Source organism: Pleurodeles waltl, chromosome 3_1, assembly GCF_031143425.1.
Source record: "Pleurodeles waltl isolate 20211129_DDA chromosome 3_1, aPleWal1.hap1.20221129, whole genome shotgun sequence".
NCBI classification, from domain to species: Eukaryota; Metazoa; Chordata; class Amphibia; order Caudata; family Salamandridae; genus Pleurodeles; species Pleurodeles waltl.
The window spans coordinates 380,470,435-381,623,867 of NC_090440.1; the positions used below are offsets into that span (position 1 = coordinate 380,470,435).

General features: G+C 46.1%; 2 protein-coding genes across 4 annotated transcripts; one reads left to right on the forward strand and one right to left on the reverse strand.

The window, feature by feature from the left end:
- Positions 1–16,845: 16,845 nt before the first annotated feature.
- On the forward strand, positions 16,846–546,254 carry SH3GL3 (SH3 domain containing GRB2 like 3, endophilin A3). Its single transcript, XM_069222567.1, has 7 exons — positions 16,846–16,969; positions 246,011–246,144; positions 273,903–274,061; positions 370,651–370,754; positions 491,848–491,940; positions 492,274–492,386; positions 545,877–546,254. Exons 1-7 carry the CDS (start codon positions 16,846–16,848, stop codon positions 546,080–546,082), a joined length of 933 nt encoding a protein of 310 aa, XP_069078668.1. The 3' UTR covers positions 546,083–546,254.
- A 74,213-nt stretch (positions 546,255–620,467) lies between these two features.
- LOC138284127 (lamin-B3-like) lies at positions 620,468–846,259 on the reverse strand. 3 transcript variants are annotated; one of them, XM_069222568.1, is made up of 12 exons: positions 845,557–846,227; positions 781,042–781,198; positions 777,810–777,935; positions 770,383–770,553; positions 764,029–764,154; positions 742,012–742,232; positions 718,606–718,834; positions 717,267–717,374; positions 705,071–705,190; positions 680,013–680,123; positions 679,843–679,908; positions 620,469–621,700 (listed from the first exon to the last, which is right to left on the reverse strand). In XM_069222568.1, exons 1-11 carry the CDS (start codon positions 845,925–845,927, stop codon positions 679,867–679,869), a joined length of 1,782 nt encoding a protein of 593 aa, XP_069078669.1. In that variant the 5' UTR covers positions 845,928–846,227; the 3' UTR covers positions 620,469–621,700; positions 679,843–679,866. The 3 variants fall into 3 exon arrangements, with proteins under 3 accessions (XP_069078672.1, XP_069078669.1, XP_069078670.1); XM_069222569.1 differs by lacking the exon at positions 620,469–621,700 and adding an exon at positions 631,077–631,108; XM_069222571.1 differs by lacking the exon at positions 679,843–679,908 and having other exon boundaries at positions 620,468–621,700; positions 845,557–846,259.
- Between the last annotated feature and the right edge of the window lie 307,174 nt (positions 846,260–1,153,433).

The following is a 1,153,433-nucleotide window of genomic DNA, read 5'->3' on the forward strand; positions in this document are numbered from 1 at the left end:
CACCAACCATGGCTGGGCAGCCGTCTGAGGCTGTAGGGGATGGGCTGAAGCCTCCCCCCACCAGCAGCAGCAGCACTACCGCCACCACCAGTGGGCAGCAATCCGAGGCTGCAGGGGAGGGGCTGGAGCCTCTCCCCACCAGCAGCAGCAGCACTACCGCCACCCCCAGTGGGCAGACGTCCGAGGCTGTAGGGGATAGGCTGGAGCCTCCCCCCACCAGCAGCAGCAGCAGCACTACTGCCACCACCAGTGGGCAACCATCTGAGGCTGCAGGGGATGGGCTGGAGCCTCCCATCACCAGCAGCAGCCGCAGCACCACAATCACCACTGGGCAGCAGTCATGTAATCCTGTGTTCATGGGCTGCTGTGCAGTCTGCACCTTGCAAATCCAGTGGGTATTACACCCACCTGAGAGGCTGTGACCTTGCACTCCCTAGGATCAAGAGTACAGGGCACGACGCCCCCTCCAGAACCAGCGGGTAAGACACCCACCAACCACAGCCTCCTCAGGATTAAGAGCACAGAGCACGATGTCCCCTCCAGAACCAGTGGCTAAGACACCCACCAACCCCAGCCTCCCCAGCATCAAGAGCACAGGGCACAATGCCCCCTCCAGAGCACTTGGGCAAGTCACCCACTCAAGAGACCGTGGCCCATCACTCCCCAGGACAAAGCACAGGGCATGTTGCCCCCTCCAGAGCATGTGGGCAAGTCACCCACTCGAGAGACTGTGGCCTTGCACTCCCAGGACCAAGCACGGGGCATGATGCCCCCTCTAGAATCAGTGGTCTTGTTCCATCTGCTAGCTGAGGTGCCTTACGTTCCATGTCCCCCTGAGGTGCCTGCCTATTTCCAACTGATGCCCCTGCGTTGTTCTCTCCGTGTTAGTGCAGGTGACAAGTGGGGCCTTGGACTTTGGCCTGTGGCCCAGCACACTGAGGACTGGGCAGTTTCCCTTGAACTGTACATTTGTGCATACCCGTTACATTGCATATTTCTTATTTCTACTGTGTTGATCTTAGTACACTCACTTTAGTAAAATCTTGTTGTCCTTGCATTATTCATCTGAGGTACAGGGTATATATGCTATATTACTGCAGCTGATTGTGTGTATGGTGTTGGGGGTTGGGGTGTGTGTGGTGCATGTATGTGTCTCTCTCTTTTTCCTCCCTCCTCCCTTGTGTGCTAGGCGGCTGTACTCACCGTCATCGTCTTTGCCGTCATTGGTGTTCGTGGTGGAGCAGCACGTAGAAAATCATTGAGAATACATGCAGCTCGGGCTCCATGGTAGCGTATTTGTTGTCTGTGTCTCCAATGGTGAGTCCTTTCACTTTTGTGCAGTGTTTCCGTCAGCCTTTTGATGTCATTGGTACCACCCCAGAAAAGGTGGCGGATTGCAGGGTCTTAATCCGGTGGGCGGGACATTGGCTTCCATCTGGCTGTAGGCGGCTACCGCTGTGGTGGCTGTTGTTTCCGCCATGGTGGTCGGTGTGGTAAAGTGGCTATCTGAGTTCTCACCGCCATGGTCATAATTTGGCAGTAATTACCGCCAGGCTGATGGCGGGATTACCGCCACTTTATCACTGACCACCAGGGTTGTAATGAGGGCCAAAGTCTCTTAACGGATACTTAAAAAATTACACCCTCTAAGGGTTCTGACCCATAACCAGTCCCCACATCTACCTCATCAGAATCAAAACCTTGTGAACAACTCAACTCCACCTCTACACTGCCAGAAGAATCGTCACATAGGACAGTAGAATGTCTGCATACTTTCTTAGGCTTCTTAAATGCCTTTTCTGGACCCTTCTTCTGGTCCCATGTGTGTCCTCAACACTTCCACATTTTGGGCAAACACAAAATCCCATATCTGCCACTGCAGAACTACTTTATTTTGCTTTGACCATATCTTTCTCCAGATGTTTTCACTTCCTACTTACTTTACAATCTCTATTTTTATTACGTACTGCGCTTGACTTCTCACCTCTGGATACCGAGTTGGCGAATACACCAGGTCTTCTACAGGTTCTGGATTCTCCCAGATAAGGGCGACCTCTTCTAGTAGCCACGGTGCCGCTTGATAGGCTACACCAAAGCAGACCGAACCCTCCAGAAGGAGTCTCAGAGGGGAAAAAACCCCAACACTGGGGAAAAAACCTCTAACAGGAACTCCTGAAGAAAAAACAGGACTTGACAACAAGAACAAAAATAGGCAACATATCCCAAGGCAAAAGCAGGAAAAAAGAACAGGCAAAATCTCCCAAGGCCAAAGCAGGAACAAAGAACAGGAGCGAACAGCACAACCAAAATGAAGTGTTTGCAACGCAAGGTAAAAACAAGAATGACTGACTTATATACTGAGAAACGGAAGTGACATCACAGGAAAAGGAAAGAACACCATCTTGAATTGGGAAGAGCCCATAGACAAGAATAGGAAATAGAAAGTAGTAGGAAACCAGAGCATGCTGGGACAAAAACACGAAGAAGACAAGATGGACACAACATTGACAGAGACAGGAAAGAAGACCAGACATACCCACCACCAACAACAAAAAAGAAGAAAAAAGGGCTACAGGTAAGTGTAGCATGACTGGGAGCGAAATATATGCTTCCCAGGATGTGTAATCAAAAAACGCGGGGAACGGCGCTCTGAGTGTCTGCAGCGCGTTCCATCCGCGAGGACAGAAAGAGACGCCGCTTCTAAGCTAGGCGTTATAATTTTATACTGTCCCTTCACCTGCCATCTAAAACCTCTCATCTTGATCCTTTAAACCTCTTGCCTATAACAAATCTTCAATTTTCCTTTCCATTTCGTCATTGAAATCTGCTGAAAACGTACACAGCATATTACTTCTTTCCTCCTCCAAAGAAATCTACAGATTCCCTAAAGCATTAGACTCAGACATATTAAATGACCTACCATTCAAAATTTCTGTTCTGATCAGTTTGCTTAATAGCTCCTCAAAACGTATCCTCATTAATTATCCAAAACTACTGAACCTACTCTCAATACCTTTAAAATGGCAAATAATCTAAAATCAATGAACACAGCCAAACTATAAATTAATACTATAAACCTTTCTATCAAAATGCCTAACTTCTGCTGAACCACTATCAAAACCTGCTTCCATGGAATCAACACCGCAACAGCTGCAACCGATGTAACAGCATTATTATCCCCAATCTGTCAAATAACAATTGTCAGTTGTACTATTCCCAATCTTCTAAAATGTCCGCCCACCTTGGGCAGTACATGCGTAGCAGGTATATGAGAACACAAAGTCCGTCTTCACTCTTAATGAGTGTGACGGGGATTCCTGCTGTAACTGCTGCACTACATACATATGGTGATCTAACTCACATGCGCCACCAAAAACACGCGACTGCTTACTAAATGGGATTTTTCCTCACTCATTACCCCAGCAGTGGTGCTCAATGAGGCACAGATTGCTACACAGTGACTCCATTGCCTCCATCATATCTCCGTGATCACCATGTGGATTGCTTGCGCTTCGAATGCGCCTGAGCCCCTTCAGTTAATGGAGTCACGGACTCTCCTACGCCACATAATAACATGCTCAAAGAATTGCTAAATTCCTCACTAGTTACAAAATACCTACAAAAAGTAAAACATCACGGTTTAATATGTCAAAGCACAGAACTACCTCATACATCCAAAAGTACTCTCCCATATGCTTGCTAGCTTTAACCTATACAATTAAGCACAAATACATTCATATCAGTTAAGCCTTATATGTGATATGATCACACAGTAAATCATTACTTCTAGACCACAATGTAAAATGTACTTATCTCTGTGAGCAGCAGCAAAAAAGATGGAAGATGGCTGGGGGTTCTGGTCTTTTATTGTGTTGGAATTTTTTCTTAAGGTTCTATGTTCTTTAATGGGTTGCTATGAGAAGTGGCATTAAAGGAGATTGTAATAATGTTAGCCTTAAGTCTTGCCATAAAATCACTGACAAGTAAAGTATGGGATGCTGGAGTGAATTTCCTTTTAGTGGATGTGCATATGCGGCCCAGAAAAAATGTCATCATTCCAAAGTGCAAGAGGAGCAAGTCGCATTGTCACAAATCTAAGGGAGAGGGCTAAGCGTTTCAGGGGTCAGATTTGTAAGTCTCTGGTGCAAGGACTTAATTTAATGCACCACCTATAAGAAAGAATGTGATTTGGACTGCAAAGCTGACACAACCCACTCAACAGTCTTACACAGGAAGTATTTCCTCCTAACAATCAATCCATTAAGACAAGTTCAGAGACAGCAGTGGAACGCCAAACAATCTTTCATAATTAAATAAAACACTCAAGGATCTCTAGAAATGTAATATTCATTTTAAAATATTTATTTTAAAATTCCTAGTCCAGTGCACACAATATTGCAAGGTAACATCACAGAAGATAAAAATAAATTCAAAGCAGCTAGGCATTTGGTGAACAGTGAAAACAAAAGGGAAAATGTGTACATTGGTATATATTTTGACCCTAACATTCTCTCTATGCTATCTCTAAGAGCTATGATAGGATGAGCAAATTTTGTAAGTAATAAGCCTTTTCTTCAGGTTTCATAGGTGGTTACACACCTGATTTGGTACAACAAGATTTATTCTCTGTAATAGCTTGCCTGCTGTCCCGGGCACCAGGTAAAGGACATTATGCCTATTCAAGAAAAAAACTCATCCCTCTCACCAGTTTAGTGCAGTCTAAGCCTTGCAAAAGTGTTGTCTGAGCAGCCTTGGATTAGGACGATGGAATCTGGAGCCATGCCCATCTTGATCAATAGTCAAATCCCAGGGTGTATAAGCAATTTGACTACTCATTTTATTGTAGGTTTATGGAATAAAACAGAGCTCAGAGACACTAACGCATCTACCCTTTCTAAACTAACATATTGAAAAAGTGTTATGTTATGTTTGTTATGTTATGTTATGTTATGTTGATTTGTATTCCTCATGTTAGAAATGGGGTCTTTGGTTGGCAGTCAGGCTACCCCCTGGCTAAGCAAGGACCCTCTCTTTAGTCAGGGCAAAGGAAGAACACACCTGGTTAACCCCCACTCACCCCCACTGTAGCTTGGCACAAGCAGGCAGACTTATCCCAGAAGCAATGTGTAAAGTATTTGTAACAACACACACAGTAATGCAGTGAAAACACTACAAAATGGACACCGCACCATTTTAGCAAAATAGGTAATATTTATCTAAACGATTTACCAAAACGACAAAAATCAAACATACTCAAGTTAACATATGAATTTTCAAAAGAACAAGAGTCTTACTCCATAGAAAACAATAGAAACGATGATTTTGCACAAAGTAGCTGGTTTGTGTCAAAAATAAAGCCACACAGGCGAGCGTGCATCGGAAAAGTCAGCGATGCGTTTATTCCTTCCTCACAAGGGAGGCCGTGCATCATTTCTTCTTCTGTCAGATCGGTGATGTGTCGTTTTTCTCCCTCACAAGACAGCGATGCGTTGATTTCTGGACGGGACATTTCAGATCCGTGCAGTCAGAATGACTTTGATGCCCAGGGACGTTGCGTGGAAAATTTGGTCGCACAGTGTGAGAAAACTGCACTGTGTTGGGTTTGCGTCATTGTCAGCAGCCGCAAACGGGTGTTGTGCATTGTTTCGCCAGCCACAATGCATCGATCTCCCACTGCGATGCAGGTGGAGCACTGATTTCAGCCGCAAAGCTGCTGGCACGTTGTTTATCAGCCGTGTTGCAGATGGTGCATCGAAACTTCCCGCACAGCATTCTGTGCATGTATTTTCAGCTTTTGTTTGGCCAACTTTACATTTCCAGGGCCCAGGGACTGGATAGGGCACCACTTGGCAGGGCAGGAGTCTCAGCAGAGAGTCCAGGTGCTGGCAGAGGAAGTCTTTGATGGTCCTGAGACTTCAAAACAGGAGACAAGCTCAGTTCAAGCCCTTGGAGATTCTTCTCAAGCAGGAATGCACAACAAAGTCCAGTCCTTGTCCCCTTTCACGGGCAGAAGCAACAACTGTATGATAGCCCAACAAAGCAAAGTCACAGGCAGGGGCAGCACTTCTCAGCTATTCTCCTTGAATCCAGAAGTGATCTAAAAGTCTGGGGTTTTGGGTCCACTACTTATACCCCTTTATGCCTTTTAAGTAGGCAAACTTAAAAGGAAAGTCTCTGTTGTTCACAAGAGCCTTCCTTGCCCAGGCCAGGCCCCACAAGCACACCAGGGGGTTGGAGACTGCATTGTGAGAAGGCAGGCACAGCCCATTCAGGTGTAAGGGACCACTCCTCCCTCCACTCTACCTCGGATGGCTCATCAGGATATGCAGGCTACACCCCAGCTCTCTTTGTCTCACTGTCTAGAAGGGATTCACAAACAGCCCAACTGTCAAACTGACCCAGACAAGGAATACACAAACAAGCAGAGTCACAGAATGGTTTAACAAGAAAATGCCTACTTTCTGAAAGTGGCACTTTCAAACTAACAATCTAAAAAACAACTTCACTAAAATATGTATTTTTAAATTGTAAGTTCAGAGACACCAAACTCCAAATTTCTATCTGCTCTCAAAGGGAATCTGCACTTTAATAATATAAGCAGCCCCCTTGTTAACCTATGAAAGAGCTAGTCCTTGCAACAGTGAAAACAGAATTTAACAGTATTTCACTGTTAGGACACGTACAACACACCAGTACATGTCCCACCTTTATCATACTGTGCACCCTGCCCATGGGGCTGCTTAGGGCCTACCTTTGGGGTCCCACCCTGTTAGGTTTTGGAGCACCCCCCTTTGTATCCCCACAGAACCCATCCTGGTTTTATCTGAATAACCATCCTTTTTTAGACAGAGACGGAGGGAGAGATCCTGGAAAAAAGAGGCATCTCATGTCAGGACTTGAAATCACCGCAAGAATACAATAATTCAGGAGATGTCACACCCAGCACGAGGAAAACCCAGGAGTACCCAAAGACAACATAATAAACCTCAGTAACTGAGCCCTGGATAAGAAAGAAACAATGGTCTTGAACAAAGGACTGGGTTTTGTACCAACAACTAAGTGTGACATGTTTAAATTGAAATCAGAAATATCAGATTGCCTTCACAAAGTAAGATTGAATATCTTCTTTTGGGATAAGGAACACACCCATGTTGAAGATAAAAATGCAGGCTTAGGTACAAAACCAACTTTTTTGACCCCTGCATTTGAAATGCCACATTAAGTGTTGGCCTCGGAGAAATCGATCCATAGAGACCTGGATGACCTAAAAGCAGATATTCCGGATCTTTTCAGAAATATGAGCAAGGAAGAAATTATTTCTGTGGACCGCTTACCTTCAGATAAGTCCATTATAATAAAATCAGCAGATAAATGGGGCTCAATTGAGATTATGCCCATAGATATGTATAGGACTGAATGTCTAAAGCTTCTGAATGATGAACGGAACTATAAACCTCTGTCGAGAGATCCCACACCTGACATTGAGCAAGAAATTGCCTTCTTCGTCTCACGAGTGAAAGAGAATGGTTGGATTACTAAACATGAGGCCGAGTTCTTGATTCAAAAACAACCGAACGTTTACATCCTACCAAAAATGCATAAAAACAAAAGTCCTCCACCAGGAATGCCTATTGTCTCAGGGATCAATTCTTTGCTAGAACATCTATCCCAAATTTGTGATTTTTTTCTTCAACCATTGGTAAAAACTATGCCCACGTACCTCCAGGACACAAAAGATGTCCTGATTGTCATTATGTATTTACCTTTTGACGCATCAAGTGAAATATTGATTAGCCTGAATGTGGAGTCTTTATATACAAACATTCCACAGGAGGATACTCTAAAGGTAACAGAGAAAATTCTGGGCAGTATGGAATGGGTGTCCCCTACACCCAAGATTGGGTTTGGATTTGGCACACCTGGCATTGACAAGAAACTTTTTTGCATTTGAAAATTAATTTTGTATCCAGGTGCATGGGACCTCGATGGGAAGCACTTTTACCCTGAGCCTGGCCTGTCTTTATGTACATGATTTCGAATCAGCTAATGTCCTAAGTGAGTCGAATCCAATTAGAGAAAAAATATGCTTGTCGAAGCGTTACAACACTGATGTCCTATTCATTTGGAGAGGCCGTTGTGAAGAAGCACAGATGTTTGTGAAGTGGCTGAATGCACTTGATCCCTTTTTATGTTTCACAGCCACCATGGGTGGCAATGAAATAACTTTTTTAGATTTGGTCAGAAGGGATAAAGATGGGACCCTGGAGACAAAAGTCTTCTATAAACCTACAGACTGAAATAGTCTCCTGTGGTTTGACACCTTCCACCCACGGGCACTGAGGGAAAACTTACCAGTGGGGCAATTCCACCAGTTACACTGAAATTGCTCAGATATAGGGAAGTATGTCACATGCCAAAAAACTGTCTGAAAAACTCCTTGAGAAAAAATATCCTAGTAGATTAATCAAGAGAGCCAACAAGAGAGCTCTGAACAACAACAGGGAACAGTAGTTGATGACTTTTGAAAACGAGCAAAATTAAAAGCTGATATGCCTAACCACCTTTAGTCCACTATCCAATAAATTAAAAAAGATTGTCAACAACTGGTGGAACATCCTTCCATCAGGGGGGTTTAGATTTGGATAGACCTATGTTTTCCTTTAGAAGGACAAGAAACATCAAAGATATCCTAGTACACACCCGCCTGAAAAATAGCAAACCAGTGGGAAAACAAAGAACTCTCTGGGACACATCTGCTCCTGTAGGTCATGCTCCATGTCGCAATTGCGGTGTTTGTCCCCTGACCAGGAGACTAAAAGAGGTAGATATAGGCAGTAATACACCTTGGACATTGGAATTACTTACAAACTGCAATGACAAAAATGTGATCTATCTGATCAGATGCACTTGTAATCTACTGTATGTAGGAATGGCAACAAGGAAGATCAAGATACGAATAGGAGAACATCTGAGCACCATCAGGTTCAAACGGGATGCCATAAAACTCACAAAACATTACATAGAGAAATCTCATGATGAGAATGACATGGAATGGTGCTTCTTGGACAAACTTGTACAGACATGCCCTGATATGACAAGGCCTCTGTTGATATTTGAACAGAGATGGATCTACCGCCTCCGTACAGACATGGTGGGTCTTAATGATGAGATTTTATGTGGTTCCTTAGGGATCGGATAGGACCAACAACGAGTTGCTTCCTAAAAATACCCTTTTGAGGCAGAATTCAGAAGTATTGAATTCAATTAATAGTTTGGCCGTTCCCTCTGTTCCCCCACCTTCTTTGTTCCCCCACCCCAATCTTCTTTCTCCAGTGTCCGAATCTGTATGAATTCTCTCCTCTTGCTTTTGCCCCTTTTCCTCCTTTTCCTTCTTTTCCCTTTTTTCCCTTTTTCCCTTTTTTCAAATCTCTTCTCTTTTCTTCTTTTGTTTTCTCTTTCTTTTTCCTTTCTTTCTCTTTGGGGGCAGACTACTTTGTTCACGATATAGTGCACAGTCCTGGGCATAGCGGGAAGAATGCTACCTTTCGTCTTGCCGGCATTTGCTTCCTGCTAACTGAGATTAAGTGATTGCATGAACTCAACTACTGTGTGGCACAGTTTTGAGTATTAATATGTATTGTCATGTGTGGACACTGGGCTCCTTGAGTGTGGTGTGTTTCTACTGCAGTAGAGGCAGACCTGGGTTAACTTGCTTCTTATACTTACAGGTGCTTAGTGCAGATGTGGTCCTATGTAAGGTAGGACCCCTTGTGGGTGATTCCTAGCACAGTGCCTTGTAGGGTGCATTGAATTGTTGGTGAATAGGGATCCGAGGCCCTGATAAATGCCACCACTCGGATGGACAGATAAGAATGGGCAGAAACATGTTGGCATGAATAGGTGACATAAAACATTACTATTGTGGTTTCACCGTATGGTTTTAACAATGCCTGTGTTCTCCATTATTAAAGTAATTACCAGGGGTAAACACAAGGTATTTTTATCAGTCTGGATCCTGGCCTTTTTATCCAGTTAAGATTTATCAAGAACTCCCCTCTGCTCAAAGGAGCAGGACGGTGTAGTCCATCCTGGTGGTACCAGCCCTACCAGGGGGGTAGAAGCCAAGGATGAAGCATGACACTATGAGGTGTGTGAGGTTTCTGTTTCCATAAAGAGAAATGACTTTAGTGAGGTCTTGTGAGCCCAGTAATTGACCCTAAGAGGTGCTAAGATATATCAGTATGAGCAGTCATTTTGTTGGGTTTTTGTTTTTTGAATAGGGGTATTATGACTGTGCGTGGATGCTACCCCTTCTCTCCAATTGTTGTGTTATGAGCAACGTACCTTAGGGGTGTCTTATATGTATAAAAAGGCAAGGTTTAGGCCTGGCAACTGGGTACAATTTAAAACTGCACCTACAGATACTGCAGTGGCAGGTCTGAGCCATGTTTACAGGACTACTCATGTGGGTGGCACAACCAGTGCTGCAGGCCCACTAGTAGCATTTGATGTACAGGCCCTGAGCACCTCTAGTGCAATTTACTAGGGATTTACTAGTAAATCAAATATGCCACTCAGGGATAGACAATTATACATACATTTTACACAGTATCACCTGCATTTTAGCTTGGTAGCAGTGGTAAAGTGCCCAGCAAATCAAAAACAGCAAAAACAGAGTCCAGGATACATGAACAACCTGGGAAGCAGAGGCAAAAAGTTAGGACAGACCACACCAAGGATGCAAAGTCTAATACCTCACTATTCTGAGAGGTTATCCGGTCACTTGGGCAGGTGTGTAGTCCCCAAGGTGCTTATATAAAGAGCCAGTCTTCTGCTTGTTGCAGAACTCAAGAAGTGAAGAGGAGACTATGATGTATTGCGGGAGGTTGTTCCATATCTTGGATGCGATGTAGAATGAGCGACCTCCATTTTGTACCATGCTTTTAATGACAGCAGCAGAAATAATGCAATTTACCAACCTGTACAGCTGTCCATCATTGTTATCAGGAGAAGTAATGGACATGTTGCCCTACACAGTAGACATAAATGATGATTTTAGCATTGTTGTGTGTTTAAGAATTTTTACTTTTCAAAAAGAAATATAATAATGTGTAAGCATGTGATTAAAGCAAAAGAATGAGAGAGACAAATAACGTTCATAGTGTTTGACATCCTCTTAATAACTTAAACTAAGCAATAAACATAGGGCATCTGAGTGTTCTAGCAGCTACTTATTGAACATTTCTAAACCAAACAGTTACCTAAATATTTAACATTATGAACGTGTTGATGATCGCACTTTCATAACTTACTTGCAGAACAAAAGGATATGCTAGAAATGTGCATTTAATGCAGTCCAGTTTATTTACTTGTTCAGTGTTCAATAACACACGTTTTCATACATAAATGAAAAGGTCTCTGGATTGAAAAATCTGTGATCACAACATCATGCTGCATGATATTGCAAAACCCCTGTATCTATATATTCATGCAATTTGTATTCATAATTTTTTTTTAATACATGAGGCTGGTGGGACAGCTGAAGCTGCCTCCATTCCAGGGCTAAAACAAAATCGAGGGCAACCTTCTTTCCTTGAGGGAGCATTGAATGGGCCCTGGGCCCCAATAACTATATTCATACTTCTCAGCTTATTTCTCTATTAGAAGAGAATGCTAGATTTCAGCTCATTGTTTGAAATTTTGTATGAAATTTAATCTTCTGTTAAAATTTCCTTCCAGCCAAATAATGGAAGTACACTTCTGTTATTGGTGAATTGGGTGAAAAAACAGGGAGCAGGTTTAATAGATACAGACTAATGCAATAAACCATTGTTGGCGTAACTGAATTTGTTCAGTCATTTTGTTGACCCTAAGATATTGCCTGTCATAGGAACTTCCATTGGTAGGTTACAACAAACTCTGAATTGGATGCTTAGTTGTATTTGTTATACCCGACATCTTGGCATGGTACTCCCCTAAACTTTTTGCCTTCGCTCTCCCTGTTTTGCTGAATTTGTTTTGTGGGCTTTTAGGGTTCTATGCATTTAACCACAAGTAACCAGTGCTAGAATGCTGGTGCTTTCTCCCTGAAACATGTTACAATTGAGCAACACCTAATTGGCATGGGCAGTGTACTTGTATGTCCCTAGTAAATGGTGCTTTTTGACCCCAGGCCCTGTAAATTACATGCTACTGGAGTGCCTGCAGCATGATAGCCGTTGATTAGAAAAAGGAAACAGAGTGGTCCAAACATAGGACCAAGGCAGAATGAAGTATCTATTATTAAACCAATGATACACAAGAATCAGGTTATGGTTTAGTGTGAATATGAAGCATGATGAAAAGACCTCTGTGCAAAATTCAGAGCTATTTTGATATATACAAAAGCATCATTTCGATTGATGTGGACTCAGGTGGTACTTCATAATAAACCATGGAGTTGCGTGAAACATTGGCAACTGTAGTGATGGCAGCATCAGATTCATCAGTGAAGTTCATTGTTCTGTGGCGTATTGCAAAAGCAGTGTGATCAAATAGCCCTAGCTGTGAACTCATGCTAATGATGTTACTGCTCACATTTAGAGGTATTTCATTTGGAGTAAGGAAAAGGAGAGAGGTTCTACTCTGAATTCTTCTTGGTGTCTACTGTGTTCTGCTGTAGAGAATCAGCTACATAGTGCTTTTGACATGGTTGATGGGCATCTGTCTGCTTCTCCTTGAACTAGATAGAGAAGGCAGAGTGGCAGGACTGTAACAGGAGGTCTGTAGGATGGTTCAAAATCTTGCTTGTGTGGAACGTTTCACAAACTAGATCCCCTATTTTAGCAACCCATCAGCAATGGTTGCAACCTTCTTTTTGCTGGTTATGGTTTCAGAATGGATCACACTAGACAGCTTGCCTCTGACCTTTTATGTACTCTGTAAGTCATTCAAGCGTTTTCCCACATCAAATGTTTCTTCATTCAATACTTTCCCAGGATTATCGAGGCCAAGCACATGCATAGGAACTTCAAAGAGACCTTTGTATGGTGTGTGGTCCCCCAATACTTGTCTGGGCAAGCTATTTAATGATCTCTGAACTCCATACAGATTATGGTACCAACTAAGACCTGAATTTAGTACCCTACAGGCCAAGGCTTATTTATTCATGCAGTTAGCAAGCTAAACTAACCTTTTGAACTCTGCTCTAAAATCGTTGCTGAATTGCAGACAAACTTGCAGTACAGACATTGTACCTCTCTAATCCTTTGAGACAAACGAGTACCATTATCCAAGTGAAAAGAATGTTCTGTCCCCATCACTAACAGACACGGCAAATCATTATTGACCACTGAAGCACTCTCATTTTGCTGTAGCCACGTCCATAGGAATTGTGAACATGAAACAGTGGCTAGCAATGTATACTTACATCGGTTAACAGCGTTTAATGAACTGTTATAGTCCAAATAAATTACCTTGATTGTGATATTGGAGACTGTGAGTGCAGTCAGCAAGGGTCTCTTAACTATAGGTGGTTTGATCTGTTGACGAATGTCACACTTCCTGACATAGGGTAGGATTTAGATCTTGGCGGTAACAGTCCCTAAATTGTTTTTTTTACTGAAAACTTGGCTGCCGCTTTGGCGGTCCACCGGACAGATTTAGATGTTGGCAGTCCTATATGCGATAGGCCGCCTGAGACCCACCGAATCCGTCAAGGATTCCCACCTGCATTGACTGTGCCATAGAAAATCATGGCTGGTGGTGGAACTCCAGCTACTTCTACCGCTGTGCAGATTTGGATGTGCATTACCTCTAGGCCAGCTGTGACAGTTCAAGCCCTACATTTGAGTTGGCGAATTTTGGGGTAAAAACTTAACTTTTTTCACAATTCTACTCCCATCTTCGATGGGATATGACTGGACAAGACCTTCTATCACTAGTGCCACTGGACCTCAGAGAAAACATGACCCTCCAGTCTCCAGACTCGAAGTTTGGGATCCCTCATTGCCTGCGTACATTGTGTGGTCACTGCACGTGAGCTCTGGACCTCTGCAGCCATATACATTTCACAGTAATTTGTTTAAATCACTGCAACATGCTTATGTCGGAGAAACTATGGTGTCCGACATGGATGGAGACACACTGGTACAAGACACACATTGCACACATACACAACTGCCATTATGGTGTCAGCATTCATTGCCAAATGAATGCTGCCACCACAATGAAGTTACAACCACACTTGTCAAGTATGTCCATGTGTACACATTGGAAGGGGACCTGTACCTGTCATGTTGTGCTTAAAGCTGTGTATGTGAGTCTGTATGTGTGTGTGAGATTGGATTGGCTGTTGAGGTGGATGGAGCTGGAGTGGGTGGTGTGGCTTTGTCAGTATTTGAGCCACGTGCATATGGGTCTGATGTTGTGTGTGTTTTGTGTTGTGTTGTGTGCAACATGCAAGTGAATGTTGTTGTTGTGCGGCGGTCATTGTTGTGTGTAATTGTACCTTTGTCCGAGTGCTTATTTAGATGAGTGTGTAGTTGTTTCGTGTGTGGGTGTAGTAGCAATGTTGTGTGTATGTTGTGACATGTGTGTTTTCAGCATGTGCGTGTTGTGTGGTCTTGCATTGGCAATGGAAATTAAGATGTATGTGGTTTTTTTGTATTGTATGTTGTACAGGTGGACACGTGGCTAAGGTACAATGTGTGTGTGACTTACCTTTATTCCATAGCCATTGCCATTGTCTGATGTCCATTGGGTCCAGTGACGACCTCCCTCCATCAGCAATCCACCAGCAGTACACCGCCTGCAGGACTGTAACATCTAAATAGGGTCAGTGGGAACCTACCAGCCTGACAGCTAGGAAAAACACTCCACCGTGATGGTGTGAGGCTCAGCCACAACACATTTAAATGCACCAGGCGGAACACCGTCGACTAGACGGTGTTCTTGGTTCCCCAGCAGCAGTGCATTGGTGGTAATAGTGCCAAGATCTAAACCAGGTCCATAGTGTCAACTCTGTTTATATAAACAAGGCCACCAGTAGCATTGCTGTATCATTGCTATGGATGCATTAAGCCCGGCATTTGCAGATGCCAATCCTTCATGTGCTTCCCTGATTAAATCTAATCAGGACAGCTTGTTAGGAATTATCCCTTTACCCACTTCTGGTACAGTGACTACGGGAGTGTTGACTGAATTAAGGGTGTAGGGATAGTTGTGAGGAAAGCCTGCAGTAGAGTGTAGGCATGAGCATTAGGAACGCTTGGCTTAGTAGCTGCCTCCAGTGTTGGAACAGGATATTAGGCAAAATACTAAAGAAACGTGCAATATGTGTGTATTTAAAGGAAATAACATTATCTGTACATGTTTTTAATGGCATGATGGTGTATTGGTAAGGTTGGTATGTGAAGGGATGCATGTAGATGTATGTGGAGTTTGAATGGTTTTTTAGATTTGGGTGACTATCACCTTTAAAGGAGAAAAAATTAAATTAAAGAATTCTGGGGATATTGATTATAAATGGACATAACAAAACCCCCTGAGGAGGCTTTGCGGACCCCAGGTGTCCCTGAATCACAGGTTGGGAGATGCTTATGTTGCCTTAGCGCACTCTCCCCCTTTAGAAGCCAGTGGTATAGGAGGAGCACACTTGTCACATAGCCAGAATAATACTGCAATTCGGATTACTACGTGAAACTTGCCGAATGAACAAAGGTGGGCTGGGATGGGTAGAGACAGTAGTGTGCAATGCTGATGGACTGCCTGACTGCCCTACAGCCGACTGCCCAGCTGAATGATCATCAGCCAATGCAAGACAGAGAGTGATGCACTACCCCCTGACTTGCAGCCTACAGACTAGTGCTAAGAGTTGCAGTCTCATCTGGGGTGACAATGTTGCCAGTAAATTAGATTTCCTTTTTGCCAGGACGACAGGAGGTAGGCACTGTGCACACACCTAGAGTGTGTTTAACAGGGCAGGGTCCGATTTGACTCTGCACTTTCAACCACAGCTGCAGGACATCCAAATAAGCAACTGCTGAATTGCTCACCAGGGACTCCATTCAGGGATGTAAACTGGCCCTCTCCCTCCATTCTGACAGCCGTCTATTTTTCAGCAACAGTTGAACAGAGCACTTTCTTCTTAGCTGCAGAGTCCCCAGTGTCATTGAGCCTGCCCAGTATGATTGTCCCCTAGGAGTACCGGTACTCTCCTTGGCCATGGTGAAGTTCCGGTACTTAAGGGGAGAAAATTCAAAAGTGCCGGTACTCGGTACAGGTCATTACCGGCCCATTCGATTCAATGCTGATAAGTATGAAGGAAAATACATGTAACATAATCTAGCTCTCTTGTATAGTACTTCATTGCTACGGTCGAATTTCTCGTTGTATAAAACCGTAAAAACACTAAGGGCCTGATTTAGATATTGGCGGCGTGTTACTCTATCACGATGGTGACATCCCCTCGCCTGACATCTAAATCCATTATGTCCTATGGGATTTAGATTTCGGCGGGCGGGATATCATTCACCATTGTGGTGGAGTAACCTGTCCTCCAATATCTAATTCGGGCCTTAAATAAAAATAAAATAATAAATAGGAGGCAATGTACGTGTTTGAATTTGTCATGAAGCTCTTGCCAGCTCTAGCTATGCTAAATTTAGATAGTGCATGACACTTTCATTTACTCATGTTTATAATTAGTTTGAGTACCCAGTAAATACTTGTATACTGATGTTTCACAATGTGCTAATTTCAACAGCGTTTGTTTAATTACTACATTTGTCTGCATGCATATCGTCAAACGTTGAACAACAGAAATTACAATTGAGAATGTTTTAAGCCCACAGAGCGAAGCTGGAAATGCTCAACAGCATGTCAAAGATCAGCGGACAGTTTAAACAAACTGTGTATCCTCAAACTGAGGCACAGCTAGGGGACTGTATGCTTTTGTATGGGACAGAACTAGGAAAAGAATCTGCATTTGGTGAGTATGTGAATACAAAGCAACCTACGTTACTGTCATATAGTCCATTTACCATTTACCATTTATTTAATTGTTATTAGCCTATCCGGCCTTAACAATAATCACACAATAGATATCAATCCCTCGAACTCAATAAAAATCACATTAAGATAAAAACATCTCAATAAAAGGAACTATGCTTGAATTTTTGATTTAACATGTGCCAAAATGTATCCAATTTACCATGCATTATCGTAAAACCTGATTTGACCATAATTTACATAAAAACTTAACTTATTCTAGAAAAACATTATGAATCTAATATTTAAAATGTCTTATTATGGGACGAGTCATTTGGGGCCTTGCATTGCCTTCCAGCCATTTAATAAAAGACCGAGGCCTAACCCAGTTTACATTGCCCTGCACCGATTTCCCAAGCTAAATAGGTACGGGATAACATAGGCTATTGTGCCTGTGCCAACTGTAGGTGCATTGATAGACGTAATTTCCATGCTTCCAAGATATAAGTTGAGACCTTTGTCACAATGTATTTCTCATCTGAACGCATACATAGCGCTTCCGCCTCCTTGCACTTCCTAACTCCGAAAGTTCTGAAAAGTGGACGAAGGTACAATTTACGGAGTCTGAGCGTAAAGTGACATAGTAAAAGGAAATGGGAAAGTGTTTCCGAACCACCATGAAGACATGGACAACATTCTAAACTACCCGGAGGAGCGGATTGCCATCTGTTGACCACCGCTGTCACTGGTAGTGTGCCCATACGGAATTTGAAGTAGAGAGCCCTTTTTTCCTCCGGATAAATACTGTCTATGAATATTGCTGGTTTAAGCTCTTGGTTAAACAAAATATACCGCTTGAATAAAGGGCTAAATGACTCGCACATAATCTCTGTCTTTCGCTCCCAATATGCCTTTTTTGTGACAGCAAGACTAGGCCTTCCGATTTTTTCAGGATGGAGCCAAAAGTCATCCTGGCCAATAGCAGCCAGGATAGTTGAAATATGTTTGAACCAGGGCAGTTTCCGATGGTTTTGCAGCTTCATGATATCCTTAAGTACGTCTCTGAATGGTTTGAGAGCCTCTTTTGTCCAAATACGGATCCAGTATCTTACTGGAGCCAGAGCGATGTAGTCCTCAACCTTTCTCATCTGTAGATCAATTCTTATTGCGTTCATTGGTGTAGCATTACCTAGACAAAGTAATTGGCGTAAGAATTTGTTCTCGGTTACTTGTATTGATGGAATCTTTCTGAATCCCCAGATCTCTGCGCTGTAAAGTGCTGCGGCTCTTGCTTTTGTTTTGAGACTGTCATATAGTCATAATATGTAGGATACATAACTGACAACTCTGCAACATGGGCCTACATTGCCATTAAGCAATTCACATTATGATCACATCGTAAACCAGGGAGACAAAGGCTGAGTGGTTTGTAAATGACACCAAGAACCAGCAAAAATAGACACAGTACAGAAGTCAGCAAATCGTAATGTGTGTCATGGTTTTTCAAGACAAACTATCTGTTAAAATAAAAAACTAATGATAGTTTGTAGAAGAAAACAGTAAAAGTTGACACTGTTTTCATCTGTAATTTTTTGCCCCAAGTGGGAAGGGTATGTCCAGATGTGGGTCCCGTGCTTGCTATGCCACCAGATTGAAGCTAGCCTGGCTGATGAAGGGTGATACCCTGAAACCAGTCCCAGGATGCTTTTTTCTGGTCCATGGAGGACCTGGCCTGGCAGTTCGGGCTGGACTGTTCCCATGAGGGAACAGGGTCAAGACTGAGTTGCATATGGCTTGGTCCAAACTGGAATGACATGGGAAGCAAAAAAACTGATGGATTAAACCCAGATCTGTGACAGGGGGTGAATGTTTGATTTGCTCTGCATTCCATCCATCATCTGTTGTTTTTGCTTTTGTCACCCCAAGTGGGAAGGGTATGCCCAGACGTGGGTCCTGTGCTTGCTATGCCACCAGATTCAAGCTAGCCTGGCTGATGAAGGGTGATACCCTGAAACCGGTCCCAGGAAGCTTTTTTCTGGTCAAGGGAGGACCTGGCCTGGCAATTCGGGCTGGACTGTTCCCCTGAGGGAAGAGGGTCAAGACTGATTTGCATATGGCTGTGTCCAAACTGGAATGGCATGGCAAGCAAAAAAACTGATAGATTAAACCCAGAACTGTGACTGGGGGTGAATGTTTGATTTGCTCTGCATTCCGTCCATCATCTGTTGTTTTTGCATTGAGAATACTGAGCAGAATAGGTGCCCACAGCTGAGGACAGTATTTATATAAATCCATCGGTACAGTATCAGGGCCCAGGGCTTTATGGCTGGCACTACTCTGCAGTGCCCCCTCACCTCTTCAAGTGTAAATCTAATAGCTAAATTTGGGGGATGGCCATACTGTTTTCCCATTACCTCCCCTAGATGACCCACCAAAAAGATCCTACAAAAATGGCTCAGCCAAGCCTCGGGGGCGATATTACAGCCCAGACTCTCCGATGTATCTGTCTCAAAGGAACCTCTGTTTACAACCTTCCAGAACAGGCTTGGGTTCTTGCTGGCGATGCACATTGCAAGTCCTCCAAGGCCTGCTGCTTGAGCTGCTGCTTCCTAGCCCTCAAGACGGTTTTGTAGTGAGCCCTTGCATCTCTTACATGGGCTTTATCTCTTGGCTGTCCCTTTAGTGCCTTCTTCAGAGATTTATTTGCCTCATAACAAGGCTTCCTGACATACATTCTTTAATAGCTTCATTTACTCTGAGCATGGCATCCATAATTTCCCCTGATCTGAGGGATTCAGCCAGGAGAGTCCCTACAATCCTGTTTAAATGTTGACCCACCACCCTCTCCACTACTTGCTGGATATTTACCTGTCTCCATCTAAGTCTCCTTCCCTGATCTTTGATTCTCACCGAGACTGGCCCTCCCAACACTGGTTTGCGTAAAATAACAGGGAAGTCAAAGAAAATCGTGTGGGGATTATGATCACTAAAATGTTGCTCTACCACCTCACCGTACAGAACCAGGTTTTTCAAAGATGGGGACACAAAGATGTAATAGATTGTCGTTCCAGTCCCTCCACCTACAAAAGTTGGGGCCTGATGTTTACCTCCTGCTTCCAAGTCACATATATTCAGAAGTCCCAAACTCCGTTGGCCCTTTGATCAGGGCCCTACCTCTCGAATCCTGTGATCCCTCAGCTGTATGGGACCCATGATCCTGCTCAAAGGGACTTACCACAGTACTGTGCCACCCTATTTTTGCATTAAAATCCCCTGACACAACAGCAGAGAACTCCAAACCAAACCCCTCCAGTCTACACTTCAATATCTGCAAGACTGAAAAGAGGACCCCAATTTGGCATTGATAGTCCCATACAGCATTATAGAAGTTTGCCAACAAGATATTAAATTTATTTGGAAAAACTACCCAAATAATTAGGAAACCCTGATGATTGCAGGTGATTTGATATGCTCTCGCTATTTTAGAAAAACAAATCAGGGTAACTAAACCTCCTCTAGGGCGTCCTCCGTGAGTCCGCTCAGCCGACACTGCAAACCTTTGGTAACCATCCCATACTGCAAGCCAAACCCGGTTTCTTGGAGTAAAATCAAATCAAAATGGACCATATGCTCTCCACTTACCATCTAATAGCGTGGGGTCATACCCTGCCGCATTCCATGAAATCAGACAACACTTCGAAAACTTTTCACCCTCACCTTCCAAGCCCATGGTAACATTTGGGGGTTCTACGATTCCCCCTAGGGTTCTCCATACATAGCGTGAATCAACCTCCTCCAAATCTGGGTATGTAGTAGGACCATTTCCCAAGCTAGTTGGCTGTAAAACACCCTGCATTTTACTAATATTCCTACTTTGGAAACCTTCCAACGGCCGTGTATGATTATAATTGAAACCCAAATGTACCATGCCAATCTTTCCCTTCTTCTGGAATACCAATCGTTGTGTCGAGAGGAGCCGTTGAGCCAGACCTGGGTATCCACAATTTACAATAATACAGTCCCCATTTCCTTCCTTAGGTCGAGGCCTGACCCAGTCAATTCTTCTAACAACCAAAATATCCCTAAAATCCTTACAAACAAAATCACAGTTTTTGCTCAGTCAGTGACAGGTCTTATTTTAAGTTGATCCATAGATTCGCCTGTTCCCGGTGCTAAGGAAGGAACATCTATTAGCACCACCACATAGGGGGCGCAGTCCGGAGGGAGCTCTAAAAAGACGAGTGGAGAGCCTTTCTCCACAAACACATTTTGGTCCTTACTCTGTTCTTGAGATATCTCCACGTTCTTCATGTGCCTGCTACCAAATGTCTTTCCATCTCTTAACCTACAATCGTCCCTAGTACCTGCAAAAGAATCAGCAAAAGCAGCCTCTGCACAGTTTCCAGGAACCCCTAAATTAACAGAGCATGACGATTGCTGCTTATCTCTTTGCTGGGCTCTAAGGTTTTCCTCATGTGGATACACCCCCTCAAGCGATTGACTTTGACGGCCAGAATACAAAGAGCCACTACTGGCTGGGACTGTACTGGGCCTCCCCTTTTCACTCAACAGGGAGACTGCAGTTTCCAGCACCTGCAATTTTTCCATGACCGTGACCAGACTTGCCTCAATCATTTCCTTGAACTTCATCAATAGATTCTCTACACCAAGTCTTGAGCACTGACTAAGCTTAGTGCCATCCGGGATATCTGAGGGGCTCAAATTTACAGGCAAAAGTGATTTAGATTTTTTCCCAGATTTCTTCAGAGACGTTTTCTTTTTTAAATGAGGGCTACTGCTACCAGGATGGGAAGCCATAAGAAGCCTCTTGCTCTTCCTTATTGTTCCAACCAAACCCTTTACTCCTGTTTCTACTGGCAGTGGGGTTTTGGGCTGGCCCATCCCCATTGTCAGAAAGTTCCAGGGCCTCATCTTCTATTGAAGCTTGCTGCCAATCGCTCATCTCCAGTGAGAGTCTCCTCTCTGCCAAATCAATCTCATTTTTAACTACCCCAACTGCTCGAGCAAGAAAATAGTTCAGTGTAGAGTTTGTTTTGCCTTTCCCTCCTCCACACTGATCCCCATTTTGCAAGGCCCCTCTCCTGCCCATCATATAGATTTGCAAAAAGGAGGCTCTTCAGATGCACCGTAGAAGGAACCTCGGCCGCTGTTTAATTTTTTCACAGAAGGGAAATAACCCCTCTCCGCTGCACAAGTGGGAATTCAATGAAAATCTTATATAAAGGTCAATAACGTCTGTCACTCACCCTTCTGTGCCAGTTCTCAGGGGGGTGACCCAGCCCGGCCTCTTATGGTCACTGACGGGCAAAGGATAGTCCCGCCCTTGGCCCAGGTGTGTCCTGCGCAGCAGTGAGTTTTTCAGTGCTTTATGGCGCTTGTGGTGCTTGGCCCCACCCCTTCCTCCAGTGGGCTATTCTGCAACAGGGAGTCCCCGGCAGAGCAGTGTGCGTCCAACGCAGCGGTGAGTCTTTCTACGCTTTATAGCGCTCGTGGTGCCTGGCCCCCCCCTTCCTCCAGTGGGCTATTCTGGGACAGGGAGTACCCGGCGGAGCAGCGCGCATCCCAATGTTTGTTATAAACAAAATATTCACAGATGGGCTACTTCTTATTGACCTCAGAGTCACTTATGTGTGTGGCTCGTTCACTGTGCCAAACCATTATGAAATTATAAGCTATAACATGTCTATTCGAGAGTCAAACTCTACATTTTATTCATACCTTTCTATACATCTATACTAAACATATAATTACATGCATAACAGTTTCCAATCTCATTATTCAAACAAGCATGTAAACGCTAAAGTAGAAAAGATTAAAATAAGGTGAGATGAATCATGAAGACAAGTGATAATATACCATCTTTAAGCATTCTCGTGAAGCGTCAAACAACATAAGCTTAGAGAATATGTGTATAGAAAACAAAACATTATTTCAGGTGTCATGGATGCCCCATAACTCCTATGTTTGGAAGCGAGGAAAGAAAAGGAAAAGTTCCGAAAAAACATGACACATCCTAATTCAATCCACAACAACCCGTACCTCATGTGGCAATTCTCCAATGTCTTCTGCTACGTCGTCCCATTACAGAGAGATCCAAAAACAGATTCCTACATTCAGGCCTGCATTTTTATGTCCTGAGAGTGATTACTTTCACCTGCAAATTAAACCGTGGCCTTTATTGACTCAAGTGTTAAAGGCGGTGTTAGAAATGAGGTCTTTGGTTGGCAGTCAGGTTACCCCCTGTCCAAGCAAGGACCCTCACTCTAGTCAGGGTAAAATTGAGAATCACCCTCAGGTAATACCTGCTTACCCCCTTGGTAGCTTGGCACGAGCAGTAGGCTTAACTTCAGAGTGCTAGGTGTGAAGTATTTGTACCAACACACACAGTAACTTAATGAAAACACTATAAAATGACACAACACAGGTTTAGAAAAATAGAGAATATTTATCTAAACAAAACAAGACCAAAACAACAAAAATCCACAATATACAAGTCAAGTTATCAATTAAAAAGCAAAAAGAGTCTTCATGTAGTTTTAAACATACACTAACACTGTTAGCGTGAAAATGTACCTTGGGTGCATCAAAAATAACCCTGCATGGGCGAGTGTGCATCAAAAAGGTCATGCGATGCGTCGATTTCACTCACAAGCGAGACCGTGCATCGTTTCTCCTTTTGTTGGGTTGGGGGGCGTCGTTTCTTCTCTCCGCAGGAGAGCAATGCGTCGATCCGGTCAGCACTCTCGGGTCCGGACAGGCCTTGCGTTGTTTTTACACGCCCAGTGGTACTTGCATCAGAAATCCAGCCGCACGATGATCCAAAAACCATGCAGAGCGGGTTGCTATCTCACCGGCCTCCGTCAGCGATGCTGTGCGTCGTTTCTCCAGCCCTGGGTGTTGATCTTCGGGTCGCGTTGCAGGCAAGCATTGATTTTCAGCCGCGAAGCTGGCGGAGCGTCGATTTTTCAGCCGCAGATCGGAGTTGCATCAATATTTTCCCAGCATGGCGTTCTGTGCGTGGATTTCTTCCTCTTGGACTGCCAGCTTCTCCTTTCAGGGTCCCAGGAACTGGATGGGTGCCACTTGGCAGAGTAGGAGTCTCTCCAGAGACTCCAGGTGCTAGCAGAGCGAAGTCTTTGCTGTCCCTGAGACTTCAAATAACAGGAGGCAAGCTTTAAACCAACCCCTTGGAGAGTTCTTCACAAGAAGGAAGGTAACACAAAGTCCAGTCTTTGTCCTCTAGCACATGCAAAAGCAGCAACTGCAAGGTAGCTCCACAAAGCACAGTCACAGGCAGGGCAGCTCTTCTTCCTCAGCTCTTCAGCTCTTCTCCAGGCAGAGGGTCCTCTTGTTTCCAGAAGTGTTCTAAAGTCTTTGGTTTTGGGTGCCCTTCTTATACCCATTTTCTCCTTTAAAGTAGGCCTACCTCAAAGCAAACTCTCTCTTGATTGTGAAATCCTGCCTTGCCCAGGCCAGGCCCCAGACACTCACCAGGGCGCTGGAGACTGCATCGTATGAGGGCAGGCAAAGCCCTTTCAGGTGTAAGTGACCACTCCTCCCCTCCCTCCTAGCACAGATGGCTCATCAGGATATGCAGGCTACACCCCAGCTCCTTATGTGTCACTGTCTAGTGTGAGGTGCAACCAGCCAAACTTTCAAACTGACCCAGACAGGGAATCCACAAACAGGCAGAGTCACAGAAATGGTATAAGCAAAAAAATGCTCACTTTCTAAAAGTGGCATTTTCAAACACACAATCTTAAAATCAACTTTACTAAAAGATGTATTTTTAAATTGTGAGCTCAGAGACCCCAAACTCCACATGTGCATCTTCTCCCAAAGGGAATCTACACTTTCATCAGATTTAAAGGTAGCCCCCATGTTAACCTATGAGAGGACAGGCCTTGCAACAGTGAAAAACAAATTTAGCAATATTTCACTGTCGGGACGTATAAAACACATTACTATATGTCCCTATCTCAACCATACATTGCACTCTGCCCTTGGGGCTACCTAGGGCCTACCTTAGGGGTGCCTTACATGCAAGAAAAGGGAAGGTTTAGGCATGGCAAGTGGGTACATTTGCCAAGTCGAATTTACAGTTTAAAACTGCACACACAGACACTGCAGTGGCAGGTCTGAGACATGATTTCAGAGCTACTGAGGTGGGTGGCACAAACAGTGCTGCAGGCCTACTAGTAGCATTTCGTTTACAGGCCCTGGACACCTCTAGTGCACTTTACAAGGGACTTACTAGTAAATCAAATATGCCAATCATAGATCAACCAATTACATACACATCTTGTATAGGAGCACTTGCACTTTAGCACTGGTTAGCAGTGGTAAAGTGCCCAGAGTAACAAAAACAGCAAAGTCAGAGTCCAGCACACATCAGCAACCTGGGGAACAGAGGCAAAAAGTTAACGGAGACCACAACAAGGATGAAAAGTCTAACAGGCGGCCATATTGTACTGGCCAAGAACATCTCAGTTTTTACTTGCCTGAATATCCAACAGCAATTGTATCAGTTTTTAATATAATGCGTCCTAGATAAATGTTCATGATCATCATGTACCTGAGGAGTAATGTCTGTAAACGTTACTTTTTGTCACCTTCTTCTTCTAGTTTGTAGTATAAATGCTGAGGCAAAATTATTATTGAAATACACGGCAGCCATGTTTAAACAGTACAAACGTCACAATGAAACTGTAACAACATAGGCCTTCTTTCAAAAGTATGTTATTGAGCAAAGTTCAAGCAAAGCGATACTGTACTCTTCTCGATTTTATGTATATCTCATAAGTAAGAATCTTATATTCTAATCTTCTGCTCACATCTTTATCTATATGTGTCAGTTGGAACCTCACGTTGTGTAAAATGAAGAAATCAAAATGGCAATTAATTCCACACTACAGTTCTGGAATTTACATATCCATTATCCACAAATCCAAAGTCTACAATTTCAAACTTCTAAAAAATGATGGAATTTGCTGTTGATTTTTAAACCCTCATATACTGTCCTTAAGCGACATATCCATCTCGCTTCTGCTTGTCTGAGCAAAAGCTCTCTCTTTCCTCCTCTTTCATTATGTCACATGTTCTAAACCATAGAACCACATTTAGGTGTTGGCCGGATGAACTAAAGTATATGAGTTGCCACTGGATATCTTTCATCGCAGTTTTTTATTGCCCTAATGTGCTCTTTTATCCTCAACTTCAAACCTTGGATACTGCTACCTTCATAGATCGTTCCACATGAGCATCCTAACACCTAAACCACATAAGTATTATTACAATTAATAAAAGATTCAATTGTATGTTTATTGACTCCTAAGTGGCATACAGAACAATCTCCGCAAATAAAGAAACCTTTTGGTTTATCCTGCAACCATGTACCTACAACTGATTTATTACAATTGATTTTAACATAGCTGGTACATAGCATGTTTCTGAAAGAGTTGCCCTTGCAATTGATCACTCTTGTTTTTTTTGGTGCCATTCCCTACGGAAGCATAGCAGAGTCCAGAATGTGCCAATTCTTCCTTAACACATTGATATTCTGACTGCTATATGTATTATATTTTGTGATAAACATTACTTCCTCGCTCTTATTCATCTTTTTATTCTTTTGTTCAGGGTTTTCTCTCAAAGTAGATTTCCTATCTAATTTCCTAACTCTTGTTTTTGCCTTTATGAGGATCCTGACATCATATCCCCTATTTTTAAAATCTTGCTTAATTCCCAACAATCTGTTTTCAAAATTGGCTTCCTGGCTGCAATTTCGTCTTGCCCTTACCATTTCGCCATATGGTATGGCTTCAATGGTCTTTCCAGGATGGGCACTAGTGGCATGAAGCGCACTATTACATATATCACTGTTGATAACGTTATCCTTTACATATAAGCACAAATCCCAAAATTCAGTCTTTTGTTTATCATACTTCAAGGTGAGCTTTACATTCAATCTATATTTGTTTAAAAATTAATGATATGCCAAAAGATCAGTTTCATTGCCATTCCATATAATTAAAATATCATCCATGAACCGTCCATAGAATATGAAGTTATTAATCCAATCATGTGCATTGGGTCCCCAGGCATGCTCAGCCTCAAATAAACCCATGAAAATGTTTGCGTAAGACGGAGCAGACCTGGAGTCCATTGCTGTCCCTTGTTTCTGCAAAAATCATGTCCCATTATGAAGAAAAGCATTCTTAGTTAGAATAATTTTAGCCATTTCAAGCAACCTAAGTGCGTGTTCCAAATAGCTCGCTTTTCATTTGAAAAGGTGAAACTTCAGTGCCTCGAGTCCACATTCCATTTGAATACGTTCATAGACTCTCAACATTCATTGTGACAAACATAAGATCAGTACTGTCCCATTGGAAGTTCTCCAATTTATTAAGCAAATCCTTGCTGTTCCTTAACTAGAACAGTAAATTTTTGACAATGGGTTGTAAAACACCATCTAAATATTCTGCCATCTGTTCCATATGGGAACCATTACTAGAGATGATTGGTCTTACAGGAGGGAATATACCCGGTTTATGAATTTTTGTATGTATGTATATACATGGAAATCTAGGATGGCACACTTTCAAATATTTATACTCATCAACCGTTAAGAAACATGATTCATGCCAGTCCATGAGTCTAGAATTAATGTATGTGAAATCTCATTAGTAGGATTATTTTTTATAGCAGGTTTTATCATGTAGTTGCCTTCCAATTTCCTCATAATAATCTTGGTATCTTTCTATCTAATAGACAGGTGTTAAATACTTAATATATTGAAGTGCGTATGAAAATGCTAATAAAACACCCCTAAACATTCCTGAAAACTAGAGACAAGGCAAGTCCAGGATGGCCTGACTTGCATAGATTCCGCTTTGTTATCGTACCCAGAATGCCCTTCAAGCCTGAAGATCAAGTTGCAGCACAAAAGGAGTTAATCAAAGTTGAATAACAAAAAAAAAACGTTTCTATTTTAAACAAATCCTATTTTGGTGGAAGAAGAAAGAGTTTGTTGAAAGCGTTCTTTGCAAGGTGTAAATAACAGTAGTTACTGACCAGAATTCAACTGCTCATGTTTTGTTTATTTGAAAAGAATGTTTGTTAAACTAAGGGCAATGACAAAGCTCCTGATAAAACATATTTCACCAGGAGCTGTGTTTGCCTATTTCACATAATGTATATGTACGTGTGTGTGTGTGTTGTGTGTGTGTATGTGCTTCTTCCAAAGATCACCCAAAACAAAACAAATAGGCAAACAGCAAATCACCTTCAGATGTGAGATTTTAGCAAAGCATGTCGTCTGTTGCCCACCCTGTGGAGTCTGTTCGTGGTAGTTTATCTGCATCATAGTTGCATATCCATTAGTGAGCAAAGTTTAATGAAAGAGATTTGTAAAGTGCACTGCTCCCCAGAACAGGCATCTTTGTGCTGAAAGGATATATGTATCTTAAAACAGAGACTGAAAGAGCCACATTTCATCTGGTTCCTGAAAAGAGGCAGAGAAGAGATGTTTCTAATGGAAAAAGGGTACATAGTTTCAAATTTTGGTCACCAAGGGGAAGACGGCATGACTTCCAATGTGCTATGTTTGATGCAGGAAAAGAAGATTGGAGGTCAAAGAATGGAAAGTGCGAGGAGGAGTGTAGGGAAAACCCTTTTCTAAGATGTCTGGAGCCTGAATTGTAAAAGACTCTGTTCACCAAACATAACGAGAAGTAAGGCATGTATGGGATGCCAAGGAAGGCAAATTTAGAATCGGGGGGTAGATCTATTTAGTATTTTCTGTAGCTGGAGCTGGGTAAAGTGAATTTCCGTAATCAAGTCAGGATATCACTAGGGCCTGGCTAAATGTTCTGTGTGTGGAACTAAGGAGAGGGAATATTTTCCAATGCATTCTTAGAATAGAAAAATAGGTGGTAGCCACAGAAGTAATCTGGGGTGACAAAGAAAGATTATAAGTGAATAAGATGTCAACATTTCCAATACAAGTAGTGGGTATAAGGGTTGGTTCTAACTCGAAGCACCATTGGATGGAAGACGAGATCAAGGGTTCTCTGCTATACACTGAGATCTTTGGTAGATACTTTTCGGCTTGAGGCAGTTACTATTCATCCAGACAGTGACTGCAGACATGTAGGCATGAAAGCAGTTTTGAGTAGTGGAAATTTGATCTGAGATTAATACCACAATCTGGATCTCATCGTTTACTGTGCTATAACTGGGCAGGCCCGTTCTTTCTGGAATAGGTTTGATTCTTGAACTTGTGAAATTTTGTGATTGCTTTTTCAGACCCCTTGTTGAGACTGTGGGCCTGATTTGAATTTTGGCGGACGGGTTACTCCATCACAATGATGCCAGATTTCCCGTCCACTGAAGTATAAATCCCAAAGAGAATAATGGGATTTATATTTCATCAGACGGGATATCTGTCACCATTGTGATGGAGTAACTCATCGGTCGAAATCTAACTCAGGCCCGCTGTCATCATACCTTAAAGACATAAAAGATGTCCTTAATGTGATCAAGGACCTCACCTTTAAGCCAGATGTGGAATTATTGATAACCCTGGATGTGGAGTCTCTCTTCACAAATATCTCACATGAAACCACAGTAAAAGTTGTAGAAAGGATACTTAGGGATATAGATTGGCAATGTGTGATTCCATATCACCAATGATTGCCTTATAGAAAGTTTTTCAATTCGAAGAGATCACCTATCACCAGATTGGCAGAATTTCAGTTGGCAGCACCTTCTCCCAATGTCTTGTCTGTCTCTACTTCCATGAGTTTGAGGTGAAACATCTGAGAAATTTCTAGCCAACTTCACAGTAAAATCACTTAACAGAAATTATATATAGACAATGTCATCATCGCTTGAAGAGGTAATAGAAAAGAGGCAAACTATTTGTGGACTAACTTATTGAAAAAGATCCACACATAAGGATTACCAAACACAAAAGGCAACACTATACGACTGGAGGGTTTTCATCTGAAAATGTTAGAATTTGTTTACCAACTAGTTCTATAAATGGTTATACCAGCGTCAAAAAAAACAAAAGGACAGATCCCTTTTCCCACCCTTGTTGGCTTTCATAATCTTTAGGGCCTTGTTACAAGCACCACATTGCTGCAGGATAAACTCATCCTAAGCTCTTTTTAGAGGTTTGTTTTTGGGATGACAATGTATGAAAGGTTGTATAAAGGAAAGTTAGAATTGTATTATGGCTGGACATGCCTGTCCTATACTAAGTTAAATCAAAATGTAGGTAACTAATAGGGTTCCTCCCTTATTACTTATTATTAGCCAACATGGAGACTATAATAAAATTCCTTCATTGTATCTCTTAAGAAAGATGAAGGCATGCTTATCAACGAAGGATGCAACTAACCTACTAACAATGCTCTGTTTTTGTTTGACAGTCTTCACTAAAGGTCCCTGAAGGAAAACCTTCCCCTTGACCAGTTTTAAAGAACTGCATACAAATAGAGTGCTGTAAAAGGCAATCAAATGACCTCTTAACAACCTACTTGCTAAGAATTATCATAAAAGAATACTTCAGAAGTGCAGGAAAAGAGCAAACACAACAGGTGTGCCCTCCTTGAAATCTTCCTGAAAGAGGTATCTGATAGATAGGCCATGTTGACTACATATTCCCTACTTTCCAGTTGATTGAAGAACATCATAATTAAACACTGGGGAATTTAGAATTTTAGGATACTAACCGTGGAAATGAATGGTTCTCATATAGAAGGAGAAAACTGCTATGGCATCATATTGATTATACCAGTCCCAAGTTGGTGGCACACCAGTCATATGGGAAATGCACATTCTGCAGGTTCAACACTTAGTATACTCAGTATACTCATCTGGTCTAGACCCCACACACCAATTGTAACACTGAGGACATCATTATGACTCTGGCAGTCATAAGACCGCTAGGGTCGCGGTGGCGGTCGGACTGCCGCCAATGTGACAGTCCTGTAGCCACATTACGACCGTGGTGGTCACGCCATGGACGTACCGCCAGCACAGCCAGATCACGACTTTTAGTCGGTCTGGTGGTGCTGGTGGTCCTAAGCCACCAGGGCAGCGTTGCATGGGCAGTGCAGGGGCCCCCCTGGCCAGCCCCATAGCGATTTTGACTGTCTGCTCTGCAGACAGTAAAAATCGTGAAGTGTGCTAGTGCACCCTACGCACTACAGCATTGGAAACTCCCAATGGGGCATGTAGGAAGGGGACCGCACTGGTGGTAACCTGACATCTGGAGTTTGGCTGACAGCCTTTTCCGTCCGCCAAACTCATAATGACCACCTGAGTCTGTTAACTATATGATCACATGCCCATCTTCAGTTTAATATATTGGGATGGCACACTAAGTTAAAGCACAACTTATTGAACATCATTGGCAATTTTGTTTAGGAACCATTTTAAACCAGTGAGCATCTCTGTTACCCTGCCAACTTTTCTGAATCTCCCAAACAAATAAGACTGCATACAAGTCAAACAAAAAAATGTCATCCTTGGGCTTTTAGTAAAGGATAGCAACGGTTGCCTTTATTTTGCATTCTTGTCATGAGATCATCTGTGGAATAGTAGCATAACCCCAAGTGAGGCAAATGTTAATAGTTTCAAAATTTTCATTTCCAACTTTCCGTTTCAAGGTCAGTATCCCTTTCACTATCACATGACAGCATGCATCTTTGAGGATTATTTTTATATATATATATATATATATATATATATATATGTTACCTAGTGACGGTCACCACTAGGTAGTTATAGCTAGGACTGTGGTTCCATAGAAAAAGCGTTTTTTGACTTGCCTATGTCTTTGGCACCATTTGCTGAATCTTCAAAATTCTTCTTCTCCAACAAATGTGTGCCAAAGAATTTTGTTGTGCATGGGAAGTTTCGGGGAGCATGGTCAAGTGATGCCAAGAAAAAGGGGGGGGTCAATTTTTTTTTATTTCCCATGTTAATTGCCATAGGATCTTTGAACAGGACTACAGTCTGAACCGCTGGATGGAATTACACCAAATTTGGCAGCAAGGTAGGTTTTAGTAAAAGGATTACGGGGGTCATTACAACATTGGCAGTAAATGCCACTTACCGCCGTGCAGAAGACCGCCAACACACCGCCGCTGCCGCGGAAATCCGCCACAGCTATTATGACCCACAGCTCAGAATCTGCCAAAATTCGGACACCCACACAAGTCCGCCACACCAAAGGTCAGTGATAAACTGGCAAAAACAAATCCTCCACCGTCACGCCAACAGAAATACGCCCACACTATCACGACCCACAAATCCACGCGGCGGTCTTTCAACCGCGGTATTCCATTGGCGGTACACACAAAATACACACACATATACAAAACACAGCCACATTGGACAGTTCCAAATACACACACCTGATACACATACACACACCACACCCACACACCCATTACAATATAAAACACACACCCACATCACCCACAAACCCCAACGACAAAATTACTGAGAGAAGGCCAGAGAGAGACACCACAAACAAATACCAAGCATCCACAGGCACACAATACCATCAGCCACATAACTTCCACGCACCTCACACAACACACGACTAAATATCACCCCACTTATCACTACACACACCACCCCACACATCACCCACACCACCCCATGGCACGGCAAAGACACCCCAGGTTCTCTGAGGAGGAGTTCAGAGTCATGGTGGAGGAAATCGTACAGGTAGAGCCACAGCTATTCGGTTCACAGGTGCAGCACACCTCCATAGCTAGGAAGATGGAGCTATGGCGCAGAATAGTGGACAGGGTCAACGCAGTGGGACAGCACCCAAGAAATTGGGATGACATCAGGAAGAGGTTGAACCACCTACGGGGGAAGGTGCGTTCCGTGGTCTCAAGACACCACCTTGTGGTCCAGCGGACTGGCGGCGGACCCCCACCTCCTCTCCCACAACTAACAACATGGGAGGAGCAGGTCTTGGCAATTCTCCACCCTGAGGGCCTCGCAGGAGTAGATGGAGGAATGGACTCTGGTAAGTCAAATCTTAACTATTACATACCCCACCCTACCTGCATGCTATCACATACCCCCACCCTCACCCCCATCACTCCAACTCCTCACAAATGTCCCAACATCACAAACCACACATCCTAACACCAAGCCCTGCATGCAACAACAAAGCATGGACACCCATCACCAAAGCATGGCCACTGCACATACCCATACACACCCCTAAACCACCATCACACAAGGTCCCACACAGGAATGCAAGCACTGGGGTACACGGTCACCCACCCATTGCACACCATGGCACACACAGATGTAATAAACAGCCTTTTATACCCCTGCAGAACCCCTACCCAACGTCACCGGACAGGAGGGTCCACACATGTCCACACCATCAACAGAAGAGGCCCACAGTGATGACAGCAGCTCTGTCCAACTGGATCTAGATGACCAGCCTGGCCCATCGGGGACCTCTGGACAGTCGGTTCCCCTGACACAGTCACAGGCCACCACAGAGCTTCCCCCCTCTGGAAACACCAGCACAGCACCCAACCAGCGGGCCCATACCTCTGTCCCCAGGACACGTCAATCAGCAGTGTGTCCACCACTACAGGGAACCCAGGCTAACTCACCACGCCAACAACAACAGAGACCTGGGGGCAGTGGTAGTGGGCACACGGTCCAGGGGACGGAGACTCAGGAACAAAGGGGAACTGGGAGGGCTGCTGTGTGACAGGGGGAGGACAGGCCAAGGGAACCCACTCTCCACGAGATCCTCTCCAACATCATGGGAGCCTACCACCATTCCCAGGAGACGATGGCAACGGTACTGGCCAAGTTTCAGGAGACCCAGCGGCTGCAGGAGGAACAGTATTTGGGCTTCAGGGAGGAACTCAGATCCATTAATTCCACCCTGGGCACCATCGTAGGGGTGCTGAAGGAAGTCCTCAACACCAGGAGGGGCACTGTGGCACAACAAGGGGCCCCTGACACTAGCCTGGACGATGAACTGCCCACCACCTCCGCCAGCGCTAGTGGACAGGATGCCCCACCACAGGACCACCACACCAGCACCCCACCCCCTGCAGAGGGACAACCACCCCGCAAACGGTCCCTGAGATCCAGTACAAAGACAGAGAACGATGCCAAGACCCCCGCCAAGAAATGAGACCACCCTGAATGTCATCTTTCTGTCCCACTTTGTCACCCTGTCCATCCTCAAACTGCCCCAGCTCCACTTCCTATGCCCCTTTGGACAATGCACCTGTGAGACTAATAGACTAATAGACTGGACTCTGCTATTGACATTCCTCCACCATCACCCCTCACCATTTCACAACCCCCTCCAATATAGAGCACTTAAATAAACACCCTTGAAGCACAAAACAATCAGGAAACAAAGCAGATGTCACACAGTGGGACCCACATCTGTGAAATCGTAAGGGAAAGTGACAACTCAGTGACCATACACTGGGTGAAAACGACAGACAGTAGAGAGGTAGTAGTGTTAAAGTACATGTAGTAGGCAGGTTTGTATTCTTACCTATGTCTCACTGGAAATATTGCAGGATCACCGAGTTCCTGTTGTTGATGTCCTCTTCTTCTGCTTCCTCTTCTTCACTGTCCACAGGCTCCACAGCTGCAACAACCCCGCCCTCTGTACCATTCTACTGCAGAAAAGGCACCTGTCATCGCAAAGCTAAGTTGTGAAGCATACAGCAGGCCATGATGATCTGGCACACCTTCTTTGGTGAGTAGAATAGGGACCCACCTGTCATATGGAGGCACCAGAACCTGGCCTTCAGGAGGCCGAACGTCCACTCTATTATCCCCCGAGTTCGCCCATGGGCCTCATTGTAGCGTTCCTCTGCCCTTGTCCTGGGATTCCTCACTGGGGTCAGTAGCCATGACAGGTTGGGGAAACCAGAGTCACCTGCAAATCGCGAGGGACAACTGTTAGACACACACTAAGCTGTAGGGATATCCCCAGACGCAGACAACCATTCCCACTGACTTGCTTCCAGGCGCTCACCTAATAGCCACACACGCTGCCTCTGGAGGTGACCCGTCACATAAGGGATGCTGCTATTCCGCAGGATGTAAGCGTCATGCACTGAGCAAGGGAATTTGGCATTAACATGGGAGATGTACTGGTCTGCCAAACACACCATCTGCACATTCATGGAATGATAACTCTTCCAGTTTCTGTACACCTGTTCACTCCTGTCGGGGGGTACCAAAGCCACATGTGTCCCATCAATGGCACCTATGATGTTTGGGATATGTCCCAGGGCATAGAAGTCACCTTTCACTGTTGGCAAATCCTCCACCTGAGGGAACACGATGTAGCCCCGCATGTGTTTCAGCAGGGCAGACAACACTCTGGACAACACGTTGGAAAACATAGGCTGGGACATCCCTGATGTTATGGCCACTGTTGTTTGAAATGACCCAACTTGCAAGGAAATGGAGTACTGACAGCACCTGCACTTGAGGGGGGATTCCTGTGGGATGGCGGATAGCTGACATCAGGTCTGGCTCCTGCTGGGCACACAGTTCCTGGATTGTGGCCCGATGAAGCCTGTAGGTGATGATCACATGTCTTTCCTCCATTGTCGACAGGTCCACCAGCGGTCTGTACACCGGAGGATGCCGCCATCTCCTCACATGTCCCAGCGGACGGTGCCTATGAAGGACAACAGCGAGCACAGAGTCAACCAGCTCAGAGGTACGTACCCACAGCTTACACAGAACATGAATCCTAATCCGAAATTTGGGCTGTATGAGTGTTGAGGCAAGGCCTAGGTATGTGTGACGCAGTTAAAAATTAAGCCATGTGGGCCCCTGAAATGGTGGCTGCCGGACCTGTAAAGTGGGACAATGGGATGTGATGTAACTGCGCTGGCGTTGTACACCGTCGCAGTAGGCGGTCGAAGACTGCGGCGCAATTCTGCATTGGTTAACATTGGGCCCTGTGGATCCCAGGAGCCAATGACGATGTACGCCGGCGGTGACAGTACGCACCGCTGCGGACCTGACCTCCATTTTCTATCTGTTCAATCACTCGATACCTGATCTTCGACAGGAGAGGACCTACACTGTAAGTGCTGCTGTGACCTCGTCTGGAAGAGACAATGGCTCGTGCGTCTGGTGAAAGGGCCCCTGTCTTCACATCGGAGGAGTTGGAGAAACTCGTGGATGGGGTCCTCCCCCAGTACACGCTACTCTACGGTCCTCCAGACAAACAGGTAAGTGCACTGGGAGCATGCTGTATGGGCTATGCCTGTGTGGAGTGGGGTGGATGAAAGATGGGGGGGGAGATTGAGGCGTGCATGAAACGAAGGTGAGTGCATGTGCCACATGGCAAGGGTGGGGATGGGGGCCAATGACAGTGACGGTGCATTTGGTACTAACTTTTCTTTTCCCCTGTACAATTCTTGTAGGTCAGCGCCCACCAGAAAAAAGATATTTGGCGTGCCATCGCCAAGGACGTCCGGACCCTGGGGGTCTACCACAGATGGAGCACCCACTGCCGTAAGAGATGGGAGGACATTCGCCGCTGGAGCAAGAAGACGGTGGAGGCCCAGCTGGGGTTGGCCTCCCAACGTGGGAGGGGTGCCCGTCGCATCATGACCCGCCTGATGTTCAGGATCCTGGCGGTGGCGTATCCGGAGTTGGATGGGCGCTTGAGGGCATCACAGCAGCCACAAGGGGGTGAGTACACTCTCATTCTGCTGATTTTGTGCGCAGTGGAGGTGTCTGGGTGGGGGAGGTGGGCTGTGGGTTTCCCTAGGCCAGGGCGAGTGTGCTAGTTAGGTCCCCTTGTTCTGGCAGACCCTGTGGCACCCCACCCCACCTGTGTACAGTGCCAAGTAGCACCTAGTCAGGCTCCTGTGTCATCCATGTGTGCAGATGTCAGCCATAGCCTTGTAGGCCACGTCCCAAGGATTGAACAGTGGAGCCAAAGTGCGCGGCGTAGTGCAGGGGGTTTCTGTGTCTGTCGTGTCCGCCAACGGTAGCGGTAATGCATGCACTCAACATGTCTTTCTTCTGTCGTTCCCCCCCCTTTTTGTGGTCTCCCTGTTCTTGTGTGCATTAGCATCATCAGGCGGAGGAGCAGTGGCACCGGAGCAGTAGGGAGCTGCATCCCACATGGCCCTGGAGGGCGAGACTACGGACTCGGAGTTCACCAGTAGGACAGAGGGTGAGGGGAGCTCCACGGCGGGGACAGGAGCTGACACCAGTGACACGGACTCGTCCTCTGATGGGAGCTCCCTTGTGGTGGCAGCCACATCTGTGCTCCCCGCATCTACAGGTACAGCCGCCACCCCCCTACCAGCACCGCCCTCCCAGCAGCCCCTCAGCCTTTGCCCCGTGCCTGCTCACCCAGGAGGATGGGCATCACCTTCGCCCCAGGAACCTCAGGCCCTGCCCCAGTCACCCCTGCTGCCCTCAGTGAGGAGGCCATTGACCTCCTCAGGTCCCTCACTGTTGGGCAGTCTACCATTTTGAATGCCATCCATGGTGTAGAAAGGCAGTTGCAACAAACAAATGCATTCCTGGAGGGCATTCATTCTGGTCAGGCGGCCCTTCAGTGAGCTTTTCAGACTCTGGCCTCAGCACTGATGGCAGCCATTGTCCCTGTCTCTAGCCTCCCCCCTCCAACTTCCTCCACCCATACCCAATCCCCTCTACCTCAGCCTATCCCAAGCACACCTTCAGACCAGCATGCACACACCTCAACACACAAAGGAAGCTCAGGCAAACATAAGCACCACACATCCCACAGGCACTTATGCAAGCATCACACACATGCAGACACACCAACATCCACTGCCTCCACTGTGTCCCCCTCCTCCTCGTCTCCATTCTCCCTCTCAGTCTCGTCTACACTCACACCTGCATGCACTACATCTACAGCCACTACTTCCATCACCAGCACACACAGCACCACAACCCACTCACGTGCAGTCACCACCCCCACTGCCATTCACACGTCCCCTGTGTCCTCTCCCAGTGTGTCTGTGACGCCACCTCCCAAGATACACAAACGCAGGCACACACCCACCCAACAGCCATCCACCTCACAACAGCCTCCAGCGCATGCACCTTAACCCAAAGTCACCAAACGAACACCTCCTACAACCACAACCTCTTCCTCCACTCCCAAACCCCCTCCAGCTACCCGTCCCAGTGTTCCCAAGAAATTTTTCCTGTCCAACCTTGACCTCTTTCCCTCACCTCCCCCACCCCGGCTGTCTCCTAGGGCCCGACTCTCCATGTCCCAACCTAGCACCTCAGCCACAACATCTCCGAGACCAGTGGTGCCTGTAGTCACCGGAATCTGGAGTGCACCGGCCACCAGGGCAGCCAGTGTGGCACGGAGCCACAGCACGGACAGTCCCCCACCTGTCAAGCATCAAAAGTTGGCCAGTGCCTGGCGGGAGAGGGGGAAGACTCCAGCCACCAAAGCCGCTCCTAGGGGTACAGGTGGGAGTGTGGAGTCTGCTGCGACACCTTCCAAGGTGGGGATGGGCCACAAGAAAGTCAGCAAGTCTGGGAAGAGCAGCACGGCGGAGAAGACCACCATCATCCTCGCTGCCCAGGAGGCCACCGCCAGCACCAGCCCTGCTTCCCAGGAGACCACCACCCCCAGCCCTGCTGCTCAGGAGGCCACTGCCACCAGCCCTGCTGCCCAGGAGGCCACCGCCACCAGCCCTGCTGCCGAGGAGGCCACCGCCAGCACCAGCCCTGCTGCCCAGGAGGCCACCGCCACCAGCCCAGCTGCCCAGGACAGGACCGCCAGCACCAGCCCCGCTGGGCCATGAAGGACCACCAGCACCAGCCCCGCTGGGCCACGAAGGACCGCCAGCACCAGCCCCGCTGGGCCAGACAGGACCGCCAGCAGCTGAGTCACTGCAAAGGACCCCGCCACCACAAGCACCGCTGAACAGGGCACCGCCGCCACAAGCATCGCTGAACAGGGCACCGCCGCAACAAGCACCGCTGGCCCATGAGCGCCAAGGGCACTGACGCTACTGAGTCCGTCACGAGCAGGATGAAGCACTCTGGGCACCAAGCCCCCTCCAGAACCAGTGGAATTGACATCCACTACCTCAGTCCTTGGCAGGATGAAGCACTCTGGGCAGAAAGCCCCCTCCAGAACCAGTGGAGAAAGGCATCCAGTACCTCTGACCTTGGCAGGATGAAGCACTCTGGGCAGAAAGCCCCCTCCAGAACCAGTGGAGTATCACATCCACTACCTCAGTCCTTGGCAGGATGAAGCACTCTGGGCACAAAGCCCCCTCCAGAACCAGTGGAGTATCACATCCACTACCTCTGTCCTTGGCAGGATGAAGCAATCTGGGCACAAAGCCCCCTCCAGAACCAGTGGAGAAAGGCATCCACCACCTCTGTCCTTGGCAGGATGAAGCACTCTGGGCATAAAGCCCCCTCCAGAAACAGTGGACAAAGGCATCCACTACATCAGTCCTTGGCAGGATGAAGCACTCTGGGCACAAAGCCCCCCCCCCCCAGAACCAGTGGAGAAAGGCATCCACTTGAGAGACTGTGGCTTTGCACTCCCCAGGATGGAACAATGGGCATGTGGCCTGGAGTGTGGAAAGAAAACCAAATTAGCCAAAAATCTACTGAGGGATCTGGAACATGTTTTGTGCTCAAAACGGGCGCTTCCCAGGAGATCTCCCTCCTGGAGCTTCCTTTCATAACACGTTAGCCAGCACTACACTAGACTAAAGTTTTGTAACTCTATCTTTGATTTGTAAAGTATTAGATTTTCAATTAGGAGCACATTGACCATCTCCCACAAGAGACCACAATGAGTGTACAAGGTGTTGTTTAAATCACCCAACGGAGGTTCCTGGCTCCATTTCTACAATAAACAATAAAAGGATTAAATGTAAAACCCATCATCCATATCAATTGATGGATATGGCAAAGAATCATAGGGAAGAAAATTAAAGGGTTGGTCCAAAGCAACAACTAGCTGGGAATACTTCACTAAATCATTAGGAGAAGTTAACTCAGCAAATGAAGAGCCACGTGTGACGGCAAGAGAAAAAATCACAATGAGAACCCCACTATAACACAGTCCACGTCAGTCAACTGCCTCCCCACTTGACAAAACAGGCAAATTCAAAGTCTCAAGAAGGCAACAAAGTAGATCACTGTGGAGACTTCGGCTATCCGGCCCAGATACCAATGTCCTAAATGAGATGAGGCAATTAAAAGCAACAACAAAAAAAAGTGGTAATTGAAAAAGGTAGCAGAAAAGATGCTCTGGGTGAAGCTACTCCACAACATAAAAAGTAATACACAATTCTGACGATCAGTAATCAGACTACAGAACCCCACAGTTCATGGAGTAAGCTCTCATTTAACAGAAGAGACCTGGATCAATTTTCTCAGACATTATTTTTTACACTGGACCTCCCAGTAGTGTACACAAAAAAGGGATAACAGGTCACATGGATAGAGAAAATGCTCACAATTTAAATTACGCTCAGACAATTACAGCATCTGTGCATACTGCAGTATCAGAACCAGTTGCTAACTGATACTCACTCACATTTGTAGGTCGCTAATGAGGCTATTTTGTTTCACATACAGAGAAGTAATCCTTTAAACATGAGTCAGACTTACTACTGCTGAATGTCAGCTTGACTTGCCACTAAAAAACCTCCTTGACGACTCTTAAACTGTCCTTCTACTACAGAAAAGTCACCCTCAGCTAGGGAATGGAGCATGTTTCTATATGATTAAAAGATGAGACATGCCCTTCAGAGTTTCACTGAGCTAGATGTGCACTGGCAGACTCCTATTCCCACTTTTATATGCAGAGTCACAACCTTACTGCAACTGCCATACTTATTTATAAGAGGATAGAAGCAGTCAGACACATAGTGAGATATTGAAAAGAGACAGTTATGCATTCATGCACACATGCCAACACCAGCTGTCCATGGTGCAGTATAAGAATGAGTTGCTAACTAATACTCTCACTCACATATGTACTCAACTAGTGACACAACCTAGCCTCCCATCTAGAGAAGTAATGTTTTAACAGTGGGTTTGGCCTGGTACTGTTGAGTGTACAGTTTCAAAAGTCAGTTCGACTTGGCAGTTGACAACCTGCTTGACAACTTTTAAACTGAGCATTTACTACAGAAACACAAACAGTGGTAAATGCATTCATTTTCGCCTATGTGATTAATATTATTTTTCTTTTTGCTGTAAGATTTAGCTCAGCGAGTAGTTGTGTAACATAAGTTACTGAAACTCCATAAAAGTGTTATGACTTGTTTATTGAGAAAGCCAATATATTGTGGAATAATGGTGGTAATATAATGAAGGGAGTGTTAATTAAAGTCACCAATATTGCTTGGCCCATTTTTTCACGTGTTAGAATGCAGAACTTGGCAAAGTGTGATCCCAGAGCTGTCAAGCGTGAAGGGATGAGGATGTGCTTCTTACAGTTACAGCAATACTCAGCAAATAGCCTTCACTAAGCATGATTCAGAATCATAAAAGGCATAATGTGGAAGGAAATTGGTGCTTCGAGGACAGATAACTCTCTGTGGTCTTTAGGCATCTTCGAGTGTTTGTAGGTCAGGTAGATCTGGAAAGAAAGAAGTCAAATTAATTAAGAGGATGCTTTAGGTGTTGTCAAGCTGGAAAGATTTGCTTATGGTTATTATGGCCATGCTCTAAGAAAAGTGTGCGCATATTTACAAACTCCTTGCGCTAACTTAGCGCCCTAATAGCGTCATTGTTTTACACTAAGGAGGTGCTAAGGTTGCTTTTTCCATGTGCCATATTTACAAAGTGGCGCAATACATGCATTGCACCACTTTGTACAACCTTGTGCCAAATTATGCCTGCACCAGGCATAATGTATGCCAGGGGGGCATTTTGGCGCAGGGAGGTCTGAAAAAATGGCACAGTAAAATTCACAAGTTTTCACTGCGCCATTTTTTCATCATTTTTAATGCGTGCTCAGAGCAGGCATTAAAATGGCGCACCAATTGAAATCAATGGGCCTCCCTGTACTTTGCTGCACTAGCGTCAACATTTTTGATGGTACTGCAGCAAAATGCCACAGTAGCATCAAAAATGTTGACGCTATTGTGCTAACAACCTCCATTGCATGCCATATTGTAAATATGGTGCAACCAATGCTGTTGTTAGGTCCTGGTAGGGGGTGTGCATGAAAAGTGGTGCATGATGCGCCACTTTCTTGTAAATATGCCCCTAAGTATGCCTTGGTTCCCGTTGTCTGAATTGGGAATCACGGCAGGTATTTGCATTCAACTATGAATTAATGTGCATACATTTATTAAGATGTTTATTACAATTGGCCCTGGCAGATCTAAAAGGTGGCTGGGACCTAGCAATGGGTGTCAAAAAGGTCTGCGTGTTCTGTGGTTTTGTCAGAAAAGTTCTGTCTCATATTATGTGCACCTCTGTAGAATTACTGGACAATAGCATAAAAGTTCATAAAAAACCATTAGATTACGAGTGGTGCCCAGACCCGAGAGGAGGCTTTTATGCTGTGTGTAAAAGTTGAAGATATGCACCTCGCGTGAGCAGTCGTTTATGGACCTAATTACAGCATGTCTTTTAATGAGTATTCAGTTTATATTTAGTGATGATGTATTTTTTTGCGGGCATTTCCTCTTTTTTTTAAAAGGGTGATTTTAGCAGATTTTTTTGTATGCAATAATAAGCTATGTAGTAGTTATAAGTTATTATAAATCAGTAGATGATGAATTATTATAAATCACATTCTCCAAGAAATCTAAACTGAACTGAGGACAACTCAATATGGTTAATTCTGGTAGGTTTGGAAATGTCTGGAAGTCAAATAACAGCTTACCCAGATAATAGGCCCAGAGGTAGTTCAAATGTATATGTCTGTTAACCTGATGTTTGGGTTTTGCCATTCAGCCCGATGGTCATGGAAGGCCCTCGATAGACAGCACTATGAGATGCAGATCTGACTGCATTTTCAGGCACACATCACAGAGTACAACAGTTGGAAATTCTTGCAGACTTGCAGATTTGCTTTTGCAAACATGCCTGCACAATTTGCTCCTAAAAAGACAGAGTTTTAAGATAAAAAGGGCATTAGAGCTACATTCAATTAATCACTGGGGCAAGTATGGGCTTTCTTAAATATGTGCCAGTTAAACCCAAGAAGGCATAGCTGCCAAGGTTTCAGATTGCTATGTGTGACATTTTCATAATTTCAATGAAACTATGAGTGTGACATTTCAACCACTGAGCGATACTTTCTCACGAGCAAAACACAGCTGCCAAGTTTTCAGATTACCTATGTGTGACATTTTATTGGTTTCAGTGTACTTATGAGTGACAGTGTACACTGTGCCAAATGAGTGACAATTCGATTGACACTTATACTGCTTGTAATGCCATTTTAAAATGGTGACTTTCATATTTGTAGTACTTTCTCAGCTGCAGGCTGGGACCTTGTAGCACTATAAGTATACAGGTAACTATTCATCACTGCACATATCAGTATTCAGTGCTGTTTCTCTTTAACACACTTTCATGCTCGTTGTCAGCAAATCAGCACCTGTCCTGCAATGTTGCTTATACCCAGCATGAGCCTGGCAGGTGCACCTCAGTGCATGGGTACTCTCTTTGACCAAGTGGAAGATCTGGTACTTGGGGTGGATATGGGGGAGATTCAAAGTGCTGGCACTCAATAACGGTAAGTAGGGGTCTATTAAACGCATGAAATTTAGACTGAACACTTCAAAAAACCACAAAGGCCTAAATGATGCCTCTGGGCATAAAGCCAATGGGGCCCAAATGCCAAGTGTCTACAACATCAAAGTAAAAAAAATAAAAAAGTGTTGCACAGAGTTTGAGTTTTGTTTTCGAGTTTTATGCTGTTAATAGTAGAAATCCTTATCTAATAAACGCTGGAGGAATTTGGTGAATTCTTTTTGAAGCCACTAGATGGCAATGTCTAATTCCAAATGATAAAAATGATCATTTAAATGGTGCTTGATGACAGTGAGTCTTAGAACCTGTTATACTAAAATTAAATGGCACCGGTTGCGACAAAGCATGTGCGAGGCCAACTTTTGTTAATAATTATTCCTGCAGCAGTGGAGCCTCTCATGATCCCTACCTTATCCTGCACGTCTGTAAATGCGTGACTAATCCATTTTAGTGCGGTGATGCGAACACCAGCACTAAAATGCTTTAGTCTAACTTGTGTTATGTGGTACTTGGCAGGGCTGAGAAGGGTGGAGTCTTTATAGTTGAACCCCTGTTTTTTATTGACTGGACTGACAGTATTAACTCACTTATTTTCGACTATCAGATTATCTGAACGTCAGCCTATGTAAAAACGCTACTTGAAGAGTACCTAAAGGGAAATGTTTCTGTCCAATTTCCTCTTCAGGCATCAACAACTGATGGTCCTAGAACCGCGCAGGCCCCTGCAAGTCTCAAAACAGGGCACTATCACACATGAGATGTGCAATACCAGCTCACCTAAAAGTTAATGTGGTCTGAAATCCGCGCCTGCCTCACAACAAATGGGAGCACTAAAGTGGGTGCCTGCTTTGGCCCCGGTGGGACTGTTGAGTGCTTGTTGCCCTGGAGGGACTGCTCGTTGCCAAAACCAAAGCAGATGAACACAGTACTTGGGACTAGGGATGCTGATAACAGTAAACACATGAGGAACAAGTATTGGCAAATGTAAGAAAATAGTGTGACAGCCAATAGAAACGTAGGAAAATTAAGTGGCAAGCACAGGAACCATTGAAAGCAAGTAAAGCAAGGGGGGCAGGATCTAAGCCCCTTTTACAATTTATATTAAATATAAATGATTTCACGAGCACAGCGCAAGTGCTGTGCAGGTGAAACCTAATCACTCCTCACCTAATCTGTAGGTAGGACATGGAGCTTGGTCCTTTATGATTAAAAAGTGAGAAATGTCTTCGAGAGTTTAGATGACTTATGTGTGCACTTACAAACTGCTATGACCAGTTACATATGCGGTGTCCCACCCATATTGCAACTCATGTTCCTACGTATAAAAGGATAGAAGCACTCATACATGCAGTCAGACACTGAAAGAGACACTGATACATTCATGCACGCATTCCAACAGCAGCTGTGCATACTGCAGTATCACAACCATTTCCTAACTAATACAGTCACTCAGATATGTAGTCAAGTACTGACACAACCTAGGGCCAGATGTAGCAAGTCGGCAATTTGCGACTTGCAAATTGCGAGTCCCTGCGACTCGCAATTTGCAAGGCGCAAATTGCTATGCAGTACGGTGTCTCAGAAACCGACTACGACTCGCAATGGGGTCGCAATGACCCACCTCATGAATATTCATGAGGTGGGTCGCAAATTGCGGCCCCATTGCGAGTATAGGCACTCGCTAACATGGAGGCCTGCTGTCGTCAGCAGACCTCCATGTTCGCGACCTGCTTTTCAATAAAGCAGTTTTTTTTTTGTTGAAGTGTAGCCCGTTTTCCTAACAGGAAAACGAGCTGCACTTAAAAAAAAACGAAACCTTTAGTTTCGTTTTTTTTTTCAGGGCAGGGAGTGGTCCCTTGGACCACTCCCTGCCCTGAAAAAATAATTTGGGGTCCAGTCACAAAATGGAAGGGGTCCCCTGGCGGGAAACCGCCGGCTCCCCTTTTCTGACCGCGGCGGTCAGAATCGCCCAGGAAGCACCGCCAGCCTGTTGGCGGTGCTTCCGCTGCCCTCCGCCATGGCGGTCATGGACCCCCAGGGTGAGAATGACCCCCTTAGTCTCCCATCCAGAAAGTAATGCTTTAAACATACTTCAGGCCACTACTGGTGACCCTGAGTGTGTTCCTTTTAAAGGTATGCTCAACTTTGCACTAGAAAACCTGCTTAGCAAGTGTTAAACTCTCCATTTTCTATAGAAAAGTCACCCCATATGTGCTGTATGTAGGACACAGAGGAGGATCCATTGTAAATAAAAGGTGGAATATGTTCTTCTACGTTTTACTGATGACACCCCCATATGTACTCACATATGCCCAGGTATATATGTAATCCCCTAACCACACAGTAACTCCCATACTTATTTACTGAAGCATGAAGACACTCACACCCACTCAGAGAGCAAAAGAAGCATGGATACTTTCATGCACACAGTCACGGAGCATGTATGTGTCCAGCGTTATCAGAGAAAGTTGAACACATAGGGCCAGATGTAGGTAGGTCCGAGATTGCGACCCGGAAATTGCGAGTCTGTCCGACTCGCAATTTCCGAGTCGCAATCGCGGATGCAGAATGGTGTCTCAGACACCGTCTGCGACTCGCTATGGGGTCGCAAAGACCCACCTCATCAATATTAATGAGGTGGGTCGCATTTTGCAACCCCTCCATGTCTGTGACTGCTTTTTAAATAAAGCAGTTTTTTTTTTTCATTTTGCAGCCCGTTTTCCTTAAAGGAAAACGAGTTGCAAAATGAAAAAATACCGAAACCGTTTGGTTTCGTTTTTTCAGAGTAGGCAGTGGTCCATAGGACCACTGCCTGCTCTGAAAAAATATTTTTGTCGACATTCACAAAGGGGAAGGGGTCCCATGGGGACCCCTTCCCTTTTGCGAATGAGTTACCACCAGTGTGACACTGGTGGTAACTGCGAGTTGCTTTGTGACCGCATTCGCGGTCTCAAAGCAATTCTGAATTGCGATGCGAGTCGCAAATAGGAAGGGAACACCCCTTCCTATTTGCGAGTCGCATTACCAAATTGCGAGTCGGTACCGACTCGCAATTTGGGAATGAGCATCGCGTTAGGCTGTTTGCATGGCGCAAACTGCGAGTTTCGCAGTCTGCACCATGCAAACGGCTACCTACATCTGGCCCATAGTTACATAGCCCTGCACCGACCAAGAAAGCCATAAACCTATTCATAAACTCACTTACAGGCAGTTTTAGTGCCCTATATGCTTACTAAAGAAGTCCCTGATATAGCAGAATAGTTACTTGAACATTTGTTGGCACACCCATAGAGGAACTAATACAGTCACTCAGAAATGCAACCAAGTACTGACAAAATGTGACTACATCCAGAGAATTTGTTTTTAGGTCGAGCGTGCAAGCACTTGCAACCTGTTGTAATCTATCTGAGGGATTTTAACAACACCCACTTGCCTTTCAAAAATCCCTTGATGTCATTGGTAAATGCTTTACGTTTGCTCAACCTTGGGGCAGTTCTGTTACCGCTTTGCAGACCCACCCTGTTAAATGGATAACTGCACGGTTGCCAATATACGAACTACTTTTTTCTTTTGTCTCTTCCCTTCCCACTCCATGGCGGCATGGCCATCACAGCGACAACAGAACCAACTCGCTCAACAGTATTAAAGCTCTGTTTTTTTAGTTTTTTTTTTTAGGTATGTACCCTTTAATATCTTATCAAAAAGATGGCAGCATTAAACATAGTGGCAACTAAAGATGCATGCTTATTTTTTGCACATGTGAGGTTTGTCTTTAGTATGTGCATACAATCGATGTGTTCCATACTCCTCACACACTGTGACATTAATCCCTATTATTTTGTGAGATTGTTTTCGTTCCTATCTTTTTACTGTATTTGTATCGTTATTCCCAGGGCGTTTTCTGTTTCACAAGCAATTTTAGTGGGTAAAGTCATGTGCTTTTAATAGACCCTCGCCCACACGCCTGTGTAATCCACTCCCAACCCAAAAGGCTAGTGTGCACCTTAATATAGCACCCTCTCTCTAGACCTCGTTTCTCTCCTCCGGGCACTTTTATTGATGTCTGTTTATCATTTTGCCAATTTGTGGCCAGGTTCTATCATGAAGGTCAGGGTAGCAACTCGGTGTGCGGGAATTGTCGGCGGTGTTGGCTTTCTGCTGTTTCTTACAGGTTTTGAAACAGATTGTTGGTTGCTAGCAACCGAGGACTGTCGGATGTTTGAATCAGAACGAGTCATCCTGCCTTCTGGAAAGGTAAATCAAACCTTCAGAACTATTTGTATATATTAAATAAATATATGCCACGTTGCTGTGAAATTAAACATTATTTTATTAGCTCAATAATTACATTCAAACCAGCCTATCATGTGAAGAAGCATCCCGCAGGATTAGTGAACTTATTTGAGCTTGAAAATATTTTTTCAGTAGCACTTGTTTTTGTCTGTCTAAAAGCGAACTCGCAAACTGCGGTGCAACATCATTTGCCAGTTGCAAAATGGTGTCTCTTTTTTTCCTTGGATCCCATTTTGCGAGTCAGAAATTGCAATTCGCATTGAATCACAATTTTCCGACTCACAATTTTTTTCCTACCTACATCTGGCCCTAAATGTTTACGTTTTCTTACTCATGTTTAAATTCTTACATGTGTTTGAACGCTCCTGATATGTTTGGGTGACCCATGTAGTTTATTTCTCTTGTTACTCCTCTGTGGCTGTTTTGTTTTGGAAATTGTGTTAGCCAGCCAGCAACTCTGATGGTGGGGTGGTGAAAGTGGTATTGAAATTAGCATGGCAGATTTAAATTAGGATGCTAAATGGCAACATTTTCATTTTTGGCTACAGATAGAGGAAGAAGGTAAATGGAAGTGCTTTAGTTAAATGCAGTTTATTATGTGGCACGAAAAGGCCAAATTATGAGGCAGGATTTACCAATTTATAAGAAAACTCCAGTTATGAATTTACAACACCAGTTGCTCTAACTCAAGCAAATGCAGGATCCATTGCATTGCAAATGCTTGTTTAAATATTGTTTTGCCCTACTTCATCGGAGCCTCACTGCAGTTTTACTGTCACCTTGACATGGCATCAGAAAATATGCTTAATATCTTGCACTCTCATTCTACTACAGAAAAGTCACCCCTCAGCTATGCTGCAAGTATACCGCAGAGCACAATCCTTTGTTGCTAAAAGGTAACCATGCCCTTCTGAGTTAAGTTACATGTGCACTTGATGTCACATATGCCCAGGTGTATATGGAATCTGGAATCCATACTGCAACACACATATTTATCGAAGCATAAAGACCCTAGGCCTCCGACAGCCACAATATAACCGTTGCGAAAGTGCCACTGTCCGACCGCAGACACTGCCACTTTTCTGCCAGCCAACAGTCTGCCGGGGCTGGCGGTGCTGGCGGTCTCAATCCACCAGAGCAGCGCTGCAATCAGCTCTGCCCTGGGGATTACGACTTCCCTGTCCACCAGCTTTTGCATGGTGGCTTCACCGCCATGCAAAGACTGGCCTGAATTGCAGGCAGTGAAAAGCACAATGGGTGCAGTCACACCTGACGCACCGCAACTGTGCCGCCTGCTCGAATACAAGTCAGCGTCAATGTTGTGGGTAGTTTCAACCTGGGGAGACCCAGAATGAGGCCCATAATGTAGTCCTTTGTTTTCTCTTTGTAGACCTATACCAACACTCAAAATAAGAAATTTACAAGGCCTTCAAAATCTGATAGAAGAAAACAATAGAGGAAAGATTATTATCTGCTTACAAAGGAGAAACAAAAGGGACAAAATGCAGAAAATGCCATAAAAGAGAAAGAGCTGCTGGTAAGAAAACAAAAAAGTATGTGGAAAACTGCAACGTGAGCAAAAGCAAGTGAATAGAAGGGAACTTTTAAATTAACTAAGAAAGGAGAAAAAGTGCATGGCACTAAGAGTAAAACATCAAACAATAAACCACACACGTTAATCAGAAGACAGAAGCAGTGTCTGTGAAACAGTATAAAAGGAGAAGAGAAACAATCAAACAAAAGGAACATGTTGAAGTTGTAGTGGATAAGGCCCTTGCTCTGAAGAGGAAGCTATTTATTTTGAAATTTTGAATCTGAGCAGAATGGGGACACTGGATAAAATTGTGTGGTCTATGAGAAAACAAAGCCAAAGAAAAAGACTTGTGAATAGAAGTAACTTTTGCAAAATTTTCAGTGGTGAATGGAAGCATCCTTTCAGTACTGAGCCTTTTTTAATGAAGACAGCTGTTTGAAAGAGAACACATTAGTGCATGCATTTAAAACAGCTGGATGATGTTATGAGATGAAGGATGGTACTTCCATTCCAAAAGAGGAGATGGTAACTAGGAATTTTGAAGAAGTGATAGCTAAAGAGGTACATGGAAGGCAGAGTCAGGCACCTGTGTACAAATGGAACTGTAGCAGTATTTATAGTGTACGGCAAGAATCAATTGATTTACTGAGAACTTGCCTTGCAAAACTCTGAAGAATAAAAGAGCAATATTGCAAGGATAAGATCCATGCAAAGGAAGAAAGTATGCAAACTTACAAGGACATTTACTAGCTTGTCTATCAAAGAAAGCGTGCGAAAACACCTTTTATCATTTTCGAATGTTAGCTGTACATCACTCAAGAATGCAAACGTTTGTTAGGAGGCTTTGCTATGTCAAATCACTGGCCCTATATTTAGGAGAAATGACTAGAGTTATTTTGCATAGTACAGTAGCAGAGGTAGAAAACGTTTGTGAGGATGTTCAGTTTTGTTTCATTGGTCCTTAACAAGAGTGTGGGGAAAATAAAAAGTTGGTAGATGCAGGTGTAGAGGAACAGGACACGGATATTCCTGTTGATAACTTTAGACAAGTTATGAAGTTTAACACAGTTTCTTTTTAGAAACCAAACTGTGTTTGTATATGTTGTCGACACACTCACTACAAAAGTCAAAGTTGTAATATTATTCTGTACAACGCTGAAGAAGAAAACTGAGATAATTGGCAAGATTATGCTGCTTATCTGTTTGTAGAAGAATGTTTTGATTTGGCCAGAAAGCATAAAATATGTAAGCACTGCTATAATTCATTAGAGGATAATAAAATGCCAGCTAGAGCAGTACATAACAAATTCTAAATAGTCCCATACCACAGGAACGCCAAGATTTAAATGCTTATGAATCAATTCTTACACAATGTGTACATTCTTTCCAAGCTTTAGTTCATATGGAACTGAAAACAATTAAATTACCTCCAACAGAGCTACAGAAAGGTCTTAAAGGTGGAGTTGTATAATTGCCATTAGATTTCAAAAATAATATTGAATCTGTAGGGGTACAGGGAGATATTGATGAGTCACTTATTATTTTAGTAAATGGTGTTCCTACAAAAAGCTAAAAGATATGGCAAGAATTAGTAAATGTGAATAAGGTAAAATAGCAACGTAATACCAAGTACAAAACAAAATTTATTACAAATATGCTGATGTGCTTCAAGATATAACACATGTAGAAGACATTACCGTCAAGTGGTCAAAAAGAAAAGATTGATCGATCAAGATCAGAAGACATTTATGAACACTACAGAATCCATCCTCTTCATTCAAAATAAGTTATTGGGGATGCAATTGTCCTTTTTCAAATGAAGCAAGCTAAAGGATCTCCCATGAGTATGTGGAAAACAAGTTAAGAGGATTCCTGTTTTCCACAACTCTTTCCCACTGGAGAAGGTGGATGCTATGATGACTGCCTATACAGATACCAGCAGCTGAATACCACTCAGCAAGATCTTATTCAGAAGATCCTAGAGTTTGCTGGTGTGTTCCATATATATTTCATCATCTCTTTGAGAGTGAATTGTCTGGACTTTAATACACTGTAAATGATATACCGAGGATCGGAGTAAATCTTCAAATCCATTCTGCTAACAGGTTTGTTGAAAAGGCTCATGGAAATCTAGGTGCACCTAATTGGTTCCTGATACTCCGTTGTGCTGGGTATGGATGGGATGATCTGCTTGAATTTTTTAGAGAACCGAACTCTAATATTAAAGACATTGACCTGAAGACAGCAGACAAACTCTGTTCTGTCAATCCCACTAATGTTTGTAGATACTTTAAACATTGAATTCAAACTAAAATGTCCTTTATCTGCAACAAGACAACCCCCTCTTCTTGGTGAAGTAACTGATTTCTCTTGGCGTAAAGAGTACCAAGCTAGAGGTGCTCCTCATATTCATATGCTATTATAGAGCAAAGATGCACCTAAATGTGGAACATACAGTGATGAGTCTGTCCTGTCTTTCACTGAACCGGTGAAAAAAGATGTGCAACAACAAGTTCTGTGCTTCTTAAATCACAGATCAGGCAAGTACTGAAGATGAAAATATAGAACCAAAGGTACATTGTATACAAGATGCTGTTTTGGATTTCTTCGACCTCTGATTTCAAAAGGAAGAGTAAACAGCTTTCTGTTTGCAGTGAGACATACATTGACATGAAAGTCATCAAAAATACTTACAACATGAAAAGAGCAGAGGCCTCATTTTACAATAATGATTATGATCCTGTAATTTTAAAGATGTGGCATGCAAACATGGACATACAGTTTGACGCAGATAGCTCTATTGCTAATGCAGTCCTTGTCACTTCATATATCACAAAATCTGAGAAGATTGAGATAGAAGGAAATGGGGGAAGACATTTCTGGAGAAAATAGTTTTACTAAGAAATTTGACAGTTTAAGCTTGAAAGTGCTTTCCCACAGAGAAATTGGATCTTATGAGTGCGCAGATAGGTTGAGCTCCTCATGTTGTTTGTTCTCAAAGTCTAGAGGAATTGTTTGGTTAAGTTTAAGACTTTCAAACACATGAAATAGAGCCTTAACGTATTTCCCGGAAATTCAGCATCTAGCCGAGTTTGATCCAGAATGTATAGACACTGTAAAATCAAACATGGACACACATTATTCATGAAGGAGTCCACATTTGGAAAACGTGCCTATATGAATTACTTCAATACTATAGGTATAGAAGCAATGTAATAAAACACATAGAAGAAGCAAGATATGCAGTTGTTGGATGTGATGATTGTTTAGTGGGACACAGCAAAGGAAATCTAATTAACCACAGAAAACCTAGTTGCCAGACTGCAGAGAAAAGAGCATTTTCCACTTAGCACTTTTGCAGCTGTTCAATCCATGGCATGATGAATCTAAATTACTTGACTGTGACAATCCAACAGAGATTTAAAAAACATCTGATAAATAAAAATGAATCACAATTATAACACCAACATACTCTACTTCTTGTTAATGGATTATCATATTCTTTGACATCATGAGGTCTACCAAGGGTGATGTTTTTAAAAGGCTTTTTATCTCCTGCTATCCTTCATACATTTTATTTGCATTATGGAATACTCCATATAGAAAGATACTTATAGTAAGCTAATATCTAGCACAGTAATTAGTAAGTGTAGGTGAAACAGTTTGTTAATTATTTGTAGTAAGTGTGACGCATAGTAATGTTAATTTCAAACACTGTACTATGCACTTTTTTCAGAGTCTATATGACTGTTTTTCCTTCCACTGTTCAGGGATGAGTATCTATACAACACTTTATTTGTGGTATAAAAAGCTGAAATGAGTGAGAAAGGGAAATTAAGATGCTTGAATAATATGTACAATTGTCATTCAATTATGTACATTTCTTGTGTTTTCTTATTACCAATGCTTTTTATGTTACTGATCATGAAACTAGAATAGTCAAATGTATAATATGTATAATATGAAACGTTAACTTCTATTTATGTTTTCTTTCTTTTTACACAGGTTAATCAACCTATTTATTGTGGTACTGCAGTTAACTAATTACATCTTATGCCATTCATAAACTATCTATAAATCCCTATACATAGGTAATTATACTGCTACACTAATATACACTAATGAAAACACTGATATATCCACATGCATACTCATATATACACTAACTCACCAAGGGAAACACTCATCTATAGACCAACGCACCCAAGCACACACTATTGCATTCATTAACCTCTTGGGTGCCTTGGACGAGATGATCTCGTCCAAGGCTACAGTTCCCCTGTGCCTTGGACGAGATCATCTCGTCCATGGCACAGGGGAACTTGGGGGCGCGCTAGCGCGCCCCCCATGCACCCCCCCTACCCCCCCAAGGCGGGGATGGAAGGGGAATACCTTCCCCTTCCACCCCCGCCCCCCCCCTGTGACGTCAGCGCGCGCGTGCGCGCGCGCTGATGTATCACAGGGGCCTCCCTCGTCGCGCTGGAAGCTCTGCTTCCAGCGCGATTGAAAAAGAAATGCAAAAGCATTTCTCTTTCAATCACCGGGGAGGCCCGGAGGGGCTTCAAAGGGAAGGAAAAGTATTTCCTTCCCTTTGAAGTCTCTCCGAGGGTTTCAAAAGCCGGATTGCTTGCAATCCGGCTTTTGAAACCCCACTAGACACCAGGGATTTTTTTTTTTTTTATGATATTGACAAAAGGGAGCGACCCCTTGGGCAAGGGTCGCTCCCATGGGGGGCATTTTTTCTGGAAGGCCTTTTCTGCCCCCCCTGGGGGCAGATCGGCCTACTATTAGGCCGATCTGCCCCCAGGGGGGGCAGAAACCATTAGGGCACCAGGGACCATTTTTATTTTTTATGTGTTATTTTATTTTTTTGGGTGGGGAGCGACCCCTTAGGCAAGGGTCGCTCCCCTTGGGGTAAAATTATATTTTGGCCATTTCTGCCCCCCTTGGGGGCAGATTGGCCTATTTTAATGAGGCCAATCTGCCCCCAAGGGGGGTAGAAACCACTAGACACCAGGGAGTTTTTTCTTTGCGTGAATTTCACGCAAAGGGAGCGACCCCTTAGGCAAGGGTCGCTCCCTGGGGGGGAGGGCAATTTATTTTAGGCCATTTCTGCCCCCCCTGGGGGCAGATCGGCCTATTATTAGGCCGATCTGCCCCCAGGGGGGGCAGAAACCTATAGGCGCCAGGGCAAGTTTTTTTTTTGTGTTTTTTTTTTTTGTTTGTTTGTTTTTTTAGAGATGGGGAGCGACCCATCAGGCAAGGGTCGCTCCCCTGGGGGGGGGCAAATTGTATTTACACCATTTCTGCCCCCCTGGGGGCAGATTGGCCGATTTTAGGTCAATCTGCCCCCAAGGGGGCAGAAACCACTAGGCACCGGGGATTTGTTTTTTGGCGCCAATGTCACGCAGGGGGAGCGACCCCGTAGGCAAGGGTCGCTCCCGGGGGGGGGGGGGGGGGTTGGGGGGGTCAAATTTATTTTAGGCCATTTCTGACCCCCCTAGGGGCAGATCGGCCTATTATCAGGCCGAACTGCCCCCAGAGGGGGGCAGAACCCTCAGGGCACCAGGGCAATTTTTTTTTTTGTGGTTTTTTTTTTTTTTTTTTTTTTTTTGAGATGGGGAGCGACCCATCAGGCAAGGGTCGCTCCCATGGGGGGCAACTTGTATTTAGGCCATTTCTGCCCCCCTTGGGGGCAGATTGGACGATTTTAGGTCAATCTGCCCCCAAGGGGGCAGAAACCACTAAGCACCTGGGATTTGTTTTTTGTCGCCAATGTCACGCAGGGGGAGCGACCCCGTAGGCAAGGGTCGCTCCCGGGGGGGGTGGGGGTTGGGGGTTCAAATTTATTTTAGGCCATTTCTGCCCCCCCGGGGGCAGATCGGCCTATTATTAGGCCAAACTGCCCCCAGGGGGGGGGCAGAACCCTCTAGGCACCAGGGCACATTTTTTTTGTGTGTTTTTTTTTTGTTTGTTTGTTTTTTTTCGAGATGGGGAGCGACCCATCAGGAAAGGGTCGCTCCCCTGGGGGGCAAATTGTATTTAGGCCATTTCTGCCCCCCTTGGGGGCAGATTGGCCAATTTTAGGTCAATCTGCCCCCAAGGGGGTAGAAACCACTAGGCACCTGGGATTTGTTTTTTGGCGCCAATGTCACGCAGGGGGGAGCGACCCCGTAGGCAAGGGTCGCTCCGGGGGGGGGTGGGGGTTGGGGGGTCAAATTTATTTTAGGCCATTTCTGCCCTCCCTAGGGGCAGATCGGCCTATTATCAGGCCGAACTGCCCCCAGAGGGGGGCAGAACCCTCAGGGCACCAGGGCAATTATTTTTTTTGTGTTTTTTTTTTGTTTGTTTGTTTTTTTCGAGATGGGGAGCGACCCATCAGGCAAGGGTCGCTCCGCTGGGGGGCAACTTATATTTAGGCCATTTCTGCCCCCCTTGGGGGCAGATTGGCCGATTTTAGGTCAATCTGCCCCCAAGGGGGCAGAAACCACTAGGCACCTGGGATTTGTGTTTTGTCGCCAATGTCACGCAAGGGGAGCGACCCCCGTAGGCAAAGGTCGCTCCCTGGGGGGGGTGGGGGTTGGGGGTTCAAATTTATTTTAGGCCATTTCTGCCCCCCCTGGGGGCAGATCGGCCTATTATTAGGCCAAACTGCCCCCAGGGGGGGGCAGAACCCTCTAGGCACCAGGGCACATTTTTTTTGTGTGTTTTTTTTTTTTTTTTCTAGGGCACCAGGGACCATTTTTTTTTTTATGTGTTATTTTATTTTTTTGGGTGGGGAGCGACCCCTTAGGCAAGGGTCGCTCCCCTTGGGGTAAAATTATATTTTGGCCATTTCTGCCCCCCTTGGGGGCAGATTGGCCTATTTTAATGAGGCCAATCTGCCCCCAAGGGGGGTAGAAACCACTAGACACCAGGGAGTTTTTTCTTTGCGTGAATTTCACGCAAAGGGAGCGACCCCTTAGGCAAGGGTCGCTCCCTGGGGGGGAGGGCAATTTATTTTAGGCCATTTCTGCCCCCCCTGGGGGCAGATCGGCCTATTATTAGGCCGATCTGCCCCCAGGGGGGGCAGAAACCTATAGGCGCCAGGGCAAGTTTTTTTTTTGTGTTTTTTTTTTTGTTTGTTCGTTTTTTTAGAGATGGGGAGCGACCCATCAGGCAAGGGTCGCTCCCCTGGGGGGGGGCAAATTGTATTTACACCATTTCTGCCCCTCTGGGGGCAGATTGGCCGATTTTAGGTCAATCTGCCCCCAAGGGGGCAGAAACCACTAGGCACCGGGGATTTGTTTTTTGGCGCCAATGTCACGCAGGGGGAGCGACCCCGTAGGCAAGGGTCGCTCCCGGGGGGGGTGGGGGTTGGGGGGGTCAAATTTATTTTAGGCCATTTCTGCCCCCCCTAGGGGCAGATCGGCCTATTATCAGGCCGAACTGCTCCCAGAGGGGGGCAGAACCCTCAGGGCACCAGGGCAAAAAAAAAATTGTGTTTTTTTTTTTTCGAGATGGGGAGCGACCCATCAGGCAAGGGTCGCTCCCATGGGGGGCAACTTGTATTTAGGCCATTTCTGCCCCCCTTGGGGGCAGATTGGCCGATTTTAGGTCAATCTGCCCCCAAGGGGGCAGAAACCACTAAGCACCTGGGATTTGTTTTTTGTCGCCAATGTCACGCAGGGGGAGCGACCCCGTAGGCAAGGGTCGCTCCCGGGGGGGGTGGGGGTTGGGGGTTCAAATTTATTTTAGGCCATTTCTGCCCCCCCCGGGGGCAGATCGGCCTATTATTAGGCCAAACTGCCCCCAGGGGGGGGGGCAGAACCCTCTAGGCACCAGGGCACATTTTTTTTGTGTGTTTTTTTTTTTTTTTTTTTTTTTCGAGATGGGGAGCGACCCATCAGGAAAGGGTCGCTCCCCTGGGGGGCAAATTGTATTTAGGCCATTTCTGCCCCCCTTGGGGGCAGATTGGCCAATTTTAGGTCAATCTGCCCCCAAGGGGGTAGAAACCACTAGGCACCTGGGATTTGTTTTTTGGCGCCAATGTCACGCAGGGGGAGCGACCCCGTAGGCAAGGGTCGCTCCGGGGGGGGGTGGGGGTTGGGGGGTCAAATTTATTTTAGGCCATTTCTGCCCTCCCTAGGGGCAGATCGGCCTATTATCAGGCCGAACTGCCCCCAGAGGGGGGCAGAACCCTCAGGGCACCAGGGCAATTTTTTTTTTGTGTTTTTTTTTTTTGTTTGTTTGTTTTTTTCGAGATGGGGAGCGACCCATCAGGCAAGGGTCGCTCCCCTGGGGGGCAACTTATATTTAGGCCATTTCTGCCCCCCTTGGGGGCAGATTGGCCGATTTTAGGTCAATCTGCCCCCAAGGGGGGTAGAAACCACTAGGCACCTGGGATTTGTTTTTTGGCGCCAATGTCACGCAGGGGGAGGGACCCCGTAGGCAAGGGTCGATCCCGGGGGGGGGGTGGGGGTTGGGGGGTCAAATTTATTTTAGGTCATTTCTGCCCTCCCTAGGGGCAGATCGGCCTATTATCAGGCCGAACTGCCCCCAGAGGGGGGCAGAACCCTCAGGGCACCAGGGCAATTTTTTTTTTTGTGTTTGTTTGTTTTTTTCGAGATGGGGAGCGACCCATCAGGCAAGGGTCGCTCCCCTGGGGGGCAACTTGTATTTAGGCCATTTCTGCCCCCCTTGGGGGCAGATTGGCCGATTTTAGGTCAATCTGTCCCCAAGGGGGCAGAAACCACTAGGCACCTGGGATTTGTTTTTTGGCGCCAATGTCACGCAGGGGGAGCGACCCCGTAGGCAAGGGTCGCTCCGGGGGGGGGGGTGGGGGTTGGGGGGAAGAAATTTATTTTAGGCCATTTCTGCCCCCCCCCCCCCTGGGGCCGGCTGAGCTACAGGCCAAACTCCACAGGTAGGCACCTTGCAAAAAACACCTCTGTTTTCTGTGAAAAAATATGTTGTGTCCATGTTGTGTTTTGGGCCATTTCCTTTCGTGGGCGCTAGGCCTACCCACAGAAGTGAGGCACCATTTTTATCGAGAGACTTAGGGGAACGCTGGGTGGAAGGAAATTTGTGGCTCCTCTCAGATTCCAGAACTTTCTGTCACCGAAATGAGAGGAAAAAGTGTTTTTTGGGCCACATTTTGATGTTTGCAAAGGATTCTGGGTAACATAACCTGGTCAGAGCCCCGCAAGTCACCCCATCTTGGATTCCCCTGGTTTCTAGTTTTCAAAAATGTGCTGGTTTGCTAGGTTTCCCCAGGTGCGGGCTGAGCTACAGGCCAAAATCCACAGGTAGGCACTGCTTTTTATAAAAAAATGTGATGTGTCCACGTTGTGTTTTGGGCCCTTTCCTTTCGTGGGCGCTAGTCCTACCCACGCAAGTGAGGTATCATTTTTATCGGGAGACTTGGGGGAACGCTGGGTGGAAGGAAATTTGTGGCTCCTCTCAGATTCCAGAACTTTGTGCCACAGAAATGTGAGGAACATGTGTTTTTTTAGCCACATTTTGAGGTTTGCAAAGGATTCTGGGTAACAGAACCTGGTCCGAGCCCCGCAAGTCACCCCTCCTTGGATTCCCCTAGGTCTCTAGTTTTCAGAAATGTACAGGTTTGGTAGGTTTCCCTAGGTGGCGGCTGAGCTAGAGGCCAAAATCTACAGGTAGTCACTTTGCTAAAAACAGCTCTGTTTTCTGTGATGTGTCCACGTTGTGTTTTGGGGCATATCCTGTCGCGGGCGCTAGGCCTACCCACACAAGTGAGGTATCATTTTTATCAGGAGACGTGGGGGAACGCTGGGTGGAAGGAAATTTGTGGCTCCTCTCAGATTCCAGAACTTTCTGCCACAGAAATGTGAGGAACATGTGTTTTTTTAGCCAAATTTTGAGGTTTGCAAAGGATTCTGGGTAACAGAACCTGGTCCGAGCCACACAAGTCACCCCTCCTTGGATTCCCCTAGGTCTCTAGTTTCCAGAAATGCACAGGTTTGGTAGGTTTCCCTAGGTGCCGGCTGAGCTAGAGGCCAAAATCTACAGGTAGTCACTTTGCTAAAAACAGCTCTGTTTTCTGTGATATGTCCACGTTGTGTTTTGGGGCATATCCTGTCGCGGGCGCTAGGCCTACCCACACAAGTGAGGTATCATTTTTATCAGGAGACGTGGGGGAACGCTGGGTGGAAGGAAATTTGTGGCTCCTCTCAGATTCCAGAACTTTCTGCCACAGAAATGTGAGGAACATGTGTTTTTTTAGCCAAATTTTGAGGTTTGCAAAGGATTCTGGGTAACAGAACCTGGTCCGAGCCACACAAGTCACCCCTCCTTGGATTCCCCTAGGTCTCTAGTTTCCAGAAATGCACAGGTTTGGTAGGTTTCCCTAGGTGCCGGCTGAGCTAGAGGCCAAAATCTACAGGTAGTCACTTTGCTAAAAACAGCTCTGTTTTCTGTGATATGTCCACGTTGTGTTTTGGGGCATATCCTGTCGCGGGCGCTAGGCCTACCCACACAAGTGAGGTATCATTTTTATCGGGAGACGTGGGGGAACGCTGGGTGGAAGGAAATTTGTGGCTCCTCTCAGATTCCAGAACTTTCTGCCACAGAAATGTGAGGAACATGTGTTTTTTTAGCCAAATTTTGAGGTTTGCAAAGGATTCTGGGTAACATAACCTGGTCCGAGCCACACAAGTCACCCCTCCTTGGATTCCCCTAGGTCTCTAGTTTTCAGAAATGCACAGGTTTGGTAGGTTTCCCTAGGTGCCGGCTGAGCTAGAGGCCAAAATCTACAGGTAGTCACTTTGCTAAAAACAGCTCTGTTTTCTGTGATATGTCCACGTTGTGTTTTGGGGCATATCCTGTCGCGGGCGCTAGGCCTACCCACACAAGTGAGGTATCATTTTTATCGGGAGACGTGGGGGAACGCTGGGTGGAAGGAAATTTGTGGCTCCTCTCAGATTCCAGAACTTTCTGCCACAGAAATGTGAGGAACATGTGTTTTTTTAGCCAAATTTTGAGGTTTGCAAAGGATTCTGGGTAACAGAACCTGGTCCGAGCCACACAAGTCACCCCTCCTTGGATTCCCCTAGGTCTCTAGTTTTCAGAAATGCACAGGTTTGGTAGGTTTCCCTAGGTGGCGGCTGAGCTAGAGGCCAAAATCTACAGGTAGTCACTTTGCTAAAAACAGCTCTGTTTTCTGTGATATGTCCACGTTGTGTTTTGGGGCATATCCTGTCGCGGGCGCTAGGCCTACCCACACAAGTGAGGTATCATTTTTATCGGGAGACGTGGGGGAACGCTGGGTGGAAGGAAATTTGTGGCTCCTCTCAGATTCCAGAACTTTCTGCCACAGAAATGTGAGGAACATGTGTTTTTTTAGCCAAATTTTGAGGTTTGCAAAGGATTCTGGGTAACAGAACCTGGTCCGAGCCCCGCAAGTCACCCCTCCGTGGATTCCCCTAGGTCTCTAGTTTTCAGAAATGCACAGGTTTGGTAGGTTTCCCTAGGTGGCGGCTGAGCTAGAGGCCAAAATCTACAGGTAGTCACTTTGCTAAAAACAGCTCTGTTTTCTGTGATATGTCCACGTTGTGTTTTGGGGCATATCCTGTCGCGGGCGCTAGGCCTACCCACACAAGTGAGGTATCATTTTTATCGGGAGACGTGGGGGAACGCTGGGTGGAAGGAAATTTGTGGCTCCTCTCAGATTCCAGAACTTTCTGCCACAGAAATGTGAGGAACATGTGTTTTTTTAGCCAGATTTTGAGGTTTGCAAAGGATTCTGGGTAACAGAACCTGGTCCCAGCCACACAAGTCACCCCTCCTTGGATTCCCCTAGGTCTCTAGTTTACAGAAATGCACAGTTTTGGTAGGTTTCCCTAGGTGGCGGCTGAGCTAGAGGCCAAAATCTACAGGTAGTCACTTTGCTAAAAACAGCTCTGTTTTCTGTGATGTGTCCACGTTGTGTTTTGGGGCATATCCTGTCGCGGGTGCTAGGCCTACCCACACAAGTGAGGTATCATTTTTATCGGGAGACATGGGGGAACGCTGGGTGGAAGGAAATTTGTGGCTCCTCTCAGATTCCAGAACTTTCTGCCACAGAAATGTGAGGAACATGTGTTTTTTTAGCCAAATTTTGAGGTTTGCAAAGGATTCTGGGTAACAGAACCTGGTCCGAGCCACACAAGTCCCCCCTCCTTGGATTCCCCTAGGTCTCTAGTTTTCAGAAATGCACAGGTATGGTAGGTTTCCCTAGGTGGCGGCTGAGCTAGAGGCCAAAATCTACAGGTAGTCACTTTGCTAAAAACAGCTCTGTTTTCTGTGATGTGTCCACGTTGTGTTTTGGGGCATATCCTGTCGCGGGCGCTAGGCCTACCCACACAAGTGAGGTACCATTTTTATCGGGAGACTTGGGGGAACATAGATTAGCAAAACAAGTACTATTGCCCCTTGTCTTTCTCTACATTTTTTCCTTCCAAATATAGGAGTGTGTGTAAAAAAGACATCTATTTGAGAAATTCCCTGTAATTCACGTGCTACTATGGTCACCCCGGAATTCAGAGATGTGCAAATAACCACTGCTCCTCAACACCTTATCTTGTGCCCTTTTTGGAAATGCAAAGGTTTTCTTGATAGCAATTTTTTACTCCTTATATTTCAGCAAATGAATTGCTGTGTACCCGGTATAGAATGAAAATGCACTGCAGGGTGCAGCTCATTTATTGGCTCTGGGTTCCTCGGGTTCTTGATGAACCTACAAACCCTATATATCCCCGCAACCAGAGGAGTCCAGCAGACGTAACGGTATATTGCTTTCGATAATCTGACATTGCAGGGAAAAGTTACAGAGCAAAACGTAGAGAAAAATTGATGGTTTTTTCACCTCAATTTCAATATTTTTCTTTTTCAGCTGTTATTTTCTGTAGGAAACCCTTGTAGGATCTACACAAATGACCCCTTGCTGAATTCAGAATTTTGTCTACTTTTCAGAAATGTTTAGGTTTCTGGGATCCAGCATTGGTTTCATGACCATTCCTGTCACTGACTGGAAGGAGGCTGAAAGCACAAAAAATTGCACAAATGGGGTATGCCCCAGTAAAATGCCAAAATTGTGTTGAAAAATTGGGTTTTCTGATTCAAGTCTGCCTGTTCCTGAAAGCTGGGAAGCTGCTGAGTTTAGCACCGCAAACCCTTTGTTGATGCCATTTTCAGGGGAAAAACCACAAGCCTTCTTCTGCAGCCACTTTTTCAATTTTTTTTGAAAAAAACGAATTTTTCACTGTATTTTGGCCAATTTCTTGGCCTCCTTCAGGGGAACCCACAAAGTCTGGGTACCTCTAGAATCCCTAGGATGTTGGAAAAAAAGGACGCAAATTTGGCTTGGTTAGCTTATGTGGACAAAAAGTTATGAGGGCCTAAGCGCGAACTGCCCCAAATAGGCAAAAAAAGGCCTGGCACAGGAGGGGGAAAAGGCCTGGCAGCGAAGGGGTTAACACACACAAAAATGTACGCAATGAAAGAGTCTCACAAACACCGGCGCATACACTGACATACCCAAGGAATCACTATTGTATGCACTGATAGACCCAGGCATACACTGATACATACACTTACACGCTCGAGCAGACATCCATGCACACACTGACATACCCAGGGAACCACTGACATACACACCCAGGCACACACTGATGCATAGACTGATACATGCCAACACACGCTGATGCAAATACACTGACATACCCAGGCAAACACTGACACAAACACTAATATACCCTGGCACACACTCATACATACACAAACACATGCAGGAACACACTGATACATTTACTGACACACCCAGGTACACACTCATCCATATACTGAAACACCAAGCACACACTGACGCAGGAACACACTGATACATTCAATACAATGAGGCACTCTGGCAAACAATGAGGCATACACTAATACACCCAAGCACACACTCACACACACAAACACATGCAGGCACACACTGATCCATACTCTAACATATACAGGCACACACTGATACATATGTTTACACACCCTAGCACACACTGATTCATACACTAACACACACACTAACACACCCAGACAGACACTAATACACACTAACATACCCAGACAGACACTAATGCATACACTGACATACCCAGGCAAACACTGATGCAAACACTAAGACACCCAGGCACACTCTAATGCATACACTAACACAGACAGACACTCACTGACACACCCAGACAGACACTGACATCCACACTGACATATCCAGGCAGTCTCTGATGCATGCCCAGACGAACATAGATGCATACGCTAACACATCCAGGCACACACTGATTCATACACTAACACACACAGACACACACTGATGCAGACACTAACACACCCAGACAGACACTGATACACACTGACATACAGAGGCACACAGTGATAGATACACTCACACACCCAAGCACACACTGATACATACATGAACACACGCAGATACACACTGATACATACAGTGGCTCACCCAGGCACACACTGATAAATACACTAACACACCCAAGCACACACTGATGCATACACTAACACACACAGACACACACTGACGCATACACTGACACACTCAAGTAAACACTAATGCATGCATTGATATACCCAGTCACACAATAATGCATGTACTAACACACCCAGGCACACACTTATACATAGACTGACACACCCGGGCACACACTGTCATGTATGCTGACACACGCAGACAGACACTGATGCATACACTGACACACCCACACAAATACTGATACATACACAAACACACACAGACACACAGATACATACGCTGACACACCCAGGCACACACTAATTCATACACTAACAAACACAGACACACACTAATGCACACACTAACATACTCAGACGGACATTGATACACTCTGACACACCCACACAGACACTGATGCATAATCTTACACAGTTATGCATTCCTTCACAGTGGTACTTACTCACATATGTATTCTCCTACACCTCTGTACACATAAAATGACATACACAAAAAATATAACTTTTCCTTCTTATGCCCAAAGATGTGGTTTTGACAAGAACTGTTTTTTCTTCTTTTTTCTGGAACTCTGCTTTTATAATTTTTGTGTATTTTTTAGCAATTTTGGGGTTTATTTATTTTTTCATTTGTGCTGAAAAAACAATGAAACAACCTGTTCTTCAGAAACCAGAAATGCACATAAATTGTGTAACAATTGCAAGAAACAAAAAAAATCAGCATTTATGCTGATGGCATAAAGCAACTAGGGCAGGGATGGATTGCTCCCCCATACTTAAAACATTTTTGCACTTGATGAAAAATTATCCCAACATGGAAAATTCAGGGACTGAGGGAGGCACATTTTCTACAACTACTGGTGTTGCAGACGTTCCAGCTTTGTCTCCACCTGTTCCAGATGATGTTGAAGGCCCTTGCAGATGTTCTCTTTCCGTATGTGCCAGATGTCATGGGTGGATTGTAATCAGGTGCTTGAGCATGCTAGTGGTCCCACAGAAGTATTTCTTTACGGTGCCACAAGATAAAGGCCCTCATTATGACTTCAGCGGTCTTTTCTTAAGACTGCCGAAGCCACGGGCGCCTGAAGTCTGTCAGATCTTGCGGTCTACCGCCTGCCATATAATGGCTACTGTCAGATTTCCGCCACACTGCGGCCATATATCTGGCAGTAGCCATGCTGGCGGGTGGTGGCATTATATCACCTGCACCTCCTCTCCAGAAGGACACTGCCAGCCATATTAAGAGCATTAATACAGCCTGGCAGTGTCCTGCTGGCAGGGTGCTGCCGGCGGTAGCAGAGCCCCTTCCCGTTCCCTGCCGGATGACCACCTTGTCTGACAAGGTATGTCGGGCATCTGACATGGGAGGGGGTGGGAGGGTGGGGTGAGTTGTGTGTGGTGTCTACATGTGTGTATGAATGTGTGTGTGCATGTGTGAATGTGTCTGTGAGTGCTGTGGAGTATGCGTGGTTGTATGCGTGTGAGTGAATGCGTGTATGAATGTTGCAGTGAGTGCGTGTCTGCATGTCAGTATGTATGCGTGTGGGTATGTGTGTGAGTATGTTTGTGTGGATGCGTACCTGAATGCATGTCAGTATGTGTGAACAAACACACAATCACACATCCAAACAACGAGGCATACGTCATATCCCACAAACACACATCACAACAGATTTGACATACCAATATCCATACACACTCACACGCACAGTACAACCACACAAAGGCACACAACACTGCAAATAACACATTCCAACACAAACACCCCACAATACCAACACAACAACATGTCCCCAACATACACATAGCCATCACCCAATACACACCTATCACTGGGGGCAAATGCTATGCACACAACCACACATGCCGCCCAGACAGAACTGGTAGCACAACCACCACTCACACAAAACTTGCTCACACACAAACAAAATCAACCAACACCAAAACTGCCGTAAGAAAATGTAAGCATGACAAAGATGTAACCTTTCAACCAACAACTGGTAGGCAGTGATATATATGCATATATATATATACATATATATATATATATATATATATATATATATATATATATATATATATATATATATATATATATATATATATATATATATATATCTCCTCACTTTCTCCTTGTCATCAAGAAGTACGGCACTCCACACGTGAAGGATAATGAAACCAAATTTCTTGACACGCAGGAACCCATTTCGGCATTTCTGCCTTTGTCAACCTGACGACCGCCATATTGTGTTTCCTTTATAAATCACATGATCAGTTCGACTCAATGACGCCCAATACATATATCGGAGAGGCTTATCTTTTTACCCTTTTTCCTTCACATGTGGAGTGCCGTACTTCTTGATGAGAAGAAGAAAGTGAGGGCACATAGATGCGGTGGCGCGTGTCAGACATCGGCATCACCGGTGGTGGTGTAGGAAGGTTATGCCGCAGTAAGTGATTATATATATATATATATATATATATATATATATATAAAACTAAATAGCACAAAGATGAAGGCCAAAGGAAAGTCCAACCAGACAAGTGCAACTTGCACATATGGCACTTGTATGTGCCCCTAACTTGACTCCTGATTCTCATATACTCTCCATAGGTAGGGCATCAAGAGAGCGGTAGGCACCTTAAGTATTGGGGGGGGCTGGAGGGGGTTGGACTTAGGGTTAAGAGGGGGATCTTTGGGCTTGGGTTTGGGAGGGGAGGCTTAGGTCGAGGCTTAGGGGAGGGTTGGGAACACTTGGGAGGGGTAGACTTCTTGGTGGGGGAGGGGCATGGGTTTTTGCCGGGGGCTCGGAAAGCAGTGGAGGTGAAAGGGCTAGACTTGGGGAGGGACATAGAGCATTTTGGGGTCACACAGGGTGGGAGAGGAGTAGGGAAAAGGTTCAACTATGAGAGGAAAGCTTTCTTTGACACACAGGGATGGTCATGGTAAAAGGGTTTGGGTGTGGAGGGAGAGGGAGTGGTTGTCTGAGGTGTATTGTTGGATGTCTTAGATGCATGTGTGTTTGAGGTATGCTTATGGGTGCTGAGTGTCTATTGGGTGGGTGAGTATGGGTGTTTATGTATTTTGAGACGAGGGGGGTGGAGGTGCTGGGAGGGGCTGTGGTGGATGGGTGACTGTCTATGGTGGTGACTGCAGGCATTGTGGATGTGCTGCATGTAGGCGTGTCTGTGGTTGTGGTGCCTGCAGATGTGGTGACTGGGTGGATGTCTGAGGGTCTGCTATTGTGCTGATTGTGGGTAGAATAGGTGGTGTGGCTGTATCGGTGAATGTTGGTGTGGTGACTGCATGTGTGTCAGGTGTTGTGCATGTGATGCTGCGGGTGGTGGGGTTGTCAGGGCAGGTAGTGACTGTTTAATGTGTCTGCATGTGTATGTTGCTTGTGTGCATGCCTGTGGTGGATCTTTGGTGCTTGTGTTTGTCAGTTCTACCCTTGGATGTTGAGGTGGATGCATGCCTTTCAGTTTGTGTGCTGTGGCTGGGAAGAGGAGTTTGGGTTTGGGAATAGGAAGGTGGAGGGGGATGGAAGACAAAGGGTGACTGGCTGCCATCAATGTGGAGGCCAGAGTCTGAAAGGATCTCCGTAGGCCAGTCAGTGCACCGTGAATGCCCTCCAGGTATGCATTACTCTGTTGTATCTGAGTTGCCAGTCCCTGAATGGCATTCACGATGGTCAACCGACCCACAGAGATTGATCTCAGTGTGAGAAAGTAGCCTCTTTCTAGCAAGGTTACCCCCACTTTTGGCCTGTTTGTGAGTGTGTGTCAGGGTGTTTTTACTGTGTCACTGGGATCCTGCTAGCCAGGACCCGAGTGCTCATAGATAAAAACCTATGTCAGTGTGTATTGCCTGTCTCACTGAGATCCTGCTAGCCAGGACCCCAGTGCTCATAGTTTGTGGCCTAATGTGTGTTTCGTCAATAGTGCTTGACTGTGTCACTGAGGCTATGCTAATCAGAACCTCAGTGCGTATGCTCTCTCTGCTTTTAAATTTGTCATTATAGGCTAGTGACTTCATTAACCAATATCAATTGGCACACTGGACCCCCTTATAAGTCCCTAGTATATGGTACATAGGTACCAAGGGCATTGGGATTCCAGGAGGTCCTCATGGGCTGCTACATTTATTTTGCCACCCATAAGGAGCTCAGACAAACCCTTTCACAGGGCTGCCACTGCAGCCTGCGTGAAATAACGCACACGTTATTTCACAGCCATTTGCACTGCACTTAAGTAACTTATAAGTCACCTATATGTCTAACCTTCACTTGCTGAAGGTTAGGTGCAAAGTTACTAAGTGTGAGGCCACCCTTGAACTAGCAAAGGTGCCCCCACATAGTTCAGGGCCACTTCCCGGGATGTGTGCACTACATATACCTCAATACCTATATGTAGCTTCACAATGTTAACTCCAAATATGGTCATGTAACATGTCTAAGATCATGGAATTGTCCCCCCATTCCAAATCTGGTATCTGGGAACCAATTCCATGCATCCTAGGGGCTCCACTATGGACCCCCAGTAATGTCAAAGCAGCTCTCTGAAGCTTGCACTGCAGCTACAGCTGCTGCCACCTCACAGAGAGGGGTCTGCCCTCCTGGGGTCTGAGCAGCTCAGTCCCAGGAAAGCAGAACAAAGCATTTCCTCTGAGCGCAGGGTGTTACACCCTCTCCCTTTGGAGATAAGAGTTACAAGCTGGGGAGCGGTAGCCTCATCCAGCCTCTGTAAATGGTTGAAGGGCACAGACGGTGCCCTCCTTGCATAAGCCAGTCTACACCCGTTCAGGGACCCCTTGTCCGCTGCTCTGGCACGAACCTGGACAAAGGAAAAGGGAGTGACCACTCCTCTGTCCATCACCACCCTAGGGGTGGTGTCCAGTGCTCCTCCAGCACTCTGGAGGGCTCCGAGTGGCCAGTGCCAGCAGGTGACGTCAGAGACCATTCCTGATAGGTCCTTACCTAATGTATCCTAACCCTGTGAACTGTTCCAAGGGCCTTTGGAGAACTCCTTACTTTTAGTTTTGTCTCCCCCTCTTTCTTCTGTTGGAGATCCTCACCACTCTTGGAGATTCTCGCAGATGTCTTCTTGAACACTTTAGTGCAGACCCAGAAGGACTGCCCTGTACTTCAGAGGACTTCTCTGCCCTGCTTGTATCAGATGACTGGCCTACTGCTTGAAGCCTGCCCTATAAGTTCAGAGGACTGCCCTGCTACTTGAGGCCAGCCTTTCTGCTTGATCCTAGGGCTACCAATGTGACTCCAAGCGCAAGTTGGATGGCTTCCTATTCTGAGCTACAGGCACAGAAAAAGCTCCACCAACTTGAACCCTGCACATGGATCCTGTCTAAACTGAGTCCTACCCTCCAGGTGGTGCCACCCAGTCCTGGCCCTTTGAAATGGTGCTGAAGGCGCTCAAACAGCCCAAAAAGAAACTTAGGACTTTAAAAGTTTTCCACCAAAAAAGTGACCTGAGAACTGACAGGAGACAGGGATCTACCTGTTCGTCAATCTGCTCAAGGTGAATCACCAGTTGGCCTGACTTCTGTGTAGCTCTTGCTACTCTCTTCTCTGCAGCAGCAAATCTTTTTCAGAGGTGTATCTAACTTTGTGGAGGCTTTGTCAGCTACAGTCTGCAGCTTGATCCCACTGGAGATATTTGACTTCCAAAAAAGTTACAAAGTCTGCACGTAGACATCTTTCCCCTGACTTTGTCTAGCAGTTCCCACACAACAACACCTCCTCCTTGTACACTGCTGGCTCCATTCCTGCTCTGATTTTTACATTCTCAGATATTTTTCTATGAAATGCCTTCTAAGTTTGAAGGTAAGCTAAGATCGGGCCTAATTGGATGCCATCCATAAATGGGGGGAGGTGCAACCATATTCCACTGTGCACAGTGATGTAACCAGGAAAAGGGGCTGCATCTCACTGCCCGCCGCTGGCCACCACCAAGTGCTACATAGGCAGTGTTCTGCTCCTGTGGTGCAGGACACCATCTATAAATAGGGGGACTCCATATCCTACCCTGCACTGTGCTTTCATCAGAAGAGAGGCACATCTTACTGCCCGACGCCGCCCACCACCCAGCTCTACATAAGTGGTGATTTGCGTCCCGCAGGGCAGGAAGTGCAATGGGCCCACCCGGGCACATTCCTGTGTGAAGACCAGGCCAAGAGTGGGCCAATTTGTGCCCATTCGAGGTTGGGCCCCCTCCTCATCCAAGGATTAAACCTGGTAAGAATGCCCTTTTTGCCTACTGATACATATGCATATTGTGACTATACTTGCGGGTTAGGGGGAAAACAAATATGGGCAAGCCGAAGTTACTACAAGTGTCCATAGGGGGAGGGTGTAAAGCCTGGGGAAACCACCAATGCTTGCTATAACAAACTATGGCCCTCATTATGACATAAGTACAGCTTACTGGCATGCTGACTGCTGCCAACATACTGCTGCCGCAGCAGATTACCGCTACCCGTATTATGACACACACAGAGCAATCTGTCACTATACAGCCACACACACAAGTCAGCCAGCACAAAGGTCAGTGATAAACTGGCAGTAGCAAAACCCACACCGTTACGCCAACAGAACTACACATCATTATGACCCATGAATTACCGCTGTGGACATTCAATGGGGGTACATACCGCCGCACTCAAAATACACACACAATAACAAAACAACACTACATTGGACAATTTGAATAACACGCACCTGACACCCATACACAAACCACACCAGAACACCCTCACCACTATAAAACACACACCCACATTACCCACAACCCTTTACAACTAAAACAATTGCCACAGGAGAGATAGCAAGACCACAGCCACACACCAACAGCAGCTCTGGACGCCTCAATCTAGATGACCAACCTGGCCCATCAGGGACCTCCAGACAGTCAGTTACCTAGGCACAATCCCATACCACCACAGAGCCTCCCCCCTTAGGAAACACCACCGCAGTACCCACCCAGTGGGCCCATACCTCTGTCTACAGGACACGTCAATCAGCAGTGTGTCCACCACTACAGGGACCCCAGGCCATCCCATAAACACAGGACGATCAGGGACCTGGGGTCAGTGGCAGTGGGCATACGGTTCAGGGGACAGAGGCAAAGGACAACAGGGAAGCTGAGAGGACTGCTGTGTGACAGGGGGAGGACAGGCTCAGGTAACCGACTCTCCAGGAGGCACTCACCAAAATCCTGGGAGCATACCACCATTCCCAGGAGATGACTGGAGAAGTTGCAGGAGATCAAGCGGCTGTAGGAGAGACAGTGCCTGGGAATCAGAGAGGACTTGAAAGACATCAGCACCACCCTGGTAACCATTGCAGGGGTGCTGCCAGACATGGGCAACACCATGAGGGAGGGAGTGGCGCACCAGCGGGCCCCTGACACTAGCCAAACCGATGAACATCCTTCCACCTCCGCTGCCGCTAGTGGACAGGAGGCCCCGCCACAGGACCAACAGGCCACCAGCACCCCTCCACCTGCAGAAGAAGAACCACCCCGCAAACGGTCCCTGTGATCCAGGCAGAAGCCAGAGACTATTGCCAAGACCCCCGCCAGGAAATAAGACTCTCCTGATTGTCACCCTTGTGTCCCATCCTGTCACCCTGTCCACCTTGAACTGCCATTGCTCCACTTCCTATGCCCCCTTGGACAATGCACCTGTGATCCACATTGACTGTACTCTATCCTGGACATTCCTCCACCATCACCCCAGCCCATTGCACATCCCCCCTACTTATTGGCACTTAAATAAACACCATTTGAATAAATACAAATATGGAGTGTGTCAAATGATTGAACTATGTATTTGTTTAACAAGCTTTAAACACTGCAATACAACTGTACAGTAATGTATACATAGCAATGACCTGTAGTTGGCTGCAGTCAACACACCAGGAGTGATTGTGGGGCACATATATCTGAATATAGATATGCCAAAAGGTACAGTAAGGGGCCAAAGAATTGGGAATGTCAAACACAAAACTGTCAATTAAAATTGAAGTTACACTGTCTTACCTGTGTGTCATTGGAAGTATTGTTGTATTATTGCACTTCTGTTGTCCTCATCCTCATCCCCTTCCTCCTCATCTTTACTGACCACAGGGTCCACTGCTGCCACATGGCTATCTCCAGCCTCATCCTCCTGCAGAAAAGGCACCTAGTGACGTAAGGCAAGGTTGTGCAACATACAGCATGCCACGATGATCTGGCAGACCTTCTTGGATGAGTAGTACAGGGATCCACCTGTTAGATGGAGGCAACGAAACCTGGCCTTCAGGAGGCTGAATGTCCTCTCAATGATTGTTCTTGTTTGCTCATGTTCCTCATTGTAACGTTTCTCTGCCCTTCTCCTGGCATTACTCACAGGGGTCACCAGCCATGAGAAGTTGGGGTAACCAGAGGCACCTGCAAATATAGAGGGACAACTGTTAGACACACACTAACCCTTAGGGCCCACACCATACCCATACACAACACCTACTGGATGGGAACCAGGGCTCACCTATTAGCCATACCCTGTGCCTCTGGAGTTAAGCCATCACCTATGGTATGCTGTTATTCCTCAGGATAAAGGCAACATGCACAGACCCAGTGTACTTTGCATTGACAATGGAGATGTACTGGCCCGCCAGGCACACTATCTGCACATTCATGGAGTGAAAGCTCTTCCGGTTTCTGAACACCTGTTCATTTCTCCTGGTGGGGTCAAATGCAATATGTGTACCATCAATAGCCCCAATAATGTAGGGGATGTGTCCCATTGCATAGAACTCAGCTTTCACTGTGACCAAATCCTCCACCTGAGGGAAAACGATGTAGCTGCTCATGCATTTAATCAGGAGTCTGTACACGGGGGTGTCTCCATCTCCTATTCATCCGCAGTGGTTGCAATCTAGGGGGCAAAATGGTGAGCAGCTGGTCAGTATTCCATATTTACAAACACTGCACTGCATTGCATGTTGTGACTGTAACAGTATATTGTTGGATAGGCCCAAATGGTGCCTATGTGTACTGTGACGCAGTTAGGTGCCATGGCCTGCCCCCGCCATTGAAATGGCATCCACTTGTGTTGTATGGAGAAATGTGGAAACACAGTAATTCTGCTGACATTGTGTGCCGTTGCGGGAGGTGGGCGAGAACCGCTGTGCACCTCCTCATTGGATACCATTGGACCCTATGTGTTGCAGTGGCCAGTGGTGATGTACGCCGGCGGTGACGGTACGCACCGCCGTGGACGTGACCGCCATTTTTTATCTGTTCACTCACTTGCTACCTGATCTTCAACAGGAGAGGACCTACACTGCAAGTGCTGCTGTGACCTGTGTCTGGAACCGACCATAGCTCGTGTCACTGGGGAAAGGGCCCCTGCCTTCACTGCTGTGGAGTTGGAGGGACTGGTGGATGGAGTCCTACCCCAGTACCGAGTGCTGTATGGGCCTCCAGACCAACAAGTGAGTACACTGTGAGCACGATGCATGGGGCATGAATTCATTGAGTGCTATGTGTGAGGGCCTCGTGTGGGGTGGGTTGGTGGAAGGGCCCTGGGCAGCATGCTGCATGTATGGTGGGCCATGTCTGTGCATAAGGGGATGTGAGGGCTATGGTGGGCAATGAGTGTGACAGGCAGGAGGGTCTGACTGATACCTTTTCCTATGTGTATTTCTCTGCAGGTCAGTGCCCATCAAAAAAAGGGGATATGGCGTGCCATCACCAAGGACATGCGGACCCAGGGGTCTACGGCAGGCAGAGCACCCACTGTCAGAAACGGTGGGAGGACCTGAGACGCTAGGCATGGAAGATGGCGGAGGCCCAGCTGGGGATTGCCTCCCAACGAGGAAGGGGTGGCCCTCGAATCCTGACCCCCCTGATGGCCCGCATACTGGCGGTGGCCTATCCGGAGCTGGATGGGGGCTTGAGGGCATCACAGCAGCCACAAGGGAGTGAGTACAGTTTCCCAATGTACCACTTGCGCATGGTGGGGTGGCATCCGGGTGGGGGATGTGGGCCTGTGGGTGACCCTAGGCCAGGCCGGACATTGCAGGGTTGGTCCCATGTTGGGCAAGGTCTGATGTAAACCTCCTCCAACCAAGGTAGAAGGCATCCACTACTTGGCAGGGGTCTGTGGGTCTCAGGTATGCTGCAATTGGCGTTAGGTATCCCTGTCCATGGGCTGGTGAATAGCATTGTGACTGTTAGTGCATTGCCTAGTGCGTAGGGCTGTTCCCTGTGTGTGTGTGCGTTGTGTACGCCAATGGTATCCTTTGTCTCTCCCCCCTCTTTTTGTTTTGTCACCCTGTCATTATGTGCATTAGCATCATCTGGCGGAGGAGCAGAGGCATCAGCGACTGAGAGAGATGCATCCCACAGGGCCCAGGAGGCCGAATCCACTGACGGTGAGGATACCAGTGGGATGGAGGGTGAGGGGAGCAACACGGCGAAGAGTGGAGGGGACAGTTTGGACAGTGATACCTCCTCCGATGGAAACTCCCTGGAGGTGGTGGACACCTCTGTGCCCACCCCAACTAGAGGTACAGCCGCCAACCCCTGTACCAGCACTGCCCTCCAGCAGCCCCTCAGCTTGTTTCACATGCCCGCTCACCCAGGAGGGTGGACATCTCTTTCACCCCAGGCATCTCAGGCCCTGCCCCACTTAGCCCTGCTGCCCTGAGTGAGGAGGCTATTGACCTCCTGCAATCCATCTCTGTTGGGCAGTCAGCCATTGTGAATGCCATCCAAGGGCTGGCAGCCCATTTGCAACAAACAAATGCATTCCTGGAGGGCATTCTCTCTGGCATGGTGGCCCAACAGAGATCAATCCAGTCTCTGGCCCCCTCCCTGATGGCAGCCATTGTCCCTGTTTCTAGCCTCCCCTCCAACTTCCTCTACCAAATCCCATTCCCCTTAACCCCAACCTATCCCAAGCACACAGGCAGACCAGAATGCACATGAGACAACACACAGGAGTGGTTCAGGCAAACGCAAGCACCACACATCATCCCACAGGCACTCACACAAACACCATCCAGTGGAGAAGTGTGGCACAATGGTTAGAGCGGCAGACCCTGATGCAGAGATCTGGGCTGGGACCAGGGTTCAATTCACGCCTTAGTGAGTCTTGGGCTCAATTCCCTTGGACCAGATAATTCTCACCTCTGTGCCTAATCTAATTAATGGGTCCCACTCTGTAACTCTGGGCAATAGCTTGCTTAATCTCCACAATGGCCTTCACAGCGCTTGGATGCCTGGCTTCACCGTGGGGGTTGCCCAGGAGTGGGTGCCTCACAGAGAAAAGCCAGGAGGGGTTCCACAGTGGTATGCATACAGTGCCTTGAGACCCTAACAGGTGAGTAGTGCGCTATACAAGTGCGAAATTTACATTTATTTTTACATCCAGATGCAGACATACCAACATCCACTGCCTCCACTGTGTCCCCCTCCTCCTCCTCATCCACCTCCCTCCCAGTTGCACCTATACTCACACCTGCATGCACTACATCCTCATCCACTCCCACCATCAGCATCATGCCTTTCACTACATGCCCCTCACTGGCAGTCACCACCCCCACATCCATGCACACATCCCCTGTATCCTTTCCCACTGTGTCTGTGCCCCCTCCTCCCAAGGTACACAAACGCACGCACTCAGACACCCACCAGCCATCCTCCTCACAACGGCATCCAGCCCATGCACCTCTAACCAAACACAGCAGACAGACACCTCCTACAACCACTTCCTTTTCCTCCACTCCCAAACCTTCACCCTCTTCCCACCCCAATGTCCCTAAGAAGCTTTTCCTCTCCACCGTTGACTTCTTCCCTACCACTCCTCCCCGTCCTTCACGTCAGGCCAGGGTGGTCAGAACCCAGGTGAGCACCTCAGCCACCCAGTCCACGGCCACAGTAGTGTCAACAGCTGCTACAGGTGGGAGAGGATCCCAGGCACCAGGCAGCAACACTGAAAGGGTACCTGCACCAGGTGCCTAAAGGAAGGGAAGGAGGCACCACCAGCTGCGACAGGGAAGGGCAAGGAGGCACCACCAGCTGCGACAGGGAAGGGCAGGAAGGCACCACCAGCAGCGTCTAGGAAAGGCAAGAAGGCATAACCAGCAGCGTGTAGGAAGGGCAAGGAAGCACCACCAGCTGCGACAGGGAAGGGCAAGGAGCAATCCCCAGCTGCTGACAGGAAGGGCAAGGGGCCTGCACCAGCAGGCAGGAAGGACAGGAGGCCTGGTGCTGGGACTCATTCGGAGCCCCTAACACCAACCATGGTGGTTCAGCCATCCAAGGCTGCAAGGGAAGGGCTGGAGCCTCCCCCCACCACTGCCAGCACCGCCACCAGCACCACTGCCAGCACCGCCACCAGCACCACTGCCAGCAGCAGCCCCAGTGGGCAGCTGTCTGAGGCTGCAGGGGATGGGCTGGAGCTTCCCCCCACCACTGCCAGCCCCGACACCAGCACTGCCACTGCTGCCACTAAGCAGCCGTCACCGCCGGCGGACAGTGTGTAGTCCTGCCTCCATGGGCTGTTGTGCATCCTGGCCCGTGCAAATCCTGTGGGTCTGACAGCCAGATGAGAGACTGTAACCTTGCACTCCCCAAGATCTGTATCACAGGACACAATGCCCCCTGCAGAACCAGTGGAGAAGCCATCCACTAGAGAGACTGTGGCCTTGCACTCCCCAGGACCAAGCAGTGGGCAAACCACCCACTTGAGAGACTGTGGCCTTGCACTCCCCAGGACCAAGCAGTGGGCAAACCACCCACTTGAGAGACTGTGGCCTTGCACTCCTCAGGACAGTGCACTGAGCATGTTGCCCCCCCAGGACCAGTGGTGTTATACCATCTTCTGGCTGAGGGCCCCCCCTGTTCCCCGTCCCCCTGAAGTGCCTGTGTATTTTCGACCTGATGCCCCTGCAGTGTTCTCTCCGTGTTGTTGCAGGAGTGAGGTGGGGCCTTGGCCTATGTGTTGTGGCCCTGCAGCCCACAGACATTGAGGACTGGGCAGTGTCCCTACATTTGTAAATATGTATATATGTTTGTATTTTGATGTACTTATCCATGTCATTTTATCATATTACACTCACTTTCTTCAATTCCTTTTGTCCTTGCATTATTCCTGAGGGGTATGAGGCATATATGTAATGTTACTGCATCGGTTTGTGTGTATGGTGGTGGGGGTGGGGGTGTAGCGTGCTGCTTGTGTGTGTCACTCTCTTTTTCCTCCCCTCTCCCTTGTGTGCTAGGCGGCAGTACTCAACGTGGTCATCTTCACCAGCATCGATGTTCATAATGCAGTAGAAGGTAGACGAGCATCCGAAATATGTGCAGCTCGGGCTCCATGGCATTGTGGTTGTTCCCTGACTCTCCACAGGTGAGTCCTTTGACTTCTGTTCAGTGTTTCTGCCATGCTTTTGATGTTGTTGGTACTGCCCCGGAAAAGGTGGGGGATAGGCCGGTCGTAATAGTGTGGGCGGCACATTATCTTCCTCCTGGCTATTGGCGGTTACCGCCATGCTGCTTGTTGATTCCGCTATGGAGGTTGGTGTGTTAATGTAGCTGTCTGCCTGAGCGGTTTCTGCCGTGGTCATATTTCCATTTTGGTTACAGCCGGCCTGTTGGCGGTATTACCTGCCGCTTTATCACCGAACACCAGGGTTGTAATGAGGGCCTATGTTACCAACGCAATGGGTTTATTAAATAAGAAAATTGTCAATGCAGAGGAAAAGCTGGCTGCAACTTCACTGCCCTACGTAGTGCCATTGAGGATGCCAGTGATGAGATTTTTTATTAGATGAGAGTCCTAGTATCTTATGCAATAACACCCAAGCAGTAACAAATAAATCTAATCATGCTCAGCCACACTGTGTCTCAACTACTCCCCTTGAGATATTTGAACTCTCTGGTAGTAATGACCTCCCCTCTTGTCTAGCAAAAACAAGTGGACAACTCCTAGTACCTATGGCTGTTAGGCCAAAGAAATAGTTCAACAAGAACCAGCTAAAAAGAGTAGCAAATTTTAGGGGCCTAACAGTGGGCAAGATTCGACCCTCTCTAAAAAACCTGGAGGTGATTTTGAAAAGGGTGCATACAAAGTTGGACAATATTAGAAAAAAAAATCTCACTTGAGATGAGAGATTAAGGAAAGGGTTTCTATATTAGAGAAGGCTGTTAAGGATCTCATTGCTCTATACAAGAACATTGAGCAACCCCAAATTAACTTACCAGCTGCGCTAAGTTCTAATACTGAACCTACAAGCTCAGGAACCAATGCTTAGACAGCTGTTGGTCCATTTTGTTAGAAGTTACTTGGTACCACTTCCACTTAAAATTCCCAAAGGATGTCTAGCCCTTGTCCAACCTCTCAGGAAGCAGCATCTACACACCACAATGGTGAAATTAATTCAAGATGTCTAGAACCCGCACTAGACTCTTTGCATTTATTGCCGGATGATACTCTGTTATTATTTTGAAAGGCATATCAAAATTAGACTCACATGTATTTGAGACCTGGAGAGATTTGAAAAATAAGGTTGTAAACTGGATTTCAAAGAAGATCTACAATACAAACTGTTTATACCATAAACTAGTAATGATGGATGGATGAGATGGGTGAAATGGGTTGGTTTTGCTAGACAGCTAGGTCATGGAGATTGTATTGTTGTAAATTTTAATTTGTCTTCTGTGGTAAAATCGCTCCTTTATGATCTTCATTGTAGGCAACAACTTAGAGGCAATCTAACTGGGGAAAAACAGCTGTATCACTGGGCTTCTTTTATAAACCTCCTATGAATACATCACTTGGATCTGTTCACATGTATTCTTTATCTACACCCAGAAGGCATATTCCCTACAGATTTTTAAATAGACTTGCACCACTTAGAGGTTGTAGTGAGCAGGACTGACTACAGGGGACTTCTGCATCAGAAATGAACGCCACCCTGAACAAGGACACAAAACTCTTACTAGAGACTAGAACCGTGCTACCGTACACCACCAATATGAGAAAAAAGTAGTTATTAGGTCCTGGAATATTGCTGGTGGCAAAAATAAACTGGGGAATGTAGAATGGTTGAATAGAATAAAAATAGCAGAAAACCTGGCAGGCAAGGGGTTTTCACACCAGCTGTACCCCAAAACAACAATTGGGCAAAGAGTTGACTAGCTGCATTAATATCTATCAAAGTCCCATTAACCTTCAAGATGCTATACACCAGCTCACCTTAGTTCCAGATCCTATATTTCCAGACTGATGAGAAATTGAATATTGTTTGAATAAAGTTCTATAAAAACATATTCAATAGCGCCAGACACAGTCAAGTAATTGTTGGCCTAGGAAGGGAGCTGGAATCATTTGTGACTTGCATTGAGGCTCATTGTGTCTACGTTTGGGCAGAGGATTTTAATATTAGCAAATGCAATGCGTTAGCTGGAAAGATTTGCAGATACATTGGTGAAACTGGTAATTATCAACCTCATTTTTCTCCTGACTGCAATGGGAATGTGATAAGTGAAATTATCTCTATATATAATCTAGAGTTAATTAAACAGACCTGCAATATAGAAAGAACATTGATTCCACTGTTTCAGGGAAATGGTTATAGCTCTATCACTGATCTCAGAAAATAGCCCCATGATTGATTTATTGAATCTTTTGTGGTTGTCCCAAGCTCTTTTAGTGACCACCAACCATTATTGTTGGCCCTCAATATTACGACCAATCATGGAGATGGAGCACAACTTGTAGCACACATTGAAACTCAGGGCAATAATGGGGTAAGCCTTAAGTGGACGGGCGTAAATGAATTTGCTTTCCTACAAAAAGTAGCAAAAGATAATACCACTGAAGTTATTATTTGTGCTGAATGGAACACTATCCCATGCCAAATTATAGCTGCCTTTTGTAAAATAACTGCCACAATCACAGGCAATTTAAGAATCACCAGCAAGGCCACTGCCAAAAAGAACATTGGCTGGTTTGACCATCACTGCCTGCTCTAAATCTGGCCCTTAATCTTAAGAAACCCTTTACAATTGTATGTGGAAAAGGGAAAACTAAAAAGAGAACCCATCATATCAAAGAGGAAAAGTTAGCTGAAACTCAAAACTTACCATATTTAGGTACACAATTCTCTAGTAGTGAAAAGTGTAAAACTGGGATTCTTAAGATCTTCAGAAGCCCTCTTCAGATTTTCCCCCAAGATTGGAAATAAACCAATTAGAGAGTTACTGCATTCTATTGTACAAAAGCAAATATCTAAATAGCCTCAGCTATGGTGCTCCCCTGTGGAATATGGCAAGTTGTTTATGCCTACAAACTCAGGAGAACATTTTATATTTAAAGTATACTTTTGGCAGTGCTTAGCTCAACTTCAGCCTATATTGTACATAGCAAATTGGCTGGCCCTCATTTAGATGATTACAGTGGCATGCCATATAGAGTAAAGTAGACCCCAAGTTTAAGAAAGAAATTATAGCAGACTGCCTAACTCTTGAGTGCAGAGCGAACATTCTATGGCTAGAACATGTGAATACTCTCTTAAAGGAGGTGGACGGGAACATCAATATTGAAGATCCTGTCAGTGTTCATGCTATAGCAAAAAAGGATTGAAATCAATCCTCATGGGAAATAGAGAGACCACAAGGGAAAATAAATAAAGCTGTAAGTTGACTGTGCATAGTAACTGTGCAGGTTCTGTTCAACAAGAAATTCAAAGCTATCTGTTAATTGTACCTAAGACACAGCATAGACTTTATCTTACAAAGATTACGGATAGGCAGTCCTCACTTTATGGTAGCTTTCCCTAAAATTGGGCTTGGGATTCAAAGGTACCTAAATGCCCAAGCAATGGTAAATCTTCCTAGTCAACATTGCACTTTCTTATTTGCAAGTTTTTGATGGATATAAGAAAACAGGTTTTACAACCATTTTTTATGCCTACAAAATGTATTCATTATAAGAATGTTTTAAATTTTACTTGTGAACATTATAATGTGGGTTTATGTTACGCAGTATTTGTTTACATTGTAACCACTGTTAACACGAGGAATTCGTACTCATATTTAGAAGCTTTAACATATGAGGTTAAAAAATTAGATGATTCTTACTATGTCCCACACACATCCACCAGTGCTTTTAATGACGACTGCTGATTTTATTCATTTATATTATTTGGAACACAGCTCATAATTTCAGTATTGCACATGTCTTATCTTATTGATATTGCCTTTGGACTTTGAAGGATTTACAGACTGTGATTATTGCATAAGTCATTATTTTGTACTGTATATAGATGCTTAAATCATATAGAAACCATAATATTGCAAGGTCACCTGGTTGAGGACATCAGACCGTGGCTAATGCTAATAACCTTCTAATTAGATGATCTTATGCATATATATATATATATATATATACATATATATATATATATATATATATTATTTTTTTACTTGATGTTCCTTAGATGGATTTTGACTCCTGATACAGACTTAGTGCTGCTTATTTAAAATGTTCTCCGATTATATATTGATATATTGAGTTGTGTTGTATTATATTTTACCATGTCATTCTTTTATGGATTTTTTTCAAATAAAGTTTATTTTTTTACATTTGTTTTTATTATTTGTATTTATTAACAGTTTGCAGCGACACAACATAGGAATCATACATTTGCATAGGTTCGGGAAATCAATGCAATACAATGGAAAATAACATTTCCTGCATGAAATCTCAAGACAGCGTATTGATCTCGCAATCTGGCTAGTCCAGTCCCGCCCATCCCCCTGTCGCATCTTGGATGCCTTGAATGTTTGCCCCCTACATCAGGCATCAGCCTCAAATGGGCCCCAAGGAACTCTTAGGAATCGCTCGTCAGTGGGGAGCAGCAATAATCCAACCACTGGTAGGGGATGAATCAGGGAGTTCTAGAGTATCCAGGTGGTGAACAAGCAAGTAGACCTCCAGTGGCTCCCAGAAGATGTCCCTCGGTCTAGAACTGAGTGACAACAGCTCGTCATATACTGCAAGTTGAACTTTGCAATATATTAAGTCATTCTCTAAATTTAGGTGCATGTCCTCTGACCCATCTACAAGCAATTCTTCTTTTGGTAAGTAAGAGACTGAGAGATACATATCTACAATATCCTGCCTCTTTGTCTGAAGTGTATCCCAATATATCCATCAGGAGGGAGAGGGTAAGCAGCATCAAAATCATTTGGGACAGGGCAGCTTCAACTTCCCCCCAATAACTAAAGACCTCGAGGCATGCCCAGTGCAAACGCGCCCACCTCCAATCCGCACTGCATGCAATGATCCTCTTAGCACAGGCCAAATTTGTGAATTCTCTTCAGAGTGTGAGATTGTTTAAGAAGGAATTGGTAGTGGATAATTCACAATCTACTACTCAAGGCAATGTGGCGTGTCCATTGGCAGCCGTAGATCCATTGTCTGTCAGTGAGCAGGCCGGCAGATCCCTATCCCAGCCCTCCTAAGCCCAGGCACTTGGTCCTGTTTGTTCCAACTGTGGTGAACTATACAATATGGACCCTATGGCCCTCGTTACGACCCTGGCGGTCGGTGATAAAGTAGCGGTAATACCGTCAACAGGCTGGCAGTAAGTGTTGCCACATTATGACCATGGCGGTGATATCTCTGATAGACAGAGAATGTGCCACATTGACCGCCAGGGTGGAAACAACAGTCACTACTGGGGTAGCGGCCTACAGCCAAGCAGAAGACAAAGTACCGCCCACCATATTTTGACACACAATTCCACCACCTTTTCTGGGGCGGTACCAATGCCATCAAAAGCCTGGCAGAAACACATCACAGAAGAGAAAGGACTCACCATTGGAGACACAGAGAAGAACCACGCCGCCATAGAACCTGAACTGCAAGTCTTGAATGATCTTCTACGTTATGCTCCACCTGGAACACCAACACCGGCAAAGACGACGACGGTGAGTACAGCCACCTAGCACACAAGGGAGGGTGGGAGGATAACAAGAGTGATACACCCACGCACCCAACATACACACGCTATACACACAGCCATATGCATTACAAAAACAATTTGACCATGAAAATCTGCAGAATATTGCAAAGACAACAGGAATTTACGAATATGATTGTAATCAGTCCAAAAATAAAATGAAAAATCCGATTTGGCCATGAAACAGATCTGTACACTTGTATAAAAAAGGGACACTGCCCAGTTCATAGTTCAAATGGCCCACATGGCCACAGGGCACAGTCCAAGGCCCCACTTGAATCCTGTCCTAATCCGGATGGAATACTGCAGGGGCATCAGTTGTCAAATAGGCAGGCACCTCTGGGGAAATGGGGGCACCTCAGCCGGATGTGGGAACAAGCACACTGGTTGTGAAGGGGGCAAAATGCCCTGTGCTTTGTCCTGGGGAGTGCAAGACCACAGTCTCTCAAGTGGGTGTCTTGCCCACTGGTCCTGGAGGGGGCAACATGCCCATTGTTCTTTGTCCTGGGGAGTGCAAGGCCACAGTCTCACAAGTGGATGTCTTGCCCACTGGCCCTGGACGGGGCAACATGCCCAGTGCTCTTTGTCCCGTGGAGTGCAAGGCCACAGTCTCTCAAGTCTCTGTCTTGCCCACTGGTCCTGCAGGGGGCAACATGCCCATTGCTCTTTGTCCTGGGGAGTGCAAGGCCACAGTCTCTCAGGCGGGTGTCTTGCCCACTGGTTCTGGTGGGGGCAGGCTGCACAGCAGCCCTTGGAGGCTGGACTATATGGCGTCTGCCGGTGGTGTCTGCACTGTGGTGGTGGTTGTGGGAGGCTCCTGCTCAGCCCCTGCACCCTCTGATGGCTGCACTGTGGTGGTGGTTGTGGGAGGATCCTGCTCAGCACCTACATCCTCCGATGGCTGCACTGTGGTGGTGGTTGTGGCGTGCTCCCGCTCAGCCCCTGCACCCTCCGATGGCTGCACTGTGGTGGTGGTTGTTGGAGGCTCCTGCCCAGCCCCTGCACCCTCTGATGGCTGCACTGTGGTGGTGGTTGTGAGAGGCTCCTGCTCAGTACTCTCTAATGGCTGCACAACCACGGCTGGCGGTGGGGGCACTGTGTCAGCTGGTGGTGGTGGCGGTGTTTGGCTGTCAGCTGGCATAGATTACATCCTCTCCTCATGGGTTGGGGATCCCTTATCTTTCCTGGCACTGGTGGATAGGCTCTTCTCCCTCTGCCTGCTGGTGCAGGTTCCTTCCCTTTCTTTCCAGCTGGTGCAAGCTCCTTTCCCTTCTTTGCAGCTGGTGCAGGCTCCTTTCCCTTCTTTGCAGCTGGTGCAGGCTCCTTTCCCTTCTTTGCAGCTGGCGCAGGCTCCTTCCCCTTCTTTCCAGCTGGTGCAGGCTCCTTCCTCTTCTTTGAAGCTTCTGCAAGCTCCTTCCCTTTCAGTCTTGTTGGCCTGGAATCCTTACCACCACGAGTAGATGGTGCTACCACTGGGACTGTGGACTGTTAGGGTGAGGTGCTTGGTTGGGTCCTTGCTACCCTGTTCATAAGTGCCGGACTGCGGGGGAAGGGTAGGGAAGAGGTCAATCTGGGAAAAGGAAAGCTTTTTAGGGACATTGGGGCAGGAAGAGGAAGGAGAAATGGGAGTGGAGGATGAGGGAGTGGTTGTTGGAGGTGTTTGTCTGCTGGATTTGGGCGCAGGCGCATGTGCTGTATGCTATTGTGAGGTGGATGGCTGTTGGGTGTCTGAGTGCTTGCGTTTGTGTACTTTAGGAGGGGGGACAGACACGGTGAGAGAGGACACACGGGATGCGTGCATGGATGTTGTGGAGGTGTCTTCCAGTGAGGTGTATATTCTGCTTGGTGTGGCGATGATGCTGGTAGTGGATATTGATGTAGTGCATGCAGGTGTGATTGTAGACGCAACTGGGTGGGAGGTGGAGGAGGAGGGGGAGACAGTTCAGATAGTGGATGTTGTCATGTCTGCAACTGAATGGTGTATGTGTGAGTGCCTGTCAGATGAAGTGGGGTGCTTGTGTTTGCCTGTGACACTCTTGGGTGTTGTCTTGTGTGCATGCTCGTCTGCCTGTGTGCTTGGGTTGGGTTGGGGTTGAGGAGAATGGGATTGGGAAGTGGAAGCTGGAGAGGGGATGTTTGAAACAGGGACAATGGCTGCCATCAAAGAGGAGGCCAGAGCCTGAATTGATCTCTGTTGGGCCACCAATCCACCGTGAATGCCCTCCAGGAATGCATTTGATTGCTGCATCTGGGCTGGCAGCCCCCGGATGGCATTCACAATGGCTGTTTGCCCTACAGAGATGGATCTCAGGAGATCAATAGCCTCCTCACTCAGGGCAGCAGGGCTCACTGGGGCAGGGCCTGAGGTGCCTGGGGCAAAGAAGGTGCCCACCCTCCGGCGTGAGCTGGCACTGGCAACTCACTGAGGGGCTGCTGGGAGGGCGGTGCTGGTATGGTGGTGGCTGCTGTACCTGTAGCTGGGGTTGTCACAGAGCTGTTCACCTCCACCAGGGAGCTCCCATCGGAGGAGGTATCAGAGTCTGTATTGTCCCCTCCAGTCTCCGCTGTGGTGCTCCCCTCGGCCTCCATCCCACTGGTGCCCTCAGCATCGGTGGACTCTGCCTCCAAGTTCCCGTGGGATACAGCTCCCTCCATAGCCGGTGCCTCTGCTCCTCCGCCAGATGATGCTAATGCACATAAGGACAGGATGACAAAACAAGAAAGGGGGGGAGAGAGACAAAGGATGCACAAGGGTCAGTTACTGCACCAACACCACTGTTGGTGTACACAGCATCCTCACACACAGGGAACAGGCCTATGCACTTTGCATGGCACTACCAGTGAAATGACTTGTCACCAAGGAATGAGGAGGGGCACACATGGCCAACTGCAGCACACCTGGGACCCACGCAGCCCTGCCCATGAGTGAATACTAACAAGCTAGGTAAGCTGTATTTCCCATTCAAACCCTTAGCCACCTGAGGACCTACGCTGCTATGTCTGGTCTGGCCTAGGGGCACCCAAGGGCACATAACCACCACCCGCATACCACCCCACCAGCCGTAAGTTGTAATGATGGCCATTGTACTCACCCCCTTGTGGCTGCTGTGATGCCCTCAAGCGCCCATCCAGCTCGGGGTATGCCACCGGCAGTATGCTGGCCATGAGGGGGGTCAGGGTCCGATGGGCACCCCTTCCTCGTTGGGAGGCTATTCCCAGCTGGGCCTCCATGGTCTTTCGTGCCCAGCGTTTCAGGTCCTCCCACCGTTTGCGACAGTGGGTGCTCAGCCTGCCTTAGACCCCCCAGGGTCCGCACGTCTTTGGGGATGGCACGCCATATTCTCTTCTTTTGATGGGCGCTGACCTGCAGAGGCAATACAGATAGGAGAACACTATTAGACAAACGGTCCAACCTGTCACACAAATGGCCTACCATACCCGTTTGCATCACCACTGGCACACAAATAGCCGAGCCCACAACATGTACACCGCCAAGAGGACATCCACCCACCCCCTTACACGAGGCCTTCACACACAACTCCATGCATTCATGCCACATGCAATGTGCCCACAGAGTACTCACCTGTTGGTCTGGAGCCCCATACAGCATTCCGTACTGGGGTAGGACCCCATCCACCAGTCGCTCCAAGTCCTCAGAAGTGATGGGTGGGGCCTTTTTCCCAGTCACACGGCCATGGTAAGTTCCAGACACAGGTCACAGCAGCACATGCAGTGTAGGTCCTCTCCTATGGAAGGTCAGCAAACAAGTGAGGAATCAGATAGAAAATGGGGGTCACGTCCGCAGCAGTGCATACCATCACTGCCGGCATAGGTCACCATTGGGCACTGTGCCCCATAGGGCCCAATATTAACCAATGATGAATTGCACAGCGATTTACGACCTCCTACTGCCACGGCACACAAGGTCTGCGGCATTACCTCACTTCCACCTGTCCCCACACAGAGGACAGGCAGTCACCGTTTCAGGGGTGGTGAACAGGCCTATTGATTATTGCTGCATCACAGGATAAATAGACACATACTTCACTGTCCCATAACATGTTTGCACATTGTGGACTGCTGTTGAGGCTCCATTGTTCAGTTTGTGACACCCTACTCACTCTTGTGTCCCTTAGATACCTACCGCTGCGGATGAATAGGAGATGGAGACATACCCCGTGTACAGACCCCTGTTGGACTTGGATACACTGGAGGACAGGCACATAATACTCACCGATATACTGGACAGGTCAATAATCACAGAGCTGTGTGCCCAATTGGGGCCTGACCTGATATCTGGTATCCGTCACCCCACTGGGATCCACCCTCTTGTGCAATTGCTATCAGTGGTCCATTTCCTGGCGACTGATTCTTTCCAAGTGACAGTGGGCTTGGCAGCAGGAATATCACAGCCAATGTTCTCAAACGTGCTAACAAGAGTGTTAGCTGCCCTGATAAAACACATGTGCAGCTACATTGCTTTCCCCCAGGTTGAGGATTTGGCCACTGTGAAGGCCGGATTCTATGCAATGGGACATATCACCAATATAATTGGTGCAATTGACAGAACACATATTGCATTTGTGCCCCACCGCCAGAATGAACAAGTGTTCAGGAAACTTAAGAGTTTCCACTCCATGAATGTTCAGATGGTGTGCTTGGTGGACCAGAACATCTCCCACGTCAATGCTAAGTATCCTAGGTCAGTGCATGATGCCTTGGTCCTGAGGAATAGCAGCATCCCAAATGTGATGGCCCAACTACATAGGCACATGGTGTGGCAAATAGGTGAACCCTGGTTCCCACCCAGTATATGTTGGTGTATGCCTATGGTGTTGGCCATATAGGATAGTGTGTGGCTAAATGTTGTCCCTCAATATTTGCAGGTGACTATGGTTACCCAAAACTATCATGGCTACTGACCCCTGTTAGGACTACCAGGACAAGGGCAGAAGAATGTTATAATGAGGCACATGGGTGAACTAGAAGGATCATTTAAAGGATCTTTGGCCTCCTGAAGGCCAGGTTCTGGTGCCTCCATCTAACATGTGGATCCCTGTGTTACTCATCCAAGAAGGTTTGCCAGATAGTAGTGGCATGTTGCACAACCTGAGACAGCATGTACCTTTTCTGCAAGAGGAGGAGACTGGAGATGCCCCTGTGGCAGCAGTGGTCTCTGAGGACAGTGAGGATGCGGAGGCAGAGGATGAGGATATGGACAACAGAACATCTGTGATACGTCAGTACTTCCAGTGACACACAGGTGAGACAGTGCAACTTTACATTTCTATAACTATTGTATTCTGTGTGGCATTGCCATGCTGGCATTACCCACTTCTTTGCTCTACTTACTGTTACCTCTGGATATTCATTTTTGCAGATGTTGGTGATATGATACATTCTCCTGGTGTGATCACAACAGCCAGCTACAGGTCATTAATTCTAAGCTCATTCTATGTACAGTTCATTTGCAATGGTTGTAGCTGTTTCAATCAATACAAATGTGCAATACATGAAATACTAGTAGTCGAGTTTTGTCCAAGGGTGTTTATTGTAGTGCTAAAAGATGGAGGGGAAAGTGCAATGGAATAGAGAGATGGTGGAAGAAAGTCCAGCGTATTGGTTCAGTCTGTTTGTAGCACAGGTGCATTGTCCATGCGAACATAGGAAGCGGAGCAATGGCAGTTCAAGGTGGTCAAGGTGACTGAGTGGGAGACAAGGGGGACAATCAGGAGAGTCTCATTTCCTGGCGGTGGTTTTGGCAAATGTCTCTGGCTTCTGTCTGGTTCGCAGGGAATGTTTGCGGGGTAGTTCACCTTCTGCAGGGGGAGGTGCTGGTGGCCTGTTGGTCCTGTGGCGGGACCCCAAGGCCACTAGTGGCAGCAGAAGTGGGGGCTGTTCAGATGAGTGGCTAGTGATAGGGGCCCGCAGGTGTGACACTGCCTCCCTCAAGTTGGCAATGTCTGCCAGCACCCATGCTATGGAGACCAGGGTGGTGTTAATGGCCTGCAAGTCCTCCCTGATCCCATGATACTGTCCCTCCTGCAGCCGCCTGTTCTCCTGCATGTTGTCTCAGATCTGGCTCATCGTGTTCTGGGAATGTTGGTAGGCTCCCAGGATCTCAGAGAGTGCCTCCCGGAGAGTCGGTTCCCTGGTCCTGTCCTCCCCCTGGCGCACAGCAGTCCTCCCAGTGTCCCTGTTGGCCTGTGCCTCTGTCCCCTGAACAGTGTGCCCACTGCCACTGACCCCGGGTCCCTGATTGTCTTATGTACGAGGTGTGGCCTGGGGTCCCTGTACAGGTGGGCACACTGCTGATTGACGAGTCCTGGGGACAGAGGAGTGTACGCTGGGTGGGTGCTGTGGTGTTGGTGCCCGATGGGGGAGGCTCTGTGGTGGTCTGTGACTGGGCTTGGGTGCCCAACTGTCCAGTGGTCCCTGATGTGCCAGGTAGATCATCCAGATCCTGAAGTCCAGAGTTACTGTCATCACTGTGGGCCTCTTCTGTTGGGGGACTGGATAGTGGTGGCACCCCCTCTCCAGTGACATTGGCTGGGTTACCTGTGGGGATGTAAATGATGTATTATGCTTCAGGTGTCTGACAATTGTACTTCTGTAACTTCCCCTCTATGGTTGCTGTTCCCCTGCCAGCTTTTGCTTGTGTATGTTGGTCTATAGTGGTTATGATAGTTTCCCTATGCTGTGCATGCTTTGGTGATGAGTGCCGTGCAGAGCTGGGAAGGGTGTCCATGTATCAGTACACCATGCAGGGCTTGGCATTGGGATTCTTGTGATGTGATGGTGGAGTGTGTGGGATGGAGTGGATTGAAGGGAGTGAGGGTGTGGGTGTGTGATGGCATGCAGGTACCAATGGTTTACCGCCGTTGAATGTCCGCTGTTGGGATTCGTGGTTCACAATGTGATGGGCGTTGTTCTGTTGGCGTAACGTGTGGGTTTTGGGACCGCCACTTTTCACTGACCTTTGGTCTGGCGGATTTGTGTATGTGGCTGTATTCTGTCGGATTGGTGTGTGTGTGTGTGTGTCAAAATATGGTGAATTCGCCAATAGGGCGGTACGTTGGTGGTCGTCAGCACAGCTGTAAGCGGCATTTACCGCCAAGGTCATAATGAGGGCCTAATGTCTCGGGCCTTCTGAGGTGAACAATGTGTGTAAGTCACTAACTATGGGAGGCTTTTTTCAGAAGTTAGGAGCGACGGTTTTTTATGTCATGTTTTAAGCAGATAAAGAGGAAGGCATCTAGTGGTATCTGAGGCGTAGCAGCCAAAAGTTTATCACAGTCTGCAATTTGACCTTCTATGTAGAGGTCACCCCATGTATGTACTCCAACCCTCATCAGCATATTTCGGCCTGCCTGTTCGCAGGTAGTCGGGAAGGCAGTTTGGTGATGAAGTGCATAGAAGGTGAACATACTAATTGCTTGCCTGCCAGCTTGGCCCACTTGCACCAGGCTGCTTGTGTACAGGCTATGGTGGAGTCAGGGGGTGCTGAACTACGGATCCTGGGGCCCAAATAAGCCCAAAATGGGGTTGGGCCATGTAATCCAGAGGGTACCCCTGCCACGTTCCCCAGGTGATGCGGAAAGATGTCTATTGTGCACCATTCATTTGCACTTGCGCCACAAGGTTGATGTAAAGTAGCGCAATCCAGAACATTAATGCTGGTGAGAATCCCATCCGGCGTAATATGACCAGTAGATAATCCCACTCTAGCGAATCAAAAGCCTTAGTGGCATCTAAGAATACTGCTGCTGCTGAGCGGTCTGGATCAATAATTTGCAGAAGCGCAAAGAGCGTGTGCAAATTATGTGACGTGGCCCTCCCTGGAATAAACCCTGATTGGTTTGGCCGCACCAGGAAGGTCATCAAGAAGCTGAGGCCGTTGGCCAATATTTTCACTAGTATTTTGACATCGCAATTAATGAGGGACAATGGTCTATACAAATCACAGTTATAAGCTGGTTTATTTGGTTTGAGTAGAGCAATAATCAGGGCCTCTTTCATAGGTAGTGGGAGGATGCTCTCCCTCTTGGTCTCGGAACAGACTGCCCCCTGCAGTGGTACAATAATGTCTTTGTATTGTCGCATAGGCTCTCATCATCTTAATGAGACTACTGGATTTTGAGCAGCAAGATCGTCCACGGTGTGGGGGACTGAGTCTGACCCACGGTGGATGACAATTGTCGCTCCAAATCCGGTCTTTGCTCCAGCTAACTACCAGTGCCTCATCCCTCCCGAATGGTAGAGATGATTGGGCAGCCGAGCGCATGACATTTCTGTACTTCTCACGGAAGTCGTGGTCACTCAGGTCACAACCGGTTCTCTCATACACAGTGCGGTCTCATATATAAATGACAATAATGGCAGTGTAAGTTTTAAGGATTGGTTTAATAAAACGACTGCATTTTGGATATCAAAGCGTGAGCTGCAATAACCAGAACTACACAACACAGTAATATTAAAATAGTAACGATGAGAGTGAAACACAAGAATAAGGCTATCATAGTGCCGCTAGATTATTCTCTCTCTAAGTTATATTTTCGAGCACAGCGTGTTAAGCTTTAAGCCTGCCTTTCAGGTACCCCCGGGAGGACATCAACCCTCATACCTGAGCAAAGGCCTGTAATCTGCGTCAACATCTGCAACAGGGCATTCAGCATACAGTTGTGGTTCCCTGGCTGGAATCTCCCTCTTGACGTGTACTAGGACTAGAAAGTGTTTTTATAACTAACACGCAGATGTTTTAAGAAAATGTCCCTACGTAAGGATGTGTATCTTCTACGAATGCTGGAGACTAAACTTCTACCACGTTTACCGGTAATGTACCAGACTGTAGCCTTGACTGAAGCACAGGGCGATCGAGAATGCATTATTTGAGAACACAGTGCTGAGCTAAGCTAAACAGTGCGATAGAAGAAATTAAAACAAGACCGTAAAAACTGGTTATTGTAAAATAACAACGCAAAGTTAAATAAAATGTATCTAGGGCAAAGTGCACAGCGGCCTAGTATGTTAAACTAACGTGCATAGAGCTATACTTAAAATGGCTACACTACACCCTCCCCTTGTCGGTAGAAAGTGGTTCAAGCCAAAGCTAAAATGCCCTAACCTAAAATATATTTAAAACCCTACTTAATTTTTGACAAGTCAAGAGGGCACACAAGCATATTACTCGATAATTTTAAATAAATGAGCACGCGGCCAAGAGCCAAATTCAAAGGAAAATGGCAATTTAGGACAGTTCCAAATCAAGCACTAGTCATGGAAAGCAGGAGATCCTCCACTTCGGCAGATGACAAAACCGGTAAATCCGCACCAAAAATGACTAAGGAGCAGGTGTGTTCCATAGCCCCAGTGTCAACCAGGGCGGCATCCCGTGCAGTGCCTATCAACGAGTTAATAGTAACTTCCTCCAGGAAGCATAGCTCGGAATCAGCTTCTCTGAGCAAACGCAGCCGCAGCGTGCATGTCTGGTAATGAACCCTCAACAAGAACATCAACAGATCAGCATCAATCACTGAGGGGCTTTGCTGTGAAAGACAAACTTCCAGTGCATGTTCAAAAGAGCACCAACGGCACTGAAACACGGGCTGCACACAATCCAAAACCGGTCTAAATGACAGAGACCAGTCACACCCCAAATGTTATAGGAGTGTTGCTCCAAACTGCTGCATCATGCGGTCACGACACAGCTGCGCAGATGGGAGCGCCTGTATTTGTTCTTGTTGCAGCGGGACAACCATTGCGGAAAAACAACAACAACAGCAAAATGCCCTGCTAATAAAGCCAAAGTTATTGGAAATCCCCCAAAGATGCTTCCGAAAATTGAGTGAATAGCCGAAGGTATCAAGCCGAATAGAGAGGAAAAGGTGTGAACAAAACCAATACCAACAGCTTTGAAAAAATGTGCTAATCCAGCCGTGCTGGATGCATTAAATATACGTCCCACGAGTTCACCAAAGTGTCTCGCAAAGTTCGTATTTAACAGGGACTGTATTTCTGCCGACGACCTTGCCACTTGAAGTGCGTAGGTCTCGCGTGCAGATGTAAGGTCCACATGCTTCTGAAACAATAAAGCCTTCAGTCTACTTAACTTGTCAAAATTCACCTTGGAAGTAGCAATGTGAGGCCAGATATCAGCTACCTCCCTAAATTTAGTGGGGGGAAACAACACGTTCCCACAGCATGTAACAACCTTGGAGACCGAAACAACGTAAACTATTCCGGCCTGCATGCCACAACAGTCTTCACTATTGAGAAGGACGTAGCTGCCGTTTGAAAGCACCTGGAACGTGCGTTTAATCAAGGGGACTGTAACTCCCTTCAGATAGCAAGCCAAGTTCGCAACCGAGGCATTACACGCCCCATGGAAGGACAGCTGCTTACAAATCATCGAATGGCTGACTGAAGTCTTGCATTCACTACCGCTAAGAAAGACCTCTTTCATGCCATTGAGGCATTTGTACGAGAAGGGACGCTCCCACACCTCATGGATATAACTATCTCCCAACTTCTCATATCTGCCTACAGGAACGTGTTTTAAACAAGAAGTGAATTGTAATACAGAAATAGGCAGATTAATAACCCCATGTATCAACCACTCTGCTGAAGGAATCATGGCCACGGTAAAAGACAGTCTTTCTATCTTTTCAATGTTAAGCATGACATAAGTTGCTTCCTTTTTAGCCATTAGTTGTTGGTGTCGTGTCAAATTAAAGGAAAAAATATTTCCCTGGCACTGATGTGCTGCCACGGAACGCGACCCGCTTCAATGTCTGAAGTGTCCAACCCAACTGCATAATGGACCTCGTCTGGCTCTGTCCATGATATAAAGAAGACATATCAGATCGTATAATGTCTATAGCAGAAGAAACAATGTTATTAATTGTATATATCCGGTCGGACAAGGTGTGAATCCCATTATCCACAACAGCTAATGCGTTTTTCAAATTTTCCTGATCTATCTGCCTTAATCGGGCTGCAGCCTCTTTTTGGGAAAGTTTCCATATCTCATTGTATACCTCATACAAGAAACGCTTCCTACGTGGTATCTTTGGGCCTAACAAGAAATCTTGTAAGTCAGTATTATTAGACAGGAGATTGAGGTGTGTTTTAACCGCATCTAGTGAGGATGTTTTAGCCATTGTTGGCACAATTTTCCTACACTATATGTTGTAATTATGTCAGCATGGTCTGGTGATATATAGCGAGGGTCTGACCTACTCGTTCGGAAACCCCCCGAGGAGGTGGCAGAACGTTGATGACACCCGTTGGTTTCTATTGGCCACAAAAAACACCTGCCTGGACGTGTCAGTGAAGCATTAAACATACCATTCTGGACCCACTCGTTCAGCTCTTGTATAGTTGCATTCGTGTACTTTTGCCAGTTATCAAATTTTGCAGGGGCAGGTATACTGGGCATATTTAATTCTCTAATCGTGGCTAAGCCTAAACAACTTGTCTGTTGTAGTGTTTCATTTAAAAAAATGATTTGAACAGGGATGAGACATGCTCTAAACAATGTTTCTGTACCCTTAGTCTGCCAATTTTTTGTTCCCCAAACACTTTTCAAATCGACATATTTAGACCAATATTCATAACCTTCAATTGATAACCGGGAAACAAAGGAGTCCGAATATATACATTTTTGTGTTGGTCAATAACATATGCATATCCTTAGTAGGAGTTACCTTAAAATAATATGACTCAGCATTTTTTTGACGATGCCCAGAAATATACGCAAACTTTTCAGTATAAGTTTTTGAACTCCCTTGCGGGGGAGTTGGACAATGTTCCCATTGTGTGTAATTAAATATCATTTTCGGACTGCTCGCTCTATGTATAAAGTGGTGCCCGTGATAATTATAACAAAACATATCACCATAATTTTCTCTAAACTGGTAAACATCTTTGTTTTCATAGACAGTTTAATATTGGAATTCCGTCATCATAGAATCAACTGTTTTCACGTCCCAATCATCAGATGCAATGCCTGGTATGACTATATCGTTCATAGATAATTTTAACACATACGGTACTTACATGATTTCAGTGGGACCATATATATCAAATATTACTTTGTCCCACACAATCCCATCAGGAATTGGTACAGCGGAAATGTTCACAAAAGACAAGTCTCTTCGAATCTTATGTGATGAAAAATGTGGTTTCAAAACCTCCTCCACCTGTTCAACCGCTGATCTCTCGGGAACAAAATGACCATGTATTAATAAGAAAAAAGTAATGACAAAACCAATCCAAAGCAGAAAGGCTAAGACAGTCAAGGAAAGCCATGCATAGTTCCATGGAAAAATGAAATATGTTTCTTTAAGCCAATGTATTAGCTTACGTGCACCTGACAGATCAGCTGTCGAAGAGGCAAACGAGTCCGATAGACCGTCATTGTAGTTGGCAAAGTAACCAGAGGCAGTTCGTGCAAATGGCATAGCCGTGGCCATTGGAGGTGTTGGTGTTTCCTGTCGTGGTACACTGTAGACAGCACTATCCGTCTGATTTGTGGTCATAGTGACTTGATCAAATGTTTCTAAATTGCTTGTTGTTAGTGGAACCAATGCAAGATCATCATCCACCCTCCCCAAGCTCGGAGAGGTATCAGTATTGGTATAAACAACTTGAAGCGGAACTTCTTCCCCAGTAGTGAGAGGGATTTGGGAACTACTGGATGTTCCTCTTGGTCGGCTGTGCGAATCGGCCACATGTTGTAGTTTGACATTGTCAATGGAAACAAAACGATTTTCTTTGGCACCGGGCAAAGGTGGTAGAATAACAGTTCTGGTACTGTGTATCCCCAACACAGGGACTGGTGCTCGATAAGAAGGGCCAAATTCTCTTTTCATTGCAACCTTTTCACATACAAGATCCCCAACCTTGGGAATCCAGACGGTAGATGTTACTGGTACATCCTTAATTCCTGTGGAGGCAGTACTTTTAGGAGAGTTATGTTCACGGAACTGGTGTAATTCCTGTAAAACAGTGACACGATCATTTATGTCAAAAGGTGTTTCTGCTGCCTCCACACCAGGACCATCAAGATCTGGAACGAACATTTGTGTTCCGAACAGGCACTCATATGAAGTATGACCCCCCCAGGGACCTTCTAGGCAGGTTATTCAGTGCTCTCTGAACTCCATATAGGTGGGTTAGCCAACTACGACCCGTACCTAAGACTCTGGCTGTTAAGGATTGGTTTAAATTGCGGTTTAATCGCTCCATGACACTATTTCCCTTGGGATGAAATGGAGACGAGTACTGGAGTTGGACCCCCAACAAAGCCATGGTGTCCCTGAATGCCCTTGAGGCAAAAGCAGGGCCCTGATGCGAATGGAATGCCACAACTGCATATGTACCCACAAAGACTCGCAAATCTTTAACAGTCTGAGCGTCAGCCGAGCGTTCTGGCCACACCCACACAAATCTGGAGCAGGAATCAACAGCGACTAATATATATTTGTATGCACTATCAGGTGTTAATGGACTGCAATGGTCCAAGTACATACATTGTAATGGTCTATTGGAAATTAAAAGGGGTGTCTGCGGCGGGCACTTGCCCGAGGAAACTTTAATTTGTTGAAAGATGTCACAACAAAGGACATACTGCTTAGTTTCTTTATAGAGACCGGGCCACCAATAACGGGCCTGTAAGAGTGAAATTGTAGCCGCCACACCAGAATGTGCAGATTCCACCTCCTCATGCGCTGCTTTAATCAATTGAGGTTTTACATCTTTATTGGGGATGTCGCGTACGCCTACGCCTGGAATTGTAACCTCAGCGTTCAGCATACTTCCCATCAAGTATTGATATTTATTAGGAAATCCTTTAGAATAAGGCGTGCCATCAACTGTAGCTTTTATTGCAGCCATAATGTCTGTGTCTGGTTTGGAACTTGAACGAGTCACTGCAGCTACAGTGGCAACTGCCACTGCTGACTTTGCGGCTTCATCAGCCAAAGTATTTCCAGCAATGTGTATTCCAGTGAGCTGGTGTCCAAGTGTATGCACAACATGGACTTTGGGTAGTGCCTCTTTCAGGTCTGCTACCTTCCCCGACAGGAGTCTGTGTTTTATGGTGTTGCCTTTTGAATCTCTGAACCGACTGTGCTGTACAATCCCCCAAGGTCTGAGTATAGGTATGTTGGGGACAGAATTTCTCCCCTTCCATATAGCCGTTTACGACTGCGCATGCAGCAGAATATTGATGTTTAGTTCCAATCGCTGGTTGCGCAGAGCCATCGGTGTACATGACTGTATGATATTGATCAATAGGCAAGGTGTCTGCGGGAACTGGATATTCTACTTCATATTGTAGAAATTCTTGAGTTTGTAATTTTGGGTCGAAAATGTCAGTGGCAGTTAGAGACGTAGCCCATTGTATCCATCGTGGATGAAGTGCTTTCGCGTTCGGAACACTAGCTTTTGTAACAGCCTCCAGGGCTGGAATAAGAGAAATGACAATAATGCGTTTTCCTTGGGCAAGAGGTCTTTCTTTAATAACAGCCATCTGCACAGTAGTGAGAATTTTCTCCGTGGGTGCAAAGCGTTGTTCAGCAGCTGAATACAAATGTGATTTGTATGCAATCGGGACTGTCTCACCTTCATTAAATGTTACATAAGTGAAACCGATGGCCCCAGCTATTACCCTGATGACCAAATGTGTTTTATTGTCCCCTGTGTGTACATTTTTTGCTGCTAGCATATCTGCCTGTAACTCTTGAAGAGTGCATGTATGTTCAACTGTCCAGAATTTACTAGAAAAATCAGGACGTATTAACTCATATAAAGGTTTTATGTGTGTTTTGCCTAATCAGGAATGTATGTTTTGCCAAAATTTTGAAAGCCCAACAACGATTGAAGTTTTTTAATCGTATTTGGTGGTTGCAATTGTGCAAATTTTTCTAAAAATTGTGGCGCTATGCTCTTTCCTTCACTCGACAGCTCATATCCCAGGAACATGATGCTGAGGAAGGCAATTTTTGACTTTTTAAAGTTAAATTTGGAGCCGAGTTCGGCAAACCCTACAACAATGCGGGCTACCCGTCTTAAATGATGTAGTAACTCGTCATCCGTGAGATATATATCTTCCACATATGACAATACTTCAGGGTCTATCTCGTGTAAAATAGCAGTCACACGAGCCACAAACAGTCCTGGGCTGTTCTTATACCCCTGGGGCAAACAACAGAATTTTTTCTGGGAGCCTAATGCGCTAAAGCCTGTTAAGTCCCTGCTTTCAGGCGCTATATTCTGGCAGAAGAACCCATTCGAGATATCTAAAGTTGTTTTGTATTTTTTCCGCACAATGTTGCTCATTAGTGCAGTGCTGTGTGAGTTTTGTATAGCATTTGTACGTGTATGTCCGTTTAAATGTCTGTAGTCTAAGACTATTCTGTATGAATGGTCCGGCTTAGCTACAGGGAATAAAGCGTTATTCATCAGTGAGACACAGGGTTCAATCACACCCTGGTATTCTAATTGCGTGAGTATTTCTCTCACCAGTGCTCTTGCTTCATGCTTTATAGGATACTGCGGTTGTGGCTGAGGTTCATTTTTAATGGGAATGACATGGTATGGAGAGTCTCTATCCCACCCTATGTGATTTCTATATAACGCAGGTGCTTGTGCTAGAGCCCATTCTATAGAATAAGACTCCACGAGTTCCTCTGGAACAAGGGGTGAGAAGGAAGGTTTAATAACCTCTTCTCCATATGGGCAGGTGTGGACAAAATCAGACGGCCAATCTTGTTCGGCCAACAAGATGTCATATACTTTGACTACACAGTCCCAAACAATTGCGTGTATTGTGCGTTCAATGTCTCCTTCCAGTTGTACTGTTACTTTATACACCCTATCGGGCTCGGAGACACGCATGTCCGCTGTTTCTACTTGTATAAAGTCATCAGTTGCTTTCACCTCCAGATGCTCTAGAAGATTCCGGTGAACTATTGTGACTTCTGCTGCGCTGTCTAGCAGTGTTAGAGCCCAGTTCTTGTTCTTCAAGAGAACCATCTTCCTGAGTGGCATGTCGAACTGAGACAGCTGCCACTTTTTTCTTTTTAAATTGTTGTTTATGTTGTACAGGTTTCTCTTCCTTTTTAACAGAAACCCCCGAAGAGCGCTGTGATTCCTATCTCGGTTTCACGTACTCTGTTCTCCGCTCTGATCGCCCACCTCTCCCATTTCTCTTTTCCGATGAGTCCTGAAAGGAAGTAGATTGGCGTGTATCAGTATATTGATATCTATCAGGCATTTTTATATTCTCTCTATTCCTAAGATTATATCTATTCTTTGGGGTCTCTACTCGTGGAGATTCACCCCTTTCTTTTTTAGGTGTTTGTTGTTTTTTCTCCCAGCGTTTCTTAGTACCCTTAGGTTGCTGTTTAGTATTATCTTTATTAATTTTACCTTGAATTTGAGTTTTTTGTGGTCTAGCCCCTAGGCTATCGCGACCGATACTTGAGTAAGTTCCGCTATTATTGTAGGCAGCTCTCGTTCCTGATCTTATTGCGGAACGTCACGGAGCCGCATGTGCACTGCGAGTGAAACTGCTTCCCCTTTACGGTTACTTAGGATCATTGAAGAAACTGTGGCAAAATTTCCCATCAGTTGCATTCCCAAATCTAGGACTGGAGCAGCCCCGTATTCATCTTTAATTTGTTTAAGCACTTCCGGTAGGTTGGCAAGTGTTGGTGTACCGTGTGCCGTTGTATAGAGCGCGGCAAATACTGTGCCCCATGTGTTACAGTGTTCAACTGTAGGGACCATCCCAAAGGGCAAGCACATAGGTAATATTCTATGTTTATCTTGAGGTCCCGTATGGGGAAATACTGCCTCCAGCGTATTAATTGTTTGTGCTAGCAAAAACGGAGTCTCCTCTCGTTTGGCCGGGACCTTACCCATAATTGAATGTACAGTCACCGGATTTATACCTGGTGTTACTGCATGTGGTTGTACTGGAGCGGCACGCGCTGGGTTTGTATTTAACGTTTTCATCACAAATTGTACTAATCTTCTGTATATTGCTGTCAACTCAATGTACAAGCGTCGAACCTCAGCTACTGCCAAATTTGCAAGCGCAGGATGTGGTGTATATGTGGCCAATCAAGGCCAGGTAGGACCTTCATTACTTAGTGGACCTAACCTTACTGGTAATACTGTATGGGGTGGCCGCCATCAAGCCAACTATTATGTTCTTGATAAAATAGAGGTATCTTTAAGTATGCGTACGCCCTGTATTGTCCAGGTGCGTTAGCAACTGTATATGTATGAAATGTATTTGTGTTCCCATCAACTGCTGGAAATGTGACCCAAGAGTAGAAAAGTTCTGTTCTATAGGCTGCGTTGGCTTCCACCACAAACGTGACTGGACCTCCCTGGGCCGTAAGGCCATGTGCTAGTAAGTGTGTTGTGAGAGGTTGTCTCATGTTAAGAGCTATTTGTACAACCTGGGGATTTGCCATCATAGAAGCACTAGGAGTTCAGAGAAGACACACCAAGATGTTTTTTTTTCCTTTTAAAGTTCAAGCTTGAAGAACCACAAGCTAAAATAGAATTACCTATGCGGCTGTGTTGGAAATCCTCAGCACCACGGATGTCTCCGTATACGGAACTGAGGTGTCATTATATATAATAATAATGAGACTGAGATATTCTGGTGGATCTGAAAATTTAGGGGCATATTTATACTCCGTTTGCGCCGGAATTGCGTCGGTTTTTTTGACGCAATTTCGACGCAAAACTAACTCCATATTTATACTTTGGCGTTAGATGCGTCTAGCGCCAAAGTCCATGGAGTTAGCGGCATTTTTTAGCGTGGACACCTACTTTGCGTTAATTATATGCAAGTTAGGCGTTCCTGTCTAAAAAATCGACTCCGAGGCATGTGCGTCGGATTTATACTCCCGGGCAAAAATCACGCCCGGGAGTGGGCGGGTCAAAAAAAATGACATACGGCCGCTTTTGCGCCGTTTTTTAGCGCCTGCAAAAGGCAGGCGTTAAGGGACCTGTGGGCTCTGAAGGAGCCCAGAGGTGCCCTCCCATGCCCCCAGGGACACCCCTTGTCACCCTTGCCCACCCCAGGAGGACACCCAAGGCTGGAGGGACCCATCCCAGGGACATTAAGGTAAGTTCAGGTAAGTGTTTTTTTTTTTTTTTTTGTGGCATAGGGGGGCCTGATTTGTGCCCCCCTACATGCCACTATGCCCAATGACCATGCCCAGGGGACAGAAGTCCCCTGGGCATGGCCATTGGGCAAGGGGGCATGACTCCTGTCTTTGCTAAGACAGGAGTCATTTCTATGGGGGTTGGGAGTGAAAAAAAATGGCGCAAATCGGGTTGAGGCGAAAAAATTGCCTCAACCTGACTTGCCCCATTTCTTGACGCCCAAGCCCCATATCCCCCTACGCCGGCGCTGCCTGGTGTACGTCGTTTTTTTTAAAGCACACCAGACGGCGCCGCCGGCTAACGCCGGCTAACGTCATTCAATAAATACGGCGCCCGCATGGTGCTTCAGAATGGCGTTAGCCGGCGCTAATTTTTTGGACGCAAAACTGCGTTAGCGCAGTTTTGCGTCAAAAAGTATAAATATGGGCCTTAGAGCCTGACCAAACGTTGGCGGCGCCATGTCGCGTAGGCTCTCATTATCTTAATGAGACTACTGGATTTTGAGCAGCAAGGTCGTCCACGGTGTGGGGGCCTGACTCTGACCCACGGTGGATGACACTTGTCGCTCCAAATCCGGGCTTTGCTCAGGCTAACTAGCAGTGCCTCATCTCTCCTGAATGGTAGAGATGATTGGGCAGCCGAGCGCATGACATTTCTGTACTTCTCAGGGAAGTCGTGGTCACTCATGTCACAACCGGTTCTCTCATACACAGTGAGGTCTCATATAAATGACAATAAAGGCAGTGTAAGTTTTAAATATTGATTTAATAAAACAAGTGCATTTTGGATAGAAAAGCGTGAGCTGCAATAACCAGAACTGCACAACACAGTAATATTAAAATATAATAACGATGAGGGTGAAACACAAGAATAAGGGAAACATCCTTTTTTACGACTTTTTTTTTCCGAAAGTCGTAGTTAACGAAAGCTCAACAACGCTTTTTTTAACCACGACTCCGTTTTTTTGTGCCTTAACTACGTATGTTCTGAACAACGAACATGCGTGGTTAAGGTACAAAGAAGGGAGTTGGCGAAGGTAAGTGGTGGGTTTAGGTTTTGGGGAGGGGGTGGGGGGGTCAGGGGGTTTTAGGTTTTGGGGTGGGGTTGGGCGTTTTTGGTTTTGGGGAGTTGGTGGGGGGTCAGGGGGTTTTAGGTTTTAGGGTGGGGTTGGGGGTGGGGCGTTTTTGGTTTTGGGGAGTGGGTGGGGGTCAGGGGGTTTTAGGTTTTGGGGTGGGGTTGGGCGTTTTTGGTTTTGGGGAGTGGGTGGGGGGTCAGGGGGTTTTAGGTTTTAGGGTGGGGTTGGGGCGTTTTTGGTTTTGGGGAGTGGGTGGGGGTCAGGGGGTTTTAGGTTATGGGGTGGGGTTGGGGGGGTGGGGGTGGGGCGTTTTTGGTTTTGGGGAGTGGGTGGGGGGTCAGGGGGTTTTAGGTTTTGGGGTGGGGTTGGGGGGTTGGGGCGTTTTTGGTTTTGGGGAGTGGGTGGGGGGTCAGGGGGTTTTAGGTTTTAGGGTGGGGTTGGGGGGGTGGGGCGTTTTTGGTTTTGGGGAGTGGGTGGGGGGTCAGGGGGTTTTAGGTTTTGGGGAGGGGTTGAGGGGGTGGGGCATTTTTGGTTTTGGGGAGTGGGTGGGGGGTCAGGGGGTTTTAGGTTTTGGGGTGGGGTGGGGCGTTTTTGGTTTTGGGGAGTGGGTGGGGGTCAGGGGGTTTTAGGTTTTGGGGTGGGGTTGGGGGGGTGGGGTGAGGGATGTAGGGTGAATGGTGCCTATTGCTAATGATTTTATCAGGAATGCCTTTACAACGAAATATCGTTGTTAAGGCATTCGTGGTAAAATCATTAGTAGTAGCAACGAGGTCGGTGTTCCGACCTCGTTGTTAAGGCAGTAGTTGTTTTTTAAGTCGTTGTTTCGTCGTACAATCCAAGAATAAGGCTATCATAGTGCCGCTAGATTATTCTCTATCTAAGTTATATTTTAGAGCTCAGCGTGTTAAGCTTTAAGCCTGCCTTTCAGGTACCCCCGGGAGGACATCAAACCTCATACCTGAGCAAAGGCCTGTAATCTGCGTCAGCATCTGCAACGGGGCATTCAGCATACAGTTGTGGTTCCCTGGCTGGAATCTCCCTCTTGACGTGTACTAGGACTAGAAAGAGTTTTTATAACTAACACACAAATTTTCTAAGAAAATGTCCCTACGTAAGGATGTGTATCTTCTACGAAAGCTGGAGACTAAACTTCTACCACGTTTACCGACAACGTACCAGACTGTAGCCTTGAGTGAAGCACAGGGCGATCGAGAATGCATTATTTGAGAACACGTATCTAGGCAAAGTGCACAGTGGCCTAGTATGTTAAACTAACGTGCATGGAGTTATAATTAAAGTGGCTACACTACAGTATGTCTTATAAAAGTCAGCCGATAGGTTGTCTGGGCCCAGTGCTTTCCTTGACTGCAACTACATTATGGCCTCTCAGATCTTGTCACTTTCGATATCCGCCACTAAAAACTCTTGCTGTGCATCACCGAGCCAGCCTAAGGTAACATCTTCCAAATATGTGTCCACGTCGACTAACTGTTGTCTGGTTGAGGTGTAGAACTGTGTATAATATGTTGCAAACAGAAGAATCCTGTAGTAACTGGCGATTGGTATCTTTTATGTCAAGAATAGTGTTAGCAGAGTGTGATACTGGTAGAATTGTGGCCAAGGTGCATCCCAGGCGCTCTCCCCCCCATAGGTTCAAGGCTGCATGTACTTACCACGGTACAGACATTTTCGTTCTGCATTCTCTTTGTATTCAAACAATGCTGTCTGTAGTTGCTGAACCACCTCAGGATTTTGGAGCGTTGCTAGAGCAGTTTCTAAAGAGAGAATAGTAGCCTCTGTCTTTTTAAGCATGCAGAGTATACCTCCACTTTCAGCCAGACATAGACAGCGAATCATGACTTTTAAGGCCTCCCATACCATACAGACTTTGGGTACTGTATTGCAGTTATTAGTGAGATTAGAGATGAACCAATAATCTAATCTAGACCAATTAGCATGAGCGCCTGGATAATAGGTTCCCTCATGGCTCTGAGGGTGAAGCCCGTGCCAGCCATCCAGTAAATCATGATCAGACATTATAGCATGAAGGTGACTGGCTGAGGTCCCATGTGAATTCGTCTTGGTGGTCATCCTATATAGAGTGGCTTTGAGTGTGTGGTTGAAATCTCCCCTCCCCCCAAGAGTGTGTATGTGGACCCAATGTCTGCTATTTGACCCAATAGACTATCAAAAAAAGGAAGGATCATCTGTGTTAGGACCCTTAAAATCTACAATGGTGATAGAGAGCTGCGGCAATTTGCCCCAGATGATGGTGTATCTCCCCTGTGGATCATTCCAGATCCCCTGAGGCACATTTACATACCATATGGCTGTGCTCCATGAATATGAAGAGTAAGTGGCGAATTGGCGATAAGAGGCCCATCAAGTGGCAAATGTGGCGTACAAGTTAGCATAAAAGTGTGTCTCTTGCAATAGTGTGTGATGAATGTAATGTCTATCTAAGTATACAGGGATATATCTTCTCTTATGAGGGTCCAAAAGCCTTATAACTTCCATGTGAAACAGTTGAGCCCAAGACCAGGGCCTTTATTTTTCGGTTCAGCCATATATGTCGAAGTCAGCAGGTAGTTGTGATGTTGCATCTGAGGGGCTGAGGGCGGGAATTAGGAGCAGCCCGTTCCACCATTTCAAGAGTAGTAGAAACAGACAGTGCATGCAGGAGTTCAATCGAAACATACCATTGCCCACCTCTGGTCCACACTGACAGCCCAAACCAGTCAGGTACTTCCCATCCCCCATAAACACAATCCAAATGATAGAACAAAAACTGAAATGAATATAGAAGCTGCTGTACTTGCCATAAGGGCCAGAACTCAATTCTACACTAAAGTAAAACTAATAAACATAGGCGTATCCTCTTGGAAGGTCAGCAAGAGAGCCACGCGGTGAACACTCGCTGAGGTAGGGGTATCCAGAAAGTTCTATCTGTATCCTCAAGTGCCTTGCAAAACATTAACTCCAGTCAGTGCAGATATGATAAAGACTAATCACATGGTGGAGTATGGCAATCTCAATGATAAGTGTCTACATATTCTAGTCTGTGGGTGAGACCGTTCAGGTATGAGTGCAAGGTAAAATGGACAAGAATAGTGGCTGAATACAGACGTTTGGGTGATTCATCATCCTCGCATCAACCCTGGCCAGACATAGGTGAAGGAGATCGGCAGTGTACGGTATCACGATCCACCGGAGACAATCGAGAGGCACTGCACTTCAGAAATTCTCCAGATTGCTGTGGAGAGGAGAAGATGGGATCCCTGCTCCCATGAAAAATCCGTAAACGGGCGGGCTATAGCATTGCGTATGGAATGTTGGCTTGGCAGAGTTTCTGTTTCACATCAGCAAATTTCCTTTGAGCTGCCTGAACTGTCATTGTGAAGTGCTGGTATATCTGGATCTCATTACCTTCAAATCGCAGGTTGCGCTTTTCACTGCCTATCTGTAAAGCAACATCTCTGACTTTGTAATTCAGGAGATGGGCAATGATCGGGCGAGGGGGAGCGCCTCTCAATGATCAGCAGCTGGGAGAATGAATCCATACAAACAATGTTGTCAAGAGGCGCTCCACGAATAGCTCCATACAGCCAGTATCAGTGGACTCAGGGATTCCCAAAATTCATAAGTTGTTTCTTCTAGAGTAGGCCTCTAAATCTTAATTTTTGGCTCAGTCATTGCACCTTCTCCATATTTTAGAGTTGTTAGCTCCTAGGGCCATATTTATACTTTTTGACGTAAAACTCGGCCGGCCCAGTTTTGCGTAAAAAATAATACCGCCAGTTAATGCCATTTTGGTGCGCCGTGCGGGCATCAAATTTTTACTTTGACGCACGGAGGTGCAAACCACAGGTGTGAGTCATTTTTTTTGACGCACAGCGCAGCGTCAAGTCGTAAAGCAAATCAACGTTAACGCGGCGGAAATGACTGTAGGTCGATTTACGACCCGGCAAACTGGATATGCAGCGTTTTTTTACGCAATAGCGTAAAAAAAAAACCTGCGAACACTGCCATTTCACCAGAGGAGAGCCACAATGGATCCCAGATGCCTCTACAGACCCCAGGAAGATGACAAGAGACCAGGAACCAGTCAGGAGGACCCACACAAGAACCAGGACACTTTTAAGAAGAAAAGAAAGTGTCGCTTCAGTGCAGAGGAGCAGGAAATTCTGGTTAAAGAGGTGACGGAACACCAGCACCAACTGTTTGTCACCTCAAAATTGCCAATTAGTAGGAGAGAGGCTATATGGCAACAAATTCTCAACAAGATCAACAGTGTGGCAGAAGTACGCAGAACAGTCATCGAGTGCAAGAAACACTGGCATAACTGCAAGCGCAGGACCAAGGAAAAGATGGCCAGGAACAGGAAGGCAGCACTGCAGACTGGAGGTGGGAGTCCAGCACACCAGGAACCCCAGGACCACATGGAGGAGATGGTGGCAGCCGTCATCCCTGAGGAGATCGTCACAGGGATTCAATGACAGGACAGCGCAGACTACCAGGAAACAACGCACATGCAGGGTAAGTCGCATGGGGAATTAAAATGCACTAATGTCAACTGTAAGCGGGGGGGATACTGACCACAAAATGCATGGAAGTCATCATATACATGGAGTGGCATGGGTAAAGGGGGATGGCATGGGGGCATGGCCTGCACAGACAGAAGCTGGGGCACACCATTACACTACACCAACAACAGTCCCATGGGGGCATGCTGCCATGCCAACGATGGAGCAAAGGGAAAGCTACGCCAGGAGGGAAGGGCATATCGTCAAACTAACATCCCGGCACACGTCAGCCACCATACCCCCTACATTAACTAGGGCCCTATTAACAACCTCTAGCCATACCGACAACTGGAATGTAACTGCGACAACAGTTGCAACTACCACCTCTGCTCTGTGTGCAGCTCAAGTAGCCACTTTCAGTAACCTCTCCATGGATCATACACACCTAAATTAGAGGGTTGAGGATGACAGCTCCAGTAATCCTCTGAAAAAAGACAAAGGCCCCCTGTACTGTCAAATGTCAATGTCCATAGTTGTTGCAAACATCAGCCAATGTCAACAACAATAGGAGCTACACAGCACTAAGGACATACCCACGATGCATATGTCAGGGTCCATCCTGTGCCTGGGCAACAATGTAACATCCCAAATGTCATACTGCTCAGACAACAGCATTGAGGGGGAGGACACATGTAACTGGTCACTGAAATACACCTGCACAGTCAGAGGAGGAAATAGGACACTGATACGATTATCAGGGCAATCCAATGCACCACACATTCCCAACATCAGCTGTACACATTACCATTGCCAACATCCATATCGTGCCATAAAATTGCTATGCATAGGATATGCTACATGTCAACTACATTTAAGTGGATGTGAAAGATCAGAGACTGGGGCAGGTCCACATTGTTAATTGTGCTGCCAGTGCCATCAGCACACCCACAGCCAGTGAAAGACCTCACCATGAGAATGGAAATAGACAGAGGGTTGAGTAGGACAAGAAGGTGGCAATTCACTATTTGGCCTAAAGCTATACTAGAGGAGATGATGCAGAGAAGTCCAATAACTTAATACTATACATATGACATGCAGGTGGGCCATTGGCCTGGGAGAATGCCCATCTGAAAAACTGGAGCAATAAACACGAAACAAGATCACTGTGTGAATTCATCACAAGGCAGGCATGTCACATCACTAATACCACAACACAGACACACTAATTGTACCCCATTTCATTGCAGAGGAAGATGGATCTCCTGTGGATATGCCTGTCCCAGAATACCCTCATGACATGGATGACGACCTGACAAACATTCCCGAGGAGACAATCCAAGAGCTCCTTGGAACCCTCCAGACCCCACCTTCAGTCACAAGGAGGAGCACAGAACAAGCAGCCATCACAGAGGACCCACCCACCACCCCAATTGTAAGACCTGCCAGCTCCAATACAGCTGAGGACTCAGAGGACACAGGCCCCAGCTTTGAGCGAACTGTAGTGGGAGTACAGCGAGAGCTGGCCAAGGAGGTGCAGGTAGGGATGCAAACTATGGCAGCCAGCCTGGAGGGGGTGCGCTTGTGCATGATGTCATGTGCAGATCAGGCAGCAACTATGCAAGCGCTAACATCTATCTTGCAGGAACAGCAAAAAAGCCTGAAGGAAATCAGCACAGCTGTAATACAGTTGACCCAACACCTACAACAGCAATCCTGTCAACGCGTGCACGAATGCAACATTGAACCCCTCAGGGCCGACCTGGCTGCATACCATTGTGATGTGGCTGTTATTCTTAAGAATCAGCAGATCCTCCTTGCTGCAGTACTGCCCTTAAGACCTTCACAGGTAGCAGAGACCGGGATGTCGGACTCCACGTCTTCTAACACACATCAGAAGAAGAAGACATGGAACAGATCACATTCACATGGAAAAGTACCCGGAAGCACTAGTCCCTGCCACATGGCCAACTATTACCAAGGTCCTGCGCTTTGTAACATGCCAGTCTTACAACAACTCTACTTAATGACTGTTCTGCTTACCACTGTATATCTTGTCAGCCTGCCCAGTGATTGTCTCTCTCTTACTCATTGGCAAATCCTGTCCCTCTGCACTGTCTGAAACATCACCCCAGCATGTCAAAATCATTTCCTTAACCCCTTGTGTAGGATCACAATGTAAGATGTCACTATGATTGACTCACAATCATGGACAATGTACATATAGCACTACAGCACTTTTCAATAAATAGCACTTACACAACAAATCTGTCTCTGGGTAATGTGGCATATCAACTGTGCAGTAGATAACTGAAATGTGCCTACTGTCAAATTACGTAGCTTGTCAATACAACTGTCCTGACATTATGTCGTCAGATAAATCTGCACAGTGGCCCTGATTGCATTCTACTCTGCCCTTCCTGAGGGTAATATCTGATGAAGTGAGAAACCATACACCTCCATGCTGTGTTGGACAGAATAATGCTTCCTCAAGGGATATCTAAGTCATCAAATAGTGGCAGCAAAATGTTTTCACCATGCAATACTAACACATATAACAGTGCACACAAATCTAAGCAAACACTACAAAAACTGCATGAATGAAGCTGTCTTAGTTTCCATCCAAATAGGTAATCATGCTGAACTGTGTCACAAATGATCAATGTGAGTCATGAAGACAAGAATACAAGAGTGCTTACGAGAACTCATCTTATAAGGGTGTCCTTGAACATCACACTGCAGTAAGACGTAAAACTGTTCCCCCAATGCCAAGTCTGGAAGCACTGTTTGTGACGTACAAAACATACTTATTGACAGAAACACGTTGGGATCCATATTAACTGTGATTGGTGGTTGCAACGAATGGTGGAATCTTTGCAAGGTAGCTCTGGGGTAGCTGCCAATCTTACAGCTCAGTTGGGATTTGTTTGTAGCATAGGACACAAATGTGATAGAACAACATTCATGTACACTAATTCCAAGGCCATGATCAAGTAGCATTTAACAGATACTGTAAAGGGTTAACTATATATTTATTAAATGGTAATCACAGAAGAGCAAACTGAGGGAAAAGTCTTACCTACCCTAATCTACCCTAACTACTCATTACCCACAACTGTCCCTAACTAACCTAAGCTAAACTTACTTATCACATGTAACGAAACGTTCTAAACATCAAGCCCCCACCCCCCTTATGAGACGGGACACATGGAGGACAAAACATACTAACCTAAACACATACTATACTATCCTAAACAAATATATATATATATATATATATATATATATATATATATATATATATATATATATATATATATATATATATATATATTTTTTCTGATGGATACAACTACCTGTGGATTCCTCACCTCATGAATACTCCCATGGCGCCAGCATTTGACGGAAATCTTCTTACTAGTCTCTGCACGTCGACGAGGACGTCACTCTAGCCCACGCGACGCCGTCTGACGTCATACAGGCAATAAGAAGTCCTCGCCGACGTGCCGATGACAGTTCCCTTTTTTCCGTGCATTCGAAACGGTTATCTTCGAGGGAGTTACTGTTACCTTCGTGGTTACAGTGTATTGTCTGCTGCGTAGTCTTCTCTGCGGTAACAATGTCTCAGAGGAAGTCGGGTTTCAAGCCCTGTCGAGAGTGTGGGGGCAAGATGTCAGTTACAGATCCTCACTCCGACTGTCTATGGTGTTTGAGCTCCGACCACGACGTCTCGACTTGCGATTCATGTCAACACATGAATCCGAAGGCCCTCAAAGAGCGCGAGGCCAAGTTATTCATGGCAAAGTCAAAGAAGAAGGAGAAACATCATAAGAAGTCTTCTTCGCCAAGGTCTCACCGGCGTCATCGAGACTCCCGGCGCCGTAGAGACTCACGACGTCACTCCAGCAAGGAGTCTCATTCGAGGTCACCTTCGGCTCGGCGTCGGAGGACTTGGGAGGTCAGCCCCACGGTCACGCCGCATCCATCGACGCCGTTGCCCTCTCCGGCGTCACCGACTTCACCTGGTCAGGCGTCAGTGATTGAGGTGGTGCAGCCTCTTGTGTTTTCTCCGGCGTCGCAGACGTCGAGGCCGGCGTCGGGGTCGCCTTCGATCCAGGCACCCCAGTATCCGGCTTTTCCCACTCCTGGAGCCGATAGTACCGCGTTTCTTAATGCGATGTATACCATCTTTCAGCAGATGGCTCCAGGAGCTGCTCCGGCTGGTCCTTCGGGGCCCTTGGCCTTTTCGTTGGGTGATCCTGCGCCTCTTCGGCCGGCACCCTTTATGCCCTTTCTCCCTTTTGGGAATGTGGGCTCGGCGCCGGTGCCGGCGTCGGTGGCCGCTCCGGTGGCTTCGGATGTTTCGGCCCCGGAGGTTGCCCCTCCGTCGAAGTCAGGATTTTGCCCTGTGACTCCGGTTGGTCCATCGGCTCCAAGACCTCGTCCTCCGGCTCCTGCCTCGGCGCCGAAGCTGCCTGTGGCGCCGGACGCGGCGTCAGATGCTTCTGGAGATCGGCGCCGTTCTTCGACGTCGGCGGAGGCCATGTCGACTCCGCGTATCGAGGAGAGACTTCATTCGAGGAGGCGTGCTCTCCGTCTTTTAGAAGAGCAAGAGTACCAGCGAGTCCTAGAGGAGGGAGAGATTGAGGACTCTGGAGACGGACTGCATGGTCTGGATACAGCCAGTGGGCTGGACACTTCCCCTGAGTGGGACCTTTCATCTCCAGGGGAATATACGGAGGAGGCTGCTTCCTTTCATGCTGTGGTGAGGAAGGCAGCGAGCTTTTTGGACCTGCCTTTGCCGGTGGCAGAGGCAAAGCAGAATTTGCTGACAGAGGTATTGCATCCGGCCTCTGCTGCAGCTGAGCCTCTCTTGCCATTTAATGAGGCTTTGCTGGATCCGGTGTTGGAGGTGTGGAAGAAGCCGGTGTCTTCCTCGGCCGTTCATAGGGCTGTGGCCAGGAGGTATCGAGCTGCACCATCTGACCCTGGCTTTCTCTCTAGACACCCTACGCCGGAGAGCTTGGTGGTGCAAGCCTCCTGTTCCTCAAAGTCAGCGCCTGGTTCCTTCCCGACGGTGCCTGGAGACAGAGACTCCAAGAAACTGGATGCGCAGTCCAAGAAAATATTTTCGTCATGCAGTTTGGCGTTGAAGGCCACCAACGCCACGTGCATTCTGGGGAGGTACATCCATGCGCTGATGGATGATATTTCGTCTTCATTCACGGAGCTTCCCCAGGGTCTTTTGGATGTGGTCTCGGACGCCCAGGCTGCCGCGACCCAGATTATCCAGTCTGGGCTGGACACGACCGACTCGGTGGCCAGGGCGATGGGCACGGCTGTGGTGGCAAGAAGACAGGCCTGGCTCCGAAACTCAGGGTTCTCTGCGGATGTGCAGTCGACCCTGCTGGACCTCCCGTTTGATGGGGACAGACTGTTTGGAGCCAAGGCAGATTCGGCCTTGGAACGATTTAAGGAGAGCAGAGCCACAGCCAAATCGTTAGGACTGCAAGCTCCTTCTTCCTCTGCCTCTTCTAGAATTTTCAGGAGGTTTCGGGGATTTGGGCGTGGCTCTTATTCCTCTTCCTTTCGGGGGAGGTTCCAGCAACCCGCCTCTTCCCTCCCCTATAGGTCATTTAGAGGGAGGGGGAGGGGTGGGGTCCGTACCAGAGGAGCCTCTCAACAGCACTCTGCCTCTTCCTCGTCCTCTGGAGGGGTGCAGCAGGGGAAGCAGCCTTAGGCTTCCACCGTTTCCCACTCACTCCTCTCCTGTAGGGGGAAGATTACAGCGTTTTCTCCACAAGTGGAGGTCTATCACAACGGACACTTGGGTTCTCGGCATTGTGGGAAAAGGCTACGCCCTTCCCTTTCGGGAGTTCCCGCCCCTCATCCCGCCCCGCCCATCTTATTGTTCAGAAGAACACCTCCTGTTGCTAGAACAGGAGGTTCAAGTCCTCCTTTCAAAGGGCGCGGTAGAGTTGGTCCCAGAGCAGGAAAAGGGTCGAGGTTGTTACTCAAGATACTTCCTGATTCCCAAAAAGGATGGTCAGTTGAGACCAATCCTGGATCTGAGGATCTTGAATTGGTTCCTCAAACAGGAAAAGTTCAAGATGCTGACCCTAGCACAGGTGCTTTTGGCGTTGAACAAGGAAGATTGGATGGTGTCTGTCGACTTGCAGGATGCTTACTTTCATATCCCGATACTCAAGTCGCACAGGAAGTATCTCCGGTTTGTGGTAGGGTCGCAGCACTATCAGTTTGCGGTCCTCCCGTTTGGTCTTACTTCAGCACCTCGAGTCTTCACAAAGGTGATGTCAGTGGTTGCGGCGGAGCTCAGAAGGAAGGGGATAGCAGTATTCCCTTACTTGGACGACTGGTTGATCAAAGCCAAGTCCCCGGAGCTTGTGTCGCATCATCTGCAGTCAACAACCCAGTTGTTGTTCGACCTGGGCTTTTCGGTGAACGTGCCCAAATCTCACCTGGAGCCCTCTCAGCGCCTCCTGTTCATAGGGGCAGTACTGGATACAACATTGAGTCGAGCCTTTCCTCCGCCTCAGCGGATTCAAGATATTCAGGAATTGGTTCCAATGTTTCGAAATGGAGCGGTAGTTCCAGTCCTCAAGGTCCTTCGTCTGCTCGGTTTGTTCGCCTCCTGCATTCTGTTGGTCACGCATGCTCGCTGGCACATGAGGGCTCTTCAGTGGTGCCTCCGAAGGCAGTGGTCTCAACACAAGGGAGATTTAGAAGGTACTGTCAAGATCTCCAGAGATGCTGCTGTGGAATTGAAGTGGTGGATTGCGGGCAACAATCTTTCACAGGGGAAGCCGTTCGCGCAGTCGCCACCAGTGGCCACGGTAATAACGGATGCCTCCACCCTAGGATGGGGAGCTCATCTGGGGGATCTGGAGATCAAAGGGCTTTGGTCTCCAGAGGAACAGGTGTTTCATATCAATCTGTTGGAGTTACGGGCTGTACGTTTGGCTCTCAAGGCCTTCCTCCCATCCCTTCGTGGTCAGTCGGTACAGGTCCTGACGGACAATACTACCACGATGTGGTACATAAACAAACAGGGAGGAGTAGGGTCGTACCTTCTCTGCAGAGAAGCTCTTCGGCTATGGTCCTGGGCAAAGGACCATCAGATTTGCTTGGTGGCAAATCATCTGGCCGGGGTCTTGAATGTACGTGCGGACAGTCTCAGTCGCCAATTCTCGGCAGACCACGAGTGGCGTCTCCATCCAGATCAAGTCTGTTTAATCTTCCAGATGTGGGGGTTTCCTCGGATAGATCTGTTTGCCACTCGGGAGAACGCGCATTGCCCGTTATTCTGCAGCCTCCAGTATCCGATGCAGGGAGCGTTGGGGGACGCGTTTCAGATAACCTGGTGCGACCAGTTGCTTTACGCGTTTCCCCCCATACCCTTGATTCCTCGAGTGTTGAGGAAAATTCGCCAAGACCGGGCCCAAGTCATCTTAATAGCTCCGGATTGGCCAAGGAGGGTATGGTACTCCGACCTTCTCCAACTCTCACTGTGCCCTCCGCTCCGTCTCCCTCTCAGGGCAGACCTCCTCTCGCAGTCGCAGGGGCAGGTTTTACACCCCAACCTCCAGAGTCTGCACCTACATGCTTGGAGATTGAACGGGGCAACCTGAGTTCCTTCTCTCTCCCGCCTGATGTAGTGGATGTTATCTTAGCGGCCAGGCGACACTCCACTAAATCTATCTACGCTAATAGGTGGTCTAAATTTGTTATGTGGTGTGGAGAGAGACAGATTGATCCCTTACATGCTCGTCTGTCACATGTTTTGTCTTTTGCACTGTCTCTAGCGCAGAAAGGTTGTGCAGTAGCTACCATTAAGGGTTATTTGTCGGCCTTGTCAGCCTTCATTTGTCTTCCAGACCAACCATCGTTATTTAAATCCCCTATTGTTCTCAGATTCTTGAAAGGTCTTCTGAATCAATATCCTCCAAAACCATTCGTTATGCCTCAATGGGATTTGTCCTTGGTCCTGACTTTCCTTATGGGGTCCCCTTTTGAGCCTATGCATTCTTGCCCCTTAAGGTATTTGGTTATTAAAACAGTATTCCTGGTAGCTATAACATCTGCAAGGAGAGTGAGTGAGTTGCAGGCCTTATCGGTTAAACCCCCTTATATAACGTTTTATGGGGATAAGGTGGTGTTGAGGACCAAGGCTGCTTTCCTTCCGAAGGTTGTTTCACCCTTCCATTTGGCTCAGACAATCACTTTGTCCACGTTTTATCCTCCGCCTCATCCTTCAAAGGAGGAAGAAAGACTACATCGCCTGGACCCAAAAAGGGCGTTGAGCTTCTATATCGACAGAATGAAGGATATCAGGCTGGAGGATCAGCTGTTTGTCGGATACGTGGGCAAGAGGAGAGGAAAGGCAGTCCACAAGAGAACACTCTCCAGGTGGGTTGTTCTTTGCATTAAAATCTGTTACTCTTTGGCAAAGAAGGATCCGCCTGAGGGCATTAGAGCTCACTCCACCAGAGCTAAGTCGGCCTCTTCGGCCTTGGCCAGGGGTGTTCCTGTGGTTGACATCTGCAAGGCCGCAACTTGGTCGTCCCTTCACACTTTTGTGAAACATTACTGTTTGGACTCTGAGGTCAGAAGGGACGGTCATTTTGCACGGTCAGTGCTGCAGGATTTCTTGGTTTGACCATTTAGGCACCCACCGCCGGGCGTGGTACTGCTTTGGGACTCTATTCATGAGGTGAGGAATCCACAGGTAGTTGTATCCATCAGAAGAACGAGTTACTTACCTTCGGTAACGACTTTTCTGGTGGATACATTAGCTACCTGTGGATTCCTCACGGTCCCACCCGCCTCCCCGTTGCCTTTTTGGTCTCTCCAAGCAATCCTTGAGGGTGCTCCTTTTGGTCTTCAAAGTTGCAATACATTTTGCATGTATGATATTTGTATATATGTGTATATGTATATATAAATCTATATATATATTGGGTATATACATGATTCGTATGTATAAATATATTTATTTGTTTAAAAAAAAAAAAAAAAAAAAAAAAGGTTATATTAAATCTACAGCTATTTTATTGCAATGTTGTGTGATTTACAATATTAAGAGATGTTGCTTTGCTCTTTCATTGCATTGGGTTATTATTATTATTCTCATGCACGTAAAAAATGTTGGTACTGTCATCGGCACGTCGGCGAGGACTTCTTATTGCCTGTATGACGTCAGACGGCGTCGCGTGGGCTAGAGTGACGTCCTCGTCGACGTGCAGAGACTAGTAAGAAGATTTCCGTCAAATGCTGGCGCCATGGGAGTATTCATGAGGTGAGGAATCCACAGGTAGCTAATGTATCCACCAGAAAAGTCGTTACCGAAGGTAAGTAACTCGTTCATTAAAAACACAAGAACCAACCCACCCACCCACACACTTAATAAGTAAAAATAGAAAGAATCAGGACCTCCCCACCCACTAACACTAACTAAACTAACAGACTATACTAACCTAACACTAAGCCCCCTAAGCCCACTAAGTATGAGAACAAGGAAAGAGGAGGGAGGGGAGGGAATCATGTCCATTGTCACAACAGTCTAGAGGTTGGCCCTCCGGAGGGTCCTCTTTATGGACTTCACACGCCTGTTAATGTGGCGAACATCCCGGCTCAGATTGCTTATCTTCCTCAAGACACGGTCCATCTTTCGTTCCATTTCGTGGAATGCTGCAGGGTCAACTGATGGAGCTGGGGCAGTCAGGGTATCGGCGCAGGTGGTCTGTGCGCGTGTGGACCCAAGGCCAGTGGACCATCCTGCAGCTGTTGCAATGCAGGGGCCTGGAAGTACAGCAGACTTAGGGACAACAGTCCCAGCTGTGTGTGGGGCCACCTGGGTTGAAGTGGTGGTTGTGCTGGTGGTGGCTGTGGTGGGCAAAGTAGGGCCACCCTGTGGGAAGGCCCTCCATGCCCCGGAGGCCCGTTCATGGTGGTATCGACGGGCCATCCTCCTGAACCCCGACTCTACCAGCAGGATATGCTAGTATCACATGGCCCGCCGCTGGAACTCACGGACCTGGTCGGGAGTCATGTTTGCAACTGTGAAGACAAATGCAAATAATTTACATTGTGTGAAATGGCACAAGAAGTCAATCAGACAATACATCTACTGTACTTGTAACAGCTCATATCACCATACAGATCATTGAATGTCCCTGAGTAAGTACATGGCAGGCCAGCCTACAAAGGTCACATCACCCATAGCACATCCAAAACCTACAAGATGGGTAACAACTGGCATTGACTTGCCATCTGAGTTCTGCCAGTTATCAGCTAACAATCATGCTGCATATCCTCCGCCAATACCTGGGCTACAAATGTCAGTGTACGGAATGCAAAACTAAAGCCACATAGTCTGCAAGTTGTAACAGGACTTGCCAGTATAGTACCCATGTGCCATACCTGAGTGTGTATACTAGGTTCCGATCAAACAGTCACTTATTCACATGTATGTGTAGCATACTGGTAGCATCAGTCCTAGGTACCCTATTCACAAACCCATGCCTTTGTTTGAGGGTGGGGGGGTGGAGAAACAACTAACAATTCCAAGCAACATGGACACCGAGGAGTGTATAGAAAACTCCACACATGTTTGGCTCTACATACACACCTCAGGTAAGGTCTATCAACAATTAGGAGTCTGCAAACCCTTGACCAATCATAGCGCCACACATGTCAGGAAATGCAGAGCTTGGTACACAACATATACTTCCAGTAAGGCATGACTTACACCAGACACAGAGTTGCAAGAACACCCATGATCATGATTAGCATGCACACCTAGGCCATTGCACTCAAGTTCCACATACATGTAGCACAACATGTGGAAGTACATGCTGCTAGGAAGTTCTACCTACAGTTTAATAAGTACCTTGGTAAATAGGGAAGCAGAAGTCTGTTGGAAAGCAATTTGCTGTACCAATCTGGGAGAATGTGGGTCTGACAGGCTGAATAAAGCTGAGCTGACTTCCAGTGCGACTCTTGTTGTTATAAGTGTCATCCACATGACTCACCCCAGTACTCGTTGTGGGGCCTACAGGAATGACCTACAATTCCTAGATAATACAATAGGATAAGCATTGCCCAACTCAAAACATTTGAGAAACTGAAATCCCACTCATGGAACAAGACAAATGATTGGCCAACGCATCACACCTTGCTATGCGTTCAACACACATGAGTCCATCACACATAACCAGCAAACACACCACATAACAGACATATCAACACTTACTGGAGTGGTCGGGGTCCTCAAATGTAGCCACCTCTCCCACAGTGTAGGGTGCCGGTCCACCTGTAAGGCACAGTAGGAAGAAATGTGCTCAAAATCTGTGCACTGACAAACAATTTCAAAGACATATACAATGTGTAAGCTGAATAAGGAAATGACAGCCATTCTGACATGATGATACTGCATCTGATATATCACGGCCAACATGTACATAACATGGGTCCCCTGTGACAGTTACACACATATCTGCACATATGCAGTGGCCCTAACTATCATGTGGTGGCAAACATGCCCCATCAGTGCTCAGAAAAAATAATGGTGTGTAATCGTCTCATCATTTGCATCCAAGAGAGACATCCAAAGCCTGGTTACTTGAGGACTGCATTACGAGTCAAAAAGCGTATGTGGCCATGACACATTTCATACACATAGGTACAATGTACAGAGGGGCAGGGACTTTTGTAAGCCCTCCTGTTGTTACAATTTCTTCATTTGATGTGGCCCTGCAATGGTTATTTGCACCAACCATGGAGATGTGAAGCCATGTGCATACCTTTGGACTGCCATCCCTAATTGGAATGTGGCACAACTCACTCCAAATACCAGTCTAAGATGTTAGCTGAGGGCACCTTATACCTTTTCACAATGTTTTCAAATCCAGATCTGATATGTATCCAAAAAGATGAAGGACCACAATAATCCCTAACATTCATAGAATTTCCGTGAACGCTTTCCTTTCACATTCACCAGACTCACATGAGACATATGTCTGGGACACTTTGCTATCATAAATTGGCGTGAAGCCAGCACTCATTTTTTTGCATCAGGTGGTGTTTCTAAAGTCAGTCTAGCTATTGTGTCAACAAGGTTAGCCAATATTTTAGTACATCTTTACTTCTCTGGCAAATGTGGCCTATATAGACATGATTGGCTCCTATTTTGTTTGGTTGTCTGACACAAAGGCAGCACCAATTTACTTAACGGAAAAGTATCCTGTAAATTTGCAGAGCACGTGCTACGTGACAGCTAGCAATTCTGATCCTTCCCATAGTGCATCAAGTACCCTGTATGTTCCCACAGCATTACACACAGTCAGCAAGTTAGCTGACAGATATTGTACAAATCATCTGATGTCACTACAGAGCATTTAATTGTGCACATTTACATGATTAGTACTCACCAACAGTGCCACCAATCACTATTCCCAGGTGGTCCAAGAGATCCTGCTCCCTGGTGATGAGGTCAGCCTACCGGTGCTTCAGCTGGTGGTCACTCCTCTGGCTGGCATACACACGCTGCAGGTGATGCAGCACCTTTCCCCACCGGATTCTGTGCGCCTCAGTGTGATACTCCTGTATCACCCTGCCCCCTGCCTCAATCATCAGTGGTAAGAAATGGCACACAAGCCATATAAAGCCCCCCAACTCCTCTTCACCCATCCTGCCAAGACGTAGCCTACCAGACATCATGCAAATGAGAAGGGGAATAGGGGTTAAAGAAATAGAAAGGGGAAAAGGGGGAAAGTAGGGGTACAAAAACAGATTAAAAGTAAACGTAACCACTAAAAGAGCCCAACTATCCCCAAACTAGCACTACCCACAACAGACTCCCACAAACAACAAAAACACTAGTAAACTGGAGAAATGTAAACAACAAACAGTAGGACACTATACACTAACAATATTTATTTCACAAATTGACAATTGAGACAGCACACAGGACAAAAAAGCACAACATCACTGGACACCACTCAGTAAACAGCCACACAGTCTAGAAGATTCACAGACTGCAAAGTGAAAGTACACCCACTGTACATGATCTGTAAAAAGGATATCCTATTACATCACTTCCTGCATAAAATGTCTGCTGTTTTTCGCGTTCTGCGTCATATTATTTCACGCACACAGTTTGTGCGTCATATTTTTTCGACGCACAGGAGTGAAAATTAGCCCGCATCCAAATAATAGTAAATAGTCTGTACAATTATTTGGATGCGGCCTAATTTTCACTCCTGTGGGTCAAAAATTATGACGCACAAACAGTATTTGTGGAAAAAAATGACGCATAACGCTAGCAACGTCAACATTTCAGTACATGAACTGGTTTTGGGCATTTTTTCTGTTTTTATGTTATGTTACATTTGGGACACATCAGAGATAGGCTGATGGCACCCACTATGGTGTTGATGGTGTATGTTCACATGTGAGACATCATGCTGCAGCGGACCATGACCCGCTACTTCCTTAACAGTATTTTGATGGTTGGCTGACGCACTAGATGGCCATATGTGTGGCCTACATATATGTATTGCACAATTTGGGCATGTTTGGCATCATGAGAGGATAGCAATGTGACACACATATGTACAATACCTCAATGCCTATGGCTCAATGTGTGTGCAGTGGCAACTAATGTATTTTTGACCAAGTGTGTGTGCATCACATGATGCATTATTGAACATTTGCTTGTATGAATGTGGTAATAGCTTCCTAGGCACTTGTTGGTGAATCCCACAGTGAGTCAGACACATGCATAGAGGAAGTGGGTACCATGTATTTGGGCCAGAGAGCCAAAGGTGAACCACAAATATAATATGGCGCCACAGTTGAGGTCATATAACTGTGCCACAACTCTCCAGTGGCTGTGGTGGACCAGCAGACGAGGCAGCACGTGTCCACATATTTCCAGTTATCAATTGCACAGAGGTGTCTTGTTCGTGTGTGTGGTCCAATGCTGAGCCTGTATATTTTTAGGGGTGTGATTTGTCACAGTTAGGTCCATGTCTCATCATGAGTCAGTGGCAGCTGTTCCAGTATCTACTGAGTATCCTTTGTTGATCAATGTGAGTAAAGTGGATGTGGACATAAGGTCCCACCCTGTCACTGAAGACGTGTAATGAGACAGTCAACATGGCAACCTTGGTGTGCTGAGTGAGATAATGTCTCAGGTGTCATGTTCTGGCAGGTGTCATTACAACATTTGTACACAGGTTAGCCTCTGCAATTCCCACTGCATCTTGGAACATCATAGCCTCTGCCCTGATTATTCTTGCAGTTATTCACCACACACGGCCCATCAAAATGTTGTGAGCAATGTAATTCTGTGTGTGAACTGTCAGGGTCCTGACATGTGTGGATTTTTCATGGACATTATAAGAGGTTGCTGGTTCTGCTGAAGGCCCCGTACCCAATCCCTGCATACAGCCCTGGGACACTGTCATACTTTGTCATTCATGCATAAATGAGACCCAGACAAGGGATGGACCATGAATTTTGGCATTCACAAGGGATTTAACAAATATGGTTCAATTAAAAGGCAGATGATGCTATACAATGTATTTGGGTATGCATTGATGAAGCACATGACCAAATACCCTCTGAGGAATGAGAGGTTTGCTAACGCAAGTGTGGTACATATGTAGCCACAGGGAAACTTTAGGGTGACGCACAGACAGATGCCAGTCAGGCTGACAGGATGCAGGGTGAATCAGGATTTAACACCGTTACATAATCAGTAGTCTGACTAAGACTGTTTGGAGGACGAACTAGACAGTTGACATGTAAAACTGTGTATGTCCTGTGTTTTTGAAGGTGACAAATGAACCCAAGGGCTGTGTTACATGGCTTAATTAGTAGCAATGCTTAACGGTGTATTTGACAAAATGGCAATTCCTATGCTGTTCCAGGCAGTAGCAGGGCCAGTGCTTGTTGAAATGGTTGGTGTGCATGGAGGTGATCACAGGTGTGGGCTGCATCAATTTCTTACAAGTCCTGTAGGTGAGATTTGCATTCTAATGGCCAACAGACATTTTCATTCGGGAAGCAATTTACAGGTGCTGACAGGGCTTGAAAACTAGAAGCCAGTGTATTAATTGACCTAACGTCCATGCAGTCGGATGTTCTATGACAATGGTATACCATAGGAAAGGGTGTAGCACACTGGACTGCTATTGACAAGCTGTGTGTGTAGAGGAGGGAAAATCAGGGTACACATCTTACTATTCCAAGGACCTCTTCAGACAGGTGGGTTGTGACCAGGTGCATGGGTGTGTCAGGAGTTAGGAAGTGGGCTGACATGTACATGGAATGTCATGTGCGCAATGCTGCTCATATGTGTGGCACTTGTGCTGCCTATGTTCTGCTTCTATGGAACTCTGGTCACAGAGTTCGTTCGTTTACGTGCTAGTTTTCACAAAAAACTTTCATAACTTTGGTTCTACTGATTTGATTTAGTTCATTTTGGTGTCAGTTTCTTTATTAAAATTGTTCTCTTTTTGTAAACTGGTGGGAGAATTGTTGTGTATTGTATTTTCACTTTATTACTGTTTAGGTGCTGCAGAAATACTTAACACATTGTCTCAGCCTGACTACTTTTGTGACGTGCAACCAGACATAAAGAAAGTAAGAAAGAAAAAAGGAAAAAGGAGATAAAGAAAGACAGCAGGAAAGAAAGAAGGAAAGCAAGAAAGGAAGGGAGACAAAAAGAAAGAAGAAAAAAGAGGAAAAAGATAGAAGGAAAAATAAATAGAGAAAGACAATTAGGGTTGGTAAGGTTGGTAAGACTGATAGAGCACTCTGATTAGCTTATATTCTGAGTTCATGTGAGCTGATGTGAAATAGCAGCAGTCAGATAAATTTGCATTTGCAGGGAGATTGGATACAATAGAGCTGGAATGTGCCCTGTGCTCATGTGAAAAGCGTCCCACAATCACATCAGGCTCAAGATACAAAGGAAACACTAAAGTAATTATAAACTGACAACAAAAACACTGATAGTGAAGGGAAACTACCTTGTGTGTGGATGTGCTCCTTGTGAAAGCACAAATGTCAGTCACTCAAAGAGAAGTTAACCAGTGGCTCTACAGACTGTGGAATGATCTGCCTTCACCCTTTGTCTTTACCATTCTTCCCATCTCTTCACCCTAGAAAATAACTCAAAAAGTACCTGTTCTGTACACACCTTTCATCTACATATTCCTGAATTTTAATCTTTCTAACACTTACTGTAACCTAATCTGTCATTCATTCTTCGTTCTGCAATCTTACCTCTATTCCCTGATATAATATTGCATATTAACCCCTTCGCTGCCAGGCCTTTTCTCCCTCAGGTGCCAGGCCTTTTTTTGGCTATTTGGGGCAGGGCGCCCTTAGGCCCTCATAACTATGTGTCCACATAGGCTACCCACACCAAATTTGCGTCCTTTTTTTCCAACATCCTAGGAATTCTAGAGGTACCCAGACTTTGTGGGTTCCCCTGAAGGAGGCCAAGAAATTAGCCAAAATAAAGTGAAAATTTCGTTTTTTTTTTTTAAATGGTAAAAAAGGGCTGCAGAAGAAGGCTTGTGGTTTTTCCCTGAAAATGGCATCAACAAAGGGTTTGCAGTGCTAAAATCATCAGCTTCCCAGCTTTCAGGAACAGGCAGACTTGAATCAGAAAACCCATTTTTTAAACACAATTTTGGCGTTTTACTAGGACATACCCCATTTTTACGATTTTTTTTGTGCTTTTAGCCTCCTTCCAGTCAGTGACAGGAATGGGTGTGAAACCAATGCTGGATCCCAGAAACCTAAACATTTCTGAAAAGTAGACAGAATTCTGAATTCAGCAATGAGTAATTTGTGTAGATCCTACACAGGTTTCCTACAGAAAATAACAACTGAAATAAAAATATATTGAAATTGAGCTGAAAAAACTGCCATTTTTCTCTACGTTTTACTCTGTAACTTTTTCCTGCGGTGTCAGATTTTTGAAAGCAATATACCGTTACGTCTGCTGGACTCTTCTGGTTGCGGGGATATATAAGGCTTGTAGGTTCATTAAGAACCCTAGGTACCCAGAGCCAATAAATGAGCTGCACCTTGCAGTGGGTTTTCATTCTATACCGGGTATAGAGCAATTAATTTACTGAAATGTAAAGAGTGAAAAATAGGTATGAAGAAAACCTTCATATTTCCAAGATGGGCACAAGATAAGGTGTTGAGGAGCAGTGGTTATTTGCACATCTCTGAATTACGGGGTGCCCATACTAGCATGTGAATTACAGAGCATTTATCAAATAGACGTCTTTTTTACACACTCTCTTATATTTGGAAGGAAGAAATGTAGAGAAAGACAAGGGGCAATAACACTTGTTTTGCTATTCTATGTTCCCCCAAGTCTCCCTATTTAAATGGTATATCACTTGTGTGGGTAGGCCTAGCGCCTGCGACAGGAAATGCCCCAAAACACAATGTGAACGCATCACATTTTCACAAAGAAAACAGAGGTGTTTTTTGCAAAGTGCCTACCTGTGGATTTTGGCCTCTAGGTCAGCCGGCACCTATGGAAAGCTACCAAACCTGTGCATTTTTTTAAACTAGAGACCTATGGGAATCCAAGATGGGGTGACTTGTGAGGCTCTCACCAGGTTCTGTTACCCAGAATCCTTTGCAAACCTATACATTTGGCTAAAAAAACACTTTTTCCTCACATTTCGGTGACAGAAAGTTCTGGAATCTGAGAGGAGCCACACATTTCCCACCCAGTGTTCCCCCAAGTCTCCCGATAAAAATGATACCTTACTCGTGTGGGTCGGCCAGGTGCCTGCAACAGAAAAAGGCCAAAAACATGTGGAGATTGAAGGGATAGCACATCGCGTTGATAAGCACATATTCTTCTTTTAGACATCTTTAGGCTGACTCTGCTTTGGGGACCCACACAAGTGAGGTGTTATTTTAGTTGGGAGACTGAGGGGAAGGCTGGGGTGTAGGAATTCTGTGCTGGAGCGGTGATCCTACTAAGAAAAGTCAGGAAAATATGCTTTTTTAAGCAATTTTTGAGGTTTGCAGAGGAGTCTGGGTAAGAAAATGTTGGTGGATCCACACAAGCCACACCTTCCTGGACTCCTTGGGTGTCTAGTTTTAAAAAATGTCTGGGTTTGGTAGGTTTCCCTAGATGAAGGCCGCACCCAGGACCAAAAACATAGGTGCGCCCTCCCCCCCAAACATAGGTAGTTTTACAATATATCATTGTGATGTGTCCACGTACGTCTGTGATGTGCCACACACTACAATTGTGAAAAGAAACGCACTTAGGTTATGTGAAAAAGCCCCATCACCCACCAACCAAGTTGGTGGCATGCTTCATCATCGGGGTCCCACCTGAGACACCTAGCGTGTCACAAGTGTGCTGCGACGCCTGATTACAGCAGAGCTGGTTTTGTCATTTTTACCACACAAACTGGTTGGATTTGGCATGAGGGTGAGTGATGGTTCAGTAGATCAAATTTTATTAACAAGAGATTTCACAAACTGAAAGGCCAATAAACTGAACCAATGACTCACAGCTTGTGAGCTGTAAAGACGCGTCAAGGCACCAACCGTTTTACAGTCCATTCACACACCTTTCATACATGATATGCACAAGACCATCCACGGGCCCAGCACATTACAACACTCGCATCGACAGACAGCGCCACTCAAGAGCCCATCACTTACATACGTCCACATGCCTGATACAGCAGTCACACTAGCTGATGGGAGTGTTTGGACTGACATTTGGCTGGCACCGCCAGCCAAGCGCCACCCCACGCACACTGCCAGCCAAGCGCCACCCCACGCGCACACCGCTAGCCAAGCACCACTCCACTCACACTACCAGCCAAGCGCCACCCCATGCATACCGCGAGCCAAGTACCACCCCACGCACACCGCCAGCCAAGCACCACCCCATGCACACCTCCAGCCAAGCACCACCCCACACACACCACCAGCCAAGCACCACCCCATGCACACTGCCTGCCAAGCACCACCCCACACACACTGCCAGCCAAGCACCACCCCACGCACACCGCCATCACTTTTTTTATAAACAACAAAGAAACCACTAATTATAAAATAAGTACAAAACTACAAACACAAAAGCTCTAACTAAACACATGACAGTAATGCCAACCGTCAAACTGAACATATGAAAATATAAAATAGGCAGTTCTGATGGATACAACTACCTGTGGATTCCTCACCTGATTCCTCACCTGATGAATACTCCCATGGCGCCAGCATTTGACGGAAATCTTCTTACTAGTCTCTGCACGTCGACGAGGACGTCACTCTAGCCCACGCGACGCCGTCTGACGTCATACAGGCAATAAGAAGTCCTCGCCGACGTGCCGATGACAGTTCCCTTTTTTCCGTGCATTCGAAACGGTTATCTTCGAGGGAGTTACTGTTACCTTCGTGGTTACAGTGTATTGTCTGCTGCGTAGTCTTCTCTGCGGTAACAATGTCTCAGAGGAAGTCGGGTTTCAAGCCCTGTCGAGAGTGTGGGGGCAAGATGTCAGTTACAGATCCTCACTCCGACTGTCTATGGTGTTTGAGCTCCGACCACGACGTCTCGACTTGCGATTCATGTCAACACATGAATCCGAAGGCCCTCAAAGAGCGCGAGGCCAAGTTATTCATGGCAAAGTCAAAGAAGAAGGAGAAACATCATAAGAAGTCTTCTTCGCCAAGGTCTCACCGGCGTCATCGAGACTCCCGGCGCCGTAGAGACTCACGACGTCACTCCAGCAAGGAGTCTCATTCGAGGTCACCTTCGGCTCGGCGTCGGAGGACTTGGGAGGTCAGCCCCACGGTCACGCCGCATCCATCGACGCCGTTGCCCTCTCCGGCGTCACCGACTTCACCTGGTCAGGCGTCAGTGATTGAGGTGGTGCAGCCTCTTGTGTTTTCTCCGGCGTCGCAGACGTCGAGGCCGGCGTCGGGGTCGCCTTCGATCCAGGCACCCCAGTATCCGGCTTTTCCCACTCCTGGAGCCGATAGTACCGCGTTTCTTAATGCGATGTATACCATCTTTCAGCAGATGGCTCCAGGAGCTGCTCCGGCTGGTCCTTCGGGGCCCTTGGCCTTTTCGTTGGGTGATCCTGCGCCTCTTCGGCCGGCACCCTTTATGCCCTTTCTCCCTTTTGGGAATGTGGGCTCGGCGCCGGTGCCGGCGTCGGTGGCCGCTCCGGTGGCTTCGGATGTTTCGGCCCCGGAGGTTGCCCCTCCGTCGAAGTCAGGATTTTGCCCTGTGACTCCGGTTGGTCCATCGGCTCCAAGACCTCGTCCTCCGGCTCCTGCCTCGGCGCCGAAGCTGCCTGTGGCGCCGGACGCGGCGTCAGATGCTTCTGGAGATCGGCGCCGTTCTTCGACGTCGGCGGAGGCCATGTCGACTCCGCGTATCGAGGAGAGACTTCATTCGAGGAGGCGTGCTCTCCGTCTTTTAGAAGAGCAAGAGTACCAGCGAGTCCTAGAGGAGGGAGAGATTGAGGACTCTGGAGACGGACTGCATGGTCTGGATACAGCCAGTGGGCTGGACACTTCCCCTGAGTGGGACCTTTCATCTCCAGGGGAATATACGGAGGAGGCTGCTTCCTTTCATGCTGTGATGAGGAAGGCAGCGAGCTTTTTGGACCTGCCTTTGCCGGTGGCAGAGGCAAAGCAGAATTTGCTGACAGAGGTATTGCATCCGGCCTCTGCTGCAGCTGAGCCTCTCTTGCCATTTAATGAGGCTTTGCTGGATCCGGTGTTGGAGGTGTGGAAGAAGCCGGTGTCTTCCTCGGCCGTTCATAGGGCTGTGGCCAGGAGGTATCAAGCTGCACCATCTGACCCTGGCTTTCTCTCTAGACACCCTACGCCGGAGAGCTTGGTGGTGCAAGCCTCCTGTTCCTCAAAGTCAGCGCCTGGTTCCTTCCCGACGGTGCCTGGAGACAGAGACTCCAAGAAACTGGATGCGCAGTCCAAGAAAATATTTTCGTCATGCAGTTTGGCGTTGAAGGCCACCAACGCCACGTGCATTCTGGGGAGGTACATCCATGCGCTGATGGATGATATTTCGTCTTCATTCACGGAGCTTCCCCAGGGTCTTTTGGATGTGGTCTCGGACGCCCAGGCTGCCGCGACCCAGATTATCCAGTCTGGGCTGGACACGACCGACTCGGTGGCCAGGGCGATGGGCACGGCTGTGGTGGCAAGAAGACAGGCCTGGCTCCGAAACTCAGGGTTCTCTGCGGATGTGCAGTCGACCCTGCTGGACCTCCCGTTTGATGGGGACAGACTGTTTGGAGCCAAGGCAGATTCGGCCTTGGAACGATTTAAGGAGAGCAGAGCCACAGCCAAATCGTTAGGACTGCAAGCTCCTTCTTCCTCTGCCTCTTCTAGAATTTTCAGGAGGTTTCGGGGATTTGGGCGTGGCTCTTATTCCTCTTCCTTTCGGGGGAGGTTCCAGCAACCCGCCTCTTCCCTCCCCTATAGGTCATTTAGAGGGAGGGGGAGGGGTGGGGTCCGTACCAGAGGAGCCTCTCAACAGCACTCTGCCTCTTCCTCGTCCTCTGGAGGGGTGCAGCAGGGGAAGCAGCCTTAGGCTTCCACCGTTTCCCACTCACTCCTCTCCTGTAGGGGGAAGATTACAGCGTTTTCTCCACAAGTGGAGGTCTATCACAACGGACACTTGGGTTCTCGGCATTGTGGGAAAAGGCTACGCCCTTCCCTTTCGGGAGTTCCCGCCCCTCATCCCGCCCCGCCCATCTTATTGTTCAGAAGAACACCTCCTGTTGCTAGAACAGGAGGTTCAAGTCCTCCTTTCAAAGGGCGCGGTAGAGTTGGTCCCAGAGCAGGAAAAGGGTCGAGGTTGTTACTCAAGATACTTCCTGATTCCCAAAAAGGATGGTCAGTTGAGACCAATCCTGGATCTGAGGATCTTGAATTGGTTCCTCAAACAGGAAAAGTTCAAGATGCTGACCCTAGCACAGGTGCTTTTGGCGTTGAACAAGGAAGATTGGATGGTGTCTGTCGACTTGCAGGATGCTTACTTTCATATCCCGATACTCAAGTCGCACAGGAAGTATCTCCGGTTTGTGGTAGGGTCGCAGCACTATCAGTTTGCGGTCCTCCCGTTTGGTCTTACTTCAGCACCTCGTGTCTTCACAAAGGTGATGTCAGTGGTTGCGGCGGAGCTCAGAAGGAAGGGGATAGCAGTATTCCCTTACTTGGACGACTGGTTGATCAAAGCCAAGTCCCCGGAGCTTGTGTCGCATCATCTGCAGTCAACAACCCAGTTGTTGTTCGACCTGGGCTTTTCGGTGAACGTGCCCAAATCTCACCTGGAGCCCTCTCAGCGCCTCCTGTTCATAGGGGCAGTACTGGATACAACATTGAGTCGAGCCTTTCCTCCGCCTCAGCGGATTCAAGATATTCAGGAATTGGTTCCAATGTTTCGAAATGGAGCGGTAGTTCCAGTCCTCAAGGTCCTTCGTCTGCTCGGTCTGTTCGCCTCCTGCATTCTGTTGGTCACGCATGCTCGCTGGCACATGAGGGCTCTTCAGTGGTGCCTCCGAAGGCAGTGGTCTCAACACAAGGGAGATTTAGAAGGTACTGTCAAGATCTCCAGAGATGCTGCTGTGGAATTGAAGTGGTGGATTGCGGGCAACAATCTTTCACAGGGGAAGCCGTTCGCGCAGTCGCCACCAGTGGCCACGGTAATAACGGATGCCTCCACCCTAGGATGGGGAGCTCATCTGGGGGATCTGGAGATCAAAGGGCTTTGGTCTCCAGAGGAACAGGTGTTTCATATCAATCTGTTGGAGTTACGGGCTGTACGTTTGGCTCTCAAGGCCTTCCTCCCATCCCTTCGTGGTCAGTCGGTACAGGTCCTGACGGACAATACTACCACGATGTGGTACATAAACAAACAGGGAGGAGTAGGGTCGTACCTTCTCTGCAGAGAAGCTCTTCGGCTATGGTCCTGGGCAAAGGACCATCAGATTTGCTTGGTGGCAAATCATCTGGCCGGGGTCTTGAATGTACGTGCGGACAGTCTCAGTCGCCAATTCTCGGCAGACCACGAGTGGCGTCTCCATCCAGATCAAGTCTGTTTAATCTTCCAGATGTGGGGGTTTCCTCGGATAGATCTGTTTGCCACTCGGGAGAACGCGCATTGCCCGTTATTCTGCAGCCTCCAGTATCCGATGCAGGGAGCGTTGGGGGACGCGTTTCAGATAACCTGGTGCGACCAGTTGCTTTACGCGTTTCCCCCCATACCCTTGATTCCTCGAGTGTTGAGGAAAATTCGCCAAGACCGGGCCCAAGTCATCTTAATAGCTCCGGATTGGCCAAGGAGGGTATGGTACTCCGACCTTCTCCAACTCTCACTGTGCCCTCCGCTCCGTCTCCCTCTCAGGGCAGACCTCCTCTCGCAGTCGCAGGGGCAGGTTTTACACCCCAACCTCCAGAGTCTGCACCTACATGCTTGGAGATTGAACGGGGCAACCTGAGTTCCTTCTCTCTCCCGCCTGATGTAGTGGATGTTATCTTAGCGGCCAGGCGACACTCCACTAAATCTATCTACGCTAATAGGTGGTCTAAATTTGTTATGTGGTGTGGAGAGAGACAGATTGATCCCTTACATGCTCATCTGTCACATGTTTTGTCTTTTGCACTGTCTCTAGCGCAGAAAGGTTGTGCAGTAGCTACCATTAAGGGTTATTTGTCGGCCTTGTCAGCCTTCATTTGTCTTCCAGACCAACCATCGTTATTTAAATCCCCTATTGTTCTCAGATTCTTGAAAGGTCTTCTGAATCAATATCCTCCAAAACCATTCGTTATGCCTCAATGGGATTTGTCCTTGGTCCTGACTTTCCTTATGGGGTCCCCTTTTGAGCCTATGCATTCTTGCCCCTTAAGGTATTTGGTTATTAAAACAGTATTCCTGGTAGCTATAACATCTGCAAGGAGAGTGAGTGAGTTGCAGGCCTTATCGGTTAAACCCCCTTATATAACGTTTTATGGGGATAAGGTGGTGTTGAGGACCAAGGCTGCTTTCCTTCCGAAGGTTGTTTCACCCTTCCATTTGGCTCAGACAATCACTTTGTCCACGTTTTATCCTCCGCCTCATCCTTCAAAGGAGGAAGAAAGACTACATCGCCTGGACCCAAAAAGGGCGTTGAGCTTCTATATCGACAGAATGAAGGATATCAGGCTGGAGGATCAGCTGTTTGTCGGATACGTGGGCAAGAGGAGAGGAAAGGCAGTCCACAAGAGAACACTCTCCAGGTGGGTTGTTCTTTGCATTAAAATCTGTTACTCTTTGGCAAAGAAGGATCCGCCTGAGGGCATTAGAGCTCACTCCACCAGAGCTAAGTCGGCCTCTTCGGCCTTGGCCAGGGGTGTTCCTGTGGTTGACATCTGCAAGGCCGCAACTTGGTCGTCCCTTCACACTTTTGTGAAACATTACTGTTTGGACTCTGAGGTCAGAAGGGACGGTCATTTTGCACGGTCAGTGCTGCAGGATTTCTTGGTTTGACCATTTAGGCACCCACCGCCGGGCGTGGTACTGCTTTGGGACTCTATTCATCAGGTGAGGAATCCACAGGTAGTTGTATCCATCAGAAGAACGAGTTACTTACCTTCGGTAACGACTTTTCTGGTGGATACATTAGCTACCTGTGGATTCCTCACGGTCCCACCCGCCTCCCCGTTGCCTTTTTGGTCTCTCCAAGCAATCCTTGAGTGTGCTCCTTTTGGTCTTCAAAGTTGCAATACATTTTGCATGTATGATATTTGTATATATGTGTATATGTATATATAAATCTATATATATATTGGGTATATACATGATTCGTATGTATAAATATATTTATTTGTTTAAAAAAAAAAAAAAAAAAAAAAAAGGTTATATTAAATCTACAGCTATTTTATTGCAATGTTGTGTGATTTACAATATTAAGAGATGTTGCTTTGCTCTTTCATTGCATTGGGTTATTATTATTATTCTCATGCACGTAAAAAATGTTGGTACTGTCATCGGCACGTCGGCGAGGACTTCTTATTGCCTGTATGACGTCAGACGGCGTCGCGTGGGCTAGAGTGACGTCCTCGTCGACGTGCAGAGACTAGTAAGAAGATTTCCGTCAAATGCTGGCGCCATGGGAGTATTCATCAGGTGAGGAATCAGGTGAGGAATCCACAGGTAGCTAATGTATCCACCAGAAAAGTCGTTACCGAAGGTAAGTAACTCGTTCTTTACGCTCACAGTGTTTCCCAATAAAAAATGTTTTGTGTAGTAACTTCTAAAACAGCTGGCAACACACAGCCCAGGCTTTGAAGGGCAATCGGGGCAGTACATCCGGCTCTCCCTCCGGATACCTCTTCAGGCACATACTCTGCATTTCTTAGTGTGCAAGTCTTTTTTGGGAGTGGGAGGAATGTGATCTGGAAAGTGGTGATCTTTCAATCTAGCCACATCCTCCACCACTGCTACTCTAGGAACTCTTGCCTGTTCCACTACAATAAGGCTCTCTATCACTGACTCCTGAAATTTAACAAAGTTCATCCTTGACTCATGTGAACAATGCTTGATCAAAATAAAAGCATGAAAAGTTGCCAAATGAAATAAATGTAAGGCCAACTTGTTATACCACACGTAAGACTTACGAAGATCAGTGTAAGGTTCCAACCTCTGATCTACTCTATCAACACCACCCATGTGCCTATTGTAGTCCAAAATGCATGCAGGTTTGCACACTTTGGCAACCTGACCCCAAACAGTCACAGGGGAAGTACTCTCATCCTGGATGGTAGATAGCATGTACACATCCCTCCTGCCTGAAAATTTCAGAGCTAGCAGCTCATTATTCCGCAAGGTACTGCACTGTCCCCTCTCATGTTTTTTACAGACAAGTACCCTTGGATATCCTTTCTGGTTAGAACGTATTGTGCCACAAGCAACAGTGTCCACTCTAAACAACTGCACTCCAGTGTAGAAATGATCTACGTACAAATGGTGACCTTTGTTAAACAATCATCTACCAAGTTCTCACACAATTTTTTCGCAAACTCCAAAAGTGGCCGGACAACCAGGAAGGTCAATACTGGAATCCCTACCAGTGTAGACCCGGAAATTATACACGAATCCTGTACTGCTTTCTGACAGCATATACAATTTAATTCCACACTATGCCCTCTTACTAGGAATGTACTGCTTAAAAACTAACCGCCCCTTGAAAACGACCAAAGACTTGTCCACACTTATCTCTTTGCCTGGAACATAGACCTCTGAAAACCGATCTACAAAATGATCAAGGACAGGCCTAATCTTAAAAAGATGGTCACAATCAGGGTGGTCTCGCAAGGCTGAAGCATTGTCTACAAAATGCAGCATACAAAGAAGAAGCAAATATCGATTACGTGTCATAGTTGCAGGAAATATAGCCGTTGCCATCAAGGGACTAGTAGACCAATGAGAAGCCAGTGACGGCTTCCTTATTAACCTCATCAAAAAAGTCAAACCTAAAAAACATTTTCATCTCTTCCAGATATGTGGGAACCCACTGACTAGCTCTAGACTGAGGCCTAAGTCTGGCAACGTTGTCCCTCAAATATTTCTCCGCATACAAATTAGCCTGCTCCACAATCTCTTCAAAAAATACATTGTCCATAAACAAGTGAAAGACATTTACAAGCAAAAAGTTTTCCGTATTCACTCTACACCCTGGGAGACCAATAAATGCAAGTAACTGTGGCTGTTCCATGTTTGGGGCAATCCAGGTGGCAGGTCTTCTAATGGGAAACCCTTCAGCCCCAGGCTGCTGCACTCTTGGCACATCAATGTCCTCCTCTAAAACAGACCCTTCATTTGCACTTAGAGTAGCTTCCTCATCAGAAGAATCCTCTCGGACAGAAAACTCACTGCCAGAATCTCTCACTTCCTCCTCTGCCTCAGATGCAGAGTCAGCCTCGTAATCATGGTCTGAAGACGACTCAAAAAGCATGCCAACAACCTGCTGAGCGGTCACTCTGCGGCTAGCCATTTTACCCACTAACAACAAATGGATTGCCAACAACAACCAGCACTAAAATAAGTAATAAACAAAGTGTAGCTTTATCACAAAGAGTAATGTACCAAAAAACTATACCACTCACTTGCCTGAAAAAGCTACTCACCAGCAACGGCTCTGCACAGACACAGCAATCACCAATGATATCCCACTAAAAAGAAAAAAGCACATTAGACATATGACAACACAAATATCATTGTGCTCAAATTTAAGGACAATTTCACACACAATGCTGCATTTAGTACACCACCTACAAACATGTAATTCATGCATGTTAACAATACTCCTTTGGAGTAAATTGCTTTTACTTACCTAAAACATGCAACTATTCAAACCGCAGGACAACTACTGCCAAAACTGCAAGAATCCACAGCAAAGGAAGCAAAAGCTTTGAACTAGAACAAAAAGAAGAATAAACTGTTATAATCACAAATACAAATACTTTGCCAGTTGACAAACACCCCGCCACCAAGAACTTAGAAATTGTCCCTGGTGCTAAGTGGCTTCTGCCCCCATTGGGGGCAGATGGGCCTAATGGAAATAGGTCGATCTGCCCCCAAGGAGGGCAGAAATGGCCAATAGCTCTGTACCCTGTTTGGTGGGACGACCCTTGCCAAAGGGGGCGGAAGGGGGCGCCCCAGCACAAAAAAACTAAGGGGAGCAAAAAAAAAAGATAGGCCTAAAAAATTAGCCTGATCTGCCCCCAAGAGGAGCAGAAATGGTCATCAGTAATGTGCCCCCCTTTGAGGAGCGACGCTTGCCAAAGGGGCCGCCCCCCACCCACACAAAACACACACACAAACACAAGATTCCTGGTGCCTAAGTGGATTCTGCCTCCCTTGGGGGCAGATGGGCCTAAAAAAATAGGCCAACCTGCCCCCAAGGGGGGCAGAAATGGCCAACAGCTCTGTGCCCCCTTCAGGGGATGACCCTTGTCAAAGGGGGCACCCCCAGCACAAAAAAAGGGGAAAAACAAAATCCCTGGCGTATTGGTGGTTTCTGCCTAAAAAAATAGTCCCATCTGCCCCCAACGGGGGCAGAAATGGCCAATACTAATTTGCCCCCAAACACACACACATACCACCCAATCCCTAGCGCCTAGTGGGTTTCGTCCTCCCCGGGGTGAGATCGTCCAAAAACATGGCCGAACTAGCCCCAGGGGGGCCAAGACATATAAAAAATATTGCCCCCGGGGAAGCGACCCTTGCCTAAGGGGTCGCTGCCCAAAAACTTATGAAAAACATAATCCTGGTGTTCTAGTGGTTTTCGACCCCCCCCCCCCCCAGGGGCAGATCGGCCAAAAAAACGGCTGATCTGCCACCAGGGGGGGGGGCTAAAATAGGATTTGTAATAGCCCCCCAAGGGAGCAACCCTTGCCCAAGGGGTCGCTCCCCAAAATAAAATGAAAACAAAATCCCTTGTGCCTAGTGAGGATTCCTGGTCCACGATCGCGGGCCCCACCCCCGACCGTGGAGTAGGAATCCACTGAAAACAGGCACAGGGGGAAGGGAAAAACTCTTTCCTTTCTCCCCGTGTTTGTTTTCCCCCCTCGCCGCCCCCCCAGGAGAAGGACTTACCAAATAGACATCCTCTCTCCACTAGCACTGGAAGCAAATGGCTTCCAGCGCATCCTCTGCAGCTTCTGATGACGTTGTTGCGCTGTGAGCGTGCTGACGTCATCAGATTGCTGAGGGGTGGTCGGGGGTGGAAGAGGAAGGGATTCCCTTTCCATCCTCGACTGGGGGGTGTGGGTGGGAGGCCCACTAGCGCTCCCCCCATGTGCCGGGTGCAGGATGAGCTGGTGTCATCCAGGGCACACAGGAACCTTGTGCCTGGACGAGACCAGCTCGCCCCAGGCACCCTGGAGGTTAATGGTCGACCAACCTCACCCACAGAAGTCCTCCTTTTGTGTGAATTTCAAAAATAATTATAAAAAGTTACAATACAATATGAGGAGTTTAACTTTAGTAATTTAAAAGTAATGTTAACAATAAAACACAACATGCTTACAAGGCTAAAGTCCAACAAATGTCTAATATAAAACAGCATGCAGTAACGCAAAAGATCAAGAGAAAATTGTCATTTCAACTGACCAGGGCTCTTGCTAGAAAACAGCCAACTGGACTTGTGTGCAAAAAAAATTCACAATCGCCATAGTATATATACAACTTCTCTCCATACATGTCACTGTAGTATGACAACGTAACCAAACCTTGCCTTTCATTCATGGGTATCATTCATATCCACAAAATTCCACTGCCATTTCTAGGTTTTAAAACAAGGTCATGCTTAATGAATATGTGCAATGTACAATGTACAGCATGGGAGTATAGCTCCCAGGCCTGCTAAGGCACTGAAAAGGTTTCAGCTAATGCAATACCGTGGGAAGATTGGGACAAATAGAAGAAAACAGTCATATTTGATTTGGCTGTAAATACCTTCATGATTATAAATGTAACCACTTACTGACATTTCTTTTTGTGAGTGTCCATAAGCATAGTACAACACAATTTGATCATGTTTTTAAAGCACCCCATTTTTTCCTCCCTTCCTTCATCATCCAGAAAAGCACAAAGTGTAAAAGCATTGGCAGCCATAATCAAGATGGTCTCAAATAGTTGCACAGCGCCCTTCCCATTTGCATGTTAACAATTAGTCTAGGGACAATCAGCACTTTGGCATGATTATCTAGCTGTTCAATTAGTAATCCTAAGGCTATTGAGCTAGAATTTGCTATCTTTTCTAACATCTCTGTACTTCTTCTTATCATATCTAAAGCCACAGTCACACAATACATGGCATTTAGGGTGGAGAAAAACATAGTAGTGGTAAAAGCAGTCCTCTGTTAGACCTGACAGCCTTAGGGTGGTCTTCCCCCCAACTCTTTGCCTACCTCTTCCATTTTTCTGACCTCATTTTTACTGGTATTGGGATTCTGCACTTTACCACTGCTAACCGGTGCCAAAGTGATGGTGTTCTCTCCCCTAAAGATAGGAATATTGGCTTATACCCAAATGGCACATTTAATTTGCTTAGAAATCCACAGTAAAGGGCCTGTAAATGAAAAACTACTTGTGGGTCTATACCATGTATAGTGCACCCACTTTGGTAGCCCTTTAACCATGTCTCAGGAATGCCATTGCAGAATGTGAGTGAGCAGTTTTACACTGCCATGTCGACCTGGCAAAATAACCCCTTTGGTAAGCTGAAATCTTTTGTTTTTATATATATATAAGCCACCCCTAAGGTAGGCCCTTGGCAACCCAGAGAGCAGGACATACACTTTTAAGTTCTACAATTTATGGTGGGGATAAACTCCCAAAGTCGTTTTTGACTACAGCAAGGCCTATCTCTCCCATAGGGTTACATTGGGATTACCTTATTACATCTTATAAGTGTAATTTACAATCTGAAAAAAATATACTTTTGAATTTTGATGTCTCTGGAATCTAAATGTCATATTTTATTTGCAGTTCTGAAAATGCTACTTTTAGAAAAATGTTTGCATTTTTTTATGCTATCCATTTGGCGCCTGCTGTCTGTCTCTGGTCACTTGTCTGGGTTGGGTGACAGCTGGGCTTTGTGTATTTACCTCTAGACATCCACATACAGTGGGAGCTTAGGAGTGACTTAATAGGCCATCCTGGGAGGATGGAAGGGAGGAGCTGGGTACAGCCTGAATTATACATGAATAGGGCTGTGTCCTGTCCCCAGATCAAAGGGCTTCTTAAACCCTGTAGAGAGTCTAGAGTCAGGGTAGTAAGGTGCACTTCAAAGGCCCAACTGGGAATAAATTCTGAACCTCTGATACCGCAAATTGAGTACATTTCTTGACCAGTGAATACTCTGCCAGGAAAAATAACTGCTATGCTGCTGAAGGACTGCCATTCTACTAGACTGCTGCTTTGCTGGACCTCTACCTTGCTGTGATGCCCTGTGGCCTGCTGCTCTTTCCTACTGGACCTACATCACCTGAACCCAGAGTGAATCACAGGCTTCTTGGCTGGCCTCCTGATCTGAAGTTTCAGGGACATAAAATACTTCCAACCACCCTTTTCTTACACGTGGACTATGCCCCCTGTGATTCTGTCCTGTCAAATGATGACACGCCAGTACTGGACCCTTCAAAGTGGGCCTAAGGTGTTTGCTCCAGCAGAATAAGTAGAAAGTGCATCACTCTCCTATTAATTCAATAAAGCAAACTATTCTCTGAAAAAGCCTGTAATTCTCTTTAGTTTGCTCCAGCAGAACCAATGCATCCTCTGCTGGGGGAGAAGAACCAATGCATCACCGAACTGGTGCATCACCCCTACTGCATGAACCAGAACCAATGAAACAGACTTGCATTGTTGCATCTTTGGACCAGCGCAATGCCTTTTAAACCATATCTGCTCAACACTGTCCCTGATGCCAGCTCCTTGCATCCCTCATTGACAGCAGCCTCGATGATGATGCTACAGCTCTGCATCACAGCCTCACCGATCATCAGAACCTACGCATCCCCTCAAGCTGTACTACCCATCCCTGACACCGGCCTTCACATTTCGAGCCCCATCATTTTGATCCTGAGCAACAATGTAACCGGACCTTACCCCACAGTCTTGCTGCATCTTGGAACCAACACATTGGCTGCATTACGCATCTGTGTTTCAAACCCATGCAATGCTCCACAACCAGGATTTAAGTTACTTTGGTTCAGTGGGCCTAACTGGGTCCCTGTACCTGGCTCATGCTCTAATGTGACCAGATATTCCTGGTTGGAGCTTCTTGCATCTAAGCGCTATTTTACAGTTTATTCTTTACAAATTTGTAACTCAAGTTCTGCTTATTGGATTTCTGTCATTTTGGCCTTGTATTATTACTTAAATTCAGATCTATGTTTTTCTAGTTTTGTGTAGAATCTTTCTCTGTGGTGTTTTCATTGTTTTAATGTTTGACGTGTTGCACAAATACTTTACACCTAGCCTCTAAGTTAAGCCCAATTGCTCTGTGCCAAACTACCAGAGGGTGAGCACCAGTTAATTTCGTGTTTGCCTGACGATTACCCTGACTAGGATTGTGGCTGCTGCTTGACCAGGGCTCACACCCCAGTCAACTACCAACACAATTTCTAACATCCTCCGACCCCATTTCTGTTCTACGGGATGATCATCAAAATGCCATATGAAGGGAACAATATACCCTGGATAGCAGGTTTCATTCAAATTCAAAGGTCAGCCAAGAGTAAGCTTGTGATACTTAAATGAAAAAGCATTTATTTCTTGGGGATGATGCTCCAGAAGCAACAGCCCTTGAGGAAGGTAGTATAAAAAAGGAAGTTGAGTCGAAGGGAATGTTTTTGTATCTTTAAGTCACATTTAATGTGTTTAACAAAGATGCTAGAGGCCTTGATACCCGCAAATAAATCCATCCTGAGTCATTGCAAGATGAAGTCACACCTGGCACTTTACAATTGAGGGGATTGCTGAACTCATTAAAGCCCAGTAGAGAAGAAGGGTAGATTTCAGTACATTCTGGTAGTCTTTATATAAGATAAAAAACTAGAAGCAAGTGTAATTAAAACTGCTTGCCACCCGATCAAAGGGATACTATCTCCAACATCGACAGGCATGTGTGTACTAATCCATCAAGGGGAAGAAATAGAGGTCTGCCTTTACTTTTCCAACATTAACAGAATGTACCCTTGCAAGTGGAGTGGCGGTTTCGTATTAGTGGAGCTTCAACACAATTCATTCCAGAAATAACTCCACTTTCCACTGCAAGGATGTTCCTCACCAACAGCCAGATACTCGGAGCAGCAAAGGAGATAGCAAGCCAGACCCACAGAGGAATACACTAGACGGAAAGGGAAGACTGCTTATGAGGGATGGAGGCAGTAACAATGAGTGACCGATGGGACACTATCACGTGTTGAGGAAGCAGGCAAAGGAGGTGGTTACAAAGACTCTAGCCCACTGATAGATGATGAAGCTGCAGTAGAGGCTGTGTCAGCAGATGCTTCGGCAATGGTCCTTGCCTTGGATCAGCCACATGTGCACCATTTTCTCTATGAGGAGCAACTTGCTTATAGTGGGAAGGGTGGATCTAAGTCGCCAGGCCTCGACATTGAACAGCTTTGTTTGTGACAAACTAAATTTTGTCAGGGCCACACTAGAAAGGCTATATGGCAGTCTTCTTCCAGTACACTAGCTAGAGTGAATGACAGGCCTCGGTCAGAGACTCAGGTCCGGTACCCTGCACCTCAGAACAAAACCAAAACTGTAGAGATACCATGTAGGCTTGCTGCAATATTTTAACACAACGTCATCATTCAATTCCAGATCTAGTTTTGCAGACATCAGAGGGTGGTTCAAGGGGAGCATCATGGGCCGGCCCAATATTCCTTCGTAAGAGCTTAATTTAGTTTTCTTGGAAGAGATTGCTCTCAAAGACCATAAGGCTAGTGGCAAGGCATTGGGCTGTTTTAACTGCATTTCTGAACATAAGTTAGCTATCTTATTCTCTAGGGTGCTATTGCTGCTTTCCACTTTACCTGCTGTCTCTTGGTGATAGTGCTGATCTTTTCCTACTGCCTTTGCCTGTAATAATGAACACAAACTGTTCCCTCTGGTCACTGCCAATTCTGTTTGGTATTCTGAACCTAAGGATAACATTTGTCAGTAATCACTTAGTGACAGCAATGGCATCAACATAGGCATAGGGGTATGCTTCCACCCATTCTGAGAACATACAAACCTCAACAAGAACATTACAGTAATTCACACATTTAGTTAGTTGTATAAAATCAACTTAAAAAGCAACATATGTGCCCCCAAGGGAGGGATGGGCATAACCCCTGTAATAGCATTGAATGGCAAGCAAGTGGCATTGGTTCGGCCATGCTCACGAAAGATCTTCCGCTCGATCCCCGCCGACACCAGAAAAACTGTGGCCCATGCCCTCGTCACAAGCCGCCTGGACTACGGAAACACAGCACCTGCAACGCAGCTCTAAGAACAACGCGCCACCCATCTCATGGCTGAAATTGCCACAAAACCTGCATCGCAGCAGGGAAATCGGCACATCACCTGCATTGCGGCTGCTGAAAACAACGCAAACCCCACACAGTACGGTTTTCCATCACTGTGCGGACGGATTTCTCTCTCATCATTGCTGGGCGTCAAACATCATTGTAAACCTTCATGGACTCGAGGTGCCCCATCTGGAAAACAATGCACGGCCTCACTTGCGAGTGAGAAAACAACGCATCGTTGACTTTTTGGATGCACGCTCGCCCGGGCGGCTTTATTTTGGAGGGAAAACGGGTACTTTATTTAACAACAACGTTTCCATTGTTTTCTATGGAGTAAGACTCTTATTATTTAAAAAATATAGGGGGCCATTCTGACCCGGGCGGTCATTGACCGCCAGGGCCAACGACCACGGAAGCACCGCCAACAGGCTGGCGGTGCTTCCTGGCCAATTCTGACAGAAAAGGGAAACCGGCGGTTTTCCGCCGGTTTTCCCCTGGCCAAAGGAATCCTCCATGGCGGCGCTGCAAGCAGCGCCGCCATGGAGATTCCGACCCCCTTCCCGCCAGCCTGTTCCTGGCGGTTTACACCGCCAGGAAGAGGCTGGCGGGAACGGGTGTCGTGGGGCCCCTGGGGGCCCCTGCACTGCCCATGCAACTGGCATGGGCAGTGCAGGGGCCCCCTAACAGGGCCCCAGCAAGATTTTCAGTGTCTGCTTGGCAGACACTGAAAATCGCGACGGGTGCCACTGCACCCGTCGCACCTCAGCAAATCCGCCGGCTTCATTCGGCGCCGGCTTCATCTTTGCTGGGGCTTTCCCGCTGGGCCGGCGGGCGATCTTTTGCAGATCGCCCGCCGGCCCAGCGGGAAAGTCGGAATGCCCCCCGCAGTCATCTGACCGCGGGGGGGTGTTTGAGCGGTTTCCGCCCGGCGGGCGGCGCCCGCCACCCGCCAGGGTCAGAATGACCCCCATAATCTCGACTTGAGTATGTTGGATTTCTGTTGTTCTGTGTTTTTTGATTTAGATAAATATTGACTATTTTTATAAACTGGTGGGGTGTCCATTTTATAGTGTTTTCACTGTATTACTGTGTGTGTTGGTACACATACTTTACACATTGCCTTTGAGATAATCCTGACTGCTTGTGCCAAGCTACCAAGGGTGCGTGCAGGGGTTATCCTAGGTGTGTATCTCCATTGCCCTGACCAGAGTGAGGGTCCCTGCTTGGACAGAGTGCAGACTTACTGTTAACCAGAGACACACTTCTAATAGTACTGTTGCTGCTTATCATATTACTACTACTTGATACGTGTGTTATTAATGTTACTTTCTAAATCAACAACTTTTGCAGATTCAGAAGTGACACTTCTGATGCTCCACTACAACTTATAATATTACTCCTATTATGTCTGCAATGAGTCTGTTTTCCCCCAAATGAAAACACAATATTTTGTGCTCAAATCAATGTTATCAAAAGCTAATACCAACATTCAATTCATTTGATAGTTTCCTTCTGATTGAGCCCAAATCCTATCTAGGAACACCATCGATTCTAAAGAATTAACAATATTATTTTTAGTTACTTGATTACACAGATATACACAAAATCACAGATGACTTGAAAACTCAGCTTTATTTAAAAAGCTTCATGTAATTAAAATATATGTAAATCCAGTTGGAAATTCCAGTAAAAAACATAGCTCATTGAAATTTACCCATCAATGTAACATTTTAATAACCAAAAAATGAAAATAATAAAAAATCAATAAGAAATATTTGAAGTGGATGAACCGTCAACCCCACTCTCTATTTTAACACCCTCACTCGAACAGCTTTCAATCTCCTTTGAAGAAATTCTCCAACATTGTTTAGATTTTGATTTAACTTATAACCATATTATTATTTTTCTTTATATGGCATTAGTTGTACGTGAAAACATATAATTATATTAATTATGCATCAGAGTACATTTCCTTTGCTACTATATTTTTATTATATTTACTATATTCATTATATCATTAGTATAGACTGGCAAAGAAATGATTATTTTATCACCACCAATGATTTTAGGAAATCAACCAGTTAGTGAATTCTGATCAATATGAAATTCAAACACGTTTTTGTATAAAAATACACACTATTTAAGAAATAAACAGTGAGGAGGATTTTAAACTATATTATAATGAAAGGGCACAGTTCCATATTCACTATATTTCAAGTGAAAAGGTACTTTCATAATCGTTTGTACAGAATTATTTTATATATTCTCCAACTTGGAATTGTTGCATGCCCCAGATTTTGCTTTCATATAAAAGCATATTCTTTATTTCAGCTGTCTATACCGTTGAGCAAAGGCTGATGACCTGTGCTGCATATTTATTTAATAAAAACAAATGAAAGCATCAGGGTTGTGCTTTTCTGGCTTTGGGGATTCTTTATCAGGATTTGATCCATTTACCATCCTTGGAAACTGTAATACCCAAGTAGGCATAGCTACAGGCCCAGGTACTTTCTGGTAAGTGTCGACATAACCGGGTGCTTGTCTTTCCAGATATTGGCACCATTGCTTTTGAAAGGTTAAGGGAAAGATGCATTTGTGTGCTAAATCTGTTTGAAATGCCTTTTGAGGTTAGATGTCATTATACATCGCGTAGTTGCACATAGCAAGTTTTTTTGGTTAAAGCGTTCCCTACTTTTGGGGAGATTTGTACCATCATGCCCATCGTACTGAGCTCTACAGTATCATTTATATGCCTCTCACTTCCTATCCATCGTATAGACAGGATGTGAAATCCAGATTTTCAACTTGCTGGGTTATATCCTTCATGGTCTTTAGATAGCTTCCAGACCATGACTTTCTCTTCTCTTGAGCAAAGACAACATTCACACACCCAATTAAGGAAGATATCTGTTTTTTTATTTTTAGTTGTGGTGGTGTTTGGAGTTTTATGCACTAGTGTCATTATGTAATTCAAGCCACACTCTTTTCTGGAGATGGTATGAGGTTCCAGATACCACATGTCTCTGATGTTCTTTTAAGTAACATGACTATTAACTCCTTGGGATCGAGTGGGCTTGGTGAATATTTTCAAGATTTAAAAGGATGTGACTTGTCCCAGAATTTCTGCTTTAGTTTCTATTTCTTGCCTTTCTTGTCATGATTATTGGTCTGTGGTTAATAATGTGATTCTGTAAATCACAGCGCATGGCAACATATCCACAAATGTGATTTTGAGCACCTTAAATGCTAATTCATTTGAATACTAGTTCCCTCTTGAGAACAAGTTTCCCCCAGTTTCCATTCTTTGTAGTCTTTTAATCTCCCCTGCACAGCCCTGTCAACCCTGATTTGTTTGCAACCCTCATTGTGTCAGTTAGTGTTCCACTACCACTCAATTGTGATTTGAACCTCTAGTTTAACTTCACAGATTGTGGAACAACAACAACTGTTCCTCTTTATGATCCCTTGGCCTTCACCAACCATTCACTGAACCTCCTCACACAGCTGGGCATACAGATGGACATACCATATACATAAAGACCAAACCTTAAGTTCTCATGATCTTTATGCAGGTCTCTTCCTTTAGCCTCACTCTTGTGCTTCCATCTATCTATCTCCTACTGACCGTCTCCACTGTTGCCCAGTACATTATCTGTCCATGCAACAGTTTCTTTCGGAAAATTGTCACCTCCAACTGAAGGGGAAATTTATTATCGCAAGTTTACCCTGTTTGCTAACCAGCTTTAAGAAGTTCATCACTTACGACAGTACCCCAGTAGTTCAACCAGTTCTCAATATTTCCTTTTCTTAGAGGTACCTACAAAGATAACCTCAGGATATCATTCCTCTCTGCCTCTCCTAAAGAAATTTGTTTCATTGCAAACATTCTGGACAGCTGCAAAGCAACCCCCAATAAACCATTCCTCAATAAAATGAATGAAGAATTGCAGTCACACAACTCACTGAATACACTGAAAGACAAGAGCTCCTAGTTTCCATTGTTGCCATATGGGATGACCCCAAAGTGTAAGTGAATAAACGTGGATCTGTCACACACATACTTTTAGATATCGGGCTAACTTTGAAACAGTTCAGAAGCCAACATTCTTCTTACATCTCTGAGACATTGGTATTAATGACAAGGCTTTACATGGGATCATATGCTTCCTTTCAAACCACATAGAGAGATAATCTTGACTCCAACTTTCATCTCATCGAAATCAACTGCAGAGTACTTTAGGGTGCAATGTACTGCAGTGTACTTCAGTCGGCCTCTGTTACATTTCATTGAATCCACCAGCCCAACCTGTTACATCTAAGTAGAAAACACTTCCATCTTGTTCAAACTTGAAGACAATTTTTAGCAGACTACAGGGCTCTCTAATGTTGTCCCTGCACCTTACTCCCCCTGTAAATGAAAGGGAAACTTTTGAAATGAAGCACCATAAAAAATTGCTTCAGACATCTTAGATATAAAGGGCCCTCAGACCTGTGAATTATTGAGTTTAGCACCCAAGGCTTCACTGGTACAGTCTGCAAAACTTTGGAGTCATTCTCAACTCTGTGTTCAGTTTAGGTTGAAGGAAGGTATATCAGAGGTTAGGGTTAACATATGTCTATTAATGGTCTATGTAAAATACATAAATGTAAAAATGTGGCTTCTATATTTTTTTAATTTCAATGAGCATACAGGTTAGTTTATCTATTGTAAATATTTGTATTCTCTGTTTTATTTTTGCAAACAGTCACTCCATCAGATGCATGTTGTGAAAGCGGAACACACAGCCTAATTGGCCTGGTAGCCCATTTCTCTTATTACTCCCCAAGGCAATAAAATGAGGTCATAATATTGTCCTTCTGTTTATAATAGCACCAAAAAAATGATTACAACCTGCAGTACGTGCTATACAAACAAACTAAACATGAGCATAAACATAAAACTACATCTTGGTGTCCCGGGGTAGGATGTCAGGCTGTAGGGAATTGTATTCCTTGCCTCTATGTAGAGTTAAAAGTTCTCACCCTCTTGCGTAGCAGAGGGGAGACACATTTGGCAAAATTAATGTATAACAATCAGTGTAGTGCATGCTTATTCCAGGCTCTACTCATACAATTCTTCTATACTTGTGCAGTGGACCTACCTGGCATTACTAGGCACCTGAGCAATGCAAAATACAAAAAAGATGTGTCCTTCAGAATAAATGTACATCAATATTTTGCACTACATGTTTAAAAGTAGTAGCTGTGTGCAAATAAGCACAATAAGGATTTTTCCTGGCATACTCTTGTGAAGTGGATCCTATTCAGTTTTATTTGGAACCTGGAGATAGCTTAGCCTTCTGGCTTGCAGGCCTGTGCCCCAGTCGCCTAGTGACTTTTAACTTACTTAGCCTGCTCTGTTTTAGCGCATTTATTTGATTATTTCTTCCAAAATGGCTGCTATGTTTATAGTTAGGAAGATGTTTTGATTTCATTTTATCAGTGCCACTCTGTGAAGGTGTCACTATCAGCATCCAAGACAAGTGATATAAGTATGTATGTATTCACATCAGGTCCCTTTCCCACTTACTTGTGACAGGAACATAATGTACTTTGAAAATAATTGTTTATATAATTGCTGCCCCAAGCATGCCGTCTTATCTATTGTTTGGGAACATACCTGCGTCAGGGGTCCTACAAGATCTCTAAAAATACATCTCACGCAGACAAGATTATTAGAGGGATTCCTACCAAATGCCATAAACGCTGTCTAGGCTACACAGTGCCTTGATGCAGACCCAGTCTTCGGGTCCCCAAGGAGTCATATTAGAGACCTCATCTAGGAGGCTGGCCTGGTTTGTAGTGGGTACCAAAGGTACGTACACCTTATACCAGGTCCAGTTATCCCTTATTAGTGAAATGTAGTCAGTGTCTAGAAGCCAGGCTGTCTAGGGTTAGCTGTAGCTGAGCAGCCAAGGCTTATCTAAGAGACATACAAAGCTCATGCAATCCCACTGTATTCACACAGTACAGACACACATGAATAAAAATACTCAGTGTTACAAAAATAAAGGTTTTTATTTTTTGTGACACAATGCCAAAAATACCTTAGAGACTATTCTTCCGTAGAAGGTTAGTAATATACACAGCATATACACTAGAATGCAGAAATAGCTGTAAAAACAGTTAGAAAACAGTGCAAATAGTGAAAATCACAATAGGTTGCAGTAAGCCTAGCGGGAACACATAACATATCCTAAAATAGTGGAATGCGAAAGTCGTCTTCCCACCTAGGCAAGTTTAGTGTGTAGAGGGGTGCTGGGAGTGTAAGAAAACACCAAAGGTAAGTAAGAGGACCCACCCCAGTGCCCACGAAAGAAGGAGTAAATCACTTTAAGTTTCCTAGAACCCACAAGAACATGTGATAGAATGTAATGCAAGAACCAGAAGAGACTGCAAGACACCAATGATGGATTCCTGGACCTCAAGACCTGTGGAAGAAGGGGACCAAATCCAAGAAGCACTGAAGAGTCCAGGAAGAACAGGAGCCCTTGCTAACCTGGATGAAGGTGCATGAGAAAAACCACCAGTGAAGAACAGTCAGTACTGCACCCAAGAAGACAGATGTGGGTTTCTGGTTGATGCAGTTGATGTCCCACGCTAGATGGATGATTGCAGTCTAGTTTGCATCACTGGACTCCACCAACAAGCCTTGGCACACACACAAAGTACATGGTTAGTGGAAAATGGCGCTACTTGGGACTAGGAGGGATCTGATGGTCTGCACCCAGGAGGGTGAGATAGAGGGGACTCTCCACAACTCAGAGAGCCCTCAGAAGATCAGGCAGAGCACACAGGAGTCCCATAGCACGGGGACAAAGAAGATGCAAATGGAGGCCCACGCAGCACAACATAAAGAGATCCCACGCCACCAGAGAACCACTCAGGAAGCTGTGCGTTGCAGGCTAGAGTGCCGGAGGCCTAAGCTACGCTGTGCACAAAGAACTTCATGGAAGGTCGCACACAAGCCTTGGCAACTGCAAACCACACGGTGCATGGGGGTACTGTCTTGCATGAGGAAGCAAGCTCTTACCTCCACCAAAGTTGGACAGTTGGACCTTGGGACAGTTAGGGTCACTACAGTATACCACCCGTGTTGCTGGATCCACACTCATCATCAGGAGAGGGGACCCACATCACCAGTCGTTGCTGCACAGGGGTGCCTGCTGAAGCAGGGAAGTGACTCCTTCACTTAAAAGGAGATTCCTTTGCTTCTTCTGGTGCTGGTTGAAGACAATCTAAATACAAAAGGGGGGAGGGACCGGGAGGTTATGTGGTCCAGTGTACAATCTCCCGGCAATAGTAGTATAAACAAAGGTACACTGTTCCAAGTTTGCTCTTACGACCTAGGAGACCTAAAATCTCAGGAGCAAGAGCCCTCAAGCATCACAATGGATGACTAGCATCATCATCGGGAAATGCTCCTCGCCAGGCCGGCACTGCAACGCCTGACGGGCTCCCCGAAAGAGGGGCTCTAAGCCGTACTGTTCTGATAGTGCTGGTGGGTTCAAACTATACAGACAGAGGATGCCTGCATTCAGGCACCAGCACACGTAGGAGAGAACAGAAAAATATATACTTAAAATTGGTTATTCATCTCGCAATACACATCATCATTTTAATCAGTACAAAAAGATGAAGACCAAGATTAAAAACAGGAAGGAAAGTAACAAATTGAGTTATGATGCTCAATTACTCTCAAAGAGCAGCAAACCACAGAGGACTGTAATTATTATAGTGCCTCTAAACCAGGGTCGACATGTCTCGCGTCTTACGGTCCAGCCAGATCCATTGACGCTTCATCAGGACCAGAAACAAAAGATTTAATCAACTCTTCTCCAAATAAAGAATGAAAACCTTAATTTAGGATTAGAAAAACCGGTCACTTACATTTAAGTTAACTGGCTAAGTCAAAGTCAGGTCGCCCTAGAAAACAAAAAGATTAAAAGATACACACACCAAGAGTACCCAAAATGTGGTTAAAGAGGTGTTAAAGTGAAATGCATATGTGATGGGTCACAAAATGGGTGTAATGAGTCAGGCTTACCGTCCCCAAGTCGAGAACAGGCTCCTTGGGAGGCACGTTCCAAGGACTCAAATTAACACTGTGCACAATAAACGAGAGATGATCAACATACTTCTGCTTCATCAAAGATTATCTGTATCAAAAAGTATAATCTGTCACGTATAAGGCTTTTAAATTTCAAAAAACCTGGAAAAAAACACACCCAGTAGTAGGAAGGAGACAAAATGTAATGCAGAGAGTATCACCGATGCAACTACATCAATGTGCATACATAAATCATATGTCAAGGCTTGACAAACGACATTGTAGAGCGAGGGGCGAAATTCAAAAATAGTCCTGCTAAAAGTAAGCGCAGGCTTATAAGTAGGCCATGGTAGGGCCAGGAGTCACAAAAATAAAGGAGGGACTACCTTCCTACTGTTTACAACTATACATGACGGAGGGCAGTTCGAAGCTCTGAAACGAAGGGACATCAAATCAAATCTTACTAGAGGGTTGTCAAAAAAACGGAAAAGTGTAACATGACACATGTGTCACAGAAGACCAATTGTTGCTGACTTAAAAGAAAGAGTTATGTCCTGAGACATAAGAAATTTAATAAAGTTTGTCAAAGCCAATTAGAATGTAAAAATGCATACTACTCAAAAAAGGATTTATTGGGTAATCCTTATTATTATGAGAGTGAAGTCCAGGGAATATCATCATTCAAACCCCGTATGTTGGTCCCTAATTTGAACACCCATCTTTGTTCAATCCTAAATAGGGACCTTGAATTGTTTGGTCGGACTCTAGGTGCTTCAACAACCACCCACCAAAGGTCATCGGGAGAGTGTGATGTCTCCAAAAAATGCGTACTAAGTTTGGTGGTGATTCTATTGCATCGGATATTACTCCTATGTTCATTGATGCGTGTCTTAACTGGCCTTGTTGTCATGCCAATATAACGTAAATCACATGGACACGTTATCATGTAGATGCAATTCCTGGTATTGCAATTGGTATGTTTCTTGAGGCGCCAGGTCCCGAAGGGATCTAGATTCAATGTCATGAGGTGCTTAGTGAGAGAACACATGTTACATTTTCCACAGGGGTGGTGACCTTCTACTGGGGGGAGACCCCATAGAGTCTTTTGAGTGGGGATATCACGTGGAAGTTGGGGACGGGTGTGGACCACAATGTCCTTGATGTTAGCGGTGCATTTAAATGCAAAGAGGAGTCTTGGAATTTCACAACCCCCACTAGTAAGAATTGGCCATCTTTTACTGATCAATTTCTTAATTAAATTGGATCCAGGAGTGTAAGTAGACACACATGCTAGTCTGGTCTGAGGCCCCTTTTCAATAGTTGCTAGTAAGGCATCTCTATTGTTATTCCTAGCTCTTTTACGTGCCTGGTTAACAATTCTGGAGGGGTAATGACGTTCCAAAAGTTTCACTTGAAGAGAGTCAGCCTGGTGGTCAAACTCATGAGAAGAACTACAGTTACGTCTCAACCGTAAAAAATGGCCAACAGGTAAGTTGTCCCGAAGGGATTTCGGATGGTGACTCTCGTATAACAGAAGAGAGTTGCAATCAGTTGGCTTATGATAAATACTAGTGGACAATTTTCCATTGTTGATGGTAATCATGAGGTCTAAAAAGGGTAATTGCGTGGCAGATGCGGTGGCAGTGAATTTAAAAAATGGATCAAGAGTATTGATCCAGGCTATAAAATTTTCTGCAGTTGTCAAAGAGCCCTGCCATATGATTAAGATGTCATCAATGTAAAGTTGCCACAATTTGATGTAATTCTGATAAGGATTGACTGGTGGCAAAATGTGCTTTTTTTCAAAGTCATACATATATAGGCAGGCTAGACTTGGTGCGAATGTGCTACCCATTGACGTACCTCGAATCTGATGGTAAAATTGATCCTCAAAAAGGAAGAAATGTTCTGTCAGGGCCAGTCTGGCACATTGCATAATGACAGATACGGGAGTGGATAGTGACGGCGACACTTCCTGAAGAGCCGATATAACTACCTGCAGAGTCGCTTCTTGCGGAATATTAGTATACAGCGCTTCAACATCCAGGGTAATAATACCCTGTACAGGTCCCGAGTCATTAATGGCTTCAATTAGATTAAGGACGTCTTTGGTATCTTTCAGGTAAGTCGAAGAACTCCTCACTAGTGGCTGTAAAAAGTGGTCACAAAAAATTGACAAGTGTTCTAAGACTGAACCGAGCCCGGATACAATAGGGCGTCCAGGGGGAGGTATTTTGCCTTTGTGAATCTTGGGTAGACAGTAAAAATACGGAATACGGGGATGAGGTGTGTCAAGAAATTCGGCCTCTTTTGGTGAAATCCACAAGTTATTCCTGGCTTCTTCAATGAGGCATCTAATCTGAATCTGTAATCTTCCAGATGGATCACTCATTATCTTTGAATAAGAAGTAGAGTCACTTAAGAGACGTAAACATTCACGTCTGTAGTCAAGGGAGTTCATGATCACAATGGCACCGCCTTTGTCAGCTTGCTTAATGGTTATGGTGGAGTCGGATGCTAAAGATAGCAAAGCCCTCTTCTCTTCTGTAGGAGTACTAATATATGGATGTTTCGGACGCAGTTTGTTTAAATCAGCTAATACTGCTTTTTCAAAAGTCAAAACTTCGCTAGGCATAGTTACAGGTGGTGGGACAAAGACGGAAGGCTTTTTTTAGACCTGAATCAACCATTTGTGGTTCCACTGGTTTGTCCTTGAAAAAAAAGTGTAAGCAGATTTTGCGAAAAAATTGGGCAAGTTCAATGTGTAGGTGGAAGAAATCTTCCTTGGGGGTAGGGACAAACCCAAGGCCCCTGTTAAGCACATTAGTTTCATCCTCCGTAAGTTGTCTACTCGATAGGTTGACAACTAGGTTCTCGTCGGAGGGTTTTTTATTTGGCTCCTGGTAACCATCTGGGGTTCCTCTCTGGACCACTGGATATGTCTGCCTCTTCCTCTCCTTCTGCCTCTGCCTCTGCCCCAGCCTAAAAAAGGTACGAATGGCACCATTGGGCGTGGCTGAAAAAATGGATAAGGTGATTGCCAGGGCATTGGTTGATGTACAGGGTACGGAGGATAATTGAAAAAAGTTTGGGGTTGATCTTCATCTGTACTCCACCCATCAGACGAGGATCCACTGCTGTGATTGCGGGTTTTTTTATAAGATGAGGTGGATTCATCTGAAGACTGTGATTGGTTATCCACATCCTAGTCATCCTTAATATAGGGGTAGACCTTCTCTCTGCTGAATTTTACAATATCCTTCTGGAGTTTAGTAATCTTCTGTTGAGTTAAAAACTCCTTAGTCTCATTAAGTTCAGCAGTGATTTCAGAAAGACGGCTTTTTAAAGCTGTCAAAGTAACAGTAGTTTTCAAGGTATTCTCTATAGCACTAATTTGGATGGTTATAGTGTCAGCCAGACGTTTGGAAGTGTTAATAATTAGAACCAGCCAATCTCTGGTACACTTTCAGGCTATCTGTGCCCAGTCTTTTCTAAAAGCCAAATCCTGTAAAAATATCCGGGGTATATTAGATACCAGAAGACCAGTAGGCATCGTGCAGGTATTCTGTCATGATTGTGCCGTGCATGACAGTTTTTATCAGTTCTCGTTTCAGTTCTCGTTTTAAGGTGGATAATTTATCCCAATCGGTTTTAAGGCTACCCGTGGGGGCAGACCCATCACTGCTAAGGATAGAAGGTGTCTGCAGAATTGCTGATACCATCTCATCGTCATAACTGAGGCCCTGGAAATCATCCATTTTAGAGATCGCTACAGGACATCAAAGGAAATAATTGCTTGTGACTAGAAATGTATGAAGGTCCCACAGCTAGCTGCTGTACATAAATCTAAATACAAAAGGGGGAGGGACCGGTAGGTTATGTGGTCCAGTGTACAATCTCCCAGCTATAGTAGTATAAACAAAGGTACACTGTTCCAAGTTTGGTCTAACGACCTAGGAGACCTAAAATCTCAGGAGCAAGAGCCCTCAAGGGAGTCCTTCTTCGATGTCTTAGCATCTGAGACGCGCACAAGCCAGAAGAAGCAGTTTCTTCCGGGTTTGCGGCGTCTTGAAATATCTCTGACAGCGCCTGTCTCAGTCTGCTACGGGACGCTGTTCCAGAGGGTAGGTCCATGACGAAGGACTGTTAACCATTGTGTGAGTGCTTTTCATTCGCCCAAATGTTTTTTTTTGCTGATTTCACCGAGAGGTTTATATGCCTGCGCTTACTTTTAGCAGGACTATTTTTTAATTTCGCCCCTCGCTCTATAATGTCGTTTGACAAGCCTTGACATATGAGTTATGTATGCACATTGATGTAGTTGCATCGGTGATACTCTTTGCATTACATTTTGTCTCCTTCCTACTACTGGGTGTGTTTGCTTCAGTTTTTTTTTTTATTTAGCCTTATACGTGACAGATTATAGTTTTTGATACAGATAATCTTTGTTGAAGCACAAGTATGTTGATCATCTCTCGTTTATTGTGCACAGTGTTAATTTGAGTCCTTGGAACGTACCTCCCAAGGAGCCTGTTCTCGACTTGGGGACGGTAAGCCTGACTCATTACACCCATTTTGTGACCCATAACATATGCATTTCACTTTAACACCTCTTTAACCACATTTTGGGTACTCTTGGTGTGTGTATCTTTTAATCTTTTTGTTTTCTACGGCGACCTGACTTTGACTTAGCCAGTTGACTTAATGTAAGTGACCGGTTTTTCTAATCCTAAATTAAGGTTTTCTTTCTTTATTTGGAGAAGAGTTGATTAAATCTTTTGTTTCTGGTCCTGATGAAGCGTCAATGGATCCGGCTGGACCGTAAGACGCGTAACATGTCGACCCTGGTTTAGAGGCACTATAATAATTATAGTCCTCTGTGGTTTGCTGCTCTTTGAGAGTAATTGAGCATCATAACTCAATTTGTTACTTTCCTTCCTGTTTTTAATCTTGGTCTTCATCCTTTTGTACTGATTAAAATTATGATGTGTATTGCGAGATGAATAACCAATTTTAAGTATATATTTTTCTGTTCTCTCCTACGTGTGCTGGTGCCTGAATGCAGGCATCCTCTGTCTGTATAGTTTGAACCCACCAGTCACTATCAGAACAGTACGGCTTACAGCCCCCCTTTTGGGGAGCCCATCAGGCGTTGCAGTGCCGGCCTGGCGAGGAGCATTTCCTGATGATGATGCTAGTCATCCATTGTGATGCTTGAGGGCTCTTGCTCCTGAGATTTTAGGTCTCCTAGGTCGTTAGAGCAAACTTGGAACAGTGTACCTTTGTTTATACTGCAGGTTGAAGACAGGCAGTCCTTGGAGGATGCACAACCTGGAAACAGTTGCAGTTGCTGGCAGGAACTGAAGATACAATGTTGCAGAAGTCGTCTTTACTTCTTTGTTGCAGTTTGTAGAGTTCCTGGAGGGTCCAGATGCAGTAACATTGGAAGGAGATGAAGTAAAGGAGGCAGAGGATTCCTGCTGGAGTCCTGCAATTTGAATCTGAGGAAACACCCAGAAGAGAGACAATAAATAGACCTCAAAGGGGGATTGGTCAGCTACACAGGTAAGCACCTGTCAGGGAAGAGCTCGGACGTCACCTTCTGGCACTGGCCACTTAGATGCTCCCTGAGTGCCCCACCACCTTGGAATCCGAGATGGCAAAACCCAGGGACACTCTGGAGGAGCTCTGGGCACCACCCCTGGGGTGGTGAGGACAGGGGAGTGGTCACTCCCTTTTCCTTTGTCCAGTTTCACACCAGAGCAGGGACTGGGAGTCCCTTAGCCACTTGTAACACCTGTTGCCAAAGGGAGAGGGTGTAACGTCCCTCTCCCGAAGGAAATGCTTTGGTGTGCCTTCGTGAGCTGGAGCTGCTTGAGCAACAGGAGGGCAGAAATCTGTCTGTGAGGTGGCAGCAGCTAGGGCTGCCTGGAAAATCTCAGAAGGCTGGTCTGACAGTACTGGGGGTCCACAGTGGAGCCCCCAGAGTGCATGGAATTGTAAAACCAACACTAGACTCAGTTTTGGTGTACAATTCCAAGGTGTTAGACACCTTACATGGCCATATTCAGAGTAACCATTGTAAAGCTGGACATAGGTATTGACCTATGTCCAGTGCACGCGTAAAATGGCATCCCCGCACTCACAAAGTCTTGGAAAATGGTCCTGGATGACGTGGGGGCATCTCTGCTAGTGCAGGGGTGCCCTCACACAAGGGTACTTTGCACATAGTCTTCAGGGTTGGAAGGCCTGACATATAGGTGACTTATAAGTGACCTGGTGCAGTGAAAATGGCTATGAAAGGGTGCATGCACCATTTCACGAAAGCTGCAATGGCGGTCCTGCAGAAGCCTCTGGGTGGCAAGAGTAATGATGTAGCCCTTAGGGATCCCCTGGGACGCCAATGCCCTGGGTACCTCAGTACCATATACTTGGAACTTATAAGCAGTGACCAGTATGCCAATTTGGGATGAAATACTGGGTTACCAGTATGTAGTGACAAATTTGAAAGGAGAGAGAGCATAAGCACTGGAGTCCTGGTTAGCAGGATCCCAGTGACACAGTCAAACACACTGACATCAGGCAGAAATTGGAGGTAACATGCCAAAAAGGGGGTACTTCCCTACACCTCATTTCAAGGTAATGAGGGTTGGGGGCTCTTCTCATGGATATAGTACTGGCAGATTAGATGTAACACACCTAGCTCTCTTTAAGTTAGAGATTAGGTTCATCATGCTAGGGTATTAGGGCCTATTGACATCTTATGTTGGTGCAAGATGGTGGGGTTCTTTATATTCATGACTCTCATTTTTACAATCCTGTTCATTGCATTGTTCATTATCCTAACCATTGCAGCGCATGCATTTTATAGTAGATTGCAGTCTTGTTAATAAAACCTATTGAAAACTTTACTGCATCTCCTTCATTGCCTTTGTGTGAATGAGACTCATTGCTCATGTGAGAAAAGGGTAATCTCCGTTTAACCATGACTACCCTGTAATGCCGTACTCTAGAGTACATGCGTAAATGCTGCCACAAATCACCCTTTACTATTTGGGTTTTTGGTGAGGTACTGCTTGTGAGCCGGGAGTGCTGGGCTGACAGTTGCGACTTGTAGGACTGGCCTGATTGTCTACAAACAAATGTACTGTCATCCCTAAACCAGCAGTCTTGCCTAGAGCAAGAGTCCAACTATGACACTTGCAGTGTACTTCCATGCTAGTAGTTACAAAAAACAGATAGTCCAACAGATGCATTGCCTTTCATGCAAAAATCCTACTAAACAATTACACCCAAATTAAATTGTCTTCATTCAAAATCTTCTTTTTATAGTTTACAAAAATGAAATTAGTTTCTCTTTGTTGTTTTGAACTACAATTTAGAAAAATGGAAAATCGTTATTTCATTTGCCATTAAAGTTTGCAGTATATTGTTCATTTCATTATTTTTCACACAATTTTCAATCCCCAGCGCATTTCAGACAGATGCCTTTCATCAGGTTTTTTCATTTAATTATTTCTCCAAGTTGCAATAAAGAAGCTGAAAAAGAAAAAAAAAGTTTATTGCAATTTGGAAATGAAAAATCGTAGAAGATTCTCTGATGAAGAATAACTCTCTGAAATACATTTGGGTTTGTGGATCTTGCGAAACATAATGCAAAGAGCAATATCATTGTTTTTAATTGCTAGCATTGAAGTACATAATAGTTTTCACTTTGGAACAGATAGTGCTGTCAGATAACACATTAAATAGGATTGAGGTTGAGTAGTAACTTGATAAGGATATCGATTTTACGTGAGGTTATGCACATCATGAACCATTTTCAAATATTTATGGATAATCCTAGAATTCCCATTTCTAACATTATAATCCTTCCAAATACTCTGCACATGTATGATACGTTACTGAGGGGGTCATTCCGACCCTGGCGGGTGGCGGGTGCCGCCCGCCGTGCGGAAACCACCCAAACACCGCCCCGCGGTCAAATGACCGGAGGGACCATTCTAACTTTCCCGCTGGGCCGGCGGGCGATCTTCAAAAGATCGCCCGCCGGCCCAGCGGGAAAGCCCCAGCAAAGATGAAGCCGGCTCCGAATGGAGCCGGCGGATTTGCTGGGGTGCGACGGGTGCAGTTGCACCCGTCGCGATTTTCAGTGCCTGCCAAGCAGACACTGAAAATCTTAATGGGGCCCTGTTAGGGGGCCCCTGCACTGCCCATGCCAGTGGCATGGGCAGTGCAGGGGCCCCCAGGGGCCCCACGACACCCGTTTACACCGCCAGGAACAGGCTGGCGGGAAGGGGGTCGGAATCCCCATGGCGGCGCTGCATGCAGCGCCGCCATGGAGGATTCCCCCAGCCGGGGGAAATCCGGCGGGAAACCGCCGGACCCGGCTGGGCGACCGCGGCTGTTGGAATACCTGATGTAGCACCGCCAGCCTGTTGGCGGTGCTACCTCCGGCCTCCACCCTGGCGGTCTATAACCGCCAGGGTCGTAATGAGGCCCTGAGTGTTTAATCCAAATAAATATATATATCTTGTATATTACGATTGCATGTATGAGTGCTATTGTTGAAAGAGTGGAGGTGACAGGATGCTTAGATGAATGACAGGCATGGAAAAATGTGACGCAATTAAGTGAATTGAAAACACATGGAACCTGAAGTGTTTGGCTGTCAAATATTAGCAAAATGGGCTGGAAATGGAGGATCCATTTCCTCAGAGTCACAATACAAGTCCTATCTAAGAATTGTCCAAAGGCACGATGTGTACAGCATTTCATTCCCATAGGCGTTATTCAGGGGCCTTCATCATAACCAAGTGTTAGGAGACAATTAACTGTAGCATTCCTATGGGAAGTAATAAAACAACTAATTTGCTAATTATTGGAACACTTAATTGGGGGCAAAATTAAGACACAAAAATGAAAAACTAAGGGCCTCATCACAACTTTGGCGGTCATGGTACCAGCTGTGGCGATCTACCATCACCAGGCTGGTATGGCAGACCGCCAAATAACGACCCTGGCAGTCACACCACCACAACACAGCCAGTAGCTGATCAGTACCACCAGTGCGGTATGACCGCCGCCGAAGGTGTAGCCATCGGAAAGGGGATTAGTCCCCACCCTCTAACGAGTCAGCAGCCTGCCACAATTTCCGGGATGGTACGAACGCCCAAAAAAATGGCGAAAATGAACTGAAAGATGGAGACACTCACCTTCAGGGATGCAGAGGAGTCTGTGGATGGCATGGAACGTGTACTAAAAGTCTTACCAGTGCTATTCTACGTCATCCTCCTACAGGACCAACAATGCCGACACAAAAGCAATCGGTAAGTACAACCGCTTAGCACACAATGGAGGGAAGGGGAGAGTAACGCACGCATAGCACAAGCCACACACACACCCAGCACGGACTGCAATGCTCACACATGCAAAACAATACCCGTACCGATACACACATGCACACATTCACACAGACACACACACACACACACATGCACGCACAACCAACACACACCCAGGCAAAAAACATCACAATGGACCCACACATACACCCACAAACAGCAATCCCACTCAATAGGCCACAAAATGTAACACAGGCATTCTAATCCTGTAACAGACAGGGCCAGCAAGCAAAATGTCAACAAAACCTGCATGGAATAGAAAACGTACAACACAGCCAATTATGATGATACAGACATTCATGCAAAGGGAACATATGCACATCATGGTGACACAACACACTCATACCTCCACACACACATCAGAAAGCTCAACCACACAAATACCTCTACCACGCATACACAAACATACCAATCCATATCCATAACAATACTTACACTGCCCAAGTCATGTATCCAGCCAATGCTGCCATACAGACACAATGCACAGATATGCTAAGGAAACAGCATCCATATACATTTTTACGTCAACCATGTACTGAGAAAGGTACGACAAATGAGTAAAATTGACACCAACGTGGTCAGGGGGCTATAGGCCTGTCCAAATTGTCCACAGGCACACAGGGCCAGGCAATTGCCCCAACTTGACTATGGACAGCCTCATGTCCTTCACAGGCTAGGGACATCAATGGGGCAGGCATGCATCTCATGGGTGTGTGGGTGGGAGTGGTAGTGGAGGTTTAGGTTTGGGAGGGGAGTCCTTTGGCTTTGGTTTGGGAAGTGGGTTCTTGGACGATGTTTTGGGAGGGGGTTCCTTGATGTTTTTTGAGGTTGGGGGGGGGGTCTTTGTCCTTGGCTTTGGGTGGGGGTGGGTGGACACATTTTTTTATGGACTGAGGAGGAGGCTGTATGGGCTTTGTGGTGGGGAAGGTTCATGGGAAACAGAAGGGCAGTCATGGGAGGACTTGGAGACAGAGGGTCTGGGTGTGGGGAGGGAACCATGATGGTGAGGGGCAACACGGGGTGGGACAGGATCAGGGGACAGGTCAAAGGAGGCAAGGAAAAGCTTTTTAGGACAACAGGTGATGGGCTGGGATACAGGTCTGGGAGTGGAGGTAGAGGGGGTGTTCGTAGGATGTGTAGGTGTGCTGGATATGGATGCAGGTGTATGCATAGTGTGCATGTGTGAGGAGGAGGAATGTTGCATGCCTGAGAGGGAGTGTTTATGTGTTTTGGGAGGAGGGATAGAGAGGGTGGGAGAGAACAAACAGGCAGTGTGAATGTATGTTGGAGTGGTATCTGCAAGGTAGGTGGGTGTGCTGCATGTGGTCATGATGGTGGTTGTTGTGAATGCAGATATGGTGTATGGGGTGCATGTCTGAGTATCTGCTGTTGTGGTGACTGTGGGCAGGACAGAAGTGCTGGCAGGATCTGGGAGTGATGATGCACTGCTGGCAGATGTGAGTGGTAATGTGACTGTAAGGCAGGAGGTGCTGGGGAAGACAGGGGAGGCAGTGGCTGTTTTTGTGTCTGCTTTTGAGTGTGAACGATTGTGGTGTGTCTTCTGGTGCCTGTGTGTGTTTACGTTGCTTGTCTGTTGCTTTGGGTGAATGCCTGTTTGAATGTGTGGGTTGGATGGGTGAGGGAAGAGGGACCTGGGATTGGGCACAGGCAGCTGGGCTGGAGGGAGGACAGATGTTGTAGGGACACTAGCTGCAGTCAATGTGGAGGCCAGAGCCTGAAACAATCTCTGTAGGCCAGCCAGGGCACCATGAAGGCCTTCCAGGTAGGTATTGGTCTGTTGCATCTAGGATGCAAGGCGCTGGAATGCATTCACGATGGTTGACTGCCCCACAGAAATGAATCCCAGGAGGTCAGTAGCCTCTCCATTGAGGGCAGCAGAGCTGACTGGGGCGGGAGCTGAGGTGCCTGTGGTGAAGGAGACGCCCAACCATCTGGGTGAGCAGGCACGAGCACATGGGAGGGGAGCTCCTAGGGGAGCAGTGCTGGTAAGGGGGGAGGCAGACAAGGATGTTGCTGGGTTGTAATTCCAAGACCAGTTGTGCTGGCGGTCGGCAGTGCAGAGGCGGTACAGCCACTGGTACCACAACACCAAAAAAAGACCTCACACCGTATTACAACCCATGGTGTGGCATTGTCCATATGGCGAGGCACTGTCGGTGGTGGAAGTGCCAGGACCCGTCCCCTCCCGGATGACCTCCTCGACGGACGAGGTAAGTGGATCATCCAACAGGGGAGGGTGTGTGTATGTGTGCGTGTGTGTGTGTGTGAATGTCATGAATGCGAGGGGTGTTTGTGGGTGCATGTGTGAGTGATTGTGGATGGGGTGAGGGGGTTGAGAGAGTGTTTGTGGATAGGGTGGGGGTGTGTGAGTCTTTGGATGGGGAGGGGGATGAGAGCATGAGTGTGTGTGTGCATGAGTGGGATTGAGCAGATGGATGGGGTGAGTGCGTATGTGCATGTGTATGTAAGTGAACGGGGAGGTGGGTGTGTATGTGAGTGAACGGGGGGGGTGTTTGTGTGAGTGAATTGGGGAGGGGGTGCCTGTTTGTGTGAGTGAACAGGGGAGGGGGTGTATGTTTGTGTGAGTGAACGGGGCTGGGGTATGAATGTATGTATGCGCATTGGGGAGGGCGAAGGGAGAGTGAATGCGTGCATGTATGCGGTGTTTGTGTTGTTTTGTCAGTGTGAATGGGTGTGTATGTCGTGTTTACTTGGGTATGTGGGGGTGTGTTTGTGTGTTGAAGGGTGTGAGGGTATGTGGACGTGTGTGCGAGTATATCCTGGTGACAGGAATGCTTATTCCTTTTGCCAGGAGGTGCAACCGGCAGAAAATGCTAGTGGTCTCCTGCCTCGTGATACCACTAGCAGTATCAGGCCTTCTGCCGTGCTGGAGGTGCTCACCTCCAGCCCAGCGGAACACAGTAATGCGGCGGGATGGGTGGAGACTCAGTGGTTTGGCTTTGGCCAAACTGCCAAACTCCTAATTTGGTGGTATTCACTGCCGGATCATCAACCGTAACACTGCCACAGCCGCCCTGGCGGTCTCCAGACTGCCAGGGTTGTGATGAGGGCCTATATCTAATGTACCTAATCCATTACATAAATCATGCATACCCACTATGCCATGAGAGAACTTGATATGCTAACATAAAACATCCATAGACATAGAAAAAAGGCAGATTAAAGCAGATTTATAATTCTCCTCCAAGAGATTTTAATAAGGCTCTTTTACTTTTCAAATTTTGTCTTAAAAAATAACTTTTTTCTACAGTCACCCATTGTTTAATGAGGGAGGTTATAGCTTGTAGCTATGGGTTGTCTAGGGTTTCCATTGGTGCAACCATCTTGATGCACTGTCTCCTTAAACCTGAAAAATTTACACTTTTCAAGAGAGTCATTGCACTGTAGTCTGTCCTGCACGGGAAGGTCCACACCTTTGCTTTTGAGTGCTCTCAGATTTCCTCTTTAGCTACATATTGACTTTCCAATAACCCATCTTTACTAGATTTGGATAGATGTTTATTTTATGCCATGGTCAGTTGAGATTCTTCACATTGTAAAGATTATTTTCCAGTCTACTAAGACTACTCATATAAATAATTGGTCATTAGCACATATGTGTGATCACCTCAAATCGTTTTTTATACAATAAATGTCTTCTCACCAGGCCTTAAAATTGTTTTAAAAAGGCTTTTGGCAGGCACCTTAGATTTTGGTTGAGATGTGTAAATAGGCCACAATGAATCATCATATGGGTCCAGGAAAAGGTACAAAAAAAAAAAAAATTGTACTATGAGACATCACTAGAGACATGGAGCCTCTTATTAGGCTAACAAATGATAATACCTAATATCAAGCGTAACACTATAGTTTTTATTCATTCTCAGAGTAATGCTACATTTAATTTCTCCTGATACCCGATTCTGAAGAAGACTCCTTAAGTAACTCCTGGTGGGTCAAAACATCATTGACATAGTGCCTTTGGGATGTTCTCAAAAAGGAATCTGAAAAAGGAATCTCATTGGAAATATGTGAAAATAACATTCAGTTTTATCCCCTTGTTGTTTATATTTGATACACCTGACAGCTTATGATGATTCCTTCTCCCTTGTGTGTTTAAGTTCATCTGATTCTGTGACTTTCACCCTATCACTGTGCCACCCTTATTTTCTTACCCGTGTGGCCCATTATATTAAATTGTTTTGGACTGAATAAAATATAATATTGATTTGGATTAAATATTGCAGTAAAATAATCCATTATCAGAAATATATCATACAATGTGTACAATGTTTAAGGCTCATGTTATCAATGTTAAAAAGGTAATTCCAAGAATATGGCAGAATATATAGTGAAGATTTGAATAAGGCACCTATGGCCATATGTACAAAAGCATTTTCCGATAGACACAGAATGGGTAAAACCCTTTGATACATCTGGCCCCTAGTGCTGACCATTATGTGCAAAATATTGATATAAATCTAATGTGACGGAACCCCTCTATTTTTGATGGGTGAGCACAAAGCGTTCCGTCCATGCTGTAATCTCTCTTTGGGCTTCTAGCCACGCCCATGTCACGCCAGTCACTTTCATTGGTTCGTGGGCTTGCCTTTTAAAATCCGCTTGATTTCATTTGTGAAAGGCAGGCATGCATACCTCATGCCTTTTCCGGTGTTTAGCCCACGTACACAGCACCGGTAAACTACTGAAACCATTCGAGGCTTGATGTTTTTAGCATGGTTACCGGACTACTTTATCTTTTTATTTTCCACGCAGCGTGATTGCGCTGAGGTTTACATAGCGCAATCGCGCTAGTTTTTTTCATTTTCAATTTAAGTGTGATCGTGCTGCATTTTACATAACTCGATTGCGCTGTGTTTTTTTTCTTGTAATTTGTGTAGCAAGAAAATTCTGGTTAGGAGTTTACAACACTAATAGCTCTAACTCGAGCAAATGCGAGACCCGTTGCATTGCAAATGCTTGTTGTATATTGTAAGACATTTTCTAGCAGTAGTGGAATAGGGAAGCATGCTATTTACTGGGAAGGCCACCATGAGGAAACCATGGTCTGGGACTGGTAAATAGTGTTGTTGCGGCTGTGAATGGTGCAGCACAACTATTACAGCTTTGTTTAATTTGTTTTAACTTTGTCAGTTATCCAACTATGCAAATCTGGTTAACTTCCGACAAAATTATGTGCGCTTGCACATTCCATAACTTTGCAAATTCTTTGGCAGAAAAGTTTTGTATAAGAGGCAAGTGCTTAATAAATAAACTTTACTTGAGCATTGCTGTTTCATTTATGTCCACCTGTAGCACAAGAGGCTTCTCACCTATGAACTGGTTGTGTTTGTCCGGAAAGGAAGGCTTGACTTAAAAAAAATGTTAACTAGCACTGGCTGCATTAAACACATATGAAATACAATAGCTGTTCTGTACTATCTTTTGCCATTTCATTATTGTACCGATAATAATTCCTTGTCCTAAAAATATTATTCTCCCTCCTTGCGTCTTACTGTTTCGCAGTCGCATTACAGGTGCCCACAGAGTCACATATCTGAAACTTTCTTGATAATGAAGCAGCTGTGAAGAAAGAGATCTATAGCAGAGAGCCATGCATCACCTTCCTACTTTACATAGGTTAATTACTTCTCACTTCCTGTCTATCACCATCAGCTACTGCCTGTTAAAAAAAATATAAAAAATACTAAATAAAAGGCGATACCAGGAGTCCAGCTACCGTCTGCCTCATTGCATCCTAAACCGCATCCCCTTGAAATATTGAAATATATACCTGTCATCCTATATTTGGGGTGCAGTTCATAGTAGAATTTCAATATGATGATTTATTGTCTCCTATGTTACTTCTTGACTGAATTTATGTTCTTCCACAGTGTTAGTTACTAACAAATACCCTAATCTCTGAAGATTTAAGATTTTTAGCCAAGCATACATTTTTACCAGTTTGGGCTTTTTCTTGTCATTGGGTCCTATATTCTCCCTGTCATTACTGCCAAAATTACTACCCAATTTCTGTTGTCATTTATTTCCCAACTTTGTTTTGTCTTAACCAAAATGGTCACACATACAACAAACAAAAATAAAAATATATGACTACAAACAGTGTAACTCACCATGAACCTGTGGTCGTCCAGCCAACATGCACAAAGATGGTGCTCATAAAACGCTCTGTGCACTATGTGTGCCACTGTCGCATCAGATCTTTGCTTACTTCCATCTTAAACTGAAGGGCGCCAGTGTTCTTTCACAGTATCTCTTAGCTGCTATTACTACCCTGTACGGTAGCAAAATCAAATATGCTTTCACAGGCGAAAACACCTGACTTTAATATACTAAACAAAGGCTTGTACGTATGTTGATTGCCTGTGTTAGAACATTAAGGCTAAACCTATGTGGCATCTAGGAATCTGAAAAGTGGCATTTTGCTTTCTAGTAACTTTACCAACCACATAACAATCCAATAATCCATATGGAATGACAGCTGCAAAAAAGTTAGAACAAAGACTGTGGCCCATGTACAAGCTTTTTTCATGTTTGAGTGTAAAAGTTCAGAGTTGAATTGAATGTTTTCATTACGCTGACTACTTGCCCAGGGCTGAAAGTGCTGGAACAGGAGGCTGGTGCTGACATCACTACTCTTGCATGCAAATCAACATCCTTCAGCTTGTGTGCAGTGCTTGCTGTTACCATGAACATGGCTTCTTCTGTGCATTCTCATTGACAATGGGAATACAGGGACATAATAAAAGAGGGACTAAAGGCTACTTTTCTGAACACAGAGAGGACACAAAATTCACAAGCATTAATTCAAGCTACTTGAGAAAACCACTTGTTTATCCTCTCTGAACAACTTCTCGTAACAAAGGACATCTCCTCATTATAGACTAAGGGGCATATTTATACTCCGTTTGCGCCGGAATTTCGTTTTTTTTTTTACGCAATTCCGACGCAAAACTAACTCCATATTTATACTTTGGCGTTAGACGCGTCTAGCGCCAAAGTCCATGGAGTTAGCGTCATTTTTTTGCGTGGACACCTACTTTGCGTTAATTATATGCAAGGTTGGCGTTCCCGTCTAAAAAATTGACTCCGCGGCATGTGCGCCGTATTTACACTCCCGGGAAAAATTCACGCCGGGAGTGGGCGGGTAAAAAAAAATGACATACGCCCGCTTTTGCACCGTTTTTTAGCGCCCTCCCATGCCCCCAGGGACACCCCCTGTCACCCTTGCCCACCCCAGGAGGACACCCAAGGCTGGAGGGACCCATCCCAGGGACATTAAGGTAAGTTCATATAAGTGTTTTTTAAAAAAAACTTTTGTGGCATAGGGGGGCCTGATTTGTGCCCCCCTACATGCCACTATGCCCAATGACCATGCCCAGGGGACAGAAGTCCCCTGGGCATGGCCATTCGGCAAGGGGGCATGACTCCTGTCTTTGCTAAGACAGGAGTCATTTCTATGGGGGTTGGGAGTCGAAAAAAATGGCGCAAATCGGGTTGAGGCGAAAAATTTGCCTCAGCCTGACTTGCCCCATTTTTTGGCGCCCAAGCTCCATATCCCCCTACGCCGGCGCTGCCTGGTGTACGTCATTTTTTTCAACGCACACCAGGCAGCGCCGGCGGCTAACGCCGGCTAACGTCATTGTTTAAATACGGCGCCCGCATGGCGCTTCAGAATGGCGTTAGCCGGCGCTAATTTTTTTGACGCAAAACTGCGTTAGCGCAGTTTTGCGTCAAAAAGTATAAATATGGGCCTAAGGGGCATATTTATACTCTGTTTGCGCCGGAATTGCGTCGTTTTTTTTTACGCAATTCCGACGCAAAATTAACTCCATATTTATACTTTGGCGTTAGACGCGTCTAGCGCCAAAGTCCATGGAGTTAGCGTAATTTTTTTGCGTGGCCACCTACTTTGCGTTAATTATATGCAAGGTAGGCGTTCCCGTCTAAAAAATTGACTCCGCGGCATGTGCGCCGTATTTACACTCCCGGGCAAAATTCACGGCCGAGAGTGGGCGGGTCAAAAAAAATGACGTACGGCCGCTTTTGCGCCGTTTTTTAGCGCCTGTAAAAGGCAGGCGTTAAGGGACCTGTGGGCTCGGAAGGAGCCCAGAGGTGCCCTCCCATGCCCCCAGGGACACCCCCTGTCACCCTTGCCCACCCCAGGAGGACACCCAAGGCTGGAGGGACCCATCCCAAGGACATTAAGGTAAGTTCAGGTAAGTGTTTTAAAAAAAAAAAAATTGTGGAATAGGGGGGCCTGATTTGTGCCCCCCTACATGCCACTATGCCCAATGACCATGCCCAGGGGACAGAAGTCCCCTGGGCATGGCCATCGGGAAAGGGGGCATGACTCCTGTCTTTGCTAAGACAGGAGTCATTTCTATGGGGGTTGGGAGTCGAAAAAAATTGCGCAAATCGGGTTGAGGCGAAAAATTTGCCTCAGCCTGACTTGCCCCATTTTTTGGTGCCCAAGCTCCATATCCCCCTACGTCGGTGCTGCCTGGTGTACGTCGTTTTTTTCAACGCACACCAGGCAGCGCCGGCGGCTAACGCCGGCTAACGTCATTGTTTAAATACGGCGCCCGCATGGCGCTTCAGAATGGCGTTAGCCGGCGCTAATTTTTTTGACGCAAAACTGCGTTAGCGCAGTTTTGCGTCAAAAAGTATAAATATGGGCCTAAGGGGCATATTTCTACTCCGTTTGCGCCGGAATTGCGTCGTTTTTTTTTACGCAATTCCGACGCAAAACTAACTCCATATTTATACTTTGGCGTTAGACGCGTCTAGCGCCAAAGTCCATGGAGTTAGCGTAATTTTTTAGCGTGGACACCTACTTTGCGTTAATTATATGCAAGGTAGGCGTTCCCGTCTAAAAAATTGACTCCGTGGCATGTGCGCCGTATTTACACTCCCGGGCAAAATTCACGCCCGGGAGTGGGCGGGTCAAAAAAAATGACATACGGCCGCTTTTGCGCCGTTTTTTTGCGCCTGTAAAAGGCAGGCGTTAAGGGACCTGTGGGCTCGGAAGGAGCCCAGAGGTGCCCTCCCATGCCCCCAGGGACACCCCCTGTCACCCTTGCCCACCCCAGGAGGACACCCAAGGCTGGAGGGACCCATCCCAGGGACATTAAGGTAAGTTCAGGTAAGTGTTTAAAAAAAAAAAAAATTGTGGCATAGGGGGGCCTGATTTGTGCCCCCCTACATGCCACTATGCCCAATGACCATGCCCAGGGGACAGAAGTCCCCTGGGCATGGCCATTGGGCAAGGGGGCATGACTCCTGTCTTTGCTAAGACAGGAGTCATTTCTATGGGGGTTGGGAGTCGAAAAAAATGGCGCAAATCGGGTTGAGGCGAAAAATTTGCCTCAGCCTGACTTGCCCCATTTTTTGGCACCCAAGCTCCATATTCCCCTACGCCGGCGCTGCCTGGTGTACGTCGTTTTTTTCAACGCACACCAGGCAGCGCCGGCGGCTAACGCCGGCTAACGTCATTGTTTAAATACGGCGCCCGCATGGCGCTTCAGAATGGCGTTAGCCGGCGCTAATTTTTTTGACGCAAAACTGCGTTAGCGCAGTTTTGCGTCAAAAAGTATAAATATGGGCCTAAACTTCCTCAGGAGCCAGCTTAAAAAACCATAGTGAGGTTTTCTTCAACCGCAGGAAACACCCAATGTGCATCCCCACTGAGTTTATCAATAACCTTCTATGAATAGCAATGACAAAGTACTTCTTTGTATTGCAGGGCGACTACTACCCTCAGACTAGGGGAGTCTCAAATGGAGCAGGATTTGCTCCGGATCTGGCCATTCTCTTCATTGACCAATATGAATGTACCCACATTTACATTGAAACCAACCCTTTCTTTGCTCATAGCACATTATACAAGAGATATATAGATGATGTCCTGATGATGTGGACAGGTAATTAAACTTGACCTTGAGAAATTCCATGACTGACTCAATAACAGATCTGATGATGTCAAAATTACCTTATAAGACAACAGACAAGAATTCAGCTTTCTAGACATCTTGATCAAGGTTGAGGATGATGAATTGTGTGCCATGCTTTTTTGGAAAGAAACCAAATGCAATACTTTACTAAGGTACACCAGTCACCACCCTAGGAATAGCGATTCTCCAAATTAAATGCAAAGAGAATCTGAATTTCATTAAAGACACGGAGGCTTGCATTATCCATTTATTCTTTAATGCCATTCCATGCAGCACTTAAAAAGAATGTTACATGATAAACAAAATGCAACCTAGAATAGAAATTGGTAACATATAAATAGTCCAGGCACAGAGTGACCTGCCTCTTTAAAATGCTCAAGATGTTGTTCCAAACTTGCTCCTATTTTCCTGGTAGAGGAGGAAAGAAACATCCATAAGCCAAAACACAACACTTCAGGTGAAAGACCTTGGGGAAGATGACATATTGGATATTATCTGTAAAGAGAAATATAATTAGAAAATCTATAGCATATGGAAATACATTTTAATCAAAGCAATACCATTATAATCAAGTTTCCTAAATTCTAGAATGTAATTAAAAATCGTACAAAAAAACAACACAGAAAAGGTTATTTTATAAATTTCAAACTTTAATTGAACCAAGTGGTATTGAAGGGTGGGATAATGATAGCCACTGTGTTTTTAATTAAATTCAGATTCTCGCTGCATTTAATTTGAAGAATCGCTATTTCATTACAAGAACGGAGGCTATCATCATGCATGTCAGTAGCCTTCTAAAAGCAAATCAGGCATACCCTCAAATGGTTTGGAATATTGTTTAGCAAACATGTATGCATTAAATCAATTGGCAGCTTTCAGGATGTCTTCTAACCTTCATTTTTTCCAAAAAGCTTGACTAGCCATTGCACCTCTTTATTGAATGTGCACAAAATGTCAACCAATCAATACAAGCTTCATGCACAGTCCATTTTCCCCACCTAGTGATGGTAGCATTTGAAACCTCTTTAAAGGGTTTGACAAAAGAAATCAACAATTGATTAGTAACATGTGAACGAAATTCACTCATACAGGAATTATACTCCTTCATGAAATCCACCACACACAATTTCCTATACAAATCATATCTTGGGTAAAAGATTGTATCCAGCATAGTTTTGGTTCTTCTAGTAAGCACTATATATGTCAAAATAGTATTCCAGTACTGGAATTTGCATAGATTCACATGATTGAATCCTTACCTGTCATCAAGATGGGAGTCCCCGGTACCTTAGAAAAGCAATGTCTTAATAGACACATAAACCAGTATCATATCACAGTTATTGTTTTAAAGAAGGACCAAACGTTAGAGTCAACCAATCAGATAACACCACCCTTTAAACCCTTTAAAACCCTCCTGATAGAAGCTGCATTCCCTCAGATTTTCCACCACATAAAGTGCTAAGGAGCCTACCCTGAGCTCTGCTCTGTTTTCTTGTAGTCACAGCTGCTACAGAAGGATTGTTTCTTCATTTTTATTCTTCTGCTTCATAAGAAGCCATTTTCTACAACTTGGTGCTTCAACCTGACAGCCAATATGTCAGAGACACTGAAAAAGGGTCTGTTTAGACCTTGTGGCACATGCAAGAAGAAGATGCTGCACGTAGATGATCCTCACAATGACTGTACATACTGTCTCCTCCAGAACACAAGACTAGAGACTGCAAGGCATGTTGCACGTTTTCTACAAAAACTTTAAAGGACCGTGAGGGAAGACTTCTTCTTTGGCTGCAAAAGCTCAAATCCAGAGGCAAACCTGTCACTATGGAAGAAACGAAACATCATCCACTTCATCTACTAGAACACCAGTGAAGCATGCAAGAGAGGTTCCAGTCACTCCTACCTCTTTGGAATCTCCTAAGAAGGCATCCAAAAAATCTGCTCAAGGCTCTGTAAAACATCACAGCCCCTCGAAATTGCATCATAAACATGCCATACTGCTAGATAACAATCAAAAGAAGTCAGATTTTTCCTCAAAATCTACACAGAAGTCAACTGCCACATACTAAGGAAAAACACACCTTCAAAAAACCATCTTCTGCACCGTCGACAGGGGCACCGTTAACAGTATCTTTTTGTTGATGAGGACATCACCGACAACAGTCTACAGTCTCTCCTATGACTTCTACTGTCACTACCATCACAGTGTCAACAGTTGCATCCTTCACATTGACGAAGTCATCATCGCCAACGCAGTCTTTGTTGCTATTGATAATAACCATTAAGTCATTATTGACGCACTTGCTGACGACAATCATCCCATTGACGCTCTTGTCAACAACACTCCAGTTGACGCCCTCATCGACGACACTCCTGTTATCGCTTTAATTGACAATGCTCCATCAACTGTGTTCCCATTGACAAGGCTCTCGCCGATGCCTCCAGCGTTCACGACAGGGTAACTGCCTACAGTTGATTTAACAATGGATTTCACTAAATCATCGACAATTGAAATAACAACGACAAGTCAAAGACCCACCACTTTGCCTCTATTCTTGACAACAATATAGTTGACAGCCCAAATAAGACTGAAATCTATGAAGCCTACACAACTAACACCATCTATAACATCACCAAGCAAGGTCTTAACTCTCCTGCCATCCCACCTGCTGGATGACGATTAATCTGATGAAGATGGCTTTTATCGACCTGCAAGGAGTCCATCTGAGCTGTCAAATATCAAAACTACTCTGAGGAAGAAGAGTATTATGATCAGCAACTTTGCTCACAAGAAGGTCATCAACCTGATCAGTACCAACAAGACATGGTATGCGTTCCGTCAGCCCTTATATCTGATCTGCAATCAATATCAGCAGATTATAGAACATTTTTCGCTCCAGTACCTAATCCTGCACAGCAAGCTTCAGCCTCTGCAGATGCTATCCCCCTTCAAACGATTCCTCCTCAGCCGCAGCGTTTGCCTATAACACAATCTCACACCGCTCTCCACTAGTGATACCACTACATGACCCAACATCTTCTGAAAAAGGGAGAGAAGAAGGTGAAATTCCATCACATCAAGATGATCGTGATGACTTCATCTTGCCCTGCCAGCATCCCCATTACCACCCACAGTTGAGTCACCTCCAGAGGGCATTGGAGGTTTCTACAACCTCTTAGAAAGAGTGGCCATACAATTTCACCTGCCCAGGTCTGCAACACAACAGGACTGTTTTCTTTATGATGTCAAACAGTCAGGGCCATTCCCATTATCAATTATGTGTGGAGACAGGGCTGAAAGATCATGTGTAATCCAGCTACAGTACCTGCAGTATTGCCCAAAATGGTCAAGAAATACAAAGCCTCATTAAATGCTCCTGCCTGCCTAACAGGTCACGCTAAAGCTGATCCTGTCATCTCACAGGCAGCACAATGCAGATCAACAAACCCCTCTATATGTCTGACAACACCACCCGATAAAGACGTCAGACGTCTTAATAACATAGGCAAGTGTTTTTCTGCACTGTCCGCCCTGACTGTCACAGCTACAAATTCCTTGGCAGACAGTTATGGTCAGATATATCCCAATATTTAGATGAGCTTCCTAAAAACATCAGAGAGGAAGCAAAGAAGATGTTGCTGGAAGACCCACGTTGTTCATTTGAAATTATCAACTGTGCCTTAGACATTACCTCTAATGGATTTAGACAGCTGTTGGGAGTGGCAGTACTGAGATGTAAGGGATGGTTTAAGGCCACCAAATTCAGACCAGACGTTCAAACAAAGATACTTGACTTGCCATATGATGGAAAGGCTGTGTTTGGAAAGCATATGGATAACTATCAAGTGGGACACCGACACTGCTCAGCTGCTAGGCACATTGCAGTACAGAAAAGTGCATTTTCGCAGTGCTACAGGAAAAGGGCATCCCTCCAGTATCGCTATCCAGCATATTCCTCCAGTACTCAACCGATCTGGTCTCATTATCATCAGAAACAACAACCAATGGCTGCATACAATCAACCTGCTCCCGAAGGGAAGTCTGCAAGACAGATTAAGGGCACCTCCTGCAGACAATCACTGCAACCAGCAACCAGCAACCGGCTACCTCAATTTGTCGCCAAAACGTAGGGTACCAGGAAGAATTACAATTCATCTACATCGATGAAGGCAGATAACTACAGACCAATGGGTCCTAGACATAGTTCAATTTAGACACCTTCTAGAATTTGTACAAAGACTCCCTCTACCACCACCTCAACCGGGGATGCAAAAACATATACACTTGCTCAAATTAGAAGTAAAGGTCATGTTGCAAAAGGGGGCAAAAGAGAGAGTTCCCGCCTCCCAAAAGGGAAAAGGTTTCTATTCCTGTTTCTTCCTAATCCAAAACAAGTCACAACAATGGAGACCAATTGTTGACTTTGAGAGAATACAACAAATATCTCAAGAAACAACAGTTTCACATAGCCACACTCCAAGATATTTTGCAGCTCCTAAACAAGAGTGATTACATGTCCTGTCTGTACCTCCAAGAGGCCTATTTTCATATATCTATCCACCCGAGGCACAGAATATTCCTATGGTTTACGGTAGCCAGCAATCACTTTTAATTCCGAGTCTTACCCTTTGGTATAAAGTCTGCTCCCCGCATCTTCACCAAATGCCTAGCACTAGTCGCAGCATTACTCAGGCAGGAGTGCCATCAAGTCCTTTCCTATCTTGAGGGCTGGTTGGTGAAAGCCTCTACCAAACAATCTGCAAAGGTGTCCACCACAGATACATTGCGCCTTTTCAAAGAGCTAGGACTCACTCAACCCAGAGAAATCAATCATCATAAAGAATAATATTTTTGGGAGCCATACTGAATACCAGTCTCAATATAGCCTACCCCACAGTTGAGAGACAGTTTGCCTTTACATATCTCTCCTAGGCATGATGTCCTCTTGTATCAATCAATCAATGATTCAATTTGTAAAGCACGGCTTATGACCCCAGGGGGTGTCTAGGTGCTCTGGGAGGATGGTAGTGCATCGGTGTCTACTCCTCAAACAGCCATGTCTTGAGCTTTTTCCTGAAGTCGAGGAGGGTGTGTGATGTTTGCAGGTGGAGATCGTTCCAGGATTTTGGGGTGAGGTAGGAGAATGAGCGACGTCCGCTGCGGCTGCATTGGATTCTTGGGACATATGCGAGGGCAATAGTTGTAGAGCAACACATCTTGGTTGGTTGGTGGCTTATAAGCTTGGGCCCGAAGGTTGTGGAGGGCTTTGTTTGCGATGAAGTTTAATCTCTTGTGCACCAGCAGCCAGTGTAGCTCTCAGAGGCGGGGGATGATGTGGGCTTTTCTGGGGAGGTCTGTATCCATCTCATATTGTACTGTTGCCTACATATGTGGCCTCTTTAGGAAGCACTGGATAGCCAATGGAAACAGGTGACAGGATCTTTAGAGGATATCATTTGAGTAACCCCTTTCACAGTCAAGTTTCTCAACTGGTGGACAAACCCTGCAAATATCTCAATGGGCCATCCATTCTTACCTCAAACTAGTCATAACAACAGGTGCATCCCTAGACCAATGGGGACCTTACCTCCAAGACCTTCATGTCAGCAGCAAGTGGCCTCCTTCACATCAGAGCCTTCACATAATTCTTCTCAAGTGAAGGGCAGTATACCTGGAACTGTAAGCCTTCCTGCCCCAGATCAAACATTCTGTGGTGCTTGTCAGAACAGACAACTCAACAACAATGCACTACATAAACAAACAGAGAGGAACCCGATCTCGCCTACTGCCTCAGGAGGCTCAGCTAATCTGGAGCTGGTGTATCTGCCACACAGCGCACCTGTAGGCAGAACATATGCCAGGACAGCAGAATGCCGAAGCAGACACCCTAAGCAGGATGAGGACCACTTGTTATGGAGGGAATCGGACCAGACAACACTAGACTTCATCTTTCTCTTGTGGAGCAGGCCGAGTCTGGATCTCTTCGCTACCCCACAGAAAGCCAAATTCCTGTTCCTAGCCAGCAGGCATCCCCATCTGGGGTTGTGGAGGGATGCCTTTTCGATTTAATGGTCATGAATATTTGTTTATGCCTTACCTCTGATTCCTCTCCTTACAAGGGTGCTCAACAAGATGAAAGTTGAGCCTTGTCAGATCATACTAATAACCCCTGCATGGCTGTGTTGCCACTGGTACACGAAGCTTCTCCTACTGTTAGTACCTCTGATCCAATCTTTACTGACGATGAGCCAGGGACAAATTTGGCATCCAGATCCCAGCTCCCTCCGTCTATCAGCATGGCTCCTGAATTCCAAGGATTTGGTCATCTGAATATTCCAAAGGACTGCAGAGACTTACTCGCCAAGGCGCGGGCGGATACTATTAATAAAACATGCCGCCTGAAGTAGAAGACGTTCTGTCTGTGGTGTGCAACTGCTAAAATGATCCCATCTCCTTGTCTCCGGAAGAAATCTTGCCCTACCTTTTGCATCTAGCAAAATCGGAATTGGCACATGCTTCCATGAAGGTACACCTTGCTGTTATTTCCCATTTTAGAAGGTCGTCGGATTAAATGTATTTGTGGTCTGTCAGGCTCATTAAGCAATTTGCTAGGGATTGTTCAGAGCTTTTTCCCCAGTCAAAGCACCTCCTCCAACATGGCAACTTAACATTGTATTGGGACAATTGATGAAAGTTCCGTTTGAGCCCATCCATAGAGCGGACTTAGGCCCATATTTATACTTTTTGACAAAAACCAGCGCCGGAGCTGGTTTGCGTCAAAAAATTTACCGCCAGCTAACACCATTCCTATGCACCATGCGGGCGCCTTATTTAAGGATTGACGTTAGCCGGTGCTGCAGGCTGGTCAGAGTAAAAAATAAATGACTCAAACTAGGCAGCGCTGGCGTAGGGGAAAATGGGGGTTGTGCGTCAAAAAATGGTGCAAGTCAAGTTTGAGTCAGAAATCATGGCTCAAGCCGGACTTGCGCCATTTTTTGACGCACAACCCCCATTGAAATGACTCCTGTCTTAGCAAAGACAGGTGTCATGCCCCATTGCCCAATGGCCATGCCCAGGGAACTTCTGTCCCCTGGGCATGGCCATTAGGCACAGTGGCATGTAGGGGGGCCCAAATTAGGCCCCCCTATGCCACTTTAAAAAATACGTACCTCAACTTACCAGTACTTACCTGGGATGGGTTCCCCCATCCATGGGTGTCCTCCTGGGGTGGGCGAGGGTAGCAGGGGGTGTCCCTGGGGGCAGGGTAGGGCACCTCTGGACTGCTTCCATGGTCTGAGACCATGGAAGTGAGCCCACAGGTCCCTTAACGCCTGCCCTCACCCAGGCGTTAAAAAACGGCGCACATCAGGCTGTGCGCCTTTTTTAAGGCCCACCCGATCCTGTGCGTCAAAATGATGCAGGAGTATAAATAAGGCGCACAGGCCTTAAACTCATTTTTTTGGCGGGAACGCCTACCTTGCATGTCATTAACGCAATCCGGTTTCCCGCATCCCAAAAATGACGCACATGGAGGTTTTTTGACGTCCGCGGGGTCAGTTGTCATAGTTTAAATATGGGGCAAGGTTTGCACCAAATGTGTGTCAACATTTTTTATGCACATTCGGTGCAAACAGAGTATAAATATGCCCCTTAAAGTATTTTTCCTGGAAGGTGGCTCTACTCCTCACGCTCAGGTCTACATGTAGGGTTAGCGAGATTCATGCTTATACAATCCAACAACCATTCCTCCAATTCAGGGAAGACAGAATCATTTGTACGTACTAATCCAAAACAAATTTCTAAAGTCCCCTTGACCTGTCATCTCAACGAGCCTGTAATCCTTAAATCATTCTTTCCAAACCATCAGACTGCAGCCAAGCAAGCCCTCCACTGCTAGGTCTCAAAAGATGCATCAAGTTCTACTTAGACAGGACTAAAACCTTCTGGAAAACAAATCAGCTCTTTGTAGCCCACAGTGCACATAGGAAGGGTTGTCCTGTAACAAAACAGAGCATATCCAGATTGATTTCTAGTGCTATTGTTTATTATCATGAAAAAACGTGCCAGCCTTCGAACTCTCAGTGTATGCACATTGCACAAGGGCTATTTCCACATCCATGGCTTTGTTCGTAGGAATGTTGTTGGCTGACATCTGCCGTCAGCAACATGGAAAAGTGCACACGCCTAAACGCAACACTACTGTTTGGATATGGAAGTCATGACAGATGCAGCAGTGGGACAGGCGGTGCTAAGACATCTCTTTAAAAAAGGCCAGCCTTTTCCATCTCCCCACCAGCCCCATACTCTTAAGTTATGCACAATTGTCTCTATAGCCTCTGCATCTTTCCTATGTTATGTTGTTAATCTCATTATATATATATATATATATATATATTTATATATATATATAAAAAATATATATATATATGTATATATATATATATATATATATATATATATATATATATATATATATATATATATATAAAATGATATATAATATACATATTTTGAAACAAGAGAAGTGAAAGAAGAAAATGTGTGCATCTTACTGCTTGCTATTCTAATTCAAGCATTTGAATCTATGAAAGTTCCAATGCTAGAGTAAGAAAATAGTTACTTACCTGTAGTTCTCCAGTATTGGAATCTTTCATAGATTCAAAAATTCCAATATTGGAGACCTACAGTTACAGTTAAGTAACTATTTTCTTCTTCCATACACTCTTGCCATTAATCATACTGTGACCTGCAGATATTGCAGATCTATAACAGTTAATGGTTCTGTAACTTAGACCTCTATCAAATTGCTCCACCAGGAAGTTAGCAACACAACAGGATGATGGACGGAATTCTGAAACATTTAAAAAACTCACCCCCATTCACAGATCTGGGTTTAATCCATCATTTGTTTGCTCACCATGCCACCCCAGTTTGGACCCAGCCATATGCAAATCAGTCTTGACCCTGTTCCCCATGGGAATAGTCCAGCCCAAACTGCAAAGCCAGGTCCTCGCTGGACTGGAAATAAGCATCCTGGTACCGGTTTCAGGGTATCACCCTTCATCATTCAGGCTAACTTGAATCCAGCAGCACAGTGAGCATGAGATCTGGGTTTAATCCATTGTTCTTTTGCTCACCATGCCACCCCAGTTTGGAACTAGCAATATGCAACACTACAACTACACCTGACCCAAAGAATAAGTTACTTACCTTCGGTAACGCTTTTTCTGGTGGATACAGTAACTACCTGTGGATTCCTCACCAAAAGAATTCTCCCCTCGCGCCAGCCTCGACGGAAATTTCTTCTAGATCTGCACGTCGACTATGACGTCACAATCGCCCGACTCCACGCGACGCCGTATGACGTCATCCAGGCAATAAGAAGCCCTCGTCGACGTGCAGACGTCAGTTATCACCATTTTTTACGTGCCATAGAGGCGAACAGGTTAACCCTAAAGAGTACATATTCATCTCGAATGAATGAAAATAGAACATTTATTATAAATACATATTATAAATAACAGTAATGAATGCTCAAGGCAAGAGAGGAATATATATATAAACCAAGTCCAAACAAGTCTTCTTTGAACTATCTTAATTTGCAAAGGAAAAGTATATACAGTTATCACAACTATATACATGAATCAGTTATATACATATATACAAGACCAAGGATGCTCACCCAAGGATATCAGGCAACGGGGAGGCGGGTGGGACCGTGAGGAATCCACAGGTAGTTACTGTATCCACCAGAAAAAGCGTTACCAAAGGTAAGTAACTTATTGTTCTGATGGATACACCTACCTGTGGATTCCTCACCAAAAGAATAGAGTCCCAAAGCAGTACTACCTCTGGAGGTGGGTGCCGGATTGGTCAAACCAAGAAATCCTGCAGTACCGAGCGAGCAAAATGGCCATCCCTCCTAACCTCAGAATCCAAACAGTAATGTTTGACAAAAGTATGGAGGGACGCCCAGGTCGCTGCCCTGCAGATGTCAGCCACAGGAACACCTCTAGCCAAAGCCGATGAAGCTGCTTTAGCCCTGGTGGAATGGGCACGAAGCCCCACAGGTGGTTCTTTCTTCGCCAAAGAATAACAAATCTTAATACATAGAATGACCCACCTGGATAGCGTTCTCTTGTGGACCGCTCTACCTTTCCTCTTCCCCACGTATCCAACAAAGAGCTGATCATCTTGTCTGAACTCTCTCGTCCTGGCGACGTAGAAGCTCAGTGCTCTTCGTGGATCCAGCCGGTGGAGCCTCTCTTCCTCCTTGGATGGGTGAGGTGGAGGGTAAAAGGAAGAGAGAGTAATCGACTGCCCCAGGTGAACGGGTGTAACAACCTTCGGTAGGAAAGCCGCCTTGGTCCTTAACACCACTTTGTCCTTAAAGAAAGAAAGGTATGGAGGTTCTACACTAAGAGCCTGAAGCTCACTAACCCTTCTGGCAGATGTTATGGCCACCAGGAAAACAGTCTTGAAAACTAGCAACCGTAGAGAGCAAGAATGCATCGGTTCAAAAGGGGACCCCATTAGAAACGCTAAAACTAAGTTAAGGTCCCACTGAGGCATAACGTATGGTGTTGGTGAAAATTTGTTAGTGAGTCCCCTTAGAAACCTTAAAACAATAGGAGATTTAAAGAAGGATGGCTAAAGAAGGATGGCTGATCAGGAAAGCACAGAAAAGCGGATAGCGCAGACAAATAACCTTTGACTGTGGCAATAGCACAACCCTTCTGTGCCAGACAAAGAGCAAATGACAATATGTCAGATAAACCAGCTTTTAAGGGATCGATTCTGTTCTCTCCACACCAGCATGCAAATTTAGCCCAACGACTAGCATAGATTGAGTGTCGCCTGGCCGATAAAATAACATCCACCACTTCTGGTGGGAGAGAAAAGGAACTCAGATTGCCCCGTTCAATCTCCAGGCATGAAGGTGCAGGCTCTGGAGGTGGGGGTGTAGAATCTGCCCCTGCGACTGCGAGAGGAGGTCCACCCTGTAAGGGAGACGGAGCGGCGGGCACTGAGAGAGTTGGAGAAGGTCTGAATACCACACCCTTCTTGGCCAATCTGGAGCTATTAAGATGAATTGAGCTTGGTCTTGGTGGATCTTCCTCAGAACTCGAGGAATCAAGGGTATGGGGGGAAACGCGTAAAGCAACTGACCCTTCAAGGACATCTGAAACGCGTCCCCCAAAGCTCCTTGCACCGGATACTGGAGGCTGCAAAATAGCGGGCACTGCGCATTCTCTTGAGTTGCAAACAGAGCTATTTGTGGATATCCCCACATCCGGAAGATACACAGAACCAGATCTGGATGAAGACGCCACTCGTGGTCGACCGAGCTGCGTCGACTGAGAACATCCGCACACATGTTCAGGACTCCGGCCAAATTATGTGCTACCAAGCAGATCTTGTGTTCCTGAAGCCAGGACCAGAGTCGAAGAGCTTCTCTGCAGAGAAGATACGACCCCACTCCTCCCTGTTTCTTTATATACCACATCGCGGTAGTGTTGTCCATTAGAATCTGGACTGACTGACCGCGAATGGAAGGGAGGAAGGCCTTGAGAGATAGACGTACTGCCCGCAATTCCAACAGATTGATGTGTAATCTCTGTTCTACCGGAGACCAAAGGCCTTTGACCTCCAGGTCCCCCAGATGAGCTCCCCACCCTAGAGTGGAAGCATCCGTTACTACTGTGGCCACTGGTGGGGGCAGCGAGAATGGCCTTCCTTGTGACAGGTTGTCGACCGCAGCCCACCATTGAAGATCCACTGCACTGTCTCTGGAGATCTTTATCGACTCCTCGAGATCCCCTTTGTGCTGAAACCACTGCCTGCGGACGCACCACTGAAGAGCCCTCATGTGCCAGCGTGCATGAGTGACCAACAGTATGCAAGAAGCGAACAGACCGAGCAGACGAAGGCCCTTGAGGACTGGAACTACCGCTCCATTTCGAAACATTGGAATCAACGCCTGAATGCCCTGGACCCGCTGGGGCAGAGGAAAGGCCTGATTCAATGTTGTGTCCAATACTGCCCCTATGAACAGGAGGCATTGAGAGGGCTCCAGGTGAGATTTGGGTACATTGACTGAAAAACCCAGGTCGTACAACAATTGAGTTGTCGACTGGAGATGTCGCCGCACGAGCTCCGGAGTCTTGGCTTTGATCAACCAGTCGTCCAGATAGGGGAACACCGCTATCCCCCTTCTTCTGAGCTCTGCCGCTACCACCGCCATCACCTTTGTGAAGACTCGAGGTGCTGAAGTAAGACCAAACGGGAGGACCGCAAACTGATAATGTTGCGATCCCACAACAAACCGGAGATACTTCCTGTGCGATTTGAGTATCGGAATATGAAAATACGCGTCCTGCAAATCGACCGACACCATCCAGTCTCCTTCGTTCAACGCCAAAAGAACCTGTGAAAGGGTCAGCATTTTGAACTTTTCCTGTTTGAGGAACCAATTCAAAACCCTCAAGTCCAAAATCGGTCTCAACCGACCATCCTTTATGGGGATCAGGAAGTATCTTGAATAACAGCCCTGACCCCTCTCCTGCTCGGGAACCAACTCTATCGCGCCTTTTGCCAATAGGGACAGCACTTCCTGTTGTAGTAGGAGAAGATGGTCTTCCGAACAGAAGGATGGGCGGGGAGGGAAGGGAGAAGGGAATTCCCGGAAGGGAAGAGCGTACCCCTTCTTCACAATGTCGATGACCCAGGAGTCTGATGTTATAACCTCCCACATCGGAAGAAAATGGGCAAGTCTCCCCCCTACCGGAGACAAGTGGACAGGGAGTGGAGGAGGACTACGGCTGCTTTCCTTGCTGCACCCCTCCAGAGGAAGAGGAAGAGGCAGAGTGCTGCTGGGTGGCTCCTCTTGTCCAGACTCTGCCCCTGCCCCTGAAAGATCTGTACGGCAGGGTGGTTGCAGTCTGTTGTGGTCCTTGAAATCTGCCACAAAAGGAGGAGCCACGTCCAAATCCTTTAAACCTCCTATAACCTCTAAAGGAGGATGAGGCAGAAGACTGAAGCCCCAAAGATCTCGCAGTACCTCTGCTCTCCTTAAAACGCTCCAGAGCAGAATCAGCCTTTGTTCCAAAGAGCTTCTCGCCATCAAAGGGTAGATCGAGAAGAGTCACCTGCACGTCAGATGAGAAGCCAGATGAAGGTAGCCAAGATTGTCGCCTAGAAACTATGGTCGTGCCCATAGCTCTAGCCACCTAGTCTGAAGTGTCCAATCCCGACTGGATCACCTGAGTCGCTGCCGCCTGAGCATCTGCCAGTAGCTGCAACATTTCCTGGGACAAGTTCGGGTGGCCTTTCGCTTCCTCCATAAGGGCATGGATGTAACGTCCCAATATGCAGGTCGCGTTGGATGACTTTAAGGCCATACTACAAGATGAAAAGGCCTTTTTTAGCAGTATGGTCCATCTTCTTTGATTCCCTGTCCGCAGGTGTTCCGGGAAATGAGCCAGGAGAGGAGTTGGACGAACAAGAGGCCTGTACCACTAAACTCTCCGGTGTTGGGTGTTTGGAGAGAAAAACAGGATCACCTGGTGCCGCCCGATAGCGGCGAGCCACCGCCCTGTTGACAGCAGCGGTAGACACAGGTTTCCTCCAGATGTCTTTAATGGGATCCAGTAGTGCCTCATTAAAGGGCAAAAGAGGCTCAGCAGTTACAGAAGCTGGGTGCAAAACCTCCGTCAATAGATTTCTCTTGACTTCCGCAGCTGGAAGGGGAAGGTCTAAAAAGTCTGCAGCCTTCCGAATAACTGCGTGGAATGATGCAGCTTCCTCTGTGAACTCTCCAGGGGAAGCTAGATCCCACTCAGGGGAGGTATCTATACCACTGGCTGTATCAAGACCCTGGAAGTCACCAGAAGGCTCCAAAACCTCACCCTCTTCCAGGTGTTGCCTTGCATATTCTTCCTCCTCCAATAGTCGCAGAGCCAGACGCCTGGATCGAAGCCTTGACTCCAGACCCGGCGTCGATAAGGTATCGGCCGACGCCAAAGATCTCCGTCGGCGCCGAACCTCAGATCCATCCGACGCCGGACCTTCCGGCTCCACAGGAACCTTGACTGTGGATCGGATCCGAGGCGAATCTAACAGCGCAGTAGCAGGTGTAGCAGGTCTCCTGGGCGACGTCAAGGGCATCGGCGCCGCTTCAGGTGTAGCCGGCAAAAATTGAATGAAAGGCTTCGATTTGTAAGACGCCGGAACGCCCAAATTAAAGGCCAAAGGGCCAGACGGACCTGCTTGACTTCCACCCGGCGCCATGGCAGTAAAAATGTTAAACATAGCGTTCAAGAACGCCGCAGGATCCGTTCCCGGAGTCAGAAAAGCCGGGTATTGTTGCTGCACCGGCACCGGCATAGACGCCGAAGAAGGGCCCGGTAACTCCTGGCTAGGAGAACCCTCTGGCCTCTGGAGAGGCTCGACCTCGAAGACCGACCCGGGTGACGTCGGGGTCGTAGGAGGTGGAGGGGTGACGTTCGGGCTAATCTCCCATGTCAGACGGCGCCGAGCTGACGGAGAAGCCGATCTTGATCTGGACTGTCCCTTGCTCGATCGGCGCCGGGAATCGTGATGGCGCCGAGAGTCACCATGGTGATGATGAGATCTCGAGGATCTTGAAGATGACTCCCTCCGATGACGCCTCTCCTTCTTTTTCTTGGACCGAGCCAAGAACAATTTTGCCTCCCTCTCCTTAAGTGCCTTAGGGTTCATGCGCTGGCAGGAACCGCATGACTTGACCTCATGGTCGGAGCTAAGGCACCAGAGGCAATTCTCATGGGGATCGGTAACCGACATCCGACCCCCGCACTGGTCACATGGTTTAAAGCCGGATTTCCTTGGCTGCGACATTGTAACCGCCGTTCGAAACAGTAGCTCCCTGTGAGCCTCGAAGAAATAACCGTTACTCTGAGGCACGGAAAAAAGGGAACTGACTTCTGCACGTCGACGAGGGCTTCTTATTGCCTGGATGACGTCATACGGCGTCGCGTGGAGTCGGGCGATTGTGACGTCATCATCGACGTGCAGAGCTAGAAGAAATTTCCGTTGAGGCTGGCGCGAGGGGAGAATTCTTTTGGTGAGGAATCCACAGGTAGGTGTACCCATCAGAAACATAGTTACTAGAACAAGGGACCATCCCTCCTGCTTCAGTTTCTAAAGGACCATCTGAATCATTGAAAAGGGGGGGGAAACACATATGCACCTGTCCCTTTCCATTTCTGAAAGAAAGCATTCACAGCTAGAGCTCCTGAATCTGGCATCCAACTGTAATACTTCAGTTGAAATGTCAGTCTGTTCGCAAAGAGGTCTACCTCTAAGTGACCACAAAAGTGGATTATTTTTCTGAAGCACTCCTTTTTGAGCTTCCAAAAAAAAATCCTTTACAAATCTTGAATATAAATCCACATAGACATTTGCCTTCCCAGGCAAGTATCCGCCTGTAAATTGATTTTGTGCTCTGAGCAGGACATCCAAAGCTTCTTGGCCAAAACTGCCAGATCCAAAGATTTCGTTCCCCACAAGTGATGAATATAAGCTACAGTAGAAACATTGTCCATCTTCAATAAAACTGCTTTGCCTTGTAGACAATGTCTGAAAATCATGAGAGCATAAAGACCTGCAGTGAATTCTAAATAGTTTATGTGGTGTTTTGACCATGATCCACCAGTCTCCTACACACCCAAGCATGCACCCTAGTGAAGAACCAAAGTTGCTCGACCATTCCAGGCTTCTAAATTCTCTAACTACCAAGTCAGTTCCATCCTTGCTTCTGGATCTAATGATATCCTGTCCCCATACCATAAGCTTCTCCGAAGGGTTCTTGCCTCAGTTTTCTGTAGAGCACAATAGTATGAAGGGCCTGGAAAGATTGCTTGAATAGAAAATGAGAGAAGACCCAAAGGTCCCGCTAGTTCTCTCAGGGTAAAATAATCATGTTTGAGGGCATACCTTATTTCCTTTCGTATTTTGCTAATCTTTTTAGAAGGAAGTAATAAAAGCTAATTTTTTTTGTATCAATGGTGAACCCCAAAAACTCCAGAGACTGAGAAGGAAAAAGAAAGACTTTTCTTTGTTCAGTATGAATCCCAAACATACCAGAAGAGAAATATCCATGTCTAAATCTCTCAAGAGTTGAGTTTGACACTGGGGCACAATAAGGGTATAATCTAAGTGAATTATCATACGGATACCTCTTACTCTTGGGAAGGATGCTACCACCCTCATTACTTTGGTAAATCACAATGGTGCTGAAGAGAGGCCATAGGGATTGTAAAATACTCATCCTCTAGGCCCAGTTTTATCAACCAGTTGTCTTGTAATAATATCTCACTTTGTCACCATATCTTCACCAAAGAGAAGATCTTTAGAATTCTCTGAGGCTTCTTTTTCTGCCAGATCTCCAAGTTTGAGGTTTATTTTCATAAGGACTGTTTTGCATCTCTGTATTCAGTCCGGCATTCACCTTTCCACGAAAAACCATAGCAAGTTGGCTTCAGCCTCTCAGAAGATCCAAATCTACTGGAAGTACCTTGAGATATGCCTCTTCAGACACGTCAATAACTCTAACAAGTGGGCTGAAAACGTCAAGTAGACAATCTTGACACAGTTTGAGGGACTTCTCAAGTCCCCAATGGGGTTTCTACCCATTTTAATTTTTTTAAAGTGATGAGTTCTGGATCCAAGTTTGGCGTATGGCACACTTTGGCCCTTATTACCACCCTGATGGTCGATAATAAAGTGACGGTAATACCGCAAACAGGCCAGCGGTAACTACTGCCAAATTATGACCATGGTAGTGAAAACTCAGATAGACAGCCACTTTACCACACCGACCACCAGGGTAAAAACAAAAGCCACCACAGCGGTAGCCGCCTACAGCCAGGCGGAAGTCAAAGTTCCGCCCACCATATTAAGACACAGGAAACTGCCACCTTTTCCGGGGAGGTACCAATAACATCAAAAGCCTGGTGGAAACAGAGCTCAGAAGTCAAAGGACTCACCATTGGGAACAACCACGCTGCCATGGAGCCCAAGCTATACTAAGAGTAGTATAGCTGCCCGAGCAGCAGCAGGTGAGTTGGATGTTGAGCACGTGGGTTGAAACAGGTATATGAAGCCTTGCATTAGACGCTCCAAGACGACGTACCGCGCCTCTACATCCGACGTTGATCAGGTTTGACTCAAGGCTTATCAGGGCTTCATATACCTGTTTCAACCCACGTGCTCAACACCCAACTCACCTGCTGCTGCTCGGGCAGCTATACTACTCTTAGTTTCACTATCCCAATAAGATCTTCTTTTCCTTATTTTAGCCTACTTAGCTGATTATTATCTACTACTCTGGCCGGACGGCCCAGCCTTGATGAAGTCACTTGTGTGACGAAACACGTGTTGGCTGTATATCTATGATGACATTATGATTTCTAATATCCACAAATAAAGACACCATCTACTAACAAGACTCAAGATTTCTCTTTACCTCATACTTCCTCTAAACCTTCAACGCACCACCAGGGATTCTTTATCCTCACCACATGATTGGACAATATATTCTGTGTGCTGTGGCCAATTTGTTCTAATCACTGCAGCCAAATACAGGTCTTTCCTATGTGCGCAATTACTGTATAGCTGAATTGCAATGTTTGAACCTGGTTAAGCAAATACATACTTAAAAAATGTTACATACTCCATACGTCTATTTTTTTCAAGGGTGTTTATTGAAGTGCTAAGAAGAAGAGGGGCAAGTGCAATGGGATGGGGTGATGATGGAGGAAAGTCGAGGGTATTGTTCCAGTCTATTTGTAGCACAGGTGTATTGTCCATGGGGACATAGGAAGGGGAGCAATGGCAGTTCAAGGTGGACAGGGTGACAGGGTGGGACACAAGGGTGACAATCAGGAGAGTCTCATTTCCTGGCGGTGGTCTTGGCAATAGCCTATGGCTTCTACCTGGATCGCAAGAATTGTTTGCGGGGTGGTTCTCCTTCTGCAGGGGGAGGGGTGCTGGTGGCCTGTTGGTCCTGTGGCAGGGCCTCCTGTCCACTTGCGGAAGCGGAGGTGGAATGCAGTACAGATGTCTGGCTAGTGGCAGGAGCCCGCTGTTGTGAAACTGCCTCCCTCATTATGTTGGACATGTCTGCCAGCACCCCTGCATTGGAGACCAGGGTGGTGTTGATGGCCTGCAAGTTCTCCCTGATCCCCTGGTACTGTCACTCCTGCAGCGCCCTGTTCTCCTGCACATTGTCCAGGATCTGGCCACATGTGTCCTGGGAATCTTGGTATGCTTCCAGGATCTCGGTGAGTGACTCCTGGAGAGTCGGTTCCCTGGGCCTGTCCTCCCCCTGGCGCACAGCAGTCCTCCCAGTTTCCCTGATGTCCTGTGCCTCTGTCCCCTGAATTGTGTGCCCACTGCCACTGACCCCAGGTCCCTGATTGTCTTGGGTATGACGTGTGGCCTGGGGTCCCTGTAGAGGTGGACACACTGCTGATTGATGTGTCCTGGGGACAGAGGTATGGGTACGCTGGGTGGGTGCTGTGGTGGTGTTTCCAGATGGGGGAGGCTCTTTGGTGGTGTGTGACTGTGCCTGGGTAGCCGACTGTCCAGAGGTCCCCGATGGGCCAGGTTGGTCTTCCAGATCCAGGCAACCAGAGTTGCTGTCATCACTGTGGGCCTCTTCAGTTGGGGAACTGGAACGTGCTGGCACCTCTTATCTGATAACATTGTCTGGGATACCTGTAGGGATATAAATGCTGTGTTATAGTTTCTGTGTGTGACACATTGTGCATCAGTGAGTTGCCCTATTTGGTTGTATTTGCCCTGGCATCTTTCACTTGTGTAAGTTGGTACGAGCTGATTCTCTCTAGTTTGCATGTTTTAGTGATTGGTGTCCATGCAGGGCTGTGAGTGGCGTCCATGCATTGCTATGGAATGCAGGGCTTGGCATTGGGATGAGTGAGATGTGATGGTGGGGGGGTGGAAGGTGGTGGAATGATGGGAGTCAGGGTGAGGGTGAGGGTGATGGTATGTGTTGGCATGCAGGTAGGGGGGTAGTAGTAGTATAGAGTTCACTTACCAGAGTAAAGTCCTCCTGCTACTCTGGCCAGGCCCTCAGGCTGCATGATTGCCAGGACTTGCTCTTCCCATGTTGTTAGTTGTGGGGGAGCAGGTGGGGGCCCACCGCCAGTCCTCAGTACAGCGAGTTGGTGTCTTGCTGCAATGGAACATAAGATCCCCCGTCGATCGTTCCACCTCCTCCTCATGTCATCCCTGGATCTAGGGTGCTGTCCCACGGCGTTGACCCTGTCCACAATTCTCTGCCATAGCTCCATCTTCCTAGCTATTGATATCTGCTGCACCTGTGCTCAAAATAGCTGTGGCTCTACCCTGATGATTTCCTCCACCATGACCCATAGTTCCTCTTCTTAGAATCTGGGGTGTCTTTGTGATGCCATGTTTGTGTGTAAAGTGTGTAGGTGAGGGTGTGTAGGGTAATGTGTTGGGGTGTGTGATATAGGGTGCGTGAGTGGTGTATAGGTGTGAGTGGTACGTGGCTCTGGTTGTGTGAGTGCTCTTGTTCTCTCTCTATGTTGGCAATTATTTGTAGTCGTAAAGGGTTGTGGGTAATGTGGGTGTATGTTTGATAGTGGTGTGGGTGTGGTGTGTGTATGGGTGTCAGGTGTGTGTAGTTTGAATTGTCGAATGTGGTGTTGTTTTGTATGTGTGTGTGTATTTTGAGTGCAGCGGTATGTACTGCCAATAGTTTACCGCGGTTGAATGTCCGCCGTGGTGATTCGTGGGTCATAATGTGATGGGCGTTGTTCTATTGGCGGAACAGTGTGGGTTTTGATACCGTCAGTTTAGCACTGACCTTTGGTGTGGAGGACTTGTGTGTGTGGCTGAATACTGACAGAATGGTGTGTGTGTGTCATAATATGGTGAACGGATATTCGCTGCGGCAGCTGTATTTTGGCGGCGGTAAGTGGGATTTACAGCCAATGTCATAATGAGGGCCTTTGTCTTGTATCACCGGTCTTGAACATTCAGCCTTAAGGGCATTTCTCACTTCCTTCTCAAGAGGATATCTGATCCATTTTTAATTAAATTACCAACATGTTCAAAAGGCCGCCATTCGGCACTCCTGCCATGTTTAATGTTATGAGATGAAAACCTCTCCTCCTCAAGAGGATTCTTCATTTTATCTTTAGAAGTAGAAAGAATCACATCTTCTAAAAGAAGGTCATCATCAACATAAAAACATCATCATACATGTGCACATCATCACCATAATCTTCCACAAACTCAATATCTGATAGAGACTTCTAGCTGCAGCTTCCTTACCTTAGAATTCCCTGGCGTCAGCTTTGAATCCGGAGTTTTTTCTGAGCAGTACCCTGCGCGCGCGCTGTCAGACGGCGTCATTCAGATCCGCGTGCGTCGACCAGCTCCGTGTGCGTCGTCAGCATCGTTGGAGCCGTCTATGACATCACAGTTGTCTATATAGACGCCGTCTCAGCGCGCGTACATCAGTTCTTTTCCTTCCGCGCTGGTTAAGCACAGTTTTGGAAAGAGCTACCCTGCTTCGATGGTTTGTCGATGCTTTTTTGGCTGTTTGGAGTCATGTCTTCGAGAAAGACAGGATTCAAGCCGTGTGGTGCGTGTCATCACACCATGTCGGTGACGGATCCTCACAGAGTTTGTCTTTGGTGCCTGGACAAGGACCACGATTCCACCTCGTGCTCCGATTGTCGGGCCATGGAGCCGAAGGCCTTGATGGAGAGATCCCTTAAGCTTCTTGCGGCCCGACATTCGTCTTCGGTCAGCGTGACTCCGCTGGGGTCACGGTCTCGCAGTAGGATGAGGTCGCGGCACCGCTCCCGGAGCCCCAAGTCCTCTTCCTCGCATTCGAGGTCATTGGAAGGTAAGAGGCACAAGAAGAAGAAGAAGTCCAAGCGGCCTTCTCTTCACCACGCCCGTCGACCGACAAGGCGTCTAGGGAACGTCGACGTTCGAGCGCGGTTCTGCGGAGCCGTCGCCAGGGTCGACTCCGCGTCTTCCCCCTTTTCTGGGGACCGGATCGACCCCGCTCAAATAAAGGAATTCTACGAGGCCATGCGTCTCGTTTTTGAGTGGGCTGTAACCTCGGGTGAGTCTTCGAGCCCCACGGGGTCAGCAGGGGCCCCTTCGGATTCGACACCGGCGGCTTCGTTCTCGGCGCCGTTGGGGACCTCAGGATCCGATAAAGGATCTGGACCAGCGCCGGTCTCTCACAGTCGACCTCCTTTGGCGCCGGGTCCGACGTCGACGATTCCACCACCGGCGCCCACCGGTGGCAGCCCCATCCTTATTCCGGATGATCCAGAGCGACGTCATACGACGTCTACTCCGACTTCGACGGAGCCGATTCGGCCCAGATCAGTGTCTGAGCATTATTTTGAACAGCCAGACGCAGGAGAGAAATAGGAGGAGTCTGAGGACCCTTTAGAATCAGGATTGCAGCAGGACTGGTATGAGGATCTAGGGGAGGCCAGTGGACTGGACACATCTCCAGATACTGGTATGCTCTCTCCTCCTAATGTGGCTACGGAGGAGGGGGCTTCTTTCGCTGTGGTGGTGCGTAGGGCAGCTGAGGTCTTGGACCTAGATTTGCCTACGGTGCCAGTCAGGACGAATATCCTAACAGAAGTGCTTCAGCCGGGGGTGTCAACATCGGAGCCGTTGTTGCCCTTCAATGAGGCTCTTACAGACGTCCTTCTAGGTACGTGGTCCAAACCCAGCACAGGGGCTCCTGTGAATAGGACGGTCGGCCGCCACCATAGACCCGCTCCTAGCGACCCTAGTTTCCTGACACAACACCCCACTCCTGAGAGCTTGATTGTCCAAGCCTCTACTTCCTGTGGTGCCTTCCCTTCCGCTCCCCCGGATAGGGAATCCAAGAGGCTGGATCAGCTTGGGAAGAAGATGTTTTCTTCCTCCAGCCTGGCATTGAGGTCTGTAAACACCTCTTGCCTATTGGGCCGTTATTGCCATACTTTATGGGGTACGGTGGCGCAAGTGCTGCCCCAGGTCCCGGAGGGCGTACGGGACACTCTCACCCAGGCTGTAAAGGATGGGAGAGATGCAGCTAAGTTTACAATCCGGTGTGGCTTGGACACGACCGACTCGCTGGGCAGAGCGATTTCATCGTCAGTGGCCCTACGTCGCCACGCCTGGCTACGTTCTACTGGTTTTTCAGGGGATGTCCAGTCCAGCTTGATGGACATGCCCTTTGATGGCTCTCGCCTTTTTGGCTAAAAGGCAGACTCCGCGCTTGAGAGGTTCAAATATTCTCGAGCCACGGCTAGATCCTTGGGCCTTTCAGCGCCGGCACAACAGCAGTCTGTCTTCGCCCCTTCCGAGGCTTCGGGAGGGGCGTGGTACCACGCCAGCCACAGTTTAGCCACCGTCCTCAGGCTTCACAGCATCCCGGAAGAGGACGTGGTCGTGGTACCATCAGACCCAGAGGGTCTGGCCAGAGGTCGGCCACCACACAGCCCCCCTCCACTGCACCCAAGCCCTCCTAGTGTGGTTCTGCGGGATCATGTCCGTCCAGTTGGAGGGAGGATTCGTTTTCATCTCCCTCACTGGCTTTCCATCACCACAGACAAGTGGGTCCTGCAGATCATACGGAAGGGCTACTCCCTTCCCTTCCAGTCTTTTCCTCCTTCTATCCCTCCGACAAAGGAATGGCTGATGGAGGACCATCTGGCTTTGCTCCGCGAGGAAGTTACAGCTCTCTTGGCCAAGGGAGCCATAGAAAGAGTCCCAATATCAGAAGTAGGCAGTGGTTGGTATTCCTGCTACTTTCTGATTCCCAAAAAGAACAAAGGCATTCGCCCTATTTTGGATTTAAGGGACGTCAATCTCTTCCTCAAGAAGGAGAAATTCAAGATGCTCACTCTTGCTCAGGTTTTGTCTGCCCTAGACCAAGGAGACTGGATGGTAGCATTGGATTTGCAGGATGCATATTTCCATATTCCTATCCTGCCAAGCCACAGGCGTTACCTGCGGTTCAAGGTGGGCCACGAGCACTTTCAGTTTACTGTGCTTCTATTCGGTCTCAACAGTGCCCCTCTGGTGTTCACAAAGGTGATGGCGGTGGTGGCAGCTCATTTGCGCAGGTCAGGGATTTCAGTCTTCCCCTACCTGGACGATTGGCTGTTGAAGGCTCCTACGCCCCAGGCTCTCGTCACCCACCTCCAGACGACGGCGGACCTCTTGCATTCGCTGGGGTTCACTATAAATGTGCCGAAGTCACACCTGACTTCCTCTCAGAAGCTCTCTTTCATCGGAGCTGTTCTGGACACAGTGCAGTATCGGGCTTATCCGCCCGATCAGCGGGTTCAGGATATTCAGGTTATGATTCCGATGTTTCGGCCTCTATCCTGGATCTTGGTGAGACAGACTCTGAGGCTACTTGGACTCATGGCTTCCTGCATCCTGTTGGTCAAGCATGCCAGATGGCGCATGAGGGCTCTGCAGTGGGACCTGAAGTTCCAATGGGCACAGCATCAGGGAAATCTTACCGACGTGGTTCAGATCTCGGAGAGGACTGCGGAAGATCTGCAGTGGTGGTTAGTGAACTGCGAGTGGGTCAAGGGTAGACCCCTCTCCCTTCCCCAACCAGATCTAACGGTAGTGACAGATGCGTCACTTCTGGGATGGGGCGGCCATCTGGGGGAGGTGGAGATCAGAGGTCACTGGTCTCCGGCGGAATCCGAGCTCCACATCAACTTGTTGGAGCTTCGGGCGATCCGGCTGGCATTAAAAGCATTTCTTCCTGTTGTGAAAGGGAAGGTGGTGCAGGTGTTCACGGACAACACTACCGCAATGTGGTACTGCAACAAGCAGGGCGGTGTGGGGTCGTGGACCCTTTGTCAAGAGGCTTTACGCCTCTGGACATGGCTGGAACAGCAGGGCATGACACTCGTGGTTCAACACCTGGCAGGTTCTCTGAACGCCAGAGCAGACGAACTCAGACGAAAATGCTTAGAGGATCGCGAATGGTGTCTCCATCCGGAGGTGGCGCAAGGACTCTTTCAGCAGTGGGGAGAGCCTTGGTTAGATCTGTTCGCCTCCACAGAGAACGCGCAATGTCAGCAGTTTTGGGCGTTGGAGTTTCCAAGAGGGCTATCGCTAGGCGACGCTTTTCGTTGCGAGTGGAGTTCAGGCCTCCTGTATGCTTTTCCGCCTATACCACTTCTGCCCAGAGTTCTCAAGAAAATCAAGAACGACCGGGCCCAAGTAATCCTTGTGGCTCCAGATTGGGCACGGAGAGTTTGGTATCCAGAGCTTCTCAAAATGAGCATCGGTCCTCCAATCAGGCTGCCTCTTCGGGAGGATCTTCTGTCGCAGCAGCAGGGGAAGGTTCTCCACCCGAACCTGTCAACTCTGCGCCTTCATGCGTGGAGATTGAGCGGCGACAGTTGATGGTTTATGACCTCCCTTCCGAGGTCTGTGATGTCATTCTGGCAGCCAGGCGTCCCTCTACTAAGTCGATCTATGCCTGCCGTTGGAAACATTTTGTTTCTTATTGTTCAGAGAGGTCTATTGATCCTCTTTCTTCTTCTCTGTCTAACATCCTTTTGTTTATTTTGTCTCTCGCCCAGCAGGGTTCCTCCTTGGGGACTCTCAAGGGCTATCTTGCAGCCTTATCGGGTTTTCTTCAGTTGCCTGATCAACCATCTCTGTTTAAATCACCTATAGTACAGAGGTTTTTGAAAGGGCTTGTGCATCTGTTTCCGCCTGTGCCTTTCGTTATGCCCCAGTTGGATCTTAATTTGGTTCTTACCTTCCTTATGTGTGCTCCTTTCGAGCCCTTGCATAACTGTCCTCTCCGGCTGCTCACTATTAAGACAGCCTTTTTGGTAGCAATTACATCTGCCAGGAGAGTGAGTGAGCTGCAGGCTTTATCTTCTAAGCCACCTTATCTTATGATATATCCTGACAAAGTGGTGTTAAGAACTCGTGCCTCTTTCCTCCCCAAGGTGGTGACCCCTTTCCATCTGGGTCAAAATATCACCCTGCCCACCTTCTTTACACCACCGCATCCCTCTAAGGAAGAGGAGCGTCTCCATCGACTGGACCCAAAAAGAGCGTTATCGTTCTACCTTGACTGCACTAAAGAGTTCCGGGAGGACGACCAACTTTTTGTGGGGTACATTGGTGCAAAGAAGGGTCGGGCAGTACAGAAACGATCCATTTCGCGCTGGGTCGTTCTCTGTATAAAAATATGCTACACTTTGGCGAAGAAGCAGCCTCCTGAGGGCTTGAGAGCTCATTCCACTAGGGGGAAAGCTGCTACCACTGCGTTAGCATGTGGCGTACCGGTGGTGGACATCTGTCAGGCCGCAACGTGGGCTTCTTTACACACGTTTGCGAAACACTACTGCCTGGATAGCCAGGTGAGAAGAGAGGGGCATTTTGCCTGTTCTGTCTTGCAGGACTTCCTAGTATAAAAAAAAATCTCCTTCAGACCCACCGCCATGGGTTATAGCTTGGGTATCTATTCTAAGGTAAGGAAGCTGCAGCTAGAGGTCTCTATCAGATGAACAATTTACTTACCTTCGGTAACAAGGTATCTGGTAGAGACTCTATCTAGCTGCAGATTCCTTACACCCGCCCAAGCTTCCCCGCTCTGGGGAAATTTTTTCTCATGTGGATATGTGTATATATATGTATATATGTTTCTATGTGTACATATGTATATTTTTGATTTTGGCAACTTTTGCCTTGCTTATAGGCATGAAAGTGTTTTTACTCCAAACAGTCAAAGAGGTTAAATGTGCATTGGTTGGTTCTTCCATGACTCTGCGCTTCTGGCGCGGGAAGTTGTGGAAAAGAACTGACGTACACGTGCCGAGACGGCATCTATCTAGACAACCGTGATGTCATAGACGGCTCCAACGATGCTGACGACGCACGCAGAGCTGGTCGACGCACGAGGATCCGAACGACGCCGTCCGACGGCGCACGCGCAGGGTACTGCTCAGAAAAAACTCCGGATTCGAAGCTGACGCCAGGGAATTCTAAGGTAAGGAATCTGCAGCTAGATAGAGTCTCTACCAGATACCTCGTTACCGAAGGTAAGTAACTTGTTCTTCTTGTGTTTCCAAAACTTGTCAGATGCTAAGGCCACCCACATCTATTGTGTTTCATCAGCACACCTCTCTCCTTTGCACTGCATTTCAACCATTTTTTAAGTGCTTAGACCTCCCATACTATTTTAGGTGCTCAGACCTCCATACTATTTGAGGTGCTTAGACCTCCCAATAACTTAGAGGGTACAGACCCTTCATTAATGTATTTTGTGTTTATTTTCTTCTTGCCTTGACGCACATTTCAGGGTCAGTGTCCAAAACAGGCAAACTTTCTATATTTGAACCTCTGCTATTTAGCTTCCTGGATAGGAACTCATCAGTAGTTTAGCATATACAGTCACACTTTTCAACTTGCAATAATTTTCCAATCAGTTCCTCATTCACTTTCCCTTCTGAGATCATTGTTGACTCACTGTCATTTTTGTTTGGCATTGTAGTATTGTATCAAAAATAGGCTTAATTAATGTCTTAATAAGTAAGCTTGGCTGTATAAATGAATTAGTTGTGGAAGTAATACAGAGCTTAGCTCAGAACAAAACTTTTTTCACAGGCTGTTCAGAGCTGTGCTGCCAGCGATCAGTTATCTCCAGAGATACTATAACTATTACAGCATCTCTAGGCAGCAGTATAGAGTAAGTACTATAACTGGGTGTGAGCTCAATTGAAAATGGTGCTGAGCTATCGCATTGAAATGGTAAAGTGCTGTTGCCCAACGCTTTCCTCTAAGAGCCTGGCCACAGCCAATGCATCAGCAAGCTGATTCAAAAGTAACAGGCCTGCGCGCATCCAATGCATCAGGCGGCCGCTCCTGATACCAACATCAGGCCGTTGAAAGGCAATCCTATCAGAAACCTATGGTGCGGCGACTTAGTTGAAACTGATGTGGATGCACCGGACTGCAATCAGGAAAAGGATTGCTCACCACAGGTAACTCATCTCAGATCGGAAGTTCAGGCCGGTCAGCCTGCTCTGATTTACCGGCACTACTCTATTTGATGGCACAAAATGCCTACAAAAAGAAAGCTACTAAAAGGTGAGAAATATTTCGATAAATTGGAAACCAATGTACAACACATAACACCATTAAGGTGGTCATTATGACATTGGCGGTGTACTGACCACCACTGTTAAAGTGCCGGTAATTCCGCCAACAGTCTGGCGGTAATTACCGCCAAATTATGACCATGGCGGAGATACCTCACATAGACAGCCAATGTGCCACACCAACTGCTAGGGTGTTAACACCACTGGCCACGGCTGTAACCACCTACAGCTAGCGGAAGGCAAGGTAACGCCCTTCATATTATGACATAGTAAACTGCCAGGATTTCCGGGGTGGTGCGAACGTCATCAAAAGCCTGGTGGAAACACAGAACAGAAAATGAAAGACTCACCACCAGGGATGCACAGGACCCCGCAGCCACCATGGGACCGGAACTCCAAGTCTTCCTGATAATCTACCACGCCATGGCTATCTTGGAGCACCAACACCAACGAAGATGACAACAGTGAGTACAGCCACTTAGCACACAAGAGAGGAAGGGAGGAACAGGAGAGTGACAAACACACGCACAACACACACCATACACACACAACATACACAGAACCTGCTACAGAGTAAAACAACTGTCACATGACCCATGAGCATATAATGCAAGGACAACAATTCTGGAGTACGAACACTGTAATTTGCTGCCAACAGCCACCACAATGAAACACGAAATTAAAATGCAATGTACAAACTGGGCCACTGGCAAGTCCAAATTACCAAATGCCACATGGCCACAGTGTTGCGCTGTGGTCCGACGCGTCCCGAGCCGGAAGATTCGCTCCGGATGAGACTGGAGACGCTGTTCATTTTCTCAGCCGTAGGGCGTGCCGCGCCCCTTTTTTCCGACCTTATCTTGTACGAGGCCCTAGATTGGGTATCAGGCCTCTGCGAGTTCAGGGCAGGGTGCGTCCTCGAATTTAGAAGTGGGCACCCCCCTCACTTACCTGGTATTACCTGTTCTTTTCTCTTCTTTCTCCTTTTCTTCTTTCCTTCATTTTTACAAATAGGAGACATGTTTTTCTTTCTCCCAGCATGCCCTTCTTCTACCTCTTTCCCTGCATGCATTAGGATCCTTTTCTAAAATGGCGTGTTCATCTATGTTCTCCCATGGTCCTTTCCCAATCCAACATGGTGTCTTTTTTCTTCCTGTCTCTCACTTCCTTTATAGGGGTAGATAAGGAGTGGGATTCTTGCTCTCCTTGCGCAACAACACTTCCTTTGGTGGTGATCACACTCCGATTGTTTTTTCTCCAGCCTTTTTCCTCACCTGTTCCAGTTTCTTCCAGTATTTGTTTTCTTTTATTGGAAGACTTATCTTTTTTCTTGTGCTTATTCTCTGTTCCAGGGAGTTCCAGCCATAGAGATTTTTTTCCCTTTGGGTTTTTCCTCTGGGACTTCTTCTGGAGGGCACGGACTGCCTTTTGACATCTCACTGTCAACAGCACAGTGGCTACCAGAAGGGGCCTCCCTTACCTTGGTCAAGGCAGGACCTACGAGGATCAAGACCTTCCTGCAGTTCCAGTTGGCCAGTGCTGTCTGATTATTCAGCTTTTGTCGCTGCCTTTAAGCAAATGTTTGAACGCCTGGGATTGGAGTTGTCTGCTGAGGAAGCTTTATGTGATATACAGCAAGGTACCCAGGATGTTCTACAATATATAAAGTGTTTTAGACAACTGGCAGCAGAGACTACTTGGGTAGAACATACTCTTGTAACCCTTTTTCGTAGAGGTCTTCGAGAAGAGTTAAAAGACGAACTGGTACATTCAGCTAGAGTGGAAGATTTACAAAGTTTAATGGATTTAGCACTCTCCATTGAGTATCGTCTACAGGAACGCAGATTGGAAAAGAGAAAGAATCATGGACCATCTCATGCAGGGAACCCACGTACTATCATCCATTGTTCCGAAGAGTCTCAACGTGAATTGAGAGAAGCTGCAGAAGCAGAACCTATTTAAATAGACACCACTTGTGGATCTCTAACTGCTAGTGAACGTGAAAATAGATGAAGAAAAGTATTATATCTTTATTGTGGAGCTGCTGGCTATTTGCTTCGTACCTGACCAGTCCGTCCTGTGAAGTCTCGAAGAAATGCCAATTCCTGTCCTCTATGAGAATGGAGGGGACGGGATTCTCTGAGATATCTTCTATTTGTTATTCCAAGGAAGATGCAACTGCCCTGTTTCTTTTACCTATTATACTGCATTTACTGGATGGTCGGGAAGAAAGGGTGTTGACATTATTAGACTGTGGAGCCAGTGGAATCTATGTGGATGAGACATGGCCTATGGAACAAAAAATTCCTTGAATACCTAAGGACATTCCAGAGCAAGTTCATACAGTTGATGGATCTCTATTAGCTTCCCGTCCTGTCATCAACACTACTCCTACCTTATGTCTACGCTTCGGAAAACATCAGGAACATGTCTCTTTTTATCTGATATCCTCTCTTAATCATACAATATTCCTAGGAATACCCTGGTTTACATGGCATACTCCTTATATCAATTGGGAAACCAGAACTATTTCTCTTTCTTCCCAATTTTGTCAAGACCATTGTTATGCCTCAGGAACATATTGGTCACCGAAGAAAATGTTATCAACTGTACCAGAAGTAGGTTGTTCCATAAACTATATCCAAGGTGTACCTAGTCATTATCAGGATTATATAGACGTGTTCCAAAAATCCACGAAACCAGACATAGAGAATACGACTGTACCATTTCCCTGGAAACTAATGTTGTTGTCCCCTTTGGTAGAATGTACTCTCTTACTGAACCTGAAAAGAAAATACTCAAGGAATTCCTGCAAGAAAATATACAGAGTGGTCTGATTGCACCATCTACTTCCCCCGCTGGGGTTCCCCTCTTCTTCGTGCCTAAAACGTCGATAGATCTACGTTCCTGTATAGAGTTTGGTGGATTGAATAAAATTACCATAAAAGACCGATATCCACTACCTGGAATCAGTCAGATGGGTGCAGATATTTACAAAGTTAGACCTTAGATGAGCTTACCATCTTTTAAGAATAAAGGAAGGTGATGAATGGAAGACCGCGTTTCGTACACCCTTTGGTCATTACGAACATCAGGTAATGCCCTTTGGTTTAACCAGCGCCGCCTCTATTTTTCAGAGAGTCATGGATTCGGTATTTTCTGACCTTTTCAATCACAACGTAGTAATCTACCTAGATGATATCCTAACATAGTCCAGACATCCTGAACATCACACCATGCATGCAATTCAAGTTCTAGAGAGACTCAGGCAACACCAACTCTCCTGTAAACCCAAGAAATGCGAATTTGACAAGACAGAAGTGACATATTTAGGGTATCATAGTAGTCAAGTTGGTATTTCCATGGATCCAGAGAAAGTTCAGTCCATCCTAGATTTGCCATCCCCTGTTCTATCAAAGAAACCCAGTGTTTTTAGGACTGGCCAACTTTTATCGCCAATTTATTTCAGATTTCGCTCAACAAACCAGCCAAATCACACAAACTTTTTAAAAAGAGAGTTTACGAAACAGTTTTATCTGGACAGATGTGGCTGAAAGCGCATTCCAAAACCTAAAATGTGCTTTCACCCAAGCTAATATACTACGGCATCCTGACACCATCACACAATTTATCGTAGTCACTGATGCTTCAGAAAGAGCTATAGGGGCCATATTATTACAAACACAGGACAACGACGGATTAGAACATCTTATTTTTTATCGGTCTCATGTGCTATCTGATTCGGAGCGTAATTATTCAGTTTTAGAACGAGAACTTCTAGCTCCAAAAACAGCATATAATTAGTGGAGATAATTCCTTATGGGTTATAGAGAGCCATTTGAAGTAAGAACAGACCATAGAAATTTACAGTGTCTATGAAACTTTCAATGTCAGAACAGTAGCCAAGCCCGTTGGGCTTGTTTATTTAGTCAGTTAAATTTTTATATCACCTATATAGTCATTTCTCAAAATATTCTGGCAGACGCCCTGTCACAACGCTACCCTGAAGGTATCAATCCCCCTTCACAACACCTGATTGAACCAGAAGGAATCATTGGACTAGTACAGTCTTTTCTTGAAAAAGTAAGTTTTGAGTACGCAAGGTTAAGGGGTATTACTACCATAAAGATGAGTTGTTTCTTCCTTCTAAGATAGTGCAAAGGAAAGCACTACAAATGTGTCATGACTTCCCTGTGGCCGACCATCGTGGTATCAAAGCCACACAGGAATTACTCCTTTGTTCCTTATGGTGGCCTACACTTAAGAAAGATACTGAGAGTTATGTGGCATCTTGTCCAATCTGTGCTCAAGCAAAAATACCCCATACTAAGCCTGCAGGTCTGCTTCAACCTTTACCTGTTCCACCAGCCCCTTAGAATACTGTATGAACTGATTTCATGTGTTCCTTACCTCCCTCAGCAGGGAATAGAGTTATAATGGTGACTGTGGATCCATTTACTAAGATGGCTCATTTTACTGCACTAAAGAAACTACCCACATCCAAAGAATTAAGTCAAATCTTTATACAGTAAATTTTTCATCTCCATGGTCTCTCTCAAGTTATTGTTTCAGACCGTGGCCCTCCAGACATATCACATTCTTGGAAGCATTTCTGTGAAACCCTACATATCGAGGTAGCCTTATCTTCTGGATATCATCCTCAGACTAATGGGCAATGGAAGGCTTAAATCAAGGACTTAAACAATATCTACGCTGTTTTTGCAATACCACTTAGAGTAACTAGTCCACATATTTACCCTTTGCTGAGTTTTCATATAATAATATAGTACATAGTGCCTCAAAAGTCACTCATTTTTTCTTCTCATATGGTTTTCATCCCAAGTCCTATCCTGCTATTCTAAAAGACTCTTCTACACTTCCTGAAATCATCTCATTTTCTCAGAGATTATGTAAAATTCAATGCCTTATACATTCTAACCTTCTGTCTACCAAACAACAGATGAAAAGGACGGCTGATAAGAGACAAGATGATGCTCCATCTTATCAAATCCAAGACAAAGTCCGGCTTTCTTCCAGATTTTTACCCCTCCATCTGTCACAAAACAAGTTCAAACCCCGCTATTATGGACTCTTTTCATTTCTTCAAAAGATCAATCCAGTGTCCTTCCATCTTCGTTTGCCTCGAACGTGGAAAATATATCCTGCATTTCATGTCTTACAACTGAAGCCCTATAAGCCTGATCCTTTTCAAAGACAATTCACCTATCTACCTCCTCTGTTAGTGAATGACCAATCAGAGTATGAGGTCCAAGAAATATGTGATTCTCGTATATTCCGAAACAATCTCCAATATCTCATTCATTGGAAGGGGTATCCTCTTAGCGAGTGTTCTTGGGAAGAGACCTCTTCTGTTCACGCTTCTCTTTTGATCTGTCGTTTTTTCAATCTGTATCTGAACGGGGGACCTACTGTTGCGTGCGGTCCGCTGCGGCCCGAGCAGAAATGTCGGCCTGAGCCGAGGTTGATTTTCTCGCCCGCAGGGTGTGTTGCGCTCCTTTTTTCTGACCTTATCTCGCACAAAGCCCTAGATTAGGCATCAGGCCTCAGCGAGTTCAGGGCATGGTGTACCCTAGAAATTAGAAGTGGGCACCCCCTCACTTACCTAGTGTTACCTGTTCTTTTCTTTGTTTTCTTTTCTCTTCTTTCTTCTTTTTTTCTTTCCTTCATTTTTATAAATAGGAGCCATGTTCTTCTTTCTCCCAGCATGCCCTTCTTCTACCTCTTTCCCTGCATGCATTAGGATCCGTTTCTAAAATGGCGTCTTCATCTATGTTTCCCTATGGTCCTTTCCCAATCCAACATGGAGTATTTTTTCTTCCTGTCTGTCACTTCCTGTTTTAGGGTATATAAGGAGTGGGATTCTTTCTCTCCTTGCGCTGCAACACTTCCTTTGGTGGTGATCACACTCCGGTTGTTTTTCCTCCAGCCTTTTTCCTCGCTTGTTCCAGTTTCTTCCAGAATTTGTTTTCTTTTTACTGAAAGACTTACCTTTTTTCTTGTGCTTATTCTCTATTCCAGGGAGTTCCAGGCAAAGAGGTTTTTTCCCTTTGGGTTTCTCCTCTGGGACTCCTTCTGGAGGGCACGGACTGCCTTTTGATGTCACATTGTCAGCAGCACCGTGACTAGCAGAAATGGCCTCCCTTACCATGGTCAAGGTAGGACCTACAAGGATCAAGACCATCCTGCAGTTCCAGTTGGCCCAAGCCATAAGTGATGAGTAAATCGTGACACACAGGGCATAGTCCAAGCCCCAACTTGACTCCTGACAACATCCGGACTCCACTGTTCAGGGGCATCATGTTGGAAATAGGCAGACAGATCAGGGGGAAGGGGAGGTAGGGGGTCACCCCAGCTTGAGTTGGTTTCATGCCTACTGGTTCTGGAGGGGGCTCCTTGCCCAGCAGTCTCTGGAGGGGAGTAAAAGGCCATAGACTCTGGAGTAGGTAACATGCCCACTGGTTCTGAAGGGAGCTCCTTGCTCAACAGTCTCTGGAGGGGAGTGAAAGGCCACAGTCTCTGGAGTGGGTAACATGCCCACTGGTTCTGGAGGGGGCCCCTTGCCCAACAGTCTCTGGAGGGAAGTGAAAGGCCACAGTCGATGGAGGGTAGACTACATGCCCTCTGCTGGTAGAGGGGGCTCCATGACCTCTGCTGATGGAGGGGGCTCCATGGCCTCTGCTGGTGGAGGGGACTCCTTGCCATCTGCTGTGGAGGGGGCTCTTTGGGTTCCTCTGCTGCTGGAGGGGGCTCATGCCCTTTGCTGGTGGAGGGGGTCCTTGCCCTCTGCTGGTGGAGGGGACTCTTTGGGTTCCTCTACTGGTGGGGGGACTCCATGCCTCTGCTGGTGGAGGGAGCTCCTTGCCCCTCTTTGGTGGTGGAGGGGGCTCCTTGGCTTTCTTTGGTGGTGGAGAGGTATCCTTGGCTTTCTTTTCTGGTGGAGGGGTATCCTTGTCTTTCTTTGATGGTGGAGGGGGATCCTTGTGTTCCCTCTTGTGACGGGCCCCCTTGGCCTTTGTCATGTGACTTGTGTCCTTGCCTCCAGGTCTAGGAGGTGCCTCCACTGACCCCGTCCTCTGTCCCTTACGTTTCGCCACCCTAGTCCTCCCTTTCTGAGGCAGAAGTGTGGACTTACTAGGAGTGGCTGCCGTCACACTCAGGGGCACCTTAGTGCCAGCAGCAGGTTTTTTTGGTGAGAGCAGTGGCAGGCATTTTTGCTGAGGTGCTGGGCTGGGTTGTTGGGACCCTGCTCTTACGGACAGGGTGGAGGGAGGGAGAGGGAAGAGGTCAAGATGGGCAAGGAAAAGCTTCTTAGGGACGTTGGGGCAGGATGTGGGAGGAGGGATGGGAGTGGAGGAAGAGGGAGTGGTTGTAAGGGGTGTACGTTTGCTGGACTTGGGTGCAGGTGCATGGACAGTGTGCATGTGTGAGGTGGATGGCTATTGGGTGTCTGATTGCGAGCATTTGTGACTCTTGGGGGGCAGACAGGGTGGGAGAGGACAAACAGGATGTGTGGATGGATGTTGTGGAGGTGTGTGCAAGTGAGGTGGGTTTGCTGCATTATGTGGTGATGGTGGTGGTGGCTGTTGATGAAGTGCATGCAGGTGTGAGTGCGAATGTGACTGTGAAGGAGGAGAAGGAGGAGGAGATAGTGGAGGCAGTGGATGTTGTTGTGTGTGCAACTGTCTGTTGTTTGTGTGAGTGTTTGTGGCTTGAAGTTTCCTGCCTGTGCTTGTCTGTGCCACACTTGTGTGATGTTTTGTGTGCATGCTTGTCTGTATGTGTGCATGGGATGGGTTGGGATTGAGGAGCCTGGGACTGGAAAGTGATAGTTGGAGGGGGGACGGTAGGACCAGGGCCACTGGCTGCCATCAGAGAGGAGGCCAGAGCCTGAAATGATCTCTGTAGGGCCTCCAACCCACTGTGTATGCCTTCCAGGTAGGCATTGCATTGCTGCATCTGGAATGTCAGCCCCTGGATGGCATTCACTATGGTTGACTGCCCTACAGAGATTGATCTCAGGAGGTCAATAGCCTCCTCACTGAGGGCAGAAGGGCCTGAGGTGACGGGGGAAGGAGATGCCTACCAGGGAAGGAGATGCCTACCCTCCTTGATGAGCGGGCACGGCCAACTCGGTGGGGGGCTACTGGGAGGGCGGTGCTGATACAGGGAGCTCCCATTGGAGGAGGATTCAGAGTCAGTGTTGTCACCTCCTGTCCCCGCCATGGTGCTCGCCTCGCCCTCCATCCCACTGGTCCCATCGGCCTCAGTGGACTCTGCCTGCTGGGTCCCATGTGCTGCAGCTCCCTCACTCGCCAATGCCCCTGCTCCTCTGCCAGATGATGCTAATGCACACATGGACAGGATGACAGAAGAAAGTAAGGGAGGGAGAAAGGGAGCACTCGGTCAATTACAGCACCAACATCACAGATGGGATACACATTACCATCACACACGGACTAAGATTGAGCAGTATGCACGCACTGGCCTTCCATTGGCTAGGTACCACAACAAGATGAGACCCAACCACTGCCATCTGCACCCCTCCTGGGACCTACTAAAACCTGTCTGACATGGAATGCCACGTAGCTAGCTAACAAGATTTTGCTATTCACCCATTTATCCTGAGCTGGACCACGCAGCAATGTATAAGCTGGCATTAAGGGACACTCACTGACTGCAAACCACCTCCTGCATCCTATGCCAGGCAACAAAGATGGGTGTTACACACACTGTACTCACCCCCTTCTGGCTGCTGTGCTGCCCTCAAGCGCCCACCCAGCTCTGGGTAGACCACCTTCAGTATGCAGGCCATCAGGGGGGTCAGGTTGCGACAGGCACTCCTCCCTCATTGGGAGGCCATCCCCAGCAGAGCCTCCACGGTCTTCCGGGCCCAACATCTCAGGTCCTCCCACCGTTTCCTCCAGTGGGTGCACCACCTGCTGTAGACCCCCAGTGTCTGCATGTCCTTGGTGATGGCATGCTAGAATCCCTTCTTCTGATGGGCGCTGAGCTGCAGAGGAAACAGACAGGAGGACACCATTACCCATACAATCTAGCCTGTCGCACATATGGCCCACAAAAACATTTCCCCTCAAGTTGCATACACATCACCTGGAGCCCTGCATGTACACTACCACCAGCCATACCCCCCACCCAAATTACACACTGTCAGCACACATGCATCTTCATGCAACCTTGTTGCATGCATCGTCCCCATGGTATACTCGCCTGTTGGTCTGGAGGCCTTTACAGCTGTCCATACAGGGGTAGGACCCCGGCCACCAGATGCTTCAACTCCTCTGAAGTGAAGGCAGAGGCCCTTTCCCCTGTTACACAGGCCATGGCAGGTTCCAGGCACAGGTCACAGAAGCACATGCAGTGGAGGTATTGTCCTGTGGAAAGTCAGGAATCAAGTGAGGTTATATTCAGAAAATGGCGGTGTACACAGTCACTGCCGCCGATGATCCTCATTGGACACTGTATTCCATAGAGCCCAATTCTAGCCAATGAGAAATAGCACAGCGGTACAAGACGGCCTTCCTCCATGACGCTCAACGCCAGCGGAGTTACATCACTTCCACCTGTCTCTACACACAGGACAGGCGGTCGCCATTTTATGGTGCAGGTCAACATTTTTAAATTGAGAACTGCGTCATTGCTGTCAATTGTACATACAATGTTCCATTGTTCTGTTTGTCACTCCCTTCTCACTCTTGTGTCCCTTAGGTACCTACCACTGCAGGGAAATAGGAGGAGGAGGCAAGCCCACTTGGACAGACCCCTTGTGGACTTGGCTACACTGGAGGACAGGCACATTATCCTCACCTATAGACTGGACATGAGCCACAATCAGAGATCGGTGTTCTCAGTTGGAGCCTGATCTGATATCTGCTATCCGTCATCCCACTGGGATCCCCCATCTTGTGCAAGTCCTATCAGTCCTCCATTTCCTAGCAACTGGCTTTGTCGAAGTGACAGTGGGCTTGGCTGCAGGAATGTCACAGCCAATGTTCTCAATGGTGCTGGCAAGGGTTTTGGCTGCCCTTCTCAAACACATGTGCAGCTACATCGTTTTCCCCCAAGTGGATGATTTGGCCAATATGAAGGCTGGTTTCTATGCACTGGGACATATTCCAAATGTTATTGGGGCCATTGATGGAACACATATTGCATGTGTCCCCCCCCCGGCCAATGAACAGGTGTTTAGGAATCGGAAGAGTTTTCACTCAATGTGCAAATTTTGTGCCAGTACCTCTCTCACATCACTGCCAAGTATCTTGGGTCAAGGCATGACACCTTCGTCTTGAGGAATAGCAGCATCCCACATGTGATGGCACAACTACAGAGACACAGGGTGTGGCAAATAGGTGAGCCTGAGTTCCCTCCCAATGAATGTCACTGTATGGGTTAAGGAGTCATCCCCCATGCCATTGTGCACGGCTAGTGTTTGTCCCTCACTTCTTGCAAGTGACTCTGGCTACCCAAACCTGTCCTGGCTCTTGACCTCTGTAAGGAATCCGAGGACAGGGACTGAGAATAGATATAATGATGCTCATTGGCGAACCAGGAAAATAACTGAAAGGACCTTTGGTCTCCTGAAGCCAGGTTCAGATGCCTCAGTCTGACAGGTGGATCCCTCTGCTACTCCCCTGAGAAGGTCTGCCAGATAGTTGTATGCTGCATGTTGCACAACCTGGCCATCAGATGACATGTGCCCTTTCTGCAGGAGGAGGAGGGTGAAAATGCTCCTGTGGAAGCAGTGGACCCTGAGGACAGTGAGGATGAGGAGGCAGAGGATGAGGATGTGGACAACAGGACATCAGTCATACGACAGTTCTTCCAATGACACAGAGGTAAGACAGTGGAACTAACCATTCCTCTGATTATTTATTTTTCTGTGTGGCTGTAGCATGATGGCAGTCACTTCCTAAGCATCCCAACTGACTGTCACGTATGCCTTCCCATTTTGCAGATGTTGGTGTGGTTACAACTGTGTACTGATGCGATGACTACAAACTGCTACAGGCCATTTTGTTAATGGAATCACACAGTTCAGGACAATTGCACAAGATGAAACAGTTAAGCTTATTGCACTTTTTTGTCAGATAAAGCATCATTGAAGTTGTCCTCAAGGGTGTTTATTGAAGTAAAAAATATAGAAGGAATAGTGCAGTGGAATGGGGTGATGGTAGAGGTAAGTCCAGGATATTGGTCTAATCTGTTTGTATCACAGGTCCAGTGTCCAAGGGGCCATAGGAAGGGGAGCAATGTGGACAAGGTGACATAGTGGAACACAAGGGGGCCATTCAAGAGGGTCTCATTTCCTGGTGGTTGCCTTGGTCTTGGCAAGTGTCTCTGGTGTCTATCTGGGTCGCAGGGAATGTTTGAGGGCTGGTTCACCTTCTGCAGGGGGAGGGGTGCTGGTGGCCTGTGGATCCTGTGGCAGGGCCTCCTGTCCACTAGCTGCAGCAGATGTGGAGGGCTGTTCAGTTGACTGGCCTTTTTAGGGGCCCACTAGTGTGCTGTGTAGTCCCTCATGATGATGGTCACATCACCCAGCAACCCTGCAATGGAGACCATAGTGGTGTTGAGGGCCTGCAATTCTTTCCTGATCTCCTGGTGGTGTTCCTCCTGCAGCCGCTGGTTCTCCTGCATGATGTCTATCACCTGACCCATCTTGTCCTGGGATCTTTGTAACGCCCCCAGGACATTGGTGAGTGCCTCCTGAGCAGTCCGTTCCTGGGCCTATCCTCCCCCTGGTGCACAGCTGTCCTCCATGTGTCCCCGCCCCCCTGTGCCTGTGTCCCCTGAATGGTGTGCCCACTGCACCCAGGACCCTAATTGTCTTGGCTGTGAGGTGTGGACTGGGATCCCTGTACCGATGGGCACACTGCTGATTGACGTGTCCTGGAGACAGAGGTGTGGGGAAGTTGGGTGGCTGCTGTGGAGTTGGATACTGATGGGGAGGCTCTGTGGTGGAGTCAGTGTGGGCTGGGGTATTCGACTGACCAGTGGTCCCTGATGGGCCAGAGAGTTTATCCAGATCCAGTAGTCCAGAGTTGATGTCATCACTGGGGGCATCTTCTGGGGGGGCACTGGGTAGCTGTGGGACCTCCTCGAGGCTGGGATTGGCTGGGGCACCTGTGGGGATGTAAGAGTACTATGCTACTTGTCTGTGACATTCTACATCCCTAGCTGCCCCTATATTGTTGCTGTGGCCTGCCACCTTTGTTTGTGTATGGTGATGTATTGTGGGAATTTTAGTTCTCCATGCTGTTCATTGGTGGTGGGTGTACATGCAGGGGTGGAAGGGATATTCATGCAGTGGGTTAGGCATGTAGGGCTTAGCATTTAGGATTGTTGGTTGTGTTGTTTGTGTTTGTGCACTGTGTGGGATGGAGTGGAGTGATGGGTGATGGGTGTCAGGGTGAGGGGTGATGTTGGCATGCAGGTATGGGGGATAGGTAGTAAATATTGACTCACTAATGTCCAGTCCTCCGGCAACTCAAGCGAGTCCCTCAGGATGCAGTTTCGCCAAGCCTTGCTCCTCCCATGCTGTCAACTGTGGGAGAGGAGGTGGGGGTCCACCGCCAGTCCTCTGGATGGCGAGCTGGTGCCTTTCTGCCATGCAACCTACCTTCCCCAATAGGACGTTCCACCTCTTCCTGATTTCGTCCCTTGTTCATGGATGCTGTCCCACGGATTTCACGCAGTCCATGATTCTCCGCCATAGCTCCACCTTCCTTGCAATGGAGATTTGCTGTACCTGTGCTCCAAACAGATGTGGCTCTACCCTGACTATTTCCTCCACCGTGACCTGCAACTCCTCATCAGTGAAACTGGGGTGCCTTTGTGGGGACATTGGTGTTGTGTAGTGTGTGTTGTGCAGTGGGTGTTGAGTAATGTGGTGGGGTGTGGGGTGTGTGACAGATGAATGGGTGGAGGGGTGTGAGTGTAGTTGTGTCTATGATTTCCATGGCTACCTCTTGGTTATTTTTCTTGTTAGGAAAGGGTTGTGGGTAATGTGGGTGTGTTTTTTTTTACAGTGCTGTGGGTGGGTGTGGTGTGTGTATCAGTGTCAGGTGTGTGTTTTTAGTTCTGGCCAATGTTGTGTTTTTTTTATATTTGGGTGACCATTCTGACCACGCCAGTGTATACCGCCAATGGTGTACCACTGTTGAATGTCCGCTGTGGTGATTTGTGGGTCATAATGTGGAGGGCGTTGTTTTGTTGGTGTAACGGGATGGTGTTCTTACCGACACTTTAACACTGAGCGTTGATCTGGCGGATATGTGTTTGTGGCAGTAATCTGTCGGTTTAGTGTGTCTGTGTCATAATATGGTGAACAAATGTTTGCCTCTGCGATGGTATTTTTGCGTCCGTCACCACAGTGGTAAGCAGAATTTACCGCCAATGTCATAATGAGGGCCTAAATCTATTAAACAAATAAGCATTGAATAATAAGCAATATAAACAGTAAAGAGAGTAGGTGCTACTCATCTGAGGAGCAGCATTTAAAAGAGGCAGATCACTCTGTATATGGACTATTTATGTTACCAATGTTCTATTCTAGATTGCTTTTTGTTTATGATGTAATGGTCTTTCACCTTCTGCATGGAGTAACATTATAGGATAAATGCATAATGTAAGCCTCCGGTCTTGCAATTAAATTTAAGGGACAATCTTCTCTAAGGACAATTTCTGAGATCAGGAGGAATTGTTCCCAGAGGGTAGATTACTTCAAAGAATCTGAAGCCCACTTGAAAGATTATACGAACAAGGGGCTTTTGAAGCATTCCCAGAAGAGCCCTCGTGACACACCACTGGAGTCCAAAAAATTAGTAGACAATTCCCAACAAAGGATGATTTGTGTTATGACCATTTGCAGTAGGAGCAACAATATCAAAAAAGTTATCAACAAACACTGGGATTTGGTCTCTGATGAACTTGACATTAACCCCTTCACTGCCAGGCCTTTTCCCCCTCAGGTGCCAAGCCTTTTTTTGGCTATTTGGGGCAGTTCGCTCTTAGGCCCTTACAACTTTTTGCCCACATATGCTATCCACGCCAAATTTGCATCCTTTTTTTCCTAGGGATTCTAGAGATACCTACACTTTGTGGGTTCCCCTGAAGGAGACCAAGAAATTATGAAAATGGCATCAACAAAAGGTTTGGGGTGCTAAAATCACCATCTTCCCAGCTTTCAGGAACAGGCAGCCCTTGGACCAGAAAACCAGATTTTTCAACACAATTTCGGCATTTTACTGGGACATACTCCATTTTTACTAATTTTTTGTGCTTTTAGCCTCCTTCCAGTTAGTGACAGAAATGGTTGTGAAACCAATGCTGGATCCCCGAAAGCTAAACATTTTTGAAAAATAGACAACATTCTGACATCAATAAGGGGTAATTAGTGTATATCCTACAAGGTTTTCCTACTGAAAATAACAGCAGAAATAAAAACATACTGAAAATGATTTGAAAAAAACAGCCATCTTTCTCCACGTTTTACTCTGTAACTTTTTCCTGCGATGTCAGATTTTTGAAAGCAATATACTGTTACATCTGCTGGACGTTTCTGACTGCGGGGATCTATAGGGCTTGTAGGTTCATCAAGAACCCTAGGTACCCAGAGCCAATAAACGAGCTGCACCTTGCAATGGGTTTTCATTCTGTACCAGGTATGCAGCCATTCATTTGCTGAAATATATAGAGTGAAAAATAGGTATCAAGAAAACCTTTGTATTTACAAAATGGGAACAAGATAAGGTGTTGAGAAGCAGTGGTTATTTGCACATCTGTGAATTCCTGGGAGCCCATACTAGCATGTGAATTACAGGGCATTTCTCAAATAGATGTCTTTTTTACACCTTGTATTACACTTGGAAGAACAAAATTTAGAGGAAGACAAGGGGCAATAACACTTGTTTTGCTATTCTGTGTTTCCCCAAGTCTCCCCCAAAAATGGTAGCTCACTTGCGTGGGTAGGCCTAATGCTTGCGACAGGAAACGCAACATGGACACATCACATTTTTACATTGAAATCTGACGTGTTTTTTGCAAAGTCCCTAGCTGTAGATTTTGGCCTCTAGCTCAGCCGACACCCAAGGAAACCTACCAAACCTGTGCATGTTCTTAAAACTAGACACCTAGGGGAATCCAGGATGGGGTGACTTGTGGGGCTCTCACCAGGTTATGTTACCCAGAATCCTTTGCAAACCTCAAAATTTGGCAAAAAAAAATTCCTCACATTTTGGTGAAAGTTCTGGAATCTGAGAGGAGCCACAAATGTCCTTCCCCGCAGCGTTCCCCCAAGACTCCCGATAGGAATGGTACGTCACTTGTGTGGGTAGGCCTAGTGCCCATGACAGGAAATGACCCAAAACACAACAAGGACACAGCACATTTTTCCAAAGAAAACAGAGCTGTTTTTTGGCCTCTAGCTCAGCCGGCACCCAGGGAAACCTTCCAAACCTGTGCATTTTTTAAAAGAAGACACCTAGGGGAATCCAAGATGGGTGACTTGTGGGGCTCTCACCAGGTTCTGTTACCCAGAATCCTGTACAAACCTCAAAATTTGGCAAGAAAAACACTTTTTCCTCATATTTTGATGACAGAAAGTTCTGGAATCTGAGAGGAGCTACAAATGTCCTTCCACCCAGCGTTTCCCCAAGTCTCCTGATAGAAATGGTACCTCACTTGTGTGGGTAGGCCTTGTGCCCGTGACAGGAAATGCCCCAAAACACAACAAGGACACATCACATTTTCCCAAAGAAAACAGAACTGTTTTTTGCAAAGTGCCTAGCTGTGGATTTTGGCCTCTAGCTCAGCCGGCACCCAGGGAAATCTACCAAATCTGTGCATTTTTTAAAAGTAGACACCTATGGGAGTCCAGTATGGGGTGACTTGCGGGGCTCTCACCAGGTTCTGTTAACCAGAATCCTGTGCAAACCTTAAAATTTGGCTAAAAAACACTTTTTCCTCACATTTCGGTGACAGAAAGTTCTGGAATCTGAGAGGAGCCACAAACTTCCTTCCACTCTGGCTCCCCAAGTCTCCTGATAAAAATGGTGCCTCACTTGTGTGGGTGGCCCAGGTGCCTGCTACAGAAAAAGGCCAAAAACCTGTAGCGATTGAGGGGATAGCACAGCAAGTTGATAAGCACATATTTTTCTTTTACACATCTTTAGGCTGACTCTGCTTTGGGGACCCACACAAGCGAGGTATCATTTTCCTTGGGAGACTGAGGTGAATACTAGTTAGTAGGAAATTTGTGACGGAGCAATGATCCTACAAAGAAAAGTGAGGAAAATATGCTTTGTTAAGTAAATTTTGCGGTTTGCAAAGGAGAATGGGTAAGAAAATGTTGGGGGATCCACGCAAGCCACACCTCCTTGGACTTCTTGGGGTGTCTAGTTAAAAAAAAAGTCTGGGTTTTGTAGGTTACCCTAGATGGAGGCCACACCCGGGACCAAAAACATTGGTCCCCCCCAAACACAGGTAGTTTTGTCATAGATCATTTTGATGTGTCCATGTACTTCTGTGATATTCCAAACACTAAAATGGTGAGAAGGAATGCACTTAGGTTATGTTAACAAGACCCCTCAGCCACCCACCAAGTTGGTGGCATGCTTCATCATCGGGGTCCTACCCGAGACACCTAGCGTGTCCCAAAGAAAGCAGAGCTGTTTTTTGAAAAGTGCCTAGCTGTGGATTTTGGCCTCTAGCTCATCCGGCACCCAGGGAAACCTAGCAAACCTGTGCATTTTTGAAAAGTAGACACCTAGGGGAATCCAAGATGGGGTGACTTGTGGGGCTCTTACCGGGTTCTGTTACCCAGAATTCTGTACAAACCTCAATATTTGGCAAGAAAAACACCTTTTCCTCATATGTTGGTGACAGAAAGTTCTGGGATTTGAGAGGAGCCACAAACTTCCTTCCACTCCGGTTCCCCCCAAGTTTCCTGATAAAAATGGTACCTTACTTGTGTGGGTGGCCCAGGTGCCTGCTACAGGAAAAGGCCAAAAACCTGTAGCGATTGAGGGGATAGCACAGCAAGTTGATAAGCACATATTTTTCTTTTTTACATCTTTAGGCTGACTCTGCTTTGGGGACCCACACTAGCGAGGTATCATTTTACTTGGGAGACTGAGGTGAATGCTAGTTGGTAGGAAATTTGTGACGGAGCAATGATCCTACAAAGAAAAGTGAGGAAAATATGCTTTGTTCAGTAAACTTTGCAGTTTGCAAAGGGGAATGGGTAAGAAAATGTTGGGGGATCCACGCAAGCCACACCTCCTTGGACTTCTTGGGCTGTCTAGTTAAAAAAAATGTCTGGGTTTGGTAGGTTACCCTAGATGGAGGCCACACCCGGGACCAAAAACATTGGTTCCCCCCAAATATAGGTAGTTTTGTCATAGATCATTTTGATGTGTCCACGTACTTCTGTGATATTCCAAACACTAAAATGGCGAAAAGGAATGCACTTAGGTTATGTTAACAAGACCCCTCAGTCACCAACCAAGTTGGTGGCATGCTTCATCATCGGGGTCCTACCCGAGACACCTAGCGTGTCCCAAAGAAAATAGAGCTGTTTTTTGCAAAGTGCCTAGCTGTGGATTTTGGCCTCTAGCTCAGCCGGCACCCAGGGAAATCTACTAAACCTGTGCATTTTTTAAAAGTAGACACCTAGGGGAATCCATGATGGGGTGACTTGCGGGGATCTCACCAAGTTCTGTTAACCAGAATCCTGTGCAAACCTCAAAATTTGGCTAAAAAACACTTTTTCCTCACATTTTGGTGACAGAAAGTTCTGGAATCTGAGAGGAGCCACAAACTTCCTTCCACTCCGGTTCCCACAAGTCTCCTGATAAAAATGGTACCTCTCTTGTGTGGGTGGCCCAGGTGCCTGCTACAGAAAAAGGCAAAAAACCTGTAGCGATTGAGGGGATAGCACAGCAAGTTGATAAGCACATATCTTTCTTTTATACATCTTTAGGCTGACTCTGCTTGGGGGACCCAGGTGGTCTGTGACGCCTGGTTACAGCGGAGCAGGTTTTGTCATTTTTACCACACATGCTGGTTGGATTTGGCACGAGGGTGAGTGATGGTTCAGTAGATCAAATTTTCTTAACAAGAGATTTCACAAAAGTGAAATGCACTGTTAATAACTGAAAGGCCGAAAAACTGAACCAATGACTCACAGCTCATGAGCTGTAAAGCTGCATCAAGACACCTTTCATTCATGAGATACACAAGACCATTCACGCCGCCAGCCGCAGGCACAGCACATTACAACACTCGCATCAAGAGGCAGCACCATTCAAGGGCACATCACTCTCATTCGCCCACTTGCCTGATGCAGCAATCACACCAGCTGATGGGAGTGTGTGGACTGGCGTTTGGCTGGCACCGCCAGCCAGCGCCACTCCACGCATACCGCCAGCCAAGCGCCACCCCACACACACCGCCAGCCAAGCACCCCCCACACACCGCCCGCCAAGAGCCACCCCATACACACCGCCAGCCAATCGCCACCCCAACCACACTGCCAGCCAAGCAACACCTCACGCACACCACCAGCCAAACACCATCCCACACTCACTGTCAGCCAAGCGCCACCCCACACACACCGCCAGCCAAGCACCAGTCCATGCACACCGCCATCACTTTTTTTTTAAACAACAAAGAAACAACTAATTATAAATATGTACAAAACTACGAACACCAAAGCGCTAACTGAATACATGACAGTAATGACATCTGTGAAACTCAACATATGAAAATATAAAACAGCAGTTTCCGCTCACGGTATTTCCCAATAATTCTTCAGTGTGTGGTAGCTCCTGAAACAGCCACCCACACACAGCCCAGGCTTTGATGGACAATCAGGGCAGTACATCCTAGTCTTCTTCCTGATACCTCTTCCAGCACAGACTCTACATCTCTTAGCAGGAAAGTATTTTTTGGTCATGGGAGAATCGTGCTCAGCAAAGTGACGATCTTTCAATCTAGCCACATCCTCCACCACTGCTTCGCTAGGAACACTTGCCTGTTCCAGCACAACAAGGCTCGCTATGATAGACTCCTGAAATTTTACAAATGTCATCCTTGACTCTGGAGAACGATCCTTGAACACAACAAAAGCATTAAATGTTGCCAAGTGGAACATGTGAACCGCTAATTTCTTATACCAAACATAAGCCTTACGAGCAGCAGTGTAAGGTTCAAACTTCTGATCTACTCTATCAACACCACCCATGTGCTAATTGTAGTCTAAAATGCACACAGGTTTGTGCAGTTCAGCAACTTGACCCCAAACAGCCACAGGTGAGGTACTCTCATCATGGATGGTAGTTAGGATGTACACATTCCTCCTGTCTACAAATTTCAGAGCTAGCAGCTCATCATTCCCCAAGGCACTGCACTGTCTTTTCTCAAGTTTTTTACAGACAAGCTCTCTTGGATAGCCTTTTTGATTAGAGTGGATTGTGCCACAAGCAACAGTGTCCACTCTGAACAATTCCTCAAATAACTGAACTCCAGTGTAGAAATTACCTACATGTAAATGGTGACCTTTGTTAAACAGTCGTCTACCAAGTTCCCACACAATTTCCTCACTAACTCCGAAAGTGGGTGGGCAACCAGGGAGGGGGGGTCAATACTGGAATCCCTACCAGTGTAGACCCGGAAATTATAAACATATCCTGTACTACTTTCAGACAGCATATACAATTTAATTTGATACCGTGCCCTCTTGCTAGGAATGTACTGCCTGAAAACCAAATGACCCTTGAACAGGACTAAAGACTAATCTACAGATATTTCTTTGCCTTGAACCTAGATCTCTGAAAAACGATCCACCAAATGATCAAGGACAGGTCTAATCTTAAAAAGACGGTCAGAATCAGGGTCATCTCACGGAAGGCTAAAGCATTATCTACAAAATGCAACATCTGAAGAAGAAGCTCACACCGGTTATGACTCATGACTGCAGGAAATATAGCAGCTGCCATCAAGAGACTAGTAGACCAATATGAAGACAGTGATGGCTTCCTTTCCAGCCCCATCAAAAAAGTTAAACCCAAGAACTTTCTCAACTCTTCCAGATTTGTGGGAATCCACCGGCTAGCTCTAGAGTGTTGCATAAGGCTGGCAGCGTTGTCCCTCAAATACTGGTCTGCATACAAATTAGTCTGCTCAACAATCTCTTCCAAAAATACATCGTCCATAAGCAACTCAAAGAAGTTGACAGGGAAAAAGTTTTCTGTATTTACTCTACACCCTGGGAAACCAGTAAAGGTAGGCAAATGTGGCTGCTCTATGTTTGGTGCAACCCACGTGTCAGGTCTTCCAATGGGAAGCCTTTCAGCCGCTGGCTGCTGCACCATTGGCACATCAGTGTCATCCTCTAAAACAGGCACTTAATCAGTGCTGAGAGTGGCTTCATCATCAGATGATTCCTCTCTGACAGAAAATTCACTTCCAAAATCTTGCACTTCCGCCTCTGCCTCAGATGCGCAGACTCAGTCTCATAATCATGGTCAGAAAACGACTCAAAAAGCACACAAACAACCTGCTGAGCGGTCATCCTACAGCTAGCCATGATCCTTCCTACAAAAAGTAACTGGACAAATGCACCACCAACAACCGGCACTGTGTGAGAGAAGTAATAAACAAAGTGTAGCTTTATAACTAAGAGTTATAAACTCAAAAACTATACCACTCACTTGCCTGAAAAAGCTTGACTCACCAGCAACTACTCTGCACAGCAATCACCAATGATATCTCACTAAAAAGAAAAAAGAAAAGCAAATTAGACATAAGACAACACAAATATCATTGTGCATAAATCTAAGGACAATTTCACACACAATCCTGCATTTAGTACACCACCTACAAACATGTCATTCATGCATGGCAACAATACTCCTTTGGAGTAAATGTATTTACTTACCTAAGACATGCAACTAGGCAAACCGCAGGACAAACACTGACAAAACCGCAACAAGCCACAACAAAGGAAGCAAAAGCTTTGAACTAGAACAAAAAAGAGAAATATACTGTTTTAATCACAAATGCAAATACTTCGCCAGTTGACAAACACCCCGCCATCAAACATTTATATATTTTCGCTTGTATCTAGTGTTCTCTGCCCCAGATGGGCCTCACAAAATGGACAGACCTACCCAACAGTGCTTTGCCCCCTTTAGGGGGTGACCCTTGCCAAAGGGGGTGCCCCCCCAACACAAACAAAACAAAGGAAAGAAAAAAAAATCCCAGGCTTCCTTATGGCTTCTGACCCCCCTGGGGGCAGATGGGCCTAAAAAAATTGGCCTTGGGGGTAGAAATGGCATAGAATATATTGCCCCCTTTGGAGGGCGACCCTTGCCCAAGGGGCCACCCCCCAACACAAAGCACACACACACACACAGACACACATGATCCCTGGCACTAAGTGCTGATAGGCCTAAACAAAATAGCCCAATTTGCACTGCCCAAGAGTGCTTTTTGCCCCTTGGGGGTGACCCTTGCACAAGGGGTGCCCCAAAACAAAATAAAACAGGCACAAAAACAATCCCTGGTTTCTAGTGGCTTCTGCCCCCCTTGGGGGCAGATCGGCCTAAAAATAAAAGGCCGATCTGCCCCCAAGGGGGACAGAAACAGCGATAAATATATGGGCCCCTCAAGGGGAGCGACTCTTGTCCAAGGGGTTGCTCCCCCACACTGTAAACACACACACACATAAACAAATTCCCTGTTGTGTAGAGGGCATTCCTGTAGCCCGATCGCATTGCGATCGGACAGCAGGAATGCTGAAAGATACATTGAGGGAAAGAAAAACCCTTTCCTTTCCTCCAATGTCTCTTTTTTAGTATTCCCCCCCCCCCCCCACCCAGAGGGAAAACGTACCTCCTTTCTCGAAGACGCGCTGGAAGCAAATGGCTTCCAGCACATCTGGCACCCTCTGATGATGTCAGCACACAATCGTGCGCTGACGTAATTGGAGGGGTGCGGGGAAGCGATTCCCCTTCCAATCCTGACCCTTTTGCCCTCAGGGGAGAGCTAGCACTTCCCAGAGGGCCGATCCCAGGATGTAATGGTTACGTCCGTGGCACCTCAGCGCCGCAGCCACGGACGTAACCATTACGTCCTTGGCAGGGAAGGGGTTAAAGAAAAAAACAATGTATGCCTTCAGAAAGAGCAAAAGTGTGAAAGATGATGTTGTTATTGCCCTCCTCAGGTCACCCAGTAACCCAGATCCCCTATCCTACTGGAACCAATCTCTCATTGTTGGCGACTTCAACTGTGGGAATTGTGAAGCCTGTTCCCTTACGGTTGTACTTGAAGAGTTTATAAATAATGAACATAATTACACCCTGCAAAATACCATGAACTGTAAGAGTACAGATGTAACTTATATCATCAAATGCCCATGTGACCAATACAATAGGACAAACACTCCAGAAAATAACAGCCTGAATTGATTTTCAACATTTTTGCAGGATTCACTGAAAAAGCACAGTGGACACCTCGTGTTCAACACTTTATTTCCCTGGACCACCCGGCTGATAGCATGAAATGGTTTGTAGTAGAAAAGGTTAGCATCTTTTCTGATGGATTCATCTACCTTTGGATTCCTCACCTTTTGAATACTCCCAATGCCCCAGCATTCAACGGAAATGTTTTCTTTCCAGTTCTCCACGTCGACGAGAATGTCACAATAACATGGCTCTGCACGCGACTCCTAATGACTTAATCAGAGCCATAAGAAGTCCTCACCGGCTTGCTGACATCAGTTCCCTTTTTTCCACGCCTTCGACGCCAGTGTTTTTTTTCTACCTCTCCATTGTGTTAGAACTGTTACAAGGGAGATATTCTGATTGATGCAATGTCTCCACCTAGGAAATCTGGCTTTAAGCCTTGTAGGGAGTGCGGGGGTCATATGTCGGTGACTGACCGGCATGAGAACTGTCTTCGGTGCTTGAGTTCAGACCATGACTTTGAAGGATGCTCGACTTGTCAGAGCATGGATCTGAAGGCTCTTAGAGAAAGAGAGGCAAAGCTTGTTCCATCAAAGGCAAAGAAGGAGAAGAGATGCCAATGAAGATCTAGGCCTCAGGAGGAGTCTTTGTTGCATAGATGTCCGAGATCACAAATGAAACGACGTTATCATAGTTCAAGGGGTCGCTAATATCAAGATGACAGCCCTCAAACAGTATCTCTGACTTTAAGATCTCGGCGCCTCACTCCTTGGGAAGTGACTCCCACTCTCTCTCCTCAACAGAAGTCGCCTGAGGCATCACCAGTGCCATGTTTGATGGAGATATCAGCGTCACCTTCGAGTCCTGTGGCTCAATTTTCTCCTGCACCCACACAAGGTCAGGAGTTGGAAGATCAAGTGACAGGTCAAGTTCAACCTCCACAAAAGGAACAAGAATATCCGGCCTTTCTGGCTCTAGGAACAGAGCAGTCTGATTTCTTAAATGCTATGTTTAGCATCTTCAATAGAGCAATGATGCCCTCTGGTGTGCCTGCTGGGCCCATGGGTCCTTTTGGTATTTAATCTTGGAATATTGTGCCACATAGGCAGGTTCCATTCATGCCTTTTCTGCCTTTGACTCCATATGAGTAGACTGGATTGGTGCTGAAGACAATACCACCACTGTCAGAGATGACAGTTCTGGCGGTGCTGATACCGACATCGGATAGACCTCGACCGCCATTGATTCAATCTACTCTGGTGTAGAGTAAGGAACAGGCGGCGCCTACAGCTTCGTCTTTTCCACAGCAGGGTTAATCAAAATCAGTAAATTCTTTATCGATGCCACGCGTGAAATCCAGACTGAGATCTAGGAGGGAAGCTTTGAGGCTGTTAGAGGAACAGCAGTATTTGGAGGAACAGCAGGAGCTGGAGGAAGGAGAGATACCAGTGCCTTCCCATGACTTTCAAGGGCTTGATACACCCCCTGAGTGGGAATTGTTATCCCCTGGGGGTATGCTTCCTCTGGAGGTTCCTTAATACCATGGAGTAATTAGACAGACAATAGAACTTTTAGACTTGCCTCTATCAGCTACAAACTTAAAATCTAATATTTTGACAGGTTCTCCATTCTTTCACCTTGTCATCAGAACCCCTTCTTCCATTTAATGATGCATTGTCGGAGACAGTATTAGATACATGGAAGAAGCTTGTTACTTCTCCTGCAGTTTCTAAATCCATAGCCAGGAGGTACTGAGTTGACCCAAATGATCTGCAATTCTTGAGTCAGCACCCAACTCCCGAAATCTTGGTGGGGCAAGTTTCTTCTTCATCTAAATCAGCTCCTGGATCCTTTCCTAAGAATCCTGCTGATAGAGAATCTAAGTGTATGGAACAATCTGTGAACAATAAGTTTTCTTCAGGAAGAATGGCACTGAAGTCAGTCAATGCAACTTGTGTGCTTGGCAGGTACATTCATGTGTTGATGGATTGAGCAAAAAAGGTAATTCCTAAATTGCCGTAGGATGTACAGGGTCATTTAGCAGAGCTTTTGCATGATAGTCAGGCGGCAACAAAACAGGTGATACAATCAGGGCTGAACACTGTGGACTCTGTTGCTAGAGCCATGGAGACTGCAATTACGACCAAAAGGCATGCATGGCTCAGAGGATCAGGGTTTCCCTCTGATGTACAGTCCTCTCTAATGGATCTTCAATTTGATAGATTTTGTTAGGGTTTGTGCACAGCAAAGAGCATGTCCCCTCTCACTGCACTAGTGGGTTCTGTAATAGCTCCCTTTTAAACTTACTATTGAAAGCCTTTCTTGTTATCTCACCTCCCCCCCCCCTAGGCTTCTGTGTATGTTGTTTAATGTGCTGTTTTGTTTACACATTGGGCCTTGCTTTTACCAAGGCTTCTTTAAAACACTCCTCTCTAGGCCATGTGTTAATTTAACTCATTTGCATAATAACTGAAACTCTGCACACCTTTCAAGAACATGTGCAGCATGTGAGGACCACACCCAGCTCTTCAAACCACACCCAGCTCTGCACACCTTTCAAGAACATGTGCAGCATGTGAGGACCACACCCAGCCCTGTCTATAAAAGGCAGCCCTCGAGCCTCGCCCAGTGCTTGTGCTCGTCTACCTCCCGCTTACCTGAGGACAGATCCCTCGGCGCTGGCACTCCTGCTCTCTACAGACTTTCATTGGCTTCAATGGGCGCAGCTGCTGGCTCTTCCTTCTTCCGGTTTCCGGTTCCTCCTTGCCTCAGCCTCTCTCCTACAAGCAACCTGCAAAAGAGAAAGAAGACAAGGTTAGACTGATCAGTATCTCTTGCCAGCAACAAGTAAGTGCAAAACTTTTATTACCTGAAAGAACTTTGACAACAATTTCTGGATTCGTGTATAGACAATTTGAAACAAGATACCTTCCACGAACATTGTGATTCAAACTCTTTGTTACAACAATACTTTGCGGAACTTTGTGAAGCAAACATTTTTTTATGGAACTTTTAAGAATCGAACCGTGGAAACCATTAACAGCAAGACAAACAGTAAATCAAGGACTTGCACAAATTACATGCTGTATTTTGACGTAAAAGTACAGTATTTGTTTTATAAAAGATTCTTAAAATATGGGAAAAGTGAGTCTGCTATTGGCAATTTAGGCTTTAGTTATATTAAGATGAATGTTTGATATTGATAATTCTGATAACGGTATTTGTTTAATGTTTTAGAAGCTTTAGAGTAATAGAAAGCACATCCCAGAGCAGTAACACATTCCAAACCTGGAAACTAGAGACCAGGATCCAAGAGGTACTTTTAGAAGAAAATTTCTAATAAATAAAGGGATAGTCAGGAACCCAGTTAGGAATAGGATGTACTTATCTGTTCTTTGTTTATGTTTCATTAGGCACCAGTTTCTACCGAAGTCAGAGAGGGCCGCAGATTTGTGCAGCACTTCAACAGTGGAAACGCAAGAACGCTGTTGTCTCTTTATTTTATTTTATCCACTTCCCCCCTTCCCTTGAGCTTCTGTTCTTAGTGCACTGTTTTAAAAAAACTAGTGTGCTGGAACAAGCAGTTTCAGGGTGGAGTCGGATTGTCTTCAACCTCCATCAGAACTGAACAACGACTCAGGTGAGCTGGGCTTTGACAGAAGCACAAGCCTTAAATAAAAATAAAAAATTCAGTTCTGGTGGACGATGAATATCGGGGAAGAAATAGAGGGCATTGACGTCACGGATATGGCGCAGGCCCTAAATGAGGACTTGGCTCATAATGAATCAGTGTCTGGCATCTTGCAACATATGCAAGAGGAAATAGAGAGATTAAAAAGGGAGAATACCTCTTTAAAACAGGATTTAAGCAGGTATAAATTTAGGGTATCTCAGTGGAACACAGCTTTTACGCCTTTGTTTAAAACCTCCTCAGAGACAGGTGCGCCATCAAAACATACAACTTTGCCTCCCCCAGTTGAGGTCACTGTTAATGTTCCTAATGCTGTGCCCTTAGCAGCACCTGAACGTTTTCATGGAGATAGTAACAAATTCCATGTTTTTATCAATCAATGTCAATTACACTTTGTTTGTAAGCCACAACAGTTCCCTACTGATGCTACGAAAGTGGCATTCGTCTTGTCTTATTTGGGTGGCACAGCAGCCAATTGGTCAATTCCTTTCGTGGAGAGAGATGATCCCATCCTCCATAATTGGAATCAATGTAAACGTACCATGACCAGCCTTTTTGCAAAACACACTTTCATGCAGGCAAGTGATAATGAGCTTTTAAATCTTAAACAAGGTAACAAGGATTGATTGACCTATCTCACTAGTTTTAATCGTTTACTCACCGAGACACACTGGCCAGAAGAAAAGCGTGTCTCCCTTTTCTATAAAGGTTTGAGAGACGAGTTAAAAGACGCGCTGGCTCATATCGTTGATTTGCCAGAAGACTATTCGGACTTTGTAGATTTAGTTGTGAAATTAGAACATAGACTAGGAGAAAGAAAGGGAGATAAATACAAACTGGAATCACGGTTAACTTGTATTAGACACGAGAAGAAAGACCCAGATAATAAACTCCCTGAACCTGAGCCTATGCAAATAGGGACACTCAGAGGTTCACTCACATCAGAGGAAAAAGAAAGAAGGAGAAAACTTCAATTATGTTTATATTGTGGAAGGGCTGGTCACTTTGCCAGAGAATGTCCAGTAAAGCCTAAAAATCCACGAAAGGGTGCTGTTTCCTCCACCTCCTCAACTGAATCGGGAAACGATTAAGCTCGACAAGGGGAGAGGTTACTTGTTCGAGAAAACATCTTAATCAAACCTCTAATGCTGCAGCCTTCATGGTACCGCACATACCTAGACATTTCATCATTCAGGTCGTTTTAATTGTTACTACCCAAGTGAGGCATTCTCTCCCTGTCCTACTGGACTCAGGCGCGACAGGAAATTTTGTGGATAATAAGTTAGCTGAAAACTTAGGACTTCCTATGTGCCTAAAGCCTTGTCCAGAAGCAGTATGTGCAGTGGATGGGTCAGAATTGACCTCTGGATTAATCACAAAACAAACAAGTCCACTTGTTATGGTCTGTCAGAACGGGCACACAGAGGTGATTAGCTTTGATCTGATAGATACTCCTAATTTTGGTTTGATTCTCGGGGTACCCTGGTTAACAACTCATAACCCAAAAATTGATTGGGTGAATAGAAATGTTACTTTGGATTCCTCTTTCTGTAGAACCAATTGCTATCAAGAAGCAGGTACAGAACAGAGCACAGTATTACACTGTGCTAGTGTTATACAAGATGAACCAAGTCTCCATCCTGAATATTCTGACTTTAAAGACGTCTTTGATCCAGTAAAGGCTAGTGTGCTGTCCCCACATAGGTCTTATGACTGTCGTATAGATCTTATCCCAGGGGCCCCTTTACCTAATAAAAGAGTATATGCTTTGACTGACGAAGAAACCAAATACTTAAGAACCTACCTAGATGACCTACTACAGTCTGGGTTCATCCGTCATTCCACATCTCCGGTGTCATCTCCACTCTTTTTTATCCCAAAGCCGGATAAATCCCTGCGCGCGTGTATCGATTATAGAGGACTAAATAAGGCTACAATAAAGAATAAATATCCTCTTCCTCTAATACCTGTGTTGTTGGATCAGTTAAGACATTCTACTGTATACACTAAACTAGATCTGCGGGGAGCTTACCACCTGGTCCGAGTAAAAGAGGGGGATGAGTGGAAGACAGCTTTCAAGACAAAGTTTGGTTTATTTGAGTACACAGTAATGCCCTTTGGGTTATGTAATGCCCCTGCGGCCTTTCAGTTCTTTATAAATGAGGTCCTACACGAATTCCTGGACGTTTGTGTCATAGTATACATAGACGACATCCTCATTTACTCTAAGAACTCAGAAGAACATACCCAACATGTTCGTGCAGTATTATCAAAGTTAAAAGAAAATCATCTTTTTGCTAAGTTAGAAAAGTGTACTTTTAATGTCAGCAAGGTGGACTTTTTTGGATACTGCCTGTCACCTCAAGGAATAACTATGGATGTAAAGAAAATCAGTGCTATTGCTGATTGGCCAGAACCATCCTCTGTAAAAGATATTCAGAAATTTCTGGGTTTCGCCAATTTTTATAGGAGGTTTATTGCACATTTCGCAGACATTGCGGCCCCAATAACTACCTTGTTGCGGAAAGGGCAACGATTTCTTTGGACTGATGAGGCGGCACACGCCTTTCAACTCCTAAAACAAAAGTTCACTTCAGCCCCAATTCTGAAACATCCTGATCCTGACTTGCCTTTTTTTGTTGAAGCGGATGCTTCACAAGTAGCTTTAGGAGGAGTTCTCTCTCAACGAGATGCAGTAGATGGCCAGTTACATCCTATAGCCTTCTATTCCAAAAAGTTATTACCAGCTGAACAAAATTACACTGTGGCTGAAAGGGAACTACTAGCTATCAAAGTAGCCTTTTCAGAATGGAGGCACCATTTAATGGGAGCCAAGTACCCAGTTACAATCTTTTCTGACCATAGGAACCTACAGTTTTTTGGATCACTTAAAGCACTAACACCACGTCAGATGCGCTGGTTAAATTTTTTTAGCACATTTGACTTTGTAATAACCTATAGACCAGGTGCACAACAAATTCAATCTGATGTGTTATCTAGATAATGACATACTTCAGACATGAAACAAGATAAAATAGGAGAACCCATTATTCCTCCCCAAAAGTTTTTGGCACCAGTACAACAGAAGGATTTCATCACAGATCTATATAATGCACACATGCAAATAGCACATCAGGATTGGTTAAAAGATTCCCATAACACAATACAACGAGGTTTATTGTATCACGACAACATGCTGTTAGTGCCCACCTCTGAATTACAAACACAGGTGATAATTTGGCATCACGCCTCACCGTTGGCAGGTCATCCTGGTTGGGTAAAAACCCTGGAAAATGTGCAAAAACACTTTTGGTGGGACACTATAAGAAAGGACATTAAGCAATTTGTCACTACCTGTCCAATTTGTGCAAGACATAAATCTTCTCATAGGGCCCCTGACGGTTTGTTAATACCAATGCCAACACCCAAGCAACCTTGGCACACTGTGAGCGTAGACTTTATTGTAGGTTTACCACCTGTAAAATCTTTCACAACAGTGTTGGTTATAGTGGATTTTTTATCTAAAATGGCACATTTTGTACCATTACGGAAATTACCCACTGCGGCAGAATTTGCCGATATTTTTATAAGGGAAATTGTGCGTTTACATGGTTTGCCAAGCAAAGTGGTGTCAGACCGAGGGAGCCAGTTCAACTCTAAATTTTGGAAAAAATTATGTAAAAAACTGAAAATAGATGTGGCATTATCCACTGCTTTCCACCCAGAGACAGATGGACAGACTGAACGACTGAACCAAACCTTACTTCAAACGCTACGTTGTTTATTGGCTGATTATTCTAGTGAATGGTTGGAAGCTCTCCCTGTAGCGGAGTTTGTTTATAATAATACTGAGCATTCAGCTGTACTTTGCTCACCATTCTATTTCTTGCAGGGGTATCATCCAAGAGCTATACCCATTTTGTTAGAAGATTCTCTGTTACCTACAGTAACGGTTAGACTAACAAGGTTAGGTGACATACAAGACAAAGCCAGGAAACATTTATTAAAGTACAAGGAAAGCATGAAAAGACAAGCAGACAAACACAGATCTGAGGCCCCAATGTATAAAATCGGTGACAAGGTATGGCCCTCCACAAAGAACCTAAACATAGAGGGATCCCGAAAGCTGCAACCACGTTTCATTGGACCCTTTAGTATAACTGCCATAGTAAACCCGGTAACAGTAAAATTAGATTTACCAAAAGAATATCCAGTACATACTACATTCCATGTGTCCTTGCTTAAGCCGTACAATCCAAAAACCCGACCTGAACCACCACCTCCACCCATACCAATTAAGGGAAATCTAGAATATGAAGTGAAAAGCATAAAAGACTCAAAAAGAATTAGTGGACGTCTGTTTTATTTAGTAGAATGGAAAGGATATGATGAATCTGAGAATTCATGGGAACCAGCATCATATGTACATGCCCCACAGCTGATTAGACGGTTTTATTTAAAAAATCCAGGAAAAACCCGTCCTGTAGGAGGGCCTTTGAGGGGGGCAACTGTTAGGGTTTGTGCACAGCAAAGAGCATGTCCCCTCTCACTGCACTAGTGGGTTCTGTAATAGCTCCCTTTTAAACTTACTATTGAAAGCCTTTCTTGTTATCTCACCTCCCCCCCCCCCTAGGCTTCTGTGTATGTTGTTTAATGTGCTGTTTTGTTTACACATTGGGCCTTGCTTTTACCAAGGCTTCTTTAAAACACTCCTCTCTAGGCCATGTGTTAATTTAACTCATTTGCATAATAACTGAAACTCTGCACACCTTTCAAGAACATGTGCAGCATGTGAGGACCACACCCAGCTCTTCAAACCACACCCAGCTCTGCACACCTTTCAAGAACATGTGCAGCATGTGAGGACCACACCCAGCCCTGTCTATAAAAGGCAGCCCTTGAGCCTCGCCCAGTGCTTGTGCTCGTCTACCTCCCGCTTACCTGAGGACAGATCCCTCGGCGCTGGCACTCCTGCTCTCTACAGACTTTCATTGGCTTCAATGGGCGCAGCTGCTGGCTCTTCCTTCTTCCGGTTTCCGGTTCCTCCTTGCCTCAGCCTCTCTCCTACAAGCAACCTGCAAAAGAGAAAGAAGACAAGGTTAGACTGATCAGTATCTCTTGCCAGCAACAAGTAAGTGCAAAACTTTTATTACCTGAAAGAACTTTGACAACAATTTCTGGATTCGTGTATAGACAATTTGAAACAAGATACCTTCCACGAACATTGTGATTCAAACTCTTTGTTACAACAATACTTTGCGGAACTTTGTGAAGCAAACATTTTTTTATGGAACTTTTAAGAATCGAACCGTGGAAACCATTAACAGCAAGGCAAGCAGTAAATCAAGGACTTGCACAAATTACATGCTGTATTTTGACGTAAAAGTACAGTATTTGTTTTATAAAAGATTCTGGAAATATGGGAAAAGTGAGTCTGCTATTGGCAATTTAGGCTTTAGTTATATTAAGATGAATGTTTGATATTGATAATTCTGATAACGGTATTTGTTTAATGTTTTAGAAGCTTTAGAGTAATAGAAAGCACATCCCAGAGCAGTAACACATTCCAAACCTGGAAACTAGAGACCAGGATCCAAGAGGTACTTTTAGAAGAAAATTTCTAATAAATAAAGGGATAGTCAGGAACCCAGTTAGGAATAGGATGTACTTATCTGTTCTTTGTTTATGTTTCATTAGGCACCAGTTTCTACCGAAGTCAGAGAGGGCCGCAGATTTGTGCAGCACTTCAACAGTGGAAACGCAAGAACGCTGTTGTCTCTTTATTTTATTTTATCCACTTCCCCCCTTCCCTTGAGCTTCTGTTCCTAGTGCACTGTTTTAAAAAACTAGTGTGCTGGAACAGGCAGTTTCAGGGTGGGGTCGGATTGTCTTCAACCTCCATCAGAACTGAACAAGGACTCAGGTGAGCTGGGCTTTGACAGATTTAGAGGGTCATTCTGACCCTGGCGGGCGGCGGTAGCCGCCCGCCTGGCGGGAACCGCCAAATGGCCGCTCCGCGGTCAGAAGACCGCGGATGCCATTCTGGCTTTCCCGCTGGGCCGGCGGGTGACCGCCAAAAGAGCGCCCGCCGGCCCAGCGGGAAAGGCCCTGCAACAAGGAAGCCGGCTCCGAATGGAGCCGGCGGAGTTGCAGGGGTGCGACGGGTGCAGTTGCACCCATCGCGATTTTCACTGTCTGCTAAGCAGACAGTGAAAATCTTTATGGGGCTCTGTTAGGGGGCCCCTGCACTGCCCATGCCAATGGTCATTGGGCATAGTGGCATGTAGGGGGGCACAAATCAGGCCCCCCTATGCCACAAAAAAAAAAAAAAAAAAAACTTACCTGAACTTACCTTAATGTCCCTGGGATGGGTCCCTCCAGCCTTGGGTGTCCTCCTGGGGTGGGCAAGGGTGACAGGGGGTGTCCCTGGGGGCATGGGAGGGCACCTCTGGGCTCCTTCAGAGCCCACAGGTCCCTTAACGCCTGACTTTTGCAGGCGCTAAAAAACGGCGCAAAAGCAGCCGTACGTCATTTTTTTTTGACCCGCCCACTCCCGGGCGTGAATTTTGCCCGGGAGTATAAATCCGACGCACATGCCTCAGAGTCGATTTTTTTGACGGGAACGCCTACCTTGCATATAATTAACGCAAAGTAGGTGTCCATGCTAAAAAATGACGATAACTCCAAGGACTTTGGCGCTAGACGCGTCTAACGCCAAAGTATAAATATGGAGTTAGTTTTGCGTCGAAATTGAGTAAAAAAAAACGACGCAATTCCGGCGCAAACGGAGTATAAATATGCCCCTATATATTCAGAATGTATGTTTATATAGGTGTGTGTATATATATATATATATATATATATATATATATATATATATATATATATATATATATATATGCAAAAAACAAAGGAGAACTCTGGGAAGTTCCCAATTTTAGGTGGAGAGCTGCTCTAGTAAAGAGCACCCTGCAACACCAGCGACACTCTACATTTGCTCACCTCAAATGTCTGCTTATCTAGCAAAGTTTTTAAGCATAGGATCAGCACAGTGCTATCCTCGCAGTGCTAGATAATGACAAAGTCTTTTGCCATTTGTACAGCAAAATCTTTAAGCATAGGATTGACACAGTGTCATCCTCGCCGAGCTGTAAAATGACAAAAGCCATTTACCACTCCAGGCACAGTATTACAGCTTTGGACTGGTCAAATACCATCCAAGCCAACCTGGAATGAGTAAAGCAACCCCTGACACGTGTTTCGCTCTTATTAGAGCTCTTCAGAGGGGTATAGCTTTGTCCAGACACAAGGGAGCACCCAGTATAAATCAAACCAAGGCCCTTTCAGGGTTAGAGTGACACATAAATTATGCAAAAAACAAAGGAGAACTCTGGGAAGTTCCCAATTTTAGGTGGAGAGCTGCTCTAGTAAAGAGCACCCTGCAACACCAGCGACACTCTACATTTGCTCACCTCAAATGTCTGCTTATCTAGCAAAGTTTTTAAGCATAGGATCAACACAGTGCTATCCTCGCAGAAGTAGATAATGACAAAGTCTTTTGCCATTTGTACAGCAAAATCTTTAAGCATAGGATTGACACAGTGTCATCCTCACCGAGCTGTAAAATGACAAAAGCCATTTACCACTCCAGGCACAGTATTACAGCTTTGGACTTCTCAAATACCGTCCAAGCCAACCTGGAATGAGTAAAGCAACCCCTGACACGTGTTTCGCTCTTCAGAGGGGTATAGCTTTGTCCAGACACAAGGGAGCACCCATTATAAGTCAAACCAAGGCCCTTTCAGGGTTAGAGTGATGCATAAATTATGCAAAAAACAAAGGAGAACTCTGGGAAGTTCCCAATTTTAGGTGGAGAGCTGCTCTAGTAAAGAGCACCCTGCAACACCAGCGACACTCTACATTTGCTCACCTCAAATGTCTGCTTATCTAGCAAAGTTTTTAAGCATAGGATCAGCACAGTGCTATCCTCGCCGAGCTAGATAATGACAAAGTCTTTTGCCATTTGTACAGCAAAATCTTAAAGCATAGGATTGACACAGTATCATCCTCGCCGAGCTGTAAAATGACAAAAGCCATTTAACATTCCAGGCACAGTATTACAGCTTTGGACTGGTCAAATACCGTCCAAGCCAACCTGGAATGAGTAAAGCAAGCCCTGACACGTGTTTCGCTCTCATTAGAGCTCTTCAGAGAGGTATAGCTTTGTCCAGACACAAGGGAGCACCCTGTATAAGTCAAACCAAGGCCCTTTCAGGGTTAGAGTGATGCATAAATTATGCAAAAAACAAAGGAGAACTCTGGGAAGTTCCCAATTTTAGGTGGAGAGCTGCTCTAGTAAAGAGCACCCTGCAACACCAGCGATACTCTGCATTTGCTCACCTCAAATGTCTGCTTATCTAGCAAAGTTTTTAAGCATAGGATCAACACAGTGCTATCCTCGCAGAGCTAGATAATGACAAAGTCTTTTGCCATTTGTACAGCAAAATCTTTAAGCATAGGATTGACACAGTGTCATCCTCGCCGAGCTGTAAAATGACAAAAGCCATTTACCACTCCAGGCACAGTATTACAGCTTTGGACTGCTCAAATACCGTGCAAGCCAACCTGGAATGAGTAAAACAACACCTGACACATGTTTCACTCTCATTAGAGCTCTTCAGAGGGGTATAGCTTTGTCCAGACACAAGGGAGCACCCATTATAAGTCAAACCAAGGCCCTTTCAGGGTTAGAGTGACGCATAAATTATGCAAAAAACAAAGAAGAACTCTGGGAAGTTCCCAATTTTAGGTGGAGAGCTGCTCTAGTAAAGAGCACCCTGCAACACCAGCGACACTCTACATTTGCTCACCTCAAATGTCTGCTTATCTAGCAAAGTTTTTAAGCATAGGATCAGCACAGTGCTATCCTCGCCGAGCTAGATAATGACAAAGTCTTTTGCCATTTGTACTGCAAAATCTTAAAGCATAGGATTGACACAGTATCATCCTCGCCGAGCTGTAAAATGACAAAAGCCATTTAACACTCCAGGCACAGTATTACAGCTTTGGACTGGTCAAATACCGTCCAAGCCAACCTGGAATGAGTAAAGCAACTCCTGACACGTGTTTTGCTCTCATTAGAGCTCTTCAGAGAGGTATAGCTTTGTCCAGACACAAGGGAGCACCCAGTATACGTCAAACCAAGGCCATTTCAGGGTTAGAGTGATGCATAAATTATGCAAAAAACAAAGGAGAACTCTGGGAAGTTCCCAATTTTAGGTGGAGAGCTGCTCTAGTAAAGAGCACCCTGCAACACCAGCGATACTCTACATTTGCTCACCTCAAATGTCTGCTTATCTAGCAAAGTTTTTAAGCATAGGATCAGCACAGTGCTTTCCTCGCCGAGCAAGATAATGACAAAGTCTTTTGCTATTTGTACAGCAAAATCTTTAAGCATAGGATTGACACAGTGTCATCCTCGCCGAGCTGTAAAATGACAAAAGCCATTTACCACTCCATGCACAGTATTACAGCTTTGGACTGGTCAAATACCGTCCAAGCCAACCTGGAATGAGTAAAGCAACCCCTGACACGTGTTTCGCTCTCATTAGAGCTCTTCAGAGGGGTATAGCTTTGTCCAGACACAAGGGAGCACCCAGTATAAGTCAAACCAAGGCCCTTTCAGGGTTAGAGTGGCGCATAAATTATGCAAAAAACATCAAAGGAGAACTCTGGGAAGTTCCCAATTTTAGGTGGAGAGCTGCTCTAGTAAAGAGCACCCCGCAACACCAGCGACACTCTACATTTGCTCACCTCAAATGTCTGCTTATCTAGCAAAGTTTTTAAGCATAGGATCAGTACAGTGCTTTCCTCGCCGAGCAAGATAATGACAAAGGGGGTGATTCCGAGACCGGCGGGCGGCGGAGGCCGCCTGCCAATCTACCCCCGACAAAATACCGCTCCGCGGTCGCAAGACCGCGGAGGGTATTTTGAGATTTGCCCTGGGCTGGCGGGCGGCCCCCAAAAGGCCGCCCGCCAGCCCAGGGCAAATCTACCTTCCCACGAGGACGCCGGCTCCGAATGGAGCCGGCGTAGTGGGAAGGTGCGACGGGTGCTGTTGCACCCGTCGCGTATTTCAGTGTCTGCTTTGCAGACACTGAAATACTTTGTGGCGCCCTCTTACGGGGGCCCCTGCAGTGCCCATGCCATTGGCATGGGCACTGCAGGGGCCCCCAGGGGCCCCGCGGCACCCCCTACCGCCATCCTGTTCCTGGCGGGAGACCCGCCAGGAACAGGATGGCGGTAGGGGGTGTCAGAATCCCCATGGCTGCGGAGCGCGCTCCGCAGCCATGGAGGATTCACCCGAGCAGCGGAAAGTCGGCGGGAGACCGCCGACTTTCCGTTTCTGACCGCGGCTGAACCGCCACGGTCAGAATGCTCGAGGGAGCACCGCCAGCCTGTTGGCGGTGCTCCCGTGGTCGGTGACCCTGGCGGTCACCAGCCGCCAGGGTCAGAATGACCATCAAAGTCTTTTGCTATTTGTACAGCAAAATCTTTAAGCATAGGATTGACACAGTGTCATCCTCGCCGAGCTGTAAAATGACAAAAGCCATTTACCACTCCAGGCACAGTATTACAGCTTTGGACTTCTCAAATACCATCCAAGCCAACCTGGAATGAGTAAAGCAACCCCTGACACGTGTTTCGCTCTCATTAGAGCTCTTCAGAGGGGTATAGCTTTGTCCAGACACAAAGGAGCACCCATTATAAGTCAAACCAAGGCCCTTTCAGGGTTAGAGTGATGCATAAATTATGCAAAAAACAAAGGAGAACTCTGGGAAGTTCCCAATTTTAGGTGGAGAGCTGCTCTAGTAAAGAGCACCCTGCAACACCAGCGACACTCTACATTTGCTCACCTCAAATGTCTGCTTATCTAGCAAAGTTTTTAAGCATAGGATCAGCACAGTGCTATCCTCGCCGAGCTAGATAATGACAAAGTCTTTTGCCATTTGTACAGCAAAATCTTAAAGCATAGGATTGACACAGTATCATCCTCGCCGAGCTGTAAAATGACAAAAGCCATTTAACACTCCAGGCTCAGTATTACAGCTTTGGACTGGTCAAATACCGTCCAAGCCAACCTGGAATGAGTAAAGCAAGCCCTGACACGTGTTTCGCTCTCATTAGAGCTCTTCAGAGAGGTATAGCTTTGTCCAGACACAAGGGAGCACCCTGTATAAGTCAAACCAAGGCCCTTTCAGGGTTAGAGTGATGCATAAATTATGCAAAAAACAAAGGAGAACTCTGGGAAGTTCCCAATTTTAGGTGGAGAGCTGCTCTAGTAAAGAGCACCCTGCAACACCAGCGATACTCTGCATTTGCTCACCTCAAATGTCTGCTTATCTAGCAAAGTTTTTAAGCATAGGATCAACACAGTGCTATCCTCGCAGAGCTAGATAATGACAAAGTCTTTTGCCATTTGTACAGCAAAATCTTTAAGCATAGGATTGACACAGTGTCATCCTCGCCGAGCTGTAAAATGACAAAAGCCATTTACCACTCCAGGCACAGTATTACAGCTTTGGACTGCTCAAATACCGTGCAAGCCAACCTGGAATGAGTAAAACAACACCTGACACATGTTTCACTCTCATTAGAGCTCTTCAGAGGGGTATAGCTTTGTCCAGACACAAGGGAGCACCCATTATAAGTCAAACCAAGGCCCTTTCAGGGTTAGAGTGACGCATAAATTATGCAAAAAACAAAGAAGAACTCTGGGAAGTTCCCAATTTTAGGTGGAGAGCTGCTCTAGTAAAGAGCACCCTGCAACACCAGCGACACTCTACATTTGCTCACCTCAAATGTCTGCTTATCTAGCAAAGTTTTTAAGCATAGGATCAGCACAGTGCTATCCTCGCCGAGCTAGATAATGACAAAGTCTTTTGCCATTTGTACTGCAAAATCTTAAAGCATAGGATTGACACAGTATCATCCTCGCCGAGCTGTAAAATGACAAAAGCCATTTAACACTTCAGGCACAGTATTACAGCTTTGGACTGGTCAAATACCGTCCAAGCCAACCTGGAATGAGTAAAGCAACTCCTGACACGTGTTTTGCTCTCATTAGAGCTCTTCAGAGAGGTATAGCTTTGTCCAGACACAAGGGAGCACCCAGTATACGTCAAACCAAGGCCATTTCAGGGTTAGAGTGATGCATAAATTATGCAAAAAACAAAGGAGAACTCTGGGAAGTTCCCAATTTTAGGTGGAGAGCTGCTCTAGTAAAGAGCACCCTGCAACACCAGCGATACTCTACATTTGCTCACCTCAAATGTCTGCTTATCTAGCAAAGTTTTTAAGCATAGGATCAGCACAGTGCTTTCCTCGCCGAGCAAGATAATGACAAAGTCTTTTGCTATTTGTACAGCAAAATCTTTAAGCATAGGATTGACACAGTGTCATCCTCGCCGAGCTGTAAAATGACAAAAGCCATTTACCACTCCATGCACAGTATTACAGCTTTGGACTGGTCAAATACCGTCCAAGCCAACCTGGAATGAGTAAAGCAACCCCTGACACGTGTTTCGCTCTCATTAGAGCTCTTCAGAGGGGTATAGCTTTGTCCAGACACAAGGGAGCACCCAGTATAAGTCAAACCAAGGCCCTTTCAGGGTTAGAGTGGCGCATAAATTATGCAAAAAACATCAAAGGAGAACTCTGGGAAGTTCCCAATTTTAGGTGGAGAGCTGCTCTAGTAAAGAGCACCCCGCAACACCAGCGACACTCTACATTTGCTCACCTCAAATGTCTGCTTATCTAGCAAAGTTTTTAAGCATAGGATCAGTACAGTGCTTTCCTCGCCGAGCAAGATAATGACAAAGGGGGTGATTCCGAGACCGGCGGGCGGCGGAGGCCGCCTGCCAATCTACCCCCGACAAAATACCGCTCCGCGGTCGCAAGACCGCGGAGGGTATTTTGAGATTTGCCCTGGGCTGGCGGGCGGCCCCCAAAAGGCCGCCCGCCAGCCCAGGGCAAATCTACCTTCCCACGAGGACGCCGGCTCCGAATGGAGCCGGCGTAGTGGGAAGGTGCGACGGGTGCTGTTGCACCCGTCGCGTATTTCAGTGTCTGCTTTGCAGACACTGAAATACTTTGTGGCGCCCTCTTACGGGGGCCCCTGCAGTGCCCATGCCATTGGCATGGGCACTGCAGGGGCCCCCAGGCACCCCCTACCGCCATCCTGTTCCTGGCGGGAGACCCGCCAGGAACAGGATGGCGGTAGGGGGTGTCAGAATCCACATGGCTGCGGAGCGCGCTCCGCAGCCATGGAGGATTCACCCGAGCAGCGGAAAGTCGGCGGGAGACCGCCGACTTTCCGTTTCTGACCGCGGCTGAACCGCCGCGGTCAGAATGCTCGAGGGAGCACCGCCAGCCTGTTGGCGGTGCTCCCGTGGTCGGTGACCCTGGCGGTCACCAGCCGCCAGGGTCAGAATGACCCCCAAAGTCTTTTGCTATTTGTACAGCAAAATCTTTAAGCATAGGATTGACACAGTGTCATCCTCGCCGAGCTGTAAAATGACAAAAGCCATTTACCACTCCAGGCACAGTATTACAGCTTTGGACTTCTCAAATACCATCCAAGCCAACCTGGAATGAGTAAAGCAACCCCTGACACGTGTTTCGCTCTCATTAGAGCTCTTCAGAGGGGTATAGCTTTGTCCAGACACAAGGGAGCACCCATTATAAGTCAAACCAAGGCCCTTTCAGGGTTAGAGTGATGCATAAATTATGCAAAAAACAAAGGAGAACTCTGGGAAGTTCCCAATTTTAGGTGGAGAGCTGCTCTAGTAAAGAGCACCCTGCAACACCAGCGATACTCTACATTTGCTCACCTCAAATGTCTGCTTATCTAGCAAAGTTTTTAAGCATAGGATCAGCACAGTGCTTTCCTCGCCGAGCAAGATAATGACAAAGTCTTTTGCTATTTGTACAGCAAAATCTTTAAGCATAGGATTGACACAGTGTCATCCTCGCCGAGATGTAAAATGACAAAAGCCATTTACCACGCCATGCACAGTATTACAGCTTTGGACTGGTCAAATACCGTCCAAGCCAACCTGGAATGAGTAAAGCAACCCCTGACACGTGTTTCGCTCTCATTAGGGCTCTTCAGAGGGGTATAGCTTTGTCCAGACACAAGGGAGCACCCAGTATAAGTCAAACCAAGGCCCTTTCAGGGTTAGAGTGGCGCATAAATTATGCAAAAAACATCAAAGGAGAACTCTGGGAAGTTCCCAATTTTAGGTGGAGAGCTGCTCTAGTAAAGAGCACCCCGCAACACCAGCGACACTCTACATTTGCTCACCTCAAATGTCTGCTTATCTAGCAAAGTTTTTAAGCATGGGATCAGCACAGTGCTTTCCTCGCCGAGCAAGATAATGACAAAGGGGGTGATTCCGAGACCGGCGGGCAGCGGAGGCCGCCTGCCAATCTACCCCCGACAAAATACCGCTCCGTGGTCGCAAGACCGCGGAGGGTATTTTGAGATTTGCCCTGGGCTGGCGGGCGGCCCCCAAAAGGCCGCCCGCCAGCCCAGGGCAAATCTACCTTCCCACGAGGACGCCGGCTCCGAATGGAGCCGGCGTAGTGGGAAGGTGCGACGGGTGCTGTTGCACCCGTCGCGTATTTCAGTGTCTGCTTTGCAGACACTGAAATACTTTGTGGCGCCCTCTTACGGGGGCCCCTGCAGTGCCCATGCCATTGGCATGGGCACTGCAGGGCCCCCCAGGGGCCCCGCGGCACCCCCTACCGCCATCCTGTTCCTGGCGGGAGACCCGCCAGGAACAGGATGGCAGTAGGGGGTGTCAGAATCCCCATGGCTGCGGAGCGCGCTCCGCAGCCATGGAGGATTCACCCGAGCAGCGGAAAGTCGGCGGGAGACCGCCGACTTTCCGTTTCTGACCGCGGCTGAACCGCCGCGGTCAGAATGCTCGAGGGAGCACCGCCAGCCTGTTGGCGGTGCTCCCGTGGTCGGTGACCCTGGCGGTCACCGGCCGCCAGGGTCAGAATGACCCACAAAGTCTTTTGCTATTTGTACAGCAAAATCTTTAACCATAGGATTGACACAGTGTCATCCTCGCCGAGCTGTAAAATGACAAAAGCCATTTACCACTCCAGGCACAGTATTACAGCTTTGGACTTCTCAAATACCATCCAAGCCAACCTGGAATGAGTAAAGCAACCCCTGACACGTGTTTCGCTCTCATTAGAGCTCTTCAGAGGGGTATAGCTTTGTCCAGACACAAGGGAGCACCCATTATAAGTCAAACCAAGGCCCTTTCAGGGTTAGAGTGATGCATAAATTATGCAAAAAACAAAGGAGAACTCTGGGAAGTTCCCAATTTTAGGTGGAGAGCTGCTCTAGTAAAGAGCACCCTGCAACACCAGCGATACTCTACATTTGCTCACCTCAAATGTCTGCTTATCTAGCAAAGTTTTTAAGCATAGGATCAGCACAGTGCTTTCCTCGCCGAGCAAGATAATGACAAAGTCTTTTGCTATTTGTACAGCAAAATCTTTAAGCATAGGATTGACACAGTGTCATCCTCGCCGAGATGTAAAATGACAAAAGCCATTTACCACGCCATGCACAGTATTACAGCTTTGGACTGGTCAAATACCGTCCAAGCCAACCTGGAATGAGTAAAGCAACCCCTGACACGTGTTTCGCTCTCATTAGGGCTCTTCAGAGGGGTATAGCTTTGTCCAGACACAAGGGAGCACCCAGTATACGTCAAACCAAGGCCCTTTCAGGGTTAGAGTGGCGCATAAATTATGCAAAAAACATCAAAGGAGAACTCTGGGAAGTTCCCAATTTTAGGTGGAGAGCTGCTCTAGTAAAGAGCACCCCGCAACACCAGCGACACTCTACATTTGCTCACCTCAAATGTCTGCTTATCTAGCAAAGTTTTTAAGCATGGGATCAGCACAGTGCTTTCCTCGCCGAGCAAGATAATGACAAAGGGGGTGATTCCGAGACCGGCGGGCGGCGGAGGCCGCCCGCCAGTCTACCCCCAACAAAATACCGCTCCGCGGTCGCAAGACCGCGGAGGGTATTTTGAGATTTGCCCTGGGCTGGCGGGCGGCCGCCAAAAGGCCGCCCGCCAGCCCAGGGCAAATCTACCTTCCCACGAGGACGCCGGCTCCGAATGGAGCCGGCGTAGTGGGAAGGTGCGACGGGTGCTGTTCCACCCGTCGCGTATTTCAGTGTCTGCTTTGCAGACACTGAAATACTTTGTGGGGCCCTCTTACGGGGGCCCCTGCAGTGCCCATGCCATTGGCATGGGCACTGCAGGGGCCCCCAGGGGCCCCGCGGCACCCCCTACCACCATCCTGTTCCTGGCGGGAGACCCGCCAGGAACAGGATGGCGGTAGGGGGTGTCAGAATCCCCATGGCTGCGGAGCGCGCTCCGCAGCCATGGAGGATTCACCCGAGCAGCGGAAAGTCGGCGGGAGACCGCCGACTTTCCGTTTCTGACCGCGGCTGAACCGCCGCGGTCAGAATGCTCGAGGGAGCACCGCCAGCCTGTTGGCGGTGCTCCCGTGGTCGGTGACCCTGGCGGTCACCGGCCGCCAGGGTCAGAATGACCCCCAAAGTCTTTTGCTATTTGTACAGCAAAATCTTTAAGCATAGGATTGACACAGTGTCATCCTCGCCGAGCTGTAAAATGACAAAAGCCATTTACCACTCCAGGCACAATATTACAGCTTTGGACTTCTCAAATACCATCCAAGCCAACCTGGAATGAGTAAAGCAACCCCTGACACGTGTTTCGCTCTCATTAGAGCTCTTCAGAGGGGTATAGCTTTGTCCAGACACAAGGGAGCACCCATTATAAGTCAAACCAAGGCCCTTTCAGGGTTAGAGTGACGCATAAATTATGCAAAAAACAAAGGAGAACTCTGGGAAGTTCCCAATTTTAGGTGGAGAGCTGCTCTAGTAAAGAGCATCCTGCAACACCAGCGACACTCTACATTTGCTCACCTCAAATGTCTGCTTATCTAGCAAAGTTTTTAAGCATAGGATCAGCACAGTGCTATCCTCGCCGAGCTAGATAATGACAAAGTCTTTTGCCATTTGTACTGCAAAATCTTAAAGCATAGGATTGACACAGTATCATCCTCGCCGAGCTGTAAAATGACAAAAGCCATTTAACACTCTAGGCACAGTATTACAGCTTTGGACTGGTCAAATACCGTCCAAGCCAACCTGGAATGAGTAAAGCAACTCCTGACACGTGTTTCGCTCTCATTAGAGCTCTTCAGAGAGGTATAGCTTTGTCCAGACACAAGGGAGCACCCAGTATACGTCAAACCATGGCCATTTCAGGGTTAGAGTGATGCATAAATTATGCAAAAAACAAAGGAGAACTCTGGGAAGTTCCCAATTTTAGGTGGAGAGCTGCTCTAGTAAAGAGCACCCTGCAACACCAGCAATACTCTACATTTGCTCACCTCAAATGTCTGCTTATCTAGCAAAGTTTTTAAGCATAGGATCAGCACAGTGCTTTCCTCGCCGAGCAAGATAATGACAAAGTCTTTTGCTATTTGTACAGCAAAATCTTTAAGCATAGGATTGACACAGTGTCATCCTCGCCGAGCTGTAAAATGACAAAAGCCATTTACCACTCCATGCACAGTATTACAGCTTTGGACTGGTCAAATACCGTCCAAGCCAACCTGGAATGAGTAAAGCAACCCCTGACACGTGTTTCGCTGTCATTAGAGCTCTTCAGAGAGGTATAGCTTTGTCCAGACACAAGGGAGCACCCAGTATAAGTCAAACCAAGGCCCTTTCAGGGTTAGAGTGGCGCATAAATTATGCAAAAAACATCAAAGGAGAACTCTGGGAAGTTCCCAATTTTAGGTGGAGAGCTGCTCTAGTAAAGAGCACCCCGCAACACCAGTGACACTCTACATTTGCTCACCTCAAATGTCTGCTTATCTAGCAAAGTTTTTAAGCATAGGATCAGCACAGTGCTTTCCTCGCCGAGCAAGAAAATGACAAAGGGGGTGATTCCGAGACCGGCGGGCGGCGGAGGCCGCCTGCCAATCTACCCCCGACAAAATACCGCTCCGCGGTCGCAAGACCGCGGAGGGTATTTTGAGATTTGCCCTGGACTGGCGGGCGGCCGCCAAAAGGCCGCCCGCCAGCCCAGGGCAAATCTACCTTCCCACGAGGACGCCTGCTCCGAATGGAGCCGGCGTAGTGGGAAGGTGCGACGGGTGCTGTTGCACCCGTCGCGTATTTCAGTGTCTGCTTTGCAGACACTGAAATACTTTGTGGCGCCCTCTTACGGGGGCCCCGCCGCACCCCCTACCGCCATCCTGTTCCTGGCGGGAGACCCGCCAGGAACAGGATGGCGGTAGGGGGTGTCAGAATCCCCATGGCTGCGGAGCGCGCTCCGCAGCCATGGAGGATTCACCCGAGCAGCGGAAAGTCTGCGGGAGACCTCCGACTTTCCGTTTCTGACCGCGGCTGAACCGCCGCGGTCAGAATGCTCGAGGGAGCACCGCCAGCCTGTTGGCGGTGCTCCCGTGGTCGGTGACCCTGGCGGTCACCGGCCGCCAGGGTCAGAATGACCCCCAAAGTCTTTTGCTATTTGTACAGCAAAATCTTTAAGCATAGGATTGACACAGTGTCATCCTCGCCGAGCTGTAAAATGACAAAAGCCATTTACCACTCCAGGCACAGTATTACAGCTTTGGACTTCTCAAATACCATCCAAGCCAACCTGGAATGAGTAAAGCAACCGCTGACACGTGTTTCGCTCTCATTAGAGCTCTTCAGAGGGGTATAGCTTTGTCCAGACACAAGGGAGCACCCATTATAAGTCAAACCAAGGCCCTTTCAGGGTTAGAGTGATGCATAAATTATGCAAAAAACAAAGGAGAACTCTGGGAAGTTCCCAATTTTAGGTGGAGAGCTGCTCTAGTAAAGAGCACCCTGCAACACCAGCGATACTCTACATTTGCTCACCTCAAATGTCTGCTTATCTAGCAAAGTTTTTAAGCATAGGATCAGCACAGTGCTATCCTCGCCGAGCTAGATAATGACAAAGTCTTTTGCCATTTGTACTGCAAAATCTTAAAGCATAGGATTGACACAGTATCATCCTCGCCGAGCTGTAAAATGACAAAAGCCATTTAACACTCCAGGCACAGTATTACAGCTTTGGACTGGTCAAATACCGTCCAAGCCAACCTGGAATGAGTAAAGCAACTCCTGACACGTGTTTCGCTCTCATTAGAGCTCTTCAGAGAGGTATAGCTTTGTCCAGACACAAGGGAGCACCCAGTATACGTCAAACCAAGGCCATTTCAGGGTTAGAGTGATGCATAAATTATGCAAAAAACAAAGGAGAACTCTGGGAAGTTCCCAATTTTAGGTGGAGAGCTGCTCTAGTAAAGAGCACCCTGCAACACCAGCGATACTCTACATTTGCTCACCTCAAATGTCTGCTTATCTAGCAAAGTTTTTAAGCATAGGATCAGCACAGTGCTTTCCTCGCCGAGCAAGATAATGACAAAGTCTTTTGCTATGTGTACAGCAAAATCTTTAAGCATAGGATTGACACAGTGTCATCCTCGCCGAGCTGTAAAATGACAAAAGCCATTTACCACTCCATGCACAGTATTACAGCTTTGGACTGGTCAAATACCGTCCAAGCCAACCTGGAATGAGTAAAGCAACCCCTGACACGTGTTTCGCTGTCATTAGAGCTCTTCAGAGAGGTATAGCTTTGTCCAGACCCAAGGGAGCACCCAGTATAAGTCAAACCAAGGCCCTTTCAGGGTTAGAGTGGCGCATAAATTATGCAAAAAACATCAAAGGAGAACTCTGGGAAGTTCCCAATTTTAGGTGGAGAGCTGCTCTAGTAAAGAGCACCCCGCAACACCAGTGACACTCTACATTTGCTCACCTCAAATGTCTGCTTATCTAGCAAAGTTTTTAAGCATAGGATCAGCACAGTGCTTTCCTCGCCGAGCAAGAAAATGACAAAGGGGGTGATTCCGAGACCGGCGGGCGGCGGAGGCCGCCTGCCAATCTACCCCCGACAAAATACCGCTCCGCGGTCGCAAGACCGCGGAGGGTATTTTGAGATTTGCCCTGGACTGGCGGGCGGCCGCCAAAAGGCCGCCCGCCAGCCCAGGGCAAATCTACCTTCCCACGAGGACGCCTGCTCCGAATGGAGCCGGCGTAGTGGGAAGGTGCGACGGGTGCTGTTGCACCCGTCGCGTATTTCAGTGTCTGCTTTGCAGACACTGAAATACTTTGTGGCGCCCTCTTACGGGGGCCCCGCCGCACCCCCTACCGCCATCCTGTTCCTGGCGGGAGACCCGCCAGGAACAGGATGGCGGTAGGGGGTGTCAGAATCCCCATGGCTGCGGAGCGCGCTCCGCAGCCATGGAGGATTCACCCGAGCAGCGGAAAGTCTGCGGGAGACCTCCGACTTTCCGTTTCTGACCGCGGCTGAACCGCCGCGGTCAGAATGCTCGAGGGAGCACCGCCAGCCTGTTGGCGGTGCTCCCGTGGTCGGTGACCCTGGCGGTCACCGGCCGCCAGGGTCAGAATGACCCCCAAAGTCTTTTGCTATTTGTACAGCAAAATCTTTAAGCATAGGATTGACACAGTGTCATCCTCGCCGAGCTGTAAAATGACAAAAGCCATTTACCACTCCAGGCACAGTATTACAGCTTTGGACTTCTCAAATACAATCCAAGCCAACCTGGAATGAGTAAAGCAACCCCTGACACGTGTTTCGCTCTCATTAGAGCTCTTCAGAGGGGTATAGCTTTGTCCAGACACAAGGGAGCACCCATTATAAGTCAAACCAAGGCCCTTTCAGGGTTAGAGTGATGCATAAATTATGCAAAAAACAAAGGAGAACTCTGGGAAGTTCCCAATTTTAGGTGGAGAGCTGCTCTAGTAAAGAGCACCCTCCAACACCAGCGATACTCTACATTTGCTCACCTCAAATGTCTGCTTATCTAGCAAAGTTTTTAAGCATAGGATCAGCACAGTGCTTTCCTCGCCGAGCAAGATAATGACAAAGTCTTTTGCTATTTGTACAGCAAAATCTTTAAGCATAGGATTGACACAGTGTCATCCTCGCCGAGATGTAAAATGACAAAAGCCATTTACCACTCCATGCACAGTATTACAGCTTTGGACTGGTCAAATACCGTCCAAGCCAACCTGGAATGAGTAAAGCAACCCCTGACACGTGTTTCGCTCTCATTAGAGCTCTTCAGAGGGGTATAGCTTTGTCCAGACACAAGGGAGCACCCAGTATAAGTCAAACCAAGGCCCTTTCAGGGTTAGAGTGGCGCATAAATTATGCAAAAAACATCAAAGGAGAACTCTGGGAAGTTCCCAATTTTAGGTGGAGAGCTGCTTTAGTAAAGAGCACCCCGCAACACCAGCGACACTCTACATTTGCTCACCTCAAATGTCTGCTTATCTAGCAAAGTTTTTAAGCATAGGATCAGCACAGTGCTTTCCTCGCCGAGCAAGATAATGACAAAGGGGGTGATTCCGAGACCGGCGGGCGGCAGAGGCCGCCCGCCAGTCTACCCCCGACAAAATAACGCTCCGCGGTCGCAAGACCGCGGAGGGTATTTTGAGATTTGCCCTGGGTTGGCGGGCGGCCGCCAAAAGGCCGCCCGCCAGCCCAGGGCAAATCTACCTTCCCACGAGGACGCCGGCTCCGAATGGAGCCGGCGTAGTGGGAAGGTGCGACGGGTGCTGTTCCACCCGTCGCGTATTTCAGTGTCTGCTTTGCAGACACTGAAATACTTTGTGGGGCCCTCTTACGGGGGTCCCTGCAGTGCCCATGCCATTGGCATGGGCACTGCAGGGGCCCCCAGGGGCCCCGCGGCACCCCCTACCGCCATCCTGTTCCTGGCGGGAGACCCGCCAGGAACAGGATGGCGGTAGGGGGTGTCAGAATCCCCATGGCTGCGGAGCACGCTCCGCAGCCATGGAGGATTCACCCGAGCAGCGGAAAGTCGGCGGGAGACCGCCAACTTTCCGTTTCTGACCGCGGCTGAACCGCCGCGGTCAGAATGCTCGAGGGAGCACTGCCAGCCTGTTGGCGGTGCTCCCGTGGTCGGTGACCCTGGCGGTCACCGGCCGCCAGGGTCAGAATGACCCCCAAAGTCTTTTGCTATTTGTACAGCAAAATCTTTAAGCATAGGATTGACACAGTGTCATCCTCGCCGAGCTGTAAAATGACAAAAGCCATTTACCACTCCAGGCACAATATTACAGCTTTGGACTTCTCAAATACCATCCAAGCCAACCTGGAATGAGTAAAGCAACCCCTGACACGTGTTTCACTCTCATTAGAGCTCTTCAGAGGGGTATAACTTTGTCCAGACACAAGGGAGCACCCATTATAAGTCAAACCAAGGCCCTTTCAGGGTTAGAGTGACGCATAAATTATGCACAAAACAAAGGAGAACTCTGGGAAGTTCCCAATTTTAGGTGGAGAGCTGCTCTAGTAAAGAGCACCCTGCAACACCAGCGACACTCTACATTTGCTCACCTCAAATGTCTGCTTATCTAGCAAAGTTTTTAAGCATAGGATCAGCACAGTGCTATCCTCGCCGAGCTAGATAATGACAAACCAGCTCAGACACTTCTAGACAAGATACTACTGGTGAAGAAACTCTGAACCAGAACCTGCAACCTGCCAAGAGGAACTGCCTGTCTGACCAAAGGACTTACCTGACTGCTTTTCTGCAAAGGACTGCTGGCCTGCTGTTGCCCTGCTGCATGGCTGCCCTCTGGCTCTGCTGAGAAGTGCTCTCCAAGGGCTTGGATAGAGCTTGCCTCTTGTTCCTTGAAGTCTCAGGACCAAAAAGACTTCATCCTGCAAAGAACTCCTTGTGTGGCGAAAATTCAATGCACAGCCTGCCAGAAACAATGCACAGCCTGCATCACAGTGGGAAAATCACTGCATGCTGAACTGGAACGACACAGCCCAACTTCCTGTGAGAAAAATCGATACAGTGCCTGCTGTGCGACAGAAATTTCCGCGCATCGCCTACCCGATCAACGCAGCTCCTGTGACTTCATCCTGCACACCCAGGATTTCTCTGCGTCGTCCCCAGAGCGTCTGAATACCCTGCAACCCGAAGAGGATCCATGTCTTTGTGCTGGAAATGGACACAAAGCCTTCTCTGCATGAAAACTTATCGACGTATCACCTGTGTGCGCCGGAGAAATCGACGCACACCTCCCTGTTTTCCACGCATCTCTTCCTTTGTGGCCCCTTGCGGAGATTTTGAACGCAAACCAGGTACTTTGTGCTTGCAAGAGAGACTTATTGCTTTTTGAAGACTAAAGACTCTTTTTATCATTCTCTGAAGTGATATTTTAACGTGTATTGAATCTTGATCGTTTTGACCTGCATTTATCCAGATAAATAGTCTATATTTTTCTAAACACCGTGTGTGTATTTTTTGTGGTGCTATGCTCTGTTATTGCATGATTTATGGTGGAAGCTGCAGTTGTTTTCTGACTGGCACCTAACTTTTTTTACAAATTAAGTACTGCCAAATCACTATGTAGATGTGACATCGTTACATGCCTCCTACCATATGCAATTCACCATGGATTGTAAAGTGTACTCTGTGAATTAAAACATTTCCGACTCGCAAAAAACACTGTGCAATGTGACATACTGTTTTGGGACTGGAAACAGTTTTATGTATTTTCTTATAATAGTTTTGGAAGATTTCTTTGCCCACTCCTTTTACCAAATTGATTTTTTATGAGCCCAATTAGTTTGCCTTAAAATAGGTGTTACTTTAATTTATTTTAAAATATTTAACTGTTGTAGAAGGCGATCATTGTAATATGTCACATGTATAGTCAGATGATGGTTCTACAAATATATGCAGTACACAGTCACACAAACACACATTTTAATTGCTCTGTACATAGTAATATAGAGTTGTGCTATTTATTTTAGGTAATGCATTGAGGCAAGCTGGAGAATGTATGAAGCAAATGGCCGACGTGAAGGACTGTTTTGATTTTAAAGTAAAACAAAACTTCCTCGATCCTCTTGAGTCTTTGAAATCCAAAGAGTTAAAAGAAATTACGGTGAGTTTTAATAGGTGTTTACAAACATTTGGCTGTTAAACCGAATTTAAATCTGCTGCACATTGCTTTACCCAGGTATCAGAAAATGAAAATAATTGGAACACATTTTAGATCCGTTCCATTATGTATTGAACTTCAGAACAAATAGCTTTAAATAAAAACTAGAATGCTGGTATCTAAAATTAGTAGCTTTGATAAAATCTGTCATTTAATCCTGGCCACATAAACGTGACACACCGCTTCATAGACCTTTTTCTCTCTCCAAAAGTAGTTTATTTCTGATGCCATTTCTTCCCAAAATCTAGTAATTTATTAGAGGGTAATATGATTTATCACTACCCATCCTATAATCTCATTGCAATCTTCGCACAACTCAAAGTGGTAATCATGCACCCAGTGATTTTATGGGGTGCAGCATTTAACAGGTGTGCAATTACTCTTCCATTCGATGTCTGGACCTCTTAACGAGGTTCTTACTGCACGTGTTTCCCCTGTTCTGGGGTGCACAAACTCGAACTGTGCTATTGAGCTGCAGTATTTCCAAACCTGTTAACTATTAGGGTAAAAATGCACCGAGTCTGTAATTTGTACAGCAGTTGCAATACTGATTTGCTCAAAGTAGAGTTTGTGCCCAAATTTGAATTAGCTTAGGGGTGAAAGTAACTACATCACAGATGATTATGAAAATGAGTTGACCCTCAACAAGCCCTCAATGTACCAATTGACTACTGAGCTTATTTACCAACCGTGGCTGCTGCTCGACTTGGCTATTGGGTTTTGATGCATGCTGCAGAGTTATCTGAGTAATCAGACGTTCTCAGGCCTTATGTAGAATTTGTTGGGTTGTCATTGTTAATCAGTGGCGGCCACTGCAAATCTCAAAGGGGGAGGGGGTATGGGCGTGGAGGAAATAATAAAAAGAAAACTTATCTCTCCTGCCAGTCACTTTGCTCCTTTTCTTGTTCCTGAAGGTGTCCCAGCAGTCTCTGGGACACCAGCACAGCCACCCCCCCCCCCAAACACAATCCGGGTGCTGCTCTCATGCTATAAATAGCATGAGAACAGCACCAGGATTGCTCTGAGTGAATTGGTCTGCTGCTTGGACAGGGCATTGGAGTCTGTGCTGTTTCTCAAACCCAGCTGTGCAACACAGCTAGGTTCGAGAAATCTAAGTGCAGATGTCAGTTTGGCCGGCCTAAAATGACTAGCCAAACTGACATGCGCACTTAAGTGCACTCCACTCCTTCCCCTTCCCATGGCCCAGCACCAACCCTCCCTGCACACGCTGGCTTAGCCAGCAGCTGAAAAATAAAACAATAGTAAAATATTGTTTTATTTTTCAGCTACTTGCTCTTAGGCAGTGGGGTGACACTCCTTTACCATTATAGAGGAGCTGTCGTTGTTAATATTATAACAACAGTAATTGCATTTTTCAACTAATAATTGTAAAGTACACTGTTTTGAATTGGGGAGTACTGCCCCCATGTTTCTATATGTTTTTTTCTTAATTTATTGTTGCATCATTAGCAGCAGCTTTTTGCTGGTGGTATTGGGCATGGATTTCCTGTGTAGTGAAGTGTTATTGCCACATCTTTGAATGCAATAACATCACTTTTCTCTTTTGGAAAGGCACCATAGAGAAAAGTGGTGTTATTGCATCCAAAGATGTGGTATATTGTTGAAGGGCAGATTTATGTGTGTTGTAAATTTAATAAATGTAAATTGTAAAAATGCACAGAAAATACTTTCTTTCATCTGACAACTTCTAAATGAGAGCCGCAGGGTATGATGAAGGCATTCCAGCTAAAGTGCTTACATACCGCACATCTGTGCGTAATCTATTGGTTGAAGGATTAAATAATTATAAAATATCTTAGAGGATAAATGGGCCTGTTGAAGAGCACTGCATGTGTCCCGTTGTTACATGTTCTTGTCCTAATTCGGTAGTGCCCTGGGGTTCCAGCATTTGTTGCAGTGAACCTTGTGGAGCCAGCTGCTTACAAGTTCCTATCCTAGAAAAGAATCAGTAGATTATGTGCTTGCTGCCCACATCTGCATACAAACAGCAAGGTATAGTTTTAGTAAGACACTACTTACTCATAATGGAAAAAAGTAAACTTTTGAAAACTGGACTATTCATACTTGCCTTCAGCTGAATACTGCACTGACTCAGGATGTAAAGGAAGAACATCAGATAGTGATTAAAAAAATCTGATCAGAATCCTTTGCTCCTATCTTCGTCTTTTCTAAGTAGGTGAATAACCATGTGATTCCTCTGAAGCATCCCATTGGCTACACAAGGCACTCTACTAAATAACGGGCAGTCTAAATTTGGCTGAAGCAAATTATTAGATTTTTGTGCTGTTGCACGCAGGTGCAACAGAATGTCCAATTTGCAATCTCGAGACTAAAACTAATGTTGCATTTTTTGCAATTAGTCTCTTTACATTGGTTTTTAAAGTATGTTTGCTTATTTGGCCTTCATACTGTTATATGTGCTGTTAAAACTATGGTGGTCATTATGACATTGGCGGTGATTCTTAAAGTGATGGTAATACAGCCAACAGCCTGGCTGTAATTACCGCCAAATTATGACCATGGCGGTGATACCTCCTATAGACAGCCACTGTACCATACCAACCGCCAGGGCGTTATTACCACTGACCACAGCGGTATCCCCCTATAGCCAGGCAGAAGTCAAGATACCTTCCACCAGATTATGACATAGTAAACCGCCAGGATTTCCGGGGTGGTACCAATGCCATCAAAAGCCTGGCAGAAACACTTCACAGAAAACAAAAGACTCACCATCAGGGACACAGAGGATTCCGTGGCCGCCATGGAACTGGAACTCCAAGTCTTCTTGATGCTCTACCACGCCATGGTCGTCCTGGAGCACCAATGCAGACGAAGAAGACGACTGTGAGTAGAGCCGCCTAGCACACAAGGGAGGGGGGGAGGAGGAGGAGAGTGACACACACACACGTACAACATACACCATTCACACACACCATATACAGAACCAGCTGCAGAGTAAAACGACTGTCACAGGACCCACGAACAAATAATGCAAGGACTACAATTCTGAAGTACAGACAAGGTAATTTGCTGCCAACAGCCGTACCATAAAGAAAAAGTAAATTAAAATGCAGGCATCAATGTCCAGATTGGTCCAATGACCAGTCCAAAGTTCCAAAGAGCCACATGGCCACAGGGCATAGTCCAAGACCCAACTTGACTCCTGACAACTTCTGGACTCCACTGTTCAGGGGCATCATGTTGGAAATGGGCAGGCACCTCAGGGGGAAGGGGCGGCATCTCAACTTGAGTTGGTAACATGCCCACTGGTTTTGGAGGGGGCTCCTTGCCCAAAAGTCTCTAGAGGGGAGTGAAAGGGCACAGTGTCTGGAGTGGGTAACATGCCACTGGTTCTGGAGGGGGCTCCTTGCCCAATTGTCACTGGAGGGGAGTGAAAGGACACAGTCTCTGGAGTGGGTAACATGCCCACTGGTTCTGGAGGGGGCTCATTTCCCAATAGTCTATGGAGGGTGGAGTACTTGCCCTCAGCTGGTGGAGGGGGTTCTTTGGGTTCCACTGCTGGTTGTGGGGGCTCCATGGGTTCCACTGCTGGTTGTGGGGGCTCCTTACCCCCAGCTGGTGGAGGGGGTTCTTTGGGTTCCACTGCTGGTTGTGGGGGCTTCATTGGTTCCACCGCTGGTTATAGGGGCTCCATGGGTTCCACTGCTGGTGGAGGGGGCTCCTTGGCTTTCCTTGGTGGTGGAGAGGTAGCCTTGGCCTTCTTTGGTGGTGGAGGGGGATCCTTGTGTTTCCTCTTGTGACGGGCCCCCTTGGCCTTTGTCATGTGGCTTGAGTCCTTGCCTCCAGGTCTAGGAGGTGCCTCTACTGACCCCATCCTCTGCCCCTTAGGTTTTGCCACCCTAGTGCTCCCTTTATGAGTCAGAGCTATGGACTTACTAGGAGTTGCTGGCGTCACACTCAGGGGCTCCTTTGTGCCAGCAACTGATTTGTTGGTAGGAGCAGTGGCAGACGGTTTGGCTGAGGGGCTGGGTCATTGGGACCCTGTTCTTACAGGCAGGAGGGGGAGGGAAGAGGTCAAGTTTGGCAAGGAAAAACATCTTAGGGATGTTGAGGCGGCATGTGGGAGGAGGGATGGGAGTGGAGGTAGAGGGAGTGGTTGTAGGAGGTATACGTCTGCTGGACTTGGGTGCATGGGCAGTGTGCAAGGTGGATGGCTGTTGGGTGTCTGAGTGCGAGCGTTTGTGTCTCTTAGGCGGGGGCAGACAGGGTGGGAGAGGACAAGCAGGACGTGTAGATGGATGTTGTGGAGGTGTCTACAAGTGAGGTGGGTGTGCTGCATGATGTGGTGATGGTGGCTGTTGATGCAGTGCATGCAGGTGTGAGTGGAGGTATGACTGTAAGGGAGGAGGAGGAAGAGGTGGGGAGACAGTGGAGGCAGTAGATGTTGTTGTGTGTGCAACTGTCTGTTGTTTGTGTAAGTGCTTGTGGCTTGAAGTGTGCTGCCTGTTTTTGTCTCTGTCACTCTTGTGTGATGTTTTGTGTGCATGGAATGGGTTGGGGTTGAGAAGACTGTGACTGGGAAGTGGTAGTTGGAGGGGGGATGGTAGGACTAGGGACACTGGCTGCCATCAGAGAGGAGGCCAGAGCCTCTCTGTAGGGCCGCCAACCCACCGTGGGTACCCTCCAGGTAGGCATTGTATTGCTGCATCTGGGATGCCAGTCCCTGAATGGCATTTACTATGGTTGACTGCCCTACAGAGATGGATCTCAGGAGGTCACTAGCCTCCTCACTGAGGGCAGCAGGACTCATTGGGGCAGGGCCTGAGGTGCCTGGGGCGAGGAGATGCCCACCCTCCTGGGTGAGCGGGCATGGGCAACTCAGTGGTGAGGCTACTGGGAAGGCGGTGTTGGCACGGGGGTGGCAGCAGTACCTGTTGCTGGGGTGGTACTGAAGGTGTCCGCCACCACCAGGGAGCTCCCATCGGAGGAGGAATCAGAGTCAGTGTTGTCATCTCCTGTCCCCGCAGTGGTTCTCCTTCGCCCTCCATCCCACTGGCCCTCTCGGCATCAGTGGACGCAGCCTCCTGGGTCCCTTGGGCTGCAGCTCCGTTAGTCGACAGTGACCCTGCGCTTCTGCCAGATGATGGTAATGCACCCATGGACTGGATGACAGAAGAAAACAGGGGGGAGAGAAAGAGAGCACTGGGTCAATTACAGCACCAACACCACAGATAACAAATACATTACCATCACACACAGGGATCAAGATTGAGCACTATGAACCGCATTGGCATTCCATTGGCTAGGTACCACAGCAAGATGAGAGCCAACCACTGCCATCTGCACCCCTCCTGGGACCTAGCAAGCCCTGTCTGACATGGAATGCCACCTAGCTAACAAGATTTTGCCATTCACCCATTTACCCTGAGCTGGACCACGCAGCAATGTACGAGCTGGCACGAAGAGGTACCCACTGACTGAAACCCAAAACCAGCATCCATGCAACAAAGATGGGTGTTACACACACTGTACTCACCCCCTTGTGGCTGCTGTGCTGTCCTCAAGGCCACCACCAGTATGAGGACCATCAGGGGAGTCAGGTTCGGATGGGCACCCCTCCCTCATTAGGGTGCCATCCCTAGCTGGGCCTCCGTGGTCTCAGGTTCTCCCACTGTTTCCTGCAGTGGGTGTTCCACCTGCTGTAGACCCCCAGGGTCCGGACGTCCTTGGCGATGGCACGCCTTAATCCCTTCTGATGGGCGCTGACCTGCAGAGGAAACACAGACAGGAGGTCAACATTAACCATTTAATCCAGCCTGTCACACATATGGCCCACAAATACCATTTCCCCACAAATGGCACACACATCACGCGGTGCCCTGCATGTACACTACCACAAGCCATACCCCCACCCAAATGACACACTGCCAGCACACACACATCTTCATTCAACCTTGTTGCATGCATCGTCCCCCCTGGTGTACTCACCTGTTGGTCTGGAGGCCTATACAGCTGTCCATACAGGGGTATAACCCCATCCACCAGGCACTGCAGCTCCTCTGAAGTGAAGGCAGGGACCCTGTCCCCTGTCACACGTGCCATGGCAAGTTTCAGACTCATGTCACAGCAGCACACGCAGTGGAGGTGTTGTCCTGTGGAATATCAGGAATCAAGTGGGGTTATAGTCAGCAAATGGCGGTCGCATCTGTGGCGGTGTACATCGTCACCGCCGCTGGTGATCCTCATTGGACACCGTACTCCACAGAGTCCCATGTGAGACAATGAGGAATAGCACGGTGGTGCAAGACCGCCTTCCGCCATGACACCCAATGCCAGTGTAGTTACATCACTTCCACCTGTCCCTACTTACAGGACAGGCGGTTGCCATTTTATGGTGCAGGTCGACATTCTTAAATTGAAAACTGCATCATTACTGTCAATTGTGCATACATTGCCATTTACATAGTCCAGTAACATACATGGTCAATGTACACTGAAGTGGTGGGTCCATTGTTCAGTTTGTCACCCCCTTCTCACTCTTGTGTCCCTTAGCTACCTATCACTGCGGAGGAATAGGAGGAGGAGGCAAGCCCCCGTGTACAGACCCCTTGTGGACTTGGCTACACTGGAGGACAGGCACATAATACTAACCTAAATACTGGACAGGGCCACAAACACAGAGCTGTGTGCACAATTGGAGCCTGATCTGATATCTGATATCCTTCATCCCACTGGGATCCCCCCTCTTGTGCAGGTCCTATCAGTCCTCCATTTCCTGCCAACTGGCTCTTTCCAAGTAACAGTGGGCTTGGCTGCAGGAATGTTACTGCTTATGTTCTCAATAGTGCTGGCAAGGGTTTTGACTGCCCTGCTCAAACCCATGTGCAGCTGCATCGCTTTCCCCCAAGTGGATGATTTGGCCAATGTGAAGGCTGGTTTCTATGCAATGGGACATATTCCAAATATAATTGGGGACATTGATGGAACACATATAGCATTTGTCCCCCTCCCCAGAATGAACAGGTGTTCAGGAATCAGAAGAGTTTCCACGCTCTCAATGTGCAAATGGTGTGCCTGTCTGACCAGTACATCTCCCACGTCACTGCCAAGTATCCTGGGTCGGTGCATGATGCCTTCGTTTTGAGGAATAGTAGCACCCCACATGTGATGGCACAACTACAGAGACACAGGTGTGGCTAATAGGTGAGCCTGAGTCCCCACCCAAAGCATGTCAGTGTATGTCTTCAGGAGTCATCCCCCATACCATTGTGCAAGGCATATGTTTGTCCCTTATGTCTTGCAGGTGACTCTGGCTACCCAAACATGTTGTGGCTCTTGACCTCTGTAAGGAATGCAGGACAGGGGCTGAGAATAGGTATAATGATGCTCATGGGCAAACCAGGAGAATAACTGAGAGGACCTTCAGCCTCCTAAAGGCCAGATTCAGATGCTTCTGTCTGACAGGTGGATCCCTTTGCTACTCCCCTGAGAAGGTCTGCCAGATAGTTGTTGTATGCTGCATGTTGCACAACCTGGCCATCAGACGACATGTGCCCTATCTGCAAGAGGAGGAGGAGGATGGAAATGTTCCTGTGGCAGCAGTGGACCCTGAGGACAGTGAGAATGAGGAGGCAGAGGATGAGGATGTGGACAACAGGACACCAGTCATATGGCAGTACTTCCAAGGACACACAGGTAAGACAGTAGAACTGACCATTCCTCTGATTATTTTTCTTTCCTGTGTCACTGTAGCATTTTGGCAGTCACTTCCTAAGCATCTCAACTGACTGTCACCTATGCCTTCCCATTGTGCAGATGTTGGTGTGGTTACAACTGTGTACTGATGTGATGACTACAGACAGCTACAGGCCATTTTTTGTATGGAATCACAAAGTTCTGGACAATTGCACAAGATGAAAATGTTAAATTATTGCACATTTTTGTCACATCAAGCACTATCACTCAAGTTGTGTTCAAGGGTGTTTATTGTAGTGGAAAATATAGGAGGAATGGTGCAATGGAATGGGGTGATGGTAGAAGAAAGTCGAGGGTATTGGTCCAGTCTGTTTGTAGCACAGGTCTAGTGTCCAAGGGGCCATAGGAAGGTGAGCAATGGCAGTTCAAAGTGGACAAGGTGACAGGGTGGGACATTCAGGAGGGACTCATTTCCGGGCGGTGGTCTTGGTTTTGGCAAGTGTCACTGGCATCTGTTTGGGTCACAGGGAATATTTGAGGGGTGGTTCACGTTCTGCAGGGGGAGGGGTGCTGGTGGCCTGTGAGGGCTGTGGCAAGGCCACCTGTCTACTAGCTGCAGCAGATGTGGAGGGATGTTCAGTTGAAAGGCTAGTAGAAGGAGCCCGCTGGTCTGCTGTGCAGTCCCTCATGATGTTGGCCATGTCACCCAGCCCCCCTGCTATGGAGACCATAGTGGTGTTGAGGGCCTGCAATTCTTTCCTGATCTCCTGGGGTGTTCCTCCTGCAGCCGCTGGCTCACCTACATGGGGTTTAACATCTGACCATTCTTGTCCTAGGATTGTTGGACATTAGTGAGTGCCTCCTGGACAGTCGGTTCCCTAGGCCTGTCCTCCCCCTGGCACACAGCTGTCCTACAGGTGTCCTGTCCCCCTGTGCCTGTGCCCCCTGAACTGTGTGCCCACTGCCATTGACCCCAGGACCTTGATTGTCTTGGCTGGGAGGTGTGAAGTGAGGTCCCTCTACAGGTGGGCACACTGCTGATTGACTTGTCCTGGGGACAGAGGTGTGGATACATTGGGTGGCTGCTGTGGCATTGGATACTGATGGGGGAGGCTCTGTGGTGGTGTGAGTGTGGGCAGGGGTATCCGACTGACCAGTGGTCCCTGATGGGCCAGGGAGTTCATCCAGATCCAGAAGTCCAGAGTTACTGTCATCACTGGGGACATCTTCTGGTGGGAGCCTGGGTAGCCGTGGCACCTCCTCGCCACTGGGATTGGCTGGGGCACCTGTGGTGATGTGAGTGTTGTATTATGCTACATGCCTGTGACATATTCTACATCCCTAGCTACCCATTTAGCGTTGCTGTTGCCCTGCCACCTTTGTTTGTGTATGGTGATGTATTGTGGAATTGTTAGTTCTCCATGGTGTGCATGCATTGGTGGTAGGTGTACAGGGCTGGAGGGATGTTCATGCAGTGGGTATGGCATGTAGGACTTAGCATTAAGGTTATTATATTGTGGTGGTGCACTGTGGGGGGGAATTGAGAGGAGTGATGGGTGTCAGGGTGAGGGGTGGTGGTGGCATGCAGGTATGTGGGTGGATAGGTAGTAAATATTGACTCATCAGAGCCCAGTCCTCCGGCAACTCCATTGAGTCTCTCAGGATGCAGTATTGCCAAGACCTCATCCTCCCATGCTGTCAGTTGTTGGGGAGGAGGGGGGGTCCACCGCCAGTCCTCTGGATGGCGAGCTGGTGCCTTGCTGCCATGGAACGTACCTGCCCCCATAGGTCATTCAACCTCTTCCTGATGTCGTCCCTTGTTCTTGGATGCTGTCCCACGATGTTCACCCCGTCCACGATTCTCTGCCATAGCTCCATTCTCCTTGTAATGGAGATTTGCTGTACCTGTGCTCCAAACAGCTGTGGCTCTACCCTGACTATTTCCTCCACCATGATTCACAACTCCTCCTCAGTGAAACGGGGGTGCCATTGTGGGGACATGGGTGTTGTGTGGTGTGTGTTGCACAGTGGGTGTTGAGTAATGTGGTGGGGTGTGGGGTGCGTGATGGATGAATGGGTGTTTGTGGTGAGTGTGTAGTTGTGTCTATGATTTGCGTGGCTATCCTTTGGCTATTTTTCGTGTTCGTAAAGGGTTGTGGGTAATGTGGGTATGTGTTTTATAGTGCTGTGGGTGGCTGGGTGTGGTGTGTGTTTTGCTGGGTTGGCCTGCAGTTGCTGCTTCTGCTTTGGAGAGGACAAAGACTAGGCTTTGCTGTGTATCCTGCCTGTGAAGTCACTCCAAAGGCTTGGAATGAGCTTACTTCCTCTTATGAAGTCTTAGGGGGCAGCAAGGAATTCACCTGCCAGCCTCTGGAATCTCCTGCTGAGGACCCTGACTTGTTAAGTGGTGCCCACACCAGTTCCTGGGCCCTTGGGAGTAAAAGCAAACCTAAAAAAACAAGAGGAACCAGGCACACCAACTCTGGACAACTCCAGAACCGGTGCCGCTGCCCTACTCCGTGCCGCTGCCTGCACACGAAGCCGTGGTTTCCACTGAAGTGCGCCGATGCAGCAGGCCTGATGCCACTGTGGCACTGCTGAAGTCCCACGATATTGTGAGTCCTGAGTGCCATGTCACCGATGTCCATGATACCTGACTCCGCCACGGGACCTGTGGCTCTTTGGTGTAACGTCAATCCGGAGAGGTCACCCCATCTTGTCTTGACCCACCGGATTCATTGACCCCGCCGGATTGTAAGGAACCGCCGCCTCACACAAATGCTGCATCGCTTCTCTTACAACCATAAGGAATGGCTACATCACCACCCCTGCTCTACAGTAAGGATCTGATGCCTCTCCTTCCTGGTGACAGTAAGGAACTGACGCCGCACTGGATCCAGCGACGCCTCACCTCTCCGACTCTGGCTTGTTTCCTCGTTTACCAAAAGTACTGTACATGGGGTCCCTGTGACTCTGTGACCAGCACGCACTCCCTCACAGTGCATCAGACTGTTGGGAACGATTCCGTCAATGACGTAATGATAGCCTCAGTTGTGTTTCTAAGTGTTTTTGTTGGGATTTAATCCTTTAAAATTAATATCTGTGTTTGTGTATCCTGGAGTTTTGTTGTTTTGGTCTTGGTATACTCATATAAATATTGGCTATTTTTCTAAACTGGTATAGTGTCCATTTGTAGTGTTTTCACTGTGTGTGGGTACAAATACCTAACACATTGCCTCTGAGATGAGCCTGACTGTTTGTGACTCCCTTACCCTGACTAGAGTGAGTGTTCCTACTTGGACAGGGTGCAAACTGACTGCAAAACTAGAGACCCCATTTTAACATTGGTGATCAGCAGTGAGGGTAGCACTTGTATTTGTACTTGACATACAGTGATTGGTGTACACTACAGTTTTATTGCAGACCATAATCAAAGCACATACTGTTTTGTTTCTTTTTTTTTAATTTTCTTTTGGCTGGTTCTTTGCCTTCCTGAGATTCTTTTCAACTTTGGGGATTTCCCTTACCTTCTGAAACTTTGCACCTTTGTTTAGCCTTATCCACAAGCATATCTCAGTCTGGTGAGCCATCAGCACTTGCTACAAATGAGGTATTTGAACCGGAGAAGTTGGAAGACTACACACTATCCCAGCTCAATCAGTTTTGCAAGGAGTTCAAGGGGCATATTTATACTCCGTTTGCGCCGGATTTGCGTAGTTTTTTTTTACGCAAATTCGACGCAAAACTAACTCCATATTTATACTCTGGCGTTAGACGCGTCTAGCGCCAAAGTCCATGGAGTTTGCGTCACTTTTTTGCGTGGACACCTACTTTGCGTTAATGATATGCAATGTAGGCGTTCCCGTCTAAAAAATGTACTCCGAGGCATGTGCGCCGTATTTACACTCCCGGGCAAAAATCACGCCCGGGAGAGGGCGGGTCCAAAAAAATGACGTCCAGCCGCTTTTGTGTCGTTTTTTAGCGCCTGGTCAGGGCAGGCGTTAAGGGACCTGTGGGCTCGGAAGGAGCCCAGAGGTGCCCTCCCATGCCCCCAGGGACCCCCCCTGTCACCCTTGCCCACCCCAGGAGGACGCCTAAGGATGGAGGGACCCATCCCAGGGAACATAAGGTAAGTTCAGGTAAGTAATTCTTTTTTTTTTTTTGTGGCATAGGGGGGCCTGATTTGTGCCCCCCTACATGCCACTATGCCCAATGACCATGCCCAGGGGACAGGTGTCCCCTGGGCATGGCCATTGGGCAAGGGGGCATGACTCCTGTCTTTGCTAAGACAGGAGTCATTTCAATGGGGGTTGGGAGTCGAAGAAAATGGCGCAAATCGGGTTGAGGCGATAATTTTGCCTCAGCCTGACTTGCCCCATTTTTTGGCGCCCAAGCTCCATATTCCCCTACGCCGGCGCTGCCTGGTGTACGTCATTTTTTTTCACGCACACCAGGCAGCGCCGCTGGCTAACGCCGGCTAACGTCATTGTATAAATACGGCGCCCGCATGGCGCTTCAGAATGGCGTTAGCCGGCGTTAACTTTTTCGACGCACAACTGCGTTGGCGCAGTTGTGCGTTGAAAAGTATAAATATGGCCCCAAGTGTCCAAACAAAAGCTCTGTCAGAAAGGAGGAGCTCCAAATGGCACTCAGGCCCTGGTTAGCAGTGAAGGAGGCTGAGGAGCACCCAGAGGAGGAGAATGTTGCTGTTGATGAGGAGGTGCAGAGCATACATGATAATTTGATGAATAAACAAAACCTGCCTGTGGGTACAGACTCCAGGGCAGGTAGCAGTGTTTCTTCTAAGGGTCTCACCACAGAGGAATGGAAGGACAGACAGGCAAAGAGAAGACATCATTTGGAGAGTGAGAAGATCAAGCTGGAATTGTCCAGAACAGACAGGGAGGCAGAAGCAAAGAAAATGGCAATGGCCATGGAAGAGAGAAAAATATTGTTAGCTCATGAGCTGAGCTTGAAGGAGCTGGATCCGAAGGGCAGGTTCAGCACAGATGGTGACAGCAATACCACTGTGCAATCTGAGAAGAAGGTGCACATTCCCAAACATCTATCAAAGGATTGTAGGAGGGACTGTGACATATACTTGTGGTTTAAGGGGTATGAGTCAGCGCTCCACATGAATGAGGTCCCTGAGGTACACTGGAGGGCAGGACAGTGGAAGCACTTTGAGGTAGGTACACCTTGACAGCCCTAGGTGGATCCTCAGGGGCTCACCTACTCTACCATGGAGGATACCCTACTCACTAGGAGTGGTCTTACTCCAGAGCAGTACAAGGAGAAGTTTAGATCTTACCAGAAGGGTGATTCTCAAATGTGTTTGGAATGTGCTGATTCTTTTTTTCAGAGCACAGGATGGATGGGTGAAGGGCAGCATGGTAACAACTTATGAGGGGCTGTACAATTTAATTGGATGGGAACACTTGTGTAGTCTACACCAGCACCAGATTGACAGCAACCTGACTGACCCCAGGAAGCTTGCCCAGGAAGCAGACCATTGGCAGAGTACCAGAGTCTAAAAGAGGTATGGAGGAGACTCTGCCAAGTGTGGGCAGGGTCCCCATCAGAAGAAGTGAGGGTGCAAGGGTAAACAAGGGGAGTTCTTTAAAGGACCCCAACCTAGGTCCCAGGGGAAGGATTCCCATTGCCCAGGTGAGAAGAAGTCTTGGATCTCCACATGGTGATCTACAGAGAAGCGTCCCCACATGTTTTATGCAAGTGATCAGGAGGGTCACATGAGGGGGAACCCCAATTGGACACAGGCACCCACTGGTGCACAGGCATGAGGGGTGGCCAGTGTAGCGCTTGGGGAGGAGTTGGTTCCAGGAGAAGGGTGAGAGCCATCGAAGATGACCATTGTTTCACTAGGGTACAGTGAGATGGTCCAGAGGACCTTAGTGCCTGAGAACACTAAGAAGTACAGGCAGTGGATGACCATCAATGGACAGATGGAGGAGCCTCTGAGAGACACAGGAGGCAGTGGGACTACTGTCAGGTGTCACCTGGTGTCTGAAGAACAGGTGCTCCCCAATGTGTTTCACCAAGTAGTTGCTGTGGACAACTCTGAGTACCAGTACAAGGTGGCACAGTTCCCTTTGAATGTGCGGGGGGTCTCAGGTTCCTTGAGGGTAGCTATGAGTTCATCCATGCCTATTGATTGTCTGCTAGGTAACAATCTGGAGGATTCCCCTTGGTGTGAGGTGGGATGTAGGTCACACTTGGAGATGGTGGGTCGCCTGAGTGGGCATTCGTGACCACTCAGTCTATGGCAGCCAGTAAGGGTGCTCAAGAGGACCTGGAGCCTGAAAGAGTGGCACAGGTGCCTGCCAGGAAGAAGAGCATGGGCTGTGGGAAACCCAACCCAGAGGTTCCCAAAGTCTGGGTGGAGGCTGAACATGAGGGGGATGGCCAGAACCTACAGGGAACAAGTGGCTGAACTGGGGGATGTGTCTGAGCTGACCCATTGCCTGCAAGAAAGGGGTCCCACCAGGAAGAAGTTCTGCGAGGTGCAAAGAACATGCCCTTCTCTTGAGGGTCTGTGGTGGCAGGCTGCAGACCAGGGGGCTGGCAAGGAGTCAGGATCACAGCGGATCTATTGCGAGACGGCCATGGTCAACAGGTACATCCTGGTGTTGGTGGACCATGCCACCCAGTACCTGGATGCTAACCCTCTGAGGTTGGTGATGGCACCCTGGTGGGCCGTGCACTGGTGGGGATATTTTTCTAAATGGTGTTCCCCAAGGAGGTGGTATCTGACTGGGGTACCAACTTCCTATTCACATATATGAAATCTCTGTGGATGGAGAGTGGTATGACCTACAAGTTCACCACTCCTTACCACCCCCAAGGAAAGGAGTGGTGGGTTAGTTGAAAGGTACAACCGCACCCTGAAGGGCATGATTATGGGTCTGTCAGACTCCATGAAGTGTAAGTGGGATGTCCTCTTGCCATGCCAGTGGAGCCTCATGCTCTCCAGGACAAGCGGGCTGAGCCCTTTGAGGTGGCAGAGCACAAAAGTAATGTCATGTATCTACTGAACTTGCATACATCCTGGGACCCTTTGAGGGTCCTACATATAAACTGCCTCAAACGACATTTTGAGAGGTCTGAGCTGACTATGCTCTTGGCAACAGATGATGGAAGGGAGGAGGAGAGTGTACTTCTTCCTGACCTCCTGTATGTCCAAGAAAAAGATGGGTCTGTGGAGGGTGTGAACCTCTCCCCAACACTGACCCTGGAAGAGCAGAGGGACTATCGCCAGTTGCTGAAACAGTTTAACTCTCTGTTTCCCTTGACCCCAAGGGTAACGCTTTTCTGTACTCACAATGTAGACACTGGGGACAGTCCACATGTGAAACGTAAGATCTACAGGGTGACTGATGTGGTCAGAGCCAGCATCAAGGATGAGGTCTCCAATATGTTAGCATTAGTGGTGATAGAGTTCTCCAGCAGTCCTTGGGCCAGCCCAGTGGTCTTGGTCCCAAAGGCTGCTGCCCTAGGTGCCACCCCTGAAGTACGGTCCTGAGTGGACTACCTTGGGCTCAGCAACATCACTAAGACTGATGTGCACCCCATCCCTAGAGCACATAGATCGGCTAGGAGCAGCCAAGTTCCTCAGTACGTTTGACTTAACATCTGGGTAATGGCAAATTGCCTTGACTGATGGGGTCAAAGAGAGGTCAGCATTTTTAACACCAGAGGTGCACTACCAGTTCTGGGTCAAGCCATTTAGGCTGAAGAATGCCCCTGCCACCTTTCAGAGGTTGATCAACCAGGTCTTGGCTGGGCTGGAGGATTTCAGGGTTGCCTACCTGGATGACATTACCGTGTTCAGATCCAGCTGGGAGGATCACTTGCAGCACCACTAAGAAGTGTTGAAGGTCCTGCAGAATGCAGGCCTCACTATTAAGGCCAGTAAGTGCCAAATAGGGGAGGGATTTTTGGTTTACCTGGGACAGCAGGTGGGGAACGACCAGGTGGCACCCTTACAACCTACAATTTATACCATTCTGGCTTGGGAAACCCCAAGACCCAGACAGATGTGAGAGCCTTCTTAGGCCTCACCAGCTAATACAGGAGATGCACCATTGTTGCCTCCTTAACAGAGCTGACTTCCAAGAAGAAGCCCAACAAAGTGATCTAAACTGAGTCTTGTCAGAACGCTTTTGATGCCCTGAAGGCAGCCATGTGCACAGCACCTGTGCTGAAGGCACCCAACTTCTCCAAGGAATTGGTTGTGCAGACTGACGCTTCAGAGCAGGGTGTGAAGGGAGTTCTAGCACAGCTAAACAAACAGGGCCTAGACCAGCCTGTAGCCTTCATTAGTAGGAGGTTACTCCCAGGGAGCACAAGTGGAGCACAAATAAGAGAAAAGCTTTTGCTGTGGTCTCGGCACTGAAGAAGCTAAGACCCTACTTGTTTAGGACTCACTTCTGGGTTCATACAGACCACAGGCCTCTCAAATGGTTAATGCAGACGAGGGGTGAAAACTCAAAGCAGTTGAGGTGGTCCATCTCCCTACAGGGAATGGACTTCACGATGGAACACCACCCTAGTCCAGAATACACCAATTCTGATGGTCTATCCAGATTCTTCCACCTTAGTGATGAGAACTCCAATAAGGGTGGGTAGTTTTCCCCACTTTCAGCTGGGAGGCACACATGTTAGACCTGGCATCCTTGGCGTGGTTTCCCCTACCTTTTTGTCTCTGCTTCCTGTATTTTTGGCTGTGATTTCATTTTTGCTGGTTTTGGTACTGCTGACCAGTGCTAAAGTACAAGTGTTCTCTGTCTAAATTGTATTGGTAATAGGCTTTTCCATGATTGGCATTTTTGATTTACCAGTAAGCCCCTAGTAAAGTGCACTGGAGGTGTCCAGGGCCTGTAAATCAACTGCGATGGGCTGGCAGCACTGATTGTGCCACCCACATAAGTGGCCTTGTAAACATGTCTCCGACCTACCACTGCAGTCCTGCACTGCCTATTTGACCTATCAGGTGTACCAACTTGCGTGGCCAAAACCTTCTCTTTTAATACATATGTCACCCCCAAGGTAGGCCCAAGGGAGCCCTGTGGGTAGGGTGAATGTATTTTAAAGGTAGGATATGTACCAGTGTGTTTCCCATGTTCTGATAGTGAAATACTGCTCAATTCATTTTCACTATTGCAAGGCCCATCTGTCCCATAGGATAACATGGGGATTGCCTGGAAATATCCTTTACGTGCAGTTTCCCATTGGGAGCAGATAGAGATCGGAGTTTGGGGTCTCTGAACTCACAATTTAAAATACATCTTTTGGTAGAGTTGGTTTTTAGAATGTCACTTTGAAAATGCTACTTTTAGAAAGTGTGCATTTTCTTGCTTAACCATTTTGTGCCTCTGCTTGGCTGCTGAATCCACGTCTGGGTCAGACTGACAGTTGGGCTGTTTGTGAATTAATTCTAGACAATAGCACAAAGGTCGCTGATGTGTGTCCTGCACTTTCTGATGGGTCTTCCGTGGCTAGTGTGGGAGGGAGGAGCTGACACCTGCAGCCCTTGAAAGGGCTGTGCCTGACCTCACACAATACTGTCTGCATACCCCTAGAGTGTGGCTGGGGCACGGCAAGGAAGAGGCAGGGTCTTGTGCACATCAAAGAATTTCCTTTGAAGTTTGCCTATTTCAAAGGCAGAAATGAGTATAAGAATTGCACTCAAAACCTTAGACTTTTAGAACACTTCTGGATCAATAGGAACCCCTGCCAAGAAGAAGAGCTGAAGAACTGTGAGTAGGAGTACTGCCCGTTTGATGTGTGTGCTTTGCTGGGTTGGCCTGCAGGTGCTGCTTCTGCTTTGGAGAGGGCAAAGACTGGACTTTGCTATGTATCCTGCTTGTGAAGTTTCTCCAAGGGCTTGGACTGAGCTTGCCTTCTGTTAAGAAATCTCAGGGGCAGCAAAGACTTCACCTGCCAGCCTCTGGGTTTTCCTGATGAGCACCATGACTCACCAAGTGGTGCTCACTCCAGTTCCTGCACCCTTGGGAGTGAAAACTAGCCTCTAAAACAAGAATAACAAGGCACACTGACTCCAGAACCGGTGCTGCTGACCGGCTCCGCACCGCTGCCTGCACCCAAAGCTGTGGTGCCCGGTGAAGTGTGATGACATCATGAGTCCGAGTACTATGTCACTGATGTCTGTGATACCTGATTCTGCCATGGCACCTGTGGGCCCATGGTGTGAACGTGACCCCAAGAGATCACCCCATTGCATCTTAACTCACCGGGTTCATCGACCCTGCTGGATCGTATGGAACCAATGCCTCACACCGACGCCCCATCATTTCCCCTGCAACCGTAAGGAACCAAGGCCACAACTCCCCTGCTCTGCAGTAAGGAACCAATGCCTCTCCTCCCCTGTGACAGGTATAAACTGACGCTGCAGCGGATCCAGCGACACCTCACCTCCCCGATTCCGCACACCGGCTTGTTTCCTTGTTTAACAAAGGTACTGTACCTGGGGTCGTGCGACTCCGTGACCAGTGTTTCCGTCCCTCACGAGTGGCATCAGACTGTTGAGAACGACTCCGTCAATGACTTCTTGATAGCCCCGGTTGGATCTATTGTGTTTCTAAGTGTTTTTAGTGGGATTTATTATTGTAAAATTCATATCTATGCTTGTGTATGTTGGATTTTTGTCGTTTTGATCTTGTTTTCCTTAGATAAATATTGGAATTTTTCCTAAACTGGTGTGGGGGCCCATTTGTGGAATTTTCAATGTGTTACTGTGTGTGGGTTCAAATACTTAACATATTGCCTCTAGGTTAAACATGACCTGTGGATACTCTGGCAGGAGGAGGAACTGCTGCGCTGTTACAAGGACTGATACTCTGCTGGACTGCTGCTTTGAAAGAATTTGTCTTTTTTTGCTGTGCTGTCCTGCTGCCCTCCTTGCCTGGGCGAGAAGGACTGGACCCACATCACTTGAATCCAGAACCAGAGTGACTCCAAGGACTTGCTGGCCTGCCTCTTGTTTTCTGAAGTCTTAGGGATGCAAAAGACTTCCTACTCATCACCTACAGCACCTGGACTCTGAAATCTGGGAGTCTTTCCCTTCCAATTGGTGCCAATCCAGTCCTCGGCCCTTAGAGGTGCTGCTCCAGTCCAGAATCAATGCACTGACGCTGTTTTTGCTGTTCAGAACTGGTGCATATCCATTGACACTGACATCACCACTGCTGTGAAGACATCACATCACCAGCGACACAGTTCATTGCCTCCATCCCTGCCACACCACAAACTTTGCGTGGGTCGGTGGCAACACATCACATACATCCGAAGGATCGATAATGCATTGCCTCCCATGCTCCTCGCATCTTCCTCAAGGTAACCAAGGTACTTATAGCGGGTCAAGGCTGGTCCCTGTATCCAACCCATGCTCCATCTCGGTCTGTCTGACTTTTTCAGATTTGACCCAGAGTAGCACCACCAGATTGCCCCAGTTGGCGGTTTTTGCTTTTCAGCACTACAATCAGTTTATTCTTTGACAATTCATATCTCAATTTCTACTTATTGGATTTTTGTCATTATGGGCTTCTTTTGTTCATTAACATACTCTCTATTTTCCTAAATAGGTGTGGTATTTTTTTCTGTGGTGTTTTCATTGTTTCATTGTTTTATTGTTTGAAGTGTTGCACAAATACTTAACACATTGCCTCTTAAATTAAGTCTGACTGCTCTGTGAAAGCTACGAGGGGGTTAGCACAGTTTAGTTAACATGGGGTACATTTGTGACTTACCATGACTAGGATTATGGTTCCTGCTTGGTCAGGGTGCATACTTTTGCCAACCAGAAAGCCAGCTACTAACAGGATGTAAGAGGGAAGTTAAGACGGAAGTTAATGTTTAGCCCTGCTGATAAATAAAAGGTTAAATATATCAGCAGGTGGTTGAGTATACTAGATAGACAAAATATCATTAACTTAGGAAAACGTCTATGTTCATTGGATGTTTTCCTGTCCTATAAATTGCTTTGCCTTTGAATGTGACTGGCGTCAAGGTTTTCTTTGTACTGGTGCTCTTCATTGTTATTCAAAGAATCGTCTTTATTTCATTGCATTCGATGAATACAATCTTTTATTCCTAAAATGCAATGAAATAAGGAAGATGTTTTGACTAATAATCTCGATTGGAATATTATTACAATAGAACGGACTCATGTCTGGACTTCCTGCCTAATTGTATGACAAGCTATTGTTGTGTACCTTTCGCTATGAATTTATAGTAATTGCTAAGCATAGCATTCTGTGATAGGATTTCTTTTTCACCGAAGGGGGAATGCCATTCGTAAGTGGATGAGAATAAAAAGTGAAAGATGGCCCATTTATTTGTTCCAGTTTATTTTAGGTTGCCACAAGACAAATTAGTAAATGCCACTGTTCTCATAAATGACTTGTCTTTTCCGTTACTTCATGAAGATTAGGTGGTCTGCACCAGACTGTATATTGTTGGAAAGGACACTCCCTTGTCTGAATCTTTGAAGTGACTCTAAGGGCTATAGGGACTTTATTGTCATTGTGGCATGACAGTGGCTCCATGCATTAAGCAACATATTCCATTTTCATGAACAGTAGCGTGGAATCTGTAGGTGCATATATGTGCCTGAAAGTGAGAAAAAAAAAAGATCTTGTTCATATGTGACTACCAGACGCGAGTGCTTAGTGAAATTCACGAGCTGGTCTTTGGGGCTAAAAAATATTTTACTAAATGTGAAAATCTGTAACTACTGACACCATTGTCTGTTAATGATAATAAGAACAAATGTTTGGTTAACTGAATATTCTTATCTTAAATTAAAATGCTGCATTTCTTGGAGGAATGTCCATCGGTAAGCTAGTATTCCCAGCAAAAGGAACACATTTCTGTTATATATTTGAAGCTGACATTTGAGGGAGAATTCATGTTGAGTTTGGCCCTAAAATATGATTTTTGTTCCTTGGTTTAACATGACTCTTCTATGGTTGTTATTTTATGACTTGCATGGAGACATTTCATCACATATTCCATAATATTGATAACACTCGTATTATGTGATTATTGCTGCTGACTTACCATGTGACATTGTCCTAAGTGGTCTATTGTCAGATTGTGATCTCTATGTTTTATGCAGTTGAATTGCTCTACACAGTAGCGGCAGCTTCCTGTGTAAAGTATTGGGGCTATCAGGAAGGCCCTTAGGCACAACCCCAAAACTCTCAAACATGGTCCGTTTTAAGCTTTGGAGTTAAGGTTGAAGGCAGTGTGCAGCAGCTGCCACCGCAGATCTCAAGGAGAGGGGCGGGAGGGGCAGGGGGCAGCCGGGGGGGATAAAGAAAATAATAATTAAAAAAAAAAACCTTTCCGATGCTTCCGCCTGCCGAGTTGCTCCTCTTCTGTCGTGGTGTCCCAGCACCCCCTGTGGCGCCAGCACAGGCTCCCTCATGCAATCCTGGTGCTGCTCTCATGCTATGCCTAGCATAAGAGCAGTGCCAGGATTGGTCTGAGCAGCTTGTTCTGCCACGCAGACAATGAGCAATGGGGTCTGTGCAGTTTCTCCAGCCTGGCTGTGCAACACAGCCGGGATGGAGAAACCTAAATGCACATGTCAGTTTGGCCAGCCTGACACAGCCAGCAAAACTGACATGTGCACTTAGTGCACTGACTTCATAACCCCTCCTCCCCCCTCTCATGAACCAGCCATGCCCAGTCGCTCCTGCTGGCTCAGCCAGCAGCTGAAAAATAATATCATATATATTATAATATAGTTTTTTTTCATCTGCTGGCTCTTAGCCAGGGGGACGACGCTCCTTCACCACTGCGAAGGAACCACCACTGCCAGTGCAAATTTCTTACACTGCCTAACTGTGTGTAAAACAAAAAAAAAAGCACATTAAATAAAAACTAAACAAAAAAGAAAACATACTTATCTACTCCAGTCCTCTTCCTCCTTCAGCCTGGCAGCAAGGGAGTCTCAGAGGCAACTCTCCTCTACCTATCCTAGTGCTGCACTCATGACTCTCAGGCAGCATGGGAGAAGTGCCAGGATTGGCTGGAGCATACTAATTAGATGCTCCTTCAGTCCCTGGAGGCCTGTGCCCGCTCTCCACTCAGCTCTCTAAGACAACTTAGGTGGAGAGGTTTAAAGTGTGCATGTCAAGCTGACTGTCACATACAACTGTCCAAAATGACATGCAAACTTTAAACTGGAGTGCCCACCACTCCTACTCCCCTGCTGCCAGTCAGCAGTGATGGTCCCACCCTAAAACTTTGCTCAGGCTGTCTGGATGCACTGAAAAATAAAACGGTAATAAAATAGTTTTATTACTGTTTTATTTTTTATTTTTGCTGTGCAGGCAGCAGGGTGGGCCACGCTCCCCTGCCCTAAAAGAGGCACTGACGCTGGCTCTACAACATTGCAAGATTAGCACTATTGTCTGTGGATCGTGACTTTTGATTTGTTCTCCCTACCCCTTCCATATAGATTCTAGGTCATAATACATAACTCGGAATCTTCTTGGAAGAGGTTGAATCGAAAAGAAAAGTGAAGAAAGATATTATATTCAATACTGAAAAATTGTTTGACCTTTGCATAACTGCCTGGGAGAAAGATATTTAGCACAAGGTACGGGATATTATGGTGAAAATCAATTGTTTTGCCACTGCTTTTTCAGTGTTTTCTGGTGAAGGGTAAATCTCACCCTCGTTAGGATGTGTCTCTAACTGCCTCCAATAGTAATGAAATATTTTTTATTAACTGCTTCAATAACGTTTACAATACTAGACTTTTCAGTCAATATATGAAAACATCGCCATGTAAAATGCTTAATTTGGCTCATTTATTTTCCAAAACCTTTGTGGGTGGGGATCTTTGCCCATGCCCCACCCGAGCCCGCTTGAATAAGTTTACCTTACTCACACAGTCAAAATCAAAGATGTTTTTAACTCCACACCAAATTTAAAGTTCACAAGCCGCCTCTGGTATTTTGTTTGCCAATCAGGAGTCTACTGAGCAAAGAAATGCTGCCTATAGCACACACGGATTGACTGCAAGCGAGACAACATGAAGGAAATCCAGATGACCAGGTTAAATACACCAGATAACCAGTAAAATACGGAAACTGTGGTCAGAATCAAGATGGGTGGCAACCCTATCTAGTGTGAGGGAAGCTGTGATGTTTTAAAAGCTTAAACAGAACCTTGCATGCAGGATTGTACAGGTAGGGGAACAAGCAAAGGGTTTAGATTAGAAAATGTAGGGCCAGATGTAGGAAAGCTTTGGCGACTCGCAAATGGCGAAAATCGACGTTTGCGAGTCGCTAAAGCCACTTTGAGATGTAGAAATGCATTTTGCGAGTCGGAACCGACTCGCAAAATGCATTTCCGACTCGCAAGTAGGAAGGGGTGTCCCCTTCCTATTTGCGACTCGCAATGCGATGTAATTCCATTTGCAACCGCGAATGCGGTCGCAAATGGACTCGCAGTTACCATCCACTTGAAGTGGATGGTAACCCAGTCGCAAACGGGAAGGGGTCCCCATGGGACCCCTTCCCCTTTGTGTCTGGCATTAAAAATAATTTTTCAGAGCAGGCAGTGGTCCCATGGATCACTACCTGCCCTGAAAAATACCGAAACTAAAGGTTTCGGTATTTTTTTCAAAGTGCAGCTCGTTTTCCTTTAAGGAAAACGGGTTGCACTTTGAAAAAAAAAACTGCTTTATTTAAAAGCAGTCACGGACATGGTGGTCTGCTGTTCCCAGCAGGCCACCATCCCCGTGAGTGCCCTGAATCGCTATGGGGTCGCAAATTGTGACCCACCTCATTAATAATAATGAGGTGGGTCTTTGCGACCCCATAGCGACTCGCAGAAGGTGTCTGAGACACCTTTCTGCATTCCAAATTGCGAGTTGCAATTTGCGAGTCACTGGGACTCCCAAATTGCAACTCACAATTTGGATCCTACCTACAACTGGCCCTTAATGTTCACTAAAGGAAGGAGGCAAATTGCTGCTTGTTACTTATTAGCTTTCTGCATTGTACCAATTGGACATGTTATGGACACTTAGACCCTCATTATAATCATGGCGGTAATGACCGCCACGCCAGTGGTGATGGTCATTACTGCAAATGGCATGGCGGTTCAGACTGCCATCTGATGAACACAGAAGTGAACTGGCTGAAAAGCAACCAGTTCACTACTACCCACTGCCAGGCCAGATTCAACTGCCGGGCCGATGGTAGGCATTTACGACCCGATGATGGAGGCCAGACTGGCAGTGGGATAATGATCCCATTTCCACCAGGGATTTACTGGTGGGATACCACGCCAGGTAATCCCTGGTGGAAAGCATACAGGTGACAGGAATTCCTATTCCTGGCACCTGTATGTGACACTCTAGCCCCCCCCTTACCACAGTAAAGTCAATCTCTGCTTGTGCAAGTAGAATCTTCCTCGAGCATTGGGGTTATTGCGCATACCATTGTACTATCCCATGACAGCATCACGAGCATCAGCTTCAACCCTCTTGCTCCTTGCAGTCCTTAGGTGACTTATAGTTGGCCCACCCAGAGCAAAGGGAAGGGGTGTGCCCTCAATGTTTTACAGCTCTACTCAGAATACTAGGAATCTGGCTCCCTCACCCTTCTCTGCTATTTCCACATACTAGTATGGATAAAGGCCAAAGGATCAGCAGGGTGCAGACTTGAAAATCGAAGTTACTGATGAGGAACCAGTACGGCTCAGTGTACTGGTAAATACAGGACTTAATAGGGTTCCTTCTTCCTAATCAGACCCCATACATTGTTGAGAAAATACTAAAGCCAAACCCAACGTTTGCTATATTCCATAGCTACCTATAACATACTGTAAACAACAAATGATGTGATTGGGTTACTGAATAGCTCTCTCCAAAATCATATTCAGTTTCATGTTTTCAGGTGCACATTGCAGAGCCCATTACATGTATAGGGAGCTGACTCCATGGTTGGATTAGAAGTACCTACATTACAGCTCCATGCACAAAATGGAAGCAGTCTTAAAAGCCAACTGAGGAATCCAGTCCTGAACTTTCCTTCTCAGTTGTACCAGCCAGCTGAACCCAAAGACTGATAGTCTAGGTCTGCTTTCCGGTGCAAGAGCCCTGTATTCTTTCAGAGTGAAGGGAATGAGTAATTTAACCTAGGTGCCCTGGATTTGTTCACAAAAGCTCAGACCACTAAGAGGTCTTTCAACAAACTATGGATGCCCTCTCAGCCAATTGTACTTTTACTATGCTTACTTTGATCGGCTCAAAAACACTAAACGTTTGGTAGATGACAGCACCACAGGTCTGGGCACAGTATTGTTGCAGAAACAGATGTGGAGAATGGGTCCCCCTGTCTACATGAGCCGAGTGCTGAGCCCACTGAAAAGTGCTGTGCTCGGATTCAGAGAGAGGGAATTGCAATGCACTGGGGATGCTGTCATTTCTATCTGTATGTGTACGGGCACCCTTTTGTGGCACAGACCAACTACAATCCCCTAGGCCCCTTATAGCAAAGGTCAGTATCAAAACAATAGCTTTGCATGGAAAAATGGGTCCTTCTGCTACACGGGTGTAACATAAGATGTAGTCCCAAAATCCAGTGGACCATATATCTGATATTGCCATGGAGTGACTCTGGTAGAAGAGTGAAAGGCTAAGAGATAGAGAAATATGTCTGGTATCTGGTAGAATGATCCAGTCCAAGGCTCATGACACTGGACACCACAGAAAAAGGCATGCAACATGATGACTGCCTGCAGTTATCACTCACCGTAGATGATGCTGGGCAGTAGGAGATCATGAAGTTCCACTGTAATCAGAGTACTCTTGAAATCCTTAAGATGCTACAAGTATGCTAAAAAGCATGCCATGAGTCGGTGGCAGCTGGTGAAGGATACATGACCAATGGCTAGTGATCCCTGACAGCCTTATGCCCCACGCAATGCAACTTGCACACACCGGTCCCCAAGGAACAGTAAAGAATAAGAGTCAGCTAAGACAAAAGGTATGGTTCTCTCGAATTGATGACATGGTGCAGACAGCTACCCAAAACTTAATTTCCTGCCAGGCCAATGGAAGACCTGACCCACTTGCCCTCATCGTTACAGAGTCATGGGGCATTACACACAGAAAGATCACATTTCAATGACATAAACCCACTTTGTGTAGTGAACAAACAGTGCCCACCTAAGTGGGGCCCAGATTTCTGTAATCCCATTATGATCTACCCTGCGCCATCCAGTTACCTTAGAGACTTTGTGGTATATAAGTAACAAGAGAATAGTAAGTGGAAAATGCCTTTGAACCTGTTACACAACATCCATGTATTTACTTGAGTTTTGTTCAAAGTTTTGTAAGTTAGGCTGGAATATAGTGTTTGACCCAATCATTGAGTGAACGGAGTGGGTCATTTAACAGGGGTGCTCTGGATTAACACCTGTGAAGTTAGGTTTTTGGTAGTGCCCGAATGTTACAAACTGATAATGAAAGAGTCCACCTATTTCCATGGCAGTGTTACCGCATCCTGTGTGCTGTGCTGCTTTATTTATTGCTCCTGGTCTATACGGCCCCACGCCATGTCCTACTACAACCCCAGAAGGAAGAAAAAGGTACTTGGTGATTCAGATTTATTTTCCTGCTTTAGCTAAAAAGCAATTACTGCAAATTACTTATGCACAAAAAAACAGAAAGTTGCAAACTACATATAACAGTCATCTCCAGCACTTACAAATTCGCATGCAACTCAAATAATACAACACAGGAGCATAGGACCTGATCCATCCAGGATTGACTCATTTTGTAACTGTGGGGAAATGTGTTGATACATAAGGTCCCGAACTCTTTTGCCTGTGATTGTACAGTTTAATTGCACCTGTTAGCAAGAATACTCAATTGGCCAATATGGTGCTCCTAACAAACATCACCTTGAACAACACATGACTACACCCAATCATTCAAAGGTAGGGCGAGCACCTCTTCCTCAGGCCATTACAAAATCTATATCTATATCTTGGGCATTTATGTGATACCCTAATGTATTCTGGGTTTTGTAGCCTTGTTTTGTATCCATGAACTAATACGATTTACACACCAGAAAACACTGATTTGCAAGTGAAAAGCCAGGGACTGGCGGCAGTGTCTGTAAATACCTAGATTGAAGTATTTATCCTATGCAAAAGCCAGATTGCAGGGTCTATAATAATTACTGGACCAATAAACCATATTTCTCAGCATCAAAAAATAACCCTTACTAGGCATGGTGTTTAGTCATTAAAGATCCTGAGCCAAACAAAAACATCTATTTCCTTTATTTCTCATTTTACTACTCACCTACACCGTATTACTGATACCATCCTCTACCCCATACTCTGTCAGTTCTGGGTGGGAAAGGGAAAGAGGCCTGCCACAGGACCAATTGCATTTTAACAGCCACCACTGCAAATCGTGATCCATCTTTTCTGAGACCTGGATTGCATCAGTCAGACTGCCTTGATGTTGGGCACATCGAAATTTCAAATTGCATTGCAGAGCACTCATTTGCCCCATGGCACCGCTATGAGGAGGGAGCAGTAGTTTAAAAGGCAAAGAAGCCTCCGAGCAATTTACGCAGTAATGCAGGACTAAGCCTGAAACATAAGGTTCATAGCCCAAATGTCATGGGTTTGTTGGGGTAGATGGAGATTCCTAAACTCCACAGTATCTTGTGAATATACATATGTATATAATTCCCATTAAACCCCCATACTCCCATCTTTGTGACTCTCCACATTCACACTGGTCAGAAAAGCAAATAGCTAGTCTGATTTGCTGATTCCTTTAGGAGCAGTTTGCACACAATCAACACTTGCAGAGAATGTTTGCTATATATACTCCACTCAGATGCAGCCTACAAACGCTGTCTATTATTTAACTGAAATGTGCTAGTATTCATGGCAAAATTGGCATCTCTACACAATGTAATCTCATATTCTTTTTTAAGCATCATTTAAAAAAACTCGAAGGCCGCCGATTGGATTATGATTACAATAAGAGGCATTTTAGTAAAGTTACAGAAGAAGAAGTTAAACAAGCAGAAGGAAAATTTATGGAGTCGACGACCATTGCTAAAACGAGCATGCACAACTTTCTAGAAAATGATGTAAGTATGTTTGAAACATATGTGCAAATGTACCTACACAAATGCACAATCCGTATTCTGGCAGACTATGCAATATCTGATGTATTTGTCTTTTTAATGAACGCCCAATTGGAGTAATCACAAGTATCCCTTTCTGCGCAGTTGAATAATATTCACATTACGTAGTCTAATAATAACTCTATTAGTTAATGTTTTAGTCTAGGTAGGCGAAAGATTCCATATAACATTGGTTATTACACCATTTGGTTACAATACCTTTATTTATTGATACAATGTAAATGTTCTTTGCTTTTTACAGTTTGTAGTGGGGTCCTCTAACCAAGTGATGGCTCCTGGTTGTATCTCCCCCTGTGCTATTGCTTAGACCCCTGCCTATCCATACCCAAGGCCTTTTAACTCTTCTACTCTCCAGAATGACCAGGACTCATTATCTCCTCATTTTCAGTTACTCGACCCATTCCTAACTAGGTGTGCCCATTCACTCACGTGTCACACACTGCAAATCTGTTTCTTCCCTTTGTTTGAAAAAGAAAGGTTAAAGACTATACAGCAGCCAGTGCTTAATTTGAGCCGGTGGTTTCCGGTGCAGGGCACCCGCACTTATTATTTGGAGCTGACACTTATTTCTGATGGATACAACTACCTGTGGATTCCTCACCTAAAGAATTTTCCCCCATGCGCCAGCATCCGACGGAAGTTTTTCTTCCAGCTCTGCACATCGACGATGACGTCACAATTGCCCGACCCCCATGCGACGCCGTATGACATCATCCAGGCAATAAGAGGTCCTCGTCGGCGTGCAGACGTCAGTTACCTTTTTTTCCGTGCTTTCGAGTAACGTTTTTTTTCTTCGAGGCTCCAGGGAGCTACTGTTTCACTTCAAGTGTTACAATGTCTCAGCCACAAAAATCTGGTTTTAAACCCTGTAGGGAGTGTGGTGTGTGAATGTCGGTGACAGACCCCCACGAAAATTGCTTGTGGTGTCTGAGCTCTGACAATGAAGTCGAGGTGTGCGGTTCATTCTAGCGCATGAATCTGAAAGCACTCAAGGAGCGGGAGGCCAAGTTATTCTTGGCAAAATCGAAGAAGAAGGAAAGACATCACCATTGTAGGTCTTCTTCTAAATCTTTGAAATCACACAGGCGTCATCGAGACCCACGGTGCCGTCATGGATGACAACGTCATTCAAGTAAGGACCGATCCCGCTCGAGGTCGCCATCAGCTCGACGCTGAAAGACATGGGAGGTTAGTCCGACGGTAACACCTCTGCCTCAGATGACTCCTAATTCTCCGACATCTCCTCTGTCTGTCTTTGAAGTCGATCCTCATCAGGATTCAGTGGTTTCACCGGCGCAGATGGAGATGCCCGATCCGACGCCGGTGTCACCTCAGGCGCCGACTCCACAGGGATATCCGGCATTCCCGGCACCAGGTACAGACACTGGCACATTTCTAAATGTGATGTTTAACATCTTCGCCAGCATGGCTCCAGGAGGTGGCCGGTCTGGACCTTCAGGTCCTTTGGCATATGACATGGGTGTTCCGGCTCCGTACAGACTGACGCCCTTCATGCCTTTCCTTCCTATGGGAGGTGCTGGTTCGGCACCTGTACCAATGGCGTCACCTAGAAGGCCTGTGACGCCGACGACGTCTGCTGCCCCGGCGCCGATGAGTTCACCACAACCTCAATCGACGCTGAAGAAGCCTACGGCACCGATGTATCCGGCGTCAGATGAATCCGAGGGTCGACGCCGACCGAGGTCTTCGGCATCAGCAGACACCTTATCGACGCCGAGAATTGAGGCCAGGCTGGGCTCCAGGAGATTGGCTCTGAGGCTGCTTGAGGAGCAGGAATACGAGAAACAGCTCTTGGAAGAGGGTGAGATTGCAGAGCCCCTAGGAGACCTGCAGGGCTTGGACACTGCCAGTGGGTTGGACACTTCCCCGGAGTGGGATTTAGCATCCCCGGGGGAGTACACCAAAGAGGCTGCTTCTTTCGATTCAGTGGTGAGGAAGGTGGCAGATTTTCTTGACCTTCCGCTTCCAGCTGCTGAAATTAAAACTAACATTCTCACTGAAGTGTTGCACCCTTCTTCAGCAGTGGTGGGGCTGCTTCTTCCATTTAATGAGGCACTCGTAGACCCGATAATGTAGGTGTGGAAGAAGCTTGTGACTTCGACAGCAGTGAATAGGTCAGTTGCAAGGAGGTATTGGGTGGCTCCTGGAGATCAAGCTTTCTTGTCAAGACATCCGACTGCAGAGAGCTTGGTCGTGCAGGCCTCATGTTCCTCCCGCACTGCTCCAGGATCTTTTCCAGGGGTTCCTTCGGACACGGAATCCAAGAGAATGGACCAATCTGCAAAAAAAGGCGTTCTCTTCATGCAGCATGGCCCTGAAGTCAACAAATGCAACCTGTATCTTGGGCAGGTACATCTATGCCCTGATGGACGAGGCCAAGACACATTCTGAATTGCCTCAGGAGGTTCTGAACCTTTTGACGGACACTCAGGCAGCGGCAACTCAGGTTATCCAATCTGGACTTGACACATCTAACTCCATGGCCAGAGCAATGGGCACGTCCATAGCAACAAGAAGGCATGCCTGGGTACGATCTTCAGGATTCTCTCTCGATGTGCAGTCAACCCTACTTGACTTACCCTTTGATGGAGATAAACTCTTTGGGACAAAGGCTGACTCTGCCTTGGAGCGGTTCAAGGAGAGTAGGGCCACAACAAAGTCATTAGGCTTGCATGCCTCCGTCTCCACTCCTTCACGAGTATTCAGGAGGTTCAGGGGGTTTGGGCGTGCCTCTTCCTTTCGAGGGAGATTTCAGCAGACAGGCCAGCAGGCTGCCTCTACTCACCCCTATAGGTCATATAGGGGAAGGGGTAGGGTTCGTACCAGAGGGGCCACCCAGCATCACTCTGCGTCTTCCTCTTCCTCTGGAGTGGTGCAGCAGGGAAAGCAGCCTTAGTCCTCCATCACTCGCTTCACATGCATCTCCTGTAGGGGAGAGATTGTCTCAGTTTCTCCACATGTGGGAGTCAATAACATCGAACTCCTGGGTCACTGATATTGTGGGGATAGGCTATTCTCTTCCCTTTCGGGAGTTTCCCCCTCCCATCCCTCCCCGCCCATCCTTCTGTTCAGAAGAGGGGTCAAGGCTGTTATTCAAGATATTTCCTGAACCCCAAATCGGTTGAGGCCAATCCTGGACCTGAGGATTTTGAATTGGTTCCTCAAGCAGGAAAAGTTCAAAATGCTGACCCTAGCACAGGTTCTTTTGGCGTTGAACGAAGGGGATTGGATGGTGTCTGTCGACTTTCAGGATGCTTACTTTCATATTTCGATTCTCAAGTCGCACAGGAAGTATCTCCAGTTTGTGGTGGGGTCGCAACACTATCAGTTTGCAGTCCTTCCGTTTGGTCTAACTTCAGCACCTCGAGTCTTCCCGAAGGTTATGGCGGTGGTTGCAGCAGAGCTCAGAAGGAGGGGGATAGCAGTATTCCCTTACCTTGACGATTGGTTGATCAAAGCCAAGTCTCCGGAGCCCCTGCTGCGTCACTTGCAGTAGACAACCCAGTTGTTGTTCGATCTGGGCTTTTCGGTGAACATGCCCAAATCTCACATGGAGCCCTCTCATTGCCTCCTGTTCATAGGGGCAGTACTGGACACAACATTGAATTGGGCCTTTCCGCCGCCGCAGCGGATTCAGGACATTCAGGCGTTGATTTCAATGTTCCAGAATGGAGCGGTTGTTCCAGTCCTCAAGGTCCTTCGTCTGCTCTGTCTGTTCGCTTCTTGCATTCTGTTGGTCACTCATGCACGATGGCACATGAGGGCTCTTCAGTGGTGCCTCTGCAGGCAGTGGTTCCAACACAAAGGGGGTCTCGAGGAATCGATAAGGATCTCCAGAGACGCTGCAGCGGATCTTCGATGGTGGGCTGCGATCGGCAACCTTTCTCAAGGAAGGCCGTTCTCGCTACCACCTGCAGTGGCCACAGTGATAACGGATGCTTCCACTCTAGGGTGTAGAGCTCATCTGGGGGACCTGGAGATCACTGGTCTCCAGTGGAACAGAGGTTTCACATCAATCTGTTGGAATTGCAGGCGATACGTCTGGCTCTCAAGGCCTTCCTCCCTTCCCTTCGCAGTCGGTCGGTTCAAGTCCTGACGGACAACACTACCGGGATGTGGTATATAAACAGACAGGGAGGAGTGGGGTCATACCTTCTATGCAGAGAAGCTCTGCGACTCTGGTCCTGGGCACAGGACCATCGAATTTGCTTGGTAGCAAACCATTTGGCCGGAGTTTTGAACGTATGTGCGGACAGTCTCAGTTGGCACATCTCGACCAATCACGAGTGGCGTCTTCATCCACACCTGGTCCTTTACCTCTTTCAGATGTGGGGGTTTTCTCGGATAGACCTGTTTGCCACTCTGGAGAATGCACACTGCCTGCTGTTCTGCAGCCTCCAGTATCCTGTGCAAGGAGCGTTGGGGGACACGTTTTAGATGTCCTGGTTCAGCCAGCTGCTTTACGTTTTTCCCGCCATACCTTTGATTCCTCGGGTTCTGAGGAAGATTCGCCAAGACCGGGCCCAAGTTATCTTAATACCTCCGGATTGGCCGAGAAGGGTGTGGTATTCAGACCTTCTCCAACTCTCTCTGTGCCCTCCGCTCCGTCTCCCTCACAGGGCAGACCTCCTCTCGCAGTCGCAGGGGCAGGTTCTACATCCGCACCTCCAGAGCCTGCACCTACATGCCTGGAGATTGAACGGGGCAATCTGAGTACTTTTTCTCTCCCATCAGAAGTGATGGATGTTATATTATCGTCCAGGCGACTCTATCTATGCAAGCAGGTGGGCTAAATTTGTGACTTATGTGGAGAGAATCAAATTGATCCCTTACGTGCCCACTTATCTGACATTTTGTCATTTGCGCTATCCTTAGCGCAGAGGGGTTGTGCAGTTGCAATTGTTAAGGGTTATTTGTCCGCTCTGTCAGCCTTTCTGTGTCTTCCAGACCAGCCCTCCTTGTTTAAGTCCCCAATAGTTTTGAGGTTCATTAAGGGTGTCACTAACAAGTTTCCGCCCACTCCATTCATTATGCCGCAGTGGGATTTGAACTTAGTGTTAGCTTTTCTGATGGGTTCACCGTTTGAACCAATGCATTCATGTTCCTTAAGGTTTTTAGTTTTAAAAACTGTTTTCCGGGTTGCCATTACGTCAGCTAGAAGGGTGAGTGAGCTCCAGGCTCTTAGTGTGGAACCCCCATATACGTCCTTTTATAGGGGCAAGGTGATGTTAAGGACCAAGGCGGCTTTCTTACCGAAGGTTGTTACACCCTTTCATTTAGGACAGTCCATTACACTTTCCTCCTTCTATTCTCCACCTCATCCATCAAAGGAGGAAGAGAGGCTACACCGACTAGATCCAAGAAGAGCATTGAGCTTCTTTGTTGACAGGACGAAAGAGTTCAGACGGGACGATCAGCTCTTCGTCAGTTACGAGGAAGAGGAAAGGCAAAGCTGTCCACAACAGAACGCTTTCCAGGTGGGTCATTCTTTGCATCAAATTGTGTTATTCTCTAGCAAAGAAGGAACTTCATGTTGGATTAAGAGCCTATTCTACCAGGGCTAAGGCGGCCCCCTCGGCCTTACCTAAAGGTGTTCCTGTGGTTGACATCTGCAGGGCCGCAACTTGGGCATCACTCCAAACGATTGCTAAACATTATTATTTGGATTCTGAAGTCCAGAGGGATGGCCATTTTGCACAGTCCGTGCTGCAGGTTTTTTTGGTTTGACCATTCAGGCACCCACCACTGAGTGCGGTACTGCTTTGGAACTCTCTTCTTTAGGTGAGGAATCCACAGGTAGTTGTATCCATGAGAAGAACAAGTTACTTACCTTCGGTAACGACTTTTCTGGTGGATACACTAGCTACCTGTGGATTCCTCACAGTACCACCCACCTCCCCGTTGCCTGATTGGTCTTACCAAGATTTCCTTGGGTGAGCATCTGTATGTTGTTGATATGTATATACTGATGCAATTATTTATATATGTGTATACAATTATATATATATATGTTAGACTTTTCATCCTTGGCGTGGTCTCCCTTAACTTTTTGCCTCTGTTCCCCAGGTTGTTGATGTGTGCTGGACTCTGATTTGACTGTTTTTGTTACTCTGGGCACTTTACCACTGCTAACCAGTGCTAAAGTGCAAGTGCTCCTGTTTAAAATGTGTACGTAATTGGTTCTCCATGATTGGCATATTTGTTTTACTGTTAAGTCCCTAGTAAAGTGCACTAGAGGTGCCCAGTGCCTGTAAATCAAATGGTACTAGTGGGCCTGCAGCACTGGTTGTGCCACCCACACAAGTAACCCTGTAATCATGTCTCAGACCTGCCACTGCAGTGTCTGTGTGTGTATTTTTACACTGTAAATTCGACTTGGCAAGTGTACCCACTTGCCAGGCCTAAACCTTCCCTTTTCTTACATGTAAGGCACCCCTAAGGTAGGCCCTAGGTAGCCCCAAGGGCAGGGTGCAGTGTATGGATAAGGTAGGACATATAGTAATGTGGTTTATATGTCCTGACAGTGAAATACTGCCAACTTCGTTTTTCACTGTTGCAAGGCCTGTCTCTCTCATAGGATAATATGGGGACTACCTTTAAATATGATTAAAGCGTGGATTCCCCTAGAGAGTAGATGGACATGTGGAGTTTGGGGTCCCTGAACTCACAATTTAAAAATACATCTTTTAGTAAAGTTGATTTTGAGATTGTGCGTTTGAAAATGCCACTTTTAGAAAGTGAGCATTTTTTTGCTTAAACCATTCTGTGACTCTGCCTTGTTTGTGGATTCCCTGTCTGGGTCAGTTTGACAGTTGGGTTGTTTTTCACCTCACACTAGACAGTGACACAAAGGGAGCTGGGGTGTAACCTGCATTTCCTGATTAGCCTCTAACAATGCAGACTCCAGCCCCCTGGTGTGTGTCTGAGGCCTTGTCTGGGCAAGGCAGGATTTCACAAGTAGGTGTGAGTCCCCTTTGAAGAAAGGTGACTTCAAAGACTAAAATGGGTATAAGAAGGGCACCCAAATCTACAGACTTGAGAAACACTTCTGGAACCAAGAGGAACCTCTGCCTGGAGAAGAGCTGATAGCCGAGGAAGAAGTGCTGCTCTGCCTGTGACTGTGCTTTGTGGAGCTTTCCTGCAGTGCTGCTTCTGCCAGAGTAAGAGGGCAAAGACTGGACTTTGTGTGCCTTCCATCTTGTGAAGAAATCTCCAAGGGCTTGATTTAGAGCTTGTCTCCTGTTGTTTGAAGTCTCAGGGACAGCAAAGACGTCTCTCTGCCAGCACCTGGAGTCTCTGGAGAGACTCCTGCTCTGACAATTGGTGCCCTATCCAGTCCCTGGGCCCTTGAAAGGAAAGCTGGTGGAAATCCAAGGAAATCGACTTCGGACAACTCCGGACCGACGCCGCTGCTGAACCCGGTTACGCCGCCTGCACCCGACGGCGTAACCTTCGCTGGAACGCGATGCTCTTCGCAGGCCCGACGCCACTGCAGCCGCGCTGAAGTCCGCGACTCCGTGGAAGTCGCCGCACCACGTCGTGACCGACGCCGCTCGAAGTGCACGGATTCAACGTTTCGCACAGATGCCGCGATTCCCGACTTCGCGCATCGGCTTGTTTTCCCTCTTTACCAAAGGTACTGTACTTGGGGGTCTACACGACTCCGTGTCCGGCGCCGCTGGTGTCGGCTTGTTGGGAACGACTCCGTCATGACGCCGTGTTAACATCTCATCGAAGCATTTTTGTTTCTAAGCCCTATTTTTGAGTTTAATCTTTAAAAATTCATAACTTGACTTGTGTATGCTGGATTTGTGTCATTTTGGTCTTGTTTTGTTTAGATAAATATTTCCTATTATTCTAAACTGGTGTTGTGTCATTTTGTAGTGTTTTCATTAAGTTACTGTGTGTGTTGCTACAAATACTTTACACCTAGCACTCTGAAGTTAAGCCTACTGCTCTGCCAAGCTACCAAGGGGGTAAGCAGGGGTTAGCTGAGGGTGATTCTCTTTTACCCTGACTAGAGTGAGGGTCCTTGCTTGAACAGGGGGTAACCTGACTGTCAACCAAAGACCCCATTTCTAACAATATATATATATATATATATATATATATATATATATTTATATGTAGATATATATATATATTTGATATTGTAGAACTATATACAGTAGGATGTTTATTTCTATTCGTTATGTTTTCAATTGGTTGAATTAAATGATGGTATATAAGTTTTGATTGATGTGTTCATGTCAAATATGTAGTATCAATGTTCACCTGTTCGCCTCAAAGGCACGTAAAAAATGGTGATAACTGACGTCTGCACGCTGATGAGGACCTCTTATTGCCTGGATGATGTCATATGGCGTCACGTTTGGGTCGGGAAATTGTGACGTCATCGTCGACGTGCAGAGCTGGAAGAAATATTTCCGTTGGATGCTGGCGCATGGGGGAAAATTCTTTAGGTGAGGAATCCCCAGGTAGCTAGTGTATCCACCAGAAAAGGCGTTACCGAAGGTAAGTAACTTGTTCTTTTCTGCCTTAAGCATGCCAGCAAAAGACACAAACGGGAAAGACAGAGGAAGAGAAAAATTAAAAAATGTCACAAAGGGAGAAAGCAGAAAGCTGAAAGAGTGAGCTGAATGTGAAAAGAGTGGCTGTAAATGGATTAAAGAGGCCCGAGATAGCTTCAGGATTACGCTGCCTCAGTATTTATCCCGTGCTTGCATATTTAATTTCAGAAGCCGCGTGTTTCAGAGGTGAGCTTTGGACACCAGCACGTTTTTATTTACAAATTAAGCACTGATATAGCCCCTTCTCTTCCTTGTAAACTTTCTGTTTCTTCTTTGTGTGCCCAAACCTACTGTATGGCTGTAAAGGATTGCTGGGGCACCCTTGAAGATTCCAAGTATGTTTTGTTTATTTTCCTACAGCTGCCGGGGCACCACGTATATTCAATCAGCGGCTGGAGGGGGCAATGCGTGGTTTCAAAAACAAATGCAGGGGCACTGCATGTTTTCAGATGTGGCTGCACGGGTGTCACCTGGTTTTAATGGCAGCTGCACGGGTGTCACATTGGTTATAAAGGGGCACGTTGTTCTAGGGGTGGCTGCAGTGGTGCTGCATTGATTTTGGAACACTTGGGATTCTAGTAGTGGCTGCAGGGGGACAATACTTGTTTTGTTGACCTCCTGGGGCTCTGTAGGGGCCACAAAGCTCATTTCCATCATGCTGTTCAGAATTTTGTTTTTTGCTGCATTTGGGGTTCCTTTGGAGTGGGTGCTGGAGCACCACATTGCTTTCCGTACCAGTGCTCTGGGCAGTATGGGGTTAGTTAGTCCTGTGTCCACGCGACTGTTTAGGTGCTGGATGCCATCACAGGTGCCTTTCAGTTTAGTGTATCCAGGTGCCATGTTATATTCAGGGAGCCCTGTTCTGCAGGTAAGTCCCCCTCTTACCTCTAGCTGTTGCTGGGCACTGCACCTCTGAAAGAGCTGCTGAGTACCATGTTGTTGTTGACGTGCATCTTTTTATTCTGTTTTCCATTATTGGTCTTCACCTTGGGAGCCTTCCATTTTGTTATCAGGTTGCTGTGCTAGTTCAGCAAGGTTACAGTAGCTCCATCTTTCTTCATTTTTAAGCTAACCAATGGTGGCTATGAGATTCCCGCGGATCCTTCCCTTCATCTTGTAAGCATTTTGGGGATAGCTCCTCTGGTCCTTTTTGCCCTGAACAATCCGTGGCCTCCAGGTCTTCTCTACGCTTCCCCCTCTATTTCCTTGATTCAGCATTTTCTAGCTCAACCTCCCAAGGAACATGCAGAGGTGGCTGTAGTCCTAACTTTGTTTGTTCAGAGACCTTGGTTCCCTCTTCTCAAACATATGGCTCTGGAACCCGAGTGGCTCCTTCCTCTAGATCCATCGCCCCCGTCTGAACCTCTTTTTCCTGTGCAGACTCTGCCCAAAATACAACTCTTGATCTGGAGATTGAGAGGGTGGGGCTCATGTAAAAGGGTCTTTCTCTGGAGTTGTCCCTTTCTCTTCAGTCTTCTAGGAGAGTCTCCAAGAATAAGGCTTATGCACATCATTGGGGTTCCTTTGATAAGTGGCGCAGGGAAAGGTTTTTGTCTACTCTGTCTGACCCCCACCTCTAAAATGTTTCAAATTCTTCAGGAGCGATTTGATAGAGTTCTCTCACTCTCTACAATTAAACTTCAGTGGTGCTCCATTAAGACTTTTCGTGGCTCGTCGGGTAATCTATTTTCTATTGAAGGCATGGCCTCTAATGTTTCAGCTTCGAATGGCCTACGTTCCGGGACCCTTTTCCTCCTTGAGATTTTAGTCTAGTCCTTTCTCATTTGAAGTGCTCTCTGTGTGATCTTTTGAAGTCAGTGCCTCTTAAGTTCCTTACTTTGAAGTGTTTTTCAGTGCCTATCGCTGCGGACAAGCATTTGGGGTAACTGAATAACTTGGTTTGTCCCCATACCCTACTTACGAGTTTTGATGACAGGGTCATTCTTTTTCTTGATCCTAAGTTCCTACCGAAGGTAAGTTCCTCTTTTCACCATGAACAAGAGATTTTGTTCCAGTGTTGCAGCAGGATGCTTCGGACACTGATCCTTTTTTGTCTTTATTGGATGTGGTTCATGCTCTGAAGATTTATCTTTCGAGATCTTCAGAGTTTCAACATTCTGACAGTCTTTTTCACATTTTTGGTCTTGTCAAGAAGGACAAGAAACCATCTTCCTCTACTTTGTCTCACTGGGTGAAGACACTGATTTTTTCTGCTTCTCTGGCCCATAGCAGAGAGATTCCAGGAGGGAGTAATGCCCATTCTACTAGAGAATAGAAGGAGGAATTGTGTGGTGTTCCCCTCAAGGGCATCTGTAGGGCATCCACCTTCATTTCCTATTACATCCACCTTCATTTCCCATTACTGGTTGCATGTGGCACAGGGTTCAGAGTTGTCTCTTGGTTCTGGAATCTTGATGGTCGCAAGCTGTTCCTCTTAGGTGGTGTTGTCTAATTGCCCTTTGTTCCCTCAGATGCTACTGTTTCTGTCCTTGGAAGGTTACTTGGGGGCTACATCTTTGTTCTGCTTTCTTGTGTGATGAATAAATAACTATATTTTGCAGTTTTTGATGTGCTCATTGTGGTCCTGGGGGGGGGGGGTGAGGCTGCTTAAAAAGTTCTTTGTTTTGGCATTCCCTTATCTAGTTAGGAATGGGACAAGGAACGGAAGATGAGGAGGCAATGCTTGTAATATTTACTGGTAATCTTCATTACTCCCTTTCTTCCTTTCATGTCCCATTCCGTGCATACGTCCTTTCCCTCCCTGTTCTTTCATCAGCTTGTGTTTTAATGCTTGGTAGTTAAAAGAAAATTCAGCCGGAAGAGGAGTGGCTGTATTGTCTTTAATCTTTCCCTTTCATAGAAAGGGAAGAAACAGCTTTGCAGTGTGTGATACTGGAGGAAATGGGCACACTCAATCCACCTAGTTCGGAATGGGGCGAGGAAAGAAGAATTGGAGTAATGAAGATTACAGGTTGCTTCTACTGATGCAGCACAGCACTGTCCTACCTGGTACATAACACCCCCTCCTTGAGGAGTCATCAGTGCTAGAAGGTTTGTAGCATAGCCCTTTTAAGCCCAACTCAAGTCAACATGTTTGATTTATTTCATTTACTTAGGGATGATGAAAGGCTGATTCAGACTCGTCTATCTTAAATGCTTGCTCAGTTTTGCAGCTGAAATAGAATGGCTGTGAACTTTTGAATCATATTATAGGCCCCTTTCAGTTATTTTTTACTGACTAATTGTAATCATTAAAGGCAGCATTAAATATTGAAATGGGGGTGTGTAACCTTTATTCAAACAATTTATATCTACTACTGGTGACATTCTACAGAAAACTGCCAAATGGAAACACTCTTCTTGCCAGAGTGAGGTATCCATGGAAAAGTGAGCAGTGCTTTGGCATGACTTATAAATTAGTCCTAATCATGTTTAAAGGTATTTCAAAGAATGTGACCTATAAAGTTGATTTTGAAAATAAACATTTTTGTTCTACAAAAACTGGTTTGTGATTTTTATTTTTTTGAGAAAAACTAAAAAAGTCCTACTTTCATGCGAATAGCATTCATCAGATTTTTAAAAAACAAAAAATAATAGAAAAACTGGGATGAATGAAGAAAACAATATATTTATAAATGTTCTGATACCATTCAGTTTGCCCCAGCTGAGCTCACCACAACAGAGGACTACACCAAAAGCTAAGTTATTCCACAGTTTGATCAATGTTATTGATGGATTCCTACTATTCCTGTAGAATTTGTTCAGTCGCTCCCCAGCCTAGAAGACAATTATTTCTACAATGGGCTTCTATTAACCTCTTTGCAGTCAGCCCCCTTCCCCCTCCTGTGCCAAGCCTTTTCTTTGGCCATTTGGGGTAGTTAGCACTTATGCACTCATAACCTTTTGTCCACATAAGCTACCCAGGCCAAATGTGCCTCCTTTTTTTCCAACATCCTAGGGATTCTAGAGGTACCCAGAGTTTGTGGGTTCCCCTATAGGAGACCAAGAAATTAGCCAAAATACAGCTAAAAAATCGTTTTTAAAAAGAAAATGGGAAAAAAGGGCTGCAGAAGAGTTTTTTTCCCCCTGAAAATGGCATCAACAAAGGGGTGTGAAGCTAAAATCACCGTCTTCCCAGCTTTCAGGAACAGTCACACTTGAATCCTAAAACCACATTTTTCAACACAATTTTGCCATTTTACTGGGACATACCCCATTTTTACTATTTTTTGTGCTTTCACCCTACTTACAGTTAGTGAAAGAAATGGGTATGAAACCAATGCTGGATCCTGGAGAGCTAAACATTTCTGAATATTAGACATAATTCTGAATTCAGCAAGGGGTCATTTGTGTAGATCGTTCGAGGTTTTCCTACAGAAAGCAACGGCTAAAACAAAAAAATATTGAAATTGAGGTGCAAAAAAAGATATTTCTTTCCACATTTTCTTCTATAACTTTTTCCAGCTATAGCAATTTTTTAAAGCAATAAACCGTTATGTCTGCTGGACTCTTTTGGTTGTGGGGATATACAGGGCTTGTAGGTTCATCAAGAACCCTAGGTACCTAGAGCCAATAAATGAGCTGCCCTTTGCAATGGGTTTTTATTATATGCCGGGTATACAGCAATTTATTTGGTGAAATATAAAGAGTGAAAAATAGGTATCAGCGAAACCTTTGTATTTCTAATTTTGGGCACAAGATAAGGTGTTGAGAAGCAGTGGCTATTTGCACATCTCTGAATTCCAGGGTCCCCATACTAGCATGTGAATTACAGGGCATTTCTCAAATAGACGTCTTTTTTACACACTGTCTTACATTTGAATGGAAAAAATGTAGAGAAAGATTTTGTGTTCCCCCCAAGTCTCCCGATAAAAATGGTACCTCACTTGTGTGGGTAGGCCTAATGCCCGCGACAGGAAACGTAACATGGACACATCACATTTTTACATTGAAATCTGATGTGTTTTTTGGAAAGTGCCTACTTGTGGATTTTAGCCTCTAGCTCAGCCGGCACAAAGAAAATCTACCAAACCTGTGCATTTCTGGAAACTAGACACCTAGGGGAATCCAGGATGGGGTGACTTGTAGTGCTCTCACCAGGTTCTGTTACCCAGAATCCTTTGCAAACCTCAAAAGTGGCAAAACAAATACTTTTTCCTCACATTTCAGTGATAGAAAGTTCTGGAATCTGAGAGGAGCCACACATTTCCTTCCACCCATCATTCCCCCAAATCTCCCAATAAAAATGGCACCTCACTTGAGAGGGTAGGACTAGTGCCCGCAACAGGAAATGCCCAAACACAGCATAAACACATCACATTTTTCCAAAGAAAACTGACTTGTTTTTTTGCAAAGTGCCTAGCTGTGGAGTTTCGTCTCTAGCTCAGCCGGCACCTAGGAAAACCTACCAATCCTGTGCATTTTTAAAAACTAGACACCTAGAGGAACCCAGGATGGGGCAACTTGTGACGTTCTCACCAGGTTCTGTTACCTAGAATCCTTAGCAAACCTCAAAATTTGGAAAAAAACACATTTCGGTGCTGCAAAGTTCTGGAATCTTAGGGGAGCCACAAACATCCTTCTACCCAGCATTCCCCCACATCTTGTAATAAAAATGGTACCTCACTTGTGTGGGTAGGCCTAGTGCCCACAACAAGAAATGCCCAAAACACTACAAGGACACATCAAAATTATCAATTACAAAACCACCTGTTTTTGCGGGGGGCACCTGCTTTTTTGGTCCTGGGCTCAGCAGCCATCTAGGCAAACCTACAAAATCCAGACATTTCTTAAAACTAGACACCTGAGGGAGTCCTGGGAGGTGGGACATGTGTGGAACCCCCAGTGTTTTCTTACCCAGAATCCTCAGCAAATCACTAATATAGGTCAAAATAATATTTTCCTTACATTTCTGTGTGGGATCACCACACCAGCACACATTTCCTACCACCCAATGTTCCCCTCAGTCTCCCGATAAAAATTATACCTCACTTGTGTAGGTGGGCTAAATGCCTGTGACAGGGAAGAGCCAAAAACTTGTCGAAATTGAGGGGGAACCAAAGTAGGTCCAAAAGGGCACTTTGAAAAAGTTTTTAGTTTGACAAGTGGGGCAGAATTTTTATCATTATAGATGCGACAATGCTGGGTGGTAGGAATTCTGTGGATTCATGCCGATTCCAGAAGGTTCCATCACAAAAATTTGGGAAAAATGTTTGATTTCAAGCAAAGTTGGAGGTTTGCAGGGCATTATAGGTAGGAAAGTGGTGCGGGTTCATGTGAAGCACACCACCCTGGACTCACTTGGCGTTTAGTTTTCAGATGTGTCTCGGTCCCATAGATTTTTCTACATGGCAATGTCCCAAAATCCAAAAAGGGCAGCCCTCACCATTCGAAGTGGATGATTTTGAGAGTTAGACAAGCTCTCATGGTCCAAATGTAAATTCAAAATCAGAAATAATCAAATGTCGTCTTGCTTGTCGTTGGGATAAGATCTTTTAGTTTGCGGAGGGAGAGCTGAAAGACTGTTACCCCCTTCAGATTGGGTGGTGGCGTAACCATGCCTATGCTGGTTGGTAGCCACCACCCCACTTTTGTTTTTAAATTCCCTGGCATCTAGTAGGCTTTCTGCCCCTCCCAGGGAGTGGATCAGGGGTAATTTCCCCATCTACCCACAGGGGGGGCAGAACAACTTTAGCCCCATTTACTTGGGGTGGGAGTATGGACATTAAAAAAAAAAACCTGCCCTGGTGTCTGGTGGGCTTTCTGCCCACCTTGGGGGCAGATGGGCCTTACAAAAATAGGCCAATCTGTCCCAGAGGGGAGCAGAAATGGCCAAAAGTAATGTGCCCCCTTGGGGAGCGACTCATGCCCCAGGGGCTGCCCCCCAAACACAACACACACCAATCCTTGGTGCCTAAGTGGTTTCTGCCCCCCTGGGGGCAGATGGGCCTAAACGAAATAGGCTGATCTGTCCCCAAAGGGAGCAGAAATGGACTAAAATACCTAAGGGGTCGCTCCCTACCTGTAAAACAAATTTTAAAAAATGTATCCCTGGCGCCTGCCCCCACTGGGGTCAGATCAGCCTAATTAAAATAGGGGGGTTAGAAAAGGACTAATTAAAAAATGCCCCACCTTTTGGGACGGGCCTTGCCCAAGGGGCTGCTCCACTTGATTGTTTACACAAAGTAAACAAACTCCCTGGTGTCTAGCGGGCATTCATGCAGGCCGATCGCTATGCAATTGGGCTGCAGGAATGCTCAGAAAGACATCAAAGGAAAGGAAAAGCCTTTCCTTTCCTTTGATGACTCTCTGACATCCCCCATCCTCCACTCTTCCGATTGCGCTGGCAGCTCGGGGACGACCTCTGATGAAGTCAGTGCGCCAATGCTAGCGCTCCCCCTGTGCTCTGGGTCCTGGACGTAACAGTTACATCCTCAGCGCCCGAGAGGTGCAGCCGAGGATGTAACTGTTATGTCCTTAGCACCCAAGGGGTTAATGCCGTGCTTGTTCACTAATGCTGGTTTGAAGCAGTATTACTCTCAGTCACCATGGCTGAGTGCACTTGATGTAAGCTTTCTTCTCCAGGTGGAATGGTGAAAATGTCCTTGTAGTGGATCAGAGCGGTGATAAGGAACCTTAAAACTAATTAACTTATATTTCTTCTTCTACCCTCTCTTGCTCTACATTTCTACTGTCCTGATCCTGTCCAGGAACCATTTATGATTAACAAAAAATATTTCCCAATAAACAAAGCACAACAAAACATGTCTCCTATATTGCAGGACTGTACAGCAACAATAAACTGTGTCAGATACCAAATAAGTATCTGAATGTGGAGCAATGTATCTTCTGCAATAGTGTACATTACAAGGTTTCGGAAAACATGGAAACCAAGGCAGTGGTGGTGCTGCACACTCTAGTTTCCCGCTACTGGTGCCAGGAAATTTCAAGAGCATAAAAATGCAAAACTGAAAATTTAACAACGCAGTTCTAACTTTTGTCATGTTCTTTATTCATGCCTACTGTCTAACAACTTAGATTAATGCGTTTTCCTTTCAAACGTGCCTATTTGAAAAGTTAAGAGTTCTGCTGCACCATTTTTTAAATCACTTTGCTTTTGAATGATATCGCGCCCTTGCGCTCGTGCAAGAGCTGTAGATCTAGAACCGGTAGCATGAACCTTAAATGCCGGAAAAAGGTATTTGTCATTGAAAACAAACTGCACATGTGTCTTTTTTGTTGTCCTCACGTTAGGCCTACTAGTGGTAGGAAGAGAACCTATTCAAAATTGTTCAAACAGAAGAGGGAAAATGTGATTTCTGACTGTCTGTGTTCGGGAGGTACAATGATAAATTTAAAAAAATCATTTGCTCTAGCGAAAAGAGAAAATGATGAGTGAGTGTATAAACAAGCACCTAAAAGTACTTTGTTTCCAGTCGTGGCTGCTGCCAGGAAGGGTTAGGTGCAGCAGACAGAGATGGGGGTTGTGGGGGGGGGCAGTTAAATACATAAATAAACAGATTTACCTACCCCTCCGTGATCCACTGCTCCACCAGCCGCCTCTTATTTTGTGCTTCCCTCCCCAGACAATCACAACACTTCTTTCATGCTTGGTCTCAACCTGGATGTAAAATATAACAAGGTGGAGCATTTCTAAGTGCGCATGCTAGTGTGTCCAGCCTCAGACAGCCGGTCCAACTGACATGCGCACATAGAAGTGCACATACCACTCCTCCTGCACTTGACATGGAGGAGGCTGGCCCGGCCCTTCCCTGCCCTACGAAGGTTGAAAAATAAAGGCATAATAAAATACTTTTATTATCTGTTTATTTTTCTGCTTTTAGTCAGAGGGGCAATGCTCCGTTGCCATAGCGCAGGCGCTGACCCTGTTTGTTTCTCTACTAAAAACGTTACCCGTATAACAGAAAAGTATGAAAAAAATAAAGCATTTTTCTTAAGAAAAGTTTTTACAGCAACAACAAAAATGTCTCCATATAGGAACAAAAAGTTAAAAAACAAAGTTTAGTTAAATAAATTAATAGAAAGGGTGTAAAGTATAGCCATCCATCCACCAGGCCCTCTGGTCAACCCCAAGAATATGTGGATAGCCTCTGATGTGCACAGCAGTGATTAACAGCCAGTGGCGGGTTAGGTGCAAGGACTGGTAGGAGGCAAGACTCAGTGGCCAATCTGTCACTGCACACTCTTGAATGCTGTGCATAGACAGGGCCATCTGTTTGTGGCAGGTCTTGCACTCAGAGTCCGCCAGTGCACAACCAAAGGCTTTACATAGCTTGCCCCACTACCAAATTCACCTGGGTAATTTGTCTTAAATAGCAGGATGGGTGCAAGGAGCAGATAGAAACTGTCGCTGCGTTCCACTAAAGGTCATTTTCCTTTTTTTTCTTAAATAAATGTAGTTACAGTTTCCAGTTTAATGTGAGCAACACTATAATAGATTATACCATCAGTGATGTAATTTAACATCTTCTGAGTCATGTCATATATAGGGTCATCAGCAATGCATGAGGGAGGCATGAGTTATGGTTAGTTTACCTAACTCAATCTGACAAATATCAGGGATTTTAGGTTTCATTTAGCAACCACAGCTGCATTTTAACGGTTTTGATTCAGTGAGTTTCAAAGATTTTTTTGAAACACATTAAAGCGTTATTAGAGTGAACCGTGTGTTTACTTTAACCTTTGGGTTTTGTCAATGATATATTAAACCATGGCGTATAGTCTAGTTTATTATAATTTATATCATATCCAGACTATACAGTCCATGTGATCTACATAAAAAAAGAACAATATATTCTGATTTACTGGCAGTGATTATGGTGTGGGCTCTTGAATAATCCTAGGTATTTCATATAACATGTATGCACTCAATAATTGTGTTTTGTACAATATGATAACCAGGGTAATCTGAAGAACATCAGGCATATTAGTGCTTTGAAAACCCAACGATTCTAGTTATTTACAGAGAAATGTGGCAATTGTCAGCCCCTAGATGGAGACACCTGCACAAAGGGAGGGGCATATTTGCAAGGAATTAGATTTAGGCAAAGCAGCAAGCCTTTCTGCTGCACTACATTAATATGGAAGGGCAGAAATATACCGAATGTACAAGATTCAGTGCTATTCTGTCCTCACCACTGAGCCAGTGCACACATTTCTGCCTTAGTGCCAACACGGGCATCCTTGCACCATGTAAGGGAGTCTGTGCTCTTGGCAGGATTGTTTTTGTGCACAAAAACAGTCCTGAGAGGCATGTTCCTCTTTCTATGTGTGCTACAAATTGCAGCACACACAGAAAGAGGAAACAACAATATTTCTCCTTGTTGCACCTGCCCTGGGGAGGCTCACAGTTTTGACACAGTCATAGATTCTTGTAAGTCTGGGAATGCACCAAAACCCATGGATGTTGCTTGGAATCACCCTCCGAACACCTGCCTTATGCAGTGTAAGGCAGCATAGCAATACCATATCTGCAAGGCCGTGAAAAGCCATGCAAGGTGGCTTTGCGTGTCCTTGTAGATATGGGTCTGCACTATGCACTGCCGGTGCATCACACAAGTGATGCACTGGTGGCCTACAGGGCTTGTAAATATGCCCAGGGTGTCTCAGAATTACTGTATGGTATGATGTGAATGGAAACAACAAATATTGCAGCTTTTATTACCACAGTCACCCGTTTTTTAGTGTATTGAGTTTTAAGATAAAAAAACCTTCCTGAGATAGGGGTTAGAACACCTTCGCTTTCTGTATAAGGTGATACATGATGTGCAAGGTGCCAGTGCACACCAAGTCTAAAATGCTAAACCAATGGTAATCATTGAGAAGTGGACAAGCCCCTGTTTATGTATTTGTAAAAAAATGTAGCCTTTTAACAAAGTGTATTTTATTCCAGTGGTAATGTAAAGACTAGGAGATTTAGTAGCAACAGCAGATGTTGTGGTCTGCAGTCAAGGTGAACTATGGTTGTACGGTCAAAATGTCCACTAATTAACCTAAAAAAAGGAGGCATTTCAACATCTAAAATTATAATAGGAAATTAAGGGGGTCATTACAACATTGGCGGTAAAAGCCGATTACCGCCGTGCAGAAGACCGCCAACACACCGCCGCGGCCGCGGAAATCCGCCACAGCTATTATGACCCACATCCCGAAATCCGACAAAATTCAGACACCCACACAAATCCGCCACACCAAAGGTCAGTGATAAACTGGCGAAAACAAATTCTCCACCGTCACGCCAACAGAAATACGCCCATGCTATCACGACACACGAATCCACGCGGCGGTCTTTCAACCGCGGTATTCCATTGGCGGTACACACCGCTGCGCTCAAAACACACACACATCTCCAAAACACCACCACATTGGACAATTTGAAATGCATACACCTGATACACATAAACACACCACTCCCACACACCCAATACAATATAAAACACACACCCACATCACCCACAAACCCCTACGACCAAACAAATCGAAAGAAGGCCATAGAGAGACACCACCATCCACAAACTAGCAGCCACAAGCACACAACACCATCACCCACACTACTTCCACGCACAAAACACCACACAACACTACATATCACCACACTTATCACCACCCCACACATCACCTACACCACCCCATGGCACGGCAAAGACACCCCAGGTTCTCGGAGGAGGAGCTCAGGATCATGGTGGAGAAAAATCGTCCGGGTAGAGCCACAGCTATTTGGAGCACAGGTGCAGCACACCTCCATAGCTAGGAAGATGGAGCTATGGCGAAGAATAGTCGACAGGGTCAACGCAGTGGGACAGCACCCAAGAAATAGGGACGACATCAGGAAGAGGTGGAACGACCAACGGGGGAAGGTGCGTTCCGTGATCTCCATACACAACATCGCGGTACAGCGGACTGGCGGCGGACCCCCATCTCCTCCCCCACAACTAACAACATGGGAGGAGCAGGTCTTGACTATTCTGCATCCTGAGGGCCTCGCAGGAGTCGGTGGAGGAATGGACTCTGGTAAGTCAAATCTTAACTATCATATCCCCCACCCTACCTGCATGCTATCACAGACCCCCACCCTAGCCCCCTCCCCTATCACTCCAACTCCTCACTAATGTACTAATAACACAAACCACACATCCCAACCCCAAGCCCTGCATGTCACAACAAAGCATGGACACCCATCACTAAAGCATGCCCACTTCACATACCTATAACACCCCCCTCAACCATCATCACACAAGCCCCCACACAGGAGTGCTAGCACTGGGGTACACGGTCACCCACCCATTGCACACCATGACACACACAGATGCAATAATCATGCTTTTACACCCTTGCAGGACCACTACCCAACGTCACCAGACAGGAGGGTCCAGACACCAGCACAGCACCCACCCAGCGGGCCCATACCTCTGTCCCCAGGACACGTCAATCAGCTGTGTGTCCACCACTACAGGGAACCCAGGATAACCCACCACCCCAACAACAACAGGGACCTGGGGGCAGTGGTAGTGGGCACACGGTCCAGGGGAAGGAGGCCCAGGAACACAGGGGAACTGGGAGGGCTGCTGTGCGACAGGGGGCGGACAGGCCTAGGGAACCCATTCTCCACGAGGCCCTCTCCTCCATCATGGGAGCATACCACCACTCCCAGGAGACGATGGCAACGGTCCTGGCCAAGTTTCAGGAGACCCAGCGCATGCAGGAGGAACAGTATTTGGGGTTCAGGGAGGAACCATCAGCACTGCCCTGGGCACCATCGTAGGGGTGCTGAAGGAGATACTTAACACCAGGAGGGACACTGTGGCACTCCAAGGGGCCCCTGACACTGGCATGGACGAAGAACTGCCCACCACCTCCGCCGGCGCTAGTGGACAGGAGGCACCGCCACAGGACCACCACACCAGCACCCTACCCCCTGCAGATGGAGAACCACCCCGCAAACGGGCCCTGAGATCCAGGAACAAGACAGAGCACAATGCCAAGACCCCCGCCAAGAAATGAGACCACCCTGATTGTCATCCCACTGTCCCACTTTGTAACCCTGTCCATATTGGAACTGCCCCAGCTCCACTTCCTATGCAATGCACCTGTGAGACTAATAGACTGGACTCTGCCATTGACATTCCTCCACCATCACCCCTGACCATTTTACAACCCCCCTCCAATATTGAGCACTTAAATAAACACCCTTGAAGCACAAAACAATCTGATGTCATTCTGTGATTTCGAAAATGTGTATTAATAATGACAGTGACAAAATGCGTTCTCAAATGTAATGTCAACATACCTATGTCACACATCTCAAGTCCACGAGGAATCTAAGCAGATGACACACGTTGGAAACCACACCTGTGAAACCGTAATGGAAATGTACAACTCAGTTACCTTATACTGGTTGAAATCGACAGACAGGATAGAGGTAGAAGTGTGAAAGTACTTGTAGAAGGCAGGAATGTGTTCTCACCTGTGTGTCACTGGAAATATTGCTGGATAACTGAGTCCCTGTTGTAAATGTCTTCTTCCTCCTCATCACTTGTCTTCTTCCTCTGCTTCCTCCTCATCACTGTTCACAGGCTCCACTGCTGACACAACACCATCATCTGGACCATCCTCCTTCGAAAAAGGCACCTGTCGTCGCAAAGCTAAGTTGTGAAGCATACAGCAGGCCACGATGATCTGGCACACCTTCTTTGGTGAGTAGAATAGGGATCCACCTGTCATATGCAGGCACCTGAACCTGGCCTTCAGGATGCCGAAGGTGAGTTCGATCACCCTCCTAGTCCGCCCATGGGCCTCATTGTAGCGTTCCTCTGCCCTGGTCCTGGGATTCCTCACTGGGGTCAGTAGCCATGACAGGATGGGGTAACCAGAGTCCCCTAATAGCCACACCCGGTACCTCTGGAGTTGACCCATCACATAAGGGATGCTGCTATTCCGCAGGATGTAGGCGTCGTGCACAGAGCCAGGGAACATAGCATTTACCTGGGAGATGTACTGGTCTGCCAAACATACCATCTGTACATTCATCGAATGATAACTCTTCCGGTTCCTGTACACCTGTTCACTCCTGGGGGGGGGGGACCAGAGCTACATGGGTCCCATCAATGGCACCTATGAGGTTGGGGATATGTCCAAGGGCATAGAAGTCACATTTAACTGTAGGCAAATCCTCCACCTGAGGGAAAATGATGTAGCTCCGCATGTGTTTCAGCAGGGCAGACAACACTCTGGACAACACGTTCAAAAACATAGGCTGGGACATCCCTGATGCTATGGCCACTGTTGTTTGAAATTACCCACTTGCCAGGAAATGGAGCACTGATAGCACCTGCACTTGAGGGGGGATCCCTGTGGGATGGCGGATTGCTGACATCAGGTCTGGCTCCAACTGGGCACACAGTTCCTTGATTGTGGCATGGTCAAACCTGTAGGTGATGATCAAATGTCGCTCCTCCATTGTCGACAGGTCCACCAGCAGTCGGTACACCGGAGGATTCCGCCATCTCCTCACATGTCCCAGCGGACGGTGCCTATGAAGGACAACAGCGACCACAGAGTCAAACAACTCAGAGGTATGTACCCACAGTCTACACAGAACACCATTCATACACAGAATCTGGCCTATATTTGTGTTGTGCGACAAGGCCTAGGTCTGTGTGAGCAGTTGTGAATTAGGCCATGTGGGCCCCTGAAATGGCGGCTGCCTGACCTCTAAAGTGGGACAATGGGATGTGAGGTAACTGCGCTGGCGTTGTACACCGTCGCGGTAGGCGGTCGAAGACCGAGGCGCAATGCTGCATTGGTTAACATTGGACCCTATGGGTCCCAGGAGCCAATGACGATGTACGCCGGCGATGATGGTAAACACCGCCGCGGACGTGACCGCCGTGGACGTGACCGCCATTTTCTATCTGTTCAATCACTCGATACCTGATCTTCGACAGGAGAGGACCTACACTGCAAGTGCTGCTGTGACCTCGTTCTGGAAGAGACAATGGCACATGCATCTGGGGAAAGGGCCCCTGCCTTCACTGCAGAGAAGTTGGAGAAGCTCGTGGAAGGGGTCCTCCCCCAGTACAAGCTACTCTACGGTCCTCCAGGCCAACAGGTAAGTACACAGGGAGCACGTTGTATGGGCTATGCCTGTGTGGAGAGGGCTGGTTGTAAGAAGGAAGGGGGCACAGTTCTGCGTGCATGAAGGACTGTGAATGCATGTGCCACATGGCAAGGGTAGGGATGTGGCCACTCACTTCGACGGTGCAGTTGTTAATGACTTCTCTTCTTCCCCTGTACATGTCATGTAGGTCGGCGCCCACCAGGAGAAGGATATTTGGCGTGCCATCGGCAAGGAAGTCCGGACCCTGGGGGTCCACCACAGACGGAGCACCCACTGCCGGAAAAGATGGGAGGACATTCGCCGCTGGAGCAAGAAGACGGCGGAGGCTCAGCTGGGGATGGCCTCCCAACGCGGGAGGGGTGCCCGTCGAACAATGACCCCCCTGATGTTCCGGATCCTGGCGGTGGCCTACCCTGAGTTGGATGGGCGCTTGAGGGCATCACAGCAGACACAAGGGGGTGAGTACAACATCATTCAGCGGACTTTGCGTGCAGTGAAGGTGTCTGGGTGGGGGAGGAGGGCTGTGGGTTTCCCTAGGCCAGGGTGAGTTCCGTAGGCTAGGCCCCTCCGTAATGCAGGCCATGTGGCACCCCACCCCACCTCTGTAGAGTGCCAAGTACAGGTATACATGCCCCTGTGTCATCTATGTGTGCAGATGTCGACCATAGCCATGTAGGACATATCCCAGGAATTGCATCTGTAGAGCCCAACAGCGCGACGTAGTGCAGGGGGCTGCTGTGTCTATATTGTCCGCCAACGTTAGCGGTAAGCCATGCACTCAACCTGTCTTTCTTCTGTCGTTCCCCCCCCTTTTTGTGGTCTCCCTGTTCTTGTGTGCATCAGCATCATCAGGCTGAGGTACAGTGGCACCGGAGCACGAGGGAGCTGCATCCCACATGGCCATGGAGGGCCACACCACGGACTCGGAATACACCAGTGGGAGGGAGGGCGAGGGGAGCTTCACGGCGGTCACAGGATCTGCAAACAGCAACACGGACTCGTCCTCCGATGGGAGATCCCTTGTGGTGGCGGCAAAATCTGTGCCCCCCACTTCTACAGGTACAGCCGCCACCCCCCCTACCAGCACCGCCCTCCCAGCAGCCCCTCAGCCTTCTTCCCGTGCCCGCTCACCCAGGAGGGTGGGCATCGCCTTCGCCCTAGGCACCTCAGGCCCTGCCCCTGTCACCTCTGATGCCCTCAGTGAGGAGGCCATTGACCTCCTCAGGTCCCTCACTGTCGGGCATTCTACCATTTTGAATGCCATCCAGGGTGTAGAAAGGGAATTGCAACACACAAATGCATTCCTGGAGGGCATTCATTCTGGTCAGGCTGCCCTTCATCGAACCCTGCAAACTCTGGCCTCAGCACTGATGGCAGCCATTCTCCCTGTGTCTAGCCTCCCCCCTCCAACTTCCTACACCCAGACCCAATCCCCTGTACCCCAGCCTATCCCAAGCACACCATCAGACCAGCCTGCACACACCTCACCACACAAGGGAAGCTCAGGCAAACATAAGCACCACACATCCCACAGGCACTCACGCAAGCATCACACACATACAGACACACCAACATCCACTGCCTCCACTGTGTCCCCCTCCTCATTGTCTCCCTCCTCCCTCCCAGTCACGTCTACACTCTCACCTGCATGCACTACCACAACAGCCACTACGTCCCGTACCAGCACACCCACCACCACACCCCGCTCACGTTCAGTCACCACCCCCACTCCCATTTACACGACCCCTGTGTCCTCTCCCAGTGTGTCTGTGACGCCCCCTCTGAAGATACACAAACTCAGGCACACTGTTAGGGTTTGTGCACAGCAAAGAGCATGTCCCCTCTCACTGCACTAGTGGGTTCTGTAATAGCTCCCTTTTAAACTTACTATTGAAAGCCTTTCTTGTTATCTCACCTTCCCCCCCCCCCAGGCTTCTGTGTATGTTGTTTAATGTGCTGTGTTGTTTACACATTGGGCCTTGCTTTTACCAAGGCTTCTTTAAAACACTCCTCTCTAGGCCATGTGTTAATTTAACTCATTTGCATAATAACTGAAACTCTGCACACCTTTCAAGAACATGTGCAGCATGTGAGGACCACACCCAGCTCTTCAAACCACACCCAGCTCTGCACACCTTTCAAGAACATGTGCAGCATGTGAGGACCACACCCAGCCCTGTCTATAAAAGGCAGCCCTCGAGCCTCGCCCAGTGCTTGTGCTCGTCTACCTCCCGCTTACCTGAGGACAGATCCCTCGGCGCTGGCACTCCTGCTCTCTGCAGACTTTCATTGGCTTCAATGGGCGCAGCTGCTGGCTCTTCCTTCTTCCGGTTTCCGGTTCCTCCTTGCCTCAGCCTCTCTCCTACAAGCAACCTGCAAATAGAAAGAAGACAAGGTTAGACTGATCAGTATCTCTTGCCAGCAACAAGTAAGTGCAAAACTTGTATTACCTGAAACAACTTTGACAATAATTTCTGGATTCGTGTATAGACAATTTGAAACAAGATACCTTCCACGAACATTGTGATTCAAACTCTTTGTTACAACAATACTTTGCGGAACTTCGTGAAGCAAACATTTTTTTTATGGAACTTTTAAGAATCGAACCGTGGAAACCATTAACAGCAAGGCAAACAGTAAATCAAGGACTTGCACAAATTACATGCTGTATTTTGACGTAAAAGTACAGTATTTGTTTTATAAAAGATTCTGGAAATATGGGAAAAGTGAGTCTGCTATTGGCAATTTAGGCTTTAGTTATATTAAGATGAATGTTTGATATTGATAATTCTGATAACGGTATTTGTTTAATGTTTTAGAAGCTTTAGAGTAATAGAAAGCACATCCCAGAGCAGTAACACATTCCAAACCTGGAAACTAGAGACCAGGATCCAAGAGGTACTTTTAGAAGAAAATTTCTAATAAATAAAGGGATAGTCAGGAACCCAGTTAGGAATAGGATGTACTTATCTGTTCTTTGTTTATGTTTAATTAGGCACCAGTTTCTACCGAAGTCAGAGAGGGCCGCAGATTTGTGCAGCACTTCAACAGTGGAAACGCAAGAACGCTGTTGTCTCTTTATTTTATTCTATCCACTTCCCCCCTTCCCTTGAGCTTCTGTTCTTAGTGCACTGTTTTAAAAACTAGTGTGCTGGAACAAGTAGTTTCAGGGTGGGGTCGGATTGTCTTCAACCTCCATCGGAACTGAACAAGGACTCAGGTGAGCTGGGCTTTGACACACATACCCACCCAACAGCCATCCACCTCACGACAGCCTCCAGCGCATGCACCTTCACCCAAAGTCACCAAACGTACACCTCCTACAACCACTACCTCTTCCTCCACTCCCAAACCCCCTCCAGCTACCCATCCCAGTGTTCCTAAGAAACTTTTCCTGGCCAACCTTGACCTCTTCCCCCCACCCTACAACTCATAGGTCCCGTACTAGCCACTCAGCCAAACAATCTCCGGGACCAGTGGTGCCTGTTAAAGGTATGGGGAGTGCACCGGCCACCAGGCCAGCCAGTGTGGCACGGAGCCACAGCACCGCCAGTCCCCCCCCTGTGAAGCACCAGAGGTTGGACAGTGCCCGGCGGGAGAGGGGGAAGACTCCAGGCAGCAAAGCCGCTCACAAGGGTCCCGGGGGGAGTGTGGACTCAGCTGTGACTCCTCCCAAGGTGGGGAAGGGGCAGAAGAAATCTCCAAAATCTGGGAGGAGCAGCACAGCGGAGAAGACCGCCTTCATCCCCGCTGCCCAGGAGGCCACCGCCAGCCCAATCGACACTGGCCAGGAGGCCACCGCCAGAGTCACTGGCCAGGAGGCCAGCCCAATCGTCACTGGCCAGGAGGCCACCGCCAGAGTCACTGCCCAGGAGGCCAGCACAATCGTCACTGGCCAGGAGGGCCCCGCAAGCCACAGCCCAGCTGACCCATGAAGGACCGGCAGCCACAGGAATGCTGGGCAATGAAGGACCGCCATGGCAAGCACCGCTGAACAGGGCAAAGACCACCATGGCAAGCACCGTTGAACAGGGCAAGCAACGCTGAACAGGTCAGAAACTGCCAACTCAAGCACCGATGAACAGGCCAAAGACCGCCATGGCAAGCACCACTGAATAGGGCAAGCACCGCTAAACAGGGCAAAGACCGCCATGGCAAGCACCGCTGAACAGGGCAAGCAACGCTGAACAGGTCAGAAACTGCCAACTCAAGCACCGCTGAACAGGCCAAAGACCGCCATGGCAAACACCGCTGAACAGGGCAAAGACCGCCATGGCAAGCACCGCTGAACAGGGCAAAGACCGCCAACTCAAGCACCGCTAGCCCATGAGCGGCAGTGAAGCAACTGGGACCGTCACGGGGTGAGTGATGCACTCTGGGCACCAGTCCCCCTCCAGAACCAGTGGAGACATGCATCCACTTGAGAGACTGTGGCTTTGCACTCCCCAGGATGGTACAGTGGGCAACCCACCCACTGTAGAGACTTGAGAGACTGTGGCTTTGCACTCCCCAGGATGGTACAGTGGGCAAACCACTCACTGTAGAGACTTGAGAGACTGTGGCTTTGCACTCCCCAGGATACATCAATGGGCATGGAGCCCCCTCGTGGATCTGGCGTGGTGCACTCATCCGGCTGAGGTGCCCCCCACTTCCTTTCCCCCTCAGGTGCCTGTTGTATTTCTATCTGATGCCCCTGCAGTGTTCTCTCTGTTTTGATCAGGTATCTAGTGTGGGCCTCGCCCATGCATTTTGGGCCCAGTGGTCCACGGACATTGAATGGTGCATTACCTGCACTACTTATCATGGTGTATATTTTGTTTAATGTGTATATGTATATATGTATATATTTGAATCCTGTATTTTGATATATTACAATGGTTCAACTCATTTCCTTTGGTCTTTGCATTCTTCCGGGGGGGGTTGGGGGTTGTTACTGTAATGTTTGGATATGCATTGGTGTGTGTGTTGTAGTGGGTGAGGGTTGGGTGGGGGTTGGGATGTTGGTTGTGTGTGTCCCTGTGTTTTTCCCTCCCCCTCCCCTATGTCGTAGGTGCAGTACTCACCGTTGTCTTCGCCACCGGCATTGATGATCCTCGTATAGGAGCAGGAAGACTATCGCTGGCAGAATATGGAGTTCCTGCTCCATGGTGTCATCGTTCCTCGTGGAGTGTGTAGAGGTGAGTGTTTTCCCTTTGAAGTGGCTGTTTCTGCCGTGTTTTTGTCCACGGTGAATCCACCCCGGAAAAGGTGGCGGATTGGTAGGTTGTGATACTGTGGGCGGTATATTGTCCTCCGCCTGTCTGTTGGCGGTGACCGCCACGCTGTTTGTTTGTACCGCCGTGGCGGTCGGAGTGTTAAAGTGGCTATCTTTGTTGGCGGTTTCTGCCACGGTCATAATTCCAATTTTTTGTACCGCCGGCCTGTTGGCGGTCTTACCGCCGCTTTAACACCGTCCGCCAGGGTTGTAATGACCACCAAAGTTTGTATCAAAATTCCTCATCAATGAGATTTAGGTCAAGTATGATTTGTTTGCACAGATAAATCATCAACCTAAGTAGCATCTAATATTATGGTAGTGGATAATAATATTGTTGCCACCATACAGTTTGAAGAGAGAAACTGCTATTTTGAGGTATGCCACACACTAGTGGCTCTCTTTGCCAAATATCCTTCTGTTCTGGAGGCTGCACATCTGGAAGTGATTGACATGAGCAACATCAGTCTTGAATAGCATGTGATTTAGTACTTCTGAGGCATACTAGGAACTTTCACTGTCCAAATCAATCAATTCAATTTTCCTATCCTCCAGTACCAGATGTCCTTTATTTTTCTCTCTCTCTTAGAAGTTAAGGATAGTGGAGCTGCCTTCTCTTCTCAAGCACTGACAGGGATGACATTCTGCCAACATCTCTATGAATAAGACTGTCATTATTCTTCTGTCTAAATACAGTACCTTTTTGGACACCTTCAGTTCATTCCTCACTCTTGTCCTTGTCATCTGAAGAGGCAAATTTATCTCTTGACAATCCATGTAATCATGCAACATATCTGTGCATTTTCAGTAACACCATAGTGCATGTATACTTATTTTCCATCTCCTTACATAACACGTAAAGTTGACAGACTCCTACCTTTTCATTTCTACTCAGATGTATACCCAAAGACATCGCTTATTTTCTACCTCCCAAATACTCTGAATGATCATTGTATTCTTTAGTTTCTGTTTCTCTTTCCTACTTTGACCTGCTACGTACCTCACACCCATTGATTAAAAGTGACATGAACCCTTAGTGTAGACTTCCTCATCTTCCACAGCTCCTGCCATTTAGCTTTGTTATCTAAGCTCCATGGCAAAAAGCCAATAACAAGGACATAATCTGCCCATATCTAAGTGGATGTGTTGAGATAAATTGAAGGTTTAAAATCACAGATAGCCTGATCAAAAAGGCCTTGGATGATATTGTTCTGCAAAATCTCTATGAGGTGGAAGGCTTTCAATTAAGTGGTGTTTTTAACTAGGTCAGTCATGGGTGTGTGTTTTTAGAAATGGCTGATTTTCCCAGAGAAGTCAGATACTGGAGAGTGGTCTGGTGGAGGGATTGTTTTTGTACCTTAAAGAGAAGGAGGCAGACAAGTCTTTCACAAGTCTAGTCAGTAATTTAGTTTTTTTTTTACAGACGCAATGTTTTACATATTCAGTTTTAACTCTAAAATTCTAATTTATAAGATGTTCATTTTGATTTTAGGACTGCTAATTCAATAAACTATAGATTTTAATGCCACCTTTGCTTGGATGTCCTGATGTCCTCTCTTCAATTCATTCAGTTGAGAACAAATAGCCTCATACGTTTGTTTTTTTAATTTCATTTTAAGGAGAGGCAAGTTCTTCAATGACACAAATCATGGTGATGTGGTAGTTTGGGCATGGGTGTGTGGTATTACTGAGGAGTTAAGACTCATGTATGTGTTGCTCTAATGCAATGATGTGTTTTTTCCAATGAATTGTCACTAATCTTAGTTTGGTTTGAGCATAGAGAGGGGTATAAGAAGGAGGTCAGACCAGTCCATTGAGAGAGGACTGTGTGTGAAAAATAAATTGGATTTGAAGATTATGGGATTTAGGATGGAACCTGTCTTATTGGTTGAAGTTTTAACTAGTTTTATCTTGAAGGACAGCCATGAACATGCATTTGGTTTGGAAATTTAGGTTTACATGGCTATTGTGAAAGTTATAGATTGTGGTCCTAACATTAAACTGTAAATTCCAGAGATTCAGTTTCCGTTTCTAACCATAACTGTTCTTGAACTTTGTATTTAGGTGAACTTCTGAGCTTTTAAAATATATTTTAATTTGTTACAGCAAAGTTAACTATACATTCACTTGAACCTTTGTGGTTTTAAATGATTTTTTTTGGCCCGAGCTTCTTCAGGCAGTCAAACTTAACTGTGCATAGCCTCTGGTTGGCCGCAGGGTTTGAGCACAAAGCCCTTTAGTGTCAGCCAAGCCCTGCTGCACATGGCCATTTGCTATGCCCTCTTCCCAACTCTCTGGAGTTCTGGCACCTGCTGGTGAAGCTTGCATGGGAGCACAACACTCAGATGTGTAGCCTGCCTTGTTATTAGGATTCCTATTTTTGGACTGTGGACCAAGGGGCCTCACTGAGTTCCAGGACCAAAGGATCCTACAAAAAAATCATTTTTTTAAAGAAAATGTTAACACAGGATCTCATTTTGCTCCCCATTGGCCGAGGGGTCAGAGTGCACCCATCCTGCAACTTAAGTCATGGCCATCATGTGCACCTTTTTATAAGCAATCTTTACTAATACTACTGAATGGATTTATACTAAACCCAAGCTAAGGCACATCCCAAAAGTCTTTTTTCTCCCATGAATTTTCCATTGGAAAAATTATACAACAACAGAGAAAAAAAATGACTGAACAGAATTACACCAAATTCAGAAAGCTAATATGTAGCTAGAATGTGTGCTTTTTGTAATTTGGTGTATTTATGCTCAATCATTTTAGAAACATTAAACTTTAAAATCTATAGCTATCTCTTGCCACTTTAGTTCTGTGGTACTGTGTGGCAAAATAAAACTTCTGATTAGCTGAGTCCGTGAGGCTGAGTGATGTTATTGACAGCCCCAAGATGAAGAAATGCTGCAGCTGCCATTACAGGACATGGGGACTTAGGTCTGAATCTAAAAAAATATACACCCTAGTGCGTACAACTTCACAAAGGTGGCAAAGCACCTACTATGCACACCCTAAGCCCTGTACAGAAGACCTCACGGAGAGCCCACTCACCTTAGCATCCATGCCCCCTTAGGTGGTAAACGTCCTACTAAACTCACCTTCACTAAGGTAGCAAAGCTCCTACCATGCACACCCTACTCCCCGTACTAGGATATTTGTGGGTGAAACAATCATTTGGGAACTGTCAATGGGATGGGAGTTCACAGGCACCTTCAACACACAGCCTATGCCTTGTGCAGAACTCTTCAAACAGAGCCTACTCCCTTCTGACATCCACAACTCATTAGGTGGTAAAGACCGTATTATGCACACCTGCCCTAAGGTGATAAAGCAACTACCCTACTATACACATCATAGGCCCTGTATAGAAGACCTCATAGAGAGTCGACTCCTTGCAGGCATCCAAGCCCTGTTACATGTTCAAGCTACTACTACATGCACCCTTTACCCTGTTTAGCTTATTTGAGGATGAGGCAATCTCTTTGGGGCAATCAATGAAATGTGAGTGCACATGCCCCTGTAACACACAACCTATGACTTATACAGAAGTCTTCCAGCAGATCTCACTCACTTCAGATGCGTGAGGGGTGGGCTTCTTTTTGGGAGGGATGAGCTTCTTCAGGGGAGTAAGGGCTACTTGCAGGGGGCAGGGGAGGCCTTGGAGGTGGAAGGGACAGACTGGGAGCTGGGTGGGGTCCTTCTGGGTGTGGTTCGGGGGGAGCATAGTTAAGGCAAGGTCACACAGTAGGAACTTTTTGGAAACACAAGGATGTTGATCAGAAGGGGGACAGGATTTGGAGGTTGAGGGAGTGGTTGTCTGATGTGTAGGTGTGATTGTCTTGGGTGTGTGCTTATGCGAGGTATGGTTGTGTGTGATGGGTGTCTGTTGGGTGGGTGAGTGAGTGTGTTTATATGTTTTGGATTTGTGGGGTGGAGGTGATGGGGGATGCCCTGTCAGCTGGGGTGGTGACTGCAGGTATGGTGGATCTGGTGGATGTAGATGTGTTGGTAGTTGTGGTGTTTGTGGATGTGGTGCTTGTGGTGGATGTCTGACGGTCAGTTGGGGTGGTGTCTGCAGATAGAATGGGTGTGGTGGCTGTGTCAGTGACTGATGCAGTGGTATCTGTGGGTAGGCTTGATGTTGTGTGTGTGATGGTGGGGGTGTCAGGGCCAGTTGTGAGTGTTGCTGTGTCTATGGGTAAATGTTGTTTGTGTGCATGCTGGAGTGTTTTGTGGTGCTTGTGTTTGTGTACACTGTGTTTGGCTGTTGAGGTGGATGCATGAGGATCTGTTTGTGTTATTTGGGTAGGTAGGGGAAGGGGGATTTGAATTGGGAAGAGGAGGGTGGAGGGGAGACGGAAGGTGGGGGTGACTGGCTGCCGTCAGTGTGGAGGCCAGAGCCTGAAAAGATCTCTGTAGACCAGGCGGTGCACCATAAATGCCCTCCAGGAATGCATTAGTCTGTTGTAGCTGACTTGCCAGTCTCTGGATGGTATTCACAATGGCAGTCTGACTCAAAGAGATCTTTCTCGGAAGGTCAATAGCCTCCTCACTGAGGACCGCGGGGGTAACAGGGGCTGGGACGGAGGTGCCTGCAACACAGGAGACGCCCACCCTCTTAGGTGAAGGGCACGGCCAACTGGGTGGGGAGCAACAGGGAGGGTAGTGATAGAACAGTGGGTGGTGGACAAGGATAGTACTGGGGGGTCCCTGATGGGTCTGCCACCAGTAGGGAGTGGCCACTGGAGGAGGAATCCAATGATGAGGATGTTGATCCTGTCTCCCCCGTGGCCCTCCCCTGGCCCTCCAGGCTGGTCTCTCTGTGTCGGTTGTATCTTGACCTGGGGTCCCATGGCCAGATGATTCCCCACTCAGCTGTGCCCCATCTCCTTTGCCTGCATGTGCTGATGCTGCAAAAAGAATGAAAAATATGGTCATAACATATACCTGATAAAACCTCATTTACAACTCTGATCGTCAAACAATACCATCATGTCAAGTATGATCCATAAAATTATTTCCTCAAAGTGGCACTTTTATGGGCAATGGCATATGCATGCATGCCATCTGGACTTACCAAATTCACCAACAGCAAATCAAGGTCCCAGACAACTACAAGTGCATGGCTGAAGTCTTGCAACCACAATGACCATACAACAACTAGGTGACCTCTCCACCTCATAGCTGTGCCACATGCAGCAGACCTCAGTTCACTTGTAGCCACCAATGCAATCACTTGGTAAAGTAACTTTCCGTATTTTACACACAAGTTTATGCACACATCTATTTTGTTAACATACATGAGGTACCATCAATTTGAGATGATGCCAATGAAACCCAGCTATCACAGATACAAAAGTGAAACATCCTGGGGTAGTTGACATGGAAATACCGATGTCACAATGGACACATTACAACAATGTACAGCTGAAAAAGTGACACCTGTCCCAATGGAGTCAAGGAGGTAGTATCAATGTCATTTTGGCCTCACATTTGTCATTGAAAGGAACAACATTGATGTCAGGTCCAATATGCCAGGGAGAGATGTCTCCAGAATGCACACAACAATGAATCAGTCAGCCCCAGGATAGTCACCACTGATGGCAGACAATTATATCATCTGAGTGTGTCTGTGGTACACATCTTTACCTTGCATGTTGGAAAGACACAGAAGTTGCAAGGAAAAATAGAAGGACCCTAACCTGCTGTCCAATTAGAGGCACATCACTATCCACATCTTAGACACGCCAGCCCTGGTATCTGTTTGTGGATGAATGCCTGAACCCATACACATGATGTCAACATCACTGCAAGTCACTCCATGATGTATGACAACAAACAGGGAACAATCCTTAATCATTTAACATGTGCAGTGCACTTTTCCACAAGATTCCACATCAAGGGCATATTTAAACTCGGATTGGTTCCACAATCAGGGCCTACATTTCATGTCCCTCATTGCTATTGCAGTCCTACATGACAAGTGACATACTACAATGCATGAAGGTGTCTGCCAGACAATAAACAATGCTGACACACTCCTGCCTGTGGCATGACATGAAACGGATCAGCATGGAAAATGTGCTATTCCATTAACAGTTTCAGGGAATACAAACATCATTGTCAGAGTCACGAGATCCTCGGGGTCTGCACACGTTCCCAACATGTCCACCACACTACAGCTCCAATACTTTGATTAGAATGTCACTGAGTCTAAGAGAGTCCAAGTGGGGAAAAGGGGATTAGGGAGGGAACAGCTGGGAAGGAGACCTGTAGGAAGCAAAAGGTTTAACAACACAACATCAAAATGAAATCACATTGACTGTCACTAGATTCTAGTATTGTCTTACTGTTACAATGAATACACTAAGGAGTGATTTTAACTAGACCTAAAGAACTCTGGATACCTGGAATAAAATCAAGGATGATTAATGCTATGTTTCATGAAGGTTTTTTCATAGCATGTCATGTAATGTCTAGAAATGCAAGAACCTTCTAGAATATAGCTTCAGAACAAACAACGCCTTTTTTAACATGAGGGGTAAAGGCTGTCTAAAAAACATCTCTGGAAAACAACTGGAATTATGCTAGGAACTTAGGGCCAGATGTAGCAAAAATCCAATTTGCGAGTTGCAAATTGCGAGTCCTTCCGACTCGCATTTTGCAACTCGCAAATTGGTATGCAGAACGGTGTCTCAGACACCGTCTGCGAGTCGGTATGGGGTCGCAAAGACCCACCTCATTAATATTAATGAGGTGGGTCGCAAATTGCGGCCCCATAGCGACTATGGGCACTCGCAAACATGGAGGCCTGCTGTAGTCAGCAGACCTCCATGTTCGTGACTGCTTATAAATAAAGCAGTTTTTTTTTTTTAAGTGTAGCCTGTTTTCCTTAAAGGAAAACGAGCTGCACTTAATAAAAAATCCGAAACCTTTAGTTTCGGTATTTTTTCAGGGCAGGTAGTGGTCCCTTGGACCACTACCTGCCCTGAAAAAATTATTTGTGGTCCATTCACAAAGAGGAAGGGGTCCCATGAGGACCCCTTCCAATTTGCGAGTGGGTTACCATCCACTTCAAGTGCATGGTAACTGCGACACCCTTTGCGACCGCATATGCGGTCGCAAATGGTATTGCATGCCACTCTGAATCGCAAATAGGAAGGGAACACCCCTTCCTATTTGCGATTCTGAAATGCATATTGCGAGTCGGTCCCGACTCACAAAATGCATTTCTGCATAGGAAACTGAGATTTGCGACCCGCAAACGGCATTTTTTGCCGTTTGCGACTCGCAGATCGTTTCCTACATCTGGCCCTTAATATGCACTAGAACTTCACATTTAGGTTTTGTCCTTTTCACAAAAAGAAATGTGTGCACATTAAATAACATTACACTTCAGAGTTGTTTTTGTATGGCCATGAACTGATTGTACACACTCTTTCTGATCTGAGAATCAAGTTTTACATGAGGGAAATGAATCATGCACTCTGCCGATTCCAACAGGAATATGTAAATGTCTTGAAATGATCGTGCAACCTTTTGCCGATCTGAACACCAAGTTTGTCATGCAAGAAATGAATCGCGCACACAGCCGATTCTAACCAGAATATGTAAATGCCATGAAATGATCGCGCAAGCCTTTGCCGATACAAACACCAAGGTTGTCATGCAAGAAATGAATCGCGCACACAGCCGATTCTAACCAGAATATGTAAATGCCATGAAATGATCACGCAAGCCTTTGCCGATCCGTACACCAGGTTTGTCATGCAAGAAATGAATCGCGCCACAGCCGATTCAAACAAAGTATGCAAATGCCATGAAACGATCGCGCAAGCCTTTGCCAATTCGAGCACCAGGGTTATCATGCAAGAAATGAATCGCGCACTCAGCCGATTCGAACAAAGTATGCAAATGCCATGAAACGATCGCGCAAAACCTTTGCCGATCCGAACACCAATATTAACATCAAAGCAATGCTTCGCGTACTCTGAAAGTTTTCAAGAATAGGCCCAGGAATTCAAGAGTCTTTTTAGAGCGCAGTTGGGAGCCGTCTTACCGTCTTACCACCCTGCTCTAGGATCACCAAGATAATGCCGTGCAGGCCTGGAACTTCAAAGTAGGCCTCCGGAACAGGAGCTCAGGAAATTGCTGCTGCTCTGTACCGGGACCTCTGAATAGTGAGCACTTGGAGCTGGGCTGGCTCCCTTATGTAGAGTCTGGCCCAGCCCACAGACCACACCCAGTCATACTGCAGAGAAAACTTCCAGAAGGTCCTAGAAAGGAACCACACCCTAACACACTCAATAAGTCTGCAGCAATACCTTGCAATTGAACAGTGATTGCAAACATCATTAATAGTGCTTTTCAAGGTTAAAGTCTGCAATGCAAAAGGTTAAAAAACTGCATATAAACACAATGCATGAATTATACTCTTGCATAAAGGCTGAGTTTTTTCATTTTTGTCGCCCGTAGAGCGCGCACTGTCCTGATGTTGACAATCATCCCATCAACATGTGTAAAGCATGCATGAAATTGCAGATTAACGGTGTTTCCTAAAGAGAAAAAGACACATGCTGACATGTAGGCACAAGGAATGTTGGTTACAGTCATAGGACATAATTCTACTCAATGGACATTCCCCACTTACCAAAGGAAAGTCATTTGCTACAGCTACAAACCATTCACTATATCACATCTATGCCGGGCACAAACACATCACAGACTGCAGTGAGGCACCAGCGCTCATCATACACTCTTGAAAACTTGCTTCTGGGTGGCAGATGTCTTCATGCACATATGCCCAGACACATGGCAGAGGACAGTGATCCATAAGTTACTTACCTTTTGTCTGTGATATTCAGGGTCAGAAATTATACCCACTACAACAGAAAGTACATGAAAGATCAGTGTACACAGCCATTTCTGGTGCCTGCAGAGAAAGTTGTTTGAGGATTCCCCACAGGTTTGTACCAGATCCTAGGTTCAGTAGGCAAGGTAGACCAGTTTGATACACATGATATGTCAACACAAACAATCTTCCATCTACTGTCGGACACATGGCTCATCCCTAATTGTCAGGGGTAGCAGTTAGTACCCCACTCAATCACCTGACAGTGGTATGGGCAGGAATTTGCTGTCTACTCACCTCCTCGTGGCTGCTGTGCTGCCCTCAAACACCCTTCCAGCTCTGGATAGGCCACCACCAGAATGTGGGCCATTGGGGGGCTCATTGTCCAATGGGCACCACTGCCCACATTGGGAGGACAGCCCTAACTTGGCCGCCGCAATCTTTGGGACCAGCGTCTCAAGTCCTCCCACCTCTGCATTGGGTGCCCCGCTGGCTGCGGACCCCTAGGGTCCACACCTTCTTGTTGATGGCTCCCCAAATACTTTTCTTCTGATGGGCATTGACCTGCAGGAATACAAAAGAGAAGACAATAAATTATGTCCACAAGTCCCATCCAAATGGTCATACATGTCTGTTCACAAAGCTATGAACATTATATTTTGGGCCAAACTGCCTAAGGGTGCCACCTAGCAGTCAATGGGTACTGACATATAACTACAAACACTTCCCAATCTACAGGCCTATCAACCACCCTGCTCAGACCCTCCACTGACTAGGCTGGCCAACTGACATCTTGTGGTACATGCTCTAGCAATCTGACTGAGAGCTGAGAAACCATGATAAACATCACAGCTCTGTGGCTTCTGAATGATAAACTCCTTAGGCTTGAATGAATTATTACACTCACACTCTGTGTGAATGATTCCTTGCAAACAGTTCCTTCAGGCTACTGCAAACTCAAACATTACACATGGGTAACGATGAAGGGACTGGCATGTTGGGAATATAAAGTATCCAACCTGTCCATGTGTGGACTTGTGGACCGACAAATGCATACTCATGCCACCCTGAGGTGGTGGGTTCTGTATTATGTACACATGTCACAGAACATGCTTCTAGACATATGTGTCCATCCTACAGAGATGGCATCCAACACACAAAGGCATGCATTGTCTGTTATCAGCTATGTGATCAAACCAATGAGTCACATATCATGGGTTCCCAGGATTCATCACACTGTCTGCACTATAGGACTATAATTTAGGCAATAAGCCTGCGCAGGACAAATGTGATACTGTCAACAGAGCTGTGGGAGTAAGGTACCTGTCAGGGGTCAGAGACACACATTGACAGCGATGCCAAGTGCACATAATACACAGATGACTGTTTCCCTACTAAAACCATTTACATCCTCATCTGGGAAAGAACCTCAATAACCTGCATATATTAACAGAGCCTAGATTAGTTCACATGACAGGACATACTTGGATGCAGGGAGTGGCCACAGTGTCACAATTTCATAGTTGACAAGACTCTACAGCAGGCTAGATTTGGACCCTTACTGGAAGATATATTTTACAGCCCCCAGTTGCTGTAGGCTGAGTAGACAGAACCTACATGGTGCACCATTCCCTTCACTCCCATGCATAACAGTACATCATGTAGCCAACAACATATTAGCATAGGGTATGCCTTCAGAACAACAGTTTAGTAAGGCCAGCTGTGGTTTGAAATCTCACAGGCAGCATACACATGGCTCACACAAGACACACCAGACACATGCAACATTGCATACACAGCTCATGCTGCCATGCAAATATGTGTGCTCTCACATTGACAACATCCATGTGTCAAGTCATGTATTGGGATCGCTGTGTGGTCACCTCACCTAGTTTTGTGCATCCACCATAAGGTACAACCGGGTACACTCAAAAGAGACACACACACCAAAGTCTAATGACCCAGTCCTGACACACATGAGCATAATCTAACTGGTGAGGAAGGTGAAGTACAGTGATAAAAAGTGGACATGAGGTACTTACCGGCTCACCACAGAGCTATTCATACAGGAGTAGGACCTCCTTTAGTTTCTCCAGCTCCTCTGGGGAGAAGGCAGGGGTCCTATCACCTGTTGGACGTGGCATGATTGCTCCCAGAGGAGGTACACAGCAGCTCATGTTGTGGAAGTTTTGCTGGTAGCAGTGTCAGGAGTCAAGTGAGGGATATTTCAGAACATGGCGATCACATCCATCACGTATGCTGCCATCACTGCCAGCGGACACAGCCATTGGCCTGTGACCGCCAATGACAACAATAGGTCAGGCAGCTGCCATTTTTGAGGCATGAAATGCATTATATGGCTAATAAAAAATCTGCCATAACTCCGAAAATGATGTTAATACAAATGATAAGTGCTTGTCCTGTTCTGTATTGTGGGTCCTTGAGTTGAGCACCATTTTTGTACATTGCCTGGCACATGTGGCAACTTGTTTTGTGGTACAGCCCCTTCACCCCCCCGCCCTTCACCCCCACCCCTGGTAATTTACAATTTGGGACATCAAGTCACAGCCTAAGTGGCAAGTATTATGTATAAATTCTTGCTCTCCCAATTGATGATGTGTACACATTTGTGGCAAAGCAAGGGGGAAATATGTTGATTTTGTGTCATTGACAGTGGTGATGTGTAGTGTGTATCATGTCCTCAACTTATGACATGCCTTGCCACAGTTTTTCATTGACATGCCTAATGTATGTTGCAAGGGACAAATAGAGTAATGGCTAAACTCATTACTTGTCCTACATAGGTGCCCAGGAAGGCAAAGGATCAGACATCCTCCTGTCTACCGTCCACTGCCAGACCTTCAGGCCATGGAAGAAAGACACATTATCCAGACCTACCATCTGAATCGGCAAACAATTGTGGATCTCTGTTGTCATTTGTAGCCAGATCTGATGCCTGCTATTCGTCATCCAAATAGCATACCACTCATTACACAAGTCATGGCAGTGTTGCACTTCCTGGCCACAGGGTCCTTCCAAAATACAGTGGCCCTATCTGCTGGGATGTCCCAGCCTATGTTCAGTCTATTATTGAAGGATATTCTCTCAGCAATGTTAAAACATCTGGACAGCTACATCCGGTTTTCCTCAACGTGTGGATTTTGTCCATAAGATGGCTGGGCTCTATGGTTTGGCATACATCCCACATGTTGTGGGAGTCACTGATGGTACACATGTTGCCTGGGTTCCATCACATGGCAATGAACAAGTCTATCGTAACAGGAATAACTTTAATTCCATCAATGTCCAGGTTGTTTGTCTGGTAGACCTCTACATTTCACCAGTCTGTGCCGTTATTCGGGTTCAGTCCATGATGCCGTCATCATGCGGGACAGCGCAATTCCACAGCTAATGTCACACCTGTACCCAGAGAGGACCTGGCTGGTTGGTAAGTCAAATATGTTATGTTTGTGTGCAATGTCTGCAGCAAAGATTCGGATGAGAGGGACTCATAGTTGCACATATGTCCCATTCTATTACAGGGGATTCTGCATATCTACACAGCCCATGGTTGTTGACACTGGTGAGGAACTCAACTATGCCAGGGGAAGTCCACTTCAACAATGCGCATGGAAGGACACTGTGTCATGGAGCAGGCTTTTGGGCTTATGAAAGGTGGAGCCCTCCTCTACTTACCTGAAAAAGTATGTAAGAACATTGTGGCCTGTGGCATGTTCTACAATACTGCCCTGAGGAGAGATATCCCACCTATTCAAGATGAGGGGGAGCTAGCAGTACCATTGGGTGAGAATCTTGAAATGCCAAGTGAGGATGAAAGTGATGAATAGGAAGGTGAAGACTTGTGGGCAGAGCTCATTAATCACTACTTCACTTGAGTGTAAGTATGTAATGTTATGTGATTTCTGTGACTGTACATGGAATACGAGGAACTGTTGGAGTCAGGATGAGTTGAGTAGGGTATTGTTTCCTATCAACAGGGGATATGAAGCTAGGCATTATAAAGCCAAGGTTTGTTTTGTTTGCTAATTCAGACTTTGAAATGTTGCAGCCTTGATCTGCTTTGTTTATGTCAGTCCCATTGCATTGTGAGTGGATCTACTAAAGTTTGATATGAGGTTTGGGTCATATATATGATTTTTCATGCCTAAACTCCTTGGTTTGTGTTTTATCCAGGTCTCTTCACCATGCCATCCTCATGTAGGCATTTCAGAGTTGTGACATTGGCAGGCAGCTGTTGCTGTTCTGACATATGAAGTGAACATGGATTGATTCAGGTAATGTTGGTCACAGATATGGGGTGTATGAGTCATGTGCCAAAGCAGCTTGGTCAGTGGGTGGATGGAATTCTGAAGTGCACAATACACTTGTTTGATGTGGTGAGTTAGTCCAACTGTCTCAGGTGTGTGATCATGTCATCCAGTGCAATCCATGCATTCTCCCTTCACATTGCGTTAACAATGATGCTGTATGAACTTTGTGTTGCTGTCAACAGTGCCTGTGCAACAACACTAACATAGGTTTGTGTCATGCCCCCAGATGCTTGCTCATTGTAATAGGATGGACCTATGATCAAGGACTGTTGTACTCCCCTCTGTCTATGCCATGGCATATGTTAGGTTGGCAGATATGGTTTTGGTATTTGATAAGGCTCTAGCTAGTGACAAGATACACTAATTTCCTAGCCAATTCTACGGGTGGTGGAAAGTGGATTATTGGTTAGGGCAAGAAAGTACCTACATTTTGCAACAGGCCACTAACTGCCACTAGGTCCAGTCAGGTCTCAATAAATTAATCCCCGGTCAACCCTTGGTAGCTTGGCAATGAGCAACAAGGCTTAACTTAGGAGACTGGTATGTAAAGCATTCAAAAATCACAAAACAGTACTTTAAAAAACACAAAACACAATAAAAATCCAACACCGATTTATAAAAATAGAGTATTTTTTTTATCTTTAAAATGACACCAAAACGATAAAAATCGGATAAGGGGAACTGGGATTATGACCCTGGCGGAAGGCGGAAAAGCGGCGATAAGACCGCCAACAGGCTGGCGTTCTTTTTTTTTTGTATTATGACCATGGCAGTTACCGCCATGGTCATCCGCCGGTTCTCCGTTCCGCCCGCCGGGCTGAAGACCTGGGTCTCCAGCCCGGCGGCGGTCACTATACCGCCGGCGGTATTTTGACCCGGCTTACCGCTGTGGATTTCCTGCGGTTGGAACTGCCATGAAATCCATGGGAATGAGATTAATTTCTCGGAGACGAAACACGTGTTGGCTGTTGGATGTTGTTGTGATGACCACAAATGGAATCATTCTGATGTGATGAACATGTATGAAAACCTCGCACAAGAATAAAGACACTGAACTATAACTCTGTTTGGATTATATATTCATTCTCCGAATACCAAGAACCTAACTGCAGAGACTCTTATCTTATTTCATACGAGTGCCCTGGCCTTTTGAATCACCTTTGTGATATCTAACCTGAGTCAAGATGGTTCTGTCATTCCTGGCTATGACAGTCAGACATTTTAGCAGACTATGGGCCATATGTAAAAACACTTTTTCCCATAGACACAGAATGGGGAAAAACCTTTGCTACATCTGGCCCTATGTGCTGCACTGCACAAATAAATGTTTGGTGTGACCAGACACTTGTGCCATTGTGTTGCTAATTCTCCTCAGCATGACACTATCTGAGACATAGCCTTTCTTCCATTACCATCTTATGTCTTCCTCATGTTTATCACATGGGTTTACATTTCAACCATTCAAAATGTTGACAAAATTGTACTAGGCAGTGTTTTGGTGAAAGGTGTTTTTATTTACATGTGTACAGGACATAATTGTGAGACTCAACAAAAAGTGAAGTGAAGGGATCACTCATGGTGGATGAAAACAAATTAGTAGATGCCACATCATTTGAAGTTCAAAGTCTAGTGTCCTACTACCATGGAAAATTTTAAGTGGTTAAAGAACAGTCAAGCAAGTGAATCTGTGGCAGACAAAGGAGTTCCTTCAGGAAGAGATCACTTGCTGGCAGTGGTAGATGTCTTGCCATCTGCACCTCCTGGAGTCCTGTGCGCGGGGGTGCATTTGCTGCTACAGAGACAGGAGTGTCTGAGGTGGGTCCTTCACCTGACAGGGCCTCTCTTCCAGTGGCTGCCACAGATGTTGAAGGGGCTGGTGTTGCTTGGCCGGAGGAAGGGGTGTGATGTTGCTCACGGTCCCTGATCAGGGTACTACTGATGTCCCTGAACACCCCTATTAGGGAGGCCAGGATGGTGTTGGTGGCATCCCACTTTTCCTGAGACTCACAATGGAAGTTCCTCTGCAGCTGCTTCATCTTCCTGAGTTCGGCAAGAACCTGGCCCATCATGCCTTGGGATTGTTGGTAGGCTCCCAAAACTTGGCTGATGGTGTCCTGGCCAGGACCATCCCCAGCAGCCTCATGCCACAGGCCCACACCATCCCTCCCATGCACCCTTCCTCCACGTGCATGTGCCCTTGGTACACCCTGCTCCCTACCACTGGTTCCAGGACCATCATTGTCTGAGGTGTTTTGCTGTGACTCAGGTTCCTGGACTGAGTGTCAAGAGATGACTGTCACAAATTAATAGAAGTCACATAACACAGGTTTTGGGGTGAATGGCTGCCTGAGATGTTGCAGCAATGGGGCTGGGAGGAGTCACATCACGGTGAGGCTCACTGGTGTCGTCTGTCCAGGATGACCGGATGGGTCTGAACTGTCCTCAATGTCCAGACATCCAGGAGTGGTGCCCTCCCAGAGGGCTTCACCAATGGGGGTAGTGGCATTCTCTTCAGTAGGCTCAGTATTTGCAGGGGCAGCCAAACCTCTTGATGTGAGAGACATAATGTTAAAGGTGGTATTGTGATATCTAGCTTCAGTACTAAAACGTTTCATTTGGCTAAGGCCATGTACACATTGTATATGAAGATTTCCTTTATGTGACAAGTACACATGCTATCAGTTGTATTGACCTGTCAATTGGGAAACATACCAATTCTATTTCAGTCAAGTAGCCTCAGAATGTCTGAGTTTATTAGCACTTGGAATGATGGTCATAGACTCATTTGTTTTCAGCAGCGCAGGCTAAACTGTGGCTGGCAGGATGTGGCTTAGGTCATTTTAAGACATAGTTGACGGTCATGCAGGTAGACCCAGAACCTTGTTGCATATGTGAAAGTTGTCATCATGTGATCAGTGCATTGTGAATGTGCCTGCTGCCAATACCATTCACATGATGCATCTTGGGGGCTTTGATCTGTCTCAAATTTGTTTTGGCACACAGGTTAAGCTGCCCTTCCTGTCTACAATATTTTCATGTTTGCATAGCTGCTCAAGATGGAACTAGGTGTTTAGGGCCAGATGTATGAAAACTGGGCTCTGCGAATCGCAAAATGCGATTTTTAAGAAATCGCTATTTCCGAGTCGCAATTCGCCATGTAACAAAATTGCGATTCGGAATTAGCGATTTCTTAAAAATCGCTATTTTTGGTTTGCAAGGCCCATTTACCGAATCGCAATTTGCATTCTTGCAATTTGCGATTCGGTAAAAAATCGCAAAATGCGAGAAAGTTCGAGAATGCACACCTGGAGGTGCCTGATGACTCATCAGCAGGAAATGAGTCATCCCAGGCAGTTACAGGTGCCACACCCAAACCAGCATCCTGAGTGAGAGCAGCCCAGCCACTGTGAGCAGCACTGTGAAGGAGCAGCATCACCTGAGCCACAATGGAGCCCCAAGGTCCAAGATCTGAGAAGCAGGAGAGGAAGCGCAAACTGAAGTTCAGTGAGCAGGAGCTGGAGGTCTTAACAGAAGAGGTGGTGAGGAGTCATGACCGCCTGTTGGGCAAATCCTCCCTCCAGATGCCAGAGAGTGTGAAGAGGAGACTTTGGCTGGAGATCCAAAGTAAGATCTGCGCAATTGGAGTGGCCCAGCGCTCCATTGAAGAAATCAAGAAGCGCTGGTATGACCTGCGGTCCCGGGCAAAGGAGAGGGTGGCAAGGCGACTTGCAGAGGCCAGGAGCACAGGAGGAGGACCACCAACCGAGCCACCTGCCACACCACTGGAGGACCTGGTGGAATCAACACTCCTACCAGAAGCAGTGACAGGGGTCACAGATATAGACACCTCCGCTCAACCAAGTACCAGCCAAGGTAAGTGCAATGTTGTCGTGTGAACCCATTATGTGCATGCATAAAAGCCCCTTAGGAATTAGCATGTAATGTGAAGTAGTGTGTGAAGTAGTCCACTCCACATCTTAGTAGCAGCACAACAATGCATTATGGGAGTCATGGTCCACAAACTAGTACAGACAGTGGCATGATAATGTAAGCAAGCATAGTGACACCCAAGGTAACACAACACACACTACACCATGTAGAGCAGTACCTATAGCTTTATTGCCATTTCTGGACAGAGAACGTAACATACAGAACTGACATGCTGCATATTGTTGTTGCAGGTGGGCCTGGCACAGCAGCCACAGCAATAGCGTGTGTAGGGGAGACGGACACACAGCTGCCCTCTGACACCAACACCAGTGGGTCCATCAATCTCTCAACTGTGCGACGCAGGCCCAGGCCATTGCCACTTCCAGACCTCAGTGTTGACTCCGATGTGCAGCAGGAGGGGCCAGGCACACCATCTGCATCGGGAGGCGCAGCCAGGTGCCAGAGGACAGGGGTCAGTCAGAGCATCGTCGAAGTGCCCCAGTGTCCCAACAGCAACTGCAGGAGGCAGCTGAGGTTACATCCCTGTTTGGTGGACTTGAGGCTGTTATGTTGCAGCAACAGCGCCTGCAAAATAGAAGAATACAGAGTCTGGACAGGAACATTAGAGTCCACAACAAAAATATGGTTGGCCTGCATCGGAGACTTGACACCCTGAACGAAAATATCAACCAGCTGCGTGAGGGACAGGTGCAAGCCTCCCAGGACACTAGGGAGCTGACCACTGCAGTGCGTGACCTGTGTGAGGAGCTGAGACACGAAAGACTGAGTCGACGCAGACATGAGCACCGTTTTCGCACCATGTTTGCGAACTACTGTAGGTCCTCAAATCGTATGGCCAACTCCACCGCCCTCATCGCCCGTCGTGCTGTGGCGGCCCAGGTGGAGGCTGCACACACCAGCAGGGATGTGGTCCAGGGCCTTGTCCAAATCACCAATGTGATAGAACTAGTAATGGGACAGAGGTCGGCCACTCCCAGTGAGGTTGCCTTGGGGGACACGGAGGACACCTCGAGCCTCAGTAGTGTGCACGAACCTGCTTCTGACCATAGACGGTGCAGTGCCAGGCGCAGCACTGCCACTGAGGCTGACATTCAGGGTGCCAGTGAGTCAACTGGGCACCCCAGTGGTGTGCGAGGGAGGAGTAAGTGACTCTTGCCGCATTGACTCTGGTGTCCCCACTATGAAGTAATAGTGTGGGACTCAGTTCATTTGTTGATTTTCGTTTTTATCATTCACCTTTTTACTTCTCTCATCACAATTTATAACCTGACGTAAGGGAATAAATATTTCTATCACTACAGCTACAGTTGTTAGTGGAGTTTGATTGTACATAATCACGTCTGAAATGGTTGTGTGTGATGTCAGCACGCCTTTGCCGTCCCTCTGCTGCACTGGTCCTGTCTGCTGGCTGTAGAGGTGGTATGGGATCGTCATCCTCATCTGATTCAGTGTCACTGATTTCTATAGGTATGCCCCTGGTTGTTGCTATATTGTGCAAGATTGCACAAGTAGCCACTATTCTACATGTGGTTTCTGGACTGTACTGTAGTGCCCCTCCACTCTTGTGGAGGCAACGGAAGCGACTCTTCAGGAGGCCAAATGTGCGCTCCACCACGTTGCGGGTTGCCCTGTGTGCTGCATTGTATCTCCGTTCTGCCGGCGTGGTAGGATTGAGGTAGGGCGTCATCATGTAGGTGCGCACTGCATAGGCACTGTCTCCTGAAAGGGACAGAAGGTTTGATGAGTACCTCAGACATCTGACAAGGGTTTGTTATCTATGCGCCATTGTAAAGAGTGACATTACCTAGTAGATATCCTTCACCAAACTCCCCAGCTAGCAGTCTTGTGTGAATGCAGCTATGGCGAAAGATGTACGAATCATGTGTGTTCCCTGAGTACCTGGCCACAAGATCATTTATGATGTAGGAGGCATTGTATATCACCTGTATATTCATGGAATGTTGGTGTTTACGGTTTCGGTACACATACTCTGTGACAGAAGGTGAACATATTGCCACATGTGTGCCATCTATGGCACCTATGACGTGGGGGAACTGTGCTATCTGATAAAAGTCAATTTTTGTCTGCTGTATTTCCTGTGGGGTGTGGGGGAATCTGATGTTCAGTTGCAGTTTGCTTAGCATGGCGTTGAGAAATGCATTGAAGAATCTGGAGAGGGTGCTCTGTGAGACCCCCCCAGCCGCTGATATAACCCCTTGATAGCTCCCTGAGGCGAGTAGGTGTAAGGAGCATAATACCAGCACATGGGTGGGGATTCTATGTGTCCTTAGTGTTCTGTGCTGCAGTATGGGTTGTAGCTCAGCTATCAGGTCAAGTATCATGGCTGAGTTCAACCTATACCTCTCATATATTTCCTCCTCTGTCAGGTGAAAAAGTGTAATGCGCACTCTGAAAATGCGCTCCTGTCTCCTCCTCCCTCACCTCAAACCTGCCAACATCCTAATCCTCCTCGCCATGACGTAGAGTGCAGCCATTGTGGTAGAGAGTCTGAGGCATTCTGGGCCTCTTTATATAGCTTGCACCTTGTTACCACCTGGTTTCACTTAGTGGTATTTTGCATGTGCAAAATGCCATTCTGCGAAAAATCGCTAATTGCGATTTTTTGATGCATCTCTTTGCGATTCGGATTTTGCGATTCGCATTTTGCTCCTCGCAATTTCCTACTGGAAATACCGAATCGCAAAATGCGACTCGCAAAACCCGGTCGCACCGCAAAAAATCGAAATGTTTGCGATTTCTTTTTTTTGGTCTGCGAATGCCTTTCATGCATCGCAGACCACGTTTTTGCACTCGCAAACGGTCGATTTTTGCGATTCGCACCGTTTGCGAGTGCAAAAACTTTTCATACATCTGGCCCTTAGTCACATCACATGGTGTACTCTGATCTTTATCTTGGTCCCTCCCAGGTAGGTAAACTTTATTTGTGAGTTCACAGACAGATGCACAATGTCATATGGACACTGGCCTGGTTATAGGAGTTACAGAGACTAACCCTCCTGGGATCTGCAGTCTTGTTACTCCAGGTACTACACAAGCATACAGATGTCATCCTCTCACACGGGTACAGTTCAAAGGCTGAGCAGAGGGAGAAGAGTCATTGGAGCAGAGGACACTGTGGTGGCTGAGTGGAGTGAGAGTAGCAATGCCTACTGTCCTTAGCATTCCTGTCAATGCCTGTCCTACCCACACAGTATACAGACGGCATCCTCTCACGTGAGTACAATTCAAAGCCTGAGTAGAGAGAGAAGGGTAATTGGAGCAGAAGACACTGTGGTGGCTAAGTGGAGTGAGAGTAGCAGTGCCTCCTTGCCTTACTATTCCTGTCAGTGCCTGTCCTACCCACACAGTATACATATATGGCATCCTCTCAGGGGTGTACATTCCTATGCAGAGGTGACAATCAAGGTAAGTTGAAGCATAATACACTGTTCAGGTTTTTGTAATGGTGAAACAGTGGCTGCTGGGAATTATAGTGCTATCAATCCTTGTACTACACACACTATGCAGAGTTGTTGTTACCCCAGGGGAGCCTAGTTCATATGTTAAAGGCCAGACTGGGGGCTCAGGATAGGTAGACACTGGGCTGTTGAGTGGTTTGACAGTGAAAGTGGCAAAAGGCAAGCAGTGAGCATGCATGACAATACATTTTGATGATATTTTTGTGTTTTGACTTACCCGGCTCCACTCCCCAGGTATTCCTGTCATGCATTTAGGATGCGAGTTGTAAGGGAGGAGGAGGGGGACCACCAACTGTCTTCTGGACTGGCAGCTGGTGTCTGGATGCCATGGAACGGACCTTCCCTCTGAGGTTGTTCCACTTCTTCCTGATGTCCCTTATGTGCGTGGTGGGGCCTACAGCATTCATTCCCTTGACTATCCTTTGCCACATTTCCATTTTCCTGGAGATAGTAGTGTGCTGGACCTGGGCTCCAAATAGATGTGGCTCTACTCCACCAGGACTCCTAACTCATCTTCTGTGATACGGGTATTTTTCTGGGGAGACATGGTGGGGATTAAAAATGAAGTGGTGGGAAATAAACAGGTGACGGTGAGTTAATGGGGTTGCAAAATGCAAATGGATGTGATTGGAAATAGGAGTGTGCTGGGGTACCTAATCTATGGTTTGGTGATTTTTTTTATGTGCTCTGGCTTGGGTGTTTGGCGATGTAGATGTAAAAGATTGTGGTTACTAAAGGGATGTGTGTTATGGTGTGCTTTGCAGGTGTGGCAATGTGTGTCAGCTATGTTGTATTCAAATCCATCCAATGTGGTGCTGTGCATTACTATGTTGACCGGGAACCGCCATTGGCGGACTGCCATGGCTGACTGCCGCTGCGACTTTGTACTTATAATAGGTTCAATGGTTTGTTGACAGGCTGTCGGTGCTCGTGGTCGGACCTCCTATTTCCCACCCTCCAAAGTACTGGCGGTGTAGGATATTTGGCAGACATTTGTCAGTCCTGTCTGTGAGATTCGTAATACAGCGGTCTGTAGGACCACCAAAGTGGCAGTCTTTTGGCAGCCGCCACTATGGCGGTCTGGCAGTCCGACCGCCAAACTCGTATTGAGGCTCACAGTTTGTGTTTGTAGGCATCATACAAACTAAAAGGCACTATCAAAAAAGGTAAATATTTCTGAAAAAACAGAAGATAGAGATCTAGTGTTTTAAACTTGTTTTGTATTTAGTAGCTGAAGAACAATTTCACCTATGTATCAGCTAAGTTGTGTGCAAGTATTGTATTAGTAAAATGGGTGACAATACAATCCCTGCTAGAGGTATTCATAATACTTAGAAATCTCTCCAATTCCTGCTGTGGTCCAGCAGTTGAATGTCTGAGAAGTTGAAGAACCATTAGTGAATGATATGCCAACAAAGGACAAACAGATTTGGCAGGACATATTTAGAATAGATAGGGTGCAAAACAGCATATCAAAGTAGAAAACTAAGGCCCATATTTATACTTTTTTAGAGCCACATTTGCGTAATTTTTTGATGCAAAAGTGGCTCAAACTTATAAAATACAATTGTATTTTGTAAGTTTGCGCCCCTTTAGCGTAAAAAAACAGCGCAAATGAAGGGCTAAAAAAGTATAAATATGGGCCTAATTCCATGAGGAGCATTTGAGCTCACTGGGCACACACCCTCCAAAGACTAAAGATAGTGGTCAGTTTGAGACAGTTGAGAAGTAGGAGATATTGATGAACATTATAGGATTTATCTTCTACACTACTGAGATGTGATGGGTGATGCATTAGAATTACATCAAATGAGGCAAGGCAAAAGGGAGCTTAGGATGTGGGAAAAAGTTTAGAAGTCCAATAGTTCCACTTCTCTTACCCATATGAGATGGAGGATAGTATGATGATCGAGTTCAGATTCCTCCTTCAGAGTACAGATCAAGTACAACCACATTTCATAGAGAATATTGCAGGTATTTTTCATCTTCTGTTTGAAAGTGAATTGCCTGTTGTGAGCTGTGCTGTAGCTCATGTACTCAACACAGGAACACAGTTCCTGAATATGAATGCCAGATGTTTTCTGGCAATGGTTTATGGAAAAGATTAAATTCTTGAGTGCATCCTCATGAATCTTATGGCATGTTAACGTGGAACACAGGAGTACTAGTTCCATGAGCATGCTGAGCTAAAGTGCAAGTTGCACCTATCTGGTTTTTAATTCTCAGTTGTGTTGGATAAGCTTGGAATTATCTCATGACTTCCTAAGTTGAGCTAACTCAAACATTGCTGGTATCAATTTTAAAACACCTGGAGAATTGTGTTCATGAGATTATCTCAGTTTCTTCTACTTGTGCTACTTGGTTCTTCTGTAACACTTTAAATCTTGATGTAATGAAGAAGAACCGTTAGGTCAATAGGCCTTGTATAATGAAGCATTCAATGTAGTTAAAGACCAGATTGAATGTCTAGTGTTTCTTAAACATCTGAAAATGCTGAATAATGACAATAGCAGCTGAGGTTGCAAAGGACAGTTCTAAAGGCAGCCAATGTTCAGGCAAAGGTAGACTAGATCCACTTGGTCTTCCTATTATTCATAATGAGGCAAACATAGCTATGAACAAAATAGAAAATGTGATAGATCAAGTGAGGAATGATTGTAATAATTTAGAACATTTAGTAGCTCATATTAGTGAGGAGCATCTCCAGTTGAAATGGAATTCTACATGGAAAATCTGAATGCACGTGCATCACATTCAAACCCAAACTCTTTGTGTTAGTGGTCAGTCAGGCACTAGAAAAGATTTCCTGTCAAAATGTTTACTGTGTATGTCCAGAAAAAGACAGATTGCGATCTTTCTTGTATAGTAACATCATCCACTGGACTAGCTGCAACTAACATAAAATGGATTACTCTGTATTGTCTTCTCATGCTGCTGGTTGAACACGATAGGAAACTGGATCACAAGATATCTGGTGATACTTGTCAGGAAGCATCAAGAGTTCTTAAAATGTTGAATGTTCATATCATTGATGAGGTTAGCATGGTTTCAGATTTAATGTTAGCCTTTGTTCACCTGTGAATCCAAAAGGGCTCAGAACTGACTATGTTCTCTTTGGTGGGAAACATGTTATTGCCTTTGATGACCTTCTTCAGCCAACTCAGAGTCAGCCTGCATTTAAGAAACTGCTCCAAGAAGAAACAAGAAAGTCTTTAGGCAGTCTCACAAGTGTTAACATATGGTTACCTTTCTAGTTTGCAGAATTAACTAGAAATATGAGACAAGCAGCAGATGAGAAGTATGGTAGTATACAAAAAGACATCAGAATAGGTGTAGTTACAAAAAAAAAGCTGAGAAGGCTCTTGATAGTCACAGTTTAAGTACTCTTTTATCTCACAGGAAGTCAGCTGAATCTATAATGCATGAGTTTCTTAAAACATGCAGGTAAATTGTGTGCCTTATACCGATGTTGGATCAGTGTGCACATTTAAAAAAGGAAATGTTTCAGTTGGAGGAGCAGGAAATTATCCAGCTTACTTGTATAGATAATTTGGAGCATCAAGGTTTTAAAATATCACTATATGAAAACGTGGTAAAAATAAGTTTCACATACAGCTGGCCTAGAAAAGAAATTGAAGTCCATGTAGAATATACGGCCTTATTACACATTGCAATTTGAATGTTGAGGAGGGTCTAGATAATGGTAGCTATGAGAAATGTGGTAGATTATATCATATATTGTGATAAAACTAAGTTTCAGTTGGTTTTTTTAAAAATTCACAATATAGAGGAGCTAAAACAAATTGGAAAATTCAGTGCTAGATTCCGTGCGTAGCGAACAAATTCCTTTGTGCTTGGCCTATACTGTTTCTATTCATAAATCACAAGGATTAGGTCAGTAATCCTACTTATAGGCCACAACATTTTTAAAAAGGGTATGTCTTATGTTGCACTGTCACTGCCTATGTCACTTTAAAGTTTGTACTTTGTACATTTTGATGAAAGCAAGGTAAATATAGATAACTTGTGTAATAGAGTATAATCAATTGAGTGGTATGTACACTCTCATCTATATATATAGTCTATAAATGTGCAAGCTGCAACAAGCATAAGCTTAATAAAAACCTTCGGAGACATAAAGGAACAAAAGTTGGGAAGGTGAAGCAGGACATGAAGAAAAAGTTAAAAATAGAAATTGATGATATAAAAGCAGCTCAAGGTTCAAACGTATCTGAAGCAAACTTTTATTGGGATGTGGCCGTAAACGTTCTGTTTCAGTTATCTTCAGTTACTGAGAAAACTGAGGAAAATCGAAACAAGCCTCGCTAAACAGAGTTTCTGTGAACTCTGAGTGCAGTGCAAACTCATAAACGTGTTTTTTTTATTTTAAAACAGGTATATGTGACTGTTTCTACATTTGTACATGTGTGACACAATTTACTTTAAAATCCGAAGAAGACACCCAGGAGTTTTTTACAGTAGTGCTCAGTATTCTAGAAAATTTGCATATTCCAATCAGCCAGTTGGTTGGAATCAGCTATTTATCGGAACATGAACGTATAAGTTTCAACCATTCATCAAGAAGTGAGAGTGATTTGCGTATCTAAATATGCCAGATTGCAAATGAGTGTCATTTGACAATTACTAAAGAAAGCTGCACTCCAGCACACTCACTGACCCCTTAATCCACCACAACCTCGGATCCAGCTTCATCAGCACTAAACTAACCAACCTCCTCAATGTGTCCATCTCCACAACATCCTTCCCAGAATGCTAGAAGCACTCAGACATCAGACCCTCCTAAAGAAACTCTCAGCCGACCCCAGTGGCCTCAAAAACTACCAGCCTACTCCCTGCTTGCATACCCAGCCAAAGTACTTGAGAAGGCCATCATCCGACAGTTCATCAACTACCTAAAATAGAAAGAGTTACTAGAGGCATCACAATCAGGTTTCTGGGCAAACCATAGCACAGAGACTGCACTCATTGCCACAACAGATGACATCAGAACCCTCCTCGACCAAGGACAAACAGTGGCTCTGATTCTCCTTGACCTGTCTGCTGCCTTCAACACCGTCGCCCACCGCATCTTCATCAACAGACTCCAGAACATCGGCATTCAGCAACACACCCTCAAGTGTATCACCTCATTCCTCTCTGCCTACCTGTGTTACATTCTCTTCAGCTCCCAAGAACATCATTTGCAGCATGCCCCAAGGATCATGGCTCAGCCCCAAGCTGTTCTACATCTACATAACCCTCCTTGCGGACATCATCAGAGCCCACAGAGTCAACATCATCTCTTAGACCAATGATACCCAGCTCATCCTCTCACTTACCAAGGACTCCTCTAACACTAAAACCAACTTCTGATAGACTTCAAGTTGCAGATTCTTTACCTTTGAATTTCCCCAGGCATCAGACTGGATCCAGAGATTTTTTTTCGAGCAGTACCTCTGCGTGCCGTCAGGTGGCGTCAGTCAACTCCGCGGGCATCATTGGTGTTGTGCTCGCTGTGATGACGTCATGGTCGTATAGAGGCACCACCCTGGCATGCTGATGTCAGTTCTTATCTTTCGGCGCCAGCCTACTCGCAGATCCGGAGAGAGCTACCTCAGTCATTTCTTGACTACACCGGCACTTTTGTTGAACTTTTTAATGAGTTTGTGGATGCTTTGAGGGATGTCCAGCAAGACCGGATTCAAGCCCTGCGAGTCCTGTCACCAAACTATGTTGGTGACGGATCCACACCCCGTGTGTCTCTGGTGCCTGGAGCGCGATCACAACCCGAAGTCGTGCTCTGAGTGTCGGGCCATGAACCCGAAAGCTTTAAGGGAGCGGTCCCTAAAGCTCATGGTGGCCTGACACTCAACTCCGTGGTGCTCACGGTCTTGTTCGAGAGCAAGGTCTTGAGACCGACCGCGGAGTCACCACCACTCCTCGTCCTCCAAGTCATCGGGACATTCGAGTCACAAGAAGAAGAAGTCGAAGAAGGACAAGCGTTCTTTGACTTCACAAAGTGTCGACTCTCTTGGCCTCTGTCAACGGAGCCTTCCTCTGGGTCAGCTCCAAGCTTCCCTGACTTCCCGGGAGCCGGAGCCACCCCTGCCCAACTTAAGGAATTTTACGACGCCATGTGCCTCATTTGTGGGCGGCCCGATCCGCCTTCGGGTGCAGGTGAGTCGGTTGGGGTTCCCTCGGTTTCAAAGCCGTTGGGCTTTAGCCACGGCTCCGGAGGGCCCCTCCGGATCCAATCTCGGATCCGTCCCGATGCCAGTTGCGCCACGGCGACCTTCACCGGCACCAGGTCAGACGTCGACGTTCGCGGCTCCTGTGAATAGGACGATTGACCCCCGCCATCATCCTTCACTGTCAGACCCCAAATTCCTCGCCCAACACCCACGCCTGAGAGCCTTGTCATCCAGGCTTCTTTTTCATCTGCTGCATCTGCTGCATTCCCTGCCACACCCCCGCATAGGGAATCAAAAAGACTGGATAGTTTGGGGAAGAAGTTGTTTTCTTCCAAAAGTTTAGCGCTGCAGTCCGTGAACACTACGGGGGTCATTCTGACTTTGGCGGGCGGCGGAGGCCGCCCGCCAACGTCCCGCCGTCAGAATACCGCTGCGCGGTCAAAAGACCGCCACGGTAATTCTGAGTTTCCCGCTGGGCGGGCGGGCGACCGCCAGAAGGCCGCCCGCCCGCCCAGCGGGAAACCCCCTTCCACGAGGATGCCGGCTCCGAATGGAGCCGGCGGAGGGGAAAGGGTGCGACGGGTGCAGTTGCACCCGTCGCGATTTTCAGTGTCTGCTTTGCAGACACTGAAAATCTTGGTGGGGCCCTGTCAGGGGTCCCACGACACCCGTTACCGCCAGCCAGGTTCTGGCGGTCAAAACCGCCAGAACCAGGCTGGCGGTAAGGGGGTCTGAATCCCCATGGAGGCGCTGCCTGCAGCGCCACCATGGAGGATTCCTCAGGCCAGGGGAAAACCGGCCTGGAAACCGCCGGTTTCCCTTTTCTGACCGCGGCTTTACCGCCGCGGTCAGAATTGGCCTGGATGCACCGCCAGCCTGTTGGCGGTGCATCCGCGGTCCCCGGCCCTGGCGGTCCATGACCGCCAGGGTCGGAATGACCCCCTACATGCCTTTTGGGCCACTATTCCCATACTCTCTGTGATACTGTCACGCAAGTGCTGCCTGCAGTTCCAGAGGAGGCCCTTACTGTCCTTTCCCAAGCCGTAACAGATGGGAGGGATGCAGCTAAGTTCATGATTCGTTGTGGACTGGATACAACCGACTCTCTGGGCAGATTGGTTGCATCGACAGTGGCATTGAGACGCCACGCCTGGCTGAGAACATCTGGCTTTTCAGGGGATGTTCAGCAATTCTTGATGGACATGCCCTTTGATGGCACATGTCTCTTCGGAGACAAGGCAGACTCGGCGCTCGAGTGCTTTAATGATTCCAGAGCCTTGGCCCGGTCCCTTGGCCATGCGTCCGCACCTATACCCCAGCAGTCCGTCTTTCGCCCTTTTCGTGGCTACGGAAGGGGCACCCACCCGTGTCCTTTCCCCCCTGGCCACTGACCGAGCATGCTGTACAGCCCCTGCGTGGCCACAGACAGGGGATCCCACGCCCACAGGGATCAGGGAGCCAGCGGGCCGCCCAGTCCACCCCTGCACCCTCTTCAGCCTCCAAGCCTTCCTAGTCCGCGGGTGGCAGGATACACCATAACCTGCTCTAATGGCAATCCATTAACTCGGACAGGTTGGTCCTCCAAATTGTCCGAAGGGGCTACTCCCTCCACTTTGAGACATCTCCTCCAGCCATGCCACCTTCATACAGTCAGATATTGGAGGATCATATGGCGCTTCTCCATGAGGAAGTCGAAGCCCTTTTGGCCAAAGGAGCTATAGAGAGGGTTCTGTTCCCAGAAGAAGGTCATGGTTGTTATCCTTGCTACTTTCTGGTTCCGAAAAAGGACAAAGGTCTTTGGACAAAGGTCTTCGGACATTGGCTCAGATCCTAGCTACCCTGGACTCCTGAGACTGGATGGTAGCGTTGGACTTGCTAGAAGCATACTTCCACATTCCCGTCTTGCCGGCCCCAAGACGTTACCTACGATTCGTGGGAGGTCACGAGCACTTTCAGTTTACTGTGCTCCCCTTTGGCCTTCCCAGTGCCCCTTGGGTGTTCATGAAAATGATGGTAGTGGTGATAGCTCATCAGCGCAGGTTAGGGGTACCTCGGGGATTGGCTGTTGAAGGCGAACTCACCCCAGACAGTCGTTTCCCACCTCCAGACTATGGAAAACCTTTTGCATTCGCTGGGGTTCACTATCACCGTGCCGAAGTCACACCTGACTCCTTCTCGGATGCTCCCTCTCATCTGAGCTGTTCTGGATACAGTGCAGTTTCGGGCATATCCTCCCAAAAAGTGAGTCCAGGATATTCGGGCTATGATACGGATGTTTCAGCCTCTATCCTGGATTTTGGTGAGAATGACTCTGAGGCTGCTGGGCCTCATAGCCTCCTGCATCCTGCTGGTTCAAATTGCTAGATGGCATATGCGGGCTCTGCAGTGGGACCTGATGTTCCAGTGGGCACAGCATCAGGGGAATCTCTCCAACAAGGTCCAGATCTCGGAAGGAACTGCGAGAGACCTGCAGTGGAGGTTAACAAATCAGGATTGGGTCAAGGGCAGATACCTCTCCTTTCCCTAACCAGATCTTATGGTCCTGACAGATGCGTCACTCCTGGGATGGTGTGGCCACATGGGAGAGGCAGGGATCAGAGGCATCTGGTCTCCGGCTGAAACCGGGCTCCATTTCAATCATCTGGAGCTCTGAGTGATTTGACTAGCATTGAAAGCATTTCTTCCCTCCCTCAAGGGAAAAGCAGCGCAAGTGTTCACAGACAACACAACCGCCATGGGGTATTGCAACACACAAGGCGGAGTGGGGTCGTGGACCCTTTGTCAAGAGGCCCTTCGTCTCTGGACTTGGCTGGAACATCAGGACATTTCCCTGGTGGCTCAACACCTGGCAGGCTCCTTGAATGCCAGAGCAGACGAACCACGAATGGCATCTCCATCTGGAGGTGGCGCAAGGTCTCTTCCTGCAGTGGGGAAAACATTGGTTAGACTTGTTCGCCTCCGTAGAGAAAGTGCAATATCAGCTGTTTTGCGCGTTGGAGTTTCCAAGGTGGCACTCGCTTGGCGACACTATTCGTAATGAGTGGAATTCAAGCCTCCTGTACACCTTTCCGCCTATACCACTTCTGCCCAGAGTTCTGAAGAAGATCAGTCAAGACCGGGCCCAAGTAATACTGGTGGCTCTGGACTGGGCACGAACAGTCTGGTATCCCGAGCTTTTGAACATGGCCATAGTTCCTCCGATCAGACTGCCCCTTCTGGAAGATCTTCTGTTGCAGCAGGAGGGGAGGGTCCTCCACCCGAACCTGTCAACTCTGCGGCTTCATGCGTGGAGATTGAGCGGCAACAGTTGACGTCTTTTGACTTGCCACCTGAAGTCTGTGACGTTATCTTGGCAGCCAGGCATCTCTCAATCAAAACTGTACGCTTGTCGTTGGAAGAAATTTGTGGCACGGTGCATTGACAATTCTGTCGATCCTCTATCTGCTCCTCTTTCTCAAGTTCTTCTCTTTATTCTTTCCCTTGCCTGGCAGGGTTCCACCTTGGGAACTCTTAAGGGATATCTCTCTGCTACCTCTGCTTTCTTGAGGCTACCAGATCAGCCTTCCTTATTTAAATCTCCCATAGTTGCAAGGTTTCTTAACGGCTTCACACATCTCTTTCCTCCTATCCCATTCTCATGCCCCAATGGGATCTCAACCTGGTCTTAACATACCTTATGTGTACCCCATTTGAACCACTTCACAACTGTCCTCTAAGGCTCCTTACTGTAAAGACTGTCTTTTTAGTTGCCAATACTTCTGCCTGCAGAGTTAGTGAACTCCAGGCTCTGTCATAGAAGCCACCTTTTCTTGCCATACATCCTGACAAAGTGGTGCTTCGCACAAGGACTTCTTTTCTACCTAAGGTAGTGACTCCCTTCCATGTCAGACAGTCCATCACCTTGCCTACCTTTTATGCACCCCCACATCCCTCTCATGAAGAGGAGAGACTCCAACGTCTGGTCCCAAAAAGAGCATTGGTGTTCTATCTTGTTCGTAACAAAGACTTCTGGGTGGAAGATCAACTCTTTGTGGCATATGTAGGTGCAAAGAAGGGGAAGGCGGTGCAGAAGAGGACCATTTCATGATAGGTACTCTTATGCATCACAATGTGCTAAGCTCTGGCTAAAAAGCAACCCCCTGAAGATTTGCAAGCTTACTCCACCAGAGCTACTGATGCTACCACAGCGCTTGCACGGGGCGTTCCAGTCCTGGATATTTGTCAGGCAGCAACATGGGCATCCCTGCACACTTTCACCAAACACTACTGCCTAGACAACCAGGTCTGAAGGGAAGGCTACTGCAGGACTTTTTGGTGTGATCTTGGTTCACAGCCCACCTCCGGGGATGGTATTGCTCGGGTATCTATTCAAAGGTAAGGAATCTGCAACAGAAGTCTCTATCAGATGTACAAGTTACTTACCTTCGGTAACAAAATATCTGGTAGAGACATATTATAGGTGCAGATTCCTTATATACGACTGTGACGTCATCACGGCAAGCATAATGCCAACGACGTCCGCGGAGTCGACCGACGCCACCTGATGGCACGCAGAGGTACTGCTCGAAGAAAAATCTTCCGATCCAGTCTGACGCCTGGGGAAATTCAAAGGTAAGGAATCTGCAACTAGAATTTGTCTCTACCAGATATTTTGTTTCCGTCTGTAAGTAACTTGTACTTCTGCAACATCATGACTGATGTAGCCAACTGGATGAGAGACCGCCGTCTAAAATTTAACTCAACTCAACAAAACCAAGGTACTGATCTTTGAAAAGACCACCTCCTCTTGGGACCACAGCAGGTGGCTGGAAGAACTCGGACCCACTCCCACACCAACAAGCCACACTTGCAAATTCGGCATAATTTTGGACAGCCAACTGACCATGAAACAACAAGTCAATGCAGTTGGCTCTTCCTATTTCCACACTCTCCACATGCTCCACAAGACCTTCAGATGGATCCCAGTAAACACCAGAAAGATCGTCGCACAAGCCATCATCACTAGTAGCCTTGGCTGCGGCAACATGCTGTACACCGGTATCCACTCCCAGCTCCTCAGAAGACTCCAGACAATCCAGAACATGGCAGCCAGACTCACCCTGGTCCTCCCAAGCGCACCACCAACACTCCACACCTCAGGGAACTCCACTGGCTCCCTGTACAGAAAAGATGGCTGTTCAAGGCTACAAAGCCCTGCACAAACTTGGACTGTCCTACATCAACCACCGGCTGAACTTCCATCTTCCATTGAGGCACCTGCGCTTCTCTTCACTTGCCCTCGCGCAAGTCCCCCGCATCAATCGCACCCACAGCAGGGGCCACAGTTTCTCCTTCATCGCTGTCAAAACCTGGAGTGACTTCCCCCTCCACCTCTGAACAGCACCCTCCCTGTCAGCCTTCAAAAAGCAACTCGTGAACTGTCTTTTTGGCGTAGACGCAGCATCCTCAGTGTCTAGATACCCTTGGGGGTGATAGAGTTGCACTTTACAAATTAATGATTGATTTAAAATAACTGAGGTCCATACAGTAGAGCAAAACTGCATTCAACTTTAGTTGTTAAGGAGAGTAACAAATATGTCATCTTGGGGCTACAAAGGTGTGGATCTGATGACATCAAAATAAATACTGATATAACCAACTTTAAAGCTGGTGATGTATCAATATACAAGGGGAAACATACAATGCTGTTAGCATCATTTTCCAAGATGGGCAGCATATTAGATCAAGGGGGTCATTCCGACCCTGGCGGTCATGGACCGCCAGGGCCGGGGTTGGAGGATGCACCGCCAACAGGCTGGCGGTGCATCAAAGGCAATTCTGACCGCGGCGGTAAAGCCGCGGTCAGAAAAGGGAAACCGGCGGTTTCCCGCCGGTTTTCCCCTGCCCCTGTGAATCATCCACGGCGGCGCTGCAAGCAGCGCCGCCATGGGGATTCCGACCCCCTTCCCGTCAGCCTGGTTCTGGCGGTTTTCACCGCCAGAACCAGGCTGGCGGGAACGGGTGTCGTGGGGCCCCTGGGGGCCCCTGCAGAGCCCATGCCAACGGCATGGGCACTGCAGGGGCCCCCTAACAGGGCCCCACATTGATTTTCAGTGTCTGCCTATGAAAATCGCGACGGGTGCAACTGCACCCGTCGCACACCAGCAACTCCGCCGACTCCATTCGGAGCCGGCTTCCTCGTTGCTGATGCTTTCCCGCTGGCGGGCGGGCAGGCCTTTTGGCGGTCGCCCGCCAGCCCAGCGGGAAAGTCAGAATGACCGCTGGTACGGTCTTCTAGTGGTTCCCGCCAAGCGGGCGGCTTCCGCCACCGGCGGGGGTCAGAATGACCCCCCAAGTCTCAGTACAGTATATTTAAATAACACATTTGGATTGACTGAATATAATGATGCCTTTCTTTTATTCAGACAGAGATTACCATGGAATATATCAAACTCATCTCTCCTATTTCTGGAACAAAAGCTCTTCTAAATACACAGTAGTCTATTTCAGAGAGTTTTTATACCAAGACATATTCCAAGTGTTGTATATCAATGTCTTCATGCAGCCTAGCGAAGGCAACGACCATTTTAGGTCTTATGTTTCATGGGAGGATGCTTTCAATATATATTTAGTGAAATTATAGGCCAGTACATACGGTCAACGTGGTGGATGTATGTTGTCATGCAGCCTTGAAAGGGTGATGACTGCTGTACATCTTCAATTTCTTTTGAGCAACATCTGGATTAAACTCTATAATCATTCTAGAGCAGTATGTATAAACTTGTTTAAGATCTCTTTTTTGTCACTTGTACGATTATAAACTGTATAGAGTAAATGCGTTTCTGTGAAGTACAGTATATACTCTTTTCGGTTAATAGTCTGACATGCATAATTACTATGTTTTTTTTCAAATCTAAAAGATTTTTACCCCATCGTTTAGGATGATAAATATTTATTTTAAATGTTACAAGTGCTAGCCACATATACGTTCCTATAAAAGTTATAAGTATCTAATTAGTGAAATTACACAATCTGAGAACAACATAAATATTTATTAAGATGTTGATATTTGAAGTATTAGTAACTTCACATTTAAAAGTCTGAAACCTTGCTATAGACACCCATGTCAGACAACAACAGCGCAGAACATGGTTAAGCTGTTGCTACACAGTTTGTACTGAAGTCCTTACATTGGGTGATTTGTTTCCATTCAAGTAAACCCTATATCCTGGGCAAACCCCTTCTACAGAAAGTCTTTACTGGTATAGAACTATTCATGGAAAGAACACTCTCAATATCTCTATAGACACCCACGCCTCATTAGCTGGCCATGGGACTACTACACACATCATCCTTCTCTAGATAGTAAAGATCCATTAGAGATCCATTAAATGACCAAGGTCTTACAAGGCAGAGCCTTTGCCTTTTACAGAGGTCTGCAAAGAGACATGACTTTGTTAAAAAACTCAAAGGTGTTTAAAGCCATACTAAGAGACCTATTCATGTTTTAGACAGCTGAATATTGCATGATCTGGAGTTGCACCTAATGACAAAGGCCCTCATTACAACCCTGGCGGTCGGTGTTAAAGTGGCAGTAATACGGCCAACAGGCCGGCGGTACAAAAAATGGGATCACAACCATGGCGGAAACCACCAACACAGACAGCCACTTTAACACTCTGACCTCCAGGGCGGTAGCAACAAACACCGTCGGGGTAACCGCCAACAGACAGGCGAAAGACAATGTACCGCCCACAATATTACAAGGCACAAATCCGGCAGCTTCTCCAGGGTGGTACCAACGCCATCAAAAGCACGGCGGAAACTGTACACAGAAGGGAAACCACTCACCTTTAGACACCCAAGGAAGAACTAGGACGCCATGGAGCCCGAATTGCAGATCATACCCATGTTGGTGTATCTACTAATACACCACAGAGTGGAAAGAAGGCGACGACGATGGTGAGTACTGCACCTAGCACACAGGGGAGGGGAGGAGGGAAAAGAGAGTGACACACACACGCAATACGCAACCCCCCCACAACAACATACACACACATATCCAACATCACAGATACACCCCGTCACCCCTTGGAAGAACGCAAGGACAAAATGAAATGAGTTTAACTAGTGTTAGATTGGAACAAACAGATAGATCAAGAGAAAAGCAAATAATCAGTATACACAAATATTTACATCAAGTCCGTAGACTGTCCCATGAAATATTCGTGGACCAGTGGTCCTAAAAAGCATGGGCGAAGCCCACACATGACACCTGCCTCAAAACGGAGAGAACACTGCAGGGGGATCAGGTCGAAAAAAAAAAAACAGGCACCTCAGGGGGAAGGGGGGGGGGGAACCTCAGCCAGATGGTGGTACAACACCACTGCTCCTCGAGGGGGTTTCATGCCCACTGCTTAGCCCTGGGGAGTGCAAAGCCACAGTCTCTCAAGTGGGTGGTTTGCCCACATGCTCTGGAGTCGGCTTTGTGCCCAGAGTGCCTCATCCTGCCAAGGATTGGGGTAGTGGATGCATTTCTCCACTGGTTCTGGAGGGGGCTTTGTGCCCAGAGTGCTTCATCCTGCCAAGGATTGGGGGAGTGGATGCATTTCTCCACTGGTTCTGGAGGGGGCTTTGTGCCCAGAGTGCTTCATCCTGCCAAGGATTGGGGGAGTGGGTACATTTCTCCACTGGTTCTAGAGGGGGCTTTGGGCCCAGAGTGCTTCATCCTGCCAATGATTGGAGGAGTAGATGCATTTCTCCACTGGTTCTGGAGGGGGCTTTGTGCCCAGTGATGCTGCACTGGGGGTGTGGCAGTTGACATCATCTCACCTGGGTGTGTTAGCCACGCAATGTACCTGGAACAGCTAGCATGATACTCCATGGAGGCAGAGCCACACTCCATCCTGCGGCGACTTAGGCTGCCAATTGCTGGTTCGTGTCAGTGCTGGAGGTGGTGTCTCAAGTGGCGTGTCCAGGGTCCAGGTCGTCACCTGCAGACTCGGACGACTGCCCACTGGGGATAGTGCTGACGTCCGACAGAGGGGTATCGGCTGTGCATGTGGTGGTGCTGAATGTGGTGCAGGTGGCGGTGGCTGCGGTGGAGATGCTGCCAGTGCTAGCCGTGGTGCAAGTGTCTGTTGTGGTGGATGGAGACACTATACCGTCTCCGGCAGTTTCAGATGGCTGATCCATGGGGAGGATGCTGCAACCTGACGTTGTGGCAGCGGCGGTGCAGGTGGCAGCACAGGTGGAGGTCGGAGCGGCGGTGGTGACTGTGGTGCAGGTGGCTGCCATCCCTGATGATATGGTGGTCACCAGCCCCTCACCAGGAGACATTGTGCCCTGAGGTGACATGCCCTTTGGCTTGTGGCCCTTCCCCATCTAGCAGTCACTGCAGGGACCTTGGCACTGTCCTCTCTGGGTTTGGGTGAGGCCTTGCTGGGTGGGTGGTGTGACTTTCCCCTGCTGGAAGCCGGCCCCTTTTTGACCTTTCCAGGTGGTGGAATAGGGTGATCCTTCTTATCTGTCGGTGGCACACTGGCAGTTCTGAAGGTGTGCCCCGTTCGATCGTACCGGACTAGCAGGGACCACAGCTGATGCAGATTTGGTGGCTGAGGTGCTGGGCTGGTCTCTAGACATCCTGGCCCTAGGGGAAGGCCAGGGGGGAGGTGTAGGGAAGAGGTTAATGTTAGCCAAGAAAAGTTTTTTAGACACACTGGGATGGGAAGATGGAGGGGGTGTGGGAGTAGAAGAAGAGGTAGTAGTTGTAGGAGGTGTACTTCTGCTGAGTTTGGGTGAAGGTGCATGGGCTGGAGGCTGTTGTGAGGTGGATGGCTGTTGAGTGGGTGTGTGCCTGCGTTTGTGTACTTTGGGAGGAGGGCTCACAGACACAGTGGGAGAGGACACAGGAGACATGTGAATGGTAGTGGGGGTGGTGATTGCACGTGAGCGGTGTGTAGTGATGGGCGTGCTGGTGATGGAGGCAGTGGCTGATGATGTAGTGCATGCAGGTGTGAGTGGAGACGAGACAGGAAGGGAGTTAGAGGATGTGGAGGAGGGGGACAGAGTGAAGCAAATAGATGTTGGTATGTGTGCATGAGTATGGTGCTTGTGTGAGTGCCTGGATATGTGGTGCTTATCTTTTCCTGAGCCACTTTTGTGTGTTAATGTGTGTGCATGCTGGTTTGATGGTGTGCTTGGGATAGGCTGAGGTAGAGGGGATTGGGTCTGGGTAGTGGAAGTTGGAGGGGGGAGGCTGGACACAGGGACAATGGCTGCCATCAGTGCTGAGGCCAGAGCCTGAAATGCTCTCTGTTGGGCTGCCACGCCAGAATGAATGCCCTCCAGGTATGCATTTGTTTGCTGCAAATGCCTCTTGACACCCTGGATGGCATTCAGAATGATTGACTGCCCAACAGTGAGGAATCTCAGGAGGTCAATAGCCTCCTCACTGAGGGCAGCAGGGCTGACTGGGGCAGGGCTTGAGGTGCCTGGGGTGAAGGAGATGCCCACCCTCCTGGGTGAGCGGGCACGGGAAACTCACTGAGGGGCTGCTGGGAGGGCGGTGCTGGTACGGGGGTAGCGGCTGTACCTGTTGTTGGGGTGGGCACAGAGGTGTCCGCCACCGCCAGGGAGCTTCCATCAGAGGTGGAGTCGCTGTCACTGGTATCCCCTCCTGTCCCCGTCATGGAGCTCCCCTCGCTCTCCATCCCACTGGTGCCTTCACCCTCAGTGGATTCACCCTCCTGGGCCATGTGGGATGCAGCTCCCTTTGTCCCGGTGCATCTGCTCCTCCGCCAGATGATGCTAATGCACACAAGGACAGGGTGACAAAGAAAGACAGAGAACACACATGGTCAATGCTAGCAACACCACTACCGTTGGCGGACAAAACACACAGGGAGCAGTCCTATGCACTAGGCCTGTTAGTAGGAAAGTCAGCAGCCCATGGGGTACAATGCCTAACGCCATTAGCTGCACACCTGCAACCCACAGGAGCCTGCCCAGTAGTAGATGCCCACTAACACTATTGGGGTTGGAGTGCCTTAGAGCCTGCCCAACAAGGGACCTACACTGCCATGTTCGCCCTGGCCTATGGGCACCCACAGCCCACATCCCCTACCCAGGTTCTTCCTAAAGCGTGCAGAGGCAGCTTTATGACACTGTACTCACCCCCTTGTGGCTGTTGTGATGGCCTCAAGCACCCATCCAACTCCGGATAGGCCACCGTCAGGATGCGGAACATCAGGGGGGTCAGGGTGTGAGGGGCACCCCTTCCACGTTGGGTGGCCAGCCACAACTGAGCCTCCGCCATCTTCTTGCTCCAACGGCGCAGGTCCTCCCATCTCTTGCGACAGTGGGTGCTCCGTCTATGATAGACCCCCAGGGTCCGCACTTCCTTGGCGATGGCACGCAAAATGCCCTTCTTCTGGTGGGCGCTGACCTATAAGAAAGGTACAGGAGGAAAGGACATTACTCACCTGTCCAGACCGTCAGACTCATTGCCCACCAGTTCCCGACCATGCCCTGACGCACATACACTCACCATCCTCACATGCAGCCCTCAGCCCCCATGAGTCTTGTTGGAAATCGTTGTAAGACTCATGGGCACCCTTAAATCAGGATCCCCTTTTGATCCGGCGCCTCCACGGATCCTAGCCCTAGGAGCATCAATAATTGCTCCTACAATAACTGAGCTACTGTATTTGTCATTAGAGACTGGGAGCTTCCCCTCCCAATGGAAACACGCAATTGTTAAACTCCTCCACAAGAAACCCAATCTAGATCCTACAATTGTAATTAATTATAGACCCATCTCCTTGCTACCAGTTTTTGCAAAAATATTAGAAAAGCATGTGAATAGCCACCTATCATCCTATTTAGAGGACAATGATATCTTACACCCCTCCCAAATGGGCTTTAGACCTCAGAACAGTACCGAATTGGCTCTGATTGCAGTAATGGAAGGGGCGAGACGACGCCTAGATGATGGTCATGCTTCAGCAGTAGTGTTACTGGATCTCAGTGCCGCATTTGATATGGTAGACCATGATATCTTACTTCAGAGGATGAAGGAGATAGTAGTCACAGGGAATGCGTTAAGTTGGTTTAGTGAGTTTTTAAACTTGCGTTCATTTCAGGTACTGGGTAGATCTTTCCACTTGCAGTGTTTTTATAGTAAATGGGGTCTACCTCAGGGCTCCTCCCTTAGCCCTTCATTGTTTAACATTTATATGCGGCCTCTGGCCAAGGTAGTAGAGCCTTTTGGCCTTTCTTTGATAACATATGCCGATGATACGCAGCTGGTGTTTTCGGTGACCTCAAACCATGACTCTCTAGACACCTTGCTTGGTCCCTGCCTACGGGTGATATCAAATTGGATGTCAGACTGTTAACTCAAACTCAATGCAGACAATCGGAGCACAAGGTGGAATCGTGGTCCTTGTCCAGGCACCAAAGACAAACTCTGTGCTGATCCGTCACCGACATGGTGCGATGACACGCACCACACAGCTTGAATCCTGTCTCGCAGGGTACTGCTCAGAAAAAACTCCGGATTCTAAGCTGACGCCAGGGAATTCTAAGGTAAGGAATCTGCAGCTAGATAGAGTTTCTACCAGATACCTTGTTACCGAAGGTAAGAACTTGTTCTTTTGGGCTCTCAAGCTCCTTTGAAGCAATCTCCTTCTGCTGTGTCCCCGTTGAGGGAGTTGCCAGTATCCAAGGAACATATTAAGAGTCTTGGGGTTTGGCTTGATCCATGGTTAGACATGGATCAACAGGCTAGGAAAACCTCGGCCACTTGCTTTGGCATACTCAGACTCCTTAGGAAAATGTTTAAAATTATCCCATTTCTGGCTAAGAGATTCATTATACAGGTATTGATCAGCTCATGCCTGGACTATGGGAATGCCCTTGTCCTCAGGTCTCCAAAGTACGTGAAGAAGAGATTACAAGTGGTACAGAACACTGCCGCCAGACTTCTCTTCAATATGCCAAAATATAAATAAGTGAAACCTGCATTTGCCACCCTGCATTGGCTCCCAGTTGAGCAGCGAATACAATTTAAGGCTTTGTGTTATAAACATAGATCCTTACATGAGAAAGGTCCACCACAGATGCGCTCTTTGGCTACCTTCTATAAGCCTTCGAGACATCTCAGGTCGTCATCAGCAGCCTTGGCGGGAATTCTGCGTGTAAAAAAGGCTAGATGGGGAGGAAGGTCCCTGTCATACCTAGGCACAAAGATACGGAATTCCCTTCTCCTATCGATACGGCTCACAGAACAGGAACCAATTTTTAGGAGGCTGCTGAAAACATGGCTATACTGATCTGTGAAAATCACTTGGAGGTTCTGCTAAAGCGCTGGTAGGCCTTCCGGTAGCTATGCGCTATACAAGTCAGATAACGTAACATAACATAACATGTATCTTCCATCCACACCACTCCAAACAGGGATTGCCCACGTATCATGCTCACAGTGTACTCACCTGTTTGTCTGGAGGACCGTAGAGTAGCGTGTACTGGGGGAGGACCCCATCCACTAGTTTGTCCAACTCCTCCACAGTGAAGGCAGGGCCCTTTCCCCAGATACTCAAGCCATTGTTGCTTCCACACTGAGGTCACAGCAGCACTTACAGTTTAGGTCCTCTCCTGTTGAAGGTCAGGTATCAAGTGAGTGAACAGATAGAAAATGGCGGTCACGTCTGTGGCGGTGCATAAAGTCACTGCCGGCATACATCGGCATTGGCTCCTGGAACCCATAGGGCCCAATGATAACCAATGCTTAATTACGCGGCGGTCTTCGACCACCTACCGCGACGCAGCACAACGCCTGCGTAGTCACCTCATTTCCCCTTGTCCCTCCTCACAAGTCAGACAGCCGCCATTTCAGGGGGGCACATGGCATGGCACCTAACTGCATCACAGCACATTTTGGCACATATACGGACTAACTACGCCACACACGGATTTACTCACATTACTGCAGACACACTTGTGCAACCTATGTGGTACCTGACCCTCTGCTCACCGTTCTCCTCCATAGGCCACAACCGCTGGGGCAGATGATGAGATGGCGGCATCCTCCAGTGTACAGACCCCTGGTCGACCTGTCGACAATGGAAGATAGACACATCATAATCACCTGCAGACTTTATTGTGCCGCAATCCAAGACCTGTGTGACCATTTGGAGCCAGACTTGATGTCATCTATCCGCCATCCCACAAGAATCCCCCCTCTAGTGCAGGTCCTGTCAGTGCTCCATTTCCTGGCAAGTGGCTCCTTTCAAACAACAGTGGCCATGGCATCAGGGATGTCTCAGCCAAGGTTTTCTAACGTGTTGACCAGAGTGTTGTCTGCCCTGCTGAAACACATGCGCAGCTACATCGTGTTTCCCCATGTGGAGGATTAGCCCACAGTGAAGGCTGACTTTTTTGCCCTGGGACATATACCCAACATCATTGGTGCCATTGATGGTACACATGTGGCATTTGTCCCCCCTGCAGTAATGAACAAGTGTACAAAAATAGAAAAAGCTACCATTCGATGAATGTGCAGATGGTGTGTTTGGCAGACCAGCACATCTCTCATGTGAATGCCAAGTATCCTGGCTCTGTGCATGATGCCTACATTTTGAGGAATAGCAGTATCCCTTATGTGATGGGCCAACTCCAGAGGCACCAGGTGTGGCAAATAGATGAGTGTAAGGAAATGCCTCCTTCGCATGGTTACGCCCTAACCTTTTGCCTTTGCTGATGCTAAGTTTTGATTTTAAAGTGTTCTGGGACCCTGCTAACCAGGCCCCAGCACCAGTGTTCTTTCCCTAAATTGTACCTTTGTCTCCACAATTGGCACAACCCTGGCACTCAGGTAAGTCCCTTGTAATAGGTACCCTGGTACCAAGGGCCCTCATGCCAGGGAAGGTCTCTAAGGGCTGCAGCATGTCTTATGCCACCATGGGGCCCCCTCACTCAGCACATGCACACTGCTTCACAGCTTGTGTGTGCTGGTGGGGAGAAAATGACTCAGTCGACATGGCACTCCCCTCAGAGTGCCATGCCAACCTCCCACTGCCTATGGCATAGGTAAGTCACCCCTCTAGCAGGCCTTACAGCCCTAAGGCAGGGTGCACTGTACCATAGGTGAGGGCATAGGTGCATGAGCACTATGCCCCTACAGTGTCTAAGCAAAACCGTAGACATTGTAAGTGCAGGGTAGCCATAAGAGTATATGGTCTGGGAGTTTGTCAAACATGAACTCCACAGTTCCATAATGGCTACACTGAAAACTGGGAAGTTTGGTATCAAACTTCTCAGCACAATAAATGCACACTGATGCCAGTGTGCAATTTATTGTAAAATACACACAGAGGGCATCTAAGAGATGCCCCATGAATACATACCTAACTTCTAGTGTAGGCTGACCAGTTCCTGCCAGCCTGCCACACACCAGACATGTTGCTGGCCACATGGGGAAAGTACCTTTGTCACTCTGTGGCCAGGAACAAAGCCTGTACTGGGTGGAGGTGCTTCTCACCTCCCCCTGCAGGAACTGTAACACCTGGCGGTGAGCCTCAAAGGCTCACGCCTTTTGTAACAGCGCCCCAGGGCAACCCAGCTAGTGGAGATGCCCGTCCCTCCAGCCACTGCCCCCACTTTTGGTGGCAAGCCTGGGGGAGATAATGAGAAAAACAAGGAGGAGTCACCCACCAGTCAGGACAGCCCCTAAGGTGTCCTGAGCTGAGGTGACCCCTGCCTTGAGAAATCCTTCATCTTGAGTTTGGAGGATTCCCCCAATAGGATTAGGGTTGTGCCCCCCTCCCCACAGGGAGGAGGCACAAAGAGGGTATAGCCACCCTCAAGGACAGTAGCCATTGGCTACTGCCCTCCCAGACCTAAACACACCCCTACATTCAGTATTTAGGGGCTCCCCAGATCCCAGGAAATCAGATTCCTTCAACCTGAAGAAACAAGAAGGACTGCTGACCTGCAAGCCTGCAGAGAAGACGGACGACAACAACTGCTTTGGCCCCAGCCCTACCGGCCTGTCTCCAACTTCGAAAACCTGCAACCAGCGACCCATCCGACAGGGACCAGCGACCTCTGAAGCCTCAGAGGACTGCCCTGGACTACAGGACCAAGACACTCCAGTGAACAGCAGCCCTGTTCAAAACCAGCTACTTCTTTGCAACAAAGAAGCAACTTCCAAGGACTTCACGTTACACTCTGCACCTGATGCCCCCGGCTCGACCTGCAGAAAACCAACACCTCAGGGAGGACTCCCTGTCGACTGCGAGCCCGTGAGTAACCAGAGACGACCCCCCTGAGCCCCCACAGCGACGCCTGCAGAGAGAATCCAGAGGCTCCCCCTGACCGCGACTGCCTGTAACAAGGGACCCGACGCCTGGAACCAACACTGCACCCGCAGCCCCCAGGACGTGATGGAACCGAACGTCGACGCAGGAGTGACCTCCAGGTGACCCTCTGCCTTGCCCAAGTGGTGGCTGTCCCGAGAAACCCCCGTGCCTGCCTGCACCACTAGAGTGACCCCCGGGTCCATCCATTGAAACCTCTACAAAACCCGCTGCCTGATTTGCACACTGCACCCGTCCGCCCCTGTGCTGCTGAGGGTGTGTTTTGTGTGCCTACTTGTGTCCTCCCCAGTGCTCTACAAAACCCCCCTGGTCTGCCCCCGATGACGCAGGTACTTACCTGCTGGCAGACTGAAACCAGAGCACCCCTGTTCTCCATTGGCGCCTATGTGGTTTGGGCACCTCTTTCACCTCTGCACCTGACCAGCTCTGTGCTGCTGTTGTGGTAGCTTTGGGGTTGCCTTGAACTCCCAACGGTGGGCTGCCTATTCCCCAGGACTGAGACTTGTAAGTGTTTTACTTACCTCCTAATCTAACCTTTACTTACCTCCCCCAGGAACTATTGATTTTTGCACTGTGTCCACTTTGAAAATAGCTTACTGCCATTTTTACAAAGACTGTACATGATATTGTTTTCATTCAAAGTTCCTAAAGTATCTAAGTGAAGTACCTTACATTGAAAGTATTAACTGTAAATCTTGAACCTGTGGTTCTTAAAATAAACTAAAAAAATATATTTTTCAATATAAAAACCTATTGGCATGGAGTAAGTCTTTGAGTGTGTGTTCCTCATTTATTGCCTGTGTGTGTACAACAAATGCTTAACTTTACCCTCTGATAAGCCTAATGCTCGACCACACTACCACAAAATAGAGCATTAGAATTATCTACTTTTGCCACTATCTTAACTCTAAGGGGAACCCTTGGACTCTGTGCACACTATTTCTTACTTTGAAATAGTATATACAGAGCCAACTTCCTACAATGAGGACAAGTTCCCCACACAGTATGAGTAGGTGTCTGGGTATGGGGTAGTCCCTAAGGGTTAGTGTGTGTCTAACAGTTATCCCTCGACATTTGCAGGTGACTCTGGTTACCCCAACCTCTCATGGCTACTGACCCTAGTGAGGAATGCCAGGACAAGGGCAGAGGACCGCTACAGTGAGGGCTATGGGCAAACTAGGCGTATTATTGAGAGGACGTTCGGCCTCCTGAAGGCCAGATTCCGGTGCCTCCATCTAACAGGTGGCTCCCTATATTACTCACCGAAGAAGGTGTGCCAGATAATCGTGGCATGCTGCACGTTGCACAGCCTGGCATTGTGACGTCAGGTGCCTTTCCTGCAGGAGGATGAGCATGGTGATGGTCTTGTGGCAGCGGTGGAGCCTGTGGACAGTGAGGAAGAGGAGGCAGAGGAAGAAGATATTGACAACCGAACGAACATCATTATGTAGTACTTCCAGTGACACACAGGTAAGAGACTGTAACTCCTCCTCACATTTCTGAATACTGTAGGACATTGTATAAGTCAGCCTCTTAACCTCTATCTATGGACACTGACAGTTCACTTTGGATTTCCATTTTTTAGATCTGGGTACCCCATTCTGCCTTCTGCTATATGTACTGCTGCCCAACAACTGTCATACATTGGTATGAGCAAATTAACATTTACATTGTTATTTGTTACTAATGTTGTCATCATTCATTTTAGAAAGATCAGACTGACTCCAGATGGGTTTGTGCTTAAAGGGTGTTTATTTAGGGGCTAATGAGTATTGGGGTTTGTGCAAGGGGCTGGGGTGATGGTGGAGGAAGGTCTATAGTAGAGTCCAGTCTCTTGGTATCACAGGTGCATTGTCCAATGGGAGTAATGGCAGTTCATTTTGGACAGGATGACATAGTGGGACAGAAGGGTGACAATCAGGAGAGTCTTATTTCCTGGCGGGGGTCTTGGCAATGTTCTCTGTCTTCTGCCTGGATTGCAGGGACCGTTTGCATGGTGGTTCTCCTTCTGCAGGGGGTGGGGTGCTGGTGGCATTTTGGTCCTGTAGCGGGGCCTCCTGTCCACTAGCGCCGGCGGAGGTGGAAGCCTGTTCCTCGATTTGGCTAGTGTCAGGGGCCCTTTGTTGTGCCACTGCCTCCCTCATGGTCTTGCCTATGTCAGCCAGCACCCCTGCTATGGTGACCAGGATGGTGTATATGTTGGTGAGGTCCTCCCTGATCCCCATGTATTGTCCCTGCTGCAGCCGCTGGGACTCCTGAAACTTGGCCAGTACCGTGCACATGGTCTCCTGGGAATGGTGGTATGCTCCCATGATGTTTGAGATTGCCTCATGGAGGGTCGGTTCCCTGGGCCTGTCCTCCCCCGTCGCACAGCAGTCCTCCCAGCTTCCCTGTTGTCCTGTGCCTCTGTCCCCTGAACCGTGTGCCCACTGCCACTGACCCCAGGTCCCTGATCGTCCTGTGTTTGTGGGGTTGCTGGGGTCCCTGTAGGGGTGGACACACTGCTGATTGACGTGTCCCGGGGACAGTGGCATAGGCCCACTGGGTGGGTCCTGTGGTGGTATTTCCTAAGGGGGGAGGTTCTGTGGTGGCCTGGGACTGTGGCAGGGTAACCGACTGTCCAGAGGTCCCTGATGGGCCAGGCTGGTCATCTTGATCCAGGCGTGCAGGGATGCTGTCATCACTGTGGGCCACTTCTATCGGGGGACTGGATATGGCTGGCACCTCCTGTGCAGTGACGTTGGTTAGGGGTCCTGTTGGGATGTAAATGCATTATCTGTGTGTGCCATCTTGTGCAATGGGTGTGTTTCCCTCTATTACTGTGCTTGCACTATTGCCTTGGCCCTTGTGTGAGTGGTGATTTTGGGTGCTTTCGTGAGTCTCTCTATTGGACATGCTTTGGTGGTGGGTGTCCATGTATGTCTGTGATCGGTGTCCATGCACTGTTGTTGCATGCAGGGCTTGGTTATGGGAGTGGTGGGTTGTGCTGGTGGGATGTGTGGGAGGTGGTGTAGTCGTGGGGGTGAGGGTGGGAGTATGTGCTGGCATGCATGTAGGGTGGGGGGATATAGTAGTAAAGATTTTCCTTACCAGAGTCCAGTCCTCCTGCTACTCCTGAGAGGCCCTCAGGATGCATGATCGCCAAGACTTGCTCCTCCCATGTTGATAGATGTGGGGGAGGAGGTGGGGGTCCACCGCCAGCCCTCTGTACAGCTACCTGGTGTCTTGATACCACGGAACGTACCTTCCCCCGGAGGTCGTTCCACCTCTTCCTGATGTCATCCCTTGTTCGTGAATGCTGTCCCACTGCGTTGACCCTGTCCACAATTCCCTGCCATACTCCATCTTCCTTGCAATGGAGGTCTGCTGCACCTGTGATCCAAATAGCTCTACCCGGATGATTTCCTCCACCATGACCCTGAGCTCCTCCTCAGAAAACCTGTGGTGTCTTTGAGGTGCCATGATGTGGCGTGAGTGATGTGTGAGGTGATGGGTGATGTGAAGTATGGGGTGATGTGTTGGGGTGTGAGGTGCGTGGATGGTGTATGTGTGATGGTGTTCTGTGCCTCTGGATGCTGGTGTGGTCTTTGCTTTTCTCTCTCTCTGCTTCTTCTAAATTTTTTGCTGTAAGGGGTTGTGCGTAATGTGGGTGGGTGTTTTATTGTGGTGTGAGTGTGTGGGTGTGGTGTGTGTATGTGTGTCAGGTGTGTGTATTTTGAAATGTCCAATGTGTTCGTGTTTTGTAAATGTGTGTGTATTTTGAGCACAGAGGTGTGTACCGCCAATGGTTTACTGCGATTAAAAGACCGCCACGTTGATTCGTGGGTTGTGATACTGTGGGCGTATTCCTGTTGGCGTAACAGTGTAGGTTTTGCTATCACCAGTTTATCACTGACCTTTGGTGTGGTGGACTTGTGTGGGTGTCTGTATAGTAGCGGATTTCTCAGTGTGGGTCATAATACCCGCTGCAGATTTCCGTCACAGTATGTTGGCGGCCGTCGGCACGGCGGTAAGCGGGATTTACCGCTAGGTTTGTAATGAGGGCCAAAGTGTCATACAATGTTGAAAATAATTATAAAATGCCTTATGATATTTTTGGTATTTTTCAGTATAGAAAAGATCTACATCCACAGAAGAGAAAATACTTTAAAAGTATATATTAAAATAGGTAACATAATATAACTACTGTAGTATTTCAATTATGTTAAATGTCTCTACTTTTTCATAATTTAGCAAGCAACAAGTCTACAATAAGAAGAACAAAATTACATAGAGAACGAATATGATGGAATAGTTATGATTTAATGTAAACCCACATGCACACCTTTTACCCTGTACAGAGGCATTTGTACACAGGACAGTCTCTCATGGAAACCGACTATGCACTGCCTTTGGCCTGTACAGACATGTTTGTGAACAGGAAAGTCTGTCTACAAACGCTACTATGATGATTGTTTAGCCTATGCTGAGGGCTTTGTGGACAGGCCAGATAGTCAGAAAAGTGAACAATGCAGATCGTATACCGTGCACAAAAGTGTTTTGAAACAGAAAAGTACTCACCCACAGTGATACAAATACACGCACACACAGTCAGACACTGTCACATTTGCACATTCACATATGCACAGTCACTCACACACAAACGCAGTCACACGCAGATACATATTGACACACACATTTATACACAGACTCATACACAAACACATATAAACTCTCTAATATACACACATGCTCAATCACCAACGCACAGTTATGTAATCACAGTCACACACAAGCTCATAGACATAGTTGCATACTATCATACTTATACATAAAGACATGCTTACACATTCACTCAGTCATACAGTCTTTCAGACACTGACAGACACACAGTCATACACATACACACAAACTCACAAACAGATACTCACAAAGTTGCACACATGCACAAATACAAAACACACACACCCGGATCCACCTAACACCCACACTTCCAACACTCATACAGACACATCAAACATACAGAGATACACAACCATACAGACATTTGCACCACTCATTACGCATACCATTTAAACACACATACAAATCCATACCCACACACATAGCATACACACACACACTCACAGTTAAACACCAAGGTGACACACATGTATACACACCCACAGAGACACACATACTTACATAGATTGGCTTACACATACACACTTTAACACTCTCATCCACAGAAACCCCTACACTTAAACACACATATGCACACACTCACAAACAGTAACATATATGTGGGTATATATATATATATATATATATATTTTTATACACAGATACTGTGATACACACAGTCGCACAAAGATACACACACGTTCACACTAACAAACCACATGAATGTTTTTTATTTTTGAACCAGAGTATGCTTTCTGACAAGAATCTTTTTGGAATTTTTGAACTTTTTATACTTTTTATAATGTTTTATTTATTCTTTTTTTCTGACAGATGGTGCATTGTACTATTTTTGCAACCACTTTTTTTCCACCTGATGGTATGCTAAAAAGGTCAATGCTAAATATTATTTTGGGGATATTAAGGCTCCTCTTCCTGCTCCACCACGGAACATCTTTTTCTGCACCAGATTCCATTTCAGTTGTTTTTTTTCAAAACACAAAACAATTGTCAAAAAGGGGCAGGTTCACTACAGTAACGTCCAAGAGGTTAGTGCTTCACCAAAATAATAAAAAAAAATAGGGGGTCATTTGAACCTCAGCGGTCTTTTCACAAGACCACCGAGGGACCGCCGTGCTGAAGACCACCAGTGCTGGCGGTTTTCCACTCAGCGAATTATGACTCCTGGCAGCCCTCCATCCTTTTCCGGATGGACAGCCGCCAGCAGCCATACTGGCAGTCGGCAGGGAAGTGGAGGTTGCTCCACCTCCACCGCCCCGTCAACAGAACACTGCCTACTGAATCACGTTACGTGATTCGGCATGGCGGTGTTCTGTTGACGGGGTGCTGGTGGCGGAGCAGCCCCCATGAATCCCGTCCCCTCCCGGAGGATCAACGGACCAGGTAAGTTGATCGTCCGTTAGGGGAGGGGGAGAGGGGTGTTGTGTGTTGTGTGCGTGCATGGGGGTGTGCGTGTGGGTATGAAGAGGGGGTGTGTGAGTGCGTGTATGCATGCGGGGGTGTAGTGTGTTTGGAAATGTGTGCGTGTCTCCCTGTATGTATGTCTGAATGGATGTGTGCGTGTATGTCTGAATGTGGGTGTGCGTGTATGACTGTGTGTGTGTCTGCTGGCATGTTTGTTCGTGTGTGTGCGGGTATATGTGTTGGTGTTGTCTGCATGCGTGTCGGGTGTGTGTCTGTGTAGTGATGTCAGGGGTAGGGGTGGGGAGGGGGGTCCTGCCACCTTTGGGGGGTGGCAGGGGGTCGGGGGTGTCGGGGAAGGACTCGGGGTGGGGGTGGGGGAGACCCCTATCAGTACCAGGGAAGGGATTCCCTGGCACTGATAGTGCTTACCGCCAACCCCATGAAATCCATGGTGGTCAGCCGGGTCATGATACCGCTGGCGGTCTTGTGACGGCCGCCGGGCTGGAGACCCAAGTCTCCAGCCCAGCGGTCATCTCCGTCCTGGCGGTCGGTTCGGAGAAGTGGCGGATGACCATGGCCGTAATCGCCATGGTCATAATTCCACATTTTTTACTGCCAGCCTGTTGGCGGTAAGACCGCCACTTGTCCGCCAACCGCCAGGGTTGTAATGAGGACCATAGTGATTTGAACCAATCAAAAGTCTTCTAAAGGAGTGTCATCAGTCTGGCTGTACTCTAGCAATATTATAGCGAGATTGTGAATCGTGAAATAAATCAATAGTTATAAAAAACACTCAATGAATCTTTTTAAACTCTCCCACATAATAAACCTCTGGGCCGAATTTAAAAGCAAAAAAATATTTCAGACTAAACAGTACTTGTAAGGTGGATATGGTGGTCTCAGGATGCTACCTCAATGCTTTAACCAGGAAGTGAAACCCACTCAAAGTTCCTGCAAGGGTTTGCCATTGGCTGACAAAGTCTTCCAAGCAAATTGCAGGTGTTCTACAGGACTTTGGAATGGCCTAAAAAAAAACAATTGCACAAGGGGGGAGGTGGGCTGATGCTTCCCTCTCCTTAAAAACACTGGCTGCAGGACATGATATCTCAAGGGCCTTAAAGAGGCCAGGAGAGAGGGGCACATGCTCCCTCCCCTAAAGTTAAAGCAGCCCCTGCGGGTGGGGTCCGTAGGACCTCAAATGATCAGGGGAGGTACACAGCCCCTCGCCAAAACAAAAATGAAACCGTGTCGAACCCTCCCACCCAGCTCACCCCATGGGGCATATTGTAGCAAGGCCCACCATTTTTTTATCTGGTCTATGGATCAGCATACCTGATCAAGAATAAAATTATGTTTTTGGCCCCAGTGTTGGTGGGAGAGCGGTGTTCCGCTGAGACTGCCCCACAACAGGCCTAGAATTGTCAGGGTATCACTACACTGCCACCACCTTTATGCTGTTTTATAACTTTTTCTTAGAACAAGAAACTGAGTCCTAAAATGGTTGCCATAACTTTGTTGATATGGTGGCAGCCAATCAGATGATATCTTTAGATCCAGCTGCTCCACAGATCCTCTGCAGCATGAAATAAACAATGATTTTTTAACCTTCATTTATCAGAAACTACTGAACAGATTTATACCTAATCACAAAAAGCAGGCTTTGTGGACCAAGATCTAGCTTCCTGCCAAATTTCAGCAGTTTAAGAGATACCTATTTTTCACTTTTTATATTTCATCAAATGAATTTCTGTATACCCGGTCTAGAATGCAAGGTGCAGCTCATTTATTGGCTCTGGATACCTAGGGTTCTTGATGAACCTACAAGCCCTATATATCCCCGCAACCAGAAGAGGCCAGCTGAAGTAACAGTATATTGCTTTCAAAAATCTGACATCGCAGGAAAAAGTTACAGAGTAAAACGTAGAGAAAAATATCTGGTTCTTTCACCTCAATTTCAATATTCTTTTATTTTAGCAGTTATTTTCTATAGGAAATACTTGTAGGATCTACACAATTGACCTCTTGCTGAATTCAGAATTGTATCTTCTTTTCAGAAATGTTTAGCTTTCGGAGATCCAGCATTGGTTTCTTACCCATTTCGGTCACTAACTGGATGGAGGCTGAAAGCATACAAAATAGTAAAAATCGGGTATGTCCCAGTAAAATGACAAAATTGTGTTGAAAATGGGGCTTTCTAATTCAAGTCTGCCTGTTCCTGAAAGCTGTGAAGATGATGATCTTACCACCGCAAACCCTTTGTTGATGCCATTTTCAGGGGAAAAACTACGAGCTTTCTTCTGTAACCCTTTTTTCCCATTTTTTTGAAAAAAAAGAAATTTTCACTGTATTTTGGCTAATTTCTTGGTCTCCTTCAGGGGAACCCACAAAGTCTGGGTACCTCTAGAATGCCAAGGATGTTGGGAAAAAAGGACACAAATTTGGCATGGGTAGCTTATGTGAACAAAAAGTTATCAGGGCTAAGCGCGAACTGCCCCAAATAGCAAAAAAAAAAAGCTTGGCACAGGAGGGGAAAAGGCCTGGCAGTGAAGGGGTTAAGTTGATAGGATATAGGAAGAAGGAGGAGCTCTTTTATTGAGCGCTCATGTAACACATGGGAAATTGAAAGTGACAAAAACTACAATATGGAAAGTCACAGAAAATATGGCAGTTAAATAGGGTACGCCAAAACATCCGATGGGGGTTTATCAAATTGTGTACTGCATCAGTGTGCAGAGGCACCACTTGTCAAAATCGAAAAGGGGTTTAGAACACTTAGGTGGTCATTACAACCCTGGCGGTCTGTGTTAAAGCAGCGGTAAAACCGCCAACAGGCCGGCGGTAAAGAAAATTGAATCACGACCGTGGCGGAAACCGCCAACATAGACAGCCACTTTAACACTCCGACCGCCACGGCGGTACAAACAAACACCGCGGCGGTAACCGCCAACAGACAGACTGAACACAATGTACCGCCCACAGTATTACAACAGTCCAAACCACCAACTTTTCCGGGGCGGATTCACCGCAAACAAAAACACGGCGGAAACAGGACTTGGAAGGGAAAACGCTTACCTCTACACACCCCACGAGGAACCAGGACGCCATGGAACCGGAACTCCAGATTCTCCCTGCCTTTGTCTTCCTGCTCCTCTACCAGGAGCACAAACGCCGGTGGCAAAGACCACGGTGAGTACTGCACCTACGACTCGGGGGGGGGAGGAAAAAGAGAGTGACACATAGATGCAACACGCAACACCCACACCCCCACCCTCACCCACTACAACACACACACTAATACATCATGACACATTACAGTTACACTCCCCAACCCCCACGGAAGAATGCAAAGACAAAAGGAAATGATTTGAAAGTTTGTAATCGATTAAAATCCAGTACTCAAAAATATATATACACTATAAACAAATATATACACCAATAATACAAGTCCAAGGTATTGCACCATAAAGTCCGTGGACCACTAGGCCCAAAATGCATGGACGAGGCCCACACAAGATACCCAATCAAAACGGAGAGAACACTGCAGGGGCATCAGATAGAAATACAATAGGCATCTCAGGGGGAAGGAAGGGGGGGGCACCTCAGCCTGATGAGTGCACAACGCCAGATCCACAAGGGGGCTCCATGCCCACTGCTGTATCCTGGGGAGTTCAAAGCCCCAGTCTCTCAAGTCTCTCCAGTGGGTGGGTTGCCCACTGCTTTATCCTGGGGAGTGCAAAGCCACAGTCTTGCAAGTCTCTCCAGTGGGTGGTTTGCCCACTGCTTTATCCTGCGGAGTGCATAGCCACAGTCTCACAAGTCTCTCCAGTGGGTGGCTTGCCCACTGCTCTATCCTGGGGAGTGCAAAACCACAGTCTCTCTAGTGGATAACAGTTCCCACTGGTTCTGGAGGCCGCTTTGTGCCCAGAGTGCTTCATCCTGGCAAGGACTGAGTTAGTGGATGTGATACTCCACTCGTTCTGGAGGGGGCTTTGTGCTCAGAGTGCTTCATCCTGCCAAGGACTGAGGTAGTGGATGCCTTTCTCCACTGGATCTGGAGGGGGCTTTGTGCCCAGAGTGCTTCATCTAGCCAAGGACTGAGGTAGTGGCTGCCTTTCTCCACTGGTTCTGGAGGGGGCTTTGTGCTCAGAGTGCTTCATCCTGCCAAGGACTGAGGTAGTGGATGCCTTTCTCCACTGGTTCTGGAGGGGGCTTTGTGCCCAGAGTGCTTCATCTTGCTTGTGACGGCCTCAGTAGCGTCAGAGCTTTTGGCGCTCATTGGCCTGCGGTGCTGGTGGTGGCAGTGTCCTTGGCAGCGGTGCTGGTGGCGGCGGTGTCCTTGGCAGCAATGCTTGTGGCGGCGGTGACCTTGGCAGCGGTGCTGGTGGCGGCGTGTCCTGTGAAGCGGTGCTGGTGGCGGCGGTGTCCTTGGCAGCGGTGCTGGTGGCGGCGGTGTCCTGTGAAGCGGTGCTTGTGGCGGCAGTGTACTTGGCAGCGGTGCTGGTGGCGGTGGTGTCTTTGGCAGCGGTGCTGGTGGCAGTCTTGTCCACCGTGTAAGTTTTCGGCAACTTGCCCGTCTTTCTGTGCCCCTTTCCCACCTTGAATGGTGGCGCAGCTGTCTTCCCACTTCCAACTGTACTCCTGGGAAAGCCTTTGGTGGTAGATGTTTTGGCTTTCTCCCGGAGAGCAGGGGCCAACTTCTTATGCTTCTGAGGTGGGGGACTGTCCGTGGTCTGGCTCCTTGGCACACTGGCTGTCCTGCTGCTTGGCGCACTCCAGAAGCCGGTTACTGCTGGCACCACTGTTCCCGCTGATGTTGTGGCTGAGGTGCTGGGTTTGGACCTGGAAAGGCGGGCCCTAGGGGACTGAAGGGGTGGGGGAGGTGAGGGGAAGAGGTCAAGGTTGGACAGGAAAAGTTTTTTAGACACACTGGGACGGGTAGATGGAGGGGGTTTGGGAGTGGAGGAAGAGGTAGTGGTTGTAGGAGCTGTACGTTTGCTGACTTTGGGTGAAGGTGCATGGGCTGGAGGCTGTCGTGAGGTGGATGGCTGTTGGGTGGGTGTGTGGCTGCGTTTGTGTACCTTGGGAGGTGGGCTCACAGACACACTGGGAGAGGACACAGGGGATGTGTGAATGGTAGTGGGGTTGGTGAGTGCAAGTGAGTGGGGTGTGGTGATGGGTGTGCTGGTGATGGACGTAGTGGCTGAAGATGTAGTGCATGCAGGTGTGAGTGGAGACGAGACTGGGAGGGAGGAGGAGGGGGACACAGTGGAGGCAGTGGATGTTGGTATGTCTGCATGGGTATGATGCTTGTTTGAGTGCCTGTGGGATGTGTGGCGCTTATGTTTGCCAGAGATTCCCTTTTGTGTTGAGGTGGGTGCATGCTGGTCTGATGGTATGCTTGGGATAGGCTGAGTTACAGGTGTTTGGGTCTGGGTGGAGGAAGTTGGGGGGGGCTGGACACAGGGACAATGGCTGCCATCATTGCTGAGGCCAGTCTGAAAAGCTCGCTGTTGGGCTGCCTGACCAGAATGAATGCCCTCCAGGTATGGATTGGTCTGTTGCAACTGCCTCTCTACACCCTGGATGGCATTCAAAATGGTAGACTGCCCAACAGTGAGGGGCCTGAGGATGGCAATGGCCTCCTCACTGAGGGCAACAGGGCTGACTGGGGCAGAGGCTGAGGTGCCTGGGGCGAAGGAGATGCCCACCCTCCTGGGTGAGCGGCCACGGGGCACATGCTGAGGGGCTGCTGGGAGGGCGGTGCTGGTAGGGGGGTGACGGCTGTACCTGTAGAGGCGGTGGGCAGAGAGGGGCCTGCCACCACAAGGGAGCTCACATCACAGGAGGAATCCGTGTCACTGGTCTCAGCTCCTGTCCCCGCCGAGGAGCTCTCCTCGCCCTCTGTCCCACTGGTGGCTTCAGACTCCGTTGTGTCACCCTCCAGGGCCATGTGGGATGCAGCTCCCTCTTGCTCTGGTGCCACTGCTCCTCCCCCTGATGATGCTAATGCACAAAAGAACAGGGAGACCACAAAAAGGGGGAGGGGGGGAGCCAGAAGAAAGACATGTTGAGTGCATGCAATACCGCTACAGACACAGAAGCCCCCTGCACTACGCTGTGCACTTTGAGTTCCCTAATTAATCACAGGGACATGGGGTACAAGGCCTATGACCGATTGCTGCACACATGGAAGTCACAGGAGCCTGACTAGGTGTAGTTGGCTCTGAACACAGGAGGGGTGGGGTGCCACATGGCCTGCCTTACGCAGGAACCTTGCCTACTAAACTAGCCCTGGCCTAGGGGAACCCACAGCCCACCTCCCCCACCCAGACACCTCCAATGCGCACAGAATCAGCTGAATGATAGTGTACTCACCCCCTTGTGGCTGCTGTGATGCCCGCAAGAGCCCATCCAACTCCAGATACGCCACCGCCAGGATCCGGAACATCAGGGGGATCATGGTGCGATGGGCACCCCTCCCACGTTGGGAGGCCATCCCCAGCTGGGCCTCCGCCGTCTTCTTGCTCCAGTGGCGAATGGCAGTGGGTGCTCCGTCTGTGGTGGACCCCCAGGGTCCGGACTTCCTTGGCGATGGCACGCCAAATATCCTTCTTCCGTGGGCGTTGACCTACAGGATTAGTACAGGGGAAAAGTAGAAGATATAACCATCCGCACCGTCACAGTCATTGGCCCGCATCCCTACCCTTGCCATGACGCACATGCACTCACCGTCATTTCATGCACGCCTCATTATCCCCCCCCCTATCTTCCATCCACACCACTCCACACAGGCATTGCCCATTCGGCATGCTCACAGTGTACTTACCTGTTTGTCTGGAGGACCGTAGAGTAGCATGTACTGGGGGAGGACCCCATCCACTAGTTTCTCCAACTCCTTCGTGCTGAAGGCAGGGGACCTTTTCCCAGACACTTGAGCCATTGTCTCTTCCACACTGAGGTCACAGCAGCACTTACAGTGTAGGTCCTCTCCTGTTGAAGATCAGGTATCAAGTGAGTGAACAGAGAGAAAATGGCGGTGACGTCCACAGCGGTGCGTACCATCACCGCCGGCGTACATCGTCATTGGCTCCTGGGACCCATAGGGTCCAACGTTAACCAATGCAGGATTGTGCCGCGGTCTTCGACCGCCTACCGTGACGGTGTACAACCTCATATGCCCTTGTCCCACATTACAGGTCAGGCCGCCACCATTTCAGGGGGCCACATGGCATTAATTTTAAATGTGTCACACATATCTAGGCCTTGCATACACACTAATACAGGCACATAGCGGATTAAAAAAATTGTGGAATAAAGTTGTGTTTTCGTACCTCAGTGTTGGCTGACTCTCTTCTCGCTGTTCTCCTCCATAGAGCACGTCTGCTGGGGCAGATGAGGAGATGGCGGCATCCTCCGGTGTACAGACCGCTGGTGGACCTGTCGACAATGGAGGAGCGACATGTAATTCTCACCTACAGACTGGACCGTGCCACAATCCAGGAACTGTGTGCCCAGTTGGAGCCAGACCTGATGTCAGCTATCCGCCATCCCACATGAATCCCCCCTCTAGTGCAGGTGCTGTTAGTACTCCATTTCCTGGCAATTTGGTCTTTTCAAACTACAGTGGCCATTGCATCAGAGATGTAACATGTTGTCCAGAGTGTGGTCTGCCCTGCTGAAACACATGGGCAGCTACATCGTTTTCCCTCAGGTGGAGGATTTGACTTCAGTGAAAGGTGACTTCTATGCCCTGGGACATATCCCCAACATCATAGGTGCCATTGATGGGACACATGTGGCCTTGGTCCCCCCGCAGGAGGAGTGAACAGGTGTACAGAAACCAGAAGAGTTACCATTCGATGAATGTGCAGATGGTGTGTTTGGCCGACCAGTAAATCTCCCATGTGAATGCCAAGTTTCCTGGCTCAGTGCATGACGCTTACATTCTGAGGAATAGCAGCATCCCTTATGTGATGGGGCAACTCCAGAGGCACCAAGTGTGACTATTAGGTGAGGACATGGACCCTATACAGTGTGACTAGGTGTCTGGGTATGTCCCTAAGAGTTACTGTGTGTCTAACAGTTGTCCATCGACATTTGCAGGTGACTCTGGTTACCCCAACCTGTCATGGCTACTGATCCCAGTGAGGAATCCCAGGACAAGGGCACAGGAACGATACAATGAGGCCCATGGGCGAACTAGGAAGGTTATAGAGAGGACCTTCAGCCTCCTGAAGGCCAGGGTCCGGTGCCTCCATATGACAGGTGGTTCCCTTTTCTACTTACCAAAGAAGGTGTGCCAGATCATCGTGGCCTGCTGTATGCTTCACAACTTGGCTTTGCGATGACAGGTGCCTTTTCTGCAGGAGGATGGTCCAGATGGAGGTGTTCCGCATGGACTAGAGCTGTGTGGCATAGGTTTGTTGACAATACAATGGATATAGCAGTTTCCCACAGTTATTGCAAATACACCTTTTCAAAAGCACAGACTGACTCCAGATTGTTTTGTGCTTTAAGGGTGTTTATTTAAGTGCTAAATATTAGAGGGTGTTGTAAAATGGTCAGGGGTGATGGTGGAGGAATGTCCATGGCAGAGTCCAGTCTATTAGTCTCACAGGTGCATAGGAAGTGGAGCTGAGGCAGTTGATGGATGCCTTCTGAGAACTCTTTTCGTTTAAATTGTGAGTTGTCTAAATTTTTCAGAAAGGTTTGGTTACACTTCTTCAAGGATCGACCTGATCCTCCTATGGTAAATGATACAGGTTTGAAAAAACCTTCCACTTTTATGCCTCCAGACCATTCTCTTCCCTGTGAGGTACTGGCCTTTGAAAAAGCTGTTCTAGCAGATCTTGACCAGATCAAGCCTAAACGTCCTTTCATTCATTTACCTGCTCTTGAACGGGAGGCTCTTAAGACGTTATCTAATGACTCATCTATAGTCATAAAACCAGCAGACAAAGGAGGAGCTATAGTCATCATGGACTCCTCAGACTATAGGCAGGAATGCCTCCGCCTCTTAAGTGACACTACTTATTACGCACCTGTGACTCGTGATCCCACCAACCTCTTACAGACTCAAATAAAGAGCATGATTGAAGGAGCCAAGGGAAACGCCTGGATTTCTTCAAAGGAGGCAGAATTTCTGAAGACCACTCACCCCCGCACTCCGTACTTTTATTGCCTTCCCAAAATCCATAAGGGTATCCTTCCCCCACCTGGGCACCCTATCGTATCTGGCATTGGTTCGGTATTGGAACCACTGTCAACTTTTTGCGATTCCTTCCTTCAGTCTTTAGTGAAAGGTTCTAGTACCTATCTTAAAGACACAAAAGATGTCCTCAACTTGATTGAGATTATCAATTCTACTATACAAGTTCAGGTATTGATCACTTTGGATGTTGAGTCCTTGTACACTAACATTCCCCAGGAAGCCACCTTAAGAGTTGTTGAGTCTGCTCTCCTTCATAGTTCTTGGTCTTCCTCGACTCCTGTACACTTTGTAATGCAATGTGCTACACCAGCCATGACGCAGAACTATTTTCAATTTGAAGAATCTCTGTACCATCAGATTCGGGGAACATCTATGGGCAGTACATTCGCTCCTAGTCTGGCATGCCTATACATGTATCAGTTTGAAAAACTATTTATTTTACCAACATCCAATCCCTTCTTCGATAACATCAAGTTATGGTGCAGATACATAGATGACATTCTCATCATTTGGCAAGGATCCCTTCAGACTGTTGACCTTTTCACCAATTGGATCAATACTTTGGATCCCTTTTTTGAGATTTACAGCTCATACTTCTACCACACAAGTCCCCTTTTTGGACTTATTGATCCGAATTGTTGATGGGAAACTGGTCACCAATACCTACCATAAGAGCACCGATCTGAATAGTCTACTCTTGCATGACAGTCATCACCCGAAGGCCCTGCGTGATAATCTTCCCGTTGGCCAATTTTTGAGGTTACGCCGCAACTGCACCTCAGTTCAATTATTTGAAATTCAGGTACTCGAATTGAAACACAAACTACACGATCGACATTATCCGAAGAAGATTGTCAATCCAGCCTATAAGAGAGCTCGGAACAATCCCAGGGAAGCTCTTTTAGCACCATCTATGAGGGAAGAACAAGTGCGATTGGCATGTGTATCCACATACACTCCCTTGTCTAACACCGTTAAAAAGCTTATTAACAAACGGTGGAATATTTTACAAAGTGGGGGCACTCAGATCTCAAGACCTCTATTTGCCTTTAAGAGATCCCCCAACATCAGGGATCTTGTTGTCCATACACGGCCACATAGACAAGGTAACCTCGATAACCAGTCCACCCTGTGGAATCTACCTCCAGTCTCTGGGCATTACCCTTGTGGTTCTTGCAATGTCTGCCCTCTGACCAAACGTTTTGACAGACTGGATTTGAAACATGTTGGCACCTGGTGTCTGACCAGACATACAAATTGTAACACCCGTCATTGTATCTACATGATTACTTGTCCCTGTAACCTACAATACATAGGTATGACTACTAGACCTGTTAAGCAGAGAATTAACGAACATTGCAGTAACATCAGATGCTCCCGCATCACCACAAAATTGAGTTCAAATTTTTTGGAAGCCAACCATGGCTCTAATGACTTGTGGTGGATAGTTTTACAAATGCCTAGATTCAATGACAATGCCTCTAAGAATCTGTTCCGGGCCGAACAACGCTGGATTTTTAAACTCAAGACATCGAGCGAGGGTCTAAATGATGAGATTCCGTGGTGGACCCTATCGCCTTAGTCTGTATTCGAGATTTTTTTGGGCTTGGGACTCCTTATTTGTTTCATCCTTACACCAAGTAGACCATTTATGGCTACATCCGCCTCTCTCTCAGATAATAGGACCATGTCCGGGTTATTTTCCAGGTTTTCTCATTCATTTTTCTTTTTCAAATTTGACTATGCTCTCATTTTCCACGAACAGGGCTGTCTAACTATAAGGTTACCCTGTTGAACACCATTACTGGACACTACTATCTATACTGGCCCTTATAGTGTTGCCACTTTTTGACATTATCTGTATTCTTTATTTTATACAGTCACTATATTTTAGTGATTTCAACTTTTTACTTCTATTCTTTTGAGAGAGTCCTGTTCATAGCCACTCTAAGATGGCCGCCGTTTTCTTCATTGTTTTTCTCCCATTTGTGGTCTTTTCTCAGTGTTTACTGATTAGGACACCGGAGGCTTTTGAACTCGGCATAATTGCCTACTATTTATAAACCTCCCTAGCGCTGTGCCTTTGTCTTCAGGCACGCGACCTCGGGTAGGTTTGACTGCAGGATCAAAGGAAGATGTCAAGTAAGTCCTCCTTATTTGTGTTTTTAATTTTATCCTGCCACGATATGGGTAACCGTGGCTTTGATGTGCTGATCGCGTCACGATGACTGTCAGCATGTTCCGGTTACGGAGGCATTTGCCTGTGTTTACCTCCTTTGTTATGCCTCCCGGGCACGCTGTACTATTTTTAGACATGCGTCCCCGCAGAGGAGAGATTGTCGAACCACAGGAAGACTCCCAGTAAGTCTTCCTTTTTGCTAAACGCTACCTGCCTTTACATGGGTTCATATTGAGTTCACATGCCATACTAGTCACATGGACTGTTAGCTTATTGTCACTGAGCTTGACATGTTAGTAACTTTATTTGACCCTCATTATTATCGAGTGTATTGAGTTGGGATTTTTGCTGAATCCAATTGACATTTGTTCATCTTATCACATTCACACTTTTTTTTTAACACAAACTATATGTGACTATGCTGATAACATCTGTGGAATGTCTCCGGCGTCGCGGACGTCGAGGCCGGCGTTGGGGTCGCCTTCGATCCAGGCACCTCAGTATCCGGCTTTTCCAGCCCCTGGAGCCGATAGTACCGCATTTCTGAATGCGATGTATACCATCTTTCAGCAGATGGCTCCAGGAGGTGCTCTGGCTGGTCCTTCGGGGCCTTTGGCCTTTTCATTGGGTGATCCTGCGCCTCTTCGGCCGGCACCCTTTATGCCCTTTCTCCCTTTTGGGAATGTGGGCTCGCCGCCGGTGGCCGCTCCGGTGGCTTCAGAGGGATTGGCTCTGGATGTTTCCATCCCGTCGACGTCGGGATTTCGTCCTGTGACTCCGGTGGGTCCATCGGCTCCGAGATCTCTTTGTCCTGCTCCTTCATCGGCGCCGAAGCTGCCTGCGGCGCCGGATGCGGCGTCGGATGCTTCTGGAGATCGGCGCCGATCTTCGGCAGAGGCCATGTCGACTCCGCGCATTGAGCAGAGACTTCATTCAAGGAGGCGTGCTCTCCGTCTGTTGGAAGAGCAGGAGTAGCAGCGAGTCCTGGAGGAAGGAGAGGTTGAGGACTCGGGTGATGGACTGCATGGTCTGGATACGGCCAGTGGGCTGGATACTTCCCCTGAGTGGGATCTTTCATCTCCAGGGGAGTATACGGAGGAGGCTGCTACCTTTCACGCGGTGATGAGGAAGGCGGCTAATTTTCTGGACCTGCCTTTGCCGGTGGCAGAGGCGAAGCAGAATTTATTGACGGAGGTGCTGCATCCGGCCTCTGCTGCAGCGGAGCCTCTCTTTCCGTTTAATGAGGCTTTGCTTGAGCCGGTGTTGGAGGTGTGGAAGAAGCCTGTATCTTCCTCGGCAGTTCATAGGGCTGTGTCCAGGAGATATCGGACTGCACCATCTGACCCTGGCTTTCTTTCAAGACACCCTACGCCGGAGAGCTTGGTGGTACAAGCATCCTGTTCATCAAAATCAGTGCCTGGATCCTTCCCGACGGTGCCAGGAGACAGGGACTCCAAAAAACTGGATGCGCAATCCAAGAAAATATTTTCTTCTTGCAGTTTGGCGTTGAAGGCCACCAACGCAACTTGCATTCTGGGGAGATATGTCCATGCTCTTATGGATGATATTTCATCTTCTTTTACGGAGCTTCCCCAGGGACTCTTGGATATTGTCTCAGATGCCCAGGCTGCCGCAACCCAGATTATCCAGTCTGGACTGGACACGACTGACTGTGGTGGCAAGGAGACAGGCCTGGCTCCGTAATTCAGGGTTTTCTGCGGATGTACAGTCGACTCTATTAGACCTCCCGTTTGATGGGGACAAACTGTTCGGAGCAAAGGCAGATTCGGCCTTGGAGCGATTTAAAGAGAGCAGGGCCACAGCCAAATCGTTAGGGCTGCAAGCTCCTTCTTCCTCTGCCTCTTCCAGGTTTTTCAGGAGGTTTCGTGGATTTGGGCGTGGCTCTTCCTCCTCTTCCTTTCGGGAGAGGTTCCAGCAAGCCGCCTCTTCTCACCCCTATAGATCATTTAGAGGGAGAGGTAGGGCCCGCACCAGAGGAGCCTCTCAACAGCACTCTGCCTCTTTCTCGTCCTCTGGAGGGGTGCAGCAGGGAAAGCAGCCTTAGGCTTCCACCATTTCCCACTCACTCCTCTCCTGTAGGGGGAAGATTACGGCATTTTCTCCACAAGTGGGAGACTATTACAACGGACACTTGGGTTATCAGTATTGTGGAGAAAGGCTACACCCTTCCCTTTCGGGAGTTTCCGCCTCCCCTCCCGCCCCGCCCATTGTTATGTCCATTGTGCCAGACTTTGTTATCGGGGTATTATGTCTATCACATTTTTACATTTTTATGTTATAGACACCAATGTTTGTCTCTGTTTCTATCTCTTACACAGGGCGACCTACCGACCAATTGACAGTGACAAATAGTCTACGTCTAGTAAGTGACCTTTTAGCACTTACCTTTTGTTATTAATAGGAGAAGTTATAGTTCATGGTCCTGATGAAGCGCCATAGGATAAATCTTTGACCGCAGAGGCGCGAAACATGTCGACCACGCTGGATTAGGACAGGGTACATCACCTCTCCTTCCCCCACTGTTTTTTTAGGAGTATAGTGGGACATTATTCCCTTCAATCACTCCTTTATCTGTTTTTAATCTTGGCCTGATCCTCATTTTGAGTGATTAAATCATGATGCCGGGGGCTCAGAGCCAATTTTAATCTATCTTTCACTCTCCTCCTCTCTGTCAGTACGTATTGCAGACAAACTTGGATCTGCTATACCATCTCTGGTTGAGTGCCACCACTATATGTAAGGTGGTCCGCCAGACATTGCAGTGCCGGTCTGACGAGGAGATAGCCCAATGATGATGCTTAGCATCCTAATCGATGCTTGAGGGCTCTCCTGCCAAATACTGATTTCTTTCATCCCTGTGTAAAGTGCTTTTTGGAACAGTGTACTCAGTTTTTCTTGAGGTTCATGTTTAGGGAGAGCGTACACTGGACCACAATTCTCCCAGTCCCTCTCTTTTTTTCATGCAGTTGATGGATGGACAGGGTAACAAAGTGGGACAGAAGGATGACAATCAGGGTGGTCACATTTTTTGACAGGGGTCTTGGCATTGTTCTCTGTCTTTGTCCTGGACCTCAGGGACCTTTTTGCGGGGTGGTTCTCCATCTGCAGGGGGTGGGGTGCTGGTGTCGTGGTCCTGTGGCGGTGCCTCCTGTCCACTAGTGCCGGCGGAGGTGGTGGGCAGTTCATCGTCCAGGCTAGTGTCAGGGGCCCCTTGTTGTGTCACAGTGTCCCTCCTGGTGTTGACGAGTTCCTTCAGCACCCCTACAATGGTGCCCAGGGTGGTATTGATGGATTTGAGTTCCTCCCTGAACCCCAAATACTGTTCCTCCTGCAGCCGCTGGGTCTCCTGAAACTTGGCCAGTACCGTTGCCATCGTTTCCTGGGAATGGTGGTAGGCTCCCATGATATTGGAGAGGGCCTCGTGGAGAGTGGGTTCCCTGGGCCTGTCCTCCCCCTGTCACACAGCAGCCCGCCCAGTTCCCCTGTGTTCCTGGGCCTCTGTCCCCTGAACGGTGTGCCCACTGCCACTGCCCCCAGGGCCCTGTTGTTGTTGGGGTGGTGGGTTAGCCTGGGTTTCCTGTAGTGGTGGACACACTGCTGCTTGACGTGTCCTGGGGACAGCGGTATGGGCCCGCTGGGTGGTTGCTGTGCTGGTGTTTCCAGAGGGGGGAGGCTCTGTTGTGGCTTGTGCCAGTGTGAGGGGAACCGACTGTCCCAAGGTCCCAGATGGGCCGGGCTGGTCATATAGATCCAGTTAGACAGAGCTGCTGTCATCACTGTGGGCCTCTTCTGTGGGTGGAGTGGACATATCTGCCCCTCCTGTCCGGTGACATTCGGTAGGGGTCCTGCAGGGGTGTAAAGGCATGATTATTGCATCTGTGTGTGCCATGGTGTGCAATGGGTGGGTGACCCTGTACCCCAGTGCTTGCATTCTTGTGTAGGACCTTGTGTGCTAAATGTTTAGGGGTGTGTGTGGGTATGTGCAGTGGCCATGCATTGGTGATGGGTGTCCATGCTTTGGTGTTGCATGCAGGGCTTGGTGTTGGGATGGGTGGGTTGTGATAGAGGGACATATGTGAGGAGTTGGAGTGATGGGGGTGAGGGTGGGGGTATTTGATAGCATGCAGGTAGGGTGGGGGATGAAGTAGTGAAAGATTTGCCTTACCAGAGTTAATTCCCCCAGCTACTCCTGCGAGGCCCTCCCGATGCAGTATAGCCAACACCTGCTCCTCTCGTGTTGTTAGTTGTGGGGGAGGAGGTGGGAGTCCGCCGCCAGTCCTCTGAACTGCAATCTGGTGTCTTGAGACCACGGAACGTAACTTCCCCCGTAGGTCGTTCCACCTCTCCCTGATATCATCCTTAGTTCTTGGGTGCTGTCCCCCTGCGTTGACCCTGTCCACGATTCTGCGCCACAGCTCCATCTTCCTAGCTATGGTGGTGTGCTGCACCTGTGATCCGAATAGCTGTGGCTCTACCCGGATGATTTCCTCTACCATGACCCTGGGCTCCTCCTGAGAGAACCTGGGGTGTCTTTGCAGTACCATGGGGTGGTGTGGGTGATGTGTGGGGTGGTATGTGTTGTGATGTGTGGGGGGGATGTTTAGGGGTGTGTGGTGTTTTGTGCGTGGATGTTGTGTGAGCGATGGTGTTGAGTGCCTGTGGATGCTAGTTTGTAGATGGTGGTGTCTCTCTCTGGCCTTCAGTCGCAATTGTGGTTGTAAGGGTTTGTGGGTGATGTGGGTGTGTGTTTTATATTGTTTTGGGTGTGTGGGAGGGGTTTGTGTATGTGTATCAGGTGTGTATTTCGATTTGTCCAATGTGGATGTGTTTTGTAGATGTGTGTGTATTTTGAGCGCGGCGGTGTGTACCGCCAATGGAATACCACGGTTGAAAGACTGCCGCGTGGATTCGTGGGTCGTGATAGTGTGGGTATATTCCCATTGGCGTGACGGTGTCGGTTTTGTTATCGTCAGTTTATCACTGACCTTTGGTGTGGCGGACTTGTGTGGGTGTCTAGATTTTGGCGGATTCCGAGCTGTGGGTCGTAATAGCTGTGGCGGAATTCCACAGAGGTGTGTTGGCGGTCTTCTGCACGGCGGTCAGCGGCATTTACCGCCAATGTTGTAATGACCCCGTTAATGTCATTCTACAGGATAATGGGGAACACCAGTCATTAAAATAGGTGGTGTTACACTTAATCATGCATTACTTTTAGGTGCATGGGCAAAAGCAGCTTAAACAGCGGTGAGTTTACATCAACCTTATGCATTGCATTAGGCTGCAAGAGAACAAATATTATGCAGCATATCAAGGTGCATGGAGCACAAATTAGAAGAAAAGAATGAGAGCATGGAAGGGGACAGTTAACAATCTGTAGTCTGCGTGTGTTAGACTTCATTGTGTTGGACTTTAAAGGAGTTAAGTGACTTCTAAAGGAAAATGAGTAAAACACCATTTTACCATAAGATGCACAGTACTTAACCTAAGGGCCTGATTACGAGGCTGGCAGCCTTAGGACTACAGCTAAATTACAAGGTTGGTGGGCGAATGCGCCAATCGACCGCCGTCTCTGCCAGGATCTTAGATCCTGACGGGCTGATGGCGCTCTCTGTTGTAACCAGCCAGGGGGGCACTGAAGTCAGCACAGCACTGATGATTACTACCTTGTTCTCCACCAGTCTTTTCATGACGTTCTGACAACCATGAAAAGGGTGGCAGAGAACAAGTGCCAGGGGCTTCAGGGGGGGCCCTGTACTGCCCATGCCTATGACAAAGTGTCATAAAATGTTGAAAATAATCATAAAATGCCTTATGATATTTTTGGTATTTTTCAGTGTAGGCAAAAACCACATCCACAGAAGAGAAATGGCATGAGCAGTGCAGGGGTCCCTTTGCCCAGCACCCTTGAAAGTTGCAAATCTGGTCTCAGTGAGCGCACACATGAATGTTTTACCCTGCCCTTTGTGAATCATGTGTGAACAATTCCTTGTTTTATTGATCCATTGCCTTAACAGTAGACTATTTCCTACCTGCTTCATCCCAGAAACAATAATTATGTGACAAGACCTTATTATCCATTAATATCCTATTAGAACTGTCCTTTAAAAAACATGCTCACAACATATTATCCTAAAATGAGCAGGCTTAGGGTCAGATTATGAGTACGGAAGTCCTAGGACTGCCACACCAATGGTGGGGGTCTGACAGCTGCATCCTTGGTGGTCGAACCACCAGATTTGGATGCTGGTGGTCAGACCACCACAAGACTGCTGCCACTGCCAGAATCAGAAATCCCATGGTTGCGGCGGTGTAGAAAGCCATGGTCAGTCATGGCAGTGCCAATGTCAGTACCACTATGCTGATCATGAAAAGGTTGATGGAAAGGCAAAGACAGGACCATAGCGGGGCCCCAGCACCACCCATGCCCATGTTGTGGGCAGTGCAGAGGCCCCCCTGTCAGCCCAGTTGGAATGTGCACTGTCTGCAATGTCAACGATGCACATTTCGACTGTGCTGGCGGTACCAACATTGCTGTGGCATTGGCCTCGGCTCTCCCTTACAGCCGAAGCTAATGCCTCAAGACTGTCTCTGCCATCCAGCCCTGGGGTAACATTGTAATATGCACTCAAGAAGCCGCCATCTTGGCGGTCCGACCACCAAGTTCGTAATCGGACCCCTAGGTCCTAAATGTAACATTTGCACTCCCACGTTTAGAATCATTCTTGTTTATTTTCATACTTATCTTAATGAGGTTTAACATTTCTTTGCTTTCCACCAAAATCGCTTACACTAATAAAGTGAACATATTTGACTTAATTCCTGTCTGTATATTTGTATATCATAGCAAGATGTTTTGTTGTACTTTTGGTATTATTATACAATGTTAATAAAAACATGTCTGATTTCTCTACAGATTGAACAAGTTAGCCAACTGGCATCTTTTATAGAGGCAGTCCTAAACTACCATAAGCAGTCCGCGAACATTCTGGAAGATCTTCACAGACAATTCCAAAAACAGTAAGGCTGAACATCTTGGAAGAATTTCAGGCAAATCAATTTGAAGAATTCATATACAATAGAAAATTGTGCCCTTTTGGCAGAAAAAGGTGGAACCTATGCATTGCACTTCAAAAGCACTGCCTTCTCCTCCATGAAAGCTATCATATACTTCAGACTTACAAACGAACCAGTTGCACATTTCTTCCCTTCACCTCTGTTTCACTCCTATGTACTTATTTATTCTCATTCTGTCACTTAAATACTCATACATACCCGAAGCCTTTAAACACTCTTGCCACTTGCATATTCTTTCCTAACCTATATCTTAAAAAAAGGCCTTTTGGAGCCACTTCTAATTCACCTGTGACTGCCTGTACAGAAAACAGTTATGTACCTTGCACTAGCCTTGAGTAATTGAAGCTTGTAGTGTGCCTACTACAAGGCGAATAAGTGCACTAAGACAATGAATAACAAGAAGAATGTAACATTTGTCAGGGATGGTGCAAGGTCACTGCACTCCTTTGCTGCCACTTTTATTTACATTGTTGGCCTAATCTCATATTCCTTACCCAGTTCGCTCAGCCTAATAGCGTGCTAAATTGGTCTATTCTGATGGATACAACTACCTGTGGATTCCTCACCTATTGAATACCCCCATTGCACCAGCACTCGACGGAAATCTTCTTCCTAGCTTCTGCACGTCGACGAGGACGTCACAGTTGCCCACGCGATGCCGTCTGACGTCATACAGGCAATAAGAGGTCCTCGCCGACGTCAGTTCCCTTTTTTCCGTGCCATTCGTAACGGTTATCTTCGAGGGAGCTACTGTTACTGTTCGACAGTTACAGTGTGTTTTTTGGATATATTTTTTCTTTGAGATTACAATGTCGCAAAGAAAGTCAGGATTCAAGCCCTGCAGTGAGTGTGGGGGCAAAATGTCAGTAACGGACCCACATTCTGACTGCTTGTGGTGTCTCAGTTCCGATCATGATGTTGACAAGTGCGATTCTTGTCAGCATATGAATCCTAAGGCCCTGAAAGAGCGCGAGGCCAAGCTTTTTCTGGCGAAGTCGAAAAAGAAGGAAAAAAGACGTCATCGAAAATCCTTGTCACCGAAGTCTGATCGGCGTCATCGGGACTCCCGGCGTCGTCGAGAATCACGGCACCGGTCGAGTAGGGAGAGGTCTCGGTCGAGGTCACCATCAACTCGACGTCGGAAGACTTGGGAAGTCAGTCCCACTGTCACTCCCCAGCCGTCGACGCCGTTGCCTTCTCCAGCTTCACCGACTTCGCCCGTGTCATTGGGCCAACCACCTTCAGTGTTTGAGGTTCCGCAGCCTCAGATGTTTTCTCCGTCTTTGCAGACGTCGAGACCGGCGTCGGTGTCACCTTCGAACCAGGCACCCCAATACCCGGCTTTCCCAGCCCCTGGAGCTGATAGGACCGCATTTTTAAATGCGATGTTTTCCATCTTCCAACAGATGGCTCCAGGTGGTGGACCGGCTGGTCCTTCGGGCCCTTTGGCCTTCAACATGGGTGCTCCGGCTCCGCTTCGACCAGCACCCTTTATGCCCTTTCTCCCCCTGGGGAATTTGGGCTCGGCGCGGTATCGGCTCCGGGGGCTCCTGAGACTTCGGCTCCGACAGCTTCGGCTCCGGCGGCTTCGATGTTTCAGCCAGTGAAGCCGTCTAGACCTACGACTCCGAGGCAGTCTTCACTCCATCCGGTTCCTCGTTCGGCGCCGAAGAGGCCTATGGCGCCTGTAGACCCGGCGTCGGACGGATCCGAGGATCGGCGTCGTTCTTCGATGTCCGCTGACGCCATGTCGACGCCGAGAATAGAGGAGAGGCTGCACTCGAGGAGGCTTGCTCTCCGCCTCCTTGAAGAGCAGGAGTACCAGAGACAAAACCTGGAGGAAGGAGAGATTGAGGACTCTCGTGAGGGTCTCCATGGACTGGACACTGCTAGTGGCCTAGATACCTCTCCCGAGTGGGACTTGTCATCTCCTGGGGAATACACAGAAGAGGCGGCCACTTTTCATTCTGTTATCAGGAAGGCAGCTGGTTTCCTGGATCTCCCTTTGCCGGTGACTGAAGCCAAGCAGAATTTGTTGACAGAGGTGTTGCACCCTGCCTCTACATCGGCAGAACCACTTTTGCCATTCAATGAAGCGCTACTGGACCCTATAATGGCAGTCTGGAAGAAGCCGGTGTCTTCTTCAGCTGTCAATAGATCTGTGGCTAGGAGGTATCGGGTTGCACCGGCTGACCCAGGTTTTCTTACCAGGCATCCAACACCTGAAAGCTTGGTGGTCCAGGCTTCCTGCTCGGCAAGGTCTGCTCCTGGGTCTTTTCTAGCTGTGCCCTCGGATAGAGACTCCAAGAAGATGGACATGGCATCCAAAAAGGTGTTCTCTTCATGTAGCATGGCATTGAAGTCCACCAATGCTACTTGTATTTTAGGAAGGTACATTTATGGATTGCATCAACGCATACGGAGGTTCCTCAGGGACTATTAAGCCTGGTAGCTGCAACTCAGGTTATCCAATCTGGGTTGGATACAACTGACTCGGTTGCTAGGGCAATGGGCACTGCTGTAGTTACGAGGAGGCAGGCTTGGCTTCGTAACTCAGGATTTTCCTTGGATGTGCAGTCGACCCTACTGGACCTTCCTTTTGAATGGGACAAGCTCTTTGGTGCCAAGGCGGATTCGGCCTTAGAAAGGTTCAAAGAGAGGAGGGCCACGGCCAAGTCGATGGGCTTGCAAGCCACTTCTTCTACTTCCTCCAGATTTTTTAGGAGGTTTCGAGGATTTGGTCGTGGTTCCTCCTCCTCCTCCTTTCGAGGGAAATTCCAGCAACCTACCTCTGCTCTCTCCTATAGATCTTTTAGAGGGAGTGGTAGGGTCCGTACCAGGGGAGCCACTCAGCAGCACTCTGCCTCTTCCTCTTCCTCTGGAGGGGTGCAGCAGGGGAAGCAGCCTTAGGCTTCCACCAATTCCCACTCACTCCACTCCTGTAGGGGGGAGGTTACTGAGTTTTCTCCACAAGTGGGAGGTCATAACTTCAGACTCCTGGGTTACCAGCATTGTGAGAAACGGCTATACCCTTCCCTTTCGGGAGTTTCCACCCCCCCATCCCGCCCCACTCCCATCTTATTGTTCAGAAGAGCACCTCCTGTTGTTAGAACAGGAGGTTCAAGTCCTCCTTTCAAAGGGCGCGGTGGAGTTGGTCCCAGAGCAGGAAAGGGGTCAAGGTTGTTATTCAAGGTACTTCCTGATTCCCAAGAAGGATGGTCGGTTGAGACCAATCCTGGACCTAAGGATCTTGAATTGGTTCCTCAAACAGGAAAAGTTCAAGATGCTGACCCTAGCTCTGGTGCTTTTGGAGCTGAACAATGGAGATTGGATGGTGTCTTTCGACTTGCAGGATGCTTACTTTCATATCCCGATACTCAAGTCGCACAGGAAGTATCTCCGTTTTGTGGTGGGGTTGCAGCACTATCAGTTTGCGGTCCTCCCGTTTTGTCTTACTTCAGCACCTCGAGTCTTCACGAAGGTGATGTCGGTGGTTGCGGCAGAGCTCAGAAGGAAGGGGATAGCAGTATTTCCTTATCTAGACGACTGGTTAATCAAAGCCAGGTCTCCGGAGCTTGTGTTGCATCACCTGCAGTCGACAACCCAGTTGTTGTTCAACCTGGGCTTTTCGGTGAACGTGCCCAAATCTCACCTAGAGCCCTCTCAGCGCCTCCTGTTCATAGGTGCAGTACTTGATACAACATTGAATCGAGCCTTTCCTCCGCCTCAGCGGGTTCAGGACATTCAGGCGTTGGTTCCAATGTTTCAAAGTGGAGCGGTCATTCCAGTCCTCAAGGTCCTACGTCTGCTCGGTCTGTTTGCTTCTTGCATACTGTTGGTCACGCATGCTCGTTGGCACATGAGGGCTCTTCAGTGGTGCCTCCGAAGGTAGTGGTCTCAACACAAAGGGGATCTCGAAGGCTCAGTGAGAATCTCCAGAGATGCTGCCATGGATTTTAAATGGTGGATTGCGGACGGCAATCTTTCCCGAGGAAGGCCGTTTTCGCAAGCTCCGCCTGTGGCCACTGTAATAATGGATGCTTCCACTCTAGGGTGGGGAGCTCATCTGGGGGACCTGGAGATCAAGGGGCTTTGGTCTCCAGTGGAACAGGTGTTTCATATCAATCTGTTGGAGTTACGGGCTGTACGTCTGGCTCTCAAGGTCTTCCTCCCATCCCTTCGCGGTCAGTCGGTTCAGGTCCTGACGGACAACACTACCGCGATGTGGTATGTAAACAAACACGGAGGGGTAGGGTCGTACCTTCTCTGCAGAGAAGCTCTTCGGCTATGGTCTTGGGCAAAGGACCATCAGATTTGCTTGGTAGCAAATTATCTGGCCGGAGTCTTGAACGTACGTGCGGACAGTCTCAGTCGCCATTTCTCGGCCGATCACGAGTGGCGTCTCCATCCAGATCAAGTCCGGCTAATCTTCCAGATGTGGGGGTTTCCTCGGATAGATCTGTTTGCCACCCGGGAGAACTTGCATTGCCCGTTATTCTGCAGCCTCCAGTATCCGGTACAAGGAGCTTTGGGGGACGCGTTTCAGATAACCTGGTGCGACCAGTTGCTTTACGCGTTTCCTCCCATACCCTTGATTCCTCGAGTGTTGAGGAAAATTCGCCAGGACCGGGCCCAAGTCATCTTAATAGCTCCGGATTGGCCAAGGAGGGTGTGGTACTCGGACCTTCTCCAACTCTCACTGTGCCCTCTGCTCCGTCTCCCTCTCAGGGCAGATCTCCTCTCGCAGTCGCAGGGGCAGGTTTTACACCCCCACCTCCAGAGCCTGCACCTTCATGCCTGGAGATTGAACGGGGCAACCTGAGTTCCTTTTCTCTCCCGCCTGATGTAGTGCATGTTATCTTAGCAGCCAGGTGACACTCCACTAAATCTATCTACGCTAATAGGTGGTCTAAATTTGTGGTTTGGTGTGGAGAGAGGCAGATTGATCCCTTACGTGCTCATTTGTCAGATGTCTTATCTTTTGCTTTGTCTTTAGCACAGAGGGGTTGTGCAGTAGCTACTGTTAAGGGTTACTTGTCTGCCTTGTCAGCCTTTATTTGTCTTCCAGACCAGCCTTCTTTGTTTAAATCTCCAATAGTGCTTAGATTCTTGAAGGGCCTTATGAATAAATTCCCTCCATCTCCTTTATTATGCCTCAATGGGATTTGACCTTGGTTTTAACTTTCCTGATGGGGTCCCCTTTTGAGCCTATGCATTCTTGCCCCATAGGATTATTGGTTCTTAAAACGGTTTTCCTGGTTGCAATTACCTCTGCAAGGAGAGTGAGTGAGTTGCAGGCTCTATCTGTAAAACCCCCTTATACATCTTTTTATGGGGATAAGGTGGTGTTGAGGACCAAGGCTGCTTTCCTTCCGAAGGTTGTTTCACCCTTTCATTTGGCCCAGACAATTAATCTATCCACGTTTTATCCTCCGCTTCATCCTTCAAAGGAAGAAGAGAGACTCCACTGCTTGGACCCAAAGAGGGCGCTAAGCTTTTATATGGACAGAACAAAGGATTTCAGGCTGGAGGATCAGCTTTTCATCGGATACATGGGAAAGAGGAGAGGAAAGGCAGTCCACAAGAGAACACTCTCCAGATGGGTTGTTCTTTCCATTAAAATGTGTTACTCTTTAGCAAAGAAGGAACCCCCTGATGGTATAAGAGCTCATTCCACCAGAGCTAAGTCGGCCTTGGCTAGGGGTGTTCCTGTGGTCGACATCTGCAAGGCCGCAACTTGGTCATCCCTTCATACTTTTGCGAAGCATTACTGCTTGGACTTTGAGGTCAGAAGGGATGGCCATTTTGCACGGTCGGTGCTGCAGGATTTCTTGGTTTGACCATTCAGGCACCCTCCGCCGAGTGTGGTACTGCTTTGGGACTCTATTCAATAGGTGAGGAATCCACAGGTAGTTGTATCCATCAGAAGAACGAGTTACTTACCTTCGGTAACGACTTTTCTGGTGGATACATTAGCTACCTGTGGATTCCTCACGGTCCCACCCGCCTCCCCGTTGCCTGTCTGGTCTAACCAAGTAGTTCTTGAGTGTGCTCCTCTTGGTTTTGAGGACTTGTATATATTCTGTACATATGTTCATATTTATATATATATTGTTCATATAATTATATATTTGTTTAAAAAAAAAAAAAGGACGGAATTCTCAGAATGATGTGTTTGTTTGGAATATCATTAAATATTTCTATTGTTCTTTCATCTCAATGGCCTATTATTCTCAGGCACGTAAAAAATGTTGGTACTGATGTCGGCACGTCGGCGAGGACCTCTTATTGCCTGTATGACATCAGATGGCGTCGCGTGGGCAACTGTGACGTCCTCGTCGACGTGCAGAAGCTAGGAAGAAGATTTCCGTCGAGTGCTGGCGCAATGGGGGTATTCAATAGGTGAGGAATCCACAGGTAGCTAATGTATCCACCAGAAAAGTCGTTACCGAAGGTAAGTAACTCGTTCGTATGGGATTTAGGTTCATTATAAACTGTCTGTGTGTTTCCAGAAAAATCTACAGAAAAAGAAACAAAGGTTATTTTCCTAAAAATACCATATTTCATTGTAAAAACTGTATGGCAGCTTTATACTGTGAATAATATTAATTGTTTTTTATAGAGAAAATAATTCCTTATCACTACCAAATAGGTGGAAGAGTAAAACAAGGACGAGACCGGTTCCACATTTAAATTCCAGACTGTATAATCAGGAAATCTGTGGGCAAACAATAGCTTCTATAATTGACCAAGTTATCATTCTGGCCAAATCACTTAACATCTCAATGCTTTGTAATGCATAAAATTGGGTCAAAGCTGACAGTGGATGTGATGCAGGTCATGGAAACCTCACTCTTTCATAGTTTATTGGACTAATAAAGCTGCAAATATAATAATAACATTTATTACTATCATAGTGCAACCAGAAAATTGTCACTTGGCTCACTCATGCTTTTTTGCTTCTGAGCAGATTGAGGGGCTTTTCATTTGATTTTGATTGAAAGCATAATTTCTGATGGATACAACTATCTGTGGATTCCTCACCTTATGAATTCTCCCAAAGCGCCGGTATCCAGCAGAAATTTTCTTCCTAGCTCCCCACGCCGACTCCGATGCCTGCACACCCGGCTCCTGACCCTGAGTAGACACAGGAGAAAACTGAGCCATAGGGTTCACCGGGGACTCAGAGATCTCTACCAAAGCTGGCACCGGAGAATCCTGTAGACTCTGAGGAGTCACTGTAGGACTGATCTACCACGCCGCATGGCGCTGTCTCCGAGGGGACCGAGACCGATCCCTGGAAGAACAGCATCGAGATTCATGCTGGCGTCGCTTCTTATGCGACCTCGAAGACTTATGCGAAGAAGTATTCCTCGCCATTGATCTTCTAAGACCCCTCTTGTCCTTCTTAGTCTCTCTCTCCTTCAAGGCTCTCGGGTTCATTCGCTGGCAGGACACGCATCCCTCTACGTCATGGTCGAAGCTCAGACACCACAAGCAATTCACATGAGGATCTGTCACCGACAGACTACCCCCGCACTCATAACAAGGCTTAAATCCTGATTTTTTCGGTGGAGACATTGTAAAACTCAATAACAACTCCCCAAAACAGTAACTGTATGAGAGGTAGGAAAAAAAACGTTGTCGACTTGGGGAGCTAGGAAGAAAATTTCCATTGAATGCTGGCACATTGGGAGAATTCTTAAGGTGAGGAATCCACAGGTAGCTACTGTATCCACCAGAAAAAGCATTACCGAAGGTAAGTAACTTGTTTATTAGTGCATGCACTTAAGGCCAGATGTATTAAGCTCCCGGTTTGAATTTCTTAAATAGCAAATTTTAAGAAATTGCTATTTTAGAAATGAATAATGGGATGTATGAAAATTGTGAGTCGGTAATTGCGATTTCTTAAAATTTACAATCGCAATTTGCGAGTTGCAAATACCGAATCACAAAAATTGCGAATCGGTTTTTGCAAATTGCAAATTGCGAAAACAGCAACCTGGAACAGCCTGAGGACATCACAACCAGGAAGTGAATCGGTCCATGCTGTTTTCAGAAGCCCCACCCACAGGAGCAGGAAGAGAGACCCAGCCAAGCACCAGGGAGGCAGTCTTGAGAGCCAGCCAGGACCAAACAGGATTATGGCTACTGATGGGAATGTGAAGGAGAAAGGAGACAGGAAGGCCAAACTCAAATTCAGTGAGCAGGAATTGGAGGTGCTCACCGAGGAGGTGGTGAGGAAGCAAACTTTTTGGAAAAAACTCACTACAGGTACCTGAAAGTGAGAAGAGGAAACTGTGGTCAGACATCCAGACCAAGTTATGCGCAGTGGGTGTTGCCCAGCGCTCCTTCGAGGACATACTCAAGAGATGGTACGACTTGCATTCACATGCCAAAGAGAGGGTAGCTAGCAGGCTGAAGGAGGCAAGGAGCACCAGAGGAGGACCACCCACCCAGACACTGTCTACACTAATGGAAGACATGGTGGAGTCAACAGTGCTTCCTGAAGCTGTCAGTGGTGTCACTGACATTGACACCTCAGGCACACCTAGCACCAGCAAAGGTGAGGGCAGTCATGATGTGTTTCCCCATATGTGCATATACAAATGGCCCTTAGAAAATAGCAATGGAACTATGCAGTGTGATAAGTAGCCCATGCCCCATCTTACATACAACACAACAATGCCTTATGGGAGTGGTAGTCCATACCCCTAAAGTGCAACTACGACATAAATAGCAAGATAGTGTAAAACCAAACACAAAAGACTCTCAGTGATACAATGCCAGTGTAAATGTAATACTATCACGCAACTATTTGAGTATTAATCCAAGAATGACATGCTGCACATTGTTGTTGCAGATGTTCAGGGCCCTCACTACAAGCACCAACTAGATGCAGGGCAAGAGTGCTACCTCTCCCTGAGTATAACCTGGACTCTGGTGAAATGCCGGATGAAGTACCCACACCACCCCCAGAGGCTAGAAACACTGACAGACAGCAGTCCCTGCCCCAGTGTCAGTCCACTCCCCTCAGGAGGCGTTGCGAAGCAGGCAGACAGTGCATAGAGGAAGGTGAGGGCCCATCACTGTTTGGTGGCCTTGAGGCTTCCATGCTGAAAGTGCAGTGCCTTCAATGTAAACACGTGAGGTCAATGCACAGGCAGTTGGTGTCAATCGATCATAACATGGGCGCAATGCATAGGCAGTTTGAGTGTCACAATGACAACATGGGATCAATGCACAAGCAGTTCGAGTCTCTCAATGAAAACATGTGCAAGCTGCATGAGGGACAGCAAACAGCAGCAGAAAACGCAAAGGAGATGACAAACGCCATTAGGGAACTCTGCACTGTGATGCAGCAGGAGTATGTCAGCCACTGTAGGCGCCATCACCAATTGATGGGCAGGTTGGATGGGTTCTGCAGATCTGTCAATCGGCTCACAACCACAACTGCTTTGGTATCATGACGTGCTGTGGGCATACAAGTGGAGATGGCACATTGCTGTTGGGACGTTGCACAAAGATTGGTGCAAATCACCAATGTTTTGGAGACAATGCAAACAGCACGGAGTTCTACAAACAGCGAATGGGTGGTGGGGATAGTGAGGAGCTCTCTAGCTCAGCAGTCTCACAGCCCCTGTGGTGGATCCTAGGCATCGCAGTACCAGACACAGTACTGTCTTGGAACCCGCTGCAAGAGGTGACACCGAGACCACTGAGCACTCAAGTGGAGTGCGTGGACATAGGAAGTAATGTTGAGAGGTACAGGGGACTTGCATATCATGTAGCAAAGCAGTGATACTATGATGGTAATAGTGTGACACTGTTACTCGCACCTGTTTGTGTATAGTGCATACCTATGTCCTAATCACACATCTATTACCTGAAGTCAAGGCAATAAAGATGCTACCCACATCAATACATAAAATTTGATGTGGTATTGTCATTACTTACATCAGAAATAGTTGCACGTGATCTCAGCATGTCTATGTCTGACCTCTGCTGCACTTCTTCTGTCTGTTGGCTGAAGGGGTGACAAGGGATCATCATCCCCATCTGAGTCCGGCTCGGTGGGTTCCACAGGTATGCCGCCGTTGTGGCAATGTTGTGCAACATGGCACAAGTAGCCACAATTTTGCACGTGGTTTCAGGGCTGTATTGTAGTGCACTACCACTCTTGTGAAGGCATCTGAAACGGCTCTTCAGCAGACCAAAGGTCCTCTTTACAATGTTGCGGGTTGTCCTGTGAGAAGCATTATACCTCCTTTCAGCTGGTGTTGCAGGATTCATATAGAGTGTTAATATGAAGGACCACATGGCATAGGCATTGTCTCCTTGAATGACAGGAGAGTGAAATGAGTAATTGTTATCCGTGACACCACATCAAGGCGACATTGTCAACTATAACATTACCAAGTAGGTATCCTTCGCCAAACTCCGCAGTAAGTAGTCTTGTGTATATTCCACTGTGCAGAAAGATGTAGGAGTCATGTGTGCTACCTGAGTATGTGGCCACGAGATCCATTACAATGTTGGAGGCATTGCTAATTAGTAGTATGTTCATGGAATGTGTACTTTTACGGTTCCAATAAACATACTCTGTGGGATGGTGGACAGATAGCTAAATGTGTTCTATTGATGGCGCCTAGTGCATGTGGGAATTGGGCAATCTGATAGAAATTTAATTTTGTTTGTAGTAATTCCTGTGGGGTGTTGGGGCATCTTATGTGCTGTTGAATTTTTCTCAGCATGCCATTGAGAAATGCATTGAAGAAGCATGAGAGAGCACTTTGTGAGACACCTCCAGCTGCTGCTATGACCCATTGATAGCTCCCTGAAGCTAATAGGTTCAGGGAGCATAATACCTGCACATGGGTGGGTATGCTATTGGTCCTGTGTGTGTTTCGCTGCAGTAGGGATTGTAGATCAGCTATCAGGTCAAGTATCATGGCTGAGCTTAACCTGTACTTATCATATATCTCCTCCTCCGTCACGTCAAAAAGCATAATGCGCACTCTAAAAATGCGCTCCTGTCTGCTCCTGTCTCCTCCTCCCTCTCGCTCATCTCTGGCAGGATCCTCATTCTCCTCGCCATCACGTAGAGTGCAGCCATTGTGGAAAAGAGTAATTCTGGGACTCTTTATATTCGTTGCACCTGTTTACCACCTGATTTCACTTTGTCGTAATTTGCACGTGCAACAAGCTACTCTGCGAATAGTCGCAAATTGTAACTTTGATACATTGCATTGCGATACGGAATTTGCGAATGGCAGATTGTGATTTGCAAATTCACGTCGCTATTTGCGATTTGCACACTGTGATTCGCAAAGTCACATCTGTATTTGCGATTCGCATTTACTCGTCGCAGTTGCAAGGAATTGCTATTTTAGCGATTCCTTGTATCTGCACTGTAAATGCCTTTCATACATCATGGAAGGCGATTTTGCATTCACAAACGGTGGAATTTACTGATTCGCACCGTTTGACAATGCAAAATTCTTTGATACATCTGGCCCTTAATCTTAACTGTTTATCTACACAGTAAATTAGACTCTGCATAACCTTTGCATGTGTGAATAACACAGGGTCTTTGGGGTGTTACACCCCTCTTATAAATGTATTCGGTAGTAAACAGTTGGGAACAGGTGCCTTCAGTCAGGTAAGGTGAGGTGTCTGTCAGATTTCACCTAGGATGTGTATACACTCACACTAACACTCTCTCCTCTCTGTTTTGAAGTACTTAAAAAAATGTTGGTTATTTTCCAAAATATGTTGTTTTAAGTGATGCTAACAATCCTCACTACTCTCCCTTTCCACTGCCCCTTAAGCCCTCCTCATTTCCTACTTCTCAGATAATGTGTTAACAAAATATACCAGCATGATTGTTGGGAAATCTGAAGCTCACCCCACTCCTCTCAATCTTACTGACCAAGCTACACCCCATGTCTAGGCCACCAAACTTTCTTGAGACAACCCTCATGAATACATTAGTGCACAATGAAGACAACTCCAGTACCTGTTGTATTTTATTTATCTGAAATGCTTTAACTTTACAAGTATTGCTTGAAGATATGTTTAAACATTTTAATTTGATGTGTACAGATTGTGTGCAGCATGGACAGGAGCAGTGCCTTGAACCACATATTACCTTGCCAGTCTTCACTCTAATTTATCTGTACACAGCAAGTGTGTTTTTTTTAAATTATGCTAGCCATGGCTTTCTTTCTAGGCCCTGTTGAGTGTGTTAGGACAAAATATGGAGTTTTAAATATCACAATAGAGAAATATCAGAAAAATATTGTTATACAAGATATATTGTGATGCAGAAATATAATTGACAAGAGTACAGAATTTTACACTAAGTACTATTGTTTTCAGAAATATCTGTGTTAATATTGTTTTCAATTATATATTCGTGAAAAATATAATTTTTAAATTGTCTTTATGTGTTTTAGTTCATACATTAATTTTATGTTAAATATTATTGTATAATTATATACCATATTTTTTTAATAAAGTTTGCATTTTTAAGTGGTTTATAATCTTTAATTTGATTGGTAACGGTAATTTATAGTGTTGTAGCGGGTTGTGAGGTTTATAGGGGTACAGGGTGGTACTTTAATTATAATTAATTATTAATTAGTTGATTATTAATTTTGTATATTGTGTAGTTATTATGTTTTAAGTTAAATATTAGGTGAAGTTTGTTGGGTTTGTAGGGGTATAGGGTGGGAAGGTAAGCAAAGATTGCTTATTAATTTATTAATAATTATTTAATTGATAATTATGTAAATTGTGTAATTATATTTTTACGTATATATTAGGTGTGTTGTATTGGGTTTGTATGCGTTAAAGGGTGAGAAGGTAATTGAATGATAATTAACAATTATTTATTAATTTGTTAATACATATTTATTAATTATGTACATTGTGTAATTATAATTTTTAGATTATATTTTCGGTGTAGGCTGTCGTGTTTATGGGGACATACGTTGGGAAGTTATTTGAGTAATAATTTTCAATTAAGTAGTCATTTATTAATAATTATTTAATTGATTATAAAATATGCTCATTGTATTATACTTATTTATTTCAGTCATGTTTCAAATGTGGGCTGCTAGGATTGTGGGAGTATAGAGTGCAAACTTAATTCATTAATAACTTTTTAATTCCTAATTAATTATTACAGTTTTTAATGATTATGTAAATTGTTTAATTGCCTTTTAATTTTAAGTATATCATTTTCCTAATCAGCGTTTTATATTTCTGGTCAACTAATAGGTTTATTACAATTTGTTATGTGCTTAAAGTGAAGTACTTTCCCTACTGCTGCACAGATTGGAGAGGGGAATAGTATAATAAACCTCCCCAAAGTCCAACACTACCCTACTGTTGCGTAGACTCAAGTGGGAATAGTAAGTTTTAACCCTTCGAAGTCTAGTGCCTTCCCTACTGAAGAGCAGATGGAAGTGGGAATAGCAAATTAAATTCCTCTGAAGTCTAATGCTTTTCTTACAGTTGTACAGACTGAAGTGAGAATAGTAAATTTTAACCCTTCATAATCCAACGCTTTCCCTACTGTTGCACAGATTGGAGAGGAAATAGTACATTTTACCTATCTGAATTCCAACACTTTCCCTACTGTTGCACAGACTGGAGTGGGAATAGTAAAATGTACCCCTCCAAAGTCCAACAGTTTCCCTACAGTTACACAGATCGCAGTGGGAATAGTACATTTTACCCCTTTGATTTGCAACACTTTCCCTATTGTTGCACAAACTGGAGTGGGAATAGTAAGTTTAACCCTTCCAGATTCCATCGCTTTGTCTGCTGTTGCACAGACTAGAGTGGGATTGGTAAATTTTACCACCTCCAATTTCTAATGCTTTTTCTACTGTTGCACATACTGGAGTGGGAGTAGTAAATTTTACCCCACCAAATTACAAAGCTTTCCATACTGTTGTAAAGACTTTAGTGGGAATATTAATTTCTGTCCTTCCAAATTCCAGCGCTTTCCTTACTGTTGTACAGACTGGAGTGTGAATAGTAAACTTTACCCCTTGAAATAATCATTGCTTTTCCTAATGTTGCTTACATATAAGCAACGTTATTATTTGTTCAATTTTAGATTATTTGTGCATATATCTATGTATCTCTATATACATATATATATATATATATATATATATATATATATATATATTTTTTTTTTTTTTTTTTAGTAGATGAGTTTTTGTTTTATTAACCCCTTCGCTGCCACGCCTTTTCCCTCTCATGTGCCAGGCCTATTTGGGGCAGTTTGCGCTTAGGCCCTCATAACTTTTTGTCCACATAAGCTAGCCAAGCCAAATGTGCGTCCTTTTTTTCCAACATCCTAGGGATTCTAGAGGTACCCAGACTTTGTGGGTTCCCCTGAAAAATGCCAAGAAATTAGCCAAAATACAGTGAAAATGTCATTTTTTTTTTTTAAATGTGGAAAAGTGGCTGCAGAAGAAGGCTTTTGGTTTTTCCCTGAAAATGGCATCAACAAAGGGTTTGCGCTGCTAAACTCACCAGCTTCCCAGTTTTCAGGAACAGGCAGACTTGAATCAGAAAACCCAATTTTTCAACACAAATTTGGCATTTTACTGGGACATACCCCATTTTTACAATGTTTTGTGCTTTCAGCCTCCTTCCAGTCAGTGACCAAAATGGGTAAGAAACCAATGCTGGATCCCAGAAAGCTAAACATTTCTGAAAAGTAGACAAAATTCTTAATTCAGCAAGGGGTCATTTGTGTAGATCCTACAAGGGTTCCCACAGAAAATAACAACTGAAAAATAAAAATATTGAAATTGAGGTGAAAAAAACAGCAATTTTTCTCTACGTTTTACTCTGTAACTTTTTCCTGCAATGTCAGATTTTCGAAAGCAATATACCGTTACGTCTGCTGGACTCCTCTGGTTGCGGGGATATATAGGGCTTGTAGGTTCATCAAGAACCCTAGGTACCCAGAGCCAATAAATGAGCTGCACCCTGCAATGCGTTTTCATTCTATACTGGGTATACAGCAATTCATTTGCTGAAATATAAAGAGTGAAAAATAGCTGCTGGACTTTTTTGCTTATGCAGGGTCATCCCCAATCTTTTTGCCTCCTGCCTCCTATTTTTTCTGACCTGTTTCTGTTGGCTTTTGAACTCTGAGCACTTTACCACTGCTAACCAGTGCTAAAGTGCATATGCTCTCTGTGTAAATTGTATGTAATTGGTTTATCCATGATTGGCATATTTGTTTTACTGTTAAGTCCCTAGTAAACTGCACTAGAGGTGCCTAGGGCCAGTAAATCAAATGTTACTAGTGGGCCTGCAGCACTGGTTGTGCCACCCACATAAGTAACCCTGTAATCATGTCTCAGACCTGCCACTGCAGTGTCTGTGTGTATTTTTACACTGTAAATTCGACTTGGCAAGTGTACCCATTTGCCAGGCCTAATCCTTCCCTTTTCTTACATGTAAGGCACCCCTAAGGTAGGCCCTAGGTAGCCCCAAGGGCAGGGTGCAGTGTATGGATAAGGTAGGACATATAGTAATGTGGTTTATATGTCCTGACAGTGAAATACTGCCAACTTCATTTTTCACTGTTGCAAGGCCTGTCTCTCTTCTAGGATAACATGGGGTCCTTCCTTTAAATATGATTAAAGTGTAGATTCCCCTAGCGTAGATGGACATGTGGAGTTTGGGGTCCCTGAACTCACAATTTAAAAATACATCTTTTAGTAAAGTTGATTTTAAGATTGTGCGTTTGAAAATGCCACTTTTGGAAAGTGAGCATTTTCTTGCTTAAACCATTCTGTGACTCTGCCTTGTTTGTGGATTCCCTGTCTGGGTCAGTTTGACAGTTGGGTTGTTTTTCACCTCGCACTAGACAGTGACACAAAGGGGGCTGGGGTGTAACCTGCATTTCCTGATTAGCCATCTCTGCTAGGAGGGAGGGGTGGAGTGGTCACTCTCATCTGAAAGGACTGTGCCTGCCTCTGAAAATGCCGGCTCCAACCCCGTGGTGTGTGTCTGAGGCCAAGCCTGGGCAAGGCAGGATTTCACAAGTAGGTGTGAGTCCCGTTTGAAGAAAGGTGACTTCAAAGACTAAAATGGGTATAAGAAGGGCACCCAAATCTACAGACTTTAGAAACACTTCTGGAACCAAGAGGAACCTCTGCCTGGAGAAGAGCTGATAGCTGAGGAAGAAGTGCTGCCCTGCCTGTGACTGTGCTTTGTGGAGCTTTCCTGCAGTGCTGCTTCTGCCAGAGTAAGAGGGCAAAGACTGGACTTTGTGTGCCTTCCATCTTGTGAAGAAATCTCCAAGGGCTTGATTTAGAACTTGCCTCCTGTTGTTTGAAGTCTCAGGGACAGCAAAGACTTCTCTCTGCCAGCACCTGGAGTCTCTGGAGAGACTCCTGCCCCGACAAGTGGTGCCCTATCCAGTCCCTGGGCCCTTGAAAGGAAAGCTGGTGGAAATCGACTTCAGACGACTCCGGACCGACAACGCTGCTTAATCCGGTAACGCCGCCTGCACCCGACGCCGTGACCTTCACTGGAACGCGACGCTCTTCGCAGGCCCGACGCCGCAGCAGCCCAGCTGAAGTCCGCGACTCCGTGGAAGTCGCCGCACCATGTCGTGACCGACGCCACTCGAAGTGCGTGGATTAAACGTTTCGCACAGACGCCGCGATCCCCGACTTCGTGCATCGGCTTGTTTTCACTCTTCACCAAAGGTACTGTACTTGGGGGTCTACACGACTCCGTGTCCGGCGCCGCTGGTGTCGGCTTGTTGGGAACGACTCCGTCACGACGCCGTGTTAACATCTCATCGAAGCATTTTTGATTCTAAACGCTATTTTTGAGTTTAATCTTTAAAAATTCATAACTTGACTTGTGTATGTCGGATTTTTGTCGTTTTGGTCTTGTTTTGTTTAGATAAATATTTCCTATTTTTCTAAACTGGTGTTGTGTCATTTTGCAGTGTTTTTCATTAAGTTACTGTGTGTGTTGGTACAAATACTTTACACCTAGCACTTCATTGGGAACTTATTTTCTGCCTTTGGAACTTTGCACTTGTGACCATTGTGTCTCAATCTGGAGATGCAACAGCTGGCGCTGTGTTTGAAATAGAGAAACTGAAGGAGTACTCAGTTGCTCAATTGAAACAGTTCCTTAAAGATCTTGACTGTCCCACTGAGAGCTCCACAAGGGAGGGGGAGCTGCAAAAGGCACAGAGGGCCTGGGAGACAGTCAAGGAGGCTGGAGGGCACACAGAGGAGGAGAATGTGGGTGGGGAAGTGCAGAGGATACACAGTGGTGTAGTGGAGGTACCTGTTACGCCTGGGGGGAGGGTCCCCAGGAGGGATAGCAGGGTGTCATCCAAGGGTCTGACTCCTGAAGAGTTACAGGACAGACAGGCAGAGAGGGCTCGCCGGTTGAAGTTCAAGGAGTTGAGGATGCAAAGGGAGAAGGAGTTGGAAGAAAGGAGGAGGGACTTAGAGATCAAAAAGAGGATTTGGGCTTATGAGCTCAAAATGAGGGAGCTGGAAGTCATAAGGGCTGAGTCCAGCTGGAATGGTGGGAGCAACAATTTTATATCCAGTGCTGCTGAAGAAGTGCACATGCCCAGAGATGTGGTGCCCTACTTGAGGGAGGGAGTTAGCACACGCCAGGAGGTTCAGGGGTATGAGGTAGCTCCAGTGATGCACAGGGTCCCTGAGGTGGATTGGGGAACTGGCATGGGGAGTCATATTCCTACTGGTGGGAGGGACACTCTACTGACTCTAGGTGAGAGTGACAGGGAGAGGGGTTCCCCCCCAGGTAGAAGTCCTGGTTATGGAGTGTGAAGACATCCCAGAAGAGTGTGGGTTGAGTGTCAGGGACAGTCAGGTACTGTCTCACCAGTCTCAGGAGGGTGATGTGGGGTGCTTTTTCAAAGCAGAGTCACTGGATGGTTGGGTGAAGGGTACTTTGGTTAATTCATGTGAGGGGCTGAGTGATGTAATTGCTGGAGAGCATATGTCTAGTCCTTATTTTCCAGAGCTACGCCAACACCAGGTGGAGTGTGAGTTCTCTGACCCCAGGGAGCTTACAATGGAGGCAGACTTCTGGGTGAGTACAAGAGAGTCTGAAGAGGCATTTGGGGGTGCTCCTGAGAGGAGTGGTCTAGGTAGTTCCCAACCAGGTGAGGTAGGGAAGGGTTGTAGTGTCCCAGGTAGATCCCAGTGTAGTGGGATGGGTGAGGGACCCTTTGTCCAGTCTCAGAGGAGAGGGAATGGGGATGGGTTGAGGCCCAAGGTGCCCGAGATCCGGTCCCAGGTCCTGGAGGGTTCCATGAGGGAACACCAGGAGGGAAGCCTAGCCTGTACCATAGGGCCATCTGTTGAGGGAGACCCCACAGTGTCAGGAGAACTTGTGGGGGTGGCTGTAGCCAGCGTCCCACCAGTTCTGGTGTCTGGCAGTACCACTCCTAGTGAGGGGGTGCAGAAGTCCAGACAGAGGGTTGAGAGGGGGTTGCGGACCCCAGTGGAGAACCTGGAGGGTCAAGGGTCAGCTCTGAGAGCAGAGCCCCCAGGAATGACCTTGGTGAGACCATTTCTGGGTGGGGGGGAATCCAGACTCTGTCAGATGGGCAGAGGTCAGGGGACCTGCGCCAGCCAGACTCTTGTGTGGCCCTTGGGGACAGTGTGTCCCTTGAGGGGGGTATGTGTGCCCCCCTGGAAGTCCTGGTGTGCCAGGCAAAGGTTCAACCGCAGGGTGGTGACTCTGGGTTGGATGACCAGGTTCAGAGGGTAAACTCTGACCTGGTGGGGAGTAGGTATGCCCCCCAGGAAGTCCTGGGTTGCCAGGCCGTGGTCCCGTCTGTGGGTACAGACCCTGGGCTGGAGGATCAGGTTCAGGGTGTCCCCCCTGACCTGGAGGAAGGGGCTACTGTTAACAGTGCCCATCCCATGTTGTCTTCAGAGGGGGCCACTCCAAGTTGGGGAGTGCAGGACCCCAGAAGGGAGGGCAGGGGGAGGGAAGCCTCACCCCTGGCCCTGGTCCAACCTGAAGGTACAGACCCCAGGTTGGCGGACCAGTTGCAGGTTACCAGCCCTGCACTGGTGGAAGAATTGTGCAGGACTGCTTCTAAAAGCACCCTGACAGTTTTTGACTCTGGGGGTGCCGCTTCTGCAGGGAGGGTACAGAGCCCCAGAGGGGAGGACCAGGGTCAGGTTGTCATCCCTGACCTGGAGGAAGAGAGAGTGGTCAAAGGGTGCCAGGCACCTGGGGCTACCGCCCCCCACTCTCTGCAGTCACAGTGGTTGGAGAGGCCTGAGGTCGGGCTCTCATCCCTGACAGTTGTCCGGGGCCACCGTGGCTTGCTGTCCTGGTGGACAGAGTTGCCCCTGGGGGGGGGGCGAGAGTCACACCCCGGGGGTGGAGTGGGCAACACCACTGTGTTGGCCCTGGTGGTACTATCTGCCCAGTGGGATACATCTGTGAGCAAAGTAAAGTTAGGTGCTGCACAGATGGTGTCTGCAGATGTGGAGAAGGGTTCCCCATGGGTTAGCTTAGTGGGCCCTGAGAGTATGGACAGAGGGATCCAACTGGAGTCAGGAAGGCATAGAACTGGAACATGCCCCTGCTGTTGTGGGCCTGGGTCCTTGTTCTATCGCCCCAATCAGGGAAGTACATCAAGGTATTGATTGTTCTCCCCTGTCTTTAGGCTGGTAGGGGGTTGTGTTGGACTTTTTTGCTTATGCAGGGTCATCCTCAATCTTTTTGCCTCCTATTTTTTCTGACCTGTTGCTGTTGGCTTTTGAACTCTGAGCACTTTACCACTGCTAATCAGTGCTAAAGTGCATATGCTCTCTGTGTAAATTATATGTAATTGGTTTATCCATGATTGGCAAATTTATTTAACTGTTAAGTCCCTTGTAAAGTGCACTAGAGGTGCCTAGGGCCTGTAAATCAAATGTTACTAGTGGGCCTGCAGCACTGGTTGTGCCACCCACATAAGTAACCCTGTAATCATGTCTCAGACCTGCCACTGCAGTGTCTGTGTGTGTATTTTTACACTGTAAATTCGACTTGGCAAGTGTACCCACTTGCCAGGCCTAATCCTTCCCTTTTCTTACATGTAAGGCACCCCTAAGGTAGGCCCTAGGTAGCCCCAAGGGCAGGGTGCAGTGTATGGATAAGGTAGGACATATAGTAATGTGGTTTATATGTCCTGACAGTGAAATACTGCCAACTTAGTTTTTCACTGTTGCAAGGCCTGTCTCTCTCATAGGATAACATGGGGGCTACCTTTAATTATGATTAAAGTGTAGATTCCCCTAGAGAGTAGATGGACATGTGGGGCTGGGGTGTAACCTGCATTTCCTGATTAGCCATCTCTGCTAGGAGGGAGGGGCGGAGTGGTCACTCTCATCTGAAAGGACTGTGCCTGCCTCTGACAATGCCAGCTCCAACCCCCTGGTGTGTGTCTGAGGCCTTGCCTGGGCAAGGCAGGATTTCACAAGTAGGTGTGAGTCCCCTTTGAAGAAAGGTGACTTCAAAGACTAAAATGAGTATAAGAAGGGCACCCAAATCTACAGACTTTAGAAACACTTCTGGAACCAAGAGGAACCTCTGCCTGGAGAAGAGCTGATAGCTGAGGAAGAAGTGCTGCCCTGCCTGTGACTGTGCTTTGTGGAGCTTTCCTGCAGTGCTGTTTCTGCCAGAGTAAGAGGGCAAAGACTGGACTTTGTGTGCCTTCCATCTTGTGAAGAAATCTCCAAGGGCTTGATTTAGAACTTGCCTCCTGTTGTTTGAAGTCTCAGGGACAGCAAAGACTTCTCTCTGCCAGCACCTGGAGTCTCTGGAGAGACTCCTGCCCGACAAGCGGTGCCCTATCCAGTCCCTGGGCCCTTGAAAGGAAAGCTGGTGGAAATCGACTTCGGACGACTCCGGACCGACGCCACTGTTGAATCTGGTAACGCCGCCTGCACCCGACGCCGTGACCTTCGCTGGAACGCGACGCTCTTCGCAGGCCCGACGCCGCAGCAGCCCCGCTGAAGTCCGCGACTCCGTGGAAGTCGCCGCACCACGTCGTGACCGACGCCACTCGAAGTGCGTGGATTCAACGTTTCGCACAGACGCCACGATCCCCAACTTCGCGCATCGGCTTGTTTTCACTCTTCACCAAAGGTACTGTACTTGGGGGTCTACACGACTCCGTGTCCGGCGCCGCTGGTGTCGGCTTGTTGGGAACGACTCCGTCACGACGCCGTGTTAACATCTCATCGAAGCATTTTTGATTCTAAACGCTATTTTTGAGTTTAATCTTTAAAAATTCATAACTTGACTTGTGTATGTCGGATTTTTGTCGTTTTGGTCTTGTTTTGTTTAGATAAATATTTCCTATTTTTCTAAACTGGTGTTGTGTCATTTTGCAGTGTTTTTCATTAAGTTACTGTGTGTGTTGGTACAAATACTTTACACCTAGCACTCTGAAGTTAAGCCTACCGCTCTGCCAAGCTACCAAGGGGGTAAGCAGGGGTTAGCTGAGGGTGATTCTCTTTTACCCTGACTAGAGTGAGGGTCCTTGCTTGAACAGGGGGTGACCTGACTGTTAACCAAAGGCCCCATTTCTAACAATAGCTATCAAGAAAACCTTTGTATTTCCAAAATGGGCACAAGATAAGGTGTTGAGGAGCAGTGGTTATTTGCACATCTCTGAATTCCGGGGTGACCATACTAGCATGTGAATTACAGGGCATTTCTCAAATAGACGTCTTTTTTACACACTCTCTTATATTTGAAAGGAAAAAATGTAGGGAAAGACAAGGGGCAAAAACGCTTGTTTTGCTATTCTATGTTCCCCAAGTCTCCCAATAAAAATGATACCTCACTTGTGTGGGTAGGCGTAGCGCCTGCGACAGGAAATGCCCCAGAACACAAAGTGGACACATCACATTTTTTGAAAGAAAACAGAGGTGTTTTTTTGCAAAGTCCCTACCTGGCCTCTAGCTCAGCCGGCACCTAGGGAAACCTACCAAACCTGTGCATTTTTGAAAACTAGAGACCTAGGGGAATCCAAGATGGGGTGAGTTGTGGGGCTCTAACCAGGTTCTGTTACCCAGATTCCTTTGCAAACCTCAAAATTTGGCTAAAAAACAAATTTTCCTCACATTTTGTTGACAGAAAGTTCTGGAATCTGAGAGGAGCCACAAATTTCCTTCCACCCAGCATTCCCCCAAGTCTCTCGATAAAAATGATACCTCACTTGTATGGGTAGGCCTAGCGCCCGCGACAGGAAATGCCCCAAAACACAATGTGGACACATCACATTTTTTTAAAGAAAACAGAGGTGTTTTTTGCAAAGGGCCTACCTGTAGATTTTGGCCTCTAGCTCAGCCGGCACCTAGGGAAACCTACCAAAGCTGTGCATTTTTGAAAACTAGAGACCTAGGGGAATCCAAGATGGGGTGACTTGTGGGGCTCTGACCAGGTTCTGTTACCCAGAATCCTTTGCAAACCTCAAAATTTGGCCAAAAAAAACACATTTCCTCACATTTTGGTGACAGAAAGTTCTGGAATCTGAGGGGAGCCACAAATTTCCTTCCACCCAGCGTTCCCCAAGTCTCCCGATAAAAATGATACCTCACTTGTGTGGATAGGCCTAGCGCCCGCGACAGGAAATGCCCCTAAACACAATGTGGACACATCACAATTTTTGAAAGAAAACAGAGGTGTTTTTTGCAAAGTGCCTACCTGTAGCTTTTGGCCTCTAGCTCAGCTGTCCCCAGGGGGGGCTGAAATGGCCTAAAATAAATTCCCCCCCCCCAACCCCTCCCCGGGAGTGACCCTTGTGACGGGGTCGCTCCCCTTGCGTGACATTGGCGCAAAAAAAACAATCCCCGGTGCCTAGTGGTTTCTGCCTCCTTGGGTACAGATTGACTGAAAATCGGCCGATCTGCCCCCAAGGAGGGCAGAAATGATCTAAATACAATTTGCCCCCCCGGGGAGCGACCCTTGCCTAATGGGTCGCTCCCCATCTCTAAAAAAACAAGCAAACAAAAAAAAACACCAAAAAAAATTGCCCTGGTGTCTAGAGGTTTATGCCCCCCCTGGGGGCAGATCGGCCTAATAATAAGCTGATCTGCCCCGGGGGGGCAGAAAAGGCCTTCCAAAAAAATGCCCCCCCTGGGAGCGACCCTTGCCCAAGGGGTCGCTCCCTTAAGTCCATTTCAACAAAACAAAAAATCCCTGGTGTCTAGTGGGGTTTCAAAAGCCGGATTGCAAGCAATCCGGCTTTTGAAACGCTCAGAGAGACTTCAAAGGGAAGGAAATACATTTCCTTCCCTTTGAAGCCTCTCTGGGCCTCCCCCACGTGATCGAAAGAGAAATGCAAAGCATTTCTCTTTCGATCGCGCTGGAAGCTCAGCTTCCAGCACGATGGGGAGGCCCTGTGACAAATCAGCGCGTGCTCGCGTGCTGACGTCACAAGGGGGTGGGGTTAGGGAGGGGGGTCAGGGGTGGAAGGGGAAGGGCTCCCCCCAGTTCCCGGGTGCAGGACGAGGTGACCTCGTCCAAGGCACTCGAGAGGTTAAAATGAATTATTTTGGCAAGTTATTCAATGTTTTGTATTTCATTTTGTTACTTTTTATGCTTTGTATGTGTGTATATATATATATATATATATATATATATATATATACATACATATATATGTATACACACATATATATATATATGTATGTGCTTTTTACTCTAGTAATTTGGAAAAAATACTAAAAATGTAATACATTGTAAAATATATGTTTTAATAGTGATACATTATAGATCACTTTATGTGTATATGTTTATATAAGTATATATATATTTAGTATTACATGCTATTTAGATTCATTTAATATACAGTATAATAAATGTTATATATTAACATAGTCAGGATTTAGTACTTTAAACTATATATATTGAAAAACATTATTTTTATATTTGTCAATTATATTAGTGTGAAACAATATTTATTTTTATATTTTTGTGCTTACCATTATAAGTATAGGGAAACAATGTTTCTGTCATCAATATGTATTATTCACTATTTGTTTATCATGATATTGTTGTCATCCATATTGTCAGTGATACCCTAGATGAGACTTCCCTTTGAATTCCAGACATAACATCAGTTTAACTAGAGAAGTAATCTTATTTCTGTTGTGCATACCGTTTCTGAAATGATCTTTCTAGGCACTGCTAAATTACAGTTGTGAAATAATTGTAAATAACTGCAGAGAGAGATTACCATAAAGTGAATAAGAAAAGAGGGTTTAACAAGTGGCTACGAGGCCTATTACAAACTAACTTCGTGTTGATCACCCCCTCTCAAATAATTTAACCCCCTCTTCTCTTGAAAAGTGGCTAAAACTCTCTGAAGTAATTCCTTAAAGACCACCAAACAGCCAGAATTGAACTTACATCAGTATTTATGCAATGTAGACTGATTGTGAAACAGTCTGATTCTCTTAGGTAAAGCTTGAATTTGTCCACTGTGACCTCATCAGTGGCAGGCTCACAAACTTTTTTTCCGTGCAAATATGAAGAAAACACTTAAACAATGTAATTCAAACAATGTAATTCACAAAGCCAGAAACTTCTAGGTGCATAACACAAATGCTCCATCTACTTTTTCGGAAGCAATGCAGGACACTTGTTGCTGCCACAGTCATATTTCTCCTGGATGAGGAAAATAAGTCATTCCAGTTTCAATTGATATTGGACCTTTGGGGTAAGTCAATATTTCCCTACCATTCACACTTTTAAAGGACACTATGCAGCACCATTTGAAAAAGTTGATATAGCATGGACAGATACTCAATTCTTGTTGTCTTCAAGGTTAGGACTAAGGGACTGATTTAGAGTTTGCTGGAGGGGTTACTCCGTCACAACAGTGGCGGATATCCCATCCAACAAAATATAAACCCAACAGGATATAATGGGATTTATGTTTTGGCGGACTGTTGTGACAAAGTAACCCCTCTGCCAAATTGTAAATCCAAGACCAGATACCAAGGCTGAAACTTCCATCCCAATAATATGTGGGGATGATTTCCTGACTCATAGTTTTTTTCAGGACATCCAGGTATTCTTTGTTGCTTATCCTTTAACAGCTTTACTCTATCCCACTCTAAAAATTAATTAGGACTGTGGCGGAAGTGGAACATCTGCTGTGAAAAAAAGGCAAATGCCCCACTGTGCCACACTCATGATTCCCCACCACATTTAGAAATGGTGTAACTTTCATATTTCTTATAGTGGTGCCAAAGCTGGTTCTGCTGAGTAATATCCTTTACAGGCTGTCCGTTTGCCTCAGGGCCACACGCTTGCCAGCTTCATAATACCAATCCCTTTTGGGGAGGACTTTTTTTGCACTTATTTTTCTTACACATGACAGCCAAATGAGGTATGGCAGCCCTGAGCAGGAAAATAACAAACATATCTATAGGACATTTCATTTCTATTTATAAGAACTTAACAGCTACTTGTTTGGGTAGTTTCTGAAAGAAAAATTAAATGCAAAGTGACCCGCTATCATATGTCTGCTCACCCAGCAATGCACTTTTATTGAAGAAATTTCCCCTACAATTGCCAAGTAACTCATAATTTGGTGTCTGGGCCCCCACCAGGTTTGAGTAAGCAGGGCCTCAGCCACCCAAGTGGTTTTGTGGCTCATCCGCCAGTAAGTCAGTGTTTTCCTTAGTTTCTTCATAAAGGATAAGACTGGCTGTGTGTAATCTGTCATACAGTATTACTGTTCTGCAATGACAGTATTGTCACCTTCTGGATTAAATCTTAATTGCTTACCCAGTGTATATAGGTGGCTAGTTAAGGATACTAAGGGCGTAAATGGCCTATCCATTTGCGGTACATTTGAACTCATTATGAGTGTCGGTCTATAGACCGCCACACTCACGGTGGCAGTCTGGACTGCCGCCAATGCAGTGGTCCGACCAGCACATTACAGCCCTGCTGGTCAGACTGCAAGGGAGACACCAGCTCTGCTAAGATCTTGAATCCTGGTGGTCTGGAGGTGGCAGAGGTCCTAATCTGCAAGGGCAGCGCTGCAATCAGCGCTGTCCTGGGGATTACGACCTCGTTCTCCGCCAGCGGTTTCAATGCGTAGCACTGCCATTAAAAGGCTGGTGGAAAACAGATGCAGGGGACAACAGGGGGGCCCCTACACTGCCTGTGCAGGGCCCTCTCTGGCCAGCCCCCTCACAATGTTCACTGTCTGCTTTGACGCACAGTTTTCCGTCCACCAAACTTGTAATCAACCCCATTGTGTCCAATGCACCCCAACACCATGCATAATGGACTGTACCCCACCCCCCCCAGGCTAAATTATTCAATCTCTGGCTTAGCTCTAGACTGATAGGAAAAGCAGCACAACTTGTCATTATCCAATATGTTGAATTTGAGTATCTGAGGAGAGTGTGCAGTCCTCATCGTGCTGGTTGATCATGGCAGCTTTGTTCTAAAACATAGAAATTTCACAATTTGGATGCAGGTGTAGTGCAAGCAAGACAAAGGCAATTTGATCTTCAAAACATAGATACAGCATTTGAATGGTTTCTGTAGTTTATGTGCCAAGATTGTAACAATGATATCAAAAATATAGTCATTAGTGTTTATCAGGAATTTACTTAAAAATGTGGATACTCTGAAAAGAGAGGCTGACACACAGACTTTTTTCTTGCAGTACTCGTCTCTTAGCCTTAACAGTGTTAGGCAAAGATGAACAGTTTGAGCCCTTTTATGCTGTGCTATGGTTTAAAGAGAAACTAATTTTAAAAACTGTAGATTCGGATACAAGGTTACTCTTCATATAAAGTATACATTTTTAGGGACAGGACAGTTTTGGCAATTTTACAGCAAAACACTGTTTAGAGAATTAAAGAAACACTAGTAGATAGATTTGTGGGCAGAAACATTTAGTGAAGACTATTTTGGGTAAAGAAAAGTCTGGAGATGTTTAACCTACCTACAGTGGAAGGCATTGTATGGAATCATGGATAAAACAACTCAATAATATCAAGAAAGTGCTGGCACACCTAAATGATCTAAAAGCAAACTGCCAAAGATGGAGTGGTGAATTTAAAGTTAATAAAAGTTGAAATGTATATTTTTGGTGATGACTTAACTTTGCTTTATAATAGACGAAAGGGAAACTAGTAATCTAACCGGATAGTGTTCTACTACGGGCCTCTGCTAAAGTGATTCTTGACCCCTAAGTGCTGCCTCCATGGTCCCGGGACCCTTGGCTATGTCAAACTCTACTCCTTTTAACATTTCCTGAGACCTGGGACTTAGAAATATTTTGGTTCCAAAGATGTCAGAGGACCTGGACCAACCTGCCAATTCGATCTGACAAAAGTAAGTTGATGCTGGGCTGCAGATTCCGGTTACTCCCACTCATAGGTTTTCTGCATCAGCAAATCAGATTCAGCAGGAACTTGAGGAAAAGGTAGCCAGTCTTGTGGAGCCCTGTTTGGATACAGCTTGGAAGAATATGGGCTACAAAAATGACTTTCTCCCAATATAGAGAGCTTCACTGGGTGAAATTGCCAAAATTAGCTAGCTGGTGAGGGACCTTCTTTAGGTATGAAATTTAATTTTCTCCTGCTCTGAGATTTTCCACCAAAAGTCAACAGCTTCATTGTGACATAGGGGGTCATTCTGACCCTGGCGGTAATTACCGCCATGGCGGAGGTCGGCGGTAGCACCGCCAACAGGCTGGCGGTGCACCGCTGGGCATTCTGACCGCGGCGGTTCAGCCGCGGCCAGAAACAGAAAGTCGGCGGTGTACCGCCGACTTCCCGCTGCCCTTGAGAATCCTCCATGGCGGCGGAGCGCGCTCCGCCGCCATGGGGATTCTGACACCCCCTACCGCCATCCGGTTCCTGGCGGTTCTCCCGCCAGGAACAGGATGGCGGTAGGGGGTGCCGCGGGGCCCCTGGGGGCCCCTGCAGTGCCCATGCCAATGGCATGGGCACTGCAGGGGCCCCCGTAAGAGGGCCCCACGAAGAATTTCAGTGTCTGCTTTGCAGGCACTGAAATTCGCGACGGGTGCAACTGCACCCGTCGCACCTTCCCACTCCGCCGGCTCCATTCTGAGCCGGCGTCCTCGTGGGAAGGGTGTTTCCCGCTGGGCTGGCGGGCGGTCTTTCGGCGGTCGCCCGCCGGCCCAGTGGGAAAGCCAGAATGACCGCCGCGGTCTTTTGACCGCGGAGCGGTCTTTCGGCGGGAACCGCTTAGCGGGCGGCGACCGCTGTCCGCCGCGGTCAGAATCACCCCCATAGTCTACTAGCTGTCTGGCTTTGTGAAGTTCTCTTCAGTAACAGCCTGCTGCCTTGCCCTACTGAGGATTTTTTAACATCGATTTCATGGACTAAGGGCCTCATTACGGGTTTGGCGGTCAGAAGAGCCAACCGTCAAACTTGCGGGGAGGACGCCACCACCCCCATGGCGGTAGCGTCCCCCCCAAGGTATCATAATTTTCCTGCCGGGCTGCCTGGAAGGAACATTATATTACTCCATTTCTGCCGGTCAGCCAGGCGGGAGCAGTGTTCTCTTAAGGGAGCTGAGGCCAATACCATAGCACAACACCACCATCGGAATTCCAAGGGTGCTGGGCAGGGGGGCCTAGGCATGGGCAGTGCAGGGCCCCCCTGCAAACCCTTGCACTGGCTTTCCCCCAGCCTTTCCAAGGCAAGTTGACCACCATGGTAAGACTGACAGAAAGGTGAGTCATAATCAGCATGGTGGCGCTGAGTTTAGCGCAGCAGTGGCTCAGACTGCTGTTGGCCCGTCGGGAACGAAGTTCCTGGCAGTGACTGCAGTACCCTCATGGGTTCACCCACCAGGGTTGTAATGTGGCAGTCGGATCGCCTGGTGTGCGGCTGTCTGACCGTCACTGGGAGTGTTGCAGTCCTTGGACCACACTCGTAATGAGGCCCTAAGTCCAAGATAAAAATTCCATCTTGGTTGAGCCCGGTTTGTGTATCTGACCCTTCCTCAATTGCAGTTGGCCTTAACTCATGTCTAAATACCAGTCAAGCTTAATCAAATCGAAGTTTTTGGTGCTTTTATGAAAGCTGTTATGTTAAGCTATGTTATGTTGATTTGGATAGCTCACTAATCACCTGAGAGGGATTTCTTAGGCAAGATGTGTAGGTGTGTGGTCCATAGGGGCTTATATGAAGAGCCAGGTCTTCAGCTTCTAGCAGAACTCAAGAAGAGAGAAGGAGGTTCTGATTGTTGAGAGAGGTTGTTCCATGCCTTGGGTGCAAGGTAGAAGAATGAGCAACCTCCAGTTTTTGCTTCTGTTGATGCGGAGAGTGTGTACAAGTGAAAGTGAGGAAGATCATAGGTGTATGGTGTGTTTGTGAAAGTGTATGCGACTGTTCAGGAGTTCTGGTCCTATGTTGTGTAGGGTTTTGTATGTGTGCATGAGAAGTTTGAATTAGCTGCGCTTGTCAATGGGGGGGTAGAGAAGGTGTCTGAGGTGTGGTGTGAAGTGGGGGAAGAGTGGGTGGTTGAGTCTGAGCTTTTGGGCTGCATTCTGGATGGTCTGTAGTCTGTGTAGGAGTTGTTTGGAGTTCCCAGCGTAGTGAGTGTTGTCGTAGTCCAGTCTGATGGTAATGATAGCTTATGTGATGGTCCGTCTGGTGTTCTGAGTCAATAATTTGAAGATCTTTTGCAGCATGTGTAAGAAGTGAAAGCAGGAGGTGCACACTGTGTTGACTTGAGCCGTCATGACGAGCTTGTCATCTAGGATGATCCCTAGGTTTCTTGTGTGGTTTGTGGGTGTTGATCCTAGCTCTGACTGCCACCAGGCAGAATCTCATGGGGAGATCTTATTGTGGAAGACCAGTACTTACAACATGTCATAGTTGAGCTTCAGGAAATTGTTTCACATCCAGTCTACCACCATGGTCTTTCAGTTGGTGAAGTTGATTCTGGAGGTCTTTATCTTCTCTGTCAGGTAGAGCATGAGTTGTGCGTCATCGGTTTAGGAGATGACGGTGATGTCTTGTGATCAGATGATGATGCTGAGCGGTATCATACATATGTTGAAAAGTGTGGGGCTGAGGAAAGATTCCTGTGGGACACAGCATATCAGTTTCTTGGTCTCATGTGAAGGGCGTCAGCCTGATCTCTTTCTGTAAGGAAGGAACAGATCCATTTGCCATATGCCAATCTTGTGGAGTCTTCTGATGAGGGTGTTGTAGGAGACAGTGTCAAAGGCCATGGAGAAGTCGAACAGGATGAGGGCAGCGGTTTCTCCTTGGTCCAGGATGTTTTGAATGTCATCTGTAGCTGCAACGAGTGTTGTTTCAGTGCGGTGGTTCTGTCTGAATGCTGAACCTTAAACTTTAAAACTGTATATCTCTGGTTTCCGTTATTGGATTTCTGTTGTGTTGATGTCAATTGATTTATTAAAATGTACTCTATATTTATACATTTGAGATTTGTCTTGTATTGTTGCTTTTTTACTTAATTGCTGTGTTGGTACTTTGTAAGTACTTTACACATTTCCTCTGAGTTAAGCTTGTCTGCTCTGTGCCATAGTCCCTACAGGGTTAAGGTGAATTTAGTGACTCACCCTAACAAAGATTCTGATCATTTCTTGAAGTGGGTAGGTACCCCTCTCAACTAATATTCCCCATTTCTCACAATGACCCTCTAACAACTCACTTAGATGCTTATAAACTGTTTTGCTTTGTCTACTCAGGCTTTTCTCTAGCTGGTGGAAACAAATTTGCATTTATCGAGCTTTAGGACATCATCTTAGCCTTGATAGACAGAGGTAGAAAATTCAGATTGGCATTACTAGTTCTGTTGGCAGCCTTCCAAACCATGGACATGGCAACCATGCATTTATATTGTCCCTCATTGAATAGGTTGTGACTGTCCGTAAAAGTACCTTTTGATGTCTGGAAAAAAAGAACTCAGAAAACTGAGGAGAAGTTACATCCTAATCAGTTTCAGAGGATAGTGGAATACCAAAGAGCTTTCCATTATCTTTCATTCTCTGACATTCATTTCTACCCATCGATACAACCGTTCTGTGTTTGATCTGATCTGCTCTTGTTACACTGAGGATGGCGCACACCTTTATGCATGGAGCGCTGCAGTGCCCACAGTTTTGATCACAGGTTGTTTGCAATGATGTATGCTTCAACTACTTACTAGTCTTCTGGAAGTTTCTTGGTCAGAGTCACTTAATGTACTCATTCATTAATTATAGTTGGAGTACTGTATTATGAAACAGTTACTGATTGATCTGTTCCAATACCAAGTAGAACCTATGTTGTCTAATATGTATTGATTCCTGAATCAGTTCAAATTTGCCTGCTCTCATCTTTGGCAAAACAGGTCATATTTTTTGTGCTCAAACTACAAATGCCCATTTGCCTAGATTATTTACCATCTGAACCTTACTATAAGCAAGTATAAAGCATCTTTAAACTTGGTGAGCCAGTGAGCTTTCTTTAAAAGAGCTTTTGGGTGGGTGCAGAGCTTGGCCTCAATGAAGATGGTTAGCCAATTAATTGCTCTGCCTGTGTTGCTCCTCCCCCCCCACAGGACTGAAAGAGTCGCACTGGACTCTGTTTGCACTGTCCTGAGCTTGGAAGACAGGGGTTACAGAGCTGGCATGGCAGATGTAGCAGAGACCATACCATGATAGCGAAGGGGCCCATGTGCCATAGACAATATGGAGAAGTAACTGGGGGAGGGCACAAACTGTGAGACATATGAGGCGTAGACTGTTGCCCCACTATTCTCAGAGATGATTCTGAGAGGGTGTGCTGGTGCTTCCGTGGGGTGCATCTGTGGTACGTCACCCCGTAAAGAAAGCTGCATACTGACCTCTGGGAGGCCATTAGTAGACCTGTATGTTGAGTAGTGGAATGCCCCGTGATCTGTATGAGTAAACCCTAAGCTGACTCTTTGCCACTGCTGTCCTCTCTGAGTATTACCTGCTTAGTCCGCTCTCCCCTGCGGTACCGCATCAATTATCGTCATACTTACCAGGGGCTGCGGTGCTTCGATGGCGGCCATGTAAGTTTGTGAAACAGGCTGAGTTCTCCTTTATGGGAGCATGTGTTGCAACTGTTGTTAAAGTGCCCTCGTTTGTCATCCAAGCCATAATTCACATTTAGCAGGGAGGTGCTGGTGCAGCTGCAAATACAGTGACGGTCGTACGACGAACAGGCCTCTAGCTGACACACTGGTATTTGACGGCGAGGAGTGACATGCCCTGGGGGACTGTTTAAATAAACTACTCCTAAGTGGACCCTTTGCCACTGTGACCCTTTCATAGCAGTTCCACGTGCCTTACACTATCCACACTCCTACCGGAGGCTGCAGTAATCGTCGGTGGCTATCTTGGCTTGGGAAAACAGACCCTGTGCTTTTCTCTAGGATGGCGGGGCACAGCAGTTGTCTGAACCTTAATTCCACTTTAGCAGAACTAACCATACATTGGGTATTGTTTGGTGACAGTCTCTCTCCCTCAAGCGAACATAGTAGTTGGAAGCATCTACACTCTTAAATGTCAAATAGCGAAATGTCCTGTCAACTGACATTCTCTGAGATGTTAACAGGTGTGAAGGGGAAGCCTGCATCCCACAACATGGCAGCGGATCAAGCTATCAGTTTGGAAACCGTAAGGAAGGAATTAAAGGACATTAACAGCTCAATACAAACAGCATATCGTTTGTCAACTGCTACAATGAGAGAACTGAAAACCATCCATGCCGAAGTGTCCAAATTCAAATCTAAGTTTGATTTAAAAGACACAAGGGTCACTGCCTTAAAGGACAAGCTCTATAATACCTATAATTAAGGGTAGGGAATATTGACTCCACAGCAAAAGGTCACATATCAGGAAGATTGCAGTAGACTTAACAATGTGCAGTTGTATTGCCTACCATAAAATGAGGAGGATATCGTTGTGCATGGCTTCCTGCATAACTTTATGGCTCTTCTTTTGAACACTGACTTCTTGATACCCCAAAAGAGCCCACAGGATGAAATAGCACCGGTCAGGTCCATCAAACAGCCCCTCGCCGTACCCACACCAGGCAGGTCCTACGTGTGGTACAGCAGCATAGACCCTTCACCTACAAAGGGGAGTCGCTTGACTTTCTGCCAACTTGTCCAATAGTACACATGTTTTGCACAGAAACTTTCTTTCAATCAATCAAATTCTTTATTTTCAAGAAATAAATTCTTACAGAAACATGACACACTTCCACCACCAACAGGTACAACAAATAGAAAATATCATAAAATTATCAATAAATAAATAGACAAAATTATCACTACATCAAAGTCAATTTCAAAAGATCTGTACCTGCAGCTGGCCCAGTAAGAATATAATCAACAGTGTCACAGTTATGGACATTAAAGTGCATGGAACAAGGTGCATTGTGCAAGCATTGTCGCCAAAACCTTCATTACTCTGCCATTGGAAGGCCGTAATAGACATCCTTATTTTGAACTTAGAGGATCCTCCTGATAAGGTCTACAACATATCACAAATTCAACTTATAAAATGCACAGTACAAAGTGCAAAGGACAAAATTATTAAAATCTTTGTTTCGCCAACCATTTTAAAAAAAGCTCTAACTGTTCATCTTGCTTCATGAAGCCAGCACACCTCCCAATTAACTCAACAACAGCCTGATAAAGCTGAATAGTTTAATGGCATTGATCAGCTTTAATGGCTTCTGTTTCACCTCTCTGAATATCCTCCAAGGAACCAGACAAGGATGTCCACTTTCCTCTCCGCTTTTTATGCTGGTCTTAGAGCCTCTGGCCATATCCATGCAAAGAGCACTCAATGGAAGGTATACGCACACCACAGGTGACATGAATGATGGTATATGCAAACTATATGGTGCTAACCCCAGCCTCCCTTGCTGCTTCTATTCCTGCGCAAATTTCTTGACCTTAAGTGACTACCAGATCAACTGGTTGAACAGTGAAGAGCTGTCCATGACGCCGGACATGGCGGTAACATAACTTGTTTATAAGGCCTACAGTTCAGTTGGATGTTGACGAGGATGAAGTAGCTGGGAATTCTGATCACTGCCAACCCTCATCACATGTTGACTGATAAGGTCAAAACTCTCACTGAACAAATGCATGGAGACTTTGTGAAATGGCAGCATTTACAGGTCTTGCTATGGGGCAGAGTCAAGATGATCAACATGGTTGTGGCACCCCATTTCAATTACGTTTTCAGAATACTACCAATACCAAACCCTGTGTCACAACTACAGAAAATTGTCACTCGGATTCAACATTACATTTGACAGCAGGAAACTCCAAGAAGCTCAGCAATCAAGCTCCATGCCAGCACCACCACTGGAGGACTCTGCCTACTTTGTCTTCAGTAGTAACATCTGGCTTTACATCTTTCCCAGTTTGCATTGTATTTCCATCCTACGCTTGAAGCCCTGGACTGGCTGCTTCTGAACAAAATATCCAAGATGTGTAATTTCAATATTATACAAAAATAGGGCATTAGCTTTGCCTCGCACTAATCCTATACTCCAGAATACACTGAAGGTCTGGGAGTCAAACCATAAACTCCAGAAAGAGAGGGTATTCCTCCACGCCCCAGCACCCATCTGGCTTAATGTGGATATCATCCTATATGGTAAACCGATTGCCTGGCCACTCTGGTCCAAGAAGGACATTTTGACTGTTCATCGACTGATATGTAATGGGCAATTTGTCACATTTGTGAACCTTCAACTGGAATTCCATCTGAAGTTGGTGTAATTTCTTCGATACTAGCAATTTTATAGAGCCCTCTCAGGAGACTATGTGGTAACTTAAAGACTCTACCCTACGTTAGTATCTGGCCATGGGGGGAATGCTGCAGTAAAATATTTCATGCATTTATAAAACCGTAACTGATTGCTTATACTCAAAGCCCACCTCTAGCTGCCTGTATCACCTATTGAAGCCACATCTTTCTGATGGATACACCTACGTGTGGATTCCTCACCTAAAGAATTCTCCCCTCGCGCCAGCCCTCAACGGAAATTTCTTCTAGCTCTGCACGTCGACGATGACGTCACAATCGCCCGACTCCACGCGACGCCACATGACGTCATCCAGGCAATAAGAAGCCCTCGTCGATGTGCAGACGTCAGTTCCCTTTTTTCCGTGCCCGACTAATGGTTAATTCTTCGAGGCTCACAGGGAGCTACTGTTTCCAACGACGGTTACGATGTCGCAGCCTAGAAAATCCGGCTTTAAAACTTGTAGCCAGTGTGGGGGTCGAATGTTGGTTACCGACCCCCACGAAAACTGCCTATGGTGCCTTAGTTCCGACCACGAGGTCGAGTCATGCGGCTCATTTCAGCACATGAACCCTAAGGCACTTAAAGAGAGGGAGGCGAAATTGTTCTTGGCTCGGTCCAAGAAGAAGAAGGAGAGGCGTCATCGGAGGGAGTCTTCTTCGAGATCCTCGAGGTCTCATCACCATCATAGTGACTCTCGGCGCCGTCACGGATCTCGGCGCCGATCGAGCAAGGGACGGTCCAGGTCAAGATCGGCTTCTCCGTCCGCCCGGCATCGTCTGACGTGGGAGATAAGCCCGACCGTCACCCCTCTGCCTCCTACGAACCCGACGTCACCCGGGTCGGTCTTTGAGGTCGAGCCTCCCCAGAGGCCTGAAGGTTCTCCTGGCCAGGAGTTACCTGGACCCTCCACCGGCATCTATGCCGGCGCCGGTGCAGCAGCAGCAATACCCGGCTTTCCCGACTCCGGGATCGGATCCTGCAGCGTTTTTAAACGCAATGTTTAACATTTTTGCTTCCATGACGCCGGGTGGAAGTCATGCAGGTCCGTCTGGCCCTCTGGCCTATGATTTGGGTGTTTCGGCGTCTTACAGATCGACATCGTTCACCCCATTTTAATCTGCTGCACCTGAAGCGGCGCCGATGCCTATGACGTCGCCCAGGCTGACTACACCTGCTACGGTGCCGTCGGATTCGCCTCGGATCCGATCGACGTCTAAGAACCCTTTGGAGGCGGAGCTTCCGGCTTCGGACGGATCCGAGGTTCGGCGCCGACGAAGATTTTGGCGTCGGCCGACGCCTTATCGACTCCAGGCTTGGAGTCAAGGCTTAAATCACGACGTCTGCCTCTTCGTCTTTTGGAGGAAGAAGAGTATGCGAGACAACACCTGGAGGAAGGTGAAGTTGTAGAGCCCTCTGGTGACTTCCAGGGACTGGATACAGCTAGTGGCCTGGACACTACCCTGGAATGGGATCTAGCTTCCCCTGGAGAGGTCACGAGGAAGCTGCTTCATTCCACGCAGTCATTCGGAAGGCTGCAGACTTTTTGGATCTTCCCCTTCCTACCGCGGAGGTCAAGAGAAATTTCTTGACAGAGGTTCTACACCCGGCTTCTGCTGAGCCTCTTTTGCCCTTCAATGAGGCTCTGCTGGACCCCATTAAGGATATCTGGCTGAAACCTGTGTCCACCGCTGCGGTCAACAGAGCGGTGGCTCGTCGATACAGGACGGCGCCTGGGGATCCGGTGTTTCTCTCCAGACAGCCAACTCCGGAGAGTCTAGTGGTGCAAGCCTCTTGTTCGTCCAGATCCTCTCCTGGCTCGTTTCCTGGGACCCCTGTGGACAGGGAGTCAAAAAAGATGGACCATACTGCAAAAAAGACCTTTTCATCCTGCAGTATGGCCCTAAAATCTTCCAATGCAACTTGCATACTGGGGCGTTACATCCATGCCCTTAAGGAAGAGGCGAAGGGCCACCCTAATTTGTCCCAGGAGATGTTGCAGCTGTTGGCGGATGCTCAGGCGGCTGCGACTCAGGTGATCCAGTCGGGATTGGATACTTCGGACTCGGTGGCTAGGGCTATGGGCACGACCATAGTTTCTAGACAGCAGTCTTGGCTACGGTCATCTGGCTTCTCGTCGGATGTGCAGGCCACACTTCTTGATCTTCCGTTTGATGGAGAGAAGCTCTTCGGCACAAAGGCTAACTCTGCCCTGGAGCGTTTTAAAGAAAGCAGAGCGACTGCTAGATCTTTGGGACTTCAGTCGTCAGCCTCATCCTCCTTTAGAGGCTTTCGGAGGTTTAAAGGATTTGGACGTGGTTCCTTTTGTGGAAGATTGCAAGGACCACAACAATCTGCTTCTACCCTGCCGTACAGATCCTTCAGGGGCAGGGGCAGAGTCCGTACGAGAGGAGCCACCTTGCAGCACTCTGCCTCTTCCTCTTCCTCGGGAGGGGTGCAGCAAGGAAAGCAGCCGTAGTCCTCCTCCACTCCCTGTCCACTTGTCTCTGGTAGGGGGGAGACTTGTCCATTTTCTTCCAATGTGGGAGGTTATAACATTGGACTCCTGGGTCATCAACATTGTGAAGAAGGGGTACGCTCTTCCCTTTCGGGAATTCCCTCCTCCCTTCCCTCTCCGCCCATCCTTCGGTTCGGAAGACCATCTTCTCCTATTACAGCAGGAGGTATTATCCCTATTAGCAAAAGGAGCGACAGAGTTGGTTCCCGAGCAAGAGAGGGGTCAGGGTTGTTATTCAAGATACTTCCTGATTCCCAAAAAGGATGGTCGGCTGAGGCTGATTTTGGACTTGAGGATTTTGAATTGGTTCCTCAAACAGGAAAAATTCAAAATGCTGACCCTCTCACAGGTTCTTTTGGCGTTGAACGAAGGAGACTGGATGGTGTCAGTCAATTTGCAGGACGCGTATTTTCATATTCCGATCCTCAAATCGCACAGGAAGTATCTCCGGTTTGTAGTGGGATCGCAGCATTATCAGTTTGCGGTCCTCCCTTTTGGTCTTACTTCAGAACCTTAGGTCTTCACAAAGGTGATGGCGGTGGTAGCAGCAGAGCTCAGAAGAAGGGGGATAGCTGTGTTTCCCTATCTGGACGATTGGTTAATCAAGGCCAAAACTCCGGAGCTCGTGGGATGCCATCTCCAGTCGACGACTCAATTGTTGTACGACCTGGGTTTTTCAGTCAATGTACCCAAATCTCACATGGAGCCCTCTCAACGCCTCCTGTTCATAGGGGCAGTATTGGACACGACATTGAATCAGGCCTTTCCTCCACCCCAGCGGGTCCAGGATATTCAGGCGTTGATTCCAATGTTTCGAAATGGAGCGGTAGTTCCAATCCTCAAGGTCCTTCGACTGCTCGGTCTGTTCACTTCTTGCATACTGTTGGTCACTCATGCACGCTGGCACATGAGGGCTCTTCAGTGGTGCGTCCACAGGCAGTGGTTCAGCACAAAGGGGATCTCGAAGATTCGATAAAGATCTCCAGAGACACTGCAGTGGATCTTCAATGGTGGGCAGCGGTCGACAACCTGTCTCAAGGAAGGCCGTTCTCGCAGCCACCTCCAGTGGCCACGGTGGTAACGGATGCTTCCACTCTAGGGTGGGGAGCTCATCTGTGGGACCTGGAGATCAAGGGCCTTTGGTCTCCAGGGGAACAGAAGTTACATATCAATCTGTTAGAGTTGCGGGCAGTACGTCTGGCTCTCAAGGCCCTCCTCACTTCCATTTGAGGTCAGTCAATCCAAGTTCTAACGGACAACACGACCGCGATGTGGTATATAAACAAACAGGGAGGAGTGGGGTCGTATCTTCTCTGCAGAGAAGCTCTTCCTCTCTGGTCCTGGCTTCAGGACCACAAGATCTGCTTGATCGCACATCACTTGGCCGGAGTCCTGACCGTGCGTGCAGACATTCTCAGTCGACGCAGCTCGGTCGACCACGAGTGGTGTCTTCATCCAGATCTAGTTCTGTGTATCTTCAGTATGTGGAGATATCCGCAAATAGATCAGTTTGCCACTCAAGAGAATGCGCAGTGCCCGCTATTTTGCAGCCTCCAGTATCCGGTGCAAGGAGCTTTGGGGGACGCGTTTCAGATGTCCTGGAAGGGTCAGTTACTTTACGCGTTTCCCCCCATAACCTTGATTCCTCGAGTTCCCAGGAAGATCCGCCAAGACCGAGCTCAAGTCATCCTAATAGCTCCGGATTGGCCGAGAAGGGTGTGGTATTCGGACCTACTCCAACTCTCTCAGTGCCCTCTGCTCCGTCTCCCTTGCAGGGTGGACCTCCTCTCTCAATCGCAGGGGCAGATTCTACACCCCCACCTCCAGAGCCTGCATCTTCATGCCTGGAGATTGAACGGGGCAATCTGAGTTCCTTTTCTCTCCCTCCGGATGTGGTGGAGGTTATTTTATCGGCCAGGCGACACTCCACCAAGTCAATCTATGCTAATCGTTGGGCTAAATTTACAAGCTGGTGTGGAGAGAATAGTTTAGATCCTTTAAAAGCTGGTTTATCTGATATTTTGTCATTTGCACTCCATCTGGCACAGAAAGGTTTTGCAATTGCCACTGTTAAAGGTTATCTGTCTGCACTATCTGCTTTTCTGTGCCTTCCTGATCAACCATCCTTCTTTAAATCACCATTTGTTTTAAAGTTCCTAAAGGGACTCACTAATAGGTATCCACCCACGCCCATTCGTTATGCCTCAATGGGACCTTAACTTAGTCTTAACTTTTCTTATGGGGGCTCCGTTCGAACCAATGCACTCTTGTTCTTTACGGTACCTAGTATTCAAAACAGTTTTCCTGGTGGCCATAACATCTGCCAGAAGGGTTAGCGAGCTTCAGCCTCTCACTGTGGAAACCCCATACCTTTCTTTCTTTAAGGACAAAGTGGTGTTGAGGACCAAGGCGGCTTTCCTACCGAAGGTTGTTACACCCTTTCACCTGGGGCAGTCAATTACTCTCACTTCCTTTTACCCTCCACCTCACCCATCCAAGGAGGAAGAGAGGCTCCACCGGCTGGATCCACGAAGAGCTCTGAGCTTCTACGTCGCCAGGACGAAAGAGTTCAGACAGGATGAACAGCTCTTCGTTGGATACGTGGGGAAGAGGAAAGGTAGAGCAGTCCACAAAATAACGCTATCCAGGTGGGTCATTCTATGTATTAAGATCTGCTATTCTTTGGCGAAGAGGGATCCACCTCTGGGGCTTCGGGCCCATTCCACCAGAGCCAAAGCAGCTTCATCAGCTTTGGCTAGAGGTGTTCCTGTGGCTGACATCTGCAGGGCAGCGACTTGGGCGTCCCTCCATACTTTTGCCAAACATTACTGTTTGGACTCTGAGGTTAGGAGGGATGGCCATTTTGCTCGCTCAGTGCTGCAAGATTTCTTGGTTTGACCATTCGGGCACCCACCACCGGAGGTTATACTGCTTGGGGACTCTATTCTTTAGGTGAGGAATCCACAGGTAGGTGTATCCATCAGAAGAATAAGTTACTTACCTTCGGTAACGCTTTTTCTGGTGGATACAGTAACTACCTGTGGATTCCTCATGGTCCCACCCGCCTCCCCGTTGCCTGACTGGTCAAGCCAAGATCTCTTTGGGTGCGCATCCTTGATCTTGTGTATATATATGTATATAGCTGTTTCATGCATATAGTTGTATTGATTGTATATACTTTTCCTTTGCAAGCTAAGCTAGTGAAAAGGACATTTTGGACTGGGATTATACATACTTATATGTTTATTTCTCTCTCGAATTGAGCATTCATAACTGTTATTTATATTGGGTTTTATATTAAATGTTTTATTTTCATTTATTCTGGATAAATGTGTACTCTTTAGGTTTAACCTGTTTGCCTCTATGGCACGTAAAAAATGGTGATAACTGACGTCTGCACGTCGACGAGGGCTTCTTATTGCCTGGATGACGTCATGTGGCGTCGCGTGGAGTCGGGCGATTGTGACGTCATCGTCGACTTGCAGAGCTAGAAGAAATTTCCGTCGAGGGCTGGCGAGAGGGGAGAATTCTTTAGGTGAGCAATCCACAGGTAGTTACTGTATCCACCAGAAAAAGCGTTACCGAAGGTATATAACTTATTCTTCAGACTCTCTGGATGAAATTAACTGGATGGACATCCTTTATTCACATAAAAGAAGCCTGCAGGAAGATAGGCTGAAATGTAATTATTTCAAAATTCTCCATAGTTGGCACTGGTCACCCTTTAAACTCCACAGGGCAAAACTGTCTGACACTCTTTATTGCTGGAGCGTTGCCTACATAAAGGGGGACATGATCCATCTACTCTGGGGATGCTCTAATAGAAGGCAATCTGGGGTGTTCTTCAAAGTGCAACTGATCTTCATCTATAGGCATCATTTGATCTGTCTCTTCTGCAAGTAACACATGACTTTGAGGGCATTTGCACTCATTAAAGGCATTGGCTAGACTCCTCCCTGGCAGTGGCCATATTCTGAGACACTGTGGCCCTCATTATGAGTGTGGCGGTCTTAAGACCACCACAATCGGGGTGGCGATCTTACCACCGCGGTCCCGCCTGTAAAGACCGCCGCAGGCTGGAGGCACACAGAAGACCGCAACCGTACTGTGAGGCAGCAAACCGCCAGGCTGTTCGCGGCGTTTGCCCTGCCATGAAACACTACTGGTAACACACCCAGTGACAGGAATCCCCATTCCTGTCACCGGCACACGATCCCCCACATATCCACACACTTGCAGACACACTCCCCCACCCGACCACACGCATACATACAAAGACCCCCACTCGCTCACACACAGACGCGCCCCCTTCTCGCTCGCACACAATCAGACATGCACCCCCACTCGCTCGCACTCAGACATGCACCCCCACTCACTCGCATGCATACACACCACCCCTCCGCATACATTCACACCCCCACACTCTGCATATATACACACCTCCACCCCACCCTCCACATAAATACACACCCCCTCTTCATACATGCACACACACCCCAACCTTCTGCATACATACAAACCCCCACGCGGCTCATACATACACACACACACACACACTCCACTCCACATACATGCACACACACACACCCTCCACACACGCATCGAGACCCACACACACACAGACCCAATCTGAGACACACATATGCTCACACAAATACACACACCACACACAATCACCTACCATACACATACCACTTTCAGTCGGTCCACCTACCTGTCTGGGCTGCACAGCAGCCCACGTCAAAGTGGTAATCTGGGAGGGGGTGGATGTCGGCGGTTCTTCCACAATGCTGCACCGCTGTGCAAGGACCGCTGGCCAAATTACTTCTTGCTAAATGGCAGGCGAGTCCTTGTGGTGTGGAGGTGCTGGGTTTAGAATCGCCTCTCACCCGCCGTCGGTCAGGCCGAAGGAGGCAGATTTCTGCCTGTTTATGGGGGGAAATCCATTGGTGAGACGTAAAACGGCCGTCTTTGGTGCGCCCACACTGGCAGTCTTTTGGAGCCCGCTTCGATGGCAGTCTTGGCAAAAGACCTCCGAAGTCTAAATGAGCACCTTCATGTCTGCTACACCACTAACTGTGGAGGAGTGGACAACAGCCAAAGCATACACGGCATCCCATGAGAGAGTGATGTATAAACTGAACAATCAGTATGATGTTTTTGATAGCATTTTATGTGTATTTTGTACTTAAATTGTCCTGTGGCCTTTGGCCTCTGGTTTTGGGATTTTCCATATCCCCAATATAGTGTCTATCACCCTAGGTAGTTCTTGTATACCATCTGTAGTGGTTACCTTCACTTCTGCACATGGTATCATTAGAATCAGAATACCATTGCTGACTGTTAGAAATGGGGTCTTTGGTTGGCAGTCAGGTTTCCCCCTGTCCAAGCAAGGAACCTCACTCTAGCCAGGGTAAAGGAGAATCACCCTCAGCTAACCCCCACTCACTCCATTGGTAGCATGGCATGAGCAGGCAGGCTTAACTTCAGAGTTCTAGGTGTAAAGTATTTGTACCAACGCACACAGTAACTTAATGAAACCACTACAAAATGACACAACACAGGTTTAGAGAAATAGGAAATATTTATCTAAACAAAACAAGACCAAAACAACAAAAATCCACCATACACAAGTCATAAATTTCCCCGCATGGCGGTCTGTGCATGGATTTTCAGGCTTTGTCTGGTAGCGTCACCTGTCAAGGCTCCAGGAACTGGATAGAGCACCACTTGACAGGGCAGGGGTCTCAGCAGAGAGTCCATGGTCTGGCAGGGGAAGTCTTTGATAGCCCTGAGACTTCAACAACAGGAGGCAAGCTCAGGACAAGCTCTTGGAGAGTTCTTCACAAGCAGGAAGGCTCATAGAGTCTAGTCTTTGTCCTCTTGCACAGGCAGAAACAGCAACTGCAGGGTAGCTCCACAAAGCATAGTCACAGGCAGGGCAGCTCTTTTTCCTCAGCACTTCAGCTCTTTTCCAGGCAGAGGTTCCTCCTGGTTTCCAGTGTTTTGGGTGTCCTTCTTATACCCATTTTGCCCTGAGAAAAGTCTCTCTTGATTGTGAAATTCTGCCTTGCCCAGGCCAGGTCCCAGACACACACCAGGGGGTTGAAGACTGGATTGTGTGAGGGCAGGCACAGCCCTTTCAGGTGTGAGTGACCCCTCTTCCCGTCCCTCCCAGCACAGATGGCTCATAAGGATACACCACAGCTCCCTTTGTGTCACTGTCTAGAGAGAGGTGCAACCAGCCCAACTGTCAAACTGACCCAGACAGGGAATCCACAAACAGGCAGAGTCAAAGAATGGTTTAAGCAAGAAAATGCTCACTTTCTAAAAGTGGCATTTTCAAACACATAATCTCAACATCAACTTTTCTAAAATATGTATTTTTAAATTGTGAGCGCAGAGACCCCAAACTCCGCATATCTATCCGCTCCTAAAGTGAATCTACACTTTAATCATATTTAAAGGCAGCCTCCATGTTAACCTATGAGAGAGATAGGACTGGCAACAGTGAAAACCGAATTTAGCAGTATTTCACTGTTAGGACATATAAAACACATTAGTATATGTCCTGCCTTAAACATACACTGCACGCTGCCCATGGGGCTACCTAGGGGTGTCTTACATGTAAGAAAAGGGAAGGCTTAGGCCTGGCAAGTGGGTACACTTGCTAAGTCAAATTGTCAGTTTAAAACTGCACACACAGACAATGCAGTGGCAGGTCTGAGCCATGTTTACAGAGCTACTAAGGTGGGTGGCACAAACAGTGCTGCAGGCCCACTAGTAGCATTTGATTTACAGGCCCTGGGCACCTCTAGTGCACTGTACTAGGGTCTTACCAGAAATCAAATATGCCAATCATGGATGAGCCAATTACACACCCATTTTGTGTAGGAGCACTTGCACTTTAGCACTGGATAGCAGTGGTAAAGTGCCCAGAGTAACAAAAACAGAGTCCAGAACACATCAACAACCTGGGAAGCAAAGGCAAAAAGTTAGGGGAGACCACTCCAAGGATGCCAAGTCTAACGCTGACCATGCCCAATGTGGTTTGACATTGTTGTGGGGGTTCCCTTCTCCTTGAGTAAGCCCATTTGTTAATCATTGGTATGGACCTCACTGTTTCCTTGTATTAGCAAATTATTGAGCAATGCTTTCTGTTGTGTACAGTTCAGGAACTTTGGATAGCTATGGTATACTATGCCCTGGAGTGATTTAGGCCATTAAAAGGATAAAGTTTTGACTCTGGAATGGAATTTCTACATTGTGTTGAATCACTTTCTGTATGTACTACTGTGTAGTTAAACTGTACATGTTTTACTGTGGTATTGTATCTTACTATCATCTATTGCAAACTCCAATAAATATACATATAGAAAAACATGTGGGTGATGTTGCCAAAGCTATTTTGTTCACTTTATTATTAAAAATGAATTCTAAGGGCCACATGTACGAAGGCTTTTGCACGTCGCACACTGCGAATCGGGCCGTTTGCGACGTGCAGTATGCACTTTGCCATGTACCAAACCATTTTTGCGATTCGGTAAACTATTTACAGAATCGCAAAAAGGTATTGTGACTCGAAATTAGGAAGAGGTTTTCCCTTCCTAATTGCGACTCGCAGTCTCATGTTTGATTGTTTTGTGACCGCAAATGCGGTCGCAAAACAATCGCAGTTAGCACCAGTGTACATGTAGCCCTAAACCTCTAGCCCTGAAAATGACTATGCCTCACTGGTGAACCCCTGATTTGGTTTCTCAGTAGTGAAGTCCTACTGTGACTTTGGTAATAGGTGGTATATTTTGCTACCTCAAGTATTTATTGACTGTTTACATGTAGCCTAAAATATGAGTATAACGTATAAGATCTTCTTCCAGTAGTAGATATTATATTTACTCAAATGAGTCTGGCTCCTGGTGGTTTCTGCATTGCTTGCCACTTGTCACCAAATTGCAATGTAATCAGCTGACTGACATAAAGCCATGTAAGTTAATGTCTCACTCAGCTGTAACAAACCATGATGTGAGGTTAACAAGCCTGTTCCATTTGTTTCGTCCAAATTCCTGAAAGCTAGCTTTATCAATGAAGGTTATAGGATTCAGGCACCTTGCCTTTGGAACGCGCTATCCATATCTCCAGTCTTGAGCTGTTCCTTCTTTCTTCACATAGATTTTAAAAAAATCATATTGTCCTCACTGTTGTTACTAGTTCTCTCCTCTCCTAGTGGACTCTAAAGAATAGGTCAACAGATGTTGCACTACTTTAGTATCTTCTTTTTTTCATTACATACATTCCACTGAATTCTTTACATATGCAGCTTTTTGTTCATAAGCACTAGTCTCATTTTAGTTGTAGTTTGTCAGTTATCACATGGTTAACATTCCTTGAATGGAAATTGAAAACTGGAGAAATTGCATGCTAACACTGGGAAAGTGTAATTCGCAAATTAGACTTTATTTTAGCAATGTATTGTCTGTGGGAATGTCCTTTATCATAAGACTACAGGCTGTATTAAGCATATACGAGCATGACAAGCAACAGCAGAAAACACAAAGAAAGAATCCTGGCTCAAAAATGCCTGGAGTGACTATTACAAAAAGAACAGATGATGGACAGAATACAGAACAATGCAAACATTCACCCCCAGTCACAAAGATCTGGGTTTAATCCATCATTTATTTGCCCACCACGCCACCCAAGTTTAGACACAGCCATATACAAATCAGTCTTGACTCTGTTTCTCATGGCTGTTAACAATTTCTTACCACTGTGAAGGGAGAACCCAAGAGGCAAACAAGTCCATCCTATTGCCATCATTTTTATTAACAGTTGCCAAGAAAGCACCCCTACAACAGATTCTCCAAAACTGATACCACCATTAGCCACCAGTGCACAATAGCCATCTGGTTCTTCTGTAAAATCAGTGTCTTTCCTTTCGTGCATGCACAAGTGCAGTGATTTTTAATGAGTAATACACATTAAGCCAACTTCCACTGTGTCAGCCTGTTGTTCTTGCTAGGGTGATGCTCTTTTAACTGGTTCCCTGTATGTTTTATATTCTGCGTGCTACTGAGGGCAGATTCACACACACAAACTATTATCTCTACTAACGAGACTGCTACTTCTAATTACATCAAGTAATCAGTTAAATGTAAAGTCAAGTCACTCATTTATTGTGCCTGTAAGAGTATTGTCAGTCTGTGAATTAATTTGACTCTCAAAGCCCCATGAATGTCCGTTCCACTTTTCTCAATAATGTGTATTACTAGGAGAGTTTGGTATCTCAGAGTTTCACATTAAGAATCGTTAATAACTTTCCCATATCTTCTCAGCAGGTGGAGAGTGCAGTCACAAACACTTCCTGTAAAATAAACAGGCCATATCTACTGGGCACAGCAGGGCCAAGCCATGGTATATTTGTATCTACTCCTCCCAAAATAATTGGCCTCATATTTGTAGAATTAAGTTCTATAGCCTTCTTTTGTAAAATCTCATTATACTGCTAGAGCTCTTTCAAATGGATAGATGGTTGTGTCAACCAAAGTGGGGGAAATATAATATATTTGTGAGAAATTGGACTAGTAATTAGGATGGTTGACTACCAAGCTTAAGGAATAGTCACAGCCTTTGTCTAGGTAAACCCTTAACGTCACTAAACTAACCTGAGCTCAACCAGTGATGTTACATTATCAACCATGTTGAAGGTTGCAGAGCTCCAGGGGGCCCCACCAGCACAATAAACTGAGCAAAGTGAGAGGTGGTGGGCTGGAGGGGAGGCCCTCTATGTACTTTGCAGTTGGGGTCCCGTAAGTTTCATTGCACCACTGAGCTCAACTCCGTGGTAGCTATGGCATGGAACAGACAGGCTTTACCTTTAAGGTCAATGTCTACATTATTAATGAAGTACCAAAACAGTAATAAAGTCACACTGCAAAAAAAATTCAAATCAATTTAGAAAAATAGAGAAAAGTAATAAACACATTTAACACCAAAATAACAAAAATCCAATAGGAAACCAGAAATATGATTTTTTGTAAGTTTCAAGTAAGAATAACTCCAAGAAGCAATAAGTGCCCAAAATATCCAATAGCTGTGGTAGACCAGTATAAGAAATTGGGTTGTTGGCTGAGGGGTTGAGACTATATTCAGGCAACAGCCTTGTAAGAGTGAACCACAAAAATTCGACCTCTGGTTAATCCTCTGGCAGCGTGGCACAAAAACAGTAAGGCTTAACTTAGAGGCAATGTGTAAAGTATTTATGCAGCACATAAACAGTAATAAAGTGCAAATACAACACAAGAAAAATTCCAAACCCATTTAGAAAAATAGAGTAAACTATAATAACTTTTCTCCAGCATTGTGTCTTTGAAATATGCACATGCTTGGATCATTCCCCGTCCTAGAAGTGGGAGTCACACGGTACCATTATAAAGCGGTATGTATCATCATCATAGGCTATAATGGCAATGAACAATCACTTTATTAGTGTATCTATGTCCTTTTAAACAAAGAATCAAACCACTTCAGCCAATCATGCGATAGCACTCTTTAGAATCGTCCCAAGAGAGGCCGAGTCCCTCAGATTATCTATTGCATGTCATGTGAAGGGAGTCTCCCTGAGCTCAGCTCAGTTTCTTCAGCTATTACTAGTTTTGGATCATACAGGATCATATTTCCTGTTTCATTGCTCTGACCCTGACAGTAATATGTCAGAGAAGCAGAAAAAAGGAGAAGATACATCTTTAGGAGTGTATCTACTACCTTCATCCTGCCCACAAGGTGAAGGACTACAAAATATGTCTAAACTTTTCCTCTAAACCTCTCATGTATGAGAAATTAGGCTATTATTGTAGCTACAGACACTTAAACCTGTCAGTTCTGATGAGGACAGTGAGGATTCCATCACCTCACAGGAGAGGTAGAAGGGAGAGGTTACACCAAGGGTCTCCATAGGCATGCAGAAAAGCCATAAATAAGACTCTCTATGAGTTTTCAAAAGGCACTTCTCAGAGAAAGAAAAATGAAAAGAGCCCACAGAGGCAAGATCAGACCCGATAACTCCCTCTTCAGTCCTGACACAACATCAGAGAAATCCTCTTCAAAAGCAAATCATGGTGAAACATAACCTTACAATGAGGCGTATACAGAACACCGCTCTCAAAACAGTTGTGAACAATTACGATGACAACGCCCACAGCAACAACCACATCGACTGCGACAGGCTGGTCTACGATTGGCTTGTCTACGATGCCGTCATCTACAACAGCATCATCTACAGCAGCCTTTTTTACCTTGTCCATGACAGCATTGTCTATGATAGCATTGTTTACAATAGGCTTGTCTATGACAGCCTCATCTACAACGGTGTTGTTGACAGGCCTTGTTGGCAAGGGCATCATCTATGGCCTCGTCAACAATAGGCGTTGTTGACAACAGGCCTCATTGACGACGGGCCTCTTCGATGACAGCATCGTCTATGACAGCATCGTCTATAACAGGCCTTGTCTACAACAGGTCTCGTCGATGACAGGCCTCATCTATGATAGGCATATCGTTGATGACAAACCTTGTTGATGAAGACAACCTCATCGACGATGATCTCGTAGACAATACAAACGACAGCAAATACCATAGTCAACAGAAACAGAAGACACCACGTAGTAACTTCACATGAAGAATTAATGGGTCTAATATGAGCATTTTTACAACAGGCAGCAATATATAGAGAGGCAAAATGAGGAGCAATTTCACTACTTCCTTTGGCCTCCAACTCCAGAGTGCACGGTTTGGGTCCCTGTAGCTCTAGTACTAGACCTGCAGGGCATGTTACAGGTTTGCTTAAAACACTTTCCTGAGCCTGCAAGGTCACACCATCCCTGATATTTTAGCATCCTCCGATGTCCTGCCACTCCAAGAATGACCCAGGTGTCAAATATTGCTGTGCTTCCTCGGAACAACCTGTCTGCCTCGGGTGACGATAGAGAAAAGGTAACATTCACATTACTCAATCTGTTCCTGACACATGAAATTACTACATAATACCCACACTTTCACCTCCGGCACCACAACTGGTATATTTCCCACAAAATGATTTTGGTGGTTTACATGCCCTTATGGAACGGGCAGCCAAATGCTTTCAACTTCCAATAACAAATAAGCAGTTGGTTTCTTTTCTTTATGATTTTAAAGAAAAAGGCTGTAAGAGCTATTTCAATTGATGATTATGGGGGTTTTTACAACTTTGGAGGAGGTGTTAATCCGTCCCAAAAGTGACAGTAAAGTGACAGATATACCACCAGCCGTATTACGAGTTCCATAGGATATAATGGACTCGTAATACGGTTGATGGTATATCCATCACTTTACCGTCACTTTTGGGACAGATTAACACCTCCTCCAAAGTTGTAATAACCCCCTATATTTGGGAAGAATTACAGTCATGGAAAACCCTGCCATGGTCACAGCAGTCCTACCAAGTATTGATAAGAAGTATAAAGTGCATGAAGACTCATCACCATCTCTAGTGAACACCCGAACGGAGGAAATCATAGATTGCACTAGGGATATGGTTTTAATAGGAGCCTGACATCTGGCAGGGCCAGAGGTCCTTAAACACCAAGGTTGGTTACAATACTTAGACCTTAAAGGCAAACAAAAATATTAGATATGCTGTACGATGGTAATGCGCTGTTTGGCAAGCACGTCAACAACGTCTTGCATACAATCAAGGTGGACACTGACGCCGTAAGACCTTTGGGCACATTACAGTTTCGAAAAGCACCCTTTAGAGGGGCCCACATAAGAGACACTTTTTTGGATAGAGGAGGATGCTAGAGGTATCAGACCTATCAGCCCTCTCACCAAATTTCTGTGCCAGCTTACCTGGTGGCAGATTACTCCAAGCAACCACCAAGGAAAAGGCAGGCAGCGTAGGCAGTAGACACAAGCAGAAAACAGTGACAACGTTGTGGGGCTGGTTACACCCCCTACAACACACCATAGGTAGGAGGAATAAGAAATTCTCATCTATGGTGCAAAATAACATTGGATAAATGGTTTCTGGATCTCATCGCACAGGGTCACATGTTAGGGTGCAGCCAGATTTCACAAACCAGTCCACTAAAGTGAGGGCACCCAGTTCATCTCCATCTTCTTCAGAAGAAAGTGCTAGGTATGCTAAGCAGAGGTGCCATAGAAAAAATGACCCACATTCTCAGCAAGGAATGGGCTTCTATCCTCGTTTTGTCCTCATAGACAAGAAAACAGGAGAATGGTGACCCATCCTAGACCTCCAGAAATTAAACAAGAATTTACAAACACAGTCCTTTTGCATGGTCTCACTATCATATATCTTGCATCATCTAAACCACATAGACCACATGACAACTTTGGGCTTACAGGATGCACACTTCCACATCCCCATCCATCCCAAACATTGCAAATAGCTATGCTTCACTGTAGCCGGCATCATTCACCAATTCAAAGTCCTCCCATTTGGCCTCAAATCCGCTCCCATCATTTTACCAAATGCTTAGCCCCTGTGGCAGCTTCTTTCAAGAGGGATGATCATCAGATATTCCCTACCTCCATGACTGGTTGATAATAGCACCAACAGCATTTTAAGTGTCCACTGCCACAGAGGCTTCCCTAAATTTGTTCTCATACTAGTTCACACTGTAAAGTATCAACAATCACCAACTACTCCATCCAAAAAGGTAATGCACCCTGGGCACAACATTAGATACTATCCAAGACAAAGACTTTCTACCCGAGGACAGGCAAAGAAGTCTCAAGGAACTAGATCTCAAACTATACAGAAAAAGGCTTTCAGTGCATCTGTTCAAATAGACTCTGGGCATGATGTCATCAGTGACCAATCTGATCCCTCTCCCACACCTGAAAATGAGAGCCATACAGGAACAGATACAAAACCATGGATTTAAATAGAAGACTAATTCAAGGACCTGGTGAACATCACACCAGGTATGATAAAAGCACTGGCCTTGTGGTCCCAGATCTCCCACCTGTCAGAGGGCCTCATGTTCGTACCTCAAATACTAGACTTCACAATAACTACAGGGTCCTACAGGGCTTGGGAAATCATCTACAGGACCTGCAAATTCAAGGAAAGTGGTCTCTGCTCCAGAAGAGCATACAAATCAACTACCTAGAGCTCAAAGTCATCTATCTCCGTATCCAAGCTTTCCTGCCAAGCTTAGCAGGGTCTTAGGTGTTAGTTTGCATGAACAATGCTACCAGCATGCACTATGTAAACAAATAAGGGGTCACAAAATCACTGGCGCTATCCAAGGAAGCCTAGGAAATCTGGAATTGGCTGACAACACACAGGATAACTCTTTGGGCTGAACATCTTCCCCGGACAAGAGGAACTGAGAATAGATGCCAAGAATGGGTGCTTCAATAGTCCGCACTAAACAGGATCTCCTCACTCTGGGGCAAACTGGAGCTAGATCTATTTGCAAAAAATGAGAATTACAAATGCCAGTTCCATGCAAATTGTCATCCACATCCAGGATCGTGGGGGAACCCTTTTTCGATCAGATGGTCAGGGAGTTATGCCTTTGCTTATCCCAGGATACCTCAAATACTAAACGTTCTCAGCAAGATGAAAGCAGAGCTCTGTTGCTTCATCCTGATAGCCCCCAGTTGGCCCAGTCAGCATTGGTTCACATAGCTTTTCCTTCTATTGTTATTCAACCATACTCACCGCACAAACATCTTGAACACTTTTGACGATGAATCAAGGCCATGTCCTTCATCCAGACCCGACTTCTCTATACTTATGTGCATGGCTCCTAAAATTCCATTAAATCAAAGATTTGAAAATCATTCAGGAATGCAGGGATATTCTCTTCAAGGCCAGGGCGGAAGCAACAATAAAATCGTATAAGCCCAAATGGAAATGTTTCAGACTATAGTGCCAGAAATCAAATCTGCATCCTCTACAGGCATCACCTGAGCACATACTACCCTGTCTCCTCTTGCTAGCTCAGTCTGGGTTGGTGCATGCCTCTATCAAGGTACATCCCACTGCAATATCTAGATATAAGCATCCCTCATCTTCACTCTCTTTGTGCACAAACAGAACCATCAAACAGTTTATGAATGTAGTGGTCAGAGTTTTTCCATCGATAAGCGCACCATCCCCAGACTGGTGCTTGAACATAGTTTTTTCTCAACTCATGAAGAGTCCATTCAAATCCATACACTGAGCGGACCTCAAGTGTTCCACGAGGAAGATCACATTGTTGCTAGCACTCACTTTGGCCAAAAGGGTGAGCGAGATATAGGCTTCCACAACTGAAGAACCCTTCTTACGCATCACGGACGACTGTCATTCCGAGAATCAATCCAAAATTCATTTCTAAGGACACTTCCAACTTTAACCTAAATGAGCCTATATTATTGAGGAATTTCTTCCCAAATCTAACCTCACCAGCAAAAAGGTCTCTCCATACAGTAGATATTATTAGATGTCTAAAGGACTTCCTACATTTCACTAAACAGCTGAGAATAGCTGACCAACTGTTGGTCTCATACACACACACTAGTAAGGGTGCTGCAATCACAAAAGCAACTATCACTCAATGGATCTCAGCCTCAATCCAGATTTCCCACTCAAAGGTGGAAAAAACGCTCACAGTAACAACCAGGGCACATTCAACTAGGGCAGAGTCAACCTCATCTGCTTTATTTGCAAGAATGCCTCTTGAGAAACATGGAAGTGACATGGAAGAGTATGCATATATTTGTACAGCATTATTGTCTGGTATCGGCACAGCACGGTGAACAGGCTCTATTATCCCACTTATTTCTATAACATAAGCCTCTTTAGGTTACATGTATTTGATTCTGTATTTATGCAAAGTTTAATTAAATATATATATGTATATATATATATATGTGTGTGTGTGTAACGTTTATATAGATGGATGCATATATGTTTATTTTAAATTGTTGAATAGGAATACCTACCATCGCTATTTGTGCTAATTCAATAAAGTATACAAATACAGTAACTGCTGCTATTCTGCATGTGAACCTGTGAAAGATCCATGCTGGAGAAGAAAGAAAGTTCTTCCCTGTAACCGTAGTTCTCTTCTAGTATTTGTATTTTTCATAGATTCACATGTGACCCACCTTCCTCCCCTGGGAGGCTCCCTTTACAGCTTGGGATTTATTTCCCACTTGTGATTTGAAAATCTGAGGGACTCAGCCTCTCCAGGCAGTGTTCTAGAGTGTGCTATCACCGGGTTAGCTGAAGTTTGGTTCTTTTTTTAAAAGGACATAAATAGGCTATTAAAGTGATTGTTAATTGCCATTATAGCTTATGATAATGATGCATACTGCTTTATCGTGGATCTCCCATTTCAATGACGGGGAATGATTCAAGCATGTGAATCAATGAAAGATACCAAACCTGGAGAACTACAGTTACAGGTTAGTGACTTATTCTCATTTGACACCAAAAAGACAAATATTGAACCAGTAGACATGTAGCTTTTCAAGTTTAAAGATTTAAGGTAAGTATAGTGTCTAAAAGCACAAGGGGCCACTTGTAGTTATCTGGTCATGCAAGACCAGGAGTAAGTCAGAGGTTCAGACAGACTGGAATGGAGCACGAACCAGATATAAGGACCAGGTTAATCCTGCTGAAAAAGTTACTTTCTAAAGCCCAGCATTAAGAGTTTCATTTGTGATGGAGGAGTCCATGAGGAATAGGGAGAGCATCTTGGTTGATCATCTGCATAGCGCAAAGATGCTGTCGGGTGTCATGGACAGCCGTTGCTGGAGATTCATGTTGGTGGTTACTGTGGGCTGTCAAGGCTGTAGCACAGATCTCACTTTGCCCTTCGTCGCTGAAGGTTGCTGTAGTATGGAGCGAGTCTAGGCAGCAATATCTTGATGCATATGAGCCGTTTGCGGTTGCGAACAGCCAGGATTTCCCATTTTCTACAAGAAGGAGTTAACTGATGCCACACCAAGGGTCCAGTACTTGAGTGGCACCTCTTGGGGATCAGGCACTCACTCCTACAGAGGCCAGCAGGTATCAAGCAGGTCTAGTTGCATGTCCATGCACATCCAGTACAGCAGGTCAGCTGGGAAGTTTCAGGGAGTTGGAGCTTGTTGTGTCCCTGCAGCTCAGAACAGTCAGTCAGTCAGCTGGCCCTTGGAGTCACTTCAGCCTGGTAGGAAGGGTGCAGGTCCAGTCTTCCTTCTCAGCAAGAAAGGCAGGCCTCAGGCAGCACAGCAGCAGGTCTTCCTTCTTGTGTAGTATCCACAAAAGTGTACTTAACAGTGGGTCTGAGGGTCCCCTTTTTATACCTGATGCCTACTTTAAAGTGAAAGAAGCTTCTGGATTATCCCCCTACAGAGGAGTCCTGGAATTCCCTGCCCTCCTGCTCTGTCTGGGGGCACAATACGCTAGTGTGAAGTCCTTCATGTCTTTGAAGTGCCAGAGTGGCAGGTGACAGCCCCACCCCCCATCAAGTGAGAGATGGCCCATCCTGCCAACACACAGACCCTCCATTGTGATACTGTCTAAAGGACTATACAAAGGCCAACTGTCAACTACACCTAGTCAAGTGTCCCGGGAACAGGCTGAAGGCACCAAATGGTTAGGACAGGAAAATGATAACTTTCTAACAGTGGCAGTTTCAGAACTGAACCTTAATATTTGACTTTACCACTAAAAAGGTTTTTACATTTCAATTCTTCAGATACCAAACATGACTTTCTAACTTGCTCCCACTCAAACGTTATCACATATTAAATGTAATAAGGTAATCCAATGTTATCCTGAGGGAGATGTCGGTCTTGCAATAATTGAAAACAAATGAGATTTTTTCACCACCAGGATATGTAAAACGTAAAACTACATTTCCAACCTTTTAAATACAATGCACCGTGCCCTTTTTTGGGGCAGCCCCTTCCTTTATAGATCTCTTTTTCGGTCACTGTGCATATATTCAGTCCCCACTTCCTGTCCTACACTCTTGGTATTATTCGATTTCCCCACTACTCATCAATGTTTCTCTTCACTATGATATAGCTCAAATTTAGCAGTGCTCATTTTTATTTTGTAGTGTTTTGTTAGAGTAACTATATTGCCAGTCCCTACAATGTGCAGATGAGTCCTCAACCCTTTGCATCACTTCTTCCCAGTTTGGTCACAGTTTGGGGCAGTCCCAAAGGATATGTATGGAATGCCTTTCTGGCCACAGTTTCTTACGAATTTATCGTCCCCTTCCCTCCCTCTTTTACATTGTAGGGCAGGGCTGTGGTATACTGTATGGAGGATGTTTAATTGAATAAGGCAAAACCTTTCTTTACTGCCACCCTTTTTGGGAACTGTAATGCTTCTTGCCAACCATCATCATCCAATTTGCCTATGTCTCTTTGCCAAAAAGATCTCAGTTTATCTAGGTTGCCCTTTGTATTCGTAATCAGTGTATTATACTCGAAGGAAATGGCTTTGGTTATCATACATACTCTCCTACCTAAGGTAGAATCCTCTTCAGCTTCTTCCCTGGGTGGGTTCCACACTTGCACTGAATGTCTTAGTTGTAAGTAGTTATACATTTGTGATGTCTCCATTTCATATTCTGCCTGTAGATGCTCAAAAGGCACTATACCGTTTGTGTCCCCTATAATTTCCAATGAAGATCAGCCTATAGCATCCTATTTTTTTAATCCTGATAATGTTATCACAGTGCCAAGTCTTGTCCCAAACCACAAGCGTGTTTTAGGTGTGAGTCTCTTATTCCATCTTTGTTTTCTATTTTTCCTATGACATAAGAATATGACCATTCAAGAGGCCAGTAGGACATCACTTCCCCACCATACAGTATGTGTAGGTGACCGTTCTTACCCAATTTAAGTCTAGCCATGCTATAGGCCGAGTCACCCTATGTTGTATAGGCCCATTTGTTTGTGATGCTAATCTGGACTGCTTCGTAATATTTATGAATGTTGGGCAATCAAATCCCCCTTTCATAGATTTAATTTTGGAGTGTGCACTTAGTGATGCTTGGTGGACCATTTAACAATAGCAATGATCTCAGCAGTCCATTTAGTTTAAAAAAAAACATTTCAGGTATGGCATATTGGCAGTTTTTTATGTGTAAGTAACATATATATATATGTAAGTGTGATCATCCTAAAGATCCTAATATGGATATCAGTAGCACCCATCTGTGCTTTACATCCCTCTCCAGCTTGTGAAGTGGTGGGGTCGGGTTGCCTTCATAGTGCATTGTTGTCCCTCTCAAGATCCAAAGGCCCAAGCATCTAAAATGTTGTGTCGCTACCCTCATTGGCAAGTCCCGGTCTATGGCCCAGTCACCCAGAAGGAATATCATGGATTTCTACCAGTTTATCTGTAATCCTCAGTAAAACCCATAGATGTCAAATATCTCTGTTAATCTCATAAGGGACTTCTCAGATTATGCTAATATCAAAACCATATCATTGGTATATATGGATATCCTTTCTTCCCATGTGTCTTCTAATTTCCATCCCCATATCTGGGCATTGATCTGTATTCATTTTGCCACAACCTTTATCACTAGGGCAAACATCGGCAACAGTGGACATTCTAGCCTCTTACCTCTCTTCATTAGGGGTCTCTCTTTAAGACACCATTCACTCTATTTTGTGCTCTAGGGTTTTTATAGAAGCACTTAATCCATCTTGGAAACAGTGTTCCAAATCCCATTATTTTTCAAGGATTGCAACCAAAAGGGTCATTCCACTCAATCGAAAACATTGCTTGCATCCAACGATGCTACTGCTAATGATATCATCTCCTTTACTGCAGTAATATTATTATGAAGATGGAAGAGGTTCAGTTTAGATGATCTGTGAGGCATAGTCCCATTTTGATTTGGGTGCACAAAGTCTGGTGTGAGCCCTGAAGTCTCTTAGCCAATACTTTGTATAATACTTTGGTGTTTGTTTTGAGTAGTAGGGATAGTGGTTGTTATGATTCCGAACTTTCATTTGGTTTCCCATCTTTGGGAATCAGAACAATCTCTGTGGTATCTCTAGAGAGCTATCCTGTGCAATAAACCTCTAATTATGCCATGTGTACTGGTGTAATTATCTTACCTGCCAAAAATTCAGTGGATATCCTGTTAGTGCCCAGGGTCTTCCCTGACTAACTGTGCAAGTGGCAATTTTATTTCCTCTTCTGTTAGGTCATCTTCAAGCTCTATGGCACTGTCCTGTCACTCTTGAGCATGGGATTTTGTCTGCATGTCATGGAATCCCTGCATATAGCCTGCAGACTGCTGCTATTTCCCCTCTGCTTGAGACCCAGTTCCCATTTCGGGCCATTATGTCTCTGATATGATTCCTTTCTTTTTCCCTGCTTCTGAGCAATGCCAAGAGCTTTCCCACCGTATCCCTTGCCTCATATATCGATTTCTATTTGGCTAAACAGGTTGTGTTAACTTCATTGATAGCCTTTACGCAGAATCCAACTCTTTTAATTCCTGTGCACCTCTTTATATAATTTGTTGGAGGCAGGCTGAACTCCTGGCCCAGAGCTAGTAACTCCCTTTCTATTTCAGAATGCCATCTTTCTCTCTTTCTTTTATGTCATACATCTCTTGAGATTATCGCACCTCTGATTGTGACCTTATATGCTTCCATAACGTCTCTGCATCTTTAACTGTCTGTGTTTTCCTTGAAGTGCTGTTCCATGGCCTTCTCTAACTGTCTGACTTCCTCTAAGCTCTAGAGGTGCCATGTACCTATTATCTATTCCCCACTCCACTGTATCCTTTGTGCTTCTGGTGTTTTGCGTAAAGTTGAGTGATCAGATAGTCCCATAGCCTTAATTTGGCCTACTTAAACCTGTGTAGTTTTGCAATTGAGGTAAAGGAATGGTTAGTTTGAGAGTGTATTTTTTGCTCCTGAGTGGTAGGAAAAACATTTATCTGCCATGTGTAGTGTTCTCAACATGCACCCCATTCCTAATGCATGTGTGAAGTTTTTTCATTCCTCACCAAGGAGTTGCCTATTTGTTTCTTGCTAGTTCTGTGTAGGTTTGGGTGCACAGTTAGATTAAAATCTCCCAGGATTGTTTTAGTATATAGTAGGTTTATGAGTATTCATACCAATTGCTGTATGGTGTCCATCTGGAGTGTGTATCTTCACTAGTAGTAAGACTTTCCCTTCCCAGTCCCCCAGTACTGCTGTATCACTTTTAAGCTCGTCTGTCCAGATCTGGCTGGTATGAAATGCCACCGCTCTCTCGAACAAAATCACCAGTCCTATGGTATAACCCGAGTGACTTGCTACTGTGTAGTTCCCTTGCCCAAACAAGTCACATCTCAAACCTTTCATGTGTGTCTCTTGTAGAAACACCACATCTGCTTTATACTGTGTCAGCACCTGGACACCAGACCTCCTAACTTTCTTCCCCAGCCTATTGATGTTTCATGTTAGAATTATGAAAGAGTGTACCATCATGTGTATAATCTTATTTTCCATGTCATAAATACCTCTTCGTACCCAGGGTTGTTTTTGCCCCATGTACACATCATGTGTACACCTATACTGTGACCTACTGGAGAACATTACCCCAGCTCTCCCTTCCACACCTAACTATGCTGCAGCCTTTAACCTGGCTGCCACCGAAATGCACAGAACATGTCCTTTGCCCGACCAGGAACACATTTTCTCCCTAGCCTATCATAGAAACCACTGATTCCATTTCCAAGTCTATACAGTGGATATATCAATTATCATAGCACTCTATGGAGAAACAAGAGTAAACAACTTAAAAAAGAGGGGGAGTGGGCACAACTTTGGGAACTTTGCTCTCTCGACAATGACATTTTAACATACTAGTGTCTCCTCTTGGGACTGCCCTTATCAGTATTAGGTAGTTAATTTCCTTTCCTACAGGGCAGCGGTCAACTTTTCAGTTCCACAAGTGTGGATTCAGTTCTCCTTTGCATCTGTCATCTCCTGCACTGAATTATATAGTTCCCGGTCATCGAGGTCATTGAGGTGCAGACACAATTTCTTCTCTTTGCTCTGAATCAGTACCTTCAGAAATGTTGCCTTCAGTGTCCCACATAAGCACCTTCTATCTGTTTGTGTTCCAGGAATGTACCCCTTTGTTTGAGGGTCTCCACCTCTTCATCTCTGTCTGCTTCCACTTGTGCCTTGGTTGGCTGAGTTGTCGGCTGCTCTATGGATTGGTGTTTCTGCTGTTGTTCTTGTCATCCATAGTACTACGAGGAACTAATATTTTGTGACACCGAAGTCAGTTGCAAGCCTCATCAGCAGTCATGAAGTGTGCTTTTTCTTTGTTACCTATGCAAAGTTTTGCAGGGACAACAATGTGTATTTTATGTTTTGTTGGTGTAGGATTACACATCCCTCTTTGGTGGTCTGTACTGTGCTAGTGTAGTCTGGATAGATATTCACATTGCTTCTAGCTATCTGCCGGGGTCTGTGTGAGATTTGCAATATATTGTCTTTGTCTCTGAAGCTTAACAGGCACTCTACTATATGCCTGAGTGGACCCCAACATTGGTGGTACTTATGGGACCCTATGGGCTCATTTGATAGAGAAAAATTTAGAAAAGTTATCCTACAAGACAGCTGTTAAGACCCAGTTTTTCACAAATAGCTCAACATTCTGCCGCTCTTCTCTCCCGCACCCCAACCAGTCACACATTATTGAGCCTGGATCTGCCCTCAGCATCTTCCAGTCTTTCTGTCACAACACATAGGTCTTTTGATAGGGTTTGTCATTTCTGCTGGAGCTCCTTCACTATAGGAATTCCATTAGCCATAAGTGATTAAAATTCAGACACTCGATTTGCCACTTTTTTATGATCTTCTCTCTAGATACAGACCTCCAGGTCCACTACGCCAATTTACACCTCCAAATGCAGTCTTGGTGACTTTAATTACTGCCAGTATTTTGCCCATGTGTTCTTCCAGGGGGCATTCTGTTATTTCATGATCTCTCCCGTCCCCCTCGGCTCCATTGTACCTATTTTCCCAGGATGTCTATTTAATGACCCTGGGTTTCCCTATTTCCTGCCTTGCTTGTCTCACTGCTTTGTACACCTTTGCCAGCTTGCTCCTGATCGCCTCACTCGCCCTATCTCAAGCCGCCTCCTCCTTCTCCCAGTTCACCAGGTAGTTTTATGTGCTGATCTGATCAGTTTCTGCTTGATCGCTGTTTGTTTTCTCCCTTCCCTCAGAATCTTTATTTATGGCTGCCCTACCATTTAGCATGCAGTGTTTGTTGACTTCTGGAGGACTCAGATGAGTGGGCTGGGACAATGTCATTCAATTTAGCCTCAAGTTCACTGACTACTGAGTTGCTGTTCAGAGGCCCACGGTCGGTTTGTGGATGTGGTTCTACATCTATTGTATGCAGTCTCAGACCTTTAGACTTACCTTGGGGCCATCTGATCAATCCTTCTCTCTGTCTATGCCCATAAGATCGAGCGTAGGGTGCTGTCTAGAGACTTTCACCACCCCACAGCCTCCCCCTTTGGTGTCTTTGCTGCTGATGTGGGTAAGCCTGGCTATTGATACTCCTCTGGGTCCTCTATGCCAGCACACAGTCTATCAGTTTGTGTTGTTGTTGCTGTTGATATGGTATCTGGTTGCTGCAGCTTCAGTACTCTTTGTTATCTCGAGATCCCTCTAGCTGGGTCCACCCACCTTTGGTACTTTCCCTCTGGCTAGTTCACTCGGGCACAGATCTACTATTCAGTGCACAATCAGCTCAGTTACACTTTTAAGCATGTTTGTTACAAGGGGGCCATTCTCGAGAAGCATATACTCATGCATTTCACCCTCTCTCCATCCAGGCTACACCACCTCAAATTTGAGTTTAATTTGTGCAGTCAGATAACAGACAAGTGAGCTTGGCAACAGTGAGTCTGCTCTGATCTGACCTGGGCTGTTGAGGCACTACAGATGATCGTGACTGGCCACTCCCGCCCTGATCTAAAACAGTGATGGCTGCAAAAATCTGATAAGAAGTCAAGTGCTCAAAATAAACAGAAAAAATGTGCCTTGTTCTGGTAGTTTCTCTAGGCATGCAAAAACATTTAGAACAATCACTATAACATTTTCTATTGGCAGACTTTGAGGGGCCAGTTAATTAAAAAGCGACTGCAGAGCCTTGTTCTTCTCCAAAGGAAACCACACAAACAAAATATAACAGGTTGGCACAAGATTACTACACTATAGACAACTACACCACAAAAAGAAACTATAGTTTGATTCTGGATAATTAATCTGTCCATACACAAAAACAACTGTTTCCTGGTTCTATCAGACAGCATCACCCTGCCACTGGCCTTTGTGTGCATTAGTCAGATTTGTTCCCTATGCAGAAGAAAAAAGGATTCATCAAAGAACTATATTTTTGAGCTATCATTAAACACAAGGTAACAACATTACTTCAGGAAGGTTGGTAGAACATTGCATGCTTTACTCCACCTGCAGGCAGCAAGAGCATCAGTTACCAACCCCCTAGCACCAGCGACAGGAATAGGAATAGATCAAAACAAGTACCTTGCAAAGTCTATAAGGATTTTGAATGGTCCCTGGTTTGTTGCATTCCTGTCATAAGCTCTAGAAGCAGCCGGACAAGAGTTGTATAAACTAAGACTTTGGCTTGGCTCTACAAGTTTTGTTTTCTCACCCACAGGTGACACGAGTAAACCTAGTTCCATGCACTAGCGCCTGCATGTGAATGATAGGATATTTTAGCCCTGCTGAACCCCACCCAATACATAGTTGAAATGTATTCTTAGCTTTTGGGTTAAAACAGTCCCTAAACACAGACCCACAGATGCATTGGTGATTGGAAACAAACCTATTTTGTTATCCTTAATACCACACACACAAATTGCACTAAGAAAATGACTTCAGCTAGAAAGAGTTATTTTAAAAGTCTCACCCTGTTGCTTAGCACATATAAAATAACCTCACAAAATATCAAAATAATGCACATATAAATGTTGTGAAAGACAAGAACGAAATGAAAATGTTTACCATAATGTCATCTAAAAACTTTACACCCCAAAACGTACTTCTATACACTATACTAGGAGAGCATTGAGTGGAATAGTAGTGTAACTTCTTAGAGTTTCCTCAGGGTGATCAGCAGCACTTCATACCTGTTCACAGCAAAGCAATGTAGTTGTCAAAAGTTATGGAGGCCATGTTCCCTGCAAAAGGTAAATAATTCACACATCACATCTCCACTCCCCCCGGGCTAGGCTCAATATCTGCTTTCAGTAAAGATTTTCTCTGTAGTATTGCGCATGATAATCTGTAGTGAAGGACCTCGCCTTACAAGTGTTCAAGTGTTGGGCCGTTTATACTGTATCTTATCTATGATGAGAATTTCTGACATAACTTATGTGCATCCAAATGCAGTCTAAGAAATATTCTTATAAATAAGGTAAAAACATGTCAATTCAAACTGTACTGTTTTGGATATTGTTCTTGTCTGACTTTGAAATAGAGGAACGGAAGGAACTTGTTCCAGACTGATGTTGCATCATGTGCCATAACGATATCATTGTCTGACATCTGAATGTGTTCCTTACACTTTCACAGCACCCAGCAACTCTCAGATTTTCTACCGCACGTCGTGTGTAAGGGAGTCTCCCTGAGCTCTGCTCAGCTTACTTTGCCTCACAGGATCTTTTTTTTCTAAATATTGTTCTACATTGATAACTCTGCTTTCTATAACATGTCTACAGCAAAGAAAGGTTTGTTTCGACCCTGCAACACCTGTGGTAAGCTAAGGCTTCACTGTGAGGACCCTCCCAAGGACTGCATTTACTGTCTTCACCCAGAACACAGGGTAAAAGAATATACAATTTGTAGAACCTTTCCTTGCAAGACCTTGAGGGAGAGAGAAACTAGGCTCCTGCTTTGGCTTCAAAAACAGAAAACCAAAGAAACACTCTCTGATAATGAGGACAGCAACGTGTCTGTGACATCAAGGAAAAGATCTGTTGACAATCTTTCTCCAAAAAAATGTAAGGCAGCTAAAAAGGTGCACACTCTGAAGGAACTAGCTGAAGAACTTCCTTCTACTTCAAGGAAACATAGTGAAAACGTTTGTTCTGAACCTTCCACTTTAACTGCCACTTCAATAAACCTTAAGAAGCCATCTTGCTCTTTGCCACCGTTGACGACAAGAAGTTCAGTCTAGTCGGTGAGACCGTCAATGAGGCCGTCGACGAGCGCGTAGTCGATACGTTTCGCATCATCCATTACCACAGCGACAGTGACTTTCACAACTCCCTTGTCACCCTTGATAGTAACGTCATCACAGTTGTCATTGATGACAATAACATTGGTGAGCTTCTTTAACTACACAGGCAATAAAAATATCAAAGAAGTACTCGTCGTTGATGGGTAAGAAATTAAAATCTACATCGTCGACGCACACAGCGTTGTTGGCTCCATCAACATACACAGGTGAGCCACAGGCTAAACCCCCATCGACACCGGCTCTGTCAACAACTACGAGAACGACCATTCTGTCGACGAGCACTCTGTCGACAAATACACCGTTGACAAGCATACCGTAGACAGGACCGTCAATGTCAGCTTCTTCGACTGCCCATTTCTCACCATCGGCAGCAGTCAATTCTGGAGGATCTTCCTTCTTGCCCTTAAGAATTATGGCAATCACACATAAATCTACTCAACAAACGTTACTACCTTTCCACACCTTGCCCAGTAAGGTGTCACCCGAACCTCCACAACATCTCCTTGATGAGGACGATGAAGAATATGGAGACGATTACTCAGACAATGGTCTGTTTCTGGTGGCACGTAGTCCTTCAGACATACGGATAAAATGCCAAGAAGAGGAGGAAGAAGAGAATGAGCAGGTATATAGTCGGCACTCATTTCAAGAACAACAATAATCATGCACACAAGAGCAACAACACGAGCCAACAGTACAAATGCTAATGTCATTGATTTCAAATTTGCAGCTTATGATGCAAGATTATGCTAGATTCCCGCCACCAGTATCACCCACTTGTCTGCCTATGCAAATGCCGTTGATTCCTGCTCCCATAGACCAACCCTTAGCCTCTAAAGTACCTGCGGTACCAATAACAACTCCGTCGTCACTTCCCAAAAACGATCCACCTTCTTCGGAAGACGAACAGGAAGAAGGTGAGATACAGGACACTGAATCACTCCTCACTGAATGGGATGATTACCAATTGCAAACACCATCCCCCCTCTACACCGCCACCGGTAGATTCTCCACCAGAGGATATTGGGGGATTCCATAGTGTAATGGAAAGGGCAACTAAAAGGTTCCAGCTCCCCATTATATCTTAACAGTCAGATTGTTTCCTCTACCACTTTAAGGAAGACACCAGTGTAGGAAGTTGCCTCTGTATGTGCTATTTCAAAGTAAGGAATAGCATGCACAGGGTTCCCCTTAGAGGTAAAATAGTGGTAAAAAGAGATAATACTAATGCTCTATTTTGTGGTAGTGTGGTCGAGCAGTAGGCTTATCCACGGAGTAGTGTTAAGCATTTGTTGTACATACACATAGACAATAAATGAGGTACACACACTCAGAGACAACTCCAGCCAATAGGTTTTGTAGAGAAAAATATCTTTTCTTAGTTTATTTTAAGAACCACAGGTTCAAATTTAACATGTAATATCTTGTTTGAAAGGTATTGCAGGTAAGTACATTAGGAACTTTGAATCATTTCAATTGCATGTATACTTTTCAAGTTATTCACAAATAGCTATTTTAAAAGTGGACACAGTGCAATTTTCACAGTTCCTGGGGGAGGTAAGTTTTTGTTAGTTTTACCAGGTAAGTACGACACTTACAGGGTTCAGTTCTTGGTCCAAGGTAGCCCACCGTTGGGGGTTCAGAGCAACCCCAAAGTTACCACACCAGCAGCTCAGGGCCGGTCAGGTGCAGAGTTCAAAGTGGTGCCCAAAACGCATAGGCTTCAATGGAGAGAAGGGGGTGCCCCGGTTCCAGTCTGCCAGCAGGTAAGTACCCGCGTCTTCGGAGGGCAGACCAGGGGGGTTTTGTAGGGCACCGGGGGGGACACAAGCCCACACAGAAATTTCACCCTCAGCGGCGCGGGGGCGGCCGGGTGCAGTGTTAGAACAAGCGTCGGGTTCGCAATGGAAGTCAATGAGAGATCAAGGGATCTCTTCAGCGCTGCAGGCAGGCAAGGGGGGGCTTCCTCGGGGAAACCTCCACTTGGGCAAGGGAGAGGGACTCCTGGGGGTCACTTCTGCAGTGAAAGTCCGGTACTTCAGGTCCTGGGGGCTGCGGGTGCAGGGTCTTTTCCAGGCGTCGGGACTTAGGTTTCAGAGAGTCGCGGTCAGGGGAAGCCTCGGGATTCCCTCTGCAGGCGGCGCTGTGGGGGTTCAGGGGGGACAGGTTTTGGTACTCACAGTCGTAGAGTAGTCCGGGGGTCCTCCCTGAGGTGTTGGTTCTCCACCAGCCGAGTCGGGGTCGCCGGGTGCAGTGTTGCAAGTCTCACGCTTCTTGCGGGGAGATTGCAGGGTTCTTTAAAGCTGCTCCTTTGGATAAAGTTGCAGTCTTTTTGGAGCAGGTCCGCTGTCCTCAGGAGTTTCTTGTCGTCGTCGAAGCAGGGCAGTCCTCAGAGGATTCAGAGGTCGCTGGTCCCTTTGGAAGGCGTCGCTGGAGCAGAGTTCTTTGGAAGGCAGGAGACAGGCCGGTGAGTTTCTGGAGCCAAGGCAGTTGTTGTCTTCTGGTTTTCCTCTGCAGGGGTTTTCAGCTAGGCAGTCCTTCTTGTTGTTGTTGCAGGAATCTAATTTCTAGGTTCAGGGAGAGCCCTTAAATACTAAATTTAAGGGCGTGCTTAGGTCTGGGGGGTTAGTAGCCAATGGCTACTAGCCCTGAGGGTGAGTACACCCTCTTTGTGCCTCCTCCCAGGGGGAGGGGGTCACATCCCTAATCCTATTGGGGGAATCCTCCATCTGCAAGATGGAGGATTTCTAAAAGTTAGAGTCACCTCAGCTCAGGACACCTTAGGGGCTGTCCTGACTGGCCAGTGACTCCTCCTTGTTGTTCTCATTATTTTCTCCGGCCTTGCCACCAAAAGTGGGGGCCGGTGCCGGAGGGGGCGGGCAACTCCACTAGCTGGAGTGTCCTGCGGTGCTGTGACAAAGGGGTGAGCCTTTGAGGCTCACCGCCAGGTGTTACAGCTCCTGCCTGGGGGAGGTGTTAGCATCTCCACCCAGTGCAGGCTTTGTTACTGGCCTCAGAGTGACAAAGGCACTCTCCCCATGAGGCCAGCAACATGTCTCTAGTGTGGCAGGCTGCTGGAACCAGTCAGCCTACACAGATAGTCGGTTAAGTTTCAGGGGGCACCTCTAAGGTGCCCTCTGTGGTGTACTTTACAATAAAATGTACACTGGCATCAGTGTGCATTTATTGTGCTGAGAAGTTTGATACCAAACTTCCCAGTTTTCAGTGTAGCCATTATGGTGCTGTGGAGTTCGTGTAAAACAGACTCCCAGACCATATACTCTTATGGCTACCCTGCACTTACAATGTCTAAGGTTTTGCTTAGACACTGTAGGGGCACAGTGCTCATGCACTGGTACCCTCACCCATGATATAGTGCACCCTGCCTTAGGGCTGTAAGGCCTGCTAGAGGGGTGTCTTACCTATACTGCATAGGCAGTGAGAGGCTGGCATGGCACCCTGAGGGGAGTGCCATGTCGACTTACTCATTTTGTTCTCACTAGCACACACAAGCTGGTAAGCAGGGTGTCTGTGCTGGGTGAGGGGTCTCTAGGGTGGCATAATACATGCTGCAGCCCTTAGAGACATTCCCTGGCATCAGGGCCCTTGGTACCAGAGGTACCAGTTACAAGGGACTTATCTGGGTGCCAGGGTGTGCCAATTGTGGAATCAAAAGTACAGGTTAGGGAAAGAACACTGGTGCTGGGGCCTGGTTAGCAGGCCTCAGCACACTTTCAATTCAAAACATAGCATCAGCAAAGGCAAAAAGTCAGGGGGTAACCATGCCAAGGAGGCATTTCCTTACACAACCCCCCCCCAAACGAAAGAGGATGAGACTAACCTTTCCCAAGAGAGTCTTCATTTTCTAAGTGGAAGAACCTGGAAAGGCCATCTGCATTGGCATGGGCAGTCCCAGGTCTGTGTTCCACTATAAAGTCCATTCCCTATAGGGAGATGGACCACCTCAACAGTTTTGGATTTTCACCTTTCATTTGCATCAGCCATCTGAGAGGTCTGTGGTCAGTCTGAACTAGGAAGTGAGTACCAAAGAGGTATGGTCTCAGCTTCTTCAGGGACCAAACCACAGCAAAGGCCTCCCTCTCAATGGCACTCCAACGCTGCTCCCTGGGGAGTAACCTCCTGCTAATGAAAGCAACAGGCTGGTCAAGGCCATCATCATTTGTTTGGGACAAAACTGCCCCTATCCCATGTTCAGAGGCATCTGTTTGCACAATGAACTGCTTGGAGTAATCTGGAGCTTTTAGAACTGGTGCTGTGCACATAGCTTGTTTCAGGGTGTCAAAGGCCTGTTGGCATTCTACAGTCCAGTTTACTTTCTTGGGCATTTTCTTGGAGGTGAGTTCTGTGAGGGCTGTCACAATCGATCCATATCCCTTCACAAACCTCCTGTAGTACCCAGTCAAGCCAAGGAATGCCCTGACTTGAGTCTGGGTTTTTGGAGCTGCCCAGTCCAGAATAGTCTGGATCTTAGGCTGGAGTGGCTGAACTTGGCCTCCACCTACAAGGTGTCCCAAGTAAACCACAGTTCCATGCCCTATCTGGCATTTGGATGCCTTGATAGAGAGGCCTGCAGATTGCAGAGCCTTCAAAACCTTCTTCAGGTGGACCAGGTGATCCTGCCAGGTGGAGCTGAAGACAGCAATATCATCAAGATAAGCTGCACTAAAGGATTCCAGCCCAGCAAGGACTTGATTCACCAACCTTTGGAAGGTGGCAGGGGCATTCTTCAAACCAAAGGGCATAACAGTGAACTCATAATGCCCATCAGGTGTGGAGAATGCTGTCTTTTCTTTTGCTCCAGGGGCCATTTTGATTTGCCAGTACCCTGCTGTTAAGTCAAAGGTACTTAAGAATTTGGCAGCTCCTAATTTGTCTATTAGCTCATCAGCTCTAGGAATGGGATGAGCATCTGTCTTTGTGACAGAGTTGAGACCTCTGTAGTCCACACAAAACCTCATCTCTCTCTTTCCTTCTTTGGTGTGAGGTTTGGGGACTAAGACCACTGGGCTAGCCCAGGGGCTGTCAGAGTACTCAATTACTCCCAATTCCAGCATCTTGTGGACTTCCACCTTGATGCTTTCCTTAACTTGGTCAGACTGTCTAAATATTTTGTTTTTGACAGGCATGCTGTCTCCTGTGTCCACATCATGGGTACACAGGTGTGTCTGACCAGGGGTTAGGGAAAAGAGTTCAGCAAACTGCTGCAGGACCTTCCTGCAGTCAGACTGCTGTTGGCTAGAGAGGGTGTCTGAGTAGATCACTCCATCTACTGAGCCATCTATAGGGTCTGATGAGAGGAGATCAGGGAGAGGTTCACTCTCAGCTTCCTGGTCCTCATCTGTTACCATCAACAGATTTACATCAGCCCTGTCATGGAAGAGCTTAAGGCGGTTCACATGGATCACCCTCTTGGGGCTCCTGCTTGTGCCCAGGTCTACCAGGTAGGTGACCTGACTCTTCCTTTCAAGTACTGGGTAAGGGCCACTCCATTTGTCCTGGAGTGCCCTGGGAGCCACAGGCTCCAGAACCCAGACTTTCTGCCCTGGTTGAAATTCAACCAGTGCAGCCTTTTGGTCATACCACAACTTCTGGAGTTGTTGGCTGGCCTCAAGGTTTTTACTTGCCTTTTCCATGTACTCTGCCATCCTTGAGCGAAGGCCAAGTACATAGTCCACTATGTCTTGTTTAGGCTCATGAAGAGGTCTCTCCCAGCCTTCTTTAACAAGAGCAAGTGGTCCCCTTACAGGGTGGCCAAACAGAAGTTCAAAGGGTGAGAATCCTACTCCCTTCTGAGGCACCTCTCTGTAAGCGAAAAGCAGACATGGCAGGAGGACATCCCATCTCCTTTTGAGTTTTTCTGGGAGCCCCATGATCATGCCCTTTAATGTCTTGTTGAATCTCTCAACAAGGCCATTAGTTTGTGGATGATATGGTGTAGTGAATTTGTAAGTCACTCCACACTCATTCCACATGTGTTTTAGGTATGCTGACATGAAGTTGGTACCTCTGTCAGACACCACCTCCTTAGGGAAACCCACTCTGGTAAAGATACCAATGAGGGCCTTGGCTACTGCAGGGGCAGTAGTCGACCTAAGGGGAATAGCTTCAGGATACCTAGTAGCATGATCCACTACTACTAGGATGTACATATTTCCTGAGGCTGTGGGAGGTTCTAGTGGACCAACTATGTCCACACCCACTCTTTCAAAGGGGACCCCCACCACTGGAAGTGGAATGAGGGGGGCCTTTGGATGCCCACCTGTCTTACCACTGGATTGACAGGTGGGGCAGGAGAGGCAAAACTCCTTAACCTTCTGGGACATATTGGGCCAGTAGAAGTGGTTGACTAACCTCTCCCACGTCTTGGTTTGTCCCAAATGCCCAGCAAGGGGAATATCATGGGCTAAGGTCAGAATAAACTCTCTGAAACCCTGAGGCACTACCACTCTCCTAGTGGCACCAGGTTTGGGATCTCTTGCCTCAGTGTACAGGAGTCCATCTTCCCAATAGACCCTATGTGTTCCATTTTTCTTGCCTTTGGACTCTTCAGCAGCTTGCTGCCTAAGGCCTTCAAGAGAGGGACAGGTTTCTTGTCCCTTACACAACTCTTCCCTTGAGGGTCCCCCTGGGCCCAAGAGCTCAACCTGATAAGGTTCCAGCTCCATAGGCTCAGTTCCCTCAGAGGGCAGAACTTCTTCCTGAGAAGAGAGGTTCTCTTTTTGGTGTTGTGTTGCAGCTGGTTTCCCAGCTGACTTTCCTTTTCTCTTGGTAGGCTGGGCCATTTTTCCAGACTCCAGCTCTACTTTTTCACCCTGTGCCTTGCACTGAGCCCTAGTCTTGACACACCAGTTCAGGGATACCCAGCATGGCTGCATGGGTTTTCAGTTCTACCTCAGCCCATGCTGAGGACTCCAGGTCATTTCCAAGCAAACAGTCTACTGGGATATTTGAGGAGACCACCACCTGTTTCAGGCCATTGACCCCTCCCCACTCTAAAGTTACCATAGCCATGGGATGTACTTTAGTCTGATTGTCAGCGTTGGTGACTGGATAAGTTTGTCCAGTCAGGTATTGGCCAGGGGAAACCAGTTTCTCTGTCACCATAGTGACACTGGCACCTGTATCCCTCAGGCCCTCTACACTTGTCCCATTAATTAAGAGCTGCTGCCTGTATTTTTGCATGTTAGGGGGCCAGGCAGCCAGTGTGGCTAAATCCACCCCACCCTCAGAGACTAATGTAGCTTCAGTGTGACACCTGATTTGCTCTGGGCACACTGTTGATCCCACTTGGAGACTGGCCATTCCAGTTTTAGCTGGATGGGAGTTAGAAGTGGTATCTTTCTTGGGACAGGCCTTGTCTCCAGTTTGGTGTCCAGACTGACTACAGGTTCGACACCAGGCCTTTTTGGGATCAAGGTTTTTACCCTTGTACCCAGGATTGTTTTGTGAAGAGGCTCTGGGCCCACCCTCCTGTGCAGGTTTTTGGGGGCCTGTAGAAGACTCTTTACTATTTTTATTTTTGGCTGTCTCACCGCCTTTCCCCTGGGGAGGTTTTGTGACCCCTTTCTTTTGGTCACCCCCTGTGGAAGTTTTGGACACCCTAGTCTTGACCCATTGGTCCGCCTTCTTTCCCAATTCTTGGGGAGAAATTGGTCCTAGGTCCACCAGATGCTGATGCAGTTTATCATTGAAACAATTACTTAATAGGTGTTCTTTCACAAATAAATTGTACAGCCCATCATAATCATTTACACCATTTCCTTGAATCCAACCATCTAGTGTTTTTACTGAGTAGTCTACAAAGTCAACCCAGGTCTGGCTCGAGGATTTTTGAGCCCCCCTGAATCTAATCCTATACTCCTCAGTGGAGAATCCAAAGCCCTCAATCAGGGTACCCTTCATGAGGTCATAAGATTCTGCGTCTTTTTTAGAGAGTGTGAGGAGTCTATCCCTACACTTTCCTGTGAACATTTCCCAAAGGAGAGCACCCCAGTGAGATTTGTTCACTTTTCTGGTTTCACAAGCCCTCTCAAAAGCTGTGAACCATTTGGTGATATCATCACCATCTTCATATTTAGTTACAATCCCTTTGGGGATTTTCAACATGTCAGGAGAATCTCTGACCCTAGTTATGTTGCTGCCACCATTGATGGGTCCTAGGCCCATCTCTTGTCTTTCCCTTTCTATGGCTAGGATCTGTTTTTCCAAAGCCAATCTTTTGGCCATCCTGGCTAACTGGATGTCCTCTTCACTGGAGTTATCCTCAGTGATTTCAGAGAGGCTGGACCCTCCTGTGAGGGAGCCAGCATCTCTGACTATTATTTTTGGAGTCAGGGCTTGAGAGGCCCTGTTCTCCCTAGATAGGACTGGTGGTGGGGAATCAACCTCCAAGTCACTATCATCCTCCTCTGTGTTATCCACAGAGGGGTTGGCTCTATCATACTCTGCCAACAGCTCCTGGAGCTGTGCTTTGGTAGGTCTGGAGCCCATTGTTATTTTTCTTATGTTACAGAGTGACCTTAGCTCTCTCATCTGGAGATGGAGGTAAGGTGTGGTGTCGAGTTCCACCACATTCATCTCTGTACTAGACATTATTCTTCTAAAAGTTGGAATGCTTTTAAGAATCTAAAACTAGTTCTAGAATCTAATTCAAACTTTTACAAACTTTTAAACTCTAAAAGAAATGCTAACAGGGACTAACACAAGGCCCTAGCAGGACTTTAAAGAATTTAGAAAACTTTTCAAATTGCAAAAATCAATTTCTAATGACAATTTTGGAATTTGTCGTGTGATCAGGTATTGGCTGAGTAGTCCTGCAAATGCAAAGTCTTGTACCCCACTGCTGATCCACCAATGTAGGAAGTTGCCTCTGTATGTGCTATTTCAAAGTAAGGAATAGCATGCACAGAGTCCAAGGGTTCCCCTTAGAGGTAAAATAGTGGTAAAAAGAGATAATACTAATGCTCTATTTTGTGGTAGTGTGGTCGAGCAGTAGGCTTATCCACGGAGTAGTGTTAAGCATTTGTTGTACATACACATAGACAATAAATGAGGTACACACACTCAGAGACAACTCCAGCCAATAGGTTTTGTATAGAAAAATATCTTTTCTTAGTTTATTTTAAGAACCACAGGTTCAAATTTAACATGTAATATCTTGTTTGAAAGGTATTGCAGGTAAGTACATTAGGAACTTTGAATCATTTCAATTGCATGTATACTTTTCAAGTTATTCACAAATAGCTATTTTAAAAGTGGACACAGTGCAATTTTCACAGTTCCTGGGGGAGGTAAGTTTTTGTTAGTTTTACCAGGTAAGTACGACACTTACAGGGTTCAGTTCTTGGTCCAAGGTAGCCCACCGTTGGGGGTTCAGAGCAACCCCAAAGTTACCACACCAGCAGCTCAGGGCCGGTCAGGTGCAGAGTTCAAAGTGGTGCCCAAAACGCATAGGCTTCAATGGAGAGAAGGGGGTGCCCCGGTTCCAGTCTGCCAGCAGGTAAGTACCCGCGTCTTCGGAGGGCAGACCAGGGGGGTTTTGTAGGGCACCGGGGGGGACACAAGCCCACACAGAAATTTCACCCTCAGCGGCGCGGGGGCGGCCGGGTGCAGTGTTAGAACAAGCGTCGGGTTCGCAATGGAAGTCAATGAGAGATCAAGGGATCTCTTCAGCGCTGCAGGCAGGCAAGGGGGGGCTTCCTCAGGGAAACCTCCACTTGGGCAAGGGAGAGGGACTCCTGGGGGTCACTTCTGCAGTGAAAGTCCGGTCCTTCAGGTCCTGGGGGCTGCGGGTGCAGGGTCTTTTCCAGGCGTCGGGACTTAGGTTTCAGAGAGTCGCGGTCAGGGGAAGCCTCGGGATTCCCTCTGCAGGCGGCGCTGTGGGGGCTCAGGGGGGACAGGTTTTGGTACTCACAGTCGTAGAGTAGTCCGGGGGTCCTCCCTGAGGTGTTGGTTCTCCACCAGCCGAGTCGGGGTCGCCGGGTGCAGTGTTGCAAGTCTCACGCTTCTTGCGGGGAGATTGCAGGGTTCTTTAAAGCTGCTCCTTTGGATAAAGTTGCAGTCTTTTTGGAGCAGGTCCGCTGTCCTCAGGAGTTTCTTGTCGTCGTCGAAGCAGGGCAGTCCTCAGAGGATTCAGAGGTCGCTGGTCCCTTTGGAAGGCGTCGCTGGAGCAGAGTTCTTTGGAAGGCAGGAGACAGGCCGGTGAGTTTCTGGAGCCAAGGCAGTTGTTGTCTTCTGGTTTTCCTCTGCAGGGGTTTTCAGCTAGGCAGTCCTTCTTGTTGTTGTTGCAGGAATCTAATTTCTAGGTTCAGGGAGAGCCCTTAAATACTAAATTTAAGGGCGTGCTTAGGTCTGGGGGGTTAGTAGCCAATGGCTACTAGCCCTGAGGGTGAGTACACCCTCTTTGTGCCTCCTCCCAAGGGGAGGGGATCACATCCCTAATCCTATTGGGGGAATCCTCCATCTGCAAGATGGAGGATTTCTAAAAGTTAGAGTCACCTCAGCTCAGGACACCTTAGGGGCTGTCCTGACTGGCCAGTGACTCCTCCTTGTTATTCTCATTATTTTCTCCGGCCTTGCCGCCAAAAGTGGGGGCCGGGGCCGGAGGGGGCGGGCAACTCCACTAGCTGGAGTGTCCTGCGGTGCTGTGACAAAGGGGTGAGCCTTTGAGGCTCACCGCCAGGTGTTACAGCTCCTGCCTGGGGAGGTGTTAGCATCTCCACCCAGTGCAGGCTTTGTTACTGGCCTCAGAGTGACAAAGGCACTCTCCCCATGAGGCCAGCAACATGTCTCTAGTGTGGCAGGCTGCTGGAACCAGTCAGCCTACACAGATAGTCGGTTAAGTTTCAGGGGGCACCTCTAAGGTGCCCTCTGTGGTGTACTTTACAATAAAAAGTACACTGGCATCAGTGTGCATTTATTGTGCTGAGAAGTTTGATACCAAACTTCCCAGTTTTCAGTGTAGCCATTATGGTGCTGTGGAGTTCGTGTAAAACAGACTCCCAGACCATATACTCTTATGGCTACCCTGCACTTACAATGTCTAAGGTTTTGCTTAGACACTGTAGGGGCACAGTGCTCATGCACTGGTACCCTCACCCATGGTATAGTGCACCCTGCCTTAGGGCTGTAAGGCCTGCTAGAGGGGTGTCTTACCTATACTGCATAGGCAGTGAGAGGCTGGCATGGCACCCTGAGGGGAGTGCCATGTCGACTTACTCATTTTGTTCTCACTAGCACACACAAGCTGGTAAGCAGGGTGTCTGTGCTGGGTGAGGGGTCTCTAGGGTGGCATAATACATGCTGCAGCCCTTAGAGACCTTCCCTGGCATCAGGGCCCTTGGTACCAGAGGTACCAGTTACAAGGGACTTATCTGGGTGCCAGGGTGTGCCAATTGTGGAATCAAAAGTACAGGTTAGGGAAAGAACACTGGTGCTGGGGCCTGGTTAGCAGGCTTCAGCACACTTTCAATTCAAAACATAGCATCAGCAAAGGCAAAAAGTCAGGGGGTAACCATGCCAAGGAGGCATTTCCTTACAACCAGGAAATCAGTTTGTGCGATTCCAATTGTAGATTTAATCGGGGAAGAGGGCCTTAAAGTAATGCAGACCCCATCTTCCATTCCAGCGATGCTCCCTAGGTTGGACAAAAAATACAAAGTACCGGACAATTCACCAGCCTGTTTCATTGGTTAACCTAAACCTGACTCAGTAATATCTCAAATGCAAAAACAACAGATGATGGACGGAATGCAGAACAAATCAAACATTCACCCCCAGTCACAGATCTGGGTTTAATCCATCAGTTCTTTTGCTTGCCATTCCATTCCAGTTTAGACTCAGCCATATGCAAATCAGTCTTGACCCTGTTCCCTATGGGAAGAGTCCAGCCCGAACTGCCTGGCCAGGTCTTCCCTGGACCAGAAACAAGCAAACAGGGTGATACCCTGAAACCGGTCCTAGGATGCTTGTTTACGGTCCAAGGAGGACCTGGCTTGGCAATTCGGGCTGGACTGTTCCCATGAGGAACAGGGTCAAGACTGATTTGCATATGGCTGGGTCCAACCTGGGGTGGTGTGGTGAGCAAAAAAACAATGGATTAAACCCAGATCTTTGTGACTGGCGGTGAATGTTTGATTTGCTCTGCATTCCGTCTATCATCTGTTCTTTTTCCATCAGTAATATCTCAGGCAGCCAAGCGCAGATCCAGAAATCCATCCTCCCCGCTTTCCACGCCCCCAGATAAGGAAGGAAGGCACTTGGATGCTATAGGGAAGACATTTTCCACTATGGCAGCTAAAACAGTCAGGGCAGCAAACTCCTTGGTGATTTTAGGCAGATACAATCGACAAATGTGGTCGGACATCTTCCAATTCATCGATCTCCTTCCTGAGGGTGCTAAGGCTGAAGCTCAGAAGATATTGCAGGAGGGAGAGAAGATCTCTGCAGAGATCATAGACTGTGCAATTGATGTGTCATCTACAGGTTTACGCCAGCTAGCCAGAGCGGCGGTATTGAGACATCAGGGTTGGCTGAAGGCTACCTCCTTCCCCCCAGAGGTTCAGATGAAGGTCCTGGATATGCCATATGATGGAGAACTACTATTTGGTAAGCACGTTGATGATGTGCTTCAATCTATAAAGACGGCACAGACACAGCTAGAAGGCTAGGTATTCTGCAATTCAAAAGGCAGTCCTTTCGTGGAGCAAGAGGAAGAGGACTTTATTTTTGCAGAGGCAGCCTGCACCAATATCGACCGTACCAGCCTTCCCAGAGCCAGTTTCGTCCATCCACCAGTCAACAACAGCAACAGTCCTATCGACAACCACCATCTACAGCCCACAGGCATACCACAAGAGGAAAGTCTTCTTATGGAGGAAAGGACACAGCCAGAAAACACTGACCTCCATTTAGTGCCTGATTCCAACCCCTATCCCAACACTGTGATAGGGGAAAGAATTTCCAACTTCATCCAGTAGACGCACCTCCCCCCCCACCTTTTCCCCTCTCCCCTCCTCAGCGCCTTGAGACCCGCACGAGTGAGTAGTGCACTTTATCAAATCCCTGATTGATTGATTGATCCACAGATGTCCCAGATCACCAAAGGGCATAGCCTGGAATTTCAACAATATCCTCCAGAGGGACCACCACAAGGACCCCCACCTGCCCACTTAAAAGAGCTCCTTGTACAGATTTCCAATATGATAGACAAGGGAGCAGTAGAGCTCGTACTGAAGTCTCAGAGGGGAACCGGCTTCAACTCTTCCTTCTTCCTTGTCCAGAAAAAGACAGGAGACTGGCGACCTATCTTAGACCTTCGATGTCTAAACAAATTCCTGAAAAAACTGTCATTTCGGATGATCACTCTACAGGATGTATTACGATTGCTCAACCAAGGGGATTTCATGACGGCCTTGGACCTCCAAGACGCCCATTTCCATATCCCAATCCACTCCAGTCACAGGAAATTCTTACCCTTCAGAGTTGCAGGCACCCCTTACCAATTCAGAGTGTTGCCTTTCGGCCTGAGATCGGCTCCTCTGGTTTTCACCAAGGTCTTTGCTCTAGTGGCATCCAACCTCAGACAAATAAGAGTTCAAGTGGTTCCATACTTGGATGATTGGCTAATAAAAGCACGAACAGCGTCCAGGGCAGCCAGAGACACAGAAACATGCCTCTCCCTCCTCCAAAGATTAGGCTTCTCAGTCAACTATCAAAAATCACACCTAATACCATACACAGCAAGCAAAAGCTTTCACCTCTCAAGACAGGCAGAAGAGGATTTGAAGTCTAGCACTCCTCCTCAGCAAAAGAAAGTCCACTTCTGTCTGGATTTGCAAATCTTTTCTGGGGATGCTCTCCTCAGGCATTCCATTAATACCAAACTGCCGTCTCCACATGAGAACACTAGAGTAGCAGCTAGACAGTCAGTGGAAGCAAGTAAGTGGATCCTTCAACAATATTGTCCAAATAACCCCACCAATGAAACAAGCCATGGAATGGTGGAGGGTCTCTCTTTTTTAAATCGAAGACCAGAGAATGTTCTGATCACACAAGCGTCTCTGGAGGGATGGGGCGCGCACCTCAAAGACCTGACAGTGAGAGGGAAATGGAACACCTACGAAACAATGCTCCATATCAACCTTTTGGAACTGAAAGCCGTGTTCCTAGCGCTCAAAGCCTTCCTCACCAGGATCAAAGGCTCATCAGTTTTGCATTACCTCAACAAGCAGGGAGGTACAAAATCACTGGCGCTGTCTCTTCAAACGCAGGAGATATGGAATTGGGCACTTCATCATCATATAACTCTCAGGGCAGAACACGTCCCAGGAATATCCAACACCTTGGCAGACTTGTTAAGCAGGACCCCAACGACCTGCCACGAGTCAGGGCTCAACCAGGAAACTCTCGACCATCTCTTTCTTCGCTGGGGCAAGCCCAGTCTGGACCTATTTGCAAAAAAAGAAAACAAGAAATACCAATACTATGCAAGCTGGCTACCGCAAAGAGGGTAGAGGGGGAATGCATTTTTGATCAAATGGTCAGGAATCTATGCCTGTGCTTTTTCCCCGCTTCCGCTAATCCCAAGAGTTCTACAGAAAATGAAGAGGGAGCCTGGCCAACTGTTACTGATAGCTCCCAGATGTCCTCACCAGTTTTGGTTCACAGAGCTTCTGCTCCTCTCGGAACAACCGCACATTTGATTGAAACCAATACCAGACTTACTAACGATGACTCAGTGCCAGGTCCATCATCCAACCCGACTTCTCTTCGATTATCGGCCTGGCTCCTGAATTCTATGAATTTGCTGACTTAGATATTCCACCAAACTGTTGAGAAGTGCTCACCAATTCCGTAGCCCAGTCTACTAATAAGACATACAAACTAAAATGGAAACAATTCTGTTGGAAAGCTTTTAGTATCCACCCTCTAACATCTTCTCCAGAACAGATACTTCTGTATGCTTTACCATCTTTATGGCCCTCCAGAATAGTAAATCAATTCATAAAGGGATGATTCAGATTGTTCCCTCCAATTAAACTCCCTCCTCCTCTTACTGTCTTCTATTTACCGTGGGACTCCCATTTCGACGACGGGGAATGATTTAAATATGTGAATCTATGAAAGATACCAATACTGGAGAACCACAGTTACAGGTAAGTAACTTATTTTCTTTTGCTACTCCACTCTCTGCTTGGAGCACAAAGTTTTCCAAAAAATGTCCGCCTATCGTCAGCGGAACTACGTTTACTGTGCACTAGCCCTTTAACGTTCATAACCCTCATCGAATATGTCTGCTTACATAACGTTCCCGCTGTTGCGAGCTCAAAGGCGGAGTAAGCATTCCATGGTCCTCTGACTTCAAGGGGCATTGTTAATGTGAAAGCTGCAGCGCATGAGTTGGCCTGCCCAGCCCCGCCCCGCCCTTCCCTGCACTGCTGGCTGAGCCTGCAGATGAAAAATTAAACAATAGTAAGCTATCCTTTTATTTTCATCTAATGGCTCAACCAGTGGGCGACGTTCCTCCACCTTTGCAGAGGATCTGCCCCTGATTTACAGAGCTTTTCCAGCTCATCTTTTCCTTTTACATTTTGTGCTGCATTTCATTTTGTGTTAACTTCACATACACAGATTAAATCTATGGGGAGGGGAGGTCACCTGTGTCCTTATCAGAGAACCTTTGCACCAGTGTAAATACAGGACACACCCATTTTCTAATTATGTAACACAGATTAAAGCAATCGTTGTTTGCTCCAGATCGTACTACAGAAAGCTTTTTGCACCATCAAAACCGAGGATACCAATTGCGGCACCACTGTTATACATTTATATATACATATATATATATATATATATATATATATATAATTTTGTATTTATTTTTTAACTGAGGCCACATGAATTCAAATAAAACAACACAACTCCACAAACCATTTAACGCCCGGAGATTAACGATGTCGTATGTTTTTATTATTGATTTAATCAAATGGGATACAATCATTTTGCCTGAAATATTGTCCCACATTTCACATTTGAAAAGTGGAGAAAATAATATTAAAACATGTTTCCATTTATGGCCAGTATAAATACCGCCTGTTCTATTTACTGTTAACAAAGCTAATAATTGGGTACACTGTCTATTTTTATGTAGTAGTGCCTGGTAAACTGGCACAGGTAATTATAGAACTAATGTTACTCAAGGTTTTTTTTTTGTTTCAAGTGGTAGAAATAGCAGCACATTCCGATATGCATGTTTATAATAAGCGATAGGGCACATTATTCATGGCACAAATCACTGCACTGTGATTTCAAGAATGCACACTACAATGGTGCAGAAAAAGATATGTTACTTCATCGCATGCTTAACCCCTTCGCTGCCAGGCCTTTTCCCCCTCCTGTGCCAGGCCTTTTTTTGCCTATTTGGGGCAGTTCGCGCTTAGGCCCTCCTAACTTTTTGTCCACATAAGCTAACCAAGCCAAATTTGCGTCCTTTTTTTTCCAACATCCTAGGGATTCTAGAGGTACCCAGACTTTGTGGGTTCCCTTGAAGGAGGCCAAGAAATTGGCCAAAATACAGTGAAACTTTCGTTTTTTCAAAAAAATTGGAAAAAGTGGCTGCAGAAGAAGGCTTGTGGATTCCCCCTGAAAATGGCATCAACAAAGGGTTTGCAGTGCTAAACTCAGCAGCTTCCTAGCTTTCAGAAGCAGGCAGACTTGAATCAGAAAACCCAATTTTTCAACACAATTTTGGCATTTTACTGGGGCATACCCCATTTTTGCAATTTTTTGTGCTTTCAGCCTCCTTCCAGTCAGTGACAGGAATGGGCATGAAACCAATGCTGGATCCCAGAAACCTAAACATTTCTGAAAAGTAGACAAAATTCTGAATTCAGCAAGGGGTCATTTGTGTAGATCCTACAAGGGTTTCCTACAGAAAATAACAGCTGAAAAAGAAAAATATTGAAATTGAGGTGAAAAAACCATCAATTTTTCTCTACGTTTTACTCTGTAACTTTTCCCTGCAATGTCAGATTATCGAAAGCAATATACCGTTGCGTCTGCTGGACTCCTCTGGTTGCGGGGATATATAGGGCTTGTAGGTTCATCAAGAACCCGAGGAACCCAGAGCCAATAAATGAGCTGCACCCTGCAGTGCGTTTTCATTCTATACTGGGTATACAGCAATTCATTTGCTGAAATATAAAGAATAAAAAATCGCTATCAAGAAAACCTTTGCATTTCCAAAAAGGGCACAAGATAAGGTGTTGAGGAGCAGTGGTTATTTGCACATCTCTGAATTCCGGGGTGACCATACTAGCATGTGAATTACAGGGAATTTCTCAAATAGATGTCTTTTTTACACACTCTCCTATATTTGGAAGGAAAAAATGTAGAGAAAGACAAGGGGCAATAGCACTTGTTTTGCTAATCTATGTTCCCCCAAGTCTCCCGATACAAATGATACCTCACTTGTGTGGGTAGGCCTAGCGCCGGCGACAGGAAACGCCCCAAAACGCAACGTGGACACATCCCATTTTTTTTAAAGAAAACAGAGGTGTTTTTTGCGAAGTGCCTACCTGCAGATTTTGGCCTCTAGTTCAGCCGGCACCTAGGGAAACGTACCAAACCTGTGCATTTATGAAAACTAGAGACCTAGGGGAATCCAAGGAGGGGTGACTTGCGGGGCTCGGACCAGGTTCTGTTACCCAGAATCCTTTGCAAACCTCAAAATTTGGCTAAAAAAACACATGTTCCTCACATTTCTGTGGCAGAAAGTTCTGGAATCTGAGAGGAGCCACAAATTTCCTTCCACCCAGCGTTCCCCCAAGTCTCCCGATAAAAATGATACCTCACTTGTGTGGGTAGGCCTAGCGCCCGCGACAGGAAACACCCCAAAGCGCAACGTGGACACATCAAAAATTTTGGAAGAAAACAGAGGTGTTTTTAGCGAAGTGCCTACCTGTAGATTTTGGCCTCTAGCTCAGCCGGCACCTAGGGAAACCTACCAAACCTGTGCATTTCTGAAAACTAGAGACCTAGGGGAATCCAAGATGGGGTGACTTGCGGGGCTCGGACCAGGTTCTGTTACCCAGAATCCTTTGCAAACCTCAAAATTTGGCTAAAAAAACACATGTTCCTCACATTTCTGTGGCAGAAAGTTCTGGAATCTGAGAGGAGCCACAAATTTCCTTCCACCCAGCGTTCCCCCAAGTCTCCCGATAAAAATTATACCTCACTTGTGTGGGTAGGCCTAGCGCCCGCGACAGGAAACGCCCCAAAGCGCAACGTGGACACATCCAAAATTTTGGAAGAAAACAGAGGTGTTTTTTGCGAAGTGCCTACCTGTAGATTTTGGCCTCTAGCTCAGCCGGCACCTAGGGAAACCTACCAAACCTGTGCATTTCTGACAACTAGAGACCTAGGGGAATCCAAGGAGGGGTGACTTGCGGGGCTCGGACCAGGTTCTGTTACCCAGAATCCTTTGCAAACCTCAAAATTTGGCTAAAAAAACACATGTTCCTCACATTTCTGTGGCAAAAAGTTCTGGAATCTGAGAGGACCCACAAATTTCCTTCCACCCAGCGTTCCCCCAAGTCTCCCGATAAAAATTATACCTCACTTGTGTAGGTAGGCCGAGTGCCCGCGACAGGAAACACCCCAAAGCGCAACGTGGACACATCCAAAATTTTGGAAGAAAACAGAGGTGTTTTTTGCGAAGTGCCTACCTGTGGGTTTTGGCCTCTAGCTCAGCCGGCACCTAGGGAAACCTACCAAACCTGTGCATTTCTGAAAACTAGAGACCTAGGGGAATCCAAGGAGGGGTGACTTGCGGGGCTCGGACCAGGTTCTGTCACCCAGAATCCTTTGCAAACCTCAAAATTTGGCTAAAAAACCACTTGTTCCTCACATTTCTGTGGCAGAAAGTTCCGGAATCTGAGAGGAGCCACAAATTTCCTTCCACCCAGCGTTCCCCCAGGTCTCTCGATAAAAATGATATCTCACTTGTGTGGGTAGGCCTAGCGCCCGCGACAGGAAACGCCCCAAAGCGCAACGTGGACACATCCAAAATTTTGGAAGAAAACAGAGGTGTTTTTTGCGAAGTGCCTACCTGTAGATTTTGGCCTCTAGCTCAGCCGGCACCTAGGGAAACCTACCAAACCTGTGCATTTCTGAAAACTAGAGACCTAAGGGAATCCAAGGAGGGGTGAATTGCAGGGCTCGGACCAGGTTCTGTTACCCAGAATCCTTTGCAAACCTCAAAATTTGGCTAAAAAAACACATGTTCCTCACATTTCTGTGGCAGAAAGTTCAAGAATCTGAGAGGAGCCACAAATTTCCTTCCACCCAGCGTTCCCCCTAGTCTCCCGATAAAAATGATACCTCACTTGTGTGGGTAGGCCTAGCGCCCGCGACAGGAAACACCCCAAAGCGCAACGTGGACACATCCAAAATTTTGGAAGAAAACAGAGGTGTTTTTTGCGAAGTGCCTACCTGTAGATTTTGGCCTCTAGCTCAGCCAGCACCTAGGGAAACCTACCAAATCTGTGTATTTCTGAAAACTAGAGACCTAGGGGAATCCAAGGAGGGGTGACTTGCGGGGCTCGGACCAGGTTCTGTTACCCAGAGTCCTTTGCAAACCTCAAAATTTGGCTAAACAAACACATGTTCCTCACATTTCTGTGGCAGAAAGTTCTGGAATCTGAGAGGAGCCACAAATTTCCTTCCACCCAGCGTTCCCCCAAGTCCCCTGATAAAAATGATACCTCACTTGTGTGGGTAGGCCTAGCGCCCGCGACAGGAAACACCCCAAAGCGCAACGTGGACACATCCAAAATTTTGGAAGAAAACAGAGGTGTTTTTTGCGAAGTGCCTACCTGTAGATTTTGGCCTCTAGCTCAGCCAGCACCTAGGGAAACCTACCAAATCTGTGTATTTCTGAAAACTAGAGACCTAGGGGAATCCAAGGAGGGGTGACTTGCGGGGCTCGGACCAGGTTCTGTTACCCAGAGTCCTTTGCAAACCTCAAAATTTGGCTAAACAAACACATGTTCCTCACATTTCTGTGGCAGAAAGTTCTGGAATCTGAGAGGAGCCACAAATTTCCTTCCACCCAGCGTTCCCCCAGGTCTCTCGATAAAAATGATATCTCACTTGTGTGGGTAGGCCTAGCGCCCGCGACAGGAAACGCCCCAAAGCGCAACGTGGACACATCCAAAATTTTGGAAGAAAACAGAGGTGTTTTTTGCGAAGTGCCTACCTGTAGATTTTGGCCTCTAGCTCAGCCGGCACCTAGGGAAACCTACCAAACCTGTGCATTTCTGAAAACTAGAGACCTAAGGGAATCCAAGGAGGGGTGAATTGCAGGGCTCGGACCAGGTTCTGTTACCCAGAATCCTTTGCAAACCTCAAAATTTGGCTAAAAAAACACATGTTCCTCACATTTCTGTGGCAGAAAGTTCAAGAATCTGAGAGGAGCCACAAATTTCCTTCCACCCAGCGTTACCCCAAGTCTCCCGATAAAAATGATACCTCACTTGTGTGGGTAGGCCTAGCGCCCGCGACAGGAAACACCCCAAAGCGCAACGTGGACACATCCAAAATTTTGGAAGAAAACAGAGGTGTTTTTTGCGAAGTGCCTACCTGTAGATTTTGGCCTCTAGCTCAGCCAGCACCTAGGGAAACCTACCAAATCTGTGTATTTCTGAAAACTAGAGACCTAGGGGAATCCAAGGAGGGGTGACTTGCGGGGCTCGGACCAGGTTCTGTTACCCAGAGTCCTTTGCAAACCTCAAAATTTGGCTAAACAAACACATGTTCCTCACATTTCTGTGGCAGAAAGTTCTGGAATCTGAGAGGAGCCACAAATTTCCTTCCACCCAGCGTTCCCCCAAGTCCCCTGATAAAAATGATACCTCACTTGTGTGGGTAGGCCTAGCGCCCGCGACAGGAAACGCCCCAAAGCGCAACATGGACACATCCCAAATTTTGGAAGAAAACAGAGATGTTTTTTGCAAAGTGCCTACCTGTAGATTTTGGCCTCTAGCTCAGCCGGCACCTAGGGAAACCTACCAAACCTGTGCATTTCTGAAAACTAGAGACCTAGGGGAATCCAAGGAGGGGTGACTTGCGGGGCTCGGACCAGGTTCTGTTACCCAGAATCCTTTGCAAACCTCAAAATTTGGCTAAAAAAACACATGTTCCTCACATTTCTGTGGCAGAAAGTTCTAGAATCTGAGAGGAGCCACAAATTTCCTTCCACCCAGCGTTCCCCCAAGTCTCCCGATAAAAATGATACCTCACTTGTGTGGGTAGGCCTAGCGCCTGCGACAGGAAACACTCCAAAGCGCAACGTGGACACATCCAAAATTTTGGAAGAAAACAGAGGCGTTTTTTGCGAAGTGCCTACCTGTAGATTTTGGCCTCTAGCTCAGACGGCACCTAGGGAAACCTACCAAACCTGTGCATTTCTGAAAACTAGAGACCTAGGGGAATCCAAGGAGGGGTGACTTGCGGGGCTCGGACCAGTTTCTCTTACCCAGAATCCTTTGCAAACCTCAAAATTTGGCTAAAAAAACACATGTTCCTCACATTTCTGTGGCAGAAAGTTCTGGAATCTGAGAGGAGCCACAAATTTCCTTTAAACCCAGCGTTCCCCCAAGTCTCCCGATAAAAATGATACCTCACTTGTGTGGGTAGGCCTAGCGCCCGTGACAGGAAACACCCCAAAGCGCAACGTGGACACATCCAAAATTTTGGAAGAAAACAGAGGTGTTTTTTGCGAAGTGCCTACCTGTAGATTTTGGCCTCTAGCTCAGCCGGCACCTAGGGAAACCTACCAAACCTCTGCATTTCTGAAAACTAGAGACCTAGGGGAATCCAAGGAGGGGTGACTTGCGGGGCTCGGACCAGGTTCTGTTACCCAGAGTCCTTTGCAAACCTCAAAATTTGGCTAAAAAAACACATGTTCCTCACATTTCTGTGGCAGAAAGTTCTGGAATCTGAGAGGAGCCACAAATTTCCTTCCACCCAGCGTTCCCCCAAGTCTCCCGATAAAAATGATGCCTCACTTGTGTGGGTAGGCCGAGCCCCCGTGACAGGAAATGCCCCAAAACGCACCGTGGACACATCCCATTTTTCGAAAGAAAACAGTGCCTACCTGTGGATTTTGGCCTGTAGCTCAGCCAGCACCTAGGGAAACCTACCAACCCTGTGCATTTTTGAAAACTAAAGACCTTGGGGAATCCAAGATGGGGTGACTTGTGGGGCTCGGACCAGGTTCTGTTACCCAGAATCCTTTGCAAACCTCAAACATTGGCTAAAAAAACACATTTTCCTCACATTTCTGTGGCAGAAAGTTCTGGAATCTGAGAGGAGCCACAAATTTCCTTCCACCCAGCATTCCCCCAAGTCTCCCGATAAAAATGATACCTCACTTGTGTGGGTGGGCCAGGTGCCTGCAACAGAATAAGGCCCAAAACTTGAAGAGATAGAAGGGATCGCACAGCGAGTTTATAAGGGCATATTCTTTTATACATCTTTAGACGGACTCTGCTTTGGGGACCCACATAAGTGAGGTGTCATTTTACTTTGGAGACTGAGGGGAAAACTGGGGAGTAGGAATTTTCTGCTGGAGCGGTGATCCTACTAAGAAAAGTCAGGAAAATATGCTTTTTTATGCAAATTTTGAGGTTTACAGAGGAGTCTGGGTAAGAAAATGTTGGGGGAGCCACGCAAGCCACACCTCCCTGGACTCCTTGGGGTGTCTAGTTTTAAAAAATGTCTGGGTTTTGTAGGTTTCCATAGATGAAGGCCGCACCCAGGACCAAAAACATAGGTGGGCCCTCCCCCCCAAAAACAGGTATTTTTGTAATATATCATATTGATGTATGCACATACGTCCGTGATGTGCCAAACACTAAAATTGTGAAAAGAAATACACTTAGGTTATGTGAAGAAGACCCCTCACCCACAAACCAAGTTGGTGGCATGCTTCATCATCGGGGTCCCACCCGAGGCACCTAGCGTGTCACAGGTGTGCTGCGACGCCTGAATACAGCAGAGCAGGTTTTGTCATTTTTACCACACATACTGGTTGGATTTGGCACGAGGGTGAGTGATGGTTCAGTGGATCAAATTTTATTAACAAGAGATTTCACAAAAATGAAATGCACTGCTAATAACTGAAAGGCAAAAAACTGAACCAATGACTCACAGCTCGTGAGCTGTAAAGCCGCGACAAGGGACCAACCGCTTTACAGTCCATTCACACACCTTTCATACATGACACGCACAAGACCATTCCCACTGCCAGCCACGGGCCCAGCACATTACAACACTCACATCGACAGACCGCGCCACTCAAGGGCCCATCACTTACATACGCCCACATGCCTGATACAAGAATCACACCAGCTGATGGGATTGTGGACTGGCGTTTGGCTGGCACCGCCAGCCAAGCGCCACCCCATGCACACCGCCAGCCAAGCGCCACCCAAGCACACCGCCAGCCAAGCGCCACCTCATGCACACCGCCAGCCAAGCGCCACCCCAAGCACACCGCCAGCCAAGCGCCACCCCACGCACACCACCATCACTTTTTTTGTTTATAAACAACAAAGAAACCACTAATTATAAAATAAGCACAAAACTACAAACACAAAAGCTCTAACTAAATACATGACAGAGATGCCAACCGTGAAACATATGAAAATATAAAACAGACAGCTTACGCTCAAGGTATTTCCCAGAATTTCTTTTGGGTATGGTAACTTCTGTAACAGCCGGGAACACACAGCCCAGGCTTTGAAGGGCATTCGGGGCAGTACATCCGGCTCTCCCTCCGGATTAATCTCCGGGCACATACTCTACATTTCTTTGTGAGCATGTCTTTTTTGGGAGTGGGAGGAATGTGATCTGGAAAGTGCCGATCTTTCAATCTAGCCACATCCTCCACCACTTCTACTCTAGGAACTCTTGCCGGTTCCACCACAATAAGGCTTTCTATCACCGACTCCTGAAATTTAACTGACTCAGGTGAACAATCCTTGTATACAATAAAGGCATTAAAAGTTGCCAAATGAAATAAATGTAGGGCCAACTTTTTATACCACACACAAGACTTACGAAGAGCAGTGTAAGGTTCTAACCTCTGATCTACTCTATCAACACCACCCATGTGCCTATTGTAGTCCAAAATGCACGTAGGTTTGCGCACTTCCGCAACCTGACCCCAAACAGCCACAGGGGAAGTACTCTCATCATGGATGGTCGATAGCATGTACACATCCCTCCTGTCTGAAAATTTCAGAGCTAGCAGCTCATTATTCCGCAAGGCACTGCACTGTCCCCTCTCAAGTTTTTTACAGACAAGCTCCCTTGGATAGCCTTTCCGGTTAGAACGGATTGTGCCACAAGCAACAGTGTCCACCCTAAACAACTCCTTGAACAACTGCACTCCAGTGTAGAAATTATCTACGTACAAATGGTGACCTTTGTTAAACAGCCGTCTAGCAAGTTCCCACACAATTTTTTCGCTAACTCCAAAAGTGGCCGGACAACCAGGAGGGTCAATACTGGAATCCCTACCAGTGTAGACCCGTAAATTATACACATATCCTGTACTGCTTTCTGACAGCAGATACAATTTAATCCCATACCGTGCCCTCTTACTAGGAATGTACTGCTTAAAAACTAAACGCCCCTTGAAAAGGACCAAAGACTCGTCCACACTTATCTCTTTGCCTGGAACATAGACCTCTGAAAACAGATCCACAAAATGATCAAGGACAGGCCTAATCTTAAAAAGGCGGTCACAATCAGGGTGATCTCGTGGCAAGGCTAAAGCATTGTCTACAAAATGCAGCATACGAAGAAGAAGCAAATACCGATTACGTGTCATAGTTGCAGGAAATATAGCAGTTGCCATCAAGGGACTAGTAGACCAATAAGAAGCCAGTGACGGCTTCTTGATCAACCCCATCAAAAAAGACAAACCTAAAAACCTTTTCATCTCTTCCAGATATGTGGGAACCCAATGAGTAGCTCTAGACTGAGGCTTAAGTCTGGCAGCGTTGTCCCGCAAATATTGCTCTGCATACACATTTGTCTGCTCCACAATCTCTTCCAAAAATACATCGTCCATAAACAAGTGAAAGAAATGGACAGGCAGAACGTTTTCCGTATTAACTCTACACCCTGGGAGACCAGGAAATGCAGGTAACTGTGGCTGCTCCATGGCTGCTCCATGTTTGGGGCAATCCAGGTGTCAGGTCTTCCAATGGGAAACCCTTCAGCCCCAGGCTGCTGCACTCTTGGCACATCAATGTCCTCCTCTAACACAGGCCCTTCATCTGCACTGAGAGTAGCTTCCTCATCAGAAGAATACTCTCGGACAGAAAACTCACTTCCAGAATCTCCTGCTTCCTCCTCTGCCTCAGATGCAGAGTCAGTGTCGTAATCATGGTCTGAAGACGACTCAAAGAGCATGCGAACAACCTGCTGAGCGGTCACTTTGCGGCTAGCCATGATCCTAACAACAAATGGATTGCCAACAACAACTAGCACTAAAATAAGTAATAAACAAAGTGTAGCTTTATCACAAAGAGTTATGTACTACAAAAAACTATACCACTCAGTTGCCTGAAATAGCTACTCACCAAGCAACTACTCTGCACAGACACAGCAATCACCAATGATAACCCACTAAAAAGAAAAAAGCAAATTAGACATATGACAACACAAACATCACTGTGCTCAAATCTAAGGACAATGTCAAACACACAATACTGCATTTAGTACACCACCTACAAACATGTCATTCATGCATGTCAACAATACTCCTTTGGAGTAAATTGCTTTCACTTACCTAAAACATGCAACTATGCAAACCACAGGACAACTACTGCCAAAACCGCAAAGATCCACAGCAAAGGAAGCAAAAGCGTTGAACTAGAAGAAAAAGAAGAAATAAATTGTTATAATCACAAATACAAATACTTTGCCAGTTGACAAACACCCCACCACCAAGAACTTAGAAGTTGTCCCTGGTACCTAAGTGGATCCTGCCCCCCTCGGGGGTAGATGGGCGTAAAATAATTGGCCAATCTGCCCCCAAGGGGGGCAGAAATGGGCAACACCTCTGTGCCCCCTTTCAGGGGGCGACCCTTCCCAAAGGGGACACCCCCAGCACAACACAAAACAAAACAAAAAAATCCCTGCCGTATTGGTGGTTTCTGCCCTCCTTGGGGGCAGATAGGCCTACAAAATTAGGGGCAGAGATGGCCAATACAAATTTTCCCCACCTTAGGGGGGCGACCGTTGCCCAAGGGGTGCCCCCAAACACACACACACACAACACAATCCCTGGCGCTTAGTGTGCTTCCACCCCCCCCCCCCCCCACCGGGCCAGATCGTCCAAAAAATGGCTTGTCTGCCATCGGGGGGCCGAAACAGAAAAAAAAAAGAGCGACCCTTGCCCAAGGAGTTGCCCCCAAAATAATCAATAAAAACAAAATCTCTGGTGTCTAGTGGATTTCGCCCCCTCCACCCCCCTGGCAGCAGATCAGCCCAAAAATTGGCAATCTGCCCCCGGGGGGTGGCGGAATACTAAACAAATTGCCCCCCAGTGGGGCGCCCCTTGCCCAAGGGGTCGCCCCCCAAAAAAACTTTACAATAAAAATAAATCCCTGGTGTCTAGTGGTTTTCGCCCCCACTGGGGACAGATCCGCCGAAAAATCGGCAGATCTGCCCCCGGGGGGCGGGGGGGCGAAATACAAAAAAAAATGGCCCAAGGGGTCACCTCCAAAATACACATAAAACATAACATCCCTGGTGTCTAGTGGTTTTCGCCCCCCCCGCAGATCCGCCGAAAAATTGGCGGATCTGCCCGCAGCGGGGGGGGCGAAATACAAAAAAAAATTGCCCCCGGGGGGGCGACCCTTGCCCAAGGGGTCACCCCCAAAATACACATAAATAAAAATATCCCTGGTGTCTAGTGGTTTTCGCCCCCCCTGGGGGCAGATCCAGCGAAAAATCGGCGGATCTGCCCCCAGGGGGGGGCGAAATACAAAAAAAAATGGCCCCCGGGGGGGCGACCCTTGCCCAAGGGGTCGCCCCCAAAATACACATAAATAACAATATCCCTGGTGTCTAGTGGTTTTCTGGCCCCGAGGGGGGCGAAATACAAATAAAAATTGCCCCCGGGGGGGGGGACACTTGCCCGAGGGGTCACCCCCAAAATACACATAAATAAAAATATCCCTGGTGTCTAGTGGTTTTCGCCCCCCCCCCCGGGGGCAGATCCGCCGAAAAATCGGCGGATCTGCCCCCAGGGGGGGCGAAATACAAAAAAAAATGGCCCCCAGGGGCGGGGCGACCCTTGCCCAAGGGGTCGCCCCCAAAATACACATAAATACCAATATCCCTGGTGTCTAGTGGTTTTCGCCCACCCCTGGGGGCAGATCTGCAGAAAAATCGGCGGATCTGCCCCCAGGGGGGGGGGGCGAAATACAAATAAAAATTGCCCCCAAAATAACCAACAAAGAAAATCCCTGGTGGCTAGTGGAGATTCCTGCTCCACGATCGCGGGCCTTGCCCGCGATCGTGGAGCAGGAATCTTGTGAAAACAGGCACAGGGGGAAAGGAAAAACCCTTTCCTTTCCCCCCGTGTCTGTTTTCACCACCCCCCGCCCCCCAAAAATGGAGAGGACTCACCTTTGATGTCCTCCTCCGAAGAGGCGCTGGAAGCAAATGGCTTCTAGTGCGCCCGGCAACACTAGATGACGTCAGCGCGCGCCATCGGATTGCCGTGGGGGGTGGGGGCGGGGGTGGAAGGGGAAGGTCTTCCCCTTCCATCCCCGCCTGGGGGGGGAAGGGGGGTGCACGGGGGGCACACTAGCGCTCCCCCAAGTTCCCCTGTGCCTAGGACGAGATGATCTCGTCCAAGGCACAGGGGAACTGTAGCCTTGGACGAGATCATCTCGTCCAAGGCACAGAACCGGTTAAACATAAGAGCCTTTTCTTCCCTTCAATAAAAGTCCATATGTTAAAAATATCTGAAAGTGCCTTGGTGGTTCTGTTCTTGTAAAACAGAGCAAAAGTTATGTATGTATTCAAAGACATGTGAGTCTGTGCACGTGCATCTGAATCACTTCAGTAATAATTAAATCACAGGTGATGTATTTGCGTGGTCCCTTTTACTGGTTCCCAGTAAGCCCATGAAGCAGACCTCCCTGTGAGCCCTGCTAGCGCAGATCAGGTGGTAATGCAAAGAGTCAGATGAGCTTCAGCTGACTGATGGCGGGATAACCTGGAAACCCTGCCCCCTTTTTCGGCTCAGGCAGACGCTGAGAAGTATTATTTCATAAAATAAGTAACTTGGGGTGGCTGAGTACTTGCTCCACCTGTACGCAGAATTCTACTGAATTCCACGGAGTTTTGTGGTGACTCCACGCAATTCCATGGAGTGGTACTCCATGAGCTCCACCCAACACTAGTCACGAGTGCCGTAATTTGTGTAATTAGCAGTGCATGGCGAGGGCACAAGTTATAGTTAACTTAAGATAACTCTAAATATAACAAGTGAATTTCTATGGCTTTGTAAGTTTACAATGTGAGCCTAACTATAACGTCCCTGTAGCCATAGTTTTTTTTTAGTAAATTTCTATGGTTTTTTTAGCGTAAAGAAATTTTCATTACTATACGTTAATCCAACCACCTCAACGCACACTCTTTGGCCGTGCACCGGGCTCTGTGGGCAACACCCTATAACCACCCAATCTTGAACTGCGCATGGCCGAAGGTGGGAGATGGCTGCAGGTTTCTGCCTTGTCAACCCGATCCCTCAGCCTTCTAAAATATTTTGTTTGGGTGGGGCAAACAGTGCCTATCCCCCAGCCGATTTCAGCCCCAGGAACACCATCCCTTGGTGCCCGGCATTAATATATGCATTTTTTGTTGGGGAGGGGGGCCATGTTTCCCCACTGCCAAGGCCAATTGTGCCCCGGGGAGCCCAATCCCTAGGGCCTAGACTTCTAAATTTTTTGGTGGGGAGGGGCATGCGGCTCCCTCCCCTGGCTGATTTGGGGCCTGTTGACCCCAACCCCCAGGGCATGGTGGTAATATATTTTAAAGGGTGGGGGAGTGTGTGGCCCCCATAAGCCCAGGAACCCTATCCCCTGGGGCCCGGCCTAAACAGTTTATTTTTGGGGGAGGGAAAGGGACCACACATCCCCCTCCCCAGGCCAATCTTCACCCATCCTCTGTGGCCCAGCCATGTCACCTGGGTGCCTCCAAGGGCACCCAGTCACCAACATTGGGGACCATGGCGGGAGCCTGAAGGACCGTGGTCCCAGCTGGATCCCCACCTCCTGGTGGAGCAGGCAGTGTTGTCACAGTAAACACACTAAACATGTAGCTCCCGGTCTGTGAAAGCAACTGTTTCCTCTGTTTCCCTGTCTGCATCTCCGCAGGCAGGGAAACAGAGGAGACCTTCGCTTCCAGCAAGATAGAGCTGTTTGACAGCCCTCACTTGCTGGAACCGGAGTGTTTGCTCTGACTTGGCAGGAGCTGTCATAGCTCCAGCGAAGTAGGAGCAAAACAGCTATGTCCTGGAGGCGGATGCACTGGGAATAGCTGGAGCTTGCCCTGGGTGATGGCGGCCCCATGGCCATTATTGGCTCTATGAGAGGGCCATGCGGCACCCCTCCAGCATTTCAATTAGCTGTGTGGAGGTGGCTGTTCTCAGAGCCAGGGGTCCACAACTGACCCTCTATCTTATTGAAATTTATCCCTGGGCAGTTGCAGTCACTGGGGGTTTGGAGGGGATGTGTTAGATGTTAGCTCCAGGAAAGTGGGGGTCCCCTGGGCTGCAGGGTGGCTGGGTGGTCCCCTGCATTTAATTAGATCCTAGCACTAAGGGATGGTGGTCCCCAGGGCTATTGGGGCTGGGCAGCCCCCGCATTTGATTATATCTTCTGCCCGAGAAGGTGGCAGTTTCCTGGGCTGGAGGGGATCTGGGCAGTCCCCCATTATATATTCTGCCCTAGGGAGGTGACAGTCCCTGGGACTGTGGGCAGACCCCCCCCACATTCAAACTTTAAATGCCCCATGGACCTGGCCCACCCTGGGGCTGTTTACAAAACACTGTGCATTTTTTGTTTTCCCTCTGGATTCATGGATCTGCCTCAACTCCATCCAAAAGTAAAAAAAACAAATGCTTTTTCAGAGGGGGTGGGGTGTACCTACCCTGCCTTCTTTTTTTCAAATCTTTTTTTCTGGGACTTGGCTTCAGCAGTGTCCCGACATAGCGGTCAACACTTCCTTGTTGAAGATCTCAGCATGAGATCGGGAGGGTTCACATAGCCTTCATATCCCTAAATATACAAAGTTGATATTTCTTTAATTTATTTAATACTACTGAAAAGATTTGCACCAAATAACAAAAAAGAGCTTTCTCGCCCAACAGCTACCTTTCTGCCAAATTTGGTGTAATACTGTCCATTTGTTTGGGAGCTATTCCTGTTCAGAATCTCCATGAAAAAATGCATTGGGGAAAAAGGATTTTGGGCCCCCACCATTTTTCTCAGCCCTCACTTGACGGATCACCCCAACACTTTTCAGACAGCAGCTGAAGTGAGTGTTGTATTTTTTAAAATATTTCATTAAGATTCATCAAACAGCACCAAAGTTATTAGCAAAACAAAAAATGCTTTTTCAATAGAAACTAGGTCCTAACTATAACTACCTAGTGAAGCAACAAGAAAATAGCCAAAATATAACTACATTTTGACTGTGTGGGTGGCTGTAGGAAGCTGGCTCTGTATATACTATATCAAAATGAAATATAGGCCCTCATTATGACTTTGGTGGTCTTTTTGAAAGACCGTCAAAGCTGTGAGTGCCAGAAGACCACCGGTGCTGGTGGTCTTCCGTTCACCATATTACGAGTGCAGCAGGATTTCTGTCACATTTTGGGTGGAAATTCTGCAGTAGTCATGCTGGCAGGCAGAGGCGCATGGGCGGTTCAACCACCGGCCCCGCCCCACAAGAAGGACTCCACCAGCCATTTTACGGCCTGCGATATGGCCTGGTGGTGTCCTAATGGTGGGGAGCTGCCGGCGGTGGAAGCGCCTGTTTCCGTTCCCTGCCGGACCACCTCCTCACCGGATAAAGTAAGTCAGGCATTTGACAGGAGTTGGGGGTGGAAGGTTGGGGGGTGTTGTGAGTGCATGTGTGAGTGGGTGTTTGTGTGTGTGCGTGTTTGTATGGGTGTATGCATGTGTGGTTGAATGCATGTATGAATGTTGAAGTGAATGCGTGTATGAGTGTTGAAGTGAAGGAATGTATGAGTGTTGCAGTGAATATGTGTATGGATGCATGTAAGTGAATGCGTGTATGTCAGTGTTGGTGAATGAGTTTATGCGGGTGTGTGTGGGTGTCTGTGTATGTGTGCACGTATGTGGGGAGGGGGCGCTGTACCTGAAGGGGGAAGTCGGGGTTCTGGTATGGAGGGGGTGGAGGGGTATTGTGCTTGCTGCTGGGGGTAGGTGGGAGTCTGCCAGTGACAGGGAAGACATTTTATGTCATCGGTAGCCTTTCCGTCAGGATTTTCGTGGCGGTGCTACTGCAGCGGAAACCCTGGTGGAAAGTCGGCTCAAAATAACACAGGCGGTCTTCATTGGACCGCCGGGTCAGAGATGCTCATCTCCAGCCACCCTGATGGTCTGAGGGGGGATGAGGATGGTTGACAGAGGCCAACCCACCATACTCATAATGTGGCGGTCTTCACCGCCAGCCCGTCGGCGGTGAGACCGCCAGCCCGTCAGCGGTGAGACCGCCACCATGGCCCTTGTGGACAGTAGACCGCTAGGATCATAAGGAGAGCCACAGTGTGCACAGAAACTAGGGGTTCCCTAGAGGCTTAACAGAGGCTAAAGTAGATAATACTAATGCTTTCTTTTGTGGTAATGTGGTCAAGCAGTTAGGCTTATTCGAGGGTAGTGCAAAGCATTTGTTGTGCACACACAGACAATGGAAGAAGCACACACTCAATGACTTAACTCCAGACTGATGTTTTTTATATGGCAAAAATATCCTTTCTTAAATTATTTCTTGAACTACAAGATTCAAGTTGCAGGTAAGAACTTCAACAGATTCGTATTTCACACACATATCAACAGTAGTTTTTGAAATAATGGCAATTATCTGTTTTAAAAGTTGACACTCCATTTTTCAGAATCAATTCCAGAGGGGGAAAGACAGTTAAGTACTTGAATTACAGTTCCAGTCTCCGGGGATTAGGAAGTCCACAGGTTGGGGTTCAAGTTAACCCCAAACACCCACCACCAGCAACTCAGGGCTGGCCGGGTGCAGAGGTCAAAGTTGAGGTAAAATTAACATGGCTACTATGGAGACTGGAGGCACTTGAAATCAGGCCTGTCTGCAGGTAAGTACCCGCAACTTCAGGGTGCAGACTTGGGGAGTTTAGAGGCACACTGGGAGGAGGGCACACGTAGACACCAAACATACACCCTCAGTGGCACTGGGGCGGCCAGGTGCGGGGTGCAAACAAGGCATCGGGTTTCTTATGGTTCTCTATGAGGGGACCCTGGGTGTCACTCAGCTGCTGCAGGTGAAGTCCAGGGGGTCGTCTCGGGCTAACCATAGGCTGAAAAGGGAGGCGGGCCGCCTGCTGAATGTAGCTGCTCCAGTGGTCGGGTTCTCCAAGGCCTGGTGGCTGCGGGTGCATTGGTCTTTTAGGCATCGGATATCTTCGCCCAGAGCTTTCAAGGTCAGGGGGGTCCTCGGGATTCCCTCTGCAGGTGTCATCGTAGAAGGGTGGGGAGGTCAGTCCAGTTTGTGCACTTGCTCGCAATCGCCTGGGGACCCTCTCTAGTCAGTTGGACCAATTGGACACCGGCTGTGGGCGTCGGGTGTAGAGTGGTCGGGACTCACGCATTTGGAGTGGTGCTGGAGTCCTTGGGCTTTGTTTCTTCTTTGACAGGGCCGCTATCCACAGAAGTTCTTGGTACTTTTGGATGCAGAACAGTCTTCTGGAGCTTGGCAGAGGTCGCTGGTCCCACTGGATGTGTTGCTGTTCTTGTACAGGTTCTTTGAAGCAGGCAACAGGCTGATAGGGCTGAGTCCAAGTCAGTTGTCATCTTCTTTCTTCTCTGCTGGGGGTTCTGTATTCGGTAGCCAATGGCTACTGTCCCTAAGGGTGGTACACCCTTCTTATGTCCACTCCCTTTGGGGTGGGGGACACAAACCTAACCCTATTGGTCCCTGTCCTCCAAACCAAGATAGAGGACTCTGCAGGTAGGGGGGCTCCTCAGCTCTGGACACCTTAGGGGTGGTCCTAGATGGGGTGGTCATTTCTCCCTGTTTTCCCTAACTTTCCTGCCGGACTTGCTGTCAAAAGTGGGGCTTTGTCCAGGGGGCAGGTAACTCCACTAGCTGGAGTGCCCTGGGGCACTGTAACCCAAGGCTTAAGCCTTTGAGGCTCACCGCCAGGTGTTACAGATCCTGCCGGGGGAAGGTGTGAAGCACAGGCAATGGGGTGTGGGCATGGCATCCTGAGAGGGGTGCCATGTCAACTTTGTCTTTTTCTCTCCACCAGCACACACAAGCTGCGAAGGCAGTATGCATGTGCTTGGTGATGGGTCCCCCAGGGTGGCATACTAGACGCTTCAGCCCTTGGGGACCTTCCCTGGACACACGGTCCTTGGTACCATGGTTACCTTTTACAAGGGACTTATCTGCGTGCCATTGGTGTGCCAATTGTGGAAACAAATGTACAGATTTTTGGAAAGAACACTGTTGCTGGGGCCTGGTTAGCAGGCTCCCAGTACACTTTCAATCAGAGTTGGCATCAGCATCAGGCAAAAAGTGGGGGGTAACTATGCCAACAGTGGCACTTTCCTACAATGGACAAATGGAAAGAAAGTGGTGTACAAGAAGGAGTATGTTGTGTGTCTAAAAATGACATCAACAAAAGATTTGCTGTGCTATCATCACCATCTTCCCAGGTTTTACAAACAAGCAGAGTTGTACCAAAAATGATAGATTTTTAAACAACAGTTCTTGTGTTTTTCCAAGAGGTGGACAGTTTGTCCTAATTTGGGAGTTTCAACCTACTTACTTTTTTGGTGCTCTACAGGAGATTTGACAAAACCCTGGTATATTTAACAATGGACACAAAATTGGCATGGATACCACAGGAAACTGTATTTTTTCTTTGTATGATCACACCTGGTTTTTTTGGACTGACGCGGTTATTTTTTGTATCCTGGGAGCCTGCTAACCAGGCTACAATGTATGTGCTCCGACCTCTAAAAATATGTTAAATTGGTCAAAATCGCTGATTGGCACATTTACCTTACCTGTAATTCTCTACTATATGTTAAATGGCACTAGTAAACTGCAACACTTATTTTGCCACCGCTAAAATGGCCTTTAAAGCATGACTGCAGCCTAGCTGAGTAGTTCTGAAACTGCTATTTTGACCTGTCAAAATCACCTTTTTGAAAACCCTATACCTTCCTTTTAAATAGTAGTAATGCACCCATAAGGTAGGCGTTACCAGCCATATGGTAGGGTACATAATAGTTAAATGTCAGGTATATTTAATGTTTTACATGTCCTTATAAGAAAAACTACCCTCAAACCTGTTTTTCGCTATAGCAAAGCTGGCTGTCCCATAGAAAACACTAGGTTATGTTATTACACTTAATAAAGCTAACTTCAAATTGGCAATAGCTAGAAAAATATTTGAAATACTCAGTTTTCTAGTTAAAGAAAATCCAACCTTATAACAAAGTCAAATTTCGTTTTGGCCGGGGCAGAATTTAAATTTCGATGGCGTAATCGGAGTAATTACTCTTTGTTGTGGAATTACTAATGATAACGTGATTATGGCCGCTTGCATAATTAAGAGTGATTTGGGAGAATACATCCTACCACAAGAGCACACCTACCTAGTGCAAGTGACTTCTCTCACTCGCTATTCATATTTTGTTCCAATTAGCCCTATTTTTTTTTTTACACAAAATACATTCTCATATCCATTTGAGACACATATGTGATCTTTGCCCTAAAAAAATAGTGATAGATGCCATGAGTAAGTTAGGGGAAAATCCTACCCTAAGTGCACATTTAGTGAGGGTGACCAGTTGTTTGTGCTTGCTATTCATGTTCTGTTGCATTTAGCACTATTCCTCAGTGCAAAATGTAACTTTGCATCTCAATTTTTGATGCAGGGGCCATTTTTTCACTAAGAAAATAACACTAATTTAAAAATTACTCAATTCATGTAATTCTGTGTAGTCTCTCAATAAATTAGGGTAATTTCATGTGATTATGCTACTTGCAATTATACAAATTACACCCATCCCCAATTTTGTATATTTCAGAAACAGTGACTTTAGAAAGTGACTATTTTTCTACCTTGAGCATCAAGTAGCATTTTTAGAGTGAATCCCTAGCTGCCACCGGCACTCTGCTACCCCCATGTGTGGAGATGTGAAGGGCTCCAGGGAACAAAAGGGTACTGGGTGGGAGAAGGTGTGAACTTCTTACATGATGTCCTGCGGGATGTGCCCACCAATTGCACAAGCATTGAAGGAATATCCCGTGTCCTGGGTATCCCCTGTAACTCACAACTAAAATCTGAAGAACTGGATACTTGGAAAAACTTTCAGAACTTTTTCTCCAGAGAACCAGCGGATACCGGAAAGGTCCTGCAGCCACGAACGTCAATTTGTCGATTGAGTTCAACTCAGTGGTTTCCCTCACTGAAAGGATTTTGACTTCCAGAAAAGTTTTTAAGTTCAAACATCAGTGGTGGCTGGTGAGTTTTGAAAGTGGTGGGGCATAAACCCATGCCCCAGTTTGCACCATGGAAGCAAGCCCAGAGAAAATGGTGAGTTTGTCAGCTCTATTTCCTTCTGGCTCCTACCTTTTAAGAGCCTGTTGCAGGCCATCAATATGTCTTGAATGTAAGTGTGCAACAAGCACTGTGTAAACATCAGAGTCTCTCCCTTCAGTGTTGTACACCAGACTATGGGCCAGATGTAGGAAAAAAGCAATTTGCGACTTGCAAATTGCGAGTCCCTGTGACTCGCAATTTGCAAGTTGCAAATTGCTATGCAGTACGGTGTCTCAGACACCGACTGCAACTCGCAATGGGGTCGCAATGACCCACCTCATGAATATTCATGAGGTGGGTCGCAAATTGTGGCCCCATTGCGAGTATAGGCACTCGCTAACATGGAGGCCTGCTGACGTCAGCAGACCTCCATGTTAGCGACCTGCTTTTAAATAAAGCATTTTTTTTTTTTTTGAAGTGTAGCCCGTTTTCCCTAAGGGAAAACGAGCTGCACTTAAAAAAAAAAACGAAACCTTTAGTTTCGGGTTTTTTTCAGGGCAGGGAGTGGTCCCTTGGACCACTCCATGCCCTGAAAAAATATTTTGGGCTCCAGTCACAAACTGGAAGGGGTCCCATGGGGACCCCTTCCAATTTGCGATTGGGTTACCATCCACTTGAAGTGGATGGTAACTGCGATGCCATTTGCGACCGCATATGCGGTCGCAAATGGTATTGCATCCCAATGCGACTCGCAAATAGGAAGGGAACACCCCTTCCTATTTGCGAGTCTGAAAAGCATTTTGCGAGTCGGTAACGACTCGCAAAATGCATTTCTGCATTGGGATACGCGTTTTGCGACTCGCAAACGGCAAATTTTGCCGTTTGCGAGTCGCAAAACGTTTGCTACATCTGGCCCTATATTACTGCATTGAAATGTATTTGTTAAAATAACAGTTTTAAGAAAGAATATAAAAACATTCACATCCTCCACCACCCTTTCAACAATCTCATTAGTGTAGTTATAGTAGGAAACCTAACGTTAAATTAACTCCAGAAACATCTATAAAATATTTGTCTGGGTTCTCTTTCATGTAGGTGAAAAGGCACCAGGATTTCCTCTTCTTTCACTATGAACACGTAAAACCTGCACTTGTAAAACCAATTTTGCTGATGCAGTGTACACCGGCCCAAATACAAAGGAGCCATTTCACATATAACAATAACTTAAGCATGTGCAAAAGGAAGCAGCAGAATGGAGAGTACAGAAGGATAAAATGTAATAGGCAGCAATCTACTAAACCTTGCCAGGGCAGTGCCTCTGTGAGTGCAGCATTTTATTTTTACTATACCTGACATACTCAGGTCATGGTGCTGCAGGCTGCTAGTTGCAGATGGGTCTGGTCAGTGCACATTTAACTGCTGGTCTGTGCTGTTCACCTCACAGCTAACAAGTCATTGGGACGATGCTGCCTCTAAAGGTGACCTACAAAAAGAATCACACTTTGTTCTGGGATGCATGTGCATTTTCGCTTAATGCAAAAATGTCATACGCACTGCATGCTGTAGTCCTCCCCTCCTTCCCACGAAGGCAGACCTTAGAGAAGTACACCAATCTAGTGAGTAAGCTCCTGGGATAAGTGATGTGAAGCTGTTGTATAGATATTTTAGCCATATTTTAGACATGTTATTTTAGCACACTAGGCCTGCCGTTATGCACTTTAGCCCAGTTACATTTATTCAGCATCACTTTATTTTTCTAGCATTAAACACATTTGCGTTGTTGTTCTACTTTCTCTATTTATTTGTTCCTTTGCCTAGGAAAGCATCGCCTTCTTAGCTTTTCACTTTGTGCTTCCCTCAAGGCTGAAGTCAGATAGGATTGCAGCAAAAGAGGTACGCTGTGTCTCCAACATTCACAGAAACAATCATATTCCTATATGGGGACCCTTTCTTAGAATCTAAACTGTTTTATTATTTTAAAAAAACGTCTTTGTCCCATACACGTTAGAGGGATGTTCCAGCCAGATGCCCACGACTCCATGCTGATTGCCTTCGCTACAGCCGCTTGCTAAGACTACTGAATCCCTGGCCTATATGGGGATGGTCTCTCTCTAGACTGCAGGCTTCCTTGTTCAGGTATGAGGGATGTCTTCTTCCCAGAAAGGAAACCTGAAGGGCGGATTAGGGCATATTACGCTGTGCTCTAGCATAGCTTAGGTAGGAAAAACATATATCACTCCTTGTGACAGTATGGCGGGGCTGTTTTTGTGTTTTACTGTCCTTGTTACAACTTTGCTTCTATTGTGTTTCATCATCCTAGTTATTGCAATACATGCCAGTTTATCTGAGATGCAGGTGCCTCTGATGTCTTTGTCTGTGTGAGACTAATGTAACCGAGAGAAAGGGATGAGATCTGATCATCCACGATTCCTCTGAGGAGTCTTTCTTGTCATGCGCCGGTTGCCACCATCATCCCTGTTCTTGGGCAGAGATGAGGCGCTGCTAGTTAGCCGGAAAACCCTGATTAGGACAACAGGCATCACATGGTGTGGAATTGTGCTTAGTACCCCACAATCTATGCGATTCTGTTGCTCAAATCCAGTACCCTCATTAGGATAATGAGAACCTACGTGAAATGGCACCGTCAAAGTTTGGTCAAGCACTAATTTTTGGATCCTCATAAGTATCTCTGTCTCACTAAAGGCTAAAGACACTGCAGTACTATATACGGAGACGTCCGTGGTATTAAGGATCTCCTCCTAAGCTAAGTAGGCAGTATCTATCTAACGCTGTAGGTTGTTCAAGCTTGAACCTTAGAAGGATCAATCACCACTTAGTGTCCTTATCTCTGAACAAACACCTTTTCCATTAACATGTTGAACCTGCAACGGGTAGCAATTGCAGTAAATATGCGACCTCCCCTTACTGCACACCTGTTGGCAAATAGCCTAATGGCGCAGGTGGGTCCAGCCACATTTTTTGTTGAAGCTCATCAAGCCTACAGAACAGAAACATTTTATTCTTGGGTAACTTTTCCAGCAGTTGATGGGAACACAAACAGATTTCATCACTATACACATGCAAAATACAGAGCTTATGCATATTTAGAAATACCACTTTCTTATCAAGACCATAAAAATTGGCTTGATGGTATCCTACCACATACAGTGTTAGGTTGGATTCTCTGAGCAATGATGGCCCGACCTGGCCCCTATTGGCCACATAAACACCGCATCCTGAAGCAGCAACCCTGGCGGTAGCTGAGGTTTGCCGCTTAAATACAGAACTCACTGGAATATACAGACTGTTAGTACAGTTTGTAATGCAGACATTAAGTACTAACTCAGCACTACTGCCCCAGTGCAACCCACATGTAGTTACGCTTAACCCTGCAACTGTACATTTGATCATGGGTAAAGTACCCGCCAAGCGGGAGAAAATTCCATTTTGGTTAGCTCAAAAAATAAATGCGCTGGAAGCAGTCTTACTCCATGCAAGTCCTCAGGACAAACACAAAATTCTCACTATGTGCTTGCCATTTGGGATGGTTCCCTCAGTAGATAACTGCAATACATGGGGCACGGTATTTGCCATGCTTTATACTACTACACATGTTACACCAGCACTTGCCAATCTTCCGGAAGTGTTAAAACAAATTCAAGATGAATACGGGGATGCCCCGGCCCTAGGCTTGGGGATGCTATTAATGAGGAATTTTGCCAATGTATCTTCAATACTATTATGTTATCTTAAAGGGGAAGCAGTTGCACTAGCTGTGCCATGCTGCTCTGGGACGTTCCTGTACAGAATCAAGAACCTGAGCTGCCAAAGATTATCGCTGAGAGCTACTCCAGCACTGGTCAAAATAATCTGGGGGCCACACCCATTAAACCACAACTACAGGGTAGGTCCAATAAAGACCCTACCAAGCAAGCACCTGAAAGTTCCAAAAAGTGCTGGGAAATAAAAAATAAAAAAAACACCTAAAAAAGAAAGGGAAGAATCTCCACATTCGGAGACCCCTCAAAATAGATATAATCTTAGAAATAAAGATAATATAAAAATGCCTGACAGATATCAATATACTGATGCACACCAATCTCGTTCCTTTCAGGACTCACCGGAAAAATGCAGCGAGAGCGGTGGGTGGTCAGAGCAGTAAACAGAGTATGTGAAACCGAGAAAGGACTCACAACGTTCGTCCGAAGTTTCTGTTAGGAAAGAAGAACATCTTCCCCAACAAAAACCCCAGTTCAAAAAGAAAAAGGTGGCAGCAGTTGCAATATGACATGCCACTCAGGAAGAGGGCTTTACTGAAGAACAGGAAGTGGGCACTTGCACTTCTAGACAGTGCGGCAGAGGTCACAATAGTTCGCCGGATATTCAAGAGCATCTGGAGGTGAAAGCAACTTATGACTTCTTACAAGTTGAGACTGCAGACATGCACCACGCCCGACAGGTTGTATAAAGTAACTATACAGTTAGAATGAGACATTGCACGCACAATCAACACTATCTTTTGGGAATGCATTGTTACCATTTATGATATTTTACTGGCCAAAAAAGATTGGGCACCAGAATTTGTCCGTGATCTCCCTTATGGAGAAGAGATGATTGGAAAATCTTTCTTGCCCCTTGTTCCCAGAAAGCTTGTAGAAATACACGCCATTGATTGGGCAGTGGCACAGGCACCTAGGTTATATCGCAACCATGTAGGGTGGGATAAAGACTCCCCCTATCATGTAATACTAATAAAATCCCATCCTCAATCTCAACCTCTCCCCCAATATCCAATAAAACATGAGGCTAAAGTGCCCATGAGGGAAATCCTCAAACAACTAGAGTACCAGTGTGTAATTGGACCCTGCGTCTAACCAATGAACAATCCATTGTTCCCTGTCGCTAAACCCAACCATTCTTACAGAATAGTCTAAGACTACAGACATTAAAACAGACATAAATGTAAATTTGCTATATAAAACACACACAGCACAGCACTAATGTACAATATAGTGTGCAAAAAATACAAACCCTGGATATTTCCAGTGGGTTCTTTGCCCAAAATATAGCTTCTGAAAGGAGGGACTTAACAAGTTTTAGCGCCTAAAGGTCTCAGAAAAAATTCTGCTGACTCCCACAAGGGTACAAGAACAGTCCAGGACTGTTCTCAACTCATGTTACATCTATTGTCACAACAATGACCCTCATACGTGGATGGTATCTACCTTACAGATAACAACCTCATGCAACATATAAGGCAGGTAGCTTACATTGTTGTAAGATTTGCTGAATTCAGCTACAAATTTAATTAAAAAAAGCCTTCCTTAGTGTCCTGTTCTAGGATATGAATTATCAGATGAAGGCAAGAGCCTTGCGCCGTAATTTTGGGAAAAATGCGCACATCTACAACCTCCAAATACAATAAGGAAGCTCCAGTTTTTATTGGGTTTTTAAAATTTTGGCAGAACATACATTCCAGATTATGCACAACTCATTAAACCATTATATGACTTAATACATCCTGACTTTACCAGCAAATACAGGACAGTCAAGCACACACGCATTCTCAGAGCATTACAAAAAGAAATGCTTGAACTAAAACACCTACATACAAGGGACAACAAAAAAAACACCTGGTCATCAGAGTAAATGCTGGTGCCATTGGTTTCAACTATGTAACATTCAATGAGGGTGATGCTGTCCCAATAGCATACAAATTACATTTGAATTCTACAGCAGAACAGCGCTTTGCTCCCACTGAGAAAATTCTCATTGCTGTTCAGAAGGCTGTCAAAGAGAGACCTCTGGGCCGGGTAAACATATCAATGTCGTATCCCCTATCCTGGCCCTTGAGGCTGTCACTAAATCTAGTGTCCTTAACGCTACAGCATTACATCCACGTTGAATCCAATGAGCAATGTCTCTGACGGCCACTGATGTTGACTACATTTTTGACTCAAAATTACAAACCCATTTTACAATATGAACTTGAATACCCAGTTCCAGCAAACTCATTGCCTATTGAACAATATCAAACAATTTTGTTCACTGATGGCTTAGCCCAACCAGCTATAGGCACTAAACATCAATATTCTGTGGCTTGCGCATTCGTGAGTGGATACATGAAAGACGGCACTTTTCATCTGCAACACACTTACGAGCAGATCTTAGGGGACTGCACCGCACAATTAGCAGAGTGCAAGGCTCTGGTGATGGCACTGGAACACACGGATCCTGAACAGCTGCCGCTGATTGCGTGTGATCTGTACTATTATGTCCAGTCCTTCAATAATTATCTGCAATACTGGTGCCAGAATGGGTTCCGAGATTCAGAAACACCGTTAAACACAGACTTCTGTGGGAGAAAGTAGCGGGTCTGAAGGAAACGCTACCCAATGTCCCTGTTGTACATACACTAGGACATCAGCATGTTGGAATACACATTGAAGGGAACACCTTGGCTGATGAAGCAGCCAATTCAGCAGTAGCTACGGCTTCTGTTGCTACATTAACCTGTTCTAGAATGAAATTGGATGATGAAACACTGAGCAGCTGTGAAAGCTGCAGCTGACAGCAGACACTTACTAAAAGCATATCCTGCTGAATATTCCTATTGCATATCATGCTTCCATACAGCCCTAGAAGTTATACCAGGGGTGGGTAATCGTGTGAGTCCCACATAAAGACCAAAGGCCATATTTGTTCAAAGCAGCGCATGAGGTAGTTGCTTCTGCCCATGCTGGTGTGGCAGCTACAATCATAAACACAAGAAGTATGGGGTTTATTTATTATATGGAACAGCTGGTAAAAATGTACCTAGGGCTCCTCAGTCTCATTCTATGAGTAACGTATTGAGTGCTGTTTAAAGCTATGTGGTAAGGGGAGTTTCCTTTACGGACTAGGTGGTCTCACACTATATAGTGTCTTGCTTCATCATATGACCACATACCCTCACCCAGGTAGGACAGTGTCACCTGGGTGGACTCAACCTCACCATTAAAGGAACAGGAGGGAGTGCAGAAATTAAAATTATCTGGAAATATATGGGATCCAGCTATGCTAGGAAAAATATAAAAACACCTAGTCAGTCACCTGTGTAATAGTACACCTTTATTTGTGGTGACCGCTGGTGAGGTTAAGAACAGAAGATGGGACACCTATATGAAAGTAACGACTCACAAAGTCACCTATCTAATAGTTACTGGCCAACATGTTTGTGCCCACTGCTAAGAGCCAAAGGAGGTGGGGGCGTGGCCTGGCCGCCTGGCAAGATGGCCGACACAGTGTGAGGCTCTGCCGGGCCCAGGCAATTGATTTAATTTAATTTATCCTGCAGGTGGCTAAGACTGGATCGGAGCCCCCCGGGCGTTACCGGAGCCCCCAACGACTTTCTGGTGTGCCGAGACCGGCTGCGGCGGGCGCCGGGGGACCGGATCCGCGCGATCGGGCCTGGCGCCACGGTCTCCCGCGCGCGCTGACTCTCACTGCGCGCTTGGAGGAGGGGAGGCGCTGGGGCTGCTCCCGACCGAGGGAGCGGCCGGGAGTACGGAGGAGCTCCGGGAGGCCTGTCCGGCGGCTGCATCGAGCCGCGGCCTCCCCCCAACCTGGTGTGCATCGTGGCTATTGGCGCCGGCCCCCCTGGGTTCCTGTGGTCTCCGACTGGAGTGTCCTCCTGAGCATCCTGATCCTCGGGCTCCCGGCTGATGCGTGTTAGGCCCGGACGGCTGAGACGTGCGGAGAGCGCGCCGCAGCGGGAGCGGCTCGGCCCCTAGACGGTGAGGCGGCCGGTGGGGGCGAAGGCCTGGAACTTGAGGCCCTGGTGTAGGGGCGACCTGAGAGGGCCGTAACTTTGCCCCGGGGTGTTTACCTGCGGATTCCTATTCAAGGAGGCCTCATATGGCATTGGAAGCCCTGAATTCCCCCAGACAGAGAAGATCGAGTGGACACTGGCACAGGTGGTGAGGTGGAGTGCAGCAACCTGGGCTGGTGTGGCGGAGCGTCTTTGGGGGGTCTTCTGGCACACGGGAGCTGTGGAACCCCCTGGCTCTGGGAACTGGGGCCTGCCTGATATCATCTCCTCCCTTTGCTTGGGCTACGTGGACTATTTTTCTGCTGGCAGTGCTGGCGGAGTCCCTATAAAGGAGGCTGTTTGGTCTGGAGGGGCTGGGCGGCGGGCCTGTGCACCTGGAAGTTGTTTGGTGGCCTTGTGAGGAGAGCTGTGCTGCCAGCTGGGGTTTTTTGGAGGTGTTACCTGCAGCCTTCATTCCTTTTCCCTGAGCTGGTGCATGCTGCGAATATTCGTGTCGAATTGAATGATGGGCAAGGCAGAAAAGCGACACGCTAAACTCACCTTCGCAGGTGGAGGGAGGGGTGGTGCCCCCACTGCCTCCCAGCCTGGAGACGCCATGACTGAAGAAGAGTCTCCAGAGATGTCTGTGCAGTCCATGTTCTTGGAACTTAAGACCAGCTTGGCAGGAATTGATGCTAAGCTGGACCATGTGTCGGAACGGCTTGATCGTATTAGAGCTCGGGTCGATGACCACGATGCCAGGTTTGAGGTTCTGGAGTCACGTACGTCTGAAATAGAGGATGCGTGCAGTGGAGACTGAGAACAGATTGCCCAAATGGAGCGTCTTCTAGAGGTGATACGGAATAAAAATGAGGACTTGGAGGCACGATCCCGGCGCAACAACATATGCATTGTGGGACTGCCGGAGGCAACTGATATGGGTCGTATGGAAGACTTCGTGGAGAATATGTTGCAGGAGTTGTTTGCTGGCGAGCTTTCACAGCTGTTGGTGATTGAGAGGGCACATCGATCCCTGGGGCCTCGGCCTCCGCCGGGTACTCCTCCAGGTCCAATTATTGCATGACTATTGAACTACAGGGACCGGGACACTGTCCTCCGGTTGGCTAGGGAGAAAAGACCTCTAGTATATAAGAATTCCGAAATTAACTTTTTCCCTGATTACACCCCAGGGGTACAGGCCCAGAGACGGGCCTTTCTGCCGTCGAAGCGTCTACTGAGCCAGGCTGGAGTTAGGTTTGCCCTGTTATACCCAGCTAAACTGAGGCTGCAGCACGAGGGCAAGGTGCTGTATTTCTCAGATCCAAAGCAGGCGACCAAGTTTGCTAGACGATTACCAAGACAGTCGGGGCTGGCGGGATCCGGGGGGGCGGGTGCAGAGGACGCTGCTCTTAGTGACAATGATTAACCGGCTTGTACAGAGTGCTGCTATGTCTGGGGCTGTGGGTGCGTGCGGGTCTGCTCCGTGGTTTGGCCCCTGATGTGTAGTTTCTGCTTGGCCCAATGGCCCCTCTCGCCTAGAACATTCTGGGTGGAGAGCTATCTGACAGGCTTCTGCCCCCTTGGATGAGTCCGGTTACTGCTTGCTTTAAGTTTACGGGATGGGCTTTGGGGTGGGATGGGAGGGGCTCTGTGTGGGTCCGATTGGGGGGCCTGTGTGGGTGGTGGGGGGTTTGGGCCAATTTGGGAATGTTTCAGGTTACCTTTTCGTTAAGTTCCTGGCAGGTGGAGAGGTGTGGTCACGCGCAATGTGGTATGGCTGTAGTTTTGGATGAGGGGTGATGCTACCTCTGCTGTTAGATGCTTGACATGGAATGTGCGGGGGCTCAACGATAATCGGAAAGCCCGGCTGGTGACTGCCTATGTTAAGCGACATAGTATTGACATCTGTATGATACAAGAGACGCATCTGATGGCGTCTGCTGTGAGCAGACTGGAGGCTGGTTGGGTTGGGGAGGCTCATTGCTCCACATACTCTAGCTACGCGCGGGGGGGTTGCAATTATTATCCGCAAAGGATTGCAGTGGCGTACACGCTAAACCATTATTGATCCCAACGGCAGGTATGTGCTACTGAGTGGAATGTTGCTGGACAGGGCTTGCCGACTTGTGGTTGTGTATGGCCCGAATGTTGATGATCCGGAGTTTTTCCTGGAGGTGTGGCGCCTTGTGGAATCGCTGGGAGCTGGAGCTGTGATCTGGGGCAGTGATTTTAATGTAATCCTAGATGCTAAGTTGGACCGCAAGAGTGTGGCTAGGGTGCAGCATGTTTCTTCGGCGAGATCCCTGGCGGCAGTGATGAACAGTGGAGCTCTGGTGGATTTGTGGAGGCAGAGGCATGCAGATGTGCGAGAGGGCACCTGCTTAAACTGCTTTCATAGTAGTTGGTCTTGTATTGACCGATGGCTGGGCACCAGAGATGTGGAGGCTTGGACTAGAGCGGTAGAACATCTCCCCCGTACTCTATCGGACCACTCGCCGGTGCTATTAGAATTGGTGATACCTAGTGAGTTGCTGCCGACGGCTATGTGGCGATTGCCCAGCGGAGCGCTCGAGACGAGGTCTTCCGGGAGGAGGTACGGGAGGCGATCCGGCTATTTTTTGCTGAGAACAGAGGATCGGTGGGATCTCCCGGCACTGTCTGGGAGGCATTCAAAGTGGTTATTCGTGGGGTGTGTCTCGTGAAGCAGCATGGGATTGTGAAGGCCTTAAGGCGGGAGATGGCCGATATTGAGAGGAGGCTTGGTGAGCTGGAACGACGGTTGGCGGCGACATGGTCAAGCGAGGTCCTTGTGGAAATCAGGCGGGAGGTTTCCTCGTATGAGGAGGCCTCTCTAAGAGAAGTTTGTTTCCTTGGGAGACACGCACAAGCTCGTAGGTACGGAGAAGGCGAGAGAGCCGGGACAACACTAGCGGGACTACTGCGTAGACCCTGGGCCAGTAATTACGTTACTGAGACAATTGACGCTGAGGGCGGCAGGGTGACCGGATCGAGTGGCGTGATGCAAGTATTTATAGAATACTTCTCGCAGCTATATGCGTCCCCGGTAGGTCTGAGGGAGGCAGATATGAAGGAGTATTTTGAAAACATCGCACTGGTGTGGTTCGAAGAGACACACAGGGCGTATCTAGATATGCCGTTTACAGTGGAGGAGGTGGCAGCTGCGATTCTAAGTCTACCCGGAGACAAGTCTCCAGGAGTTGATGGGCTGACACCTGCGTTTTATAAAGAATACGTAGACATCCTTGCTCCGTGTCTGCTGGAGGTGTATGCAGAGTCTCTGGCGACTGGGTCGCTCCCGGCCTCCCTCCGGGAGGCTTTAATAATAACAGTTCTGAAGCCTGGGAAGGACCCGACACAGTGTGATTCGTACCGCCCACTCTCCATGATAAATATTGATAACAAAATTCTTGCAAAGATGATAGCGGCTCGCTTGCAGCCACTTCTTTCCAGATTGGTGCTTCCAGATCAATCAGGCTTTGTTCCTGGGAGGTCTACGAGTCATAATCTACGCACCTTCTTTGCGGTGGCGGGCTCACTGGAGGCGAGTGATGATGTAGCTGCGGTGTTTCTTGATGCGACCAAAGCTTTCGATTCCCTGGCTTGGGAGTATATGTTTGCGCTTCTGGGCCGAGTGGGACTCAGTGCGCGATTTGTGAACTGGATTAGGTTGCTTTATACTCTGCCCACTGCCAGGTTGCGCCTCAACGGAAGTGTGTCGGCTCCATTCCCGGTTTCTCGGGGTACGCGCCAGGGGTGCCCGCTGTCTCCGCTTCTCTTCGCGGCTGCGATGGAGCCGTTGGCGGCGGGATTGCGACAGAAATATAGTAGCAAGGGCTTACAGTTTCGGCAACGTCCTGTTTTGATATCTTTATATGCGGATGATATCGCGTTATACGTGCGGAACCCAGGAAAGAATCTAGATATGCTACTAGATGAAATTGTGCGCTTTGGGAACTTTTCCGGGGTCACTATAAACTGGTCGAAGTCGATGATCTTACCTATGACTTCTAGCGTGGAGAAATTTGTTTCTCGATATCCTTTGGTCTGGGCGGAGGGCCCGGTGCGTTATTTGGGCATACACCTGTGTTGTGACGAGGATGCACTACGTCTTGCTAACTACGGGGAAGCGCTGACATGGCTGGAGGATAAGGTAGAGGTCTGGAGCACCTTGCCACTTTCTCTGATCGGTCGCATTGCTATTGCCAAGATGGTGGTACTCCCTAAATTCCTGTATTTGTTTGTGAATCTTCCACTTCCGCTTGCTGGAGGTTATTTCCGACGCCTCAGAGCTGCGCTCATTCGATTGCCGTGGGCAGGGCGACAGCCACGTATTGCTTGAGAGAAGATGACGCTGCCATTTGAACAGGGCGGGCTGGCTGCCCCAGACCTGGAATTATATTATCACTGCGCACAGGTGCATTTTGCGTACTATTGGCTAAACCCGACCCGTTATATGCCACATTTGGCGCCTGAGAGTGACTCTGTGTGGCCGGACGGCTTGGTGCGTGTGCTCGGTAGGCGGGTACCTGCCCGTCCGAGGGGAATCGACACAGTGGCCTGCACGGCGAGAGCGTGGTGGGCGCTGATGCAGCGTTCCGGGGTTTCTATACCATTCGCCCCTTCGCTGCCTGTTATGGCAATTGCTGATGCTCAGATGTTTCGGGATGGAGGGGTGCGTAGGTTCCTTAGAGATGCTGGCCTGATGGTGCTGGGAGACTGGGTAGTTGACGGACGTCTGCTGGATATTTCCGAGGCGCTTTCGGGCTGCGAGGGTACTGCGTTGCAGCGTTTTTATGCTCTCCGGGTTCGTGCTTTGCTGCGGGATCGACTCTTTGGCACGCCTGGTGCTTCCCTGGAGTTTCGTGCTCTGGAGGTACTTTGCGGTGGGAGATCCCCTTCTAAGCTGATAACAAAGCTGTACAATTCTGTGCAGGAGCAGAGGGGTGGCCTTGGGGAGTCCTCTAGGACTGCATGGGAGAGAGATGTGGGGGAGCCTATCCCGGAGGCAATGTGGCGCAGATGTTGCGCGCACATGAAAGCATTGTCCCCGAATTATAGGCTGCGCCTGCTGCACTTTAAGTTCTTGCACCGACTATATTATACGCCCAAGAGACTACATTCCATGGGGTTGCTGGCGGAAGCACGCTGCGCTCGCTGTGGGACTCAAGATGCGGGTTTTTTTCATTTGGCGTGGGACTGTGCGGAATTTTTGGATGGAGGTATGGCAGTCGATTGCTGAAAATGATAGATTTGGAGCTGACTCCCTCCCCTAAGATTGCGCTGCTGGGATATATGGATGAGATTCAGGGCCCCCACAGACGCCTAGTAGGTCTCCTCATGTTGCTGGCTAAGCGCAGGGTTGCCATGTGCTGGGGTCGGGGGAGAGCTCTTGTAGGTCTGACTGGCTGCAAGATGCGGCTTTCTGTCATGATCAGCTGTCGGTATTTTGGGGACTTATGCCAGAGGGGTTCCGCAACAAGGATATCTGGTCCTCCCTGAATGAATATTTGGCTGCCCGGATGGAGTGTGCTGCGTGATTGGTGGCTCCCACCTGTGAGGTTCATCCCCCCTTTGGATCATGTGTGTTACCACGCTGTAAGATAAACCTGCGCGCTGTGGCTGCTTGCTCCACCTGCCTTCTTAGTGGTTTTAGCAAATTGTTTTTTTTTTTTTTTAGTTCTACTTGTTTGTTGACGCTAGGTCATGACCATTGGCGTGTAAGTTTCTCTCCTGTACCGGGGCTTTGGACCCCTTCGCTGCACCGGTGGGGAAGGTATCTGAGAATGGTCCCCTTGATATTGAATGTATGCGGGGAAGACTTTGCAGAGAACTTCTTGTGTCACGGGACCCGTTGAAGCTATATGGTTCGAAATGTGCCTTATCCTTTTCTGATTTTCCTCATTGAGGATATGTTTGTATTAATGTATATTTTTTGGTTTATGTGTTTTAAAAATTGAATAAAAAATAAATAAAAAAAGAGCCAAAGGAGGTCTAGGGGCATTCTTCAGGGCCTAGGATCCCTCAGTGTCATGCACTACAAAACCAAGAAAAAAGAGGCTACTCCACTAGGAGGAGTTCAGATATTATAGAAATAGAGGGCCTACCTGTCAGGAGCTACCCTATGGAGGCCTAAGGGAAACAAAAATGATGGTACTTTATACGTATCAGTGACACACAGCAATCCACAGCTCACAAGGAAGTGACACAGCAAGCACAAAGTCATGCAAATGTAAACGTGAAAAATACGTGTAGAGTGATGAAGAAGGTCTTTTACCCTAATCCTGAAGGGCTAATGGCCCCAAGTCTAAAGGAGTGGCCATCCTTTGTGGGAGAGCAGGCCCTCCACCCTCCCAGCCCAGGAAGACCCATTCAAAATGCAGATGTATGCAAGTGAGGCTGAGTATCCTGTGTCTGGGGTGTGTCTGAGTGAATGCACAAGGAGCTGTCAACTAAACCCAGCTAGATGTGGATTGTAAGGCACAGAAAGATTTAAGTGCAAAGAAATGCTCACTTTCTTAAAGAGGCATTTCTAGAATAGTAATATTAAGTCCAACTTCACCAGTCGGCAGGATTTAGTATTACCATTCTGGCCATACTAAATATGACCTTCCTACTCCTTTCCAATCAGCAGCTACCACTTCAATAATGTATGAGAGCAGCCCCAATGTTAGCCTATGAAGGGAGCAGGCCTCACAGTAGTGTAAAAAACGAATTTGGGAGTTTTACACTACCAGGACACGTAAACTACACAGGTACATGTCCTGCCTTTTACCCACACAGCACCCTACTCTAGGGGTTACCTAGGGCACACATTAGGGGTGACTTATATGTAGAAAACGGGTAGTTTTAGGCTTGGCAAGTACTTTTAAATGCCAAGTCGAAGTGGCAGTGAAACTGCACACACAGGCCTTGCAATGGCAGGCTTGTGACAAGGTAAAGGGGCTACTAAAGTGGGTGGCACAACCAGTGCTGCAGGCCCACTAGTAGAATTTAATCTACAGGCCCTGTGCACTCTACTAGGGACTTATAAGTAAATTAAATATTCCAATTGGGTATGATCCAAGGTTACCATGTTTAAAGAGAGAGAGCATATGCACTTTAGCACTGGTTAGCAGTGGTAAAGTGCGCAGAGTCTAAAAGCCAGCAAAAACAGTGCCCAAAAAGTGGAGGGAGGCAGGCAAAAAGTTAGGGGTGACCACCCTTAGGCTGTCAGGTCTAAAAGCGTGTACTTGGACCATTGTGCTCCCCTGACACCTGATAGTGCATATAAATATGTTTTAGTCACTGTTGACTTATGCTCCACATTTCTATGTGTTTGGCAACAATGCTCGGCTGACGCTGGAACTGTTATCAAAGATTTGCACGTCTTTATCAGCACATTTGCTGTTTTGGCTTTCCACTCAGACTAGGGCTCTGCTGTTGCCTCACGGGCTTTCAGGGACGCAGTGGCTTACTTAGGGGTCCAACTGCATAACTTGTCTCCATTTCATTCATTGACATAAATAAAATTGTCACCGTTTTGCAGGACTTACAACAGTTTCGTGACAACAGCACATCTGCCAGTGCTGCCTCCTTAGGAATAAGGGATGTACCAATAACATCTACAGGCTGGTTTCCAAAAGCTGGGGATCTAGCACAAGAAATGATTGCTGTGAAAAAAGGAATTCAGTCCTTCTTATTGTGCACCGGTTCCAGTCCTGGAAATACACAGTACCAGAATGGTCCTTCTATCACCGCTGCCTGGTTCCAAAGAAAATCGCTTTGTCTCCATCGTCAATGTCAAGCTACACCATATGGCCCATCCTGCACAGCAGACCTAGGGGACTCTTGGGTGGTACCCGAATCCCTCTCACTAAATACCAGGATGTTCCCCTACAGGTTTTAATCAGCAATGTTGATACCTATCTGAGCTTGGGAAGGGTGGAAAATGAGCTTTCATTGGTGCCACTAATTTCTAATACTACAAATAACACCAGTGATATTGATTGATTCTATTAAAATTCTACACAAACAGATATTATAGCCTACTATGAACCACAGAGGGAGTCTTCTGGTAGTTCCCCTCTTCCAAACATGGCTCCAGTTTTTGCACGAACTGCTTCTGGATATTTTGCTGACATCGATAACACTTTCACTGACTCATCTGCCTCTACTGCAACAGAACTGTCAAGAGCATGCAAACTGATAATTTGGCTTAAAATTAACTATTTCATTCTTCCATGGAACTATCTATGGCTGTACTTGCCTTGGTCCTTTGAACTGGGTTTGTCATTGTTTTCTTCCTACTTATACATGGTCATTGCCTTCCTGCACGCTCTACAGTTGAACTGGTGGATGAAGTCCTAAAACCACTTTTTTCTTTTCACAAAGTCTGCAGGGACTTTTCCCTAAGGAACATTTCTACTATACCAAATCCTGATGTGACTGTTTGGGATAAAGTATTATTTGATATATGTGGCCCGACGGAGGTCATTCACATTCCATATGTATTCAGACTTTCTATGAATGATGTAATTACACCCAAAGTAGTTTCTGATGATTGGGATGTGAAAACAGTTGATTCTATGATGACTGATTTGCAGTGCTATACTGTATTTGCAAATGAGGATGTGTTTCAATCCAAAGAAAATTATGGAGATATGTTCTGTTATAATTATTATGGACAACATTTTATTCACAGAGCAAGTACCCCAAAGACTATTTTTAATTACAACCAGTGGGAACACTGGCCAACCCGCCAGTGAGATGTTCCTAAACGTATACTGAAAGGTTTGCCTATGTCTCTGCGCACAATGTTAAAAATGCTGAGTCGTATTATTGTTAACTGCCAGTAATGGAAAGTCAACATGTTTTATTGACCAATGCAAAATTAACTTATTGTGATTCCTTACTGGTTGAAGTTGATAGACTTGAAAAGTGTGTGGGGAACAAAAATTGGCAAATAAGGGAAAGGGAAGCTTTATTTAGAGCATGCCTGATACCTGTTCAAATTATATTTTTGATTGAAACTGTACAAAAAACAAGTTGTTTAGATTTGGCTAAAAATAAGGAATTGAATGCGCCCAGTATTCCTATCCCTGCAAAATATTATAAATGGCAAAAGTGTATAAATGCATCTGAAGATCAGCCTCATGAATAGGTCCAGAATGGAACATTTAACACATCACTTTCATGTCCTGGTGGGTGGTTATTGGGCCTGTAGACACCAATGGGTGCCATATGCGTTTTGTAAACTCCACGGGGGTGTTGGAGCAAATAGGCCGGACCCTCGCTATGTGTCATAGGAACACTCGGGTATTGTGACAACACACAGTGTAGGGAAATTATGCCAGCAATGATTGAAAAGTTCCTCACTAGATGCTCACCTCAGTCTCCTGTCTACAAAACAGATTTACAGGACTTCCTATTAGACACCAGAAGACAACGCTGAAAGCGCTTCTTATATGCAGTATATAATGAGATTTGGAACTTTCCCAACAAGAAGCGGCTGCCCGGTTAATGTAAATTGATCAGGAAAATTTACAGAAAGCATTAGCCCTTGTAGACAATGGTATTAACACCCTGTCTGACTGGATATACACTTTAAATAACATTATATTCTCTGCAATAGTCATAGTACAGAGTGACGTGTCATCTTTACACCATGGACAGAGTCAGCGTAGGTCCATTATGCAGTTATTTTGGAAACTATAAACACTGAAAGCAGGTCACGTTCCCTGGCAACACGTTAGCACAATGAACATATTGTCTACATTTAATTTAACATGACAACAACAAATAATGGCTAAGAAGGAAGCAACTTATATCATGCTAAACATTGAGAAATTAGAAAAGTTGCCTTTTACTATCCCTGAAATACTGTCTGCTGAATGGCTAATACACAGGGTTATATATCTGCCTGTTTCAACACTTCAATTCATATCCTGCTTGAAATACATTCCAGTAGGCAGATATGAAAGGCTGGGAGATAGTTACATACACGAAGTGTGGGAGCTTCCGTTTTCATACAAATGTGTCAATGGCATGAAAGAGGTCTTAGCGGTAGTGAATGAGAGACTTTTGTGAGCCATTTGATGGTTTGTAAACAGCTGTCCTTGCAAGGGACATGTAATGTCTCAGCAGCGAATTTGGCTTGTTATCTGAAGAGAGTTCCAGTCTCCTTGATTAGACCTGCATTCCAGGTGCTCTCAAATGGTAGCTATGTGCTCCTTAACAGTGAGAGCTGTTGTGGAATGTGAGCCGGAATAGCTTATGTTGTTTCAGTCTCCCAAATCATCACAAGTTGTGGGAATGTCCTTTTTTCCCCCCACACAACAGCGAGAAGTAGCAGAGATTTGACCTCATATTGCTACTTCAAATGTGAATTTTGGCAAGTTGAGCAGACTCAAGGCTTTGTTGTTTCAAAAATATGTGGTGCTTACATCTATGCGCGAGACCTATGCGCTTCAAGTTGCGAGGTCATCTGCAGAAATGCAGTCCTTATTAAGCACAAACCTTCCGAGACACTTTGGTGAACTCATGGGACAAATATTAATCGTGTCCAGTACTACTGGAATTGCGCATCTTTTTAAGGCTGTTCGGTCTGGTTTTGTTCACACCTTCTCCTCTATATTTGGCTTATTACCTTCAGCCGTACACTTAATATTGTCATGTGTTTATGGGGGATTTCCAATTACTTTGGCTATAATAGGTGGCATCTTGCTCTTGTTATTCTTTCTGCACAATGGCTGTCCCTTCACATCAAGGAGAACTGAAAGCGCTTCCACCAGCGCAACTGTGTCGTGAACGCATGATGCAGTATTTCGGGGCACCACTCCTGGAACAACTGGAGTGCGACTGGTCTTTGTCATTCCAACCAGTTTTGGATTGTGTGCAGCCTGTGTTTCGATGCCTTCGGTGCATTTTGAAATGTGCACTGAAAGTCTGTCTTTCTACGTGGTGCTTACTTTCATTGGACGCTGATATGTTGATGTTCTCGATGAGGGCTCATTACCAGACATGCACATTGAGGGTGTGTTTGCTACGGGAAGCAGTCTATGAGATGCCATCTGTGGATAATGCAACTCTTAACTCATCATTGGGCACAACAAGAAAAGCTGCTGCCTCCGCTGGAACTCAGTCAGTGGAACACGAGTGTTCTACGGTTTTCCTTGGAAACGATTTGGATATTTTACCACCTGCCGATGTGGAAGATTTCCTGGCTTCTATTGTCCCGGACATGATTGGCGAATTTAAAAATGACACTGACTTTTGAACTTGGTTTTATTTGCGCCACTACTGAAGTTTAAATTGTCCTTCTTTTTCCTTCATGGTCGTGTCTTTATAGCTTGTTATTATTGACATTTATGTTTTGCCGTTAGAAATAGATTTTATTAGGCTTTTATTTCATTTTAGGCTGTGAACTGGCACTGGGAGGGTGTTGTACAGTTATTTTAGCCATATTTTAGACATGCTATTTTAGCAAACTAGGCCTACCATAATGCGGTTTAGCCCAGTAACATTTATTCAGCAATGCTTTATTTTTCTAGCATTAGCCACATTGCAGTGTTGTTTTACTTTCTCTATCAATTTGTTCCTTCGCCTAGGAAAGCATCACGTTTTTATAATTTCACTTTGTGCTTTCCTCAAGCTTTCAGTCAAATAGGGTTGCAGCAAAAGTGGTACTCTGTGTCTCCACCATTCACCGAAACATACATTTACCTACATGGTGACCATTTCTTAGAATGTCAACTGTTTTATTATAAAAACACTCCTTTGTCCCATACATGTTAGAGGGAAAGTTTAGCCAGATGACCACGACTGCATGCCGATTGCTGATTCCCTTCGCTATAGCTGCTTGTTTAGACTACCGAATCCCCCTATATGAGGACGGTGTCTCTCTAGACTGCAGGCTTCATTGTTCAGGTATGAGGGATGATGTCTTCCAAGGAGGGAAAACCTGAAGTGCAGATTAGGGCTTATTACACTGTGCTCTAAAATAGATTACGTAGGAATAATATATATCACTCCTAGGAGTATGGTGGGACTGTTTTTTTGTTTCACCCTCCTTGTCACAACTTTGTTTCTATTGTGTTTTATCGTCCTAGTTATTGCAATACACAGCATTTTATCTAAGACACAGTTAGTTCAATAAACCCTTTTAAAACTTTATTCTGACTCTTTTGTCTTTTCCTGTGTGAAACTAATGTAACCAAGAGAAAGGGGTGAGATCTGATCGACCATGATTCCCCTGAGGAGTTTTTCTTGTCATGCGCCTGGTTGCTACAATCATCCCTGTTCTTAGGCAGAAATGAGGTGCTGCTAGTTAGGCGGAAAACACAGATTAGGCCGACAGGCATCACAGGGTGCGGAATTATACTTAGTACCCCACAATCTATGCAATTCTGCCACCCAAATCCAGTAGCCTCATTAGGACAATGAGAACCTAGGAAACAAAGCCTTGTGCTGGGCTTATTCTAACAACCCCTGAGGCTGCATCAATCAGTCCCGCCTCTGCTGTACTCAACTACAATACCCACCAAAGTGAAGATGAAGAGCTGCAACAAAGGCCATTATGTCATTTCTGTCAACTTCTGAGGTCTCAGGACCTGCCTGACTGCCTGACCTTTGCTACACGCGAGTGTAAGGCAGCATTGCATTCTTCATTAGAGAGCTGACTTGTACTCTCTGTCTGAGTTACTCTTTAAATTTATAATGGAGGTTGCAAAGCAGGTGAGGGTGGGCTGAGCCCCACTGCTACTGTCAAACATTGAAGGAGTTCACTGAGGATGATGTCAAACAGCACCCAACCACCTTTGAAATGTTCATGGGTACAGATTCTGAACTCTTCCTGCTTGGGGCTTTCCAAAGTCTATGTTGACCACGCCAAGTTTCCCATCAGAGCAGAGGTCCACAGTTCACTGGACTACCATCTTCGAGCCCTTCTTTGGACCCAGACTGCAGCCTGACCCGCCGACAACCTGTGGACGTGAACTTTTCTCCAGAAAATCTTCTAAGTCGGGTAGGAAACTTTCCACCAGGACAAACTGGCCCCTGTACCCAATCAGCAGTAGCTCTCTGTCAGTCTCAACCTGTGACTTGGACCTGGTCTAGGGCGACCAGACATCTGCTATCGGCGGTTTGTGGTCTTATGAATTCTAGAAGTCTTAAATCAAAATATTTCCTATCTCCAGGTCCATGCATCTGATTCTGTTGTTTTGGTGTCTAATAAATAGTATTTTAAATTTGACTCTTTTTATAAACTGGAGTGGGATTTTTATTGTGTTGTGTTTGCTCCATTCTAACTGTTTTAGTACTGATAATTGCTTTTTACATTTCTCCTACATTAATTCTGTCTTCTCTGTGGTATAGCCACCAGGGGCTGAGCTCAGGTTTAAAATACTCTGACTTGACTGGACCTGCAATGGACTTGTGACATTATTACTTGGTGAGGACTCACATCCTCTCCAACTAATGATCCACTTTTTTACTTTATTCAGAAAAATGGTATGAAGGTGTAAATTCGAAGTGACACAAAAATCAAAAAGTTGAGATTCTACCTAGTTAAATAGAGACCAAAGGTATTAAATATTTGGTAGCCATCTCCTTGTTCTATGATATTGGTTGATCTGACTTTCACACTGCTTCCAATCGTCATGTCTTTTAACAGACTCAACAGACAACCACCACCCGAAGAGCCAAGCCATATGACCTGTCCTCTTACCAAAGAAGCGACGTGCACGGGGTTACATAAATCTGTGAGGTATGTTGGGAGAGCTTCAATCCTGGAATACCGCGATGTCTCTATGTAGAATTTGGAGGTCTTTCCTTTTTGGAGTTGTAATCTAGCTATTTTCATAAACCATGAATTCCAAATTAAATCATAACGTGGACGGTACTAGCTATTAATGTACTGAGTTCCTTAAATACAAAACAGGACTGAATAAATTCAGTTGACCTTGACATGCACTCACGCACCTCTTTTTCCTTTCCCCAGTCTCACAATGCACGCACAGTTATCATTTCCGCACAAAATAAAATTCCTTCTCAAGGTCTTTCAGCTTATCTAACTTGTGTTTTATCCTATTCTTTTCAGAGTACATAAAGAAACCTCGCGGGAAAAAGGTGAATTGCAACCAAAACAAACACAGCCTTCAGGGGAATGTAGTGCGACTCACAAGAAAGAGAGACATGTTTCCTTTTCATCAGGTAAGACGTGACTTTAAAGAGCAGCACAAAACTTTACTCGTTTTCAGTTCAGGGATTGGTTCAGTATTGAAAGATATTTTACCAAAACACTCCACTGCTTTATATGTGTTTAAAAGTCTAGAATAGTAGGCCAAATAAAATTATTGTACAGGCAATAAAACAGAGAACGATAATTACAGTTTCCGTTAGGATTTTGCAAGCGTTTTGTTTCAAGCCGATGTGGATGATATTTTTAGATCACTATGTTTTCTACAAAACACTTGTTATCTGTTATTTATTTGCCACATGCTATGCATACTCAGGGCTGCTTCCAGCTGTGGGCCTGCCTCCTTTTAGGAGGGGACAACAGTGCTTAGTGGGAGTACCGGGATACTTACTTCCCTTGGATTACATTTCGAAGTTTGCCCTCATGCACAGCAATGATCTGGCCCCTGCTCTTGCTTTCCTCATTTTGCGGTTAATGATTATGACTCCAGCCAGAATTTTAGGTTCAGTTTGAAATTACTCTCTGAATTAATCAAGTAGCAGAAATCTTTGTATTTCTTAACCCTCAAACAAGTCTGGCTGCTTTGTTTTAGATTTATTTTCAATAGAGCATACTGAAAACCTAGATTATAGAGAGTTGAGTTATAAAGTATACACAGCATTATCCGTTGCAGAGTCTCATTCTCTTGGTGGGATCTACAAATTGGAAAATATACTTGGCTATGTTGATCTGGTGGTTGCATGGTTCCACTCGGCAAATCTGGTTTTGCATTGGCAGAGTTTCATCAAGAGACAATTCAAATGATTTCCATTCGGGCAAACGTTAGTGTGGTCCATTGCATGCTGTTCATCCAGATGAAGTGGAGACAACCAAAATGATTTCCTAGGCAAAAGGCCAAGACCACTTTTGAACTATTAGCCTGCTCTGTTGCATTCAGTGCAATATCCTACAAACAGCCTTTCCGCTCTGCAAGGCCATCGCCTCCATGTACGAGCTGTTTCATCAGCTGTGTGCCATCATCATACATCTAATATTCCGGCCTGTATGATTTGAATATATCAGGCAGAGGAAAACAGATTCATTGAGCAACAGAGGAGTCAATGCTGAACGCAGCAGACTGCACATCAAATGTGTTTTTGCTGGCTCAAGGAAGATCAAATTTTACCTGTTGCATGTGTCCCTTGAAAAACAGAGTTATCATTTTATACTATTCCTCTAAGACCAAGGCCTCTATCCAATATCTTAAAAATATATACTTTCAAAGGTAGCTGAAAATGCAATAACATCATGCTTGATGGCTACACCTGAATCATTGACCCACCCGGGTTGCTTTTAATATCAGCAAGGACTGACTCCATATCATACAGCAGATGAAAACCGAAGTGATTGCTGCACAAATGTTTTCTTCCCATAATCACTACACATGCTGTTGTTGCTCCATGAATTCAAGTTTGTTGGGATACAAACAGCAATTATGAGATGTGGCTAAAATTTGTGCCAGATGGTGAAACACTAATGTGGTAACTATGGTATGTTTTAGGCTAATGGGGATCATCTGGTTTTGTATAGACTGATTCAATATTTAGCAAAGCATGGATGCCACGACTGCAAAAAAGTTCTTCATGACACAAGTAGGTTATGGATCTGAAGGAGAGCATGAGCGACTTGTCTTTACGTTGCTTCCCCTCTACCAGTTTGTCCATAATTCAGGTAAAGATTAGGACAGGAAGTACAATTCTCAGCCAAGGACTGCTAAGGCAGGTACTTGGGTGAGGTGAATTCCTAATCTTTGTTGTCAGAGACTATATTTTAGTAGTAAAGAAGTTAGCAAATAAGTTGTTTAGGTTTTGTGCCTGTTTTGCCGGAGAACTGAGCGTTAACTCAAAGTGAAGTTGAGTCAGCAGTTTAAAAACAAAATTATTTTTGTTGTTATTTTCAACCTCAATTAACTCTTTCCCCAAGGAAAATATTATCCATCATGAAAGACATTTTGGCTTCTAAGAACGCTGCTTTGAAATTTATGCTTCGCATGTCTCCAATCGCTCCCCTCTTCCGTCCAATTGTTCTCTTAAACAATGGCTTATGAGTTCTAACAATCTTAGTACGTTTTTAGTTGTTCCTATATATTTTGTGTTGGAATTAGGTTTACTCTTTTTAATTCTAGTCCTAAGAATATTCGTTCAATGAGCAATGTGTAATACTTATTGGGACTTCAATTGAGTATCAGTACTGTGATGGATGAAGAATAGGTGGGTCATGGTGACCATCTCTATGCACAACAACCCCTAAAGAGTTCCACATCACTCATCTCACAGTTTTACCACCTCTTGCTGTGTCAACCGTCCCATTAATTCTCACTACAGAACCTTTTCCCCTTCTCTGTTGTGATCCCTGTATCTCTGTTATTGTTTCTCTTTTATATCAATTATCCTCAAAAACGTCATTGTGTATCGCAGGCCTTCACTGGTTCTCACTAAATGCATCACACATAACAGTGACATGTCATTACAGCTCGTTTTTTCATTGCAGCTCCTTTTTACAATGATTCCACACTTCTCACATGAGTCCAGCCTCCTCCCTTCAGAGAAAGAAACCATATTTTCTTGGGGCGGTAGTGTATTTTACTGCTTCAAAAACAATGTCTATTATTGTTAGTAATGACCATATTATGCATGGCATTCCGTCAGATTCCTTTCTTCTTTTACTAAACCTATTTTTGTTGGCCATAGAACTCTGCACATCTTACTACTGATAACTAGTGGTAAAGTGCTTGTGTTCCCTAGTATATGGTGCTACATGTATCCAGGGCCTGTATATTAAATGCTACTAGTGGTCTTCAACACTCATTGTGCTACCCACTAAAGAAGGACTGTAAATCCTGTCCCCAGGCCTGCATCTGCACCTTGAGTGGACAGTTTTAAACTGCCATTTCAACCTAGCAAAAACACTTTTTGCTAGGCCGAAACATTCTTTTTTTATGTTTAGAAGTCACCACTAACTAGGCCCTAAATGACTATAGGTCAGGGTGCTTGGAATTCGAAAAGTAGAGCATAAATAGGTAATGTTTTAAAAGGTCTGATAGTGAAAAACCTCTAAAGTAATTTTTCACTGTGGCAAGGCTAGCTCTCCCATGGGAAAACAATGGGTTACATTATAGCAACCTACAGAGTTTAATTACAGTTTGAGAACAGCTAGAAAAATGTTTCCAAGACTCATTGTAATAGAAGTTTAAAATACAACTTAAAGGATAATTTGGATTTTCTATTTCTATTTTGAAAAATACATTTTAAGAAAGTTGACATTTTTCCATCTAAGCCAAATGACCTATTCTGCCAGTGTCACCTGACTGCTGATGTCTCACCTGTGGTGAGATATGGACTGGTGGTCCCAGACAGTGGGCAAAAGAATTGGGTGTGGAGAGGTGTTTTTCTTCCTTTGGCAGGATGGCTTGGGGGCTATGACTAGCCCTGTGCTGACCTTCAAAAGATACTTGCCCCAATGCTGGAAAATGTAGCTCACACTTAGGCCTCCCTCCCTTTTTTTGGTTGCTAGTTAGCTTGGCTCCAAACCCAGTGGGATGGTATACACACCCAGAACTGGTTTGGAATGACCACAAGGAGGGCTTGCTCATTATCATAGCCACCTCTGGATGGGCACAGGGAGCTGTGACCAGGGGAAGAAATGTTCTGTCAAGTTTAGGTAGAGAAAGGAAGTGTTGCAAAAAATTGGCACTTTTACTCCTTTGGCTAGGAAGTAGCCAAGAGTTTCCCCCACACATAGGCTGGTACTGGGCATAAACATAGAATCCTCAGTATCCTTCTAAGAACATTCCTCATCCTGGAAGGAATCAGAATCAGGACTGTTCTGCTTTCTGAAGAACCTGAAGGAAGACTGGACCTGCTTGCCTTAAAGCACAGGACCCTAGAAGTGACTCCAAGAATCAGTTAGCTAACCCCCCCACTTGAACTACAGGGACCCAACATGTTTTCATGGGACTTTTCCTGAAACTGCCCAGCAGACCAGCCCAACCTGCCCTGGACCCTGCTACTGGCCTGCATTGGAATGAGTTATAATGCCCAAGGGGTGCCATCAGGTCCAGGACCCTGACCTGTTCTAAGATAGTAATACTCCTGTCCCCAAACTGCAAGAAATGGAACATTCCGATGGGTCCATCCACCTGTGGATTCCTCACCTTTTGAATATCCCCAATGCACCAGCATGTGACAGAAAATTTTCTTCATAGCTCTCCACGCTAAGGAGGATGTCATAATGACAGCTTCTCACGCAACTCTGTGTGACATCATCGGAGCCATAGGAAGCCCTCATTGGCGTGCCGACGTTAGTTTCCACCTACTTTTTTTGTGCTTTTGAGGCAAACGGATTAAACCAACATCATAACAACATGTTGCATCAGACATAGATACAAATATTTATATGAAATAAGAAATACATAAACAATATATGAACAGTTTTCTTTTTGGCTTATGGCGAAAAGCAACAGGGAAGCGAGTGGATCAATGAGGAATCCACAGGTAGATACTGTATCCACCAGAAAAAGTTACTGAAGGTAACTAACTTATTATTCTGATTGATACACTTTCCTGTGGATTCCTCACCTCTTGAATAGAATCCCTAAGCTGTCCCACAGTCGGAGGTGGGTGCCTGTCTGCCAATACCAAAACATCTTGCAAGACTGAACGGGCAAACTGACTGTCTCTCCTCACCTCGGAGTCTAAGCAAAGTGCTTCACAAAAGTGTGGCAGGAGGCCAAAGTTGCTGCTTTACAAATGTTAATTACTAGCACACCCCTAGCTAAAGCAGAAGTAGAAAATGTGGCTCTAGTGGAGTGAGCTCTAATACATGCAGATGGCTTTGTTAGCCATGGTGCAGCAGATATTTATGCACAGCAAGGTGAGGAATCCACAAGTAGGTATTGTATCCACCAATTTTTTTTTACTGAAGGTAAGTAACTTGTTCCTTTGCCAGCTTTTTCCAGGAGAACCAACAAGACCAGGATTGCTGTGGAAGTTACAGCCATCAAATCAGCAGTTGGATTCAGATTGCTGATTTGCTCCACTGAAGGAGATGTGACTTCCAAAAAAATGTCTAAGTCCAAGCATAGAGGGCTTCTTCAGGAGTAACTCAGAGGAGCAAGCCTTTGACATCAAAGCCTTCCTGGGCAAACCTTTGGAGTTTACTCACTCTGAGCTGTCCCGCCTTTGTCGATGATTGCACCAGGAACCCGCTCCTGCCCCACTGAGGACTTGCCAACACTACTTTTTCCCTCATAAAAGTTAAAAAATCCCAATTGAAACTCTCCACTGGGATGAACCTGGCCCACGTATCAGGCCATAGCAGACAGCGTTAACGTTTGACTTTGAACTGCTCTAGCATGACTACTTAAGAGTGTATGGCACTTTGCGTTTTATATTTCCATTTTTAACTCAAAATGTACAAATGAATCTCTCTTGTCCTACCTAATGTTTTTTTGTCATTTTGGTGCCATTTTATTTCTTAAAATGTACTCTATTTTTCTAAACTAAGTTGGGATTTTTCCTGTCCCTTTATTACAGCTTGAGTGCTGTATGAATACTTTACATGTTGCCTCCAAATTAAGCCTGACTGCTTGTGCCATGCTACCAGAGTGTTAAGCACAGGTTTATTTAGCAACATTTGTGGTACACCGTGATAAGGATTTTGATTATTATTTGAGGTGGGTTTTCACCTCCCTCAATTATTATTTCAATTTCTTACAATTATGCAGCAGGTCTTGAATTTAATACAGGGCATATGGGGAGGAAATTCAGGTCATGTACAAAGGTGTTATTTAGGGAAAATGTTGTGCTCTGTTTTTATGCAAGCAGCAACACTAAACTTTACCTTTACAATGCTTACACTGCTACACTAGAATTGGACAACCCTATGTCCAGGATATTCATCAGTAAATAGTCTGTGCCCACACACTAAGTGGTCCCAAACTGATTTTCTTAATATGGGTGTCCTTTTCAGTTCTGGGATTCGTATTTACTAGAGTCAGAGCGGTGCAGAATAGCATTGCCTCTGGAGAATGTCATTCAACACATATCTGGTGAGTTGTGAATGTTTACTGGCCTTGATGGGCTGAAGCTATTTATGATTTTTGTAGGTGTATTGTTTTTAAAGGGAAAGATATTCCTTGCCCTTCGGAGGTGACTAATGATTTTGATCCATGTTGTACTGAGGCATTGCATGAATTATATGGTTTGTAGAAGTCTCTGAGAGGAGGTGTGGATCAAGCCAAACATTGTTGATTTCCTTTAGAGGGAGCCTGCATATATTGGTGAGAACCTATGTTGTCATGTCCTGCTTGATTTGAAGGTCTGTTCTAGAGAAAGATTTCAGTGGCTTACCAGCTTATTGCAATGACACAAATAGATATGATATTCTTAATAATACTACATACAGAAAGGAGCTTCAGCCATCGCTCTGATGGAGTGTTATTCACTCTTTACTTTAACCTACAAGACAGCATACATCGAGTCGGGGACCTGGTCCGACGCCTTCAGCTATTGGCTAATAGGCATTGGCAGTTGCATTTAGTATTAGCTCAAAGGAATACTGGGTTTCACTTGAAGGGTAATGAAAGTCACAGCATTGTACCTACTTACATTTTTTCTCTTCTAATTCACTTCTACTGACAGGATGTCAGCTCCTGGTCTGCCCTGCGTTCCTTGTAAGCACTTCAGACAGTGAGTCTGACTCCCGCTTTACCATGTCGTTCATATTACAGTGACTTGTCTCCACTTCTGTTCTGCTCCTCCTGTGCTGCATGATCACACTTTTTTCATTTCAGACTTCCCAGCAATATTTGTTAAAAGGTTATACAGTGTGAATGCATAACCTTTTGAGATCTTGGCACTGTGATGACAAGTGCCACCACCATAACCATCACCAAAGATTAAAAATCATTTACCCACAAAAACCAGCACAACACAGACAAACTAATTCAGTTGTATGATGGAACCATGCATGCCATTACCAGGCATGCCTTCGCAACATGACCATTACCATGCATATGTGTTAAACATGCATGCCGTTACCTCGCCTATGCCTTTACAAAAAAAAAATCTGAGTATTTTGCAGATAAGTTATTTTATATATATATATATATATATATATACACACACACACGTATATTCACAAAAAAACAAAGGTTACAGGGATGTAATAGTTAGGTTCAGATTTTACACAACAAAACCATAGAAATTCAGCTGTTATAGTTAGCGTTATTTCAAGTTAACTATAACTCATGCCCTAAGGTATCTATAACTCGTGCCTAATTACAGCCCTGTGTGGACATTGCTCTGCCACTTCCCTTCCCTCCTGCCTTGAACAGTTAGCTTGCTGCCTCATCTACCTCCTCTCTACGCTCTGTTGTCCAAGTCCATGCACCAGCCTCTTCTCTCCTACCCTGCATGGTCCAATGCATTGCCACTGCCCTGCGTTTAGCTTGATGTCCCTGTCCATTCCTCCTACACTCCACTGCCCAATTCTGAGCTCCATCATTGGTCTCCTGCTTAGCCTCTGTGCTTAGCTTGCTGCCCCTACCCTCCTTTCCCTTGCCCATTCTCCCTCCTTTTTGCCCACCATGTACCATGGACCTGCCACTGCCCCTCCTATCTACTCTGAGTGCTCTGTTGAGCTGCTACTGCTCCTACTGCCTGCCTAGCATGGTCAGATGGCTGCACCTGTCCCTACCACATCCAACCTGCCTGTCCGAGTACCAGGACCCTATCTCCGCCCTCCTGTCCTCAATGGTCAATTTTGTTGCCACTCCCTACTGCCCTCCATGCTCTGTTGTGCTGCAACTGCTCCGCCTGCCTACCCTGTGTGGTCTGTTGTGAAGCCTCTTTCCCTCCTTTCTCTTGTCTGTGTCCAGCCCCTACTCCTCACTTCTGTCGTCCATGTTCCTCTGTGTATGCCCCTGCCCTCTTCCTCTTGCCCTCCATGACCATTGTGCTGTCACTAACCCTTCTGCTCGCCATGCACGGCCTCTTGTGCTGCCACCGCCCCTGCCAACTGCCCTGTGTGGTGAGCTTGCTTCCTGCGATCCTCTTCCACCTTCCCTCTGTTGTCTGTGTGTATGCCATTAAAGTCTCACTGCTTCCCTCCAAAAAACAACCTGTGGAATTGATTTTTCCCATTGATTAACATTGAAAAGGAGGAGATTTTAGGCAGGAGAAAGATAAAATAAAGACCTTTTGGGTTTAAAAAACTTTGGGAGTCTCCTGCCTGAATTAGATCTGTTGTCATGTATCGGCGTACTGCCACTGCCTCTTCCTTCTGTCCTCAATGGTCTATTATATTGCAACAGCCTATTTTGCCTGTCCTGCATAGTTGGTTTGTTGACCCTGCTCTCCATAGTTTGTTGTGCTGCCACTGCTCCTCCCGCCTACCCACCATGGTCAACTTGTTGCCTCTTCACCCTCCTCCCTACCCTCAATTATCTGGGTTCGTGTCCTCAACCTCTGCCTCCCTATAGTATTCTAATGAACAACTAGACTGCTAACATTCTATATTTTGTATAAAAGTGTGGCATGTCTGACATCTTGATGTGATCAAAACTGTAATACCTTCAGCATTTTCTTTAGAAATTATAAAAATGTTATTCCCAAAGAATTATTTGTTAGCACTGTAAAAAAACTGAAATGTGGGCATATTTTGTGAATTCTCAAGTAGCCATGAAGCACTTGTAAATTATTTGCTATCTTTATTTTTTTTTATCCAGTTGATCACTTGATTATGTGTTACACTTAGGGGAGAAGATGTGGTGTTACGGCCAGAGCTGCAAACTTTGCAACTGGGAAACCAGGTTTGAGTTTCGGCGTCAGCTTGACATCCTGTGATTCTGTGCAAATCACTTGATCTACCTATGCCTAAAACTAAAGTGAATGTGTCTTTCTGTAATGTAACTTTTGGTCATGTAAAGAACTCCAATACCAATCAGTTCAAGCCTGTGCTATATAAAACTGCAAAAAACCAAAGTAATTACATGTTTTCCACACTTCTGTCTTTGAGCTATACTTGGACTACATTTGAGTGATAATTGTGATACATTTAGGCTCTTTTTTTCTCTGGTGGCCATCTTGGGAGACTTATTTGTTATGAAGCTCCCTAATTTTACCATTTATTGCAGTATCATTAGTAGAAAATGCTTTCAGTTTTCTACGTCAATTCCATCAAAATGACATTCAGTTGTGCCACACATTTGGCATAAATATAGAATGTTAGCACTCTAGTTGATCATTAGAACACTATAGTAAAGTTGCTGATCACCAGGGAGCCTGCTGCTGGGGTTGAAAGTACATGTCTGTCTGCATGTCAGAATGTTTTAATGAAATAGAAGAGGAAGATACTTGAGAGCTCACTTACAATGTGTGCTAATATTTTGTTTCTACAGCACTAACCATAATTTCAATGACAAAATTAACCCCCTCATTTTGTTCCTTTCTAAATTAAATGTTTTAAGTTTTACCAGTTTGATTCAATTAAGATGGCTTCAGGTCTGCCACATTTGTGTCATAAGTAAAACTGTTAGCACTCTAGTTGTTCTTTAGAACACTCTGCGAGGCTGCAGTAGAACATAAGGCAATCAACTGTCAGGCTGCTACTGTTGGAAGTACATGTTTTACTGAGAATGTCAGACTTCATTCTCATTAAGCTGAGAAAGATAGTGTGCTTTTACAGAAAATATGATCTCATTTAGCTTCAAAGCACCGTCTATAACCTCTACGGGAAAATCATGAGAAAACGGTTTTCTCTCAAACATGATTCATGAAATCCCTACAGAAGGCTTTTTCACAGGATAAAATTGCCTTAGAACACACCACTATTCCTAAAATTAGTATGGTACTATCAAAAATGATTTAATTATATTGTAACTAGAATCTGTTATCATCCTTTATACGTTCTCCTTTTTGTGACCTTCAAAACCTATGATTCACCACAATGCATTTTAGTAGGGTCCATTTCCTATTCCCAGAGTCCTGTAATGACTGCCACAGCATTATATATTACCTAGTAGTGGTTGTCACTAGGTAGTTATAGTTAGGACCTAGTTTCTAGAGAAAAACATGTTTTTTGTTTTGATAATAACTTTGGTGCTGTTTGATGAATCGTCACAAAATTTTCCCTAAAAATGCTCACTTCAGCTGCTGTCTGGAAAGTTTCAGGCTGAGCCGTCACGCACAGGGCGGAGAAAAAAGGAGGTTTCAAAATGCTTTTGCCCATGCAATTTTCCATGGGCGTTTTGAACAGTTATAGCAGCCAAACCAAATGTGGCAGAAAGGTAGCTCTTGGTCCAGAAAATGACCTTTTTGTTATTTGGTGTAAATCTATTCAGTAGTTTTTGAGAAATTAAAGAAAAAACAAATTGGCATATATAGAGACACAAAGTGAACCCTCCCGACCTCGTGCTAAGATCTGATTGGCTGCCAACACTTCAACAAGGAAGTGTTGGCATCCATTTTGGGACACGGCTTCAGCAGAATCCCAGAATAAAAGATTTTAAAAAATATAACGGGCCAGGGTAGGGATACTGGGTGCTGGGGTTCCAGGGGGGGGGGCACCCAGGAGACATGGCTGGGCCATGGGGTATGGGGTCCCTGGGGCCAAGATTATGTTAGGTAGGGGGGCAGCAGACCCCTCCCCCCAAAAAAAATGTTCATGCTGGGCCCAGGGGGATGGCACAGAGAGGGAGGCTATGAGGTTCCTCCCCCGCCAAAAAATAAAATGTTTTGGCCAGGCCATGGGGGATGGGGTCCCCAGGGCCAAGATTGGGAAAGTATAGTTAAGTTCACATTTAAAATGTACAAAACCATAGACATTCACCTGTTAGAGTTATCTCAAATAACTATAACTCGTACCCTAAGGTAACTATAAAGTAACTATAATTCGTGTCGTCGCAACGCACTGCTAATTACCCTCACCAATTGCAGCACTTATTACGTATTTGGGAACATCATTGATAATATCAATGTAATACCTGCAGTACAATTTTTAATGACAAAACTGTGCATGGCAGGGGTGCAAGTTATAGTTACCTTATGGCATGAGTTTTAGTTACCTGAGATTTCCCTAACTATAATAGGTGAATTTCTATGGTTTTGTACGTTTAAAATGCAAGCCTAACTGTAACATCCCTGTAACCTTTGGTTAATTAAGTGAATTTTGATTTTTTTTTGTTATTCTTTTTCCTAAGTATAATGTCCCTCTAACCTTTCGTTTTTTTCATTGAACCTCTGTTTTTATTTAACGAAGTAATTTTTATTACTAGACATTAATTCAACCACTACTGCACACAGCCTTCGGTAGCCCGCATCAGGAGTTGTTCGCAGGTCCTGCCCTGTGGCCAGACCCTGCGACTAACCACCCAAGCCTACACCACGCACTACTTTGGAAGTGCACAGCTGGAGTTGGCCATTGCCTGTCTCTCTGGGTGTGAGAATAGGTATGAGAGGGTGTATCTGGGTGTGAGTGGCTGTGAGAGTGTCTGTCCGGAAGTGAGAGTCGGTATGTCGGTGTCTTAGTTGGTCTGCGGGTGGGTGTGTCAGTGTCTGTGTGGGTCTGTGAGTGGGTGCATGAGGATTTCAGTGAGTCTGTGAGTGAGTGTCTGAGTGGGGCTGTGAGTGGGTGCATACGAGTCTGCGTGGGAGAAGAAGATTGAAAGGGAAATTGAAAGAGGGAGAAAGATAGAGTTTTTTAGGCTTTGATGGATGATAGGCGTAGAATGAGATATTTCTGGACAAATTGAAAAGAAAAATGTATTTGTCAATTAAAAAGAGTGAGATCACCTTTCAGTATGAACTTCAAATGTTTGAAGTTTAAAAGAAATTAAGGAAGGTAAATGACTACGGACACACCTGGAGTAGGACCCTCACCTTTCAGTGTGAGGGTGACCTTAACCTTTAGGCCATAGATGACTCCTTATTGTGATGCTTCCAGACATACCTAGGAGAGTCAACCCACGTGTGTCATCAGAACGAAATGTGAATGTTCCATCACTAGGAAGGTTTAACAGTCAAAACACTAGTGAATAAACACACTGCCAAGCGATACCGGGATTTGAACTTTCAGCCAACTGTGTGACAGCACAAGGCCTTGACCATTAGGCCAGAAGTGACTTTGTTCTGCTCTGCATCCAAACGTGACTAACATTCGTATCAAACATCTTGCTAGTCTGACTCTTTGAAGTCATTGTATTGAGAGAGCATTGCAATAACAGTTACTCTCTCCCTTCCATCCCCTTATGGAAAATTTCATGAAGATTCTTCAAACGATGCCAAAGGTTTAGGAAAGTCAAAAAATGCTTTTTCTATGAAAACTAGGACCTACCTATTACTACCTACTAGCAATCGTAAGGAGGTAATATATATATATATATATATATATATATATATATATATATATATATCTTGTATATACATATATATTATCTGATAACATATGCAATATTCATGAGAAATAAATGTATTGCAATTCAGTAAGATACATACATGGTGTCTATGGATTTGTTTAGTATTTATAGCTTCTATACTGTGTTGTAATTTGCAAAGAACGGGGATTACATTCTTAGTTGTCTTCATAAGCCACTTTATGATGCCCAACATGTTTCAGTTAAAACATGGCAATGTTGTGTTTTAGTTTGTTTTCAGTGTCACTTAATGCTTTTCGTGTTTTGCACTTTGTATATTTAAAAAAATGAACCTAATGTTTCGACTACCCATGAACAAGGAAACTTAGTTTCCGAAACCGAAACGCGTTGGGTTTTATTACACCAATAAAATCTCGACTTCAGCTATCCTTTGTGACAGAGACTCATTCTTTACGGCCGAGGTGAGTAAGAACAGTTTGCCTGTTTTTTTTGTTTTTTGGATGTGTGCTGTTTGAGATATATATATATGTTATAATCTTGAAATCAGTGGAGACCAGCTGATTTAATAGTCAGTTTATTAGCAGACACCTTGCATAGCACCTTCACTTCTCACTGCATCTGAAAACAGTACTTTACTTCATCAACATTCTAAGGTGCACTCCAGGTTGTACCATTAGTCAACATTCCAAAGGAAGGAATGGAGTGCACCATTTTACTAATGAGAATACTACAATTGGGATAATATGGAAATGATAAGGGAAACATGGTTTAGGAGAATAATAACAGTATTATATATACTTAAGACAACATACTATAATACTTATGTTTGAGTTACTCCAACAATGATATTACAACATATATATATATATATATATATTTTTTTTACTGGTTTGCCAGTAAGTAGTATTTAGGCCCTAGTTTCCAAAGAAAAAGCGTTTTTTTACTTGCCTATATCTTTGGCACCATTTGACAAATATTCAAAACATTTTTGAAAAAAAAGATTCTGCCAGAGAATCCTGTTGTGCATGGTAAGTTTTGGGGTGATCAGTCAAGCAGGGCTGGGGAAAAAGGGAGGGGGGGATAAAAAAAAAGTCCTATTTTAATCCCCATAGAAATTTTTAACATGACTACAGCCTGAACTGCTGGATATAATTACACCAAACTTGGCAGAAAGGTAGCTCTTGGCCCGGAAAGAAGCCTTTTTGTTCTTTGTGTAAATCCTTTCAATAGTATATTAAAAGAAATCCAAATTTGTATATCTGGAGACGTGAAGGCATTACAAATACTACCGATCTCATGCAGAGATCTGATTGCCTGCCAACACTTCAGCCAGGAAGTTCCGGCAGACATTTTGGGACTCTGCTTCAGCCAAGTAAAAAAAAAAAAATAAAAAAAAAAAATGAGAAGGGAGCAGGGTACTGTAAACCTACCCATCTAGCTGTAGTCCAAGAGTCCCCCAGGTCTGACTCCCCCCTCCAGGGCTTCACAATATGTATATTTTGTTTTAAATCACAGTGAAAATCACGGCAAATCCACAAATTTTGCCTTGATTTTAAAACAAAAAAGTAAGCGCAGTCTCCTGCACTTGCTGTTTTTTTGCCCCCGGGTGAGCCAGGTCCCAGGGGCATAGAATAAAATAGGATGGAGGTGCATGTAGCTCCCCTATCCTAGGGCTTATAAAAGCTTGGGAGACTACCACCTCTCCAGAGAAAATCTTTATAAAATCAATGGTGAAGGTCCTGCACAGCCCCCAGCAGCCCAGGGGACTGTCACTTCTCCAGGGCACTTAGAAAATATGTAAGTGGGCATGCCCACTGGGCCTGTCTGCAACCCCGGTACCGCCACTTCCCCTGGGCTAATCATCCTAAATGATTGCGGGGAAGATCTGCTGCCCCCTCGCAGCCCTAGGGTCTGCCACCTCCCCAGGATAATGAGTTTGTTACATGGGGGGGGGGCACTTCCCTCCCCCACCACCCCAGGGCAGTTCATTCAACTTAAGGGGGCATCACACACTCCCCCCACAACACCAGGGGCAGTCCCTGGGGCAGGAATAAATTAATGTACAGGGTCCATTGCGGACCCCACACCCCGGGGACCACCACCTTTCTGGTGCTAGTTACTATGATGGGAGGGGCTGTGTGCCCCCCTCTCATGGAGCCATTAACTGCCCATGGGACAGTCACCTCCTCTCCAAAAGGCCCGCCAGCTCCTGCTACCTCCTCAGGTACCACCCCTTGGGAAACAGTTGTCTGTCAAACAGCTCCTGCTTGCAGAAAGCAGAGTTTTCATTGGTTTCCCTGCACACAAGTATGTGTGTAGGGAAACAGATGAAACATTGCTCCCACAAGCAGGGAGCTGCTATTTAAAGCAGCTCCTTACTTGCAGGAGTAGTGCCAGCTCTTGCAGGACGTGGGGAGCTGGCAAGGACCGTTGGGGCCTTTAGCCCCCACCCCCCACAGTTCTGTCACACTCTCTCTATCCCCCCACCCCTTCTCTCTTCCGGTCCATAATGAGATGGAAGAGAGAGATTTTTCTGCAATGGTCTCTACATACAATAACTTCAAATACACACTAGCAGTATGTTTGGTTCAAACATTATAGTTATGTTTTGAAAATAAATTAAAAAAACAGAGTAACTTCTGGCCTAAGCTATGGGACTATCACTCAGTAGGTTGAAGGTTTAAATCCTGGTACTTTATGCAGTGTGTCTGGTTTGTTTATATACTAGTGTTTTGACTGTTAAACGTTCCTATTAATGGAACACATTTATGTCTTTTTGCCATTAAAATCTTTGGGTTGAATGTCACTTGTATGTCTGGAAACTGCATAAAAAAGAATCACCTGTGGCCTAGAAGTTAAGGTCTCAGGCCCTCACCCTGAAAGTGGAGGTTACCAGTGTAGGTGTGTCAGTAGGCACATTCTTGCTTGAATTACTTTTCAAATTCAAATATTTAAGATATATTCTGAAATGTATTCACCTTTTTTTAACTTGGCAAATACAGTTTCCTTTTCAATTTGTCCTAAAGTATCTAATTTTAAGTATCATTCATAAAAGTCTAGAAGAACTCTCTAGGTGGTTATAGGGTGTTGGCTGCAAGGCCAAAGGACGTGCACAGCAGCGGATGGATTTATGTGTAGCAATTAAAATTAGTTTGTTTAAAAAAAATTGAAATTCATAGAAAAATCCAAAGGTTATAAGGGCATTATAGTTAGGAAATAGAATTTTAAAAATCATATAAATCATAGAAATTCACTTAAAAAAACAAGTGTTACAGGGACATTATAGTTGGGGTCCCAATTTACTTGCACAAAAATAACAGAATTACTACAGATATAGTTACAGTTATTTAAAGTTAACTATAAGTTGCACACAAAGGTAACTATAACTCATGCCCTCGCCATGCACTGCTAATTACCCCAGATATTACAGCACTCATGACAACTGCTATAACATCATTAAAAATATAAACAAAACGTTATCAAATTATTGAAGACAAAACTGCATGGCAGGGGCACAAGTTATAGTTACCTTAGTGCGCTAATTGTAGTTACTTGAAATAACTCTAGCTCTTCATGGCCATGAATGTCCACGTTCAAGCCGAGAGCTTGCTGCCAAAGCAAAGCTACGGTGAACCTGACTCTTCATGAAACAGTGATGACCAGCAACACAAGATCTGCACTTCAAGCTAAAGTGACGAAAGCCTGCAGTGACCATGAAGCCCCAGCAACAACAGTTTGAAACAGCTGACAGGATCTGTTAGAAATGGGGTCCTTGGTGGACAGTCAGGTTACCCCATGTTCAAGCAAGGACCCTGACTCTAGTCAGGGTAAAAGAGAATCATCCTCAGCTAACCCCTGCTAACCCCATTGGTAGCTTGGCAGAGCAGTAAGCGTAACTTCAGAGTGCTAGGTGTACCAACACACACAGTAACTTAATGAAAACACTACAAATGACCCAACACAGGTTTAGAAAAATAGAGAATATTTATCTAAACAAAACAACAAAAATCCACAATACACAAGTCAAGTTATCAATTGAAAAGCAAAGAGTATTTAAGTAGTTTTAAACGCACACTAACACTGTTAGCCTGAAAATGTACCTTGGGTGCATCAAAAATAACCCTGCACGGGCGAGTGTGTGTCAAAAAGGGCTTGCGATACGTCAATTTTACTTACAAGACCTTGCGTTGGTTCTTTTTTTGTCGGGTCGGGGCACGTCACTTCTCTCTGCAGGAGAGCGATGCGTCGATCCGGTCAGCACTCTTGGGTCCGGGCAGGCCTTGCGTTCTCTTTACACATCCAGCAGTAATTTCGTCAGAAATCCAGCCGCACAATGATCCGAAAACCACGCAGCGCGGGTTTGCGATCTCCCAGCCTTCATCAGCGATGCTGCACGTAGTTTCTCCAACTCCGTGCATCGATTGTTCGGTCACGTTTCTGACGAGTGTCGATTTAATGCCGCAGAGCAGGCGGCACATCGTTTCTTCAGCCACAGATCAGAGTTGCGTCGCTCTTTTCCCTGCATGGTGCGCTGTGCGTGGATTTCCTCCTCGTAGGCTGACAGCTTCTTCTTTCAGGGTCCCAGGAACTGGATGGGCACCACAGGGCAGAGTAGGAGTCTCTCCAGAGACTCCAGGTCCTGGCAGAGAGAAGTCTTTGCTGTCCCTGAGACTTCAAACAGGAGACAAGCTCTAAATCAGGCCCTTGGAGAGTTCTTCTCAAGATGGAAGGCACACAAGTCCAGTCTTTGCCCTCTTAGGAAGCAGCAACTGCAGGTTAGCTCCACAAAGCACAGTCACAGGCAGGGCAGCTCTTCTTTCTCAGCTCTTCAGCTCTTCTCCAGGCAGGGGTTCCTCTTGGTTTCAAGAAGTGTTCTAAAGTCTGTGGTTTTGGGTGCCCTTTTTATACCCAATTTCTCCTTTGAAGTAGGGCTACTTCAAAGTAAAGTCTCTTTTGAATGTGAAATCCTGCCTTGCCCAGCCAAGGCCCCAGACACTCACCAGGGGGTTGGAGACTGCATTGTGTGAGGGCAGACACAGCCCTTTCCGGTGTGAGTGACTGTTCCTCCCCTCCATCCTAGCACAGGTGGCTCATCAGGAAATGCAGACTACACCCCAGCTCCCTTTGTGTCACTGTCTAGTGTGAGGGGCAACCAGCCCAACTGTCAAAATGATCCAGACAGGGAAACAACAAACAGACAGAGTCACAGAAATGGTATAAGCAAGAAAATGCTCACTTTCTAAAAGTGGCATTTTCAAACACACAATCTTAAAATCAACGTTACTAAAAGATGTATTTTTAAATTGTGAGCTCAGAGACCCCAAACTCCACATGTGCATCCACTCCCAAAGGGAATCTACACTTCAATTAAATTTAAAGGTAGCCCCCATGTTAACCTACGAGGGGGCCAGGCCTTACAACTGTGAAAAACAAATTTAACAATATTTCACTGCCAGGACATATAAAACACATTACTGTATGTCCTACCTTAACCATACACTGCACCCTGCCATTGGGGCTACCTAGGGCCTACCTTCGGGGTATCTGACATGAGAGAAAAGGGAAGGTTTAGGTCTGGCAAGTGGGTACACTTGCCAAGTCGAATTTACAGTTAAAGCTGCACACACAGACACTGCAATGGCAGGTCTGAGACATGATTACAGAGCTACTTATGTGGGTGGCACAACCAGTGGTGCAGGCCCACTAGTATCATTTGATTTACAGGCCCTGGCACCTCTAGTGCACTTTATTAGGGACTTACTAGTGAATCAAATATGCCAATCATGGATAAGCCAATTACATACACATTTTGTAAAGGAGCACTTGGACTTTAGCACTGGTAAGCAGTGGTAAAGTGCCCAGAGTAACAGAAACAGCAAAATCAGAGTCCACCACACGTCAACAACCTGGGGAATGGAGGCAAAAAGTTAAGGGAGACCACGCCAAGGATGAAAAGTCTAATAGGATCTTAACGCTACAGAAACGTCAGCCAGTGACACAAGGCCAATTCTTCATACTACAGCAATGACCATCTGCAACTCCCTCCTCACAGCCTCCTCCACTGTGAATTTGACTCTTTGCGGCAGATATTGAGAAAGTAAATTCTTCTGCAGGGCTAACCTCGTTCATGTATCCGGTCCTCACTCCATCACGGTCAGCCACAACTGTCCCCCAGCCTAGCATGACCAGAGGACCACAAGTGGCATTTTGTGCTTTTTGGTGCCATACTTACCCAAATCTTTAAAATTGCACAACTCCAGTTCCACTGATTGGATTTTTGTTGTCTCACTGTCAAATAATTTAATACATATTACTTTATTTTTCTAACTTAGTGTGGGGTTTTCTTGTGTTTTCACTTAATTACTGTCTGCGTGCTGCATAAATACTTTACACATTGCCTCTAAGTTAAGCTGACTACTTTGTGCCAAGCTACCAGAGGGTTAGGCACAGGTTAAATTATTGACTTTTTGTGGTTCACCCTGACGAGGATTTTGGATTTCGCTTGAGTAGAGTTTCACCCCACTCAATGTACCAGGGTACTGAAATTAATGGTCCTACTTGTCCTCATTCACTTAGGAAAATATTGCATTGTGTCACCACAAGGAACTTATGAGCAAATCCAATCTAACTTACATTTGGAATCTACCTCCAATTGGCACACCTTGTGACCATTGTACTGTATGAAGTTCAAAAAAAGACAAAAACAACTTGATCTGGGACTTACTACTTCTTAGCTTCTGAAAAGGTTTCCCAACTGTGATTCCATTAACTTAATACACATGCTTACATACATCTGAGGTGATAGATATGTATGCATGATCACACAAAAAGCTAAAGTACGCATCAATGAGCAAAGAAGCACAATCAACTGTAGGTAAAGTACAACTAAGCTCCTGAGACAATTTCCTGAAAACAGTCACACTGAAAATGATTTCCATTGAACCATGGAAGAGCAACGGTCCACATATGGAACTACCAGTATAAAAAGATTGTGTCATGCAGAACAGAGAGGGCTACACTGGTTGGGAATTTCTAGTTGAGAGCTGAACAATGCAGTAAAATGGACACAGTTGTGAAAGGACTAGAGGGGACTTGGCTTAAGTGTGCAATTTATGATGACAGGCAGCCACAATCTCCTCTTTCTCAATTACTTTGTCTGAGCCCAAAAATGTCCATGCTGACAACCAGAGGCACTTAGATGTTAAGCACCGGGGGGCCTATAAGTTAGGGGATAAGGAGTGGCTCTTTGTATTACAACCAGAGCCCCTCATATGAGCATTTCTAGAAACATTACCTCAATGTTGTATACATCAATTAACATACCACTGAATTTCGTGAGTAGGGACTACTTGTCCTATGACTCTCTGCATCTTTTTTCAACAGGGGCTAGTTACTATCTTAGGCAGGGCAGGTCAGTTTGGACCGGGCTTGTTGACATCACATACATGCAATTCCCTACAGTAGTGGCTGGGTTTTGAATAGTTGATTAATCAAGATGAGAGGCACCAATTTATATTTTGAGTTATACAGCCCCCCACCCCCAGACTTCTTGGATACAGAACTATCTGTCCCTAAGAGCATCTGCGCATCTCAACAATGATCTTTAGGTCTTAGCATTAAGGGTGAGATGGTTCGATTCATACAAGGCTCTACGATATTGCACACACGCGATCCCCACAAGTGTCATCAATAGGGTCTACATGTTCCGTGAGTGCTTGTGCCTTTAAACAACGGACGCTAAGTGTTAGCTTAATGGGTGGGGCAGTTCCATCCTTTCAGGGCTTGTGGATATTGAACATTTGCAACCCTCACAAATGCCACCAGTAGGAACTACATGCCCCATGAGTGCCTGCACCTTTTACTAGCGGGCTCCAGATGTTGGTATTCTGGGCAGGACTTTTCTGCCTGGGCAGTTCTCAGTGGTATAATATGTAAGTGTTTCTACAATTAATGGGACTATTACAGGTAAATGTCTTTATCTCCATTGATATTGTTTGAGTTGGACTTCAAGTACATAAACATCCTTGCGCCAGCAACTACCGGTGCTGTATAGTTTGTCTTGCGTGACCATATTACCTGGGATCTTGGTATTTAACCCCGCCTTTCGTGAGGCATACCCACTGTTTTTACAGTAGTTTCTAGCAGTCCAATTAGGTGCATTGTCAGCACCACACTCTTGATGAAGTAAGTATTGCTTGAGTCTGATTCAGGGAGTTTTTGCATGAATGCACCTCAAGCAGAATGATGATCTATTTCTGCCAATAACTAAGATCACTGGTGGTACTTGGGGACAAGTGTAAGACAATGAGCACGAAGAGGTGGAGGTGCTTGTTTATGCATTTTACCATCACACATGGGTTGAAGAGCCTTATTTCTGAACAAGACACATGCTTTTTCAGTGGTGGTCTGTAATGTCAAGTGAAAAGTGTGCTGCTATTTGGAATATGTAATGAGCAATTTATGTTTCGTATTTGTCCTTGTCAGATCTATGTGTGGTTTATCATCAGATCAGTGTCATTTTAAGGATGAAGATGAAAGAGACCCATCAATCAATCAATCAATCAATCAAAAAGACTTATAGAGCGCGCTACTCACCCGTGAGGGTCTCAAGGCGCTGGGGGGTGGGGAGGGAGGGGACGGGAGATCACTGTTCGAAAAGCCAAGTTTTAAGGCTCTTCCTGAAGAGTAGGAGGTCCTCGGTCTTGCAGGCCCACTAGTAACATTTAATCTACAGGCCCTAGGCACATATTGTACACTCTACTAGGGACTTACAAGTAAATTAAATAGCCAATCATGGATAAACCAATCAATAGTACAATTTACACAGAGAGCATATGCACTTTAGCACTGGTTAGCAGTGGTAAAGTGCCCAGAGGTCAAAAGCCAACAACAGGTCAGACAAAATAGGAGGAAGGAGGCAAAAAAAGTTTGGGGATGACCCTGTCAAAAAGCCAGGTCCAACATCGAATTGAAGAGAAAAGGTGATACGTGAATACATACCTGAGACATTGTTTATTTGCTGTCAGAACTTTTAAGAAAGCTAGACCTATTGGTTCTGATAATGCCATTTGTATGTTTCCTTTAGAGAACACTGGAAATTTCAGAGAAATCTCTGATGAGTGAGGGATATCAGTGAGAATCTGTGGTTTAGATAGATGTCTGAATTGGAAATAGTACATTTGCTAGTTTTTAATTTAGATGAATTGCTCTCCAGTTGTCTTTATTATTTAGTGCAGGTTAAACTGAAATATGAAGGTGAGTTTTGTCGCTGTGGATTTGGCCAGGCAATCAGAATGGTGCATTTATGGCCTATGCCTTCCATTACAGGCCCACAAAGGAACATTGTGTGAGTGCAAACTACCTGCTCCTTCTTTGTGTTTTGCAGTGGTGGGCAGCACCCTAGTCCTTGTCTGAATCTCACCCCGATTTAACAGCACCTTTTCAACAGCTCCTCTTCTTTGTTGTGGCAGGACGTCTTCATGCAACTATGTGCCAGTTCCTCCCATTCCTCATCAAATTTCCTCAAGGAAACGTAGGCTCAGATGTCGCAGTAACTTGGAAAAAATACAGTTTACTGTCTACAGTTATGGGACAGTTGGGTTTACGTTTTAATTACCTTTCACTCTTTATGGCACCGAACGGCACTATCGAATGGTAAATAAAATTATTATTTGCCCGCAGATGAGTGCAATAATGCCTAATTATCTGTTTGCTGGAGATGACTGAACTTCACTTAGTCAAGGTGTGTGAGATCAGTATTTTTCAAGTTTTTCCACCGATATTTTCGGATGTCTGGTTCAACAGCAGTTCAAATCATTTTAAGATTGAATATCTAGATAATCGGATCAGTCTAAATAATAGAGTTTTACATTCTAGGTGGGCTTGGTTCAAGCAATGACAGACCTCGGAAGACATAGAGATCTATAAGATAGGCAATGAATAGGGCACCAAGCTGAGCGGGCTAGGTAAGTCTAAGCTTGATCCTGAAAGCCAAAGCACAAGCCATTAAAAGGTATGGCATGTAAATCATGCAAAAAATATTGTGAAATAGGACAATTTTCAAAACTCATAAATCCTGTATTTCTTCAACACTTACGTTTCCGTTTAATACGTTAAAATATATCAGAGAATAAATGGCGCTGGTTGTTTCTAAAAATGATTTGCCTTGGATGACGCCATTTGATTAAACAGGGGAATGACATTTGAGCCCTAGTTTCCTATATTGTAGAATTCAACAGTAGGTGGATAGCTCATTCAATCTCCCATTAAACAACAAAATGCCCAGTACTTTCAGTATGTAAATTAATACACCATGTTCAATAACTACGGCTATCGTATTCAAAAAGTCTTTTCAGAAATAAGTACATTGTTAAATAACAAATAGGCCACCCCTTCCCTTTTGCTTTTTTATGTTGACATAGCTTACTTCCCTTCCTGCCCCACGACTTAAAACGATTTAGGTGGGGCTGAACTATTCAGAAGCAATTAATTAGATTAGTAAAGCAAAGCATCCTTTGAAACTCTACGGATGATGCTGTGTTACAGTTGACCGTGAGACATATTCGAAGTAGGTGGCTAAAGGAAGACATTGATGTTATGTTTTTAATAAAGAAAAGATTTTCTGTGTACGAGTTGTTCTGTATTTAACAGTTTTATTAGGCAAAGAATGGGACAGTGCATGGGTCGGTTGTCTTAAGTCTGTTTTGGAGCCTGGCCCCTTGGGACCAGATATTTGGCTGGAGTCTGGCTCTAGTCTTGCACACCTCTTAAATCAGCGCGTTCCTGCTTATTACAGTGTGGAGTCGGCTAGATGCAGGCCACTACCTGTAGAAAAGTGTGAGACGTTTCAGTCTGGAAGCAACCAAATGTCTCACCAGTCTGGATAGTTGTGTTCAAATCAGTTTTCATTTAGAGTTGACTCTCCACGAGCTCCGCAGAACTTCATTTGACAGGCGGAATCTGCCATCTTAGTGAAAAACCAAACTGTTGGAATGTAGTTAGATGACCACAGAGTGGCAAATATCCAACTTTATAAATAAAAAGGGTGACAAAATGTGCAACCACGGCAGATCACTTCTTTTCATTAAAGGTTTGCACAAAACCTGGTGTTAAAGTGCGAATCCAGATTAAAAAACACAATATATAATTATAACTAAAATCTTAAGGGCCTTCTTACCATCTGCATGCCATCCTGGCACAGACACAGTGGTTTCTTGGACATGACTTAAGAAAAACGGTTTCCGAAGCCATAAAAATACTGGTTCATGAGCAGTTTGTCTATCCAAATGCAAATTATACGACAGAAGCGAGTTATCAGGAGAAAAGTTCAGCTTTGCTTCTACAGATTCCAACAGGCATACTTTAAAAGTAGCTGGCCAACCCCTCAGTAAGAAATAATAGCCAGGTTTTGTAAAAGGTCCTGACTGCGAGATAAGGCCAGGATAGTACTGAAAGGAACTGTTTTGAAAACCCATGAACCCTTCTACTTTTATGTGAAATAAACAATTATTTAACAAATCCTGTGATCTGTGGGTCAAAAATAAAGTTCCTCTCCCAATTGAAAAGAAATACAGACGGCCCAAGTGATTGCCAGTGGCTGACTTTTGCAAGCATTACACCCATCACCTTTTGCTAGTCTAATGGAGGTTACATGCTCTGCAGATAGTTAATACTCTTAAGTAACCGCCCTCCCTTTCAACGTAAACGCTGAAAATTTCAGTACATTTGTCTAAACTATCTCAGAGATCCAGAGTTAGTCCAAATTACTCAATAAATGGATTAGAATTTGAGTCTCATAAAGTGTTTGCTTGGATTGAAGGCTTTTCCTAAAGTCACACTGCTCTTTAAGAGTGACTCACATGGACTCAGTTAATTGAAGATAAAAGAAAAGAAGCAGATGTTTTCAATAAAACCTATCACTGAAGCTGATCATGATTAGGTAACCTAGAAAACCAAACAATTGACGAAGGATTTAAAGAGCTTGGTTACTCCCAGACTGAATTCAGATGTTGCACAGATGTTACATCATATTTCGCTAGAGCAAGAAGTCAACAATCTTAAAGTTTAGTGCAGGGAAAAGATCATGACCCAAAAAACTCAGAAATGACCCTAATGTCAAAACCCCTCTCTTGAGAACCAAACAACGTCTAAATGAAATAATTAAATATAAAAATAGTTATCTTGTAAGCAAATTGGATCCACATAAAAGAGAAGGACCAAGCAAAAACTCTCCGAAAAGACTTTTTGATGTCATGAAAAAGACTGACCTCCTAAGCAAGAAAACCTGTGCAACATGTCTGAGGACAGATGTGAGAAGCTTTCAAACTCCTCAAAGAAGGTGAATATAAAAATTGAACTATCCCTTACACACACTTAAGAAACAGAGGACTAGGATAGCACCCTATGAAAAGCTAAATCTGTATGGTCTTACTTTAAAGAGGTCTCCATGTCAGAACCACCTAAATTAATCAGCAAAACTAAACTTACCTCCCACTTCCCCAAGTCAATTCCAACGACCCTTTCTAAGGAAATTAATACATGTTATTTCCTGTACGTCTAACCTGATCAATTCTCCTCTAGCTCACAAAAAGTCCCTGTCTGCTTAGAAACAGGACAGGCCTTACCTTGGATTAAAAACAAGAATCCGACCCACCAGTTGTGTATGTCAGACTGGTCTCTCAACCTCCATTTCTGGTCAAAGTCCTAGAGGGCTTTGTTAAGTCTCAACTCAAAGATTTCATTGACGAAATCGACCTACTTGATAGGATGTAGTCAAGTTTCTGACCTGGGTGCTGCACTGAGACTAACTTAAAAAATAATGGACGATGCCCTCTGTATCCTCAATCAAGGTGGCTCATGCCACCTCACAGCTGCATTTAACACAATCATGCCACCCTTCTAAAAATATTGAATGCGAGACAGGCTGTTCGGTACTTTCTTTAACTGGTTTCCTCATATCTGAAAAAGACGCAACAAACGTCTTTTTCAACTCCATGGTTAATAATGAATTTGTTCCGCAGAGATCCATTCCCTCTCCCAGTCTTTTAATCTATGCATGGAGCCACTAGGCAAATCCAATATCTTGTATCATTTACAGACAGCCAACACTCAGATTTATTTGATAACTAGCTCACCAGAATATGTGAAATGAATAATAAATGTACTTGAGGATATCCAAAACTTAATGTATGCATCACCATCTGAGACTGCCGAAAATGTAATGTTTTCCAGTATTAATACCAAATCATAGATTTGTCATGAAATGATGGCTCAGTTCAATCCCTTACTGAAGTACAAAACCCCCAGTCATGGTGTCACAAAAATCAATAGCTTTTTACTTAGACTTAAAATTAAATCTTCCATCACACATCAATAATACAGCAAACATGGAAAAATGTAAACTTGGACAATTTCATAAAAGCAAACCATTTATCTCTGAAAGTGTGGTGAATCCATTTTAGTTCCTATTATGGCTCAGGAGTTTAGCTTAGCTTTTGGCTTGCAGGCCTCTGCCCCCATCACCTACTAACTTTTAACTTACTTAGCTTGCTCTGTTTTATGTCATTTACTTTATTATTTCTTCGAAGATGGCTGCCATTGTTTATAGTTTATAAAGATGTGTTTTTTTTGTATGATCAGTGCCACTCTGAGTAGGTTTCATTACCTGCATCTTGATCAGTGATGTACATAGGTATTGTTATCATGTCCCTTTCTCACTTGCGTGTGATAGGAACATAGGGCCTCATTATGACCCTGGCGGGCGGCGGAGGCCGCCCGCCAGGATCCCGCCCTCCAAATTACCGCGCCGCGGTCAAAAGACCGCGGCGGGTATTACGAGTTTTCCCCTGGGCTGGCGGGCGGTTCCAGTTAAACCGCTCGCCAGCCCAGGGGAAAACGACCTTCCCACGAGGATGCCGGCTCGTAATCGAGCCGGCGGAGTGGGAAGGTGCGACAGGTGCAAGGCAGACAGTGAAATACATTTTGGGGCCCTCTTACGGGGGCCCCTGCCGTGCCCATGCCATTGGCATGGGCACGGCAGGGGCCCCCAGGGGCCCCGCGACCCCCCCCTACCGCCATCCTGTTCATGGCGGCTTTCCCGCCATGAACTGGATGGCGGTAGGGGGGGTCAGAATCCTCATGGCTGCGGAGCGCGCTCCGCAGCCATGGAGGATTCCAATGAGCAGCGGAAAGTCAGCGGGAGACCGCTGACTTTCCGCTTCTGACCGCGGCTGAACCGCCGCGGTCAGAATGCTCATTGGAGCACCGCCAGCCTGTTGGCGGTGCTCCCGTGGTCGGTGGCCCTGGCGGCCACCGGCCGCCAGGGTCAGAATGACCCTCATAATGTACACTTCCTGGGGATTGTTTATATAATGGCCACCACAAGTCTGCCTCCTTATCAGTTGTTTAGGAACATACCTTCATCAGGGATCCTACATGAACTCTATAACTACATCTCACATGGACAAGGCCATTAGAGGGGTTCCTTCCAGATGCCATCTATGCTGCATGTCATCTTGCTGCAGAACTCAGTCTTTGTTTCACCATAGAGTCGGACCTAGAGACCTCATTCCAAGGTAACAAGGGTTTGGGGGGCGCGTCTCATGAACATGGTACTGGCAGATAAGGTTTAACATCCCTAGCTCATTAGGTTAGAGCTTATGTTATTTTTGCTAGGAATTTTACATCTCTTGTTTATTTCAAGATGGTGGAGGGTTTTATATTCACAACTCTCATCTTCACAGTTATGCTTCTTTTGCTGTATAATATCCTAATCATTGCAGCTCATGCATTTTATTGTAGATTGCATTCTTTTCAATAAATATATTGAAAACTTTCCTGCATCTCCTATATTGCCTGTGTGTCAATGAGACTTGTTACTTACATGAGAAAAGGATAACGTCTGTTCCACCACAACTTCCCTGAGAGGTCTTATCTAATGTCCATGCATAAAGCTGCCAGAAATTACCTTTGCTTTCTGAGTTTTGGTAAGATACTGCTTGTGAGCCGGGAGGGTTGGGCCGATAGTTGAGACTTGTTGTAGGAGTGACTCCGTTGGCTACAAACAAAAGTGCTGCCATCCTTAAACCAGCAGTCTCGCTTAAAAGTGAGAATCCAACTACAACATGATGCCACCAATGATGGTGTTTTGGCACTAATTTAGGGCTATCCTGAGTATCTCTGCCTCACACACAAAAGTAACCCTAAGTACCATTATACAGAGACGTCTGCGATATTAGAGATACTCCTCTTCAACTGAATATGAAGTACCTAACTAGGCTGTAGGTTGTTCAAGTTTGAAGTCCTAAAAGGACTTTCTCCCCATTTGGTGTTCCTTATCTTTACCCATTATTCAACATGGCTAGCGCCATAGACATTTCAGAAAATGTCAGACATTTATTAAAACGTTTAGAAGCCCATGGCCTAACAAATGAGGGCAGGGATGTCACATTTATCGTGGAAGCTCATGATGCTTACCAAACAGAAACATTCTATTCCTGGATCACCTTTCCTGAAGAAGATGACACAACACATACATTTCATACATATAAAATAGTGAACGTACTGCAGCAGTACCAGAATTATCGGAATCTAGAGACACCGTTTTCCCATCAATAACATCAAAATTGGTTTAATGGAGCCCTAGCACATGTAATGCAACCCATGAGATTAAGGGCCAGATGTACGAAGCCTTTTGCATGTCGCAAACTGCGAAAAACCCAGTTTGCGGCATGCAAAAGGCCGAACGCGATGCTCATCCCCAAATTGTGAGTCGGTACTGACTCACAATTTGGGGATGCGACTCGCAAATAGGAAGGAGTGTTCCCTTCCTATTTACGACTGCATCGCCATTCAGAGTTGCTTTCTGACCGCGAATGCGGTTGCAAACCAACTTGCAGTTACCACCAGTGTCACACTGGTGGTAACTCATTCGCAAAAGGGAAGGGGTCCCCATGGGACCCCTTCCCCTTTGTGAATGCCGAAAAAAAAAAATGTTCAGAGCAGGCAGTGGCCCTATGGACCACTGCCTACTCTGAAAAAAACGAAACCAAATGGTTTCGGTATAGTTTTCATTTTGCAGCTCGTTTTCCTTTAAGGAAAACGGGCTGCAAAATGAAAAAAAAACACTGCTTTATTTACACAGCAGTCACAGACATGGAGGTCTGCTGACTACAGCAGGCCACCATCCCTGTGAGTGCAGGGACTCGCTGTGGGGTCGCAAACTGCGACCCACCTCATGAATATTGATGAGGTGGGTCTTTGCGACCCCATAGCGAGTCGCAGAAGGTGTCCGAGACACCTTTCTGCATAAAATTTTGCGAGTTGCAAATTGCGAGTCGGTCAGACTCACAATTTGCAAGTCGCAATATTGTAGTTTCCTACATCTGGCCCTAGGTCCCTTAAGCAATGACGGACCGACGAGGCCCATGTTTGTCACATACACACCACACCCTGCCATACAAGCAATGCAAATAGCTGAGGTAAGCGCACTTTATAATGAGCAAGTACAACTTTACAGAAAATTGGTAAAATTCAATATGACCTTGAATATTGCCCCAGCACGGGCTGCACCAGCTGGTCATCAATTGGCTGTTACTGGGATTAACCCACAAACAGGACATTCTATCATTGGCAAAGTGCCCACAGAACATGAGAAGATTCCGTTCTTGATAGCACAAAAAATTAACCAGCTAGAAGCAGTGTTTTCCCATACAGGACCCCACAATGAACATAGAAAACTCACAATGAGCTTGCCAATAGGAATGGTTCCCTCAGTGGACTACTGCACCACATTGGGTACAGTCTTTGCTGCAATTTACACCACCACGCATGGTGCCCCGACACTTGCCAATTTACAGAAAGTGTTAAAACAAATTCAAAATGTGCATGGGGCTGCTCCTACCATGTATTTGGGGATGAAATTGATGCGTAACTTCAACACAGTCTCATTAAAGGGGAAGCCGAGCGTTGGTTGTACACTAGTGGCTCAGGGAGATACCACAGTTCGAAAAGGAGCGTCAACTACCGAAAATTATTACTAGTATAGGATGGGATAGTTTGGGAGTCAAGCTGAATAAGACAAATTCAGAGTACCACCACTAAGGACAGTACTAAACAAGCACAAGATGGTTCTAAAAAAACGCTAGGATAAACAAAAAATAAAGACAGATGAAGTCAGAGAGCAGACCCTCTGCCTTCGGAGGACTCCGAAAGGAGATATGATCTCAGAAATAGAGAAACTTTAAAAACTCCTGACAGATATACTGATTCCCGTCCCCCTTGTTCCTTTCAGGACACACCAGATAGACTGAGTCAGAGAGTGGGCTGGTCAGAGCAACGTCCTGATTATGTGAAACAGAAGAAAGACATCGGTCTTCAGACAAATGCCCACAACAAAAGCCACAATTTAAAAAGAAAAAGGTGGCAGTAATATCAATAAAACATGCCAGCCAACTTGAGAACATTTCTGAGGAACAAAACGTGGGCAGTGACCCTGTTGGACAGTGCAGCAGAAGTCACAATATGTCACCAGAGTCTGAAAGATCTTCTGGATGCGACAGGAACTAAATATTTTCTTGAAAACAAAACTGCGGACAGGCGCAGGGGTCCTCAGGGTTTATGATTTAAATATCCAAATAGAGGGAGACATACAGCACATTATTAGTGTCATTTTTGGGGAAAAACTTAATTGTGATGTCCTATTGCAGAAAGATACTGGCCACCCGAGTACGTCAGCAAGCTCCCAAATGGGAAAGATGTAATATTGTTTCCTTCTCAGATCTTGTTCCAAATGCCTTAAAAAAAGCCTATGCTGTTGACTGGGCTATACCACACTCACATAGGGTAGGATAAAGATTCCCTCTGCCATATAATATCTATTAGGTCCACATCACAGCCTCAGCCCCAATACCCTGTGAAACACTAAGCTAAAGCTCCAGTGAGAGAGATCCTCACTCAGTTCAAGTACCAGGGAGTAAAAGAATATGCAATACAAAGTGCACACAGTATCTAATTAACAACATTGTGCATGAAAAAATACAAAACAACCGTGGAAATGTCCAACGTTTTTTTCTGCCATAACTTAGTGCATGAAAGTAGGGACCTAAGTGCATTCTCATTTGACTCACAAAAACGTTTCTGTTGTTTGCCCCAGGGCTATAAGAACTGTCAAGGGTTGTTCTTTGCCCGTGTAGCATCAATATTACATAATATTGATCCTGATGCTTTGTCCTATGGGGATGACATCTTTCTCACAGATGACAACCTCAACATTCATCGCACTGGGGTCAATCAGATAATTCTAGGATTCACAGCCATTGGCTACAAATTCAATTTTATGAAAACTAAAATAGACTTTCTCAGTGTATTGTTCCTGGGATGTGAGCTATCAGATGAGGGCAAGAGCCTGGCCCCACCCTTTTTATAAAAATGTGATCATCTTCAACCACCAAATACCATCAAGAAATTGCAGTCATTATTTGGTTTCTTTAACTTTGGCAGAACTTACTTTCCAGATTATGCACAATGCATCAAACCACTCAATGATTTAATTTGCCCAGATTTCTCAAGCATACACTGGCAGTTGCACACACGCATCCTTAAAGGATTGCAGCAAAACATGTTAGAAGCAAAACACTTACACACGTGACAACAAAACAAATGTGTTCATCAGAATAATTGCTGGTGCCATTGGGTTCACCTATGTCACCTTTAATGAGGGCAACATGGTGTCCATAGCATACAAATCACACTTGCGCAGAAACACAGAACAACGCTTTTCACCCACAGAAAAAAAATCTGACTTCTGTACAGATGGCTGTCATTAAGCAGATGCCTCTTGCCCAAGGGAAACACATTATTGTCATTACCCCGGTAACAGCCTTAGAGGCTGTCACCAAAAGCAAGCATTCCTAACTTTAACAGGAGTACCCTGCACTTATTAACATCTTGCCATTTGACAGTTACCAAATTGTCATTTGCACTGATGGTTCAGCACAACCAGCTGTAAGTACAAAACATCAATACTCATCTACTTGTGCAGCTGTGAGCGGAGTGATGAAGGATGGTGTATTCCACCCTCTTCATGCCTACACACAGACCCTAGGGGACTGCACAGCTCAGCTGGCTGAGCTTAAGGTTCTTATCTTATCACTGGAACATATGGATCCAGAACATCTCATACTGATTGTGTGTGATTCGTATTATTGTGTCCAGTCCTACAATGATAACCTCAATCATTGGCGGTTGAACGGGTTCAGAAATTCAAAGAGGAACGCCATAAAACACAGAACTCTGTGGGGGAGGGTGGATGATCTTAAGAATAAGCTACCAGATGCTCATGTAGTACATACATTGGGCCACCAACGTGTAGGAGTACACGCTAAAGGAAATACTTTGGCTGATGAATCGGCCAAATCCACAGTACCTACAGCATCTGTTGCTACAGTGATTTGTCCTCACATGAGATTGGATAATAAAATTCAGGCTGCTGCAAACGTTTTGGCTAAAGGCAAGCCTCTTCCAAAAGCATACCCTACATAATATTCTTACCATATCAGTGCACAGAATGTTGCCTTTTCCTGAGGCGAAAGATCGAGTGTTCCCCAATCAAGACCAGATATTAGATATAATCAAAGCAGCGCATGAGGGTGTTGCATCTGCTCATGCTGGTGGTGCGGCCACAATATCACTTCTACAGAAACACTTCCGGTGGCCGGGTCTATACAAAGAGACTAAACAATATGTCCTTTGCTGAGACATTTGCCAGAAAAATGGGGGGCTCAAACATCAAACACCCACTGCAGACATCCATCTTAGTGTTCAAGCAAAATCTGCAAAGACTGTTCTTGTGAGGACGCACTCCTTACGAGGTCCTCTTTGGGATACCTATGTATGTCCCAGATCTAGATGGCCCTGGTATGGTGGTGGCAGACACACCTTTTGACATAAATGAACATCTTACTGTCTTACAGGAGCTTCAACAATTTTGTGTTGATAATTCATCCACCAGTGATGCCACCTTAGACATAAGGGATTTGACAACAACTTCTACAGGCTGGATTTCTAAATTTGGGGGTCTGGTTCGTGAGAAAATGTCTGTGAAGAAGGAATTCAGCCAATCTTACAGAGCACCTGTTCCAGTCCTGGGGATCCAAGGCACCTGAACTGTCATTCTACCACCATTGCCAAGTTCCAAAGGGAACATATTTGTCTCCATTGCCAACATCAAATTGCATTATGTGGCTGATCCTGGCACAGTAGACCCCAAGGTCCTTTGGGTAATCCCTGGCCCCCTCTCACTACCCAAAAGGACATACCTCTTCAAAGAAGAAACAACACTTCTGAATATACCAGCATGTACAATAGTGCTACAATGCCTACTCGAGCATGGGAAGGGCAGAGAATGAGCTTCTGCTCATTTCTGTTACCATTTGACTGACAAGAACTGTTCAAGATGTGGATATTTGTTTACTCCAATGCAACACAAACTGATATCATCTATTATGAACCGCCACACAAAGTGGATCCATCCACCAATAATGCACCGGCTCCTGTGTTTGCAGAGACTACTTCTGGTTATTTCATCAACTTTTATGGCTTTTCTTCAACTTCCTCTGTGCCTACAACTGAAACTGTTTCAAAAGCACATAAGCTGTACATATGGCTTAAAAATAACTATTTGGTTTATCCATGGAATTATCTGAGGATACTACAGACATTGCTTGTCTTTCTGTTATGGATTGGTTTTGTGACTGTTTTCTTTCTCTTGATAAATGGTCATTATCTTCCTGAACGCACTACTGTCGAACCAATGGATTAAGTTCTAACACCATATCTTTCCTCACTAAAAGGTCCGAAAAGACTTGTCCCTTGTGAACATTTCAGCAGTACCAATTCTGAATGGAATTGTTTGGGATAAAAATTCAATTTGATATTTATGGACCTACTGAGGTTATCCAAATTCCTTATGTATTCAAAATTTCAATGGCTGATGTAAGTACACCTGGTGTAGTTTCTGATGACAGGAATGTTTAGACCACTGACCTTATGCTTGCTGAATTGCAGGATTAAACTGTATTTGATATCGAAGATATGTATATGAACACACTGAAATATGAGGAAATGTTCTGTTATCACCATTGGGGACATTACATTCTGCAAAGAGCAACTAGAAATAGATCAGTATTCAACTACGCACAATGGGAAAACTGTTCAACTCTACCTGTGGGGAGCCCCAACGCATTTGTAGACAAATTTGCATATTTCTCAGTGCATGACACTACAAATCCAGAGTCATAATATTTCAAATTACCACCTTCCAAAATGTGAAGATTTTGCTGACACCAAATTAATCTATTCAGATTCCTTTGTTTCCTAACTTGTTGTTGACGGTTATGAATACTGGAAAAGCACCATTGATGGAAAAAGTGTATGGGGAACATAAGATTGGCAAATTCAGGGTAGGGAAGCTTTGTTTAGAACATGCCTTATTCCTGTTCAAACAATATTTTTAAATGACACATTTCAACAAACATCCTGTCTAGGGTTAGCAAAAACAAAAGAAATGAATGGGCCCAGTATCCCCCACACCAGCCAAATTCCCTGATTGGCAAACATTCCTAAATATCACAGAGTAAAAACTGAATGCTTGGGTTCAGAATGGTACCTATAATTCCACGCTTTGAAGTCCCGGCGGGTGGTTATTGTGACCTTTAGACAGAAATGGGTGTCAGGCACGTTTCGTTAATTCCTCAAGGGGTTTAAAGGTTATCCGTCTGGACCCTTGCTATAACTCCGGTCAACACTCTGGTATAGTTACCACAAACAGTGTGGGAAAACCATGTCAACAATGGTTACGCATCTTAGCAGCAGTTAAAGAACATCTTAGTCTCCTCTCAGAGGAAGTAGACTCACAGGATTTCTTGCTAGGTCCAAAAAAGCCCTGCTATAAATGATGTCTGTATGCCATATATAATGAGATCTAATAGCTTTCTCAAATGGAAGCAGCTGCATGTTTAACGGCAGATAGATAAGGAAAGTACGGAAAAGGCTTTAGCTGTTGTCGATAATGGCATGAATACTCTGTCCAACAGAATATACAACACTCAATAATATTGTGTCTTCTGCAATTGATTTAATTCACAATGAAATGTCCCTTTTAAAAAATGGGCAAAGTCAACTGTGTTCTATCATGCAGTCGGTCGGTCACTGCAGTTTAAAAAAAATGAATGCATCCCTTGGAAGTACATCATCAGTAGTGACATGTTTGTTGCTTTTAATTTGTCCAGGGAGCAACAGATGATGATTAAAAAGGAAGCAAGGTATACCATGCTCAATATTGAAAAGTTAGAAAAGCTGCCTTTCACTGTAGCAGAAACTCCATCAACAGTATGGTTAGTATATGGGGTTATAAATCTGCCAATTTCCACCTTTCATTTCACGAAATGCTTACAAGATTTTGCTGTGGGCAGATATGAGCGGCTAGGAGATAGCTATATAAAAGAAGAGTGGGAGTTGCCTTTCAAGTTCAAATGTCTGAACGGCAAAACAGAGGTCTTTCTAAGTGGAAGTGAATGTTAGACTATTACTAGCCATTCAATGATCTGAAAACAGGTGTCACTTCACAGTTTCTGCACTGCGGGGGGCACAATCTTGGCATGCTTTCAGAAGCGTACTCCTGGCTCTTTGGTTCATCCAACATTTCATATACTTTTGAATGGAAGTTATGTGGTCCTTAATGATCAGAGCTGCTGTGGAATGAGACCAGGAACTGCCTACACAATTTTGGGGTCTCAAATTGTACCTTATTGTGGACATGTTTCCCCCCCCCCCACACACAAAAGAAATAGGATTAGCAGAAATGTGGCCTCACATTGAGACTACTAATGAGAATTTTTACAAGCTGAACACACTAAAGGCACTACTGTTCCAAATACTGGTGGCGTGGACATCGGCCACAGAGAGACGTATGGTCTCCAGATAGCAAGATCAGATCCTACATGATCTGTATAAATATATCTCACAAGGACAAGGTCATTAGAGGGTTTCCTTCCAGAATCCATTTATGCTGAATGTCACCTTGTTGAAGAACTCAGCCTTTGTGTAAGCACGGAGTCTGACCTAGAGACCTCATTCCAAGGTAATAAGGGTTGGGGGCACTTCTCATGGACATGGTACTGGCAGAATAGGTTTATCATGCCTATCTCTCATTAGGTTAGAAATTAGGTTCTCTTTGCTAGAAATTGTACATATCATGTTTACTGTAAAATGGTGGGGGGGGTTATAATTCACAACTCATCTTCACAATTATGCTTCTTTTACTGCTTATCCTAATCATTGCAGCTCATGCATTTTATCGTAGATTGCAGTCTTTTCAATAAATATATTGAAAACTCTTGTGCATGTCCTTCATTGCCTGTATGTGAATGAGACTTGTTGGTAATGTGAGAAAAGGATAACTTCCGTTCCACCACGCCCTTCCCTGAGAGGTCTTATTTAGAGTCATAAGGCTGCCAGAAATTACCTTTGCTTTCTGAGTTTTGGTGAGGTACTGCTTGTGAGCCGGGAGGGTTGTGCGACAGTTCTGACTTGTTGTAGAAGGGACTCTGTTGCCTACAAAGAAAAGTCCTGTCATCCCTAAACCAGCAGTCTTGCTTAGGAGCGAGAGCCCAACTACAATAAAAGGGATTTTAAACTTAGGATTTAAACACCTCCACTACTGGGGTTTGACTATGGGCATTCTATATAGTTTGGATTCTACACATGCATCAAGACATGCTTAAAGCAATCCATCTTGCAATTTTCAAATTCGGCGCCAGCACTAAAATGTTTGACCACATATTGCCAATTCTGGTATCACTTTAGCAGTTCCCTTTTGAACTGGGAAGCTTCATTAAACTTGCATTCATCACATACAAAACACTATGGGGGTCATTACAACATTGGCGGTATAAGGTGCTTACCGCCGTGCAGAAGACTGCCAATACACCGCCGTGGCCGCAGTAGACCGCCACAGCTATTATGACACACATCACATAATCTGCCGAAATTCAGACACGCACACAATACCGCCACACCAAAGATCAGCGATAAACATGCGGAAACAAATCCTCCACCTCCACGCCAACAGAAACACGCCCATGCTATTATGACCCACGAATCCAGGCGGCGGTCTTTCAACCGCGGTATTCCATTGGCGGTACACACCGCTGCGCTCAAAATACACACACATCTCCAAAACACCGCCACATTGGACAATTCAAAATACACACACCTGATACACATACAAAAAACACTCCCACACACCCAACACAATAGAAAACACACACCCACATCACCCACAAACCCCTACGACCACAATTTTGAGTTGAAGGCGACAGAGAGAGCACAGCAATAGACAACCCCACCACACAGAGGCACACCACACCATCACCCACACAACATCCACGCACAAAACACCACATACCACTACACTCACCACACTCATCAACACATACACCACCCCACACATCACACTCACCACCCCAAGTCACGCCAAAGACACCCCCGCTTCTCCGAGGAGGAGCTCAGGGTCATGGTGGAGGAAATCATCCGGGTAGAGCCACAGCTATTTGGCTCACAGGTACAGCACACATCAATAGCCAGGAAGATGGAGCTATGGCAAAGAATAGTGGACAGGGTCAACGCTGTGGGACAGCACCCAAGAAATAGGGAGGACATCAGGAAGAGGTGGAACGACCTACGGGGGAAGGTGTGTTCGACGGTATCCAGGCACCACATTGCGGTACAGCGGACTGGCGGCGGACCACCACCTCCTCCCCCTAACATCTTGATGACCAGCCCGGACCATCGTGGGCCTCAGGACAGTCGGTTCCCCTTCCACAGCCACAGCCCAACACCGAGCTGCCACCCTCTGGTAACACCAGCACAGCACCCACTCAGCGGGCCCAAACCTCCCTACCCAGGACAGGTCAATCAGCTGTGTGTCCACCACTACAGGGCACCCAGGGTAACCCACCACCCCAACAACAACAGGGACCTGGAGGCAGTGGTAGTAGGCACACGGTCCAGGGGACGGAGGCACAGGAACATAGGGGAACTGGGAGGGCTGCTGTGCGACAGAGGGAGGACAGGCCAAGGGAAACCACTCTCAACGAGGCCCTCTCCTCCATCATGGGAGCATACCACCACTCCCAGGAGATGATGGCCACGGTCGTGGACAAGTTGCAGGAGACCCTGCGTCTGCAGGAGGAACAATATTTGGGGTTCAGGGAGGAGCTCAGGACCATCGGCTCCGCCCTGGGGACCATCGTAGGGGTGCTGACGGACATTCAAAAGACCTTGAGGGACACCGTGGCACTCCAAGGGGCCCCTAACACTAGGCAGGACGACGAACTGCCACCACCTCCGCCGGCGCTAGTGGACAGGACGTCCCGCCACAGGACCACCACACCAGCACACCACCCCCTGCAGACGGACAACCACCGCGCAAGCGGGCACTGAGATCCAGGAACAGTACAGAGCAAGATGGCAAGACCCCGCCAGGAAATAAGACCACCCTGATAGTCCTCCCACTGTCCCACTTTGTTACCCTGCCCAAATCGGAACTGGCCCAGCTCCACTTCAAATGCCCAGATGTGCAATGTACCTGTGAGACTAATAGACTGGACTCTGCCATGGACATTCCTCCACCATCACCCATCACCATTTTACAACCCCCCCTTCATTTTTGTACACTTAAATAAACACCCTTCAAACACCAAAAAAAACGGAGTCAGTCAATGATTTGTAAATCTGTATAATCAATTACATTTGCATAATGGGTTACACATTGGAAGGCTAACATATCTATGTCACACATCACAAGCCCTTCAAGGATGCAAACAGTTGACACGTAGGTTACCACATTTGTGGAACTGAAATGGAAGGAGACAACTCAGTTAACAAATAGTGAGTGAAATTGAGGTACAGGATATAGGTAGATGTGTGAAAGTGAATGTAAAGGTAAAATAGAAAATGTGCTCACCTGTGTCTCACTGGAAATATTGCTGTATGACTGACTCCCTGTTGTCGTTTTCGTCTTCCTCAGCTTCATCCTCATCACTGTCCACAGGCTCCACAGGCTGAACAGCTGCTACAACACCGTCATCTGGATCATCCTCCTGCAGAAAAGGCACCTGGCGTCGCAAAGCCAAGTTATGGAGCATGGAGCAGGCGATGATGATGTCGCACACCTTCTTCGGTGAGTAGAATAGGGATCCACCTGTCATATGGAGGCACCTGAACCTGGCCTTTAGAAGGCCGAAGGTGCGCTCGATAACCCTCCTAGTCCGCCCATGGGCCTCATTGTACCCTTCCTCTGCCCTGGTCCTGGGATTCCTCACTGGGGTCAATAGCCACGAAAGGTTGGGGTAACCAGAGTCCGCCAATAACCATACACGGTGCCTCTGGAGTTCACCCATCATTTCAGGGATGCTGCTATTGCGCAGGATGTAGGCATCATGCACTGAGCTAGGGAACATAGCATTTACCTGCGAGATGTACTGGTCTGCCAAACACACCATCTGGACATTCATAGAATGATAACTCTTCCTATTCCTTTACACCTGTTCACTCCTGCGGGGGGGCCAGAGCTACATGGGTCCCATCAATGGCACCTATGACGTTGGGGATATGTCCAAGGGCATATAAGTCACCTTTCACTGTAGGCAAATCCTCCACCTCAGGGAAAAGGATGTATCTCCTTACGTGTTTCAGCAGGGCAGACAACACTCTGGACAAGACGTTGGAAAACATAGGCTGGGACATCCCTGATGCCATGGCCACTGTTGTTTGAAATGACCCACTTGCAAGGAAATGGAGCACTGACAGCACCTGCACGTCAGAGGGGATTCCAGTCGGATGGCGGATTGGTGACATCAGCTCTGGCTCCAACTGGGTACACAGTTCCTGGATTGTGGCACGGTCAAACCTGTAGGTCACGATTAAATGTCGCTCCTCCATTGTCAACAGGTCCACCAGCGGTCGGTACACCGGCGGATTCCGCCATCTTCTCATATGTCCTAGCTGACGGTGCCTACAAAGGACAACAGCGAAGAAACAGTCACTATTCCTCCAGGTATGTACCCACAGTCACACACAAGACTACCCCAGACAATAAACCCTTCCTGTATGTGTGTTGAGTGTAGGCCTCAGTATGTGTGACGCATTTGAAAATGAATCCATGTGGGCCCCTGAAATGGCGGCTGCCTGACCTCTAAACTGGGACAATGGGATTGTGGGGTAACAGCGCTGGCGTTGCACACCGTCGCGGTAGGCGGTCGTAGAGCACGGCGCAATGCTGCATTAGTTAACAATGGACCCTATGGGTCCCAGGAGCCAATGAACAGGTGCGCTGGCGGTGATGATGCGCCCCGCCGCAGACGTAACCGCTGCGGTCGTCACCGCCATTTTCTATCTCTTCAATCACTAGATACCTGACCTTCGACAGGAGAGGACCTACACTGCTAGTGCTGCTGTGACCTCGGTCTGGAAGCGACGATGGCTGCTGCGTCTGGGGAAAGGGCCCCTGCCTTCACATCGGAGGAGTTGGAGAAACTTGTGGATGGGGTCCTCCCCCAGTACACGCTACTCTACGGTCCTCCAGACCAACAGGTTAGTACACAGGGAGCACGTTGTAGGGGCTAGGGCTGGGTGGAAGAGGGAAGGGGGTAGAAGTCATACTACAGTAAAGCATGGGAATAAATGGGCCACATGGTCAGAGTATGGAGGGTGCCACACACATTGATGGTGCAATTGGTAATGACTGTTCCTCTTCCCTTGTGCATGTCATGTAGGTCAGCGCCCACCAGAAGAGGGACATTTGGCATGCCATCGCCAAGGACGTCCGGACCCCGGGGGCCCACCAGAGATAGGGCACCCACTGCCGGAAGAGATGGGAGGACATTCGCCGCTGCAGCAAGAAGACGGAGGAGGCTCAGCTGGGGATGGCCTCCCAACGTGGAAGGGGTGCCCGTCGTAACATGACCCCCCTGATGTTCCGGATCCTGGCGGTGGCCTACCCGGAGTTGGATGGGCGCTTAAGGTCATCACAGCAGACACAAGGGGGTGAGTACAAACTTATTCTGTGGACTTTGCGTGCAGTGACGGTGTGTGGGTGGGGGAGGTGGGCTGTGGGTGTCCATAGGCCAGGGCGAGTTAGTTAGGCAAGGCCCCTCCGTAATGTAGGCCATGTGGCACTCTACCCCACCTCAGAAAACTAGCAAGTTGAGGTATAGTTGCCCCTGTGGCATCCATGTGCGCAGATTTCCAGCATTGCCATGTATCCCATATCCATGAAATTGCATGTGCAGAGGGCAGGAGCGTGGCGTTGTGCATGGGCTGCTGCGTCTGTCTTGTCCGCCAACGGTAGCGATATGCCATGTACTAAAACTCTCTTTCTTCTGTCGCCCCCCCTTTTCCTGCTCTCCCTGTCCGTTTTTTACATCAGCATCAACAGGCGGAGGTACAGTGGCACCGGAGCACGAGGGAGCTGCATCCCACATGGCCATGGAGGGCCACACCACAGACTCTGAATACACCAGTGGGACGGAGGGCGAGGGGAGCTTCACGTCGGCCACCGGATCACCAACCAGCGACACAAACTCGTCCGCCGATGTGAGGCCCCCTGTGGTGGGGGCACCATCTGTGCACCCCACTTCTACAGGTACAGCCGCCACTCCCCCTACCAGCACCGCCCTCCCAGCAGCCCCTCACCGTTCGCCCCGTGCCCGCTCACCCAGGAGGGTGGGCATCACCTTCGCCTCTGGCACCTCAGGCCCTGCCCCAGTCACCCCTGCTGCCCTCAGTGAGGAGGCCATTGACCTTCTCAGGTCACTCACTGTTGGGCAGTCTCCCATTGTGAATGCCATCCAGGGTGTAGAAAGGGAGTTGCAACACGGTAATGCATTCCTAGAGGGCATTCATTCTGGTCAGGCTGCCCTTCAGCGAACCCTGCAATCTCTGGCCTCAGCAACGATGGCAGCAATTGTCCCTGTGTCCAGCCTCCCCCCTCCAACTTCCTCCACCCAGACCCAATGCCCTTTATCCCAGCCCATCCCAAGCACACCTACAGACCAGCATGCAGACAAGTCAACACACCCAAGTAGCTCAAGCAAACATAGGCACCACACACACCACAAGCACTCACACAAGCATCACACCCATACAGACACTGCAACATCCACTGTCTCCACTGTGTCCCCCTCCTCCTCTTCTCCGTCCTCCCTCCCAGTCTCGTCTACACACACACCGGCATGCACCACATCTACAGGCACTAGGACTCGCACCAGGACACCCAGCACCACACGCCGCTGACCTGCACTCACCACCTCCACTGTCATTTACACGTCCCCTGTGTCCTCTCCCAGTGTGTCTGTGACGCCCCCTCCCAAAGTACCCAAACGCCAGCAATCACTCACCCAACATCCATCCACCTCACGACAGCCTCCAGTACCTGCACCTGCACCTAAAACAGCTAAAGTGACACCTCCTACAACCACCTCCTCTTCCTCCACTCCCAGACCCCCTCCAGCTACCCATCCCAGTGTTCGTCAGAAACTGTCCCTCTGTCAAATTGAGCTTTTTGCCCCCACCCCCCTCCCTCCAATTCATCAGTCCCGTCGTAGCGCCTCAGCCAAAAAGCCTCCAGGACCAGTGGTGCCTGTTCAAGGTTTTTGGAGTGCACCGTCCACCAGGGCAGGCAGTAGGACCCGGAGCCAAGGCACAGGCAGCCTACCCCCTGTAAAGGCTCCGAAATTGGAGAGTGGACGACGGGACCGTGGCAAGACTCCTGGTGGGACAACAAGTGAAATGGTATTGAAGGCGATTGGTGAGTCAGCTGTAACTCCAAAAAAGGTGGGAAAGGTCCAGAGGAAGTCTGCCCAGCCTGTTGTGAGTGTCACGGCGGAGAAGTGCGCCATTATTTCCGGCGGTCCAGACACAACCGCCAGCACCGTTGTCACTGGTCCAGAGACCACCGCCAGAGTCACAGCCCAGGAGGGCTCAAGTATCGTCACTGGTCCAGAGACCACCGCCAGAGTCACAGCCCAGGAGGGCTCAAGTATCGTCACTGGTCCAGAGACCACCACCAGAGTCACAGCCCAGGAGGGCTCAAGTATCGACACTGGTACAGAGACCACCGCCAGAGTCACAGCCCAGGCGGGGCCAGGATGCCACAGCCCCGCTGGACAATGATGGAACGTCATGCCACACACCAATGTCCAGTGTGGAAATCGTCATGCCACACACCAATGTCCAGTGTGGAAATCATCATGCCACACACCAATGTCCGTATCAGAACCGCCATGTCATAGCACTGCTGAAGAGGGCAAAGACCGCCATGTAATAGCACCGCTGAAGAGGGCAAAGACCGCCATGTCATAGCACCACTGAAGAGGGCAAAGACCGCCATGTCAAAGCACCGCTGAACAGTCCTGAAGCGCCATGACATAGCACCACTGAAGAGGGCAAAGACCGCCATGTCAAAGCACCGCTGACCAGTCCTGAAACGCCATGTCATAGCACCGCTGAAGAGGGCAAAGACCTCCATGTCATAGCACCGCTGAAGAGGGCAAAGACCGCCATGTCATAGCACCGCTGAAGAGGGCAAAGACCGCCATGTCATAGCACCGCTGAAGAGGGCAAAGACCGCCATGTCATAGCACCGCTGAACAGTCCTGAAACACCATGTCATAGCACCGCCGAAGAGGGCAAAGACCGCCATGTCAAAGCACCGCTGAACAGTCCTGAAACGCCATGTCATAGCACCGCTGAAGAGGGCAAAGACCGCCATGTCAAAGCACCGCTGAAGAGGTCAAAGACCGCCATGTCAAAGCACCGCTGAAGAGGGCAAAGACCGCCATGTCAAAGCACCGCTGAACAGTCCTGAAACGCCATGTCATAGCACCGCTGAATAGGGCAAAGACCGCCATGTCATAGCACCGCTGAAGAGGGCAAAGACCGCCATGTCAAAGCACTGCTGAAGAGGGCAATGCACCGGGTAGGAATGAATGGCCCAACACATCAGGCATCCTTATCCCATGTGCAGCTGGGACAGTGACAGGACACTACCATTCACGGGGAGACTCATCCAGTCTGGGCACCAGTCACCCCCCAGTATCAGTATGGACCTGCATCAACTTGAGAGACTGTGGCTTTGCACTCCCCAGGATTGAACAGTGGGCAAACCACCCACTGTATGGACTTGAGAGACTGTGGCTTTGCACTCCCCAGGATGTAACAGTGGGCAACCCACCCACTGTATAGACTTGAGAGACTGTGGCTTTGCACTCCCCAGGATACATCAATGGGCATGGAGCCCCGTTGTGGATCTGGCTTTGCGTTTATGTGGCTGACGTGCCCCTCCTTCCCTTCCCCCTGAGGTGCCTGTAGTGTTTCTATCTGATGCACCGCAGTGTTCTCTCCGATTTTGGTCAGGTATCTATTGTGGGCCTCGCCCATGCATTTTTGGACTGTTTGTGCACGGACATTGTTGTGTACATATCTGCACTACTTCTCGGATTGTATATATGTAAATAAGAGTGATTTTAGTATACATATATTTGTTTATTTTTGTATGACATGTATATTGGCACATTACAAAGTTTGACCGAAATTCGCATTGTCTTTGCATTCTTCCGGGGGAATTGGGGGTTGTTACTGTGATGTTTGTGACTGCATTGGTGTGTATGTTGTAATATGCGAGGGTGGGGGTGTTTGGTGGGTGTCCCCCTAACTTTTGCCTCCCCTGTGTCATAGGTGCTGTACTCACCGGTATCTTCTGCGCCTACGTCGCTGTTGGTCGTGAAGGAGCAGAAAGACAAGGGCAGGTAGTATATGGAGTTCGGGGTCCATGGAGTCGTCGTTCCTCGTGGGATATGTTAAGGTGACCGTTTTCCCATAGCAAAAGCTGTTTCCGCCGTGTTTTTATCCACGGTGAATCCGCCCCGGAAAAGGTGGTGGATTGGCCTGTTGTGATACTGTGGGCGGTACATTGTCTCCCGCCTGTCTGTTGGCGGTGACCGCCGCGCTGCTTGTCTGTACCGCCAGGCGGGCAAAGTGTTAAAGTGGCTGTCTTTGTTGGCGGTTTCCACCAGGGTCATAATTCCCTTTTTTTTGTCCATCTGACTGTTTGCGGTATTACCGCATCTTTAACACCGTCCGCCAGGGTTGTAATGACCACCTATATTTGGAAAACACCCAACTTTCTGTCCCACAGTGAAGTAGAAAACACATCCTTAGATGCAGAGACAGTCTGTTTCTTGAAACACTCAGACTCCAGAAGTAGAAAACACATCCTTAGATGCAGAGACAGCCTGTTTCTTGAAACACTCAGACTCCAGAAAACAAACATCTTGAAGCAATCTTTCTCTGGAAACGTCTGGGGGGGGGGGTCAGACTTGGTGGAGCAGTTCTGACAAGGTCAACAGAACTTTGGACCTAGCATAAGGGGTGTGGAAAACCAGACAACAAGTTTCAATATAAACCAATTCAATTACACATGGTGACCAATCTGGACACACAAGGAAAGCTCCAGTCAGGAATAAAGTTAAGGGGTCAGTAATGTAAATAATTCTCGAGACAAAATTATAAAGATACAGTATCATCAAGCGTTGGCCAAGGTGATGAAACAAGCTCAAGTGAACCAACATTAGCAGAACTAGGCACTAAACAAATATGATGCTGAACATTAGCAAAATTACCCGATATACCAAAAACAAGAATTGCTTAGTTTTAATAAGCATAAAGGCAGTTCAAATCACTAAGGTTCAACTACTTTGTGCAAGGGAAAATCCTACAGATTTACCAATCAAGAAATAACATGTGAAGGGCAAAACACATGGGCAACATTTAAAAAAAGGACAAAAGGAGCAAAAGGAATTTGGAAAAAGTTAATCTCTGGCAACTGGTTGCTAGCTAGAGTGGGCAAAAGTAAGTAAAAAGGGAAGACTTCAGCATAACAGAAGATCGGTCAAGTCTTTTTCTTAGGGTCAGGGGAAAACTCTAAATCGCAGCAAGGCATTTCAAAGGGGCAAGGGCAGAAAGGACAATACCTCTCCAAGTCCAGTGGGCTCAGCAAGCAGCATGGGATGGGGCCAAAGGGCTCGGCTTCTTCTCCTCTAGATTCTGACCAAAGTCCAGCTGGGGAACAGTATATTCAGAGGGCAAAATGATTTACCAGTTCATCAGTCCACATGACGTTGAAGGGGTAACATCCAATAAAAATTGATCATGTGACTCAAGCTTGAAACATTGATGTGGTTTCTCAGGTTTTTCATGAGAATTGTGTTCATCTGCACTCTTCCATGCAAGATTGCAACAATTGCAGATATTGTCAGTCCACAGTCCTAAATGTTCCATCCTCAAGGACTACTTCCTAAACTAACTATGTGTAAAATAATAGACATCTATTACCAAGCTAGCATTCTCATGGGAACGAAACCTGGAAGAAAGGTACATGTTAGCAAGATGACATTTTCTGCACAGTACCGAAGACAGGGCTTAGCAGGCCTCACTTAGGCTAATGCAAGTGAATTAAAACAGCACATTAATATAATCAAATAAAACATTTCTTATATGCAAACTATAAATTCAGTATTAATTTTTTTTTATTAGCATTCATGTTACACTAAGTGAAGTGACTGTTAATACATTTCAGTCAACGTGGGGCAGAACTGCATTTCTCTACTTTTGCATACAAATTTAAAACACTTGATCAGAAATGTAATATATTTTTTTTATGCAGATTAGATTGGACTCCAAAATATACATTAATGATATTAATTCTTCAAACTTGTCAATTAATCTGTATACCACATAAGTTTAAATGACTAGTCTAAGGTGAATGCACACCAAACATGTCTTTTTAGTGCTTCACTTTACAAACTATAAGTACTTTGATTAACAGAATGCATAACCTGTCATATATAGATGATCACTGTGAAATGAGGGACGGTACTAAAATGTCTGCTACATCAAAGTCCATTATATAGTTCATTAAAACAATCCAGTCCTACAAAAAATAACTGAAGATCTTTTCATTTCTTTGTCATTTCTAAATGAGAAATGTAGTAAAATGTATTATAGACACAATATGTGATTAGTTGGTGGTTTATTGCTGGGTTGTGCATTTACTATTTTTGTTAAAATGTGTTCCTTCAATAAACTATGTGCATGAAAATCTTTCGGCCACCCAACAAGTCTTCTTGTTATCTAAAAACAATACATATACATTTTACTAACCGTTTATTACTTACTAGTGGGTTGGCAATCCTCACAGCCTCAGGGACCTCAGCCAAAGATGCTGTACAGCTTAAACTTTTCAAAAACTGTTTTTTCAGATAATTCATTATAAAAGTGCGTCTGCGAAAATCCCCTTGGCATCCTTTGGCCTTATTATCATTACCAGGAGGCCAAATAAAACAGAACAACATTTGAATGTGGAGGGTGTGACCCCAAAGGCAACTAAAAAGGGAACACTGTAAGCAGAATTTCATTCTCTCGCATACATAAAAAATTTAATTTGTGTATTCATCAAGATGAGATGACAACTACGAGGTAGGCCTTGTTCAATGTTGTGTTTAAACTGCTCATGAGCTACCAAAGACAAACACAACCACTATGCTTGCCATTGGTAACAGGCAGCCTTCCCGTTCCTCAATGTACACCTCTGTACAGCGTCCCTTTAACCCCTACGGTGCCTTGGACTAGGTAATCTCATCCAAGGCACCGGTTCCCGGGTGCCTTGGATGAGATCACCTCGTCCTGCACCCGGGAACCGGGGGGGGAACGCTAGCGCCCCACCATGTGCCCTCCACCCACACCCCCCGGTCGTGGATGGAAGGGGAATCCCGCATCGCGCGCTGATTGTCACAGAGGCCTCCTCCTTCGCGCTGGAAGCTCTGCTTCCAGCGCGCTCGGAAGAGAAATGCTTTGCATTTCCCTTCCGATCACGTGGAGGAGGCCGAGAGAGGCCTCAAAGGGAAGGAAAGGTATTTCCTTCCCTTTGAAGTCTCTCTCAGCGTTTCAAAAGCCGGATTGCAAAGCAATCCGGCTTTTGAAACGCCCACTAGACACCAGCGATTTTATTTTTATATGGAAATTGGCATAAGGGAGCGACCCCTTGGGCAAGGGTCACTCCCAGGGGGGGCATTTTTTTTTAAGGCCTTTTCTGCCCCCACCCCCCCCCCCCTCGGGGGGCAGAAACCTCTAGGCGCCAGGGCTAATTTTTTGTTTTTTTTTGTTTTTTTGTTTAGAGATTGGGAGTGACCCATTAGGCAAGGGTCCCTCCCCTGGGGGGGCAAATTGTATTTAGACCATTTCTGCCCACCTTGGGGGCAAATCGGTTGATTTTAGCTCAATCTGCCCCCAAGGGGGGCAGAAACCACTAGCCACCGGGGATTTAGTTTTTTGGTGGTTTTTTTTTGGTTGTTTTTTTTTTTTTAGAGATTAGGAGCGACACATTAGGCAAGGGTTGTTCCCCTGGGGGGAAAATTGTATTTATACCATTTCTGCCACCCTTGGGGGCAAATCGGCCGATTTTAGGTCAATCAGCCCCAAGGGGGGCAGAAACAACTAGGCACCGGGGATCTTTTTTTTTGCGCCAATGTCACGCAGGGGGAGCGACCCCGTAGGCAAGGGTCGCTCCCCAGGGGGGTTATATTTATTTTAGGCCATTTCTGCCCCCTCTGGGGCCAGCTGAGCTAGAGGCCAAAATCCACAGGTAGGCACTTTGTGAAAAAACACCTCTGTTTTCTGTGAAAAAATGTGATGTGTCCACGTTGTGTTTTGGGCCATTTCCTTTCGTGGGCGCTAGGCCTATCCACACAAGCGAGGTATAATTTTTATCGGGAGACTTGGGGGAACGCTGGGTGGAAGGAAATTTGTGGCTCCTCTCAGATTCCAGAACTTTCTGTCACCGAAATGTGAGGAAAATGTGTTTTTTAAGCCACATTTTGAGGTTTGCAAAGAATTCTGGGTAACAGAACCTGGTCAGAGCCCCACAAGTCACCCCATCTTGGATTCCCTAGGTCTCTAGTTTTAAAAAATGCACAGGTTTGGTAGGTTTCCCTAGGTGACGGCTGAGCTAGAGGCCAAATCTACAGGTAGGCACTTTGCAAAAAACACCTCTGTTTTCTGTCAAAAAATTTGATGTGTCCACGTTGTGTTTTGGGGCATTCCCTGTTGCGGGCGCTAGGCCTACCCACACAAGTGAGGTATCATTTTTATCGGGAGACTTGGGGAAACAGTAGAATAGCAAAACAAGTGTTATTACCCCTTGTCTTTCTCTACATTTTTTCCTTTCAAATATAAGAGAGTGTGTAAAAAAGACGTCTATTTGAGAAATGCCCTGTAATTCACATGCTAGTATGCACCCCGGAATTCAGAGATGTGCAAATAACCACTGCTCCTCAACACCTTATCTTGTGCCCATTTTGGAAATACAAAGTGTTAGAAATTGGGTTTTTGGTTGGCAGTCAGGTTACCCACTGTCCAAGCAAGAACCCTCACTCTAGTCAGGGTAAGTCAAACACAATACAAAATTAGCCTGTGCCCACCCTCTGGTAGCTTGGCACGAGCAGTCAGGCTTAACTTAGAAGGCAATGTGTAAAGCATTTGTGCAATAAATCATACAATACCATAATATAGCACGACAAAAATACACCACACAGTGTTTAGAAAAATATATAATATTTATCTGGGTATTTGCAGGTCAAAACGATCAAAGATGCAATATGAATTTGTAAAGGTATCACTAAAAAGTGATATAAAGTGTCTTAAGTCTTTAAAAAGCAAACAAAGTCTCTTTTAAGCACAAAGTACCTGGTTTGGAGTGGAAAATCTCCGCAAAGGGCCACAGAAGAAGAGATACGTTGAAAAATGGTTTGCGCGTCGATTTCTCCCCAGCACACACGGACTTGTGTTGTTATTTTTCACGCAGGGAAATTGTGCGTCGTTTTCAGGCGCACGGACAGTCTCTTTCTGTGGGTCGCGGGATTACCAGATGTCCTGGGGTCTGTGCGCGGATTCTCCTGCTTGTTTTCCGGCTGTGCGTCATTCTGCGGGGCTGTGCGTCGAAGTTCCGCTCTCACGGCAGGCGTTGAGTCGATTTCTCTTCAGACTTCAGGGAACAGGAGGCAAGCTCTATCCAAGCCCTTGGAGAGCACTTTTACAGCCAGACAAGAGTTCAGCAAGGCAGCAGGCCAACAGCAAGGCAGCAGTCCTTTGTAGAAAGCAGACAGGTGAGTCCTTTGAGCAGCCAGGCAGTTCTTCTTGGCAGGATGTAGTTTCTGGTTCAGGTTTCTTCTCCAGCAAGTGTCTGATGAGGTAGGGCAGAGGCCCTGTTTTATACTAAATTGTGCCTTTGAAGTGGGGGTGACTTCAAAGAGTGTCTAAGAAATGCACCAGGTCCCCTTTCAGTTCAATCCTGTCTGCCAGGGTCCCAGTAGGGGATGTGGCAGTCCTTTGTGTGAGAGCAGGCCCTCCACCCTCCCAGCCCAGGAAGACCCATTCAAAATGCAGATGTATGCAAGTGAGGCTGAGTACCCTGTGTTTGGGGTGTGTCTGAGTGAATGCACAAGGAGCTGTCAACTAAACCTAGCCAGACGTGGATTGAAGGGCACAGAAAGATTTAAGTGCAAAGAAATGCTCACTTTCTAAAAGTGGCATTTCTAGAATAGTAATATTAAATCCGACTTCACCAGTCAGCAGGATTTTGTATTACCATTCTGGCCACACTAAATATGACCTTCCTGCTCCTTTCAGATCAGCAGCTGCCACTTCAACAATGTATGAGGGCAGCCCCAATGTTAGCCTATGAAGGGAGCAGGCCTCACAGTAGTGTAAAAACGAATTTAGGAGTTTTACACTACCAGGACATATAACTACACAGGTACATGTCCTGCCTTTTATCCACACAGCACCCTGCTCTAGGGGTTATCAAGGACACACATTAGGGGTGACATATGTAGAAAAAGGGGAGTTCTAGGCTTGGAAAGTACTTTTAAATGCCAAGTCGAAGTGGCAGTGAAACTGCACACAGGCCTTGCAATGGCAGGCCTGAGACAAGGTTAAGGGGCTACTGAAGTGGGTGGCACAACCAGTGCTGCAGGCCCACTAGTAGCATTTAATCTAAAGGCCCTAGGCACATATAGTGCACTCTACTAGGGACTTACAAGTAAATTAAATAGCCAATCATGGATAAACCAATCAATAGTACAATTTACACAGGGAGCATAGTGCCCAGAGGTAAAAAGCCAACAACAACAGGTCATAAAAAATAGGAGGGAGGCAAAAAGTTTGGGGATGACCCTGTCAAAAAGCCAGCTCCAACACAAAGGTTTTCTTGATAGCTATTTCACTCTTTATATTTCATCAAATGAATTGCTGTATACCCGGTATAGAATGAAAACCCACTGCAGGGTGCAGCTCATTTATTGGCTCTGGGTACCTAGGGTTCTTGATGAACCAACAAGCCCTATATATCCCCGCAATCAGAAGAGTCCAGCAGACGTAACGGTATATTGCTTTCAAAAATCTGACATTGCAGGAAAAAGTTAGAGATTAAAAAATTGAGGAAAATTGCTGTTTTTTTCACCTCAATTTCAATATTTTTTTTTTCAGTTGTTATTTTCTGTAGGAAACCCTTGTAGGATCTACACAAATTACCCCTTGCTGAATTCAGAATGTTGTCTACTTTTCAGAAATGTTTAGGTTTCTGGGATCCAGCATTGGTTTAACGCCCATTTCTGTCACTGACTGGAAGGAGGCTGAAAGCACAAAAAATCGTAAAAATGGGGTATGTCCCAGTAAAATGCCAAAATTGTGTTTAAAAATTGGTTTTTCTGATTCAAGTCTGCCTGTTCCTGAAAGCTAGGAAGCTGATGATTTTAGCACCACAACCCCTTTGTTGATGCCATTTTCAGGGGAAAAACCACAAGCCTTCTTCTGCAGCCCCTTTTTCCCATTTGTTTTGAAAAAAAACGAAATTTCCACTGTATTTTGGCTAATTTCTTGGCTTCCTTCAGGGGAACCCACAAAGTCTGGGTAGCTCTAGAATCCCTAGGATGTTGGAAAAAAAGGACGCAAATTTGGCTTGGCTAGCTTATGTGGACAAAAAGTTATGAGGGCCTAAGCGCGAACTGCCCCAAATAGCCAAAAAAAAGGCCTGGAACAGGAGGGGTAAAAGGCCTGGCAGCGAAGGGGTTAAGGGTTTCTTGGAGTGTCGCAATAATTCCAGAAACAAGTGTTTGCACAATTCACAATGCGGTTTGACACCAAAATAAGAAAGCCTAATTCAGATGCCAGAAAATGCTGCACCCCTGTTAAGGGACAGTATAATGGGGAAAGGTGACGTATGGGTGGTGTTGTGCAAGGTGTAAATTAAATTAGAAAATATGGAGATGGGTTGGCTGCTCTAAAGGTCATCTTGTCAAAAAAAGATATCAAGCTAAAGAGGAGCAAGTCAATACTGACGCATTTAAAAGGTGAAAAAAAAGAAATCTGTCTTGCACTGTGGTTTCTAAATAAATGAGGTTGATGTTAAGGGACAACCAATATTCCTGGCTAATAATTTTCCAACAAATGAGTGAATGCCAACAATGATTTTTAGATTATCCAGCGTCTACCTGAAACTCAAACCATCTGACACAAAATGTCTATTATTTGCCAAGAAAAATAAACAAGATGCAATACAAAACAGGCTTGATGACACGTACATTGACAACGCCGAACCTCACCTTTTACCGAATGCAAATCGTTCGGATTTACACTGGACAATAACATCACCATTGTGAACCACGTTAGCAAAAAAACAAAAGAAAAAAAAACAGACTGCTTGGTACCAAGCTCTCTCTTCTAAAGGTGGAAGGTGAGTTGGATAAACATTGTTGTGGAATGTTTGTGATCCGTCAAATGGCGCCAAGGTTATTAGTGGAAAAAATGCTATTTCTATGGAAACGCTGACTTAATTATATTTACACAGTGGTGACCGCCAGTGTTTGATAATAAATCTATGTGCATCTTCGTTTTAAAGTGCAGTTTTATATGTATATATATTTAGGCGAAATTTCATTTTTCACTAAACTGCGATATTAAAGTTGCCCAATATGATAAGGAAAAACGAGGATTTTGTAAAAGATGTTGTGGGAATGTGATTTTTGCAAAACAATATTTTTGTAACTGATATTATTACATGCTACCGTGTGATATGGAGTGTATAACTGCTAGCTCAGCTGGCGCATATAACTAAAACAATGCAGTGTTGGAGCAGCATTATTACTTTCAGAAAAAAGATACAACAAATATGATTAGTAACTTCAGGAATACTTAAGGCATAAAGCTGTAGGCGGAGAATCAATACGGCTTATAATTGTTGCAGGTTAGTCTGCTCTACTTGAATCTTCCTGGGATGGGTAACAGGACCTTAGTATGTCACCAGCTGTATGAGAAACAGCAGTTGCAATTCAAGGGAAACCGAGAGGTGAGGAGAATGTGGCTCACGCGAGTCCTAACATTTCGATTGTGAAGGACTATTTAAAGAGACTGAAGATTAAGCTTCTATAATAATCGGGTTTGCCAGGACGATCAGGGTCTTTCTTGCGTGGCAAGGAAGGTGTAGCTTGATCTGCGAATGTTGAGATGGAAGCAGATACATGTGACTGAAAGGGATCAAGTAAATATCATCATCGAGTTACCGACTGAACTCCAATGCACTTGCCATGATATACGGATGTCAGGGGGGGGGAAAAGAAGTGAAGATGTATTATTGTGAGTGGTTTGGATGAACAGAAATAGGCAGGTTCAATGTCATCTAGTAGCAGATCGCAGAGAAACCGTTGTGGTTTAAAAAAAAAAACAGAGAATGAGGTCACAGCTAAATGCAAATCAATATGAATAAAGTGAAGACATTTCTAATGATTACAAGAAGCCAACGGTATTGGTTTCTTCCAATGTTGACATACCATATGTACACCTGTGTCGAAGATATTTTAGAAATTAAAAAATTGATAAATAATTAACATTAAATAAATCGCCTTCCTTTTTATAATATACCCAGGTTCTTCGGAGCAATTGGATCAACCGTGCTGCCGCGCTCTTTATGATTTTGAGCCAGAAAATGAAGGTGAACTTAGATTTAAGGAAGGTGACATCATTACCTTAACAAACCAGCTTGACGACAATTGGTTCGAAGGAATGTTAAACTATGAATCTGGATTCTTTCCTGTTAATCACGTGGAAGTGCTGGTGCATTTGCCCAAGTAAACAGCGACTGCAAACTGAACATATTTTCATTTATGAAATGTATTCACACATTGTGTATATGTGGCATTCTGTGAACGCCTCATTCGAATGACTTGACTTTTTGTACATATACTTATTGTTTATAAAAGCATTTTCATTTGGTTGCATAAAAGGAAATACCTTCTGTTTTTCAGCTATTGACTCAATTTATATTCGCTAAAGAACAAAAATACATATTTTGATATAACACTACTGCTGTCATCGTTTCACCGCTATTGTGTACTGCTCTTCCTTAGACAAATAGTGAGAGATATGTCTTACACTTGTATTTAAGTTCTGCTAAACACTGCTTTAGCTGTTTGCTGGCTTAGACCTGCTGTTTCCAATGTACGCAGAGCGAGCTTTGGGTCATCCCCCTAAGCATGATTGATGATCTCAACTGCCTATTGATTCATGGAGTTCCTCCTAATTCTGTATTGTCCCGTCCAGGAACATTTCAGTGTTACCAGTCACTGCTCACAGGAGGGAGAAGGGGCGGGTAGGCGCGTGGCAGAGGGTGGGCATGGATGCAAATACGAGCAGAAAAAAAAGAAATAATAATATATATATTTTTTTTAAAGTACCTGCTAAGCTGTGCCACTCCCGCACCGCTCCTCAGTTGCTGGCAGTATGAAAGCAGCGGTGGGATTGGACGGAGCGCCCAGCCAGAGTGCTCCAAGGCAGAGTCGGAGCCTCTGCCTGCTCTCTCCAATCTGGCACTGCGTTGCTTTTCCTCTGCTGGTTTCTCTGCCCTTGCATCCTTCCCTACTGTTTTACTAATCTTCCCTTTGCCTAATGCTCCACTTCTTGTCTGTGGTTCTCTGCAGTCATTCTCGATATTCTCCCAGGAGAGGCATTGGGCCATGCTGAGATGCCGTGAATCAATAGGGGCATCTCTAGCAATTGTAAAGTTGCAGAAAAGTGTAAACTCAACATCCTAATTCTTTACAGTAGTGCTCAGGACAACGGGACCAGTAGGAGAGCCTTATTGTGCTTGGGGGCTTCAAGAAAAAAAAGGTATCTCTCTAAAAGAACCACCAAACATTTATTTTCTATAGCTTGCCACTGTAACTATCCTAGGGCCTAGGGCCTTGCAACAGTGACTCCGGGAGAGGTTGCACTGCTTTTTAAGCACATCCTCAACTGGGGCTTTAGGTCCAAACGGTCTGGAGTACACAGGATGCTGTCATTAGGTATCATATGGTTAATGGGCGATTTAGATAATGCATTGCAATGTAAGGTAGATTTGAAGAGCACTGCTTATCACCCATAAGGTATCCATTTTCTTAGTAGGTGAATGTAGGCGTGTGATGAGGCTGAATACAGGCGGTCTCAATGGTCCTGCAAGAACACTATTAGGAAAGCCAGTTTTCAGCTTCTTGTGGAACTCAAGAAGTAAGGAGGAGGCGCTGATGTTTTGGGGGAGGTCATTCTAGGATTTGACCGCTTAAAAGCAGAATGATTGACCTCCCGTTCTGCTTCTGTGGATGCGGGGTGTGTGAGAGCGATGCTTAGCAAAGATGTTTGGTGGGTTGGTGGAAGTGAAGCCAGTGATTGAGGTATGGAGGTCCCATGTTGTGGAGTGACTTATTTGTCAGAAGTTTGAACTGGCAACACTTCTAGATGGGGAGCCAGTGGAGCACTCTGAGGAGTGTTGTGGTGTGGGTTTGGCACAGGAGGTCAAGGACGAGTCTGGCTGTTTCATTTTGAATGGTTTTAAGTCTGTGAAGAAGATGGGTTGGGATGCTGGGACAGGGTGTGTTACTGTGTTCCAGTCTGCTTGGTGTCATGGTACATCTGGTGTCCAATGGGAGTCATTTGAAGATTTTACATAACATGCAGAGGATGTGGAAGCATGAGGAGGAGATGTTGTTTACCTGGGACTTTATGTTGAGTGTTGTGTACAGGATAAGGCCTAGGTTGCTAGTGTGGTCGGTTGTGGTGGGTGTGGTCCAAGTTCGGTGGGTCACCAGGCGGAGTCCCAAGGTGAGCTCTTATTCCAGAAGATCAGCACTTTTGTCAGTGTGGAGCTTGGCCCATTTTTCTTTTATCCAACATGCCAATCAGGTCATGGATTGTTTGAAGTTTGTCTTTGTGGTGACAATGTCGCCTGAAAGGGAAACAATGAGCTGCATGTTGTCAGCGTAAGAGATGTTAATTGCCTAGGATCTGATGATGTGAGCCAGCGAAGTCACGTAAATGTTAAAAAATGTGGGGCTGGGTGATAATCCTTGTGGGACTCTACAAATGAGGTCCTTGGGTTCTGATGTGAATGTCATGAGCCTGTCTTGTTTTCTTCCAGAGAGGAAGGAAGCTGTCCATATGAGTGCTGGTCCTTGTATTCCTGCTGCGTGTAGTTGGCATTGAATGTGTGGTGGAAGACCGTGTTGAAAGCAACAGACAGGTTGAGGAGGAGAAAATGACAGCGGTTGTCTGTCCACAGTTGAGGATAGTGCATGTCATCTGTGGCAGTGATGAGTGCTGCTTTGAAATCCTGGAGTTGCCTTTTGATGGTCTTATAAATGTCTTTGGCTGGGAATGGGGGAAGCATGATGAGTCGCTATTTGCTGAGTACTTGGAGGTCGGCTGAGTTTTCTTTTTGGGAGGGTGGTGACTTTGGCGTGTTTACAACTATCTGGAAAAGTGGCTGTCTTGAGGGTGATGTGGATGATGAAGTGACTGCAACGTTGATCGTGGCATTCCAAAGGTTGTAGATATGGTGGGGGCAGGAGTCTGAGAAAGCTCCTGATTGGACTATCTTCAATATTTTTGCAGTTTACTCGATGAATAAAGAGTTTTATGCTGTCAGTTGGCAGTCTTTGGTTGATGAGGTTAGCAGACTTGGAAGGTAAATGGGAGGTGGCTCGAGTTCAAATTTGCTGTAGACTTTGGTGATTTTGTCATGAAAGAAGTTAGCGAGGTTGTTGCAGAGTTCTTGTGTAGAGATGGTGGTACTGGCTGCAGCTGTTGGGTTGGTGAATTCTCTGATCAAGATGAAAAGTTCCTTGCAGTTTCAGGAGCTAGATTAAATACTCAGGGTAAGGGTCTTTTTCGTGGACTCTTACACCTGATGGTGATAGTGGCTAAGTGCAGCATTGCAGCCGTTTCTTTTAGTGGTTCCATGAGTGCGTCTCCATTTTCTTTCCAGTGGTTTGCAAACACTCTTGGATTTTCAAGTGTCAGCAAGTACAAGCTAGCTTGTCTGTTGGATATTTTGGGTTTGTTGTTTCCAGGGGTGCCAGGGTACTGGTGCAGATTGTGATCCAGTTGTTGAAGTTGCTTGCATCATTAGCGGAGTCTGGGTAATTTAGTTGGAGGGGTTTGAGCCAATCCGTTTCTGTACCTTTTTCCAGGAGCGGCTTGGGGTGTTGCTAATTCCATAGGGGTTTTTGATGGCCGGTTATGTGGAAGTGGATGATGGAGTGGCCCGTCCTTGTGAGTGCAATGACGTGCCTGACTTTAACCTTGCCACTGGAGGAGAAGGTGGGGTCAGGGTGTGCCTAGCAATGTGGGTAGGGATTTGTAGGAGATGGGTGAGGCCAATGTTCTGTAGAGTTCATGGGATAATTGAGATACAAGTTAAGATCACCTAGGAGTATGAAGTCTTTGATGCCCATGGTGAGGAGTGCAGTGAGTTGGTGAGGAGGTTGCTGAAGTGGGTGCAAGGTCCTGGGGGCTGGTAAGTGAGGGCACCTTTAGTAATGGTTTTACTGTCTGTTTGAAAATTGAAGTGCATGTGTTCCATAAAAGTGGCTTCTGGCCCAGAGTAAGAGGTACACTTGATGGTGTCTCTGTGGATGATTGAGAGTCCGCCTCTTGGTTTATGTAATCAGTCTTGGTGCAGGATTTTGTATCCAGTAGGGATGGCTGAGATGATGTCCAGGAAAATGCTGGGTTGAGCCAGGTTTCAGTGAGGAAGAGGACGTCATGTGCTTTGGAGTAGATGATGTTCTAAATCTCGATCGAGTAATTGCAGTGTGTGTGTGTGTTGAGGAGCATGCATGTGATTAAGTGGTGTTGTGCGGGGTAAGTGTGTAGTGCTGTGAGAGTGCAGGTCTTGAGTTCTGACTTGGTGCGGGTGTATGGGGAGTGGGTGTGTGGAGGTCTATAAAGTGGCAATGTGTGCTGGCAAAGCTGCCCACTGTGGACAGAGCTGTGGCTCAGCAGCAGCATTTGTGGCAGCATCCATGGTTGAGCAGATGGAGTTCATCAGTGGTGTAGCTGTGGAAGATATTTTGGACCAGGTTGCCTGGTGCTGGGCATGGTTCAGGCTGCATAGACGCAAATTGGCTTGCCTTCGGCGCACCTAGGGTGTGTCTACTGCACCCCCACATTGCAGCTTCCATTAAGCAGGGCTTTAAAGAGTGGGAGAAGCATGGAAGGAAGTTAGCAGGCTTAGCAAGATCTGAAAAGTCCAGTGTTGAAACAGAGAAAGTCCAGCGGAAGTGGCACAGTGAGAAGACATGATCGACAGAGCAAGTACGAGGGCAAAAACTGACAGAAGAGACCAAGATTTAAATGGAGCAGTGAGGAGCAAAGAATGCAAAAAGGGGCATTTGAAAGAAACAAAGGATGCAAAAAGGAGAAGTTAAACAAAGACATGGGCACATAGACTAGACTCCACAAAGAAAGACTATTTGCCAAGTTGAGGGCTTAACAAGTAGGGAAAAATGGCAGAAGATAGACCTTAATCACAAATAAGGTCTATGGGGAGTTTAAAGACCTGCAGGGGTTATTGCCCCCTAAGCTCACTATGAAACACTAAAAACTAATTATTTCAAAGGACGAATTCCCTCACCACCAAAGGTGTTGTGCTTCACCATCAGGGAGCCTCCTCACGCTGTGATACATTGTGACAGTGTGGACTAGAACCCCTCTCTAAGAGAGAGAAACTCTCCTGATGACAAACAAAATGCAGTGAAGTAAGCAGTGTGTGAACAAAAGAAAATTTGAAATAAATCTAGATAAGGGTTATGTGAAGACTTTTATTAGTGCATCCCTGGGCCAGGGTTGAAAAAAAACAAAAGAGCGCAGGAGAAATTAAACCTGCCTTGTCAAATGACAAAAAAGTTTGAGATGTTTCTGCCTATAACCCTTGGAAGAGGTGTTGGGGCATTCTTCAGGACCTGTAATGAAACTTCTTCTTGGATTAGCGCTAAAAGAAAAACAAGAGGTTATTATAAAGTAAGATACAGTGTATACAAAACCATCCAGTGGTCCTTGTTTGGATCCAGTCAATAAAGAGAGATGGAGGGATCCTCTGGTAGATACTCAGCTGTCAGGTGTAGCACCTTAGCTCAAGCCCTGCCGTAAAGCTCAGGGTACATTCTACCCTTCTGAGGCTACTTTATGCTCCTATATGCAGGGCTTGAGCTAAGGACCAACATCTGCCAGCTGCCAGTGTTCCCCAGTGGATTCCTCGACAGGACGTGACATCAGCAGAGTCCATATGACCCCCTTTTCAGTTTCTTCTTTTCTGCGTTTGCAACATGAATCCGGTAATGGTTAGTCAGGCCATTTTAAACCTTTTTTGACTTTTTGCTGTTGGAACAGTGTGCTTTTTCCTGTCCATGTCTTCGGGGGTTCAAACCCTGTGGGTCATGTGGACAACAAATGTCGGCTACGAACCCCCTACTTGATTTGTATGTAGTGCCTAGGTGAGCACCGTGACGCTGAAGGGTGCAATTCCTGTCAATTACTTTGGCCAAAAGCTCTGTTGGAGCGTTATATGAAACTTCTGGCAGCACAGTTGTCAGAGCCGTCCCAAACTTCCTATCGACCAAGGTCTCCTTCTCGTACTGATGTCCGTTTGTGGGCCCGTTCAAGGAGTCGTTCTCATGGATTCCATTCTCCATTGATGTCAAGAGGTAAGTCGCGACACAAGCGGTCAAAGTCAAGGAAGTTGCGACTTCACCACATTCACCCTCCCACCGTTCCTCTGTTGAGGAGTCAAAATCAGAGTCTACCTCACATCTCCCTCTGTCTACAGGTCCCGGGGCAACTCTAAACCAGGTGCGTGAGTATTATGTTTCCCATAATGCTGTCTTTAATGAATCACCTTTCTCTGGAACGCCTGTGGTTCCCAAGGAGTTGCAAAGTGCCTTGACTGTGTCCATGCCAGCAGGTTCACCCTCAGCTTCAGTTAAGCCTTTGGTGTCATTTGACAAAGCTGTTAACCCCCTTTTGGGATTCCTGCTTCCGCGCTGGTATCTGATCAGCTGACTCCGGCCGCTCCACTGGCAGCGCTGATTGAAGTCAAATCCCTCTCTCCATCTAAAGTCTAAATTCTTCCCCAGCCTCAGGCCTACTTTCCCCCCTGTACTTGCTACAGAGGCTAGCTCCTCTCTTGTTGACATGCTGAGAAGGGTTGCTGTATTTTTGGATCTAACACGTTCTTCAGTGGAATTAACTTTGTATCCCCTAATTGATGTCCTGCACTAAGGCCAAATGGGTGGAACCAGTGCTTCCTTACAGCAAAGCCCATACCCCTGATATAAAGATGATATTGTTTAGTTTACTCTGAAGAAGAGTTGTTAAATTCATGGTTGTTGGATTTTTTTTTGCTTATGCAGGGTCATCCCGAATCTTTTTGCCTCCTGCCTCCTATTTTTCTGACCTGTCGCTGTTGGCTTTTGAACTCTGAGCACTTTACCACTGCTAACCAGTGCTAAAGTACATATGCTCTCCGTTTAAATTGTATGTAATTGGTTTATCCATGATTGGCCTATTTGATTTACTAGTAAGTCCCTAGTAAGGTGCACTAGAGGTGCCAGGGCCTGTAAATCAAACGTTACTAGTGGGCCTGCAGCACTGGTGGTGCCACCCACACTAGTAACCCTGTAATCATGTCTCAGACCTGCCACTGCAGTGTCTGTGTGTGTATTTTTACACTGTAAATTCGACTTGGCAAGTGTACCCACTTGCCAGGCCTAAACCTTCCCTTTTCTTACATGTAAGGCACCCCTAAGGTAGGTCCTAGGTAGCCCCAAGGGCAGGGTGCAGTGTATGGATAAGGTAGGACATATAGTAATGTGGTTTATATGTCCTGACAGTGAAATACTGCCAACTTCGTTTTTCACTGTTGCAAGGCCTGTCTCTCTCATAGGATAATATGGGGGCTACCTTTAAATATGATTAAAGTGTAGATTCCCCTAGAGAGTAGATGGACATGTGGAGTTTGGGGTCCCTGAACTCACAATTTAAAAATACATCTTTTAGTAAAGTTGATTTTGAGATTGTGCGTTTGAAAATGCCACTTTTAGAAAGTGAGCATTTTCTTGCTTAAACCATTCTGTGACTCTGCTTTGTTTGTGGATTCCCTGTCTGGGTCAGTTTGACAGTTGGGTTGTTTTTCACCTCACACTAGACAGTGACACAAAGGGAGCTGGGGTGTAACCTGCATTTCCTGATTAGTCATCTATGCTAGGAGGAGGGGTGGAGTGGTCACTCTCATCTGAAAGGACTGTGCCTGCCTCTGACAATGCAGACTCCAACCCCCTGGTGTGTGTCTGAGGCCTTGCTTGGGCAAGGCAGGATTTCACAAGTAGGTGTGTCCCCTTTGAAGAAAGGTGACTTCAAAGACTAAAATGGGTATAGGAAGGGCACCCAAATCTACAGACTTTAGAAACACTTCTGGAACCAAGAGGAACCTCTGCCTGGAGAAGAGCTGAATAGCTGAGGAAGAAGTGCTGCCCTGCCTGTGACTGTGCTTTGTGGAGCTTTCCTGCAGAGCTGCTTCTGCCAGAGTAAGAGGGCAAAGATCAAATCAAATCAAATCATTAACATTTATAAAGCGCGCTACTCACCCGTGCGGGTCTCAAGGCGCTAGGGGAAAAGGGCGGGGGGGGGGTTACTGCTGCTCGAAAAGCCAGGTTTTTAGGAGTCTCCGGAATACGGAGTGGTCCTGGGTGGTCCTGAGGCTGGTGGGGAGGGAGTTCCAGGTCTTGGCTGCCAGGAAGGAGAAGGACCTCCCACCCGCAGTGGAGCGGCGGATGCGAGGGACAGCAGCGAGCGCAAAGCCCAAGGAACGGAGGAGACGGGTGGGGGCGTAGAAGCTGAGGCGACGGTTGAGGTAATCCGGTCCCTTGCTGTGGAGGGCTTTGTGTGCGTGGGTGAGAAGTCGGAAGGTGATCCTTTTGCTGACTGGGAGCCAATGCAGGTGTCTCAGGTGTGCGGAGATGTGGCTGTTGCGGGGTCCGTCGAGGATGAGGCGGGCCGAGGCGTTTTGAATACGTTGCAGGCGTTTTTGGAGCTTGGCGGTGGTCCCAGCATAGAGGGTGTTGCCGTAGTCCAGGCGGCTCGTGACGAGGGCGTGGGTCACGGTTTTTCTAGTGTCGGCGGGGATCCAGCGGAAGATCTTGCGGAGCATGCAGAGGGTGAGGAAGCAGGCGGAGGACACAGCGTTGACTTGCTTGGTCATGGTGAGAAGAGGGTCCAAGATGAAGCCGAGGTTGCGCGCGTGGTCTGCGGGGGTCGGTGCGGTGCCGAGGGCCGTGGGCCACCAGGAGTCGTCCCAAGCGGACGGGGTGTTGCCGAGGATGAGGACTTCCGTTTTGTCAGAGTTCAGCTTTAGGCGGCTGAGCCTCATCCAATCTGCGACGTCCTTCATGCCCTCTTGGAGGTTGGTCTTGGCGCTGGCGGGGTCCTTGGTGAGGGAGAGTATAAGTTGGGTGTCGTCGGCGTAGGAGGTGATGATGATGTCGTGCTTGCGTACGATGTCGGCGAGGGGGCTCATGTAGACATTGAAGAGTGTCGGGCTGAGCGATGACCCTTGAGGTACGCCGCAGATGATCTCGGTGGGGTCTGAGCGAAACGGAGGGAGGTAGACTCTTTGGGATGGGTTTGAGAGGAAGGAGGCGATCCAGTCCATGGCCTGGCCTTGGATCCCCGTGGAGCGGAGGCGGGTGATTAGGGTGCGGTGACAGACGGTGTCGAAGGCAGCCGAGAGGTCGAGGAGGATGAGGGCGACTGTTTCACAGTTGTCCATCAGGGTTCTGATGTCGTCTGTGACTGAGATGAGGGCGGTTTCAGTGCTGTGGTTGGTTCGGAATCCGGTTTGTGAAGGGTCGAGCAGGTTGTTGTCTTCCAGGAAGGTGGTCAGCTGTTTGTTAACGGTCTTCTCTATTACCTTGGCGGGGAAGGGGAGGAGCGAGATGGGGCGGAAGTTTTTCAGGTCGCTCGGGTCAGCCGTAGGTTTCTTTAGTAGTGCGTTGACTTCGGCGTGTTTCCAGCATTCGGGGAAGGTAGCAGAAGAAAAAGAGGAGTTGATGACGGCCTGGAGGTGCGGGGCGATGATGTCGTCGGCTTTATTGAAGATGAAGTGAGGGCAGGGGTCCGATGGAGCGCCGGAGTGGATCGAGTTCATGGTGGTTTTGGTTTCTTCGGTGTTGGTGTGGGTCCAGTTGTTGAGGGTGATGGTCGGAGGTGTGGGTTTGGTGATGCTTGGTTGGGTCTGGTGTCCGAAGCTGTCGTGGAGGTCGCTGATCTTGCGATGGAAAAAGGTGGCGAGGGAGTTGCACAGATCTTGTGAGGGCGTGACGGCGTTGGCGTTGGGTTTGGAGAACTCCTTGACGATGCTAAAAAGTTCTCTGCTGTTGTGGCTATTTTTGTCCAGTCTGTCGGTAAAAAAGTTCCTTTTGGCAGCGCGGATCAGGTGGTGGTGTTCGCGGGTAGCGTTCTTGAGGGCGGTCATGTTGTCAGCGGTGTGGTCCTTGCGCCAGGCCTTCTCGAGGGCGCGACAAGTTTTCTTCGATTTTTTGAGGGTGTCAGAGAACCAGAGAGGTTTTTTGGTGTTGGCCTGTCGATGCGTGCGTTTGAGGGGAGCAAGGTTGTCTGCGCAGTTGGAGATCCAGTTCGTGAGGCTGAGGGCTGCGTCATTGGGGTCGGGGGTGAGGGTGGGTTGGTTGGCGGCGAGTGCGGAGAAGAGTTGCTCTTCGGGGATTTTGTTCCACTGTCGACGAGGGATGGGTTGAGTGCGGAGGTGGCGGGTCTCGCGTCGGAATGTGAAATGTACACAGCTGTGGTCGGTCCAGTGTAGAGCGGAGGTGTGGCTGAAGAAGACGTGTTTGCTGGCGGAGAAGATAGGGTCAAGCGTGTGTCCGGCGATGTGGGTGGCGGTGTTCACCAGTTGCTTGAGGCCGAGGTTGGCGAGGTTGTCGAGCAGGGTGGTGGTGTTGGGGTCGTTGTTTTGTTCCAGATGGAAGTTGAGGTCGCCTAGGAGGATGCAGTCCGGCGAGGCGAGGGCGTGCGGGGAGATGAAGTCGGCGATGGCGTCGCTGAAAGGGGCGCGTGGTCCGGGAGGACGGTAGACGAGGGATCCTCTGAGGGTGGTCCTGGGGTCGGTGCGAATCTGAAAATGCAGGTGTTCAGCGGAGAGAGGGGTGTCTTCGGTGGAGGTGGTGACGCTGATGGAGACTTTGAAGACGATACCTCCTCCTACTTGGTTGGTGCGGTCTTTTCTGGTGATCTTGTAGCCTTCGGGGATGGCGGGTGGCGATGTCTGGAGCAGAGGAGGCGTTCATCCAGGTCTCTGTGATGAAGGCGACGTCCGGTGCTGTGGAGTCCAGGAGGTCCCAGAGTTCAACGGCGTGCTTGTGGACGGAACGAGCGTTGACCAGGATGCACTTGAGGTGGTTGATGGCACGTGGGCTTGTGGTCGTGGTAGTTGCGTGGTGGAAGATGCGTTTGCAGGAGTTGCAGGCGAAGGGTCCATGGGTGCGTTTGGGGTGAGCTTGGAAGCAGGAGTTGGTGCGCCCTGGGTTGAGGGCGTGGAGGGTGGTGGGGTCGTAGCGGATCAGCGGGGCTTGGGAGAGCTGGGGATCAGGGGTCGTGGCGCTGGGCGAGGGCCAGGCACGCACGGGCGCAGACGGGCTTGCCTCTGGCACGCCTCCGGCGCGCCAGCAGTGGCCGCCATATGAGGTAGGAGGGGGGGGGGGAGGTCAGCTGGGGGCGAATGGGAGCTGGGGGGCGGGGGCGTGCAGGAGGTTGCGGCGGGAAAGCGCGAGGGGGGGACAGGTAGAGTGAGAAGAGCTGGAGGGGTTTAAGGGTGGAGGGGGGTGAGTGTTAGGATAGGAAGATGGGTAATAGAGGGGGTGGCGGGAAGGGGGGGAGAGATAGAGAAATAGATAGAGAAAATAGATAGATAGAGAAATAGATAGAGAAATAGATAGACAGAGAAATAGATAGATAGAGAGATAGGTAGATAGGAGGAGGTGGAGAGTGAGAGAGTTAGATAGTGAGATAGATAGGTAGATAGGAGGAGTGAGGGAGGTAGATAGCGAACGGGGGTAGATAGGGGTGATAGAGAGGGGGAGGCGAGTGAGGGAGGGGGATGAGGCAGGAGCAGGAGGGCAGGCGCGGGGAGAAGAAGACGGAGGAGGCAGAAGAGCCGAAGACGGAGGAGGCAGAAGAGCCGAAGACGGAGGAGGCAGAAGAGCCGAAGATAGAAGACAGAAGAACAGAAGAACAGACGAACAGAAGACCGGAAGAACAGAAGACCGGAAGAACAGAAGAACAGAAGAACAGGAGACCAGAAGATCAGAAGAACAGAAGAACAGGAGACCAGAAGATCACAGAACAGCAGAAGATCAAAGAAGAGCAGAAGATCACAGATGAAGATACGGAAATCGAAGAACAGAAGGCAGAAGACAGGCAGAAGACCACAGAAGAAGGTGAAAAAGAAGAGAGGCGACAGGAGAGGCAGAGAAGCACACAGAAGAAGAGAGAAGACGGGGAAAAGAAGAGTACAGAAGAAGATTACAGAAGAGGAGCGAGGAGGAAGAACAGAGAAGAAGAAAAGGAGAAAAGAAGCAGGAGCAGGAGAGAGGGTGAGTAGCGCGGGGCTGGGCGAGGGGCTGGGAGGTGGGGGGTACTTACTGCGAGGTGGGTCTCAGAACCTGGAGGAGCTGGAGGAGCTGCAGCGGCAGGGGGAGCGACCTACCCTTGGGTCAAGGGTCGCTACCACTGTCGCGCAGCGGCCGCCATATGAGGTAGGAGGGGGGGGAGGGGTCAGCTGGGGGCGAATGGGAGCTGGGGGGCGGGGGCGTGCAGGAGGTCGCGGCGGGAAAGCGCGAGGGAGGGGGGGGACAGGTAGAGTGAGAAGAGCTGGGGGAGGGGGATTTAAGGGTGGAGGGGGGTGAGTGTTAGGAGGTTTACGAGATTAGGGAGAGAGATAGGAGTAGGGTTGTGACGATAGGGGAGGGGTGGTTGTAGAGGTGGGTGAGAGGTAGAGTGAGAGGATAGGAAGATGGGAAAAAGAGGGGGTGGCGGGAAGGGGTGGAGAGATAGAGAAATAGATAGATAGAGAAAATAGATAGATAGAGAAATAGATAGAGAAATAGATAGATAGAGAGATAGGTAGATAGGAGGAGGTGGAGAGTGAGGGAGTTAGATAGTGAGATAGATAGAGAGATAGGTAGATAGGAGGAGTGAGGGAGGTAGATAGCGAACGGGGTAGATAGGGGTGATAGAGAGGGGGAGGCGAGTGAGGGAGGGGGATGAGGCAGGAGCAGGAGGGCAGGCGCGGGGAGAAGAAGACGGAGGAGGCAGAAGAGCCGAAGACAGAAGATAGAAGAACAGAAGAACAGAAGAACAGAAGAACAGAAGAACAGAAGAACAGAAGAACAGAAGAACAGAAGACCGGAAGAACAGAAGAACAGGAGACCAGAAGATCACAGAAGAGCAGAAGATCAAAGAAGAGCAGAAGATCACAGATATAGATACGGAAGACGAAGAACAGAAGGCAGAAGACAGGCAGAAGACCACAGAAGAAGGTGAAGAAGAAGAGAGGCGACAGGAGAGGCAGAGAAGCACACAGAAGAAGAGAGAAGACGGGGAAAAGAAGAGTACAGAAGAAGATTACAGAAGAGGAGTGAGGAGGAAGAACAGAGAAGAAGAAAAGGAGAAAAGAAGCAGGAGAGAGGGTGAGTAGCGCGGGGCAGAGCGAGGGGCTGGGAGGGGGGAGGTACTTACTGTGAGGTGGGTCTCAGGAACTCAGGAAACTGGAGGAGCTGCAGGGGCAGGGGGAGCGACCTACCCTTGGGTCAAGGGTCGCTACCACTGTCACGCAGCGGCCGCCATATGAGGTAGGGGGGGGAGGGGTCAGCTGGGGGCGAATGGGAGCTGGGGAGCGGGGGCGTGCAGGAGGTCGCGGCGGGAAAGTGCGAGGGAGGGGGGGGACAGGTAGAGTGAGAAGAGCTGGCGGAGGGGGGTTTAAGGGTGGAGGGGGGTGAGTGTTAGGAGGTTTAGGAGATTAGGGAGAGAGATAGGAGTAGGGTTGTGAAGATAGGGGAGGGGTGGTTGTAGAGGTAGGGGAGGGGGGGTTGTAGAGGTGGGTGAGAGGTAGAGTGAGAGGATAGGAAGATAGGTAATAGAGGGGGTGGCGGGAAGGGGGGAGAGATAGAGAAATAGATAGATAGAGAAAACAGATAGATAGAGAAATAGATAGAGAAATAGACAGATAGAGAAATAGATAGAGAGATAGGTGGAGAGTGAGGGAGTTAGATAGTGAGATAGATAGATAGATAGATAGATAGATAGATAGATAGATAGATAGATAGGAGTAGTGAGGGAGGTAGATAGCAAACGGGGTAGATAGGGGTGATAGAGAAGGGAAGGCGAGTGAGGGAGGGGGATGAGGCAGGAGCAGGAGGGCAGGCGCGGGGAGAAGAAGACGGAGGAGGCAGAAGAGCCGAAGACAGAAGAACAGAAGAACAGAAGAACAGACGAACAGAAGAACAGAAGAACGGAAGAACGGAAGAACAGAAGAACAAGAGACCAGAAGATCACAGAACAGCAGAAGATCAAAGAAGAGCAGAAGATCACAGATATAGATACGGAAGACGAAGAACAGAAGGCAGAAGACAGGCAGAAGACCACAGAAGAAGGTGAAGAAGAAGAGAGGCGACAGGAGAGGCAGAGAAGCACACAGAAGAAGAGAGAAGACGGGGAAAAGAAGAGTACAGAAGATTACAGAAGAGGAGCGAGGAGGAAAAACAGAGAAGAAGAAAAGGAGAAAAGAAGCAGGAGCAGGAGAGAGGGTGAGTAGTGCGGGGCAGGGCGAGGGGCTGGGAGGTGGGGGGTACTTACTGCGAGGTGGGTCTCAGGAACCTGGAGGAGCTGGAGGAGCGGCAGGGGGAGCGACCTACTCTTGGGTCAAGGGTCGCTACCACTGTCGCGCAGCGGCCGCCATATGAGGTAGGAGGGGGGGGTCAGCTGGGGGCGAATGGGAGCTGGGGGCGTGCAGGAGGTCGCGGCGGGAAAGCGCGAGGGAGGGGGGACAGGTAGAATGAGAAGAGCTGGGGGAGGGGCGTTTAAGGGTGGAGGGGGGTGAGTGTTAGGAGGTTTAGGAGATTAGGGAGAGAGATAGGAGTAGGGTTGTGAAGATAGGGGAGGGGGGTTGTAGAGGTGGGTGAGGGTGAGAGGTAGAGTGAGTGGATAGGAAGATAGGTAATAGAGGGGGTGGCGGGAAGGGGGGGAGAGATAGAGAAATAGATAGATAGAGAAAATAGATAGATAGAGAAATAGATAGATAGAGAAATAGATAGATAGAGAAATAGATAGATAGAGAGATAGGTAGATAGGAGGAGGTGGAGAGTGAGGGAGTTAGATAGTGAGATAGTTAGATAGAGAGATGGGTAGATAGGAGGAGTGAGGGAGGTAGATAGCGAACGGGGTAGATAGGGGTGATAGAGAGGGGGAGGCGAGTGAGGGAGGGGGATGAGGCATGAGCAGGAGGGCAGGCGCGGGGAGAAGAAGACGGAGGAGGCAGAAGAGCTGAAGACAGAAGAACAGACGAACAGAAGAACAGACGAACAGAAGAACAGACGAACAGAAGACCAGAAGAACAGAAGAACAGAAGACCGGAAGAACAGAAGAACAGGAGACCGGAAGAACAGAAGAACAGGAGACCAGAAGATCACAGAAGAGTAGAAGATCAAAGAAGAGCAGAAGATCACAGATGAAGATACGGAAGACGAAGAACTGAAGGCAGAAGACAGGCAGAAGACCACAGAAGAAGGTGAAGAAGAAGAGAGGTGACAGGAGAGGCAGAGAAGCACACAGAAGAAGAGAGAAGACGGGGAAAAGAAGAGTACAGAAGAAGATTACAGAAGAGGAGCGAAGAGGAAGAACAGAGAAGAAGAAAAGGAGAAAAGAAGCAGGAGAGGGTGAGAAGCGCGGGGCTGGGCGAGGGGCTGGGAGATGGGGGGTACTTACTGCGAGGTGGGTCTCAGGAACCTGGAGGAGCTGGAGGAGCTGCAGCGGCAGGGGGAGCGACCTACCCTTGGGTCAAGGGTCGCTACCACTGTCGCGCAGCGGCCGCCATATGAGGTAGGAGGGGGGGAGGGGTCAGCTGGGGGCGAATGGGAGCTGGGGGGTGGGGGCGTGCAGGAGGTCGCGGCGGGAAAGCGCGAGGGAGGGGGGGACAGGTAGAGTGAGAAGAGCTGGGGGAGGGGGGTTTAAGGGTGGAGGGGGGTGAGTGTTAGGAGGTTTAGGAGATTAGGTAGAGAGATAGGAGTAGGGTTGTGAAGATAGGGGAGGGCGGGTTGTAGAGGTGGGTGAGGGTGAGAGGTAGAGTGAGAGGATAGGCAGATAGGTAATAGAGGGGGTGGCGGGAAGGGGGGGAGAGATAGAAAAATAGATAGATAGAGAAATAGATAGATAGAGAAATAGATAGAGAGATAGGTAGATAGGAGGAGGTGGAGAGTGAGGGAGTTAGATAGTGAGATAGATAAATAGAGAGATAGGTAGATAGGAGGAGTGAGGGAGGTAGATAGCGAACGGGGTAGATAGGGGTGATAGAGAGGGGGAGGCGAGTGAGGGAGGGGGATGAGGCAGGAGCAGGAGGGCAGGCGTGGGGAGAAGAAGACGGAGGAGGCAGAAGAGCCGAAGACAGAAGATAGAAGACAGAAGATAGAAGACAGAAGAACAGACGAACAGACGAACAGACGAACGGACGAACGGACGAACGGAAGAACAGAAGAACAGAAGAACAGAAGAACAGAAGAACAGAAGAACAGAAGAACAGAAGAACAGAAGAACAGAAGAACAGAAGAACAGAAGAACAGAAGACTGGAAGAACAGAAGAACAGGAGACCAGAAGATCACAGAAGAGCAGAAGATCAAAGAAGAGCAGAAGATCACAGATGAAGATACAGAAGACGAAGAACAGAAGGCAGAAGACAGGCAGAAGACCACAGAAGAAGGTGAAGAAGAGAGGCGACAGGAGAGGCAGAGAAGCACACAGAAGAAGAGAGAAGACGGGGAAAAGAAGAGTACAGAAGAAGATTACAGAAGAGGAGCGAGGAGGAAGAACAGAGAAGAAGAAAAGGAGAAAAGAAGCAGGAGCAGGAGAGAGGGTGAGTAGCGCGGGGCAGGGCGAGGGGCTGGGAGGTGGGGGGTACTTACTGCGAGGTGGGTCTCAGGAACCTGGAGGAGCTGCAGCGGCAGGGGGAGCGACCTACCCTTGGGTCAAGGGTCGCTACCACTGTCGCGCAGCGGCCGCCATATGAGGTAGGAGGGAGGGGAGGGGTCAGCTGGGGGCGAATGGGAGCTGGGGGGCGGGGGAGTGCAGGAGGTCGCGGCGGGAAAGCGCAAGGGAGGGGGGACAGGTAGAGTGAGAAGAGTTGGGGGAGGGGGGTTTAAGGGTGGAGGGGGGTGAGTGTTAGGAGGTTTAGGAGATTAGGGAGAGAGATAGGAGTAGGGTTGTGAAGATAGGGGAGGGGGGGTTGTAGAGGTGGGTGAGGGTGAGAGGTAGAGTGAGAGGATAGGAAGATAGGTAAAAGAGGGGGTGGCGGGAAGGGGGAGAGATAGAGAAATAGATAGATAGAGAAAATAGATAGAGAAATAGATAGAGAAATAGATAGATAGAGAAATAGATAAATAGAGAGATAGGTAGATAGGAGGAGGTGAGAGTGAGGGAGTTAGATAGTGATAGTGAGATAGATAGATAGAGAGATAGGTAGATAGGAGTGAGGGAGGTAGATAGCGAACGGGGTAGATAGGGGTGATAGAGAGAGGGAGGCGAGAGAGGGAGGGGGATGAGGGAGGAGCAGGAGGGCAGGCGCGGGGAGAAGAAGACGGAGGAGGCAGAAGAGCCGAAGACAGGAGATAGAAGACAGAAGAACAGAAGACCGGAAGACCGGAAGACCGGAAGACCGGAAGACCGGAAGAACAGAAGAACAGAAGAACAGAAGAACAGAAGAACAGAAGAACAGAAGAACAGAAGAACAGGAGAACAGGAGAACAGGAGAACAGGAGAACAGGAGAACAGGAGAACAGGAGAACAGGAGACCAGAAGATCACAGAAGAGCAGAAGATCAAAGAAGAGCAGAAGATCACAGATGAAGATACGGAAGACGAAGAACAGAAGGCAGAAGACCACAGAAGAAGGTGAAGAAGAAGAGAGGCGACAGGAGAGGCAGAGAAGCACACAGAAGAAGAGAGAAGACGGGGAAAAGAAGAGTACAGAAGAAGATTACAGAAGAGGAGTGAGGAGGAAGAACAGAGAAGAAGAAAAGGAGAAAAGAAGCAGGAGCAGGAGAGAGGGTGAGTAGCGTGGGGCAGGGCGAGGGGCTGGGAGGTGGGGGGTACTTACTGGGAGCTGCAGCGGCAGGGGGAGCGACCTACCCTTGGGTCAAGGATCGCTACCACTGTTGCGCAGCGGCCGCCATATGAGGTAGGAGGGGGGGGAGGGGTCAGCTGGGGGCGAATGGGAGCTGGGGGGGCGGGGGAGTGCAGGAGGTCGCGGCGTGAAAGCGCGAGGGAGGGGGGGGCAGGTAGAGTGAGAAGAGCTGGGGGAGGGGGGTTTAAGGGTGGAGGGGGTGAGTGTTAGGAGGTTTAGGAGATTAGGGAGAGAGATAGGAGTAGGGTTGTGAACATAGGGGAGGGGGGGTTGTAGAGGTGGGTGAGAGGTAGAGTGAGAGGATAGGAAGATAGGTAATAGAGGGGAGAGATAGAGAAATAGATAGAGAAAATAGATAGATAGAGAAATAGATAGATAGAGAAATAGATAGGAGGAGGTGGAGAGTGAGGGAGTTAGATAGTGAGATAGATAGAGAGATAGGTAGATAGGAGGAGTGAGGGAGGTAGATAGCGAACGGGGTAGATAGGGGTGATAGAGAGGGGGAGGCGAGTGAGGGAGGGGGATGAGGCAGGAGCAGGAGGGCAGGCGCGAGGAGAAGAAGACGGAGGAGGCAGAAGAGCCGAAGACAGAAGATAGAAGACAAAAGACAGAAGAACAGAAGACCGGAAGAACAGAAGAACAGAAGAACAGAAGAACAGAAGAACAGGAGACCAGAAGATCACAGAAGAGCAGAAGATCAAAGAAGAGCAGAAGATCACAGATGAAGATACGGAAGACGAAGAACAGAAGGCAGAAGACAGGCAGAAGACCACAGAAGAAGGTGAAGAAGAAGAGAGGCGACAGGAGAGGCAGAGAAGCACACAGAAGAAGAGAGAAGACGGGGAAAAGAAGAGTACAGAAGAAGATTACAGAAGAGGAGCGAGGAGGAAGAACAGAGAAGAAGAAAAGGAGAAAAGAAGCAGGAGCAGGAGAGAGGGTGAGTAGCGCGGGGCAGGGCGAGGGGCTGGGAGGTGGGGGGTACTTACTGCGAAGTGGTGCCCTATCCAGTCCCTGGGCCCTTGAAAGGAAAGCTGGTGGAAATCCAAGGAAATCTACTTCGGATGACTCCGGACCGACGCCGCTGCTGAATCCGGGGACGCCGCCTGCACCCGAAGCCGTGACCTTCGCCGGAACGAGACGCTCTTCGCAGGCCTGATGCCGCTGAAGCCCTGCTGAAGTCCACGACACCGTGGAAGTCGCCGCACCACGTCGTGACCGACGCCGCTCAAAGTGCACGGATTCAACGCTTCGCACAGACGCCGCGATCCCCGACTTCGCGCATCGACTTGTTTTCACTCTTCACCAAAGGTACTGTACTTGGGTGTCTACACGACTCCGTGTCCGGCGCCGCTGGTGTCGGCTTGTTGGGAACGACTCCGTCACGACCCCGTGTTAACATCTCATCGAAGCATTTTTGTTTCTAAGCGCTATTTTTTTAGTTCAATCTTTAAAAATTCATAACTTGACTTGTGTATGTTGGATTTTTGTCGTTTTGGTCTTGTTTTGTTTAGATAAATATTTCCTATTTTTCTAAACTGGTGTTGTGTCATTTTGTAGTGTTTTCCTTAAGTTATTGTGTGTGTGGGTACAAATACTTTACACCTAGCACTCTGAAGTTAAGCCTACTGCTCTGCCAAGCTACCAAGGGGGTAAGCAGGGGTTAGCTGAGGGTGATTCTCTATTACACTGACTAGAGTGAGGGTCCTTGCTTGAACAGGGGGTAACCTGACTGTCAACCAAAGACCCCATTTCTAACATTGGTGCTCAGCGGTTGGGATTTGGACTTGTATTTGTACTTGACATACATTGATTAAGTGTACACTACTGTTTTGATCTCAGACCACTACGTGACCACATACTACTTGTTTGGTGATCTTTTGCTTTTTCTCTTAAGGACTCCTTTTTGTTCTACTTCCATGATTTTGCTGATCCCTTGACGGATTCTTTTTACTTCATTGGGAACTTATTTTCTGCCTTTGGAACTTTGCACTTGTGACCATCATGTCTCAATCTGGAGATGCAACAGCTGGAGCTGTGTTTGAAATAGAGAAACTGAAGGAGTACTCAGTTGCTCAATTGAAACAGTTCCTCAAAGATCTTGACTGTCCCACTGAGAGCTCCACCAGGGAGGGGGAGCTGCAAAAGGCACAGAGGGCCTGGGTGACAATCAAGGAGGCTGGAGGGAACACAGAGGAGGAGAATGTGGGTGGGGAAGTGCAGAGGATACACAGTGGTGTAGTGGAGGTACCTGTTACGCCTGGGGGGAGGGTCCCCAGGAGGGTAGCAGGGTGCCACCCAAGTGTCTGACTCCTGAAGAGTTACAGGACAGACAGGCAGAGAGGGCTCGCCGGTTGAAGTTCAAGGAGTTGAGGATGCAAAGGGAGAAGGAGTTGGAAGAAAGGAGGAGGGACTTAGAGATCAAAAAGCGGATTTGGGCTTATGAGCTCAAAATGAAGGAGCTGGAAGTCATAAGGGCTGAGTCCAGCTGGAATGGTGGCAGCAACAATTTTATATCTAGTGCTGCTGAAGAAGTGCACATGCCCAGAGATGTGGTGCCCTACTTGAAGGAGGGAGTTAACACACACCAGGAGGTTCAGGGGTATGAGGTAGCTCCAGTGATGCACAGGGTCCCTGAGGTGGATTGGGGAACTGGCATGGGGAGTCATATTCCTACTGGTGGGAGGGACACTCTACTGACTCTAGGTGAGAGTGACAGGGAGAGGGGTTCCCCCCAGGTAGAAGTCCTGGTTATGGAGTGTGAAGACATCCCAGAAGAGTGTGGGTTGAGTGTCAGGGACAGTCAGGTACTGTCTCACCAGTCTCAGGAGGGTGATGTGGGGTGCTTTTTCAAAGCAGAGTCACTGGATGGTTGGGTGAAGGGTACTTTGGTTAATTCATGTGAGGGGCTGAGTGATGTAATTGCTGGAGAGCATATGTCTAGTCCTTATTTTTCAGAGCTACGCCAACACCAGGTGGAGTGTGAGTTCTCTGACCCCAGGGAGCTTACAATGGAGGCAGACTTCTGGGTGAGTACCAGAGAGTCTGAAGAGGCATTTGGGGGTGCTCCTGAGAAGAGTGGTCTAGGTAGTTCCCAACCAGGTGAGGTAGGGAAGGACTGTAGTGTCCCAGGTAGGTCCCAGTGTAGTGGGATGGGTGAGAGACCCCATGTCCAGTCTCAGAGGAGAGGGGATGGGGATGGGTTGAGGCCCAAGGTGCCAGAGATCCGGTCCCAGGTCCTGGAGGGTTGCGTGAGGGAACACCAGGAGGGGAGCCTAGCCTGTACCATAGGGCCATCTGTTGAGGGAGACGCCACAGTGTCAGGAGAACTTGGGGGGGCGGCTGTAGCCAGCGTCCCACCAGTTCAGGTGTCTGGCAGTACCACTTCTAGTGAGGGGGTGCAGAAGTCCAGACAGAGGGTTGAGAGGGGGTTGCGGACCCCAGTGGAGAGCCTGGAGGGTCAGGGGTCAGCTCTGAGAGCAGAGCCCTCCATGAATGACCTTGGTGAGACCATTTCTGGGTTGGGGGGAATCCAGACTCTATCAGATGGGCAAAGGTCAGGAGACCTGTGCCAGCCAGACGCTTGTGTGGCCCTTGGGGATGGTGTGTCCCTTAAGGGGAGTAAGTGTGCCCCCCTAGAAGTCCTGGTGTGCCAGGCAATGGTTCAACTGCAGGGTGGTGACTTTGGGTTGAATGATCAGGTTCAGGGGGTAAACTCTGACCTGATGGGGGGTAGGTGTGCTCCCAAGGAAGTCCTGGTGTGGCAGGCAGTGGTTCAACCGCAGGGTGGTGACTCTGGGTTGGATGACCAGGTTCAGAGGGTAAACTCTGACCTGGTGGGGGGTAGGTATGCCCCCCAGGAAGTCCTGGGTTGCCAGGCCGTGGTCCAGTCTGAGAGTACAGACCCTGGACTGGAAGACCAGGTTCAGGGTGTCCCCCCTGACCTGGAGGAAGGGGCAACTGCTAACAGTGCCCATCCCATGTTGTCTTCTGAGGGGGCCACTCCTAGTTGGGGGGTGCAGGACCCCAGAAGGGAGGGCAGGGGGAGGGAAGCCTCACCCCTGGCCCTAGTCCAACCTGAAGGTACAGACCCCAGGTTGGAAGACCAGTTGCAGGTTAACATCCCTGCACTGGTGGAAGAATTGTGCAGGACTGCTTCTACAAGCACCCTGACAGTTTTTGACTCTGGGGGTGCCGCTTCTGCAGGGAGGGTACAGAGCCCCAGAGGGGAGGACCAGGGTCAGGTTGTCATCCCTGACCTGGTGGAAGAGAGAGTGGTCAAAGGGTGCCAGGCACCTGGGGCTACCGCCCCCCACTCTCCGCAGTCACAGTGGTTGGAGAGGCCTGAGGTCGGGCTCTCATCCCTGACAGTTATCCGGGGCCACCGTGGCTTGCTGTCCTGGTGGACAGAGTTGCCCCTCAGAGGGGACGAGAGTCACACCCCGGGGGTTGAGTGGGCAATACCACTGTGTTGGCCATGGTGGTACTATCTGCCCATTGGGATACATCTGTGAGCAAAGTAAAGTTAGGTGCTGCACAGATGGTGTCTGCAGATGTGGAGAAGGGTTCCCCATGGGTTAGCTTAGTGGGCCCTGAGAGTATGGACAGAGGGATCCAACTGGAGTCAGGAAGGCGTAGAACTGGAACATGCCCCTGCTGTTGTGGGCCTGGGTCCTTGTTCTATCGCCCCAATCAGGGAAGTACATCAAGGTATTGATTGTTCTCCCCTGGCTTTAGGCTGGTAGGGGATCGTGTTGGACTTTTTTGCTTATGCAGGGTCATCCCGAATCTTTTTGCCTCCTGCCTCCTATTTTTCTGACCTGTCGCTGTTGGCTTTTGAACTCTGAGCACTTTACCACTGCTAACCAGTGCTAAAGTGCATATGCTCTCCGTGTAAATTGTATGTAATTGGTTTATCCATGATTGGCCTATTTGATTTACTAGTAAGTCCCTAGTAAGGTGCACTAGAGGTGCCAGGGCCTGTAAATCAAATGTTACTAGTGGGCCTGCAGCACTGGTTGTGCCACCCAAACAAGTAACCCTGTAATCATGTCTCAGACCTGCCACTGCAGTGTCTGTGTGTGTATTTTTACACAGTAAATTCGACTTGGCAAGTGTACCCACTTGCCAGGCCTAAACCTTTCCTTTTCTTACATGTAAGGCACCTCTAACGTAGGCCCTAGGTAGCCCCAAGGGCAGGGTGCAGTGTATGGATATGGTAGGACATATAGTAATGTGGTTTATATGTCCTGACAGTGAAATACTGCCAACTTCGTTTTTCACTGTTGCAAGGCCTGTCTCTCTCATAGGATAATATGGGGGCTACCTTTAAATATGATTAAAGCGTAGATTCCCCTAGAGAGTAGATGGACATGTGGAGTTTGGGGTCCCTGAACTCACAATTTAAAAATACATCTTTTAGTAAAGTTGATTTTGAGATTCTGCGTTTGAAAATGCCACTTTTAGAAAGTGAGCATTTTCTTGCTTAAACCATTCTGTGACTGCCTTGTTTGTGAATTCCCTGTCTGGGTCAGTTTGACAGTTGGGTTGTTTTTCACCTCACACTAGACAGTGACACAAAGGGAGCTGAGGTGTAACCTGCATTTCCTGATTAGCCATCTCTGCTAGGAGGGAGGGGTGGAGTGGTCACTCTCATCTGAAAGGACTGTGCCTGCCTCTGACAATGCAGACTCCAACCCCCTGGTGTGTGTCTGAGGCCTTGCTTGGGCAAGGCAGGATTTCACAAGTAGGTGTGAGTCCCCTTTGAAGAAAGGTGACTTCAAAGACTAAAATGGGTATAAGAAGGGCACCCAAATCTACAGACTTTAGAAACACTTCTGGAACCAAGAGGAACCTCTGCCTGGAGAAGAGCTGAATAGCTGAGGAGGAGTGCTGCCCTGCCTGTGACTGTGCTTTGTGGAGCTTTCCTGCAGTGCTGCTTCTGCCAGAGTAAGAGGGCAAAGACTGGACTTTGTGTGCCTTCCATCTTGTGAAGAAATCTCCAAGGGCTTGATTTAGAGCTTGCCTCCTGTTGTTTGAAGTCTCAGGGACAGCAAAGACTTCTCTCTGCCAGCACCTGGAGTCTATGGAGAGACTCCTGCTCTGACAAGTGGTGCCCTATTCAGTCCCTGCGCCCTTGAAAGGAAAGCTGGTGGAAATCCAAGGAAATTGACTTCGGACGACTCCGGACCGACACCGCTGCTGAATCCGGGGACGCCGCCTGCACCCGACGCCGTGACCTTTGCTGGAACGAGACGCTCTTCGCAGGCCCGACGCCACTGCAGCCCCGCTGAAGTCCGCGACTCCTGGAAGTCGCCGCACCACGTCGTGACCGACGCCGCTCGAAGTGCGCGGATTCAACGCTTCGCACAGACGCCGCGATCCCCGACTTCGCGCATCGACTTGTTTTCACTCTTCACCAAAGGTACTGTACTTGGGGGTCTACACGACTCCGTGTCCGGCGCCGCTGGTGTCGGCTTGTTGGGAACGACTCCGTCACGACGCTGTTTTAACATCTCATCGAAGCATTTTTGTTTCTAAGCGCTATTTTTTTAGTTTAATCTTTAAAAATTCATAACTTGACTTGTGTATGTTGGATTTTTGTCGTTTTGGTCTTGTTTTGTTTAGATAAATATTTCCTATTTTTCTAAACTGGTGTTGTGTCATTTTGTAGTGTTTACCTTAAGTTATTGTGTGTGTGTGGGTACAAATACTTTACACCTAGCACTCTGAAGTTAAGCCTACTGCTCTGCCAAGCTACCAAGGGGGTAAGCAGGGGTTAGCTGAGGGTGATTCTCTTTTACCCTGACTAGAGTGAGGGTCCTTGCTTGAACAGGGGGTAACCTGACTGTCAACCAAAGACCCCGTTTCTAACAATGGTATATACCATACTCTAAGCGGAGTATTTGCTTGTATGCCAGTGAGCATTCCTATGTATGTGTGCAGTCGGAATTCCTTAACTTGTGGGCTATTACACCTTCATTTGGGGATACGGAGTTGCTCCCTCTGCCGAGAGTTAGTTTTCTAACATGTGAGATTATGGAATTATAATAGTATCCCTTATATGAAATTTTTAATATTAAAAGCTCCTTGGGAGTGTCAGTATATTGTTTAATCTCTGTTTACACATGTTTCTTTATAAGAATTCTACGGCACTAAGGGTGTCTGTTTACTAACTCCTTGTATTGCCAAATAAGGTAGCTGTTGATCTACACTAATTGTGGTGTACGTTCTACTTTTAACTATGATATGGTAGTATCAGTTTTTCTACTTTTGATAGATAGGATACTTTAGAAGCTAGAAAGTATCACCTTGGGGACTTAGGGACTTTCCTTGTTTTGCTCGTAAATATTTTATATTAGAAAGCCATCACAGTTTGATGGATTTTCTACACTTTGGTGTAGACATGTTGTATGAACATTATTTTCTTTTCTTGGCTTAGGTTAGTTTATCATTGGCCTTCATTGAAATGTATCTTCTGTAGATTCTGTTCAGTCCCTTGTATAAAATAATAAGGATTATTGACTCTTCAGGAGTTGTTCTGTGCTTTTGCATTTGCGTTTAAGGCTTCTTTCCTTTCGGAAGGGTTTTACCTTCTTCAGAGGTATTTCTTCTTCTCTGTGAAGATAGAAGTGCTGCCATAAGACTGAAAATATACAAAATCGGCCAGATTGTTTTATTTCAGAATTCTGTAAATTCAGTTTTTGCGTCATTGACACCTTTTTTTTTTAGTTCATCTGTAGATAAGTCTTATTCATTATAGGAGTCACATTCTCACCTTGGTTTCTGCCACACTACCAAGACCCCCCTTTATCATGCTTGCTGTTTAATTCTGTTTTTAAAAAAAAAATAAGAAATATGTATATATGAATATATATATTTCGTTGGTGACTACATAGGTTGTCAGGAGGTAAATATATTGAGAATATCCTGAAGATGTTTTCATCATCTCAAGCTACTTCTTCGGGGAAAATTATAATTATATGCCAAATGGTTGCTATTGTTGCCTTCAACTTCTTTTTATAAAAATAAAAAAAGAACAATTGTATGTTTTCTCTGCAAGAGATAAACATTCTATGTGTGTTTTATAGCGTAGGCCTAGTTAAGATATAGCTTTACATAGTAATGTTGTGTAGCCATTTTAATTACCTCCATGCAAATTATTTTAACATACTGGGCCTAGCGCTGTGCACTTTAACCTAGATATATTTTGTTCGGCTTCGCTTTATTATTATTACAATAGCCACTTTTACGGTCTTGTTTTATTTTCTCTTTATTTAACTGTTTTTGCCTAGGTCAGCACTGTGTTCTCAAAAAAGACATTCTTGCTCACTCTGCGCTTCTTCCAAGGCTGCAGTAAGATAGGTTGCCAGTGAACGTGATGTAGAGTTTTGTCTATGACATTCATAGAAAACACACATCCTTACGTAGGGACATTTTCTCAGCACATCAGCACATTCCTTGTCCCTTATATGTTAGAGGGAAATTCCAGCCAGAGAACCACAACTGTATGCTGATTGCTGAACACCTCACTACAGCTGCTTATGCAAACTTTAGGCCTTTGCTCAGGTATGGGGGATGATGTCTTCCCACGGTAACCTGAAGAGCAGAATTAGAGCTTAACAAGCTGTGCTCTGTTATAGCCTAGGTAGGAATTAGTCCATTGACTCTAGTGACAATATGGTAGTGTTATTTATATGCTTTGCTCTCCTTGTCACAATTTTAAACCTGTCATGCTGTATCGTCCTGGTTATTGCAGTCCATGCCTTGCTATCTAAGATGCAGTTGCTTTATTAAAGCATTATCGAAACCTATACTGCCTCTGTTTGTCATTGTGTATGTGAGACTAATGTAACTGAGAGAAACGGATGAGACCTGAGTGACCACGGTTTCCCTGAGAAATCAATTATGTCATGCACTCGGCTGCCCAATCATCCCACCCTGGGGTGGAGATGAGGCACTGCTAGTTAGCTGGAGCAAAACCCGGATTGGAGCGACAGGTGTCACCTGTAGTGGGTCAGACTTAGACTACCACACTGCAGGTGAATCTGTCACTCAAAATCCAGTAGTCTCATTAGAATAATGAGAAGCTACGCGACAGTAAGTGGTATTGCTCAATGGCATGTTTTGCTGCTCTGTGTTTCAACAGGGTAGAACATGCAGTTTTGGTCTACATACAAGGACAAATAGATTTATCTTCACTAGCTCATTTGGCAATACTGTCCTACGGTCATGGGTAGGGTTTCTCTCCCATGTTTTCGTTGTCGATATGGCTTTCATTGCTGTCTTTTACACAGTACTTTTGGGATGTTCATGCATGGGTTTGGATTCCATTATTGGAGCATGTAGTTTCATATTGATTTTTAGTTCACCTCCAACACTAATTAACCATATTAACATGGTATTTATTCCATGTTTTGAATGTTTATGACTCCTTATCCATGGTTCTTCCCACAAGTTTTACTTTGTGAAATATTTTCGGGCTCACCTACATTCTTATGAATGTCCAGTCTGTGAATTATTCTAGACCGGTTTTGTTCTAAGGACATATTTTAATGGTCTCAATCATGGGTGATGCTATCTCCATGCTCTTAAAGTTTTCATAACTTTTTCTTTCTATGGTCATTACACAGTTCTTGTAGTAAGGAGGGTATGTTTCCTCATAGGTATTCTTATGAATACACATTATTTGTCATGTACTAGACTAGTTTTCTTCTGGTTAGAGACTCTCAATATTGTTGGGTCACTCTGACACACATTTGACATACTAACATGGATGAATTTATTCCCATGATTTTCATGTCTTATGGTTTTATTTAACTTCTGTTGATTCCACAAGTTCTGATGTTGTAGAGTATATTATTACTCACCTTAATTATTAAGATTGTCCAGTCTTTCTCTTGTTCTATACCATTTTTTTTTTTATACTTGGAGACTTTTTTAAAGGTCTCCGTTTGCATTCCGTCCTCTGGGTTACTATGTCTTTGGTATGTGATTCTAAAGTAAGGAATCTGCAGCTAAATGTCTCAATCAGACGAACAAGTTACTTACCTCTGGTAAAGCATTATCTGGTAGAGACAGAATCTAGCCGCAGATTCCTTAAGGAAAGGCCTATCCTCCCCGTTCCGCAAACTGAGTCCTCTTTGGTACCAGATGTTATGAAATCCAAACCTTGTATTAAGAATTCAGTGATTATTTGACACAGAGGTGCCTTTTGTGCTAGCACACCGTTTCAATAGGCAGTTTCTTTAAGTGACTCCATGTTTTGAGTGCACAAAATAGTCACAAAAGAAACTAGTGTTGGTGAGGGAGTTTATGGACTCCGCTGATGTCCCATCTGGTGGATGACGTCAAGATGGAGTCATGCTACGCCCTTTTCCGACCCACAGACGTACTATGCGCAAAAAAGTTTTCAGATCCAGGCTCATGCGTGGGGAAGATTATAAAGTAAGCGAACTGCAGCTAGATTCTGTCTCTACCAGATAATGTGTTACCAAAGGTAAGTAACTTTACCGCTAACACATATGCAATAGGAATATTATTGAAAACAATTGACTTTGCTAGCCAATTGACATTGTTTTAAAGCATCCAAACTGCAACCAATCAGATTAGATAAACTGAAGCACTCATCCACCGCAGAGCCACCATACTGCAGATTTCATACTGCACATTGTGTGTTAAGGAGTCTACCTGAGCTTTGCTCAATCAATGTTTCATCTGTAAACTTTTGACCTGTCAGCTCTTCAAACAACTTTGAATACCTTCAGGTGACATCTGAAGTACAGTTGTGTGGAGCAAGTATGAGGGATCCAAGAATAGGCATTTTAAGTCTTGTATGTCCTGTGGGTAATCAAGACTCTTCTCTGAGGACCCTCACAAGGAATGTTTGGCCTGCCTTTACCCTCAGCACAAACCTAAACAGTGCAAGTATGGTTGCACGTTTTCTGGAAAGACCCTCAAGGACCATGAGGCAAAGCTGCTTCTCTAGCTTCAGAGGAAAAAGAAAGCTGTCTGAAGGAGGACATTCTTCCTCAAAAAGAGTATAAATGAGGACCTTTCCTTATCTGACAAGGGTCCTAAGAGGGCAAAATCCCATAGCTTGGAGGCCAGTGTTGACAGTTTGAAAAGTAAGGATCAAGCTGGGCCCTTTCCTTCTCATAGAAGATCTCCCTTCTCACCTGAATCAGTTCCCGTCACACCTTTTAAGGAACCATCTGTGAAGACAATCCATCTGTCAATGGATCCGCCGGCGAAGATCATCCTGCTGATGGCTGCTTTGCCCACAAAGACGACGATGTAGGTATCTCCTTCACTTTCAATGACCACATGGCATTTACAACACTGACAACCAGGACGATGACCACCACTTCTTTGTCATCGACGAAGACACTGACAACAACGCAGTAGTCAACAGCAAGGACTTTTACTGCAGCTCCATCGACGTCATCAACCTTTCTCCAATTGATGAAGATTTTATCTGGGGTGACATCTTAGAAATGTCAGGTTGCCGTTGATGGTGCTGCTGACTGTCTAAGGTGTCACCTTTGGCTGCAGTACACCTGTTTGAGATGTAGGAATCAGGGGATTAAAGTCTGTTTGGGCCTGCACACAGTCCCTCTCAACTAAATGTCAAGTGCCAGGAAACTGAGGATGAGGATTCCGATCAGGGTCCTTCTATCTATGTAGAAGGCGATTTATTTTTTTTGTGACCGAGGCAGGGAGTCTTCTCATTAATATGACACCATCCAAGATAATTACCCTTACGATTACCCTGAAAGAGCACCATTAGGCGCAAGGGGCCACTATTGCAGTCCCTATCGTTTTGGTCACCGACTTGTGCATGATGATAAATGACTATTACAAAAGGTTTCCAGAGGCCAGTACATAGACTTAGCAGACCCCAAAGCACGAAGACGCTCCAGACAGTATCTCTTCCAAGAAGCCCTATCGGGCCACAGTAAAATGAAAGGTCTGTGCTACCACCTATTAACATTAGGGATACCTTTGCTGATAGCGGTGGTGACCAACAACCAGAGGAAGGCAAATTTCCTTTTGATTCTTCTGGGGATCACCAAGAGTTGGATGACTATATTCCACCACTATTAGCATCGCCTACCCCAGCTCCAGCGGACTCACCTCCAGCCGATACAGGTGGCTTTTATTAGCTCCTGGAATGAGCAATCAAGTGTTTCGACTTGCCACTCCCAGCTAAGCTAATCAAATGCTTTCTTTAGGATTTCTAGGATTAGGCTAATCGCACAGTAAGATCTATCCCCATTGTGGAATAGTCTGGCAAGAGCGGTTAAAATTAATTAAAGCACCAGCTTCAATGGCTGCTGTTGTTCCAAAGCTGGACAAAAAATTAGGCCTGGGCTGAACTGGCATGGTTTCACTCTGTCAAATTCCACAGAGTTACATCAAAACTATGAGAGATTTTGCAGAGTTCAGAAAGTGGCGAAATCAGCAAGTAACCTGCTCTGTATCAAGAAATTCAGAGGCAAATTAAAGTAAACAGATCAACATCACCCCATTATGGCTCTAATTCAAAGAAAAAAAAAATGCAGGATTGTCTCAAACAGTTACCCTTTTATGTGACTCCTAAATATGAATAACAGCACAAGAGTAACAAATAAAATAACACATACCGTTTTAGACCATGGTGGCAGGGAGATGGAGATGCCCAGTGAATAGCAATTGGCAATTGAGAAGGTTGGGGGGGGGGTTTAAAGAGCCTTAGGTGAGGGGGTGTTGCAGCCTCTGGAGATGAGGCACTGAAGCCTACAAAGGTGGTAGCTGCTAAGGGGGCACTAAAACCACTAGAGCTGCTAGAGGTCCAGGAGCTGAATAAAGTGGAAGTTCCAGGTGCTGGAAAGCTTTGGGAGAGGTGCTCAAGCTTTGCATGGGTGGAGAGGGCTGTCAGAGGGATGCTGAGCTCAACCTGTGTCATGCTGCTTGCCGTCGGGACTGCTGGAGCTAGCTTGAATCCCGTCTGCCTCCATGGGGGCTCCTGAGTCCTACTCACTTCTTTCTCTCTAGGCAGCACCAGTAACCGCACAGGCACTGATGAGCCCCTCAGTCTGCCTCTCACACAAGGACAGGGTCAAGGAGTCAGGTTCGAGACTCATCACACATGCTGCCCAGCTGAGTCCTCTCCTCCTGAGTCATTTGAAGCGAACTCTCAGTCTCTGAGTGACGCAATCATTCTTTGCTTCCTTCAAAGTCCTGAAATCATCAATTTAGCCATGGACATCTCTTCTTCTGCCTTTCTCTAGATGGCAGAAATGGCCATCTTACATCTTCAGGGCAGGTTAAAGCAACATCATTTTGCCCAGAAGTGCAAGCATAAATCCTTGACATGCCATTCGATGGAGAAAATCATTTTGGAAAGCATGTGAACAATGCTTTGCAGTCCATAAAATCGAACACTGATACCGCTCGTTCCCTGGGGACACGTCAACGACGACACTTTCAATCCTTTTGATGAAGCAGAGGCTGAGGACAATTTGCATCTTCAGTTCCTTACCAGCAAACCAGGTACCAGCCTTACTCCCAAGCAGGGTTTCTGAGTGGCCTATTGTAGGAAAATGCCACTGTTGGCATGGTTACCCCCTAACTTTTTGCCTTTTGTTGATACTAGTTATAATTGAAAGTGTGCTGGGACCCTCCTAAACAGGCCCCAGCACCAGTGTTCTTTCCCTAAAACTGTACCTTTGTCTCCACAATTGGCACACCCCTGACACACAGATCAGTCCCTTGTAAGTGGTACCCCTGGTACCAAGGGCCCTGTGGACAGGGAAGGTCTCTAAGGGCCACAGCATGTATTATGCCACCCTGGGGACCCCTCACTCGGCACATGGCCTCACAGCTTGTGTGTGCTGGGGGATAAAAAAAGACTAAGTCGACATGGCACTCCCCTCAGGGTGCCATGCCCACTTACCACTGCCTGTGGCATAGGTAAGTTACCCTTCTAGCAGGCCTTACAGCCCTAAGGCAGGGTGCACAATACCACAGGTGAGGGCATAGCTGCATGAGCACTATGCCCCTACAGTGTCTAAGCCAATATTTTGACATTGTAAGTGCAGGGTAGCCATAAAGAGTGTATGGTCTGCCGGTTTGTCAAACACGAACTCCAGAGTTCCATAATGCCTTCACTGAATACTGGGAAGTTTGGTATCAAACGTTTCAGCACAATAAATCCACACTAATGCCAGTGTGGGAATTATTGAGAAATGCACACAGAGGGCATCTTAGAGATGCCCCCTGCGTGCCAGCCCAACTACTAGGACTAGGCTGACCAGTTTTTGTCAGCCTGCCACATCCAGACGGGTTTCTGGCCTTTCGGCACTCTGACCAGGAACAAAGCCTGTACTGGGCGGAGGTGCTTCACACCCTGCAGGAACTGTAACACCTGGTGGTGAGCCTCAAAGGCTCAAACCTGGTGCCTGTCTCCAGACTCAGAGAACCTGCAACAGCGACACATCCAGTGGGACCAGTGACCTCTGCTGACTCAGAGGACTGCTCTGTAACCCAAAGGACCAAGAAACTCCCATGGACAGTGGCTCTGTCTGAACATCCAAGAAGTCACCATCTTTAAAAGAACTCCAGCCTCTCTCCGGAAGCATGAGTTCCCAACACTCTGCACCCAACGACCCAGGCTCGTGTCCAGAAAAACGTATACTGCAGAAAGGACCCCCAGGTGACTCCCACGATGTGGACACCCTGAGACGACCTCCCTGCACCCCCATGGCGAAGCCTGCGGAGAGAATCCAGAGGCTCCCTCTGACCGCGACTGCCCGATAACAAAGAACCCGATGCCTGGAAGAAGCACTGCACCCGTAGCCCCCAGGCCAGAGAGAGACCAACTAGCCATCCAGGAGTGCACAGCAGGTGGCCCTCATTGTTGCCCAGTCAGTGGCTGGCCAGAGAAGCCCCCCTGTGCCCTGCCTGCATCGCCAGATTGACCCCCGGGTCCCTCCATTGATTTCAATACTAAACCAGACACCTACTTTGCACACTGCACCCGGCCGCCCCTGTGCCACTGAGGGTGTATTTTGTGTGCCTGTTTGTAACCCCACCCAGTGCTCTACAAAACCCCCCTGTTCTGCTCCCCTAGGACGCAGGTACATACCTGCCTCCAGACTGGAACCAGAGCACTAACCTAGTCTCCATAGGCGCCTATGTTATTTGGGCCCTACTTTGACCTCTGCACCTGACTGACCCAGTGTTGCTGGGTGTTTGGAGTTGCCTTGAACCCCCAACAGTGGGCTGCCTATGCCCCAGAGACTGAACTTTTAAGTGCTTTACTTACCTCGTAAACTAACTTGTACTTACCTCCCCCAGGAACTGTTGAATTTTGCACAGTTCCCACTTTTAAAATAGCTTATTGCCATTTTTGCCAAAACTGTGTATCTTACTGTTTTCATTCAAAGTTCTATATTTGCCTCTGCCAAGTACCTTACAATTTATGTACTTACTTGAATTCTGAATCTTGTGGTTCTAAAATAAATTAATACAATAATATTTTTCTATATAAAACCTATTTGCTTGGAGTTAAGGTTTTGTGCGAGTGTGTTCTCATTTACTGCCTGTGCGTGTATACAACAAATGCTTAACACTACCCTCTGATAAGCCTACTGCTCGACCACACTACCACAAAATAGAGCATTAGTATTATCTATTATTGTCACTATCAACCTCGAAGGGGAACCCTTGGACTCTGTGCACACTATCTCTCACTTTGAGATAGTATATACAGAGCCAGCTTCCTACCCTGGTGGATCAGTGGTGGGGTCTAAGACTTTGCATTTGCTGGACTACTCAGCCAATACCTGATCACACAACAAAATTCCAAAAATTGTCATTAGAAACTGATTTTTGAAATTGTTTTTAAGTCTGCTAGGGCCTTGTATAAGTCCCTGTTAGCATTTCTTTTTAAGTTTAAAAGTTTGTAAAAGTTAGGACTTAAGTACTAGACGTAGTTTTTAGTTTCTTAAAAAGTAATCTCAACTTTTAGAGTCATAATGAGTCACACAGATGAGATGGTGATGGAACTCAACCTCACCCCTTACCTGCATCTAGGGATGTTAGAGCTAAGGTCTCTCTCGAAGGTCAAAAAGATAAAGAATGGGCCCAACCCTACCAAGGTAAAGCTCCAGAAGCTCTTGGCAGAGTTCACAAGGGACCACCCCCTCTGAAATGGAGGATCCTCCCTCAGATAGGGAAATTAGTGAACAGAACCCTGTCCCCACAAATCTTAGTCAGAGAGCCTGGTTCTTCCACAAGGGAGTCCAGTACCTCTGTAAGCATTGAGGGCAGCCTCAATGAAGAGGACATCCTTTTAGTAAGGATGGCCAAGAGATTGGCTTTGGAAAATCAGCTCCTAGCTAAAGAAAGGGAAAGAAAAGAAAAACACCCATAAATGGTGGCAGCAACTTAAATAGGGTCGGAGAGAATACGGACATCCTAAAAATCCCCAAAGGGATTGTAATTAAATATGAAGAAGGTGATGACATCACCAAATGGTTCAGAGCTTTGAGAGGGCCTTGTACAACAAGAAAAGTAAGCAGATAACACTGGGGAGCTCTCCTTTGGGAAATGTTCAGTGGAAAGTGTAGGGATAGACTCCTCACACTCTCTGGTAAGGATGCAGAATCCTATGATCTCATGAAGACTACCCTGATTGAGGGCCTTGGATTCTCAACTGAGCAGTATAGGATTAGATTCAAGTGGACCCACAAAACTTCGAGCCAGACCTGGGTTGATTTTGTTGACTTCTAAGTCAAAACACTAGATGGTTGGATAACTGGCAGTGGTGTAAGTGTTTATGATGGGCTGTATATTTTATTTATGAAAGAACATCTGTTAAGTAATTGCTTCAATGTCAAACTGCATCAACATCTGGTAGACCTAGGTCCAATTTCTCCCCAAGAATTGTGAAAGAAGGCAGGCCACTGGATCAAGACAAGGGTGACCAAGACCTCCACAGGGGGTGACCAAAAGAAAGGGTCTCCCCAGAGGAAGAGTGGTGAGACATCCAAGGACAAAAACAGTCTCCACAAGGGCCCCAAAAACCTGCTCAAGACGGTGGGCCCTGAGCCTCTTCACAGTCCACAAATAGGTATAAGGGTAAAAACTTTGATCCCAAGAAGGCCTGGTGTCATAACTGTTGACAGCATGGACTCCAAACTGGAGGCAAGGCCTGTCCCAAGAAAAGTCCCACAACTACTACTCCAGTTAGTACTGGAATAGCCAGTCTCCAGGTGGGATCAACAGTGTGCCCAGAGCAAATCAGAGTTCACACTGAAGCTACTTTAATCTCGGATGGTGGAGTGGATTTAACCACACTTGCTGCCTGGCCGCCTAACATGCAAAAATACAGGCAGCAGCTCTTGATAAATAGGAATAAGGTAGAAGCCCTGAGGGATACAGGTGCCAGTGTCCCCATGGTGACAGAAAAACTGGTTTCCCCAGGACAGTATCTGGCTGGACAGACATATCCAGTCACTAATGCTGACAATCAAACCAAAGTCCATCCCATGGCAATGGTGACTTTAGAATGGGGAGGGGCCACTGGCCTGAAACAGGTGGTAGTCTCCTCTGCACTCCCAGTAGAGTGTTTGCTAGGGAATGATCTGGAGTCCTCAGCATGGGCTGAGGTAGAGCTCAAGAGCCATGCAGCCATGCTGGGTATCCCTGAACTGGTGTGTGTTAAGACAAGAGCACAAAGCAGAGCACAGGGTGAAAAAGAAGTGTTGGAGTCTGGAATAATGGCCTGACCTTCCAAGAGAAAAGGAAATAAGACTGGGGGGGCAGCGTCTACACAGCACAAGAAACAGGACATCTCTTCTCAGGAAGATGTCCTACCCCCTGAGGGAACTGAGTCCATAGAGCTGGAGTCTTATCAGGTAGAGCTCTTGGGCACAGGGGGAACCTCAAGGGAACCACTGTGCCAGGGACAAAAGACTTGTCCCACTCTTCAAGGCCTAGAACTGCAAGCAGCTGAGCAAGAAAATGTAAATGTCAGTGGATCCCACAGGGTCTATTAGGAAGATGGACTCCTTTACGCTGAGGCAAGAGATCCTAAACCTGGTGCCACTAGGAGAGTGGTAGTGCCTCAGGAGTTTAGGGAGTTCATCCTTACCTTAGGCCAAGACATTCCCCTTGCTGGACTTGTGGGGCAAACCAAGACTTGGGAGGGACTAGTCAACCATTTCTATTGGCCCAATATGTCCCAGAAGCTAAGGGAGTTTTGCAGCTCCTGTGTCACCTGTCAGGCAAGTGGCAAGACAGGTGGCCATCCAAAGGCCCATCTCATTCCACTTCGTGGTGGGGGGTCCCTTTGAGAGAGTGGGAGTGGACATAGTGGGTCCACTTGAACCTCCCACAACATCAGGGAACCAATATATACTGGTATTCCAGGTACCCTGAGACAATTCCCCTTAGGTCCACTACTGCCCCTGCAGTAGTCAAAGCACTCATAGGTATCTTTCCCAGAGTGGGATTTCAGAAGGAGGTGGTTTCTGACAGAGGTACCAACTCCATGTCTGCTTTTCGCCTAGAGAGAGGTGCCACAGAAGGGAGTAGTGTTTTCCCCCTTTGAGCTTCAGTTTAGCCATCCTGTAAGGGGACCACTGGCACTTGTAAAAGAAGGCTGGGAGAGACCTCTCCATGAGCCTAAACAAGATGTAGTGGTCTATGTACTAGGCCTCCGCTCCAGGATGGCAGAGTACACAGAAAAGGAAAGCAAAAACCTTGAGGCCAGCAAACAACTCTGGAAAATGTGGTATGACCAGAAGGCTGCAATAGTTGAGTTTCAGCAAAGACAGAAATTCTAGGTGCTGGAGCCTGTGGCTCCCAGGGCACTCCAGGACAGATGGGGTGGCCCTTACCCAGTGCTAGAAAAGAAGAGTCAGGTTGCTTACTTAGTGGACCTGGGCACTAGCAGGACACCAAAGAGGGTGATCCATGTTAACCGCCTTAAACTCCACAATGACAGGTCAGACATAACCATGTTGATGGCTACTGATGAGGATCAGAAAGCAGAGAGTGAACCTCTCCCTGACCTCCTCTCAGCTGACCCTAAAGATGACTCAGTGAATGGAGGTGTCTACTCAGACACCCTCTCTAGCCACCAGCAAGCTGACTGCAGCCAAGTCCTACAGCAGTTTGTTGAGCTCTTTTCTTTGACCCCTGGTCAGACACACCTGTGTACCTATGATGTGGACACTGAATATTTTATTCTTGGCATGTAAAATGTCTCCAGACAGTCTAACCAAGTCAAGTAAAGCATCAAAGTGGAGGTCAACAAGATGCTGGAATTGGGAGTGATAGAGCACTCTGACAGTCCCTGGACTAGCCCAGTGGTGTTGGTCCACAAACCTCACACCAAGGATGGAAAGAGAGAGATTAGGTTTTGTGTGGACTACAGAGGGCTCAACTCTGTCACCAAGACAGATGCTCACCCCAAACCAAGGGCAGATTAATTAACTGACAACTTAGGTGAAGCCAAATTCTTAAGTACCTTTGACTTGACATCAGGGTACTGACAAATCAAAAGGGCACCTGGAGCAAAGGAAAAGACAGCATTCTCCACACCTGGTGGGCATTATCAGTTTACTGTTATTCCCTTTGGCTTAAGGAATGCCCCTGCCACCTCCCAAAGGTTGGTGAATCAAGTCCTTGCTGGCTTGGAGTCCTTTAGTGCAGCATATCTAGATGATATTGCTGTCTTTAGCTCCAACTGGCAGGATCACCTGGTCCACCTGAAGAAGGTTTTGCAGGCCCTGCAAGCAGCAGGCCTCTCTATCAAGGCATCCAAATGTCAGAGGGCAGAGTACAGTGGTTTACGTGGGACGTCTTGTAGGTGGAAGCCAAGTGCAGCCATTGCAACCCAAGATTCAGACTATTCTGGACTGGGAAGCTCCAAAAACAGACTCAAGTCAGGGCATTCCTTGGCTTGACTGGCTACTAAAGGAGGTTTGTGAAGAGATATGGATCCATAGTGACTCCCCTCACAGAACGTACCTCCAAGAAAATGACCAGAAAGGTTAACTGGACCTTGGACTGTCAAAAGGCCTTTGACACCCTGAAAGAAGCTATGTGCTCAGCACCAGCTCTGAAAGCTCCAGATTATTCTAAGCAATTCATTGTGCAGACTGATGCCTCTGAACATGGGATAGGAGCAGTTCTATCCCAAACCAATGATGATGGCCTTGACCAGCCTGTTGCTTTTATTAGCAGGAGGTTACTACCCAGGGAGCAGCGTTGGAGTGCCATTGAGAGGGAGGCCTTTGCTGTGGTCTGGACACTGAAGAAGTCGAGACCATACCTGTTTGGTACTCACTTCATAGTTCAAACTGACCACAGATCTCTCAGATGGCTTATGCAGATGACAGGAGAGAACCCTAAACTGTTGAGGTGGTCCATATCCCCACAGGGAATGGACTTTCTAGCCTCACAGATTGTGTGTGCTGGTGGGGAGAAACAGACTAAATCAACATGGCATTCCCCTCAGGGTGCCATGCCCACGACCCACTGCCTGTGGCATAGGTTAGTCACCCCTCTAGCAGGCCTTACAGCCTTAAGGCAGGGTGCACTATACCACAGGTGAGGGCATAGCTGCACAAGCACTATGCCCCTACAGTGTCCAAGCCAATTCTTCGACATTGTAAGTGCAGGGTAGCCATAAAGAGTATATGGTCTGGGAGTTTGTCAAATACAAACTCCACAGTTCCATAATGGCTAGACTGAATACTGCGAAGTTTGGTATGAAACTTCTCAGCACAATAAAGCCACACTGATACCAGTGTGGGATTTATTGAGAAATGAACACAGAGGGCATCTTAGAGTTGCCCCTTGCATGCCAGCCCAACTACTAGCGCTAGGCTGACCAGTGTTTGCCAGCCTGCCACATCCAGACGGCTTTCAGGCCACATGGGGTGAGTGCCTTTGTGCACTCTGTGACCAGGAACAAAGCCTGTACTGGGTGGAGATGCTTCACACCTCCCCCAGCAGGAACTACAACACCTGGCGGTGAGCCTCAAAGGCTCAAGCCTGGAGTTACAGTGCCCCAGGGCACTCCAGATAGTGGAGATGCCCACCCCCCGGACATAGCCCCCACTTTTGGTGGGAAAGTCCAGAGGAGATAATAAGAAAAACAAGGAGGAGTCACCCTCCAGCCAGGACAGCCCCTAAGGTGGCCTGAGCTGAGGTGACCCCTGCCTTAGAAAATCCTCCATCTTGCTTTGGAGGATTTCCCCCAATAGGATTAGGGATGTGCCCTCCTCCCCACAGGGAGGAGGCTCAAGGAGGGTGTAGCCACCCTCAGGGACAATAGCATTGGCTACTGCCCTCCAGCCCTCCAGCCCTACACACCTCCCTAAATTGAGTATTTATGGGTGACCTTGAACCCAGGAAAACAGATTTCCTGATTACCTGGACAAGAAGGACTGCTCACCTGAAAGCCCCATAGAAACGATGAAGACGACAACTGACTTGGCCCCAGCCGTACCGGCCTGTCTCCAGACTCGGAGAACCTGCAATAGCGGCACATCCAGCGGGACCAGCGACCTCTGCTGACTCCGAGGACTGCCCTGTAACCCAAAGGACCAAGAAACTCCCGTGGACAGCGGCTCTGTCTGAACATCCAAGAAGAAACCATCTTTAAAGGGACTCCAGCCTCACTCCTGAAGTGTGAGTCCCCAACACTCTGCACCTGACGCCCCTGGCTCATGTCCAGAAAAACCAACACTGCAGCGAGGACCCCCCAGGAGACTCCCATGGCATGGACACCCTGAGGCGACCTCCTTGCACCCCCACGGCGACGCCTACTGAGAGAATCCAGAGGCTCCACCTGGCTGCGACTGCCCGATAACAAAGAACCCGACGCCTGGAAGAAGCACTGCACCCGCAGCCCCCAGGCCCGAGAGAAACCAACTACCATTGCAGGAGTGACCAGCAGGTGGCCCTCATCATTGCCCAGCCGTTGGCTGGCCTCAGAAGCCCACCTGTGCCCTGCCTGCATCGCCAGAGTGACCTCCGGGTCCCTCCATTGATTTCAATACTAATCCCGAAACCTACTTTGCACACTGTACCCGGCTGCCCCCGTGCTGCTCAGGGTGTATTTTGTGTGCCTGTTTGTGAACCCCCCCCCCCCCTCCGGTGCACTACAAAACCCCCCTGGTCTGCTCCCCGAGGACGCAGGTACTTACCTGCTGGCAGACAGGAACCGGAGCACCCCTAGTCCCCATAGGCGCCTATATTATTTGTGCCCTGCTTTGACCTCTGCATCTGACCGGCCCAGTGTTGCTGGTGCTGGGTGTTTGGAGTTGCCTTGAAACCCCAACGGTGGGCTGCCTATGCCCTGGAGACTGAACCTATAAGTGCTTTACTTACCTGCTAAACTAACTTGTACTTACCTCCCCCAGGAACTATTGAATTCTGCAATAGATTATTTTGCCATTTTTGCCAAAACTGTGTATCTTACTGTTTTCATTCAAAGTTTTATATTTGCCTATGCCAAGTACCTTACAATTTATGTACTTACTTGAATTCTGAATCTTATGGTTCTACAATAAATTAAGAAAATAATATTTATCTATATAAAACTTATTGGCCTAGAGTTAAGTCTTTGAGTGTGTGTTCTCCTTTATTGCCTGTGTGTGTACAACAAATGCTTAACACTACCCTCTGATAAGCCTACTGCTCGACCACACTACCACAAAATAGAGCATTATTATCTATTATTGCCACTATCAACCTCTAAGGGGAACCCTTGGACTCTGTGCACACTATCTCTCACTTTGAGATAGTATATACAGAGCCAGCTTCCTACACCTATTCTTCCCAACAAACATGCAAGACAAATGATTCCTCCTCCTACTCTAGATAGACAGCACACAGAAGTCCTCCAGAGGCGGGAACGTCACGGAATGTTTCTAGAAGACAATGATATGTCCCAGGCACCAGTCACTTCAGTCCCAACTCAACAATTCGGAAATCCCCTATCCAAATTTTACAATTGACGGAAGAGTATTTCTTATGACATATGGATGCTAGACTTATTAGAGCATGGTCACACCCTGGAATTTGTTTAAAATCCTCTTAATTTTCCACTGCACAAAACATTGCACCACCATCTCTCTCTGCTGAAGCAGGAAATCCTTTTGCTTCTCTCCAAGAATGCAATAGAGGAAGTCTCTTTAGGTCAGCGCAACACAGAGTTTTACTCCCTGGAGGCAAATAATGGACTTGAGGCTCTTAAACAGATCATCAAGAATCAGTCTTTCAGGATGCTGTCCTTCCAAGAGATTCTGCAGCTCATAGATACAGGGGATTCCATGACATCCCTGAGCTGGCTAGATGCACATTTCCATATCTCCATCCATGTCATGCACCATATATTCCTGTGGTTTGAGGTGGTAGGGTGCCATTACCAGTTCTGTCTGGCTCATTAAAGGATGCACTTCTCACTTGGTAAGAAAATCCACTTAACCTTGACTGTGGCTGTTCAATACTCTAGGCCTCAAGCTGAACAATTGTCCCTAATTCGGTCAAGGCCAGCAATATTTTCTGGGAGCAATCCTAGATACAGCTGTTGCCAAGGCTTTTACCACTGCACAAAGGATTCATCACCTCAAGTCAATAATAGCATCTCTCTCATACAATTCAATGTTGGGGATGAGGTCATCCTGCATGCCATTGATTCCAAAGAGTTGTCTTTGTATGCAACCATTGCAGGAGCAACTGGACGAGCCAAGGAGTGGGAGCGGAGTGCCATGGGGAGGGGGTCAATGACGTGTCAAAAGAGAATAAGATATTCTGCAAGTATTTTGTTGCTTTTTCATCATAATTGCATGTAAAATACTATCTTAAATAAAAACTGAATGCAAGCTCAAACTGACCAATAGGAAATCTCTTTTGCATTATGAAACCTCAGTTGGCAATTTGATTACTGCAGATATACATGTGTGCAACTAAGTCGCAAAATTGATTCTAGATTGGAACATTGGGGAATAGTGGCATGTATTTATATTGCCAGGAGGCCACAGTCTGTGACAGAAAGCACTGTGGTAAGTCATTGTTTTAAAACTGTTACACACAGTAGAAGGTAGGATGCTGCAGAATGATGAAAGTTTAAGATAATACAGGTGCTTGCAAAATATAATTATTTGTAATAAGTAATCAGATTGTACCCAGTGCAAAGGTATTATATATATATGAAACACTCCAGAACTCTGCTGAAAATACCCTTCCATAACCTGACAAAAAGAATAAATCTATCACCATTAAGCATTCAAGTGACTTCATAAATTATATCCTATACCAGCTCCCCATTACCCTTCGTGTTTGGTGATTTACCAGCTGCATACTGCACACATTTACATTTCTTTCAGGCGGCAGGCTTCCTAGTGAAAAGGCTTGTTTCTTCTTTACCTCTGTCCCTCTCTTGGCTTCACAGCACAGGAACCCTCTTAACCTTCAGGCAGAGGCTTGTAAAATGTTAAAATGCGTGGGCATTTTGTTCCCCAAAGACCCTATGACTTCAACCTCTGTTTACATGCAGATGTCCTTTCAGGTGAGGTCTAGTGGGTGGCAGGGAGGAGTCCAGAATAGTAGAATTCAAATGCATAACCCTGATTCTCCAAACAGCTGGGGCCTCACAGTAATGGACCAGGCAAAGAGAAAAGGGGGAGGCTCCATGGATAATGTCAAATAGATGGCCCAGAAGAAGGGGGTGGGCTCTTTGCTTTTTATTACAAATGGACAGAACCAGTGTCCTCAAACAGGTGCTACAGGGAAGGTTGGCAAAATATGGGGGATATTTTTTTATAAGGCCATCACTAGCATTAGTGCAGCATGTGACCAGGGGTGTGTATGGCCACTGTGCCACAATGATGGCTCTTTTACTACGAAAAGGGCAGTGGAAGCCCATTTTCCTTTCTAGCATGATGGCTCATGTTACCCTTTCTGCATAAGCAACAGGGAGTCCGGAAAGCTTAGTGGTGAGGACAGAGCAAACAGCCTGCTTCCCAGAGCTTTGGTTTTCATTGGTGCTGCAGATGCAGTGGCACCAGGGCCCACTTGTATGAGAGGCTAACTAAATCCCAATTACTGTCCTCCCTTGCATTAGGGCCCAGTGTACACATGCTGTTCCAGTGTTAATTTGGGCTTTGGAGCAATGAACCAAGGGAGGAGAAAATTGAAGTAGAGGAGACACCTTAGTTTGGACCTAAAATGAATTACAAGAAGGGGGGACGGGGCAAGATGGGGATCCATGTTTTTCGCAAATGGCAGAGAAGACACCCTGCTTCCTTGGGCAGCACATACCATTACTGAAGCAGGTGCAGCAGCACTGGAGCTTAGGGATCCACTGCATCACAGTTATGACTATTACTTTACAAAAGAGGCATGGGGCCAATTTTCCTTGATAACATTAGTGCTGAATACATCTCTACTGCGGGGGAGGGCAACATGTGGGATTCAGTTTTTTAAAAGAGACAGAGAGTCTGTTTCAAGATCCAAGTGATGTCTCGGCATGGTGGGAAACACATTACAAAGAGAGATGAGTAGCCTGATAGTCAAGATTACAGATACCACTGGTGCTGCTGCATGTACAGCCTTTTTTTTTTCCAAAGGATCCAGTGGTTCACAGACCTATTTGGGGGGGCATAGCTTGAATGAGGTCATCAGCAATATCATCAATAATGTAATTTGAGAGGTCATGAGTGATGTAATATATTAGAAGCAGTGCACAGTGCAGGAGCTAGTTGTAGTTAGTTCAGTAAACTATAACTTGTGGATTTCATGTTGTTTTGATCTTCAAATATTCATTTTTGTACTATATCAGCAACCCAACTATGCCACTTTAACCTTTTTTTCAGTGAATTTCTAGGTCTGTTTTGCATGAACTAAAATCGTATTATCCTAGCCAACTATTATCACTATAATATACATATATATAGTCTTAGACACAAGCATATGCATACAGAGACTGCTGTGCTTATTATCCTTTTGATGGTCACTGGCAACATGGAGGCCTATAATGAATATACTTTTAAAGCTTTCCTGCTGTTTGGCTGTGTTTACACAATAATCAAATCAACATATTTTAGGGCACTCGTTGTGCCAAATTATAGGTTTACCCGAATTTTAAAATATACACTTAATCTAGTCTGTCTAGATATAACTTTTACCAGATATTAACGATCACAAACGGATTAGTAAGCCTGTAATAATCCTCCCTAAGCGCATCATGAAAAACATAGGGCAATACTGTATTTTCTCACATTTTCATGCATTGGTGGATTGGTTCCAGTGCAGGCAGTGCCTAATATCCCTTTTTAAAGTATGTCTGTTCCTTTGGTACTCCTTTTTTTTTTTGTGGTGCATGACTTGCTAAAATTGTCTCTAGGGTAAAATATTCAGCATGGCTCAGTTGCAGGCATTGGATCAGACAACCATTGCCAACTCTGCTGGCAGGTAGAGACTAGGCCAAGGTGAAGAACTCTGCTCCACTGGCCGAGTTTCTAGCACTTCACGCTACGCAGAGTACAGCAGATTTCCCGAAATCCACCATCTGGCATGGAGCAGAGTTTGTTCACACCACATTATCTCGGGCCATGTTCGCAATTATTGTTTGACCATGTGGCTGGTAGACATTTTGTGCATCCAGCCAGTGTCCCTTTGCCATAGGCTTGCACGTGTTCTTTGTTTGCCAGGCCTCTTTGCTCTTTGTTGTTTGGCCATGTGGCTGGTGGCCATTTTGTGCATCCAGACAGTCTTTCGTTGCCACAGGCTTGCATGTGTTCTTTGTTCCACATGCCTCCTTTCTCCTATTTGTTGTTTGACCATGTGGCTGGCTGCCATTTTGTGCATCCAGCCAGTGTCTCTGTGCCATAGGCTTGCATGTGTTCCTTGTTTGCCATGCCTCCTTGCTCCTTGTTGTATGACCAAGTGGCTGGCAGCCATGCTGTGTGTCCACCCAGTGTTCCTTTGCCATAGGCTTGCGTACAAACATCAGCAATTACTGACCATTTGTTTAATTTGAGTTTATATGTATTTTTTATTTTATTTTTTTAACATTTCTTGTTTTTATTCTAATTTTTTTAATTCTGTTTCGATTTTAAAATTTTTAATATGTTTCATTAACTACATGTTTTTCTTGCTTGGTTGCTTTTATATGCACAAGAGAAGAAATGTCACAGCACCTGCAGTACTGCCAAAGATAAGGCCTATTCATTTAAGTCCTTCAATCACTTTCACAGCTTAGTAACACTGTCAACTGATAGCTTTAAGATGGCCTCGAAGAGAGTTTCTCCCAGGAAAGTGGTCAGTGAGAAGAAGCAGCTTTCCAACAGTGGCATGCTGACTGCAACCTTTTTCAGGAGACGTGTGCCTGCCACACCGGCCTCCAGGAAAGAACCTGAGAGCAGCACTCCTGCATCAACAGCACCACCCTAACCTACACCAAAGACTATGTCAGTGAGGCAGCTACTGCAATCATGGCAATGCTGACGGGCAGTGATGTTGAATTGGATGTGTCCCTTTCACAAAGTGGACAGCAGCCACAGCCAGCAATAGTAGATCTTCCCAAAATGGGAGCAGCACAGGAGGTCGAGCTTCCTGCTGAGCAAGAACCTCCTCTTTTGGAGTCAACAGCTCTCAGATCTCCAGCAAGAAAAGGGAAGGGTACTACTTCACCATCTTCTCCAAGCACCACTTCTGATGACCATGATAGGGACAGGGAGTGGATCCCGACAGAGTCTGGGATACACCAGGAGAGGCAAGGGAAAAGAAAAGTTTCAGAAAGCCTTAGATTCATGAGAGGGGATGATGAGGAGGAGGAGGATGAGCCAGTCATTGTGGAAACTGGCACAGAGGAGTCTGACATTACAATGCACCCTGCTCCGGGGGATGAGGTACAGGCAGTACTGCCAGCTCCCATATTTGTAAGTCCCCATCAGAGAACTGCACCAACCACTACCTCAGTAGAAGTATGCACTGCAGAGAGGAAATCGACATACCCACGTACCTCCAGTTCTTCTTCAGACATTGGCAGTGGCCCCTAAGAAAATACTCCTGCCCAGTTTGGGAGTTTTTTTACACTTATCAAACAGGAGGAGAACATTGTGATATGCTCCATTTGCCACACAAGTGTTTGTCAAGGTAAGCCTGGTTCACATTATGGTACTGGAGGCCAGGTGACTCATACTAATAAACATTACGCAATCCGGTGGGAGCAGCACCTTAAAGAATTTGCTAGATGTGGTCATGGTGGTGAAGGTGAGGAGAGCCAGGAAACATCAGCTACAACTGGCCAAATCACGGAGGAAAGTGAGGAAGAAGAGGGTGACATCCTCACACAAACCAGCCCTGTCCCCAACAGTGCTCCAGAATCACCCACGTCATCGGCCCCACAGTGGCACAGAAAGACTCTGAGTCAGATGGAGACACCACGGCATACAGTGACTGCACTATGATGAACATTGAGTCAACCACCACCTACATCTCAAAAGTCACCTGCATTAGTGGCCCCAGAAAAGAAAATCCAGGCTACTATTACAGTCATTGTTATACAGGCATGTTTAGGCAGGGTCTACAACTGCAGCCACCCAACTGCACTTGTGTACAATGGGTAGCTGGTAAATATGTGAGCAGTTTTTCTTTCGTGGAAGGGGTGGGATTCTTAGAGTTTGTGCAGCCATCTGCCCGAAATGGAAGGTTCCAAATCAGACTTATTTTGCCAGAGTTGCTGTTCCAGTGCTGCATCACGATGTGCTGCAATTGGTTGGACAAGCTTTGCAGCAAAGTGCTGCCCACACTTTCCACCTGACAGACATGTAGACCAGTTGCCAGGCTACTGATTACATGTGCATCTCTGCTCATTGGATCTCTTTTGTGGGGGTTAAAGCAAAAGCTATCTACAGGGTTTGGCCCTAAAGTCATTTGTAAAAGCGTTTGGTGCCATGCAACAGCAGCCATGCTCACTATAGAGAAATCACATACAGCTGCAAACATCTTGGACAAATTTAATAGCAAGGTGTCTAAATGGCTGCAACCCAGAGGTCTCGGAATTGGATTTGTTACCATGGACAATGGCAGTAACCGAGTCAAGGACATGGCAGATGGTGGCTATTTCAGGGTCCTGCATTGGGCGCACTGCATCAACCTGGTTGTGCTAGACTTTCTAAAAAAACAAGACATAGTCAGGGACATACTGACCACCTGCAAACGAATCTGCACTCATTCAAGCCATTCTTTTTAAAGCCTGGAAGCAGGTGCAGATTATTCAGTATAGTAACAGAGTACCAGTTAAAGCCCGGATACAGGAGGTGCCAACATGTTGGATCTCAACCTATATATTGCAACGTCTGTTTGAGCAGTACAGACAGATCAATGACTCATTCTAAGAGGAGGTGATGCAATTGCGAAATCTATGACCATGGATGCAGGCAAATGGAGCCTAGTCAAATGCCTGACACAAATGCTGCTCCCTTTTGAGGTTTTCATATGGGAAATTAGCAAGGAAGACAGTACGATGGGCCAAGCTATCCCTTTGTTGTATCTGCTACAGGAGCTGTAAAGAAGTTGTCAGAAAGGTTCGCTCTCCGAGGTGTGAACAAAAACCCAGAAGCTCATGCCTTAGTTGAGAGCTTGGCTTGTAATGCAAGGCTGCAAAATGACATTATGTTTTCCATAGAGAAAATCTGTGCCACCTTAAGTGATCCACGCTACAAAAAAATTCTTACCACTTTAATTCCTTTTTTTGAAAGGGATGTTTCAAACTACAAGAGGTGGATTTTTTTAGCAAGCTGGAGAACTGGAAGAAGAATGGCTGGAGCTGGCAATTCTGGGGTGCTGCCTTCAACTTCCAGAGAGGGCAATCTTGTCTCATAGCAGCCAACACCAGCAACAAGAACACCAGCAACAACAGCATCAAAAGGATCAGACCCAACCTCTGCATTGGCTTGGTTACAAGTGGCAGGTCTTAAGTCCAGTGCAGAGGCGAAGGCAAAAGAGGTTGAGCAAGTGGCAGCACCAATGACACTTCAGAGGATGTTCTAAAAGAATCTGAATGAACCAAAACATGCATGTGGAGCAAAACCCATTGGTGTATTGGAAGATGCACCAATGGACAGAGCTCAGCAGGCTAGCAAAATATCTGGCTTGTGCTGTATCCAGAGTGCCTCCTGAACATGTCTCACCTCAAAATGTGGAGAGATTAACCATAACCAAAATGAATCAGCATTTTATACCACCTGATTACACTGTTACCGAAACATCACAGGAGGAGGAAGAGGATGATTTGTCAGAATCAAGTGTGTTTGCTGACCAACTTCTAGGTGAACCACCTGAGTTTGAGGATGAACTCTACTTCCCATACTGAGTATGCCAGTGCCACCATAAAACGTTTTAATTATTTCTAATTGAACTTTCTTCTTTCTTTGCAAAAATAAATTAAAAAAAAAATAGTTGGACCTGTGTGCAGTGAAGAAGCCCCCACATTACCTTCAGGACATTGGAGACATTTCCTGTCTTCCTCACATGCCATTGCATATCCTTTATTACATCATCTAGCAGGGCTGTCAATGATTAAAAGACTGCAAATACCAATGTCAAATTCCAATGTGTTGCTACCTTCAAAGAGGAGATAATATTTTGTATCAACCACTGTGCTTGGATTTGAAGAGGTAACTACTAACTGTTGCACAATTGAGTGGTAATATATTGAGTGACTCAGCGGTGATTGACGATGTATGTGGCGGCTGACAGTAAGGGAGGGAGTTCAACAAATTGAAATTTGTAAACTTGATTTTGATGATTTGCAATGTTGGGGGGCTGATAGGTGATCATTTTTTCCTGAAAATTATTGGCCTTTCAAACTCAGCGAAATTTACCTGCAGGGTACACTCCTTTTTCCTGGTTCCTAGGAGACCAGAACAGTCACTTTAGTTACCAAACACACATCTCCACAAAACACTCCAATTCTGTTTCTTTATTTGTTCTTCAACAGCAGTGCACTACACAGGTCTACCTCACTAGGTTTGGGACTAGAACGGAGGAGGATGGAAGGACTCAGGGCGGGACTACCTCAACAGCTAGAAGGAGAAAGGTATTAACTTCAAAGAAAAACCATGATGGTGGGGAAAACTCTGATGCCTAGTGCTAACTCAGCTCTGTGGACTGGAGAGAGATGCGTTGATTTGTGAGATACTGCTGAGTGTGTTTACTACATTGCTGAGTCGAACATGAAAATCCTCTATGTTCTTGCTCTGCCTCAGTCTTTTTGGTACACTCCTGACTCCTCATGAAGCTTACCTTGCTTCCCTTTGTCCTTCTTTACTCTACGATACTGATTCTGTATTTCAATACACAGGCCTTCTCCTAGCCTTCTCCTTCACCAACAAAACTTGGTGAAAGCTCAACATTCCAGCTTACCTACCGGACAGGTTCAGCCAGGGACCCAAGAGTGGAGGACATGCCAAGAAGAATGGAGATGTACCAATTTCGCAGTGCAGTATATTCAAACCTAGAAGGCATAACATTTAGGGGTATACTATTTTGGGTCTCTCTGGGGCAGAAGACTTGTTTGTAATGCATCTAACTGTACTGTGTCATACTTATCCCTTCATCGTTTCCACAACAGATTGATGATGGTGTGCTGCTCAGCGCCCCAATGAATATTATTGTTGTGGTTTCTTCTGGGTTGTGTTGGTCTTTGTCACACCTTTCTCCAAATCCCCTTTCCCCTCTATTTATCTAGCCCCTAACTCTCTTCCCCCAGGCTATATGATTTATTCAGGTGTGGCAATTTTACACCGGAAATGGATCACACAATTGCTGGGGCAGATGTGGTGAAAGAGACACCAACTCACTGCATGACCTTCTATAAACTGAGCAATATTCCACACCAGCCCCATCATCATTAAGGCCTTGTGTTGCGTAAAGGCTTAACCTTGTCCAACGACTCCCGACTCTGAGCCCACCTTTTCTGACTCGAGGATTTCATTTTCCAAGTTTAGTTTTTAAATACTAGCACCCCATTGCTCAGAAGAGGTTGATATTGCTAGCGTTTTTTCATAATGGGTCTTCTTTGTTGTGTTCCAAATACTGTCATTGTGGTAGTCTGGACCAAGTATTCCTACAGTTAGACTATATGACCCACTAACTCTATTTTCTTTCAATCTAGTTGACAGTGATGGATAACCCTTTGATTAATCCTGCAGTTGGAGTTCGCATAGGTGGGAATAGCATCTTGTGTCTTCCCTATTAGCATGCTGGTGTGCTACTGCTACTACCCCATTAAGATGACACCTTGGGCAAAACCCTGCAGTAGAAGATGGAGGTATTAGCCCTCGCTTAATCTATTCAGGTAAGAAAATAACTATGGATTGAAGTGAACTTGTTTATTTACTAATTAACTTCTAGAAAAGAAGATGTTGTTTGTGTGTATCTAGGTTTTGTAGGCAAAATAGCCATTGGCAATCATCCCCTTGTGGTCAATATAGTTAGAGAGGACAATAGAGCAAGGGTATCAGTAAATGACATACACGTTTTTTTAGCGGATTTAAAAAAAAAAAAAAAAAGCTACACAAAAAGACAGCAGTGCAAACTAAAACAACAAAATAAACATTTGAGACATAAATCAAGTAAAATAAATTATCCCATTTTATTTTTACAAATAGAACACACACCCTTTCCACACACAACAGGCCCACCCCTTTCTCCAAACAAATGGCCTGTCTCCAAAAGTCCACAACAAAAGTCCATTATGAAAGTCTACCTGGTCCCAACTCCCTTCCCTGCCTCTTCACCCACAATATGTCTCTCCCACCAAAAACAAAACATAAAAAGAGGGGGTCAGAAGAAGGCACTGTTGATTTGGGTCCGGAGCTGGTCCAGGCTCTGATCGATTCTCTCCAGCTGGCCCTCCACCTGCATCCCCAGGTGGTCCAACCGCTGTGAGATAGGCTGCAGCAATGTCCTCAACGTGTTAGCTTGAGAGAGGGCAGAAGCAGTTCCTGACATCTGATGGTGGTGCCAGCAATGGAATGGCCAGGAGGCTGGGGCACAACTTGCTGAACCAGGGGCTGGGTCAGAGGCAGCTTCAATTTCTGCCTCTTAATCCTGCAGAACCACCAGCCACCGGTATTCAGCCTGAATGGTCTCCACCCTCTGCCACTGGAAATTATCTTATCTCCTGTCTGGTGGGTGGTGCTGGTGGACCAGCAAGAGTAGTTATGTAGAGAAAAACAACATGAAAAAAGACAAATTAGAAACAATGCTCTGTGCAAACGCTTGTTTAAAATTAAGTTGTGGTTACAACTGCAGCAGTACACTGCTGGTCCACTTGTCCATTGAAATTTTATGTGATTATTATTAGGAGAGCCACAGGCCCAATCTTAGTTTTTACCCACACATGCCTCACATAAAACGCACTCTCTGTCTGGCAGAAAAGAATTAAGGCAGAATAACACCAGATTAAAAAATGGTGATTAGATTTTTTGTAAAGGCTTTTCTAGTAGAAAAACAAAAATAAATTACCTTTCATTTACCAGTAAGCATTATGCACTATAGAATACAAGTTGTTATGCTGCCAAATTAATGGAAGCATGCTAGCCGGGTTCTTTGCTACTGTCTGCAGCTATAGTATACAATTATCTATCTTTAAATACAATGGTCAACTTTCTACCCTGACTCCAAAAAGACAGTTCAACAATAAATAAGATACTATGTCACCCACGGAAATGTAGAAAATATAGATATTATTAGCCTGTCTGCCATAAGTAGACAGTGGGGAAAACGACGCACTGCACTACAGGGAAAGGAACGGGCTATATAGATTGTATTAGACAAGTTCAGAATGGGCTTTATAGATTGTATTTGGCACGTTCATCAGAGTATCCCTTACGCCAAACTTGAAATCAAATGAGGTACTTACTCCCACTTAACTTACTGGCCTCACCCACCACCACAAATTATTTCCAACAAACTCATTTGCTGGGCAGTAAGGAAAAGAAACTTGACCTACTCTACTGCAGGGTGAGGTAGAAGGATTAGGCGGGTAGGTAAAGCTTTGTCTTATTCAGTCACTGTACTAGCAGAAAGTCTAACGGTAAAAATCTGAACATGCGTAAAATAAATCTGTCATGGTAATCCATAAATGTATTTGGGAATCACTTCACATGGCCATAGAAATGTGGCACAAGCCAAGAATGGATTTTTCTATTTTTTTGGGAGGCTGGGATTGAAGAATTTATGAAAGAATAAAGGAATGAAGGAATGAACTACAAAAAAGGTGACTAAGTGGGTGAAGGGAAATACCTTGTGGAGTCGGTTTGCAATGCATTGAAAACTTTTTACATGCCACATTAACTGAAGCAGACATATTGCACAGCAGCCAACACTGCACTCACAAATTGAACCATACTGCATTTTGGCCATGGGTGGACAAATGCCATGAGCAGGGAAGGGGTTGATGAATGATGATGGTTGGGATGCATATTTGCCACGCTTAACAAATACATTAAGGCAAGGGATTTGAACAAAAATTTAAATACACCCCACTTTGAACCACAACTTTGAGAACCATAAAACAAAGTAAGCGAAGAAGATGAGCCTCATGCGCCTCTCAAGAAGAGCTCCCTTGTTTATTCATCCAAGCAGACATTCATTCTTTGATTCTTCCTACTATATTGACCCATAGCCACCATGATTTAAGTTTTACTTTCTGTCATCCATTCTTTCACCAACATTTCCAGTCCATTATCCATCGATTCAGCATCCACCCTTTCTTTCAATCATCCTTTCACCCATCAATCCATTTACCCAATACTGACCCATGCATCGTTTTACCCACCCACACATCCTTTCCTTTCACTCATTTCACCCATCCTTTCTGTTGGAAATGGCCTTTCTACAAGGTCACCCCCAAAGTTTTTGCCTTCCTCCTTCTCTTTTTCTGACCTCATTTTTGCTGGCTTTAGGACTGCGCACTTCACCACTGCTAAATAGCACTAACGTGCATATGCTCTCTCCCTAAAACATGGTGACATTGGCTCATACCCAATTGGCATATTTAACTTACTTGTAAGACCCTAGCAGAGTGCACTACATTTGCCCAGGGCCTATAAATTAAATACTACTAGTGGACCTGCAGCACTGGTTGTGCCACCCACATAAGTAGCCCTTAACCAGGTCTCAGGCCTGTCACTGCAAGGTCTGTGTGTGCAGTTTCACTGCCACTTCGGCTTTGCATTTAAAAGTACTTGCCAAGCCTTAAACTCCCCTTTTTCTACATATAAGTCAACCCTAAGGGAGGCCCCTAGGTAACCCATAGGACAGGGTGCTATGTAGGTATAAGGCAGGACATGTTCCTGTGTAGTTTATATGTCCTGATAATGTGTAAAACTCCTAAATTCGTTTTCCACTACTGTGAGGCCTGCTCCTTTCATAGGATAGCATTAGGGCCAACCCTCATACTGTTTGAGTGGTAGATTCTGATCAGAAAAGAGTAGACAGGTCATATTTGGTATGGCCAGAATGGTAATAGAAAATCCTGCTTATTGGTGAAGTTGTATCTAATATTGCTATTCTAGAAATGGCACTTTGAGAAAGAGAGCATTTCTCTACACTCAAACCCTTCTGTGCCTTACAGCCTGTCTCCAATCCATGTATTGCTGGGCTGGTTGACAGCTCCCTTGCGCATTTCACCCAGACAACCACAAACACAGGATGCTCACTCACACCTGCACACATCTGCATACTGAATGGGTCTTCCTGGGCTGGAAGGGTGGAGGGCCTGGACACTTATATTTGAAAGGATAGTGGCCTGCCCTCACACAGTGGACTGCCAATCCCCCTACTGGGGCCCTGGCAGACAGGATTGTACTGAAAGGGGACCTTGTGCACTTCTAAGCCAATAGTTCAAGTCTCCCCCACTTCAAAGGCACAGTTGGATATATAAACTGGGTCCCTGGCCCTACAAACTGAGACACTTCCTGACAAGATACTTCCTGGGAAGGAAACTCTGAACTAGAACCTGCAACCTGCTAAGAGAAGCTGCCTGGCAGTCCAAGTGACTCACCTGACTGGTTTTCTGTAAAGGACTGTTGCCCTGCTGCCCTCTGTCTCTGCTGAGAAGTGCTCACCAAGGGGTTGGATTGAGCTTGCCTCCTGTTTCCTGAAGTCTCAGTGCCAAAAAGGCTTCATCTCTGCAAAGAACTCCTTGTGTGGTGAAAGTCGACGCACAGCCTGCTAGAATCGATGCACAGCCTGCCCTCCGGTGAGAAAATCACTGCATCAACGAACCAGAATGATGCACCCCGGCTCCCTTAGTGGAGATCGATGCAGTGCCAGCGTTGCGATCGGAACTTCGATGCACACCCCACCGGAACGACGCAGACCGACTTCCTGCGAAAGGAATCAATGCAGTGCCTGCCGTGCAACAGAAATTTCCCCACATTGCCCACCGGATCGACGCAGTTCCTTTGACTTCGTCCTGCACGCCCAGAATTTCTCTGCATCATCCCCAGCGCGTCCAAATACACCGCAACCCGAAGAGGATCCAAGCCTGTGCGCCGGAAATCGACGCAAAGCCCTTGCTGCGTGGAAAAGCATCAATGCATCATCTGTGTGCACCCAGAGAAACCGACGCACACCTCCCCGTTTTCCACGCATCTCCTCCTCTGCGGCCCCTTGCGGATAATTTAGACGCAAACCAGGTATTTTGTGCTTGCAGGAAACCATTGTTGCTTTTAAGAACTTAAACCACATCTTATCATTACAAAGTGATATTTCAACTTATATCTATCATATCTTGATCGTTTTGACCTTAATCTACTCAGATAAATATTCTATATTTTTCTAGACCTGTGTGGTGTGTTTTTGTAGTGTTTGCACTGTGTTATTGCATGATTTATTGCACAAATACTTTACACTTAGCCTTTTAAGTTAGACCTGTCTGCTCAGTGCCAAGCTACCGGAGGGTGGACAGAGGATAATTTGGATTGTGTGTGGCGTACTCTGACTAGAGTGAAGGTCCTTGCTTGGACAGGGGGTAACCTGACTGCCAATCAAAGACCCCATTTCTAACACTTTCTTTTAACCAGTTTCGATCAAGCATTCAATTTTAGCATGCTTTAGGCCATAATTTAACCATCGCTACAGCTGGTAAAGCGGGAGGTTGGTGAGCACAAGTCACAGCGATGCCCTTGTAGCTAATGAGTATAACAGTAATTGTCAATAAGCAAGCAATTTGACTTACCACCTCCTGTTCCTGCGGCCGCTTTGACCCTTCCAATTGACACTCCTCCTGCAGCAGCACTTGATCCGGCGGCACTGGTGGTCAGTGTGGCTAGAAAAAAAAAAAAAATATTTTTTAGATGCCAGGCACGCCTCCCCTTATTTATTTTTTTTATAAAAAAAAAAATACATATGCAATACACGACTACAGTTTGGTTAGCACTGCAGTATATTTACCAAAAACAGCACTCTGGGCAGGTTGTTGGTTCACATTGTTAAAAAAAGCCAGGTAGTCAAGCCAACCATAAACTATTTGTAATGGAGGGGCAAAGCTATAGGCCATGATGATGATGACTGAATCATTAAAGTACAAAGAAGGGGTGAAATAATAATCAACAAAAGACATATGGTGTGGGTTGGCCAATGCAATTGGAACTCATACTTTTGAGCCATGGTGCACTGTAATGGGAACAAATGCCGTACTGTATGAATTACACAGTACAACATTAGGGATGGGGGTAGGTCCATGACCATGGCCACTCTCTTATTAACTGTTCGAACGTGAGCAAGAAAAAGAAAGCCTTCTCAACAAACATACATGGTGAATATTATTTATAATACTCGCTTACTTGGGCCTGCAATCTTCACAGTAGCCAGCGTACCAAAAATATTTTCTTAGTCTTACAGTACCACAAGATATGTAGGGAAGAAGGAAAAACTACCAACAATGCTGAAGAAATCTGCAGACTAGTACAGACCAGAAAAAGTCAGCTAACAAAAAAAAAAAAAAAAACATGAAAAAGGAAAACAGGATTTAAACAAATGTTGGATAGGGGAGGTGGGAAAAAAAGGAGACAGTATAAAAAAGACAAAATTAAAAGTAGTATAATAGTGGACAGATGTAAAAGTTAGGGAAATAATAATTGAAAAAAGGACCTACTGGGATGAGCAGAGCCCTCAGCATTGGTGCTGGTGGTCAGCACTTCCTCCCCAGCTCTTTCTGGACCTGCCTCTTTGCTGCCCCTCTTCTTGCCCTTGGATGCTGATGTAAAAAAAGAAAGATAAAACAATAGATTAGCGGTACAGTTCATCTCCACAAAATTATTTTATCAGGCAAACACAGTAACATTGTCTTATCTAATCAGATAAACTATGGTTCTAATATTGACTATTGTTGAGTTGGCTACAATCCTAAAATCCCTATTCCATAGTTCCTAAACAAAAACTACATTTGGAACAAATGTATTGCAATGAATGATCTTTGATTTTATTCTCATTTCTCAACTGCCTTGACGGACCAACTCAGTCTCCCTTTTTTGCAATGCATAGATGTACTACACAGTGTGAAATTGCTTGGGACTGTACGAGCTACATAAAGAAAGTCACAGAGAACATTACCACACTGATATCTCTAACTATTGTGACAGGAGTATAGAGTAGTCTGCATTGCAATAGCTTCTTAAATAATCAAGTAAGATGAGATAATGCCCAGCACCTGCCTAGCTCAAAGTGGATCACATAATATTCTTAAAATAAACTAAACATAACTTACCTCTGATTTTGAGCAGCATGCTCTTCGGAAAAAAAGTTAGCATTGTAGAACACTAACACAACAAATAATATAGTTAATATAGTTAGTACTTACCGAGCCCCGAAATGTCAACATCTAGAAGGTCAAGTAGGTCCTGCTCCTGGTTGAGGTTATTTGCCTAGTGGTGCATCAGCTGCTGGGTGGTGCGGTGGACCTAGCTGGCACACGCACACACATGCCCACTCTCCCCCAACGCAGCTGATACTATAGCGTGGGTACCTTCTGCCAGGCCTGCTGCCAGCGTGGAGGGAAGGTAGCGCTGCACCACATAAAACAAAAGTACTGCCACCTCCACCTCACAAAGAATGCCGGGGCTGCACCCCTTTGAGGTGCTGCCACCCACAAGGTAGGCGGTTGCTGCTGGCTGTTCGGGAGGGGGCCTGGTGCTGCCACTCCCCTGTTTGCTGCCCTGCTCTGCCGTGGTTCTGGATGGGGTGAAGAAAAGAAACCCGAGAAGGAAGGAAGGAATAAATAAGTAAAGGGAAAAAGTAAACAAAAATACAAAACGTCATGAAAAGCAGGATTAAAAAAAAATATATATATATATATACACACACATACACACACCGAAGCCCAAAAACACACACTAATACAATAAATAAAAATGAGGGGTAAATTAAATTAAGAGGGTGGAGGATTGAAAAGATAAGAAAGAAATAAAAAAATAAAAAAATAAAAAAAAGGTTAGAAAACAGCCCCTGCATCATGAACTGAGTAAGACAACAAGATAGCAGCTCCTATGTGAACTGTGTTGTGTTGTTCTGAATTTTGAATGCAAGGGATGTACTCCACATTGCATATGACAAACTCAATGTGAACAGGCATGACGGGGAAACTCCATCCACCCGCGGAACTCCGCGAGTTTTTTTTTTTTTTAACTACTCCGCAGAGTTCCGTATAGCAAACTCTGCACAGGTCTAGTAGAGACTTGAATCACAGTTCAACAGAGTTGCACACATTTTTCAAACCTGCACAGGTCCCCAGAAGTTGCATCATGGTAGATGTAATGCAAACTGTAACACTCTCTCAGGGTAGCAGAACAGTTAGAGGGTTACTCTGGGAGGTGGTGTGGGATAGTAATCTCCATCCTATGCCAATCAACAACACTCAAATGATTGTTCAGCCAGTGCATTTATTTTTAAATAGAAAAAGTACATTTGTTACATATACTACTAAATACTATGCATTACTTTACAAATATACACATGGGGTAGATGTTAGCATCTTTGGTGACCTTCTTGAATCACATTGGACCCCTCATTTTTCGTGAACTCGGTTGGATCTCTAGTTGGCAAAGTTAAGTTCCCTGTCAAAGTAGGGACCATAATCCTAATAAGGTTAAGCAGGATACACACCCTAAATTAACCTGTAATTAACCTCTAGTAGCTTGGCACAGAGCAGTGTGGCTTAATTTAAGAGGCATGTGTAAAATACTTAATACTTAAATTACACCAACACAGTGAAAACACCACAAAAGGACGCCACACTGTTTAGAAAAATAGAGAATATTTTTAGGAGTAAAATATGTCCAAAAAAAACAAAAATCAATAAGTAGAACTTGATATATGAATTTTTAAAGAATAAACTGCAATAGTGCTCAGAAATCAATAGTGCTTAAAGGTTACTTGAGGTCAGGCTAAACCAGGGTAAACCCAAAGTTGTGCGAACCATGATGGAGGGCAGGCGGATTACAGGACCCATGCAGCCTCCCTTGAAAAGTACCTTGCATAGATGGTCATGTCAACGTCAAGCAGGCTGTCGCTTGGTGAATGGTTGAGCCACACAGTTGTTGATACGATGTCCTCGAGGTGCAGAGTCAAACCTCTTGCAAATAAGGTGATGCATTGTCATTGATCCGCGCAGCTGGCAATGCAAAAGTGATGTGCTGGGACTGGTGGCAATGTGCTGATCAAGAGCCATGCAGTCAGAGGTACAAAGGCCTCTTCCTCCATGATGAAGAGTCGAGGAGGGATGTGGAGGTTCTGATCAGTGCAATGGCTGCAATGCAGCAATTTCTGTTGGAAAACAGCTCCAAAGCCCACTTTCAAGGACTGGATTGGCACCTTCTGGCAGGACAAGACTCACAGTTGGTAGAGTCCAGCAGCTGAAATAAGATTGAAGGAAGTCTTTGCAGGCCCTGAGACTTCAAAACAGGAAGCAAGCCAACAAGCCCTTGGAGTCACTTCGGTTCTTGGAGGATGTAGAGTGAGAAGGCCAGTCCTCACTCTCAGGCAAGAATCAGCAGGCCAACACAGCAAAACAGTTCAACAGAGTGGCAGTCCCTCCTGGCAGCACAGCAGTCCTTCTGGGCAGAAGGTCCTCAGACCCAGTAGATTTAGTGGGGTTTGGAGTCCAGTACTTATTCCCAGTTATGCCTCTGAAGTGGGGGAGACTTCAAAGAGAGGCCTTTGAAGTGCACAAGATCCCTAACCTTCATTCCCTGGCTCCAGACATCCTACAGGGGGTTTTGCAGCTCTTTGTGTGGGGGTAGGCACAGCCTTATTCAGTTGCAAGTGTCAGCTCCTCCTTCCCATCTAGCTCAGGAAGGCCCATAAGCCTGGTGAAGGACAATCAGGATGTGAATGTCACACCACAACCCCCTTTGTGTGTGACTTTAGAGGGAATGCACTAATCCCAGCTGTCACCCATTCCAGACGTTTATTCAGGAACAGGCATAGAATGGTTAAAGTAAGAAAATGCCAACTTTCAAAAAGTGGCATTTTCAGAATTTACAATTCAACTTCACCATAAGTTGTGAGTTTAAATTGTGAGTCTAGAGACACCAAACTCCAACTTTCACTCTTTTCCCAATTGGAAGTTGCACTGAAAAACAGTATCAGTTTCATCCCAATGTTAACCTATGAGAGAGATAGGCCTTGCAGTAGTGAAAAACAAATATAACAGTTTTTTACTACCAGGACAAGTTAAACTTAAATGTACATGTCCCATTTTTTAAATACACAGCACCCTGCACAGGGGTGACTTACATGTGATAAAAAGAAATGTTTGAGCCTGGCAAGTAGGTGAACTTGCTAGGTCGAAATGGCAGTTTAGAACTGCTCACACAGGCTCTACATTGGCATGCCAGAGACATATTTGTAGTGGGTGGCTGAATCAGTAATGTGCAGTATAAGTGCCCAGAGCCTCTAAATTAAATGCTACTAGTGTGCTGCAGGCACACTAGTAGCATTTAATTTACAGGCACTGGGCACATATACTGCACATTACTAGGGACTTACTAGTAAATTAAATATGCCATTTGTGGATAGGACAATGACACCATGCTTAGAGTACTGAGCACTAGTAGCAGTAATAAAGTGCACAGAATTCTAAGGCCAAGAAAAAACAATGAAGTCAGCAAAACAGGAGGTCAGAAGGCAAAAAGTAAGGAGGAAACCATGCAAAGAATGCCAGGTCTACCAAACCCTATAATTCCCTATAATTAAAATAGCACCCCACCCCACTGATACCAGACGCAATGTATATATAGGAGGTGTCATTTTAAATAAAGCAGGCCGATTGATTTTTTCAATAAGTAGCCACATCAGCCTATAAGATCAGCCTGCCTGCTTTGTGAATAGGTCACCACATTTTAGCAATAATGCCCGCATTAGAAATCACCATCATACAATGGAATAAATAATCTTATATCCCCACCTCCGGTAATGCCTGAATAATGTTGTACCTTTTCTTGGGGACAAACTTCTTGCCCTCAAAAAATAAAGCAGGGTTAAGGAACATGTTTTGGGAGGGGGGCGGCTGCTACAATACTAGCTGCCTACACATTCCTGAAATGCAGTTTGTGGTGCAGTTGCCCTTTCTGAGGCACCACACAGTACAAACAGTATGCAAAAAAGCCTGTGAGGGGCCTTATTGGCTGTTCCCAGACTGGTGTAGTGAATATCTTATTAGCGTGTTTGCCCGCTTTGGTTCTTTATGAGGGCTTGTACTACAGGTGTCTCTTTCTCTTCATTTTGGGTACCCATGTCACGTGCCTCATCCTCAACCAACATTGGAGCAGGGCAGGGAGCCCACCCCTGCACTGCAGTGATGGCTCTCTGCCTCCCATCCTGGAAGGGAGCCACAAATCTCCTTTTGGTGCTCAGCTGCAGCAGTCACTGGCTCCCCCATGGCAGTCCCTATACTTTTTCTCTGCTCTGGGCCCTCAGAATGGGGTTCTGTGATTGAGTGCAAGCCCAGACAGGGCCTTTTCTTGCTGTGTCAGCACCCAGGGAGATGAGGGCCCATGGAAGAAACATGGAGTTGGGGAGGGGGGCCCCCAACACAAACCCTATCACCCGGAAAATAAAATTATGTCCTGACCTGCCAAGAGCTGTCCCACCTGGGGGAAATTTTTGGAAAGTACTGTGGAGAACCACGTGCATATTTCCTTCAAAAGGAATCTTCAAAGGTGCATAACTTCGGCCCCTTTGGGACATTGTTCTTGATTTTGATCTAATTTTGCTTATGGTGGTGAGTTGTTTTCCTAAAGGGCAGTAAGTTTGAGGGGAGAGGGTCTGAATGGATCTCTGTGCCAGCCTTCTGCTGTTCTTTGCTCTACACTGGTCCCTCAGCCTCCAGGGCACCTTGGAAGGCACCTATGGGGCAGTGGAGTCAAACTATTTCCCCAACTAGTACTCAGGGGACATAAGGGGGGCAGTACTACTGGCCCTAGAAAGACCCATCTAGTCCTAGGGGGGCAGCTGCAGTAAAAGATTTTAGTCATCAGGGATACCATGTGGCTTCTCCTTTCAGCCTTCACTGACCGTTGTTGCCATCCAGGTCCAAGCTCTTGCTCTGTCTCTCTCCTTTGTGCAGAGGTTTGTAAGTAAGTGTGGAAAGTTCTGCATGCCAGGAATCCCTGGCCAACATAGGATGCCACATCCTTCCTTCACTCCTTCTCAACCCTACTGGACAGCATTATGGGACACTTCAATAAGGCAGAACACTTCTTCCTCTGGTAAGAGCTCCTGTGCTGACCCAGAGATGTGACTATGATGCTGGAAAACCATTCCTTGGGTCCCCATACCAACCTAGTTCTGGGGCAGCCCCCCTCCCACTGGTTTTGGAGCTATATTGCCAAGAGGGGGGAAAAGAAAGGGGGCAGGCCTGGTGGCAGGCTCCTTTGCTTTTGGCAAGGTAGGCCCCTTTGAAGTGTAATTATTAGAACAAGGCACTAGAGCACACCAAGGGATTGACAAATTAAGTCCAGCCAATCAATTCATCCAAGTTTGGTAGCAGTGCAGATTCATTCCACTGATGATCAAGATAATGTGTACAGCAAGACAGCAGCCGATACGTGTTTCGCCCTTCACAAAGCTAATATGAATAGTGTAGCAGTCAAAATGTCAGAAATGAGTCCAAACGTTGTTGCTGAAAAGGCTATGAAACCTGTGGCTGCAGATTTGATAGTCAGCTAAAATCTCTATGCCTTTATCAAGAGCACAGAGTTAAATCATATTAGAAATGGGGCCTCTAGTTGGCAGTCACTTTGCACCCAGGCCAAGTAGGGAGCCTCACTCTAGTCAGGGTAAGAGAGATACACAGCTCAGATAACCCCTGCTCACCCCCTTGGTAGCTTGGCACAAGCAGTCAGGTTTATATAAGAAGCAGTATGTAAAGTATTTGTACAAATACACAGTAGCACAGTGAAAAACACCACAAAAGGACTCCACACCAGTTTAGAAAAAATAGCCAATATTTATCTAAATCCAACCAGAACAAATCCAACATACACAAGCAAAGATATGAATTTTTAAAGTAAAGAGTCCTAATTCCTAGAAATCAATGGATGCGGTGTTTAGCAAGAAGTACCTGGTATGTGTAGGAGGCTGGCCTGGCTTGTAGTGGGTACCTATGGTACTTACACCTTTTACTAGGTTCAGTTATCCCTTATTAGTGAAATGTAGGCAGTGTCTAGAAGCCAGGCACTCAAAAGGTAGCTGTAGCTGAGCAGCCAAGGCTAGGAGACATGCAAAGCTCATGCAATATCACTGTAATCTCACAGTACTCACACACATGAAAGAAAATACTTAGTGTTGCAAAAATAAAGGTATTTTATTTTGGTAACACAAATGCCAAAAATACAATAGAGACTTGAGTCCCTTAGGAGGAAAGTAATACAAAAGATATATCTACTAGTACGCAAAAACGGGTGTAAAAACAGTTAGAAAACAGTGCAATTAGTGAAAATCAGAGTAGTTAAAAATGGGCCTGGGAGAACATAAACCATATACTAAGTGAAATGTGAATGTTGGTTTCCCACCTATGCAAGTGTAGTTTGTAGAGGGGAGCTGGGAGTACTAGAAAACCCCAAAGGTAAGCAACAGAACCCATCTCAGTGCTCAGGAAAGCAGGAGTAAAACACACAGGAACACAAGAAAGAAGATTATGCAAGAACCAGAAGAGACGCAAGACACCAACAGTGGATTCCTAGACCTGTGGAAGAAGGGGACCAAGTCAAAGAAGCACAGAAGAGTCCAGGGAGAACAGGAATCCCTGCTAACCCGGACGAAGGTGTGAAGGAAGAACAACCAGTAAAGAACACTCAGTTTTGCACCCAAGAAGACTGAGTCAGGTTCCTGGTTGGTGGAAGTGATGTCCCATGCTGGATGGAGGATTGCAATCTGGTTTGCCTCGCTGGAGTCCACCAACAAGCCTTGGCACACGCAAAGCTCGTGGTTAGCGGAAAATGATGCTGCCCGGGCCAGGAAAACTCTATCCAGGAGGGGGAGCCAGAGGGGGCTCTCAGCCACTCAGCGAGCCCACAGATGACCAGACAGCATTCACAGGAGTCCCACAGCACAGGGACAAAGAAGGTGCAAAAGAGGCCCATGCAGCACGATGACAAAGGCTCCCATGCTGCCGGAGAACCACACAGGAAGCTGGACGTCCCACAATAGAGTGCTGGGGGAAAGAGCTGACAGATGCATGAAGAACTTTGTGGAAGGATGCCACCAAGCCTTGGCAACTGCAAAACATGCAGTGCACAGGCATACTGTCTTGCGTGGGGAGGCAAGCTCTTACCTCCTCCAAAGTTGGACACTAGGACATCAGGACCATCGGGACTACTTCAGTCCACCACCCGTGATGCAGGATCCAGGTAGCTCAGCAGGAGAGAGGATCCACGCAGCCAGTCGTCATTGCAGTAGGTACCTGCTGAAGGAGAGGAGTGACTCCTTCACCCCAAGGGAGATTCCTTTGCTCTTGTGGTGCAGGCTGTAGATGGGCTGTCCTCAGAGGATGCAGGACCAGGAAACAGCTGCAGTTGCTGGCAAGAGCTGAAGATACAATGTTGCAGAAGGCGTCTTGCTTCTTTGTTGCAGTTTGTAGAGTTCCTGGAATGTCCAGATGCAGTTGGCTTTGGGGAGAAGTTGAACTGGATGATTCCTACTGGAGTCCGAGTCTGAAGAACCACACAAAGTAGAGACCCTAAATAGCCCTGGAAGGGGGATTGGTCAGCTAGACAGGTAATCACTTATCAGGGGGAGGGCTCCAACGTCACCTGCTGGCACTGGCCACTCAGATGCTCCCAGAGTTCCCTGCCAACTTGGAATCCAAGATGGCAAAACCCAGGGACCCTCAGTAGGAGCTCTGAGCACTGCCCCTGGGGTGGTGATGGACAGGGGAGTGGTCACTCCCCTTTCCTTTGAAGACGTTTTGTGCCAGAGCAGGGACTGGGGATTAAAGAACCGGTGTAGACTGGAATATGCAAGGAGGGCACCCCTCCCAAGCCTGTAACACCTATTTTCAGAGGGATAGCTTGTAACACCCATCTCCCAAAGAAAATCATTTGTTCTGCCTTCCTAAGTTTGAGCTTTTCAAGCAACAGGAGGGCAGAAACCAGTCTGTTAGGTGGCAGCAGCTTGGGCTGTCTGAAAAACCTCAGAAGGCTGCAATGGCAGTACTGGAGGCCCTCTAAGGAGCCCCCAGAGTGCATGGGATCATATAACCAATGCTTTGAAAAGCCTAGGGGTATGATTCCTACATGATACCAGATGTATGACCTATGTCCAGTACACGCGTAAAATGCCATCCTTGCACTCACAAAGTCTGGAAAAATGGTCCTGGAGGTTGTGAGGGCACCTCTGCTAGGGCATGGATGCCCTCACACATACTTTACACCCTGTCCTCGGGGCTGGAGGGCCTGCTATAGGGGTGACTTATAAGTGACCTGGTGCAGTGTAAATGGCAGTGAAAAGGTGCCTGCATCATTTCACGCAGGCTGCAATGGCAGTCCTGCAGAAGCCTTTGCATGGGCTCTCTTTGAGTGGCAAAAGATATGTTGCAGCCCATAGGGATGCCCTGGAACCCCAATGCCCTGGGTACCTAAGTACCATATACTAAGGACTTATAAGGGAGCACCAGTATTCCAATTGTGGGTTAAATACTGGGTTACCAATATGCAACAACCATAATTTAGAGGAGAGAGCATAATCACGGGGGTCCTGGTTAGCAGGATCCCAGTGAACACAGTCAAGCACACGGACATCAGGCAGAAAATGAGGGTAACCATGGCAAAAAGAGGGTGTTTTCCTACAGTATACATCAAAATAAAGCCGCACAGGTGAGCGTGCATCGGAAAAGCAAGAGATGCGTTGATTCCTTACTCGCAAGTGAGGCCGAGCATAGATTCTTTCGCTGTTGGGTAAGCGATGCATCAATTCTTTTCTCGCAGGGAAGGGTTGCTTCAATTTCTGGCCAAGCAACCTCAGGTCTGTGCGGTGATGTTGAATATTTTGGGTCAATATGGGGAAAATTCCGACACGCTGTGCTAAGAGTCCACGTTTAGAACAGGCGCTGTGTTGATTCTCCTACCGTGAGGCAGGCGCTGCATCGAATTTCAGCCGCGGGACAGGCGCTACATCGATTTTTCTGATGTGCACACAGCGGTGTGTGGATTTTCCCCCACAGGTTACCAGATTCTACTTCTAAGGGCCCAGGGACTGGATTTGGCACCACTTAGCAAGTCAGGATGCTCAGCAGAAGGCACTGGCAGATGAAGTCTTTGATGTCCCTGAGACTTAACAGGAGGCAAGCTCAGTACAAGCCCTTGGAAAATCTTCACAAGCAGGATACACAGCAAAGCCTTTGTCCTCTCTAAGGCAGAAGCAGCAACTGCAGGCCAACCCAGCAAAGCACACACAGCAAAGGGGCAGCACTCCTCACAGTCCTTCAGCTCTTCTCCTTGGCAGAGGTTCCTCTTGATCCAAAAGTGTTATAAAAATCTGTGGTTTTGGGTCCACTACTTAAACTCATTTCTGCCTTTGAAGTAGGCAAACTTCAAAGAAAAGTCACTGTTGTTCACAAAATCCTGCCTTGCCCAGGCCTGGCCCAGACAGACTACAGGGGGTTAGAGACTGAATTGTGTGAGGACAGGCACAGCCTTTTCAGGTGCAAATGTCAGCTCCTTCCTCCCCACTTTAGCACAGGAAGACTCACCGGGATATACAGGTCACTCTCTAGAGGGAATTCACAAGAAGTCCAACCGTCAGTGGATTCCACAGGCAGGCTGAGGCACAGAATGGTTCAGCAAGAAAACGACCACTTACTAAAAGGGGCATTTTCAAACTGAATCTAAAAACCAACTTTACCAGAAGATGTATTTTCAAATTGTGAGTTCATAGAACCCAAACTCCATAGCTCTAGAGGCTCCCAATGGGACACTGCACTTAAAATATATTTAAAGGCAGTCCCCCTGTTAACCTATGAGAGAGATAGGCATGGCAATTGTGAAAACTGAATTTGGCAGTATTTCACTATCAGGGCATGTAAAACACGCCAATACATGTCCTACCTTTTACATACACTGTCCATGGGGCTACCTAGGGCCTACCTTATTGGCGACTTACATGTAGTAAAAGGGATAGTTTGGGCCTGGAAAGTGGGTACACTTGCCAGGTCAAACTGGAAGTGCATGACTGTGCGCGCACACACACACACACTGCTGTGGCAGGTCCGAGATGTTTACAGAGCTACTCATGCGGGTGGCATAATCAGTGCTGCAGGTCTACTAGTAGAATTTGATATACAGGCCCTGGCCACCTCTAGTGCACTTTACTAGGGAGTTACAAGTAAATCAAATATGCCAACCAGGGATAATCAATCATAATCACAATTTATACAGGGAGCCCTTTAGCACTGGTCAGCAATGGTAAAGAGTCCAAAGTACGAACAAAAACTAAGTCCAGCACACAGACAAAAATAAAAATAAAGGAAGCAGAGGCAAAAAGACAGGGGAAACCATGCCAAGGATGCCAGGTCCAATAAATGAATATAACAAAGCCATGATAAGCCTCATACCCATATAGTAGCGTAGCAGTAGTCAGGCTGTGATAAGCCTCATAACCGTATAGTAGTGAAGGGTTAGTCAGGACTAACGTTTTGCTGCTATATGGTTATGAGGCTTATCATGGCTTCTTTATATTGATTTGTGTGTTCATGATGAAGACCTTGTGGCAGGTTATTTTCACCGTATTTGCATCTGCTATTCATTGCATCTATCTCATTGTTGTAACATGTATTGTGTATACCATAACCCGTTACACTAGGCTACTCACGGATGTGCAGGCACTTTGGCATTGCCATCAGTCTCTAGATTGTATTCAAAGTGTAATTAGTTCTTGGGTACAGCAACCAGGTCATTCTGTCAAGGGAAGAACACTGCCCACATCCAAAATATTTTGTCCTCTGTGAGCAATGCACATCTCACATGAGTCTTCCAGCTGCCAGGAGACTGTTGAATACTTACAAGTTTTAAGCAGTAACTTCTTAAATGTACCTGTTGCTTATGAGTTGGACAAAATTAAATTTCACCTTAAATTGGATTTTGGATAACTATAAATATTTGTCATTTACTTATGTCTCTAGCTGCTACCAATCTGATTTTATAGTTTATCAAATGTAACAATGTAGCCTAGTGTTTCCCTAGGGAAACAGCCACCCTTGCAGCACTGAAAATAGCTTTCTGGGTTAATTCACTGTAAGGACGTACTCAAAATTAACTTTTACATGTTCTAGTTTTAAATACCATGCACCCAGCCTTTATGGGCAGTAAGACCTAGTTAGTTCTGGCTCATAAAAAGTCAAAAGGAAGGTTTGGTCCTGTCAAAAGGCATTCTTTGGACAGGTCAAATTTGCAGTGAAAAAACCTGGGTGGAGCTATCAGGCTGCGCACAATGATAGTCTCATGAGCAGCCAGCACATGCGTGTTCACATGTAACTAGCTCAGTGCTCTCTACCCTAGCTGCACTGCAGGAGTCTTAACCTAGAAGATAGACACTGGCAGTAAACATGCACAGTCTAATTACCATGAATAGGCCCGGATCCGTTCCCCTCTCAAACAATCCAACCGGGAGAGGATCATCCGAAGGGTAAAGGAGGGGGGGGGGGGAATTTCTGAAAAAATTATTCAGCAGCCACCTATGGATTGAACTTTTAGCTCAGAAATAGAATCGGGCCGAAAGGTGTCAAAATTAAAACTCTGCTCATGGAATATCTATGGACTGAGGGCAATTGACTACACGCTGGTCTCTATATTACAGTCGACCCTGTCCTTCAAAATGAGGTTAAGACCTGAAAATGATCACCTTCCCCAGGAGTTGGAATTGACTCACTCCTATGGTGAACAAGCGCACAGTTGAACCGGCTAGATATACCTACTCAAGCAATCTAAAAAAAATTAAATGGTCCTCTGACACAATTGCCACCCGGGCCCAAGAGGCCGAAAACCACTTGCGAAATTTCCAACAAATTCCAGGAACAGCAAAAGATCAATGGCAAGCATTCATTGAAACCCATACAGAGCAGTATGCCAAAAAAAGTCAGCCCAGCCAGGGAGCGCTTCAAAGCCACTCCTCTGCAAAGCCAAAAAGTGTATAAAATGGGCACACAGACAATTAAAGAGGAAGGTCAATAAAGCTCTCCAACTAGTCTGTCGCTCCCAAACCAACAAAAGTAACATCGCGATCTTGAGGTCTGCTAAAGGGGACTTCAATCAAGCGATATGGGCTATTATGAGGCAAAATTAATAAACTTTCTGGGCGAAGCTCATCTGTGATGTTAAGCATAAGAATTCAAGCTTTTTCTGGAAAGCAGTAAACGCCCTGAAAGGCTTTGATCACTATGAGGCTGAGTCATGGATTCCAGAGGAAGATTAAGCCATTTTTCTAAATGTTCACTTAAATTCACAAGTTCTTTCAAGCTTAACAGCACATAACCAATGAGCTAATCAACAGGGACACGACCCAGCGACGGGTCACCAGCCGAAAGCGGAATCTGTCAGTAATCACAACATATTGATTGCTGATGTTCACTGGCAGATAGCAAAGGGGTGAAAAACAGGGGCACCAGGCCCCAATGGTGCCCCACAGGCCATCTACAAGACAGATCTGCCAAAATGGACCCAAGCCATGGTGCCACTCTTCAGTCATGCATTGGCAGGAGAAACGATTCCAGATTCCTGGGGAGGATCAATAATCTCCCCCATCTTTAAAGGAGGGAACAAATCTGAGCCAGGGAACTATCGGCTGATACCATTTATAGACAATAAGGCAAAATATACTACTTGAACAACTCTGTGACGGGGCCACCCTGAAATCCATTATACCTCTGAATCAAACAGATTTCACAAGGAAGTCAGGCACCAAACAAATATGATGGCCTTATCATTAATATTTGATGCCTCAAAAATCTCCAAACTTCCACTGCTTTATAGATTATCAAGCCTCATTCTATAGCGTCAACCGGAGCAGGCTCTGGGAAAAGCTTAAGAACTCGCAAATTCTGTTGCATCTTCTGAAAGCCATTGAATATATATATATTCCAACACCTGGATCAGAATAAAACTAGGGAATGGAGCTAACATATCAAAGGTGATTCCAACAACGAGCAGATTCAACAGGGGTGTGTCCTGGCACCAATTCTATTAATCTTCTTTCTGGCCGACCTCCCCCGGCCCAATCCTCCAAAAACATGCATGCTCCCAAGCTGGGGTTGACCCAGTTGTCAAACCTTCTTTATGCTGATGACCTGGTACTACTCAGTAGAACAAGGGTGGACATGCAGCGCCTTCTGGGAGCTTTCCAAGCCTACTCCCTGGAGAATAAAAAAAATAAATAACTAAAATCATAATTTTTGGTGGAACACTCGGAAGGGAAGGCCACTTGGCATCTGGACAGGAGCATAGTTCATGAAACAACATGCTTTAAGTGCCTCGGCCTCTTATTCAATATTAATGGTTCTTTCAGATCACATGAGAAGGAAATTAAAAGGAAAGGGATCGCTGTGGCTGGGCTTTTGGCCATATCAGAGAAATTCAATAGGTAATAGTTTAGCCCAATGCTAGAAATAGCCAGAGGAACGGTGGTCCCGACCCTGGTCTGTGGCAGTAAGCCCTTCGAGGCAGAGGTACTACGGTCTAGGACACCACAATAGTACAAATATACATTTACATATTTAATTAGCTTCCCCGATTAAACTCTAGCCTGATCTGGGCTGGTGAAGTAAGTCTAATAAAGCAGTCCCATGCCAAGCATGCAGTATTTGCCATCCTTTGTCACAAGCTTAAAACGTTGAGGATAATACAATCAACTACCACATTTGGGAGGAGATTACCAAAAAGCCATTCTCCAGCTCACGAGTATCTTGATTACATGATTGACCAACTAGGTCTGGCAGAACTATGTTCAGCAGCAGTAAATCACGACCTCTTCTAAAGAACTTTCAAAAAAGTTATAAAAATAACCTCACTAGAAGATAGGGCTACTTTAGAGAAACACTACCATTCCTGGCTGACACTAAACAGCTACAAGACCTTGAATCCACAGCAGTATTTGGGAGAAGTACTAAATTGCAGAATAAAAAGCTAATATCTGAACTACCGCCTCAGGATTTTACCGTTGTTAATACACAACAGACCTTGGCTGAGGGCTGAAGGGAACCTACCATGTGGACTATGTGGGCTTACTCTAGAAAACCTGGTTCACATTGTTGTCTCTGCAATGCTACCTTGGCTTTACACTGGCAATGGCTGCGTCCGCTCAGGAACCAACTGGGGGTGCGCACCCGTAGGCAAGCCATCCTAGGTTGTCCTAACTCTCTAAATCAAAGAACAATCTCTCTAACAGTTTAGTATCTTTCAGGCGTTGAGCGGGCCCAGACATTGGCCATAGCCATAAAGTTACAGTTAATCCAACCACAAGCCCACATCTTCTCCCATCAGATCCTGTCCTTTCAGAATACAGATCCTGCTTTAAATGAAGTGGTCAAAATTGCTGCACATTTTTTTATTATTATTTAATTTCAACAAACTACCTGTTTTTAAGTGTGTCTACCCTTTTGTCACAGATTACAGAGCTAGTCCTACGTACACTATCCGAAGTTGCCTTTTTATGACAAGTTTTTATTCTTTCTGCACTTTCCTGTTTTTTGTAATGATGTTAAGTAATCAAACAAAGGTATTACTAGTAATTACCATGACATTATAGTGAGTGAGTCTCAGGTAGTGTGATTCACTCACAGTAAAGGCCAAAACCACCAGGTGATCAAAAGAAAAATCCTAGTGGACTAAATGTGCCCATTTGCATTGTAAACCATCTATTGGCTCACATTTTTCAAAGGAAATGGAGATGAAGCAGTAGCTGTGTTTCAACTGCGCCTGCAAATACTAAGAAACATGCAAGCCAATAGATTGTTCTGCTCTACATTTACATTGATACTCTTGGTGGTAAACTGCTGCAGAATTGCCAAGCACTGTGTGACTCTTCTGTTAACATAACAGCCATATCTGATATTAATAAGGGTATGATGATGTAAATAAGCCTGTTTGAAAACTGCTGCTGCAATTCGAAATTTCACCACTCTTAGGGCCTCATTACGAGTGTGGCCGTCCAAGGGTCACCACGCTCACATTAATGGTCAGACAGCAGCACTCCAGTAGGTCCGACTTCTCAATTACAACCTTGGCAGGCAGACCCACCAGGGGACCGCCATCACCACCGGGAATATGGTTCCCGACGTAGTTCCAGCGGTCTGAGTTGTACTAAGCCAGGGCGGCACTGAACTCAGCCCTGCCTGGCTGATTACAACTCCCCTCACCCCCAGCCTTTCCATGGCAGCTTTGGAGACAGTGCGCATTCGGAGGGTGCTGGTCAGCCCCCTCTGTGTTGAGATTGCATTCGGCTCCTTTAACGGTGCCGAGTGCCATCATGTAGCACAGTTCCCGCTGGTCTGACAGGTGGGAATGCTCTATTACAATGAGACTTGCAGGAACACTGTAATTGGGTGGGGGCTGCAACCACCTTCACAATTTGGTGTAATTTCATCCAGTGGTTTGAGCGCTATCACTGTCCAAAATCCCTATGGGAAAATGATTAGGGAAAACATGTTTTGGGACCGTTCCCCCCCCCCTTTTCTCAGCCCCCACTTGACGGATTACCCCAAAACTTTCCAGACAGCAGCTGAAGTGAGAATCATATTTTCTTGGAAAATTTTGTGAAGATTCATCATACGACACCATAGTTATTTGCAAAACAACAAATGCTCTTTATATAGAAACTAGGTCCTAACTACAACTACCTAGTGACAAACGCCACTAGGTAAATATCAGGTATGAACTGCAAGATACAGAAACTCCAAATTTCCTGCAGGGTGCCCAAGATGTGATAATCTCTTCCATCATCTTCAAACTCTGCATGGAACTCTTAAGAACAGTAAGATTCATCAACATGCTAAACACCCAACCATACGAAAATCGGTCAATAACAATATTCAGTGACTCAACGCCTGCCTAAAGTGAATGCAGCAATGAATAGCAAATACCTACCTTTAACTGCACTAGAACTGAATTCCTGCAGTTCACCAAATGCTCCAAAAAAACGTTTCAAGCATGGGTATCTTACAGAAACCTACATGACTTCAGCTGAATAAGTAGGATTCACAACAACACAGAGCGCATATTCGAAGCAAATATCAGCAACAAGATTAAGACAGCTTGGTACACCTATCCTCCTGAACAATTTAACTTCTTTCTGCAGGAAACAGACTTCTGAATAGCAGTGCAGGCCCTAGCCCTTTATGACCTGCATGAAGGCAACACTGCTGAATGGTCTCCCCGACACCACATTGGCACACCTGAAAGCCGTACTAAAGGTGAAAGCATATCTGCTCAAGCACTCATGGAATTGAGACCACATCACCCTACCTTTGCAGTACTGACTCCTCCTCCCGGTGTGTACAATCTTTGAAACCAGCTGAATCATATACAATGTCAACAGAGATAACCCCAGATACCTCAAATAAACTAACCTCTTTAGCAAGGATATTTCCAGACGATATACAAAGTGTAATACACCAAAAATAAAAAACAAAACACAAAAAATAGGGCTTCTCCATCTGTGTGCACAAGAGCTGGAACATATTTTTTTTTAACATCTGAATTTCTCCAGATCGTCATTTCTGAAAGTCATCTCTTCAAGGAGTACTACCTCCACACACTAGGGACCTACTAGTTGCCTTTTGTAAACTAACAAATCACAACCTGGGCTGTGGTCTGTTTTTCTGATGATCTTTATTAATGCTTCATAGGATAGAATGTGCACCAGCAAAGATCAGCAGATTTATACTTCCACAGCAGAATATAATCCTTATTAAGACCAGTTAAGCAAACCCCATCCCGGGCTCTGCTGTTCAGCACTCTGTTGCCTGTTAGCTTTCACCAAATGAGCATCAAAAAAACATTTGTTTTTTTCTTTTATGACTCAATTCATTTAAACAGCCGCGCCTGGACACACACAAAAGAATGTAATGTGAAAACGGAACCTAACCAATAAAATGTAAGAAACTGTAGTCACATCCTTTATTCTAACATTGTATTCCTTCACTAAATGTAATATTGGTTTCAGAGATGGCTGTAATGTGACGGCACCCTATTGACTCACTGGAATCACGTAACTTGTTTCTCTGATTTCACTCTACCACTTTTCTTCAAATGTTTGTACTAGTTAACCATTCTTTTCTTTTAACAGACTTGTTTTGGACCTTATGATATTTGTTTATTCATGTTATTTGACTTTTTAATTTACTGGAGTTGTTGTATCGTTATCGTTCCCATAGAGTCATCCTTGGGCTCTGCCATTTATGTCTAAGGGATGGTACACTTATGATTTGCAACAGCAAGAAGGCCCTCGCACTCAAACGGCCACACATTAGTTTCTCTTATTACACTTGAGTCTCGTATTCGTACATCTCCAAAAGATTTGGAAGACGAGTGGGTTAAGAAACATTCATAAAGCCCGTAGTAAGAAAAAAACACAACCAAACCGCACAACACATAACCCCATTTGTAATTTTTCTCTGTCCTAACTTGTTCGGTCCTGGAACAGCCCACATTTAACGCACATCCGGTTTTGACCCGGCTGTCATTATGTTCAAGCAGCCCTCACGCCAAAGGACAGTGGTGCACTGATGACCATGAACAAAACCGGTTATCAGTTTACACTCGAATCATAAGAAGCAGCTACAGAATAGCCAGAGTAACAGTTGTAACAAATACTGCATCACGTCACACGTTCAGACTGCACACACTAAACATGCCGAGTACAAATACTCAGATTATATCCCTAATCTTCCGACAATCGTGATCAAACTATTCAAGCAATACATTTAAAAAACTCTGCATATGCGACATCTTGGCGTCTAACTTTCCAGGAACAAAAACAGTACACCAACACTTGGGTAGCTAAACATGGCTTCCAGAGACTGAGAGGATGGCAAAGGGAAGCTAAGTGAAGTTGAATCAAAACTAGACGAGTCTTTTATCCAGTTCATCCACACAAAGTGGATTTCTTTGCCAGAGTTTTAGTATTAATAAGCACGAGATTAATTTTAAAAACTAAAAAAGAACTACAATATATCGATGTAGTGTGCATAGAAAATCTTTATTACTTTTTTTTTTCATATAAGAAATCATAAATACAAAATTAGGTTTTAATCCAAATGAAGGTCTTTGATAATACTAGCAACATATTTTAACATCCACAATACATAAACATATATGCTAATTTCCTCTAAAGATATAAAATATTACATATATTTTGTTCTGAAAATAAAGGCACATGGAGCTATAGGGAAAGGGAAGGTGTTAAAAATCTGGATTCGTCGATTTATGATAAACTAAAAGTAATGAAAAAATAAATGTATTTCTGCTTCATAGAAAAGGAAACATTAATAATCAAACGTGAAGACAATGTAATCCACATTTTAATGCTTATTTACACCTGTAACCGTGGAATTCACCTTTACGTGTGGGGGAAGGAGCTCGTACATTTAATACAGTTGCTACTGGGCAAATGAGAACCTCCGAGTTTAGACCCCAAAGCGCCAAGTGCAATGTCTGGAATGCTGGGACTGCTCAATGTCTTCTGAAAGCGCCACCGGGAACGAATGAGAGCAGCGTGTGCGCGCAAGTGTTGTGAAAGTAGATGAGCACTTCTGTAGTAAAACCGGGTGTGTTCGTTCAGTCGACATCCGAAACAACAGATGGCTGCCCTCAGTTATTTACACAGGAACGCTTTTCATTCACTTCTTAAGCATAAGTGCAACAAGTGAGAATGTACCACAACAAAGAACTTGTAAACCCCACCCGATACCCAGAACCATATTGTAATGTGCAAACTCCTCATGCCAGTGCATCATATGGACCAGGAGTAAACTGTACTGGGCACTCCTAATATCAAAATAAGAAATTAAATAATTTACAAAAAATACTACAGAAGGGCTGAATTTACATGGCTCTATTTGTACAAAAAAAATCTCAAAGTGCCCTGTTAAAAGGAAGACGCAAGTGATCAGCACCACTCGAGCATGGCAGCGGTGTACGCATAAATACATCAATATACTATATCACCTTTCCTTCTGGAATCCATTCCAACACAAAACAAGCCTAATTGTATGTGATTCAATCATCGAAACAATAAATTCGCCATTAACAAATCCTCCAGACATTCCCAATACTGATGCAGGTAGCAAAGATGATCATTTGTTAGGAGTAAATCAAAGAGATATTCCCGTAGTGGTCTAAAGTAAGAAAACTGCTACTGTTAGCAAGTGCCCTCTACATGAGAAAACACGTAGGATCTTTAGCTTTACGACACTGTGAAAAGAAAGGAAAAAGGCAATTGGTTAGTCATGACACATTTGAATATTGAGCATTTTTCACGTGTGCACCAAACAATCCATATTTAGACAAAAGGGGTGGAGGCAGGAGGATTATTAGATTTACTTGGTTATGGTGTACATAAAAGATCTTGATAAAAACCCTCTCTCAAACACGGGTGATTTACCAAAGGTAGAGAAAATATACAGACGTGTTCGTTTCAGCTATGCGGGAGCACAATTTTAAAGCCAAGTCAAAACTATAAAATGCACGTACAGCGAGGATTATGATTTCATGATAATTGCAATTGTTATAATTATGCTAATATCGACTTTGTCCGAGCGATATTAGATGGTTCAAAAGGCATTCCGTTCTAAATTTGATAGAGCCAAAATAGATTCCTTATTATTGGTATAAATCTAAGTTTGTAGGTGCCAAGTGTCCGATCGGATTAATGAGCACATGTACTTTATTCTTATTTTGTTTGTTTTAAATAGTGGTGATTATATACTCTGCTCCACCTGTGAAATTGGCAGAATTTTGTCCACTCTACATTAGCTCCAGCCAAATTTCGTCAACCGCCATGTGGTGGAGTTTTTTCTCACGCACGGAACAAAATGGGGCCTCGGGGGGGGGAGGACGAGACAGGAGGAATTCCCCCCTGGGGTTTTTGGGGGGAGGTGGCACGACCCGCGACGCGATTGGGCATCCGGGGTGCCAGTTAAGGGAGGGGCGGGGGGATTATTTATACGGACATTTTGTGTCCCCAGCCACCATTTTGTAAAGGTGACCTGGTGGCTGGGACGGTAGTCTGGGCTCCTCTGGTTAATTTTATTAAGTGGTATTTTCGGTAGCTAGATATAGTGCAGGTATATTTTTTGGTGGAGTAGCGGTTATAGGTGTAGCTTTGTACGGGTGTGCAGGTTCGGTGTCAGGTGGGATAAATTACATTGTGAGGACCGTTAGCGTGGGCCCCAGTACCGCGGAGTTTGTGCGGAGTTTACCTTTCCAGTCGCGATGGAGGACAAAGTCCAACAGGCGTTGGCGCTGCTCCGTGAAGCAGGCCGCCTGGACTTATTAGCGCCGGAGGCATTAGGGCATGGTCGCCCGCGAGGCCCTTCGGAGGAAGGTGGGTGCGGTCAAGGGTCGGGGGTGGAGGGAGGCGGGCCCCGGAGCTGGCAGGGCGGGTCGTGGGCGTGTGAGGGGCGGTTCGGCTAGGGAAGCCCAGAGGGCTTCCCTTGAAGCGTGTCTGGGACAGAGGGCGGGCGCGAGCGCCGGAAAGGCTCGGCGCAGCCCGGTAGTGCGGCGTTACGGTGCACGGCCCGGCGCCACACACAATTGGTTAAGAAATAAGGGCAAAGAGCAGCCCAGCCATTTGGGTGGCCGCAGGGTGGGGCCAGGTTCCAGCACATTCCAGCGAGGCGATGGAGGGGCAGAGGGAGCTCGGTTGCTCCTGCCGGCAGGTGGGGGGGAAGGGGGCAGAAGGATGGCAGATGAATCTGGGGAGCAGAGGGATCCTTTGGTCCCGGTTTCCATAAAATGGCCCACCATGCTCGTGTGGAGCAGTGAGGAGGATGCGGGGGCCCGGAGCGGGGAGAGTGAGGTGGAGTCAGCTGGGGAGGGGCCTTCCACGGCAGTGAGGGATGGGCCCCCAGGCGGGGCACCGGGCCCCTGGGTGGGAACAGGCCCAGAGAAGAGGAAGGTAGCAGTGAGAGTGATGAGGAAGGGGTACTAGGTGCAGGTTCAGGGGAGAGTCAGTTAATTGAAGGGGTGGGCGCACCTGGTACACCAGACCTTTTTGAACACGGCCCATTAGATTTTGAGGAGGAGGACCCAGGAGAGCATCGGGCGGCTCTAGCACCCTGGGAGGAAGAGAAGGATAGCCCCAGGGCGGCTAGCCGGATGGCGTCAGCAGGACGGTGTGGTCAGCGGAGGAGGGCTGCAGACGCTTCTGCGAGGCTATGTGGTAGTGTGGGCGGTGCGCCCCCAGACGCCGCAGCTTGGGAGGAGCAACGTCTGGGCCCGTTTAGACAAGGGCGGCATGGAGGAGAGTCTGCGGGCTGTGCACGTTGTAAGGGAAGTGGAGTCAAGGGATGGACGAAAGGATTGGATGATGAGGACAGGATGTCTGAGGTGACCCTCGAAGAGGGGGAGCTGCGCACTAGTGGGAGTGAGAGCGAATGGTGGGATCGGCGGGGGCGGGGAGTGGCTAACCCTGTCCGTCAGTCGTTACAGGTGTCGCAGGTGAATAGTCGGTCGAAGGCGGCGCGGGAGAGATTGGGAGAGCAGCGGAAGGTTCAGGAGCGGCCCCCGCTTTTGTCTCCAGGTAAGAGTTCGGCGGTTTCAATGGTGTCTGTTGCGTCGGAAGCGATGGCGGAATCAGTACGCTTGGTGAAAGGGAGATATGTTCAGGATACGGGGGTGTCGACGGACAGCACGATGGGTGGTGCAGTGGTTGCTGGTGATGAAGAGAAACTGGTTGACGGGGATAAAGCGGGGAAGGCAAAGAAAGAAAAAGAGAAGGAGCCGGTATCGAAGCGGGTGAGGCTGCCTTACATGGGTACGGCGAAGCCGCTGGGGGCGCACTTAACAATAGCCACGAAAGAAAAGATCTGGAAAGGGGGATACGTTGATATTCTCAAATTATTGCACAGGGAGGTCAGGGCAAAAGAAGGCTCCAAGGAGGAAGAGTGGGAGCTTTCAAAGAGACCAAAAGTGCTGATAACCATTGAAAACTGGACGGCCGCCTTCTTGATTTTCGCCAGTGTTTACTGCGAGCGGTTTCCAGAGCGGTCGGTGGCATTGTTTAAATATATGGATATTATACGTAAGGCACAGCTCAATTACGGTGGTTATGCCTGGCGGCAATACGATGAAGAATTTCAGGCGCGTTTGTCAGCAGATCCAGAGGTGCAGTGGGGGGAAATTGATTCGGATCTGTGGCAACATACCATGGGTCCCGCGAAGTTTGGCAAGACTGTTTTTACGGCAAGTGGCCTGCCTATAACTTATCGGCCCTTTCGGGACCGCCCCACCCAAGGGGTGGGGGTCAGGAGGCTCCAACCCAAACAGATCCAACAGCGTCGGGTCGGGTCGAACGGGAGCTTGCTGGGATTATAATAAGGGACTTTGCACCAGAGAGTATTGCAAGTTCCGGCACGAATGCTCTAAGTGTGCGGGGAGACATCCAGTCACGCTATGTGGAAGCCAGCAAAATGCTACAGCCTCGGGAGGGGCGCAGAGTGGAGGCCCGAGCAACGGCTATGGCGCGCGAGATGGACAGCGACAACGACAAGGGGTGGCGAGTAAGGGCTCGTACGCCGGTTAAAGTGGATTGATTGGAGAAGTATCTGGTGGGTTATGATAAGCCGACGGAAGCGCGTCTCTTGGTGAGGGGTTTTCGGGTCGGGTTTTGGCTGGGTTATCGCGGTCCACGGGAGCGGCGTTGGGCGGAAAATTTGAAATCGGTTCACGGCAAAGAGGGGTTGGTGTAAGACAAGCTGGACAAGGAGGTGCGCGAGGGTCGCATGGCGGGTCCCTTCCCGGTTTGGCCATTGGAGAATTTCATTGTGTCCCCTATTGGGGTGGTGCCCAAAAAAGAAAAAGGGCAGTTTCGGCTTATCCACCATTTATCATGGCCTGAAGGATCATCGGTGAACGATTTTATTCCAGAGGAGTTTACCAGGGTGTCTTATGCGTCCGTGGATGTGGCAGTTGAGATGATTGAACAGTTGGGCTCGGGTGCCCTGATGGCGAAGACGGATGTGAAGTCAGCCTTTAGATTGCTCCCGGTTCACCCTGACGATTTTGGGTTGTTGGGCATCCAATTTCGGGGCAATTGGTATGTGGACAAGGCTTTGCCCATGGGTTGCTCCAGCTCGTGCGCGCTGTTTGAGCATTTTAGTACGGCTCTCCAATGGATTTTTCAGAGGATTACGGGTCACCAATGGGTGACACATTATTTGGATGATTTTTTCTTTGCTGCGCCGGCGGACAGCACGCTTTGTGCGGCGGTGCTGAGCGGCTTTGTGAGAATAATGGGAGACCTGGGAGTGCCCCTGGCTCCCGAAAAGACAGTTGGGCCCACCACGGCACTGTCGTTTTTGGGTATGGAGCTGGACACGGTGGAAGGCATGGTCAGATTGCCGGCTGACAAAAAAGCAGACATGGTGGAGCGGATTCGGGAAATGGTGGCCAAGAATAAGGTGACGGTGAAAGAGGTGCAAGTGCTGTTGGGGCACTTAAACTTTGCGTGTAGGGTGGTGCGCGCGGGCCGAACATTTTGCAGACGACTTTCATTAGCACTTTCAGGGCACGCACTTCCACATCACCATGTGCGGTTGAAGGTGGGGGTGCGTGAGGATTTGCGGATGTGGGCAAAGTTTTTGGAATTTTTTAACGGCATACCGTTGAAGGTGTGGAGGAGTTGCGACTGGGACGTGCAGTTGTTCTCAGATGCGTCAGGAGCTTATGGTTTTGGTGTGTATTGGGATGGACAATGGTGTGCGGAGGAATGGCCCATCGAGTGGAAGCATGGGGGCCGCAGTATTGTGTTTCTGGAGCTCTTTCCGCTGATAGTGGCGGTTTGGCTATGGGGTGTGGAACTTCGTCATTCGTGGGTGCTTTTCCGGGTTGACAACATGGCAGTGGTGCAGATGGTGAACCGTCAATCAGCGCGCGAAGCGGGGGTCTTGCAGTTGCTGCGTGTATTCGTCCTTCAGTGCTTGCGTCACAACATATATTTTAGAGCGCGCCATGTGCCGGGGGCGAATAATGACATAGCGGATGCTTTGTATCGTTCGCAGTGGCAGCGTTTCCATGGATTAACCACGGGCGTCGCGCTGAGAAGAATACGCATGCCGGAAGTGCTTTGGAAAGTAGGCGAGCGCGGATGTTACAGCTGGTTTTGAACTCCTTGGCTCCGTCTACACGGCGAGCATATGCAAAAGCTTGGAGTGAGTTCTTACAATCAGGGGCTCGTCGTCGGGCAAGGCAAGAGGACATTGTTGAGGATGTGGTTCAATTTATTATGGAGTTGATTGGTAAAGGGCAGACCAGGGTGACGATTTCCGGTAAGTTGTCGGCGATCGGTTTTATGGGGAAGCTATTATGGGGTTACCCCCCCTCGGCGGGAGAACTGGGTTTAAGGATCTTACAGGGTTGGGAGAAGTCATTGGGGGCGACGGGACGTGTCAGGCGACCAATATCTATGGCAATTTTGAAATTATTGCTTCAGGTCTTGGGGGACATATGTTATGATGCTTATGAGGCACTAACGTTCAGGACATTGATGGTGTGGCTGTTTTTTGGGGCCTTTCGGGTGTCTGAGTTGCTGGGGTTACGAGACAGAGAGGGGATCAGGTGGAATGACGTGCAGAGAAAGCAAGACAGTCTGGTGTTGCGAGTCCGGCATTCGAAGACGGATCAAAAAGGGGCAGGGGCTATGATATACCTTAGGCCTTATCCAATTAGATTTGTTTGTCCGGTCGGGCTGGGGGTTCCCCTGAGAGAGAGGGCTTTATCGTTAGAGGGCCCGGTTTTCTGTCATGCGGATGGTAGGTGGGTTTCCACAGCCCAACTTCTGGCAGTTTTGAGAAAGGGACTGACTAGGATCGGCCTGGAGCCAAGGGATTTCGGCACTCACTCCTTTAGAATTGGGGTGGCCACAGAGGCAGGGAATAAGGGATGGAACAGAGAGGAGTTGATGGCCCTGGGACGGTGGAAATCGGATTGTTTTAGGCGCTATGTGCGGGGAGGGGATGGAAAGTTTTAACATGCTTGGCGAATACTTTCATGCTTGTTTTCTCTTTTTCAGGTGTGGTCCTGGGGCCAGACACGGAGTACCTGGAAATATGGGTCATTGGACACTCATTTATAAAGTGGGCGCAGCGGCAGGCGCGGAGATCATCAATGGGAGACAACTTGGGGCTAGATTCGGCGCGGTTCAGGATTAGGTGGATAGGAAAAGGGGGCATGTTGTGGGAGGAGCTGTTACCAAGGCTGCAAATGGTAAAGGGCAGGGCACATTGTCCGGATGTGTTGCTTATTCATCTAGGAGAGAATGATTTGGTGCGAACAACAGGACTCAACTTATTGAAAAGGATGAAGGGAGACTTACAGGTGGTGTCAGAGCAGTGGAAGGGTTCCCACATAGTTTTGACAGCATTTGTTCCGCGTCGGGTTTGGAGGGGGGCGAGGAAGCCCGGAGCGATTGAGAGAGCCAGGCGGAAGCTGAATAAAGAGATGAAGGGTTTTTGCGTCGGGCGTGGAATAACATTTTTGGAACACTTAGATTTGAAATTTGAAGATGCCGAGTTCTTTAGGGATGATGGAGTGCACTTAACGTTTATAGAGATGGAATTGTACCTTTTGCAGATAAAAGAGCAGTTGACGAAGTTGTTCAAGGAGCCCTGGGGGGTGGGGGGGCAGAAAAGTCGGGGGCCTTTTCTGGTGGCGGAGACAGCTGCAGGGCAGCTAGTTAAAACTGGGGTGGAGGACGGATTTGGCAGGGCATGTCAGGTATTAGGACGGGAAGGAGTATTAAGTAGACGGGGACAGGCAGGGGACTGATCATTAGAGGACAGGTTCAAGAAGCGGATGGGACAGGGAAAGAAAGGAGACAAGAGGATGGAGGAGACAGGACGAGAAGAAAGGGGGGAGGGACCGGGTTAGGGGAGGGGGAGGGGCGGGGTCAGGTGATTGATGTCTAGTGAGGTTTTAGTTTTGTACAGCAAAGGCCAGGCGGGGTAGGCTTAGGGCACCTGTTCCAATAAAGCGGCCTTTTACACACATAAGAACGCGTGTTGGTCTGGTCACTCTCTCCCAATGGGGCCTCGGGGGGGGGAGGACAAGACAGGAGGAATTCCCCCCCGGGGTTTTTTGGGGGAGGTGGCACGACCCGCGACGCGGTTGGGCATCCGGGGTGCCAGTTAAGGGAGGGGCGGGGGGATTATTTATACGGACATTTTGTGTCCCCAGCCACCATTTTGTAAAGGTGACCTGGTGGCTGGGACGGTAGTCTGGGCTCCTCTGGTTAATTTCCCGCCCACCCCCCCCCTTCATGATATCAGGCTGTCTTGTTGGAGCGGGTGCCTCTTCTTCTTTGAGTTTGTCGCTTTGGACAGGTGCGGGCTGAGGCGGAGACAGCTGCAGGGCAGCTAGTTAAAACTCGGGTGGAGGACGGATTTGGCAGGGCATGTCAGGTATTAGGACGGGAAGGAGTATTAAGTAGACAGGGACAGGCAGGGGACTGATCATTAGAGGACAGGTTCAAGAAGCGGATGGGACAGGGAAAGAAAGGAGACAAGAGGATGGAGGAGACAGGACGAGAAGAAAGGGGGGAGGGACCGGGTTAGGGGAGGGGCGGGGTCAGGTGATTGATGTCTAGTGAGGTTTTAGTTTTGTACGGCAAAGGCCAGGCGGGGTAGGCTTAGGGCACCTGTTCCAAAAAAGCGGCCTTTTACACACATAAGAACGCGTGTTGGTCTGGTCACTCTCTCCCAAATAGTAACTTGGCAAGCAAGATTTTGTTTCCCCTTTTGTGATTATAGGTCACTAGGAGGGCGCACAGTGAGATTTCTCCATTTGAAGTGGTTGCGACTGCTCGTGGTCAGAAACCTGCTGCTCATGTAGAAAATCTACTAGAGCAGTTGCAAAATCAACTCGAAAAGCATGACCTCTAGAGCGCCACGTGGTGCTGCTCATGCGGATTGTTTAGTGCAGAACAAGCTCCTGGAGCTAAATCATAGTGCAATGTACCTATTTTTTTTACCCATACACGGAATTCCATGGAATCTCGAGTTCAGCCCAGGCCTAGTTTTAAATGTTATGTTAGTGGGTTTTTTATAAACCCTAAGGCTTCTCAAAAGAGTGTCTTGGCACAAGCAAATTGGTACCCACTGATCAGAAGAAAACATTTCAGAAAGTGCGTGTGAACAGCCATGTTTTGAGGCTACGTTCGAAGGAACCTTCGTCTTTGGTGACCCTCAGCTACAAAGGAAGAGCATTCCAGCTTGAAGGGGCCAATGCCAAAAAAAAAAAAAAAAAAAAAGCATTCACGCCATTTCTTTCTTTTAGTTTCTGGTGGAGCATTGCAGTGGTGCTACTGCCAACAAAGCATCAGAAGATCTCAGATTTCTGGTTCAAAGATAATGTGCTACTCTATTACCCAGATAGCTAGGGCCAGACTAGCAGTGGCAGCCTGCAGTACTAATATGTGGTGGGGCGCGATGGTGCCATACTCCCCACATTTGCACCCTCCATGCTCCCCCACAGGCCCCCTGATGCAGCACTTCTCCCCCAGCGCGTATGAGCAGGAATAGAAGGACTTCCTTCCTGCTTAGTGGAACACAAATCCAACCAATCCTGGAGCTGCTTGTATGCTGCTTTCAGCATAAGAGCAGCTCCAGAATTGGTGGTAGCAGGCTAACCCAGGGCTCATTTTGAGGCTGGGGGCTGTGCCAGCAATCCCCCGGCTGTTGGACAGCCCTGGGATTGCTGGGTCTGCAGTGCCCATTTTGGGCTGGCCGTAGCTAGACAGTCAGCCAACCTGAAATGTGAGCTGAAAGGGGCATCGGTCCCCCTGCAATTGCAGGATTCAGCCCCACCCCATGCCCTCATGCTCACGCTGTGAACAGTGCGAGCTGGTGGCAAATAAAATGACATTACTATGCCCTTTTATTTATTTGTGTTTGCCTGCCTCGCTCGCAGCAGGTGGGGCAACGCTCCTCCATTCTTAAGGAGGAACCACCTCTGCAGACTGATAAAATTCTCTATGCGCTAGTACTAGTCTCTTGAAGTGGACATTGTGACAGATAACGCAGAGCAGTCCCTTTGGGGATTTAAAGCTCTGAAAATAGCAATAAAACCTACTCAATGTGCATAATAATTTCACGACAACTAGTCTATTGAAAAACAGATAGGAAAAGCATTAGACTTCCAGAAGAGGATACAAGTAGGCTGGAGGGGGGGTGCGGGGGGGCGGGTCTGGGCAATTTAAATTATGTAAGCATATTTTGTATAACTGTTACACAAAATTCCACCACAACATCACCTTACTTACTTACAGTGCCAGAACAATGTGGTTGTTTGCAGCACTTTAGTTTTTCATGCTATATTGTTAGCTTGTAATACTGGATTTGCACTTGCATAATTATGTGTAATTTCACCTTCAATTTCACATAATTGCTCAAATTTTGCACACCCATACATAAGTGGTGCAGGTACTCACAAGTGACTGATTAGTGGGCAAGCATTCCTTATAATGCAAGATAATGTTGAAAAAGGATTTTTAGGTCGGTTTTGAAAGACTCACAAGAGGGGTTCGTCCATATACTTGGTCAGTGGTTCCCAACCTGTGGTCCAAGGACCCCTGGGGTTCCACGAAGCCGCCTCAGGGGTCTACAACTGCTTAGAAAATTAAATAATATTAACAGATTTATAAAGTGTATATAAATAAAATGTCAAAATGTAAAATTTTTAAAACATACTGTAAATTTCAAGGAATTTGAATTGGAGGCTAAAATTTAAATTAATATCCTCAGATTGGTTTGTGGGAACAGTGCAGGTGATTCAAAGAATATAGCATGGAAAGTGAGTGGCTTCGATTGAACTTAGAAATGCTAGAACCTTCCTGTTACGATTATTTTCTAAACATTTATATTAGTTTGCAAATTAAATAAAATGTGTTGTCATTTGTGTATGTGTTTGATGAATGCTTGCTTCTGTATTTTCTATATATTGCTTTGCAGTTCAAATCATCGACAATGTATAGGCTAGGGTCACCACCTTCCAATGGTGACTCAGCATGGGGTCCTAGGTTCCAATTATGATTCAACGGAGGTCCCTGGGTTCCAATAATGAGAAAATAGAGGTACACAGAAGTCAAAAGGTTTGGAACTACTGTACTAGGTGATGGGAAGGTGTTCCAAACTTCTGGGAACTTTGCCAAAGAAGAATTGTTTCAGATTTCTGTTTTTTAATAAAAAAATAATTTTAGGCTGGCATTTCCAGTTATAAAGTTTGCACTTTAATGAGGAGGGTCTTCCAGAGCGAAGTTTGAGGGTCATCTATTTAGCAAAGCCTTGGGGATTATGTAAACCAACCTGTATGTGCTTCTGCCCTAAATAGGGAGCCAGTTGAGTGTGGTCAGAACAGGAGATATGAGCTCTGGTCTTCTAGTGATTGTGATTAAGTATGCTGCAGAAATGAGGGTAGCCTTCAAAGTGGCTAGATACACTATGGGAGTACCAGTTAGTAGCGAGTTGCCACAGTCCTATTTATAGAGGACTACTGACTGAACAGAATTTTCAAAATAATCTGCAGGAATTATGTTCTTCGCCCCTCCCAAAAGAGTCTAATTTGAAGTCAGGCAACCTTACCACCCGAATCGTGTGAATTTGATCTTGTAGAGTGCAAAGCCCATGGATTCCACATTTTTTACAACTGATGTTTTGCAGTAAAGTAGGTTTGAGGAGTCTAACCAGGATTACACAGTTGGGGGTGCAGTGCCGCAAAAGAGTAGACAAAATCAGTTTTTTGTGTGTGCAATCTGAGGTGCTTGAGGGACTTCCAGGATTGAAGACCACTATCAGTTTTTTTAAAGGGATGCTCAATCCTCCATAGAGGAGACTTTCAAGAACAGCTGAGAGTCATCTTGTAGATACATTTTAGAATTTCCCAAGAGGAGGTATAAGGGTTCCACATACAGACTTAATAGTAAAGAGGAATAGAGGTAGCCTTGGGGTACTCCATGACCAAGAGGAGGAGAAGAGGAGGAGGAGAGGAGGAGAAGAGGAGGAGGAGAAGAGGAGGAGGAGAGGAGAAGAGGAGGAGAGGAGAAGAGGAGGAGAGGAGAAGAGGAGAGGAGGAGAGGAGAAGAGGAGAGGAGGAGAGGAGGAGAGGAGGAGAAGAGGAGAAGAGGAGAAGAGGAGAAGAGGAGAAGAGGAGAAGAGGAGGAGAAGAGAAGAGGAGGAGAAGAGAAGAGGAGGAGAAGAGAAGAGGAGGAGAAGAGGAGAAGAGGAGAAGAGGAGAAGAGGAGGAGAGGAGGAGAAGGGAGAGGGAGAGGGAGACCTTTACTTGCTGTGAGTGGTTTGTGAGATGGGCTTAAACCTGGTCAGGACTGTGCCTTTGAGTCCCATCGAATCTTTTAAAAGTCTTAAAAAAGGGGATGGGAAACTGTATGTGTGTAGGAGTATGAAGAGACCAGATTCTCCATTGTTCTTGATGCAGAGAACAGCATCCACTGCTTGTTGCATCATGCTCTCAGTGCTGCAGCCAAAGCCAAAACCTGACTGTTGGTCATCCAGGAGGTTGTTTTCTCTTATGTATTTGTTTAGATGTCTTACAACACAATTTACCTGCACTTTTGAAAGGAAGGATGGCAGGAAATCAGACAGAAGTTGCTGGGATTGGATTTCTCAATAATGACTGACAGCCCATTTTTGAGCCAGTCAGGCACAATACCTTGGATGAGGGAGAAGTTGACTTTGCTACAATGGTTTTAACATTTCAAGACATTTTTACTACTAGTGTAAGAACCAAGTTATACAAATATCCGTGATATATTGTGTTTTCATACTTGTGTTTGCCATTAAACAAGAAAATTAGCAAATACTTGAAAAACAATTTTCTCTATAAAAATAAGTGTACATAATAAATCAGCTGGGCATTAATACTGAACTGTGGCAGTGGCTAGGTAAAAAGCAACATGTCCTTAGCCGCTGACAAATTAAGTGGCATTTTAACAAAGATTTACAATGTCTGCACTTTGTCCTACTGTATGACAGTAATGGTGTTATTATGCTGAATGTTTGTGTGCACAGGTCAGACCTTATGCCACAATCAGCAGCTCCAAAGAATATTTGCTGACACCATCCAACTAGTTACTAAAGGAAGGAACTCTGAAGTCATTTGAGCGATTGACTATCATCCACTACAACAGTGATGTCAGCATATTCATGTTAAAGTCCATTGAACATTTACATTATACTCATATTATTTTATTTACTTCTTGACACTGCAATCTCAGGTCAGAATCACCCCAAAAGTATATCTCTTTAGTACTTAATTCAAATCCACCAATCTTAGCAAGATGCAATGTGTGTGACTTTATTCCAGCAGTGAGATGCCAGGCTAAAACCAAAAATTATATACATGTGTCTGAGTACATCAAGGAGCAGATGGATACTGTGGCACCAGCAAAATACATCAAAAACTGAACTACTATGCATGAATGAGCTTGAACCACTAGATATACTCTGCATTTAAAATTGATTAATGGCATGTGCCCAGTTTGAGTGTTTGCCCTAGTGATTATTACCAGACATGGTCAAAGCTCACAAAGATAGACAGTCATGTGACAAATTAGGTAATGGGAATTTATCAGAATTCATCAACCCTGACACTCAAAAGCAGTGTTTGTGCTAAATCCAGGGAAACATTTCCAAGTAGGTTTTCTATAAATCCTCAGGATAGGAGGATATTTTCAATACCTTTATCAGATGCATTAAATCTACAGAAAACAGCAAGACAAAGCCACTTTAAGCAGGAAAAGGCCAGATCCTGTGCCCTGGAGATTCCCATAATCAACACAATCATATCAGAATTTGGTTTATACCAGAGCAGATATCCAGTGATTGCAAAACCATACTGGCAGGATTTTTAGTTAAAAAACATAGCCCATTGACCCAGGGATTCTACTCTATGTCTAATTGAAATGAAGATGCTTGTTTAAGAGTGCGCTTGTGCATGCCTTTGCTGTGGGTAAGGCCCCTTATCCTATGTATTATAGAGTTAGTAGAGTTCCTTCTAAGGAATCCTTGCACTTAAGGGTTTACAGGATTACATTAATAAAACAATGTACAACATAAAACTGGCACAATGTAGTGAAAGTTTGAACTTTTTTTTATTTGTAAGTTTCTCCAATAATTATTTTAAAAATGTACAACAAACATGATTGTCCACTTGTTAGTTTGATATTTTTTCAAGGTATAAGAAACAATGGCCCAATATCCCACATCAGTCATGATAGTTTCTGTAAGATACTGGGTTTCTGGCTGAGGGGGTGTGGGTAGTATACCCATTGAGGCAACCACCACAATCCTTGTCAGGGTGAATCACAAACGTCACTAAATTAACATGGGCTTAAAACTCTGGTAGATAGGCAAAAAAGCAGTCATGCGTAACTTAGGGGTAATGTGTAAAGTATTTATGCAGCATATAGAGTACTAAGGTGAAAACACAACACAAGAAAACTCACAAACCGATAAAACAGAAATTTGTACAACTAAAATGACACCAAAATGACAAAATCTAATCATTAGAACCGGAGTTCTGATTTTTCACTTCTTTTAGTGCAATCTAGTGCCTAGATGATCAAAGAGCCAACCGGGGTATCTGGTCACACAAGACCAAGTCAAAGTTTAAAGTTAAGGCTGGCTGCGATGGAGAGCAGGTGGCACACGGGGATTGATTGGGCCAGTTACAGCTTACCATTGGACTTCGAAAAAGTTCAGTCAAAATGTCTTGGAGAAGGTCAAAATCAACGGAGCGAGGCAGCAGGCTGTGTCTGAGAAGGATTAGTGGCTGACACCAGGGAGCTGCTGGACAAAATCTCAATGAACCTGTTGATGATGGCAGGAAGAATTCTGAGCAGAAAAGGCTAGATTTTCAGGCCGATGAGGTAAGTTTTTGTCCAAGGGCAGGCAGTCAGTAAGCCCAGTAAAGATTTCTACCTTTCGAGGTAGACAACTTTTTGTAAATCATATTCCTCAAGCAGGAAGAAGTTCCAGGCAGTAGACAAAGAGGGTTCCACGAGGCCGGATACCTTTGCCATGAGGTCCAGCAGAACAGGATTTTCTGGTGCAGAGAAGAAAGTGGCTACAGCATAGTCAGGCTGACTGGCAATGCTCTTTGGTCGGATTAGCTGGCAGGTAGTTCCCGGTCTTCCCTCACTTCCCCAGAAGTCTCAGTTGAAACATTCTTTTAAGTCCCAGCCTTTAGGGTTAGGCTGGAGAAGTACCATCAACACCACCTCCAAGGGTCCAGGGCCTTGGGGTACCATTTGGAGGGTTAGGACGCACTCCAGCAGAGGGTAGCAACAGGATTCAATGCCTTAGGATCTTGTTATGTCCCTGTAGCTCACACAGGTGGTCAGCCACCTAGCCCTTGGAGTCACTCTGGCATCTTGGGTTCAAGCAGCTGGTCCAGTTTTCCTTCAAGCATCAAGGCAGTTTTTCAAGCACCAGCACAGTTGTTTGGGAAGCAGGGCAGTGCTTCTGAATCTTCCACAGTTCGAGGGAGGAGTGTACTGATGAGTTCTTCCCAGGGTCCAATATCTATACCTGGTGCAAGCTTTTGAGTAGGGGGGGGGGTGACCTGTCCTACTTCAGAAGCTGGTTCTGAAAAGGTATTCCCTCCCTAGATCAAGGCCCCAAGAAGTCTGGGGTGACAAGAGGATGGTGTGTGTGTGCTAAAGGTAAACAATTTGAAGTGCAAGTGGGGCAGGGCAGGATGTCCTTGCTAGGATGGCCATTCCAGCCTAGATCTAGTCCCCTTTGAGTCACTGCTCAGGAGGAATATACAATCCTAACAGCAGAGTCATTCATAGTGATGTGTTCCAGGAAACTGGCAGAAGATAAAAATGGTTAGGACAAGAAATTACAACTTTCTCAAAATTTTATTTTCAGAATTGTGACTTAAAATGATCAGTCTTTACCAATAAAGAGTATTTTATATTGTAATTCATTTGAGTCTAAACATAATATTATTTATTTGCTCAACTTACAAAGTAAGCACTTATTAAATGTAGTAGGGTAACAGTTTTAGTCAGTGGGAGAGAAAGGTAGTCAATATCAGCTTTAGGAGTTTTTCACTACTAGGGCATGTAAAACATAAACCTACATCCAAAATACTTAATATACCATGCACCCTGGCTTGTGGGATTTTAGGGCCTACTTTAGGGGTAACATATGTAATAAAAAGGAAGGTTTAGGCCAAACAAAAAATTAATTTGACCAGGTCGACAGTTTAAAACTATACTGCAGGCTGCAATAGCACGCCTGTGCATGTTTTAAAGTGCCTTTTAACGGGTAGCACAGTGAGTGCTGCAGGCCCTGTAGTAAAGTATATAAAATATGATGCATGGAATGCTTGAATTATTCTCAGACACTGGTAATTACTTGGGCTGCTTCTCAGTCCATTTTTATGTTGCATACCATGCCACTTCAGTTTGGACCCAGAAATATGCAATTCACTCTTGACCCTGCTCCAGTGGGAACACTCCAGTCCAGACTGCCAAGCCAGGTCCTTCCCGAACTGAAACGCAAGCAACCTAGGAGCCGTTTCAGCCTAGTTAGGGCTCATCAGCCAAGCATAGCTTGGTTCCAGTAACACAGTGTGCACTGGACCCACAACCGGGCATTCCCATACCACTTAAGCCAACACGCTAAAGTATACCAAAAAGTGATAGATTGAATACTACTATTCATCTTCGCCACTCATAATTACTCAGGGCCTTTTCCCAGTCCGTTATTTTGCACATCATGTCACCTCCATTTGGACCCGGCTATATGCAACTCTGCAGGGCAACTGGTAGGATTTAATATAGAGTACGAGCCCTGGGTACATTTAGTACAATATACTTGGGACTTAGAAATAAACTAGATGAGCCAATCAGGTATAGGCCAATTTTACCATGTTTAAGGGAGAGACCACAAAAGCACTTTATCAATGTATTCATATGGAGAGCAGACTCATACCCCTTAAACTACAAGTATATGCCGTCCTCCCTTTTATAATCCTTCACAAGATCTTTAGGAATGTGTACCCTCCTTTCAGGCTGCACGTTGATGTGGCTGCCACCATCCCTACTAGACTGGCTCCTCTGATCCAGCTCCCTCAAACTGAGCTCATGAGCCAACAACAACTTTTTCTCTCCAATGGCCATCCTCATTTTCTCCAACTCCATCTGGTACTCTCTCACTGCCTGTCTGTCCTGTAATTCTTCAGGGGTCAGACCCTTAGGTGAGACACTGCTACCTGCCCTGGAGACCCTCTCCCTGGGTATAACAGGCCCACCCAAAATACCATTGTGTATGGAATGCCCTTCCTCATCCTCATCCTCCTCTGTGTGCCCTTCAGTGCTCTTGGCTGTCACCCAGGCCCTCAGCGCCTTTTGCAGCTCCTCCATCTTGGATGAGCTCTTAATGGGACAGTCAAAACTTTTACAGAACTGCTTTAACTGAGCCTTGGTATAGCTATCCAATTTCTCCAGGTCAAAAGCAGCTCCAACTGATGCATCTCCAGATTGGGACATGATGAAGTCAACAAAAGTGCAAAGTTCCAAACGGCAGAAACAAGTTCCCAAATGAAATTCAGAAGTCAAAGTTTACCACAAAAATGGATGTAGGGAAAAATCCAAGCGAAAGAGAAAAACATCAAAGATCACAAGACAAGCAGTATGTGGTCACGTAGTGTTTGGCACTCAAAACAGTAGTGTACACTTAATTACTGTATGTCAAGTACAAATACAAGTCCAATCCCAACCGCTGATCACCAATGTTAGAAATGGGGTCTTTGGTTGGCAGTCAGGTTACCCCCTGTCCAAGCAAGGACCCTCACTCTAGTCAGGGAAAAGAGAATCACCCTCAGCTAACTCCTGCTTACCCACTTGGTAGCTTGGCACGAGCAGTAGGCTTAACTTCAGAGTGCTAGTTGTAAAGTATTTATACTAACACACACAGTAACTGAATGAAAACACTACAAAATGACAACACAGGTTTAGAAAAATAGAGAATATTTATCTAAACAAAAACAAGACCAAAACAACAAAAACACACAATACACAAGTCAAGTTATCAATAAGTATGTAAAAAGAGTTTATTAAATTTTATATACACACAAACAAGGTTAGTGTGAAAATGTACCTTAGGTGCGTCACAAATAACCCCAAACAGGCGAGTGTACGTCAAAAAGGGCTTGCGAGGCGTCAGTTTCACTCATGAGTGAGACCTTGTGTTGTTTCTCCTTTTGTCGGGTGTGTCGTTTCACCTCTATGCAGGAGAGCGATGTGTCGATCCAGTCAGCACTCTCAGGTCCGGGCAGGCCTTGCGTGGTTTTTACACGCCTAGCGGTACTTGCATCAGAAATCCAGCCGCACGATGATCCGAAAATCACGCAGCGCGTGCTGCGATCTTACCAGCCTCCATCAGCGATGCTGTGCATCAGCCATGCTGTGCATTGTTTCTCCAGCTCTGTGCGTTGATTCTTCAGTTGCGTTGCAGGCGAGCGTCGATTTTCAGCCACAAAGCTAGCAGCGCATCAAATTTTCAGCCGCAGATCAGAGTTGTGGCGATCTTTTCCCCGCACAGCGTTCTGTGCATGATTTCTTCCTCTTAGGCTGCCAGCTTCTCCTTTCAGGGTCCCAGGAACTGGATGGGCACCACTTGGGAGGGTAGGAGTCTCTCCAGAGACTCCAGGTGCTAGCAGAGAGAAGTCTTTGCTGTCCCTGTGACTTCAAACAACAGGAGGCAAGCTCTAAATCAAGCCCTTGGAGATCTTCACAAGATGGAAGACACACAAAGTCCAGTCTTTGCCCTCTTACTCTGGCAGAAGCACAAACTGCAGGATAGCTCCACAAAGCACAGTCACAGGCAGGGCAGCTCTTCTTCCTCAGCTCTTCTCCAGGCAGAGGTTCCTCTTGGTTTCCAGATGTTTTCTCAAGTCTGTGATTTTGGGTTTGCTTCCTATACCCATTTTCTCCTTTGAAGTAGGCCTACTTCAAAGGAAAGTCTCTTGATTGTGAAATCCTGCCTTGCCCAAGCCAGGCCCCAGACACTCACCAGGGGATTGGAGGCCACATTGTGTGAGAGCAGGCACAGCCCTTTCAGGAGTGAGTGACCACTCCTCCCCTCCCTCCTAGCACAGATGGCTCATCAGGAAATGCAGACTATACCCCAGCTCCCTTTGTGTCACTGTCTAGTGTGAGGTGCAACCAGCCCAACTGTCAAACTAACCAAGACAGGGAATCCACAAACAAGCAGAGTCACAGAAATGGTTTAGGCAAGAAAAAGCCCACTTTCTAAAAGTGGCATTTACAAACACACAATCTTAAAATCAACTTTACTAAAAGATGTATTTTTAAATTGTGAGCTCAGAGACCCCAAACTCCCCACGTCCATCCGCTCCCAAAGGGGCTCAACACTTTAATCAGATTTAAAGGTAGCCCCCATGTTAACCTATGAGAGGGACAGGCCTTGCAACAGTGAAAAACGAATTTAGCAATATTTCACTGTCAGGACATATAAAACACATTACTATATGTCCTACCTTAACCATACACTGCACCCTGCCCTTGGGCCAACCCAGGGCCTAACTTAGGGGTGTCTTACATGTAAGAAAAGGGAAGGTTTAGGCCTGGCAAGTGGGTACTCTTGGCAAGTCGAATTTACAGTTAAAAACTGCACACACATACTGCTGTGGCAGGTCTGAGACATGATTACAGAGCTACTTAGGTGGGTGGCACACCTAATGCTGCAGGCCCACTAGTAGCATTTGGTTTACAGGCCCTGGGCACCTCTAGTGTACTTTACTAGTAAATCAAATATGCCAATCATGGATTAACCAATTACGTACACATTTTGTATAGGAGCACTTGCACTTTAGCACTGGTTAGCCGTGGTAAAATGCCCAGAGTAACAAAAACAGCAAAATCAGAGTCCAGCATACATGAAAAAGTTAAGGGAGACCATACCAAGGATGAAAAGTCTAACACAGAACGTTTGCGGCACACTAACACCATCATTGAGCTGAAGCACATTAAGTAAAAAAACAAAAACAAGTGTGATCATGCCTCGAAGTTCTACCCCAAACACCAGAATCTAGAGATTTTAATTAAGCCGTATATTGAGGAAAGGAAGGATTAACAAAATATTCAGCTCTAATTAACTACACAGGCAAAATTAGAAATATTTTTAAGTTGCATCCAGTCAACTCTGGGCCCAAGAAAACATAATTCCAGGTTTGAGGCTTGACATTCTTCTCCCTCCAGGGCAGCATCATGGGTCTGACTTCTTGACTCCAATTATCCCCTTCATCCTGCTGGTCACAAAATTAAAATGGATTCAGCTCCAGACACCCAGCATGCACTGTAGGATCCTCACTGGGACCTGCTCTTACTAAGACTTTGCCAACCTTCACAAGCAGGGTTGAGTGAAAAGGTTTTTTTCTTGGCTGTATTTCACAAGTTGTGTAATTCTTTTAAACACCTCCTCACAGAATCACATCTACTACTGGGGCACATGTGATCATCATTCTGTAGAGAGGCTAATGACTGGATGAGCATGTAATAAGATCACTGTTGCAACAGTGGCTGGAACGGTCAGGAAGTAACTCTAGAGCTCTCAGTTGTGCTGCTGTGAACACCCATCCACACCCTGCACTCAGCCAACATCTAGAGGCAACTCAGTTTGCTATATGTTCGATAAAAGACTTGTATTACATGAAAATCAAAACTGGAAAAACAACTTCTGGGAAACTAAAGCATTCTTAGAAAACAAGGACAAGCACACCAATCAACAATGCAAACCGTATGAAATGTTTACCGCAAGTCTGACACAGACTTGGATTATCTGAGGGATTTGTGCATACATTGTCGAGTTACAAATCCTTATGTTTGTTTATAAAGTTATTTAAAAGACAGGGCTGGATACAGGCTCATTTTGAAGTGTTTGTGAGCACCGGTTTTGAGCATCCACCACACAAACTCCTGACTAAACATTCACACACTTACATGGTCTCTTAATTGCTGGGGGAGCAGGAAATGCTAGGGGGGGAGGTACCCTCTGGGTCAGGCAGCAGTGGTGGTTCAAAGGGCCTGACCCCAGGGGAGCTGGAAGACCGGAGAGAAACCAGGAGACATCAAATAGAGTTGGAGAGGCTAAAAATGAAGGAGAAGAAGATGCTCTCAGATTAAAGGAGCTGGATCAAAGGAGTAGATAAAACAGTGATGGTGGCAGCAATACCTCAGTGCACTCAGATAGGGTAGTCCACATTCCCAAGAATGTTGGAAGGGAGTACAAGAAGGGAGATGATGTCCAAAGGTGGTTTCAGGGATATGAGACATCTATCCAAATGAATGGGGTTCCTGAGAAGAATCGTGGAGCAGGATTGTGAAACCACTTCACAGAGGAGGGGAGGGACACTGTTAGCTTTGGGTAAGGGGTACATACTCACCTATTCTGACATGAAGGAGGCCCTTCTCACCATGGTCTCACTTCTGATAAGTACAGGGATCAGTTTAGAGGGAGTAAGAAAACGGATTCACAGACCTGGCTAAAATGTGTGGATTCTTTTTGCAGGGCACAGAATGGTTGGGTGAAGGACAGTAATGTCTCAGATTTTCAGGGGGTGTACAACTTAATTACATGGGAGCACTTCTCTAGTCTGATTTTTGCAGAGCTGTGCCAACACTTGACTGATCGTAAGCTGACTGACCCTCAGGAAGTTTGCTATGGAGGTGCATCGCTGGGTGAGTACCAGGGTCCACAAGAAGGTGGATGGGTGGGAACGATCCCCAGCAACAAAGGGCCCCAATCTAGTACCCAGAGTAAGAATTCCCGCCCACCCAGGAGATAAGAAACCATGGGCCTCTTCAGGAAAGTCTGCTGAGGCTAGACCCCGTAAAAGCTGTGCTTGTGACAGGTGTGTCACATGAAGTGGGATTTCAAATGTCCCAGTTGGACACAGCCACCCACCGGTGGGCAGACCAAGTGGTTGGCCAGTGTAGCAATTGGGGAAGAGTTGGTCCCAGGTGGGTGTGGGGAACCAACTGAGAAGACCCTTGTCTCACTAGGGGACGGTAAGATGACCCAGAGACCCCTGATGCCTGATAACACTAAAAAAATATAGGCAGTGGGTGACGATCAATGGGTAGAGACTCTGAGATTCTGGAGCCAGTGTGACCACGGTCTGGTGTCACCTGGTGTCTGAAGAGAAGATAGTCCCTGGTGTATTTCACCAAGTAGTTGCAGTGGACAACTCAGAGCACCAGTGTAAGGTGGCACTTGTTCCCTTTGAGCGGGGGAAAGGCTCAGGTTCCTTGCGGGTAGTTGTGATCTGGAGATTTCCACCTGGAAGGAGGCGGAGCTCAGGTCACACTTGGGAATTTTGGGGTTGCCAAAGTTGGCATGGGTGCCCACTCGGTCATTTGCAACCAGTCAGGGTGATCAGAAGGACCTGGAACCTGAAACAGTGTCCCAGGTGCCTGCCAAAAGAAAGGGGAAGGGAAGTGGGAAACGCGTCCCTAAAGTTCCCATGGTCTGAGAGGAGTCTGACCTCGAGGGGGATGCCCCAGCACCCACAGGGGCACACGTGGCTGAACTGGGAGACCTACCTGAGCTGACCCATTGGCAGCAAGAAGGGGGTCCCACCAGGGGGGAGTTCTGTGCAGAGCAGGTAGTGTGCTCTGCTCTCATAGGTCTTAAGCAGCAGGCCGAGGACCAGGCAGCTGGCACGGAGCTCAAGGATCACCTGATCTATTGCGCAGAATGGTCTCCTGTAGAGCCAGCCTAAGGCTGCTGAACCTGGGGCAACCCATGTGTTGTTGGTACCCCAACACTCCAAAGCCTTCCTACTGGGTTTGGCTCATGATGTGCCGCTGGCAGGATACATGGGGGAGTACAAGACCATTGACAAGCTTGTTGCAAGACCTTTGGACGGGCTTGTCACCCACTTCTACTGGCCCTAAATGATAAAAGATACAGATGCTTTCTGGAGGACCTGCCAGACTTGCCAAGCAAGTGGCAAAAGTGGAGGAACATGTAAAGCTGCCCTACAACCCTTTTCTTTCATGAGAACCCCTTTTGAGCGTGTGAGCATTGCCATAGTAGGACCTCTGGACCCAAAGACAGCCCTGGGTAACAGGTTCATCCTGGTGTTGGTGGAGCATGCCACCCGGTACCCTGAAGCTATCCCTCAGAGGACAGTGACGGCACCCGTTGTGGCCCAGGCACAGATGGGGATCTTTACCAGAGTGGGTTTCCCCAAGGAGGTGCTATCTGACCGGGGTACCAACTTTATGTCCATGTACATTAAGACCATGTGGAAGGAATATGGGGCGAACTACAAGTTAATCATTCTTTACAACCCCCAAAGTACCAGGTTGGTTGAGAGATTCAACTGAACCCTGAAAGGCATGATTGGGGGTCTGCCAGACTCCATGAGGCATAAGTGGGACATCCTCTTCCCATGACTTCTCTTTGCCTACCAGGAAGTACCACAGAAGGGGGTTGGCTTCAGCTCATTTGCGCTGTTGTATGGGCACCCGGTCAGAGGACCTCCAAGTCTGGTGAAAGAGGGCTGGAATCAAGCTCCTACGAAGTTACCCCAGGATGTATTTACGTCTTCAGAAACCAGACTGCTCTCTTCAGGAAGCTCGCTCAAGAGAACGTAGGGACAAGCCAGGAGGACATGAAATGCTGGTCCGACCAGAATACCTCTCTGGTTAAGTTTCAGCCTGGCCAGAAAGTGTGGATCATGGCCCCAGTAGAGCCTTGTGCACTACAGGACAAGTGGACAGGGCCGTTTGAGGTAAAGGAGCACAAGAGTGATGCCACCTACTTGGTTGACCTGCAGATTCCAAGGAACCCCTTGAGGGTCCTACATGTGAACCATCCCAAACCCCACTTTGAGAGGTCTGAGTTAACCATGCTTCTGGTAACAGATGAAGGGGTGGAAGAGGAGAGTGAACCTCTCCCTGACCTCCTGTTCGCCAGGGAGCAAGAGATGGGTCAGTAGAAGGTGTGGTCCTCTCCCCTTCTGACTCTAGAGCAGCAGAGTGACTGTCGCCAGTTAGTGGGACAATTTTCAACTCTTCTCACTCACTCCAGGTGTCACCCATCTATGCACGCATGATGTGGACACTGGGGACAGACCGTCCTGAGAGACTCAAAGTTTACAGGTTAGCTGACACAGTGAAGGCCAGCATTAAGCATGATGTATCGAAAATGTTGGCATTAGGTGTGACTGAGCACTCCAGCAGCCCTTTGTCCAGCCCAGTGGCTTTAGTACTTAAGGCTGCTGCACCTGGTGCCACACCAGAACTTCCCTGGGCTCACTCCCATGACCAAGACTGACTCTCACCCCATTCCCAGAGCTGATGAGCTCATTGATCGCTTGGGGGCTGCCAAGTTCCTCAGCACATTTGATTTAACATCTGGGTACAGGCAGATTGCCTTAACTGATGGGGCCAAGGAGAATTCAGCATTCTGAATTCCAGAGGGGCACTTTCAGTTTGGGTCATGCCCTTTGGGTTGAAGAACGCCCCTGCCACCCTCCAGAGGTTGGACAATCAGGATCTGTCTGGGCTTGAAAACTTCAGGGCCGTATACCTTGGCTACATTGCTGTTTTCAGCTCCAGTTGGGAGGACCACTTGCACCACCTCTGGGAAGTGTTGAAGACGCTGCAGGCCGCAAGCCTCACTATCAAGGCCAGTAAGTGTCAGATAGGGCAGGGGTAGGTGGTATACTTGGGGCACTAGGTAGAAAGCTGTTGGGGTGCCCCTAGAACCCAAGATTGATGCCATTAGGGCTTGGGCACCCCCCCAAGACCCAGACAGAGGTGAGAGCCTTCTTAGGCCTCGCCGGGTACTTCAGGAGATTTGTCAAGGGGTTTGGCACCATTGTTGCCCCCTTGACAGATGACTTCCAAGAAGCAGCCTAGACAGGTGATCTGGACTGAGGCATGCCAAACTGTGTTTGACACCCTGAAGGAGGCCATGTGCATGGCACTCATGCTGCTGGCCCCTGACTTCTCCAAGGAGTTTGTGGTACAGACAGATGCTTCACAGCATGGTGTGGGAGCGGTACTTTCACAGCTGAACAAAGAGGGCCTAGACCAGCCTGTATTCTTCCTTAGCAGGAGACTACTCCCCATGGACAGAAGTGGAGTGCAACTGAAAGGGAAGCTTTTGCTGTGGTCTGGGTGCTGAAGAAGCTAAGGCCCTACTTGTTTGGGTCTCACTTCCTGGTTTAGACCGACCACAGGCCCCTCAGATAGTTAATCCAGATGAGGGGTGAGAACCCAAAACTGTTGAGGTGATCCACTTCCCTAAGGGGATGGACTGTACTGTGGAACACCGTCCTGAAACGGAACACGCCAACACTGATGGTCTGTCCAGGTTCTTCCGCCTTAGTGAGGATGACTCCCAAGGCATTGGTTAGTTCTTGCTACTCTCAGCCGGAGGGGACATGTGTTTGATCTGGCATCTTTTGGCATGGCGACCCTGTCTTTTCGCCTTCTGACCTCCTGTTTTTATGGTATGCTGGACTCTGTTTTTGCTGGTTTATTGGCTCTGCGCACTTCACCACTGCAGATCAGTGTTAAGGTGCAAGTGCTCCCTATGTAAATTGTGTTGGTGATTGCTTTGTCCACGATTGGCATATTTGATTTACTAACAAGTCCCTAGTATAGTGCACTATGCGTTCCAGGGGCCTGTAAATCAAATGCTACTTGTGGACCTTCAGCACTGATTGTGCCACCCACACGAGTAGCCCTGTGAACATCTCAGACCTGCCACTGCAGTGTCAGTGTGTGCAATCTTAAACTGCCAATTCGACCTGACAAATGTACCCACCTGCCAGGCCAAACCTTCCCTTTTACTACATGTAAGTCATCACTAAGGTAGGCCCTAGGTAGCCTCATCGCAGTGTATGTTAAAGGTAGGACATGCACTGATGCGTTTTACATGTCCTGACAGTGAAGTACTGCGAAATTCGGTTTTCACTGTTACAAGGCCTATCTCTCTCATAGGTTAACATGGAGTCCGCCTCTAACTATCTTTTAAATGTTAAATGCATTTTCCCATTGGGAGCAGATAGAGATATGGAGTTCAGGGTCTCTGAACACACAATTTTAAAATACATCTTTTAGTGAAGTTGGTTTTTAGATTGTCAGTTTGAAAATGCCACTTTTAGAAAGTGGGTATTTTCTTGCTTAAACCATTCTGTGACTGCCTGCTTGTGACAGTTGGGCTGTTGCAAATTCCCTCTAGACAGAGATACAAAGGGAGCTGGGGGGGGGGGGGGGGTTTGGGTAACCTGCATATCCCGATGAGCCTCTTGGGCTAGAGTGGGAAGGGAGGAGTTGACACACCTGAAAGGGCTGTGCCGGTCCTCACACAATGCAGTCTCTGATCCTGTGGAGTACATCTAGAGCCAGGCCAGGGTAAGGCAGGATCTTCTCAGAGACTTTTCCTTTGAAGGTTGCCTACTTCAAAGACAGAAAGGAGTGTAAGTAGTGGACCCAAAACTCCAGACTTTTAGAACAATTCTGGATCAAGAGGAACCTCTGCCAAGGAGAAGAGCTGAAGAGCTGGAGGAGTACTGCTCCTTTGCCGTGTGTGCTTTGCTGGGTTGGCCTGCAGTTGCTGCTTATGCCTTAAAGTGGACAAAGACTGAACTTTGCTGCATATCCTGCTTGTGAAGTTTCTCCAAGGGCTTGGAGTAGAGCTTGCCTCCTGTTGGAAGTCTCAAGGACATCAAAGACTTCAGTGTCATCTGCCTAGGGCACTGGAAACTGTGTGTTTTGTGCTGCAACAGAAGAAAAACCACCATGACACCATCAACGACACCGCTGCCTGCACCATGACCTGATGACGCCACATGGAGCTGTGCCCTACGTCGCACTGCAAGCCTCGTCTCACTGATGCAGTCGTCTGACGTCCTAACCGAGCTACTGCTTGCACGTGACCTGTGGGCTCCGCACTCTGCATCACCTTGTTCACACTGCAGCCTTGGCATCCTCAATGGCAATGCTCAAAACTGACACAGACACCGCTGCCTACATTGAGGCCAGAGGACACTGCTCGTGAGGTACACAATGCACCGTCCCGTACTGCAGCCCTGGTCCACCAACAACTCCAGTGTTGTCAACAGACACCCCTGTCTGCACCGGGTTCCATGGGCACCACATCGAGTCCGCCCCCACCGTACTGTCACCTGGGGCCTTCCAATGAGAGTGCTTCAGCAATGACGCCGCCGCTGCCTGCACCATGACCTGGAGACAGCGCACATCGCACTGCCCCGCCTCACACCACATCCCTGGTCTCACTGACACAGCAGGATGCTGTCACCGAGCCCCTGCCTGCTCCATGACCTGTGGGCACTGCACGTTGCATCATCCCAATTCACACCGCAGCCCCGACGTCATCCACATCAGCACTCCAGACTCAGTCATCAGTCCGGACTTCGATGTGCAAAGCATGCAACTTCAAGGGCCTGACAACTCCTACATCAACCTCCAGAACAAACGGCCACTGACACCAGCCAACGCCAGCAACGCCACACTCCGGATCTCACTGCCAGGATCACAACACCCTACATTTCCAAGGGACAGTTTGTGGGTCTTTCCAACACCATAGCTGTCCTGCGACGCCATGGTCAGCCTGAACTGTTGGATTTGTTGTCCACGATGCCGTGATAGCCCCAGGCAGAGCTATCGACTTCAGGGAACTGTATTTTTAAGTTAATTCTTGCAAAATTCATATCTTTATTGCTGTATGTTGGACTTTTTTCTCGTTTTGGTCTTTGTTTTACACAGACAAATATAGGCTATTTTTCAAAAACTGGTGTGGTATCCTTTTTGTAGTGTTTGCACTGTATGACTGCATGTTATGTGCAAATGCTTTACACAGTGCTTCTGAGATAAGCCTGACAGCTCATGGCAAGCTAACAAGGACGTGAGCAGGGGCTATCTGAGCTGGGTATCTCCCTTATCGTGACTAGAGTGATGGTTCTTACATGGACAGGGTAAAAACAGACTGCCAACTAGAGACCCCATTTCTAAAATGCTGAATCAATCTGCTACAATACCAATCCTGTAGTACCTATCACAGAACAATAAATCGTACAATTACTGTTAGAAATGGGGTCTTTGGTTGGCTGTCAGGTTACGCACCCCGTCCAAGCAAAGACCCTCACTCTATTCAGGGTAAGTCTCCCGCAATCCAAATTGTCCTGTGCCCACCCTCTGGTAGCTTGGCACTGAGCAATCATGCATAACTTGGAAGGCAATATGTGAGTATTTGTGCAATAAATCATGCAATAACACAGTATAGCACCACAAAAATACACCACACAGGTTTAGAAAAATATAGAATATTTATTGGAGTAGATTATAGTCAAAACTATCCAGATTTGCAATAAGTACAAGTTGAACTAAATTTCAAGAGCTGTAAAATAGTATTTGAATAAAAAAAAAAGACAATTAATACTTGTTTTTCAAAGTACCTGATGTGCGTCAAAAATTACACGCACGAGGATTGCAGAGGAGGAGGTTGCATGGAAAAAGAGGGTGTGTGTCGGATTTTCCTGCGCCCACAGATGATTCATTGCTTCTTTTCCTGCAACACGGGACTTGCGTTGTTTGGTCTGGGTTCCTCACTGTGGTGAGGCGATCTTCGTTGCACCCAGCGACGATGCATGGAAATCCTGGGCATGCGGGCGAAATCACAGACTTGCATCATTCCAGTAGTGTGTTGCACGGCAGGTGGTGCGTCGATTCACCATCCGAGAAGTCATGCTGTGTCATTCCTGTTCTGCTGTGCATCGATCCAAGGGGCTGTGCGTTGAATTTCCAGTCACAACGCAGGCGCTGTGTCGATCTTCACTCGGGAAGCTGGGCTGTCGTTCCGGTTCGGCTGTGCGTAAATTCTCATCACAGTGCAGGATATGCATCATTTCCAGCAGGCTGTGCGTCGACTTTTCGGCACACAAGGATTTCTTCCCAGAAAGTGAAGTCTTTTTGGCCCAGAGACTTCAGCAACAGGAGGCATGCTCAATCCAAGCTTTTGGAGAGCACTTCTCAGCAGAGCCAGAGGCCAGCAAGGCAACAGGGGGACAGCAAGGGAGCAGTCCTTTACAGCAAAGCAGTCCAGGTGAGTCCTTCGGGCAGGTAGGCAGCTTCTCTTGGCAGGTTGCAGGTTCTAGTTCAGAGTTTCTTTCCCAGGAGGTATCTAGTCAAAAAATGTCTGAGTTGGTAGGGTCAGGGATCCAGTTTATATACCCAAATGTGCTTTTGAAGTGGGGGAGACTTTAAAGAGTGGCTCCAAAGTGTACAAGCTCCCCTTTTAGTACAATTCTGTCTGCCAGGGTCCCAGTAGGGGGTTTGGCAGTGCATTGTGTGAGGGCAGGCCAGAGTCCTTTCAAATGTAAGTGTCAGGCCCTCCACCCTTCCAGCCCAGGAAGACAGATTCAGTATGCAGATGTGTGCAGGTGTGACTGAGCATCCAGTGTTATGGTTGTGTGGGTGAAATACACAAGGGAGCTGTCAACCAGCCCAGCCTGACGTGGATTGGAGACAGGCATTAAGGCACAGAAGGATTTGAGTGTAGAGAAATGCTCACTTACTAAAAGTGGCATTTCTAGAGTAGCAATATTAAATCCAACTTCACCAATAAGCAGGATGTTCTATTACAATTCTGGCCATACTAAATATGACCTGTTCATCCCTTTCAGATCAGAACCTACCACTCAAACAGTATATGAGGGTAACCCTAATGCTATCCTATTTAAGGAGCAGGCCTCACAGTAGCAGAAAACGAATTTAGGAGTTTTACAGCATGAGGACAAACTACACAGGTACATGCCCTGCCATATACCTACATAGCACCCTGCCCTATGGGTTACCTATGGCCTAGCTTAGGGGTGACATATGTAGAAAAAGGGGAGTTTAAGGTTTGGCAAGTACTTATAAAATGCCAAGTCGAAGTGGCAGTGAAACTGCACACACAGGCCTTGCAGTGGTAGGCCTGAGACATGGTTAAGGGCTATTTATGTGGGTGGCACAACCAGTGCTGCAGGCCCACTAGTAGTATTTAATTTACAGGCCCTGGGCACATGTAGTGCACTTTGCTAGGGACTTACAAGTAAATTAAATATGCCAATTGGGTATGAGCCAATGTCACCATGTTTTAGGGAGAGAGCACATGCACCTTAGCACTGATTAGCAGTGGTAAAGTGCGCAGAGTCCTAAAGCCAGCAAAAATGAGGTCAGAAACTATTTAGTAAAAATACATTTGTAAACTCAGATTTGGGCTACTCTACTTACGATAAACTAATGTTTCATTGTGGAAATTAAGGCCAAGAGTGCAGTTAATTTTTGGTGACCACTTCTGAAGCCAGGGATACACATCACCATTACATTCCAATATCCACTGCAGCGTCCTCACTTGAAATTAATATTTTCTAGAAGAGATTGGACTTTTTGTAAGACTTGCTTTGACTGAAGAGAAGTATCCAAGCAAATAGGACGTCTAAAAATTACAGATATATCTTCATCAACATGTGTATCATCCTTGCGACTATACCTAATGTTAGACCTGACAGCATTAGGGTGGTCACCCTTAACTTTTTGCCTGCCTCCCATCACTTTTTGGACACTGTTTTTGCTGGATTTAGGACTTGGCACACTTTACCACTAATGTGCATATGCTCTCTCCCTTAAAGCATGGTGACACTGGATCATACCCAATTGGCTTAATTAAATTGACTTATAAGTTCCTAGTAAAGTGCACTATATGTGCCCAGGTCCTGTAATACTACTAGGTGGCCTGCAGCACTGATTGTGCCACCCACTTAAGTAGCCCTTAACCATGTCTCAGGCCTACCATTGCAAGGCCTATGTGTGCAGTTTCACTGTCAATTCGACTTGGCATTTAAAAGTACTTGCCAAGCCTAAAACTCACCTTTTTCTACATATAAGTCACCCCTAAAGTCGGCCCTAGGTAACCCCTAAGGCAGGCTGCTGTGTAGACAAAAGGCAGGACCTGTGTAGTTTACATGTCCTGGTAGTGTAAAACTCCTAAGTTCATTTTACACTGCTGAGAGGCCTACTCCTTTCATAGGCTAACATTAGGGCTACCCTCCTATACTGTTTGAGTGGTAGCTTCTGATCTGAAAGGAGTAACAAGGTCATATTTGGGATGGCCAGAATGGTAATACAAAATCCTGCTGACTGGTGAAGTTGGATTTAATATTACTATTTAATATTACTATTTTAGAAATGCCACTTTTAGAAAGTGAGCATTTTTCTGCACTTAAATTCTTCTGTGCCTTAGAATACACGTCTGGCTAGGTTGAGTTGACAGCTCCCTTGTGCATTCACTCAGACAACCCCTAAACACAGGATGCTCAGTCACACCTGCATACATCTGTATATTGAATGGGTCTTCCTGGGCTGGGAGGGTGGAGGGACTGACACTTACACGTCAAATGACGGTAGCCTGCCCTCAGCCCCTACTGGGAGCCTGGCAGACAGTATGGAACTGAAAGGGGACATTGTGAACTTCTGAGCCACTCTTTGAGGTCTGCCCCACTTCAAAGGCACATTTGGGTATTTAAACAGGGCCTCTGCCCCTACCAACTCAGACACTACTAAGGTAGACACTTTACTTCATCAAGAATCTTCCTGGAGATTAACCTGAGCCAGAATCTGTAACCTGCCAAGAAGAACTGCCTGGCTGCCCAAAGGACTCACATGACTGCTTTTCTGAGAATGACTGCTGCCTTGCTGTTGCCCTGCTGCCTTGCTGATCTCTGGCTGTGCTGAAGAAGTACTTTCCAAGGGCTTGGATAGAGCTTGCCTCCTGTTCCCTGGAGTCTCAGGACCAAAAAGATTTATTCCTGCAAGACTAACTCCCTGTGCGGCGAATATCGATGCACAGCCTGCATCGCAGTGAGAAAATCACCACACGCCGAACCAGAATGACGAAGCCTGACTTCATAAGGAGAAGATCGATGCAGCGCCAGCATAGCGACTGGAAATTCGACACACGGCCCACTGGATCAACGCAGCCAGACTTCTTGAGAGGAATCAACGCAGCACCTGCCATGCGGTAGAAATTTCCACTCAATGCCCACCGGATCGAAGCAGCCCCTGTGACTTTGTCCTGCCAGCGCTGGATTTCAAAGCATCGTCCCGGGGCGCCCGAAAACCCTGCAACCCGAAGAGGATCCAAGTAGGCGTGTTGGAAATCGACGCAAAGCCTTCCCAGCGTGAAAAATAAACAACGCACTGCTGCATGCGGCCCGAGAAATCGACGTACACCTCGCCATTTTCCACACATCTCCTCCTCTGCAGTTCCTTGCGGAGAATTTGAACGTAAACCAGGTACTTTGTGCTTGCAGGAGACATTTGTTGTTTTTAGGAGACTAAAGACACTTTATATCATTTTTACAGTCGTATTTCAACATATACTTATTACATCTTAATCGTTTTGACCTGAATCTTTTTATATATTATATATTTTTCTAAACACTGTGTGGTGTATTTTTGTGGTGTTCTACTGTTTTATTGCATGATTTATTGCAAAAACACTTTACACATTGCCTTCTAAGTTAGGCCTGACTGCTCAGTGCCAAACTACCGGAGGGTGGGCACAGGATAATTTGGATTGTGTGAGACTTACCCTGACTAGAGTGAGGGTCCTTGCTTGGACAGGGGGTAACCTGACTGCCAATCAAAGACCCCATTTCTAACACCTAGAACCAGACCTTGCCTGAGGAAGAGTTGACCTGTGGTGTCTCCTATAGTGGTCGTTTCTTACAAAAATGCCCACCAGATGCTGCTAATCTTGGTGGCTCATTTTGAATGACAGAAAATCCAGGAAAATGTGTTCCTGTGAGTGATTAAGAAAATCCTGTCTTGCTGTACAACAGGTGAGAAAAGGAAACAACATAAATGATGGAAGGATCTATGGGATCCCCGGCTGAGGTACCTTAAGGATGAACCCTTCGAGGAGTAGAGTTGCTTATGGTATTCTATTTAAAAGTCATTATATAGGGGTGACCTATATTGCAGTCATTTTCAATTGGATACCCTTGCTGTCCATGCAGAGACTCCTCCCCTTTATGACCCTGCCATGTATAGCACTTCATATAGAAATGGGCAATTAGAGTGCCCAGGGGAGTTTTTAGCTCACACTACTGCCCATCTCTGCTTTATTTGGGGCTCAGTACCCACCAGCGAATGATGGCCCACTCAGCCAGATGAGTGAGTCTATCCGATGTAGCACATGTGCACCTCAAAGAGGCTATGGCCTCATCAGTTAGTCTGACTTCCCCCACTGGGCCTCATGGGGAGATCAGAAGATATCTACCCCCATATCCCTGTCTGGCAATTCAAGGCTGTGAGAACTTGGGTTATTGGTAGGGGGTGAAACTCTCCTAAAGCAACAGCCATAATCAGGGCCGGCCTTAGCACTGGCTGCACCCTGTGCGACAGTGTTTGTTGGCGCCCACCAATTACCACCTCCGCCACAGATTTCCTCACTACCACCCTTTACCAGTTCCCCTCAAGTCTCCATACCCACTCTCTCAGATGCATTTAATTAGTTTTATAGCACTACTCACTCTAGTTTAGTGTCAGAGCACTTTACATCACTCACATATTACAATGGCAATCAATCACGAATGTATAAATCAGCGTATATGAAATGTTACATAAGACACAGCACTACAAGATGTGGGGAATCAAGTCATCCACACTCGTAGGCTGTAAAGTTTGAGAGTGTTTGGTCTGGAGAAGCACAAACTCAGAATTTACAGTAACATCATGTTTTAGGGTTCTCTTTAATAATAGGAATTGAATTCTACCCAAATAAACCCTCTTTGGAAAATTAGGATAAAGAAGGACTGGGAGAAAAGAAAAAAAACGCTCCAATCTATACCTTGCGGAATTCATGCAGTTCCTTGACAACAGTAACTTATGGTTCTATATTAGGATTTTAACTTAAACTGTAAGTAACAAAATTACCTCTCTCATAAAAGCAATACCGGACTGACCTATTTGCGTTATATGCACTTTGTGATCTGCATGGTACCTGTTCTTTGCAGGAGGCATATTAACCTCTGGACTAACTCAAAATTCTATTAGTAAACATTTCAAACTCTCTCCAGGTAGAACATTAATCAGCGAGCTATCTTGACATTGTTATTGTTGCCTGAAAATTGCTGGAAGGAAGGAATGCTGCAAAAGGTTTTTTTTAAAGTATAATATACTTGGAAAAACTGCGCCCCCTCCCAAAGTCAGGACCCGGTGCAGTGGCACTGGTCGCACTGTCCTAGAGCTCTGGCCATAATACTTGTAAAGGGGAGCCACAAAAAACAAACTACTAAAATAGCCTGTCCTTAAGCCTCTGGTAGTTTGTGACAAAAATCAGTCAGGATTAACTGAGAGGCAATGTGTAAAGTATTTATGCAACAAACAGTATCAAAGTAAAAAACAAAGCAAGAAAAATCTGAGACTAATTTGGAAAGAGTACATTTTAATAATTTATTTGACATGAAAACACCAAATTTTCAGTAGAGCTGGAGTTATGAATATTTAAATTTTATAATGAAAAACAGCATCCAAACGATCTAAGCTGACCAAGCGTAGACATCTAGTCACATGAGACTGGGGCAAGGTCGATAGTTATGGGCAACTGCACTGGAGCACGGTTCGGATGTATAAAGTGCATTGGGCCTGGTCTGCGCTTGCCTTCAAAAGTGGAAGAAATTTTGAAGAAAAATGTTTAAGAAGGTAAAGCTCAACAGGGCAAGGCAGCTGGCAGTGTCTGAAGGAGTCATCATCGAGGATCCACTGCACAAGGTCACAGTGAAGGTTTTAGTTCTTATTTAGTCTCTTTCTTGGAATTCAAAGACCTCTGGTGGGACAAAGCTGCAGGCTACTGCCAACAAGGGCTCCAAGGGGCCAGATACCACTTCTGAGAGGAGCCAATGAACATGATTTGCTGCGGAGAAGAACATAGTAGGAGCTACTGCGAAGCTGGCTGAACAGCAATGCGCACAGTCAGATCAGCAAACAGGTCCTCTCAGTGCTCTTTTTGGCAGTAAATATTTTTAAGTCCCAAGGTTTGGCTTTGGGCTATCTGGACACCTTTAGCATGGCTTCCAAGGGTCCAGGACTGTAGGGGCACCACTTGTAGGCTAAGGACTCACACTCAGGCTGGGGCCAGATGTGGGTTGAAGATGGTTTCAGCCTTTTCTGTCCCTGAGGCACTATCAGGAGGCCAGCCAACTAGCCCTTGGTGTCACTCTGGAAATCTTGGGGTGAAGCAGCTAAGCAGGTTTCAAGCGGCAGAGCAGTTCTCCGAGGGCACAGGGCAGGCTTCAGATGGAAGGACAGTCCTATTGGTGCAGCAGGGCAGTCCTCTGAAGTGCACAGCAGGCCATGGGCAGGCTTCTGGCAGCAGAGTTGTCCTATTGGTGCAAAAGGGAAGTCCTCTGAAGTACACAGCAGGACATTGGCAGCAGGCAGTCCTCAGAGTTATTCCTTCACTCCCCTCTTGGACAGCCATGCACCATGTGGTCATTAAGACCTATTCAGGCGACCATAGCGTCTCCAGATGTTACCAGAGTGTTACTTCTTTCCTCCAGTATGCTCCAGATTATTGCCTAACAGACAGCCTAAAGGCATAGCTGAGCTCAAAGCTACCATAAGAGAACCCGAGACCCCCCCCACTCAAAGGGAACCAGAGCCACGGGTAGTGACACTCTGGGTTGTCTAGCACAAAACTCTGGTGGAATGTATTGGGTACCACCTGCTCTAGGGACACCAGATCATTCACATTAATCATTCTGGCTCTTGTGCCTCTCAGATCCCTCACCCTCTTCCCATTGATGGTGACTCCCTGCCTCTACTTGGAAGGCATGTGGGTTTTCGGCACTATCTCCTTGTCACCCAGGTGCTGTAGGGTAATCTGTGCTCTCTCCCCCACACTAACTGCAGCTCTGCCAAGTAGCACTCTTCAGGGGTCATACTAACACATTTTAGTGTAGTGTCGGCACCACCACACTAAAACGCATTAGTCACACCTGTAGAGCGCATTGAGACGCCCCCCCTGGATGAAACGTCACACTCTACAAATATCTGATGAAATGACTGACCACCCCAAGGGAGTAGCGCACAATGGGATCTGTGCTTAAACAGCAAACACGCTGCCAGTGAGTGCCTTCTATGATGCCTGGGAACCTGCTGTAAACAAATCCAGTCAGGAAACTAGACAGTGCCCTCATGTAGATATGGAGCGGTTCCGAGACTTTTTCGGCAAGGGGGGCACCCTACTGTGACTTAGAAGAAAGACACTAAGACAAGGGGCAGCAGGTGTCTTTCTTCTTCTTGTCTGCTACCAGTGCAGTCACCGAATGGTACGGAAGTGTTGGCTGACTTTTTTTTAGGCTTGGTGGTGGGCCTTTTGGGTCTCGTGCGCCCAGCTTTACTGTCAATGTCCATGATTTTACAATAGAACTTCCATGTAGGCAGGGTTAATTGTACACACTCTTGAATGCCTTTCTGCGACACTGAAGGTGCCTCTCAGCACCATGTGGGCGCTGCTGCACAACTCCTTTACTTCAAGCTTCTAACTCTCCAGTTCTGCAGTCTGTAGTTCCCTTACCTCTTCCCCCCCCTTCTCCTGCATGGACACGTTTACTAAAGTGATATTGCTGGGAAAATAAAATATATTGAAAGTCATTGTGCATGTTCGTAACTAGATAGCTAACATCAAAGAGAAGAAAGTAATTTCATTATGGCAGATGACGGGAAAAATTACATGCGTTTTGCTCTGCAGATTAATTTTCTCCTGTATTTTGAAAAATAGGAGCCTTGATAAACTTGAAACAAATCTATTTGTTGCATAATGGGGGCCTAGGATGGCGAGATTCAGCTCATTCCTATTTACTAGAGAGGGAGATATTTTTATCAACTTTGTCAATAAATTATCGGGGACTTCACATCTCTTGTCTGGCAGATTCTCGGTCTGGCAGTGTGCTCGTGTCGGCTGACCTGCTCACTGAAAGTCAACATTAGAGCATTGAGGAATGTTCAGGGAAGCAATTGAATGAGAATTTTGCAACAAAACATACCTGCTACAAGGTTAAATGCATGCACTCTCCATACCTTGCTGGGATATAGAAGCAGGAGGTTTCTTTCCTTTCCACACCCACAGCTAGTGCACTCCCCGAAGGGTAGGTCAGGTGCAAAGGTGTGTGGGCTAATTTGTTGGATCTCTGTGTTCCTGATGGGTTTGGTGCACTGCGTTTACTGCTGATTTTCCTGATATTACCACAAACCGGTCCTGAAACAAGCTTAAATGCACGCAGTTTCTCATAGATGCAAAACCTTGCCTGCAGCAAGTATACATCCATGCAGTCTCTCATACCTTTCAGAACACCTACATTCTGTCTTGACAAGTTCAAAACTGCCCCGATTTGCAAACGTCTGATTTGCTTATGGAGGCCAACTTTATTTTAGTGCCCTGGCTTATTATCTGTCCAGGTCTAGCCTGTGAGGTGGTGGGCTGGGTGCTACATAAATATTTTTTATGTCACCATGACTGACAGACCAGGTGAGTGACAGTTCAGGACTGAACAGTCCCCAGCTTTTCAGCCTTACATGAATTAGGATTGCTTGCTGCAGCAGGCTATTGCTCCTCCACCCAGCTCAGTCCAAGTACTTGGGCGACTCATCCTGGAAGAGACTCCGTATGCACTTCTGGTGGCACAGTCTACTCAGGTGATTCAAGCACTCTTTTGGCAGTGAAGTAAACATCTATGCAGCATATGCATCAGCCTAGTAGGGTGCCCTTACAGTTTTAGTTATACTGTACTGACAACCAGCAGCATGTTTCTCTGAATATCACTATATTTTCAGACACATTGGTCTTTAAAACTTACTTGGTGCCTAATGCCTAGTGTTGATCCACAACTGATGTTGCGTTAAGCTAAGCCTATTGGTCCACAGGCTCTCGGCGAGCTCCTTTGTGGTGAGCCTTATTTTGTGATGAATGATGATGCCACAGTTGCTTTTTGCAGTATGGTCATCTTAGAAAGAAGGGGAAGGTTAGTGACCTTCAATTTCAGGAGCTTTGCATTAGCTTCAAGATATTTTTAGAGCTTCTCATTGCTCAAAAGGTTGCATTTTCTGTTATTTATCTCTTTAAATACACTACATTTCGTGGTTTTACTCACAAGAAAGTGTCACTCTTAAATGTCACCCATTTGGCAGTTTAATGACACTCGTAACTGCATTGAAACCATGGAAATGTCACTTTTAAGCCATCTGAAAACTTGGCAGCTATGTAACTGGGACAAACTCCTCACTTAGTGCTACACTAGCCAACCCAGAGTTCAGCCCTAAAGTGGGGACTGTCCCCTCTTGGGACACCTGGCATCCCCTTTTTACATGCCCACGCTTGTAGCAGTCCTGGCACTTGGGAATACACTTTCATTTCTCCTTATAATCTGATGCCATGGCTCTTTTGGTCAAATTGGGGCTGGGTTCCCTTCCCTTGTGAACTGTTTTGAGGACTTTGAGAGAACTCCTTGTTTTTATTTTTTCTTTCCCCCTCTTTCGTCTGATGAGGACCCTGACCACCCTTTTGGGAATCGCTCCAGATGCCATTTTTGACACTATGGTGCAGACCCAGTGGTCCACTTCTTTAACAAGCTCCTTAGGGTCACTGAACTTACTACCAACTAATTGTTGCCACAGCTCTGTAAATCAAGTATTGAGCATGTGCTCTCTCAGAATCAGATTGTACAGCCCAATATAATCATTAACTGTGCTACCCCTCAGTCAAACACTCAGTGCCTTACTGGAAGGGGGTTTAAATAGGGGGAGCCATTTTGTGTGGTCACCATTTTAAGTGGTGACACGGTGGCTGGTGCGCCGCTGGTTTTTCTGCAGGTTTTTGTGAAGCGTGGTCCTGTTGGTGCTTGGCGCAGTGATTTAGTCCTGTGGTGGACGTGTAATATTGGGCAGACTCGTGCGGAGCACGTATCGTTGTGTTTGCGGCGTTAGTTTTGATGTACCCGTTGAGTCTTGGCGATGGACGGCCGTGTAGCGGAAGCTCTATGGCTCCTGCGGGAGGCCGGGCACTTGGATCCCCTGGCCGAAGGAGTAGTGGTCCGACACTTCATGCAGCGAGCAGTGTGGCGTTAGCCATAGCGGCCTGCTTGCCACCACGTAACGCTCGCAAGGCAGAGCAGCAGGTGAGGGATTGTGGGTGGGGGAGGTGGGTTTCTGGTGTGAGGGCCACCCTGGGTAGGAGTGCTGGCACGCCGAGGCAGCCTGCTGATATGGCTGCTTGCTCGCGCAGAATGTGGTTGGTTGGTTGGTTGCGCGGAATGTGGTTGGTTGGTTGGGCGCGCGGAATGTGGTTGGTTGGGCGGGCGGAATGTGGTTGGTTGGTTGGGCGCGCGGAATGTGGTTGGTTGGTTGGGCGCGCGGAATGTGGTTGGTTGGTTGGGCGCGCGGAATGTGGTTGGTTGGTTGGGCGCGCGGAATGTGGTTGGTTGGTTGGGCGCGCGGAATGTGGTTGGTTGGTTGGGCGCGCGGAATGTGGTTGGTTGGTTGGGCGCGCGGAATGTGGTTGGTTGGTTGGGCGCGCGGAATGTGGTTGGTTGGTTGGGCGCGGAATGTGGTTGGTTGGTTGGTTGGGCGCGCGTTATGTGGTTGGTTGGTTGGTTGGGCGCGCGTTATGCGGTTGGTTGGTTGGGCGCGCGTTATGTGGTTGGTTGGTTGGGCGCGCGTTATGTGGTTGGTTGGTTGAGCGCGCGTTATGTGGTTGGTTGGTTGGGCGCGCGTTATGTGGTTGGTTGGTTGGTTGGTTGGGCGCGCGTTATGTGGTTGGTTGGTTGGTTGGGCGCGCGTTATGTGGTTGGTTGGTTGGTTGGTTGGTTGGGCGCGCATTATGTGGTTGGTTGGTTGGGCGCGCGTTGTGGTTGGTTGGTTGGTCGGGCGCGCGTTATGTGGTTGGTTGGTTGGTTGGTTGGTTGGGCGTTATGCGGTCGGTCGGTTGGTTCCCGCTGGGGAGATAACTGGCAGGCTTTCCGTGCCAGGCAGGGGAGGTAGGAAGTTGGCTGGGGATAAGGGTGAGGGTGGGGTGCCTGTCCAGCCTGAAGTGGGGGATTACAGAAGGGTGGGGGCCAGTATTACACAGGGAGCACCGGGTGGGGGGGGCCCAGGGTGGGGGGCCCCAGCTGGAATTGCAGGACATGGGGGTGTCACCCCCTAGGGAGACAGTGGGAGAAGGACAGTGTGGGGAGCATGGCAGGAAGAGATGGATGGGGTAGAATCAAGGGGGGGTGAGGGGGAGGGTTGGGGATGATGCGGTGACGGCGTGGCACAGGGAGCCACAGGGGTTAGCCCCCCCTGTCTGAGTGGAGCGAGGGGGACGAGGAGGAACTGGAGGTTGACGAGGATGGAATCACCTTAAAGGTTATCCCCCGCGGCGAACTTACAGGAAAAGTGCGCAGCGGTCGATTTCAGGTTCCCCGCAGCCGGGAGAGGGGGAGGGTGCGGGTTGTCCAGCTGGGCAAGGATCGGAGGGACTGGAGTTTTGGCGTGGGTAAGACAGGGGTGTTTTTTCTCAATGGCTTACCAGCATATCGGACCTTTTTTGGCAGGATCAGCAAGGTGAGGACCGGAATGACTCAGGTGGGCTTGAGGCGGCCTGGGGACCCTGGGAGGAAGGAAAGGTGGGGCCCAAAACAGCCAGCTGGACTTCACCACAGAAGGAGGTTCTGGATACTAGGGAGGCTAAGGTTGGTATGACTGGGCAGCGCACCGGAATGGGTTTTGCGCCTTCCGGTGGCGTGACGCCCGGCATTCGGCAGCCTGGCAAAACTGAGCTCTCAGGGAAGTCACGTGCGTCTTCCTGTCGGCTGATGGTGCAATTCCCAGGGTCGGTGACGGAAGTTAAGAAAGCAAGGGAATGGGAATGTGATTGGTTGAGCGAATGTATGGAGACGGCTGGTAATGAAGGCCTGAATTTTGACGATGACAGTATTGAGGAAGGGGAGTTACGGGAGGAGGAGAAAGCGGCTTGGTGGGGTGGAAAAGGGGGGGTGTCTAATCCTGTTTGTCAGTCTTTGCAGAGCGCGGACGGCGGAGTGGAAGCACGAGTGGGACGGAAAGTTGAGCAGCGGCCCCTGTCCTTGCAGAAAGGTAAATGTATGGGGGTAGTGCGCCCAAAAATGGTGTGTCGCAGTTGAGGTGCATGCAGGTGGTGCGGGCGAGTGACTGCACAAAGGGATATATGTTCAGGATGTGGGGGTGGGCCCAGAGCAGGAGGGAGCGCAGGGGAGGGGGAGAAGACCGTTAAAGGTGGAGAGAAGGCAAGTGATGAGAAGGGGACGGGTAAGCCTAAGCGCCTGCCCTACATGGGCACGGCGAAGCCACTTGGGGCGCATCTTATGTTGGCCACAAAAGAGAAAATTTGGAAAGGGGAGTATGTCGAAATGTTAAAATTGTTGCATCGGGAGGTCAGGTCTAAAGAGGGCGCGAAGGAAGAAGAATATGAATTGGCAAAACGTCCCAAGGTTCCAGTGACCATTGAGAACTGGACTGCCACATTCCTGATTTTTGCCAGTGTATATTGTGAGCACTTTCCCAACATGGCAGTGGCACTCTTCAAATATATGTATGTGATTCGGAAGGCGTACCTCAATTATGGAGGATACGCTTGGGTCCAACATGACGAGGAATTTAGGGCTCGTATGGCAGCGGACGCCGAGGTGCAGTGGGGGGGGGGGGAGAAATCGACACAGATTTGTGGCAACACACGATGGGACCTTCCAAATTTGGGAAGACTATTTTTTTTACAGCGAGTGGCTTACCTATCGGCCCTTTCGTGAGCGCCCCACCCAGGGTGGAGCAACCTCAGGTGCCAAGGGAGGGTCTGCAGCGTCTGGGGGAGGACTTCACAAGACAGGAGCGTGTTGGGACTTTAATAAGGGACTTTGCACTCGCGAATATTGCAAGTTTCCGCACGAGTGCTCAAAATGCGCCTGTAGACATCCCCTTATTAACTGCTATGGGTCAGGTGGGGCAGGAACCACCGACACAGGGCACAGAGGAAGTGGGCAAGGACAACAGGGGCAAAGTGGGAAAGGACAAAGCCGAGCTAGGAGCAGTCAGAATCATTTGGGAAAAAGCTACTACTCCAGTTGGGCTGGAGAGACTCGGCTTTTGGGCAGAGAGGTACATTAACAAATAGGCTGGACAGTTGCTATTTAAGGGATTTCTGCATGGTTTTGAGTTGGGATATACTGGGCCTAGACAGCGCCGTTGGGCGGATAATTTGCCTTCTGTTCGGGGAGAGAGGAGCTTGTGCGGCTCAAATTGGAGAAAGAGGTGGCTGAGGGCCTCATGGAAGGTCCTTTTATGGATTGGCCTCTTCCGAATCTTATTGTGTCTCCCATTGGCGTTGTCCCCAAAAAAGAACCGGGACAATTTCGCCTCATACATCATTTATCTTGGCCGGAAGGCTCTTCTATTAATGATTTCATTCCAGAAGAGTTGACAAAGGTGTCGTATGCGTCGGTGGATGTGGCCATGAAAATGGTGGTTTCGTTGTGTCCAGGCACATTGATGACAAAAACTGACAAAATCGGCATTTAGATTGCTGCTGTTGAATCCTCAGGATTTTGAATTACTGGGGATTCAGTTTCAAAACAGGTGGTATGTGGATAAGGCACTTAGCATGGGCTGTTCCATTTCATGCTCTCTCTGAGTGCTTCAGCACCTTTTTACAGTGGGTTTTCCAGGAGATAACTGGGCACAAGGAGGTGACCCATTACTTGGATGATTTCTTCTTTGCGGGCCCCAGCGGTTCCGTTTGCTGTGAAACAGTACTGGGGCAGTTTAAGGACATTATGGAGGACCTGGGTGTGCCTCTGGCCCTCGAAAAGACAGTCGGGCCCTGTACGGCCTTGGCCTTTTTAGGTATTGAGTTAGATTTGGTGGCCATGGTGGCCCGGTTGCCTGAAGAAAAACGAACAGTCATGCTCACGCTGGTACAATCGATGGTGGAGAGAAAAAAGGTCAAGGACATGCAGGTGCTTTTGGGACATTTTAATTTTGCGTGCAGGGTAGTTAGAGCAGGGCGGACTTTTTGTAGAAGACTAGGGATGGCTTTGTCTGGACACAGTTTGCCGCACCATCATGTGAGATTGAGTGCGGGTGTGAAACAGGATCGGAGGATGTGGAGTGTGTTTTTGGAGTCTTAATGGAATCCCCATTCAACCGTGTTCGTTGTGCGACTGGGATGTCCAAATTTTTTCGGATGCGTCAGGGTGTTGGGATTTGGCCTGTACTGGGAAGGAAAGTTTTGTGCGGAGGATTGGCTGGAGGCGTGGCGGTCAGGGGGGGGGGGGGGGGGGTGGGTGGGGGGGGGGGGGGGCAGGCAGCATTGCATTTTTGGAGCTATTTCCTTTGGTGGTAGCGGTTCGGGTTTTGGGCCACCTCTGACCACAAACGAGTGTTGTTTCGAGTGGATAATCTCGCCAATGTGCAGGTGCTAAATTGGAAGCTGGCCAGGGATGTACTGGTTCTTCAACTGCTGTGCATTTTTGTATTGGACTGTTTGCGCCGCGATATTTACTTTAGGGCGTGTCACGTGCCGGGAGTCAACAATGACATTGCGGATGCGTTGGCTCGTTCGCAGTGGGAATGCTGCGGTTGGTGGTGAACTCCCTGGCCCTTTCCACCAGACAAGCGTATGTCAGGGCGTGGTCTGAATTTTTACGATCGGGGGCTCAGAGACGGCAGGCGAAGAAGGACAGGGTGGAAGATGTTGTAAACTTCATTATGGATTTGGTAGGTCGTCGCTTGTCCAGGGTATCTATTGCAGGGAAACTGGCTGGTATTGTGTTCATGGGGAAGCTATTTTGGGGGTATGCTCCTTTGGCGGGTGAGTTGGGGCAGAGGATATTGGAGGGTTGGGCTAGGGAGGACGACGGGGGGAGGTTAAGGCAACTTATCACTTTTGAACATTTTGAAAAGACTCCTGCGGACACTGAAGGAGGTGTGCTTTACTGAGGCTGAGTGAGTGTTTCGCACTCTGATGTCTTGGATGTTTTTTGGGGCTTTCCGTGTGTCGGAATTGTTGGGGTCTGGGTCATACCGGGGGATTCAGTGGAATGACGTTTGCATTGGACCACAGGGTGTAGGGCTTTTATTTATGATAATCGAAGACAGATCAGAGAGGCAGGGGTAGGGGTAGGTACATGTTCTTGGCAGCATACCCGTTTCCGGGTATTTGCCCCCTCCTGCTCATAATAGGGTTGAAGGCTATTTTGCAGGATTTAAGGGGAATGGTTTTTTGTCATAAGCATGGCAGGGCAGTGTCCGCCTATCAGCTGTTATCAGTGATGAGGGCAGGGTTGAAGGTATTGGGGTTGGAGGCAGCGCAGTTTCGGACTCATTCCTTCAGGATCGGTATGGCGACGGAGGCAGGCTGTAGGGGTTGGAAGTGTGGAGACTTGTTGGCCTTAGGCAGGTGGCGGTCAGATGCCTATAAGATGTATGTGAGACGGTCTTGTGATGCACTGGAGTAGTGTAAGGAAATGCCTCCTTGGCATGGTTACCCCCTGACTTTTTGCCTTTGCTGATGCCAAGTTATGATTTGAAAGTGTGCTGAGGCCTGCTAACCAGGCCCCAGCACCAGTGTTCTTTCCCTAACCTGTACCTTTGTTTCCACAATTGCCACACCCTGGCATCCAGGTAAGTCCCTTGTAACTGGTACCCCTGGTACCAAGGGCCCTGATGCCAGGGAAGGTCTCTAAGGGCTGCAGCATGTCTTATGCCACCCTGGAGACCCCTCACTCAGCACAGACACACTGCTTGCCAGCTTGTGTGTGCTGGTGGGGATAAAATGACCAAGTCGACATGGCACTCCCCTCAGGGTGCCATGCCAACCTCACACTGCCTATAGGTATAGATAAGTCACCCCTCTAGCAGGCCTTACAGCCCTAAGGCAGGGTGCACTATACCATAGGTGAGGGCATAGGTGCATGAGCACTATGCCCCTACAGTGTCTAAGCAAAACCTTAGACATTGTAAGTGCAGGGTAGCCATAAGAGTATATGGTCTGGGAGTCTGTCATGCACAAACTCCACAGCTCCATAATGGCTACACTGAAAACTGGGAAGTTTGCTATCAAACTTCTCAGCACAATAAATGCACACTGATGCCAGTGTACATTTTATTGTAAAATACACCCTAGAGGGCATCTTAGAGATGCCCCCTGAAACCATACCCGACTACCAGTGTGGGCTGACTAGTTTTAGCAGCCTGCCACACACCAGACATGTTGCTGGCCACATGGGGGGAGTGCCTTTGTCACTCTGTGGCTAGTAACAAAGCCTGTACTGGGTGGAGGTGCCTCTCACCTCCCCCTACAGGAACTGTAACACCTGGCGGTGAGCCTCAAAGGCTCACCCCCTTTGTTACAGCACCCCAGGGCACTCCAGCTAGTGGAGTTGCCCGCCCCCTCCGGCCACGGCCCCACTTTTAGTGGCAAGGCCGGAGGAGATAATGAGAAAAACAAGGAGGAGTCACTGGCCAGTCAGGACAGCCCCTAAGGTGTCCTGAGCTGAGGTGACTGACTTTTAGAAATCCTCCATCTTGCAGATGGAGGATTCCCCCAATAGCAATAGGGATGGGCCCCCCTCCCCTCAGGGAGGAGGCACAAAGAGGGTGTAGCCACCCTCAGGGCTAGTAGCCATTGGTTACTAACCCCCCAGACCTAAAATTTAGTATTTAGGGGCTACCCAGAACCTTGGAAACTAGATTCCTGCAACATAAGACGAAGAAGGACTGCTGAGCTGAAAAACCTGCAGAGAAGACGGAGACACCAACTGCTTTGGCCCCAGCTCTACCAGCCGGTCTCCCCACTTCAAAAGAACTGCTACAGAGACGCGTTCCACAGGGTCCAGCGACCTCTGAAGCCTCAGAGGACTAACCTGCATCTAAAAGGACCAAGAACTCCTGAGGACAGCGGCTCTGCTCCAAAGAAGAAACATCTTTGCAACAAAGAAGCAACTTTGAAAGAACACACGTTTCCCGCTGGAAGCGTGAGACTTTGCACTCTGCACCCGACGCCCCCGGCTCGACTTGTGGGGAACCAACACTACAGGGAGGACTCCCCGGCGACTGCGAGCCCGTGAGTAGCCAGAGTTGACCCTCCCTGAGCTCCCACAGCGACGCCTGCAGAGGGAATCCAGAGGCTCCCCCTGACCGCGACTGCCTGCTTCTAAGAACCCGACGCCTGGTAAGGATACTGCACCCGCAGCCCCCAGGACCTGAAGGATCCGACCTCCAGTGCAGGAGCGACCCCCAGGTGGCCCTCTCCCTTGCCCAGGTGGTGGCTACCCCGAGGAGCCCCTCACCTTGCCTGCATCGCTGAAGAGACCCCTAGGTCTCCCATTGAACTACATTGCAAACCCGACGCCTGTTTGCACACTGCACCCGGCCGCCCCGTGCCGCTGAGGGTGTACTTTTTGTGCTGACTTGTGTCCCCCACTGGTGCCCTACAAAACCCCCCTGGTCTTTCCTCCGAAGAGACGGGTACTTACCTGCTGGCAGACTGGAACCGGGGCACCCCCTTCTCCATTGAAGCCTATGCGTTTTGGGCACCACTTTGACCTCTTCACCTGGCCGGCCCTGAGCTGCTGGTGTGGTAACTTTGGGGTTGCCCTGAACCCCCAATGGTGGGCTACCTTGGACCCACCTTTGAACCCTGTAGTGGTTTACTTACCTGCAAAACTAACAAACACTTATCTCTCTCAGGAACTGTTGAAAATTGCACTGTGTCCAGTTTTGAAATAGCTTATTGCCATTTGTGTGAGAACTGTATATGCTATTTTGCTAATTCAAAGTTCCTAAAGTTCCTAAGTGAAATACCTTTCATTTAAAGTATTGTTTGTAAATCTTGAACCTGTGGTTCTTAAAATAAACTAAGAAAATATATTTTTCTATATAAAAACCTATTGGCCTGGAATTGTCTTTGAGTGTGTGTTCCCCATTTATTGCCTGTGTGGGTACAACAAATGCTTAACACTACCCTCTGATAAGCCTACTGCTCGACCACACTACCACAAAATAGAACATTAGAATTATCTCTTTTTGATACTATCTTACCTCTAAGGGGAACCCTTGGACTCTGTGCATGCTATTTCTTACTTTGAAATAGTACATAAAGAGCCAACTTCCTACATTGGTGGATCAGCGATGGGGTACAAGACTTTGCATTTGCTGGACTACTCGGCCAATACCTGATCACACGACTAAATTCCAAAAATTGTCATTAGAAACTGATTTTTGAAATTTGAGCTATTTTTCTAAATTTTTAAAAGTCCTGCTAGGGCCTTGTGTTAGTCCCTGTTAGCATTTCTTTTAGAGTTTAAAAGTTTTGTAAAAGTTTGAATTAAGTTCCAGAGATAGTTTTAGATTCTTAAAAAGTATTCCAACTTTTAGAAACAATGTCTGCTGCAGAAGAGATTGTGATGGAACTAAACCTCACCCCTTACCTGCATCTTAGGATGTCAGAGTTAAGGTCTCTCTGCAAAATCAAAAAGATTAAAACTGGTTCAAACCCTACCAAAGTACAGCTCCAGGAGCTTTTGGCAGAGTTTGCTAAAAACAACCCCTCTGATGATGGCCTCACAGAGGGGGACCCTAGTGACATGGAGGATTTCCCACCTCCAGTCCTAGATAGGGAGCCCAGGGTCTCTCAAACCCGGACTCCAAATGTGATAGTCAGAGATGCTTCTTCTCTCACAGGAGAGTCCAGCAACTCTGGAAGCATTGAGGGCAGCCTCAATGAAGATGACCTCCTGTTAGCCAGGATGGTCAAACGATTGGCTTTAGAGAGACAGCTCCTAGCCATAGAAAGGGAAAGACAAGAGATGGGCCTAGGTCCCATCAATGGTGGCAGCAACATAAATAGGGTCAGAGATTCTCCTGACATGTTGAAAATCCCAAAAGGGATTGTAACTAAATATGAAGATGGTGATGACATCACCAAATGGTTCACAGCTTTTGAGAGGGCTTGTGTAACCAGAAAAGTAAACAGATCTCACTGGGGTGCTCTCCTTTGGGAAATGTTCACTGGAAAGTGTAGGGATAGACTCCTCACACTCTGGAAAAGATGCAGAATCCTATGACCTCATGAAGGCTACCCTGAATGAGGGCTTTGGATTCTCCACTGAGGAGTATAGAATTAGGTTCAAGGGGGCTAAAAAATCCTCGAGCCAGACCTGGGTTGATTTTGCAGACTACTCAGTGAAAACACTGGATGGTTGGATTCATGGCAGTGGTGTAAATGATTATGATGGGCTGTACAATTTATTTTTGAAAGAACAGCTGTTAAGTAATTGTTTCAATGATAAACTGCAACAGCATCTGATAGACCTAGGACCAATTTCTCCCCAAGAATTGGGAAAGAACGTGGACCATTGGGTCAAGACTAGGGTGACCAAGACTTCCACAGGGGGTGACAAAAAGAAAGGGGTCACAAAGACTCCCCAGGGGAAGAGTGTTGAGACATCCAAGGGAAAAAGTAAAGAGTCTTCTATAGGGCCCCAAAAACCTGCTCAGGAGGGAGGGCCCAGAGCCTCTTCACAATCCAATTTTGGGTACAAGGGTAAAAACTTTTATCCCAAAAAGGCCTGGTGTCATAGCTGTAATCAGCCAGGACACCAAACTGGAGACAAGGCCTGTCCCAAGAAAGGTTCCACTTCTAACTACTCCAGCTAACACTGGAATGGCCAGTCTCCAAGTGGGATCAACAGTGTGCCCAGAGCAAATCAGGGTCCACACTGAAGCTACATTAGTCTCTGAGGGTGGGGTGGATTTAGCCACACTGGCTGCCTGGCCCCCTAATTTGAAAAAATACAGGCAGCAACTCTTAATTAATGGGACAAGTGTAGAAGGCCTGAGGGATACAGGTGCCAGTGTCACCATGGTGACCGAGAAACTGGTTTCCCCTGGTCAATACCTTGCTGGACAAACTTATCCAGTCACCAACGCTGACAATCAGACTAAAGTACATCCCATGGCTATGGTAACTTTAGAGTGGGGAGGGGTCAATGGCCTGAAACAGGTGGTGGTCTCCTCAAATATCCCTGTAGACTGTTTGCTTGGAAATGACCTGGAGTCCTCAGCATGGGCTGAGGTAGAACTCAAAACCCATGCAGCCATGCTGGGTATCCCTGAACTGGTGTGTGTCAAGACAAGGGCACAGTGCAAGGCACAGGGTGAAAAAGTGGTGTTGGAGCCTGGAAAAAGGGCCCAACCCTCCAAGAGAAAAGGAAAGAAGACTGGGGAACCAGCTTCAACACAACAAGAGAAAGAGAGCCTCTCTTCCCAGGAAGAAGTTCTGCCCTCTGAGGGAACTGAGCCAATGGAGTTAGAACCTTATCAGGTTGTGCTCCTAGGCCCAGGGGGACCCTCAAGGGAACAGTTGTGTAAGGGGCAAGAAACCTGTCCCGCTCTTGAAGGCCTTAGGCAGCAAGCTGCTGAAGAGTCCAAAGGAAAAATAACAGGAACACATAGAGTCTATTGGGAAGATGGACTCCTTTACACTGAGGCAAGAGATCCCAAACCTGGTGCCACTAGGAGAGTGGTAGTGCTTTAGGAGTTTTGGGAGTTCATTCTGACCTTAGCTCATGATATTCCTCTTGCTGGGCATTTGGGACAGACCAAGACGTGGGAGAGATTAGTCAGCCACTTCTATTGGCCCAACATGTCCCAGAAGGTAAAGGAGTTTTGTGTCTCCCGTGCCACCTGTCAAGCCAGTGGTAAGACAGGTGGACACCCAAAGGCCCCCCTCATTCCACTTCCAGTGGTGGGGGTCCCCTTTGAAAGAGTGGGTGTGGACATAGTGGGTCCACTTGAACCTCCCACAGCCTCAGGGAACCAATACATACTAGTAGTAGTGGATCATGCTACTAGATACCCTGAAGCAATTCCCCTTAGGTCGACTACTGCCACTGCAGTAGCCAAAGCACTCATTGTTATTTTTTACCAGAGTGGGATTTCCTAAGGAGGTGGTGTCTGACAGAGGTACCAACTTCATGTCAGCATACCTGAAGCATATGTGGAATGAGTGTGGGGTGACTTACAAATTCACCACACCATACCATCCACAAACCAATGGTCTTATAGAAAGATTTAACAAGACATTGAAAGGCATGATCATGGGGCTCCCTGAAAAACTCAAAAGGAGATGGGATGTCCTCTTGCCAGGTCTGCTTTTCGCCTACAGAGAGGTGCCTCAGAAGGGAGTAGGGTTTTCCCCCTTTGAACTTCTGTTTGGCCATCCTGGTCAGGGGACAAATAGCTCTTGTAAAAGAAGGCTGGGAGAGACCAATTCATGAGCCTAACCAAGATATAGTGGACTATGTACAAGGCCTACGTTCAAGGATGGCAGAGTATATGGAAAAGGCAAATAAAAACCTTGAGGCCAGCCAACAACTCCAGAAGATGTGGTATGACCAAAAGGCTGCTATGGTTGAGTTTCAGCCAGGGCAGAAAGTCTGGGTTCTGGAGCCTGTGGCTCCCAGGGCACTTCACGACAGATGGAGTAGCCCTTACCCAGTGCTAGAGAGGAAGAGTCAGGTCACCTACCTGGTAGACCTAGGCACTAGCAGGACCCCCAAAAGGGTGATCCATGTGAACCGTCTCAAACTCTTCCATGACAGGGCTGATGTGAATCTGTTGATGGTAACAGATGAGGCCCAGGAAGCTGAGAGAGAACCTCTCCCTGATCTCCTCTCCACAGACCCAAAAGATGGCTCAGTTGATGGAGTGATCTATTCAGACACCCTCTCTGGCCCACAGCAATCTGACTGTAGGAAGGTCCTGCAACAGTTTGTTGAGCTCTTTTCCCTAACCCCTGGTCAGACACACCTGTGTACCCATGATGTGGACACAGGAACCAGCATGCCTGTCAAAAACAAAATGTTCACACAGTCTGACCAAGTTAAGGAAATCATCAAGGTGGAAGTCCACAAGATGCTGGAATTGGGAGTCATTGAGCACTGACAGCCCCTGGGCTAGCCCAGTGGTCTTAGTCCCCAAACCTCACACCAAAGATGGAAAGAGAGAGATGAGGTTCTGTGTGGACTACAGAGGACTTAATTCTGTCACCAAGACAGATGCCCATCCCATTCCAAGGGCTGATGAACTGATTGACAAATTGGGTGCTGCCAAATTCTTAAGTACCTTTGACTTGACAGCAGGGTACTGGCAAATCAAAATGGCACCAGGAGCAAAAGAAAAGACAGCATTCTCCACACCTGATGGGCATTATCAGTTTACTGTTATGCCCTTTGGTTTAAAGAATGCCCCTGCCACCTTCCAAAGGTTGGTGAATCAAGTCCTTGCTGACTTGGAGTCCTTTAGTGCAGCTTATCTTGACGATATTGCTGTCTTCAGCTCCAGCTGGCAGGATCACCTGGTCCACCTGAAGAAGGTTTTGAAGGCCCTGCAAGCAGCAGGCCACTCTATCAAGGCATCCAAATGCCAGATAGGGCAGGGAACTGTGGTTTACTTGGGACACCTTGTAGGTGGAGGCCAAGTTCAGCCACTCCAGCCCAAGATCCAGACTATTCTGGACTGGGCAGCTCCAAAAACCCAGACTCAAGTCAGGGCATTCCTTGGCTTGACTGGGTACTACAGGAGGTTTGTGAAGGGATATGGATCCATAGTGACACCCCTCACAGAACTTACCTCCAAGAAAATGCCCAAGAAGGTAAACTAGACTGTAGAATGCCAACAGGCCTTTGACACCCTGAAACAAGCAATGTGCACAGCACCAGCTCTCAAAGCTCCAGATTACTCCAAGCAGGTCATTGTGCAGACTGATGCCTCTGAACATGGGATGGGGGCAGTTTTGTCCCAAACAAATGATGATGGCCTTGACCAGCCTGTTGCTTTCATTAGCAGGAGGTTACTCCCCAGGGAGCAGCGTTGGAGTGCCATTGAGAGGGAGGCCTTTGCTGTGGTTTGGTCCCTGAAGAAGCTGAGACCATACCTCTTTGGTACTCACTTTGTAGTTCAAACTGACCACAGACCTCTCAGATGGCTAATGCAAATGAAAGGTGAAAATCCAAAACTGTTGAGGTGGTCAATCTCCCTACAGGGAATGGACTTTATAGTGGAACACAGACCTGGGACTGCCCATGCCAATGCAGATGGCCTTTCCGGGTTCTTCCACTTAGAAAATGAAGACTCTCTTGGGAAAGGTTAGTCTCATCCTCTTTCGTTTGGAGGGGGGGGGGTTGTGTAAGGAAATGCCTCCTTGGCATGGTTACCCCCTTGAGCCCCCACAGCGACTCCTGCAGAGGGAATCCAGAGGCTCCCCCTGACCGCGACTGCCTGCTTCTAAGAACCCGACGCCTGGTAAGGATGCTGCACCCGCAGCCCCCAGGACCTGAAGGATCCGACCTCCAGTGCAGGAGCGACCCCCAGGTGGCCCTCTCCCTTGCCCAGGTGGTCGCTACCCTAAGGAGCCCCCCCCTTGCCTGCATCGCTGAAGAGACCCCTAGGTCTCCCATTGAACTACATTGCAAACCCGATGCCTGTTTGCACACTGCACCCGGCCGCCCCCGTGCCGCTGAGGGTGTACGTTTTGTGCTGACTTGTGTCCCCCCCCGGTGCCCTACAAAACCCCCCTGGTCTGCCCTCCGAAGACGCGGGTACTTACCTGCTGGCAGACTGGAACCGGGGCACCCCCTTCTGCATTGAAGCCTATGCGTTTTGGGCACCACTTTGACCTCTGCACCTGCCCGCCCCTGAGCTGCTGGTGTGGTAACTTTGGGGTTACCCTGAACCCCCAACGGTGGGCTACCTTGGACCCACCTTTGAACCCTGTAGGTGGTTTACTTACCTGCAAAACTAACAAACACTTACCTCCCCCAGGAACTGTTGAAAATTGCACGGTGTCCAGTTTTAAAATAGCTTATTGCCATTTGTGTGAAAACTGTATATTCTATTTTGCTAATTCAAAGTTCCTAAAGTTCCTAAGTGAAATACCTTTCATTTAAAGTATTGTTTGTAAATCTTGAACCTGTGGTTCTTAAAATAAACTAAGAAAATATATTTTGCTATATAAAAACCTATTGGCCTGGAATTGTCTTTGAGTGTGTGTTCCCCATTTATTGCCTGTGTGTGTACAACAAATGCTTAACACTACCCTCTGATAAGCCTACTGCTCGACCACACTACCACAAAATAGAGCATTAGAATTATCTCTTTTTGCCACTATCTTACCTCTAAGGGGAACCCTTGGACTCTGTGCATGCTATTTTTTACTTTGAAATAGTACATACAGAGCCAACTTCCTACAAGTAGTAACTTTTTTCTTTCCTGCTGCAGGTTCAGTGCCCGGACCAGCTGTGCGATGCATCTCCATCTGGTCGTTGGACATTCCTTTATCAAGTAGGCCTGGAGACAAGTGCGGACGACGGTTATTGGGGGCAATTTAGGTTTGGACAGGGACAGGTACCGCGTTCGTTGGGAGGGAAAGGGGGTATGGTTTGGTGGGAGCTGTTGGGGACTTTGCAGCGGGTTAAAGGGCAAGGGTTTTGTCCTGATGTGGTGCTCATCCACTTGGGTGAAAATGATTTGGTGCGGAGGACAGGTTTTGACATTATGAAGGACATGAAGAGGGACCTGTATGAAATTCAGAGGCAGTGGTATGGCTGCCACATAGTATGGGCAGCCTTTATTCCTCGTAGGGTGTGGAGAGGGGCACGGAGGCCCAGTGCTATTGAGAAAGCTTGTAGGAAAATCAATAAGGAAATGCGTTTGTATTGCTTGGAGAAACGAATTACCTACTTAGAACACAGGCACTTGCGTTTTGAAGATCAGGAGTTTTTTTTCAGAGCAATGGAGTACACTTGTCCTTTATGGGCATGGAATTGTACCTGCTCCAGCTCAAAGAAATTTTAAAAGAGTTGTTTAAGGAATCATAATGGATGCGTTGGGTCGGAATAAGGAGATGGCGGCTGTTGTCGGCGTTGGCAAAGTAAGGTGATCGCGGCGGCTGGGGGGCAGAAAAGAGAGGGTTTCCCCTCCTTTTATGGTGGTGGAGACAGAGACTGTTCACGTGATAACGATAACGGATGGACAGGACACATGCCAAGACAAGTTCACATTTGAAAGGGGGTGGACTGCAGCAGGGAAACAAAGATAACAAATTGGGCAATAGGGGTTGGAGACTTGCAGGTTCGAGAGATAGACGGCAGCAAATGACTGTTAAGGTAATTGACGGCTAAGGATGACAGGATTAGCGATCTGCAAGTTTAAGGGGAAGAGAGGGGGAAGGGTAAAGTAGGGGAGGGGGAAGCGTTTTGGTTAGGTGAAGTGATGTATAGTGAGGTTTTAGTTTTGTGAGGCTGGAAGCCAAGGGTATTGATTTGTGAGTGCACCTTTTTCCAATAAAGCAGCCTTTTATACACACAAAGGTGGTAGTGCTGCTGTTTTTCCCTCCTCCACAACTAAGGGTGGGCGGTAAACTCTGCTACACAAGTGAAGTGCATGGAATTTTGCCACTCTGCGCTCCACTTGGAGCACGGAGTTCAGCAAAAACTCCGTCAAGTGTCACATGGCAGAATTTACTGACCCACCTCTAATAAATTGATCCGGACTGGCCTCCTGCTGAACAAAGGTGCTTCCTCACAAGAGTTCTTGGAACTCTGTCTTTACTCTTTACAGTCAGACTTCCTGTAAGAAACAACGTAAACTAACCATCATCCTTGAAAGGGGACTGAAAGAGGCCTAGTCACACAAGTCACAGTGAAGGACAGAAAAGGTTAGTGGTGGAAACAAAGCAGGACTCTGAAGGAAGCAGAGAATTATGGCGTTGTCAATGATAGAGTTTGCTGCGCAGGACTCAGGAGGTGAGAGGAGGGGACTCGGACTGCCAGAACATTTGGCAAGTCTCGAACCAGAATCATGCACCCTGCCCATGCATGAGAGGTGAAGTGACTGATTCATCAGAGCCTGTGTAGTTTCCGGTGCTGCCCAGAGAGAGAGAAGCGGGTTAGACTCTGGAGATGCCATAGAGAGGCAAATGGGATTCAAGCCAGCTAGGGCAGCCTCAACAATGCCCAGCAGGGCCAGGGGTGAGCTCAACCTCCTTCCGACAGCCCTCTCCACCCATGCAAAGCTTCAGCACCTCTCCCAAAGCTCTCCAACACCCTGAAGCTTTACTGTGTTCAGCTTCAGGACCGGTCCAGCATCCCTAGCAGTTTTAGAACCCCCCTCAGCAGCTACCATCTGTGGAGGAATCAGTGCTTCTTCTCTAGGGCTCCTCACACCTGCCCCCTCTTCTTCCCCCCCCCCCCCCCCCAAATGCTATTCCCTGAGCCTCTCCAGCTTCCCACCACCACGGACAAAGTCGGTATGCGTTATTTCATTGTACTTTTTTACTCTTGTGCTGTTTGAGCGTTATTATTCTGTATGACATGTTCTTAAAGGGACAGTACTTTTCTTAGTGCTTTGCTTTGGATTGTACATCTGTCCTTTTTCCCCCCCATCAACAGTGGGCGATATTTATGTTTTTCCCCTTCATATTTAGGAGTCACATAAAAGGAGTAAATGTTTGAGACATTACTGTATTTTTTTTGTTCTTTAGCTTAGAGCCATAGTGGTGTGGAGTTGCTCTGTTTACTTTTAGTTTGCCTCTAAACTGCTTGATACCAGGGCAGGTTACTTGCCAATTCCACCACTTGCGGAACTCCGTGGAATCTCAGTTTTAATGCAACTCTGCGGAATTCCACAAAGTGAAACTCCACCAGTTCCACGCAGCCCTATATATTATACTTATTCAAGGCAAGCATATCCTTAGACCTACCTCTATAGTCCCCCTTTAAGGTTTATAGTTTAACTATAGCACCCTAAACTGCACCTCCACAAGAACCATGAATAGCCAAATGGGACTTCAAAGCATTCAGCTGATAGGAATGCGAGGCATTCTCTTTTGACGTCCACAGTATCTACTAACAAATATTAAACAATGGGATAGCAGCATTATGAGGATTTACCTTGCATGCCACCACGTCTTCACGTTTTAAAGCAGCAGCCATGAAAACCCTTCAGTAACCAATAGGAGCGCAATACAAGCATTCTTTCAGAGGAAGCGCACAACTTCTGCTCAGGAAAATCATATATTCCTGGCTCCCAAAATCAGGCAGAGCCACAGCCCCTCTCCAGGTGAGTCTTGCATAATTCTATGGCAAGCCAGTTCATTAAAACTCAGCAGTCTTTTGAAACGGAATGTTAATTACGAAAATTTGGATACTTGGAACTGCCAGTAGCATGTAACAATTTACCAAGTTAGAGGATGCTCAGAGTGTAGGCTGAATGGGTTATTTATTCATTGATAAACAGAGGTTAGAGGTTTGATAGCCTTCCTTTTCAAACATACTGGCCCTTGTCAGAATTTAGTGAGAACCCACGCCAAACAATATTCACATAATAATCTCAGTCCTTGTTGGGGTGAGCCACTAATGTCACTAAATAAACCTCTGCCTAGCCCTGGAAGCTTGGCATAAAGCAGTCAGGTTTCACTTGGAGTCAATGTGTAAAGTGGTTGTGCAGTACCCAAACGTAATGAAGTGAAAACACAACAAAAGAACAATCCCAAACCAATTTAGAGTAATGGAGCAAATAAAATGCCTCCAAATAAAAAAGTCCAATACATAGAACTGGAGATATGATTTATAAAGTTTGAATTAAAAATAGCACCAAAAGGCGTCAACTAGGGTTATCTAGTTAATGTAGGTGGGGAAGCTCAGAGTGGGCGAAGTCTGGCATTCATGCCCAGCAAGGCCTTAATGTTGATCGGCTTGGCATCAGTCTTGGTAAAGCTTTCTACATTTAGTCTTAGAAACTTTTCTGGTAGTCAAATCTCCTTCAGTGTGGTAAACCAATAAGCGGAGTCCGACTGGGGATTCTTTGTCGATGGCTGGGGCTTTGACAACAATTCCAGTCTGTTGGTTCTCCAGGCAGAGAGATGGCAAAAAGTATCTGCGACCCTGATTTTGAAGTGTAGGAACAGACAGGATACTCTATAACTCTAGCCAAAGGTCCAGGACCTTGGACCCCCACTTAGGAGACAGGACTTACGCAACCAGAGGCCAGCGTCAGGGTCCAGGGCAAGTCCAGGCAGTACTGGTCAGCTGTGAAGTTGCAGGAAAATGCCTCTGGAAGCTTTCGGTGTCCTGTAGCTCAAACAGGAGGTTAGCCAATGGTCCCTTTGAGGTATTTCTTGGGTCCTGGGTTCAAAGCAAGAAGATCCAGTCTTTCTTCTGGTTTCAGACAACAGGGTAGTTCTTCTATGGTTATAGGTCCAGGAGTGTTATGAGGAAAGATCTGCGGGGTCCACTTTTATGCCCAATGACAGCCTAGCTCTGTCCAGTTCTTCTACCACTAGTGGGATTGGTGCCAGCCTGACTAGGGCTACAAAGGGGTGGCAGGCCTAGGCGTGAGCTTCATCTGCCAGTGACCAGATAGGCATCATTTGAAGCTCATGAAGGGGCCAGTTACAGCCCAGGGAAGCCATTAGGGGTAAGGTGACAAATGGACACCGACAGAAAAGCCTTTTGGCTCTAGATTGGCAAAACAACAACTTTCTAAAAGTGTTATTTCCAAAATAAATTGTAATATAAAATGTGACAACCATTAAGTTCGATTCTAAATTACTATTATACTGAGTCCTTGTAACATCTGTCTAGCTAATTCCAACCTGAAACTAAGCAGTATAAGCGGTTTTGTAACCCAGTGTTTTCCTAAGGGACAGCCATACTTGTCACCTTGAAAAACATATTTATTGGTTTGTAATTGCCAGGATATGAAAGACATTATAAATACAGGTCCTACTTGACGAATATCATACACCTTGCCGCATGGGCATTTACAGCCGACCTTAGGGGTGACTTATATGTAGTAAAAGGAAGGTTTAAGCATGTCATGTTTTGAGAGGTTGAAATGACAGTTTAAAGCTGCACCCCGAGGTTGTGCAAGGCATGCTTTACAGTACTACATTAGTAGGAGGCACAATTAGTGAGGCAGCTCACTAGTAGCATTTAATCTAATTGCCCTAGATACACGTAGTACCATATACTAGGGATTTGTATTTAAATTAAATGTGGAAGTTAGATATATGCCAATATAACATGTTTGAAAGAGAAAGCACAAATACTTTATCCCTGGTTAGCAGGGGTAAGGTGCAGAGAGTTCTATGGCCTAAAAAGGGTCCAGCAACATAAGGCAACAATGTGGGGCGACCCTGCATAAAAGACAAATTTCCAACAACCCTCATGTAAGAGCTGGTAACGCCTGCTGGGAGCTACTTACCTAGTACAAACGACTGAGGTGACAAAATGTCTCTTCCTCCTAGGACTCCCCATTGTCACAATGCCTGTAGGTGATTAAGCTTTTATCTTCCTGGGATTTTCTAAGCAAATCCAGCCCCACACCTTTCACAGCCAGGAATTAATGACAATTTGGAATTACATTTTCAGTGGCTACGCTATACTCAACGTAGGACTAGCCTTCTCTTTGTTAGTCTAACTAATGTGCTACCAACAGTTAGTTTCCCCTGAGGGCTCGGGTATATAGGAGTATAGGTCATGAGATATATCACAGAGAGTGCCCATACAATTTCCAATACCGCAGGGCAGAGTAGTCAGATACTCCACCCTCACCCAGTAGACACATCTCTGTCCAATAGATTACAATATAATTTGACCAAGCAGCCCGTTTCTTCTGAAACCTGGGTTCAATATCATTCGCTGCCACTCCATTTTTACTCTCCATAAAAAAATGAGTGCATCCCATTTGTGATAGAGAAGGAGAGCAGAACACACTTTAAAAAAAATATGGGCATGGGGTTCGTTTACCACATGATCCTAGCTCCTCCTGGGAATGCGAAAACTAGATAAAATCATCATAATTTTTTAACTGTCTATGACACTGGCAGCATATTTTCCCCTTGTGGTACAGGAGGTCTCAACTTAATCTCCAAACATTAGGCAAAAGTACATCGCTAGTATTATCACACGCGTAAATAAGATAGCTCATGCATGTTAGGTGAATATCAGCAAGCATGCCTAAATTAGTCAGCTGGCCAGTCGTCTAAAACATGCCATTAGAAATCTGGAATATTAAAAAAATATTTGAGGCTCAATAACACACCTTCCGAATATACTTAACTCTAAGGAGGATGCTAAAGCTCAAGCCATGCCAGCTGTGCAGAAATAGCAGAGAGTATCTCACCATACCCTACCTTGTTAATGTTGCAAACGATGCATCAAATTATGGCGCAAGAACATTTCTTTTTTCTTCTTTTAGACTGAGAAAATCGTAAACAGTACAATGCGGGGAATATTTATAAATACTGCATTGAACAAACAATAAAAGCATACAGGGAGCACACAGATAATTTAAAAACTTTACCGGATGTCGAAATTCAGTTTGACGCAGCACTTCCTCATCAAATTCGAGAAATTCTTCCGATTCATCTGCACCTCCTTGGCTTACCCAGGATACAGTTCGCTCAGCAACCTCCTAAAAGACAGAAAAAAATTCAAAATGAGTAATTTCGAATTATATTTTTTCCCCAATTATACAGTTACAGAACATATGCTAGGATGCATATTACAGATGTGAATTGGGATTTTACTCTTCAATATTTACTACAGTACCATGCAGATCCTTAATAAATATCCACGTCTTGTGGAGAGAGAGACCATATACATGTAACCAAGACGCACACAATTATGCCACAATGACAAGCAAATGCAATTAATTGGTGGCTGCTTTAAGACTAGAAAAGTCTATCTGTGGTGCAAAGCAGAACTCAAAAACCGGTGCTCCATACTGACTGATACACTGACATGCTGCTCCATTATAACTGTACTGTGCAGACTAAAGATGCCTTGTTACTCAAAGTAAGGCGGAGAAGCTTTCTCTCAACTGTCTTCCTAGGAGCAGGCTGGGTGGGGACGTTTTCTCTGCAGTCTCTACTCGGACAGACTGGGCTGTGAAGCTTTCTCTGAACAGTCTTCCTCACTACTGAGTAGATGGCCATTAAGTTGCATTTTTCTGACAGGCCTGCACCAGCGGCTTCCCTCTGTGAAAATAGCTATGTCATAAACTCATCATCAAATATACAACGGAATGACAAATCTAGAACCATGCATACCTGAAAGCAGTCAGAACAACAACCGCATTGATACCATGAATGCCTTAAGGATTTTTCGTTGTAATGGCATGCCTGGAACGGCATGCGTGGTTCCAGCATGCCACCCCATGAGTCTCCTCCCACCCCCCCTAAAACAATCCTACCCCTGACCCCCACTCTCCCCCCAAAAACAAATTACCCCGCCCTCCCCACTGCCCCACCTAAACCCTAAAACTACCCCAACATCCCCACCACCTCCCCCTAAACCTTAAAACTACCCCAACCTCCCCACCACCCCCCCCCCTAAACCTTAAAACTACCCCGACCTCCCCACCACCCCCGAAACCTAAAACTACCCCGACCACCCACCCCACCGAAACCTAAAACTACCCTGACCACCCACCTCACCACTAAAAACAAACTACTGCAACCCCCACCCAAAACTAAAACTAGCCTGATCCCCCCTACCCCTAAAACTACCCCAACCCAAATACCCCATGCCTAAAAACTAAAGTTACCCCGACCCCCATCCCACCCCTAAAACTACCCCAACCCCCACCCCTAAAACTACTGCAACTCTTAAAACAAATTAGCCTGAGCCCCCACCCCTAAAAAACGAAAACTACCCCAACCCCCAGCCCAAAAAACTAAAACTACCCCCACCCCGTTCCTAAAACTACCCCCAAACCCTACCCCAGCCCCACTTACCTGACCGCAACCTCTCCCGATTCTGAGTCTACTTTCCTATGCCTTAACCATGCATATTCGTTATCCAAGATGTGTGTGGTTTAGGCAGAGAAAAACAGTCATTCACAAAAGAATTGTTCTGCTTTCGTGGGCAATGCACCTCATTGTTCAGGAGCCGTCCTTTAGGCTGTTTCTCCTCATCACCTGTTCAGGCATTTTTATTTACTCCTCCATTAAGTGATTACGTACTTAATACAATTTTTCTTGCGCTTGTGTTGCTTGGCAACAGGGATGCAGGAACTGAATAAAGCCAGCAGGCACATCTCTCTCACTTGTCATTTATGACTTGAGGAGAGTGGTTGTGCCAGTTTTACTTCTGCAGAAACGGAGTCAGGAAAACGTTTCGCAAAACGAAATACTGAAATCTCTTCAGAGAAAGAGATAACGGAGCTATCTGCTCCTGATCCTCAGCCTGATATGCATTATGATTAATAAAGCAGAAGCAGCTTTTATTTCTGCAGGAGAAACCCCTCCTAGGTCCAAAACGTTAAGGTGCTTCATGACATTGATCCGGGCCATGAAAGAGGAGAGCTCAGAGGGATGCATCTAAGGGGCAGAATTAAAGGAGGTCTTTAATCACCTAAAGAAGACTTTTGGACTACTACTTCTCAGAGGGAAAAGGAGGATTTTTTTCTCCCAATACAGACAAAATGATCTAGTGTGCCTTACCACTCAGAAAAAACTATCACAGGGGCTTCTGTCTCATGAGTGGGTTGACAGAGAAGCCTGTTTCTCTGACATTTCTTTCAAAATGTTATCCACTTGAAAAATTGCAGGAAGAACCCACCACAAATATCAAGGTGGACACTTCGATGGTAAGGCTGGTGTCAAGTGGTATTATCATTTCATAAGAAGCAGCCTCTTCTGATGCAACGAACAAGGAAGTGGAGGAATCTATCAAAAGAGGTTACTCCACTTCCAACTTTATGCAAAGCGCAGGAACATATGAAAAATACACAGTTCAGTTGCTTCTTGACTACTTTCATGCTTTAGCTGAGAAGCTTCAGACAGGAGACGATGGCATAGCCTGTTTAGCATTATTGGTACAACATTTGGATCCTTTGGGACAATTCTTATGACAGCTTATGTGCAGCTGCTTTTGCCTCAGTGGTAGCATCTAGCAGACTTATTTGGATGCGGTCATGGAGAGCTGACAGCACCCACACATTTCTTTGAAGTAATCTACCATTTAATGGAAGCAGTTAGTTTGGACCGAAAATAGAGGAGTTATTTAAAAAAAAATATCTGAAAACCGTAATTTACCAGATCCAGTCCGACTTCCTGGTAGGGGCAGAAGTTTCATCCCCCAGCTTTTGGTCAGCAATCCACCTAAATTGGAACTAGTCAACCGTTGAGTGGTAAGTGATGTGGCTGGGGATGTTCCCTCATGGATAAAACCCCGCAACAGTCTCCAAATTGGTACCAACTTCCCAGCTGCCCTAGAGTCATAACTATCTCAACAGAGTGGGCACAATAATTCAGCATTTCTTAAAGGAGTGGCAAGTAGACGTGTCAGATGCATGGACCCTTCAAATTGTTAAACAAGGGAAATTAATTGGATTTGTAACAGAACCTGGTGATTTTTTCCTAACCACTCCAACTCATCAATGCCTATAAAGCTACGGAACTTAAAGGAAGGAATGCAAGACCACCTCAGCAAGGGTGCCATTATCCCAGTTCCATGTCATAAAAGAGGGCATGGTTGTTGCACCTTGACATTCTTAGTGCAGAAAGCATGAGGAGAATTTCGTCCTGTGCTGGATCTAAAAAAAAAAAAAAAAAAAAAAATGTCAAATACATATTATACCAGCATTCAAAATTGGGACATTGTAATTCATCCTTCCATTGGAGATCCCGGAAATGTTTCGGGCCTCCCTAAATCTCTAAGATGTCTTATCTCCATATTCAGATTCATTGATGTGCTCAGAAGCATTCAAGGACCCGTGTTTGAACATCATTTTAATTTAGTGTCCTGCCTTTAAATTAGCATCAGCACTGAGGGTGTCCACAAATGTTCTGGCTCCTTTGTGACTTTTAATAACTGGCTAATTTCTGATTCTTATTTTTCAAAGCATCTAGAAACAGTTCAAGTAGTTTGCAAAATACTATAATGTCACAGCTGTCTTCTGAACAAAGACAAATCACAGCTTCTGTCAGTTCAGAAACTGCAATTTATAAGAGCCCTGTTCATGACAGACGTGGGAAAGGTGTTTCTTTCTCCAGTGAGACACAAAATAACAAATGAATCGATTGAGACTTCCCCCGAGCCACAGGGCAGCTCCTTTCAGACATTGGCTGGCCGTTCAGAGATACATAGCAGACTCACTAATGCGGGTTCCCTGAGTTCACCTCATCTGTATCATCTGGTAAAGTACCTTTTGGCACACTGGAACCCGGGATCGAATAACTATATCATCATGGTTCTGATCGCTCTAGAGATAGTAGTCATGCTGAAATCATGGCTGAACCATTCCAAAAAACATATTTTTGCAAGAGTTTTTTTTTTTTTTTTTTTACAGAAAAAGGCAATACAACATGTCATATTATGACTACGATATCAACCTACAATCACCAACGCCCCCTCATATCCAGAAATGTACTAAAAGCATAACAGTATATCAGTGCATATACAGTATTGGTACTTTACATTCACTGGATTTGTAACCATAGGCATCTCCCGCCCTTTTCATCCTGAAAGACTCGTTCAGATGGGCCAATAAATATGCTGTTAGTGGACCTCTAATATCTTTGGGGTTTGAAGCTCTCCAACTCTTCCGCATATTTTTTCAGTGGGGATCTAAAGTAGATTAGATCTGTTAACCAGTTCTTTCTGGTGGGCCTAACTATGCTCCCACAGGGAAGGGACAGTCTTCGTTTTGCCAGCAGCAGGTCCAGAGGCACAAACTTCCAGTTGGCTGGTTGTAGGCCTTTAACTAATCCTAGTGGGCATATGAAAATCACAAACTATTTGTTCTAATAATACCATATAAGACAGTATTTCAGTAACTTCAGTCCAATGGTTCGTTATAGCTGTGCTCTGCCAAGCCAGGTGCAAGACATCTGCCTCATCTGTCCCACATTGGACAAAATTAGTATCCGCCTGCAGCCCAAATTTTCAAAGTTTATCGGAGTACAATACTTTTGATGCACGAATTTAAAGTGTATCATACGCAAATTGCAATTAGAGGTAAGTGTGTGTAATTGCACACAGCAGAATTGCCAATCTGATTTGTCTATGGGATGGCCCAGCATGGCATTCCAGCTCTTCAACACCTAGTCAGTGGTCTGCAGCCTATCCGCCTGTGCTGCAGTATATAATTAAGTAATTAAGGTGGTCATTACAACCCTGGCGGACGGTGTTAAAGCGGCGGTAAGACCGCCAACAGGCCAGTGGAAACAAATTTGCAATTACGACCGTGGCGGAAACCGCCAACAAAGACAGCCACTTTAACACTTCGACCGTCATGGCGGTACAAACAAACAGCGCGGCGGTCACCACCAACAGACAGGCGGAAGACAATGTACCGCCCACACTATTATGACAGGCCAATCCGCCACCTTTTCCGGGGCGGATTCACCGCGGATAAAAACACGACGGAAACAGGAATTTCGAAGGAAAAACGTTCACCTCTACACACTACACGAGGAACGAGGACACCATGGACCCGGAACTCCAAATCCTAACTGCAATAGTCTTCCTGCTCCTGTACCAGGAGCACGAACGCCGGCGGCGAAGACTACGGTGAGTACTGCACCTACGACACAGGGAAGGGGGAGGCAAAATACAGGGACACACACACACGCAACACCCCCACCCTCACCCTCACCCACTACAACACACACACTAATACATGTCTATACATTATAGTTACACCCCCAACCCCCCAGAAGAATGCAAAGACACAAAGAAATGAGTGTAACCATTGTAATCTATTAAAATGCAGTACGCAAAAATATACATATATACACTATTAACAAAATATAAACCAAGAATAGTGGTCCAGGTATTGCACCATTTATAGTCCGTGGACCACTGGGCCCAAAATGCATGGGCGAGGCCCACACTCGATACCAGATAAAAACAGAGAGAACACTGCAGGGGCATCAGATAGAAATACAACAGGCACCTCAGGGGGAAAGGAAGGGGGGGCACCTCAGCCAGATGAGTGCACAACGCCAGATCCACGAGGGGGCTCAATGCCCACTGTTCAATCCTCGGGAGTACAAAGCCACTGTCTCAAGTCTCTACAGTGGGTGGTTTGCCCACTGTTAAATCCTGGGGAGTGCAAAGCCACAGTCTCAAGTCTCTACAGTGGGTGGTTTGCCCACTGTTAAATCCTGGGGAGTGCAAAGCCACAGTCTCAAGTCTCTACAGTGGGTGGTTTGCCCACTGCATTATCCTGGGGAGTGCAAAGCCACAGTCTCTCAAGTCTCTCCAGTGGGTGGTTTGCCCACTGCATTATCCTGGGGAGTGCAAAGCCACAGTCTCTCCAGTGGGTGGTTTGCCCACTGCCATATCCTGGCGAGTGCAAAGCCACAGTCTCTCAAGTGGATAACAGTCTCCACTGGTTCTGGAGGGGGACTGGTGCCCAGAGTGCTTCATCCTGTGAAGGACAGAGGTGGTGGATGGATCTCTCCACTGGTTCTGGAGGGGGACTGGTGCCCAGAGTGCTTCATCCTGTGAAGGACAGAGGTAGTGGATGCATGTCTCCACTGGTTCTGGAGGGGGATTGGTGCCCAGAGTGCATCACTCACCCCGTGACGGTCCCAGTTGCGTCAGTGGCCCTGCCGCTCATGGGCTAGCGGTGCTTGAGTTGGCGGTGCCCTGTTCAGCGGTGCTTGAGTTGGCGGTGCCCTGTTCAGCGGAGCTTGATTTGGCCGTGCCCTGTTTCAGCGGAGCTTGATTTGGCCGTGCCCTGTTTCAGCGGAGCTTGATTTGGCCGTGCCCTGTTTCAGCGGAGCTTGATTTGGCCGTGCCCTGTTTCAGCGGAGCTTGATTTGGCCGTGCCCTGTTTCAGCGGAGCTTGATTTGGCCGTGCCCTGTTTCAGCGGAGCTTGATTTGGCCGTGCCCTGTTTCAGCGGAGCTTGATTTGGCCGTGCCCTGTTTCAGCGGAGCTTGATTTGGCCGTGCCCTGTTTCAGCGGAGCTTGATTTGGCCGTGCCCTGTTTCAGCGGAGCTTGATTTGGCCGTGCCCTGTTTCAGCGGAGCTTGATTTGGCCGTGCCCTGTTTCAGCGGAGCTTGATTTGGCCGTGCCCTGTTTCAGCGGAGCTTGATTTGGCCGTGCCCTGTTTCAGCGGAGCTTGATTTGGCCGTGCCCTGTTTCAGCGGAGCTTGGTGGGTGGTTTGCCCACTGCATTATCCTGGGGAGTGCAAAGCCACAGTCTCTCCAGTGGGTGGTTTGCCCACTGCCATATCCTGGGGAGTGCAAAGCCACAGTCTCTCAAGTGGATAACAGTCTCCACTGGTTCTGGAGGGGGACTGGTGCCCAGAGTGCTTCATCCTGTGAAGGACAGAGGTAGTGGATGGATCTCTCCACTGGTTCTGGAGGGGGACTGGTGCCCAGAGTGCTTCATCCTGTGAAGGACAGAGGTGGTGGATGGATCTCTCCACTGGTTCTGGAGGGGGACTGGTGCCCAGAGTGCTTAATCCTGTGAAGGACAGAGGTAGTGGATGCATGTCTCCACTGGTTCTGGAGGGGGATTGGTGCCCAGAGTGCATCACTCACCCCGTGACGGTCCCAGTTGCGTCAGTGCCCCTGCCGTTCATGGGCTAGCGGTGCTTGAGTTGGCGGTGCCCTGTTCAGCGGTGCTTGAGTTGGCGGTGCCCTGTTCAGCGGTGCTTGAGTTGGCGGTGCCCTGTTCAGCGGTGCTTGAGTTGGCGGTGCCCTGTTCAGCGGTGCGTGCCCTGTTCAGCGGTGCTTGATTTGGCCGTGCCCAGTTCAGCGGTGCTTGATTTGGCCGTGCCCTGTTCAGCGGTGCTTGATTTGGCCGTGCCCTGTTCAGCGGTGCTTGATTTGGCCGTGCCCTGTTCAGCGGTGCTTGATTTGGGGGTCCTTCATGGCCCAGCGGTGCTGGGGCTGGGGGGGCCCTCCTGGGCAGCTGGGCTGGGGGGGCCCTCCTGGGCAGCTGGGATGGGGGGGCCCTCCTGGGCAGCGGGGATGGGGCTGGCGGGGGCCCTCCTGGGCAGCGGGGATGGGGCTGGCGGGGGCCCTCCTGGGCAGCGGGGATGGGGCTGGCGGGGGCCCTCCTGGGCAGCGGGGATGATGGCGGTCTTCTCCGGCGTGCTGCTCTTCCCAGACTGGCAGGGTTTCTTGTGGCCCTTCCCCACCTTGGGAGGTGTCACAGCTGAGCCCACACTCCCACCAGGACCCTTGGGAGCGGCTTTGGTGGCTGGATACTTCCTCCTCTCCCGCCAGGCACTGGCCAACTTCTGATGCTTCACAGGGGGGGGGACTGGCTGTGCTTTGGCTCCGTACCACACTGGCTGTCCAGGTGGCCGGTGCACTCCACATACCTGTGACTACAGGCACCACTGGTCCCGGAGATGTTGTGGCTGAGGTGCTAGTTCGGGACCTATGAGATGGACGGGGTGAGGGAGGTGTGGGAAAAAGGTCAAGGCTGGACAGGAAAAGTTTTTGGGACACACTGGGACGGGTAGCTGGAGGGGGTTTGGGAGTGGAGGAAGAGGTGGTGGTAGTAGTAGGAGGTGTACGTTTGGTGACTTTGGGTGCAGATGCATGCGCTGGAGGCTGTCGTGAGGTGGATGGCTGTTGGGGGGGTGTGTGCCTGTGTTTGTGCATCTTGGGAGGGGGCATCACAGACACACTGGGAGAGGACACAGGGGACGTGTGAATGGTAGTGGGGGTGGTGACTGCACGTGAGCGGGGTGTGCTGGTGAGGGACGTAGTGGCTGTAGAGGTAGTGCATGCAGGTGTGTGTAGACGAGACTGGGAGGGAGGAGGGAGACGACGGGGAGGGGTACACAGTGGAGGCAGTGGATGTTGTTGTGTCTGCATGTGTCTGATGCTTGTGTGAGTGCCTGTGGGATGTGTGGTGCTTATGTTTGCCTGAGCTTCCCTTGTGTGGTGAGGTGTGTGCAGGCTGGTCTGATGGTGTGCTTGGGATAGGCAGAGGAACAGGGGATTGGGTCTGGGTGGAGGAAGTTGGAGGGGGGAGGCTAGACACATGGACAATGGCTGCCATCAGTGCTGAGGCCAAAGTTTGAAAGGCTCGGTGAAGGGCCGCCTGACCAGAATGAATGCCCTCCAGGAATGCATTAGTTTGTTGCAACTGCCTTTCTACACCCTGGATGGCATTCAAAATGGTAGACTGTCCAATAGTGAGTGACCTGAGGAGGTCAATGACCTCCTCACTGAGGGCAGCAGGGGTGACTGGGGCAGGGCCTGAGGTGCCTGGGGCGAAGGTGATGCCCACCCTCCTGGGTGAGCGGGCACGGGCAAAGGCTGAGGGGCTGCTGGGAGGGCGGTGCTGGTAGGGGGGGTGGCGGCTGTACCTGTAGATGCGGGGGGCACAGATGTTGCCGCCACCACAAGGGAGCTCCCATCAGAGGACGAGTCCGTGTCGCTGGTGTCAGCTCCTGTCCCCACCGTGGAGCTCCCCTCGCCCTCCGTCCCACTGGTGAATTCGGAGTCCGTAGTGTGGCCCTCCATGGCCATGTGGGATGCAGCTCCCTCGTGCTCCGGTGCCACTGCTCCTCCGCCTGATGATGCTAATGCACACAAGAACAGGGAAACCACAAAAAGGGGGAGGAACCGAATAAAGACATGTTGAGTGCATGGATTACCCCCACCGTTGGCGGACAAGACAGACACAGAAGCCCTCTGCACTACGCTGCGCTCTTGGGCTCTACAGTGCAATTCCTGGGAAATGGCCTACAAGGCTATGGACGACATCTATGTGTGCAGATGACACAGGGGCATGAATAGCTGTACTTGGCACTCTACAGAGGTGGGGTGGTGGGCCACAGGGCCATGCCTTACGGAGGGGCCTAGCCTACGGAACTCGCCCTGGCCTAGGGAAACCCACAGCCCTCCTCCCCCACCCAGACAACTCCACTGCATGCAAAGTCAGCTGAATGAGAGTATACTCACCCCCTTGTGTCTGCTGTGATGCCCTCAAGTGCCCATCCAACTCCGGGTAGGCCACCGCCAGGATCCTGAACATCAGGGGGGTCATGGTTCGACGGGCACCTCTCCCACGTTGGGAAGCCATCCCCAGCTGAGCCTCCGCCGTCTTCTTGCTCCAGTGGCGAATGTCCTCCCATCTTTTCCGGCAGTGGGTGCTCCGTCTGTGGCAGATCCCCAGGGTCCGGACGTCCATGGCGATGGCACGCCAAATATCCGTCTTCTGGTGGGCGCTGACCTACATGAAATGTACAGGGGAAGAAGAGACGTCATAACCAACTGCATCGTCAAAGTGAGTGGCCCCATCCCTATCCTTGCCATGTGGCACATGCACCCACAGTCTTTCATGCACGCAGAACTCTGCCCCCTTCCTTCTTACATCCAGCCCTCTCCACACAGGCATGGCCCATACAACATGCTCCCTGTGTACTTACCGGTTCGTCTGGAGGACCGTAGAGTAGCTTGTACTGGGGGAGGACCCCATCAATAAGCTTCTCCAACTCCTCCGATGTGAAGGCAGGGGCCCTTTCCCCAGATGCACGAGCCATTGTCTCTTCCAGACCGAGGTCACAGCAGCACTTGCAGTGTAGGTCCTCTCCTGTCGAAGATCAGGTATCGAGTGATTGAACAGATAGAAAATGGCAGTCACGTCCGCGGCGGTGCGTACCATCAACGCCGGCGTACATCGTCATTGGCTCCTGGGACCCATAGGGTCCAATGTTAACCAATGCAGCATTGCACCGCGGTCTCCGACCGCCTACCGCGACGGTGTACAACGCCAGCGCAGTTACCTCACATCCCATTGTCCTACTTTAGAGGTCAGGCATCCGTCATTTCAGGGGCCCACATGGCCTAATTTCCAACTGCGTCACACATACCTAGGCCTAGTCTCAACACACATACAGGCCACCTATTGTGTATGATTGGTGTCCTGGGTAAACTGTGGGTACATACCTCTGAGTTGTTTGACTCTGTGGTCGCTGTTGTCCTTCATAGGCACCGTCTGCTGGGACATGTGAGGAGATGGCTGAATCCTCCGGTGTACCGACCGCTGGTGGACCGGTCGACAATGGAGGAAAGACATTTGATAATCACCTACAGGTTTGACCGTGCCACAATCCAGGAACTGTGTACCCAGTTGGAGCCAGACTTGATGTCAGCAATCCGCCATTCCACAGAAATCCCCCCTCAAGTGCAGGTGCTATCAGTGCTCCATTTCCTTGCAAGTGGGTCTTTTCAAACAACTGTGGCCATGGCATCAGGGATGTCCCAGCCTATGTTTTCCAACGTATTGTCCAGAGTGTTGTCTGCCCTGCTGAAACACATGCAGGGCTACATCGTTTTCCTTCAGGTGGAGGATTTGCCTACAGTGAAAGGTGATTTCTATGCCCTTGGACATATCCCCAACATCATAGGTGCCATTGATGGGACCCATGTGGCTTTGGTCCCCCCCCACAGGAGTGAACAGGTGTACAGAAAGCGGAAGAGTTATAATTCCATGAATGTACAGATGGTATGTTTGGCAGACCAGTACATCTCCCAGGTGAATGCCATGTTCCCTGGCTCAGTGCATGACGCCTACATCCTGCGGAATAGCAGCATCCCTTATGTGATGGGTCAACTCCAGAGGCACCGTGTGTGGCTATTAGGTGAGCCCCTGGAAGCAAGACAGTGGGAATGATTGTCTGGGGTTATCCCTACAGGTTAGTGTGTCTAACAGTTGTCCCTCGCTATTTGCAGGTGACTCTGGGTACCCCAACCTGTCGTGGCTACTGACCCCAGTGAGGAATCCTAGGACCAGGTCGGAGGAACGCTAAAATGAGGCCCATGGGCGAACTAGGAGGGTGATCAAGCGGACCTTCGGCCTCCTGAAGGCCAGGTTCAGGTGCCTCCACATGACAGGTGGATCCCTATTCTACTCACCAAAGAAGGTGTGCCAGATCATCGTGGCCAGCTGTATGCTTTACAACTTGGCTTTGCGACGACCGGTGCCTTTTCAGCAGGAGGATGGTCCAGATGGCGGTGTTGTGGCATCTGTGGAGCCTGTGGACAGTGATGAGGATGAAGCAGAGGAAGAAGACATGCAGAACAGGGACTCAGTGATCCAGCAATATTTCCAGTGAAACACAGGTGAGAATACATTCCTGCCTACTACATGTACTTTTACACTACTACCTCTCTACTGTCTGTCGTTTTCACCCAGTGTATGGTCACTGAGTTGTCACTTTCCCTTACGGTTTCACAGATGTGGGTCCCAACGTGTGTCATCTGCTTAGATTCCTCATGGACTAGAGCGGTGTGACATGGGTATGTTGACAAATACTATTACAAGAATATTTTGTCACTGTAATTGCAAATACACTTTTTTGAAATCACAGACAGACTCCAGATCATTTTGTGCTTTAGGTGTGTTTATTTAAATGCAAAATATTGGAGGGGGAAGTTAAATGGTGAGGGGTGATGGCGGAGGAGTGTCCATGGCAGAGTCCAGTCTATTAATCTCTCAGTTGCATTGCCCATATGGGCATAGGAAGTGGAGCTGGGGCAGTTTAATTATGGACAGGGTGACAAAGTGGGTCTCATTTCTTGGCAGGGGTCTTGGCATCGTGCTCTGTTTTGTTTCTGGATCTCAGGGACCTTTTGCGGGGTGGTTCTCCCTCTGCAGGGGGTGGGGTGCTGGTGGTCCTGTGGCGGGGCGTCCTGTCCACCAGCGCCGGCGGTGGTGGTGGGCAGTTCATCGTCCATGCTAGTGTCAGGGGTCCCTTGGAGTGCCACAGTGTCCCTCCTGGTGTTGAGTATTTCCTTCAGCACCCCTACGATGGTGCCCAGGGTGGAGCTGATGGTTCTGAGTTCCTCCCTGAAGCCCATATACTGTGCCTCCTGCATGCGCTGGGTCTCCTGAAACTTGGCCAGTACCGTTGCCATCGTCTCCTGTGAGTGGTGGTATGCTCCCATGATGGAGGAGAGGGCCTCGTAGAGAGTGGGTTCCCTTGGCCTGTCCGCCCCCTGTCGCACAGCAGCCCTCCCAGTTCCCCTGGACCGTGTGCCCACTGCCACTGCCCCCAGGTCCCTTTTGTTGTTGGGGTGGTGGGTTATCCTGGGTTCCCTGTAGTGGTGGACACACAGCTGATTGACGTGTCCTGGGGACGGAGGTATAGGCCTGCTGGGTGGGTGCTATGCTGGTGTTTCCAGAGTGGGGAAGGTCTGTGGTGGCCTGTGCCTGTGTGAGGGGAACCGACAGTCCCGAGACCCCCGATGGTCCGGGCTGGTCATCTAGATCCAGTTGGACAGAGGTGCTTTCATCACTGTGGGCCTCTTCTGTGGGTGGAGTGGACATGTCTGGACCCTCCTGTCTGGTGACGTTGGGTAGTGGTCCTGCAGGGGTGGAAAGGCATGATTATTGCATCTGTGTGTGGCATGGTGTGCAATGGGTGGGTGACCGTGAACCCCAGTGCAGGCATTCCTGTGTGGGAGGTTTAGGGGGGTGTATGGGTATGTGCAGTGGGCATGCTTTAGTGATGGGTGTCCATGCTTTGTTGTTGCATGCAGGGCTTGGTGTTGGGACGTGTGGTTTGTGATACTGGTACATTTGTGAGGAGTTGGAGTGATAGGGGTGAGGGTGGGGGTATGTGATAGCATGCAGGTAGGGTGGGGGATGTAATAGTTAAGATTCGACTTACCAGAGTCCATTCCTCCACCAACTCCTGCGAGGCCCTCAGGATGCAGAATCGCCAAGACCTGCTCCTCCCATGTTGTTCGTTGTGGGTGAGGAGGTGGGGGTCCGCCGCCAGTCCGCTGAATCGCAAGGTGGTGTCTGGAGACCACGGAACGCACCTTCCCCCGTAGGTCGTTCCACCTTTTCCTGATGTCCTCCCGATTTCTTGAGTGTCGTCCCACTGCGTTGACCCTGTCCACTATTCTTCGCCATAGCTCCATCTTCCTTGCAATTGAGGTGTGCTGCACCTGTGATCCAAATAGCTGTGGCTCTACCCGGACGATTTCCTCCACCATGACCCTGAGCTCCTCCTCCGAGAACCTGGGCTGTCTTTGCCGTGCCATGGGGTGGTGTAGGTGATGTGTGGGGTGATGTGTGGGGTGGTGTGTGGGGTGATAAGTGTGGTGATATGTAGTGGTGTGTTGTGTGAGGTGTGTGGAAGTTGTGTGGGTGATGGTGTTATGTGCCTGTGGATGCTGTTGTACTTGCTGGTGGTGTCTCTCTCTGTGCTTCGTTCTCAATTTTTGGTAGTAGGGGTTTGTGGGTGTGTTTTTTATATTGTATTGGGTGTGTGGGAGTGGTGTGTGCATGTGTATCAGGTGTGTGTATTTCGAATTGTCCAATGTGGCTGTGTTTTGTAAAAGTGTGTGTATTTTGAGCGCGGCGGTGTGTACCACCAATGGAATACCGCGGTTGAAAGACCGCCGCGTGGATTTGTGTGTCATGATAGTGTGGGCGTATTTCTGTTGGCGTGACGGTGGAGGTTTTCTTTTCGCCAGTTTATCACTGACCTTTGGTGTGGCGGACTTGTGTGGGTGTCAGAATTTTGGCGGGTTCCGAGATGTGGGTCATAATAGCTGTGGCGGAATTCCGCAGTAGTGTGTTGGCGGTCTTCTGCACGGCGGTAAGCGGCTTTTACCGCCAATGTTGTAATGACCTCCTAAGTGTCTGCAGATGGTGCTAGTAAGCACCACCTGCAGGGCAATGGGAGGGGCTGCTGGGAACTAAGGGTGTAAGTGTTGCATATCAGCTCTAAGCCTAGAGTCGACAAACGTCAGAAGAGGGGTACGCTCATGATTACTGAAGAGCTGGTCAAGAGCTAAAAATGAATCATTCAGGTAGGTGCACCCCCTATATTCTTCAGACCCAACTGAGTGAGTAGTTTAAGCACAGTATACTCAGAGTAACGAAAATCACAGGATGACACGGCAAGGCCCGCACCAGTGCAAAAAATTGGTAGCTTTTTTGCCCTTCCTCCTAGTGTCCGCTAGGCTGCTGTCGTGGAATATATTGCGTTAATATCTGTGCGCTGAATCCCTTCCCATTTGTGTGGCAAGAGAGCTGCGAGTGGAATTGGGTAGACTTCATGTTCCACTGCCACGTGTGGTACATACTCATTTGCTGTATACCAGTAATAAGCGAAGTAAGCCTGCGTGCACAAGTGATATAGATCAGGTGCATTAACCTCCGCCACCCCCCTTTCTCACAGGGTAAGATGCGTATGTCCCAGCTGATTCTCTGCTACTTTCCTGCCCACACTAACATAAGCAGAAGTGATCTAAGTTTCTGAAAAAGACGCATGGGCAAGACAATGGGTACGTTCACAAATAAATATAAAAATCTGGGCAATATCACCATTTGTAATACTGCTATTCTGTCAGTGAGAACAGCAATTTCGACAAACATATTACCTGATCTTCCAACTTTGACTCAGCTCTGCCATAAATGTATCGTAGCATAGCTCATGTTCCTTATGTAGCCTCACCCCTAAGTCTTTAACCGGGTCAATGTCCCACATCAGCAAGACTTAAAGGAGGCTCTGTTGGGTGTCAGGTGTGAGTGGGAATATAACTGACTTCAACAGGTGATACACAGCCCAGAATAGTATTGAAGCCTAATGTATTCGCAAATCACTAGGGATAAGTGCAGAGGAGTCCCAGTTGAAAGCACCATATCTTTTGTGTAGAGCGAGACGCCTAAATGCCACAGATGAAACCACCGGGCTGCTTCTGCGTGTCTATCGAATGACGCGTGCTAACAGCTCCAGTGTGATGGTAAACAACAATGGTGACAGGGGCATCCCTGTTGCGCTCCTCTGCCTACAGAAAATTCATCAGGTGTGTGTCCACTGACCCGCACTAAGGCCACTGGGTCCGTTTACAAAAGAAGTTTCCAGCGGAGGAACTCCTCCGGCATGCCCATACAGCCCATAATAGCAAACATGTATTCCCATGCAATAGAATCAAATGCCTTGATGGCGTCCAGCAGTACTGCTGCCTGCAGGGAAGGGTCCAGCCGGTGTAGCAAATATTGTGCGTAAATTGTGGGAGGTGGAGCAGGAAGGTATGAAACCGGATTGGTCAGGTAAAGCCAATGAGGAGATCAGGGGCTGCAGTTGCATCACCATTATTTTAGCGGGAAACATCCTGAACAACAAGATTTAAACCACTACTTGCTTGAACAACGACCCCTAAACAACTAAAAAGACTCTACAACAAAGTACTGAATAACTACTGTCTAAACAAATATTTTGCTTGTTTATGTATATTTTTTTTATTGTATTTTTTCGTTGTTTTAACCCCTTTGCTGCCAGGCCTTTTCCCCCTCCTGTGCCGAGCCTTTTTTTGGCTATTTGGGGCAGTTCGCGCTTAGGCCCTCATAACTTTTTGTTCACATAAGCTACCCACGCCAAATTTGCGTCCTTTTTCCCCCAACATCCTAGAGGTACCCAGACTTTGTGGGTTCCCCAGAAGGAGGCCAAGAAATTAGCCAAAATACAGTGAAAATTTCGTTTGGGAAAAAGGGGCTGCAGAAGAAGGCTTGTGGTTTTTTTCCCTGAAAATGGCATCAACAAAGGGTTTGCGGTGCTAAAATCACCAGCTTGCCAGCTTTCAGGAACAGGCAGACTTGAATCAGAAAACCCAATTTTTCAACCCAATTTTGCCATTTTACTGGGACATACCCCATTTTTACGATTTTTTGTGCTTGCAGCCTCCTTCCAGTCAGTGACAGAAATGGGCATGAAACCAATGCTGGATCCCAGAAACCGAAACATTTCTGAAAAGTAGAAAAAATTCTGAATTCAGCAAGGGGTAATTTGTGTAGATCCTACAAGGGTTTCCTACAGAAAATAACTGAAAAAAACAATATTGAAATTGAGGTGAAAAAATCTGCAATATTTCTCTACGTTTTACTCTAACTTTTTCCTGCAACGTCAGATTTTTTAAAGCGATATACCGTTACATCTCCTGGACTCTTCTGGTTGCGGGGATATATAGGGCTTGTAGGTTCATCAAGAACTCTAGGTACCCAGAGCCAATAAATGACCTGCACCCTGCCTTGGGTTTTCATTCTATACCGGGTATACAGCAATTAATTTGCTGAAATATAAAGAGTAAAAAATAGCTATCAAGAAAACCTTTGTATTTCCAAAATGGGCACAAGATAAGGTGTGGAAGAGCAATGGGTATTTGCACATCTCTGAATTCCGTGGCACCCATACTAGCATGTGAATTACAGGGCATTTCTCAAATAGACGTCTTTTTTACACACACTCTTATATTTGGAAGGAAAAAATTTAGAGAATGACAAGGGGCAATAACACTTGTTTTGCTATTCTATGTTCCCCCAAGTCTCCCGATAAAAATGATACCTCACTTGTGTGGGTAGGCCTAGCGCCCGCGACAGGAAATGCCCCAAAACACAACGTGTACACATCCCATTTTTTGACAGAAAACAGAGGTGTTTTTTGCAAAGTGCCTACCTGTAGATTTTGGCCTCTAGTTCAGCCGGCACCTAGGGAAACCTACCAAACCTGTGCATTTGTTAAAACTTGAGACCTAGGGGAATCCAAGATGAGGTGACTTGTGGGGCTCTGACCAGGTTCTGTTACCCAGAATCCTTTGCAAACCTCAAAATTTGGCTAAAAAAAATAAAATTAAAAAAAACATTTTCCTCACATTTCGGTAACAGAAAGTTCTGGAATCTGAGAGGAGCCACAAATTTCCTTCCACCCAGCGTTCCCCCAAGTCTCCCGATAAAAATGGTACCTCACTTGTGTGGGTATGCCTAGCGCCCACAAAAGGAAATGGCCCAAAAACAACGTGGACACATCCCAATTTTTTTTTACAGAAAACAGAGGTGTTTTTTGCAAAGTTTTTTGTCGTTTTGGTCTTGTTTTGTTTAGATAAATATTTCCTATTTTTCTAAACCGGTGTTGTGTCATTTTGTAGTGTTTTCATTAAGTTACTGTGTGTGTTGGTACAAATACTTTACACCTAGCGCTCTGAAGTTAAGCCTACTGCTCTGCCAAGCTACCAAGGGGGTAAGCAGAGGTTAGCTGAGGGTGATTCTCTTTTACCCTGACTAGAGTGAGGGTCCTTGCTTGAACAGGGGGTATCCTGACTGTCAACCAAAGACCCCATTTCTAACATGGTACAATCCAAAATTCAGGCAAGTGGCTGAACTGGTTTGCCATAGGTGTGTAATTTGTCAGCAGATGAATGTCGGCAAAGGAACAATTGTCAACATGGGACATATAGGTATGGCGGGAGGTCCACTCAGTAGAATGCAAATTGATTTTATTGAGATGCCTGCATGTGCTAATTTGAAATACTTGTTGGTGATTGTGTGCATTTTCAGTCACTGGATTGAGACATATCCAACAAGGAGAAATGACAGTCTTAAAGTAGCTAAGTTACTTTCGCAAGAACTAATTCCACGTTTTGGTTTCCCGGTTTCTATAGAATCAGATAGGGTAACCCAATTCAATAATGAAGTGACAAAAATTGCTTTTTTTCAGCATTAAATATTCAGCAAAGACTACATTGTAGTTATCACCCAGAAGCTTCAGGACTCGAAGAGCAAATGAATGGAACATTAAAATCATGATTGGCAAAAGTATGTGCGTCGACAAATTTAAAATGGCCGGCTGCTTTGCCACTAGTGCTAATGTCAATGAGAAGCACTCCTGATAAGAAGACTGGGTGGTCTCCACACAAGGTTTTGATGGGGAGAGCAATGAGATTTCCAGCAATACCTGCAAATGCACTTGTGAATATTACAGATGATATGGTGCTAGATTATTGCAAAAGCCTAGCTGATGTGGTTCGGTCTTTTTCTCATCAGGTGGAAGCAACAACAGTACAACAAATGCAAGGTCAAGGCCACAGCTTGAGAGCTGGTGACTGGGTGCTCATACGGAAGCACATGAGAAAGTCTTGCCTGACCAAGGTGGAAGGGTCCTTATCAAATCGTGCTCACTACAACGACAGCTGTAATGTGTGCTGGTTTGCTGAATTGGGTGCATGCAAGCCACACAAGAAAAGTGCATGATCCAACAGAAAGATGAAGAACTATTGAGATTACCGACAGTTGACAACATTGGGAGCAAAAAAAAAAAGAAAGTGAATTGATCAACGAAAATGACAGATGTGCCTACTCCTATAACAGACAAAAAAAAGAACAAAATACAGAAGAAGTTGAAAAATCTGTAAAAGGAGAAGTCAGTCTGTGAAGAAAGTGAAAAGACTGATTCTGACCCGAAGAGGGTGACCTCGAATGAGAGTAATCAGAAAGAATCGACAGATAAGATCTGCTCAGAGGAGGGTGTCCTCAGAAGCAGGAGGTTTGACATAGCCAACTGAATAAAGGACAGACCCCATTGGGAAAGGAATTGAGGGTAGTCCTGCCCAAGTGGATTATATTCTTCCTGAACCAGTTACAGGAACGTCAGAAGAAAAAGGCTCAAAGGCAAATAAAGACTCAAGCTTGAGAAAATTGTTGACGAAAAAGACATTGAAAGGAGACAATTGGCCAGAGAAAAGCTCAAAGAGTGGAAAGATTAATGTAGTTCCACCAATTCAAGAGGAAAAGGAATTGCATGAAGGAGAAAATACTAGTGGCGAAGAAAATTAAAGTATCAGAAAACTGAAAAGAAAAATGTTGCAAGTAAGCGATATGCAGGGCCAGAATGGGCATATTTAATTACGAATGACTGGCAAGAAGAATTTTTGAGCTATTGTTTTGACAGAGATATTGAAAAAATGTTTACTCTGGCACGTGAAGATTGCAAGAAAAGACTTTGGGAAAAAATATTGGAAAATTATATGAAAGCTGGCTTAAGAGAGACATTAATACTTACTGGAGTTGCAAATGAATAACTGGATTTGACAAACTGCCATACTGAAAGTGACAAGGAGACCATCGAGGGTGAATGCATTTTTGAAAAAAAATAAAATAAAAAAATAAAAATTCAGGAGGGATTTTTGATTGATTGTTTTGAATTATTTTTTTTTTTTTTTTTAAAGTCCATGGAAAATATAAAAACCTTACATTACAACAACTAATTCTACTGTTTTGATTAAGTTTTAAGTATTGGATTGGCAGTAGTGAGTGTGTTAATGTGTTTATTGTTGTTTGTAGGGGTGACTGTTTATGAGATGAATGGAGCCAACCAGACTATGAAGATTGAAAGTTCTTTAGATATAACTGATACATCCCTAACAAAAGATAAATTTAGAAAAGATGTTAAATACTTACATGAGGAGAAAGAGCTTTCTTCTAATGTTTTCTATTGCTTATTGCATGAGTATGTTGAGGTTATAGACGCGAAAGATTATGTATGTACACAGATTCAGACTTCAGTGGAACAAGGAACTACTTACCATAGTTTGCCTGTTACTTACGCTATAAGTTGCAGTCTTTTATTAATGCGTTTCTATAATCAAGAATATATCCAGTATTTCTATTCAAATTATGACATGGTATTTTCATTTGTATCTGTCATAGGTTAATTGACTAGAATAGCCAATGATAATAACAGTTATCATGAGAGATTTCTGTGAGCCTACTCTAAACTTTGGCACTGCCTTCGCTCACCGGAATAATTTAATATGTTTACTAACTCCTAAGAAAATACATTTTTAGATAACACAGAAGATAGAAGAAGAGAAATAAAGTCAAAGATAGATAAGGGAATAATACGTAGAGAACTTGGAGTTGATTATGCTTATACTGATATTACTAAACAAGGAAAACTAACAATAGTTGCTGAACATGTGAGAAGGCTTTGTATATATGGACTTTGGTGTAAGAATGATCAGAGTGTTTGTAAGAAAGAGTGAGTGCAGACATATTTTTATGTTCAGGAGTAAGTGGGATTTTATGATGAATGGTCTGGACACACCAGTACCTGGAATTTACTACATTTGTGGGAGAAATGCATATTATCGTCTTCCTAGAAGATGGTACGGAACATGTTACTTGGGAATAGTATTTCCGAAAATCTATCAGTTGGAAGACTTGAGTAAGAGCCCTGAAACAATGAAATTTCAACCGAGACACAAGCGAGAATCAATTTCCAGCATTGTGGGAGACATTTTTGGGGCTATAATTCCTTCAGTGGGAGTAGTCTTGTATTAAATCAAAATACAGAAGTTGTCTACAATAGTAGGTAACATGTTGACAAGATATTATGGAGCTATTATTCTTCTAGACACAGAATTGGATGGTACAAGAGCTATGGCGCTACAGAACCACCTTGCGTTAGACATTCTTTTAGCAAAAGAAGGAGGAGCTTGTAAATTACTAGCTTCAAATCATTGTTGTTCATGTATACCTGATAATTCAGGAAAAGTTAAAGAGTTGATAAAAAATGTAACAATTAACAAAGAAGATTGAAAAGAACTAACAGAAACTACTGTTTGGGGAAAAAGCTGGAGAGGGAAGTAAAGCTGTGGGAAATTGGTTTAGTAATGTGGGAAGAGGTACTATTTTGACCATGGCAAAATGGGTGTCAATAATTGTATTTTGTCTAATTGGAATTTGGGGAACATATAAAATGTTAAAATGTTTAAAAAGAAGAAAATTAGAAAAGGATAGAAGGAGATTCGAAGTACAAATGACCATTCTATAGAGAAAATAAAAGGAGAAAGAAATAATGCGTAAATAAATGAGACCACATTCTGAAAAATTGATGGTACATGAATTTATTAAAGATTAATGCGATGACAAATAGTCGTCAGAGGAGGGATTGTGAGTGTGAATTTTCTAACATGTTTATTAATGATTTTGGATTACTAAATGTATAATGAATTAACGTGTAAAAGAGGTGACCTTTGAAAATGATCGCCACAGCTCATTTCTGTTCCTACTGAGAAAAATTCTAACTAAATATTGTGGTTATATTCCATAATTCAATGCTTACATAAAAATGTAATCAATGCTTTAATATAGGTGTCCACAGCTACCCCTAGTGGTTTGCTGCATTATGTCTTACAAGGCTAGGTTTTAACTGAATATTGCATAAGTTGAATGTTCTATTGTTTGAGAATGTTACTAATACGTGGTTTCTTCCTCGAGGAAGAAAGTGAATGTTACAAGTGAAACAATTCTTCCGGAGAAGAAAAGTTTAGATGAGATGGAACAATGGAGCTACAGACGAGACAGAAGAGGAAAGGTTACTGTCGAGAAAATATTTTAGTTAATGTAATGTCGTCATATTTTAGGTTATCAATTAAAATTTCTATTGGCTGAAACGTAACCACCCCATGAACCGACCAATCATAAGCTTTTTAAAGATTAGTATAACAACTTGAGTAGGATTCTTCTTTAGGCAGATTGCAGATTTTAGCGGGAGAAATTGAAGTTGTTAGATTCCAGTGTCCCTGCTGATGGTTCGAGTCATATTAGCAGTGTGGGTTTAGCTGTTAGGCCCAATTCTTCTGAAGAAATATCTGATGGTGTCCCCTTGCTGAAGTAGACTGCTTGTTGCTATCATTTGGGTAATGTATGTCACTGTAATGTTATATGTGACTCTTTTGCTTTCCAGGTACCAGCTGCAACTTATAATTTGATTGCTGCATATTAATAATATTTTTAATAATAACCCGAGTTGAAGAGTTTTCCTAAATTTGTGTTTCTAAATTCGTTTTACATGAAGCCCAACATGTTAATGCTAATTTGTGGTTAGTGAGGGTATTAACTTGGAATGCTCATAGTTTACATTGACATCTTTTGAGTGTTGTACTAATGTATACTTTGCCATTATTACCCATTCTGGTATTATTAATAAGTGTAATTCTTTTGGAGAATACTTGTCTGGTTGTTTTGATTAAACTTAGATATATAAGACGTTCTAATCAACCACTATTAATTCTATATGCTTACCATTTGTGTTTGAGAGTTATTTTTGTAACATTAGCATTGTTAATCTAGGGAAATACATTTTATAATTCTTCTTAATAAACTGGTGTGGTCATTGTTTGAGGTTTAATATCTTTGATTATGCTGATTGTTGATGCTTACATTTCACATTGATGACATCCCTTCAAACCTATGTCACTTCGATCCATTGACCTCTAGCACAGAATCCACTATACAGTATAAATAATAGCTAGGTTTCCGTGGCACTGCAGCACTTCCATTTAGACCTTATGGCAGCATTGTACAATCAATGTCATATTTTACTTTTACGAATGTCCTTTAGAATACATGCTAACACTTACTTTAGCTTTTCAACTGGAGCGCTGGGACGAGCTGCTACTGGGCAACTGGTCAGTTGGAGCATTCTTGTTTTATTTTATACTAAGATGGATTTTATCAGTTCAAATTAAACTATTTATCCATTCATGGTAGAGTTGTGGCTCTAGAGTTGGGTGTGTTACACGAATAGGGCAACAAGCAAATAGATCATGACAATGAGGAGGGGTTTTTGTAGCTGGACAATTTGGATTTGCAGCATTTGGTCTGCATATGGTGGGCACAACTGTAGTGGTAGGTGGGCGTCCCGAAAGACAATAGATGTAAAGTTACAAATCATTGAGCAGGCATGCAGAGGGTTCCAAAAACATAATTTAGGTTGAATCGCTAAGTCAAGTTCAAGATAGAAGCAGTGATTTAAGTAGGTTTTAAATAGCGTTAATTGCTTAGCAAGTATATTTCACTCACAATATGCTTCTGCACGCATGCTGGAGTATCTATGGGTTCAGAATTAGCTGCTCAGTATTGAACTCACCCCCATCCCTCCAAGTAACTGTCCTTCCTGTACATTTGCCATTGTGGGGTCATTGGAAAGAGTTTTATTTTCCCCAGAGGATTATGGAATGCGCAACTCAGATATGTGCATCACACACCAAGGCCTGACGCGAAGCTGTCGTTTCTAAACTGTTATTATTTAAGCTTGATTGTTCCCATAGAGCAATATGCATATGTGATTAAGCAGGGGACAGTTTTGTGACAGATGTACAGTTCGTTTCCCAGCTGTAGTGCGACAAACCTTCAGCTAGTAATACCGACAGCCTTATGTTCAGCAGCAATGTTAGACACCTCATATTAGAGATCTATGAGCTGGTCACAGGTAGGCACTGGAGAAAAAGTGATTATTCATAACCAAATGGGCCAGTTCGGAAGGTGAAGTCATAAGGTGGGTTCAAAGCAATACTTGACAAAGCCCACCGTCAACTGACCCCTCCCACTGTGGACTCAACATCTTCAAGGATGTTAACTACAACATGGTCTGCGCAATGTGAGATCTTGCTCTTTCTAATGAATAGCCCATACCCAGCAGTATTACTCATCAAATACTAATCTGATAATGTAGATAAGGCCTTCTGTCAAGAGCTGCAGACTTTGAAACTAGGAAACAGGTTTGAATCCCAGACTTACTTCCTGTGATTCAGGGAGAAATCACCTAACCTTGCCTACAAGGTTTATGCTATATAAAACTGCAAAAACAGGAATCAAACTAATTCTATTAAAGGACTGAAATATGACTGGGCAAAGGTTAATTTCAGTTACTTGTCTTACACCTTGCATCAAGTGCCCCCCTACATAGTATGGATTATTTGCGTTTCTGGTCTATCTTGCCAAGGGGGTCTGTCCCAGTCACTCCTTGCCTACACGACGACTCGCCTTTGTTTCCATGTTGCCGAGATGACAGGCGAGACAGTATGTTGTCCACCAAAGTACAAAGTAGAAATGCTGTTAAAGTTCACTATGCAGTTTTCACAATTTGAACCAGCAGTCAAACCGGATAAAAATAAGTGCAGTGTCTTAAGATAATTCACCTCCATCTCTATTGTATTCTGTCACTACAGGGCAACTTTGAATTGCAGCAGATTTCCATGCAAAAGATACATTGAATGCACCACTATCAATGCTGTATACTGTGTTTATTAACAATCTCAGCCCACTGTGGATATGCATACATGCAAGGTGTATATGATTAAAGGGGACATTACAGTACTTTTATAAAGTATCTATTTAAAATATGAAAATTACATTGATTAATTGTTTAATACTCAATGCATTCAACTCACACATGTACTCTGAGTTATATTGCTATAAAAACAATCTTCAAACCTACTTTCTAATGAGCAGTAACGTAATTAGATTGTTCCTACACTGACAAAAATCGAGGAGGCAAATCCCACTGTGACTTTACTGAGCAATTTTTTTAAAAAATTTTTTTTTTTACATTCACTCTGATAACAGCAAGACCTCTCCTTGATCAAACATTTAATATTTACTTCTCCACAACTGAACTAAAATAAGTACAATAAGGGCAACTGCGCTGTGTGATTCTATACGGCAGGGCAAAACTATTCAGCAAAAAGACAACTGGGAGTCAAAAGTAACAATAAAATCACCAACCACATACACACAAATATTTGGGTCTTGCCTTGAACATTCAATACAGATACAACTGTTAGTGGTCTACTCACCTCTCCATTAGAGTCTGTGAGTACCACTACGACATTGTCGCCCATTCCCCAAGACTTCTGCGCCTTCCATACTAAGTCAGATGGAGGGTTGTGGCCAACACCAGCGCCTGCTCCCCAGATCTGAAACACCACATTTAAAAGAAGTTTAAAACAGTAAAACAATCATATCATTACCATTTAAACTAGAGACAGATATATAGCATCATATATTAGACAAGCTCCTTGGTACCACTAATCCAGCTAGTTCTGTTTAGGTGAATGGTGATAAGGGTGCATGGTTAAACCCCAAAGCAGTAGAGGTAGAAGAAACTCTAGTCCTCTTAAGTGTTGAGTTGTGCAACGCAACAGGTTGGTCCTGTTACAGTGTGCGTGAAGTAGAGGGAAACAAGTAGTTAGTGTTCTCTGTTGGGTGAGCAGGGAAGTTTTGAGTTATTTGTATACTCATATTTTGAATTTGTGGAACGTATTTATTAACTGTGTTTTAGCATCTTACATCCCTTTGGAGTATTGAAGTTAAGCAGAGAGCGTTTGTTGACCTGTTCTGTTTATTTTGATGAGGTTGGTGAAGGACGATTGATAAGGGTGTTTTGCCTTTTTTTGTTCTGTTGAATATTTCATTGTTTTCATAAGGGGGTAGATGTGTTGTGGCCTCTTGCTATCTTATGCGTTCTCCCCACTAACTTAATGTTCCCTGCTGCTCAGCCAGTAAGTGAGGTCATTGTATGGTTGGAATGTTGATAGTGTTTGTGCTCGGGCGAGTGTACAGTTGGAGTGAGATAGGCTGAATGGCAGGATGCTGCTCCTGGTGGGGCCTGATCTGTAACCTACAACTAAGCTAATAAATGTACTTATTTTACCTACGAGTAAACCTTCATTGGTTACACCACTAACCTCCGAACTTCTAAAAGAAAAAAAAGCTTTGGCGTAAAAACTACTTTGAAATATTTGTGTCTGAAGTACACCATATTGGAACATAAAAACTATTCTGTTAGTTGTCTGCTAGGATGGTGAGAAATGTGCATATTCTTCATTTTCAACATTTTACATTTATGATGAGTCATGTGCAAATGGTAATTTCAACAGATTTAAATAATACTGATCACTTAGATTTCAGCGATCTCACAGCATAAAATATAACATTTCTGGGCAGCTGAGGCCACCTGATAGCTCTTCAAATTCCGCTGGATATTTAGTATACTTTCTGTTTGTTTTTTAAATTAAAAATTGTCCAAATACGCTTCTACTCATGTAAATCAAACTTCTGGGGCCACCTTTATGAACAATTCACTGCTGGGAGTTAATCTTGTAACAAAGCAATCCAAATTAATACCACGGGTACCACTACAAGATATAGAGCAAACTGAATTACTTTAGTTAATACTACAGAGCATGTATTTCAACATTTGTTATTTTTTTTTACCACCAAACAATTCGACCAGACCATCAGAGTTCTGCAACCAGAGTTCTACTTCTTGCGTGGTAATAAGCACAACAGTTAAATCGTATGTCGCGGCAAATTAAAATCTGTGTTACAAATTCTATAATAAGATCATGTATCACCTATGCTGATCTCTTATTGTTGCTGTTCACGTTCATTGTATACGCACTACTTTTACCGTGCCTTTAAGTGTTCATAACCAGTGGTGTGTTGGAAATTATTATATGAGCTCCCCAAGCACCGCCTATGGAAACTGACACTCCGTATTAGTACTCCATCTTTTCTCAGCAAATGTTAATATTTATTCGCTTATTTTTCAACTTTACAAATGTTCCCACCATCTCTCGTTTGTTAAGTACATTGTCCATGGAGTTTTGAAAAATAATTATGTATACTGATCAGCACGGGACATAACAATTAGACACAAACGTCTGCGATGTTGTGGTGGTCAACGCTTTCGCATCATTAAGATGGCAGGTAAATCTGCATCATAAAGACGAATATAGTATAGTAATGCAAAAGGCACAGAAACTCAGGTTTGCCAAGCTCACTGTCGCAGATTTCTTTAATACTCCAGTGAGGGTGAGTGGATTTATTTTTCCTTCGGTTACGAAATCTAACAAAAAGTGAAGCCAATTGTTTTTGTGGCATTAGTGAGTACCGAAAGGTGACTAAAAGTAGAACCGGCTCACTAAATTATTAAAATAGAAAGTGACACCTCACTGAGCATCTAGTTTCCAAAAATGTATAGCATTAGATGTAATCAAACGGTCCTAAGCAATTTCAAATAGACGCACCTAATTGTTGGGAAGTTGCGAGATTAACTTGAGAAATAACACATCACACTCTCGCACTTGGGACATCTTGCTAGTAAGGCAATCGAAGGAGTGAAGCACGAGCTGTTGAGACCAGTGTGTAAATCAGCAGGCCCATTCAGCAACTGTGCACACTTAACTTTTGAAGCTTTACAGAGCAATTAAAACAAGCATTTGCAATACAAGGGGTCTCGCATTTGATCGAGTTGGACTGTTAGAGTTGTAAACTCCTAACCGGACTTTCCGTGCCACATAAATTGAAAGGCAAAAAACGAGCTCAATCACGCTATGTAAAACCCAGCGCACTTGCGCTTAAATTAAAAAACAAAAAACTAACAGCGATTGCGCTATGTAAAACCCTGCATAACCGAGCTGCATGTATAATAAAAAGATAAAGTAGTGCAGAAAACAGGCTGAAGAAATAGAGCCTTGCATGTTTTCGATGAGGGCTAAGCACCGGAAAAGGCATGATGTATGCATGCCTTTCACTAATTAAATCAAGTGGATTTTAAAAGGCAAGCCCATGAACCAATGAAAGTGACATGTGTGACATGGGTGTGGTTAAAAGCCCAAAGAGAGATTAAAACAGGTAAGGAGCGCTTGTGCACTCGACCCTAAAAATAAGCAGAATTAACTAACATTATAGTGCACTTTGTATTTACATATAGCGAGATGATAAATCTGCACCAGCAAGTGTTAAATCAAAGAGAAAAGTTTTGCTTAAGTAGATAACACATCTTTAACACATCTTGGTTTACAGTTGGTTTTGAGGATCTATAGGAGGTTATGATTTTGATCGATGATGCTGGTTAGTATGAAATATCCACTGGGATCAGTGAAACATAAGGGTTAGGGGGGGAAATCATGCTCGGTTTTAGGTTGAACTTTAATTTATGTGAAACTCTCAATTCTATCTCTATAGGCTCCTTGGGTTGATTCCGTGTGGATGGACCAGAGAAGAGCAATCATTACTTACGACTTCCAGGCACCGCCTTGTCCCCTTGCTTGGAAGTTCACAGCCTCCCAGGAAATAAATTGAGTTATTAGAATTGAGAGACGTTCAATTTTTTTTTAATTCTAGTGAATAGTTGTAAGAAGGTAAATTATTAGTTGGGGCAAATATTAGTCCACCACAAGCATTACAGTAGTAGACCTGTTAAGTGCAGGCAAATGTTTCAATAATTTAAATCTTGGGTCACCCCCTCATAGCTATGAGCAGAGCAGACTGGCTTAATTTAGAGAAAATGTGTAAAACATTTAGAGGTGCCAAAACACAATCTCAAAACCACAGGACAATGAAAATGCCACTCCATTTTAATAAAATGGAGTTGTCTTACAGACCCTATGGTTAGACCCTATTCGTTCTAATTAGGACTCAATTTTGTCTTAGGCCTACTTGGATAGTGGGGACCTTTTGCTTCCTAAATTTCAAACATGGTGGTCTTCACCTTCCTAGGGAAAACACATTACAACCTTTCGACTCACAAGAGTTAGATCCTTTTGAACCTGACTTATAAAAGACGTTCTATCCCCCAATAGTGACATACAAAAAAATGGCACATCCTTCCGGATAATAAAAGTTCCTTGTGGGACGGTAGTCTGAGACAGGTTCCAGAGTCAAAAAACAGCTTTTTCCCCCCCAAAGAGTTTAGTGTGTGTTAACGTATTATTTTCTCCTATAAGTACATTTATTTGATGTATATGTGAATACATTCGTTAAGAAAGAGAAGACAGGTCTATTTACTATTTAAAAAAACCTTCTGAAATCACCAACAAATCTGAGAGGTATTCGTTCCAGATTATCACACCAGATGCTGTCTGAGATTCCCCAGACAGAACCTGCCAGAGCAACATGCTGCTACAACCTCCAATCCAATCCAATGTTGGTAAGGCACAGAGAGGAGAAGACCTAAAGTCAGCTGTCACTTCCAGCCCTCCTGGTAATCACAGCACTTTACTGTAAACAGGTATGTGCTACATCTTCTCCCTAGAAACTGTTGATGCAAGTAAATCTACTCCATGTTCTCATAGTGTATGGAAATATTTGTAGCCTTCTCACCGTTGGTCATGTCTCTATGATGTATTAACCATATTCTGTGTGGTTACTCTTCATGTGCTTAGACACAGATTTAGACAGTTCAAATAAACACTTTTTAACTATAAAGAGTCTTTTACTTTGTATAGGTATCTGTGTGATACTCTACAGAGTGAAATGGAGCTTGAATAACTACTGTAGTGTTCGTAAGCTCGAAAACACTGACATAACATCTACCAGAAGGTTTAGTAGGTTTGCATGGGGCTACACAAACATGGACTTTCATGCTGAAGCACTGAACTAAGTTCAGGCATCTGTCCACAGTAAAATCAGACATTCTAGAACTCAGCTGTTAGACTTCGTTTACATAACAGAGTAAACTTTAACCCCTTCGCTGCCAGGCCTTTTCCCCCTCAGGTGCCAGGTCTTTTATTGGCTATTTGGGGCAGTTTGCGTTTAGGCCCTCATAACCTTTTGTCCACATAAGATACCCATGCGAAATCTGCGACCTTTTTTTCCCAACATCATAGGGATCCTAGAGGTACCGAGAGTTTGTGGGTTCCCCTAAAGGAGACCAAGAAATTAGCCAAAGTACAGCGAACACTTTTTTGTTTTTTGTTTTTAAAGGGAAAAAAGGGCTGCAGAAGGTGAAAATGGCATCAACAAAGGGTTTGCGTTGCTAAAATCACCATCATCACAGCTTTCAGGAACAGGCAGACTTGAATCAGAAAATCCAAGTTTTCAACACAATTTTGGGATTTTACTGGGACATACCCCATTTTTACTATTTTTTGTGCTTTCAGCCTCCTCCCAGTTAGTGACAGAAATGGTTGTGAAACCAATGCTGGATCCCAGAAAGCTAAACATTTCTGGAAAGTAGACAATATTCTGAATTCAGCAAGGGGTAATTTCTGTAGATCCTACAAGGGTTTCCTACAGAAAAGAACAGCTGAAATGAAAATATATTGAAATTGAGGTGAAAAAACTGCCATTTTTCTCCATGTTTTACTCTAACTTTTTCCTGTGATATCAGCTTTTTGAAAGCAATATACCATTACGTCTGCTGGACTCTTCTCATTGCGGGGATATATAGGGCTTGTAGTTTCATCAAGAACCCTAGGTACCCAGAGCCAATAAATGAGCTGCACCTTGCAATGGGTTTTCATTCTATTCCGGGTATACAGCAATTCATTTGCTGAAATATAAAGAGTGAAAAATAGGTATCAAGAAAACCTTTGTATTTCCAAAATGGGCACAAGATAAGGTGTTGAGAAGCAGTGGTTATTTGCACATCTCTGAATTCCGGGGTGCCCATACTAGCATGTGAATTTCAGGGCATTTCTTAAATAGTGTGTAAAAAACAAAAAACAAACAAAAAAAAGTCTGTCTTACATTTGGAAGGAAAAATGTAGAGAAAGTCAAGGGGCAATAACACTTGCTTTGCTATTCTGTGTTCCCCTGTTAGAAATGGGGTATTTGGTTGACAGTCAGGTTACCCCCTGGTCAAGCAAGGACCCTCACTCTGGTCAGGGTAAAAGGGAATCACCCTCAGCTAATCCCTGCTTACCCTCTTGGTAGCTTGGCAGAGCACTAGGCTTAACTTCAGAGTGCTAGGTTTAAAGTATTTGTACTAACACACACAGTAACAATTAAATCACTACAAATGACAACACAGGTTTAGAAAAATAGGAAATATTTATCTAAACAAAACAAAACCAAAATGACAAAAATCCACAACACAGAAGGCAAGTTATTAATTTTTTGAAGATTAAATAAAAAAATAGCGCTTAGAAACAAATGCTTTGATGAAGTGTTACCACGTCGTAGTGACGGAGTCGTTCCTAACAATCCGACACCAACTGCGCTGGCCATGGACTCACGCAGACCCCCAGGGACAGTACCTTGGTGAAGAATTAATAAATACATGCCGATGCACGAAGTCTGGGATCGCGGTGTCTATGTGAAACGTTGAATCCATGCAATTCGAGCGGCAAAGTCACGACGTACTGAGGCGACTTCCACAGTGTCGCAGATTTCGGCGCGGCTGCAGCGGTGTCAGGCCTGCAAAGGTCATCGCGTTCCAAAGAAGATCATGGAGTCGGTTGCAGGCGTCGTCACCGGATTCAGAAGCAGAGACGGTCCGGAGTAGTCAGAAGTCGATTTCCTTGAATTTTCACCAGCTTTCCAGGGCCCAGAGACCGGATAGGGCACCACTTGTCAGGACAGGAATCTCAGCAGAGAGTGCAGGTGCTGGTAAGGGAGAAATCTTTGCTGTCACTGAGACTTCAAAACAACAGGAGGCAAGCTCTAAGTCAAGCCCTTGGAGATTTCTTCTCAAGATGGAAGGCACACAAAGTCCAGTCTTTGCCCTCTTACTCTGGCAGAAGCAGAAACTGCAGGATAGCTCCACAAAGCACAGTCACAGGCAGGGCAGACCTTCTTCCTCAGCTCTTCTCCAGGCAGAGGTTCCTCTTGTTTCCAGAAGTATTCTAAAGTCTGTAGTTTTGGGTGCCCTTCTTATACACATTTTCTCCTTTGAAGTAGGCCTACTTCAAAGCAAAGTCTCTCCTGATTGTGAAATCCAGCCTTGCCCACGCAAGGCCCCAGACACTCACCAGGGGGTTGGTGACAACATTGTGTGAGTACAGGCACAGTCCTTTCAGGTGTAAGTGACCACTCCTCCCCTTCCTCCTAGCACAGATGGCTCATCAGGAAATGCAGACTACACCCCAGCTCCCTTTGTGTCACTGTCTAGTGTGAGGTGCAACCAGCCCAACTGTCAAGCTGACCCAGACAGGGAATCCACAAACAGGCAGAGTTGCAAAAATGGTATAAGCAGGAAAATGCTCACTTTCTAAAAGTGGCATTTTCAAACACACAATCTTAAAATCAACTTTACTAAAAGATGTATTTTTAAATTGTGGGCTCAGAGACCCCAAACTCCACATGTCCATCCGCTCCCAAAGGCAATCTACACTTTAATCATATTTAAAGGTAGCCCCCATGTTAACCTATGAGAGGGACAGGCCTTGCAACAGTGAAAAACTAATTTAGCAATATTTCACTGTCAGGACATATAAAACACATTACTATGTCCTACCTTAACCATACACTGCACCCTGTCCTTGGGGCTACCTAGGGCCTACCTTAGGGGTGTCTTACATGTAAGAAAAGGGAAGGTTTACGCCTGGCAAGTAGGTACACTTGCCAAGTCAAATTTACAGTTAAAACTGCACACACAGACACTGCAATGGCAGGTCAGAGCTGCTTATGTGGGTGGCACAACCAGTGCTGCAGGCCCACTAGTAGCATTTGATTTACAGGCCCTGGCACCTCCAGTGCACTTTACTAGGGACTTACTAGTAAATCAAATATGCCAATCATGGATAAACCAATCAACAATACAATATACACAGAGAGCATATGCACTTTAGCACTGGTTAGCAGTGGTAAAGTGCTCAGAGTTCAAAAGCCAACAGCAACAGGTCAGACAAAATAGGAGGCAGGAGGCAAAAAGATTAGGGCTGACCCTGCATAAGCAAAAAAGTCCAACATCCCCCAAGTCTCCTGATAGAAATGGTACCTCACTTGTGTGGGTAGGCCTAATGCTTGCGACAGGAAACGTAACATTGGCACATCACATTTTTACATTGAAATTTGACGTGTTTTTTGCAAAGTGCCTAGCTGTAGATTGTGGCCTCTAGCTCAGCTGGCACCTAGGGAAACCTACCAAACCTGCACATTTTTTAAAACTAGACACCTAGGGGAATCCAAGATGGGGTGACTTGTGGGGCTCTCACCAGGTTATGTTACCCAGAATCCTTTGCAAATCTCAAAATTTGGCCAAAAAGCTACTTTTTCCTCACATTTCGGTGACAGAAAGTTCTGGAATCTGTGAGGAGCCACAAATTTTCTTCCACTTGGCGCTCCCCCAAGCCTCCCGATAAAAATGGTACCTCATGTGTGTGGGTAGGCCTAATGCTTGCAACAGGAAATGCCCCAAAACACTATCTGGACACATCAAAATTATCAAATAGAAAACTTCCTGTTTTTGTGCGTGTGTTGGGGGGGGGGGAACCTGAGTTTTTGGTCCTGGGCTCAGCAGCCATCTAGGGAAACCTACCAAACTCAGAAAACTAGACACCCGATGGAGTCCAGGGAGGTGTGACTTGCGTGAATCCCCCAATGTTTTCTTACCCAGAATCCTCAGCAGACCTAAAACTTAGCTTTAAAAAAAAAAAAAAAAAAAAAAAAAAAACACAAAAAAAAAAACACAAAAAAAACCCAAAACATTTTTCCCACATTCCTGTGTGGGATCACAGCAGCACCGGGACAAATTTCCTACCACCCAACGTTCCCCTCAGTCTCCCAGTAAAAATGATACCTCACTTGCGTGGGTGGGCCAAGTGCCTGTGACAGGGAAGAGCCAAAAACATGTCGAAATTGAGGGGGGAACCAAAGCGGGTCCAAAAGGGCAGTTTGAAAAAAAAACATTTTTAGGCTGACAAGTGCAGCAGAATTTTTATCGGTATAGATGAGACAATGTTGGGTCGTAGGAATTTTGTGGATTCCTGCAGATTCTGGAAGGTTCAATCACAAAAATGTGGGAAAAATGTGTGATTTTGAGCAAAGTTGGAGGTTTGCAGGGCATTGTGGTTAAGAAAATGGTGTGGTGTGGTGTGGTGTGCTGTGCATGTGAAGCACACCACCCTGGAATCAACCAGATGTTTAGTTTTCAGATGTGTCTAGGTCTTGTGGATTGTTCTACATGGCAGCGTCCCAAATTCAAAAAAGTGCAGCCCTCACCATTCCAAGTGGGACGATTTTGAGAGTTACAAAGCTCTCACGGCCCAAATGTAAAACCAAAACCCAAAATAATCAAATGTCCTATTGCTTCCCGTGGGATAAGATGTTTTAGTGTGAGGGGAGAGCTGAAAGACTGTTACCCCCTTCAGTTGGGGTGGGGGCATAACCAGGCCCATACTGGTTGGTAGCCACCACCCCACATTTTTTTTATTTTTTGTTCCCTGGCATTTAATAGACTTTCTGCCCCCTGGGATGTGGATCAAGGGTAACTGCCCAATCTTCCCACTGGTGGGCAGAACAACTTTGGCCCCATTTATTTGGGATGGGGGTATGGCCATAACACCACCTTCTTATTTTGAAGAAGAAAAAAAAATCTTCCCTGGTCGGCTTTCTGCCCCCCTTGGGGGCAGTTGGTCCTTCCAAAAAAAGGATGATTAGGGCCAACAGTAATGTGCTCCCATGGGGAGAGACCCTTGCCCAAGGGGCCGCCCCCCAAACATCACGCATACACACACACCAATCCCTGGTGTCTAGTGGTTTCTGACCCCCCTAGGGTCAGATTGGCCTAACAAAAATATAATTTGCCCCCCAGGGGAGCGACCCTTGCCCAAGGGGTTGCTCCCCAAACATAAAAACATAAAGTAAATAAAAAATATATATATCCCTGGTGTCTAGAGGTTTCTGCCCCACCCCGGGGGCAGATCGGCCTAATTATATTAAGCCGATCTGCCCCGGTGGGGGGGGGGGGGGGGGGCAGAAAAGGCCTAAAAATATTTTGCCCCCCGTGGAGCGGCCCTTGCCCAAGGGGTCGCTCCCATTATGCGTAAATATAAAAAAATTAAAATTCCCTGGTGTCTAATGGTTTCTGCTCCCCCTGGGGGCAGATCGGCCTAATTATATTAGGGGGGAGCAGAAATGGCCTAAAAATAATTTGGCCCCCGGGGAGCGACCCTTGCCTAAGGGGTCGCTCACCACACATTAAAAAAAAATAATAATAATTATCCCTGGTGTCTAGGGGTTTTCTACCCCCCCCCCCCCCTGGGGGCAGATTGGCCTAATTATATAAGTGATTCCCCTTCCATCCCCGACTGGGGGTTGTGGAAAGGAGGCCCACAGGGGGGGCGCTAGCGCTCCCCCTGTGGGCAGGATGCTGGATGAGCTGGTCTCATCCCAGGCACACGGGAACCATGTGCCAGGACGAGACCAGCTCAAAAATCCAATAGGGGAACCAGAGGCATCTATTTTAAAAAAACATTAAGAGAAACAGTCCCAAGATAAAGTAAAGGGCCAACCAGTAGTCATGGTTCTTGGGAAACTGGGACATAGCTCTGAATCCAATATGACCATGATCAGATACACCAAGCAGGTTTGTCCAGGTCAAACATTTTACATTAGGACTTAGTCCTGAAATGATCCTGTCCCTCAGGTCTCGGCACAGGTCTCAAAGAGCAGGTGCAGTCCTTCTGTTCTTTCAAACGTCCAGAAAGTTTTCTGAGGGTGCTCGGAGGTGCCACATTTATCGTTGCACTAGCTAGTGGTTTGTGGGGTTGGGGGGACAGTGAGGGGGAGGAGACTCCTGGCTTCTGCCTAGCCAATGGGGTATAGGTTCCCAGGGGCAACCCTTCCCACTTTCAGTTGATCCTATTTGCATCTTACTCCAAAAATTCAAGTTGGGGAACCCTTTCAACCCTTACATAGCCTATGCACCTGCTAGACATGTGCCCAGGTAAAGGAGTAAGAGGGGCTTGGAGCCAGCCTGGCAGGGGAACAATGGTTTGCCTTCCCTGGATCTCCCCTTACTTTTATTTTTTAAAAGCAGGCCGTTTCTGTGTGTACCCTATCTGGTCCTCCTGCAAGGGGAAGAAAAAGCCCTCCCCATACCCAAGACATTATTTTTTGTCTTTTGGGAGCAGTTTTCAAACCTCATTAAGGTCAAGAACTGGCTGGACAGTTGCTTGCAGGCCAATGAATATTAGCCTCCAGAAGCTTTGGGCAGGGAAAAGATAGCTTTCTAGAAGCTTTAATCCAAAATAGTTACTAAAAATCAAACTTTATAATTTGATTCAACTTCTAATACATATTAAAAAGATGTTCAATAATGTTTCTAGCAGGTCCCAAACACTATTAACATGTTCATCTGTACTCTAGTTTTCTCATAGGACAGCCAGAGACTTCCACAGTGAAAACAGATTTTGGGGCATGGCAACATTAAACACTACCTTGGGGGTTACAAGGCTTACATAGGGGTGACTTACTAATATTTAAAAGGACGGTTTTCTCTGCAAAAATAATTTTCGGACAGGTCCGATGACAGATTTCAACTGTACTAGCCAGGCTACATTAGAAGGCCTGAAACCATGTTTTCTTGTCACATGAGTGGACGGCATAATGAGTAAAGTAGCCAAAAAGTGAAATTTAACCTTTCATGCCAGGGGTACACTTACTATCTACTATGGTCTTATGGAGGGTAAAAGAAATGTAAATCAGGGATTAGCGAATGTTTCTAAGGTCAGAGCACATGCATTGGTCACTGCATGACAGTGCCAGTGTCCAGAGTTTAAAAACAACCACTACAATTCAGCAAAAAAAGGTGGATGACAATGGAAAAGGGGCATTTTCTCACAATAGTAATTTTGCACTGAAATAAAAATGTACCCCTTTGTTTGGTTTACAGAACCTCTGATAAATAAACACTATTGGCTATCCACACACCTCATGATTCCAGGTCACAGATGTTCCCTAGGTGAAAAGGAGTTCGTGCCTTGTGGCCAATAGGGGCCCTCTTGCCCCATTACCATTTCCTTGAACTCACAGATCTTGTGATCAAGTTATGCTCAAAAGCAGTCATAACCTTTACTCATTTCCCAAGCAAGGTCTGCCCAACATGCATCATCAAGACAAATACACCTTCACTTGCGGTGTCAGATTTTTGTCATATCTGCAGGCTTCCTTTTAGACCTTGGCTCCCATTATCTGGGGGTCAAAAGGTGGGAGGGACAAAGTGCAAGTTTTGACGTAGCTGAGGTTTAGATGCATTTCCTGCTGCATCCAAGGGTCCCTTTAAAGGGCACAAAAAATAAGAGATAATTTTACTTTACTCACAGACACAGTTTGTCCTGCCTTTAGTAAGAATCGAGAAGGGAATTTGTATGTTATTTCAGACATGTTTCCGAGTTGCCTTTTAAGTGTCCATCCATTCATGGATTGATCCTGCAATTGAAAATAAAATAAAATAAAAATACATTACTTGAAGTTACAAATGCCTACTGCTTTGTGTTTGCAGATATCACTTAAGTCTGTACAAGTATGTTCATACATACTACTTCAAAAACCATGACTTATCAAATTGTTATTCCAGGACAGCAAAATTAAATGCGGCCCAATGAATCAAATCAAGTATATCTATATTTGATTAATTACGACCATAAAAAAATGCACATAGCACAGTACAATTGATGCTGCGATAAACGATGAGGAAAGCATTTTTAAAAAGATCAGCACCAGGTGCCACTGTCTCAAATGTGCTACATGGAGAATTAAAAGCAAAATATATTTTTCTCGGGCCTGGATTAAATTTACAGTATAAAGTAAAGTGCAGTGTGCTTTGGGTAGTACAAATCAGTCATTTGGTTAAAGGTGCACTAAACAACACACACTCTGACTTAAAATAATATTCAATTGCATAGTTAATGAAAAGTTATAAAATGCTGATTATATCACGATTAAAAGAATCATATAAAAAGGGAGCTGATCTTCCATATAAAAGTCAAAATTTTAATAAGGTACGACAAGTCAGTCGATCCTTTCCTGCGACAAATAGCCTAACTGGACGAGACCAAGCACAACTAGAAAAACAGTTCTGGCTCGCCACCTTCCATTTGGCCTCCCAGGTCATTAATACATTGTCCCAACCTTTATCAATAATAAAGCCACTATTCCCCCTCTAGAATACGTTGGGCACAGCCAAGAACGTCTGGGGCACCCGACTTCAAAAATCCGTAACTCTGCTCTATCATTTCTAAGTGAGCTTTAGAAAGGTCGTCAATATTTACCTTTTGCTTCTCTATGAACGAAGGCAACAGCTTGACATGCCCAGATGGGACTTAGTCCACAATTCAAACTTTAGCATTATGGATTAGTTTCACAGCTATGTGGCGTTCAAAATGAAATAATACCACAGACATTCAAAATGCGGGGCTATGCCCGTCATCCAAGAAAAGCAGCATAGTTATACGTTGCCAACGTTCCCTACAACTGCGTAATAGACCAGAGCATAGACCAGAGATTTCCAACTTTGAAAGCGATGTAACCAAGCTGTGCGCACATTTTCATTTGTGTAACTACAATATGCTTTGTTAATAACACGAGGGAAAAAAACCAATAACAGCCATATGCTGCATGTAAAATAAATTAGAATGCAAATGTATGATTAAAAGCTTACCTCAGGAGAGTTGTTTTTAATACTAATGAACTTTCCATCAGTGTCCACTTCTTCTATTGAAACTATTCCTGTAGACGAGGCATGCTGCACAATTTTCAAATGGCTCCGTACATCTCCCAGTTCGCCCTCATTAAGCTTCCTTTTTTTCCCACGCAGTCCATAACTTCCGCGACTAGTGCTTGATCGCGATGTAGGGCTCCTGCCAGATGGACTTGGTGACAAATTCATTCTAAAATAAAAAAAATAAAAAAAATAAAAAACACATTATGAAGGTTGCATCAAATTACATTAAGGGTACTAAGCAAAACTGAACAAGGACAAGTCTACAAAATTCTTATGTTAAAGTTCCAAATATTGGACAATCCACGAAACAGATATGTCTGATGCTAAGGTCAGATTAAAAAGTATTGTGGTTTGCTAGTTAATACCAGAACTATCAGTTGTAGACAGTTTAAATTAGTTGGAAATTTCAGAATAAAGTACAGCATGGAAGCAAAAGTATGCTCGGAGAAACAAGCAGCAATGTAAAGGGTTCCCTGCTAGCTACTAACAATTATAATATTAAACAAGGTTGGGCAGAAACCGGCCAATCAAAAGGGTAGGAGTCTGCATAATTATACAGCAATAACCCCAGGTTAGAAAATCCTCTACATCAGGAGACGTCTAGGGGGAACGTATCTATCATGTCAGATTTTTAAGATATCCATTTAAGATTTACTTATTTACAAGAAGTCAAATTGGAACTTTATTCACATATTCATGGTTATCCTAAAAAAATGGCATAGAACTGCCCCAAACTGCTCTTCACTATACACCCCTGCTGTACAGACCTTTGAGAGCCTTGGCTGCAGTTCTATTGCTATCTCAACACACATTTTCTGAAAACACCACAACATTTTCCTCAGGTTTCTCAAATCGAAATCCACAATAGCAAGATACAGAGACAAAAGGTTGTGAACAAACGATGAAGGATTATGCAATGTGTATATTTATGCTGCACACAAATTGCTTAAAATCCATTATAAATAAGAAAGCTATCCCATTAAAGCCATAGAGTACATATTAAGATGTTACTTACCAGAAAGATACCTAATCATTTGAAATGTTCTGCATAATCACAATTAAGCATTACTATGCAATAAATAACACATAATTACTCTCTGGATAAAAGGGAAAAGCTGCAGAAGAGGACCCAAAAGGAGGGGAGGAAAATTAACATTTGTTATTACCCTGCCATTGAAGCAATAAAGGATATTAGCCCCCCCTGGTCTTCCCCTAGCGGCGAGGTTACCTCATCATGTTTGGGGGAGGATATGGCAGCAGCACAACTTTGGCTCCCTTTCTTAGTACGGTCTGTTAGGGTGTGCCAGCCCCGCCCTTTCTTGAGTTCCTTCACAAAATGGGAGTGCTCCCTGACCATAACTGCAATTGTAGCTGTTGTCCACAAAGTCTGCTTTCTGACTAACTGGGCAGCTCCCAACATTTATTTTTTTCCCGGGTGTAAATCGCATACATATACATATACATATACATATACATATACATATACATATACACACACACACACACACACACACACACACACACACACACACACACACACACACACACACACACACACACACACACACACACACACACACACACACACACACACACACACACACACACACACACACACACACACTTTTATCGTCAAAAGACTTCACAGGACTGTCAGGAGCAAGCCACATTCCTATTTGCATGTTTGAATCTGGATGGTTAAACTATGGCAGAGAGGCAGCTATCTTGACGGGAGCGGTGGCTGACCTCCAAGAACACAAAAACTAAAAAAAAATTATTTTAGGTAAACCGCCAGTCTGTCAAAATCAGTGGGTCTATTATAAAAAAAATATATAATCATACAATTAACTTACATTTTGTATTATATCGGACGATAGCACACCCCATTGGTATGCTACTGTACTTTTAAACGATAAAACCATTGCATCATCTTCTCAAGAGCTAAATATCAAAGGTCCTTCTCTATCGCGATGTGTAATGAACCTCCAACCTTACAAAAGTCCATAATTCAATGGCACGGTAAACGAATCTGGAGCAATGCACAAGTGGATCTACACGACATGCAGCTCTGCTTGCAAAGAAACCATCAAAGGGGTTAAAATATATATATATATATAAAAATAATAATAATAATACTAATCAGGGGATCATTTTGTCAACACCCAGGGAGAGAACCATAGATATCTTATAAAATCAAATGTGATTCTTGTCAGAACACCTATAGCTCAACGTTCTTTACAGTCTGCAACATATGCACTTCTCACTGCAGATTTCAACGATTCTTTTTTCCCATGAGGTTTCAGTTAGAGTCAAATTCATAATGCACAAACATGGGAAGCTGGTCTCTTTATAATTACATATTTAATGTCAGATAACCAGTAACTAGTAGCAAAATTATTACAGGAAAGGATATCTAACAACATTTTCTGTATAACACTACAATGACATTTTAGCCACCTAGTAACACATCTTAAACAGTGAAACTAATTAAATCGTGTACTCTAGATACATTAAGGAGCATTCCGTATGTAGTGCATACATTGAGGTACCTGGCGAGTAGCCAAGAAGGTGACTTCAAAGAATTACTTTTTACATTCATAAATGGCTAACAACTGTATAACCCCAATAGTACTATTAATTGGCACGTCCAGAATTTGCTCTGTATTTACTTTTTTTATTTGGACAACACGGTTTGTACAGAAGCACAAGAAAATGAAACCTAGGCAATGCCAATAAATCTTCCTTTTTTTTTTTTTTAAAGTGCACATTCAAAAGCCCTTGAATACCTGAAATCTGGTCTGCTTTTTCCTGAGGAAGGACGCAGCACCTTGTGTCTATTAGCAGTCATGTGACTGATAAAAACATGCTTTTTGAAACAGGATGCAGTACCTCAAATTATTACTAAAGGAACCTAGAGACGATTTACCAGAGGGCAAAAGGAGCGGAAATTGCGTAACGAGCAGTGCGACAAGCAGTGGGCGCAGGCAGGGACACCAGGAACATGAGTTGTGGTTCTCTGTGGAGAAGCCAGGAAAAATTTGGAAGTCCGGACTCTCACCTGCCACCCTCTAGCCCCCCCCCCCACTCCAGTAAACTCCAGTGCTTCAACTACAGTCCACTACACCCAGTCTTGGTCGAGGCTACTCTGGGGGCACAGCGCAGGGGCACGCAAGTAGCCTCACCTGTGGGGAAAGGAGGGCATCGTGCGGAGGTAAGCAAAGGTTAAAGTCACAGTGCCATGTTGCATAACCACTAAGTGAAAAGGCGTCCGGCATTCGTGCCTGTGCGGCTTACGCTATCCTGTTTAGTGCCACATACAAGCTCAGTTAAGCTCTGCCCTTCTTTCCCTCACTTTAAACCCATTAGCTTTGAGCAAATTTCCTTAAACTTCAGACCCAGCAAGCACTCAACTCTGCAAATACAATTAACTATTTCAACTATTGGAACAACTGCCATTATTGCAGCCTATAGCAGCCCCAAGCTGTGTCCTGGTCTATGCACTCTCTGTTATCAAATTTTTAATATTCAGTACTAACATCTGCCTTTGATAGAAACGGATTGACAAACTGGCTAAAAGTGGTACCTAGTGGCACCTTGTGGCGAGCACAGTGGTTGTAGTCAACTACCCATGAAGGTGCGCCCCAAACCTTGCAGAAGCAGTCCAGTCAAGTTTGGGTGCGACTTGCGTGGTTTTAGTAAGCCTCACTCAGCTTACAGGGGTCAGGACTATCCAGCTCTTCAGCATAGCAGCTCTTTGGCCGCTCTCTTGGTTGCCAGTCTGCAACCAAAGTCATCATAAAATGAATCTTAAAGAGAAGTAAAACGGTGTTTACAAATCTGAACGACACACTACATAAATGTTATCATGCTGAGCTGTTTATTGGCAAAATAGGAGACGTACTCTCAGTGCATCTCATGGACTTTGATCTTAGAGGTAGCACATCAGAATTTAATCTGTTGATTCCATTTTGAAAATTCTATTCAAGTCTTTTGAAGTCATTACCACCACCTCTTATTTCCTTAAACATTTGGGCATCCTATTACAACAATGAGATCTGGAAGATCAAGGGGCAACCCTCCTCCGACCCAGAGCCAAAAGAAGGCGCAAAAAGTGTCAGAGACAGTACCCCAACTATCTAAATTTGAACAAAGCAATCACACATCATTACCTACAGCTTTTAAGGTCAATTCTTTTCACCTGCTACAGCTCAGCCAACTAACTTATTTACCATATAGCCCAAGGCACAAACTTTCAAAATGTGCATTCATAAAAGATGAGTGCCATACTCTATCCATATCCAGAGGAGGTCAGAGAGGTGCTTCCAGCTTTACAACCTCATGATCCCTCAATCCAGTATCTTGAACAAAGATGTCTGCTCTAGATTATTAGCAGAAACTGATATTTCAATCAATTGCCCCTCCTTGCAAAAGCCTTTGGAAATCTCCAATTGTTGTAATTTCAGTCAACCCTATGAAAACCAACAACAGTCTAGCATTCCATTAGATCTTCCAAGTAAAACAACTAACGTCTTGAGCTGGGTCTTTTCCCAAAATCTAAGATGATGGCACCAAATAGGATGGTACTAATTCATGGCACCAAACAGGATGTCTCAGACACCTTTACATTATCTCAATTACAACTTTTGCAGCCTGTATAAAGTCTCCTGGTGTAATCGTCAGATTTCTCTAAATACCCAAAGATGCCTGCAAATCCCAAATGTGTGCAGGAAACCCTGCCGCTGCCATCTCTTGCAACAGCTTTTGTTATTTCCAACCCCCTCGCACAAATCCACCTTCATTGAAGAGCTCCAAATTGGATCTCCAACTCAAAACTGTAGTTTAAACACACCTATTGGTAGAAGGACTTGGCAACAACTCATTAATACTCTTGATACAACTGCCAAAGCACTGAAATCCCAATCGAATAAGTCTGATATTCCAACCTGAATTCACTAAAACCTAATCCTGCATCATTTAAAAGTTGCCTTCCACACCATTTTCAGTCAAATAAAATAGCCCTCCTTGGGGCAGTTGTTGAAAATGGTAAGAACTAAACTTACTCAGTCTTTAGGTTATAGCCAGGAAGCTTTCCTGGGAAAATTGGCTCCTTTCTCAAACCGATCCAGAGTTCGGTCTTTAGATCACTACTCAGACTCCCTCATCATATGTCCACAGCTCAGATCAGAATCAACTTTTAGTGCAGAAAGCCAGCCTTTTCAAGTATCTACATTCAGCACACATAGCACAGGAAGGGACTCTGAAGAACTTTATATGTTTTGAAGTTTCAGCAGTGAATAGCTTTGCACCACAAAAACCCTTGGAAGCTTGCACTTTCAAATGCTTTGAAGCTAAAAAATGCAGCAACTTACTATAACTAAAATATCTCTCATTTGTTTTGTTTTTTAAACTTGCTGTAAACAAAGTGGTCCATAAAGCATAATTTGAACAGGATTGATTGTCTTTAAAAAGCAGAAAGCATGCAGTATTTTATATTAGGGAGCTATGATAAAAGTGGAGTACATAGATACATCACAGAAATATTCCCTATGTATTACAAAGTTAAGTTCTGCTCTACTCGAAAGGGCAACTATCCCTCAGACTTCCTTCCTTCCTTCCTTCTTGGTCAATAGGTACTTCCAACAGTAAGTGCTGCCTTTGCAGTTGGCTACATAAGTCCTTACCACATCTGTTGTGCATTTGCCCAGCATTAAATGACGACTGCAGAAGTTCTCTGCCATCCTTTTGTCAAGCAAGGGATTCAAACAATTCAGGCAGCTGTGAACTTTCTCCTGAATGAAGTACCTCCTCAAGCAGTTGTTGAAATAATAAAATTGCTGGACAATACGCACAAAATGATAAAGGGGGTTATTCTAACTTTGGAGGAGTGTTAATCCGTCCCAAAAGTGACGGTAAAGTGACGGATATATCACCAGCTGTATTACGAGTTCCATAGGATATAATGGACTCGTAATACGGCTGGTGGTAAATCCGTCACTTTTCCGTCACTTTTGGGACGGATTAACACCTCCTCCAAAGTTAGAATAACCCCCAAAGAGTCTAGATCCATCGATGCCCAGTTCAGAAGTTCAGGGCACAGTGTTATGAACGCTGGTAGACAGAAATCAACTTATGAACTTGAGTGTGCAATACTTTGCTTTTGATTGTGAATGGTATTATGGGGTGGTTGTTGTAGAGTTCAGCTAATCCAAGATTTGTCCAATTCAATTTGCACTTTATTAAAATATATTGTCTTTTTAACCTTTAACACAAGGCTCTGTCCTAGACTATGGCTGCTTTCAACCCAACCCTTGATCTTTATTTTCTATGTTTTATTTTTGTGTTAGGCACACCCAGCAGTAGACTAAGAACATGTATTTTGTATTACCAACAAACAACGGGCCAGGTCAGTTACAGCACGTATCACTGACATTTGATCCAGATTTTATAGCTGGTAAAAAAAAAATAGCGATGACATTTTTATGTCTGGAAGTGTTAAATTTTGAAGTGTTTAAAGTTTGTAGACTTGTAACATTTGGTATAAACGAATTTGCCCTTGCAGAATGTTCTGTTTGTATTTGTCTGCATCAGCCTATAACTTTTTAAAATGTCTATTATGCTAGCTGCAACAGTAGAGGGGAATCTTGTATGTTTTTCTTGCACAGATTTTGCTATTTCTTATTTTTAGGCCTAAAAGTAATAAATTATTTATTGACTTATTCATGTTTTTACTTGTTGTATTAATTTTTATTGTATTGGTATTATATGGTTCACACTTTGAGGGACTCAAATGTCCAAGTACTACTAATGCTACTAAAGGAACCTTGATTCAGATGCAAGTCTTCCTCCACAAGCTCCCACCACTGCCTCCTTATTCTCAGGATACCAGAGATGTTCTTGAATGTTTCCTTTTGTTCAAAGTGCAAAGGAACAATGTCAAAAAGTCCTGACTGTACTTTGTATTTTGAGCAGGGAGATTACAGAGAGATTGGATAAATTATATTTTGACTTTAACAAGTCTAAGGATATTTGCTGGTTTTCGATGGCGTAGATAAATGCCCCACTGCTGTGTTATGATTATCAAAGGAACTACTCAGGCCATGAAGCACCATCAGTACATTTATTAGGCAGTAATTCTAACAGTTATAGTTAGAATCAGTCCAATGTATATAACATTCAATTGGTTGTTGTTAAGTAGCTTTTCTCCAATGCAGTGGTAGCAGTAGTAAAGACAGAGGAGAAAGGGGATTGAAAGCAAAGCCAGCTTGGAGAGAAAAGGAAAAGTCAACACTAGGTTAAAGAGCAAGTCACCTCCCTTTTCTCCTACTAATAGAAGGGCTCTCCAAGCTAGCCCATCTTGATAACAAAATATCATTGGGATTAAATACTCTAGACCACATTTACTTTAGTCCAAGTGGTATTTTGATAACTAAAGGAAGATGTGTCTTCAATGGCAACTCCTTATTAAAGAAGGGACATTTGTTAAAATGTCAAATTGGGTTGCTTCAGGAGATAATTGAAGGGCAGTATCCAAAGGTATGTATCTATTATTAGGCACTCTTGTGTATCCTTAAAACAACCTTTTGTTCTTTGTCACTGCTACAGGCAAAGTAATGGGTGAGTTCACAGTAACTGGAATGTTGTGTTCTTGTGGCACTACTTGGGCTGGTCAGGTTAGAATAAGCATACAATACTGTCTCAGTCACATAGTCATGTGTGACTTTGCCAATGCAATTTTTCCAAACCAATAGTGATGAAGTGAAGGCCACCTCTATAATTAAATGTCAATGTAGAACAGTTGGATAAAAGTTAGTGGTCAAACAAAAACTTGTTATTTATCCATATCAAAATTTGACTTTCAGACTTAAAAAATTGAAGATGCAGAAAATATTTAGAAGTGAAGGCTGCAAGCTGTAGCTGGTCAGTGGTCAACAATCAAATAATCCTTTTTGATGGTCTTGCAGTAGTCTTCAGCATAGCAGTGCAAGCCTCAGCCGATACAGCATTAAGCTTTAGCCAGAAAGATGCCAGGCTTCGAATCACAAGCCCTGTGTCAATGGCATCCTTGATGATGATCATGTTGATGCAGGTCTTTGCATCGCAGCCCTACAGCTTCCTCAGAACCTCAGCTACACAACATTCTCAACGAGGGACCTCACAAAGCTATACAACCAGGATTAAAGGTACATTGTTCAGTGGGCTTAACTGGGTCTCTGTATATGGCTAGTGCTCCATTGCTGTTGGCTTGAACTTGTGACTTTGTCCCAGTCCAGTGCAACTGGATAACCACAGTAGGTGCTTTGAGCTCCTAGTCACTTACAGGTTACTGAAAACTTTGAAGCTGCATAGCTTTGGTTGTAATGACTAAATTCTGTAAAGTTAGATTAGAATGTTTTCATTTTTGGTTTCCTTCAACAACTTTGGAGAATATAAATTGTGACCCCAGTCGTCATCTAGACCTTTGCATAGAAGCATCTCCTCACACAGGGGGGGAACAACTTTGTGATTTAACATTACAGATTGTTGAGCTGGTCACTCGACATAAGGACATACATCATATGCGGGGTGGATCCTTTCCAATATTTTTCCAAAACATTTAGGTTAAATAGCAGACAGGGTGCTCTTGCTCCTGAAGAATGTCACAGTTAGCTTATAATAGGATGATGGAGGCAGAAACAAGTAGTGGGTAGGAGCCGACCCTGGAGGGTGGTGGTCCCCAGGGCCAGCTATGGCTCCAAAAGGGGGGCTGTGAGCCCCAAGGAGGAGGTGCCATCTCCCCAGGAACCTGCAGGGGGTCCACACAGGCCCGTCTGAAACGAATTTTAGAAGTTTTCCCCCCAGTGAGGATGCGGTCCCCAGGAAGTGTTTTTTGTTTTGCCAATAACTTTGGCATTTCTTGACTAAACCTTCCCAAATTTTTCAAAAACTAATATGACAGTTCAGTTGCTATCTTGAAAGTCAAGCAGGGGCAGATGATAAATTCTTTTTGAAAAAAGGGGGGGAGTGGGGGGGGGGGGGGAAGTCCCAAAATGTGTTTTCCCCCTGCATTTTCCCATAAGGATTTTGAACACTATTGCAGCTCGAATCACTGAATGGAATTACACCAAATTTGGCAGAAAGCTAGCTCTTGGTCCAGAAATCATGCTTTTTCTGGGATTTGGTGTCAATCCATTGATTAGTTTTTAAGATAAGAAAATAAAAAGGCACATGGATATCTAGGGATGCAGACCATCCGTGGATTCAACTGTCCCCAGGTTGATATCTGAGTGGCTGTTAACACTTCAACCAAGAAGTGTTGGCAGCCATTTTGGGACTCTGCTTCAGCAGAGTCCCAAAGAAAAATATTTTAAAAAAAAGAAAAAAGGAAAAAACAGTCTCCTGTGCTCTTCATCTAGGTCCCGGGAGCATTAGGGAGTAAAATATGGAGTGGGGAATGCACTGACCCCCTCCTAGGGCTTATGGAAGCCCCGGGGCCAACACCTCCCAGAGCTGTGTTAATATAATATGCACAGGGACTGCAACCTCCTGGGGGCAATTAGTATACTTAATGAGGGGGAGGGTCGCACAGCTCCCTCGCAGTCCCGGGGAATGCCACCTCCCCGGGGCAATCAACATATTGTATTGGGGGCATGCAGCACCCCCACAGCCCCAGGAACTGCCACCTTCCCGGGACATTAAACAATGTATGAGGGGGCCACATGCCCCGGGGACCAGCACCTCCCCGGTGCATTAAACATTGTATGGGAGGGGCAACATTGCCCCTGCAGCCCCTTGAGGACCACCACCTCCCTGGGGCTAAATGAAATGATGGAGGGGGGCTGCACTGCTCCACTATGGAACCATAGATGGCCCTGGGGAATGGCACCCCTCAGGGCCGGATCCTGCTACCTGCTAAGGTACCTATTCTCTGGAGATAGGGGTTTGTTTTTGCTTGGTGGAAACTGACAACTCCCACCAAGCAAAAGCAAACATAACTCTGCTTTCAGCAAGCGGGAGCTGTCCAGCTGTTCCGCTTGCTGAAAGTGGGGTTTCCATATTTCACTGCGTGCAAATATGCATGCAGTGAAAGAAATGAACACTGCTCCTGCAAGCAGGCAGCTGGTATTTAAAGCAGCTACCTGTTTGCGGGAGCAAAGCACACCTGGAGATGGCTGGGACTGAAGTGGCCTTCATGATCCCCCGTGGTGCCTGTAGGTTTAACCTGGGTACCCAGTAATATGTGACTGTGCCCCGGGGGGAATGGGGTCACAGTGGCCAAAATTGGCCTGGAGGGGTGGGGGAGGCACCTGCCCCCCTCCCTTTCCAATTAAAGTATTTGGCTCCCAAGGCCCAGGTGGGTCCTTGCAGCCCCTCTTATGAATATTTGAGTAAGTAGCCCCAGGAGGTGGTGATGCCCGGGGTGGATATTGTAGCCGCTCTCAAATATTTTATTAGGTAGCCCTGGTGGTCCCCCAGGCCCAACACCACGGGGTTCAGCACGGACTCCCCACATACTTTTTAAATGTAACCCCCAGGGAGGAGGTAGTCCTAGGGCCGTAAGTGCAGCCCCCCTATATATTTATTATGTCCAGGAGAGCTGGTGGTCTCTGGGATTGGTTTTGGGGGGGGGGGGGGGAGGAGGGAAAGCGGTCCTTGTAGCCCCCCTATTTATTTATTTTTTATATAATGAATCCCTGGGGAGTCAGTGGCCCCCGGGGTCCAATGCACCCCACAAACATATTTTTAATGTTGCCCCTTTAAGATCAGAACCCCTTTTGCGGTTCGTGGCACAGGGTTTGACCACAGGACCTCGTTGCATGGCAGGCTGTGTGGCCAACAGCTGCCATGCAAGGCCTTGTGTAGTGCAGGGTTAAGTGGTTATAGGGGTCGGCCGGAGGCAGACTCCAGCAAGAGCAAACGCTCCGATTTGTTTGATGCCAGCACCATGAGAAAACTGTTGCTGGCAGAAACTACAGGACTTGGAGACTATATCCTCTGGAACTTGTAATGCGGTGGATGGGATGATGGGATATCCATCACATTTGTGATGGAGTAATCCCCTCCACTAAACTCACTATGAGGACCTTAGTCTCCTGGCCTAAAGTTGTAAAAAAAAAAAAAGAAAGGGTAGGAATACCCAGACTCCCTATACCCCATGGGGGACCCAGATTGTCATGATTGGCTCCCTGCGCCCTTGTTCCCATCACCAGGGGGGCTAGTGGGACTTTCCAATGCTCTTATAAGCTTCCAGATCTTCCCCTGCATGTGTATCATGACTTTCAATTTGGACGCTATCTGCAAATTACCACCCATTCCCAATCAATGCTGGGTTTTGTGGAAACTAGTATGCTCATGCTTGGAACTACATTATCTGGAATACCCAGCTTCCTGCTTTGCCTCTACCCATGCAGGTCAAGGATGGGTGCAGGAAATCAGAACACCTGTGGCTGGCTGCTGCTAGCCTGCTCACATTTGATGCATGTGATTACTGTGAGCCCTTTTAAGCCTCAACTACCTTCAGCCCAGTGTTGGTCATTGTAGCTATTTTCCAGTGAGACCAACCCTTGTTTGCCGACACTTCTGAGCCATAGTTATTCCTTAGTCTTATTCCAGAGCCTTAGTTATTCCTCCCTTGTGTCCAAAGCTTTTGTTATTCTTTTTTCTTGAGTCCATGAGCCATAGTTATTTCTTGTTCTTGTTTGTTCCTCAGCTGTAGCTATCCTTGTTCCTGAACTAGCAACTCACTGCAGTGCTACCTTGTCTTTCAAGCCTTAGCAAATTCTTGTTCCTGAACTAGCACTCCCTGCAGTGCTACTTGACTCATGAGCCTCAGCTATTCCTTGCTCCTTGAACTATTTCCACCTGCTGTGTTTCCTGGATTCCTGCACCAGCAATTGTTTTGCTACTGTGAAGCCTCTCCTTCTCCTTGACTTTCTTTCCATTTTTTTTGTTCCAGTTCCTAGTTTGCTGTTTTCCTGCTGTCTTGCTTCTAGTTTTCTTGTATGTTTGTTACTTGCTTTCTGCCAAGTGTGCCCTTTGCTTTCTCTTCTTTCCTGTGAAGCACTCCTCCATGCTGGTCTTTCAGTTACTTTCAGGACATCACCGTAGGGGTCAAATCCACAGACCCTGGCTTTGCATGTAAGTTCAATATATGGGTATTAGTAGTCAGAATCTGTAACAGCAACTGTGGGTAAAGGAACTTACTGAGCTTCAGGCTTACCGTGTGGAGCTCCTAAGTGCTTTACTCCACATTCCCTTTATTGTTTATGCAGAGATATATATTACATACAATAATCTTGCTTGTTCGTCCTGGGGTGTGCCACATTGCCTCTTACATGTCTGGTCTTTCTGAGCCTTATCACTTTTATTCCCTTGAATAGAGCTTCCCTTCTGGATCCCCCTCTCTCCTCTGACTCTGTGAGATCTTGGCCAGCTCTATTCCAGTATTCTACCTCCTTTGTCTTCCCTGCCACCAACCTAGCCAGCATCCTCACCCCGACAGTTTGACAAAGATGGACCAAAAAAGAAAATGTCAAAAAAAAGTAAAACAAAAAATAATGTGATCTTGCAAGACAGTCACTGAATCAAGAAAAAAAAAAAGAAAGAAAAAAAGGCAGTCTGGCTGCGTTTATTCTTCATTATAAGCTCCAGGGCCAAAAACATTTTTTAGGCAATTTGGGGACAAGCAGCTCCCGTCCCTGAGCTTTGAAAGGGCTCCAGTGCCTGTTTTATTTACACAACCACCATATTGATGTATATTGAACTGCACATGCCATGTGATGTTGCAATAATACCCTGTGTGCCTACTTCATGCCCTGATGTATCACTATGAGTATGTAGATAGGGTTGGTGTGGGATACATAATGTTTGTTTTGTTACGGAGAATATTTATGTTGATTATCACGGTATTAGCTTTTGCTTATAAATTGTGCACAGGTTTCCACTTATATATTACACAATGTTTTAAGCTTACACATGAATATCACAAATAGATAGGTGACATAATTACATGTGAGGTTACATATAATATTACAATGGCAGTTCTGTTACTTTTAGCACTGAAGTTGTAGTGATAAACCCTACAATGACGAAACATGTGTTATGTGAGGACCTTTAATGCACTAATACCTGGAATAGGATTAGACTGAACAGACTGCTCTATTGATATTGAGCAAAAGCACAAGATATTGATTGAAACAATGTATATATGAAAGTGACAATTCTGGTTCCAACTGGTATTAAGGAAGTTCTTTGTATAACCAGCTAGCAAGACAGCCCTGATGAAGTTGTAGGGTCACACACCCTAGAACGGCGAAACAGATGTTTGCTAAAGGCTAAGAAAGAAGGCTGAAAGAAGAGAACAATCAGGCCGAAAATAAACCATCTACGAAACACTACTGCTTATGACTGTATATTGTACTGCTTTGTGTACTGATTAGCGGTGCCTTAAAATTTATATATAAAGTAGGGTTATATGTAGACTAGTAGGTCAGTGACATTAACGTTTTGAAAAAAACAAAAAAAAACAAAGAAAACACAGAAATTCGCCAGTTATAGTTACCAGCGCTAACTGTAACCTGCGACACCACCATATACTACTTATGACCTCACATATATCACACAATCCAAGTTGTAGGACATTGGTTATAATCATTTTTATAAAGTTCAATTTTTTTAAATATATATATATATATATATATATATATATATATATATATATATATATATATATATATATATATATATATATATATATAGCCTAGTGGCAGTTCCACTAGGTAGTTCCAGTTAGGACATTATATATACAGACATACATATACATACATATATACAGACATACATATATACATATATATATTTATACACATATATATATATATATATATATATATTTTCCACTAGGTAGTTCCAGTTAGGAACTAGGTTCTATAGAAAAAACTTTTTTATTTATTTATTTTTTTAAACACAGAAATTCACTGAAGGAAAAAAAAAAAAAAGAAAAAGAAAAAAAAAAAAAGGTTACAGGGACGTTATAGTTAGGTTGATGTTTTACACATTAAAAACCATACCAGTTCAGCAGTTCTAGTTATACTTATCTGAAGAAACTATAACTCGTGCCGGAAAGTAACTTTGGGCAACAAGTTGTTCTTTAACATATGTATAACTGCTAAATTTCTATGGTTTTGTATGAGTAAAACAAAACGTTAACATAACTATAACGTCCCTGTTGTAACCTTTGTTTTTTTCAGAGAACATACACATATATATATATATATATATATACATACACACATACATACACACACCCACACCCACACACACACCACACCACCCCACCCCCCCCCTATGTGTGACATAAGGTACTGTATTGTAATGCATGGATGTGGTTGTCATTGTAGTACAAATGTCACTGTGGTGAATGAGGATGCATTGCAAATGTAGCTGTCATTCTGCATGTGTGTTGGAGTTCATATTTGCAACCTATAGCCCTGTAAAACCTGACCTGCTTGCCTATTCAGTCTTAAGTTTTGAGAAAATACTAAAGTACCATTGATGCCTCTGCCTGCTGTAGGTGTCCCATTTGAGCAGGTGGGAATTGCCACTTAGTTCTTTTAACCTCCCTCACCATCAAGCAACAAGCACATCTTGGGTGTTGTGGATCATGCCACCAGGTACCCCAAGGAGGTACCTCTGAGAAGCACTACTGTTAATGTGGTACCTGAGGCATTTCAAGGGATCGCTTCTGGGTTCAGCATAAGAAAGACAAATTTTCAACTGTGATCCAACTATCTTCTCACACATTAGAAATTTAGAAGGAAGCTAGTGTGACCTACTACTTGTCTACAGCACACCACCCACAAATTAACAGGTTTGGGAAAAGGTTTAATGATGCATGCTAAAGCATGACAGAAACCCCCATCTAAGAAACTCAAGAGGAAAGAGGATTTGGCCTACCAAATGTCTTATCTGCTTAAAGGGAAATTCCACAGAAATTGAACTTCTATTTGGGCACACAGTCCGTTGCCTACTCCACCTACTTACAGAGCGTGAAAGGAACTTCAGAGTCATCTCCGAAGGATATCATGGACTGTATAATTGGCCAAAAATCATTCAAGTGGTTGATTGTGGTAAAGAGTGAAAATCAAAAATTGCTGAGATGCTCTCTCTCATTACGAGGCCTTGATTATACACTGGAGCACCAAGTTAGAACATATAATGGAAATGCAAATAGAAATTCCTGACAGTTTTGCTAATCTGATGACCGACTTCTCCAATGATGGAGTAAGGATCCATGTAGTCTTTTCAGAGGGACGTCTGTTCAGAAGAAAATGTCACTTGTATGACGTACGTGTATGTTCCTAAAACCAGGTGCCCAAATGTGCTTAACCTTGTTTGTACACAGAGGCATAGGCCAGTACATTACACAATTAAGTGCTGAACTTGCCCTGTGACATGGAGGGGTGCACCAAGCATTCCCTCATTGACGGACAGTGAACTACTGGGTTCAAACTGGGACGCCTCTGGCCTAGGTCCACGCAAGTTGGAGATGAGTATTGTGTTCCCAGACAGTGGAACTGTATTATCCACGTTCTTGAAGCCGAGTGACAAGACTAAGATACTGTGGTGAGGGGAGTAGAGATGTGGCTCCTTTAGATATTCTTTGAGGCATTTTGGTTATGTTGATTAGTCTTCCTGAGCACTGCCATTTAGTGGATGGTAAGGGTAAGAGTTGGCGCGGCAGTCTCTTTTGTGCAAGGTGCAGAAAACTTTAGGTGAAGTGTGCCCTTTTGACTTTCCCAGATTTCTCATTCAGCTGGGCTGGGGACAACCAAGTGCCAGAACCAACCTCTTCTTTGTGCCTCTTTTGTAGGTGCTTCGGTTTGGGCTCTATGTTGCTGTGGGTAGCATCACTCTACACAAAGATTGTCTGAAGATTAGACTGAAAAGGACATATGAAAAGAAAACAACCCTAAACAGATTCTACAGATTAAGATAGTTGATTGACATTTCCCCATCTATAGTTGTGTATAAAAGCAGGACACCCATCAAGCCACTTTTGTTTCCAGTCCCACGTCCTCTATGGACACGGAATGGAGTGCTTCACAGATGTACTCAGAGGACTACTATGCAATCAGGACGTGTGCCTGCTTGGTAGCCAGGCTCCCAATGGTGAGGGGACATTACCCAAAGTGTGGATCTTTTGTTGGAGGAGCTGTATACCTGCCCTGAAGCATATAGAAGCCTGCCCGATAAGATATGGAAGGAGCTTTCCAAACCTGCAGGAGGACACACTGGAAGGCATGAGGTTTCCAATGTCCCCAAATGTCTATGGGGTGCACAGAAGAGAGGACTGCAGGAAAACATTCTGAAAGACCCAGGTGCCAGAGGGCCCTCAGGCTCTACCAAACTGTTCCAACCTGGAACTATGTCCTTGGCAGTATGAGTGCAAGTCCTGTTTGAGGCTGTGACCATGTGTTGTGATTGGCCTGTATTAGACAACAACTGCTGGAGACATCAGCCTGTGCATGTCCACACGTTTCCATGGTGTGATCAGCCTGTGCGCTGCTGAAGATACTACTGACCCATGTGGGGCTACAAATGCTGTGATCAGCCACTGCCTGACTGCAGAGGAAAGGAGGAAAGCAGGGAGCAGTGTCTCTAGCCATGGCCTGACCGCAGAGGAAAGGAGGAAGGAGAGAGAATTCAAACTGCAATTGGCAAGATTAAGGTTGGAGGAAAAGAAGGCAGAGAGAGACACAGAAGCCAAACAAGCTAAGACTGAAAGGGTTTTGGCGGAGAAGAAACTTCTGCTGGCTCATGAACTGAGTCTCAAAGAGCTGGACATCAAGGCAAGACAGTGAGTCCAGCAGTGATGGTGGCAGCATACATGCAGGACCTCCTGGGGACAAGAAGGTTTGTATACCCAGAAATGTGGTGCCAAATTATGTGGTGGGAGATGACATTGATAAGTGGTTGCCTGCTTATGAAGTTGCACTAAGGGCTCATGGGGTTCCTGAAGAGCAATGGGGGGGCAGGCTTGTAGGGATATGTACCAGTTGTTGGGAGGGAGACACTTCTCACATCAGATCCAAAAGATCAGAACATATACTCACCCATGAAAAACACTTTGCTTGCTAAGTTTGGGCTGACCCCTGAGAAGTACCGTCAGACTTTTTTTGATTTTTCCAGTAAAGCACTGAATGGATGGATGCGGGGCAGTAAAGTAGATGACTATGTGGGGTTGTATAATTTGATCCTGAGAGAGCATATGCTCAGTGTTTGCTTTACAGAGTTGCGCCAGCACCTAGTTGGCAGTGAGCTGACTGACCCTAGGAAGCTTGCTGAGGAGGCAGACCTGTGGGTTAGAACCAGAGTGTCCAAAAAGGTATGGGGGTGGGGGGGGAAGAGACCCACAAAGGCATTCAGGGTTCCCAACAGAAGAAAGAGGGGAGGAAATACTGAAAACTAAGGAGTTCTCAAAAAGCCCCCAAAACAATTCCCAGGGGTGTGGTGGTAACCAGTCCAAACTCAATTCGGAAAAGAGGCCAGGGTTCTTTGATAAAAAAAGAAAGGAAAGTTTGAACCAAAATGCTTAGAGTTCACCAAGTTTGGTCACTACAAGTTCCCGCAGTGGTTGACGGGGTCCCAGAGAAGGAGGCCCCTGAGCTAACTGGGGAGGACATTGCCGCCCTGTGTAACCTGCCTGAGCTTGCTGGCTAGCAAGTTGAGGGTGGGCCAACTGAGGGAGGTGTTCTACAAAGCGCAGAAAGACTGCCCCACTCTCGAGGGTTTGAGGTAACGGGCAGCAGCCCAGGAAGCAGGTGAAGCCTCTGGCAATCACCATATCTATTGGGAGAATGATCTCCTTTACAGTGAGCCCAAGATATCGGAATCGGGGCAGCATATGCGCAGGTGGGTTCTCCCAGTGCTACCAGGCCTTCCTACTGGGGTTGGCTCACGACATCCCCCAGGCGGGACATTTGGGGCAAGACAAGACCTTTGCCAGGCTTGTCACCTACTTCTATTGGCCCCGAATGTGGGTAACCTCAGATGCTTCCTGTAGGTCCTGCCCAACCTGCCAGGCTACTGGAAAGACAGAAAAGCCTAAAAGCCCTCCTGGTCCCATTCCCAGTTGTTGGCACCCTCTTTAAAAGGGTGGGCATCGACGTTATTGGTCCCTTAAACCCCAAAACTGCCCAAGGCAACAGGCTTATCCTGGTTTTGGTGGACTATGCCACCCCCTATCAAGAGTCAATCCCTCTAAGGACAGTGACTGAACCGGTAGTGACCAGAGCTCTGATGGGAATATTTACCCATATGGGATTTCCAAAAGAGGTTGTGTCTGACAGAGGCACAAACTTCATGTCTGCGTACTTGAAGTCCATGTGGGAGGCATGTGGGGTGACCTGCCGATTCACAACCCCTTGCCATTCTCAATCCAATGGGCTTGTGGAAAGGTTCAACAAGACCCTAAAAAGCATGATCACCGGTCTTCCTGAGGCCATGAGGCGTAAGGGGGGGGGGGGGGAGGGAACCTCCTCATGCCATGCTTTCTCTTTGCTTATAGAGAGGTGCCACAGAAAGAGGTGGAGTTCAGCCCCTTCAAACTTCTCCATGGGTACCCCTAAGCATAGTGAAAGACAGGTGGAGAAAGCTCCCAGGAACCCCCACCCCCCAGGATGTGGTCAGTTACATGCTGACCCTCCGCAACCAGATGCAACGCTTCTGTAAACAGGCCAAGAGCAACCTCGAGGCCAGTCAAAAGATGATGAAGCAATGCTATGACCAGAACACCACCCTGGTAGAATTCTCACCTGGAGACAAGGTATTAGTATTGGAGCCAGTAGAGCCTAGAGCTCTCCAGGACCGCTGGACTGGCTCATTCAAAATCAAGGAGCAGAAGGAGGCAGCCACTTAGTGGACCTCAAGTCCCCTAGAAACCCCCTACGGGTGCTCCATCAAAATAGACTGAAGCCTCATTTTGAGAGGGCGGGAGTCAACATGCTACTGGTGATCGCTGTCTATAGTTCCACCTGGGAGGAACACCTGCTCCACCTCAAGGAGGTGCTTCAGGCCATGCAACAGGCAGGCCTGACCATTAAGGCCAGTAAGTGCCAGATTGGGCAGGGTTCCGTGGTGTACTTGGGACACCTAGTAGGCAGTGGCAAGGTGAAGCCCCTCCAGGCCAAGATTGAAACAATAAAGGCCTGGCAACCACCTAGAACCCAGACAGAGGTGAGAGCCTTCTTAGGTCTCACCGGATACTACCAAAGATTTGTTAAGGGTTATCGCTTCATAGGTGCCCCCTTAACAAAACTCACATTCAAGAAGCAACCTAGCTTGGTGAATTGGACAGAGATTTGTCAGAAAGCCTTTGCCACGCTGAAGGAAGCCATGTGCATGGCACCTGTGCTCAAGGCCCCTGACTACTCCTGAGAATTTGTCGTGCAGACAGACGCTTCAGAGGATGGCATAGGAGAGGTCTGAGCACAGCTGAATGAGGAGAGGCTAGACCAACTGGTAGTCTTTATTAGCAGAAGACTATTACCACAGGAATAGAGGTGGAGTGCTAAAAGAGAAGTATTTGAGGTGGTCTGGGCACTGAAGTTGAGACCATACCTGTTTGGGACTCACTTACGGGTTCAGACAGACCACAGGCCCTGAAGATGGCTCATGCAAATGAGGGGTGAAAATCCCTACACTCTGGAGGTGGTCCATTTTCCTAGAGGGGATGGACTTGATGGTGGAGCATCGCCCGGGGATTTACCACGACAGTGCTGATGGTCTCCCCAGATACTACTGCCTTAGCGATGAGAGCTCCCAAGAGGTTGAGTAGCTCGCCCCACTTTCAGCTGGGAGAGGGGACACGTTAGGCTTGACAGCCTTAGGGTGGTCACCCCCACCTTTTTGCATGCCTCCCTCCTCTTTTTGACACCATTTTTGCTGGTTTTAGGACTCTGCACACTTTACCACTGCTAATCAGTGCTAAATTGCATATGCTCTCTTCCTTAAGACATAGTAACATTTGTTCATACCCAATTGGCATATTTGGTCTACTGGTAAGTCCCAAGTAAAGTCCACCACGTGTGCCCAGGGCCTGTAGATCGAATGCTACTAATGGGCCTGCAGCACTGGTTGTGCCACCCACATAAGTAGCCCCTTAACCATGTCTCAGGCCTGCCATTGAAAGGCCGGTGGGTGCAGTTTCACTGCCACTACAACTTGGCATTTAAAAGTAATTGCCAATGATTAAACTCCTATTTTTCTACACATAAGTCACCCCTAAGGTAGGCCCTAGGTAACCCAGAGGGCAGGGTTCTTTGTGGGTAAAAGGCAGGACATATATCTGTCTGTTTTATAGGTCCTGGTAGTGGAAAACTCCTAAATTCGTTTTCTACTGCTGTGAGGCGTGCTCCTTTCATAGGCTAACATTAAGGCTACCCTCAAACTGTTTTAGTGGTAGATTCTGGTCAGAATGTGGTAGACAGGTCATATTTAGCATGGCCAGAATAGTAATACAAAGTCCTGCTAACTGGTGAGGTCAAATTTCATATTAATAATTTAGAAATGCCACTTTTAGAAAGGGAGCATTTCTCTACACTTAAATCCTTCTGTGCCTTACAGCCTGTCTCCAATCCATCTCTGGGCAGGGCAGGTTGACAGCTCCCTTGTGCATTTCACCCAGACAACCACAAAAACAGGATGCTCAGTCACTCCTGCACACATCTGCATACTGAATGGGTCTTCCTGGGCTGGAAGGGTGGAGGGCCTGACACATTGCAACGCACAGTGGCCTGCCCTCCCTCAATGGACTGCCAAACCCCCTACTGGGACCCTGGCAGACAGGATTGTACTGAAAGGGGACCTTGTTTACTTCTGAGCCACTCTTTGAAGTCTCACCCACTTCAAAGGCACACTTGGGTATATAAACTGGGACCCTGACCATACCAACTTAGACACTTCTTGGGACAGATACTCTGCACCAGAACCTACAACCTGCCAAGAGAAGCTGCCTGGCTGCCCAAAGGACTCACCTGGACTGCTTTGCTGTAAATGACTGCTGCCTTGCTATTGCCCTGCTGTATTGCTGCCCTCTGGCTCTGCTGAGAAGTGCTCTCCAAGGGCTTGGATTGAGCTTGCCTCCTGTTTCCTGAAGTCTCAGGGCCAAAAAGACTTAGTCTCTGCAAAGAAACTCCTTGTGTGGCGAAAGTCGAAGCACAGCTTGCCCGAACTGATGCACAGAAAGAATCACTGCATCGCGGAACCAGAACAACGCAGCCTGGCCCTCGAGTGGAGATCAACATAGCGCCAGCATTGTGGCCGTAAGTTTGACACCCAGCATACCAGATCGATCCATCGCCGAGCCGGAATGACGCAGCCCAACTTCCTGCAGGAGGAATCGACGCAGCACCAGCCGTGGGACAGAAACTTCCCTGCATCGCCCATCAAATCGATGCAGCACCTGTGACTTCATCTAGCACATCCAGGATTTCCACGCATCATCCCTGGGCATCAAAAGACCCCGCATTGCAAAGAGGTTTCAAGCCTGCGTGCCGGAATTCAACGTAAAGCCCTTGCCGTGTGGAAAAGAATCGACACATCTGTGTGCACCCAGAAATCCGATGCACACCTATCTTTTTCAACGCATCCCCTTCCCCTCCGCGGTCTTCGTGCGTGTAATTTTTGACACAAACCAGGTACTTTGTGCTTGCACAAGACAATTGTTACTTTTTGTTTTTTAAAGGACTTAAGACTATTTATCATTGCAAAAGTGATAGTTCAACTTGTGAGTACCAAATCTTGATAGTTTTGATCTTAATTTAATCAGATAAATACCCTATATTTTTCTAAACCTGCGTGGTGTCTTTTTGCAGTGTTCTCACCATGTTATTACACAAATACTTTACATATTGCTTTCTAAGTTAAGCCTGACTGCTCAGTGCCAAGCTATCAGAGGGTGGGCATAGGATAATTTGGAGTGCGAGACTTACCCTGACTAGAGTGAGGGTCCTTGCTTGGACAGGGGGTAACCAGACTGCCAACCAAAGACCCCATTTCTAACAGGATGCATCTGCCAAGCATTGCCAGGCTATGTCTTGGCTTTGTTGAGGAACTGCCAGTTTAGGTGTGGGTCCATCGCCACATCCCAAGGCAGACCGGGGAAAGTTAGTCAGTCTAGTTGAAACTGCATCACATCAGAGCTGCTGCCTCCTGTACATCAGAGAATTGAAGCACGTGCACTGCTGACTGCAGCTCCCTCACAAAAGGCAGGAGATGCTTAAGGATTGCCAGATTGTACGTAGTCATCAAATGGACTGACTGGGTGTGCCCACGGAGATGGGCAGGCTGAGTATAAACTGGAAGGACTATTTCAGGGTGATGTAACATGCACCAGAGCCAGACCCACACTACTTTAGATACCCCCCTCCCCTGAGAACTAGGAAGCAACCCTTCAATACCAGGGAGATGGCCTGGAAATGGTAGGAAACAGCAAGGAGTAGGGTGGTTGCAGGACCTTCAATTATAGCACCCAGAGGCACACATTTATTTCAGTAACTAGCATTGTGTAGTATTTAATACCATGGTGTATAAAGTATTTTCTTTCTTGAAAATATGGAGAGTTAGCTCTATATTCCCTTACTGAATTGACTGATAGTTGAGCTCCAAATTCAAAACACCACTTCCTCCCTGAGAAGTCGATTTCTGCTCACCATTGATATCTTAGAGACTGAAGTGTGAAAAGAGTTGTACATGGCCCAGTTTGCTAAGCACAGGAGGACAGACCTCGGTACCAATTAACTCAGACTTCACAGATGAGACCCAATTACCCGCTCTTGCCCCATGCCCAAAAACTCCCCCCACCTCACCCCTCTCGAATGGGAACTGGTTAGGCAGCAAAATGGCAGGGTGTCCTAAGCTTTAAAGGATGAAAAACAGGACAAAGTTTAACACAAGTGCATCAAAGGGCAGTCATAAAAGGAATCATATAGTTCAGATGCCAATAGTGAACATGCCAGAGTACAGTTCACCTTACTAAAACATCCTTATTTCCAATTGGCCATTTTAAAGTCTAATACACTGTAACAAATCAGTAAAGCATAATGGATGATCCAATAAAGTGTTAAGACCTATCTTTGGCCAAAGAAAGCAGAAGTATTGAAAGTCTGTTAGTTTGCCAAAGAACTTGCATTTAATTGGTCAATGAAAAAAAAAAAAAAAATCCGTTCAAAAATGTATTTCATTTTTTAAATGTAACCAAGGTTTCCTTGAAACAGGGTCATCATAACTAATTATGTGCATCACAAAATATACTACGTGGATAAGCAGGGTTAAAATTGCTATGAAATCAGTGAAACAAAGACTTACCTCTGTTCCTCGCCTTCTAGCATCTTTCTGTAGGCATGTATTTCCATGTCTAATGCAAGCTTCACATCAAGGAGCTGCTCATACTCCTCCAAATGAGCTTGCAGTTTTTGTCGCATGTCTGATACTTCGCGGTCTTTATCATTAAGACGTCTACGATTCATGTCACGTTCAACTGCCAAAGCCTCTTGTAACTCTTTGACTTGATTCTCCAAAGCAGTGTTCTGAGGTATGAAAAAAAAACAAAAAAAAAAACCACACATTAAAATATATTTTGGAATAATTATATTCTCACAAGAGGCCATATAACGAATGCGAGCAACAAAAGAACCACTTATGTTCGGATTAATTAAGTCCTCAAAATGTTTCTATCCAGCTAAATATGGACTATCATCGCTCTCTGCTAACTTTGACAGCTGCCGATTGCCTTCTCCACAATCACTGGCCCGAGCTGAGGCAATCGGAATTATGTGGAAAGACATTTAGAAGCCAGTAATTATAAGTAACACGTGGGCAATAGGGCTGTTATCCCCAGATTGAGAATTCGCTTATATAGCAGTTTTTGCATGAGGAAAAAAATCCTACAATTTATTTTGTTAGGAAAAAACTAATGCATTTCTGCAAGGGTGGAAAAACTACTGCACAATCTTTTTTGCAAGATATTTTGCCTGCAAACTAAACTGAGTCCGGTGGAAAAACTTTGCAAATTAAAGTTTTGCTGAGTTGAGAACTTTCATGTGTTTTGACAATTTTACCACAGCCCTAATTACCTCTGGTTAACACCGAAAATACTTCAAGCGGATAGGCCCATTTTCCAGTTAGAATTCAGCTTCCTGCTGTCCTCTGATGTCCATGAAAGAAAACTGCACAATGTCAAAAGTCTAAACCTTCTCATTGACCGAGCCAGTTAGGCCATTCTAGAGATGGTGATATTACCTTTTACCGATAATATTTTCATTGATTCGATTTATAGCCACATCATTTCAAATACAATTCTCTAAAATCGTTTAACAACTCATGCTTTATTCTTCATGTGATGTAATGAATCAAACTTTTTATTTATTTGTAAAAGTACATTTTTTTTCATAAGTCCTTTAACAAGGCGTGCCCAAGCAAAGACCAAATCAAGTGATGCTGCATTGAAGAAAGGAAGTAGAATGCAGTCATGGTTACAACATCAACCTGTGATCATGGACCATCGTTTTTTAAGTTTTTAAGGGGAGAGTGCAAAGCGTTCTGTCCCCTGTAGTAATCTCTCTTTGGGCTTTCAACCACATCCATGTCACGTCAGTCACTTTCATTGGTTCATGGGCTTGCCTTCTAAAATCCGCTTGCTTTCATTTGTGAAAGGCATGCATACGTCATGTCTTTTCTGGTGTTTAGCCCACCTACACAGCACCAGTAAACTACTGAAAACATACTTTCTGTTTATTTTCCACGCAGCGCGATCACACTGTATTTTACATAGTGCGATCACGCTGCGTTTTTTTTTCTTTTAACTTGTGTGGCAAGAAAAGTCCAGTTAGGAGTTTACAATGCTAATAGCTTTAACACGAGCAAATGCGAGACCATTGCATTGAAAATGCTTGTTTTTATAACGCTGAACAAAGTAGGTTAGTTCAACACTTGGGTAGTAGAAACCCTCATGCATTATGCAAGCTGTGACACAGAGAAGGTTGAATATTAGTTTGGCTAAGGGCTGTGGATTTGGGAAATTAAAGAGCAACAAAAGTTTAAAATGTCTCCTTTATGAGTGATGAAGTATGGGCTAAGTGAAATGCAACAATCATTGACAAAGTTAATAGGTCTGGCAGTGGCTGATACTCTTTTGGCTCTGTCAAAGATTGTTTTGTTGTACTTTTATTTTTAAACCATTTCATTGGGGGGCACCCGCCATTATATAACACAAAACACACATCCACTAAACACAGTTTTCTTGGTCTTAAAAAGCACACATTGCTGTTAATAGTCCATGGCAATAAAAGGAACTATTTTATTTTTGGATACTCTCCTTATTGAAGAGCAGAATTATGTCACTCACAGTGAAGCTATCCAATGGGTGTAGTAAGCTGACACTTTCCTCCCTCATGTTTCCTTTGGTACAACAGGTCAATGGCTGAAGAGGGCTGGTAATCAAGAGTTTATTACCATTTTATTTTTCATTTAAGCCGAACAGAGTGGCAGCACTGGGCGGTGCCGTAGCTGCTGACTGGCAGCAGGTTGCTGGCTTCCCCAGTTTAAACTGCACATTGGCCAGCTGTCTTGCAAAGGCCAGCCTAACATGCAAATTTAAAACTTCTCCACTCAGCTGCCTTAGACAGCTGGGTGGAGAGCAGGCGCATGGCCCCAGTGCCAGATGGAATGTCAAGACAGCTCGCTCCAACATATCCTTTTGGATACGTTTATCCAACGATTATCAGCAACATGAGATCAGCGCCCAGATTCGTGGATAGGAGTTGGCTGATGCTACAGGAGGATTTACGCCGACTCCATTTGAGAAGAAACATGGAGCGGAGGTCGAGGAAGCTTGGGTAAGTACATTTTTTTTTAATTTCTTTTTATTATTTCAGGGCAGGCACTTTAATTTGAAGCAAGCTACTGTACATTGCTATAAAGCAGGGCTGTAAACAGCGTCATTAATGTTTTGATTTGGAAAGATGGCTAAGTGTCATGCCTTAACCTTTGTCCTATCCACTTGTATTGGAAGCCCTTAGAAACAGGGCAGGATTACACACAAAAATATTGACATTTGCTGCAGGGAAACAGAGCAGGTGCTAAATAAAGGAGTGCGTGGGCTATTTTAAAGTAGGTGCAGCTGATCCAACAAGACCTTTTCAATGACGTTTGGCTTTGTTGTTTTTCACAAGATGTTCATGTAGTCACCAGTCTAGGTTCAGTATAACTTTTAAAAAACAAACAGTATCCCTCAGTCATAAATAAAATGTGTGTCAAATGCTGGCCGAACATTTTTCACAAACATTGCTTCTGCGTAATGTGATTCCAGCACTAGGTGCTAAACTGAAGACAGACGGGCCTGGTTATTGAAATCGATTTTATATTTGGAGAATACCCGGTAGTCAATGCCTCGTGTATTGTTTTAGGAAATTTGGGAAAACTATTGCCTTTTTGTGGTTCAGTGTGAAGGTGGCTGGGGCAAACCTTTGAAGAAAATAAATGTGTTCAAACAATCCTTTTTATATGATGTCCTGATCGCTTGTACCCTTGTAAGTGGTTCTTAAGGTGTTCTATTAACACAACCAAAGTGTACAGTCACCCGGGTGTTAACAAAGCAATATGGGCATTTTGATGCAAATAACCCTGTAAGCCTCTTCCCAAAGTGCTTTATCCCCTTCCAGCAGACAATGTAGAGTTTCCTAGTAATTTATGAAGGAAAGTCTTAATTTTATTAAAGACATGGAGGCAAGTATTATGCATTCTTATCTTGCTTTAACTAATACAGCAGCAGTCAAGAACTACAAATCCCAATGGACTTAGCGACAAGCTAGCCAATGGGAAGAAAAAAACGGAAGAACAATAAGCACCAATATGGTAACAGCTGACACTATAGAGTACACACTTGACTGCAAGCAGCCCTCTTTTCTTGTGCGAGAAAGTCAACTAGTATCATAAAACAAAGGTAACAAAGAACCAATAATAGCGATTGCCATTCCAGATGACAAAAGTTCTTGTCAACAGGAGATAAACCATTGATGTCGTGGAGAAATTTGGGAGTCTTGAAGGTAAGAAAACCTGGAATTCTGAAAGTGGAAGACCGTCCGTAGCCATCATGATGTGGAAGGTGGTAATGCTGGATTCGCTAATAAGGAGGGAAAGCACACATGTTAATGGTAAATGCGGTGGGATAATATTTGCCTCCATGTCTTTAATAAAATTAAGACTTTCCTTCATAAATTACTAGGAAAATTGACATTTTATGTCAAGACTGGAGGCTCCTATCATGCTAGTTTAAAGCATATCAACTACCAATGAAACTGCAATTTGAATAGGTTTACAATAAAAAGTTCTGAAAACATTGTCATTAGATCAGTCAGCCGACCTCAGAATGTCCTCAAGGGAGGAGCCTACTGAAAAGGCTTTAGATGCCATGGCACCCCTGGAAGAATGGTCTCCAAAGGTGGAAGTGTCAATCCCTGCTAGGGACATTACCCATTTAACCCAACGGGCAAGCGTAGCGGAGGACACTGGTTTATGGAAGGAAATGAGTAGTTGGTGATCAGAGGACATTCTGAGGTTGAGCGTACAATTCTCATATTCCTTTAAACCCAGACCTACACAAAGTTTGGGTTGATTAGGAAAGAAAGGATTAAAAAAAAAACTGTATGTAGATTAGTTTTTGTGTGTTTGCTAATATGAAATAACACTCCTGTAGCAGTAAATTGGCGAGTAGAAACCTCAAGAGATTTGACGTCGACACACGTTTAATAGAAATAAGACATAATAACACTGTTAACTTTGCTGAAAGCATTTTTAAGGAAAGGTCTACGCTATCAGGCCATGAAATAAAGAAGTTCAACACTGTAGATAAATCCCACAGGTGTGTGTATTTGGAGGAGGGGGTTTTGGAAAGTTTTACTCCTTTCAATAGATGGCAGACTAACGGATGTTCACCGATGGGTTTGCCATTGATATATTGGTGGTGCATGGAAATGGCTGATCTGTAGAGATTTACCGTTCTATATGACTTACCTGAACTGGCTTCTGCGGCCAAGAAGTTAATGATTAGATTTATATTTGTTGAAAAGGGACTGATACATTTTCCCACACACCAGCTTGTCCATAGAGACCAAGCTGATTTATAGGCTTTTCTTGTTCCAGGAGCCCAGGCGTTGTTAATACATTCTGAAGCCTCTGTTGAAATAAGAGGCTTGATGGGGAGGCCCGAGACCCTCCAAGCCGAGAGCACTAGGGAATTGGATAGAACCAGATTGTGTGGGGACCCTGCTGGATTCAGGATAAGAGATGGGAAAGAAGGAAGAAGAACTGGTAAATCTGTAGATAATTCGAGGAGCGGGGGAAACCAAACTTGAGACTGCCAAAAAGGGGTCACTAGGATCAAGGATGCTTTCTGGCGTCTGACTTTGGCTAATACTCTGTTGATTAAGATGAAAGGAGGAAAGGCAAAGTTGATTGCCAGAGACCAATCTTGTAGGAAAGCATCTGTTGCCATGGCCGAAGGATCTGGACGCCAGCTGAAGTAACGCAGCAATTGCGAGTTGAGACGGGATGCAAAGAGGTCTGTGTGGAACGGACCCCATTTGTTCGAAAGGAGATGGAAAATGGAGGGATGAGTTTCCAATCGCTGGAATCTTTGAGGTGACGGGAGTGCCAGTCTGCTATGGAATTCTGGGAACCTGGGAGGTACTCCAATTGAAGAGAAAAGTTGTGGGATAGACAAAATTCCCAAAGGCTTTTTGCTATTTGGGCTAAAGGTTTTGATTTGGTTCCTCTGAGATGATTTATGCACCGAACTGTGGATACAGTGTCCATACGAAGAAGAATGGAACATTGCACTTTGTGCTTTGCTAGACTTTTGATCGCAAAGGAGCCTGCAAGCATCTCTAAACAATTTATGTGCAATTTGGACTCCTCTGGAGACCATGTACCGCCAGTCAATATTGGACCACAACGGGCGCCCCAGCCTGTTAGGCTTGCATCTGATTCAAACACAAGATCGGGCGCTGAGGGGAAGATGGTTCTGCCATTCCAGGCTTCTAAATGGTGAATCCAACATTGAATTTATAGACGAGAGTGTGTCTAATTTTATCAGATCGGAGAAGGCGAGACCTTTGCGGAGATGTAGGATTTTCAAACGTTGCAGGTCTTGATAATGAAGTGGACCTGGAAAAATGGCTTGGATAGAGGAAGAAAGGAGTCCCACTATCCTTGCCAACGATCTGTGGGAGATGTGGTCTTTGAGAAGAGTGTGAAGAAGTTTTTTTGATTGAGGTTACCTTTGATGGACGAAGATGAAGGGTGGCCGAGGAGGAATCTATTAGGAAACCTAGAAACTCCATTCATTGAGAGGTGATCATTAGAGGCTTTTCTGGGTTTATTAGAAAACCTAGCTCCAAAAGAAGAAGGCAGGTGAGCTGGAGATGAGAGTAAAGGGTTTGGACATTCTGGTTCATAAGAAGGATATCGTCCAGATAGATTATAAGTTGGATACCCAGAGACCTGAGATAGGTGACAATTGGTTTCATTATTTTTGTAAAACACCAAGGGGCTGAGGAAAGAACAAAAGGAAGAAAACTACGTTTTCGACTGTCATTGGAATTGTAGAAATTTCCTGTGTGAAGGATGAATGGGAATCACAAGATAAGCATCTTGTAAATCTAGTCTTACTAGCCAGTCGTACTGAAGTAAAATATCCCCGAGATGGATTATGGTCTCCATTTTGAAATGGCGATATACTACAAATTGGTTGAATGATTTGAGGTCGATTACAGGACTTAACTTCTTGTTTTTCTTTTGAACAAGGAAGAGAGAGTTCATAAACCCCGTGGGATCAAGAAGGGAAAGTTGAATAGCATTTTTCTACAAAAGAACTTGAATTTCAGTGGAAATGAGATTGGTCTTTTCCATAGAAAATCTTGGAGGAGGAGAATGAAAAACATTTTGGGATGGAAGGAAGTAGAGTTCTATGGAATAACCCTGAACTGTATCCAACACCCAAGGGTCTGTTGTAATTGAAAGCCATTTTGGGAGAAACAAATGAAGACGCCCTCCCATGGGAAGGCCAAAATACTGGCTTACCTTGGGAATTATTTGTTTTGACGTATCGTCGTCTGCAGCCGCAGAAACCTCTGTGGGTAGAACTGGGGCTTGCAATCCTGGACGTTGTAGGAAGAGTTGAAGGAGCCTCCTAAAACTTGGTTACGGTAGGAATGGCCAGTAAAGCAGCTCCTGCCTCTACTGGCCTGTGAAAAAACATGCTGGTTAAATACTTTCTTCAGAGACTGTTGAGCCTTGTCAATAGACGAGAAAGTGGTAACGTAACGACTATGATCCTTAATAAAAGAATCGCCATAAAGTTGACCTTCTGCTTGTATTCCAGGATCAAGGGTAGCAAGATTTGCGAGATAGGGGTCTAATTTTAGGCGTAATCCTTTCCTTTTTTCGTGAATGATAGCCGAATTTGCATTGCCCAGGAAGCAAAAAGCCCTTTGAACCCAAAGGGAAAGGTCTGTAGGATTAATATCTGAACTGTCTAGTCTGGCCGTTTCGGCAAGGTCAAATATACGGGAGAGAGGCCCAACCACATCCAGTAACTTGTCCTGGCAAGTTGTCCAAGCTTTATCCACCCCCTTTCGAGGGAGTTTTCCAAATTTCATAAAAAAAGGTAATCAAGTATTGATTGATGAAAGGCGTAGAAGTGATGTGAGACGGTAAGGAAGGTCTGGAAAATTCAGATTTTAACTTTGCTTGTGTTGGTCTGTCTAAGGGGAGACGAAGACATGAAGAAATGTAATCTCAAACGTGGGAAGCAGGTAGCCATTCAGTTGAATTGGGATGATGTATCAGTGTAGGATCAAACATGGGAATTCCCTCAGTGTCTAAAATAGAGTGGGAATTGGAACTGGATAATTTTATTTTCTTGGGAGGAGGAGGAGAGGAAGTGTCGCCAGAGGCATCAGATTGGACCAAATCATCAGTGTCCATTATCTTTCAGATTATGATCTTTTTTGGTGCTTTATCAATGTTTTTCGTTTTTAATTTGCATTCAGACATTAGTGGAGTTATTCTCCTCCTTTCATAGAGGCCTGGGAGGAATTAAATCCTCAATTTGTTGTGAGGAAACCTCACTCATCAGTTTTGCGCAACTAGAAGGCTTCTTTTTTATAATAGGAGACAATTTGTATTTTCTGCTTTCCCCCACGGAATGGGCCAGTAAGATATTGGACATCATATTCCTTACGGTGTTCTCAATATTCTTTGACATTTTTTCCATAGAAGCTTGTAAAGCTTGTTGTACAGAAGACTGAATAAATTCAGTCAAATCCTGATTAAAAGCTTCCCATCGTCATTATTATCAGGGATTAAAGGAGAACTGTCTATCTCCTTTCTTAAATAGAAAAAACCTGAAGGTAGTAAGGAAAAACCAGTAGAAAAAGGGTTAAGAAAAGTGGGAGTGAAAATGGGTGGGAAGAAACAAATACACTCCCCTGAGGCGTGTCCACTGGTAGAAGGTTGTGCATCCGAAGCGGAAAGGAAAGTTGGATCCGCACCCTGATGGAGAAGGATGGGCGTGTTAGGGCGGTCTTAAGCAGATTGAATTTTGTTGTTCTTGAGACGAAGGAACTAGCAGAAGGCAGCGAGTCAGAGTTGCTGGACCGCGCAAGGCAAAGACATAAGGAGAATACCTCAAACGGTAACGCAGCGTGACGGTTAGAACCGTTAACGCGCGCACAAGGGAAAGACGCCTGAGGGAAAGAAGAAGGAAGAGGGGGGGCGGGAGGCTAGAGTTATAAACGCACGGAGTGCGAACTGAGAAAGCGGAACGTTCCGAACTCGTAGTAAAAACAAATCACATATGCACACATATAATATACAGTAAATAAAGCTTCTGAGAGAACAGTAAAAGAGTATTTATCTTGACTACGAGAAGCAAGAAAAGAGGGCTGCTTGCAGTTAAGTGTGTACTCTATAGTGTCAGCTGTTACCCTATTGGTGCTGATTGTTCTTACATTTTTTGTTCCCATTGGTTAGCTTGTCGCCAAGTCTATTGGGATTTGTAGTTCTTGACTGCGGCTGTATTAATTAAAGCAAGATAAGAATGCATAATAGGAGCCTCCGGGCTTGACATAAAATGGCACATATTACTTTTCAGCCTACCATCCAGTGGTCCCGGAGTGCTCTGTGTTCATTGTTTGCAGGTCAGATGTGATTTACAAACTTATCACGCACGCCTTGGTAGGAAAGGGTAGTTGAAACACTGACTGAAATATATTCCCCCACACTGTCTACTTACTGGTGCAGATCATAGGGCGTAATTTCAGTAGACCTAAATACACCTTTTTTTCCCTTTAGGTAGTGAAAAGCAATCCTAATTTAGGTGCAGACAGGTTGAATTAAGGATGAGGGATCTATAGGGCATGGCTACACCTCTTGAGCTCAAGTGATGGGAAATATCTCCCACTTTCCACATTGAGCTAGAAAAATAGCGCAGGAGACTAAAGCAACCTTTGTAGAAATCTTTGTGTATAACCTGGTGCATTCCTTTCATAAGTACATTTATTTTAAGAAATAACCCTCATTTTAACCCCACAGTGCTAGACTCCTAGATGTGGGAAAATAGGCTTAAGTGACTGTTTCCACTCTGTTTGGAACTGACAGTTTATTTCCATCTATTTAAGCACAACCTCGTTCTTCGCCTGCGTTTTTTTTGCCATGTTAAGTGTAATGTTAGTACTTATGAGTTTCGGGCAGTCTCATCCACAGATTTGACTCTCAGGGAATCAGTTGAGCATAGGGCAAATTGCGGGGGTTGTAAACCGAGTCCCCTCAGGTCCACACACCTGCTGCTCTACTTTACATTGATTTAAGTGTCTCACTAGTATGGTTACTCATTGACTTTGTCTCCAGTCGGACTTGCTGTTTCACAGATTGCATCAGTTCATGGCATGTAGTTTTCCTGGGTGGACATTGGTGTGTAACAGAACGATACTACAAACTGCTAAGTTACCAGTTTGAAAAATTAACTTTCAAATTTACATTTGGTTAAATTGCTTCCATTTAATATTTTCATTGTGTGGCCGCTGTGCACACAATTTGCAGTAGCGGAAATGAAGTGCAGTGGGACGAGACCTGCCTGTTTAAGTAACATTCTGACCTAGGTTTTGCATTAGCAGTCGTTTGTGTCAGCACGTATGCTGATGGGTAGGGGCATAGCTTCAAGGGGGTGTCATGCCCCTCTATTAACGTACTTTCTGATAAACAGTTGGGTGCATGGGCTTTCAGTCGGTTATGATGTGGTGTCTGTCAGATTTGACCAGATACAAAAATTCTTTTTTCTCTCGACCTCTCCTCCTCTATCCTCTCTCCTCTCTCCTCTCTCCTCTCTCCTCTCTCCTCTCTCCTCTCTCCTCTCTCCTCTCTCCTCTCTCCTCTCTCCTCTCTCTCTCTCTCTCTCTCTCTCTCTCTCTCTCTCTCTCTCTCTCTCTCTCTCTCTCTCTCTCTCTCTCTCTCTCTCTCTCTCTCTCTCTCTCTCTCTCTCTCTCTCCTCTCTCTCTCTCTCTCTCTCTCTCTCTCTCTCTCTCTCTCTCTCTCTCTCTCCTCTCTCTCTCTCTCTCTCTCTCTCTCTCTCTCTCTCTCTCTCTCTCTCTCTCTTCTCTCTCTCTCTCTCTCTCTCTCTCTCTCTCTCTCTCTCTCTCTCTCTCTCTCTCTCTCTCTCTCTCTCTCTCTCAAACATGAGTCACACTCCCCTAATCTTACTGATCATGCTACCCCCCGATGGAAGTCTGTACTTGTGCACTGCAAAGATGAACAATTTAAATTTACATAAATAAAAAAATAGTTTGCAAAGGGGGTTCATGGCTCGGGTACTTGTTGAGGTCACATTCAATACCTGACAGAACTACATAACTAAACTTTCACAATTGCTTTATTAACCCTTCTTGCTTTCTCAAATTTGCTTGACAATGCACCATTTGCCCACTCTTTTTTCAAACTTTTCATGGGGGTGGGAACTATGAGAGCAAATCATTCCTTCTGATATCAGTGCCACTAACCACAATACATCAAGGTTTTAGGTTACTCTATAAAATGTACAACCCCACAGATAATGTCAATGCAAACATGATATGGTCAGTTCTCTTTAGGCCCGAGGATGAGGCAAGCAGTAAAGTGGTGTGCAATCTCTAACAAGATGAGGTAATCTGAAGGACATCCCTGAAAGTCCATTAAATTTAAGCACACTTACTCCATATTAAAACATCCCTCAGAATTTATTTAGTAATCTATGCAGAAATCCACCTGAGAATCAAAGCCTTTTGCCAGAAAATCCACCTGAGAATCAAAGCCTTTATGCATGCAGAGTGCCTCAGAATTGAGACGTATTACAAAAAGGGGAGGAACACTGTTTTTTAAACAAGAAGTGCACTATGCATGGAAAAATTGGGCCATTTTGCATAAACGTGTAGGAGATCCTAGATGTGTTCACAGAAGTGGCCCATGTTACTAAAAAGAAAATGATGCCCCAGTTAGAAACAAATCATTGAACATATGCAAATAAAACTGCATAATAACTGGATGACCCTGAGAATCCTTTGATCTCACTCCAATGATACTAACGGAGGCATCTAGAATGCCCGAGTTCTAACCATTTGAACCACTCAACTGTGATGTCAGCAAACAAAAACCATATAAGGGAGAGCAGCTTTGTAAACTATCAAGTGAGAACAGAAATGGGGCTAGAAAAATAATGATTAATTTCGACAATGATTCAGACTCTTATATGCTCTTCATACCATTTAAAGTTCACACTCCTTCAGTCATGCCAGTAGAAGTACATAGACAGAAGAACTTCCAGTCCATGTTACACAAACATGGACAGGAGTGTAGGGGCACAAGACAAGCACCTTCTCTTTAATGAGTAGTACCATTTCTACTATTGTAGGAAACCATGGTTGTCTCATATAAAGTACCATAATGTATAAGGTCCGACCTTTCGGATTTGTAGTATACTCTGATCAATTCTTGGGCAAAGCCCCATAAAACTTTATTCAGACCAAAGGGAATAAGTGTACACTGATTACTTTAACTCCACAATGCAAAGACCTCTGAAGTTATGAAAACTGTAGGATGCCTCTATAACCTTTGTATAAACTCTGAATCAATTTCCCTTGTGGAAAGACTAGACTTTGTATGTTCAAGTTGTAGGAACATATTGAGCCAGTGCATATCTTGGGCACCATGCATGACTGTTTTCTCATTTTCCTCTGTGAAGTCCAAGCTATTGGCACAGTATGCCACATGAAAGCATGGCATACTGATTAACATCTTCACCTCTAGCTGCTATTCTATGGACTGGACAATGTAGAATAGGAGTTGAGCCGAGGACCCACTGAGCAATCAAGATTTTGAAGCTGTTGATGAATAGGATGTTAAGCTTGTTAGTGATAAAATATTGATAGGACTGCCATCTGTCTATATTGTGTGCTGTGTTGCAAATACTATAAGGCAAATAATCTTGCTGGAAACGTCCACCCAATTATCATGATAGGACTTTATATGAAATTTCTGAAGCCTTCTGGGATACTCGGACTCTTCATGGATTAACATTTTTACACTATTTAGACAATTCTGGGAGGATGTCATCTTTTTGGTGTTTAGTAAACGAGTACCAAAGTTTGAACTGGTAGCATTCAACTCAGGTTTCCGTATCTACAAAAGAGAAACCATGCATTCAGTAGAGTAAGCTTACAACCAAGTTTCTAGTAGCATGCAAGACACTGGACTCTTATCAACAGTAATCAGTTCTAAATCAATAGAGTAAGGAGAAATTATGGGGAAAAAACCCAAAATAAAACCAAGCATTATAATTATATTATTTGTTTCACATTTGTATTTTAATAACCAAGCAGCGGGCAGTTCTTTACACAGGACAGATAAATTCTCATAATTCTAAGCACACATATTACAGTAAAAAATATCATATTTTAGCATTAAATTAATGAATTCCTGCAACGAGGGGGCTCTACACTATATCCTAGCTCTACTGAATGATTGAACTATCTCAAATGCCCCTAAATTATTTTAGTGCACAAACTGTTTGTGCACACCATTTTTCCCGTTGGTTAACATTGTTAATTTTTATAACCCATGATTCAAAGGTGGGAACACAGGAGATTTCCATTTTTGTAAAATCAATTATTTAGCTACTAGGAAGGCAAAACAAAGATACTGTTGCTATCTTCAAGATAGACTCCTGTCTATAGTTTGCACACCAAATAGCATCCCCTGCAGACCAGGTTCTATATGGGTTTGCAGCTTTGTGTTAATTGATGCAAATCTTAGCCCAGTAGCTTGCTAATCCAAGAGAAGAAGACCATCCCTGGAGCCAAACGTCTTTGATTGTTTTTTTGAGTGCCCACATCTAAAGCATGAAGCGGAAGGATATATTTTCTGCGCATGATATGGGGTGTAGTATAGTGCCCATTTGGAATATAACGACATTAATTTAAAATTAGCTCCTCGGATGGCCTTATGAGCCGTAACATAAACGGCCCCATGAGATTTGGTCTATTTTACCCTCCTGGAAGTTGTAATCACAGACAGTGCCACTGGGCTAATTGCGTCTCGTAGCTGCAGATACAACACATGGTACCAGTTGCCTATTCCTGTGAGGTTACTCATGAACTAGGCTTTGCTAATACTTTCCTTGACTATATTAATTATCCTTACATTGTAGTGTAAGTAATTGCCAATTTGTAAATAAGAATGTGAAGGCGGGAGAATTGACAGTATTACCTGCAGTCAATTGTTCCCAAGATTTTACTTCCTCAGCTAACAGAAAGATAGTAAGTGTATAAAATCTTACCCCTTTCCCATTTTCTGATAACACCCCATTCGTGGTGTGGGTATGTCTAGGAGCATTCATTCTCTTAATTGCATCAGGGGATGAAAGTGAGGAAACTGATACTCCTCTTTCAGTTATGTAAATCTGCATGGCAGTATATATGGAAGTTTATACCTGGAGCGTTTGAGAAATTTCAGGATTTTCAAAAAGACAGGAGATGGACATCTACCTCATGTAGCATGTGTTAGAGATAAAATCAGTTCGACTGGCTAGTCACTATCTCAGCCAATCAAGAAAAAAATGCTTGATAGTACTTCCTAATATGCAGAAGTTCAAGTCCTCCCTCTTCCATATTCAGTTGGATTGTTGTCAATTGAGTACGATCCTTCTTCCCTTGCCACAGAAGAGGATGCATTGCTTGATCTATCGCAGAGAAGAAAGACTGCCAAAATGTAATTCTTAGACTTTTTATCCTTGGCGTGGTCTCCCTTAACTTTTTGCCTCTGTTCCCCAGGTTGTTGATGTGTGCTGTACTCTGATTTTGCTGTTTTTGTTACTCTGGGCACTTTACCACTGCTAACCAGTGCTAAAGTGCAAGTGCTCCTTTACAAAATGTGCATGTGATTGGTTTATCCATGATTGGCATATTTGATTTACTAGTAAGTCCCTAGTAAAGTGCACTAGCGGTGCCAGGGCCTGTAAATCAAATGAAACTAGTGGGCCTGCAGCACTGGTTGTGCCACCCACATAAGTAGCTCTGTAATCATGACTCAGACCTGCCATTGCAGTGTCTGTGTGTGCAGTTTTACCTGTAAATTCGACTTGGCAAGTGTACCCCCTTGCCAGGCCTAAACCTTCCCTTTTCTTACATGTCAGACACCCCTAAGGTAGGCCCTAGGTAGCCCCAAGGGCAGGGTGCAGTGTATGGTTAAGGTAGGACAGATAGTAATGTGTTTTATATGTCCGGACAGTGAAATATTGCTAAATTCGTTTTTCACTGTTGCAAGGCCTGTCCCTCTCATAGGTTAACATGGGGGCTACCTTCAAATCTGATTAAAATGTAGATTCCCTTTGGGAGCGGGTGGAGTTTGGGGTCTCTGAGCTCACAATTTAAAAATACATCTTTTAGTAAAGTTGATTTTAAGATTGTGCGTTTGAAAGTGAGCATTTTCTTGCTTATACCATTTCTGTGACTCTGCCTGTTTGTGGATTCCCTGTCTGGGTCAGTTTGACAGATGGGCTGGTTGCACCTCACACTAGACAGTGACACAAAGGGAACTGGGGTGTAGCCCGCATATCCTGATGAGCCATCTGTGCTAGGATGGAGGGGAGGAGTGGTCACTCGCACCTGAAAGGGCTGTGCCTGCCCTTACACAATGCAGTCTCCAACCCCCTGGTGAGTGTCTGGAGCCTAGCCTGGGAAAGGCAGGATTTCACATTTCACATTCCAAATAGACTTTACTTTGAAGCAGGCCTACTTCAAAGGAGAAACTGGGTATAAGAAGGGCACCCAAAACCACAGACTTTAGAACACTTCTGGAAACAAGAAGGAACCTCTGCCTGGAGAAGAGCTGAAGAGCTGAGGAGGAGGGCTTCCCAGCCTGTGACTGTGCTTTGTGGAGATATCCTGCAGTTGCTGCTTCTGCCAGAGTAAGAGGGCAAAGACTGGACTTTGTGTGCCTTCCATCTTGTGAAGAACTCTCCAAGGGCTTGATTTAGAGCTTGCCTCCTGTTGTTTGAAGTCTCAGAGACAACAAAGACTTCTCTCTGCCAGCACCTGGAGTCTCTGGAGAGACCCCTGCTCTGACAAGTGGTGCCCTATCCAGTCCCTGGGCCCTTGAAAGGAAAGCTGGTGGAAATCCAAGGAAATCTACTTCGGACCGACGCCGCTGCTGAATCCGGTGACGCCGCCTGCACCCGACGCCGTGACCTTCGCTGGAACGCGACGCTCTTCGCAGGCCCAATGCCGCCGCAGCCCCGCTGAAGTCCGCGACTCTGTGGAAGTCGCCGCACCACGTCGCGACCATCCCAGACTCCGCACATCGGCTTGTTTTCACTCTTCACCAAAGGTACTGTACTTGGGGGTCTACACGACTCAGTGTCCGGCGCCGCTGGTGTCGGCTTGTTGGGAACGACTCCGTCATCACGCCGTGTTAACATCTCATCGAAGCATTTTTGTTTCTAAGCGCTATTTTTGAGTTTAATCTTTAAAAATTCATAACTTGACTTGTGTATGTTGGATTTTTGTTGTTTTGGTCTTGTTTTGTTTAGATAAATATTTCCTGTTGTGTCATTGTGTAGTGTTGTACATTAAGGTACTGTGTGTGTTGGTACAAATACTTTACACCTAGCACTCTGAAGTTAAGCCTACTGCTCTGCCAAGCTACCAAGGGGGTAAGCAGGGGTTAGCTGAGGGTGATTCTCTTTTACCCTGACTAGAGTGAGGGTCCTTGCTTGAACAGGGGGTAACCTGACTGTCAACCAAAGACCCCATTTCTAACAGTAATCATAATATTATTAGCACTACACGTCCTGTAAGTCAAAAGTAGTGTGCTTTATTAAGAGTAGGAGCGTAGTTTAGCTTGAACAAATCCAAGACTTCATGCGAAACTATTATGCCCATATATCTTATTGAGCAGGTGGCCAAAAAGTACTGCAGCACGTCGACAGGAAAAATTAAAGATCCACAATTATACAGGAGGACTTCAGACTTGGCTTGGTTTATCTTGTAGCCCCCTATATCTGTAAATGTCTGTATTTTATCAAAGGTGTTAGAATACTCTTCACTGGCTCGATCGAGAATCATGTCGTCCGTAAAGAGTTTCATCTTCGGTAAACCTGGAAGTGGGGTCCTCACTTGGGAGTTTTGTCTTAGCGCAGCTGACAAGGGTTCTATAAAAAGAGCAAAAGAACCTGCGACATCAGGCAACCTTGCCTTGTACCTCTTCTTACAGAAATATACCCTACTGGCTGGGAGTTATTCATATTTTTTGCCTCGGCATATACATTTTTCAGCATTTGCACTAGCTTCGAGGGGAATCTGAAGTGAAGTACGATCGAAAGCCTTTTTGGCATCAAGCAGAATTACTGCAGATTTGGTCTTATTGTTGGAATAATAATCAATTGCCTGCACTAAGAAATTTATATTCAATGACATCAATCTTCCAGGCAGAAATCTGCTTATATTCACTATTTAATAAACTAATGGGGTGATACGAGCCAGGTTGCAAGGGTGGTCTAACTTTCTTAAAGGAAGCTCACAATAACTGCCTTTGTAAATACTTTGGACACTTCACATTCTTCCAAAATTTCATTGAATAGCACAACAAAACAATTAGCGAGATGTTCGTCGGAACCTTTATAGAATTCGTCCGGAAGGCCATAGTTTCTGCATTCCGTAGCATTACAACCACTGGCAGGCATGGAACTTGGCCAGAAGTTACATTCTTATAGAATACAGCAGACTAAACAACTACTCCCTTTACCCGACAAAACCCTGCGTTTTATTCCCTCGGCATTCTGCTTCTCCATGTAGCAAACATTTTCTTTTTGCAATGGGCCCATCATCCTAAAGCTGCTAAGATGATCTGATTGGATTTGTACCCCACTATGTGGATTTTTTAACTTGTGCTTCTATTGTGCCCCAAGACATATTAGCCGCATAAAGCAATTCCCATCTTCAAAGATTGAAAGTTTGGCATGTGGCTGTAAGGTATCTATTACAAATTGCATGAAACTATTCTTCAGAAAGAATTAGAAAGAATAGTGAGAAATGGGCTCATTCATTATTGTTTGTTTTGTTCTTTCCTTGCTACCCGGATGGGTTCTTCTAGTTCCAGTATCCCCTGCTTTAGGATTGATTGTATCAGGTGGTCCTGGATATATCCATCTACACTTTCCCTCATCTGTTGGGTCTTGTCTGTAAAACAAAGTATACAACTCCAGGCATTGCTTCTATCCTCATTTTTCTCCATTAGATGGTCTTAATCATCTTAATTTCACTGTATTCTTACACGTGTGATTCACCTTCAGCTGTGCAGTCAAAAGCATAAAAGAGCATAATTCACTTTCTGATAACCTAAAGTCTTCACCACTAGTACTTACCTATTAATCTTATTATTAGAACCTGTATTTTTTTGCAGATTTTCATGATGTGCTAGCTGGGCTTCCCTTACGGCCCTGTATTTTTTGTGTCTTTCCTTTATGGCAGATGCTGCAGCAATTAGGTGACCTCTCACGATTGCCTTAAGGGCTTTGCAGAGCTTTTTAACAGCCATCTCCAGTGTATCACTGATTTTGAGATATACCTCAATTTTCTGAGCTGGTTCTGACTTAATGATGGGGTCTCCAAGGATGAAATAATTTTGTTTCCATCTATGGGTGCTTGATGGTTGATGTGCAGTGTGACGGTGGAGAGGTCAGAGTGTATGGTCTGATACTACTATGGTACCCATGCCTTGTGCGACGATGCAGTTTGTCTGATATTAGTAAGTAGTCAAGTGTTGCACATGGTTTGTGGGCAGTCAGGTAAAATGTATAGTCAACTTCATCGGGATGCAGATGGCACCATCTATCAATCTAACCCACCTCCTTCAGCCATTCATTCAACTCTATATGCATGGTCCATCCCCTTCTTTGTCTATATTGAGTTCGGTCCAATGTAGGGTCCGTAGCTATATTCAGATTCTCCCCCCTCCCAATAATTCCCCTGCACTTGGTATGAAGAGTGCTGTTGTGCAGCACATGATGAATGCTTTTTGCTGATGATTCAGTGCGTAGACCGGCAGTACAGTGCATTTCTGGAGAAGGCTATTACTACTTGTCTGCTGCTTTTATCAAAATGGGTTGCTGTGATATGCCTTTGAAACATTTTGCTGCAAAGAAATTCTACTCCTGCTGTTTGAGCCTGCTGAGAAGAAATGCTGTGGAAAATGTTTAGAGGTAAATTTAGGTAGTATTTTTTTTTTCCCTTCAGGAGATGTGTCTCTTGTAAGAGGCAGAAATCTGCATCAGTCTCCTTCAGAAAATTTAGCACTACAACACTCTTGACACAAGTTTAGTCCCCGGACATAAAAACTAGTAATCTCGAGCATGGTGTTCAGGGTCCTTTACTATTTAGAACGCGTTGGGTGTTTATGTCTGGTTTTGTCCAACTATGAGATAAACTTGCATAATTCAGTGATCTTGCACCAGTGTAGCTAGATCTTCTGCAATTCCAGGACCATTTCCCTACCACTAAATTATCACCAAACAAAAACCTATATCTTAAAAAGTGTTATTCATGTTTGTGTAAGGTAATGAGTAAATTATTTCTGTGCTGACTGCCCCCTTGTTCTATGCGGAGGATTCCATCTCTCTCCACCACCCACAGGTAATCCTTCTCAGGTCCCTCCCACTGTGACCTTTCATGTGCTGTGAATAGGCCTTTCATTGTTATCAGTAGAGGCTCTGATGTCTACCCCTCCATTACAGGCGACTTGCGTTGTTTTTAAGTCTTCTCACTTCTCCAACCGCATCATTTCTAGTGTGTACTATTTCAGTGAATGTTGGTGATATTTTTTTGCTCCGATTTTTGACAACTGTCCTTTCTCTTCTTGACCAGCCTCTAGTTGGTGATGATGTGTTGTTGTGGCTAAGTGTCTTCCTCCAAGGAACTCTTCTGTGACTTTCAGCCGAAGATTAAGTGGAAAGGATAACCCGACTGGTAAGTACTTTGTGAGCCCAACGGTGCTATGTGATGGGTTTGAAATCACTCAATCAGCGAAGTGTTCTAATTGCTAAATCAACCATTTTAAAATCTTGTTTATAATTTCTTCCTTTTCATCATAGAAGTCTATCCAGCCAATATCATCTGGTGTGACCTCTGCGATTCCCAATTGCTGCTACTTTGTGAGTTCTATCTATCCTAATCGGGGGATCTTCTGCACTGTTCCAAATAAAATGTAGTAGCTGCTGAATATATGTTCTGGCATCAGGTCCCTCTGCAACCCCTGGAAGGCTCAGATTCACACATTATTCCACCATGACCTATTTTCTATGCCTTCTTGTGTTAGGGACATTTTCTCATATTGCTCTTCTAGAGTTACCAGACGAATCCCGGATTGATGAAATTGCTCAGTTCGGTCATCAGTTGTAGTTTTAAAGTCATTGACCCTACAGCCCAACTTTTGAATGCCCTTTTGTACACCTTTGACATATTCTTTTAGGTCTGGTCCAAATACTGATGCTAATCTCCTAATTTCCTGCAGGAACTGTTGGAGGAATTCCTGTCATACCCGTTATGGGGAGCCTCTGTTCAGAGCTTGCATCGGTCAGCTTAAGTGGTGGTTTTCATAGTATTTCCTTGATTGAGGTTGTGCCTCGGTCTATTGGTAGCCATTGTGAATAGTATGTTGATGCTTGGTTCTCCTCAGAGTGCTTTGAATACACTGGTTAGGATGCCTCAATTCCAAGATAGTCAGACTAGTGTGGCTATCACCACCAGCGAGCAAAGCATTCTCTTAAAGCTTGTGGACTTTTGTCAGAGAGGTTAGCAGAGTATGAATTATCAGATCAGGCAGTGCTCCTTCATCCATGTGGCACTTGCTTTGCTGAGCTACTTCCACACCTTCTGGGATCCCAGAACAAGTCACCATTGCATCAGCTCATGCTGCAGTAGTAGATGTGTGGAAAGCACTCGAGGCCTACTGTCACTTCCCTCCATCTTCCAAAACATAGTTCAGCCAGTTGTATGTGCTCAACAAGTGGGTTGAAGTATGTATAAAGAGACTTAGCATGGTTTGGGGGCCCCAGGACATCATCAGCTAGCAACAATTCTGTATAACACCTACGGTGCTCTCTGAAATTGCTGGGAGCCTTAACGGCACCACCAGACAAATCATGCCCCCCCCCCCCTCTCCGATAGATAGTCTGATGTGATTTTGGGGAGTTGCTTTGACCCCTTTAAAGATGGCTCGTTCAAGATTAGTATTGCCTCTACTTATGTAAAGTTCTGTGATAGTACTTTACACCATTAATTCTTATTGGGCTGAATGACAGCTTAATTTTTCACTGTGGGCAGGATGAAGATGATGATGCTGCCCCACACCACTTATTAAAATGGCAGCTGCTGTTTCTGGGTCCTGTAGCTGCTACAAGATACTGCATCACCCCTTCTTCAGGATCAGGGGTAGTCTGGGTAGCTGTGAGCAGAGCTCAATGGCTTCATGTCCACCCGATCAGCTCGCTGGCCACCCCTCGGTCTTATCACTCTTTAGACAAGGGCAACTAAGGGTCATCCAGTGTTTGAAGTATCACCAAATAAGTTTTCTCTGTCAGTAATGGAGTTGTTCCTTAGGTATACTAGAAGTTGTGCATCATATAACTGACATTTCAGCCTTTCATGTATTGACCAGGTGCGCTATATGGCACATGTATAAGTTGACAAGTCTTAATCCTTGGGGGACGCCACATACCATGGCCTTCGATTCTGAGACTTAGCGATAATACTTTTATTTTCCGATTTCATTCTTGTTTCATTTGTAACTGTGTGGTCAGGTAGGATGAGAGACACAAGGTTATTTTGGTCCCTTAAAGTTAATGCTTTTTCTCTGATGTCCATCACTGTGTTCTTTACTTCTTAGCAATCCGACCCGACTGAAGGAGAAATGACACAAGGTCTCGCTTGTGAGTGAAATCGCCGCATCGCAAGCCCCTTTTGATGCACACTCACCCGTGAGGGGTTATTTTTTTAGGTGCCCAAGGTACATTTTCACACAAAAAGCATTAGCATTGTGTTTAAAATGACATGAAGAATGTTTTTGCATTTTCATTGATAACTTGACTTGTGTCATACTTGTGGATATTTGTCGTTTTGGTCTTGTTTTGTTTAGATAAATATTTTCTATTTTTCTAAACCTGTGTTGTGTCATTTTGTAGTGTTTTCATTAAGTTACTGTGTGTGTTGGTACAAATACTTTACACCTAGCACTCTGAAGTTGCTTAACTTGTGCAAAGCTACCAAGGGGGTGAGCGGGGGTTAGCTGAGGGTGATTCTCTTTTACCCTGACTAGGGTGAGGGACCTTGTTTGGACAGTCGCCTTGAAACACTAACATGCCACCCTCGTGACTCAACCATGACAAACACATCCCTTGAGTATCTACACACCCCATGTAAAGCTTCTTCTTCCAAACCCCACTAACAACCTATTTGTTGTCTTAAACACCACTCATTCTTCTAGTTCTAATTCTTTTAACTGGGACGCCCATTTAATTCCCTTCAACTCCGAAGAAATGCCTCCTGACCCAACTTGCACAATCACTCCTCTCTCTAAAGTAATTATCATACTGTTGCCCCTCAACTCACCCACCTCAGACTCCACTCTTCAGTCAAATGAAAGATGGTATCCCTTTGCAGGTGAACTAGTGCACCTTGATCTAACCATGCAACACACCATCGCTAAAGCCATCAGACTCGCTCAATGTTTGAAGCACACAGAGCTTACCCTTCTTTGGTATTCGGTAACCTGAGTTGTCAAAGACTCAATTCTAGTCTGCACAGCAGTCATCTCCTCTCTTGCAGCACTTGCATAATCGCCGTTTTTAGCAGCTGCAAGCTGAGCATTCTCCAGCTGTGAAATAAAATCATGAATATTAATCGGATTGGTCTGGAAGTCAATCTGTATCATACCATCAAGGCCTTCAAATCATCATTCTGTCACGTATGCAGAGATGACATTACATTCATTTTATGTGCTGGTTCCACATTTTCACGTTAGAAGCCTTTGTTTTCATTGATTAACATTTTTTTATAAAAAAAAATACAAATAATTACTAGCAGTAACAGAATGTTCAAGGTAAAAAAGACACTCAAATTCCACCCATTTAAATTAGCAAAATAGCAGAAACCTCGCATTTCAACAATTCGATTTTAAACATGACAGTGTGTTTTATTAAGGGGCTATATGCATTCTTTAGCCTCTATTATCAGGCAAATTAAAGCGATATGGAAGTTTCACTGATTAACTTTGTTAAATTACCTAAAGTGTGATTTGGTACGGTTTATAAAATTGCATTCAATGCTGTGAACACTAAGGGCATTACTTTAATTCACTGGGAGCATAATTCACAACAAAAAAAGCGTCAAGTATTTCCAAATGAGCAAGAAAGGCATTATTGCCTGTGATAAAGTTAGAAAGTCTTTATTTCTCAAAAACAGTGCCGAAATCACTACATTCTGTAAAGTGCATCTCTTTCTCCCCATCACAATCCTTCCAATATGAGACGGAATCATCGTCATTGACACCATTAATCCATCTTACATTTTGGCGTTTATAACTGTGCGCTGCTGGAGGAGGTTCAAATATCTAAGGGTGATCAAATCTCTTCATTCACCGAAATCAATCAATTTAAAGCAAGTAATACATAGAGCATGGAAGTCTAAAGATCTTACAAACTCCGAAAACGCGCAGCTACTCTACAGGGAGTGCAGAATTATTAGGCAAGTTGTATTTTTGAGGATTAATTTTATTATTGAACAACAACCATGTTCTCAATGAACCCAAAAAACTCATTAATATCAAAGCTGAATATTTTTGGAAGTAGTTTTTAGTTTGTTTTTAGTTTTAGCTATGTTAGGGGGATATCTGTGTGTGCAGGTGACTATTACTGTGCATAATTATTAGGCAACTTAACAAAAAAAAAATATATACCCATTTCAATTATTTATTATTACCAGTGAAACCAATATAACATCTCAACATTCACAAATATACATTTCTGACATTCAAAAACAAAACAAAAACCAATCAGTGACCAATATAGCCACCTTTCTTTGCAAGGACACTCAAAAGCCTGCCATCCATGGAATCTGTCAGTGTTTTGATCTGTTCACCATCAACATTGCGTGCAGCAGCAACCACAGCCTCCCAGACACTGTTCAGAGAGGTGTACTGTTTTCCCTCCTTGTAAATCTCACATTTGATGATGGACCACAGGTTCTCAATGGGGTTCAGATCAGGTGAACAAGGAGGCCATGTCATTAGATTTCCTTCTTTTATACCCTTTCTTGCCAGCCACGCTGTGGAGTACTTGGACGCGTGTGATGGAGCATTGTCCTGCATGAAAATCATGTTTTTCTTGAAGGATGCAGACTTCTTCCTGTACCACTGCTTGAAGAAGGTGTCTTCCAGGAACTGGCAGTAGGACTGGGAGTTGAGCTTGACTCCATCCTCAACCCGAAAAGGCCCCACAAGCTCATCTTTGATGATACCAGCCCAAACCAGTACTCCACCTCCACCTTGCTGGCGTCTGAGTCGGACTGGAGCTCTCTGCCCTTTACCAATCCAGCCACGGGCCCATCCATCTGGCCCATCAAGACTCACTCTCATTTCATCAGTCCATAAAACCATAGAAAAATCAGTCTTGAGATATTTATTGGCCCAGTCTTGACGTTTCAGCTTGTGTGTCTTGTTCAGTGGTGGTCGTCTTTCAGCCTTTCTTACCTTGGCCATGTCTCTGAGTATTCCACACCTTGTGCTTTTGGGCACTCCAGTGATGTTGCAGCTCTGAAATATGGCCAAACTGGTGGCAAGTGGCATCGTGGCAGCTGCACGCTTGACTTTTCTCAGTTCATGGGCAGTTATTTTGCGCCTTGGTTTTTCCACACGCTTCTTGCGACCCTGTTGACTATTTTGAATGAAACGCTTGATTGTTCGATGATCACGCTTCAGAAGCTTTGCAATTTTAAGAGTGCTGCATCCCTCTGCAAGATATCTCACTATTTTTGACTTTTCTGAGCCTGTCAAGTCCTTCTTTTGACCCATTTTGCCAAAGGAAAGGAAGTTGCCTAATAATTATGCACACCTGATATAGGGTGTTGATGTCATTAGACCACACCCCTTCTCATTACAGAGATGCACATCACCTAATATGCTTAATTGGTAGTAGGCTTTCGAGCCTATACAGCTTGGAGTAAGACAACATGCATAAAGAGGATGATGTGGTCAAAATACTCATTTGCCTAATAATTCTGCACTCCCTGTATTCTGAGCTGCGTGAAGAGCCATTTCCAATGTCAATTAACAGGTTTTCCCATCTGTTGTTATTCAATAACACACAGAATGTATTTGTTCTAACAGGTAGCAACTTATTAAAAAATAAGATCCATGCTTGGCTTAGTTAATGTCAGGCGAAGTTATTGGCCAACAGAAACTTGGAATTGGTCAAAAGAGGTTTGAATTGAAAAAGGACTGAATAAAATTAGCTGAATTCCACATGCTGTTTAGCAGCAAACAATCAATGGACACAATACTACAGAATAGTATTGTATTTTCAAACAGTTTGCTTTCACTTATTGGACAGCAGCAGAGTTTCCAACAAAAACAGATTGAGCAGCTTTAAATGGTCCCTGCAGATACCTATGGAACCTTTTCGTTCCCTCCCCTTGCATTTTGGAGCCAGGTATTCTGATAGTTGCAATACACTGCTTGTCTACACTCTGCTGTGCTTCGAGATCCTTATAAACCAAATGCCGCGCATACAACCTTTCATAATCTGGGTGAAGCATAACATCCAGACTACCTATTCCAGAGATCATGAAAACTCCTACAATTTTTAATATTGGAAGGATCGGAAAGTTCACTGCAGGCAAAAAAGCTGTAATACAAGGCAAGCCAATGAGCAAAAAAAAAACACTGTCAATCAAGTGAAGCTATGATTAGGTTTATTCAGTATTTTTTTTAACCTTATTTTACCTTTCTTTCCAGTGCAACAAAAGGAAATAAATGAACACCTTGTGTCATAAGTGAGACATGACTTCACTTCTGGGAAGGAGAAGATATTACTTCATAAATAGTACCATCCTCTTTGCCACCTTTTTAGGTCTAGGGTAGACAGAGCTTTCTCTGTGCCTTCAAGGAATGTTGTATACACTTCGTGGGCTTCCGCCCATCCACAGGCTTCCAATTTGCTGGCTCCATCGTCACTCTCTTATTATTACTCCCCGTTTGTCCATGGAATGCCTTTGTCATGCCTCTTGCTGTGTTTAGCCCTCCCCAAGAGCAGGGACCAATTACTATAATCAATCCACTGGTTACCATTTTAGCATCTGTTTTAGGAATTCATTTTTCCTTTGTTGAAAAGCAATTCACAATATCAGTCCTGTTGTCCGTCCCTTCGAGCTTTGCTCACTTTCTGTAAACAGGCCTAGAAAGCTTTTTCTTATCTCATCAAATTTGAGGAGCAAAGATCAAGATCAAATGTCAGGCGCTGTTTTCCGAGTGCGCCTTTTCTTTCACCAACTTCAAAGTGATTGCTGAAATTTTAGTGTCACTGGCGTTTAGGGTTCATGGCTGCTAAATTTATATTCTTTGAGCAGCACTGAAATCTCAGTGTTGCCGGAGTTTATGGTGCGATCTGCATTCTAAATATTTTAAACCACACTGGATTTCTGCACTCTCTCTCTATGCTTCTTAATGGTGGGTGGGTGGCTGTATGGTGAGTAAATTTGCATGGACCTGCCCCCCCTCATACTCTCCCTCATCACTGCTTGCCCCCTCCATCCACTATTGATTGTTTCCTTTAAAATGGATGCTTATTTGGACAACAGATCTTATCCACTTCGAAATTGATTTGTCTGATGCAGTACCTTAATGTGAGCAGTGGAGTGTGAGTGAGTGTGGGCTATTCATCTCTCCTACCCTGTTGAAATCTTAGAATGCAGATACTGTGGCTTGTGCTGATTCCAATTTCTCTTGTGGCACTTAGTGCACATGTGAACACTTGGTGCTATATTCATAGGGCTTTCCAATTTTTTGCATATCTTTTGAAACAAACAGAACACGCACGTAATCAGCATTTTCATTTCAACACACAAAAGCATTCTGTGATTTTTCTGGGCCCGAACTACATGCACAACATGGATGGTATTGGTTTTTATCAAGGTGCTATTTAGCACGGTGTTAAATAGGTGTGCTATTTAAAAATAGCGCATGAGATAACAGTAACAGGAGGATAACTTAACTCATTCCTGGATTGCTTAGTCTGCACACGTGCTGGTGCACCAACCTTTAGACAGGCAGAGTCAAATGTTGATATAACTTGTCAAACCGTGCAGATTTCAGTGCTAAATTACACTAGTGCCATTTTCATCTACGTAATCTGAAAACATTAGCCCCTCTTTGCTCTTCTTTTTGCTTAGTCAGTATTTTGTTGTGCAGCAGCGATCATTTACTGAACAATAACTAGCGAATATCAGTGGATTTCAGTGCCAATTCCTAAATAAATCTTTAATAGTTTCGATGGACACAAACTTAACAGGGGCTTCCAGTGTTGCTGAAGAACATGGGCAAAAAGTTATTTAGGACAATCTAATTGACAGAGAACCCTATGCCAAACATTTTAGAGCTATTTGGATTTGGTTGAATGGTCTTTGGAAGACTGTACCATCATTTGTACTGTGAAAAACCCACAGATAGTTGCTAAATTATCATACACAACAGAAAGACATTTTCATTTGTGTAGCACAATACAGAAACACCACCTTCATTCTGCAGACTAAAGTCAAACACTCTCTCATGGGATAATTGTACCTGTTGAAGCCTGTAATATTTACTCCTCTTTCTATGTGTCTTCTCCTTTCCATTATATCTTCTCATTAAGCTCAAAATCTACAAACTTGCCAAACTCCTTTCTGTGCTCTTGTGACTGTTGAGTTTAACAATCTGCTTATCAGCATTACATTCCTTTTGCATCCAGCAATCAGAAGATTTGCAGAGCGCTACTTGTCACGCATGAGGGTATCCAGGCACTGGCAGGGTCCCGTTGATTAGCAGACTAGCCAGTTCTTCAAGGACTTCCAGCACTCTGGAAGAGTTGGGGAACTCTGTAAATCAAAGGGTAGCTAATTCCATGTCTTCGCTGAAAGGTGAGTGAAGGAGCGACCTCCGCATCTGCTATGTCAGATGCGGGGGAGAGGGTTAGAGAAAGGGATTCAAGGAACAGGTGTCTGTTCGGCTGATGGAAGTCCAGGCTGTGGTTCAAGTAGGCAGGTCCACAGTTGTGTAGGACCTTGTATGCATGGGTCAGGTGCTTTAACTGGCACCTTTTCTGTACAGCGAGCCAGTGGAGTTCCCTGAGGCAGGGGTGTTGTGGGTTTGTCAAGGGAGATCCAAGACAAGTCTGGCTGCAGCATTTGGTATGGTCTGTAGTCAGAGGTGAGCTGTGATTCCTGCATAGTGAGTATTTCTGTAGTCCAGTCAGCAGGAGATGAGGGCCTGGGTGGATGGTGTTTCTGGAGCTTTTGGGTAGCCATTTGAATATCCTACAAAGCATGCAGATGATAAAGAAGCAGAAGGAGGAGGAGATGGAGTTGACCTGAGTCGACATGGTTCGTTTGTTATGCTGAATGTGGAACAAGTTCAGCAAACAAGTGGAGGGAGAAAGGTAAAAAGGTTTGAGGGGTGACCCTGCAGAGTGGGCCATTTTCAACACTTGGGTTCGGAGGTGAAGGGGGGAGGAATGGACTTTTTGTGTTCTTCCAATGAGGAAAGAGGCGATCCATCTCACTGCATCTCCTTGGAGTCCTATGTTGTGCAGTCTTGTGAGGAGTATGTGGTGAGAGAACATATAGAAGGCTGCCAAGAGCTCTAGGGGGATCAGAGTTAGTCTCTCCTCAGTCAAGTAGGGCTCCGATGTCATTGGTCGCTGCGACAAGTGCTGACTCAGTACTGCTGAATCCAGATTTTGAGGAGTCTAGTATGACATAACAACCTAAACAATAATTTCACTGAGACTGTAAAACACAATTGATCATTATTGGGTCTCAAAATGATTATACATAGATCAGTACTTTAACTAACCTTGGCGCTGAATGTTCGTTCCAGCTCATCCTTGTAATCTTGAATTTGTTCCTCGTGATCACTTCTGAGCTGCTGTAGAGCTTCTGCAAGTTTATTTTCAAATTCAACACGGCGACCTGAATCTATTTCGACAATCTTGGTCTCATGGCGCTTTTTAGTTTCACTGAGTTCCTTTAAAAAACAGGGATCAATCATATTGGCAGTGTTTACTTTCCCGTAAATAGTTGGGCAGCAAATGCTACACTTAAAGATGTAAGTCTAGAATCAGAGGTTTAATAAAAGAAGGATGCAATATATGTAAACTGGATAATGCAGAGACTAAAACAAAGTTGAGATTAACAAAATGGTACGCTGTGCTAGCTTGCTCAACTGCAACAAGGCGATGTAGAAACAACTACATTAGTAAAATCATGTAAAAACAAAGAACACCGTATTTGATCAGAAAGATGAGTGGGCCCTTTTTGATCCCAACTTAACACTATGATATTGTTAGTTTTAAATGATAAATAGACTTGGAGAGACATGGAAAACATACAAGAAATCTGAATGCAAATACTATGTCTTGGTTATAGATACTACCATCAATATTAATTCCCCTTCAACTGATGCCCTGGTGAGTGAGTGTTGAGGAATAACTTAGCATGCTTTCAGTTTCCTAGTTAAGATCTACACTGGTTCTATGAGCCTAGCAAGACCTTTGAAGTAGGATAGGCTGGTATGGGTCTAGACAGAGGTTGAAGAGCACAGTCGTCCCACTAATCGGCCCAACCCAATGAAGCAGAAAGCTCATTAGACATCAGTGGAAGGGGAAACAAATGTAACTAAGACATTAGGTCACTGGTTGAGGGGGGTGAAACCCTACTGAAGCAGCAGCCACAATCCTGGTCAGGGTGAAGTCACAAGCAAAGTCCAAATTAACCTGTGCTCAATAGGGGGTGGGAGGAATCTGTGGGGTTTTAATTCCATGGAAGTACATTAAAATTCTGCAGAATTCTGCAAAGGGGCAAAGTGGGCACGCAATGTGCAGTGGAAACCCCTCAGTGCCCTTATATAAGTATGTAGGGCACTGAGGGGTATGCACTGCACATTGCAGTTCCCACTCTGCCCCATGGTGGAATTCCGTCAAACTCTGTGCAATTTAATGTAATTCCAGGACATGAAACCCCTCCAATTCCACCTATCCCTAATATTTACATCTGGTGCCCACTTTGAAGTAGAGGAAGTTTCTAGAGGTTTTCACCTCTTTGAGGTGTCAGGCATCCCCTTACTCCCTGCGCCTGCCCCAGATTATCTGAGATCACAAAAGACCAGTGTCAAAAAAAACTTTGTGAGAGTGCTCAGGCAAAGCCTTTGTGATGTGCAAGGATGGTTAGGTGACAGCTCCCCCCCTCCGTTAACTCACAGTAGCCTACCCTGTCAACATCTAGCTTCCCTTTGTATCAGCATCTGGGAGCAATACAAAAAGACCAACTGCCTGCTTCACCTAGTCATATGACCCAGGAACATTCTGGAGGCACTAAATGGTTAGGATAACAAATCCCAACTTTCTGAAAGTGGCATTTTCAGAATTATGATTAAAAAAAAATTAAAAACTTTACCACTAAAGAGGACTTTCAATTACAATTCTTTAGGAACCAAACTTGATCTGTCCACCTGCTCCAAAATGTAAGCTATTAAAACTCATTGTTATCCCATGGGAGAGGTAGGTCTTGCAGTAATGAAAAATACATTTAGAAAAGTTTCACTACCAGGACATGTAAAATTTAAATGTACATGTCCAACATTTTAAATGCATTGACGCAGCCCCTTGGGCTGTTCAGGGCCTACCCGAAGGGTGACATATGTTTATTAAAAAAGGAAGGTTTAGTCCTGGCAAATGGTTTATTTTACCAGGTGAAAATGGCAGTTTAAAACTGCACATTCAGGCTGGCATGGCAGATCGGAGACCTGTTTATGGAACTACTTAAGTGGGTGGCAGAATGAGTGCTGCAGGCACACTAGTAGTATTTAATTTACAGTTCCTAGGGACACATGGTACCCCTTTTACTAGGGAATTACATGTACATTAAATAGGTGCATTGGGCTTGAGCCTATTCTACCAGATTTAGGGGAGAGAACACAAACATTTTACCACTTCCAACCAGGGCTAAAGTGTGCAGAGTCCTAAAAGCCTATGACTGGAGCCACTCCTCTTCCCCTGGGGCCCAAAGCAGTATTTATGACCCTTAGGGAAACACTGGAGAACTATCCCTAATCAGTGCTCAGTGGTGTTAGAGCTCACTAAACCATCAGGGATTACTTTTTTGTGTATGGGCTGGGCAGACAGGGCCCAGTATTGGGTCATGCCTCACACCCCTAGCCCAAGAAAATGTTTCTGTCACCCTGTGTGGCAAAGTGGAGGTTTACCTACAATCTGCTAACAGGGGGCATAATTCATATTAGAACATCATAAGAAGACAAAAAAACAGTTATGAAATGGGACTAGTTTGCCGTATCATTGCTTAACACACCCCTGGGGCCCTTGACAACCCTTACACCCTTGGCAGAATTAGGGGTTTAACATCTTTCTGCTAACCCATTATTGCTCTTACCCAAAAACAATCATTATAAAATAAAATGTACTCACTTGTCTAGGGCATGAATGCAGTACACAAACACAAGGTCAGCCTACCAGCCTTGGCCATTTCTGAACCCTAGTGGCCCAGTGGAATCTAGACTGGTGCAGTTAGCATGCATCTGAACAAACTGTAGGATCCAGAAATGTTCAACATATGTCAAAACTAGGGCATCGGGTCAGTTGGCACCTGGGCACCCCAAAAACCCTGGGCATCTCTAAATCTTTCAGATCAGGTAAATCCATGGGATGCACCTTGCACGGATCCTGGCATTGTATCCTTAACAGAATGGTCTTCAATCATCAAAATGTACCTGAAGAAAACAAATCTCATTTTCTATGGCACAACATTTGGTCTGGGGCCAATCGGTACCCCAAAAACCCTACCAACCTTGGGCATTTTTGAACACTTGTAGCCCAGGGAAATCGAGGGTAGTGTTGCTTGCAACATGTATTCTAATTCAGAATGCATGGCAAATGTCAAAGTATAGGCCAAAAACATTTATGTGACAGAACCCACAAGAACTTCCAGTCAACAGCAAGATTATCATCACACATTTTCACCAGTCTCTCACATGTGTGGGTGAACCTAACACGTGACTTGGATGGACCAAAACTCTAAATATGCTAAGGCCACATTGCCACTACACTGATTTATACAGTCTACGTTTTGTACTGTTCTGTATGCTGCGATAGGTCCATCCACTTGAGGTGGAACTTTTGCTACTGGCTGCCAGTTCAGTTTTCTGTCACAGAAATATGAGGAAATTGAGCGCGTGTCCTGTTTCACTGAAAGTGGAATACTGTCCTCCTTATGAATTTAGCACATACAACAGTGGTAGAAGCATATGGTGTTTGGTGAATCCATAGTTTTACCAGACATTTCATACAGGTCACTGGAGTGAAGTCCTACTGGCCCAATCAAGCAAAGTTTTGTTTCTGTGAGCTGAACCGGATCCTAATGCCCACATCTCCAGCATATGCGGTGTGTTAGTCTTGCACACAGCATACTTTGTTCATACATTGTGTGCATAAGTTAACCATGTAATGGAGAGCAGGGGAGGCCATTTTGGATGTGCCTGGCCTTGTGCACTTATGGAGGGAAGGTGGTTTTCCTCAGACAGAGGAAGTGTGTTGCTGACAATCCTGAAGCTGGAGGGAAGAGCCTAAGACCCTGAAGTGGGGAGAAAGGAGACGAGGCTCCTTTAGAAATTATAATTAGGTCTTGATTAGTATTCCCGTAGAACTGCCAATTCAGTACATAATAAGGGTGGAGGGTGAGACTGCAGTCTATTGTGTAGGGTGACGTGGACCCCTTAGGACTACTTAGGGGGGAGACCAGCCTTTTACCTTTCCCCTGATCATTTTTCAGTGTGGCAAACGACAGCCAGGTGCAGAAATTGCACCACAGTTCATGCTTTGTGCCTTTTTTAGGGGTGCTTCAAGTTGGGGGACTATCCAGCTGTGAGGATAGCAATGTGGAGATGCTGGTCCTCCTTTCTCATTGAAAAGAGAACCAGCCTTAATGAGTTCTGGATGTGAGGACAGTGGATCTGCTGCATGTTTTCACTGTATAAATATTGGACCCACTTGTTGATCCAGTTTCGAGTCTTCTATGACCATTAAAAGGAGTGCTCTGCAGAGTACTCGGAAGATTGCTGTACAACCAGAGCTGGTGCCGGAGTTTAGAAGTGTCCATTGGATGAAATTTGATGGCAGCCTATCTCATGTCACTATGATCTAGAGACTGGTTTGGTTACACAACTTAAGTGGAGTCCAAGACCTATCACCCAGAAGTTGGTAGAAGTACAACATAAACAAGATCCAATCCATGGAGCCACTGCGACTCCAAGTTAGTTGAATCTTCAGCCTAAAGTGCCTTGGACATTGGCTCTCTCTGCTGCAAAGGACAGCAACCTCAATACTGCAGGAACAGGCAGATTTCAAATCAAAGCATGTGTTCTTTCCCAGAATCTGGATGGAGAATATTTTTGACTGTGATGAACTGAGCAAAGTGGTTAATCTGCACCCCAGCCTATATTCAAGCTTCCATTGGAATTCCTACAATCCTGGGGGAATGGTGGCTTGGGGGTTGAGAGCCTAGACCAAAGGAAGAGAGAAACCAGGCAGAGAGTAACAAGACAGTGAATAAAGATATGATTAGCCCAGCATTCAATTCAGTAAATTCTGCTTGAGCATTATTATTTGTATAGCATTTACTGCTGGTATGTAAATAAGTACTTTAAGCAAATCACTGGGTTGGACAAGTGATGCTGTGTGACTGATGAGTTCTGATCTTGAGCACCCCTATAATTCTTCACCGAGAAGCCTCTGACTGCTCGCTATTACTACCATTAAGAGTTAAGTGTTGAAGGGCTTATAAATGGGCCAGTCTACACAGCCATAATAGGATGGACCAGAGAGATAAAAGGAAAATTACCTCAACCTCTATAGGCGAGACTCAGTAGCCCTGCTTGACCTATGATACCCTGAACAGGGTCTGTTAGAGTAAGAAAAGGTAGTGGGAATTGATACATAGCACACAATCCTGGCCTGTCCCAGGTGTCTAGTTGTCAAAAATGTCTGTGGTGGCCTTTGGCTCCAACGTTACAGCCAAATCCCATGGGCAGTGAAAGGAATGTGGGTGGTTTCAGCAACGTTTTACGCTTGTAGGACATTCTGGGCAAAAATAAATAAGTAAATAATAAATTTTTTTAAAACACTAGTATTTATACAAGCCACACCAAGGACTCCTCCAAGAGTCTAGATTTTATGTACACCTTACAAACACTATATACCTCTGCAATTGGAAGAACATTATGGACATAATGATGCATTTCTTTTGTTGATCAGCATAAGGGCAAAATATTACGTAGTGAAATATCAATTTCTATTTTTTTATTCCAACAATTAATTACTCAGGTAAACCATGTAGAATCTACACACATGGCAATTGGCAGAATTCAGAAAATTCAGAATGGATATTGAAACTGAAAAAAACAAGAAATCTTGACTGCCACTTACGAAATATTCAGTGAAAAGGTGAGTGTTAGAGGCTTTTTTTTTTTTTTTTTAAATCACTGTTCCAAGTTTTTGACAGCTGGAAAGTTCCCACCTTCTGCCCGCCCCAGTTAAAACAAATTATATATATAAATAATATATATATATATATATATATATATATATATATATATATATATATATATATATATATATATATTTGGCCATTTCTCATTTCCGTCGAGGTACGACCACAAACCCTGGGTACTTTTATAATCCCATAAGTATGCAATTTGGTCTGGATATATTTTGTCACCAAGTCAGTCAAAGGCTTCAGTGAAAAGTGACCCATATATCAAAAAGTTAAGTTGATAAAAAAAAAACATAAGACAAATTTGCTCATTACACACATGATCTGTTATTGTGATATCCTTTCGAGCAGGCAAAGTTTTTTACTTTAATTTTGTACGGATGCTCTGAATCATTATAATCTGTTCCATTGAGTCGTCAAGTGGATGCTTCTCAATGGCAAAGATTCCTGTGCTAAAAGTTCTGAGCTCTCCCTGCGATCCTATGATTGATCATTCTTTCCCCTTCAACAGTTCCCCCCCTCATGTTGCGCATACTTTCTCATAAATCATGCCGGTATGGCTGGGTCTGTTTATGAGAATACTTTTGGTTCTTCTACTAGTTTCCCTTCTATCTCCACTTTGTAGGATTATTCCCCACATCAGCTCCAAGGGTACCTATATGACTGGTTTTTCATCCACTAATGAAATGGTCTTCAAGTGACGTCCTCCACTTTTAGTGACCCCTCTCCCCCATTTAGCCCTCTATACTAACCACTTTGATCCTTCAAATTAAAAGTCTTAGTAATTTGAAACTCGTGGATTATACTCACAATGGCTTCTACCGTAATTTTCAACAAGAATAACTGTAGTCACAAAACATGTTATAATAAGTTTAGAGATATTTACATTCCACATTTACTTGTGTTGTCAAGCCAGTGAATCATCAAAATCAACTTAGAAACAGTTCAAAACTGCAACTAGGAATAATCATGACATGAGTTTTACGATACTACCTGTAATACTGTGCATGCTGCACCTCCGCTCTGGCACTTACGACTTCCACTCACTTATGGGCATGGAAGCAATTTGACAATGCAAAGAAAAGTAAAAGAAACTTTCAAAGCACTACATTTTGTTTTTATTAATTACTAGAGATCTACTAGTTACAAGGATTCAAACTTCTCTAAACTTGAACTCTTTGTTAAACAAGGAATAGTAGCTTTGCAAATATTTGGAGACATTTTGTTCAACAAGTCAGACACCTATTTTACAGACCACAAGTTCCTCATAATTATGACAATTACTCACACTGCTATCCAGACAATATTAAATGGTACCCCCCTGTCTGAAGAGCAATATATAAGGAGTCTTGTCCACTTTTCAATTTTGATACTGCCCTCATGTGCTTAACCAGGACCCAATATTCAATCTCAGTCAGTATATATTTTACAATACTTGTATACCTGTATGAACAAATGGCAGAACACATTATGGATTAAGTCACTGAAGTTCTCATTAGTAAATCTCCGATTTTTATGAAGGCATAGATTTTTCGATGATGACAATGTTACCTTGTTAACGTCATGATCTAAGTTCCTGCACATTATAGTTTTATAATTTGCAATATAATATTATTGCTGCATGGCCACTCCACAAATGGTGACAATTACAAGTTCCAATCATTAAACTTGTAGCTTTACAGAGACACCTCCACCCATGCATTCAATATAGGAGGCTTCTACCTGGTCATGGATGGACTTCTGAAATTCCATTTGCTCTTTAAGAGTCTGAATTTTGTTTTCCAAGTCAACTCTCCGCAGCATTTCATCATGAAGTTGCTTTGCTGTATCACGCTTTGAGCATTCAAGCTAAAAGAAATAGGACAGTTAAGATAAACTGTATCCAAAACCGAAACAATCAACAAATTATCACTGTCCTAACTTGCAAGTGTCTGAGGTGAATATGGGCATGAGAGAAGTCACTGATTTATGACCAGTTTGGGTAATTGTAGAAGAATGGTAGTGTTATGTATAGAGAAATTGCTCATAACCTAGATGAGGAAGGGCATAGAACATGACAACTGCTAATACACATCCGTGGAGAAACACCTTACAAATGAAGACAGGCCATCTGAAGAAGGCTAGATGACAGAAACTGCTCTTTCTTAGAGATGCTGCTCTCAGGGGGTGGGTTTCTGATACCTTTAGACTAGGTCTTGTAATAGCCTTTAACTCAAGTAGACTGTCTTGGCTGTCCACTAGCATGAACACTGATAACCTGGGAATGAAAGTGGCGGAGGGGACCAAAATGGCGCACAGACAGCCATGACAATTCTTTCTCTGTCCCATTTAGCAAATATTGGCCCAGGCCACCTTTTCCTGCTTCCCAGTTAATTCACAATTACTCCATATGAACTCCTTACCAGATTAATTTTAACTGTGTACAAAAGTATAATAGTAAAAGAAACACATCCTTAGCACCCAAACAACTTAGTTAAAATGGTCTTGACCTAATACAAAGCTCCTTCTATTCTTTTCAGGTGCACATCTTGGAGTCCAGCTAAAGTTAAATGTATTCATACAAGGAGAGTGCAAGGATATGCGGAGTATGTGAATAAACAGGGAACAACATCCAACAAATTGATGTGATCGGTCACTCATGCTGCTAACTATCAGGCAAGTAAACGATTGGCACTCGCTGAAGACTCAGAAAACTGCTTCTTGCACAACTGAGTAGGAGGACACTGTGTGACAGATTTCAATAGGCCTATAGCTCACACATCTCTTAGTGTGAAAGAAACACAGGATTGTCTTATGTCAGACAACCACCCAAGATTAAAAAAGACAACCATAGCATTTGGTAATCAAGTTATATACTCTAGAATTCCTGAACTGAAATACTAGAGTATAAAAAAATAAAAAGGAGTACATGTTTAAATAATCGTTTCAGAGATGATAGGGCGCCCTGATCTCTGTGAAGCCTGCTATTCAGTGCACCAAGGCCGTCCATAGGGAATCTACTGCGTTGCGTGCCCTTAAGAGCCCCATTCATGTACATCAGATAGGAGGCACCGGAGAATATGGAAAATTATGTGCTGTACCCTGACAATGTGGAAGTGAATTAATTGGTGGTCCCCTTGGAAAACCAGGATGACGGAGACTGGGCCACACCCACAAAAGACTGCAAGAGCAGATTTTTAGGCTGGGCAGGTTGGTGAGAAAGCAGCTATAGAATCTACCTGTAGGAATGACTAAACTGAGATCCCCATCATTGTGAAATGGGTACACTGCAGAAAGAAGAGTGGAGCACAAAGTGAGAGAAGGCATTGAACACAACTGGTTAGCACAGCCCTGCACCACAACCCTTATGTAATTCCATGGTATAAGTGGACGGGGTGCTGAGCAAGAGACAGTGTTACCAGGGCCTCCCTGATACAAATGGACTCCGCTGGTGGCTGCTTTACATGGAGCCTTTCAGTACTCGTGCTCTAGTTCAATAGGAAGACTAACAGCACTCAATGTAATAATTGTTTTTATCTGGGAGAGAAGGATAGACAGTAGTTAGGCTTGCTGCTATAACTATAGAGAGGCTGGTAACTGTAAGGCTTGTGATTCTAATATGGGGTTTCCATCCCTCCCCTGCCCCCAATCCTCATCTACATTTCTAACTCGAACTATCCACTTGGGAGGTATGGGAATGGGCCATATTATGGTAGACAATTAGGGTCGGGGACCTGTTGGCAGGGCCGGCCTTAGCGCTGGTGACGACCTGTGCAACAATAGTTCTTGACACCTCCCAATTACCACCTTCGCCACAGGTTCCCTCACTACCACCCTTTAACAGTGCCTTTCAAGTCTCCATAACCACTCTTTCTAAGATGCATTTTATTTGTTTTGTAATGCCACACATTCCAATGTAGGGTGTCGGAGCACTTTACATCACACACACATTACAGAGACAATCGATCAAAAGTCTGTAAATCAGTGTATAAGAAGTGTTACATAAGACAGCACTACAAGATGTAGGAGTCACACGTCATCCATACTGGTAGGCTGTGTAGTTTAAGAGTGCTTGGTCTGGAGAAGCACAAACTCAGAATTTAAAATGTAACACCATGGTTGGGGGGTCTCTTTAGAAATAATTGATTTAGACCTAAATTAACTCTTTTTTACAACATTAGGATAATGAAAGACTGGGTAAAAAATAACAATGTTCTAATCTATACCTTGCAGTTTGCATTCAGTTCTTTGATGACATTTAAAAGTTTACTGTTCTATATTCGGATTTTAACTTACAAAATGTAAGTAACAAAAGGACCTTTCTGACAAAAGCAGTAACCCACTGACCTGTTAGCATTATATGCACTTTGTGATCTGCATGGTACATGATCTTTGCAGGAGGCATATTATCCCTCTGTGCTACCTTAAAACCTCTGCTACAGAAAACTCTGAACTCTTTCCAGGCAGAACATTAACCACCAGAGGTATCTTGACATATTTATTGTTGCTTGAAAATTGCTGCAGGCCAGGAACGCTGCTGTAGGGGCTTTTAAAACTGTAATACTTGCAAATATAGTGCAATCCTCCTAGAGTCCGCACCTGGTGTGGTGGCCCCAGTAGTACCGCCCTAGAGCCAGCCCTGCCTGTTGGCAAGAAGGAAATGGTACCTAAAGGACTTTTTCTGGGGATGCACATTGTTGTCTTTCTGATGAGTATGATCGTTACCGAGTACTGTTTTATATAAGATTTTTAAATTCTACAGTTTAGAGTACAAACTGTGGTGACGTCGTGCCATGTGTTATTTACAAAGAAATAAAATGTCAAAAAATGGCCTAGAGAATGGTACCATAAAATTGAGAATGCCCAAGCTACCTCAGTAGCCCTCTGACTTTTTAATAGATAAATATACTTGTAATTCACCTATAGTTACTTGTCAACTACTATAAAGGTCAATAAAAAGCAGGATGTTTCTCACAGAGGCAAGTTGGTCCTTTAAGTCGTGGAGCTGTCCTTCTAAACTTCGCTTTGCACCTAGAGCTGTGGCCAACTCTGCTTCTTTTGAGTTTAGAAGAGCTTCAAGATCTCTTAAGTGACTCAAAGCGTGGTTTAAATCGGCTTCTTTTTTAGAGTTTCTGAGGAGAAATAAAAGCAAATTATGAAGTTAATAATTTACTCATTTCTCATGCCATTGCTTTTGCATCTCTAGTTACATGTAAAAGATTTAAGAAAATGCTATCTGTGTAGGTTAGTGTACCAAGTGAATTTAAAAAAAAACCCATCAAACTAGCAAATTAGACTAAATAAACGAAAATCGTATCAGTATCTTCCTTTAACTAACATAATTGTAAACACTTTTTCTATGGTTTCCAATAGAGGAAAACGCACATTGCAACACACTGAACTTCTTTCCGTGGGAATTTTTTTATCTTTTGCAAGCACATGGAACAAGATTGCATCCATATTGTTTACCATCTGCACATGATCATTTATTTGTGTGTCTTTCTGTTGAAGATAAACCAGTAAATACATTTTTTGATTAATAGAAACAAATTACATAAGTATTGTAAATCTAAAACATTGTAAACTATTGTACAGTGTGCTGTACATTCCTTATGTAAAACCAGTATTTCATGGGGCTGAAGCCAAAACATTTCCTGCGCCTCTCCTAGGAGGAGCAGTAGCTCATAGTTAAGAAACTACGTTCTCTGTGGTAAGATTAAATGTAGTATTTGACACGCCTAGTTGTTAAGCTGCATCAAGAAGGAGCATGTCAGGACTTCTGTGGCGCTGAACCTGGGGTCCCAGCTGCTCTCGCATTAGGATTGTCCTACCTGCAGAGGCTCCTCCACAATGGCAGAGGAGTGTCACCCCACTGGTTCAGAGGTAGCAGCTGAAAAATAAAACAATATTTTATCATGGTTATATTTTTCAGCTGCTGGCTGAGCCAGCGTACGCAGGGGGTGGGGGGCTGGTCATTGGGAGGAGGAGGAGGAATGGCGTGCACTTAAACATGCACATTTCAGTGTGGCCGGCTATCTTAGGCCGGCTAAACTGATATGCGCACTTGAGTTTTTCCAACCCAGTGGTGTTACACAGCCAGGTGGGAGAAAAAGCACAGACTCCTATGCACTGTCGGAGTGCCAGGCAAAGCCGATCAGACCAATCCTGGCACTGCTGTGTGTGTGGGGCAGCCAGTGCTGGTGTCCCAGGGACTGCTGGGACACCAACAGGAGCAAGAACAAAGTGGAGCAAGGTGGCCAGCGACAGGACAGGTACGTATCTTTTATTTTATCCCTAATCCCCAGTCCCGTTCTTCTCCACCCCCATTTCAGATTGACAGAGGCTGCCACTACATTCTACTGGTAAGAACTCCTACCATCTGAACTAGGATTGATCGTACCAGATAAAACCGTAAAAACTATACATGCAAATAACACCTCATGTTTTGTACATGCAAACAACACCTCGTATCGTATACCTGCAAACACCACCTCGATAAAAGTTAATTCAGTTTCAATTTTAATGTCAGGTCGAATTTTTAAAACTCATGGATAAGTAGACATAAAACAGATCAGTGAACACCGGCTCAGCAGTACATTAGCTTCAAATAGATGGGCAAGACTTGGAAGCACTCACGGCAGGCCACCAAAATGAAATAAAAACATCAGTTAGAAAAACGCTGTATCTGAACTTCAAGTAATACAGTCTTGTAAGTATAGGGTTAATACAATCAAGAAATTCCTCTGTCCTAAATACAAGTTTATGGAGGAGAAAATATTCAGACATCACTCACACTGTCAAATAGATTCTTAACTCTATGCATTTAGCCAGAATTTGAGCTCCACAACAACTGCTATAGGGGCACATACAGATAACGGATGATGCTAATAGTTGCTCAAGCCTGTATCGATCAGGGACTGCTTGATGTAGGGCAACCGGGAACCTTCTGGGATTTTTGATGGCCAACAATTGGTTCTGGTTGAGCATGGCAACATCTAAAAAGCCAAATACAAATTCAACTCTAGTAGTGAAGTAGAGTTATCTCTAACGTTTTACTGCAGTGCATAACTACTATCTAATTAAACATTCTCTTATCACTACAATTAACAATCCTTTCACACATTCTGAAAGAGATTACCTATTGAAATGAAAGACGCTTTTCTATATTTAAAACCCCATGAAGGGCTAGCCTCTCTTTTTTGGTCTATTCTAATAAAGCACATTTACTGACCTGTCTGATAAAAGTCCTTTCAGTATAAAGGAGTACAGTTCTTTTAAAACAAAGGTAAGTCTCATGTGACACTTTAGAAGGTTAATACATCTTTTATTTAAGTACAAGACAAAAAAAATACTTTTATTTCAGAATTGTCTTACTAGTATTTCGTCTTCTCTTTTGCAATTGAGTAACAGTAAAAAAAAAATCAAATTTGCCTCAGAACTTGCCTCACAGAAATATCATAAAAAATCTCAATCTTTAGGAGTTGAAAGCGTAACTTGCCTAATGGGAAATACCCTGGGCGTGCACACCAACTATTACACCATGCAGCTTGAAGTGAGCCATCCACTCTCTTGGGCAGATTGTGCACCTCAGGGGTCTTTGCTTGGGGTTTGCTTTACTGGCTGACAATATGCCAGAAAGTTCTAGAATTGTTGTTTTGCTTGAAGAAGATCCTCCTATTATATTCTTTTCCCAGTTCAATTTGGCATAACTCAAGCTATCTTATACAAGGCTCTAGTGCTCTTAATTATTTGCCTGTTTCTCTGTTTAAATGAGGTCAAAAGAGAATTCTTGGCAGTCTTGCAAGCTGGTCAAACTCTTGGGTTTGGGGCGGGGTGCATTTACTTTTCTGTAATCGTTTTAAAAGCAATCTTTCAACTCTAAAAATAAGGAATTATGTACCTTAAGAATCTCATTAGAATGCTCCTAAATCTCAATCATCCACCAAATGTGGGTCGCAACCTTAGTATAGATTTTCGGAACTGAGCCAGCCAAAGTGCAAACAGCATCCCACTTGCTTCTCCGACTGTTACTCAGTAGTAACGCATGCTCATAGTTAATTGATTGTGATGGCCTAGCAACCAACAGTAAACCATTAAGAGGCCATGGCCACCCTTGACTCTATGGACGATCTAAATGTCCCAATTGTGCTCCAAATTCTAACATCTACTATAATATAATGTATGTTACTGATGAATGCCCCCCTCCAAAGAGTTGGGCGAGTATCTGTATCTGAGGGCAAACTACCATTGCATGCACAAAGGCATAAGAGTTATATCAGCCATTTGCAAGACTGCTCTGAACAGGGTTTTTTTGTTGTTGTTTTTTTTAAAGTATGATGACATTGATTGGAAAATACCCTATTGAGCATCTTTGTCCACTGCTAAATCCTGCATGAGACCAAAAGACTCAAACATTAAGCTTAAATCACCCCTAGTTATGATATGGCGAGAGCTGGTGTAAGTCTTCAGCATCATATCTAACAAATGCAATATAGGGGATTCTTTCTGAAATCTAGTACTTCTATTCTAAACGATGATTAAAAGAACTTACTAGTGAAACCTCATGGAAAATATGAATCACTGGATATTTACCAAGGGCACATCCACTTATACAACTGTCCATGGCAAGGAAGAATTTATCCACACTAGCAGTCCACCCAATGCTCTTCCTACTTAAGAGTGGACTGCTGGAATGTGGAAATGTATAAGCCACACTCAAACATTCTCTCTGGCCCAAGTCTCCTGAAAGATACAAAATGTCATGCTGATCAATAAAAAGGTCCCAGTTGCTAACTCGTAGTTTAGACTTTATCCCCACTTTGTTTCAACTTAACTTTGATTCAGTATCAACATCCAGAGCAGATGGTTGACTGGAGACATCAGGAAATCGAGTGTAATAATGACTTCGCCCCAAACACACTTTTATGCACCTAAGTGCTCCCTGCCCAATAATACTGGAGCAAGAGACATTACTAATTAGAGTGTGATATGGTTGGAGGGCCTGAAACAAAACAGAGGTAGGAGTGAGTGAGTCAATGTCAACATACTGCATCAAACACCGAAAACGTACACGGGGTGAATGATTGAGGTCATGAAGCAGAGACTGGGCTCCGGGATTCAAGCATAAGATAGCCAGATAAAAACAGCCCTGGTTGTAGAATATCAATTGATCCAGAGTAAGCTGGATTCCAAGTCAGATTGGTCAATAAGCATTTGGGTATACTAGAAAGGCGAAGGTTGAAACAATCCTTCTTTAGAATTGTAGGCACTATGGGCCAGATGTACTAAAATGCAATTTTTCATTTCCTAAATAGCGACTTTATAGAAATCGTTATTTAGGAAATACAAAATGGTATGTACAGAGATACCAATTTCCTAATAGTGATTCCTATAAAGTAGTAATCGCTGTTAGGAAATTGCAAATAAGAAATCTCATTGCATTTGTGCTAATAAGCTGGTTTTGCATGCCTCAAATAGAGATTTCCTTACAGGAAATCTCCATTTGAAACATGCAAAACCAAGAATGGCAACGGGCAAAAGGCCTTCCCTCCCCCCCACCCCCCATTGGTGCACCCCAAAAATAGTGGTGCACATCTAAAGCACACATATGCCCAAGGGGCTTTAGAATAGAAATCACAAATAGGTAATCCCTATTTGCGATTTCCTATTCTGCGGGGTCGCAAATTCAATTGATTTCTGCCCTGTATTTGTGATTTCCTAAAGACCTTTGTACATCAGAAATGTCAGTTTTGCATTTCTTAACTGCCCAAAATACCTATTCGGACCTTTAAGAAAGGCAAAAGAGTACACTGGTGACTGTTACACCCATTACTATGTACACTTTGTTATCATAATGCAGCTACACAGCATGTAGAATTAACAACCCTGTTTATTAGCACAAGGATGACCAACAATGGCTCATAAAGGCTGGGTCCATGACAGATTCAGGCTAGGTAATGCCTGTGTAAAGATTGACAAATAGATGCACTTTATGTAAAAGCATGCCATGTGTATGCCCAAAAATCTTGTGTGTGTCTGGCCCCTGTTTTAGCACAATTGTGGCAAACCAAGCTACAGTTGACATTAGAAAGCATCTACACTTTTTGCTCTCCCCTGGTTTTACACTTGTTTTTTTGCATTCACAAACAGTAGCCTAGCCCACATCAGAGCACGATAAGTACTAGTGCAATTTCTTCCAGGGAGCCTTCTGTCAGTGCCTGCATATATTTCTCAAGCAAAAGCATCGGTTTCTGTATAAGCCACTGCAGTAAACCACTTTCTTTTAGAACCACTACTTAGGCTGACTTCCACTTGGATAAATCTATGACTCAATATTGCTTATTGCCATCCTTGGGCGATTTCTATACCTTTATCATCCTATTTGGCCAAGAGAAATATCTCTACAGAAATAGTAAGGAACTTACCATTTCCTCCTAGAAACCGAGCTGGAGAGGCTCATGCTGAACGCAGTACTTTCTGTAACTTGAATCTCTAAAACTGTGGGACAGACTTCTTTCCAGATGCCTAAATTATGCAGTGCCAAACCTTTGCATTCATTTTAAACAGAATAGGTCTATTCAAACTGTAAATACTAGAAGGTTACTGCAAAAAAAAAAAAAAAAAAAAAAAAGCATAGTTAGGATTCTACTCACTACCACCCCCGGGTCGGTTAAGGCTTGGCTCCTGTTGCACTGCAAGTAAATGTATGAATAAAGTATCCTAGAGGTTATGAACTTCTTAATTTCTCAACCCACTGCCACCTAAAAGCAGTTAGTTTAACCATTAACATTCAGGACTACTAGTGAGTACATCAGGCTGCCCAATTTTTGTCACAAAGATCTGATTATCCCCAAGTGGCGGCTGCCACTGAACAGCAGCAGTGGGTGGGACTGCGCACGAAGGTGGTGGTGAGAGGAGGGGGGGGGGGGGGGGGGGTTCGGGAGGGGTGTAGCTTTCAGGGTAAACAAAAAAATAAATGAATGAATAAAAAAAAATAAATAAAAAAAAATAAAAAAAAAAACACTAACCTGCGAGGGGAGACGCTCCCAGCCAATCACAATGCTGCTGAAAACAGCATAGTGCTTGGTCTGAGAGGCTTGCTTTGCCGCTCAGACTGCCAATGGGACCCTATGCATGTTCTCGGGTAGAGAACATGCAAAGTGCGCATGTCTTTTTGGCCAGCCCAACACAGCCAGCCAAAAACACATGCCCCTCACTCCCTCCCTCCCTCCCTCCCTCCCCCTCCAAGGAAAAAGAAAAGGATAATAAGGGGTACATTATCATTTTATTTTTCCTTTTTAGGAAAACCAGTGGAGCGACGCTCCTACGCCTTAGCGGAGGAGCCGCCCCTGGTTATCCCGTCCCCTACACCAACACAGCAATTTATAGCGAAATGACTGGATCTACTGTGAAATCAACTTTCTTTGACACAAATGCACCAGCAGTTTCTTCATTTGTCCCCCACAGCCACCCCGCTGTCCAATATCTGGAATGTACCAAACAAGATTAAAGACAAAAAGCTGAATGGGTAAGGATATGATCCTCGCTCATTGATCACCTGCGCTGTAATGGAAAAAAGGATAACATCAAAAGAGTACAAGTATATAAAATGATTGGCATTGCATTACACTCTTTTACTTCTACATGTCTGTGCTTTATAAGAAGTGCCCTCTTTGCCCCCAGGCACCTATATAGATATTCATCAATAATCCTCAGTGCATATTGTGCTCTCTCAAGCAATGCGGAGTTCCACTGCAATGCAATATTAAAGCACAAGGCCTGGTAAATCAAGGAATGGGCACGCCTCTTGCCCCTCCAAAGATTTTGATGTTAAGAAAAATCACTTTGGGACAATAACAGAAAAGCTTGCTCCAAGGGGCACTCCTGTGAATTCAGGGATATGTGCTCCTTCTACAAAGTCCAAGTGTTTAAAAAATGAATGGTGAATAACAAACATAAAATTGCAACGCAGCCTCACTAATGACTGCGGTATCCCTTATTCTGTTCCACATTCTGGTTAACCTATAAGGGGATGGTATAATACTGACAATCTGCTCACATGCTGGACTATGGTTTCATGAATGTTTTCCTATACCTCAGAATATAGGCGTAGAACGTATAGCTCTGAAAATTAAAGATTTGGACTGAGCACACTTTTAATAAGAGGAAGCATTCAAAAGGAATAAATGGCAGGCAGAATGGCCTATTTGGTCCTTGTATCTTGTTCAATATGCTCTGTTTTAGGCCTGGGGCCCGAGCAAGAATTAGGATCATACCAGCAGGTTGATAACCTGGTCTTGCCTGCTAGAGAAAGTCTCCTGCTCTGCTGGTAGATAACATGCCTCCCAGCAGAGCAGCATTTCAGAAAAATTGCAGCCTGTTATGGCTGCAATACAGTTATCAAGGCAGAATAGCAAAAATTTTAAAGCATTGTTAGAAATGGGGGTCTTTGGTTGACAGTCAGGTTACCCCCTGTTCAAGCAAGGACCCTCACTCTAGTTAGGGTAAAAGAGAATCACCCTCAGCTAACCACTGCTTACTCCCTTGGTAGCTTGGCAGAGCAGTAGGCTTAACTTCAGAGTGCTAGGTGTAAAGTATTTGTACCAACACACACAGTAACTTAATGAAAACACTACAAAATGACACAACACAGGTTTAGAAAAACAGGAAATATTTATCTAAACATAACAAGACCAAAACAACAAAAATTCACAATATACAAGTCAAGGTATCAATTAAAAAGCAAAAAGAGTCTTTATGTAGTTTAAAATACACCCAACACTGTTAGCGTGAAAATGTACCTTGGGTACGTCAAAAATAACCCTGCACGGGCGAGTGTGCATCAAAAAGGGCTTGCAGTGCGTGGATTCCACTCATGAGCGGGACCTTGCGTTGTTTCTCCTTTAGTCGGGTCGGGCGCATCGTTCCTTCTCTCCACAGGAGAGCAATGCATCGATCCGGTCAGTACTCTCGTCCGGGCAGGCCTTGTGTTGTTTTAACAAGCCCAGTGGTGCTTGTGTCGGAAATCCAGCCGCACGATGATCTGAAAACCACACAGCGCGGGTTGCGATCTCCCAGCCTCCGTCAGTGATGCTGTGCATCGTTTCTACAGCTCCGTGCATCGATTCTTCAGCGCGTCGTTTCTTAAGCCGCAGATCGGAGTTGCGTCGATCTTTTCCCAGCACGGTGCTCTGTGCGTGGATTTCCTCCTCTTAGGCTGCCAGCTTCTCCTTTCAGGGTCCCAGGAACTGGATGGCCACCACAGGGCAGAGTAGGCGTCTCTCCAGACACTCCAGGTGCTGGCAGAGAGAAGTCTTTGCTTTCCCTGAGACTTAAAACAACAGGAGGCAAGATTTAAATCAAGCCCTTGGAGAGTTCTTCTCAAGATGGAAGGCACACAATGTCCAGTCTTTGCCCTCTTTCTCTGGCAGAAGCAGCAACTGCAGGATAGCTCCACAAAGCACAGTCACAGGCAGGGCAGCTCTTCTTCCTCAGCTATTCAGCTCTTCTCCAGGCAGAGGTTCCTCTTGGTTCCATAAGTGTTTCTAAAGTCTGTGGTTTTGGGTGCCCTTCTTATACTCAATTTATCCTTGGAAGTCGGCCTACTTCAAAGCAAAGTCTCTTTTGAATTTGAAATCCTGCCTTGCTCAGGCCAGGCCCCAGACACTCACCAGGGGGTTGGAGATGGCATTGTGTGAGGACAGGCACAGCCTTTTCAGGTGTGAGTGACCACTCCTCCCCTGCCTCCTAGCACAGATGGCTCATCAGGAAATGCAGACTACACCCCAGCTCCCTTTGTGTCACTGTCTAGTGTGAGGTGCAACCAGCCCAACTGTCAAACTGACCCAGACAGGGAATCCACAAACAGGCAGAGTCACAGAAATGGTATAAGCAAGAAAATGCTCACTTTCTAAAAGTGGCATTTTCAAACACACAATCTTAAAATCAACTTTACTAAAAGATGTATTTTTCAATTGTGAGCTCAGAGACCCCAAACTCCACCCGCTCCCAAAGGGAATCTACACTATAATCAGATTTAAAGGTTGCCCCCCGTGTTAACCTATGAGAGGGACAGGCCTTGCAACAGCGAAAAAACTAAATTTAGCAATATTTCACTGTCAGGACATATAAAACACATTTGTTCTTGGACAAATCATAATTGCTTTGCATTTTGGAAGATATGCTTTTTTTGATCTTTAAAGCGTCGCTAACCTGCAGGGATAACAGTGCATAAATGTTCATTTACTAAAGAGCTGCTCCTCCATTCTGCCTACATTTTATGTATTGTTATCCATGTTCACACAGGACCTAGTAAAATGTAAAAGTCTCACTACACGAAAACAATGTTTTTCTTCTGGCTGTGTTTAAAGTTTGTTCAGCAAAGTAGACCAAAGAATTACTTTTCTATGAGCCCTGAACAGTCACCATCACAAAGCAGAGGTAAGCCAAATTTGCAGGTACATTTGCTTATTTTGTATTAGGTTTTCAAATAGCTGCAAAATAAATTTACACTTTACTGTTTTCTTTTCATCTACATTTCTAGCTTTTTTGCAAGTTAAAATACATTTCCATTACGTTGCTATTATATTAGCTAAAAGTAATAATTTGTTTTGTTGTTTTCCAGCATTCTATTTAAGAATTAATACTTTAAGGCAAGCTCTTACTTCTAATTTTTATAACTGCATTTGCAAAATATTTTAAAAACATATTACTTTTAAATAAAAATGCATGTGTTAAGCCCTCGTTCTATAATATGTATTTAGTTCAGTTTCAGAGACTTTTTGGTGAGTATCACTGCAGAAGCACAAAATGCAAATTCATTTGGTTAACATAAGTTGTTTTTGGTATTTACCACAATAAAACCGAATGTTGCATTAATTGTGACCGCTCTAGGGGGCCAGAGAGCATTGTGGAGGTTTTGGCTTCTGCCAAACCCCACAACTTGTGATGTGGTGGCCTTTACCGCTGGGTCTGCGGCGGTAAGACCATCACAGAGAGGCTGGCGGTCTGATGACCTCCAGCCTCATAATGAGGGCCTATGTCTGTTCAAATTTAGAGGTCATTTAAATAAAAATGTGCTTTCTATAAATCAAAGTGTCCTACCACACCATGCTTTAGTAATGTGAGCAATGTTCCTCCATGTTTAAGAATTCATGAGTTCAGTGATGTAACATTGATAGCAGAAGCCACACTTTATAAATTGTTCTAGCACCATTAGCCAGCAGTGAGATATAATCCCCTTGTGAGCGAGCCTCACCTACAGCCCACCAAGTGCTGTGCCTTGAGGGGACACACACACACAGACTAATTTCACAACCACACATACAGTCTACTTGTTAGAGTTACCTCTTTGCCAGATAATGCATGTCTCATCCATACCAAGAAGCCAGAGTAATAACCCAGGAGGTTAATGAAACTACTCCATAGATATGCATATTGACTGTATCAGAAAGTGTTAAATATACCTCTTCAGGGTATTTCTAAGTTTCCTCTACTTTATATGAGAAAGCGTTCCTGGGAACAAGAGGTGAAGCCTCTTTCTCGTGTAGCCCATTACATCTCCGAGACAGAGTTAAATACTGTGGGATGTTTGTACTCTGGCACCCTAGCAACTAAGGAACAATACAACATTGGAAGATTAGAATGCTGGGAACTTCATCGACAACAATGGAGTGCCCCGGGCTTCTAAGGGCCAGTAGAAGCCTGGAGCTCCAACATTCCAATGTTGGTCACAGTGGTTGCTGTGAATAAAGGGCTCACAGAGCCCAGGAGGATTTAAATCCCCTCAGACTCTGTGAGGCCTTTGTTTTATTTATGAGAACATTATGTCCTCTAGTGATAGAATGTTCTAATAGCCTAACCAACTGCCCTCAGTCAGAAAGTACACCCACCTCTGGTAACTAACAATGGAATTTAGCTTATGTTTTTAATGTTTTCAACACTTTGAAATATCACAGCACTGGGTAATCAATCCTACAAAGAGGAATGTTGAAAGAATAAAACACTTATTGCAACTGGTTGTTTACACTGTGAAGAATATGACCGCACTGAGAAAAGTAAACTGGCGAAACTGGAGGCCATTTAAGGCCTGTGGTTAAAAGGGAGGAAATTATACATACAGTTGGCAGACCTAGTTACTCCCGACTCCTGTCTAATCAGAAGTAAAACAATTTGTATGTGGGTCCCTACATTGCTTTGACCGGACCCTTTCTACAGGGTCATCCCTCGACTTTTTCACTTCCTCCTCCTATTTAGTCTGAATTTGTTTTTGTTGGCCTTAGGATTCGGAGCAATTTACCACTGCTAACCAGTGCTAAATTGTGTATGCTCTCTCCTTAAAACAAGGTAATATTAGCGGACCCCAAGTTGGCATATTTAAGTTACTTATAAGTCCCTAGTAGAGTGCACTACATGTACCGAGGGCATGTAAATCAAATGATACATGTGTTCTGCAGCAGGGATTGGGCCACCCATTTATGTAGCCCTTTGCCCATGTTTCAGGCCTTCCATTGCAAAGCCTGTGTATTTTACACAGACCTGGCAAAGTAACCCTTTTGTCAGGCCCAAACCTTTCCTTTTTCTACATATAAAATTAACCCATAAGGTAGGCACTGGAAAACACAGAGGGCATGGTGCAATGCACTTAAAAGGCAGTCCAGAGACTTACGTTTCACATGTCCTGGTAGTGAGGAACTCCCAAAGTCGTTTTTCACATCAGCAAGGTCTCTATCTCTCTCCCACAGGATAACATTGGAATTAGCCTATAACATCTTATATGTGTAATTCACAATCGGGAAGAGACACTTAGTTTGGTGTCTCTGAAATCACGATTTAAAATCACAATTTATGATGAATTAGGATTTTAAATTGCAATTCTGAAAAGGCCTCTGAGAACGTTGGTGTTTGCTGCCTATCTCTGATCACTTTTCTGGGGTGGGTGACAGCTGGGCTTTGAGTATCCCCCCTAGACAGCCACACACAAAGATGCTAAGTGTGACTTAATGGGCCTTGATAGGCCAGCCTGGCAGGATAGGAGGGAGGAGCTGGCCACAGTCTCACATATCCCTGAACAGTTTTGTCCTGTCCAAAACAAAGGGCTGCATAACAACCTGTAGTGAGTCTGGAGCCAGACAGGACCTCTGGGCACTTCAAAGGCCTGTCTTTGAAGTCTTCCCCACTTTAAAGGCCCAACTAGTCTATAATTACTGGACCTCTGATACCACCAACTCAGTACACTTCTGGACCTGTGACTACTCTGCCACAAAGGACTGCTGTGTTGCTAAAGGACTGGCAGTCTGCTTCTTTGCTGGACTCCTGCCTCGCTGTGCTGTCCTGCTGCCTGCTGTTGCCCTGCCTAGAAGAGCAGGCAACTTCACTTGAACCCAGAGTGATTCCAAGAGCTAATCCATTGGCCTCCTGATCTGAAGTTTCAGGGACATAGACTTCCAATCACCCTGCACCTGAACTCTGCTAACCGCAAGTCAGTCTTGCCAAGTTGTGCCACCTACTCTTGGACCCCTGGAAGTGGACCTATCCACCACACACCAATCCAATCTACCCACACCAATCCAATCCAATCCACACCATGCCAAATCAATTAACCCCCACCAATTCAATCAACCTTAACACAATCCACCCCACGTCAATGCACTCCACCCACCCCAAACTACTCCACCCCCTCCAGTCCACCTCACTTCTATCCCATCCACCCCTGAACTCAAATCCACCCCATTCTACCCCAATCCACCCCATCCATTCCATCGTCCCAGTTCAGTATGCCACACTGCAAACCAATCCATCCAGCCTAACCCACTCCAATCCACCATACACTAATCCACTCCACTACAATCCACCCCATCTTAATCCAACCCACCCCTCTCCAGTCCATCCCACTCTAATCCACCCAACCCTACACAATCCATTCCACCCACGTCAAACACAGACCACTCCAATTCAACCCACTAAACCCAAATCTAATCCATCCCACTGCAGCCCACCACACCCCAATCAAATACACTCTATCCCATTTCAATCCACCCCACTCCAATCATATCCACCTCACTCACTCCAATCCACCACATTCTGTCCCAATCCACCCACCCAATCAACAACAAATGGCAACTCATTACTTGAAATAAATGCACATTCTGAATATATAAGGAAGAACTTCTGAGTGCTCATACACTGACACACATCGTTGCCTTGATGCGTGAAACTAGGTCTACTATAAGTGGACCCGTTCTAATAATAAAGAAGAAAACTCAGTGGGGCACATCAAAGACAGTGTCTACATTTAAAGATAACTTGATATCTTAACGAGATGAAATGGGAAAACCTATTGAAATCTAACTATAATAATTGATATGATTTCTCCCTTTCCTGAAAATTGTTCACAAACTAATTCAAAGAATATGACATATACAAAAGTAAAACTAATCCGAGAAAAAATATGTCTATGCAAATAGAAGTTTTAATACAAAGAAAGAAGAAAATCCTATTATACACATACACATATATACATATACACAAAACATATCGAAAAACAATAAAAAGCCATCAGCCGACACGTGTTTCGTCCTGACTGGACTTCTTCAAGGCTGAGAAAATCACAACAAGCAACAATCAATAACAACGAATATACATAAACAATTTTATACAAGAATTAAAATATATATACACACATCTGACATTTTGTTCTTTAATTTTTCCAAAACACATAAACAAAGAAGTGTTTTTAGTCAGTTCAATACACAAACTCTTATATACACACAACATGTTTATAATATGGCACTTGATTTGAATCTAAACAAGAGACTACAAAGGAAAGGAAGAGAACCACCACCACGCAACCTTAATGGCAAAATGTTTTTTTCTCTAAATGTCCGAAAGTATAGTGTAAAGTATTCCCCATGTCTCCAAGAGTGGGTCCATTACAGCCCCAGCGATATACAACCCTGCCGCATGCAAACCCAAGTGAAAAGGGAGATTCTTTTTTGTTGGCATAGATCACTTAATATCCAAAATTTCCCTTTTGTCGGCAATAAACTGCTTTCTATCCAAAACAACCCCTCCTTGTGTAATGGTGAGGAAAGAAAGTCTCACAAGTATATACCTTTACTCATTTCTATGTCCATATGTTCCTATCCCTTCTATCATCCTCTACAGAAAAGGGAGGAAAATAATAATTATATTACTCTCCTTTTGCTTGTCAAAAATGTTTCTCCAGAATGTAAATGTAGTATATTGCAATGTCTTTACTGACCTGTTTGAAACCACAGTCAGTCACCTCTTTTTTCTTCGAAATCAGTCTAAAAAGGCATCGCAAACCTCATGTGTTGAGGAACCAGCTGCAATACAAATAGTGAAAATATCTCTGGTATTCTCTCTAAGAGAAACTCCATTTCTATATAGTCATCATCCACCCATCTAGCAAACTTTATACCCATGTCTCTACACTGTCCAGTAATGGAGCAAACACTCAAATAATGTTCAATTTTTCCATTACATGACACACACTTCCCACACTTATGCTGTGCACTTACCTATACAGTCCTCCTTTTGTTCTATTAATTCATCCCAATTCCGTTTTCTGATAGATCTCGGCAAAAACGCCAAGGGCTTGTGTGCCCAGTTTAGAACTTCCGATTTGTTCAAAGCAAGTACAAGCCCCTCGCCGGCATTTTAAACGCCGCGCTCAAACCGAAAAGGAGCCGATTAACATCGAAAACGGACTTCCGCCTATCCATTAAAGAGACGGCGGCCATTTTGAAATGGCTCGTATTATCTTATCATACACCAGATGCATCGGCCGTGTTATTGACCCCCTGTGAGTCTTCCAGCTTTATTAATAATGAATATAAATTACATACCCACATTTTAAACGCCTCGTTCGTACTCCGAAATAATTACTTAACCCCAAAAACGGACATATGCCTATCCATTAGAATCACGGCGGCCATTTTGGAGTGGTTCATATTCAGTTAGAGCTACCACACAATGAGAACGGCGGCCATTTATAAATGGCGATCATCATATATCGTGTATCATTCTTACACATGCCTTTAATGCAGAATGCCATGGAAGCAATAAGATTCCGACTTGGTGAAAAGATACAAATTAGATCTATTTGCCGCATTCTAAGTGCCGCGATCATACTCCGAAAAAATTAATTAACAGCAAAAACGGACTTATGCCTATCCATTAGAACCACGGCGGCCATTTTGGAGTGGTTCGTATTCAATAAGAGCTACCACATAATAAGAGCAGCGGCCATTTAAAAGGTGATGATCATATATCGTGTATTATTCTGACATATACCATTTCTGCAGAAAGCTATTAGAGTAATGAGATTTGGACTTTGTGAAAAACTATAAGTTAGATCTATTCGCCAACAAAAAAACAGGAAAAATAAAATTGCCACCCGTCCAGTGTCATGATGACAACGGAATTCTTACCCTAAATATGTACAAAAATATATCACATAGGTAAACATGCAAAGCAAAGAGGTACCCCCAGCATGTAGAGAATAAATAAAAGAAAAGTAAGACCCCCCCAATCTGAAACAGATTAGGGTATGAGATGTCTGTCACCAAAATTAGTAACTAATATCATTTATATACTGTTCTTCATCCATAATATGCCAAATAAATACATTCAAAGGAAATGGTACAATTCGTCATCCAAATTCATACCCATTTCAATTGTTCTTAATTTAATAATCCATTTTGCTTAATTTTTACGCAAATCCAATGTTCTATTACCACCCCTAGCATTCGTTGGGATATGATTTATACCCATGTATTTTACTAATGGTACCTCCATTTCTGGATGTTTGTCTTTAACATGTCGTACTAGCGGTGATGCTGTGTCATGATTTCTTAGGGCTCTGATATGTTCTTGAATACATTCCTTCAAGGGCTTTTTGTACTGCCCACATATATCTGGCCACATATACATTCCAATAAATATACCACAAATTTCGTATTGCAGTTGATAAAAGTGGAAATTCTATATTTATCACTACCATTATAGCAGAATTCAGTAGTTTTATGCATTGCCATACTGCACATATTGCAATTCCCACACTTATAGAAACCCGCAATTTTATTAGGAAGCCATGTTGTTTTGTTTTCCATCAACGGCGGTAGGAAACTATTGCAAACTTCATTTCTAATAGTTCTACCTCTTTTGTGGATCATTTTGGGTTTCTTAGGGAGAAGAGCAGCAAGTGTCGCATCTGTCTGTAGAACATTCCAGTGTTTACAAAGAATGCGATATATATTGGGACTGTTCTGACTATATGTAGTACAAAAACTCATTCCTCTGTATGAAGAGCTGTCTTGCATCTTCGTCTTTTGACCCAATAGGGTAGTTCTACATGTTTGATCAATCTTTTTCCTTGATGGTTTAATGATACGTTTGGAATAGCCTCTTTGTGCAAACCTGTTTTCCAATTTGTTTAGTTCTATGTTACATACATTTGGATCGCTACAATTTCTTTTCAGTCTAGTCATTTCCCCAAAGGGAATAGCTGAAATTTGACTTTTGGGGTGCGCACTTTCCGCATGTAATACAGAATTACAGGCTGTTGGTTTACGGTAGACTTTTGTATGGATCAGATTGTCTGTGATGGATATCTCTAGATCCAAGAAACAGACTTTGTTCTTGGTAAATTCATACGTCATTTGAATATTAAAGATATTACAATTGATATATTCATAGAATTCCATTAATAGTTGTTCAGATCCAGTCCAAATCATTAAGACATCATCAATATATCTTCCCCAGAAGAAAATGTTATCGGTAAGTACAGCAGGGCCCTTCTTCCAAACATGTATTGCTTCAAAGAAACCCATATATATATATTTGCATATGATGGAGAGAACCGTGAGCCCATGGCTACTCCTTGTGCTTGCTTAAACCATTGTCCCTCATGTAAAAATACATTATTTTCCAATGTAAATTCAATCATACACAGTATCATAGCCGTGTGTTCCATATGAGATGCTGATCTTCCAGACAGAAAATGCCGCACTGCTTGTAAACCTTTGTCTTTGGGGATACATGTATAAAGAGAAGATACATCTAAGGTGACCAACATCATGTCTGGAGTCCAATTCACTTCCTCCAGCTTGCGAAGAACATCCTTCGTATCCTGTAGATATGAAGGAATGTTTTTCACAACCGGCTGTAAATAGCTATCGATGAACTCGGAAAGTCTTTCCGTAGGCGCTCCTATCCCCGAGATTATGGGTCTGCCTGGTGGAGAAGTGGCATTTTTATGTAATTTGGGTAATATATATATACATGGTGATGTAGGATAAGGATTGAAAATATATTTGAATTCCAAATCGGAAATTAAACCCTGATTACACCATAAGGATAACAATTTCTCCAGTTCATCAACAATCATTTTAATGGGGTTACATTGCAATTTTACATATGCACTACTGTCCGCCAATTGTCTATCTATTTCTTGAACATAGTTAGCTCTATCCAAGATCACAATATTTCCCCCCTGGTCTGCCTCTTTGATCACTATATCATGATTACTTCCCAGTTCCTTTAAAGCCAGTCTCTGTTTTTTAGTTATATTGAATGATTTGTGAAAGTTGCCACACTTGATTTGTTTTTGAAGTTTAGACAAATCTTCTTTCACCAATCTCCCAAACACTTCTATGGCGTTATTACTAGGTAACTTGGGGGTAAAACTAGATTTAGGTTTGAGGCCACTGTTTAAAGATGTATCCTGAACAATTTTAAGGTCATTTAATAAGTCTAACCTATCCATGTTATTATAGTTCATATTTTCCAAGGTAAGTAAGAAGCCAGAAATGGAGGTACCATTAGTAAAATACATGGGTATAAATCATATCCCAACGAATGCTAGGGGTGGTAATAGAACATTGGATTTGCGTAAAAATGAAGCAAAATGGATTATTAAATTAAGAACAATTGAAATGGGTATGAATTTGGATGACGAATTGTACCATTTCCTTTGAATGTATTTATTTGGCATATTATGGATGAAGAACAGTATATAAATGATATTAGTTACTAATTTTGGTGACAGACATCTCATACCCTAATCTGTTTCAGATTGGGGGGGTCTTACTTTTCTTTTATTTATTCTCTACATGCTGGGGGTACCTCTTTGCTTTGCATGTTTACCTATGTGATATATTTTTGTACATATTTAGGGTAAGAATTCCGTTGTCATCATGACACTGGACAGGTGGCAATTTTATTTTTCCTGTTTTTTTGTTGGCGAATAGATCTAATTTATAGTTTTTCAAGTCCAAATCTCATTACTCTAATAGCTTTCTGCAGAAATGGTATATGTCAGAATAATACACGATATATGATAATCACCTTTTAAATGGCCGCTGCTCTTATTATGTGGTAGCTCTTATTGAATACGAACCACTCCAAAATGGCCACCGTGGTTCTAATGGATAGGCATAAGTCCGTTTTTGCTGTTAATTAATTTTTTCGGAGTATGATTGCGGCACTTAGAATGCGGCAAATAGATCTAATTTGTATCTTTTCACCAAGTCGGAATCTTATTGCTTCCATGGCATTCTGCATTAAAGGCATGTGTAAGAATGATACACAATATATGATGATCGCCATTTATAAATGGCCGCCGTTCTCATTGTGTGGTAGCTCTAACTGAATATGAACCACTCCAAAATGGCCGCCGTGATTCTAATGGATAGGCATATGTCCGTTTTTGGGGTTAAGTAATTATTTCGGAGTACGAACGAGGCGTTTAAAATGTGGGTATGTAATTTATATTCATTATTAATAAAGCTGGAAGACTCACAGGGGGTCAATAACACGGCCGATGCATCTGGTGTATGATAAGATAATACGAGCCATTTCAAAATGGCCGCCGTCTCTTTAACGGATAGGCGGAAGTCCGTTTTCGATGTTAATCGGCTCCTTTTCGGTTTGAGCGCGGCGTTTAAAATGCCGGCGAGGGGCTTGTACTTGCTTTGAACAAATCGGAAGTTCTAAACGGGGCACACAAGCCCTTGGCGTTTTTGCCAAGATCTATCAGAAAACGGAATTGGGATGAATTAATAGAACAAAAGGAGGACTGTATAGTTAAGTGCACAGCATAAGTGTGGGAAGTGTGTGTCATGTAATGGAAAAATTGAACATTGAGTGTTTGCTCCATTACTGGACAGTGTAGAGACATGGGTATAAAGTTTGCTAGATGGGTGGATGATGACTATATAGAAATGGAGTTTCTCTTAGAGAGAATACCAGAGATATTTTCACTATTTGTATTGCAGCTGGTTCCTCAACACATGAGGTTTGCGATGCCTTTTTAGACTGATTTCGAAGAAAAAAGAGGTGACTGACTGTGGTTTCAAACAGGTCAGTAAAGACATTGCAATATACTACATTTACATTCTGGAGAAACATTTTTGACAAGCAAAAGGAGAGTAATATAATTATTATTTTCCTCCCTTTTCTGTAGAGGATGATAGAAGGGATAGGAACATATGGACATAGAAATGAGTAAAGGTATATACTTGTGAGACTTTCTTTCCTCACCATTACACAAGGAGGGGTTGTTTTGGATAGAAAGCAGTTTATTGCCGACAAAAGGGAAATTTTGGATATTAAGTGATCTATGCCAACAAAAAAGAATCTCCCTTTTCACTTGGGTTTGCATGCGGCAGGGTTGTATATCGCTGGGGCTGTAATGGACCCACTCTTGGAGACATGGGGAATACTTTACACTATACTTTCGGACATTTAGAGAAAAAAACATTTTGCCATTAAGGTTGCGTGGTGGTGGTTCTCTTCCTTTCCTTTGTAGTCTCTTGTTTAGATTCAAATCAAGTGCCATATTATAAACATGCTGTGTATATAAGAGTTTGTGTATTGAACTGACTAAAAAAACTTCTTTGTTTATGTGTTTTGGAAAAATGAAAGAACAAAATGTCAGATGTATATATATATTTTAATTCTTGTATAAAATTGTTTATGTATATTCGTTGTTATTGATTGTTGCTTGTTGTGATTTTCTCAGCCTTGAAGAAGTCCAGTCAGGACGAAACACGTGTCGGCTGATGGCTTTTTATTGTTTTTCGATATGTTTTGTGTATATGTATATATGTATAATAGGATTTTCTTCTTTCTTTGTATTAAAACTTCTATTTGCATAGACATATTTTTTCTCGGATTAGTTTTACTTTTGTATATGTCATATTCTTTGAATTAGTTTGTGAACAATTTTCAGGAAAGGGAGAAATCATATCAATTATTATAGTTAGATTTCAATAGGTTTTCCCATTTCATCTCGTTAAGATATCAAGTTATCTTTAAATGTAGACACTGTCTTTGATGTGCCCCACTGAGTTTTCTTCTTTATTATTAGAACGGGTCCACTTATAGTAGACCTAGTTTCACGCATCAAGGCAACGATGTGTGTCAGTGTATGAGCACTCAGAAGTTCTTTCTTATATATTCAGAATGTGCATTTATTTCAAGTAATGAGTTGCCATTTGTTGTTGATTGGGTGGGTGGATTGGGACAGAATGTGGTGGATTGGAGTGAGTGAGGTGGATATGATTGGAGTGGGGTGGATTGAAATGGGATAGAGTGTATTTGATTGGGGTGTGGTGGGCTGCAGTGGGATGGATTAGATTTGGGTTTAGTGGGTTGAATTGGAGTGGTCTGTGTTTGACGTGGGTGGAATGGATTGGGTAGGGTTGGGTGGATTAGAGTGGGATGGACTGGAGAGGGGTGGGTTGGATTAAGATGGGGTGGATTGTAGTGGAGTGGATTAGTGTATGGTGGATTGGAGTGGGTTAGGCTGGATGGATTGGTTTGCAGTGTGGCATACTGAACTGGGACGATGGAATGGATGGGGTGGATTGGGGTAGAATGGGGTGGATGGGATAGAAGTGAGGTGGACTGGAGGGGGTGGAGTAGTTTGGGGTGGGTGGACTGCATTGACGTGGGGTGGATTGTGTTAAGGTTGATTGAATTGGTGGGGGTTAATTGATTTGGCATGGTGTGGATTGGATTGGATTGGTGTGGGTAGATTGGATTGGTGTGTGGTGGATAGGTCCACTTCCAGGGGTCCAAGAGTAGGTGGCACAACTTGGCAAGACTGACTTGCGGTTAGCAGAGTTCAGGTGCAGGGTGATTGGAAGTCTATGTCCCTGAAACTTCAGATCAGGAGGCCAATGGATTAGCTCTTGGAATCACTCTGGGTTCAAGTGAAGTTGCCTGCTCTTCTAGGCAGGGCAACAGCAGGCAGCAGGACAGCACAGCGAGGCAGGAGTCCAGCAAAGAAGCAGACTGCCAGTCCTTCAGCAACACGGCAGTCCTTTGTGGCAGAGTAGTCACAGGTCCAGAAGTGTACTGAGTTGGTGGTATCAGAGGTCCAGTAATTATAGACTAATTGGGCCTTTAAAGTGGGGAAGACTTCAAAGACAGGCCTTTGAAGTGCACAGAGGTCCTGTCTGGCTCCAGACTCACTACAGGTTGTTATGCAGCCCTTTGTTTTGGACAGGACAAAACTGTTCAGGGATATGTGAGACTGTGGCCAGCTCCTCCCTCCTATCCTGCCAGGCTGGCCTATCAAGGCCCATTAAGTCACACTTAACATCTTTGTGTGTGGCTGTCTAGGGGGGATACTCAAAGCCCAGCTGTCACCCACCCCAGAAAAGTGATCAGAGATAGGCAGCAAACACCAACGTTCTCAGAGGCCTTTTCAGAATTGCAATTTAAAATCCTAATTCATCATAAATTGTGATTTTAAATCGTGATTTCAGAGACACCAAACTAAGTGTCTCTTCCCGATTGTGAATTACACATATAAGATGTTATAGGCTAATTCCAATGTTATCCTGTGGGAGAGAGATAGAGACCTTGATGATGTGAAAAACGACTTTGGGAGTTCCTCACTACCAGGACATGTGAAACGTAAGTCTCTGGACTGCCTTTTAAGTGCATTGCACCATGCCCTCTGTGTTTTCCAGTGCCTACCTTATGGGTTAATTTTATATGTAGAAAAAGGAAAGGTTTGGGCCTGACAAAAGGGTTACTTTGCCAGGTTGACAAGTCTGTGTAAAATACACAGGCTTTGCAATGGAAGGCCTGAAACATGGGCAAAGGGCTACATAAATGGGTGGCCCAATCCCTGCTGCAGAACACATGTATCATTTGATTTACATGCCCTCGGTACATGTAGTGCACTCTACTAGGGACTTATAAGTAACTTAAATATGCCAACTTGGGGTACGCTAATATTACCTTGTTTTAAGGAGAGAGCATACACAATTTAGCACTGGTTAGCAGTGGTAAATTGCTCCGAGTCCTAAGGCCAACAAAAACAAATTCAGACTAAATAGGAGGAGGAAGTGAAAAAGTCGAGGGATGACCCTGTAGAAAGGGTCAGGTCAAAGCAATGTAGGGACCCACATACAAATTGTTTTACTTCTGATTAGACAGGAGTCGGGAGTAACTAGGTCTGCCAACTGTATGTATAATTTCCTCCCTTTTAACCACAGGCCTTAAATGGCCTCCAGTTTCGCCAGTTTACTTTTCTCAGTGCGGTCATATTCTTCACAGTGTAAACAACCAGTTGCAATAAGTGTTTTATTCTTTCAACATTCCTCTTTGTAGGATTGATTACCCAGTGCTGTGATATTTCAAAGTGTTGAAAACATTAAAAACATAAGCTAAATTCCATTGTTAGTTACCAGAGGTGGGTGTACTTTCTGACTGAGGGCAGTTGGTTAGGCTATTAGAACATTCTATCACTAGAGGACATAATGTTCTCATAAATAAAACAAAGGCCTCACAGAGTCTGAGGGGATTTAAATCCTCCTGGGCTCTGTGAGCCCTTTATTCACAGCAACCACTGTGACCAACATTGGAATGTTGGAGCTCCAGGCTTCTACTGGCCCTTAGAAGCCCGGGGCACTCCATTGTTTTCGATGAAGTTCCCAGCATTCTAATGTTCCAATGTTGTATTGTTCCTTAGTTGCTAGGGTGCCAGAGTACAAACATCCCACAGTATTTAACTCTGTCTCGGAGATGTAATGGGCTACACGAGAAAGAGGCTTCACCTCTTGTTCCCAGGAACGCTTTCTCATATAAAGTAGAGGAAACTTAGAAATACCCTGAAGAGGTATATTTAACACTTTCTGATACAGTCAATATGCATATCTATGGAGTAGTTTCATTAACCTCCTGGGTTATTACTCTGGCTTCTTGGTATGGATGAGACATGCATTATCTGGCAAAGAGGTAACTCTAACAAGTAGAATGTATGTGTGGTTGTGAAATTAGTCTGTGTGTGTGTGTCCCCTCAAGGCACAGCACTTGGTGGGCTGTAGGTGAGGCTCGCTCACAAGGGGATTATATCTCACTGCTGGCTAATGGTGCTAGAACAATTTATAAAGTGTGGCTTCTGCTATCAATGTTACATCACTGAACTCATGAATTCTTAAACATGGAGGAACATTGCTCACATTACTAAAGCATGGTGTGGTAGGACACTTTGATTTATAGAAAGCACATTTTTATTTAAATGACCTCTAAATTTGAACAGACATAGGCCCTCATTATGAGGCTGGAGGTCATCAGACCGCCAGCCTCTCTGTGATGGTCTTACCGCCGCAGACCCAGCGGTAAAGGCCACCACATCACAAGTTGTGGGGTTTGGCAGAAGCCAAAACCTCCACAATGCTCTCTGGCCCCCTAGAGCGGTCACAATTAATGCAACATTCGGTTTTATTGTGGTAAATACCAAAAACAACTTATGTTAACCAAATGAATTTGCATTTTGTGCTTCTGCAGTGATACTCACCAAAAAGTCTCTGAAACTGAACTAAATACATATTATAGAACGAGGGCTTAACACATGCATTTTTATTTAAAAGTAATATGTTTTAAAAATATTTTGCAAATGCAGTTATAAAAATTAGAAGTAAGAGCTTGCCTTAAAGTATTAATTCTTAAATAGAATGCTGGAAAACGACAAAACAAATTATTACTTTTAGCTAATATAATAGCAACGTAATGGAAATGTATTTTAACTTGCAAAAAAGCTAGAAATGTAGATGAAAAGAAAACAGTAAAGTGTAAATTTATTTTGCAGCTATTTGAACACCTAATACAAAATAAGCAAATGTACCTGCAAATTTGGCTTACCTCTGCTTTGTGATGGTGGCTGTTCAGGGCTCATAGAAAAGTAATTCTTTGGTCTACTTTGCTGAACAAACTTTAAACACAGCCAGAAGAAAAACATTGTGTTCGTACATATGGCCCTTAGTCACTGAACTCTGCTCCCATCTACTTAACTCTACAACAACCTACTACCCTACTCCACTCTGACACTCCATGCCACTTACTTAGCCATGCTGAATAGCAGCCACACTGCTCTACATAATGGCTAAAACACACTGCCCAAGTCAGTTGCTCTTGCACAGGCGTCAAGACCGATTGGCTTTGCCAATGCTTTTTTCAGATACTTTCTAGCAGGAACTGGAAATGACCGCCAGTAACAGAGCAGTGTATTATACTCATACTCCACCAAAATGCTTCTTGTACTCTCTTTTTCTTCATATTTAACTAGCCATTTGCAGAGAAAATGGACCCCGCCCTTAACAATATTCTGTGTTAAAAGTACTGACAGTACAGCAATATAAGCACTCCCTGCTACAATCTGAGAATAATCTACTAAGTACAGGATGACATTTCACTTCATCCTACTGTGGCTCATGAAATCAATTGCCTATAGTTAACATGTTATTATCAATCAGCAAAATGAGTCGAATTCTTTGCGTGTCTAGAACGAACAGAACAGTTGCATAAAACTGATCTAGGTAGAAAACTGCGAGGTCTGTCTTATATAGACTCTAACAATCAAGTCATGTAATACATAAGAAGTTTTCAAACTGTCCAACTGGATCAATTTTAACATTGACAGAGTGCATAATTACCTTGTTGCTGGTATTTTAAAAATAAATCTTAAACGTCCTCTCGCCACAGCCACAGTGCCAGAAGATGTAGAAGCTATTTCATTATAATTTCACACAATTGCACAGAGCACTACATGGAACTTAGACACGCAAGTATTCGGTTGTCACACCCCAGAAAAATTAGAGTAAGCCTGGACCCACCCTCATTTATATTCACACCCTTCCTCCTAGCTTTCCGGAAATTCCGGCCAGTCACCCGCAGTCTGTGTATTCGACCTTGCAGTACAGTAGATAAGTGGTTCCCAACCTTTTGACTTCTATGGACCCCCACTTTATAAGTACTGGAACCTGGGGGACCCCAACTGAATTATTGGAATCCAGGGATCCCCCAATGAATTGTTGCTGAAAGCAGGAGGACCTAATCTCCTAATATTATTACATTTTCTAAGCACCCACGGACCCCCATGAGGAGGCTTCGAGACCCCTAGGGGTCCCTGGACCACAGGGAGGGAACCACTGCAGTAGATAGATGCTCTATGACACCAGTAGTACAATGGTTTAAAGTCTTTGGTGTACAGATGTGCTTTAACCTTCTCTCTCTTTCTTCAGACGTGGGTGTCCTCAAAGCCTGCTGCTCCCATACACCACAATAAGTGCAGACCTGTAGTCTTTCTATTCGCTCCTTCCACGTCACACACTCGCTTTCTCCACCCACTGCCACACTCTTCATGTGATAGAGCAAATGGGTTAGCATGCACTGCCTAGGTCTCCTCCTGCTATATTTTTTTCCACTGATCAGGCAGCAGCCACCCAGCTTTCATCCATATGTATATTTTACAAATACTCCACTCGCAACTGGAGAGCAGCTCATTGCCAAGCACATGGGAAACTGACATGCAATGCCCTATACCATAGGAGGATGAGAAAAACAATACTGAAACAAATGTACCATTTATGCGTAGTCAGGAATACAAATGCACATTGTATGTAGCCTAGGCACGTATCAAAAGAAACAACAGAACATGCCTCAATAAAGAGTTTATAATAATTACTGCAACGAATATACTTTTCACCCACGCAGTTCACAGAGGTACCATCAGAGAACCTTATTTCCCTTATGGGACTTGAGAACACAGACAGCACTGCCTTCAGTTAGAGTTTTGACAGGCACACAGGACACTGACAACTACCAGCCAGGTCGTTAACATGGATATTCTGCTCAATTGGCTATTTATTGATGGAAATTCAAAACCCTTTGAGGATGCACTCATGCAACTTTTCAGTTCACTGTGAAACTACTTTTTATAACAAGAAAATATTAGTAATAATTTGCGAGTATTGCTAACATTCCATTTGTTACTTCCATATCATGTGACTGTCATTCCACTGTAATTTAAATCTTTGCTTGTCTAATCAATTTACGCTACCTACTACTTCACTACGCATACTAACTAATCTTTCTGACTACGCTGCACTGTAGTACAGCGAGGAACACTAACGGTTTGCACAAATCTCTGCATTTACTAACAAACATGTCAGTTTCAGCCCTTCTAAAACATCTGGGAACTCTACATGTAAGCCACGTTATCATTATCTCTTTACTTTTTGGCTACATTACACAACTTTCCAACATACTTGTATAGGTTTTTACATTGTTTACATCTTCTATTTTAATGTCTACTTCATTATCATTATGTTGTCCTTTAAAATTTCCTTACAGCATTCAAATAAAGCTACTTCAACTACAGCAATCGAAGTCTACAGTTCCTTTCTTCCACACAAAAACACACTCTAATCGTAAAGCTTCATGCTACTATACAACATTCTTGAAAGCTAGACTCAATGGCGTTGCCAATGCTTGCTATTGAATTGTGACTTCAACCTTGAGCTCAATTTTATCCTGTTGGCACCATCGGACTTGGGGCTCAAAAACTGAGATTACAGTAATGTTGCAAGCAAGTTGTTAACATGACTGTCCGTATAGTAGACAAGAATATTGGACTCCATTTAGTGTTTGCCTCTATTTAAACTGCACAACCCACTAGTCAATGCGCCACTGTTAGAAATGGGGTCTTTGGTTGACAGTCAGGTTACCCCCTGTTCAAGCAAGGACCCTCACTCTAGTCAGGGTAAAAGAGAATCACCCTCAGCTAACCCCTGCTTACCCCCTTGGTAGCTTTGCAGAGCAGTAGGCTTAACTTCAGAGCGCTAGGTGTAAAGTATTTGTACCAACACACACACACAGTTACTTAATGAAAACACTACAAAATGACAACACCAGTTTAGAGAAATAGGAAATATTTATCTAAACAAAACGACAAAAATCCGACATACACAGGTCAAGTTATGAATTTTTAGAGATTAAACTCAAAAACAGCGCTTAGAAACAAAAATGCTTCGATGAGATGTTAACACGGCGCCGTGACAGAGTCGTTCCCAACAAGCCAACACCAGCGGCACCGGACACGGAGTCGCGTAGACCCCCCAAGTACAGTATCTTTGGTGAAGAGTGGAAACAAGACGATGCGCGAAGTCGGGGATCGCGGTGTCTGTGCGAAACGTTGAATCTGTGCACTTCAAGCGGCGGTCACGAGGTGGTGTGGCGACTTCCACGGAGTCGCGGACTTCAGCGGGGTTGCAGCGGCGTCGGGCCTGCGAAGAGAGTCGCGTTCCAGCGAATGTCACGCGTCAGGTGCAGGCGGCGTTACCGGATTCAGCAGCGGCGGCGGTCCGGAGTCGTCCGAAGTCGATTTCCTTGGATTTCCACCAGCTTTTCTTTCAAGGGCCCAGGGACTGGATCGGGCACCACTTGTCAGAGCAGAGTCTCTCCAGAGACTCCAGGTGCTGGCAGAGAGAAGTCTTTGCTGTCCCTGAGACTTCAAACAACAGGAGGCAAGTTCTAAATCAAGCCCTTGGAGATTTCTTCACAAGATGGAAGGCACACAAAGTCCAGTCTTTGCCCTCTTACTCTGGCAGAAGCAGCACTGCAGGAAAGTTCCACAAAGCACAGTCACAGGCAGGGCAGCACTTCTTCCTCAGCTATCAGCTCTTCTCCAGGCAGAGGTTCCTCTTGGTTCCAGAAGTGTTTCTAAAGTCTGTAGATTTGGGTGCCCTTCTTATACCCATTTTAGTCTTTGAAGTCACCTTTCTTCAAAGGGGACTCACACCTACTTGTGAAATCCTGCCTTGCCCAGGCAAGGCCTCAGACACACACCAGGGGGTTGGAGTCTGCATTTTCAGAGGCAGGCACAGTCCTTTCAGATGAGTGACCACTCCACCCCTCCCTCCTAGCAGAGATGGCTAATCAGGAAATGCAGGTTACACCCCAGCTCCCTTTGTGTCACTGTCTGGTGTGAGGTGAAAAACAACCCAACTGTCAAACTGACGCAGACAGGGAATCCACAAACACGGCAGAGTCACAGAATGGTTTAAGGAAGAAAATGCTCACTTTCTAAAAGTGGCATTTTCAAAACGCACAATCAACTTTACTAAAAGATGTATTTTTAAATTGTGTGTTCAGGGACCCCAAACTCCACATGTCCATCTACTCTCTAGGGGAATCTACACTTTAATCATATTTAAAGGTAGCCCCCATGTTATCCTATGAGAGAGACAGGCCTTGCAACAGTGAAAAACAAAGTTGGCAGCATTTCAATGTCAGGACATATAAATCACATTACTATATGTCCTACCTTATTCATACACTGCACCCTGCCCTTGGGGCTACCTAGGGCCTACCTTAAGGGTGCCTTACATGTAAGAAAAGGGAAGGTTTAGGCCTGGCAAGTGGGTACACTTGCCAAGTCGAATTTACAGTGTAAAAATACACACACAGACACTGCAGTGGCAGGTCTGAGACATGATTACAGGGTTACTTATGTGGGTGGCACAACCAGTGCTGCAGGCCCACTAGTAACATTTGATTTACAGGCCCTGGGCACCTCTAGTGCACTTTACTAGGGACTTAACAGTAAAACAAATATGCCAATCATGGAGAACCAATTACATACAATTTACACAGAGAGCATATGCACTTTAGCACTGGTTAGCAGTGGTAAAGTGCTCAGAGTTCAAAAGCCAACAGCAACAGGTCAGAAAAAAAAATAGGGAGGCAGGAGGCAAAAAAAAGACTGGGGATGACCCTGCATAAGCAAAAGTCCAACAGCCACCCTGCACACTTACTTTATTCAAATATAATATATATGTCACTATTTGTATTCTGTGCTTCAAATTCCAAAATAGGTTTGTAGATATACAACATTCGATTAGGCTATTTATGATTTTTTTCCTTATTGAATACGTTTTATTACCGAATAAAACACTTTGTAAATGTTTCCATCTGGAACCTTGCCTAACTCCGATGAAGGGCAGCAGGAAAGGACCCTAATGCAAAAAGTGAAATCCTGGTTGTTTTGAAGGCTATACGAGTACCATATTCCGCCTTGTTGCTCCTGCCTGGCAAATCTTAAGTACTGGTGCATGCTTCTTTTATCCACAGAGTATTGGAGAGATTCTGGGTACCAAAATGGCACACTATGGCAGAGGCAGCAGACATGTCACAGTGGTACAGAAAAGGGCTCCATGGCTAGAGCAGTTGTTAGGTGGGATGGAGAAGGTGTCGGGAACAGGGCTGAGATGCAAGCCAAACATTTCTGTTTTTGATGTAGGGGGGTAATGACATGGCAGCATTGGGGAGGCTGTTGGCGTTGGAGAAGCTACCTCAATCCAGGTTATGATCCATCGGTCATGCTTGCCTATGTGAGATCCCAGATGCGATGAGGGTCTGGCTCAAGAAGCTGAACAGTACCCTAAACACGTCCCCAGTGGTTCCATATCATTGACCCCTACATCAAATACTGAAACTTCGGGTTTGGAAATGGACCCTGTTCCCCACACATTCTTCACCCCTATTCATAGTGAGGCATGGGTCACGCTGATGCTTGGCAGCCAACTCTGTTCCAGACAGAAACGCATAGCAGATAAGGGTCTTAAAGTTCTATGTCAGGACCGGAGGCTTCAGATTATGCTGATCTCTCTTTACTGCAACACAAAGCAGCCAATTAAAACACTTAACTTCAAAAAACTACATTTCCCCAACACTTCTGTAGTCCATAGTGTCCACCAATCACAGGTCTACTCCTTGTATATGTAACTCTGCAAACACAGTCCTTCCTCTTTCTTTGCTGCTTTCAGCTGAAGATAAGTGTTACTCATTTTCTTGTCCACTATGTTTGATTGTTACGAGTTTTTATATATGTAAAATTGCAGTGTGGAGCAGGAGCGGGGCTCGAAACGCGTCGTGGTGCTTCAACTCTTGCCAAAGCTGCACGCCGCGATAGTTTTTCCATTCCAGTGGCGTTCGCAGTGTTAACGCTCTATAGTTCAGTTTTTCAGAAACTGAGGCTGCGCGATGTGCGGTAATAAGAAGACTTTGTCCGATTTTTGAAGCATCCCACGTACCCGGTGTAAGAGGACTCCGTCCTCTTTCTCTGTTCACTGTCTCGCATGCGCTTTCCTGATCTCCTCGACTGAGACTTTGCGAGAGACGCAGCATGAACGAGTGCAATTTCAAGTTCTATTTGGCCCCTGAACGCCCGACGGGGCGAATAAGCATGATTAAGGCCTTGCTTTGGGGAAAATAAGCAGGAGCTTCTTCCACTTTCTAATCTGCATAAAAAATTATATATATATAAATAAAAAAATATATATAATTTGATTGACCCTTGTGAGTCTTGCCTGCTGGGTTACTTTTGCCCCCCATCGAACTCCTTCATTCACCTCACGGGAATCATGGCGTACTACGCCGAAGAGGATGAATATGACCAAGAACTTCCTGAAGTGGCTGATGACCAGCATATAGAGGAGAGATTAGTGGAGGCCTTGGGATATCATGTCCAGGACTCTGTAAATCAGGTTCTTCTAAAGGCTTTAGAGCCCTTTACTCAACCACTGACAAGATTTGGTCACCGTGAATTGAGAGGGTGTTCATTACCCGAAGCTGGTTCCTACCTTGACCAGAATATAGATGTGGGTGTTCCCCGACAAGCCTCAAAGGGACCATCCTAATCTGCAGAGATTCTGTCACAGATGGCGGCGTCTGTGATAAAGGACCATGAATATGGTTCCTTTCTGGCCCTAGATGTTCCGGAGACCGGGCTGAACCATCTATTCATACAGAAGGCAATGTTTTCTCTAATTCCCTTTCCTCAGGTTCTGACCCAGATCAAGCCAAACCTAAACCTTCTGGCAAACACAAGCGTAAATCACGTAATATACAAGAGAGTGACCAAACTCCTCGCACTTTATCATTTGATCCTGAAAATATAATTCATCCACGATCCACTGAGTGGATTCCATGTGCAGAGGTGGCACATTATCTACAAGACCGAATGAGGAAAGTGTTTGATCGGGATGTGCGCAATACTTTGCGCTCTGAATGCCCTAGACCTTCGTTGCTGGGCAAGATGGCGGAGACGCCTGAACTTGATACCAATATGGCTACATTCATAAAAAGATTTTCTAAGGACCGTAAGAAGGGCTTAGACTGAGTTTGGAAAAGCTGTCAGGCCAAGCTTTTGGATATATCTGGTCCGCTAACAAAGATTTTGGAATTGGCTGTTCAAGCCAAGGAATCTAACACTTCTATGGACCCACAAACTGTATTAGAATGGGCACAACGAGCCATCTGTTGGTTAGGCAAAGCTAATTACTCAAGTCTACGGAGCGCAGATGCTCATTTTGTATGAGAATCGATTCCAAGCTAGCAGAGCTACCCACTAATGAAGCAGGTTCTTTGGCGAATGGTTTGCTCTTTGGGGACAAGTTCATCAAAGACTTGGGGAAATATGTTGCCACCTTTTCTGCGTTGGACAAGGCCCAGTCTTCAATGAAGATGATGTTCAGCGGAAGCCTTTTTGCCAGGGCTGGACGCTATAGAGGTCGAGCACCAGACCGTGGATTCTACCAGACCTCTGGGGGATACAGTCAAAACCAAAATTCTTCTTCCAGAGCTGGGTTCTACCCTGCTAGAGCCCGAAGGGGCAGAGGTGGTTTCAGGAACAACTGAGGTAGATTCAACTCCCCAGACAGAACATCTACAGGTGACTAATTATTCTGTACTCAGAGGTTTTACTGGGGGGAGGGTACGGGGGCTTGGAGATTGAAAGGCCATGTCAGAGCTTGGGAACAGATTTCTCAAGACCCTTGGGTTTTGCAGACGATACAGGGGTTCCGACTGGAATTTTATGCCTGACCCAGACAGGCGGTTTTTCCCTCGTCCCATTATTTTTTCCCAGTTAGAGAGTTCTTTCATAGACACAGAGGTAGAGGCTCTTCTCAAACGGCCATTATCAAGTCATGCCCTCATCCTCATGGCTTTGTCAGCTCTATCTTTCTGGTGCAAAAGAAGGGAGGCGGTTCTCATCTCTCTCTCTCAATCTAAAGGAATTCAATTCCTGGGTGGTTTACCGCCATTTCAAGATGGCGGGTATCCATCTTTTAAGAGATCTTCTTCAAGAAGGAGATTATATGGTACATCTGGATCTCAAAGACGCTTACCTTACGGTTCCTATCTGCGGCCCTCATCAGCGGTATCTTCAATTCCAGTGCAGAGATCAATGGTACGAGTTTTCCGTTCTCCCGTTCGGTCTTTCTTCCGCTCCTTGGTGTTTCACCAAGCTTCTAAGACCTGTGGTTCAATTTCTCAGGGAAAGGGGCGTTCACCTCATTATATATCTGGACAACATTTTGATCATGAGTCAGACAGTAGAATCAGTTTTGTTATACCTCTCTTGGACGGTTCAACTCTTGCAGGATCTAGGTTTTCTCATCAATCAGGACAAATCAGTAATGATTCCATCCAAAGTTATAGAATTCTTAGGTTTTCAGGTAGATTCTGTCAAAGCCCAACTGTTATTACCTCCAGCAAAGAGGAGTTCCATCAAGAGAGAGGTGAGGAGAGCCCTTGCCTCTCAGACTATATCCTTGAAGACCCTGGCTCGCCTGGTGGGTTTGTTAGCTGCATCCATTCAAGCTATTTTTCCAGGGCCTCTTCATTATCGTGCCTTGCAACAGTTGAAAATTTTGCATCTTTGCAGAAGACCAGCCTATTCAGAACAAATTGGCCTGTCGGAGGAAGCCAGAGCGGAAATAGCCTGGTGGCTAGCTCACATGGATGCTTGGAACGGTAGAGCCATATTTGCTTCTCTCCCGGAGAGGATAATAGAGTCCGATGCCAGCAGATGGGGCTGGGGGGCTCGATGTGGTTCAGTTCAAAACAGGGGGGTCGTTGGTCGATGGAAGAGGAAACTACATATCAACTGTCTGGAACTTTTAGCGGGAGCCTTTGCGATCCGTTCCCTTTCCCCTCGACAAGCGAAATGTTGCATCCTTCTACGGATGGACAACATCTCGGCGGTTCAATATATCAATCGTGTGGGGGGGAACCAGATCTCATGTTCTGGTAGAGATTGCAAAAGAATTCTGTCAGTTTTGCCTTCATCACGTGATTTCGGTGATGGCAGAATACTTACCAGGTCGGTCCAATCAGATTGCAGATTGGAACTCTCAGTTCCTCAGGGATGGCAGCGATTGGAAGCTCAATCCCCTAATATTCCATCAACTGAATCTTCAGTAGGGTCCTTGCTCGATGGACCTATTTGCCTCGAGACTCAATGCCCAACTGGACCGCTTCTTCAGTTGGAGACCGGATCTGCTCCCCCTGGGAACAGATGCATTTCTGCAGTATTGGGAGAAGGGGATACTTTATGCGTTCCCTCCTTTTTCCATGATTCAGAGAGTATTATCTCAGGCAAAGAGACAGAGGTCAAAATTGATCTTAGTGACACCAATTTGGAAAGCTCAACCTTGGTTTCCGGTTGCAATGTCAATGTCCTGTGCACTTCCTATAGCGATCCCCAGAGAACCAAATCTATTGCTGGACCCAGTGGGATCTCTGCATCCCCTAGTAGCCCTGGGACGTGGCGTGGAGAGTTTCCGGAGACCATGGCAAGTGCCAGGAGTTTCAGACAAAGCTTTGTTCTTTCTCTCGACTGGAGGACATAATGAGAGCGGCTGATTGGTCTTCAGATTCCACATTTAAGGTGTTCTATCACAAACCTATTGTTGATGTTGTTTCCTCAGTGTTGGATCAGCTTTGAACTAGCATAATCTGAAGCCTCCGGTCTTGACATAGAATAAAAAAAAAATGTCTAGCTTACGTGTCAAGAATTTTCAATTCTATTAAGGACACGGAGGGGAGGATTATCCCACCCTGTACATGGTGATGTTGTTGATTATGCTGTTTGACGATACTATGCATGTTATTGGAGTTATATATGCCCTCCGATGACATTAGATTATCTGATATAGAGAGATTTGATGTTATTGCATATCTCCTTTATTTTATTCAGGGGCAGAAAACAAAAATGCCTGATTGATCTTGTGGTGACAAAGGAGGAAGAAGTGAGATTCTTCAGACAAAAGAAGAACAGTCAACGATCTCGCCGTCGGAGTTCCATGTTTCAGAATTTCAAGTTTTCGGAATCAAGTAATGGTTTGGAATTTGATTGCAAAGAAAGAGGAAGGACTGTGTTTGCAGAGTTACATATACAGGGAGTAGACCTGTGATTGGTGGACACTATGGACTACAGAAGTGTTGGGAAACGTAGTTTTTTTCAAGTTAAGTGTTTTAATTGGCTTCTGTTTGTTGCAGTAAAGAGAGAGAAGCATAATCCTCACCTTCCTGTCCTTAATAGAATTGAAAATTCTTGACACATAAGGTAGAATTTCGTTTTATTCTACCTTATTATTGTTGGTGGTTTGATAGGCTCCGCAGTGCCTGCCTCCATGACGCGCCCCTGACCAACACATGAAGGGGTTTCTCACAACAAAAAAAGTTTCACAGCAGCTTTCTGGGACTCTGGTTAAAATAAATACTTGCGCGTGCTTCCAGACTCTTTACAGCTTCATTTGCTTTGATTCTCCCGAATCATTCATCTCGGAGTCTGCTTAGATCATGGTTGTTTTCACCTACTTCATAGGTAAACCTGTATTGTCTACCAGCTTTCGCAGGCATAGCTCAGCGAGGTCGCTGCTGCGCTTTAAAGAACAATTTAATTCAATATTCGGACACACGTTCCACGTGATGCAATTCTAGTCCGAAGATAAGCCTTTTCAGCGACCACACATTTCACAGAATAACCATCTACTGCCACCTCGTGGTTGGAATTTATGTAAAAGCTTAGCTGGTACGTGTCAAAGTTAGATTTATTTTATTTATTTATTTAATGCGTTTTTATATAGCGCAGACTTTACCCGAAGGTGTCCGAGCGCTTCACAATAGGCAAAGTAAAGATACAAGAGGAGAAGAATTACAAGTGAGCCTGTTACAAAAACAAACGTTACATTACATGAGGCAATAGTGATAATTGTGCAAGTATCAAGAGCAAAAAAAATACACGAGGTAGCAAACGATACGTTACGAAAGGAAAAAGTGACGTGTGCAGGTTACAAGAGCAAATAAAGTACGAGTAGAGGTAAAAAAAAAAAGAAAAATTGCAATAAATGGTAGACACTCAAAACACTAAAACAATAGTTACGTTACATGAGGCAGTGGTGGCCGTTGTGCATGTATCAAAAGCAAACAAGATATAAGAGGTAGCAAATGATACGTTGTAAAAGGAAAGGTGCATGTTACAAAAGAGTACAAAATACAGGTAGAGGTATAAAACTGCATTAAGTGGCAGACACTCAAAACACAAACACCCTGGGAAGGCACTTCTATAGGCATGGAGAACAGAATTTCCTATAATGGAAGGACTTCCTTCAGAAAACAGAGGGCTTGAATTACATTTGGAAGTGTCTTTAAAGGAGGAGAGCTTTGAGGTCAGTTTTGAAGGCCTGGGAAGAGGTGGTGGTCCAAAGCTGAGGCGGAAGTGAGTTCCAGATTCTCACCGCGTTGCCTGAAAAGGATTGGGCCATCGATCTTTCCTTCCTGAAAATGGGAGGTTCAAGCAATAACTTTTCTGCATTACGTGATTGTCTGGAGCCCCCAGAGAGTTTCAGTTTATTCACCAGGTAGCGAGGGGAGGAGGAGTGCAAGGCTTTGTGGGTGATACATGCAGTTTTGTAGATAGATCTTGCCTCTATGGGAAGCCAACGGAGGGTGGCTAAAATGGGTGTGATGTGGTCGCTTCTTTTGGCCCCATAAATGAAACGAGCTGCTGAATGGAGAATAGACTTCAGGGGGGAAAGGTGGGATTTGGGAAGGCCAGTAAGAAGAGAGTTGCAGTAGTCCAATCTGGAGAGAACCAGCGATTGGACCAGGGTTTTAAGGTCGTGCTCCGGGAAGAAGCGACGAATCCCCCAAAGAAGGCGCAGTTGGTGTCGAGCAGACTTTGCAATGGAGTCGATGTGGGAGAGTAGATTGAGTTTTTTGTCGAGTATGACACCAAGGGATTTTGCACTCTCGACAATGATGGGCTTATTGTTCATTAGATTGATCTGATCCATCCATGATTGCACTGGGGGATGAGAAAGTGAGGAGGAGAGGAGGAGGAATTCTGTTTTGGAGGGATTCAGGATCAGTTGATGAGTTGACATCCAGTTTTGAATGGAGTCGAGAGTAGAGCTAAGGAAGGAGAGATCGTGAGTGGAGGCCACCTTAAGGTAGATGTGAGTGTCATCCGCATATAGATGATAGTGGATCCCGGATTTACTCAGGAGATTTCCCAACGGTTCTAAATAGAGATTGAACAGTGTGGGTGCAAGTATGGAGCCTTGAGGAACACCTTGACTGACCGCTAAAGGAGCTGAAAGACTGTTCGCAATTTTGATCATTTGGGATCTATCAGAGAGGAAGGAGGCAAACCATTTGAGCACAGTGCCCTCCATGCCCATTCTCTGTTGAAGAGTGTTGTGATTGACAGTGTCAAAGGCTGCAGAAAGGTCAATAAGAATTAGAAGACAAGACTCCCCTGAATCGAGAATCCGCAGCGCGTCATCAATCACTAGCAGCAGGGCTGTTCCAGTGCTGCAGTTTTGAATGAAGCCGGACTGGAAATTGTCAAGAAGATCATTTTCCTTGATATGGCGAGAGAGTTGTTTCGCTACACATTTTTCTGTGATTTTCGCAAGAAAGGGTAGGTTAGTGATGGGACGGTAGTTGTTGAGGTCGTTCGCATCAGCGGTGGGTTTTTTAAGCAGAGGGGTGACCTGCCCAGTTTTGAGGGAAACAGGAAGGGAGCCTTGACTGAGGGAGAGGTTGACCAGAGTGGTCCAATAGGAAAGAGAATTAGTATAGAAGTCAATGGCAATGGCACTAGGGATGGGGTCAAGAGAATGGTTAGAGGGCTTTGTATCGAGGATGCATTTAAGGAGAGTATCGTCAGAGATGGGGTCAAAGTTTTGCCAAGTGGTTAAGGATTTGCGCTCCTCTGTAGGGGTAGGATGAATTACCTGATCTACAAGTGATTTTACCTTTTCGTCAAAGAATACAGCGAATTCCGCTGCTTTCTTTGTGGAATCTTCCAATTTGGAGGTTGGGGGAGAGCTGTTTGGGTTCTTGATGAGGTCGAATAGTTTTTTGGGTCTATTTTTGGCTGAGTCAAGGAGGGATTTGTAGTGCGACGCTTTTCCAAGGAAGATGAGCTTGTGGTACTTGGATCTTGCTGAACGAAGCGTGGCCAAATTTTCAGTGGAGGGCGCTTGTCTCCAATGTTTCTCAAGGGCTCTTAGGAACTTCCTTTCTTCATAGAGGGATTTGTTGAACCAAGGTGCTGAGGGAGTGGGCCTTTTCTTTTTGCTTTGGAGAGGAGTGACATTATTGATTTCGACTGCAAGGACTGTGAGGCATTGGGAGGTGAGTTCGTTAACATCTAGGTCCGGGTCTAGCCTTGGAAGTGATAGCAAAGCAGAATCACAGAGGGTACTGAGGTCAATATTTTTAGTGTCACGGAACCAGGAAGTAGCCCTCTTAGGCTGGCCAAGAGTTATAGAGTGTGATAGGTGAAGAGAGAATGGGATGAGGAGGTGGTCCGACCAGTCTACATGAATAGGGGTAGCGATAGTCAGCAAGCCTGCTTTAGAAATAACAAGGTCCAGGATTGAGCCTTTAGAGTGTGTTGTTTCTGTGCAGTGTTGGATAAGATCGTTTGCAGAGAGGAAGGTGGCCAGCAAATTCGCATAGGTGTCTTGAGGCGAGCCCCAGTGGACATTGAAGTCACCCACGAAGATCTGATTGTCACTTTGCGTGTATTGGTCGCTGATGCAGTCCGTGAGTTCCTCCATAAACTAAGGGCTGCTACCAGGCGGGTGGTAAATAGCATGGAATCTGAGAGGTGAGCGGTGGTGCAATTGAAGCTCAAGAGATAGGCATTCAAAAGTGTGGAAGGAGCTATTAGGAAGAGCCTTAAGTTGAAGGGAGTTTCTAAAGATGACTGCAACACCTCCCCCAACTTTGTCAATTCTGTCATTTCTAAGTATAGAATAGCCAGTGGGTACAAGGAGATCAAACAGAGTGAGAGGTATCGTTGAACCAGGTCTCTGTGAGGAAGAGCATGTCAATATTGTGCAAGTTGATGGTATCGGAGATTTCAAGTTTGTGTTTTATTGCAGATCTGCAGTTGTGGAGAAAACAGCGCAGCTCTGACGCAACTGTTTTGGTGACGGGGGCACTTGGGCTATGAGGGGTGATAGGGATATTGTACTTATATGAGGGCGCTCGGGAGGGTTTAGGTGGGCGAGTGGTTCTGACAGAGGAGATGTCGGAATAGTGTAGATAACGGGGTTACTGGGAAGTGGAAGTGAAGGAAGGGTGGCGTTCGAGTGCTTGTGTGGATTTGCAGACGACAGGCTATGCTTAGCTATAATGGGGTGTGGGGGTGAGGTGCATCTTGTGGAAGGGTGAGTGTTTGCCAAAGGAATTGAGGTGTGTGGAAAAGTCGAGATCTTGGAGCTTAAAACTAAAATGGTAGCTTCAAGTTGGGAGATGGCGGTGATTAGAGAGCCTAGCTTATTTTCCAGAGAGAGTAAGGAAGAGCACGGCATGTTGGGTGGCTCGATGGAAACAGGAGGGGGTGCACTAGGCAGTGTACAGCAGGGAGAGGTGGGGGAACGGGAGGGGAGTAGGGGTATAGGGTTCAGAGGTGGGAAAAGGTTTTGGATGAGAGCAGGAGTTGGTGCGCCAGGGGTGAGAGGAGAGTTGTCGTTGTTGGCGTTGCAAGGAGGATAGGAATTAAGGGCAGAATTAGGGGGCGATAGGAGAGGAGTGGGGCGGTGGGGCGGTAGGAGAGGGGAGGAGTGTGAGGAGTCATAGGGATTAGGGAGGTTTGGAAGGAAGGGAGGGGAGGGGGTTGGATAGGTCCTGGTAGCTAAGTGAGGTGGCTGTGAGGGAGCGGGTATCAGGCAGAGTGGGGGGGATTGGGAGAAAGGGAAGTTGAAGAAAGGAAGTGATTCTGCTCGGTCCGAGGGAGGGAAGGGGTTACCAGGGGAGGAAAGGGGGTAGCACAGCATTGCTGGAGGAGAGTGGGGAGGGAGAGAGATGGAATGTATTTGTGGGGAAATCAGGGTACATAGTGAGGGGAGGAGTGGGCGGAAAAGCAGAGAGGAGGAGGGAACAAGGGGAACGGGCTGGAGGAGAGGTGGTGTAAGGAGGGGGGTGGCCGGAAGGGATGGGGGGAGGAGATGAGAATGGAGTGCCGGGACGGTGCAGAATGGATGAGGAGCGTGTTAGCTAGAGGTAAGGCTAAAGTGAAGAGGGGAGGGGCATACTGTGAGGGGGGAAGAATGGGAGGGGAGGTCCGAGGGGAGAGAAGAGGGTCGACCTGTGCCTCCCCAGGGTGCAGCCTATTGGAGAGTGGGGGGGTCAAGGGAGGAGAAAGGGAGTAATTGGTGGAGCTAGATGGAGAGTCAAGAGATAGCCCGGTCGCAGGGGATGGGGGTAGGGAAGGGAAGAGGCGGTCAAAGAGAGAGAGATAGGTGTCTTTGGCTTGGATCATAACAGTACCGTTGTTATAGAGTGAGATAGTGAGGGAGCCGTTAAAACCCGCAGAGGGGGAAATTTTTAGCTGTTTCCCCATGAGGGATAGAGGAGGAGGAGGAGGTGACGTTAAAGGAATTGTAAAAGCTGGTAGACCAAGAGGGTATGTTGTGCGTGAAAAAAATTAGATCGTTTTTGAGCCCCCCATACCGACCATTGTAAAACTGATCGACAAAAAGGGAATCGGGGAAACATTCAATGGTGTTATGCTTGAAACGTTTTGCTGCAGCTTTAGTCAGGTTAGAAGGGTAGATGATTTTGTAGCAATTAATTCCAGACTTAATTCGAGCGGTGGCCATGTTGGGAAATTGTGGAGGAGGAGGGTGGTGGGGATAAGGGAAGGGTGTTACTAGGACGGTGGTGGTGAGGAGAAGTATGAGGGCAAGAAGGGGGCACATAATCCAGACGTCGGGTGAAGGAACCTGAGTTATTGTGGAGACAGGAAAGTGAGGCGATTAGGGATAGGTTGTTACTTCAGAACAGGGCTGATTCAACAAGATAGGACTGAAGATGGAGTGGTGTAAGAGGAAAATCACTGTACTTATCATCCTGAGATATAAACCACATAAATCACAGCATCACAATAGGTATCAAACGCATTGTACGCCCAAAATCTCAACAGTCTAATATTAGACACTTACCTCCTAAGTATCACCAGCATTATGGGCAAAAAGCACAGGGTGGAACATAATTTCACTAGCATAACCCAAAGTATGCAAGACAACCTCAAAATCATAAAACACAATTTAGAGGTAGCCAGAACAGGGTCTGAAAATCAAACTACAAGAAATACATTTCCTAGCACCACAAATACACAATGGGGCCTGGCGCCCTACAAACCACCAGGACCCCCTGGTCAACTGGCCAACTGAAAGGGGCTCAAATGCCCTGTGTCCAGAATGTCGGGGCTGCTGCCAATGCAGCGAAAGACCAGCGTGCGTACTTGCGCAAACCTAAACGTTGCAACTGGCACTAAGTGCTGCACAGCTGTGAAGAAATGGTGCAAGGAGTGCATCTCACTCCTAACTCAGACAGAACTACCTCCAAATGCCCTAAGAGTCTAGAGGAGGATAACTTTTGTCAGTTCACCCGTTGGGAGAGGATTTATCTGCTCTTATTGTGCAGCTGTTCCCACCATTGTCTCCAGCTTACTTTATATATAGAGCAGCGGACGAGAACAAAAAGAACGTATTCAGTCTTTTAACATTTCTTTTAGTCCTTTATCTTCAATTTCTACTGGTGTTGCATAAAAAGCAACCAGCGTGGTTCGTGCAGTACCGCATATAGTCCAGATAACTTCTTCAGGGAAGTATAGAAGAATGATGTGACCTTGATGTCTCAGGCAAGAGAAAAATAATTGATGTCATTAGTCCCTCAAAATAGAAGTATTTTCCGGTATTGGAAATATAAATGATGTTGAGGCTGAGTACTTTGCTGTATGAAACCTTCTCGTTTATGGATACACTGATGCGTGTCAGGAAGACTTGCGAATCCGGAGGAGGGTTCAGTGCAATACCGAGAAGCAAGAAACAATACCCAAGTAAAACAGCTCATACGGGCCTCGGAAAATGGCCGCGAAAGAGTGCTGGATACGCTCCGCATCTAAAACGGGGGAGGGCGATGTAAAGAAACTGCCCGTTCGGTAGACTGCTACCCGCGACCCCACTCTCACCCCGCCATGGGGGTATCAATGTGCTGTTGCTCCCACGAAAGGTCGAATGGACAGGTGCCCTGTGCATAAACAAACAAATCAAAATCTCTTCAAACCCCTTGGAATAGGTTCTCAGCCTACAGGGCTAGGCATGGCGTCAGGGGAATGAACCCCCTTGGTTCAGTCAGACACGGCTGTAGGCCGCTCCTCCTCGGGATCAACAAGTACACTCCCGCTTTCAAAACATCTACCTGCGAATGACAAAGACTCGGCAACACCCTACCTCACGGCTCGCCAACAAAAGAGACCCACAACAGTGGCCTACTGCGGCCTTGAAGCCGGGGACTCGCGTAGATTCCTACCCGAGCGATCAGCATCATAGGCGGACACCGCTTCCTAACCGAGGCCGGGGATCCACGATGACAAATCGGAACAGGCCCCTTCCCGTTGGCTTCGCACTACGTACCCCTCCTTCCTTCCCCTCACGTCCCCGGAAACCCCGAGTGCCGCAGCTCACCTAGGCCGCCGGCGGGCTGGGGTCCCAGGTCCTGCGAGCGCTGTCTCCGGGGAGCTCCGTCTCTCTCCTGCAGGCCTCAACGCGAGCTCCGGCACCGGGCTCAGTCCCTAGTCAGTAGTAAAGCGCCGCATCTACGGAGATCCCCTGCGGCATGTTGTTTACAGCAGGGGCATCTAAATGTTTATTTTGAAAGTATGGACACGAATGACTGACTGTTCAGCTAAAAGCAACATTGTTATAGGTTTCAAAAATTATCACTCGTTACTGCAGCAGTCAGAAAAGATACAAAATTGTGTTTTTGTTTCAGTGAAAATGGCAACGGCTGAATCCACAATTCTTGGAGATTTGGAACGCATGATTTGGAAAGCGCCTAGCTCTATTTCGAAAAACATGTTCATATGTAGAAACGCAAAAAGAATTAGTGCAAACATTTCATTTAACGATCAATATCCTGTTGATTAGCCTTTTCCATTTAGGAAAAAAAAAAAAATGCACAATCGTCTCTCTACAGAGACATTTTAAGGATTTTGGGAGCCCTGAGCCAAACGTATTTTGGGGGAATCGAGGTGCGTTTTAAATATTATAAACACAGCAACAGCTCACCAATATGACTCAAAATAATAACCGTGACACAGTCCCATTTCTCAGATGTGAGGGTCTATTGTGTTCTAAAATAAACTTTATAGATGTAGCATTAAACATTTGTCTGCAAAATGTCTGTTATAGATTTACACACATCACCCACATTAAAATAAATTATAGGAAAATAGTATTAAAAACAATCCATTTAAGAATTATTCAAGGTCATCAGGGCAAAAGACTCTGCAGAACAGAGATCGCTTTACTGGAGCCCCCTGAAAGAGTGGGTCCTTGGCCACTTTACCCACGCCTTAAAACAGGTCTCTGTCTCTCTGCCTTGCAGAAGACCTCTACGAGCCTTCTTCTGAGCAAGGCTTGGTTAAATACTAATCCCAATGATCAAAACAGAATTCAGAGACCTAGGCTGAGAACAACTAAGGAAACATTGGTCCATTATAGATGGGTTTTTTTGTCTTTCACACTAGAATTGTTATCTAAAAGACAGACAAGTGTGAGCATCTTTCCAAAAACATAGGGAACACTTTAGCATTAGCCTGAAAAATCATTTAGGTGATGAGGGCCCCATGAACGAATCCTATCGGCTAGGAGCAAACTGTCACAAACATGAAGCTAGATGCAATAGAGAGTCAGCACTGTGCCATGAAACACCTTGCCAGGGGACAAAAGATGAAACACAGTAACTATGGGCAAACCAATGTATGTGGGTAAAGATTCAGAAGATTCTGCATTAGCAGGAAAAGGGGTGTGAACCCCAGTACATGAAAGCAGAAACCCACGAGATGCACCACTTCTTGCAGATTGTTGCTGCAAGCAAAATCTTAAAAGGAAGACTAAACCCAATCAGTATAGTGGACAGACATCTTAACTGTCCTGGAGGATGTACCAGACCATTTATACCAGATTAAGTTTGTTTCAAGCTTCCGGCACTTTGCATCAGCAATAGCAGCATTAGAAACCAAAATTCCAAGAAAGGCTTGAGTAGCTCCGACAACCCAGGAAGGTGCCCAGAGTGCCCCACAAGAATACATTGAGCCATGAAGTGAGGCTCCTATAGGTTAATTAGCCCTTACAGTGAAGAACAGTAAGATCACATGCACACCACTGATGACGCTAATTTCGGAAATTCAGCCATCTTTAAGTGGAAGAGATTAAGCTAGGAACAAATCTTAGGAAGAGATCAAGATTCCATTAGGATATGAATCTAGGAAAAAGCTAAGGTTGAACCAGAAAGTATTTCAGAGCAGCTACTGCCTTTACATCTCCTCATTTTTACACTCGACCCCTGTTCTGGTGCGTGGCTTCTCTGTTACATATGCTAACTGAAATAAATAAACCTGCAGTGCGTGTGCGGTATTCTAGTGTTTGCTTCTTATTCTTGAAAGCCTATTGCTAGTATGACAGGACTGGCACTACTCATTCCAGGAAACGGAAGAAACAACAGTGGGTGGCATCCATTAACAGTTCCCATCCCCTTTGACATCCGGGGCTCAGAGGACTGGAATATTAATTGTGGAGGTCTCTTCATGTGTGCATAGGTAAGTGAGTCTTCCTCCAGGCTGGCCCCACAAGACAAAACACAGATTAGAATCTAGCCTTGACAAGCGGTGCAAGTTAATATCATTTTGGGGGTTGGGAGAGGGGATCTTGTAAGAGATGTTGGTCATTATTAAACCAAACAACTTACCATGTAAGGAAAAGGTTTTTCTATCAATCATCTTATTGGTAACTCTCAATGTGTTATCTGACTGACAATCCAGAAATGAATACCCAACATTATTGAAGAAATTAAAATCCCCTTATTGAGTACATGAACAGAAGAGGATCGAGTAGCGAGACTGGTCTTCATTTCCTCGCTCACTAATGGGCCATTTCACCTCTTTAAGTGGTGCCAAAATACGTAGTTGTAAAAACAAAATGTTACTTACAAAAACTAGTCAGAGGTGCATCCAGTTCCACAATTCACAGCAGTTCCATAAGGAGAAGTATTATTATCCAGAAGGCCCCAGAAGCCCTGAGCTATCAATGGACTCCTGCGTGTTATGTAGGCCTCACAGCAGAGGATACTGAGATCAAGTGAACACCATTTATAGAGCTTGCAAGGTCTGAAACTATTGCCACAATTCTTTCTGGGCAATGCGTGCAAAAATGAAATCAACGAGTTTGTAGATCCTCCTTTTCATCTCTATGTGGAAAAGAGTTGAAAGATTAAAAGGAATTCCTAATGGCTTGATCGATTTCATGAGCACAAAATGTCACATCCTCATGATGTGAAACTTTGCTACTGTCACATGACAGAGAACTTTTGGGAACACCACCAATGGTAACATTAATATACTCCAATTTGTAAATTAACAAAAGAAAAGTGTTAGTATCTATTCTATGCACCAATGTCAGTATAGATGGTATGACAACATTTTGGGAAAGACTGTCCATGATATACAAGATTTAACATTTTATTAGAGATATATAAAACACTTTTGGAATCTTGCTATTGTGAATTCAGCTTATATTGCAATTCAAAGGTAGTGAGGAATTGTACTGCAGAATACACCATGAACAAATAAAACACCTAGAGCAACACACTAATTTAAGAAACAAAATGTTAAGAATCAGAAATAGAACCTTGAGTATTGTAAAAAAAGAGAAACATTAAAATCAGTTTTGAAAGAATTTCTAAGCTACATACAGCTCACTGGATACACAAATATTTACGGGTTAATTCTAAACATATTATTCAATGGAACTACTAACCCATGTTCTGTCTCCACTCTATGTAAAGATATTGGGTTGAATAGCAAGGCAGTATTTTCGAAACGTCAGACAAATAGGCCATAGTAAAGTATGAAATACATTTCAGAATCACTAAGATGCATATTTACTGTCTACTCCAAAATCTTCATCCAAACTTTCGAAGGGATACCTGCAACAAAAAGATCTGCTACATGCTATATTAGGCTCCCTTAAATAAGAAGCTGATCTCCCTTAGCGATGAAAACATGTTGGGAATGTGATAGAAGAGTTGGTAATCTAAAAAGCGAGTCACTGATATGCCACAAAATGCAATTTCTGGAAGAAACTTGTAAGCAAACTAAGCTCAAATAAATTTCAGTGCTATCTCCAGTGGTGGCTGGTGACATTTAAAAGTGGTGGGGCACAAAAGTCCAACTATCATGCTCTATAATATTAGTAGAATTGTAAAACTGTGAAAATGTAATGCCCACTAGAGTGGAAATGAGCCATCTGTGACTGACGGTGCACTACTGCACCACCCTTTATTAATATATCTGCAACAGTGTGCCCCAAACATCACAGCCACCAGTTACATACTTTACCCTTAACACGTTCCTAACGAACAGATGTAGCTCATATGACATTTGTGCTATTGTTAGATTTTTCACAACCCTTATGATTTCAGTTATGCAACATTGATGGCAGCACCCCCACTATGACAATTGTTCCAACACCACTGCAGTGTTCAATTATGCACACCCGATCTACAGACCTTGATCGGATGCACTTACATTGTCAGCCTGAGGATGCTGATGGTAAGTGCTGAACTTTCCAACATAAACCTCAGGCCCAGGGTGGTTGTTGGTAATGATGACAGACTCACTCTCTGGGAAGAATGCTGTGATTAAGGGAATCCAGCAGACCGGAACAAAAAGGGGATAGCCTTTATTTCGAAATATTCACGTCATCTTGCAATAAGATGTAAATGTGGATTTAATGCACAGGTTGGCAGTGCTGAGTGTGTGCTGTGAACACACCCTGAGTAATGTGGGTGCTTTGAGCAGGTGATATGCATGTAGTGTGGGTGAGGTGTAATGGATAACTGTGGGTGTAGTGAGTCAAGTGCCTGCACTGCATGTCTCATATGCAGATATGGAAGAACAGGAGCCAAAGCCAGGTAACCACCGAAGTTTTGCAATAAAAACACCCACAGGCAGACAACCAACACAAATTTTAGTTGCAGTGAGTTTGAAAAGGTGTAACTATTTATATTCATCTCTGGACACATGATTCAAGGTAACTAGAAGGAATTAGGTTTTTGAAAATTAATGATTCTCATTGCAATCCTGCTATTTCTTTCCTGTAACAACACATATCAGATAGTGTCATTTGTTGTATTTCTTTCATTTGTGTGTGCTTTTAACGACTGCCTCAGATGTTTGCCTTCTTTATCAAGCTGTATTGTAAACCATACCAGCAGATGTCCTCCAGTTGTGGACACATACCAGCCTTCGTCGTCGCTGTAACATTTCATTGCCTTTCCATTGACTGGGAGTGTTGGACTGCAGTGGAACCAAAAAACCGAGGTCTTGCCAGCACACCGATCGGCTTGTCAGAGATCGGGGGAAGTTGTGTAAACCCAAGAGTGCCAGGTACCACCAGCTTGAGAATCCAGGGATGCAAGCAGCCAGTACGCGCTTTCTACCACCTGTTCCTCTGCTGCATGTGCAGAGTGGTTTAACTTCTTTGCAGCTACATGCCTTGGAGGTCAACTCTGATAGAAGCATAAAGGGTTTTGGAATATTTCATTTCAGTGCAAGAATCAGCATTTACCCTATTGGTATGCTGACTATTTTTTTTTTTGGCAGATTACTGGAACGCTGTACATGAGCACTCCTTACATTACACAAGGTCAGATTCTTCTTCTTCTTCTTTGAAGCTGGTCCCCCATATCTCTAAAGTCGGCAGCTTTAGCCATAACTCCACACCAGCTCTGCACTTGAACGCAGATGTGGTTACTTTTTATATTTAAACACGCTATCATAAGGAAGAAGTGACCGAAATGTTACCTAAAACATTGGGAAATTGAACTCTGATATAGTTGAGAATAACTACTTTAAAGTAAACAGCCAAGCCTTGTTTTCAGTGTGATAATTCTAGCATATTTACATACGCTAGATAAATACAATTGTCAGTAATACTGTGAACACCTTATTTTCATGTTATGTGCGAGGGTGACAGCTTCAGGCACGCCATGCTCTTTAGCCCCGAGGAATTCGAATTCAGCATTTTGCACTCATGCATAAACATCGAGAGAGATTGCGGCTCCCGTCTTAGGTTTGTGTTTCTAGTACAAATGCTGGATTACACTGCTCTTTCCAATATTTGTTCCTGCCTGAACTTGAAAATATAGTCCAGGCCAGTAACCAACCGTCCACATGGTAACCCTACAATGCTCACTGCGCGTGTGGAGGTGGCCATGACTGCTGGGTTAACAGTTCCATCAATGGAATGTGATTGCCTTGCCTACTCACATTCGTAATATTTCACACAAATTAATCTCTGCATCGATATTAACCCTAAAAGGAATAATTGACGAGAGCTTTAATTTCCGGACGGCTTTATAACGCACATTGTCTGCTCTCCGCAGAAGATGGTTTTTCTTCTGTAATTTTTTTTAACTCTGTATAGGTCACATGGCCATCTTTTCCAATGGCCAGAGAGATCAGAGATGTTGACTATCTGTCTTGGTGTATCAATGGCAGTCGCCTTCAACATCTCGCTATCGCGTTCCAAAAGGGACATACATTTTAACAGTAGCAGCTATAACAAGAATGATTTGCACGTTGAGTTTGTGGCTTACGTTATAAATATCAAAATATACCCTTTTAAGAATGAAAATATGACTCCTCTGTGTTTCTGTCAAGGCGGTCGACGGCTGTTTGGGTCCCACTCTAGTATTTATCTCTCAGTCTCCGAGTCCAACAAATCTCATTATAAGCACAGAGGAAAACTGTGGGTGCCACTAAGCTGGCTGGTTGCAAAAACAGAGGCATGTCTGCATCTTCCTAGCCAATCCAGACACTGCTTCCTTGCTTTTTAGGTTATCAAACAGCATGGAAGCACAGCGAGGATTGGCTGAAGCAGACAAACTCCGAGCTCCTTAGGAGACAGAGGTGGTTGCTGCTGTAACCCCCGGCTCACTAACGTTGCACATATGAGAAGCCACAAATGCGCATGTTGGGTTAGGCGCAGAAAGGCACCTGTCCAACCCGACATGCGCACTTTGATTCAAACCAAGCCTGCTGTGAAGCTCCACCCATGCGTGACCGCCCCATGCTCTAACTCATTCTGATTGGCACTTGCCATGAAATGAAAACATTGTGGCCACCGAGCCGGGAAGAAGAAAACTTAACTAAAATCAATCATAGACTGATTTACTACTGCAGCAGAGGGAGCTACAAATGCAAGGGGGGGGGCATGCTCCAGCTCTCTAATAGGGCAACCGCCCCTGGACATCTCTAAACTAACTGGATAGGACTCTTGACCTACATTCTAGATCCAAAAATATGCTTTGGTGGGTAAAATATCGATTTAAAAACACTGAAAAGGAGATAATTACGCAATCTTCTGTAATTATAAAAGATATCTCAACTGGCTATGATGGAAATTAGAGAAAGCTCCCTTGAGGAGCCTCTGTGCATTCATAGGTTACTGATTCGCAGTTAGAAGGCGAGCCTTTTGTTACTTGTCTCCTTGAGCTTTAACTTACCACTGAACCTAAAACGGAGCACAGCGTATAGTCCTACAGCACTTAACCCTTAGGATAGCAGCCAAGTAGCTCAGTTGTTAATCAGGCACAGGCTGTAGGGTATAGACCAGTACTTAATTTGAGTCATTGGTTTCTGGTGCGGCGCACTTATTCTTCTGAATCAGACAATTACTGCGAGTGAAAGACACTAACGGGAAAGGAAGAAGAGAAAAACGAGAAAGCGTAACAAAGGGAGAAAGCAAAAAGCTGCAAGAGTGAGCTGAAGGGACAGGAGTGGCTGTAAATAGATGACAGGGGCCCAGGATGGCTTCAGGATTACACTGCCTCAGTATTCTGTGCTTGCACATTTAAATGCAGCAGCCACGAGTTTCAGAGGAGAGTTTTGGGCACCAGCAAGTATTTATTTACAAATTAACCACTGGTATATACTCAATAGAGCAAATAAAATGATTTAATACATCTGACTAGTGTTTTTTTTCCAGTAAATGTTACAGATTCCCCCCCCCCAAAACAAAAAAAAAACACACACAGACATATTACACACAATTTATAGTGGGAATCAGTATGGCTGCATTTTTATTCTTGGAATTCTACATGGAACTTGTAAATATTAGATGGAAAAATCACACGAAGGTTACCCCAGTCCACTGGGGCACAATCTTCTCTCACTCCCACCCAGGGCTGGTTATACAATAATGGTCTTCAGACTAGTAATGTCAGAGTTGTTCCAATGTTACTGTGAGGAATTAGGTTGTTGATTGAAGGGGTTGGGGGTTGACCCCTCTTCCAGAACAGCCACAGACCCAGCAAGGGTGAACCACAAAATTCACTAACTTAACCAATGCTTAATCCGCTGGTAGTTTGGCACAAAATCCATCAGGCTTAATTTAGAGGCAATGTACAACTATTAATGCAGCACACCAACAGTAATAATGTTAAAAACACTAGAAAAATCGCACACCAATTTAGAAAAAAGTACATTTTAATAAATTGACACCAAAACAACAAAATCTAATTAGTACAACCTAAGTTATAAGTTTTTAAAATTTAAGGTAAAAACAAGCACTTAAAAAGATCAAAGTGCCAACCTCTGACATCTAGTCAAGCGAGACCAGTTCAAAGTTAAACAATACGCCCAACCGCAATGGAGCATGGGTCAGATAGACAAAGTGGATTGGGCCCAGTCGGCGCTTAACTTTGGCAGTAGAGAAAAATCTTGGAAATATTTTTTTCTGAGAAGGTAAAGTTCAGCAGAGAAAAGCTGCAGGCAGTGTCTGGGGAGAGAGTGTTGTCATCAGGGAGCTGCTAGACAAAGTCACTGTATTTCAACGTTCAGACTTAGTCACTTTTTTGGAAGTTGAAAAATCCCAGTGGGACAAAGTTGGAGACTGTAGTCAATGACAGTCCCAGTAGGCCAGATACCCCTTTGCTGAAGGACCACTGAACAGGATTTGCTGCTTCAGATAAGAAAGTAGATGGAGCTGCTGTGAAGTCAGGCCAGCAGGCGATGCAACTTGTGGATAGATGAACAGGTTGGTCCCAGTCTCCTCTCAGTTCTCAGAAAAGGCTGGGTCTAGGTGCAGGTTCAAGATGGTTGAAGCCTTTTCTATCCCTGAGGACCTGATAAGGAAGCCTGCCAACTACCCCTTGTAATCACTCTGGTAGTCATGGGTTTAGCAGTAAAACAGGGCTCAAACAGCAGGGCAGGCCTCTGAGGATTCAAAGCAGAGTTTAGGCAGCAGAGTAGTCCTTTTAGGGGCAGCAAGGCAGTCTTCTGAAGTGCACAGCAGGGAGTCCTCAGAGTCCTTCCGGAGATCCACAAAGTGAACTGAAGAGAGGGTCCTAGGGCCCACTTTTTGTCCCTTATGCCTCATTTGAAGTAGAAGTTTCAAGAAAACTCCCTTTGAAGTTCTTGAAGTTGCCTGACTCTCAGTCTGTGGCTCCAAGAGCAGTATAGGGGTGACAAATCCTTTGTTGTGAAGGCAGAGCACAGTCTATTCAGTTGCAAGTGGGACTGTGACCAGCTCCCACCCTCTCCATCCTGTCATTTCATGGTCCATCAAGGCACACCTAATCCCTCGACTGTCTGGATAAAGTCCAACTGTCAGGTACACCCAGTCATGAGACCCAAGCAATAAATAGTAATGGCAGGAAAATACCAAATTTCTAGATGTGGCATGTTAAAAGAGGATTTTAAATTACAATTTCTCAGACACCAAGTGCCCAATCGAAAGTTAACACTTACTAAATGTAATAAGGCAACCCAGCGTTTTACTATGTGGCATGTAGGCCTCATTGTAGTAAATAACTTTTTTTTTTTTTAGCTAACAAAACAAGTAAAACTTAAAAGTACATATACCACCTTTTTAGGACACCTTTTAATTTGTGTTAATCAGCTTGTGGAAGACCATCATTCTTCTGTACAGATCACGGAGGGTGCGGTTTCTGCCTTAGGGGGTAACATGCAATGAAAAGGGAGTTTAAGGCTTGGCAAGGGGGTTATACTGGCAAGTTAAAACTGCATTCAGGCTACAATGGCAGACCTGGGACATGTTTTATGGGGCCACTTAAGTAGGTGGCACAATCAGTGATGCAGGCCCACTAGTAGCATTTAATGTACAGGCCCTGAATATATGGTATACCACTTTACTAAGGAATTAGAAGAACATTAAATATGCCATTTAGGTGTAAGCCAATTTTACCATGTTTTGCCTTGGATAAGTTGAAGAAGTTGCTAAGATTTGGCCTTTACAGAAGCGGAACTGCAATTGGGGAATCTTCTAGGTTTACATTTGTAAGTGCTTCCTGTTGAGGACCCGATGCACCTAGGGTGAAAAAAATAATACAAAAAAAAAAACACACAAGCACAGAAAACCACGCCTTAAAAAAAGAAAAAAAAAAAATGCTTGGATTTGGGGATCCTCTGCAAATTTGCAGCACAAAAAACAAGGCTAGGTGGTCAGGGTAATCCTAACCTGCCCTGTCTGTTTTTTTTATTTTAGTTTTTTACTTTTTTTTTGGGACACGGCTGAGTCCAGTTCCCAAGATAACTACCAACACTTCCTAATTCAAGTGTTGGCAGTCAATCAGATCTCACAATGTAAATTTATTTTTCCTTTAATACCTCAAACTAAACGGATTTGCACAAAATTACAAAACACTCTTTTTGGACTTAGCTTTCTACCAAATTTGGTGTCATTTCATTCAGTGGTGCGGGCTGTAGTTGAGTTTCAAATCCATATGGGAAATTGCATATGGGAAACACATATTGTACCCCAGACCCTTTTTTCTCGCCTCTCGCATAATGAATCACCCTGAAACTTTCAAGCCAGTAGCTGAACTGAGTGGCAAACTAGATGGGAACATTTTGTGAAGATCTGTCTAACTGCATCAAACTGATTGCAAAACAAAAATGCTGTGTCTATGGAAAAAAGGTCATAGTTATAACTACCTACTGGCAACCACCAGTAGGTAATATCTATATATCTCACGTGTCATCTAGGTCCCAAATGGATAGAGTAAGGGGGCTGGTTGCATGGGAGTAGCACAACTATTTAAACTGGAAAAGCCAATAACTAGCTTTTGTGGTGCAGGAAGGGGTAAAGAGGTCTGCTCTGAAAAATCGAATATTTTGCTTCTACAAAAGTCAATCCTTTACATTCTGGTATGCCAAAAGCAGTCATGCTCAAAACAGAGGGTTTCCTGTGATGTGCCCTCTGAGCCCCACTGAGAACTAGTCCAACACTTTGGACTAAGTTCTCTCCTAACCCGAATATAGGGATAAGTGGAGGAGGGAAGATTAGGAGAGGGTAATTGGATTACAAGAGCTACCTAGTTATGTGGTAGAGTACGTGGCCAGCTATAGCACTAGTGGCACCTACTGCAACAGTCTTTTTTTGGTGACCCCTCATGGCCTACTTCTTCACAAATTCCCTCACTACCACCCTTCAATAAGGGCCCCTCTCTGACATGCATTTCATGCTTTATAGCACTACTCAGTTCATTCACACTCAGTTCTGAAATGTGCATGGTACACATTCTTTGCAGCACACCCATTAACTCTCTGTGCTACTTTATGATGAGTCAGAACTGCCATTAGACAAAACTCGGATGTCTCTCCAGCAGGAAATGTTGATCACCAAAATTATCTTGACATTTTTTACTGTTGCGTACAAGGAACTCTGTAGAACCTGGTTTTAACCCATAAGTTATTTTAAACACTTCGACCTCCTGAGGTTAGAGCCAGATGCGGCTGCACTGCCCTAAGGTCAGCTCTAGATGGGTATGGAAGGAGGTTACATTCTATATTGCAGTGTGCCCTCAATACAAACAGACCATTGTGTGGCAATGTCTACCAGATCAATCAGCAGATAAGTTTGTTACAAAACAAGAATTTCAGATTGATGGAATAGAAAAGGTCCCCTGCATCATTCAGAAGCTTGCACTCTAGCCTTGAGATTCCAGGTTGCAAGACTGCTGATATTGCTTTTATTTTTAGCCTTGGTGCACAAGACAATGACGCATATATGTTGAGGTCCTATTACAATATAGCATATAATCTCCTTCTATACCTCACAATGGTATGCCTGTATGTACACAAGTGCTGGTGCTGCAGCAACCCCGGTGGAATGGGGGGGGGGGGGGTGAGGGGGGATTATGTTATGTGTCGTATTCCATATTGTGTTTTGGGATAAACTTCAATACAAATATTTACCCCAAAAAAAAAAAAAAATTATAATATATATATATATATATATATATATACACACACACATACACACACTGTATATATATATATATATCTCCACTGACCAAGTTATTTTTTCATACTGCAAGAAAATAAAAACCCAATTGGATTTTTTTTAATCTGTCAATTTATGACGGAGATACGACTTTTGTACCATACTGTAAAACAAAAACAAAAATAACAAAAAAATAACAGAAGACTGTGGCAAAAAAAAAAAAAACAGTATCTCTTTCATTATTCAATCCACGAGTCAAAAATATGTGGATGCAACATTCTCAACCCTCAATGATAATCTACACAACCTTCCATAGGATAGGGTTAATTATTTCAGATTCTTTTGAATTAATCACATCATTAACATAAGATAGCAATATTAAAAGCCTGGCAAAGGAAATAAAAGTTTAACAGAAGATGTGTCTCAACCAAAAGACGTGTGAGGGAAAATTTTAAATAAACAAAATAAAAAAATCATTGAGTTCATTGGTATGTTACCTTTGCTATGAATCGTCTACATTTACTGACATTACCACACATTTCAGTACGCATCTGCTTGTACATCGCATGAATTTACATCGGATGCTTTACTCCACATGTGCATTTATTAAAAATGTACCTTATTTTTTAAGCAATGCAGGATGACAAGCTATTTGAAAAAAATATATAGAATTGTTGAACTTACTAATAATTTGCAAAATTTGAAATAGTTAACTTGATTAATGTCTTAACATAGATGCAGTGCTCAGTTTAAATAACGTCCAATGTGTGCTTCTTTTGAAACTTAACTTAGCTCCGTTGAGATATTTACATTAAAGCACACAATACTGATATTTTAGTACAAGCTTTTTAATGTGTGAACATAGTAACAGTAGTTTAAGAAATACGTTTAAATTAAGTTACAAAGCGTTTTACAAGCATCTGCTTGAAAAACTAACATAAAATTGCTGCATTAAAATAGTAGTAAGCACTGTAAACATAGTTATGATTAGTTTACATTAAAATGAGTTAAACATTTGCATTGTAAAAAGATATATTATTAATGAATGCATGGCTTTTATTTTCTATGTAATGACGGATATCCAAGCCTACATGTTTTTGGTGTCCTCCTCTCTGCAGCCCAGACCCCTTAGCTACAGGCTGAGCCACAATATTTTAGACAGCAGATAAGTGTTTGTGACTGCATCTTAAGACATGAATTAAGATCTGCTTCCTTACATAGATTTAATATTCCTTAGAACTGTATCATCATGAATGGAAATCAGTAGGAGGGCGGGCTGTGTACAGAGGGGTATCAAATACTTTAGGCCTACCCAAGTATTGTTAACAGGTAAAAACACTTCAGTCAAAAGCAGGCAACTAAGCCCAGGAAAGATTACAACAGAAAACAAATCAATATTATTACAAAAACAACACCGACTGATATTTTAGTGTGGAAGTAAGATGGAGCAAAGGGTAAGATAGCTTATCAAAACTATTAGTAAACTTATTCCGTCTTAAAAAAATATTATGGTGATAATCCGCAGCCTTCCTGTAACAGATAAATGAGACAAGGAACTGCAAGCTAGCAGATTAAATAGGAGAAGAGCTTACCTAGGAATGGAGTGTGTCATGAGGAAGGTTACAGGACGCATGGAATCTGCTAATAAATGCCACTTGTAATGATGTAGGAAGACCACCACAGTGCAGCTAGAAGGTCTTTAGGTTGCAGTTGGCTTTCAATGAGACAACAGACCTGGAGTGTGTATACTACAATTGTAGTTAGTGGTCTAGCATTAGCCACAAACAAACACTGCTGTTAACCAGGATGTGAAAACCTCCTAATAAGGAATAGAGCTAAATGGCTGTAACCACTGTCTGTGTGGATTTATGATATATGTGAAGGCTATCCTAGAATTAACACAGCCCTCTGCCCTGCCCTCACAGTTTTGTGAGCAGATTGCACTTATCAAAAAGGCAATGTCCCCAGAAAGGAATAAAAGAAAAACGTAGGATATGTGAAGTGCTATTGTAAAGAGAAGGGGTGGTATTCCACTTTAAAAAGGTTTTTGTATATGGGCCAAGACCCTGATCTGCCCCATTAAGGACTGGTCTTACAAATTGGACAGACTCTCCCCCCCCCCCCCCCCCCCCAACAGGAATATAGGCATCCGTGGAGGAAAGGGACGGATTTGGTTAAAAGAGCGCTACCTGGTTGATATACCTTTAGTATGGAGAGTGGCAGATGCATGACAACATTCCTTTCTCTTTCACAGGAAAGTGTGGTAGTTTCTTAGAACAGATTAAAGCATGTAGTGCTATACTGCTTAAATATGGAAAGAAGCAGCAATATCCTTACAACAGCCTAGAATGGAAGGAAGTAGGATATGTTGAAAAGCCGGTGGTCATGGAGCGAAGCAGAAGTATCCTGACAGAATGTCCCTTTCTCTCCGACTAAGTAAATAGTCACTAAAATGTAATCCATAGTTCTATAGTTTTTTTTTTTTTTAAGCATTTTTTTTTGGTTTTAATCAAGTGGAATATTCAGATTTTGAGGTGATGCCAGCCACATACTTGATTTGATAAACTGAAAGAGAATAGGTCAAATACTTCTGGACTTTCTTTTGTACAACGGTCCTTCATATATTTGATTTTTTCACCTATCTTCCGTTTAGAAAAGATCCTACAAGTAGGCAAAAGCGATACAGCATTTACTGGGTGACTTTGAAAAAGTAAGAGCATCGCTTCAGCATAGACAGGAGTTCACTGAAAGTAAGAATACAAATCAGAACATCACACACAAAAATGGCAAAAATTATATAGTTGAAATGCAGTGTTTGTATTGCGCTAAAAAAAATTAAAAATAAAATAAAAAAATTTAAAAATGCTAAAATACCACTCAGAAAAAAAACGGAAATAGAAACAAAAGAAATATATAATGAAAAATTCATTAGAATACAATTTTACCACTAGCGGAGAGAGATATGTAATTTTATAAAAGAAAAGTTAACATTTCAAATAGGGATTACAATTTGCCCATATGTCGCACAAATATGGAAATTGCTACAAAACAATAATTATGATACCATGTTATGAACTCAAAGCTGCCAGAGTGTAAATTAAGAACCCTGCTGAGTAACATTTTACCAAAGTGAAACTCAGAAGCAGTCAGCACTGGTGATTCACGTTCAAAGAGGCAGAGTAACTAAAGAGTGCCACTCTACATACTACTTCAGTTTGAATCCTAATAGGCATTTTTACTCCGTGGAATTCCGTGTAGTTACATAAAGACTCTGCAAGTTTCTGTGGAGTTCCACTAATAGGTAGAAAGTATGCACCTCGTGCTGCAATCTAGCGCCTGTAGGGTTGGCAGAGCTGAAAAATCAGCATGAACAGCACCAAGCATTGCACCAGAGGGGGGTGGGCATTCGTGTTGATTTGAAAATCTACTCAAGCGGCAGCACATCGACCCAAATTAAGCCCTCTAACCATCTATGATAGAAAAATCGTGCTAGGGGATGCCAAATCTCACTCGCATTTTTTTGGTGCCTTGCGGGAGAAAAACTTAGCCCTGAATCTGGCCAGAACTACGTGTTAAAAAGTTAATGCAGAGTGACCAAAATACAGCCAATTTTATGGGCAGAATGAAACATTCCACCCAGCCCTAATCTTATTGGGATCAAATTATGTATTAGTTTGTAAACAGTTAAATCACTAGTACCCCCTCTAACTTGTGATTTGCCAGAAGATTCCAACAAACCTTAGGCACAGCCAAAAAAAAAAAAAAAACACATACAGCTAGATCTCAGTTCACAGCATTTTGAACCAGGCACACATTCTTAAAAACAATACTTTCAGACCGGAAAAGAAAATAAGGCCAGCACACCAAAGTAAAAATGGTCCCCCATTGGCAAATCAGATAACAAAAAATGTGCTCAACATTTGTAAATCAGGGCAGTTTTGAATTTATACAGGTAAGCTGCATTTATGTTTTGTGAGATATGGTCAATGGATGCATTTGCACTTGCTGCAAACAATGTTTGTGGTAATAGCAGAGGGGGAGGGGTGGGGAAATTAGACCATAGAACAGGCCCACACACTGAATTGTCAGACTAGCCCTTCAGGCACTGTCAGAATGCCCTACAAGCCTCTCTGAACCAGTCTTTCACAGCAACTAGTGAAGCAAAGGGAGGGTGTGATGTGACCCCAAAACAGCAATGTAATTATGTACCAACTTCAATTTATGGGTCACATATTCAGCTAGATCAATGTAATTGCAGTAGCAGCTTGCAGGGCGTGGAAGGGGCGGGAATAAACATGTATTTAATAAATAAATAAAAACGAAAAACACAACCACTTACCTACCCTCACCATCCGCGCCACTCCTTAGTCGCCACATGCTGCAGGCACAGGCTCTCAGCTTGAAGGCACAGGCTCTCAACTAGCCCAGCCAGGGTGCTCCCAGGTAAACTGGGAGCCTGTGCAGGTTCTCTCCAGCCCAGAAACTGGGTTACTGGGCTGGAGAGAGTACAATGTGCATGTTTTTTTTGGCTGCCCGAGATGGCTGACAAAACATACATGTGAAGTGAGGGGGAGTGCCATGCACTCCCCGCTCACTCCCATGGTCCCACCCCCTTTACCAGAAAACGATCAAAAACAAAGGTTATGATTGTTTTCTGGTAAAGGCTTTACAGCTGCCGCTGCTATCAGGGGGGCAACGTTCCTCTGCCCAAATGGAGGAGCTGCCCTTTTGTAAATGGCATTGCAGTAGATCAGACGTGTTGACACAAAGGCATTTAGAAGCTGTATTTTTTGAGAAAGAGAAAAAATAAAAAGAATATACTTCAATTAATGAAGTTGCAAAAAGCCTTGACATATCAGAGTTAAAGTTGAGTCTGTTTTGCCACCTTAAGGTTTAATAACCTGGTGTGTTCTTGGAGATTAAAGATGTAGGCCAAAAATAGAAGTTACCAAAAAAAAAAAAAGGGGGAAGGTTTCATAGAACAGAGAATTTCACTCTTGTTGAGCAATGGGAACTGCAAGTGTAGAGTCGAGAGAGGTACACTGGTGTTGAGGTTAATTCTGATTTGTACCAATCTTTACATAAAAAAATGAGGTTACATATTTTCTTTGAAGTAGACATATCTGCAGCTTTATGATGAACCTATAATTCATCAATAACTGTGAAAAATAGCAACAGTCACATTAGTAGCACTGTAATAATCTGGTGCATTAGTGGGGGTGGGGGGAGGAGGGTCAGTATCTGCACGCATCAAGCAATAACCATAAACCTTGTTAGGGTGAATCACTCATGCCACTAAATTAACTTGAGTTCAACTCTCTGATAGCTACGGGATAGAGCAGAAAGGCTCTAGGTATTTATGCAGTACCAAAACACAACACAATGCGATTTAAGCTGGACTTCAGTGGAGCATGTGACTGGTACAGAAACCAAAACTGACACATTCATGTGTTTTACTTTCAGGATTAGTCTCTGAAATGGAAAGCAAAATCCTAAGTGGAACTAAAGAGCATGCTGTGGCAGAGGAGGGCTCCATGCTGCTGGATAGCAGCTTGTTGGGGTCTCATTAAATCCACTGCCTTTTGGAGGTAAGGATCCAAGCTGGCCAAATACTTTTGGCATCTTCATCTGGCGAAGATTTGTGTGTTTAAATATGATCACTTTTTTGGAGCTCTGATTTTTTTTCTGTGGGGTAGGTGGCAGGCTGTAGCAGAACAGGGCTTCACAAAGCCAAATACTTTCTATTTGATGCTGAAGAGAAGTCCAAAGTGTGAGCAGCAATGCACCTTCATTGGACCAACTTGGCAGGTTGGATCTGGTCCTCCAAAGGTTTTCTGAGCCCAAAAAACTTCTAAATGCCAGGTTTCAGGAGATGTTAGGAGGAGTACACTTTGACACAGCCCAGGGTTGCAGGAACTCAATAACAGTACTTGTGGTGTCAAGACACTCCACCAGAAGCCAACTAAGGGTCCACAGCAGGTCCAATGGAACTGGTCAGCTCAAAGGATGCACAAGAGGCCTCATAAAGCTTGTAGTGTCCTTTCTGTAACTTCAGCAAGTTAGCCATACGAAACCTGGAGTCCACTTCTTTGCCCTAGGTATGAGTGGGAGAACAAGTCTTGTCTTCTGTGACCTTTTCGGGTCTCAGGGAGCAGGTTAGACCTCTTCGGATCTTCAACAGACCCAACAGTGTTCTGAGAAGGGTATTGGGGATGTCACTTTTTCCCTGAAACCAATCTGTGAGTGGGGTGACACTGGCCCAGCCCTAAACAATAACATGAAAGTTCCCAGGTGTAACCCTACCAACTTTGCAGTATTCCCTGTGTGCACCAATGGAAACAATCCCAAAGTGCTACTCTGTACCTAAAGTCAAGATAGCAGAATCTTTCTTCTTCTGTGCATAGCTGGTGTGCCCACATCAGAAGTGTGGCCATGGAAATGAGCAACCGCTCCTCTGTGGTCACTCTAAACCAGTTCTGAGGTGCAGGGGGCACAGGAAGGGCCTGCCAGTGTGTCAGCTAATATTTGCCTTTGACTGGATATTTTTCTTTGAAGTTAATCAAGTTACTGGACACAGCCTACTGGCCATCCTTTCAAGGAAACAACAAGGCCTCCCCACACCCAAGGTCTTCGCCCTGCTCTGGGAAAAGTGTTCACACCTTATTGAGGGAGCTATTAAGCAGCCAGGTGACAGCTGGAACTCGTACTAATGAGTCTCCATAGGCTTCAGACAAGGAACTTTCTAAAAGTACCTTACCTTAATAGTTAATAAAAATTCGATCTTACCATTAAATTGAACTTTGAATAATTATTTTTAAAAAAAAACTCTTTGAATCATATTTCTAGTCGTTACCTAACTTTTTTTTTTTTTTTAACGTTATAGACAGGTTCAATACTAAATTTCTAAAGGGACATTTAATTTACAGGCACTGGGTACACTTTTTAACATACAGACTTGGTAAGACTAAATATGCCAGTTAGGGGTATGTCAATTTCCTCATGTTTGAAGGGGGAACAGAGGCACTTTATCAAGGGTAAAGTGCACAGAGTTCTACATCCAGCAAAAACAAAGTAGAAATCTGCTGTACACCACACAGAAGATAGTAATTTCCTACGTTTATTTTTTTTTAAATTATAATTAAAATGCACATGTGATTTTTCTTATTGTATGTTTGTAAATTTAGTTTGCTTTTGTAATTCAATTTTAATGGATAGATTTTAATTTCAGCACAAACGGATCACATGTGATAGCTCTTTAAGCAATTTTCACCTAAATCTGGGTGTATCACATCTGGGAACAAATCCCTTTTAATCACAAATTGAGACAGAGGATTCCTTTGCCTCACTTATTTGCTACAGACAGCAAAAAGGTTGGCAAATCAAATGATTTAGTTTCATTAATGCTTTTCTATTTATAAATGAGTCTATGCTCAAATCTTCATCTTTAAATCTTAGAATCTTTGAATCTATGAAAACTGGTTTTATTCATGCTCTTGTATGTTGGGTATGGTGGCCATCCATCCATCTCAAAATATTTATAGTTTCTGATGAGAGCTGGTTTACATTCAAAATGTACCATTAACAACATATGTATGCCTCGAAGATAAACCAATGAAATAAATATTAACACCAAGAACATATCCTTTAAGCAACAATTATGAACCTGTAGTCAAATATAGAATATCTCCTTTTTGTCTATTGTGCAATCCTAATCAATTAAAGTATTTACCGCACATTGCTTTGTTCTGCATTTTTGTACAACCCAGTTCCATTAGACCACCACCTCGGTTATATTAATGACAAAATACAATGCCCACCTCACTGTATTTTACATGTAGAATAAAATGTTCTTCTGTATTGGTTGTTGGGAAATTTCCTTATAAAACTTCTCTCTCTCTCCCCACAAATTCAAAATGGATTAGCCTGCTGGCTTCTACAACTGATGCCAATGCTATTATGAGCATACTGTTCACTAACTGTAAGAGATAGTCTGGAATCACCACTGCTTTTTTTACTTCAATTCATACTCAAGTACCTATTAGGATACAGGGCTATCCAACATGCATTTTACGAACAACTTTGCCCAGCAATGTTGAAGGTCAAAGCACTTTTAAGCTCATAATTCAAGATGTAGCATCGCAGAAATTTGGAATCTTGAGTGATGTGGCTGAACTAACACAAAAAGGAGTGGATGAAAAACTGGAACATCGCATACAATGATAGTATGTGAATCATTATGGCAATGGAACAATGTTTCTTTTTAGCCTGCATTATCCTTGAGCCGTTTCCTTTTAATAAGTTGAGAAAGAATTGAGTGCACATTACCCAGCACTGTATGGATTGGTACTATATGATGCAGTTTGATGGAAGGGCCCATTAGTTAGGTTTATCATCCAATAATACATGCAATGTTTGCAGTTTATTAAGGTTAAATTGGTGAATCTCAATTCAAGATTAGTGCAATATAGATTGAACACTTTCAGAAGTTAAGTTGTTTTATTTTAGGAAATGTGGTACTTTGGGAACTTCCATGTTGTGTAGTTTGCATTCATAAAATAAAGATTCTTACTAATGTCAAAATGTTCTAGCTGAGTTACGTGGGGTGTAGAATGGTGAAGCATACTTATGTGGTCAAACCTCTGAACTGTTCCTGAATGGTGAATATAAAGCCTGTGGTACACGGTGGGTAACAATTTGAGGTGTCCTACTTGGGGGATCCTGCAGTTCAAATGGCTGATCAAGAGTAAGGTATGCAAAAGGTGAAATAGCAATACTTGGGGTGGTCAACACAAGCTACAAGATAGCTATCGGGCTGAAGCAATGGGTGGTGATTTGGGACAAACTATCAACTAGACAAGTAAATTAGTATTTTAGGATGTCATTCTGAGGGCACCAGGATTAGAATAAGAATTTGAATAAACGAAGGACAATATCCCGACTCAGTCACTCAAATACCTTAAGAGATTTAGTGTGCTGTGTCTGTTAAGAGACAAATGTTTAAGTTGTGTTTTTAGAATCAAAGACCAAGGAAGATCCTAATTTATCTAAGCAGATATTTTGCAACGACTAATATGAGAGTGTAACATCCATGTAAGAGGGAAAAGGTGCCCTTACCTTGCTCACCTAGGTTCGGAAGAGTCTACTGCAATATATAAATAATATGTGTACTATCAACAGAATTAAGTTGTTGAGACTCTTACAAAAGAGTAAATTAATAAAATAATTGCTTCGAAGGCGATTGTTAATTTTAGCAGCATGGAGAGCTAAATATCACATGGGGGGGGGGGGGGGGGGGGGAGGGATTTAAAAGCATGCCAGCTATTTAAAAGCTTAGGACACATCGTCAATTCAGTGTCACATTTGAAAAAGTTCCTCCTATACAGAAAGAGCCATTCGCATCAAGGATGCGCTATGAACTATTCATCATGGACTTCAAAAAGAATAAAAGGACGTTATGCTCTTCAAGCCATAGTACAAAGTAGTAGCCAGGAAGGCAGTACCGAGCTTAAAGGTTGCCCGTGGGACAAAAGCAGAGTTCGGAGACACCCTAGCAAAGAACCACAGCTCGTCTTCACCAGCGTATACATGAATGGTGAAGACAACATTGCGTGTCATCTCTGAGCTTAATAAGTAGTCTGAAACAAAGTTAAAGAAAAAAAATCCACAACCGAAGATTACTTTTATGTTTTCTCTTGAGGAGAAGCAACATTCATTTAGAGGAAAAAATAAATGTTAAGTACGTGTCAGTGAGGGGTAACGTCTCATCACAGTCCGACCACTGTTGTTTAAGAGAGCTCCAAAATGAAGTGGGAGTATTGTTACGCTAATAGAAGGGGGCGGCGCAATGCAGAAAGTGACACTGAGGAGCTCACATTGCGTACATGAACCTCGGATGCTAGATGGGGCTCTGGTAGCCTTTACACTATGAGAGGAGAAGCAGAATTCTATATCGACCAGCAAGGACTGTTGCCACAATTTGTGGCGCAATTTAGAACCCATTCAGAACTTTAGAACCCTTTACAGGCAATATATCGAGAATGAGCGCAGACTGGGCGTATTGTCTGCTGCAAAGTGCGATGTTCGGTGCCTGTACTAAAACACTCCTAGAAAAACTGATCATGCAGCAGTGCCGGGGATGGAATTAACTGGACAAAAAAGTACCGAAAAATCGCAAGACGGTCTAATAGATGGAAGCAAGGGAGGTTCATGCTTAACGCGGCGAAGCCATATACTTAACGTGCCGAATCTATCCCAGTAGGCAGGAAGAAGCATGGTACTGAGGCAAGACTGCCAAGTGCCAAGAGTGTTGCAAGATACATTCATAGTAGACTTTTGTTACAGTCTACTATGTGCACAAAATTCCCGTTGGCCAAGTGCTTTTCTCCCATCCCATAGGGGAACACTTGGCAGCCATGCCTCATTAAAGAACTGTGGTACTTTCGCGAGAGATAGAAGAATGGACCTGCCATCCAGCCTAGAAGACGGACCTGGCTTGTAGTTGCCGGTGATCCTCGCGGGTCTGTCCCAGTTCCACTTGCAGCCGTGCCCTCTCGTTGGCCATGGTGTCCAGCATCTTGCGGGCGTCCGCCAGCTCGGTCTCGTACAGCAGCCGCAGGTTGCTCTGCTCGCGGGACGCCGTCTCTACCCGCTCGTGCAGCTCCACTCGCAGAAGCTGCTTGTCGGCCTCCAGCGCTCGCGCCCGCTCGATGTAGGCGGCCAGGCGGTCATTGAGGTGCCGCAACTCTTCTTTCTCCTGCATCCGGCTGAGCCGGGTTGGGCTGCTCGGAGACTGGAAGGACGAGGTGGAGGAGCTGCGCTCCCCCACTCGGCTGGTGCTTGTCGGGGTTGAGGTAGACATTTTCTCCGCTGCAGACCTCGGCTCCGGGGCAGCTAATAACGGTACGTACTATTGCAGACCTCACTCCTCAGGCACAGCTACAGAGACACGTCGGGCGACATACGGCCAGCAAGCAGCTCCGCCCCAATCTCCCTATGAGGTACACCTGAAAATGCGCCGTCACCGGTTGGTGTGTGTTTACTTGGATTGAGAGGCCGACACACTGTCAGAAACCAGCGGCCATTCTGCCCTTTCCCAGCAACATCAACTCACTCTCTCGGCAGTTTAAACCCCTCTCTCTCTCTCTCTCTCTCTTTTAGCAGCTGATTAGCTCTTAGATTGCGTAGCCGTACAAATAAAAGGAGGGGCTAAACCGACAGCAGGTTCATTGCTGTGTTTTTTTTTTAAAGGAATAGCTTTCTCGGATCTAAATAAAGAACACAAGGCAACATCTCCTTTATTTTCTACATTCCTGCTATGGTAGTCTCAAGTGCCACCCATGGTACCAAAGTTTACAATAGCACATTGGTTATTCAAACTAAACTCAATTGTTCTGAGAAAACATAGTTGGCTGTTCCACTATATCTAAATTGATGCGAAAGGGTGGTCACATTTCTGATAGTCACTATTTGATGGTCACATTTCTATATAAGATCACTGACCTCAGCTTGTGTGTGCAAAAGGCTGCTTTATTGAAACGGGTGCGCATCCCAATTCAGCTCTTGGAATACTACGTAACAAAACTATATACCTCACTATACAGTCAACATCTGCCTACCACCTAACCCAGCGCCTAAAATATCACCCTCCCCTTTAACCTTGCAAATTACCCCATTAACTACCTTCTGTTACTCATAACACTTGAACTTCCCCTGCTTAGTTTTTAACTCATGCATATTCCTAAATGCCAACTGCCTGTTGAAATAACCTTAATACCTGCTCTCTTTCTGTTTAGAATTTGTTGCCTCCTCTCTTAGGGCCTGGTTCCCCTCTGTAAACTCCACCGACCTTCTGTAAAGGCCCCTCCAACCTTCTGGGCATCCACCACCAGAAAAATAGGCATCCTTGACCTTTTTCTGCCCCCCAAACTCCCAACTCACCCTACACTACCCCTTTAAGTGTCCTCGCTACAAAATCCCTAATCTCCAACAAGTATAGCCTTGTGCCAAATCTCGACAAATGGACTCTGTCCGCATGAAGAAATTCCGCTGTATCATGGCGTATGTCAGTGTCCTATGCAACTATATCCCGTTCCATACAGAAATGCCTCATCTCCCTATTAAGCTTCCTACGAACTCTATCTATCGCTGCTGACTTGTCCGCACCCCTCCAAACTCTTCTAGGTATAAACTCTGTCCACACCGGAAAGCAACTTGATCACTGTTGCTTTATCTCCAACAAGTCCTGCTTCATCAATTTCACCAGTGCTTAACCTTTTACCTACACTTGGTCATTTCCCCCCAGGTGCATGATCAATATATCTGGGCACAACACACCTTTTTTTAACATATTCAAGAACAGCAACAATTCTTCCATCTTCGTGCCCCCATTCCCATGCCATGCAACCCAACCAGATGCTTCACTCACCCCTAAATTTACAGTATTCAAAGTCCTGGCTTCTTATGCTGCCCGCCTGATGAACAAGTGCCCCACCATCCATACGCTTAGTTTTACCAATAAAGGACCTGGCACTGAACCTACAAAAGAAACAAATGTCAACACCAACTCCTGCCTGACAATTCACCTTCCCTATGATCTAACACACATACCTCTGAAAGCACTCAAAAGACCACCTTCCCAGATGGTTTATTCCCTTCCTGCACCACCTCTGCCTCCCCTCCTCTGTAACTGCCCCTGTTTGAAAATGATGGGTTCTAAATTCCTGTGCTGCCATTCCAATGCATGTTACCACTTTCCTTAATATACTCAACAGCTGAAAGGCTGTAAATCTCTTGCTGTTAATGTCTAAAAAGACTACCCCTACTTTCTCAGACTTCAGCGTTGTCAACCTCAAACCGCATTGAAAGGGGCAAACCTCACTACGTTCCTGCCCTGGCGGTAATACATGCACCCTGTAGGAAGTTGGCTCTGTATGCACTATTTCAAAGTAAGAAATACAATGCACAGAGTCCAAGGGTTCCCCTTAAATTTAAGATAGTGGCAAAAAGAGATAATTCTAATGCTCTATTTTGTGGTAGTGTGGTCGAGCAGTAGGCTCATCAAAGGGTGGTGTTAAGCATTTGTTGTACACACACAGGTAATAAATGAGGAATACACGCTCAAAGACAATTCCAGGCCAATAGATTTTTATATAGAAAAATATATTTTCTTGGTTTATTTTAAGAACCACAGGTTCAAGATTTACAATTAATACTTTAAATGAAAGGTACTTCACTTAGGTATCATAGGAACTTTGAATCAGTAAAATAGCATGTACAGTTTTGGCAAAAATGGCAATAAGCTATTTTAAAACTAGACAGTGCAAATTTCAACAGTTCCTGGGGAAGGCAAGTATTTGTTAGTTTTGCATGTAAGTAAATCACCTACAGGGTTCAAAGTTGGGTCTAAGGTAGCCCGCCGTTGGGGGTTCAGGGCAACCCCAAAGTTATCACACCAGTAGCTCAGGGCCGGTCAGGTGCAGAGGTCAAAGTGGTACCCAACACATATAGGCTTCAATGGAGAAAGGGGTGCCCCGGTTCCAGTCTGCCAGCAGGTAGGTACCCGCGACTCAGGAGGGCATACCAAGGGGTTTTGGAGGGCACCGGGGGGACACAAGTCAGCACAAAAAGTACACCCTCAGCGGCACAGGGGCAGCAGGGTGCAGAGTGCAAACAGGCGTCGGGTTTGCAATGGAGTTCAATGGGAGACCCAGGGGGTCTCTTCAGTGAAGCAAGCAGGCAGGCAATGGGGGGTAGCCACCTCCTGGGCAAGAGAGAGGGCCACCTTGGGGTCGCTTCTGCACTGGAGGTCGGATCATTCAGGTCCTGGTGGCTGCGGGTGCAGTGTCTTTACCAGGCGTTGGGTTCTTAGAAGCAGGCAGTCGCGGTCAGGGGGAGCCTCTGGATTCTCTCTGCAGGCGTCGCTGGGGAGGCTCAGGGGGGTAAACTCTGGCTACTCACAGGGTCGCAGTCGCCAGGGAGTCCTCCCTGTAGTGTTGGTTCTCTGCAGGTCAAGCCGGGGACGTCGGGTGCAGAGTGGAAAGTCTCACGCTTCCGTCAGGAAACGTGCAGTCCTTTAAAGTTTGTTTCTTTGTTGCAAAGTTGTTTCTTCTTTGGAGCGGAGCCGCTGCCCTCGGGAGTTCTTGTTCCTTTTAGATGCAGGGTAGTCCTTTGAGGCTTCAGAGGTCTCTGGACCCTGGGGAACGCGTCGCTGTTGCAGTTTTTCTCAAAGTGGGGAGACAGGCCGGTAGAGCTGGGGCCAAAGCAGTTGGTGTATCCGTCTTCTCTGCAGGGTTTCAGGTCAGCAGTCCTTCTTCGTCTTCAGGTTGCAGGAATCTATCTTCCTAGGTTTTTGGGGCCCCTAAATACTCAATTTAGGGGTGTGTTTAGGTCTGGGGGGTTAGTAGCCAATGGCTACTAGCCCTGAGGGTGGCTACACCCTCTTTGTGCCTCCTCCCTGAGGGGAGGGGGGCACATCCCTAATCCTATTGGGGTAATCCTCCATCTGCAAGATGGAGGAGTTCTAAAAGTCAGAGTCACCTCAGCTCAGGACACCTTAGTGGCTGTCCTGACTGGCCAGTGACTCCTCCTTGTTTTTCTCACTATCTCCTCCAGCCTTGCCGCCAAAAGTGCGGCCGTGGCCGGAGGGGGCGGGCATCTCCACTAGCTGGAGTGCCCTCGGGCGCTGTAACAAAGGGGGTGAGGCTTTGAGGCTCACCACCAGGTGTTACTGTTCCTGCAGGGGGAGGTGAGAAGCACCTCCACCCAGTACAGGCTTTGTTACTAGCCACAGAGTGAAAAAAAGCACTCTCCCCATGTGGCCAGAAACATGTCTGGTGTGCGGCAGGCTGGCAAAACTAGTCAGCCCACACTGGAAGTCGGGAATGTTTTCAGAGGCCATCTCTAAGATGCCCTCTGGGGTGTATTTCACAATAAAATGTACACTGGCATCAGTGTGCATTTATTGTGCTGAGAAGTTTGATACCAAACTTCCCAGTGTTCAGTGTAGCCATTATGGTGCTGTGGAGTTACTGTATGACAGACTCCCAGACCATATACTCTTATGTCTACCCTCCACTTACAATGTCTAAGGTTTTGCTTAGACACTGTAGGGGCATAGTGCTCATGCACCTATGCCCTCACCTATGGTATAGTGCACCCTGCCTTAGGGCTGTAAGGCCTGCTAGAGGGGTGACTTATCTATGCCATAGGCAGTGTGAGGTTGGCATGGCCCCCTGAGGGGAGTGCCATGTCGACTTAGTCATTTTCTCCCAACCAGCACACACAAGCTGGCAAGCAGTGTGTCTGTGCTGAGTGAGGGGTCCCCAGGGTGGCATAAAACATGCTGCAGCCCTTAGAGACCTTCCCTGGCATCAGGGCCCTTGGTACCAGGGGTACCAGTAACAAGGGACTTACCTGGATGCCAGGGTGTGCCAATTGTGAAAACAAAGGTACAGTTTTAAGGAAAGAACACTGGTGCTGGGGCCTGGTTAGCAGGCCTCAGCACACTTTCAAATCATAACTTGGCATCAGCAAATCCAAAAAGTCAGGGGGTAACCATGCCAAGGAGGCATTTCCTTACATAACCCCCCCCCCCAAATGAAAGAGGATGAGACTAACCTTTCCCAAGAGAGTCTTCATTTTCTAAGTGGAAGAACCTGGAAAGGCCATCTGCCTTGGCATGGGCAGTCCCAGGTCTGTGTTCCACTATAAAGTCCATTCGCTGTAGGGAGATGGACCACCTCAACAGTTTTGGATTTTCACCTTTCATTTGCATTAGCCATCTGAGAAGTCTGTGGTCAGTTTGAACTACAAAGTGAGTACCAAAGAGGTATGGTCTCAGCTTCTTCAGGGACCAAACCACAGCAAAGGCCTCCCTCTCAATGGCACTCCAACGCTGCTCCCTGGGGAGTAACCTTCTGCCAATGAAAGCAACAGGCTGGTCAAGGCCATCATCATCTGTTTGGGACAAAACTGCCCCTATCCCATGTTCAGAGGCATCAGTCTGCACAATGAACTGCTTGGAGTAATCTGGAGATTTTAGAACTGGTGCTGTGCACATAGCTTGTTTCAGGGTGTCAAAGGCCTGTTGGCATTCTACAGTCCAGTTTACCTTCTCAGGCATTTTCTTGGAGGTTAGTTCTGTGAGGGGTGTCACTATTGATCCATATCCCTTCACAAACCTCCTGTAGTACCCAGTCAAGCCAAGGAATGCCCTGACTTGAGTCTGGGTTTTTGGAGCTACTCAGTCCAGAATAGTCCAGATCTTGGGTTGGAGTGGCTGAACTTGGCCTCCACCTACAAGGTGTCCCAAGTAAACCACAGTTCCCTGCCCTATCTGGCATTTGGATGCCTTGATAGAGAGGCCTGCTGCTTGCTGGGCCTTCAAAACCTTCTTCAGGTGGACCAGGTGATACTGCCAGCTGGAGCTAAAGACAGCAATATCGTCAAGATAAGATGCACTAAAGGACTCCAAGCCAGCAAGGACTTGATTCACCAACCTTTGGAAGGCGGCAGGGGCATTCTTTAAACCAAAGGGCATAACAGTAAACTGATAGTGCCCATCAGGTCTGGAGAATGCTGTCTTTTCTTTTGCTCCTGGTGCCATTTTGATTTGCCAGTACCCTGCTGTCAAGTCAAAGGTACTTAAGTATCTGGCAGCACCTAGTTTGTCAATTAATTCATCTGCCCTTGGAATGGGATGGGCATCTGTCTTGGTGACAGAATTAAGTCCTCTGTAGTCCACACAAAACTTCATCTCTCTCTTTCCATCTTTGGTGTGAGGTTTGGGGACTAAGAGCACTGGGCTAACCCAGGGGCTGTCAGAGTGCTCAATGACTCCCAATTCCAGCATCTTGTGGACTTCCAATTTGATGCTTTCCTTAACTTGGTCAGACTGTCTGAAAATGTTGTTTTTGAGAGGCATGCTGTCTCCTGTGTCCACATCATGGGTACACATGTGTGTCTGACCAGGGGTTAGGGAAAAGAGCTCAGCAAACTGTTGTAAGACCTTCCTACAGTCAAATTGCTGTTGGTCAGAGAGGGTGTCTGAATAGATCACTCCATCTACTGAGCCATCTTTAGGATCTGTGGAGAGGAGATCAGGGAGAGGTTCACTCTCAGCTTCCTGGTCCTCATCTGTTACCATCAACAGATTCACATCTGCCCTGTCATGAAAGAGTTTGAGGCGGTTCACATGGATCACCCTTTTGGGAGTCCTGCTAGTGACTAGGTCTACCAGGTAGGTGACCTGACTCTTTCTTTCTGGCACTGGGTAAGGGCCACTCCATCTGTCCTGAAGAGCCCTGGGAGCCACAGATTCCAGAACCCAGACTTTCTGCCCTGGCTGAAACTCAACCATAGCAGCCTTTTGGTCATACCACATCTTCTGGAGTTGTTGGCTGGCCTCAAGGTTTTTGCTTGCCTTTTCCATGTACTCTGCCATCCTGGAACGTAGGCCTAGTACATAGTCCACTATATCTTGTTTAGGCTCATGAAGAGGTCTCTCCCAGCCTTTCTTTTACAAGAGCTAGTGGTCCCTTTAAAGGATGGCCAAATAGAAGTTCAAAGGGGGAAAACCCTACTCCCTTCTGAGGCACCTCTCAGTAGGTGAAAAGCAGACATGGCAAGAGGACATCCCATCTCCTTTTGAGCTTTTCAGGGAGCCCCATGATCATGCCTTTCAATGTCTTGTTTAATATTTCTACAAGGCCATTGGTTTGTGGATGGTATAGTGTGGTGAATTTGTAAGTTGCCCCACACTCATTCCACATCTGTTTCAGGTATGCTGACATGAAGTTGGTACCCCTGTCAGACACCACCTCCTTAGGAAATCCCACTCTGGTAAAGATACCAATGAGTGCTTTTGCTACTGCAGGGGTAGTAGTGGACCTAAGGGTAATTGCTTCAGGGTACCTAGTGGCATGATCCACTACCACTAGGATGTACTGGTTCCCTGAGGCTGTGGGAGGTTCAAGTGGACTCACTATGTCCACACCCACTCTTTCAAAGGGGACCCCCACCACTGGAAGTGGAATGAGGGGGGCCTTTGGGTGTCCACCTGTCTTACCACTGGTTTGACAGGTGGTACATGAGACACAAAACTCCTTTACCTTCTGGGACATATTGGGCCAATAGAAATGGTTAACTAACCTCTCCCAAGTCTTGGTTTGTTCCAAATGCCCAGCAAGTGGAATATCATGAGCTAAGGTCAGAATTAACTCCCTAAACTCCTGAGGCACTACCACTCTCCTAGTGGCACCAGGTTTGGGATCTCGTGCCTCAGTGTAGAGGAGTCCATCTTCCCAGTGATTTTTCCTTTGGTCTCTTCAGCAGCTTGCTGCCTAAGGCCTTCAAGAGAGGGACAGGTTTCTTGCCCCTTACACAACTGTTCCCTTGTGGGTCCCCCTGGGCGTAAGAGTTCAACCTGATAAGGTTCCAACTCCATGGGCTCAGTTCTCTCAGAGGGCAGAACTTCTTCCTGGGAAGAGAGGTTCTGTTTCTCTTGTTGTGTTGAAGCTGGTTCTCCAGTCTTCTTTCCTTTTCTCTTGGAGGGTTGGGCCCTTTTTCCAGGCTCCAACACCACTTTTTCACCCTGAGCCTTGCACTGTGCCGCTGTCTTGACACACACCAGTTCAGGGATACCCAGCATGGCTGCATTGGTTTTGAGTTCTACCTCAGCCCATGGTGAGGACTCCAGGTCATTTCCAAGCAAACAGTCTACAGGGATATTTGAGGAGACCACCACCTGTTTCAGGCCATTGACCCCTCCCCACTCTAAAGTTACCATAGACATGGGATGTACTTTAGTCTGATTGTCAGCGTTGGTGACTAGATAAGTTTATCCAGCCAGGTATTGACCAGGGGAAACCAGTTTCTCTGTCACCATGGTGACACTGGCACCTCTATCACCCAGGCCTTCTACACTAGTCCCATTAATTAAGAGGTACTGCCTGTATTTTTAAATATTAGGAGGCCAGGCAGCTAGTGTGGCTAAGTCCACCCCACCCTCAGAGACTAATGTAGCTTCAGTGTGAACCCTGATTTGCTCTGGGCACACTGTTGATCCCACCTGGAGACTGGCTATTCCACTGCTAACTGGAGTAGAGTTTGAAGTGGAACCTTTCTTGGGACAGGCCTTGTCTCTAGTTTGATGTCCCTGCTGATTACCCCTACAACACAAGGCCTTTTTGGGATCAAAGTTTTTACCCTTGTACCCAAAATTGGATTGTGAAGAGGCTTTGGACCCCCCTCCTGAGCAGGTTTTTGGGGCCCTGTAGAATACTTTTTACTTTTTCCCTTGGATGTCTCAACACTCTTCCCCTGGAGAGTCTTTGTGACCCCTTTTTTTTGGTCACCCCTTGTGTAAGTCTTGGTCACCCTAGTCTTGACCCAATGGTCCGCCTTCTTTCCCAATTCTTGGGGAGAAATTAGTTCTAGGTCTACCAGATGCTGATGCAGTTTATCATTGAAACAATTACTTAACAGGTGTTCTTTCACAAATAAATTGTACAGCCCATCATAATCATTTACACCACTGCCATGAATCCAACCATCCAGTGTTTTGACTGAGAAGTCAACAAAATCAACCCAGGTCTTGGCTCGAGGATTTTTGAGCCCCCCTGAATGTAATCCTGTACTCCTCAGTTGAGAATCCAAAGCCCTCAATCAAGGTAGCCTTCATGAGGTCATAGGATTCTGCATCTTTTCCAGAGAGTGTGAGGAGTCTATCCCTACACTTTCCAGTGAACATTTCCCAAAGGAGAGCACCCCAGTGAGATCTGTTTACTTTTCTGGTTGCACAAGCCCTCTCAAAAGCTGTGAACCATTTGGTGATGTCATCACCATCTTCATATTTAGTTACAATCCCTTTAGGGATTTTCAACATGTCAGGAGAATCTCTGACATTATTTATGTTGCTGCCACCATTGATGGGACCAAGGCCCATCTCTTGTCTTTCCCTTTCTATGGCTAGGATCTGTCTTTCCAAAGCCAATCTTTTGGCCAACCTGGCTAGCAGGAGGTCATCTTCATTGATGCTTGCAGAGCTGTTGGACTCTCCTGTGAGAGAAGCAACATCTCTGACTATCACTTCTGGAGTCAGGGTTGGAGAAACCCTGGGCTCCCTAACTAGGAGAGGGGGTGGGAAATGTCCCTCCTTATCACTAGCTTCCCCCTCTGTGAAGATATCATCAGAGGGGTTGTTTTTAACAAACTATGCCAAACGCTCCTGGAGCTGTACTTTGGTAGGGTTTGAACCAGTCTTTACCTTTTTTATTTTGCAGGGAGACCTTAACTCTGACGTCCTAAGATGCAGGTAAGGGGTAAAGTTGAGTTCCATCACTATCTCTTCTGCAGCAGACATTATGGGGGTCATTACAACATTGGCGGTAAAAGCCGCTTAACGCCATGCAGAAGACCACCAATACAACGCCGCGGCCGCAGAATTCCGCACAGCTATTATGACCCACATCTCAGAATCTGCCGAAATTCATTCACCCACACAAGTCCGCCACACCAAAGGTCAGTGTTAAACTGGCAAAAACAAAACCTCCACGCCAACAGAAACATGCCCATGCTATTACGACCCACGAATCCACGCAGCGGTCTTTCAACCGCGGTATTCCATTGGCGGTACATACCGCCGCGCTCAAAATACACACACACCTCCAAAACACCGCCACATTCGACAATTCCAAATACACACACCTGATACACATACAAACACCACTCCCACACACCCAACACAATATAAAACATACACCCACAAACCCTTATGACCAAAAATTAGTCATGAAGGCCAGAGAGACAGCATTGATTAGACAATCCCACCACACAGAGGCACACAACACCATCACCCACACACCATCCACGCACAAAACACCACACACCACTACACATCACTACACTCATCACCACATACACCACCTCACACATCACACACACCACCCCATGGCACGCCAAAGACACCCCCGCTTTTCCGAGGAGGAGCTGAGGGTCATGGTGGAGGAAATCGTACGGGTAGAGCCACAGCTATATGGCTCACAGGTGCAGCACACATCCATAGCCAGGAAGATGGGGCTACAGCGCAGAATAGTCGACAGGGTCAACGTAGTGGGACAGCACCCAAGAAATCGGGAGGACATCAGGAAGAGGTGGAATGACCTACGGGGGAAGGTGCGTTCAGCGGTCTCCAGGCACAACATCGCGGTACAGCAGACTGGCGGCGGACCCCCACTTCCTCCCCCACAACTAACAACATGGGAGGAGCAAGTCTTGACCATCTTGCATCCAGAGGGCCTCGGAGGAGTCGGTGGAGGAATGGACACTGGTAAGTCAAATCTTAACTATCAGATCCCCCACCCTACCTGCATGCTATCACACACCCCCACCCTCACCCCCTCACCTATCACTCCAACTCCTCACTAATGTACTAATAACACAAACCACCCATCCCAACACCAAGCCCTGCATGACACAACTAAGCATGGTCACCCCTCACCAAAGCATGCTCACTGCACATACCCAGAACAACCCCTAACCATCATCACACAAGCCCACACACAGGAATGCTTGCATTGGGGTACACGCACACCCACCCATTGCACACCATGACACACACACATGCAATAATCATGCTCTTATGCCCCTGCAGGATCACAAAGGACCGTCACCACACCGGAGGGTCCAGACATCTCCACTCCAACCACAGAAGAGGCCCACAGTGACGATAGCAGCTCTGCCCTACTGGAGCCTGATGACCAGCCTGGACCATCGTGGGCCTCAGGACAGTCGGTTCCCCATGCACAGGCACAGCCCAACACTGACCTTCCACCCTCTGGTAACACCAGCACAGCACCCCCCCAGCGGGCCCAAACCTCTGTACCCAGGACAGGTCAATCAGCTGTGTGTCCACCACTACAGGGAACCCAGGATAACCCACCACCCCAACAACAACAGGGCCTGGGGGCAGTGGTAGTGGGCACACGGTCCAGGGGACGGAGGCACAGGAACACAGGGGAACTGGGAGGGCTGCTGTGCGACAGGGGGCGGACAGGCCAAGGGAACCCACTCTCCACGAGGCCCTATCCTCCATCATGGGAGCATACCACCACTCCCAGGAGAAGATGGTGACTGTCCTGGTCAAGTTTCAGGAGACCCAGCGCCTGCAGGAGGAACAGTATTTGGGCTTCAGGGAGGAGCTCAGGACCATCAGCTCCGCCATGGGCACCATCATAGGGATGCTGAAGGACATACAGCAGAACTTGAGGGACACCGTGGCACTCCAAGGGGCCCCTGACACTAGCCAGGACGATGAACTGCCCACCACCTCCACCTGAGCTAGTGGACAGGACGCCCCGCCACAGGACCACCACACCAGCACCCCACCCCCTGCAGACGGACAACCACCACGCAAGCGGTCCCTGAGATCCAGGAACAGGACAGACCAAGATGGCAAGACCCCCGCCAGGAAATGAGACCACCCTGATTGTCCCCCCACCGTCCCACTTTGTTACCCTGTCCATACTTTAACTGCCCCAGCTCCACTTCCTATGCCCAGATGGGCAGTGCACCTGTGGGACTAATAGACTGGACTCTGCCATGGACATTCCTCCACCATCACCCATCACCATTTTACAACCCCCCTCCATTTTTGAGCACTTATATAAACACCCTTGAACCACAAAACATTCTGGAGTCAGTCTATGATTTTGTAATATGTATAAAATGCTTTTTTAGTTGTTAAGGCAACATACCAATGTCACACATCACAAGTCCTTGAAGGATGCATGCAGATGACACAGGTTGGTAACCACACCTGTGAAACCATAATGGAAAGGAACAACTCAGTTACCAAATAATCCCGTTAAATTACACACAGGATAGAGTAAGACGTGTGACAGTGAATGTAATGTTAAAAATGAAAATGTTCTCACCTGTGTGTCACTGGAAATATTGCTGTATGACTGACTCCCTGTTGTCGTCATCTTCTTCCTCAGCTTCCTCCTCATCACGGTCCACAGGCTCCACAGGCTCCACAGCTGCCACAACACCGTCATCTGGACCATCCTCCTGCAGAAAAGGCACCTGGCGTTGCAAAGCAAGATTGTGAAGCATCGAGGACACCTTCTTCGGTGAGTAGAATAGGGAACCACCTGTCATATGGAGGCACCTGAACCTGGCCTTCAGGAGGCCAAAGGTGCGTTCGATCACCCTCCTAGTCCGCCCATGGGCCTCATTGTAGAGTTCCTCTGCCCTGGTCTTGGGATTCCTCACTGGGGTCAATAGCCAGGACAGGTTGGGGTAACCAGAGTCCCCTAATAGCCACACACGGTGCCTCTGGAGTTGACCCATCATATCAGGGATGCTGCTATTCCGCAGGATGTAGGCGTCATGCACTGAGCCAGGGAACATAGCATTTACCTGGGAGATGTACTAGTCTGCCAAACAGACCATCTGTACATTCATCAAATGATAACTCTTCCGGTTCCTGTACACCTGTTCACTCCTGTGGGGGGGGAGGGGGACCAGAGTTACATGGGTCCCATCAATAGCACTTATGACGGTGGGGATATGTCCAAAGGCTTAGAAGTCACCTTTCACTGTAGCCAAATCTTCCACCTCAGGGAAAATGATGTATCTCCTTACATGTTTCAGCAGGGCAGACAACACTCTGGACAGCACGTTGGAAAACATAGGCTGGGACATCCCTGATGCCATGGCCACTGTTGTCTGAAAAGACCCACTAGCAAGGAAATGGAGCACTGATAGCACCTGCACGTCAGGGGGGATTCCAGTGGGATGGCGGATTGGTGACATCAGGTCTGCCTCCAACTGGGTACATAGTTCCAGGATTGTGGCACGGTCAAACCTGTAGGTGACGATTAAATGTCACTCCTCCATTGTCAACAGGTCCACCAGCGGTCGGTACACCGGGGGATTCCGCCATCTTCTCAAATGTCCCAGCTGACGGCACCTAGAATAGGACAACAGCGAGGATCGAGTCAACTTTTTTCCAGGTATGTACCCACAGTTACACAGAACATGACACCAAACACAAAACCCTTCCTGTATGTGTGTTGACTGTAGGCCTAGCTATGTGTGACGCAGAAGTAAATGGAGCCATGTGGGCCCCTGAAATGGCGGATGCCTGACCTCTAAACTGGGACAATGGGATTGTGGGGTAACTGCGTTGCCGTTGCACACCGTCGCGGTAGGCGGTCGTAGACCGCGGCGCAATGCTGCATTGGTTAACATTGGACCCTATGGGTCCCAGGAGCCAATGAGGAAGTGCGCCGGTGGTGATGATACCACCGCGGACGTCACCGCCATTTTCTATCTGTTCAATCACTAGATACCTGATCTTCGACAGGAGAGGACCTACACTGCAAGTGCTGCTGTGACCTCGGTCTGGAAGCGACGATGGCTGCTGCGTCTGGGGAAAGGGCCCCTGCCTTCTCTGCTCAGGAGTTGGAGAAACTGGTAGACGGGGTCCTCCCCCAGTACACGCTACTCTACGGTCCTCCAGACCAACAGGTTAGTACACAGGTAGAACGTTGTATGGGCTAGGCCTGGGTGGAGAGGGCTGGTTGGAAGAGGGAAGGGGGCAGAGTTCAGGGAACATTGATGCATGTGAATGAATGTGCCACATGGCTAGGGTAGGGAGGGGGGCCACGCACAACGACGGTGCGGTTGTTAATGACTTCTCTTCTTCCCTTGTGCATGTCATGTAGGTCAGCGCCCACCAGAAGAAGGACATTTGGCGTGCCATCGCCAAGGTCGTCCGGACCCTGGGGGGTCCACCAGAGACGGGACACCCACTGCCGGAAAAGATGGGAGAACATTCACCTCTGGAGCAAGAAGACGGCGGATGCTCAGCTGGAGATGGCCTCCCAACGTGGGAGGGGTGCCCGTTGCCCCATTACCCCCCTGATGTTCTGGATCCTGGCGGTGGCCTACCCTGAGTTGGATGGGCGCTTGAGGGCATCACAGCAGACACAAGGGGATGAGTACAACATCATTCTGCGGACTTTGCGCGCAATTGAGGGGTCTGGGTGGGGAAGGAGGCCTGTGGGTGTACCTAGGCCAGGCAGAATTAGGTAGACTAGGCCCCTCCGTAATGCAGGCCATGTGGCACCCTACCCCACCGCAGTAGAGTGCCAAGTACAGGTATAGATGCCCCTGTGGCAACCATGTGTGCAGATGTCCACCATAGCCATGTAGGCCAGATCCCAGGAATTGCATCTGTAGAGGCCAGGAGCACGGCGTAGTGCAGGGGGCTTCTGTGTCTGTAGTGTCCGCCAACGGTCGCAGTATGCCATGCACTCAACCTTTCTTTCTTCTGTCTCCCCCCCCCCCTTTTTGTGCTCTCCCTGTTCTTTTGTGCATCAGCATCATCAGGCGGAGGTACAGTGACACCGGAGCACGAGGGAGCTGCATACCACATGGCCATGGAGGGCCACACCATGGACTCAGAATGCACCAGTGGGACGGAGGGCGAGGGGAGCTTCACGTCGGTCACCGGATCACCAACCAGCGACACAGACTCGTCCGCCGATGGGGGCTCCCTTGTGGTGGCAGCACCATCTGTGCGCCCCCCTTCTACAGGTACAGCCGCCACCTCCCCTACCAGCACCGCCCTCCCAGCAGCCCCTCAGCGTTCGCCCCGTGCCCGCTCACCCAGAAGGGTGGGCATCACCTTCGCCCCAGGCACCTCAGGCCCTGCCCTAGTCACCCCTGCTGCCCTCAGTGAGGAGGCCATTGACCTCCTCAGGTCACTCACTGTTGGGCAGTCTACCATTGTGAATGCCATCCAGGGTGTAGAACGAGAGTTGCAACACGGTAATGCATTCCTGGAGGGCATTCATTCTGGTCAGGCTGTCCTTCAGCAAACCCTGCAATCTCTGGCCTCAGCACTGATGGCAGCCATTGTCCCTGTGTCTAGCCTCCCCCCTCCAACCTCCTCCACCCAGACCCAATCCCCTGTACCCCAGCCCATCCCAAGCACACCTTCAGACCAGCCTGCACACATGTCAACACACAAGGGAAGCTCAGGCAAACATAGGCATCACACAACCCACAGGCACACACACAAGCATCACCCACGTGCAGACACAGCAACATACACTGCCTCCACTGTGTCCCCCTCCTTGTCGTCTCCCTCCTCCCTTCCAGTGTCGTCTACACTCTCACTTGCATGCACTACATCCACAGGCACTAGGACTCGCATCAGAACACCCAGCACCACACCCCGCTCACCTGCACTCACCACCTCCACTCCCATTTACACATCCCCTGTGTCCTCTCCCAGTGTGTCGGTGATGCCCCCTCCCAAAGTACACAAACGCGGGCACCCACACACCCAACATCAATCCACCTCACGACAGCCTCCAGTACCTGCACCTGTACCCAAAACACCTAAAGTGACACCTCCTACAACCACCTCCTCTTCCTCCACTCCCAGACCCCCTCCAACTACCCACTCTAGTGTTCGTCAGAAACTGTCCCTGTGTAAAGTTGACCTTTTTGCCCCCCCCTCCAATTCATCAGTCCCGTCGTAGCGCCTCAGCCAAAAAGCCTCCAATACCAGTGGTGCCTGTTCAAGGTGTGTGGAGTGCACCGGCCACCAGGGCAGGCAGTGTGACCCGGAGCCAAGGCAATGGCAGCCCACCCCCTGTAAAGGCTCTGAAATTGGAAAGTGGCCGACAGGACCCTTTGAAGACTCCTGGAGGCAAAACAACTCACAGGGGTTCCAGGGGGATTGCAGAGTCAGCTGTGACTCCTCCGAAGGTGGGGAAGGGCCAGAGTAAGTCTGCACAGCCTAGTGTGAGCAGCACGGCGGAGAAGGGCGGCATCCTTCCCAGCGGTTGGGACGCCACCGCCAGCACCGTCGTCACTGGTCAGGAAACCACCGCCAGAGTCAGTGCCCAAGAGGGCCCAAGTATCGTCACTGGTCAGGAGACCACCGCTACCGCCGGAGTCAGTGCCCAGGAGGGCACAAGTATCGTCACTGGTCAGGAGACCACCGCCGGAGTCAGTGCCCAGGAGGCCCAGGTCAGGAGACCACCGCCAGAGTCAGTGCCCAAGAGGGCCCAATTATCGTCACTGGTCAGGAGACCACCGCCAGAGCCAGTGCCCAGGAGGGCCCAAGTATCGTCACTGGTCAGGAGACCACCGCCGGAGTCAGTGCCCAGGAGGGCCCAAGTATCGTCACTGGTCAGGAGACCACCGCCGGAGTCAGTGCCCAAGAGGGCCCCGGCTGGCACAGCCCCGCTGGGTAATGAGGGAACGTCATGCCACACACCAATGCCCAGTCCAGAGAACGTCATGCCACACACCAATGCCCAGTCCAGAACCGGCATGGCAAAGCACCGCTGAACAGCCCAGACACCGCCAGGGCAAAGCACCGCTGAACAGTCCAGATCCGCCATGGCAAAGCACCGCTGAACAGTCCAGAACCACCATGGTAAAGCACCATTGAACAGTCCAGAACCGCCATGGCAAAGCACCGCTGAACAGTCCAGAACCACCATGGCAAAGCACCGCTGAACAGTCCAGACACCGCCATGGCAAAGCACCGCTGAACAGTCCAGAACCGCCATGGCAAAGCACCGCTGAACAGTCCAGACACCGCCATGGCAAAGCACCGCTGAACAGTCCAGAACCGCCATGGCAAAGCACCGCTGAACAGGGCATGCACCGGGGAAGAATGAAAAGGCCGCCACATCAAGCATCATTATCCCATGTGCAGGTGGGACAGTGATGGGACAGGAACTTCTACGGGGAAACTAATCCAGTCTGGGCACCAGTCCCCCTCCAGAACCAGTGGAGGCTGTTATCTACTTTGGAAACTGTGGCTTTGCACTCCCCAGGATGTAATAGTGGGCAAACCACCCACTGTAGAGACTTGAGAGACTGTGGCTTTGCACTCCCCAGGATGGAACAGTGGGCAAGCCACCCACTTGGGAGACTTGAGAGACTGTGGCTTTGCACTCCCCAGGATGGAACAGTGGGCAAGCCACCCACTGTAAAGACTTGAGAGACTGTGGCTTTGCACTACCCAGGATGGAACAGTGGGCAAGCCACCAACTGTAGAGACTTGAGAGACTGTGCCTTTGCACTCCCCAGGATACATCAATGGGCATGGAGCCCCGTCGTGGATCTGGCTTTGCACTCCTCCGGCTGAGGTGCCCCCCCTTCCCTTCCCCCTGAGGTGGCTGTAGTATTTCTATCTGATGCCCCGGCTGTGTTCTCTCCGTGTGTGGACAGGTATCTTTTGTGGGCCTCGCCCATGCATTTTTGGACTAGTGGTGTACGGACATTTATATGTGCATATCTGCACTACTTCTCGGAATGTATATACTTTTGTATGATTTTCTAATATATCTGTATATTTTTGAGACCTGTATATTGATACATTACAATGTTTGGACTGATTTTGTTTTGTCTTTGCATTCTTCCGGGGGGGTTGTGGGTTGTTACTGTGATTTTTGTGAATGCATTGCTGTGTGTGTTGTAATATGCGAGGGTGGGGTGGGGGTGGGGGTGTTGCGTGTGTGTCCCCCTAACTTTTGCCTCCCCCCTCCCCTATGTCATAGGTGCAGTACTCACCGTTGTCGTCGCCGGCGCAGGCGTTGCTCTTCGTAGATGAGTAGGAATACAAGGGCTGGTAGGATTTGGAGTTCCGGCTCCATGGAGTCCTCCTTCCTCGTGGGATGTGTGTTCAGGTGAGCGTTTTCCCATTGCAGTAACTGTTTCTGCCGTGTTTTTATCCATGGTGAATCCGCCCCGGAAAAGGTGGCTGATTGGCGGGTTGTGATACTATGGTACATTGTCTTCCGCCTGTCTGTTGGCGGTGACCGCCGCGCTGCTTGTCTGTACCGCCGTGGCGGGCGGTGTATTAAAGTGGCTGTCTTTGTTGGCTGTTTCCGCCAGGGTCATGATTCCCTTTTTTTGGCCGCCGGCCTGTTTGCGGTATTACCACACCTTTAACACCGTCCGCCAGGGTTGTAATGACCCCCTAAGTTTCTAAAAGTTGGAATACTTTTTTAAGGATCTAAAACTTTTACAAAACTTTTAAACTCTAAAGCAATGCTAACAGGGACTAACACAAGGCCCTAGCAGGACTTTTAAAAATTTAGAAAAATAGCAGTTGCAGCATCCTTTCTCACCTACGTTCCAAAAATGGTGTGGCATGCAGGTCCGTTCCCTGTCTGCTTCCAAGGCAAGCCCATGGAACTTCTACCACTGTGAACGAGACAAAGCATCCACAGTGTCATTGTCCACACCAGGAATGCGTTTTGCTTTGAACATGATATCATATCGCAGACACGCTAAGACAAACACTCACAGTGATTTCAGAATCTGTGGATCCCTAGCTGATTGCCTAGTAACAGCTTGTACCACTGTCAAATTGTCCACATGAAAAAGTACTCTCCTACGCTGCAGGAAGGAACTCCACAGATATAATGCTGCCACTAGGGGGAGGAGCTACAGAAAGGCAATATTTCATTCTCCCCCTTTCCACCCTGGTAGCCACTCCTCCACGCACCATTTTCCTTGCCAATAGATACCGAAACCAATTCCGCCAGAGGCATCTAAAAATATCTGTGCCTCCCACTCCATTTCCAGCAGAGTACCTATAGGAATACCATTGAATGTATCCAAAAACATGCACCGCATTCGCAAATCCTTCTTCACACTTGCCAATAACTTTAGGTGATGATGTGGCAAAGACAACCTGTAGTGTAGCCATTTTTAATATAGCTTTATGCACGTTAGGTTAACACATTAGGCCTCTGTGCACTTTGCCCTACATACATTTTATTCCGCCTCGCACTGTTATTTTACAATAACCAGTTTTACGGTCTTGTTTTTTTCTTTCTATCACACTGTTTAGCTTAGTTCAGCACTGTGTTCTCAAACACTGCATTCTTGCTCACCCTGTGCTTCAGTCAAGGCTGCAGTCTGGAACATTGCCGGTACACGTGGTAGAAGTTTAGTCTCTAGTGTTCGTAGACGATACACATCCTTACATAGGGACATTTTCCTAGAACATCTGCGTGTTAATTATAAAATCACTTTCAAGTCCTAGTACAGGTTAGAGGGAGATTCCGACCAGGAACCTACAACTAGATGCTGACTGCCACGTTGCTGATGCAGCTTACAGGCCTTTGCTCAGGTGTGAGAGTTGATGTCCTCCCGGGGGAACCTGAAAGGCAGGCTTAGAGCTTCACATGACATAATATAACTTAGAGAGAAATTAATATAGTTGCACTATGATAGCCTTATTCTTGTGCTTCACTCTCATCGTTACTATTTTAATCCTACTGTGTTGTTTCGTTCTGCTTATTGCAGCTCACGCCTTACTATACAAAATGTAGTTGTTTTATTAAACCAATCTTTAAAACTTAAACTGCCTTTGTCATTTGTGTATGAGACCATACTGTGTATGAGAGCACCGGTTGTGACCTGAGTGACCACGACTTCCCTGGGAAGTACTAAGATGTCATGTGCTCGGCTGCCCAATTGTCTCTTTCCTTCGGGAGAGATAAGCAACTGCTAGTTAGCCGGAGCATAACCCGGATTTGGGGTGACAAGGGTCCTTCACCGTGGGTCAGGCTTAGTCCCCCACACTGTGAACGATCTTGCCGCCCAAAAATCCAGTAGTCTCATTAGGATAATGAGAGTGTCAACACCAGGGCAGTGCGCGCTCTATTGGCGACTAGAATGCAAAAACCCAGCACTCTCAAAACAACGTAAATTATGCATTGTGCTGATATGTTGTTGTTTAACCTTTTGCATTGCAGAGTTCAGTCCTGAAGACTTATTTTTAATGTGCTTACAAATGCTGTTCATTTGCAATGTATTGCTGCAGGCTTTCAGAGTGTGTAAGGGTGTGGTCCCTTTCCAGGGCTTTCTAGAGATTTTCCCTGCAACATGCCTGGGTGTGGTTGTGGGCTGGGCCAAGACTCTATAAAAAGGAGCCAGCCCAGCTCCAAGTGCTCACTATTCAGAGGTCCCGCTGCAGAGCAGCAGCTACTTCCTGAGCTCCTGTCCCAGTGGCCTATTTGATCTTCCAGACATCTGACTTTCATTCTTCATTTGAAGATCATTGTTCTGGACTGTAAGACGGTGGTTGGGCTGGCCTCCCGACGCCGTTATCGAGAACTCTCATGTTCTTGGGCCTAATTCTTTTACGATTTGAGTACTTTGCGTGTGTGAAATATGCGCTTGAGTGTTTGTGACATTTGCAGGGTGACTTGCAAATCGGCAAGACGCGTGATTCGTTTCATGATAATTTAATCTTGTTATTCATTGCACGCTACCATTTCTTGACAGTTGCATGGTGGCTTAAGAATCGGCAAGACGCGCAATTCGTTTTATGGTGTTTTAACATTGTTGTTCATTGCGCGCTACCATTTCTTGACATTTACATGGTGGCTTAAGAATCGGCAAAAGACGCGCGATTCGTTTCATTGTACTTTGATCTTGTTATTCATTGTGAGCTGTTATTTCTTGGCATTTACATCGTGGTTTACAAATCGGCAAGACGCGCAATTCGTTTAATGATGATTTGACTTTGATATTCATTGCGTACTACCATTTCTTGGCTTTTTACATGGTGACACTTGAATCGGCAAGATGCACGATTCTCTCCTCGAGTTTAATTCATGTTGTTTATTGTATGCCACTATTCTAAGATATTTATCATGTAATATTCGAGTTGACAAGTTATGTGATTTGTTTTTCCCGAATACATATTGTGTTATTCATGGTGCACAATCCTTTTATGGTGTTTACTAAATATATATTTATATAAATCTACAATATGCGCAATTTGTGTTGAAACATTTTAAGAGTACACAGAAGATCAGAGTGTCTAGATGCAATATTGTATGGTCCTAGTATGCATTCTCAAAAAAGGATTTATATGGCTGGTTTAAAATTTAGTCAGAATGTTTTTCTGATTCTCATGTAAAGGAAAGTACTTGAATAAGAAAGTTGTCATTTAATCCATCTTGATTCCTTTATAGGTATCCGGCCATCTTGAAACGTAGTAATTTTAAACCTAATTCTTAGATTGTTCATGTTTTCAGAATGACTATGCTTAGAGTCATAGTCTAGTATTGATTTCAGGAGATATAATTTTCATATTGTGTGTTCTAACCTTTTTCTTACTACAGGTCTCCTTCCCAGCTGTTTCCCTTCCTAATTCCCTCTTCCCCTCTTGAACTCTCTTAGCCTCTGTGATTTATCTATCAGAGTCTTGGAGCTGTTCAGTGGTGGACGTGATGGGAACGTGCGCAGACCCCGAGGATCTGGTGACTCTGACAGAGAGTCTACGCGACAAACCCTCACAATGACAGCACTAGCAGCCTGCAGAAGGTTCTGCCAGCCCTCGCAACTCTGCATGCAAAATACAGGTGGCCCAATAATGACTGCACTTCCTTCACAGTGACCGTCTGTCTAGCCAGCATATTGTCCAACAACAACTGCATCGCTTCCTTCTTGTCAAGTGGCAGACGGGCCTCCATAGTCACTGAATCCAACTCAGTCCCCAAAAAGGAAATGGCTGTGGTGGGACCCACTGTCTTTTCTGGTGCCAAAGGCACTCCTACATTCTTCATGAGCTCCTGAAAGCTGTCCAGCAATGTCTAGCAGCCAGTGGAATTGGGAGGGGTGACAAAGAAAAAATCATCTAAATAATGTGTTACTTCTTTGTGACAAGTTTTGTAAGTAAATAGCCACTCAAAGAAAGAGCTGAAGCACTCAAACAGTGCACACGATATCGCACACCCCATAAGTAAAGCCTTGTCAATGTACCACATACCTTTAAACTGTATGCCTAACAACTGGAAGTCATCCGGGTGGACCCGGAGCAACCAAAAAGCTGACTTGATGTCACATTTTGCCATAAGTGGGCCTCTTTCTGTCTGCCATAGCCACCTCAACTGAGGAATATGACACACATGCCACCTTCCCCTGTGATGAAGTCATTTACAGACTGCCCTTCTGACCAGGAGAGATGTTGTATTACCCTGAACTGTCCTTGTTTTTTGGGCACCAACCCAAAGGGAGAAATAATGACATTGTCCATTGTCCAATCCTGAAAAGATCCAGCCATCCTGCCTTGAGTGACTTCCTTCACCAACTTTGCCCTGACTACTTGTGGATATGTCTTTGCAGACTTCAGATTCTCAGCCCAGTGCCTCTGTCTTGGTCCTTCGTAACCCAACTTGAAACCCTGTATAAAACCCTCAGCCAGCTGAGCAGCTTCTCCCTCTTTAGGGTAGAGCTGCAACCAGTGAAATAGCCTGTTCACCTTAACCGGAGTAAGAGCCCTTTCCTCCAGAGCCCTGTCCTCCTCTCCCCCTCTAAAGTTCCCTTGTCCTCCCTGTTGCCATCCTTGTGTAGCTGGAGGCTGTTTTCACCCGCTATTGTACTGTCCTGCTTGGGCTGTTCCCTGGTTGTCATAGCACTGTACCAATGCATGCCTGCCCCCACACTTTGAGCACTCATGTATAAACTTGCAGTACTCTCTTGTGCAGAGTCCTTTATTAAAACCCTAGCACACCCCCAAGATCCCTCCTTGGTTTTTCGTTCATGACCCCACCCCACCCCGGGTGGGACATTGCTGAAAGGGCTTACACTGTATTGGCAGCCCACTAGCTGTAAAGACTGTCTTACCAAACTTTGCTAGGCCCATTGTCTGCTGCCATAAATCTGTATCTATTTCCCCCCATTTTGCTTCTGGGTCAGCTGCCATTTGCGCACTAAACTCCTCATCATACTGAGCCTATTCATTCCCATCAAATTAGAGCTGAGCCTTTCTAATGACGTCTATGTACTTGAGAAGAGCTACTCTCCTCTCTGGATATTTTTCACAATATACACGTGCGTATATGAGGAAGGCCGAGGTCCAGTTTTCTATGGTCACTGGCACACGTGGGCGCTTTGCCAGTTAATAATCTTTTTCCTTTGAGCCTTCTTTCACTCTCACTTCTCTATGTAACAAATTCAATATCTCCACAAACACTCCTTCCAAATCTTCTCCCTAGTTGCTAGCATCAAATGTGTTCCCAGCCGTTTTGTAACCCCCATATTGGGAAGTTTTTTTTTACTTTCACTTCTTTGCTTTCCTTACTTTCTGCTCCCTTCTCTTCTACGTCCTTTTCTCCTTCCTCTCTCCTTGTCCTTCCACTGAGTCCACATCCCCTTTTTTCCCCTTGGCCTGGACTTCGGAATCCTTTACATGTAAAGTCTCACCTGTGACGTATGTACCTTTACTAAGCTGTATCTCAACCAAACTCCTTCCACATCCAACCTCAATTCCTTTTTGCTCCCAATTCCAGCCCCGTTTCTGCTTACCTGGCGCCAAGGTCGGCACCCTCCCCAAAGCCTACCACCTTGACAATGTCCATGATGCCGTCCTTTCTTTGGTCACCTACCGTTGACTTGTCTTGCCCTGCAAGATACTACTACAACAACGTTAGCTGTGCCCCTGCTTCCACACCACCCCTTAACCCTCCTCCTTATCACTCCCCCCTTTCACTATCTCCCCAACCTCTGGACTATCCTCAATATAATATAACTCTATGTATTCAATCCTGCTCCTTTGGGCCTCCGGCCTTCTGCCATATCCACCTTGGGGCACATCCTTACCCTTTTCCTTTTCCATTGACCTGGTAACACTCATAACCGCCACCTCATCTGACGCCCCCACCTACACCTAGGGGGGTGAAACTCCATCACTCCTTAAAGACCATATCAAATTCATTCACTCTGCTGTGCTTTATGCTTATCTTTTCACTCACCACGCTGGTGGAATGTGCCTGCTCGCGCCCAGCCACTCACCCTTGCGTGGCCTTTGCCAACCTACGGGGGTGCTCTCCTCTGGATCCCACGATGTTGCCCGGCTGGCCGCCCTGCACCAACGGACTCTTCACCCCTGCTTCCACACCACCCCTTCCTCCTTATCACTCCCCCCTTCCACTATCTCCCCAAACTCTGGACTATCCTCAATATAATATAACTCCATGTATTTAATCCTGCTCCCTTGGGCCTCTGGCCTTCTGCCATATCCACCTTTGGGCACCTCCTTGCCCTTTTCCATCGACCTGGTACCACTCATAACCACCACCTCATCTGACGCCCTCACCTCCACCTGGGGAGTGAAACTCCATCACTCCTTATCAAATTTGTTCACACTGCTGTGCTTTATGCTAATCTCCTCACTCATCACTCTGGTGGAACGTGCCCGCTCGCACCCAGCCACTCACCCTTGCGTGGCCTTTGCCAACCTACGGGGGTGCTCTCCTCTGGATCCCACAATGTTGCCTAGCTGACTGCCCTGCACCAAGCGGACTCTTCACCTCGGGGTTATTGAGTCGACCAATGCTCTCCCGACTCTGCTACATCTCCCGTACATCATGCCTGTAAAAAATTTGTGAGACCAGCATGAAGCCCTCTGCCTCCTCGTGTGGTTAGGAAACCGCTCACCTCAGTCACCACATTTCCCCACCTTCCTTTGCCTCAAAGTCTTTTCCTGCTTGCTCTTGGTGCAGGCATACCTAGAGGGCCACCTGCTGTTTGCCATGACGCTCTCCCCTCTTCATCATCACTCCAGGGAAGAGCTCTCACTATCGCCGCCATGGATGTGCTCGGTCTGCTTTCCCCCCTAATCTTGCCCCCACCTATTTCCTGCCTCCGCTCTGGCTTCTCACCACCCTCCCTTATTTGCCACCCAAACGCTCGACCCCAGAAGACCCTTCCTCTTGATAGTCCCCACCCTATGCTGTCTGGGCTCTGCTCCCCCAGAACCAACAGCTCTGCCTGCTCCACCTCTGCATGCCCTCCTCCTTGTTCCAAATTGCTCCCCCTGCTCTGACCTCCTTTTGGGCCCCAGCCTTGCCTTCTTGTGCCGTTGGCCCTCTTGTGGCAGAGCTGGGGCATTGCTGCATGGAATGCTTTTTACTGGCTCCACAAGCTCCTGCTGCGGAGCGTCTGATTGTTTTGTTCTCTCTTTCCCCATTGTGCCCCCCCAGTACCTGATTGTGCATTCCCATGAGCCCTCTCCTCATTCTCGTCCTCCGGGCCATGCCTTCTTCCTTAACTTAACCCAAACCACCTGCCGCTCATACCCCGCTGCACCTCCCCCTCTCCTTCCCTCATCACTCCTTTGTCCTTTGTTGCTCTGCGTACACACGAGCGGCCTTGGCCACTCACCTGCACCTCCTGTTCACCAAGCTCCGTAGAACGAGGGCTTAAAAGAGTGATCAATTCAGTGAAAGTTTTAGATTTCCTTTGTCCTTAGCACAGAGTGGACCGTACTGAGATTTTCCTTATACTTAAATTCTCTCTGGCTTCATGCCACTGCACCTCTCTTAACAGAAACTTCTACTGAATTTTCTGTTTGCTCATTCTTTCCTTAGAAATCTTAGCATTAGAACAGTTAACTTAGATTAAATGGTCAGGCAGGAGAAATTGATTTAAAAATGTAAGCATCAATCTTTATTTCTGATTTTCTGCCTTATCTCTATTGAGATACTTGTCTTTTATATGCTTGTGAAATTTAATATAGTGTGACTTTTTAACTCTACTGAATTTTCTGTTTGCTCATTCTTTCCTTAGAAATCTTAGCATTAGAACAGTTAACTTAGATTAAATGGTCAGGCAGGAGAAATTGATTTAAAAATGTAAGCATCAATCTTTATTTCTGATTTTCTGCCTTATCTCTATTGAGATACTTGTCTTTTATATGCTTGTGAAATTTAATATAGTGTGACTTTTTAACTCTCCTTTAGTGATTGTGTTTATTTATACTGTGTTTTTGAGACTCATTTATGTAAGTTTGACATTGAGTCTGGAATAAAGCCCTTTGAAACTTAAAATGGTCTCTGAGACTTAATGTGTGGCTCCCTGAGTTATACTGTAATTGTTCTCATTTAAATTGATGTAGGTTCTCCTCTTCACTCAGACCTGAGAAGAAAAGATGAATTGGATTCCAGATTCACAGGTAGGGCCCAGAGCTCCATCAGATGGTAGCAGTAACAGATTGTTCTCTATCCGAAAAGGAGAGAACTAGAACCTCATTCTAGAGCAGTTAGTCCCCAAAGCCCAACGCTGAGTGCCCATGTCCAGAATCTGAGAATTGGCAAAGTTGCAGAGAGTTGGCAAAGAGTTGTATTGGTAGGGAGAACATGAGTGTAAACAGGGTTGTGCATTGCAGCAGTTTACGCTTAGCTTGCAGTGATTGTGAAGTTGGATGGTGTCTTGTGGAGATGTTTTGCATGGTGTGTGAATGTGGTGAATTATAAAGAGGTTGAAGAGCTTATTGGGTCCGATGTGACCTAAGATCCCGGGATAGTTTAAAAGGTGCAGAAGACACCATATTTTATTGTCTGCTCAGAGGTTGTGTTCGTTGTGGAGCACCGTCAATGACACAGTTAAAATAGGAGTTTTCATTGTGTGAATGTGAGATGATTTGTGCAGCGGATCTTAATGCGCAGAGTGAAGCTGTACTGTTCAAGGTGATACCCCGCATGTCGAGGTTTCAAAGGAAGTGTTTGAAAACTTTCTTGCGTGTTTGAAACTGTTCATTCTTTAGTGGAGGAGACAAAAGGTTGCTGTATTCTGTTTTTGTATACATGTGTGTTATTGCAGAGTGAAGTGTGCATGCAGATTGTAAAGGAGGATGAGTGCTGCAAGGAGCGAGATCTACGGGATTTGGTTAGAGGTGGTGCTTATATTCCTATTAGGGAGGGTGTAGAGGCAACTCCTGAACGTACTCCACGTCATTATATGATGATAAGTGTAGGGCTTCACACATGTCTTTGGCTCGGTCAATGGCACAAGATCACAGAAAAAGAAGCTCTGTTGAGATTTCCACAATTTGGCACATTAATGTACAAATTATTGAAAATTTTAGGAGGATACTGTATGAAATGAAACCGCCTCCTGGATCTGCACAATACAAGCACTTTATGCATGGGAATGAGCTGCCTATGCGAGGGATAAAGAGAAATACATCTATACTACCTATGCTGATGCTATATGGGGTGCTAAGTAGGAAGGGTGGAGAACAGACATGATTGAAGGGGTTACGCTATATCCAGCTTTAATCACAGATCAAGCAGAAGGAGAAGGGGAGCAGAAGACAATTCGGAAACAGAAACTGAAAAATCAAAAAGAGCCCGATGACATGAGTATGGACAGTAATGATTCTGAAGATAGTCTCCTACATGTGTTGATCTCTAAACGTCCACCACCGTACAATGAAGTTAGAAGCAAGAGTGTGGACAATGGTGCTGGAAGCAATGGTGTAATTTATTTTCCTACTGCACCGGTGAGAACAGCTTCCAGTTGTGTGGGACATATTCCCAATGGCGTGTTTTGTGAATCAAGGAGTGATAACTTAGGACGATTTGTTCCAGTTGATCCCACTGTGAGTACTGTTGATTCTCTTACTGTTTCAGTAACTATTGGTCTGGTGGTTCCCATGTATAAAGGACGAAGAAGACAAGAAATCTGCACAATCTGGCTGTACCCAGCAATGTTGGAGAACTGACTAAAGTCTGGGACAGTCCAGATGCTAGGGAGTTTGTTCCTTTAATTCCAATGCATACAAGTACTCCATGCGGAGCAAGTGCAGATACAACACTGAACATGTTGGGGTGCACTTCAATAGGTACTTATCAGAAGATGCCCACCCATACTTCTTCTGCATGGGAAAACCCCTACATTTGGGGAATTGTGTTCAGGGAAGCGATTGCACAACTAAAATTCCTGTGCTAACTAGAGCCATTAGTGCGAAGGAAATAGATGAATGGGTGCAATTCTTTAATGAGAACACTCCATCTAGAGAGAGTACCAGTACAGATGTTAGTCAGGGAATAATTTCATCGACACAGAAGGAAAGGACTTTGGATGTAGTGAGATTAGTGGAAGAATTAGATGCAATGATTGTTGGAAACCTTGATCTAGAAAGGGTAGAGAATTACCAAGAAGATGAGCTTTCATGTATGTGTAGGCATATCACTAAGTGAGCGGTTCAAGTTCATGATAGACTGACCGAATTAGCTCAGAAATATGAGGTTGAACTAAACAAGACTAAAGCTCTGCAGAGGAGTTATCGAGTGTGCTTCAGTGAAAAGGATATTGCTGATATGTGAACTCCAGTATTAAAGACTCAGATTAAGGAATTAATTCAGAATATGAGAAAATGGAATGAGTTACATAAGTCGGTGCTTAAATGGGCAAAGAAGAAGGACGTAAAGAAACCTTCAGGTGAACCGCCTCCAATTGGAGCAGAGGGTGGTCTTACAACCTTCCCCTTGAGAGAAGTACCTGGTGGAGCTATACACATGTGCTGTGAAGTCAAAGTTATCTTGCATCATTTACTAATGATATTCCAAAATTACAAGTAAAGCCAATGGAATGGTTACGAACATGTTGAACAGTTTATGAAAATCTCACAGGTGTTGTTTGTTGATTTCAACACGTTGTTTGACATTGTTGTTGAAAGTGATTTGTGGATGGAATTTAAGATAACTGTTCGGTGGCCTGTGTTGAAACCGACTAGGAAAGTGATAACCAAAGGTCCTTCACCGCTAGTTATGAGGAAATATCAGGAGGTCATGACATACCTGAAAGGGAAAGTGCCTCCTCAGGATGTTTATTGGGTGAAGATTGATCGAACAATTCAATTACCAAAGAAATTGATACACGTTTACTAGGAAAGACTGCTACAGGCTATCTAACAGTACAGTGGTATGGAGACTTTAGAGGCAAAGGATACAGGGCATTTTGTGTCAAGATTTGTGGCAGGATTGAGGCCAGAAATTAACCAGATGATTCATCAGCATTTGATTTGTTGGCAGAATAGATTGATTGATGACATTTCACGTAATGCAGAATACTATCACAATGAAATAGAGGTGAAGTAGAAAAAGGAAAAGTTGATGCATACCCAAAGGAAAGCAGCCCAAAGAACTTGTCAGATGTCCAGAGCTGTAAACAATGTAGGTATAATGCAGGGTGTTTATCAGCAGCCACAGAATACAATGCAAGGTAAAGGTTGAGGATCCCAATTAGATCCTGATATAGGAACGGATGTAAACAGTCTGAAAACATTAACTGCTTGTCTCATGTGCAATAAGATGGGGAATTGGAAACAGGGATGTCATTTAAATCCCACTAATCAGATCGAAAATGCAGGATCTGTGCCTTCACACAATAATAATCTGAACCAGATGCAGGGTGTGCAAAGACCCAGGAGTCAAAATTTTAATGTATCTCAAGCACCAATAATGCAAGTACCTCAACCTCTGATGCCACACCAAAATGCTGGTGGATTTCAGCAAAATGTAAATCAGGGTTTGAGAATAAATGTGAATCAGGCACAAGATAATAATGTGCTTCAACAGTATCCCTTGTTTGATTACATTGAGAGAAATGGTTCCGATCAGTCAGCCTGACGATGCCTGAGATGGGAGGAAAACTGCATACTTGGTGCAGCCTTAGAGGTAGACCAGAGCGGACCATTCATAGATAGTGAATTGGATGGCCAACCCGTATCATTTTTGATTGAAACTGGTGCTACACGTTCTACTCTGAGAACAGTAGAAGTCCCAAACCTACCCCTTTCGGGAAAAACGATTCAAGTTGTTGGTGTGGAGAATAAACAAATGTCAGCCCAAGAAACTGCCTCAGTGTCAGTGAAAATAAGATCTTTTGAGGATAAACACAAGTTCATAGTATGTGATCACAGTCCAGTGAATCTCTTGGGAAGAGATTCACTTTGTAAAATGAACTATGTTATTCATTGCAATCCAGATGGAATAGAAGTGCAAACACAAGATGAGGATGCTGCTTTTAAGTGGGTGAACCTTGAATCACACAGCATGTTGTTGGTATTGATTACGGTGGAATATTTACCACCAGATTTGGGAGGAAACTGTTAAACATGAGGTGTAGGATTTTTGGGGACAATATATCAGACTGATTAGAGGTGTAGAACCTGTCTGAATCACTATTAAACCTGATGTTAAATTCCTGAGTATGCCACAGTATATTTTGACACCTGAAATGATTGCAGGAATAACTCTTGTAATCAAGTCCATGATACAGCAGGGATTTTTAAAGAAATAATGGGAAGTCTTTGTTGTGCTCCAATTATAGGTCTTCAGAAACCAAGTGATATATACAGAATTATAAAATACCTCAGAAAAATAAATAACCTTGTGGTTCCTTGTTGTCCTGTGGTACCAAATCCAGCTGTAATATTGTTTCAGATTCTATGTGAGGATGAGTTATTCACTGTCATTGATTTGAGTCAGGCCTTCTTTTTGATTCTTTTGCATGAGGACAGTCAGTTCCTTTTTGCATTCCAGCTTAGAAATAGGGTTTTAATATGGTGTAGTGTCCCATCAGATCTTAAAGAAAAACCTGGAATCCTTGATTATACCTTCTAACTTAGTCCTGGTCCAGTATCTTGACGACCTGATGGTAGCACCAAGTACTCAAGAATCTTGCAAACAGGATACTATTACATTACTGAATGCCCTAGCTGAGAATGGACATAAAGGCCCTCATTACAACCCTGGCGGTAAATGCCACTGACCGCCGTGCTGATGGCTGCCAACATACCGTGACTGCAGCGGTATACCGTTACGGGTATTATGACCCACACAGAGAAATCCGCCACTATACAGACACCCTCACAAGTTCGCCAGACCAAAGGTCAGTGATAAACTGGCAGTACCAAAACCCACACCGTTAAGCCAACAGAAATACGCCCACAGCATCGGTGAAAATACACACACACACACTAACAAAACTACACCACATTGGACAATTCCAAATGCACACACCTGACACACATATACAAACCACACCCACACACCCAATCCAATATAAAACACACACCCACATTGCCCACAACCCCTTACAAAAAAAAAAATATAGCCAACTGAGGGAAAAGCCAGTAACACCCACTGAATCACAGCCACATAACACCATCACCCATACACCATCCACGCACCTAACAGCACACCCCCTTCACCTCACCCCACACACCCTCACACATGCCACTCACACTACACCCATGGCACCACAAAGACACACCAGGTTCTCAGAGGAGGAGCTAAGGGTCATGGTGAAGGAAATCATCCGGGTAGAGCCACAGCTATTCGGATCACAGGTGCAGCAGATGTCCATTGCAAGGAAGATGGAGCTATGGTGGAGAGTCGTGGACAGGGTCAACACTGTGTGACAGCACCCCAGAACAAGAGATGACATCAGGAAGAGGTGGATCGACCTACGGGGGAAGGTGCGTTCCGTGGTTGCAAGACACCAGGTAGCCATACAGAGGACTGGCGGTGGAAACCCACCTCCTCCCCCACAACTAACAACATGGGAGGAGAAAGTCTTGGTGATCATGCATCCTGAGGGCCTCGCAGGAGTAGCAGGAGGACTGGACTCTGGTAAGTCAAAGCTTTACTACTATATCCCCCTCCCTACCTGCATGCTATCACAATCTCCTACCCCCTACCCTCATCCCATCACTCCACCACCTCACATATACCCCACTATCACAACCCATCCATCCCAATACCAAGCCCTGCATGCAACACCAATGCACAGATACCCATCACAGACCTGCATGGACACCCATCACTAAAGCATGCACATTAGAGAGACTCACCTAGCCCACAAAATCACCACTCACACAAGGCAAAGCTGGCAGGGCAATCATACCATACAGGGAAACACACCCATGCACAAGATGGCACACGCAGATACAATAACACTGCACTTACATCCCCACAGGACCCCCACTCAATGTCACCGGAGAGGAGGTGCCACCAACATCAAGTCCCCCCACAGAAGAGGCCCACAGTGATGACAGTAGCTTTGCACGCCTGGATCACGATGACCAAACTGACCCCATCAGGGATTTCTGGACAGTCAGTTTACCTGCCACAGTCCCAACCCACCACAGAGCCTCCCCCCTCAGGAAACACCAGCACAGCACCCACCCATTGGGCTCATCCTTCTGTCCCCAGGACACATCAGTCAGTAGTGTGTCCACCACTACAGGGACCCTAGACAACCCCACAAACCCAGGACGATCAGGGACCTGGGGTCAGTGGCAGTGGGCACACGGTTCAGGGGACAGAGGCACAGGACAACAAGGAAGCTGGGAGGACTGCTGTGCGACAGGGGGGGGGACAGGCCTAGGGAACCCACTTTCCACGAGGCACTTGCAGGGATCCTGGGAGCATACCAGCATTCCCAGGAGACCGTGGGCCAGATACTGTGCAAGTTGCAGGAGACCCAGTGGCTGCAGGAGGGACAGTACCTGGGGATCAGGGAGGACCTCAAACACATCCACACCATCCTGGTCACCATTGCAGGGGTGCTAGCTGACATGGCCACACCATGAGGGAGGCAGTGGCACACCAATGGGACCCTGACACTAGCCGCACCGAAGATCTGCCCTCCACCTCCGCTGGCGCTAGTGGACAGGAGGCCCTGCTACAGGACCAACAGGCCACCAGCACCCCACAACCTGCAGAAGGACAACCACCCTGCAAACAGTCCCTGTGATCCAGGCAGGAGCCATAGAACATTGCCAAGACCCCCACCAGGAAATAAGATGCTCCTGATTGTCATCCTTGTGTCCCACTCTGTTAACCTGTCCACCTTGAACTGCCATTGCTCCCCTTCCTATGCCCCCTTGGACAATGCACCTGTGATACAAAGAGACTGGACTCTATCTGGACATTCCTCCACCATCACCCCAGCCAATTGCACATCCCCCTCTACTTATTAGCACTTCAATAAACACCCTTGGAACAAATACAAGTATGGAGTCTGTCAAGTGATTGAAATATGTATTCGTTTAACAAGCTGTAAACATTTCAATTCATATGTACATTTATATATTCATAGGTATGACCTGTAGTGGGCAGCAGTAAACACACCAGGAACCAGAGTGGGGCACAGAGATCTGAAAATAGAGATGCCAAAGGGTACAGTAAGTCGCCATAGACATAGGGAAATCAGGCTGCCATGTCCAATGTCTAAAACAAAACTGCAATGGAAAGTGAAGTTACAGTGTCTTACCTGTGTGTCCACATCTCCATCCTCTGCCTCCTTTTCGTCACTGTCCACAGCCTCCACCGCTGGCCTTCAGGAGGCCAAAGGTTCTTTCAATTATCCTCCTTGTTTGCCCATGTGCCTCATTGTAACATTCCTCTGCCCTTGTCTTGGGATTCCTCACTGGAGTCAGTAGCCATGAGAAGTTGGGGTAACCAGAGTCACCTGTAAATATCGAGGGACACCTGTTAGATACACACTCACCCTTAGGGACAACCCCACACCCATACAACTACATGAACTGGGTGGGGACCATGGGCTCACCTATTAGCCACACCCAGTGCCTCTGGAGTTGAGACATCACATATGGACTGCTGCTATTCCTCAAGATAAAGGCATCATGCACAGAGCCAGGATACTTGGCATTCACATGGGAGATGTACTGGTTCACCAAACACACCATCTGCACATTCAGAGAGTGAAAGCTTTTTCTATTCCTGAACACTTGTTCATTTCTCCGGGGGGACGACGACAAATGCTACATGTGTACCATCAATGGCACCAATGATGTTGGGGATATGTCCCAGGCCATAAGTCAGACTTCACTGTGGCCAAATCCTCCACCTGTGGGAATACGATGTAGCTGCGCATGTGTTTCAGCAGGGCAGACAACACTCTGGTCAACACGTTGGAGAACATTTGCTGAGACATCCCTGCTGCCATGGCCACTGTTTGGAAGGAACCACTTGCCAGGAAATGGAGCACTGACAGAACCTGGGGGGGGATACCTGTGGGCTGACGGATAGCTGAAATCAGGTCTGGCTCCAATTGGGCACACAGTTCTTGGATTGTTGCCCTATCAAGTCTGTAGGTAAGAATAATGTGCCTGTCCTCCATTGTCACCAGGTCCACCAGGGGTCTGTACACGGGAGAATGTCTCCATCTCCCATTCATCCTCAACGGTTGAACTCTAGGGTGGAAAACGGTGAGCATAGGGTCATATTCACACATATGTGAAAATAAAAATGCATTTCTTCCTTTACAGAAACAGTATGTGAATACGAAAGTCAGTTGATGTTCCAATGTCTGCTGTGATGCAGTTAGGTGCCATGGCCTGTGCCCCCCTGAAATAGCAGTTCCCTGACCTGTGAGGAGAGACAGGTGGAAATTAGGTAATTCCGCTGGCATTGTGTGCCGTTGCGGTCTATGACCACCGCGCAACTTCGCATTGGTTATCATTGGGCCCTGTGGGTTCCAGGAGCCAATGGTGATGTACTCCGGCGGTGAAGGTACAAACCGCCGCGGACGTGACCGCCATTTTCTATCTGTTCAATCACTTGCTACCTGACCTTCAACAGGAGAGGACCTACACTGCAAGTGCTGCTGTGACCTGTGTCTGGAAGCGACAATGGATCGAGTGTCCGGGGAAAGGGCCTTAATTTCGGAGGAGTTGGAGAGACTGGTGGATGGGGTCCTACCCCAGTATACTTCACTGTATGGTCCACCAAACAAACATGTGAGTACACTGTGAGCAGGATGTGTGGGCCATGAATGTATGGATTGCTCTGTGTGTAAGCTTCGTGTAGTGGGGTCTGGTGGTCAATGTCTGTGCGCAAGGGGATGGGAGTGATATTGTGGGACATGAGTGTAACAGTCCGGACGGTATGAGTAATCCTTTCTTTCTATGCATATTTTCCTGCAGGTCAGCGCCCTTCAGAAAAAGGGTATTTAGCGTGCCATCGCCAAGGAGGTGCGGACCCTGGGTGTCTTTGACAGGCAGAGCACCCACTGCCGCAAACGGTGGGAGGACCTCTGCCATTGGGCCAGGAAGATGGCAGAGGCCCAGCTGGGGCTGGCCTCCTAATGAGGAAGGGGTGCCCGTCATACCCTGACCCCCCTGATGTTCCGCATCCTGGCGGTGGCCTATCTGGATTTGGATGGGTGCTTGAAGGCATCACAGCAGCCACAAGGGGGTGAGTACAGATTCGGATTCATTACTTTGGACGTGTTAAGGTTGTACCAGGGTGGGAGATGTGGCCTGTGGGTGCCCCTAGGCCAGGGTGAACTGGCAGGGTTAGGTCCCTTGTTGGGCAGGCTCTGAAGCACTCCAACCGCAATAGTGTTAGTGGGCATCTACTACTGAGCAGGTTCCTGTTGGTTTCAGGTGTGCAGCCAATGGCGTTGGGCAATGTACCCCATGGGCTGGTGACTAGCTTTGTTAATGGCAGTGCAACGCCTAGTGCATAGGGCTGATCCCTGTGTGTTGTGTATGCCAACAGTAGTGTTGTTGCTGGCATTGACTAAGTGTATCCTCTGTCTCTCCCCCACCTTCTTGTTTTGTCACCCTGTCCTTGTATGCCTTAGCATCATCTGGCGGAGGAGCAGAGGCATTGGCGACGGAGGGGGCTGCATCCCGCATGGGCCTGGAGGCCGAATGCACCGACAGTGAGGGCACCAGTTGGAAGGAGGGCGAGGGGAGCACCATGACGGAGACAGGAGGGGACATTACAGACAGCAACTCCTCCTCCGATGGAAGCTCCCTGGTGGTGGCGGACACCTCTGTGCCCACCGCAACAATAGGTACCACCACCACCCCCCTACCAGCACTGCCCTCCCAGCAGCCCCTCAGCGTATTTCCCATGCCCGCTCACCCAGCAGGGTGGGCATCTCCTCCGCCCCAGGCACCTCAGGCCCTGCCCCAGTCAGCCCTTCTGCCCTCAGTGAGGAGGCTATTGACCTCCTGAGATCCCTCACTGTTGGGCAGTCAACCATACTGAATGCCATCCAGGGTATCAAGAGTCATTTGCAACATACAAATGCAACCTGGAGGGCACTCAATCTGGTGTGGCGGCCCGACAGAGAGCATTTCAGGCTCTGGCATCCGCAATGATGGCAGCCATTGTCCCTGTATCCAGCCTCCCCCTCCAACTTCCTCTACCCATTCCCAATCCCCTCAACCCCAACCTATCCCAAGCACACCTTCAGACCAGCATTCTCCACTCACACCTGCATGCACTACATCCTCATCCACTACCTCCATCACCAGCGTGCCTATCACTACACTCCCCTCACTGGCAGTCACCAGCCCTACATCCATGCACACGTCCCCTGTGTCTTCTCCCACTGTGTCTGTGACCCCTCCTCCCAAAGTGCACAAACGCAAGCACACACCCACCCAACAGCCATCCACCTCACAACAGCATCCAGCTTATGCACCTGCACCCAAACACAGCAGGCTGACACCTCCTGCAACCACACCCTCTTCCTCCACTCCCACACCTTCACCCTCTTCCTGCCCCAGTGTCCCTAAGAAGCTTTTTCTCACTACCCTTGACCTCTTTCCTACCCCTCCCCCCATCCTCCACCTCATGCTAGAGTGGCCAGAACCCAGCCTAGCACCTCAGCCACCAAGTTCACATCCACTGTGGTTTCTGCAGATCTGAGAGGCTCTAAGGAGGCACCCGTCAGCCCAGCCAGTGTGCCACCAACATCTGCCAAGGCCAAGATGGTTCCGCCACCAGGAAAGGGCAAAAAGGGGACAGCATCCAGCAAGGAGAAGGAGGCACAACCAGCCAGCAAGGCCAAGGCAAAGACTTCAGCTGGCAGAAGCAAGGAGACACCACCATCTGCCAAGGGCAGGAAGGGGCACAGAACACCAGCCAAGGCACTTCAGCTGTCTGACACTGCAGGGGAAGGGCTGGAGCCTCCCCCACCACTGGCAACACCTCCACATGCACTGCGGGCAGCACCGCCACCTGCATTGTGGCCAGCAGCGCCACCTGTACCGGCGCAAGCGCCGCCACCTGGACTGCCGCAAGCAGCACCACTGGCAGCAGCCCCAGTGGGCTGGGGCCTCCCTCCACCACTGGCAGCACCGCTACCTGCACCGCAGCCAGCAGCACCACCTGCACCGTCGCAAGCACCGCCACCTGCACCGCCGCAAGAAGCACCACTGGCAGCAGCCCCAGTGGGCAGCCGTCTGAGGCTGCATGTGAAGGGCTGGGCCCCCCCAACCACTGGCAGCACCGACACATGCACCAGCACTGCAATCACTGTACAGTCGACCCCACCAGCGGATGGACTGTAGTCCTGCCTCCATGGTGTGTTATGCATCCTGCCCACAGCAAATCGTGTGGGTCTGACACCCAGGTGAGTGACTGTGACCTTGAACACCCCATGTGCTTCATCCCTCCAGAACTAGCGGAAGAATGCATCCACTCACCCTATCCTTGGCAGGATGAAGCACACTGGGCACAAAGACCCCTCCAGAACCAGTGGAAGAAGGCATCCACTCACCCTATCCTTGGCAGGATAAAGCACACTGGGTGCAAAGCCCATTCCAGAACCAGTGGAAGAAGGCATCCATTTGAGAGACTGTGGCTTTGCACTCCCCAAGACCAAGCAGTGGGCAAACCACCCACTTGAGAGACTGTGGCCTTGCACTTCCCATGACCAAGCAGTAGGCAAACCACCCACTTGAGAGACTGTGGCTTTGCACTCACCAGGACCAAGCAGTGGGCAAACCACCCACTTGAGAGACTGTGCCCTTGTTCTCCCCAGGACCAAGCAATGGGAAAACCACCCACTTGAGAGACTGTGCCCTTGCATTCCGCAGAACCAAGCAGTGGGCAAACCACCCACTTGAAAGACTGTGGCTTTGCAATCTCCAGGACATAACAGAGGACATGTAGCCCCCTCCAGGAGCAGTGGCGTTGTCCCATCTTTCGGTTGAGGTGCCCCCCATTCCCCGTCCCCCTGAGGTGCCTGTGTGTTTTCGACCTGATGCCCCTGCAGTGTTCTCTCCGTATTGAGGCAGGAGTCAAGTGTGGGTTTGGCCTATGTGTTTTGTCCCAGTGGGCCATGGACATTTTGAGTGGACATTGTCCCGCCTTTTGTATATATTGTAAATACTGTTTTTGAATTATGAGCGTATTTCTAACTATTTATAATATTACACTCTTTTGACTCGATTCCTTTTGTCCTAGCATTATTCCAGAGGGTTACGGGGTGTATATGTAATGTTGTTGCATGTGTTTGTGTGTATGGTGTTGGGGGTGATGGTGGGGGTGGGCATGTTGCGTGTTGCGTGTGTGTGTCACTCTCTTTTTCCTACCCCCTCCCCTGTGTGCTAGGTGCAGTGCTCACCGTGGTCGTCGTTGCTGGCATTGGTGTTCCTGGTGTATGAGCAGATACACCAGCATGGGGAGGACCTGCAGCTCGGGCTCCATCACGTCCTGGTTCTTCCTTAAGTGTCGAGAGGTGAGTCGTTTCCCTTCAGAACACTGTTTCGCCGTGCTTTTGATGGCGTTGGTACCACCCCAGAAAAGATGGCAAATAGGCCTCTTGTAATACAGTGGGCGGAACCTTGTCTTCCGCCTGGCTGTTGGCGGTTACCTCTGCGGTGTTTGTTGCTACCGCGGTGGCGGTCGGAGTGTTAAAGTGGCTGTATGTGTTGGCAGTTTCTGCCGTGGTCATGATTCCATTTTTGTTACCGTCGGCCTGTTGGCGGTGTTACCACCACTTTAACACCGACTGCCAGGGTTGTAATGAGGGACAAAGTATCTCCAGGAAAGTTGCAATACTGCCAAAAAGAAGCCCAATACCTTGGCCATCACATTGAAAAGGGAGCGAAAAGGTGTCACAAGAGAGAATCTCAGCCATACTGAAAATGAGTCTTCCAATTAAGTAGAAAGAAGTCAGGATGTTTTGGGGAATATTGGGCTACTGCAGACATTGGATACCCAACTTCTCCCTGATGGCTATGCCTTTACAAAGGCTGACACACAAGGATGTGTCTGATCCGGTACCATGGGATAATGATTGCCTTGTCATGTTTCTAGAGCTGAGAGAATGTCTCTGTCGTGCCCCAGCTCTAGGGATGCCTAAAAATAATAAATCTTTTGCACTTTTCTACACTGCTCTATCAGTGTTAACTCAAAGGCATGGAAATGCTGAGAGACCAGTTGTTAAAAATGGGGTCTTTAGTTGGCAGAGGTATACACCCCTGTCCAAGTAGGGACCACAATCCTAGTCAGGGTAAATAACACACAATCCAAACTATCCTGTGCCCACCCTCTGCTAGCTTGGTGCTAAGCAGTCAGGCTTAACTTAGAAGGCAATGTGTACAGTATTTATGCAATAATTCATACAGTCACACAGTGAAAACACCACAGAAATACACCACACAGGTTTAGAAAAAAATATAATATTTATCTGAATAAAATGAGGTTAAAAGGACAAAGATCCAATAAGCACAAGTTGAAATATCACTTTTCAAAAGTTTAAACAAGTCTTAATCCTTAGAAATAAACAGTGCAGAGGAGGAGATGCATGGAAAAATAAGGTGTTACGTTGGATTTTCTGACGCTGCACAGACGTCGCATCGTTTCTTTCCATGCTGCAATGGGTTTGCGTTGTTTTTCGGCGTACAGTCTTGGTACCTCACTGTGATGCGGGGATATTTTGACGCCCAGGGACGATGCGTGAAAATTCTTAACGCGCTGGAAGAAGGCACAGGCGATGCATCGATCCGGTAGGCCATTCATAAAAATTTTCCATCGCAAGGCAGGCGCTGCATCGGATTTCCGCTCACGGAGTCGGGCTGCATCGTTCCGGTCGGCTGTGCGGCAATTTCTCGGTCGCAAGGCAGGCTTCATGTCATTTTCAGCAGGCCTTGCACCAATTTTCAACAGACAAGGAGTTTCTTTGAAAAGATGGAGTCTTTATTGGCCTTGATACTTCAGAAACAAAAGGCAAGCCCAATCCAAGACCTTGGAGAGCACTTTTGGGGGAAGACAGGGTCCTCCCAGCAAAGTCATAGGCCAGCAGGGCAGCAAGGAAAAGCAGGGCAGCAGTCCTTCTCAGCAAAGCAGTCCAGATGAGTCCTTTGGGCAGCCAAGCAGTTCCTCTTGACAGGATGCAGATGTAGTTCCAGAAGTATCTGAGTTGGTGGGGTAAGAGACCCAGTTTATACACCCCAAAATGCCTTTGAAGTGGGGAAGACTACAAAGAGTGATTTTAAGTGTACAAGTTCCCCTTTCAGTCCAGTCCTGTCTGACATGGTCCTAGTGGGGGATTGATCAGTCTATTGTGTGAGGGAAGGCCGCTGGCCTTTGAAATGTAAGTGTCAGGCCGTCAACCCTTCCAGCCCAGGAAGACCCATTCAATATGCAGATGAATGTGGTTGTCTGGGTGAAATACACAAGGGAGCTGTCAATCAGCACACACCAGACATTGACTGGAGACAGGCTGTAAGGCACAGATGGTTTTAACTACAGAGAAATGCTCACTTTCTAAAAGTGGCATTTCTAAAATAGTAATATTCAATCCAACCTCACCAATAAGCAGGTATTTCGATTACCATTCTGGCCATACTAAATATGACCTGGTTACCCATTTTAGATCAGAAATTACCACTCAATAAGTATATGAGAGCAGCCCTAATGCTAGTCTATGAAAGAAGTAGGCCTGAAAGTAGTAGAAAATAAATTGAGGAGTTTTCCGCTACCAGGACATATAAAACACATATGTACCTGTCCTGCCTTCCTACATAGCACTCTGCCCTATGGCTCCAAACCAAGAGCAGTGCCATGATCTCAATCCCGGCGATTGGGTCTTGGTAAAGAAACGCATTAGAAAAACAAGTCTGGATCCTTGTTGGCATAGACCATACCAAGTGATCCTCTTTACCACTACTGCTGTGAAGTGTGGATGTCTCCCCAATTGGATCCATGCTTCCCATACTTACAGAGTCGACTGTCACCTTGATACGACAGTGCCTGTTGTGGAAGAACCGATGGTGTGAGAGAGATAACAGGAACAACTCAATTAAGCTGTTGGGGACCAAACTGAGCCTAAAACAGCACTTCGTCAAGCAGAAGGGGGTCTTGCCCAAGCCATAACTGAGACTGAAAAAGAGAAAAATGTACTTTGTCCCGTGGTGAACGAGTAGTACTCAGAAGAAGACCCTGAAGAACAGACTAGTGCTGGGAGAAAGCGACTGGAATCTGGAGACCGTTGGCCCACAAGACAAGAATGGGGGGAAGTGAGTGTGTCCAGAGAACGAGTGCCACCAATGATTATTGAAGAAATTGAAATTTCAGACCTGAGCAAAAGTGACAACAAGGGTGTTTCACTGAGAAGGTCAAGAAGAATGAAGATGCCCGGTAGCAAGTATTTTTCTACTGAGTGGGCCTACTTTGCAAATGACAGAGTGACAGAGTGATAGATAAGGAGTCCTGGAAATCTAGAGATCAACATATTGGTTCGGATGAACTGTCATGGACTAAACATAGTGGTTAACCTCAGTGCTTAATTTGTAAATAAAAACGTGCCGGTGCTCAAAGTCCTCCTCTTAAACCCGCGGCTGCTGCTATTAAATGTGGGAACACGGAATACTAAGGCAGCGAAATCCTGAAGCCATTGCGGGCCACTTCAGTCCATATAAAGCCACCCCCTGCCCCTTGACCTCACTCCGGCAGCTTTCTACTTGCTCCCTTTATGACACTTTTTCATTTTTCCCTTCCTCCGTCTTTCCCATATGTGTCTTTTGCTTGCAGCAAATGCTTGAGGCAGAAGAAAGCGCCGGCCCTCAAAAATAAGTGCCGGTGCTCAGCACCGGAAACAACAAGCACAAATTAAGCACTGGTTAAACTACATATCGAAATGTCCTTGTCATCCATGAGCATAGTTTGTGTAGAAGTTAAAGACATTTACATTGATTCAGATAGGGAACCAATCAGATTACCTAGGCCGGAGTAGAAGAAGAAAGAGGGTTGTCATTTAGAAGAACACAGAGTAGGGCTAGGGAAAATGTATATACCGCTGCTAAACAAAATTTAAACGTTTGAACTTTTGTTTGCTGTTTACCTTGATGAAACCAACAAACATTCTTTGATGCTGCTTTTGTGCATATTTGAAAAAGAAAGAATCTGATTCAAAAGACATACTGAAGCCAAATAAAAAAAAAAGAAGTAGATACGTACTAGGTGCTTTATTACTTATACTTATAATATTATTAATAGTGCTGCTAATAGGAGTATTTCCCTCTACATGTCCTGTAGAAAAGTTATCCCCTGGTGTTACCCGCAAACTATTAGACCTCAAGTTAAAGGTAATTAATTATATGTTAGATGAGGAAGCATTACTTAGATGAGTCTAGGGGAGATTATTCAGCAAATGTATATTTCTAGCAATTGTACGAGTACGTTGATACGATGAATGCAAGGGACTGTTACATTTGTACAGCAACCTGCTTCGGTGTCAGAAGGTATTACATATCGTCATATCCAATTAACCTACGGTATTTCTTGCATTCTATTGTTAAGCATCTACTACAATGAGGGAAGTTTCCAATATTATGTTTCTAACTGCGACTCGTGTTGCCAGAAGTTCCTTTGTTTAAGCATTTAAACAAGAATCCATACTTTAAAGAAGCAGAACTTGCAGGGAAATATTTCTTTCCATTGAAACCATTAGACACTGAATATGCAGATAGACAGAATTTGACATGTTCAATCACTGACATTGACAAGAAATTCTTAAATTTAGTTGAGGATCAGAGGGGGGACTAGAAGCCAAATCCAAAACAAATAAAGATCGTTAGTTACAACATCAATGGAAAAGGGAGGGGATAGAATATCAGGAACAAGGGAATGTACCAGCTTTAACCTTAGACTGGCAAAACAAGGGCAAGTTGTGCATACATATTGATCAAAGCTCCCTTGATCCGTTGTTCATAGGGAGATTGACTGTAAGCATGTTTTTGATGTCAGAGGGAAAAGTGATCCTGTGATCCCTGGAGTGTATTTTATCTGTAGACAAAATAGATATTAAAAGTTGCTGAAAGGATGGTATGGCACATGTTATCTAGCATTTGTATTTCCAAAGGTCTATCATGATGACCATCATGAATATCCTGTGTGGTAGACGAAGCATAGAACTAAGCAAGGAGCTACTGCCTCTGAAATAGTGGTATATATTCTTGGAGCATTGATTGCATCAGTGGTAGTAATTCTGAATGATATAAAGATCAGAAAGTTGTCTGCAATAGTGGATAAACTGGCTACCAGTACAGCAAATTTGTTGATAAACACAGCGCTAGTAGCAATAAAATCAATGGTTTTGCTAAATTGTCTTGCGCTAAACTTGTTGCTCACAAAAGAGGGAGGAATACATTCCGGGTAAGAGTAAGGATGTAGAAAAGTATATCCAGAATATTTCCGGGTTGACAAAGGATTTAAAGAATTTGTAAGCAACAGGTTCATGGGAAGGTATTGGAGATGGATTTTCCGCTAAAGGCAGATGGTTTGGTAATTTGGGAAGTGGAATTGTAGGTTTAATGCTTAGGCCATTGTTGATCATTTAAATGGAGGCAATAGTTTTGTGGATCGGATATAAAGTTTTCCAGAGAAGAGGGATTCAGAAGGGCCAGAAAAGGAAAAGAGCAGAGGTTGAGTTGGAAGACAGGAAATATCAATATTATGATGACATGAAGCGTTTGGAAGACTCAAGGTGAAAGCTGTTCAAAACAACTAGGTTCTAGATAGTCTCATTTAAGAATGAAAAGGGATTTGTGATGACTCTAAACGTCATCAGAGGTAGGGTTGATAGAGAGTAGTCGGCCATGCCACCATATCGCTTCAAAATGGATGCAAAAGGGTGGTCACAATCTGGTGGTCACCATTTGGTGGTCACATTTCTGTATAATACGAAGAAACATTTCATTTAAATGATGCAGTGCAATATACATTAATAAAAAGCACAGATTGATTGTAACATTTTAAAGAAGCTGCATATAATCGTAGTTCGGAATTATGTTATTTTATAATGTTTTAAAAGTATTACTCTGCATAATCATTTAGTATGTCACCTATAAGTAATGGAATTAATTTAAACTAAAGCATATTTGTGTTTCTTTAACTTGGTGGGAGTGGAAACCACAGTTATTTTCTTGTCTAACTTTCAACGTAAAGCTGTTTTTGCAATGTTGTTCTACATGATGCAGGTGTCAGGATCCAAGGTTGAACTAATGACAAGCCCATTTTTTTCAAGAGTTAAGATTGACAAGAGATGCTGTTATCTTGAGAGAGTCATTTGGAATGGCGGCTGTAATTCTTCTAAGGTTCCTGGGAATGCGAGGGGGTGCAAGGTTGGAGTGGAGAGTTTCTGAAGTCAAGCTGCCAATTAAAGATAATTTCATTATCTTTTTTCAGTGAAGCTGCATTTGAAGTGATGTAAGCTCTGTAGAACTAGGCTTATTAGAGTGATCAATTCAGTTACAGTTTTACATTCCCTTTGTCCTTAGCAGAGAGCGGACCTTACTGAGATTCTCCTTATACTTAGGTTTTCTCTGGCTTCATGCCACTGCACCTCTCGTAACAGAAATTTCTGCTGAAGATTCTGTTTTCTCATTCTATACTTAGAAATATTAGCATTAGAATAGTTAACTTAGATTAAATGGCCAGTCAGTGGAAATTGATTTAAGAATTTAAGCATCAATCTTTATTTCATATTTTCTGGATCATCGCTATTGAGATACCTGTCTTTTATATGCTTGTGAAATTTAACATAGTACAAGGCTTTAACTCTCCTTCAGTGATTATGTATATTATTATTTTATATATGAGATTTAGTGTGTGGCTCCCTGAGTTACACTGTAATTATTCTAATTTAAATTGATGTAGGTTCTCCTCTTCCCTCGGACCTGAGAAGAAAAGATTAATCAAATTCCTGATTCATAGATAGGGCCCAGAGCTCCATCAGTTCCATTCAAAGGTTGAAGCGCAATAAAAATGTATGGGGACTGTGATTCTGAGTGCAATGGGGTGATTTTTTTTTTTAACCTTCAGGTAGCTCCATATAAAACAACACAACCTCAAATAAAAAATACATTCAAGTTAAACTAATCAGCGACAGATGCACTGTTTTATGTTTTTGAAACTTCTGTTGGTTAATATGACCACCGCAGATGTCTGTGTGTGACCAGAGATCCAAAAACTTCAATCCTGCTTAGTGCAGTGGGAAAAAGTACTGGTGTATTTTTAGTGCTGTCTGCACTAAAGCACTTTAATATGTAGGTCAGGATTTTAAACCTGCACTCCACAGCTCATCCAGTTACACTCTTACAATACCTCTCAAAAGAAATAAATCTTTTCCTTCACAAAGCTTTTAGTGAATTGATCAAATAAAGCCAATAACAGCTTCCAAACAGCCTCTATATGTGCAGATTAACCACTTATGCACATTTCTATTTCTTTCAGGCAGCAGGCATCCAGGTGAGAAGATCTGTTTCATATTTAGCTGTCTGTCCATCCCTCGACTCTGCATCAGTGAAGACTCTCTTCCACTTCAGTTGAGGCAATGCAAATGTCAGAATTAACCATCCTGGGATGGCTGTCTTTTAATATAAGTAGGGGAACTGTTTTTGGCAAATTAAAAAGGTGTGGGCATGTCATGCCCCTCAGATCCTGACCACTTCGACCCGAGGTTCTGTTGATGAAACTTCTCCACATCAACTATACATGATCTAATTGTGTCATAATTTAATTTATTTCAGTATTTATGTTTGACAAATGAGGCTTGGAGCTGAGCCAGAGACAGGCATCGGACGTGACTCTGGCTCAAGCTTTCAGTATGGGGGGGGGAAGTGAACTCTGCTCTGCTCGCTGAGTTTTCCGAGTTTTTCCCACTCCACACTTCGCTTAGATTGCGGTGTTTCAAAAAACTCCAAGAAGCGCAGTGGTGTTTTTTCCTCATTCATGCTCTCCAACCTTAAGTTGGCGACCGCGAGCGAGGAAAATCTTACTCCAGGCCTCCCCCGGTGAGATTTCTCAACGCGGGTGGTCAGGGATGGTTGCTACCGCTGGCATTGCGAAACCTTCTGTTTGCTTTAAGAAAGCTGCTGCTCCAGTAGAAAATCTACTCGAGCGACGGAAAAGAAGCAGCACCCTCTTGCTTTGTGCGTGGTGCCATTAGCGCTGATTTTTCAGCACAGGACAAACACCCAATGCCAAAAATCAGTGCGAACGGTGTGACCTAACGCACTCCACCACTTGCGGTACTCTGCGTGGCACAGTGCTCTGCAAACTCTGCCCATGCCTAGCTTTCAGCAGTTTGCCCACCTCTCCCAATGTGTACCCTTTGCCTGTAGGTTGTGTATCACAAGTGGACTGCAGAACTATTATGCCATGTACTACAGTAACAATGTGAACACGATTCCAAGTCTTCCACCAGTAGCTCAGCTGTGCAGATTTACACTGCAAGTTTGACCTGCCAAAATAAAATCTTTTGACAGGCCTAAAACCCTTCTTTTAAGTATTTATGCCAGCCCTAAAAATGCCTCACTGCCCATGAAGGCAGGTTGCATGGTATTTAAAAGTAGGAAATGCAAACATTAATGTTAAATATGTCATTACAGTGAAAACTCCCTCAAATCTATTTTCACTGTAGCAGTTTTGGCTGGTCCATAAGACACAGCTACAATTTTTCAGGCCAGCACTTTTTGCATCGCAGTCAGCATCAAATTGTGCCTAGGTCCTGATGTGTCATGACCATTGACCATCACTGCCACTTTGTGGTTCATGGCACAATGTCTATTTAAATTTAGAAAAATCATATATCTGGTTCCCCTTATTGGATTTTGTAACTTTTGTACTCTAGATTTTTCAATTCATTTTGGCATTTTCATTGTTTTGCGTTACAACTTTATTACTGTTTTAGTACTGCATAAATACTGTACACATCGCCTTTAAGTTAAGCATGCCTGCTCTGTGCCGTAGCAATCAGGGGTTTGAATTAATTGTTTATTTAGTGGTTCACCCTGAGAAGGGTTGTGATTGTTACTTGAGGTGGTTACATACCCCTGCCAACTAATAAACCCATTTATTGCAACAGTGTACATCACAGTCTCTAATAAAACTCAAACTAATGAGTCCTCATACTCAAATGCTGCAGAGCTGTCGTCTATGCCATGAGGATAACAATATTAGTAATTAATGTTATGGTTATAGTATTTTCTCTACTAAGTAGATTCTTTCTTGAACCTGATCAATGGCACTCTTATTACCCAACTAGTGGTACTTATTTACCATCCTCAAAAGGATGGTGTCAATCTAAGTGAACCTGCTTTGGACTGAAGCTATGTCTGTGCACTTCAAATTACTCTTGGGATGGGGGAATTTCTTGATGCTGAGGAGCTTAACAGCATCATTCATTCATGAACTAACTGTCCCAGAGCCTTGCCTCTTCATAAGTTCCAATTGTATCAGCCACTGAATCAAAAGTGGGTTAACTACTTTGGAAATAAATCAGCCTCGACTGAACGGTGGGGTGCCTCACTGGATTTTATGTCTGAAGGGAAACAACACCACCAGACACTATTAAAATGTCCAGCTACAGTAATATCCTCCATAGATCATTGGCTTGATGGCGCCCTACCCCACACAATATTACCAGTAAGGTTAGGTCCACTAAGTAATGAAGGTGCTACCTGCCCTTTATTGGGCACCTGTACACCACATCCTGCGGTAGCAAATTTAGCAGTAGCTGAGGATTGTCGCTTATAAATTGAGTTAATAGCGATATATAGACGATTAGTACAATTTGTGATGCAAACACTAAATACAAACCCAGCACGTGCTGCTCCAGCACATCCACATGCAGTAACGCCAGGTATAAATCCTGCGACTATACATTCGAATATGGGTAAAGTACCCGCCAAACGAGAGGAAACCCCGTTTTGGTTAGCACAGAATCTTCTAGAGCATCTGGAGGTGAAAGCAACTAATGACTTTATACAAGTAGAAACTGCAGACATGCGTGTCTCCACACCTGATAGGGTGTAAAAAGTAACGCTACAGTTAGAAGGAGACATTGAACGCACAATAGACGCCATCTTTTGGGATCGTATAGTAAATGTATATGATGTCTTGTTGGCCGAACAAGATTGGCCACCTGACTTTGTCCATACCTGCCCATATGGAGAAGATGTAATTAAGCCTTCTTTCTTGCCCTTTGTTCCAGAGGAACTTGCTGAATCCTATTCCATTGAATTGGCTTTGGCACAAGCACCTGCATTATACAGAAATCACGTGGGATGGGATAAAGAATCCACCTACCATGTAATACCAATTAAAAATGAACCTCAGCCACAACCGCAGTATCCTATAAAACATGAAACAAAAGCACCAATGAGAGAAATATTAACACAATTAGAGTACCAGGGTGTGATTGAACCCTGTGTCTAACCAAGGAATAACCCATTATTCCCAGTAGCTAAACCAGACCATTCATACCGAATAGTCTTCGACTACAGCCATTTAGACAGTCATACACGTACCTATGCTATCCAAAATTCGCATAGCACAACACTAATGAGCAACATAGTGCGTAAAAAATACAAAACAACACAAGACATTTCTAATGGGGTTTTCTGCCAGAATATAGCGCCTGAGAGTAGAGGCTTAACGAGTTCCAACGCACTAGGCTCCCAGAAAAAAATCAGTTGTTTACCTCAGGGGTATAAGAACAGCCGAGGGCTGTTCGCAGCTCGTGTCACTGCTATATTGCACGAGGTTGACCCTGAAGCATTGTCCTATGTAGAGGATATATACCTGACGGATGATGAATTACTGCAACATTTAAGTTTAAGACGGGTTGCCCGCATTGTTGTAGGGTTTGCCAAATTTGGCTACGAATATAACTTAAAAAAACAAAATAGCCTTCCTCAGCTTCCTGTTCCTAGGATATGAGCTGTCAATTGAAGGGAAGAGCCTAGCGCCACAATTCTTAGAGAAGTGCGTACAGTTACAACCACTGAAATCCGATTAAAAAACTCCAATCATTATTGGGTTTCCTAAATTTTGGCAGACCATACATTCCAGATTATGCTACACGCATAAAACCTTTATGACTTAATACGTCCCAATTTTTCAAGTAAATTCTGGACAATTGAACATACACGTATTCTTCGAGAGTTGCAGACAGACATGCTTGCAGCACAACATTTACATACGAGGGACTACAAAATGCATTTGGTCATCAGAGTAATAGCTGGGGCCATCGGTTTCACCTATGTGACATTTAATGAAGGTGAGACAGTCCTGATTGCATAAAAATCGCATTTGTACTCAGCAGCAGAACAACGCTTTGCTCCCAAAGAGAAAATTCTCACTGCTGTACAGATGGCTGTCATTAAAGAAAGACCTCTTGCCCAAGGAAAACGCATTTTTGTCGTTTCCCCAATCCCAGCCCTAGAGGCTGTTACAAAAGCTAGCATTGCAAACGCAAAAGCATTACATCCACGTTGGATACAATGGGCTACGTCTCTGAAAGCCACTGATGTAGACTACATTTTTGACACAAAGTTACAAACTCAGGAATTTCTACAATATGAAATAGAATATCCAGTTCTAGCAAATACTTTGCCTATTGATCAGTATCATAGAGTCATGTACACTGATGGCTCGGCACAACCTGCAATTGGAACTAAACATCAATATTCTGCTGCTTGCGCAGTCGTAAGTGGCTATATGGAGGGTGATAGATTTTGCCCTCTACAGACCTTTACACAGACCCTAGGGGATTGTACAGCACAATTGGCTGAGCTAAAAGCTCTGCTGATGGCACTGGAACACACGGATCCGGCACAGCCTACGCTGATTGTTTGTGATTCATTTTTCTTTTTTTTATATATTTTATTAATTTTTGAATGCAGATCCATACAACATGAATATGTGGTTACATTGATAGGATTATGTGAGTTTGTTGCATCTATGCTTCCTCGCCTAGAAGCAAAGGAGAGGAGGATACAACAGGATCAATAGGAATAAAACAAAAAATACATATACAACAAAATAAACAAGCAAAAACCCCCACCATACGTATAACATAACTTAGGTCTTGTTGTTGCTAAAGTATATATAATTAACTGCTGCGTTGATTTGAGGGACCTTCTTTGTGGCACCTAATGATCCTGTCTCAGGGTCCCTGATTGATGTTGCCCCCTGATGACACTTATTAATTATACTGGGAGGAGGGGAGCCACGCTTATTTCTGATTGTTTAGTGTTGTCGCGTGGGCTCTCATTATCCTAAATGAGACTACTGGATTTCTAGGCAGCAGGATCGATAACGGTGTGGGGGACTGAGTCTGACCCACGTGTAAGGAACTCTGTCACCCTAAATCCGGTTGTTGCTCCGGCTAACTAGCAGTGCCTCATTTCTCCCACGGGGAAGAAATGATTGGGCAGCGGAGCGCATGACATCTTTGGAACTTCTCAGGGAAGTCGTGGTCACTCAGATCCAAACCAACTCTCTCATTCACAATATGGTCTCATTTACAAATGACAAAGACAGTATAAGTTTTATATAATGTTTTAATAAAACGACTGTATTTTAGATATTAAGGCGTGAGCCGCAATAACCAGAACAATACAACATAGTAGGATTGATATAGTAACCAGGAGAGTAAAACATAGAAATAAAGCTATCATAATTCCTAACCGTTTCTACTCTCCCTCTGCTTGTTCTATTTAGAGCACAGCATGTTAAGCTTTCAGCTTGCCTTTCTGTATCACTAGGGAGACGGACACACTCATACCTGAGCAAAGGCCTGTGATCTTGGTTCAGCATCTGCAACGAGGCAGTCAGCGTCAAGTTGTGTTTCCCTGGTCGGAATCTCCCTCTCACTTGTACTGGGACAAGGAAGTAATTTTATAACTAACATGTCAGCGTGATCACAAAATGTCCCTACGCAGGAATGCCCAGTCTAAACTCTTACCACGTCTATCGGCAATGTACCAGACTGTATCCTTGACTGAAGCACAGAGTAAATATGTTATGGAGAACTCCAGTGCTGAAGTAGGCAAAACAGTGTGATAGGAATAAAAAACAACACCGTAGAACTGGCTATTTGAAAAATAACAGTACGAAGCCTAATAAAAAGCATGTAGAGCAAAGTGCACAGAAGCTCTAAGCTATTAGCAAATGAATAAAACATATTCAGGGCAAAATGCACAAAGGCCTAAAGCCTGAAGCTAAAGCGCAATGAATACGTAAAACCAACCACACTACACCCTCCCCTTGTCGGTAGCAAGTGGTTCCAATAACATAAAAGGATGCCCTAAATATAAACAATATCTAAAACAAATATTTCGACAAGGTGAGAAGACAATAAAGTCATAAATTTAGGTAACATGTGAGCATAACCAAATTCAATATAGTGTCAATTTTGTAAAATCCAATCATCAGACAGAAGCAATAGAACGTAGGAGTTCCTCCACTTCGATATATGTCAATATCGGAAGATCCACGCCTCAAAGTACCATGGAGCAGGTGTGATCCAAAGCCCCAAAACCATTCAGGGCGGCACCCCGTGCAGGGCCCATGAAAGAGACATTACCATCTTCCTCCAGGAAGGGAATCTCATAAACGGCCTCACGAAGCAAGCGCATCCATAGTGCACAAGTCTGGGAATGAGCCTTAATCGGGAACATCAACAGATCAGCATCGACCAGTGGAGGGCGCTGCAAGGAGAGACAGAGAGCCAGTGCATGTTCAAACGAGCACCAAAGGCACCGAAACACGGGTTGGACACAATCCAAAACCGGTCTGAATGACAGAGACCAGTCGCACTCCAAATGTTCCAGGAGTGTTGCTCCAAAATGCTGCATCATGCGTTCACGACACAGCTGCGCTGATGGGAGCAGCAGTACAAGATCTCGTCGTGACGGGACAGCCATTGCGAAAAAATAGCAATAACAGCAAGACTCCAGCCAATAAAGCCAAAGTAATCGGGAAACCCCAAAAATGCTTCCGAAAATAGAATGTATAGCCGAAGGTATCAAACCGAATATGGAAGAGAAGGTATGAGCAAAACCAACACCAACGACTTTGAAAAAATGTGCAATACCAGCAGTGCTGGATGCATTAAATATACGTCCCACAAGTTCACCGAAGTGAGTCGGAAAGTTAGTATTCAAAAGGGACTGTATCTCCGCCGATGACCTTGCCACTTGAAGAGCGTAGGTCTCGCTAGCAGATGTAAGGGCCACATGCTTTTGAAACAATAAAGCTTTTAGCCGACTCAACTTGTCGAAATCAACCTTGGAAGTAGCAATATGAGGCCAGATGTCCGCTACCTCCCTAATTTGAGTGGGGGGAAACAACACATTCCCGCAGCACGTAACGGCCTTGTTGACAACGACGATGTAAACTATTCCGGCACGCATGCCACAGCAGCGTTCGCTGTTAAGAACAATGTAACTGCCGTTAGAAAGCACCTGGAAAGTGTTTTTAATAACCGGGACTGGAACTCCCTTCAGATAACAAGCTAAGTTAGCAATCGAAGCGTTACACGCCCCGTGCAAGGACAGCTGTTTACAAACCATTGAATGGCTGACAGAAGCTTCGCATTCGCTGCCGCTAAGAAAACCTCCTTCAAACCATTAACACATCTGTACTGAAAGGGAAGGTCCCACACCTCGTGTATGTAACTGTCTCCCAATAGTTCATATCTACCCACCGGAATGTGCTTCAAACATGAAGTAAATTGCAAAGTAGAGATCGGTAAATTAATAACCCCATGGATCAACCATTCAGCTGACGGAATCTCAGCTACCGTGAAAGGCAGTTTCTCAAATTTTTCAATGTTTAACAGAACATATGCCGCTTCCTTTTTAGCCATCAGTTGTTGCTGACGAGTCAAATTAATAGAGATAAAGATCTCTCTGGCACGAACGTGCTGCCATGGAACGCGACCCGCCTTCAAGGTCTGAAGAGTCCAACCCAGCTGCATGATGGACCGCGTCTGACTCTGCCCATGATATAAAGAAGACATGTCCGATTTAATAATGTCAATGGCAGAGGAAACAATGCTGTCAATCGTGTAAACACGTTCAGAAAGGGTATGCATGCCATTATCAACAACAGACAAGGTCTGCATCAGATTTTCCTGATCAATCTGCCTCAACCGGGCTGCAGCCTCTTGTTGTGAAAGCTTCCAAATCTCATTATAAACCTCGTATAAGAACCTTTTCTTCCGTGGTACTCTGGGACCTGACAAAAAATCTTGTAAATCAGTAGTATTAGACAGTAACATGAGATGTGACTTAACTGCATCCAGCGTGGATGACTTCAACCATTGCTGACAAAGCTTCCCCACACTGTATGTAGTTATAATATCAGCATGTTCTGGTGAAACGTAACGAGGGTCTGCCCTACTAGTCCTGAACCCCCCTGAAGAGGTGACAAAACGTTGATGACACATATTAGTGTCTACAGGCCATAATAACCACCCGCCTGGATGTAACGATGAAGTGTTAAGTGTACCATTTTGGACCCAATGTGTAAATTCACCAAAAGTAGCATTCACATAGTGCTGCCAATTTTTTAATTTAGAAGGGACAGGTATACTAGGCAAAGTTAACTCCTTAATCGTCGCTAAGCCCAAACAGCTAGTCTGTTGTACTGTGTCATTGAGGAAAATCATCTGCACAGGGATAATACATGCTCTAAATAACGTGTCCCTGCCTCGCATTTGCCAATTTTTCGTACCCCAAACACTTTTCAAGTCAACACTTTTGAACCAGTATTCATATCCCTCGACCGACAGTTTCGATACAAACAAATTAGAATACAGTAATTTAGTATCGGTCAATAACATTTGCTTATTAGAATACGGTGTAACTTTAAAATAGTAGGACCTAGCATTACGCGGATCATGCCCAATAAAATATGCAAATTTGTCATAATACGTTTTTGAACTCCCTTGTGGAGGAGTCGAGCAATGTTCCCATTGCACATAATTAAACATGGACTTAGGGCTACGAGCTTTATGAATAAAGTGGTGTCCATAATAGTTGTAACAAAACATGTCACCATGATTATCTCTAAACTGGTAAGCATCTTCATCGTCATAGACAGTATAATATTGCAAATCCGTTAGCATAGAATCTACTGTCTTCACATCCCAATCATCAGAAACAATGCCTGGTATAACAATATCATTCATAGATAATTTGAGGACATACGGTATTTGAATCAATTCAGTGGGACCATATATATCAAACATCACTTTATCCCACACAATTCCATCCGGAACTGGTATAGCAGAAATGTTCACTGTGGACAAGTCTCTTCGAACCATATGAGACGAAAAATGTGGTTTCAACACAGTCTCCACGTGCTCAATGTCAGATCGATCAGGAAGAAAATGACCATGTATTATCAGAAAAAACGTAACCACAAATCCCAACCATAATAATATAGTCATCACGGCCAAAAATAGCCAAAAATAGTTCCAAGGAAAAACAAAATATGTTCGTTTAAGCCATCTCAGCAGCCGTCGTGGACCGTGGACAGAAGACATCGAAGACGAGGAGCCGGACCCATCATTATCAACGTCGTTGAAGCAGCCAGAAGCAGTTCTAGCAAAAGGTGCAACTCTGAACGAAGAAGCAGACGGAGGCTCCCGCCGTGGCACGCTATAAACCACATGTTCAGAAACGTCAGTAGAACGTACAGCAATTTGATCACAAGATTCCATATTAATCGCCGTTGGTGGAACGATCGCAAGATCATCATCCACCCTCCCCAAGCTCGGAGAGGAAACAGTGTCGGTGAAAATCACCTGCAGCGGGACCTCATCCCCAGTAGTGAGAGGGATTCCGGAACTACTGGGTGTCCCTCTTGGTTTGCTGTGCAGAATCGGCCACATGTTGTAACTTGACATTATCAATGGAAACAAAGCGATTTCCTTTGGCCCCTCGCAGCGGCGGTAAAATCACAGTTCTCGTGCCCCTTACCCCTAACATAGGACAGGTTCTCGATAAGAAGGACCAAATTCTTTTTTAACAGCGACCTTTTCACGCACCAGATCCCCAATCCTGGGTATCCAACCAGTAGGTGTTACTGGCTCATCCTTAATTCCTGAGGAGGCAGCATTGGCAGAAGAGTTATCTTCACGGAATTGTTGTAAATCCTGCAAAACAGTGACACGATCATTTCTGTCAAAGGGCGTATCTGCCGCCTCCACACCAGGACCATCTAGATCAGGAACATACATTCGTGTTCCGAACAGGCACTCATATGAAGTACGACCCCCCAGTGACCTTCTAGGCAAGTTATTAAGTGCTCTCTGTACTCCATACAGGTGGGCTAGCCAACTACGACCCGAACCTATAACTCTGGCCGTTAAGGACTGCTTTAAATCACGATTTAAACGCTCCACGACAGAATTTCCCTCGTGATGAAATGGAGACGAGAATTGGAGTTGGACCCCCAACGAAGCCATGGTGTCCCTGAATGCCTTAGAGGCAAAAGCAGGGCCCTGGTCCGAATGAAAAGCCGCAACTGCAAATATATCGACAAAGATGCGCAAATCTTTAATAACAGTGCGAGCGTCAGCCGAGCGTTGTGGCCATACCCATACAAATCTGGAGCACGAATCTACAGCAACCAATATATATTTGTATGCACTATCTGGTGTCAGCGGACCACAATGATCCAAGTACACACACTGTAATGGTTTGTTTGAAATCAGAAGGGGCGTCTGCTGCGGGCGTCTAGCCGACGATGTCTTAATTTGTTGACAAATGTCACAACAAAGGACATACTGTTTCGTCTCTTTATAGAGACCAGGCCACCAGTAACGAGCCTGTAAAAGTGAAATTGTGGCAGCCACCCCAGCATGTGCAGAAGCCACCCCCTCATGTGCTGCAGAAATTAATCGAGGTCTCTCAATTTTATTGGGAATTTCACGTACACCAATGCCTGGAATTGTAACAGTAGCATTTAGCGCACCATTCAAGCAGTAACTATATTTTGAAGGAAATCCTTTAGGAAAGGGCGTGCCATCAGCAGTAGCTTGTATGGCAGCTGAAATTTCTGTGTCTGGTTTTGAACTCGAATGAGTCACTGCGGCCAAAGTGGCGACAGCCACTGCCGACTTCGCGGCTTCATCAGCCAAAGTATTCCCAGCAACGTGTATTCCAACGCGCTGGTGTCCAAGTGTATGCACAACATGGACTCTAGGAAGCGTATCCTTCAGATCCGCAACCTTACCCCACAACATTTTATGCTTAATGGTGTTGCCTTTAGAATCTCTGAACCCATTCATCTTCCAATAGTGTAAATATTCGTTGAAAGACTGCACACAGTAGTAGGAGTCACAGACCAGCAAGGTTAAAAGTGCCGGATCCGCATGCTCCAACGCTAACAATAGAGCTTTGAGCTCAGCCAGCTGTGCCGTGCAATCTCCCAAGGTTTTAGTATAAGTATGTCGGGGGCAGAACACTTCCCCCTCCATAGTGCCGCTCACCACCGCACATGCAGCAGAATATTGTTGTTTAGTCCCAACCGCCGGTTGCGCAGAGCCATCAGTATACATGACCACTTCATATTGGTCAATAGGCAATGTACCAGCAGGAACAGGGTATTCTCTTTCGTATTGAAGAAATTCTTGAGTCCGCAGTTTAGGGTCAAATACATAATCTACATCAGTGGCTGTCAAAGACGTAGCCCACTGTATCCATCGCGGGTGTAAAGCTTTCGAATTAGGAACACTCGCTTTGGTAACAGCCTCTAAGGCCGGAACCGGGGAAACGACAACAATGCGTTGACCCTGGGCCAGCGGTCTTTCTTTAATAACAGCCATCTGTACTGCAGTGAGAATTTTCTCAATTTGTGCAAAACGTTGCTCTGCAGCTGAATACAAGTGAGATTTGTATGCAATCGGGACAGTCTCCCCTTCATTAAAGGTGACATAAGTAAACCCAACAGCCCCAGGTATTACCCTGATCACTAAATGTGTCTTATTGTCCCGAGTGTGTAAGTGTTTAACTGCTAAAAGATCACTCTGTAATTCTCGCAGTATGTGTGTATGTTCAATCGTCCAAAGTTTACTCGAAAAATTCGGGCGAATCAACTCGTATAATGGTTTTATACGCGTCGCATATTCAGGAATGTAAGTTCTGCCAAAATTGAGAAACCCCAACAATGACTGGAGCTTCCGAACCGTATTAGGAGGCTGCAATAAAGCACATTTCTCCAAAAAATGTGGCGCTAAGCTCTTGCCCTCACTCGACAACTCATATCCCAGGAAAATGACGCTGAGGAAAGAAATCTTTGATTTCTTAAAATTGAACTTATAGCCAATATCTGCAAAACCCACAACAATGCGCGATACACGCCTTAGATGTTGCAGAATCTCATCATCTGTCAGATATATGTCATCAACATATGATAATGCTTCAGGGTCGAACTCATGCAGCATTTCAGTTACACGAGCCGAAAACAGTCCTGGGCTATTCTTATACCCCTGAGGCAAACGACAACATTTTTTCTGAGAGCCAAACGCACTGAAACAGGTATAGTCCCGACTCTCGGGTGCTATATTCTGGCAGAAAAATCCATTCGAGATATCCAATGTTGTTTTGTATTTTTTACGCACTATATTATTCATAAGCGCTGCGCTATGTGAATTCTGTATTGCATATGTGCGTGTATGACTATTCAAATGTCGGTAATCCACCACTATCCTATAGGAATGGTCCGGTTTAGCAACCGGAAACAAGGGATTATTCATCGGCGAGACACAGGGCTCAATAACACCCTGATACTCCAATTCAGAAAGAATTTTCCTAACCGATGCCCTAGCTTCAAATTTGATAGGATACTGCGGTTGTGGCTGAGGTTCGCATTTTATCGGTATTACATGATAAGGTGATTGTCTGTCCCACCCCACGTTATTTCTATACAAGGCGGGAGCCTGTGTTAGAGCCCATGATTTACTATAGGACTCCGCGAGTTCTCTCGGAACAAGTGGGGAGAAGGAAGGTGTAATAACCTCCTCCCCAACAGTCGCGAACAAAGTCAGATGGCCAATCTTGTTCGGCCAACAGAACATCATATGATTTTACCACATGGTCCCAAAAAATGGCGTTTATAACACGGTCAATGTCCCCTTCCAATCGCAGAGTTACTTCATATACTCTATCAGGATCAGAGACTCGCATATCCGCCGTCTCTACTTGTATGAAGTCATCAGTTGCTTTCACCTCCAGATGCTCTAGAAGACTCCGGCGAACTATTGTGACCTCTGCCGCGCTGTCTAACAGTGCTAACGCCCATGTCTTGTTCGTCAAGAGAACTCTCTTCTTGAGCGGCATGTCTAACTGAGACAGCTGCCACTTTCTTCTTTTTGAATTGCTGTTTCTGTTGCAGCGGTTTCTCTTCCTGTTTAATAGAAACCTCTGCTGAGCGTTGTGAATCCTGTCTCGGTTTCACGTACTCCGTCCTCCGCTCTGACCGCCCACCTCTCTCACTTCTCTTTTCCTTAGGAGTCCTGAAAGGAACGAGATTGGCGTGTATCAGTATATTGATATCTATCAGGCGTCTTCAAAGTATCCCTATTCCTGAGATTATACTTATTCTGTGGGGTCTCCGGTTGCGGAGACTGCCCATCATCCTTCTTAGGTGTTTGCTGTTTCTTTTCCCAGCGCTTTTTCGAACCCTCAGGTTGTTGCTGTTTAGCATTATCTTTATTATTTTTACCCTGTAACTGAGGTTTTTGTGGTCTAGCCCCTAGGCTATTACGACCAATACTTGAATATGTTTCCGCTATTATTCTCGGAAGCTCCTGCTCCTGTTGAAGCAGCGGAACATCCCGAAGACGCATACGCACTGCTAGTGCTACTGCCTCTCCTTTGAGATTACTCAAAATAATAGAAGAAACTGTGGCAAAATTGCCCAGCAACTGCATGCCCAAATCCAAGGCAGGGGCAGCCCCATATTCTTCCTGTATCTGCTTAAGTACGTCCGGTAAATTAGCCAATGTCGGTGTACCGTGGGCCGTAGTGTAGAGCGCGGCAAACACCGTGCCCCAGGTATTACAAAGGTCCACCGGAGGAACCATCCCGTACGGCAAACACATCGTCAAAATTCTATGTTTATCCTGAGGTCCCGTATGGGGAAATACTGCTTCCAGCGTATTAATTTTTTGCACCAGCCAAAACGGAGTCTCCTCTCGTTTAGCCGGTGCTTTACCCATAACTGAGTGCACAGTGGCCGGATTAAGACCCGGAAGCACCGGCTGTGGGTGCGCTGGAGCAGCACGCGCTGCATTCGTATTTAATGTCTGCATCACAAACTGAACTAATCGTCTATATGTATCCGTTAATTCTGTATATAAACGACGAACTTCAACCACTGCCAATTGAGCAACCGCAGGATGTGGTGTATATGTAGCCAAGAAAGGCCAGGTAGGACCATCATTACTCAGTGGACCTAACCTTACTTGTGCTATAGTGTGTGGGAGGGCGCCATCAAGCCAATTATGGTGTTCTTGATAAGATAGAGGTATTTCTAAATAAGCGTACGCCCTGTATTGTCCAGGGGCATTCGCAACTGTGTATTCATGAAAAGTATTTGTTCCCTCATCCACTGCTGGAAATACAACCCAAGAATAAAAAAGTTCCGTTCTATAGGCTGCATGGGCGTCCACCACAAAAGTGACTGGACCCCCCTAGACTGTCAGTCAATGTGTCAATAGATGTCCCGTGAGCGGATGTCGCATATTAACTGCGATGTTCACTACATTAGGATTTGCCATTTCATAAAAAACGGCTGCAGGCCAGAGAAGGCACACCAATATCGGGGTTTTTTCCTTTCAAAGTTCAAGCTTGAACAACCAACCACTAAGCAATAGGAAGCACCTAACCAGTGGTGGCGGAAACCCTCAGCCCCACGGACGTCTCCGCATACGGAACCGAGGAGTCAAAATATATACGAGACCGAGAGAGTCAGTCGGACCCAAACATTAGAGCCAGACCAAACGTTGGCGGCGCCATGTCGCGTGGGCTCTCATTATCCTAAATGAGACTACTGGATTTCTAGGCAGCAGGATCGATAACGGTGTGGGGGACTGAGTCTGACCCACGTGTAAGGAACTCTGTCACCCTAAATCCGGTTGTTGCTCCGGCTAACTAGCAGTGCCTCATTTCTCCCACGGGGAAGAAATGATTGGGCAGCCGAGCGCATTACATCTTTGGAACTTCTCAGGGAAGTCGTGGTCACTCAGATCCAAACCAACTCTCTCATTCACAATATGGTCTCATTTACAAATGACAAAGACAGTATAAGTTTTATATAATGTTTTAATAAAACGACTGTATTTTAGATATTAAGGCGTGAGCCGCAATAACCTGAACAATACAACATAGTAGGATTGATATAGTAACCAGGAGAGTAAAACATAGAAATAAAGCTATCATAATTCCTAACCGTTTCTACTCTCCCTCTGCTTGTTCTATTTAGAGCACAGCATGTTAAGCTTTCAGCTTGCCTTTCTGTATCACTAGGGAGACGGACACACTCATACCTGAGCAAAGGCCTGTGATCTTGGTTCAGCATCTGCAACGAGGCAGTCAGCGTCAAGTTGTGTTTCCCTGGTCGGAATCTCCCTCTCACTTGTACTGGGACAAGGAAGTAATTTTATAACTAACATGTCAGCGTGATCACAAAATGTCCCTACGCAGGAATGCCCAGTCTAAACTCTTACCACGTCTATCGGCAATGTACCAGACTGTATCCTTGACTGAAGCACAGAGTAAATATGTTATGGAGAACTCCAGTGCTGAAGTAGGCAAAACAGTGTGATAGGAATAAAAAACAACACCGTAGAACTGGCTATTTGAAAAATAACAGTACGAAGCCTAATAAAAAGCATGTAGAGCAAAGTGCACAGAAGCTCTAAGCTATTAGCAAATGAATAAAACATATTCAGGGCAAAATGCACAAAGGCCTAAAGCCTGAAGCTAAAGCGCAATGAATACGTAAAACCAACCACACTACAGTGTGGCGTGATAGTGTGCGTTGTGCGCATGTTGTTTGTATGTTCCTCCCTGAGCGCTAATTATAAGTGATGCCGGTCTCTGGTGAGAGGGTATGGGCCTCCAGCCCTTCCGCATGTTGTTCTGCGGATATAATTTAGGTAAGCTGGCGCTGAGTGAGTCCTGGCCGGATCAGTGCCCGCACATAGTCTCCATCTACTTCAAGGCGGCCTCTCATCATTTTTGGCCTCTAGTCGGGTCGTCAGTGTTTCCCAGGTTTCCTTTCCCATGTGTTGTTGTCCCGCGCGTGCTAATTTGCTCAGTACCTGAGATTCTGTCCAAGTCCAACACAGTGTGAGGGAGTGCCAGGCTTTCAGGTCGGGAGCCCTAGGCGCCTTCCAGTTCATCGCAATCAGCCTTTTATACATCACCAATGCTAGGTCTACGAACTTATGTAAGGGTCTGTATTTCTTCTCTCTGGTTCTCAACCCTAGCAGGCAGGATTTGGGGTCTGCTAGGAGTGTCAGGCCTGTTAATTCCGCTACCTCTTCTACCACTCCTCTCCATTCCCTATATATATGAGCACACTCCCATACCATGTGGTAGAAGTGTGCTTCTGAGGCATCACACCGCAGGCAGACGTCGACCCGGGGAAGATGCGGTGTATCCTGGCTGGAGATAGATATGTTTGGTGCATGTAATTGAATTGCTTGTAGCGAAACCTGGGGTTTCTGGATACCCCCCCAGTGTGATAGAGGGCTTTCAGCCAATCCAATTGCGAAATCGGGTCCGTGAGGACTGCATTCCACCTGTCCCTCATTCTCTCCAGGTTGAGAACAGAGGGTTTATTCAGAGTTTTGTACAAATTTGTCACTATTTTTATTTGGTCGTCGAATTGCAGCCAGTGGTGTAGTGTGGGTGAGCTTACAGGTTCCCTATCTCCCGACCCCCATGTCTTTTGGATTAGGTGACTTATTGCATAGTAGGACAGAAATTGCCCAGAGTTCACTGCCGTAAGAGTTTGAATGGCTTCAAATGTCATCAATTTCCCTTCTTCGAAGCAGTCCCTAGCCATTGTTATTCTGGCCTCGGTCCAAGTCTTGAGTGAGTGTGAGCTCACTACGGTAGCACAGCCCGGGATCGATCCCAATGGGAGGAGTGGCGAGTATGGAAGTGCTTTATGGCCCTTTTGTATGTATCTTTGCCAGCACAAATGTGCTACTTCCATTAACGGGTTGCCAGGTTCCCCCCCTTGGTGTTTCATTCGTTAACCACGTGATCAGTGGTGCCCCATTCAGCTGCGCCTGAAACCACATGGACTCCGCCTGTGTTGGCCTATGCAACCAGTTCAGTATCCACTGTAGTTGTGCAGCAGCATAGTAAAGTTCAAAGTTGGGAGCTCCCAGCCCGCCCGCAGCGAGCGGGCGCTGCAGCATGGTGAGAGCGACCCTTATCCTGCCACCGCCTCATATTAGTTGCAGTAAGACTGCATTCAGATCTCTAAAAAAACTCCTGGGGACCCAGAGTGGCAGTGCCGCAAAGTAATATAATAACCTAGGCAGCAGCAGCATATTTGCTACCGCCACTCTCCCCAGGGGTGACAATGGGAGTTTGGTCCAGAATCTTAGCGATCCCTTCATGGAAGCTAGTGCTCTCCTTAGATTGCCATCTCTAAGGTCTTCGTTTTTGTGGTATATATGCACCCCCAGGTATTTGAATGTGTCGAAACACCATTTCAAACAGACAGCTGGGGCATTCTCCTTTCTTGCCGGGGACCATCTAGTTAACGGAAATATACACGATTTATCCCAGTTCACCACCAGCCCCGATATATCCCCATACTTAGTTAGGAGTGACATTACTGAGGGTATTGTCTCGGTCCCGTTCTGCACATATATTAGTGCATCATCTGCATACAGTGATATACTGTGGTGTAGACCACTCCTGACCACCCCCATCTCCCTTGCATGGCACGTATTCAGGTGGCCAGCAGCTCCATTGCTATGGCAAACAGCAAGGGGGACAAGGGACAGCCCTGTCTAATGCCTCTTGTGATTGGGAAGCTATCAGATATGACCCTGCCTGTTTTTACCCTGGCTTGTGGCTTGTGGTTTGGTGTCTTCATGTATCACAGTGTGCATTAGGGGGGCCAACCTGTTGGCCAGGATTTTGCTTAATATTTTGCAGTGTAAGTTCAGGAGAGATAATGGCCTATAGGATTTAACATTGGTGGGGTCACGCCCTTGTTTGGGGAGGACCACCACCATTGCCTCTCTTAATGTAGGAGGTAGAGTTTTGTTGGCCCATGCCTCTTCAAACACTTTCAGCAAGTACAGCTTCAAGTGTGTCAAGTATGTGGAGTAGTATTCTATTGGGAGTCCGTCTGTTCCTGGGGCTTTATTCCTGGGCATCTGCAACACTGCTCTATCTATTTCTTCCAGTGTTAGTGGAGCCTCTAGTACCTGCCTGTCTGTCAGCGATATTTGCGCCATTGGGGAGCCCTCTAGGAAAGACCGCAATCGCAGAGGTGTGCATGTTGTGCGTTTGGTGTATAAGTTTGTGTAGTATTCTCTAAACGCCCCGTTTATTTCTTCCTGCATGGTGAACATTTTGCCTGCGTCTCCCTTTATAGTCCTGATGGGGAAGTGCTGCCGGTTCTCGCGGAGGAGCCACGCCAGCAACCTGCCAGACCTATCGCCCTCTGTGTGTAAGTGCATTAAACTGTATTTATGATCGTGCCGCCTTAGGCGAAAGTCTGCTTCGTTATATTTTGTTCGTACCTCTTTTAGTGCCATGTATGGAACCACATTGTTTGCCACGCTTTTTCCATTTCTCCCAATTCCTTTTCTAGTTTGTTTATTTCCGCCTGTAACGTGCGCCTGACTCCCCAGCTGGTTGAGATGCAATACCCTCTAACTACGACCTTGTGTGCCTCCCATTCTAATGCTCTGGAGCTGGTAGATTCCTTATTTATTTCCCAGTACTGCTTCATCGCTGCATTTAGTCCTTCACTGAACGCTTGATCCTGGAGGGCCTCCCCCTGCATTCGCCAAGTGGGGATCTGTGAGCGTCTCCTGCCCCAGTTCAGAGTTATTCTTAGTGGAGAGTGATCGGATAATGTTTTGGCCAGGTATTCTGACTTATTTATCAGGTCACAGATATCCCGGGTCCCCCACATTATATCTATTCTTGTGTATACCTTGTGGGGTATTGAGTAAAATTAGTATTCTCTCCGCTGGGGATATTTTGTGCGCCATGAATCAAATATGCTCATATCTGCTGTCCAACCGAGCAAGGGGCTTCTAGCTGTTCTATTTGGTGTTGCTTTTGAGGTAGTGTTTGACTTGCCTAGTTCTGCATTTGGGATACTATTAAAATCGCCTCCCCAAATAGCTGGGGCTTCGGGGTTTACTAATTACGCTGGGGTGAGTGTGCCCAGAAATTCAACTATTGCACTGTTAGGGGCATAGATGCCGATTAATGACAGTTGCTTCCTGTCTAGGTGCCCCTCTAATACCACATATCTGCCCCCTTGATATATTGTCTGAGAGCTCCAGGGCGCTCCGCCACTCCCTCGGTGTGGAAGCAGCGGCCGCCGGTACTCCGGGGGGGAAGGGCGACCAACGTAGGGGTCCTCCTCCGCTATGGACTCCTCAGGCGGGGGGGCACCTCCACAGCCTTGCCCCCCTCCTCGATCGTGCCGTGGCACGTGGCGTCCCCGTCTCTGCCACAACCCGCTCGAAGCGAGCCGTGATGACTCGCCCGCCAGCCTCTCCTGGTTCGCTCTTCAGCTCGCCTCGCGCGTCATCGCGGGCGAGCGCAATCAGCCCCAGGGGGTTGCCGGGTGTTCACACCGGCCTCCCATACGCCCTCACCCCTCACTACAGCCCGGGAGCGCCTTCAGGATGCTTTTGTGTAGGCTCGGGTCAGAGCTCAAATTTAAGCTTCCGTCCCGGCCGCCATTTTGGCTCCTCCTGATTGTTTGTGATTCATATCACATGAATGGGTTCAGAGATTCCAAAGGCAACACCATCAAACACAGATAACTGTGTGGGAAAGTAGCTGACCTGAAAGAGATGCTTCCAAATGTCCATGTTGTACATACACTTGGACACCAGCACATTGGAATACATGTTGCTGGAAGTACATTGGCTGATGAAGCCGCAAAGTCAGCAGTGGCAGTAGCCACTGTAGCTGCAGTGACTCGCTCGAATTCCAAACCGGACGCAGACATTTGGGCTGCCGTGAAGGCTACGGCTGATGGTACGCCCCAGCCTAAAGGAGTTCCTAACAAATATAATTATCGTATGGGAAGTATGCTGAACGGTGAAGTTAAGATACCAGGTGTAGGTGTACGAGACATCCCTAACAAAGACATAAGACCACCATTGATTAAAGCAGCGCATGAAGGAGTGGCATCTGCCCATGCTGGTGTGGCGGCTACAATTTCGATCTTGCTGGCCCGTTATTGGTGGCCAGGTCTCTACAAAGAGACTAAGCAGTATGTCCTTTGTTGTGACATCTGTCAACAAATCAAAGTTTCCACTGCCAAGTGCCCGCCGCAGACACCCCTCTTAATTTCAAACAAACCATTACAATGTGTGTACTTGGACCACTGTGGTCCCTTATCACCTGAAAGTGCATACAAATATATTTTAGTCGCTGTTGATTCATGCTCCAGATTTGTATGGGTGTGGCCACAACAATTGGCTGACGCTAGGACTGTACATATGCAGTTGCGGCCTTCCATTTGGACCAGGGCCCTGCTTTTGCCTCAAGAGCATTCAGGGACACCATGGCTTGGTTGGGGTCCAACTCCAGTACTCGTCTCCATTTCATCCCAAGGGAAATAGTGTAGTGGAGCGATTAAACCATGATTTAAAGCAATCCTTAACAGCCAGAGTCTAAGGTACGGGTCGTAGTTGGCTTAACCACCTATATGGAGTCCAGAGAGCACTAAATGATCTGCCTAGAAGGTCCCTGAGGGGTCGTACTTCATATCAGTGCCTGTTCGAAACTCAAATGTATGTTCCGGATCTTCATGGTCCTGGCGTGGAGGCAGCAGAAACACCTTTTGACATAAATGAACGTGTCACTGTCTTACAGGAATTGCAACAGTTCTGTGATGATAATTCTTCCAAAGGTGCCGCCTCCACAGGTAACATCTACCGGCTGGATTCCCAGAGTTGGGGATCTTTTACGTGAAAAAGTCGCAGTGAAAAAGGAATTTGGCCCTTCTTATCGAGCACCAGTCCCTGTACTAGGGATACACGGTACCAGAACTGTTATTCTACCACCGTTGCAGGTGCCAAAGAAAATCGTTTCATCTCTATTGACAATGTCAAACTACAATGTCATATACATGTGGCCGATCCTGCACAGCCGACAAAGAGGAACATCCAGCAGTTCCTGAATCCCTCTCACTACTGGCGAGGACGTTCCTCTACAAATTGTTTACACCAACACCGACACCTCTCCGACCATGGGGAGGGTGGAAGATGATCTTGCATTAGTTCCACTAACGGCAACTAATTTAGAAACATTTGACCAAGTCAACTCGACTTCAAGCCAACGGATAGTGCTGTCTATAGTGTGCCACCGCAGGAAACACCAACTCCACCACTGACAACGGCTCCTCCATTTGCACAAACTGCCTCTGGTTATTTTGCCAACTTTAACGATGATTTCTCAGACTCATTCGCCTCTTCAACAGCTGAGTTGTCAAGTACACGTAAGCTAACAAACTTGCTTAAAGAAACGTATTTTATTTTTCCATGGAACTATCTATGGCTCTCTTTGACTGTCCTAGCCTTTCTACTTTGGATTGGGTTTCTCATTACCTTTTTCTTATTAATACATGGTCATTTTCTTCCTGAAAGATCAACAGTTGAAGTGGTGGAGGAGGTTTTGAAACCAAATTTTTCATCACACAAAGTCCGAAGAGACTTATCCTTTGTGAACATTTCCGGAGTGCCAGTTACTGATGGGATAGTTTGGGACAAAGTAATGTTTGATATATATGGTCCCACGAAAGTTATTCAAGTATTGTATGTGTTCAAATTATCAATGAATGATATAGTGATACCAGGCAATTTTTCTGATGATTGGGATGTGAAAACAGTTGATTCTATGATGACTGAATTGCAATATTATACTGTCTTTGAAAACGAAGATGTTCACCAATTTAAAGAAAATGATGGTGATATGTTTTGCTATAATTATTATGGGCACCATTTCATACATAAAGTGAGCAGTCCCAAAACAGTTTTTAATTACACGCAATGGAACATTGCCTGACTCCGCCACAAGGGAGTTCCAAAACATATTCTGAAAAGTTTGCATATTTCTCTGGGCATAATCAAAAGAATGCTGAGTCATATTATTTTAAAGTACCATCTACTAAGGATATACACATGTTATTGACCAATATGAAATTTACATATTTGGAATCCTTTGTTTCCCGGTTATCGCTAGAAGGCTATAAATATTGGTCCAAATCAATTGATCTGAAAAGTGTCTGGGGAACAAAAAATTGGCAAATTAAGGGAAAAGAAACATTGTTTGGAGCATATCTCACTCCTGTATAAATTATTTTTTTAAATGGAACAGTGAAACAAACAAGTTGCTTAGGCTTAGCAACAAATTAGGGAATTAAACATGCCCAGTATACCTGCCCCCGCAAAATGTTACAAATGGCAAAAATATACGAATGCAACTGAAGATGAGCTCGATGAGTGGGTCCAGAATGGTACATTTAATGCTTCACTGACACGTCCAGGCGGGTGGTTATTGTGGCCAATAGATACCAATGGGTGTCATCAGCGTTTTATTAACTCCTCGGGGGGTTTTAGGACTAGAAGTCAGACCCTCGCTATATATCACCAGAGCATGCAGATATAATTACAACATATCGTGTGGGGAAATTATGCCAACAGTGGCTAAAATCATCCTAACTGAACGTGGTTAGAGAACACCTCAATCTCCTGTCTAACTCCACTGACTTACAAGATTTCTTGTCAGGCCCTAGAACACTACGTAAGAAGCGTTTTTTATATGCAGTATACAATGAGATTTGGAAACTTTCCCAACAAGTTGCTGCTGCCCGGTTAAGGCAAATAGACCAGGAAAATTTAAAAAAGGCATTAGCTGTTGTGGATAATAGGATTAACACTTTGTCCGACCGGATATATACTATTAATAATATTGTTTCTTCTGCTATAGACATTGTACAATCTGATATGTCTTCCTTACACCATGGACAGAGTCAGATCAGGTCCATTATGCAGTTGGGTTGGACGCTTCAAACATTGGAGGCGGGTCTCGTTCCATGGCAGCACGTCAGTGCAAGGGAGATATTTTCTTCTTTTAATCTAACGCGACAACAACAACTAATGGCTAAGAAGGAAGTGACTTATGTCATGCTTAACATTGAGAAATTCGAAAAATTGCCTTTTACCGTGGCCGAAATACCATTGGCTGAGTGGTTAATACATGGGGTTATTAATCTGCCTATTTCCACACTACAATTCACCTCCTGTTTAAAACACATTCCGGTAGGCAGATATGAAAAGCTGGGAGATAGTTACATCCATGAGGTGTGGGAGCTTCCTTTCTCGTACAAATGCTTCAATGGCATTAAAGAGGTCTTTCTTAGCGGTAGTGAATGTGAGACTTCAGTCAGCCATTCATTGATTTGTAAACACCGGTCCTTGCATGGGGCGTGTAACGCCTCGGCTGCAAACTTGGCTTGTTATCTTAACGGAGTCCCAGTCCCTTTGATTAGACCAACGTTCCAGGTGCTTTCAAATGGCAGCTACGTCCTTCTCCAAAGTGAAGGCTGGTGTGGCATGCTGTCTGGAATAGTTTACGTTGTTTCGGTCTCTAAGGTTGTTGCTGCGGGAATGGACTGTTTCCCCCCCACTAAATTTAAGGAGGCAGCTGATATTTGGCCTTACATTGCTACTTTAAACGTGAATTTTGACAAGTTGTGTATACTCAAGGCTTTACTGTTTTAAAAGCATGTGGCCCTTACATCTGAGCGCAAGACCTACGCACTTCAAGTGGCAAGGTCATCAGCAGAAATACAGTCCCTGTTAAATACGAACTTTCCGAAACACTTTGGTGAACTCGTGGGACGAATATTTAATGCGTCCAGCACGGCTGGAATCACACATTTTTTTTAAAGCTGTTGGTTCTGGTTTCGTTCACACCTTCTCCTCCATATTCGGTTTGATACCTTCAGCTATCCACTCAATTCTCAGTAGTATTTTGGGGGGATTTCCGATCACTTTGGCTTTATTAGCTGGCATCCTGCTGTTGCTGTTGTTTATGCGCAATGGCTGTCCCGCCGCAATGAGGAGAAATGACGGTGCTCCCATCAGCACAGCTGTGTCGTGAACGTATGATGCAGCATTTTGGAGCAACACTCCTAGAGCAATTGGAGTGTGACTGGTCTATGTCATTCAGACCGGTTCTGAATTGTGTGCAGCCCGTGTTTCGGTGCCATTGGTGCTCTTTCGAACATGCACTGGAAGTTTGTCTGTTGATGTTCTCGTTGAGGGTTCATTACCAGACATGCGCACTGAGGTTGCGTTTGCTACATGAAGCTAATTATGAGTTACCCTTCCTGGAGGAAGTTGCTGACGACTCATCAATGGGCACTCCATGGGATGCCGCCTTGGTTAACACTGGGGCTATGGAACACACTTGCTCCTTGATAATTTTTGGCGCTGACTTTCCGGTTCTGACACCTGCCGAGGTGGAAGATCTCCTGTTCTCCATGGCCCGTACTTAGTTTGGAACTTTCTAAATTGAAATGTCTTTTGAATTCGGTTATAAGTCATATGCTTATGTTTTAAATTGCCACGTAGTATGCTTGTGTGTCCTTTTAACTTGTCAAAATGTACCTGTTTTTTATAGATATCTTAGGTTGAGCTTTTAGAAATGACTTTTTAGTTTTAGCTTTGAACCACTTTCAACTGACAAGGGGAGGGTGTTGGGTAGCCATTTTAGTTATAGCTCCGTGCACATTAGTTTAACACACTAGGCCACTGTGCACTTTGACCTAGATATATTTTATTTGGCTTTGCATTGTTATTTTTACAATAACCAGTTTTACGGTCTTGCTTTATTTTCATCTATCTACCTGTTTTTGCTTAGCCCAGCACTGTGTTCTCAAACAAGACATTTTTGGTCACTTTGTTCTTCAGTCAAGGCTAGTTTGGTACATTGCCGGTGAACGTGGTAGGAGTTTAGTCTCCAACATTCGTAGAAAATACACATACTTACGTAGGGACATTTTCTTAGAACATCAGCTGTGTTATTATAAAAACACTTCCTAGTTCCATTACATGTTAAGAGGGAGATTCCAGCCAGGGAACCACGACTGTATGCTGATTGCTGAATGCTTCGCTGCAGATGCTAACGCAGACTACAGGCCTTTGCTCAGGTATGAGGGTTGATGTCCTTCTGGGGTAACCTGACAGGCAGAATTAGAGCTTAACATGCTGGGCTCAGATTATGACTTAGAGAGGAAATAGTCCAGAACTCCTAGTGACAATATGATAGCGTTATTCTCATACTTCACTCTCCTCGTCACCATTTTAATATTGTCATGTTGTGTCGTCCTGGTTATTGCAGCTCACGCTTTGCTATCGAAAATGCTGTCATTTTCTTAAACCAGTCATTAAAACTTATTGTCATTTATATATGAGACCGAAGTGTGAGTGAGAGAACCGGATGCGACCTGAGTGATCATGACTTCCCTGAGAAGCCTAATGTCATGCGCTCCGCTGCCCAATTATCCCTATCCTCTGGTAGAGATGAGGCACTGCTAGTTAGCAGGAGCAAAACCCAGATTTAGGGTGGCAGGTGTCACCCGCAGTGGGTCAGACTTATGCTCCGACACTGTAGACGATCTTGCTGCTCAAAATCCAGTAGTCTCATTAGAATAATGAGAGCCTAGGCAACCCTGGTAAGGTGGGATGAGACTATCCTAGACATGCAGTGAATGTTCTAGAGTTTCACATACCCATAAATATTAACTGTAAGTGACACCACTCCAGGAGGGGGTGGACTTGTTTGGCTAGGATCTACATTAACCTAACTTGAAAGAGAAGGTGCTACATGGGACCCAATCAATGAATAGGAAACACTGCACCCAGACCATATCTAGCATTTGCCTGCAATATCTCTCACTACAGACTCTCAAAAGAACAGATTTGAAAGGTGATGAATGTAGCTTTCTGACAGCAAGAGGAACAGAGGGCCTTCTCCTTGTCTACCAGTGACACGATTCAGAACAGGTCATCCAGCAACTAAAGGTAGCAAGATTTGTAATACTTGACAATGCCCACGAGAACAGTAGGAGGAGGGATAATGGAGATGACAAAGAATAAAAGAAATAAACAAATTGGACAGGTCGTTCAACACTCTGCGACAGCAGTCACACTGAGAAGGACCTCTAACCCTGCTCCCTTACATGTAGAATCAAAGCCAGAAAGGCAGCTTCTCTTTTCTGAAGTGATTACTAATACACAAAAATCCACATACACAATGACAGAATTGTCAGACCTTCAGGTGTTAAACTCAGCCTTGACCGCATTGATGAAAGAACTGTAAACCATCAAACTCTCTTTTGAATCACTAAACACATCTGTAGCTTGATGACCATTGAAGTGTAACCCCTCAGAGGGGAGATCACCTCTTTTTATAAACAGCTGGCAACAATGTAAGACGAACTGGTAGAGACTGAAGAGAGTCTAGACTGACATCTGAACAGGGGGCTGGAGATATGGTGAATATATATGTTAGACTTGTTAACCTTAGGGTGGTCTTCTCCAAAACATTTTGCCTCACTCTTATATTTTTGCTGATATTGTTTTTTGTTGGCCTTAGGTCCCTGTGCATTATACCACTGCTAACCAGTGCTAAAGTGCATGAGTTCACTGCTCACTCCCCAAAACATGGTAACATTGGCTTACAACCAATTGGATCATTTAATTTACTAGACCCTAGTAAAGTGGTACTACATGTACCCAGGGCCTGTAAATTAAATGCTGCTAGTGGGCCTGCAGTCCTTTTTGTGCCACTGACTTATCAACTCACAATAAACATGTTTCAGGCCTGTCAGTGCAACCTTTGTGTGCAGTTTTAAACTGCCATTTCAATCTGGCAAAACAAACCTTCCACCAGGACTAAACCTTTCTTTTTAATACATATAAGTCAACCCTAGGGTTGGCGGTATACAGCCCATAGGGCTAGGCCAGTGTATTTAAAATGTTTGACATGTAATTTTATGTTTTACATGTCTTGGTAATGGAAAAACTCTTAAATTCTTTTTTCACTACTGCAAGGCCCTCCTCTCCTATAGGATAGTAGTAAGTTACCTTATTACATTTAATGTGTGATAACTTTCAATTAGGAGCATGAAGGAATCTCAAGTTTAGTGTCTAAAGTATTTTAATTACAAATCCTGTTTAATGTTAAATTCATACTTACAAAAGATTTCATACTAGTGTTTTGTTCCCCCAGACAATCTGGGGTCAGGGCAGGGAGGCCGAAACTTCCAAGCACCTCTGGTGAGCGAAACCTCCAGAACCTTCTCCTTCTTCAAAGCTGGCTCCAAGTATAAATATTGGACCCTCAGATCCAACCCTTCAATATACATCTGGATATGTGGAAGACTCAGAAGAAGGACTGCTATGCTGCTCTGCTGCAAGAAGATCTGCTACTGTGCTGCCCTGCTGCCTGAGTGAAAAGGACTGACCTACACCTTGAACCCAGGAGCAGCAGAGTGACTCAAAGGACTAGTTGGCTGGCCTCCTGATCAGAGCCCCAGGAACAGAAAGGACTCCAACCACCTTAAACCCAGCACCTGGAATCTGTCTGATGTGAGTCTTGCCCCCAAGCGGTGTCACCCAAGTCCTGTACCCTTGAAAGTGGGCCTGAAGGTGCACTGCCTGCCCAGCTACGGTCTCTTTGGTAGAACCAACACAGTGCAACAAATCTCCTCTCAGCTCCAAATCGGAACCACCTCTGCATGATGCATCCCCAACACATGACTATGCTTCGATCGCATCCTCGAGGACATCGCAGAACCTTGCATCACAAGCTACATCAACCGCTCCATCAGAACTGCCACAGCGTGAAGCATGTCTGATGACTTTGCATAGCAGCCCTCAAGTCTTCGGAACTACTGCTGCAGCATACCACCTTGGTGTGAAACCTCACAAAACTCTGCAACCAGTATTTAAGGTACTTTATTCTGCTGGCCTAACGTGGTCCCAGTATCCAGCCTGCATTCTATCACAGTCAGCCTGAACGTTTGACTTTGTCCCAGTTCGTGCAACTATAGAACCGCAGTTGGCGCACTGTTCTTCTAAGTATTGTTTTCACTAAAATCTGTAAAACTGTATATCTCCAGTTCTACTGATTGGATTTTTGTCATTTTCTTTTGACCTCAAATAACTTATTCAATTTTACTATATTTTCCTAAATTTACCTGGGAATGAGTTTTCACTTTATTACCATTTGTGTGCTGCATAAATACTTCACACATTGTTTCTGAGTTAAGCCTGACTTTTTTGTGCCACGCTACCAGGTGGTTGAGAACAGGTTAATTAAGTGTTTACTTGTGTTTCACCCTGGCAAGAATTGTGGTTCCTGCTTGAGAAGGGTTTTACCCCCTCTTAACCAGTAATCCAATTTCCTACATTGGTATTCAGTGGTCATGTTCAGTGCTTGTGTTTGTGCAGAGCCATACAGTGATTTTGTGTGACTGAAATCCCAGATAAATAATTGGATACAATTTCTATTTTCTTTCAAATTCTCCGTGATTGGCTCTTTTGTGTTTTCCAAATACACCCTCATTCTATCTGACTGTCTGCTTTTGTGGCTACACCTGCAAGGATAGAATTTGAGCTGGCTACCTTGGATAACTACATGGTGGTTGAGCTCAAGGATTTCTGTAAGGAAAGGGAACATTTAGCCAATAGGAAGCTAGATGTTCCCTCTCCGTACAGAGCTCAAGAAGGCTCTAACTGCCTGGGTGGAAGTTCATCAATCACTGGCAACAGTAAAAGGATAACCAGGAGGGGGAGGATGTTGTGGAGGAGCAAGTAGAAGACCCGGGCATAGGTCTTGAAGTGTAGCACACAGGAGAGGGGGATAACCTGTCCTCTGAATTGGAACTCCCTCCTGCCAGGACCTGTCCCCAGAGGAGCTGGAGTACAAAAAGGCTAAAATGGAAGAAAATAAACTTGCCATGGAGGCTTAGCAAAAGAATGCTGAGGCTGGGAGAACCTTGTGAAGGGAGACGGCTGAGGTTGAAAGAGCCTTGCAGGAAAAAAGACTAGTCATGGAGGAGAGGAGAATGGCCCATGAGGCTAAGTCTTAGAAAGCTGGCTATCTGAGCTAAACAAGCCAAGCAGTAATGATGGCAGCAATTTTGCATGGCCCAATGGACATAACAATGTCTACATTCCTGAAGACCTGGTGCCTAGCTATGTGGTGGGGAATGATATTGAAAAATGGTTCTCAGTCTATGAGGTAGCCCTAAGGATGCACAAGGTCTCAGAGAAGCATTGGGAGGTACAGTGGGTAGGGACTCCCTGCTCAGATTAGAGATAGGAGACCAGATGAACTATGCCCTCATGAAAGTCATCCTTGTCACCAAGTTTTGACAAATCCCAGAGAACTACAGCATGAGGTCTAGGGACAGTCAGAAACTGGCAAACCAGTATTGGGTGGATTTCCTTGTTTATTCCAACCAGGCACAGACTGGGTGGGTGCGAGGCAGCAAAGTGAATGATTTTACTGGGTTGGCGATCCCTCTGTGTTATAGGACTTGACTACTATAGCTGGCTCATGATCTTCCTCTGGCAAGTCATCTGGGGCAAGACAAGGCCTTTGGCATGCTTGTCACCCACTTCTATTGCCCCCCCCTAATGAATGTGACCTCAGATGCCTTCTGCAAATCATATCCCACCTGCCATGCCAGTGGGAATTCTGGAAGGAAGAACAATGCTCCTTTTGTTCCCCTTCCAGTTGTTCGCTCCCCCTTAGAATGGGTGGGCATTGACATTGTCGGGCCTATGAACCCTAAGACATCTCTGTGTAACAAGTTCATCCTGGTCTTTGTGGACTATGCCACCTGGCACCCGAAGGCTATACCTCTGAGGACAGTGACAGACCTGCACTTGGTGATTTTTACCCGAGTAGAGTCCCCCAAAGAGGTATAGTAACTGACTGGAGTACGAACTTCTGGATTGAATGTGGGTTAATACACAAGTTCTCCACACCCTGTCATCCACAAACTAATGGACTTGTTGAAAGGTGCAAGGCAACATCATGGACCTACTAGCCCCTTTGAACTCCTGTAGGGTCACCCTGTCAGAGATCCTTTCAGCCTGGCAAAGGAGGGCTGGGAGCAAGCTCCCAAGAAAATTCTCCAGGATGTGGTCAGCTATATAATGGCCCTCCGCACCCAGTTGAAACACTTCTAATAGAAGACTAAAGAGAATCTGGAAGTCTGCAAGGAGGTATGACCAGAAGGCACTATGGTTGAGTTTCAGAATGACTAAAAAGTATAGGTGATGGACACCATGGAGACCAGGGCCCTACAATGAGGTGAGAGCATAAAAGGGGGATTTTCCCTACCTGGTGGACCTCAAGGCCCCTGGAAACACTTTATCGGTCTTGCATGTCAATCACACCAAACTTCAATTTGAGAGGTCTGAGGTTAGTCAGGTTTGATGGGATGGAGGAGGAGAGTGAACCTTTCCCTGACTTCCTTTCTTCCAATGATCAGGATGAGTCAGTGGAGACAGTCAGCCACTTTCCTACCCTGACCGTAGAACAATAGAGGGACAGCTGCCAATTATTGGGGCAGCTCATTTCCTTCTTCTCCCTAATCCTAGGGCTCACTGTTGGCACTGGAGACATAGTAAGCCTGTGAAGAAAAAGATCTATATGCTATCTGAAAAGGTGAAATCCAGCATGAAGGAGGATGTATGTATACAAAATGCTGGCTCTAGGGACAAAGGAGCCCTCAAGCAGCCCTTGGTCCTGCTTGAGCCCTTGGTCCAAACCAGTGGTGCTGGTCCCTAAATATGCTCCTCTAGGTATTACCCCAAACTCTGGGTCTGTGTGTATTTCTGGGGGCTCAGTTCATTCACTAAGATGGATACTCCCCCGATCCCCTGAGCTGATGAGCTCATTGATCAGTTGGGAGCTGCTACGTTCCTCAGCACATTTGATCTGATGTCTTGGTACTGGCTGATTGCCTTAACTGAGGGGTCCAAAAAGAGGCCTATGTTCTCTCCTCCAGAGACAATCTTCCAGTTTTCAGTGAAGAACACCTGCCACCTTCCTGAGGTTGGTCAATCAGGTTCTGTCTGTGTTTGAGAGCTTCAGTGCTGCATTCCTAGTCAATATTGTGGTCTTTCCAGTTCTAGCTGGGAAGAACACCTTTTCCACTTCAGAGAAGTGCTTCAGGCTCTGCAGAGAGCATGCCTGACTATCATGCCTAGCAAGTGCCAGATAGAGCAGAGCTTTATGGTCTACTTGGGCCACCAAGTTGAAGGGGGCAAGGTACAGCCCTTGCATGCCAAATTTCGAATCAGTCTGGTTGTGACTTTGGAACCCCAAAGACCCAGACAGAGGTTAAGGTATGCCTGGGCCTCACTGGGTACTACAGGAGATTAAGTAAAGGGTATAGCACCATTGTTGCTCCTTTGACAGAGCTGCCTCCTAAGAAGCAGCCCAGACAGGTCATGTGGGTGGAGCCATGTCAGAACGCTTTTGACATCCTGAACAAGGCCATGTGCATGGCACCCATGTTCAAGGCCTCTGATCTCTGCCAAAAGTTCATCGTGCAGATGGGCATAGGAGAAGGTTACTTACCTGGGAATAGAGGTGGAGTGCAATAGAGAAGGAAGCATTCACAGTGCTCCGGGCACTGAAGATTTCAAGACTATACCTATTTGGGGCTACGTTCTGGGTTTGGACAGACCCCTGAGATGGCTCATGCAGATGAGGGGTGAGTGTCCCAGACTGTTTAAGTGGTCCATCTCCCTACAGGGATTGGACCTTATGGTGGAACATCGCCCTTGAACTGACCACTTGAATGCTATTGCTGTCTCTAGGGTCTTTCCCTTAGAAATTCCATGAGGGTGAGTAGCTCTCTTTGCTTTCAGCTGGGGGAGGGCACCTATTGGACCTGACATCCTTGGTGTGGTTTCCCTTTTTGCTTTCAATCCTCCTGTTTTTGCTGACTTTTACTTTTTTTTCACCGTAAGACTGCACACTTTACCACTGCTAACCAGTGGTAAACTACTTGTGCTTCCTCTCTAAAACATGGTAACATTGGTTTACACCTAATTGGCACATTTAATCCACTTAAAAGACCCAAGTAAGATAGTACTACATGCATCCAGGACCCTTAAATTAAATGCCACTAGTGGGCCTGCAGGACTCACGGTGCCACTCACTTGCATAGCCCTTTCAACATATCTCAGTCATGTCATTGCAGCCTGTGTATGCAGTTTGAACTTCCATTTTGACAGTCACGGCTCGCAGGGCGCAGAAGGGGGGAGGGAGGGAGGAAATGAACATTAAATTAAGTAATAAAAAAATACACTTTTAGGGTTTAGGGCAGGGGAAGGGTAGTTTTTAGGACAGGGTAGGGTAGGTTTTAGGGCTTAGGGTGGGGCGGATGGTCGGGTAGTTTTTAGGACAGGGTGGGGTAGATTTTAGCAAAGGGACGATTTTAGGGATTAGGGAGGGGGTCGGGTAGTTTTCAGGACAGGGTGGGGTATTTTTTAGGATAGGGTAGGTTTTAGGGTTTAGGGCAGGGGTTGGGGTAGTTTTTAGGACAGAAGTAGAGTTTAGGACAGGGCAGGGTACGTTTTAGGATTTAGGGCAAGGGGTCGGCGTAGATCTTAGGACAAGGCGGAGTAGGTTTTAGGACAGGGCAGTGTAGATTTTTGGGGTTGGGGGATTGGGGTCGTTTTTAGGACAGGGTGGGGTAGGTTTTAGTTTTCAGGTGGGAGCTCGTGTAGTTTTTCAGACAGAGAGGGGTAGTATTTAGGGTCTAGGGTGGGGGGTTGGGGTAGTTTTAAGGACAGGGCGGGGTAGGTTTTAAGGCAGGGCAGGTTAGCTTTTAAGGTTTAGGGTGGGGCTTTGGGTAGTTTTTTAAAGACAGGGAGGGGTAGTTTTTAGGACAGCGTAGGTTTTAGTGCAGAGTGGGGCGTTGGGTAGTTTTTAGAACAGGGTGGGTACATTTTAGGACAGGGAAGGGTAGCTTTAAGGGTTTAGGGTGGGGGATCGGAATACCTTTTAGTACAGGGCGGGGTAGGTTTTAGGACAGGGCTGGCTAGCTTATAGGGTTTGGGGTGGGGGGTCAGGGTAGTTTTTAGGACAGGACGGGGTAAGTTTTAGGTTTCAGGGCGGGGATCGGGGTAGGTTTTATGACAGAGAGGTAGTTTTTAGAATAGGATAGGGTTTATGGTTTAGCGTGGGGGGTCGGGGTAGATTTTAGGACAGGACAGGGTAGGTTTTAGGACAGGGCAGGGTAGATTTTAGGATTTAGGGTAGGGGCAGGCGGTCAGAGTAGTTTTTAGGTCAGGGCAGGGTAAGTTTTAGGATTTAGGATGGGGCGGGTAGTTTTTAGGACAGGGTAAGTTTTAGGTTGGGGTGGGGGTTGGGGTAGTTTTTAGGACAGGGCAGGGTAAGTTTTAGGACAGGGCAGGGTTGTTCGTGGGGGGTAGGGCTCAGGGCAGGCAGTTGAAGGGGCAGTTTTAAGGTCTTGGGCGGGTGGAGTATGGTGTCAGGTGTAGGGGGCGGGGGCGGGGGGAGAAATGACCATGTGTGTTCTTTTTGCTTGCTTTTACAATGACATTCGTTGTAAAGCCTCGGTCGTTGTAGAGACCACGTTGTAAAGACATGCGTGATATACACATGTGTTGTTCCATCATACATCCGACTTTTACATGTCCTGCCAGTGAAACAATCTTGTATTCATTTTTCACTACTGCAAGGCCTGCCTCTCCCATAGTATAGCATTAGGTTATCTCATTTCAATTTTTTAAGTGATAACTTTTAATTTTAAGTCACAGGTCTAAAAATACCAGTTTTTGAAAGTTGGCACCATTTGGTGCCTTCAGCCTGTATCCTCATTCACATGACTAAGGCCCTCATTCTGACCTTGGCGGGCGGCGGAGGCCGCCCGCCAAAGTCCCGCCGTCAGATTACCGTTCCGCGGTCGAAAGACCGCGGCGGTCATTCTGACTTTCCCGCTGGGCTGGCGGGCGGTCGCCTTCAGACCGCCCGCCAGCCCAGCGGGAAAGAGGCTTCCACGATGAAGCCGGCTCGGAATCGAGCCGGCGGAGTGGAAGCTGTGCGACGGGTGCAGTTGCACCCGTCGCGTATTTCACTGTCTGCGCAGCAGACAGTGAAATACATGTAGGGGCCCTCTTACGGGGGCCCCTGCAATGCCCATGCCAGTGGCATGGGCACTGCAGGGGCCCCCAGGGGCCCCGCGACCCCCCCTACCGCCATCCGGATCCCGGCGGTCCGACCGTACAATAAGTAGAGAATATTTCTCAGATTGCATACTACAATTTGAATTAAAAAAACTCACAGCATTATGCTTTGTACCACCTACAAAAGTAGATGACTATTACACCACAATAACAGAGTCTAACTATTATACACAAAATGAAGACAAAATAGAACCCTTACTAAATTACTTTGAAGAAACCTGGATTGGACACCTCAACAGATCTGGTCGCAGACGAAAGCCAAGATTTCCAATAGAATGGTGGAACTGCTACCAAACCTGTTTAGAAGGTGGTGCAAAGACTAATAATGCCATAGAAGGATGGCACAACGCCTTCAATAAAGTAATAGGTAAGCCCCACCCAAACCTGTATTATTTCATGGAAATTTTGAAAAAGGAACAAAGTTTCCAAGAAATGAGACTTGCTCAATCACTGTCAGGTAGCCTGAATCCACGCACAAGTAATAAAAGCAAAGAAATGACCGAAAGAATTTTGGCAAAAATACAACAATTTGATACAATAACACCATCAGACTACCTCAACAGTCTAGCATATATTCTACATTACTAACAACAACTAACCTACTGAAAAAATTACTTGCCAGTTCTAAAAAAAACAAACACCATGAATTAAATTGGCATTTTTTCAAAATTCTTTTACACTAAATTTGCACAACAATTTTTTTTCCTACCTTTGAAGTTTTCATGTCTTTATCCAAACACATGATGGTGAATACATCTTCTTCATTAAAATAGAAAGAAGCATCTCATACTGAGAAAAGAAAAAAAAAACATTAATCATCCAAAAACAATTAAAAAATATTCAGATTAAATTGATGATAAAAAAAACAACTCTATATACTATAATAACAATCAAAGAAATAAAATATAATACTTTACTAAACCAGAAATTGGAAAAATATCTAAAAAATGTAAAATACCAAATATACTTTTTTTTACCAAAAAAAAGTAAAAAAATATAATCACATACTAACCAAAGCCACATCATTAATTAAAACATTAACTATCAAGAATACTACTAATACCACAAAAAATTAACCGCAAAACCTATTACAATAAACTACATTTTTTTCATAAAACGAACAACTAACTCCCGCAAAAATCCCAAAACTAAATTTTTCAAAAATATATTCAATTCTTTCCAACTACTACAAAAGCAGTATAATCATTTATAAGATATAACACTACTAAACAAATTTGTTTACTTTTACGAAACCACTATCTTATACAAAAGTATAAGAAAATAAATAATTAAACATAACCAACATAACAAACACCGAAAATCTACTACCTACCTTATAACAACCTCCGACAACTATTTCTGTAATAAAAATACCCAACTACATACTATAAAAAAAGTTATAATCCCACTTACCTGAACGAGGTCTCCGCTTCCGTCCTATCTTGACCGCGACGCTCCTCCGACTGAATACAGAAGACGTCAAACAACGTAAACATGGAAGAGCACTAAACATAGAAAACAGACTATTTCACTCATAGACTATAATTGGGAAATTAAGAAAATAACACTAAAAATAGATAAAGAAATATAAATAAATAATTAAAACATTTCTATAAATATGTAAATATCAAATAATACTTTTAATTTTTTTTTGGCATTTTTTCAACTTGCTTATGTTCAAAATAAAAAATATAAAAAAAAAATGAATGGCATTATTTTTTTTAAAAATGTAATTTGCATGCAATTTTTTTTTTTATTGCAAATGCAAAAACATTTAACACCTAAAAAAAAAAACAATTCTATATATAATCTACAAATAATTATTTAACTAATTAATTTTTAGAAATAATATTAAGACAAATTAATATATATAAAAAAATTATTCATCCTAAAAAATAATTAAAACATATGAAGAATATTAATTACATCGCATCCAAAAAGTATAATCAAAATAAAAAATAAGAAATTTTTTAACAAATTTTCAAAATCACAAAAAAATTAAATGTACTAAATATTAAAAATAAAAAAAAATCACAATATTATATTCCAAAACCTACTATACCAACTACTATACTTTTACAAAATCAATTATAAATTTTTAAACATAACTATTTTAAAACTAATTTATTTTTACACCTTAAATAACCAAAAAAATACAAAACCTAAAAATATAACACAAAAAAATAATTCACCCATAATAAAAAATTATAAACTATCAATACAGATCCAAATCATAATCCACCAATAAAGCAAATTGCATCCCAAAAAAAATAAAAAATAAAAAATAAAAAAAAACTCAAGCATAGAAAAAAAAACGTATTCATAAAAACAATACCCCAACCATAAACCCTACATCCCCTATATCCCACCACTAATTCTAAATATACTTTCAATTAAAAAAAAAAACAATTAATTAAATACAATAAATAATACCAAACTACTAATATACTGCCAACCTATAACTCCTAGATCCCATATATCCCACCCCTAAACACACAGCATAAATGCCAAATTTTAATAAAATACAACTACTTAAATTAATACCCAAATATGAATACACTTCCCCACCCATAACCCCTACATCCCATATATCCCACACCAAAATCCACAACAAAAATTACAACAAATAAAAAAACACAAGTACTTAAATTAATACCTGACTATTAATACACTTCCCCACCCATAACCCCTACATCCCACATATCCCGCCCCTAAACCCACAACATAAATTACAACATATAAAAAAACACAAGTACTTAAATTAATACCTGAGTATAAATACACTTCCCCACCCATTACCCCTACAACCCACATATCCCGCCCCTAAACCCACAAAATAAATTACAACATATAAAAAAACACAAATACTTAAATTAAAACCTAAAAATGAACGCACTTCCCCACCCATAACCCCTACATTCCATACATCCTGCCCCTAAACCCACAACATAAATTACAACATATTAAAAACACAAGTACTTAAATTAATACCTGAGTATTAAAACACTTACCCACCCATAACCCAAACATCCCATATATCCCACCCCCAAACCCACAACATAAATTACAACATATAAAAAACACAAGTACATACATTAATACCTGAGTATTAATACACTTACCCACCCATAACCCCTGCATCCCCTATATCCCGCCCCTAAACCCACAACATAAATTACAACATAGAAAAAAACACAAGTACTTAAATTAATACCTGAGCACTAATACACTTCCCCACCCATAACCCCTACATCCCACATATCCCGCCCCTAAACTCACAATATAAATTACAACATATAAAAAAACACAAGTACATAAATTAATACCTGAGTATTAATACACTTCCCCACCCATAACCCCTACATCCCCTATATCCCACCCCTAAACCCACAACATAAATTACAACATAGAAAAAAAACACAAGTACTTAAATTAATACCTGAGTACTAATACACTTCCCCACCCATAACCCCTACATCCCCTATATCCCGCCCCTAAACCCACAACATAAATTACAACATATAAAAAAAACACAAGTACTTAAATTAATACCTGAGTACTAATACACTTCCCCACCCATAACCCCTGCATCCCCTATATCCCACCCCTAAACCCACAACATAAATTACAACATATAAAAAAACACAAGTACTTAAATTAATACCTGAGTATTAATACACTTCCCCACCCATAACCCCTACATCCCATATATCCCACACCTAAACCCACAACATAAATTACAACATATAAAAAAACACAAATACCTAAATTAATACCTGAGCATTAACACACTGCCCCCCCATAACCCCTACATCCCATATATCCCACACCTAAACCCAAAACATAAATTACAACATATAAAAAAACACAAGTACTTAAATTAATACCTGAGTATTAATACACTGCCCCACCCATAACCCCTACATCCCAAATATCCCATCCCTAAACAAGCAGCGCCGCCATGGGGATTCCGACCCCCTTCCCGCCAACCTGTTCCTGGCGGTTTACACCGCCAGGAAGAGGCTGGCGGGAACGGGTGTCGTGGGGCCCCTGGGGGCCCCTGCACTGCCCATGCCACTGGCATGGGCAGTGCAGGGGTCCCCTAACAGGGCCCCATAAAGATTTTCAGTGTCTGCTGGGCAGACACTGAAAATCGCTACGGGTGCCACTGCACCCGTCGCACCGCAGCAAATCCGCCGGCTCCATTCGGAGCCGGCTTCATCTTTGCTGGGGGTTTCCCGCTGGGCCGGCGGGCGATCTTTTGCAGATCGCCCACCGGCCCAGCGGGAAAGTCGGAATGCCCCCCGCGGTCATCTGACCGCGGGGCGGTGTTTGGGCGGTGCCCGCCGCCCGCCGGGGTCGGAATGACCCCCATAATAATTAAACCCTAAACAAATAAAAAACAAAACCCAAAACTCACCTTAAAATTCATCAAAAAATAATTCACTCACCTTAAAATTCGTTGTTCTGGCATTAGTTGTTAAGGTAAAATCGTTGTTAAACCAGTAGTTGTTCAAAACTTCGTTGTTAAGACCCAGTAGTTCTTCAAGATTCGTTGTTAAAGCAAGTAGTAACTCAAACTTAGTTGTTCAGGTTGTTTCCCGAACTCGAGGACTGGGACGACGCCTATGGGCTATGAGGAGCGGCAGTGGGGGAGCAGAATGCAGAACCTAGATTGCCGAGGGCTACTCACTGGAGCTGCGCAGCAGCCTCCATAGGTGGTTCTGGGAGGTGGAAGGGGATGTCTGGGATGTGGGAGGGCAGGGGGTTGTAAATGACAGGGAAGCGGCATGGGTGACAAAATAGTAAAAAGCTCAATAACAACAAAGCATTGAGGGGGAAGAGATACTGCAGAGCAGTATTAACAATAGAGGCACAACAATTATAATGAAATTACAAGCAATCACAAAACTGAACACAGACAATATCAATATTTCAGGAGATACAGTGACTCAAACTACGGTTCAAGGAGAGCTCGAGGACTGAGACGGTGCCTCTAGATGATGAGGAGCGGCAGCAGGGGAGCAGCATGCAGGAGCTAAAAGGTTGAGGGCTACTCAGTAGAGCCTGGAAGGTGGACCGCTACTCACTGGTGCTGTGCAGTGGCCTCCATAAGTACTCCTGGGAGGGGCTGTCTGGGAGGCGGGAGGGCTGGGCGCTGAAAACTGCGGGAAAGCAGCGTGGGTAACAAAATAGTAAAAAGCACACTAACAACAACACAGTGAGGGGGAAGAGATATTGCGGAGCAGTATTTACAATGCGGGCACAACAATTATAATTAAATTACAAGCAATCACAAAAGTGAAGACAGACAATACCAATACTACAGAAGAGACTGTGACTCCAACTATGGTTCAAGAGGAGCTTAGGGACCGAAACAGTGCCTCTGGGCTACAAGTTATAGAAATTACCGAGCCTCAAGAAACTAGAGTCCAAGATTTGAAAACCCAAAAAGGAATATAAGGGACACATCGAAGCAGCACATTTTCTAACTGGCCATAGTTGTAAGGTTTGTATTGATCTCTATAGGATCTCAGCTACATACTTTAAATGTTCTTGCAGCATGCTGGAGAACACTGAGATATCATCCATATAAATGGTGAAAAAAAGAATTCAAAATATATCTTAAACACCATTAACAAAGTGTTGAAATGCTGGAGAAATAGCATAGAAGCAAACAGCATCACTAAGTACTTATAGTAACCATATCAGATATGAAAAACTGGTTCCAATCAACTCTTTTGCAAATCTTCATTAAATGGTAAGCCCTCTCAAACCTAGTTTTAAAACTAACTTGTTTCATGGCAAGTCTGGTTATTCACAAATATGTTGCATTTGAAAGAAATTTCAAAGTTACAACCAATGTTTGTCGGTCCGTTTAGCATTGAACAAGTTGTGAATCCTGTAACAGTGTGCTGGTGAGGTTATAAAATAATGAAAAGCAAGTTGAAGTGATGCTCACTGTAGTGGCTTAATAAGTGTTTTTTTTTCTTTTCCTCTCACCTTCAACAACAGGAGGGAACTAAGGCCTGATTTAGATTTCAGCAGATGGTTACTCCATCACAACGGTGACAGATATCCCGTCTGCTGAAACTTAAATCCTGTAGGAAACAATGGGATGTAGATTTTGGCAGACGGGATATCTGTCACCGTTGTGATGGAGTAACCCCTCCGCCGAAATCTAAATCAGACCCTAAGTCTCTTATTTCCTTATTTCCTGAGGATATCTGAGAATAGTTTTAAATCATATGCTCAACATAGTGCCTCCTTTTCTTCACTGTCCTGCTCTTCTTTTTGAGGTTGGAAAGTACCCGTGTGGAGTTCCTCTGGAAAAAAAATGTGAAGCACAGGTAAGTTCTTTGTACCAAAACCTATTTATAGTTCCACTCTCTACTCTTCTCCTATATCTGATCAGTTGTTAGTGTCTTTTTTTTTTACTCGCAGTCCTTTTTCCTTGCAGTTTGTTACCTTTCTTAGTTCACCAAACCTCTCTGTCCTCTCCGAGCAGTGATTATGTGTATACTTTTTTTCTGTCCTCTCTCTTTGAGTGCCTTATTCTACATATGGTGAGTAAAGAACACATAACTACAGCAAAAAAGACTGAAAAAAAACAAACACAAATTATTAAGCCCCAGAAGCTTAGTTAGTGGCATCTAGGACTTTCTATTATCATACACCCTTATTCTTTTGGGTGTATGATAAAACAGCTAATTTGTTTTTAGACGGGAGTTCTCCTTTCCCTCCCCTTTTCTCATTTGATGCTGGCTGTGCCCTTGATTTCAGTAGCCCTCGTCTGCCACCCTTATACCCGTGCACTCACCTCAGCTAGTCATGGTCCTCTGGGAGCGTGGTGGGACTAAGGGCCACTCAAGGGGTATCTCAGGAGACCCTTAGGCATTTGCAGAGGTCTCCTACTCTTCTATTATGGTGGAAGCCCTAGGGTTGTCTCTTCTTCTGCCAGCACTCCTCTCTTCTATTCCTGGTTCCTTCTTCCTCGCTTGCCTCAGTAGGCCCCTCCTTTCTTGTAGTCCTTCTTCCCTTTCAATGTTGACCCTTTCCTCCTGTTGGAACAAAGTCCTTTCTTTGTTTTTACGTACGTTGAACCTTTTTTTTGTCCTTCCTTTATTTTATATTATTTTTTAGGTGCTGATGATGACTTTGCCTACTGGGAATGTCTGGTAAGTCTCCCTCTGACAACTCCACCTGCTCTGTCACTCCCAATCCCTCTCACATTTTTAAGAGCAGGCACTCGCCCCATGGACCCCTGCCTGCTCTTAAAAAATAAAAAGTCAAAGTTTCATCTTTTTTTTTAAGCAGATCCCCTTTTCCTTTAAAGAAAATGGGAAGCATTTAAATAATAATGATTTATTGAAAAGCAATCAAAGACGTGGTCTTCTGACCACAGCAGGCCACCATCCCTGTGATGGCTGAGACTCCTACTGGGTCACAATTTGTCACCTACCTCAATATTATTCATGAGGTAGGTTATTTTGCAACCTACTAGGAATCACTATTTAGAAAGAAACATGTTTGTACATTAGGAATACCGATTTCCTAATTGTGATTCAGACATTAATAATGTTAGGAATTCGGTATTCCTAATGTTAATACAACTGCCACTAGGTTATTTAAAGCCTCTGTAAGTATAGGCTTAATGCCAACCTAGGAGCTAGAGCCAGGAAACCTGGTTGACTCAGGCCCATTAACAATTTAAGCATCACATGAGGATGGTGTGTTCTTTTTACCAATCAGTCCTGTGAGACTTCACAGAATAATTTTTTCTTATTAGGTTCCAACCTGCTTTTCTTCATGAGCAATCACACCCTGGGAAGGCACAATAAGCATTTGTGTTTTTTATTGTATTAAAATCATCATCCCATTCCAGTGCACACAATGTGTCAATTTGTGATTATAAAAATGAACAAACAGTGGCAAATGATGAATAAATAGTATGTTAAAAAAAATTGCAGCATTGTAACAGTGATTTAATATTCATAATTCCCTTGCATGAAAAGATGGAGCTAATCTCTCTCTCCAGGCACTCCCTTCTTGCTTCTAGCTAAACTATCTGAGCACCAAAAAGGGGTATGTTATAGTTTCTAAGTTGGACTCTTGTCTGCATACCAAAATGGAACAACAAAAGTGGTGTTCTATGTGAAGAAGGTTGTTGTCTATCTTTGCTTAGTAGCTATGGCACCACCCTGACCCTATAAAGCCAGACTGGTTTTACCTGTGGCCTTCACAGTTATAGTTTACAGCCTCAGTTCACTTGATCTCAGAGTCCCCCAGGAACTCAAAGATGTCCTTTCTGCCTTCTACTTGTCTGTACTCAACTTAAATACAATGTTCTCAATATTGTGAAAAGGACATGCCTCATCAAAAGATGTCAAATGCAATAATTAGCATATTATGATTTTTACGCCTATAAATAACTCTGTGTTGCTGAACTAGCAAACAGTAATAAACCAATGTTATATGGTATACATTTGCAAACAATACTAAATGAAACATGCATTTATAATTGAAAACTGTGCACTCAAATAAATTAATATGTGAAATATATAAAATGCAATGGGTGTACATAAGCAAAAAGATGTGAATATTACATTATCCAGATTTCCATAAAAGAATTTCCTGTCCTCAAAACTAGAATGACAAAGACATGCCGTGACTAGAATGACAAAGACATGCCAACTGGGAAGAAGTAGAGAGGAGGGTAATGGTGACAGAATTTAGGTATATTTGTGCAAGTCTCCCAAGAAAGGCACTGGACAGGCATTGATATTTCAGGACAGGCACCAAACGATTTATGAAGATACATGTAGTAAAACTAAGATAAAGCTACATCACAGAAAATAAGACAGACCCAGAACCTCCTAAGTCTGAAATGCAACCCCAAACTTTACTGTAGTATTTAGAAAATTACTGCACGAATGACAAATATATGGTTTTGGGATGTACATTGATTACTAAACTGATTTTTCTACTGCATCTGAGTTGCTAATCCATCTCCTATACCAAACCCTGTAACCACCTACCAACAAGTAAGATAAGGATAAAAAAAAAGGAGTGTGTGCTACATATTTTCAATGAGTATCGTCCAATCTCTGCATTAAGTGCTGCCTCTAGAGGACTATACCCATGGTGAAAGAAATTCCAATGAAACATTACCTCCATATTTAGCAGTTCTGAAAGTTAAGAAATATTTTCGTTATTATCCAAGGACAAATCAGATCTCTGGCCTTTGCAGTGGGCAGTTGATAATAATACCTAGGTTTTATCAGACCCAGATCAGACGGCCAAGATAGTCTCTACATTGCCTCACGCAGTTAGCATGTCTATTGCATCCCAGGGAATAGTATGTGACAAAAGGACTGGTTCTAAGAATGTCATAGACTATAGGAAAATGTGACTCAGAAAAATAACAAGTTGTGGTCATGAGTTTTCAATGGCAGAGGTACTCACTGATCTAGTAGTGCTCACTGGGCAAATTGACATCCACTTTTCGCACACTTTGTAACCTTTCAGTGCAGAGGATGTGATATTCACATCCTCCTCACTGTCTTCACAGTGCATAAAACATGAACATCACTTCCACCTGTTAAGGGTAGGAAATCCCTCTGGTGTTCATTCCAGTGGTGTTCCCTTTATAGCCTCCATCTTGCGCTGCTTCCACAGCACCTTCAGGCTTTTATTTGTGAATGAAGATTATTGCACATGGAACACTAACATCACCACCACTTGAATGTGAAAGTACAAGGCACCATGCAGCTTCTACTTTCGCTGTGCTTGCTGATTGAGGGCACAGTTCAGACCCATGATCACAATGGGAGAGGTACCACTGAAAATGAGAGAATCATCCCTTTTAAATGGTACCACACCCTCGAAGATCCCTGCTCAGGGATCACCATAAGTAGGTGGTTCCCAAGCAGAGAGCCTCCTACTAGACCAAAAGAGTATTTGTATGGGAGAAGTAGTTCCATTGCATGACCAACTGCTCCCCCCCACTAAATATCCAAACAGCCTTTAAGCCCCATGGGGGATGACAGGGGTTGCTATTTCCAATCTACCAATCCCTTGGGAGTAGAAAGCCCACTAGACACCAGAGTTTTAAAAAAAAACAGGAAGAGGTAGGGGCCAACTCGTCCTGGCTTTGGGCCACACCCAGCACCCTTAAAGCTCAAGCAGTCTTATTGCCACCCAAGGGGGCATAGTGGGGGAAAAGCCTCAAATTTTCCCTTGTTAGAGGAAGAAAGCACACTAGACACAATTTGTTTTTTAAACTAAGCAAATTTTCCCTTGTTAGAGGAAGAAAGCACACTAGACACAATTTGTTTTTTAAACTAAGCAAGGGGTGGGAGCTGGCCCATCATGGTATCAGACTACACCCCTTAAGCACAGACAGTCATTCAGCCTCACTGGTTGGCATATTTGAGAGTCTGCTCAAGAGATAAAACAAATAATACATGGAATTGGGTGGGGGAGTGACAAGTCCTAATAAAAGGTCATCCCATGACCCCTGGACTCAAGACACCAGGATTAGTTGGGATGGACATTGCACCAATGGAACTGGGTGGGGAGAAGGCCCATCCTAATACTAGCCTGCCCCAGGACCCTAGACCTAAGACACCAGGGATAGGTAACATTGGGCACTGAGACACAATCCTCCACCCCTAAAGCCTAAACTGTCTTTTTTCTCCCAAGAATCAGATTAGTTAATCTGCTCTTCCCAATGGGAATAAGAAATCACATTAAATACTAGAAATTTTGTTAAAATAACAATGGGGTTGGGAGGTGACCCTCAACAAACAAAACAAACAAAAGAAAATCCCCCTTCCCCATCATATTTCAGTATTGCTCATCGGTTTTCAATTAAATATATCAAGTAGAAAAATGACGAGCACAAGTAGAATTAAAAATAATAACGTTTAGTTATTTATACTAAAAACCGTTTTTTCCATTGTCATATGTGTTGTATTTGTCAAATTAATTAATTACATATAAACTTCAAAACCAATCCAATTCATGAATTGTACCCAAAAGAACTTCCCCTCCCTTATACACTCCATCCCACATATACAAGATTTTTAAAACCTCACTTTACTCTACTATCACCCTCTTGTATACCACATTCATAATATGTTCACTGAATACATCACACCAAGCTAAAACCTAAATACAGAGGGTGAAAACTCCTGGGCCTAGCATGCACAAAAATGTATGCTCAACATTGATTTATTAGTGAACACATTTACTTCAGCATTTTTGTGGACTGTAGCCATCATTCCGAGTTTGGCATTACCTGAATGATCATGTTGGCGGTTGTACCGCTGACAGCCCAGCGGAGAAGACTGACAAATTATGACCATGACGGTCTTCCCAACAGTTTACAGACAATACACTGCCAATACTGCCAATACTGCCATGGTGGATGGCGGCAGGCACCTTCAGACTGGCGGGGACAATGTTTCTACCGGACATATTACGAGGCTGCACACCCCCAGGGTTTTTGCCGCAGTCTCACCACCACCAAAACCCTGGCGGAATCCAACTCTATAAAAGGAAACACTCACCTTCTGGAACACAGAGTTGGCCAGAGCCGCCATGGAGCCTGAACTTAAGGTCCTCCCACTGCTCCTGCTTGTACAACAACTCCAGAACCAGTGACGGCGACGAAGACAACAACTGTAAGTACACCCACCTAGCACACACTGGAGGGAAAGGCAAAAGTACACGACAACACATAAATACAACAACACGTATCAACACCACACAACTAATCAACACTACCACACAGCCATACAACGATCCATTTGTCACACCACGGTCATACCACATGCATGCACACACAACGACCACACAAGGGCACACAACACCAACATTGCACATGCCAACACAAACTATACAGAATTTGGCTACACACATGCATGTAACAAACACAAACTTATCCAACACACAAAACACAGCAATGACAGCAGGACCAATGGCAGGTCCACACACACACATGCATGTAGGCGAGGCACAACAGCTAGCACAACCCACACATGTCACACACACACAAACTAAAGCCCACAAACACTTAACACAAATGTAGAAAGAAAGGCAGGACAAGTATGTTACCATCGAAGCCAAGAGCAGGTTGGCCCAGATGTATTAATATGGTATCAAATAAATAAGGAACTATGTACAAATATACATAACGCCATTGGCCAGTACAGAGTTTCAATTGTCCAAGGCAAACATGGCAGTGCCCCTACTTGACTCCTGACCGCAAAATGACCTCCACAGGGTAGGGGCATCAATGGGGCAGGCACCTTGGTGATTGGGGGGAGGGTTTGAGCTCGGGCTTGTGAGGGTGGACCTTGGGCTTGGGAGGAGGGTCCTTGGGCTTGGGAGGGAGGTGTTTGGGCATGGGCTTGGGAGGGGTAGACCTCTTGGCAGGGGGAGGGGTATGGGCACTACCATGGGGGGCAGGGGAGGACTTGGAGGTGGAAGGGCTAGACTTAGGAAGGGACAGAGCGCTTGGGGGTATTACAGGGTGAGAGACGGGTAGGGAACAGGGAAAACTCTGAAAGGAACACCCTTATACACACACAGGGTGGTCATGGCAAAAGGGTTTGGGAAAGGAGGGAGAGGGAGTGGTTGTCAGATGTGTCGGTCTGGATGTTATGGGTGCAAGTGTGTGCGTGAAATGGTTGTGGGTGCTGGGTGTATGCTGGGTGGTTGAGTGCAGACTTTTAGGTGTTTTGGGAGGAAGGGGGAGGAGGTGCTGGGAGATGCCATGGTGGATGGGTGAGTGTCTGTTGGGGTGGTGTCTGCAGGTATGTTGCACGTGCTGCATGTGGGGGTGTCAGTGGTTGTGGTGGCTGCAGATCTGGTACCTGAGGTGGATGTCTGCGGATCTGATATTGTGCTAACTGTGGGTACGATGGGACTGGTGGCTGGATCCGTCAATGATGGTGTGGTGGCTGCAGATGTGTCTGGTGTAGTGTCTGTGAGAGAGGGTGTTGCGGTGGAGTCAGCAGCCAACCCTCACACCTCCAGCAATAACTAAGTAGGACTGCGCTACTAGACTTATCCCCATGATGCCAACCAATGCCCTCTTAAGCTGGCACAGCATGCCCTGGATGCACTATCAATGCTTTGCCTGAATACACATCTTACCTCTTCATTCCCCTAGCACCCATTGGATGAGCAGCTGACACAACAAAACACTGCAGGCGACTACAGTGACAGTGACAATACCTGATGAGTCTATGCCCTCTGTAATATGTCCATTACAGTGAAGACAACTCCACTCACTGAGCACACACCACCTATCTGTCCTTACACAAGGATGGCCAATCCATACAGTGATGACATTATGGAGGACAGCTCAGATTTATACAGAACACTTGTATCTCTCCTATAGAATTCAAAATTAATAATTACTATACATAGTTTGAGAAAAAAATGATATTTTATTCTACAAATATAAACTTGATCACACAATTTCCAAACAAAGAAAATACAACGATTCCCTGTATTGATGAAAACTAAAAATAAAACAGATACAAATACAAAAGACAAGACAATGAACAACAGACAAACTTAAACAAAAAACAGAATTACACTGACAACGATGATCATAAAAAAAAGGTATCACACATCAATAACTACATATATATATCAAACCAAAAATGAATTGCACATAATTTATCACAAATAATAACAAATACGGGCAATATATCATAGTGGGTACTGAACCGTATACTTGGAATCTAGACAAAAACCCAAGAAGGAATATAATTACAATCAGGTAACTATGGGTTGGTACTGGTGATGGTAAGTGTACTGTGAGATCCCTGATGTGTCACCATGGTGTGTATGTGGCATGTATTATAAAACCCTAGTTTGTCCTCTTCTGCATTGCTGACTGACTGCCTACATAATGTTGACATGGATAGTTTGGGGGACTTCTGATGGCCTGTGACTCTTACAGTTTGGCTTGGCTATTAGTTGGCAGATTAGGAATGGTTTTGGTATTGTGTGCACAAGGTATGTTGATGTGACTGAAATATTGCAATCAGTCTCCTCAGGCTGCTTATGTGGTGGAATGTGTCTTAGGTGTACTGGCAGTGGTGTTTGTCCATGTGTACCTAATGCATGCAAATATTTACCTCCTGAGATGTGTGTCGTCTGGGCTCAATGACAGGTTTTGCCATTATTTGTATGGTGTGTGTGAGGGTGGAGTTGTCATGGTGCGTAGTCCAACTGGTGTAGCAGCATGTGTGGTGGCAAGGGAAGTGGTCTATGTTGTGGTATATCTGTTCCAGAGGTACATCTGTTGTGACACTGCACTCAGTGGATGGTGTTTGTATGTTTAACATGTGGTAGATGGCCCATTGTAGATGTACATAGCAGTATGCTGAGTAGTGATATATGTGCTTTGTGTCAGCAGCTCTGGCTTTGTGATAGGGTCTTACTACTCACATGCCTAAACCACACATTCACATAGTACATATCTGATGTGAAGTGTTTGGTTGTCTGACTGGTATTGGATATGGATACATCTGAGTTGTCCTTTAAACAGAATACTTGTATCTCTCCTATAGAATTCAAAATCAATCATTACTATACATAGTTTAAGAACAAACTGATATTTTATTCCACAAATATAAACTTGATCACACAATTTCCAAACAAAGAAAAGACAATGATTCCCTGAATTGATGAAAACTAAAAATAAAACAGATACAAATACAAAAGACAAGACAAAGAACAACAGACGAACTTATACAAAAAAACAGAATCACACTGAAAACAATGGTCATGCAAAAACAGATATCACACATCAGTAACTACATATATATCTCAAACCAAAAATTCATTGCACATAGTTTATCACAAATAATAACAAATATGAGCAATATATCATAGTGGGTACTGAACCGTATACTTAGAACCTAGACAAAAACCCAAGAAGGAATATAATTACAATCATGTAAAATATTAGAAGGAAATCATTGTCTATACCACCAACTGCCATAATATTATAAACGTGGATGTGAATATTCCTCACGTAGATAAAAATAGTGGAAAAACACTGAAAATGAAAGTGTGATCAAGCCAACTCCACTGGACATTTCCCAAATGTGATAAAAAGAATCCCAAAGTACAAAACAAACCCAAAAGTAGAAACCGCTTGAGAAAAGGGAAATTCAAATAGTACATATCTAGGAAATGAAGAACTAAATGCAAAGCTCCCATACCAGATCAGACCTGATATACGGATCGGCTTTGCATAGAGATTAGGTTTATGTAATACGTGGCATCTAAAACGGTAACAAATGAAACCTCATGAATATACTTCAGAAAGTATGTCACATTGCTGTAATGTGCGTGTACTGGAAATCAACAAGTATATGAAACAAACGGGCGCCAAACAACATTACTCGCAGCGCGAAGAGAATTACTTCCATATACTAGGTCCGGAAGGCAAGACCGTGAATATAATTGTTATATCAATGAACTTACCTACGGAAGAGCGAGGCATGATAAATTATTAGTACTTCTGCCAATAGTGGCATGGAATGCGCATAGTGTTCTTGGCCATGACCTGAATACATTCCTACTGCCAGTAGAAGCACTGACTGCCACCGACATAGAAAGAGGGATCCAAAGCAGCATGGAACAAAGGAGAAGGATCCAAAAATTTGGCAGCCATCTTGAAATGGTACCAAATATAATGTGAATATATTTAGCCCTTCCTAAAGCTAATGAAAAAATAATCTATTCATGGCTATGACACACTCTAGACATAAGCATGTTAGGAAGAGATAGTTTTAGAGAACGAGTATAAACAGAGATCTAGGAAAGGTTCTTTTGGAAGAGGCACAAGCAAAACCTGCCTCATTGGTGGTCTGCTACATAGAACATTAGTTACTCAATATTCATAGTCAAAAGATGTTCTACAGAGTATTTTGCAACAGTGTTTCTTCATTTAAACCTTTGTCACAGGTGTTTAAATAAAAAATCCAAAAAACTTCCCGCTTTTTTCCAACTGATTCTAAGATCAAACCACTCTTAGGAACGATCTTTTCCAAGATGGTCCATCTAATTTCTTCTTCTTTATGGTTCTGTGTAATCCAATGAGCGACCAGTGGGGCATTTGTCTTCCGTGTCTTGATAGCAGACCTGTGTTCATAATACCTTATTCTAAATTCTCTGGATGTCTCACCTTCGTAGCCTAAATTGCACAAGCATAAAATCAGATAGATCACATTCTTAGATCTACAGTTAGTCATAGTTGTTAAGATGTTTGTCTCTCAGACACTATGGCTCCTGGGCATGCTTGACAGTTCTCACATTTATGGTTACCTCTGATGGGTTCTAACCCAGTAATAGATCTTTGTACAGGTTCTTTAGTGGTATTCATCACATATTGGACCAATATACTTTGTAGATTCCTATTCCTCTTAAAAGCAAAGAGAGGTTTACTTAAAACCTCAGAGTTGGTGCAAGTATTTAAAATGTGCCATTGGGAGTTTATAATCCATCTGATTTTATCATCTAGGTTCAAGTGACGGATGGCACACATGAAACTTTTGTTTTCTTGCTTTTCTTTTACCTGAAACATTGACTGGCGGTCATAATGCCTAGCTCTTTTCAGGATGTCTCTAATTAATCTCCGTGGGTACCCTCTCTGGATTAATTTGGCTGCTAGAACATCCGCATGCTCCAAGAAGTCCTTCAAATCCGTACTGTTCCTTCTAAGGCATAGGACCTGACTAAAGGGTACTAACCTGTCTTTGACATCTAGGATGATAGCTATCAAAATGTAAAAGAGTGTTCCTACCCGTAGGTTTAGTGAACAAGTACACTGCTAAACGTCTGTATTTTTGTTTAAAACAGACATCCAAGAATTCAACTTGGTTTTGATGACTTTTCATTGTGAATTTGAGATTCGTATCGCACAAATTGAGCCATAAAAAGAAGTCTTCTAGTTGTTGTTCCTCCCCTCTCTATATGAAGAAAACACCATCTATATATCTAGACCACAAACAGATGTTTTTAAAAAAAGGAGCAATTTCATTGTAGATAAACTTCTTCTCGAACATCCCAACATAAAGGTTCGCCACACTCGGGGCACATGCCGCTCCCATGCTGACTCCCTTAATCTGTCTTCTAAATCTTCAATGTCTTTGACCAGGAGGGAAACGATTTCTCGCACAGTTTCTATGATTAGTAACATCCAATCTCTTGAGCACCAATAAGAAAGCAGAGACCACTTCATTTTCGGTGTTTTCTCACTATTTTTATCTACGTGAGGAATATTCACATCATCCACGTTCACAATATTACGGCGGTTGGTGGTATAGACAATGATTCCCTTTTAATCTTTTACATGATTGTAATTATATTCCTTCTTGGGTTTTTGTCTAGATTCTAAGTATACTGTTCAGTACCCACTATGATATATTGCTCCTATTCATTATTATTTATTATTATTTGTGATAAATTATGTGCAATTCATTTTTGGTTTGATATATATATGTAGTTCTTGATGTGTGAACAAGTTTATATCAGTTTTTCCGTAAACTATGTATAGTAATGATTGATTTTGAATTCTATAGGAGAGATACAAGTGCTCTGTTTAAAGGACAACTCAGATTAAGCCAATACCAGTCAGACACCCAAACACTTCACATCAGATGTGTACTATGTGAATGTGTGGTTTAGCCGTGTCAGTAGTCAGACCCTATCACAGAGCCAGAGCTGCTGACACAAAACACATATTTCACTACTCAGCATACTGCTAAGTGCATCTACAATGGGCCATCTACCACATGTTAAACATACAAACACCATCCACTAAGTGCGTGCCTACAACAGATGTACCTCTGGAACAGATATACCACATCATGGACCACCTCCCTTGCCACCACACATGCTTCTACACCAATTGTATTACGCACCATGACAACTCCACCCTCACACACACCATACAACAAATGGCACAAATGGCACAACTTGTCACTGAGCACAGACGAAACACATCTCAGGAGGTAAATATTTGCATGCATTAGGCACACATGGACAAACACCACTGCCAGTACACCTAAGACACATTCCACTACCACACAACCAGCCTGAGGAGACTGATTGCAATATTTCAGTCTCATCAACATACCATGTGTCACACAATACCCAAACCACTCCTAATCTGCCAACTAATAGCCAAGCCAAGCTGGAAGAGTCACAGGCCATCAGAAGTGCCCCCAACTATCCATGTCGACATGATGTAGGCAGTCAGTCAGCAATGCAGCAGAGGACAAGCTATGGTTTTGTAATACATGCAACATACACACCATGGTGACACATCAGTGATCTCCCAGTGCACTTACTACCACCAATACCAACTCATAGTTTGGAAGGCCACATTCCCACAAGTATTGTTCCTAGGAATGCAACATCTGTGCAATCAGACCTCATCAAATCTACATGTATCAGTGTTCCAGGTTGCCTACCTACACATACCCTACAGTCAGCAGATCACCTATATATGCCTAATTTGTTCTCAGGCCAGTACGCATGTCCCATGAGGGCCAGTTATGTGGTGGAACTGTAATGCCAGCCTCACAATCTGTCTATACCAGAAACACTACATGATTTACATATTCCCAGTGATGAAAGGAGAGTCACACAGTTGCATATAGAGGTAGCCTAGAAAGATAGCAGTGGACTGACACCTCAGAGCCACTAATGCAGATTGTTAGAAATGTGGTCTTTGGTTGACAGTCAGGTTACCTCCTGTCCAAGCAAGGACCTTCACTCTAGTCAGGGTAAAAGAGAATCACCCTCAGCTAACACCTGCTCACCCTCTTTGTAGCTTGGCACGAGCAGTAGGCTTAACTTCAGAGTGCTAGGTGTAAAGTATTTGTACCAACACACACAGTAACTTAAGGAAAACACTACAAAATGACACAACACAGGTTTAGAAAAATAGAAAATATTTATGTAAACAAAATAAGACCAAAACAACAAAAATCCACAATACACAAGTCAAGGTATCAATTAAAAACCAAAAAGAGTCTTCATGTAATTTTAAACACAACGCTAATGCTGTTAGCGTTGAAATGTACCTAGGTGCGTCAAAAATAACCCTGCATGGGTGAGTGTGCATCAAAAAGGGCTTGCGATGCGTCTATATCAATCACAAGCGAGATGTGCGTCGTTTCTCCTTCAGTCGAGTCGGCGTGTGTTGTTTCTTCTCTCCGCAGGAGAGCGATGCGTCGATTCGAACTGCACTCTCGGGTCCTGGCAGGCCTTACATCGTTTTTGCATGCCCATCGATGTTTGCGTGAGAAATCCTGCCGCACGATTATCCAAAAACCACGCAGCGCAGGTTGCGATCTCACCAGTCTCCGTCAGCAATACTGTGCGTCGTTTCTCCAGCTGGGTGCGTCGATCTTCCAGCCACGCTGCAGGCGAGTGTCGATTTTCAGCAGCGAAGCCGGCGGCGCTCCGATTCCTCAGCTGCGAACAGGAGTTGTGTCAACCTTTTCCCCGCACGACAGTCGGTGCGTAGATTTCTCACTCTTGGGCTGCCAGCCTCTCCTTTCAGGGTCCCAGGAACTTGATGGGCACCACTTGGCAGAGTAGGAGTCTCAGCAGAGGCTCCAGGTGCTGGCAGAGAGAAGTCTTTGCTGTCCCTGAGACTTCAAACAACAGGAGGCAAGCTCTAAATCAAGCCCTTGGAGAGTTCTTCACAAGAAGGAAGGTACACAAAGTCCAGTCCTTGTCCTCTAGCACAGGCAGAAGCAGCAACTGCAGGATAGCTCCACAAAGCGCAGTCACAGGCAGAGCAGCTCTTCTTCCTCAGCTCTTCAGCTCTTCTCCAGGCAGAGGTTCCTCTTGGTTTCCAGAAGTGTTCTAAAGTGAGTGGTTTTGGGTGCCCTTATTATACTCATTTTGCCCTTTGAAGTAGGCTTACTTCAAAGAAAAGTCTCTCTCGTTTGTGAAATCCTGGCTTGCCCAGGCCAGGCCCCAGACACACACCAAGGGGTTGGAGACTGCATTGTGTGAGGGGAGGCACAGCCCTTTCAGGTGTGAGTGACCACTCCTCACCTCCCTCATAACACAGATGGCTCATCAGGAAATGAAGACTACACCCCAGCTCCCTTTGTGTCACTGTCTAGAGAGAGGTGTAACCAGCCCAACAGCCAAACTGACCCAGACAGAGAATCCACAAACAGGCAGAGTCACAGAAATGGTTTAAGCAAGGAAATGTTCACTTTCTAAAAGTGGCATTTTCAAACAAACAATCTAAAAATCAACTTTACTAAAAGATGTGTTTTTAAATTGTGAGCTCAGAGACCCCAAACTCCACACGTCTATCAGCTCCCAAAGGGAGTGTACACTTTACTCATATTTAAAGGTGCCCCCATGCTAACTTATGAGAGGGACAGGCCTTGTAACAGAGAAAAATGAATTTAGCAGCATTTCACAGCCAAGACATATAAAACACATTACTATAAGTCCTACCTTAGGCATACACTGCACCCTGCCCTTGGGGCTACCTAGGGCCTACCTTAGGGGTGTCTCACATGTAAGAAAAGGGAAGGTTTTGGCCTGGCAAGTGGGTAGACTTGCCAAGTCAAATTTACAGTTTAAAACTGCACACACAGACACTGCAGTGGCAGGTCTGAGCCATGTTTACATAGCTACTAATGTGGGTGGCACAACCAGTGCTGCAGGCCCACTAGTAACATCTGATTTACAGGCCCTGGGCACCTCTAGTACACTGTACTAGGGACCTGACAGTACATCAAAAATGCCAATCATGGATGAACTAATTACATGCACATTTTGTATAGGAACACTTGCACTTAAGCACTGGTTGGCAGTGGTAAAGTGCCCAGAGTATCAAAAACAGCAAAAGCAGAGTCCAGCACACATCAACTAACTGGGAAACAGAGGCAAAAAGTTAAGGGAGACCACGCCAAGGATGAATAGTCTAACACAGATTGATCTACCTGCTCATATGCAATGCTGAGGGCGCTACTGACACACATCCATTGTGTGGCCAGGATGGAGTCACACATGTGCCTATGTCATTAGTGCATCCCCACATTACAGATTTGGAGAGGTATGGAACAGGGCGTTGTAAATCCACTGACAGTAAAGCATGGGGACACATCTACAAAATACAATCTGCCAAGGTGCCTATTGCCAATTTCCAAATTTGTATTATCAACTACATTGGCACTTTGCCAGCATTGAGGCACTCAATCCCAATTAAGGCCCGGCAAGTCCCAGGATACAGTCAGTACTCACCCCCTTCGGCTGCTGTGCTGCCCTCAAATGCCCATCTACCTCAGGGTAGACCACCGCCAAAATGCGGGCCATTGGCAGGTCAGGGCCCAACGGGCACCCCTCCCTCATTGGGTGGACATCCCCAGCTGGGCCTCTACGATCTTCCGGGCCCAGCGCCTCAGGTCCTCCTACCGCTTGTGACAATGGGTCTGGGACAATGGGTCTGCTCTTGCTTGGCGATGGCACGCCAGATCCCCTTCTTCTGATGGGCTTGACCTGCATGGGTGACAGAGTGAGAAGGAGAAAGTCATGTACACTGGCACCATACCAACAGCAGTGAACTATTAACAGAAGACCCATCAAATGCCCACACATACCAATCTCACAGTTCACACGCCTAAACTCCATGCCCCCTGCATGCATGTACTCTCTAACTGGTACACGTAGGCCATTCACCATCACACACACCCCTATCACACATGACTATGGCATTGGGCTCACCTGCCCCTCTGGTGCCCCACACAGATGTCCATATAGGGGTAGGACCCCTTCTACCAGCTTCTCCTGCTCTTCTTGGGTGAAGGCAGAGGCTCTATCACCTGGAAGATGTGGCATGATGGCTCCCAGAGGCAGTACACAGCAGCTCAGCTTGTGGAGGTCTTGCTTGCTAGAGTGTCAGGAGTCAAATGAGCAAGGCAGCATAAAATGGTGGTCATGGCTGCCGCGTACAGCACTGTCACCACCGGTGGTGATCGCCATTAGCCCCAGTCGGCAGAGGCAGCAATGTAACCCAATGAGAAGTTGCATGACGGTTGCGACCGCCATGAGGACATATGGTGGCGGACTTAGGTCGCTTCCACCTGTTGAGTGCTGCAGGACAGGCAGTTGCCATTTTATGAACATATCATGCCTTGATGCAGCAAAATAAGTGCGCCATACTCCTTTTTCTGCAGAATGCAGAGTAGGCCTCAGTTGTGCCATCAGGGTTGGCACATGCAAGTGACATGCATGACACAGTGACCTTATGTGACTGGTTGTCTAATGACCAGCATGTCCAGATACTCATCAGCTGATAGGCGCTGCCACTGTATAGGTATATGGCATGGCTACATGCATGCTCAGTGCAGGACAGATCGGTGTACCACATATGGAGCATGACACATGTGATGTACGTCAGAAACTATTGATCAGGGGTAGCAATGTGCATCAAAGGTGGAGTCCATGCCACTTCAGCTTGCCAATCTAGAGTGTGTCAGCAGTGTGCGGCATGTCTACAATGTTAGGTGTGTACAATTTTGATATGTTCTGCTAACATGTGTGATGTGCATATCACATTGTACAATATCTCCTCTCCTACCTAGATAACCTGTCATCAGAAGATTGAGACATGCACCAGTGTACAGTCCGCTAGTGGACCTTGCAACCCTGGAGGAGAGGCATATAATTCAGACCTATTGTCTGAATCATCAGACCATCATGGATCTACATACCCAGTTGGAGCCAGATCTATTGCCTGCCATACGTAATCCCTATACCATCCCACACACAGTTCATGTACTGTCAGTGGCACACTTTTTTGCTACAGGATCCTTTCAGAATACAGTGGGCTTGGCAGCAGGGATGTCACAACCCATGTTCAGTCTTGTGTTGAAGGATGTACTGTGTGCTTTTTTGAAACACCTGGACAGCTACATGAGGTTCCCCGAATGAGGAGATTTGTCCTATGTGAAGGCAGACTTCTATGATGTGGAACACATCCCTCATGTGATAGGGGCCATGGATGGCACTCATATATCTTTGGTTCCTCCCAGTGCCAATGAACAGGTGTGCAGGAACAGGAAAAAAATACCACTCCATCAATGTTCAGGTTGTGCGTGTGGCAGACCAGTACATCTCCCAAGTGACAGCCAAATTTCCTGCATCTGTGCATGACTCATACGTTCTGAGGAACAGCAATGTCCCACACATGATGGCACGTCCACAGATGGAGAGGGGTTGGCTCATTGGTATGTATGCATTTGAATGTGTGTCCCTGTTATGGCACCTGTCATCACAATGTTCCCTTGTGGGCGTACATATCCTATAAAAGGTACTATCTCTGTGCACACAGGTGACTCCGGCTATCCTAACCTTCCCTGGCAATTGACACCAGCGAGGTACCCTGTTACTGATGGGGAACACTGTTTCTATGAGGCCCACGGCAGGATGAGGCATGTAATAGAAAAGACATTTGGCCTCCTGAAGGCCAGATTCAGGTGCCTGCACGTCTCTGGAGGTGCCCTCCTCTACACACCCCAAAATGTATGCCACATCATCGTTGCATGCTGCATGCTCCACAATCTAGCCCTGAGACGTCAGATACCCTTACTAGCTGATGGGGAGGAGGCAGCTGGACCAGTGGCTGGTGATGTAGAAATGAAAATTGATGTGGAGGCAGATGCGGAAGGTGCAGCTGACTCAAAGGCTGAGCTCATCAATCAGTGCTTAGAGTAACAAACAGGTATGTTGTCTGTGTATTTGTATGTCTAGTATTTCAATATACTTTGGTATCAATGGTCCTCCTGATTTGGAATATCAGTGGTGGTGTGATGTGTTCCTATCCTTATGTATGTGTTGTGGGAAGTGACTCACTGCACATAAGGTGCTGAGTTGAAATGTCTCATCTCTAAGATGGGTACTCTCTGCAAGTTGCAAGAATTCAATTTCCTATGGACAGGCCTGCATTGTGCTATGTGCCCTGCATTCTCCTGTTATCATGTCATTCCAGTGACTGACTATGCACTGTTCTTCTTTGTCACTCCTACCTATTGTTTGAGCCATTCATGTTCAGAATCCTTTGATTACTGTTCACAGAGTGGTGTTTTGTACATGAGAGGTGCCATCTACAGAGTGTTGTGATGTATGTCCTGTGACTGGTGATGTAGAAGTGTAATCTCTTGTGCCCTGTTTAGTTGCCTAAAACATTAGGCATGTCAACTATGGACTACATATGTGCTTTGTGTGGCATCATGCCTTCTATCCTCTGTCATGGTCTTTTTGCAGGTTGCATAACTAGATTTACTTTGTGTGTTGCAAGACTAGTGACTCCCTTACATCAGCCGTGGCACATATCTGTTGTACTGTGTCTGCTGCAGAAGATGCCTCCTTCTGCAGTCCATTTCACTGCCTTTTGAATTGTGGCCCATACCACATTGACAATTGTATCTGTACAAATAAAGACACATGTTCAGTAGCTGTGATCTATGGTGTTTATTGTGAATAGAGTGGCAATCAGGTGATGAGTGGGGTCATGGTATTGGAATTCTCAGAGTTGGTGGCACAGCTTTAGGTAGCATAGGTCCAGTGTCCATGAGCCATAGGAAAATGGAGTCATGTCATTGAACAGTCAACAGGGTGTCTCAGTGGCACACAAGGGAGAGTAATCAGGAGAGGGTCGCTTCCTGGCAGTGGTTTTGGTCTTGGCATCTGCTCCAGCCGGATGCCTGGGTGGACGTCCACATTTGAGGGGGGTTCTTCAGCTGCAGAGGGAGGGTTGCCTGAGGCCTTTGCTTCCTCTGGCAGGACCTCCATTCCACTAGCAGCCGCAGATGTAGAAGGCTCAGGTGTGATCTGGAAGGGGCCTGCTGGTGGGTGGAGAAGCACACAGGGTGGTGTTAATGTCCCTAAATACCACTGCAATGGAGGCCATGGTGGCATTGTGGGCCGGCCACTGCTGCATGACCTGCTGGTGGTATTCCCCCTGCACCCTCTGGTTTTTCCTCAAGATGGATATGATCTGGCCCAACATGTCCTGGAATAGTTGATATCCTCACATGACTTGGGAGATGGCTTCCTGGGCAAGCCTCCCTTAGCTGCTCCCTCCTGTGGCCCACAGGTTCTCTCCCACGTCCCCTGCCCCATGTGCCTGTGCCCCTGGCACGATGTGTCCACTCCCAGTTTCACCAGGACCTTCATTGTCTTGGGTGTGAGGGGTGGACTCGGACCCCTGTACTGTGGGGCACACCATTGATTGAACAGTCCTGGGGGCACAGGTTTAGGGACAAAGGTTTGGCTGAGATGTTGTTGCCACAGGATGGGGGGGGTTGATTTGGGCAGGGTGAGGCAGGGAGTGGTCGACTGAGTAGGGGTCCCAGATGGGCCAGGTAGGTCACCACTCTGCAGACATCTAGCAGCATTGTCCTCACTGGGGCCTTCATCCTGATTTACCTGTGGATAGAGTGAGAGTTAAAGGTGTGTATGGTTGTCTGTTAGTCTGATGCATACAGTGGCCTGGCTTGAATTCCAGCAATGGCATTGGCAGGTGCAGCACTGCTAACACTGTTTGTGGATAGTGGATAGAGACATGTGTACCATGCTCCTTGGGGTTGTTGTGAATCAGGCTTGGTCACTTTAGCTCGGTGGGTGGGCATAGACAACCTCACTAGGTCTCCAGTATTTTGTCAACTCGTGTTTCGGTGTGAGACTCCTCTTCAATCATATACCTTTATCAGCGCACACTATACATGTTCACCATTTCCAAAAATGCAAAGGGGATTTAGGAGTGAGCAGGAAACACTAGGGAGTATTAAAAAGGTCAATTAAGAGGTCGACATAATGACAGACTCCATAAAGATACATATATATATATATATATATATATATATATATTTGGCTAATAAACAAAATTCAGGCTACTAACCTAATAAACGTCACACTCTCGTCTTGCAAAGCATAACGATTTTAAGTTCATATGTCTCATCTTAATAAGAGAGAATGTATTACTCATTCATAAACTTTCACACTGGTCCCGTATCCTATATGAAGTGGGTCAAAACATCTCCATTGTCAACTCTCACTGTTCGCCAATATTTTTTCATACACTGCAGTTTCTAGAATGTCTTAGCAGAGACATTACTATTCTGGTATTAAGACACAACTCCCAGTCCTGGAACACTGTTGTTCTGCCCTTGTGGATGGCATATTTGTGTTTACTCTCAATCTGCTTCCAGTTGGGAAAATGCCTGCTAAACCACAGGGATGTAGACATAGAAAAATACATGAATACACTATGGCCCTCATTATGACATTGGCTGTAAATCCCGCTTACCGCCATGAAAATGACCGCCAACATACCGTCAAGGAGGTAAACATCCGTTTGCCATATAATGACACACACAAAACACACACCACACCAAACTGACAGAATACTGCCACAAACAGATTCCCGCCAGACCAAAAGTCAGTGTTAAACTGTCAATACGAACACCCATATTGTTACGCCAACAAAACAACTCCCTCCACATTATGACCCACGAATAACCACAGCGGACATTCAACAGCGGTAAACCATTGGTGGTACACATTGGCGCGCCAGAGTGGCCACACGTATACAAAACAACACAACATTGGCTAATACACAAAACACACATCTGACACTGATACACACACCACACCCACCCACCAACAGCACTATAAAACGCACACCCACATTACCCACAACCCTTTCGTAACACAAAATATAACTAGGAGATTGCCCAGCAAATCATAGACACAACTACACACACACAACAAACACCCATCACACACCCCACACCCCACCACATTAGTCAAAACACTCTGTACACCACAGACCATACAACACCCATGTCCCCACAAAGGCACCCCTGTTTCACTGATGAGGAGTTGTGGGTCATGGTGGAGGAAATAGTCAGGGTAGAGCCACAGCTGTTTGGAGCACAGGTACAGCAAATCTCAGTTGCCAAGAAGATGGAGCTATGGTGGAGAATAGTGGACAGGGTGAACACCATGGGACAGCATCCATGAACAAGGGACAACATAAGGAAGAGGCGGAACTACCTACACGGGATGGTACATTCCATAGCAGCAAGGCACCAGCTCGCTATCTAGAAAACTGGCGGTGGACCCCCACCTCCTCCCCCACAGCTGACAGCATGGGAGGAGCAAGTCTTGGCAGTACTGCATCCTGAGGGACTCACTGAAGTTGCCAGGAGACTGGACACTGGCGAATCAACATTTACTACCTATCAACCCCCATACCTGCATGCCACCACCAACCCTCACCTTGACAACCATCACTCCACTCATCCCACACAGTGCACCACCACAATTAACTAACCTGAATGCCAAGCCATGCATGCCATACCCACTGCATGCACATCCCTACCAGCCCTGCATGTACACCCACCTCCAATGCATGCAGAGCATGGAGAACTAACAATCCCACAATACATCACCATACACAAACAAAGGTGGCACGGCAACAACAACAATATAGGGGAAGCTAGGGATGCAGAATGTCACAGACATGTAGCATAATACACCACTTACATCCCCACAGGTGCCCAGCAAATCTCGGTGGCGAGGAGGAGCCACGGCTACCCAGTCCCCCATCAGAAGATGCCCCCAGTGATGACAGTAACTCTGGACTTCTGGATCTGGATGAACTTTCCGGCCCATCAGGGACCACTGGTCAGTCGGATACCCCAGCCCACCCCCACTCCACCACAGAACCTCCACCCTCAGTATCCAACACCACAGCAGCCACCCAACCTACCCACACCTCTGTCCCTAGGACACGTCAATCTCTAGTGTGCCCACCTGTACATGGACCCCAGTCCACACCTCACAGGCAAGACAATGAGGGTCATGGGGTCAGTGGCAGTGGGCACACCGTTCAGGGGACACAGGCAGAGGGGGCCAGGGACGGTCAGAGGACAGCTGTTCGCCAGGGGCAGGTCCAGGGAACCATTCACTAATGTCATGAGGCTTACCAACAATCCCAGGGCAAGATGGGTCAGGTGATAGACATCATACAGGGGAACCAGTGGCTGCAGGAGGAACACCACCAAGAGATCAGGAAAGAATTGCAGGCCCTCAACACCACCATGGTCTCCATTGCAGGGGTGCTGGGAAATATGGCCAACATCATGAGAGAGTACAAGGCACACCAGCGGGCCCCTTCCACTAGCCAGTCAACTGAACAGCCCTCCACATCTGTAGCTAGTGGACTGGAGGCCCTGCCACAGGACCCACAGGCCACCAGTACCCCTCCCCATGCAGAAGGTGAACCACCCTGCAAATGTTCCCTGCGACCCAGACAGACACCTGTGACACTTGCCAAGACCAAGACCACCGCCAGGAAATGAGACCCTCCTGAATGCCCCCCTTGTGTTCCTGTTACTGATGTCCTGTAGTCCACATCCTTATCCTCTTCCTCCTCATCCTCACTGTCCTCAGGGTCCACTGCTGCCACAGGAGCATTTCCACCCTCATCCACCTGCAGATAGGGCACATGTCGTCTGATGGCCAGGTTGCGCAACATGCAGCATACAAGAACTATCTGGCAGACCTTCTCAGGGAAGTAACAGAGGGATCCACCTGTCAGATGGAGTCATCTGAACTGGGCCTTCAGTAGACCGAAGGTCCTCTTAATGATTCTCCTGGTTCTCCCATGAGCATTATCATACCTATATTCAGCACCTGTCCTCAGATTCCTTACAGGGGTCAAGAGCTAGGACAGGTTTGGGTAGCCAGAGTTACCAGCAAGAAGTGAGGGACAAACATTAGCCTTGCACAATGGCATGGGGGATGACTCCTGAAGGCACACACCAACATGCATTGGGTGGTAACTCAGGCTCACCTATAAGCCACACCCTGTTCCTCTGTAGTTGTGCAATCACATGTGGGAGGCTGCTATTCCTCAAGAGAAGGCATCATGCACCAAGCATGGATACTTGGCAGTGACGTGGGAGATGTACCGGTCAGCCAGGCACACCATTTGGACATTGAGTGAGTGGAAACTCTTCTGACTCCTGAACACCTGTTCATTAGTCCGGAGGGGACAAATCCAATATGTGTTCCGTCAATGGCCCCAATAGCATGTGGTATATGTCCCATTGCATAGAAACCAGCCTTCACAGTGGCCAAATCTTCCACTTGGGGGAAAGCGATGTAGCTGCACATGTGTTTGAGCAAGGAAGACAAAACACTTGCGAGCACTATTGAGAACATTGTCTGTGACATTCCTGCAGCTAAGCCCACTGTCACTTGGAAAGAGCCAGTTGCCAGGAAATGGAGCACTGATAGGACCTGCACAATAGGGGCAATCCCAGTGGGATGAAGAATAGGAGAGAGCAGATCAGGCTCCAATTGAGCACACAACTCTGTGCTTGTGGCTCTGTCCAGTATTCAAGATACTATTATGAGCCTGTCCTCCAGTGTAGCCAAGTCCACAAGGGGCTTGCCTCCTCCTCCTATTCCTCCACAGTGGTAGGTACCTAAGGGACACAAGAGTGAGAAGGGAGTGACAAACTGAACAATGGAACGACCACTTCAGTGTACATTGAGCATGTATGTAACTGGACTATGTAAATGGCAATGTATGTACAACTGACAGCAATGGCGCAGTTTTCAATTTGAGATTGTGTACCAGCACCATAACATGGCAACCGCCTGTCCTGTATGTAGGGACAGATGGAAGTGATGTAACTCAGCTGGCATTGGGTGTCATGGCGGAAGGCGGTCTTGCACCGTCATGCTATTCCCCATTGGCTAAAATGGGGCTCTATGGAGTACAGTATCCAATGTTGATCACTGGCGACGGTGACAGTGTACATCGCCACAGACGTGTCTGCCATTTTCTTACTCTAACCTCACTTGAATTCTGACTTTCCACAGTACGACACCTCCACTGTGTGTGCTGCTGTGACCTGTGTCTGGAACCTGCCATGGCCTGTGTGACAGGGGAAAGAGCCGCTGCCTTCACTTCAGAGGAGTTGGAGTGCCTGGTGGATGGGGTCCTACCCCTGTGTGAACAGCTGTATGGGCTTCCATACCAACAGGTGAGTACACCATAAGACGTTGCATGCAACAAGGCTGCATGGAGATGTGTGTGTGCGTTGGTAATGTGTCATATGGGTGGGGGGTATGGCTGGTGGTAGTGTCCATGCGGGCCCCTTGTGATGTGTGTGCCTGATGAGGGGAAATGGTATTTGTGGGCCAGGCCGGATTGCATGGTTTATGGTGTCCTCCTGTCTGTGTTTCCTCTGCAGGTCAGCGCCCATCAGAAGAAGGGATTGTGTTGTGCCATCGCCAAGGACGTGCAGACCCTGGGGATCTACAGCAGGCGGAGCACCCACTGCAGGACACGGTGGGAGGACCTGAGTCGCTGGGCCCGGAAGTCCACGGAGGCCCAGCTAGAGATGACCTCCCAATGAGGGAGGGGTGCCCCTGTTGGCCCACATACTATTGGTGGCCTACCCAGAGCTGGATGGGCGCTTTAATGCATCACAGCAGCCACAAGGGGGTGAGTACAGTGTGTGTAACAACTGTCTTTGTTGCCTGGCATAGGCTCCTGGTGGTGGGTTTGGGTCAGTGGGTGCCCCTTTATGCCAGCTCATACATTGCTGCGTGGTCCAGCTCAGGGTAAATGTGTGAATAGCAAATTCTGCCTAGCTAGCTAGGTGTCATTCCATGTCACACAGGGCTTTGTAGATCCCAGGAGGGGTGCAGATGGCTGTGGTTGGCTCTCATACTGCTGTGGTACCCAGCCAATGGAATGCCATTGTGGTGCATACTGCTCAATCTTAATCCCTGTGTGTGATGGTGATGTGTATGCCATCTGTGGTGTTGGTGCTGTAATTCACCCCATGCTCCCTTTCTTCCCCACCTGTTGCTTCTGTCATCCTGTCCATGTGTGCATTAGCATCATCTGGCGTAGGAGCAGGGGCACCAGCGAGTGAGGGAGCTACAGCCCACAAGACCGAGGAGGCAGAGTCCACCGATGCCGAGAGGAACAGTGGGATGGAGCGCGAGGGGAGCACCACGGCTGGGACAGGAGATAACAACACTGACTCTGAATCCTCCTCTGATGGGAGCTCCCTTGTGGTGGCGAACACCTCTGGAACCACCCCAGCTACAGGTACAGCCGCCACCCCCGTACCAGCACAGCCCTCCCAGTAGCCCCGCACCAAGTTGCCCGTGCCCGCTTCCCAAGGAGGGTGGGCATCTCCTTCGCCCCAGGCACCTCAGGCCCTGCCCCAGTGAGCCCTGCTGCCCTCAGTAAGGAGGCTATTGACCTTCTGAGATCCATCTCTGAAGGGCAGTCAACCATAGTGAATGCCATCCAGGGGCTGGCATCCCAGATGCAGCGATGCAATGCCTACCTGGAGGCCATTCAGGGTGGCTTGGTGTCCCTACAATGATCGTTTCAGGCTCTGGTCTCCTCTCTGATGGCAGATAGTGTCCCTTGTCCTACCGGCCCCCCTCCAACTACCACTTTCCAATCCCAGTCTCCTCAACCCCAACCCATCCCATGCACACATACAGACAAGCATGCACACAAAACATCACACAAGAGTGGCACAGACAATCCTAGGTAGCACACTTCAAGCCACAAGCACTTACACAAACAACAGACAGTTGCAGACACAACAACATCCACTGCCTCCACTGTCTCCCCCTCCTCCCCCTCCCCTAGCCCAGTCACATCTGCACTCACACCTGCATGCACTGCTTCAACAGCCACCACCACCACCTCATACAGCACACCCACTTCACTTGCAGAAACCTCCACAACATTCATCCACATGTCCTGTTTGTCCTCTCCCACTCTGTCTGCCCCCTCCTAAGAAACAGAAACGCTTGCACTCAGACACCCAACAGCCATCCACCTCACACACGCAAACTGTCCATGCACCTGCACCCAAGTCCAGCAAACGTACACCCTCTACAACCACTACCTCTACCTCCACTCCTATCCCTCCTCCCCATCCCGCCCCAAAGTCCCCAAGAAGCTTTTCCTTGCCCATCTTGACCTCTTCCTTCCTCCTCCCCCCCCATCCTGCCTGTAAGTGCAGGGTCCCAACGACCCAGCCCAGCACCTCAGCCAACCTGTCTGCCACTGCTTTCACCAAGAAATCTGCTGCTGGCACTAACGGGCCCCTGAGTGGGACGGCAGCCACTACCAGTAATACCACACCTCTGCTCCAAAAAAAGAGGTATAGGGTGGTGAAAGGACAGGGTCGGTGGAGGTACCTCCTAGACTTGGAGGCAAGGACACAAGTCAGATGACTAAGGCCAAGGGGGGCAGTCACAAGAATGAACCCAAGGATCCCCCTCCACCACCTAGAAGCAAGAAGCCCCCTCCACCATCTGAGGGCAGGGAGCCCCCTCCACCACCTGAGGGCAAGGAGCCCCCTCCAATACCTGAGGGCATGTAGGCCACCCTCCAGAGACTGTGGCCTAACACCCCCTTCCAGTGGCTATTGGGGAAGGAACCCCCTCCAGAACCAGTGGGCATGATACAAACTCCAGGGACTGCGGCCTAACACTCCGCTCTAGTGGCTATTGGGCAAGGATCCCCCTCCAGAGCCAGCGGGCATGATACCCACTCCAGACACTGTGGTCTAACACTCCCCTCCAGTGGCTATTGGGCCAGGAGCCCACTCCAGAACCAGTGGGCATAATACCCATTTCTAGCTGAGGTGCCCCCACCCCTCCTTCCCCTTGAGGTACCTGCACATTTCCAACATGATGCCCCTGAACAGTGGAGTCCAGATGATGTCAGGAGTCAAGTTGGGGCTTGGACTATGCCCTGTGGCCATGTGGCTCTTTGGTACTTTGGACTGGCCATTGGCCCTATCTGTACATTGACATCTGAATTTTGATTTCATTATTCATTATGGTGGCAGTTGGCAGCAAATTACAGTGTTCGTACTTCTGTTTTTTGTCTGTGCATTATTTGCTAGTGGGTCATGTGACAGTCGTTTACCCTGCAGCTGGTTCTGTGTAGGGTGTGTGTGTGAATGGTGTGTGTTGTGCATGTGTGTGTCACTCTCCTTTTCCTCCCTCCTTCCCTTGTGTGCTAGGCGGCTGTACTCACTGTCATCGTCTTCATCGGCATTGGTGCTCCAGGATGGCGTGGTAGAGCATCGTGAAGCCTTAGAGTTCCGGTTTCATGGCAGCCTCGGAGTTCTCTGTGTCCCTGGAGGTGAATGTCTCCTTTTATATGATGTGTTTCTGCCAGGCTTTTGATGGCTTTCCTAATGCCCCAGAAATCCTGGTGGTTTGCTATGTCATAATATGGTGGGCGGTACCTTAACTTCCGCCTGGCTGTAGGTGGCTACCACCATGGTCGGTGGTGTTAACGCCCTGGCAGTTGGTGTGGTACATTGGCTGTCTATGGGAGGTATTACCGCCATGGTCATTATTTGGTGGTAGTTACCGCCATGCTGTTGGTGGTAATACCACCACTTTAACAGTAGCAGTCAAAACACCGCCAGGGTCATAATGACCACCTATATGTGGAAGTCAAACAAGCAACTTCCTCTTCTCTTGCTGCTGAGATATATTTTTTGCAGGATGCTATTTTTATTTGCTACAATTTAGATCTGTTGCTGAAAAGAGATTTGTGGTATTAGAGAAGGCTGCTATGAAGACATTCAATGTTGTGTTTGCTGTTTGTAGAGTCACACACACTTACTCAATATCTTACATCCAAATTCTTGCTTAGTTTTGTTCACACATTGTTGGCACATTCTTAATATTGTTGGTTGTTACATTGTTTGTTTGTTCATTTGAGGGGTCAAGCTGGCACGGTGGTGAATTTCAGCTTCACACTTTGAAGTGTCACTATGTTGTAACCACCCCAGGGCTGGCATGTGTCCAAAGCCTCTGTGCTTCTGTCAATTACATCTGCTGAATGAAATTGACAGAGCGTGTGTGACTTGATCCCTAGTCAATTTCAGAGTTGTTTTTATTTATCAAAGCATAGGCATGCTTACTACATTGTGTTCAATTTAGCAGTTGCTATTTAAATACTTCTGGTTTAAAGTGGTGGGTTGTTCACTGAGCATGTACAGCCTAGCGGCAATCCACTGGGTTATCATTGACTAGTTTGGAGGATTGAGACTATGGGGGTCATTCCCGCCGGGGTCGGCGGGAGCACCTCCAACAGGCTGGCGGTGCTCCGCAGGGCATTCTGACCGCGGCGGTTTGGCCGCGGTCAGAACAGGAAAACCGGCGGTCTCCCACCGGTTTTCCGCTGCCCTCAGGCCATGGGGATTCCGACAACCCATGCCGCCATCCTGTTCCTGGCGGTTCGCCAGCCAGGAACAGGATGGCGGTATGGGGTGTCGTGGGGCCCCTGGGGGCCCCTGCAGTGCCCATGCCAATGGCATGCGCACTGCAGGGGCCCCCGTAAGAGGGCCCCACAAAGAATTTCAGTGTCTGCTTAGCAGACACTGAAATTCGCGATGGGTGCAACTGCACCCTTCGCACCTTTCCCACTCCACCGGCTCCATTCGGAGCCGGCTTCCTCGTGGGAAGGGGTTTCCCGCTGGGCTGGCGGGCGGCCTTCTGGCGGTCGCCCGCCAGCCCAGCGGGAAAGCCAGAATGGCCTCCGCGGTCTTTCGACTGCGGAGCGGCCATATGGCGGTGCCCGCCGGCCTCAGAATGAGGCCCTATGTCTTGGCTTTGAATCCTTCAGTTCAGAATTGCTTGTCAAACAATTGTTAAACTAACAGAACTAATATTATTACCAGTGTTGTCCCCTTTTTGTATATTATACCATTTTCATTGTATTGCATATAGAAAAGTTAGATTTTATTAATTAAGGAGGATGGATTTTTTTAGGCCTTCCTCCTTCTGGATTTGAAGTTGAAAATGACAAAAAAGGAACTGATAGAGCATTGACTCAAACACAGATATCCTTGAAATGGCTGGCATGATTGGTGGGTCTCCTGCCATCCTCTATTCATGTGATCTTCTCAGGTCCCTTTTATTGCATGGAATTACGGAGGTTAGAAATCAAGCATAGTCTTAGAGGCTTGAGTTATTGACAGATGATTCCTATAGCGCCCCTCCTTCCCCCAGGAGCTACTCAAAGGAGGCCACAGCCAAAGGCAAGCAAAAGGCAAGCCAAAGACAAGCCTGTGTGTGCTTGGATCGTGCCCAGCGCAAGAAACCCTGACACTACTGCCATCCACCGCTACACAGCCAAGCAGCTCCTGACCCTGGATCCTGAACGCTGCAACAGCAACTGCTGTACTTCCTCCCCTGAGCACCCAAAGGTCTTTTCATCTGCTGACACTGCTGAGTCTCCTGCAGTAGAGCCCTACCAGTCCACACAGGACCATGCACCACCCCAGACTGGAAGACGTTGAACAACCCAGAACCTCTCCTGTGCATCCTGATCAATGCCCGATCCCTCTGAAAGCACAAGACAGAAATCTGGGACACTATCATCTCTACCGACGACAACCCCACATTCCTCATCGAGCACCTCAACTTCCTGCTGTAGATTGACATCAAGACACCATTAAGAGGCACACTTATATTCAGACTCCTGGGACCTCAAGCAGTTTTTTGTGATGACATCGCCAACCTCTTCGCCCCCGCTAGCCATTTATCCTAATAACTACATCCTAATCTGCATCCTTAACTTCCACCTCCACAATCCCAATGATGCCAATTCTACCACCTTCCTAGAGAAGATGCACAACATAGGCTTCAAACAACTAGTCACGAACCCACGCACAAAGCTGGACACACAAGCCCCGTCTTCACCTCCAGCGACAGAGTCAAATTCAGCCACATCATAGAACTCACCTTGCCCAATCAGAGCATTGTCAACTTCACCATTCTCGACGCATAGCATACCATCAACAAGCACCAGAACTCTTCCCACCACAGCTGAAGTAAGGTAACAGAAACACAGTGGACACAGGGCCTCAGCACCACCCAACCCAACCCAAAGCCTTATCAGACCTGGAACAGACCATTCAGAACTTCTCAACCTGGATCACTAAGTGCACCAACATAGTCACCCTGTTGAAACTAGTGAGTAACAACAAAACATCAAGACAGGCCAGTTGGTACATCCCAGAGCTCAGATCCACCAAGCGCAACTTATACCGACTTGAGAAACAATGGCACCAAAAATCCCTCCAACAGAACTGCTTACAAAGCAGCCCTCAGCAACTACCATCTCCTCAGCAAGGAAACCAAAAGTGCTGCCATCACAACCTGCATCGACACAGCAGCCAACAACACAAAATAACTATTCAAAATAGTCAAGGGATACTCCAACCTGGCAGCCAAGAGAATACAATCCATCCTTCTTTGCAACACCCTCTCAGACTATTTCAACTGCAAGATTGCCACCACCTACAACAACTTCGACCCTGCCGCCCACAGCTCTCAACTTCAATAACCTCAGATAATCAATGTTCACCAGCCACACGATCACTGAATAGACCTCTCTCATCACATAGACCACCATGGCCATCATGTCATCCGTTCACTTCAGGGCACCCACCAACCCATCCCCTGAGCATCTCAGAACCAGCAACATTAGCTCAGAACTCACCAGTCTCTCCAACATCTCCATCACTATGGCATTCTTCCTGAACACTTGCAAACACACAGAGATCAGACCCTTCCTAAACAAGCCCTCCTTCAATCCCAGAAAACTCACAAATTATGGACCAATGTCTCTGCTCTGCTACCCTACCAAAGTACTCGAGAAGGCCATCAATCAGCAGCTCACTGAATTCATGATTCAGAGCCAACCACAGCATGGAAACTGCTCTGATCGCAGTCAGAACCTTCCTCGACCAAGGGGGGTTGGGGGCTGCAGCTTTGATTCTCCTCAACCTTTCAGCTGCATTTGACACTGTATCCCTCCAAACCCTCATCAATAGACACCACAGCTTTGGCATACAGAAGAAAGCCCTCAAGTGGATCACCTCCTTCCTCAATTGACGTACTCACACCATCTGGCTGCCTCCTTTCACCTGTGATCCCAAGAACCTAATCTGCAGCATACCCCAGGCATCAGCCCTCACCCCTGCGATGTTCAACACCTACATGAGACCCCTCACAGACATTGCCATTCCCACGGTCTCAACATAATTTCCTATGCATACGACACACAACCCATCCTATCACGCACCGAAGACCCCCCGCACCAAAACTAACTTTTGTGCTGCCATGACCAACGTAGCCAACTGTGTGAGAGACAATTGCCTTAAATTCAACCTCTGAGAAGACGGAAATACTAATCTTCTGGAGAAACACATCCATATGGGACCAAAACTGGTGGCCAACCAAATTCAGCCCCACATCCACACCAACAGAGAACTCATGCAACCTCAGCATCATCCTCAATAGCAAACTGACCATGAAGCAGCAGATCAACGAGGTCCCCTCCTCCTACTTTCACCCCCTTTGCATGTTCTGCAGAATCTTCAGATGGATTCCAGTCAGCACCGGAAAGACGGTCACTCAGGCCCTAGTCATCAGCTGCCTCGACTACGGCAAAACACTCTACTCGAGCATCTCCACCCAACTCCTCAAGATACTCCAGACCATATAGAACGCTGCAAACAGACTCATCCTGATCCTCCCCAAATGGACCAATATCTTTCCTCACCTCAAAAACCTTCACTCTAGAAGGGATGCTAGTTCAAGACCCTCACACTTGCCTACAAGGCCCTACATGATGAAGAACCGGCTTCCATAAAACACTGACTGAAATTTTATCAGCTCACCAGACACCTGCACTCCTCCTCACTAGCCTCACGCACACTCCCCATATCCGCCACAGCCGCAGTAGTGGCCTTGCCTTCTCCTACACCGTCACCAAGACCTGGATCGAGCTCCCCCTCCACCTTCGAATAGCACCCTCTCTTGCAGATGTCATAAAGAAATTCAAGACCTGACTTTTCGATGAAGACATTGCACCCCAGCACCCAGATACCCCCAGGATGACAGTGTCATACTCTACAAATACTGTTTGATTGATATCTTTAGTAGAATGTATCTTTGGTGTCTGACAACGTGGTTCCAGATTGGTGCTCAGGGATCCTGGATAACAGCAGCAAATAAAGCTTAGATGGAGCAGGTGTTCAGAGCCTTGAACAAAGTGTGGGGGTTGCTCGATATAGATCTATTTGCTTCCAGAATAACAGCTCAGTTGCTGAGATATTTTCAGTTCAAGACTAAGGGGGTCATTACAACCCTGGCGGACGGTGTTAAAGCTGCGGTAATACCGCAAACAGGCCGGCGGACAAAAAAAGGGAATTATGACCGTGGCGGAAACCGCCAACATAGACAGCCACTTTAACACTCTGACCGCCATGGCGGTACAGACAAGCAGCACGGCGGTCACCGCCAACAGACAGGCGAAGACAATGTACCGCCCACAGTATCACAACCTACCAATCCGCCACCTTTTCCAGGGCGAATTCACCGTGGATAAAAACACGGCGGAAACAGCTTTTGCAATGGGAAAACGCTCACCTCAACACACTCCACGAGGAAGGAGGCCACCATGGAGTCCGAATTACAAATACTCCCAGCGCTTGTCTTTCTGCTCCTCTACGATCACCATCTACGTAGGCGCCGAAGACAACGGTGAGTACTGCACCAACGACATAGGGGAGGGGGAGGCAAAAGTCAGGGACACACACACGCAACACCCCCACCCCCAACCCGACCCTCACCCACTACAACACACACACCAATGCATTTCCAAACAGCACAGTAACAACCCCAAAAACCCCCGGAAGAATGCAAAGACAAAAGGAAATCAGTTCAAACATTGTAATGTATCAAAATACAGTAAGCTAATATATACTGATATATATACACATTCCAGAATTTATACATTATGATTAGTAGTGCAGGTATGCACATATCAATGTCCGTGCACCACTGGGCCCAACATGCATGGGCGAGGCCCACACTAGATACCTGCCAACAAACGGAGAGAACACTGCAGGGGCATCAGATAGAAATACAACAGGCACCTCAGGGGGAAGGGAAGGGGGGGCACCTCAGCCGGATTACAGCACCATGCCAGATCCACGACGGGGCTCCATGCCCATTGATGTATCCTGGGGAGTGCAAAGCCGCAGTCTCTCAAGTCTCTACAGTGGGTGGGTTGCCCACTGCTTTATCCTGGGAGTGCAAAGCCACAGTCTCTCAAGTCTCTCCAGTGGGTGGGTTGCCCACTGTACGATCCTGTGGAGTGCAAAGCCACAGTCTCTCAAGTCTCTACAGTGGGTGGGTTGCCCACTGCTTTATTCTGGGAGTGCAAAGCCATAGTCTCTCAAGTCTCTACAGTGGGTGGGTTGCCCACTGCTTTATCCTGGGGAGTGCAAAGCCACAGTCTCTCAAGTCTCTCCAGTGGGTGGGTTGCCCACTGTACCATCCTGGGGAGTGTAAAGCCACAGTCTCTCAAGTCTCTACAGTGGGTGGGTTGCCCACTGCTTTATCCTGAGGAGTGCAAAGCCACAGTCTCTCAAGTCTCTCCAGTGGGTGGGTTGCCCACTGCTTTATCCTGGGGAGTGCAAAGCCGCATTCTCTCAAGTCTCTCCAGTGGGTGGGTTGCCCACTGCTTTATCCTGGGGAGTGCAAAGCCACAGTCTCTCAAGTCTCTCCAGTGGGTGGTTTGCCCACTATACCATCCTGGGGAGTGCAAAGCCACAGTCTCTCAAGTCTCTACAGTGGGTGGTTTGCCCACTGTACCATCCTGGGGAGTGCAAAGCCACAGTCTCTCAAGTCTCTACAGTGGGTGGGTTGCCCACTGTACCATCCTGGGGAGTGCAAAGCCACAGTCTCTCAAGTGGTTAACAGTCTCCACTGGTTCTGGAGGGGGACTGGTGCCGAGACTGCATCAGGCTCCCCATGACAGTTCTTGTTCCGTCACTGTCCAAGCTGCACATGGGCTAACGATGCTTGATTTGGCGGTCTTTTCCCTGTTCAGCAGTGCTTTGCCATGGCGGTCTGTGCCCTGTTCAGCGGTGCTTGACTTTGCAGTTTCCGACCTGTTCAGCGGTGCTTTGCCCTGTTCAGCAGTCTTCACCATGGCAGTCTTTTCCCTGTTCAGCGGTGCTTTGCAAGGGCGGTCTGTGACCTGTTCAGCGGTGCTTGACTTTGCAGTTTCTGACTGCTTTGCCCTGTTCAGCGGTCTTCACCATGGCGGTCTTTTCCCTGTTCAGCGGTGCTTTGCCAGGGCGGTCTGTGCCCTGTTCAGCGGTGCTTGACTTTGCAGTTTCTGACCTGCTCAGCGGTGCTTTGCCCTGTTCAGCGGTCTTCGCAATGGCGGTCTTTTCCCTGTTCAGCGGTGCTTTGCCATGGCGGTCTGTGCCCTGTTCAGCGGTGCTTGACTTTCCATCTTCTGACCTGTTCAGCAGTGCTTTGCCCTGTTCAGCGGTCTTCACCTTGGCGGTCTTTTCCCTGTTGAGCGGTGCTTTGCCAGGGCGGTCTGTGCCCTATTCAGCGGTGCTTGACTTTGCAGTTTCTGACCTGTTCAGCGGTGCTTTGCCCTGTTCAGCGATCTTCACCATGGCGGTCTTTTCCCTGTTCAGCGGTGCTTTGCCATGGCGGTCTGTGCCCTGTTCAGCGGTGCTTGACTTTGCAGTTTCTGACCTGTGCATTGGTGTGTGGCATGACGGTCCCTCATTGCCCAGCAGGGCTGTGGCTGCCAGGGCCCTCCTGGGCACTAACTCTGGCGGTGGTCTCCGGACCGGTGACGACTGTGCTGCCCTCCTGGGCACTGACTCTGGCGGTGGTCTCCGGACTAGTGACGACAGTGCTGCCCTCCTAGGCACTGATTCTGGCGGTGGTCTCCGGACCAGTGACGACAGTGCTGCCCTCCTGGGCACTGACTCTGGCTGTGGTCTCCGGACCAGTGACGACTATGCTGCCCTCATGGGCACTGACTCTGGCGGTGGTCTCCGGACGAGTGATGACAGTGCTGCCCTCCTGGGCACTGATTCTGGTGGTGGTCTCCGGACCAGTGACAACTATGCTGCCCTCCTGGGCACTGACTCTGACGGTGGTCTCCGGACCAGTGACAACAGTGCTGCCCTCCTGGGCACTGATTCTGGCGGTGGTCTTTAGGTGATTTGGGTGCAGGTGCAGGTACTGGAGGCTGTCGTGAGGTGGATGGATGTTGGGTGTGTGGGTGGCCGCGTTTGTGTACTTTGGGAGGGGTCGTCACAGACACACTGGGAGTGGACACAGGGGACGTGTAAATGGTAGTGGGGGTGGTGAGTGCAGGTGAGCGGGGTGTGGTGCTGGGTGTTCTGGTGCTAGTCCTACTGCCTGTAGATGTAGTGCATGCAGGTGAGAGTGTAGACGACACTAGGAGGGAGGAGGGAGACGACAAGGAGGGGGACGCAGTGGATGTTGTTGTGTCTGTATGTGGGTGATGCTTGTTTGAATGCCTGTGGGTTGTGTGGTGCTTATGTTTGCCTGAGCTACTTTTGTGTGTTGAGGTGTATGCATGCTTGCCCACTGCTTTATCCTGGGAGTGCAAAGCCACAGTCTCTCAAGTCTCTCCAGTGGGTGGGTTGCCCACTGTACGATCCTGGGAGTGCAAAGCCACAGTCTCTCAAGTCTCTCCAGTGGGTGGTTTGCCCACTATACCATCCTGGGGAGTGCAAAGCCACAGTCTCTCAAGTCTCTACAGTGGGTGGTTTGCCCACTGTACCATCCTGGGGAGTGCAAAGCCACAGTCTCTCAAGTCTCTACAGTGGGTGGGTTGCCCACTGTACCATCCTGGGGAGTGCAAAGCCACAGTCTCTCAAGTGGTTAACAGTCTCCACTGGTTCTGGAGGGGGACTGGTGCCGAGACTGCATCAGGCTCCCCGTGACAGTTCCTGTTCCGTCACTGTCCAAGCTGCACATGGGCTAACGATGCTTGATTTGGCGGTCTTTTCCCTGTTCAGCGGTGCTTTGCCATGGCGATCTGTGCCCTGTTCAGCGGTGCTTGACTTTGCAGTTTCCGACCTGTTCAGCGGTGCTTTGCCCTGTTCAGCAGTCTTCACCATTGTTGTCTTTTCCCTGTTCAGCGGTGCTTTGCCAGGGCGGTCTGTGCCCTGTTCAGCGGTGCTTGACTGCAGTTTCTGACTGCTTTGCCCTGTTCAGCGGTCTTCACCATGGCGGTCTTTTCCCTGTTCAGCGGTGCTTTGCCAGGGCGGTCTGTGCCCTGTTCAGCGGTGCTTGACTTTGCAGCTTCTGACCTGTTCAGCAGTGCTTTGCCCTGTTCAGCGGTCTTCACCATGGCGGTCTTTTCCCTGTTCAGCGGTGCTTTGCCAGGGCGGTCTGTGCCCTATTCAGCGGTGCTTGACTTTGCAGTTTCTGACCTGTTCAGCGGTGCTTTGCCCTGTTCAGCGATCTTCACCATGGTGGTCTTTTCCCTGTTCAGCGGTGCTTGACTTTGCAGTTTCTGACCTGTGCATTGGTGTGTGGCATGACGGTCCCTCATTGCCCAGCAGGGCTGTGGCTGCCGGGGCCCTCCTGGGCACTTACTCTGGCAGTGGTCTCTGGACCAGTGACGACTGTGCTGCCCTCCTGGGCACTGACTCTGGCGGTGGTCTCCGGACTAGTGACAACAGTGCTGCCCTCCTAGGCACTGATTCTGGCGGTGGTCTCCGGACCAGTGACGACAGTGCTGCCCTCCTGGGCACTGACTCTGGCGGTGGTCTCCGGACTAGTGACGACAGTGCTGCCCTCCTAGGCACTGATTCTGGCGGTGGTCTCCGGACCAGTGACGACAGTGCTGCCCTCCTGGGCACTGACTCTGGCTGTGGTCTCCGGACCAGTGACGACTATGCTGCCCTCATGGGCACTGACTCTGGCGGTGGTCTCCGGACGAGTGATGACAGTGCTGCCCTCCTGGGCACTGATTCTGGTGGTGGTCTCCGGACCAGTGACAACTATGCTGCCCTCCTGGGCACTGACTCTGACGGTGGTCTCCGGACCAGTGACAACAGTGCTGCCCTCCTGGGCACTGATTCTGGCGGTGGTCTTTAGGTGATTTGGGTGCAGGTGCAGGTACTGGAGGCTGTCGTGAGGTGGATGGATGTTGGGTGTGTGGGTGGCCGCGTTTGTGTACTTTGGGAGGGGTCGTCACAGACACACTGGGAGTGGACACAGGGGACGTGTAAATGGTAGTGGGGGTGGTGAGTGCAGGTGAGCGGGGTGTGGTGCTGGGTGTTCTGGTGCTAGTCCTACTGCCTGTAGGTGTAGTGCATGCAGGTGAGAGTGTAGACGACACTAGGAGGGAGGAGGGAGACGACAAGGAGGGGGACACAGTGGAGGCAGTGGATGTTGTTGTGTCTGTATGTGGGTGATGCTTGTTTGAATGCCTGTGGGTTGTGTGGTGCTTATGTTTGCCTGAGCTACTTTTGTGTGTTGAGGTGTATGCATGCTTGCCCACTGCTTTATCCTGGGAGTGCAAAGCCACAGTCTCTCAAGTCTCTCCAGTGGGTGGGTTGCCCACTGTACGATCCTGGGAGTGCAAAGCCACAGTCTCTCAAGTCTCTCCAGTGGGTGGTTTGCCCACTATACCATCCTGGGGAGTGCAAAGCCACAGTCTCTCAAGTCTCTACAGTGGGTGGTTTGCCCACTGTACCATCCTGGGGAGTGCAAAGCCACAGTCTCTCAAGTCTCTACAGTGGGTGGGTTGCCCACTGTACCATCCTGGGGAGTGCAAAGCCACAGTCTCTCAAGTGGTTAACAGTCTCCACTGGTTCTGGAGGGGGACTGGTGCCGAGACTGCATCAGGCTCCCCGTGACAGTTCCTGTTCCGTCACTGTCCAAGCTGCACATGGGCTAACAATGCTTGATTTGGCGGTCTTTTCCCTGTTCAGCGGTGCTTTGCCATGGCGGTCTGTGCCCTGTTCAGCGGTGCTTGACTTTGCAGTTTCCGACCTGTTCAGCGGTGCTTTGCCCTGTTCAGCAGTCTTCACCATTGTTGTCTTTTCCCTGTTCAGCGGTGCTTTGCCAGGGCGGTCTGTGCCCTGTTCAGCGGTGCTTGACTTTGCAGTTTCTGACTGCTTTCCCTTGTTCAGCGGTCTTCACCATGGCGGTCTTTTCCCTGTTCAGCGGTGCTTTGCCAGGGCGGTCTGTGCCCTGTTCAGCGGTGCTTGACTTTGCAGTTTCTGACCTGCTCAGCGGTGCTTTGCCCTGTTCAGCGGTCTTCACAATGGCGGTCTTTTCCCTGTTCAGCGGTGCTTTGCCATGGCGGTCTGTGCCCTGTTCAGCGGTGCTTGACTTTGCAGCTTCTGACCTGTTCAGCAGTGCTTTGCCCTGTTCAGCGGTCTTCACCATGGCGGTCTTTTCCCTGTTGAGCGGTGCTTTGCCAGGGCGGTCTGTGCCCTATTCAGCGGTGCTTGACTTTGCAGTTTCTGACCTGTTCAGCGGTGCTTTGCCCTGTTCAGCGATCTTCACCATGGCGGTCTTTTCCCTGTTCAGCGGTGCGTTGCCATGGCGGTCTGTGCCCTGTTCAGCTGTGCTTGACTTTGCAGTTTCTGACCTGTGCATTGGTGTGGCATGACGGTCCCTCATTGCCCAGCAGGGCTGTGGCTGCCGGGGCCCTCCTGGGCACTTACTCTGGCAGTGGTCTCCGGACCAGTGACGACTGTGCTGCCCTCCTGGGCACTGACTCTGGCGGTGGTCTCCGGACTAGTGACAACAGTGCTGCCCTCCTAGGCACTGATTCTGGCGGTGGTCTCCGGACCAGTGACGACAGTGCTGCCCTCATGGGCACTGAGTCTGGCGGTGGTCTCCGGATGAGTGATGACAGTGCTGCCCTCCTGGGCACTGATTCTGGTGGTGGTCTCCGGACCAGTGACAACTATGCTGCCCTCCTGGGCACTGACTCTGGCGGTGGTCTCCGGACCAGTGACAACAGTGCTGCCCTCCTGGGCACTGATTCTGGCGGTGGTCTTTAGGTGATTTGGGTGCAGGTGCAGGTACTGGAGGCTGTCGTGAGGTGGATGGATGTTGGGTGTGTGGGTGGCCGCGTTTGTGTACTTTGGGAGGGGTCGTCACAGACACACTGGGAGTGGACACAGGGGACGTGTAAATGGTAGTGGGGGTGGTGAGTGCAGGTGAGCGGGGTGTGGTGCTGGGTGTTCTGGTGCTAGTCCTACTGCCTGTAGATGTAGTGCATGCAGGTGAGAGTGTAGACGACACTAGGAGGGAGGAGGGAGACGACAAGGAGGGGGACACAGTGGAGGCAGTGGATTTTGTTGTGTCTGTATGTGGGTGATGCTTGTTTGAATGCCTGTGGGTTGTGTGGTGCTTATGTTTGCCTGAGCTACTTTTGTGTGTTGAGGTGTATGCATGCTTGTCTGATGGTGTGCTTGGGATAGGCTGGGGTACAGGGGACTGGGTCTGGGTGGAGGGAGTTGGAGGGGGAGGCTAGACATAGGGACAATGGCTTCCATCAGTGCTGAGGCCAGAGATTGCAGGGTTCGATGAAGGGCAGCCAGACCAGAATGAATGCCCTTCAGGAATGAATTACCGTTTTGCAACTCCCTTTCTACACCCTGGATGGCATTCACAATGGTAGACTGCCCAACAGTGAGTGACCTGAGGAGGTCAATGGCTTCCTCACCGAGGGCAGCAGGGGTGACAGGGGCAGGGGCTGAGGTGCCTGGGGCAAAGGTGATGCCCACCCTCCTGGGTGAGCGGGCACGGAGCGAAGGCTGAGGGGCTGCTGGGAGGGCCGTGCTGGTAGGGGGGTGGCGGCTGTACCTGTAGAAGTGGGGGGCACAGATGGTGCCGCCACCACAAGGGAGCTCCCATCGGCGGACGAGTCCGTGTCGCTGTTTGGTGATCCGGTGACCGACATGAAGCTCCCCTCGCCCTCCGTCCCACTGGTGTATTCAGAGTCAGTGGTGTGGCCCTCCATGGCCATGTGGGATGCAGCTCCCTCCGCCTGATGATGCTGATGCACACAAGAACAGGGAGAGCACAAAAAGGGGGGAGATGACAGAAGAAAAACAGGTTGAGTGCATGGCTTACCGCTACCGTTGGCGGACAATACAGACACAGCAGCCCCCTGCACCACGCCGTGCTCTTGGCCTCTACAGAAGCAATTCCTGGGATCTGCCCTACATGGCTATGGTGGTCATCTGAACACATAGATGACACAGGGGCATGTTTCCCTTTACTTGCCACTCTACAGAGGTGGGGTGGAGTGCCACATGGCCTGCATTACGGAGGGGACCCGACTACGGAACTCGCCCTGGCCTAGGGAAACCCACAGCCCTCCTCCCCCACCCAGACCCCTCGACTGCGCGCTAAGTCTGCAGAATGAGAGTGTACTCACCCCCTTGTGTCTGCTGTGATGCTCTCAAGCGCCCATCCAACTCAGGGTACTCAGGGTAGGCCAGAATCCGGAACATCAGGGGTGTCATGGTTCGACGGGCACCCCTCCCACGTTGGGAGGACATCCCCAGCTGAGCCTCCGCCGTCTTCTTGCTCCAGCGGCGAATGTCCTCCCATCTTTTCTGGCAGTGGGTGCCCCGTCTCTGGTGGACCCCCAGGGTCCGGACGTCCTTGGCGATGGCACACCAAATGTCCTTCTTCTGGTGGGCGCTGACCTACATGACATGTACAGGGGAAGAAGAGAAGTCATTAACAACAGCACCGTCGAAGTGGGTGGCCCCCATCCCTACCTTTGCCATTTGGCACATGCATTCACAGTCCTTCATGTTCCCTGACCTCTGCCCCCTTACTACTGACATCCAGCCCTCTCCACCCAGGCATAGCCCATACAACGTGCTCCCTGTGTGCTTACCTGTTGGTCTGGACGGCCGTAGAGTAGCGTGCACTGGGGGAGGACCCCATCCACAAGCTTCTCCAACTCCTGGGCAGTGAAGGCAGGGGCCCTTTCCCCAGACGCAGCAGCCATTGTCTCTTCCAGACCGAGGTCACAGCAGCACTTGCAGTGTAGGTCTTTTCCTGTCGTAGATCAGGTATCGAGTGATTTAACAGATAGAAAATGGTGGTCACGTCCGCGGCGGTGACGTCCGCGGCGGTGCGTATCATCACAGCCGGCGCACTTCATCATTGCCTCCTAGGACCCACAGGGTCCAATGTTAACCAATGCAGCATTGCGCCGCGGTCTACGACCGCCTACCGCGACGGTGTACAACGCCAGCACAGATACCTCACATCCCATTGTCCCAGTTTAGAGGTCAGACAGCCGCCATTTCAGGGGCCCTCATGGCTTCATTTACTACTGCGTCACACATACCTAGGCCTACACTCAACACACATACAGGAAGAGTTTTGTATTTGGTGTCCTGTTCTGTGTAGCTGTGGGCACATACCTGGGAATTTGTTGACTCTGTGGTCGCTGTTGTCCTTCCTAGGCACCGTCAGTTGGGACATGTGAGGAGATGGCGGAATCCTCCGGTGTACCGGCCGCTGGTGGACCTGTTGACAATGGAGGAGCGACATTTAATCATCACCTACAGGTTTGTCCGTGCCACTATCCAGGAACTGTGTACCCAGTTGGAACCTGACCTGATCTCACCAATCCACCATCCCACAGGAATCCCCCCTGAAGTGCAGGTGCTATCAGTGCTCTATTTCCTTGCAAGTGGGTCTTTTCAGACAACAGTGGCCATGGCATCAGGGATGTCCCAGCCTATGTTTTCCAACGTATTGTCCAGAGTGTTGTCTGCCCTGCTGAAACACGTAAGGAGCTACATCGTTTTCCCTCAGGTGGAGGATTTGGCTATAGTTAAAGGTGACTTCTATCCTCTGGGACGTATCCCCAACATCATAGGTGCTATTGATGGGACCCATGTAGCTCTGGTCCCCCCCCCACAGGAGTGAACAGGTGTACAGGAACTAGAAGAGTTATCATTCCATGAATGTACAGATGGTATGTTTGGCAGACCAGTACATCTCCCAGGTAAATGCTATGTTCCCTGGCTCAGTGCGTGATGCCTACATCCTGCGGAGTAGCAGTATCCTGTATGTGATGGGTCAACTCCAGAGGCACCGGGTATGGCTATTAGGGGACTCTGGTTACCCCAACCTGTCCTGGCTATTGACCCCAGTGAGGAATCCCAGGACCAGGGCAGAGGAACGCTACAATGAGGCCCATGGGCGGACTAGGAGGGTGATAGAACGCACCTTTGGCCTCCTGAAGGCCAGGTTCAGGTGCCTCCATATGACAGGTGGATCCCTATTCTACTCACCAAAGAAGGTGTGCCAGATCATCATCGCCTGCTCGATGCTTCACAATCTAGCTTTGCGACGCCAGGTGCCTTTTCTGCAGGAGGATGGTTCAGATGGCGGTGTTGTGGCAGCTGTGGAGCCTGTGGAGCCTGTGGACAGTGATGAGGAGGAAGCTGAGGAAGAAGACATAGACAACAGGGAGTCAGTCATGCAGCAATATTTCCAGTGACACACAGGTGAGAACATTTCTTTTCACTATCACATTCACTTTCACACTTCTACCTCTATCCTGTCTGTCATTTAGTAGCAGTATTTGGTAACTGAGTTGTCCCTTTCCATTACGGTTTCACAGGTGTGGTTACCAACGTGTGTCATCTGCTTGCATCCTTCATGGACTTGTGATGTGTGACATAGGTATGTTGGCATTACAATAGAAAACACATTTTTACACTGTCATTGATAATACAAATTTACCAAATCACAGACTGACTCCAGATTTTTTTGTGCTTCGAGGGTGTTTATTTAAGTGCTCATAAATGGAGGGGGGTTGTAAAATGGTGATGTGGGATGGTGGAGGAATGTCCATGGCAGAGTCCAGTCTATTCGTCTCACAGGTGCATTGCCCATATGGGCATAGGAAGTGGAGCTGGGGCAGTTCCAATCTGGACAGGGTAACAAAGTGGAACAGTGGGAGGATAATCAGGGTGGTCTCATTTCCTGGCGGGGGTCTTACCATCTTGCTCTGTCCTGTTCCTGGATCTCAGGGACCGCTTGTGGGGTGGTTGTCCGTCTGCAGGGGGTGGGGTGCTGGTGTGGTGGTCCTGTGGCGGGGCGTCCTGTCCACTAGCGCCGGCGGAGGTGGTGGGCAGTTCATCGTCCATGCTAGTGTCAGGGGCCCCTTGGAGTGCCACGTTGTCCCTCATGGTCTTTTGTATGTCCTTCAGCACCCCTACGATGGTGCCCAGGGTGGAGCTGATGGTTCTGAGCTCCTCCCTGAATCCCAAATACTGGTCCTCCTGCATGCGCTGGGTCTCCTGAAACTTGGCCAGGACCGTCGCCATCATCTCCTGGGAGTGGTGGTATGCTCCCATGATGGAGGAGAGGGCCTCGTGGAGAGTGGGTTCCCTTGGCCTGTCCGCCCCCTGTCGCACAGCAGCCCTCCCAGTTCCCCTGTGTTCCTGGGCCTCCGTCCCCTGGACCGTGTGCCCACTACCACTGCCCCCAGGTCCCTGTTGTTGTTGGGGTGGTGGGTTATCCTGGGTTCCCTGTAGTGGTGGACACACCGCTGATTGACGTGTCCTGGGTACGGAGGTATGGGCCCGCTGGGTGGGTGCTGTGCTGGTGTTACCAAAAGGTGGAACGTCAGTGTTGGGCTATGCCTGTGCGAGGGGAACCGACTGTCCAGAGGCCCACGATGGTCCGGGCTGGTCATCTGGATCCAGTTGGCCAGAGCTGCTGTCGCCACTGTGAGCCTCTTCTGTGGGTGGAGCGGAGATGTCTGGACCCTCCTGTGTGGTGACGTTCAGTAGTGGTCCTGCAGGGGTATAAGAGCATGATTATTGCATGTGTGTGTGTCATGGTGTGCGTGTACCCCAGTGCAAGCATTCCTGTGTAGGGGTTTGTGTGATGATGGTTAGGGGGTTGTTATGGGTATGTGCAGTGAGCATGCTTTAGTGCTGGGTGACCATGCTTAGTTGTGTCATGCAGGGCTTCGTGTTGGGATGGGTGGTTTGTGTTATTAGTACACTAGTGAGGAGTTGGAGTGATAGGGGAGAGGGTGAGGGTGGGGGTGTGTGATAGCATGCAGGTAGGGTGGGGGATCTGATAGTTAAGATTTGACTTACCAGTGTCCATTCCTCCACCGACTCCTCCGAGGCCCTCTGGATGCATGATGGTCAAGACTTGCTCCTCCCATGTTGTTAGTTGTGGGGGAGGAGGTGGGGGTCCGCCGCCAGTCCGCTGTACCGCGATGTTGTGCCTGGAGACCACAGAACGCACCTTCCCCTGTAGGTAGTTCCACATCTTCCTGATGTCCTCCTGATTTCTTGGGTGCTGTCCCATAGCGTTGACCCTGTCCACGATTCTGCGCCATAGCTCCATCTTCCTAGCTATGGAGGTGTGCTGCACCTGTGAGCCAAATAGCTGTGGCTCTACCTGTAGGATTTCCTCCATCATGAACCTGAGCTCCTCCTCTGAAAACCTGGGGTGTCTTTGGCGTGACATGGGGTGATGTGGGTGATGTGTGGGGTGGTGTATGTGTTGATGTGTGTGGTGCTGTGTAGTGGTGTGTGGTGTTTTGTGCGTGGACTGCTGTATGGGTGATGGTGTTGTGTGCCTCTGTGTGGTGGGGTTCTCAATTGCTGTGCTCTCTGTCTCTCGCCTTCCTCAAAATCTCTGGTCATAGGAGTTTGTGGGTGATGTGGGTGTGTGTTTTATATTGTATTGGGTGTGTGGGAGTGGTGTGTGTATGTGTATCAGGGGTGTGTATTTTGAATTGTCCAATGTGGCGGTGTTTTGGAGATGTGTGTGTATTTTGAGCGCGGCGGTGTGTACCGCCAATGGAATACCGCTGTTGAAAGACTGCCGCATGGATTCGTGGGTCGTGATAGCATGGGCGTGTTTCTGTTGGCGTGACGGTGGAGGTTTTGTTTTCGCCAGTTTATCACTGACCTTTGGTGTGGCGGACTTGTGTGGGTGTCTGAATTTCGGCGGTTTCCGAGATGTGGGACATAATAGCTGTGGCGGAATTCCGCGTCTGCGGCGGTGTATTGGCGGTCTTCTGCACGGCGGTAAGCGGCTTTTACAGCCAATGTTGTAAAGACCCCCTAAATCCAGCAGTATTGGTGAAGGATGCTTTTCTCCAGGAGTGGTCTGGAGGGAACCAATATGCATTTCCTCCATTTGTCTTTTTTTAAAATTTTATTATTGAAATAGGAAGAAACAAGCAACATATATCAGGAAAGACAGGTTTACAAAGCACAATGAAAGAAAAATAGAGTATCCATAGCCCGTCCAGCCTACTGGGCCCCAACCGTAACCCAAGCAGCCAGCCATAATCCAGCTGGAACACATCCTCAGAGTCCATGAGTATCACCCGGGGAGCCCGGCTCACAAAATAGTGTACATATCGAAACATTCATCAAAAGACTAGGGCACACAGCAGAATGTTCATAGGCCAACAGAGCCTTACGTGAACCAACAGAAGAACAGAGGGAAAGAGGAAGGTGGACAGAGAGGAAGGGAGGAGCACCAGCAAGCAAGATAACTACGCAATGGGAGCACATCTCAATAGGAACAATGGCAATCGAGGCCGCCTAGCGCTTAAGCAACATATATCACTGACATAGCAGCACTATAAAGTTTCCAGATAGGAACGTAGCGGAGCCCATATATCCTTTGGCCGTGAGCCCTCGGGGGTTAGTTCCCAGAAGAACATCAATTGCTCTTGACAGAAGGAGGCATCACGGAGCCAATCTGCCATGTGGGGGGTCCGACCTTTACCCCAACACATGGTGACCCTGCGCTTGGCCAACAAAAGGAGCAAACCTATCAGACGCCTATGAGGCGGCCGCACAGCATCCACACATCCAAGCAGCACCAGCCGAGGAGAGAGGGGCAACTCCAAACAGGTCATCTCCACAACTGTGTGCAAGACCTCCATCCAGTAGGCATGAATTTCAGCGCATTCCCATGCAAGATGTAAAAATCCAGCATCAGGAGCACGGCAACGCTCGCAGCGCACCTCAGCTCACAGGCCCATGGCGTATAGATCCAGTCGGGTGTAATATAGGCGGTGCAAAAACTTGAAATGAATTAAACGTAGCCTGTAATTAGGAGACAGAGCTCTCATGTGCAACCAGCATCCCTGCCACACCTCCTCAGATATAGGCTCCCCAATATCCATCTCCCAGCGCCCTCTAGCAGATGCTCCAGCGCCACCCTGCTGATTCTGCACACAATTATAGAATTTAGTAATGAGCCGGCGACTGAGCGCAGCACAGCACCTCCAAAGCGCGGCACTCCAACGCGGTCCCAGCAGGGCCAAAGAAACGAGCTTGCAGCATAGCATGGACGCGCAACACATACAGCCGGTGCAGAGCAGCGGCGCGCACATCATCTAGCGCCTCCACAGGTGAGATCAGCCGACCATCAACAAACCAATCACCCAGCACAGATAAGTTCACATCACGTAAAAAATCATGTAGTCCTGCGTCCTGAAACATCACAGCATCCGCAACTAAGATAACAGGCAGCGAGGGAGCAAAGGGCGCGCTTACTCAAGAGCGACGCAACAAAGCAGTTCAAGCGCTTGCAGTGCACACGACGGTGTCCACTCTTCACACTCTAGGCCTGGAGGGATTCCCAAGTATTCGGGACAAACCGCGTCACTCTCAGACGCAAGGTGCGGTAAGTACCGAATCGGGCACAGCCAGTAATACACAAAGGGGGTCATTCTGACCTCGGCGGTAAAAGGCCCTTACCGCCGGTCAGAAGTCCGCCATTCTACCGCCGCGGCCGCGGTAAACCGCCACGGTCATTCTGACCCACAACTGACAAACCTCCAAAAATCCGACATCCACAGCAGGCCGCCACATCAGCGGCCAGTGGTAAACTGGAGATGACCAAACCTCCACCGCCACGCCAACAGAAACACGCCCATGTCATTCTGACCCACAAATCCACGCGGCGGTCTTTCAACCGCGGTATTCCATTGGCGGTACACACCGCCGCGCTCAAAATACACACACAGCTCCAAAACACAGCCACATTGGACAATTTGAAATACACACACCTGATACACATACACACACCACTCCCACACACCCAACACAATATAAAACACACACCCACATCACCCACAAACCCCTACGACCAAAAATCAGAGACGAAGGAGAGAGAGACACATCACAGAATAGAGAGCTACATCACACAGAGGCACACTACACCATCACACACACCACATAGAAGCACAAAGCACCACACACCAACACACTCATCACCACATACACCACCCCACACCTCATCCACACCACCCCATGGCACCCCAAAGGCACCCACGCTTTTCGGACCAAGAACTCCGGGTCATGGTGGAGGAAATTATAAGAGTTGAACCCCAGCTCTTCGGCTCACAGGTGCAGCACACCACAATAGCCAGGAAGGCGGAGCTATGGCAGCGGATCGTGGACAGGGTCAACGCGGTGGGACAGCATCCCAGAAATCGGGACGACATCCGCAAACGCTGGAACGACCTACGGGGAAAGGTGCGCTCGATGGTCTCGCGACACAACATCGCAGTGCAGAAGACTGGCGGGGGACCCCCACCCACTCCACCCGAATTCACAGCATGGGAGCAAGAGGTACTAAACATCCTGCATCCTGATGGCCTCGCTGGAGTACACGGAGGAATGGACTCTGGTAAGTACAATCTCAACTACTTCACCCCCCCCCAGCATGCTAACCCCCACCACCACCCTCACCCCCAACCCCCCATCACACATCCTCCCTGAGAATGTCTCTCCAGCACAACCCACCCAACACCAACCCCTGCATGCCACCACAAACTATGGACACCCATCACCTAAGCATGACCACTGCACATACCCCCCCCCCAAAAACACCCTCACAACACCTCCCCCAAGGGAATGGCAGCACTGGGGGACAAGGGCACCCATAAATCGCACGCAATAGCACACACAGAAACAATAACCATACTCTCTTACCCCATGCAGGACCCGAATGCCAACACACCGGTCAGGAGGGTCCAGAAATGTCCATCCCACCCCCGGAAGAGGCCCCCAGTAATGACAGCAGCTCTGTCGACCTGGAACCTGATGACCAGCCCGGACCATCGGGGACCTCTGGACAGTCGGTTCCCCACACACAGACACAGGCCACACCAAACCCAACCCCCTCTGGGAACAACAGCACAGCTCCCACCCAGCGGGCCCATGCCTCTGTCTCTAGGACAGGTCAATCAGCGGTGTGTCTGCCACTACAGGGCACCCAGGCTAACCCACCACCCCAACAACAACAGGGACCTGGGGGCAGTGGTAGTGGGCACACCGTCCAGGGGACAGAGGCCGGGGGAAACCGGGCAACTCGGAGGGCTGCTGTGCGACAGGGGGGGGAGGAGAGGCCCAGGGAACCCACTCTCCAAGAGGCCCTCACCACCATCATGGCAGCCTACCACCACTCCCAAGAGACGATGGCGACGGTACTGGCCAGGTTCCAGGAGATCCAGGCACAGCAGGAGGAACGTTACATGGGGTTCAGTAATCAACTCACCAACATCTCTACCGCTATGGGGAGCATAGTCCAGGCCCTGAACCGTATAGAAGACACGTTGCGGGACCATGTGGCACCACACAGGGCCCCTGTCACTAGCCCGGACCAGGAACAGCCTACCACCTCCACCGGCGCTAATGGACAGGAGGCCCCACCACAACGACAGGCCACCAGAACCCCACCTCCTGCTGAAGAACAACCACCCCGCAAGAGGAGCCTGAGATTAAAAAAAAAGACAGAGTAGGATGTCAAGACCCCCGCCAGCATGAGATACCCCCTGAAGTCACCCCACTGTCCCACATTGCCACCCTGTCCAACCTTGAACTGCCCCTGCTCCATCCTTCCACAGGCATATGGACAATGCACCTGTGAGACTGAGAACTGGACTCTGCCATGGACATTACTCCACCCCCACCCATCACCGTGTTAATATCATGTACCATTATCTAGCACTACAAATAAATCACTCATTGCACTGCAATCTCTCAGGAGTCAGCCTGTATTATTTACAAATGTATAACACATTACAGATCAATTATGTTCGGTTAACTTTGTGTTGAAAACATACCGAGGTCAATAAGCATTAGTCCATGGGCTAACCAACCAGAAGTCACGCAGTGGGTCATACAGCACTGAAAAGGGAAGGGAAAATCAAACATCAGTCTAAAAGAACGGGGGGGAAATAGACAAAGTTGAGATGCAGGAGTCTTCAAGTAAATGTAAAATGGCGTGGGTGATTCTTACCTGTGTGCTACTGAAAATACTGTTGGATAACTCTGTCCCTGTTGTCTGTGTCGTCCTCTTATTCTTCCTCCTCTTCACTCTCCGCAGGCTCCACAGCTGCTTCAACACCACCATCTGGACCATCCTCCTGCAGGAAAGGCACCTGACGTCGCAATGCCAGATTGTGAAGCATACAGCAGGCCACGATGATCTGGCACACCTTCTTTGGTGAGTACATCAGGGATCCCCCTGTCATATGCAGGCACCTAAACCTGGCCTTCAGGAGGCCAAAGGTCCTTTCTATGATCCTCCTAGTCCACCCATGGGCCTCATTGTACCGTTCCTCAGCCCTGGTCCGGGGATTCCTCACTGGGGTCAATAGCCAAGGCAGGTTGGGGTAACCAGAGTCACCTATTAGCCACACACGTTGTCCCTGTAGCTGTTCCATCACATAAGGGATGCTGCTATTACGCATCACATACGCGTCATGCACTGAACCAGGGAACATGGCATTTACATGGGAGATGTACTGGTCAGCCAAACAGACCACCTGGACGTTCATAGAATGATAACTTTTCCTGTTTCTGTACACCTGCTCATCGTCTTTTGGGGGTACTAAGGCCACATGGGTCCCATCAATGGCACCAATTATGTTGGGGATATGTCCAAAGGCATAAAAATCACCCTTCACAGTGGCCAAATCAACCTCCTCAGGGAATACAATGTAACTCCGCATGTGTTTCGTCAGGGCAGAAAACACTCTAGACAAAACTTTTGAAAACATGGGCTGAGACATTCCAGATGACATGGCCACTGTCGTCTGGAATGAGCCACTTGCAAGAAAATGGAGGACTGACAGAACCTGCACCAGAGAGGGAATTCCTGTGGGTTGGCGGATGGGGGACATCAGTGCTGGCTCCAGCTGGGCACACAGTTCATGGATAGTGGCACGGTCAAGTCGGTATCGTAGTATGATGTGGCGTTCTTCCATTGTCGACAGGTCCACCAGCGGTCGGTACACGCGAGGATTCATCCTTCTCCTCGCAAGTCCCAGTGGACGGTGCCTAGGAAGGACCACATGGAGCACAGAGTCAAGCAAATCACTGGTATGTTCACCACAGCTTGCATAGCACACGGTTATCTATGTATTGAAAGGCGTGTATGTGTGGCAATGCAAGGCCTAGGCCTGTGTGACCCAGTACAAATTATGCCATGTGGGCCCTTGAAATGGCGGCTGCCTGACCTGTGAAGTGGGACAATGGGATGTGAGGTCAATGCGCTGGCGGGGCACACCGTGGCGGTAGGCGGTCGAAGACCGCTATACATAGCCGCATTGGTTAACATTGAAGCCTATGGGTTTCAGGAGCCAATGACGAGGTGCGCCGGCGGTCGCGGTACGCACCGCCGCGGTACGCACCGCCGCAGGCGTGACCGCCATTTTCTATCTGCCTTATCACTCGAGACCTGATCATCCACAGGAGAGGACCTATACTGCAAGTGCTGCTGTGACCTTGGTCTGGAAGTGACAATGGCTGCTGCGACTAGGGAAAGGGCCCCTGCCTTCACGTCTGAAGAGTTGGAGAAGCTCGTGGATGGTGTCCTCCCCCAGTATGCGTTACTCAACGGTCCTCCAGACCAACAGGTAAGTACACCGGGTGCACATGGAATGGGCGATGCCTGTGTGGAGTGGGGTGGATGTAAGATGGTGGGGTGGGGAGAAAATGAGGAGTGCAACGCACGACAGATGAGAGGATGGGCCACATGGCAAGGTTGGGGAGGGGGGGGCATTTACTTCAAACATGCAGAAAAATCACGTTTTCTCCTTCCCACCCTGTACATGTCAAACAGGTGAGCGCCCATCAGAAAATCAACATTTGGCGTGCCATCGCCAAGGAAGTCCGGGCCCTGGGAGTCTACACCAGACAGGGCACCCACTGCCGCAAGAGGTGGGAGGACATCCGCCGCGGAACCAGAAAGACCGCCGAGTCACTGCTGGGGATGGCCTCCCGACCTAGGAGGGGTGCCAGTCGTACCCTGACCCCCCTGATGTCCCGGATCCTGGCGGTGGCCTACCCTGATTTGGATGGGCACTTGAGGACATCACAGCAGACACAAGGGGGTGAGTATCTGCACATTCTGCTATCTTTACGCGCAGTTGAGGCGTCTGGGTGGGGGAGGAGGGCTGTGGGTGACAGTAGGCCAGGGCGCTTTCTGTAGTGTAGTCCCCTCCCTTAGACATGGCCCTGTGCCCCCGCCACCCACCTCTGTAGGGTGCCAAGTACAGCTATCCATGGTCCTGCATCACCCATGTGCACGTCTGTTGTCCCTAGACCTGTTGGCCTAGTCAGGAGTACTGAGTAGTGTACCCCAATTGCGCGGCTTAGTGCATGAGGCACCTGTGTCTGTCCTCTCCGCCAACGGTGTTGACAAGGCATGCACTCAACTTGTTTTTATTTCTCCCCCCACCCTTATTCTTTGTCTTCTTGTGCATTAGCATCATCAGGTGGAGGAGATTTGGCGTCGGAGCACGAGGGAGCTGCAAGTCACAAGGCCCCGGTGGGCACTGGAACAGACACCGAGGGCACCAGTGATCCGGAGGGCGAGGGGAGCACCACAACGGGGACCGGTGAAGACACCAGCGACACGGACACGTCCTCGGTTGGGAGCTCCCTAGCGGTGGCGGCAACATCCGGGCCCCCCGCCTCTACAGGTACAGCCGCCACCCAGCGCACCAGCACCGCCCTCCCTGCAGCCCCTCAGCCTTCGCTCCGTGCCCGCTCGCCCAGGAAGGCGGGCGTCTCCTTCGCCCCAGGCACCTCAGCCCCTGCCCCAGTTACCCCTGCTGCCCTCAGTGAGGAGGTCATTGACCTCCTTCAGACCATCATTGTTGGGCAGACTACCCTTTTGAATGCCATCCAGGGGGTGGAAAGGGAGGTGCATCGGAGCAATGCCTACCTGGAGGGCATTCATTCGGGTCAGGCTGCCCATCAACGATCGTTCACTGCTCTGGCCTCAGCACTGACGGCAGCCATTGTCCCTGTCTCCAGTCTCCCTCTTCTAACTGCCACCACCCTTTCTCTGTCTCCTGTTCCTCAGCCTATCCCATCCACACCATCAGACCAGCCTGCACACACCTCAACACCCAAGGCCAGCTCATCCAGACACAAGCACCACAGAACCCACAAACACTCACCCAAGCAACACCCAGATGCAGACATACCAACAGTCACAACCACCTCTGTGTCCCCCTCCTCCTCGTCTCCCTCCTCCCTCCCTGTGACGTCTACACTCACACCTGCATGCACACCACCATCAGCCAGTGCTTCCATCACCAGCACACCCTCCACTACAGTCCGCACACGTGCAGTCACCACCCCCACTGCCATCTACACGTCCCCTGTGTCCTCTCCCACTGTGTCTGTCACCCCCTCTTCCAAGACACATAAACGCAGGCAGCCACCCACCCAACAGCCAACCACCTCACGACAGCCTACGTCTCAGTCACCTGCACCCAAAGACAGCACACCTGACTCTCCTACAACCACATCCTCTTCCTCCACTTCCATCACCACTACTCCTACCCTTTACCTTGGTCCTAAGAAATATTACCTCTCTCATCTTAACCTCTTTCCCTCCCCTGACCCACCCCCTCCATCTGCTAAGAGTCCCAAGAGCACCGCAGCCACCACCAGCCCAGCTTCGAGTGTCCAAGTGGTGCATGGCTTCTGGAGTCCACCCTTTGGCGGCAGTGACACTTCACTGAGCAGCAAGGGGACATCCAGCCCACCCCCAGGCAAGAGGACACGTAAACTGAAGGGCCGCCGTGAGAGGACTGAGACGGCTGCCCCCAAGGAGCTACCAACGGCCACTTCACCTGCCACAACAGCCAGGGGAGGCAAGGGCCCGAGAGCCCCATCTAAGGAGCGAAAGGGCAGCAGGGCGGAGAGGTCAGCCAGCAGGAGCGCGTAGCAGGAGGGCCCCATCCCGCCTGCAAGGGACGACAGCAAAGGGCCCAGGACTCCGTCCCCGAAGGGGCCTGCCACTGCACGGTCGGAGGACGAGTGAGCAGGGTGTCCAGCCCAGGTCTGGCTCCCTAGACTTACTGGAAGAGCACCGCTGAACAGGGCCCCGCCGTGCAGAAGAGCACCGCTGAACAGGGCCCCGCCGTGAAGACAGGCACCGCTGAACAGGGCCCCGCCGTGAAGACAGGCACCGCTGAACATGGCCCCGCTGTGAAGACAGGCACCGCTGAACAGGGCCCCGCCGTGCAGAAGAGCACCGCTGAACAGGGCCCCGCCGTGAAGACAGGCACCGCTGAACAGGGCCCCGCTGTGAAGACAGGCACCGCTGAACAGGGCCCCGCCGTCTCAAGCACCGCTCCGCTGGGCCCTTCAACTCAAGCACCGCTCCGCTGGGCCCCGCCGTCTCAAGCACCGCTCCGCTGGGCCCCTCAACTCAAGCACCGCTCCGCTGGGCCCCGCCGTCTCAAGCACCGCTCCGCTGGGCCCTTCAACTCAAGCACTGCTCTGCTGGGCCCCTCAACTCAAGCACCGCTCCGCTGGGCCCTTCCTGTCAAGCACCGCTCAGCTGGGCCCCTCAACTCAAGCACCGCTCCACTGGGCCCCTCAACTCAAGCACCGCTCCGCTGGGCCCCGCCGTCTCAAGCACCGCTCCGCTGGGCCCTTCAACTCAAGCACCGCTCCGCTGGGCCCCTCAACTCAAGCACCGCTCCGCTGGGCCCTTCCTGTCAAGCACCGCTCCGCTGGGCCCCGCCGTCTCAAGCACCGCTCCGCTGGGCCCTTCAACTCAAGCACCGCTCCGCTGGGCCCCTCAACTCAAGCACCGCTCCGCTGGGCCCCGCCGTCTCAAGCACCGCTCCGCTGGGCCCTTCAACTCAAGCACCGCTCCGCTGGGCCCCGCCGTCTCAAGCACCGCTCCGCTGGGCCCTTCAACTCAAGCACCGCTCCGCTGGGCCCCGCTGTCTCAAGCACCGCTGCGCTTGGCCCTTCCTGTCAAGCACCGCTCCGCTGGGCCCCGCCGTCTCAAGCACCGCTCCGCTTGGCCCTTCCTGTCAAGCACCGCTCCGCTGGGCCCCGCCGTCTCAAGCACCGCTCCGCTGGGCCCCTCAACTCAAGCACCGCTCCGCTGGGCCCCTCAACTCAAGCACCGCTCCGCTGGGCCCCGCTGTCTCAAGCACCGCTCTGCTTGGCCCTTCCTGTCAAGCACCGCTCCGCTGGGCCCCGCCGTCTCAAGCACCGCTCCGCTGGGCCCTTCAACTCAAGCACCGCTCCGCTGGGCCCCTCAACTCAAGCACTGCTCTGCTGGGCCCCACCGTCTCAAGCACCGCTCCGCTGGGCCCTTCAACTCAAGCACCGCTCCGCTGGGCCCCGCCGTCTCAAGCACCGCTCCGCTGGGCCCTTCAACTCAAGCACCGCTCCGCTGGGCCCCGCTGTCTCAAGCACCGCTCCGCTGGGCCCTTCAACTCAAGCACCGCTCCGCTGGGCCCCTCAACTCAAGCACCGCTCCGCTGGGCCCTTCCTGTCAAGCACCGCTCCGCTGGGCCTCTCAACTCAAGCACCGCTCCGCTGGGCCCCTCAACTCAAGCACCGCTCCGCTGGGCCCCGCCGTCTCAAGCACCGCTCCGCTGGGCCCTTCAACTCAAGCACCGCTCCGCTGGGCCCCTCAACTCAAGCACCGCTCCGCTGGGCCCTTCCTGTCAAACCGCTCCGCTGGGCCCCGCCGTCTCAAGCACCGCTCCGCTGGGCCCTTCAACTCAAGCACCGCTCCGCTGGGCCCCTCAACTCAAGCAACGCTCCGCTGGGCCCCGCCGTCTCAAGCACTGCTCCGCTGGGCCCTTCAACTCAAGCACCGCTCCGCTGGGCCCCGCCGTCTCAAGCACCGCTCCGCTGGGCCCTTCAACTCAAGCACCGCTCCGCTGGGCCCCGCTGTCTCAAGCACCGCTGCGCTTGGCCCTTCCTGTCAAGCACCGCTCCGCTGGGCCCCGCTGTCTCAAGCACCGCTCTGCTTGGCCCTTCCTGTCAAGCACCGCTCCGCTGGGCCCCGCCGTCTCAAGCACCGCTCCGCTGGGCCCCTCAACTCAAGCACCGCTCCGCTGGGCCCCTCAACTCAAGCACCGCTCCGCTGGGCCCCGCTGTCTCAAGCACCGCTCCGCTTGGCCCTTCCTGTCAAGCACCGCTCCGCTGGGCCCCGCCGTCTCAAGCACCGCTCCGCTGGGCCCTTCAACTCAAGCACCGCTCCGCTGGGCCCCTCAACTCAAGCACCGCTCCGCTGGGCCCCGCCGTCTCAAGCACCGCTCCGCTGGGCCCTTCAACTCAAGCACCGCTCCGCTGGGGCCTTCAACTCAAGCACCGCTCTGCTGGGCCCCGCTGTCTCAAGCACCGCTCCGCTTGGCCCTTCCTGTCAAGCACCGCTCCGCTGGGCCCCGCCGTCTCAAGCACCGCTCCGCTTGGCCCTTCCTGTCAAGCACCGCTCCGCTGGGCCCCGCCGTCTCAAGCACCGCTCCGCTGGGCCCCTCAACTCAAGCACCGCTCCGCTGGGCCCCGCCGTCTCAAGCACCGCTCCGCTTGGCCCTTCCTGTCAAGCACCGCTCCGCTGGGCCCCGCCGTCTCAAGCACCGCTCCGCTGGGCCCCGCCGTCTCAAGCACCGCTCCGCTGGGCCCTTCAACTCAAGCACCGCTCCGCTGGGCCCTTCCTGCAAACACAATTCACGGTTCACTGTGGCCATCATGCATCCTCCTTGACCAGTGGAGCTATTTCTCCACCTGATGGACTGTGGCTTTGCAATCCCCAGGATATTGCAGTGGGCAAGCCACCCACTGTAGAGACATTGAGAGACTGTGGCTTTGCACTCCCCAGGATATTGCAGTGGGCAAGCCACCCACTGTAGAGACATTGAGAGACTGTGGCTTTGCACTCCCCAGGATATTGCAGTGGGCAAGCCACCCACTGTAGAGACATTGAGAGACTGTGGCTTTGCACTCCCCAGGATATTGCAGTGGGCATGGTGGGCCCTTCGTGGATCTGGCGTCGTGGACTCATGTGGCTGTGGTGCCCCCCCTTCCCTTCCCCCTGAGGTGCCTGTAGTTTTGTCATCAGATGCCCCTGCAGTGTTCTCTCCGATGGACTCAGGTCTCCTGTGTGGGCTTTGCCCTTGTGTTGCTACACTTTGGCCCACGGACAAATCGATAATTCGTAAAATGTGCAGGACTAATTTCTTCAGTTGTCCACTGCTGTGTATATAGACTTTTTGAATGTAAATATTTTTGCTAGTTGAACAATACTGATCGGAGGCTATTTTGGACATAAATATTTGTTCCCAATTTGAAAATGTCATTGCATTTTTCAGGGGGGTTTGGGTGGTGTCACTGTGACTTGTTGCTCTGCATTGGTGTGTACATATTGGGGGGTGGGGGGGTCGCATATGTGTGTGCCCGTAACCTTTCGTCCTCCCCCCTCCCGTGTGTCGTAGGTGCAGTACTCACCGTTGACGTCTGCGCCGGAGTTCGTACTCGTGGTAGATGAGCAGGTAGACGAGAGCAGGTATGATGTTCAATTCGGGTTCCATGCTGTCTTCCGTGCTCGTGGAGTGCGTAGAGGTGAGCGTTTTCCCATTCGTAGTCTGTTTCCGCCGTGTTTTTATCGGCGGTGCTCCCGCCCCGGAAAAGGTGGCGGATTGGTGGGTCGTGATAGTGTGGGCGGTGCATTGTCTGCCGCCTGCCTGTTGGCGGTGACCGCCGCGCTGTTTGTTTGTCCCGCTGTGGCGGTCGGAGTGTTAAAGTGGCGGCCTGTGTTGGCGGTTTCCGCCAGGGTCAGAATTCCATTTTTTAGACCGCCAGCCTGTTGGCGGGTTGGCCGCCGCTTTATCACCGACCGCCAGGGTTAGAATCACCCCCAAAGTGCAGTAATAATAAAGCTCCAAGTCCGGAGCAGCAAGCCCACCCAGTTCAAAAGGTAACGTCAGCTTCTCCCATGCAATTCTAGGCTGCTTACCGGCCCATACCAAGCGAATCAAAGCAGAGCAAAGACGACGCAGGAAAGCCATGGAGAGGAGAAGAGGAAGGTTGACAAACAGATACAGAAATTTAGGCAGCACCACCATTTTTGTCACGATTCACCCTGGGCTTACCGTCGAGGTTGGAGAGAGGTGGTGAGCGGCCCCGGTTCCTGCAAGTCCTCCTCTGGCCGAGGTAGGGGCGACCCCTTCCGGTAGCCACGGTGCTGTTTGACAATAGTAAGCCACTACAGTCCGTGCCCTCCAGAAGGAGCCCCAGAGGAAAAACCCCAAAAGGGTAAAAAACCTCCAACAGGAACTCCCTGAAACAGAAGGAGGACACAAGGACGTTATGACTTAAGATTCTGGAATTCAGGAATTCTGGAGACGGAAGACAGATCAAGAACAACTGGCACCACAAGAGGAAACCACCCAGAGCGTGACTACCACCGCAGGAGTGTTGCAACGCAATGAGAAGAAAGATAGATTCCCCTTATATACCCCTAGACAGGAAGTGGAAAACAGGAAGTAGTAAAACCACCATCTTGGTTTGGGGAAAAGATCATAACTAGAATAGAAAACATGCTCCTAAGAAAAGAGAAACAATGCATGCAGGGAAGGGAGGAAGTGAACAGCATGCTGGGAAGGGGAAAGCATGCATAAAAATGAGTCATGTGCAGGCATATGGCTTTTGGCCGTGTAAAAAGGTAAGTGGTGGCAGGGAGGGTTTCCCGGGAAACCCTGATGGTTTAATTAAGTAAATGCGCTGCGCCTGTCCTGGAACTGGTGGCCGGAGAAATGGGCCGCGGCGTGTGCCGCGACCCTGAAGCCGAGCCGTGGCTTTCCCCGCGGTCTGCCGCGTTCCCGCCATATTGCACCGCAGCGGCCCTTGCACGCTGCCGCGCGCAACAATTTTAGCAATAGCAATTCGTCCAATAAGCGAAAGTGGTAACGAGCGCCACGCCTCTACTTTATCCTCCAACCATGATATAGCCTTCCCATAGTTGGCCCGCCATAGCGTCTCCATGTCACAACTAAGCCAAACCACCAGATAACCTACTGGGTCTCTCAACCAACCATTTGGGTACCGGGAAGGAAAGTCCACCAACCCCCGAAGATAAGGGCATCACCACTGGTATGGACCAGTTAATCCCGATCCCGGAAAAGGAGCCAAAGCGTACAATTTCGGATCCTTGCCGGGTTTGAGAATCATTACAATCAAAGCCTCTCAAAGTGAGGCGGGCAAATGCCCAGTCTCCATAGACTCAGCGTACACCTCCAAGAGGTGGGGAGCAAGAATGTCAGAGTACTCCTTATAAAATGCAGGAGTCAGTCCATCCAGTCCTGGGACTTGTCTCCAGGCAAACTGCGGATCGCAGCAGCGACCTCTTCAACAGAAAAAAGAGCATCAAAATAAGAGCGGTAAGTGTCATAAAACCAAAGCAGAGCAATCTCAGAAAAGTAATAGTGACTGAGCCACATACCGGTCCAACCCGGCAGGTGGCGCATACAAATTTGGGAAGAACTCAGTAAAAATCTGCATAACACCCTTTGACCCAGTAACACGTTCATCAGTCGCACTGTCTATTTCAGTCAAATAATTGCTGGCCCATGGCCTGCGCAGCACGCTCGCTAATGTGCCCCCTGCCCTCTCCCCTCTCCATAACGCTGCGTCCTAGCGTACCTCCCCAAAAAACAAATCTCCCGGAGAGAGGCCTCCTCATAAAAGGACACAGCCCCTCTCAGCTCTGCCAGCGCCGCACCTGACCTCTCCAACACCAAGTGTCGCTCCAATGCAGCTATCCTCTCCACCAGGTCCTCCAATTCCCGGCGTAGCGCCCTCAGCACACCGTGCTGCTTCGAGATACACACTCCACGAATCACCGCCTTGAACGCCTCCCATACGATGCCCGCCGAGCTTACGGAACCGATGTTCTAGGCAAAGAAGTGTACAATGGCCTCACGCACTTCCTCACGGAAGGCCTGATCCCGAAGCGCCCCATGAGGCAGCCGCCACAGGAAAGAGCGCTCTAGCTCGCATGGCACCGCCAATATTAGCTTAACTGGCGAGTGATCTGACAACGTGCGCACCATATGATCCACCGACTGCGTCCAGAGCTCCATTTCTCTGGTGCCCAGCCAATGATCACTGCGGGACCAGCTATTGTGAACATAATTAATACACGTGCCCTCCCTTGCAGAGCCATGCTTTATCCTCCACAAATCCACCAAAGCACCCTCATCCATCACTGCAGACAGAGCTTTGGCTGCCGCACCATGCTGCACCCTGGCCGCACTCTCGCGGTCCACTGCAGAATCCAAGATCACATTGAAATCCCCACCCCAAATCACCGCACCGCTGCCCAGCGACTCCACCAATCTCCAGAGCTCAAAAAAGAACTCAGGGTCATCAGTATTAGGACCATAAACGGAGACCAGCCTACAAGCTCTATTGAGTAACATGCTGCTCAGCAGGAAGGATCTGCCGCCGGGATCAGCAATGACTTTCTGAGAACGCCACTGCAACTCCCTGCGCAACAGTATTGCCACCCCACAAGCATAGCGCGAATACACCGAGCAGTGATATTCACCAACCCAGCCAACCTTCAGCCTACCCTGCGTGGACGCCACTAGATGTTTCTCCTGCAACATACATATATCAATATCTTGATGTTTATCATAAGCAGACGCGAGGCACACCTTTCGGCCATCACTCAATCCACGCAGGTTCCCAGTCAGACAACGAACTGTTGTCACACTTCTCGTCTCCATTGCAGCCACCCATCAAGAGAGTAGAACATCCACCCCACCTCACACTGCCCGCCAGAAGCAATCAAGTCAGAAAAAAGAAGAAGAAGGACATAGAGAAGATAGTAACCTAACATTAACAGCCCCCCACCCCACCCTCGCTGACCCCCCCAAACGGTTCCGAAATCCCCCCTCCCCAATCAACAAAAAAAACATTTATATTGAATGAAGTAGAAAAAGGACTCATCCAAAGAGCGAGAGCCAGGCCACCCATCCCACCGTCCAAAAGGGCAGGGGAAGGGAGGGCAAAGGGCCTTACAAACAAGCAGCACATCCGAGCAGCCAGGAATGCAAAAAACACGTCTCACAGGTCTCCTCCCGAGGAACTGTAGCATAGCCAAGGCCTACGGTGGATACCAATCAGTCATTGCCACTCATCGCTGCATGCTCAGACCCAGAACCAACTGGGCCAGAAACCTCCATCCGCCTAGGCACTATCCTGGCAAATTTAGCTGCCAGCTTCGGGTCAGTGAAAAAAAACGGCTTCCCCTCATGCTGGACTTTTAGTTTGGCCAGATATAGTAGAGAGAATTTCGTACCAGTCTGGCTGAGCATACGCTTAATCAGCGCAAAGGCGCGACGTGCAGCCTGCACACCAGGGGTGTAATCTGGATAAAAGTTAAGTCAACGTTTTTGTATACCACTGAACTCCTCTCTCGAGCCAGTCGAAGAACAGCATTCCTGTCCCGGTAGTTCAGTAGGTGGGAAATTATGGGACGCGGAGGGGTACCGGGGGGGTGCGAGGACCCAAAGACCTATGAGCTCTTTCGACCACCAATAGCCGGGAAAGTTCTCCAGGAAAAAGATCAGCGAGCATGCCTTCTACAAAGTCCTCCATGCGACCCATAGCTGTTGACTCCGATAGACCAATAATACGTATGTTGTTGCGCCGAGGCCGAGCCTCCAGATCTTCATTCTTATTGCGAATAACTTCCAATAAGCGTTCCATTTGTGACTGTTATTCTCTGTCACCATTGCGTTGGTCCTCTAAATCGGAAGCCCGCAACTCCAGGTCAAACCTGGAGTCATGCTCATCGACCCGAGCCTTAATGTTGTCCAGCTTCTCAGTTACGTGATCAAGCTTTGCATCTATGCCTGTAAGGCTGCTCTTAAGGTCCAGGAACAAAGCCCTGATCGAGGAGTCCGAGCTCCCCCCCTCCGCGGGCTCATTTCCATACAGGGAGGCTGCTGAGCTGCCCTTCCTCTTCCCGCACACGAAGGAGAGCTTAGCTTGCTTCTGCTCAGTTTTGCCCATGTTCGACGACCCCAGGGCGGAAGACCATGCACCGCCCACGACCAGAACAGGAGGACACAGGGCCACTCCACTAGCCCAAAATGGCCATATAAAGCAGGCCAACCAAGCAACAATACGCCGCTGAAGCGCAAAGCCAGTACGCCAGCCATGTCTGCCAAGCAGGTAGCAGCTCCTTCCAGAACCCACCGACATGGTAACTCCAAAACCGGAGAGGGGGCACCCACAACAAGGCCAGAGTCCAGTGATCAAGGTATCTCCAACACCTCCACTGGTGTCAGCACCCAAACCGCCCACAACAGCCCACCAAAGCCGCCAGAAATGGAAGGGGGCTCCGCCGCCCGGCAGCCCCAGTGGAACTCCACAGGTACCCTAGTCCGATCCGACCGGCGATGGCAGCAGACAGACCAGACAGCAGGGAGCAGCGCATCCACCAGCCCGCGGAGTAACTTTGGCAAGCTGCCTCCCACTTCTCCAGCCCTAGGGGAGACGGCAGGCAGCAGGTATCCAGAGCGCTGCCGGACCAGGTGCAGCCTGTGATCTTCAGTCTAGGCCACGCCTCACCAAGCAGAACCAGAGAAGAGCCGCCCGGACCCGCCAAGCCAGACGGCCCCACCAAACACACTGGCCAGGGCGGGAGAGACTCCCCAGAACCCAGCAGCAGCGACCCCGTGGTCCGATCCGACCGCCGGTCAGGTCTGGAGGAGGAGGCCAAAAAGCCCCTCTGACCGCCGCCCGCTCCGAAAAAGGTAGCGCCGCCCCGAAGGGCAGCCAGTCAAGGCTGCACGCCAGGAGAGGCAGGACCGCCCTCGCACCCAGCCGTGCAACGCGGCAAAGCCCGACTCCCCAAGGCAGGGGAATGCACCAGAGGCGGGCCACCTGGAGACAAGCCGCCTGAATAAAAGACGGCACCCGGGCCTCAGGAGGGTACAAAGACTATTGTCAAAGTCGAGCGGCCGCTCAAACAGGATAAATGAGCGGATTCGGCACTAAGCCCGGCAGAGCCTCACGGAGTGATGCCCATCTTGCCGGCAGGCCAGACCGCGCCCCCCCTCCATTTGTCTTCATGTCCAGATAGGTGGCCCAAATTTTCAAACAAGGGACATCAGTAGTGGTAGTGTCAGCCTGGTAACCCAATTTTGCTGTAACTGTCCAAAAACAGTCTGGTTGGCTTTCCATTGGTTCTCCAGCTTTGGAGGAGCTCATACATCTTGAGTCACAACCTTCTAGCTCAGGGCAAGTTGGTGCTGGTGGTGTGACACCTTTCAGGGAGTTGTCAGACAGGCTGGGATGGCATCTAAAGCTTTTTGGGCTGGCGCCTGGTTAGAAGACATTTTGAAGGCAGCAGTTTGGTCTAGGATGTCAACATTTAAACCAACTGAGCATGTTTAAGAAAGAATTGTAAATATGCTTTGAACGGTGCTTAATATGAGCCACTTGTCTTGTAATAGAATCAGAGATCCTCCTAGTGAGTATTATCCCACCACTGATGTTTGCCCACCAATAGAAGTTTTTTTATATGAGTGTTTCCATTGATTTCGGTGCACGCTGCAGCCAATCAAGTGATGAACTTAGATGAATGGATCTCTTTTGGGAAAAGATACTTGTTCCAGGGAAAAGAAGACTAAAACTGTTTGGAGGAAAGCAGGAAATGAAGGGAAGCTTATGTGGTTGCTATTGGGTTTTCTATTGTTGTTTTTATTATTTCGGCTTACACAGAGACTATGAAAATACAAGACTTGTGGTGAGCATCAAGAAACAAGGATGTTATCCCATGGGACTGCCTTATTTGTAATGTGTTCATGTATTTCTTTTATATTTACAGCTCCTTTTTGGCATACAGGATTGTGGGATTTGTGTTTAAGTGCTTTGTAAATAAACAGTGAGAACATAGACTGCATAAAACTCACCTTCCTTATCTTTTTGTAAATCAGGACTCTCCTTTACAACTGGCTAGGAGACTCTGCAATTTTAGAAAAATTGTTGTGATGAAATATTTGTTTTTTTCAAGGCTCAGGCAAAATTTTGATTCTGCTCTCCGGATTAGGGAAATTACAAGTTGACTCTGCATTACCCTTGTCATGTGGAATTTGGGCCAAATTCCTCCATTTGCTGTGCAGCAGAATGTTTTTCTTGTTCAAGCAATGCAATGGCAATGAGAGCAATGTAAGGTTCCAGAATGCGAGCTGGTGAACGAAATTTGGTGTCCCCTAGTGGGATTTCTGGATAACTTCCAACCAAATTTTCTAATGTAGGCAGTCGTCAGCGGTTGTGGTCAGAGGGCATCTTCTCAAGTATAGTATCTACCCAACTCAAAAATAGTTTTTGAGTAGGTATTCTACCTGAATGTTTCAGTTATTTTTTAGCACAAAACATTTTTTTTAATAACATTTTATCTTTTAATAGGAAGGAAGTGTCACATAGACTCCACTTTACTCTTCCCATCCAGAAGGCTCCTCCCAGAGCTTTGTCCATCCTTGGTCACTTTTCATTTTGCATTTGGAGGGGGCAGGATCACCCTCTTTTCCTGCAATCCCTGCTGGAGCATATACCATTAGATTTTATGTTTTTTGGGTGAGAAATCAAGATAAGGAAATTTAGGATAAGTTTGTTGTTTGATGGAGGGCATGGACTAGTATTTCTTTTTAATCTTTTTTGTTTCTTTGTTAAGTTTTTACATTTTATTGTGGGTGGCCTGGAATTGCAGTAGGGGCCTGTTTTGCATTACATTTTTTTGGCTTTGTTAAGGAAAATGTTTGCACATTTTTGGGAGTGGTGGGGACCGGGTTCTAAAGTACTTTATCTCCATTTTCAAGTGTGTTCTTTGTGGATTTTGCACTATTTTACTGTTTGGGGCCTATGCTGCCCACAGGCCTCAGCCAGCACTTGACATTGGGTGTATAATAAAAAAAAAACTTTCTGTCCTATAGGTGTTTTAAAACATCTATTGATTTATGGATGGTCTTGGATTAAATGCAAAATATGGGTGATTTGTACTTTACTTTTTGGTGGGGTCATTTTTGATGCCTTGGGATGTTTGTGGTTGCAGAAATGTTAAAGTTAACTTGATTTTGATTTTTGTTATTGCTGAATTAACAACTTTGTTTTCTTCTTCGTTTACCATGCCTCCTTTCTTTGCTGGCCAAGCGGCCATTTTGCATCGCAAGTGTGTGTTGTCCACCATTTTGTCTTTGTTCTAGGCTTACTTTGTTCTACATGCCATGTGGCAGCCTAAGGAGGTCATTTTGTGTATGCAAGACTCATCTGAGACCTCCCACGTCGCATCCATTTCATGTCACACCTCAGAGCACTTCACTAAGAGTCGATACACAAATGCTGCCAGTTCAAACTCCCCATGCACGTATATAGGCCACTGCATAACTTAGGTCCAGCATGCTTCAACAGACACCTTCACTTCCACTAGCCCACCAGACAAATGTGCTCAGCCTCACTCTATCTTGCACACACTCCTGTGTATGCAAAAGCAGAACAGAATGCCTAGCCCTCTCCTAATTTGCACTCAAAACATGGAACGACCTCCCTTTACACACAATAGGGCCTTCTCATCACTTCTTGAATTTCACAAGAGGCCTAGCTCATCAACCAACTCCCACACAACTCTCACACCTATACAATTGCTCCAGCACCTGGATTCGCTATTGAGTGATAAGCCGTTCTCTACAAATTCATTTAACCCCTCAACTGCTGTGCCAACCTCCTCTCCCCCTCTAAGTGGTGGGTACTTTTTGGCTGATTGGGGTAGTTTGCACTTAGGGCTCCATGACCTTTTTCTACATAAGGTATCCACACCAAATGTGCATCCTTTTTTCAACCATACTGTGGATTCTAAAGGTCCCCAGTATTTGTGCATTCCCAAGGAGGGGATAGAGAAAATAGGCTAAATATAGCTACATTTTGAGTTTTTGGAGAAAAATAGAACAAATAAATGTGTCTGGTTTTGTCTCCTAGAAATGTCATAAATGAACATTTTGTTGTAATAAAGTCACCGTATTCCCAGCTTTCAGGAACATGCAGAGTTGTATAAAAAACCGAACTTGTTTACCATAATTTTGGCATTTTTCAAAGAGTTAGCTCATTATTCCTATTTTTGTGCTCTCAACCTTCTTCCAGTTTGTGTTGAAAACCAGTGTGAAACCATGGGGTGAACCAGGAAAGCTATAAACTTCTGAAAAGTAGTCAAAATTCTGAATGCAGTAAGAGGCCATATTTGTAGATCCCTTAAGGTTTCCCCAAAGAAATTAACTGTTGAAATAAGGACACACTGAAAATGATCGGGAAAAAATGCCTATTTGTGACAATGTTTTAATCTGTAACTTTTTGTCATGATGGATGATTTACAAAAGCAATATACAATTATGTCTATTAGGCCCTTCTGGTTGTTGGGTTATATATGATGTTTAGCTTCTCAAACAACCCAAGGTACCCAGAGATAACAAATGAGCCGCATTGTTCAGTGTTTTTTCATTCAATTTGCATGGTGAAATATGTAGAGTAAGAAATTGGTATCAAGGAAACCTAAGTATTTCTGAAATAGGCACAAGTTATGGAGTTTAGGAGCAGTGGTCCTTTTTACATCTCTGAAATCATAGGTGCCCGTACTAGCATATAGTTCAGATGGTATTTTTCAAAATGTCTTCTTTCTTGCACACTGGCTTACATTTAAAAGGCACAAATACAGCAAAATCTAATTGACAATAACAAATGCTCTACCATTTCATGCTCCCACATGTCTTCTGATAAAAAAATGTCACTTGTGTGGGTAGGCTTAGTGCTGAGGACCGAAAATGGGTCAAAACACCACATGGACGCATCACAGGTTTCCACTGAAAATGTACCAATTTTTCCAACATGGGTAGCTGTGGATTTTGGACCCTAGCTCATCCAGCACCTGGAGAAACCTATCAAAACTATAAATTTTTGAAAACTAGACACCTAAGGTAATCCAGGGTGGGTTGACTTGATGGCTCTTCCTAGGTTTTGATCATCCAAAATCCCTTGCAAACCACTAACATTGACTAAAGGGGTTAATACAAAATGACATAACAAAACAATGTGCTTTGCTGTTGCCATAGGCCTAACTTTATTCTTCTTCACTGTCCATGCCTTCTTCCTTGTTGTTGTGAACAAGTAGCCGGTGGACATTTTGCATAGTTAGTGTGCTTTCTCTATAGGCCTCATGTGTTCTTTGTTGTCCTTGCCTTTGTCCTTGGTAACCATGTAGTAGGGCTGCCATTCCATGCACCCAGTGGGTTTGTGCCCTAGGCCTCCATGTGTTCTTTGTTCTCCATGGCTTCCTTTTGGTGGCCATGTGACAGGACTGACCTTTTGTAAAGCTAGTGAGCTTTTGTTCTTCCATATTCTTGCATGTGTTCTTTGTTGTTCATTCCTTCGCCCTTGGTGACTATGTGGCAGCTCTGCCATTTTGTGTAGCCAGTGTGCTTTTGTTTTGCCATAAGCCTGCATGTGTTATTTGTTGTCCATGCCTTTGCCCTTGATGGCCATGTGGCGGGGGCAATTTGTGTAGCCAGTGTGCTTTGCTTTTGCCATAGGCCTCTATGTGTTCTATGTCGTCCATGCCTTCTTGCTTGTTGTTCTGAACATGTCCAGCGGCAATTTTGTATAGCCAGTGTGTGTTAAATCATGTTCTTCCAGTTTTCAAAGGCATTTTCTAGAGACTGATAGAAGAGGTCTATGCCTTTTTTGTTTTTGTTCATGTTTTCTTTTTTCCCTGATATGAGTTTAATGTGCATTGTTTCAATTTTCCCCGGTGCCTCCTTGCCTCCCATAGGATATCTCATAGTCCATAGGATGACACCGGCAATACTTTTTCCTATTTGATTTTTCCCTGCACCCCCTACCTGCCATAGGGGTCTCATAGGCCATAGACACACACCAGCAATATATTTTATTAGCATTATTCAATTTCCCCTGCATCCCCTGCCTGCCATAGGGGTCTCATGGGCCATAGGTGCACACCAACAATATGTTTTTAAGGATTATTCCATTTTCCCCTGTATCCTCTGAATGCCGTAGGTATATTATAGGCTATAGCGTACACCATCAATAATGGTTTAAGGTTATTCTATTTTCTCTTGCATCCCCTGCCTGCCATCAGTGTATCATAGGCCATAGGAACACCCCAGCAATATTTTTTAAGGATTATTTCATTGCCCCCTGCTCATTGACCAGAGGGCACGTTAGCAATACTTTTTGGGGGATTATTCCATTTTCACCCTTGCCTCCTTCCTGCCATAGGTGTCTCATAGGTCATAGGTCCACACTAGCAATAATTGTTATTTAGGGCGACGAGCAGTGAGTCTGAACTGGATTTGTTTCAGCCACAAAGTACCCAGTTATCGCAGGAAGGTGGTCAACAGAAGCCACAGTCAGCAACGGTTTTTCCTGAACAAGAAATGGAGGTTCCTGCTGAGCAAGCACTTGCTCTTCAACCATTGGCATCACAATCTCCAGCAAGAAATAGAAAGGGTGCTCCATCATCTATTCCAATTCCCACTTCTGATGATTTAGGTAAGGGGTCGGTGAAATATTCAATTCTGCCCCCGGAACGGGAGGAATTTTGGTGACTCCATGTTATTCTTGTAATGCTGAGTTATAAACAAATTCTGCTAATTGCTGTGGGGTGAAATTCTCTTTGTGTGCGGCTCCAGAAAGGTGAGTTGGTGAGCACAAGCAAAATTTGACATCCGCTTGTGTAATTTCTGATTGCTAAGAGGACATCTGGTGAAATTTTTCTAATGTGGGCGGTTGCAGCAGTTCCTGGTCAGGCAGCTGTCACACAAGTAGATCATCTACTGTGGTGGCAGCAAAACCAACTGGAGTATCTTCACCCTCTGGTGCACTGCATGGTGCCATTCAAGCTGATTTTCCAGCATGGAACACGCTACAAGCTCTAAATTACAGCATGAGAAGTGCAACATGCCTATTTTGGCTGTTTGTGGAACTTCACTTAATCTTGTGGAGTTTTTATGTAACTCTTTAGAATTCCACAATCTCCACCCACCCGTAATCTAGACATGGATTGGACCCGGGCCGAGTTGGAGACCCACTACGAAAGACAAAGGAAAAGGAAAGTTCCTGGAAGCCTTAGAATTATAGAAAGTGACAGTGATGATGAGGCAGTGATTGTAAGTATGGAGGCCAGCTCAGGGGATGAAAAGATGATGCCTCCTATTCATCCTGCTCAGAAGGATGCTGTTCCATCACTACTGCCAGCTTCCATATTTGTAAGACCCCTGCTGAGACCTGCAACCACCACTACCACAGTTCAAGAGCACCCTACAGAGAGGCAAACAACACACCCACTTACCTCCAGTTCTTAAGGCATTGGCAGTGGCAGACTAAAGAATCCCCCCAGTTTGGGACCTCTTTTGTATTAGCAAGTAGGAGGATAATTTTGCAATATGCTCCATTTGCCACACAAGTGTTTGTTGAGGTAGGTCACGTTCGCTCGATGGTACTGGAGGCCAAAAGTCCCATCTGAAAAAAATCATGCAATCTGATGGGAGGAGCATGTTAAAAAGATAGCTGGTAGTGGTGGTGATGAGAGAGGGGAAGTATGTTAGTTCACAGTGATAGAACAAGAAGGTAGTCATGAAGAATACGAGAATGACAGCATTACCAAAAGCAGGACTTATCTGGTAGTATCCCAGCAACTTCCAAATGGCAGAAGACTCAGATGCAGACACCACCGCATTTAATGACTCCCACTTTAAGACACACATTGAGTCTATCACCTTCTGCTTCTCGGTATAAGTCACCTGTGTCATTGGCACCATAAAAGAAAAAAAATCAAACTACTATTACATGCATCTTTAGGCAGGAGGGGGTGTTATGAATGCAACCATCCAAGGGCAAGTTTGTACAATGGGAAACCAGGTAAAATGTTAGCGCTGGACCTCCTCCCTTTTTCTTTTGTGGAAGGAGAATTTGTGGCAGCTATCTGCCCGAAGTGGAAGGTTCCCAGCCTGACCTATTTAGCCTGAGTAGCTCAATGTTCAATTGGGAAGTTTAAATTTGTCCAGTACCAATGGGTTACAACATATTTCAAGATGGCCGATCCTCTTTCACTGCATTATGGAAGTCTGGTATGGATAGCCCACTGTTTAAGTTGTTGAATGCACTAGAGCACTGGGCTTTAATTATGGTGGAGGAATGTTATTTTGTTAACCCGTGAACAAAGAAATTGAGCTTTCCGATACGTGCTGGGTGTTGCCACAATAGTAAATAATTTTTTGCTTCATAAGACGACCGTGGCCTTGGCTGTTTCCTTTTTTGGATTTACGATACGCGTAGTATCCAGAAGATTTGTTTGAAATGATATATATTGAAGTTGCTCTTCTTGTTTACTATCCACATGTATATATGTAATTATATATATATATATATATATATACATATATATATATATCATCCAAGATACTTCTTAAAAAGAAGACAATGTCGCAGCCACTTACTTGCTACAGTCCCAGTGTTCTTTAATCAGGCAGAAAAAGCACAGAAAATGACAAAAAATATATTCTCCAACGCGTTTCAGGAGACTGCTCCCTTGATCACAGAGATATTCAGAAACCCTTTTCCCTTTCCATTATAACTAACATAATAAACATAAAAAGTGGACTACAAGTACTACCAAAAACAGTGGCAGCCATCTTAAAAAGAATTCTTACAATAACCAGTGTAACTAAAATTGATATAACATACTTGAACCCACAATTCCTACATGTTATTTACTGCTCCTATACCACAAATTATACTAACAGATTTCCTTCTATATATATACACATATCTAAATAGTTAAATTATGATTTTTAATTTTTTAATTTTTTTACCAATACTTTAACTCAATTATTACTTATACAAATAATCATACCTCATATTGGATTACTCATCTTGTTTGTATCCATATACTTGTGGGTAATCCAGGAGTACCCTGGAGATATAATAGCTCTTTTGCTTCTTATTTAGTTAACAATACATGTTCATATGGAGTCACACGTCATGTTTCTGTCCTTATACTATAAGTAGTCCAAATAGAACCTGGAGATATAATAGCTCCTTTACATCTTATTTAGTTCACCATACATCCTGCCAATCATGGAAAGAAAAGAGGGTAAAGTTATTAAACAGCAAACCTTTAACTCATAGTATAATAATAATTACAACTAAAATTCAAGCCTATTAAATTCAAAATACATCAATGTTGCACGATCAGTCAATATAAATGCACAGATAATTCTTCATCCTTATTCAGGCCCATAGGTTCCCTTGTTTTACAACTAATATTCACCCTTGATTCCAATTTTCTTAAGTCCAGCATCCTATTACCACCTCTTATTTTCAATATGACCCTATCCGGGACCATAAATTGTAATTTACTTTCATTTTTGTTATGAAATTCCTTAAAATGTCTAGCCACAGGATAAGATCTATCCTCATTTCTAACTGCTCTTATATGTTCCAAAATGCGCTTTTTTGCTATATGTATGGTACTACCAATGTAAAATTTATTGCAGGGACATTTTAAAGCATAAACACAATAGTCTGATAAACATGAAACGTGCTTTCTTATTTTAAACGATTTCTGAGTCCCAGGAAATAGTACCTCCTTGCAATTGGAACTATATTTAGACGCTTTACATTTGCCGCATAAATAGAAACCTTGAATAGTTTGTGTTTTCTCATTATTAGATATTAAACTGTGGCTTAGTATATCTTTCAAAGACCTACTTCTTCTAAATGTAAAAGCCGGGTGTTCATCCAATAATTTACCTATATTCTCATCAGTCCTAAGAGCTGGCCAAAATTTTAGAAATGCTTTCTTAATTTCTTTTACTCTTTCAAGGTATGAAGTTATAAATCTTATCTTTATATTTTCCTTCTTAATATCTTCCATCTTGTCAACCAAAAGGTCCTCCCTTTTGGTCTCTCTAACCCTCATCACAACTTTATCTATTACAGCCTGTGAGTAACCTCTTTCAATGAATCTTTTAGTCATCACGTTGACCTCATTTTCGAATGCGACATCCAAACTACAATTTCTTCTAGCCCTTAATAGTTCCCCATAGGGGATACTATAAATCAGGTTTTTTGGATGACTGCTCTTAGCATGTAATAGACTATTCCTTGCGGTATCTTTCCTGTATAATTCACATTCCAATTTGTCATTAACTACCTTAATTCTCATGTCCAAAAATTCCAATTCAGCTGAATCCATTGTGCAGCTGAACCTAAGATTCAAATTATTCTTATTCAATTCCTCCACAAAGTTCGAAGCTGATTCTTTACTTCCTTTCCAAATACAGAAAATATTGTCAATATACCTCACCCACAGGACTGCTTGGTTTTCAAAACCTGAGATGTTCCAGACTACCTGCTCATCCTACCACCCAAGGTATAAACCCACATAGCTGGGGGCAAAACAGGTTCCCATTGCAGTCCCCTGGCACTGACGGTATAGAATATTATTAAAGGTGAAAAAATTGTAAGTCATGCACATCTGCACCATATCTAATAAAATTTCTGTATGTAAAAGGTAGGATAATGACCTCGCCCTCAAAAAAATTCTCACTGCCTCAATAACCTTTTCATGTGGAATACACGTATATAAACTATTCACATCTAGGCTTAGAAGAAGGAAATCCTTTTCCCATCCTATTCCATTAATTATACATAGGAAATCTCTTGTATCCTTGATATAGGAGGGTAAGGCCTCCACAAAGGGACATATATATATATGTATTAAAGACTTTGCTGTACAAATGGCAAAAGACTTTGGGCCATATGTTTGAAAACTGGAGCTTGCGGCTCGCAAATAGTGATTTTTAAGAAATCGCTATTTCCGAGTCGCAATTGGCCATGTAACAAAATTGCGAATCGGAAATATCGATTTCTTAAAAATCGCTTTTTGTGGTTTACGAGGCCCATTTACCGAATCGGTAAAAAATCGCAAAATGCGAGAAAGTTCGAGAATGCACACCTGGAGGAGCCTGATGACATCACCAGCAGGAAACGAGTCATCCCAGGCAGTTTCAGATGCCACACCCAAACCAGCATCCTGAGAGAGAGCAGCCCAGCCACACAGAGCAGCACTCAGAAGGAGCAAGAACACCTGAGCCAGGACAAGGCCAAGCACAGGAGACGGCTGAAAGGAAGCGCAAGCTGAAATTCAGCGAACAAGAGCTTGAGGTTCTAACTGAGGAGGTGGTGAGGAGCCATGACCGCCTGTTCGGAAAAAGCTCACTCCAGGTGCCTGAGAGTGAAAAGAGGAGATTATGGCTGGACATGCAGTCCAAAATCTGCGCCATTGGAGTGGCACAGCGCTCCATCGAAGAGATCAAAAATAGGTGGTACGACCTGCGCTCTTGTGCAAAGGAGAGGGTGGTAAGGAGACGTGCGGAGACCAGGGGTACAGGTGGCGGACCACCAACAGAAGCACCATCAACACCATTGGAGGACCTAGTGGAGTCCACATTCCTCCCTGAAGCTGTGACTGGGGTCACAGACATCAACACCTCCGGCACACCGAGTACTAGCCAATGTAGGCGCTATATTGTATATGTATATGCACAAAAGCCCCTTAGGAATTAGCATGTAATGTGTAGCAGTGTGCGAAGTAGTCCAGCCCACATCTTAGAAGCAGCACAACAATGCATCATGGGAGTGGCAGTCCACAAACTAGTACTGAAAGTAGCACAACAATGTAATTAAGTATAGTGACACCCAAAGTAACACAACACACACAACACTGGGTAGAGCAGTACCTGTACCTTTATTGCCATTGTCTGACAGATAATGTAACATGCAGAACTGACATGCTGCATATTGTTGTAGCAGGTGGGCCAGGCCCAGCAGCCACACCATCTACATGTGTAGGAGAGACAGACACCCATCAGCCCTCAGATTCAAACACCAGTGGGTCCCTCCACATGTCGACTTCCGACGCAGGCCCAGGGCACTGCCACTGCCAGAGCTCAGCAACGACTCTGATGAGCATCAGGAAGAGCCAAGGACACCATCAGCACCAGACAGGCGCTGCCAGATTCCGGAGGGCAGGGGTCAGCCAACCACAGCACCATGCAGGATTGCGACGGAGTCCTGGGCACAACATCATGAAGCAGGTAAGGGTCCCTCCTTATTCGGGGGCCTTGAAGCTGCTATGTTGCAGCAGCAGCGTCTGCAAAATAAGCGGATCCTTAGTTTAGACCGAAACCTGCGCAAACACAACCCCAACATGATGGGCCTGGAACGCCAACTGGACGCACTCAATGGCAATATTGTACAGCTGCATGAGAGACAGGTGCAGGCTTCAGAGGACCCCAGGGACCGTACAAGTGCTGTCAGTGACCTCTGCCAGGAGCTGCGCCATGAGAGGGTTAGCCGGCGCAGACAGGAGCACAGATTCCGGACAATGGTTGGCAGCTACTGCAGGTCCTCTAACAGGATAGCAAATTCCACTGCATTGATCGCCCGTCGCGCAGTGGCTGCGCAAGTGGAGGCTGCACATAGCAGCAGGGACGTTGTCCAGGGACTTGTTCAGATCACGAATGTGATAGAACACATAATGGGACAAAGATAAGCCACTCCAAGTGAGGTAGCACTGGGAGACTGAGGACAGTTCCAGCATCAGCAGTGTTGCCGTACCAGCAGCAGACACCAGACGGCGCAGTGCCAGGCACAGCACTGCCACTGAAGGTGACAATAGAGGTGCCAGTGACGTAACTGGGCACCCGAGTGGTGTGCATGGGAGAAAAAAATGACTCTTGCTGCCATTAGACTGCTGTTGTCACTATGAGGAAATAGTGCATTACTCTGGTCATTAGTTGTTTTGCATTTGTCACATCACCTGTTTCATTTATTACTCACTCACACATTACCTGACGTAAGGTAATAAATTTATATCACTACAGGTACAGTTGTCAGTGGATTTGTGTCATTCATATTCACATCTGAAATGGTTGTGTGTGATGTCGGCACGCCTCTGCTGCACTGGTCCTGTCTGCTGGCTGTAGAGGTGGTATGGGATCGTCATCCTCATCTGATTCAGTGTCACTGATTTCTACAGGTATGCCCCTGGCTGTAGCGATATTGTGCAAGATTGCACAAGTAGCCACTATTCTACATGTAGTCTCTGGACTGTACTGTAGTGCCCCTCCACTTTTGTGGAGGCACCGGAAGCGACTCTTCAGCGGTCCAAATGTGCGCTCCACCACGTTGCGGGTTGCCCTGTGTGCTGCATTGTATCTCCGTTCTGCTGGTGTTGTGGGATTGAGGTAGGGCATCATCATGTAGGTGCGCAATGCGTAGGCACTGTCTCCTGGAAGGAACAGAGGGTATAATGAGTAAGTGAGCCATCTGATTTCACAACGGCATAAATGCGCCAGTGTACAGAGGGACAATACCTAGTAGATATCCTTCACCAAACTCCCCAGCTAGCAGTCCTGTGTGAATGCCGCTGTGGCAAAAGATGTACGAATCATGTGTGCTCCCTGGGTACCTGGCCACGAGATCTATTATGATATAGGAGGCATTGCATATCACCTGAATATTCATGGAATGTTGGTATTTACGGTTTCGGTACACATACTCTGTGGCTGATGGTGGACATATTGCCACATGTGTGCCATCTATGGCACCTAGGACGTGGGGGAACTGTGCTATCTGGTAAAACTCTATTTTTGTCTGCTGTATTTCCTGTGGGGTGTGGGGGAATCTGATGTACTGTTGTAGTTTGCTCAGCATGGCGTTGATGAAAGAATTAAAAAATCTGGAGAGGGTACTCTGTGAGACCCCTCCAGCTGCTGCTATGACCCCTTGATAGCTCCCTGAGGCGAGTAGGTGTAGGGAGCATAATACCTGCACATGGGTGGGTATGCTATGACTCCTATGTGTTGCACACTGCAGTATGGGTTGTAGCCCAGCTATCAGGTCAAGTATCATGGCTGAGTTCAACCTATACCTCTCATATATTTCCTCCTCTGTCAGGTCAAAAAGTGTAATGCGCTCCTGTCTCCTCCTCCCTCTCCTCAAACCTGCCATGAACCACATCCTCCTCGCCATGACGTAGAGTGCGGCCATTGTGTAAAAGAGTCTGAGGCATTCTGGGCCTCTTTATATAGGTTGCACCTGGTTACCACCATCATGTGCAAAATGCCATTCTGCGAAAAATCGCAATTTGCACATTTTTTATGCATCTCTTTGCGATTTGGATTTTGCGAATCGCATTTTGCGCCTTGCAATTTCCTACTGGAAATACCAAATCGCAAAATGCGACTCGCAAAACCAGATTCGCAATGCAAAAAATCGCAAAAGTTGCGATTTCTTATTTTTGGTCTGCGAATGCCTTTCGTGCATCGCAGACCACGTTTGTGCACTCGCATACGGCTGATTTTTGCAATTCGCACCATTTGCGAGTGCAAAAACTTTTCATACATCTGCCCCTTTGTCACTATCTAGCTCGGTGTGGATAGCACTGTGCTGATCTAATGCTTAAAAACTTTGCTAGATAAACAGACATTTGAGGTGAGCAAATCAAGAGTGTCGCTGGTGTTGCAGAGTTCTCCTTACTAGAGCTGCTCTCCACCTAAACTTGAGAACTACCCAGGGTTCTCTATTCTTTTTTGCATGTATATGTATATATACATAAATACAGGCGCATTACATTTAGGAAATATAATTAAAAATCCTTAGAAATTCACTAAAAAAAACAAAGGTTGCAGGGACATTACAGTTATGTTCTGAATTTACACAAAACTATAGACATTCTGCTATTAGAATTTTTTCAAGTAACTATAACTCGTGCCCTAAGGTAACTATAAGTCACCATGGACAGCTAATTACCCCACATATTAAATCATTCATAACGTCTTCTATGGCATCATTGATATTATCACTGTAACATTTGCAATCAAATTATTGATGAGAAAACTGCGTGGTACGGGGGTGAGTTATGTACTGGTGTGAAACTGCTAAACACTATCCAAGGCTTGTTTGTGTGGGAAACAAACACGTCACGGTCCTTCAAGGGGGTAACAATACTTTATTAGTAATATGTAAAACTGCCAATGTGTTTCGGAGACAGAAATCTCCTTGGTCACGGGTTAAGGAGTTAACACCCAAATTCCATTTTAAACAGTGATACAAGCTGTGCATTGACAGGAAAAACAGACTAAATGTTGCATAACAGTGCTGGTTAGATCAGAAGCAGCGTGAACAATAGAAGTGACCTTGGCTGACATGTTGTATCTTTTGCTAAAATCTTGCCATGCTAAGAGATACCTACGTTATTGTGCTTATCTGCTTTTCTTTTCTAGTGAGAAGTGACTCTCCTTGATTTTTATGTTGTTTTATTTGTTTTCATACAGGCATGAAAAGGACTTTCTAGCCAATGTGGGATGCAAGCGAGCTAAAACATGTTTTTCATTATTTGCAGTTTTAGGCTTCAAATACTTATGTTGCATTATTACTTATATAGGCAGCTTAGTAGGGCGTGTGCGGATAATATGTTTTTAATGAAGTTGATGTTGATTTAATTTGAACATGTCAGTATTTCCCAGTGGGGGCTGGCGAACTTTGAAAGTGGTGAGCATAAGAAACAACCTTTAAAAGTATAGATTAAAGCGCAAGAGCTTGAGCCTTTCTAGGGGTGTTAGGTGGGTTCTCCCACTGAGAAAATATTTAATCTTCAGGACCTAATGGTGGATTGCACAGTTTGATTTTCCTATACACTTCCTAATGTTAGAAATGGGGTCTCTGGTTGGCAGTCAGTTTGCACACTGTCCAAGAAGGGCCCCTCACTCTAATGGGGGTAAGGGAGTTACAGTCGTCAGACAGCCCCTGCTCACCCCCTTGGTAGCTTGGCACAATCAGTCAGCCTTATCTCAAAGGCAATGTGTAAAGTATTTGACCAACACACACAGCAATACAGTGAAAACACCACAAAAGTGACACAACACTAATTTAGAAAAATAGCTAATATTTATCTAAATCAGACAAGACCAAAAATGACTAAAAATCCAACACACAAAAGCAGAGTTATTAATTTTTAAAGTAGAAAGAGTCTCAATGCATAGAAGTCAATGAATGTTTTGTTTTTACAGAAAGTACCTGGTTTCCATCGAAAATAAAGCTGCACAGGTGAGCGTGCATTGGACAAAAGTCAGCGATGCATCAATTCCTTACTCGCACGGGAGCCCGTGCGTTGTTTTTTCTCCGGTTGGGTAGGCAATGCGTCATTTTTCTCTCTCGCAGAAGAGCGATACGTCCCTTTCTGATCAAGCAACATCAGGCCGGGCAGGTTCAATGTGGTTTTGACACCCAGCGATGATGCGTGTGAAATTCCGGCACATAGTGGTGAAGAGCCAAGCTGCGTGGGTGATCCATTGATTTTGGCAGCCGCCAGAAGGTGTTGCATCAATTTTACAGCCATAATGCAGGTGGTGCATCGATTTTTCAGCCGCAAAGCAGGTGATGTATCGACTATTTTCTCAGCACGGCTCTGGGGCATGGATTTCAGTCTTGGTTTCACCAGATTCTCCTTTCAAGGGCCCAGGGACTGGATTGGGCACCACTTGGCAGGGTAGGAGTCTCAGCAAGAGAGTCTAGGTGCTGGCAGATGAAGTCTTGGATGGCCCTGTCGTAGTTTGGACTCTTGCTCTAGGCAAGACTGCTGGTAAAAGGATGACAGTACTTTTGTTTGTAGTCGACTACGTCTTTCCTACAACAAGTCGCAAATGTTGTCCCAACCTTACCGGCTCACTAGCAGCACCTCACCAAAAACACAATAGTAAAAGGTGATTTGTGGCAGCCTTTACGCATGGACTTGAGAGTAAGACATCTCAGGGAGAGTCGTGGTTAAACTGGGCTGCAATGATTAGGATAATGAATAATGCAAGAAACAGAATTGTGAAGACGAGAGTCATTATTACAAAGACCCCCACCATCTTGCAATGCATAGAAAAGACATACAAGATGTAATATGCCCTAATACCCTAATGTGAAAGGCCTAACCTCCTACCTAAAGGAGAGCTGGGTTTGTTAAACCTAATCTGCCAATGCCATATCCATGAGAGGAGCCCCCAACCCTCGTTACGCTGGAATGAGGTCTCTATCTCAGACTCCGCAGGGACACGAAGACTGGGTCAGCGTCAAGATGACTGCAGCATCGATATCAGCGATGGTGGCGATGCCCTCTAATCAGAATCCCTCTGATTATCTGTCTAAAGTGCGATATATTTATACAGATCTTCAAGGACCCCTGAAGTAGGTGTGTTCCCAAACAATTGATAACAGACATGCTTGTGACAGCAATTAATATAAACAATCCCTCGAAAGTATAGAGAGGGAAAATCCCTAAGTGTGAACACCTACTGTTTGTTTGTCTTCGGTGCTTGATCTTGACGCCTTAGCGCGGTGACACTGATAATGTAACTCATAACAAGTGGCCTAACTCTAAACAAGGTAGGCATTTTAGAAGAAATAAATAATTAAATGTGCTAAGACAGAGTAAGCTAAGTATGTTAAAAGTCACTAGGTGACGGGGGCACGAGTCTGCAAGCATAAGGCTAAGCTAACCCCTGTTATCCCATTAAAACGAAGTAGGATTCACTATACCCTCCCCATTGCCGTAACAGGTATGACGAAGGTATAGGAACCCAAACGCTAAAATTGGCCTGAACTAAAAGCATAAAAAATCAGCTAAGAAACCTTTAAAATGTGTTAAAAGATAATAAAAACAGTGTCACTAAAACACATACAGAGATGTTAATGTCAACCATGACAAGCACAGCATGCCAAAGCAAGTTAATTGAAGTGTACAATTTTAAAACGGGAATGGCAAATCAAATCATTAAATTATGTGCTGTACGCATGGTCTTGAAGAGTGTCATCGAAGTCACCAACCAAGGACTTAAAAAATGAGTCAACATCATCTGATGTACAATTGAGTGCTGGGCGGACAAACGGATCCACAGAACAGTAGTGAGCAGTATTTCCTGGTGTAATGTTATCCATTGCAGTGTCCTCATCCATGGTAGATATCAAAACGGAAGGCTCATAGGTGGCCTCACGAAGCAACCTCAGTCTCAAGGGGCATGACCATGTATGAACCCTCATCGGGGACATCAGCAGTGCATGGTCCACAGGAGATGTCGGTGCAACAGCAAGACAGACCACAGGCAGATGCTCTGCGTAGCTGGAAAGAAACAACCACTGCGAATCAGAAGAAATAGCATCAGTAGTCCGCCAATCAAAGCCAAAATAATTGGAAAGCCACCAAACACACTTGAAAAGAGTGAATGGATGGCTGACGGGATGATTCCGAAGAGAATCTGGAAGATGGACACGAAACCAGACCCAACAGTCTTAAATAAATGAACAATCCCAGTGGTGCTTGAAGCATTGAATATTCTGGATACCAGTTCTCCAAAATGCTTGGGGAAATTGGTATTTAATAGGGATTGTATCACAGCTCATGATCTCGCACTCTGGAGAGCATACATCTCTTTTGTGGATGTGAAGGCGACCTGTTTTTGAAACAATAGCGCCTTTAGCCTGCTCAGCTTGTCATAGTTCACATTAATAGTATCTATGTGGGGCCACATGTCAGATACTTTTATCTCTCGTGTGGGGGGAAACAAAACATGTCCACAACATGTAACGACCTTCGAGACGGAGATTGCGTAGGCAATTCCTGGTTGCATGCCGCAACAACTTTGATCGTTCAGTACCACATAACTTCATTGGAAAGTACATGAAATACCGGGCGAATCAAAGGGACAGGAGTACCTCTCCACAAGCAGGACAAATTTGCGACCCCCGCATTGCAAAGACAGTGAAGAGACACCTGCTTGCATATCATCGAATGAGTAACAGCAGTCTCACATTTGCTTCCGCTAAGAAAGACCTCTGTTTTGCCATTCAGACATCTGTAGTCAAAGGGCAACTCCTACTCTTCCTTAATATAGCTATCTCCTAGTTGCTCGTACCGTCCCACTGCAAGATGTTTCAGGCAGCTCGAGAAACGAAAGGTCAAAATCTGCAAATTAATTATGCCAAAGAGCCAGATAGTTGAAGGACTCCCTGCTAACGTGAAGGGCAATTTATCTAACTTTTCTACGCGAAGCATGGTGAAACTAGCCTCCCTTTTAGCCATTGTCCGTTGTTCCTCGGAAACATTAAAAGCAGTGAAGAATTCACTCCTGTTAATGTACTTCCATCGAATGCGGCCATTTTTCAGTGTATGTAGTGTCCAACCCAGCTGTGTTTGCCCAAGATATAACCGGGACAAGTCTGTCTGAGTGATATCAATAGCAGACAACACTATATTTGATAGTGAATATATCCTGTTGGACAGTGTATTCATGCCATTGTCAACAACATCTAATGCTTTTTCTAAATTTTCTTTATCCATTTGCCTTAAACGCGCAGCAGCTTCAATCTGGGAAAGTTTCAAAATTTCATTGTACATAGCATATAAAAACCTTTTCTGAGCGCTGTTTCCTAGGACCCAGCAGAAAATCCTGCAAGTCTATATCTTCAGAAAGAGTGTTCAGATGTTTTTTAACTGCGGCTAACGTGTTGGTCTATACCCATTGCTGGCACAGCTTACCCGCACTGTATGTCGTACCTATACCTGTGTGTTGACCCGATACAAAGCAAGGGTCTGGCCTGTTAATTGAAAAAAACCCTGAAGAGTTCAAAAAACGCGCTTGCCACTCATTTGTGTTAGTGGGCCATATTAACCACCCGCCGGGACTGGAAAGTGAAGAATTATAAGTACCAGCCTTAACCATTGCATCTAGCTTGTCCTCGGTGATATTGAGGAAGTATTGCCAATCTTTCAACTTTGCCGGGGTGGGGATACTGGACGTATTCAAGTCTTTAATTTTTGTTAACCCCAGACAGGATGTCTGCTGAATTGTGTCATTTAAGAAAATCATTTGAACAGGAATCAGGCATGCTCGGAATAAAGCCTCCCTACCCTGTATCTCCCAATCTTGTGTTCCCTATACACTTTTCAAATCAATAGTGCTCTTCCAGTATTCGTAACCTTCAACTGCGAGCCGGGAAACAAAAGGATCTGAATAAATCAGTTTTGTATCAGTTAGCAAAGTGTTCCTAATTTGTGCCGGAGGTATCTTAAAATAATATGCCTCTGCTTTTCTTGTGTCACGCTAAGAAAAGTATGTAAATTTATCACTATAATACTATGGGCTCCCCACCGGTGGTGTAGAACAGTGTTCCCACTGTGTATAGTTTAATACTGGCCTGTATCTAGTGGCACGGTGTAGGTAGTAATGTCCCCAATTTTTATAACAGAACATTTCCCCATAATTCATTGTATATTCATATAGATCAACACTTTCAAAAGCGGAATAGTCCTTCATTTCAGTTAGCATGGAATCAACTGTTTGGACATCCCAATCATCAAAGACAACATCAGGTGTAATTACATCAGTCATTGAGATTTTGAACACGTATGGTATTTGAATAATTTCAGTAAGCCCGTATATATCAAATGGAACTTTGCCCCACTCAATCCCATCAGAAATCAGTATTGCTGTAATATTTACAGGGGACAAATCTCTCCGGACCTTATGTGAAGAATGATGTGGTGTTAAAACTTCATCAACAGGCTCCACATAGGAACGATCAGGAATATAGTGACCATTTATAAGCAAAAAGAAAACAGTCACAAAACCAATTCATAAAAATAATGCAAAAAATGTCAAACAGAACCATAAGTAGCTCCATGGGAATTTCAAAAAGTTATTTTTAAGCCACTGATACGGCTTACTACTCTTTGAAACATGAGTCTGAAGAAAAATCATCAATGTCAATGAAATAGTCAGAGGCAGTCTCTGCAAACACAGGAGCCGGTGCACCATCAGTACTTTGGTCTACTTCACGTGAAGGTTCTTGATAGACAGGGTCGTTAGTCTGTGATGTGTTTGTGTAAAAAACAGCTAGATCTTGAACCGGGGTGGTCACTGAAGTAGTGACTGGAACCAACAAAAGTTCATTTTCCTCCCTCCCCATGGTCAAGGAGGTGTCTGGAACAGCAGTTGACATTGTTGCATAGTCTGTAGTAATGATGTTCATCCTACTATGTAGATGTATGTCCTGTTGGGTAGTGAGAGGGGATTGGGAACCACCCAAGGGACCTCTTGGTCTACAGTGAAGGATCGGCCACATGGTGTAGTTTGATGTCATCAATGGGGATTAATATGTTCATTTTAGAATCGGACAGTGGTGGTAAGATGACAGTCCTGGTGCCTTTTATTCCCAAGACCGGTACAGGTGCTCTGTATGATGGACCAAATTATTTCTTCACTGCGATCTTCTCACAAACCAGATCCCCAACTTTAGGAATCCAGCCAGTCGAAGTTTTCGCTTAATCCCTTATTCCTAAAGTGGCAGCACTTGCAGATTATTTATCATCACGAAATTGCTGAAGCTCCTGTGAAACAGTGAGACATTCATTTATGTCAAATGGTGTTTCTGCTGCCACCATACCAGGGGCATCAAGATCTGGGAAATACATAGGTATCCCAAAGAGAACCTCATATGGAGTGCGTCCCCCCAAGGACCGTCTTGGCAGATTATTCAGTGCTCTCTGGACTCCGTATAGGTGATGTAACCAACTGCGGCCTGAACCTAATACTCGAGCTGTTAAGGACTGCTTTAGATCACGATTCTGCCTCTCCATGACCGAATTTCCCTCGGGATGGTATGGTGAGGAGTAATGGAGTTCAACACCCATCGTCCCCATGGTGTCCCTGAATGCCTTAGAGGCAAATGCAGGGCCCTGGTCCGAATGGAATGCTGCAACCGCATATGTACTGATAAAGGTCAGCAAGTCTTTTATAACAGTTCGGTGTCAGCCGACCTCTGTGGCCATACCCACAGGAATCTAGAACAAGAATCTACAGCAACTAAAATGTATTTGTATGCACCATCAGGCTGTAAGGGACCACAATGGTCCAGGTACACACACTGTATTGTCCTGTTGGACACTAAGAGGGATGTCTGCGGTGGGCGTTTGATATTAGAACCCTTGATCTGCTGGCAAATGTCACAGCAAAGGACATACTGCTTTGTTCGTCTGCATAGACCAGGCCACCAGAAGCGTTTCTGGATGAGTGTTATAGTGGCCTGTATACCAGCATTTGCAGAAGCGATACCCTCATGCGCTGCTTTAATTAGATCTAATCTCTGGTCTTCATTGGGAATCACTCGATCTCCAACCCCAGGAATTGTTGTGTAAGCAACATTCTGCGGACTGATATGGTAAGTATAGTTCGTAGGGTACCCTTTAGGAAGGGGCTTGCCTGCAGCTGAAGCTTTAATGGCAATCAATATTTCATTATCCAATCTCGTCTGAGAACAAGTCACTGCAACCACAGAAGCCGGAGCTACTGCTGCTTTGACCGTTTCATCAGCCAATGTATTACCGGCAATGTGTACTCCTACAAGTTGGTGTCCCAATGTATGTACTACATGGACACAGTATTTTGTGTGTAATGGTGTTCCCTTTAGAATCTCTAAACCCGTTCAGTTTCCAATGATTGAGACAGTCATTGTATGATTGGACGCAGTAATAAGAGTCACAGACTATTAAAGTCTGGCAATCTGGCTCAGTATGTTCTAGCGCTAGAATAAGAGCTTGAAGCTCAGCCAACTGGTTTGAGCAGTCCCCTAAGGTCTGCGTGTAGGTATTGTGAGGGTGGAAAACTCCATCTTCCATCACTCGGCTCATGGCTGCGCAGGCTGCAGAGTATTGATGTTTAGTACCTACAGCCGGTTGTGCTGAACTATCAGTGTATATGACAGTATGGTAGTTGTCTAGTGGCAAAATATTTAGAGGAGCGGGGTACTCTTGTTCATACTGGATAAATTCTTGTGTCTGAAGTTTTGGATCAAAAATTTAATCGGCATCAGTGGTGGTCAGAGACGTTGCCCATTGAATCCAACGTGGATGTAATACTTTAGCATTGGGAACGCTAGCTATGGTGACAGCCTCTAAGGCCGGCACTGGGGAGACAACAATAATACGTTTCCCCTGGGCAAGTGGCCTCTCTTTTATGACAGGCATCTGAACTGCCGTCAGCATCTTTTCTGTAGGTGCAATACACTGTTCAGCACTGGAATATAAATGTGATTTACATGCTATGGGTACCGTGTCATCCTCATTAAAGGTGACATAAGTAAATCCTATGGCACCAGCAACTATTGTGATGACCAATTTTTTTTTATTGTCACGTGTGTGCAAGTGTTTAGCTTCTAGCATGTCCGGTTGCATTTCCCTAAGGATGTGCGAGTGTTCAATTGTTCAGTGCCTGGTAGAAAATTTGGGCTGAACCAAGTCATAAAGTGGCTTGATCCGTTGTGCATAATCCAGAATGTATGTTCTGCCAAAATTAAAGAAACCTAGTAATGACTGGAGATTCTTTAGCGAGTTAGGAGGGTGCAGTTGAGCACATTTTTCTAGAAAGTGCGGGCCAGGCTCTTTCCCTCGTTTGATAGTTCATATCCCAGGAATAATACACTAAAAAAGGCTATCTTGCTTTTCTTAAAATTGAATTTGTAACCGAGAACTGCAAATCCCAAAATGATCCGATCGACCCTTGCAAGATGAACGTCGAGGACGTTGTCTGTGAGATATATGTCATCCACATAGGTTAACGCCTCGGAATCAATATCGTGTAATATTGATGTTACACGGGCTGAAAATAGCCCTGGGCTATTTTTAATAACCTTGAGGTAAACGACAAAAGCGTTTCTGAGAGCCAAATGAGAATGCACTCAGGTCCAGACTTTCATGTGCTAAATGCAGGCAGAAGCATCCATTAGAAATGTCTAATGTTGTTTTATATTTTTTACGCACTATATTGTTTATTAGTGCCGTGCTGTGTGAATTTTGTATAGCATATGTACGTGTATGACTATTTAAGTGTTTATAATCAATGACTATTCTATATGAATGGTCTGGCTTTGCAACGGGGAATAACGGATTATTTATTGCAGATGTACAGGGCTCAATCACTCCCTGGTACTCAAGTTGGGCGAGTATTTCCCTCACCAGGGCTTTTGCTTCATGTTTAACAGGATATTGTGGCTGCGGTTGGGGTGTAGACCTAATGGGAATAACATGACAAGGAGAGTCCTTGTCCCAACCTACATGATTGTGGTATAACGCAGGTGCTTGCGCTAAAGCCAATTTAGAAGCATAGGCTTCCTTGTCTGCTTCCGGAACAAGATCGGAGAAAGAGGACAAAATGACATCTTCCCCTTGTGGGAGCTTGCGGACGTGTTCAGGTGGCCAGTCTCTTTCGGCCAATAGGATATCACTAGTAAGTTCATCCCAAAATATCACACTAATACTGCACTCCACGTCTCCCTCTATCTGAATTTTTAAATCATAAACCCTATCGGGGGGAGTACGCGGCCATCCGCTGTTTCAACTGCGATGAAATCGCAAGTTGCTGTCTCATCCAGATGATCTTTCAGACTCTGGCGACATATCGTGACCTCTGCCGCGCTGTCTAACAGAGTCACTGCCCACGTCTTGTTCCTAAACAGTGTTCTCAAGTATACTGGCATTCTTAGCTATCAGTGCTGCCGCCTTCTTCTTTTTAAACTGTGGCTTTTGCTGAGGAGTCTTTTCTTCTTTTTTAATGGTAGACTGTGGAGAGTCTTTCTTTTCTTTCATGTATTCAGGACGTCGATCTTGACCTCTCCCGCTACGTCTATCTGGTGCACCCTGAAAGGAACGAGAGGGACGTGAATCAGTATATCTCTCTGGAGATTTAATGTTCTCCCTATTTCTAAGATTATGGCCCTCATTACAATGTTGGCGGTAAATCCGGCTTACCGCCAACACACCGCCAACACACCGCTGCGCCCGTGGAATTCTGCCACAGCTGTTATGACCCACAGCTCGGAATCCACCAAAATCTAGACACCGACACAAGTCCGCCACACCAAAGGTCAGTGATAAACTGGCAATAACAAAACCTCCACTATCATGCCAACAGGAATACGCCCACACTATCACGACCCACGAATCCACGCAGCGGTCTTTCAACTGCGGTATTCCATTGGCGGTCCACACCGCCGCGCTCAAAATCCACACACATTTACAAAACACAACCACATTGGACAGTTCCAAATACACACACCTGATACACATACACACACCACTCCCACACACCCAACACAATATAATACACCCGCCCACATCACCCACAAACCCTTACTACAAAAAATGTTGACGAAGGCCAGAGAGACAGCACAGCAAAGACAACACCAGCATACAGAGGCACACAACACCATCACACATACACATCCATGCACAAAACACCACAAACCCCTAAACATCACCCCATGCATCACAACACACACCACCTCACACATCACCCACACCACCCCATGGCACTGCAAAGATACCCCAGGTTTTCTGAGGAGGAGCTCAGGGTCATGGTGGAGGAAATCATCCGGGTAGAGCCACAGCTATTCGGATCACAGGTGCAGCACACCACCATAGCTAGGAAGATGGAGCTATGGCGCAGAATTGTGGACAGGGTCAACGCAGTGGGACAGCACCCAAGAATACGGGATGACATCAGGAAGAGGTGGAACAACCTACGGAGGAAGGTGCGTTCCGTGGTCTCAAGACACCACATTGCGGTTCAGAGGACTGGCGGCAGACCCCCACCTCCTCCCCCACAACTAACAACATGGGAGGAGCAGGTCTTGGCTATACTGCATCCTGAGGGCCTCGCAGGAGTAGCTGGAGGAATGGACTCAGGTAAGTCAAATCTTAACTTTTACACTCCCCCACCTGCATGCTATCACATACCCCCATCCTCGCCCTCACCCCATCACTCCAACTCCTCACATATGTCCCACTATCACAAACCACACATCCCAACACCAAGCCCTGCATGCAACAACAAAGCATGGACACCCATCACCAATGCATGTCCACTACACATACCCACACAGACCCCTAAACAAATAGCACACAAGGTCCTACACAGGAATGTAAGCACTGGGGTACAGGGTCACCCACCCATTGCACACCATGGCACACACAGATGCAATAATCATGCCTTCACACCCCTGCAGGAGCCCTACCCAACGTCACCGGACAGGAGGTTCCAGACATGTCCACTCCACCCACAGAAGAGGCCCACAGTAATGACAGCAGCTCTGTCCAACTGGATCTAGATGACCAGCCCGGCCCATCGTGGACCTCGGGGACAGTCGAATCCCCTCACACTGGCACAAGCCACCACAGAGCCTCCCCCCTCAGGAAACACCAGCACAGCACCCACCCAGCGGGCTCATGCCTCTGTCCCCAGGACACGTCAAGCAGCAGTGTGTCCGCCACTACAGGGAACCTAGGCTAACCCACAAACCCAAGAACAGCAGGGACCTGGGGGCAGTGGTAGTGGGCACACGGTTCAGGGGACAGAGGCCCAGGAACACAGGGGAACTGGGAGGGCTGCTGTGTGACGGGGGGACAGGCCCAGGGAACCCACTCTCCACGAGGCCCTCTCCAACATCATGGGAGCTTACGATCATTCCCAGGAGACGATGGCAACGGTGCTGGCCAAGTTTCAGGAGACCCAGCGGCTGCGGGAGGAACAGTATTTGGGGTTCAGGGAGTAACTCAAATCCATCAATACCACCCTGGGCACCATTGTAGGGGTGCTGAAGGAACTTGTGAACACCAGGAGGGACACTGTGGCACAACAAGGGGCCCCTGACACTAGCCTGGATGATGAACTGCCCATCACCTCTGCCGGCGCTAGTGGACAGGAGGCACCGCCACAGGACCACAACACCAGCACCCCACCCCCTGCAGATGAAGAACCACCCCACAAGCGGTCCCTGAGATCCAGGACAAAGATAGAGAACAATGCCAAGACCCCGGCCAAGAAATGAGACCACCCTGATTGTCATCCTTCTGTCCCACTTTGTCACCCTGTCCATCCTTAAACTGCCCCAGCTCCACTTCCCATGCCCCTTTGGACAATGCACCTGTGAGACTAATAGAATGGACTCTGCCATGGACATTCCTCCACCATCACCCCTGATCATTTTACAACCCCCCCACCCCCCACTATTTAGCACTTAAATGAACACCCTTCAATCACAAAACTATCTGGAGTCAGTCTGTGCTTTCACAAATGTGTATTTACAATAACTGAGGGAAATAGCAATGTCCATTGTATTGTCAACATACCTATGTCACACAGCTCAAGTCCATGAGGAAACATAGCAGAGGTCACACAGTGAGACCCACATCTGTGAAATCAAAAGGGAAAGTGACAAATCAGGGTCCATACACTGGGTGAAAGTGACAGACAGATGAGAGGTAGAACAAGTGTATCAGATGTAGGAGGCATTGATGTCTTCTTACCTGTGTCTCACTGGAAGTATTGATGAATCACAGTGTTTCTATTGTCTATGTCCTCTTCTTCTGCCTCCTCTTCTTCACTGTTCACAGGCTCCACAGCTGCCACAACACCTCCTTCAGGACCATCCTCCTGCAGAAAAGGCACCTGTCGTCGCAAAGCCAAGCTGTGCAGCATACAGCAGGCCACGATGATCTGGCACACCTTCTTTGGTGAGTAGAATAGGGAACCACCTGTCATATGGAGGCACCTGAACCTGCCCTTCAGGAGGCCGAAGGTCCTCTCTATAACCCTCCTAGTTCACCCATGTGCCTCTTTGTAGCGTTCCTCTGCCCTTGTCCTGGGATTCCTCACTGGGGCCAGTAGCCATGACAGGTTGGGGTAGCCAGAGTCATCTGCAAATGTCAAAGGACAACTGTTAGACACACACTAACCCTTACGGACAACCCCAGACAAATATTCACACTGTATAGGGTCCATGTCCTCACCTAATAGCCACACACGGTGCCTCTGGAGTTGGCCCATCACATAAGGGATGCTGCTATTCCTCGGAATGTAAGCGTCGTGCACTGAGCTAGGAAACTTGGCATTCACATGGGAGATGTACTGGTCGGCCAAACACACCATCTGCACATTCATAGAATGGTAACTCTTCCGGTTTCTGTACACCTGTTCACTCCTGCGGGGGGACCAAGGCCACATGTGTCCCATCAATTGCACCTATGATGTTGGGGATATGTCCCAAAGCATAGAAGTCACCTTTCACTGTAGGCAAATCCTACACCTGAGGGAAAATGATGTAGCTGCGCATGTGTTTCAGCAGGGCAGACAACACTCTGGACAACACGTTGGAGAACATAGGCTGGGACATCTCTGATGCTATGGCCACTGTCGTTTGAAAAGACCCACTTGCCAGGAAATTGATTACTGACAGGACCTGCTCTAGAGCGGGGAAACCTGTGGGATGGCGGATAGCTGACATCAAGTCTGGCTCCAACTGGGCACACAGTTCATGGATTGTGGCACGGTCAAGTCTGTAGGTGACAATTACATGTCGCTCTTCCATTGTCGACAGATCCACCAGCTGTCTGTACACCGGAGGATGCCGTCATCTCCTCACCTACCCCAGCAGACGTGCTTCATGAATGAGAACAGCGAGCAGAGGGTCAGCCAACACTGAGGTACGAAAACACAACTTTATTCCACACATTTGTCAATCCGCTATGTGCCTGTCTTAGTGTGTATTCCAGGCCTAGATATGTGTGACGCATTTAAAATGAATGCCATGTGGCCCCCTGAAATGGCGGCTGCCTGACCTGTAAGGTGGGACAATGGAATAAGAGGTAACTGCGCTGGCGTTGTAAACCGTCGCAGTAGACGGTCGAAGACCGCGGTGCAATCCTGCATTGGTTAACATTGCACCCTATGGGTCCCAGGAGCCAATGACGATGTACGCCGGCGGTGACGGTACGCACCGCTGCGGACGTGACTGCCATTTTCTCTCTGTTCACTCACTTGATACCTGATCTTTGACAGGAGAGGACCGACACTGCAAGCGCTGCTGTGACCTCAGTCTGGAAGCGACAATGGCTACAGTGTCTGGGGAAAGGGCCCCTGCCTTCACTTCGGAGGAGTTAGACAAACTAGTGGATGGGGTCCGCCCCCAGTACACGCTACTCTACAGTCCTCCAGACAAACAGGTGAGTACACTGTGAGCATGCTGTATGGGTAATGCCAGTTTGGAGTGGTGTGGATGGGAGATATGGGGGTGGATTGAGGCGTTCATGAAACAACGGTGAGTGTTTGTGTGTCAGGGCAAGGGTGGGAACGTGGGCCAATGACAGTGACGGTCCGGACGGTTATATTTTCTCCTTTTCCCCTGTACTATTCCTCTAGGTCAGCGCCCACCAGAAGAAGGATATTTGGCGTGCCATCGCCAAGGAAGTTCGGACCCTGGGGGTCCACCACAGACAGAGCATTCACTGCCGTAAAAGATGGGAGCACATTCGCCGCTGGAGCAAGAAGAAGGCGGAGCCCCAGCTGGGTACGGCCTCCCAACGTGGGAGGGGTGCCCATCGCACCATGAGCCCCCTGATGTTCCGGATCCTGGCGGTGGCGTATCCGGAGTTGGATGGGTGCTTGAGGGCATTACAGCAGCCACAAGGGGGTGAGTACACTCTCATTCATCTGATTCAGCGCGCATGGGAAGTGTCTGGGTGGGGGAGGTGGGCAATGGGTTTCCCTAGGCCAGGGCGAATTTTGCAGGCAAGGACCCTTTGTGAGGCAGGCTCAGCGGCACCCCATCCCCACCAGTGGTAAGAGCCATCTACCCCTAGTCAGGCTTCTGTGACTTCCATGTGTGCAGCAATCGGGCATTGGCCTTGTACCCCATGGCCCTGTGATTAATTAGGGAACTCGAAGTGCATGGCATAGTGCAGAGGGCTGCTGTGTCTGTAGTGTCCACCAACGGTAGAGGTATTGCATGAACTGAACATGTCTTTCTACTTTCTTCCCCCCCTTTTTGTGATTTCCCTGTTCTTGTGTGCATTAGCATCATCAGGCGGAGGAGCAGTGCTACAGGAGCAGGAGGGAGCTACATCCCACATGGCCCTGGAGGGCGAGACTACGGACTCCGAATTCACCAGTGGGACGGAGGGAGAGGGGAGCTCCACAGCGGGGACAGGAGCTGAGACCAGCGACACCGACTCCTCCTCTGATGGAATCTCCCTTGCGGTGGCGGGCCCCTCTGTGCCCACCGCATCTACAGGTACAGCTGCCACCTCCCTACCAGCACTGCCCTCCCAGCAGCCCCTCAGCGTGTGTCCCGTGGCCGCTCACCCAGGAGGGTGGGCATCTCCTTCACCCCAGGCACCTCAGCCCCTGCCCCTGTCAGCCCTGCTGCCCTCAGTGAGGAGGCCATTACCCTCCTCAGATCCCTCACTGTTGGTTAGTCTACCATTTTGAATGCCATCCAGGGTGTAAAGAGGCAGTTGCAACAGACAAATGCATACCTCGAGGGCATTCATTCTTGTCAGGCAGCCCAACAGCAAGTTTTTGAGACTCTGGCCTCAGCACTGATGGCAGCCATTGTCCCTGTGTCCAGCCTCCCCCCTCCAACTTCCTCCACCCATACCCAATCCCCAGTACCTCAGCCTATCCCAAGCACACCATCAGACCAGCATGCACACACCTCAACACACAAGGGTAGCTCTGGCAAACATAAGCACCACACATCCCACAGGCATCATACCAATGCAAACATGGCAACATCCACTGCCTCCACTGTGTCCCCCTCCTCCACGTCTCCCTCCTCCCTCCCTGTCACGTCTCCACTCACACCTGCATGCATTACATCTTCAGCCACTACGCCCATCACCAGCACACCCATCACCACACACTGCTCACTGCTCACCTGCACTCACCACCCCCACTACCATTCACACATCCCCTGTGTCCTCTCCCAGTGTGTCTGTGAGCATTCCTCCCAAACTACACAAACGCAGTCACACACCCACCCAACAGCCATCCACCTCACGACAGCCTCCAGCCCATGCACCTTCACCCAAAGTCAGCAAACGTACACCTCCTACAACCACTACCTCTTCATCCAATCCCAAACCCCCTCCATCTACCCGTCCCAGTGTGTCTAAAAAACTTTTCCTGTCAAACCTTGACCTCTTCCCTACACCTCCCCCACCCCTTCCGTCCCCTAGGGCCCATCTGTCCAGGTCCCAACCCAGCACCTCAGCCACCACATCACCGTGAACAGTGGTGCCAGCAGTAACCGGCTTCTGGAGAGTGCCAAGCAGCAGGGCAGCCAGTGTGCCAAGAAGCCAGCGCAAGGACATTCCCCCACCTCAAAAACTAAAGAAGTTGGCCACAGCCCGGAGGGAGAAGGCCAAAACACCTGCCACCAAGGGCTCTCCCAGGACTACAGTTGTGAGTGGCAAGACAGCTGCACCACCATCCAAGGTGGGGAAGGGCCAGAGGTAGAAAGGGAAGTCGCCGCCAACCTGCACAGCGGACAACACCGCCACCGGCACTGCCACATGCACCGCTGCCACGGGCACCGCTTCCCAGGACACCGCCGCCAGCAGCACGCTCACTGAGCCACCCACCAGCACCGCTGCCCAATGAGCGCTGCAAGCACCGCCACCACTGAGGCCACCGCCAGCACCGCCAGCGGCCACGCCACATCCTGTGCCAGTGGCACCACCGCAGACATAGCTGCCACCCCCAGTGGTCAGTCGTATGTGGCTGGTAGTCAGTTCCAGGGGCCTGGACAGCTTCCATGTTGGCCCACCGTCAGTGAAGAATGACATCCACTACCTCTGTCCTTGGCAGGATGAAGCACTCTGGGCACAAAGCCCCCTCCAGAACCAGTGGAGACTGTTATCCACTTGAGAGACTGTGGCTTTGCACTCCCCATGATAAAGCAGTGGCCAAACCACCCACTGGAGAGACTTGAGAGACTGTGGCTTTGGACTCCTCAGGATAGAGCAGTGGGCAAACCACCCACTGGAGAGACTTGAGAGACTGTGGCTTTGCACTCCCCAGGATGCAGCAGTGGGCAACCCACCCACTGGAGAGACTTGAGAGACTGTGGCTTTGCACTCCCCAGGATAAAGCAGTGGGCAAACCACCCACTGGAGAGATTTGAGAGACTGTGGCTTTGCACACCCCAGGATAAAGCAGTGGGCAAACCACCCATTGGAGAGACTTGAGAGACTGTGGCTTTGCACTCCCCAGGATGAAGCAGTGGGCATACCACCCACTGTAGAGACTTGAGAGACTGTGGCTTTGCACTCCACAGGATACATCAATGGGCATGGAGCCCCTCGTGGAGCTGGCGTCGTGCACTCATCCGGCTGTGGTGCCTGTTTTAGTTTCGATCTGATGCCCCAGCAGTGTTCTCTCCGTTTGGATCAGGTATCTTGTGTGGTCCTCGCCCATGCATTTTGGGCCCAGTGGTCCATGGACTATGTAGGTGCAGTACATGGACCTGATATCTTGGTGTACATATTTGTTATTAGTGTATATATCTATATTTTTAACTAATGGATTTTTACTCATTACAATCGTTCAAATCATTTCCTTTTGTCCTTGCGATCTTCCAGGGGTGTTGGCGGGGTGTAAATGTAATGTTTCAACATATATTTGTGTGTATGTTTTTGTGGGTGAGGGTTGGGGTGAGGGTGTTGCGTGTGTGTGTTACTCTCATTTCCCTACCCCCTCCCCTGTGTCATAGTTGCAGTACTCACCGTGGTGGTCGCCGCCGTCAGTCGTGCTCCTGGTAGAGGAGCAGGAAAAGAATGGCAGGTAGAATTTGGAGTTCAGCTCCATGGCGTCCTGGTTCCTCGTGGGGTGTGTAGAGGTGAGCGTTTTCCCTTCCAAGTCCTGTTTCCGCTGTGTTTTTGTTTGCGTTGAATCCGCCCCAGAAAAGGTGGCGGATTGGCCTCTCATAATGGTGTGGGCGGTACATTGTCTTCCGCCTGTCTGTAGGCGGTGACTGCCATGCTGTTTGTTTGTACCGCCATGGCGGTCGGAGTGTTAAAGTGGCTGTCTGTTGGCGGTTTCCGCCACGGTCATAATTCCATTTTTTTTACCTCCAGCCTGTTGGCAGTCTTACCGCCACTTTAACATCAACCGCCAGGGTTGTACTGAGGGCCTATATCTCCTTTCGGAGTTCTCTGGGTGTGGAGAATCAGCTCTCTTATTCCTTCTTTCTTTGAAATCTTTTTGTTTGTCCCAGCACTTCTTAGAGCCCTCTTGTGCCTGCTTTGTACCCTCCTTATGGGTGGTACCTTGTAACTCCAATTTCTTTGGTTTGCCTCCCAAACTATCCCGTCCTATACTAGTATAGGTATCGGAAATCATTTTCGGTAGCTGTCTCTCTTGTTCCTGGTGTGGAGTTTCCCGGAGACGCTGGCAAATTGCCAGTGCTACCGCTTCCCCTTGAGGATACGGCGTCAAAGTTACGCATTAATTTCATCCCCAAATCCAGGACTGGTGCAGCCCCATGCTCATTTTGTATTTGTTTTAACACTTCTGGTCAATTGGCAAGTGTCAGGGTACCATGTGTGGTAGTATATATGGCAGCGAAGACTGTACCCCATGTGGCACAGTCATCCACCGAGGGAACCATCCCAAAAGGCAAGCACATAGTGAGCAGTCTATGTTTTTCCTGTGGTCCCGTATGGGGAAACACAGCTTCCAGCTGATTAGTTTTCTGGGCAATCCAGAACGGTATTTTTTCCCGTTCAGCGGGTACTTTACCCATAATAGTATGTACTGTTTGTGGATTAATCCCAGTAGCCTATTGATAACCACCAGTTGCTGGCGGTGCTGCATGCACTGGTGTTGTGTTTAATGTTCACCTTACAAACTGAACTAATCGTCTTTATAATGTCATTAATTCATTATATAAATCTCGCAGATCTGCTAGTGGCATATTCTGTATACCTAGGTGAGGTGTGTATGTGGCAAACATAGGCCATGTAGGTCCGTCGTTACTTAAGGGACCTAACCTCACTCTTTGTAGTACATGTGGTAGGGCGCCTTGAAACCAGTTCTGATGCTCTTGGTATGTGAGCGATGTTTCATGATACTGGTATGCTCGGTACCGCTGAGGTACATTCGCAATTTCATAGGTGTGGAATGTATGTGTTCTTTGGTCAACCTCAGGAAAGGCGACCCAACAGTAAAATGTTTCTGTTTGGCATGCTTCATTAGCTTCTATTATAAGAGTAACATCACCGCCTTCATCTGTAAGGCCATGCATTAATAAATGTTGTGTTGATGCTTGTCTAGCATTTTCAAGAATTTCAATGGTGTTAGCCATATTTGCTAAGAAAAACGGAACACCAAAAATGGGGAGTAAAGTCCTTTTATGAGTTCGAGCTCGAACAACCTACAGCGTAATCAGGTATTACCTTTTCAGCTGAGGAGGATTTTCCCAAAGACCACGGACATCTCCATATAACAGTACTTAGGGAGACAGTGATAGTCGGGGTATCCGTAAATTGCTGCCTAAACACCATCGTTGGTGGCGCCATGTCATAGTTTGGACTCTTGCTCTAGGCAAGGCAGCTGGTTAAAGGATGACAGTACTTTTGTTTGTAGTCGACTATGTCTTTCCTACAACAAGTCGCAACTGTTGTCCCAACCTTACCGGCTCACTAGCCGCACCTCACCAGAAACACAACAGTAAAAGGTGAATTGTGGCAGCCTTTACGCATGGACTCGAGAGTAAGACATCTCAGGGAGTGCCGTGGTTAAACGGAGATTACCCCTTTCTCACAGATATATCATGTCTCATACAAACACAGGCAATGACAAACATGCAGTAAAGTTTCAATATTTTTTATTCAACATAACTGCAATTTTGCAATAAGTTGCAAGGGCTGCAATGATTAGGATAATGAATAATGCAAGAAACAGAATTGTGAAGACGAGAGTCATTATTACAAAGACCCCCACCATCTTGCAATGCATAGAAAAGACATATGAGATGTAATATGCCTTAATACCCTAATATGAAAGGCCCAACCTCCTACCTAAAGGAGAGCTGGGTTTGTTAAACCTAATCTGCCAATGCCATGTCCATGAGAGGAGCCCCCAACCCTTGTTACCTTGGAATGAGGTCTCTATCTCAGACTCCGCAGGGACACGAAGACTGGTTTAGCGTCAAGACGACTGCAGCATCGATATCAGCGATGGTGGCGATGCCCTCTGGTCGGAATCCCTCTGATTATCTGTCTAAAGTGCGATATATTTATACGGATCTTCAAGGACCCCTGACGTAGGTGTGTTCCCAAACAATAGATAACAGACATGCTTGGGACGTCAATTAATATAAACAATCCCTCGAAAGTATAGAGAGGCAAAATCCCGAAGTGTGAACACCTCCTATTTGTTTGTCTTCGGTGCTTGATCTTGACGCCTTAGAGCGGTGACATTGATAATGTAACTCATAACAAGTGGCCTAACTCTAAACAAGGCAGCCATTTTAGAAGAAATAAATAAGTAAATGTGCTAAGACAGAGCAAGCTAAGTAGGTTAAAAGTCACTAGGTGACAGGGGCACGAGTCTGCAAGCCAAAGGATAAGCTAACTCCTGTTATCCCATCAAAATGAAGTAGGATTCACTACAGCCCTGAGACTTCAGAACAGGGGGCGAGCTCAGTCCAAGCTCTTGGAGACACTTCACAAGCAGGAAAACACAGCAAAGTCCAGTCTTTGTTCCCTCTCAGGTAGAAGCAGCAACTGCAGGCCAACCCAGCAAAGCACACTCACAGGCAAAGGGGCAGCACTCCTCCACCAGCTCTTCAGCTATTCTCCTTGGCAGAGGTTCCACTTGATCCAGAAGTAATCTAAAAGTCTGGGGTTTTGGGTCCACTACTCATACAGAGTTCTGCCTTGGAGATAGGCAAATTTCAAAGGAAAGTCTCTGTTGTTCACAAGATCCTGCCTTGCCCAAGCCTGGCCCCAGACATGCACCTAGGGGTTGGAGACTGCACTGTGTGAGGACAGGCACATACCAGGGAGTTGGAGACTGCATTGTGTGAGGACAGGCATAGCCCTTTCAGGTGCAGGTGCAGGTGTCAGCTCCTCCTTCCCCACTCTAATACAGGAGACTCATCAGGAGATGCAGGACACTCCCCAGCCCCCTTTGTGTCACTGTCTAGAGGGAATTCACAAACATCCCAACTGTCAGTCAACCCAGGCATGTAATCCGCAGGCAAGCAGAGGCACAGAATGGTTAAGCAAGAAAAGATCCATTTTCTAAAAGTGGCATTTTCAAATTGACAATCTAAAAACCAACTTTACCAAAAGATGTATTTTTAAATTGAGAGTTCAGAGACCCCAAACTCCCTGTCTATATCTGCTCCCAATGGGGACCTGCACTTAAAAGATATATAAAGGCAGTCCCCATGTTAACCTATGAGATAGGCCTTGCAACAGTGAAAACCAAATTTTGCAGTATTTCACTATCAGGACATGTAAAACACACAATTGCATATCCTACCTTTTAAATACACTGCACCCTGCCCATGGGGCTACCTAAGGCCTACCTTAGCGGTGACGTATATGTAGTAAAGGGAAGGTTTGGGCCTGGCAATTAGGTACACTTGCCAGGTCGAATTGGCAGTGCACAACTACACAGACGGACATTGCAGTGGCAGGTCTGAGACATGTTTACAGGGCTACTCATGTGGGTGACACAATCAGGGCCACAGGCCCACTAGTAACATTTGATTTACAGGCCCTGGACTCTTCTAGTGCACTTTACTAGGGACTTACTAGTAAATCAAATAAGCCAATCAGGGATGACCCAATCACCAATACAATTTGCACAGAGAGCATACGCACTTTAGCACTGGTTAACAGTGGTAAAGTGCCCAGAATCCTAAAGCCAACAAAAACAGGTCAGACAAAATAGGAGGGAGGCAACAAGTTTGTGAATGACCTTGCAAAAAGGGCCATCCCCACCAGCCTAAAGCCAGGGGAGACCAATCGATACCTTGATGGACTTCTCTGATTGGGGCGATAGAACATGGACTCTGGCCTGCAACAGCAATGGCATGTTCCAGTTCTACACCCTCCTGAATGCAGTTGGATCCCTCTGTCCATACTCTCAGGGCCCACTAAGCTAACCCATGGGGGATACCTCTCCTCACCTGCGGATACCACCTGTGCAGCACCTAGCCTTACTTTGTTCACAGATGTGTCCCAGTGGGCGGACAGTACCACCATGGCCAACACAGTGGTGTGGCCCACACCACCCATGAGGTGCAACTCTTGCCCCCCCCAGGGGCAACTCTGTCCACCAGGACAGCAAGCTAGAGTGGCCACTGACAGCTGTCAGGGATGAGAGCCAGTCCCCAGGGCTTTCAAGACTCTCTAACCACTGGGACTTTGGAGAGTTGGGGCGGTGGCCCCAGGTGCCTGGGACCATTTTTCCACTCTCCCTTCCACCAGGGCAGTGATGGCAGCCTGACACTGGTCCCCCCTCTGGGGTCCTGCCTCTCCCCACTAGGGGTGGCTCCCCCAGAATTGTCAGGGTGCTTGAGGAAGCAGTTCTGCACAACTTCTCCCATCAGTTCAGGGATGGCTCACTGACCTTGGTCCCCTTGTCCAAAGACTGCACCCTTAGGCTGGGAACGAGGTAGGGGTGAGGCAGCCCTCTGCCTCCCTCTGGGGCTCTGCAACCTCCTGCCCAGAGCAGTACCCCCAGAAGACAACACGGCAGGGGCACTGTTAGCAGTTGCCCCTCCCTCCGGGTCAGAAAGAACACCCTGAACCTGACCCTGACTAGGGTCCATACACTGAGGCTGGGCCTGTGCCAGGCAAGCCAGGACATCTAGGGCAATAACCCTAACCCCCAAGAGAAACACATGCCTCGTGTGTGGGGTAAGAGTCTGCGCAGGTCTCCAGCCTCCTGTCCCTCTGACAGTGCATGAAGGCCCCCCAGGTCAGCAGTGGAATCACCAGGGCCATTCCTGTGAAGTGCTGACCTCAGAGCTGACCCCTGACCCTCTATATTCTCTACTGGGGACTGTCCTTCCCTCTCACCCCTCTGTCTAGTTTCCTGACCCCCCTACTCTGGAGTGGCACTGCTAGACACCAGGACTGGCAGGACGCTGGTGACAGCCGCCTCCCCAAATCCTCCTGAAACTATGGGGTCCCCTTCAGCAGATTGCCTCCCAGTACAGGCTAGGATCTCCCATGGTTTTCCCTCATGGAACTCCCCAGGCTTAGAGATTTGGGCAACCTGGGCCTCTGCCCACCCCAATCCCTCTTTCCTGAGACAGGACATGGGACTCCTCCCCCATCCCACTACACGGGGAACTACCTGGGTTACTGCAAACCACCCCCACCTCCCTTGGTTGGGGAAAACCTGAGCCACTCCCCCCAGGAGCACCCCCAAATGCCTTTAAAGACCCTCTGATACTCACCCAGAGGTTTGCCTCCAGTACAGGTTCCCTGGGTTCAGAGAACTCACACTCCACCTGGTGTTGGTGTACCTCTGTAAAACAAGGGCTGAACATATGCTCTCCAGCAATCACACAACCCCTCCAATGTGTTAACCAAACTACCCTCCACCACACCATCCAGTGCCTTGAAAAAGTACCCCACCTCACCCTCCTGAGACAGTATCTGACGGTATGTGACACTCAAACCACACTCTTCCGGGGTGTCTCCATACTTCACAACCAGGACTTCTTCCTGGGGTGAAGTACTCTCCCTGTCACTCTCACCTAGAGCTAGTAGAATGTCCCTCCCACCCCTAGGAATATGACTCCCCATGTCAGTTCCACCATCCACCTCAGGGACCCTGCGCACAAATGGAGCTACCTCGTAAACCTGAACCTCCTGGTGTATGTCATCCCCCTCCTTCAAGTTGGACATCAAGTCTCTGGGCATATGCACTTCTTCCCCAGTACTGGATGTAACACTTTTGCTGCCACCATCTAAACTGGACTCAGCCCTCATGGCTCCCAGCTTCAGCTCTCCAAAGCTCAGTTCAGAACCTACGAATATTTATTTTTCATTGGCTAAGCCTCCCTCATCCTCAGCTCTTTCAAGCTCTTCAGGAGCTAGATGCCATTCTTCCTGCTCTTTTTCCCTTTCAGAGCCACTGCACTCTTCATCAGAGTATTCCTCCTCCTCAGAGTCATCTGGTATGGTTGCTTCCCAGTGTTTCATCTCATACTGAAACAGGGCTGTCTCAAGAACCCACCTTTGAGACCTGCTCTTCACATCCAGCCCCCTTTCCTTGCAGAAAACGTTTAGCTCCCTCATTGAATAGATTTCCAGGGGCCAGAAGTTGAGTCCCAAGTATCAATAATACATCCAAGAGGACACCAGAGAACATAAGAGGAAAAAGCAGCATGTGGTCATGTAATGGTCTGCACTGGAACAGTAGTGTATACCAATCACTGTATGTCAAGTACAAATATAAGTCCTATCCCACCACTGCCACCAATGTTGGAAATGGGGTCCCTGGTTGGCAGTCAGTTTGAACTCAGTCCAAGCAGGGGCCATCATTCTAGTCAGGGTAAAGGAGATACACTCCTCAGATAATCCCCGTACACCCCCTTGGTAGCTTGGCACAAGCAGTCAGGCTTATCTCAAAGGCAATGTGTAAATGTATGTGTACCAACACACACAGTAATACAGTGAAAACACCACAAAAGTGACACAACACCAGTTTAGAAAAACAGCCAATATTTATCTAAATCAAACAATGCCAAAATGACAAAAATCCAACCTACACAAGCAAAGATATGAATTTTTAAAGTAAAATTAGTCTAAATCCATAGAAATAAATAGATGCGTTCTTTCACACAAAGTACTTGGTTTGCATCAAAAGTGAAGCCGCACAGGTGAGCTTGTATCAGAAAAGTCAGCTATGCATCGATTCATTACTAGCAAGTGAGGCCATGTGTCGTTTCTTCTCCGTCGGATAGGCAATGCATAGTTTTTTTGTCCTGCAGAAGAGCGATGCATCGATTTACGGACAGGCAACCTCTCGTCTGGGAAGGTTCACTGTGGTTTTGATGCCCAACGGTGATCCGTGCAAAATTCCGGTGCACACTGGTGAAGAGACATGCTGTGTGGGCGATGGGTCGATTTTGGCAGCTGCCAGCAGGTGTTGGGTCAATTTTCCAGCCGCAGTGCATGTGGTGTGTCCATTTTCAGGACATGTCCCTTGCTCGCTCCGCCACTGGATTCAAGCTAGCCTGGCTGATGAAGGGTGATACCGTGAAACCAGTCCCGGGATGCTTGTTTCTTGTCCAGAGATGACCTGGCCTGGCAGTTCGGGCTGGACTGTTCCCATGGGGAACTGGGTCAAGACTGATTTGCATATGGATGGGTCCAAATTTGGGTGATGTGGCAAGCAAAATAATGATGGATTAAACCCAGATCTGTGACCGGGGGAAGTGTTGGAAAAGTTTCAACACTCCGTCCATCATTTTATTTTGTTTTGTGATGCTACCTTTTAAGCACACTTCAACCTGCCCATGGGGCTACCTAGGGCCTACCTTAGGTGTGACATAAGTGTAGTAAAAGAGAAAGTTTGAGCCTGGCAAATGGGTACACTTGCCAGGTCGATTTGGCAGTGCACAACTGCAAACATAGACACTGCAGTGGCAGGTCTGAGACATGTTTACAGGTCTACTCATGTGGGTGGCAAAATCAGGGCTGCAGGCCCAGTAGTAACATTTGATTTACAGGCCCTGGGTGCCGCTAGTGCCCTTTACTAGGTAATTACTAGTAAATCAAATATGCCAATCAGGGATAAACAAATCACCAATACAATCTACACAGAGAGCATACGCACTTTAGCACAGGTTAGCAGTGGTAAAGTGCCCAGAGTCAACATGTTTGGGGATGACCCTGCAAAAAGGGCCAGGTCCAACAGCCAGATGTTTTGAAAGCATTAGTCCAACCTTTTGGTAGTGTACCAGACAATTTTGCCCTTGACAGGATAACTTTGACTGAAGTGTTATATGTACTACACATAGCTAAAAGAAAAAAGTATTTAATGTCACATGGCACATCATTTTGCTAAATGTACATAGCATATTTCTTCACTTCACTTTTCATCTATCCAGTCTAACTAATTTTGAAATCTACTGCACCACCTTCATCCTGCAAACTCTAGCTTGTGAGCGTGCACCAACTTCACAACCAACAACATCATCTGCAAAGCCATCATGACCAGCAACACTTGCCTATGTGACTTACAAAATTGCCAGGCCTGGTGGTTCTTGGCACACCCGCGACTAGGACATCAGCACCCTAAATATGCAGAAGTGCAAAAAGGAAACAAGACATAAGGCCTTCTCCCTCAATGTACACTAGATCTGCAATGACATTCTGACATTCATGCAGACTGCATGAACCACATTCCAATTTCAAAATGAGCTATAGACACACCTCTTTAAAGAAAACTACATGACTGTGAAGTCACACTGCTTCCTGGCTCAGAAGCTGGCTACCCAGCCAATTAGTTGTTGATTATCTTTGACTCTTTACAGATCTCTACTGCCTTTTGACAAGGTTTCTGCTCACAGATCTAAGAAACAAGAGCTAATTAGGGAGCAAGAGTTAAACCAGAAGCAAGAGCCAAATCTTACAGCATATAACAGCAGTTTTGCTAGTTAGTACATGGAGTTTAAAAGATAAAAAGATAAAATCAGGTTACACTAGTAGTGCCTGCTTGAGCCTCAGACAGAAGTGATGATAGCATAGAAAACGTAAGCTGTTCTGTGTTGTAAGAGACATGACAGATGTAGTGTTCTGTGCCTGGTTGCTGGAAGATGTGTACTCGGACTGAAGCCTTACATGGAGCCTCAGGACAGGGTTACTTGGGTGGGCGCTGGCAGGTGGCAGATAGTGGCAGATAGTGAACATCCAAACGAAGAACAAGATTCTGACTGAATACACTGCTTGACTCAAAGGGGAAGACACTCAAGCCAAGAAAGCATCTATTTAAAGTTGGTAGTTTTAGAGTCTCGTAATGACTGCCTTATCTTATTTACTTACTGGTCTTCACTCCTCCCCAGGGACATGCCACATGAACATCCTTTTATCTAGTTTACATCCCACACTGCCACTCAAATACTCACTCAGATAATATGCTTGATTGCCAATGGCATTCGACCTCTTCAGCTTAATGTCAAATTTAATTAAATTCTACACAGGCCATTCTGCCTCTTCTGTAAAGTAAACCTATTTTGCTTTATACATTTCTGATCTGCCTTTTAAGCAATTGTTGTGGTTCTAAAAATTCTGGACCCATGTAATTTACTTTGCCACAGCAGTACGATTTTAGTATCAAAAGACCGATAATGACTAGTACAATATGCATGAGCATTTTCGCTCAATTCCAGCAGCGTTTTCACCTCGAAATCGCCATTTTCGTCCTGCACTCGTGGCTCCCATTTTATACACGGCAGCCATTTTTAAAAGTTGCCCTCACATAGGCTTATAATACAGTCAGATTTGATTCCAAGGACACGTACACCTTGATTGACTTTTCTCTGACCTGGGCAAGCTGGAACCATTGCCTCAGGCCAAACCTGTTTGGTCAATCCCTCTCCCAGTGGCCGAATCAGATAGCATCAAGGCACACCATGCCATAAAACCCTTATTATCGCTCACACACCCTGCCTAATCTTGCTCACACCTGCACCTGCTCTTTTCTTCTTCTTACTTTACGAGGGGGAGGTGCCCGTTTTTATTGGGGGTCCACACTTATCTGATGTAAAATACTAGGCCTTGCCGGGTAATTTATTATGGGTTGGATGCAATGAAATATGAGGTTTCATCATGACACTGTTTTTTCCTTTGTAGTGAAAACATGTGAATGACCAACCAAAATGTCAAGAATGTTTGCCTGAAGCTTAAAAAACTGTATATAAGGAAACCTGACTTTGCATTGAAACACAGTCTCCTGAGAACATACAAACCGTGCTGTTGTACTTCTAGGACGCTTGTCACTTGGTTGCAGCCAATACATTCGATCTTTGACTTCACCTAGAAGACTCTGAGTTTCTGTGGTCTGAATCAGGAAAGTACCCGAGGTCTTTGGGTGTACCCTGGCACCGCTGGGTTACCAGATCAGTACCGGTTCTGAAAAACCCAGTACCTCATTGTTGTTAGAACTATGCACAAATATGAGGCCTTCACAAAATGATTATAGATTCTAATATCATATATGGGATTGCATACTGTTTACTTTCTGTTGCATTACATGATTCCACACAGCTAGTCACTTTGCCCTACTGAATCCACTTGTGCTTACTTTGGCAGTACCACCTGCTTCTTAACATGGACAATGCACAGATGAAGGACACACACACAAAACATAATGCACAAACTTAATGCTGGTTTTCTCAGGCTGTCATACCTATATTCTAATTATAGGATGCAAGAGGAGGCAGTGATGTCAATGGCCTCTGACTCCATCTCTTATTGAACAATATAGTGTACAAGCTGATGAGCTTGTAGTGAATCCTAGTTTGTTTTTAATGGGATAACAGGAGTTAGCTTAGCCTCTAGCTTGTAGACTTGTGCCCCCGTCACCTAGTGACTTTTAACCAACTTAGCTAGCTCTGTCTTAGCCCATTTAATTATTTAATCATTCTAAGATGGCTGCCTTGTTTATAGTTAGGCCACTTGTTATGAGTTACATTATCAGTGTCACAGCGCTAAGGCGTCAAGATCAAGCAACAAAGAAAACAAACAGTAGGTGTTCACACTTAGGGATCTTCCCTCTCTATACTTTCGAGGGATTGTTTATATTAATTTCCGTCCCAAGCATGTCTGTTATCTATTGTTTGGGAACACACCTACGTCAGGGGTCCTTGTAGATCTGTATAAATACATCATACTTTAGACAGATAATCAGAGGGATTCCGACCGGAGGGCATCGGCACCATTGCTGATATCAATGCTGCAGTCGTCTTGACGCTGACCCAGTCTTCGTGTCCCTGCGGAGTCTGAGATAGAGACCTCATTCCAAGGTAACGAGGGTTGGGGGCTCCTCTCATGGACATGGTATTGGCAGATTAGGTTTAGCAAACCCAGCTCTCCTTCAGGTAGGAGGTTAAGCCTATCACATTAGGGCAGTGGTTCCCAATCTGTGCGCCGCGGCTCGCTGGTGCGCCATCAAAACTAGCCAGGGGCGCCGCACACAGTTTGGGAACCACTGAGCTATTTATAGCCCTTGGGCCAGTTCGTACAAAATAAAACTACTCAGTTGTAGCAGCTCTTTTTTAATTTTGTCCTTGAGCGCCCTCTGGTGGTTAAACACAACTAAAGGGATTCTACATTTCTCAATATTTAAACAGTTATGTTATAACTACATAAAAATGAGACCTGCCCATTTTACTAGGGTTACCGTCAACCAATATTTTCCCCTTACTAAAAAACCCTATGCATGCTGTAATTAAACTACTGTTACATTTTTATTTTTTACAGTTATATATAGAATTACAATACCTTCATTGGCGTCATCCCAATTCTTTTCAGGGAGAAAAATGGATGTACTCCCTAGGCCAGGCTTACATCCCCCACCCGCCAACAAAAAGTAACATAATGGGGAGCCGCAGCCAGTGGCCAATAGATCAAGGGAGCCGTGGGTCGAAAATGTTTGGGAACCACTGCATTAGGTTATCAGGGCATATTACATCTCGTATGTCTGTCTTATGCATTGCAAGATGGTGGGGGTCTTTGTAATAATGACTCTCGTCTTCACAATTCTGTTCCTTGCATTATTCATTATCCTAATTATTGCAGCCCATGCAACTTATCGCAAATTGCAGTTATGTTAAATAAAAACTATTGAAACTCCACTGCATCTTTGTCATTACAGGTGTTTGTGTGAGACATGATATATCCGTGAGAAAGGGGTAATCTCCGTTTAACCATGGCACTCCCTGAGATGTCTTATTCTCGAGTCCATGCGTAAAGGCTGCCACAAATCACCTTTCACTATTGTGTTTCTGGTGAGGTGCTGCTAGTGAGCCGGTAAGGTTGGGACAACAGTTGCGACTTGTTGTAGGAAAGGCGTAGTCGTCTACAAACAAAAGTACTGTCATCCTTTAACCAGCAGTCTTGCCCAGAGCAAGTGTCCAAACTACAACATGGTGCCACCAACGATGGTGTTTAGGCACTAATTTACGGATACCCCGACTATCACTGTCTCACAGACAACAGGTACCCTAAGTACCATTATACGGAGACGTCCGTAGTCTTTGGGAAAATCCTCCTCAGCTGAAAAGGTAACACCTGATTAAGCTGTAGGTTGTTCGAGCTTGAACTCATAAAAGAACTCATACTCCCCATTTTGGTGTTCCGTTTCTCTGAACAAAATGGCTGCTGCCATAGACATTCCTGAAAATGCTAGACAAGCACTAACACAACATTTATTAATGCATGGCCTTACAGATGAGGGCGGGGATGGTACTCTCATAATAGAAGCTAATGAGGCATACCAAACAGAAACATTTTACTGTTGGGTCACCTTTCCTGAGGTATACCAACAAACACATACATTCCACACATATGAAATTGCGAACGTGCCTTTACGGTACCGAGCATACCAGTATCATGAAATATCGCTCACATACCAAGAGCATCAGAACTGGTTCAAAAGCGCCCTAGCACATGTACTATAAAGAGTGAGGTTAGGTCCATTAAGTAATGATGGACCAACATGGCCTATGTTTGCCACATACACACCTCGCCCAGGCATACAAAATATGCCAATAGCAGATCTGCGAGATTTATATAATGAATTAGTGACATTATATAGACGATTAGTTCAGTTCGTAATGCGAACATTGAACACAACACCAGCGCGTCCAGCTCCGTCAGCACCTGGTGGTTATCAATTGGCTACTGGGATTAATCCACAAACAGTGCATACTATTATGGGTAAAGTGCTGCGGAACGGAAAAAATACCGTTCTGGATTGCCCAGAAAACGAATCAGCTGGAAGCTGTGTTTCCCCATTCGGAACCAAAGGAAAAACACAGATTGCTCACTATGTGCTTGCCCTTTGGAATGGTTCCCTCGGTGGATGACTGTGCCACATTGGGTACAGTCTTCGCTGCCATATATACTACCACACACGGTACCCCGACACTTGCCAAATTACCGGAAGTGCTAAAACAAATAAAAAATGAGCATGGGGCTGCACCAGCCCTGGATTTGGGGACGAAATTAATGCGTAACTTTGACGCAGTTTCCTCAATAATACTGAGTAATATTAAAGGGGAAGCGGTAGCACTGGCAATACGCCAGCGTCTCCCAGAAACTCCACACCAGGAACAAGAGAGACAGCTACCGAAAATAATTTCCGACACCTATACTAGTGGAGGCCGGGATAGTTTGGGAGCCAAACCAAAGAAATTGGAGTTACAAGGTACCGCCCATGAGGAGGGTACAAAGAAGACACAGGAGGGCTCTAAGAAGCGCTGGGACAAACAAAAAGATTTCAAAGAAAGAATAAATGAGAGAGCTGATTCTCCACACTCGGAGAACTCCGAAAGGAAATATAATCTCAGAAATAGGGAGAACATTAAAACTCCAGACAGATATACTGATTCACGTCCCTCTCATTCCTTTCAGGAAGCACCAGGGAGAGAGGGAGCCGTCAAGATTGACGTCCTGAATACGTAAAAGAAAAGAAAGACTCACCGCAGTCTACCATTAAAAAAGAAGAAAAGACTCCTCAGCAAAAGCCACAGTTGAAAAAGAAGAAGGTGGCAGCACTGACAGCTAAAAATGCCAGTATACTTGAGAACACTGTTGAGGAACAAGACATGGGCAGTGACTCTGTTAGACAGTGCAGCAGAGGTCATGATATGTCACCAGAGTCTGAAATATCATCTGGATGCGACAGTAACTAGTGATTTCATCGCAGTTGAAACAGCGGACGGCCGCGTTCTGCCCCAGATAGGGTTTATGATTTGAAGATTCAGATAGAGGGAGACATGGAAGGCACTATTAGTGTGATATTTTGGGATGACCTTACTAGTGATATCCCATTAGCCGAAAGAGACTGGCCACCTGAACACGTCTGCAAGCTCCCACATGGGGAAGATGTCATTTTGCCTTCTTTCTCGATCTTGTTCTGGAAGCAGTCAAAGAAGCCTATGCTTCTGAATGGGCTTTAGCGCAGGCACCTGCATTATATCGCAATCATGTAGGTTGGGACAAGGAGTCTCCTTGTCATGTTATTCCCGTTAGGTCTACACCCCAACCGCAGACACAATATCCTGTTAAACATGAAGCAAAAGGTCTGGTGAGGGAGATCCTCGCCCAACTTGAGTACCAGGGAGTGATTGAGACCTGTACATCTGGAATGAATAATCTGTTATTCCCCTTTGCAAAGCCGGACCATTCATATAGAATAGTCATTGATTATAGCCATTTAAATAGTCACACATGCACATATGCTATACAAAATTGACACAGCACGGCACTAATAAACAATATAGTGCATAAGAAATATAAAACAACATATCTAATGGATTCTTCTGCCAGAATTTAGTACATGAAAGTCGGGACCTGAGTGCATTCTCATTTGGCTCCCAGAGACGCTTTTGTTGGTTACCTCAAGGCTATAAAAATAGCCTGTGCTATTTTAAACCCGTGTAACATCAATATTACATGATATTGATTCCGAGGTGTTATCCTACGTGGATGACATATATCTCACAGACGACGTCCTTGACATTCATCTTACAAGGGTCGATCGGATCATTCTGGGATTTGCAGACCTCAGTTACAAATTCAATTATAAGAAAAGCAAGATTGCCTTTCTCAGTGTATTATTGCTGGGATATGAGCTATACTGCACCCTCCTAACATGCTTAAGAAACTACAGTCATTACTAGGTTTCTTTAATTTTGGCACGACATACATTCCAGATTAACGTATCAAGCCATTTTATGACTTAGTTCAGCCCAATTTTTCTAGCAGACAACGGACAATTGAACACACATGCATCCTTAGGGAGATGCAACAGGACATGCTAAAAGCTAAACACTTGCACACACGTGACAATAAAACAAATTTGGTCATCAGAATAATTGCTGGTGCCATTTCTTAGGTGATTTACTTATGTCACCTTCAATGAGGATGACACAGTACCCATAGCGTATAAATCACATTTATACTCCAATGCTGAACAGCGCTTTGCACCTACAGAAAAGATTCTGATGGCAGTTCAGATGGCTGTCATAAAAGAGAGACCACTTGCCCAGGGGAAACGTATTATTGCTGTCTGCCCGGTGCCGGCCTTAGAGGCTGTCACCAAAGCAAGCGTTCCTGACGCTAAAGCATTACATCCACGTTGGATTCAATGGGCAACGTCTCTGACCGCCACTGATGTCGATTATATATTCGATCCAAAACTACAAACACAAGAGTTTCTCCAGTATGAACAAGAGTACCCCGCTCCACTAGATATCTTGCCACTGGACAGATACCATACTGTCATATACACTGATGGCTCAGCAAAACCGGCTGTAGGTACTAAACATCAATACTCGGCAGCTTGCGCAGCCGCCAACGGAGTGATGGAAGATGGAGTCTTCCACCCTCACAATACCTACACACAGACCTTAGGGGACTGCACAGCCCAGTTGGCTGAGCTTAAAGCTCTTTTTCTAGCGCTCGAACATACTGAGCCAAGATGCCGGACTTTAATAGTCTGTGACTCTTATTATTGCGTCCAGTCATACAATGACTATCTCAATCATTGGAAACTCAACGGGTTTAGAGATTCTAAAGGGAACACTATTAAACAAAAAATATTGTGGGGGAGGGTGACTAAGGATAAGCTGCTGTGTGTCCATGTAGTACATACATTGGGACACCAACGTGTAGGAGTGCACGTTACTGGTAATACATTGGCTGATGAAGTGGCCAAAGCAGCAGTAGCTACGGCTTCTGTGGCTGCAGTAACCCGTTCTCAGACGAGATTGGATAATGAAATATTGACTGCCGTTAAAGCTTCGGCTGCAGGCAAGCCGCTTCCGGAAGGATACCCTACAAACTATACTTATCATATCAGTGCGCAGAATGTTGCTTACACAACAATTCCTGGGGCTGGAGATCGAGTGATCCCCAATGAAGACCAGAGATTAGACCTAATTAAAGCAGCGCTTGAGGGTGTCGCTTCTGCACATGCTGGTATATCGGCCACAATAACACTTCTACAGAAACGCTTCTGGTGGCATGGTCTATGCAGACAAACAAAACAGTATGTCCTTTCCTGTGACATTTGCCAGCAGATCAAGGGCTCTAATATCAAATGCCCACCGCAGACATCCCTCTTAGTGTCCAACAGGCCACTACAGTGTGTGTACGTGGACTATAATGGTCCCTTACCGCCTGATTGTGCATACAAATACATTTTAGTTGCTGTAGATTCTTGTTCTAGATTCCTGTAGGTATGGCCACAGCGGTCGTCTGACGCCCGGACTGTTATAAAAGACTTGTTGATCATTATCGGTACGTATGCGGTTGTAGTATTCCATTCGGAACAGGGCCCTGTATTTGCCTCTAAGGCATTCAGGGATACCATGGGGACGATGGGTGTTGAACTCCATTACTCCTCACCATACCATCCCGAGGGAAATTCGGTCGTGGAGAGGCGGAATCACGATCTAAAGCAGTCCTTAACAGCTCGAGTATTAGGTTCAGGCCGCAGTTGGTTACATCACCTATATGGGATCCAGAGAGCACTGAATAATCTGCCAAGACGGTCACTGGGGGGACACACTCCATATGAGGTTCTCTTTGGGATACCTATGTATGTCCCAGATCTTGATGCCCCTGGTATGGTGGCAGCAGAAACACCATTTGACATAAATGAACGTCTCACTGTTTTACTGAGCTTCAGCAATTTTGTGATGATAAATCATCTGCAAGTGATGCCACTTTAGGAATAAGGGATTTAGCCAAAACTTCGACTGGCTAGATTCCTAAAGTTAGGGATCTGGTTCGTGAGAAGATCGCAGTGAAGAAGGAGTTCGGTCCATCATATAGAGCATCTGTACCGGTCTTAGGAATTCAAGGCACCAGGACTGTCATCTTACCACCACTGTCTGGTTCTAAAATGAACAGATTCATCTCCATTGATGACATCAAATTACACCATGTGGCCAATCCTTCACAGTAGACCAAGAAGTCCCTTGGGTGGTTCCCGATCCCCTCTCACTACCCAACAGGACATACGTCTACATAGTAGGATGAACAACACTACTACAGACTTTGCAACAATTTCAAATGCTGTTCCAGACACCTCCTTGTCCATGGGGAGGGTGGAAAATGAACTCATGCTAGTTCCTGTCACCACTTCAGTGACCACTCCAGTCCAAGATCTAGCTGTTTTTTACACAAACACATCACAGACTAATGGCACTGTCTACCAAGAGCCCCGATGTGAAGTGGACCAAAGTACAGATGGTGCACGGGCTCCCCTGTTTGCAGAGACTGCCTCTGGCTATTTCATTGACATTGATGATTTTTCTTCAGATTCATCCACTACTGTGATTGACAATGTTTCAAAAAGATGTCAGCTGTATCAATGGCTTACAAAGAACTATTTGAAATACCCATCGAACTATTTATGGTTCTGTTTGACATTTTTTGCATTATTTTTATGGATTGGCTTTGTGACTGTTTTCTTCTTGCTTATAAATGGTCACTGTATTCCCGATCGCTCCTCTGTGGAGCCTGTTGATGAAGTTTTAACTCCGTATCATTCCTCACATATGGTCCGAAGAGACTTGTCCCCTGTAAATGTTACAGCAATACCGATTTCTGATGGGATTGTGTGGGACAAAGTTCCATTCAATATATACGGACCTACTGAAATTATTCAAATACCATACATGTTCAAAATTTCAATGACTGATATAACTACACCTGATGTTGTCTCTGATGGTTGGGATGTTCAAACAGTTGATTCCATACTAACTGAAATGAAGGACTAATTCAAAAGGCCAGGGCACTCGTTTGAAATAAGATAAGAGTCTGTGCAGTTGGGTTCTTGGTCTTCGGAGAATCAATATATAATCCAAACAGAGTTAAAGTTCAGTGTCTTTATTCTTGTGCAAGGTTTTCAGACATGTTTATCACATCAGAAAGATTCCATATGTGGTCATCACAACAACATCCAACAGCCAACACGTGTCTCGTCTCCGAGAAATGAATCTCACTGACTTCCTCAGGGCTGTAAGAAACATAATAATGCGCTTGGTCATAATTTGTAGTTATACATGATTATGGAAAATTAATACCTGGCACTAAAATCGTGGTCAAGTCCTTCACCAGTATCGCGTGAGTGTCTAAAATCATCAAGTGACATTACCAAACGGAGCCACAGAGAAAAAACTGTGATTACAGTCTACCACAAGTGATAAACTTGTTATTGTTATAAATATCACCAAAAGTTTGATGTGCACGTGAAACGAAGTAGCAATTGAGAATTAGAAATAGGGATAAAGACTCCCACTAGATATGTGGCGATGAGAAACGGAAACTAAGGTTGAGAAATGTACTCTTAATGACAGGGTGTCATTAGGAAAAAAGGAAACAGAAAGGCGTCATAACACCTAGGAAATTGGTGAGTGAGTGTGCTAAATTAAGCATTCGCAAGTGTGTCTGAATAAAGAAAAACGTACCAAAGTATAAGTAAGGTGTTAACAAGAATAAATGGCTTACCCTGATCAAGTAAAACTCTTCAAGATAATGTACGATCTGAAATAAAATGATTGTAAGTCATTAGGAGGAAGATAATGAGTAAGCTGAATTTAAAAGGAACTAACAAAAGGACTATCATGTACCAATAGAGAAAGAGTAGTGGGAATCACGTGACGGGGCAAAACACTATTATCCCTGAGTCTTCGTGAGGGAGTACTCATAAGTCAGCACGTATGGATCCAAAATCTTTTCTGGTGCGATCTAGAAGAGTAGTGACAAGCATAAGCAATATGGCATAATTCTAAAAGTAAAAGGTCAAGTACCTATAAACAAAACAGCTCTTTTGGGTAAATTCTTGTGTTGGGGCGCTGTGTCTTGCTCCCCGATAATTAAGCTGGCGTGTATGTAGAGAAAAAGGACGTGTAAGCCCTCCGTCTCATCTAAAACCGATGGTACAAAGATTATAATCATATGTTGCTTCTAAGGTGAGCAACCAGACTCAGCCCCCTCAAAATAAAGTATAGCGAGTATAGGGAGTCTATATATAATTAGGCCCAAGAACTCAAAATCCTTCGAGAACGGGATCGGGGGCCCAGCCCGACCTCCGTCTTACCGCCCTGATCAAGAATCACCAAGCGCAGGGAAAAGGGTGAGGTCTGGAAGGTCTGGAAGGTTCGAGTAGGCCTCCGGAACAGGAGCTCAGGAAGTTTTTTCTGCTCTGCACCGGGACCTCTGAATAGTGAGCATGTGGAGCTGGGCTGGCTCCCTTTTATAGTCTTAGCCCAGCCCACCAACCACACCTAGGCATGCTGCAGGGAAGCTTCTATAAGGACCTGGAAGGGGACCACACCCTGACACTGCCTGAAAGCCTGCAGCAGTACATTACATGTGAACAGTATTTATATGCATGATGAATATAAGTCTTCAGGATGAAACTCTGTAATGCAACAGGTTAAACAACATTATATCAGCACAATGCATAAATTATGTTAGCTTGAAATTGTTAGGTTTTTGCATTCTAGTCGCCTGTAGAGTGCGCACTGCCCTGATGTTGACACAAGCTGATTTGTGCCTCATTATTTGGTGAGCAGAGAATTTGTCTGCATGGCAGTGACGGGGTGGGGTGTACTGCCTTTCTGCCTTTGTTGCCCCTGGCAGTGGGTGGAGGTTGCAGGATTTTTGGAGGTTTCTCTTTTTGGCATCATTATTCGGAGGTGTGCAGTTCACCGCCACTGGCGGGATTTTGTTCACCGTCAGCACGGCGGTCGGTGGTGATTACCACCAAGTTCATAATGAGGGCCATAGTGTCTTTGTCTGTTTAATTTCTGTTTGTTCTATACATTTCCTCAACTTTTGTTTTCAGTGAGGTCTGATACTGCCTTTAATATGGGGTCATCCACTGATGCTTGTGTAATAGACCTTTTGCTTAGAGCAAAGTTGTGTTTGCTTGACAATGTAGCACAGGTTTTCTCCTGTGTAAGATGGTTCAGTCTTTGATGAGGCAACTTGAAATCTTGACATGAAATGAGCAGGAATTTTATTTTTGTAAGTCAGTGAATGACTTTGAATTCATAGTTCTGCATATATAAACCCCATCTGATGGTCTGTAATGATGGTTAATGGTTTGCTGTATAGGAAAACATGAATTGCTAAATTCCCACACAACAACTATATCATGGTTCTCCTTCTGTGTTGGAGTCTGTTCAGATTTTCTGATGCTGAGGCTGGCATATGATATTGTGCAACATTGAGTTTTTTGTGCCAGGATAGCACCCAAACCCATGCATGTACTACAAATTCAATGTGAAGCCAGCGTCTCTACTCCCCTCATAACCTCCTCCTCGGATACCCTCACTACCACCTGGCAAAAGAGCCCCTCAACTCCCCATAGTCCTCTCTCACATACATTTCATTTGTTTTAAGGTGCTGGTAATGCCTTGCTTTACTAATCTACTCCGCTTTCCACAGAAAATACAGATCTGTTCTTTGTAGTAGGCATAACACCCTTCTGCTCTACTTCACAGCAAGTCAAAACTGCCATTAGACAAAACTTCAATCACTCTCTCTAGCAGTAACATTAATCACAAGAGTTATCTTGACATTTATGTTAATGCCTGAAAGCCTGATGCACAAGGAACTCTGCAGGTGCTTCTAAATCGTAAGTTATTAAGTTATTGCTTAATACCGTGCCTCCCACCTGAGGTCAGTGTCCCTCCCCCAGGTTAGCGCCCAGTGTGGCCACATAGGTTGCACTGTCCCAAAGCCAGTCTAGTGCTCAGCAATGGGTCATAGCAATCTGCTGGTGTGATCCTTGCTCAAATGTATTCAAATATATATTGGCACACCAGTGTTTCTAAGGCATATCTCCTTTTTTGTGAGTTACTGTAAGGGCACGCTAATTATGGCAAACTCAGGGGCATAAGAGCTATGGTAGCTTGCCAGACACAGAAAGGACCTTAAAGTGAATACAATGTCCTAGCAGGTACAGAGTTGAGTGCCTTGGCATGAGAAATGTGACTACAATTTTGAAGATGTTTTACCAAAGCAACATTTTTATTTGTTGTGTGTCAAGGTAGATGCTAGTATAGTAGTTCTTGACAAACTTGCTGTCATGTACTCTTCCCTGGTTCAATGAAAAGTCAGTATGTTTTCACTGGTTTGAATGGTTTGGAATACTTTGAATGAATCAACGGACTGCTTTGGCAGGCAAAGAAATACCAAAACCAGAGCACATGTATCTTTACAAACCATAGTGAGTTTCAAGTGCAGTGGTATATCTCACATTTTTATCAACTTTGGGCTAGTGATAACCCTTAGCTAGGTCCAGGTTCGAGGAAACATTTGATCTATTGAGTTGATTAATCATATTCTGGATTCAAGGTCCTCTGTGTCTTTCAAGCTAGGTAGCCAAGTTGAGGCAGCTCATGTCCACACATATGCACATTTCAACCCAAGCATGATGTTTGGTACAGAAGCAATGAAGGATATCCATGGCCCTTACACATTCTTCAAGTTACACAAACCATATGCCATTGCATCAACCCTATTGTATTCCCCTCATGCAAGGAAATCATCCATCACTGCCCTCACACCTCCAGCTCATTGAGTAGCTTGTTGTCTCTGCTGCAGTTTTCTGATATGTACCTCCTCATCCAAGGCCCATTCCATTACATTTCACACCCACAGCTCCTCACCAGCATCCAGACTATGGCCATGCAACACTTTGCCATCACCAGTGCTATTTGGTGAGGCAGAGGCATGGTCAGTGTTCCAGTGGTATCCCAGTGCCCTCCCTACTAGATTGCTGTTTTCAAACTCAAAAGGCATCCAGTGCCAATGCGTGAACTATGTATATGTCAGATTCAATGGAGTGAGAGCAATGCTTGAATAGAGTGCAAAATTGACCTTTGCATTTTGAGTGACTTTTTAAAGCCTTTAGTTTATGTGCATGTGTCAGCTGGTGCCAGTAGATGCTTGGTGCATAGATCTTCAAATGCAGTTTTCATCATGACATTTATGGTGGTATCTATGTTAACAAAAAATGGGATGTGTTCCATTCATGTCTCTCTCAAGGACAGGTTTTGACAGCGCATCATCATTTTCAGCAAATGCTGGAGGCGGCACCTTCTGGTTAGCTGAGGTGATGCCCTAGCCAGGCAGAACCTACCCCCGTCAGGTGGGTGATTACCATCACTGTATAACCTGCATTTGCCCTTGGGTAGCTCGGTACACAGCAGTCAGGCTTATCACAGAGACAATGTGTAAAGCATTGGCACAGCATGTCCGCATAATAAGTACACAGAGTGTCATAAGCAAGACTTCACACAAGGTGTATATAAATATAGTCTGTATTCATCGCACACATGAATTAGCACCTCATGAACATTGTTAGACCTGACAACCTTAGGGTGGTCACCCCTAACTTTTTGCCTGCCTCCCTCCACTTTTTAGATACTGTTTTTGCTGGTTTTAAGACTCTGCGCACTTTCCCACTGCTAACCAGTGCTAAAGTGTATATGCTCTCTCCCTTTAAACATGGTAACATTGGATCATACCCAATTGGATTATTTAATTTACTTATAAGTCCCTAGTAAGGTGCACTATGTGTTCCCAGGGCCTGTTGATTAAATGCTACTAGTGGGCCTGCAGCATTGATTGTGCCACCCACTTAAGTAGCTCCTTAAACGTGTCTCAGGCCTGCCATTGCAAGGCCTGTGTGTGCAGTTTCACTGCCAATTCGACTTGGCATTTAAAAGTACTTCCCAAGCCTAAAACTCCCCTTTTTCTACATATCAGTGCCCCCTAAGGTATGCCCTGGGTAACCCATAGGGCAGGGTTCTGTGTACGCAGGATTACATGTCCTGGTAGTGTAAAACTCCTAAACTCGTTTTACACTGCTGTGAGGCCTGCTTCCTTCATAGGTTAACATTGGGGCTGCCTTCATATATTGTTTGAGTGGTAGCTGCTGATCTGAAAGGAGTAGGAAGGTCATATTTAGTATGGCCAGAATGGTGATACAAAATCCTGCTGACTAGTGAAGCTGGATTTAATATTACTTTTTTAGAAATGCCACTTTTAGGAAGTGAGTATTTCTCTGCACTTAAAGCCTTCTGTGCCTTACAATCCACGTCTGGCTGGGTTTAGTTGACAGCTCTCTCGTGCATTCACTCAGACACACCCCAAACACAGGATACTCCGCCTCACTTGCATACATCTGCATTTTGAATGGGTCTTCCTGGGTTGGAAGGATGGAGGGCCTGACACTTCCATGTCAAAGGACTGTAGCCTGGCCTCACACAAAGGACTGCCACACCCCGTACTGGGACCCGGGCATACAGGATTGCACTGAAAGGAGACCCGGTGCACTTCTGCAAGTCAACCCCACTTCAAAAACACATTTGGGTATTTAAACAGGGCCTCTACCCCTACCAACTCAGACACTTCCTGGAGAAGAAGCTTGACCCAGAACCTGCATCCTGCCAAGAAGAACTGCCTGGCTGCCCAAAGGACTCACCAGTCTGCTTTCTGTGAAGGACTACTGCCTTGCTGTTGCCCTGCTGCCTTGCTGCTCTCTGGCTGAGGTGAAGAAGTGCTCTCCAAGGGCTTGGATAGAGCTTCCCTCCTGTTCCCTGTAGTCTCAGCACCAAAAATACTTCATCTCTACAAGAACGAATCCTTGTGCGGCGACATTCAACGTAGAGCCTTGCAGAAATGACGCACAGCCTGCACCGCAGTGAAAAATTCACTGCACGCGGAACCGTAACAACGCAGTCCGACCTTGCATCGAGAAGATCGACGCAGTGCCAGCGTAGCGACCAGAAATTTGACGCACTGCCCAGATCGACGCATAGCCGAGCCGAAACAACGCAGCCAAACTTCCAGAGAGGAATCAACGCAGCACCCTCCATGCGGTAGAAAATTTGCTGCAACGCCCACCGAATCGGCACAGCTACTGTGAATTCGTCCTGCCAGTGCAGAAAATCCACTCATCGTCCCCAGGGTGTCAGAAAACCCCCCAACCCGAAGAGGACCCACGACCGAGTGCCGGAAATCAACGCACAGCTGACCCTGTGTGAAAACTAAACAACGCATAGCCGTGTGCAGCCCGAGAAATTGACGCACACCCCTTGTTTCCACACATCTCCTCCTCTGCAACTCTTTGTAGAGATTTTGCACGCGTACCAGGTACTTTGTACTTGAAAGAGACTTTGATTGCTTTAAAAAGACTTAAAACGTTTTATATTACTTTTACAGTGATATCTCAACATATACTTATTGCATTTTAATCGTTTTGACCTGCGTTTATCCAGATAAATATTATGGGGGTCATTCTAAGTCTGGCGGGCGGTGGAGGCCGCCCGCCAGACTTCCCCCTCCGAAATACCGCTCCGCGGTCGAAAGACCGCGGAGGGTATTCTAAGTTTTTCCCTGGGCTGGCGGGCGGTCGCCAAAAGACCGCCCGCCAGCCCAGGGAAAAACTCCCTTCCCACAAGGATGCCGGCTCGTAATCGAGCCGGCGGAGTGGGAAGGTGCGACGGGTGCTGTTGCACCCGTCGCGTATTTCACTGTCTGCCAAGCAGACAGTGAAATACTTGTAGGGGCCCTCTTACGGGGGCCCCTGCAGTGCCCATGCCAGTGGCATGGGCACTGCAGGGGCCCCCAGGGGCCCCGCGACCCCCCCTACCGCCATCCGGTTCCCAGCGGGCGGACCGCCGGGAACTGGATGGCGGTAGGGGGGGTCGGAATCCCCTCGGCGCCTTGGAGGATTCAATAGGGCGGAGGTACACTGGCGGGAGACAGTCAGTGTTGCCGGTCTGACCGCGGCTTTACCGCCGCGGACAGAATGCCCTGCGGGGCACCGCCGGCCTGTCGGCGGTGCTCCCGCCGACCCTGGCCCCGGCGGTCTAAGACCGCCGGGGTCAGAATCACCCCCTATATGTTTTTCTAAACACTATGTGGTGTAGTTTTGTGGTGCAATACTGTGTTGTTGTATGATCTATTTCACAAATACTTTACACATTGCCTTCTAAGTTAAGCCTGACTGCTCAGTGCCAAGCTACCAGAGGGTGGGCACAAGATAATTTGGATTGTGTATGACTTACCCTGACTAGAGTGAGGGACTTGCTTGGACAAGGGGTAACCTGACTGCCAACCAAAGACCTAATTTCTAACAAACATCATGTGAATCTGGGCATAAATCACACTCAGAAATATTACTCGTTGTATGAGGCCCAACAGTACTAATACGACATCAGTAGGCAGTTGGCAGCACAAGACCCACCCCAGCGATTACCCCATTTCAGTATAAAATAGTCATAGGATGCATCCCTGCTCCCAATGCTAGCACTTTTGAAATAGCTCTGTTGCCTAGGCCACACCAGTAAACATCAATGACAACCACTATTGTAAACAATGTGCATGGCAATGCTACAGCGTGTTGAAATCAAGCCCAGGCACTTGCTCCCACACTCTCACTCCGCATTGCTATGCCGTGCTATCGATATCAGTCACGCTAGCATACACGCACTCACACACACTCACTTCCAGCACCCTAGTGCGGTGCTCTGACAGCCGGCAGGTGAGGTGTAACTGAGCTCGGAGACCCCTCTTGGACCCAAACATTCCTCTACCTTCCAACCAATTGGTGTCCCCTCAGTGTTAGAGGTAAAGCAGCCTTTTCCTAGATACTAGGCCGCTAGCAGCCAGTCGTTAAACTTAGTCAGGATCCCAGGGCAAAATTACAGGAGAAGAAAGGGAGAATGGCTGATCAGGCAACAGTCGGCAAATGCAAGTTTTGTCCCCACTCTGAAAGTTCACATAGAGATCTCCACACTGGTCTTCCAGCCTGGGCCCTGGTCTGCAAAGCACAAGAGGTGGGTCCCTTTGGGACACGCTGTTAACAGTTGTGCCTAACTAAGTCATACACTCCACTTCACAGATAGTTACCAATCCAGCACATCCCAGGACGGGGGTACTACATTTGAGGCATGATGACTTGGACTGCCCAGGTGTCCCGGTTGCACACAAAGAGTTGACCAAATTCCGTGCCCTCCTGGTATGGGTACAAGGTATGGTACACGATGACCTCACTCGCACCAGGCACTTCCGACTGCACATGAAAAGAGCTCAATGCAGGGCCTCCCTGGGATGAGACCCAATGTCTGCTTCACGATGACTTGGATCGCATCACACAATTCTGCTCGTACATGAAAAGTAAACCAATGCTGTACCTCAGTAGGATGAGGCACAACGTCTGGTGAGCGATGACTTGAGTAACACCAGGCAATCCGCTTGCACACAAAAAAGCTACCAATGCAGTGTCTCCCTGGAATGAGACACAACATCTGGTGGGCAATGGCTCGAGTCGCACCAGGCAATCCCCCTTGCACATGACAAGTTCCAATGCTGTGTCTCCCTGGAATGAGACACAACATCTAGTGCACGATAATTTGAATCGCACTGGGCAATCCTGCTTGCACACAAAAGGTTTCTACTGCAGCACCTTACAGGAATGAGACGCCACAGCTGATGAGTGATGACTTGAGTTTTACCAGGCACGTCTGAACACACAATCAGTGCCCATTCCGTTCTTCCATGTAATGAGGCACAACGTCCGTTGCGTGGTGACTTGAGCCCCACAGGACCAATCCGGTCACACACACACAGATGCCAGTTCAGTGGTACCACCCGAGGTAGAATGCAGCACTCCTCCAAGTAGGCCCCCAAGTCCGAGGGTCGCAACCAGTGACACAGACACTGCATACAATAAGCATGCAGTTGGGTGTTGCATGAGAGAAATGCAGTACACTCAACAAAGCAGGCCATGTGGGAACCTGCAACCAGTAATCCTTTCACTACCAACCAAACACATATACGTGATATGGCCCCAGGATGAAGGGCCACACTCCTTCAATGCAGGCATTATTTTGGTAAATACAGTCTCCAGACACAATTCTTAGTTCTATGCAACATCACACTAGTGGCCAGAGCTGTACCTGACCTGGGTAGGTGGTGTACCTTTTTACAGGGCACTCCTGGGTATAGTACCCCAACCAATCACATAACAAATCATGTAAGTGTCTCTTCCTGGCATGAGTAGGAAGGGCATGCACATTTTCCCACTGCGTTGCAGTGCAAAAGTGCCTAGAGTCCTAAGGCCATGCACAAAGAGTCACCAAAAATGGAAGTAAAAAACAAACGTTTCAGGGAAATCCCCTAAGAAGGGTCATGCCCAACTGCAAGGATGCTTCCTCTGATAAAGAATAATTTTACAGAGCTTGACAGAGTTTCTATCTCATGATATATTTGGATGATGAGCTGAAATGAGTCATCATGAGTTTATGATGGGTCTTTTGCTGGGAATTGCGTAGGATAATATTTTAGGGCAACATTTAATTTTATTTTTGCTTCTGTAAGTGTTTTGCACAGCCATAATGTGTACACTGCAAGACTGGACAGGTCCCAGATTGTGGAAGCTGCCAACCATGTTGGTAGCGAGATGACTGGACTCACTCTTGTTCAGGTAGAAATCATTGATTTGGCAGGTTCATCAACAGCCATTCTAAGCCTTGTATTCTGCAATAACTGATGTTCTTGTTATTGATAGTATATTTTCTAGTGTATGTGAGATAGCCACAAATTACCTGAACTGGAAAGAGGTTTTCCATGATAACATAGCCTATAACACAAGAAACAGGAAATAGGTCAGAAAGAGAGATAAGACTACCACTAATATGGGCATTAGAGAGGAAAGAAAGTCTAAGGAAAACGAAAAGAAGGTCTTTAAAAGTCCCCTCCGTGACACTCTCCTTCACCACCCAGGAACATAAGAGAAGAGGACAACTGGTACATCAATCAATCAATCAAGGTATTTATACAGCGCGCTACTCACCCGTGAGGGTCTCAAGGCGCTGGGGGGGGGGGTCACTGCTGCTCGAAGAGCCAGGTCTTGAGATGCCTCCGGAAGGCAAGGTGGTCCTGGGTGGTTCTGAGGTGGGCAGGGAGGGAGTTCCACGTCTTGGCTGCCAGGTAGGAGAAGGATTTCCCCCCAGCGTTGGTTCGGCGGATGCGAGGGACGGTGGCGAGAACGTGGCTGGTGGAGCAAAGTTGACGGGTGGGCGTGTAGAAGGTGAGGCGACGGTTGAGGTATTCGGGCCCTTGTTGTGGAAGGCTTTGTGTGCGTGGGTGAGGAGCCTGAAGGTGATCCTTTTGTTGACGGGTAGCCAGTGCAGGTGTCTCAGGTGGGCGGAGATGTGGCTGTGGCGGGGTACATTGAGGATGAGGCGTGCAGAGGCGTTTTGTATGTGCTGAAGACGTTTCTGAGGTTTTGTGGTGGTTCCTGCGTATAGGGTGTTTCCGTAGTCCAGGCGGCTTGTGACGAGGGCGTGGGTCACAGTTTTTCTGATGACGGCGGGGATCCAGTGGAAGATCTTTCGGAGCATGCAAAGTGTGTGGAAGCAAGAAGACGAGACGACGTTGACTTGCTTTGTCATGGTGAGAAGGGGTCCAGGATGAATCCGAGGTTGCGTGCATGGTCTGAGGGGGTCGGTGCGGTGCCCAGGGCTGTGGGCCACCAGGAGTCGTCCCAGGCGGACGGGGAGTTTCTGAGGATGAGGACTTCCGTCTTGTCTGAGTTCAGCTTCAGGCGGCTGAGTTTCATCCATTCTACATAACTAAGAAGAGGAAGAAGAGATCACAATCATAATCTTGACCTGGGATGCTAACGTGACGGCGAGCAGGATCAATAAAACAAGATTGGGAGCAGGCAATGGAGGATAGAGACAGGTCAATCAGATGTGCAATAAATAGAGCTCTGAAGACAGGTGCGTTTGGTGTTGGCATACAAAAAGGAAAGAATGAACATGCCTAAGGAGGGATGCACTTGTTTCTGGAAGAGAAAGAAATGCAGTTCCAGAATTTACCTGTGTTTGTGACTCTAGTAGGTTATTTTTTAATTGCTGTCCCTAGAGCACTAGAGGAGTGAAAAAATTAATTAAAGTACCACTATAAATGGGAAATCGGCAGAGTTTAACAGAAACCATAGAACGATAAAGAAACAAAGGAACACAAATTGAGACAAAACAGGGGGCAGATGAGGAGGAAAGGAATGGAAGACAGAGGAACTGTCAGAGACAGAAATAAAGAAAGACAAATATGAAGAAATTAAAGAAAACTCAATCATGAGTACATTTGTTTATTATTATTTTTATTTTATTTACCTTATTCCTTTTCCCTTAGGTCCTTGAAGGTGGAGATTGCAATAATTTTCAGGGGAAGGAAAAGCAACAAGTCTCAACGTCAAAGAACTGCAAAATGTATTAGTTGGAAGTGTTTATCACTCTTTGCAGGACTATGCAAAATTTTTGGTTTAGTTGAGAAAGACTCAAAATAAAGCCCTTCCACACATACATACTTGGATTTGCGAGTTTGAATTACTAAACCAGAACCATCTTCTGATGTTTGCAGTAGCTTTGGCAAAAAGATAATGCAATATACATGGTAATGATTTGAAATATGATGGCTTCTATAGTATTGTGCTAGTTAAAACTGCAGTGATAAGCATGTTCTTTGAGATGAGTAAGAAATGGGTGGATAGTTTCACTAGCTTTCTAAATGATAAAATGGAAAATGTACCTTTTGTTGTGAATATACTTTTTAATAGCACATAAGTCACTAAGCTCTCCTTTAGCTTGGCAATGAGACCCATACATTTTTATAAAATTTTAAAATAATGTCTTTTTCTAACACTAAAAAATGATGTCTTAGATGTGTCCAGGCTTTGCACTAATAAATTCAAAAGGCAGTTGTGCAGGATCAGGACCGTGTGAGTCCCAAAGTATGGGGGCCTTTGAGCAAATAAGAAAACTTTCTCAGGACAAAAATTAAAAGCCAAAGTTATTAAGGTTCGTTCTTAATTTTAGAATCCTTAAAGAAGGTAAAATGTACTTAGGCAGTTAGATTCAAATCAGCATCGATAACACATCAACATAAAGCTAAGTCAACAGAACATAAGAGAATTAGCTAGGATAAATCTAAGCTGTTGTAAGTTAAGGGAGAGTCTAAATGTAGATCAGCAAGAGAACTGACCTCTAGTCTGTCTCCTGGACTCAAGGATCAAAATATAAATCAGCAGACAGTCTGATGGCGATGCTGCACTATTCTGAGACCTAAGAAAAAGTCTCTAAATGTAAATCAAATAAATGAACTATTGTAGAGTCTGCCTTTGTGAAAGCAAGCAAACCGTTTAATTATATAGTCAGAAAACAGTCCAACATAGGTTCTGTTCAGTAGTAAAACAATTAAAAGTATGGCACACATCCCAGAAAGAACATATTTTATAGGTCAGGGAAGTAAAAAAACAGCATACTCAGCATAACTTGGAGTGGTATTTTAGGGCTGTACTAACAAAGATAATGACACAAACTAATCAATATTGCAGAAAATGTGCTACATAAAATGAGGTACTTTAGAAAATGCCTACATCATTAATAAATGTTGAGCCCTCTTTACCCTATTAACAAGGGAAATGGCATTGCACTATTAAACCAAACAATAAGCTACTTGAATAACAGTTGTGGCTTAGGCAGCACATGTGAGAACATCTTAATATGGGTTTCGCCTAAGGCACACAAGTAAATACATTTTATTCAGTACAAAAAACATAAAACTGTAAAATATATTTATGTATTTATGAAAATACAGAAGAGAAACATGCTCCTAAGAAACGTGTTCATGCAATTTCAAGAAAGCAACATTTTCTTTAGCAGCTTTAAAATGGATTTCAGTGCAAGCAGCCTGAGGCCCAATACATTAAATGTGCAGCCTAATTATGCTAGCTTACACAGAAATTATTATTTGTTTCTAATTAATAAAAATGCGTTTTCAGTTTCCCTCTCTAATGATTTTTTAAAGAATCACAAACTACACTATTCTACTTTACAACAATTCACCAGTCATTTTTGGGTTCTTCAACTTCATCTTCCTCGAGGCTTTTATTTCATCATAAACATGCGCTTTGATGTCTTCCAGCACAATTATATTTCTCTTTCTTCTTCTTTCCACAATCACATTTCAAACCTCCTTTAAAACAGATAACCTATAACAGTTTCAATACAAGAAATAGATCAGTTAAACTAAGGATAACTATAATGGTAGGGGTTAGTATTTTATAATAAAACGACCATCCCCATCACCACACCATTCACCAATCCTACAATTCCTTTTCCAGTTGTAATGACCCAGGAACCAATTATTTCCCATGCACCTGTCTTTCCCAAGGTCCTAACTTCATGCAAAATATTAGGTATATTATTCACATACATATTAATTAACATGTTACTATCAGACACAAATGTACAACTTTGCTGGATCTTTTTTACATGCCACACACCTCCTTCTTTCACAAGAAGAATAGCTAAAGCAAGCCGATTCTGAATCACCATTGAATGTATTATCTTTCTAAAGTTGACTAAGTATGAAATAACTTAACAACAATACAGGAGAAGGAGTTTTTCTACAGAGTGTTAATGGAGGATTAGGGAAGAAGTGTAGGGGATCAGGAGCCTAGCTAGTGACTGGAGGATATATATATATAGGTCCTGAGAGCTTTATGGAATGACAGACGTGTGAGTGCCAAAATGATGCCTTCAGTTAAAAGACTCCTTGTCCTTAAAGCAAATCATAATGACATGTTTAGAGAATTGGCAATTGTGTCAAAGTCATACTTATTTTTTCACAATACACAATATATCCTAGATTACCCCATTTGGGAAATAAGGACCTGCATGCTCTTTTACCTTTACATATAGAAAAACATATACTGTACTGATCTACTTGCCACATAAAAAACCCTCCTCTCTTTCTTTATTATCAACGCTTAACCTTGCTAAATCAGGCAATTTCATGACATTTTTCATCTCTTCCCTGAATCATTTTCACCATCTTTTTGATCTCTCCAACCCCCACCTCATTTATCTGCCACTCAATTCCATGCAATTTCAAATGGCACTTCTATCTACTTCTCTTTGTGAAGTTAAATGATCTAAACACCCATCTACTCCCTTCTTAACCCCCAGGTCCCCTCATATATGTCACTCTATTCCCTATGATTATTATCCCCATCCCCTTTTCTTTCAAACTTCATCTATGGCTCACAGAGCTCTCGAGGTTCCCAGTTTCATGCGTGAGTAGCTCTACCAATTTAGCTTTTTTTCAAGCTGGAATTTGAAGTTGAACCTATTATAAATTCAGGACACCAAGTCACAGTATTTAATTAAGTACTGGGAATGGGTGTGCTATCAAGGCATGGATCTGAGAAACTTGAGAGCACTGACCTCACCATTTGAACTCTGAAGGCTGACCACTGCTGGAGGGTGTTTCTCACCAAGAAATTTGTTAAAAAAGATTTCAAGTATAATGTGTTTTAACCATCCATTTTTCATTATAGAACCTTGCCCGATCATTGAATGGTTGGATGGAGATTAGAGACCCTGCTGTATGACTCAATGAATTAATGAATAGTTGGATTGGAGAGAAGGGAATTGATGAATAATTCAAGAAGAGATGACTGTGAGAAATGTGGATTATTATTTGGTGTGGTTATGCGACTCCACTGTGTAATAATGTCTTCACTCTGTATCAGGTTCAGTCAGGTTTGTTTGTAAAACCCTAGCTCAGTCCTAGGCAGCTGTTGCACAGAGCAATCAGGCTTTATCAAAGGGATAACTGTAAAGCATTAAGAAGTACCAAAACAGTAAAATAAGAAGAAAGCGTGACTTAGTAAAAACGTGCCATCAATTTATTAAACTATGTTCTATTATTATCTTTCAATAGACACCTGAATGGCAAAAATTTGAGGGATCCTGCGATGTGAATTTGAGAAGAAACAGTAAATCACTGCTTTTTCACTTGGTGCAATAAATCATTATAATGAACAGCAATATCGCTTTAGGGTTCGCCACAACAAGCAAGTTGAAAACAGCTATATGGGCACTTTTGTGGATGCCATCTCAGAGAGGGAGCCGGTAACAGGAACAAAATATCTCCAGGGACACATTTACTTGCTGAGTATAGCAGTTTCCAGTCCAGTTCCAAATCGTTACCGAGGACCACTATTGAAGTCAATGGAGTGGTCCTGATTCAAGGGATACAGAATTAGGCCGGGTGGAGTTTGCATAGTTGCGCTACGTGGAACTCTGCGAAGTTGCGAAAAAACTCTGTCACGCTACGTGGAGTTTCTTGCCACGCTCATTCGCATGACATTTAATGTCACTGGCAAGGTAAGTACGTCCTCAAGTTGGAATTCTCACTTGAACGGCACCACACTGTTCGCATGGGCCAGGCCATCTTGTTTTTTTTGCTTGTTATGGTGCTGGGGCCTACTCTTATATCCCACTATATCTGTCCCATCCCACACTTTTAAAACCTATTTTCCTCTATATTCTGTTTATTACATTACCTTTTCTCTTTGTGTTTTTATATTTCAACTTTTTTCCTAATTTGTTTATGCAACTTTTTAACTTTTTAATTTTGTCGCTTTACTTTCTTTTTTTTTCTTCCTTATCCCTCCCCCACAAGTCCCCAGCGTCATGGCAAATCATGGGAGTTGCAGCGCCTGGCCCCCAACCACCATGGCTGAGTGTGAAGGGGTACAGCCCACACAATTTTTTCTGAGGTGGAGATGGCTGCTTTGGTGTTTTATGTGTAGCACCACCTACCCCCCTCCACCTTGGCAGCAAGTCAGAGTCTGAGTATGGCCTTCGGGAGTACCAGCAATGCTGGGAGAGGGTGCGCTGGGCTCTACGCCACAGCTCTGGGGTCCAGTGCACCCAGCAACAGCTTACACACCAATGGGCGGATATCCTGGACCATGAAACGGACCTGCTCAACCTGTTAGGTGTAGAGCTTGCTAATAATTTCTTCCCAAATAGCAACCATGCCACTCACATGAGGGTAAGTTAACTTTATGGTACAAATATAGTATTATGAGATTGTCATCTAGACAGATGCTCGGCGCTACCTAATTGTACTTGTTTTTAGTACTTGCTTGGACGTATTAGGAAGTAATGCAGAGCCTCCTCCTGTGCATTGTCTAAGATAGTTAATATTAGTATTAGTGAGTTAGCATGTTCTCTCACTTCTCTGTGCCTTTATTTTGTGCAGCTCTTACACTGCTAACTGCCAAGCAATTTCCCAGTGATGTGTAGTAGTTTTGCATGCATGCATCCAAGCTATGAGAGATTGAAATGAGAACTGTAGAAATCATTTATTGCAATTTATTAGGAATTCCAAAATGTAGTATACAATATTTAGAATAGGGTTAGTAAATGTTGAATAGGATGGTCCATGATACTAGTATTATTATTATACAGGTGCTCTGAACCTCTGACCTTTCCTTTGAAAAAAGTAATATTCTTGGAGAGATTATTTACTAACAGTGCCACAAATCTTTTTTATTTAGTTTCTTACATCAGCCAGCATCCAGGGGTTGGAAGAGGGCTGGTAACGAGGCAAGTGAGGTAGCTCAAGGTGGCCCCTCTACAAGTGCCAAGGCAGATTGCTCTGCTGGCCCCAGTAAGTCATCCTGCTGTTGTTAATATTAATATTTATTTTCCTAACTTTTACCGCTCCACATTTAGAAACATTCTCTACTTTTTTACTGAGCCTGTCTCCTAAAATCCAACTCCACTTTGATTTATCTGTTTCATGAATTCTTGTTATCCCTGCATTCTCCTATTTACTTATTTTTAATATTTCAAGTTTCTTTGCTTCAAATTGTCTGGCTGTACTAGTCTGTCTGTATCTTCCTTTCTTCCACTTTGTCAGTGAGCTTTCCCTCGTCCCTTATATATCTTATCTTGTGGAGTAGTGGTATGACTCAGAGAACCCATGTACTGAAGACTGCATGCTCATGTAAGGTATTCTACACATGTTTCATGAGAAGGCTTTCTTTTTCTTGCTCCAGCTGAATCATTAAAAGGAAAAGGAAAAAAAAGGTGTTTTTGGACATGGTCATGTAATTGTTTGCAATGTTATGATAGTATTATTAGTATACTAGCAGTTGATGACTGCACAGCATGGTTGGAAGTATGAGGAGGATGGCCCCATTACATTATCCAACCAAGACCATGGGGGCCATTACAACCCTGGCGGTCGGTGTTAAACCAGCGGTAAGACCGCCAACAGGCTGGCGGTCTTGAGTTGTGGAATTATGATCATGGCAGTTACCGCCATGGTCATCCGCCGGTTCTCCGTTCCGCCCGCCAGGGCGGAGACGACTGCTGGGCTGGAGACCTGGGTCTCCAGCCCGGCGGCCGTCACTAGACCACCGGCGGTATTTGGACCCGGCTTACCGCCGTGGATTTCCAGCGGTTTGAACCGCCATGAAATCCATGGCGGTAAGCACTATCAGTGCCAGGGAATCCCTTCCCTGGCACTGATAGGGGTCCCCCCACCCCCACCCCGACTCCCTCCCCTACACCCCCCACCACCCCTTCCACGCCCCAAAGGTGGCAGGGCCCCCCTCCCCACCCGACCCCCAACATCACATCACCCATACCCACACGACACGCACACAGGCACCACCTACACACTTACACGCACACACGCCGACATTCATGCCTACATCCACACACACAGTCAGACACGCACACCCACATTCAAACATACACGCACACAACCATACAGACATACCCACAGCAATACACGCACTCATTCCCATACACACAACACCCCCGCAAGCATACACGCACTCACACACCCCCTCTACATACACACACGCACACCCCCATGCACCCATACAACACACAACACCCCTCTACCCCCCTCCCCTCACGGACGATCGACTTACCTGGTCTGACGATCCTCCGGGAGGGGACGGGAGCCATGGGGGCAGCTCCGCCGACACCACACCGCCAACAGAACACCGCCACGGCGAATCACAGGACGTGATCCGCTGGGCGGTGTTCTGTTGGCGTGGCGGTGGAGGTGGAGCAACCTCCACTTCACCGCCTCCCGCCAGTATGGCAGTTGGCGGCTCTCCATCCGTAAAAGGACAGAGAGCTACCAACGGTCATAATAGGCCGAGCGGAAAACCGCCACCACTGGCGGACTTCCGCACGGCGGTCCCTCTGCAGTCTTCAAAAAAGACCGCCGAGGTCAAAATGACACCCCCATATGTCCTTCATTGATCAATTCTTGAACCCTTTTATTTCTCTTGAAAAACTCAGATTCATCAATAGCTAGTTCTGCCACTCCATTACCAAAAGTTTTTTTTTTTTAAACTCAACTACCTGGCTTTTAAAAAATTGCCAACCAACAAAATGCCCACCTGATATTTTGATAGAAGAGAAGTCTGTAACCGAAACATATTGATGTATTGTGATTGTATTTTGCTATTACAAAAAAACAATAGGGGGAGGCGTATCTGGCGTCTAAATCAAATATCTGGGGCAGTCCTGCTAGGGAACAAAATGGAAGGATAGGCACAGAATGGAGTCAGGCATTGTCTCTCAAATGTCCTTGGAGTGATTTTGGGGGGTTTTGAGGCTTCTTCAATGCACACTGGTCTAACTCCAAACTGTCCATTCATGTGCCTAAAACAGTTGTATAAAATAATAAGGTTCTCCCAGCTAGCTATATTATTTTATTTTCTCAAAGCAGTTAATAAAAGAAAGTAGAAAGTTCTCTGGTGCCTCAGGTCTAGTCAAAGAAGTAGAGGTCGTCCTCAAACTCAGGTGGTTCAGCCAAAATGTGGTCATCTAACACGCTACCATGACCTGAGTCTGACCAATCACCCTAATTCACCTCCTGTTGTACTTTAGGCATGCTGTAAGTTGGTGGAATAAAGTGCTGATTCATTTTGATCATGGTCAATCTCTTGACGTTTTGGGGCGAGAGACTGGTCCTTCTCACTGTGACAACCGCATCAGCTGCACAGTGGATTGCGTGGTGTTTTCTCAAATCGGTTGTTTGGCCTCCGGTTCCATAGTTTGTACAAATCTTAACCTGACTAACACTTGGAGCACATGCCAATGTTTGGCTCCTTTTCTCTAACCGTAAAAAAGCCCCAAACCGGGGAGGTCAGCTTTCTAACACTGTGGCTACTGCTAATGTCAGAAGAAGTGGCAATAGATGGATGTTGTTTTTATGACATGTGCCTCTCTGCAATGCTTTCTTCTACTGAAGTGGTTGTAGGTTGCACCTGGGGTTTGAAATATAGAAGCTGGTTGGGGTGGAGGTTGCGGTATTTGTGCCACATCCACAGGTTGAGAAGATGGGATAATGTTTGACTCCACTGGGGCTGGGCTAACATTCATGACTACTGGCTCGTCATCAGACTCGTCACCCTTTTCCTTTTCATCCATAACTCTAAGGCTTTCAGGAACCTTGCTTTTCACTCCTTGACTCTCCTGGTGTGTCTCAGACTGAGGTGTCATTCAAGTGGAGTCTTGATCATCAGAAGAAGATGGCGGAGATCTGGAAGACAATGGATCTTTTGAAAGAGGGACTTCTTCGGCTTCCTCAGAATGAAGATCAACATCCTGATGTGCTCCTACTTCAGGAGGAACTGCATTTGCTGGCTGTGCCTGTTCTTTTCCATTGGCCTGAGTTTCTGGCAAGGATTGAGTACTATTTTGAGAAAGAGATAAGTCCAATTCAACATCACTGCTCATCAGCATTCCTGTGATTAGAGAGGCTGCCTCTGTGCCAGACATGAGCTTGGGTCTAATTTGGATTGGGGCCTCTGATGTGGGAGTTTTGCTCCCAGTTTGTTCACCAGAGGCTGGTGTGGCAGGCACATGTTTTTGCCCAAAAAAGGCCTGGAGCTACATACCAATGGTGGGAAGCTCCTTCTTATCACTAGCCACTTTCTTGGTAACAGCTTTCTTTGGGGCCATCTTGAAACTGTCAGTTGGCAGTATCACTTAGCTTCACAAGCTGAAGAGATGTCCATGTGGTCATGAGTGTGGTCACGGGTCACGTCATGCAAAGGCCTTCTGTCTGGTAGTACTGTGGGTGATGTATTTTTCTCTTTGTGTACCTAAAAACAAACATGCAAGAAGGATCAGTGAAACGTGGCATTGTTGCAGTTGCATTAGTAGTAGAAAGAATATCATTTAATGGTCATTTGTTAGACTTTTCTTCTTTGGCGTGGTCTCCCTTAGCTTTTTGCCTCTGTTTCCCAGGTTGTTGATGTGTGCTGGACTCTGATTTTGCTGTTTTTGTTACTGTGGGCATTTTACCACTGCTAACCTGTGCTAAAGTGCAAGTGCTCCTTTACAAAATGTGTATGTAATTGGCTTATCCATGATTGCCATATTTGATTTATTAGTAAGTCCCTAGTACAGTGCACTTGAGGTGCCCAGGGCCTGTAAATCAAATGCTACTAGTGGGCCTGCAGCACTGGTTGTGCCACCCACATAAGTAGCTCCGTAATCATGTCTCAGACCTGCCATTGCAGTGTCTGTGTGTACAGTTTTAACTGTAAATTCGACTTGGCAAGTGTACCCACTTGCCAGGCCTAAACCTTCCCTTTTCTTACATGTAAGACACCCATAAGGTAAGCCCTAGGTAGCCCCAAGCGCAGTGTGCAGTGTATGGTTAAGGTAGGACATATAGGGCCTGATTACAACTTTGGAGGAGGTGTTAATCCGTCCCAAATGTGACGGATATACCACCAGCCGTATTACGAGTTCCATAGGATATAATGGACTCGTAATATGGCTGGTGGTAAATCTGTCACTTTACCGTCACTTTTGGGATGGATTAACACCTCCTCCAAAGTTGTAATCAGGCCCATAGTAATGTGTTTTATATGTCCTGACAGTGAAATATTGCTAAATTCGTTTTTCACTGTTGCAAGGCCTGTCCCTCTCATAGGTTAACATGGGGGCTACCTTTAAATATGATTAAAGTATAGGTTCCCTTTGGGAGCGGATGGACATGTGGAGTTTGGGGTCTCTGAGCTCACAATTTAAAAATACAGCTTTTAGTAAAGTTGATTTTGAGACTGTATGTTTGAAAATGCCACTTTTAGAAATTCAGCATTTTCTTGCCTATACAATTTCTGTGACTCTGCCTATTTGTGGATTCCTCTCTGGGTCAATTTGACAGTTGGGCTGGTTGCACCTCACACTAGACAGTGACACAAATGGAGCTGGGGTTTAGTCTGCATTTCCTGATGAGCCATCTGTGCTAGGAGGGAGGGGAGGAGTGGTCACTCACAACTGAAAGGGCTGTGCCTGCCCTCACACAATGCAGTCTCCAACCCCCTGGTGAGTGTCTGGAGCCTGGCATGGGCAAGGCAGTATTTCACATTCAGGAGAGACTTTGCTTTGAAGTAAGCCTACTTCAAAGGAGAAATTGGGTATTAGAAGGGCACCCAAAACCACAGATTTTAGAACACTTCTGGAAACCAAGAGGAACCTCTGCCTGGAGAAGAGCTGAGGAGCTGAGGAAGAAGAGCTGCCCTGCCTGTGACTGTGCTTTGTGGAGCTATCCTGCAGTTGCTGCTTCTGCCAGAGTAAGAGGGCAAAGACTGGACTTTGTGTACCTTTCATCTTGAGAAGAATTCGCCAAGGGCTTGATTTAGAGCTTTCTTCCTGTTGTTTGAAGTCTCAGGGCCAACAAAGACTTCTCTCTGCCAGCACCTGTAGTCTCTGGAGAGACTCCTACTCTGCCCTGTGGTGCCCACCCAGTTCCTGGGACCCTGAAAGGAGAAGCTGGCAGCCTAAGAGGAAGAAGTCCACTCACAGAATGCCGTGCGGAAAAAAGATCAACGTGACTCCAATCTGGGGCTGAAAAATCAACGCGCCGCCGGCTTCGTGGCTGAAAATTGACGCTCGCCTGCAACATGACCGACGAGTCGATGCACGGAGCTGGGAAAATGAAGCGCAGCATCACTGACGGAGGCTGAGAGATCGCAACCCACGCTGCGTGGTTTTCGGATCATGGTGCGGCTGGATTTTCGACGCAAAAACCGCTGGGCGTGGAAAAATAACACAAGGCCTGCCTGGACCCAAGAGTGCTGACCGGATCGACGCATCGCTCTTCTGCAGAGAGAAGAAACAACGTACCCGACAAAAGGAGAAACGACACAAGGTCTCGCTTGTGAGTGAAATCGACACATCGCAAGCCCTTTTTGACGTACACTCGCCCATGCGGGGTTATTTTTGATGCACCCAAGGTACATTTTTATGCTAACAGTGTTAGAGCATGTTTAAAATTACATGAAGACTCTTTTTGCATTTTTATTGATAACTTGACTTGTGTATAGTGGATTTTTGTCCTTTTGGTCTTGTTTTGTTTAGATATATATTTCCTATTTTTCTAAACCTGTGTTGTCATTTTGTAATGTTTTCATTAAGTTCCTGTGTGTGTTGGTACAAATACTTTACACCTAGCACTCTGAAGTTAAGCCTACGGCTCGTGCCAAGCTACCAAGGGGGTAAGCAGGGGTTAGCTGAGGGTGATTCTCTTTTACCCTGACTAGAGTGAGTGTCCTTGCTTGGACAGGGGATAACCTGACTGCCAACCATATACCCCATTTCTAACATCACTTAATTAAACGTACAAATAATTAGGAAATAATACAGTGTATCCATTCACAAAACCACGCCAAGATTAGCTTTCATTATCTTGTACACTCATGAAGGATAAGAAAGAGCAACAACTACAACATACAGAATGTAAGCGTTAGCTTTAGCTGTATCAAGTTGACATGTGGCACTCAGTGAGTCACTAGTGACAAATGGAATGCTAGTCCTTGAATAATGTAACGTAGTGCAACTGTACATCTATGGCAGACATGTAGGTAATGGGGAAAATTGAAAAAAAATAAGAATAAAAAACAATTGTAATTTCTTTTTTTTAAATCCTAAATCCAAGGAACAAATAAATATTAATATTATACTGTTATTGTAGAATTAAATAAAATAATTTTACTAAACATTACAAAAAAAAGAATAACATTTAAAAAAAAATTGAATTCAATTGCAGATGTACCAGGGGAAGGGGACTACCATGAAACACCACAGGGATTTGGGAGTCTGAGAGTGGTGGAGGGGACAAATGTTAAAAAGTATATAATAAAATATAAAACACTGCCCATAGAAACATTTAGTAATAAGCATTGACCTACTAGGCCTGAATAACACACAAAATGGCTGCCAGCTACATGGTCAAACAACAACCAGCAAGGAGGCATGGCCACCATAACAAAGAAGAACACATGCAGGCCTAAAAGCACACTGGCTGGCAACACAAAATGGCCTCCAGCCGCATGGTCAAATAACAACCAGCAAGGAGGTATGGCCACCACTACAAAGAAGAACACATGCAGGACTACTGGCTGCCTACACAAAATGTCTGCCAGTCACATGGTCAAACAAAAACCAGCAAGGAGGCATGGCCACAACAAAAAAGAAGAACACACGCAGGCCTAAAAGAACACTGGATGCCTACACAAAATGGCCACCGGCCACATGGTCAAACAACAACCACCAAGAAAGGATGGCCACCACAACAAGGAAGAACACAGACAGGCCTAAAAGCACACTGGCTGCCTACACAAAATGGCTGCCAGCCACATGGTCAAACAAAAACCAGCAAGGGGGCGGGGCCACCACAACAAAGAGTAACACATGTAGGACTACTGTCTTCCTACACAAAATGGCCACCAGCCACATGATCAAACAACAACCAGCAAAGAGGCATGGCCACCACAACAAAGAAGAACACATGCAGGCCTAAAACACACTGGCTGCCTACACAAAGTGTCTGCCAGCCGCATGGTCAAGCAGCAACCAGCAAGAAGGCATGGCCACCACAACAAAGAAGAACATATGCAGGCCTAAAAGCATACTGGCTGCCAACACAAAATGGCTGCCAGCCACATGGTCAAACAACAACTAGCAAAGAGGCATGACCACTACAGCAACACATGCAGGACTACTAGCTGCCTAGACAAATTGGCCACCAGCCACAACAACAAGCAGGATGAATAGAAAAAAAACACATATAGAAATAGGACTATAATTGACTATACAAAAATGGCCCCTGGTCACATGGCATGGGGAACAAAGATCTATGACAAGCACTCTCACGCACTAGCCAGACAAAGAAGGCATTTGTACAGGAGAAAAAAACTGAATTAAGTCAGTAATTCTAAAAACTAAAATTAAAGCGGCTAAAGATTGTACAACAACAACACACATCATACAAAGGCATCAATTACTATTACCCCACTATACGCTGTTTGCAGAAAAAAAGAAATGAAATTCCGCCAAACAACATTTTGTTATATTTAATCCAATGCCATCCATGGTGTTTCAGTTCAACAGACACCACAAACAGTTGTTTCATCATGCACCCATACTAGTACTGGGCCTAAGGCGGGAAGGCCCATTCCATTAACAGACTAGGCCAATTAACATTAACATAGTGAATTAAATGAATATTGCTAATTTAGAAAACAAAACAAGGAGAAAACATGGAGGACTGTAAAACATTTATCCTTTATAGAACAATTGCAAGTAAAACTATAACTAGGCCCAAAAATGTAGGCTGCTCATCCCGATAAATTCTAAGAATTGAAAAAAGTACAGATAAATCCCCGTGCATGCTCTCTATCAAACAAACAAGTTGTACAACACTCTTATACAAGTATTTTTTAAACTTACTTGTAAAATCTCAAATACAACAAAGACCTTAAATCCAAAGATACATCCAGGAGACAATGGAAGTGATCCTTCGAGCTCGAAATCCAAGTGAAAAGTGACCAGGTGCTAGGCAAAGCACTGAGAGGATCCTGCTGGACAGGAACAGGAAGTTGACCTCTCTGGGGAACTTGTTGGCATTTTTTTTTTTAAAGTACTCCTCGCACACAAATATCAACAAAAACGGTCCATTAGAGAAGATTTGTAACTCAAAGTTGTAGATTTTAGATACTTCAGCTTCGCCAGGTTGCAGCAGCAGTCAATCGCGCTCACTTGTACTCACCTACATCACAAAAGATGCGCCAGAAGTCGCTGGCACAGAGTTAAATCTCACGAGCGGATACAAAATATTGTTTGTACTTGCGAGAGACCGGAACTCTCTTGTCTCACTTACTGTGCGCTTGAAATGACAGTAAGCATGCGCCAACTAGGGAAAAACAGAAAAAATCTCAACAGAATTCCTGAATTCTGTAAACTCTGCCAGCGGGGTAAAGTTTTTCACCCAGGCCTATACAGAATGCTGAAGGATGCCGAAAATGTTGGGGATGCTGAGCTGGTGATAGGGGTCTTCCTGTTGTCAACCCCTGGTACTAGAGCTTGGGAGGGGTGCAACATTGGCCTCAAGGGTTGATCTTCCATAGTGTCAGGGGGAAGTCCAGCACAGGACCTGTTGCCAATGGACAATCCCAGCAATCCCATCACTTTCCTTCAGTTAGCAATAACATTCTTGCAGAGTGACCAAACTGCACTCTGATAGTCTCCACAGGTTCACCTAATTCGGAGGTACCTCTTCAAGGTCAGGACTCAGTCTTCTAGGATCCACCTCAGTGTCCAGCAGTGGTCAAGGTTCTTGGTGCTAGAATCTGAAAGGTTCAGACTTCTTAGCTGATATGACCACATGGCTGTAAAAGGGTGTCAGCCAACTGACTCTTGCAGTCACTTCTTCAGTCTGGAACCCTTGGGCAACTTTTCCACAAGTGGGGCACCCAAAGCACAGTCCTTTCTTTGTCAGTCCTCACGTTCAGCAAGTGCCGTCTAATCTTTGATACAACTTATCTTTGCTGGGTCCAGGGATCAGCAGGGAAGTTACTCTTTGGTTTTCTTTCTTGAACAGATGTGATTTGATGTCTGGATGTCACAGGTACTACTTTTATGCCTGCTGCCAGTTTAAGGGCTGGTGGCGACTAACTAGTCAATGGGCTACCAGGTCCCTTCCTGCCTAATGATGACTTATTGGGAAGTGTGGGTTCTAGCTATCCCAGAGTGCCCTATTCTGCCCTCTCCCACCATGATCAGGCCCTTCTCTCAGTGTAAAGAGCTCCCTAGCCTACTCCATAGGTGCAGGTACCTACTGGCCTCACCCCCATGGAAAAAAAATAATTGCAATGGGTTTTTCCTTTCTGCCCAAAATGCCAGCCTTTCAGCTTAAACAAAAGAGCAGCCCTTCGTAGTGTGGTTACCATTTGCCCTTCAAAAGCAGCTTCCACTTTGGAGCTCACCATTTGGGCTTGTATCTACTCATGCCATCATGCCAGGAGGAGGTCACATCATTTCTCTCTGCAGGTCCTTTGTCCATCTTTCTGGACATCGTTCTCACCCCCCATCCCCCCACAGAAGAGCAACAGGCTTTTCCTCAAGGACAGCAGCTCGTTGCAACAGGAACCATCTACTGGAAAAATTGGGCAACAAAGCAGGAACTTTCTAAAGTTGCTATTTGCAAACTAGTTACACTAAATCAACTTAGACAACAAGTTGTGCTTAATGCAATGACCCTTATGAAGAAGTATCAAATTTTGTAGCCCCATTTAATTAGTTAGCTAGCTCTGCTGAGTTGTCAGTGTGTAACTCCATACTTGCCAATGGGACTACCACTCTTACAACAAAAAAGAATGATGCACAGTTCCACAGGAGATGCGAATCCTCGCTACCAAATTGGGGAGGAGTCAGCTGGTCCCTGCAAGTGTTCAACATTAGGAACAATGGCCTTCACTCACCTTTCAGTGACATGGTTCATCATCGGGCTTTGCTCCTCGTCAGAACAGCACTGCAATGCCTGATGGGCCTATCAAGGGGGCCCTTTACCAGAGATCTTTTAGAGATGTCTGCTGATGGTGAGTGCAATAATGTGGGATTGGTAGATAGAGTTGTTAAAATTCACTATGAAAAACCAGCAGTCAGAACTTTATTGAGAATATGGAACCCCTGTCAAGGTTAAAAACAACCAAAGTAAGGTGAAAGTGAGTGTAATTGCTCAGATCCCGTACTGGTGGGTAAAGAGGAGTGTCATATGCCCTTACTCTAGGGAATGACTCACAAAGTACAGTCATGGTAATTCCTACACTGTCTCTACTGAACTGGTCAACATGTTTCTTGCAGTCAGTCATAAGGATCTGTGTGCAATTCGTCAGGACCTCTAAGCAGAACGTCCTAATCCTCACAGTCAAATTAGCACATACCATGTTATATATTGAATATAAATAAATCTTGTTAGGAATCTAGAAATAAATATAAAAATAGAAGAACTCATTATTCACACAGAACAATAACAATAAAACAGTTAATTAAGTGCCAAACCGTGTCCGGCCACACAGTGGAACCACCTAAAATCACTTCAGTGTTCAAGGGAACGTGAAACATGCTGATGATGGTAAGTCACTCCATAAAACTCATATCAAACACATGACAGCTCTTACCCTCCTCAAATTAGAAGGATGGGCCCAATGGGGTTAGCAACGGGGTTGCATGGTTTGACAAATCTATTAATCTGTATGTAAGTTAAGGAAGAGAATAGGATCATAGTTACTCATAAAATGATCAAGTGTGGATTTCCTGTTAAAAAAATAATACTAATAGACATAGATATTCTGTAAGTAATAAGTAATTCCAGATAATCTCTGGTGAATAACATGCCCTATAATCTGTTACTGTACCCAAATTTTGACAGCTCCTGCCAAGTGACAGGAGGACTTCATTAGAGGGAGAATATATTGTGAGATGGGCTATAATTACTTCTGGTCCGGAACTAGTCTCCATTATCCCCAGACTAAATAGATAACTATTGGGCAGCGAAGGCATTCATGGATCCGATCAGGAAGTCAAAATTAATACCACAAGATATCCTGGGAAGTAGTGGTTTAGCAGTAAATTGTGTGCCCTTCGGATGATACTGCCATAAGAATCTTTTGACAGCTCCCACCACTGGGGTAACATAAAATGTGCCTTGTTACATAAAGCAGATTGCTATCATGTGAAAAGCAGAGCCCTGACTTGAAGAGAATACATAGATATAGCATGCCCAGGGGCGTATCCCTATTATAGCTATTGTTGCCTTTAAATATGCCTGGGAGCCCAAGTAACCAAACAACGCCAGCTGCTCCCCATCTGAGAGGCAGCCAGCGGTGAGAAGGGTGCAAGCCCATATAGCACGGGGTCAGTAGAAGCGTCCCCAAGGGGGCGAAAGGCCAAGATGACCTTAAACCTGCCGGCTGCTCCTCATCCGAGGAGCCGTCACCAGTAACAAAAGTGAGTACATCCCCAAAAGGGCAAAATGCCCGGTTTCAGAGACTAAGAAAACAGCAGCCCGTCTGCAAAATATACCTAAAAAGGAAGAAAACGTACTTGTCCCAGGACCAACGCTATCTGTTGCACCTACCCCGACTGCGTGCTCCCCGAGACAGGTGAGATGTGGAGGTGCAGTGTTTCAAATTACAGATTGTAGAGGTGACTAAAAATAAAAAGAGGACTGAAAAGTCCATACATAGTGGTGGTGGCCATCTTTTAATGTGGAAGGATGGCTGATAAAAGAAAGAAAAAAGGGGTAGAGGTGATAAACAAATAGAAAAGGGACTTTAAAGTTTGTGCCAGTTGGTGGCGGCCATCTTATAATGTGGAATATTTGCTAATAGTCAAAGATGAATGGTGGTGGTCATCTCAAGGTGTTCTGCGGAAGTCTTAAGTAAAAATATTATCAATTAAAAAGCATACTCTGTGCTGAGGGCAGCCCTATTAAGGTATATGGTTTAGTTTATTGAATATATCATGAACAATGGTACATGAAAGACCTAGGGTAACGATCATTGAGATTTTAACAGATAAAAAAGAAGAAGTAATACCTAGGTACAAGGAAAGTACAACAGTTGTATCTGTACCTGGTTTCATATGAGTTCAGACTATGGAACTTCATTGTTCAAGCCTCTGATGTGGGTCCTGAGTTTAAACACCCATCTTTGTTCTTTCTCAAACAGTCTTTTAACACATTATCTACTGTCAGTGATAGCCTCTTGTACAACCCATTTTAGATCGTTAGGTGTGTGGTTTTGTTTGATGAAGTGAAGAGTCAGTCTAGTGGAGGCTCGTTGGCATCTAATTGTGCTTCAGTGTTAATTGATGCGGGTCTTCATCATTCTGGAAGTTATGCCTATGTTACGAAGGTCACATGGGCATTGGATCATGTAAATGCAGTTCTTGGTACAACAGTTAGAGTATCTTTCAGGTGCCACACCAGGGCCCCTCCTAAATTGACCTCAGTAGTATTCACAGAAAGGGAGCAAATGTTGCAACTACCACAAGGATGGTGGCCTTTAACCCTCAGCCAAGTCTGTGTCATAGCGATATCATGGGTTTTGCTGTGTCTAAGTCTGGTGGGCACCATCAGATCTCTGATATTCTGAGTCCTTTTAAATGCAAATAGTGGGTGTTCTTAGGGATTCTCCGGCACTGGTCAATATGGGCTATCTCTTGCTAATGATATTCTTAATTTGGTTACTAAGATGTGTGAATGTAGTGACACAGGTAGGTTTGGTCTGTTGAGATTTAGGGGAGTCCGTCAATAAAACTTCCCTCTGTGTGTTGCGAGCCCTCTTTCTAGCCTGTGAGATCACCTTGATTGAATAATGTTGGTCCCTCAATTTCTGGCTTAGGGTGTTTGCATGTGTATTGAAGTTGCGCCTCAGTCTAAAGAACTGCCCATAGGGTAAATTGGACCTCAAGGCTTTTGGGTGGTGGCTATTAAATAAAAGAAGGCTTATTCTATCAGTCTGTTTTTGAAAAATGGATGAATGCAAGACCCCATTCCTCAAAATAATGTGTAGGTCTGAAAAAGCTACTTCTTCGTTGGAGATGGTGGCGGTGAATTGTAAGTGTTGGTTAAGATTATTGACCCAACTGATGAATTCCGTCGCCTGAACTCTGCCACCTTTCCAGACTATGAGGATGTCAACTATGTACCATCTGCAGAGCAAAATGTTGGAAAAGAAAGGTTGTGTAGGTTTTAAGATATATCGTTTTTCAAAGGTGTACACATACAAACAGGCCAGACTGGGAGCAAATGTACTACCCATAGATGTCCTCTGTATCTGATGGTATAGTCGTTCTTCAAATTCTTTTAAAGCTAAATTGGCACATTCTAAGATAAACCGGATAGGCATTTAATGAGCCCATGTCATAGAGGAGAGTATCTCTTCCACTGCTTCAAGGGTAGCGTCTTGTGGTATGTTGGTACATAGGGCCTCAACATCCAGGCATATCAGCATGTCAGTGATGCTGTTAGACTTGATCTGGTCCAGCAGAACCAAAGCATCCTTAGGCCCTCATTCCAACCCTGGCGGTCATGGACCGCCAGGGTGGAGGGACACGGAAGCACCGCCAACAGGCTGGCGGTGCTTCCAGGGCCATTCTGACCGCAGCGGTAAAGCCGCGGTCAGAAAAGGGGATCCGGGGGTTTCCCGACGGATTTCCCCTGGCCCGGAGAATCCTCCATGGCGGCACTGCTTGCAGCGCCGCCATGGGGATTCCGACCCCCTTCCCGCCAGCCTGTTTCTGGCGGTTTACACTGCCAGAAACAGGATGGGGGGAACGGGTGTCGTGGGGCCCCTGGGGGCCCCTGCACTGCCCATGCCACTGGCATGGGCAGTGCAGGGGCCCCCTAACAGGGCCCATAAAGATTTTCACTGTCTGCTTTGCAGACAGTGAAAATCGCGACGGGTGCAACTGCACCCGTCGCACCCCTGCAACTCCGCCGGCTCCATTCGGAGACGGCTTCATTGTTGCAGGGTCTTTCCCGCTGGGCCGGCGGGCGCCCTTTTGGCAGTCGCCCGCCGGCCCAGCGGGAAAGTCGAAATGACCCCCGCGGTCTTTCAACGGGGTTGACCCCCTTAGTGTCTTTAAGGAAGGTAGATATTTGTTGTACTATGGGTCGGAGGAAGAAGTCACAAAATGTTGATAGGGGTTCAAGCCTCCTCTGTCATACTTTGGATAATGAGTTGTAATCGTTGTGTGGAGTTTACCATTACACGTTCATAGCAAGAAGGGTCACTTAGCAGACTCGTACATTCTTGTCTGTAGGATGCTGTATCCAAAATTACTATAGCTCCCCTTCATTCTTGATTATTGGTAATCTTTCCACATTATAAGATGGATGCCACCACCTGGCACTATCTTTAAAATCCCTTTTCTATATTTTTGATCACCTCTACCCCTTTTTTCTTTCTAATATCAAACATCCTTCCACATTATAAGATGGCCGCCACCACTACTTATGGACTTTTTCAGTCCTCTTTCAGTGCAAAGCTCTCTGTCCATGGTGTATCTCTCTGTGGGCTTTTAACCACGCCCATGTCAAGCCCATCAGTTTGGTTGGTTCGTCAGCTTGCCTTTTAAAATTAGCTTGATTTAATTAGTGAAAGGCATGCCCATGTGATGCTTTTTCTGGTGCTTATCCCGCCTCAAGCGCACCGGTAAACTACTGAAAACATAGAAGACTCTGTGTTTTCAGTATGGTTTCTGCAATATTTTTTTCTCTTTATTGCATAGGTAGTGAGATCTCGCTGGGCAGCAGTAGAGTGCTTTGCATGACATTGACCCTATTACATGGATAATTGCACTTTTGCCGGTTATGGATAATTGCACTTTTGCTGATACGTTTCACTGCGAGCGCAGTTCTGTTTCCTTTTGTGTGTTTGCTTTGCACTCATGGTAGCTGTCGGCTCGCTTATGTGAAACTGTTATACTTTTCAGTTTATGTGGCAAGAAAAGTCTGGTTAGGAGTTTACAAAGATGATAGCTTTAACTTGAGTAAACGCGAGACCCATTGCATTGCAAATACTTGTTATTTTTAGTCACCTCTACTATCTCTAATGAAAAACACCGCCCCCTCCACCTCTCACCTATCTTGGGGAGCAGGGAGTCAGGGTAGGTGCAACAGATAGAGTTGGTCCGGGGACAAGTACATTTTCTTCTTTTTTAGGTATATTTTGTAGACACTCCGACGGGCTGCTGTTTTCTTAGTCTTTGAAACCAGCTATTTTGCTCTTTCCGAGATATACTCACTTTTGTTACAGCTGACGGCTCCTCGGTTGAGGATTGGCCGGCGGGTTTAACATCATCTTGGCCTTTCACCCCCCCAGGGGGTGCTTCTACGGACCCCTGCACTAAACGGACTTGCACCCTCCTCACCGTTGGCTGCCTCTAGGACGGGAAGCAACCGGCGTTGTTTGGTTACTTGGGTATCCAGGCATATTTAAAGGCGACAATAGTTATAATATGGATACGCCCGGGTGTGCTATATCTATGTATTCTCTACAAGTCAGGGCTCCATAATTCAAATGATAGCAATCTGCTTTATGTCGTAAGGCGCATTTTATGTTACCCCCTTGCGGAAGCTGTCGAAAGATTCTTATGACAATATCTTCCGAAGGGCACACAAAGTACTGCTAAACTACTACTTCCCAGGATACCTTGTGGTATTAATTTTGACCTCCTGATGGGATCTACAAATGCCTTTGCTGCCCAATAGTTATATATTCGCTCCTGGGATAATGGAGACTAGTTTTGGACCAGAAGTAATTATAGCCCATCTCACAATATATTCTCCTTCTAATGAAGTCCTCTTGTCACTTGGCGGGAGCTGTCACAATTTGGGCACAGTAACAAATTATAGGGCACGCTATCTGCCAGAGATTATCTGGAATTACTTATTACTCATAGAATATCTATGCCTATTAGTATTATTTTTTTACAGAAAATCCACACTTCGTCATTTTTTGAGTGACTATGTTCCTATTCTCTTCCTTAACTTACATACAGATTAATATATTTGTCAAACCACACAATCCCGTTGCTAACCCCATTGGGCTCATTCTTCTAATTTGAGGAGGGTAAGAGCTGTATTGTGTTTAATATGAGTTTTTTGGAGTGACTTGTGTCACCAGCACATTTCACGTTCCTTTGAACACTGAATTGATTTGAGTTGGTTCCACTGTGTAGCTGGACAGGTATTGGCACTTAATGAACTGTTTTATTGTTATTGTACTGAGCGAATAACAAGTTCTTCTATTTTTACTTTCCTACCAATATTTTTTTTTTCAATATATAACATGGTATGTGTCAATTTGACTGTGAGGATTAGGTTGTTCTACTTATAGGTCCTGATGAATCGCACACAGTTCCTTATGACTAAATCTGCGAGAAACATGTTGACCAGTTCAGTATAGACAGTGTAGGAATTACCATCACTGTACTTTGCGAGTCAATTCCTAGAGTAAGGTCATATGACACTCCTCTTTACCCACCAGTAGGGGATCTGAACCATTACATTCAATTTAGCCTTACTTTTGTTGTTTTTAACCTTGACAGGGGTTCCATATTCTCAATAAAGTTCTGACTGCTGGTTCTCCCTAGTGAATTTTAACGACACTATCTACAAATCCCACATTAATGCACTCACCACCGGCAGACATCTCTAAAAGATCTCCTGCAAAAAGCTCCCTTGAGGGGCCCGTCAGCCAGATGCAGTGACAGCCTGACGAGGAGCAAAGCCTGATGATGAAGCACATCACTGAAAGGTGAGTGAGGGCTCTTATTCCGAGTGCGGAACACTTGTAGGGACCAACTAACTCCTCCCCAATTTGGAAGCCAGGATTTGCATCTCCCATTGAACTGTGCGTCAGTCTTTTTTGTTATATGTATGGGAGTATTATGCACAGGACAAGATATATCTCCTACACAACTAGCCCCTAAATTGTTTTTTTTTTTGAATACCACTCTTACTACAGTAAAAATAACAAAGCAGGGTATTCACTGTCAGAACAGGGAAAATCCATGTCTATCTTTTTAATATAATGCACCCTGCCTTTAGCGCTCATTAAGCCTACTTTAGTGATAACTTAAAAATATTAAAGAGACCGGTTTGGGCTTTGCCAAGGGTTGAAATGGTAAAGTTGAATTTGCAGTTTTAACTGAACTACCAGTCTGCAGTTTCAGATTAAGAGACATACTTTGCTTTGTCACACTTGTGGTGGCTCAATACGTGCTTCAGGTACCAAGGGACACATAACGTACAGGCCCTAGGTAGCCATGGTGACATATACTAGGAACATAGACTAAGTTAACTTATGCTAATTAGGTGTAAACCAAGAATCAGAAGCGTTTTAAAGTCTAAGCACTAGCACAGGGGCCTGGAAGGCAGGTCCTAGTGCACTTTCAGAGTCATAAAACAAGCAGCATCAGTCCAAAGATTTGGGAGTAATCATTCAAAAAGAGGCATCTACATTGATAATAAATAAAAACTTTTAGCTACGTGGAGCAAATGGTCTCAATGCACTGACCAAGAGCGTGTGTTCTGATTTTCATTTTAGCTTCTGCATTAAAACATCATTCTCCTCAAACACCATCACCAGCAATCCTTGTGAAACATCTATACCTTGGATGAATTTAACACAGTGTGCTGATTTGGGGCCTCATAAAATGAAACACAAACAGAAAAGAGAAAGAGATAACCATGCATTGGTCAGATTGCACAACATGATACCAGGAAAACTTAAATCAATCAAGGCATTTTTAAAGCGCACTACTCACCCACGAGGGTCTCAAGGCGCTGGGAGGGGGGGTCTGCTACTGCTCAAACAATCAAGTCTTGAGGTGTCTCCTGAAGGTAAGTACGTCCTGTGTCTTTCGCAGGTGGGTGGGAAGAGTGTTCCACGTCTTGGAGGCGAGGTGGGAGAACGATCTGCCACCATCTGTCGTTCTGTGGATGCATGGGATGGTGGCGAGGGCAAGGTCAGAGGAGCAAAGCTGTTGGGTTGGGGTGTAGAAGGAGAGCTGTCTGTTGAGGTATTCTGGTCCGGTTCTGTGCAGTGCCTTGTGAGCGTGGGTGACGAGTTTGAACGTGATTCTCTTGTTGATGGGGAGCCAGGGCAGGTCTCTCAGGTGGGCTGTTATATGGCTGTGGTGGGGGATGTCCAGGATGAGGCATGCAGAGTTGTTCTGTATGAGTTGCAGTCTTTTCTGGAGCTTGGCCGTGCTCCTGCGTAGAGGGCGTTGCCATAGTCCAATCTGCTGCTTACGAGGGCTTGGGTGACCATCCTTCTGGTTCCAGTTGGGGTCCATTTGTAGATCTTCCGAAGCATGCAGAGGGTGTTGAAGCAGGAGGAGGAGACGGTGTTGACTTGCAGGGTCATTGTTAGCGATGAGTCCAAGCTTTTGTGCGTGGTCGGTGGGTATCAGCAATTACTTTGTTTTTAAGTTTCTACCTTCCTTATATCATCAGACAAGATCACCTTTAAATACATCAGTTCAGAGTGTGAACTACATAAATCAAAAGACTGTAACATTATTCTGTTGTAAATGACCATCTTTTGCGTGATATAATCCCAGATTTTTGCCTTCTTTACTTAAACCTGTTTTTGTTGGCCACAGGACTCTGAACACTTTACTCCTGCTAACCAGTAGTAAAGTTCCTGTGCTCTCCCTTTTAAACAAAGTAAAATTGATATACACCTAATTAGCACAATTAATTTACTTATAAGTCAAATATGACATGGTGCATGGTAGTTAAAATTAGAGCGTGTATGATAAAAGTTTTTATGTCCTGGCAGTGAGAAACCTCTAAGTTGTTTTCATAGTGGCAAGGCTGACTTTCCCCATAGAAAAACACTGGCTTACATTATAACACTTTATAATGCAGATAGAAACCGGAGGACTCATTTGAATAGTAATACAAATCTAATGGTAAAGTCAGATTTTATATTATTATTTGGGAATTTTTTTTGAAACGTAATTTTTCTGCCCAAAACAAATTTGCCCCTCTGCCAGTGCCCGTTGTCGCCTGTCGCCTGACCCCTGATGTCTTCCTTTGAGAAGTTATATGTATTGCTCCCAGACAGCAGACAAAGCGTCTTGGGAGTGGGGAGGGGTGTTCCTCTCCTGATCAGCTTGGCCTTGGGGTTGTGCCCAGCCCCTGCCTGAGCATCAAAACGTAGCCTGGAAGCTGTAGCCAGCCCCTTACTGACCTCAAAGAAGGCCTACCCAGTCACTGGCAGATGAACATCACACATTGGCCTACCAGTCCTTTGTCTCTTTAGTCAGGCTGGGACCACACGCCAGTGTGTAGATGACTGGCCCTAACTGACTGAGGGATACGCAAAAGGCTTGCCCTTACCTACAGGCTGGCAATGGGTGTAAAAGTGGACCCCACAGACCTTCACTCAGAACACTCTCGGATCTGTGTAGATCAGAAGAAGGACTGCTCTGCTGCTTTAGGAACCTGAAGAAAGACTGGATCATCCTTGCTTTGAACTCAGGATCCTAGAAATAACTCCAAGGGTTAGTTGGTTGACCTGATTGAGCCACAGAGGATACAAAAAGCGTCAAGAGGCTTTGAGCTACAGGGACACAAGTGTCAAGAGGCCTCTCTCCCTACAAGTGCCCAACTGATCCATTCCAATTGGACCTGCCCTGGACACTGCTGCTGGCCTTTACTGGAGTGAGTCCTAACCCCCAAGGGAGGACCCTCAGGTCCTGGATCCTTGGCTGGTGTTAGAGTATAATCCTCCTGCACGCAGTGCAAAAGTTGGGACTTAGAACATTTTTGCTATTTTTTCCTCCAAAAAACAAGCAGGAGACCGGGCCTAATGTTGAGCAAAAGCCATCAGTGTGGAATCGAAGGTCAGATACAACTTGCTGGTTTGCCCCACAAAAGGTCATCCGACTTACTTCAAGAAAAGTTTCTAAGTCCCAATATAGACAACTCCATTGGGTCCTACAATGAGCAGCAACCCTTCGACGTCATGGCCAGCCTGATTTTGGACTTTGCCTGCACTGAGGTTTCCACCCTTGACAGTGACTGCAACAGGACCTCACTCTTCAGCAAACCACTATCTCAAGCACTACTTTGGATCCTACTTGGACCCTGCACTTTCAATAACTCATCAGTGACCACTTTTTTGTAGACAAGTGTCTAAGTCAGAAGTCAAAATTTCCAATGGGCCGAACCTGGTCCTTGAGTCTGACCAACACTCCATTGCATTCAAACTTAACTTTAGACTATGACCGGGTCTAGCCTGACCAGGTAACTGCAGTTGGCATTTTTGCTCCTTTTTGGAGCTATTTTTAATTCAAACTTAAAAAATGTAGATTTCCAGGTATACCTAGTAGATTTTTGTTGTTTTGGTATCATTTTATTTAGGAAGATTTACTCAGTTTTCCTATATTGATTTGGGATTTCTCTTCTGTTGTGTTTTTACTGTATTACTGCTTGAGTACTGCATAAATACTTTACACGTTACCTCTAAGTTAAGCCTTATGGCTTGCATGCTAAGCTACCAGAGGGTTAAGCACAGGATTATCTAGTGACTTTTGTGGTTCACCCTGGCAACCACTGTGATTATTATTTGATGTGGGCTCTCACACCTTTCAACTAATACTCTAATTTCTTACATATTCCACAGTAACACCGAAGGTCACATATAGGGCACTAAAGACAACTGACTTCCATGTTGGTTCGTTCATAACATCGTCGCCACTGTAGTGGTAGAGGCACATTAATGTTTTAAGGCCATGAATAGAACTACTTCAGACGGTTGTCACTGAATACAGTTGTATAATTTAATATACTAAATTGAAATGCATTGTGATGGCCATAAAATATAGAAATACACTGTTTTGTATTTTGAAGAGTCTTTGCATACATGTTCTGGAAACTCTGAGCCATGCAAAAGTCGACCCTCTCTTCCCCTGGACCCCTGGGCTTGTGGCAACCCCTGAAGGAGGCAGGAGCCAACCAAATGTAAAAATATGGTGCCTCATTTACAAGTTTTGGTGCAGGGCAGCATTCAAGGATTCTTTCTGCTCTGCCCTGTGACAAAAGAAAAGGGCAGGAATGTGCTGTATCTATGAGATACGGCACATGCATGTTCTTTTCCCCTGCACTGGTGCACAATGTGCTGCCAATTACCAATGCAGGCACCCTTGCACCATGTTGCAAGGCTGTCTTCATTGCAGGGATGAAAACTATCATGAGAGGCACAAATAGAAAAAGAAAAACTAGGAGAAATAAAGATATTTCTCCTTGTTGCACCTCCCTTACATGTCTCCTGGGAGGCATAAGTTTATGATGCATTCCCAGGTTTACAAAATCTTGCAAATATAGGAATGTGTCAAATACCATGGGTGTTATGTAGGAACACCCACCGAAACGCCCATGGCACACCTCTCTATTGCAGGGTGAGGCAACGCAGCAACTTGCACTGCGTTGCCTCAGTCCAAATCTTCAAGGTCATGAAAAGCCATGCAGGGTGGCTTTACGTGGCCTTGTAGATATGGCCTAGACTGTAACTAAAAGTGACGTTCCGGTAGCGCACATGGGCTTGTAAATAAGCCCCATGGTTTGGAAGTGAATGTAGCCTATATGTAGAGACTTTACAACCATTTGTTTTGCATTGTTTGTTTGTAAAGTGCTGACATTGTGAGGGTATGAAACGCAGCCAACCAGCCCCCATCAAGAAAACTGCCCCCCAAAAGTAGTAAACGAAACCGTCCCCTCCCTTCCCGGAAGCACCCAGTGCAAAGGACGGCTAGTCCAGGCATCAATGTCTTTGATCAAGTGCCTGACTGGTCAAAATATCAATTAACCACTTGCGTATGATCTCAAACGGATCTAACCATGCCATATGTTTTTTTAATGAGATTTCTACTTCTTGTATGTATATGTTCTGTAGCGGTGTCATGCATGTTGTTATATTTTCTCTGTTGCGTGTCCTCATGTGGCCTCCAATATTTGTGTTGTGGGTATCATAAAAAATAAAAATGTCCACTAGCGTTGATATTTTTATTTATTTATTATTAAGATGATTATTATGATTATTATTATTATCATCATCATCGTCATTGGGGGTAATTGCGCGAATGGCCATTACTTTCACTTTGTCTATCAAGTGATTTTGATTGTCCTCCCTGTGCCTCTCCTTGATTTTCAGCTTGCCAGACCCACTTTAAAAGAGCTATGGCCATGCCCTTATTTTCATCTTGGTCGGCATATTCTACCCATGTTCCGGAGAGTGAGCACTTTCATTTGAAGTACTTACTGCATGTACGTTCCAGAATAGATCTTGATGGCTTGACATGTATATTTTGTGTACTATTATTTATGATAGTTTATGACTGTTTGAATCAGGACCGCAGTACTTAATATTGCGCGGCAGTTTGATAAAAAGTATAATTTCTGCAAGATTGCTAGGGAAAAAATATTCGTATAGAGAGCCAACATAATCAGTGAAACTATATATATAGCATACAAATAATACGTGCAAACATCACATTTTCGTGTATAGTTTGAAGGATTTGTAGAAGAAACCGCTTGACTACGGAAGTCCGATTTAGCCTATATTCGCTAGAGGTCGCTCTACAATTATACATTGGCACTGATAGCCATTCCTTTTCAAATGCATGCTACTCATGTTTTTTCAGGTGTTATAGAGAAAAAAACAACTTTTTTGTCACTTCCCACAACTCTGACTATCGAATAATTAGCGTAATATATACTTTATATGTACTAGATTTTTTTGTGATTTTTATGATCACCGTATGCCAATTATAATAGAAGTGTGAATGAAGGGCATATGAAAGTGATTATGTATTTGTCGACAGGTAATTTATAGGTTTAATTATAAAATATTATTACTTAAATTAATGAGGCGTTTTTATAGCACATTTAGGAGCAGATTTACTAATTTGTCACGCAACGGAGTGCAGCAGCCAAATTGGGTGAGCTGCGTTGTGCAAGGGGGAAAAACAGGGTAGGCATTAGGGCAGTTCAGACTGGCGTGGCCGCACTGGGGTCCTCATTTAAAAAAATCTGACACATCACCATCGATGCATCAGATTTCTTGCGCTTCCAGCACATCCCTTAGCGACGCATTGGATGCTCTGTATTTACAATACAGAGCTCCATGGCTCACATTTTCACAGATGCGTCAGAAATTCTGACACATCTGTTGGTGCGAAACTCACACATTGCTGGAGTAGTGTTGGTAAACTAATGCAAATCCAGCAATGCAAGGACGCTTCAATAGGAAAAAGTCCTGCGTCAATCTTACGCCTGCTCTGAGAAGGCAGTAAAATGTTGATGCAGTGAAGTCGAAGAATGACAGAGTGAAATGTTGTAAATTTCACTGTGTGAGTTCTGAGTGGCTTTTTCCATGGGAATGCCTCCGCGGCATACATTATACTTGGTGCAGGTATAATGTGATGAAGGGCTTTACAAACTGAGATATTGAGACCAATGAGTTAGTTTGCAAATATGGAGAAGTGTAGGGCACTGCTAGTGCCACAACTGTGTAAAAAAGAAATAATTCAGCAGTGGTGCAAAGGGCTTATAAATTTGGCTCTGGTTGCTGATCTGGGGAGTGGCACTGACCCCAGGGTGGGAGCTGCGTTTAGCAATAACATAGGATTTAAAAACACCTGCTGTAGAGTACCTTATTTGTTCAGCTTTCAGGCAGCAATAAAAATGTCAAGATAACTCTTGAGATAAATGTTCCTGCTAGAGAGGGGTGTTCTGTCTAGTGGCAGTTTTGACTCACTATAAAGAAGCATAGAGGGTTAAGGTACAGCTCTGTATTTTCTGTGGCTAGCTGAGTGAATTACTGCTTTTGTTGCAAAGATTCTTTTGTTACCTCAGTTTGTAAAGTACAACCCTAATATAGAACAGTGAATGTTACAAACTGTCATGCAAGAGCTGCATGCACACTGCATAAAATTGGTTAGGACGTTATTCCCCCCCACACACTTTTATTATCTATTCCTAATGTTGCTAAAAAGGGGTTCGTTTGGGTAGATACACATTCTCATTAGTTAAACCAGCCTTTACCAGTGCTTAAAAACAAATTGAATGCATGTGAGAGAGGGGTTATGAAGAGATGGGAGTCACTTTGCCCAGAGGTAGTGGGGCAATCAAAGGAGTAGGTCATCCGGGTGCGGGGGACGCCAAACATTATTGTTGCACTGGGCGCTACCAACACTAAAGCCGGCTCTGTCTACTAAGATTGGGCTGTTGCTGCCATCCTCTGCATTGGTAATGTAAATGGGCTGCACTATGGGATGCACATACTTGTACCATGGTGCAAAAGTAAGGGTGCAGAGGTGAGGGTGTGCTGTCTAGAATAGGATTTATATTGGAAGCATACCCTCGCAGTAAGAACTCCAGCACCAAGATACATTTTAAAAGAATTATGCTGATTGGATATGTGCTGCTGCGCACTTCAGCACATATGCAAATACATGGGTCTTTTTGAGTAAAGAAAATATTTGCTCTTGTTTTTAGAAGGGATTATTTTTTTGCCTCAGACCCTGGTCTGGCTGTCTTAGTAGATCAGACTTTGCGTCAAAACCTACAGGTGCTTGCTCTGATCTGCCAATTAACACCTCAGGAGCACCCGCCTAACACCAAATGATACAAAGCAGCCCAAAGAAAATTTTGTAGCACAAAATACATTTTGCTCTGGATGCAAATACCAATACATTGCTTTGTGTCGCTTTGCATGACTATGCAAGGAAGAAAAGCCTCATGGTAACCCCTCCATTTACATTTGTGCAACCTATGGCTGCTGGAAGAAAGGGAGACATGTATATATGTTTTTTTTCACATTGCCAATAGTCACTCATTACTTTGATATGACACTGCAAGATTAATAAACCAAACAAAAACATATACTGTTTGTTGCTGGTATCCTTTTACTTACAACACCTCATAAGGTGGAGGTAAAAGTAATCCTTGGTCAGTATTTGCAGACCATCACGTCAAGAAAGATAATTTCTCTGAAGTGCTACAAAAATGAAATAGTTTAGATACACTAGAATCTACAGAGGAACGAGTGCAATGTCCCTATCTCTATTAAACTGATATCTTCAAAGTCAAAGCAGTTGCAACTGGCGGGAGTCATGCATATTAACTGTTTTCAGCCCTGACCTAGAGAGAGCTCTAACTATCTTGCCAGCCATTTGTAATTAAAAAAAACATACAATAATAATAATAATATTAAAAAATCTGACATATATACATACATAGGGGCTTTGGGTAATACTTCTTTATCCATTGGTCTGTTCTACTGTAATTTACATTTAGCTTCTGCCCAGCACAGCATACTTCATTGGGAAATGGATCAGTCTGCTTCAGTCACTGGCTCCCATGCACTGTGAGCAATGGCATTTTGCCTGATTATGCCAATACATTGTTGTGCCAATGCATCTTTGTCTTTCCATTCTTAATTGTATTTTAGTTTTTTACTCGTGATTGTGTTTAAACTATGTTTTGTTTTTCTTTGTGCCAGTAAGAATTATTTTTTTCCATGATCAAGACAAATGGTGAGATGGTCACTAGCTGAAGTTCGGGGACAGCTGCTTTATAGACTTAGCGCCTGATATAGATCTTGGTGGTAATGGTCCTGCTGTTGATTTTTAGGGTCGAGTCTGCGCTAGCAAGCGCTTGCACATGCGTATCTCTTGCGAGACGCTGTAGTAGTTAGAAAAGGGCTCGGAGCCCCATCCATGTCACGTCAGTGTCTTTCATTGGTTCGTGGGCTTGCCTTTTAAAATCTGCTTGCTTTCATTAGTGGAAGGCATGCATACGTCATGCTTTTTACGGTGGTTAACCCTCCTCGAGCTCAGCGACCGAGTACTGAAAACATACAAGGCTCGCTGTTTTCCATCCAATTGTGGACTTCTTTTTTTGCAGTGCGATCTCGCTTGGCAGAAGTCGAGCGCTTTGCATGACATCGACCCTGTTACATAGTTAATTGTACTTTTGCCGGTTACGTAGATAATTGCACTTTTGCAGATAGGTTTCACTACGAGTGAACTGTAGCAGCGCGATTGCGCTCTTTTTTTCCATTTAATAAGGTAAGAAAAGTCCGGTTGGCAGTTTACAACTGCTAATAGCTCTAACTCAGAGAAATGCGAGACCCGTTGCGTTGCAAATGCTTGTTTGTCAAGTTTTCCATCGCCTACCAGGCAGTCGGCTTGCTCTCTTTAGATGTTGGCAGGTTCATAGGCGAAAGACCATTGACGAACTGTTGTCACCGCCATGAACCACCACGCGCGTTGACGGCAGCATGGGCAAAAGTGGCTGGCGGTGGGACTCCAGCCACTTTTACTGTCAAGCCAATCAAGAAGCGCCTTCCCACCGATGCAACTGTGGGAGCTAAACCTCCACACCTGAGTTGGTGAATTGTGGGGATGAAAGGATGAAACTCACCTTTTTTTGAGTTTTATTATTTCCTGCCACCATGAATACAGTCATACAAGTCATGCCAGTGCTGCTGCTCCTGGACCAAGATGAAAATCAACCCTGTTGTCACAGGAGCAAAAGGTAAGTCACTGTATCACCAGTCATCCTTGACATTGTTGGGATACAACAGCACTGGACTTGTGCATGTTTAGAAAAATACTTTCAAGCAATAATACAATGATGTGCAATACAATGTGTGCAACGTTGTAGCCAGTAAAATGTTTGAAAAACACACCTCAAGATAATGTTAACACCCACTAATCTGGTACTAACTGCCTTCATGGACACCTACACAATAAGTCACAGCAATCCCAAATAGAAATTTGTCCATAGAGATATGTGCAATAATCTTTGCTAAAGTACTGTTTAATAAACTTAACCAGTATACTCAGTAGGGACTATTCAGATCCCTGATAATGTAGCAATTGTACTACAGAATGTACAACCAGTGTGGCCTCTAAACTGCAAATATGTCATACATGTATGAAGGTCCCATGTCCACTTGGTTTGTGCAATTCATGACAAACCTAAGATCCTATTTAACTGTAAAGTGTTATATTCCCCATATAATGCATATGTGCATATTATTGACACATCATGTCACAAGAGTGAGTGGATGACACACAATTGGCAGAAATAACATAATCAGCAAACAATTAGTAACAATCAAACAATAAGGGCAGGACAACGGTATTCTCAAAATATTTTTTATATAAGTGAGATAACTCTCTCATAAGTATCAATAAGTAATTGTTCACAGAAAAAGACAACAGCTCTAGGCCATGACTTGCCGTATGGGTTGCATGCCCATAATGTTCCTCCCATATGCACTGCCAGAATAAACCTCCTCTGGACGGAGGGCAGACAACAGGCACCTCACTTATCCTACGGGGGGATCATTGGGTTTGGGATGGGTGGGTTTGGATCGGGGAGGGGTGGGTTTGGATTTAGGAGGAGTGGGTTTTAATTTGTAGGGGCAGATTTGGATTTGGAAGGGGTGGGATGTGGAAGAGGTGGATTTGGATTTGAAAGGTGTGGGTTGGGATGAGGAAGAGGTGGGAGTGTATGTGGAAGGAGTATGTAGACGTTTGGGTGAGGAAGGGGTGAGGGTCAGGGTAAACATGAGGTCCTCCTTGGGGAAACAGGTAGTTTGTTCAGGAGGGATTTGGGTTAGGGTAGAGGGAGTAGCAGTGTCTGTTGTGGATGTAACTGCTTCTGGTGTGGGTGCCTGAGGGTCGGGTGTATGTGGTGTATGTTTTGGTTTGTGTTTTTACTGGGTGTCTGTTGTGTGGGTTAGTGTGGGCATTTGTGTACAGTATGCGTGTGTGTGGATGTGTATGCTGTGGAGGTGCTGTGTGTGATCATGGTGTTTGTGGATGTGCTGGTGCATGTGTGTGTTGTGGTGGGTGTGGTGTCTGGGGATGTGGTGGTGGTGGGTGTCATGTCTGCGGGTGTGCTGGTGGTGAGTGTGAATATGTGTGTTGGGTTAGGTGTGGTGTCTGTGGGTATGCTTGTGGATGTGGTGGTGGTGGGGTTGGTGAGGCCTGCATGTGTATGTCTATGTTTCTTACAATGTTTGTGTGAGGATGTGCTGCTTGTGTGTATTTGCTTCGCTGTGTGTAAAGTGGAGCATGCGCTCTGGATAAGGTTGGGAAGAGAGAATTGGAATGGAGTGGGAGTTGGAGCCCTAGTTTGGGGTGGGTGATCGGCTGCCGTCAATGAGAAGGCCAGACCCTGGAATGACCGCTGTAGGCCAGATATTACATTGTGAATACCATCCAGGTAAGTCAGCATCTGAGTCATCGGACCACTCAAAACCCTGGATTGCATGCAATAATGCGGTCAGGCTTTCAGTGATAGTCTGCAATAGATCAATAGCCTCCTCTTTGAGTGCAGCCTGCGAGACAAGGGCGGGGGGAGGTACCTACAGAAAAGTTGACACCACCCCTTTTAGGGGAGAAGCTACGGCCAACTGGAGGGGGAGCAAGAGGGAGGGTGGAAATGGAAATGTTAGTGGTAGGCGATGCTGCAGGTGGAACTGTAGCACTAGGGTCCACCACCAGTAGGGGCTGGTCATCTGTGGAGGCCTCCGAAGATGATGTTGATTCACTCGTGTCCTCTGCACCAGTTCCCTCACCCTCCATGGCAACCAGCCCCCTCACCCTCCTTGGCAATAGGTCTTATGGTGTTGGTGGTGTTGGCACCAGGACCACGGTTGCCAGCTTCTTGCCCACCGACGTGGCCACTGTCACATTCAGCTTGCCTAGATGATACTGTAAATATAGACACAACAGTTTGAGGGTGTCTGGGTAAATATATTTAACCATTAACTTTGCTCACAAAACATTTGCCAAGTCTACATATTAACCTAGCTTGAATTTACTCAAACTTGATTTCTTAATCATCAGTATCACATGCTTGTAGGGAAGAGTTCCACAAACAATTTGCTCACAGTCTAGAAAGCCCCCACGGTAGGTCCCTACTGTCTATGCCTTTTGTCTCCTATCCACTTTTATTACTCTGCATAATAAATGGCTTTGACAGCATTAGTAATACATTCCTAAACCACTTCAGTACTGAGCAAAAACCTTTCCACAGATCTGAAAGATACGTTTTGGGCCCGATATTGACTCATCAATATGGGATACTCCAACATCTATGTTTTGGTACCTTACATCTGCATATGTCATTCAAGTACCACTTTGCTCACCATCATGGCTTTCCCATCTGGATATAACTAAGGACACTTAAATGCCATTTCGTGTAGGTGTAACACTGTCACAAATGTGGACACATTCCTGTCTGTTTTAGGAAGGACTGAGGCTTCATGACAATCTGCTACTGTCTGCATTAAATGAATTGTATTTTTCTAATGAAACATTTTTCAAAAAGATTTCAGATAAGGAATTATGCCATTGTACAAGTTTCCAGTCCTTTTTGTGCAGATGCTCATGATCATATTTTCAATTTAACAACTTACCAATGTAAAGTCTAAAACAGCAACTGTCTCACGAGTGCTTGCTATGCCATGTCACCAGTAATAAGGCCTACATTAACTACTCACATCTGTGATGGAGCATCACACCAGACCTAATCCTCAAATGGGGCATATTTGGTACAAAACTCCCTCATGACATGGAGAAGATCCAGATACCTCTTTTAACGCACACTTCCATATATCTGTTCAAAACAGTACTTGGCTTGTGATGAGGAATCTAGTGACAAACCTTAGCACAAAACTACATTCCAAACGCTGCATCAGGCACCGTCTGAAATACTTACACCTTCAGAAATCCTCATCTGCGTTGGATGTGTGTCATCCGTCATGTTCATGCCAAACAATATTGCTGTTAAAAAAAAGGTTAAACAACACGATTAGCTACATACAAAAACAATGTAGCTAATCTTGTTATAATAACTCACCCCTTGCTCCTTCTGTTGGGCCCTCAACAGTCCATCAAGCTCTGTGTAGGCCACCGCAAGGATGCGTGTCATGAGGGGGGTTTAGGCTGCGGCGCACACCCTTGCCTCATTGAGAAGCCTGACTGAGCTGGACTTCAGCTGACTTCCTGTTCCAGCATCAGAAGTCCTCCCACCTCTTACTGCACTGTAGGCTGCGCTGCTTAAAGATCCCCAGGTTTTGCACCTTCTGGGTGATGACCTTCCACAAATCACACTTCTGACCTGTATGGATGAGAACAAATAACAACAAAAGAGGTATTGAGTGATTTTTTTTGTCTGTTGTGCAGTCATACAATTTAGTAGCAGTTCTCACTTGCATTCCCAGAACAGGCAGTGCAGATTTTCTACAAACATTTCAAAGATCCTAAGAAAGACTAATTTCCAGTGATCTGTGGAGTAGCCTCAACATTTGTTCTCCTCATGCAACCAATACAGGACACAAATACCATTTAAGCCAGGAATAGAAACTTGTCATTTAGTGAGACCCACTCCAGATCAGTCCAACTCATGAGCTACTAAATTTCCTTAATGCCTAATGTTTGAGGAGTCAGACACTATGGTTTGCACCACATACAGGGCCAGATGTAGGTAGCTAAAAAATTGCGAGTCAGAAATTGCGAGACTTTGCGACTCGCAATTTCCGACTCGCAATATGGTATCCAACAAGAAAAAGCAACTCCATTTTGCGACTCGCAAATGAAGTCGCACTGCAGATTGCGAGTCCGCTGTTTGCGAGGTCGTTTTTTGCGACCGTGCTAAAAACGAACACGCAAATTGCGAGTGGGTGTCGCAAATTGGGACTGTGCCGCAAATTGAATACAGGTGCAGCAGAACACTCTGGAAAACACTTCCTGGCTCTTGATGATGACATCACAGCCAGGAAGTTTACTAATACACCTGGGAGGAGGGAGGACCACACCCATTTCCAACTGCTGAACAGCCAACAGGAGGAACAGCAGCTGCAATGGAAGAAACAGCCAGGAAGAGAAAGATAAAATTTGCAGAAAAAGAACTGGAGGTGCTGACTGAAGAATGCTGCCAGCACCATGAACAACTCTTTGGGAGAGCAGCCCTCAGTGTGCCAGAGCAGGAAAAAAGGAGGATTTTGAGTGAAATCCAAGACAAAGTAAATTCAATGGGTGTAAGCCACAGGAGCATTGAGGAACTGAAGAAACGGTGGTATGACCTGCGCTCCCGGACCAAGGAGAGGGTGGCAGAGTGCCTACGGGAGATGAGGGGCACTGGAGGAGGACCATCTACCATACCACCACCCACACCCTTGGAGGAAAGAGTGGAGGAGACCCTGGAGCCAGAGGCAGGGTCTGGAATAGGAGAGCTGGACACGTCAGCGCGAGGACCATCAACCAGTGAGTACCATGAGACATGCATGTACACCCATATCTGCCATACCCCCACCCACCTAGTACACAGCAGCATGCACAACCAAAATAGCTCCATTTCAGAGTAGCAACCACCTGAATGGTGCATTATGGGCAATGTAGTCAAGTAGGCAGCTGATAGGCAACAGTTTATTAGGAAGCATATAACAGATGGTAGATACTGACAGTGTGTTCCCTATGTCCCACAGGTCTCCCACAAGACACCACCTCCAGCCACACCGTCCAGGGGCGACAGGTCAGCCACCAGGCAGCACAGGACCCAGGAGCAGCCACCACAGGGACCTACACCACCCAACCACAGTCCCCTCCAGATGCACCAGTGGCCATACTGGAGATTGAGGCAGCACCCGGGCCCAGCCACAGTGCCAGCATACAGGACACAGAACCACCACCGCATCGCAGGTCCCTACAGTGTCACAGGGAGCAGTAGTGGACGCCTCCATTTCTGCCGCCGAGGCTGCACTCATCCATGGTCAGCGCCTGCAGACAAGGGAAATGAGACTTATTTCAGGGGCCATGCGGCGCATGGAAAGAAACCAAACAACAGGGCTGCAACAGGTCCACACAGAGCTACAACATCTAAACAGCACTGTAGGTGACCTTGCGCTCTCACTCAGACAACTGGTGGCTGAACTTGTCACGGAGAGAGAGGGTGCAAGGCGCCGTGACCGGCAGCTCATCCACCGCCTAGACCGCATGGCTGCCTCCATCGTCCGGCTGGCTGTAAACACTACAGGGCTGTCAAGCCACACAGTCAGCCTACAGGTGGACATGGGCCACTTTGCCAGCGATGTGGCTCGTGGGCTGGGACGCATTAGCCACGCAGTCGACATGATGGAGGCACGACAGGTGGCTAGGGGCGCGGCAGACACGCCGCAAGACAGTGAGGAGGGCTCTACGATAAGTAGTGCATCTGCCACAGACACCAGGGTGTTGCGTAGTGGAAGTGCACGGCAGGGCACTACAGACGCTCCAGGAACCAGCCATGCTGGGTGAGCACTGCGTAGGGTGTGAGCAACGCACTGACATACAATGGAGGCACATGAGGTTAATGTGTCCTCATAGCAGGTGGACTTTTACAGCCCCTAATCAGTAGTTTCTGTAAATAGTTTATTGGTTCACATCATTAAAGTTCTTGTTTGTTCCACTTCACACATGGGCTCTTTGTGTGTGACATTCGTGTGTGTGGTGACAGTTACCACGTACCTTCCAAAGTATTGGTTTGCAATGTGGTCCCGTCTCTGTCTGCCTTGATTTGCAATGCTTCTATCCCTATGATGGCGATGTGGTAGCTCTTGCTCGTCATCCTCCGTATCTGGGTCTTCAGGGGTGATATGTAGCCCACGTCTGGTGGCAATGTTGTACAGTATAGCGCATGCGCCAACGATCTTGAATGCTGTTATTGGGGCATACTGGAGGGCACCTCCACTTCTGTGGAGGCATCTGAATCTTGCCTTCAACAGTCCAAAGGTCCTCTCTATAACATTTCGGGTCCTCCTATGTGCACTGTTGTATCACCTCTCATTCTCATTGCTGGGTGTTAAGTACGGGGTAAGTAACCATGGTCGTAGTGCATATGCACTGTCACCTGTTTGGCAAAAATGAACAATGTTGGCTGAGCATGGATGGGTTCCACGTTGACCTGTATGTATGTCTGCAAGGTGTATTCATCTATACCTAGGAGATATCCGTCTCCTAACTCCCCACGTTATAGGCGTTGGTGTATCCCACTGTGCCTGAAAATGTAGGAGTCATGTGTACTCCCTGGAAATTTGGCTACCATGTCAGTTATAACATAATGGGCGTCACATACAACCTGGATGTTCAGTGAGTGGGTACACTTCCGGTTGCGGAACAGATATTCCAGATTTGCAGGAGGGCAGATTTGTATATGTGTCCCGTCTACACGCCCTATTACATGAGGAAAGTTGGCAATCCTGTAGAATTCCAACTTGGTGCTGTTGATTTCTGCCTCATTCCTGGGTAGGTATATGTATCTGGACATGTGTGTGAGTATGGCATCTAGGAATGCTCTGAAGAACCGTGAGAGTGCACTTTGGGATACCCCACCTACCACGGCAATGACCCCCTGATAGCTACCGAGGCCAAGAGGTGCAGTGAGCATAGCACTTGCACATGTGTGGGGATGGCGCTGCCGCGCACAGTCTGGCGTTGAAGCTGCGGATTGAGTAGCTCTATTAAATCTAGTATTGCTGCACTGCTAAGTCTGTATTTATCATATATCTCCTCCTCAGTTTGTTGGAAAGGTGTCTGTCTGGTTCTGTATATCTTCTCCTGTCTCTGGCTCCTCCTCCTCATCTGCTGTGCGGCGTGGGCTCTCCTCCTCCTCTCTATCAAATATAGCTCCGCCATCTTGAGTGGCCCAGGTGCCTTCTGGGTCCCCTTTTATACTTTGTTTATGGTTACCACCTGCTCTGAGTTAGTGGTAAATTGGAAGTGCAAAAAAGGCTTTTTGCGACTAGTCGCAATTTGCGACTGGCTATTTCATATGGTATGCGACTCGCAAATTGCGACTTCCTATTTGCGGGTCACAAAATGGGGTCGCTATTTTTGCGAGTCGGTAATGGCTCACATCGCAATTTGTGATTCGGAAATGGGATTTTTGCATACAATTTCCGATTTTGCAGGGTCGCAAATTGCGATTCGGCCATTTGCGACTCGCAAAAGTTTGCTACATCTGGCCCACAGTAACTAAGGGCAGTATGGGAAGGCTGCCATGTGTCAGTGAGAGCACGGTTTTAGGTGATGTATAAACAAGATGGTATAGTAATGGGACATCATACTTGTATGGCTGATTGAGAGCCTGTGTCATTTAGATTAGCAGCACAAGAAATACCTTTCCCCATATGTGGTCTAAAACAAAAATATACTCCAATTCCATAATATGGCCTGTATATTCACTTGACAGAACAGCATCAGACAACTCCATAACTTGAAAGATACAACTTGGAATTTAGATTTCTACCATTTTGACCTGGGCTGTATGTTTCTACTTAAACTAGTGGTATAGTGTCTACTAGCAACTGGAAGTAAGGGACCTACATTTTGTCTCTTTAAACCAGGAATTGTGAGCAACAGGCACTGAAAGCTCAGCTAATTCTTACAGGAGAATTTTAATTTCAATGCACAGACATTTTTAACAGCCTCAAACAACACCCTATAGCCAGCTAAATCATTCAATTCACTACCCTTCAATAAGAACACTTCACTCATGAAAAAAAGGAACCAAATAGCCTGTGGACAAAGAGAATGGTACTTTGTCAAACATTTCCCACTCAAACATGTACCTGTTCCTCTGGATTCCCATACAGCTTCCTGTACAGGGGCAGGACTCCAGCTCCTCAGGGGAGAAAGGCACGGGCCCTGTCACCTGTTTTGCCCGGCATCCTGGCCCCCAGAGGTTGGTAACAGCAGGAAAAAAATGAGGAAGTCCTGTTGGGTGCAGTGTTAAGATGCAAGTGGGCTTTTTTTCAATATGCCACGTACAAGTACATGGTGGACGCAATCTGTGGTGGACACAGTCATTGGCTTTTGTGCATAGCCGTTTCACGCAAAAGTCTATGGCAGGGTCTGTCGTGGAGTGCTCCACCTAATACGCTGTCAACGTCCGCTGAAGCCCGTCAGGTAGCTAATGTCCTGATGGCATGGTCAGGCAGCCTCTATTTTAGGGTGTGAAGCTGTGTATTTTTAAATTGTTAGTGGGGGCAATGGGGGGTCTATCCCGTTTGTTGCGCAGTGAGAGATAATGTTTAGGGGTCACAGAAGTAAGTTGAGCAGTCTGCCCCTTTGGTGACATACATCATGGTGGCCTATTATCATCAGGGGGCTGCTGTTGAGGTGGGCAACAATTGTCGCCCAGTGGTGTGAGATGAGCTGGTGATGGACGCCTCGCACCTCCTCATTAGGTAGAGCTTCCTCCTCTGCCATCACCCATTTAGCCACAGCTCCTCTCCAGGCCTCCACTGGGGGTGGGATAGGTGATCACTAGTGTAGTATGATTGTGTGAACTGCCAGTAGGAGTGCCAGGGCTGGAATATGGGATCGTACTTTATGTGTTTTCTTATGTTTGAAGAAACCTAGAGCACTGGCCTCCCATGTAATCAAGTTGGGTAGCTCCAGTAATTAGGTCAGAGTGTTGTGTATTGTGAGCTAGTAAGAGTGGAGTGTTGGACAGACCCAAAGCATGTGTTGGGGATCTGCCGCTTCTTGTGAACAGAGCTGACATGTGAGATGTGTCGTAGGGTAGTGTTTATTGAAACGGGCCGGTGTTGAATAAGCTCTATGCAGAAGGCAAAACTGTATAGTCTTAAAGAGGGAATTACGTGAAACTCTCCCGGGGTGGGACAACGCTGTCTCCCATGCTCTGTCGCTCGGTTCACTGCCCAAGTCTGCTTTCCAGCTGTGTCTAAGTTGGGCTAAGGGTATTCACAATATGGCTTTATATAGCCCGGTTATTAGGTGATGGCCGGAGCCCACAGTGTATTATGTTTGTATGATGGGATGATGCTGCAACTCCATCTACGTTTGGCCCCACAATGTCTGCATGATGGTGCATAGTTGTTGTTGAGTAAGAAATTGCCCCAGCGGTATACTATTATTCTCTATAAGTTGATCAATCCTTAGGAATTGGCCATCTAGGTATAGATCCCTTACTGTTGTAACTCCGTTGGCTGTCCTGTCTGCCAAATGGTGTGCCGTGTAATGGCCTAGGGGTTGAGGGAGACCGACTAGTGGGATATTGGGTGCATAGCACGGTCTGCCTCAAGATAGTCTATATCCTTGCAGCATGCAGGCGTGGGCCACCGAGACCTGTGGGGGACAGGGGGAGGAGGGTGTCAGCTTTGGAAATAGGAGACAGCGAATGGTGATTGCGATAAGGGAGCCAGTAGCCTCATCCATGTAGTGGCCTGCCGGGACAGCCATTGAAGTTGTGATGCTAGAAAGTAAGCCTTAAACACTGGGGCTACCAGCCCAACCCGATCTCAGTGGAGCTGCAGCTTTGAGACAACCATGCGAAGTTGTTGACGACCCATATCAGAGTCCCCATCAGTGCATCTACAGCTTTAAAAATGGCACTAGAGGGATGATTGGCAGTATAATAACCTGGGGAGAATAAGCATTTTGGTAAGTGCTATCCTTCCCATGGGGTTTAGGGGGAGGGTCTGTCCATCATCTGTGCTTTGATACCTGCCAACACTCTGCGAAGATTGCCTTAATAGAGGTCATCCACGGTATGATACAGGCGGACCTTGAGATAGCAGGTTGCCTGCAGGCTCCACTGAAGGTGAATAGGGCCTAGCCGAACAACTGGATGTGGGGTTTCTGAGCGAAAAGGATAGCTCACAGATTTGGCCCAATTAATTCAGAGGCCCGAAGTAACCACAAAGTCCTCTAATGTGTTGTATAGTGGGGTGAGGGACATTTGTATATTCTGGTGGTACACCAGCATGTCATCCGAGTAAAACAATGCCACGTGTACCTGGTTGGTAAACAGAATATCCCAATGTTCACTCTCCTGCCGCAGTCGAATCGCCACCCGTTCCACTGCTAAAGCAAACAGGAGGGGGAACAGTGGACAGTCCTGTCACATACCCTGCTGTTAGGAAAGGAGCTGGAAACATGGAGGCCCAACTGGACGCAAGAGGAGGGATTACTGTAGAGGAGGCGGTATATGCCCATAAGCGTTCTCCCACTCTCATTCGGGTTAACACCTTAAATAAATAATCCTAGGACAGTGTGTCGAAATCCTTCTCCACATCCAGGATATAGGGCCACTGCATGTGGGAGGGAGTCACAAAGCTGATCTTGGATATGGAACAGGTGGCGGAGATTCTGTGAGGTGTTCCGCCCCAGAACTAATCCGTTTTGGTCTTCATGACAAAGGTGGGGACCATAGGTGTGTAACACCTTCCTAGAACTTTACCCAACATTTTGTAATCCGCCCCCAAGATGGCTATTGGCCAATAGGAACTCAAGGAGGCTCGGTCTTGATCAGGTTTGGGAATAGAAATAAGGAGAGATTGCCAGGGCGTTCTGAGTAGGGCACCTAGCCGTAAGGCTCATTAGAGATTGCCACTAGTTGTGGAGCCAGTTTTGATGCAAACATGATGTAAAACTCCATAGGCAGGTCTTCTAAGCCTGGGGGTTTATTTCTGGCTAGGTCTTTAATTGCCTGACAGACCTCCTGCTCTGTAATTGGGTCATCTAGGTTCCTCCTTGTGGCTGTTGGGATACGTGGAATGGTAATTTATGACTGAGAGTCGGTGGCAGCCTGGGCAGGGCGCGCAGCTGGAGCCTGGTGTAATATTGTGTGAATTCTTGCAGAATTGTAACCTGGTCTCTTAGCAGTGCTCCGACTGAGATAATACTTCCGTGATTAGGGCGATGCTTCAGTCTTGTCGTACTAGCCAGGCAAGAAGTCGCCCAGCCTTGTCTCCTTCTTTGAGTACCCTTGTTGCATGGGCAGTGAGATTGAAACATCGTAGGCATTCCAGTTGGGTGGCAAGCATTTTGCGCTCTTGAATTTGCTGTGTGGTAGTATCTAACTGGGACTCAGTGTACCTGTCTAGTTCAGCTAATCGTGCATCAGCCTCTCCAGGCCACGTTCTAGTGTTCTGCAGACATCTGTAATTTCTTTAATACATACGCCCCACGTGACAACCTCAAAGGAGTCCCACTATATGGCACAGCTTCCTTCAGTGTTGTGGTTATCTAAAAAGTATTGTTGTATGTGGGTGCTGAGTATCTGACAGAAAGCGGGCTCTTCCAGTGTGTCACGTTTGAGGCGCCATGGAGGGACAGGGGGCCGTAGAGGCAAACAAGTCAGGTCTACCACGTGGGTGCCATGGTCTGCCATGATTTTGCCCAAGTAATCAGAGTGTAATGTTAGGGGGAGTATAGAGTGGGAAATCAGGAAATGGTTCAGTCGGGCATGTAGGTGATGAGGAGCAGAGTAAAAGGAGTATAGTTTCTCGGCTGGGTGTAATGTGCACCAGATATCTGTTAGGGATCATCGATCCATCCAGTTCTTGAGATGCGTCACTTGGTGACAGGGTTGTGTGTGGGGCAGGGGTGGGTGAGACATGCCTGTGGAGATATCCAGAACACTTCTATAGTCACTTTCTTAAGAGTCATGCATCTTGTGAGCAAAGTGTTCCGACAGGCGATTCCAGAGGAGGTGTTGATCTACATTGGGGGCATATATCCTTCCTAATAAGAGTGTCATCCCATTCAGCCTACCTTCCACATGCATATGTAGAGTAGGTAGTGGAATGTATGATTCTGCCCCAATGGTATACTTCTACCATGGACATTTGTGTCTCTTGCAGTAAGATTATGTCAGCATTCTGGCAGTGAACTTAGGAGTAGACTGTATAGCATTTTCGCACTGTGTGCATGCCCCTCACATTAAGTGTGAGGAAGAAAACTGCTGTTGTTGTGGGAATGAGGGTATTGTAAGCTGTGTGGGTGAAGTCATGCATCTTTGTCTCACATGGGGTTCAGTGTGCTGCCGTCTGAATGAAGAAGGGTTGTGCATTATAAAATGGGAAAGGATGCTAAAAGGGTAATGAACGGGGGAGCCCCTTGCAACAGGCGAGGCACCCAAACTGTAGATATATAGTCCCTCATTATGACTTTGGTGGTATTAAATTAAGACCGCCAAAGCCATGGGTGCCAGAAGACCACCAGTGCTGGCTGTCTTCTGCCTGCCATAACATGGTTGGTGGAAATCCGGCAGTAGCCATGCTGGCGGAACAAGCGCCTGGGCGGTGCTACCACCTGCACCGCCCTGACAGTAGGATGCCACCTATTTTGACCAAACAGATAGCCTGGCGGTACCCTGATGGTGGGGAGCTGCTGGAAGTAGCAGTGCCCTTTCCCGTTCCCTGCCGGATTACCTCCTCGCCAGACAAGGTAAGTCGGGCGTCCAACAGAGGAGGGGGGCTGGAGTGTGTTGTGTGTGGTGTCTGTGTGTGTGTGTGCGTGTGTGTATGCATCGGTGAGTGTTGTGGTGTATGCATGGTTGTATGCATGTGAATGAATGTGTGTATTTATGTCACAGTGGTTGTCTGTATGTCATTGTTTATGTGTGTGAGTATGTGAGAGTGAATGCGTGTGAGTATGTATGAGTGAATGCATGTATGGAAGTGGTGGTGCATGGGTGTATGCGTGGTACGTGTGGCTGTGCATGATTGCGGGGGTTGGGGGATGAGGGGGCGCTGTGATTCTAGGGGGTGAGGGATAGGGTTGGGAAGCTATGATTCTAGGGGGGTGGGCATTGTGATTCTAGCAGGGTGGGGTATTTGGTGATTGCTGGGGGGCGGTGGGGGAGCCTTCTACCGGTGATAGGGAAGGAATTCCCTGTCACCGGTAGCCCTACCGCCATGGTTTTCATGGCGGTGGTACCACCATGAAAACCATGGCGGTAGGTTGGCTTATAATACTGCTGGGAATCATGTGTGGACCACCAGGTCGGAGATGCACATCTCCGGCCCGGCGATTCATACTGCCATGGTGGTATGAGTGGTGATGTGTGCGGCAGTATACACTGCCAGCCTGTCGGCTCTGATACTGCCACATTAACCCTGGTCAAAATAAGGCCCATAGTGTTGACTACTAGAGATTGGTGGTTTGAGCTATGGGTGTGTCCTGTATGTGGGTCGTTTTTGCATCTGCTTGGAATATCTTCCTCTCTGCTGGGTTAGCTAGGGAAGTTAGGGTGTGCCACCAGCTCTGCAATAAGTCCTTGGAGTATTCAGTTCAGTTACACAGACTGTGATGAAGTACCTCACCCAATAAAACGGGAGAGGAAAGAACGAGGAAAAGGGGGGCCTCATTATATCATATGACATGTCCAGTGTTATCTTTATATAAGTCTGATGGGTTACCCCATCCTCCAGCTGCACGGCATGTCCATCTCGTCTGCAAGGAGGTGGACGTTTAATTAGGGTGTTAAGCCCGACCTCTCAGATCAGTCTATCTGCCGTCTGGGGTGTGACAATGGGTATTATGGGCGAATCTTTGCGTGTGATGGTTGATTCCATTGCGTCCTCATCTGTTGAGAAGAGGTGAGGTCCTGAATCGTCATCCATGGAGGGTGTTGCCACTCTCAGGGCAGCTACAATGATCTGCGCTGGCTTTCTCTCCTTGATGATCTGCTCCAGATCTGGGGAATTGGTGAGGGATCACATGGAGGCTACCTTCTAGGGCAGCAAGGCCACCCAACCACACTTTTAATGAGGAGACCGGGGTGGGGGGCCCTCCAGTAACATGTATTAGGGTGTTGCCATTTTGACTGCAGAGCCATTGTGTTACTTCTGCAGTGTTTGTGAACAAGTGTGTCTTGCTGTTCACGATGATCCACAGTTGGGCTGGAAAGAGTAGTGAGTACTGTAGTCCTAATTGTTGAAGATGGTCTTTAACCTCTGGAAACATTAAGCACCACTATTGGACATACTTGGTGTAGTCAGGTAATAGCATCACTGTTTTGTCTTGAAGCCGCAGAGGCACCACCTTCCTGGCCTCTCGCAGGATGGTGTCTCTCTCATGATAGTGCAGAAGCTTAGTGAGCAAGGGACGAGGTGGCAACCAGGGGGGCATGTGACGGGCAGGGGCTCTACGCACCCTCTTTAGTGTGGAATCCCAGCAATTCTGATGCTACTCCTTCGGGAACGCCCCTCAGCATCATCCACTTGCATCTCTAGGCGTTTGACCCAGTTGCTGAGGTCACGCAGCTCGGTTTGATGCTCTGTTACCTGTGGCCACAGTTCAGTTAATGTCCCCTTCATTAACTTTGTCTACTAGTTTTCAGTGGTCGTGGTGCAGGAAGCCAAGCTCAGTGGCTAGTGCTCCCAACTGGGTTTCCATGGAATGCTCAACTTGCGCTATGGTCATAAGCACCTGGTCCAGTTTATCAGACATCAACTGGTTTTCTGCACATCTCTGAGTTGGGGGCACCACAGTTGCAGGTATTGGGCGGTTGGGCGTCGGGGTCAGCAGGGTCAGCAGAGGGAATGCTGTCTGCCCATTCTGGTGGTGCGTCTCATTGTTTCCCCCTCCCGGTGTCCCCAACGCCTGGTATTTGCCACTCTCAGCTTGTCCTGTGGGAGCACAGCTCAGCACAGTTCCTCCTTTGGGATGGTCCCGTCATTATCATGGGACTCCAGGAGTAAGATGTCTCCAATCTGCAGCCTGGGGAAGTGGAGCAGCCGCTGTCCATCCTCTAAGGCCTCCTGCACTGATCAATTCAGTTCAGCTCCTCAAGGGGGCACAATTATATGGGCCCCCCGGGTAATGGCAATGGTCCTGTGAGCTCTCTGGGGTTCCCTCAGCTGATCACTAGTGGGCGAATGGTCCCCTCTCCAGATGTTCCGTGGGGCTCACTCACCACGGCACCACCAGTGGCCTCTTCCAGTCGCACCCAGATGGGCGTAGGGAGCTCCCAGCTGAGTCTGTCACCGGTGACATAGGATAAAAGGATGTAGTCTACCGCTTGCTTCAAGTGTGGGCACCCCAAACCTGATCAGACATCACATGGCTTGCGGGGCCGTGTTAGCTGTCCCTGGTGGGCCGAGCCACACTCCCCAGTCCAGCTGATCATCGAAGATCACAGGCGGGGTCCCCCCTTTGTTGCCACTGCGCCATCCACGAGCCTGCGTCCTCGGTCCCCTCCTTCTATCATGACTCTATGGTAGCAGGATCACGTCTCAGTTTACTCTGCCCATTGGTAGGGGTCAATGTAGGGCTTGCCAGGTCACACACAACCGCGCCTCCACTGGAGAGCCTCTGCCAGTTGCCCGGTCCAAAACACGGCAGCTGCACTTGGACCGAGGTTTTATAGCCCCCCTGGCCACATCATCCAACTGCTTTGTACCCCCAACAGGTGGTTAAGTGGGCGCACAGTCCCCTTCCGGCCAAAAGACTCCTCACTTCTGACCCAAGGTCTTGTGGTCAGCAGCTGCTGCTCTGTCAACCGCATAACCAGGGAGAAGAGATGGCCCGAGCCAGGAAAAGAGCAGCTGCATCGCCACTGGGCCGGCTGGCGAAGGCGGCCTATCTAAGCGCTCTGTCGAGGCCTGAGGAGGCCGCCTTCGCCAGCCGGCCCAGTGGCGATGCAGCTGCTCTTTTCCTGGCTCGGGCCATCTCTTCTCCCTCTCAGGAGTCTCGATGTGCTGCTGGTGAGAAAATGTAGATGCTGCAACCGGGATATTATTTTAGTTTTGCAGCCCGTGGTGGAGCTGCACTAGATTGTGTCCGTCATGATAGTTGGTTGGCCACACCCCATTTCTTCTCATAGTTGATAGAACATTCTTTAGCACACCACTGAATGGTGATTGTGACATTGCACCAAATACTGCCACAGTGTCTTGTAATGGTCATGTGGCTTCAAATTTTGTTACTCCTGTGATGTAAACTAATGATAAGATTGATGTAGGATTCCTATTGTGAGGGCAGGACGTCTGGCTCAAGCTGAGGTCATGCATCAATAATAGTTTGCCTATTTAATTTGATCCTGTGTATTATTCCCTGGTGTCAAGGCCGTGGAGTTTTAAACTCTAAATAGGACAGGCTATTGGAGTTATGCATGGTTTGTGAACCTCAGCTCTGATTTTGTCAAACACTTGTTAACTACAAATGAAGTGCACCAATACATTGGGATTTTGATTTGTTTTGTTTGAATGAAATGGGTAACACATTACCTCTTTGTCATATCTAATTTTCCTTTGCAACTAATTGTTCAATAGATTTGACAAAATGATGGTGGAAGACAGACATGAAAAATGGAATACCACAATAAATGCAGCAGCAGTCTTGGAGTGTGTGTAATTATAATTTATTTATATGACACAAAGGAACTGAAAAGGGTTTCAAGCAATAAAACAATGAACAGAGCAAAGAAAGTCTATCATGGTGTTTGAAAGTATAGTAGTAGAGGCAAAAATGTTTGGAGTCCAACGTACAAAATACAGCTTTCCTCAAAAAAGGTAAATGTGTCCCTGAAATAGTCCACAGAGGGAATGCTAGACACACGCTGGAGGACATTAGGATCTGCGACTCTTAGAGGTGGTAGTGGAGGTCTTGCTATCCAGTCATGGTGGTCCGGATGACTATCCCTTCTGGGGAGGGAGTACGGAGGGCACAGGTGCACTGGTGGACTGGGGGGGCAGGCTCCTCATGTGGCAGGGCCTCCCTGTCTGTGACTGGCATTAGTATACTTGGTAAGATGGAGAAGGACCACAGACCAAGGGCAGGGGTATGGGAAACAACTGTGCACATGTGGTGATAGATATCGAAAAGCACTCCAGTAAAGGAGCTCATTTTGCCATTATGGTTGGGGATTTCCATCATGACTCCGTCTGTACCTCCCTGATCTCCTGGATGTCAGTTACAACCTGGTCCATCACGTTGTGGGACTCTTGTACTGCTCCCAAGACATGGTCAGTGGTTCTGGCTAACAATGACAACAGTGGCCTCACTTTGCTGACCCACAGATTTCCTCCCATGACCACTACCCTCACTACCTGGTGCCTTGGAGGCAGTGTGTCCCATCCCACTGGGTCCTAGCACAACTGGAGGTGGTATTGGTGTTGTCTCAACAGCCGCCAGGACTGGGGGTCTCAAGACTGGTGTGATGTTCCTTAGTACACAGCAAGTGAAGGTATCCATAGTCCTAGATGTGGTTTCAGCTGGGGTGGGAGGTGTAGGTGTGGGCCAAGTGTGACTCACGAGAGCTGTCTGCCCAGACAGACTAGATGAACCAGGCTGCTTCTGATCATCCAGACTTGACGCAGTGGAGTCTTTACTGAAGGCTTGATCCTGGTCTGGAGTAGAGGTGTCTTGAGTAGCAGACAATATAAAATTAAAATATGGTTGGTACCTCGAATGTGTCTTTAGCTACAAATGGTGCAACTTAAAAAAGTTAAATCAGACTGAGAAAATAATTAAGCCTTTGTGTGATTTTCATTGTTTTACACATGCAGGCCGATTTATACAGATACAAACTCCATTGATAATGTTGTACTGATGTCCCAAAATGTAAAATGTTATTTCTGAAGTGTACATTACATGCACCAGACCTTCAAACCAGCAAAGTAGGGAGTAGGTTAAAGTACTAGACAATTCTAAGGCCTAACAGGCTAAAAAACATTAGACAAACCGTAGTTCAACTTAATAGAAAAACTGGCATTGGTCATCATATGAACAGTACAAAGTAAATTGTGTGTGGATACTACTTCTATTCAGCATGATACATAAAGGGTAGGAAATCTTGGATTCAACATACTGTGAATTATGTGAGCAATTGCATCAATTCAATGTAGTTATAAGAAGGTTTCCACATGCTTGATGAACACAACAACTGGCATTTTCTTACGTGGCATAACATGGTGACTGTCAAATGCACAAGTATTTGAGATGTGTGCACATATGGAAGTAAAGGAAGTTAGAGCAACATTACCTTGCACTATTGTTTTGCAGCTATAAAAACAGGGCATTATGGTAGTTGTAGTCATCGGTTGATGCCATAAACAATAGTTGTTAAATAGTGAGTTACACCTATCTATTGCAATAACTATAGTGGAGATGAACACACATTTACAATTTACAGCATATACACACACATATGGGTATGATGTGAATAGGATGATAAAATACCACTTACAAGCACTAAACCTTCATGTAGAGCTGGATGGAGTTTTGGACCTGTTTTTTGAAGAACAACAAAATACTTTGATAGAAAGCAGGGGACTAGGCAAATGCAAGAACAACACACAATCTGACTAAACATATTGCGCATTGTTAAAAACAGAGATACAGCCATTATGCTAGTCATTACGATAAACAAGGTATTTTGTGGAGTCAAGTCTAGATGTATCTGTTGTGATAAGGTTGTTAAGCCATTCGAGATGGTTAACTTAAGTGCAGAACTCCATTTGTGATTATAGAGACGTTGCTAAGTGCAGCTTACCACTATCCACTCCACCAGGGATATCAGTCAAGCCTTCAGAATATAAGATCTGCAAAACCTTCTCCTCTCAGGGAAAGAAATGTAAGGTGGTCTGGGAAAGCCACCACCAGTCCTCTGGGCCTCCAGGTGGTGCTTGGACGCCAGTGGGCACACTCTCACCCGCAGTTTGTTCAACCTCTTCCTAATTTCACCTGTGTGCAGATTGTTAGCTACAGCATTCACTCTGTCCACTAATCTGGACCACATTTGCCGTTTCTGAGATATGGTTGAATTTGTACTTGTGCTCCAAGCAATTGTGGCTCTACTCTAATGATTTCATCCAACATGACAGACAACTATCTCTCTGTAAAACATGAATTTCTCTTCCCTGCGATTGTGATTAATTGCAAAAATACTAGTTACCAAAAAGATGAAGGATGATCAAAAAAGTTATAGTACCACAAAACACAGAGGAATAGAAAAACAGAAAAACAACCTGGCTCCTATGTGGCAATTTCTGCAACCAAATGGTCTGCTGCAGTGTGATGGCAGAGGATTATTGTCTGAAATGGAGGGTGTTTTATAGTGTTGTTTTGCAGATGTTCAATATTGTCCAATATACAACAGGTGTGGGCTGCTAGCATCCAACCAATAGCCACAACCATAGTATTATACTAAATGGGTTCCGCAACGGACTTCCGCTATCATGAAACCACCGCTGATACAGCGCCAGCAAAACTGTGTTATCTAAATAAGCTCAGTTGGATCCCACCATCAAGACAACAATGGAGTGTTCATCATCGGCATTGGAGTCCGCCGAATCAGCTACGGGATTCAGCTGGTGCAATGGAGTACACTCCGTCAACGCAGGCGGTGGCTGACCCGTCATACATCTAAATAGGGCAAGAGGCCAGCCTTCAGCTTGATGGAGTACTTGAGACCACCACCACAGCAGATTGGCGGTAAGACGGTCAAGAACTAAATCAGGATCTAAGTCTCACCCTCTCTTGTCTCCTATTGTCTATAAGGTTACGCCCTAGTATTTTTTAGAATAACATGGAGATAGTGTTTCATAAAGATTTGTGAAACATGATGATACATATAAACATTTGGCATCTTAAGTTAGGAGTTGCAGATGACCTTAGATGCCTAAAGATCCTCTAATGGATGCATATGACCTTAGAAGCCACAACTGCAGATACCCTGATGGATTGCTGTGCTTTGCTCCAGGTATCAACTGGGCATGCTGTACTTCCTGGACCTGGCTCTTGTACTTATCCTTCCCCCTTTCTTTCCCCCAGCGTCTTGAGACCCTCATGGGTGATTAGCGGCGCTATACAAATTCCCTGATTGATTGATTGGACGGTTGATGACCAAAATATCAGATTAGAAATATTGTGCAACATGAATATCATGTGATAAATTTGTGATACTGACGTTTCTTGGTAATTCTGCCACAACAGCGAAGGACCTCCCTCTCCACCAAGACTTTAAGACTCTGGTCCGCTTGCCCATGTTCCAGTTTAACAGAATCTTTTTAAACCATGACAACCATCAATGGCCCTGACCAACAGGTGTAGGAAAGCACCATCTTTCTTGGCATGTTACCCTGATTTTTACCTGTATGTCAGTATGTTTTTTCCTGTCTCACTGGGAACCTGCTGGTAGTTTGTGGCCTAATGTGTGTGCTTAACTCTGTCACTGAGGCTCTACTAACCAGAACCTCAGTGCTTATGCTCTCTCTGCTTTTAAATTTGTCACTATAGGCTAGTGACTTAATTTACTAATTTCAATTGACACACTGGACCTCCCCTTATAAGTCCCTAGTATATGGTACCTAGGTACCCAGGACATTGGGGTTCCAGGAGAACCTTATGGGGTGCAGCATTTCTTTTGACACCCATAAGGAGCTCAGACAAACCCTTTCACAGGACTGCCACTGCAGCCTGCATGAAATAGTGCACACACTATTTCACAGCCATTTTCACTGCTCTTAAGTAACTTATAAGTCACCTATATGTCTAACCTTCATTTACTGAAGGTTACGTGCAAAGTTACTAAGTGTGAGGGCACCCTTGCACTAGCAAAGGTGCCCCCACTCAGTCCAGGGCCAATTCCCAAGACTTTGTGAGTGTGGGGACGCCATTACATGTGTGCACTACATTTAGGTCAATACCTATATCTAGCTTCACAATGGTAACCCCGAATATGGCTATGTAAGGTGCCAAAGACCATGGAATTGTCCCCTTCTTCCAAATCTGGTATTGGGGAGCTAATTCCATGCATCCTGGGGGCTTCACCATAGACCCCCAGTACTGCCAAACCAACTCTCTGAGGCTTTCTCTGCAGCTACAGGTGCTGCCACCTTACAGACAGGGTTCTGCCCTCCTTGGGTCTGTGCAGCTCAGAACCCAGGAAGGCAGAAAAAAACATTTCCTTTGGGAGGAGGGTGTTACACCCTCTCCCCTTGGAAATTGGTGTTACAGGCTTGGGAGGGCTAACCTCCTAGAGCCTTTTGAAATGCTTTGAAGGTCACAGATGGTGTCCTCCTTGCATAAGCCAGTCTACACCTGTTCAGGGACCCCCAGTCCCTGCTCTGGCGCAAAACTGGACAAAGGAAAGGGGAGTGATCACTTCCCTGTCCATCACCACCCCAGGCGTGGTGCACAGAGCTCCTCCAGTGTGTCCCAGACTTCAGCTATCTTGATTTCCAAGGTGTGAGGACACTCTGGAGGCCTCTAGAGTGGCCAGTGCCAGCAGGTGACGTCAGAGACCCCTACTGATAGGTCCATACCTGATAAGGTAGCCAATCCCCCTCTCAGGGCTACTTAGGGTCTCTCCTGTGGGTTTCTCTTCAAATTCTACTTGCAAGTTTCCAGCAGGAATCCTCTGCACTTACTACTTTATCCTCTGACCTCGGATCGACCACAGACTGCTCCAGGAACCTCTGTAACAGCAAAAAAGTATCCAGAAGGGCTACTTTTCCTCTGCAACTTCAGCTCCAGCTAGCAACTGCAACAGTCTCCACGGTGTGCACGCTCTGGGGACTCCCTGTCTTCATCCTACACCAGAAGGACTGAAGAAATCTCATGTGGAGTGACAGAGTCAATCACCTGCTCCTGCAGGCACCTTCTAAGACGACGACCAGTTCTCTTGGACACCTCTTCTGGCGAAGAGCGTTCTCCTTGGAACACAGGTGGTGGACCCCATTGACACTGACTGTCCTAAGGTCCTGCTGTCCAAATTTGGAGGAGGTAAGAGCTTCCCTTCCCCATTTGTGACAGGACTCCTGTGCACCGCATCATCTTCACCTCCTGAGGCCTCTGTGCACTATTTGCAAGAATCCTTCATGCACAGCCCGAACCAGGTCCCCAGCCCTGTATCCTGTGATGCTCAACTCGCTGAGTTGTTCTCCGGCGACGTGGGACCTTCTTTTGTAGTGCTGCAACAACCACAATTTGCACCTTCTTTGTCCCAGTTTCCTGGGACCTCCGTGGGTGCTGACTTGTCATCTGTGGGTTCCCTCCAGTGTTCGGAGCCCCCTCTGCCTCCTCAGTCTGAGTTGAGGCCCCCAGGTCACTCCTGGGTCCAGGCAGCACCACTTAGACGCAATCCGCGACATTGCTTGAACCAAGGCTTGTTGGACGAATCCAACGCCGAAACTCGTCTGCATCCAACATCTCCATGTGGGACATCCATTGCATTATGCAGGAACCCATTGCCATCTTCTATTGGTTCATTTCTGCAGTCTTCATCCAACCGGGGACTCTTCTTTTGCACCCTCTTCTAGTTTGGCAGGGGCTTCTGTCCTTCCTGGAACCTTCTCCGACTTCTGGACTTGGTCTCCTCTCTTTGCAGGTCTTCAGGTCCAGGAATCTACCATTTGTTGTTTGCAGTCTAGCTTTGTTCTTGCAATAACTCTAATCACAACTTGTAGTGTGTACTACTATTTGTGATTCACATTCCACTTTCTTAGTATATGGTTTGTGTTGCCCCTAGACCTATTTTCTCCTATTGCATTCTATAGCTTTTCCCATTGTTTGCACTATCCTATGTCTAATTACTTACCTTATTTTGGTGTCTAGTGTATATATTGTGTATAATACTTACCTCCAGAAGGAGTATTGCTCTAAGATATTTTTGGCCTTGTGTCACCCAAGTAAACTTCCATTATTTTTGGTAACACTGAGTATTGTCTTTACTTGTGTATAATTACTGTGTAACTATAGTGGTATTGCAGGTGCTTTGGATGTCTCCTAGTTCAGCCTAAGATGCTCTGCTACAGCTACCTCTATCAGCCTAAGCTGCTAGAACACTACTACATTTCATTAATAAGGGATAACTGGACCTGGTATGAGGTGTGAGTACCCAAGGTACCCACTACAAACGAGACCACCCTCTTACAAGAGGCCATGCCTTTCTCCACAAATCCTGGTTTCTTCACTCTTGCACACTATCAATGCTTGTTCATGGTACCGCAGCATGAATATTATATCTTCTCTTAGTAGGGGTTTGATACAACTCCACCTTCTTCCTCAACTCAGAAACCACTTTAGTACCGAACGTTTCCTCATGTCAGACTTTTAAATACCATGGGATCACTTTAGTCAAATGCTTACTCCCTACAAATCAAATGGCATTTTACCTGTCACAGAATGGGGCTTTACCCTATTTGATATCAACATTTCTTGTTAACATTTTCTCCATGGTAATGTAGACCTCAGAGCCATTTGAATGACCTCTTTTATGACTCTATTAAAATGTTCAACCTGCCTATTGGCCTCTGAAACATGCTTAATTTCAAACCTCTTGAAAAAATTGAGCATTTTTTCCGATGTCAACTACACACCATTAATTGATACCAAAACCTCCAGAATACATTTCTGGAAAAACATCTTTCAAAAAATGTATTAACTCACCAGTAGTTATGTTACTAACCATACATACCTTAAGCCATTTAGAGCAATAATCAACCAACAATTTACCATATGATTCTCTAGCAGGTAATGTAGAAAATGGACCTATAAAATCAGTCACTAATTTATACCATTTACCATCTGCTAATTTGACTGTTTCCAGTGGCACAACACAAAGGTTCTCAATTTTATCATTGGCATTACACGCAGTACAATTCTTAACTCATTTATCCACCATTGCATCCATATCCAGCCACCAAAAACTTTCTTTTATCTTCCTTCTAGTATTAGACATACCTCCACGACCCTCATGGATTATTTTAACAATTATCGCATGCATTTTCTTAGGAGGTACAATTTATTTTGTTTCTCTTCAAAACAACATCATTACAAACAGTCTTTTCATCCTCTAACTTCCAATACTCACTACAGTCACTCTCATTTGTCATTCATTAGGCCAACAATTAGTAACATATTTTTTGATCACCTTTAATTCAATAAATTTCTCTTTTTCCTGCAACCACAACATTTCTGACAGTTCATATACACGCTTCACATCTGTACTCAAAAGAACATCATCACACAGTAAAGCCACTTCATATTCACAATCACTACATTCAAAGTCAATCTTAGCATTAAATGGTAGAAGTGACAATCCATCAGCTATAGCATTTTCCCAACCTAAAACATACTCAATTTCATAATAATACATTTGCAATTTAGACACCAAATGTACCAATCTTTGTGTCAAGCTTCCTCCACCAGTAGGCTTTAAGATGTTTACTAGCAGTTTGTAGTCAGTACAAATTCTGAACTTGCTACCTCACAATCCTACCTATACAATCTGATTATTCCACAGCATAACCACAACTGCTAATAATTCTCTTTCAATGACAGATAAATTCATTTCTGCTGGGGTTAAAGGACGTGAAGCATACACTACAACTCATTCATACAATTTCTTCCTCTTTAACAATACCGTTCCAGCACCACAACTGCTAGCATCTACAAAAATTACATAATCAACTCCCATCCGAAATTACTTCAAACAGGGAGCACACAATATCTCATGCTCAATGGAGGCAAAACATTCTGCATGCACTTGAGCCCAACCAAATTGTGCATTTTTTTCCAAAAATGCTCACAACTGCTTGACCTTGGTAGCACAGTTCTCAACATATCTTGAGAAAAAATCTGTTAATCCCAAAAAAGACATTAATTAATGCAGTTCCAATCATAATAGCTTCAACATGACTGATTTTGGGATAGATGCTTTCGCTTTATGTTACATGGCCCAAATATTTACATGAGTCTTCCCTAAATTACATTTCTCACCTTTTACAGCCAAACCTTTGTCCAAAAGCACAGTTAGGACTTGCCTCAAATCCTCATTGTGCCCCAATTGGTCCAACAGAAGCACTGGAAAGAACAAAAGATGTCCGCTTGATTTGAATTGTCCCGCCGGTCTTACAAAACCTGTAAAGTGCTTTGAATTAATATCCAATTCAGTCTGATGATTTGTACTTGTAAGAACTATTGTAGAAAAAATAGTAGGATTGCTAACAGAAGTTATCAACTCTTGCAAATTCGGTAGTGGATAAGTATCCACTGAGATAGCCTCATAAAAACACCTCAAATTTATTCATAGGGCAGATTTACGAAACTGTCACCCAGTACAGCGCAACAATGAAAAATGCTGCATTGTGCTGCTTGACAGAGAGGAAGCAGGAGACCACCACATATACAAAGATATTGCTCTCTCCTCCTCTCTTTCTAGCGCCGGCACTGATTTCATATGCCATGCTCCACGCATGCACTGTGGCGCCATAATGCAGGAGTGTCTGCGTGCATCTAGCATAGGCTTTGCACTGGAAGGGTACCCTTCCAGTACAAAATACTATGCTTAGACACACTTTAAAACTTTTCCTACTTTGTATGTCTGATGCGCAGTGCAGCATACATACAAAGTTTGAAAAGAAAGGAGAAAGGAAAACATTTCTCCTTTTAACGCCTGCTTTCAAATGGTGTCAACTTTTGGCTCAAAACCCTGTCCACTATTGTAGTGGATAAGTATCCACCGAGATAGCCTCATTCAAACATCTCAACTGTATACGTAGTCTCAAATCCCCATTCAACTTGAGTGAAATCACCACTTGAGAAATCCAACCTGAGCTTTCAATTGGCTCTATTAAACCTTTATCACACAGGTCATTTAGAATTTCTTTCAATTTCTGGCTACATTTTACAGGTAAATGTCCCTATTTTATGTTTAAAATCATTAAGCCTACCTAAGGTTTTACTGAACAACTTAAACAATTAATTTTTAAGTAGCTCATACTCCACATTTGTTCCAGCCATCTCATGCACAGTATGCACTAGTGGATTTAGCCTTGGGTCTAATTTATTTTCCAACTTAGAGATATGAGGCCAATCGAAAATCATCCCACCTTTCTCGGCGATAAACACCTTGCCATGATATTTCCTAGAATCAAATTCCTGACCTGCCCAAATGAAGCCCACCATATGAATTCTATGGCCAGATTAACTGCGCTCATTCACATTGGATTTATGTAACTCCTCTCCTGGCCACGACTCTTGACAGATTTTTTCTTGCTAATTTATAGTGTCCCATGCACATTAATCTCCCATAGCTTCCATTTGAATTCCATCAACACATAAATTGAACTCGGCAAGCTCACTGGCACTTTCTTCCCGCATTCAATCTCAACTTGCACACTGAAAACATTCCCATGTATCTCCATAGCTGTTTCACTCACACTCTCAGTAATGTAACCAACTTTCCTCCCTGTACTCTTGCAAACCTCCCTAAAATGTTCCTTTTTCTTACATTTGCTAATATCTTGCTGAAAGTCAGACTCTGTTTAGCCTTGGCTAAATGGTCATTAGACCCACATTTGTAACATTAAAATTACTTCCAGTTTTGACATTTTTTTGTTACTTCAAAATTCTTCCCTTTGTCCATCCCCACCTTAATATTAGTCACCACCACTTTAATAGTTCTGGTGCCCTCACCTCCTTTTTTTATAGCATGTATATATATTTCAGTTCCTTCTATACTCCTTGCATCACCCAAAGCTGCCTTCAATGTCATTTCAGCACACAACCATAACTTTTTCTTGTATCTCTTTAGATTTAGTTTTCATCAAAATCTTATATCTCAAAGCTTGATCATAGGGCATATACTTGAAATCACTCTCTTAAAGCTGCTACAAATTTATCAGTCGTCCTATCCTGTTTCTGTGTTCTACAATAAAACATAAACCTTTCTAGAATAACATTTTTTTTTCTTCCATATCTCTCATGCATTTGTTTAACGGCAATCTGATACATATTCTTACTGGGATTTTCTAATGGAGGGACGTTCTCAAACTCTTTTAAACCTATGGCTCTCAATCTGTGCTTAAGTAGAAATTATGCCTTTCTGGTGAACACTCACCCTCCTCTAAGACCTCCACATAGTCCTCAAACATATCAACCCATAGTTCCCACTGTACTGAAGGGTCACCAGTCTCAAATAAGAATAACAGTGTTGGTTGAATGCTGGCCATTATAACCACAAGCAAGTATGGCCAAAAATAACTTCAACATTTTGGGAAATGTCAGCTGCAAACCCAGGAGCTCCTCTTCCAATTAAAACAAAATACTCAATGCTGGAAAACTGAGCTCCAAATACCTGGTATGCAAATCACTGAAGATACAATCCAATAATCAGCACAGCATGAGTCAATCAATCACCAGAAAGTCAATATTCCAATGTTCAGCACTACTGTGTGCGAATCACCCACTTCTGATGCAATAATGTACCAAGATTTGGTGATGATGTCCATCTATCGAGAATTCCAGTAGGGAATGCCCAGATCAAACTGTTGCCACCTGTACAAAAATATTCTGAGTCAAAATGGCCACCAATCACCCGGTGGCATCACCTATGATGGCATACACATACATAAATCTATTATGCATACAAAGCCTGAGTTAATATGGCAGCTCCATGAAGTACAGTGCCAACAACATCATCTCCATTCTGCCTTGGATATGTGCAGAACTCATTTATGCTGGTACACTGGACTCCTCACAATATAGCGATGCACATTTTCATACCTGGCAGGTGATGTCAAAGGACTCACATGTGCTGAACAAAATGCACAGTGCCAGAATATGGAGCACAGCTCGAAGGCTGCTTACATGATCCACTGGACACTGCTCCATCCCATTCTTGTCACCATTGTTATGAAGAAAAGAAGAAACCATGGCAGCAGGTAGGTTCCTCAAATGTTGATAGGAGCGTGTCAACAAGCAACCACCTCTCCAGCATCCTTTCCTCCAACTGCTATCTATAGAATCTTTCTCCCTCGAATTGCATTCCCCACATTCTATCATCGCTCTGCACCTTCACTGCCAGGAAAAACATGGCGGTGAGGGGCAGTGAAATGTGTTCAGTGCCCCCCTCGCCATGGGAGAAAACTCCTACGGTGAGGGGGGACTGTTTTTTTTTTTTTCAAAAAGAAAGTCCCGCTTTGGAATTTTCGTTTTGAAAATGAAAAAAATACATAAGTTCGCTATATGGCTTCGTCATGTTTGATGGAGCTGTACATGGAAGTTACAACACAATGGCAGGAATTACCTTGATGGCATTCCTGTCAGTGCTTGCAATGATCACCCGCCTGACGAACATTTCAAAATTTGGCCATTGGGACCTCCATCAGGGCAGAAATCGGCTCGACCACCAAATTATACATTATCAATAGGGCCCATAGGAGCGTGGCTTGGCGGCGAGAAGGATGGGCGCTTTCTCTTGAGCTCTGTAACAACGCAGCGGGGAAACAAACGGTCACTTCTTCCAAACTGCCCACGTTCATTCCGCTCATCAGAACTCAATGTGGGAGTAGGTTTAGCCAGTAGCATGTTTCTTGGCCTCTTTCAAGTGTAATGTGACAAGCACTCTGAACAGTAAGTTGCTCCCACCATTTTGTTTTGATCTCCTCAATGCTTTGTTTTTGATCTCCTACAATGCTACGCTTGCTATTTTAATTCCTCAGAAAGTAGACGTTTTTACATAAACTTGAAAAAAGAGGCATTTCATAATTTAAAATTCCTCATTTACCTGCCACCTACTTTGAATTGCCGCCCCTATCTGTTCCATTTATTATCTCAGTAACATGTGGACAAAACAAGGAATTTGCAGTTCAGCTCAAATAATAAGACTTTCTCCAAATTAGTTTCTTCCAACCCTTTTACTATCCTGGAAAATATGGAAGATACTGGGGAAGTTTGTCAGAACTCTCCTTCTAATATGACAGAGACTCATCCCACCTCTGTCACTAAATTACCTTCCAAGCTACCTACAACGTCTACTGCATCAACCTGTAAACAAGTAAAAAAGACCCTCCCTCGCCAATAAAATCCACTCCTGTGGTTTCAAGGGAATTACTACTTGAAGAACGTCGAACACTCAAACCTTACATGGAAGACACTAATAGAAAATTACAAAATTTGGATGAAAAATGGTCTTATGTGGATGATCGGGCCCATTGGAGCCAGTGCTGGTTGGTGAAGTTTAAAAGTGGTGGGGCATAAAAGCCTGCCTCGGGTTTAACAGAGCGAGGCGAGCATGGAAACATAACTTCCTCTCAAAGGGTAAGGGAGGAGTGTATTCTACCCCCCTACAAAAACCTTCAAAATGCCTAATGCCAAACAGCACAATTTATAGCACAATTTCCACACAAATTGGTATAAAATCCAGAGATTCCGAAGAGATCCTAAAGAAATGTTACAATACTTTCATGGTGTGACAGAACAGCTCTATACCTCTTAGGACTGTTTGTGGCTCACTATCCCTAAGAAAACTTTTTACGAATGATGGGAAGGCATTATTTTTTAAGCACAGTTTCTCTATGTATTAGATTTCTGAAGATTATCCAGATGCCACTACCATCTTTGATCATGACTTACCTTGTATTGCTGCAAATATGATTGAATGAGAACACTGACTTCCCCATACAATTAAGCAGAGGGGGGTAAGTGAACAAACTAAAAGGGGGAGCTGAGGCAGAGACGAGCCAAGACTTTGGCTTGGCTCTAAGGGCCTGTGCACAGCCATGAAACTGTTTGGCACGTAGATCGTGTAACAAACATCTTGTAAAAATATGATTAACGGGGTAATTACGAGTTTGGTGGTCTCAAGACTGCAATGTTGGTGGCGCCGGTCATACTGCCAATGGCCTTGTGGTGAACATCACCAAATTATGACCATGGAAGTCTTCCCAACAGAACACAGCCAAACAACCACCAGTATCGCCACTGCGGACACGCCGCCACAGATGGCGGTAGCTAGCTTTAGGCAGACGTGGACCATGTTTCTTCCAGACATTTTAAGACTCCTCCAAGGTTTCTGCTGCTGGCACAAAGCCACGAAAACCGTGGCAGAAAGGAAACACTCACCTGGAAACCATACCTGACTGGAGCCGCCATGGACCCTGAACTGGAAGTCCTTCACTGCTCGCACCACGATTCTGGAACCAGTGAAGGCGACAAAGACAACAATCGTGAGTACACACACCTACCTCACACTGGAGGGCAAACCCAAAGTACACACACACAACATACACACCTGGGACGGCTTGTGATAGCGACACAAACATGTAACGACACACCTATACTCAAACTCACACACCTACATACACACACGCATACCCACACTACACACACGTACAACTGTACTACACACACCATGGCCAACACACATGTCCCATAGTAACACCGATCCTCACACACAGCCCCGGCACTGTCCAACACAACCATACACAAAAACACTGATTCACACAACAACATCACAACCGCAACTACACAAATGCTTCGCCAAGCAATGTCATTGAACACCTCCACATGACAACATATACTAACAACAAAACTTCACAACCAATAAACACAATCACACTGCCATACAACAAAGCATACATCACACCCACTAACACCACACACAATACATATGACATAGACATCACCACGCACATGGATGCATACACAACAACTACACAAGGGCACACAACACCACCATTACACATGGCAACACAAACAATACACAATATTGCTATATACATGCATGTAACAAACGCAAACATATCTTACACACATTACACAGCAATGACCGCAGGACAAATGGCAGGGCCACACCCACACATACAGCCCAGGCACAACAGCTAGCACAACCCACACACACACAAACCAAAGCCTCCAAACACTAAACAGCCATGTACAAAGAAAGGCAGGACAAGTATGGTACCATCAAATCCAACAACACGTTGGGCCAGATGTATTAAAAATAGGGTTATTAGATCATAAAAATAACTATTTACAATGATAAGGCCATTGGCCAGTCCAAAGTGCCAAAGGCATGAATGGCACTTCTGACTGCAATATGACCTCCACAGGCTAGAGGCATCAAGGGGGCAGGCAGGTACCTCAGGGACTAGGGGGGAGTGGGTGGAGGGGAGGTTTGGACTTGAGCTTCGGATGGGGGTAGGTGGGCTTGGGTTTGGGAGTGGTGTACTCGGGCTTGGACTTGGGAGTGAGGTCCTTGGGCCTGGGCTTGGGAGGGGCAGACTTCCTGGCAGGTGGAGGTGCACTGGCACTAGCAGGGGGGGAGGGGAGGACTTGGAGGTGGAAGGGATTGACTTAGGGAGGGAAAAGAGTGTTTGGAGGTATCACGGGGTGGGAGAGGAGTAGGGAACAAGGAATACTCCAAGAGCAATTGCTTCTTAAACACACAGGGCCGTCATGGCAAAGGGGTTTGGGAGTGGAGGGAGAGGGAGTGGTTGTAATATGTGTCAGTGTGGCTGCCTTGGGTGCAAGTGCATGTGTGGAATTTATGTGGGTATCTGTTGGGTGGGTGAGTGTGGGTGTTTAGGTATCTTTGGAGGGAGGTGCAGGGAGATGCCATGCAGGATGGGTGACTGTCTGTTGGGTTGGTGTCTGCAGGTATAGTAGAGGTGCTGCATGTGGGGATGTCAGTGGTTATGGTATCTGCAGACATGGTGACTGGAGTGTATGTCTGCGGGTCTGCTTTTGTCCTGACTGTCGGTAAGACAGGTTTTGTGGCTGGATCTGTGAATGATGGTGTGGTGGCTGCAGGTGTGCCTGGTGTAGTGTCTGTGATGGCATTCACAATAGTGGACTGACCCACAGAGATGGACCTCAGGAGGTCAACAGCCTCCTCACTGAGGGCAGCAGGGCTGACTGGGGCAGGGGCAGAGGTGCCTGCAGTGAAGGAGATGCCACCCTCTTGTGTGAGCAGGCACGGGCAACTGGGTGGGGAGCTACAGGGAGAGCAGTGCTAGTAAGGGGGGGTGGCAGACAAAGATGGTGCTGGAGGGTCCCAGATGGGTCCGCCACGGCCAGGGAGTGTCCAGTGGAGGAGGATTCCAAAGAAGAGGTGGTAGATCTGGTCTACCCCATAGCCCCCCTCACCCTTTGTCCCACTGGGTCCCTCGCTCTTACTGGTTGCAGCTTCCTGGGTCCTGTGGGCTGCTGCTTCCCCACTCACCTGTACCTCTTCTCCTTCCCCTGATGATGCTGATACACACAAAGAGAGAGAGAGAAAGAGGGAGAGCGAGAGATAGGGCAAACATGGGTTAACATATACCTCTCATACACACTGGTAAACATGCACAACTGTGCCAATACATATCCTACCTAGGCCATCGCAGGTGCCAATACACATTACCTACGTCATGTAACAACATATCACTACTACCCACACCTGTATGCCAACTCTCACACCTACATCAATATCTAGGTAGGACAGCACAACTGCAGTCATCCACATGATGACAACCAAAGCCATTTTGTCTGGTGCAGCATTCCCTGGATTCAGTATCAATTGAATGCCTGAATGCACATCACACCTCTCCCATTGGATGTGCAGCTAACTGAGCACAACACTTCAGGCCTCTACAGTTACAACATCTGATCAGTCCATGCCCTCTGTAACATATCCATTACAGTGAAGACAACTCTATTCACAGGCCACACAGCACCTACCTGTTATATTACATGGCAGACCAAACATTCTTTCCAGTGATGCCAATAAAGATATCAACTCTGATTTAGCAACCCAAACAGGTTACATTTGATGTAGGCAGTAACTCAGCAAGGTAGCATTGCAATTGCAAGGACATTGTCTTACATATCCTACACATATCATGGTGACAAATACGAGATCTGCCAAGGTACTTTCCATCTCTAGTACCATCCCATTGATTTAACAGTTACATCCCCACAAGTTTTGCACCTAGGAATGCATGATGTTTACAACCAGAACTCATCAATTGAACATGTATCAGTATCCCAGTTTGGCTACCTTCACATACCCTTCAGCCAGCAGATCACCTATATATGGCTATATAGCTATCAGGCCAATAATCCTGTGCCAGGAAGGCCATATCTGTGGTGGAACTGTAATGCCAACCCCAGATTCAGTCAATACCATTACCAGTACATGAGGTATATAGTCCCTGTGACAAAACGAGAGTCACATAGCATATACAGGTATGCTACACAGATGTGAGTGGCCTGACACCTCAGACCCACAGATGCAGATGGATTGGCACTGGTCAATCTCAATGCTTAGGCTGATACAAATACTCACATCCATTGTATAGGCAGGATGGAGTCACACATGCGCCTATGTCATTAGATTATCTCCACATTTTAGACATGGATAGATATAGAAATGAGAGATGAACATCCACTGACAATTAACCATGGCAACACATCTACTAATTATACTCAGCTAAGGTGCATAATACCCATTTCCAATAGTCAGAAAACAGGATGCTTTTGCTTCAATGCCATATTGCCTGCAGTGAGGCACCTAATCCCATTTAAGACCAGCCAATTACCAGGATGCAGTCAGTACTCACCCCCTTGTGGCTGCTGTGCTACCCTCAAATACCCATCCATTAGGCGGGGTCAGGGTCTGATTGGCACCCCTTCCTCATTGGGAGGACATAAGCAGCTGGGCCTCCCAGTCTTCCGAGCCCAGCACCTCAGGTCCTCCCACCGCTTTCTGCAATGGGTACTCTGCTGGCTGTGGACGCCCAGGGTCTGCACTTGCTTGGCGATGGTACGCCAGATCCCGCTTTTATGATGGGTGCTCACCTGCATGGATGACACAGACAGAAGGAGAAAGTCATGCACACTGACACCATACCAACAGCAGTGGACAATACACATCTGACTCACCAAGTGCCCCCACATAATCATCCACCCACCTTGCACACCTCAACTCCATGACCCCTGCATGCATGTACTCCTTTGCCGGTACACTTACCCCTTTCATCATCACACACACCCCTATCACACATGACTATGGCATTGGGCTTACCTGCTCCTCTGGTGCCCCATATAGCTGTTCATACAGGGGTAGGACCCCGTCCACCAGCTTCTCCAGCTCTTCTGGGGTTAAGGCTGGGGCCCTATCACCTGCAGGACATGGCATGATGACTCCCAGGGACAGTACACAGCAGCTCAGGTCGTGAAGGTCTTGTTTGCAGGAGTGTCAGGAGTCAAGTGAGCAAAGCTGCAGAAAATGGCAGTCACCCCCATGTACTGGGCTGTCACTGCCGGCGGTTATCGCCATTGGCCCCAGTTCCCATAGACAGCAATGTTAAACAATGAGAAGTTGCACAGTGGTTGCGACCACCTACTGACATGATGACATTCAGCAGTACAGTACTTAGGTCACTTTCAACTTTCATATGCAGCAGGACCGGTGGCTGCCATTTTATGCACATATCATACCTTGCTGTCCCTAAATAAGTGTGCCATACACATTTTTGCCCAAACTGCATAGTCGGCCTACGATGTGCCATCGTGGTTTTTCTAATACATGTGAAACAGTGACGTGATATGGCCGGATGTCAGGTGACGTGCATGTCCATATCCTCGGAGGCACCTAGGCAGTGTAACCTTATAGGTATATAGCATGACTATTTTCATGACCAGTGCAGGACAGGTCAGTATGCAATATATTGTACATTACACATGTGATGTGTGTCACTAACGATTTACAGGGTCAGTAATGTGCAGCAAGGATGGTGTCCAAGCTGTTCCAGCATGGCCATTATTTTATGCGTCAGCAATGTCTACACTGTTAGGTGTGTGCGATGATGACATGTTCTGCTTACATGGGTGAAGTGCCTATCACATTCTAAATTCTCTCCTCTCTAACCTAGATAACCTGCCATGAGGAGATCGAGGCATGCACCAGTGTACCGTCTACTAGTTGACATTGCAGTCCTGAAGGACAGGCATATCACCTGAATTGTCAGACCATCATGGATCTATGTACCCAGTTGGAGCCTGATCTATTGCCTGACGTACACAATCCCTAAGCCATCCCAGTAAAAATCCTGTCAGTGCTACACTTTCCTGCCACTGGCTCCTATCAGTATACAGTTGGGTTGACACCAGGGATGTCATAGCCCATGTTCAGTTATGTGTTGAAGGATGTACTGTGTGTTTTACTGAAACACCTGGACAGCTAGATCAGGTTTCCCCAATGTGCGAATTTGGCCTATGTGAAGGCCGAAATCTATGATATGGGACACATCCCTCATGTGATAGGGGCCATAGATGGCACCCAGATAGCCTTGATCCCTCCCAGTGACAATGAACAGTTGTATAAGAACAAGAAGGACTAGCACTCCATTAGGTTCAGGTGGTGTGTCTGACATCTCACAAGTTTCCAGCATCTGTGAATGAATCCTACATTCTGAGGAACAGCAATGTCCCACACATGATGGCACGACTACACACATAGAGGGGGGCTTGGCTCATTGGTATGTATGTATTTGGATGTGTGTACCTGTTATGGCACCGGTCATCACATTTGTTCCTGTGGCTGTACCTGTATTGCAACAGGTCCTACCTTTGTGCACACAGGTGACTCCGGCTATCCTAACCTTCCCTGGTTGTTGACACCAGTGAGGTAACCTACCACGGAAGGGGAACTCTGTTTCAATGAGGTACACGGCAGGACAAGGCGTGTAATTGAAAGGACATTTGTCCTTCTGAAAGCCAGATTCAGGTGCCTGGACGTCTCTGGAGGTGTCCTCCTCTACACTCCCCAAAAGGAATGCCAAATCACAGTTCCCTGCTCCATGCACCCCAGTCTTGCCCTGAGACGTCAGATACCATTACTAGCTGATGACGACAAACCAGCTGGCTCAGTGGCTGGTAATGCAGACATGGAAAGTGAAGAGGAGGTAGATGAGGAAGGTGCAGCTGATTCTCGGACTGAGCTCAACAATCTGTACTTCCAGAAACATACAGGTATGCTGACTGTGCATTTGCAAGTTTTGTACATCCACATTGATTGGTGACAATGGTCCTCCTGAGTTGAATCATCAGTGGTGTTGTTATGTATTCCTATCCCTATGTGTGTGTTGTGGGAGGTGGCTAATTGCATGTGAACTGCGGAGTTAAAATGTCTCATCTCTAACAAGTGTACTCACTACAGGTTGCTAGATTCACATCTCTTGTGGACAGACCAGTATTGTGCTATGTGTCCTGCTTTCACCTGTTCTCATGTCATTCCACCGACTGACTATGTAATGTTAATCATTGTCTCTCCTACCTATGGCTTGAGGTATTCATGGTCATTAGCCTTTGGTAACTGTTTACAGAATAGAGTTTTGCACATGACAGATGCCAGCTAGAGTGATTTGTGATGTATTTCCTGAGACTGGTGATATAGAAATAATATCTGTTGTGCCCTGCTTAGTTGTCAATCTACACTGACAACGACAACTATGAACTGCATATGTGCTTTGTTTGGCACCATGCTTTCTATCCTGATGGAACTCTCTGTCATGGTCTTTTTGCAGGTTGGGTAAGTGGATATACTCTAGTGGGTGGTTGGAACAGTGACTCCCTTATATCTGCCCTGGGGCATATCTGTTGTACTGTGTCTCTTACAGAGGATGCCTCCCTCTGCTGTGTAGACACCTATGCCGTTGCTGTGAACTATAGTGTTTATTGTGCATACAAGCGAAATGTGAGTAAAACATATATGGTGCATACTGTGACAAACAGGTGATGAGCGGAGTCATGGTAGTTGGAATCATCAGAGTAGGTGGCACAGCTGTAGGAAGCACAGGTCCAGTATCCAAGGGCCATGCGAAAACTGGAGCAATGTAATTGAACAGTCAATGAGGTGACGCTGTGGCTCACAAAAGAGACAAATCAGGAGAGTTTTACTTCCTGTCAGTGGGTTTGGTCTTGGTATCTGCTCCAGTCGGATGTCTGGGTGGACGTCCACGCTTGCGGGTGGGGGGATTCTTCAGCTACAAAGGGGGGGTGCCTGAGGCCTATGGTTCCCCTGTCAGGTCCTCCATTCCACTAGCTGCTGCAGATGTGGAAGTCTCAGATGTGGCCAGTGGAAGAGGCCTGCTGGTGGGTGGGTGGACGAAGCATGCAGGGTGGTGTTGATATCACTGAGCACCCGTGCAATGGAGGCCATAGTGACACTGTGGGCCTGCCACTGCTGCATGACCTCCTGGTGGTATTCCCTCTGCAGCCTTTGGTATGCTCCCAGGACTTGGGGGATGGTTTCCTGGTCAGTTGACTACCTGGGTTGCCCCGTCTTCTAGCCCACAGATTCCCTTCCATGCCCTCTGCCCCCATGTGACTGCACCCCTGGCACAGGGTCCCCACTCCAAGTGTCACCAGGACCTTCATTGTCTTGGGTATGAGGGGGCAACTCAGGTCCCTGTACTGTGGAGCACACACTTGATTGAATAGTCCTTGGGACACACGTTTGGGGATGAAGATTTGGCTGTGATGTTGATGCTACAGGGTTGGGGGTTTGATGTGGGAAGGGTGAGTCTGGGAGTGGTAGACTGACCAGGCATCCCGGATGGGCCAGGTAGGTCGTCAATGTCCAGACATCCAGCGGCATTGCCCTCACTGGAGCCTTCATCCTGAGGAGGGCTGGCTGGTTTCCTCTCCATGGTAGCACTGGCAGGGGTACCTGTGGATGGAGTAAGAGAGAGTTAAATGGTGGACGTGTGATTGGTTGTCTCTTTGTCTGATGCATACAGTGGCTTGACTTGATTCCCAGCATTGGCAAAGACAGTGCAGCACTGCAAACACTGTTTGTAGATAGTGGATTGGGACATGTGTACCATGCTCCATAAAGGTTGGTGTCAATCAGGCATGGTAACTTTTGCTCAGTCGGTGGGTTCTGTTCCTGTGTGATGGTTCACATGACAGGTGTGGCTTGCTATCTTGTGGCATTTCAGGCTTGCTAGATGTGAGTGGGAATGGCTGTATATTGCAGCATGGTGTCCAAGTGGGAGAAGGGTATGTGTGTGTGCAAGATTGCTTGTCCTGTCTGTGCATGTTGTGCATAGAGTATACTTTCCTATGTTGAAGACCATGATCAGTCCATTTCAGTCCATTGATCTGGATAAGTGGCCATTAGGTTTGGTGACAGTGCTGTAGCTGTGTTTGGCCTTATTTATTTGTCATTGTGTTGCACCATTGCATTGCTGTCATTGCCATGTAGTGGTCCTCAGTCGAAGCATCTAGTTTGTGCAGCTCGTGCAATAGCCATACATGCAAGAGATGTGAAGTGCACACTACAGGTTTTGAGGTGGATGGGCTAGCGCATTGGGGGAGTCGTAGTGATTGTTATTGGCACTGCTATCTGTGCACTTGCCAGAGACTATGTGAGCCTTGGGGTTGGGTGGTGGTGTGGCATGCAGGAGAGGGGCATTAGGTGATTAGGTGGAAGGTATAGTGGGAGATAGAGTGAATTGTGGAGTGTTTGGGTGGTGAGGAAGCATGCTGGACAGGACTAATGTGTGCCAAGAGAGTGGTAATTACTTACCAGAGTCCAGTCCTCCAGGTATTCCATTCAGGCCCTCTGGATGCAGGATATCCAAGACCTTCTCCTCCCACGATGTGAACTCTGGGGGATGAGGTGGAGGCCCACTGCCAGTCTTCTGCAGAGTAATCTGATGACGTAATGCCATAGAGCGCACCTTCCCCTGTAGGTCATTCCACTTCTTCCTGATGTGCTCCCTTGTGCGTGGATGGTTGCCTACTGAGTTTACCCTGTTGACAATTCTCTGTCATAACTCCATTTTCCTGGCAATGGAGGTTTGCTGGACCTGTGCTCCAAACAGTTTGGCTCTACCCTGACAATTTGATCGACCATGACCCTCAACTCCTCATCTGTGAAGTGTGGGTGCTTTTGATGGGCATGGTGGTAGCTGAGTTGTGAGTGGGTGTGGGTTGTTTATGTAAGTGTGCAGTGTAGGGTGCTTGCTGGGATGGGTGTGTTTTGTTGTGTGTGATGGTCAGTTGTGGTGTTTGTGTGTAGTTGTTAGGTGTGTATAGTGTTGTTTGTGCAGTTGTGTGGTGTGTGCTGATGTGAAGTGTGTATGTGCCTATGGTGTACAAGTTCTAAATCATAAAATGATGGCTTCTCAGTGTCTGTGAATGTTGTTTTGGGAGCAAAGGATTTTGGGTTGTTTGGGGGTCGTGTTATATAGTGCAGTGAGTAGGTGTGTCTGGTGTGTGTATGTGTGTCAGGTGTGGGGTATTCAACCTGTGCAATGTTGTGCTGTGTTCTGTCTGTAGTGAGTTTTTGAGCGCGTCGGTTCGCACCTCATTGGTTTTGCGCCATTAACCCCTTCGCTGCCAGGACTTTTCCCCTCAGGTGCCAAGCCTTCTTTTGCCGGTTTGGGGCAGTTTGAGCTTAGGTCCTCATAACATTTTGTCCACATAAGCTACTCATGCCAAATTTGCGTTGTTTTTTTCCAACATCCTAGGGATTCTAGAGGTACCCAGATTTTTTGGGTTCCCATGAAGGAGACCAAGAAATTAGCTCAAATACAGTGAAAATGTTGTTTCTTTCAAAACAATGGGAAAAAAGGGCTACAGAAGAAGTCTTGTGGTTTGTTTCCTGAAAATGGCATCAACAAAGGGTTTGTGGTGCTAAAATCACCATCTTCCCAGCTTTCAGGAACAGGCAGACTTGAATCAGAACACCCAATTTTTAACACAATTTTGGCATTTTACTGGGACATACCCCATTTTTACTATTTTTGTGCTTTCAGCCTTCTTCCAGTTAGTGACAGAAATGGGTGTGAAACCAATGCTGGAAACCAGAAAGCTAAAAATTTCTAAAAAGTAGACAAAATTCTAAATTCAGCAAGGGGTAATTTGTGTAGATCCTACAACCGCTTCCTACAGAAAATAACAGCTGAAATTAAAAATAAAATCAATTGAGGTGAAAAAAAACAGCAATTTTTCTCCACGTTTTACTCTATAACTTTTTCCTGCAATGTCAGATTTTTTAAAGTCATATTTCATTACATCTGCTGAACTCTTCTGGTTGCGGGGATATATAGGGCTTGTAGATTTTATCAAGCACCCTAGGTAACCAGAGCTAATAAATGAGCTGCACCTTGTAATCGGTTTTCATTCTATACCAGGTATACAGAAATTAATTTGCTGAAATATAAAAAGTGAAAAATAGATATCAAGAAAACCTTTGTATTTCCAAAATGGGCACAAGATAAGGTGTTGAAAAGCAGTAGTTATTTGCACATCTCTGAATTCCGGAGAGATCATACTAGCATGTGAATTACAGGGCATTTCTCAAATAGACAACTTTTTTACACACTGTTTTACATTTGGAAGGAAAAATGTAGAGAAAGACAAGGGGCAATAACACTTGTTTAGCTATTGTGTGTTCCCCAAGTCTCCCAATAAAAATGGTACCTCTCACATCAAATTTTTTCATTGAAATCTGACGTATTTTTTGCAAAGTGTCTAGCTGTAGATTTTGGCCTCTAGCTCAGCCTGCACCTAGGGAAACCTACCAAACCATTTTTTTAAACTAGACAAGTAGGGAAATCCAAGATGGGGTGACTTCTGGGGCTCTCACCAGGTTCTGTTACCCAGAATCCTTTGCAAACCTCAAAATTTGGCCCAAAAAACACATTTTCCTCACATTTCGGAGACAAAAAGTTCTGGAATCTGAGAGGAGCCACAAATTTTCTCCCACCCAGCATTCCCCCAAGTCTCCCGATAAAAATGATACCCCACTTGTATGGGTAGGCATAGCGCCCGTAACAGGAGATGCCCCAAAACACAACGTGGACACATCACATTTTCCCAAAGAAAACAGAGCTATTTGTTGCAAAGTGCCTAGCTGTGGATTTTGGCCTCTAGCTCAACCGGCACCTTGGGAAACCTACCAAACCTGTGCATTTTTAGAAACTAGACACCTAGGGGAATCGAAGGTGGGGTGACCTGTGGGGCTCCCACCAGGTTCTGTTACCCAGAACCTTTTGCAAACCTGAAAAAATTTGACCCAAAAAACCCTTTTTCCTCTCATTTTGGTGACAGAAAGTTCTGGAATCTGAGAGAAGCCACAAATTTCCTTCCACCCAGTATTTCCCCAAGTCTCCCGATAAAAATGGTACCTCACTTGTGTGGGTAGGCCTAGTGCCCGCGAAAGGAAATGCCCCAAAAAACTATCTGGACACATCAAAATTATCAAATACAAAGCTACCTGTTTTTGCGGGGGGCACCTGCGTTTTTTTTCCTGGGCTCAGGAGCCATCTAGAAAAACCTACCAAACCCAGACATTTCTGAAAACTAGACACCCAAGGGAGTCCAGGGAGGTGTGACTTGCGCGGATCCCCCAATGTTTTCTTACCCAGAATCCTCAGCAACTCTCAAATTTAGCTAATCACAATTTCCCCACATTTCTGTGTGGGATCACTGCACCAAGACACATTTCCTACCACCCAATGTTCACCCAGTCTCCCAGTAAAAATGATACCTCACTTGTGTAGGTGGGCCAAGTGCCTGTAATAGGTAAGAGCCAAAAACATGTCAAAATTGAGGGGGAGCCAAAGGGGGTCCAAAAGGGCAGTTTGAAAAAAATCATTTTTAGGCTGACAAGTGCAGCAGAATTTTTATCGGTATAGATGAGACAATGCTGGGTGGTTGGAATTTTGTGGATTCCTGTAGATTCCAGATGGTTCCATCACAAAAATGTGGGAAAAATGTGTGATTTCCAGCAAAGTTGAATGTTTGCGGGGCATTGTGGGTAAGAAAATGGTGCGGGTGCATGTGAAGCACACCACCCTCGAATCAACCAGATGTTTAGTTTTCAGATGTGTCTAGGTCTTGTGGATTTTTCTACATGGCAGCGTCCCAAAGTCCAAAAAGTGCAGCCCTCACCATTCCAAGTGGGACGATTTTGAGAGTTAGCCAAGCTCTCATGGCCCAAATGTAAAACCAAAACCCAAAATAATCAAATGTCTTCTTGCTTGCCGTGGGATAAGATGTTTCAGTGTGCAGGGGGAGAGCTGGAAGACTGTTACCCCCTTCAGTTGGGGTGGGCCATAACCAGGCCCATACTGGTTGGTAGCCGCCACCACACAATTTTCTTTTTTAATTCCCTGTCATCTAGTAGACTTTCTGCCCCCCTGGGGTGTGGATGAGGGGTATTTGCTGCATCTGCCCACTGGTGGGCAGAACAACTTTGGCCACATTTATTTGGGGTGGGTGTATGGCAATACCCCTACCCTCTCATTTTGAAAAAAAAATCTTCCCTGGTGGGTTTTCTGCCCCCCTTGGGGGCAGATGGACCTTCCAAAAATAGGCTGATCTGATCCCCAGGGGGGCAGATATGGCCAAAAGTAATAAGCCCCTATGGGGAGTGACCCTTGCCCGAGGGGCTGCCCCCCCCAAACAAAACACACACATACACACACACCAATCCCTGATGCCTAAGTGCCCCCTGGGGACGGATCGGCCTTTTAGGAATCGGCCGATCAGCCCCCAAGAGGAGAAGAAATGGCCTAAAATAAATTTGCACCCCCCCCCTCCCAGGGGAGCGACCCTTGCCTAACGGGTCGCTCCCCTTGCATGAAATTGGCGCAAAAAGAAAAATAAATCCCTGGTGCCTAGTGGTTTCTGCCCGGCCTAATAAAAATAAGCTGATTTGCCCCCAAGGTGGGCAGAAATGGCCTAAAATACATTTTACCCCCATGGGAACAACCCTTGCCTAAGGGGTTGTTTCTCTTGCATGTAATGGATGCAAAAAAATAAAAATCCATGGTGTCTTGTGGTTTGGCCCCCCCTTGGGGCAGATTAGCCTAACAAAAATAGGCCAATCTGCCCCCAAGGGGGGCATAAATTGCCTAAATACAATTTGCCCCCCCAGGGGAGTGACCCTTGCCTAAGGGGTCGCTCCCCATATATAATAAACAAAAGTAAACATCAACAAAAATATATCCCTGGTGTCTAGGGATTTCTGCCCCCCCCCGGAGCAGATCGGCCTAAATATAATAGGCCAATCTGTCCCCAGGGGGGGCAGAAAAGGCCTAAAAATATTTTGCCCCCCTGGGGAGCAGGCCGCTCCCCTTATGCGTAAGTATATAAAGATAAATCCCTGGTGTCTAGTGGTTTCTGCCCCCCTGGGGGCAGATTGGCCTAATTATATTAGGCGGATCAGCCCCCAGAGGGGGCAGAAATGGCCTAAAAATAATTTGGCCCCCGGAGAGCGACCCTTGCCTAATGAGTCGCTCCCCACAAATATTTTAAAAGATCCCTGGTGTCTAGGGGGTTTCTGCCCCCCCCCGGTGGTAGATTGGCCTAATTATATTAGGCCGATCTGCCCCCGGGGAGGTACTAATGGCCTAAAAATAATTTAGCCCCCTGGGGAGCGGCCTTTACCCCAGGGGCCACTCCCCTTATGCCCCAAAAAATTCCCTGGTGTCTTGTGGGCATTTCTTCTGCCTGAATCGCATCGCGAACGGGCAGCAGAAATGCTTGTAGAGACATGAAATTAAAGGAAAGGCCTTTCCTTTCCTTTCATGCCTCTGCCAGCCCTCTCCTCCTAAGCGGAAGAGAAATGCTGAGCATTTTTCTTCCGCATCGCGCTGGAAGCATGTCTCCAGCACGATGGGAGGTTCCCTCTGATGAGGTCAGCACGCGATTGCGTGCTGATGTCATCAGACGTCACTGGGGGTGTCGGGGGGATCGGATGTGGAAGCAATTCCCCTTCCTGCCCTGCCCTGGGGGTAGGGGGGGCCGCCCTCGGGGGGAGAGCCAGCGCTTCCCCTGAGGGCCTATACCAGGATGTAGTGGTTACGTCCATGGTGCCTTAGTGCCGCGCCACCGGACATAACCACTACGTCCTTGGTGGGGAAGGGGTTAAAGAACCACTGTGGTGAATTGTGGCTCATAAACTGGTGGGTAGAAAGTTGACGGTCTGATGGTGGGACCACCTCTTTTCCACCCTCCTGTGTCATGGCGGTGTCAGAATTGTGGCTATTTAGTGGTAGTCTTCAGTGTGTGACTCGTAATACGGCGGTTGTATTACCGCCAACATGGCCGTCTTTTGGCAGCCGCCACCGTGGTGGTGTTCCGAAAAGGCTACGAAAGTCGTAATAAGGCCCCAAGTCTCTTAAAAGTTCAAGGAAGTGTATTTCTTTAACAAAGAGAAGCATTTCACCATAGCATTTTTGATTATATCAGTATATTGAGAGGCGTTAATTAGAAGTGATAGTTTAAAAAAAAATATTTATGCCCCATCCTCCCCACCAACGACGATGTCAGTATTGAATCAAGAGGCAAGTCAGTTGCCATGCGCAACCTAAATGTGGAGTAAGTTGTTAATATGCATGGGGCAACATTGTGTAGTAAAGACAAGAGGTTTTTGTATAGCACTCATCTTGAACTCATGTATCTGAAGATGCTCTCATACGTGATAATGAAGAAAAGGAGGCAAGGTGAAATAAAAAAATTGTCTGTGATCACACAATTTGATCAACTGGAGAATCCGGGCTTGAGACAATGTTTCTGATTTCACCATGTGCAATTCAGCCAATTGATGAGCAGCTTTTTCTCTCACCTAATTTACATCAATGTTCAATGCTCTATCTTTAATTAGGGGATGGGTGGGAATCAATAGCTAGACACTGTTTTCAACCTCTATCTCTAGAGGTTTTTCAATCTGTATTTACTCATGCAATTACATGACAGTCGTAGGGGCTTAGGGCCATATGTACAAACACTTTTTCCCATAGACACAGAATGGGTAAAAACCTTTGCTACATCTGGCCCTTACTTGCAAAGTGGAAAGATTGACTGTAAATTATGTCAAATTAAAATGAATCTGTGATTATCTTTTCTTTGAAAGGGCTCCTTGCAAAAAACAAAATAACTCTTCACCTTCACATTTGCTTCTGAGCGCTCGGACTGTTTTCTATAATCACCTTACATATTGGCACCAGGAAGAGGAATCGAGAAGTGTTTTTTTTAATGCTGATGAAAACGTCTGACATCGTCAAGATGACACTGAGCTGTTATGTCCTATGCCCACTAATTCACTATTGTGCTGGGCTGTTTCCTTTCCCTATTCCCCCCTGGAGCTTAACGTGTCTTCCTAGGGTATGGTTAAGAGAGATCCCAGACATGCGCAGATAAAACAATTTGCTGGTGGAAGCTGCACCTTTAAGCGAAGAGCGTAACACTCTTAAGAAAAGACAGTAATATTATGCTTTTTGCGTAAGGAACAGCAGGGTGATTTTTAAAACAAAAAATCACCCTGCTGCTCCTTAAACAAAAGCGCAACGTTACTGTCTTTTCTTAAGAGTGTTACACTCATTGCTTAAACGTGGAGCTTTAAACACTCTCAGCTGCTCTCTTCATTAAACGGCCAGAGGATGCAGCCCTTTTGCCCATTATTACCAAGCCGTCCCTGCTTGGAGTGCAAAGTTAAAATGCTTGAAGATACAATGCAAACAGTACAGTCATTACAGTCTGAAATCTTGTCTTTAAAGAAACATGTTCAAGACATAGAAAATCAAAATAGGAGGAACAATCTGCACATTTAGGTCTTGCTGAAGTAGTGGAAGGTCCAGATCCAACAACTTTCTTCCAAACTTTTTTTCCCAAGGTTTTAGACTTACCAACTTCCCCTCTATTGAATATTCAAAGGGCTAACAGACTCAGACACTATCCTCAGTCTGCCTCAACTCCACAGAAGCCTAGAGGAGTAATACTTACTTTTTGGAATATCTGTAGCTTCTTAATGTCATCAAGGTGGGTGGCAAAAGCAAAGCAAAACACAAACGCTGTGGGATAGCGTAACTGGATGGACGGAATGCGGAACCAATCAAACATTCACCCCCAGTCACAGATCTGGGTTTAATCCATCCATTATTTTGCTCACCATGCCACCCCAGTTTGAACCCAGCCATATGCAAATCAGTCTTGACCCTGTTCCACATGGGAACAGTCCAGCCCGAACTGCCAGGCCAGGTTCTCCCTGGACCGGAAACAAGCATCCTGGGACCGGTTTCGGGGTTTCACCCCTCATCAGCCAGGCTAGCTTGAATCCAGTGGCACAGTGAGCCCGGGACCCACGTCTGGGCATACCCGGCGCACTTAGGGCGGCAAAAGCAAAGCAAAACACAAACGCTGTGGGATAGCGTAACTGGATGGACGGAATGCGGAACCAATCAAACATTCACCCCCAGTCACAGATCTGGGTTTAATCCATCCATTATTTTGCTCACCATGCCACCCCAGTTTGAACCCAGCCATATGCAAATCAGTCTTGACCCTGTTCCACATGGGAACAGTCCAGCCCGAACTGCCAGGCCAGGTTCTCCCTGGACCGGAAACAAGCATCCTGGGACCGGTTTCGGGGTTTCACCCCTCATCAGCCAGGCTAGGTTGAATCCAGTGGAACAGTGAGCCCGGGACCCACGTCTGGGCATACCCGGCGCACTTAGGGCGGCAAAAGCAAAGCAAAACACAAACGCTGTGGGATAGCGTAACTGGATGGACGGAATGCGGAACCAATCAAACATTCACCCCCAGTCACAGATCTGGGTTTAATCCATCCATTATTTTGCTCACCATGCCACCCCAGTTTGAACCCAGCCATATGCAAATCAGTCTTGACCCTGTTCCACATGGGAACAGTCCAGCCCGAACTGCCAGGTGGGTACAGCCAAGGGTCGTGTTTCAGGATCTGGTTCCAATTTGTTTTTTGCGCAAGATTTTGCGAAGGTCACAGCAGAAAGAAGAAAACAGTTTCTGGATATAAGACTAGCTCTCCGCTCTCTCAATGCAAGATTTGGTTTATTCCACCCCTGTTTATTCAAAGTAACATAAAATAACAAAACTACTACTTATGAGGATCCCTCCCCATTGCAAAAATGTACTGCCAACTGCAAGGGAGAGACGATGAACACGTCTAAACTTACTTCTACTTAATTTATGATTTTTGGTGCTTTACTGACATTGGCGGTCATTCTGACCGCAGCGGTCGGTGGTCGCCGCCCACCAAGCGGTTCCCGCCGAAACACCGCAGCGGCCATTCTGGCTTTCCCGCGGGGCCGGCGGGCGACCACCAGAAGACCGCCGGCCGGCCCAGCGGGAAAGCCTCTTCAACAATGAAGCCGGCTCGGAATGGAGCCGGCGGAGTTGCAGGGGTGCGACGGGTGCAGTGGCACCCATCGCGATTTTCACTGTCTGCACAGCAGACAGTGAAAATCTTTGTGGGGCCCTGTCAGGGGGCCCCTGCACTGCCCATGCCAGTGGCATGGGCAGTGCAGGGGCCCCCAGTGGCCCCACTGCACCCGTTCCCGCCATCCTGGTTCTGGCGGTGGACACCGCCAGAAACAGGCTGGCGGGGAAGGCGGTCGGAATCCCCATGGTGGTGCTGCAAGCAGCGCTGCCATGGCGGATACCCTGGGCCAGCGGGAAACCGGCGGGAAACCGCTGGCTCCCCTATTCTGACCGCGGCGGTATCGCCCAGGAAGCACCGCCAGCCTGTTGGCGGTGCTTCCGCCGCCCTCCGCCATGGCGGTCATGGACAGCCAGGGTCAGAATGACCCCCATTGTCTTAATCATCAGCTTTTCTGCATATTAATATATCTTATGATTAATATTTTCCTGCATATATATCTCACTCATATTAATATTTATTATATTTGCATCTTTTCATTCAGGTATATCCCATGCCTTCTCAAGATTTCATGATTATTGTTTTTCATGTGGTTTGATCTCCCCTTTGTTTGTTGATCGTACAGAGTTTTGGTTGTGTCATCCACTTCCCATAGTTCCACCACCCTCAAACTTTGTTTATAATATGAGTATGTCCTTTTTGTTGTTCTTCTTGTGTCTTAAATCTTTATAGTCTCTACTCTCTAGCTCTTTTTCTATCTCAATATTTTCTTTCTTTTCACAAAGGTATAGTTTTAGGATATTTTCTCTAGTTTATTACTTTCTTACTTTCTTTTCTCCAACACTTTTCTGTTCACCCTTTTCTTCATCTATTTGTTATTCTTTATTTCCCCATAACTACGCCCTACTTTTCATATACTAGCAACTTTTGCTATGATTTTATTGCATATTCACTTCATTAAATATATGTTAAATATTGCTTTATTGCTGTTTTCATACATCTTCCAAGGTTATAACATTTTTATTATGTTATAGATTACTTTAAGAATTGTTTCGTGGAACCTTAAAGGTTTTAGTCTTGCCTATAAAACATCAGAGGGTTTCAAATTATTTTCAAACTTAAAGGTGTTATTGTTTTACTGCAAGAATCCCATGTACCTGACAAAGAAATAGTTAAACTTAAAAAGAGTGGATTTGGCCACATTTTTGCTTCCCCAGGCACAGGGAAACACAATGGAGTGGCTATTTTATGTCCTAGACGCTTAGATATCCCAGTCCTTTCTCAAGATTCTGATACCATGGGGAGATGGGTTTCTGTCTTCATAAATGTTAATGAAATACCTATGACCATTTTTAATCTTTATCTCCCCACTACTCCAGACAAATCTTTCTGGCCTCAGCTATTATCTAAACTGATGTCTTTCAATGCTGACTATTTATTAGTAGGTAGGGGTTGTAATATGTTTTTGGACCCAATTATTGATCTGCACTCTAAATCTAGGTTTATCCCCTCAGACATGCTTTCCGAATTCACATATACTTTACAACATTCTACTCAATCTGGAATTGACTATTTATGTATTTCCAAATCACTTGCACACTATCCATTCAGATGTTGGCTCCTTATTAATCTCCTACCATGCTCCTGTCACTCTAGACTTAGATCTTCTTCCAGCTATTCATGGTACCAAAAGGTGAAGATTCAATACCTCCCTTCTTCTAGATCCAAAATTTACTCAACATTTTGAACATTTTGCCACCACATTTTTCTTGAAAATGAGACTCCAGACATTTCCCCTCAGATTATATGGGACACCTTTTAAGTTGCCTCTAGAGATTTCATTATTTCGTTTGTAGCCCATAAAAATAAATCTTCCTTAAACAGATTACATTTAATAATCACACCTATTAAACAATTGTAATACTCTTATTATCTCACTAATTCTAATTTAAAACTAAATTTGCTTTTAATAAAATTTCCACAGAAAATGGCAATTCATATTTACTTAAATCCAGCGCTAAATAATATGGAGGTCAAAATAAGGCAGGGAAACATCTTGATGATTACCTCAAAATTAAAAAAGACTGTACCATAATTGACTCTTTCTTGACCTCCACCAACCATACTGTTCATAAAGATAAAGGCATAGGGCCTCATTGTGAGTTTGATAGGCTGATCGTCGGCCCACCAGACCCGTGGGGAGGAGACTGTCGTGAAGCTGGAGGCCTCCTCCCCAGGCCCTAATACGATGTTTTCACTGGGCTCACTGGCAGAAACCTCCCACATTTGGAGGTGGAAATAGTGCAGCAGCATTAAGGGAGCTGAGGTCAATGCCATTGCACAGAGGGCACCCCTACCATCCTCAGAATGTGCACTGTCTGCCATAGCAGACAGTTCCTGTTCTCAGGGTGCTGGGTAGGGGGACCCCTGCATGTCATGGGCAGTGCAGGGGCACCCTTGTGGCCCACAGCACTGTCTTTCCAAAAGCTTTTTCATTTTGAGGACCCGACCATGAAAAGACTGGTGGAAAGGGAAGTTGTGATCAGCACGGTGGGGCTGAACTCAGTGCCGCCCTGGCTGACCATGACTTTGACCGCTGCTAACCTGTAAGATCCTTGATCCTGGTGGTGGTGGCAATCTCCTGGCAGTCCGATCGCCAGGGTCGTAATCTGGCGGCCAGACACCAGGAGTGCAATGGTCTGACTGCCAATGCCAGTTTGGTGATCTCATGACTGCCAAACTCGTAATGAGGCCCATACTTTCTGAATTTACTAAGTTCTTTCAGGTCCTCTACACTCCAGAATCCCGTACTAATCAAGAAGATATCCTTCACTACTTATCTTCTATCACACCTCCCTCCGATCCTAATATAGACTTTTCTTTATTATATGACGATATTCATACCAAAGACATTCTTACCACTATTCACTCTGTCAACCATGGAAAGACTCAAGGGTCAGGTGTCACTATAGAGCTTTAGTCACTTTAGTCCAGCATTTTTCCAAACTTCTTGTACCCAAATTACATCAACTTTTTACTCATTTTATATCTTCTAATGATTCTGTGGGCTCCTTTGAAGATGCTTTATTATGTCTCCTCCGTAAAGAAAACAAGGACCTAATATTATGTAAAAAATATACAACCATATCCCCTATTATTTAAATTATTAATTTTTGGTGAAAATACCTGCCCTTCATCTAGATACCATATTACCTCACTTAATTGCAAAGGAGCAATGTGGTCAGCAGACACATTTTGAACAACACTAGATTATTTTCCAATGTTCTAAGTAAATACAGATCATAGAAACATTCTTTAGCAGCTATTTCCTTTGATGTTGAAAAGGCATTTGACCGAGTTTGAGTTAGCTGGCCCTTTATTGTTCTACTCTTTCCTGATTCTGCCTTGGAACTACATTTATTAATTTAATCTCTTTGTTATACTCTTCTCCCAAAGCTTTCATCCTAGCCAATTGACATATTTTCCCCTTTCCTGGGGTGTTCGGCAAGGCTGCCCTCTTTCTCCCCAATTGTTTATTCTTGCCCTAGAGTCCTTTCTATCAAATCTTTGCTTAAATTCGTTAATTAAAGGCTTCCAAAATGGGTACAATTAGTTAAAACTTTCAGTTTATGCTGATAATATTCTACTCTTCATCTCACAACCACAAACCACTTTACCAGCCTTCCTTACAGAAGTTGAAACTTTTGCATCCACTTCAAGTTAAAAATTAAATGCTAATAAGTGCAAAATTCTCCCTTTAAATTAGCTGTGTTTTTGTGCGGTTTTCAATTTTTCTTCCTTGCATTGGAATCCAGATAAATTTAAATATCTTTGGCTGTGCTTTAAAGCTTTGATGAAGAAACTGTATCCCTGAACATGAACAAACTACAAACAAAACTAACATCTTTTACATCTTGTGGAACCCTTTGTTCCTATCGTGGTGGGGCCACTTAGATTCAATAAAGATGATGTTAGTTTCCATAATATTGTTGTATCTTTCTAACATTCCTATCAATATCTCCAATTTTCATTTTAAAATAATATATTCTATCTTGTCTAAATTTTAATGAAATAACAAACAGTCTTGGATGTCCCTCCATAAACTCAAATGACCCAAACATATAGAGGGTGTTAATTTTCCCAATTTCCGCAAGAATCATACATTTTTTCTTAAACAAACATCCTTCCTGCTACTTGAAGATGGCTACCTAATTCCCCCTATATGGGTTGATATTGAAAGATTCTTTTTTTACCCCTTTTCTTTTAAAGAATTTTTATCCTTCACTCACAAACCTTTATCCTTATCCCTCTCCATATTCAAGAATATATGTAAAATCCTCCAGCATATTTTTGTTTCTCATCAGAAAGCTAAAGAACAATTTCTACATTCATTAATTTAGTATCATGAACATTAAAATAAACAAAAAATTGGCATGCTAAAGGACTTAGATGAACTTATCAACTTTTACAGAATGACGTTTGCATTCCTTTCACAATAACTCAAACATGCTTTTCCTTTCCATCCTCATATCAAACTAAATACATATCATTAATCTCTGTGATCCATTCATCAAATAACCAACTCCCACATAATCATATTTATACTCCCAAGGAACCTAACATAACCTCAGTTCTTTACAGTTCTCTTTCAGCATACCAAATGTGTAAATATCTAACTTTATAAAACAAAACAGTGGTGAAACTTCAATGGGAATCTGACTTACAAACTACTTTTTCAATTCCCTTATGGAACAAAATTGGGACTAAAATGAGGAAATCTAGAGCAGCCAATGCCATTCAAACTCAATTATTACAAAAACACTAGGGTTTTGATTACTCCAGCTACACTACATGAAATTGACCCTCCTCTTGTTGGTCATGCGCAAATACTTCAGCTGATCTTAAAAATATGTTAATCGAATGTCCTTATATTCACAATTTTTGGCTAAAGATATGGCAACAGATAAATGATATTTTTCATATTCATTTACTTTTTCTAATATTTTCCTAGGAATTTTTTCAGATGATTGGTTTTCTCACTCAGATTCTACCCATGTAATTGACTTACTCCTTGCAGTTGCATTTCAACAGATTTTCGGGACATGAAACATTTCAACTATCATATTTTTCAGGCTTGGTTGTATGGCATCTGTTACGATCATAGGCTTGTAATCCAATTACCTTTGCCATCAAAAGAGACCTTCTTTAGTTACCTTTAACAAATTTCCTAGATTTCGCTGCAAAGAATGCATGTTTATATAACCCTGAGACTGAAGAAGTACCTAAACCTCCCTGACATTTCATTATCATCATTGTCAATTGATATATTTCTCTGCCATTTTCAACACTTATATTTTAGCAATGTTATTATATAGCTGTTACTTTATCTTGATAGCATACGATTATTTTACGTTTCTTTCTTTTCTTCTTTTTATTTTTCTATCTTTTCTACTCAAAAAATATTTTCTAAAGTTTAATTTTTTTTTCATATTTCACACATCATATTATAATTATATGCTTGTATTTACACTTATTGTACTTGCTTAGTTACCAAATAAACTTTATCTCTTTAAACTCAAAAAAATAAGTAGGGCCCATAGATCTTTTGGTATTTTTTGGTATGTTTTTAAGAATATTGTTGTATTAAAAAAAACTTACTTAAAATTGTTTTTTAATAATTTAATATATGCTAGTTTACTCATTGTACCAACTAGTATTGTTAGTATAATTGTTTACATTTGTTTAAAATACAGCCTGCATTTTTGTTTAATTTAATTAGTCATTTATAACGTAGTAGTGGGTTGTTGGTTTTCTAGGGGAATAAGGTCGGAGGTTTAATTAAATCCTAATCAATTACATTTTAATGTTACTTATGTTCACTTTCAATTAAATATTGAATTTATTGCTAATTATGTAAATTGGTAGTTGCTAAAGTTTAATGTGGTGATTTTAATTTAAATTTTTGAAATTATGTTAATAGAAGATGTTTTAATAGTGGGTCCTTGGGTTTGTAGGGAAATACGGTAGGAAGTAAATTAAGTTACATATTTTTTAATTTAATGTTGATTATGTTTTATTATTATCAAATATTGATTTGATTACTATTTATGTAAAATGTTTAGTTGTTATTTTATTTGTTTAAGTTTAATTTGTTAATTCCATTTTTATTTTAATTCCTGCATTTGTGCAAATAATTTATATTTTAATAATGATTTGTTGGGTTTGTAGGCCAGAATGGTCGGAAGTTAATTCAATTAAAATTAATTTCTTATACATGTTTTATTATGAATTAAATGTTTATTATTTAATAATTTTAAGTTGTTTATTTATGTAATTGTTATTTTATTTATTTAGGTTTAATTTGCAAACTTTTTCTTAGAAAGAAGTGGGAATAGTAAATGTAATGGCTCCAAAGACTAACACTTTCACATCTGTTGCTAAGAGTGGATTGGGGACTGTAAAGGTACCCCCTCCAAAGTCAAGCACTTTTAACTTTTTTTTTAACTTTTATTAATTTAGTTTTTTACAGTGTATAGCAACATACGACCAACATTCACCAGGCAGAGTTCATTAGTATCAACATAGTGGCAGTTCCATTCTGTGCATCAGCATGAACTTTGTATCTGTAGCACGTCCAGTCCTATAAAGCTGTGTTAACCATACTGTATATAGCATGAGGTGAAGCTAAGGGTTGGCATGGTACCTGCACCCCTGAAGGTCATATAGGAAAAGGGGAGGAGGGGGGAAGAGAGAGGTACTCACACTCTATTAACATTTTCAGGTATATGGTGCATTAATGACTGGCCCGTAGGGGAATTCCTGCTGGGTGGGTCGGTACACCTGAGCGCTGAGTAGTCAAGTCACATTATCTAGGTCATTAGACAGAAGGTACATCTGGAGGGGCAGCCAAACATCCGCCGGGAGTGAACGGGGCGACATCAACTCACAAAAGGTCGACAGCTGCTCCTGGCAGTACGCTGCGTCTTTCAGCCAGTGTACCTTACGCAGTGCTTACTTTCTCCCCCAATTCATAGCCACCCTGCGCTTTGCTAGCACCAGCAGCAATCCCACCAATCTCCTGGATGTAGGTTCTATATCTTTCACATAGCCTAAGATTGCGAGCTTGGGGGTACGCAGGGCCCTAATTCTTACCATTTGATCAATTGCGTCCATCCCCTCGTGCCAGTAGCCTGTAATGCGCTGCACCTCTAAGTGGTGTGCAGAAAGTCTGCATCTGGCAACAGGCATCTGATGCATTTAGTATCCGCTCTAAGCCCCATGCGGAAGAGTTGCTGCGGTGTATAGTATATACGATTTAAGAACTTGAAGTGAATTAAACGAAATCTATAGTTAGGGTAGGAGTATCGCCAGACATCATCTTCTAAAGCCTCGCCCAGCTCCAACTCCCACTGCATCCTAGCCTTAGGGTCCGCAGCGGGGGCAGTTGCCTGCTTGGTTGCGTACAGACCGGTGACTATCCGGCGGGGCGATGGGGCCTTGTGTAGTAATTCAAGTGCGTGAAAAGGCTGTGGCACAGAGGGGAATCCTGGGTAGCGCGTGCTCCCCTCATCTTTTATCTGAAGGTATGCCAGGCAATATAGTGCTGTATTGGAGGGTTCGCAGAGCACAGCCTCCGAGGAAATGAATAGGCCCTCTGGAAAGAGCGATCCTAGGGTTGACAATTTCATATTACAAAGACGCATGTGAGCCTCCCCCCCAGCCATGTGCAGTCCTGGAAGATCTGATATTGGCATTGAGGGGGCATATATCTCCTAGGCCGCAGTTCAGCGGAACAGTGCCCCCCAGGCCAGAGCTGTGCATGCCACTGTGTCAATGCGTGAAATGCCCCTGTGCTCAATTATAATATAATTCAAGATACAGGGCTGCTAGTTCTCCTCGTTTGAAGGGTTGAATAAGCATTTCCCATGAAATTCTGGGCTGTTTACCTGCCCAAACTAGCGATATCAGTAGCAATCGGAGTCTCTTTAGGAATCTAGTTGTGAGAGGAATAGGGATACTGATAAATAAGTATAAAAATTTGGTTAAGATGACCATCTTGACTATTGCTATTTGGTCTGTCAACGAGAGCGGGAGAGATCGCCAGACCGAGACCTTGTCCTCCAGCCATGTAATTTCCTACCAAAGTTATCGGCCCAGAGCTCGTCCACAGCTCTACCAATCCAGATTCCTAAATAATGCAATGGCTCAGACGCCCAGCGTAGCGGGTAGTCCGAGAGGTGTGGGATTGTGACATCTAACAGTGGGAGCACTACCAAATTGGCCCAGTTTATGGTGATGTCAGAAAAGTGGCCAAAGCATATGAATTCTTCCATAATGGGGTCTAGATGGACTTGAGGATCCCGCACATACAGGGCAACATTGTCAGTGTACATCGACACCAGAATTGGGTGCTGCAGGAAATGCAAGCCTGCAGTTGTTGTGGTGCTGTCTCACATGTGCAGCCAGCGGCTCCATCGCCACTTTAAACAGCAGTGGCGAGAGGGGGCACGCCTGTCTGGCACCCCGAGCAACCCACATGGGACTTTTGACGCTACCATTGACTCTCAGTCTGGCTGTTGGTTTTGTGTATAGTAAGGGGAATAATTGAATATCTCTGTGGCTCAGTCCCGACCTGGCAAATAGGCCGTACAAATAAGGCCAAGCAAGGGAGTTGAATGCCTTTGTGGCATCTAAAAAAATTGCCGCTGCACGATCCTGAGGGCCGCTGCAAAGAATGTTCTTAGATTATAGAGGGTCGAGCACCCCAGCACAAACCCCCATTGATGCGGGAGCAACATCGTTGATAGCAGAGGTTGCAGTCTGGATGCTATGAGCTTCGCTAGTATCTTATTGTCTACATTTATAAGCAACAGTGGCTTGTATGAATCACATAGACGTTGCTCCTTGCCGGGCTTCATTATAGTGACTATTAGGGCTTCACGGAGTGAAGGGGGAAGTGTCCCTTTCTCCAAGGACTCCACGTACATTTCTAACAGATGTGGTGCCAATATGTCTGCATACTCTTTATAACAGGCCACTGTTAAGCCATCCATACCAGGTGCTTTGTCGCCTGGAAGGTTGCGTATGACCTGGGAGACATCGTCAACCGAGAAGGGGTAGTCCAGACATTGCCTGTGCTAATTCTCCAGCCACAGTAGGCTGATTATGTCAAAATACTGAGTGTATTTCACACAGTTGGGTGTTTCCGGAGTGGCATATAAAGAAGTGTAGAAATCAGCCATCAACCTCTGAACTTCCACCGTGCCCGCGTGGCCTACGCCGCTTGGATCTAAGAGTTCAACAATGTAGTCCCCAGCCCATGGTTTGTGGAACACTGCCATAAGTGTCTTGCCGGCTCTCTCGTCCACCCCGTACCTCCTCGCCTGAGCCTCCTTCCTCAAGAAACAAACTTGGCGCTGCGCTGCTTCTTCATACTGCAACAGCTTTTCTCTTGCCTCCGCTAATAAAGCACCAACCACACTTTCACAAAATCAAGGTTCCAGTGTGGATAGCTGGGATTCCAAATCAGCCAGCTCACGTCGAATCGTTCAGAGTACCCCATGCTGTTTGGCCATAGAAACTCTGCGAATCATCACCTTAAAGGCTTCCCAAAGTGTGCCAGGAGAGGCGGCTGAGCCTTCTTATGTTCGAAATATTCCACTATTGCCACCCACACTTCTTCCCTAAAAACCTGATCCTTTAGTGCCCCACTCAGCAGTCGCCAGGTGAACTCTGGGCGAGCACCCAAGGGATCCGCAGTACGAGGAGAACCAGTGAGTGATCTGATAGCGTTCGGGACAGGTGCTGCACCTTTGCAGTCTAGATCTCTGCGTCTTTGATGCCAATCCACATGTCTATGTGATGCACTGTGTTTACACAAGTTCCCTCCCTGCGTGTGGTATGTCTTGACCGCCATATATCCACTAAAGCAGGTTCTGACAAAATATCAAACAAAACTTTTGTCGCTGCCTGGTGTGGGGGGTGCATTCAGCTTTCTTGGTCTACTACAGGATTAGGCACCACATTAAAAATCTCGGCCCCACAGCAGAGCTCCGCACCCAGTGTGCTCACCAGGGGCCAGGCCTCCACCAAGAACTCTGGATCATTAGCATTATGGCCATATATCGACAAGAGTCATGAATCAACCCCTGAAGCCTAACATAGCGACCGTTTGGGTCGCAGAGTACCCGCACGGTATGCCACGGTAGTCCCTTACGTATAATTATGGCTGCCCCATGCGTATAGCTTGAGGAGATAGCAGTGTGTCACTCCTCCATCCAACCTGCTCACAGGTGCGATTTAGTTTCAGAGGTTAAGTGAATATCCTCTAACATGCACACATCAATCGCATGGCGCTGTAAGTATGCCGACATTAGCCAAATTTTTCGAGCATTATTCAGACCACTTACATTTCAGATATCTCACTGTAGCAAAATTATCATGATCTAGCATGTCGCCGCCCCCATCTCAACCATGCAGCAACACCAGCTGGCACAGCAGTTAACGACCTCGGGTGTGAGTACGGGGGAAAGAGGGAAAAAGCTTTCAGGAAAACAAGTGTAAACTTTTCTAACCAACATCTCCCGTCTCTACCACCACCCACGTCGGCCCCCCAATCGGGCCTGACAGCCCTTCCCTATCCTAAACATTCCCATGCACAAACCCCAACCCTAAATAACTTCCATTCATTTGGCCTCATCCAGCGAGGCACTGGTGTGGTTATAGGACGCCCCCAGTAGTGGGTGGGTGAGAAGGAGATATAACAATCGGATGAGATGGGTGGGCCAGGGGGGCACTCCTCTTCATGAAGGATTTGCGCCACCAGTCATAGTGACCCACTGTGTTCGTGTTCTGATACTAAGTCGTCAGACACATTGTAAGTTAGTCATTGTTGCTGAGGCGGTCTCCTCCTTCTCTGTTGTCAAGTGCTCAAGTCTGGGCCAATTTCTTAGGGAGAGTTTTTACGAACTTGGCAGCTTCCTTCGGATCTGTGAAAAAATGTAGGTTACTGTTATGCTGGAATTTTAGCTGGGTAGATTAGAGAGTATTTTGCTTCTGATTGGTTCAGGGTGCGCTTAACTGACATGAACGCCCTGTGTGCTGCCTGTACCCCAGCAGTGCAATCCGGAAAGATGCTGAATGCATTATTATTATATCTGATAGGTCGGTGGTCTTGGGCTAGATGTAATACAGTGTCTCTAGAGTGCAGCAGGTGAGCTATGATGGGGCGGGGCGGGGCACCAGGAGGTGGCCTCGGCCCAGCGAACTATGAGCCCGCTCCCCCACAAAAACCCTAGGAGAGCACACCTGGAAAGAGGGCAGCCAGCATTGTCTCTATGTAGTCCTCCATATGGCCCATGTCCATTAAATCAGGGACTCCCAGGATGCGGATGTTGTTTCTACATGAGCGGGCCTCAAGGTCTTCATTCTTGTTGCAAATCAGCTCCAGAACCCGCTTCATCTGGAGAAGATGTTCATCTCCACCATGACGGCCATCCTCCAAGTCTGAGGTGAAGGACTCTACCTTTTCTAAACGTGTGTCAGGGTCATCTACCCTGTCCTTCAAGTGGCCCATGCGGTCCATGAGGAGGTCTAGTTTGGCATCTATGCATGCAAGGCTCTGCTTCAGATCCATGAACATGGCTTTTTTTGTAGATGACTGGGCCTCACTCTCCTGAGACTGCTCCAGGTCCATCTCTGATGGCCTGCTCGCTTGACCAGCATTCTTCTTGTTCTCGAAGGAGAGTTTGGCCTGTTTGTGATCTGACTTACCCATGTCGCCCGAGGGGCTTTAGCCTGTCGCCACCCGGGGTTCAAATGCACTCACCACCACACAGTTGGTCACAGGTCTACTGTGATGGGTGCAAGTGGCGTGACATCAAAGTTCTTCAGCCGCTAAATTGTTTTTTAGGTCTTTGGCATGCTTGCAACCCAGCCTCTCACTCACCTGGGAGGGCCCACAGCACTGTATGTGCTTTGGGACAGGCTTCCCCTGACGGCAGCCGGCACTCGTCCAGCCCTCGGAGCCCCTCCAAGACCAGGCCCCACATGCCCAAGCCAGGTGCTTTGTTCACGCTTCCTTTTTTCTTTCACTGCTCTTTTCAGCTCTCACCTACGTCCCCAAAGACCTCCTCACCGCCGAATCTCATCTGCATCACCCATGCAGCCACCACGCCGTCTGACAGGGGCCGCTCCTCCACCACAGGTATAGACCGAAGGGTCCACCCTGCCGGCCACACAAGATCAGCCTAGCCCAGCGACCTCCTCAGCTGCGCGGCAGCCCGCACCCTGGTCCCCAAGCAGCTCCAGCATGCAGCGCATCCATACGCGGTCCCAGGCTCTGTTGAAGACGGGGTGTCCACTGTGCCACCGAACTCTCCAGGCCTCAGCGCAGCCAGGGCCCCCGTCCGCAGGTCCAGTCTCACCTACTGCTGCAGGTTTGCCATCGGGAAGCCCCCTGCACGGAGGCCACCGGGCTCACCTCTGCCACTTCAGGCCTCCGACAGCAACTCAGGAGGTGATCTGGTGAGGCCCGTCACCACGTGGTGGGGCCCAATCTCAGCCACAGTGGCGCTCCCGCACCACAGCATCAAGCAGCCAGCAAAGTCACCTCAGTTGGGGCTCCAGCGGGTTGATGGTCTCTCTTCCATCAGGATTTGTCAGCAGACAGCCCCGGTGCCCGGATAAATGTAGGATAAAGTCTCCTGGCACCCATCAGTCCTCCCAAACTATCAGTCCATACGCTGCTTCCCTATTTGGATCTCAGTGCTTGTCTTTTTTCTATTCATGTCATACTTTCCCTTGTTCGTCCCTTCTCTTCATATTTCTCCTGATCGTTCTTTATTTTCCCTTCTTAAAATCCCCCATTAATATTAATGAGGTGGGTCGCAATTTGTGACCCCCTTGCGAGTGGCGGCACTCACAGGGATGGTGGCCTGCTGGAGACAGCAGACCACCATGTCTGTGACTGCTTTTAAATAAAGCAGTTTTTTTTTTGTAATGCAGCCCGTTTTCCTTAAAGGAAAACAAGATGCATTACAAAACGAAAAAATGTTTCATTTTTTCAGGTCAGGCAGTGGTCCATAGGACCACTGCCTGCTCTGAAATGTTTTTTTCCATGCCATTCACAAAGGGGAAGGGGCCATAAGAACCCTTCTTTTTTGCGAATGGGTTACCACCAGTGTGACACTGGTGGTAACTGCAATTGCTTGGAGACCGCGTTCGTGGTCACAAAGCAATAGAGCATCGCGCTGCGACTTGCAATTAGGAGGAGTCGCTGTCTCTGGTCCCTGCTCCTCTTCCCGCCGTGGAACTCCCCTCACCCTCCGTCCCACTGGTGGCTTCAGACTCCGTTGCTTCACCCTCCAGGGCCAAGTGGGATGCAGCTCCCTCCTGCTCCGGTGCCAATGCTCCTCAGCCTGATGATGCTATTGCACACAAGAACAGGGAGACCACAAAAAGGGGGGAGACAGAAGAAAGACATGTTCAGTGCATGCAACACCACTACCGTTGGAGGACACAACACACATGGAGCATCCCTCTGCAGTACACCATGCAATGACAGTGCCTAGAAATTTCAGCTGACCATGGGGTACGAGGCCTAAGACCAATTGCTGCACACCTGGAAGTCACAGGAGCCTGACTAGGTGTACTTGGCTCTTACCACTGGTGGGGTTGGGGTGCCACAAAGCCTGCCTCACAATGGACCTTGCCTACCAAGTTCGCCCTGGCCTAGGGGAACCCACTGCCCACCTCGCCCACCCAGACACCTCGTAATGCGGGCAGAGTCAGCTGAATGAGAGTGTACTCACCCCCTTGTGGCTGCTGTGATGCCCTCAAGCGCCCATCCAACTCCGGATAGGCCACCGCCAGGATCCGGAACATCAGGGGGGTCATGGTGCGACCGGCACCCCTCCCATGTTGGGAGGCCATCCCCAGCTGGGCCTCCGCCGTCTTCTTGCTCCAGCGGCATATGTCCTCCAATCTTTTATGGCAGTGGGTGCTCTGTCTGTGGTAGACCCCCAGGGTCTGGACGTCCTTGGCGATTGCACGCCAAATACCCTTCTTCTGGTGGGCGCTGACCTAGAGGAATGGTACAGGGGTAAAGGAAATTACTTACACGTCCAGACCGTCATACTCATTGCCCACCAGTTCCCACCCATGCCCTTTATGCACATACACTCACCATCCACACATGCAGGCCTCAGCCCCACCCATGTATCTTCCACCTACACCACTCAAAACAGGCATTGCCCATGCAGCATGCTCACAGTGTACTCACCTGTTTGTCTGGAGGACTGTACAGTTGTGTGTACTGGGGGTGGACCTCATCCACTAGTTTCTCTAACTTCTCCGAAGTGAAGGCAGGGGCCCTTTCCCCAGACACTGTAGCCATAGTTGCTTCCAGACACAGGTCACAGCAGCACTTGCAGTGTAGGTCCTCTCCTATTGAAGGTCAGGTATCAAGTGAGTGAACAGACAGAAAATGGCGGTCACGTCCGCGGCGGTGCGTACCGTAACCGCCGGCGTACATCGTCATTGACTCCTGGGACCCATAGGGCCCAATGTTGACCAATGCAGAATTGGGCCGCGGTCTTCGACCGCCCACCGCAACGATGTACAACGCCAGTGCAGTTACCTCATATCCCCTTATCCCACCTTACAGGTCAGGCAGCCGCCATTTCAGGAGGCCACATGGGATGAATGTTAACTGTGTCACACCTATCTGGGCTGGGAATATAGACAGATACCGGCACATTGCGGAATAATAACGTTTCTGCAAATAACAAATTGTGATACCTCAGTGTTGGATGAATCTCTGATCGCTGTTCTCCTGCATAGGGCACGTCTGCTGTGGCAGGTGATGAGATGGCTGCATCCTCCGGTGTACAGACCCCTGGTGGACCTGTCGACAATGGATGAGAGACACATCCTAGTCACATACAGACTTGATCATGCAACAATCTTGGAACTGTGTGCCTAGTTGGAGCAAGACCTGATTTCAGCTATCTGCCATCCCACAGGAATCCCTCCTTTAGTGCAGGTCCTGTCTGTACTCCATTTCCTGGCCAGTGGGTCTTTTAAAAAAATAGTGGCCATGGAATCAGGGATGTCCCAGCCAATGTTCTCTAACGTGTTGTCCAGAGTGTTGTCTGCCCTGCTGAAACACATGCGCAGCTACATCGTTTTCCCTCTGGTGGAGGATTTGCCCACAGTAAAAGGTGACTTCTATCCCCTGGGACATATCCCCAACATCATTGGTACCATTGATGGTACACATGTGGCATTTGTACCGCCCGCAGGAATGAACAGGTGTATAGAAACTGGAAGAGCTACCATTCGATGAATGTGCAGATGGTGTCTTTCGCAGACCAGTACATCTCACATGTCAATGCCAAGTATCCTGGATCTGTGCATGACGCTTACATTTTGAGAAATAGCAGCATCCCTTATGTGATGGAGCAACTCCAGAGGCACTGTGTGTGGCTAATAGGTGAGGGCAAGGTCCCAATACAGTTGACATAGGTGTCTGGGTATGGGGCTGTCCCTAAGGGTTAGTGTGTGTCTAACAGATATCCATCGGCATTTGCAGGTGACTCTAGTTACCCCAACCTGTCATGGCTACTGACCCCAGTGAGGAATCCCAGGACAAGGGCAGAGGAACGCTACAATGAGGCACATGGGCGAACTAGGAGGGTGATCGAACGCACCTTCAGCCTCCTGAAGGCCAGATTCCGGTGTCTCCATCTGACAGGTGGCTCCCTATACTACTCACCGAAGAAGGTGTGCCAGATAATCGTGGCCTGCTGTATGCTGCACAACCTGGCTTTGCGACGGCAGGTGCTTTTTCTGCAGGAGGATGGGCCAGATGGTGGTCTTGGAGCAGTTGTGGAGCCTGTGGACAGTGAAGAACAGGAGGCAGAAGAAGAGGATATCGACAACCGAAAAAACCTCATCATGCAATACTTCCAGTGAGACACAGGTAAGAAGATGTAACTGCTTCCCACATCTCATACTGTTGTTTGAGCTAGCATAAGTCTGTCATTTTCACTCAGTGTATGGACCCTGATTTGTCACTTTGACTTTCCATTTCACAGATCTGGGTCCCACTTTGTGCCCTCTGCTCTGTTTACTCCTGGCCTACAGCTGTGTTACATTGATATGTGAACAAGTAAATTGACATTGATATATTCCATAGTTATTGCAATTACACATTTGTGAAAGCACAGACTGACTCCAGATTGTTTTGTGATTGAAGTGTGTTTATTCCTGTGCAAATAAGTGGAGGGGGTTGTAAAATGGGCTGGGGTGATGGTGGAGGAATGTCCATGGCAGGGTCCAGTCTATTTGTTTAACAGGTGCATTGTCCAAAGGGGCATAGGAAGTGGAGCAATGGCAGTTTAAGGATGGACAGGGTGACATAGTGGGACAGAAGGGTGACATTCAGGGGGGGTCTCATTTCCTGGCAGGGGTCTTGGCAATGTTCTCTGTCTTGTTCCTGGATCTCAGGGACCATTTGCGGGGTGGTTCTCCATCTGCAGGGGGTGGGGTGCTGGTGTCCTGTTGTGCCTGTGGCGGTGCCTCCTGTCCACTAGCGCCGGAGGGCTGTTCATCGTCCAGGCTAGTGTCAGGGGCTCCTTGTTGTGCCATTGTGACCCTCCTGGTGTTGGCTAGGTCTGCCAGCACCCCTGCAAAGTGGTGTTAATGGACTTCAAGTCCTCCCTGATCCCGAGGTAGTGTTCCTCCTGCAGCCGCTGGGTCTCCTGAAACTTGTCCAATACCATTGCCATGGTCTCCTGGGAATGATGGTAAGCTCCCATGATGTTGGAGAGTGCCTCGTGGAGTGTCGGTTCCATGGGCCTGTCCCCCCCGTCGCACAGCAGTCCTCCCAGTTTCTCTGTTATCCTGTGCCTCTGTCCCCTGAACCGTCTGCCCACTGCCACTGCCCCCAGGTCCCTGATCGTCCCGTGTTAGTGGGTTTGCCTGGGTTCCCTGTAGTGGTGGACACACTGCTGATTGACGTGTCCTGTGGACAGAGGGATGGGCCCACTGGGTGGGTGCTGTGGTGGTGTTTCCTGAGGGGGGATGCTCTGTGGTGGCTTGTGACACTGGCAGGGGAACCGATTGTCCCGAGGTCCCAGATGGGCTGGGCTGGTCATCTTGAGGCAAGCAGAGCTGCTGTCATCACTGTGGGTCTCTTCTGTAGGGGGACTGGATATGTCTGGCACCTCCTGTCCGGTGACATTGGGTAGGGGTCCTGTTGGGATGTAAATGCATAGTTATTGTATCTGTGTGTGCCATTGTGTGCAATGGGTGAGTGACCCTCTACTTCAGTGCTTACATTATTGGCTTGGTCCTTGTGTGATTGGTGATTTTGGGGCATGAGTGAGTCTCTGTACTGGACATGCTTGGATGCATTGGTGTTACATGCAGGGCTTGTTCTTGGGATGTGTGGGTTGTGTTGGTGGGGTATCTGTGGGTTGTTGGGGTGATGGGTGGTGTGAGGGTAAGAGTGGAAGAATGTGATGGCATGCAGGTGGGGTGGAGGGATAAGGTAGTAAAGATTTGCCTTACCAGAGTCCAGTCCTCCTCCTACTCTTGCGAGGCCCTCAGGATGCAGTATTGCCAAGACCTGCTCCTCCCATGTTGTTAGTTGTGGAGAAAGAGGTGGGGGTCCACCGCCAGTCCTCTGTACAGCAATCTGGTGTCTGGATACCACAGAACGCACCTTCCCCTGTAGGCCGTTCCACCTCTTCCTGATGTCATCCTGTGTTCTTGGATGCTGTCCCACTGCGTTTACCCTGTCAACAATTCTTTGCCATAGCTCCATCTTCCTTGCAATGGATGTCTGCTGCACCTGTGATCCGAATAGCTGTGGCTCTACCCGAACAATTTCCTCCACCATGACCCTGAGCTCCTCCTCAGAGAACATGGGGTGTCTTTGAGGTGCCATGATGTGGTGTGGGTGATGTGTGAGGTGGTGTCTGTTGTGATGTGTGAGGGGATGTGTTGGTGTGTGTTGTTTGAGGTGCGTGGATGTTGTGTAAGTGGTGGTGTTGTGTGTCTGTGGATGCTGGTGTTGTTTTTGGTAGTGTCTCTCTCTGGCCTACTTTCTAATTTCTGGTAGTAAGGGTTTGTGGGTATTGTAGGTGTGTGTTTTATAGTGGTGTGAGTGTGTGGGTGTGGTGTGTGTATGTGTATCAGGTGTGTGTATTTTGAATTTCCAATGTGGTTGTGTTTTGTAAATGTGTATGTATTCTGAACGCGGCGGTGTGTACGGCCAATGGTTTACCGCGGTTGAAAGACCGATGCGTTGATTCGTGGGTCATGATAGTGTGGGTGTATTTTTGTTTGCACGACGGTGGAGGTTATGTTATCGCCAGTTTATCACTGACCTTTGGTGTGGCAGACTTGTGTAGGTGTCTGTATTGTGGCGGATTCCGAGCTGTGGGTCGTATTACATGTAGCTGAATTCCGCGGCTGCATCAGTATGTTGGCGGTCTTCTGCATGGTGGTAAGCGGGATTTAACACCAGGGTTGTAATGAGGGCCTATATAGTGTGTGAGACCACCTAGTCCGTAAAGGAAATTTCCCCTACCGCACAGCTGTATGCAGCACGCTAAACAAATCTCAAAATTTGAGATAAAAGGGTACAGAGTAAATTTGTTGCAAGTCGTTCCCATACAACACCCCATACTTCTTGTGTTTATGTAATTGTAAATCTAACCTCTCGAAGTCCAACACATTACCTACTATTTCATACATTGGAGTGCGAATA

What these genes read in the sequence shown, in the direction of transcription:
- SH3GL3 (XM_069222567.1), top strand. Translation starts at nt 16,846, where the DNA reads ATGCTCAACAGCATGTCAAAGATCAGCGGACAGTTTAAACAAACTGTG. An exon ending in AAGAGTTAAAAGAAATTACG is followed by an intron (nt 246,145 to 273,902) that starts GTGAGTTTTAAT and finishes TTCTTTTTTAAG; the next exon opens with CATCATTTAAAAAAACTCGA. An exon ending in ACAACTTTCTAGAAAATGAT is followed by an intron (nt 274,062 to 370,650) that starts GTAAGTATGTTT and finishes ATTTCTCTACAG; the next exon opens with ATTGAACAAGTTAGCCAACT.
- LOC138284127 (XM_069222568.1), bottom strand. Translation starts at nt 845,927, where the DNA reads ATGTCTACCTCAACCCCGACAAGCACCAGCCGAGTGGGGGAGCGCAGC. An exon ending in AGAAGTCCATCCATGACCAG is followed by an intron (nt 770,554 to 777,809) that starts GTAGAAGCCTCC and finishes TGTTTTTTAAAG; the next exon opens with GAACTCAGTGAAACTAAAAA. An exon ending in AAACTGAATTTCGACATCCG is followed by an intron (nt 679,909 to 680,012) that starts GTAAAGTTTTTA and finishes CGATTTTCTCAG; the next exon opens with TCTAAAAGAAGAAAAAAGAA.